At 41.6% G+C, this 1153433-nt stretch overlaps 9 protein-coding genes, 1 non-coding gene and 1 pseudogene across 16 annotated transcripts; 6 read left to right on the top strand and 5 right to left on the bottom strand.

Moving 5' to 3' along the window:
• Positions 1-136373: 136373 nt before the first annotated feature.
• On the bottom strand, positions 136374-136480 carry LOC123952367. Its single transcript, XR_006820620.1, has one exon. It is a non-coding gene; the product is annotated as a U6 spliceosomal RNA (small nuclear RNA).
• A 958-nt stretch (positions 136481-137438) lies between these two features.
• C10H7orf25 (chromosome 10 C7orf25 homolog) lies at positions 137439-140868 on the bottom strand. Of its 2 annotated transcripts, none has more exons than XM_046020067.1 (2): positions 140399-140703; positions 137439-139767 (listed from the first exon to the last, which is right to left on the bottom strand). In XM_046020067.1, the coding sequence occupies exons 1-2, from the start codon at positions 140501-140503 to the stop codon at positions 138469-138471; spliced, it is 1404 nt and encodes a 467-aa protein (XP_045876023.1). In that variant the 5' UTR covers positions 140504-140703; the 3' UTR covers positions 137439-138468. The 2 variants fall into 2 exon arrangements, with proteins under 2 accessions (XP_045876023.1, XP_045876024.1); XM_046020068.1 differs by lacking the exon at positions 140399-140703 and adding an exon at positions 140726-140868 and having other exon boundaries at positions 137440-139767.
• A 5329-nt stretch (positions 140869-146197) lies between these two features.
• PSMA2 (proteasome 20S subunit alpha 2) lies at positions 146198-156315 on the bottom strand. The gene is made up of 8 exons (XM_046020934.1): positions 156235-156315; positions 152521-152597; positions 151702-151834; positions 150169-150291; positions 149292-149373; positions 147691-147764; positions 146567-146624; positions 146198-146479 (listed from the first exon to the last, which is right to left on the bottom strand). Exons 1-8 carry the CDS (start codon positions 156273-156275, stop codon positions 146363-146365), a joined length of 705 nt encoding a protein of 234 aa, XP_045876890.1. The 5' UTR covers positions 156276-156315; the 3' UTR covers positions 146198-146362.
• A 172-nt stretch (positions 156316-156487) lies between these two features.
• Positions 156488-161181, top strand: MRPL32 (mitochondrial ribosomal protein L32). The gene is made up of 3 exons (XM_046020935.1): positions 156488-156647; positions 158049-158230; positions 160626-161181. The coding sequence occupies exons 1-3, from the start codon at positions 156518-156520 to the stop codon at positions 160878-160880; spliced, it is 567 nt and encodes a 188-aa protein (XP_045876891.1). The 5' UTR covers positions 156488-156517; the 3' UTR covers positions 160881-161181.
• Positions 161182-288659: 127478 nt separating this feature from the next.
• Positions 288660-754782, top strand: HECW1 (HECT, C2 and WW domain containing E3 ubiquitin protein ligase 1). Of its 4 annotated transcripts, XM_046021546.1 has the most exons (29): positions 290278-290321; positions 425607-425664; positions 487371-487695; positions 495810-495917; positions 544800-544894; positions 590395-590470; positions 596621-596790; positions 642624-642766; positions 645652-645752; positions 647532-648857; positions 653916-654017; positions 658988-659138; positions 666613-666755; positions 668409-668530; positions 670562-670747; positions 680805-680939; positions 689463-689568; positions 690710-690806; positions 696240-696323; positions 696757-696866; positions 702395-702515; positions 703308-703421; positions 704231-704383; positions 734239-734337; positions 734919-735048; positions 740717-740863; positions 742042-742156; positions 743623-743821; positions 750901-754782. In XM_046021546.1, the coding sequence occupies exons 2-29, from the start codon at positions 425638-425640 to the stop codon at positions 751010-751012; spliced, it is 4797 nt and encodes a 1598-aa protein (XP_045877502.1). In that variant the 5' UTR covers positions 290278-290321; positions 425607-425637; the 3' UTR covers positions 751013-754782. The 4 variants fall into 4 exon arrangements, with proteins under 4 accessions (XP_045877501.1, XP_045877500.1, XP_045877503.1 ...); XM_046021545.1 differs by lacking the exons at positions 290278-290321; positions 425607-425664 and adding an exon at positions 288660-288891; XM_046021544.1 differs by lacking the exon at positions 425607-425664 and having other exon boundaries at positions 290002-290321.
• A 13616-nt stretch (positions 754783-768398) lies between these two features.
• STK17A (serine/threonine kinase 17a) lies at positions 768399-815079 on the top strand. Its single transcript, XM_046020398.1, has 7 exons — positions 768399-768743; positions 779285-779497; positions 792173-792317; positions 804642-804768; positions 807875-807923; positions 808011-808190; positions 808942-815079. Exons 1-7 carry the CDS (start codon positions 768538-768540, stop codon positions 809264-809266), a joined length of 1245 nt encoding a protein of 414 aa, XP_045876354.1. The 5' UTR covers positions 768399-768537; the 3' UTR covers positions 809267-815079.
• Positions 815080-818860: 3781 nt separating this feature from the next.
• On the bottom strand, positions 818861-916307 carry LOC123951570. Its single transcript, XM_046020273.1, has 9 exons — positions 916266-916307; positions 916106-916176; positions 915835-915945; positions 846522-846565; positions 827724-827775; positions 825544-825636; positions 823348-823496; positions 821145-821221; positions 818861-820275 (listed from the first exon to the last, which is right to left on the bottom strand). The coding sequence occupies exons 1-9, from the start codon at positions 916305-916307 to the stop codon at positions 820207-820209; spliced, it is 708 nt and encodes a 235-aa protein (XP_045876229.1). The 3' UTR covers positions 818861-820206.
• Positions 916308-945086: 28779 nt separating this feature from the next.
• BLVRA (biliverdin reductase A) lies at positions 945087-987324 on the top strand. The gene is made up of 8 exons (XM_046021583.1): positions 945087-945175; positions 951752-951784; positions 966061-966182; positions 967955-968074; positions 969781-969878; positions 979725-979832; positions 981411-981582; positions 986973-987324. The coding sequence occupies exons 2-8, from the start codon at positions 951773-951775 to the stop codon at positions 987229-987231; spliced, it is 891 nt and encodes a 296-aa protein (XP_045877539.1). The 5' UTR covers positions 945087-945175; positions 951752-951772; the 3' UTR covers positions 987232-987324.
• Positions 987325-987418: 94 nt separating this feature from the next.
• On the top strand, positions 987419-1026845 carry LOC123951569 (coagulation factor IX-like). Its single transcript, XM_046020272.1, has 5 exons — positions 987419-987648; positions 999692-999841; positions 1005129-1005330; positions 1008542-1008577; positions 1026796-1026845. The coding sequence occupies exons 2-5, from the start codon at positions 999716-999718 to the stop codon at positions 1026843-1026845; spliced, it is 414 nt and encodes a 137-aa protein (XP_045876228.1). The 5' UTR covers positions 987419-987648; positions 999692-999715.
• A 2825-nt stretch (positions 1026846-1029670) lies between these two features.
• On the bottom strand, positions 1029671-1030771 carry LOC123951567 (annotated as a pseudogene).
• A 387-nt stretch (positions 1030772-1031158) lies between these two features.
• Positions 1031159-1141736, top strand: VOPP1 (VOPP1 WW domain binding protein). 3 transcript variants are annotated; one of them, XM_046021174.1, is made up of 5 exons: positions 1031159-1031426; positions 1086098-1086156; positions 1108915-1108992; positions 1115153-1115289; positions 1139129-1141736. In XM_046021174.1, exons 1-5 carry the CDS (start codon positions 1031373-1031375, stop codon positions 1139317-1139319), a joined length of 519 nt encoding a protein of 172 aa, XP_045877130.1. In that variant the 5' UTR covers positions 1031159-1031372; the 3' UTR covers positions 1139320-1141736. The 3 variants fall into 3 exon arrangements, with proteins under 3 accessions (XP_045877130.1, XP_045877132.1, XP_045877131.1); XM_046021176.1 differs by lacking the exon at positions 1031159-1031426 and adding an exon at positions 1052762-1052782; XM_046021175.1 differs by lacking the exons at positions 1031159-1031426; positions 1086098-1086156 and adding an exon at positions 1101957-1102094.
• The last annotated feature ends 11697 nt before the right edge of the window (positions 1141737-1153433 follow it).

Here is a 1153433-nt window from a genome sequence, read left to right as displayed (position 1 = left end):
GATCAGGTGCCCTTGACCTTGATACCCCCCTCACCATATCAGGATTAGGAAGAAATATGTACAGTGTCATTTTCCTTAATGCATGAGATTTCTTAAGCTGTCTTGCCTGTGGAATTTCGAGCCACTCTTCTGGTGTCCTGGGGTCAGTTCCGAGCCACGACGAGGGAAAGGATGGGTGCCACATCACCGACTATGAGGAACATAACCCATGACATGTGTCTCAAAGGCTGAAAAGAGATGCAGAAATGCCCCAGGGCCAGGCAGGCCCACACTCAGCCTGCTGGTGGTTTGACCATTTGGATTCTATTTGCATTCCCTCTGTCCTCCCAGACAAGAACAGGCCTTTTCAAATGGGCTTAGCTCTCCAAATCCACTCAAAATGTCACAAAATTAAATGAATGGTTTCTTAGACACCATGGGGAGTAGAAACCCAATAGCAAAACACTAATGGTTTCCTTTGCAGGAAGCCCCTTTGAGGATAAAAGAATTCATCTAAGAGTCAGACCCCTTCCTGGCTGGGGTGTCCGTCTGTCAGATGACAAGCCGTGGGGAGTCAACAGCACCCTCGCCCCACTCCATCTGTGATCCCAGAGAACAAGAGAGGAGCTGGCCAGAAGGGAAGCAAATCCTGATCCTGTGATTTCAATTACAGGGAGGTGAAAAAATTATTTGATATCTGAGCTTGCTAAAGGCGCCCATTCCTTCTGCTCCAAAGATCTTTCCTGCTAAACTGAACAAAAGAGGAGAAAGAAGTTTCGATGCATATTGAGGGGAAGGGGTAGCGGAAAGAAAGCAAGCACAGCGGGCAGAGAGTTGATGACAATGCAGACAAAAGAAAGAACTTCTTAAGATTCTTTCTAAGAAATGGAATTTGCACCGTGCTGCTTCTTTTATTAGGACATCTCTCCTCCTTTCCCTTGCTCTGTACCTCTCACCCCAAGAATTAGAGTTGGGTGTTTGAGTCGACGTTGATAGCACAGATCTGGTTGTTAGTCTCAAAGATAACGTCACTGCAGCCTCCTCTGTGTCTGGACAATGGGAGAGCAAACATGTGGCCGCTGCCACGAGGGTGCCTGCTCGGCCCCAGGCAGGCATCCACTGCAGCTATCCTGGAAACAAAACCCTGCCAGGGCTTCTGGCCACACTCTCCTCTCCACTGAAATGAAGAGACAAGCCCTCCATTCATCCCAGCCGCTGCTGAGAAAGACCTCTCCCCAGGTCGTACGTTACGCTAACTATGAGGTCCCACAGACCATTCACATCCGCCTTGACCTCTAGAAGTCTGTTGGTATGTGACTTTTCCAAGCTCCCCGAGCCAGTTTCCTCATCTGGCAAGTGGAGGAAAACACGATTTACCTAATGGGAGCATGTGAGGCTAAAATATGTATAAATCACTGGGCTCGTGGTAGGAGCTCGGTACTTTGTGTTTCTAGAAAATCAGCCCTCCTCCCTGGACAGAAAGGATCACCATAAACTAGGCTTTTAGAAGTCAAATCCCCTGTTCTATACAAGCTCCAATTGCGGCATCCAGCCATGGTGAGACAGACTCGCCTCCCTGCCCTGGTGCTGGTCCAGCCCCATCAGCGTTTTCACTAACCGCATCTCCAAGCCCTGGGCATAGTCAATAAAAATATTACATCACGGTTGCGGGATGAAGAAGAGTAACTTCAGGTTATGGGTGGCTGAGAAAAATCATCTCATTTTCACAGTTCCGCTGTCCAACAGAGTTACCACAAGCATGTTGCAGTACAGATAATGAGCATGACAGAATTAGAAACAATATTTTAATAGAGGAATGCATGAGGGGGCATTAGCCATGTAAAAATTCTGGCACGTCTGTTCTAAAAAATTAAGTCATGCTACCCTGGAGCCCCCCCATTATAAGTTTGGTCTCCTCATCTAGGTTATAAACTTGCCAAAGGTGAGATCCCTTTCTGACATCAGGGAGTTTCCTTCAGCCTTGGCCACTTTGGCTGGCCAACAGCGGTTGCCTATTAACAATTGTTACTTGGCTGATTGATCGATTAAGTACAAAATTCTTTGTCTTGAGGCTTCAGAGGCTGAAATGGGAAGGGGGCATGGTTTTCCTGATTTCCTGGAGGCCGTCACCTCAGGGGCTAAGACTGTAACAGCCCTTCCAAAGGGCCCCCTTGTTCAAGACCAAAGGACATCTACTGGGCACTGGGGACTGGTTACCATGCACCTCACTCTGACCCTCTTGCACGTCCAGACTCATCTCCCTGCCTTCCTTCTCCACCAATGTGCGTAAGCTCCATGTGTCAAGACTCTGCTGAACAAAGCTCAGAGCCCCATGCCAGAAATGTAACCTGATGAGCAGACAAGCCCTGGGTCATCTGTGAGGACTGGTCACAGAGGCTCCCAGGAATAGCAAGAACATGCCAAAAATCCCAGGAGCTGTGATGAGGAAAGAGCAGAGGCAGATTTGGGGTGTTGGGAATATGGGTTTAGTCGCAGGACACCCCCTATGTGGCCTGGTAAAATCGTCACTTGGCCTATAATCACAACCTCTGCGAGCTGAATCAGCCTGGGTCTCGTAAGAGGCCAACATGGCAAACACATCCCAGGGCTGTGTCCCAGTGAGGCCGGCGGCAGTCCTGTTCTTTGGGGCATCACTTTCCCAGGCCACCAGGTCTAGGGTGCCTGGGCCAAGTCCAGAGCTGCTGGTTATGGAAGCAGGGCTCCCTGGAGACTGCGGTGGGTAGAGCCAGAGAGGGAAGGAGAGAAAGGAAGACTCCAGAGGCTGCTCCTCTCTGTCTCAGGCACGCAGGCCAGCCTGAAGTCTAACTGCCAGCCTCTGCCTGCGGGTGCCCAAGCTTCCTCTGGCTTCCAGAGCCCACTTGGCCCACACTGGAGGTGGGCTGGAAGCACCTGTTCGCCCAAGCCAGCAGCCCTCCGCCAGTGCCTGAGAGGAGGGAGTGCAGAAACACCTTAACTCTCACCCTCAGATGGGGTCACTCTGAACTGAAGGACCTACACAGGCTTCCCAGAGTTCCCCAGTGGGGTTAAGCACCCATGTTTGCTGGGGACCTCTGAAATAAACTACCTGCACCCAAATGCTTGAGGTACTTTACTGTTTCTGCAGCTTAACACCAAAGGCACCATCACCATCGACAAATGCCACAGGGCCACGTGCAAATGGTGAGGAACAGGTGAAGGTCCTGGTCGTCTGTCCCCCATCCTACAGGATGGGCCTGTGAGAACCAGACCGCTGGGATCCAGCAGAGCTGGGGAATGCGACGGGAGGCTCCCCACCTTCCTGCCCTCTCCAGGGAGTGGCAGGCATGGAAATGCACCCCAGTGCCTTGTGAAACATGCCAGGCCGTGGAAGCCCTCCAGAAGCCATCACTGTCCTCCACATCCACCTTTTGCTGCTTTTAGTTCCTCAGTAAGTGAAGGAGAAATCCATGAAACCATCTCCCTGCCAGGGATGTAGCAACAAAAAGCATGATCAGTGGGGTACCTGGGTGGCTCAGTGGGTTAAGCCTCTGCCTTCGGCTCAGGTCATGATCCCAGGGTCCTGGGATCAAGCCCCACATTGGGCTCTCTGCTCAGCAGGGAACCTGCTCCCCACCCCTGCCTACCTCTCTGCCTACTTGTGAGCTCTGTCTGTCAAATAAATAAAATCTTTAAAAAAAAAAAAAAAGCATGATCAGCATAACAGCCACGAGAAAGACCCCGGTCTTGTGTTGACTCCAAAATGGCACAGAGGTTCGTGATGTGCCCACAGACCAAGGAGATGATGGGATGGAGAGAGACCGTGGGGTCCCAGCCAGGCTGCACGGATTGTAAGTTCTCAGAGCACAGGGTCAGCGTGGAGCGTGGGGCCCGTGGGCTGTGGGCACGCAGCTCAAGTGAAGAGCGTCTGCTGGTTTACAAGAACTATCAGGACGTTGCCCTAAGAGAGCCGCTTGGTGGTGCCCAGAGAGCAAAGGCCTCCAGACTGGTGGGATGGCCGAGGGCCACTCACTGTTCCAAAGGAACTCCAAGCTTCAGAGGTGACCTACTGTGGGAAGAATCTCCCAGGAGATATTTTTTTAATGTTTCATTGTCACCTTCCAATGGACCTCGTCCTTCACATGTGTCTTTGTAAAAATTAACTACTGTTTGAACTCTTTTTTGCTTTGCCTGTCTGGGAAAACCTTCTCCCTCAACCTTTGTTTGTGGGGAGTGGAGGAGTGAAAGCTCCCCTACCTTTTTAGATCTAGTAGGACTTTTCTTCGTGAGGAGAATCTGTTTTTATCATCCTTGATGTTCACGTATTTTGGGGGTCTCTTCATTATAAAACATACCTAATTCTCATTCTGCTGTGCTTTCCCATTGACTAATTTATGTATTTTCTTTTTCATAAAGTCATGGATTACATCATTTCTCCAGATATTGTGAGACATCACTCCCCCAGCCACAGCTCCTCTCTGCTGCTGGGTTCCCGATTCTGTTACCTGGCCTGACCCGACCAGGTGGTCAGGAAAACTTAGAGGAAGCGTTGCTTGAGGCGCGTTGTATTTCTAGTACAAGCCGTTCCCTCCTCAGGGTTTGACATCGTCATGGTGCCGATGCAGAAGTAGAGCCCCCTGCCCACTGGGGAAACCCAGAACAACATACAATTTTAATTAGAACAGACATCCAAACAGTAGCAAGCGCGCGGGAGTCTTTTCTGGACCACGGGGCAAGCACGTAGCTCTGGAGGAGGGAGAGACAGGAAAGGCAAGGTTGGCACCAGGTGCCCCCGTTTTGACTAAGTCTCCAGATCACACAGAGGGAGAGAGTTTCAAAGAGCAAGCTGATCGGTAGATGTCCCCTAGAGTTCTTTTATCATTTTTTTTTTCTATCTCATCGGCTTTTATAACCAATGAATACTTCTTCCTGAACTTATGATTTGGGATATCCATCTATCTTCCAGGGAGAAGGTTTCAATCGGAACTATGTCTGTTTAAAATCACCCTGACAAGCCTTAATTCATTTCTTTAAGTCCACCTGAAAGAGAAATTCTCTATTACCTCAAAGCTATGAAGTGCCTGGGTTGATTGTGACTTCCACAGATGTGTGACAGGTCAGTGCCTGTGACTGAGAGATGTGTCGGGAGCCCCTTTATCCTCATCCATTTTGGCATTTTAGAACCCAAAACAGGCGTGTGGGAGACTGGGCCTGATTTCTCTTTCTATTTCTCAAAATGAACCCAGAGCACATTTTTGGGGGGAGAATGTTGGAGGAATGTGATTCAGACTTGTCTCCTGAAAGAGCAGTTTTGCTCTTTGACTGCTTCCGAGATGACGGCAGATGTGGGCCATTGCCACAGATTGCCACAAGCAGACAAGTCAGGTGAGCCTGAGGACCACCAGGGCTGGGCGTCCTACTTTAATTTTGCCCGGTTTCTGGAAGAAATTACACTAGCACATTAATTTAAAAATCATTTGATTCCTAAATTTATAATAAACGACACAATTCTGGAAAAGGGAGGGGGACACTCGTACTGTCAAGTTGGCTAAAGGAGGCAAATTCTCCTCTCAAATTACTATTTTAGTGTAAAGGGTCCTACCGGATCTATAACTTTTTTGCAAAGCTTAGGGTAACATTCTGCATTCTTCACCCATAAATGTTTTGAAAGCACTCACCCCATTCCCAACAGCTTATGGTGTACCCATTAAAGCTGCAAATTCTGAGCACAGGTGCAATTTAAAGCCAGCTTTTACCTGGATTGAGGTAGCATATAATTTTACCTCTTACGTAAAGTTCACAAATTAAAATAGACATATGTTTCCTGGTGTCTACATCTGTATATAGTCTTGTAAAAACTTTGGTGACAATACAATCATTACTTGTGTGCCTCAAATCCTCCACTGTAAGATTCCTGAAAAAAATCTGGTAAGCTTCACTCCTCTTTGAAAGATATAGAGGTTATTATTTAATTTGGAATTAATATTCATTTATAACCACATCCAAAGAATGACTCTCATTGCCTCCCTAGACTCCCCAGAGTTTCAGTGTGGATAACTGAAAAAACAAATCTCCAAAGAAATTGGAGCAACTCTAAAAGAAGTTTTACTGAAAAACCAAAAGTGAAAAGCAACCTCTTGACAATGGAAACTACTTAAGGAACAAATGCTAGAAACCTAGCTCTGACCTGTATCTAGAAATACGCTGATGAAGAGGTAGGCAGAAAGTGGCCTGATCGCCTTTCGAAAATCAGGGAAAGGTCATTGGGATCAGCAACATTAGGAAAATGGGACTGAAAACATTCAAGTCAGGATTCCATGATAGAAGACTCTAGAATTTAAGTAGTACTTAATACCTGAGTGGTATTAAAAACCACTCTAAAAACAATTGTACTCTAAAAAACAATTGTAAATAATCCAAGTAAGAAGCAAGAAGATTCCAAAAAAATAAAATTGCAATACTACACCAGGAAATCTTCAGTGATTTCAGACTTTTAGGTGATATGTTGTAGAGGTGAGTTGGCATCCTAAATAATATTCAAGCATCCACTGAATATTCTTTAAAGTTGGGACTGATGCTATGATTTCGCAGTTTTATATTTCTGTAATTGTAGTGTCAAGTTGAAACGAAGCCCATGGTTTCAATGGCTCTCTTGTCTTAGAGGATAATCCTGATCAGATTTCCTTGTCTTAGAGCACTCCTCCAGAATATTCACCAGCTCCACGGTCAACCCATATGGAATAAAAGTTCAGCTCCTGTAAAATAGAAAACTTGGGAAACTAGCTGACCTGTCAACAAATCAAGCTAATGCCAGAAGTTTGAATTTTACATGGTAGTGAAGTGGACGACGCTGCCATGATGCTTCTATTTTCACAATGCAGAGTAGCACATGGCTCCGTGGCAGGAAACCGTACTCATAAAGAGATCTGTGTCTCTTATTTGCCGTGGTGGCTTTCGCCAAGATCCTTTGGCTCATTCCATCACCCTAGATGTCTAAGTAGCATCTTTAGCTAACATACCCACACACACATACACACACCTTTTTATAATATAAAACTAATTCTTGGCCCAAATCCCACCCTACTCTCATACCTTTGTGATGAGAGTTGGCTCCCAGATAAGGTTTGAAGACTCTTTTTGCCCGAACTTGAAGTAGTTGGACACAAAAGCCAAGATATGGAAATAAACTCAGTGTCCATCAGCAGATGAATATATATTCATATACATATATATATATTCATATGTACACACCCAGATATGTATATGTGTGTGTATATATATATATATATATATATAATGGAATATAATTCAGCCTTCAAAAAGAAAGAAATCCTGCTATTTACAACATGAGTGGACCTAGAGGACATTGTGCTAAGGGAAATAGCCGGACACAGAAAGACAAATACTCTATGGTCTCACTTGTATGTAAAATCTACAATATTCAAATTCACAGAAGCAGAGAGATGATTACTAAGAGGTGGGGGGAGGGAAAAGAGGGAGGTAATGGTCAAAGAGTACAAAGTTTTATATAAGATAAATAAGCTCTGAAGAGCTACATCATAGCGTCTGTACCTAACAATACTATATTGATACTTACATCTTTCCAAAAGGGCAGATCTTATGTTTTTTGTTTTTATAACACACACACACACACACACACACACACACACACGCAACATACACACAACACACATACCAATACCTTAACAACAACAATAATAATAGTGGGGGTAGAAAGAGACTTTGGGAAATTTGGGGTATGTCTATGTGATGATTTATGGCTTTTATTTTTATGCTTATCCTTAAATTCATAGGTTGTTACATTAAATATATACAACCTTTCACATGTCAATTACACCTCAATAAAGTGGTTTAAAAAAACAAAAGTATTGCATTCTGCTTAGACATTGCCCCTTTGCTTGTAGTCTCATTGTAACCTTCAACCAGCCTTAATTAGTAAAAGGCTTGAAAAGATAAACTTGTTTCTCCCTAACACTAAGAACAGAGCTGCCCTATCTGTTTCCTCTGAGTGCATTCTCAAATGGCTTTCTAAAGTGGGGAAGATTGAGTCAAGCAGACATATGCCTCCTTTAGAAGAGAGAAAGACCAGTCTTCTCATTGTAACAACCCTATGGTGGGGAAATGGAGAATCAGTCCAAAGAGGGAACATAATCCAAAAGATCCACCAAAGTATGACTCTCAAATGGGATTACGTAGGTCTATAGATTTGTCATCAGATGTCCGGAAGTTTTCCAGAAGGGTGTTCCTTTAACCTTATGTCATCTTTAATGTAAAATAAATTAATAGACAGTAAACATATTCTAAATTTGCTTGCTAATCATTTTGCAACTATTGCCACTCCGTCACATCCCTGCACTGCTTATATGTACAAATCTACTAGCACAAAATCATTACCTGAGTGATATAATTTTAAAGGCAACGTGATTGTTTTCAAGCTGCATTTTGTGGAACCCCAGAAGCACAAGGGATCCACAATCCATCCAGTGTAAGCGGCACCGCAGTCTTTCCTTTTCCCTGGTTTGGTTCTATTTGCAGTCTTACTATTCCTGTTCTAGAAAATCTGTTTTCCTTTTAAATCTATTTTCTTGTTGTGACCCTGGAGCTTAGGTGTTCCTTGACTCCTACAGGAAGTCTTCTATCCTGAAAGTGTTGATCAGCAATGGGAATGAAATGGGCAATGAAATTAAGAAATCAGAGGCTCTTACTCGAGTTTAGAATAATCTAACCAGTTAATAGTTTAGCCTAAGATCTAACCAAGTAAAGAATATATGTGGACTGCTCCAGATAGATCTAATGGCACTCTAAAACTGATTTAAAAATACTAGGTTTTCTATTTCTTGTGAATAAGAGAAGCCTATGTTATTGAAAGCAAAGAAACAAAAACGGATGCACTGTTGTTTGACCAAGAGTGATCAGTAAGTTAGTCGTAATATGATTCTTGCTCCCAAGATCCCTCAGTGCTCTATTAAATACGCATGGGCTGACATCTCTGTAATAAGCAGAAAGATGCAATGAAGTCACATCCTTGCCTTATTAAAAGAGTCACCTCAAAATAGTGACCCTAGGATAAAGAAGGAAAAACAAAACTAATATATCAATTTGCCAACTTCAGAAACATGACTCTGATGCGCCCACTGTCTTTCCACTGAAGACCAATCCGAAAGTCTGCAAGCACTAGCAAGAGCTTCTACATCAAGGATATACTCTAAATGTGGTCCAAAGACAAGAGTGTCTGCAACGCCTGGGAACTTGTCAGCAATGCAAATTCTCAGACCCTTCTAAGATACCCCGAATCAAAATCTCTTGAGTGTGAGATCTGGAAAAACTGGTGTTTCGCAAGCTCTCCATGAGCTTTGAGTATGAGAAGCAGTGTCCCAGATGGGTGACAGCTGATACACATGAACAGATTGGTAGGACTTGTGCTTACTGGAGACATCACTCATGTAGTCATAATTCAGAGTTTTAACTGAAGGCATCAAGTAGCTGTGAATGTCCTTCTCCCTCTTTGCTATTCCCCCTCCACTCCCATTTGGCCCACAGTAGAGCGTATTACAATGACTTTGTTTCCGTAGACTTGATTATTTTAGAAGTCAAACTGAATGCTGAAATGGGACAGTACTTACATTTCTCAGAGTCCCCAGCAAAATACATGACACATAGTTAGATTTTTCGTGAATATTCCTGGTGTAAATTAAAATCTACCTCAATAAACAGAAATGGCAGGCCCACTAAGTGATAAAACATTTTGGAAAAAGGAAATCCTGGCCACACTGGTTCCAAGAATTCTTACATATTGTCATTTTCTCAGATGCTATTGAATTCTGAACTTCAAAATGTTAATAGATAAAATTTTCACAAGGAATCTGCATTCATCTCCAAGCTGTTTTTTTTTTCTGCTCTGTATGTATTACCAGAAACATCTCTGGTTTTATTCCCCAATACCATTGATTGGCCTATATTGACTTGGCATTCAAGTTCTAATTTAAAGAATTTTGCTCCATGTAGACACTATCCCTGGTCCAGATTCCCTGGTTCCTGGTACCAGTTCTGTGCACCCTCCCCTAGGTGCTGTGTGCTTTGATGTCAACTGCTCACACCCATGACATTCTGGAGGGAACTGGCTTTAAACCATCAGATTTGCTGTCTCTGTAGCTGGAAGTATCTGGGCATTCACAGATCCAGGGACTGACTGAAAAGGAAATATGAAAACTCTTTACTCTCAAGACAGGACTCTTTCTGGAGTGCAGTTTAGGGAGTTCCACTGTGGAAGCACACTAAGAACCAGGCTTAAAGTGTTCTCTGGCTCGGCACTCTCCCACTCCCTGTCCTGCTTCACCCACTTCCTTACTAGTTTCCCCTGGACCATGTTCTTTTTTTTTTTTTTTTCAAGATTTTATTTATTTACTTGACAGAGATCACAAGCAGGCAGAGAGGCAGGCAGAGAGAGAGAGGGAAGCAGGCTCCCTGCTGAGCAGAGAGCCAGATGCGGGACTCAATCCCAGGACCCCAGGACCATGACCTGAGCTGAAGGCAGAGGCTTTAACCCACTGAGCTACCCAGGCACGCCAAGGGACCATGTTATTAATAAATTGACTATACTGGCATCCTTGACTTAGGATTGACTTCTGGGAAACCAGAATAATAAGATACTAAGATACTACTAAGACACTTGGTATGCCAACTCTCATTCAAATTTAGCCAGCTAGAGAAATGAAAGACAGAAAATAATACAAATAGTACCAATATTAGATATGCCTTTGTCTTCAAGATTCTTCCTTCCACACTATGACCACTTTTCTAAACACACAGGCTTGTTAATGCTCTATGGTATTGCTGCTGATATTTCCCTTTAGCCGTAATTCTTCCATGAAATGGGCAATGCACCCAGGATCAACCAACCTATTTACTTTGGAAAACCAACTAGAAATTTAGAATGTCCCCTTGCACTACATCATAAATGTTAGAAGTTGCCACAGATAATCTTTTATTACAAAAATATAATTGGAAATTTTTTTAAGTTTAGTATTAATTCCAATTAATATGTGAGGACGATTGGTAACTAAGCAAACATTATACTAAATCTTCATTATTCTTCATATTTAGAATGTTTTTTCAAATTAATCAAAATCATAAATATATGTGACCTGAAGAAAGTCAACTACAATTGATTTTAGTACTGGAAACAGCAAATCACCGAGAAAATAACAATGTCCATGAAAATTAAATAAAATGACATTTCTCCTTCTAATAATCAATAAAAATGTGCAGAGCCTTGACATATTACAAATAAACAGACTTTAGTTTGAAACAGACAAAATTTGTGTTCTCCTACATTTCTCTGTCAGTGTTAGAATCGGAAATGTTTTCTCTTCTTTATCAAATACTTAAGTTTTTAGGCTCATGAAAGAATTGTAGACCCCACAGACATTCCTTAAGCAACTGAGAAGCTTATGATCTGCCAGTGATCCCATGGGAAACTACATAAGATTCTCAGATCTAGGGCAATCATCCATTCCTAACAGGACTGAAAGAGAGAAACTAGCATTTATGGAGTGCCTATGGTATCTTTTTTATACTTTTTTAAAATTTATACATATTTGTTATTTTTTTAAAAGATTTTATTTATTTATTTGACAGACGGAGATCACAAGGAGGCAGAGAGGCAGGCAGAGAGAGAGGAGGAAGCAGGCTCCCCGCTGAGCAGAGAGCCCGATGCGGGGCTTGATCCCAGGACCCTGAGATCATGACCTGAGCTGAAGTAGAGGCTTAACTCACTGAGCCACCCAGGCGCCCAAGTTTTTTATTTTTTTATATATTTATATATTTTTACTTTTTTTTTATACTTTTACATTACTATTTCATTAATTGAGTCCTCATGTAACTTCGGGAGGGAACTCTGACCAGTCCCATTTTTACTAATGAGACTGTAACCTGAGAAGGATGACATGGTCATCGTGTTGTCAGTATGTACCACAAGTGCAACCCAAATCCTGACATACACAGTACAGGCTTTCTTGTAGGAAACCCTACAAGCTAGGTACTATTGTATTCTAATTTTAAAGATAAGGAAAACGAGGCACATAAGGCCCAAGGCTACAGAGCCAGGAAGTGAGGGAGCAGGGTTAGAACTAAGACTGCCTTTTGAGTAACAACCAACATTTCTCCCATGTTATCAGACTTGGGTTCAAGATGCTGAACCGAGTACATGTCCATGCCTTCAGTCTGTCCTATGAGCCCATTTAAATGATGTTACTCTTTGTAAGTCTTTATTTCTGTTTCCTTTTTTAGCTATGATAACTATATTTTGATAGAAACTTAAAAAAAGAAATAGAACACTCAAAGTTACCATGGAAACGATCAAGACAAAACAAATCAGTGCCAGGAGTGTGATCTCTTGGAAATGGGGTTCACATGCAGAAGGATAACATTCATTTCTCATTGTACATAGTTGGAATTTTGGTTACTGTGAGCAATGTCTATGTTTTTTTCAGTTAGAGAGAAAAAGGAAGAATGAAAAACAAGGAAATAGGACAGAAAGAAAAAGAAACATTCAAGAATTTCTACAGTAGAATACTATGCAGCTGTCTAAAAGATGGAGGCAGGTTTATTGTCCTCACATGGAAAAATCCCTAAGATATACTACTAAAAAAAAAAAAAAATTTCCGGGTGCAAAACAATGCATGCATTTATGGAGTTACTTGTGTAATACGAAGTTGTCAGTATGTGTATATGCCTAGAAAAATGTGGACAAATATGTACACCAAATCTACCACTCCTATGAGGAGTAGAATTGAATTGGATAGAATAGGAGAGGAGGAGTTACCCACCGCTCATTAGATGTGAATACCTCTATACAGTGTCTACCTCTATACTATATACTCCTAGACCACTTTTTTTTAAAGATTTTATTTATCTATTTGACAGACAGATCACAGGTAGGCAGAGAGACAGACAGAGAGAGAGGAAGGGAAGCAGGCTCCCGCCGAGCAGAGAGCCTGATGCGGGGCTCGATTCCAGGACCCTGGGATCATGACCTGAGCCAAAGGCAGAGGCTTTAACCCAATGAGCCATCCAGGTGCCCCTCCTAGACTACTTTTTACAATAAACTTGATTTATATGGACAGGGTTTTTTGTTTTTGCTTTTTTGTTTGTTTGTTTTTCAGAATTTCATTTAGAAATGAATAAGGCCCTGGGCCAGCGAGGTCCTCTGAGAAGCAGACACAGAGACATCAGGAGGGCAAGCAGTCTGCTGCAGGTGCAGCTGCTATAACATAAGAGGGGAACAGACTGGACCTGGGCAGCGAGACTTCAGACAACCAGACAGGTCTCTCCCCAGTGCCAGGGAGGGAGGAGGAATCAGGATTAGGCAAGGGGGCTTTAGACCACAATGCAGATCTGATAACACCATGACCAATCCAATGGGAGCTCTGGGACACAGCTTTTTGAGGGGCTACCTAGGAAGAATGGTCCTGGCCAAGAAGGAGGTCAGCCCCAAAGGTGCCAGCAGCTGGAAGATGCTACCTAGCTTGCAGATGAACCGCAAGTTCTTTCTTCAGGGGTCCCCAGCCTACAGCTTCCAGAGCTGCCATAAACACAGGTACTCCCTTAGAACCTATGGAGGCCACCCTGGGCCAACCTCTGGGGAGTTCACACTCTAGGGCATGTGCTAGTTCATGCCCTGGACTGCTTTTAGCTTCAGCTTTGTCTCTTTATAACAAAAAATCGTAACTGTTCATGGAAGGATATTTCCTTTCCAATGTCTTATCCCAGTACCTCCTAGGACTCCCAGTGCATCTGTTCATTGATGAGGTGGGGAGGTACTGAAAAGCCGAAGACTCTTTCATACTTAGAGCAGAGGACTCTTTTCCTTAAAAAAAAGTCCTAAAAATCCAGTTAAAACTGTAGCACCAGAGCAGCGCAATGCACTCAAAGTTTTCAGAATCCTCTGTTGGAGAACAATGATGAAAGTTTATCAGGCTGCTTCTAGTGACCTGTTTCTCTAAAAGATTACACTGCACTTCCCTCCTTCACATCTTGGTCAAGAATAACAAATTCAGGAATATTTTTTCATTCCTATCACTCTCCACCTATGTCACAGACACTTCCCCCATCTACATATTTTTAGGGTCATTTTTTCCCATTTATCTCCAGAATATATAATCAAAGTTTATTAACTTCTTTTCTCCAGAGAAAAAAGAGAAGGAAGGAAGGAAGGAAGGAGAAAGAGAAAGGGGAAGGACGGAGGGAGGGAGGAAGGAGGGAAAGAGAAAAAGGAGGAAGGAAGGGAGGGAGGGATGAAGAAAGACAAGCTATTCTCTTGTTTTGGTATTCTTTTTTTTTAAGATTTTTTATTTATTTATTTGACAGGCAGAGATCACAAGTTGGCAGAGAGGCAGGTGTGGAGGGGAGGGGGGGAAGCAGGTTCCCTGCTGAGCAGAGAACTGGATGCAGGGCTCAATCCCAGGACCCAGGGATCATGACCTGAGCTGACGGCAGAGGATTTAACCCACTGAGTCACCCAGTCGCCCCTCTTGTTTTGGTATTCTTGATGGGATACCCTCTCTTGAGTCTACCAGCAATTCAATACATCTTTAAGGAAATCAAAAGCATGCTCATTCTTTTGGCCCACAGGAAAGACCAGCTTTTTCTTTCATAAGGACAAATCCATGTTTTAGTTTTATGTACTTAGTATATTATGTGTCATCATAAACTCTAGACTTATTATTTCATTTTTATTCTAACCTGAGAGAGTGAAAACCCACATTAACCAAAGGTGCTCAGAAAATAAAGAGATGCAACATCCTATCATCCTATGGAAAAAGTACACCCTAAACCACAGCTGTTCACAATATTCAGGTAGATAATATTCACATGAGCATCGTGGAGCCCTTGGTTGACTAGATGGGCTTTGGGCCAGAGTTGCTTCTCTTGAGAAGCAAGGGTGATACAGTAAATGAATACTCCCTTAGGAAAAAAGAAGGAAATAAGGAAGGAAGGAAGAAGGAAGGAAGGGAGAGAGGGGGTAAGGAAGGAAGGAAAAGAAAGAGTTTCATTCCCCAAGGTAATAACACTTGGTCTTTCAACAAATATTTATTGGGTCCTTACTATGCACCAAGAAATGTTTTATGAACTAAGGATAAAGCAATGAAAAAAACAGGTGAAAAAACCCTATTCTCATACCAAAAGCACGATTCATGAAAGAAAAAATCTGAATGAGAGAGTGAACTTCACTATAACTGAAAACTTCTCTTCTGTGAAAGACATTATTAAGAGAATGAAAAAACAAGCCACAGATGGGCAGAAAATTTTGCAAAAACACATACCCTTAAAAGATAGTGATCCAAAATATACAAAGAACTCTTAAAACTTGACAATAAGGAAACAACCTAAGTAAACAAAATAGACGAAAGATCTGAACCAGCACCTCACCAAAGAAGATACATAGATGGCAAATAAGCACAAGAAGATACTGAACATCATAGATCAAATGCAAAGTAAAACCCCAATAAGATACCCCTACACATCGACAAGAATGTACAAAATCCAAAACACTGACGACAAACGCTGGTGAGGATGTGGAGCAATGGGAACTCCCATTCACTGCCGATGGGAATGCAAAATGGTATTTTTGTGTTTCTTCTAAAACTATACATATTCTTACCGTAAGATCCAACAATTGTACCACTTTGGTATTTATCCAAATGAGTCCAAACATAGGTCTGTAGATAAATGTATACATGAATACTTACAACAGCATTATTCATAATGGTCAAAACTTGGAAGCAACCAGATGTCCTTCAATAGGTGAATGACAAACCATAATATATCCCTGCAATGGAATATTATTTTGCAATAAAAATAAATGAACTAACAAGCCATGAAAAGACATAAAGGAAACATAGATGCGTATTGTTAAGTGAAGGAAGTCAATCTGAAAAAAAAAGCTACCTATTATAATGATTCCAACAGTATGAGATTCTAAAAGGCAATACTACAGACAGTAAAAAGGTCAGTGGCTGCCAGGGGTTGGATTGGAGAGGAGGCGGGGAGGGAAGGATAGAGAGAAAGAGGAAGAGGGTGATGGAGAACATGAGAACTCTGCACTTGCTAATATTTTTATAACCCTAAAACTACTCTAAAATATAAATTCTATTAATTTTTTTAACATCCTACTCTCATAAAACTTGTAGTCCAGTGGGGAAGAGAAGGGAGGAGGGTGTGGAGAGCCAGTGAGATAACAAAACAAGGTAAATGAAGATGGTAGTAGGTGATAAGTGCTATGGGGAGAAGTAAGGCTTGGAGAAGGCTATAGGAGCCAGCGGAGAGAAGTAGGTGTAGTCCAGTTATACTGGAATGAATGTTCCAGATTTGGAGAACAAATCAGCTCCAAAGGAGCAGTCCCAGCTGGGGTACAGAAGCCTCCAAGTAGACCCAAACTCCCTCCCAAGAGTCACTTATCCCATACAGCTGAGAGATCACAAGGAACCATGAAAAGAGTACAGGCTGTGGAGTCAGACAGATCTGGACTGACATACTGACATCAGCTTTGTGGTTGTGAGTAACTGGCCTCTCAAATTTTTTGTTTCCTTGTCTAAGAACTGTAAAAAACATTGGCCATGTAGAAATGATAGGAGAGTTAAATAAACAGTATCTGTAGGTATTCAAACAGTGGTAGTTTTCTCTAGCCGAAAGATTCTCACTGCTGGTGTCAGGAGTGAACAGCAGTAGCCTTGAAGCCGCTGTCCATACATAGAGGTTATGAAGGGGTCGTTAACAAGGGCTTTCCCAGTCAAGGTTGATGTGGCCACCACCACTGCAGAGTGGCTACGAGATAATAGCAGGCCCAGTCCTAGTCCTGGGGCATACTATTTATGTGTTCCCAGAGAGCCTTCTGTTCAGTGAGCGCTCTCTGTTGAGTCGTTCCCATGGCACAGATGTCCTCATGAACTGTGGTTATTCTGAGATGTCCATCCATGTCCCTTCAAAGCAATTCCTTGTCACCTTGTCCACTTTTTTTTTCCCCTCCAGGACCTTGACTATTCAAACAAGCCAGCATGCAGTATTCAGTCAACCATAAGCCGTATGGATATGTGTACCCCCTGGCCATCTAGTCACCTAGACAAAGCGAACGACAGGATGTGCTGTTCAGAGTTCTGCGAGTACTTCCTCTGTGAGTACTTCCCTTCCCCGACGTCTGTAGACACGCCTACTTGCACAGGATGCAGCCGGCACCAACATACTGTCCGGAATCGTGTATAAGCCAGGGCTATGCTCTTTCTTCTCAGTCAACTGATCAATAGAGTTGGGGAAGAGGGAGCAAGGCAGGGCATCCATTTCTCACCATTCTCTCAGCTCTTTTTTACTTCCATCTGTGCGGGTCATCCACAGGTCCTTGCATGTTGGCAGAGAGAACTACAGAAATTCTGCCACCTCATACCACATTCTCTGGAAGATAGACCTCGTCTTCTCCCAACCAACAGTCAAAGTTTCTGGCCTTCATCGTATTTGGTTCTCCATTCACTAGCCTACTTCTGAATAAATCACTTTGACCCGGAGAAAGCCGATCGCAGACTGGCTTATTATGGGTTATACACCAATCCCTGAACCGGTTCCTGGAGCTATTGCAAGGAAATTCGTCTGGCTAGGAGTGGTCCAAGCTCACCCAGGGAGCTGACCACTGGAATAAATCCTACCCAAATTTATGGCTGCTAAACAACCAAAGGAAAATCTGGGAGCCATTGGGAAGGGGAAGAGGAAAGTGAATGATGGATAACTAACCAACAAACACCCACTATTGTCACCACTTCCCTTCCCCTCATGTCCTAATGAATGCCAGGAGAAAGTAGGAGGCACAAGAGGAAGGCAAGGGGTCAGGAGAGAAGAGGGAGTGAAAGGTTAAGATGAACATGAGAATTAGGGAAAGTGAAATATATAACCAAAAGGGAAATAAGGAACCACCATACTTTATTCCCCATTTGCCTCCAGAGATGATGATGATATCAATGTATGTTTATGCAAACATAAGAGTTGATTCCAAAAAATATTTTAGCAATAAGGGCACTACAAACACTAATTGAAGCTCTCAAGGTTCTGTTTACTGTAGAGCAGAGGTCCTTCCCTTTCTCCTCCATGAAGCACTCCAGTTACCTTTCCTGTCACTTTATTACAATTATTGGTACCGTTTGATTTGAATATAACTTCAGTGTATATCTTGTTTAGGATATAGTATGTACTGCAGCAAGTAATTCCTTGTCCCTATGTGTCTTCTCACTAAGCCAGTGATCCTCACCCGGGGTGATTTTGCCTCCTTAGGAGACATGTGGCAGTATCTGGAGATGTTTTTGACCATCACAACTAAGGGAGCTGCTGGCATCTAGTGGGTAGAGACCAGAGATGCTGCTAGGCATCCCACAATTCACAGGACAGTCCTCTACAACAAAGAATTATCTGGCCCATAATTCTAACAAGGCCAAGTGGAAAAACCCTGATCTAGGTGCTTAAGTGCATTGCAAATTCATTGCTTCAGGGCCTCTCAGAGCGCTGGGATCATTTGGAACCCAGAACAAATCCTCAGCAAGGACTCACTTGGCTTCGGTATGGTTTCACGTAGAAGAGAATCGTCCTGAAAATGGGCAAAATTGATAAGTAGAATAGCTGATAAAAATCAATATATAAAAATTCCACTTTCCAGTCAACAGAAGGTTTTCACTTGGACTGACACACACTGAGTTATTTTTCCTTACCTGGACACATGGGCATCATGTGCATTTTGTGAAAAAGTGGAGAACTTCGTCAACAACTTCACTATGGTGAGGTTCTGGTCTCTGTCTTTGCAGCTCAGCAAAGTATATGTGGGCTCTCCAGTAATCTGATTTTGATGCTATAAACTTTAGGTAGGCTTATACCATCTTTGTTAATGTGAGATACACGGTATCTGACAAAATGTATATATACCCCCTCACCCAGATTTTACTTCTTCAACTCCAGTGATATTTACTGATTTATATACATCGAAGGCCACAGGCATGGGGACACCATTCACAAGACTGCACTGCCTTCCCCAATCTTTCCAAGACCCATGGCCTATATTTATCGTAACTCAAGGAGGGGCCTCTCTAAGATATGTTATGTCGAGGAACAACATCAAAATCTCAGCAGTTTAGCACATCAGTGGCTTATTTCTTTTGGAGCAAAGCCGCTGCAAACCCAGCCTGATCTTCAGAGCAATTATCCTCTCTACCCAGTCCAGACGAAAAGGCAGTTCCATATCCTAAAGCTACAACATCTGGAACACACAGCCACCTTGATGATCATTTAAAAAAAAAAGAAAAAGAAAAAAAGAAAGAAAGTGGGGAGAGGGTATCCTACTGGCAATTACGCACTTCAAACCAGAGGGTGACATTGACCCAGAACTAATCCTCTAACGTGGTCCAACCACAGGGATTGCGAAGTGCAGCCTTCTGTGAGCTCAGAAGGGGAGAACGAGGTACTGGCCAGCGCTTAGATTGCCTAACTCGGGGTCTCTGCCACAGCTGGAATCCGCTCTGCCAGTGTTACTCTGAAAGCTGCAGGAGTTGTGGTTTCAAATGAGATCAAGACTATTTACTGCATATTTCCACTAAAAGAAAAATTACTGAGTACTTATTATGTCAAATGAAGTTATGAATTCAAACTCAATGTACAAGATACATGTTTAAGCTAATTACAGTTGTCCTTGCTGTCTGAGTCGGAACAAGTTGCCTCTTTGGTTGGTCCTTAGTACTAGACTTAGTACTAGAAATGTCTGACTTAGTACTAGAAACTCTAAGTGTTGCCATGACCAGACCAGAAATGCAAATGCCATTGCTAGGGCATTTGAGATGGAATTGCCCTAGGAACCCGCTTCTAGTCCAGCACGTGACTGCATAGATATCTGGTGAACTTAATTAATGGATGTTTTTGTTCCTTCAGTTGAACCAACACATATTGATGGAACATTTGTTCACTGCTAGACATTACACGAAATCGCAAGAGGCACATTAAGAAACACAGAAGCCTAATTCCTGACTGGGGAACTAAGATATATATAAAGAATAGGTAGCAATAGAGGACTCCATATGGCACCTTGCAGAGGGGATCACCCCACGAAAGAGACCCTGAGACAGGGGTTTAAATGCAAGAGATTTATTTCAGAGGTAATTCTGGAATGAGTACAGGAATGAATTAGCTTTCCATTACTGCCATAATAAATTATCACATATGCGGTGGCTTAGAACAACTCAAATTTATTATTTCATCATTCTGTAGGTCGGAAGTCTGACACAGATCTCACTAGGCTAAAATCAAGGTGTCAGCAGCCCTCACCTTTTGCAGGTTCTAGAGGCCACTTGCGTTCCCTGGTTCATGGCCCCCTTCTTCCACTTGGAGATGGTGACCCCCATCTTCAAAGCCAGAATATCACATGTCTCTGACCCTCCCTCCGTCATCATTCTCTCTCACTACAGCTGGAAAATGTTCTCAGCTTTCGAAGGCTCATGCCATCAGATCAAGCCTACCTAGATAATCCGGCTTCATCTTCCTGTTTTAAGTCCCAAAAGCTGGATCTCATCTACACAGTCCCCTCTGCCCTGTAAAGTAATGCACTCACATTACTCACAGGTTCTGGGGAGTAGGGTGTGGATTTCTTTGGGGCCATTATTCTTACCTACCACAGGTAAGAGCGCCGAATCCTAACCACTAGACCACCAGGGAGCGTCTTACCTACCACAGATAGCATGGAGCGAGACAGCAGAAGGAAGCTAACAGAGTGCATTTATGACCAGGTCCCTGGGGATCCAAACCAATGGAATCATCTGGGAGATGGTTTAGAACTCCCCTCAGAGTTGTCCTAATCTGAAGACTTCAGTCCACCACTGGCTAAGGGACTGCTGCTGAGGGCATTTCCTGGGAGCCCTCAGGCCAAGAATCCTAGAAGCTCCCAGGAGGGGAGCCCTTGGGTGGCTCAGTCAGTGAAGTGTCTGACTCTTTATTTTGACTCAGGTCACGATCTCAGGGTCATGAGACTGAGCTCCGAGTCGGGCTCCACATGAGCATGGGCCTGCTTAAGATTCTGTCTCTCCAGGGCGCCTGGGTGGCTCAGTGGGTTAAAGCCTCTGCCTTCAGCTCAGGTCATGATCCCAGGGTCCTGGGATCGAGCCCCACGTCGGGCGCTCTGCTCTGCAGGGAGCCTGCTTCCTCCTCTCTCTCTCTGCCTGCCTCTCTGCCTACTTGTTATCTCTGTCTGTCAAATAAATAAATAAAATCTTTAAAAAAAAAAAAAAGATTCTGTCTCTCCCTGGCCCTCTAACCCCTCCCCCACTGCTCATATTTTCTCTCTCTCTTTCTCTCTCTCTCTCTTAAAAAAAAGGGGGGGGGGGAGAAGAAGCTTCTAGGACAAAGTGACAGCCCAGCAAGCCTGTGAAACATAATTACTGAAGAAATCTTGGTGAGGTACCAACAGCACCCCTCACACAAAGAAACAATTTAGTATTTCAGAGTCAAAATGAAGCAATAGATGAATTCTTCATCCTCTTCTGTTAGGAGTGGGATAGTGGAATTATAGGACCAAGAACTGGCAATCTGGGTTCACGACCTTTATTTACCACACAGCATCGAATTCTTGAGCCAAAAACACTTATCTGAGCTCCATTTCCAATGTGAGAAGTTGGACCAAGTAAACTCTAAAATTGCTCCACTTCAGACGCACTGCTTGTCATGGGTTTTTAGGACACGCACCCTGGCGATGGCTGTGCCTTTCCTTAAACATTTCATAAAAGAAATCCACACCAAAGCAGGGGGCAGCTGCAAATATCCACTTCTCCCCAACTCAAATTTTAAATGTCAACACACAGTTCACTTACAGAAAGTCTCAGGAAACAAAAACGAATTATTTAATGGAAGGCTGTAATTATCATGAACGCTGCCTGCAATTGACCTGGGACACTAACCAGAGAAAACCGAGAACTGACTAAAGCAGACCTTAATCAACCACAGGGAATTCGGAAAAATTGATCAAGTGTGCCAGACTGCAAATGTTCTTGACCTTGGGGATGAGTTCTTGACCTTAGGAAAACTTGTGACTCACAGAATTTCCTGGGAATCCTTGAGGTGGATTTGAACATGCTCGGACAGACTCTCAGTTTGCAAATGACTCTGGTTCAAGACAGAAGTTCACCCCTAGGAAATCAGAACTGGTGGGGGAAGGGGAAAGAAGCACAGATATGAGACAGAATCAGGTGCTGCTGTTCATAGTCCTTTGGCTTTGCTCTGGGGATATGTGTTATGAAACAACCAGATCCCTTCTTTGTCATTCATGTACACGCATGTCCCCCAAATCCTGTCTATCAGTTGTCTTCTGCCTACACAAGTGTGGGTCTGGGCAAAAGACCATGATGAAATTTGCCTTTCGACCCTGCTAATCACACCTACGCTATTTAGAGGAGCATATACTGAAGAATTTGGGGAGGTTACCAATCCACACAGGGAACGCTTAGTGTATGTCCTCTGAGCTGAGCATGTACTCTGCATATCTTCTATTGTATATTTGCATTTACAGGGGAAAAAGTTCGTGCAAGCTTGAACAAATGCTATGAAATGGATCTGTTGTATGCCTGAGTGATTTGTTTTCAAATTTGATGGTAATCAAGTTAATGTGAACCCACACACACAGAGCACTGTAACTACACTTCGTTGTAACACTCTTGTTTCATTGTCACATTTCGGGATGAACCTTCAGATTTTCCTCTACATCGTTTTTATATATTAAAATTGGAGAGACACTGAGTTTCAATCCCTTCTAGTGATTCACTGTCTATTTAAAATAACACAAGAGAAAAGCATTTAACTGCTGCAAAGGAGTACATTCAAACCACTTACAGCTCATTCTGTTCTTTTTTAATCTTTCAAAATATAAATTCTATTTACAAAGTGCAAAGAACAAAATGGTGTTTAAGCTCATCCTTGAGACTGAATAGCACTTAATAATTTATTAAGAGCATGTGTCCATTTGTTACACATTTGTGACTCCTAGTAATGCTTTTTTTAGCTTGAAGGCAGGTATAACTTCACTTTACATAGAAAGAAACTGAGGCTCAGAGAAGCCACGTACTTGGCCCAGGGCTGCTCTGTGGTTGCTCAGAGACCCAGTTCCCACTCTGTCCCCCACCCGGTCCTTGCAGTAGGAAGGATGGAGGTGGGGTGACCCCAGCAACCTCACAGGCCCTGCTCAAATGGGCAAAATGTTCCCAGGCCTCCAAGCTCTCGGTTCTGCAACTTTTCCCTTTGACTCTTGTGAGTGTCCTCACCTCCCACACTAATTTCTTAGCAACAACTCTGCTTAAAACTCAGTAAGTATTAGCATCCATCCCAGTGTTTCTTCTTCCACCAGGATTTCAGCTTTTAATGAAATTCTGGAGCCTCATCTCTAAGAATGAAATTTCAGGGAGCTTTGGGCTGAAAGTGATGGCTGGCTGTTGGGGTTTTGTGCGGTAGGAGAGAGGGACTTTATAACACCAGTTCTGTCGGGTGGGCAATCGAGCCTTTCTTGATTAACCAAGGCTTGTATTTTCTTTTTTTTTTTTTAAGGCTTCTTTAGGCATGCTCTCCTCTGTGTCCCTTATAATTTAAAAACATTTCTTTGTAGAGTTTTGTTGTGAAATGGAAAATTGAGGCTCTATTCCAAAACATGGTTTCCCAAAACTTGTTCTCTTAGAAACCGAGTGGTTATGTGGTTTACGTTTTCATCACTGTCTGAAACATATTTTCCAAAGGAAAGAGCCACACATGCCCGCTGGTGCCCTTGCTGACTTTGGCAGCTGGTGAAAGCATTTTTTTTTTTTTTGGTGACTTTGGTCATCTAACACTTAGTTAACCTCGAGACACGATGTAATTATTCACAAGACTCTGCATATGGATTTTTTAAAAATAATGTCAATGGCTGAAAAACTTGATTTTTAAAAATTTTTTATTTGGTTGTTTTTTAAATATTCTTGACTTGGCTCCTTAAAGTGACCATTCCGCTGATTTCCACCCTTGCACAAACAGAAAAATAACAACAAAAATTTCAGATAAACTATACATTTAGCTTACTGGAGAATATCTTTGCTATGCACCAGTGAAATAAATTCTTCTGTTATAAATACTCTATTCTTGCTGAGGGGTGGGTGGGAGGGGGAGAAAGTATTCAAAGGAAAGTAAGTTTTGATCTGTTTGTGTGTGCTGGTTGGGGGTTGGGGGGCACGATGAGTACAGCCAGAGAAGAGGAACAGAAAAGAAGCTAAGAAGGTAGAGATTCAGTCAGAACAAGGCACTGAGACTGTTTTCTCAACTGTAAGAAGGGAGTTGGAGGGACGCCTGTGTGGCTCAGTGGGTTAAAGCCTCTGCCTTTGGCTCAGGTCATGATCCCAGGGTTCCGGGATTGAGCCCCACATCGGGTTCTCTGCTCAGCGGGGAGCCTGCTTCTTCCTCTCTCTCTGCCTGCCTCTCTGCCTAATTGTGATCTCTGTCAAATAAATAAATAAAATCCAAAAAGAAGAAGAAGAAGAAGAAGAAGAGAGTTGGACAACAATGTTGAAAGAATCCACTCACAACACTGAGCTTCCAAGAGACCCAGTCTACTAGGTGCAGAGAGCAGGGCAAACAGTAAGAAATTCCTGGAACTTCCACCCCAAAGTCTCAAGCTAAAGCCAGCTCTGAGTTGAGGCCTCTGCGGAAGATGACTTTGATGGCTGGGCCATTGCCTTTTTAATCTGTGGGGACCCTGAGAGAGAATAGTCTTTTCCTATACTATACGCATTTCTAAGGGAACTTTAAACCCACATAGAAGGAGACTTCTTCCCCAAACTAACAAAGGTCATTATTTCGGGCTAAAAGATTCTTCTTGAATTGTTATCCGGGATACAGACATTAAATTAATTTTTAGACTTTGATCCCAGAAATGACTCAGAAAGGAGGACTATCCCACTGCACTTGTCTTCAGTCCACTCTGGTTGAGTACACTTTACTGCTTGGGCCAGAATTCACAAACCTAGCCCCGTGGGGTTCACGGTGGGAGATTCAGTACATGCTAGGATTTGACTGCTTTGAATATACATGTTCACTGATTCTGCAACAAGAACACGAGTCGGCTCCAGGTCCTGAAAGAGAAAAGACACCCGAGCATCCCGGCAAGGAAGGAGAACTGGCAAATTCATAAATTATAATTCCACATTCACCCTAATGTTTGTACTGAGTCTAAGATCTTGCTAAATTATCGGCATGTGAAAATGCTATTTGAACCTTGTTTCCACTTTGACCATGTGTTTGAAATATACACTTCCAGAAATACAGCCCCACTTCTATTTATTCATTATCACTGAAAGTGTTACCCAAGGCAAGCTCTGTTACGCAACCTAAGTTATTATCTGCTACAACAGCGTCATTAAGAGAATCCAATGTATCAACTTGATAATTTTCCTTTCTCTTTGCAGATATTTGCTCCAGTGGTATTTACTTTACCTAATGCATGTAAAGGAGGGTCTAACCCAGCACTCCCCACTGTTCTTGGGGAAGCAGTGATTTTGATCAGAAACCTAATTTAAACTCCAAATCCAGTTCTGGGGATGATTAATGTGTATCCCAAGAAGGGGCTTCAGGGGTTTGTCAAATCCAATGCCGTATTATAAGAATATGAAAATATGTGTTTTTCTGAAGAAATAATTCATAATTCTCAAAGGATTCTATGACTTTAAGCAAATCTATGAAATCAATATAAAAAATTCTTTGTCTAGGAAGAACTTGAGAAAAGGGCAAAGCCTTCCAAAGATAACACCCATTTGAAGGTAGCCAGTGGAGGTTAAGAGGTCAACTGTGACATGTCAGATGAATTCCCCCCACCCCATCACAATGACTTTAAAACAGATAATGGGGGGTGGGAACTGGAGTATATGCCTCCCACAGGGGAGGGACACATTAGTCTCATGTTCGAAGCCTAGCATACATGCTTAACATGAAGGTTGAGGTAGGTGGTTTTTAAAAATGAAGAGGTAAGGGCGCCTGGGTGGCTCAGTGGGTTAAGGCTCTGCCTTCGGCTCAGGTCATGAGGATCCTCAGGGTCCTGAGATCGAGCCCCACATCGGGCGCTCTGCTCGGCGGGGAGCCTGCTTCTTCCTCTCTCTCTCTCTGCCTGCCTCTCTGCCTACTTGTGATCTCTCTCTGTCAAATAAATAAATAAAATCTTTTAAAAAAATGAAAAGGTAAGCTGGGTAATCCTTAGGAAGCTGGGAGCTCAGAGGTAAAATGAGGAAATCTGTGAGAGCATCGGGTTTAGGGTAGAGGATTTTTTTTTTTTTAAGGAAATCAGTTTGCCTTTATTAAGCTTTATGCTCTCTTCAATGAATCAATTAAGAAAAAGACATCCACAAACAAAATGAGCTCACCAAAGAATGGGAGACTCCATAAACTTTGGGCATAGGGTCTACTGTCTGGAGAAAACTGACAAATCTGTTTCAAACTAATGAGTAGAATTCTGATGGTTACTAAAATTTTTCTAAGTACACTTTAAATGGCCATTGGTTCAACCTGATTGTGATTATTGGCTGAGGAAAGAAATTCTCTGGTTATTCTGCCTTCCAAATTAGGAGAAAGTGATTTCCCAAGCTATCCTGAAGCACCATGTGAGGACAGCAGGGGACCCACTGTCCACATGGCTGCCTTACTTACTCTAGGACCAAGGAAGAAAAGTGTGGTGCTTTCCAGAGATGAACAACAGTGACTTTGGATGGAGACTGGGGATAGAATTCAAGAGAATTAATGGCAAATTTCAAGTGAGGATTTGAACTAGAGAAAGAATCAGCTGCTTTGATGATGAAGCTTGAAATATGGAAGCGGTCATGGAGAGAGCTACGTTTAAACGGAAATTGAGTTTATGGGTTCAAGGGCCAGCCCCCCACTGCCCTGTGCCCGCACCCACCCCCATGTCCCTACACACAGTTGATATGTACGATGGGTTTTTTTTTGCCTCGGTGACACGGGAAGAGGTCTGTATGTGGTACTAGAGCGACAGGTAGAAGAGAGTAGTGTGACCTACTGTCTGTCCCGACTTCGTACTGTATTGAACACCTTGGTAAGATGGAGATCATTTTCTTGAGAGACTTTGTGAGATCCAGAGCAGAGGGGAGGCCATTTTCCTCCCCACCCCATAGCTCTGCCATGCACAGTGGGAAACACGAGTGGCAAGTCCGCAGGCCCTGTGGCGAGTGCAAGTGCTGGTGGGAGCCCCGATCACGGCCAGACTTGCTGTCGGCGTCCTTCCCTCCAATAATTTGCAGACAGCAAATGCTGCAAGCCATTGGGGGCTTCAAGAAGAATGGGAACACAGTTATTTCTGAGCCCAGGTGACACTCCTCTCTGCAGCTCAGAGAAACACCTGGTGAAGATTTTGAGGAGAGGCAGGAAGGACTTGCACTGAGGAAGAAGAGTAACAATCTAGACAATTCAAATATCAATGTTCAAAATGAACTCTTAGCAGAGGTCTATACCCACATCCTTTCCACCCTCTTGTTCTGTGGCTCTTTTTCCTCTACTGCTATCCTCCCGCAGCGTACCCTCTCTCTAGCCAGGTTCTTCTGTCTTTCTCCACTGACGGCTCTGAGCAGGATGGAGCCACCATAGCCATCCCCAGACACCTACGGTGCTCCTGGCCTTGCCGGCTGAGAGCCACAGCCGCCGATCTCTCTCACAGCTACCTTCCAGGTTCCTGCCCAAATTTCCCCAACTCCTTCTCTGGACAGTCCCTAAACATAGGTGTCCCCCCAGGTCATATATTTGCAGGTTTTTAATTGGACTTCTTGGCAAAAAAGTCTGTTTATGCAAGATGGCACTTTTTCTTCGGAAAGGAATTCCATATCAGGTAAAGATTTGCGAAGTCCTTCATTTCACCTGCAGCCATCGACCATCACTGTATTTTCTTCTGTATCATTTTATTGATTTAATTTTAGGAGGAGCTATTTCAGCTGTTGTGGTCAGAAATAGGTATGTATGAGATTCCTTCCTTCATTGTCCAGCTGCTGCCTACAATTCTGTCCAACATGTGAGCTTATGATGTCATGGTTTGTTGCCTGGGTAACAAATACACGGTCACAAATACTTCATGATCATTTCATTAGAGTGCTGACATATTTATAGGACTTGGGAACAGCACACAGCCCCTTTAAATAATGTGCTCTTATGTGGCACAGAATACCATTTTTCCTCCTGTGCAGTTTTTTCCTTATGGTTTGCATCATTTCCTATATTTGCTGCGTGCCGTTTGCATGTTTCTCACAGAGAAAAGAAACGAGAGCATGTTTAAAAGAAATAAGGCAATATAAACATCTTAAAACAAGAGGATCCAAGGAAGAAGGAATATTTACAATAGGAATTTCAAAATGTTTTAAGTTACTACAAACATTCAGCTATTGAAACCTTCATACATAGCAGGATTTAGTAACGTGTCATTAAAAATATTAACTCAAAAGTTAGGAGAAGAATAAATGAAACAAGATGGGATTGGGAGGGAGACAAACCATAAATGACTCTTAATCTCACAAAACAAACTGGGGGTTGCTGGGGGGAGGTGGGATTGGGAGAGGGGGAGGGGGCTATGGACATTGGGGAGGGGAGGCGAACCATAAGAGACTATGGACTCTGAAAAACAACCTGAGGGTTTTGAAGGGTCAGGGGTGGGAGGTTGGGGGAACAGGTGGTGGGTAATAGGGAGGGCACGTTTTGCATGGAGCACTGGGTATTGTGCAAAAAGAATGAATACTGTTACGCTGAAAAAAAAAAAAAAAGTTGTGAGACAGTCAACTAATATTTTTAAACAATCTGGAAGGACCTTTCCCTATATTCGAGCATTATTAGCTTTGTTGCTGCAAAAAGTCACTTGAAATGCGGCACTCTAATGACTTGAGACAAAGTATAGATTTCGACTCCATTGCGGGGGGGGGGGGCTGATAAACAAGATTGGGTTCCACATTGCAAATCGCTCGGTGAACACGGGTCTTTATTCTCGCCGCCACCATCCCCCCTGCCTTTTCATGAATCCTATTCAGAAGTGAACCGTTTATTCGGTTCGGGGAGATTCTCTCTGGAGGGGAAATAATTTTATCAGTAAGACTCCCTGGTGATCAGGCCGACTGGGAAGGGCTGTTAATCAGCCTTTGTGACATGGTGGCTTGAATAGCTCTTCCCATGATGCTCTGTGATTCCACCTTAACGCTTTCCTTTTGAACTCACCATGACTCGTAAGTGCCTTTCTCTCCCTTTGTGTGTCTGAAGTTATCCCACTATTAACTTTAATTGGAAAGGAGCCTTTTGTTCCCCCAGAGTAGTCTACACTAACCACTGAACTCCCTAGGCTGCGATCTCAGGGGTAGTAAAAACTTAATTTTTTTAACAACAGAGGGGGATAAATAATGACAATGCTGATAACTTGATCGTGGTTAATAGGAAGTGACTGAAAAGGAGCAGACATTGGTACAAATTGGACTTTTTAAAAATGTTTCGATTCAAAGGCTCAAAGAGAAGAGACCTAGAGCCAGGCTGAGGAAGTGGGGCTCGAGGAGGATATTTGCATGAGGACCTGAGAAGCTTCCTGGCAGAGAACAGAGAGAATATGGGTGAGAGCAGTGTCTCTCCAGGGGTGAGGAGGAGCGATTAAGGCACACATGGGCATGTGTCTGGCCCACTCCCCGAGGACTCATTTCTTGCCCCCCCCCCCCAGGAGTGATAACAGAGACAACTATGTCACTTGAGTGTCTACAAGACTTTGGAAGTATCATGAAGTTCTGCGTTGGAATCTTGTAGCACAAACGTCAGAGAGAGAGACTCAGCCACTGTGGGCTTGTTGTGCCCTTCGAAGTTCTTGGTAACCTCATTGGGCAGACACCAGTGCCCTGGACAGCAAGTATCAGTCACCAAACTCAGATACCCATTGAGTATGACAGAGAGCGGGGACACCTTTGTCTAGTACCCAAAGTCTAGCGCCCCTGGTGGACATTGGCTGCTTCACAGGGCTCAGAGCCTTAAGTATAGATCTCAGAAAAGCAGGAAGAAAATGATGTCTTCTAGGTGATAGCTAAAAGGATGCATTTGTGGGTACATCCAAGGTAGTCTCAAAATTATAAGGAATATGGAGTGTGGACTGACTGACAAAGGCATAGTAAAGTCCTACAATAGCAGATGAGGCAAAAGCCACAGAAATAGACCACCTGGTGCTGCTATTATGACCCCTATTTAGCCTATAGTGTCTTGTGTTCTAGAACAATGATTGGTCTCTATATTGGAGGCAAACAGCCGGATACCACCCAGATCACATGAATCAACTTTTCACGTATTTAGATTTGCTCTCTCCATTATCCTGGAGATCACGGTGTTCACAATAAAATGAACAAATCAAATCATGTTGACATTAATCAGCTTCAAGAGTGACAAAGTTCATCTACTTACTGTCATTCTTGTAGAAAGTACTTTTTGCCTAATCAGGAACTGATTAATCTTACAAAATACAAAGAGGGATCAAGTCTCTCAAGCAAGAGGGGTGAATGTTCAGCCAAAGGAGAGGGTCAAATAGACCCACCAAATTTTTGAAAAATCAAGTTTATTACTAAAGAGATGATAGATTCTTCATTGTCCATCTTGCTCTGTATTTGAATATATCTCTAAGGAAAAAGTCCTGCTGAAGGGATCAGAATATCTAAATTCTAGCCCCAGCATTGCTTTCTACTTTGCGACTTCTAGGTCACACTTCACTTCTCTAAGCTTTAGTCTTCCTGTATTTAAAATTATGCTAATAGCATTGGTCCTACCTCCTTGAGAAACTGATTGATAGCAGTGACTTATGGTAAGGTGTTTTGTACACTGTAAAGCATGTAGCAAAGATAAGACACTGCAATTGCCACTTCAGGTTCAAGTTTGATCACTCTGTGCATCTACAGTCCTCATTCCCCTCCCTCTTGTCCTTGCTCTCCCTTCAGTATGGTCTCCAGAAGAATGATTGTTCCTTCAATACTATATGATCACGCAATCTAGGAGTTTACAGACTTTGATGAGATTAACTTAAGATTTGACCACATCAACGCATAATGTAGTGACTCCACTCTTTCTGCAGAGTCCCCTTTCCTGGCATAACTAAGAAGAAGATGAAGAAAAGGGAAATTACCTCCTGATTAGTTTTATCTGTGTTGCTCTTTTGATGACTCTTTCTCCTTCCTTTTCTTCTGTTCCTTTCTCTGCACTCCCAGGCCTCTCTTCCTCATTTTCTTTCTTTCAGCACTTCTTTCCTAGGGAGTCCAGGGCAGCCTAGTAAGAATGAAAAAATGTGTATGGTGGGGCAGACAGACCCAGGCTCTGACTCACTTGGGTACTTACTGTGTAACCAAGAAGAGATCATTCACCTTTCCTTAGCCTTGCTTCCTCCTCTATCCACCGGTGATACTAGTACCCACCATTCTATCAGATAGAATACATACATAAACTGTCTGTTGCACTTTAACTCATTGGTATTTAATAAGCATCCAGCATGGACCAGATTGCACTCAAGACATTTGGAAATGTGGGATTAGATGACAGACATTGTAGGTGCTAAATAATGGTACCCATTACTCTCTGCCTTTTCCCAATTTAATAAAAACCTTTAGAGCCAAGGCCATCCTTGGGCAGCCAAGTTCCCATGGGATAATGGAGGCTCTCTAGAGCCAATTCTTCTGTCACTACAAAATCACTAAGGTCAAAAAAGCGTTACCTATCCAAGTCAAGTTACCTAGCCTTACTTCTCTGCCATGCCCAAAGACCAAGGCTGCTACAGATTTTACTTTCACGACAGTGGAGTCATAGATACTCCAGATTAAATGAGCTTGCTTCTAAATCCCACACTGGAATGGAGAGGCAGGCAAGGACTGACTGGGATTCCTGCAGAAAGGAGGACAGGGAGTGTCTGAGTCCATGTGGAACTTTGTAACAAAAAAGCACAGATCAGTTGGTTTATAAACAACAGGAATTTATTTTCCACAGTTCCGGAGGCTGAGATGTCCAAGATCAAGGCATCAACAGATTCACCATCTGATGGGGACTGCTTCCTGGTTTGCAGATGGCTGGCTGCTCCTGGTTCACAGATGACTCTGTCCTCACAATGAGGAAGGGGCAAGGGAGCTCGCAGATATCTCTTCCAAAAGGACATGAATTCCATTCATGAAGTCTCCACCTTCAGGACCTAATCATCCTCCAGAAGCCCCACCTCAAATACATCGGAGGTGAGGACTTCAAGACATGAATTTGGGGAGGACGCAGACATTCAGGCCATAACAGAAGAAAAGAGCATATAGACACAATCACCCCCAAAAGAGTCCACCCTGAAAAATAGTGAAAACAGATGGATCACTGGTGGTAAAGCCGAGATGTGGCTATTAACAGTCTGAAAGGAGGCCACTTACAGGAGTGCTTGACCAGAGAGTGTGCTCGTGGAAAGGAAAAGATTCTGGGAGGGAGGGAGACCTGATGGGAGAGGCAGCCCTTGGGGGCACGGTGGGGAAGGATAAGAAGGAGTAATTGCTCTAAGAGAAAAATTAAAATCAAAACAAAGACACACACCAAATATTCTACCCCCTCACCCCAAAAGGCATCATTTCTTCAAGAAATATCCCCTTCCTCCATGAACAGGCTTTTAGACTAAGAAACTGAGTAAACTACCCAGTTCCTACTCCCCTGCCTACTACAAACATGTGTAATTGCTAAACAGGAAAAATATAAAAAATTTAACATTCCATCCCAACATGAATTAAATACGATTTTTAATAGTATGTTTAACAATGGGATATCTCAAGTCAGAAATTCAAAACTCAGTGAAGAAATGAACAACAACAAAAAGATGTGAAACCGGTTGATTGAACTTGATAAAGCAATTGAAATTTTTTTAAAAGAATTCATCTCAGAAATGAACACTAAATTACAAATTTCCCAAAGGAAAAGACATTTGGATAAAAATGTAGTTAGAGACATCGAAGAGAGGAAAGGCTAAGAAAGTATATAAAGAGATTTTAAAAATTGAGAGAGAAAATTACAAAGAAAATTCAACATATATTTAATTTGAACATACTTGAAATCACATCCAAAACTACTTTCTAAAAATAAAAGACTTGACTCTACATATTGAAAATGCCTGCAATGTATATTATTGCCAACTACAAAGCATATTTTTGTAAAATATTTAAGACTTTGAACTCTATTTTTTATTGAACAATTTATTATTTATTTAAAAAAAAAAACTTCAGGCAGAAAAGGTCCCCTCACTTACAAAGGAAAGAAGATCAGGAGGTCTCAGAATTCTTGACAGCATGTGTAAGACAGACAACATCGCAGCAACATTTTTGAAAATTCAAGGTGAGAAAGTGTAAGTAGCATGATCTTATACCTATGCGAGCTTTCCTTCAAGCACCAATGGTACAGAAAAATGGTTTTAACCTGCAAGAACTCAGAGAATACAGTGCTCATAGTCCCTTCCTGACAAACCTAACAGATGAGTTTCTTCCAGCTGAGAGATGACTGGAGAAAATGGCAAAGAGTCTAGCGCTAAGAGCACAAGATATTTAGTGGAGCTTAGAACAAAATAGAGATGGAGAAGAAGAGTGGAAAAATTTTATGTAAACATTACATGTTTTGACATAGTAGAAATAATTAACTGAAAGCTGAGAGAAGTAGAGAGGCAGAGGACAGAATAAAAGTTTATTGACTGTGATGTAAATAGTAAGTGGGAGTCAAGGAACTGAACGACATCTTTCCTAAACACCTAAGGATGACCCTGCATACCAAGATAAGACCCTCATAGAAGAAATTAATATTTTATTTTATTTTATTTTATTATTTTATTGTGCCATACAATATTTTATATGAGCTTGCTTCCAAATCCCACACTGGAATATGTTATTTTATTCTGTTCCTTTTCATTTTTATATTTCTAGTTCATTTGCTCTTATTTTATCATTTTTAAAAAATGTCTCTGCTGAATAAAAGCCATGAATAAAAGCTATGCAGATTTTATTCCATTCACTTTACCCTAGGAGTAACAGATCTGACCCTGGACTGCTGGCAGCCAGCAGACTTTACTTTCGTTCTAATCATTCTCAAAAATTGACCACCATTTTCTAAATTTGGAGAGTCATCTACTCTGAGTCAGAGGGGGAAAATCAAAGTAGAGGACTCCTTTGAGTGACTTTTGTCAATTATCAACCCTCAGAGCCCTTCTGGAGAGATCTCCCTGGTGCACAGGAGGAGAGACATGGAGAGGAAATAATGCAAATCAGGAGCTGTGGAAATTACACAATCCAAAAGATCTAGGGCAGAGAACATAGATCAAGCAGGCATCAGATGATACCATCAGGAAAGGAAAGAGACTGAGCAGGTGTTTCTCATCGATTGATGATTTAATGCAACGTTCGCATCATCCATCTCCATGGTCAAGAGGAGGGACTTCACAGAACACAGAGCATAACCCAGAAGGAGTTTCTCCTTATGGAACAACAAATATGAATGTTTTGAACAATCTAACTCTCTCCAGTGTCCTTCCTTTCCTATAACTCCAATACCATTCTTTGCTGAGTATTTGTAAAGAATCTCTTAAAGGCTAGAAAGCCTTCAAAAGGAAAGAATGGTTTTCTTTTTTTAAAGATTTTTAATTTATTTGAGAGAGAGATTATGAGCAGGAGGGAGAAACACAGGGAAAGGGAGAAGCGGACTCCCCACTGAACAGGGAGCTCGAGAACATGACCTGAGCTGAAGACAGATTCTTAACCAACTGAGCCACCAAGGTGCCCCAAAAGGGATGGTCTTCCCATGGTGAAATTGTGATCTCTATGACAGATCACAGGTTAAAATGTTCAGAAGACATCCTGTTCCCCATGCTTCTACCAACATGACAAGTTAGATTTCTTTGCCAGGCAAGAATACGTTCTAGAAATCATTTCTCCACGTTGGCCATTCTGAGGATCACAGAAAGACTAAACTCCATTCCAGTCATAAGTTGGACTCTCTCTGACTGTGGCCAATAAATATCAGGTTTCTTCTCAGCTACATCAGCGATGATTGTGAAGAGCATATGTGCCAATGCAGTGGCATGGAACCCAGATAGCCCTGAGTTTATAAGATTTTGTCGTATCAGCCATTGCCAGAGCAATGTGAGGAAACAACTCCAGAGCAGTAAAGGGACTTCTTCATAGCCAAAGAACTCTGGCAGAACAGGTCAGTTCAGAGACCTCTTGGAGTTAAATCATGGCAGGAAGAGATACTGTAGAGCGATATCCGGAAGTGAGAAAGATGGACCCCTCAGTTAGCCCTGAAGGACTACACCACAGCTGTGCAGCTGGACCTTAGAAAGACTGTAGTGGAGTTCCCAGCTCAAAGTCCACCCAAGATCCACTTACGCTGCACCCTCAATCGCAGGGTACTTAGCAGAGCTGATTGATCAGTACTCCTGTGTGAGTTCCCTAGCACATGACAATGTGCTCGCCAACACTCCATGGGGCAGACCTGTTATATCAATACTTCCAGCTCTCACTATATGAAAAATGACAAGAATGGCAAGAAGATGATGATAACAGTAGCTATAATTATTGACCGTGTACTATGGGCCAGCCCATGTGCTAAGCATTAACCTCCTGTTACAGAAACTGAAACTGAGACTTAGAGCTGGAAAAATAATTAACCTGGTGACCTAATTCCAAAGCTTGTGCTCACTGTGCTATATAACACTGTTAGATGATGTGATCCTTCCATAAACCAGTTGCCTGTGTCCCTTTGAGCTGTGGAGACCTATGGAACCTATATGACGACGGATGGTTCTGGACTCATCTGTGGCCACCATCTCGTACAGATGGTTCTGGACTCATCTGTGGCCACCATCTCATACAGGTGGCTCTGTGCATGGCAGAACTGAGATTCCAAAACATTCTGATCGCTCCATCTCTTGGAGTGGCTGACATGCTGGCTCAGAAGTTATTATCACCTCTCTCCCTGTCCATACTCAAGCCCAATGCTCTATTCTCTCTCATTACTGATCCTATACCTATATTCTGAAATTTCCAGACTAAGAAAATCTCCTACTTCCAATAATTTGAGCATTTTAGGTCAACCTTAATTACATCAACTTTAGATCTTTTTAAAATATCTTTGTTCTTTTGGCTTCAATATTTACTTTCTCATGACCTCCAGGGACCCAATCAGAAAATATTTGTGGGATGCCAGGTTGCTAGTATCAAAAATATCCCTCCGTGTTGGTCACGAACTACTCAGGTCATGGAGATACACATATTAGGCATATGTATTTCCTCCTTATTAGACTGTGCTACATCTTTTCAGATTTAGACCATATCAGTAAGGATAGCATTATACTGTTCTGCAATAATGAATAAATCCCTAAATCTCAAGGGCTTAATGACAAACGTTTGCTTCTTGTTCACACCACAGTCTGTTGTTGCCCTGGTGACTTTCTACCCTGCTTACCCCCAGGTGGCAATCCAGCCACTCAGGTTCCTTCCATTTTATTATTCAGTGATCTTAGAGTCCTTCACTCACAGCCGCACAGGTGAGAAAAAGGGCAGAGAATACACACGTGCTCTTAATGACTGGAGACCTGAAATAGCTCCCCACTTCGACTCATATCCCATTGGCCTAACTCAGCCACATTGTCCAACAGAACTGCAAGAAAAGGTGGGAAATTGAGTCTTTCTGTGTACTCAAGAAGAAAAGAGCGATGATTAAACATCTCAATAGTCTCTGCCCTTAAATTATATAAACTCTGGCCCTTTAAATCCTAGACCCAACCCTGCTGATACCGCATATCCACCTGCCTAGGAAAGTCTCTTCTCTCTGCCTTTAAAATATTGCAAATGTAGCTACTCACCACCATCTCTATGACTTCCACAGTGGTCCCAGCCTCCACCATGGCTGGACTTGAGGATGACAACAGATTCCTTACTGGTTTTGTTGCTTCCTCCTTGCCTCATCATAATCTAGTCTCCAAACCGGTCAGAGTAATCATGTTAGATATGGGTCAACTGGTGACTTGTCCCACTGCACTCAGAGTGAGTGTTCTTCAGAGTCAGCATTCTCACCTTGGCCTCCAAAGCCCTTCACATCTGCTCACCCATATAATGTCGCCAACCTTACCCCTCTTCTTACCTCTCCACTCCCCCACTTTAGGGCCTTTGCGCTGGCTGTTCCTTCCCCCTAAAATGTCTGGGTATCTGCAAGGCTAATTCCCCCTCTTCCTTCAAGTCCTTGCTCTGCTGTCACCCTCTTGGTGAGGGGTGCTCTGGCACATTCTACCCCCCCAACACTCTTGCACCCCACATTCCCATTTCCCCACTCGGAGTTCTTCATGGTGCTCCTCCTCTTCCAAAATACTACAGAACGTATTTATTTTATTATCTGGCCCACCATATTCACTGGAATATAAGCCCCACAAGAACAGGGAATTAAGTGTGTGGTTCACAAGTACTTAGTACAGTGCCTGGCACATAACAAGTTCTCGATCAATATTGTCAAATCAAATAAGTGAATGAATCCCGGGACCCAAAGGGCCTAGGAGTGAGTCCCGGAATCCTTTTCAACATTTCTGCTAGAAAATGTGGAAGAGGTAAACGCATCTACTTCCCTTAAATCCAAAAATCTCTAAGATATATTTAGGTTGGCCTTTACTGAGACTTTCGCCAAAATTCATCCATGGTCATCCCGTTACTAAACTCATTTTGTAGGTCTCCTGTATATTTTCTTTTTTTATTTAGCTCTGTTTTTGACTTTGCCAATATTGTATATTTAGATGTTAAGATATTTGTTTAAGGCAAGGATTATGGCTTTCAACTTGATCAGTAGAGAGAGGGTCTTAATACAATCCTTTGGACAGTAGTGATGGTAATTTTTTAAAAATAAGCATTTTAGCAATTTTTCTTGGCTTTTATATATATGCAGATTCTCTTTTACATATAGACCCAGGCCAGCCAAAGAAAAGGGGTGAGCTCAGAAGACATTCTCTCACCCACCCAAAATCCCCTCTGAGACAGGCCTGGAGAATTAGCCCTAAACTCACTGGGCTGTCAGAACCATGCAAATGAGTCTCCCTTTATCTGTTAAAAAAAAAAAAAAGAAAAAAATAGGGGGAAAAAGGCTGCAAAGCAGACCAGAGGGTTTAAAGACCATTTCTTTCTCCTTTCCCAAGAGGCTGGATCACTGGTGTCTGGATGCAAGCTGAGCATTACAGTCATTGTTTTAAATAAAGGGCCCCTTTGATCTGGTTTAAAAACACAAACAGCAAGGCCTTTGCCCAATCTGAATTGGACATGTGTCCTTTGATTCTGTAAATAATCAAATTTGAACATAGTGTGTCTTTTAACCACAACTGTGAAGTGTGGAGTGAGGCAAGTTTCTGTTATAAGGAGACAATTTCCATTTATTAAGTAATGTTTTCCAACAGTGCATTCTTGTTTCTGAGATTCTGAGCACGGTCCTTCATCAACATAAGGATGAATTATTTCTTTCTCTTCCCCGTCCCCATAATTCTCAACAATAAAGGAAAATCTATTTAGAAGAGCTCAATTTTCCTCAAAGGAACAACAACAAAAAAAGCCTCAAAGAAACCCAAACCAAAGTCACTCACATCAGTTCAATCTGCATCTTCTGGACAGCTTCGACTATGAAGGGTGGAACGATTAGCTAAAAGGCTTCTCATGGAGTCCAGAGGTTAGCACTGTCTGGATATCATCAGGTATGCAAAACCCTAGGCCCAGGGAAGGAAAAGACTCTGCAGGATGCAAGAAATTGTTCGCTTTCAACCCTTTTAGTAAAGGAAATGCAAGCCAGGGAGCCTACTTTCTTGGGTCTTTGGGCCTCTGGATTTCTAAACCTCAGGGCCAAAGGGAGGTTATGACCTTGAGCCCAAGCTCCCCAGAGCCCCAAGGTCATTTCTGAACTTGTATTTAAAGCTCTTCCCCAAAGGGAGTTGCAAAAGTTGGAGGTTGTTTCACTGTCAGGGTCAATTTATATTCGAAAGAGTGCAGGAGATGGGGTCTTTGCCCAGGGGACTTCCTAGGAAAAACAGAATTGACCTATTTCTAAGGAGAATGAATTCCAGAACTCAGTCCCTATGACCCACTCCCCACACACATCCGCTCTCTGTTCTTGCAGCAGAAGAGAGAACTTTCTGCAGATGACTTTTGCTAATAACAATTGTCACCCTCAGTATGAGGAACTGCCAGGATGCCTGGCATCCTTGACCCTTGTCATTAACTCTGACCAGGCAAAGACCCTCACTGCATTCCAATGCCAAGAGTTTAAATCTCAAGTACAGCCTTGCATGGGGCATTGACTGACACAACAGTGTGAGCTCCCATTGTTCCAATTTTAATATTTACTTTTAAAATATTTATGCCTTCCTAAACTGATTATTAGTGTACTTTACGCATGTTAGATGGAGACGTTGCAGCTTTTTTTTTAGTACCCGAAGTTCTGAAATTCACAAAAATAGCCTTCCTCATAAAGATTACAAAGTGTGTACCTCAAAAGTCCAGGAAATAGGAAAACAAGGCTTACACGTATCACCACTTACAACTCACGTGCAATCACAGAAAGTAGTACCCTATGTAACGTAGGAAATGACCACAGATCAGACAAACAAGCCCGAGTTCTCTCAGCCTGCTGTAAGATGATTCCTGCAGGAGATTTTATGAAAAGGTAGATGTCTCAAGTCTCCACGCCACTTTGGAATAAAGAGCTCATCTCACTAGTTTTAGTGTGCACAACTTTCTTTTATACTCCAGACAAGATGGTGCCTGATAATACTTCGCAAACAGTAAAGGCCTATTTAAAGAGAAGTTATGTGAAAGATGTTTACCCTTCTCTCTTCTTTCAATAGCCACCAAAATGTGAAGCCAGGAAAAGGAAAAATATCCCTTGCAGAGAGGGAAAATTGCTGTTTTTCTAGAAATCTTTCTTGTGTTTCTCGTAAATCATAGGGATCCGAGATCAGCTTTGTGTGGCCGACGAGTTACTTCTATTTGCACTAGAAAAAAAAAAACAGTGGTCGCCTATGATGCATGCCCCTTTGGACAGAATAAACAGCAACGCGGCTCCTTTCAACTTTGGCTGGAGCCCAGGGTCACGGTAAGTTTTAAATATGTGTGTCACTTAGTTTTTTAGTATTAGATGCTCAGTATCAGGGTCAGACTTCTACAATGGATACGAAATAATCTTTTGAATCGTTGAAGACATCCAGCTCCCCTCTGGACTGGGGATCCTCTCCTTTGGCTCATTACTAAAGAGCTCAGACGGGGTACACATGAAGATTCCCCCTCTGTGCATAAGGGGAGGCTGGGCGTCCATCTCCTCCTTTTAGCTGTTGACTGGCTGAGCTGAGTTCTAGTCCCTGTTGGACTACTAGCCAGCTGTGTTCTGAGGCTTGTCATGTTTGCTTTTCTGGACATCAGTTTCTTCCTCTCTTAAGATACAGAGGAAGAGCCATGAAAAACACCTCTGGAGCTAATGGTCTGTGGTTGTTTAGACAACTATGTGCACATGTGATTAATTAGCTCTTAATAAGGACAGAGAAAATTAACTGAGTCTGTGGTCAATTAAGCCATCTTAGAGTTGGTGTAAAAATATTTGTCTAAGTGTTTCCTGTGTGAGAAAGTGACTGGGATGTTCTTATTGTCCTTCATCTAGAAATGGATAATATGGAAACACATGAAATTCACTAAAGATTACCTAGAAATTAATTTCATCTTATAAATTTGGCTCAAATCTAAAATCATTATTAGAAAAAGATCCATTTGGCTCAAGAATTCATGCCATTACAAAGTAAAGATATCCCCATGAGAATGAATAAGATAATCAGTCATTTGCTAAGAGGAACTCTAGAGAGAAAAAAATCAAGAGAGAACTTTCCGGATCAGAGAAAAGCCCACAGGGGAGGGCATGGAGAGCATACTGGAGTGAACTGGGAAAAACTTGGCCTTGGCAGAGTTTTGCCTGAGCGTTCTTTAAATCATAGAGAAAATCATACTCTCCATTTGTCTCTTCTTTCTAAAGTAAATTACCATTTCGTCGCTTTGTCCATAGAGCAGGGACGTGAATACGTAGCCTCTCATTCAAATACAGTTGGGCTGACCCCAGTTAAGGCTTGCAGGAGATTCTTAGCAAAATAATTTCTTACCTAATTAGCTGGCATACGTGAACTAATTAGCGCTTTACTCCCTGCCAGTAAGAAACTTGAGAAATTAGGTCCAAACATGGAAAATCTGATTTCACTTGTGAGAGTTGAGACACCTGTGAGGGATGGAGGGCAGAGAGGGGTTTATTCAAGTCAAATGAGAAGGCTGGTGCGCCCTGCTTCCATGACGTCATTCATTAAGAGGACTGAGCTGCGGGTTTCACAAAGCCCCGTCACTGCATGATGGAATGGAAGAAATGATCAGACGGAGAAGTAATTGGTGCACGTGTGCTCAGCCGTAGCATTAAATGTTTATGGAGTGTTCCGTAAATGTCAAAGTAGGAAGCAAATGACTGTAGTCACATAGCAGAGCAGCTGCCTTACATCAGGGACTTTGGGGGATGGAAAGGTTCTAAGCTTTTTGTGAGTAAGGCTCATGGGCAGGACATCAGGACATAATGTCAGCACTACGTAGAGCTCAAGTATCTAACCAAAGAAATTCCAGATCTGCCCTCTAATTCTGCTAGTTTCTAAATGCATGACCTTGGGCAAGTTAGCTTATCTAGTGCCATTTTCATATGGTTATCCTGAGGTTGTACTAAAGCGATGAAGGAAACCACTTTTTTTCTTTGTTTTTACTAAGTACGTTATTATTTGCATAAAGTTATGCAGGCTTGTTCCATACATCTCAAGCAATGTAGAAAACTTGAAAAGTAAAGCAACACATCACCCAAATTGCTATTGTATGAAAATAATCTGTGTTAAAATTTGGTGAATATTCTATGCCTATATTAACAGTTTAAAGTTTTCACTCACCAATTTACATTATTAATTACTAAATTAATTGCCCAGAGAAAAACACAATGCATTTGCTTTCATCTAAATTGGCTGTTCCATATTGATAAAGTTCACAAATGGATTGCTTAATCGCTATCTTACATGAAGCAGAGAGAGGAAAATCTGACACGATATCCAGTAAAAGTAGTACCCCCTGCCAAGCCTGGATTTCCACTGAAGTACTTTCACAAATATTTGATTCAAATTTCACTTTTTAAACATTTTTCAATTTTTCTAGAACTGCTGTTTAAAAAAATGCAACTAATTTACATACCTGTTCCCATGTATGTAAATTAACCTGATTTTCCAAAGACTAAGGAGTGAAGTTACTTCTGGTATCACTGTTGGTGAGTAAAGGACACCTTGAGACTGGGGGGTGAGTGGTTGAAAAGTAGTATAATTTCTTTTGCCGTTGTGTGTGAGGTCAAATTTTCTCAACATTTTCTGACCCCCTCAACTGTGAATATTAAAATATTCTAATTCACAGACCTGTACCCCTGGGGCTAATAATACATTATATCTTTATAAAAAAATAAAAAATTATTTAAAATACTCTATGACTGCAACTTATAATCATAACATCTAAATATTAACATTTTATTGTTACCCTTGATCAATATAGTAATATCAAAATGTTTTAATTATACTAAAATAATTTTATGCTGATTTAAAAAAATGTTGGTGAGCATCCTTCTAGATACCTGCCAAAGGTAAATGGATGGATGGATGAAAGGAGAAAATAATGGCCAGATCACAGGCTATTTTCATGTGTATGTGATATTTTATTTAATTTCCTCAAACATAACAGAAAACAGGGGAACTAAAATGATACTAAAGGAATTACTGAGCCTCAGAGAAATTTTTGAAAATGAAATGTATAAAATGAATCTTATGTTTAAAAGAATTAATGTGGATGTCCATGTGATATCACCTAGGTTAGGAAATTAAAAACTCTCCATGCCTCTTCCCAGATCACATTCACTTCCCCTCAATTATCTGTACAATAATCATTTCCTTGCTGTACTTAGTACTTTTACTCTATAGGGAAGCATCCCGAAACATTAGTTGTTTAGGTTTGCCTGATCTGGATATTATGTATGAAGAATTATACTTATGCATTCACTTGTGGCTTGCTTCTTTTTCTCAGTCTTATATTTCTGAGATTTTTGTATATTTATATGGATAGCTGTACTCATTCACGTTTATTGTCATATTTATTCCATTATCTGGAAAGACTACAATTTATTCATCCCTCTGATTTCGGTCTGTGGGTTTTAATTTTCACTTGTCTGATTTCTAATGACATGGGGTTTCTTGCCATTTATTTATGGTCAAAGGTTTCCTCTCTGTTAAGAGTTTGTTCAGTCTTTTGTTTATTTTTCTCTTGAGTTGTTGGTACTTACTACTAATTAATTCATAGGCAAGACAATATGATTGATTGATAGATGGATAGATAGGTACAAATATCTTGATAGACATACATATACATTCTAGATGCTAGATTTGCCCATTATTAAGCTATTATCTCTTATTTTTAAATCCATCTTCCTATATCTTGGTCTGTGACTTTAAAACTATGTATTAGTTAGCTATTGACATGTAACAAATTACTTGTAAGATTTAGCCATTTTAAACAACACACATCCATTATCTCCCAATTTTTATGGACTAAAAATCCAGACATAGCTTAGCTATATCCCTTGCTTCAGAGCTTCTCACAAAACTATAATCACTGTGTCCAACTCAGGGTCTATGGTCTCATCTTAAGGCTGAACTGGGGAAGGATCCACATCCAAGTTCAGTCAGTGGCATTTGGCAGGATTCTCTTCGTCATAGGCTATTGATCTACAGATCTCAGGTCCTCACCTGCTCTTGGCTGGAAACCACCCACAGGTACTTGGCATCTGGATTTCTCCAAATGATAGCTCGCTTTCATTGATGCACAAACACCAAGACAATAGATGGAGTATGTCACACAGAAATGAGATCTTTTAACTTTTGCCATATTCCAGCAAGTCACCAGGTCTGGCCCGTAGTCACGGGGAGGAAAACCAGGATGGTGGGAATCTACACTTACTCATTCTCAGTTGGTTCCTGTCAAAGTCCATCAATATAAGGCCCTAAAGGAAGTCAGAAGGCAGGAAGAGGGAGAGAACCTGGCACTCTGTATGTCCCACTATTCCTAGTAGTGTCACTCCTGCAGCAGCTCTTCATCTGGAAGTAGAAGTTGGAAAGATTTGCAGTGAGTTACAGTCTCCAGAACTTTCCACATTCCCAGAGCCAGTCTCATCATACCACCTCAGAGGCAGCAACGCCAGCAGGCAGCATGTTCTCATTAGAACCTGGCATGCAACTCCATGAGGCCCCTCCCACACTCGTCAGCCTGAGAGCAGCCTCTTCAGAGAATTCCATCTCCTCCAGAACCTTCTCCCAGCCCCTCGTGTCTGATCTTTGCACCGCTTCTCCAGGATCCTGCTGCCCTAAGGGTGGGAGCTGCTGCTTGTAGCTAACTCTGTTACCTTGGTATTCCTTTTTTTTCCCTTTTTCACTTCTCCAGCCTGCCATCCCCATTTAACCAGTTCCCTACATTAAACAGTTTCTGCTAAAACAACTAGGGTGGTTTCTGACTCATACACCAATAGCTTTGCCCAGTTTGAGGGATTTGAAACAGAACTAAAAATTCTTCTTTCTATCAAAGACTTACAACTCAGTGAGGAAATACTACATATTTACAAACAGCTATAATACAGATATCAAATGGGGCTATAAAAAAGGTATACATAATTGGTTTTAGGAGTTTAGAAGAGGAAAAAGTGCTCTGGCTTGGAGAACCAGATTGTCTTCCTAGAGAAGGGAGGATTTTAGCTAGATCCTAAAGAGTGGTAATTCTTTACAAGCTTGGAACCGCATTCTAAGAGGAGAGAGCAGCAAGAGAAAAGCAATAAAGAAAATATAATAAGAAATAAGGTTTGGAAGTTAAGTATACAGACAAAAAACTCAGAATCTGGTCTTTATACCAGCACTGCCAACTGGAAATTGACAGTGAGCCACAAATTCAAGCAATGAAAGTAGTTTTAAATCACCTAATAGGCATATTTAAAACAAAAAGTAAAGTGACACAGATAAATGATGTTATTTCAGGATATGTAAAATATTTTAATTGATGATATAACAGATACTAAACTATTTTACATTCTTTTTCTTAGACCAAGTCTTCAAATTCCGGTGTATGTTTGACATTTACAACACCCCTCAGTTGGGATCAGCCACATTTCAGGTACTCATAAGCACATGTGGCTTTTGCCTACCATATTGGACAGCACAGCTCCAAACAAGAGGGAGTCATGAAGGATTTCTGAGCAAGGAACCAACATAATTAGGAAAGTGCTTTGAAAATTTTAGTGTGGAAAAACTGTGTATTCAGTGAGCAGACCTTTACTGACCACCTCATATCTGATAGGAAGAATGTTAAGGCAACTGCAAAACTGTGCCTAATGATCAATGAAAACCTTTGGAATTTTTTTCTAGGGAGAGAAATTAGATGCCCTGCTCTAACAATGTTTTCAGATTTATTCATTTGTTTTAACATTAGTTAAATTTTATATATGTGGTGAGAGGCTTGTCCAATTTCTCAAAACAACTGAACATGAAACTGAGTTTTCCAAAAAGCATTCTCCTTAACAAATCCAAGGATATAAAGCTGCATTTTGGATTTATGCTTCCTGAATATTTTAGGATCTGTCAATCCTCCTACTAATCCTCTTCCCTAGAGACCTTTAATATGGTGATTACTGACATTCCTACTAAAACGATAAAAATACAGGAAATGTCATTTTAATGATTGTGGGCTTCAGCCTTTCCAAGTTACAAGATTTAAATGAGAATTATTTACAAGTGGAGTGCACTCCCTCCTCGGAATTCATTTGCTCACCTGGATTTATGGACTTAGTCTGTTTTCCATTTCATTTTATAAATGTTAAGCTAGTTATTAAGATAGGAAACACATATTTTTTATTTTATTTATTTTTTCAGCGTAACAGTATTCATTCTTTTTGCACAACACCCAGTGCTCCATGCAAAACGTGCCCTCCCCATTACCCACCACCTGTTCCCCCAACCTCCCACCCCTGACCCTTCAAAACCCTCAGGTTACCCCAACCTCCCACCCCTGACCCTTCAAAACCCTCAGGTTGTTTTTCAGAGTCCATAGTCTCTTATGGTTCGCCTCCCCTCCCCAATGTCCATAGCCCGCTCCCCCTCTCCCAATCCCACCTCCCCCCAGCAACCCCCAGTTTGTTTTGTGAGATTAAGAGTCATTTATGGTTTGTCTCCCTCCCAATCCCATCTTGTTTCATTTATTCTTCTCCTATCCCCCTACCCCCCCATGTTGCTTCTCCATGTCCTCATATCAGGGAGATCATATGATAGTTGTCTTTCTCCGATTGACTTATTTCACTAAGCATGATACGCTCTAGTTCCATCCACGTCATCGCAAATGGAAAGATTTCATTTCTTTTGATGGCTGCATAGTATTCCATTGTGTATATATACCACATCTTCTTTATCCATTCATCTGTTGATGGACATCTAGGTTCTTTCCATAGTCTGGCTATTGTAGACATTGCTGCTATAAACATTCGGGTACACGTGCCCCTTCGGATCACTATGTTTGTATCTTTAGGGTAAATACCCAGAAGTGCAATTGCTGGGTCATAGGGTAGTTCTATTTTCAACATTTTGAGGAACCTCCATGCTGTTTTCCAGAGTGGTTGGACCAGCTTGCATTCCCACCAACAGTGGAGGAGGGTTCCCCTTTCTCCACATCCTCTCCAGCATCTGTCATTTCCTGACTTGTTAATTTTAGCCATTCTGACTGGTGTGAGGTGATATCTCATTGTGGTTTTGATTTGTATTTCCCTGATGCCGAGTGACGTGGAGCACTTTTTCATGTGTCTGTTGGCCATCTGGATGTCTTCTTTGCAGAAATGTCTGTTCATGTCCTCTGCCCATTTCTTGATTGGATTGTTTGTTCTTTGGGTGTTGAGTTTGCTAAGTTCCTTATAGATTTTGGATACTAGCCCTTTATCTGATATGTCGTTTGCAAATATCTTCTCCCATTCTGTCAGCTGTCTTTTGGTTTGTTAACTGTTTCCTTTGCTGTGCAAAAGCTTTTGATCTTGATGAAATCCCAACAGTTCATTTTTGCCCTTGCTTCCCTTGCCTTTGCCGTTGTTCCTAGGAAGATGTTGCTACGGCTGAGGTCGAAGAGGTTGCTGCCTGCATTCTCCTCAAGGATTTTGATGGATTCCTTTCTCACATTGAGGTCCTTCATCCATTTGGAGTCTATTTTCGTGTGTGGTGTAAGGAAGTGGTCCAATTTCATTTTTCTGCATGTGGCTGTCCAATGTTCCCAGCACCATTTATTGAAGAGGCTGTCTTTTTTCCATTGGACATTCTTTCCTGCTTTGTCGAAGATTAGTTGACCATAGAGTTGAGGGTCGATTTCTGGGCTCTCTATTCTGTTCCACTGATCTATGTGTCTGTTTTTGTGCCAGTACCATGCTGTTGTGATGATGACAGCTTTGTAATAGAGCTTGAAGTCCGGAATTGTGATGCCACCAACTTTGGCTTTGTTCTTCAATATTCCTTTGGCTATTCGAGGTCTTTTCTGGTTCCATATAAATTTTAGGATTATTTGTTCCATTTCTTTGAAAAAAATGGATGGTATTTTGATAGGGATTGCATTAAATGTGTAGATTGCTTTAGGTAGCATAGACATTTTCACAATATTTATTCTTCCAATCCAGGAGCATGGAACATTTTTCCATTTTTTTGTGTCTTCCTCAATTTCTTTCATGAGTACTTTATAATTTTCTGTGTATAGATTCTTAGTCTCTTTGGTTAGGTTTATTCCTAGGTATCTTATAGTTTTGGGTACAATTGTAAATGGGATTGACTCCTTAATTTCTCTTTCTTCAGTCTTGTTGTTGGTGTACAGAAATGCAACTGATTTCTGTGCATTGATTTTATATCCTGACACTTTACTGAATTCCTGTACAAGTTCTAGCAGTTTTGGAGTGGAGTCTTTTGGGTTTTCCACATATAGTATCATATCATCTGCGAAGAGTGATAGTTTGACTTCTTCTTTACCAATTTGGATGCCTTTAATTTCTTTTTGTTGTCTGATTGCTGAGGCTAGGACTTCTAGTACTATGTTGAATAGCAGTGGTGATAATGGACATCCCTGCCGTGTTCCTGACCTTAACGGAAAAGCTTTCAGTTTTTCTCCATTGAGAATGATATTTGCGGTGGGTTTTTCATAGATGGCTTTGATAATATTGAGGTATGTGCCCTCTATCCCTACACTTTGAAGAGTTTTGATCAGGAGGGGATGCTGTACTTTGTCAAATGCTTTTTCAGCATCTATTGAGAGTATCATATGGTTCTTGTTCTTTCTTTTATTAATGTGTTCTATCACATTGATTGATTTGCGGATGTTGAACCAACCCTGCAGCCCTGGAATAAATCCCACTTGATCGTGGTGAATAATCCTTTTAATGTACTGTTGAATCCTATTGGCTAGTATTTTGGCGAGAATTTTTGCGTCTGTGTTCATCAAGGATATTGGTCTGTAGTTCTCTTTTTTGGTGGGATCCTTGTCTGGTTTTGGGATCAAGGTGATGCTGGCCTCATAAAATGAGTTTGGAAGTTTTCCTTCCATTTCTATTTTTTGGAACAGTTTCAGGAGAATAGGAATGAGTTCTTCTTTAAATGTTTGGTAGAATTCCCCTGGGAAGCCGTCTGGCCCTGGGCTTTTGTTTGTTTGGAGATTTTTGATGACTGTTTCAATCTCCTTACTGGTTATGGGCCTGTTCAGGTTTTCTATTTCTTCCTGGTTCAGTTGTGGTAGTTTATATGTCTCTAGGAATGCATCCATTTCTTCCAGATTGGCCAATTTGTTGGCGTAGAGTTGCTCATAGTATGTTCTTATAATTGTCTGTATTTCTTTGGTGTTAGTTGTGATCTCTCCTCTTTCATTCATGATTTTATTGATTTGGGTCCTTTCTCTTTTCTTTTTGATGAGTCTGGCCAGGGGTTTATCAATCTTATTGATTCTTTCAAAGAACCAGCTCCTAGTTTCATTGATTTTTTCTACTGTTTTTTTGGTTTCTATTTCATTGATTTCTGCTCTGATGTTTATGATTTCTCTTCTCCTGCTGGGTTTAGGGTTTCTTTCTTGTTCTTTCTCCAGCTCCTTTACGTGTAGGGTTAGGTTGTGTACTTGAGACCTTTCTTGTTTCTTGAGAAAGGCTTGTACCACTATATATTTTCCTCTCAGGACTGCCTTTGCTGTGTCCCACAGATTTTGAACTGTTGTGTTTTCATTATCATTTGTTTCCATGAATTTTTTCAATTCTTCTTTAATTTCCTGGTTAACCCATTCATTCTTTAGAAGGATGCTGTTTAGTCTCCATGTATTTGGGTTCTTTCCAGCTTTCCTCTTGTGATTGAGTTCTAGCTTCAGAGCAATGTGGTCTGAAAATATGCAGGGAATAATCCTAATCTTTTGATACCAGTTGAGACCTGATTTGTGACCCAGGATGTGATCTATTCTGGAGAAGGTTCCATGTGCACTAGAGAAGAATGTGTATTCTGTTGCTTTGGGATGAAATGTTCTGAATAGATCTGTGATGTCCATCTGGTCCAGTGTGTCATTTAAGGCCTTTATTTCCTTGTTGATCTTTGGCTTGGATGATCTGTCCATTTCAGTGAGGGGAGTGTTAATGTCCCCTACTATTATTGTATTATTATTGATGTGTTTCTTTGATTTTGTTATTAATTGGTTGATATAGTTGGCTGCTCCCACGTTAGGGGCATAGATATTTAAAATTGTTAGATCTTCTTGTTGGACAGACCCTTTGAGTAGGATATAGTGTCCTTCCTCATCTCTTATTATAGTCTTTGGCTTAAAATCTAATTGATCTGATATAAGGATTGCCACCCCAGCTTTCTTCTGATGCCCATTAGCATGGTAAATTGTTTTCCACCCCCTCACTTTAAATCTGGAGGTTTCTTCGCGTCTAAAATGAGTTTCTTGGGGCGCCTGGGTGGCTCAGTGGATTAAGCCACTGCCTTCGGCTCAGGTCATGATCTCAGGGTCCTGGGATCGAGCCCCACATCGGGCTCTCTGCTCCGCAGGGAGCCTGCTTCCTCCTCTCTCTCTGCCTGCCTCTCTGCCTACTTGTGATATCTCTCTGTCAAATAAATAAATAAAATCTTTAAAAAAAATAAAATAAAATAAAATAAAATGAGTTTCTTGTAGGCAACATACTGATGGGTTTTGTTTTTTTATCCATTCTGATACCCTGTGTCTTTTGATTGGGGCATTTAGCCCATTAACATTCAGGGTAACTATTGAGAGATATGAATTTAGTGCCATTATTAGCCTGTAAGGTGACTGTTACTGTATATTGTCTCTGTACCTTTCTGATCTACTACTTTTAGGCTCTCTCTTTGCTTAGAGGACCCCTTTCAATATTTCCTGTAGAGCTGGTTTGGTGTTTGCAAATTCTTTCAGTTTTTGTTTGTCCTGGAAGCTTTTATCTCTCCTTCTATTTTCAATGATAGCCTAGCTGGATAGAGTATTCTTGGCTGCATGTTTTTCTCGTTGAGTGCTCTGAATATATCATGCCAGCTCTTTCTGGCCTGCCAGGTCTCTGTGGATAAGTCTGCCGCCAATCTAATATTTTTACCATTGTATGTTACAGACTTCTTTTCTCGGGCTGCTTTCAGGATTTTCTCTTTGTCACTAAGACTTGTAAATTTTACTATTAGGTGACGGGGTGTGGACCTATTCTTGTTGACTTTGAGGGGGGTTCTCTGCATCTCCTGGATTTTGATGCTTGTTCCCTTTGCCATATTAGGGAAATTCTCTCCAATGATTCTCTCCAATAGACCTTCTGCTCCCCTCTCTGTTTCTTCTTCTTCTGGAATCCCAATTATTCTAATGTTGTTTCGTCTTATGGTGTCACTTATCTCTCGAATTCTCCCCTCATGGTCCGGTAGCTGTTTGTCCCTCTTTTGCTCGGCTTCCTTATTCTCTGTCATTTGGTCTTCTATATCACTAATTCTTTCTTCTGCCTCATTTATCCTAGCAGTGAGAGCCTCCATTTTTGATTGCACCTCATTAATAGCTTTTTTGATTTCAACTTGGTTAGATTTTAGTTCTTTAATTTCTCCAGAAAGGGCTTTAATATCTCCAGAGAGGGTTTCTCTAATATCTTCCATGCCTTTTTCGAGCCCGGCTAGAATGTTCAGAATCGTCATTCTGAACTCTTGATCTGACATATTACCCATGTCTGTGTTGATTAGGTCCCTAGCCTTCGGTACTGTGTCTTGTTCTTTTGTTTGTGGTGATTTTTTCCGCCTTGTCATTTTGTCCAGATAAGAGGGTATGAAGGAGCAAATAAACTACTAAAAGGGTGGCAAAGACCCCGGAAAAATGCGCTGTAACCAAATCAGAAGAGACCCCAAATTGTGGGGGGGGGAGAAAGGGGATAAAAACAGCTTCTGAAAAAAAAGAAAAAAAAAAAAGAAAGAAAAAAATTGAAAAAATAAAACAAATAAAAAAATATAAAAAAGAAAGAAAAAATATATATATTTAGATGAACTAGTCAAAAAATGTTAAAAAAGAAAGGGTAAAAGTTTTAAAAAATTTAGCAGAAGAAAAAAGAAAAAAAAATTGAAAAAAGAAAAAAAAAATTGAAAAAAGAAAAAAAAATTGAAGTAGCCGCAAGACTAAAGGATCATGGGGAGAAAGCCATGAGTTCCGTGCTTTGCTTTCTCCTCCTCTGGAATTGCTCTGCTGTCTTAGGAATTGAATCTGCTTTCTCCTTGATAGATGAACTTTGTCCTGGCTGGATATTTTGTTGATCTTCTGGGGGAGGGGCCTGTTGTAGTGACTCTCAAGTGTCTTTGCCCAAGGCGGGATTGCACCGCCCTTACCGGGGGCCGGACTAAGTAATCGGCTCGGGTTCGCTTTTGGGAGCTTCTGTTCCCTGAACGCTTTCCGTAGAGTTCCGGAGGACGGGAATGAAAATGGCGGCCTCCCAGTCTCCGGCCTGGAGGAGCCGAGAGCCTGGGGCCCCACTCCTCAGTGCGCCCCCAGAGGACAGCACCCAATCACTCCCGTATCCCTAGCCTCTAGCCGCGCTCCGAGCTCACCCAGCCCGCGACCAGTTCAAGGTAACCCCGAGCTGAGAGTTCAGTCCTCGGCTCTGTCTCTGCAGCCGGCTTCTCCGTTCTAATACCTGCGAGCTCTCCGACACTCCGACACCCCCGATCCTTCTGTGACCCTGCGGGGCCTGGGGCCACGCTGGCCCCGCGTGGGCTTCACCCCAGTTTAGCCCCTGGAGCAATGTCCCTCAGTGGAACAGACTTTTAGAAGTCCTGATTTTGTGCTCCGTTCCTCCGCCGCTTGCCGGGAGCCGGCCCCTTCCCCCACGGTCTATCTTCCCGTCGTTTTAGATTCACTTCTCCGCCAGTCCTACCTTTCAGAAAGTGGTTGATTTTCTGTTTCTAGAGTTCCTGTTCTTCTTCTCTTCGCTCTCCCGTTGGATTTGTAGGTGTTTGCAATGTTTAGATAAGCTATCGAGCTGATCTCCTGCTACCTGATGTAGTCTCAGGCTGCTACTTCTCCGCCATCTTGACTCCTCCCGGAAACACATATTGATAATGCATGGAGTGCCGTGCTCTGTCCATAACCAGCAATTCTCATGTTACTTATTCATTTAATCTTGGGAGATCAGTCACAAGACTCTGTATCTTATCTTTTAACACTTGCTATTTATTGCTCTTCTACAAAAAAAAAAAAAAAGAAAAAATCCGTAATTGGCCTCAAATCCTTTTTGGAATCAAGGCAAGAGTAAACAATCTTCAAACTATTCGAGGATTTAGTAAATGTGCTCTTTCCATATTTGGGGTCAGATCATCTGACATTGTAATAGGACAATAGAATCTAGGTTCTGAAGTTCAACTTCACGAATGCAGTCTTTGCTAAATAACTCTGGACCTGATAATTGTCAGCATGGAGAAGGGGAAGAGGAAAAGGGAATTGAAAATATTTTAACCTTGCAAAATGTCCTATATGGGTGAGTGTCAGTTAATACCTGGTCTCTACTATGAAGCACATTATACCTTGCCTGGGAAATAAGTCATACTTATGTAAGGAGTGAGTAAGACTGCAGGAGGGAGCCCTTTGGGGAAGGGGCATTATTGATGAGAGTCTGAACTATTGGAAGAGATGAGGAGCAGTCAGGCTAAAGAGAGCCAACCTTGATGCAAATTCAGCAATTGATATGATGCTAACGGAGAGCATGGCTTATTGGATAACACCTCTCTGGGTTTTCCCACTGTGGTCACTGGGTACCTGGTTGCACCACTCTCCAAGAGAGAACCATGGAGCAGGAGCGAATCAGGAGTCTAGGGATAGGGAGGGAGCTGCTCATGGACAGGTGGATTCAACTTAGTGTAGGTTGAGATGCCCGTGGGACACAAAGGAGGAGAGTACCACACCCAACTGGGTGTATATGCCTAGAACTTGGAAGGCAGATTTGGATAGAAAATATGTACTTCATAATCAAGTACTAATTGAAGACATGAATGTAGGTAAGCACTCCTGGGAAGTACATGTAGACACAGAGAAAAATGGAGTGAGGACAAAACACTGAGAAACCAGCATTTGAAGGGAGGGAAGAGAGAATATCTCATACAGGATTCTGAGACTGTAGATGCCAGCTCTTCCCCTGACCTGGCCGACACTCGGTTCATTGGCAACCGTGCTGGAGACTTTTCTGGAAACTTGACAATTTCCCTCCTCTCTGCTTCGTTGTCTGAGGACTTTCTCTGGTGCCAGGGCAACCTATTCAGCAAGCTAAAGGGCATCCCACAGGTACTGAGAATTTAGTGAGTTCAGGCAGAGAAATAATACAGCTCCCCATCCTTAGTGGGTCAATTCTGAGGTGTCTGGTACAGGGTTCATCAGAATTCCCAGAGCACCTACCACATTCACCTCACCTTTAATGTGCCCTTTATCACATTGTCTTCCTATCCCTATTTCACTCTTCCCATTTCTTTGTTCTTCCTGGATCACTTCCCAAATAAATTACCTGTATTCCCTGTCCCCACCCCCTCCCACCACCATGACCACCACCAAAATTTACCTGTCAGAGTCTTGAAGGAAAAAAACTAAACTAAGATAGAAGGAAAGACCAGCTAGGTAGGAGAAAATCAATACAGTCTGACGTCTTGGGGGGAAATCAAGAGGAAGGAGAGAGTTTCTTGAAGAAATTGACCAACAGTGCAAAACAGTGCAGAGATAGTGAGCCAGATAAGGACTGGAAATATTTCTCTGAATTTAGCAGCTGGAAGATGACTTTGACAAGAACATTTTCAGTGAAATGGTGGGAGTAGTAGTCAAATTTTAGGAGCTGTTATGTGATTGTGAGTAGAAAAGAGGAGGCGGTGATAAATGGAGGAGAAATGGTAGTAGCTGAAAAGAGCATGGAACCAGGAGGGAAGTTTTATAATTTGTTGAAGATGGCATGGACTGAGTGTGCTGAAGAAATGGGCAGTAGAAATGGCGCCAGTAGAGAAGTATGGGCAATTCATAGAGTAGAAAAGACCTTGGAGGAAGAGCGAAAGGATAGAATCCCAAGTGGAAGCTATCCATCTTGGCTTACCTTGTCCACAAAAAACAGGCCAATGATAAATGTACAGTGAAAAACTTTATGGTAGGTAAGAAATAGAGAAAGTTCCTAACTTGACTTCTATTTTCTCTGTAAAGTATGAGACCAGTCATTAGTCAATATCGATAGCTGAGATGAGAAGGAATGGAGCTTTGAGGACAGTGGTGAGGTTTGAAAAAGCAGCTGTGGAACTCAGTACTGTGGAATGTACAGACACATAGAAGGATGGTCAGGGAATACGGAGGCCCCTGCAAAACTGAAGAAGACGATGCTGTGGTGTTCTTAGTCCCTGAGGTGTGGTTCAGCAGCTCAGAGACAGAAGCCTAGAAGCCTAAACGATGTGTTTATTCAAATAGACCTAGAACTATATGGTTATGCTAGTTAGGGTTCTCCAGAGAAACAGAGTCAATTGTGTGTATGTGTGTGTACATGTGTGTACATGTGTGTACGTGTTTATGTAGAGTCCAAATTCTGTAGGATGAGCCAGCAGACGAGAGACCCAGGGAAGAGTTAATGTTGTAACTTGAGTCTGAAGGCAAGCTGGAGGCAGAATTCCCTCTTCCTTTGGGGACCTCGGTCTTTTTCTCTTAAGACCTTCAACTGATTGAGTGAGGCCCACCCACGTTATGGAGAGTAATGTGCTTTACTCAAAGTCCATGACTGATTTAAATGTTCATATCATCTAAAAAATACATTCACAGCAACATCTTGCCTATTGTTGGACCAAATATCTGATACCTGACCTACCCAAGTTGATGAATTAACCATTACAAGGTGATAGAAAGAGAGTGATTCATATTATAGATAAAAGCCTACACTGATTACAAGTAAAAGTACAGCAGGAGAAGCTTGACACCCTGAGGGAAACAATGAAAGGCTCAAGAAACTCAAGAAGAGTTTCTCGGGGTTGTCTGCAGAACATGCCCTTGAGTCACCGAGGATGTTTGTGAAAGGCAGATTTCCAGGCACTGCTTTCCTATGTAGATGATTGGAATCTCTGAGTAAGGCTTTAGGAGCCTGCATTTTTCACACCCCTCAAAGTGATTATCAGGTTCATTAAAATTTGAGAAAAGCAGGATTAAATGGGAATTGCTCATGAAGTTGTCCAAGGGAGATGATGGGAATTAGGCAGACTTATATGCTGCCCAAGTCCCAGAACAAGGCCATGGTTATGGGTTGCCAAAATGGAGAGGCAAAGTTCAACACAGCCACCTTAGTCAAGGTACTCGGAGGCTAGGTGATTGCTGGAGTCACCCACTGGCCATTGGAGTTGCCCTGACTGAGGACAGGGTTCGGGATGGAGGGTGGATGACCAAGGCATTAGTTGAGAGAGAAGAGGGAGGAACATACAGGGATGCATTACAGCCTCAAGAGCAGAAGGTGATCTATAACATCTCTCTCCTGGCCTTTTACTGTACTAGGTGTGGGAAAGTGAGTCCTCCTGCAAATGTCCTCTGGGAGAGCAAGATTGCAATGAGGACAAGTGTTGGTGTCCTATGAAGAGTCAGCAGACATCAAGGGAATTTAATTCTATTAGAACAGGGGTGGGAGGGGGGTGGATAGAGGGCACCAGGAGAGTTTGGAGGCAAGGAGAGAATGAGAGACAGGATTTGAAAGGGGGTCTAGAGCATCAGGAGAAGCTAAGTGATCAGAGGGTCTTCAGGGCAGAGGCCAAGTCTGACAGGATTTGGGTCTGCAGGATTTACTGGATTGCACTTCCAAATGGAATTTGGGGTTGAGAAAAGTTGGTGCCCCTATAGGCCTCTGTTTGTCTCATTAAACGATGGTTACAGCAGATTGGCCTTTGCCCTGGTTCCAACCGGAATAAGCTATTGTGGTCCCTGGGATAACCATTTCCCAGATGCGCAGATGGAGAAAATGGTTAGTCATCAGGACCTGTGAAGGGAACATCACAAGCTTCCTCTCAGAGGAAGGTTGAGAAGAATGGAATTTCAGACAGATGAGCAAAAAAACATGAAGGAGAGCAAGAGCCAAGCCCATTTAGACCATGGTGACCATACCTGCAATCGTGGGTACATGATCCTGTTCTGCTTTGCCCTCCTGAAACCCTCATTTTTCTCTAGGATCACTGTGCTATTTGACACTTGTGGGGTGATCTTAGAACTGTCTGAGTGCACAGAGTTGCTGAGAGCTCTCTGTCCTCATGTCCTGGGAAAGGAAAGATAAAAGGGAACCCCCTTTCTGCACTGGTTTCACCTCCGAAGAATGATGGGCCCAGAGAGGCTGACCGGGACTCCCAAGACACAGCCACAAACCCAGAAGCGATGCCTAATGGCTTTACCAAAAATCTCTGCTATTTCTCAAAGCTCGAGAACACCCATGTGAGTTCATTCAAACCTGGCTTGAAGGGAACAATGTAGAGAAGAATTCAGCCAAGTGCTTTCTTTCCATCTGCCTCAGAGACAGTGATGCCAGTGTCTTCAAATATGAGAAAAGAGAAATCCACTTGGGAATTGTTATTATATTCATTTCTGCCAAAATTGTGGTAGAAAGTACTCACACTATTTCAGTAAAAAAGGTGAAAATGAAAATAGTTTCTAAGTAATTATAATAAATCCTTCCTGATTTCTTAAATAATTACTTGATTTCCCTGTTAGAGAAAATAGAAGGCATGAGTTTAATTACTTACATATCACCCTTCAGGTTCACTTGGGACCCAGGAAATCATTTTGTAAAGTTTTCCTGTATTGTGAAACCTGTTATAGGTACCAACTGATTACACCTTAAGTAACTCAGGAATGTGTGTGTGTGTGTGTGTGTGTGTGTGTGTGTGTCTGTGCACACACACGCACATGCACATATGTGTGTGTGAGAGAGAAAGAGAGCTTTAACAATTAGAGACAATACATTTGAACAACGTTTATCCTACAATCTCATCATAAATTTCTTTCTGGGAAAAATAAATCAGGTTGCTTAAGTGATAAGAATGTCGCAATCCATCTGTGGCCCCTGGATGGCTTGCAGAAACTTATGTATCACTCAAACTTTGTTAAAGCAATTCATATGCAGGAAAGGAATGTAATAAAAATATGTGAGTAAATGGAAGCAAAATCAAGTGAAGTTTTGAGACAACTACCCACGTAATTCTCTCTTTAAATATTCCTTTTGATGAAAGGGAATTGGGGAAATCAATCTACACTGAGCAAGTTAAATTCCAAATAAAATTGGTCGGGCACTGTTTTAAGGGCCCCTTATTAAAAATCCAACCCCATGAGGCACCTGGGTGGCTCAGTGGGTTAAGCCTCTGCCTTCGGCTCAGGTCATAGTCTCAGGGTCCTAGGATCGAGCCCCACATCGGGCTCTCTGCTCAGCAGGGAGCCTGTTTCCTCCTCTCTCTCTGCCTGCCTCTCTGCTTACTCGTGATCTCTCTCTGTCAAATAAATGAATCTTTAAAAAAAAAAAAATCCAACCCCATGAATATGAAAGTAGCACTTTATTTTCATCTAAAGATGGAATATGTGGACAGGAAACCAGAGATGTGGACTGCACTAGCCATGCCTTGTAGGTCCTCGCCTATAAAGATGGAACAATGATGCCCATCCCACCTCCCCTACAGGATCGTTCTAAGAAATAAATGAGATCTCTTTTAATTTTGGAAACACTCTGCAAATGCAAGGGGTTATTATTCATTTTTTTTCTGGAATTACACCGTGTCTTACCACTTGCAGAAAAAGGGCCTGCACATGAACCAAAACATAAAGCCCAGTTCCCTTAAGTCTCTTGCTTTTCTCTACCACTCTGACCACCTTGTACCCCTCCTGCAGCTGAATATAGAAGAATAGACTCCAGGGTAGGAGGTGGAAGCCGATGGTTAGGCTTCTCTTCCAACTTCGTCAAGATTCTTGGCTTTCTTCTTCATACCAGTAGTTTGAATTATTAGGTAGCAGACATGCTGTCAAAAGAATGGATAATTATCTGTCATTTTCCATGTCTGAAGGCAGCCTTCCACCTCTGCAGTTAGATGGATAATCTGTGCTTGCATTCCAAAATTTATTATATTTGGATTTTATGTGGGTGTGCGTGATCCCTCAAGGGAGAAACCTCAAGGAACCTGTACTCTGCTCACCTCCTCCTCCCCCCCACACCCCCTACACACAAGAACCACACACCACACACAGCCTTACACACAGCTCCACACCCCCCACTCACAGCCCCCCATACCATCCACATACACGCATCATACCCCCCACACAGACACACACACACAACACACACTCACTCCAAAGCAGGTCTCTGTGGACCAACAAAGGGTCAGAAACTTTGGATATTTGTTCATTAATCTTTCACCTACACATGTATGTTTATATTCTTATTTTCACATCATTTTTCCAACCCATTCAGGGTTTGATCATATGCAGTCAAGTGGAAAAACAAAATAGCAAATTCTGATGGACCTTTTTCTTAAGCTACCATTGCTGTTTGCAAAAGGCTCTCTCATTCCATAGAAAAATGATGGTACTAGCTTTAGAGCGGACAATGTCCCTGAAAGAGTGGTTCACTAAAGGCAAAAATCAAAATGCTGACTCAGGAGAGAATGTTTTGAGTTGTTTTTCCAGCTGCAGGAACTGATCTACAATGATTTATCTCTGTCTCTAGCCTGGTTCTCTGTGGGACCAACAGCATGCATTTTTAAGACATCTTGTAGGGGTTGGAAGAAAACCTCCTTCACTCATTCTGAAACTCTATCCAGATAGTAGTAATCATGATGAACAATCATGTGTTTATTCAGAATGAATAATGAATGTATTCTCTCAACAGACTGTTGGATGTTCACAGTGTGCTAGGCCCTGAGAAGACACAGATGAAAGACAGTCATCTGCTCTCCAAGATGCAGCCAAGTGGCCCGTCAGCAGAATGATTGCTGATGTACAGCAGAGCCTCTCTGCTTGAGAAAAGGGGGAGAGGGACTGGAAAAAGGAATCTTGAAGGGAGAATCAGAAATTTCCCTGCAGACACAAGCACTAGAGCTCTTGCATGGAGGCCTACAAAAGCCTGAAAAACTGAGCAGTGGTGAGGACCTCCACATGGTTGTGTTATGGCCAAGGTCAGATGGTAAAGACAACTCAGGCCATGCAAGGCCTTAATCTGTTGGGTCAGTGGTTCTCTGGGTGTAGTTCTTAGAGTATCAGCAGCAGCATCACTTGGAATCTTGTTAGAAATGCAGAATTTAGGGCTCAGCCCCAGACCTGCTGAATCAGAAACTCTGAAGGCGGAGCTCAGCAGTCTATGTGTTAGCAGCCTCTCCAATTTATTCTGATGCCACCAGTTGAAGAAGCACTGAGTTTGCAACACTGTGTACACATTAGGGGTCTGCTCTATGGTCTCCAACCTGCGTAGTCACACAGGCTCCCAAACTCAGAATAGCCCATGATTGGTTTAACACTCTGCTCTCACCATTTTGAAATTCTTAGTAATGTTTAAAAATTATTCACTTAAATTCAATCTAGTTAACATATAGTGTATTATTAGTTTCCAGGGGTAGAATTTAGTGACTCTTCAGTTGCATGTAACACCCAATGCTCATCACATCACGTGTCCTCCTCAATACCCGCCACCCAGTTACCCCATCCACCCACCCACCTCCCCTCCAGCAACCCTCAGTTTGTTTCCTATAGTTAAAATTCTCTTACAGTTTGTCTCCCTCTCTGATTTAATCTTGTTTTATTTTCCTCCTCTATGATCCTCTGTTTTGTTTCTTAAATTCCACATATGAGTGAAATCATATGATAATTGTCTTTCTCTAACTGACTTATTTCACTCAGCATAATACCCTCTAGTTTCATCCACATCATTGCAATTGGCAAGATTTCATTTTTGATGGCTGAGTAATATTCCATCGTTCATATATATATATATATATATATATATATATATACACACACACACACACATATATGTATGTATATCTCACATATATATATCTCACAGGGGAAGGGAGGGAAATATAAAATATGATGAAATTCCATCAGAACTTTGGTGCCCTCTTGCCCTAAAGAAGACACACAAACTTCTGCAACCCTAACCATCCACCCTATGGCTGTAACAAAAAATTGCCACATTCATTAGGGAATTGAAAATTAAAAATCACAGTGTGATACTATTACATATCTATTAGAATGATTAAAATTAAAAAGACACCACAGCAAGTGTCGGCAGGTAGACAGATTAACAGCAAATTCTCCTCCACGTCTGGTGGGAATGTAAAATTGAATGGCCCAGGGTTCCCTTGCTAAGTATTTTCCAGTGAGAGCTGAGTGCATGCAATGCAAAGACTTGAACAGGGAGTCATGTCTCATCTGAGCTGCTGGAGGCCCAAAGTTCAACTGTGGCATCCTGAAAAGGACTGTGGACCTGGGGTCATTTTTAACAGGATCCTGCCCAGGAGGACACCTGTCACAGGATGAGAGGATGGAGAGAGTCCAGATGGGAGGGAGCATGGCAGGGCACAGATTCAAACTGCAGGGCAGACTCAGAAAGACTCTGCAGAGCAGGGACCTTCTGATGACAACAGGAAGTGCTCCTGAGGAAAATCACCAGCTTTCAACAATAGCCAGGCCCACAATTTATGACAAGGAGATGCCACCCTCACTTTCCACACTATGGTTTTTGCCCGCAATCAGCTGGTAAAGGAGATTTAACTCTTAAGTCCAATGCAAGGGTATTGAAATATCTACCTGGCTGAGCATAGTAATTATCAGATGGAAAGTCTGAGGACCTATCACCTAGGAGATAACAGAGAAGTCATGGATCCTGCCATATGACGGGGAAAGACTTGGGACACAAAAATAAGTATGTTCTAGGATTACATCCCCAGAATAGTACCTACTTAACGAATGTACTACACTTTAAAATGCCTTAAAATACAGAAAATTCTTGACTAAGTCATAGTGCATCCACATGATGGGGCAGTATGAAGATAATTTCACTTATTTTATTTCACTTCCCCATTTTGAAGGCTATGGAACAGCCTAGAAAATCATTAAGATGGTATGGGGGAAAATACGACTCAAAACTCTACTCTGTAGGGTATGATCCCAGCTCTCTAACAATTTATATAACTATATCAATAGGCCACCAGTGGTTTTCTTTGGGGAGTGAGCTTGAGGACTACTTTTAAGTCCTTAATCATGCTTTTTTGCATTTTGAACATCTTCTACATTTGACCAACAATGTTCTTCAAGTTTTTGTTTGAAAGGGGTGATGGAAGAGCTTGGTGAGGTTGGGGTTGGCCATAGTCTACTGGCTGACAGCCTAAAGAGAACATTTACAGGGACCTCTGAATCTGCTGACTGTTTGCCCTCCACAAAGCGTTGATAAAGCCATGTTAGATAGCCAGCTGGCCTTCTGGAGTGTGAGATCAATAGGAAATAGTGGGGCTTGGAAAATTCATGCAGTTTTGCACTTGGGTCAGAGGAGTAAGAAATGTTTTGGAAGCGTTTTCTGTGTTTATCTGAAGCCCAAATGTCTGTGATTTTCCGGGGGATGGGAGATAGGACTTCCTGGAGGCAAGTAAATTTGGAACACGTGGTAAGTGGTGCCCAGTGGGACATCTTTTCTTGTGAAAGAATACGACATTTTTCTGAAAAATCTGGAGGGTTATAGTGGATTAAAAATACAGCATGTTTTATCGTTCTGGGAGAAGAAGAGATAAAAAAGAAAAATTGGTGAAGAAATAATAATAATTTGTATCTGTAGAACATTTCGCAATTTTATGAAGTACTTTCCCTTATAAATCACAATTCAGGCCTCAAAGCAGTTAGAGCTGAGAAAACTGGCGTGTTCAAGGGCAGCCAGCTAGAAAGAGATGGTGTCGCCCCAGCCTCATTTGATCAGAAATGTGAGATTTTGAAGCAACAAATATCTTTCCAGGCAGGTCTAAGGAAACATTACCAAAAGTTAGCTCTTCTTTCTCTGAAAGCATTACACTAATCTCCAATGCAAAAGAGAGTTTTGTCTAAAAAAAAAATGCTCCCCTCCCCCCCAGAGATTACTATCCCTGTTGGGGTTCCTATTTCTAGAGATAAGGTCACCTGATTCAACTTTATCTCCAGAAATAAGAGGATTCCCAGTTGCATTTGAATTTGAGATAAACAATGAATATTTTTTTAACATATGTGCTTTGTAACATGCAATAGTTGAAATCCTGTATTTTTGTACATTAAATCGGGCAATTTTACCCAGAGATGCAGACTGAAATTCAGTCAGATAGTCTTAGGGAGTATTAAGCTTCGTTAACACTTAAATTATTTCTGGCTTTGTTCTTTCCACTCATCACCCCTTTGGAAGCAAGATTTTAATTTTCATGGTATAACCTGGTGTCATATTCCCTACTGGTTTCTTCCAGCAGAGTCCTGAGTTCTAATCTTCCCGCATGAAGCACTTTTGGATACTGCCAGATGACTTCAGTACCTCTTGACCACAGACAGAAAAACATGTAAAAATAAACTCAAAATCTGACATTAACAAAGTGCTGAGCCAAAGCAGGAGGGCTACAGTGAGGGAATTAAACAAATAATGACCTTCTGCTTGCTGTCAATGGTAACTGGTCAGGCTACTTCCACAGCACAGACAGTCATTAAAGAAAACCCCCTCTAAAAAAAAAAAAAAAGAAAGAAAGAAAGAAAACCCCCTCTAATGGCTTCCCAACCATCTGGGTCAAATCCATACTCCTCACTCCAGCACCCAACAATGACCAGTCACTGACGAGTTGCTGGTCTTTCCCTCAAGTACGAACAGGCGTGCACACCCCATAGCCTTTGCACTTCCTGTGTCCTCTGTGTGGGCCCATTTCCTCCTGGTTCACTTTATTCCTTCCCAGGTCACTGTTCAAATGTCACCAATCAGAGAAGCCCACACCCCACCCCCAAATTCCTCTATCCCTCCCACCTCCTTTTACTGTATTTTGTTAATAGCTCTTATCACTACCTGCCATAGTTTATACTGGTATTACCAAGAGCCAACTCTCTCTAGAATATGAGAAGGAACATTGTCTCCTGTATTCTGGAGGTAACCCCAGGGCCTAGAGTCATGCCTGAAAGATGGGCACTTCAGAAATTCTTGACAAACTGTGGACTCCCAGCCAGAGAGCCATAGGGCTCCTGCACACAAGCAAGGAGGGCACTGGGGAGGGAGGGGACAGGGCAGGTGGGAACTGATATGGAACTAGGAGATGACAAAGTCTCAGAAGCAGGGGAGCCCTGCAGACCACTCATTTGTTATGGGGGGCCTGCTTCTCACATGTGGTTAGCAGTGTTCTCCTGGGTCAGCTGCTTGTCAGGGCTGACATGTAAGGTCATCTGCCCCCCCTTGTGCCCACACCACAACAAGCTACACACACACACACACTCTCTCTCTCTCTCTCTCTCTCTCTACATATACCATCGAAATAAGCCAGCTTTCCCCAACTTCCCAGGGCTAGAGACAAAAGACCTTATTTGGGATTATGGTGATCACGTATTTCCATTAGTTTTTTTTGTTTGTACCTCAATTCTCCTCCATCCTTCTCACTTTTCCTGCCAAAGTACCTTTCTTCCTTTCTCACCAAGCAGTGCCCTGACTTTGGCTCCTCTTGTGCTACATACTGAATTAAAACCAAGACAGAAAAAAGCCTCCCTTGGTGCTGGGTTCTCACCCCTCTCTTCTTCAGACTCGACACCATTGACTGATTGCATCCCGGTCGCCACGGTCTCACCGTCAACCACATGGCCACCCGTGGACTCAGAACTTTCATCCCCACCAGTGCGTGAAAACTTCTCTCCCTCAGTCACCAAAGAGCTCCTATCAAGAAAACCCTTAAGACAAAACTACTAGATTTCTTCAGAGCTCTCAGACATAGTCTCTTGCTCCCTCCTCCTAGAGAAATGTTCTGCTCCTGCAGTTTCTGTGTCACATTCTTCCTCGTTCTACTCCTGTCTTCAATACTTGCTTAGCCTTACACAGTATTCTCCTCAACCAGTAGCCACATACAGCCACACTGGCTGTGCACTGCACAACTCTGGCATTTGCCCTTCACCTAGACATTGATACGATCGGTGCCTAGAAATGTGCCACGTACAGACTGCGGGACTGTGCACAGAAGCTCTGTATCGACTCTGCACGTTACTACTCACAGTTCCATTTCTATGCACTGAGCCTCTCACTCCTCATGCTCACACTGGTCCAATTCATCTGATTCAGTAATTTTAAGTACTACATATATGATGATGACTTTTAAAAAAGATATCCCTAGTTATGCTTTTGTTCTTGCGTGAGGGACCGGTATTTTTATTGGCATTCTGGATATTTTTCTCTGGATGCCCCATGGACAACTCAAATTCAACAGTTCCAAAACTTAACTCAGCGTCTTTGTCATCCATCTAACCAGATGTTCTCCTGTATACCCAATTTTGGTTAATGGGTCCATTATCCATCTGGTGACCCAAGTCAAAAGTCTCGGAGCCAACATTTAATGCTTTTTCTCCCTACTTGCTAAATTTCATGTTTCCAGAGGTCCTGTCAAATGAATGCATCCCCGCCTCTCCTTCCCCACTCTTCCAACTATGCTCCTCTTCAACACCCTGGGGCTCCTGCAGAAGGTTCCAATATCTCTCCCTCTGCAATCCATCTTCAACACCATATCCCAAAGTGTCTTAATAAAACACAAATATGACCTTGTTATTTTTACTATTCTAAAATCTTCATTACCTTGAAAAGTTTATTTAATCTTTTTGAGTAGTACTCTCTTGCTGATGCTCTGGTTTCATATCATGCCAATGACTACCTCTACCTTACTTCAGCCATACTAGGTATCATCAGAATAGAAGAAACCAGGCTTCTGGTATAACTCTATGCTTTGAGACATGCCAACCCCCATGCTGGACATGTCTTCCTCTGCCAGACCACCTGGAACATGGTTCAAAATCAAGCCATCTGTAAACCCAACACTCTTCTCACACCAAGCTAGCCACTCCTCCCTTGTGCCACTACTGAAACATGTATACAACTTTAGGTGCGTCTTTATCCCACTGCATAGTGATTTTGTGTTTATATAAGGGTCTGTGTGTGATTGAGGGCCAAGTTCACATCTTATTCACGCTTGCATCCTCTATGCCTGATCTAGCACCCGACCAGAGTATGTTCTCCATGAATACATGCTGGTGAGTGATGAAAAGCTAAATGAATCACCACTGAATATATTTTACATGATCGGAATCGGTGATAAACAGAAGTGTTGAAAGAGAATTGTTTGCCTATGTTTGATCTTAGGTAGAAAACATTGAACCTTTCATCATTGCATATGATGATTGCAGTAGTTTTGTTTTTTTTTTAAGATAGTCTTAATCAGGTTGAGAAATTGTCCTTCTAGTCATCATTTGTTGAGATTTCTTTAAATCATGAATGAGTGTTACACTTTATCAAGTACTTTTCTTCAGTTTTGAAGCAAATGCATGTTTTCTTCTCCTTTTTTTCTGGTAAGATGGTGAATTATATTGATTTTCAAATACTAAAGCAGTCTTGCATTCCTGGGATGAAAGTACTGTTATAATCAATTTACTAATTTTGTGAAGGACTCTTGGTCTATGTTCACGAGGAATACTTCTCTGTAGTTTTCTCTTTTATGACATTTTTATCTGCTTTCTGTAACAGGGTGATACTGGCTTCATAAAATAAATTGAAAATAACTTTTTACTCCTCTATTTTCTGAAGAAGTTTTATTAAGAGTAGCTTTATTTTCTTCTTTTAAATATTTGACAGGAGGCATTTAGGACTAGAGTTTCCTATGTGGGGAATTTTAAATTATAAATTCTGTTTCTTTAATTGAGTTACTCAAGTTTTGAATATACATATATTCAAATATATATATTCTGTAATATGTAGAGATAGCTACTCCTATTTGGTAATTCGTTTTTCTTATTTCTAATTCTTTTATAATAATTTAGTTTTTTTTAAAGAATGTATCCTTTCTTCTATATTGTTAGATTTACTGGCATGACGTTGTTGATATTTCCTTTTTATTCTTTCATTATCTATAAATTCTGTAATGATGTCCACTCTTCTACTGATGATATGAATAATTTCTGTCTTCTCTCTTTCTTATTTGATCAGTCTAATGACAAAAAGCTGTGCTTTCTGTTAGTGTAGTATCCTATAAATACCAACAAAGTCAAGACAGTTGATAGTTGTTCAGATCTTCTGTCTTTGCTGAATCCTTGCATAATTTTTTCAATTGTTAAGAAAGGGATGTTTTGATTTCCAGCTATGATTGTGGAATTGTCTACTTCTCCTATTAACTCTGTCAATTTCTGTCTTGTGTATTCTGGAACTACTAGGTTTATACACATCTACAATTGTTGGCAGCAGCAGCGGCAGCTTCCAGAAAGGTGTTCTCTAAGAATCATCAACTTCGAGAATGGCAGGCAGCTAATTGGAAGCAGAATTTCTGCAGTACATGCATTTCCAATGATTTTTTAAATTTCTTTATCTTTCTAGATTAAACTTTTTCTATTAAAAAAAACAAAACCTAGAACAGTTTCTTCTCTCCTGACTAATACTTTACAACTATAGCTACAAACAATACTTACAAGGTCATATTAAGTAAACACTGAATATTTACTTAGTAGAAAGTACTATATATGTGCTATATAGGTAGGATGGGAGGAAGTCTTAAATTAGAGGTGAGGTGTGGGGTTAGTATGAAAGCTAAATCCCCATCTTCCATAGTAGGAAGTCAAATTATAGTCTAACATTGAAAAAATCCAAAAATAACCTTATATATATATTACATACAAATATGAAAATAACCACAAGAGAAAACATTTAAAAAAGCAGAAATTGTTGGGGTACCTGGGTGGCTCAGTTGTGTCTGCCTTCGGCGCAGGTCATGATCCCAGGGTCCTGGGATCGAGTCCCACAGGGAGTCCCACATCAGGCTCCCTGCTCAGTGGGGAGTCTGCTTCTCCCTCTCCCTCTACTGTGTGCTCCCTCTCTCTTTCTCTGTCAAATACATAAATGAAATATTTTTTTAAAAGAATTGAAATTGTTTACATCTGGGGAGAGGTATTCGGATACAAAATGTTGGGAAAGATGGAGTAAAAGAATGTTTTTATTATTAACACTGTAGTGTGGTTTGACTCTTGAAACTATATACATGTATACTTTGATAAGAATAAGGTTTAACTTAAAATTCTAACTTGAAGAGTGACTCCATCTATGTTAAGGGTCATATAAGTACTACATCAAGGAGGGATTATTCAATAGAAGAAAAAATCAGAGCATGCCTGATGTGTCTGGGCTTCAGAAGCCAAGATATAATTTAAATTGAACCCTAAAATATGGGAACAAGTGAGAGTAGATTGTAAGTTATTGATATTACCAGGTTATATGCATTTTCCAGGAAAGATAAACCCATGACAGCTTACAATCCTGAATGTTTAGTGACATTTCCAGACCCAACTTTTTTGAGGCTTTTTCCAACATCCTTTTTCATTTCTGTAACATTGAGGAAATTTCTGGCCTAGAATTGTCCTGCTTCCAAGATGAACTAACACTCAATATTATGGCACATTCAGAAAATGAGAGAATAAAATGAAACTTGGCTTCTCTAAAAAAATATGAAATTCTATTCCAATTAATTGTATCAAATAGCATATAATTTTTCTTTGAGGATTCAGAAAGCCCTTGAATTGAATTTACCTAAAAAAACACAATGGAATACTATGCAGCCATCAAAAGAAATGAAATATTTCCATTTGCAATGACATGGATGGAACAAGAAGGTATTATGCTTAGCGAAATAAGTCAATTGGAGAAAGACAACTATCCTATGATCTCCCTGATATGAGGACATGGAGATGCAATGTGGGGTGTTTGGGGGATCGGAGAAGAATAAATGAAACAAGATGGGATTGGGAGGGAGACAAACCATAAGAGACTCTTAATCTCACAAAACAAACTGAGGGGGTTGGGGGGAGGGGGGAGGGAGAGGGTGGTGGGATTATGGACATTGGGGAGGGTATGTGCTATGGTGAGTGCTGTGAAGTGTGCAAACCTGGTGATTCACAGACCTGTACCCCTGTGGCTAATAATACATTATATGTTTATTAAAAAAAATTTTAAATTAAATAATAAAAAAATTAAAACAACAACTTAGTTGTTAGAAACAACTCTAAAGAGTCTAAAAATTTAGCTAGGCAGGTATACCATGGGATATATAGATAAGGCAGTTTTATTATTTTCCATTATAACTTTAATTTTTTTTTCTGGGTCCAGGTCTTCACTTGGATGAATCTTCAGGTAACTTTCAATTTTACATTTTATTTATTTTTTTAAAATATTTTATTTATTCATTTATGAGAAAGAGAGTAAGCATGAGCAGGGGAGGAGCAGAGGGAGAAGGACAAATAGACTCCATGCTGAATGCAAAGCCTGACATAGGGCTTGCTGTGAAGCTTGACATGGGGCTCCATCTCACGACCCTGAGATCACAACTTAAACAGAAATCAAGAGTCTAGCACCCAACCAACAGAGTCACGAGTACCTTTCAATTTAAAAAAGTCTTATCTTAGTAATTTAAATTTTCCATCTCCATGAAATGGAAGTGATCTTATTTTGGAGTTAAATTAAATCTTCCCTCCTTCCTCAAGCTCAAGACAATTGCAGATGAAGTCCTGAAGTCAAGAAAGCTGGTGCTGTTGAGATATTCACTGTTTCCTAGTGTACATTTTCTACACCACATTATGTATTTTCCCCCCACTATTAAGCTCAATTATGGCCTCTCCAGCTTTGGAGCAGAGGAAGAAAGGAAAAGAGAGGAAAAGGAAGTTTTTACTTGACTAGCACAGTGGCTATTTATTTCCTGTTGTCTTGTCTTTGCAGGTGCCTAAACCAGGCTTTACATGGGTTTACATGGGGCTTTCCATGGAAATCCTTAATCAACTATTTCTGAGATGTGGGTACATTTTCCCCAGTTAGTCACATATATCTCCTTCTTTAGCCAAAATGGAACTTCTTTCTGCTAAGTTCTCTTTTTGTCCTCGCAGACAAGTCAATTTTCATGAGTTGTTCCTCATGAAAATCTTTAGAAAGCCCACACTGACTCTCCATTATAGTCACCCCACAACTGGGAAATACTTGCCCAGTTACTCTGAGTTCAGATTACCCACAGAAGCCATTCTTCTTTCACTCCTCCATTAAACTGACTTGTTGGTTCATATCTCAACATATAGATTGTCCATGAGGGTGTGAGCAAAAGTTCACTGTATCTGTAATGGAACATGGAACTCATAATCTTTCATTTTCAACTGTTTTTTTTTTAAGTTTTTTTTATTTATTTATTCGACAGAGAGAGATTACAAGTAGGCAGAGGCAGGCAGAGAGAGAGGAGGAAGCAGGCTTCCCGTTGCGCAGAGAGCCCGATGTGGGACTCGATCCCAGGACCCTGAGATCATGACCTGAGCTGAAGGCAGAGGCTTTAACCCACTGAGCCACCCAGGCGCCCCTCATTTTCAACTGTTTTATACCCTTGATGTGGTGAGATACGTGAGAGACACAAGATCGTATGAGGATTGCCTCCTTGGTAAGTCCTTTGTGGTGCTGTGTGTTCACACAGAGTTGTGCCACCCACATTCCCCTTCAAGACGGGACATACTTCTCCAGTTTCTGGGAGTTCTGTAGGCCCACAGCCCCTTCAGGAATAATTCAGCAACAGAAAGCTGTCTCTGCCCTGGTCACACTTTTCTGTGGACAGCCAACATCCAATGACTAATTGAGACAGAGATATCAAGGAGACCATTTTGATGTAACATAGAACAACTTTGGCTGGCCATTTCAATTCCCCATGAGGCTGGCTGAGGTGGTTAGGCCTGCATCAGAGCTCAGCTTCTTCCTGTGCCCAATCCTGCTTTTTCCTTCTATCTTTTGTAGACATTGATGTTAAGGGCACTTCTTGACAATATCCTGAACACGACTCACCTCTAGGTCAGAGTCAACTTCCTGGAGAACAAAAACAGTAACAATAGCATTACATATCAATGAGCTGTGGCATTTATCGAATCTTGGTGCTCAAGCCAAATTTTGTATATTTATATTTTGAAACACCATTTAAAGCAAAAAACAGTAAATATACTAATGGTTTTATGCTGAAATGGATTATTGAGAGATAATAAGGACAATTTAACCTTGTTATAATTTGTTATACAGAGTATAAAACACTATATTTTAGTGATTTAAACATAGGACTCAAAAACTTAAATTTCTTTGAATTACTCATCCCTTTTTTTGTACTATTTGTATACTCTGCCTGTGTATTGCATGTATTACACTCTGATAAGGGTGGACTCAGTAAAGGCAAGGACTATCTCTTTTCATATTTGTATTCGTGGCATCTAGATGAGAAGTAAAGCGACACAAATCAGAATTAGAAGTACTTAAAATTCAGAAACAGAATTCAGGATAGAAAAGGATCATGCCATAATTGAAAACATACAGATCATTCCTCAAGAGAAGTAAAGAGTAGGGAGAAAAATTTAAAAAAAAAAAAAAGGAAAAGAACAACAGGATTTTTTAAGTGACGAATATTAAAGGCACAGAAGAATCAGCACACAGACATGTGTCCCTGAAGAAGAAAATCAAATCAATAGGAAAGAACAAACAACAAAATGTCGAAATCAAGAAAACTCTTCTGAGCTTAAGTTATTTGAAACTACATTCAAAAGAGCAGATCACTGAGACTACTGAGAATACTGACCCAGAATGCCCCAAACCAAGAGAGTCTAGTAAAATAACTGTACTTTAAAAAAGAATAAAAAATCTTTTGGACAGGTAGGCCAAAAAGCAAGGGCCTAATAAATGAAGAGTTAGATTATTATCAGATTTTTTCAAAACTAATATTTTATGACAGAGAAAATTGAGTAACAAACTTAGAATAGTCAAGAAGAAAAAAACACGTCAAGGATCTTTATATCCCAAAACCTCACTTTCAAGTTTAAAGGGCACATGTAAACTTTTATCAAAATGTAAGTACTCAAGGAAAATGTTCCCAAGGTCCCTTTGAGAAATCTACTGAGTATAAGTTTCAGGAGACCAAATACTAGAAAGACATTGACATGAGGATTGGTGGGAACATTAAATATATAGTTCCTTATAGAACTAAATCTAAATTCACCTTTGACACAAGTTCACACACAGAATAAAAGCTTTTTAGTCCTTTCTACCAAAGAGGCCTCAATACACCGGCCAACCGAAAAGCAATGATTCTTCATAGAATTCACATTTTGTCTTAAAATAACACTTCCCACTAAAAGAAAGCAGAACTTTTTGGCTGATTCCATATTAGGGAAGGAAATGTACAAGACAGCCCTCAAACATCTTGTCATACCAGACAACAGCAAGTTATTAAAGACCATTAGGGTCATTAAACATACTTAAAAGTCAGCTTGAAGAGGTTCTCCCTAGCAAAACATGGAAATATTTCAAAAAGGACAATTACAGTTGGTTGAAATGGAGAATATGATTAAATCTGTAAGTTTATGACAATAATATTAAGATAATCTAATTAGTTTCCTTAGAAGAAGATAAAGAATAAATTCAATATTTTAAAAATCTGTAAATAAATAAATAAATAAATAAAAAGGGGAAAAATCTAGCATTTATCCTTTCTTCTCCCTAAGAATTATATCAGAGTAACAAAATAGCAGATGCAGTCATATACTCTCTATAGAGCTATTCTTTTTCTTTTTAATTCTTTAAATTCAATTTAGTTAAATATGGGGTATCATTAGTTTCAGAGGTAGAGTTCAGTTACATATAAAGCCCAGTGTTCATTACCTCAAGCGCCCCCTTTAACGCCCCTCATCCCCCACCCACCTCCCCTCCAACAACCCTCAGTTTGTTTCCTAAAGTTCAATATCTCTTATTGCCTACCTCTCTATTTTCATCTTATTTATAAAGCTATTCAAATAATAACAAATAGTGATAAAATTAGAATATCACCATTTTGTACTATCCAGTGAATTAATGAAGTTAGGCACTTAACACCAACAGTTACTAACGTCAAAAAGAGAAACAACAACATATTCTGTGCCTCGTGGTGAAAATACATAATAATACCTATTGCATTGCCAAAGGGATCAAGCATGAAGATGATCAAACCTCTGGATCCAATTTCCAACTTAGGAGAAATAGAACAGAGAAACCTTTTAACCTGCATCAAAAGAATACAATCAGCGAATACCATCAGTGACAAACTCTTCTATCAAATGCTCTCATGGTTCAACAGAGAAATTGTAAGGAAAATAAAGGGATAGAGGAGTGACTTAGGATTAAAAGAAGACCTAAAGACATATCCATTTATTTAATGCAAGGCTGTGTGGTAATTCCTAGGGTTGCATATGAGCGTGACGTAACTATGAGGAAAAGTAAGGAAGTGATTAATGTAAAGGCAGGATAATAGTTACTGTGGGTAGAAGGATGTAATTTCCAATCACACATCAAGGGACTTCCATGTGATTAGTAAAGTTTTATTTCCTTACTGAGTGGTAGTTGCAAGAGCGTTTGCTTTTTTACTAATTAAGATATACATTTACTTTATATGGTTTTTTAGGTCTGTGTTTTTTTCTACAAAAAAAAATTTTTAACAAAATTTCTCAGAAAAATTAAGGAAGTTACTGTGGGTGATGAAACCTCAAAAACATGCTATAAAGAAATAATAACCAACAGTATGCTACTGACACCCAGATAGACATAGAGAGCAATGGGATAGAGTTGACAGTGCCAAATCGTTAAATGGAGAAAGAGTAGTCTTTTCAACAAAATATGCTCAAACAACTAGAAAGTATGAATTTGAATGGTTACCTTACACCATGTACAAAAATTAACTCAAAATAGATCAAAGACCAAAACATAAAAACTCAAACTATAAAACTCTTAAAAGAAAACAGAGGGGTAAATAAATCTCCATCACCTCGGACGTGGCAAAAGATTCTTAGATATATCAAAACCATGAACAACAAAAGGAAAACTATACAATTTGGACTACATCAAAACTAAAAATCTTTGTACTTCAAAGGACACCACCAAGAAAGTGAAAAGATAATGCAAAGAATGGGGAAAAAATATTCATGAATCGTATATCTGATAAGGAAATTGCATATGGAATATATAAAGAAGTCTTACACTCAATAATAAAAAGATAAATAACCCATTCAAAAAAATAAAAAGATTCTGAATAGATGTTTCTTCAGGGAAATAGTACAAATGGGCAACAGATACATAAAAAGGTGTTCTATGTTATTAGTTATCAGACAAATGTAAGTCAAAACCACAGTGAGATACCAGTCCAATTGCAGTAGAGATGACTAGAATCAAGAACCAGATTATAACAAATGTTAGGGAGGGTATGGAGAAATTGAGAGATACTTGTGCTCTGCTGATGGGAATGTAAATTGGTGTACCTGCTTTGGAAAACAGTCTAGAAATTCCTCAAATAATTAAACATAGAGTTGTCATATAATTCACACACTCTATTCCCAGGTACATGCCCAAGAGAAATAAAAATACACAAAAAAATTTTACATCAATGTGTATAGCAGGATTATTCATAATAATCAAATGTGGAAAAAAATCCAAATGTCCATCAACTGATGTATAGATGAGCAATATGTCATATACCCATACAATGGAACATTATTCAGCCTTAAAAATAAATGAAATATGAATACATTCTACAACATGAGTTAACCTTGAAAACATGCAAAGAGGAATAAGCCAAAAGACTACATATTATATGACTCTTTTTATATGAAATGTTCATAATAGGGAAATATAGAGAGAGGCAAAGCAGATTAGTGTTTGCTCAGGGCTGGAGGAGGTGGAAAGCAGTGCACTGATAGCTAACTGGTATGGAGTTTCTTTTTCAGGTGATGAAAATGTCCTAAAATTGATTATGGTGATGATTGCACACATTTGTCAATAAATTTAAACCATGTAATTGTGCACTTTAAATGGATGAATTGTATGGTATGAGAATCATATCTTGAGAAAGCTGTTAAAAAGACAGAATGATTTTTTTTCAATGAATGCTCATTCTGAGATACAAAAAGTGGCCAAAAAAAAAAAAAAGAGAGAAATATCCAAGGAATGGTATGTACATAGTTTAAACTAGTCTAATTAGTATTCTCAAAAATTCTCAAAAAATGAAAATTTATTTATCCATGAAATAAGTATAGGACATTAAGAGGCTGAAACAATTTAAGAGATAAGGTGCGGTGTGAAATAAAGTAAACCCACTAAAAATAATCACTAAAGCAGGAGAAGAGGGGGAGAAAACAAAGGACACAGAGAAGAAATCCAGCAAGCCCAACATCCTCCTGATAAATGTTTCTGAAAGAGACAATTAAAGAATGGAGAGAAGTGAAACTATCAAATAATAAGAGAAGAGAATTCTTCAGAGGTAAAGATCTTTAGATTGAAAGACCTAAGTGCTCAAGACAGTAAATGAATAGAGGTGCTGACTAGACACATGGTGCGAAATCTCAAAACAACTGAAGATAAAGAACAGGATATATAAGCTTCCCTCGAGTTTAAAAAATAAAACCTCATCCACCAAGGAACAAATGTTAGGCTTCTCAGCAGCACACTGAGTGTCAGCAGATGATGGATCAATGCCTTCCAAGTCATTGTCAGCCTTCAAGTCAGTCAACCAAGTATGAGTAAAGAATAGACCATGTAGTGGTTACTGGGTTTGTCAGATTTGGACTGCCCAGCACTCGCCTTTCTTCCGAATAGGATCTCAGTATCCCTACAGAACTTTACCTCTCTCCTGTTACATGTAAACTTAATAGGAGGAAATTCCTGACTCCTATCCCTCACTACTTACTCAGTGTTACTAATGTCGAGGGACTTCTCTAAAGAAGACATATAAATGGCCACGAGACACATGAAAAGATGCTCAACATCATTCATCATCAGGGAAATGCAAATCAAAACCACAATGACATAATACCTGTTATTGTTAAGATGACGATTGTCAAAAAACAAAAGATAACAAATGTTTACAAAGATGTGGAGAAATGAGAGCCCTTGCACTCCTTGGTGAGAATACAAGATGGGACAGCACCATGGAAAACAATAAGAAGGCTTCTCAAAAATTAAAAATAGAACTACCCTGTGATCCAACAATCCCACTTCTGGGTGTCTATGCAGAATTGAAATCAGGATCTCAAAGAGATATTTGCATTCCTATGTTCATTGCAATTTATTCACAATAACCAATATGTGGAAACACCTAAGTGTCTATCAATGAACAAATAGAAAAAGAAACTGTGGTTTATATATACATTGAATACCATGCAGCATTAAAAAGAGAAATTCTGCCATATCTAGTAACATGGATTATCCTTGAGGACATTAAAGTCAATGAATGTGCCAGTGACAGAGGACAAATACTGCTTGGTACCATTTATATGAAATGTTCAGGAAATCATTTACAAAAATCCATCTATCAAAAACACTTCACAAATATTATTACTTCTGAACAGCCATCCAAGGGCCAGTCTATCTCCTGATGTTGGATTCAGATTACAGACTAAATGCTGACAAAGTATTATAGCAACAAATGAATGGAATTTTTATTTTTAGAATACCCTGTAAATATATCATCTATTTCTGCATCTGTTGATGATCTGCAACAGTATAACCATAAAATAAAGATAAATGATAATGTAGGTAATGGAGATAAATTGGCTAATTTGTATTTATGCTACAAATTATACTTTATTGTGTATTCTATTGATAAACAAATTTTTAACTAATGAAAATACTTTATTGTTTTTATGCATATACTATTGGATATAACATCATTATATTTAAAAATAAAACGAAGATATTTTGGGATTAAGAAAAAAGTCTGAAAGATAATCCTTCCTCTAATTGCTACATGGTCTATGCTATAGAATAGGTCCATGATCTAGTCAACCAAAATGACTCCACACTGAATCATGGACACAAAGACTAAGCAAACTCTTGGAGCTTATTTTCTTCCCAGTCATATCAGGAACAGTAAATACCAATGGGATCCTACCCAAGATGTTCCTCCTAGGGAGATAGTTGCTATGTTCCCTGATTCCCACTTTCTTGTTTTCCTCTTAGACAGTCATAAATTCTCTGAGATCCCAATAGATTTATTCCTTTTTTCTTAAGATACAAAGAGTAAGTTTCTGTTGTCTACAGGAACAAACCGTAAGTGATATTAAGGTCTCACAAAGTTCCCCTCAAGAATTTAACAGAAGAGGGGCAGTGCCTGGGTGGCTCATTTGGCTCAGGGCATGATCATAGGGTCCTGGGATCGAGTCCCACATCAGGGTCCCTGCTCAGTGGCAGTTCGCTTCTCCCTCTACCTCTCCCCCTGCCTTGTGCGCCCTCTCTCTCTCTCTCTTTCTTTCTCTCTTAAATAAATAAATAAATTCTTTTAAAATAAGAATTTAACAGAAGATGCATAAGAATAAAAAAAGAGAAAAACAAGACAAAAAGGGGGAAATATACATCACTCTTTAGAAAAGAGTGGATCTGTTCCAGAATATAAAATATATAAAAGAAACTAGAAGTTCTGGTTGAAGATGGTGATATAAGAAGATCCTGAACTCACCTCTTCCCATAGAAACACCTAGTCTATATCTATGCCCAGAGTCATTTCTTCTGAAAAAAAAAAAAAAATCCAAAAACTAGCTAAGTGACTCCTACACAACAAGTGAACAAAAAAAATCCTCATACGAAATAGGTAAGAGAAGCCAAGGCACAATTTTGCCATAAATCCCACCCCCAGTGCAACAACCCACAATTTGGAGGGAACTCACAATTCCAGTTTCTTCCTAATCAGGGAAGTTTGAAACCCACATCTGACATCTCATATTCTAAGACCTGCTCCTGAGAGACAAAACTGTAAGCATCTAGCTTTGAACGCCAACAAGGTTTATATCCAAGAGACCCACAAGTTTACAGCAAAGTAAGAAACTGTTCATAGAGGGCTCATATGGACTCACTCACCCCGTGGCCCAGTACAGAGGCAGCCAATTGAAAACAATCCCAGTCTTTCTGTGAAAGAGACCTGTTAGCTTATCTTAAAGCTTTGGCCTAACGGCCAGACATCTAATTTAACACACAGCTAAGGGACTCCTGAAATACTCTCTGAAAACAGAGGCCAGCAAGTATTACCTTGGTGTTCTCTCTTTACTTCACTCCAGGTCCTGTATCACCTAGGTTGTGTACAAGTCTGGCACCCAGTTTTTGCAGCCACCACCCCTTGACCTCATGGCTTTGGTGGCCAGCAGGCTTACATTTGTGGGTCCCATAAGACTCTAACAAATGGAAAAAGCATTCTTAACTGCCTACGCCCTAGAGAACAGTGAAAAGACAGCAGACTGAAACTCCCTGACGTTCTGTAAAAGAGGCCTATTAGCTTACCTTCATAGTTGCAACTTGAGAGGCAGCTTCTGATTGAATATACATCTAAAGGCACATGGTAAGCTTCTCCAGAGACCTCAGAGAGTAGATGCTATCATTGCCATCCCCCTCTACATCACTCCTTAAAAAGGAGTTTATGCATACATCTGGTACTCTGGTTTTTTGTATTTGTTGCCCAGGGATGCCCCTTGACTTCCTGTCTGGCCCTAGTGGCCAATGGGGTTATATTCCTGGGTCCTATAGGACTGTAACAAATAGAGAAATAGATCTTAACTGGCTACCCTGCACTTTGGCACAGCCCAGAGACAGTGGACTGAAATATACCCCTAGTCTTTCTGTGGAGGATGTTTATTAGCTTTTCTGCCCAGCTGTGGGCCAAGGACAGAATTCTAATTAAACACACATCTAGGGGCTGACTACAATTCTCTGCAGAGACCAGGGAGGCCAGCAGGTGTTGCCTCCACATTCTCCTTCTGTCCCATCTCTGGTCCCCCAGTGTTTCTGAGAAAGGAGCTTGAATACATGCCTGATACCCCAGCTTTTGTGGCTGTGGCCGAGAGGACACATCCCTTGGTAGCCTGGCTCTGGCTGTCTTGTGGAGTTTCTGTTCATGGGCTGTTTGAGACAGTAGTAAACAAAGAATCAGTTCTTAACTGGCTGTCACCCCAGGGCTCAGGACAAAGGGAACCTCCCTGAAAGAGATACATTTGCAAACCTTAAAAGCTTCTGCCTGAAGGTATGGCTTCGAATCAGCCTGAATCTAGGAGCTAACTGAGACCCTCTCCTTTGAGACAAGACAGGTCTTAGACACCCTCAACTACTAGGAGCCACTAAGAATAAAGTAGACTGTTTGGATAGTCACAGAAGTTTGAGAGATAAACAAGAGCTGAAGCAGGGTTAAAAAGTAAGTTTCATCTTCTACAAAGGCCAATCCTGCAAGGCTGTGAGAAGTGGCTATTTTGTGTAATGCACAGAAACCAATACCAAGAATCAAGGTAAATAAAGAAAGAAAAATACATTCTTAAAGAAAGAACACGTTAAAACTTCAGGAAAAAAGGCTTTAATGAAACAGAGATAAGAGACTTACATGATAAAGAGTGCAAAATAACAGCCATAGAGATGTTCACCAAGCACAGGAGAACAATACTTGAACAAAGTGAGAATTTTGACAAGTAAAAAATACAAGAAAGTACCAAACAGTCACAAAGCTGAACAGTACAATAACTGAACTAGAAAAAAAAATACAACAGAATGGTTCAAAAGCATACTAAATGAAACAGAATAAACAATAAGTGAACTCAAAGAGAGGACAGTAGAACTTATCCAATAAGAATAGAAAAAAGAAAAAAAATAATAAAAAGGAGTGAAGAAATCTAAAGGGACTTATGGAACAACATCAATCAGACCAACACTCACATTATAGGGGTCCCAGAAAGAGAAGAGAGAGAGAAAGGGACATAAAACTTATTTGAAAAACTAATGGCTAAAAACCTCCCTAACCTGGAGAAGGAAAAAACATACAGATCCAGGAAGCCCAGAGACTTCCAAATAAGAGAAACCCAGAGAGCTCCACATCAAGATACATTATAATTAAAATGTTAAAATTTAAAGACAAGAAGAGAATCTTAAAGGCAGTGAGAGAAGTTTTTAAAAAATGTGTTATGTACAAAGAAACCCCCATAAAATTGTCAGCATATTTTTCAGTAAAAACTTCTCAGTAAAAAAGAGAGAAACATGGTATATTCAAAGTGTTCAAAGAAAAAAACCTGCTAACCAAGAATACTCTAACCAACAAAACTGCCATCCAGAATTGAAACAGAGCTAAAAAAGAAAAAAAAATTTCCAGACAAGCAAAAGCTAAAGGGGTTCTTCATCACTAGACAGCTCTTACAAGAAATGTTAAAGGCGCTCTTTAACTTGAAACAAAAGGACATTAATTAGTCCTAGGAAAACATGAAAGTATAAATCTCACTGGTAATATATATATATGAATTATGTAGAACTATGAATACTATAATGTAAAGGTGATGATTTAATCAGTTATAAAGTTAGCAGAAAGGTTAAAAGACAAAATTAGTAAAAACATAATACTGTAACTACCTAATATATATGATAAAAACATATAAATTGTGACATCAAAAACATAAAATATAGTGGGGGGGATTAAAATGTAGTTTTAGAATGCATTCAAACCTAAATTGCTATCAACTTAAAATAAGCTGCCATAAATATAAGTTGCTTTGTATAAGCCTCATGGTAATCACAAAGCAAAAACCTATAAAAGATTAAGAGAAAGTAATATAAGCATGCCACTACAGAAAATCATCAAATCACAAAGGAAGGGAGCAAGAAAAGAAGAATCCTTTCTTCAAAAGAATTACAGAATGGCCAGAAAAAAATTAACAAAATTTCAGTAAGTACATACTTTTCAATAATTACTTTAAATATAAATGGATTAAATTCTCCAGTCAAAATACATAAAATGGCTGAATAAATGAAAAAACAGGAGCCAATTGAAGCTACCTGCAAGAGACTCATTTCAGAGGTAAGGATACACACAGACTGAAAGTGAAGGGATTGAAAAAAATATTTTATGCAAATGACAAGAAAGCTGGAGTATCTACACTTAACATCAGACAAAACAGATTCTAAGACAAAGACTATAGTAAGAGACAAAGTAGGTCATTATATAAAAATGAAGGGGTCAATCCATAAGAATATAACAATTATAAATATTTATGCATCTCACCTAAGAGCACCTAAGAAGCAAACATTAACAGATCTAAAGGGAGAAATAAATAAGAATACAATAATTGTAGGGAACTTAATACCCCACTTTCATCAATAGATATATCATCCAGACAGAAAATCACTAAGAAATATTGGCCTTAAATGACACATTAGACCAAATGGACTTAGACATTTATAGGACATTCCATTCAAAAGACACAAAATACACATTCTTCTCAAGCAGACACAAAACATTCTTGAAGATAGATTATATGTTAGGCCAGAAAACAAGTTTTAATAAATTTAAGAAAACTGACATCATATCAAACAGTCTTTTCTGACCACATAGGTATGAAACTAGAGATCAATTACAAGAAGACAAATGGAAAATTCACAAGTATCTGCAAATTAAACAACATGCTACTGAACAACCCATTAGTCAAATAAAAACAGAAATTTTTAAAAAAAACACCTTTAGACAAATAAAAATGAAAATGCAGCATGTCAAAATTTATGGGATGTAGCAAAAGCAGTTCTGAGAGGGAATTTCATTATGATAAATGTCTATGTTAAGAAACAAAAAACATCTCAAATAAACAATATAACTTTACACCTTAGGGGACTAGAAAAAGAAGACCAAACTAAGCACAAAGTTAATAGAAAGAAGAAAATTTTAAAAAAATACAGAATGTAAATAAATGAAATAGAGACAGAAAAGATCAATGAAACTAAGAGGTGGGGTTTTTTTTATGATTAAAAAAAAATGCATACCTTTAGCTAGAGTCTCCTAGAAAAAAATAGAGGACTCAAGTAAAATCAGAAAGGAAAGAGGAAACATTACAAATGATACCACAGAAATACATGGGATTGTAAGAGATTCCTATGAACAATTATACACCAAAAATTGGACAACCTAGAAAAAATGAATAATTCCTAAAAACGTACAACCTACCAACACTAAATCATGAAGAAACACAACATTTGAACAGATTACTAATAAGGAGACTGAAACAGTAAGAAAGAATCTCCCAACAAACAAAAGTCCAGGACCAGATAGATTCCCTGGAAAATCTACCAAACATTTAATGAAAAAAAATAATTCTTCTCAAACTCTTCCAAAAAATAGGAGGGACTCCAAAACATGTGAAAACTACAAGCCAATATCCCTGATGAACATACACGCAAAAATTCTCAAAATATTAGCAAACCAAATTCCACAATACATTTAAAGGATTATTTGTCATCAAGTTGGATTTATTCAAGGGATACAACAATGGCTCTATATCTACAAATCAATCAATGTAGCAACACATTAACAAAATGCAGATATGATTATCTCAATAGATGCAGAAAAAACATTTGACAAAATTTAGCATCCATTTTTTATAAAAACACTTAAAAATTGGTATAGAGGTAACAATACAATACAAGTCATATATGACAAACCCACAGCCAACATCACAATCAAAAGTGAAATGTTATAACTTTTCCCTATGATGAGGAAGAAGAGGAAGATGCCTACTCTCACCACTTTTACTCAACATTGTATTGTAAGTCCTAGCCACAGCAATCAGACAAGAAAAAGAAATAAAAGGTATCTAAATCAGAAAGGAAAAAGTAAAACTATCAAATACCTCTATTTGCTGATGGCATGATATGATATAAAGAAAACCCTAAACACTCTACCAAAAAATTGTTAGAACTAATGAACTCAATAAAGCTGTGGGATACAAAATCAATATACAAAAATCATTTGTATTTTGATACAATAATGACAAACTATCCAAAAGGGAAAAAAAAATTCCACTTATAATAGTATTGAAAAGAATAAAATTCCTAGGAATAAATTTAATCAAGGAGGAAAAACCTGTACTCTAAAAATGATAGGACACTGATAAAATAAATTATATAAGATACAAATAAATGGAAAAATAATTATTACTCATAGATTGGAAGAACTGATATTGTTAAAATGTCCTACCCCCCAAACAATCTACAGATCCAATGCAATCCCTATCAAAATTCCAATGGCATTTTTCACACAAAGATAAGAAATCATCCTTAATCGGCATGAAATCACAAATGACCTCCAAATAGCCAAAGCAAACTTCAGAAAGAAGCGCAAAGCTGAAGGCATAACACTTAACTGATTTCAAACTATGATCAAAGCTATAGTAATCAAAACACTATGATTTTAATATATAAGCAGATACGTAGATCAGTGGAACAGAATAGAGAACCCACATACTAATAAATTATTAATTAATTTATAACAAAGTCAATTAATTTGTAACAAAAGAGCTAAGAATATACAAGGGGGGAAGGACAGTCTCTTTAATAAGTGGTATTGGGAAAACCGGATAGACACATGCAAAACCATTAATAAGCCACATACACATAAATGAACCCAAAATGGATTAAAGACTTGAACATAGACTTGAAATCATCAAACTCCTAAAAGAAAAATAGGCAGTAATATCCTTGACATCACTATTGACAATATTTTTTGTATTTCACACAAAAGCAAAGACAAAAACAAAAGCAAAAATAAACAAGTGGGACTACATGAAATTAAAAAGCTTCCACAAAGCAAAGGAAACCATCAGCAAAATGAAAAGGCAAATTAAGAATAGGATAAAATATTTTCAAACTCTATATCTGATAAAGGGTTAATATCCAAAATATATGAAGAACTCCTACAACTCAATAGCAAAAACAAATATCTGATTAAATAATAGGCATGGGAGCAAATCAAAACCACAATGAGTTAACACCTCACACTTGTTAGACTAGCTATTATCAAAAAGACAAGAAATAACATCATTAGCCAGGAGGTGGAGAAGAGTAAACCCTTATGCACTACTTTTGAGAACATAAAAGTGGTTCAGTCACTATGGAAAACAGTATGCAGGTTCCTCAAAAGCTTAAAAATAGAACTACCCTATGATCCAACAATTCCATTTCTGGGTATTTATCTGAAGGAAACAAAAAAAATAACATACAAATATATCTGCACCCCCATGTTCTTTACAGTATTATTTATAATAGCCTAGATGAGGAAACAACCTAAGCATCCATCTATGGATGAATGAATAGAGAAAATGAAGAATATGTATACAATTGAATATTATTCAGCTCCCCAAAAAAGAAAGAAATCCTGTCATCTATGACAACATGGATGAATCTTGAGGGCATTGTGCTTAAGTGAAGTAAGTCAGACAGAGAAAGAAAAATACCCATCATCTCACTTCTATGTGGAGTCTAAAACAAAACTGAACAAGCTCATACATACAGAGAACAGACTGGTTGTTGTCAGAGGTGCAGAGTGGAAGGCGGGAGGGTGAAATGGGTGAAGGGGGTCAAAAAGTACAAATTGCCACTTACAAAATAAATAAGTCCTAGGGATATAGTGTACAGCATGGCAACTATAGTTAATAATACTGTGTTCCATATTTGAAAGTTGTAAGAGAGTAGATCTCCAAAGTTCCAGTCACAAGAAAAAAATTGTAATTGTGTGGTGATGGATATTAACTAGACTTATTGTGGTGAATATTTTGCAGTATATACAAGTATCATATTATCATGTTGTATACCTGAAATGCATATGATATATGCCCATTATATCTCAATTAAAATAAAATACTTAGGTAAATCTAACAAAACAAGTACAGAGCACATAGGCCAAAACCTAGACAGTGTTGGCAACAGGAAACAGAGACCTAAAGAAATGGAAAGAAATGACATGGTCATGGATTAGAATACAACAGAGTGAAGGTGTCAAATCTCCTCAAATTGACAGTTTTAATGGGATTTCTGCCAAAATGTTTGTACACATGGATAATAATATTCTAAATTTTATATTAAGAGACAAAGGAAGTAAAAAAATGAAACCATAATAAAGCAGGAGGAATTACCCCATTTTTCAAGGCTTACTATATAGTTACAGTAATCAAGCCTGCTTGACATTGGCAGAGGGATGGAATCATTAATCAGTGGCCTAGAGCAGAAAACTCAGAAATAGATTTGCACAGATATGTGCAGATGATTTTTTATAAAGTGCAAAAACAATTCAATAGAGGAAAAATAGCATTTTCAAGAAATGTCGCTGGAGCAAATTGGACAACCATAAGCAAAACAAATAAACAAACAAGAAAAAAGCCTCAAACTAACTCTCACATCTTATACAAAAATTAATTCAAAATAGATCATAGAATAAAAGTATGAAACTCTAACACTTAAAAAAAAATAAGAGAAAATCTTCAGGATCTAGGACTAAATGAAAAGTTTATAGACTTGACACCAGAAACATGATCCATGAAAGGAAAAGTTGATAAATTGTACTTCAAGATTTAATCTTTTGTTCTATAAAAGACCCTTTTAGGACAAAAAGAAAAATTGCACAGTGGAAGAAAATATTTGCCAACAACGTACCTGACAAAGGATGAGAACATATCAAGAACTCTCAAACTCAGCAGTAAAAATTCAAGTCATATTATTTGAACATTTGTAAAAAGAGATGAAGAGATATTTCACTAAAAAGAATATACAGATTGAAAAAAGGCACACGAAAAGGTGTTTGTTCTACACCTTTAGCAATTAAACAAATATAAATGAAAACCACAATGAGATGTTACAACACACTTTACAAAATGCTAAAATTTAAAAAAAAATAGAGATTCTCTGATGTTGGTGAAGATATAGAGAAACAAGATCATTCAGATACCAATGGTGGGAATGTCCAATGGAGGGTCACTCTGGGAAACAGTTTGGCAGTTGATAGAATACCTGTAAGCCCCAGTACATCCCAGCCTGAGCATTCCTGGGCCTTCCTGGGCATTGATCCAAGAAGAATGAAAGCCTGTATTCACACATTATTCATAATTGTCAAAAACTGAAAATTACCCAGATGTGCTTCAGTGGGCAGATGTTAAAGACAGTGTAGTAAATCCACACCTTGGAATACTATTCAACCATAAAAAGAACAGACTATGGATACATGCCCAAACCTAGACGAATCCCCACAGAATTACACCAAATGAAAAGAAGCCCATTCCAAAAGATGATATACTTAAAATTTCATTTCCATATCATTCTTGAAATGACAAAATTATAGATATGAAGGAGAGGGGATAAGAAGGAACTGGCCTGGCTCTAGAGGGTGCTGTGAGGGATTTGGGGACGATGGCAATACTCTGTCTCTTAGACCGTGTCAAGCACAATATCCTGGCTATGATCATGTACTACACCTTCCCAAGACATTACCATGAAGGAAAACCGAGTAGAGTGTAAGTGGATCTCTGAATTCTTTCTTATGACCATATGTGATTCTACAAGTATCTCAAAGATAAAAGTTTAATTAAAGAAAATAAACAAAACTATATACAAGCATACCTCAGTGATATTACCAGTTCGGTTCCAGACTACCACAATAAGAGGAATATCATAATAAAGTGAGTCAAATAATCTTTTCAGTTTCCCAGTGCACAAAAAAGTTACGTTTATGCTGCACTGTAGTCTATTAAGTGTGTGATAGCATTATGAGAAGACAAACAATGAACACACCTTAATTTAAAAATGCTTTGTTGTGGGGTACCTAGGTGGCTCAGTTGGTTAAGTGTCCAACTCTTGATTTTGGTTCAGGTCAATGACAATCTCAGGGTCATGATCTCAGGGTCATGAGATAGAGTCCCAGGTAGGGCTCTGTGGTAGGCATGGAGCCTGCCTAAGATTCTCACTCACCCCCTCCTTCTGCTCCCCCTCCCCCACTCAGAGTTTCTCTCTCTCTCTCTCTCTCTCTCTCTCTCTCTAACACACACACAGGAAGAAAAAGAAAAAACTCTATTGCTAAAAAATGCTAACCATCCCCTGAGCTTTCAGTGAGTCATAATCTTTTGGCTCGTGGAGGGTCTTACCTGATGTTGACAGCTGCTGCCTACTTGGGATGGTGGTTCCTGAAGGTTGGGGTATAATTTTCTTAAAATAAGTTTGCTTCAGCGATTGACTTCCTTTCACAAAAAATTAATAGCAGGCTATGCTGTTTGGTAGCATTTTGCTCACAGTAGAACTTGTTTAAAAATTGGAGTCAATCCTCTCAAAACTTCCTGCTGCTTTGTGAATTAAGTATATAAGATATTCCAAATTCTTCGTTGTCATTTCAACAATCTTCACAGCATCTTCACCAGGAGTAGATCTTACTCAAGAAACACATTGAAGTTTTGTCATCAGCTTGCAGCAATCTAAATATAATAATAATGAAAAAGATTGAAACATTTTTAGAATTACCAAAATGTGACACAGAGACATGAACTGAGCAAATATTGTTGGAAAATGGCATGCAAGGTTGCCATAAACCTTCAATTAAAAAAAAAAAAAAGGCCGTATCTGGGAACACCTGGGTGGCTCAGTCAGATAAGCATGACACTCTTGATTTTGGCTCAGGTCATGATCTCAGGATGTTGGGATCAAGTCCCACATCAGGCTCTATGCTCAAAGAGGAGTCTGCTTGAGGATTCTCTCCCTCTCCTTCTGCCTCTCTCCCCCAATTGTGCCCTCTCTCTCACTGAACTAAACAAATCTTTTTTAAAAATGCAATATCTATAAGGCATAATAAATAGCAAAACACAGTGAAATGAGGACTGTCCATACTAAAAAACAAACAAACAAACAAACAAACATACCTTAGGGGATAAAAGGTGTGAAAAGGCTAAAAGCTCCTCTATCCCACAGGTAACTGGAAAGAAATGTCAGGAGTCTATAAATTAAGATATATCAGTATAAACATATTATCAGCATAATTAACAGTATAAAATCATATTCTTTCGAAATAGGAGCAGCTTCAAAATAAGAATCAAAGTGGTTGTCCAGGAAGGACGGCCCTGGGAGGGAGAAAGGTGAGGAAGAAGGCCCATACCATTATAAGCTCCTCTTCCATACAGTTTTATTTAAAAATGTATATGCACTGCCGGAACTGATTTTTGGAATCAAACCAGTTCAGGGCTCTCTTTGAAGCATACAATTATTTGTATGTGATGTCATTATGTTACCACTCATCTTTATCAGTTAATGACTGGATTCAAGGAAACAACGAGATACATTTTCCTTGCTCCTTTTTACCATGGATCAGATCCTTTCCCAGATCAGAAATGGGAACAAGGGAAAAGTTTAGCTTGCTTCCTTTCCCCACATTCTGCTGACTTCTGTTCAACTCCCTTGTGATTCTTATTCCCTGTGTGTTCACAAGCATGCTCTCCTTTCCCCCTGCTTTACCTCTCCCCACTTTCTGAGGAGTAGGAATGAAATCCCATATTAGGTCCCTCAAGCTTTAATCTCTTCTTCATTCTTCTCCAGGAAACATTTCTCCTTAAAGAGTCTAAAATCCTCCTCATAATGAACATCTTAGACTATAATTTAAAATTAACAGAGCAGATTCAAAATAGGGTTACATTATGACTTCTTCATTATAACCTGCCTTTTTACTATCCTAATATTTGTTCACTTCGCTCAGACTGCAAATCCAAAGACCAAAAGAATTCTACTTGAAGAGATGTTAGATCTGAGGAGCAACTCTGAGGCAGAAGCTGCTCTAAATTCTTACTCAACAGGCAGAATTCAATACTTCTAGAACCTCCAATCAAAGGGATTTCTAACACGTCATGAAAGTAAGCTGAGCTTAAAAACAGGATTGGGGGCTTTATTCATGGGCACTACCATGAGTCAGGTAAAGATGAGTCAATGGTTGTACAGTTCAAGTCAAGTGAGACAGTCCATTGGGCCTGACAGTTGGATCTCCAGAAAGCTTCACAAGGATGAAGAAGGGAACCATTCACAAGGTTCTGTATGACGAATTCCTCAAAACATTTGTTCCAAATTAAAGCTTAATGATAAATCCCTTATAAACAAAGTTGGTTCTGCAGGTACATTCACACCAAGAAGGGAGCATGAACTCCACTGGGAAGACATTGTTTTTATGGTTTACAAATTTGGGCTTAGAATGTTTCACTTCCCTTGAATTGTACTATCTCTGGGTGAAGTGATAAGTGGAGGGAATGAGCTGTGCATGAGTGTCCCCCAGACCCCAAATGAGCAAGGTGCCATATCTCTAAGACTATGAAAGTTTGTCATCTTCTGGGCATTCCCTTACAGCACTTGTGCTGAGATGATTTCCTCATCTTGGGGAAAGGGAGCTACAAAATCAAGATGATGCATTGTGTGGGTGGAGTAAGTCTAAATTAATAACCTTTGGATTACTTCACCTCAGCAGACCAGCTTGACAACTTGTTTGGTTAAGCTTGGAAGCTGTACATCTGGTTTGATCCAACTTTATCTTGCTTTCTGTTTTTCAAAGATCACATCTGTGAACGTGAAATCTCCCATCAAATGCTACTTCCAGCTCTGGCTCGTGCTGAATACAGTGCTCTTCCTATTAAGAGCTGATGCTTTAATGGTGAAAAAAAGCAAGCATCAACTATTCAATGAATCTATTCTTTGGTACCTATTTATTTTATTTTATTATTTTATTTTATTTTATCTTATTTTATTTTTTAATTTGATGGAGAGAGAAAGAGAGCACACACAAGAAGGGGGAGCAGCAGGCAGAGGGAGAAGCAGGCCCCCCACTGAGTAAGAAACTGGATGCAGAACTTGATCCCAGAACCCCGGGATCATGATCTGAGCTGAAGGCAGATGCTTAACAGACTGAGCCACCCAGATGTCCCTCTTTGGTACCTATGTTAGCCTTTACTTAGCCTAATGTGAAGAAGGGTAATATGAAGTCTAATAAATACAGAGGACAGGGAAGACTCTTGTTGGATGCCATGCTTTCTTCATAAAAGGGCACTTGTATGTTTATTGATTACACCATTATGTGAATCCAGTCTTGTAAAGACATCGAGGAAGGCTTAAGGAATAATATACAAGGAAACTCAAGATACTTTCCTCAGAACGTTTGCCCCTGAATACTACTTTCTCCATTTTGGAAACAAAAATTTTAAACTGTCCAGTGTTTGCCATAAATTGAACTTAGCCTTATAAGTTGCATGTCTGTTCATGTGAATGTGGGGTTTGGTATGTGTGGGTCTGTAGGATCTAATTCTTTTCCTTGATTACTTGCTGTTCTAGTCATATTCTCATCCATTTCTTTCCTCACATCCATATCTTACTTATCACAGACCTTTGTGATACGAAAATCACTCCCATTGATTTATAGGGGACATTTTAATTTTAGAGCATTAAGTATCATTCACATTGGTGATTAAAAAATTCATAGGCCCTTGTTCATCAGACTTCAAAAAATTAGAGATATTCAAATTTCTGAATTATTTAAAATAAGATTAATTTCTATTTGTAAAGAAATTATCTCTTCTATAGTCAGTATTTAGAACTTAATGATCATGTATTTGTTATATTGGTAGCTTTTAACCAAACATTGGAATGGTTCTTTCAAAATGTTTGGAGCTATTTATAATATATCACTTAGTTAGTACAATGACACAAACATGTTCTCAGTAACTATGTATTGTATTCGCTTTTAATGGCACAAAGGAAGGAGGGAGATTTGGCTGCTCTTTGTTCTAGAGCCCAAAGTTGTGGACCACTGAGGTATATGTTTGCAAATACACATGGCCTTTTTTGTATACATTTGGTTTTCATATGCATGAAATAATTTTGTAGCCTAATAAAAGAAAAAACCTACATTTATATATAAGGAAGTGGACCTTCACTGGGTCAGTGTGGTCTCAGGTCCCTTGGCGTCACAGAAAGACCAGGGATGTCTGAGTGTGGCAGAGCTCCCAGGTATCAGCTCTCAGGTATAACAGACAGAACAAACAGTAGGCTTTCAGCTTGGGGTTACCTTAAACTATGACCTGAGGCTCAGTCGGGCCACTACTCTTTGAGCCATGTCCTCACAAGTGGCAGATCTGGAGAGACTCACCTTCCTCCTCCAGGAGGAGTGGCACAGGAGTGCGTGGCAGGAATTGGCTGGGTGTGGAGACTCCAAACAGGGCTGTGCGAAAGAGATAGAAATGCTCAGTCACAGGCCGAGTGAGCACAGAGTATGGCCAGAGACCAGGAAGACAGGAGGGATTGACTGCTTTTCTCTGAGGGTGCACTGAGGAGTGGGGCCCCAAACTCTCAGCTCCTCCAGGGCCAGACATTGGGAAGCTGCTGTCTTCATTCCCATCCTCCAGAGCTCTACAGAAAGAGCTCAGGGAACAAAAGCTCCTGAGAGCAAACCCGAGCAGATTGGTAAGCCTGGCCCCTGGCAAGGGTGGTGTAGTTCTGCCACAGGCAAAAACATTTGAGAATCACTGCAACAGGCTCCTCTCCCAGAAGATCATCAAGAAATTCCAGCCAAGATCAAATTCACCAATCAATAAGAACTGCATAACTTCAGAGCTAGGGGAATATAGCACATAGAATTCATGGCTTTTTTCTCATGATTTAGTCTTTCAAAGTTAGATTTTTTTTTAAGATTTTATTTATTTATTTGACAGAGAGAGATCACAAGTAAGCAGAGAGGCAGGCAGAGAGAGAGAGAGAGAGAGAGAGAAAGGAGGAAGCAGGCTCCCTGCTAAGCGGAGAGCCCGATGCGGGGCTAGATCTCAGGACTCTGGGATCATGACCTGAGCTGAAGGCAGAGGCTTTAACCCACTGAGCCACCCAGGTGCCCCTCAAAGTTAGATTTTTTAAATTTTATTTCTTCTTGTTCTTTTTTAAAATTTTTCCTCTTTCCTATTTTAACCTTTTTTAACTATTTTATCTTATCAATATCCTTTTAAAAATCTTTTTAAATTTTCATTGTTATAGTCATATTCATTGTATTTAAATTTATTTTTTGTATACCTATATGTTTTTCTTTCTTTAAAATTTTGGGATACACTTTCTTCTAACAGATCAAAATACACCCTAAATCTAGCAAATGGCTTTGTTCTAGTCACCAGCCTGATCACATTCTCTCCTTTTTTTTCTTTCTTCAACCAACTTCTTAGGTTATCAATTTCTTTTTTAAAATCTTTTTAAATTTTCATCTTTACAGTCATATTTCATCCTGCCATAGTATTTACCCCTATTTTTGTATATATACAATTTTTCTTTCCTTAAAATTTTGGGAGGCAGTTTCTTCTAACAGACAAAATACACACAAAATCAAGCATGTGACTCTGTTCTATTCACCAATCTAGTCTTGATAGATAGATAGATAGATAGATAGATAGATAAAGAGAGAGAGAGAGAGAGAGATGGATATTTTTTTTCCTTTTTTCTCCCCCAGGTTTTGGGTCTCTTCTGATTTGGTTAGTGTATTTTTTCTGGGGTCATTGCTATACTTTTAGTATTTTGTTCTCTCATTCATCTATTTTTCTCTGGATATAATGACAAGGCAGAAAAACTGACCTCAAAAAAAAAAAAAAAAGAACAAGATGCAGTATCAATGGCTACGGACCTAATCAATACAGACATTAGTAAGATGTCAGAACTAAAGTTCAGAATGATAATTGTAAAGATGTTAACTGGGCTTGAAAAAAAAAACCATAGAAAATACTAGGGAATCCCTTTCTGGAGAAATAAAATCCCTTTCTGGAGAAATAAAGTCACTAAAATCTAACCAATTTGAAATCAAAAAAGCTATTAATGAGGTACAATAAAAAATGGAGGCTCTTACTGCTAGAATAAGTGAGGCAGAAGAGAGAATAAGTGATACAGAAGACCAAATGATGGAGAATAAAGAACCTGAGAAAAAGAGAGAGAAACAATTACTGGACCACAAAGGGAGAATTTGAGAGATAAGTGATACCATAAGATGAAACAATATTAGAAAAATTGGGATCCCAGAAGAAGAGGGGGGCAGAAAGTATATTGGAGCAAATTATAGCAGAGAACTTGCCCAATTTGGGGAAGGGAACAAGCATCAAAACCCAGGAGGCACAGAGAAGCCCCCTCAAAATCAATAAAAATAGGTTCACACCTTGTCATCTAATAGTAAAACTTAAAAGTCTCAGTGACAAAGAGAAAATCCTGAAAGTAGCTTGGGACAAGATGTCTGGAACATACAATGGTAGAAATATTAGATTTCCAGCAGACCTATCCACAGAGAACTGGCAGGCCACAAAGGACTGGCAAGATATATTCATAGCACTAAAAAATATGCAGCCAAGAATACTATATCCAGCTAGGCTGTCATTGAAAATAGAAGGAGAAATAAAAAGCTTCCAGGACAAACAAAAACTAAAAGAATTTGCAAACACCAGCCCTACAGGAAATATTGAAAGGGATCCTCTAAGCAAAGAGAGAGCCTAAAAGTAGCATAGACCAGAAAAGTCTATATATTGTCTCTGAAAGGAACAGAGACAATATACAGTAACAGTCACCTTACAGGCAATACAATGGCACTAAATTAATATCTTTCAATAGTTAACCTAAATGCAAATGAGCTAAATGCCTCAATAAAAAGACACAGGGTATCAGAATGGATTTTTTTTTTTAAAAAAAGACCGATTGATATGCTGTCTACAAAAAAACTCATTTTAGACCCACAGACTCCTCCAGATTTAGAGTGAAGAGGTAGAAAACAATTTACTATGCTAATGGACATCAAAAGAAAGCTGGGGTGGCAATCCTTATATCAGATCAATTAGATTTTAAGCCAAAGACTATAATAAGAGATGAGGAAGGACACTATATCATACTCAAAGGGTCTGTCCAACAAGAAGATCTAACAATTTTAAATATCTAAGCCCCTAACGTGGGAGCAACCAACAAATAACAAAATCAAAGAAACATATTGACAATAATACAATGATAGTAGGTGACTTTAACACCCCCCTCACTGAAAGAGGGTGAAAACACCTCCCTCACCATTTCAGAACAGATCATCTAAGCAAAAGATCAACAAGGAAATAAAGGCTTTAAATGGCACACTAGACCAGATGGATACCACAGATATATTCCAAACAGTCTATCTCAAAGAAAAAGAACATGCATTCTTCTCTAGTGCACATGGAACATTCTCCAGAATAGATTACACGCTGGGTCACATATCAGGTCTCAGCTGGTACCAAAATATTGGGTTCAGTCCCTGCATATTTTCAGACCACAATGCTTTGAAACTAGAACTCAACCACAAGAGGAAAGTTGGAAAGAACTCAAATACATGGAGACTACAGAGCATCTTACTAAAGAATAAATGGGTCAATAAAGGAATTAAAGGGGACTTTAAAAATTCATGGAAACAAATGAAAATGAAAACACAACTGTTCAAAACCTCTGGGATACAGCAAGGTGGTCCTGAGAGGAAAGTATATAACAATACAAGCCTTTCTCAAGAAATGAGAAAGTTCTTGAATATACAACCTAAGCCTACACCTAAAGGAGAACAAAAAGAGCAAATAAATCCTAAACCCAGCAGGAGAAGAGAAATAATAAAGATCAGAGCAGAAATCAATGAAATCAAACCAAAGAACAGTAGAACATATAAATAAAACTAGGAACTGGTTCTTTGAAAGAATTAATAAGATTGATAAACCCCTGGCCAGACTTAACAAAAAGAAAAGAGAAAGGACCCAAATTAATAAAATCAGGAATGAAAGAGGAGAGATCACAACCAACACCAAAGAAATACAAACAATTTTAAGAACATATTATGAACAACTATACACCAGAAAATTTGACAATCTGGAAGAAATGGATGAATTCCTAGGGATGTATAAACTACCAAAACTGAACCAGGAAGAAATAGAAAACCCTAAGAGACCCATAACCAGTAAGAAGATTGAAGCAGTCATCAAAAATCTCCCAACAAACAAAAGCCCAGGGCCAGACGGCTTCCTGGGGGATTTCTACTAAATATTTAAAGAAGAAGAAATGCCTATTCTCCTGAAACTGTCCCAAAAAACAGAAATGGAGGGAAAACTTCCAAACTCATTTTATAAGGCCAGCATCACTTTGATCCCAAAACCAGACAAAGACCCCATCAAAAAGGAGACTTACAGACCAACACCTAATATGAATACAGATGCAAAAATTCTCACCAAAATACTAGCCAATAGGATCCAACAGTACATTAAGAGGATTATGCCCAACGATCAAGTGGGATTTATTCCTGGGCTGCAAGTTTGGCTCAACATATGCAAATCAATCAACATGATACTGTACACTAATAAAAGAAAGAACAAGAACCACATGATACTCTCAATAGATGCTGAAAAAGCATTTGACAAAGTACAGCATCCTTTCTTGATCAAAACTATTCACAGTGTAGGGATAGAGGATACATACCTCAATATCATCAAAGTCATCTATGAAAAACCCACAGTGAATATCATTCTCAATGGAGAAAAACTGAGAGCTTTTCCGCTAAGGTCAGGAACATGGGAGGGATATCCATTATTACCACTGCTACTCAACATAGTACTAGAAGTCATAGCATCAGCAATCAGAAAACAAAAAGAAATTAAAGACAATCAAATTGGCAAAGAAGTCAAACTCTCACTCTCTGCAGATGATATGATACTTTATATGGAAAACCCAAAAGACTCCACTCTAAATCTGCTAGATCTCATACAGGAATTCAGTAAAGTGTCAGGATATAAATAAAATCAGTGGACAGAAATCAGTTGCATTTCTATACACCAAAAACAAGGCAGAAGAAAGAGAAATTAAGGAGTTGATCCCATTTACAATTGCACCAAAACCATAAGATACCTAGGAATAAATCTAACCAAGGAGGCAAAGAATCTGTACTTGGAAAACTATAGAGTATTCATGAAAGAAATTGTGGAAGACAAAAAGAAATGAAAAAATGTTCCATGCTCATGGATTGGAAGAACAAATATTGTGAAAATGTCTATGCTACCTAGAGCAATCTATACATTTAATGCAATCCATATCAAAATACCATCAACATTTTTCAAAAAAATGGAAGAAATAATCCTAAAATTTATATGGAACCAGAAAAGACTGCAAATAGCCAGAGGAATGTTGAAAAAGAAAACCAAAGTTGGTGGCATCACAATTCTAGACTTCAAGCTCTATTACAAAGCCCTAATCATCAAAACAGTAGGGTACTGGCACAAAAACAGACACATAGGTCAATGGAACAGAATAGAGTCCAGAAATAGACCCTCAATTCTATGGTCAACTAATCTTTGACAAAGCAGGAAAGTATGTCCAGTGGGAAAAAAGACAGCCTCTTCAATGCATGGTGTTGGGAAAATTGGACGGCCACATGCAGAAGAATGAAACTGGACCATTTCCCTACACCACACACGAAAATAGACTCAAAATGAATGAAAGACCTCAATGTGAGACAGGAATCCATAAAAATCCTTGAAGAGAACATAGACAGCAACCTCTTCAATCTCAGCTACAGCAACTTCTTCCTAGAAACATTGCCAATGGCAAGGGAAGCAGGGGCAAAAATGAATTATTGGGACTTCATCAAGATCAAAAGCTTTTTCACAGCAAAGGAAACAGTCAACAAAACCAAAAGACAACCAACAGAATGGGAGGCGATATTTGCAAATGACATATCAGATAAAGGACTAATGTCCAAAATCTATAAAGAAGTTATCAAACTCAACACCCAATGAACAAATAATCCAATCAAGAAACAGGCAGAAGACATGAACAGACATTTCTGCAAAGAAGACATCCAAATGTCCAACAGACACATGAAAAAGTGCTCCACATCACCTGGCATCAGGGAAATACAAATCAAACCCACACTGAGATAAGCACCTATACCAGTCAGAATGGCTAAAATTAACAAGTCAGGAAATGACAGATGCTGGCGAGGATGCAGAGAAAGGGGAACCCTCCTACACTGTTGGTGGGAATGCAAGCTGATGCAGCCACTCCGGAAAACAGCATGGAGTTCCTCAAAAAGTTGAAAATAGAGCTACCCTATGATGCAACAATTGCATCACTGGGTATTTACCCAAAAGATACGAATGTAGTGATCCGAAGGGGCATGCACACCTGAATGTTTATAGCAGCAATGTCCACAATAGCCAAACTATGGAAAGAACTTGGATGTCCATCAACAGATGAATGGCTAAAGAAGAGGTGGTATATATACACAATGGAATACTATGCAGCCATCAAAAAACCCCACAAAATCTTGCCATTTGCAACGACATGGATGGAACTAGAGGGTATTATGCTAAGCAAAATAAGTCATCCAGAGAAAGAGAAATGTCATACAATCTCTCTGATACAAGGAATTTAAAAGGCAGGAAGTGGGGTTGTGGGGGAGAATGGAGGGAACTATGAAACAAGATGGGACCAGGGAGGAAGAAGTCCCCCTCTTATGGGATCATAAGAGACTCATAATCTCAGGAAACAAACTGAGGGCTGCTGGAGGGGAGTGGGAGGTATAGGGTGGCTGGGTGATGGACGGTGGGGAGGGTATGTGCTTGGTGAGTGCTGTGAACTTTGTTAAGACTGATGATTCACAGACCTGTACCCCTGAGACAATTAATACATTATATGTTAATTAAAATACATGAATAAAACAACTAAAAAAGAAAGAAGGAAGAAATATTTCTTGGGGTGTCTGGGTGGCTCAGTCCTTTAAGCATCCAACTCTTGATTTCAGCGCAGGTCATGAGATCAAGTTTCATGTTCGGTCTGTGCTCAGCATGGAATCTGCTTGCCATTCTCTCTCGCCCTCTGCCCCTCCCCCCATTCATGCTCACGGGCTCTCTCGATCTCAAAACAAATATATAAAATCTTTATAAAAAAGGAAGTACTGGGGTGCCTGGGGGCTCAGTCAGTTACATATCAGCCTTCATCTCAGATCATGATCCCAGGGTTCTGGGATGAACCCAGCATCTGGCTCCATGCTCACTGGGGAGTCGGCTTCTCCCTCTCCCTCAGCCGCTCCCCGTGCTTGTGCGCTCACTCTCTCTGTCTCTCTCTCTCTCTGTGTCAAATAAATAAATAAATAAGATCTTTAAAAAATAAAGAGAGTGCCTGGGTGGCTCAGTGGGTTAAAACAGCCTCTGTCTTCTGCTCAGAATCCTGGGATCGAGCCCCGCATCGGGCTATCTGCTTGGCAGGGAGCCTGCTTCTCCCTCTCTCTCTGCCTGTCTCTCTGCCTACTTGTGATTTCTGTCTGTCAAATAAATAAATAAAATATTTTTTAAAAAGAAAAGGAAGGAAGGAAAGAAATACCTCTTAATTCATGAGTTCCAAGTACAAACCAGATCCCACGTATCCCAGAGTTCAAGGGCTAATCTCATACATGCTCTATCAGACATTATCCTTGCAGGAGTTTCTTTATTTGAAATATGAAAGCTGATGTTCAGTAGAAAGCAGACATCTCAAGAAATAACCAGAGTGACCTCATAACAAAGAGGTAATATTCTCTAGACCATGTGCACCTTTCTTATTTGGGGGATCACAACCACATGAGCTCCTCTTCACCATCCATTTCAGGACTGTTGTGAATAAGAAAGGAGACAATAGATCCTAACACCTTAGGGAAAAAAATCCTACCTCCGTGAAATAATGGCTATCAGTGCACTCTTCATATAGCCTCTCACCCACCCAGCAATACTGCAAATCAGCTACTAGTCCCATTTTAGAGAAATGCATTGAGACTCGAAGGGGGTAAGTGACTTGCCAAACCACAGAAACTGGAAACCAGAGGCATGGGATTTTGCCTGAGAATAATGTTCTCATTCTCGGTGAGCTTGATTCTCCCCTTTGCACCTGAAGAAAGGGGGAAAGGGACCACTCCACCTTTCAGGGATGGTCCCCCTGCTCCATCTGAGACCACTTTCCTTTTTGCTCCCTACTAACTCCCTCGTGGCAAAAGAATGAGCTAGAAGGAGCTAAGTGAGAGTAGGGGAAGGGGAAGAAGGAGAGTGGAGAGAGTGTCCTGCCTTGGGATTTATAGGCTGATTTGGAGACCTCGTGGTATTTCTCTCATCTGACTGGCTGCCTTGAAGCACTCACCAGCAAGCCCCACAAGGTCAGACACTCTGCTCTTCCTGTATTCTGTGAGATTTCCTTTGAGCACAATCCACTTGGATGACAGTTTCGGGTTTCTGGTGTCGTCATGTACATATTTCCTGCGCAATACTCTGACATGCCAGCATTTATCCGGGAAAGCCTCATTAACTGCAAAGCCCACCAGGCTTTGTGCTTCTGTGTTTATTTGGAGGTTATTGTGATCATACCTTTTCTTCTCCCGGGGATGGTCCACTCAGTGAGAGGCCAAATTATGGATTCTGCGTTCAGGCTCCCTCCCCAGAGCACTGCCTCCCACATAGGCACTCAATACCTATTTTTTAATTAGTGACTAGATAAATGATTTCATCCTGGTGATTAGCCCAGAGAAAGCAGGAACCATAATGTTCCATAAAAGGATAATCATTTGGGATAGGCTCCTACTGGTGCATTTCTCATTCAGAAGATAGCGCTGGTGAATCAGTTGATGGTTTTGCTCATGACAGTCCCTCGGGTGCCAGGCTGGGGAGCAGTGCCTTCCCTTCTCCAGAGCTCTTGTTTGAGGGCCTGGAACCCATAATGAATGCTGCGGCCTAGAAGCAAAGCACATCATATTCACAGGTCACCAACCAGAACGCATCACATGACCCCACTCAACCCCAAAGGGCCAGGATGTGCTGCCTTCCCTTGGGCCTGCGGGGCATAGAGTTGGGAATATCGGGGTGGGAAGGGGGTGTGAAATGGCCCCACCCAAAATAAATGCAACAATAACTCCAGGGGCATCAAAGCGCAGTATGGCGAAGCAGGACGCTCTCTGCAGGGCAGTGGCAGGAGGCAAAATCGTAAGAGGGTCCGGCTGCCGGTCTCATCCCAGGGTTCTTCGCAAGCTGTGCAGAGGCAATGCTTATCTCACAGCTCTGGCCCCACTGCGCAGCACAGAAGCAGAGACTCGGGAAGAACTTGAAAAGTATTTGAATGAATAAGCCCATAAACGTGTGAATTCTGCAGACGGAGTGAAAACGGAGCAAGGTTGCCATTGCTGCTCCTGCTCCGAGCGCGGTGGCCCCATGGAAGCCTGGGGTTCCTGCATCACCGCATCCGAGGGCTCCTTTCTCCCTTCCCTCGAGTCAAAAGCGGCGGCTCCTCTGACTCACACACGTACCCCACCTGCTGAAACTCAATACACCGGACAGTGGCTCCAAGCTCCGCTCCCGGGACGCCTGCCGAGCGGACACCACTGTCTCTCTCATCCCCGCAGCCGTTAGGCTTGCTCGGGTGGGCGCTTGGACAGGGGCCCCTCCCGCGGGCTCTCTCCAGCGCGGAGCCGCCGCGAGTCCCTGATCCTGGCTTGGGCGCAAGGCTGAGCGGGCTTCTGCGACTGAGGTCACTGCTGGCAGCAGCCTCGTGCCCTAAATGAAGGAACAAAGAACAGGAAAGGTCATCAGGGGCCCAACTTCACACCGTGGTTTTCGGACGAGGGCAGGGCAGTGAGGCCAGGTTCCGAAGTCAGCACCCAGGAGCGTCGCACGCGTCCTCGCTCGGTGGCCCGCGACCGCGTGGAAGGCGCCCCCGAGAAGCGTCGCGTCTGTGCCCGGAGATGGCATTACACCTGCCCCTGACGCACAAGGCCCGGCAGGGATATCAAGTTCAGCTGCCGGAAAATTGCTGCTGAAGGTTTAAAAGAAGAGAGAACGGCACTCCACGCCGCCCATGCGGAGGGCGGAAAGCTCCCTGTGCTGCTGGCCCGGAGCGCCTGACTCGCCCCCTTGCAAGCCTTCAGGGTGTCGCCTGGGGCCCCCAGCGAAGTGCGCGTGGTCACGGGATGGCGAGTACGTGCTGGGTTAGCTATATGGGTGGTGGTGCAGAAGAGAAGCCAAAGAAGAAAGGAACCAAGTGGCCTTTGGCCAGAGAAATGGCCAAATGTATTTGGTATGTACCGGATGTTGTATGTACCTGCGGATGTAGCCTGAGCTGCTTCTAGAACATCTTTTAAAAAGAAGACGTGATACGGTATTTTCACAGATTTAACGCGCAACTCATCCAGCTCATCGCTCCCGTCCTGCAATCCACTCCAGCTGAAGTGTTTTGTGCACATATTATGGTCTCAAGTCACTTTCTTAGCTCTCAAATCATTTTCTTGCCATCCTCTTATAGTAAATAAGAACCAAACTAAAGTTCATTTCAGGAATCTGTCAGCCTTCCGGACAGTGTTTATTTGGAAAGAACTCCCTCTCCGTGGTAAAGATAGGGATCCTGGCTCCCAGCCCCAGCGACGTCCAAAGCAGTGGGAGGAAAACAATCTGTTTTGTGCTTGAACAGAGGCTTGCATCACCTGAACTGCCATTTCAGCAGACGGCGACACATGGCACACACACACGCACACGCATACACACACACATCCCACATACATGCACACGGGCACACGCACCACACATACTCACACTTAACACACACACAATCAAGCACTTTTTTTTCTTTTCCAAAGTTTTAAAGTTAGCATACTCGAATCAAAAATTAGGATTCAGGGGTGCCTGGGGGCTCAGTGGGTTAAAGCCTCTGCCTTCAGCTCAGGTCATGGTCCCAGAGTCCTGGGATTGAGCCCCACATCGGGCTCTCTGCTCAGCGGGGAGCCTGCTTCCTCCTCTCTCTCTCTCTCTCTCTCTCTCTCTCTCTCTCTCTCTTTCTGCCTCCCTGTCTACTTGTGATCTCTGTCTGTCAAATAAATAAATTAAATATTTTTTAAAAAAATTAGGATTCAGTTTGGTAATGACTCCACACCCCGCCCTTGCCCAAAGATTTTAAATTATGCTTCCTGAGAAAGATTGTCATTCCTGAATAACTCTCACCTCAGGAGCTCACTCTAACCTCAGAAACGGGTCGTGGAGGCAGAAAGGTGCCAGAAATCGCTTGGTCTGGTGAGGTCGGTTTTGCAAGTTGGCAGCAAAGGTGAATAATGATTTGGGTGCAATTTTCCAGAGTCCGGACGTGTGTTTCAAACACTACAGTCTGCCCTACTCCCTTCCTAATGCCTGAAATGCAGAATTTAAGCTCCACTCTTTTTGGCCTAAAGCCATGTATCCCTCTTAAATAGTTTTTTATATTTTACGTAGTGATGTCATTCATACCTACAGCATGAAATCTCAAAGTTTGGGGCACAAAAAAAAAGCTCAAGTGTTTGTCAAAATTAAGAACCTGACCCAAGTGTTAACTGAGGCAGAGGTGTCTCAATTTCATAAGTGCCCTAGATGAAACTGTTATGGGACTGTAGTTAAAAACAAAGACTTAGAGCAAGAGACTAAAACTATGAGACTCTTAAGAGAGAGAGGAGGGAGGGGGAACAAGGGAGGGAATGAGCCTTAAGATATTGGGCATCTACAAAATTAGCAAGACAGGAAATAACGTGTGTTGGAGAGGATGTGGAGAAAGGGGAACCCTCTTACACTGTTGGTGGGAATGCAAGTTGGTGCAGCCACTCTGGAGAACAGTCTGGAGATTCCTCAAGAAATTAAAAATAGAGCTTCCCTATGACCCTGCAATTGCACTGCTGGGTATTTACCCCAAAGATACAGATGTAGTGACAAGAAGAGCCATCTGTACCCCAGTGTTTATAGCAGCAATGACCACGGTCGCCAAACTGTGGAAAGAACCCAGATGCCTTTCAACAGATGAATGGATAAGGAAGATGTGGTACATATACACGATGGAGTATTATGCCTCCATCAGAAAGGATGAATACCCAACTTTTGTAGCAACATGGACGGGACTGGAAGTGATCATGCTGAGCGAAATAAGTCAAGCAGAGAGAGTCAAGTATCATATGGTCTCACTTATTTGTGGAGCATAACAAAGAACACGGAGGAAATGGGGAGATCGAGAGGACAAGGAAGTTGAGGGAAATTGGAAGGGGAGTTGAACCATGAGAGACTATGGACTCTGAAAAACAACCTGAGGGTTTTGAAGGGGCGGCGGGTGGGCGGTTGGGGAACCAGGTGGTGGGTAATAGGGAGGGCACGTATTGCATGGAGCACTGGGTGTGGTGGTGTGGTGCAAAAACAATGAGTACTATTATGCTGAAAAGAAAGAAAGAAGAAAGAAAGAAAGAAAGAAAGAAAGAAAGAAAGAAAGAAAGAAAGAAAATACTTGGAGGAAAAAAAAAGATATTGGGCATCTAATGTAAAGACGAGTTGGGGGAGGGGTGACAACAGCAAGTGGGAGATTTCTGGAAAGAAGGGTCTTACAATGGCCAACCAGAGCCTGGGGTCATCTTACAGTCTCGCTGAGCAGGAACATGGTGTTCCGTTAAAGACGACTAGTGGTGGCAGTGCGTTACCATGCGTCAGCCAGTGAGCCAAGTTCCCCGTCACCGAACCCTGTGAGGAGCAATGAACCCTGCCATCTCACAAATAGAAAACAAGGTGGGCATCTTACCCAGGACTAAGTAGCTTTGCTCTGAGAAAAAGCCTGTGCCTTCTAAATGCCCTTCATACAAGCTACTCAAATGACCAGGAATGGAGTGGTTATAATTTTTTCCACTGCTTTTGCCACCAAGCTATTTCTGAACAGCAAACCAGATTTTAAAGGCCAGAACAATACCGTATGGGTGGAGGACACCCTCCCGGATCATCTTGAATCCTCTCCCTTCAAAGATGATGAATCTGAAGCCCTCGTCTGGAGGCGCCTGGATGGCTCAGTGGCTTAAGCCTCTGCCTTGGGCCTGGGTCCTGATCTCAGGGTCCTGGGATGGAGCCGCACATTGGTCTCTCTGCTCTGCAGGGAGACTGCTTCCCCCTCTCTCTCTGCCTGCCTCTCTGCCTACTTGTGATATCTCTCTCTCTGTCAAATAAATAAATAAACAAATCTTTTTTAAAAAGAAGAAGAAAAAGAAAATGAAGCCCTCGTCTGATGCACCAGCCCACCCCACCTCTTATGAAGGCTGGACCAAGAGCCAGTCCTGATTCTAGAAAAGAAACCAAAATGCACATGCATTAAAGACATGAGCTCTCACAATTTCAGTGAGGAACTAGGTACAAGTGTGCATATATAATTCTATAATTACAGTAATTCATATAACTGAACAATATTCATATATTGACATTTTCATTACATTGTTCAGTTTTTCCACTGAGCACATTTGCTAATTTGGGTAATGAAAACCAGTTCTATAGTTAGAAGTTTACAGAATCTATAAAATAGATATGGGTCAATTAGAATAAAACAATTCTATTGTAAGCCAAAGGATCAAATGGATCAAATCGGACTCTGAATTTTTCATGAGCAATGTATTGATTTATCCCCATCCTCCAGACTGAAGTTTTCAAAGTGGAAGGCCTTCCTTTGCATGAGTAGATTAGGAAATAATCTGAAAAGCATTTACAGCCAGCACTGAAGAGTCTGTTGTGAAATATACTCGCTTCCTAATTGCTATTAAGAGTGGCGTCACTGTTTTGATCTTTGAATGGTGAAACACGTTCAGATATTTCTAAAAGAAGAGCACAGAATATGAAATGCAAAACTGTTGAAATACTTTATGGGTCAAAATATTCCGTATGATTTTTCTCTTTCGTATCGAAACCTTGGACTCCTAATTTAGAGAAAGTTTGTCTTGTACTTTGCTAAATTCATCTGCCTTCCTGTTGATTACCCCGAGAAACTTTTTGCTGGTTCTTCAGTGACTTTGCATTTGAGGTTTCGTGGGGGACTGGTAGGGGGCAGAGGTATAAAGTCTTCAAGAAGAGAGCCTGAGGGCGGCTGGGTGGCTCAGTGGGTTAAAGCCTCTGCCTTTCGCTCAGGTCATGATCCCAGGGTCTTGGGATCGAGCCCCGCATGGGGCTCTCTGCTTGGCAGGGAGCCTCCTTCCTCCTCTCTCTCTGCCTGCCTCTCTCCCTACTTGTGATCTCTATCTCTCAAATAAATAAATAAAATCTTTAAAAAAAAAAAAAGAAGAGAGCCTGAGAGAGAGAGGATTAATCAGAGGTTGATTTTTGGTATTTAAAAATCAATATTCAAGTTGTTAAAGTCACCAATTCAAAACATTTAGATCTTCCTTCAAATTTCAAGTTCAACCTGTACATCTTATTCACTATGTAGGTCTCAGAAGTTTTAACAATCACCCTTTTTTAAATTATAGAAGTGTAATTGACATAGAATGTTGTTAGTTTCAGGTGTACAAAAATTATTGAATGGATTCAACCATTCTATACATTACTCACTGCTCACCACATTAACAGTCACTGTCTGTCACCACGAAACACTATTTCAATATTATTAACTGCTATGCTGTGCGCTTCATCTCCGTGACTTATTTATTTTATAGGAAGTTTGTAATCTTCATACCCTTTATCTGTTTCACCCATCCCCACCCACACAACTGCCTCTGGCAACTGCCAGTTTGTTCTCTGTATTGAAGAATCTGATTTTTTTATTTGAAGAGTCTGATTTTTTGTTTGTTTGTTCATTTGTTTTGTTTTTTAGATTCCACATAAAATAAGTACAGCCATTTGGCATTTGTCTTTCTCAGTCTCACTTATTTCACTTACCATAATACCCTCTAGGTCCATCCATGTTTTATAAGATGCCAAGATCTCATTATTTTTTATGGCTGAGTAATATTCCTCTGTGTTTGTGTGTGTGTGTGTGTGTGTGTGTGAGATCACATCTTTGCCCATTTGTCTCTTGATGGACAGTTAGGTTGCCTCCTTCTCTTGATGATTATAAACAATGCTGCAATAAACATAAAGGTGTATATACCTTTTTGAATTAGTGTTCTCATTTTCCTTGGGTAAGCACCCAGTAGTGGAGTTACTGGGTCATATGTTATTTATATTTTTAATTTTTTGAGGAGCCTCCACACTGTTTTCCATAGTATTTGTACCACTTCACATTCCCACAAACAGCATGTGAGAGTTCCCTTTTCTCCACATCCTCACCAACACTTCAACAAACACTTTTAAGGGGTCTTTGGTTCATATTTGCTTTTACTTACAAACTTAATTTTTAAACTTCAAATATGTGTATTGGCATTTATGAATTTCAGACAAGTGAGTCCCTTTTAAATCAATTGTCTCATTGAACAAACAGCACTTCCCTTTTTTTATATTTTTATTATGTTTTATTAGCTAACATCCTTAGTTTTTGATGTAGTGTTCAATGATTCATTGGTTGTGTACTACACCCTGTGCTCATTACATCTTGTGCCCTCCTTAACACCCACCACCCAGTTACTCCATCCTCCCACTCTCCTCCCTTCTGTAACCCTCAGATTGGTTCCTGGAGAGCAACAAAGACCGGAAATTAAGAGACAATCTATAGAAACAGGGACTTTACAGGCAATATGATGGCACTAAATTCGTATCTTTCAATAGTTACTCTCAATGTGAAAGGGCTGAATGCTCCCATCAAGAGACACAGGGTTTCAGACTGGATAAAAAAGCAGGACCCATCCATATGCTGTCCACAAAAGACTCATTTTGAACCTAAAGACACCTCTGAATTGAAAGTGAGGGGATGGAGGGGCACCTGGGGGGCTCAGTGGGTTAAGCCTCTACCTTCAGCTCAGGTCATGGTCTCAGGGTCCTGGGATCGAGCCCTGCATCGGGCTCTCTGCTCAGCAGGGAGCTTGCTTTCCCCCTCTCTCTGCCTGCCTCTCTGCCTACTTGTGATCTCTCTCTGTGTCAAATAAATAAACAAAATATTTTTTAAAAGGAAAGAAAGAAAGAAAGAAAGAAAGAAAGAAAGAAAGAAAGAAAGAAAGAAAGAAATTGAGGGGATGGAGAAACATTCACCCTGTCATCAGACATCAAAAGAAATCTGGGGTAGCAATTCTCATATCAGACAAATCAGATTCTAAATGAAAGACTGTAGGAAGAAATGTAGAGGGACACTATATCATACTTAAGTGGACCATCCAATAAGAAGATCTAACAATTGTAAATATCTATGCCCCCAACCTTTTCCTTACTGTATAAATATTGGAGTATGTATTTAATAAATTAAACTTATAAATGGGAATATAAATCTTAAACCTTAAATCTTAAATGATTTTAAATCTTTAATCTTAATCTTAAACTTAAATCTTAACTGATTTAATATCATTTACAACCTTAGAACAATTTCGACCTAGAAATTAAGCACCAAAATTAGTTAGTCAATCACACATTTTTAATTTATTAACAAGGCTGGCTACTATTCTAAGAGACCAACTCTTATAAACGTATTCTCTTAATATAAAAATATTAACTCAATCATCTTGATTCTGTTAATATTTTTAAGTTTAATCTCAGTCTTTTTGAGGTTAAAACATGCTAACCAACTAAAATGTAATTATATCACTCTCCAAAATTTAGGGGATAACTAGCAGTTCTTGAAGCTAGAGTTATCAGGCAAGAAGCTGATTAAAGTCTAGTTAAGGACACCAACAGTCTCCCTTCCACCATCATACAGATTGCCACGGGGGCTCCAAAACATGGTGAATGGGTTAGCATCACAGAGAGCCCACGTCTCTCAAGTTCAAGTTACATCCAACAGAATTCTGTATGAAAATCTGCTACCTTCATTCGTGCTGCTGTATCACTTACCTGGATTTCCCGTTGATATCCTTCATACAACTATTTAAATGTCTCTTCACAAATGTAAAGACCTTGAACTTGACACATTTACATTTTTTTTTTCATATTCTCCTGTTAGGACCACATAACCTTTATAAAAAATGAGATGTCTGGGCACCTGGGTGGGTCAGTGGGTTGGCCCTTTGCCTTCACCTCAGGTCATGATCTCGGGGTCCTGGGATCAAGCCCCGCATCGGGCTCTGCTCAGCAGGGAGCCTGCTTCCCCCTTTTTCTCTGCCTACTTGTGATCTCTCTCTCTCTGTGTCAAATAAATAAATAAAATCTTTAAAAAAAAATGAGATGATGTCCAACTGAATCCTAGTTACTAAAAACAGACTTTGCAACCAGATTTCCATGATTTGGACTTCCAGTCCTACCACTGCATGGTTGGGGGACCTTGGGTAGGACACTTCAGTTCTCAGGAGAGCCTCACTTTCTTATCTGTAAAAGTTATAATTTGGGGATTGCTATGGGGTTTATCTAAGTTAATCTGGAAAAAGCTCTTTTTTTAAAAACAAGTCTTTTTTTTAAGATTTTATTCATTCATTTGACAGACAAAGATCACAGGTAGGCAGAGAGAGAGGAAGGGAAGCAGGCTCCCTGCTGAGCAGAGAGCCCGATATGGGGCTCCATCCCAGGACCCTGAGATCATGACCTGAGCTGAAGGCAGAGGTTTAACCCACTGAGCCACCCAGGCACCCCTGGAAAAAGCTCTTAAAAACTCCTGCACCTAAGAATTCTATAAACATTAACAATGACCATTAATCTTTCATGAGGAAGATTATTTTATTGATGGGGCATCTACCCTGTCTTGTAATCATAGAGAATCAGCCATCATCCCTGGTGAGGGATGCCTTCTAGAGTTCTCTACTAATTGATTTTTTTTTTTAATTTGACAGACAGAAATTACAAGTAGGCAGAGAGGCAGGCAGAGAGAGAGAGGAGGAAGCAGGCTCCCTGCTGAGCAGAGAGCCCGATGCGGGGCTCGATCCCAGGACCCTCGGATCATGACCTGAGCCGAAGGCAGAGGCTTTAACCCACTGAGCCACCCAGGCGTTCTCTATTAAGGCTAATCTTACTGAGCTGTAATTATTTTTGTAGAGAAGAAAATAATCATATTAAAGCTTTTCAGGAGACTTGCCCCGCTGTTTATTTTATTTATTTTTGTGAAAAGATTTTATTTATTTATTTGAGAGAGAGAGAGTTAGCGACAGAGAGCACGAGTGGGGAGGAGAAGGAGAAGCAGCCTCCCTTCCCAGCAAGGAGCACAATGTGGGGCTCTATCCCAGGACCCTGGGATCATGACCTGAGCCGAGGGCAGACACTTACCCAAATGAGCCAACCAGGAGCCCCAGACTGCCTGTCTATTAAAAAGGCTTTTAATGAGGCTTTCTCTTAGCCAAAGCTCAGTTTCTCTGGGCTTGGTCACTATGGAGAAGTCTGAGGCTCAGGAGGGGGGTGGACCGGTGGACCGGCACACCCTACGTCTAAGCCAGATCTGCCTAGAGAGACTTCCTTCACTACAGAGGGGAAATCTAACCCCACATTACCTGACCGCCCTTTTAACTAGGGCTCAGCAGTGATTTGGGTTCCACCAACCGGATGCATGCATGCGAAGTTTGGAACCTTCCAGTGGAGTGTGGTAGCCCTTTCCCCGCCGAGGCTGAAGCAGGGCTCCCGGTGCCCAGTCCCTGACTTAGTTGTTGAGAATCAGCAATCAAAAAACGTTGCTTTCTTCCTTTGTTCTAGTCCAAAGTGTCTTCTGTTTGTTTCCCAAGCCATGCACAGCCTAGAATAGTGGTTCTCAATCAGGGGTGATTCCCCAGCCCCCAGGGGACAGCTGTTAGTACCTGGAGACATTTTTGAGGGTCGGTCGGGAGCTAGCATGTCGCTGGGGAAGCAGAGGTACCGGTGGACTGTGACTGCCATCTGGTGAGTAGAGACCAGAGAGGCTCTTCAACATCCTCCACGATGTCCTTCCACAGCTGAGATTTACGTATCCGGTCCCAAACGCCAGGGGTGCCAAGGTCCAGACACCCCAGAAGCACGTAACGTGCTCATATCTGCTGACTGTGAGTTGCTTTTATTCAACCTCGAGGTGAAGAGATAACAAGTAGGAAGGGGATTGGGAGAAGAGCACGAGAACATTCCAAGGCGCACAAAGGCTTCCCAGATGTCGATTTTTGGCTGGTGTCTTGGTTAGTTGGTCTGCGGTATCTCTCCCTTTAACTTGAGCGAGTGATTCTAATTTCTGAATGCTATTCTCTGTACGGGGGAAAAAAAAGTAGTCCTCATTTGTTCTAAAAGAGGAAAGATGGAGGAAATTTTGACTCTCTCACTAATTTGTTGAAATGTTCCCTAGACCCTCGCTGCTTGAAGTGTGGTCTGAAAACCAACGCCAACAGCAGCACTGGGAGTTCGTTAGAAGTGAAAATACCCTACTCCCAGCCCAGAGCCTTTGAATCAGAATATGCGTTCTAACAAGATCCCCAGGAGACTGGTGTGCACTGAAGAGGCAAAACCAGCACACACGTGTGGATTGGAGAGACAACTTTTAATTGGTAACTCCTACATATTGAGTTGCCTGGTTTCGTCCCTTAGCTCCCTAGCCAGTAAAAAGCAAAATTCCCAAACCAGACGCATACATCAGTGTAACTTCAGATCTGCTCTGTTTTCATATCTGATCGCTATTTAAACACCAGCAGCCCAGAACACATCAATTATTTCTTTCTCCCTCTATTAAGAATTTAACGATCTGCAAATAAGCTCCTGAGAAGATCGCACATAAAGAGACCCTATGGTCCTTTTATAATGTGAGTCATTCACCCTTTGTTTGTGTCACTTGTGAGAGAGATGTTTCGCTACTGCCATTAGGTATACTGCTCGGACATGTAGAAGGCTCTCCTATTAGAGAAAGTCATACCTTCTCAGCAGAAATATTCCCAGCACACACCCCTGCACACACATCCACAAGGATTTTGTGGATGGCACTGGGGTGTCCACATAGCACTTTGGTCCCTCCCAGATCACGTACAGACATGGCTCTACACATCACTATGATTACCTCTGCAGGGATTCAGCAGGGATGTCTGCCAAGGGGGTGAGACCACACCAGAGGCAAAAGGGTGGTTTGCAGACCATTTCACAGAGGGCTAGGGTTCTGTTGAGCGGTCTCATGGACGGAGGGAAAGTTGAGTTGTAGGGCTCAAGGGACGCTCCATTCCCACTTGAAGCAGATAACTTGTATTTGTATCTGTTCTAGAAATTAGAGTGTGTAAAATTTCATTTGAAAAATGGAGAAAAAATTTGAAGAACACTGGATCAGATTGCTAAGATCTAGTCAAGATCCATCATGCTACACATAACCTACAGAAACGCAAATAGTAACGAAATTTGGAAAAATGCTTGCCCTCAACAACAATCAAACACAATTTCATTTTTCTCATGATATTATTTTAAAAAGCATTTTTTAAAGACTTTATTTCTTTGAGAGAGAGAGATACAGTGAGAGAGAACATGAGTAGGGTATGGGGCAGAGGGAGAAGCAGACTCCCTGTTGAAAAAAAGAGTCCAGTGCGGGGCTCAAGCCCAGGACTCTGGGATCATGACCTGAGCTGAAGGCAGATGCTTAACCGACTGAGCCATCCAGGTGCCCCAATAAAAAGTTGTGTTGTTTTTTTTTTAAATATCCATGTCTCCTTAAGGTGTGGTGAAAAAGATAGCCATGCATATGTGTGAGAGGGTTATAAGATGATACCATGTTTTTTTGGAGTAAGTGGATAATAGGTGTCACAATCCATAAGAATATTAATATCCTTTAATGTAGATATGCCATATCTTTAACTTTCTCATAGAGAATAATTTGAAATTCATTTAATGATTCTATGTACCAACATATTTATTACAGTGCTATTTATTATATCAGAAAAACGAAAACAATCTGAACATTCAAAATAGTTCAATTAAATGATTATAATATTATATAATTACATAATGCTTATGCCATCATGTTAGGTTAAAAAAATATGATTTATAAAATGCAAATTAGGGCTGCCTGCGTGGCTCAGTTGGCTGGGCATCCGACTCTTGATTTCGGTTCAGGTGATGATCTCAGGCTCTGCCCTGGGCATGGACCCTGCTTGGGATTCTCTCTCTCCCTCTCTCATGGCCCCTCCCCCTTCTAAAAAATGGGCAAACTATATTTTCGAAAATGTCATTATGTAGAGAAAGACGGCAAAAAGCACACAATAGTTACATAGGTGACGAGATGATCATTTATCTTTTCCTGTCCTATTTCTAAATTTTGAGTAGTTTGAATGGTATTTTAAAATGAAACCAAGTCTTTTTGAAGGAATCTTAAGACTTCAGTGGTCACCACTAAATAAGTATCTCTACACTTGCATGTAATAGCCACTACCCTTGGCACTTAACGTTAAAAGAAAAATTGTCTTTACCCTCAGTCAACTGAACAAAGGATATGGTGAGGGGAGTGATGTGTGCGGGGTGTAGGGACACATGGGGGGACTTGCCACTGAGGGAAGTGCTTCTGACAATTGTAAGTATATTGTAATATAAAATAATGAGTCTCGGAAGAGATTTTCTGCACGTTGAATCATCAACACACAAGAATACTTCTACCTGCATTCATGTCTAATGATTTTTTTTTTTACCCAAAAGACATAGGAGAGCTGGTCACTGGCTTGATTTCACATAGAGATATTGACTTGGGCAATGGCCTCAGCCCAACTTCTTGGGATTTTTCTGAATATGAGAAATAGGGTCGAAGAATAAGACTTTGGAAAGTAAGGAATCGCTGTCCCTGGGCAGAGGTAAAACAGGGGAGGAAGAAGGTGGCTTCCCAGATCACCGAACCGGAATAGAGATGGTGCCAGGTCAGAGAGTCTAGGAGACCCGGGGGGTCTCTGGTGCCCTTCCCTTCAGACACGGCCTTTTTAGCTTAATATTTATGCAATGGGCTCCTGCCTGATTTCATAAATTGAAGGTGTAGGATACATTCACCACTAATCTTTGGGAAATGAGAAAGGGGAAGGTACTTACTCTCAACAAATTTCTCTAAAGACAGAAAATGTTTTAGACCTTACTCTAATGGTTAACACCAGACCAGCCCACGGCTCACCTGCTTCCTTGTCCAGACTTCTTCATTATTTGTTTGCTTTCACAACCACATTAGGCTTGATTTCGTTTGGAGTAGGGTACCTGATTCCTCTTTAGGGTTAAAATAATCATTCCCAAGTGACTATTTGGGGTGTGAGGTAAAAGCCTTTATCAGTGTGTGTCCAGTTTCCTGCCAGGTTAAATTCATTAAGCTAGAAAAGATCATCTATTTTAATCCCCATAAAAAAATGTATTAGACGGATGCTATTAGTTCCATTTTATAGACTAAGAGACTGAGGCCCAGAGAGATGACACAACGTAGCCACAATGCAGAGCTAGTAAGTGGCTGGCCACGCACGATCTGGGTTTACGTGTTGGTGAGCCCAGAGGCTCTCGCTCTTCCCACCATGTCCAGCCACCGTCTACAGCTGACTGGGCTTAGCTTCCAGGAAGAGACAAGTGTACCCAATGTCTTGGGCAGAGCTGAGCAGCAGCCCTCCTCCGTCCCTCGTTGACTGCACCATGTCCGTGGCATTGGCTAGCTACACAAAGAAAGAAACGGAAGGACAGCAAAGGGCACACGGTGACTCGACCTTACCAGGAAGTCTACACGTGGTTGATGATGCCGGTCCCCTTCTCTTTATGACTGCGAGGAGACGAAAAATAGCTTCCCTTCCAAAAACTGTGTGGCACACCCAGCTTGTGGTCTGTAAACACCATCTCACCAAAGGAACCAGGGACCAGGATCGTCACAAAGGGGCTCCGAAGTCAACACGAATAAGCCCCCACTGGGAAGACTACAGAATAATTGCAAGGGGTTGAAACACATCAAATGTGTTGAAATCCGTGAATGCATAATGACACAATGACAAAATCCTTATTGATCACCGTTAGCAGATGCTGGGGAATCAACCACTGTTGAGAAAACCGGCAAATAAAAAGAAAGCCTCGACCATGTGTCCTGTCTTCTTTATGTCATTGGAACCTAAGCTATGTAAATGTAAATAATATATATAAGTTTATATAATTAATAATTATATTATTTACAAATTATTTACAAATTTAAATGTCTTTGGCTACAAAGATGTGTTACACACAAGCCATTCCCACAAGGGAACACAATGCCTGCACATAACTTTACTTCCTACATAACTTTAAATTGACACTAATTTTAGTGACAAGGCCACCTCGGATGACTAGATTTGGTGGTCCTGCCAGAAGAGGAATGACCCATTTGGTCTAAACGTGGCTGTGTCTCTGGTACCCACCCGGTTAACATCAGGACGGCAGAAAAGGCCGAGAGCTCCCCCGTGTGGCCGATTCGGGTTAAAACCCGAGATGTCGGAAGAGCGCTAGCTTTCCAGGCCCGATACACCCCTGAACGTGAATCCAGCCCTCCCACCCTAACGGTAATAAAACAAATTTTTCAAAGAAATAAATGTCCTTTTTCAGAGCACAACAATCAAAAACTCTTCAATAATAACCGTCCTAAGAGGGTTAGACATGTGATATGTGTTTATGGTCCTATGTGCTTATTTTCACAAATGTTTTAGGTGATTTCCCCGACCTCTGGCACGTAAAAGGCTGGAGACACTTTGTTCTGCTTCGTAACAAATTATTAATGCGTCCAAGTGGAGACAGAACAACCCGAAAAAGTGAGAATGTCAAAAATCTGACTTTCTCTGAGAGCGCTGACTTCCTATCATTCCCCGGGAATTAGAACAGGAAAGGAGTGATGGCTCTGTTCTCTGGCCTCAGGGCAGCTCCAAAGGGACCGTGTTTCTGACTTCGTGAGGCAGAGGGCCTGACCCGCCCAGGAACACACAGCAGAGTGGACCCCCAAGACCAGGCCTTCCTCACCCCAGGCTGGCTCTTCCCACAGCACGATCCCCCCAGGAGTTCCCTTTCTCCATGAGGCCTCAGGGAGGTCATGGCTGCCTTTCCTTTCCTGCAAAATGAGGGCACTGTGCTAGACGATCATTCTGTTCCAGAGTAAAGCCCTTATCACTGCTCTAATGTTTGTAGAGTCCAAGGTTCTTTGCTAGACCAAACTTTAGTCAGGGTTCTGAGCTTTCTCGTAGGCCCATCTATGCACTTTAGCAAGAACCCCTGCTCTTAACACGGGATCAGGTCCTCGCCCTTCACCATTCCCCAGAGAGGTGGAGGGAAGCAAGGGCAGTGGGGTTAGGCACCAACACGCTTGACTCTCACCTCTGTGAGATGGTATTTCACTCAAGCTCTCTGTCTTGTCTGGTCAGCGAGAGTGGAGACGTGGCCCTGGACGTCACTGTTGGGGGTGTTCAGGGACTCAGCTGCTGAAAAGCATCTGGCCCATGGTAGGGGTCTAGGGTTGGTTCCTTGTCTCCTCTTCTGAGACCAGGTCCCCACCTGGTCTACGTCTGGGAGTGGGTGGGCTTCGATACGTAGGGATAACGTCCACTGTCGCTGAAATGGCGTGACCTTGCAGCATGGCCCTTTGCTCCACGCTTCCAGACTGCCCCTCAGAGCAATGAATAGCAGAGATGCCTCTTTCCAGGCCCAGTGCAAACTCGCAGCAGCGCCATCTGAATGTATTTTTAACGGCCGATTCCTGGGTATATGGAGCCAAGGAATAAACATGGTCAGCCAACTCCCAAGATGACTTTCATGGGCTGTGCACTTTGGGAACCAATGTTATAGGATGAGAAAAAGAGAAACACCCTGGAATTAAGCACTTTGGGATTTTTTCAGGCAAATGTTTGAAAATATTAATTTTGTAGCTCATTATTGATGAGAAATATGTCCAAATGGTACTTAAACCGTAAATGGTCCACAGGCCCTCATCTGAAATCCTGAGACCCACAAAGCCCTTAAAGCACATAAAGATTTACATTCTTTACGTATCCCATTTAATGTGACTATTTATATATGTATATTTCACTGCTGAAATATTAATGTGGTTTTTTAACTGAGTGCTGTCCCCGATGCTACTAGGGGTTACACAATACATGCTATAACGCCTTTTCCTAAAACCCAAAATATTCTGAAATCCAAAATACATCTGACTGCAAAGATTTGAAGTTTGGGATTATGTGGAATATTTTAGCAAGATGATAGAGTATACTACTGTATGATTTCTCATCAACCAGCAACTCTTCTTCTTTACGGCTCTCCTCATCTCTGGGGCCCCCAGCTATGGAAACATCCACGTGCGGCTGTGCCTTGAGGAGCCCCTGCCTCCCAGCTACCTCGCGGCAGGTGAATTCCCCGAGCGTGGTTTGCACGTGTGTCAGTGATTCCTGCTTGTTCACTTCTTCCCACTGAGTCTCCAGCAAGAAACCAGCATACTAGAGCTTGCCCTCCGTTTTCCCAGAGCTTCCCTCGACTTTCCTCAGCAGAAAGCTCTTTCTCCACACCCAGTGAAAAGCAGCCCACTGGCCTCCACTCTGGCCTTCTCAGACCAATCAAGCAACTGCATCGTGGGGGGCAATGGGGGGTCAGGCTCTGAGGCAGCACCCCTGAGTCTGCTCAGTCCACCTCCCTGTCCTTGCAGAGGACACATTCTCATAGCTGTGCTCCCTGTCGTCAGTACCTAGTGTTCGTGACTCGGCATGCCCAGCCCCGATCTGAGAGTTTGCTAGTAAAATAACGCTGAGCTGTTCAAGAGTGTCATCTGAACTTTTGAAAAGTCCAACAGCTCCCGAGCAGGATCTGGAAGAAGCCAGGCTAAAACATGAAACAGATGACGGAACAGAAGAGCGAACAGACTCTTGTTAACGTGAAGAAAGGCAGTATGGTATGGACTAAAGGGATGACAGGCAGAAAAGCACGTCAAGGCACCAGCTTTGCCTCCTGCATCCCTTGGGTTAACCAGGGTGTCCGGCTCCTGGATCACTTGTAGGGGAACATGGTGGGCCTCGTGGGCCCTGCCACCTCCCTGACGCCATGTGATGAACCAGGTGCAAGGGCATTGTGGCCGGCTGGACAGTCAGTCTTCCATAAAGACTAACACATGAGCACGTCTGGCTGTCATCATTTCCCTGTGGGTTTTGTTTTGGCCGTTCTGCCTTCGCTCTGGCCCCTGACACGGATGAGACCAAATTCACAGACGTAAGAAGTTGAAGTCCAGACCCAGTGGTTTGCTGTGGCAACGGCTCCCTAAGGCCAGGCTGCCCGCTCCGCTCGCATCAAAGACAGCCCATCTTTTGGGGCACTTGCCAGGGCTTTCTCAAGTTCTGTTTTAGACCTGACTTACTCACTCCCGTTTTCTGGCCAAGGACAAAATCGGCTTGCCTCGGAATGGAGAATCAGCACAGACGCCAGGCCTTTTTTCTTCCCAACACTGTGAAACCAACCAAATCATTTAGAAAGACTCAGGACAGTTTCTTCACCCTTTCTATCATATCTTTGGAACAATATTAAACATCCTGTAGGCACTTAATAAAGAGTTATTGGCTGTTGATGCCTGATGTTGATTATTTTCACATTTTCTGGGTCTGTCCCAATTCAACTTTGCAAGTGAACCTCTTCCCCAAAATCTCTGGAATGTTCACTGCTCAGCCACATCATCGCTTGTTCCCTGCCTTCCTTCCACCCTCAGGATAATCAGGAAATAACATCATGCTTTGTATAACTTTTCTTCCCCCAATTATACCACTATAATTTGTTTTCTGATGCTTGGTAACACAGCTGAAGGGCTGACCACCTAAGCCCTCAGTGGTGTTGGAGAATGAGTCTGGATACATTTAGTTACTTGGTGTCACCTAGCCAAGACATGACAAGAAGCATCTGTGAATAGGGAAGTGACACACACCAGAATCTCTTAAAAGAAAATGGCATTCAGGTTGAGAGCCTATGAACCAATGAGGGAGAAGCAATGCTAAAATCTCCCAAGTCAGGGGCACCTGGGTGGCTCAGTGGGTTAAAGCCTCTGCCTTCAGCTCAGATCATGATCTCAGGGTCCTGGGATCGAGCCCCGCATCGGGCTCTCTGCTTGTCAGGGAGCTTGCTTCCTCCTCTCTCTCTGCCTGCCTCTCTGCCTACTTGTGATCTCTCTCTGTCAAATAAATAAATAAAATCTTTGAAAAAAAAATTTCCCAAGTCAATGTGTATGGTCTGAGACACTTTCTTCTAAACTGGTGAACATTCCAATTTGTTCTCGACTGTTTGAATTTCTCAATTCCCCCAACAGCATTCTTCACAGAAATAGAATAACACTAAAGTTTGTATGGAACCCCAACAGACCCCAAATAGCCAATGCAATCTTGAAAAAAAAAAAAAAAAAGAACAGAGCTTGAAGTATCACAATCCCAGATTTCAACATATTACTACAAAACTATAATAATGAAAACAGTATGGTACTGGCACCAAAAAAAGACACATAGACCAACAGAAGAGAACAGAGAGACCAGAAATCAACCCATATCTCTATGGTCAACTAATCCATGACAAAGGATGCAAGATTATACAATCGGGGGAAATAGTCTCCTTAGCAAATCGGGCTGGTGAAACTGGACAGCTACATGCCAAAGAATGGAACTAGGGGCGCCCGGGTGGCTCAGTCAGTTAAGCATCCAACTATTGGCTCCAGCTCAGGTCATGATCCCACGGTCATGAAATTGAGCCCCGTGTTGGGCTCCCCAGTCACTGCGGAGGCTGCTTGAGATTCTCTCTTTCCCTCTCCCTCTGCCCCTCCCCCCCACTCACACTCTCTCTGTCAAATAAATAATAAATCTTAAAACAAACAAAAAACACACAAGAATGAAACTAGACCGCTTTCTTACACCACACACAAAAATAAACTAAGAAGTGGATTAAAGACCTAAATATGAGACCTCAAACCATTAAACTCCTAGAAGAAAACAAAGAAAAATCTCCTTGACATCAGCTATTACATTTTTCTAGATATGTCTCATTAGGTAAGGGAAAACAAAATAAAAATGAACTATTGCAACTACACCAAAATAAAATGCTTTTGCACCATGGAGGAAATCATCAACGAAACCAAAATGCAACCTACTGGATGGGAGAAGATAATTGCAAATGACATATGAATAAGGAGTTAGTATCTAAAATATATTTTAAAAAACTTTAAAACTCAACATCAAAAAAACAAATAATCCTATGAAAATGGGCAGAGGACCTAAATAGCCATTTCTCCAAAGAAGACATAGAGATGACCAACAGACCCACAAAAAGATTCTCAACATGACTCATTATCAGGGAAATACAAATCAAAACCACAAGGAGGTATCACCTTATACCTCTCAGAATAGCTAGACTCAAAAAGACCAAAAAATAACAGGTGTTGGCGAAGATGTGGAGAAAAAGGAGCCCTCTTGCTCCGTTGATATAATGCAAACAGGGGCAGCCACTCTGGAAAACAGTATGGAGTTTCCTCAAGAAGTTAAAAATAGAGCTACCCTATTATCCAGTAATTCTGATACTGGGTATTTACCCAAAGAAAATGAAAACACTAATTTGGAAAGATATATGCCCCCCTTATGTTTACTGAAGCATTATTTACAACAGACAAGATAAGGAAGCAACTCAGTGTTCAACAATAGATGAACAGATGAAGAGGCTATGGTACATATACACAATGGAATATTACTCGGCCATAAAAAAGAATGAGGTTCGCCCTTTTGTAACAACATGGATGGATCTAGAGGGTATAATGCCCAGTGAAATAAGTCAGTCCTAATAGGACAAATACCACATGATTTCACTCACATGTGGAAGTTAAGAAACTAAACAAATGAGCAAAGAAAAAAGAAACAAACACAAAAACAGTCTTAAATACAGAGAACAAGCCGGTGGTTACCAGAAGGGAGGTGACTGGGGGATGGGTGAAAAAGGTGAAGGAGACTAAGAGTACACCGACTGTGAGGCGCCTGGGTAGCTGGGTGGGTTAAGCCTCTGCCTTCGGCTCAGGTCATGTTCTCAGGGTCCTGGGATGGAGCCCAGCATCGGGTTTTCTGCTCAGCAGGGAGCCTGCTTCCCCTTCTCTCTCTGCCTGCCTCTCTGCCAACTTGTGAACTCTCTCTGCCAAATAAATAAATCTTAAAAAAAAAGAGTACACTGACCGTGATGAGCCCTGAGTCAGGTGTAGAATTGTTGAATCATTATACTGTACACCTGAAACTAATCTAATACATATGCTAACTTTTCAACTTAACAAAACAAAGAATATCTCAATCCCTGTACTTCGTAGAATTTAGCTTTTTTCTTTTCCCCACCTAGAGCTGGGTATATAGCTACTGACTGATGTGACCTGAATTTTAATCAAACTGATTCAGCTGGATTTCATCAAAGCGATTCAGTTTTTTGTCGAAGTGATTTTAATCAAAGTGATTTGTTGGATATACAAATCACATGAGCCCCTTCCACAACAGTGGCTGTTTGCCGACCTGCATATAGCTTGTCTATCTCAGAAGCTGAGAGCGTCTCCCCTGTGTGCCTCACCCTACTATCCTGGTACAGACTCAAGTCTCCCTTGCCTTACTCCTCTGTGTCCACTGTCCCGGGTCTTGAGGTCCTGGCCTTCTAGTCTCCTGGTGGCAGATTGGGTAGAAAAGGGGGAGAAGAAGAAAGCCAGAAGACAGTGAAAGAAAGGGAAGGGAAACCCCCACGATCTCCCCTTCCTGACCCCCTTTCACTCCAGGGCTGCCCTGGGTAGTGGCCTAGAGGAGATGGGGGAGGGGCGGGAAGGCAAAAGGAAAGAGAGAAGCAGCCACAGAGAAAACGGGCCCTGGAACCCCATTCTATTCTTCCCCTCCCTCTACCTGCCCTCGCCTCCACCTGAGAGCCTGCCCAGCCCATCCCGGGACCCTCAGCCAGAGAGTGGACATGGAGGGACTTACAGGGGAGGGATTCTCTGCTTCCCAATTCCCAGCTCCCAGCACAATCTACAAATGACCTTTCGCAACACAGTGCTTTGTAAACAGATACTATTTAAACTCCACCTTACGTTCAAGGATGCATGTATTTATATTTCATACTAAGCAAAACCGTTTTCTGACAATCTATTAAATATAGCTATTTCAGACTTTTCGTGTAATTATTTATATCTGAAGGCAAGTTCCATCATTTTAACCCTATTCATTATTTTTAAAACCAACTGTCTTTACTATCTATATTTTTTCCTTCTTTTTTTTCAAATATTTTATTTATTTATCAGACAGAGATTACAAGTAGGCAGAGAGGCAGGCAGAGAGAGCGGGAAGCAGGCTCCCTGCTGAGCAGAGAGCCCGATGTGGGGCTCGATCCGAGGACCCTGGGATCATGACCTGAGCCGAAGGCAGAGGCTTAACCCACTGAGCCACCCAGGCGCTCCTACTATCTATATTTTTATTTTTATTTTTATAAAATTTTATATTTATATTATATTTATATTTTATATTTTTATAATAACATTTGAATAATCTTTATTAGTGTTGCTATTACAAATGTACAAATTACCATATATATTTATATACACAGTGATCCTCATATGTATGAAATTTACACATAAGAAATTACATATAATTTATTACATACAATATAGATTTTACACGTGTATAATATTAAACATCACCGAAAAAGACAAAAAAACTGGAAGAAAGTATTTAAATGTTAACTATGGGACTGGAATTATGGGATACTTTAAAATTCCTACTTTCCTACTTTCTTTGGCTCCCAGATTTCTTCTTATAACACATACTACTTTTATAACTGGAAAAATAAAAGTAAGTGTAATTCTATATTTTAATATGTTAATGCCTATTATCTACAAAAGCTGGCTAAAAGAAGTAAAACAAGGGCAGCTTTAGAGCCAATGCTCCAAATTTGGATTTTCCAAAAAATAGGACTATCTATTACAATGCTTTAAAATATGACAGGAATTTAGAAATTGTTAGAGCGGTAGAAGTCTATAATTAAGAGACTCTAGAAAAGTTATCTTCCCAGGGATTATCTGTGGTAGAAACAAACTCCAGCTCATTCTTAGGAAAACAAACCCTTGTGCAGATACGTATCTCAAGTCATAGAAAGTCACCTCCGTTGGTGAACTGTTACTTTCTTGGAGGATTCCTTGATCTAATATTTTCATCATTTCTGAAGCATAAGCGTGTTTTTAACTCAAAATTCTCTGTAACACTCATATTCCCATCCTGCCTGGTGGTGTCTGTTTCCAGCAGAACTGTCTTCGCAGACGGCGGGAGCAGAAGTGGGCAGGGATTAGCAGCTGCCACCCTGCTCCGTCCCAGCACAGTCATAAGGACCCCGTCACTTTGGGTTTGTCACTCAAGGGCCCAGAGCTGCCGCTTCCTCACCAGAACTGGGCTCCACAACACTGAGCACCTCAGCGTGCGGCCATGTGGGGCCACGCCCGCTAACACCACTGTCCCCAACACCTGGTGTGGCTGTCCTTCTCTGTCCCTCTCGCTCAGAAGTGAACCAAGTCCGGGGAAATGGGTGCACAGCCCCTGGGGAGCAGACCGTACTCTCCAGGAGCTTTGGAAAGACACCTCAGAGCCCGGAAAAAGAGGAGCACCAGGGGGTAACAATGTCCTGTGGCACAAGAGACCTGATGGAGGCAGACGACAGAACAGAGAAAGGAAGAGAGGTACTGGAGGAACATTTGTTCGTCTCCTTCCCCAGAGCAAGAGGCAGCTGAAGGAACAAAGTGACAGCATTTCCCAAAGCAGTCCCCATGAAGACCTGTGACCCGCTGTCTGTCCTTGGGGACAACAAGGACAGACAGTGGCCAGGAGGCTCCCTGGTGAAGTGCTCACAGAGGCCACTCCGCCATCTGGCCCAACTCTGGCTCATGACTCAGACAGGAGGGGGCCTGAGGGGCCAGGGGACACGGTGAGCGTCTCCGGTTCACCGGTAGGTGTGCACGTCGGGCTGCCGCGTCTGGGTCCTCAGACACCTCACTGAAACACTGTGACAAGAAAGCGGCTGGGAGGCCGCTCCAGGATGCAGGTTGTGTGTATTTTTCCCGGTGCTGGTTGGGCCCAGGAGAAAGAGAAATATGAAACCCACCGGGCTGGGCAGAGCAGGGACATCTCCAATCAGAGGGTTAAGAGGTTACTATTATGTCTACGAAGCGGGACAAACCCTCTGGCGGTTGAGACCCTGTAGAGGGATCAGGGGCACATTAGGGCCAGCAAAAGTCAACAATAATCTTTCAAAGGAAAAATAAAGTGCCCATAAACCAAATGTCCGCACTTATATTTCCTGAACACCTAACCGAGATAGCTAATTGGCGAGCCATCTCCCATCTCCATCTCCCGTCTTCAAGCCCTTCTGACTTTCCTTTTGTTTATATAAAAACATCTTGAATAATCTGCATAAGGAAGAGGTTTCTCTGACAGAAACTACCCGGTCAGGAACCATCTCACGGGCTGTGACAGAAACACTGAGCACAACAGATAACAGAGGCTTCAGCAAAGAGACCAAAAATTATTTTGGTAGGACAATGATTTCTCAATTTAGAAGTCTCACGGATTTCTTGGCATGTATGAGACAAACCAGACAGTCTGGGATTTTAGCTTCTTATCTGATGTCTATTTATTAATATTGTAGATTTCATGGAAATGTATTGCTACATTAAGACTGGCCCACAATGTTTCTAAATCCTTAACGGCATCCTGAAATTTCAAGGAACAAAAACGAATAAAACTTACAGAAATGTGCAGGCCTGGTCTAGAGGAGGTGGCAGTCTTTGTCTTTAGAAAGGCTCTTGCTTTCTCCGATTGACTTATTTCACTAAGCATGATACGCTCTAGTTCCATCCACGTCGTCGCAAATGGCAAGATTTCATTTCTTTTGATGGCTGCATAGTATTCCATTGTGTATATATACCACATCTTCTTGATCCATTCATCTGTTGATGGACATCTAGGTTCTTTCCATAGTCTGGCTATTGTAGACATTGCTGCTATAAACATTCGGGTACACGTGCCCCTTCGGATCACTATGTTTGTATCTTTAGGGTAAATATGATCTCCCTGATATGAGGACATGGAGAAGCAACATGGGGGGGTAGGGGGATAGGAGAAGAATACATGAAACAAGATGGGATTGGGAGGGAGACAAACCATAAATGACTCTTAATCTCACAAAACAAACTGGGGGTTGCTGGGGGGAGGTGGGATTGGGAGAGGGGGAGCGGGCTATGGACATTGGGGAGGGGAGGCGAACCATAAGAGACTATGGACTCTGAAAAACAACCTGAGGGTTTTGAAGGGTCAGGGGTGGGAGGTTGGGGGAACAGGTGGTGGGTGATGGGGAGGGCACGTTTTGCATGGAGCACTGGGTGTTGTGCAAAAAGAATGAATACTGTTACGCTGAAAAAAAATAAATAAATAAATAAAAATAAAAAAAATAAAAAAAAAAAGAAAGGCTCTTGCTTTATCCTAGTTCCGGCCTCTTTATCTTAGAGATCAAAGAGAGAGACACAGGGTCTTTAGTTAGCAATGCACAATGGTGAATTCCTCCAAAAACTATTCTATTTAGATAATGCAAAAACCTAATCTAGAAAGAGAAAAGGTACATTTCTACGGAAACAAAACAAAGCAGAACATTTTTGCACTTGTAAAAAAATTGGCCCTTTGCCCTGGGGTGGCTAAAGACAGGTTTTTGGAACTGACATATTTTTGCCCAAGATATATGCATATTCATTGGGGGTTGGGAGGAGAGCAAATTCCTCAGCGATATCTGTAGTATTCCCCTTATTCATAACGATGACGTAGCATTTCGGGGTAGGTATGTAACCAAATGGTTGACAAAGAACTTTCAAGGTTTTACGTTACCTATTTCTGTGAGACTGCTATTTTTAAGCTTTTGTGATCAGAATAAAAAGTTGGATTTACTTTGAGGTGCTCTGCGCTATGGGTACTGAAAGTAGGTTATTTTGATAATCTCATTTCAAAGTACAGATTTGCCCACACAAGCAAACTAGCAGAGAAAAGCTGCCCAATAACCATTTATGCTACAAAAGGCTTGGCCCTGTGTAGAGGTACAGAGGGGGCAAGATGGCGGGCTCCATACCTCTGCTTCCCAGCCCTGCCCTGACTACGGTTCACTCAGGAGGATGGCAGGACAGCCACGGGGTGAGGGCAGTGTCAAGCTAGGAAAGGAGCAAAACTGCTTTGCCAACAAGCCTTTGTTAATGAATTCATTAGCCCAGTGGGGGTGGGAGGGACCGTTCACAGTCTGCTCGCCTCTTGCCTGCCTCAGAGAGTCATGTGCTTGTCAGCCTCTGTTCCCCGTTCTATGTCCTTCTCCGCGCTCTGACCAGATGCCCCTCAGCTAAGCAGGAAAGCTCTGCCCCACAAGACCAGTTCCTGGCGAAGGCAGCTGGAAGAGGACAATCACACAGAGAAAGAGGGGGGAACCAGGAAAGAATGGGGGGTGGGTACAGAGAAATGGTGGAAGAGGAAGATGAAGGTGGTGCCTGGAAAATGAAAGTCTGTCCTTGGGGGGTTGAGGTAAAACAGGAAGGGCCCTAAGGAGATAGTCCAAGTGCTTCTGGGGTTGAAACCCTGAACCCCCTCAATGTCTTCGCTCATGACTTCTGCCCCTGTTCCTAAAGCGTGGCGTGCCCCTGAGCCTGGCCCACTGGGCCACTCGGGTCACAGAAGCGACAAATCCCACAAGCACCCAGGAAGGGCACAGGGGCGTGGCACACAGGAGGGGAGAGCAAGGTCCTGGAAGGCCGCCTCGTGGCTGCAGATCTGAAAACACTCTAAACCCTGGGCAGGGCCCAGACCCGGGTGGCCTCAGGAATGGTACTAAGGCAGGAGAAACTATTAACTAGATCAGAGAAGAAATAAGCAATGTGGAGAAGCAGTGGGAACGGAGGGTGAGCTCAGACGGTAACACCCCATCCATCTCCCTCACACCCCGGCCTTCCGGACACATCCTCCCAGGATGCATCTGGAGGGGCTCCCCCATGCCCCACCAAGGAGCCATGTAGAGAAAGTGCACGGCTGATCAATGCCCGGGGCTGACAGAAGTCACAGACGTTGTCATCCAAACTCAGTGCTAATTATCCGCGGCTGGGCAAGGTCATCCCTGTCACCTACGTTTGGGGGCTTGAATGCCTCTAGCCTGGCACCTGAGTTTGATTCCTCCCAAATTTAAACTTGAATTTTCAATCTCCTTTAGTGAGCCCTTTAGCAAGGCTCCGATTTTCAGAACGAATGAATTTATGCTGGAGTCCTTTACAAAATGTACTGCTCCTACCCTCTAGTTGACTTTGGGCGGCCAGACATCTTCGCCTTCTTTGGACCATTTTTTAAAACATTGTGACGAGCACCTCGTGCGTGATCAGGTAGAGACCGCTGTTAGAGTGACTCAAAACAGGTGACTGACCTTAAATCTTCAAATGTTAGATTTGGGGCTTGTACTTAGAGAGCCTGGGCTCCACTGGGCAAGTAAGTTGCCTCTCTGAGCCCCAGCTTAGTCATCTGTGAAAAATGGGTAAGGGTGGGGCGCCTGGGTGGCTCAGTGGATTAAGCCGCTGCCTTCGGCTCAGGTCATGATCTCAGGGTCCTGGGATCGAGCCCCGCATCGGGCTCTCTGCTCCGCAGGGAGCCTGCTTCCTCCTCTCTCTCTGCCTGCCTCTCTGCCTACTTGTGATCTCTCTCTCTGTCGAATAAATAAATAAAATCTTTTAAAAAAAAAAAAAAAAAAATGGGTAAGGGTAACAATTCACAGAGCTTTTGTCTGGAGCAAATGAAACAGAAGAGTGTCTGGCACGATGCCCACCACGTCCTGGTCGCTTTCCCTCCTTTGGGGTTCCGAGTTTGCTCTGCAAACCAACCCCCACCCCCAAGGGCAGTGCAATAAAAAGCGCTGTGCATTTTAGAATTACAGGCAGTTTTAAATTGTTCGGGTCTGTATTAATGCTCAACAACCAGGAATAGGCCACCGCTCGCTGAAATGCCCAGACTGGCCCGTTTCTCAGCAGGCAGCTCAGACTTTCCAGAAGCTCCGCCTCCCTCATCCAGGGTGGGAAGGGTGCGCAGCCTCCAGACAGCAGGCCCCGGGGGGATGCCCTGCCCGCCGGCCAGCCCCACCTGCTGGCCTCTTCTGTAACTGCAGGTCGTGCCCGCGCTCCTTTCTTGGACACCTTCCCACTGCAAGCTTGGGCCCTTCTGTAATGCAAACGCACTGAAACTTCTAGATTTTCAGTGGTGATGGGACTGGAGGAATGTGCACTTTTACTTACAAAGTGTAGTCACGTGATTTCAAAATATCGAAGGACAGGAGTCTCACTCAAGGTGACCAGTTTGATTGAACCAGCGGCCATGGGCCTCGGGTTTCTCCTACTACTCGCACTTTCAAAAACTGGCCCAAATGTTGAAGCATCTTTGAGCTTTTTGTGTTCAACAGTTCTGATTTGAATGGGATCAGTAAGAGACGCGAGGTGGATGCAACCTTTATTTCTCTTCTCTGGCTTGTATTTTGCTAGGTCAGTTCTGAAGTTGAAAACTTCCTATTCTATAGTTTTCTGTTTAGGAGTTTGTTAATAAGAAAATATGCTCGAGGGGCGCCTGGGTGGCTCACTGGGTTAAGCCTCTGCCTTCGGCTCAGGTCATGATCTCAGGGTCCTGGGATCCAGTCCCTCATCCAGCTCTCTGCTCAGCAGGGAGCCTTCTTCCCCCTCTCTCTCTGCCTGCCTCTCTGCCTACTTGTGATCTCTCTCTGTCAAATAAATAAATAAAATATTTTTAAAAAATTAAAAGAAAATATGCTCAATAGGACTTTGTTTCTTCCTGAATGAAAAGTCTCTTCTCCACGTTCCTGGCTTGCCACAGCCCCACTGATGGCTAAGCATAGAACAGTCCAGTCACCTAAACCACAGTCTGAAAAGATTTGAACCAGGAAAAGCAAGAGTGGTGGGGAAAATTATTTTGGGCATCAACTATGTCGGGTTGGTTGTTGTGTGTTTCTATTGATTTCTAGATATAGAAAAGAGTATTTCCCTTCCTAGGACACATTCCAATACAAGTGCTGATTTTATGGACAGACAATGCCTTCCTTGATTTATCATAGAAAATGCCTTACGAGGTACAAATCTGGTAAACTCATTATTTTCCAGACCTCGTGATCTGATCACTTGTACCAACAGTTAGAGGCCAAGAACGATCTTTATGAAAGCAAGTGGAGAAGAGCTTACGGTAACTGGACCAATTGTGATGCAGGCATGATTTTGAGGTGAAAGCAAATTTTTCCTAAAATACTTTCTCATTGTCCCCTTTCTATTATCTAATTGCCTTTATCTAAAAATAGGACAAACTCAGCAGAATGGAGAAAACATTCAAATATAGAGCCACATTTCATTCGTTGGCCTTATGGTTGTTGTCATTGTTGTTATTTTTTGGTATGTTAACCTTGGGCACCTGAGACCACAAGTCCAGTGCTTACCGAAGAAATGACCACTCCGCCAGTCAAGGCTCGATGGATGACTAGGCTGTGGGTACAGCGCCACTGGAAAACAAAGCGGCCACAGAGGGACTCTTTGTCACCTCTCCTGAGGAGACCAAACACCAATCCAGGCACCAGGTGCCAGCTGCGTCACTGAGGAGGGTGGTGACAGCTGTCAGAGTCCACTGAGGGAACACCAACCACAGACCTGCATGGGAATTCCATTGCCTGTAAGAACATTCTGCTCCCTCACTTGACTCAGAGACACCTGGTTGACTTTCCACTTCGAATCTTCTTTCCTTGCGATTAGCCTATTTTTGTTATTTTCCCTCTTCACTGGAGCACCTTTTACCCTCCACCACTCTGCCTGGCTCCCATCCCATCACCCTTGATAAACATGGCAACAAGAGCGACCCCTTTGTGGGAGTCAAGCTATAGCCTGCCTCAGTTCTTAGAAATTAAAAAATGAATAGGATCTATTAGCATCTCCCATTTGCTTTTCTTCCAGCAGGATTTTCTTCAGGATCGTAACCTTGTCCTACTGTCACATTTTTTTTTTCTTTTGAACCAATGTTCGTCATGCAGGAAGAGTAAGTTCCCTTAGTTCAATACGCATTGCACAAAACTGAGAAAGAGGCACAGCAGAAAATGCACTCTCTCAAGGAGGCAGAACTAAACTTACTTTCTGGTCCCTGCTCACATGTTACCCATTTGTTTTGCTTTTACAGACGAAGATCACAAGCATCTTCAACAGAAGAAAGGCCAGGAGGGCTCGAATCTCACCAGATGTTGGTATTAATAATGGAGCAAAGAGAATGATGACAAAGTCAGAAAATGACACCAAGAATATAAATACGGTGAGGCGGCTCCATCCAAAATTAGCCTCCTTGCCAAATATTTTCATTTCGTTCGTACTGTTCGTGGTAAAATACGGAACATGGAATCGCGTCACGTCTAAAAACGCTCTGCGGACCATACTGTGATTCACTCTTTTCGTCCTACGTGTCTTTGAATAATAAATTGATGCGTCTTAAAATCACAGAGTATTTAGTAGGAGCTTATTTTCCTCGTGTCACCACTTTGATTCAAAAAAGGGATTTTAGGCGGTTCACAGGTTGAGAAGGACGAACGATAAAGACAAGAACTTCAACTAGAAACAGAACGGGAGCTCCCGGTAACTGGATGCCGCGGTAGCGCTCCGTGCTTCCGCTAGGCGGCGTCAGTGCGCACGGCTGAGAAGGAGCTGCGTCTTCTTCCCACCAGGCCTACCCGAGGGCTCCTGTAAGCTGGTGGGTGGAGGTAAACCCAGAGCTGGTCGAACAGCTAGCCAGCAGCACACGTGGAAATGAGTGGTCTTGAATCTGGGGAACACTTTCGATTCCTTGAACTTGGAGTCCTTGAATTGTTTGCCAACCCCACTGAAACTGCCCCCCACATACCGTTTGCCTGCCCACAAGGGCCCCATCCTCCCCTCCACTCCATACCCCTCTACCCCCAAAGACACAGAGATGTACAGAAAAGATCCCAGCCAATGTGCTCCTCCTCACAGAAAAGGATAATAGCCCTTGTTTGGGGGCGCCTGGGTGGCTCAGTCGTTAAGCATCTGCCTTCGGCTCCGGTCATGATCCCAGAGTCCTGGGATCGAGCCCCACATTGGGCTCCCTGCTCAACGGGGAACCTGCTTCCCCCTCTCCCACTCCCCCTGCTTGTGCTCTCTCTCTCTCTCTCGCTGTCTCTCTCTGTCGAATAAATAAATAAAACTTAAAAGAAAATTATTAGGACCCTGTTTGGGGAACTGTGGGGTCATGGAGTGCCCGTCCAACCCTCACAAGCTCTTCCCCTGGCCATGTCTGAATTATCGCTAGAATCACTACCAGGAGCTAAAGAAAAGGGAGTACAGTTGACCCTTGAACATCGCCGGGGCCTAGGGGCACCTGTAAATAGCACAAAAATTAACAGCAATTATATATAAAAGGTATAGGAAGCATGATCCTAAGAACTGATGGTTACTAGGCCCCAGATTCTGTTTAAAATGTCGACCTACAGTATCTTATTTCATTTAAATCCTCATCATAATCCTATAAAATAATACTCTTCTTATTTTGCAGATAAGGAAACTAAAGCTTGGTGAGGTGAAGTCCTTCGCGCAGGTAAAGGTAAGCCGCAAACTGAGGAACGAGCTCTAGGCCTGTGCGACTCCTAAGGTCTGACCGTTGCGTGGTGCTGCCCCCCAGTGGGAGGAGCTGGTAATTAGCAAACGAGAATTCTGGCTCTCTTCTTCCTCTTCCTTTCCCCAGAACTCCGTTTTCACCTCAGAGATGAGCTGGGCGAACATGATCCCCAAAGCCCTTTTTACTTCCAACATTCTTACTTGCACCAGAGATAGGAAAACATGTTCACGTAGCAAATGGATTCTTTTTTTTTTTTTAAGGTTTTATTTATTTATTTGACAGAGATTACAAGTAGGCAGAGAGAGGAAGGGAAGCAGGCTCCCCGCTGAGCAGAGAGCCCGATGTGGGGCTCGATCCCAGGACTCTGGGATCATGACCTGAGCTGAAGGCAGAGGCTTAACCCACTGAGCCACCCAGATGCCCCGCAAACGGATTCTTAAGCATCCTGACTTTCTGACCAAGTTAATGACAATTCATTCCACTTGGATTTATAAATTCCATATTAAGGCTAATCAGTGTGTTTTGCACATTAGTCCTGAGAATATAATTATTGGGATATACATAAAGCTCCCTGAGGGCCGGAACCAAGACGATCTCATTCACCTTTGCATTCCTGGCATGAAATAGTGTCTTTCACACCAGAGGGGCTCCTGAATGACTCGTATATCCTCAGAGATTAATGTGAAATCATTAAGCCTTAAACCACCTCTGTGCTCACTCTTCTTTTCTTTCTTTCTTTCTTTTTTTTTTTTTTTTTTTTTTTCGAAAAAGAAAAACTGAAAACAATGGAGTTAGAATTGAAATTAAAAATAATTTATTCAGTTCACTCTGTGACTGGGTTAGGCCCAGAGAGGACATTTTTGTTGTCACTGATATTGCTGTTGTAAGTAATATTGTAGCTATTAGCCCTATCTTCATCTTCTAAGGGAATCCTGCTGGCTGAGAATTCTTTCTTCACCACTGCAAAACATCCCAGGATAAAGCCTCAAAAGCTCTGTGCTTTGTCTTCTAAGCCAAAGATTTAGGACCACAACCCTCCGTCCCCCTTGACTGCTCCCTCTGTGTGCGTGTGTGCGCACACACACACACACACACACACCACTCCCAAACAATTCCACCCTTAATTCATAAATTATGGACAACTATTTTCTTTAGCAGAGATTTTTTTGAAGACACTTTCGTAGGAAAAAAATTTCATTTTTTTTATGTAAAGAGAGAAAACTATGCAAAATAGATACACACACGTGTGTGTATGGACATAACTGCCTGTGTCTGCATTGTGGGTGTGTGTTGTGTTTGCTCTACGGTTCATTGGCCTGTGTAGTTGTCCATCAAAGAAAAAAAAAAGGACAGAAATGTTCAATTTGAAATTAATTTTAGTTTGGACCTATATTTAATTTGGATCTATCATTTTGTATGGCTCTTCTGTTTACATACCTTTATAGTTGGAGGTGCAAAAAAATTTCTTTCCTAAAATGAAATGTTTTGTGGTAAAAGGGTTCATCTCCTGGGCTAATCCTAACATCCAAGTTGAGAAATCTTTCAGAGTGATATCTGCAATTGCTTTCTTCTTAGGGTGACCCAAACAATCAGCCAAAACTCTGGAAAGAGAGAAAAGAACAGATCACCTCCAAAGAACCTTTCAACGTACAATCAAGTGTGAAGATAATATCCCTAAAAACTGCCTGGGGTTCAGTAATGGAGAAAAAATGGAAGCACAGTGCAGCTAGACCTGTGGAAATGCTCTTAAAATAGTTTTCAATCATTTAGGGGCACCTGGGTGGCTCAGTCGGTGAAATAACTGCCTTTGGATCCCATTCTGGAATCAAGCCCCATGTCGGGCTCCCCAATCCTTGGAGAGCCGGCTTCGCCTCTCCTTTTGCCCCTCCCCGCCCCCCCACTTGTGCTTTCTCTTTTTTTTCACTTTCGTTCTATCTCAAATAAATAAAATCTTTTTTTTCTTTTTTTTTTTCTTAAGATTTTATTTATTTGACAGACAGAGATCACAAGCAGGCAAAGAGGCAGGCAGAGAGAGAAGAGGAAGCAGGCTCCCTGCTGAGCAGAGAGCCCCGATGCAGGGCTGGATCCAGGATACTGGGATCATGACCTGAGCTGAAGGCAGAGGCTTTAACCCACTGAGCCACCCAGGGACCCCTAAATAAAATCTTTTTAAAAAATAGTTTTCAACAGTTAAGCAGAATATAAATTTTAAACATCTATGAGTAGAGCTCATTTATATTGGGCTGGTCCTCAAAATTATGTTAAGGGGCATCTAAAATGCTATTTTATTAGCATAATATGGAAGCACAAAATCGAATTTTGTTTACAGAGCAATAATATAATTGAATAAAAAGAGCTAAAAGATTGATACTCACTTTCTTATTTTGGAAAGTATTTTATAGGTTCTGACTTCATATGTAAGTTACATATATATGGAACATATGCACACTGAAATAAAACCGAATAACAGAAAGATGTACAGGGGAATTTTTAAAAAATCATTTTGATGGAGAAGGCCTTTCTCAACATGGCACAAAATCCAGAAGCCATAATGAAAAATAAAAACCAACATATTTTATCACATAAAAATTTAACATCTGTGTAACAAAACCCCACAACATTGAAAGACCAAAAAAAAAAAAAAAAAAAAAAAAAAAATCAGGAAAAGATATCTGCAATGTATTTAATGGGAAAAGGTTTGAATCCTCATGATAGATTTTAAATGCCCACAAATTTTACAACAGGCTTTCTATCAAGTGCTGGGCCCTATTGCCTCTCCCACTGAAGTGAGCCGCTGGTGCTGTTTTAACCCATAGAGTAGGGTTTCTGGCCTTCACTGGGCCTTAAAGGACCATAGGCTTTCACTTCCTGTCTCGTGGAACACTCCCGCTTCCATCCCTAAGTTGCAACATAAAAAGTCCAACTACCCTCATGGAAAGCCACCGTGAGGAGGAGCGGGACCTGCTGAGCAGGGCCTTCCTGTCATCCCCGCTAAGGTGACAGCCTTGTGAGCAGAGCCCTTGTGTCCTCTAGCTAAACACTTCTGAGTGACCCCAGGCAATGCCACTTGGAATAGAAGAATCACAGAGAAAAGCCCTGCTTGAATTCCTAACTCATAAAATCATGAGATACAATACTATGTTGATTATGTTAAGCCACTAAATTGTGGACTACTTTGTTATAGAACAATAGATAACTGGTCTAATCCTTAAATTTATGTAAAGATTTTATAAATCAATGAAAAGATTGGTAAAATCAATCAATTGAGGAAGAGAAGATATTAACAAGCAATTTTTGGTAGAAATACAATGACCATTAAACATATTTAAGAATCCCAGATTCACTGGTAATCATAAATAAGCTGGGGTTTTTTTTTTTTTGTTTTGTTTTTGTTTTTGTTTTTTTGGTTTTTTTTGCTTTTTTTGTTTTGGACAACTGAAAAAATTAGAGAAGCCTAATTCTGGTAAGGCTATAGGGAGTTAAGCACTGCCATCTTTTATTTATGGAAATGGAAACGGCAATCTGACAATAGGACTTCCAGAAAGCCTTTTCGAGTCTGATGCAGAAACCAGGAGGGAAGAGAGACTAGTAATTTGTATGAAATGCAAAACATTTCCAAGACAAAAGAAGTACCATTAATTCAGGCAAAGTGTATATTCATCAGTGGATTATCAGTATTTATTTCTTGCTCAAATCACCAAACAATGGAGGTAAGCAGGTAGATGCTGCTCACCATTGTTAAAAAACAAAAATCCACCTGAGTGAATTTAAAGATCGATTTGGCTTTTTTCAATGATTCATGATTGTGAAGCATCCCATCTAGCAACAGCGGGGAGCTCTGCTGAACTGTAGGAAAGGAAAGGTTTTTAAAAGTGGAAAGGGGGGCACCTGGGTGGCTCAGTGGATTAAGCCGCTGCCTTCGGCTCAGGTCATGATCTCAGGGTCCTGGGATCGAGCCCCACATCGGGCTCTCTGCTCAGCGGGGAGCCAGCTTCCGCCTCTCTCTCTCTGCCTGCCTCTCTGCCTACTTGTGATCTCTCTCTGTCAAATAAGTGGATAAAATCTTTAAAAAAAAAAAAAAAAGGTGGAAAGGGGCCCAGCACATTTTAAAAAAGAAGAAAGGGGCCCGCCAACTCAGCACCCGCTCATGGGAAAGAAAATCCCAAAGATAAACCAGACCCCGAGAATGCAGCCTGGGGTGAACAGGAAGTCTGTGGGGCCTTCCATATGGGCATCCGGCCCTGCAATCGATCAATGTATCAATATCAATATCTCTCTCTCTATATATATATATAGATAGATAGATAGATAGATATTTTATTAGAATGAGAGAGAGAGAGAAAGACAGCAAGAGAAGGGGAGGGTCAGAGGGAGAAGCAGACTCCCTGCTGAGCAGGAAGCCGGAGGCAGGACTCGGATCCAGGACTCCAGGATCATGACCTGAGCCAAAGGCAATCATTTAACCAACTGAGCCATGCAGACGTCCCGTGTTTGTGCATATATTCTTTTTTTTTTAATATTTTATTTATTTATTTGACCGAAACCAAAATTTTGCTGCAGCTTTTTTAGGACACTATGTCATGTTTTAGTATCAGAATTATGCTTATATTCCACAAAATGCATTTGAAAACATTTCCGATATGGCAATGATCTGAGATGACAGGCCGAGATGGCACAGATGGGCTCCGGTCCTCCACCAAGGCTCCATGGTCAAGCAGGAGCAAGCCAGAGCTCTCCTCTTGGGAAAGGGGCTGGGTGGTAAGGACACTGCGGCTACTGTGTTGAATACTGTCCACCCTGCTTACGGTGTTGTGCTCCATATTACTTTTTAGAACAAGAGCATTATCTGATATTTAAAAGTAAGCAAACACTTGGGGCACCTGGGTGGCTCAGTGGGTTAAAGCCTCTGCCTTCAGCTCAGGTCATGATCCCAGGGTTCTGGGATCAAGCTCCGCATTGGGCTCTCTGCTCAGCGGGGATCCTGCTTCCTCCTCTCTCTGCTTGCTTGTGATCTCTGTTAAATAAATAAAAATAAAATCTTTAAAAAAAAAAAAAGTAAGCAAACACTTATCTAATGAAGCTAACCAAACCTGGACATTTTTTGGAAGTCATTACTTAGTAACTTTAACAATTCTTTTCAATGGCTATTGGTTATTTAGGTTTTCTACTTCTTCAATTCTAATTCCTATTTCATTGAGTTTTCCAAATTTATCCAAACAGTATACAGATACAGTATATTTCCCTGCAATAATTTATCTTCTCCCCCAGTTTATCCTTTTTGGCCTTGTATGTCTCTTATTTTATGCTTTCTGGTTTTTAATGCTTCCTTGGGAACGCCTTTGACTTGTCTTTCCGAATATGGCCTGCATTTATTCTCCAGACTCACCCTTCACTGGAAAGCGAGTCAGCTTGGTTTAACTTGTACCATCAGTCACATTTCCTGTTTGACACCTCAAATTATATTGTGCTATTTACTTATCTATTTGACAAAGAGAGAGTGAAAGAGGGAACACAAGCAGGGGGAGTGGGGGAGGGAGAAGGAGGCCTCCCGCCAAGCAGGGAGCCCGACACAGGGCTTGATCCCAGGACCCTGGAATCACAACCTAAGCCAAAGGCAGATGCTTAACCAACTGAGCCACCCGGGCGCCCCCTGTGCTATTAATGGCAACAATCAGAGTTGCTGTTGAGTCCCTTCTAAATGAGATGAGGATTTTTTTTTTTTAAAGATTTTTTTTTTATTTTTATTTATTTATTTGACAGCGAGAGACAGGAGATCACTAGGCAGAGATGAGGATTTTTTAACATGCTTTTTCTTTCACCCACCACTTCACCACAGATTTTACATTACACATCTTCATGTTCATAATCCTTTGGACAGGGGCGCCTGAGTGGCTCAGTGGGTTAAAGCCTCTGCCTTCAGCTCAGGTCATGATCTCAGGGTCCTGGGATCGGCGAGCCCCACTTCAGGCTCTCTGCTCAGCGGGAGCCTGCTTCTCCCTCTCTCTCCGCCTGCCTCTCTGCCTACTTGTGATCTCTGTCAAATAAAATCATCAAAAAAAAATAATAATCTTGAACATTCGCTTTGCTTTATAACCATATGATTCTTTGGACTTGACAGTTTTTAACTGGTATTTAACAACATTTTTTTAATTTTGCTCATTCTTCTTTTTTTAATAGGGAATACTTCACAAATTTGCATGTCATCCTTGCCCAGGGGCCATGCTAACCTTCTCTGTGTCATTCCAATTTTAGTATACGTGCTGCCAAAGCGAGCACAACATTGCTCATTCTTTTATTATTTATTTTTCACCTTTGCAGATATAATTTTGGACAGCTGTGGCAGGTCTAGGATACACGAAGTTCGTGTGTGTGTGTGCGTGCGTGCGCGCGCGCATGCACATTCTTAGAGAAGGCACTACTCCTAACTTTACATTCCAGGATCCAGGGCCCCCCCACGTGTCCGTATCTGCTGCTTACATTATTGATTATGTCATTAGGAACTGTAATCACTGAATGTCCAGAAAAGGAAAACGATCATGGGAGAACCATAGCTATGGCCACTTCAGAAATCAGCATCTTGCAAGAGTGCTGTGGCTGTATACATTCTGGTTGGCAAAGATTCAAGTTCTTCGGTATTAATGCATCGTGGAAAGAAAGGGATAGAAATCTACCTTCTTCCTGCTCCTCCTGAAAGCTTAGCCCTTCGTGCTGTGGCTGGCACATGACAACACTCAATAAAGTAACTACACTTCAGTTACTCAACTCCATTTCAGACTAAGAATTCCTTGGAGCAAAGACCAATTCCTCATTTTTTTTTAGACCAAATTTTTAAGTGCTCAGTATCAACCACCTTAGTACCTTAATAGGTACTCAAAAAGGCCTAAGCCCAATTTTTAACACTACACAATTTCAGTTGCAATGCAAGTTAAATCCACCTCTCTATTCTAAATCGGAATCCCAATCACAAACTTTTCCCCTCGGAAATGTGTTCCAGGAGAGTAATGGAATCGCTCCCAAGAGAAACAGTCCCAAGTTTACTTTCGCATTTCACTGCAGTGTTCATGGACATCCTATAAACAAATTCAATCCCGCCCTCCCAAAAAACACTGGGCCTGGAAACTGAGTTCCCTTCTCACAAAACAGCAAAGTTGGCACAACAGAAATGAGGTCAGGCTGTGGCAATGTGTTCTAATACGGGCTCCCACACTTAGCTTGCCTTAATACTTAAGCTCTAAGACTTAATGTCCCAATTTTCAAAATACAGCCACTACTTATCTCCTTTGCTAACCTACTTCGCTTTGTTGCAAATAAAGCACCTAGGGCCATGTGGACGTAAAAATTTATTTTTAATTACAACGTGTGTCATGCAACAGGCGTGGGATCGCCTACCACCATTTCACAAAGGGAAGTAATGCAGTTGTCACTTGCCACTTGCTAAAGAGAGAGTAAAGGCAGTATTTCTAAGTCAAATACTTGCAACATGGGCAGTCTTTGTACTTGCTAAAGAGAGAGTAAAGGCAGTATTTCTAAGTCAAATACTTGCAACATGGGCAGTCTTTGTACTTAAAAGTAAAATTTGAATTCTTTTAAAATGTTTTCGGTAACTCTTTTACAATTTCCTCAAATTAATATTTTGCATTAAATGTCCCAGGTGTATAGCAGTGGGACTATCTTTCTTTTCACAAAGGTGTATACACCGGTTCATGGGTTTCACGTGCCCAGTATTCACTTTATTTTCTTCTATATTAATGTACTCTTTGTAAAGGCATGCACCAGAGTATGCCTGACATTAGCAATCGAGGAAGTTTCTTTTCATTCATAATGGCCATAACTTTACAATCAAAAACTAATTATAAACTTCCCAGCCTCAACCCACATGAATGAGGAACCAACATAACGAAAAACAAGCTTCAGTTTCCTCCAAGTATTTTATGCAAGACGCAGGGTAGCCACATCCCTTGAAATGCCGATTGCCGCTAGGGGGCTGTTGCCCTACTGGATCAAATAAAAGTACTGTCGCACAGCTCAAAGCTTTATATAGATGTATTTCTGTTCTTGGTCGCTAAAACGCAGGCAGTTTGGTAAATACGCTTGTCTCTTGTGCTTTTTCTACTTTGGGTTATGTATTTTATAGATGACACACACAATCACCTCTACAGGTTAAGAGTGCTAAGTATTATTTTTACTATAGACCTTTTCTTCCTTCCCATTTAAGATGGGAAGACCCAGCCTTTGGTATCAATAACTTATTTCCATGACAATACTTAAAGGGCATCATCAGTGTTCATTGCAGTTGTGTAGTCTTTCGGTAAAGGGGTGGCGAGAGCCTCTTTGCTCTCAGTAAGTGCTCTAGGCTGATGGATAAACACACTGAATTTTACACCCTGGTTGTTGGCAGCTCTGACAAAACCACTATTGGCAGTCATCGTGATGGCTTTTAGAGTGTCTCCTGTCCCAAAAATTGTTAGCGAGCGGCTATTGATTTTCGAACTGGCCACCAGTCTCAAGGCACGCTCAGAAGGCTGGTCAGGCACCACATTAATTTGCTTAATCAGCATAGTGGCCCTCTCTCTCTCCCCAGGTCCTCCTAAGGTATCTAGAATAGACTGAAAGTCTTTCACAGCAGAATGACAGGCAAACAACTCCTTGTCCTTCATAAACGCCTCCAGCTGTGGCAAAACCTGCTCTTTCCTCTCTTGCTCTGCTTGTTCCGTGAGCACTTTCTCTTTGAAGACAAAGTGGCAGCCTCCATAGCTGAGGGCAGATACATATGTGATTAAAGTCGTAATGTCCAGATTCACTCTTTTGCACACATCGACCTTAATTTCCGTTGGAAAGGCAACACGGGCTAGAATATTTTCTCGGTCCACCTGGGTCACCTGCAAAAGCTCAGGGCCCTCATCGTCTGACTCAGTCTCACTGGGCTGGAGCTCTTCTGGGTGATCTAACAGAGAGTTAACGGCTACTATGTCTCCTCTCACAGAAATGCCCATTTCTTTGAGCTTCTCTGCCATGGGGCTGGAGACGCTGTTGTAGAATGCAAAGATGATGTGAGGGTTGCTGTACTGCACTGGCTGCTGGCGACTGGCCTGGAGGAAGTCTTCAGCCTGCTCAATGATACTTTTGTCACCATACTGGCCCCTGCCCAGCCAAATGTTATGGAGAGCTTCAGCCTTTCGGCCAATGGCTTTCACCCACGTGTGACCACCATTGGCGACGACATCCACCACAAGGGTCTGCTTTTCTCCTACCGTATCTGTGTAACCAAAGACATGAAGAACACTAACAACTTCTTCCAAGTTTTCTGCTGATTCCACGATGGCTCTTAGGTGTGTTAGGTTAGTGCTCTGGAGATGGGATTCCTTAATGGCTACTTTCCCGGCTTCTACTCTCTGTAAGAATTTTAACTCTGCCTTCAACTTGCTGCACAGCTTTGTGCCACCTTCTATGCCACCTTTTCTTGATCTAGAAAGTGATTCTGCTCTCTTGATCAGTTCCTTGGCTATGGCGATGCGTTCACAGAGCATGGGATGTGCAGACATGCTGACGGCATTATTCCTTTCCTGTGGAAAGAAAAGAAACAAGGCGAATCGAAACAGTCCTAAGAAATGATGGCAACCAATTCTTCACTGAGGATTGCACAACTTCAATCTAGCAACAGAGCTTATGGAGGCTGAATCCTCTGCACGGCTGATTTTGGAGTGACTTCCTCCTGTGACAGCTAAGGAAAGGATGATACCTATATTTCCAAACTCTTCTTTTGGTATGTTGGATTCTGACACACTTTTTTAGACCTTTATTTCTTCAGTCTGAAGGTCATGTTCAACACGTCCCGGGTCAGGGTAAAATGCAGGAGTTCGGCAAGCTGCTACAGAAGGAGCTCCCTGATCAGCAGCTTTACTGTTTGGCTGGAGAACAATTTTTATAAAAGGCTCGGAAAGTGAAGAGAGCGTGATTAAATTAAAAAATATCCACACAGACGAGCTGGTTAGCAAATGGTCCAAACCAAAAGTCTCTCCCAAAATGACCACTCTAAGCCTTTCTGACCTTTTCCTCCCTCGCGAGTGGGTCCCCTTTACCCGACTGCCTCGTGCTATCCCACGGGCACACGGTACACCCGCCACAGAATCAAGACTGCCTCGTTCCTGCATTTGACCTCAACCCAGTACATTTTAAAAGACGGAAGGGACCCACCAACTGGGCTCCGGCTCCCAGGAAGGAAAAGCCCGAAGATAAACTAGCCCCCGAGAGTGCAGCCCGCGGCGACACGGAGGTCGGCGGGGCCTTCCGGGCGGGCATCGCGCCCTGCAGCCGTACCGCGTCTGCCCGCACGGCTCGGCCGGGCCACGCTGACTCGGGCTCAAACAGCCCCCGAAGCCAGCGCTGGATGTGGAGGGCAGGGCGGGGGAGGGGGGCGCGGCGGCCCGGAGTCCGCCTCTCCCGGCCTCGCGGGCCGGCCCAACCCCTCCCGGCCGCGGAAGTGGCGCCCCGCTCCCTCCCTCCGCCTCCCCGGCTCCTCACCGGCAGCGCCAGGACCGCGTGCGCGAGCAGGCAGACACGTGCGCGCGCAAGGCCGGGACCCGCCTGGAAAGCTCGCCCGGCAGACCCCACCCCACTCCTAGCCTCGGCGGCTGCTCAGCCCGCTCGAGCGCCGCCGCCTCCGGAGCCTCCTGAGTCACGTGGTCCCGCGCCGGTGACGCCGAGTCCGCGAGTCCCAGGCGAGAGCGTGGCCTCTCCAGCGCAGCTGACGCTAACGCGGCCGCCATGTTTACTGAGGGCACCCGGCTTCTCCCACTCTCGCATCAGGAAGAGACCGCGAATTCGCGGCAACCTCGCCCGCCCCAGGGAAGCAGAGATGGAGCTCTCGGGGCCAGGCAATATTCCCAGTAGGGCGCCGGCCACTCGGTCTCGCAGGCTGACCCGGCGCTTAATCTCTTAAGCTCGGTTTGGACTTTTCCGGGGGCAGAAGTCGTGCATTTTGGTGAACTATCTCCCGGTTGCGCCCAAGAACTGTGTTTCTGCTGTCAAGCTCAAACCCCTCACCGAGTCGCAGGCAGTAGAAGAATTTTCGGCTCATTTTAATAGAAGTGAAAACAGAGGTTTCACGCAAGTGTTAAGTGCTGGAGCGGGGACTCTTGATTCCAAGCCAAAGCACTTTCTACTGCGTGATTCTGAGCTCTCCATAGAAAGTGTGATCGCAGAGATGTGCTGCCTTTCTGGAGGACATATGATCCAATGACTTCTGAGAGGAAGAAACTTGTATTAGCCCAGTTAGAGTGTCCAAAGTCAACCACAGGCTTAGGAGTTTTGATTCAGTAAAGCTAATTTTAAAAAATTTTTTAAAGGCCTTCAAATTAACATTAATCCTATGTATGTCTCCTCCCAAACCTTATTTGACAACCTTAGGAAAGGAAAAGGAATAAACACAAAAGTAACAAGAACAAGAAAATGACTGCACATGAAATGTCAGTATTTTTGGAAGACAAAGAGCAATAATAACACTTATTCACTGCTTATTTTATGGCAGGCGTTATTCTAAGTTCTTTTCACATATTAACATATTTAATCCTCTTCACAAAGTTAAAGGTAGATATATTTTAAAGCTAAGACCACCACAAAGAGGTTATCTAACCCAGGCAGCCTCTCTGTAAGTGGAGAAGTTTGCACAGTGGAGCAAAGTGTCTGGAGCAAATGACTCACAAAGCAGAAGCCCAGAAAGGCTGTGGAACTGCAGGTGCGGAGAAGGTAGAAGGGAGGGGAGCAGTGCAGCTGGACTGAAAATGGGCACTGCTTATAACCCTATAAAAACAAACATTCAGGTTCTCTCTCAAGTCCAGTGCAGCTGAGCATTTAGCCATCCTTCTCCTGGCAAAAAACTACCATGGTGATGGCAGGGAGTCAGAGGGCTTCCAGACACGAAGGAGGACAATTTGGAATGTGAAATACTGTTAGTTCCTTCTCTGCCTCTCCCAGAATGCTGACACTATTTTTTTTTTTTAAAGATTTTATTTATTTATTTGACAGAGGGAGATCACAAGTAGATAGAGAGGCAGGCAGAGAGAGAGAGAGAGGGAAGCAGGCTCCCTGCTGAGCAGAGAGCCCGATGTGGGACTCGATCCCAGGACCCTGAGATCATGACCTGAGCCGAAGGCAGCGGCTTAACCCACTGAGCCACCCAGGCGCCCGACACTCCTCTTCCTAAGCCCTATTTTTCTCTGGAGAAATTGAGCAAATGGAAGACCACTGAGAAATGGTTTACAGCAACAACCCCCAGGTAAGTAGGTTTGGAACTCACAAACACAGCACTTCCAAACATTTTTCTGTTTGGAATTTTAAGTAAACCAGAAAGTAGAACAAAATGGTTTTTAAAAGTATTCTGTAACTAGCCTCCTCAGGTAAAAGGTAATTCATTCATGAAACATGAGGACTTTAAGCCTTTTTTAAAGGGAGGTGAGAGTGTAAGAAAGAATTTTTCAAAATTAAAAATGACCTCCCCAGGGCACCTGGGTGGCTCAGTGGGTTAAAGCCTCTGCCTTCGGGGCACCTGGGTGGCTCGGTGGGTTAAGCCACTGCCTTCGGCTCAGGTCATGATCTCAGTGTCCTGGGATCGAGTCCCGCATCGGGCTCTCTGCTCATCAGCGAGCCTGCTTCCCTCTCTCTCTCTCTGCCTGCCTCTCTGTCTCCTTGTGATCTCTCTCTGTCAAGTAAATAAATAAAAATTTAAAAAAAAAAAGCCTCTGCCTTCAGCTCAGGTCATGATCCCAGGGTCCTGGGATCGAGCCCCGCATCAGGCTCTCTGCTCAGAAGGAGCCTGCTTCCTCCTCTCTCTCTGCCTGCCTCTCTGCCTATTTGTCATCTTTGTCAAATAAATAAATAAATCTTTTAAAAAAAAATGATATCCCCGATTTTAAAATATCAATTAAGAGTAGGAAAGGGTGGGTAAAACTGTACTAGAATGTACAATAAAGTAAAAAATACAGAAAAAAAAAGGAAATTTCTCAAACACTAGGAAATTGACCAAAACTGAAAGATTTTACTTTCTACAGTGAAAGGGCCTACCAAATGCTCAACACAATGTTAAGAAACCCACAGAAAGGGACACATCAGTGTGAAATTTCAGAATGTTGCAAATAAAAGGTCGTTAACTGCGGAGGGAAAAAAAAGTTATAAAGAAAGGATATGGAACACATACACAACAGCATTAGGTTTCTGATCAGCAACACTGGAATCTAGGAGGAATCCCTGTAAAATGTGGAGATCATTTCTAACCTAGCATTTTTAAACCCAGCCAACCGAGATAGAATATAGTTTCAAACCTGCAACTAGCCTGGAGCAGAGCAGAAAGAGGGTTCCAAGCGAGCAACTTCTGGAGGTGTTTGGAGGGGAAGAGGGGTACCGGAGGATCTGGGAGAACAGTGAAGATCACTTGACACCACATACTGAGGGAAACAGCATGTAAAAGGTTTTACAGTCCTGTGGGGGATCTCAGAATTGGTGACAGCTACACAGAACACAAGAAGGGAAGCGATTATCACCCCCAGGAAGTTTATTTAGGAAATATAGTAACAGTTTACTTGCAAAGCCATTAATAAAAGCGTTTACACTAAACATTGTGATCTAATTACTCTGAGGCAGAGAGAAAGTGAGGATAGTGTAAGAGTTCTAAATTCTCACCTTGCAGAATATAAAGTCTACATAGCGGCTAACCTCTGGGAATCCAGAGAACTGCATAAGCCTACTATTTAAAATATGGAGGACAGTACTTGCTGAAATACCTAAAAAAGTTAAAAGTAATGAAACTCAGGGGCATCACCTCAAATGAAGTGTTAAAATTATCTAACTTTTTAAAATACGCTCATGCTTAGGAAGCTGATTATCACTCACCTGGTATCTGATAACGATGGGGAGTTTAAGAACTAGGCTGGCAGTTTTCATCCATGAACATCAATGATCAGATGAAAACTCCTTTGACCCTCCTTATCACCAAGTCAGAGCCCAGTGAACCAGCACTCGGTAATCACAAAGATCAATATATGAATTTAAACATTTTCCATGTTTCGTAACTAATAATTATTCTGCAAACTTAAGTTTGTGGTTCATTGAGGAACTAGAAAACAGAAAGGACAGAACAAGCGAGGCAAAGCCTTTAGGAGGGGGAAGATAAAAAATGAACCAAGATCAGAGAGGGGCTGTGAACATCAGGGGCACTGTGATGCTTAACGAGGTTTAAAGCAGCTCAATTCCACAAGCTGGAATGACTAAAGAGTTGTGAGACACTTAGGGATGGGGTCGCAAGACCAAAGAACTGAATTCCCCAAGAACTGGGAGCAAAAGGAATAGCTTTTCGGGTCAATGAAAAGAAGGAACTGAAAACAAAGGTAAAAGTGTTCTAGGCAGCATCAACTGAACGACGCTTTGCATTTAATGGGGGAAGAGCCAGAGAACAGAATAGGGACACAGATTTGCTTCTGTGAATTTTTCCTCCTTTTATTGTGGACTTACTCTGTGAGCCTTCAGTAGGAATTTACAAACTTTTCTCCTTAATATGCCTGCCTTTACTTTCCATTCTTTGACTTGCAGAATTTTGGTATTCCTCTGGTTTTTGAATATTGGACATTAGAGAGGGCCTGAACAAATCCAAAGGCAGCTAAACCTTACAGAATACTTGAGCATGAACCCTGCAGACCTTTCATTTGCATCATCAAATTCTGTCCTCAGAAAACCCTCTGAGCCAGTAAGTAGAAGAGTTAAGACCTGACCCAAAAACCATTCCTTTCTACTACTATGTTCTCTTTCTAGGGTGCTGCTGGAGTCTCAATAGACCAAGAGATTAGATAGGGCCTTCAAGACAAACGTGCTGACGTCAGAGATCAAGCTGCCACCTCCCATCATAAAGGTGCTGCCACCTACACTAAGATACAGAGCTATCGTGATGGTGGGGAGCAGAACTGGGAATCCTGACCAAAACGCTTCAAGTTAAGACTCTGTTCTCCTACACTCAGCTAAATCTTAAAACCTTTTGAGCCACATTTGAATCATGGGAACAGCCTATTATGTCTGTTAGTAAGAAATGATAATATTCAGCGGTGCCTGGGTGACTCAGTCAGTTGGGTGTCTGCCTTCGGCTCAGGTCATGGTCCAGGGGTCCCAGGATCGAGCCCAGCGTCGGGCTTCCTGCTCAACTTCTCCCTCTGCTCTTCACCCTACTCATGTTTTCTCTCAATAAAAAAAATCTTAAAAAAAAAAAGAAATGATATTCATAAACTCTGTTCTGTGGGCCACACTAATGATTTCTCTTATCCTAAAAATGTCTTATAAACAAATGAAATTAAGCAGTATGTCCTCCTGTATAATGAAAACAGAGGTCACATTATTTGCCTACTTATATGAGTCTTAAATGACAGCCAAGGTTGAGATTACAAGAATGAGGGAAAGCCTTAAGCCATAGCACTGATGTTTCAGTATTAAGGATTTTATTTCCAGCACTTATGTTCACCCTTGAGTTTAAAAAGTCTAGGAGAATCTAAGGGACTCCTTTAAATACATTTACCTACGTGTGATGGAGAAACCAACAGGAACCAGTCCACCACTTTTTATTTACTTGCATCACAGATTTCCTTTAGGACATTCTTTGGCCTAGCGCCCTTCACAGCTCCAGTGTAACCTCAGTGTCCTAGGGTTTCACTGATGCACACCTAACAGTGCCTACAAGACATCTATACTTCCTATCGTCTCACGAATCCATGAAAGCCTGCAGATTCTCCCAGCTCTGAATGCAGTGATGCTTACCAAAATCAGCATTTTGCTTTACTGACACATACAGACAACATCTGACAGCAGGGAGTGTAACAAGATTTGACTGAACCAAAACTGCATGAAGACTAATGAGTGATTTCACCATTCTGCTTTGCAGTGTAATTTCCAGAAGTCAACTGTGATAAAAAGCAGGAAAAAACTATTTTAAAATTTCACTAACTCCTAAAAAGCTAGAAGTTGGATTTAACAGTTTATTATGATTTATAAGTGTCATTTTAAAAACATCAGTCCATTAAACCATGTAGAAATAAGTATGCAAAAAGTCTGCAAAACAAAACATACTTTAAACATGTTTGAGTAGAGGGATTATCTGAGATTCCAGATTTTTCAGTCACTTAGTTATTATGCTATGGCTGCCAAGTAATCCTTAACTTCAGTCGGAGTGAGCCTCCTGAATCCGGCTTCATTGCAGATTCCAACCTCTATGTTGTCTTCTGTCATTTGTCCTTCAAAGCTTTCCTATTGAAGAGGGAGGGCAAAAGGTCAATTTTCCAAGCACTTAATTATAAACTCATTATAAATCCCATTGTTAGAAATTATGCTAACCTTTAGGGTTAATATGGCTGTATGAATGGCATCTTCAAGTTCCAGGTCTTCATTGTATCTAAAGAATTTTGGAAAAAACAATGATTTATGGCACAATTTACATTATGATATAAACCTGACAGCAGCAGCATAAGAATTTTTAAAAATCTAAAACACTCCTAAAAATACTAAGCTACAGATTCTTTTAGTCCACTCACTGCAATAGCTGTCCCAGTAAGAATTATTTGGCATGTAATCCTAAAATCATGGAGCTTGAAAATCCAACAGAAGTATAAATATTTTAATATAACCAGAATATGGTGGTAATATAATTTTTTTTTAAATAAAGAAGTCAGACCTTTGCTAAAATTTCCTGTTTGTTCTCCTAAGCTTTAACTTCATGTGAAATGTTTGAAGACTATTAATATATAAAAGGAAAGTGCTTTAAGATCTTAAAATTATTTAAGTTTACCAATTAATCCCAGGTTTAAGATTTTTAGTAATCTTAACATTATGTGAAAAATGTACTGAGAAGGTCCATCTGTTGGTTCTAGTCAGTTACAAACTTCTACCATTCAAAATGCAGGACACACTTTGGTGGACTAATGCTCAGTCCAGAACGCGGCCGGAAGTAAGAGCAGGTTGTTGTACGAGGGCAGTTGACAGATTTTTACAGAGTACTCCACTTTCCATCAAGCACATGTATCAGACTTAATCTACCATTACTACCAGGTATTTGGCTTCACAATTTTTGTAATTGTTATAATGTATACTGTTACCACTTAACTCATTTAAACTTTCCTCCTGAATTTCTTACTCCAATTCCAACAGTTTTTAATTTTTTTTAGATTGTGGGAGGAGAAACAAGATAAAAAATAGAAACAACATTTAGGAAACAACTCTAAGAATGTAGGAAAAAAGTTCGTAAGAAATACATAATATTACCATTTAATATACTGAAGACTAGGAAGCCAGGGTGAAGAGAAGTTTTTGTTTATTTGTAACTAGGCTACACAAATGAGTATCTGTATACAAAGTAATAAAACAAACATGTTTAAAATCATGATGTTAGTGATTTAAACAGAGTGGAGAAGGAAGAGTGAAGAGTGAAGTAAGCTTGCTAAATCTAGCTACAGATAGTCTACCTTTTCTCGAGGAAAGTCTTCCCGTTCACATAGTTCTTTCCCATTGCTGTGGCTTTCCAGGCAAAGTAAGCTCCCTAATGAGGAAGAGAAGAGGATAAACCATATTTTAAATCATTAATCTTATTATATCACCCTGCCATTTCTTTTTTAGTTCTATAAATCTGTCTCCGACTTCTAAGTTCACAGAATATTGGAATGCAATGGAATATGTCACAAAACAGGCTATTTTTACAAAAGGTGAGTAACAAAGAGGCATGAAGGCACTTCTGGAGGTTATGGAGAGGGTCAGTATTTTGATTGTGGTGACAGCTTTCTCAGGTATTTACACCCGTCAAAGCTCATCAAATCGTACATTTTGAATATGTGTAATTTACTGTATACAATTTATGTGAAGAAGTTGGTTAAAGGAAACAGATTAACTTAAGGCAAATAAGCAAAAGTATTATTCAGCTTACTGGGATTGAGGGGCTCTAAAAATCTATCGTATATGTATGAAAAATGGTGAGCAAGTCTTTATTATTATTGCCGAATAAATTAAAAAGAGACAGTATCTCATTAAAAATATTTCATAGTTTAAAAAAAATTTTCATAGTTTTGATATTTCATAATCTATTGTTCAATGAAAGCAGCAATATATTGTGTATAATATGGCCTCATCTGTTGGAAAAAAAATATGCACACACACAAGAAAAATACTGAAAGAAACGTACCAAACATACTTTAAAAGAAACAACTGCTTTTTCGATAAAACAGGGAAGAAAAGAGCAAACAAATGAAACCTGGATCCAAGTGATGGTGGCTTCTGCTGCCCCAATGGAAGGGAGGGAAGAGGGCTTGTCATTTAGCCTCAGCAGCCCAGAGATGGGGCAACAGACACTGTGACCTCTCACAATACTTAAGTTTCCTCACTGAAGTACCAACCAACCAAATATTTTTCTTCTGCTGCTTTAGATTACAAGGTTAGAGTTAAGACTGACACGGAGTGAACCTGCAATTATTTAATGAGCCACAAACTTGGAAAGATCCGTTCCTCATCATGAATTTCTTTTCTTCCGGTTTTTCTCACAGCCAGTGAGATGGCTGTAGAGTAGCAGCAGCGTCTACGAACACCTCCTAACTCAGACACCGGTCTTCTGCTTTCCAGGAGACAAACTCACCCACTTGACACAACAACAGCTTCAAGAGTTACATCTGTGCTTGTGCAGGAAAAGTCACATTCAAGTCAGCCCCAGGATTAATAAGCAGATGGCAGGAGTACAGCACTGGCCTCTAGACACAAACCTTTCATCGCATTTGTCAAAGCAACAGCATTCCACTGACTTGAAGAGATCTGGTAACAGCTATCTCAATAAATCGTTTTCAAGTACGTGGAGTTCATGAATAAGAGAAGGCAGAGAAAGAGGGCAGACCCTCTTCATCAGAAGATCGCACTGACAACATTTTAAATGTGCAAATGAATATACACTACTCCACGTGTTCTAAAGCCCCAGTGCAAAAGAAAAAAGGACATCCTGCTAAATTTTAAACTTTTTGTGGTTATTGTTTTTATTAGATGTTCAAGGAGTACTTTAACAAATCTCTCTAATATGTATGATACTTACAGACGGATCTGACTGAAATAAGTATGGTCGCCCCTCATTCCAACCACAAATTAGTAGGGAAACTCCAAATGGACGAACGCCACTGAAGAAAAGAAAAAGAAAACGAAATTACTCGGCATCTTCATGGTGTTAAAGTCGACCTAAAGTAAGGATTTATTAATACTCTTCAGTGTTAATAAAGCATATCATGGGGTAAAATGAATTAGACTTGTAAGTTCCTTAAAAAGTATTTCATACCCTTCTGAACTAATCAATTCAAAACAAATTCTCTTTATGGTACTAAGGAACACTAACCAAATCATTTGGGTAAATAGAGAGACAAAAATGTTGGGGTAACTGTGGAGTAACATTCTGTGTCTTAACAAAATGAGAACTTCCAAAAAATGCAGCTTTTCCACTAGCTTTACATTATTAGCAACTACTTTCTATTAGGTCGTTCCCATGCACACCCAGATTCCAGAGAATTAAAAGAATATGGATATGTTAAAGAGTTATTGCTTTCATCATGTGCTTACAATTATTTGTGGCTGCAAAGATAAATTTGGAAGCAGCAATAACCGCCTGCCCATAAAGAAGCATTTTAATCACTGGTAAAAGACATTACCTAGAATTTGCTTTCTGAATTATTCAATAGCAAGAAACCACTCTATTTTTTTCCTTAATATTCTAGATCACCCAGTTAAAAATTCAAAATATACATCATAGTGATTTATTAAATACAAGAATTAAATAAATTAAATAAATTAAATAAATTTATTTAATTTATTATTAAATAAATACAAGAATAGTAAATCCTCTTCTTAAATACATGCACTCTTCTAAAATGGTTTCTTTTTTTCTAATTCGTGACACATTTCAAACTATAAAATCAACTCACCCTGACTGAGTGTATTCTTGCATCACTGAAGCAACTCTCTGCACCAGCTGAGCTGTGGGGATGGGTTCTTGGTAAACGAGATAGTATTGCTGAGCTAGTTTTCGGGCTCTGTGCACCAGCACTCTAACAAACAAGGAGGAAGGAAGATTTAGTTAACACTCGGCTATTTAACGACCCTTCTACAGACACATACCTACAGCGCAAGTCTTACATGTATCTGTGTAACAGTAACAAGCAGCTCCAAGTTAGTCTTGCTCTGACATCTGATTCCAGTTAACTTATGAGAAGACACCAGAGCAACACAGAGGAGCTGAGCCATAGGAAATGGAACAAGGATAAGACAAAGGGAAGAAAATTAGGGAACAAGGGGTACCAGTCAGCTCAGCAATAACAGATTTAGTAACACAATGGGAGCTTTACCTCCCTTCATGGCTTCTTCAAGATTGTGCCCCCTTTCCCGAGGGCAGTCATCCTATCTTTTTATCTCAGTCAAGCCAAAACTCACAAATGCCCACACGGTAGTACACGTATGTACATACGTACATATACGCACATATACTACTCAGGGCATACTTTTCTCTCTCTGCTTCAATCCTTTCCACAGACTGCACTTCAAAGAGTACCCTTCAGAGTTTAAGAACAACAAGAAACTATTCATAACTTTAAAAAATTTTGAAGTTATTAAAAATTATTAATATTCTGTATGATGATCAAATACATTAGCAGGACAAATAGGATGGACCTTTAACTGCTCCTGCACTGCGGGTCTGAACCATGCACGTTACCCTTCTGTGTAAGACCCAGTTTACCCCCAGCAGTCCTGCCTCGGTGTACTCCATCAGTACGCTGCAGCATCCCTTCCGTACAATGGTAACAGGATCTACTGTAGTGAAGCCTAGCCACATTCCAGCAACACTGTTGCTTTTTCTGATTTATTAAGGTGAAACTTTGGCTCTACCTGTGTTGTTTCCCCAAATCAGGGATGAAGTAATAATAGCCCCTTTACTTGTTATATGACACAGAAATGTGCCGATCTCTTCCAGCTTGCTGGTACCCTCATATAACAAAGGCCCTGAAGTTTCACTTCAGTGGCCTTTGAGAATTCTGTTCCTTTGCTAAGAACACAAATGTAATGGGGTTAACTCGGAATGGTAATGTTTTCTTTTGCTGCCTGATAACTTTTCCTAGATACAGCTTATTATAACTTGTATTGCTTATTTTAAAAAGGCATTAGAGAACAGCTTAGCCCTTGGATAGTAGAAGAGAGATTATGATCCGAAGGGAAAGCTCACTAAACAGAGGTAGAGAGAAGTACTGGATCTCCTCTTTTACAACAGAGTGGCAAAGAGTTATCCTTAAAGCGACCCTTACTGTAGCCCCTGCAGGCAAGCTATAGTCAGCTGCCAACAATGCTAAACAAAGTACAAAAATAAAGGGTTGCGCGGTTAAAGGAAAAACATCCCTTGATTTTTCTCAAGGTATAAATTACAAACAGTTCATAAAATGGTGAAAAAAACAACAGTGTACAAGTACCTGTAATCTGGGCCCATGCCACTATACACCAGGCCTATATGCTTGGTAATTGGTTCCACTTTGTGTACACTTCTCTCGTCATACAGAATGGATTTCTGTTTCTTCTCAGTTGCTAATACCACACCATTTGCAGCTTAAAAAAAAAAAAAAGTGCTGAAGGTTTAATCATTTAAAGACTCTGCTTCAATAGTTTTCTAATTATGGATGCAATTCACCCAAACTCCTTTATTTCCTTTTATTTGTAAAACCTCTTCTATATTAAAATCACCTAAGAAATGATAAATCCATTTTCCCCTCACTGGTCATCTATACTGCGTAATGCATTACCCATCATCTCTTTAAAGTATATTAAAGTATTCCAGGACACCTAAGGGTCCACACATTTTAAAATAACGGACTTCTGCCTACTTGGCTACTGTTCTTATAATTTGAAATTTAATCAATGATACAGGTTTTAAAAGAAAAAAAGGATATCTTTAGACTAAGTTTTATCATTAACTTTTCTAAATAACAGAAAGGATAAAAACCATATATAATTAGTGGAAAAGCAAAAGAATATTCAGTTTTCTCAATGGGAAAGACCATTTGTGGGTTATTACAACTGAGAGATAAAGGAGCTACATTTATTTTGGAATAAAAAATTTAATCATCTTCTTAGACTTACTGGCTTATTAGTTTTTTTAAACTTCAAAATACTGTAAATCAACAGAACTGTTAAAAATTATGCTGCCCTAGCTGTTTATTTGGAATTAATTAATTCCAAAAAATCTTTAGAATAACTATTAACAGGCATCTGAAATGAATGAAACATTTAATTACCTTTAATTCCTACTGAAGGGGCTCCTCCAGCGACAGCAGCCAAGGCATATTCAATCTGGACAAGTTTACCAGATGGGCTTAAAAAGAAACAAAGATATTTGCTAAATTCACATAGCCTCAAATATGTATAATATAAACATCTCTGAGAGAGGGCAGATATATAGGACAAATCCATTAACCAAATACCAAAGAACAGCTGAGCTTTCACATTATAAAGCTGCACAGAAACTGAGTTTACTAGGCAACTTGAACATACTCATTGTGAAGCACTTATTTTTCTTCCCCGCCCCCCGCAACCCCGCTTTCTTGTCTGCCTCTCAAAGCAGCAGCCATCATTACTGTTGCCTTTTACCACTTCCCAACCTTGTGACTTCAAATTACTTAACCCCACTGTGTCTCAGTTTTCACATCCATAAAGTGGGGATAATAGGACAATACCTATTTCAAAAGATTGTTGTGAAGATTAAATGAAGTGATGCCTTTTGTTCCTGGCACAAAACTAGCAATAAGTAAATACCAAATAGTAATGTAATTAGAACATCTGTGTGTTTGTTAAATACCATACAACAGCATATATTTTCTATGGGTAGAGTTACACATTTTATAAGGTAGGCATGGCCCAAGATGTAAGACTTAGTTATCACCCATGACAAAATATTTTCTATATAAGGCTATTTCGCGAAGCTATGAGCTGATGATATGTAACATATCTGATTCCATGGGTTTCATAGCCAAATACTAGCCCTGAACTGGCTTTTAATATCAGACTTTATTTCAATCAAGTTGATGAGTTAAAACATCACTAATTCCCAGACTAACCTAATTTTGCAGATAAAGAAAAAGGTTTTGAGTGAAAGTCATTTGTCTAGAATGACACAGCTTGGTCCATCTCTCCAGTCTATTCTACTAATGAAAATAACACCTTGAGTTTCAGAAGGTCTTTTATTTCATCTTCATAAAATTATGGATACTCTGTCACTCAATTCTCAACTTTGTTCCAGACACACAGACTACTCTTAGAACTCAAAAACCCCTTTGACAAGCTAACATCTCTGCCTGGAATGCATTTCACCTTCCTCTGGTGAACTCTCTTCTGGTCATCCTTCAATCTTCAGTAGAAATGCCATGTTCTTAGAGAAGCCATCCTGACCATTCAGACTAGGTTGAGTCGCATCCACATAGGCCTATGATATCCCATACTTCTCCTCTGGCTAGGAATCATCATGCATAAATTATTCATACAATGTTTGTCTTCCTCAACAAAGTGAAGAAACTCTGTTCAGTCAGTATGCTAACATATTACCTAGTACCAGGAGTCACAATCATTTGGCTGGCAGAGACACAACTAGACCTATGTACAGCAATAAGCATAGGTGTGGCAGCTTAAAGACTCTAAAATGACAAAATTAGCTAACTTGAGTGAGAAAACATCAATAGGTATTTAAATTTTTAAAAATCGGCTGTACATGTTTTACTTTAGTAGTCACTATTTCAATAAACATATCATGACTCACTGGTCCACCCGGTTTTCAAGTGTTCAGTATCTAACTCAAATACTCCTGGGGAACATTTTAAAGGCTCAGGTAAACTTAAATACACCTTCTCTGTGTTCCCACAATCACCTGCACATACATCTAGCATTGCATCTTCCCACATGAAGCTTACCAGTCTAGGAGCTCACTGAGCCATTAACCATCTTTCTAGTCAGTCATGCCACTGGCCCACTCCAAGGTACCAGCATCTCTACCCGGGATAACTGACTTCTACCTAGTTTTCCTCTTTTCTACCCTTATTTTAATATCCCTAGCCAGCGATACCACTGTACATCACTTCTAACTTAAGTCCTGTAACTTCCTGGTTCACTTAAAATACAAACCTCTTATTTTGGCCTACAGGACTCTGCAAGAGTGGCCCTACACACACTGACTCATTGCTCACCATACTCTAGCACACTGGCCTTCGTTTCAATTCCTGTAGTTCAAGTTTTTTCCCAACTTCAGGACTTTCACATATCCTCTTTGCTCTGTCCATCGGTCTCTCTGCCCCTGTATCTTCAAATAGTTGGCTTTTCTCACCTCTGGTCTAACAATTCACCCCCACACGCAGCGGCTTTTCCTGACTATCCAACCTACAGTTGTGTTTCTTTTTTTACTCTCTTTTAATAAAAATTTCTGAGTAAGAGAAAAACTTTATTCCCAATGCATTAGCAGACACTCATTAGTAGACACACTGTTTACTCATTGTCAATATTCTCAACTGAATGTAATCCACAAGAACACCTTTTCATCCTATATTATAGCCTCATAAATTCCACCGTTAATAGTTTAATTCTGAATAAAACAGCCTAGAAGCAAAAATTTCCAATCTAAGACAGAGTTGAACTATTCTGTTAAAAAAACAAATTATTACAGATGGATCCAGCCCCTGATGATACTGTTTCAGTTCCACTCATTCTAAAGAAAAGATTACCCTTTCTTAAAGAACCCAGTTTGCTCTGTTCACAAATATGGAACAGTGATTATTTAGCAAATATTGTTCTCTATCACTGTATATGGTTACAAAGGCTAAAAAAAGTCATTTATTATTGAAAACTGCCAAGGGTAAGGAAAGTATTTTAGTATTTTAAAAAGACACCATGCAGTAATAGAAACTGTATTGATTTTGTCATTGGAAAGAACCCAGTTTTAACATGACCTCAGCTACTCATCTACGACCTCCGACAAGTTTTAATTTGCTCGACCTGTGGTTAGTTCATCAGTAAGATGTTGAAATAACATTCATCACACAGGGTAGTAGAAAGAAGTGGAGTAGGATAAATTGCACCCACACAGAAAGTACTCAACAAGTTGGATCCCGCTTGCCTTCGGCTAGCTGTCAGAGAGAACATTTCAACTAAATGGCAGATTACCGATCCCTAAGAAAATGGTCAAACTAAATCATTTAGTCGATTTATTAAACCCTTGGCCGATGGTTTTCTTACATCTGGAACAATAGTTTATCTCAACTATATTTTGGAAAATATACTATTATTAATCCCTTGTCCTAAAATAGAAAAGCCTACAATTTTTTGTGAAGTAAACATATCCTCCTCCCACCCCCAAAATCGCCAAAACGGAACTGCAGCCTACTAGCCTGGGGCCCACGAACATTAGGGGACAGAAAGATTCGCGCTTTCATTTTTAGTCCTTAAACTTCTAACCGGGGCAGGGAAGAAACCGAAAGCGGGAAGAGATTTCGAAGTACCAAATGGAGACTAAGACTCAGATCAAACTGTAACGATGAGGTTTTCCGAAGAGAAAAAAGGGACCCCAAAGATTGGACCAAGATTCCAAGGTCCAGAAGCTCCCCAATCAGGCCTACTTAGGTCAGGAAGGAAATCCCGAGTTCCGAACGGGACACCCGGAGGCAGCTAATCCAAAACTGCCTTATTCGCCAGTCTTGAAAGTTAAAGTAAATCCCTGGTTGAGGACCTCAGCCGCCCGCAGCACCAAGGTCGCCCTCGATCCCCAAACCCGCGTTCCCGCGGCTTCCCGGCACCGCTGTTCCCAGGCCGCGGGCGGGCCAAGAAAATGACTTTGCAAAGTCGCATTTCCATCCCTATTTCCCACTGGGCCCCCCGGAAGCATCAAGCCAGAGACTAGGATGGAAAAATCCGGGCAGAAGGAACTCCTACAACCTCGGCTCCACGGAGGACTTTGGGAGCCCCTTCCATACCTGAATGTAGTCAGCGAAAAGCTGTAACCGCGTTCCGCCATCTTTACCTGGAGGGCCAAAGCACATCCGCACACATGCGCACTGCAGCCAGTTTCTTTTCATTTCCCCTCCCCGCTCCTTTCTTTCTCTCTCTCTGATTGGAGGAGAGTCAGAACCGCTCCAGGGACACGCTGGGCGATGTAGTTCCAGCAGCCAGGTTTGCCGGACTCTGCGTCTGTACGCATGCTCGAGGCGGCGCGGAACGCAGCAGCCAGGTGGGAGTGGTCTTCGGGCGGCGAGGAAGATGGCGTCGGCCATGCTGATGCTCGTCTTTCCGCCGTGGCCGGCCGCCCGGGGACTCCTTCGGAGCTGTTGGGAACTGCTACAGCGGAAACTTCAGCAGACCGGGCCAGGTTTACCCAGTCCTCCGTGGGGTACGTAAGGAAGGCCGTCGTGGAGGAGAGATCGAATGAGGGGACCCCAGGCAGCTTTGGGGGCACAGCTTGTATTTCGCTCTCCTCCCGCGTTTTGATCCGTCGCGGCCGGTAGGAGACGTTGTCCGGGATAATTCCTTACTTGGAAAGTAGAAGTTGGTTTTGCTTCCCCCAACCCCGAAAAACAGAAAAAATCGTCTGATTGTCCCATTCATACACAGAATGTAATCGAAGTTTGTTCGCTTAGATCAGGGTCGCCACTATCTAGATCCTGTTTCCATCTCAGTCCTCCAACCCCCTAAAGCAGTTTGTCTTCCTTTGTGGTGTTTGAGCTCTGCAGCTGAATCCTGCTGGTCCCTGTGTTTTCCCCGGCAACGAATTTTAGTTACAAGTATCTTGGATGTTAAAATTGTCATTACTTTTTCATTTACATTCTACGCTTATTTTCTAAGGTATCCCGAACATATTACCCAGGGAGTCTGAACGGAGAGCCCACCCCACCGTAAGCCAAAGCCTACAGGTGCTTCCTGGGAAATCTCCACACTCTCCCATTAGGTATCACCACTTTTCAGCGGAAGAAGCAGGCTCGCGAAAGTCCCAAGGTCACACGGGCCGGCAGAGCCTGTGCTGCTAACCACTGAGCTCTGGTTTGCAATACTTTCAGATCTGTTAGAAAGGAATACCAGTTGCTAAGTGCTAGACAGCTTTGTATATTTTTAAGAGTTCCTGAAACCAAAAGACATCTTCCAGGTCTGAGGAATAGCAGGGAAAGGATAAAGGAATCTCTTTGATTTTATAAGCAACGTAGAAAAACAACTGAAATGTTGGTAGTCATATAAGTAAATATCACGCAGATTGGTGAGCTAATTCTTTTCTTTAGAGAACGAACAGTGATCAAGTACTATGAAGAACTAAGTGACTTAAAGGGCCTACCAAACTATATGACAAAGGAAGTAACTCAGTTGGAATATAATAAAAAGGGGCCATGATGCAGTTATTTGGGTGCAAGTTAGAAATATATTTGGGGAACCTCAAGCTTAGATTTACTTGTAAAATAGGAACTGCTTACCAAGTAGAATGTGGACAGTTTGAGTGATTCATTGATGTTTACTACTAAACCCCTGAGTCTGTATTTCAAAAAGTGAGAAATTCTTGGTAAAATTTTACTGATTCATTTCAGCAGGTGCCTCTAAGAAAAAATTCTATTGTTGTTTAAAATTGCATTATGTTTGAATTCTAGTGTATTTCAATAGCTAAGGCTTCTGTTTAATGTCTGTTGAGTGTAGTGTTCTAAATTTTATATATGTCTATTGCCATATCACTGTTGTTAAGAGAATGATATGTGGAGAGTCATTTAGAAACTAGAAATCTATTCTTTATTTCCACGTTTTGTTTTTGTAGGGCCAGCATTAGCAATCCAAGGTCCAGCTGTATTTACAGAACCAGCAAATGATACCAACGGAAGTAAGGAGATTCCCAGCCTTTTAGATAGTATCTTTTGGATGGCAGCTCCGAAGAACAGACGCAGCATTGAAGTTAACCGCTGTAGGAGAAGAAACCCCCAGAAACTTATTAAAGTTAAGGTAATATGTTGATTTTTGTGGATGTGCTTTCTCTCACATCCACCACTGCATCTCCTCTTAGTACTTACATGGCCTATGAGTAAATCATTCTTAGAGCTTATACATGTACTTTCCTCTGGCCTAAATAAAATACAGCTTTCTCATTATGTATGTTTATATGTCTACTGTCCTGTAGCCTAAATGTTAGGACCATAGTCAAGAAGAGAGTTTGGAGTCTGGACGGGGGACTGGGTTATGACTTTTGTTAGGAGCTGGTGATTTGGTGTCATATTTTGGTAAACATCTTAATCACAGTAGAGTCTAAAATTAAAGTCAGAAGCAGTAGGTATATTGTATCTCAAGTTTTACTACCCTTACCTATTTATTCTGTCCTTGACTGTGACAAATAAAATACTGTGAAAGATAATCCTTAGGTTGGTCATAAAAATAGCTGATATCTATTTAGTGCCCCTGATGTGTCTTAAGTGCTTTATGTGAATTATCTTACCAAATCCTCACAGTAGCCCTACAAAGTACATATAACTTTGCTTATTTTTAGGATTGAAACTGAGGCCAAAAGAATTTACCTGTAGTCACAAACAACTATTAAGTGGTAGAGCCAGGATGTGAGCCTAGGCAGTCTGATTCTTTTCTTTTTTTTCTTTTAAGATTTTATTTATTTGACAGAGAGAGAGAGAGATCACAAGTACGCAGAGAGGCAGGAAGAGAGAGGGGAAACCGGGACTCTGAGAACATGATCTGAGCCAAAGGCAGAGTCTTACCCACTAAGCCACTCAGGCGCCCCAAAGTCTGATTTTTTTGAACTCACATTCTTCTCTTGAATCTTTCTGGTGTGTTCCTGTCCTCAGACAATTCCAGGTGGCCATACCCATTCCCCCTTCTCCCTGCCCCTGTGGAGTGGATATACTCTTCATTGATCTAGTAAACAAGAATTACATTGTTTGTTACCTTTGATTTGTTAACTTGTGCTTTTAACAGTCATGGTCTGAGTTACTGTTTGCTCCATGGCATTCCACAGCCACAGCACAGTGCAGATGAAACTCGAGAACAGAGTTGACTTTCATAAACTTCCAACATTCACTATTAAACCACGCCCTTAGAACTTAAGCCAAAAAGTATTACTGAGTCACGTTTGGAACTGGACTTAAAGTCTGGGACTGAAAAGTATGTCATTAAAGCAATAATACATACAGTTTGATTGAGAGAATTTACAGTTTTGGAATGAGAGTAAGCTGTTCCATGAATTCCCTCACTGCGTTTATTCTGAGGGAAAAGACTAGCCCCCTGTGGATTCATTTTTTTCATTGAATTGCTTCTGGCTACACATAGTATATTATACTGGTACTTTGATCAGAAAGAGAGCTCCGATGGGTATCGCTCCCATACCTCCAGTTAGACCTGCAATCCAGCATGCAGTGTAGCAAGGAAAATGAGAAGTTGGTGAGGCAAGTCATTTGCAAGTTTCTTTAGTCCTTTCAGAAAGTGAAACTCTTCTTTGTCATTGCCTCAGAAACGTTTGTATGTTAATTTTATGAAGTGCTTGGAATTCCTTTGATGCTCCTATTTACAATTTTTCTTTTCTACTGCAAATCTACCTTTAGAGCACATTGAAAACATTTCTTCGGAGGTTATAATTGTCTTATTGAAGTTGAGTGTAAAAACTCATTATCAAATTGTAGCATAAGAAGGGAGTTTTATATTAAGGAATAATCAGTGTTATTCATAAAAGGAAAAATTACACCATATACCAACTGTTACACCATATACTGTAGTACACCAGAGGCTTCATACAGAAATTTAAGTTACACTGATACTTTAGGGGAAGCCATCTATAATGTTTGTCTCCTTGTTTTCCCCAGGGGTAAAAAAATGAGTTCCCTTTTTGGTCTCTTATTACAATGGTGCCTGTCTGGGTCCCCCATTGTGTTGAAGGACTCCTTATTAGATGTTCAGTATTTGAAGGTGGGGGGAGTAGAGTATCATTTTACATAATATGGCTGCTGTGTTTAAGTCAAAATGTACCAGCTTCATAGTTGGTAGACCTGAGTTCTAGTTCCACTTTCTCTATTAATTCAAACTTGTCTGTCCTCAGTTCCCCTATTAAAGTGGCATTGAGGGGCACCTGGGTGGCTCAGTTGCATGTCCAGTTCTTGATGTCATCTCAGGTCTTGGTCACGGGGCCGTGAGTTTCAAGCCCCATGTTGGGCTCTGCAACGTGCATGGAGCCTTCTTTAAAAAAAAAAAAAAATTTAAAGTGAGGTTGAACTGGTACATGACCTTATGCGACATGAACAGTCCAATAAAGTTCAAGTGTAAGCATCATTCCTGTCTGATTACATGTGCAGTATTAGGCCTCTTCTTAAAATACGTTTCTGCTGTTTTTTTTTTTTTAAAGAACAATATTGATGTTTGTCCTGAATGTGGTCACCTAAAACTGAAGCACGTCCTTTGTGGCTATTGCTATGAGAAGGTACGCAAGGAGACTGCGGAAATCAGAAGACAGATGGGGAAACAAGAAGGGGGCCCTTTTAAGGCTCCTTCTGTGGAGACTGTGGTGCTGTACACAGGAGAGGTACCGTCTGAACAAGATCGTGGTAAGAGAATCATTGAACGAGACAGGAAGCGACCGTCCTGGTTCACCCAGAATTAAGACCAAAGGTGTTGGAAGAGGATAACTTCATATAAAACATTTGTCCTGAAAGAAAGGAAAATTCTTTGTTTTCCTGTTAGTTTGCACTTGTTTTTAAATTACCAGTCTAGTTTAAAATGTTCTCTCAAAGCAGTTAGTTTTGTGTGGGCAATTTGAAGAAAATACCAGGAGTAAACTCTGAAAATATTGTTTATACAGAGGCACAATGGACTAACATGTCTGTTTCTGTTATACTGTAAGATTTTACGTAAACGTAAAATTTCCAATGCAGGAAAATAAAACAAATGATTGGCAATTCCTAGCAAGAACTACGTGTTTTATTTCTGATTTTGTTTGTTTGCCAGTGGTTTTTCTTACACAAAAATACACAGATACTTTCATTTAAGTAACACCTGGAAATGGGTTATTTGAATTTGGGGTATTGTTTTTCTAAGATGGAAGTAAGAGGTTTGTTCTGTTCAGTTTTGTTTTGTTCTAGCAAATTAAAATTGCCTTTGGTGAAATTCATTTTATATGGGATGTGTGATGTTAATTTACTTAGAGATAGCTCTTCACATTTTATACTAAATCAAAATGACTTTGAGAATTCCTTAGATGGCTCATGAGATTTGTATTTTATAGTTTGGGGAGAGATTTTTAGAAGGAGATGTGAGTGAATTCATTGGTATACAGAACATGTACGTATCCTTTTAGTTTATTTTTCATTCTGTCATCTTATCTCTTTGTAGCAATGGCCTTTTTAACTTAATATAATTCATTTCAAATTTCCCTTTCCCTGCCCCCTTCATGTATCTATCCTGAACCCAAAGTTTGCTATTTTATGTGTTTCCTGCCACATTCAAAAAAAAAAAAGTGAGATAAGTTATTAAAACACACTGTGAGGGGCACCTGGGTGGCGCGGTCGGTCAAGCGTCCGAGTCTTGGTTTAGGCACAGGTCAGGATCTCAGGGTCCTGAGGTGGAGCCCCGCGTCAGGCTCCCTGCTCAGTGGGGCATTTGCTTAAGATTCTCTCCCTGTGCCTGTCCTCCCACTTGTGCATGCCCACTGTCTCTCTAAAATAAATAAATCTTTTTTTTAAAAAAAAAAAGCCACACTTACACTGAGATGAGTAGGGGAACTACAGTTAAATGGAAAATCAGTAGTAGGTAAAATAATATAAAACCTAGAGATAGATTTAAGTAAAATGCATGCCACATTAGCCTGGAATACTTTTTGGAAACAGGCAGTGACTTCAACTCAAGTTTTCTTTCCTTTGAAAGAACCTATACTGATAAATCTTCGCAAGGTAAGACCGATGTTCCAGAAATACACAGCTGTCCTGGTACTAAAACCTGAGGGCCATTTCTCCCGTGGGACTTCATAGTGATGATTCTGTGGATTCCTAGAAGTAAAATGAATCAGTTCCATCAGGTATAGTATAGACCAGTACTGTGTTGAAGAACAGTGTCATAAAACAAACCCTTAAAACTTCCAAAGTATTGGAGTCCCAGTAAATAATTCTTCAAGGTTTGGCTCTAAGGCTGAAATTGAGATTCTGGAGGAACCGGTTATCTGGGTATTTGCACGAAGGCAAATTATCCACAGATAATGATTTCTTAAACTCTGAACGAGCTTTAGAAGTGCTGTGCGTCCAACTTCTTATCCTTCAGGTAGGATCTGTGAGTCATGAAATCTGAGGCCAAGTCCGCACACCCGGGTCTTGCACTGCCTACTGAGCATAGGTGTATCGTGCGCCCCAGCTGACACAGTGTCCTTTGACTCAGCAGCGCGCTCTTCATGCAGGGAGACCCCGGGAGCATATGTGGCCAGGGTCACTTCTTGTTTGGACAGCTAAATGTCATATAAAATAGATCCCCAAAGTAGGTGGCAGAACCAGATATCTAGTTTCTGTTAGGAAGCAGCATCACAAAACAGTGTTACTCTTTTTTTTTTTTTTTAAGAGATTGTCCCCTTAAAGTCCTCTTTGAAATACATTTTATTAGTTCATTCCACCAGTTTTTACTATCAGGGGGAAAAAAGCATCATGAGTTGGAATTAAATCACTCATGTAACTGATCAGTTAATTTTTCTGAATATTGGAAATGATCTTCCTCCCTGCTTGCTCCCTGCCCTCAAGACGTGGAGGCATTTTACCAGGCATTTTCGGAGAGTACGTCTCCAGGAGGGTTCATGCTCTGTTGTGGTTGGGAGAGGCTGGTGATGAGGTATGTGTCCCCTCTGAGCATACTAGCACTCCCCTCCAGCTTGCTGTCTCCTCTTTCACCACGTCTCATCAGATTCTGAAAATCTGGTGTCTGACTTCATTCCATCTCCCTACCAGTGTCCTCATTCTAACCCCGTCATGTCTCTCCTGAGCTGTTGTTACTCTGCACTTTCCAATTACTAGTTTCCAGTCTTCTCATATGTCTAATTAATTTTAATAGCTTTTAAATTGCGAAAGGGACACACGATTGTACTTAATGTAACAATGCAAAGTATATAAGCAAAAGTTAGGAATCCTTTCTCTGCCACTACACCTGATATCACACTATGTGGTATACATGGCTTCTAGATGTGACGGCCCCAAGGTAGTGTAAAGCACATTGTGATTGTATCACTCCCCTGGTCAAAACCAGGCTCCTCGTTAAACCCTCACACTTTGCCTTCATAGTGTGTCCAAGTCTTTGTGCCTGCCCCCGCTGCAGGGCAGTGCGCTCCCCGTCCCTAGCTCAGATTGTTGGAATCAACCACCCAGAGCTGATTGTTGACACCCCACCTCGGCAGGCTTCGCTCCTCTCTCAGTGCCTTCACTGGCTTCACTGTCTCCTGCCTCAGTGTCCTTCGGACTCCCTTACTGTTCTTCCTCTTCTCTAGCCTTCAGAGTGCCCTCAGCTCCATCCTTGTCATGGCCTTAAATAACACTCTATGTTGACTCCTTCCAGTTTGGTGTTTCCGGCATGGGCCTCTCCCCTGGACTCCACACTCATGTTTGTTCCATTGCCCACATGGTATCTCCCGTCGCATGCCCAGCAGATATCTTAAACTCAGCATCTCCGACTTGGAATCCCTTCTCTCCCAGTCCTACTTCCCCTACTCCCTTTCCATCCCAGCTTATGGCAACGCCATTCTCCTAGTTGCTCCGTTTCAAAACCTACCCCAGTGACCCCCGACTCTGTAGATAAGTCTGTCTCTTCCTCTCTCACATTCAGTTTGAGCAAATCTGCAAATCCCACTAGTTCTCTATTTAAGAATATACTCAGAATCGGACCGCTCACCACCATCCGCACTGCTGCCACCCCCGTCAGAGCCCCCAGTATCCTGTCTAGAATAGCAAAGTCTCCCGCTGGCTGCTGGGTTTGCCGCCACCTTGGTCTCCTGTAGTCTGGCCCCGACACAGCACTCAGAATCGTTTTAAAACAGGGCAAGTCTTGCTCTCCTCTCCTCAGATTCCCTTACTCGAAAGCTCAACTCCAATGAAACACGCAGATACACATGTGAAGACTTTTGCATTATGTAATATATGTATTTTTCATGGGTAAACTGAGCTTTGATAAATATTTAGGTGGACTGTGGATGACCCCCCACTTAAAGAAATTATGATAAATCTATTAAAAATATGAATCTTTTTTTCACAATTTGTAAATTCAAGATTTGTATGACTTATAAATTCAAGATTTCTTCTATGAAGTACAAAAATGGGGGACTTTAAGACATTCCTGGCGTGGGGATCATGGACCCTCCTTTTACAGAACGTTACCATCCCAGCCCCCGCCCTCCCGTATGCCCTCCCCTATGCAGCTGTTACGTTTCAGGGACAGGGTTAGTCCCTCAGAATTTCTGAATCTGCGCTTAGGACCTCTGCTACCCATGGTGAGTGTTTCGTTCCCTGGCAAACCACAAAAATAACCTCTGCCTTTCCTGCAGCCCGCAAGGAGTGGGGTCATCCTGTGGCCTATATCGCACTCCTTTTCAGTCTGTGCCACTGATCCGAGTGGTGTCTCCCCCGGCTGCTGTCTTCACTCGTCTCTACAGCAGAGGGCAACAGAGAGCGCGTTCTGGTACCCGGGGCTATTTATCCGGTATTGGAAACACTTCCTGCAGTGGCCATGCCCCTGCGTCACCGTGCTTCTCTCCTGTCCCGTCGACCTCCTTTGCCTTCCCTTTCTCCATGATCGTGGAGTTGCTGGTGAGTGTTAGGGATGCAGTTTGGAGCCAGGTCAGGAGGAAAGCTAGGAGGCCATCATGATCTGGTCTCCCGGACCCTGTTACTGAAGCTCAGAACCAGCTTGACAGTTTCAGCCTGGATACGGAAGGAATGTTCCCCGGCAAGTGCCACAGTTCACCAGGCATCCCGAGCCGCCTCACTAGGGGGCAGCAGGTGAACTGCATTGCCTCCTCTCCGAGAAACAACATCCCGCCAGGTCCTGCAAGGCAGTCTGTTTCTACCAAACCCATATATTTAAGGCATGGAAGTGAATGAGACTATCCAGGGTGTGCGCTCAAGAGAGAGGGGAGAACCCTAAACCGGGGAGGAAATCAGGAGCTTGTCCAGCCACAGATCCCAAGAGAGGAGAGCATGTTAAGAAGAGGGAGCTCCCATTTTGTCCAATGAGGCCCGAATGAGGATAGGAGAGGCCCCGAGATCATGACAGATCTCATCTGTGACCTGGCAAAATCCCTTTCATCGAGTGTTGGCAGCAGAAGCGAGATTGAAGTGGACTGAAGAAGAGGTGTTCCTATAGCGGTGTTCCTGGATGGTTCTTTCCAAACGCTTTCCTCTGCAAGGGAGCAGAGAAATGGGGTGAAAGCTAGAGGAGGATAGGGCATGACGGGCTGAGTGTGTGTGCTGCAAACCTAGAGCTCAAACATGTTTATGCTCAAGGGAACTATCCAGTAAAAGAGGAGACTTGATGAAATGACAGACAGAGCTCTAGTTCTGTATTCTTTGAGACTTTGCACGAGACGTGAACCCTAAAACTTAATGAATTTGACATAGTCTTTCCACACAGCAGTGTGATATTTTCCTTTATTTATTCCAACCTTATTTCCTAGCCTTAGTGGAGGTTCTTCGGTTTTCCTCACCTAGTCCCACACATTCACTGCAAGGGCCACCCCAGTGCCCTTGACTCAAACCATTGGCCTTGGAGAGATTGTGTCCTCTTTGTTAGTCAGATGGCTTTTACCTCCCTCAGACACATTTTGTTTACTGAAGTAGCCCCAGGAGCTGGAAGAAATCTGAGAAGTCTGACGCATTTTCATACTTTTCTCGAATATGCTTAGAAGCCTAGGTCTCCGAATCTGTTCTCGCCACAGCCTAATCTATACTTTTGCTTTTCCCATTTTCCTGCCATTAGATTTAGGGAAAGCAAATAATTCCATTCAGTTCAGTGTATTGATGATTTAATGGCCGGTGTTATAAGTCAGGTGTCATTTGGGAGGCTTAATGGGTCTTTTTGCTGATACTGTTTTCCAGAACACGAAGGCCAGGGACATCTAATTGTACACTTGGAGTTAGCATAAGGATGTGGCTTATAGGAGATAAAGTGAGCAATAGGAAAGACAAATTCTCAAAGCTTTTAAAGAATTACTATTTCCAGTTAACTTCCCCCTCCAAAAACAATTTTAGTCTTTATATTAAGCTCAAAATCGTTTTTCTTCCATATGAGAGATATTTATTGAACATGTCAGGCATTTTGCATATGTTATAAATATGCTTTAACATTGCAGACCAGATACTGCTAATTACAGCTGAGTGTGTACAGCGCGCGAGGCACGGTGCTGAATGTTTTATATATATAGACTACTAATTAAAATTTTAGAGCATATATTGCTGTAAAAATTTAATGCTTTTTCTGTGATGCTTCCTGTATCTTTTGGCCTTTATCTGATTCGGGAACCAGAATATTGTATTGACTTTCTCAAGGAAGGATAAGCAGAAAGAGAGGGGGGAAAAAAGACTTTTTCAAACTCTTGGTCTTTAGGGGAGAAAGCAAAGGATTAAATCCGGGAAAATGATTGGGGAAGGTACATATTTATTTGGTAGGTTGGCTGCCCTGCCCCAGGGACCAGATGAAATAGCTCTGGGCCAGAGAAGGGGAGGTCAGGACTCTAAGAACGTTTTCTGGGCCCTGCCCATCCCACCCAGTCCCCCATCAAACTCTACTCCTGGAAGGAGGACCAGAGTCTGGTCCTGACAGGGTCTGGCAGACAAGAACCAAGGATGACTCTCCGGGTTGCATGTATGTACATGGTGGGATCTGTTCACCTTGAGTAGGCGGGTGCGTCCATCACCTGGTAGAACGGAGCGTCACCACAGAAATTAAGCCACGCTGTGAGATAGACAGGCACACAAGCAACGCCTTGCCGTTGTCAGACCAGCAAAAAGGCTAAGGTTTGAGATTAAACCGATTCTAAATCCTCAATCCTCGGGGCTCTCTCACTATGGTAGACTGCCTTGGGATTTATGGATGGCGAACAGGACGCAAACTCACCCCCAACCCGGAGCTTCTGGAGGGGAGCCTGTCGCTCAAGCCAGCCCGGGCTCTCCCATGTGCCTCATTGCCTGCTTGGTGTCAGCACGTGCTAATCTAAAATCTGTACTTTTTAATTCTATAGAACAAATGTTGGCCAGCCTCCCAGACGGCATATGGATATTTATAGTAGAATAGGTTGTTAGAGCTTAAAAGAAAATGATGTAGTCCAGTGGCTTCATTTTGGAGCTCAGGAAATTTAAGCCTAGACCAAGATCACAAAACTGGTGGTGAATGTTAGAGGTGGGTTTCGGACTATCTGCTCGGACCACAATCTAGCTATACTTGATTTTTTTTTTAAATGTTTATTTTGTTTTAAGATTTTATTTATTTATTTGTCAGAGAGAGAGAGAGAAAGAGAGTGAGTGAGTGCACAAGCAGGGGTGGGGGCGGCGGCAGAGGCAGAGGGAGAAGCAGGCTTTCCACTGAGCAAGGAGCCCGATGAGGGACTCGATCCCAGGACTCTGGGATCATGACCTGAGCTGAGGGCAGACACTTAACTGACTGAGCCACCCAGGTGTCCCTTACGTGTTAATTCTTTAACATTATAAATACCAAGATTCACTGAAAATTGAGATAATCACACATTCTCACTGTAACTTCTGGAAGTAACAATACTTTTCTCAAAGTTGGTACCAATTTATACAAAGACTAGTAAGTGTAATAGACCTTGTGGATTTCTCCTGATAGCGGGATTACCATGTCATGGGTCCTCTAAACCAAGTTGCTTCTGAAAGTGAAATGGAGGGATATGTAAGTCATTATATTGGGACAACGGGCCTACACGGGGACTGTCCCAGGCCAACCCTAGCTATCACCCTACCTTTCAAACATCCGTGGCACCCAGACCCCATGAAGGAGCAGCCATTCTGTTCACATCCATGCCAGGGCTGGGCTCTGTAATTTTGGGAACTTGAAGTTTTCCTCTTCATCCTGCAAGGTGAAATTGGCTCAGGAATGCCCGTCAGATCATGGCAATCTCCTGGTTACCGAGATTCTGCATGTCACCCAGGGAGGGGTAAGGAAGTCTTCTGGAAAGAAGCACTAGCTCTTCAGGATATCTTGCAAGGGAGATCTCTTTCCTCTCCTTCCTTGTTTGCAGATGTGAGGCCTAGAGTGCTACGGCTCATGCTTTCCTCTGTGTATCCGTCACTCTGTGTCACCATGTCTTTCTTCACCCCTCACCCTATGCCCATCTGTTTCTCAGATTCTGTGTCTTTTTATTTATCTCAATTATATATCTATCACAAAAATTTTCACCATTTTCTTAGTGTCTAAGAAATAACTATAAGTTGGTAATCTGGTATTCAATTCATAGTGACTATCCAGAGATTATCACTAAAACAGACAAAACTACAAAAGTAAACTGTGTTTTTGAATAAAAATTAGTTGAAGAATTAACTCTTCTTGATAAAATATAGATCTTAACATTTTTACTGGAGAAAAGTGGGCTTGGGAGAAAGAATGCAAAAATAAAAACAACAGACACCGTGGTAGAAGCTATAATGTGTACAATTTGTTAGAAACAAACATATAAAGCCTAATGAAGCAAAGACTTTTTCTAAAATACTAATGGAAGATAGTTCATCTCTGTGAAAATTATTTTAGTAAAATAAAAATAAATATTCAAGTAACTGGCAATGGTCTGATTGTGGTTGGTAGCTGTTATCCAATTGGTAGCAATGAACCACATGTGTCTATTTACATATAAATAAATAATAACTAAAAATAGAATTAGATTAACAGTTCACGTTCTCAGTTGCCATAGCCAGCTTCCAGGTCTTCAGTAGCTGTGTGTGGCTAGAGGCTACCATTTAATTAGTGCAGATATAGAATACTGAATATAGAAAGTTCTATTGGTGAGCGTTGGGGTATACAAATTGATCAAGGAATTAAGTGGACCAAAAGGAGTTTACGCTGAACACTATCAAGTATCTTTAAAATGTTCTCAGTGTCAAAATGTTGAGGTCAAACATCTTGTACTCATTTCTCTATTTTATACATAAGATGGTATCAATTAAATGAATGGTTAGCTTACAATTCCCCAGGCTTATATGTAAAACCATCTCATTGTTAACATCACCAACCCTCAGTATATTTTATAGACGTGTTTCTGTTTTATTATGTTTTCTTTAAAAGGAGCAACTTATTTACTCATTTATAAAATTAACCCTCTTTTGTTTTTCCAATTTATTAGAGCTTTGCCTTCATTATTTTGTAAATATCCACCCATCCAAGGATAATGAAATGAGTCAAATCTAAATATGTTTTTAATCTGTTGTCACAGACTAGGAGTAATGTGTTAAATCTTTCTGTGGCAATTGAGTTTCAGAAGTTTTCTCCTTGTATTTTGAATATTTAAAAATTTCTTGTGATGATATGCTGTTTTTTACCTGAATATCCAGGAAACTACTATTCTCATTTTGAAAAAGTTTTTCAAACATAAATATTTTTTTCAAAAGGAATAGAACAACTCCCCCATATGCCAACAAGTATCAATATTTTGCTATATTACTTCATTTTTTCCTTTTTTCAATTAACTTTTTTCTTCAAGTCTTTCAAGCAAATCCCATTTTATTATTTTACCCTTACAAATATGGATATTTTTATTAATGGTTACAATGTTATCCCACTTAACAAAACATACCAATTCCTTGTTATCCTCAAATACCCAACCCAAATGAAAATTTCTCTGCTTAAATACATTGTTTTAGGGGCACCTGGGTGGCTTAGTTAAGTGTCCAACTCTTAATTTCAGCTCTGGTCTTGATCTCAGGGTCATGAGTTGAAGCCCCACATCCAGCTCCACACCCAGCTTAAAAAGAATAAATTAATTAATTTAAAAATGTATCATTTTGTAGGTGGGTTGTTTGAGTTAGGAAGCGAAGAAACCCACTCACTACATTTGATCATTAGCTCTCTTACGTGTTGCTAATCTCATGTGGTTCCTGACCCCACCTTTGTCACGCCTCGGTTCAATGTTCTGTGGAATGTTTCACATTTTGAATTTTTATGTTTACTTCCTTATGTTATTTAGTTTTTTCTTCTGTCCCCTTCCATGTAAACAGGAAGTTAGCCTTAATGATTGATTGGATGCAAACTCAATTGTGCTTTTTTTTTTTAATTTGACAAAGAGAGAGATCACAAGGCAGAGAGAGAGGAGGAAGCAGGCTCCCTGCTGAGCAGAGAGCCCAATGCGGGGCTCGATTCCAGGACCCTGAGATCATGACCTGAGCCGAAGGCAGAGGCCTAACCCACTGAGCCACCCAGGCGCCCCTCAATTGTGCTTTTTAAAAAGATCTTATTTATTTATTTAGAGAGAGAGACACAGTGAGAGCGAGAACACAAGCAGGGAGAGTGGGAGAGGGACTAGCAGGCTCCCCGCTGAGCAGGGAGCCCAATGCAGGGCTCCACTCCAGGACCCTGGGACCATGCCCTGAGCTGAAGGCAGATGCTTAACGACTGAGCCACCCAGGCGCCCCTCAATTGTATTTGAGACAATTAATACATAGCTGGTTCTGTGTCCTAGATGTATTACATCAGAAGGCACATACTGTGTGTTTGACCCACTCTCAGTGATGTGATCAGTGGGCTCAGCTGGCAACCGTCTGATTCTTCCACTGTCAAGTTCCCCATTAACTTTTCATCTAAGGGTTTCATCTATTGGTGGAGCTTTGCCAGAATCAATTAGTTTATTAGGACTTGGAAAATGATGGGTTTCTTTTTTTTTTTTTTTAATATTTTATTTATTTAACAGAGAGAAATCACAGCTAGGCAGAGAGGCAGGCAGAGAGAGAGGAGGAAGCAGGCTCCCCGTTGAGCGGAGAGCCCGATGCGGGGCTCGATCCCAGGACCCTGAGATCACGACCTGAGCAAAAGGCAGAGGCTTTAACCCACTGAGCCACCCAGGCGCCCCGATGGGTTTCTTTTTTAATTAACATATAATGTATTATTTGTTTCAGGGATACAGGCCTGTGTTTCATCAGTCTTACACAATTCACAGTGCTCGTCTACTAGATTCAGCCATTAACATTTCAATATACTTGTTTTCTCACATGTAATCCGTCTATCCAAGCTGTGCTGATCCACTAATCCTGGCTATTTTTCTAGTGAATTTCAAAGTAAGTTGCAGAAATCAGTACACTTCCCCTTAAATACTTCATTGTGGATATTAACTGGATTTCAATATTTATTTATAATTTTTTCTGATGTTCTTTAGACAGTAGTCCATAAAATTTTAGACATTGGTGCTTCAGGTCAGGTAGCTTCTCCTGCAACTGTTCCAAAACCTAGTGGCTGAAACTAACGAGTTGGTTAGCTCATGATTCTGCGGGTTGCTGGGCTTTGTCTCTGTGAGCTCACTCACACATCTGCCATAAACAATGCAGGTCCCCGACAATCCAAGATAGCCTTATTTGCATGCAGGGCAGGTTGTCACCATTTCAGGCACACAGAGCTCCATGCTCTGAAGGGCCTTATACTTGGCCGTAGGGCTCTGCTGTTGCTGGTTTTGCTGTTGTTGTTGTTTCTTTCTTTCTTTTTTTTTTTTTAATTTAAATTTTAGGTAGTTAACATACGGTGCAATATTGGTTTCTGGAGTAGGATTCGGTGATTCATCACTTACATACGACACCCAGCGCTCATTATAACAAATGCTCTCCATACTATGTTTTAAACAAAGGGCCCCACATTTTCACTTTGTACTAACCCTGAAATTTACGAAGATGGTCTTTAAATTTTTTTTTGTTTTCTTTTTTTTATTAATTTTTTAATAACATATAATGGATTATTTGTTCCAGGGGTACAGGTCTGTGAATCATCAGTCTTACACAATTCACAGTGCTCACCATAACACATACCCTCCCCAATGTCCATCACCCAGCCACCCTATCCCCCCAACCCCCTCCACTCCATCAACCCTCAGTTTGTTTCCTGAGATTAAGAGTCTCCTATGGTCTGACTCCCTCTCCGGTTTTGTCTTGTTTCAATTTTTTCTACTCTTCCCCTATGGTCCTCTGCCTTGTTACTTAAATTCCACGTATCACTAAGATCATGTGATAATTGTCTTTCTCTGACTTATGTAGATGGTCTTGCTCACATGGCAAAACTTTGGTGGGTGGTAGGCTAGAACACCAGGGGCAAATAGGCTATATTTCTTTTATCCAGTCAGTTTACGGGAGTTCTTCATATATTGACGGTCAAAAGTCGCCAGGAGCAGCCATGAGAATAAATCTCAAGGAGAAAGTGCTTTCAAGTCTCTGCCTGCATCACATTTGCTAATGTCCTATTGGCCAAAGCAAGTCACATGGCCAAGTCTAGCCTCCAACAGAAACACCTGAGCATAGGAGCACCAGGGGAATGGTTGTGACCGTTGTTGCAAGCTATCTGTCCCCAGAGTAATACTTAGAGCTTCTGATCTTTTTGCTGGGAGTGCTGGTTGCTCTCAGGTTGTCACTGCCTTCAGGATTTTTAAATGGAAAAAAACTAAGAAATATGTTGTTTTTAAAAGGAAAATAATGACAACTTTATACTGTTATTTTCATTTTAAATGCCATGTTGTGGGACTTTGATTTCTTTGATTTTACATGTGCAGCTTTGTTGCAGAATGCTGAGAATTTTAGACATAAGCATTTATTTGAATTAACTTACAGTTTAGAAAAATGTATTATATAACATACCGCTATTCCTAAGGATGGTAAGAAATGCAGTTTAAGATTTCTTCACAGCTAGAGCATCTGGCTGGCTCAGTCAGTAGAGCATGTGACTCTTGATCTCAGGGTTATAAGTTTGAGTCCCACATTAAGTGTGGAGATTACTGAAAAGCAAAATCTTACCAAAAAAAAAAAAAAAAAAGATTTCTTCATTGCTTAATATGCCTCTATAATATATTTCACTAAGGATGTGCAATCAAAATATTTGTTCTAAAGTTATTTGAAATAATTCTGTTCTTCATATGATTGTCACTAACTTGAAATACAATTGAATCATTTTATACAATTTGCTTTCATACTTAGGGAATGATTTTTATTCTTGACTTACTTTGATATTTAATGAAATATTCAAAGATTTGCATCCAGTTATAAGAAATAGTACAGAGAGGTTATGCACATCCCTCACTCAGTTTCCCCCAACAGTAACATCTGTAGAACTGTAGTATAATATCGCAGCCAGGATATCAACATTGTTCAATCCTCTGATCTTGTTCAGATTCTGCCAGTTCTACTTAGACTCGTGTGTGTGTGTGTGTGTGTGTGTGTGTGTGTGTGTGTGTAGCTCTAAATAATTTTGTCACTGTCAAGATACTGAACGGCTCTATCCCCACGAGGACCCCTCTTTTGATTTACTTCCATATTTTGAATATGGGAGATCATTACGTGATTCAAAAGTGAGAACAATATGTTAAGGTGTAGTCAGAGGAGTCTGGCTTCTCTGTGTCCTCTTAACTCTTTCTTCTTGTCCCTCATCAGTAATTTTTTTAAAAATCAGACTTTGTGGGGGTGCCTGGGTGGCTCAGTGGGTTAAGCTTCTGCCTTCGGCTCAGGTGATGATCTCAGGGTCCTGGGATCGAGCCCCACATCAGGCTCCCTGCTCAGCGAGGAGCCTGCTTCCCCCTCTCTCTCTGCCTGCCTCTCTGCCTACTTCTGATCTCTCTCTGTCAAATAAATAAATACAATCTTTAAAAAAAAAATTAGTCTTTGTGGTGTTCTTCTGCTATTTCTTTCTTCTACTGTTTCTTCCAACAAATATACATATCTATTCATACTCCTCCCCCTTTAATAAAAGGATACATTAAAAAAATACAGTTTTCTTACCAGTCGCCTTTTCTACTTAAGGATTGCTAACTATCAGGATAGGCTGGCATCTGCCTGTGAGTGTACCGTTTACCTCCACCACTGAGACCTCAGTGGTTTGAAACACGAGTCCACTTGTCATCTCAGAGTCCATGTCCCTCTCAGGTGGCTGGGGCTCTGCTGCCACCGTTGGGCTCCCTCTGGCCCGGAGCAGAGGGAACAGCTCTACGTGGTGCGTTGCAGAGGGAAGGGAATGTGGCATGGCCTGCTCTGCTTTCCAAGGACTCACCACGTTTCACTCCCATTTCACTGGCTGTGGAAAGTATGACCATAGCTGTTTTCGAGAAGTGCAACTTTATTATATGCTTGGGAAGAGGGAAAGCCAGCCCACCTGTGAACAGCCACAGTAACTATCACAGCCCACTTTTCTTGGCAGTAAATACTTGCTTCAGATTCTTTCCTGCATACAAATACACTTGTCTAACCTCAGGATGCTAACCCATTCCTGGCATTAGTCTCCAAGTCCAGACTCTTCGGATGATTGGTGGTACCCCCTACAGGTGTATGTCTCTACCCTGAATCCAGACGTAGCTTTTCTTATTTTGTTTATATTTTATTCTATTTGAAATTTTGTTGCTGAGGTATAACAGAACACCTCTAGCACCCTGGAAGCTTTCTTTGTGCCCTTTTCCTGACACAGAGATAGCTACTATGCTGATTTATTTTTTTTTTAAGATTTTTTTTATTTATTTGACAGAGAGAGATCAGAAGTAGGCAGAGAGGCAGGCAGAGAGAGTGGGGGAAGAAGGCTCTCTGCTCAGCAGGTGGGGCTCAATCCCAGAACCCCGAGATCATGACCTGAGCCGAAGGCAGAGGCTTAACCCACTGAGCCACCCAGGAGTCCTGCTGATTTCTACCAATATAGTTCGCCTGTTCGTGAATTTCATATAAATAGAATCATATAGTATATACTCTTTTATGTTTGACTCCTGTCATGCAACATCATATCTGTGAGATTTGTTATGTAGGAAGTGTTCATTGCTGTGTATTGTTCAATACTATTCTATTGTAGAAATACCACAATTTATTTATTCATTCTACTATTGATGGACATTTCAATAGTTTCTTATTTTGGATTATCTTGGTTAAAGATGCTATATCATCTTTTGGTGGTTATATACATTTCTTGGGTTTTTATCTAGGAGTGAAATTGCTGGGCTATGAGATAGAAATATATTTTATTAGTACTAATCCATACCATATTTATATTTACCTATTAAATAGTTCTCTAAGATGGTTGTATCTATTCACATTTGATATGATTCCTGAATCCAGAGACTTACAAGCCAACAGGACAAGGTATCTGAACATCCACCCACCACAACACTCATACTCCCACCAACATACCCCGGAGGGCTGGGGGAAGACTGTCATGGTGGACATCCCCATTTGGAACGTGGACCAGTGGGGGGCACATAGCAAACGCCGTAAGTTCTGACTAAGATCTGACTGTGCGGCAGTCATGAAGACCCTCTACAGAGGGGCTGTTTCTTGAGCAGGACGGCTCTCTCTCAGCAGGGGCTCCCAGGCCATTCTTTTTATGACTCTCGGACCTCAAGAAGGTCCTTCTCTACCCGTTATCCTCTTTGATCAAATGTGACCAGATGTTTTACCATTGCAGAGCAGGGATCACCATCCTTCCAGCCTCCACTAAGTTTCCAAACCCCTACTGCTGGGCCTTAGACAATATCTCATCCCACTTTTTAAAAAAATTTTAACCACTGCTCCCTAATTCTGGTAACAAATTTATGTATCTCCTAACATACTGTGTTAAGATACAGCAACAAACTGACACAAAATCTCAGTGGCTTTTATGCAGCGAAAGCTGTGTCTCACTCATGTTATGTGCCCCTTGCCAATCAACTAGGAGCGCGGTTTTGTGTCACAGTCATCCTGACTGTGGGCTTTGGGACCCAAGCCGAAGGAGCACCTGCCGTCTGGAACACTGTGTGGGCTCAGCAGAAGGAAAAGAAAAAAGTCCAGTCACACAACGCCTTGCAACAACTCCACACAGAGGTGAGGCATAACTCTTCCACTCACACTGGATTGGCCAAGGCAAAATCCCAGTGGGCATGGAAGTGCGCGCCTGTCACTGTCTGGGGAGAGAGTGTATAAATGAGCTAAATGACTCCCACAGCCAGTGTCCTGGAGGCATCTCCGCAGCACGATAGAGAGATCATCCTTAGAGCAGTAAAGGCCTGAGGGGGCACACAGTTCCGCACTGTGTGGTGTGACAAGTTCATCCAACAAATGTCATAGTGGTAGACATTGGGTGTTTGTATTGCTTTGGTATTACTAATGTCCTGATGAACAACATTGTGTACAAGTCAGTTTACCTTTTACATTTTTGCTGGTGTATCTATTTTTTAACTTTTCTGTTATAATATTTTTTTTTCTTTAGAACAAGCATTTTTAGCCCAATCTGGTATTTTTGCATTTTAATAGTGCTGATTAACTGACTTGTACTTAGAATCAAATTAGTAAATTGTCTATAGTTCCAGTACCTCTTAAAGCATATTAAAACATTGTTTCCTCCTTTTTATTCTTCTTTTGCTGTATGATTTGTGTTCTATCTGATATATATTTTCATTTATTTTCTCTTTTGAAGTAACAGATATTAGAAATCATGCTTTAAACCATTAGTTGAATACCATTTGCTCTTAAGAGTATCAAGTAAATAATAAACTATATCAGGATAATATAATAGCTTTTGCTTATTCTTTGAATATGAAGATACTTTTAATTCTATGATTCACTCTTTATCTCTAACTTACAGGTCTAGATTACTACTGTAATGTCCCCATCTTTATACCAACAACTGCCCATTCCATTTTTTTTTTTTGTCTTTGCATTCAATTTGTTAACCACACCTTCAATGGTCATTTTTACTTAACAGCAAAAGACTTCCCAGTAAGTTATAACTTCTCCTTTCCTCGTTTTTTTAGATAGATCAATAGCAGCGTATTTTACAGGGCTATTGGTTTTCTTTTGCAGCGAAGGGAGGGAGGAGGTTATACCAAGGAGGGAGGAGGTTATACCAAGCTTCAGTCATATCACTGTTTCTCCTCTGACTTCCTCAAGTCCTCTGGTTTCTATGTTATTTCCCCTAATGCACTCATGTCCTCCAACATTGTGTCCTCCACCTTCTTCCTTCCTTCTCTTTTGGGCAGTATCTTCTACGTCCAGGACTCCAGTCATTTCACACCTCTGACAAAGACTCCAACACCTCGATCTCTAACGAGATGCACCGTCCCAAATACCACATGTGTATTTTCCAAGGCTTTCCAAATGTCCTGTCTGGAATAGTTGGAGGATAATGCAAATGTAAAATCTCATTCTTCTCTAAATCTGCTCTTGGTCTTGTCTCACCTCCATTTTGGTCACCACCATTCTTCAGGTCTCTTAAGCTAAAATCCCTGAAAAATCCTTTAAAATCCTTTGGGTCTTTCATTATATCCAGTCTGCTCCTAAATCCCATCAACTCACTCCTTGGTGTCTCTCCAATCCACTGGTTTCTTTCTATTTCCACAGTTGGCACTATATTGGGTCCCTCTTTACTTTCCCCTGAACCCAGCAATAACCTGTTTGGCTTCCCTTTCCCCACTTCTTCTCTGATCTAATTTTTAATATCTAGAGCTCCAACCAAGACATTTACATAAAAACTTTCCAGCCTGACATTGAAGGGCTTCCACATTCTGGGGCTCACCTGCATTTGAAATAGATATTCTAAAAACCACCTTGTCCAGAAAGTCTTTCTTGACACTATTCCTAGACAGATGTGGCGTTTCCTACACACATACTACTCTATCACATTTTTTAAATGTGTTTTTTATTTTAGAATACTTTTAGATTTCCAGGAAGATTGCAAAATTAGTACAGAGAGTTCCCATATACCCCTCACACAGTTTCCTCTATTAGTAGCAATTTACATTAGTGTAGCACATTCGTCCCTATCAATAAGCCAATACTGACACATTGCTATTAAACAAAGTCTATACTCAGATTTCCTTATTTTGTCTGATGTTCTTTTCTGTTCCAAGACCCTATTTAGGAAACCACATTACATTTATTCGTCATGTTCCCCTGGGTTCTGTTATGGTTAATTTGATCGTCAAACATTATTCTGGGTATTTTTGTTTGTTTGGATGGTTTTATTTTTGCTTTCCTCTTTGTTTGTTTACTTGTTTGTTTTCTGCGCTGAAACCCAGAGCAAGCCAACTGGGTGTTTCTGTGAGGGTGTTTTTAGATGAGAATAATATTTAAATCAGAAAGCAAATTGCCCTCCCACTGTGGTGGGTCTCATCCAATCAGTTGAAAGCTTGAATATACCAAAGGGATGACCCTCCCCCAAGTGACACAGAATTTCCTTTGCCTGATGACCTTTGAACTGAGGCATCAGCTCTTCCTGGCTCTACAGCAATCTGCCATGCCAGGCTTTGGACTTGAACTGGGACATACAGAGGCTCTGCAGATCTTGGACTTACCAGCCTTCATAATTTCAAGAGCCAGTTCTTTAGAATTAATTCATATATGTGTGTGAGTGTGTGCGCATGTGCGTGGACACGTATATACACATCTCTAGGCTTAGTATCATACTCAGTCTGCGATAACAAAATACCTAGCTGAGGTAATTTTTGCCGACTTCCTCCACTGTCAGGCTACTCTCCCCCCTCTTTCCGTACTCTGCTTTTTGGAAGCAACCACTAAACATACCCACACTCAAGCTGTGAGGATTAGTTGCCGTCTCCTTGAGGAGAAGGACCTCTATGAGCTATTTGGAATTCTTCCATATGTGAGGTTTGTCTCTTCCCATTTGTTTACTTATTCAAGCATTTATTTATGTCGGTATGGACTTATGGATATTTATTTTATACTTTGGATTATAACCCAATAGTATATGATTTATGTCATTGCTCAAATTGTTCCAGTGTTGGCCACTGAGAGCTCCTTTGGGTTGGCTTCTTATTCTAAAACTTTTGAAAAATACCACGCTGTATTTTATCTTGTCCTTATCTATATACTTGACTAAGCCTCACTATTAATCATTAATTCATTGCATTCATCTTTGTTCTCTGCAGTGCTAATGACCAAAGCATGTACGTATTCATTATCTAATCATTCATACAGCTGTCTCCCACCATGTGCTCATTCCATGAGTAAGGGCTGCAGTGATGAGCTTCAGTCTCACAGAGCTTACTCTGTAAGGGAGAATAAACACACACAGAAATACGTATTTTTAGAAATTGTAGTGGTACCTGGGTGGCTCAGTCATTTAATCAGTCAACTCTTGATTTTGGCTCAGGTCATGATCACAGGGTCATGAGATCAAGCCCCATGTTGGGATTCACACTCAGTGGGGAGTCTGCTTGAGATTCTCTCCCTCTCCCTCTGCTGTGTGCTCTAAAATAAATAAATCTTTAAAAAATTAAATTGTAGTTAGTAAGGAAAGTTTATATAAGGAAACCAACAGGCTGTTATGAGAGAAAATGGTGAGGGAGCCTGCTTTTGGAAAAAGCTTCTCCGTTGGCATGGGGGTATAAGCTGAGTTGAAGGGTGAGTGCGAGGTGGGCCATGAGCAGAAGAAAATTCCATGAAGAGGGCAGATAGGAGTTTCCCAAGGTAAAAAGGAACCTACCGTATAAGCAATTAATATTTTCCAAACTGAATTGCCCTTATGTAAACTTTATTTTAAAGGGCACTGGTTTTTTTTTTAAGCAGTAGATGAGAATCTTAGTCATGGTCTAGTTAGTCAGGATGATTAATGCCAGTCACTGAATCAATCGATAATGTGTCTGTCAGATCTCGATGAAACAGTTATATCTCATGCACATCACAGCCTAATGAAGAGTTTAGTTAGTCAGGTCTCCATGGTGGTTCCTCAGCCAGCCTCTTCTCTACGTGGTTTTCTGTGGACTTCATGTGGACTTCAGATTCCAAAATCTTCACTTCCAGCCATGGGCAGAGGGCAATTGGAGGATCTCATAGGTTTTTGGAGGCAAGGAAGGTGGTTACATTACTTTCATCTACATTCCATTGGCTAGAAGTCACATGACCCCATTTCTTTTATAGGTGTATAAACTATATATTAATAGAAAACTCCTACAGTTTTATTTCTTCTTCTTGGGTATATCTATGGTGCAGCCACAGCAGCCTGTGATCTTTGTGTGCTGGCCTTTGACACAAAGTCCAAGGTTGTAAAGGTAAATTATGGACAATTAAGAGAATTACTGCAGGGGCGCCTGAGTGGCTCAGTTGGTTAAGTGTCTGCCTTCGGCTCAGGTCCCAGGGTCCTGGGATAGATTCCCGCATTGCGCTCCCTGCTCAGCTGGGAGTCTGCTTCTCCCTCTCCCTCTGCCTGCCACCGTGCCCCCACCCCCCGCCTGTGCTCTCTCTCTCTTTCTCTAAAAATATTTTTTTTCTTTAAAAAAAAAAGAAAGAAACTTACTACAATATGGGGATACAGTATGGGAAGTAGTGCAGCCCTCATGGCCCAAATCTTCTGTCAATCCATTTCTTCACAGAGCTTGTTGTCTAGACCATTGATCTGAGCTGGCTGTACTTTCCATCTGTCACTTCCTATCTGTTCAAGGACCAGTCTTGGATCTTGTACTGGTATGGATTCTGCATAATGCTGATCATACATTCCACTGCATCCTCAGTGAGCAGTCTTGAAGTGTTGATGAGGTTGACCTCTGCTTTCCTCAACACCACAGGAACATATCTGGCCCCATACTCTCAACTGCCATGATGGCAAAGGCTATTTTCCACCACCCATCGATGTTGGTGTGGAATGCTCACCAATGCACTGGAGCTTCTCAGAGATCACCAGAGACAGGGCAGCAGTATGTGGACCTCCTGTGGAAGATAAAGCACTCTCTGGGGTGTGTGGTTTTTTGGTACTAGAAGAGAAAGGAAGTGGAAGGGCCAACACACAGCACTGTCTCTGCCAAATGTTTCACAGAGCAGCATATGCAGAATCTTGAAGAACACTATTGTAAAAATACTTTTGAGAGGCACCCTGGTGGCTCAGTTAGTTAAGCATCTGCCTTCACCTCAGGTCATGATCCTGGAGTCCCAGGATCAAGCCCCACATAGGGCTCCCTGCTCAGCGGGGAGTTTGCTTCTCCTTCTCCCACTCCTCCTGCTCATGCTCTCTCTCTCCCTCAATAAATAAATAAAATCTTAAAAAAATACTTTTGAAACAACTGAAGAGTCTTGTGTGCATTTCAAACTTACAGTTCTTTCATTTAGAGGTGGAAGAGAACTGTTTTCCTTTAACCCTCAATGTTTGCCCTGCATCTCTCGCTGGCACTGGGAAGGCCTCCAAGCCACTGGTCATTTCTCACCAGTCAGACTTCCCACAGTGCTGTTCACCCTTTTCCTCAAGGTTGTGTCTCACAGGACACAAGTTTAGCTATTTCTTTTAGAATGTACAGTGAATCATCTTAGCAAATATAGAATGCACTATGCCCTCTGCAACTCTCCTCCCATGTCTGCTGCCAAGCCAGAAGCACAGGAAGGCCAGAGGATGTGAGTACTTCAATGTAAGCAACATCTTTATTTATCCCAGGCCTAATGGCGGGAGTCAGATACAGAAAATAGCTCTTCCGGCTTTGTCTGGGAAAGATTAGTGGCTTTAGAATTGAAAGAATGAATTTGGCATTGGCTTCTCTAACTTGAGTGATTTGGGCAAGTCATCAGTACTAAAAGTGTATTAAGCACCTACTGTGAGCCAAGTACATACCAGTGGAGGTTACAAAGGTAAATTATGGACAATCAAGGAACTTACTGCATTGCAATATGGGGGAAATGTCTTCCCATTGCCCTGATGTGTCTATCTTGGCCCACAGTGGAAGGACCTTCTGTCCCCTCAATCTTGTAGCCACTGCCAACTTCAACATTTGGATGTTTTTTGCTGCTGCCCTCACCAGTCAAACTGATAACTCACAGGAGCCCATTTCTTTTCCTCATTGACTTTCAAATTAAGGTCTCACATGGATGAGCTGAACTGGGGGCACCTAGATCATAGGTCTGTGGTTTAATTGTAAACGAGGGCCAGGAAAAGGAGGATGTAAATTTTTAAATTCTCCAACCATTAGAAAGGCACTTAAAATGTGCCAGGCAGGAAAGTATCACATAAGAAGTTTTGAAATGGCACTGAAGAACCACTTGATCCTTTATGAGGCCATGCTTTTATTTTAGCATGATTATGAAATCACTTCCAGCTGTGATTAGCTGAGCAAAGACAAGTGGGAACATAGACCACGGATGGTTTGTTTGGTCCTGGGTTTGGCATACTGGGATAGTTGCCAAAAGAATAAGGCTACAAAGATGTCAAGTGGCCTAGAAAGAGGTAGATGAAGTAATGATGTTCTCAGTGAATTGGAAGAGTAGGTAGAAGAAAAGCAAGAACAGTTTCCTGGAATTTAAGATCTCAGGCATTGTGAAGTTCTGGGTAATTATTTAGTCCAAGAATGTGGCTAAGATTCCCCTCAGAAGCACTATGTTGGGAAGAGTCCTAATACCTTATCCAGGTCAGAGGAAAGAATGGTAGGACATCGCCAAGATCTCAGGCGATGGGAATTTTGGCAATAGTGCCACAACGTTGCCATCCCCAGTGCAGGGTATGATCACAGAAATGGTGGCTCATGAGAAATGGTAATGAAGACAACACAGAGTTCAGAGAACAAATGAATGCTGAAGTTTTTCAATGATAACAGGCTTTGAGATGGAAGATTCGGGTGCCTCAGTCCTCAGTGAATGAGGGAGAGTGACCAAGTATCTGCAGCAGGAAGATGGGGTTAAGTGACAAGAACTCAAAGGTAGAGGAGGTCAGACACTGGAGGAAGAGGAAGTCACAATGCAGAGATGGGACGATGTGCCCAGGCATGGATCTGGAGAGAATATTCTTTGAAGCTGAAGATGAAGGAAAGTTTATTGGGATGGAATGAAGGATTCAGATGATGATGGATCAAATGAAGGTCCTAATTAGGAAGAATTATGAAGAAGGTACAGCATAGTGAACGAAAGTTTAGATGATAAGAGAGGTTTGCATTGTGGGCAACTGATGGCCAAAGGCAGGTGGGATTCTGAACAAGCGGAGGTGGAACAAACATCTTTTCTCAGGAAAGGTGATAAGGCTTTATTCCCCATGGGCCTGGCATTTGAGGTTGTGTATGGTAGTAGGGAGCCTCACCTTCCCTCCTTAGAAAGCAGGGACAGGAATGATCCTGTGTGGGATGGTGTCCAAGAGTGTCCATCATATCACACACATCTACGAAAATGCTGGTCATGAGACCACATTTCCTGGTTCTGTGGTAGAGGATACAATTAAGAAGTGATTTTCATCATCATGGAATCCTTTACCTGAATACCTCTCAGCTCTCTACCTCATCTTTCCTTACAGCAAGATCCTAGAGCAGCTTACATTCTGCCATGACATCAACAGAGCAACCCTTTTGTGCTCTTGTGACCTCTTTGTGCTCCCCAGACACCCCAGTGGTCCTACTTGTCATGGTTGCTGTCGCCAGAAGTTTCCCTGGTGGCCTCACTTAAGTCACCATCCACATCATCTGGATTGTTCACTTGTCAGAACTCCTCCTCCTGTGGGACTAGTCTCTCTTACACTCCAAAGTTCCCAGGGTAAACATACTTGTTGTGGTGGTTGTTAGACTATAAAGCAGGGCAGGTCTTTAGTTTTCTGACATTACCCTCTGGGGTAGCTCCTTCACTTAACTTGTTCAACTTATTTCAATCACCTTTTCCTTAAGAACTAGACCCAAATCCTCAGCAGCTTGTCCAAAGACACCTAAGTGACAACCTAAAGTTCTGCATACGAAGCTCTCCTAGTCCCGGGACAAAGGTTATGCAAAGGGAAGTAAGCATTCAGATGAGAGGGGGCTATCAGAGGAAATCTTGTATGGACAGATTTTATGGGGGCAGGAGACCTCAGCAAAGGGAATATAGTAAAGGACAAAAACTAGAACCATCTGAGACTAGGTGTAAAATCATGACACACCACACTGAGGACACTGCAAAGTCTCCATATGCCTCAAAATGTCCCCTTTGCAGTCAACCCCACCCCCAACCCTTAAACCCTAACAGCCACTGATGGCTTCTTTATACCTCTAGTTTGCCTTTTCCGAAAAGCCATATACATGGAGTCATACAATATGTAGTCTTTGGAATCTAGGCTTCGTTCACTTAACAATATGCAGTGGAGATTCCTACGAGTTGCTGAGTGTATCTGTAGGTCTTCCTTTCCATTGCTGAATACTATGCCAGCGTATGGATGTACAGCTGTTGTTCATCTGGTCCCCAGCGGGGGGACAAGGAGGAAACTAATGGCAGCCCTTTTGGCAAACAATCTATCACACATGTTAATTGATTCAAATTAAACACAGTTCTGTATCCTTTGTACAAAAAAAATTCAAACAAACGTAGAGAGGATAATAAAATGATTCCCTGTATCATCTTCACTTAGCTTTAACAAGCATTAAGATTTGTTTCATCAAAACTGTTTTTTTTTTTCCTTTGCTAAAGTATTTTAAGGCAAGTTGTAGACACGTATAATAAAGGACATAGGGATTACTCAGTTTACACTTCCAAAAGTTATGGATGTTTTTCAAATAGCATCAATGGATGAACAATTTTTTTTTCCTGTAAAGGGTCAGATAGTAACTTTTTTGACGTGAGCACTATGTTCTTTATTGTAATTACTCAACCTCTACTATGCTATGGAGAGAAAGCAGCCTTAGACAATACACAAATGAAGGAATGTGGCTGTGTTCTACTAAACTTTATTTACGAAAACAAGAATCAGGCCATAGTTTGCAAAACCCAATCTAATATCCAATCCATAATCAAATTTCTCAGATTGCCTCCAAAATGTTTTTTTACTATTTAACCAATTCTCATGGGGGTTTTCCCACACCACCAACCAATTCTGGAACACCAGCTGCATGTCTTACAATTCAACTCAATTCTGACACTATAGGCCCAGAGGTAGTCTCAGATTCCAAGACTAAAGGCTCAGTCCCACAAGGCTGACCTCCACTTCAGATGACAATTACAAGTCTAGGTTGTTACCTGTGCTCCTGACCAACTGGTTTTAGATTGTAGGTTCCAATGATTCCTGTCAAGTAATTTGCTAGAGCAGCTCACAGAACTCGGGAAACCAGTTTTCTCCCTAGGTTGTTGGTTTATTATAAAAGCAGAAACTCAAGAACAGCCAGACGGAAGAGATGCATAAGTGCAAGGCACAAAAGCTTCTGTGTCCTCTCCAAGTGCTCCATTCTCCCCAAATTTCCAGGCGTCACCAACCTGGAAGCTCTCTGAACCCTGTCCTCCTTTTTATGGAGGCTTTACTACATAGACATGATTGATTAATTCATTGCCCATGGGTTATTGAACTCAATCTGACTCCCCTTTTCCTTCCCCAGAGATTGGAGTTGGGACCAAAAGTTCCAGTCCTCTAATCACATGGTTGGCTTCCCTGGCAACCATCCCATCCTTGGGTTTTTTAAATAGGGTCTTCCTCAAAATCGCCCCATTAACATAACAAACGACATCTGTATTGCTTTCAACACTTAAGAAATTCCAATGGTTTTAGAAGCCTTATGCCAGAAATGGGGAGAAAAATCAAATATATAATTCTGTTTATAAATTGCAATACCATGCTGGTTTTTCAGCTCACATCAGGATCCAAACAAGGTTTTGAACCCAGTCTTTAGGTGATTTTAAAGTTTCTAGTGATAAAATTGATTTTGTATCTGTGCCCACAAAATAGAGGCCATCCCAGCGTACTGACGCAAGTTACAAATCTAAACCTAAGTAAGCTGCAGCACTTACAGGAAATGCCTCATCGTCAAGGAAACCTAACCTACCCTAGTGAAATCCTCCAACTTCGTTTTGGCTAGCTTGCGCTATCCTAAAAAATAGGACCTCCTAGGCAACTATTTCCGCCTTACCTCTTCTAACTGTGTACAACTTGCTCTCACCCTAAATCCTTTGGGGAGAGGGTTCCACTGTCTGTGAGACACGACTTTCCCCCATCCATGGGTTCTTTCCTTAAATAAAGAACATCAAACTGATTATGAATTGTTTCAGTTTTGTCATTTGACACTAACACAATAGCTTAATTAACTATACTTTCCAGTGTATATTATTTCTGCTGTCCCCAGACTTTCTTCCTTAAGAAATAACTATGCTATAAAATGAACAATATGTATTTATCACTGAGAAATTAGGGAAAAAATCAATAAGCAAAAGGTAAAACATAAATCCCTCTAATCCAATCATTCAGAAACCTTTTTTTCCATTTTATTTTATTTCATTTCTTTTCAGTGTTCCAGAATTCATTGTTTATGCACCACACCCAGTGCCCCATGCAATCCATTCCCTCCTCAATACCCACCACCAGGCACACCAAACCCCCACCCACCCTCCCCTTCAAAACCCTCAGTTTGTTTCTCAGAGTCCACAGTATCTCATGGTTTGTCTTCCCCTCCGATTTCCCCCAACTCACGTCTCCTCTCCATCTCCCTATGTCCTCCGTGTTATTCCTTATGCTCCACAAATAAGTGAAACCATATGATAATTGACTCTCTCTGCTTGACTTATTTCACTCAGCATAATCTCTTCCAGTCCCATCCATGTTGATACAAAAGTTGGGTACTCATCCTTTCTGATGGAGGTATAATACTCCACTATATATACGGACAACATCTTCTTTATCCATTTGGCCAGTGAAGGGTATCTTGGTTCTTTCCACAGTTTAGTGACTGTGGCCATTGCTGCTATGAACATTGGGGTACAGATGGCCCTTCTTTTCACTACATCTGTGTCTTTGGGGTAAATACCCAGTAGTGCAATTGCAGGATCATAGAGAAGTTCTATTTTTAACGGAAATAAGCATTGTTAACCAATATTTTGGTGTATATGCTTCAAAATATAAATCTGTGGATAGAGATCTACACCCACCGAAATAAAGCCACAGTAAATTGTTTTAAGATTTTATTTATTTTACAGAAAGAGAGAGTACAAGCAGGGGGAACAGCAGGCAGAGGGAGAGGGAGAAGCAGTCTTCCCCCAAGAACAGGGAGCCTGATGCAGGGCTCGATCCCAGGACCCTGAGATCATGACCTGAGCCGAAGGCAGTCACTTAACCAACTGAGTCCCCCAGGTGCCCCTCCACAATAAATTTTTAAATTAACAAGGGATCTGGTTTGTATATTATTTTATAACTTGCTTGTTTCACTTCTAATGTTATAAACATATTTTCCTGTTAGTGAAGATCCTTCATAATTTCTGTGGATGATACTGTGACAAGTGTGTTCCATCATTTTCTTATAATTTACTTCCTATATCATGCTTTTGAGATCATGTGGATATGAAGGAACTAAAAATCCTGAAGGCAGCTCTCCACTGATGCCAAAACTTAACAGTGTTAAGATTAAAAAAAAAAGATAAAAAACAGCGTTTTTTCTGAAAAGAAAAAAAAAAACTTTTCAATATCAAGAGTTCCAAGAGGTGGGCTTCAGCGTAACCCAGCAACAGGTATCAGGTAGTCAACCACTCATAGGGACACAGCTGCTCTCCTTACCATCCCTGATAGGTCCCTTTGTCATGTGTGCTTTCGGGGACTTGTACGTGGTCAGATTTCTCAACAGGACCTGATTTGGGCCAACCACAAAACCCTGCTTTGGAGTTCTCAGAGTTTTTAGTGACTATCCTGGTAAATAGGCCAAGGTTCCATAGATCAGTGAGGTTTCAAGATGACAGAGGCAGAGCTGATACTGTCCTAAATATTAGAACTTACTGGTTCGAGTCTCAGTCACCACTCGAAGCCATTTGACAATGTCTACAATTCTTTGTCAGCCTCCCCCTCAGAAAGTGGAGTCCAATTTCTCTCTCCTTGCATGTGAGGGGGACATAGAGACTTACATCTAAAAAATGGGATGTGACAGACGTGACAGCAGGTGACTTCTGAAACTACCTGCAAAGGATATAATGGCTTCATCCTTGCTCTCCTGAATCACCCACTCTAGGGCAAGCCAACTGCCATGTCATGAGGCAACCCTATGGAGAGCTCTGTGAGTGTAAAACTTAGGCCTCCCGCCAACAGCTACCTGAGGGAGCCATTTTGGAGGTGAGCCTGTGGCCAACCCTGCAGATGACTGGTCACCATTTTGACTACACCCTCAGGAGGGACCCTGAGCCAGAACCTCCCACATAAGTGCTCCCAGATTCTGAGCCCTGTGAGATAGTAAATGCCTACTGTTGTATGCCACAGAGTTTTGGAGAAATTTGTATAATTAGGAATTTGATAACTAATACACCAATGAACTAGTACTTTCAGGGAGACATAAAGAAAGAATATGGGTCCACCTGATGGAGTCATCCCAGGGTCCCAGAGGAGAGGGGTATGGAGAGGTGACTTTTCACCAGCAGAGCCTCCCAGAATACCACATGGCTGAGTCCATTTCTAAGTCAAGGTTTCCCCTGCAGCCTCTCAGCGCCTTCGATTGCATTTTCTCCCTAACCCAGAGATGTTATGATGATCTCAGGACTGGCAGATGGGCGACGGGGATGACAGCTCTCCCTCGTAAGCATTTGCTCCATACTTAACATCGTTCTAAGCACTTTGTTCACATGAAGACATTTAGTCTTCACCACAACCTTCTGGAGGAGGTTTTACAGATGCAGAAATTGAGTTACAAAAAGTTAAGTAGGGGACAGCTGAGTGGCTCAGTTGGTTAAGCGTCTGCCTTCGGCTCAGGTCATGATCTCAGGGTCCTGGGATTGAGTCCTGCATCTGGTTCCCTGCTCAGCAGGGAGGCTGCTTCTCCCTCTCCCACTCCCTCTGCTTGTGCGCTCTCTCTCTCTCTCTCTCTCTCTCTCTCTGTCAAATAAATAAATTACGTCTTTTAGAAAAAAAAGTTAAAAAGTTTCTTCCACATCACAGACCAAGTATGGGTGGGTTCCAAGGTCAGGCAGACAGGCTCCAGAGACTACACTCAACCGCAGCTTTATGCAGCAAACAGGATTAATCTGTAGGAAGAATGCCAGTGATTATTGTGAGGTGTGAGTAATACAAATACTTCTGCAATTTAAGGCTCTCCTTTTCTCAGAAACAAGATCCTGCAGATTCACTGAGGAACGTGGAAGCTGGGTCCCAAGTCTGAGCAGTGGTCAAGTTGCTCTTCCCTGCACCAAGATCACCTCTTCAGGGACTAGACTACCTGTGTTCTCCAAGTCAAGGGCCTTTCCGCCAGGACTGAACTTCCGTCCATGTGTTTCCTCCTCTGATGTTGCCTCCGCCCACTCCCCTGGGTGCCCAGGAGTAACGGCCTCCTCCCCCTGAGTGATGATCAGACCAGCTCCGGGATTTGTAGAGGTGCCTTCTGAAGTTGAACATATGGAGCCTTGAAGAGGTGGGATGGAGTCAGATTACTCGGAATCTTAAATGCCAGCCTGACAAATTCAGCCTTCATTCCATAGGCAATTATTTTTCTCAATAGGAATCTCTCTCATTGCTCAGTCATACTGCATATGAAGCATATGAAGGGTAATCCAGACACACTAGAGAGGAAGAATTTGCTTTTTTCCAAAACAGTTTTCTAGTTCCCAGTGTTCTAGGAATACCTAGTTTGCGGGTTTGGGGCAGGAGAGTTCATAAGGTGTATTCCTGTGGGTGGGAATAAGGGGAGAGAATAAAGTGAGACAATATTTCAGACATAAACAGATTCAAACTTAAGGTTAGCAAGATCTATAGATGCCGAGAGAGGTTTGGCTCACATTTTTTTTTTTAAGATTTTATTTATTTATTTGACAGAGAGAGATCACAAGTAGGCAGAGAGGCAGGCAGAGAGAGTGAGAGGGAAGCAGACTCCCTGCCGAGCAGAGAGCCCAATGTGGGACTCGATCCCAGGACCCTGAGATCATGACCTGAGCCGAAGGCAGCGGCTTAAACCACTGAGCCACCCAGGCGCCCCTTGGCTCACATTTTAACCTAACCTCAGCTCTGAACTTCATCTCCACCCACATGTCCAACAACCCTCTAGGTTAATAAGTCCAAAAGAGAGCCCTCGATTTCTTCCTCCATCTCTCTTCCTTCAGGTTTCCCTCTGTCAGTAAACACCAACCTTATCCATGTAGCTCTGCCTCCCCAGTCCCGGGAGTTCTTCTGGCTCCCAACCTTCCAGCAAAGCCTGTTGGCTTCACCTTCGGACCCTGGCTTGAACCTCATCCTGTCTGCCTTCCCTCCCCTACCCCTTCCTGGTCCAGCCCCTGTTACTGTTCATGGGGTCATTGTGCAACTCCTTCCTGGCTTCTACTTTTTTTTTTTTTAAGATTTTATTTATTTATTTGACAGAGAGATCACAAGTAGGCAGAGAGGCAGGCAGAGAGAGAGAGAGAGGGAAGCAGGCTCCCTGCTGAGCAGAGAGCCCCATGCGGGACTCGATCCCAGGACCCCGAGATCATGACCTGAGCCGAAGGCAGCGGCCCAACCCACTGAGCCACCCAGGTGCCCCCCTGGCTTCTACTCTTACTCCTGCAGCCCATTCTCCTCTTCACCGCTGCAGTGACTCTATTAAAACAAAGGTCAGATTATGTCTCCTTGCTCAAGACCCTCCAGTGGCATCCCAACTTTATCAGAATGGAATTTAAGTTGCCTTTTTGGCCCACAAGGCCTTCCATGAATCTGTCCATGAGCTTCCTATTCTCAGCCACTTCCCCAATGCTCCTTGAGCTCCAGATCTTGTGTCCTCTCTGTTCCTCAGACATGCCACCCCTGGCCCATCCTTGGGTCCTTGACATGGGCTGTTCCCTGGGTTTGGAAGGCCGCCCAGCAACTGCAGCGCTCGGTGTCATTCAGGTCAGCTTCCGAGGGAGGCCTTCTCTCTCCTCTGTGACCTCAGTTCCCTTCCTCCTCTCATGAACCCTTTGTCCCTCCTAGTTTGTCCCCCTGGATATCTCATCAGTAGATTGTTGGTCTGTCGTCCTTTTTGCTCCTTGCTTGTTAGCCCCCTGAGAATAAGGATTTTGTTGCCTGTTATCTCACTAATATCCCCTGTGCCTCAACTGCTATCTAGTCTTTGTTTGAGTGAATGAGTGTCCTCATTCTGGACCATGAGCCATAACAAGTGTGAAGTGAAGCAAAAGACTCACGTTAGGTCAGCTTAATAGCTACTCTTAATTCCCCAACTGATGTTGGAGAATGAAAATTTCTGGATGTTAAATTAAAGCTACCGAATGTCATTTATCGTAATTCTTATCATAATCAACTCAATAAACTATGAGATGCACATTGTGCCTCTAACTGAATGTGTGCAAACCAGGCATGTAATGACATAAACGTAGAGCTGGGAGGCTGGAGTTAATGCAGAAAAGGGTACATTAACTAAATACAAGAGACTCAACAGCACGTTCTCTCCACTGGCAAATCTATACACCATTTTTCGGAATGAGGAAAAGAAATCAAAGGGATTTCATTTCTGGTGAAACAGAGAAAAGAGTGAAACGGAGAGGGCAGGATTGGCACCATTTAAATCCAGGCCTTTATGTTTTACCTCCTAATAGTGACATAAGGTTTTAAATCGAGATGATAAAAGCTGATAAATGCATAAAAGGAAGAAAGCAGCAACACAAATCTCTCTGGCAGAGACTTCTCATTACTTTTCATTTTGCTTCCTGCCACTCAAAGACAACAGTGCCGTTTTCACTTGTCTGAGGGGTTGCAAAGGAGAGAGGGCCTGTGGTCAAACTGTAATAACAGAAGCGGAGAAGAGGCCACAAAGAGAATGTATCTTTTAGAATGAGAGATTCAGAAGGGTTCTACATGAGCTAGAAATCTTGCAAACAGGCCCGTTATGCTTAACAACACAGCTGTGTGGAGTGCACGCCCCAGCTCTCACAGGGAGGAAGGAATGTTCCCAAGGACAGTGTATTTGGGAGGTTTTGGCAGAGGGGTCAGAAATTTAACCAAAGCTGGAGGGAATTAGTCTCCATTTTGGGAGAGTTCCTGCTAAATATCTACCTCCCAAGGTTCTACTGCCCAAAGGGAAGGGACACTAGATAATTAGCCTTTTCTCCTTCTTTATTGAAATGAGACAGATGTTTAAAAAATAATCACAGGACATTCTTTACAATGCATAACAACAGGCCTCCAACCCAACGTGTGTCTCCCAAGTCACTTTTATCTGTAATGAGAAATAGGAGAGGAATGGATAGTGTGGGTGGTTTCTTAAAATCTCCTATTTTGAAGGAATCTAAGTTTCTATGAAGTCAGAAGTTACTCCATAAAACTAACTCAAGCGAATAATTTCTATCTACAACATTTCTCCAGAGCTTCCAATGAAATCCCACACCAGATTTCTCCTTGGTCCTGCCTCAGCTTCTCTGGCTAAGAGTCCTACGAAAGAGCAAGTAAAATGATCAAAACCCTGAGGACAGGCAAAGGAAGAAATCGAGCCCAAATAAAGCACAAGCTGGAACATCTACTTCACAGAAATCAGGAGTTAGCTTTGGTCCCTGGGTTCCCTCCTGTTTCCAGAGCAAAAACAGAGAGGATCTGCCTGCGGGACTCACTCTTCCATACCTGGACAGTAGGCTAGTGATGCTCTGAGAAGTGAACCATTGGGGCAGGGAGACGGGGTGAACTGGGTCCTGCCTCCCTCCCTTGTTTGTGAGATCAGCAGTATGAGCTTCAGTTTCCTCATCTGTCGAGTGTGCACAATTAAATAATGTATAAATATGCTTTAAACTGATGCACACTACCTAGCAGGTGCTCAGGAAATGCCAGCTTTCTTATCTCCCTGTTACCTTCACTTAGGTACAGAAGGAAAGACCTTAAGGATTTAGTAAGGTGACTATGCCCCCAAGAGATCATAAAGCACATCACTAGTTATGCCGTTAAGAAGTCACTAATAGGGAGATTTAAAGCTGAAGACTACAGCTAGAGGAGCCAAAGAAGCCTTCCAGAAAATAATATCCCGGAGTGTAGCTCAGTTCCCATTCACCTTCTTTTGCTTCCTAAACTCAACTTCAGCCTTCGTCACTGATCCCACTCTATCTTCACTTCTCCAAGTATTTGGTCCTCAAATTTCCTTTATGGGCCCTGGATTATCCAGTTGCTCCATTCTCTGATTTCTCCCTTCCTCTTTGGTGGCATTTTCCTGTCCCCAGCCCCCAGTCTGAGAGACCCAACCTCACTCGGGGAAGTTGGCCCCACTACCATACTCCCTTCGGGGTAATCTCTTCCAGTGGTTAGGTAGAAGTGAGTAGAAATTCTAGGTAAAATAGAGGGAAAGACAGGGTCCCATCCCCAAATCACGAACTTATCTTTGCACACACTGCTGTAACCATATGAGTGTCAATACCATATTAGAGACTTGAATGAGTTTCATTTCTATAACTAAGGCTTACCTGATTTGAAATCATCACGGTTCTTTGAGTGCTTCGGATTTTAAAAAGGCATTCTATTAGAATCTGGTAATGTTAGCCGAGGCGTGAGTTAATCTTCAGTTGAATGCTGAAAATGTCTTTTGGAGGAACCAATATTATTACAACTCAAACATGTGAAGCCATATCAAATCAACAACCTTTCAACTGTTTCAAGTTCAAAAATTAATTCTATTCTCAAGACTTGTGAGAAGGATAAAGAAACAGTAAGAAATTGCTGCTCATCCCTGGATGTGGTCATGAATAGAGGGGAAAAAACACTGCGTGGCTGAACAGTGTTAAATTATTTACTACTGTGCACATGCTGCGGGAGTATGTGTGAAACGCTGGTTGTGTTTTTTAAGCCTAGAAAAACTCCATGATTAACATAACCCCTTGCAGATTCTCCATACCGAATATTAAGAAAACACAATTCAACTTTGTAAATAAATCTCTATACTGACAGTCAAATGCATGTTGAATTAAAAGCAATGGACAAGCCTGTCTCTGACACTCAAACTGACTATACCCCAATTCTAAGTTTGTATCTCAGCTCCTCTCACCAAACCATCCCAACCTAGGGGTTAATCTACTACTACGGTTCTATCATCAGATCAATCTGATGTGCCTCCTGAACTTGGATGGCACACCAAGCTCAATGTCTGGCATTAGGGTCTCTTGCTAAAACCACTGTTTCTCCCCTAGATGTTGATATCTGCCCTCTTTCAGAACATCAAAATCTGAATTTCTTTACCATTTTTGGTAGAAAGGGAGGCACTGATAATTTCAGTCCACTTGGGAGATCTTCTTTACCATAAATCCATAGATCTATTGCTATGCTAGGTGACACCACTCAGACCTCCCAGGGAAAAGCCACTGCCTAAAGTCCCCATGACTCTTTCATACCTACTTTTGAATTTCTAGCATATAAATAAATCTTATAGATCACTCAACATTCCAGTGGCTATGTTACATTTATTGATTTTCATGTCTGTTTCAAAAACAGAATACTAAAACATACAGTCTTGGGGGGAAAAAAGCAAAGGGCATTTGTTCATGTTCCAGTGAAATAGTCCCAAATATACATTTTTTGAAGACAGGGTACTTGTCTCTAAGCACCTTCTTTTCAAAGTTCCTTTTGATTTCCTAAGATTATTCCTACATGGAGAAAAAGAACTTGTCCCTTTATGTCATAATTGGTGCCAGATCTAATATTTATGGTTTTTCTAATCTCAGACATTAAGTATACTTTTCATTGTTTTCCACTTAAAATTTTTACTTTTTTTTTTTTTTTTTTTTTGCCCCATATAGTTGTGAGCGGGACTAATGTTATGTGAGAATATGTACTCAAATGCTACAGGCACTGGGCTGAATTCCAGCAAATAAATACTCACTTAAAACACAGTAACTCTTTAATAGATGGGAATTTTTTTTCATAGGGATAAGAGATCATAATCTAAACCACAACTCCTTTTCCTTTTTAACATCTTTAAATACACAAGAACTCATTTTAAGTGAAGCCACTCATTTTCGTTTGTAGTGTTAGCTGGACATTTTTCTTTGTAGCAAGTCAAGAACATTAAACATTGAATAAAAAATATGTTACTTTATTATAAAATGTTATATTTTATAATGTTACTTTATTATAATGTTATTTGCATCAAAGTTAGAAGCATTTTAGGATGAGGGAGTAGCTGGAGCATTGATACTTCAATGATTGCTTTTTTTCTTCATTTTTTTCCAGTCTTCAAGCTATTTTGAACATCAAAGAAGTTCCTAATAAACTTTATTTTGTATCAGCTCATATTGAACCAGACTGGAGCTATTGAAAAACAACACTGTAAAAAGATGCTGAAATCTGATTTTGATCAACTACATGCACACTTTCATGACTTCTCTAAGAGTAGCGTTAGAATTAAATCGTCAAGCACATAATTGGTATTCCTAACAATTCACTCACAAGGAGAAATTTCTAGTGATAGGAAACCTTCTCCCCCAAAGAAAGTGAGATTGCCCCATGAATTATGAAGAGTCTGTCTCCAAGTACAATTCTTTAATAGCATCTGACAGGCTGCTGCTCTGAAGCCCTCCTAATGCATTTGCTCCTGAATTAGTAATAGGTTTCCAGCCTCAGTGTGCTTTCCTTCAATGTTCTACCTTTTATTGTACAGCGGGCTGAGTCAAGATACGTGGCTAATGTGGCTTCCTTCTTCTTTATTTCTTTATTACTTTGTTATTTTTAAAAGAATCATCAAAAGATGCAACCTGAATTTACAATGATCTGGGTGGAAATGTCTACTTACAGTGCTTTAGCATAACAGGGAATGTTTTTCCTCCCCCCCCCCCCCCCCGAAGTCTTACTTAGAATTTACTTTGACATTAACAAGGTTCACAAAACCCATTCACTAACCTTTCTCGTGTCTCAGGTCCTCCTGTGCTTCTGAGTTCTTTTGCTTTTGAAAACATCCAGATGAAATATGAGAACGAAAATCTGATTCCTTTTATAACTTAGAGTGGGGGGATGAATTGTCTAAAAACAAAACAGATTTTTAGAATTTGAATGCCACATACAGTCATTAGGTTGTCCTCAGCCAAGCTTGGAATAATGCTACCAGAAGGATTCTGTAAATCATCTCTGGAATTAAAAGAATCTAAAGAGGCTTCTACTCCACCACTGAGATTCTTATGCAGTAAGCCCAGATGGCAACTCAGGTATTCAACTGAGGAATTCTATTTAAAAAGGCACACAGGCTATTTCCAGAAGAAAACTCTGTCCTCCTTCTTTCAAAAGAAAAGCTACAAGGTGACATTCTGGAATAAGAGAATATTAAGAATGGTCTGGATCAGGATCTTCTGCTTATACAACTATTAATGTGTCTGTCCAAATTAAAATTCACCTGCAAAGTAGGATAGTCTCTTGGTAAACCTTCTTATTTCTTTATCTTTAACCTCCTTCTATCTTTAATAAACACAATACTATTTAGTTTTTTAATACTTTCATTGTGTATATATACCACATCTTCTTTATCCATTCATCTGTTGATGGACATCTAGGTTCTTTCCATAGTCTGGCTATTGTAGACATTGCTGCTATAAACATTCGGGTACACGTGCCCCTTCGGATCACTATGTTTGTATCTTTAGGGTAAATACCCAGTAGTGCAATTGCTGGGTCATAGGGTAGTTCTATTTTCAACATTTTGAGGAACCTCCATGCTGTTTTCCAGAGTGGTTGGACCAGCTTGCATTCCCACCAACAGTGGAGGAGGGTTCCCCTTTCTCCACATCCTCTCCAGCATCTGTCATTTCCTGACTTGTTAATTTTAGCCATTCTGACTGGTGTGAGGTGATATCTCATTGTGGTTTTGATTTGTATTTCCCTGATGCCGAGTGACGTGGAGCACTTTTTCATGTGTCTGTTGGCCATCTGGATGTCTTCTTTGCAGAAATGTCTGTTCATGTCCTCTGCCCATTTCTTGATTGGATTGTTTGTTCTTTGGGTGTTGAGTTTGCTAAGTTCCTTCAGGTTTTTAAAAATTTAATTCAATTTTAATTAAACTCAATTAATTAACATATAGTATATGATTAGTTTCAGAGGTGAAGTTCAGTGATTCATCAGTCTTATATAGCACTCCCTGCTCATTACATCATGTGCCTTCCTTCATGCCCATCACCCAGGTACCCCTTCCCCCCACCCACCTCCCCTCCAGGAACCCTCAGTTTTTTCCCTACGGTTAAGAATCTCTTATGGTTGGGCGCCTGGGTGGCTCAGTGGTTTAGGCCGCTGCCTTCGGCTCAGGTCATGATCTCAGGGTCCTGGGATCGAGTCCCGCATCAGGCTCTCTGCTCGGCAGGGAGCCTGCTTCCCTCTCACTCTCTCTGCCTGCCTCTCTGCCTACTTGTGATCTCTCTCTGTCAAATAAATAAATAAAATCTTAAAAAAAAAAAGAAGCTCTTATGGTTTGTCTGACTTATTATTTTTTAATTTATTTTGTTTCTTGTTTTATTTTCCTGCCCTTCCTCTATGGTCCTCTGTCTTATTTCTTAAATTCCACATATGAGTGAAATCATGATAATTGGCTTTCTCTGATTTAGTTATTTCACTTAGCATAATACCCTCTAGTTCCATCCAGGTCATTGCAAATGCCAAGATTTCATTTCTGATGGCTGAGTAATATTCTGTTGTTTTGTTTTATATTTAGATTTCCCCAATTCTGTAGTTTTGACAATACAGATATTATAACTGGATCCATGTCAGTTTTCCTTTTGTTCTATTTTATATTTCCTACATCTTATTTATTTATATATTTTAAAAGATTTTATTCATCTATTTAAGAGAGAGGGAGTACACAAGCAAGCAAGGGGAGGAGCAGAGGGAGAGGGATAAGCAGACCCCCCACTGAGCCCTAGCCCTACATCAGGCTAGATCCCAGGACCCCAAGGTCATGACCAGAGCAGAAACCCAGAGGCCAGTGCTTAACCAACTAAGCCACCCAGGTGCCCCGTTTCCCACATTTTATTTTATTTTAAAGATTTTGTTTATTTATTTGACAGAGAGAGAGATCACAAGTAGGCAGGGAGGCAGGCAGAGAGAGAGGAGGAAGCAGGCTCTCCGCAGAGCAGAGAGCCCGATGTAGGGCTCGATCCCAGGACCCTGGGATCATGACCCAAGCGGAAGGCAGAGGCTTTAACCCACTGAGCCACCCAGGTGCCCCATTTCCCACATTTTAAATATCATCAGTTTCATATTAGTGACTTGGAATGTCTTTTTTTTTTTTTCTAGTTCATCTAATCAACCGCTGAATGTTCTACTATTCTATAACTTAATGGAAAATTTTTCTAGAAAAGAAGTTTTTCTTTTCTTTTTTTTTTAAGAAGAAAAAAAAAGAGAGAGAGGAAGACTCACTGCTCTGTGCTAAGGTCCAGCCACCATCACCTCCTTGTTTACCACTAGGCAATTAAAGAAAGAGCAGATCACTCTCAGGGTAGTAAACGTCCATTTTGTCCAGGAGTTTTCTGTTCCACTCCTGGGTGTGATATTACAGTAGAGTTGTGAACTTCACCAGCTGCCCAGGAATAGAGTGGGAGAGGAACTCTCCCACTGGAGGCTGGATTTCCGCCCAGGAATAGAGTGGGAGAAGGAGAGAACCCTGGACCACCAGAGCCTGCAGGGGACCTGTCTCGCAGGTGACTTCAACCTTGATGGCAAAGGAGGATGAAAAGGAAAAATAATTTCCCGGGAATACTGGCTTCCCCTACTTCTATTAAATTTATTGGTACCATGGGGAACCATTTCAGAAATGTCCAGTCTATAGTTCTGAGGTTTTAAAATATTTCTAACCCTTTCATTCTCAGCATAAGTTACCCAAAGGATATATTTATCTTAGACATAGATTTCTGAAAATGAGTGCGCACCGGGCTGCCACGATGGTGGATTCTACTCAGAGAACTTCACTTCCTCATCTTTGCTTTATTTTGTATCTGTTCCCCTTTACTAATACAGTTTGCTTGGATGTCGTCAGGACTCTTATTTAAACATCTGATTTTGAAATTAACAAAGGCCAAACTCATTAATTTTTTGAAGTATCACTTGAATAATGCAAGAGCTTTTTCTAAAGCTGCCACTTTTCTCACTGTCAGGGCACATGGAATTCGGAGCTCGCTCCCTGCTGTTTGTAAAGCAACCCAGCGGGGCCTCCCCACTTCCCACTGCTCCTGGATGGTTGCTGTCCATGGTCCAAGGTCTGCGTTTCTCTGCAGGCCTCCTGGCAGGGTGGGCTCCTACTTCTGCTTGTCTTGGGTCCGCTTTCTCTTATATCTACAGTGTCTAAATTAGCAGCATGAAATTCCTGGCAAACAGCATTCCCCTGAGAGAGAAAGACGTCCTTAAGGGGAACTTTTGGAAAATATGGAAAATCCTGAATCGGTTAGTACAAATTATTCCTTGGCTTTTGTTCTGACTTTTAATTTAAGCTGTGCCAAATTCATACTCTCTTGATGACTAACTTTATAGTAATTCATGATATCAGCTAGTGTATCCTCTACTTTTGTTCTTTTTCAAGATGGCTGTGGATGTCCTACGTCTAGGTTTCCAAAATCATTTAGAATCATCGTGTTAATCTCTGCCCCCCCCCCAAAAAAAAGGTTGAGATTTTTGACCATTCATTCATTTCACTAAAATATTTATCAAAGCTCTTGATAATTAGTGAGAAAGTCTGGGTTCCTTGTCTGAGTTCTACTGGTAACTAGCTGAGTAATATATTTACGAACTGGGGTGTGTCTTAGGGCTTAGGGTGGCCCAGGGTGCACTCCGGGCTCTGTCATTTACTAGCTGTGTGATATGTACAAGCTATTTAAAATCCAGGCTTAGGGGCGCCTGGGTGGCTTAGTGGATTAAGCTGCTGCCTTCGGCTCAGGTCATGATCTCAGGGTCCTGGGATCCAGGCCCGCATTGGGCTCTCTGCTCAATGGGAAGCCTGCTTCCCTCTCACTCTCTCTGCCTGCCTCTCTGCCTACTTGTGAACTCTCTCTCTCTGTCAAATAAATGAATAAAATCTTAAAAAAAAATAAAATAAAATTCAGGCTTATCTGTAAAAACAAGGCTAATAATCGCACCTAGTTCAGAAGGCGGTAGTAAAGTAGACGAGTTCATGTATAGAAAAAATTTTCCCTGGGTTTCGATATGAAATATTGACATTTAGTTTGAAAGATTTTCTGATTTTCATTACATTTTCTCTTCAATTTCAATTTAATTTTAAATTATTACTACATTTCTTAGCTTTAGATTGTTCATAAATGTTTTCTTATTTTCCAAATATTTGGCTAACTGTATTTTAGAATTTATATTTAGCCTAATTGCCTTATGATCAGAGAAGATACTGTATGCTTTTAATCATTTGGAATTTGTAGGGTCTTGCTTTATGATCTGTATTTGTAAGAGGTCCACTTGCCAATGAAAATCGCGCTTATTCCTCCATTGTTGGATGCAGTATTCTATGTATGTCCTTTAGGTCTGATTTGCTGATTGTGTAATTCAAATCGACATCATTACCGATATTTTGCCAATTTGTTTTATCATTTGCTGTTAATTGTCTATTTGTCTCTATATTCCTCCCCCTTTTTCTTAGATACATTATGAGATTTTTTTAGATACCCACATATTTAAAATTGTTATATGTTCCAGGCGAATCAAATATTTTATCATTTTGAGGTGACTTTCCTCCTATTTAGTAATTTTTCCCCTTGACATCTACTTTGATATTAATACTGCCATTTCAATTTTATTTTGGTTTGGGCTTAAGAAATACTTTCTGTATTCATGTATTTTTAATCTGTCTTCTTGTGTTTTAGATATATCTCTCCTAAATTGCATATGTTTTCTATCAGTGTTAGAAGCTTTGTCTTTTGAGTTATCTTTCCTTTATATTGAATATATCTGTACATTTGAATACAGATCTAAAACCCTAGTATACAATCTCTATTTTTCTTGCTTTTCTGTATTCTCTTGTCGCTCCCCTCTTAACTATGATTCCACTTGTTGGCAGTTTGGAAAATAAGCATGGTGCATGCTATGATTCTTCCAACAATTGTTCCTGAGGTCACAGCATGCGTCCTGACTCATCAGAGTTGAACATTACACCTCCACCTTCTTCCTGGGCAATGCAGGGACATTAGAACACTTTAATTCAGTTTATTCTCCTCATGTCTTCAGTTTTAACTCTGCCTACAATATAAACCTTATGAAAATAATAATTGACGGTCAATATTTACTTTAGTTAATTTCCATAGTCATCATTTTCATTCCTCCTGCATCTCAAATTTTCTACTTAGGATAAGTTTTCTTCTGCCTGAAGAATAGCTTTAGGTTTTCCCTGTAGGTCAGATCTGCTGAACTATTTCAGGTTTTGTTTGCTGAAAACACATTTTTAATTCACCTGCCTTTTTGAAGGGCATTTTTGCTGCAATGTAGGATTCAAAATATTAAAGATAGTAACCCACTAACTTTAGGCTTTATTATTCTTTTGAAAGTAATCTTTGACTGCTTTTGTGATTTTTTTTCCTTTATTCTCTCTTTTCTTCCATATTCCTCTCACTTCCATTTTACTTGGATATTTTTTGGTTTCAATTTATCTTTATATTCTGGCCTGGGTGTTTTTTGGAATTCTTGACTCTGTGAATCTATGCTTGTCATTAGTCTTATAAAGTTAAAAGCCATTACATATGTTAGGAATTATAACTGTATCCCCTAGGCTTCTTACCCTCTCCTCTGTGTTTTTCATCCTTTTATTTTATGCTTTCTTCTAGATATTTTTCTCCTGATATTTTATCTATTTCACTAATTTTCTCTTCAAATGTCTCTAATCTTCTGTAAACCTTAACAGTGAGTTTTTAACTTTAGTTATTATATTTTTTATTTCTATAATTACATTTTATTTTTTTAAAGTAATCTCTAAGCCCAATGCTGGCTCAAACTCATCACCCCTAGGTCAAGAATTGCATGCTCTGCTGGCTGAACTAAACAGACACCCCCGTATTTTATTTTTAACATGTATTTTTTTTCTAGTTTTATGCAGAAATATTCAATCTTGTGTTTTAGTTCCTTGATCATATTAAGAAGAGTTACCTTAAAGTCTGTCTAATAATTTCAGTGTCTTGAGCTCTGTAGATCTGTTCTAAACGCTGCGTGTTGTTTCTGCTGGTCCTCCTTCATGTAATATTGACTTCTACTCTGATTTAAGTCTTTCTTTCTGTGGGGTGGGAGGGTTCCAAGAATTGTATTTGAAATTTGTAGAAATCATTTAAAGCATAGAGACATGTAATTTTCCTCCAAAGACAATTCATGTGCTCTTGCCACATTCCTGGGGAGTCCTAGAAATACAGGCTTATGTTATTCCATTTTTAGAGTTTGACATGTCCTGGGTCACTCAGATGAATTGAAGCTGGGATTCGATCTGAATGATTGCTAGTTTACTTCTAATTTTCCCTTACTCCTAAGATACCAACCCTTTAGGACCAAACCTAGAGCACACTGAGTCTACCAGAGGCCTCATCTTCTTCAATGGCCTTAAATTCTCATTTTCTTATACCTCACAAGGCTGTAGCTGTCAGTTGCATCTTCTGGGTTGACAACTGTCCTGGGCAAAAATGTGTCCAAAGTGTTAGGATTATCTTCTGGGTTTTTTGTTTTGTTTATTTTTGTTGTTGTTTTGTTTTGTTTCCTGTTTTGTTTGTTTTAGTTTTGCCTTTGCTTGCCTTCTCTCAGACTTAAACAAGTAATCTTCATGTTCTGGTCAGGTCTCTGATAACCTCCAGCAGATTTATTTGTATATAACACAAAACTTACTATTTTAACCACTTTTAAGTTCAGTGGCATAAAGAACATTCACATTGATGTGCAATCATCACCATTATTCATTTCCAGAAAATTTTCATCACCCCAAACAGAAACTCTGTAACCATTAGACAATAATTTCCTGTTCCCTCCTCCTACCTCAGCATCCGGTAATCACCATTTTACTTTTTATCTCTATGAATTTAACTATGCTTGATTCTTCATGAAAGTGGAATCATACGATATTTGTCCTTTTATGTCAGATCTATTTCACTTAGCATAATGTCTTCAAGGTTTATCCATGTTGTAGCATGTGTCAGAATTTCATTCCTTTTAAAACTGAATAATTCTCCACTGTGTGTGTATACCACATTTTGTTTATTCACTCATTAATGGATATTTGGGTTCCTTCTACCTTTGACTATTATGAATAATGCTGCTATGAACATAAGTGTGCAAATATCTCTTTGAGATCATGCTTTTAATTCTTATGGTTATATACCCAGATGTGGAATTACTGGATCATATAGTAGTTTTCTGTTAATTTTTTGAAGAACCTCCATATTGTGTTCCACAAGAGCTGCACCATTTTACATTCCCACCAGCATTGCACAAGAATTTCAATTTCTCCACATGCTTCCAATGCTTTTCTTTCTTTCTTTCTTCTTCTTTCTTTCTTTCTAATAATAGCCATCCTAATAGGTATCAATTTACATCTCATTGTGGTTCTCATCTGCATTTCTCTAATGATTAGTGATGTTGGGTATTTTTTCATAAGCTTATTGGCCATTTGTATATCTTCTTTGGATAAGATAAAAATCCTTCTTTTGGATTTTTTAAAATATATTTTGGATATTAGTTCCTTATTATATATGTGACTTATAAATATTACTTTCATTCTGTGCATTGCCTTTTTATTCTGTTGATAGTGCCCCTTGATGCATAAAAGGTTTTAGTTTTGATCAAGTCTGATTTTTCTATTCTTCCTTTTGTTGCCTGTGCTTTCGGTGTCATATCCAAGAAATTATTGCCAAATTCAATGTCGTAAAGTTTTTCTCCTATATGTTCTTCTAAGAGTTTTACAATTTTAGCTCCTTCTATAGATCTTTGATCCATTTTGAATATGGTACAATGTAAAGGTCCAACTTCATTCTTCTGCATCTAGATACCAAGTTTTGCCAACACCACTTGGTGAAAAGATAGCCTTTTCCCATGGAATGGTCACAGCACCCTTGTAGAAAACCATATATGTGAGGGCTTATTGGGGGGAGGGTTATCTCTGTTATTCCACTGGTCTTTACCCCAGTACCACACTGTTTTGATTACTGAAGCTTTGTAGTAAATTTTGAAATCAGCAAGTGTGAGCTCTCCAGCTTGTTCTTCATTTTCAAGATTGTTTTTGCTATTCAGGGTCCTTTGAGATTCCATATAAATTTTAGGATAGACTTTCCCATTTCTGCAAAAAAAAAAAAAAAAGTCATTGCGATTTTCATAAGGATTGCTCTGAATCTGTAGATTGCTTTGGTAGTATTGGCATTTTAGTAATGTTAAGTTTTCCAATCCATGAACTTGGTATGCCTTTCCATTTATTGATCTTTAATTTCTTTCAGCAATGTTTTGTGGTTTTCAGTGTATAAGTCTTTCATCTCCTTGGTTCAGTAAGCAGATTTTTTCCCCAGCATTTTAATTCTATTTAGTAGAAGTATTTGTCTGAATTACCTGGAATTTTTCCTTTTTCATATAACACTTTACTGGCGTTTTATAATATTTTATTAAATCTCTGCATAGAACACACACACATATTTGCACACACACACACATATATGTAATTTTCTCATGATCTTTTTCCTGTCACAATTTCTTTTTCTGTTTGAGTTTGTCTCTATTTTTATTGAAATAATTATTTTTTCATATGACTACTCCTCTTGGACTATACATTGTTAAGAGTGATACACATGAAAATTGATCACAATCCTTTTATGTGCTCAAATATTGTCCTTTGTGAGTTTCTAAGTGGAGTAATCTGGAGGGAAACTTGCAGCTTTTTGGAAGGTGGCTTCAGAAAGAACCTTGGATTCTGAGGTTCATTATGACTGGAAAATTGACCTTCAGTACATCCAGATTTGTAGTAAAATTTAAGAATATATTGGGGTTGCTTTGCAGTATTGACTTCTACCTGGTGACTGTGTGGACTTGTAAGCAGTTTGCAGACACTGAAGGAGAAAGCAAATGGTGTCATCCTCAGTTTGGCTGAATCCTCACCTCATGCATGGCAAATGATAATGTCAGCTGTATCTTTTATAGAACACTTAGGAGACCCAAGAATCTTTCATGTCCATCTGGGTTCACGCTATATTTTCTTCTGCTCGTGTAACTTTCTCTCTAATTTTTCACTTTCCATTAATGAAATTTAAATATGTCTCTCTATCTTTATATAAATTATATTAATGTCACCATTCAGTGAGTAGACTTCCACTTAATCCTCTTGCTTTAGTGTGCCCCTCACACTTACCTTCTGCTGCACCTGTGACCTCTGAGTTCTGTGCTACCAGTCCATAATTCCTTCAGAAAATACATTTCCTTACTCATGCTGAAGTAGGAGAGAGGTAGTCACCTGACTGTGTCAGAATAGGAGTAGACTTATGGGTCTAGGTATTCCTCATTAAAGTTGATCATAAATCCCTCCCGTGTCTGATCCACTCCCCACCATGCCTCCTGTTTCTGGATGTTTCTGAAGTCTGCAACACATTCTGCTACTTCTTTTTAGTCATCTCTTCTTTAAACACATAGGATTTAACTTTCTGTGTTAGGTAAGTTGCCATTTTTTCTTCCAATTTTCCTTTCTTTTCTTTTTTTTAAAGATTTTATTTATTTATTTGATATATATAGAGAGAGAGATCACAAGTAAGCAGAGAGGCAGACAGAGAGAGAGGGAAGCAGGCTCCCCACTGAGCAGAGAGCCTGATGCGGGCCTCAATCCCAGGACCCTGAGCTCATGACCTGAGCCGAAGGCAGAGGCTTAACCCACTGAGCCACCCAGGCACCCCTTTCTTCCACTTCTCATCTTCCAGAAACTGTGTGGCTATCCTTCATCTGCTATCCTTTTCTTTCCTATTCTGTTTTTCCCTTTAGGATGTATATGCATTTTACTCTATTGCTTTCATTTTTATGAGAGAGTAGTGGTAATAATATGTGTTTGAGTCCTCATGTTTAACCTGAAGCTCATTTAGTTCCTCAAGAACACAAAGAATAATTGTACTAATTTTATATATGGAATTTCATGATCACTCAATTAGTAGGGAGTAAAGCTATATTTGGAACACAGATCTGTCTTACGCTGAAGTACATGTCATCATGTTATACCATGACAATACTGTACTTATGAAACTCCTCCTCTAATTAAAGTTTGCATATAAATAAAATATATCCATTAATTTGGGATAGAGCCATCTTAGACAAAAATCGAAATTTTTAAATTTTGTTTTCCTGATAAAAAGAAGGAATCTTACTCCAAAGTCTTCAAGTAATGATGCACATCTCAGAAAAAAACTTGCAGATTACATGTATTGTATATCTTTATTGCTGCATTAGTATTCAACACAATAGCAATAATGGAAAGTATGTATCTGTTTAGTAAACTTAATATGAATCCAATCTTCAAAGATTTATTATCTTGCATAATAATTTATTATATTGGAATCTCTCTCCCTGATGGATATTTCTTCGAGTCAATGTGACTTCAGGAGACAAAATAGCAATAATTAACCCTTGGGATGTATGCATTTTGCTGGTGACAGCAACCCCTGGCAAGAACCAGAAGATTATCTGGACATCTGTTATCTATGAAAACCCATTGCCTAAACTCTACCTTCTTGGTTTTGATATTTTTACACTAGGAAAAAGAATGTTGTCCTTTTATTCTATGCCTTCTGTGATAGTAAATTAGAAGTTATAGAGTAGGGGCACCTGGGTGGCTCAGTGGGTTAAAGCCTCTGCCTTGGGCTCAGGTCATGGTCCTGGGGTCCTGGGATTGAGTCCTGCATCCGGCTCTCTGCTCAGCAGGGAGCCTGCTTCCCTTCCTCTCTCTCTGCCCGCCTCTCTGCCTGTCGAATAAATTTTTTTTAAAAGCTTTAAAAAAAAAAAAGAAATTATAGAGTGGTGGCTGATTGCATGGACTTTTGTACTTAACTAAGCTTTGTTCAAATCTGGGGGCCCACTAGTTACGTGATCTTGGAGAATTATACATCTCTAAACACAGAAGTTCCTTATTTAGAAAATGTGGGCAGTAAGAATAGTGTCTACCTCATGAAGTTTTTGTAAATATTAAATAAGGAAATGCCAGTAGAGATATAGCATAGTGTCGGGCACATAATCAGAATGTAAATACGGGCAAAGTTTATTACGATACAACCGTGGTTCAAAGGCTTGACTGAATAGGCCCCTAGAAAGGCTAATGAAATGAAGATAGAAAGAACAGAGGGTGGCTGTGAGAGAAACAAAGACTCACTGAGGTCTTCTGTACACCAAACACCACACTAGTCACACGGCTTAATCATTTCAGTCCTGCAACCACTCTGAGCTGTGCACAGTCTTCCACTTCTTCAACAAGGAAGAAAGAAACTTGGGGTCATGTGGAAATGGAGCTGGAATTCAGATTCCTGTTTGCTTGGCTCCAAAGTCTATTCTCACTCTTCATAGCACGGACTTTACACAAGTCAAGCCATCTGTGGATTTGTACTCTATTTCTGGTTATTTCATTAATGTTACATTATTATGTGTAAAGTACAAAATTAATTCCTCTTTCTTTCTTTAATCATCCTTAAGGAGGGTTAAGAATAATTGTCTCTTATTTCTCATGGGGTGTTAAAAATAATCGTCTCATGAGCTATTTGAGAGGGCAAGTCTGGATAAAAAGAATAATCAAATTTTAGAACTAGAAGGGGCTTTAGAGATCAACTAGGAGAATTCGCTCATTTGATAGAGGAGGAAACCTAGGCTTACAAAAAAATATCCCTTGCCTGTGTTTCAACAATGTCATTTAGGGGGTGGTTGGCTTCCCTGCTAATGAGGCCTAGGCTAAGGCAAGTAATGTTTAGACTGAGAGCGATACGTCTTGCTTTCTTGTGACTCTTGGACTCAACCACCCACCTTCAGGCATCCATCCCTCTCTCTCTGGAAAGGGAGGAGAGAAGCAGCATGGCTCCCTTGTGGGGTCAAGACATCTGGTCAACTTCAACATTTTATAATCCATTCTGGCAAACCTTCCCTAATACTACCCATAGCCAATCAAAGTATTTTCTAATATTTACAGTGGACTTATTATAAATATTTATAACACATAAAATATATCTAGTACATGGTAAGACCTAACTTAACTTTTCATTGATTTTCTCTTATCCTTTCACATTTCCCTTAGCCAGAGGCTAGGCAATTGGGTTTTCAGTGCATCCTAAAAGTTATAGAAGAAACACGTACACAATCAAAAGGTTGGATGTGCAATAGATACCTGTTGGGAGGGCACAAGACAAAAAGGCCATCCTAATGATATCCCAAACCAAATATTCATCTTGCTTTTCAACATTGACACTTCTATTTTTGCTGAAAAAGAAAATCTTGTTCATTCTTTCAACAGATGCCCATTCACCTTTTATCTTTGAAAAACAGCGAATCTTATTGATGACCACAGTGAAAAGTGGTATGATGATTTCTTTGGTCACTTGTGGATGGGGAAAGAAACAGTGGCCCCACTCTGTCTCTCCATGCATGATACACTGTGCACAGTGTACAGGAGAAGAACTAATCTTCTCATTCTGTCCTTATTAGAAAGTGAGCAGGTGCCAAGCTATGCACACATCGGCAATTACAATAAATACAAGTTGCTGGCTCAATCTATTGTGCTGAGAGCAGCAGAGTAAGGACAGGACCAGGACAATGGCTCCTATAACGATCAGAACCATAAAGCAGTATGTACAGATACGTTCGTTTTGTGATTTGGACCCAATTTACTTACACATACATAACCCTATCATTAAACATCAAGAAAACACCTTTTAAAACTTCATCTTTCTTTAGAAGAATGCTTTTAATTCTGAATTGGCATTTCTGGAATAATTCACCAAATCATTACTGTCAAAAATCAAGGCATGTAATTGCCCTACATGAGGGCCCCTTCTTAGAGAGACATGGGAAAAACAGAGAAAAGAGTCTCATTGCTTCTGCCATTAGCCCCTTACTTTGATTGTGTTCATTGTTTTTGAAAAGCATGGGAAAGAAAGGAACAATTTAGGAAACAAAGGAGTTTGGAAGTGAGGTCCAAGACCCTGCACAGAGAAGGGTACCTTTGAGTGACTGTTCACACAACATGGTGACTGTCGAGGTCCTTACTACCACACAGGGGTGGCCTGATTCTTATTTCTTTAGCACTTTCTGTTAAGATTCTCTGGCAGTCAGAGAAGAAAGAAAAATTACTTTTTTTCATCAGACAAAAATTATTAGGGGATGCAACACTGAGCATTGAAATTGGGAATTTTTCTGAACTCATAGGAATTAATGAGCACTTACAAAGTTTTTTAAACCCCATTTATGAGTCTCCTTAGGGAAAAAGAGTCTTTAGTATAAGCAAGGGAGGAAGAAATTATTGGTGCTTGTTGATGGAAAAGTGGCTGTGGTATTTCATTTAAATGGGCTGACTCTTAGCTTTTTTCGTATAGTGACCCCCCTCGTTTTTGTTTTTGTTTTTTTTTCCATTTTATTTATTTTTTCAGCGTAACAGTATTCATTGTTCTTGCACAACACCCAGTGCTCCATGCAAAACGTGCCCTCCCCATTACCCACCACCTGTTCCCCCAACCTCCCACCCCTGACCCTTCAAAACCCTCAGGTTGTTTTTCAGAGTCCATAGTCTCTTATGGTTCCCCTCCCCTTCCAAATTTTTTTTTTTTAATAAACATATAATGTATTTTTATCCCCAGGGGTACAGGTCTGTGAATCGCCAGGTTTACACACTTCACAGCACTCACGATAGCACATACCCTCCCCAATGTCCATAGCCCCCTCCCCCTCTCCCAATCCCACCTCCCAGACCCCCCTCGTTTTAAAAGGAAAAGTTTGACTTTCTTCTTGATCACAGACTCTCTTCCCTTCCCTGTCCACCACTTTGCACTCTCTGTCCTGTTTTCCATTATCCTAAGCCTTCTTCCTGGTTCCCTGAAGAACAATGCTGCCTATAGCTTTCAGGAATGGAAAGAGAAACTGAAGCTTGTAGGGATATTCCAATGACCAGTGGAGAACTCCAAGAAATGGGGGCGCCTGGGTGGCTCAGTGGGTTAAAGCCTCTGCCTTCGGCTCAGGTCGTGATCCCAGGATCCTGGGATCGAGCCCTGCATCGGGCTCTCTGCTCAGCGGGGAGTCTGCTTCTCCCTCTCTCTCTGCCTGCCTCTCTGCCTACTTGTGATCTCCGTCTGTCAAATAAATAAATAAAATCTTTAAAAAAAAAAAGAACTCCAAGAAATGTCACTCATGCTCCACCACTGCCTCCCAACCAATACCAGAGAGCCAATAACCACAGCTCCAAATTCTTTTTTTTTTTTTTTTAATTTATTAATTTTGACAGAGAGAGATCACAAGTAGGCAGAGAGGCAGGCAGAGAGAGTGAGAGGGAAGCAGGCTCCCTTCAGTGCAGAGAGCCCGACGTGGGACTCGATCCCAGGACCCTGAGATCATGACCTGAGCTGAAGGCAGCGGCTTAAACCACTGAGCCACCCAGGCGCCCCCATAGCTCCAAATTCTTAATGCTCACCTAGCTCTTGATCTAACCCTGTACTCAGGCAAGAAGGATAAAAAGGGCCTTGGAGGAGTCATTCAAGTGACTCCACAGCAAGTAAGCCCAATGTCTATCCTTGGGCTAGTAGTATGATCCATCTTGGGAGCCTCTTCTCTTTTTATCAGTCAGACACCTATCCCCTCACTATGAAACAGATACTTAGCAAGAATGCAACCTACAGTCAGTCAAGAGCCAAGCTAGTGGTTACAATTGCTCTGGAAAAGCAAGTCTCAGGGGAAGACAGAGATGTTACATTAAACAGTTATGGGAAAATCCCCACTTTATGTCTTCCCACCTATTGGTAGTGTCATCCACCTGTCCTACTCTTTCCTCACTTCCAAAACCCTGCCCAACTTCACCAGAATTCCACCTGACATTTTTAGCCCTACTGTTCTCAAAATCCTGCCAGAACTTTCCCTGTTGGTGAGAATTTGTTTTCCTTCGCCCAGCATGAATAAATTTAATTTAACCAACAATTCTCCTTAGTGGTGTTGTGGGGCTCTTAGCATTCCCATTTGGTAAGAAGACCTCAAAGTTCTTTGGAGAACTACTCCATAGTTTTCACCCCAGTGTTTCAGGTGTGGCTGACTTCACTTCCATTTCTAACTGTGACCATGTGACCCAGGTCTAGGTCACTATCACATTCCTCTGACATCGGAACTAGTTTTAGGAATGTGAAACAAGTGAGACATTCAGAAGCAATGAATGTCGTTGTCATTAGAGCTATTGGTCAATAGGCATTTTTCTTTCCACTGGGGTTAAGCTGATAAACTGTAAGCCTAGAGCTTTCAGAAGCCATCTTGAAACTGTGTAGAAGAGGACGAAACAGGAAGTGATTCCTGGGGAAATTATTTGTGAGCATAGAGTTTGCATCCCTCAACTCCATCTGGAGATGACAACCCATTAGGTCATTTTTCAATTAAGCTAATTTGAGTTATATGTCTATTGTTTATCATAAAAAAATTATACTATGGAAATTAGTAACTGACTTACTGCCCATCTCTTGTGGACAAAACCCTGCTTTGTACCCCATTCTAGTCCTGAAGGACTAGTCTCCTTCTAGAAGTCCTGTCTCCTTCTCCCCTCTCTTAACCTATAGTCCCCATGATACTGTTTTCAAATATTTGCTTTCTCTTTGAAATAGGATTATGTGTCTCCACCCTGTGTTAAGTGATCCATCCCACATGGTGGGGAAAGAGGATAAAGTCATCAGGACTTGGCCCACTGTGCTTTAGCCAATGGGTTGCAAACGCCCATGCAATTAGCTTTATTTAACTAAAAGTTTTACATTGTGTGGACTGGCCTAGGCTCTACTGAATTCATGTCCTCTGCTGTGAGAATAACAGGTCTCATGTAGAAACTTCTCTTTCTCTGGGGGCCAGAACTGAGCAGAGGTCAGAAAAACTTACCAATACTGGCAGAACTGAAGCAGATCTGCAGTCCTCCTTTTGTAACTTAAATAAGAAATATTTTTGTTGCTTTGCAAGCCACTGGATTTCTTGGGGTTGTTTGTCACTGTTGCAAAAGCTAATACATCTTAGTTGAACTTGTCTAGTTGAACTGCCTTGACTCAACAATTCTGTTCTAAAACTTTCAACTGGCAAACTCCTCATTACCTGCTCTTTGTCTGAATTTCATAACCCTAAAAGGGCAGATGGCTTTGGGGAAGCAGGAATCAGAACTGTGGATCTTCCTCTGAGTCAGCATGAGTTCAAAGACTCTAGGGCAAGGACCTCCAGAAATAATTGAAAATCTATTTGCAGAAGTTGGAAATGATGCAGAAAGAGCTATGAAACTGTAAGTACCCAGGTCCTCTGTGGAGTTTAGAATCAAGCTGTTGAAACTACCAAGGACAGGAGAATCAGAACTGTCAGGTCTGGGAAAGATGTAGGGTGGGCAAAGTAAGAAATGAACAATTTGTTAAATCCTCAATAAGCATCCTTGATAGAGCAGATGACATCACTACCTCATCCCCTCACAAATTTCCCCAGGGCTGGGGATTATCCAGTGGACTGCTTTGGTGTCTTTCAGGCCATTCTTGAGATGGTGGGAAGATACAGTAACAGTTTTTCCAGCCCACATCTTTTCTATCATCACTGGCAGTAGAACTGAGTGTGATGCTGGCCAGAGTCTCCTCTTCTTCCTCCTTGTGCTCAATTATTTTTCTTTTTTGTGTCATTGAGGTTCTACATTGGGCCCTTTTGTGGATGGTTCTAGAGAGACCTGAGGGAAAAGGGGTTGAATCCTATGATGCTGCTAGAGAGCCAGACTGTCTCCCCTGAACCCGTCACCTGTTTGCATTTGTTTTGTGTTGTACCTTGGCCTGTCAGAGAGTGTCATGTTGGTGATCAAGAATGCTACAAGAAGTGGGAGAGGGCATGGTCGCTGTGGAATGGTGTGTTCTGGGTAGAAAGTGCAATGAATCACTACAGCTCAATGCTGAGATGGAGAAGAAAGTCAACCCCTTATACAGCCTGACCGAGGAAGCACGATGGCTGCTTCATTAGAAATGACCCACCTCTACAATGCATGTATGAGTGAAGAGGATAAAACACAGAGGACTAAGGGCATGTGTACTTGGACACAAAGACTTTGAGCACCACTCTTCCGAACAGGAAAAGAGGTCTAGATTCAGGTGCTGGGGAGCCTGGTGAGGAGGGAAACTCTCATGTGCAAAGTGGTGGTGGCTAGAATGGACAGTGTTGAATGCTGGGAATAGAATATGGGAGCCCCAGCACTGCAAAGTGAGCAGGCAGGTGGGTGATATTTCTAATTCTCTGTTTTTATTGTGGCTATTCAGGCTCTATGTTCTACTCTGTTATTAGAATCTAAACTCTCCAGTGCTCACTTTGGCAGCACATATAGAATCTAAACTCCTTGTATACTTAAGAAAGTATACATCTTCCATCCCTCTCAACACAAGCATTGCTTCTTGTACAACGAGTGCTCAATAATAACTTAATAATAATAATAATAATAGTGGCAGCAAGTGTTTCATTAAATGAATGCAAGACCTAGATCTACACAGAACTGTCAGGGCAAAGATAACTGTGCTGTTTTCATAAAGTAGACTTATTCACAGAGTTTTCGTTACTGTTAGAGATGGAACATGTTTTAGTGAAAAAAAAAATGTTAGATGATATCCAACAAAACACATTTAATTGTTAATTCCAGGATTAGAAAAAGAAAATACAGTAAGCAGGAAGACATTAAATAAAGGATATCGTAAATAGCTTTCACAACCATCATTTGAAAAGGGAGTCATTTTCCAAAGCAGTTCTCATTTTATCAGTTCCATTAAAGACGGCACACCGGGGAGTTGTGGCATCTTTCTAACAAAGTCATCCTAGGTATTCAAGCCATTGTTGTCTGATAGCAAAGCCCTTAATCCTGCAGCCTATCTTCCAACCCTGTGTGGCAACAGTTAGTTCAGAAAGCTGGAAAGAATTTTTTGTAGAGTTGATTAATTATCGAGGACTCCAGGGTAATTCTTAGAGGGGGGAGAAGGGTGTTAATCTTATGCACTTCTTGATAAGCCTCTGCTGAGGTTTTTCTTGCATCAAAGTAAAGAGTTCATGTACCACTATAGGTTAGATTCTCTGAAGACCTATTCCTTAGAATAAAATGCCTTTGAAGAATTTAGGCTATACCCAGTCACAGTAATTGTATATTGCACAACATAATTATGCACACAGAAACATTACATTTAGAAGATAGTTTGAAGATTTTCAAAGTGAGGGTTGTTGGGTTTTATTTTGTTTGTTGTTGTTGTTGTTGTTGTTAGTCGTGGTCTCATTGGTACTCCTCCCTTTGGAAGGATACAAAGCGGGAGGCAGGAAGAGATAAGCAGCTTAGTTCTGAGTGCTTTGGGATCACATGAATGGCAATATCCTAGAAACAGCTGAAAACAGAAAACTGGAGGACGCAAGGGTATGTGTACTATCCAGGTGCTAGTCAGGATATAGGGAACCACAGTTCAGGGAAAAGAAGACTCTACCTTTCTAGCTTATATAGCTGGCTCAGTGAAATAAACTGACAAAGAGCAGATTAGCAAAAGAAAAACTATACAAATTTATTAATTTTTAACATTACATGCATGGGGCACCACAGAGAAGAAGTGAATACCCCAAAAAGTAGTGAGATTTGAGAGCTTGAATATACCCATCTTAATAGGAGAATGGGAGCAGAGGGTATGTAGACACTTTGGAAAGTAAGTGATTTTTAGGAGAGATGAAAGGGCCCTTAAAAGAAGAGATGGGGGGCACCTGGGTGGCTCAGTGGGTTAAAGCCTCTGCCTTTGGCTCAGGTCATGATCCCAGGATCCTGGGATCCTGCATTGGGCTCTCTGCTCAGCGGGGAGCCTGCTTCTCCCTCTCTTTCTGCCTGCCTCTCTGCCTACTTGTGATCTCTGTCTGTCAAATAAATAAATAAAATCTTTAAAAAAAAAAAAAAAGAAGAGATAGGAGTTGTGATAATGTGTGACCAAGTGTTTCTGTGTGTGCTGTTGACTTCTAATCTCCTCTCCTGTGATGAGTTCATTTTCCTGGTTGATGAAACTTCTGGGAAAGGGATTTATGACAATTGAGTTCCTTTTAGAGGACGTGTCTTTAGGTAGATAAGGAAGCTCAAAGAAAGAAAGCCCCCTTGTGCATTTGCTGTTTTTCAAGTGTCTTCAGTTTGAAGTAATCAATATACCAAAGTAGCCCATTTTGGGGTGGCATGTCCTGAACCCCTTCCAAAGAAGACAAGAAAATGAACAAGGTCTTTGTAGAGCCAAGTACAGTGAGAGACAAGCAGATGTCCTTGAATAGAGCTGCAGGACATGACAATGACTTGGGGAGAGAACATAGAAGTTAGAAAAAGAATAGTTGTCTCCAAATTGTACTCTTAAGTTCTAATTAGTCATAGACTCCTATTATTGTCCCCATAGTTATACAAACAGTGTTTGAGAGTTTTGGAAGATCAAGGGCCAAAAACGCATTCAACTAACTTTCGTGATGATAGTGAAACATATCACGGCTGGTGAAACTCAAAGACTGGGGGATTATCTGTGACTAAATGAAAAAAGCTTTGCATCCTTCCAAGATGTTGGTGTCTCCAGGGGGCAGGAATACTAGTGAGACCACGATTAAGGATGGAGTATTTGAAAAGGCTGTTTATTTGCAGAATAATCTCTACATTTTTGGTAATAAGTAAATAAACAAGTTAAATAAATTAAAAGCTCTGTGCCACTGGCCATGTGGGAGCAAGAGGCAGATGAAGGAGTTTAGTGCAAATCCCTTCAATCAGGGAATAAAAGATAGCTCAAATACATATCCCCGCATGAATGTTTCAAGTGTTCACTTAAACTATAGAGAGAATGCAGGATAGCATTTTATTTTGGTGTCTATAAACTACCCATAATGATTTCATGGAATTTACAACTACTCCTTTAAATTTCTCAGCAGCTCATTTTTGAAGAAAGGTGTCAATTTCTCAGCCTTCTTGTCTATTTCTCTAGACCCAGGAAAACTAGGCCACTATCAGAATAAATATTGTCTAGGGCATTGTAGTGTTAATTTGGGTAAGTCCAACAAATTAAGCCACAGTGAGCTACAGGAAGCCATGTCATCAGCACAGTATGGAAATGGGGAGAATCTGCCACCACACTGAAACACCTGGTATGACCCAGCAGGCCCTGCAGTGGGAGTGGTTCTGACTTTGACGCAGGACAGTTATTCCCCTGCCCTTGTATGGGATGAACCCTTTGTGTCATGTCTGCATGCTTCGTGTGGCTTGCTCTCTGTGCCTACCACTTTGCTTATCTGAGCATGAAACACCACAAGGATTTCACTAGTTGGAAACAGCTTAGTATAATTAATCTGTGAGAAATTACAATTTCACAGGTTATATTTTTATCACGGTCAAAAAATAAGCAAAAATATTATTTAAAAACTTCGGCCCACCAATGAACATTTCTCTGAAAGAGACGAAGATTCTTACACTTTGTGCAAGTGCCCCTGTCTGGCTTTTCATAATGTTCAGAGCTGTTTTGAGGGTAAGTGAGGCTTTTTAAACAATAGGGAAAGATAGGAAACACATTTTTGACCACACACTCTGACCTAGATGCTGTAGGAGATGCTTCACAGATATTATTTCCATTTTATTTCACTTGTGGGGCGCTTTAAGTGCACTTCCAATTGGCAGAAATTTCAACTTTCATCAGGGAAATAATGAATAGAATTGGGGATGACTGAAAGGACAGGGCAGCATTGGGAAAGCTATTTTGAGCCAGGTACACTTGGAAGGGACCTCAGAATTGCACATGAGAGGCACTTTAGGTCAACATTAACAGTCATTTCTCAGAGCAAGCTTGTTTTATCAGGAAATGCAATAGAAGATGTTGGTTGGCTGGCTGAATCATAATTAGGTAAGAGCAAACACAAATCAACTTGTATTAAAGAGGACAAGGAGAGTCAGAAATGAACGATGGAAAAGGAAGACTGAGACAATAAGAACATGGGCGTTATCTAACTGCTCTGTAAACATATGCATAAATTTACATTCTCCCTAATTGTGAAGATAACTTGGCTTCCCCCAATGACCCCAGGACTGAGCACCTTTTTAGTTTTTCCTAAGAAAGGAAGCAGTATGGTAGAGGAGTAGGGGATCCCCTTTCAACTGGTTCCCTGAATATAACTGGATATGTATCAAACCATTTTGAATACCCATGAAATCAGCATGAGATGCAACAATATATTTCTGGATCTCTACAAGCAGAAAAGTGACCACTTGCAAGGTAGGACATGTAGAGTTATGAATCTGTGGGGAGATATCAGAAGATAAACAAAAGGGGGAGGGAGCCTCAGTAAGCTGACTCCTGGAAAGTGATATAACACCAGAGTGCAAAATTAGAACTCAGAATTCTACTCTAGGGAGAGACATCCCTCTCTGAAAGAGGCTCTGGAAATGCAAAGATACAATTCTAGGCTTTGGAAATGAAAAGACCAATTGTGGTCTCAAGATCTGAGGGACTACAAAGCAAAAAGGGGACCCTGAACTTGTAGAGTGCCTGAGCAGTGGAAACAGGAAGCAGGTTATGGTCACTGAGCCCTGGAAGGGACTCTCAGCTCGGATCACCATAAACCCCAAACCAGGCCAGTGGATAATTGCTTTTTTTCCTGACCATCCTGAAAAAAAATGGGAACCTGCACCCACGAATGGGCAAAAACTTGCAAGGGGGGTAGCAGCCTGCGAAGGGCATTACAGCAGCGCCCAGACATGATCCCGGAGCTATGGCTGCATAAATGAGTCCCTGGCAGCTAGAGGTTTTAGAATTACAAAGAGCAGTGGCACTCCCAAGGCCCCTGAGTTGCCCTGGAAGCATCCCATGGGAGGCTACATCTTTCCTTGCATACAGAGGAGGAGACTGTTTGTCCTAGAGGGTTTATTAAAGGGGGCAGACTGGGGCACCTGGGTGGCTCAGTGGGTTAAAGCCGCTGCCTTCAGCTCAGGTCATGATCCCAGGGACCTGGGATCGAGTCCCACATCGGGCTCTCTGCTTGGCGGGGAGCCTGCTTTCTCCTCTCTCTCTCTGCCTGCCTCTCTGTCTACTTGTGATCTCTCTCTCTCTCTGTCAAATAAATAAATAATAAAATCTTTAAAAAAAAAAAAAAAGAGGGCAGACTGCAATCTTTCTGCTCTGGGCCAGAGGTTTGGGTGCAGCCATGTTTGCTTTGATCATCAGAAGAGAAGCAGAAAGCCTCCAGGGAAGTAAAACCACATAGAGGACCAGTTTCCACTGAGCCCCTCCCCCTTACAGGGAGCAGGGCAACTCCGTCTAGGCAGGGCTACCTGAGAAACAGCCAGCAGGCTCCTCCTGCAGAAGACAGACGGGAAGAACAGGTCCATGGCAGCCCTATGGATCACGTCAGACTGTAAAATCCCAACGCCAGGAGAAAACAGTATCTTGTGCTCCAGGTGTGACCACATGACTTGTTTATTTTTCAGATAAAATTCTCCTTTTCTTTTTCTTATGCTTTTCTTTTTTTTTCTCTTTATCTTTTCTGCATTTCAACTAGATGTTTATTACATCAATTTATATTTCACATCTTTTTTCTTTTTTCACATCTATATTTTTATAACTATATATTTCATTCTATTCAATTTTACCTTGCATATATATACACACATATATATATGTATATATATGTTTTACTTTCTTGTAATTTTGGGACATAGTGTCCTCTAACACCCTGCTTTGTCCACACTGAGAGATTAGAGTCCCCATTCCCCTCCCTTTTTTTTCCATTTTTTTATTTTAAATTGTATTCTTGTGTTTCATTTTGGCTTTGTTTTTCGGTGGTGGCTTCTGACTACTCTGGATTTTGTTTGGATCGTGGTTGGTATTTTAGGATTAGTCATCATGACCAGGTGGGATTTATTCTGGGGATGCAAGGATGGGTCAACCTTTGGAATAAAAGAAAAGACAAGGACTGTATGATCCTCTCAACTGATGTAGAGAAAGCATTTGACAAAGTACAGGATCCTTTTCTGATTAAACTCTTCGAGGTACAGGGACTGTGGGAACATACCTCAATATCATAAAAGTCATCTATGAGAAGCCCACAGAGAATATCATTCCATTGGGGGAAAACTGAGAGCTTTTCCCATAAGGTCAGGCACATGACGGGGATGCCCACTCTCACCATTATTGTTTAACACAATACTAGAAGTCTTAGCCTCAGCAATCAGACAACAAAAAGAAATAAAAGGCATTCACATTGGCAAAGAAGAAGTCAAACCCTCTCTCTTCACAGATATGATAATTTACATAGAAAACCCAGAAGACTAGAACTCATACAGGATTTCAGCAACATGGCAGGGTATAAAATCAATGCACAGAAATCAGTTTCATTTCTATACACTAAAAATGAGACAGAAGAAAGAGAAATTAAGGAGTTAATCCCATTTACAATTAATTGCACCAGAAGCTTAAGATACCTAGCAATAAACCTAACCAAAGAGGTAAATGATTTGTACTCTAGAAACTACAGCACACTTTGAAAGAAACTGAGGAAAACACAAAGAGATAGAAAAACATTCCGTACCAATGGATTGGAAGAATAAACATTGTTAAATGTCTATGCTGCCCAGAGCAATCTACACTTTCAGTGCAATCCCTATCAAAATACCACTGACATTTTTACAAAGCTGGAACAAAAAACCCTAAAATTTGTATGGAACCAGAAAAAAACCCAAATTGGGAATGGGGAATGTTGAAAAAGAAAACCAAAGATGGAAGTATCACAATGCATGACTTGAAGTTATATTACAAAGCTGTAATCATCAAGACAGTATGATATTGGCACAAAAATAGACATATACCAATGGAACAAAATAAAGACCCCAGAAATGGACTCTCAACTCTATGGCCAACTAATATTCAACAAATCAGGAAAGAATATGCCATGGAAAAAGATAGTCTCTTCAATAAATGCTGTTGGAAAAACTGGACAGCCACATGCAGAAGAATGAAATTTGACCATTCCCTTACACCATACACAAAGATAAACTCAAAATGGATGAAACACCTCAACGTGAGACAGAACTCCATCAAAATACCAGAGGAGAACATAGGCAGTAATCTCTTTGACCTTGGCCACAGCAACTTTTTCAAGACACATCTCTAAAAACAAGGGAAACAAAAGCAAAAGTGAACTTTTGGGAATTCATCAAGATAAAAAGCTTCTGCACAGCAAAGGAAACAGTCAAAAAAACTAAGAGGCAACCAACAGAATGGGAGAAGATATTTGCAAATGACATATCAAAAAAAGGGCTAATAGCCAAGATCTATAAAGAACTTCTCAAACTCAACATGCCCAAAACAAATAATGTAATTAAGAAATGGGCTGAAGACATGAACAGACACTTCTCCAAAAAAGACATGCAAATGGTTAACAGACACATGAAAAAATGTTCAACATCACTAGCCATCAGGGAAATACAAATCAAAAGCAAAATGAGGTATCACCTTATACCAGTTAGAATGCCAAAATTAATAAGACAGGAAACAACAAATATAGGCAAGGATGTGGAGAAGGGGAAACAATCCTTTTACACTATTGGTACGAATGCAAGTGGGGGAAACCACTCTGGAAAACAGTATGGAGGTTCCTTAAGACATTAAAAAATAGAGATACCCTACAGCCCAGCAATTGTAGTACTAGGTATTTACCCCAACGATTCAGATCTAAGGGACTTGCACACCAATGTTCATAGCAGCAATGTCTACAATAGCCAACCTGTGGAAGAAGATGAGATGTCCTTCAAGAGATGAATGGTTAAAGAAGATGTGGTTCATATATACAATGGAATATTACTCAGCCATCAGAAAAGATGAATACCTACCATTTGCATCAACATGGATGGAACTGAAAGGGATTATGCTAAGTGAAATAAGTCAAGCAGACAATTATCATATGGTTTCACCCATATGTGGAACTTAAAGAATAGTATGGCGAACCATAGGGGAAGGGAGGGAAAACTGAATGGGAAGAAATTAGAGCAGGAGACAAACCATGAGAGACTCTGGACTCCAGGAACCAAATTGCGGGTTACAGAAGAGGGGGTGGGGTTGAGGGGTTGGGATAAACAGCTGATGGGTATTAAGGAGGGCATATGTTGTGATGAGCACTGGGTGTTATATGCAACTAATGAATTGTTGAACCTTGCATCATAGGCTAATGATGTACTATATGTTGGCCAACTGAACACAATAATAATAAAGTTTTTCTTAAAAGTGTCATTTCTATTTGGGTGCCTGGGTGGCTCATTCAGTTAAGCATTTGCCTTCAGCTCAGGTCATGATCCCAGGGCCATGGGTTTGAGGCCCACAATGGGCTCCTTGCTCAGTGAGGAGCCTGCTTCTCCCTCTCCTTCTGCCTGCCACGTCCCCTGCTTGTCCTCTCTCCCGCCCCCTCTCTCATTGTCTCTGTCAAATAAATAAATGCAATCTTTAAAAAAAAAAAAAAGTTCATCTGTATTTCCACTCCATGCATTGATCAAAAGATACCTCAACAAATTGTAGTGAAATGTTGAATTTTCAAAATTAAAGAAAGAATTTAGCGGATCATTCAGACACTCACACATACACATATACAAAAGAACCCCACATATAAAAATATTCTACTTTAGCATAGGAAAAAATTTCCACCTCACTCATCCATAGAGGGAAAATCAAGCTTGCTTTAGATTTCATCTTTACAGTATTACAGAATATAAAACAATAGAGCCAAAATATGGCAACAGAAAAATGGTCACATATGAACCAATTCTGAAATAAACCTCATATGTAACCTTCCTATAAATTTTTATCAAAAAATTCCAGTTAATTGAGAAACTAATAAAATAATAGGAAAATTGTAGTATAAACAAATTCCAAAATAAGTTCATACTTATATGAACCAATGTTCATAGCAGCAATGACTACAATACATTATATATCTACAATACAATATATATACTTATATGTTATGCATATAAGTATAATATTAACAATTAAATGTAGAATTTAAAACTAGCGCCTATACCAAAATCATTCTTTTTTTTTTAAAGATTTTATTTTATTTATTTGACAGAGAGATCACAAGTAGGCAGAGAGGCAGGCAGAGAGAGGAGGAAGCAGGTTCCCCGCGGAGCAGAGAGCCCGACGGGGGGCTCGATCCCAGGACCCTGAGATCATGACCTGAGTCGAAGGCAGCGGCTTAATCCACTGAGCCACCCAGGCGCCCCATATACCAAAATCATTCTTATAAGCAAAAAATGCCTAAGGAAAATAAAGTATGGAGAATACATAACACAAAATGGAGAAAAAAATAATATGGAGAAGGAAGATATAAAAGGAGAAAACAAAACCAAGGCCAATAACATGAAGTTATTCATACGATTATGACCAAGAAGTATAAGTGTATTGGATATTCTTGTTAAAAGATAAGATGAAGGCTAAAATTAAACAGAATAGGCACCATCAAAGATGGTCATAAGGGCATTCATTTCAATAGCAAGAAGCATAAACTTTTACCTCCTTCCTTCGTTTTGGCTTGATATATGTTCAAATATTTTTGACACCATTTTGGCAGGTCCCATGTCAATTCCCAGTATGAAACAAACACAAATGCCTTCCATGTAACAATGAACAAACAGGAAATTTAAAGACCTGGAAAAATGTAGTAGTTCAAAAGAAGGAATAAGGTCCTGAGTTAAATAATGGATTAAATACATTCTCTTAATTTTATTCCTTCCCCAAACCGTGCTAAAAATCACATTAAAAAGGACATTTACCATGAACACCTAAATCCACAAGGACAGGGAGAACAGGGGAAAGACAATAGCAACACAATTCCAGAAAATGGATGCAAGGAAATCAATTAGGTGGCCACAAAATGGTCATAAAGAAAGCTGAGAAATAGGGCAATTTTGTGTGGCTTGTTCATTGCATAAATACACCCAATCAGCTGAGTTGGAGCTGAAACCCTGGCCACATCTCTGCTGTCAAGCAATGCACCCCAGCATGCAAATATGTCTGCCCAGATGTATGTAACTGCCTTTGTCTAGAATGCCACTCTTCCATACACTCATATGTATTGTTGGGAATCCTGCTGACAGTCACCTTGACTTACAGTGCAGAATCCTCAAAAGTTTTGAGAACTACTGGAACTAAATCTCTGGCTCATGAGACAAAGGGGACTACTAAAACAAGGAGGGCTGCATAAGTCGCTTGGGTGATCTATAGATCCCCTACTCCATTCACTAGCGGCCCACTCTTCTGAAGCTGTTTCAAAAAATGGAAATCGAAGGAAACTTCCAAACTCGCTCTAGAGGCCAGGATTACTTTGATCCCAAAACTGGACAGAGATCCTACCAAAAAGGAGAATTACTGACCAATATCTGCGATGAACATGGATGCAAAAATTCTCACCAAGATACTATTGAATAGGATCCAACAGTACATTAAAAGGATTATTCACATGACCAAGTGGGATTTATTCCTGGACTGTGAGGGTGGTTCAACTACCACAAATCAATCAGTGTGATACACTACATTAATAAAAGAAAGGAGAAGAACCATATGAGCCTCTCAAGTTGAGGAAGACACAAAGAAATGGAAAAAACATTCCATGCTCATGGATTGGAGGAACAAATATTATTAAAACGTTTATGCTATCTAGAGTAATCTGTACATTCAAAGCCATCACTATCAAAATACCGTCACCTTTTTTCATAGAACTGGAACAAATAATCCTAAAAATTTGTATGGAATCAGAAAGGACCCCCAAAGGAATGTTGAGAAAGAAAAAAACAAAGCTGGTGGCATCACAATTGCAGACTTCCCAGCTCTATTACAAAGCTGTAATAATCAAGACAGTAGGGTACTGGCACAAAACAGACCCATAGATGAAAGGAACAGAATAGAGAACCAAGAAATGGACACTCAACTCTATAGTCAACTAATCTTCAACAAAGCAGGGAAGAATATTCCATGGAAAAAAGAGTTTCTTCAATAAATGCTGTTGGGAAAATTGGACAGCCACATGCAGAAGAATGAAATGGGATCATTCTCTTACACCATGCACAAAGATAAACTCAAAATGGATGAAAGACCTCAACGTGAGAGAGGAATCTATCAAAATCCTAGAAGAGAACACAGGCAGCAACCTCTTTGGTCTCAGTCACAGAAACCTCTTCCTAGATACGTCTCCAAAGGCAAGGGAAACAGGTAAAAATGAACTACTTTGACTGCATCAAGATAAAAAGCTTTGCACAGCAAAGGAAACAGTTGATAAAAACAAACGGCAACCAACAGAAAGGGAGCAGATATTTGCAAATGTCTTATCAGATAAAGATATCCAGTCTATAAAGAACTTCTTAAACCCAACACCCAAAGAACAAATAATCCAATCAAGAAACCCGCAGAAGACTTGAACAGACATTTCTGCAAAGAAGACATCCAAATGGCCAACAGACACGTGAAAAGATGCTCCACATCAGCTGGCATCAGGCAAATACAAATCAAAACCACAGTGAGATACCACCTCACACCAGTCAGAATGGCTAAAATTAACCACTCAGGAAAGGATAGACATTGGCAAGGATGTGGAGAAAGAGGAACCTTCTCACCCTTGTAGGTAGGAAGGCAAGCTGGTACAGATACTTTGGGAAACAGTGTGGAGGTTCCTCAAAAAGTTAAAATAGAGCTATCCTATGACTCAGAAATTACACGACTGGGTATTTACCCCAAAGATTCAAATGGAGTGATCTGAAGGGGCTCATGCACCCCAATGTTCATAACAACAATGTCCACAATAGCCAAACTTATGGAAAGAGACTAGATGTCCATTGACAGATGAATGGTTAAAGATGATGTTGTATACACACACACACACACACACACACACACTGGAATATTACTCAGCCATCAAAAAAAATCTTGCCGCTTTCAGTGATGTCAATGGAACTAGGCGGGTATTGTGCTAAACAAAATAAGTCAATCAGACAAAGACAATTATCATATGATTTCACTCATATGTGGAATTTAAGAAACAAAACAGAGGAGAAAGGGAGGGAAAAATAAAACAAGATGAAATCAGAGAGGAAGACAAACCATAAGAAACTCTTTAACAGGGGCGCCTGGGTGGCTCAGCGGGTTAAAGCCTCTGCCTTCAGCTCAGGTCATGATCCCAGGGTCCTGGGATCGAGCCCCGCATCGGGCTCTCTGCTTGGCTGGGAGCCTGCTTCCTCCTCTCTCTCTCTGCCTGCCTCTCTGCCTACTTGTAATCTCTATCTGTCAAATAAATAAATCTTTAAAAAAAAAAAAAAAAAGAAACTCTTTAACATAGGAAAAAACAGTGTTGTTGGAGGAGAGTGGGGTGGGGGAATAGAGTAACTGGGCGATGGGCATTAAGGAGGGTATATGATGTAATGCACTGAGTGTTATAGAAGGCTGATGAGTCACTGAAGTCTACCTCTGAAACTAATAAGACATTATATGTTAATTAGTTGCATTAAAATTTTAAAAATATTTTAAGTGTTTTAACATTTTCTCTTTCTCATGTAAGGAGTTACTCAATTGGAAATTAGTTTTTGTTGTAAAACGTGTTAGCAATCTAATTTCATTTTGCCCATGTGCACAGACAATCGACCTCACAGCAGGAACGAAGAGACCCTTTTTTCTCACTAATTTGTAGCACTACCTCTGCCAAGGCTTCTGTTTGTATCTTTTCTTTGAAGAATTGCCTGTTCGTTTTCTTTAGATTTTTGTAAGGAATTATTTTTCTGTTTCTTATCAATGCTGTCCAGAAACCATCATCATATTCGCAAGTTATTTTTATTTGTAATACATTTTGTAATTAGTTTCTACTACACAGTCATTTGTCTTTGGTTTTGGTATCTCACAGCACAGAGAAATTTTAAAGCTGCACGTAGCCAACTCTGTCCATTTTTGTGACTTCTAGATATGAAGAAGACTTTATCTAAGCCAAGATTCTGAAAATATTATCAGTATTTTCTACTGGTTCTTTTACACTTTTATTTTTTGTTTGTAGATTTTATTTCCTCTAAGAATTAATTTTATATAGGTATGATGAAGCAGTCTAACACTTTACTTTTTTCCCCAAGGGGATAATGAATTTTTCTAACACTTCGGTGTGTGAGAAAATGTGTCTGCCTGTCTCTTCCCCTACTCACGAGGCTCCTCCAGTGTTGAAGCACGGCCAGGGAAGAGAGCTCAGGTACAGAAGAACTTTGAGCTGGCTGTCTCCAGTATAACCCATATAATCTGTTGTTGGTTTCCTCAGACCAGGGCAGTAGTTTCAAACTGCCTCATTCGCTAGGATACTTGCAGATTTCCGACTCCCCTGCTGGAGTGTTGCAGCTATAACTCCCTCTGGCTGGGAGTCTCACTTTCACAACCACTCACAAGTCCCCTCACCTGGGCCCCAAAGGTACATGCTTAGGTCCTGCAGACGCACACAGAACTATCCTTTCTAAGAAGTAATAGTTCCTTCCCCCTGCAGTGTGACTTTTGGATGTCTTACCAAGCATTCCTATAACTGAAAAAGTTATTATTTGTAATTATATAAACTTGGGATGAATTCCAAATTACAAAGACACACAAAATATTTTTGCATGGTTTTCATATACTCTGATTACCCAGAAGTGAAAACATTTAGGAAATCAAGGGAATATTGTCCTTCACGTTCAGCACTTCCTCAAGGGAGTTTTTTTTGGTTTGGTTTTTTGTTGTTGTTGTTGTTGTTTTCTTACATTCCTGCACTGATGACGATGAGGTCCTTGAGTCTCACCCGTATTGTGTATATCTGTAGCTGTCACATCCTTAGTGATTCTGTGTACAGGTACAAACATCCAGCCACTTCATTTTGTCTTCTATTTTATGAGGTCCAGGCATTTGCATATTAAAAACATATTTTCCATTCTGTTCTCCTTCATGTCACAGCTCAGGCAGGAAGGGTCTTTCATTTTTTTATGTAATTTTTCATTATGTATGTAAATAGTTTATGGTAATATGAATTTCATTCCAGACGGCACTGTATAGGAGACATTACACAGAATTTGTTATAAAAAGGGTCACTGGCTCTGACAAGGTTGAGAATCACTACAGCCTACGATGAATTCTGGACTTGGCTCATCATCCAGAGCTCTTCATTTCAAGTTCAGCTGTCTTCTCAGACTCATCTCTCTGGTCCCTCCCCAACAAGCACTTTACAGCCAGGCACAGGGAGTAGCCTGTCCTCCCCTAAACATCCCATGTTCAGCTGTGTTTCCATGCCTTCCTACTTGCCTGGTAAGTCTGACAGAACCCCACTGGCCCTCAGTCCTCAGCTCATGGGCTCCCCGCCGAGCTTCCCCACCTTGACCTCGGTACAATCAACACTGTGCTCCTGCTGATCTGGTGTATTTCTCTTTCCACACCTGATTAAGACTTTGAGGACAAAGTCTAAGGACTCATCTTTGTAGCCTCAGATTTTTACCCCATGACCACATGGCAAATTCTAGGACCGTAGACAGTATTTATGCCATTTATTTGACCGTCACAAGACAAAGTCAGGAAACATCCAAATTCTGTGGTGATATGAGCTCCCTGGAAGGTAGGTCACTAAGTGGTGTTGTAGGGGTGCTGGGAAAGGGTCGAGGGAGGAGATGAATCTTCTGTCCTCTCCCCCATTCCTCTCTCTTACCCCTTGCCAGTCAAAGTCATGTCAGAGCACTTAAGTTACCCAATGGGTGTGATCAGAACTCAAAGCATACAGGAGATGCTGAAGACAACACGTGTGTGTGTATGTGTGTGTAGGGGTGTGTGTGTGAGAGAGAGAAAGAGAAAGAGAGAGACGGGGCCCCAGGCAAGGCCTGAGAACTCTGGAGGATGCTTGTCTTGAAAAATAGGCTTTGGATCTTTGTGGAATACTGGTCATTTAGAAGTATCTGTGAGTGCCACAGCAACAGAATCACAGACTTAAAGACAGAAGAGCATTAGAACATATCTGATGTGTTCCTGCTCCTCATTCTTCCAAAGGAACAACAGAGCTCTGCGAGCCCAGAGAGTCTCCCAGGATTTCCACCCAGAGACAGCCAGCAATGAAAGAGGTCTGTGCAGGCTGCCTGGATTTGGTCTGCACTCACAATGTGCTAATTGTGGCTCTGGAATATGATTTCGTCTCATTCTGTCATCCTGATTGATGTTTTCTCCCTCATGTCCCAGCAGAGAGATGTTCAGAATCACAGTGCTTGCTGGAAGTCCCAAAATGTTAACCATAACAAGTCAAATAGCTATTTTTTTTCTTTTTAAAAAATTTTATTTTATATTTTCAGTGTTCCAAGATTCATTGCAAATTATTTTAATGATATAGATATGCAGCTACTTTTTGCAGTGCTTTTACTGTAAAAATTAAGTCTTTTAAGCAATCTATCTCACTGAAAACGAGTTCAATGAAAAAGATTACCTAAAAGCATGTCTTGTGTTAATAATTGGGTTACGTAATTAGAATCTTTTTCCAAGACTTGCGTTTTTTCCCCTTTGTAATACGCATCTCAGAATTCAGATTCCTTTCTGTAGCACTCTAGGTTGTCTCCATTCTTCAATGTTCAAAACTATAATGCACTATTTCTCTCACTGAAATATATCTAATCTTTTCCATCAATAAGCAAAGAACTCTAGTGCTACTTTCAACCAGACTCATGACTTTAAGATAGCTGCAAGGAATTTTATGCCAATGAATTTCATATCCCTTGTCCCTTAACAAAAATAGTACATGCTTATTGTACAAAATTAAGAAAATTGACATGAACAAGAATGGTGCTTGTTACTAGAGATTTTTAAAAATTTACATAAAATGTTTATTTCCTAAATCATGGTTTGGCTCACCAAATGTTTGTTCTTTCTTTGAAGAGGAAAAGAAATAAATGTCTAATGAATGTCTCAATATAATTGTGCAGTATTCATGTATAATTAGGATGCAGTGCATAAAAACCATTTTGAAATGCCTGTACCCTGTTCGCTATAAGCTTTCTGAAAAGCCGTGTGAATGATCCATTGCTTTAATTAGACTACCTTAGCCTATGGAGAGAGGTAAGAGGAAAAAGCACTATGCCTGGTGCTGGGAAATCCTGCATGAATATAAGACAGAGACAGCTAAATGAAATCTCCTGGGAAGAGAAATCTTTACTATCATTCTCTTTTCCCAAGGGGATTCAGCAACTATCATTAAAGAACTAGGCTTACTCCATGGCAACTGGCCGTCACATTGGATTCATTTAGCTGCATTTGCTGATACCTGCCTGGGTTTTTCTCGAAACACTTCCAAAGAAGAAATGCGAATCCACAGTTTAGCGTTGTGGACAATCAGCACAAAAGTGGAAGTCTCTGGAGACTATAAGAGGTTGGTTAAAAAAAAAAAAATCATTCAATTATGGCAAAACCTTAATTATCTGGCTTCAGGGTTTCCAGTCCTAACTGGCTTCCTGGTAGGGAGAGGAAGATAGAAGGTCATTTTTGTGACAAGAGGAAGAACAGAGTCACAATCCTCTTAAATAATTGAGGTCAGAGGAAAAAAGAATGTAAGTGTTCCAGGCCCTGGTGGCTGTCCAGCAGGACTCCCATGCTAACAATTGCTGTTCTGGCAAGTAATTAGTTAATACAAACCAGACATCAGTTTTGCACAACTAAGAGATAGGATTCAGCTGCATACTGTGATGCCAAGGAAAGGACAGAAGCTGTGAGAAGGTTTCTAGATTCTGTTGTAGAATTTGGCCATCCCAGGTAGAGCTACTGGAGACTCATGGAGAAAATGTGGGCAACTAAAGGAAGGGACTCCATTAAGATGTCTCGGAAAAATTACCTATAAACATAAAAGGACCTTTAATCCCCCCTAAGCTAAGTTAGTGGGCAGAAGAAGGGTACTCCTTAAACTGAATTCAGGGTCAGATGTGTGAAATCCTTCCTAAGAGAGGATGGCTGAGGTAGAGAGGGTAGTGAGGCAGAGGAATCAGAAGCAGGATTCGAGAGATTAAAAGATGGTGCTTGGGGGCACCTGGGTGGCTCAGTGGGTTAAGCCGCTGCCTTCCGCTCAGGTCATGATCTCAGGGTCCTGGGATCGAGTCCTGCATCGGGCTCTCTGCTCAGCAGGGGGCCTGCTTCCCTCTCTCTCTCTCTGCCTGCCTCTCTGCCTACTTGTGATCTCTTTCTGTCAAGTAAATAAATAAAATCTTAAAAAAAAAAAAAAAGATGGTGCTTGGACACCAACACGTTCATCTCCACAGGAATTAATAAATATGTGACTATCTTTTGGCAGTTTGCGTCTCACGACATTCTGGAAAGAACAGAGCCACAGGACTCAAGGACTCCTACATCTGGGAAAAGCAGGATCTGATTCACAGAAACCCATTTTCTTCACTTTGGATTATTTCTGAACACGGGTCATGAATGGCAGTATCATTCTTTAAGCTATTTAGGGCATTTTGGAGGCCATATGCAAAGACCATTTATGGACTTCCTGGCTTAAAAGTTAAAACAAACAACCCTAAAATCAACAACATGACCCCTTCCAATTTTCATATCGCCTAAAGTAGGAATCCCTGGTCAAAACCTGCAAACATTTCATTGGGATATTTGGTGGGAAGAGGGAAGGAAACAACCATAACAAAAGCTTCAAAGTGAAAAAGTTCTGACCAGAGGCATCCAGAATTAAAGTGAGAGATGGAACGGCAGAGGGAGCCCCACTGTGGGTCAGAACTCTGCAAAGGCAGCCAGAATATACTCCTTCATAAAATGCATTTCTGGGAAAGAAAGAAAAGAAATTGCCCAAGATGGTGATTGAAAGTTCTGAGAGTTGTGTGTACAGCAGGCTAATGCCAGCAGCTTAATCTCACTTACTAAGGGGGAGATTTATGACACAGAGCTTCAGGTGCCATAGAAAGATGGATCTGGAGAGTCCAGAGGCAGCCCAAGAGCGCTGGAGATGCAGGTGCTGGGAATCCAGACTCCTCAAGCACCATCTCCGAAGTCTGGGGAGGCCACACCAACCCCCCTACCTCCCCCCTATCCCCCCCAACCCTGCCCTGTGAGTGATGCTACTTTGCAAGACAGCTGAAGCCATATGTACTTCTCCCTGCCTCCTTCTCAACCTTACAACCTTCCAAAGGTGCTAGAAGAAGAGATTTAGGTAGAAACTAAAATACCAATGAAGGGACAGTGGAATTGAGGTTATGGAATAAGAAAATTCACAGTGAAGAAATAGAGCAATGGAGGGGGGGAAATCCACACAATTAAACAAATAATAAAAGAAATTTTTGAAACTTCAGACTGAAGAAGCTTTCAGAATATCAGGGTTTCTTTAGGTTTTTACCTTGAAAACAAAAGAGTATCACACCTGAATTTATCCTGACAAAACTTCCGATTTTCAAACATAAAGGACAAAAGCAGTAAAGTCAAGTTCACTACAGACTTAGGCTCATCTTCTCTGCAATGGAATTATGCCAAGACAGTGGAACAATATCCACAGAATTTTTCAGGGAAAAGAATGTGGCCAGGGATTCCCAACTGTAACAATTTATCACCAAAACATAAGAGCTGATAACCATACTCGGAGGTATGTAAGTATTCAGGGAGCAAACACCCATGTCATGTTAAAAATACTCAAGAAGGTAAATGAGGGGAACAATAGTGATAACAAGAAAACAAAATAAGGTCCTCAGTGAATAATTATTGTTTAGATGATTATATGTAATTAAAATGTCAAAAATGGTTTTAAAATCTGAGATTATTCTCACACAATCTGAGAAGCAGAGAAAAAAATTAAAGCAATCAAGATTCTTCACCTTATGCAAGTGAGGCATTGAGGCTTTATTGATAATATTATTATGACAGGCCAATAAATATTTCCCTATTTATAGTGAAAGACGCTCTCAAACAGACTATGTTTTCCAAATCAGTAGCAGGACAAAATACAACACATCAGAAAAATAAAGAAATAAAACCCATGAAAGCACAGAAAAAGTCAACGATAAACCAGGCAAGCATGAAATACAATTGCATTAACTACGATAAGAACAAGTGGGGCAAATTCCATCTTCAGAAGAGAACAGTTTTCAAACCCGGTTGGGAAAACCAAAGTAGCTAAATGTTGCTTCAGAAAAACACGTAAACCAAATTGAAGCGAAGCATACTTTTCACAGAGATGGACCAAGACACACCAGAGGAGCGCAAATAAGGAGCGAAAGTGACAACTAATATGGGACCAACTCGAATGACAAGAAGGAATCACTTGAACAAGGAGGAGCCATTTCCTAAATCAAAAGCAGAATCTAAAACAAAGATGTAATTGCTGTGAATAATGAAGAGACCAATGAAAACAGCACTATAAATTACAGACCCAGTTCTCTTAGGAATGCTCCTCTAGTGAGCAAAGCTAAAAACAGTGGGGGATTAGCTGCTCTTAAATGAAACAATTCTATTCTTTGTGGTTTTGTTTAAGAAGTTACTAATGCTTAATCCTATTTTTTCTTTATGGTGTCTTTTATTTATTTGTGTTGCCTAGATTATTTTATTGAATGCTTAACCACATATTGTTTCTTGTTGAATAATCACATTAAAGCCAAGGCTTTTCGCTCTCCACTGAGGCCACCAACCTCTTCCTGCCGGGTGTGGACCTATCACCCCTTTCGTGAAGCGGCCCCACAGATGACTCCAGAGCTTGCCATGGCCAACGAAAAACCCAAGGATGGAGTCAAGACCCAGATCGAGAATCAGGTTACTGTGAAGGTGGAGGGGCGGGATGGTTCTGTGGTGCGGTGTAGGATTAAGAGGCAAACACCACTTAGTAAACTGAGGAAAGCCCAATGACAGCAACAGGGTTTGTCGATAAGGCAGATTCTGATTTGATGGGCAGCCAGTCAATGAAACAGACACCCGCACAGCTGGAAGTGGAGGGTGAAGATACAGGTGATGTGTTCCAGCAGCAGACGGAGGTGTCTGCTAAAAAGGGAACCTGCTACTTTAATCCAGAACTCTGTTCCTCCAGACCAAGAAGACAGTCTCAATCACAAAACCACAATTTGGTTCCACCACATCCCGACTACTACAGTATAGTTTTCTCTGTCCTTTCTTTTTCCCCTTCCCCACTCCTTTGTTGTACATAATTGTGTATGTGCACATACAAAAAAATAAAGATAAATAAAGCTAATGATTTTCCTTTAAGTATAACCTTAACCCAATCCCATTATTTTGTCTAATATAATGTCTTATCTAGTAGTCTGTGGTTTGATTTTCATTTTCTTTTTTACTCAAGACTAATTTAGGAGTATCTAGTTTTGTGTGTGTGTGTGTGTGTGTGTGTGTGTGTTTGTTTGTTTTTTAAGATTTATTTATTTGACAGAGAGAGATCACAAGTAAGCAAAGAGGCAGGCAGAGAGAGAGGAGGAAGCAGGCTCCCCGCTGAGCAGAGAGCCCAATGTGGGGCTCGATCCCAGGACCCTGAGATCATGACCCGAGCTGAAGGCAGAGGCTTAACCCACTGAGCCACCCAGGCGCCCCTAGGAGTATCTAGTTTTAATTCTCCACTAAATTTATTTTTAAAATGAATTCGAGTTCTATCTACTGCACTCAAAGATTGTGACCTGAGTAATTGATATAAATAGTTCATTAACTGAAAAAAAAAAAAGCATTCTCTCTATATAATAAGCAGCATTATCCTTTACCTGAATTTTCTTAATTTTCTACAATAGCAAGTATAATTTTTTTTAGGAGAAAAGGTATATATATAAACTAATTGATATAAATATACTTCTAACCAATTTAAATCGTGAGCCCGTCTGTTGAAAACATCATTGTGGTTCTTGTTGATGTAAAAGTTTAGAAATAATTCAAAGAAAGAAATAGTGCATTTTAGCTTTATTTGCAGGCTTTAAATTCCAGGTATCAGATTACACTCTTGGAATATAAGATAGGAAAATTCTTCTCCATGCAATCACAGAAGAAATATTTTGGCTATTTATAATGTTCAAATTCTGTTGTTTTGTGTAATATAGTTATGAATTGGCATTTTTGGTGCGGTAATTGGTCTCTTTTAGAAACCAAAACTGAAATCAATGTTATCTTCAGCTTCTCTATTCTTTTTCCAAGAAATGCACCTTGAATTGTTGGGCCTAGTACAACACTCTTTGAAAAATATTCAGCATTTCAAGACAATACTTTTTCTACATAAAGGAACTGATAAACTGGAAAAATATATATGCAAAGAATATCATCATTATATACTATATAATCGTACATGCAATGAATACTACTAAAAAAGTGTTTTAGGTGCAAACTACTAACATATAAAAATAGTACAGGAAAAATATTGATATACAATTCCAGATTATAAATTATAACAAATTAGAAGAAATGAATAAATCTTTTTTTTACAATTTATTGTATTCTAAGTTCATCGTAATGCACAATGTGGACTTTCTCTTTGAATTAAAAATACATCCAGGAAAGCTCCAGAAGCTCAGTGAACTGAACCCTGTCAGTGCATGAATGAGAACTTGTTTCAGGACATTTCTGCAGAAGAATGTGCTGGAAGATCTACTCGAGATGACCGGTCCACACATGTTCCACGTATGCCAGCTGGGGGAGAGGGCACTCTGACTGCACCTCTCATGGGTGTCAGTGGGCAAGGCCTGCGAAGGTGGGAATGGTTTCCCAGGCAAGGCTGATTTTCTGTCACACCCCTCCTTCACCCAATATATGGGTTCCCTGCTTCTTTTTCTTTTTCTTTTTTTTTAATATTTTATTTATTTATTTGACAGAGAGAGGTCACAGTAGGCAGAGAGGCAGGCAGAGAGAGAGGGAGAAACAGGCTCCCCACTGAGCAGAGAGCCCGATGCGGGGCTCGATCCCAGGACCCTGAGATCATGACCTGAGCCGAAGGCAGAGGCCTAAACCACTGAGCCACCCAGGCGCCCCTCCCTGCTTCTTTTTCATATATCCCTACATTATTAGCAGTGTTTCCATGGCAAGAGGGAGAAGCCGCTTGGGATCAGGTTCTCCTTTGATCTTTGTGTTTTTAAAAGAAGCCCTAGAGATTTCCACACCTTGAGCCACTGTACCAGAGTCAGATTCCAGATGGGTACATCTTTTGTACGGTGCATGAAAGGATATGCTGACAGGGATGAGAGAAAGTGTTGCTGCTGCGGGTGAGTTCCAGACCTTTCCGTGCTGATGAAGAGTTTTAAGATCCTCAAGACCTGAAGACTGAAGCTCAGGAGACATGAACCCCTTTCAACAAAACTGCTCTAGGCTAAGTGTCCCCAAGGCAAGTGGAATATATCCTACTGGACTGTGGCAGTATCAAAACTCTTTATTTTTCATTTTTTTAAAAAGATTTTATTTATTCATTCGACAAAGATCACAAGTAGGCAGAGGGGCAGGCAGAGAGAGAGAGGAAGGGAAGCAGGCTCCCTGCTGAGCAGAGAGCCGGACTCAGGGCTCGATCCCAGGACCCTGGGATCATGACCTGAGCAAAAGGCAGAGGCTTTAACCCACTGAGCCACCCAGGCACCCCAACTCTTTATTTTTTAAACACCCATTTCTAGTTTTGTTACATTTTCTATGGTGTAGAATATTTTTAGTATTTTTTTTTCTGATACAGTCATAAAGTAGAACAAGGGCATAAATGTGAAAATCATTCTCTGGAGCAAGTCAGTCATAAGCATGATTATAGAATCACATTAATCCATCTCAGTTTGAAGAAATGTCTTGCTCGTGGTTGAGTTCCGTGGGACAAGATTTCTCAAATGAGGATCCACAGATGATGGATCAGGGACTCTGAGTCCTCTGGCATGACATATAAATTATGTTTCACTCTAATGATAATTTGAAACAATGCAGTTCTTGTGTCGTCTGGCCCATCTGATGGCTACTCTGAGACCTCCTGCAGGTTTCAGGAGATACATCCTCCATGTTATGGGGGAGCCCTGGTTGTGACCTTTGTCCTCTTTCTTTCCCTCTACCTTCATCTACTCCCTGTGTCTCATTCATTCAGTCCCTTGGCTTTAATGCCATCTGTACACTCACTGACGCCTAAATCTTTATCTCTGGCACAGACCTCTCTCTCAAGTCCCAGACACTTGTGTCCAACTGCTCCTCCACGTGGATGCCTACCAGATGTCCCCAAGTTAATCAGCTCGGGACTGAACTCCTTATCGCACTTCACCCCCATACCTGCCCTACCTGCAGCTTCCCCACCTTGGTTGAAGACACTTCCATCCTTTCAGGGTGACCCTTCCAAAATGCAAGTCAGATCACATGGTGCCTCCACACAAAAAGCCGCAGTGGCTTTCCTTTCCACTCAGAGTAACAGCCAACGTGGCTGCTGTGGTTTCTCGGCATGTACACAGCTGTGCCCTCATTTCACCGCCCTCCTCTTCTACCCTAACTCTCTCATGTGCAGCCACACCGACTGCTTCCTGAACCCACAAGGCACATTCGTCTGGAGGATTTGCCCCGGCCCCGTTCTACTTTTCTTTGTAAAGTGCATTGATCATTTTCCAACACACTATAAAACTAACTCCATCATATATCTCTTGCTTTTTGTCTATCCCTGCTAAAGTATGAGCTCCATGAAGACCAGTGTCTTGCCTGTTTCGTTCAGTGAGGTGCACAATTGCTTAGAACAGTGCCTGTCACATGATATGTGCTCAGTGTTTTGGGTGAATGAATGAGTAAGTGAATGAATGAATGAATGAAACATAGGCCAGATGAAACATAAGTTTTATGTCTTTTCACGTGTTAGAAAACAATGGTGGAAGATGCGGGTTTTCACACAGCTCATGGTACAGAGTTCATAAAACTCAAAGAGCCCACACCAAGTGGACAATGGGCCTTCTGTTCTCATTTCAGGCATACACATGACATACAGTTTAGCCTATCTTGCTCTGTACTAATGAACAATTCATTAGCAGCAACTACTGAAATTACAATGAACATTTTTTTCTTTTTGCAATGCTGGGAATAAATGGATTAAGCACCTGTTTATTATAGATTCAATAACATCGCAATGCTGACCTTATTTCAAGATGAACTAGTCATCTCTGCAAAGACTAATTACCATGTGGCATCTCTTCAAAATATGCACTCGACAATTCCTTCCTGGCAGAATTTTGGTTAAATAGGAGGTCTATGTCCTAAAAAGGCCTTAAAGTTATGAATAACACTTTGCCTATTGAACTTCTCCAGACAGGCATTCTCTAAAATTAGTATCTTTCCAGTTACAATACAGAAGTAGACTAACATACTAGTGAAACTAAGGCTACTCTTTTCTTGTATTAAACTCAATTTGGATGCTTTGGTTTCACCCAAACCACAATTGATTATTGTATGACAGTCATGTTGTTGGTATGACTTTTTATACTTGTACTCAATTTTAAAAATCTAGTTTCCTGGTTATAGAAGAGCCAAACTCATAGGGCATTTTCACCTAGTTTCATGTTTGTCATAGAAACTAGCTCCCAACTCTCTCCATCATTGTTTGGGACAAATTCCATAAGGAAAACGATAAGGGATAGGGCATATTGAGCAAAGAAAAAAAAACTAAAGAGGCCAGATTAATATAAGGGAAAGCACAGGATCGCCCTTTTTCCATCACCCCATGGAGAGGAAAGCCAAGGCCAGTGTAATTTGGTGGACATGTGGGGAGCTTCCCCATGTGGGTATCCCCTTTACTGGGCAGGTATGTGAATAAAGTCATCCATGAGGGTAACTGGAGCAGCACTGGGGATGTGGGCAGCAGCAATCTTGGGAGTAGTCCGCAAAAGGCAGTCCAGGCCTGTGTCAAGGAAGGGAGCTGCTGACGGCAGGGGGAGATGAAGAATCTCCTGGTCCCTTCTTGCTTATTGCCCAGGCAACCCAGTGTGAGCACACGATGATTGTGCTCAGTGCATCACAGTGTTTGTTGTATTTTAAGTAACAGTATAATAAAAATAATCTAAATCAATAGCAAGTGTCTGCTACTTTTCTAAAATGGGTTTTATATAATGCTCAAGTTTCTAAAATGCTGCCCGATAAGCCCTGACACTTAAAAATAGCCTCATCTACTAAGATATTTTCGTTTACAAATGGAAAATACTTTAGGAGACCTGACCACTATGTAAGACCAAATAAATCCTTCACTGCAAGAAATTACATTCTTGGGATCTGAGATAACTACGCAATATAAGAAGCACCTGTCTGCTTTCTCCTTCATGGCAGTGACATTTTCCTTGAAGGGTTCTTCTGGAGCATGTGGTTTTCCAGAGATTAAACTAATGCCAACCAAGGACCTTGTCAGATAGGAGCTGATCCATCTCTAATGTGGTATTCAAACAGCACATCCTACAGTGTAGTCAGTAAAAAATGAATGTTCTTCCTTTGTCACAAGCCATTGCCATCAGCTTCACCAAAGACCAGACTTTTGTATATCACCTGCTCACTGACCAGAGAAGGGCAGTGAAATCAATAAAACTGGCATTCTCTAAATTGAGGGCTTTTTAAATTAATTACTCTTTAAAAAATGACATCTGTTTATCTGACAGATGAAAACCCTAAAGGATGCTTTTATCTCTTTGGTTTTCCCATCAGATATATTAAGGGACTATTTCAGTTTGCAATAGCTAGGACACTTTTAAAACAGAGATGACCAATTTCTAGTCCAGTTAGTTCAGATGCATTGGCTCTTTAGTTCCAGGAATTGGTGCAACTCTTTCATATCCTAAAGAAATCATTATTTTCTCTATGGAGCATTTTCCACGTCTTCGTTATTTTGACACTGCGACATCAATGAAACTCTTGTGCAATTAGCTAGCTGCATTTGAGGTCCATGTACCCTCTCAAGAAGCTTTGTTGCAAGCTACTCTTTACGATTATTTTGCATTTTATAAGGAAGAACTTCTCAGTGAAGACCTCTAAGGATTTCCTTCCACCATCTTTTTATATAGTTAGTGTGTTTTAGAATAACAGCCTACCACTAAAAACGCAACCTCGATATTCTCTGGGCTTCTAGAGAAGTTGGCCTCAGCTTCCTGCAGAGCCTCATCAGCCCCATGGCTGCACATTGATCAAGGGAAGAACTTGTTTTATTTGTCGAGCCCTTTGGCAGTTTTCAAAGCATTTCCCTCTGTGATTCAATTTGTTCTTTCCGACAACCCTGGGAAGAATCTATGGTTATTTCTATTGAAAGAATGTAGTTAATCAAGACTTACAAGCATTGAAGCTTACCCTGGTAATAAGTGACAAATGAGAAATCAATGCCTTTTGATCAATCCTTCGGTGTCATGCTACCTTATGATATGAGTGTGAGGCACAGCGGAAAGCACATGCGCCCCACCACCATCTACAAACATAGGCTGCCTCCTGGTGATGACTCCCAATTGCTGAAAGGTTGAAATATGCCTTAGATACACCACCGTGCAATAATCTCATAAACAAGAGGACTATCGCTCTACTTAGAAAACGTGTTGGGGTGAGAAATAAAGCTCTTATTTTAAAACAGCCTGAAGGTTTATAGTGTTTGAAAATCTATTTTTAAAATTTTTTTTCCATTATTAATTTACTCTAGTACTGCTCAATCTTCCCCTGGTGGATTTCTGGTGGAGAAGCAGATTGAGTTACAAAGCCAAAAATAAATCACATGCAGATTAGTATTAAATACTGTCAATACAGCTTCTGATATATGGTACTTTTGTGGCCCTTGAGCCATAACTGCCTTTGACCAGTAGGCAGAAGATGAAAGGAAGCAAAATGAAAGATGAAAGGGAGCAAGGGAACGCTCTTTAAATCCAGTGGCTACCAGCAAGTTTGGAACTAGGGTGTGATGGGTGAGGACTTGCCTTCGGCTCAAAGTTTAATGGTGCTAAAAGACTTAATAGTAAAGAAAAGTAATATTTTAATGCAGTCTTTTGAAGAATCAAGTGAATGCAAAAAATCTATGATCAAGAAATTAAGACTTTTATTTATTTATTAAAAACTTGTAATAAAGACAGAATTGGCATTATTGGTTTTTCCTTTTGCTACCAGCTCCCATCTGGCTTGACATGACACCGTTACCGATCCTCTCTTCATTTAAAAAATTTTTTCATTGGGGCGCCTGAGTGGCTCAGTGGGTTAAGCCTCTGCCTTCGGCTCAGGTCATGATCCCACAGTTCTGGGATCGAGCCCCGCACCGGGCTCTCTGCTCAGCAAGGAGCCTGCTTTCCCCTCTCTCTGCCTGCCTCTCTGCCGACTTGTGATCTCTCTGTCAAATAAATAAATAAAATCTTAAAAAAAAATTTTTTTTTCATTTAAAATCTTGGTATCTTTTTCTGCACAGTTTGCCTTTCAAAAATACTGCATTTGAATATGACTTATACATTTCACAGCCAAGATGAATGCCTGCTTACTTCATCCTAGTCCTGGCACCCAATATTCAACAATGTCTATCCCTGGATCCCCACATCATGATAAATTGTGGGCTGTGCAAGTCATCCTGACCATGGGGATGGCCCACCTCCCCCAGAACTTTCAGAACCCCTGAACTCACAAGCCTTCTCATTGCAACTGAGTCTCTGTGAACACAGAGACTGTGTTCTGGTTGACACAAGAAATTAAAGGAACCAAGTAAGCTGCAGATGTAAAACAAATGTCCTACCCTGCAGAGTCCCTTCCACCGCAGATCAGGAAATCTGTGTGACTGGAAGCTTCTCCTTGCTCAACATTTATTTCCTTGTATGACTTCATGAGCAAAAAAGCAAATGTACGGAGAAGTAAGCACAGACAAGTCTGCCCCTCTGCAAGTGTAACAAAAAGGCCTTTTAAAAAACTTCAGCCGAAGTTCTGCCTTTTAGCCTCTGTCAGGAATGTCCAACCCAACCACTTCTCAAAGACCAGTTTGTAGGAGAATCTCCCAGGCTGTGTGATAAGCAGGAGCTCCAAGGTCAGGCCACCTAGCTTGTATGGCTGCTTCTGAGAGGCAGGAAACCAGGTAAAAGGGCATTAAGGAGTTCCATCAGGCACATTCCTAACACTGTTAGGACCCTCTTCCCTGGTAGGATATGTAATTCAGGTGTGGCAAAGCAGGAAATTAGTGAATGTGGTAAAGAGAACAGGTAAATGGTATTTTTTAAAAGATTGTATGCATTTATTTGACAGAGAGGTCACAAATAGGCAGAAAGGCAGGCAGAGCCTGACGCGGGACAGGTAAACAGTATTCAGCCATTAAAAAAAAGAATCAAATCCTTTCAGAGGACTAGAACAAACAATCCTAAAATTTATATGGAACCACAAAAGACTCTGACTAGCCAAAGCAGTCTTGAAAAAGAAAAGCAACAGTGGAGGCCTCATGATTCCAGACTTTAAGCTGTATTACAAAGCTATGGTCTAAAGAGTATAGTACTGGTAAAAAAAAAAAAAAAAAAAAAACAGACACATAGACCAATGAGACAGAATAGAAAACCCAAAAATGGACCTACAACTGTATGGTCAACAAAGCAGGAAAGAATCTCCAATGAAGAAAAGACAGACTCTTTGACAAATGGTGTTGGGAAAACTGGACAGCAACATTCAAAAAAAATGAAACTGGACCACTTTCTTATACAAAAATAAATTCAAAATGGAGGCAAAACATAAATGTGAGACAGGAGACCATCAAAACCCTAGAGGAGAACACAGGCAGCAACCTCTGTGACCTTGGCCACAGCAACTTCTTACTAGAAATGTTGTTGGAGACAAGGGAAAAAAAGCAAAGGGGAACTTTTGGGACTTTATCAAGATAAGAAGCTTCTCTACAGTGAAAGAAACAATCAGCTAAACTATAAGGCAACCTATGGAAAGGGAGAAGATATTTTCAAATTACATATCTGATAATAACTTAAAAAACTCAACACCCAAGAAAACAAATCGTCCAGTTAAGAAATGCACAGAAGACACAAATGGACATTTTTCCAAAGAAGACATACACATGGCTAACAGACACAAGCAGAGATGCTCAACATTACTCATCAGGGAAATACAAATCAAAACCACCATGAGATACCACCTCCAACCCATCAGAATGGCTAAAATTAACAAACAGGAAACAACAGGTATTGGCGAGAATGTGAAGAAAAGGGAACCCTCTTACACTGGGAATTCAAACTGGTAGAGCTACTCTGGAAAACAGTATGGAGGTTTCTCAAAAAGTTAAAAATAGAACTACACTACCATCCATCAACTGCACTACTAGATCTTTATCTAAAATGTACAAAAATTACAGATTTGAAGGGGTACATGCACCTTGATGTTTATTGCAGCATTACCAACAATAGCCAAATTATGGAAAAAACCCAAATGTCTATTGACTGATGAATGGATAAAGAATATGTGAGATATATATATATATATGAGATATATATATATGTATTGTGAAATATGTATTGTTATATTTATAATGGAAAATTACTCAGCCATGAAAAAGAATGAAATCTTGCCATTTGTAAGGTTGTGGATGGAACTAAAGTGTATTATGCTAAGTGAAATAAGTCAGTCAGAGAAAGACAAATACCATATGATTTTACCGATATGTGGAATTTAGGGAACTAAACAGATGAGCATGGGAAGGGGTTAAAAAGAGAGAGTGAAGCAAACCATAAGAGACTCTTAGCAATAGAGAACATACTGAGGGTTGTTGGAGGAGGGTGGATGGGAGATGGTCTAGATCAGTGATAGGTATTAAAGAGGGCACTTGTTATGATGAACACTGGGTATTGTATGTAAGGGATGAATCACTAAATTCTACTTCAGTAACCAATATTACACTAGAATTTAAATAAAAATTTGGAAAAAAAAAGAATGAAATCTTGTCACTTGCCATGGCATGGATGGAGCTAGAGAATATTATGCTAAGTGAAATAAATCAGAGAGAGACAGATAACATATGATTTCACTCATATGGAACTTAAGAAACAAAACGAATGAGCAAAGGGAAAAAAGAGAGAGAAAGTGAGGAAGGGAGACAAACAAAGAAATAGATTCTTAACTACAGAGGAAAAACTGATGGTTACCAGAAAGGAGAGTGGTAGGAGGATGGGAGAAATAGGAGATGGGGATTAAGAGCACACTTGTAGTGATGAGCTCTGAGTAATGTGTAAGACTGTTGAATCACTATACTGTACTATACTGTACACCTATGCTAATACAGCACTGTATGTTAACTACTCTGGAATTATCATTAAAAACTTAATTTTTTTAAAGATTTTTTAATTTATTTCACACACAGAGAGAATCACAAGTAGGCACAGATGCAGGCAGAGAGAGGGGGGAGCAGGTTCCCTGCCAAGCAGAGAGCCCGATGCGGGGCTCGATCCCAGGACCCTGAGACCATGACCCGAGCCAAAGGCAGAGGCTTTAACCCATTGAGCCACTCAGGCACCCCTCATTAAAAACTTAATTTAAAAAAAGAGCAGGAGGGATGCCTGGGTGGCTCAGTGGGTTAAGCCACTGCCTTCGGCACAGGTCATGATCCCAGGGTCCTGGGATCGAGTCCCACATCGGGCTCCTTGCTCAGCAGGGAGCCTGCTTCTCTCTCGGCCTCTGCCTGCCTCTCTGCCTGCTTGTGTGCTCTCTCTCTCTTCCTCTCTGACAAATAAATAAATAAATAAAATCTCTTATTAAAAATTAATTAATTAATTAAAAACAGATAAAAAAGAGCAGGAGAAGATGGTGATGAGAGCCTTGGTAGAGGAAGAGTGTATAGGAGATGAGTGAGAAACCAGGCAGGAGGGGCCATGCCATATACGCAAGCCTGATTGCTGGCCTTCAGGCCCGCAGACTGGTCCGTGGTCCAGACGAAAAAGACCTTGAGGTGTGCCGCTTAAGGGTGCCCCTTCCTGCACTCCTGGACTTTTTCAGACAACACTCCCCCACTGTTACAATCAGGGGACAGTGTTGGGCGTGAGGGGACGGAAGAGCAGTCCGCACAGGAGCTGAAGGACGGATTGCAGGAACACAAACCATGGGAGGCCATCGGTTGTCAGCGCAGGCATTGCACAACCAGCTGCGGAGGGACTGTGCTCAGCACCTGAGCGATTTGGCCGGCCAGCTTGGGACCTGTGCATCTCTAGTGACCCTATGTGAAGAGACAAAATGCCAGTTAGCGTAACAGTACAGATGGAGATCCTCGGGATTCAGATGGTGTAGCTGCCTCCTTTCTTTCCCACAACTTCCACCTACAAGGTGGGAGTTGTTGTGCCTAAATGATAGAGAAGGAACCATGTTCAGAAAGGTTCACTGGCCTGTCTAAAGTCATGCAATGAGTAAGTGGCAGATGTGACGTACTGAGGTCTGTTTGACCTCAAAAACCATGGTTTCTCCATCGCATGACACAAAACTTCAAAACTTTGCAAAAGTGCTAAAAATATAGACAAATACTTAAGCCAGTAAGGCCATCTGAAAATAGAGTATTATGGCAAGCAAAGAGCAAAAACAAACACTCAAGTTCCAAACTGGCAAAAAGTCAATAAGCCCCAATGGCCTCAAATTAAACTGATATCCTGACGTGAAAGATCTCAGTAAGGCTGGACAATGCCTTGAATTCACAGTGACCTTGATTTCAATGGTGGAAAGACAACAAGTTTGATATCAGTTCAAAGATACCAATTCAGGATTCTCAGAAGAAATAAGTCACATTAGGATATCGCTCATGCTTTCCTCTATACTCTATATTTTGCGTGCTATTTTGTTATGAAAGATTTTAAAGCTTTGCTCTTTTTTTGTAAATGCATTTCATTGCCTTCAGGTTGGAATCAAGCACTGAATATATAAACCACAAATACGTTTAGATTTTGGACTGAAGAATTAGATATTTTAGGGATTTCACAGTAACGTTTCCAAAATCTAGTTCTACCAAAAAAAACTCAACATTTCCTGATTTGGGCATAAATAAGATTCCAATTTTTACTGTTAGTAAAAAAAATGTCAGGAAGATGAATTCAAAGAGGTAATGTTTTAATAAAGATGTGAAGAGAGCCTATGGCAGCCATGAGAACGCATCTCACGGCCTCTAAGTTCAAGATGTATTATGACCAAGAGCCCAGCTACTTGTTCTGAAATTCATTGTCATGGTTTAACCAAAGCCATGCTTCTCAGAGCTGTTCCCAGTCATCAGCTGAGCAGCAGGGATAGTAACACAGGCCTGTTTAGGGAGGCATGGGTCTCCTGAGAGGTAACTGTTTCTCAAGGACCCCCTGACAGTCTTGCTTCATCTTCCTTACTGGCTGCCTGGGGATCTGGAATGTGTCCCACTCAGCCTCCCTTCCCTCTCCCCGCCATTCAGGGGCAGGTTTGCAGTGCAGTCTGAGGGCTCCCCAGCTTTTCTCAGCTCCCAGCTCCTCATTTTCTATTTTATTACCCAATAAAATCCTTGCGTTGAATCTTGTCTCAGTGTCTGCTTCTCAAAGGTCATGGGCAAACACAAAGTATAAACACGAGGAAAAATTACTTGTTTTAAATTTTGCATTTATTTCTAAAGTTTTAGAGCTCAACATAGTTTCTTCACTCGAATTTTCTGAAAGAACAAGTGAATCAATGACTATTACGGTTAAAAAAATGTGTGGACTAAATACCTTCTAATGCTACTAACCTTACATATTTCCTACAGTGTTTTATTCATAGAGGAAAGGAAATATGTCTACTGAGATCTTTGGCTTAAAAAATGTTCTTAATCCTAACTGGAAACCAAAGACATTTTAGGCATTAAATTAAAAAGGGTTTCAACTCACTGTATCAATATAGATTAGATAACATATAAATCTATAATACTGAAAAAGAAGTAACAAGTACTTCTGTTACCTTACTTTTCTGTCATTTGTAATGTTATATGTCCTAAACATGGGGCTTGGAAACCACCCTTCATTTTCTAAAATAGCATGAAAACGTCAAGTCTACGTTACGACCAGCTGAGTGGGTGCCTTGGAAACCGTGCGGGAGACTTTACTTTCCAGTAACAATCCTTTTATTCTTGCTGGCAATTCTAGGATGCTGCATGAAGAGCCAAATGCTATCACAGTTTAGCCTAAGCAGAAAATAAAAGTCCCTTGTGTGCTTATCTTATCGCTTTTAATAAAGTACTTTCTCACTTTCATACAAGCTAGACAAAGTTAATTAGCTTGGATATGAGAAGCTGTTCCTTGTCCTCTTTCCCCTCCAAGCACTAATTAATATTAATGAGTGAAGGGATAAAATTACTAAGTACTCCTATAATTGTACTAGTGGATCATTTCCATAGGATGATCCTGAAATCCAGATAAATAGGACTAAATGTGGACTGTCAACCATGAGAGAGTCGACAGACCTTGGTATAGATTTCACCAAAGACCCCGATAAGAGGGCTTTCCCCACCTTGAGGGATGGATTTAAGAGGATTATTGTACAAAAACTGATTGATTTACTAACAAGGATGTTCCCCTTTTCCTTCTTCCTGCTTGTTGCTTTGATTTTTTTTTTCTCTGTTTGGCAGGAAGAAGCTGTGTGATTTGATATTCTGCCATGCAGACTGTTTTAACTCTTTCAGTCGCAAAGCTTTGAGGCTTTTTTTCCAACACTTCTTGGGACTAAGAAGACCAAAAAAAAAAAAAAAAACCCACATTTTTTTCAATCTCCTTAAAGGAGGATGTCAAAGAATGTAATAAAATTGAAAGCTTTTTCTGCAACTTAGCAATCATGTCAAGATGTTTTTCAAACAAGGCCCACGCTCCTTGCCTTCCTAGTGGACAGCTGAAAGTCATCTGCAAATGTCTTAAGCACAGTTTGAGTTGAGAAGGTATTTTCAGCATGTTAATCAGGCTGCTGCACCTTGCAAGGACGGAAACCCACAGTCTCTGAGGAACTACACCAAGCAATTGTCTAACCTCTTTGGCTCTCTACTTTAGGGACTCTGTGCACTGAAATCTGACCCAGAGGTGGTCCAGAAGGATTAAACATCGCTACTTTCTCACTGAATATTTAAATCAGGCATTTTGTGGAAGCGTTAGGTCTAAAAAATGAGAAAAGTGTATGAGAAAACGAAGAGGCATCTTCTAAAAGAAAAGCTATTTTTTTTAGAATAAAACAATGCTAGTTTATAGGGAAGTATATAAATACTCATAAAGGCTATAGTTGTATTTGTTAAGAAACTATAAGGGAGAGAATGTCTTCTGTAGATATACATACTAGGAGTGCTTAAGTATCTTGCTTGGGTGGCATGAGGAATAGAAAGATTATATGGTTGACAGAAAGGAGAAAAAGTTCTTGGTTACACTTACAACTAATTAAGGATATGGCCAGGATTCATATAAATGGTGGAAAGTTCTTTACAAATATTTAAACTCCACATGTCTCCCTCATTACTGTCTTCGTTACTGATTCTGGCTTCGTCAGGGAAGCTATTCATAAACAAAGAGACCTTGAATAGGGTGGAAACCAAATTTAGAAGGGTTTGTGCAATGATCTCAGCAAAGACGTCCACAAATGCCACCTCCCCAGGAGAAGAGTGTCTGCATCTTCCTGTAGGTTTCCTCCTGTGTATCAGCAGCCCCCAGGAGAAATCTGTGTGGTTGTTTGCCCCGGTTGTCTAAGTCAGTGGGACACACAGCAGACGCCTCACTCCATGGTTTTTATTCATAACCCTGAGATCATTGCACAAACCCTTCTAAATTTGGTTTCCACCCTATTCAAGGTCTCTTTGTTTATGAATAGCTTCCCTGACGAAGCCAGATACACAGGAGGAAACCTACAGGAAGATGCGGACACTCTTCTCCTGGGGAGGTGGCATTTGTGGACGTCTTTGCTGGCAATTTAGGAAGTCTGCTATTTTGACAGTTCTTCCTGTCCATTGCTTTTTCCAAAAGGGTGTGAAATGAGAACAGGTGGCCAAAGGAGTTAACACTTCATCCCATTTTCCTTCTCTACCCTCTGAAATGCTATTTGGACAAGGCTGGACTATAGATGACAAGTGAAGTCCAACTCCAAACAGTCCAGGAAGAAAAAAAGAGAGACTAAATAGAATACGTGTTTCCTTATATTAAATGCTAACAGTAAAACCATTCCTTTACTGAAGAATATATTTTTCTATATGCCATGATACAATAACTTATAATATACCCATACCTCATGTTATTGCCCTTTGCTTTATTGTACTTTGCAGGTATTGTGTTTTTTACAAATTGAAGGTCTGTAGCAACCCCATGATAAGTCATTTTTTCCCAACAACATTCTCTCACTCCATGTCTCTGGATCACATTTTGGCAATTCTCATGATATTTCAAATTTTTTCATTATTACTGTATTTATTATGGTGACTTGTAGGCAGTGGTCTTTGAGCTGTTGTAATTGTTCTGGGGTGCCATGAACCACACCCATATAAGACAGCAAACTTCACTGATAGATGTTGTGTGTACTGACTGCTCCACCAAGTGGCGTTCCCCCGTCTCTTTCCCTCTCCTTATGCCTTCTTGTTCCCTGACACACAACAATATTGACATTGGGTTAATGAATAACCCTACAATGTCCTCTACATGTTAAATGAAGGAAGAGTCACAGTCCTTTCACTTTAAATCAAAAGCTAGAAATGATTAAACGGAGTGAGGAAGACATGTCAAAGATGAGACAGATCAAAATCTAGGCCTCTTGAGCCAAAAAACCAAGTTGTGAATGCAAAGGAAGAGCTCTTGAAGGAAACTGAAAGTGTTAATCCCGTGAACACATGAATCATAAGAGCATAAAATAGACTTATTGCTCTTGTGGAAAAAGTTTTAGTGGTCTGAATCAAACCCGCCTTAATATTCCCTTAAGTCAAAGCCTGATCCAGAACAAGGCCCTAACTCTCTTCCATCCTGTGAATGCTGAAATAGGTGAGGAAGCTGCAGAAGAAACGAGCGGATGTGGTCTCGTGAGGTCTAAGGAAAGAAGCCATCATCATGACACAGAAGAGCAAGGTGAGGGGCCCCTGGTGGCTCAGTCATTAAGGGTCTGCCTTTGGCTCAGGTCATGATCCTGGGGTCCTGGGATCGAGACCGATATCAAGTTTCCAGCTCAGCGGGGAGCCTGTTTCTACCTCTCCAGCCCACTGCTTGTGTTCCCTTTTTTGCTATCTCTCTCTGTCATAAATAAATAAAACCTTAAAAAAAGAAAGTGCAAGGTGAAGCAGCAAGTGCTGAGGTAGAAGCTACAGCAAGTTTCCCAGGATGTCTAACTAAAATCATTAATGAAGGTAGCTGCACTAATTAACAGATTTTCACTGTCGATGAAACAGGCTTCCATTGGGAGATGGTGCCATTTAGGATTTCCATAGCTAGAGAGGAGAAGTCAATGTCTGGCTTCGAAGTTTCAAAGGACAGGCTGATTCTCTTGTTAGAGGCTAATGCAGTTGGTGACTTTAGGTTGAAGCCAGTGCTCATTCATTCACCTTTCTGAAAATCCTAAGGCCCGTAAGAATAATACTAAATCTACCCTGTGCTCTATAAATGGAACAATAAAGCCTGGATGACAGCACCTCTGTTTGCAAAATAGCTTACTGAATATTTTGAGCCATGGTTGAGACCTACTGCTCAAGAAAAGAAAGTTTTCTTTCAAAATATTATTGTTCATGAGTAATACACCCAAGAACTCTGAGGGAGATGTACAATGAGATATTGTTTTCATGCCTGCCAATATAAAATTAGTTCTGCAGTGTATGGATTGAGGAGTAATTTCATCTTTCAATTCTTATTATTTAAGAAATACATTTTTTAAGGCCATACCTGCCATAGTGATTCTTCTGATGGATTTGGGCAAAATAAATGAAAACCTTCTGAAAGGATTCACCATACTAGATGCCATTAAGAACATTTGTAATTTGTGGGAAATGGTCAAAATGTCAACATTAACGGGCATTTAGAAGAACTCCAGCCCTCGTGGACAGCTGTGAGTGTTTCAAGGCTTCAGCGGAGGCACTAACTGCAGATGTGCTAGAAACAGCAGAATTAGAATAAGAAGTGGAGCCTGAACATGTGACTGAACGGCTGCGATCTCATGACAAAGTTTCAGTGATGAAGAGTTACTTTTTTATGGATGAGCAAAGAAAGTGGTTTCTTGAGATGGAATCTACTCCTACAGAAGATGCCCAAAAAGATGGCTGAAATGACAACAAACGATGTAGAACACTACATAAACATAATCGATAAAGAGGGTAGATTTGAGAGAATCAATTCCAATTTTGAAAGCAGTCCTATTGTGGGTAAATGCTATCCGACAGCACGGCATGCTATAGAGAAATTGTTTGACAAAGGAATATTCAATGAGTGCAGCAAATATCACTGTTGTCTTATTTTAAGAAAATTGCCACAGGTGCCCCACCTTCAGCAGCCATCGCCTTGATCAGTTAACAGCCATCAACCTTGTCAAGACAACACCCTCCACCCGCCAAAGATTATAACTCACTGCAAGCTCAGGTGACAGTTAGCATTCTTCAGCAATCAAGAGTTTTTAAATTAAAGTATGTACACAGTTTCTTCAGACAGAATGCTGTTGCACCCTGAATAGACTGCAGTACAGTATAAGAAACTTTTACATGCACTAGGAAGCCAAAAAATTCACTTGACTTGTTCTATGATGACATTCACTTTTTTGCTGTGGTCTCGAACTGAGCTTATACTACCTCTCCAAGATATGCCTCTGACCATACGGTCAGAGTTAGCAGAATAAGGGCCAGCAACACAGAGTAATTTCAGGGGCTCTAGAACTTTTTTTTCCTATTACCCTTTGTTTCACAATTAAAAACCGATGTTTACAAAGTGAGTCTTCCCGAGCGAGAATATTAAATTCATATTAAGCCGATGACAAAAGATCTTCACTTTAAAATATAAAAATGAAAAAGTTCTCCATATGCCTTCATGACTTTGTTCATGTGTTGAAATTCTCTTCCTTCTTATTGTCTTCCTTATAAAATTTGCCCTCAATTTTGACTGAACTAAATGAAACCTACACTCAGTAGATGCATTTCTTTCTTTCTCCAATTCAAATCATTCTGGCTTTGCCCTTAGTACTCCCCTAAGGGACCTGTGTGAGAAGTTACCATCTTCTCATTGCCAAATCTAGCGCCCTGTATTCAGGACACACGCAGCAGAAATGTGGTTACCTTGGATTTTTGGACGACCTCTTACAAATTATAAAATTCTGTCTTTTCTTGGTTTCTACAACACCACTTGCCCGTTTGCCATCCTCTCTTTGTGACAATATTTTTATATAAGAATCCCAACTGCAAGACAGGTGTTTCAGAGAAGGGAGGAAGTCCCTGGTTGAAACTAAGGAAAGCAGGGGTATTCGTGTGCGTGTGTGTGTGTGTACACGCCCATGCATGCACACAGACAGATGTCAAAACCAGATGCCCTATTCCAGTTATTCCTCTCCATTCCCAAAGTGAGTGGACCGTGGGACTGGAAACGAGCTCTTATTTTACAGGAAGGTCTGCAAACTGATAGACCCCTAATTCCTAAAAGACTAGAACTTTAATGGCTAGGTGGTAGGGTTCTACCTTCCCAAAAGTCTTATCTTCTCCACACTCTGCCCCTCCCAAAACATTTTCGATAAGAATTTCAAGATATCCAGTCCCTCCAGAGCAGTGGATTTCTAATACCTCATTAAGTCATTGACTTTGTCTCCTACTTAATCTGCTTACCTTATAAAATTTTGTGGGAAAGGAAGGGGCAGCATAGACATGTTAGGCTCTCCTTCCAACAGAATCCTGGAAGATCACTATTGGCTCCTTTAGAGTATCTAGCATTTCAGTGACACATGGCTTCATCTTGGGACTCGTTGTATACCATCCCTTACCATTATTCGGTCTATTTATTTTACAAGGAGATTTTATAGAATTATGAACCCTAAGTAGACTTTCCCTTCTCTCTTGCATCCTTTGATGGAATTGGTCATCTGAAGCCCCCATTCACCTTGAGTTCACCTGCAGACATCCCATTTATAAACAGGTTAAACATGCATCAGAATAATGTCAACCACTTTCCCTTTTTTCAAGACTCTTACAGTCCCTTTTTACAGACTCTTAGAAAGAATGAAAATTCATTTCTGACCAAGAGCACCTATATGTTTGCATAAGAATATAGTTTATAAACATATAATCAGTGCAAGAAATTCTTGGCCCTTCTTAGACATATTGACACCAAGTACCAGAGGTGCCTGTGTGACTGGTGCCAAGTGGCAATTAATCCACTATCCCATCAAGGGCAAGAACTCCAGAAGACTGGGTTCAAATCCTGACTCCATTACTTATTCACTAGGGGACACTTGAGTAGGTTATTTTTATCTTTCTGTGCCTCCATTTATTCATCTGGAAATGGTATAATAATAGCATCTACTTCAGAGTTCTATTGTAAGAATTAAATGATTTAATAAATTCAAAGTGCTTAGAATAATGTCTAGTACATCGAAAGTGCTATATGAGAGAACCCATTTATTATTATTACTACTGGTACTACTATCATTTTAAAGATAGAAAGACTTCTGAAAATAAGTATCAGTGTGCCAGTTAAGGCAAAGAGAAAATCTGGCCAGTATGTCTACAAAAAAAACCACTTATGATGGAAGTAAAAGCAAAAAGTTTTAGAAACTAGAATTTACTAAACAATCTGAGGTCTGGGGAGTTCTCTGAAATTTCGGTTCTTTGTAAATTCCCAAGTTCTTTGTAAATGTAATGGTAGAAATGGTATTGTTGGCTGAAAATTGGGAGGCTTCTTCTATTCATCTAAAACAACTTAGGTGCATTATCTACCTTTTAAAAAGTGAAAAAAATAATGAAGACTTAATATATGTTTGTTGTATTATTATTATCATTACTCTTCTGGTAACTAGCCCATCCAATTAAATAATCACTGATCACGCACAAATTCAGGGATTTGCAAAGGATAATGATTTGCTATTCAGGTTTCTAAAGACCTGAGAGAAGCAGAAATTTAAGCATGTTTTGACCGAATGCTGAGATCAAAGCTGAATGTCACTGCATCCCGATAAAAATGACAAATTCCTGACAAGATGGATCAAGAAAAGAGGGGGAAGAAAAGAGTGAGAAATACAAATAAATGAAATTATAAATGAAAAATGAGGGGTGCCTGGGTGGCTCAGTGGATTAAGCCGCTGCCTTCGGCTCAGGTCATGATCTCAGGGTCCTGGGATCGAGCCCCGCATCGGGCTCTCTGCTCCGCAGGGAGCCTGCTTCCTCCTCTCTCTCTGCCTGCCTCTCTGCCTACTTGTGATCTCTCTCTGTCAAATAAATAAATAAAATCTTTAAAAAAAATAAATAAATAAATGAAAAATGAAAGGGGAATGATACCATGAAAAAATTAATGCTAACACATTTTAAAATGTAAACAAAATCAACAAAATTCTTGAGTGATACAACTTACCCAGAACTAACTCAAAGGGTGAAATAGAAAGCTGGAATATTTCTACAACCACTAAAGAGACTACACATCTTCCCACAAAAACATCACACTCAGATGGTTTTGTCAAATCCTACAAAATCTTCAAAGAACAGATCTTCTCAATCTTATGTAAAGTTGATAGTGAATCAGAAAAGGAAATTTTGATACCAAGTCCAAAAAATGGCACTAATGAGAAAGAAAAATTCATAATCTTATATCATTTATAAACATAGGTGCCAAAATCATAAACAACTAATAGTAAGTAGACTCTAAAAATATTAGCAAATTATGAATATAAATGAATTTCCTTAACATAATAGATGGTATCTATTAAAAAACCTACAAGAATATAATTAGTAATGGTGAAACATTAGAATTTTCTTCTTAAAACCCAGAATAAAACCAGGGTATCTACTATGACCACTTTTATCCTTCATCATCCTGGAGACCTTCTCAAGCCAACTAAGGGCAGAGGGAAGAGAACGGTCATAAAGAATAGAAAAGAACAAAACTGTCATCATTTGTATCATATGGTTGCTACATAGAAAATTCAAAAGACTGTACGTACAAATTATAAGAAATAAGAGAGTATTTAGCAAGGTTTCTGGATATAAGATCCACAGACCTAAGTTAATTTCTATATAAAAATCAAGGGGAGCTGCTTGACTGGTGTTAGTGTCTCAAAATCTTTGACGAGGGGACACACAGAATGGGGCTCAGGCTTCTGAGAAGGAGCCCTACCCAGGTGGTGGTCATACCTCGAAGGGGAGACAATTAACTGAGAGGGAGGAAGAAATCTGGAAACTGAACCCACAGCTCCTGCCATGATAAAAAAACTATTGCCAGAGTGATACTGGCAAAGTCCACAGAGCTGAGATGAAGGTTCTTCTTCCCCTCTTGTCTCCCACCTTCCCTCCAGTATCCTTTATTGCAGAACTTAAAAAGAAGCCATTTGGCAAAGGAGAACTACAGTTTGCAGAGACCTAGCCCAGCATCCCATAGCAGCATATGGAGGGATGGGCTTGGAACAAGAGACAACAGTTTAATAATCTAGATTATTTTTGTGTAAGATACTTAATATATAATATTCAGGTATTCAGAAAGCTAGAATATTTAATTATAAAATGACATTAAAGTAGACAACTAAATGGAGAAATATACTGTTTTCATGGATAATACAAAACATCCCAAAATTTATCTACTGGCTCAATGTAGCTCCAATAAAAATCCTGACAGGTTTAGTTTTGATGAAATTTTCCAAGTACGATGCTAAAATTTATACAGGAAAGCAGAAGCCCAGTAAGAATGGAAGTCATTCCTTGGATAAAAAAGATGTGGTATATATACACAATGGAATACTATGCAGCCATCAAAAGAAATGAAATCCTGCCTTTTGCGACGACATGGATGGAACTAGAGGGTATCATGCTTAGTGAAATAAGTCAGTCAGAGAAAGACAACTATCATATGATCTCCCTGATATGAGGACATGGAGATACAACATGGGGGGTTAGGGGGATAGGAGAAAAATAAATGAAACAAGATGGGATCGGAAGGGAGACAACCATAAGTGACTCTTAATCTCACAAAACAAACTGGGGTTGCTGGGGGAGGGGAGTCGGGAGAGGGGGGTGGGGTTATGGACATTGGGGAGGGTACGTGCTATGGTGAGTGCTGTGAAGTGTGTAAACCTGGTGATTCACAGACCTGTACCCCTGGGGATAAAAATACATTATATGTTTATAAAAAATAAATAAATAAATAAAAATTAAAAAAAAAAAAAGAATGGAAGTCATTCCTAAAGAAATATAACAACATATCAAATTAATGTTTTGGAAATTTTGGAAATTTTTCTAAGTTAGTTTCTGAAGTAAAATTTATATCCAATAAAATTCAGTCTTTTTAATTGTTCAGTTTTGAGTTTTGACAAATATATAGTCTATAATCACCATAATCAAGATGTAGGAAATCCCTATTACCATCTCTCCCAAATTCCCTGCCCCCTTCTCATCAATCCCTTCCCCGATTCCCGGACCCTGGCAACTTCTGATCTGACTTTTCTCTGTATAGTTTTAATTTTTCCAGAATGGTCATTTTTAAAATAAGTTTTTTGATGCAGAATTAAACATATTGACCAAGGAAACAAAATTAAAAGCCTAGAAATAGACCAGTGCATATAAAAAAATTATATACTACAGAGATGGAATTGTCTGACCATGGGAGAAGTAAGATTTTTCAGTAAACAATCCAGAAATAATTGGCTAATCCACACACAAAAAAAATGAAGTTTAATTTCTCTCTCATACCACACACAAAAATTAACAGATTAATGACTTAAATATAAAAGATATATATAAAAGTCTTTTAAATTTTTCAGAAGAAATACTAGACACTCTTTCAGATAGAGAAGTATTTGTTAAACAAGAGCCAAAACTTATTAACATAAAAGACTGACAAATTTGGGCGCCTGGGTGGCTCAGTGGGTTAAGCCGCTGCCTTCAGCTCAGGTCATGATCTCGGGGTCCTGGGATCGAGTCCCGCGTCGGGCTCTCTGCTCAGCGGAGAGCCTGCTTCCCTTCCTCTCTCTCTGCCTGCCTCTCTTGTGATTTCTCTCTGTCAAATAAATAAATAAATAAAATCTTAAAAAAAAAAAAGACTGACAAATTTAAAGAAGTTAAAATTAAGACTTACAGTTTTTCAAGACACTATAATAAAAAATTTAAAATAATTCACAATCTGAGAGAAGATACTTACAACACATATAACTGATGAAAGAATAAAATCTATCAGTATAAAGAATCCTTGTCTTTTAATAATAAAGAGATCAGCAATTCAATGGGAATTGTGCAAAGCACCAAATAGGGATTTTATAGGAAAGGAATAAAAATTTAAATAGGTGGATAGGCAAGTAAATACGTAGCTAAAAAGATGCACAGATAAATACCAAAAAACAAAACACAGGGTGTTCAATGGATAAATATGCAAGAGCTCTAACAATACCAAGTGTTAGGAAAGATGTAGAAGAATGAGAACAGCAAAAGATGCTGTTGATGAGAATGTGAACCGGCATCACTTGAAAAGGTTGAGCATTTGAGTTTCCTGCAATCCAGAAATTCCATTCCCAGGTATACACTAGCGTATATGTGTTCTAGAAGTCTGCAGCTAAATAAAACAAAATGGATGAATCTTAGCGATAATTATTCAGTTTGAAATGCTGAGTAAAAACAAAACAAATTACAGATTGCATTACAAACTACAAATGTATTACAAATTATAAATGTATTTATTCCATTTATAAGAATATAAATTACACTGTAATAATACAAATTACACTTGCAATAATATATTAATATAATTAATGTGTCATTAAATGTAATAATTATATATTAAATGTAATTAATGTATTTTAAAATTAAGAATTACAAACATATTAATGTATAGTACACTCAGGATAATAACTTTTTTTAAGGCTCCAAACCAAGTAAAGGTGAACAGCATTATGTTTAACGATCTGCAACTATGTGGTAAACTATAAGGATTTCAGAGCAGCAGTTACCTCTGGGGAGGGAAGCAGGAGGTGGGAGCTTGAAAACACAGAGGTAAAGTTCAGTGACATTGGCAGGGTCTTAACTCAGAATTTGAATAGAGGGCTCACAGGGGTTTATTTCATTATTATGTTTATAGCTTCAGTAAATGTTACAAAAATTCAACTATTATATGACAAAAGCAAGTCAGTAAGAAACAATTTTTTTACGTTGCCCGACTTTAATAAGAATTTACTAGTTTGTGTTCTAAAATACCTTGCTTTTCAAGATATTTGTTATCAATGTTAAACACTTGAGATGAATTTAATTTGCCTTGCATAAAAACTAATTTCTTGTCTAAATAGTCAATAATTTTACCTCTGAAGCTATCAGTACACATCAGAGTGGGGGTGGTTTTCTTTAGAAATTGTGTTAGAGTGTGCTCTGAGCACTTTCAGAGAGCTACAGGGAGATGCCTTCTTTCTGAGAGAGAAGTAAATGTGTTCTGTTAAAATCATGGAAAACAACCTTCTTCTATAGTCTCTTTTGCAAATATTGATGCTTTAGGGACATAATTACTATTTCCCTTATGCTTCCCTTTTCTTAAAATAGCCTTTTTTTTCCAATGAAGACTTACTTGTTGGCCCAAATCTGTCAAAATCTGGTTTAATATTCTTTTTAAATTCCTGTGATAAGTACAAGTATAAAGATTTATTTCAGTGTTACTATTACTCTATGGATCAATGAGTATAACAGATTGAGTGGGAAGTTAGCATAAACTGCTTTGTCTTTGAGGACTTTTAAAAATCTTCTGGGTAGCAAAAACAAAACAAAACAAAACAAAAAAACAGTTCCCTGATCAGACACAAAACATAACAATATAATTAATATAGTTTGTATATATTTGACACATTAATATACTTTTTATATGTTTGATACATTTTTTCCCAGCATGTTCAGTATTTTTAATGAAACCATCTGGTATCCCAATTTTCTATTTTATTTTTCTTTTGCCCATATTTTTTTACCTACTTAGTTTTAATGTAATTTTTAAATTGATATTATACTTTTGAGTGTCCTTAAACCCCTTGTAAGAAGACTTCAGAGGCAAGTGAATAAAATAACTGATAAAATACCCTCTATGCCCATACTTACATACTATTTAAATAAGAAACTAGAAATAATTAAAGTTGAAAGATCATTTTACCTAAGGAAAGAGGGGTGGTGCCTGCTCAGGCAGATCTGGAGTGACTTGCAGGTATGATTGAGAAGAACAGAATAGCAGAGCAGTCAACTCAGGGGACCCGAGACTCATCAGTGGATGAAATAAGGATATGACCCTATCAAAATATCAGTGTATCTGTATAAATGCATAGTTGCAAACTTCTATAAAAAGGAACATGGGCGAATATAAATGCTTGACAGCAAGGATGTCCTTAAAATGATAAAGAACTCAGAGGACAGCTGGAAGGAGAGAACTCTGTGCAATATTGACTGAGCATCAGATGTTAAGACCTACTAGTTGACCTACACATAAAATAACCAATCTCCAAAACAACCTTACAAGGTAAACACAACTGCCCTTATTTTACAAGTAAGGAAGTTGAAAATTAAAAAGGCAAAATAAGTTGCTTAAGGTTTCATAGTAAGTTAGTCTTATGAATTTGTACCACCATACAGGATGTATGAAATACAAATGTATGAAATATATTTTTTTCTTATTTGCTAAATCAAATTTAATTGCAGTGCTGGATCTGGATCCCTGGCTTCTAGGCTCATACAAAAGTCCCAAGGAAATTGTGCTGTCTAATACAATTCCTGTGGCCTTTGATTCACACTAGTAACTGGAGATGAGCTACTATTCAAATCCCCATATCTTTTTTTAAATTAACATATAATGTACTATTTGTTTCAGGGGTACAGGTCTGTGATTCATCAGTCTTACACAATTCAAGTGCTCGCCGAGCACGTACCCTCCTCAATGTCCATAGCCCAGCCACCCTCTCCCTCCCACCCCCCACTCCAGCAACCCTGTTTGTTTCCTGAGATTAAGAGTCTCTTATGGTTTGTTGCCCTCCCCGGTCCCTTCTTGTTTCATTTTTCTTCCCTTCCCTCCACATCCCCCTGCTCTGTCTCTCAAATTCCTCATATCAGAGAGACCATATGATAATTGCCTTTCTCTGATTGGCTTATTTTGCTTAGCGTAATAGCCTCTAGTTCCATCCACGTCATTGCAAATGGCGAGATTGTGGATGTTTGGGGGTTTTTTTGTTTGTTTTTGGGGGTTTTTTTGGTCAAATACCCATGATATCTTAAAAGTAGTGAGGCACTAAAAGGTCTTTCAGAAGTCTGGGCACCTTGGTGTTTAATGATTTGTCTTCTCAAGGTCCTACATGCCATTCCCTTCTAAAATCTGAGCAATGCTTCCCTCTCTGACTTCCAGGTGTTACCAGAAAGGGAGCTGGCTTCCATTCCACTCTCTCTCAGAGATGTTCTTTCAATACTAGCCCTTCCAACCTGAATACTGCTTCCCAGACTGTACATGCATTCAGAAATCACAAACATCAGAAAACCAGAATGCAGGTAACAGGTAACCCATAGTGGGAGAGTGCAGTCGAGTAGGTGTAGATACCACAAATTTAAAATGCACTTTGGTAAATATTGTTAGATATTTTATAGTGTTATAAAAATATTTTATTAGACCCTGCTTATAGTTTTAAAGCTTAAGAACAAGAAAGACTGGAGAAAATGATACCTTAATCCAATCTCAGGAAAATGCCCATTGGACAGGGCAACTGGCCTCATTCGTGCTTCCTCTCACCCAGCCTCTGACTGTCTATCAGTGGGGTAGGGTTCCATCAACATACTTCAATATATACAAAAGTACACTTTCAGATATCTGGTGCTATTCCACCGTGGCACGACCTGCTTGGCACTTGGGCAGCACTGAATACATAATTTGCCGTGTGCATTCTATGAGAAATAGATATCAGTAGATGGTGAAAAGGGAGGTAAATTATATGATCGTATCTATGCTACATTAAGATAGTTTGTTGGGATGGATGGATTTGACATGGTAGGTAATGAAAACAGAAAGACCCAAATATCTTTTAACATCTACAGCGTTCTTTATTATTTGCTAATTCAAAGTTGGAATTTACCTACTTGTTACAATGTATTTGTAACCTCCAGATCAACACTGACAGCCCTTTCAGTCATTCCTGGACATGTGCAGAGCAGTGAAAAATTTGGGCTGCCCCCCACACGTTCCCAGCTGAATAAGCTAACACTCCACCTTCTGCATACTTGCATACATACGCCTCAGCCTATTTAGTGACACATTTTTCATGTGTTTGTTCTTCTTGATGGTGATTTCTCTGTTTAAGAGTAGTGCTGAAGTACTACCTAGTTGTCCCAAGTACAAGAAGACCTTATGGAGAAAAAACTGCAGATAGGTAAGTCTCAGTCTCATTCAGGCATGCTTACAGTGCAGTTAGTCGTAAGTTCAATGTTAATGAATCAACAATATAGGTTAAATAATTTGCTTTTGAACAGAGACACATAAAACAAGGTTATATTTTAATCAATTGACAAAATGTTGTTTCTAGAGGTGTATAGGCAGTTAACCTCAAATTTCCCCAGGAGCAGTGGTTCTGTATTCACTAACTCAGTGTCCAAGGCAACTTTATAGAACATAACTATCATGAATAACAAGAATAGACTGTATAACATACAAATATTTATCTGCTGAAAATTTGGCAATAAAAACGGTGGGTAGTAAAGGGTCCTACAGCAAGTTAACAAACATGAGGTCTGCAAATAACCCCTTACAGCAGCATGAGTTATAAGTGTCATGGCAATGAGTATGCTAAGAAAAAAGTATGCAAAATCAGGTAAGTGGAATAAGTTCATAAGGTATCAAAGGAAAGACATATAATTGAAGCTCTTTTACTCACGTATCTTTTAGACCAGGAGGATTTTTTTTCTGTACCCCCAAATCAAGTTGAAAACATGACCTCTGAAATAAATACAAAAGGAGAGAAGAAGCTGAGAAAAGTTTAAAGATGCAGAATGAACTTGTCAAAGTAGGAAAATCATGCAAGGAAACCCAGGATACAACAGAAGAGTTAAAGCGCTCATTGGGGCAAGAAATGAAGAATAAGTTTGTCAGCACAGCGTAAGTAATATAAGGAACAAATCTGGTTAGGTTTCCCAGAGATCAAGACAAAAGGGCCAAAATATGTTACAAGGGATGGTAGAGTCTAAGAGATGCAGAAAAGAGAGGTTACCTGCTACCAAGGAATTCCAGAGTTCCTGAAGATACAAAGATAAATGAAAGCAGCAAAAATTAAAGACATCATTTAAAATTTTTCCTTACCTCTTAAAACATAAAAGTATAAATTCAAAAGCTTTATAGTATTCCAAGCAAAAATCAACCAAAAGAAACTTGTATCTAGACCCTTCCTAACAAAAAATATGAATCACACACACACACACACACACACACACAAATTTTATAGGCAAAAGAAGAAAAAATGTTCAAGGATTCTGAAAAATTTATGTTCAAATGTCCTGTAGCTAAGTAGAATTAAGAACCCAGGAAGAGAAAGTCATGTTCCAGAAGACTTGTGGTAAATAGCCCTGAACAAATAAAATTCCAACACAAGCCTACATAACTGTGGCCATTCTGAACATAAAACTGAAGGTTGAGGTGAAGAATTATTCTCTTTATTTAAACAATATTTCTTTTTTTTTTAAAGATTTTATTTATTTGACAGAGCGTGCACAAGTAGGGGGAGCAGCAGGCAGAGGGAGAAGCAGACTCCCTGCTGAGCAGGGAGCCCAATGCAGGACTCGATCCCAGGACCCTGGGATCATGCCCTGAGTCGAAGGTCACTTAACTGACCGAGTCACTTAACCAACTGAGCCACCCAGGTGCCCAATGAGGAATTATTTTTTTTAAAGTATACATATGGTATAAAAATATTGATGTTTTAGCAATAATCTAAGCCTAGATCTAAAATCATATTATATTAAGTTGTATTATATTATATTATATATCACTAATAAGTTATATAACAATTATATCAGAGATTATACTAACAAATATAATAAACGGAACTGCATGGAAAGGGAAGAAAGACAACTTGAAAGCTATGGTGTCCTCGTCTTAAGTGGTGTGGATAAAACCATACTATTTTGCTCTTCACTATGACATCAGAGAAACTTAAAGAATACTTTTGAAACTTGATGGTAACTGTATTAGTCTGAGTATACAACCAGTCACTGTAGCAAGTGGTTTTACTAGAGCACAGGTTTATTTCTCATTCATCCAAGTACAGTGCTAATTTTCTGTTTGAATGGCTCTTATTAAGAACTGGGGCTTCGGGGCACCTGGGTGGCTCAGTGGGTTAAAGCCTCTGCCTTCAGCTCAGGTCATGATCCCAGGGTCCTGGGATCGAGCTCCGCACTGGGCTCCCTGAGCCACGAGGAGCCTGCTTCCTCCTCTCTCTCTCTCTCTGCCTGCTTGTGATCTCTGTCTGTCAAATAAATAAATAAATAAATAAAATCTTTAAAAAAAAAAAGAAAGAAAGAAATTATCGTACTAATTCTTAAAAAAAACAAAAAAAAAAAAAAAAAAAAAAACTGGGGCTTCTTCCAGCATATGGTTCCACCATCCTATAGACCTTCACTCCAGCCATACAGAGGAAAAGAGGGGAAGCATGAGGAAGCTCAGACCATCCCATGGCCGGGGCTGACATTCCACTGGGCAATCACAAGGTCACAGCCAGATGTGGGGTGGGGAAGGGATAGTTGCTAGGACATGTCGATACCTTTGGGCCCAGGAAGGAGGGTGGAACTGGATATTGGTAAACATTGGCCATTTCTGTCACAATAATCAATCTGGATGTGTTTGTTTTCAAAACGCTAGAGAATGGGGTGTTTGGGTGGCTCAGCCAGTTAAGCATCTGCCTTTGGCAAAGGTCATGATCCCAGCGTCCTGGGATCAAGTCCAATGGCAGGCTTCCTGCTCAGGCTCTCTGCTTTCTCCTTCTCCCTCTGCCCCACCCCTGCTCCTTCTCTCTCTTTTGCTCACACTCTCTCTCCAATAAATATAAAATCTTAACAACAAATGCTAGGGAAGACAAAGATGAAGAAAGTGTGGTCCACACAGCCACCGATGGAAGACAATGAGAATAGTATTGCTCAACAACCATGTGAAAGAGCCTAGTTTAGCCTACTGAGTGGAGGGGTGAGAGGCTTTGAAGAGGCAACAGCCCAGACAAAATGTGCAGCAACACCCAGACACAGGAGCGATGTCTTCCTAGACCAGGCAGCAGCCAAATTGCTAAAGAACTTCAAACACATGAGTTAGCACAGCTGATACCATAAAGAGCAGAGTTTCCCAGCTGAACCTAATGTTTAAGCATTTTGAAAAATTTGGGCTTGAAAGTGTCTTAAGGGAACCTGGGTGGTTCAGTTGGTTAAGCTACAGCCTTCAGCTCAAGCCATGCTCCTGGAGGTCCAGGACCGAGTCCCTCATTCAAGCTCCCTGCTCAGCAGGGAGTCTGCCTCTCTCTCTGATCCTCCCTTTTCTCATGTGCTCTCTCCCCCTCAAAAAAATAAAGTCTTTAAGAAAAGAGAGAGAGAGAATCTTTAAAAAAGAAAGAAAGCAAGCAAGCATCTTAAATCACCAACACATAGAATCGTGGACAAATAAATGGTGCCATATTAAAACCACGTTTTGGGAAGGTTTTTTTTCTTCTTCAATTTTGTATTTAAATTCTAATTAGGGGCACCTGGGTGGCTCAGTCTTTAGGCATCTGCCTTCTGCTTGGGTCATTGTCCCAGGGTCCAGGGATCGAGCCCCGCATGGGGCTCCCTGCTTGGCGGGAAGCCTGCTTCCCCCTCTCCCACTTCCCCTGCTTGTGTTCCTGCTCTCACTCTCTCTCTTTGTCAAACAAATAAATAAAATCTTTTAATAAATAAATAAATAAATTCATTCTAGTTCATCAACTCACAGTGCAATATTGGCTTCAGGAGTAGGATTCAAGGACTCATCAGTTACAAACAATACTCAGTGCTCAGCATAACGAGGGCCTTCCCTGTTACTCATCACCCACCTAAACCACCCCTCACCCACCTCCTTCCATCAACCCTGTTTGTTCTCTATCGTTAAGAGTCTCTTATGGTGTGTTTCCCTCTCTTTCTCTTTTCTCTTCCCCTTGGGGAGATCATTGTACAAAAGTTGGTAAATGGGTAAGTGAAACAGTTATATAGAAAGTTATAGTTATATAGAAAGCTGATTTCAGGGGCGCCTGGGTGGCTCAGTGGGTTAAAGCCTCTGCCTTTCACTCAGGTCATGATCCCAGGGTCCTGGGATCGAGCCCCGCATCGGGCTCTCTGCTTGGCAGGGAGCCTGCTTCCTCCTCCTCTCTCTGCCTGCCTCTCTCCCTACTTGTGATCTCTATCTGTCAAATAAATAAATAAAATCTTAAAAAAAAAAAAAAAAAAGAAAGCTGATTTCAATGCTATTTTCTGGAGAGCCTTCTATTGCCAAACACAATGAAACAATGGAGGTTAGTTATGGAGGAAAGTCAGACAAAACAAACAAAACCACACATACACACAGAGAGAGATTTTCAAACCTTAGATACAGGAAGCACAAGCCCTAAGAGAAGAGGAACAAATGAGATAAGCCCAAAGATTGTCTCAGCTTATTGCCTGAAGAGTTTCTAGACTATAATGCAGGGAAAGGAACCCAGAAAGGAGCCTGAAAATCTCACTAAGTTATGTAGACAGAGAACTCAGTAGGCCACAGAGGCTAGAACAAAGTACCAGAGTAGAGAACTTCTTAGAGAGGAGAGAACTGCCCAAAGAGAGAGCTCTGGGGTTCTCCAGAGGGATCCTCTTCTATCTCGCACTAAGTCCTAATCATCACAAGTGTGTGAGAAACATCTGAGGCTAATGAGAAACCTTCCCAAGAGGATTAGAAGGAACAATCCTGGGAATTCACACAGGGCCAAGAATGGTTTGTATTTTTACCATTCAGAGTGGAACAACTATATCGCAGATAGTCAAGTAGGTAGAGAAAAGAATCAGTATGTTAAGAAACATGGAGGGCATTTTAAAAAGACCCAAATTTAGCTTCCAAAGATGAAAAAATCAATATCAGAGTCAAAAAATATATATGATGGGATTAATAGTAAATTAGACACTGCAGAAGATTTAGAAAAATAAGATATCAGTGGCCTTAAGTAGAACGTCAAGCTGTCTAATACACATGTGCCTAAAGTCCACTCCCCTCCCTTAACTGAGAACTTAGCTACTTGCTTCCGATGAATAGAATGTGGCAGAAGTGATGATATGTGACTTCTGAAACAAGGTTTCAAAAGGCGTTGTGGCTTCCTCCTTGCTCTCTCTTTTGTATCAGTCACTGTGGTGAAAGCCAGTTGCCGTGGCATGAAGATACACTGAAACATCATTAGAGGGAGGTCCATGTGGCAAAAACTGTGGCCTCCTGTCAGCAACCAGCAGGCATGTGAGAGAGGCATCTTGAAAACAGGACTTTCAACCCCCATCTATCCTTCATGTCATTGTCTCCTTGGGTGACATATCTGTCACCTCAAGAGAGACCCCGAGCCAGAGCCCCCCAAGTAAGCCACTCTTGAATTCTCAACACACAGAAACTGTGACATAATAAACTGTTACTGCTTAAGCCACTACATTTGGGTGATTTATTATGCAATAATAGCTTAGAAATACAAAGTTAAAACAAATCTCAAATAAAATGATATTTTAACCCGTGACATTGTTATGTCATATGACATATGTCATATGACATAAAAATGATATTAAACCCGTGACAGTGTTAAACCTATTAAGAAGGGAAATGCAAACAACAGTTTATTGGGTTCACGATGTTTCTATTAGTTGATGTAGACTTCAAGTCTTAAATTATGAATACGAAAATCCCTTTCATAACTACACCTGGAAAGGAGATCTAACCACCACCTAAATGGCATTAGGTTCGTGGTATAATTCATCATTGTCCAAGATGGGGAAATGTATATGGAGACAAAGGGCTGGTATCTGAGTTTTCTCAGACTCAGAAGACTTATCTCCTGCTGCTACAAGAGAGATATCTACACAGAAAGTTAGGCAAACATATACCATTTGTTACTATCAAGTTGGATCATTTTTCTTTTATAAAAACTGAAAATCAAAATGAGGCAATGAATGCCATGGACTTTGATATCCCTAATAATACCTGGAAAAAATATATAAAACACAAACTGTTAGAAATATGAGAATTGACAAAAACACAGTATTAGTGGTAAACTTTGCCCAATTCAAAAGGCAATTGGAGTGATCTATAAATAGTTAGACTTGGAATTACTTGCCGTCCCAGCAGTTCAATAAAGGAAACGCTGGCTAGCAGAGTGATCATTGGAGAGGTCTGCTGAGCCCAGGGCCAGGACTCGGTGCTCCCACATGCCTGAGGAGTGACGGCTTCACATCGATGGCTGCCTGGGCCTCAAGTTAAGTGTCAGTGAGCACTTTGGCAGAAGAGGTTTTTGGAGTTCCCTGGCTAAGCATGAAAAATTGCCTGCCTACACTGTTGCATAGAGTTTTTGTGTTTTGTTTTTTTTTTAACTCTTGGCAACTGTTTTGGTTAAATCCTTCTGTGTGGGTGAACTTGGCCACCTTGTTTTAAGCATCTCAGCCATCTCTTGCTTCTGCATATCAACAGTGTTCTAGAAAAAATTAGTAATTATAAAAAGCAATATATATGTGCATTTTTGTATCAAGGAATTGGGGGAAGAGGGTAAAGTTATATCTCAATATGAAGATAAGATGTTCATAAAATGTTCTCCATGATGACAAACACGTGGTAAATCTAGGTGATGGGTAGATAATTGTTCCTTTCTTTGGACTAGCCTGCCAACATTTTTTTATAACTTTGAATACTTAAAAACTAAAATGCTGGGGAGAGATGCTATACATTAAAAATAATAATAATAATCTATGATATGGAGGGTGTGTGGACAGGTAAGGGTAGAGTTTGAAGCAAGATGAAGCATGAGGTGTAAGTGTTGAAATTCGGTGGTCAGTGTGTAAGAATCATGCCACTTCCGCATGTTTGAGATTTCCTACAATTAAGCCTTCAGAAAAAATAATTTGTAGACTGAGTAGACTATGGTTCCATTTTAGTAAAAGGCAACAAAGACACAAAGAAAGCATGCACATTTCAAGGTATGTGTAGGAATGAGGGAGCAGAGGGAGGGTATGCTGTTTATCTGTTTATCTCAAGGGGATGCGTGAGGGGGCAGGGAGAGGATTAGCTTCGGCATTATTTGTAATGTAATGTATTGTTTGTCTGATTACATACATGCATGCATTATCATTATAATATTCAAAGCATAAAGTAACCAAAACATCGTGCCATAAAAGGAAACAGACTAAATTCTTTCAGGGATTCTGGGGTGCCTGGATAGCTCAGAAAGTTCTGCCTTCAGCTCAGGTCATGCTTTCAGGGTCCTGGGATTGAGTCCCACATCCTGGCTCTTTGCTCAGCAGGGCGCCTGCTTCCCCCCCTCTCTCTGCCTGCCTCTCTGCCTACTTGTGATCTCTCTCTGTCAAATAAATAAATAAAATCTTTAAAAAAAATTTTTTTTAAAAATAAATTCTTTCAGGGATTCTGGATGTAAGGGCCTATTCAGCCAGAGTAGCCCCACCCCGGTTGAACTGCCATTTTGTTGTAAAACTTAAATTGACTTTGGCCATCCCCCCGGGGAACTTACTTAAAAACAAGTCCCAGAAACCAGTCCCAGGTAACAAAGTCCAAGTACAAGGGTGGGTCAGGCCAGGTGGAAGTATTCAATCAGTGGGGGCGCATACTGTCTCCTAGCTACCAAGGAGTATGCCCCCCCCCCCCCCCCCCCCCCCCCCCGCGCGCTTTGGGAGCCTTTTGGCGCCAATCCTAACCAAGGTGTGATGGGCTAAATCAAATGTCTACTAGGGTAAATTTTAATTCAATTGGTCACCTAGCATGACTGTGCAGCTTTCTCTGTATGTTACAATTTCTTTGGCCACCTGTGTGTGGCCAGGCCCAACCACATGGCCTTTGCTCTATAAAAGTTAGTCTGGAAAGCAGGGAGGGGTCGTCCTCTCTGGAGGGGTGACCCTGACTGGTCTGTTTGACGGTTGGTCTGATTCTTGATGCTTGGTGCAAAATAAAGCTTTGCTTGACCTTCGCTTTGTATCAGTCTCACTCCTTTAATCATGGACCCATTATTGGGGTACCCATTTTGGGGGGGACTTAACACTGGAGATGATGTGAATATGTACAAAGGCCTAGAACTCTGAGGAACTGTAGCAAACAGAGATGAGCCAATTTAATGAAGAAGAAATCTACTCAACACCTCAAACCAAACACCTCCAGGATTCATCTCTGGACAGACAGCTTCTCAATATAAACAGCGTACGTAACTTAACAGTGTGACGGCCTTACTGACAACCTTACCTTGCCGAACTGAAAGGGATTCTGTTACACACTTTCTAAAACCAATGCATTTGCAATCTCTATCACTCATGTTCAGGACTACAAACCAGTTCTTTCTGGCATCTGACAGCTTTTAACATCCTAACTTCAATCCTTGACATTTTCTAAGACATTGACTCCAGAAGAGACATAAACCTGAATAGGTGAATAATCATGAAAAATTTTGGAATGTTGTCAAAGAACTGTCCCAAAATAGACTGGGTTGTTTTATTGATCATTTAGACCAATCCCTTCAAGAACAGGTGATGCTCTTCTTATATGAATTTCTCAAGGGCAGAAATAAAATGGGAAATCTTTCCAACACAATTTATATAACTCTGAAAACCCGGACAGAGTTAGCACAGAAAAGAAAACTCTTGACCATTCTCAACGATAAATATAGGTAAGCATGAATAAGTTGAAAACAGGACTATATATAAAGAATAATGTAGCCAAGTAGAATTTTCCAGATATTCAACATTAGGGACCCTAATATACTTTTTCACATTAATAGGTTAAAGGAGACAACACATTCATTGGTCTTAATTAAAGTGGACAAGCCATGTTTTTGACTGAATGTGGGCTACTGCCTTGCATCTTCACATGTTTGGAGAATCCTGAACTTTGTGTGTATTGGTGTGAGGTAGAAGATGAAATCCATTTTCCCAGCTTCTCCTGCATCGAGGGCTTGAGTACAAGCCCTAGGATTGTTCAACCACATGGACACTGGCTTTGAATGGAAATTTAACTAAGTAAACAAAGAAGTGGGTGAGTAGCAGCAGTCATGCCCAGCCTCTGGGGCAGCAGGGCAGTTGTACCAGGATGAACACAGTAGCTACAGTTGATCCTGGAGCTAGGCCCGCTCACCAGCATCCCTGTCGTGGCTACAACTGCCCCCACCCCCTCAGCTGTACCAGGGGCAAACCCTGCCCACCAGTGTACCCACTGTAGTTGCAGCCAGTCATTGGTGACAGCCAGGCTGGGGGCTGGTCCCACCCACTACTACACTCACAGCTGTCATGCCCAGGCACAAGAGGAGCTCCATGCAGCTCACACAGGGGACCCCCCTGAAATGCATGACTAGGGTGACCGGGTGATTTCACTACTGGCCACCACAGGACACTTTCTATGTAAGGCCACTACTTTCAAGACAAGGAGACATAGCTGACCTACCTAATGCATACTAGCAAACAGAGAGACAAAACGAGAAGACAGAAAAATATGATCCAAACTGAAGAACAAAACATAACCCCAGGAAAAAAAGAGCTGAATGAGAGATAAGTGATCTATTTAATGAAAAGTTCAAGTTTAGCATAAGATATTCACCAGACTTGAGAGAAAAGTAGATGAACTCAGTGAGTTCAATAAAGAAAACATATAAAAAAGAATCAGTCAGTGCTGAAGAATACAAAACTGAAATGAAAAATCAACTAGAATGAATCAACAGTAGATTAGAGGATGCCAAAAAATGAACAGCAACTTGGAAGATGGGGTAGCAGAAAGCAACCAAGCTGAAGAGCAAAAAGAAAAAAGAAAAAAACAAAACCAAAGATAGATTAAGGTATCCCTATAAGAATATCAAGCCTAACGTTCTCATTATATGGGTCTCAGAGGGAGAAGAGAGAGAGAAAGGAGCAGAAAACTTATCAGAATAAATAACTGAAAATTTCCCTAACATGGGGAAGGAAGCAGATATCTAGGTCTGGGAAGCACAGAGAGGCCCAAATAAGATGAATGCAAAAAAGGTCCATATCAAGACACATAATAGTTAAAATGGCAAAAACTAAAGGTAAAGAGAGAATCTTTAAAGCAGTAAAAGAAAATCAAACAGTTACACACTAGGGAAACCATTAGCTAATTTTGTAGCAGAAACTTTGCAGGTCAGAAGAGAGAAGGATAATGTATTCAGAGGGCTGAAAGGAAAAAACTACAACTGAGAATACTTTACCTGGCAGGTTTATTATTCAGAATTGAAGGAGAGACAAAGTTTCCCAGACAAACAAAAGTTAGAGTACCACTAAAATGTCCTTACAAGAAATGTTGAAAGGAATTCTTTAAATGGAAAAGAAAAGGCCATAACTAGAAGTAAGAAAATTATGAAAGGAAAAAATTCACTCTACATTTATACAGTAAAGGCAGTGGATTAATAACTTATAAAACTAGCATGAATCCTAAAGATGAAAGTGGTAGAATCAATTATATCTACAAAAATTAGTCAAGGGAATCACAAAGTAAAAAGATCTAAAGCATGACTTTACACATACATAAAAAGTGGAGACGGGAGTATAAATGTAGTGCTTTTAGAATGTGTCCAAAGTTAAGCAACTATCAGTTTAATATAGAATGCTATATATATAGGATATTATATATGAATCTTATGATAACCACAGATGAAAAACCTATCATAGATACACAATACAATGAGACATTACCTCATATCAGTCAGAATGGCTAGTATCAAAAGGACAAGAAATAGCAAGTGTTGAGAAAAAGGAACCCTTGTATGCTGTTGGTGAGTGTGTAAATTGGTGCAGCCACTGTGGAAAATAATGGGGAGGTTCTTCAAAAAATTAAAAATAGATATACTGTACAACCCAGTAACTGCACATATGGGTATCTATCCAGAAACACCAAAACACTAATTTGAAAAGACATATGCACCCCTATCTCTATTGCAGCATTATTTATAATAGCCAAGATACAGAAGCAACCCAAGTGTCCATCAGATGAATGAATGAAGATGTAGTATATATACACAACTGAATATTACTCAGCCATAAAATAATGAAGTTTTGCCATTTATGACAACACGAACAGATCTAGACAGTATTATGCCAAGTGAGCAACAAAGTGACGGTTAAAGACAAATACTATATGATTTCACTTATATGTAGAATCTAAAACAAACAAACAAACAAAAACGTGAACAGGGGCGCCTGGTGACTCAGTGGGTTAAGTCTCTGCCTTCGGCTCAGGTCATGATCCCAGGATCCTGGGATCGAGCCCCACATCGGGCTCTCTGCTCAGCAGGGAGCCTGCTTCCCTCTCTCTCTGCTGCCTGTCTACTTGTGTTCTCTCTCTCTTTCAAATAAATCAATAAAATTTTTCAAAAACAGGAAGAAATTCATACAGAGAACAAACTGGTAGCCCCCAGAGGGGAATGGGCTTGGGTGGGACAGGCAAAAGGAGATTAAAAACTATAACTTTCTAGTTATAAAATAGTCACACGGATGAAAAGTACAACATAGGGAATATAGTCAGTAATATTGTAATAAATTTGTGACAGAAAGTAACTAAATTTATCATGGTGGGCATTTTGTAACATAGATAATTGTCAAATCACTATGTTGTACACCTGAAATTAATATATACGTTGACTATAATTAAAGATAAGTAAATAAAAGAATTTCATTGAATAAATGTACAGACGTATCCTGTTCCTAGATGTAAAAGTTAATATTATAAACACATCACTTCTTCCTAAACTAATTTATATTTTCAATTCTACCGAGAACATAAGTCTAATGAGGCTTTTTTAGAAAATCTGACAAAATTATTTTAAAGTTCATACCTGTGAATTTATAAGAGTCAAGAGAATTGTCTATAATTACTACATTGAACCCACCTTACTTTGTGAGTTATAAAACCGTCTTATAAAGTGAGGAAAAGGAAAGCAAGGTGGGATTGTTGTAGGAATAAACAGAAAAATAATGGGATAGAAAAGGAAGTCCAGAAACAGAGTCAAGTGTGTATAAGACTGTGACAATTACAAAGCAGTACAGGGGAGGAGGAGGAGACCTAAACTTCATCTGGTCCCAGGAATTCAGCTAGATAGTTATCAAACACTCTGAACGCCTACAAACTCAACAGGAAATTGAAGAAAAGAACAGCAATTCTAGGAACAGAAAAGCGACCACTTTCTGGAAGGTAGGACATGCGGAGAAGTGAATCCGAGGCAATATATGGGAAGAGAGACCTTGGTGTGGAGGGAAGCTCCATCAGCCACTTACCGGCAAGTGAGAGAGCAGTGGAGCATGAAATCAGAACTTTTAGAAGTCTGCTCTGGTGACAGACCTCATTCCAGAGCCTAAGTCAGGGGTGGAACCTTCGCGGGTCAGTGTGGTCTCAGGTCCCTCGAGGTCACAGAAAGACCGGGGGTGTCTGAGTGTCGCAGAGCTCCCAGGTATCAGAGCGGGGGAGCCAGCTGCAGAGAGGGAGCCGAGGAGTGAGCTCTCAGCTCGGGGTTGCTATAAACTGTGATGCAAGGTACAGTCGGGCCACTGCTCTTCAAGCAGGGACCCCACAAACAGCAGGTCTGGGAGACTCACTTTCCTCCACCAGGAAGAGTGGCACAGGAGAGCAGTGCCGGAATCTGCTGGGTTTGGACACTCCAAAAGAGCCCCGTGTGCCAGAAACAGAACCGCTCAGTCACAGGCTGGGCGAGCTTGGAGTGCGGCCAGAGACAAGGGAGATGGGAGGGATTGACTGCTTTTCTCCGAGGGCACACTGAGGAGTGGGACCCTGAGCTCTCGGCCCCTCCAGCCAGAGACCTGGAGGCCACCATCTTCATTCCCGTCCTCAGAGCTCTACGGAAAGTGTTCAGGGAACAAAAGCTCAGAGTGTGAACCTGAGCAGATTACAAAGCCCGGCCCCTGGCAAGGGTGGGGCAATTCCGCCTCCAGGCAAAGACACTTGAGAATCATCACAACAGGCCCCTCCCCCAGAAGATCAGCAAGAACATCCAGCTGAGACCAAGTTTACTGATCAATGAGATCGGCAGGCTCCAGTGCTCAGGGAACACAACACATCGAATTCATGGCTTTTCCCCCATGATTCTTTAGTCTTTCAAAGTTCAATTTTTAAAATTTTCTTTCTTTTTTCTTTTTCTACTTTTTAAATTTTTCCTCTTTCCTTATTTTTCTTCTTTTAGCAATATGTTTTTTAAAATATTTTTTAATTTCATTTTTATATCATATTCTATCCTTGTTATATTTAACCTTATTTTTGTGTACATACACAAAAATAAGGTTTTATATATATGTTTTTTATATATAATATGTATATTATATATATACCTACACACACACTTGGCTATTATAAATAATGCTGTAATAGAGATGGGGTGCGCATATATATATATATATATATATATATATATATATATATCTATATATATCTTTTCTTCCTTTAAAATTTTGGGATACAGTTTCTTCTAACAGACCAAATATACCCTAAATCTAGTATATATCTTTGTTCTAGTCTCCTGTCTGATAACATTCTCTCTTTTTTTAAAATACTTTTTTTCTTTTTTCAACCAACTTCTCATCAATTCCTTTTTTAAAATCTTTTTTAATTTTCATCTTTACAGTCATATTCCATCTCTTCATTGTATTTACCCTCATTTCTGTATATATATGTTTTTCTTTCTTTAAAATTTTGGGAGGCAGTTTCTTCTAACAGACCAAAATACACCCAAAATTAAGTGTGTGGCTCTGTTCTATTCACCAGTCTGATTTTTTTTTTCCCTCTCTTTTCTCCTCAGTTTCAGGTCTCTTCTGATTTGTTTAGTGTATATTCTTCTGGAATTGTTGTTACCCTTTTAGCATTTTGTTCTCTCATTCATCTATTCTTCTCTGGACAAAATGATAAAACAGAAAAACTTACCTAAAAAAAAAAAAACAAACAAGAGGTTGTACCAACTGCCAGGGACCTAATCAATATGGGCATTAGTAAGATGTCGGAAATAGAGTTCAGAACGATTATAAAGATGCTAGCTGGGCTTGAAGAAAGCATAGAAGAGACTAGAGAATCCCTTGCTGGAGAAATAAAAGAACTAAAATCTAACCAAGTCACAATTAAAAAAAGCTATTAATGAGGTGTAATAAAAAATGGAGGCTCTTACTGCTAGGATAAATGAGGCAGTAGAGAGAATTAGTGATACAGAAGACCAAATGATGGAGAATAAAGAAGCTGAGCAGAAGAGAGACAAACAACTACTGGACCACAAGAGGAGAATTCGAGAGATAAGTAATACCATAAGACGAAACAATATTAGAATAATTGGAATCCCAGGAGGAGAAAGAGAGAGAGGGGCAGAAGGTATGTAGGAGCAAATTATATGGCAAACTTCCCTAATTTGGGGAAGGTAACGGGTATCAAAATCCAGGCCCCTTTAGAATGTGGGATGAAGCTTGAAGTGGGAGGAACAGGACAGCAGGCTGAGAGTGGTGCCAGGCCCGGCCCTCCCAGCACCTACCCTGTTCTGTCTCAGAGCTTCCCAAGAATTTGAATTCCAATCTGGTTTTCCAGATATTAGGGAGGCATATTTGTTCATCGGGATAATGAAACATATTTTACATAAGAGTTGGTTCCACTTCTGAACTTTAAAATGTTTAGACACAGATATGCAGGTCCACATTTAAAGTCTGCCCTGCCCCTCACATAATACAGGGGACAGATGGCTCCCAAAAGCCCAGGTGGCAGAATGAGCTGGAGGCTAGAAGAGGGAATGCCTCAATCATTTTCACAAGGGAGAGTGAAGTGGCCCTGGGAGTGGTCGGGAGACTTGTAGATGTCATGATAGAGGTTTAGAGAGGTCCTATCTGGCAGATTTTTTCCCCTTTAATTAAAGTAAGAGTTGAGGAGGTTTACCTTTGAATGAAGAAAGTGTATTGAATAAGAAATTTGAGGAGTGATGATGTTTTGAATTGTTTTAAGAAAGCATAACTAAGGGAGCACCTGGGTGGCTCAGTGGTTTAAGCTGCTGCCTTCGGCTCAGGTCATGATCTCAGGGTCCTGGATCGAGTCCCACGTCCGGCTCTCTGCTCTGCAGGGAGCCTGCTTCCCTCTCTCTCTCTCTGCCTGCCTCTTTGCCTACTTGTGATCTCTCTCTGTCAAATAAATAAATAAAATCTTTAAAAAAAAAAAAGAAAAAGAAAGAAAGCATAACTAAGGAGATAGTTTTCTCACCTTCATCTTCCCCTAAAATGCCATAAATATTTTTTCCATATCATACCTAAACATCCTACATTAGCATTTTCAAACTTTTGCATAATAGCCCATTTTAAGAGTATATCATATTATAGGGGCCTGGGTGGCTCAGCCAGTTAACCTTGGTTTCAGCTCAGGTCATGATCTCAGGGTCCTGGGATCCAACCCCACGTCAGCCTGGGCACTCAGGGGGAGTCTGCTTGAGGATTCTCCCTCAATCTGTCTCCCATTGTCCCTCCCCCATTCTCTCTCTCTCTTTCTCTCAAAAATAAATAATATATATATATATATATATATATAATATTTAACAAATATATTATTTTGGATTTTTAAGTTGTTTATAATTTTTTTAATTGCAAAAAAAAATACTCCGTTAAGCCTCTCCAGGAATACATTTTTTTTTAAGATTTTATTTATTTATTTGACAGACAGAGATCAGAAGTAGACAGAGAGGCAGGCAGAGAGAGAGGAGGAAGCAGGCTCCCTGCTGAGCAGAGAGCCCGATTTGGGGCTCGATCCCAGGACCCTGGGATCGCGACCCAAGCCGAAAGCAGAGGCTTTAACCCACTGAGCCACCCAGGTGCCCCCAGGAATACGTTTTTAAGCATATCTTAGATATATTTCTAAGATAAAGGGAAATTTGGGGGCCAAAGAATAAGCATTGAAAGCATTGCCAATTTTCCTTCTACAAAGTTTGAACCAACTTATCCTCCTATTCTATACAATAAGAGAGTGCCCTTTTACCCTCATTGTCACCATCACCCAAATCAGATTTTTCCTTTTATTACTAGTATTGGCACATTACTTAGGTAAAAATGACCCATCATTATTGTTCTTAAATTCGTCCATCTTAGAATACTGTTAAGGTGGAACATTATCTTGTGTTCCTTGGTGACTTAAAGTTCTTTCTTAATTAGATCGTTCTCTTTTTTTTCCCTTACTGGATTGTTTCCTTTTTCTCATTAATTTGTAATTATTCTTTAAATATAATGGATTTCTCCATCATGTGGGTGACAAAAAACAATATGCTTAGTTTTTCTTACCATTTATATTTTATATTTATTCTCAACTTATACAATTCAGGTCACAAGATGAAACTGGAGGGAACAGAAGGCTCTTTGAGATTTTTTTCAAAAACCCAAGAACATAAAACTACTTTTTCCCAAATTTTAGAAAATTATGCTTTTCAGGCAAAAAGTAAGGCACAAATTCCAAAATTAATTTTTGCATTCGTATTTCTAATTATAAGAATGCTATTTAAGGGACGCCTGGGTGGCTCAGTTGGTTAAGCGGCTGCCTTCCGCTCAGGTCATGATCCCAGCGTCCTGGGATCGAGTCCCATATCGGGCTCCTTGCTCGGCAGGGAGCCTGCTTCTCCCTCTGCCTCTGCCTACCTCTCTGCCTACTTGTGTTCTTTCTCTCTCTGTCTCTCTCTCTCTGACAAATAAATAAATAAAATCTTAAAAAAAAAAAGAAAAAAAAAAGAATGCTATTTAAGGCACATTGCTGGTCTTATCCATCTGACAAAGGCAAATGTTGAATGTAAGTTGCTACTGGGGGCCAAAGAAAAAGAGGAGCACAGTCCCCAGCGAGACTCTGCGGGTCTTTGGCAGTACGTTGTCCCAACATTCCTTAAGAGAGAAAGTATTTGCGCACCTGGGTGGTTCAGCTCAGATCATGATCCTGGAGTCCAGGGACTGAGTCCCACATCAGGCTCCCTGCTCGGTGGGAAGTCTGCCTCTCCCTCTGACCCTCCCCCTTCTCATGCTCTCTCTCACTTATTCTCTCTCTCTCTCAAATAAATAAATAAAAATCTAAAAAAGAGAGCGAGAGAGAGAAAGTGTTTAGCAAGCGCAGAAACAAAATTGTGTCAGATGGGCTTTATCCAAGAGAAAGCTCTGAAATCTAGCTGGCACTGAGGCATGGCCAGAAAAGGTGTCACAAGCATATTCTTCCAACTCTCTCTGACCGTATATAGCCCTCTCTTTTCCTCCATTGTGTGTGTATGTGTGCATGCTTGCGTGTATATGTGTAGAGAACATGGCATTCAGTGTGATTTGTAGTCTCTAGTTGGAGAGGTATGGAGTAGAGTTTGATAATGAGAGAAAAAAAAGGAGACTGAGAGAGGGTGCTTTGTAGGGAGTACTATTTTAATTCTATAGTGACATTTTCAAAATAACCCCTATCCAACACCTAGTTGGCATTCAATGACATTATGCGGTTTTACTTTCTTCTTTCTGGCAACGAGGAGACTTTTGAATCCAGAAATGATAATCATAATCAAAATAAAAATGAATAACCAATACTGAACCCTTTTTGTGCTAGGTACACTGTTCCAAGTGTATTTGTTCATTCAATCCTCATAATATACTTATGAAAAAGACTTTTTGTAAGATTTTATTTATTTGTGAGAAAGAGAATGGAGGAGAGAGCATGAGAGTGGGGCGGGTCGGAGGGAGAAGCAGACTCCCCTCCAAACAGGGAGCCTGACGCAGGACTGGATCCTGTGACTCCAGGATCATGATGTGAGCCGAAGGTGGTTGCTTAACCAACTGAGCCACCCAGGTGCCCTGAAAAAAAATTATTATTATTATTATTTGCTTTTTCAAATGCGAGAAACTGAGACAAAGAGGCTGAAAAAAACGTATCTAAATACATGCGATCCTCTTTTGCTGGGAATGATCTGGAAAAGACAGAGTTGAGCTTCTGAGCTCCATGAGGGGACAAGACGGAACAGGCATCTTCACCTTGGGATAAGGAAACCTTGACTTTAGAAGAGTGTTCTTGCTTCTTTGTGAAAAGGTTTTCAGTATGTGCTTAAGGGCTATGTCTCTGGGACTACTGGGTGATAACAGTGACAAGAGAAGGAAAGTGTCAGAGAAAAGCAAATTTTATATTTATAATTTGTATAACTGATACCAAAAGTGATTTCCGTGGAACAACAGCCTTTTCCTGCTAGACTGAGGGTTTGTGTGGGAAAGTTCGAGAGTAAGAATTAAAGGAAAGCTGAACTTTAGTTCTCCCTAACAGTAAGGACAAAAGCTCTTTTGGATTTCAAGGCAACCTGGGTGGGAGGAAGTGAGCAACACTGGAAAGAAGAGTCCGTAGGATGGGGTGGCAGGGTGACCCGAAAGAACTCTAGTAAGATTGTTAAATGCAGAGTCGGGAATCATTTGTAATGCCACTCCCCTCCCCACAGCCTACCTCCAAACATCCAGAAATGCTTATGTAAGTAATTTTTTTCTTTTTATCTCCCCCCAACCCTTTTGACAGGGATATCTGAAGGAAAGCATCACATCTGTGTCAACACAGTGCATTACAAAAAACACTGAGGAAGTTGTCCGGGGGCAGAGATGGCTGTGAAACTATAAGCACACTGGGAATTTGAAGATCTTAGTAGGTTTCAAACTTCCACAGAGTATAGAATTGAAGTTTGAGCCAATTGTGAAGATACTATTAACCCCAGAGTAGAGTGGTCCCAGCTGACATCTAGGTTACAAAAGTATTGAACATTTGGGTAAAGATCTTGTCAGAGAAAAAGTTTGTCCTTTTTTTGGTGCATGCTGTTCAAAATAAAGCAAAACAAATTTTAACTATTTTTTAGGCCTTTGGGATTGACATCCTGGCTGGGTTTTCTTGATTGCTTTGAAATCCTTTAACAAACCATCCACCTGCCGAGTCCACCATGAAAGCCAGAGGTCTCTAAGACGGGATTTGGGGAAACCCTTAGATCTTTCAGCCACAGGAAAGACACTGCCAAAAACCAGGCTGGGGTTCATATTGGAAAATGAAGAATTCATTTTCAACAGCATGTCTGCTGATGAATATGATGTCCTCTAAACACCTTACATTTTCACAGGCTTGGTGCTTTTGTCCAACTTAACATCTTCTGATCCATACACATTCCTGCCACCACTGGTTGTAATACATCTTAGCAGATTCCAAGGGACTGAATGCACACCCTTGATAGGCTATCTAGGTCAAAGTGAGGTCTCTGATAAGAATAGGACCCTGAGATCTGGGAATGGGACATTTGGTTGACTTCCTGGAACATCCCGAGCCCGCAGCTCTCGCTGCCTTGATAGAGGAGAGAAAGCTTCCCTTGCTTTAGACCTTACAGAGGTTCACCTACGGCAGAAACCTTACATGATGATGCTTTTCCTTCACCTCCTGTCATGATTTCCATCTGCTAAGTTAGAGTCAGGTACCGGTGATTACTGTCTGTCTTCCACCGGAAATAGGTTTTACACTGAAAGAACTTTAGGACCTGGCTAATGTCCACCAGCAAGATATGAGATTTTGCAGTTAAGACCTAGGAAGGAAAAAAAAAACAAAACAAAACAGGGAATATTTATCCTATAGAGGCAAATGTGAGGTAATGCAAAGATGTTTTAATCTGTTAATCTATTACAACATATGGGGTATAAAATGTCTCACTTTAGATGTTCTGAATATTTACTTTGTAACCTTGTTCATTTTTATAGATGTTTCATGACTGATTCAATTAAATGTATGTTTGATTTTTTAGAACTATTGATAATATGTCGACTAATTGAATTTTTCACCATTATTTCATCATTATTCTCACCATAAGTACTTCAAATTTCTCTGGTGTCATATGGTGTCAGTCATCTAGATCCCACAGGGTAGAACACGTGAGATACATAATCCAGGAATGTACTTCTGAGTCTTCATATCAAGGATGCAATTGTGAGAATCCTGCTCAGGTTTTGGTCAATGCGATCCTGTCTCTTGCTTCTCATATGCCTGCCACTTTTGGGCTCCAATTCTCTATCTTTCTCTGTATTCAGACCCTTTAACACTGTGAACTCACAGTTACTCCCATCAAGAGGTGGAGTCTATTCCCCCATCTCGTGAAGCTGGGCTGGCGTCATGACAAGCTATGGCCAATGGAATATGGTGGAAATGACAGTGTGCCAATTCTGAGCCTAGACCTTGGAGGCCTGACATACTTCCCACCCCCCCACACTCCCACACCACCACACCCTTGCAGACCCTAACGGCTGCCATGAGAACAAGTCTGGACTGTTTGCTGAAGGATGAGTGATCATATGGAAGACAGCCAAGCAGTCCTGGAGGAGGTTGTCCTAGATCAGCCAGCTCCCAGGAAACCTGCCAGCAGCCCACACAGATGAGCCCAGCTGAGATCAGCTTAGTCTGGCACAGATCACCGATTTATAGCCAATCTACAGACGGATGAGAAATAATACATGGCTGTTGTTCTAATCTAGATTTGGGGATGGTTTGTTATGCAGCAAAAACTAATTGATGCAGATACATTTAATACATGAGCTATTTAAAGGTTCAAAAATAAGTGACAAATTGCACTTTGGATATGTTGGAATAATTTACTTTTTCTTTTCTTTTTTTTCTAAAGATTTTATTTATTTATTTGACAGATGGAGATCACAAGTGGGCAGAGAGGCAGGCAGGCAGAGAGAGAAGGAAGCAGACTCCCTGTGGAGCAGAGAGCCCAATGTGGGGCTCGATCCCAGGACCCTGGGATCATGACCTGAGCCGAAGGCAGAGGCTAAACCACTGAACCACCCAGATGCCCCTAATTTACTTTTTCACTAGCAGAAGTGGACTGCATCCCAACTAGTATTTTTTTAAATGTGTGTTTGGGGGGCACCTTAATTAGTGCAAATGTTCTGTCAATTTGATTTGCACTTATTTGATTCACAGGACTATTAAAAATTTTTAATGCTTTCATTGTTAATTTTAAATCATCCACTATCATTTTTGAGTGTACTTTGTCCCACTTTTCTTTTGTATAAATTGGTTTTTAAAAATCTCTTTGAAAAACCTTTTGCTTATTTTAAGGAGCACCTGGGTGGATCATTTGACTAGATATCTGCCTTCCTTTTGGGTTGTGATCCATGCCGGGGTCCTGGGATCAAGCCCAGCATCAGGCTCCTTACTCGGCGGGGAGCCTGCTTCTCCTTCTTCCAATCACCCTGCTTGTGTGCTCTCTCTCTTATAAATAAAAAAAATTTTTTTTAAAGTTAAAAAAAAGAAAAACCTTTTGCATATTTTAAATATCTAACTTTTGTCCAGATGCTTTTATTTATTTTTTTTTAAAGATTTATTTATTTGACAGATAGAGATTACAAGTAGGCAGAGAGGCAGGCAGAGAGAGAGAGAGGAGGAAGCAGGCTCCCCGCTAAGCAGAGAGCCCGATGCGGGGCTCGATCCCAGGACCCTGGGAGCATGACCTGAGCTGAAGGCAGAGGCTTTAACCCGCTGAGCCACCCAGGTGCCCCCAGATGCTTTTAAACTCAGTATATGCATTGCAGCATGCTGAAATTCCCAAATGGATTTATATAAAAAATATTACTGATGGAACAAGCTAAGAGATATTGAATGCCATCATGCTCAACACTACAAACGTCACATTCATCATCTCACTTCAACCTTAACAATTTTTAAGGTAAAAAATATTAATAAGTCAATTTCATAAATTAAAAAGTTGAATTTAAGTAACTTATTTAACAACATAAAGCAATAGTAGAACCATGTTTTCAAACCCAGGCATTGATATGAGTCAATGTTGTTTACCACTATCCTTTACTTCTTTTTCTAAATGATAGCTTTACATTTCCAAGAAAGGGGAACACAGCAATATCTGTTTCTGTATTTTTGTTTTTTCTGTCTGGCTGTGTTTCAATGCCTAAGCCAAACTTTGATCAGGGAAAAGTCCTTCTAGAGTGTGATAAATTGTTGATAAACATTCATATTTCTTAACAGTCTGTCACTTTTCTTTGTCTTATGCTCCTTAATAAGTATCATGATGGAAAGGTGGGTGAAGGCAAATTAGCCAACTGCCATCCTGTCCTGACAATTCTGTTACCAATACATCTTAATAACCTAAAATTATTACAAACTTAAAAGCACACTCTAAATTTTTCTTTACTATACATTTCAACAACAAATCTTGTTTTACTTCCTGGCTTTTAAAAGCATTATGGTTCTCCATTACTTACAGAATTAAATCTAAAAATCTAGAGTAGGGCATACTCAGCTCACCACAATCTATTCCAAACCTTCCTATCCTGTTATCTTTGATCACCTCTTTTTTTGCTCCATCTAAATTGAACGCCTCACCATTTCCAAGCACATTCTATTCTTTTAGTATTTCTGCACTTTCATATGCACTGTTATTTTTTCTTAGGCTGTATTTCACCTTTTGGCCATTCAACAAATTCTTATTGTTCCCTTAAAGCCCTATTAGTGGAGGCTTCTCTAAGTTCCCAGCCATAAGTAGCAAGCTCAGTCCCATCACACTGACAGCGCATCTCTGTCCCAGCACTTACATCGTAACATCATACTGTATTTATATATTAACTTGACCCCTAGTGTATATTCTCTTCAAGTATTATTCATCCTTACACTGAAGCTCAACGAGTAATAAATTATTGAGTTAATAACTTTATAATATATGTAAGAAATAGAAAAGATAGTCACCGAGAAAAATATAAAATATATATAAAAATATATCAAATATATATAAAAGTATATAAAAATATAAAAAAATAAATGAATTGAAAAAGAAGAAATAAAATTCTCCCTATTTACAGACAACATAATTGTCTACATTGAAAATTCCAAGTAACTTACACAAAACTCCTAGAATTAATAAACAAGTTTAGCAAATCACAGGATAAAATATAAATATACTAAGAAAAAAAAAAAGCTTTATTTTTTTCTCTCCATTCTAGCAATGACCAAGTCTGTATTAATCATGTTTTTAAATTTTCTATATTTCACTCTATTTTGACATTTTGGGGGCCTTGCTGCCTGAGGAGTGAATGACCTTCCTGTGAATACACCTTTCACATACAAGCCAGCTAATTCTGACTCCTAACTATCTCCTTTATCTAATTTCCATATACCAAGAGAATATTTCCCCAGGGCCAAGTACAGTACAACCTGAGACCACCTCTCTAGCCAGAGCCCACTAAAATTATTTAAACTCTCCAGTTCTAAGATTGTGCCAACTTGCCTGTCCTACTCCCCTGATTCCTTCCTGCAGAGAACAATGTAAAGGCTCTGGGCTATGGTTTCCCCTTGTCCTTTCTGCCTCCTGACTGATCTAGCTACTTTCCACACGACCCTCATGGCATGTCCTACTTCTTGTTTCTAGGAATCTGTAAACTTCCTCCTTCTTGGCAATAATTTCTGTGCCTGCATGTCTGAATCCCAGGTACATTTTAATATATAGTGGAATTCAAAATTAAAATTAATACCTTTTACAGTAGGACCCCAAACTGTAATTTTTAGGTATATACCTAAGAAAACATGTGTATGATCTGTATGCTAAAAACCTCAAACACTGATGAAATAAATTAAAGAAATACAAAGATACAGTAAGCATATGGACTGGAACACTGAAAGAAATGGGAAGATTGTTAAAAGGTCAGTTCTCCTATGATAGTTGTCTTTCTCCGATTGACTTATTTCACTAAGCATGATACGCTCTAGTTCCATCCACGTCGTCGCAAATGGCAAGATTTCATTTCTTTTGATGGCTGCATAGTATTCCATTGTGTATATATACCACATCTTCTTGATCCATTCATCTGTTGATGGACATCTCACAAAACAAACTGGGGGTTGCTGGGGGGAGGTGGGATTGGGAGAGGGGGAGCGGGCTATGGACATTGGGGAGGGGAGGCGAACCATAAGAGACTATGGACTCTGAAAAACAACCTGAGGGTTTTGAAGGGTCAGGGGTGGGAGGTTGGGGGAACAGGTGGTGGGTGATGGGGAGGGCACGTTTTGCATGGAGCACTGGGTGTTGTGCAAAAAGAATGAATACTGTTACGCTGAAAAAATTAATAAAAGGGGGAAAAAAAAAAAAAAAAAAAAAAAAGTCAGTTCTCCTGAAACTGATACATAAATTTAACACAATTAAAATTAAAACCCTAGCAGGAATTTCTTGTAGGTGTAGATAAGTTGATTCTAAAATTTTTACATAAAAGCAAGTAAGTGAGAATACACAAAACGACTTGGGGAAAAAAACAAGTTTGGAGGCCTCTACCTGATTCCAAGACTTAGGATTAATCTATGTAATTAGATTACATAAGATAGTGTAATATTAGCAAAAGGACTGACAAACAGATCAGTGGTACAGAACAGAGAATCCAGAAAGAGACCCTTACCAATATTTATTTCTGAATAGTTACAAAAGCAATTCAATTAAGAAAAGACAGTCTTTTCAATATATAATGTTGGAATAATTTAACACCTATGTGCAAAAGAAGACAAAGAGACCCCATGACTTATACCTCACATCTAAAATATAATGATATAATGATAATTCCAAGTGGGCCAAAGACCTAAGTGTATGATGTAAAAGTTGTTAAAAAAAAAAAAAAATCAACCAGACTCTTTGTAACCTCAGGTCAGTCATATGATTCATAAAGAAAGTTAGTAAACTCCTTCAGCCGTAGAAACTTTGCTCTGTGAAAGAAACTAAGAGAATGCAAAGATAAGTCACAGACTGGGAGGATATATTTAGAAATCACATTTCTGACAAAGAACTTGTATCTGGAACACATAAAGAACTGTAAAACTCAACAGGAAAGAAACAAACCATTTAAAAGTGAGCAAAAATTTTGAACAGACTCTCCACTAAAAATGGAAAATAAGAGAGAAATGAAAAATAACATGAGAAAAAGCTCACCTTCATTAATTAATAGGAAAATACAATTTAAAACCATAATAAGACAATGCTACACACCTTTACATGTGTCTTCGTTTTAATCAGACTGACATTTTCTTGAATATACCATGCATCACTGTGCCTGTCTTCTAACCTTGCCATGTTAATCTGGCTCCTTCTCCTTTCCCCCTTCACCTGCCAATTCCTACTGATCCTTTAAGACTAAATCTTAATTTAGGCACCATTAATTCTAAGAAGTTTGTCCTTTGAGCCCACCCTCACTCCCCACATCTGGGTCTGAATTTGTGGCCCTTGTATGACGGGCCTTCCGTTTTACCTATCACCTCATCTATCAAATACAGAGTGTTCACTTCTTTAATCAGAGGTTTTAGTCCTCTTAACTCTGATCTCCATGAAGTCAGACTCGTCTTCTTCAAGGTTATATCCCCAGAAATTAGAACATTAAAAATATAGTTGAATGGGTAGATAAATTCATATAAGAAAAGTTCTATGCTCCTTCATGTAACCTCTGTCTCTGTTTGACCCACCCTTGATCCCAAATCCCCTAAGTTTCTCATAGCTGCCAAGATAGTCTGTCAATCCCTAGTCATTTGCTAATTAAAATCCTTTTTCCTTCATAAGAGGAAGGCCTGGTTTCTCTAGGTAGCTTGTTCAGCTGACCAAAATTGGAGACCCTGGCCTCTGAATTACTATCCTTAGCCTTAGGTGTCCTCAAATGATAATTTTGTATCATGGGTACATTGGTCTTATGGAGACAATGTCAGACATGACACCATGCACACAGTTTCAGCTGCTTGGTACTTCACTATAAGACGTTGACTTCTGGGTCTCCTGGGTGGCTCAGGCAGTTAACTGGCTGCCTTTAGCTCAGGTCATGATCACAGGGTCCTGGGATTGAGTCCTGCATCAGGCTCCTTCTCATCGGGGAGCCTGGTCCTTTCTCTGCCTACAGCTTCCCCTGCTTGTTCTCTCTCCCTTTTTTGGCAAATAAATAAATAAAGTCTAAAAAACAAAAACAAAAACAAAAACAGACTTCCTCTTCTGCCATCATGATGGAGGTCTGTTCCTAAGTGTGATCCGTTGGTTAGTTCAAGTTACTAGCTTTCTCAGCACTGTAGGTGCTGCTAACAAAGGATGCTGTTTGTCTGTCTTTATCTGCATGTGGCCTGAGAGGAGCATGCCTGCCAGTCCCTCCCTGAGTTACAAAAGTTGGAAATACAAGGTGACATCATTATCGTGATAACACCCAGTGTTTGCATATGCTTCATCTTCTTAGCCCTCTTATGTAAGGTTAGTGCTCTTGGGGGCACTAGGACTGGGACTTGATTTTATGGTACTTACAACACTGTTTGGAGTATATTAGAAGCTTCATAAATGTGATTCACAAGTGGATGGCTTTAAAATTGATGACAAAATCTTTTTATTTCTCCACCCAATATGCCTCGCTTTAAGGCTCAGGAAGCCAAAGCCAGTTAATTCTAGACTTGAGTCTTCTGCTGGCCATGAGTCCTTAAAGCCACTGGAGAACCCATGTCGCCTTGGTTTTCTTCTCTGTGAAACAAGATGCTGTTGCCCAGACTGCATGACTCACATGACGATGTGAGTGTGGAGAATACAGGGGACAAGTGTGTGAGTGTGTGTGCTGCCATTGCCTCCAACGTGGAGAAGCAGCTTCATAAAGAATTATCTACGCCATGTGTCAAAAGGTGAAAGTTGGTGTACTTCTGCTTTCTTATCTTTTGCCTTCAGTATAAAAAAGGAAACTCCCCAGAGGAAAATAAAGCACACTTTTAGGATTGTTGCTTCAAAAACCTTACGAAAGATGTTGACTTGTCCAGTTATCTCCGTGACAGACAGAACAGAAAAGTGTCTCTGAGCCAGGTTGATGCTACATCCCTGAAAATAAAGAGGTGAACCTCTTGACCATTAATTGAAGTAAAGAATTTTCTTCATTGTGGTTTTCCAAGTCTTCCACTTCTGAAAACTTCTGGTTGTGAGAGAGAAGTCAAGACGGGTCAGTGAAGGGAGAGTCACTGAGAAACATCCTATCTTACAGGGTTGGGGGAGAAGACTTGGTCTAGAGAAGTCTGTGCACTGACTTCAATGAGGAGTGAGGAGTTCTGGAGTCAGGGCCTCCCTTTATTTATTCTAGAGGAAGACTGAGCTTGGGGTGTGGGAAAGATTTCTCCAGGTGTGTAAAATGTCTCACTTAGGAGATGCTGGGCAGGAGAATCGGAATAAATAAATAAGCATTCTGAAGAATGCCGTTCCTGGGATTACAGACGATGGAGAGCACGTGCTCAAAACCACTGCATCTTATGTGAATACATCAGGCCAGATCCCAACCAAACGCACATAGATTCACGTACACGGAGCAGCCAGCAGCCAACAGAGACTAACATTTCGGTTCTCTATGCATCTTGGTTGGCTGTGCAAGAAGGGATTTATTCTTTGCTTCCTTCCAGTTCTAGCATCCTGATACTGCATGCTGTTTAATATGAAACCCTGTTTGAAAGCTAGTCTTGTCCAACAATAGATTGGGGGGGCGGTGTGGAGGGGTGGGGGGGTAGTATTTTCACCCTTTGCATTTGTAATTACAGTGCTTGTTTTGTGTTTTTGCGGCGCAGACACAGGACGGTGCCCAGACATGTGTGAGTGTTCATAACTGTGTATAGGGTAGGTGGGGAAAGTGTGTAAGACAGAGGCCAAGAACACTTGTCATCGGGTACCTGCTAGGGTGTCTCTACCAGATCCTTTCTGAACATACTGTTTGTTCGGACACAAAAGGGCCAGTGGGCCGGGGCTGGTGCTGGATATGCCCAGTATGCCTGCTGGGTGTAGGAAGGATGGGGCCGGCGGTAACAAGAATCAATATATATTTACGGCGGGGGCGGGGGGGGGGGGGTGCGCGGAGGCTGCAGGGCGGGGCAGCGCTAATGAGAGCAAGCCCGGCTTGTGGTTGGTTCGGGAAGTCTGGTACCCACAGAGGAGCAGGCAGGGAGGGAGGGGATGCGGGCGGGAGGATAAAGCGATGAAGTGTGCTGCGTTACCGCGCATCAGGCGCCGTTGTGGCTGCCCGAATACGGTGCGTCTCTGACCGAGCCGGCCCAGTCCTCGCGCGTACACTCCGGAGCAGCGCGCGCCTCTCGCCGTGGCCCTGGCGGCGGCTGCCGCTCGCCGCGAGCCCCCAGAGCGCTGCGAGAGCGGGTGGGCGCCCCGGTCCCCCGGCAGGTGCCCGGCGCGCCATGCAGGGCACGTGCGCCCCCCGGCTCTAACCTGCGCGCTGACTGGAGCATGATCTGTGCCCAGGCCGGGGCTGCCAAGGTAAGCGAGCTCCTTGCGGGGACTCTGCCTGCCGCCCCTTCCCCCGCCCTTCTCTGGGCGGCTTCCCCGCCGCTCCCGAGGCCCCGGCAGCGCCCTCCCTCCCCAGGGCCCGGGATCCACCCTCCTCCCCACCCTCTCGCTTCTCCCGCGAGGTTCAATTGTCAGCGTGGGACGTGCCGCCGCCCGGGCAGGGCGGGCATCCCGGGGGGCGACCCCGGCTCGGGTACAGCAGGCACACCGGGCCCTCCTGCGGGGCACGGAGAGAAACAAAGAAGCCCCCAAGCGGGTTGGTGGCGCCTCCCCCGCCCCCCGGCGCCCTCCCAGCGGCGAGGAGGTGTCAGGGGAGGGGGCGGGGAGACCTACGTAATCCCCCTTCCCAGCCCACACCCACCCCTTGCGAACCAAGGCTCCGAATTTGGGCTTTGCCTCGGGTTCCCTGGTAGACAATTGTGTCCCATGCAATGCCGCGGCTAGCCGAGCGAGTCCCCAGCCCCGCGCGAGCTTGCCAGTGCTCTCGCAGGGGGCGCGGGGCAGGTCGGGGCCGTGCTCCCCTGGGTGGTGGCAGGCTGCGAAGATGCGCGGTGTGGGTGCTGCTCCAGCGCCTCCCTGTCCCCGGCCGGCTGCACTGCTCAGCCGGGCCTGCCACCTGAGTTTTAGCGGGAGCGGCCCGTCTCGTCGCCTACCGTATTGCGACCCGCACGCAGGCAGGGAGGGAGCCACTGGGGAAAATGCGCCCGGTCCATTTTTAGCTGGAGGTGCGCTTCCTTCTACCGCTACGTTCCCGGGCCGTGACAATGCAGCAAAATCCGAGGGCTCGAGCAATGTGGCCCCTCCATCCCCCGCTCCGCCAGTGCCTTGTGATCGCTCTGCCGTTTTGACGTCTCGGCCACTTGGCAGATTTGCGGAGTGTGCGTGCGTGGTCTGTCTCTCTGTCTTGCACACAGAGACCATAACTTCCCTGCCCAATTTGAGCGCGTGGGGGGAGCTGGCAGGGACACAGGCTGCGGAGATGCCCGGCTGCCTGTGGTTCCGGGCACAGAGCGCCCCTGTCTGCATTGAGCTGACACCAGATAGCATGTGGGGATTTTCCTAGTTGCTGAAGATATTTGACGTTGCTATAGTTTTGTGCTTACTTCTCTTGGGATCTGCAGTGGTGCAATTCTCCCCTTGTTTTTCTTTTTTTCTCTTTGAAAAGATAACAAGGCTGTATTCAGCAGAAATGGAAACAGGACGAGCAGCCTAGTTCAAAGACTAAGGGAGGCATCTTCTCTCTTTTCCTGGGATTTAAACGCGATTTAGGAGGGCAGATGCCCTACCTGAAAAGGCCAGACTTTAAAGACCCAGGCAGTGTCTCGGTCCAAGGCGTCTCAAAGCAGGTGGCCAGATCTGCATTTCTCATCAGCGGACTCGCGCCGGCTGTGGCTATTACGGTAATTCGTTCTAGATCGGGGATTCATTTTGAAAATGTGTGTTTTCCACTAAGAAGGGATTAGAGTCCAAATGCCTACCCTGTGTGTATGAATGTGTGTGCGTATTTGGAGCAAAAGAGCGTGGCAGAATTCCCTGCTGCCCCTTCCCTGTTTGCGCCTCCTCTGGAATGTGGCATTGGAAAAAAAAAAAAAAAAAGGTAGCACTATTTTAGTTCCTCGACCCACAGGAAAATCGAACTTTAGAGTGTTTCATTTAATAAACCATGTTCTGACTAATTCTGGAGTCCCAGTCTAGGGCAGGTTAGCAGCTTGTGGAATGACAGTTCATTTTGTCTCAGGTAGTTATTTCATGAAGGCGAATTGCCCAAGTTTGTTTCGATTGTGACATTATTGACTCGGTTGGGAGACCGCATTCTGAGCTGGCACATTCTGGATCAGTACAGAGAGACTGCAGCGCCTGTGACTTGTGTCTGTACCGTCATTGGCTTCCCTTTGCACTTCTGGCTTTTAAAGAAGGGTGTTTTTAAAAGATCATTTAAGCTTTAGTCTCTGTGATGCCTGCATCAGATATGATTATCAATGCAGGGAGGACTAAAAGGACAGATGTGATTATGGGAGGACAAGCCTCTGCCATCTCCCCTCCTTCTCAGTGAAGTGAGGAAGTTGGACTGGCTGATTTCTGGGGCTCCTTGCAGTTCTAGTATTGTGTAATAATGGTAGAGGAGTAAGAAAAGTTACCTAGTTTATCAAGGCCAATAATTACAGCCCAAATTATGCAAACAACAAAGGGACAGATTATAGACTTTATGGTTTGTTTTAACACCTTGCAATTTGTTTTAACTCTGGTATCTGCATTTTCCTCTAGATGAAATTAGCCAATGACTCAAACAGGTCAAATTTATTTGCTTTTATTCCCTAGAGCAAAAGATTTGGTAGGGCCTGGGGTACCTAGAAGAATACAGGGTAGATTTTCTCCTTGTTTGTGGATTAGTTCTTTATTACAGTCTCATCTTTTGTAAATAATGGACAATATAGCGTATTTCCAATGACTGATTTTTTTGTTTTTAATGAAAGACTCTAAGTGGCTGTTTCATTGGCAATTGGTAATAGCGTCTGACTTACTTTCCCTGACAGAATTTGGTATTGTTCACAAAACTTGCTAGCACTGATGCTCATTATAGAAATGAGGCAACAATTATGCTAAGGCAAGCAAAGCATTTTCATGTGCTTGTAGTAATTTCTACAGTTTGGGAGTGGTTGAGGTATTTGGTCATCGATTTATGCTTAACTACTCGATTTTCCGCTGTACTGTGCTCATTTGTTTTAAAGTTACAATTATAATAACATCTGGGACTAAGGATACCTGCCAGGCACAATGAAGCACCCCCTCTCCTGTTTCCATAGCCTTCTCCTTCATACCTCTGAGACAGCTCTTATCATACTGCAGTTACAGGAGGTGTGAAAGGACCACAGCCCCTTGAATGTGCTGCGAGCACTTTGAGGACAAGGACATTGTTCCATTCATCTCTCATCTCTCTGGCACATTGCACTTTGCCCGGGACAGGGGTATGTTCTCAGGAATGTTGGCTGAGTGCATTTCAGGTCATAACAATGCCCTCTACTCTTTCAGGCAGGAGGTAGGTGGGAATTCTTCCCTTCGTGAGTCAGATGGGCAGATCGGAGGGGTTATGTAAGTCTCTGAGGGAACAGGTGAGCCAGGACTCAAATCCGTGCCTTTTCTCACGCTGCCCCAGAGAAAGGCTCCCCCCACTCTCAGGGAGAAATCACAGAGATTGCAAGACTGCCTGCTTAGGTTCTTTCTTACTTGAAAAACCTGGGTTATCTTTTGATAAAACTGATCTGATAGCTGCTCGGTTCTGTCTTGCTGTGGCCTTAAAAGGGAACTTATTCAGCCCCTGAACTCCAGCCTACAATTAGATGGTGAGCGTGAACCCCCCTCTGCCACTTCCTCTCTAAGACTGGTTCCACACCCACAGCTTGCTCGGATGATGGACTTATCTAGGGAATGCCCCTGGCAGAGAGTTGTTCTGTTGGAATCACATTTAACCTCTGAAATGAGCCAGGAGCTAGACCAGAGACAACCATCATTGCTGGGCCACCCTCCCACTCTGACTGTCTCCTCGCAGTCGGATTTCTACACCAACAGGTGTGACTTACAGACGGACCCCTTGCTTCCATCCGGTGACCTCCTTACCTTTTCATCCTGAAAAGCAGGACGGGTTACTATTAGGAAACTTTGCAATATATCTACTAGAAATACTTAAGGCTATGTGTGCTAGCCTCTGGGTTATCTGTGTTAACAATATTGTCGGTAAGTAGCTATCGCAGTTCTTTCTTATTTGTAAAATTAGGTTTACTATATGAAAGGAAAAGATCTGTGGCATTTCTGTTCCCAGTGAGGAGAAAAGTGGATGATCCCCAACTTTTGTATAAAATGTCTGTTAGCTTTTGGTTTGATAGTCAAGTTTCCAGGACCTAGAGTAAAATGTTTTTATTCTCACCATGGAGCGTGTTTCACAGCTGAGTAACCGTGGCAGTCAGAAGCGTTCCCTGGGATTCATCTAACAATGTTCCCATTGCCTTCTGGTCCCTCACTTCGTTCTTTTTATTTACTTATTTTTACTTACTGTTTTGTGTTTCTGCCCCTGCGTGAGTTCGGCTGACCTCCCGCCTCAGCCATAACACATTCAGGGCTGGTAGCTCCGCCCTTAGCCCGTCCCACTGGATGCAGGCGGGCACCTCCATCTTCCATCTGTCTTAACCTTTTCTATCTTCTTGAACTTCTTTTTTTTAAAAGATTTTATTTATTTATTTGACAGGCAGAGATCACAAGTAGGCACAGAGGCAGGCAGAGAGAGTGAGGGAAGCAGGCCACCCTGCTGAGTAGGGAGCCCCATGTGGGGGCTCAATCCCAGGACTCTGGGATCATGACCCCAGCCAAAGGCAGAGGCTTAACCCACTGAGCCTCCCAGGCGCCCCTCTATTTTCTTCATAACCGTTGCTTCTCAAGTTAAGATACAATGAGGTTTAGAGGCAGACCAGCTCATCTGATGATTTTGTTGGACATCAACATGGACTTTCTGACTACTGGGCATTTGTCCTAAAGCCTCCTTAAACCACTTCAGGAAACAAAGCAGTACGTTGGTGATTTATATGTCCCATACCATAATATTTGGATGTGTGGGTATTTATTGGTAAGTGGTTGTCATGTTCTGTGACATGGGCATTGTAGGGAAAATGATAAGCAGTCTGTGCACGATGACAATAATGTCACTGCTTATGGGTAAGGTATCACCAAGACCACTAAGCCCCCCGGTCACTAGAGAACGACATCTGAATTCCCCATAGCAACCAGGAGAGGTGCCCTGTTCACATTATTAGTTGAGAACCCACGCTCTTCCTGATTTGTTGGCCCGAAGCTTGATGTACACGAGGATGGATAAATAAGGATGTAGTGTACAGACAGGCTCTTCTGGTGTTACCCAGTATCTGTTGCCTTGCAATATTTGGGGGAGAATTCAGTGTATGGAATTTAAGCTGGTGTTGTTGGGGTAGCGGGTGCTGGAAAAGGACGCCATCTGTGCCCATAATGACGAATACCATCATGGAGACTTCACTCGGGGTCCCTTTTATATATTTAGTGGAGCAGATTTTCCCTTTCACACTTTCTAGATCTATTTGGATTGAACAGATGTCAGGGAAATATCATGTGTGTGGAAAGGAAAAAAAGAAGACCAGAATTCACATCCATGGCCAGCGATTGTGATTCAATCACTTTGTCCTTAAACTGACACTCATTTAACTTGCACACATGTTCCCTGCTTTTGCTTTCGGGGTTTAAGTCATGGCAGTTTGAGAAACAGAAGTCTCTGTCCTGCAATTCAGAGGTTCAGGTTAAGGGGAGACTAGGGTTGGACACATTAGACCTTGCTTGCTTGCTGTCCGCAGCCACAGCAGCCGTCCATCACGGTCCCTCCTGCAACACACTGACCAGCTGGAAAACCACAAGACGTGATCGATAGGTTTTTACTCTTAAAAGGACTTGTTTTTCTGTGCTGTTATTCTTAATTCCTTTTACCATCAAAATGTAAGACTACTCAATTAACAAAATTGTCCCCTCTGTTTTGTGCCCAAGTAATTTTTGTGGAAATGAGCTTTCTGAAGTTGAGAAAGAAGTAGTTTTGGGGTGCCTGGGTGGCTCGGTGAGTTAAAGCCTCTGCCTTCGGCTCAGGTCATGATCCCAGGGTCCTGGGATCGAGCCCCACATGGGGCTTTCTGCTCTGCAGGGAGCCTGCTTCCTCCTCTCTCTCTGCCTGCCTCTCTGCCTAGTTGTGGTTTCTCTCTGTCAAATAAATAAAATATTTTTTTAAAAAAAAGTAGTTTTGAGTGTCACCCCTGTCCCTGACAAGGCAAAGGACCAGTGTGTATAGGGGCTGATGGGAACAAACAGTTGGCACAGAAACGTGCTGTGATAGGGGACATTTCAGATGCCTCTCCATACTCAAGGCCCCTCCCGGATGGTCAGTTCCCTCTTACAGAACGCACCTGGACAAAGTTGTCCACGCTGGCTTCCTTTAGTCCCCCTGTGTGAGCCTGTGAAAGCATATTTTATTGTGTAATGTTTAATTGACGCTAACAAGATGTTTAACACATCCGCAAATTCTGAAGAAAATAAAACAAATGCTAGCCGGCCTTGTGGCCAGAGACCAGAATACTGTGGGTTCATTGGACGCACCCTGTGTGCTCCTGCTTCACCTCTCCGTCCTCCTCCCAGAGCACCCATTCAAGTTCTGGCCCCACCCTTCCCTCCCGCTGTCCCCATGATGATCACAGGCAGTGTCTGCTTATCCAGTACCAGGCCAGCTCCCACCTGAGTGCCGCTGAGCATGCCCTGGGGTCTGCTTTCTCTGTCCTGAGCCCTTTGCTTCTAGGACACCAGAGTCTCCTGGCTTCCTACTGTGTCCCTGGATCTCTTTTGTTAGGCTCTCTTGATGGTCCCCGACTTTTTTATCCCTACGTGATGGATTTCTCTAGGGCTTGGCTCTCACATCTCTTCTTACCTATATTTCTGCCTTTGGTCTCAATACAGCTTTCATGCCGACGATCATCAAGTCTATCTCAGTGGTCCCGGCTCACCTTAGAATGCCACCACTGACATCTCCCTGAATGCCATGCAATCTAAAATTTGTCTGTGCAAAACACAAACCCCAATTTTCACTCCTCAAAGCTGCCTTCCCTTCGGAGCTCTCCATCTGTGTAAAGGGACACCTCCGTTCTTCTGTTGCTCAGGCCGAATGCCTTTGATCCCCTGGCTTCTGTCTCTCTTCTAATCTGGCTTTTTGCAAATGGCTGTCCCTTCTTCTCACCACCTCTGGCCAGCATAACCAGACTTATCTCAGCCACCATGATCTCTCAGCTTCTGCACGGATGCCCACCCAATCTCCTGCATGCCCTGCCCATCTGCAATCTGCTATCTGTACGGCAGCCCAAATGATCATTCATTCGTTCACCAAATATTGACTCAATGTCTGCTATGTGTCAGGCATTATTTTAGGTGTTGGCATGCAGCATAAATACAACACGGAACAGTCAGAAATCTCTGTTATTTCTTTGCCCACAGTCTTCCGATGGTTCCATCCCTCTGAAAATGAAATCCAAACTTCCCGTTTGGCCAGCAGGCCCTTTATAACTGGGGTTCCCACTCCTGCTGTACCGGGCCCATGTCCCCAACCTCCTATTCTTCCTTAACTAAACCACTAACACTCTCGTCTCCCATGCCGTTCCCTGGACCTGGAAGGGATGTGTGTGCGGGGGGAGGGGAGGGTTCTCCCAGGTACATGCAAGCTTGCCCCTCGGTTAATGACATATCACTTCCTCAGAAAGGCTTTCCCTGACCACCCAGGAATACACTGCCTTCTCTTCCATCTCCCTGCTTTCTTTTTCTTCACATTTCTTGGCACCACTCGATTTGTGATGTATTTACTTCCTGATGTGTCCATTGTCTGTCTCACATACTAACTTGTAAATGCCTTAGACCAGGGGCTTGTTTATTTGCCCAGTGTCTGGAACAGTGCCTGGAATATAGTAGTCACACTCTTTTATTTTTTAAATTTAATTGAATTTCATGTAAATTCAGTTAATTAACATATGCTGTATATTAGTTTCAGAGGCAGAGTTCAGTGATTTTTCAGTTGTTTATAACACTCAGTGCTCATTACCTCATGTGCCCTCCTTAATGACCATTACCCAGTTACCCTGTGCCCCCACCCATTTCCCCTTCAGCAACCCTTAGTTTGTTTCCTAGCGTTAAGAGTCTCTTATGCTTTGTCTCCCTCTCTGATTTCGTCTGATTTTATTTTTTCCATCCCTTCCCCTATGTTTTGTTTCTTAAATTCCACGTGTGAGCAAAATCATACGATAATTGTCTTTCTCTGATTGACTTATTTCGCTTAGCATAACACCCTCTAGTTCCATCGACATTGTTGCAAATGGTAAGATTTCATCCTTTTTTAATGGCTGAGTAACATTCCACTGTATATATGAACAACATCTTCTTTATCAATTCATCTGTCGATAGACATCTGGGCTATTTCCATAGTTTGGCTATTGTGGACATTGCTGCTATAAACACTGGGGTGCATGTGCCCCTTTGGTTCACTACATTTGAATCTTTGGGGTAAATACCCAGTAGTGCAATTGCTGGGTCATAGGGTAGCTCTATTTTCAAATTTTTGAGGAACCTCCATGCTATTTTCCAGAGTGGCTGCACCAGCTTGCATTCCCACCAACAGTGTAGGAGGGTTCCCCTTTCTCCGCATCCTCGCCAACACCTGTTGTCTCCTGATTTCTTGATTTTAGCCATTCTGACTGGTGTGAGGTGGTGTGTCCTTATGGTTTTGATTTGTATTTCTGAGTGACGTTGGGCATTTTCTCATTGTCCGTTGAGTAGCCACACTCTTCACAGAATAAAATCTTTTCATAATCTGTGGGGTTAGAGTTTGGACGGTATTTTCAGGTCTCTGGATCCTCCAATAAGTGATTTCCATAAATGATTTCCCCCACACTACAAGGTAGGGGTTGGGCTCTTCATTACTGCCTGGGTATTGTGTTGGTACTGAATCTCTGTGTTACTTATCCAGGCTGGCATTCTCTCAGGGTTAAAGCTTGTCTTTGCTTCCTCCTCACCCTGGGGGACCAAGTAGCCCTTGGTCACTCCATTGTCCTCAAATTTGAATAAGTTGTTTGTTGTTGTTAGGACTAGATAAAACTCTCTGCCCTCCAGTCTCTGCCTTCTCTGGTCCACACTGATTTTTTTCATCTCGTATGTCGTTCCTGTGTTCAAAACCATCAGGAGCCCCCAAAGTCTACACAAGAAAGAGCCCATTCCCCAGACTGGCCTTGCAGGTCTGTGGGTGGTAGCCAGCCATGTCCCAGGATGTCCCGTTGACTTCTTCTGCAGCCCAATGGGCCTTCTTTTCATTTCTCCAAACATGCTTTGCATTTTCCTGTAATTATGTAGCTTCTTCCTTACACTGTGTTCTAATCTCAGTTTCCCTAGCCCTCTATAAATTTACCCATTTTTAAGATCTAGCTTAACTCTTACATCCTGAGTTTTGCAGTCAATAGGATTCTCCCTGCACCAACGTCCTATGTGATGGGGATCACTGTATGCGCACTATTAACTCTCCCGCCTTTCAGCCTCCTTACTAAATGATGGGCTCCCCAAGGTTAAGGACCATGTCATGTTTATCTTAGTATCCTGAAAATACCTGTCCTGGTATATGCCATTGCAGATATGTCTCTGAATGTTAAATGAATGAGTGCCCCAAGGAACAATCTGAGTTGAGAAAGTCTGTATTGTATTGCTTCTAGAATGGCTTTCTGCACAATGTATGCGTCCATGAAATGCATATCATAACACTAAGTGGAAATTTGGAAGAGGTGAACTCCACAAGGACAAGAATTTCTATCCTGCCTTTTTCATCGATTTTCCTAAGTGCCGAGAATAGCGCCCAGGAACAGAACTCACTATTTAAAGGCTGAATGCAGTTTATAGCTGGACCATATCTTCAATTTTTAATATCCTTGTATATAAAAGAGCAAGCCCGAGGACAGGCGAGACTTTCCCAAGATCACGCAGTATAAGACATGGAACCTGTCTTCTCCCTGCTGTCCTGCCCAGCCATGAACAGAAGAGTGCCTGTTAACTTTTCCCAAAGGTACTTTTTTTAAAAAAAGATTGTATTTATTTATTTGACAGAGAAAGACACAGCAAGAGAGGGAACACAAGCAGGGGGAGAGGGAGAGGGAAAAGCAGGCTTCCCGCTGAGCAGGGAGCCTGATGTGGAGCTCCATCCGAGGACCCCTGGATCATGACCTGAGCTGAAGGCAGACGCTTAACCACAGAGCCACCCAGGCGCTGCCCCCCCACCCCCCAAGGGGAGGTTCACAGTGTCACTTTCTTACCAATATCTGAGTGACTTCCTTCTTCAGAAGAAACCTGACCTTTTAGATCTTCTGAAAGAAGCAATAGAGAAGAAATTGCAGAATGTCAAAGAACTCAGACCCCAGGCAATAGGAAGCAACATTTATATGTTACCATTCTGCCTGTGTGGTGCATTCATTTTTGTAAATGCCTGAGCAGATCTGGCCCCTTGTCTCTGGTGGGCCGTGTCTGTGGACTTTGCTTAAACCTGGTGTCTACTTGAAAGAATGAGATAGTCAGTGTTTCTTAAATCCACTCTGATGGCATAAGCAATTCACAATAAAGTCATCCGGTTAAATTTCACCAGGGAATTTTATTGCAATGCTGTTCTCTGTCTTCATGATAACTTTGAGTAGCAAGCTAGCACAATTTTTTTTTTAAGATTTTATTTATTTATTTGACAGACAGAAATCACAAGTAGGCAGGGAGACAGGCAGAGAGAGAGGAGGAAACAGGCTCTCCGCGGAGCAGAGAGCCCGATGCGGGGCTCGATCCCAGAACCCTGGGATCATGACCTGAGCCGAAAGCAGAGGCTTTAACCCACTGAGCCACCCAGGTGCCCCACTAGCACAATTTTTGATGAAATATCTCTCACAAGAACTTTGCAAACATTCTCCATCCTTTTCTTGCAAGCAAGTAAAAGGCATCTGTCTTGGTAATACATTCATGTCCTGGTATGACATCCTTGGGAAAAGAGTTGAAAGTCACTAATTGCTATTTTCAGCTTTTTTCCCAGGAGAGAGGAAAAGATATCACTATATATACACTGAAGAGGCTTTAAGATTCTAATGAAAAATTTGACCTAGGGACTATTGGATCACAAACCAAAATAAAAATGCATTGTGTGTATGTATGCACACATATCTTTGTGCAGATAATATGGAAATATATATAAAATGTATAAGTACTGTATATAAACTTTTAAAGTTCTGATTAATTATTTTCAAGTAATTTTCAATTGTTTTATTCACCTAGAAGACATTTCTTGAGTTTCCATTATATGGCAAGTATTTGTTTGTGTTTGGGTTTTTACCTCTAGACAAAAATCTACTTGAGTTTAAGGCAAAAAATATAGCAGAATAAAATCCCTGCAGTGGAGAAACATTTCCTTTGAGAAAGCAAATTGAAAGAGTTGTGTCTTTTAAGAGTGATTTTTTAAAAGATTTTTAATTTTTTTGAAGATTTTTAATTTTTGATTAATCTTTATACCCACCATGGAGCTTGAACTCACAACCCTGAGATTTACAGTCATACATTCCACTGACTGAACCAGGCCCCCAAGGGTGACTGTTTTATTTCCACACAGCTAATGGAGCGTCTGTTATATACCAGACCATGGGCTGGGGCCTAGGTTATCCTGGTGAATGGATATGCCAGAGTCCTTGTCTTCACAGAGCTGAAGGTGAGGCCTTCAAGTTCACCATCTTGCTTCTGAGAATATCCTCACTGTTTGGTCATTACACAGAACATCACCCTTGTCAGGGACTTAGAAACCATTGTGCTGTTCTTCAGTTAAACTTAATTTTACCAAATCGAATGCTTCTGTCCTTGATCTGGACCTTCAGGTCCATTGCTTGAGAGCCCAGGGCTGTAGAATCCTGTTCCCTCATGACTCAAAACTTTGCGACAAATGGTATTTTTCCCCAATGATCTAGAGGATCTTCGGGAGCAGGAGGTACTTTTTTATCTAAATATTTTATAGAGATGTCAGTGAACATCCGTGTCGAGGGATATTCTGTAGCTCAGACAGGCTACCTGCTCAGGACCCATAGGCTTCCAGGACCAGGCGAGGTGAATGGCTGGGTTTGGTGCACATTGTTAGCAAGTGGACGAGGCTTGGGATGGAGACCGCACTCAATGCGGGGCCTCCCACTGCTGGGAGTGGGGAAGGGAGGCAGGAGGACGGATGGCCAGGTTCTCCTCTCCAGAGGTCTGCATCCTGCTCTGGGTTAAATGGCATTTATCGTGCTAACCCAGGGTATTTTTTAGCTTCTAGAGAAAGTATTGAATGAACCATTTCAGCTATTTAGAGAAAGTTGAGGGGTTATAGCAAGAGAAATAAAACACATCTGGGGCGCCTGGGTGGCTTAGTGGGTTAAAGCCTCTGCCTTTGGCTCAGGTCATGATCTCAGGGTCCTGGGATCCAGCCCCACATCGGGCTCTCTGCTCAGCAGGGAGCCTGCTTCCTCCTCTCTCCCTCTCTGCCTGCCTCTCTGCCTACTTGTGCTCTCTGTCTGTCAAATAAATAAATAAAATCTTAAAAAAATAAATAAATAAATAAAACACATCTAAACCAAGCTGTGAGAGTAATGGGGGAGGGTAGGAATTAGGTGTCAGAAGAGTCACACTTCCAGAGAAGGAAAGGAAGGTCATTCTGGGGTCCTGACCCCTCCCTGTTTCAAGCACTCACTGGTCTCAATTGAATCATCTAAACGATGCACTATTTTTATCAAAACATTAAACTTCGCGGCAGGAATTTTTTCTTGATTGTAAGAACGCTTGCCTTTGAAATTTCATTTCAGAGACAGAGTGAATGGCTTTGTTTTTCCATTTAGCACGTCTTGGTATGAATTTGCAGATGGCTTTTGAGGGATCCAGATATTTTATTTTTCAAATCTATTTTTTCCAAGTGCCATTAGCAGGTGGAACTCATGACTTCCGGTATTTTTCAGGCAATGAGCTCAGTGAGGTTTGAAAATTAGCTAAGCCATTTATAGATTCATAGAATGCTGGCTAGGGAAGGCACCTAAGCCATGTCCCACTTAACCCTCTCACGGTCCCCACAATGAGACAGCCATCTCCAGGGTCATGGCCTCTGCATTTTTGAGACCTGGGATGAGAAGCTGTTTCTGGTCTCCTGGCTTGACCCTTGGTGGCACCATTTGCTAGCTCCTTTGGGTCTGGGCAGGAAGCTTGTATATCCTTGGAGTCCAGGCAAATAATGGGTTTTAGGGTTGGGAGAGAAGGAAAGCTGCTGGCAGGGGATGGTTGCTACTTAGTTTCAAGCCAATTGCGGACATGTAGGAACGTGTTGCTAGTTCTGATTTTTCTAAGAAAACAACAAGAGTGAATATTTAAGAGAATTTTAGTTTTTTAAGATTTTTTTTTCCACTCACTCAATTTAATGATATGGCAGTACTCAGTGGGCCAGACTGCATAACTGTAAGCCTCTAATTTGCAACTTTTGCTCTAGAAAAACTGTGCTTTGAGGATTTCTAGGATGGAAAGAAAGGACCATGAGCATGGCTTCTTCAAGTAGCTGAAATCGGAAATATGACAGAGAGACATGCTCTTAGTCCAGAATGAGAACTAGTGGGCAGAAGTTTTTGATTCAGTAGTAATAAGGATTTTCTGTTACTCAGAATTACTTGAAAACAGTGAGGCATCCGTGTGCCAGTGTCCCACTGAGCAGGGGCCCTGGGCACTTTGTTGGGAGGCTGGGTAGAGGCCTACGGTGCTGTACCTTCCATGACACCCTCCATGATGAGCTGTAAGGCTGCCCTGTAACCTGGTTTGACTTCCTACCTGGGAGCTTCCTACCGCCTCAGTGCACCATGGGAGAAGGACCAAAGCTGTCAGGGCGAATCCGTATATATTTGGCCCTTGCACAGTGTGGGGGGTGAGGGGAGCCAATCCGACATGCAATTGAAAATCCAAGTATAACTTTGACTCTTCAAAAAACGTAAGCACTAACAGCCTACTGTTGACCAGAGGTCTTACCATGAACATGGTTGATTAACACATATTCTGTATATTATATGTGTTATATGCTGTATTCTTACAATAAAGTAAGCTAGAGAAAAGACAATGTTATTAAGAAAATCGTAAGAGAAAATACACTGGCAGTACTGTACTGTATCTACTAGGAAAAAAATCTACGTATAGTTACGTGCGTCGTTCAGGGGTCAATGGTGTAATTTGTTCTCACTTTCTTTTTTCTGAGAAAGCCCCACCAGCTTGATTCCTTCTCCCACTGAGGGGTTACTTCTTGTCTTCTCTCTAATTGCTGTTTTCTCTTGTCTATAAAGCATGTGCAAGGCTTCTTTACCACTAGGAAAATTCCTCTTTTCTTGATTTTTGCTCTACCACCTTGCAGATTTTATTTTGGGAAAATACAGCATGTATATATCATTATGCAAGGGCCTGCGAACTAGGGCTAGCCTGCCTCCAGTTTTTGTAGTTTTGTTGGAACATGGTCACACCCGTAATTTGCATGTGATCTAGGACTGCTTTCCAGCTGTGGTGGTAGCTGAGTAGCAAAGGCAGAGACCCTGAGGCCTGCAAACCTAAAATATTTACTAACTGTCCCTTTAAGAAAAGGTTTCCTGACTCTCGATTCAATCAGATAGATAGCTTGAGAATAAAACCAGGTATAAAGAATAAAATAACAAACACCAGTAATGCAATGGCCACGTATTGTTATCTTAATGGGTTTCCTCTGGGCCTCTGTAATACCAAAATCACACCATAAATACACATTCATGTGCATTTAATAGTGTCTCGAATGTGTTCTCTTGTCATACAGTTTTTGATGTTTATATGTGTTATTTTAATTGACTGCGTGATAATCTATATACACCCTTCCATCCCTATGTATCTATCTATTATGCATTCATTTTTATTGTGGCACTTTGCGGTATGCTTTCCATATAAAATTTTATTTAATCCTTCTAAACTTATGTAGGAAATATGACTAACTCCATTTTACAGATGGGAACCCTGAAGTGGAAAATGTTCCTGAGACTTGACCAGCTGACACCACTAGCCTATCTGACCCCAACTGTGCCATTTCAGCCATTCACCTGTTACTGGGCATTGCATTTAAATTTACCTTATTTTTTTTTCCCATTTTATTTAAAATTTACCTTATTTTGTTTATTTGTTTAGTGAGGGAGAGTATATCTTAGAAATACTGCTTTGATGAATATCAATGCATACGAATCATTGGCTGAATTTCTCATCACTTCCTTAGAAACGACTCCCCAAAGCAGAACAGATCAATCCTGAAATTACATTGTGGGTGCTCGCTTCGGCAGCACATATACTGAAATTACATTGTGGTTTCCTAATAGGCTGACAAGTTGCTTTTGGAAAAGTTGTAACAATGTATACCACACACTAATGCTCCATAAGGGTGCTCCCTGCTGAGTGCTATGATTTAGCCATTCTGTTTTTGCCCTTTCATCAGCCAAAGAGGGATACTGGAGGCTGACACTTTGCAGGGAACTGTGGCCAAGTGACTCCTCTGACGGTGACTTCTGGGAAAGATGTTTTCTGGATAAAAAAGGACAGGTTCAGCTACCACCAATCTTTCCCTTTCCACTTCTTCCAGCTTCTTGTGACCAAGGATGGGAAGCTTCAGGCGAAGAATGGCAGGAGGACAGAAAGATGGCCTGGGGGCCCGAGTCCCTGGGGGCACTATTTGGGAAAAATACTGCTATATAGTAAAGCACCCAATTTGCTAGTTTTCTGATAGGCAGGTAGAGACAAACCCCATCCAGGGCTGTTTCTGCCACTTGCCAGTGAAAAGACAAAGAGATGTGAAGCTCTGATTCGGCAAATTTTCTGTACCTGTGTTTTGCCAACGCCCTCCATTGGCGAGGTCTTGGTCTCTTTCCAACTTGTATGCAGACTTTATATATCATAGATATTAACTCTATCATATATGATGTGGTTATAATGTGTCTTCTAATTTTATTTATGATGCTCTATTGGTTAAGGTGGTGGTCTTTATAGGTCCCCATCAAAAGGTACAGTTTGTCTTCACAGTTAGTAATAGGGACAAATTCCTATTTCCCAATAACCTTGCAGTTAATTCTTTGATCATCCAATAAATCTTTCCCTGGATCCATTGTTACATTGGGGAGTGCAAATTGGTGACTTTACCATGAAATAATTCCTTCCACATGTATTAGTTGTCATTCTTCCATGAGAAAGAGCTTTCTCTTTTTTCTGTTCTCTTCTTCCTTTTTTTTTTTTTAAGATTTTATTTATTTATTCAACAGACAGAGATCACAAGTAGGCAGAGAGGCAGGCAGAGAGAGAGAAGGAAGCAGGTTCCCCGCTGAGCAGAGACGCCGATGCGGGGCTTGATCCCAGGACCCTGGGATCATGACCCAAGCCGAAGGCAGAGGCTTCAACCCACTGAGCCACCCAGGCGCCCCTGTTCTCTTCTTTTTTGGGGAAGAGAGGAATCACTGGGTTCTCATAAATTTTTATTTACTCTCTGTGATACAATCAATTGTAGTCTTTTTTTATGCTTGAATTAACCCAGTTTTGGCCAGTGGGAGCCTTTTATGCTATTTCTAGCACAAGAAATTGAATGCTTATATTTCTTTGTAATTTCCTGCCCTGCTTTTCTCCCTGCTTGTTTCTTCCCTCTCCCTCCTTCCATCCATTTCTCCTTCTTCCCTCCTTTCCTTCTCTTTCACTGGAGTGGGAGGTGTTCATAACATTGGCCAGAACCAGAGCTGTATTAAGTAAAAATGGTAAGAGGAAGTCTTCTTATCTTATTCTTGTCCTTAATTAAATTGGACTTCGTTTTTCACTATTAAATGGTATTTCAGTTAAAAAAAGAAGTTAGTGGGGCGCCTGGGTGGCTCAGTGGATTAAGCCGCTGTCTTCGGCTCAGGTCATGATCTCAGGGTCCTGGGATCGAGCCCCACATCGGGCTCTCTGCTCCGCGGGGAGCCTGCTTCCTCCTTTCTCTCTGCCTACTTGTGATCTCTCTCTGTCAAATAAATAAATAAAATCTTTAAAAAAAAAAAAAGAAGTTAGTGTTCCTCTATTCCTAATTTAGAATGTGTTTTAATCATGGTGTAAACACAGAATTTGGGGGAATTTACAAAGGCCAACCAGTGCGTTTTCTCCTTTGACCTAATGAAATGATCTATTGCGTTACTGTATTTCCTAATAGTTAACTATTTGTATTGTTTTCAAATTCACCCAAACTGTACATATTTTATTATTTTTTAAATTCTGTGTTGATTCAGTATGCTTAGTTTTATATATATACACACATAATAATATCTTTATTTAAAGCTAAATATAACTGTATATAAATGTATTTATATATAACTATGTATAAATGAAGCAATGAGATTAGTCTACATTTTTATTATGTTATATATTTGAAATTTACAAAAATGTATTAAGAAACTGTTGTTTTAATCCTCCAAAAAATGAATGTGATGTTAGGAATATTATTTCTTGGACTTCAGATAGGATTTACTTGGAAAATCTTCTTGAGCTTTATGCCTTTTTCAGGCACATGATAAATTAACTAATTAATCTCATGGTTATTGGTCTATTTAGAGTTTCTACTTCTACTTGAGACAAATAATTTTTTTTCCCTAGAAAGTTATCTATTTGCCTAAATTGAAATTACTGACTTTTTTTTTTTTTTTGGTAAATTTTTAATTGCACCCTAACCGGTGGTCTTACTTTTTTTTTTTATTTCATATTTTCCCTCCTTTGAGTCCCTCTTTTCCTGTCCCCCTCTGTTCCTCCCTTCCTTTTCAAAATAAGATCTGTTCGAAATTTGTTACTTTTTAGCCAAAGAACTAGAGCTGATGTTTGTTTATTACTATCTTATATCTAATGTTGTTATTACTGTGTCTCTTTTTTCTGTTGCATGCATTTTACTTTATTAATCACTAGCTTTCTTTAATCACAAGAGTAATATAGAAACATAGCAAAACCAAAAAAATTTTCAAAAAATATGAAATGGAAGCTAGAAGTTGTCCCTTTCTGCTCACCTGTGTTATACTCGCCAAAGACAGATGCGCCTATTTTTTTTTTAAGATTTTATTTATTTATTTGACAGATATCACAAGTAGTCAGAGAGGCAGGCAGAGACAGGGCGGGTGGGGGGTGGGGAAGAAGGCTCCCCGCCAAGCAGAGAGCCCAATGCGGGGCTCGATCCCAGAACCCTGAGGACATGACCTCCCAGAACCCTGAGGACATGACCGGAGCCGAAGGCAGAGGCTTTAACCCACTGAGCCACTCAGGCGCCCCAGATGTGCCTATTTTTAATAATACCTTCTTTGTGAGTTTCTTTTGCTTTTCTCTTTACGCTGTCTTGGAGAAAAAGCTAATTTATTTATTTCCATCTTGTGACGGAAATTCTACACCAGTCATCCTTTCCTGCAGAGCCCAGATTTGGATTCAGGATTTTCTCAACACCAAGCCATACGTTGTCACATGTAGGAGAGAACATGCTGCTGTGTTGGCCTTTGGAAAACGCAGTTGGCTACTAGACCTCTGGAACAGATTCACATTTACCCAGATTGTGGTCTTTTATAGCACAGGTTTCCCATTTGTAAATTTTAAGACTAAATTTATTCTTAAACATGAATGTGATGAGTTTCTCATTCATAGATTTGGGTGAAAATTTTATATTTTATTTAGCTTTTATGGGATTATTTTCTGATGCTTTCACTGTATGGAGGATTTTTTCCTCTTACTTTTATAAGTAGTGTTTTGGCTGTGATTATCATGTTTGTTTATTATCTGTTTCCCCAAGACTCTTGATATATTATTTTATGATCCCCTGTCTTTGGGAATCATGGAGAAGTCTGAGGAGAACCTAAATTTAAATTCTTTGTAGAAAATTTGTGTGGAATTAGAGCATTTTACCAAGATATCGAGGTACATAGCCTTTTGTTGCTGTTGTTGTTTGTGTTGGACCTTACTAGAAACATGCCAACTCTTTTTTATTTGTATATACAGCACAAGAAAATCATCACTTGTTATATTTGTGTGTATTGGCTCTGCTTCTTTGTCACTGTATTTATCTCATGGTTTTGTTAGGCTACTTACCTCCCAGTATCTCCCTTCTCTTTTTAGCTGACTCATAAACTCTGATTTAATTTTGGAATGGTCCCAGTTTAAGAGCTCTATTTCCCAATCTTCCTTGCGTATGACATATGTGAGCCCAGTGAGATGTAGGTCTAAGTCACTGGGTGGGACTTCTGGGAAAGCTCTTTAAAGGGGGCTGACTCATCTGGCATGCCACATTTGCCCTTACTCTTCCTCCATGTTTAATCTGGAATGTGGTCATGGTGGCTGGAGTGCCAGCAGCCATCTTGTGAGCTGGAGAAGAAAGCCACACACTAAAGCTGGTGGAAGAAGGCCTAAAAATAAATCCAGGTCCCTGGTAGGGTTGCTGCCCTACCAGGCCAGAAATATCATCTCTGGACTTCTTGTCACAGGAGAGAAAGCAAACTTGTCTCTTGGCTAAGCCACCATTAGTGACTGTTTTGTTTCCATCGGTGTCTTTGAACCAAATGCCTCTCTGACAAACAAATGCCTGTTTCATAAAGGTGAATTATCTGTCTACAGCTGTTATCTTCTCACATGTTGCTTTGTCCTTTGACCCTTTCTTTTGTATTTTTAGAGAACTTCTTATTGCTTTTCTACACCTCTAATTTGAATTCTACTCCAAAGCAGACTTTATTTCTGTTATTGTCTTTTAATTCTTCTTGATCTAGTCCTCAATTTTTGCCACATCTTTTATTTCAACTTACATTTCATGCAGTCTCTCTTTTGAGCTCTGAATTTAAGTGTCTTTTGAAACGGTCTCAAGTTATGGGTTCATGAGGTCTTTTGTGCATTTATGACATTTATTTGGAGTGCAAAATAGATTCAGTTTAGATTCTTCTACTATTTGCTGTGCCACCTCTCAAAGTATGCTTTTCCATGAATCCCCACTTGTCTGTGTATTACACATTTTTTTCCTTTTCACTTTGTTCACCTTTGGATGGTTCAACCATCTAGGCTGATGTTCTCCAGGGGCACATATTCTCCTGTCCATTCTTCTGGGTTCTGTGTGTGTTCTGTCCGAAGCAGAGGGTCCCAGGATTAACTGGAAGCAAGGTGAAACACCTAGATGCAGTCAGATTTTAATGCCTCCTTGACATTTATCTACCGGGATTTATCTAGCTTCCCAATTGTTGGATGTGGTTCTGTGATCACTGAATGGAAATTGGCTCCTAGATCAAAGCAAAGGGGGATGAACTTGTGAGACACTTCCTCTCCACTCCCAAGGGAGGCTGATTCCAGTCCACCCCTGCTTGACGCCCCATCCTCAGCTGGGTTGAAACACAGGGAGGCACTCTCTTCTCTGTACAGACGGATAACCAGAGGAAGCTCTTCCTCCAGAGTGCTGGAAGGGCCAGGCGCATACTCTGGAAGGGTGTGGCTCTTGCTTCATTTCTGAAATTGAACGGTGTGCCATGCCTCCTGCTTTCTGCAAAGTTACCCTCTGAACAGATCACGGGTTTGCAATCCAGCCCATCCACACTGCAGCTAAGAGAGACTTCTTCCAGGGAGCTGAAAATACCGATCGGCATTATCGATCTCCCAGGGCTGTGCTTTGGGAGCATAACCATCATTGGAAGTCAACTCACACCTGTTTGGGTGGTGGCCAAATCAAGCTCAGGATTTTCCAGACCTGAGTATGAGCCCGCTGACATTTCAACTGAGAAATCCTTTTATTACGTCATGTTTAATATATATATAAAGCCAAATTTATGACTTCTCATGGTAATGACATTGTAGTTCTCCTAGCCCTTAAGACTTGTAGTAATGCAAAGTTAACATGTAGGAGGTAAGCAGCTGGACATAAGAAGTATCACCTTCCAATTACCTTTCAGGTTGTTCCAGAAGTCTACTTCCATCTTTTCCGTTCTCACGGCTGCCACTCTCGCACAAGATTTAATTACTTCATGTCTGATCAGCAGAAGAGCATTCCTGCTCATCTCCTTCATGCAGTGTCTTTTCCCCTTCCTCTCAACAAGCATATCAATTCCAGTTTCATCGTCTTTCAACAGAAGCACAGTCATGCAACTATTTTGCGGAGGAACCCTTGTCTCCTTCCTTTGATGTGCGGTATTGGGTTCAGAGACCTCCCATAGCTGGATTCCACATTCATCTGCCCAGTATTGATTCTCACTGCTGCTGAAGATGGATACTCATCTCATTAGCAGATCTCACACACCCATTCAGTGCTCATCCTCACTCTTAAAATCTTATCTATATTGTTTATTTCTCTGCTTGGAATGCCTTCTGCATTCTTTATCGCCAATGTAGAGTCTACCCTTTCCCCCAAATCAGCTCAATCCAGTTGTCAGATTGTTCTGACCAATACTTTTTTTTTTAATTTTATTTTATTTATTTGACACAGAGAGAGATCACAAGATCCCTGCGGAGCAGAGAGCCGGACGCGGGGCTCGATCCCAGGACCCTGAGATCATGACCTGAGCCGAAGGCAGCGGCTTAATCCACTGAGCCACCCAGGCGCCCCTGACCAATACTTTTTTACTTCTCCGCCATCTTGACTCCTCCCCCTTGACCAATACTTTTTTAAAAAATGATTTTGCCTGTTATAAATGGAATATGATTTTTTAATCCTATTAAATTGGGAATAATTTCACTGGATTTGTATGTAACTTCTTTTACATCACTCAGTTAAGGGTCTTATTTTTGCCATTTCCCTAAAGAACAGCAATAAATAGGCCTTTTTCCCTAGCTTTAAGTTAGGATGATAGCCATCTGACTTTGAGAGGTAACATAAGAAGATGTCATTCTTTTCTGTAGTTGAAATTGTGCTGCCAGGTTGGCATAACTCAGTTACCCTCTGAACAGATCACAGTTTTGCAAGCCAGCCCAACCACACTGCCTCTAAGAGACCTCCTCCGGGGAGCTGAAAATGTTGAAATGGACTGTTGGAATGCCAGGTAAAGGTCTCATTTTAGGCTTTTTACTTTCTTGGCACATGCAGTCAATGGCTTAATCTCTGCCGATGATTAAATATCTCTTAGCTGAAAACATGAGTTTTGTTTCTGGTTTTTATTTTGTTTTGGTTCCTAAAGCACAGACTCCTCTAGCACAGCCAGTAAATTAGTCATGAAGCACCAGGTGGATTTTATTCCGGGAAGCAGAAGTCTAGGGTCTTCTTGGTGGAATTCATTGTCATGTCCTTTCCCCCACATTTCTTGTTCCTGAATTGGTTATAAAAGGCCTAACTTTTCTGTCTGCACATGTACTTGTCTACACATGTACTTGTCTACATTATGCATTAACCCCTCCCCATGGAAGCTTCCTTTTCCTAACCATGTCTATAGCATTTGCTTTGAAATTGGTGTGATTATGCCTTATTCAAGCCCGCCCTCCATCCGAGACCAAGGGACCCATTGTTAGGACTACATTTTCTAGAGTCCTTCCCATAAAACTGCTTTGGGAGGAAAATAGAGCTTACTTATGGGAAAAAAGTTTGGGATTTTCAAGGTCAAATAAGGTAGCTTGGATGAAGAGAAACAGGTTTCTTTGTTGCAGGACTTCTCAGGGCTTTTGGCATGGTAATTTACAACACAGCTCTAGCAGGACAGGTTGTGGGGCTGTACACTGCACAGCTCTGATGCAAACTATGCCTCTTGGAGAGGTCCAGTGACACAACTCCAGAGAGGATTCCAGTGGCATCCCAGAAGCATCTGGTATGAGGCTCTTTAATTGCTTTAGGAATATATTTTAGAAGTAGTGTTTTTTGAGAAATACCATGTCAAACAGCCCAGACTGTTGTCCACCCTATAATCAGGGTAAAATCTGAGGTTTGCTGGAGTTTCTCTGCCAGTCTGGCTTAAAAGTGCTCAAAGACCCCTTCTGTAGCATTTTGTGTGATGAAAATGCCGATGTTGGTCTTCGTGCTACGGGGGAGAGCATGCTGTGGGGACTCCGTTTTCTACTTTATTAGTGACCTGTTCACTTTTTGAGAACACTTGGCATATTGGCATTGCTTTAATAAGTTATTTAATTGCTTTATCTCAATACTAATTTTAAGGGTTTTGTTGGGGAATAGAAAATTTTCTCCCATCCCTTTAGGTTCTTTTGGATAGTCTAATAATTAAATTAACAGAGGATAGATTAAGAGGAGAAAAACAAATTTAATTACATACCTATGAGAGCCCCATAAGAATATGAGACTCAAAGAAGTGAACAAAGGCAGTTTTTATACCTATAGACAGAGAAACAATAAATTTCTGAAGAACCGTCCAGACAAAGAAACTTACTTGGCTACTAATTAGTGAAAAAAGCAAGCAGAGTCTGTTTACACAACCTTCTTGGCCCTGAATTCCCTATCTCTGGTGGTTAAGAACATCTCTCTAACTCCTGGGGCAGCGAGGGTACCCTTCCATGGGAAATGGTATTATTGCCTTTCAGGGGGATGGAGGATGGTTAGTGTCCTTCTTCTATCAGCTGTTTCTCAAGTAATGTTAATTCAAAGTAATCAAGATGCTAGAGCGGCATATTCTGGGATGGCCTGCCCTGGACCCCATCAGTTTCATCTTCGGAAGAAGAAATACAGTGTGGTGCTCCAGGGGGCAGACCTGGAGGTCAGAGGATGGGATTTTGCTGGCTCTTTCCACCAGCTCCTCTCTAGGTGTCTTTAGGCAAGATGTTTAACCCCTGTCTATGCCTGTTTTCTTTTTCTTTTTTTTTTTTTTTTTTTTTTTTAAAGATTTTATTTATTTATTTGACAGAGAGAGATCACAAGTAGACAGAGAGGCGGGCAGAGAGAGAGAGAGAGAGGGAAGCAGGCTCCCCGCCAAGCGGAGAGCCCGATGCGGGACTCGATCCCAGGACCCCGAGATCATGACCTGAGCCGAAGGCAGCGGCTTAACCCACTGAGCCACCCAGGCGCCCTCTTTTTCTTTTTTTTTTTTTAGGATTTTATTTATTTATTTGGCAGACAGATTGCAAGGAGGCAGAGAGGCAGGCAGAGAGAGACGGGGAAGCAGGCTCCCTGCTGAGCAGAGAGCCTGATGCGGGCCTCGATGCCAGGTGCCAGGACCCTGGGATCGTGACCTGAGCCAAAGGCAGAGGCTTAACCCACTGAGCCAACCAGGCACCCCAATATGCCTGTTTTCTGATCTGTAAAATGCAGTTAGTGATGAGTCAGTTTGAATACTAAATGCATCTGAAGTTCTTATTTCTCTCTTTGTTGTTAAATTTGTACTTATTTGATATTTTCTTTTTTTTTTAAAGATTTTATTTATTTATTTGACCGAGAGAGAAGCAGCGAGAGAGGGAACACAAGCAGGGGGAGTGGGAAGGGGAGAAGCATGCTTCCCGCTGAGTAGGGAGCCTGCCCGCCCAATGTGGGGCTTACATTTCCCGGGGATCATGACCTGAGCTGAAGGCAAGGCAGACACTTAATGACTGAGCCACCCAGGCACCCCTTATTTGATATTTTCAATGATTTTATCTATTTGTTTTCTTCCTATTCATCTCTAATCCTTGAAATTTAGGATTTTGAAATTCCTTTTTTATTTAATTTATATATAATCTCTTCATTAATTTTTTTAAAATCTCTGTCAAAAGTTGTTATTTTTATTATGGCTTCCCTTTATCTGGCTACATGCAGAGGGATGAGGCCAAGCTGAAATTGGGAGGGTCCTTGTACCAATGAGGAGAGCACAGGTTACAAGAGCTTTTCCTTTCACACCAGTGACTGCCCCTCTGAAGGCTCCTGTGTCCTTTCATGTTAGTTCTCCAGAAGAATCCTCCTGTGCTCTCGTCCTGGATTCCTCCTGAGCAGACGTCAGTGCTGGTGGAATGCTGCTGTTTCCTTGCAGGGTGCATCTACTGCGAAGAATTCTCAAGTCCATCACCCTGGCCTTCGTAATCCGTCAAGTCTTTTATGATTTTCTGGAAGGTATGTTCTTAGAGGTGTTATGATCCATCTAAGCTTAGATGATAACGACAATTCAATATATTTCTTTCAGTTTTCTCCCATAGATCAGGAGAGCCCAACATAGTTTTGCCATTTCCCTCTTAGGTAAGGAGAAGGCTGGCTGGGGACCTGTCTGTCTGCCAGCACTGGGGGGGACGTTTTCCACCTCTACCCCCTACTCAAGCCTCACACACCCTTGGCTCTGCTGCTCTTTGCCTGAGTCCACTGAGAGGAGTCCTGAGAAAACTCCTGATTCCACTGGCTCACTAGGGAGCACCACCCACAGCATTCTGGAATCCAGCTGAAGTCACCTGACCAGGAATCGCCCAAAGGCAGGACACCTTGGCCCACTGAACATCAAAGTGCTTCATTTACAATTGGGAGTTGCTACACTAGGCGATTGGCTGGGCCCTTTCAGGCCCCTGGTTTCCTTGGAGTGTGTTTTTCTTAGAATGCAGCCAAGAGCATTGACAATTCTCTTGGGTTTTAGTATCATATCGTGTGAAAAATTTAGATTTTAGAAAACTTATTTTGCAGTTTGCAAGGAACTGAGGAAATAAAAGTCTTTGGTGACAGTAAGGAGAACTAAGCACTTGAATTATGTCAGTCCCCAAGGGACCACTGCCAGGCTCTAAATCATACCACAAGATTTTTGCTTCTGGTCCTAGTTTAGTCTCTGGCCTTCTGGATGCAATTAACAACAATGTTTTATTCCTCCTGAGAAAATGCTCACAATATGTGTGGACTGGGGTCTGCCTTCTGTATTTATCTATTGTCCTGTGTTGCATACACTCTATGATGCAGATTTCTCTGAGAACCTGAACACCAGGATCGATTGACTAGCACTGGGGTCTGATTGAAGAGTGGGATGTCTGCTTTTGTTTCTTAACCTGTGACTTGGCTATCCTACATAAGAAGCCCTTGAGAGAGGCTAATTAAAAATGCAGATTCCAAGCTCCCAGGAATGTGGCCCTGGAAACTGTCCCCTGCTGTGCCTAAAATCAGCATTTCAAAACATGTTCCTGGGTAATTCTTTTTTTTTTTTTTTTTTTTTTAAGATTTTATTCATTTATTTGACAGAGAGAAGCAGCTAACAGTCAGAGAGGGAAATAAGCAGGGGGAGCAGGAGAGGGAGAAGCAGGTTTCCCCGCTGAGCAAGGAGCACGATGTGGGATTCATCCCAGGACCCTGGGATCTTGACCTGAGCCGAAGGCAGCTGCTTAACAGTTGAGCCACCCAGGCGCCCGCCCCTCACCCCCATCCCCACCCCCATTCCCACCCGCAACCCCGGGGTAAATCTTACACACACTCCCGTGTTCCTCAAGCGCTGCTTTCTCTCCCAAATAGAGACTTCTTAGAAATAGATTCCCACACAGGATCTACTACAGGGAATGACAGTACCCGAAAGGAGCCTGGAGGAAGTGAGCTGTCATATTGATTGGCTGTCATATTGAGGAGACCACCCTGCCTTGCTCCTTTTCCCAAACAGAGCCAGTGTGTCCTCTTAATTTCAGCTCAGGAGTGACACCACTGGCTGCCTGCCTCCATGTTCCTTCCCTACAGGCCCGGCCCACCAGATACGCCTTCCACAATTTTGTTTTACATTTGAAATTTGACAACACAACTTCTGGATGATCTGCCGCGCTTAAAGATTGGTTCTTTTAGGACCCAAATTTCAGCATCCAGTTGTTAGCTTCAGGTGTGTCTCGTGCTCAGAAATGAGGGGTCCTGGTTTGTCTGGACCCCACCTCCATTTGTCAGGGAGTATCGTAGCCCCGAGGCTGTTCTTCCTTCCCTTGTGGGGCACCCCCAGCAGGACGGTGCACGTGGCCCAGAAGGACGTGTCGGTGGGTTTCTGGGCCCATAGTAAGAGTGGCAGGGAAAAACTGCACCCTGAGCTGGCCGACCAAGCCAGCAAGGGAATTCTAGACCCTGTCTCAAAGCCCTTGCGGAGTCTTCCTTCCTACCCCGTGTCCCGCCGGCGCCAGAAGCACGATGCGGAAGTAGAAGGGTATAAATTCCCCTCCCCGCTTGGAGGCCACTCTTCTCTGAGCCTGCCATGTTAAATAAACCGCAGATCCACCAAGGTCTCCGAGTGCCGCTTGGTTCTTCTGCCAGGACCCAGGCCAGGTTCCGTGACATTTGGTTTCCTGACCTGGAAACCCAACCACGCTGGCCCCTTGTAGGCACCGGTTTGCGGCACCAGCGGGGCCTTGACGGAAGAGGGTCGTAAAGGAGAAGGCGCGCCCCGGCTGATTTCCGGCAGTCTCCCGCCCGGTCACCGCCGACCCGTCCGCCCCGCTGTGCCCGTGGGACTCAAAGGAGACTCAGCCTGTGAGGCCCTGGTCCCAAGCTCAGATTCCGGTGAGGCCTGGGGCCCCAGGACCCAGTCAGGCCCACCCATGAGGGTGGAAGTGGAGACTGACCCCTTCCCAGAGACCTCTTAGAGGTCTCACAGGAAGGGACTCCCTGAGGTGGGGGAGGTCCTTCAGGTCAGGAACTCCCCAAAACGGGGGACAGGAAGGGATTTCCAAAAGGCCACCCGCCCCCAGGGGTGGGGCAGGAACGGGAAATCTTCGGGAGTGAATGCGGAGTTCGACCCGGCTTGTCAGGCGGACTCCCCAAGGGTCCCCAGAAGCCTGCGGAGTCCGAGTGGCCCTAATCTGTTTCCGGGTGTCCTCCTAGGGTCTAAGGCGAGCCCCTTTTGGGCTCCAGTCCGGGGTGTATATGGACTCGTTATGGCACCCAGGTGAGCAGGCAGGCAGCTGACTGTTCTCTCCTCTGGAGGGAGGAACACCCACCCTTCGTTTGTCTTTATGCCAACGACACAGGGAGGGAACACACTGGGTGGACCAGGTAGCCCATGCTCGTCATGGGTGGGAGCTCTTCAAAACCTAGTCTTAGTCTGTATGCTCAAAAAATTTTAAGAAGGGAATATCATTTGACCCCATTTGCTATGGGGTCAGACGTCTCCTGGGAAATTAGGCACATTATGTGAACTGGAAGGGGCCACCTTTGGGGTCAGCTGGCCCTCCCAGGATCCATAAGGCCTACCCACTGTCCAAGTCGTTTACAAAATTATGGTTGGGACTCGGGACACCCTGACCAATTCCCATATGTTGATTCTTGGCTTCAGATAGCCCAAACTCTACCCCCATGGGTCCAATTCTGTGCTGACAGGAAGGACCAAAGTAGGATATTTGCAGCCCAAAGGTTGTAAGGAAGCAAAGCCTATCAGGGAAGTCACGCCCCGGGGCATCAGGGGCAGCAATGGGGATGAGCTCTGGACAAAGATGTCAGGAAGTGCGGGGACCTAAAGCTGAGCTGCAGGAAGACAGTGCTCCTGCTGCTTCTAAGTGGCATGTGTGGGGAGATCTCTAATTTAGCAGCTCTGACAGCCCCACAGGAAACTTGATCCAGACAGAAACAGGATGTAAGATAACAGGAGCTCTCATACTTAACGTTTAAGGGTGGGGTGGGGTGGGGCGCCTGGGTGGCTCAGTGGGTTAAGCGTCTGCCTTCTGCTCAGATCATGATCCTGGGTGCTCAAGTCATGATCCCAGACATCCTTCTTGACAGGGAATTTAAGGAACATCCCCAAGCAGCTGCCGAAACTCCCTTTGTTTCCGATAAGGACTGTCTATCCCCCCTTGTCGGCAGGAAAACATGGTGTCTGCTCCTCTGTTGGAGCGGATGAGCTCATGAACGAGGAACCCTTTCTCTGTGCTGTGGCAACACTTTGTCTCTTCTCTTTCCCCCTCCCCCCTTTCCCTTTCTGCACCACCTTGGGTGCGGCCTGCATCGCTGGCTTCGCTCTCTCAGGCACCGTGGCTCCTTCTCCCTTCACTGTCAAGGAGCAAGAAGAGTTCCCCCTGGATCTAACACCTCCCACTCCAGATCTCCCCACACATCTCAGGTAAAAATTGACCATGGGGAGAATCCAGGTGGAACATAATTCAGTATTTAAACTAAGTTAAGTTTATTTTTTTGATTAAGATAGACAGGTCTTTTAAGTTATCAGAGTAAACATGAATCTTTTATTCTGTCAAGGTTTACTGAAAGTCAAATAACCTCATGTTATCTCTGTTGCAATTTGTCAGCAAAAAGATGCCAAAAATGATGGTTAATTGTTTGTTCATCAAAGTTTTCATGGGTAATTATTAAGATAGCTTTCAAAGTCTTTGGTAACCTGAAACCTTAAAGTTTTGCTTGGATGATAAATGGAATTATATTCGTCGGACATCTCGGTCTTTTCCAAATAAGATAAAGTGCTAAATCATTGATAACTGGCCATAGATTTGTGCTTTTGACTTCTTATTACAGAGAAGTTAAGGATATTTAAATCTGTTGGTAAACATGTTTTGTGCTTAACTGATTCATAAATTTGCCCTCAAAAGAATTCTGGTGTAACAGTTCACAGTTGGTTACTCCTTAGTCTTTACTAGAGACTAAGGTTTCTAAAGATGAAAAATTCTGCTAACTGTAACTAAGACTGATGGAAATACGGAAAATAACTGTGTATGTGGAAAAGTAGGAAATATGTAAGAAAGATAAGGAATGGGAATGCATTTTTGTTGAAGGTAAAAGAAGGTTATTTTGTCCTAAATGAGATGGTTGTTTGGAAAGAAATGACTTGGGACAAAATCTGAACGTAAAGGAAAGTTGTAGAGGGTTTATGGAGGGAAAACTTTGGAACAGAATTTTAGATGTGGTTGGGATGGGCTAAGATTGAGATGAATGGATTTTAAAGTACACTGACAGGTATAAGATTGAAAGTCTGCTTTTTCTCGGTTCAAAAAGACAAAGTATTCTCCAGTTGTTGCTCTGCTCTTGATAAGAAAATGCAAATAGTTGTTTTCTCTCTGCCTGCCCAGAAAAACCAGTTTCTGTGTGTTGACTTTATCAGGTCTTTAACATCCCTAATCCTCTTTAGGCCTGTGCGTTAAAACTTTCTAAGGTTTTAACAAACTTCCTAAGATTTAAGTTGTAAATGAAGTCTTCTTAACTTATTAGGCCTTTTATTTGATATGCTAAGTCACTCCGGAAGTACTGTTAAACAAATGATAACCCTTGGTAACATTCGGATGGGTCTTATTAACTATTCTGGAGGTCCTGTGTAGTTCCTAAAGTTGTTTGTTTTTGTTTTTTTCAGTTCCTAAAGTTTTAATGTACTAAACAAGATAATTGTTCAGTGTTCTGGCTATTGGAGTATTGCGGGTCACAGAATAACTAAGCTTCCTTGTCAGTCGTATCATGGTGAACTCTCCCATTGGACCATTGGCAGTGTCTGTTTCTGAGTTTTTGTCATTTACAATTGTTCTTACTGTCTTACAAAATGAGTTTCATCTTCAAGAAAGTTAATGTAAAGGACTTGTAGGAGAAAAACAGGTATTCAATATCTTCAAGATCAAAACTGAAATGAGTAAGAATTTCTGGGACTAACTAAGAAAAACTTTAAGTATTCATTTGTGAACAAATTGAAGCATTCAGCTTTTCTATCTGAACCCTCTAATATTCAAAGGTCTCAGTACCTATTCTTTCTTCCATGGCAGTCATAGTCATTTGCATAAGTTCAGTAAAAATCTGTTCTCCTTGTAACACTGTTGGACACTATTGGAAATAATTGGTTCTTTTACAAAGGCTTTGACTGGAATGTATATTTGAGAAAGACACGTGTAAACTCAGATATGACCAGACAGCTTAAAGGAACTAAGGTTGACTTTATAAAACCTGGAGCCCTTGGAACTGTTGACCTGATACCTTGCTTACAGAGTTCCCAGCAGCCTCACCAGGTGAGTAAAGAATGTCACTTCCTGGCACATGCAGGAACCTCAGAATATTCTGGGGACCTCAGGAAGAGGAATTTGCCCAACTCTACAGGTATTGCAGGCATGTCTGATGGCAAGTAATTGCCTTGGCTTCTGGTCTGGAGAGGCTACTAAAAGTTCAACCTAGAGACTCCTTATAAAAGTTCTAGCAAAGCAGATTCTAAAAGATCTATATGATCCATCATTCTTGCTGAGCTTATGTAAATAATTATGCTGTTTGTTAAACCTGGACTTGTTTTTCACACAAATTAGTCTTATTTGGCTATCTCTGGATATGAAGGTTATTATAGAGAAAAATTATGTTTCAATAACATAACTTTGTGGATGTTAAATTCTAGTTCTGGTTATCTTTGAATAATGTTTACCTAAGCTAGACAAGAGACCAGAGGCCCCCAGTAGACAATGGGAGGCAGATTTATTAAAACCAGGCAATGCTTTAAAAAATAATACCTAAATCCTGTCAGACTTTAAACCCAGCTACCCTCATCCCTGGACCTGAACATCGTACTTCTGTAGAGCATAAATGTTGAAGGTCATTGATCTTGTTTATTTTAGTCCAATTGAATTTAAAAGATTCCTGTAGCTATAATTCACCTCAAAGGCTCTATGGAAGGCCACCTCCCATAGTAAGCAAGCTTAGAGGAGACCTTGAACATACTGGAGACTTAGAAGTGTCCCAACACCTCCAAGCACCGGGAAAAACTCTAAGGTGCATCTCCTGAGAAACTTTAGAAAGGGTCCCAATCCCCATGGGTAATTGGGCTCATCCCTAACAATCAGGGGACATGATATGGGTAAAAGATTAAAAAAAAAGAGCTTTTCCAACCCACCTGGACAGGCCCCCATCTAGTGATACTGGCAAGTCCCACTGCTTTTAGAGTTGTAGCTATCACTCCCTGGATCCAACATTCCAGAGTAAAGAAGGCTCACCAGTTGGACAAGGAATCATACCAGTGGAAAGCCCACCTTCAGTGAGACCCCACTGACTGATGGACATCTGTTCTCCATGGTCCCTGGCTATCATTGATGTGATACCCTTCACCTCATGAGTCAGACTTTAAGCTGCTGTCCCTTCTGATTGGAATTTCTCCCAGAAACTTATTGCATATTGGGCAACCTTGGGACCCTTAGGATAGATTACTAGCCTTGCAGGCCCATAATAGATGATAATGATGCCGTCTAAACTAGGTGTTTGAAGGGGCATCAAAGGGGGGAATGATAAGGGAAAAATTGTACTGGAAGATCGCCGACCAAACCAGCAAGGGAATTCCAGTCCCTGTCTCAAAGCCACTCTGGGTTCTTCTTCTCTACCCTGTTTCCTGTGCGTGGGAAACCTCCAATCCTCCAAGGTCTCCGAGTGCCACTTGGTTTTTTCCATCAGGATCCAGTCCAGGTTCTGTAACAAGAGGGGACTTCTGAGCCTGAAGTACCCCACCAAACATAGCATTGTCATCAGCTGGGATGATGGAAGAGATCTAGCACCACATTCTATAGCAAGTTGCATGTGGCCTCTGAGGAGTGAGCACCCTATGAACTGACTGAGACCCGCCCCCTGAACCCTAAGGTCAGGAGAATACAACCCAGATCACATTCACGACCTCCAGCACCTAGCCCTCCATGCTGTCTTTACCCTTCTGGCCATACCAGAGGCATGTGATAGACTCCAGCAATGAGCTCACTCACACTGAGCCCATCCATGTAGGTAGGCATGCTGCCCTGTGTCTGGACCTGCCTGGCCGACACCTGACAGATTGCCTTGGAAGATCCTCATGCAGCTTTACCACCATGCCAGGCAGGGAATTGTATGAAGCCTCCAGGAGAAGCCCTGCAGTTTTGCCCTGGGCTTGGAGCAGGGGATGGCTAGCAAGCTCCAGCTCCCCTTGGAGAAGAGCTGTGAGCCTGAGAAGGTCAAGTTCTCACCACTGGTGACAAGGGGTTCTGCTGCCCTAGTGTTCTTCCAGCCTTCCTTCCTGGGCATGGCATTCTGAGACATTCATGAAACTAACTTCAGCCCCAGTATGAAGTGTGACTGTCCACAACATGTGGCACTTATACCAATGCAGTGCTATCTGGTGGGACCACCTTTACCAAGGCTTTGCCAATAGGATGAAGAGGGAGCTCCTCACTGACTCCCAGCATGATCAAGGCTGAGATCATCATGCTGAGTACAAGCATCTATGTGGATCCGTGGTTTCATTCTGGCCTCCCTGCCCACCTTCTGGTAGATGTGGATCAAGCAAGCAGGAGAACCACAAGTCCAGCCCCTCTACCTTACCCCCCACCAAGTGCTTCCAGGCAGACAGAGCGTGTTACCTTCTTTCTTGACAAACCCTCACTTGCACAGAAAATGAGATGACATTGTCATGGCTGAATTTACTTTTTGCTGCTTGACTCATGATTCAAAAACTGGAATGGTGACGGTGACAGTAGTGAGTTGGAATTCTATTCCCCAAAGTTCTGCAATGTGACTTGAGTGTTTGGATTGTGTACTTTTTTTTTGAGTCATTCCAAACATCATGAGATGCATTGTTCCAGGAAGATCCACGCCTTCCCAAACACCTCCCCACATCTCCCTGAGGAGAATGGCTCAGACCTCGCCTAGTCCACTCAGGGGAGGGTAATAGCATTGCTTTTATATAATTTATGTAGTCCATTTTTTTTTTTAAATTTTCTGCCTGAATGCTTGTTCTTTTTTTTTTTTTCAATTGAATACCTATTATTTAAAATTTTTTCAGCTACCATCTTTTTTTATTTAAATTCCAGTTAGTTAACATACAGTGTAATGTTAGTTTCTGGTGCCCAGTTTAGTGATTGGCCTATTCCACACATCTCATGGTGCTCATCACAAGTGCACTCCTTAACCCCCTTCACCTTTAAACCACCCCCCCACCTCTCCTCTGGTAACCATTAGTTTGTTTTCTATACTTAAGAGTCTGTTTCTTGGTTTGACCCCACCTTTTTCCCTTTGCTCACTTGTTTCTTAAATTCCACACATGAGTGAGCGCATGTGGTATTTGTCTTTCTCTGAGAGATTATTTCGTTTAGCATAGTACTTTTAGCTCTATCAATATCATTGCAAACAGCAAGATTTCATCCTTTTTAATGGCTGAGTAATATTCCATTGCATATTTATACCACATCTTCTTTATCCATTTGTCACTTGCTGGATATTTGGCTGTTTCCATAATTTGGCTATTGTAGATGATGCTGCTATAAACACAAGGTGCATGTATCCCTTCAGATCAGTATTTTTATATTCTTTGAGTAAATGCCAAGTAGTACAATTGCTGGATTATAGAGTAGTTCTATTTTTCACTGTTTGAGGAAACTCCATACTGTTTTCCAGAGTGGCTGCACCAGTTTGCATTTCCACCAACAGCATAAGAGGGTTCCCCTTTCTCCACATCCTCACCAGCATGTGGTTTCTTCTGTTGTTAATTTTAGCCATTCTGAGAGGTGTGAGGTGATATCTCATTGTAGTTTTGATCTGTATTTGCCTGACGATGAGTGACATTGAACATCTTTTCACATCTCTATTGGCCATCATCTGTATGTCTTCTAGGGGAAAAGACTCTATTCGTGTCTTCTCCCCATTTTTAAATTAGATTATATTTTTGGGGTGAGTTTTTAAAGTTCTTTATCTATTTTAGAAAATAATCCTTTATCAGATATGTCATTTGCAAATGTTTTCTCCTCATCCATGGGCTGACTTTTAGTTCTGTTGGTTGTTCCTTTCACTGTTCAGCTTTTTTTTTTTTAATGAAGTCCCAATAGTTTATTTTTGTTTTTGTTTCCCTTGCCTCAGGAAATGTATCTAGAAAGAAGGTGCTGTGTTAAAGAGGTTACTGCTTGTGTTCTCCTCTAGGATTTTAATGATTTCTTTTTTTTTTTTTTTTTGGATTTTTTTTAATTTATTTTATTTATTTATTTATTTATTTATTTTTTGGATTTTAATGATTTCTTGTCTCACATTTAGCTCTTTGATCCATTTTTAATTTATTTTTTTGTTTGGTATAAGAAACTGGTCCAGTTTCATTCTTTGCACAGTGTTGTCCAATTTTCCCAACACCATTTGTTGAAGAGACTGCTTTTTCCCCCATTGGATATTCTTTCCTGCTTTGTCAAAGATTAATTGACCATACAGTTATGGGTTCATTTCTGACTTTTCTGTCCCATTGATCTCTGGACCTTTTTGTGCCAGTATCATTTCTGTCTTGATCACTACAGCTTTTTAATATAACTTGAAGTAAAACCGTGATACCTCTATCTTTGCTTTTCGTTTTCAAGTCACTTTGACCATTTGGGTTTTTTTGTGGCCCCATACAAAAATTTTAGGATGATTTGTTCATGTTCTGTGAAAAATGCTGTTGGTATTTTGATAGGACTTTGCATTAACAATGTTTGTTCTTCTAACCCATGAGCATGGAGTGTCTTTACATTTCTTTGTATCCTCTTCAGTTTCTTCTATCAGTGTTTTATAGTCTTCAGAGTACAGGTCTTCTACCTCTTCGGCTAGGTTTATTCCTAGGTATCTTATCATTTTGGAGCAACTGTAAATGGGATAGATTCCTTGATTTCTACTTCTGCTGCTTCATTATCAGTGTAAAGAAATACAACAGATTTCTGTACATTTATTTTGTATCCTACACCTTTACTGAATTCATATATCAGTTCTAGCAATTTTTTGGTGGGGTTTTGGATTCTCTATGTAGACCAGCATGTCATCTTCAGATAATGAAAGTTTGACTTCTTCCTTGCTGATCTGGATGCCTTTTATTTCTTTTTGTCCGTTTGCTGTGGCTAGGATTGTTTTGAGTGGTCAGTCATAATGACCCCCTTTTTTGCCACCAAACTTTCAATGTGTGAAGACTTTTGTTCTCTCTGGGCGTTGGCTGAGATGGTGAGGCAGTTTATTGAAAGTGCATACCTTAAGGGGAGGGGAAAAAAAAAGACTTGACCAGAGTCCTTTGGTTGGCTGTAGACTGGGATAAGCTGTTCCATGTTCTACCTCCTAGTCACATCTGGAACAGAATGAGTTGTCTCTGTCATTGCCCCAATTTTTAAAAGGCTTGCGGGGGGTCTTATTAAATTAATGGATCAGGGCACCGGGAGCTCCTGTTTTACATAGCCCACCACCATTTGTTCTATCCATCCACTTGGATGTGTACTTTCTCCCTTATAATGCCTCAGCCTGGGCACACTCCTGGCTAAGACAGCATGCATGCTCTTGGGGGAGAGGGAGGTTTTGGTTCTGTGGGCAAAAGCCTGGCACGTGGAGTGACCTCACCCTCCCCACCAAAGACTGTGGAGGACTTGCTCACACCCCTTGTCGCACATCGTTCCTAGGCTAAGAGACAAACTATTACATCCTTCACGCTTAGATCAATGGCATGAGTCTCTAGGTCAAGGCAGGATTTCAGGATGTCATGCAGTGTTTAGCCAAGATCTTGTCATACCTGCCCCACGCCCCACTTGGCCCCAGCCTGCTTTCTTGGGTGCAGTGGCAACTGAGCAGTCTGTGGGACCATGCCTCCACAGTGTGCACTCAGATGTAGGGCTCTAATTCATAAGCGAGTTTTCCCTGGGTCTCAGTCTTTCCTTTTTGTAAACCCTCAACCCCACCCTGATCTGGAAGACCCAAACCCTCTGCCATATCTCAGTGTTGTCACCAACATTGACTTTGACAGCCCCAGAAAACTCTCTGGTATGTGTCACACTTCCTCAGTTCTGGCCTGATCTGCTGCCCCAAGGAGGTGCTTTCTGACAGGATGAAGATGAGAGGCACCACATTGAGAGGGTAGCTCCAAGACAGACCCTCTGGCTGCCCTTGTCATCAGGCTGGACACGAGCACTGTCCACAAACACTGAGATCCCCCCTCATGTAGACTCTCCAAGCCCACTACCTGTTCCCAGTGCTGATCACACAGGAAAAGTAAGGCATCTTTGCTAGGTCCAGCTGATGTTTCTGCTGACCCGGGGTGTTGGTCTTCAGGGAGCCCGCAGCCCTGCATGCCCCCTCTGTCTGCAACCACCCTGCCCTTAACAGCTCCACTGCTTGCCCTGCAGGGAGGAAAAGTGGCAGCAGAAGGGCACAGAGTCTCTCCTACAGGCGCTGGGGAGCTTCTTCCTCCTGCTGCCATGGCTGTGTGAGGAATGAGCTGGCTCCTCTCCTTCACTGGCCTCCCGGCTGCTGCAGCTTCCCCTCCCTCGCTGGGGCATGGATGCTGTGTTAGCACTCGGGACATCGCTACCCCGCCAATCTCTCCCCTACTCAGTGTGCACTTCTTCACTCATCCAAAGACGAGTGACCTGATTTGGGACCATCCACCCCGTCGCAGCTCCCTCCCTCCACCCTGGTTTCCTCAAACTCTATCCAGGGGTCCTGGCCCTGTGCAGTGACCTCATGCAGGGGGAGTGGAGCATCTCGTGGCATGGACGGACATGGAGGTCAAGAGAATGGACTCCACAGCCGTTTTTAGCCGTGGGCGACGGGCAAATTGAAAGGTTTGGTCTCTCCATCTGTGAAACTGGAAAAATCGTGTGCTCATTTCCTAGGAGTGTTACTGGCATAAATAAGGACACGTGTAATACGATTAAACTGGGACTGGCCCAGAGTGCCGGTAGCAAGTCTTAGTAATTGTGCACTATTATTACTCAGTGGTCACCCCTCTCTCTACCTCTTTACATAGATGTGGTGAAGCTGCTCCCGTGCAGCACAGGGTGGGGGAGGAGGCAGGAGGAAGCACGTGAGTTAGCGGGAGACCCGCTGCTCTCTGAGGACCTCTATAGCCTGAGTCAGGGATTGTACCGTATCTCTGAATAAATTGAGATTTAGGCTTTCACCTGGAGGTTTATCTTCCAGTTCTTAGTTTGAAAAGAACTATTACTAATGAACTTACCATACATATACTCTCACCCACCCACCCACACACACCCCCAAAAACATGGACTGGGTTCCTAATGGGACACGCAAATCAGAATTTGAAAAGGGCACCATTGTTCTGTAGCAAATTGAAATCTTTCTAAAAATGTCCTATCACTTAAAGAAATAAAACAGAAGGCATGCACACGTTTGGGAGATGCAGTGTTTGGCTAAGAGCAGGGGCTCCGCGAGGGCCAACCAGAATCCTGGTGCCCGTTTAACTTTTTGTTTCTTGCTGCTTTGAGACTCAAAGGAGGTGCTTCTGAATTTACGAATTTTTACCAACTTTCCATTTGAAGGGCGAGTTATTCAGTTAAGTTTTGTAGGCCTCACAGCGCTTTCTGATTCGGTATTAGTAACGTTGCCTTACCTACCCGGTTAATCTACAAAGTAGGTGGGGGTCATGTGATGACCTTCTGCCAATAGACGTGTGCTCTGAGGGTTGGTTCATCTATCCTCAACCCAGCAGGCAGGGTCCCAGGGCTACATACCCACAGTGTCGCCTCTACCGTTTTGTAAAAGGAAGTCCTCTATTCCTTTGTTTTATCAAGCTGATGGCTGGCTACCTGTTACTCCCACACTGTTTTCCCCTTCAGTTCTGAATTTCAAGCCAGCTCCCTGATCAGAGCTCAGATGTGGAAGCAGGAGGCCTTAAGTAAATTTTTCATCAGTAGGTGAAAAAAATCTGTCCAGATAATATAACATTGTGTAAACCTTTTGCTATTTTTAAAACTTTTTCTCTCTGTATAGAGATACATATTCATTATAGAAAATGTAAGTTTTTTCCTATCACTGTATGAATATACACTTATAATACATATATTTTAATCTTCTGCAAGTCATTTTCCCCCAGTTTATTGTGATAACACCATCAAATAATGCGAGATGACTTTGACACTGTTCTGCTGGTTTTAGATATAGATGCTCTCCATTTTGTTTAATGAAAGTCCTGTGGCTGGGCCTTTAGGTTCTTGCCAGTTTTCACTGTTTTATTAATAAGATAATCTTCCTTCTAAATAAATCTGTGTGATCTGTTTTAAGTATATGACCTTTTGTGTCTGGCTTCTTTCACTTAGCGTAAGTTTCTGAGGCTCATCTGAGTCGTGTCTGTACTTCATTTTCTTAAGGCTGAATGATGCTCCATTGTGTGTATTCAAATTTGCTTAACCATTCTTCAGCTGATGGACATTTGGGCTGTTTCTACCACCTTTTGGCTATTGTGAATAATACTGCCGTTAACATGTCTTTGTTTCTTTTCACTTCTTTCGGGTATAAATTTAGGAGTGGAATTGCTGGGTTCTTTGGTAATTCTACATGTAACTTTTTGAAGGCTTATGGCATTTAAAAAATAGACTTAATTTTAAAACAGTTTCAGATGTACAAAAAAAATTGAAGAAGGTATTACAGAAAATTTCCATATACCTCACACCCAGTGTCCTCATTATTTATTATTATTTTATTTTTTATTTATTTATAATTAATAATATAAATATAAAAATAAAAATAATAATATTTTATTATTAATAATATTTAATATTAATGTTACATTTGTTACAATTAATAAGTCAGTATTTATTTTATTTTTTTAAGATTTTATTTGTTTATTTGACAGAGAGATCACAAGTAGATAGAGAGGCAGGCAGAGAGAGAGAGAGAGAGAGAGAGAGAGGGAAGCAGGCTCCCTGCTGAGCAGAGAGCCCGAGGCGGGACTCAATACCAGGACCCTGAGATCATGACCTGAGCCGAAGGCAGCGGCTTAACCCACTGAGCCACCCAGGTGCCCCAATAAGTCAGTATTTATATATTATTAACTAAAGGCCATACTTCTAGATTTCCTAATATCCCCTTTATGTTACAGGACTCCCCCCAGGATAGCTATTTACATTTGGTCATCTTGGCTCCTCTTGGCTATAACAGCTTTTTAGACGCTCCTTGTTTTTGATGACCTTGACCGTTTTGAGGAGTGCCGGTCAGGTGTTTGTAGCACATCCCTCTGTTGGAATTTCTTCTCATGATTAGTCTGGGGTCGTGTTTTTTGACTAGGAAGACCATAGAGGTAGAGCACCATTTTCATCACCTTGTATCAAAGGTACGTTCTGTCTGAGGGACTTGTCACTGTTGATGCTGACCTTGATCACCTGTCTGAGGTGTGTTTGTCAGGTTCCTCCACTCCACTCTCTCCACTTTGTACACAGTGCTCTTTGGAAGGAAGTCACAACATGCAGTTCACATTTAAGGGATCAGGACTATGCTCTACTTCCTTGAGGGCAGAGTACCTACCTACATAAATTATTTGGAATTTTTCTCCCTAGGAGATTTGTCTCTTTTCCTCCACTAAATAGTTCATTCAGTCATTTGTTTATGTTGGTATGGACTCATGAATATTTATTTTATACTTCAAGTTATTGTCCAATGATACGTTATTTATCTCATTGCTCAAATTGTTCCAGCTTTGGGCATTGGGAGCTATCTCAGTTGACTTTTGTGTTCTTTTGACATACACCATCACCGTGTGGGTTTTTTGGTTTGGTTGGTTTGAGCATATCCTTAGTTCCTGGTACTGCAAAAGGCACATGGGTCCAGCTTGTATCTTTCCTATTTCAGTCCTAGAATCAGCCATTTCTCCAAGGAGCTCTGGTTTCTTTATCGGAGAATGGAATCAGGCACTGCAATCTGGATCCTAGGTTTTATGACATTTTTGATGTTCAAAAACCCATGGCATTAAACATTAAACTTGATTTAGTGAAATTATCAATATTTTACTCACTATTTTCTTGCATTGCAAGAATGGTAACCTTAAAATACTTTCTCCTTTCTAAGAATAGATGGCTAGATGATGTAAATAGACCAAATAACATATATCCTCTTAATTATTTCTTGGCTATATTTTTTAACATTTGAATTTTTACCTTTATAAGCTATACTTTTGGTACATGGTATCAAGTAGCTATTTTACATTTTTCCAAAATAAATTACTAGTTCTCTCCAATAGGATTCATTTTATACTTCTTAAGTAACTTTTCCTTGGTCTTTGAATCTTGTGATACGGATTAATTGGCTTATGGGTTAAGCTGTGTGAGCTCAGTCTAGTCCATATTGTTCCTAAATACAGCTGAGAGATATGTCACTGGTAAGATCAGAATTGTTTTGCCCTCTTGTTTTCTTATATCTTAATGAACAGTTTCTAGAGGTAGTAGATGCATGTCTTTTTGCTTGGGAAGTCTAGCTTCTTGCTTTGGCCATGGAGCTTTCTTTTAGTGTACCTCTTTGGAAGTCCCTTACTGAAAAGCCTATCCGTTCCAATTCAGCAGGAAAGAACTTCAAACTCTCTGTTGCCCAAGTGTTACTAGAGTGTGATTGTGAGAAACAGAGTACCTGAAACATTTTCTGAAAAATCTATGGTCTGTCCAGTACTCTTTACATGTTACCACCAGGGCAAAACAGAGCAGAAGTGGACTGGGTCTACCAGTTTGGGTCCTTTGTAGACTTGTTCTTGTGTTGGTTTTTGTCCCAACCTTGCACTGTGGGCTGCTATGAGAACTAGCTGCCCTGAAACCACACTTGGATTTATCCTTTGGGTCCTTTATGGTAGAAGACGTGGTCCTCTCCATCACCCTGTGTCTCTTTTATGCTGGCCTTAGGAAGAATTCTCACCAGATTTGTGGGCCAGTAGAAACTTCCCCGGGTGGTTGGTGGTTAGTTTTTATCTCGTGGGCACTGTTTCCTCTACCGTATGGTATTTCTGTCTTTGGTTTGGGTGATAGGAAGCTCAGAGGCAAATCCATAGGCCACTTACAGCAAAATCTTTGCCTCTTACTGAATTATACCATCCTGCTTCCAGTTTTTGCTTTGTCCTGGTTTCCTTTTCCATTCAATTTTCCAGTTTTGTGTTTAGGGTTTCTCTACTTCTGCGCTTTTGATGTTCTGGGCCACATAATCCTTTCTTGTGGGGATCTGCCCTATGCTTTGTAGGATATTTACCAGCATCCCTGGCTTCTGCCACCGGTAGCAGCACCACTTAAACCCAGTTGTAACAGACAAATATCTCTCCAAACATTTCCAGATGTAGCCTGGAAAGCAAAATCACTCCTTGAATGAGAGTCATCACAAAAACATTTTTGGGTATACGGCAATATATAACATTTTAAATTAATGATAAATAACAAAACGAAGAAGGCTTAATGGGTAAAGAAATGGGGAGTGGGACATTTACATATAGCCTAATATAGAGAGCCTAGAGCCTTTCTGAGTTGCCCAACCATCACTGCAACTGGTCTGAACCCCTGTAAGTATATTCACCTGGTGATTCTAAAGCAGCATTTAATCCATGGATGTTGTCATGTTTTTAAAGAGAGAAGTTTCTGAAGCAGAGAAATAGAGGGCGTGTGACAGCCCAGCTTCTTTGGGTCCACCCACTCCACTACGACAAACAAGGCAAGGGAGGTGTATCAGCCGCCATCATTCTCAGGGCACTGGTCAAGCCCCATGTCCGCACACAGGCAGGCTTTCCACTGCTTCCACTGTCCGGCATGGTACCGTTCATAATTCAGAACATGTGGAGATGGAAAGTGAAGACAAAGAACATGAGTAGATCATAGAAATCATAAATGAGGACCTAAGAATTGGGTTATTTGGCACCTCGGGGGGCCTTATTGTTTCTAAAGATGATTTTAAGGCTCCTTTATGTGCTAATACAATTGTGCACCCCTAGAGCAACTTGCCACTGGCCCACAGTGGGCAGTGGACATTTTGTACTTTTAAAATATTCTGTGAAAGACCATTAAAGTTGTCTGTCTTCCAAGGAAATCTTTACTAAGCTTTCAAAGCCAGAGCTAAAGAATAATAGGCAGTGCCCAGGCAAGCATTTTCATGTGCCTGTTCTAATTTTTCTAATGGCAATAGGGATTTAATCATGCAAGAATGTGTTGTGTGTGTTTGTGTGCTTTAACAACACCTCAGGCTAAAACATCTTTCTTCAGAGTAAATGAGTTTTACACTGTTTTCTGCCTGTCGAGATAGTGACATAGAGCACATTTGAGCCTTTGCTTGAAGAAATGTGATTTTCATTTCGCTTTCAGGGCACATTCCTCTGCAATAGAAGCACGATGTAGTTTTTCTTTTGTTATTGCAGAATAGCTGAAATAAAGGTATGGAGAAATATTTAGAAGCATTTTTTAAAAGCAGGGTTATAAAACTCAGTTCTACATTCTTCATGACTTGGGTGTCCACAGCTTGCTGACATCTGCCTGTGGACTTGTATCAAGAGTAAGCAAAGAGTGGTTCAGAAAACAATGAGTTACTTTAGTTTAAAATCAGGTGTGTCTTGTTTTTTGTTTTGTCAGAAAGCAAGTGTGACCCTTCTGCTGCTGACCCAGAGTTCCCCAGTGGTAGTCCTTGTTGGAGCTATCTCAGGATGTGCTTATTAGGAGGGTTTGGGCTGGGAAGTGACCGCCCGCTGGCCATAGTACTCTTTCCAAAACTGCGTTTTGGTTCATCGCACAATCTTGTTTAGTTTTCGGCCCTTCTTACTTGATGGCACACATTGTTTTGTCCATTATTCCACCAGGGCTTTCCACATACTATCTCTGGTCTTCACCGTTATCCTTAAAGTTGGTTAACATATCCTTCAATTTGCACATGTTGAAACTGAAGTTCAGAGAGGCTAACAAATAAATAATACAAACTAATAATCCAATTAAAAAAGGGCAAAAGACCTCAATAGCCATTTTTCCAAAGAAGACATATGAATGACCAGTGCACATGAAATGATGTTCAACATCAGTCATTATCAGAGAAAGTCAAATTAAAACCACAATGAGATATCCCTTGACATATCTGTCAGAGTGGCAAAAATTAAAAAAAAAAATACAAGAAATAACAAGTGTTGGTAAAGATGGGGAGAAAAAGGAACCTTTGTACATTGTTGGTGGAAATGCAAATTGGTGCAGCCACTCTGGAAACCTTATGGGCAGTCCTCAAAGAAAAAAAAAAAGAAGAATTATCATCATATGATCCATCAATTCCATTACTGAGTATTTACCCATAGATTCTGAAAACACTGATTCAAAATGTTACATGTGCCCTTATGTTTATTCCAGCATTATTTATGATAGCTGAGTTATGGAATCAGCTGAAGCATCACCAATACATGAATGGATAAAGAAGATATGGTGTATATGTACAATGGAATATTACTCAGTCATAAAAACGCTGAAGTCTTGCCATTCAGGACAACATGGATGGACCTAGAAGGGATAATGCTTAGTTAAATATGGCCGTCGGAGAAAGACAAATAACCAAATGATTTCATTCACATGTGGATCTTAAGAAATAAATGAACAAAGAAAAAAAGCAGACTCTTAAGTACAGAAGACAAACTAGCCGCTGCCAGAGGGGAGGCAAGTGGGGGGTGGATGAAGTAGGTGAAGGGGATTAGGAGTACATCCATTGTGATGAGCACTGAGTAATGTATGGAATTCTTAGATCACTGTATTGTACACCTGAATCTAATATAACACTGTATGTTAATTACACTTGAATTTTTTAAAAAGGATGAAAAAAATACATATATACACACACACACATATATATCTCATATAAACAGTGTTAAATATTTAAATTAAATTCAGCTCTGACTTTAGCCTGTGTGCCTTGGGTTTCTTTTGGGAGTGAATCAAGAAAGAAGAGGAGCATGAATTGGGAGTCAGGAGACAGATTGTAGACTGGCCCTGCTGCTAACTCCAAGTGTGTCTTCAGTTGTTACATCAATAAATACGGAGCTAAAATGAGCTTTGAAGCACATAAATCAGGAATCTTGTTCTAAATGCAGAGTTGATCCAACAGGTCCTGGGTGGAAACTGAGATTCCGCATTTCTAACGAGCTCTCCGGTAATGCCAATGCTGCTGGCATCTGAGGTCTCAGAAGACCCTGAAGTCTCCTCCAGCTCTGGGATTCAGTGGGTCTTGAACACAGAGGGACAGCTTGTCCTTAGAGAATAATTCCAGTTGGTAATTAGAGAAGAAATAAGGAAATAGAAACTCACCATTAGAACACCCCTTTGTGGTAATTGTTTCAGGTAATCTCTATGGATGGACACTACATTTAGAAGGTAAAAGTTTGAGGAGAAACGTCGTATTTTCATCATATCAAAGCTCCTTCCTCCCAAGAATTTATTGATTACAGAGGAAAAATAATAAGTTTATAACAGGCATGACCTTCACCAAGTGGTTGCAGTTGGTATTACCAGTGATGATACATTTTGATATGTACTTCCCTATAAGATGCACTAAGAGGGGCGTATGGTTTCTGTGTACACTTGTGTAAAACATGCAGCTTCCATCTAATGAAAATGTACTAGATGAACCCACACTGAGGGATATTCTACAAAATATGTGACCAGAACTCTTTAAAAAGTGTCATGATCATGAAAGACAAGGAAAGACTGAGAAATTGTCACTGACTGGAGAAGACCAAGAAGACATGACAAATACAATGGGGCAATCTTAGATTAGATCTTGGAACAGAAAAAGGACAGTAAAACATGCAATTGGAGTCTCTAGTTTATACTGTTACACAAACATTTAGTTTTCGCAAATGCATCATGGTGGTATAAGATTTTAACATTAGACAATGTTTGGTGGAAGGTAAAACTAGAATTCTGTTCTATTTTTACAACTTTCTGTAAGTCTAAATCATTTAAAACTAAAACATTTTTTAAAAAGTAAACACATCTATAGGTATATTCCTTCAAAATTTTTCAGCCATTTTTATATGTAGAAACACATACACAATGGAGTACTTTAGACTTCATACATCATGTTATGTCAATAATGACGGTTTTTTACGTTTCTACTCTTTGTACCTCTTTTTCCTCCACAGAAGCTAGAACTCAAGCAATTCGAAATTATTGTAGTGGTCTTAGATATTCTGGTAGGATTGCTGAGTTAGAATAAAAAATAATGATAACAAAAATTTAGTGTGTTTACTGCAAACCAAGCACTGCACTAAATGCTTTATTCTGCTCAATAACCTGTTATTATTGCTAATTTACAGAAAAGCAAATATTTAGAGAAGTAAAATAGCTCGCTCAAATTCGGAGTAATTTGTAAAGCCAGAATTTGAACCAAGGTTCTGTAACTTTGGAACCTTAGCCTTTAGTTACAGTGCCCATAACTCTGCTCAGTAATAGTAACAATTGATGTCAGATTTTTCAACATCGAAGGAAGGGTATCATCACTGAACCAACATTTTAAAGAGATCAGAATGACCAAGAAATCAAACCGGTGGGCTTGGGCTATAGCTGGCTTCTATCTGGGCAAAGGGACGGAGGTCTCCACTGACTGTACTCACACAACAAATACAGAAAAGAGAAAGAAAAATCAGTTCAGGTGTTCCTCCTAGACGACTACTGGGCACTCATAGCTCTGACTACACAGATGTCCCATTGGTCTCAAACAGAGGCTGGAGGACCAAGTGGGGTTGAAGGGCCAAAGACCTCAATAATTTGGACATAATTCATATCTCAGCAGGGCCATCTATATCCTTTCACCCCCGGGTGACACTCAGGGTAATAACATTTATCTCATAGAATTATTTTAGGGTTTATATGAGATAACATTACATTACTTAGCACTGTGCCTCGCACACAGAAAGTGTTTAGTCAAACCTGTTCTTGTAAAAACAATGATTTATATTTTCATTTGGTAAATATGGGCAAACAATGAAGACACCTACCTGAAGACACTTAGCTCTATCAGATGAGATCATATAATGGGGGTAAGATGTGACATGTTGAGGGAAAATGCGTAAAATAGAATGAATCCTATAGAAAATAGAAGAGGCATTTAAATACACTCCAGTTAGCTATCTCAAGGACAGTTGAGGGGGAGATTGTGCCAAAAAAGTAGGCTGCTATGAAGAAGGAAATTGAAAATTTGCTTGCCGGCAGCACCACCAATACTGGCAACAAATACCAATTAAGCACTGTAGGAATTGGGTTGGGGATTTAGAATCTAATTTGAGGAATTTTCACAGAACATAGGGTGAAAATGTAAATAAATAGGCATTATAAAAAATAAATGACTAAGGCTAGATTCAGCATATCTAACATACATTTATTCTTTTTACTCTAACTTGAAGCAAGTGGAGAAGTAGCAACATTTAAAGATATATAGAAGGAAAAAATTTTAAGGTATCTAGAAGAAAACTTACCTGTGCTAAAGAAAGAGTTGAGGTTTCTGGTATAAAAGTACCCCGTGAGGGGTGCCTGGGTGGCTCAGTCGTTAAACATCTGCCTTCAGCTTAGATAGTGATCCCAGGGTCCTGGGATTGAGCTTCATTTCATATTGGGCTCCCTGCTCAGCAAGGGAGTCTGCTTCTCCCTCTCCCTTTGTCTTTCCCCTGATCATGCTCACTCTCTCTCTCTTACTCTCTCAAACAAATGAATAAAACCTTAAGAAAAAAAGTCCTACTGAACCCATATAGAGTATTGAAAAAGATACATATACGTATCCTAACAATATGTTATAATTTCATAGGAAAAGAAAAATTCATAAACATTTAAATTTTTTAAAGAGATGGAAGAGACCAGTAGTGTTATCAAATAGCTCATTTGCTTCACTAATTGCCTGGTGACAAAGGAACAAGAATTAGGCCTGTGAGGTTAGAGTAGACATGTAGACAAAGCAGTATTCACATGGCCACACAGAAGAATATACTTTGTGACATGTCAGTATCATGGAATGTTCTGTCAATCCAGTATTTCTGGAAAAATGTTTAAAGAAGTACACTATTCATTAAAATCCATCACAATGCAGAACCAACAAAAGGAAAGTCAGTGCATACAGGGAACAGTATTAAACACCAAAGCCACTAATCTCCTAGATTAGCCAAAATGTGTTTTAAAACATATATTTGGAGAAATTTTAATAGAACTCTGATAACAGACAGCCTAAAATAAGAGATGTAAATGAGCAGTATCATAATACTCTGAAACTAAAGTTCCACTGGCTTAAAAAGAATTGTATGGTAGTGAAGTAAAAATTTCATTTTTAATTTTAAGAGTTTTATGTTACTCTTTTCCGCTTTTCTTTACAGACTCCTGTTCTTGTTTCATGGATGAACTCTCTCATATGACATTACTTTTTCCCCTTGCTGTTAGTTTTCTTTTGTTCCTTGATGTCTTTTTCTTTCAAATCCTTTTAATATGCCTGTTTATTTTAATCTCTCTATTTCCTACTACAAGCTTTTCTGCAAATATATGGTCATCCTTGGTGGTCTGGTCATATTTAAGAATGAGGTTTAGGGGCGCCTGGGTGGCTCAGTGGGTTAAGCCTCTGCCTTCGGCTCGGGTCATGATCTCGGGGTCCTGGGATCGAGCCCCACACCCGGCTGTCTGCTCAGTGGGCAACCTGCTTCCCCCCCACTCTCTGCCTGCCTCTCTGCTTACTTGTGATCTCTCTCTCTGTCAAATAAATAAATTAAAAAAAAAAAGAATGAGGTTTAGTCTATCATTTGGTGGGCCTCAATTCATTGAAAGAGCCCTCCAATCCTCATATCTATAGGTGTTTTTCCTTGGGCTGGTCATTTTCTCCTGGGAAAGAAAGCTCCAGACTTCTGCCTGTGGGTTTGAGCTTGACTGCTGGAGTTCTGGTAGCTCTATCAGGCAGTAGTCAGCATGGCTCGATTCAGTGACATACCTCTCCCCTCTTCCGTACTTGGTGCCTTGTAAGCTGGAGCTTCTTTTAAGAACTTCCTTCTGAGGATAAACTTTCTACATATTGCTGTGGGGTGGGAGAAGAGGATGTGAAAGCCAACTTTCCCTATTAATACTATCTCCTGTCTTTGGCCCCCTCTTTTTTACTCTAGTTCTGGAAGCTTCTGAGATTCTGTGATGTGAATTGGCTTGTTCCCACTGACTGCCGTCTCTTTGGGTTAGTTCTTTGACATCTGTTTTTTTTTTTTTTTTTTTTTTAAATCATGTTCCCCTTTACCCTCCATTGTCAAAAATGGGTGGGTATATTATCTCTCATTCACTGTCATTATCTCTTGTATTTTCTTGTTCTTGTGACTTCATTGCTTCTAAAGTCTTCTGCGATCTCATCTGCTTAAAAGGAGAGAGCAGAGGTAAGCACATGCATTCATTCCTTTTTTAAGCTTTTCACTGAACTTTGGGGAAACATTGCCACAAAAGCTCTCTTTTCCCAAAAAGAAAGTTCCATTTGGTTTTGGCAGAAGTTACATTAAATCTGTACATTTCTTTGGGAAGAAAAAATTTCTTTTTAATATTGAGTTTTCCTACCTGGGAATGAAGATGACTTGACATTCGGATCAAATGTCCTTGGCAGCATCTCAGTTTTCTCTCTCCGGGTTGAGCAACTGACTAAGGGACAGTGGGGCATGGGAGGGCTTTGGAGAAAAATAAAGGTAGCTGGCCTGACCCTGCTAGGGGCAGTGTGGCATCTTAGAGCTGACTCCATTACCTGAACTCGTTTTCCTCAGGTCCAGATGGGACATTAACAGCTACCTCCTGGAATTGTAGTGAGAATTAGAGTCTGTTTAAAGCACAGAAAATTGAGATTAAAAAAAATAATGGTCCTAGGGGTGCCTGGGTGGCTCAGTCTTTAAGCATCTGACTTTGGCTCGGGTCATGACCCCAGGTTCCTGGGATCGAGCCCCACATCAGGCTCTCTGCTGGGCAGGAAGCCTGCTTCTCCCTCTCCCGCTCCCCCTGCTTGTGTTCCCTCTCTTGCTGTGTCTCTCTCTGTCAAATAAATAAATAAAATCTTTTTAAAAAAATGGTCCTTATTTACTGTTTCATTAGCATAGGATATTTCCAGGTACATGTCTATATATTTTGCTTTTTGCTGTTAAGATAAATGAGATGTTTACTTTCAATATTTTCATGGTCTTTTAATAGTTTTTAAGAAAAGCAATTTCTCTTTGGAGAAGTATCTTTAATCCCGATATGTAAGTTTAATTACATCTCAATTCCGATAGTATTTTTAGAAGCAGTTCTTGCGTTTGCCATCAGTGAGGAAATTTTAAGAACTCCCTGTATTTGAGGACAGGAAGCACGAGTGTTTAACCCAAGCCGTGGTGTTTCCTACTTGAGGCTCATTCAGAGGCCAGACCAGTCCTAGTGCGGTCTCTGCTCTTACAGCTTCTGTTGTTATTGGTAGGTTCTAGATGCATTTTTGGAGTAATGTTTCTTACATAGTAAAATAACAGTAATTCTCTGTGGAAATGTTAGGGATTATCTTTTTGTTTTCTTTTAAAAATCATTAACATGTACATTCAAAGAAGATATGTGACCTCAGAGCTAGAACATTACTGACCGTGCTGAATCCACCTAGGGTACTTCTCTCTAGTCCTCAAGTTTATATTTTGCATGACCTGCAAAGGGTACAGAGTGTACCCCCAGCCTGTACCTTGCAGTACTTAGTGAGTCTGCATTTTCCTTTCAAAGCATGCTGTAAATCCATGTACTTCTCCCCCCCGCCCCCTTTTTAAAGATTTTATTTATTTCCTTAACAGAGAGATAGAGAGCACAGGTAAGCAGAGAGGCAGGCAGAGGAAGAGAGAGAAGCAGGCTCTCTGCTGAGCAGGGGCCCCGATTCAGGGCTTGGTCCCAGGACCCTGGAATCATGACCTAAGCCAAAGGCAGCCACTTAATCAACTGAGCCCCCCAGGCACCTCCGAATCCATGAACTTCTTGAAGAACAGCCTGTAGGTGACTGGTTACCTTGCAGCATAACCTTCAAGATGACAAACCTGTCCTTTGCTCTACCAGATGAGATCACAGATAGGAAAGTCCTTAGAAATTATGAAACTGCATATGAGTGTAAATGTCTCTATGGAAATGCTAGATATTGCTATCAAATTTAGCATCTCTTTCTGATATCCTCGAGGAAATGAAATTGTTTTAAACAAACAATAAACAGAGCCCACACCAAGAGGGTTAGGATCCATGGCAACTGGAAGTGGGAAGAACAAAGGAGACTTTGGGGACAATAACGGTTTAGAGCTTGTCAAACACATTTTCTAGATGAATAAAACATGAAAAGAAGAGCACACATAGAAAAGCAGAGAATGAAATTAGCGAACATGGAAAAGCAATGTATATGACAAGAAATTTGAGCTTGGAGATGCCTGGGTGGCTCAGTCGGTTAGGTGTCTGCCTTAGGCGCAGGTTTTGATCCCAGGATCCTGGGATTGAGTCCCTCACTGGGCTTGTTGCTCAGTGGAGAGCCTGCTTCTCCCTCTCCTGCCACTCCCCCTACTTGTGCCCTCTCTGTCTCTCTCTGACAAATAAATAAACTCTAAAAAATGTTTTAAAAAAAGAAATGAGCTTGTTAAAAATGACTATGCAGTGTTTATGGAAATTATATTTTACTTTGGTAAAAGAATTATAAATATATATTTTTAAATACTTTGTATAGTAAACATGTGAAGATCAATTGAAACATGCTATTTGATAGACTTAACCACATATACATTCCTGTATTCACCAAGCATTAAATTGTTGTTTTGGTCTTTCACTACTATAACACCTCTAAATAAAAACTGGCAAGGGGGCGCCTGAGTGGCTCAATGGGTTAAAGCCTCTGCCTTCTGCTCAGGTCCTGGCCCCAGGGTCCTGGGATCCAGCCCCACATCGGGCTCTCCACTCTGCGGGGAGCCTGTTCCCCCCACCCCGCCTGCCTCTCTGCCTACTTGTGATCTCTGTCTGTCAAATAAATAAATAAAATCTTAAAAAAAAAAAAAGCAAAAACAAAATAGACTCAAAATGGATGAAGGACCTCAATGTGAGAAAGGAATCCATCAAAATCCTTGAGGAGAACATAGGCAGCAACCTCTTCGATTTCAGCCGCAGCAACTTCTTCATAGGAATATCACCAAAGGCAAGGGAAGCAAGGGCAAAAATGAACTATTGGGACTTCATCAAGATGAAAAGCTTTTGCACAGCAAAGGAAACAGTTAACAAAACCAAAAGACAACTGACAGAATGGGAGAAGATATTTGCAAATGACATATCAGATAAAGGGCTAGTATCCAAAATCTATAAAGAGCTTAGCAAACTCAACACCCAAAGAACAAAGAATCCCATCAAGAAACGGGCAGAGGACATGAACAGACATTTCTGCAAAGAAGACATCCAGATGGCCAACAGACACATGAAAAAGTGCTCCACATCACTCGGCATCAGGGAAACACAAATCAAAACCACAATGAGATACCACCTATACCAGTCAGAATGGCTAAAATTAACAAGTCAGGAAATGACAGATGCTGGCGAGGATGCGGAGAAAGGGGAACCCTCCTACACTGTTGGTGGGAATGCAAGCTGGTGCAACCACTCTGGAAAACAGCATGGAGGTTGCTCAAAAAGTTGAGAATAGAGCTACCCTACGACCCAGCAATTGCAGTACTGGGTATTTACCCTAAAGATACGAACGTGGTGATCCGAAGGGGCACGTGCACCCGAATGTTTATAGCAACAATGTCCACAGTAGCCAAACTATGGAAAGAACCTAGAGTCCATCAACAGATGAATGGATAAAGAAGAGGTGGTATATATATATATACAGTGGAGTACTATGCAGCCATCAAAAGAAATGAAATCTTGCCATTTGCGATAATGTGGATGGAGCTAGAAGGTATTGTGCTTAGCGAAATGAGTCAGTCGGAGGAAGACAACTATCATATGATCTCCCTGATATGAGGAAGTGGAGATGCAACATGGGGGGTTTGGGGAAAGAATAAATGAAACAAGATGGGATTGGGAGGGAGACAAACCATAAGAGACTCTTAATCTCACAAAACTAATGAATAAAATGAATAATAAGGATGAATTTGCCACACATAAAGAGATAAAATGAATAGATATTTCAACAGTGATACAACTGTAATGTCAAGGAGATATATAAAGCCATCTTTTTCTGTGTTTCTTTCATTTATTATCAAGAAAAAGAAACTGACATAGCAGACCACCATCAGTGAGGATAACCGTATGATTCCTTCTTTAAACCTTTTATGGCAGTCCTTAAGATGGCCATCGTATTTTATCTTCTAGGTGGTGTGGTAGGACTGTACTTTCCTGCATGTCGAAGTTAGGCATGGTCATGTCACTTGGAGTGGCCAGTGGAATAAGGGTGCAAGTAAAAATCTCTTACCTCTAGGTTAAGATTTATGAGGCTATTTATTTAGCACATTATCTTTCTACACAGAAGTGATCCAGACAGCATGTGTTAAGCTGAAACTACCATTAGTGTCTATTCCTGATAAACAGACCTCTACTACTGACCAAGATTTGGGAGGTAGTGCAATTCAGAAAAGAAATTTTTGTTGGATTAAGCCCATGAGATCTAGGCTGATTATTTGCTATCACAGTTTAATTTAGCCTGTCCTGACTGATGCATTCCCATTCACGAAGCTGGGCATTTTTCTAGTCATTGTGGAAACCAATACTAATAAAATACGCATCTTTATTTCAGAGGAGTTTCCCTCTAAATGAGAGGGTTAGGTGCACAAAAAGTACCACTCAGCCTCTAAGTTTAATAAACACAATAAAGTATAATAACTCAAACATTTATAGGATAGATTAAAAGTTGTGGGAGGTATTGCTTCAGGTACAGTGGTTTGAATTAAAAAGCTATAAACTCCAATGATTTCATGGTTGAAAATGAATTATTTCCAGTGGCTTTTCTCAAACACTCAGAAAATACTTTATCAGCAGATTTCATTCTTCTGGCTGTATTATTTAAGACTAGAGTATTTAAAATGTTTCCATATTTGCTATACAAATCTTCTCCGAGTAGACTATTAAATTATAATTTATAATAATACATTTTAAATATTACTAAACATTATTCTAAAGAAATTATAATAATTAGATCAATATTAATAATTGATGTGAAACCATTGCTCCCCTCTTAGGTAATAACCTGCTGTGTGGTATTATGCAGTGAATCCCTCTGTCACAGGGTTTATTTTTCTGGGGATTGAATTGATATGTTCTTTTCAAAATCAAATTGATTCACATCTGCAGAAATATAGAGTTCAGATTTTGGTCTTAGTCTGAACTGAGTCTTTGCTCCCCCACTGATATGAAGTCCAAGACTAGTACCTTTCATGTACCAGGGCTTTAGTTTTCTTAGCTATACAGTGGAAGTAATGAGCTCTCATATTTGAAGCTTCTTGTGAGCACTAAGTCAGGAGCTATATTCATAGTGCCAGAGCTGTATTCATAGTGTTCCCTTAAGAAATGTTTATTAGGCAGTATTAATTATGTTGTTAGCCACTACATTTATCCCTTCTTTAGCTATATTGTTTCCAAAATGTTTTAAAGTTAAAAGGCAATACATGTTGACCAAATATGGGTGATTATTATTTTTTTTTAAGATTTTATTTACTTATTTGAGAGAGAGAATGAAAGAGAGCAGGCATGAGAGGGGAAGGTCAGAGGGAGAAGCAGACCCCCTGCCAAGCAGGGAGCTCAATATAGGACTTGATCCTGGGACTCCAGGATCATGACCCGAGCCGAAGGCAGTTGCTCAACCAACTGAGCCACCCAGGTACCCAATATGGGTGATTATTATGAAAAATAAACAATTAAGGTATGAGGAAAATATAGCAGTTTTCTAATTTTGAGATTCTTTTATTCATGATTTGGTGAGTGGTTCCTTAACTTTTCATCTTACATGGTTATTGAATAACTTAGAAAATATAGATAAGTAAAACGAATCAAGTAACAAAGAGAAGCAAAAAGAACCTTGCAAGTTATAAGAACTTACCCATTATCTCAAAATCTAGAAGTAACTACTATTAACACTTTGGTAGGTGTCCTGCAAGCAGTTTTTACGTGTATATGTGCATGTAAACAAACCATGTATGATATATACTTTTTAATGAAAAAGGGATTATATTCTGCCTTTTAAAAATATGATCCTTCTCGGGGCACCTGGCTGACTCAGTTGGAAGAACATGAGACCCAATCTCAGGTTCATGAGCTCAAGCCCCACTTTGGGTGTAGAGATTACCAAAAATGAATAAGTAAACTTAAAAATTTTTTAAAATCAATGGTCTCAGGGTCCTGGGATCGAGGCCCGCATCGGGCTCTCTGCTCAGCAGGGAGCCTGCTTCCCCCTCTCTCTCTGCCTACCTCTCTGCCTACTTGTGATCTCTCTCTCTGTCAAATAAATAAATAAAATCTTTAAAAAAAAATGTGATACTTCATAAACACCTTGCATATGAACATCATTCCCCACAATCTTTTTTTATGGCTACAAGTGTTGCCTAATTCCTCTGCCCCTCCAAACCTTCCTGCCCTTTCATCCTGCCTGTGCCCAGGGCTTGGCTGGAGTGGGTTGCAGTGCACAAAAGAGACTCCCCTGCCCTCTGGGTTCTTTCAGTGAGGAGCACCAGAAGAGACCGGAGAGGGGAAGCAGAGCTAGGCAAGGATATTTATTCTATTCCTGCTGCCCTGTGGGACTACTGGGGGTTTGGGTCAGGCAGTCCCTTCCTGGGATAATAATGCACCCCCACTGTCACAGTCTGAGAATCCTGTACCACCCTTGTAGTTTACTTACCTTTGTAAAATTCTTCATAAAATTACCTTACCATTTTAAAAATTCTTTAAACCATTCAGTTTGAGTGTCCTGTCTCGTTCCTCCTAGGACCCTGATTCATATAGTAAATGAGAGTTTCTCAAACTATAGTGTGCATCAGAATCACCTGGAATGTTTCCTTTTTTTCCCTTCAAATTTTGATTTAAATTCCAGTTAGTTAATATGTAGTATATATATTGCTTTCAGGAGTAGAATTCAGTGATTCATCACTTACATATAACACCCAGTGCTGATCATAACAAGTGCCCTCCTTAATGCCCATCACCATCTAGCCCATCCCCCAGCCACCTCCCTCCATAAACCCTCAGTTTGTTCTCTGTTGTTGAGAGTCTCTTATGGTTAGCTACCTGGAATGTTTCTTAAAACAGATTGCTGGGCATGACCTTGGGGAATTTGTGACTCAGTAAGTCTGGGAAAGGTGAGAGTCTGTGTTCTTAACAAGTTCCCAGTTGGAACTGCTTGTTTAAGGGCCATACATTGAGAATCAGTGCTTTAAACATTCATTCCATTGTATGAGTGTGAAAGTTTATTTAACCTTCCATCTCTCCCTAACACAAGTAACTTTGACATTGATGTCTTTTTAGCTAAATCTTTACACACAGATTTGTTAGTTTCATTCAAAAAATTTCCTAAAAGTAGGGGCGCCTGGGTGGCTCAGTGGGTTAAAGCCTCTGCCTTCAGCTTAGGTCATGATCCCAGGGTCCTGGGATCGAGCATCGGGTTCTCTGCTCAGCAGGGAGCCTGCTTCCTCCTCTCTCTCTGCCTGCCTCTCTGCCTACTTGAAATCTCTGTCTGTCAAATAAATAAATAAAATCTTCAAAAAAAAAATTTCTTAAAGTAGAACTTGGGTATATGTATATGCAAAGCTTTAAGGTTTTTGATCTTTATCGCCTGATTAAATTAGAAAGCCCATTAGAAAGTTTTTATAAATTTATAATTCCAACAAATATGAAAATCAGCATTTCTGTGTTGTCTGTACAAATATAGTGTCACATTTTATCATTTATTAAAATCTTTGCCAATTGATAAATGAGAAATGTGTTCCTTTGAGCTATTTTGATAACTGGTAAGATGAAGCAGCTTCATATATGCTTTTGTCTGTCTGCACTTCTTGATTTTTGGAGACCTTTGCCCATTTTCTACGTGTTTACTTGTTTGTTTTATAATCTGAGATACTTTTTATTTGTAAGCAACACCAACTTTTGTCTTTTACGCATTTTCAATATTTCCCCCAGTTTGTTGTTTGTCCTTGGATTTTATGATTATTTTTCAGCCAAACATTTCTTGTTCTTTCTGTAGTAGCCTTCAGTCCCTCACTTTATGGGTCAGGTTTTATTTTTATTTTATTTATTTATTTATTTATTTTTTAAGATTTTATTTATTTATTCGACAGACAGAGATCACAAGTAGGCAGAGAGGCAGGCAGAGAGGAAGAGGCAGGCTCCCTGCTGAGCACAGAGCCTGATGCGGGGCTCGATCCCAGGACCCTGAGATCATGACCTTTGCCGAAGGCAGAGGCTTAACCCACTGAGCCACCCAGGCGCCCCTGGTGTCAGGTTTTAGCCCATATGGTTAGAAAAAGAAAAGACACTTTTACTCCCAACAGGATGTAACTCTCTACCCGTTACTATTAAATAGATTTCTTTTCATGTTTCAGTGTTTAAACTTTAATTTTGTAAGATAAAGGTATAGTTTTCCTCCATAAATCTCCTAGAACCACTCTTGAGGGATTCATCCATTTCCTATTATTCAGAAATACCACTTCTATCAATCACAGAGTCTTACATGTATTATTAGGGTTTATTTTTAGAACTTCTTTTTGTTCCATTGATCTGTCAACCTCTGCCCAGGACAACACTGTTAATTACTGACCATTTAAAATGCTTTTAATGCATCTCATTGATTTTCTTTAATTCCCCCAAAATTTCTTCAGCAATTATAATGGCTACTTCCACATAAGATGCCATTTTGTCTAGTTCCCTCAGAAAGACCAATAAAATTTTGTCAAATTTTACCTCAGGGACCTTTAAATATATCTTTTAACCATTTTTCCCATGAATTTCAGTGCTTCAGAATGTTCTGGCCCACCTTTCTGTCCCCTTTCCCATTTAATTTGTTTTGTTTTTACCTTACTCAATTTAATTACCTTATTTAATTTTTAGAACTTATCTTTCATTTCTATACCTTCTTTCTCCCTCTGAATCACCAGGTTTCTTGAGGGGATGTGGGATCCAGGTGCGTGTGTCCCTAGGCTGAAGGGACTGGCAGGACTGTGACTGTGTGCGGCCCAGTGCAGGGGTCTCTCTTGCTAGGCCCAGGTGGATCTGTGGGTCCTGACTGGGAATAAGTGATGGAATAATTTCAGTATCACTTCTGAAAGGAATCCCTTTGTCATGTTTCCATGGTACTGTACTTTGAGATGACCTTTTTTATTGCTATTGATAGAATTATTTTCTCTTTATTCTGTTTAATGACATTCATGTCCCTAAGTTTTGAGCTTGTGGAGAGATGGTAGGCTCAACACCATCAGAAGTGTTGAGGTCAAGTTGGGGGGGTGGAGAAAAGAACAGATAGCACTTGCCTTTCCTTGGGCTTTTGCCTGGTTCAGTGTGCTCAGCTGGGCACGCCCTGTTGAAATTCAGCCCATCCACCCCAGGCACTCTCTGTACCCCTTTCCTGTTTACAGCATTCTATTCCATTGCACCTGTCATCACCTGATGTACTATATATTTTCTTACTTATTTTGTTTATTGGCCATGTTGTCAGTCATACAGTTTATTGTTTGTGTCCTCTACAAGAATGAAAGCTGCTGAGCTTTCCTTCTCTGTGCCTCCTCTGTGAAAATAAAATAATGTTTGGCACCTATTAGATGGACTTAAAAATATTTGACTTCGTGACTGAAAGCCTGGATCCCCTTCCTCCTGGATGTTCCCTGCTTCCCCCCCTTCCCCCCCAGCTTTCAGGACCCAACTCATGGGTCATCCTACCAGAAAGCCCTCCTTGTGAATTCCCTCCTCAGATGTCCCATTGTAACCCTGTGAGCAGCACAGCAGAGGACCTGTCTGCTTGCTGCCTGCCTCCACCATGTGACCATGTGCCTGGCCTAGCTGTCAGAGCAGACTCGCTCCTGGGTTTCTAGATCCTTGTCACTACAGGGCCTGGCTCATAGCACAGACCTGGAGACTCTCTGTCAAGAGAAGAAATGCAAGAATTGTGTCAAGCTCTTAAATAAGAACAGACACCAGTGGAGAGATATATTTTGTCTTGCTCTGGCTAAGAAAGGTATTTCAATAAAGCTTTCAGTAATGCAGGCTTGTGAAGTAGTAAACTCCCTGTTCCTGGAAGTATTCAAGCACAGGCTGAATAAGAACTGTCAGTGGGTACTGGGAAGGTGATTACCGCTTTCATTATCTTGGAGGGTGAGCTAGATGATGGCTGGGGTCTCTGTGTCACTTAGATTCATTGATTCTATTATTCTTGGCTAATTAAGTTTATGTGTTAAATTTTTTCCTTTCATTTTTTTCCTTGCCCTATTTCCCTTTGTTTGTTCCTATGCTAAGTTTGTCTGTCATGTTACTTGTGTGCATTTGTGTTCTCGAAATTACGAGTGCAGCTATGATCCATCTCCTGTTAATTCCTTGGGAAATGCTGGTGCTTTTCATCGGCTTTCTCCTTTGGCAGCCCATTTGTCTTTCTTGAATATGCAAATGTGATGGAAACATCTGTCACTTGCTCTGTGATCTCTCTTTCTTCATAAATGATGGAGGGAAAAAAAATGATTGCATGTTATTAATACCGTAAACAGTTGGATCTCCACTTCAGCGAACATCAGGATTTATAGATTAGGACATTTACCTCACTATGGAATCACTTGTTGCTACACTTTGTCTCATTTTGCTTTACCAAACAATCTGAAATTTAAAAAGGAATTAAAAAATAAGTAGGAGATCATTTAAAACTTAGTTGTAAGCATATTAGTTTCCTAAGGCTGCCATAACAAATTAACATGGGCTTGGCAGCTTAATATGACAGGAATTTATTCTGGAGGCCAGAAGTCTGAAATCAAGAGGTTACAGAGCTGTGCTCCCTCCAGAGGCTCTGGGAGAATTGGTTCCTTCCCTCTTCTAGCTTCTGGTGGCTCCAGATGTTTGTGGGCTGGTGGCTTCACAGATCTGACCTGTGTCTCCATGGTCGTGTGCCTTTTCTGCTCTCTGGGTCTTTCCTCCATTTGTTTTTACAGGGACACTTGTCACTGGATTTAGGGCCTGCCTGGACAGTCCAGGATGATCGCTTCATCTCAAGATCTTTGACTTACTTACATGTGCACCCATTTTCCAAACAGAGTCACATTCACAGATCCCATGGATAAGAATGTGGACATCTCTTTTAGAGAGGCAGCCATTCATGCCACTACAAGTAGTAAGCCGGGAGATGTCACTGGGAGAAAAGAAAACTGAACAAGTTCTCCCATGGAGAGCCCAGGGATGCCACTTGTGCTGAGTTAGTGCTGTCTACAAAGGTCCCATATCACTATAATAATTACAAATAGTCATAGCAGTCCTAATTTATAGAGCACTTGTTATGTTCTGGGCACTATTCTAACTGACTTTACAAGATCATCTTGGCTAATTTTCTCAACAAGCCTGTAAGGAGGCAACTATTCCAGTTATTTTATAGATGAAGAAAATGAGTGCTAGAGAAGTTAAGAAACTTGCTTAAGGTGACACGAGCTGTCGGGGGAAGGGTCACTTATGTGTGTTACCACGTGTGTGACCATGACTTTATGCTCACTGAACAGAAGAAACCCAGCGTCAGCCCTTGTACCCTGACCAGCAAAGGCAGGAGAGGGGACTGGAAGCGCAGTGGTACAGACGAGTTGGAGCGAGTCTCAGAAGTCTTTTGCTGCGCCTGTCTGTGCCAAGGGCTCCCAGTGAAAACAGCCAGCCCGGTTTCCAGAACAGTTTCCCTCTACTGCCAAGCTACTGGAGAAGAGAATGCAAACTCCACCACATTTCGTCTTGGGGAGGATCGTACACCATGCAGGGAAAGGAGATTGATCAGCTTGCACGTGGGTGTGCCTGCCCACTACACCACGCGCGCGTGCACGCATATACACACACACACACATCCTCCATTCCTGTCTGTATGCCAGCCACCTCCTTTGTTCTGCCTAGAAGGAGGTGCTGTGAAGAGTAGGGTCGGAGGCAGGTTCTGCTTCTGTCTGTGTTCCTACCCCACCAGGACCAAGCTTCAAAACTTGCACTGGAAAGTCCAGGCCACAGTCCAGTCACCCAGGGAAATAGTCAGGGTCACCCAAACCCCACGTGCTCCTGGCTTTCTCCTTCTCCCTGAAGGGGAGGCTGCATCAGGCTGGGCGATGACGATCAGTCTGGGGGAGCTGACATCTCTTCCCTGTGGGTAGGAGACGCGGAAGCAGGGGGAAGAATGGGAAGAAGGCTGCTCCATTGCTATTCATTATTTATTGGTTATTTTTTTTTATTTGTTTATGCCTCAATTGCTTAAGAAAAAGAACCAAGCCAGCTAACAAAAGGTATATAAACAACAAAACAGGGAAGTACATTTCTGAACTGGAGGTGAAGTTCTGTGAGGACACATTGAGCTGAGGGGGCCGGAGACCCTCCCCTCCAACCCCATCCCTGCCATGCACCATGGCTACAACCTTGACTTACCTCAGGTCTCCAGGAATGACTAAGGAGGGGCAGCGCAGGGCAGGTGGGCACAGACTCTTCTTTCCAGAATTAGAGGAGATGCCAAGTGTGGCACAGCACTTACCTGGCACGTTATTTAGAATATCGTCATGCAGGCCACACGTCATCACAAGAGCGCATTGATCAGGGAGTCTCGTTGGAGTGAGGATCCCTGGTGTGGGCAGAAGGAAGAATAGGCCCCTCCCCTCTGTGAGTCTGGGAATGTACCTGCCTTTATTCTTAACTGTTCCCCTCCCTTAGAACCTTTCCGCTTTTTGAGAAATACCTTAACTTCATTTAGCTGGAAGTTCAGTTTTAATGGTAAGGGCTTTTCAGTCCCTCAGTAGTGAATAATGAAAATGAAAGCTTTTAGTTTTTCACTGGCAGGTATTTCATGTGTGACTACAGTGCATTATGGAACTATCTGTTTATTGTGTACATATGTGTGTGCGTGTTTTCTTTCCTGTTTTCAAAGGTTTGTCTGTCCACAGCTGGAGTTTTCTAAAACACATTAGTAGCCACTTACATGAAATTTCTTTCCTTTTCTCTTTCTTTCTTTCTTCTATTTTTATTTATTTATTTATGAGAGAAGAGAGGGTGAGCAGGAGTGGGGCAGAAAGGAGAGGGAGAAAAAGAATCTTTTTTTTTTTTAAAGATTTTATTTATTTAACAGAGATTGAGAAAGCACAAGCAGGGGGAGTGGCAGGCAGAGGGAGAGGGAGAAGCAGACTCCCCACTGAACAGGGAGCCTACTGTGGGGCTCTATCCCAGGATCCTGGTTCATGACCTGAGCCAGAGGCAGTCGCTTAAGCTTAAGCGACTGAGCCACCCAGGTGCCCCATCTTTACTGAAATTTCTAATTATAGTGTATTCTGTATGAATTACGTTTGAGTATATATCATAAAATTAGAAAATTAGAAAATAATGTCAAGGAAACAGGTTTCACGGATGTGCGTGTGAATGGATACAGTCTCCTCTGACATTCACTCTTCTTTCACTCATCACAAGTCATTAATACCAACTCAATAGATTATCCTTAAAGGTGTAAGATGTTTGGGGCGCGCCTGGATGGCCCAGTCAGTTAAGTGGCTGACTCTTGACTTTGGCCCAGATCTTGGTCACAGGGTCCTGAGGCTGAGCCCCACCTTCGCTCCTGGCTGAGTGAGCCTGCCTAAGATTCTCTCTTTCTCTCTCTTTCACTCCTTTTGCACCTCCCCACCCCAAGCACGCCCCCCGCTAAAAGATGTGTAAGACATTATGTGAAGTTTGGATTCCTTTGGGGACATTAGAGTGTTTATTTTTACTCTTTGTGCATTTGAAAAGGACAGGGGTATCCTTCTTTGCATTTCTTTGGGGCTTTTTATCCATAGACAGGCATTGTGAACACAGTGTAATTATTTAACTTTTTTGGCAATGGTCTCCCTATTAACAGCCATGCCAGCAGTTATGAAAACATGCCATGAGCTTTATAGTAGGACAAATAAACTTAGACGCTATGTCCATCAATCAGTCACACCAGAGGTAAGAAAACATGCTATAAGGCATTGGCATGTGCTGAGATTCTGGGTTCCAGTGGGAGACCTCCCTTCTAACTCCTTTCTCACTCACTCATTCATTCAATTATTCAACCGGTGCTTATAAGCATCCCCACGTGGTTCAAGCAGTTATAGCCATTGCATCAAAAAAGTTATAGCCATTGCAAAAAAAAGTGGGACATGGTCAAAACCCTTACAGTCTGGTGAAGGAGACTGACAAATCAGAAGGATTTAATACGGTAAACGTTAAGTTAGAAGCTGCCTAGGATAAAGTGTTACCTAGTTCTAGAAGAAACATCTAATCAACAGCAAGGCAGAGATGAGTGAGGGAAGGCTGCCTGGAAAAACTGACCTCTGAGCCAAATTTTTATTACTATTGATCCTTTTATAAAGAATCATGATTAGTCACATTTAAAAGCCTCCTTATGTCAAAAAAATGGCTAGTAACTGCTTAATTCATACTATAATATATGATCATCTGTTATACTTCAGATTACCCTTTATGGATTATTATAGATGATTAGTGACTTGAGAGAAAGTGTGATAGGAATCTGTGGCATTCGAGAGGAATGAGGAATTAAAGTGAATGACCTTAACCGTTCTGCAAGCATTCTGGTCATTGAGTGGAAGGGTCCATTTAAATTCTTGATCTTAGAGGGAAGTAGGACCTGCCAGATGCCAGGCTAGGTGGTGGGGCCAGGAATGGTGGCACAAGCAAAGGGTGTGTGGCCAGGGAGCGTCTGGCCAAGTGTGATGGCAGAAGCACCTAAAGAGCTCAGAGATGGCCCAGTGGGAAGGACCCTGTGTGCCGTGCCTGAACTGTTTGCATTTCCTCCCAAAGGTTATGGCAGCTGCTGAAGGATGCTAGGTAGGTAAGAGACATGATCAGAGTAGGATGTTTCAGAAAGACCCTGTGTTACTACATTTTTTTTTTTTTTATTTGTTTATTTGACAGACAGAGATCACAGATAGGCAGAGAGGCAGCCAGAGAGAGAGGAAGGGAAGCAGGCTCCCTGCTGAGCAGAAAGCCTGATGCGGGGCTCGATCCCAGGACCTTGGGATCATGACCTGAGCCGAAGGCAGAGGCTTTAACCCACTGAGCCACCCAGGCGCCCCTGTGTTACTACATTTTGATGGGATGGTGGATTCATTCCTAGTAACAAATTTGGTGGCTTATCACAACAGAAACTGATTCTCTCCTAATTCTGAGGCTAGTAATCTCATGTCAAGGTGAAGGTAGGGCCATGCTCCCTCTAAAGGCTCTATGGGAGAGTCTGCCCCTGTTGTTTCCCAGCTCCTGGTGGCCCTAGGTGTTCCTTGGTTTATGGCAGCATTTCTCCAATCTCTGCCTCTGTCTTCACATGACCCTTTTCCCTGTGTTGCTGTGGCCTCTCCTCTTTTATAAGGACACTAGTCACTGGATTTAGAGCCCACCCTAAATCCAGGTTGATTTCTTCTTGAGATCTTTAGTTATATCATCTGCAAAGATCCTAGTTCCAAATACGGTCACACCCTGAGGTTCCAGGTAGATAGGAATTTTAAGAGCACACGATCGACCAACTACAAATGGGGACAGGCTTGGAGAGGTCCAGATACTCAGATTCTAGAAGGACCTGGGAAGACATTATAACAGGCACCCACAAGGAGATGGAATGAGTACATGGGGAGAGTGAGGCTGATAGACAATTTTTAGGAAATGCGTGCTTAGGGAAAATAAGGGAGGAAATGGTAAAAAGAAGGTGAAGGGGTTATGGAGTTAAAAAACTAATCTCCACAAAATTTGCATGATGTAAGTCTTAACTCATATGCCACTCTTCCTTCCATAATAAAGGCTCATAACATTTATTTTTATCTTACTTTATGGTTAGCACTAAGAGTGTTACTGTTAGTATGCTAAGAGTGTTACTACCATTATCTCATCTAATTCTTAGGCAGTCTTCAGAAACAGGTACTATGACGATCAACTCCGATCCCACTGTCGAGATGAAACGGCTGAGTCTTGGAGAGGCCAAGTGATCTGCCAGTAAAGAAATGCCGGAGTTAGGATTCGAACCAGGCAACCACACTCCTTACTCACACATCACGTGCCCCTGCTCCACCCCTACCAGCAGTCAGTTACTCCTCCTTCTTTGCCCTCCCCGCCATACCCACATGGGATACATTTCTCTTTTGTCCTTTGTCAGTTTCTAACTAGTTAATCTTTGTAAGCAGATTTGTGTGCAAGTCTTGAGAGCAGGATCTGGACCCGTTTCGCTTTTGCATGGTGCCCCCTGTATTTTGCACCTTGCATTGCACGAAGATCACATTTCAGTGTTCCTCAGATAAGGGAATATTATTAATTCAAACCACACTGATATGCCCAGCCTGTGTGAGAGACAGATAAGAAATACAATTATTGAACATTTTGTTGTATGCCTAGATTGAGGTGAGCATAAGACTTTGGGATGAGCTTAAGAGGGACACTTAGCAGAGACTGGGAGGGGAGTGGAGGGTAGGGTCAGGTAAGGGTGGCTTTCAGGGCCTGAGGCCTGAACTTCATGCACCTGAGAGCGTGTGTAGAGGTCGCCCAGGAAAGTTCCAGGGAGAGACGAAAGCTCCACATGTGGCTCAATATGGCTGGAGAAAGGGAAAGAGGGAAGGGTGGTGGCCAGAAATAAGCGTGGGCAGGTGGGCAGTGGCAAAGCCGTCAGGACATTTTCTGTTGTGCTGTGGAGTTTGACCTTCATTCAGAGGAAACAACTGAAAGGCTTTAAAAGAGTTGAAGAATTGAAGAATCAAACTCAGGTTCCGAGAATGGCTCTCCAGTGGTGTGGTGGGAGATGAGCTATGGGGGGCTGGGACTGGAGGCAGGAGTGTCAGTTGAGAGGCAGCCGTGACTCTGTGAGGAGAGGGTGGGCAATGGGAAGTAGGCTGACAGCTTTCTATATATTGATAAGTGTCAATATACCGTCTAGAGGGGTGAGAAGTGGAGGTCACTGGAAAGTGGGATCCAAAGAACTTGGTGGCAGATGTAGAAGTTAGGGAAGGGAGGAGGCAGGGATGCCTTAGGGGCAGGGGTGGTCACTGGGGAGCAGTTTGTGGCCAGAGGGAAGTCAGTGATTTGTTTGGGACTTGGTGGGTTTTAGACTCTAGGTGCAGATGTCTGAGAGTGGCTGGGTTTTTAGGTCCTACATCCTGAGCACCTGGCCTGATAGGAGCTGTTTGAATGGCAGGCAGCAGCCTTTATTCTAAAAGAAGGAATTGCAATTCGGGCGCCTGGGTGGCTCAGTGGATTAAGCCGCTGCCTTCGGTTCAGGTCATGATCCCAGGGTCCTGGGATCGAGTCCCGCATCGGGCTCTCTGCTCAGCGGGGAGCCTGCTTCTACCCTGCTCCCTCTCTCTCTCTGCCTGCCTCTCTGCCTGCTTGTGATCTCTGTCTGTCAAATAAATAAATAAAATCTTAAAAAAAAAAAAAAAGAAGGAATTGCAATTTGGAATTTAGAAATCACTGAGTTGGGAAGATGTTACACAAAACAATAAAAGCAATACCTTTCCGGGAAACACTTGACAAATTTGACACTTAGCAAAACATTGAAAGCTTCCGTTTAAAGGAGGTTAACATAAAAACAAACACAAGTGGCGAGGAGGAGCTGGGAGAATGCAACGCAACACCTGGATTTACTTGTCAAAGCACTTGGGCTCCTAATCAATGGGGTCCTAATCAATTCTTATACCAACACAAACAGGCAAGGAAAACGAACCGGCAATTTTTAGAGAAACTAGAAACTGTCAGTGAACATATGAAGAGATCCTCAGTTTCCCCTGTAATTAACAATATGCAAGGTAAGCAACAATGGATGTTATTTTACTCCCACCAGATTGGTGAAATTAGGGGCTCAAGAGGGCAGGAAATGGCCCTTTGTTCACTACAGAAAGATACAAACCAAGCTGAGAATAAACTGAAAGTCTAGTAGTCTAGTCTACTTCGGAGAGCAAAGGAGGGTGGTTGCTAGGGAAACTTGACTTTTACCTGTGATGTTTCCATTGTTTTAACAGGAGAATGTGTTCATGGCTTGCTTGTATATTTAAAATTAAAAAAAAAAAATCATTGCCTCCCCCTCATTTTACGTTACTGGGTAATTACAAGGAGTCATGACATGTGTTACTCATTGTTGCTTTCACAGCAGGAAGAAAGACTCAGGATGTGCGTTACTAATTCTGTTACCTTTCCATCACATTTTAATGATTGGTGATGTAGAATTTGGAAATAAAGGTAATACTAGCCAAGAGGGAAAATAGAGCCTAGAGCAGGGTTTTTCAAGAAGAGCACTATTATTTGGGGCTGAGTCAATACTTCTGTGATGTTAGGGGTCGTCCTGTGCCATGGAGAATGGTCAGCAGCACCCCTGTCCTCTGCCCACCTCCTGAGTTAGGACGAACTGCCGGTCTAGGCAAAGCCCGGAAAAAGAAGTTTGGCTTCCTTACCTCCAAAGCCCAATTCCACTTCTGCAAGAAAAAAATTAGGGACCTAATTATTAGGAGCTAGTACTTTGCTATTCCCTACACCTCTCTTACATACTCCTTGACAAAATTACATTTTACTGTTTTTTTCTTATCTTCCCATCTTAGATATACTTCTCATGCCAAGGTAGAGGCAACTCCCTGCCTGACAAGATTGTGGCTTTTGATCCTCCAGGAGAGCTCAGAGCCATGAGATTATGGAGACAAAGTAGTTTTGTTTGTTGAACACCATCAGAACTTCTGGACAGAAGTTCCTTCCAGGGGACACACTTGGTTTCCACACTTCCTAGATGGACTAGGGCCCTTGGTTGTAACAGAAATCCACACAGACTAGCTTAGACCAAAACAAGGAGTCAGCCACCAAAAGATTACAGCTTGTGAAAAAGCCCCAAATGGGGAGCACACATGCAGAGATTAGATGGCAGAAGACAACCTCGGAGGGGTAGCAGGGCCTGAATTTTAAATGAGCTGTGTCTGTTGTGTTAGGAGAAGGAGCATTATTTTGTCCAAAGAAGAGCCGTTGGGTCACAGAGCACCCAGGCCAGGAGGCTGGTTTGGGGAGCAAGAGCAGGGTTAGAAGGACTCCGTTAAGTGGGTTCCAGCAGCCCTGAGGGAGAAAGTGGCCCAGCTGATGGGCGACAGTGAGGATAGAGCAAGGGCACGGGTCCCAAGGGAACCGGACAATGGGTTCACCTGGAAGTAGGACCAGGAAAGGATGTATGCAGGGCAAGTGTCCTTTTGTACACAGGGAAGAAAGACTGTAGGTTAGGCAGCTACAGGACATGAATGGAACCAGTGTCCTCTAACTTAGAGATGGCAATGCTGGCGTGGCTTGGTGTGTGGTCTTGCCTTCTTACGAAGGTCAGTGGGGGCACACTGGTGGGTGAGATGGGAGGGTGCCAACATGGAGAACCCACGTGATTTGAACGGTATTCTTCTGTCCCTCACATTTTAATTTTTAAAACAAAAACAAGATAAGGGTCTAGATTTATAAAAGAATAAAGTGCCTGACTTTGTTGTATGGAATGAAGATTCCAATTTGACACTCAAGGAGTTCCAAAACTATTGTGAGTGATGGGAAATGTAATTCCACCAAAGTGTTGCGTTGTTCAGAATCACTAGTTACACACACAAACACACACACATTTAAGTTCTGTTCTGTTGTTTTATAAGATCTCATTCTCAGGTTGTATTTCCTGGTGTCTCTTTCTGGAATTTCTTTAGGTCTTGTTCAAAACTTGAGTGAACATTTGGATTTCAGACATCACATTTTCAGCAAATCCACTAGGCTCCAGGGATAGGACACTTAGGAGCTCTGTGTGGAAAATCTAGTGGGAAAAGACAGTCTCAGAAAATCTAATTCAATGATATGAGAAGATGTATGAGAAGCAATGAAGGAAAATCCTTTTTCCCCCTCCTGGGAGTTTTAGCTCATATCCTAGAAAAGTCTACAGTCCTGAAATTTGAAGAATTGCCTGTGAATGATAAATGACCAGACTTGAAAGTGTTTAATATAGAATCTCCCTCAAAGGGTTGGCCATCTTATCCCTTCTCCCTGTTGTCAGCTGCATTATAGGAAATCTTTTCAGTAAGATGACACTTATAGATAATAAAAATAAAATGCTTTTTGGTATTTCATCTGACAGCTTTTGAGATTAGTTTAATGTTATGTGCTGGTGAGCTTTAAGTTTCACTGAGTTGAATATTTAAGCAGATACAAGACTCTCAGTCACTGAGAGTTACTTATGCTTATTATAAGTTAAAAAAAAAAGATCTACTCTGCAACCCTACCATTGGGCTTTAGAATCTTCTGAGATTTTTTTTTTTTTTTTTTTTTTTTTTCATAAAAACCCTTTCATGTATGTCTGTTTGACATCAAACACATACACACACACTTACAGACAGGGTCAGATTTTACTTGTGTACTAATTAAAGCAGTATTTATATGCACTCAAACTAACAGGTCAAATTATACTTACGTACTAATTAAACTATTATTAAGTGCACTGGAATGTAATGTGTTCCTTCATGTTCAAAATCACTTTTAATAGCATCCTTTCGGTTGGAGGAAAATAAACAATCAAAAGAGACATGAGACTCTTGGTGCCTGCCCCTCCCCCCCTTCCTTCCCCCGGCACTCAGAATGCTCTTAATTGGCACAGATCCCTACAGGGAACCAATGTGACAATTAGAAGCCTGCCCTCATTATAAGAGGCTCAAAGGAATACAGGGTGTTGGGAAATACTCTTATTTTCTCGGTCGCATTATAAGGAATCCTTGGACACAGCAGTCAGAGGCTCCATAGAAAGCCATGTGCTCACTGAAAGGGATGCTTTTCCTCCCAGGCTGGAATGGATAAGCAGCCTGTAGGACACAAACAGCTAGACCAGTCCACCCCCCTCCCTCGGGGTTGTTTTGTTTGCCCTTGTCAAATCCCTCACTGTGTCTTTAAGTGCCCACTGCTTTGGGTTCCTAACCCTCATTCCCTGTAAGGCAATTGTTCTCATGCTGTGTGCACGGAAGTCTCAGGTTCAAAGGGGAGCTCAGACTTCCCAACCCTTTGTCACTAGGGCTGCTTTGGTTGTCCGTATATTTTGATTTTGTGTAAAATATAATCTGAAACTAAGGTTCTCTGGGGAACAACATTAACAAAGACAGCAAACCCCAGTTTTCAGATGTAAATGACCACACTGAAAATGTTCCAGTCATATCTGGGCCACCTGGGAAGCGTTCTCAGGTCTGTGGCAACTGAGGCATGGAGTGGAGGTACCCGAGAAAGAAAGAAGACACCAGTCTTCTCATTCCCAGAGGATGGGATAGTGTGGGCAGAGGTAGAGGGTGGTTAGGTTCAAGGATTATATAAAAACAAACTCTTCCCACCCCCGCATGAAGGAAAGACAAAAGAGCCAGAGGAAAATTAAAGGGCTGCTTGGAATGTTGAGCAGGACACAGAGGTTTTGCTGTCTGGTTCTTAGAATGGAGGGATTGGTCTGCTTCTGGACAATCAAATGTATAGTGTCAAAATGGGTTGTTGCTCCCTTGGCGTCCGGTGACCATAGGCTGCCCTCCAGAAGATGTCCGCTCCTAACTATGTGTTTAGGAAAACAGTCTGATTAAATAAAGTTACTGAGAGTGTGATGACGCACAGTATACCCACTGCTACCTGGGTGCCTGTTATCCTTGATGAATCTTGGTAATTGGAATTTCATGTAAGATTGGGAAGTTGGCATAAAAATTCTCCTGCATAAGGAAGGGGTTCATAGCCCAGCGCCTGGCAAAGCCCCAGTTTCTGAGCCATCATTCTTGCACTGGAGGGTCTATGGAAATCCCTCCTGTGAGGAAGCTGGAACCTTATCAATCTGGATTTCCTGGGTCATAGGTAGGTGGCCTCAGATTGGTACCCTTGTTGCCAGCTAACCCCCAAGTGCGCTTTCTTCCTTAGCTTCAGCAGCTGTTCCATTCTTTGCTCTAAACTGTGACTCAGGGGCGCCTGGGTGGCTCATTGGGTTAAGCCTCTGCCTTCGGCTCAGGTCACGATCTCAGGGTCCTGGGATCGAGCCCTGCATTGGGCTCTCTGCTTAGCAGGGAACCTGCTTCCCCCTCTCTCTGCCTGCCTCTCTGCCTTCTTGTGATCTCTATCTCTCTGTCAAATAAATAAATAAAAATCTTAAAAAAAAAAATAAACTGAGACTCAGAGCTGACCCTAGTTCCTACTTTGCTTCCCAGGTGTTGTCCCAGTGTCAGCCTGGACACTGGACCAGGAAATAACCCTCCAGCCCAGCCTCGGACAAAGGTCCCTGATGCTCAGGCTCTGGTGTGAGCTGAGAAGAACCCCCAGCCACTACTTCACACCCTCCCAAGTCACTGTTTCTTTTGTCAGATTCTAAGAACATTTAGAGAATTTTGTTTCTTTATTGCAGGATGCACAAAGTTTTTATTCCAACCAACTCACTGACACACGAGGGACTCTGCCAAAATGTCTCTTTTGTGCTGTCAGTGGATAGCAAGCAAAGAATGATTTAGAATAGTTGACATTTGCTCTGCCCCCAAAGCAACTTGAAGGGAATACACTTAATTTCATGTCTCATTTTGTTCGATTTAATTGAAATTTTTATCATATAGTATCTGATTTAAAAAGATGTTCTATGTATATATAAATGATGAGGCATATTAATAAACCCATCTCACAATTTAAGAATCAGAGCAGCAGAAGGGACACGTGCCTATGTGCCCAGCCTCCCAAACCCATCTTCCTGTTTTCTTGATATCATTTCCCATAGAATTTATTGTGAAAATTTGCAAATGGACAGGAAAGCTGAAAGAATTTCACTGTGAACATTTCCATTAGGTTTCAAGTAAAAATTCCTTCTGAACGTTGAAGACAGAGTTTCAGCCACCTAGTACTCTGTCAATGCCAGCTGATTCTTACTCAAGTGGGTGGTGAGGAGGTCCCTTCACCAGGCAGGCTGGGAATCCTCGGATGAAAGGCTCATTACAAGCACAACAAATCGTTGCCAAAACGCAACTGATTTGAAGGATAGACAGAGTAAATCCACTAATATTTGCTCTATCTCCTCTGTGCAAGTAAGATGAAATATTGTGGGAAGAACATGGAGCTTTTTGTGGAACAAAGAAGTCACGGAGGCTCTGGGGTGGCATTTTACTCATTTCCTTTCAATGGACTGCTCGCTTTGATAAATGCAGACCTTTCATGGGTGAATGTTTTTAATATTTCAGTCACTTTTTCCTTCTCACAGGCATACCTTATTTGAACAGTCTCTTGGTTCTTCTACCTTTTCAATAGCTAATTATGTCTCAAGGTTTTTTTCCCCCCCTTGCCCACCAGACCACATTTCCTCTTAATGTTCATAGCAGTTAATGGCCTGCTCACATCTGAGTAACCTTTTAGATCATTCTTCTTGGAGAGCCACATGGTATTTTCTTAGCATAATGTTTACCTATTTCGTAGGTACTCCTTGAGGAGGAAAAATAGATTACCAGATGGAGTTGGTATTTGCAGGTAAAGAGTGTAAATATGGCCAATTACCGATAAAGCATGGTGGACCTTTTGTACCCCTGGATTCAATTCTGGAGTCCATTACTGCGTGCAGAGTGCTTCATGGGAGAGGGACTGTAAAAGATGTCCCCAGCGTCTCTTTTTCTATGCCGTATTTTTTTCAGAAAGAAAGAGATAGGCCACAACCAGAACTGTACAATGGAACTGTAGGGAGAGGCTATGAAGCAATCCTAATTTTGTATTCTGGGAGCCATTTTTCAGTATGTGTCTGTGATGCTCTAGAACAGGGGTTCTTCCCCTGGGGTCAGGGGACCCCTAGGTTAGAGTTTCTGGACTTTGTATAGAGACCACCTGCGTTAGGATCCCTTGACGGTGTCTGTTAACAGGCAGGTTCCTGGGCCTCATCCCTAGATCTTCTAGATGACTCTTCTAGGGACTAGAGTTTGGGAATTTGGATTGTAAAGAAGCTCTCTGGCTGTTCTCTATAGTACATTAAAGTTTGAGAGCCACTTCTCTAGAATTTCATGTTTGAAATTTCCTGAAATTGTATCCAAGTATTTTTATGACTTGCATATGAACATTTTTCCAGGACAGTCAAAATATTTGGAACTACTGCTCTAGAAAATAGAATCCGTGGTCCCTGAAGGAATTAATCCTACCGTCTTACAATTTGGGATTGAGTGACTCAGCTTCTGTGGGAAATGGCACCCAAAGAGGCTTGATGGCCGGGAAAACAGATCAGAAGCAAGCCCCAGCTTTCCCCTCATTAGACCATCAGTGACGAGGACCTCAACGATTATTCTTCTGGTACTTAGTTCTTATCATGTTACCTCTCAACCCAAAATTTCATGTGCTCCCCACTACTTAATGACTTTATAGCCTGATATAAGAAGCAGTCTGGGCTGGGTTGGTCCCTCCCCGAGTTTTCATTAATTTCCCTCCCGTCGGCCTCTCTGTGTTATCTTCTAGCCAGGATGAGCCCCTCATCATTCCATCCCTCCTATAATGTGGTTAGGAAAGGCTGCAGGGTGTGCCCACAATAGCCAAACTATGGAAAGAGCCCAGATGTCCATCAAGAGATGAATGATAAATGAGATGTGGTGTATATATATGCAACGGAATATTACTCAGTCATCAGTAAGAATGAAATCTTGCCATTTGCAACATGGATGGAACGAGAGGGTGTTAGGTTAAGCAAAGTAAGTCAGTCAGGGAAGAACAAATGCCACATGATTTCACTCATATGTGGCATTTAAGGAACAAAACAGAGGAGCCTAGGGGAAGGGAAGGAAAAATAGGTAAAAACAGAGGATGGCAAACCATAAGAGACTCAATTCTAGGAAACAAACTGAGAGTCGCTGGAGGGGAGGGGGATGAGAGGGTAAGGTAACTGGGTGACAGGCATTAAGGAGGGCACATGATGTAATGCGCACTGGGTGTTTTATATACAGCAGATGAATTACTGAACTCTACCTCTGAACCGAATAATACGCTATAAGTTAACTAAATTGAATTTAAAGAAAAAAAATTTTTTAAGTCTGCAGAGTCAAATCTGAAGTCCAGTCCTGGCACTGTCCCTTGTTTGTCAGCTCTGTGACTCTAGACAAGTGACTTAAACCCCTTGAGCCTCAATTTCATCCCTAATGACATAAGAATAATCGCACCTACTCAGCAAAACTTTGGGAGAATTGAACAAGTCATGGAGTTCTGTGCAGTGTCTGGAACACAGAGAAGAGCTCAACTACTGGCACCATTCCTCCTGTCTCTTTGCCTTCCTGCTTTGCTTTGGGTCCCATCCCTATCATTTCCTGAGGTTTCCTTGGGTCTCCCATAACTCCCCCTGCAGGAGGCACTCCTCCCTCTTCCGATATGGGTAACATTTTATTTTTATCTTTCTTTGGCATTTACCACTCCCTGCTTTGTGGGACTTGTGGGACCTGTCTTACCTACCCTGTCCCTGCAGACAAGATTCCTGTCTGCTTATCCTCATGGACCCAGATAAAAGCCTCCTTACACATAAAAGGTGCTCAACTAAAAGCTTGTTTTTAATGCTATTCCTAATAGAGAGGTATTTTGTATGTCTTTCTTATTACCCGGGAATTTGCTGGGTTAAAAAAGCACTTCGTAACATGGAGGAAATGCTCAAATATCAAACGATTCTGCAACTTGACCTCCAGACGGCTGTCTACCAAGTGTCTGCTCTCTATAATAGCTTGCAGTTAATTGCAATTAAGCTTGCAGTTAAAAAGCAATGGCTTTTTGACTTGGGTTCTCTAACACCCCAATTTACAGGTGAGATCTGGAGTCTTAGATAAATAAAGTGGGGAGAGAAGGGTGGTCACACAATATTGTGAATGTGTTACATGCTACTGAATTTTTCCATTTAAAATGGTCAATTTTAGGGGTACCTGAATGGCTCAGTTGGTGAAGCGTCTGCTTTTGGCTCAGGTCATGATGCTGGGGTCCTGGGATCAAGCCCCACGTCGGTCTCCCTACTCTGGGGGGCAGCCTGCTTTTCCCTCTGCCTGCCACTCCCCCTGCCTGCCACTCCCCCTGCTTAGGCTTTCTCCCTGTCAAATAAATAAATAAAATCTTTAGAAAAAACAAATAAAGAGGTAAAGAAAACACACCCAAGGTCCCAGTTAGAGGATGTACAGCCAATGGGACCTCATGCCTTAAGAACTGTGCTACATGGTGCCCCTTGCCCCACCCTGGCCCTCTCTGACTTTGAAATCTTACAAAGGTCCTTTCACTGCCCATTCTTTAAATTAGAAAAGGCTTGGTGACATGGGCAAGCTTAGTTGAAAAATGGCATTTTCAGAGCTCTTCCTGAAAATATCTTCCTTGTGGAGGCCAATACTTCCATAAGGTGTTTAAATCACTTAAAGGATATTTAAATAAAACCCTGAACATAATATTATCTAGAGGACAAGGCCTTGGAGAATATCAGTGGCTTTCTTGGAAGTGCCAGGGCCTTTACAAATATCACTAAGAAAGGAGAAAGCATTTTCTCCAGAATAACTCATCCTCTTTTCTTCTGTGGTGAGAAACCATCAAAGTTGTTGACACTCAAAAGAGAATCTTGCTTTCCACGGGAAATAATAAATGGAAAACAGCTATCCTAGGATGCTGGAGAGAGCAGCTGACAGCTCTGCCCAAGGCCTCCAGTCTGAATCAAGCTGTGTCCTTTGTGCCACATCAAAGGTGAAGTTGAAATCTGCGGCACCGAGCAAAGGAGATTGTAGTATAGTGTTCTTACCCCCAAGTCTGAGAATTCCGAGGGCAATATTAATGCCAAACTTAGCTTGAGTTGTGCTATACTTCAGTAGAAGTTCCTTGTGTTTAAGAGCCTAGATGTGGTATTAAAATTGAGTAGTCTTTATATTTTATTGGCACCTAAATCCCTTAATGTGATTATGGTCACCCATTAAAATGAAGTCTAGACCTTCCAGTCCTTCCTTCCTTCCTTCCTTCGAATTTTGCTTGAGAGATCAAATATATCCAAAAGCAAAGATTAAAACTCCACCTTTTTTTTTTTTAAGAGAGCACATGCGTGTGTGTATGTGTGCGAGTACACCGTGGGTGGGCAGGAGCACAGGGAGAGAGAGAGAGAGAGAGAGAGAATCCCAAGCAGGCTTCATACCCAGCGCAGAGCTGGATGTAGGGCTCAATCCCATGACCCTGAGATCATGACCTGAGCCAAAATCAAGAGTCAGACACAGCTGACTGAACCACCCAGGTGCCCCAACACTTCCAGCTTTAAGAATAGTTGAATACAAAGAAATGTGTTTTTAATCTATGTAGTATTGTATATAGTCTGTGTTATATCCTGCAGTGTAAACTATGACTGCCTTATTCATATCTAGGGCAAGCTAGAGAACCAAATATTCCTAATCAGGAGCCCATATCTCAGGAGTTGGGTCTCTAGAACTACCAAAACTTCACTATCCAGAGCATGGTTGAGCTTTATTTATCAACATTCCAATTAGTCCTAAAGTGTTCATGAATTAGCTCAAGGCATACTAGGAGTAATTTTTCACTGGTGAAATTTGTCCAGGAAGGTTATGCAGGCAACTTTGCATTTGTCTGCAGAAGGTAAAATAATCAGAAAAAGGTTGAGGACCTTAGCCTTATCTAGGACTGTGTTTGAGCCTGCTGATGAAGATTGTTTGCTCAGGACAAACATGGAGTTTACTGTCCCTGCACTGTGGCTCCTCAGACAAGGTCCTCCAGTCCCCATGCCGCCCAATGGTTAGAGGCTATCCAAAGAACCCAACAACTTTGTGTGTCCAAACTGACTTAGGCTCCTTTGTGTGCAGTATATTCTTCTTCCAGTATATTTTCAGTGATTTAAGTGCAAATTGGGCTGTGACTTCCAAGGGCACCTTCCCAAGCATCCCTGAAGAACACACGGGAAAGCCTTACCAATTGCATACAATTATGAAGTGAGAGCAGCTCTCACATCATCTTTATTTTAATACAGACATTCACCAAATACTTACTGAGCATCTGCTAGGCTCAGTGCCCTGAAATGGTGAGTGCCAGGCTGTGGGAGCAAAGACCTTATAAAATAAGGTCTTTGTGTGCAGGGGCTCACTTGTCATTTGCCTTTGCCTTCATGACTTAGATTATAAAAGATGTCAGAGTAACATTAATCAAAACCTTTCCCCTGTGAAAACTCTTGCAGCTTTTGCTACCTGATCCTCCATTCTGTAGATCTGGTGGGCGGCATCAGGCTGGGAAACACGCCTGGTTCTCCGGCCCTGTTCTGAATGCTCCTGCTCCCACCCCTCAGCACAGTCCCTGCCATCCACGATGTTGGCTTATTTTAAGAAAAATAATTCAGCTGTTACAGTCAGCATGAGTTAGGATCAGGGGTATACCGACAAGTGTTTCAAAACTGGTGATTTTAAGAAAATGAAGTCTTATACACACATACAGGTTTATTAAAAATTCTGCTGGTATAAAGGATAGGTAGCATACAGTTTGCAAATAATAATAAAATATACAGTCTTTTTTCTTATAAGCTCCATAAAGTCGGTTGATTTTCCTAGAATGTTTATGTGAATTTCTGCCAGATTTTTGTATTTTGCATCGTATAGTTGCCATGGACAGAGGAGTGCGATTCAAATTGCATGTTGTTGCATAATTTCATTTACCTTAACTAGTAAGGTAAAAGTGAACTGGCAGAGGGGTGCCTGGGTGGCTCCGTGGGTTATGTGTCAGGCTCTTGATTTTGGCTCAGATCATGATCTCAGGGTTGTGAGATGGAGCCCCGCGTCAGGCTCTGCTCTGGATGTGGAACCTGCTTAAGATCCTCTTTCTGCCTCTCCCTCTTCCCCTCCCCCCCCACCTCTTCCTCTCCCCCCCCCCCACCCCGCTCCCTGCGTCTTTCTCTTTTTCTGGGAAAAAAAATAAAGTAAACCATTGAAGACACATTAGAACATCACTCGTTCTTCCGTGATGACCTGGAAGAAATGTTTCCTCAAAACTTTGTGCTATTCCACAAGTAACAGCTACAGAAATGACAGAATACTGCAAAATTCATCTGCATTACTAACATTTTCCCTATCACTTCCTAAAGAATGGACAGTTTCTGAAAAAAGCAAATCCAGTCCTGATTTCTAGCCCTTTCCAGTTCCCAGAATATAATTACTCCCACCCTGGATGATTTCCAGCTCCCAGTGTGATTCCCACTGAACAAGCAGTTGGGAAGAGATACACAGGACAGTATTTCCATCGTCTAGATTCAGTACCAAGGAGTTACTTCGAAAGCACAAAAAATAGTATGATGTAGTAAAATAATTAGGGTGTGATAAGCCTTCAGTGTGTATTACCTTATTCTTCAATGTAATTTACTGATTTAATTTTAAGTTGATATCATTTAATTTTTCATAATGATTTCATGGTTTTAGTCAACAACTGGCATGCATAATTTGAGAGAATAGCTGTCTTCTCTCTCAAGCCAATATGAGCATATGTGTGAGGGCATGGATTGAAGAGTTCTGTTTGCAGAAAAAGATGGGCCTCCTCTAATTGGTAGGTCCTAGATATGGGACAGCTGCTGGGGATTCCCTGCTCAAACGTCTAGTGCGAGAAGGTCCTGAGAGTTCCTCTGGGAGTTTTATACTTCGAGATCCCCTCTATCTTGAATGAAAGGGCTCCAGTAGACCACACCTTATTTGACTCCTTTTTAACCTCTACAAATGATACATTGGTTTATTTTAAAAGTAACTCTAGCAATTTGTGTTTGCTATCTATTTCTGCTTTACAAGTGATCTAAAACTTGGTAGTTTAACATAACACATACTTATTTTTTCACACAGCGTCTGAGAGTCTGGTGTCTGAGGGCGGCTTAGATGGGAGGTTCTGGCTCCGTCTCTCAGAAGGCCACGTGTCAGCCAAGATTAGAGTGTCTGAAGGCCTGACTGGTCTTGGACAATCTGCCTCTAAGATGACTCCTCTCGTGGCTATACCTTTTGCCATGCAGACCTCTCCATAGGGTTCCTTGAGTATCCTCACAACATGGTGGTGGCTTCCGTCAGAACCAGGGATCCGAGCTGGAGCAGGTGGGAGACCACAAAGGCTTTCATGACCTCCTCTCAGAAATCACACACCGTCACTTCAGCTTTATTCTGTGCTTTAGACGTGAGTCACTACTTTCAGTGAAAGTATCCTCAAGGAGAGGATAATTAGGCTCCACCTTTTAAAGGTAGTGTCAAGAATTTGGGGACATATTTTGAATGACCACATACCGTACTTTAGTTCATTGAATTCCCTCTCCCTCTCCCTCTGCTTGTGTTCCTTCTGTTGCTGTGCCTCTCTTTCTGTCAAATAAATAAATAAAATCTTGAAAAAAAATTGCTACTGAAATAGGTATACATTAGATCAGTGCTACTCAAATTTTGTGTGTGCAGAAAGCATCTTTCTTTTCTTTCTTTTTCTAAATTAACATATAGTGTATTATTAGTTTCGGGGTAGAATTTAGTATTCATCAGTTGCATATACACCCAGTGGTCATTACCTCACGTGCCCTCCTTAATGTCCATCACCCAGTTACCCCGTCCCTCCACCCACCTCCTCTCCAACAACCCTTGTTTGTTCGCTGTAAAGAGTCTCTTACAGTTTGCCACCCTCTCTTTTTTTAATCTTATTTTATTTTTCCTTCCTTTCCCCTGTGTTCATCTTTTTTTTCCCCTGAAATTCCACATTACGAGTGAAATCATATGGTATTTGTCTTTCTGTAACCAACTTATTTCATGTAGTGAAATACTCACATTTTAATGTGCATATAAACCACCCAGAGATGGCTTATGGCAGATTCTGGCTTCCTGTGGATCTGGGTGGGAATTGAGATCTTGCCTCTCTACCAGCTCCACAGATCGCGCTGGGAACAGCACAATACGAGACAGTTACAAAAGGTTTCTGGGACATCATTAATGTCCAGAAGGCCATCGCCTAAGTTGCTTTGCCTGTGCTACTAGTTCTCTTAAGTCTTGCTGCACTTTGTAGATGCTTCCCTTGGAGTGTATGGAAGTTGTGTTAGAGAGCGGGCTATGTGATTGGGAGCTTGTGACTTCCACTTCGGAGAAGCCTAGTCAGAGAAAAGACCTTTATCCTATTATAAAAAATAGATGTTTGGGGTTAGAAGTAAAATTTTCTGGTGTTCATTTATTGTCTTTAAGTAATTCTCTACTCCGAATACTTTTGGCGTTAGTAGACCTGGATACTGGAGAAGAGCTTATACCGTATTACCTAGAATATATTAGGTGGAGTTATTAAGACTCTTGCAGCCATTAACCAGGCTTTAAATAATGCATCTCACAAGGTCTCAGTCAAGGCAATCTCACTGCTCAGTTCCAGGGTGCCTTTTACATAGAATATGATAGCAGACCTGTACTATTTCTTGAACCTTGGAGTTTTTCCTGTATTTTATTTTCAAATACAGGGAAGACTGTTAGCTGTGGTAGATATTCAACACTTTGGAGTTAATCTGGGGAGAGAGGAAGACATGCTGAGTGGATTCAAAGCAAAATAAGTGCTCTTTGCTCTGACATCGCCTTCACACACCCATGGTCACAGCTGAGGAAGTATATTTTATAGTCACAATTGGAAAGGGAAGGGAGAAGGCATTTCTTCATTGTACTACTAAGACCTGATAAGCCTGAAGGATTTTCAAAAGGATAATGATAGTGGAATACATTGTTATGGGAGGCATGGATCAAGAATGATTTCTCATAACATATTCAGATGATTAATGATGTATTTACAACAAGAATAATTCCAGTCCTCGTCTAGACTCTGTCCAAGAATCACAGACCTTCCTGCCATAGGGTAAATCAAGAGATGGCCCCTTTGCCAGCCACCCAGGGGCAGTCTCATGGTTTACAAACAAACCCACGGGTAGGCACGCTTCCTCCCATGAGGCTCTACCCGCCATATTCCAAGCTCCTCCCTCATTCAATTCCACTATATTTGTAAAGGATCATTACTAACCTAGGTCCAGTCTTAGTTTCGGGCTGCTAATAGGTTCATTGTATGAGTTCATATCAAATCCCAAACCTGAGTCTGTCTGAAGCCTCATTCCTGAGACTGAAGTAGAGGAAAGCTTGTCTCTTCATTGGTGTTTAGGGAAGAGCGTCAGGCAGGAACCTACCAGGCAAGGTATTCCTGATGTCCCCACACAAGAAGGCTCTGGACGAAATCAAGATGCTCAAATCCCACAGTTTATTAAATCAACTTAAAATAAAAACAAGGGGAGGCACGGGGTAGATGAATATAGTTGTGGTAAGGTATCAGAAGGGAGGACTAGTCTGAATTCTGGGTGAGTAAAGTTGACGTGTCCTGTCTTTCGCAGCAGCAGACTTCCCCAGGGATGGCCAGGGTTGGGCTTGAAAAAGGGGACCCATAGGCTGAAGGTGCCTACGGCCATTGATGCATCCTCGCTCTGAGAAACGTGATTAACCCGTAGCTGTAGCTTGCCAATTAGCAGGTAAAGATCCATGATTTCTTTCTTTTTTTTTTAAAGAATTTATTTATTTATTTATTTTACAGACAGAGATCACAAGTAGGCAGAGAGAGAGAGAGAGGAAGAGGAAACAGGTTCCCTGCCAAGCAGAGAACCCCATGTGGGACTCGATCTAGGACCCTGAGATCATGACCTGAGCCGAAGGCAGAGGCTTAACCCACTGAGCCACCCAGGCTCCCCATCCATGGTTTCTAATTGCACTTTTGGGGCATAGTTTGTGTGGACGCAGAATGGGGATATGGGATATGTTACCAATGGATGGCCGGTGTCAGCGGTCACCCAGCTGTCAGCTGATGACTTGATCTGTCCATCCTTCTAGCTTTTGTGCCATCATATATTCTGCTTTCTATTTTTAGCATTATAGGTTTTTGACTTACTGTCAGCATCTCTCACATCACTATGAATTGTGAGGCCCATGCCTCACAAGCCACTTGTTTAATCGTTATTTGCACTTAATGCACACCGAGTTCCTCCTGCGGCTCACAAGCCACTTGCTAACTCACTGATTATGCTTTATGTTGCTTATGCATTTCATCATTTTATTTGCTCTTCTTGTCTTCCTTAGCAGAACTGAGTAATGTCAAATGATACAGCAAGTTCATGTCATCAAACAGAATAGGACTGATGGAAAGACACGATGTGAAAAGACATTTTTTTGTTGTTGTTGTTGAAAGACATTTTTGATGCCTAGCCAGTAATTGCTACTGCTTCAACAAATGGTACATTATTGAAGATTCTTTTTAAAGAAATTCTTTAATTATTGTAATTGTAGTTGTACAAGCTCATTTGAGGAAATTGGAAAATACAGAAAAGTATAAAGAAGAACAAAATCATCCTTGAGGTCACCAATTTGTGACAATTAATGTCAACATTCTGGTGTACTTTATTTTTATAATCTTATTATAGTAGAAATCTTCAGCTGTTAAGACTGTACATATATTTCTATATCCTGATCTTTTCCCTAGATATGGTAACATATGCCTCTTCCTAACTTACTATAAATTCTTGATAGCTATCCATTTAGTGGTGCAAATATATCTTTTTTACAGTTTGCACTTTAAGAACCCATGTTGTTTTTGGATATTATTGGCCAATCCAGATTGTCTGTAATATGTGTAGCATCGAACGAATGGATTTGTGCATAAGGTTTTCTCTTTTTCAGATTATTATTGTATTTTATACTATACATATACCATTTACTTATCATGTATCATTTTTCTCTCTTTCATATTACTGTTTGCAAAGACAGTGGTGAGCTAACTGGTTGAAAGGACCTAAATGTTGTTTCTAGAGATAGACATTGAACAATTATATTCCTGTAGGGCTGTTGCAGTTTACATACTCATGTCATTGTTTCTTTCTTTTTTTTTTTTTAGACTTTTTATTTATTTATTTGACAGAAAGAGAGATCACAAGTAGGCAGAGAGGCACGCAGAGAGAGAGGGGGAAGCAGGCTCCCCGCTGAGCAGAGAGCCCAATTTGGGGCTCGATCCCAGGACCCTGAGACCATGACCTGAGCTGAAGGCAGAGGCTTAACCCACTGAGCCACCCAGATACCCCTATGTCATATTTTCTAAGGCTAGAAAGCTTTTTTGGGTATATAGCTTAATTTCTGTACTTAGTAGGAATTTAATCTTGTTTGATAAACGCTGACCTAACATGAGCTTTTCCTCTGTCCGTATGAATCTGGGATACTGTTGGCATCTTCTCTGAGTAGATGCAGTATATGAAAAACCATAAACCCTAGTGTGTGTCTTTCCTCTTTTCCATAAAACCTTGTCAGATTCAGAGATGATGGTCTTGGCTTAGTTAACATCCCTCTTTTCAAAATTCTCTATGGAGACCAAGCTCTGTAGGTAGCAAATGCTTCCTACAGAGGAGGGGAGAGGGTGTTGTAACCTGTTATGACTGTGCATGAGCCAAAACGGTGGGTTATGACAGCCAGGTGAGGCAGCAGAATGAGGAGCTAGTCTCTGGAGGAGACATTTAAAAAGCAAACAAGGGGCGCTTGGGTGGCTCAGTGGGTTAAAGCCTCTGCCTTCTGCTCAGGTCATGATCCCAGGGTCCTGGGATCAAGCCCCACATCAGGCTTTCTGCTCAGTGGGGGGCGTGCTTCTCCCTGCCTCTCTGCCTACTTGTGATCTCTCTCTCTCTCTCTGTCAAATAAATAAATAATATCTTAAATTAAGAAAAAAGCAAACAAGTCTATTTTATAATGAGAGAGAGATTTTTTCCCCTTACAGGAGTTTGGCCATTACTGTGTTCCCCTTCCTTGTTGCAATAGGCATAGTTTGTTTTTCTTGATAGAGGGATGCCCAGATTATAAAAATGACAAGATCAGTAGGTAACTGTCACATTTTGCTAATTCCACTTATTTGGGAAGGAAAAAAAAAAAATCACTAATGGCGTAGTGATTACTCCTGGAGCTTATGACTTACAGTGGGAGTTTCCCTTCAGTCTTGCAAAATGGCGTGCACCAATGAATGCTACGGCATGTGAACAGGCATCTCCAGGGAGAGATTTCTAATAAAATTTAATATTTTTCCTCATAAAGATTTATAACACATTTGGTTGAGATCTATTGTACACTAATCACAATTGTAACAGTTCATCAATTCAGATATTTTCACATACAGAAAAACCTTATGTCACGAGAAATTTAAAAAAACAATTCCGGGGCACCTGGGTGGCTCAGTGGGTTAAAACCTCTGCCTTCGGCACAGGTCATGATCCCAGGGTCCTGGGATCGAGCCCCGCATCGGGCTCTCTGCTCGGCGGGGAGCCTGCTTCCTCCTCTCTCTCTGCCTGCCTCTCTGCCTACTTGTGATCTCTGTCTGTCAAATAAATAAATAAAATCTTAAAAAAATAAAAATAAAAATAAAAAACTTAATTCCTACTTACATGCATATTTTGTTGCAGCAAAATAGGACACAATGATCAATGAGACCTCCTGCATAAAAATATATTTATATCAGGATAAAATTCAGTGGGGCCAGTAAGACAGATATATGAATTCCGGGAGGTAAAGAGAAATGCAAATGTTCCATGTTAAAGGAAAGCTTTACATGAATTTTATAAATTGATGACAGTGACTATCAAAGTACTATAGTATTTAGAGTCCGTTGGGTGTGTGTATTTTATTTTAATTATTTTTAAAAGATTTATTTATTTGAGAGAGAGAGTACACTGGGTGTGGTGGGGGGAGGGGAGGATAGAGACTCTTAAGTTGACTCCTGAGCCCAACCCAGGGCTCATTCTCCCCACCCTGAGATCAGGACCTGAGCTGTAATGAGTTGGATCTTTAACCGACTGGACCACTCAGACATCCTGTGAGTATATGTATTTCTTCCTGAGTGGGAAGGGGTGTTTATTTCTCTCACGTTCATGTACCCATGGATGGATATCATTTACTGTTAGAATGAGACAGTTGTCAGCACCAATTCTGTACATTAAAAAAAAAAATTCACAGTTGAAAGTTAAGGACAACTTTTAGCTTTACTTCTGGTTGGTTTGGGTGACCATGATAGTAATAATCTGTGGATAACATCGAAAGGAAGTCGTGCAGTTTTTTAAACTCCTTCTAGGCCCATTCCAAAAATCACAACTATTATTTTTAAGGTCCTGTCATCTGACAAATTGATTAGGTTCTCTTTCAGTTTATCTCTGGGTATTAGAAAGCAGGAAGGCTTTCTTAAGTGACTAGTAGTTATGTTTGCTACTCTTAAACTTAGCGGCACCTTCTCTAAGTTGGTCTATATAGTTAGAAAAGGTAAGATTGAAATGTTGTTAACTTAGTACACCTTTCAGTGTAATGCAATATGTTTTAACCCTACCTATTTTAAAATATTTTTGTCAAATATTGAATTGCCAATTTTAGCTCATGTAGGTCATGTAATTAGTAAAATGATCACTTTTAGCCAAATTTTCAAAGCCAGCCCTCTTTGGCAAATCAATTTGCCAAATCGGATTTGCTTTCTGCCAGAAAATATAATCTCCCTATTTTTTTAGATTCAGTGTGTGTTGATATATGTTGCTGAGACAAGCAGCTCACTTCTGAATTCTCCTTCTAAGATAATTACATAGAGAAATCCGGGAGCTTTCCCACACATCTTGCCATAAATTAAGGCTCTTCTGCCTCCAGCATTTTGTAGCAGGCCCTTTGCTTTGCTTTTGTGGGAGACTTCCTCAGGAGCCATGCATGCTTGCTTTGGCTTGAACTGGGAAATAGAAGAAGCAGGGTCTTTAAACATCCTTACCACTTTCACGTCCCCATTTGATCATATATCGTAATGAATACAACAACGTGGGCCAAAATGTTCGTTTCTGATTCTGTGTTTCCATGCTTAACCCTTAACAAAAACAGTATAAAACTGGGAATACAGGAAACTTTACAAAAGCACCTTGATTGAAAGAAGCTTTGTGAAGGAGGTTTTTACATCAACTCTTTGTAGGTTTCTGGAAGGTTTTAACGTCCAGAATCGGGGTGGGATTCATGGCAGGGAAGAGGTATGCCTATGTTTTGGAATGTGGGAGGAGTGTAGTGGTAGGAGGGGAGTTGCATGCAAACCCAGTTTGAGCACCCTGGACACGAAGTGATGGTCTTCCTCTCTAAGCTGCATTAAGTACATCACTACCGGCCCTCACATTCCTTTTCATCAAAGTCCCCTTTGGCTGGCTGGGTCCTCCTGCGTGCTGGGCAGAGCAATAGTGTGGTTAATTAAGGACAGTCCGGATGAGAGAGACTGGACCAACCAGGGGACTCCCATACAGAGGATTTTAGAAGTTTAGAAATGCAGATTTCTGTCCTTGTCATAAAGTGGTAGGTGAGCCTCAGACACCCACAGATCTACAAGGTGAGAGGTGAGGAAATGGGGTTTTGTGAGTGTCTCGCAAAGCTGTGCTGTTTACAGCATAGAGGAAGGACATGTGGAAGCTGAAGTCTATGCGATAGGGACTTTCTGTAAATTATTAAGGTGATTCCTATAAGAAAAATAGTAACAGCCAGCGTGAATTCATCTTTACACTTCTTGGGGTAGATTTGTGACCCATAATTGGTTCAAGTTACATTTTCTTCACACTCACACTTGCCACGTTTTTTCCTGCACAAAGTTGCGAGAGAAATTCAGCAGTTCCCCTGGGCCTCAGAGTTGAGAATCTTAGGGAATTTGGGATGAACTACGTGTAGAGAATGGTCTGCTGTGGAGCGAAATATCTGTTATATTCTTGCAACTAAAGGAAAGGATTATTTGTACAAAGATATCATTAACATTAAAATATAAAACAAAAAGAAAACACCTGAATGTCTGAATATGTTTAAGGGAGAAGTTAATTGTGATACTGTGAAGTGTTGTCACCTATGTAACCTATGACTGGGGAGTAGTAGCTTTGTGAAAACTTCAGAGAAATTTGCTACAAGGAGCCTTCAATGAAAAGAGGTGTTTTTTTTCTTTAATTTAAAATTAATTAACATATAGTGTATTATTAGTTTCAGAGGTAGGATTTCGTGATTCATCAGTTGCATATAACACCCAGGACTCATTATATCACGTACCCTCCTTAATGCCCATCGACCAGTTACCCCATGCCCCTACCCACCTCCCCTCCAGTAACCCTTAGTATATTTCCTACAGTTAAGAGTCTCTTATAGTTTGTCTCCCTCTCTGATTTCATCTTATTTTTTTTTCCTTTCCCCATGTTCATGGTGTTTTGTTTCTTAAATTCCACAAATTAATGAAATCATATGGTGTTTGTCTTTCTCTGACTTATTTCACTTGGCATAATAACCTCTACTTCCATCCACATTGTTGCAAATGGTAAGATTTCATTTTTTTTTTCCTGAGGGCTGAGTAATATTATATTGCATATATACATGCCTCTTCTTTATCCATTCATCTGTTGATGGACATCTGGGCTCTTTCCGTAGTTTGGCTATTGTGGACATTGCTGCTATGAACATTAGGGTGCACGCGCCCTTTTGATTCACTATGTTTGTGTCATTTGGACAAATACCTAGTAGTGCAATTGCAGGGTCGTTGGGTGACTCTATTTTTAACTTTCTGAAGAATCTTCATACTGTTTTCCAGGGCGGGTGTACCAGTTTGTGTTCCCACCAACAGTGTAAGAGTTTCCATTTTCTCCATGCAAGAGGGGTTTTGATAATTAAAAAAATATATTTAGCAAATATTGTTTTAAGCATTTCTTTAATACAGTAACTCTGAGAACTACACATAGCTTCTGTTAAGATTCCCATTTTACGGATGAGGAAATCAAGGCACATGAAGATTAAATAATTTGCAAGGATACTAAGCTAGCTGGAGGCCAAGTTAGACTCTGAATATTTGATTCTGGTTCTTGAGCCTGTACAATGTACACTGCTGTAGAAGCTTTCTCCCTCTGTTTTGGTCAGGATCTGTACCCTGCAGGACTGCTCTCTCATTTTTAAAAAGTAGTATGTATATTTTAGGGTTTTGTGCACAGTAAAACACCATAGCAATAATGACAATCATTATAGAATAAAAAGAAGAGTACTTTCCTTTTCCATGTTTTCCATGTTTCTTTCCAGGTCCATATTTATTCATCATTATATTATAATCATCAAATAGACGAAATTTGTTTCCTGCTTTTTCTACTTATTTTATTTATAAAATATTTTTATTTTGCCACCTTGCCTTCATAATAATTGTTCTAATAGTTGTAAGAAACCTCTTTTGGTTTCTTTTTTGTGTGTTACTTCGCATGATATTGCAGTGATCATCTCATAAATTATTTAATTCCTCTGGGCCATTTCTTAAAGATAAATCCCCAGAAGTGAGATTACTAGACAAAGGATAAAGACATTTTTGTTGCAAAAATAAAGTGACTTTTTTTTTTTTTTAAAGATGTACTTATTTATTTGAGAGAGAAAGGGAGAGAGAAGAGGGGAGAGGGGCAGAAGGAGAGGGAGAGAAGCAGACTCACTCCTGAGTGCAGAGGCAGACCTAAGACTTCACCTCAGGACCTTGAGATCATGACCTGAGCCAAAATCAAGAGTCAGAGGCCTTCAGTTGGTTAAGCATCTGCTTTCGACTCAGGTCATGATCGCAGGGTCTGGAATTGAGCCCCGCATCCGTGCTCTGCTCAGTGGGGAACCTGCTTCTCCTGCTCCCTCTGCTGTTTTCCCCCCGACGCTTGTGCTCTCTGGCTCTCTTTCTTGCTCTCTGTCAAATAAAAAATTAATTAAATATTTTAAAAAATAGAGTCGGAGGCTTAACCAATGGAGCCAGTTAGGTACTCCTAAAGTCACATTACTTTCCTAACGGGTAGTTGTATGTGGTTATCAGTTACGAGATACACAGTTCTTTCCTCTCTAATCTCACAAGGATGGGATATTTTAGTGTTATAATCCTTTGCAAGTATACCCTCACTTTCTTAAGTTACCTATGTTTGCTAGCAGATGAGTCTGGCTATTACATGGTAATATCTTTTATTCATTGTGTTTAGATGTATGTTGCTGGGGAAAAGCACTAATTGAATTATAAATGAACTCTCTTTGTCTTTTCCGGAGGATGTATTTTGAAGTTGTAATTAATAACAAATGGAATTTTATTTTACAAGAAGGCTGAATTGGCTATTTAGCTCAGGAGATGAGTAATTCCTGCAGTTCTTGGCAGATTATGGTTTTACCTACCCCTCTACCACGATAAATATTTTTGCTTTCTTCAACAGTAGCTGTTGGAGCAGCTGATTTTGCTGCCCTGTCATTATGTAAGCTCATTCTTTTATTATTATTATTTATTTATTTGACAGAGAGAGAGACACAGTGAGAAAGAAACACGAGCAGGGGTGTGTGGGAGGGAGAAGCAGGCCTCCTGCCAAGCAGGACCATCCCAGGACCCTGGGATCATGACCTGAGCCAAAGGCAGACGCTTAATGACTGAGCCACCCAGGCGCCCTACAAGGTCATTCTTATCCTGAGGAAATCTCTGAAGAAAGCTTACAAGGGAAGACCACTTTGCATGATTTGTGTATAGTTTACTGAATAAACAAAAGTAATCTAAGACAGTGAGATCACTCCATTTCTTCATTTGCAGTAGATGTATTCAAGGATCCTAAGTCATTTTCTTTGTGGGTTAGTTTGTCCCAGACTCTATTCTTCATGCCCACCGACAGCGCAAGAGGGTTCCCCTTTCTCTACATCCTTGCCAACACCTCTCATTTCTTGTGTTGTTGATTTTAGCCATTCTGACACAAGCGATATGATATCTCATCATAGTTTTGATTTGTATTTCCCTGACGATGAGTCATGTTGAACATCTTTTTTTTTTTTTAAGATTGTGTTTATTTGTCAAGAGACAGAGAGAGATACAGACCATAAGCAAGGGAGGTTGCAGACAGAGGGAGAAGCAGACTCCCTGCTGAGCAGGGAGCCGAATGTGGGACTTGATCCCAGGACCCCAGGATCATGATCTGAGGGTAGATGCTTAACCAACCGAGGCATCCAGGCGTCCCAGTGTTGAACATCTTTCCATGTGTCTGTTGGCCATCTGTATAGCTTCTTTAGAAAGATAGCTGTTCATGTCTTTTCTCCATTTTCCAAGTGGATTATCTGTTATTTGGGTGTTGAATTTTACAAGTTCTTTATATATTTTGTATACTAACCTTTCATTGTATATGTCATTTGCAAATATCTTCTCACCTTCTGTACCTTGCCTTTTAGTTTTGTTGACCGATTTCTTTTGCTGTGCAGAAGCTTTTTATTTTGATGTAGTCCCAGTAGTTTATTTTTGCTTTTATTTTCCTTTGCCTTAGGGAACTATCTAGAAAAAAATTTGCTATGGCCAATGTCAAAGAACTTATTGCCTGTGTTCTCTACTAGAAATTTTATGGTTTCCTGTCTCACATTTAAGTCTTTGATCCATTTCGAATTTATTTCTGTGTATGGTGCAAGAAAGTGGTCCAGTTTCCTATTTTGGCATGTTGCTGTCCAGTTTTCTCAACACATTTGTTGAAGAGACCAGACTCTTTCCCATTGGGTATTCTTTCCTGCTTTGTCAAAGATGAATTGACCATATAGTTGTAGGCTTATTTCTGGGTTTTTTATTCTGCTCCATTGATAACTGTATCTATTTTTGTACCAGGAGCATACTGCTTTGATCACTACAGTTTTGTAATATAACTCGAAGTCCAGACCTGTGATGCCTCCAGCTTCGCTTTTCATTTTAAGTCGCTTTGGGTATTCAGGATCTTTTGTGGTTCTGTACAGATTTTAGGATTGTTTGTTCTCGCTCTGTGAAAAGTGCTGGTGGTACTTTGATAAGAATTGCATTAAATGTGTTGATTGCTTTGGGTAGTATAGACATTTTAACAATGTACTTCCAATCCCTGAGCATGAAATATCTTTCCATCTTCTTCAGTTTCTCTCATCAGTGCTTTAGTTTTTAGAGTACTGGTCTTTCACCTCGTTGGTTAGGTTTATTCCAAGGTATCTTATGGTTTTTGGTGCAGTTGTAAATGGGACTGATTCCTTAATTTCTTTTTCTGGTGCTTCATTATTGATGTGTAGAAATGCAACAGATTTCTGTACACTGATTTTATATCCTGGGACTTTGTTGAATTCCTTTATCAGTGCTAGCAGTTTTTTGGTAGAATCTTTCAGGTCTTCTATACAGAGTATCATGTTATCTGCAAATAGGGGAAGTTTAACTTCTTCCTTGCTGATTTATTTGTTTTCGTTGTCTGATTGCTGAGGCTAGGACTTCCAGTGCTGTGTTAAATAATGGTGGTGAAAGCAGACATCCCTGTCTTGTTCCTGCACATGGAAGAAAAGCTCTCAGTACCCCCCGCCAAAGATGGTGTTAGCTGTGGGTTTTTCATAGATGGCCTTAATTATGTTGAGTTAGTTCCCTTGAATCTTACTTTGTTGAGGTTTCTTATTGTGAAAGGATATAGTACTTTGTCAAATGCTTTTTCTGCGTCTATTAAAATGATCATATGCTTCTCATCCTGAAAGTTGTACTTCTTTTTTTTTTTTTAAAGATTTTATTTATTTATTTGACAGACAGATTTCAAGTAGGCAGAGAGGCAGGCAGAGAGAGAGAGAGGAGGAAGCAGGCTCCCTGCTGAGCAGAGAACCCGATGCGGGGCTCGATCCCAGGACCCTGGGATCATGACCTGAGCCGAAGGCAGAGGCTTTAACCCACTGAGCCACCCAGGCACCCCTGAAAGTTGTACTTCTTAAAGGCCAAGGTTGAGGCCTAGTTGAGAAGCGGGCTCAGGTTACCGACTAAGGTTCCGTTAAGGAGAGATTCTTTGTCAGGAACAACCAATTAAAATGAGGCTTATTATTGCACACCAGCCAAGGTATGCAGGTTGCACACTATTCAACTCCAGGAGTGCCATTTACTTCATAGGCTCTGTATATGACTACCCACACCTGAGTTGTGTGGTGGATAGCCTGTATGGCCATGTGCAGCAGTCTTATGGCCACAGCTGCCTCGGCTGGTAGAAGAATTTCCAGTTGCTTCCTTTAAGTTCCATCTTGGTCAGTGGGCAAGATCCCTTCTGTCCTATCTCCACCCAAGATGTCTGTGTCCCTCACTGTCATCTGAGACTTTGGGACTCTTGGACTATTCGTGGTCCACAGTGAGTGGGTGGGTCCTGGCACTGAGTACAATATAACCCCTACTGCCTCCATCCTGTCCTTTGGTCTTACACAGAGAAGGTCTTTACTTAACCTTCCATATCCAGAACATTCTTTGCCGTCATTGCTCTTCTCTTTGGAGAACTAAAATCTCTATAAGCAGACACTGTCTGACACCTAAGGCTGTGTGTGGCTCTTTCCAGTTTCTGCTTCTCCTTTGCAGTGAGGGGAGTAAATCAAGGAACATAGGAAACACATGGATTGATGTATCTAGATAAGCCTCTGCCAGAGGCACTTAACAAGGTAGCCATTTAAGGGTTCTGGGGGGAAGTAAGGGAGCTCTGGGAGCAGATACTAGTGCACATCAGCCAGTCTGCAGCAGGGGCCAGGAGCTTTGAGGAGGAACTTCCAGAAAACAAAGGTAGACAGGCAGAAGAGAGCAAAATTCAGTGCAAAGAAGTGAGTTGGCTAAAAAGATATACCGTGCTCCCCCCTCCCCCCTTCTGCTTTTTATTGGATCACTTATGTTTTCTTTATAGTTTTCTCCCTGACTTCCACAAGATGGTGTGTTCTATTTGAGTTCTTTTAGTGGTTAACTTTATCTTTCTAAGAGGCGTAGTTAACTTTACAAATAATAAAGCTCATTAATCTCTGTGTTGTCCTTAGCAACACAAAGGCCTCAAAATGCAAGCTTCCAGGGTGCCTGGGTGGCTCCCTTGATTAAGCAACTGCCTTTGGCTCAGGTCAGGGTCCCTGAGTCCTGGGATTGAGTCCCATATTGGGCTCCAAGCGGCAATGGGGAGTCTGCTTCTCCCTCTGACCGCCCCTCTCAATGCACTCTCTCACTCTGTCTCTCTCTATCTCAAATAAATAAAATCTTAAAAAAAAAAAAATGCGGGTTTCCCTCCCCTGCCTCCCATATTTGGTGCTGCTTTTACTTTCCTCTTTTTATGAACTTCCCTCTGGTCATTTATCATTATTTTTACAATCAGTTCACATTTAGACGAACCAACATGTCCATTTCTTTGCTTTATACGGAGTCTTAAGTCCATCTTACTTCTAGATTTAATCTCCGGTGTGCTGAAATAATCTTTAAGCTATTTAGAGTGAGAAAATCTCTGGGTCTTTGTTCTGTCTGAAAGCTAACCCTTACTCTTGAATTACAGATTCACTAAGTATATAATTCTAGCCTCGTGCTTCTATTTTCCCTTGGCACTTTGAATGTATCATTATGTTGTCTTCTGGAATCTTTTGTTGCTTTGAGAAAGTGTGCTTTTGTCTAATTGCTATTACTTTTTAGATAATCTTTCCTTTCCTTTGGCAATTTTTAAGGCATTTTTATGTTCTGCAGATTCACTGTGCTGTATGTGTAAAGATTTGCTTACTCTTTTTGAGATATGCTGGGTGGCCTGTTTTAGGGATCGTGTCATTCTTCCCATCCGGAAACGTCTCCACCATCAGGCCTTCCCCATTTTCTCTATTCAGTGCTTCCTGTTTCTATATAGTTGATGTTTTCAGTTTCCCTCCATGTTACGTAAAGTCTTGTACTTTCTAGATCTTTGCTCTCAGGTGGTATACTCTAGATGATTTTCTCATGTCTTTCCTCCAATAGGCTAATTTCTGGGGTCTGGTCTTCAGCCAGTCTGTGGATTTCACTATTTTAAAGTGGCTTGATATTTCATATGAAAACTTTCTTTGCATCTTTTGTAAATCCACTTGTTCTTTTCCATTAGGTTCCTGTCTTATGACTCGTATTTCTTCCTTTATCTCTTTGAGCAATTGAAGGTGCCAGTCTTAATTTAAATGTTATCTCAGATGGTATTACTGTTTTTGGCTTTCAGAGTTCAAAGTCTCCCGTTTCTTACCTGCTGACTGTGTCTCATGGTGGTTTCTTCTCACTGAGTCCCATGGGCCTGGGCCATGACTGCCTCCCAGTGGAACAGTTCATTCACATTTATCTCTCTGGACCTCATGCAGTTAATGAGTTCAGGGCAATCTCGTATGTCAATATTTGGCTGGAGGTGTTGTATGTCTCTTTACTACCCATGTATGTGAATTCTGACTCTATTTCTGTTGGTGGGTTAGGTCTCGGCATTGTTCTCTTACATAATTCTTATCACCCTTGGCCTCCTTGGAGCCATCATGTCCCTGAGCTGGTGGGCCCTGTTTGTGTCTTCTCCACTAAGGGCCAAGTCAGCCCTCCAGGGCTTCTGGCTTCCAGCAGGGAGCCTGGCGTCTGCATTCATCAAAAGCCACACTCCCAGAGGTTAAGGCCTATGTGCAGCTCTGACCTGCCTGTGCCTGCCTGTGGCTTCAGCTTTAGCCAAGCTCCTCCAGCTACTAGTTATCCTTTCATTCCTGGCACCTCTTCTGGTATTGAACTTGGGTATATACACAGAGTAGTATCTCCTGTTTAGCATTTTTATGTATTTGAAGCAGGTGGGGCAGCACTAAGAGTAGGAGGCAAAGGCCTTTCATGTCAGCTTGGCTTGCCTTACTGCATGAGGCCCCAAAATGTTCCATGAAGCCAGTATAACATGGACGGCAAAGCTGCTGAGGCCCCTGCATAGCTTTGTCCACAGTGCTGCAGTGATGTGTGGTTTCGAGATGTCGTTGGTCAAACTGGCCTCCCTGTCACTCTTGCTGACTCAGAAGCAGGTGACCCCCCCCCCCCCCCCCCCCACACACACACAGGTTTCCTCAGTCAGTGACTGGGAACCTGTGACACCCTCCAGACATAAGAAGCGTCACTCTGCTTCCTGAGCAGCTCATTCTGGATTCTGGTTCTCTGTCTCTTTCAGCCTGGTGATTATTTTCTTTCTTAGGGCTCATGACTCCTCTGTAAATCCCAATAATACTTGCAAGGGAACTTCTTCCCCTGTCTCTTGACCCTTGCAGATTGGAATTTGCAAGAAGGTGCCCCCACCCCCACCAAACCCTGTTTTTTGTTTTTATTTATTTATATATATATTTTTTCTCTATGAAAGAAGTTTAAGTGGAAGAGTGAGTTTGTAGCCAGGATACAACTGGATAGGATCTGCGGGATACACAGAGAAGGGAAGCCAGGACCATAAATGTCTTTCCACAAGGCTGCTGAGAAGGCTTATTTGAGTGAGAAGAACCTGGGAGAGGAATGAGCCTATCTGAGCCCTGACAGGAAGGAACCAGGACAGTGGACAGTAACTAAGAGAACAAAGTCATGGAAGGACCAGGATAGCATTCTACTGTGGGGTGACCGAGATGCGCAGCCCCACAGTGTCTGCATATAAGGTTGATGCACTGGGCTATGTCAGAGGGAGAACTAGAAACTAAAGGAATAGTGCCACAGCTCTGTCTTCGGGTTCTTCTCCAAAAGGGTGGGCAGAGTTGAGAGGGATTTGTAATCAATGTCCTTGACTTTTGACGTAGGGCCTTCCTCAAGCCTAGAAACCCTGCAGCCTGTCAGCCTGCCAGGATTGGGAGATCTTGGTAGTCAGTGAGTCCTTTAGTGGAGGAATTTTGTAGAAGGAGAGGGGTCTGTTGTCACTGCCCAAAAGTAACTTGTGGGGATGGGTCTTTGAATATCTACTGTGATGGGGTGTGTTCTAGTCAGCTGTTGTAACAAAGTGCCTTGGCCTAGGTGACTAAAACAACAAATACTTATTTATCACAGCTCTGGAGGCAGGAAAGCCCAAGGTCAAGGTTCTCACTGGGGAGAGCCCTCTCCCTGGTTCACACCACTTTCTTGCTGTGTCCTCACGTGACAGAAAGCATGGGGACTCTGATTTCTTCCTCTTCTTGTGAGGACACTCACCTCATCATGCAGGCTCCACCATCATGACCCCATCTCAACCCAGTCATCTCCCAAAGGCTGCACCTTCAAATACCGTCACATTAGGGATTAGGGCTTCAGCATGGGAATTTGGGGGAGATACAAACTTTCTCCATATCAGAGTGAGTATGAGGAAACTTTCGAAGGTCGATGCCTGGGATGGAGGGCTTTGGCAGAAAATTGTAGAGAGACACGCAAGGTTTCTAGAAGACAGAATATGTGGATGCTTGGAGGAACATGATAGAGAACTCAGGAAGGGTTAAGTAGGAGAGAGAGAGAGAGAGAGAGAGAGAGAGTGTGTGTGTGTGTGTGTGTGTGTGTGTGTGGGAGAGAGATAGGGAAGCAGACAGGCTAAAAACGAGGATGAAAAAAAATCTAACCTTTACAACTTGCTTTGGGCTTATTCATCCAGTTCTCACTTTTAAATTCCTTCTGAAATGGCACCTTTCTCTTCTGTAAATGAATGAACTAATGCGTTCAGTATTTTTTTGCAATGCTATATGTTGGGCACCGTGGGAGAGGCAGAGATGCAGGGATAGGTAAACTGTCTCCATCCTTGGGAACTCATAGTTTCATGGGACAGTGGTCCTCAGAGTGGTGGATGTGATTCCCTGGGGCAAAGGACTTGCCAAGGGGTACTCAAGCATGGCTATTTTACAGAATTCTGTCCTGAAACCCTCGGCTTCTATCTATTCTTCTCTGAAATTAATTTGTTTGGATGAATTGTGCTCACCATAACTTTTTACAAAAGGGAGGCATTCCCCTCACCTATCTCAAATCTTACCCTGATGCATTGCCCACAGACAGAACTTCAAGGGCATCAAAGAGAGAGAAAACCTTTTTGTAAATAATAAATCAAGACATCAGAAACCTTTGGAGCTTTCTCCTCTGTTCCTGTCTTCTGTAGCTCTGTTAAGAGTGAAGCGTGATGTTGGAAAGAGGATGATTGGCCTCTGATTTTGTGATGTTCTGATGTATGGTATGTAGAGAAATGACAGGTTTCATTTTAATGACCTGGCCTCTTCCATTCTCTGCCTACAGTGAGAGAAGTTCTTAAGGGAGATAAACAGGAGAGCAACGCAAGGAGAGCTTCTGTATGAAGTATTGAATACTGAGAACAGGCCATCATGTTTAAATGCAAGCAACTCAGGGCACCTGGGTGGCTCCGTCCTTAAATGTCTGCCTTGGACTCAGGTCATGATCTCAGGGTCAGGGGATCGAGCCCACATATGGCTGCCTGCTCAGTGGGAAGCCTGCTTCTTCCTCTCCCACTCCCCTGCTTGTGTTCCCTCTCTCACTGTGTCTCTCTCTGTCAAATAAATAAATAAATATATATATATATATATATATATATTTTTTTTTTTTTTTTTTTTTTTGACAGAGAGAGAGAGAGCACAAGTAGGCAGAAAGGCAGACAGAGAGAGAGAGGGGGGAAGCAGTCTCCCCATTGAGCAGAGAGCCCCATGCAGGGCTCGATCTCAGGACCCTGGGATCATGACCTGAGCCAAAGACAGAAGCTTAACCTACTGAGCCACCCAGGTGCCCCAATGTGAGCAACTCTTTACACCCATTTTCAGTGCTCATCCTCCTGGCCATTGATTCCTGCAGAAGCAATCAGGATGTTTCCTGGAACTACCAGCATTAGCAAGGCTATTAAATAAAATGTGCGAATGAAACTTTTACCCGAATTCTCTCAGATTAGCAGTATATTCTTAAGGGAGATACTCAAAACCTAGTTTTTCAAATCATATCATGAACTCCTTCTTATAATCATTTGTCATGTTTAAAATGATTAATATTTCCTTCCTACTACTATTTATACAAAATAAACTATAATTATATGCTAGCTACTAGACTGATTCTCTTTAGTGATATATTCTTTTCACTTTTCAAAATAGATTTTCAAGTTTTGATAGTTATGTCTAACAAAATTTTTGGAGTTATTTCAGATTTTTATACATGAGACTCACTTAATCGACCTTCAAACCAAATCATATACAAACAGTTATGGAAGGAATGCCAAGGGTATTGTCATGCTCCACTCTTCTCAAACAACTGGTAATTTTAGCTGCAAATTACATTGCAATGGAACAAATGAAATAATGAGAAGAATTTATTATCTAATTCATATAATTTACTTTAAAAAGGTAAATATAGGAGCGCCTGGGTGGCTCAGTGGGTTAAAGCCTCTGCCTTCAGTTCAGGTCATGATCCTGGGGTCCTGGGATTGAGCCCCACATCAGGCTCTCTGATCAGCAGGGAGCCTGCTTCCCTTCCTCTCTCTCTCTGCCTGCCTCTCCACCTACTTGTGATCCCTGTCTGTCAAATAAATAAAAAAATAAAAATAATAAAAATAAATAAAAAGGGTAAATATATTAGATCATGTCATTTTAATCTTACTGGAATATTTTTAATAATCTAACTTACAAATCACCTTTTACTTTATATCTACTCACATCTATGTTTTGAAATACACATTAACATGTTGATTTGAATTTAAAAATAAACCAGACTTTCTCTGACAGAAAAATCTGCTTGGCTATTTGGTTTGACAGAGAAGATAGCTTTACCATTTATGTCAAATGGTAAATATTTCCATAAATAGAATGATTAAATATAAAGCTCCAAGATTACGCCAAAAATACATTTACAAATATTGTATTGGTAGAAGTGTAATGAAATTAATAAGTGACTCTCCCAACTTTTCATGAATTAATCAATGTATTTCTAAGTGAAAGAGGAATATTGATCATCTGACAAATCTTAATAACCTTTTTTTGCATACTTCCCAGAAAATGAATGACTCTGATGACAAGTAGCACACTTTTCTAAGTCAGTTCTTTACTTTCACAAAAGTAAAACAGGACCTAAGAGAGTTGCTGGCTCATGATCATTAAAAATAATTTCATTGATGAATAAGTATAGAATTTAGATTATAAAACTTGGAAATAGTTCAAAGATTTGTATTATAGTATTGCTATAATAAAATCTTTTCCACTAACATATATTTATTTATGTTACTAAGGTATGTTACTGCTTAATTCTATCATCATCATCATCATAACAATAATAATAATAACAGGAATTACACTAATGTAGATGCCTGAATCATTCTAGCAATGTTGTATTAATCATGGCTACATAAGCTACTTGAGAAGATACAGCCCTTACATATGTTGATAGATGCACCTCTGATCATGTTTTATATTAGCATTTTTTAAAACCAAATTTGTAACAAATTTATTTGATCTGGACCTATTGTATACTGCTGATAATAATAACAGGATTAACAATTGATTACCCAACCGGAAGAAGTTATTTAACACTTAGAGCTGGGGTCATTGATTTTTTTAAAAGATTTTTTTTTATTTATTTGACAGAGAGAGCGACCACAAGTAGACAGAGCAGCAGGCAGAGAGAGAGGAGAAAGCAGGCACCCTGCTGAGCAGAGAGCCCAATGCGGGGCTCGATCCCAAGACCCTGAGATCATGACCTGAGCCAAAGGCAGAGGCTTTACCCCACTGTGTCACACAGTTGCCCTGACGTTTTTTTAATTACACTTAAATCTCTATATATTTTGTCACAGAAAGGCTTAACTAAAAAAAGAGTTTACATCGTAAGTATATAACATGAGGATTAAATTATGTCAGGGAATTGAAATGGCAATATGAGGGGCGCCTGGGTGGCTCAGTGGTTTAGGCCGCTGCCTTCGGCTCAGGTCATGATCTCAGGGTCCTGGGATCGAGTCCCACGTCGGGCTGTCTGCTCCGCAGGGAGCCTGCTTCTCTCTCACTCTCTCTCTGCCTGCTTGTGATCTCTCTCTGTCAAATAAATAAATAATCTTAAAAAAAAAAAAGAAATGGCAATATGAGTGCAATGAGAATTACAAAAGGTGAAAGATCTTTGTATGTTGTAAACATCACAGGAGTATGTTAGAGTCTGTTAGATACATTTAAAAGAGCCATGTAACCATTTAATTTTTAAAAAGTCAATATATACAATATACCAGAAATAACATCCTTTGCTGTGATTGAAATTTTTGATGAAAATTTCCTACTTCAGTTTTAAAATACACATGCAATTACGTGGTTTTTCAAAAAGCACATTTAGTAGTTATGGTAACAGAAATGTTTGAAGAGAAGAAAAGAACTATAGTAGAGCTCACATAGAAATAAAACAATTAACACAAGGTTCCATTAATATAATAATAAGCATGGTAAGTATATGGCACATATCTCAGGTAGGTAAATGAAAACTTCCTGGAGTCACCAGTAATGGAGCTAGGACTGGAAGAGTTGGGGAGGAGCCAACCTAAGTGGTAGATGGGGCCCAGAGAGGAGGGCTTAGGGGACCTGTAGATGTGCAGTAATGGAGGAAGCAAAGTGTATTCAATCAGTATCCTCTGCTGGGTCATTAGGTAGTATTTTTTAAATGCAGTGCTGCTGCAATGGATATCCTTGTGCATCTGTATTTTCATATTCTGGTGATGTGTCTTCACTTCTTAGGAGTGTGATTGCTGAGTAGAATAGCACTGGGGTACTGGAGTCTGCCCTCTCAGGCATAGGCGTGCAAGGAGTGATTGCTACAATTTCAGGAATTTTGTGAGCCTGCTGTTAAACCAGTGGTAACTTGAAATTGACCAGGGTGAGGGAGCTCATACCACAGAAATCAGCAAATGCCTCCTGCTACTCCTGGAAAGCCAGCTTACTAATATCACTGGGGGGAAAGTGCCAAATTCCTATCTACTCATGTAGTGTTCTTTAAACATATTTCTAGATTCATTTTCTATATCTTGATTTAGAATTTTTGCATCATTTACTTTAAGAACTGGTAGGTTATAATTTTTGAAGGGAAGGAGCATAGCATAGGTGTTACTTTGTTAAATTAGGTTGAAAATTATATAATAATTATCAGTTCCTTGAATTTGTGAAATAATTTTCTGTTAAGCAACAAATGCTTTTATTTTTACTTATTATTTTTATTTATTTAGTTAAGCTTTTTAATTTTAATTCCACTGCTAACATACAGTGTTATATTAGTTTCAGGTATATAATGTAGTGATTCAACAATTCTATATGTTGCTTAGGACGCCTGGGTGGCTCAGTCGGTGAAGCATCTGCCTTCGGCTCAGGTCATGATCCCAGTGTCCTGCGATTGAGGCGCGCATCTCCTTGCTCAGCAGGAAGCCTTCTTCTCCCTCTGCGTGCCATTCCCCCTACTTGTGCTTGCTCTCTTTCTCTCTAACAAATAAAATCTAAAAAAAAAAACCCAAAAACAAAAAACACCCACAATTTATATATTGCTCATAATAAGTGTACTCTTAATCCCTTTCATCTAATTCATATACCCCTACCCACCTCCCCTCTGGCAACTATTAGTTTGTTTTCTGTAGTTCAGAGTCTGTTTCTTGGTTTGTATCTCTCTTTTTTCTTTTGTTGTTTTTTTTTATTTCTTAAATTCCACATGAGTGAAATCATATGGTGTGTCTCTTTTTCTGACTGACTTATTTCACTTAGCATTATGCTCTCTAGCTCTATCCATGTTCTTGCAAATGGTAAGATGTCATTCTTTTTTATGGCTGGATAATATTCCATTACATATACCACTTCTTTATTCATTCATCTATCGATGGACACTTGGGCTGCATCCATAATATGGCTAATATAGATAATGCTGCATTAAACATAAAGACACATATATCCTTTCAAATTAGTGTTTTTGTATTCTTTGGTTAAACACCCAGTAGTGTAATTACTGGATCAGAGGGTAATTCTCTTTTTAATTTTTTTTTTTTTTTTTTTAAAGATTTTATTTATTTATTTGACAGAGAGAGGGATCACAAGTAGGCAGAGAGGCAGGCAGAGAGAGAGGAGGAAGCAGGCTCCCTGCGGAGCAGAGAGCCCGATGCGGGGCTCGATCCCAGGACCCTGAGATCATGACCCGAGCCGAAGGCAGCGGCTTAATCCACTGAGCCACCCAGGCGCCCCTCTTTTTAATTTTTTGAGCAACCTCCATACTGTTTTCCACAATGACTGTACCAATTTGCATTCCCACCAACAGTGCATAAAGGTTCCTTTTTCTCTATATCCTCCCCAACACTTGTTTCCTGAGTGTTTGATGTTAGTCCTTCTAACAGGTATGATACGATATTTCAGTGTGGTTTTGATTTGCATTTCCCTGATGATGAGTGATGTTGGCATCTTTTCACGTATGTTGGCCATCTGTATATCTTCTTTGAAGAAATGTCTGTTAATGTCTTCTGTCCCTTCTTAATTGGGTGTTTGGGTTTTTTGGCATTGCGTTCTATAAGTTCTTGATATGTTTTGGATACTGACCCTTTGTCAGATATGTCATTTGCAAACATCTTCTCCCATTCCATGGGCGGCCTTTTAGTTTTGTTGTTTCCTTTGCTGTATGGGATCTTTTTGTTTTGTGTAGTTCTAGTAGTTTATTTTTGCATTTATTTCCTTTGTCTCAGGAGACATAACTGGAAAAATGTTGTGATGGCCTATGTCAAAGAAGTACTGCCTGTGCTCTCATCTAGAATGTTTATGGTTTCAGGTCTCACATTTAGGTATTATGTCCATTTTGAATTTACTTTTGTGTATGGTATAACAAAATGGTCTGGTTCATTCTTTTGCATGTTTTGCTATCCAGTTTCTAACCACCATTTGTTGAATTCTTTTTCCCATTAGATATTCTTCCCTGCTTTGTCAAAGATTAATTGACCATATGTGTCTGTTTTGGTGCCAGTACCATACTGTCTTGATAACTATAGCTTTGTAGTATAACTTGACATCTGGAATTGTGATACCTCTGCTTTTGCTTTTGCTTTTTCAAGGTTTCTTTGGCTATGCAGTGTCTTTTGTGGATTCATACTAATTTTAGGATTGTTCTAGCTCTGTGAAAAATGCTGTTGGTATTCTGATAAGAATTGCTTTAAATCTGTATATTACTTTGGCTAGTATTGAGTTTTCTTTTTACAATTTTATTATGTTAGCCACCATACAATACGTCATTAGTTCTTGATGCAGTGTTCCATGGTTCATTGTTTGCGTATAACAGCCAGTGCTCCATGCAATATGTGCCCTCCTTAATACCCACCACCAGGCTAACCCATACCCCCACCCCCTCCTCTCTAAAACCCTCAGTTTGATTCCTGGAGTCCATAGTCTCTCATGGTTCATCTCCCCCTCTGATACCCCCTCCTTCATTTCCCCTTTCTTCTCCTAATGTACTTGAGATTTTAACAGTATTTGTTCTTCTAATCCATGAACATGGACTATCTTCTCATTTGTTTGTGTCATTTTCTATTCCTTTCATCAGTGTTTTAAGTTTTCAGAGTATAGGTGAACTTGGTTAAGTTTATTCCCAGGCATTTTATTACTTTTGGCGAAATTCTAAATGAGATTGTTGTCTGAATTATCCTTCTTCTGCTTCATTATTAATGTATAGAAATGCAATAGATTTCTGTACATTTATTTTGTATCCTGCAACTTTCCTGAATTCATTTACCACTTCTATTAGTTTTTTGGTGGAGCCTTTAGGGTTCTCTCTATATAGTCTCATGTCATCCTCAAATAGTGACAGTTACACTTCTTCCTTATCAATTCGGATGACTTTTACTCCTTTTTCTTGTCTGATTGCTGTGGCTAGGACTTCCAGTTACTGTATTGAATTAAAGTGGTGATAGTGGACATCCTTGTCTTTTCTTGTTCCTAATCTTGGGGGATAGCTTTCAGTTTTTCACCATTGAGTCTGATGTTACCTGTGGGATTTTCATATTATGAAAATTATTTTACCTTTATACCTTTATTATGTTGAGGTATATTCTCCATACACATACTTTGCTGAGGTTTTTACGATGACTTTGACAAATGCCTTTTTTGCATCTATTAGAAGGATCCTGTGTGTGTGTGTGTGTGTGTGTGTGTGTTGGAAATGATCCTGTGGTTTTCATCTCTTCTTTTGTTGATGTGATGTATCACATTAATTGATTTGCAAATATTGAATCACCCTTGCAGGCCAGGAGTAAATCCCACTTCATCATGGTGAATAGTATTTTTAATGTATCCTTGGATTTGATTTGCTCATATTTTATTGAGGCTTTTTGTTTCACAGGTCTCTTTTTTGTGGTGTCTTTTTTAAAATTTAAATTTCAGTTAACATACAGTGCAATATTGGTTTCTGGAAAAGAATTCAGTGATTTATCACTTATATACAACACCCAGTGCTAGGGATACCAGGGTAGCTCAGTTGGTTAAGCCTCTGCTTTTGGTTCAGGTCATGATCCCAGACTCCTGGGATCGAGTCCCGAATCGGGCTCCTTGCTCAGTGGGGAGCTTGCTTCTCTCTCTGCCTCTGCCTGCCACTCTACCTGCTTGTGCTCTCTCTCTCTCTCTGAGACAAATAAATAAATAAAATCTTAAAAAAAAAAAAACAACAACCCAGTGCTCATCACAACAAGTACCCTCCTTAATGTGAATCACCCATCTAGCCCATCCCCCAGCCACCTCCCTCCATCATCCCTTAGTTTGTTCTCTATCATTAAGAGTCTCTTGTGTTTTGTTTCCCTCTCTTTTCTTGCTTTTCCTCCTTCCCATATGTTCACTTACTTTCTTTCTTAAATTCTACATATGAGTGAGAGCATATGGTATTTGTCATTCTCTGACTGACATTTCTTTTAGCATAATATACTATAGGTCTATCCAAGTTGTTGCAAGTGGCAAGATTTCATTCTTTTTGATGCTGAGTAATATTCCAGTTATATATACCACATCTTCTTTATCCTTTCATCAGTTGATTGATATTTGGGCTCTCTCCATAGTTTGGCTATAGTTGATAGTGCTACTATAAACATCAGGGTGCATGTACCCCTTCAAAAGTGTATTTTTGAAACTATACTTTGGATAAATACCTAGTAGCACAATTACCGGATTGTAGGAAGGTAGTTCTATTTCTAACTTTTTGAGGAACCTCCATACTGTTCTCCAAAATGGCTGCACTAGCTTTCATTCCCACCAACAGTGCAATCCTTGCCAACACCTGTTGTTTCTAGTGTTGTTAATTTTAGCCATTCTGACAGATGGGAGGTGGTATGTCATTGTGGGTTAGATTTATAGTTCCCTGATGATGAATGATGTTGTGCATCCTTTCATGTATCTGTTGGCCATCTGGATGTCTTACTTGGAAAAGTGTCTATTCATGTCTTCTGCCCATTTCTTAACAGGATTATTTGATTTTTGGGTGTTGATTTTGATAAGTTCTTTACAGATTTTTGATATTAACCCTTTGTCAGATATGTCCTTTGCAAATATCTGCTCCCATTCCATATGCTGTTTTTCAGTTTTGTTGATTGTTTCCTTCACTTTGCAGAAGCATTTTATATTGCTGAATTCCCAGTAGTTCGTTTTTGCTTCTCTCCCTTCCTCTGGTGATGAGTCTAGTAAGAAACTGCTATGGCTGTGGTCAAAGAGGTTTGTGTCCATGTTCTCCTTTAGGATTTTGATGGTTTCCTGTCTTACATTTAGGTCTTTCATCCATTTTGAATTTATTTTCATGTATGGTGTAAGAAAGTGGTCCAGTTCATTCTTCATGTTGATGTCCAATTTGCCCAACACTATTTGTTGAAAAGACTGTCTTTTCCATCAGATACTCTTTCCTGTTTTGTTGAAGATTAGGTGACCATATAGTTGTGGGTCCATTTCTGGGTTTTCTATTCTTTCCATTGACCCATGTGTCTGTTTTGTGCCAGTACCATACTGTCTTGATGACTAGATCTTCACAATATAGCTTGAAGTCTGGAATTGTTGCCTCTAGCTTTGATTTTCTTTTTCAGGATTGCTTTGGCTATTCGGGGTCTTTTGTGGCTCTGTACACATTTTAGGATTGTGTGTTCTAGCTCTGAAAAATGCTGTTGTATTTTGATAGGGATTGCATTAAACGTGTTGATTGTTTTGGGTAGGGTAGTCATTTTAACAATGTTTGTTCTTCCAATCCAGTCCAATCCAATTCATGAGCTTTGTATGTTTTTCTATTTCTTTGTGTCCTCTTCAGTTTCTTTTAAAAGTGTTCTGTAGTTTTTAGAGTATAGATCTTTTACTTCTTTAATTAAGTTTATTCCTAGATAGTTTATGGGTTTTAGTGCAGTTTTAAATGGAATATATTCCTTGATTTCCCTTTCTGGTGCTTGGTTATTGGTGTATAGAAATGTAACAGATTTCTCACATTGATTTTATATCCTGCAACTTTGCTGAATTCATGTATTATTTCTAGCAATTTTTTGGTAGAATCTTTTGGGTTTTCTATGTAGAATATCCTGTCATCTACAGATAGTGAAAATCTGACTTCTTCTTTGCTGATTTGGATTCTTTTTATTTCCTTTTGTTTTCTGATCACTGAGCTAAGACTTCTAGTACTGTGTTGAATAGTAATGGTGAGAGTGGAAATCCTTGACTTGTTCCTGACTGTAGGGGAAAGGCTGTCAGTTTTTCCCTATTGATAATGATATTAGCTGCAAGTCTTTCATATATGGCCTTTATGATATTGAAATATGTTCCACCTACCCCCTATGTTATTGAGGATTTTTATCAAGAATGGATGCTATATTTTATAAAATCATTTTTTGGTATCTGTTGAAGGATTATATGATTCATATCCTTTCTCCTATTATGTGGTATATCATGCTGATTGATATGCAAATATTGAACACCCCCACAGTCAAGGAATAAATCCCACTTGATCATGGCAAATAATTCTTTTAATATACTGCTGAATTTGATTTGCTAGTATTTTATTGAGAAATTTTGCATCCATGTTCATTAGGGATATTGTCCTATAATTCTTCTTTGTGGTGGGGTCTTTGTCTGATTTTTGGATCAAGGTAGTTGTGGCTTCATAGAATGAGCTTGGAAGTTTTCCTTCCATTTCTATCTTTTGGAACAGTTTGAGAAGAATAAGTATTAACTCTTCTTTTAATGTCTTCTAGAATTCCCCTGGGAAGTCATCAGGTCCAGGACTTTTGTTTGTGGGAGGCTTTTAATGACTGATTCAATTTCTTTGCTGTTGATGGGTCTGTTCAAATTTTCTATTTCTTCTTGTTTCCATTTTGGTAGTTTGTAAATTTCTAGGATTTGTCCATTTCTTCCAAACTGCCCAGTTTGTTGGCACATAATTTTTCATAGTATTCTCTTATCATTGTATTTCTGTGGTGTTGTTTATGATCTATCTCTTACATTCATGATTTCATCTATTTGGGTCCTTTCTCTTTTCTTTTTGATAAGTCTGTCTAGGGGTTTATCAATTTTATTAATTCTTTCAAAGAATCATCTTTTAGTTCATTACTCTGTTCTACTGATTTCTTTTTTGTTTCTATATCATTTATTTCTTCTCTAATTTTTATTATTTCCCTTCTTCTGCTGGCTTTAGGCTTTATTTGCTGTTCCTTTTCTAGTTCCTTTAGGTTTAAGGTTAGGTTGTGTGTTTGAGATGCTTCTTGCTTCTTGAGGTGGGCTTGTATTGCAATATATTTGCCTTCTCAGACTGCTTTTGCTGCATCCCAAAGGTTTTGGACTGTTGTGTTTGCATTTTCATTTGCTCCCATGTATTTTTTTTTCAATTGTTCTTTAATTTCTTGGTTAACCCATTCATTCATTCTTTAGTACAATCTTCTTTAATCTCTATGTATTCAAGTTCTTTCCAATTTTTTTTCTTGTGTTGTGGTCTGAAATCATGGATGGTATGAGCTCAACCTTTTTTACTTATTGAGACCTCATTTCTGACTCAGGATATGATCTATTCTGGAGACTGTTCCATGTGCCCTTGAAAAGAATGTATAATCTGATGCTTTAGGATGAAATGTTTTGACTATATCTGTTAAGTCCATCTGATCTAATGTGTCATTCAAAACCATTGTTTCTTTGTTGATTTTCTGCTTAGATGATCTGTCCATTGCTGTAAGTGAGGTTGGGTGTTAAAGTCCCCTCCTACTATTGCATTATTATCAATGAGTTTCTTTATGTTTATTATTAATTGGTTTGTATATTTGGGTGCTCCTAATTTGGGGGCATAAATATTTACAATAGTTAGATCTTCTTGATGGATAGATCCCTTAATTATGACATAATGTGCTTCTTCATCTCTTACTACAGTCTTTGTTTTAAAATCTGGTTTGTCGGGGCACCTGGGTGGCTCAGTGGGTTAAAGCCTCTGCCTTCAGCTCAGGTCATGATCTCGGGGTCCTGGGATCGAGCACCGCATCGGGCTCTCTGCTTGCTGGGAAGCCTGCTTTCCTTCCTCTCTCTCTGCCTGTCTCTCTGCCAACTTGTGATCTCTTTCTCTCTCTCTGTGTGTGTCAAATAAATAAATAAATAAAATCTTTAAAAAAAAATCTGGTTTATCTGATGTAAGTATGGCTACTCCAGCTTTCTTTTGTCATCCATTAGCATGATAGATGGTTCTCCATCCCCTTACTATCAATCTGCATGTGTCTTTAGGTCTAACATGAGTCTCATTTAGGCAGCATATGGATAGATCTTGCTTTTTTTTTTTAATTCATTCTGATACTCTGTCTTTTGATTGGAGCACTTAGTTCATTTACATTCAAAGTGATTATTGAAAGATATGAATTTAGTGCCATTGTGTTACCTGTTGAGTTGATGTTTCTGGTGATGTTCTCCAGTCCTTTCCAGTCTTTGTTGCTTTCAGTCTTTTTTTTTCTTTTTTTCCCCTCCACTCAAAGAGTTCTCCTTAAAATTTCTTGCAGGGCTGGTTTAGTGGTCATGAACTCCTTTAGTTTTTGTTTGTCTGGGAAAATCTTCATCTCACCTTCCCTTCTGAATGACAGCTTTGCTGGATAAGAATATTCTTGGCTGCAGATTTTTTCCTTTCAGTATGTTGAATATATCCTGCCACTCTCTTCTGACCCACCAAGTTTCTGTCGACATTTCTGCTGGCAACCTCATCTGTCTTCCTTTGCAGGTTCAAAGCTCTTTTTCCCTTGCTGCTTTCAGGATTCTTTCCTTGTCTGTGTGTTTTCTGAATTTGACCATGGTATGTCTTGGCAATGGCTGGCTTTTATTGAATTTAATAGGAGCTTTCTGTGCTTCCTGGATTTTGATAACTGTATCCTTCCCCAGATAAGGCAAGTGTTTAGCTATAATTTGTTCACATGAACCTTCTGCCTCTTTTTCTCTCTCTTCCTCTGGGACTCCTATCATACAAATGTTACTACATTTTAATAAGTTACTGAGTTCCCTAAGTCTACCTTGGTAGTCCATTATTCCTCTTTCCCTCTTCTTTTCAGTTTCCTTAATTATCCATAATTTTATCTTCTATATCACTGATATGCTCCTCTGCTTCATCCATCCTAGTTTTTATTAAATCCATTTGGGTTTGCATCTCAATTATAGCATTTTAAATTTTGGCCTAACTAGATTTTAGTTCTTTTATCTCTGCAGTAAGGGGTTCTCTAGTGTCTTTTATGCTTTTTTTCAAACCCAGCTAATATCCTTATAATTGTTTTTTTTTATATTCTAGTTCAGACATCTTACTTATATTTGTATTGATTAAATCCCTGGCCATTGTTTCTATTAACTGCTCTTTCTTTTGGGGTGGATTTCTCCATGTCATCATTTTGTCCAGAAAAGAAAAGAAAAAAAGAAAAAAAGAAGAACACAAACAAACAAACAAAAACCTGGGTGTGTTTTGGTCTGTTTTTAAAAGAATCTAGTTCCAAAAATTAAGAAAATAAGAAAACACATTGAAAATTTAAAAATTTAAGAAGTATATAAAAATACATGTAAATAAAAATTTTTAAAAATGTTAATAATAAAAAGTTAAAAAGTGAATTGAAAAAATAAGAAAATAAATGAAAAAATAATAATAAATAAATAATAAAAGTAAAAGGACACTTGGTCCTCTTTCCCCTAGAGCTGAAGCTTTGCAGCACTCCATGATCAGTAGACTTGCTACGAACAAATTGTTTGTGTTGGTCTTCCTGGGGAGGGGTCTGCTTCCCTTATTCTCAGGTTGACTTATTTCAGTGGAATTGGGTCTTCAGGGTGCAGGGGGGGTGGGCTTGGCATGAGCAGCTCTGTCCTCCACTAGGTGGTGCTGATTTGCTCCCTGAAGACTTTCAGTGCCGATGGGATGAATATATAGCAGTGCCCTGTTCTCTTGCCCTGAGTTGAAAGCTTGTACCCCTCACTCTTCAGGAGACCATATAGAAGAGCAAACGGTCACCATTCTTGTGTTCCTGGAATCAACCCTCTTGTGTTCCATCAGAATCCTTCATTCACCGTGCTTGTGTCTGAGCCTTTTTTTTTTTTTTTTTTTTTTAATCTCAGGTCCTCAACTGAGTTTTAAAACTACAAATTTTAGGGACTCCTGCAGTGCAAACTTGAGCTCTTCCTCTGGGGGAGGATCTTGCTATGTTTTTGGCGTTTGCCCCTCATGCCAGGAAAGCAGTTCTATTACACACAGCAGTTTGTGGCAAAACAGAGGACAAAGCCAGCACCAAGCCTTACTGCTCTCAGCAGGCTTCCCCACTCGTTTGCCTGGGAACAGTGCAGTCCTTCCATGCCAAATGTTCTTGAGATCCAGCAGATTCTCTGACCACACTGTCATGCCTGGGACTCCGCCTTGTTTCTTCACCTAAGTACCTTTAAGCCAGGCATGTCACCCACAGGTAGCAGACTTCTACAAGTTCAGATTTTGTGCTCTACTGCTTATAATACTTTGTTGTAGCCCGCTTATGCAGATTCCCTCTCTGCCTCTGCTCTCTCCACAGCTTCATCTCCCCCAAGTCAACTCTCTGCACCCCTTTCCTTCCAAGAGTTTTCTCTTTTCTGCTTGTAGACTTGCAGTGTTTCTTCTCTCAGAGCTCCACTTGGGTTTCTTAGATATTCAGAATGATTTGACAACTATCAAGCTGTGTTCCAGGGAAGAGACAAGCCTAGGGTCCACCCTACTTCTCCGCCATCTAAACTCCTCCCCTCCTGTGGTGTCTTTATCCAGTTTTGGTGTCAGGATAATTCAGGCCTTATGGAATAAATTGAGAAATATGCTTTCCTCTTCTCTTTTTTGGGGGAGTTTAAGAAGGACTGATATTAAATCTTCTTTAAATGTATGGTAGAATTTCCTGTGAAGCCATCTGGTCCTGGTTTTTGTTTCTTAGGAGTTTTTTGATTACTGATTCAATTTCATTGCTGGTAATCTGTCTGTTCAAATTTTCTATTTCTTCCTGATTCAATTTTGGGATATTATTTTGTTCTAGAAATTTATCCATTTCTTCTAGGTTGTCCAGTTTGCTGGCATATACTTTTCACAATACGCTCTTAAAATCCTTTGTATATCTGTGATGTCAGTTGTTATTTCTCCTCTTACATTTCTAATTTTGTTTTGGCTCTTCTCTTTCTCTTTTTGTTTTTGAGAAATCTGTCTAAAGGATTTTTAATTTTGTTGATCTTTTCAAAGAACCAGCTTTTAGTTTCATTGATCCATGCTATTGTTTTTTAGTTTCTAGTTCATTTATTTCTGCTCTAATCTTTATTATTTTCTTACTTCTACTTGTTTTAAGTTCTGTTCATTCTTCTTTCTTTAGGTATGAAGTTAGATTGTTTATTTGAGATTTTTCTTGCTTCTTGAGGTAGGTCTGTTTGACTATAAATTTCCCTATCGGAACCACTTTTGCTGCATACCTAAATTTTGGATTGTTGTGTTTTCATTTTCATTTATCTCCGTGTATTTTTTTTATTTCATCTTTGATTTCTTATTTGGTCCATTCACTAGTAATTAGCATGTTATTCAACCTCTATATTTTGTGCTCTGTCCAGATTTTTTCTTGTGGTTGATTCCTAATTTCTTTTCTTTTTTTTTTTTTTTTTAAGATTTTATTTATTTATTTGACAGAGAGAAATCACAAGTAGGCAGGGAGGCAGGCACAGAGAGAGAGGAGGAAGCAGGCTGTCCGCAGAGCGGAGAGCCCGATGCGGGGGCTCGATCCCAGAACTCTGGGATCATGACCTGAGCCGAAGGCAGATGCTTTAGCCCACTGAGCCACCCAGGCGCCCCCGATTCCTAATTTCATAGCATTGTGGTAAAAAAAAAAAAAAATGCTTAGAATGACTTCAGTCTTTTTAAATTTGTTGAGGTGTGTTTTTTGTGTTAATACATGATCTATTCTGGAAAATATTCCATGTGTACTTGAAAAAATGTGTTTTCTGCTGTTTTAGGATGGAATATTCTGAGTATATTTTTTAAGTCCTTCTGGTCCATTGTGTTATTCAAAGCCCCTGTTCCTTATTGATTTCTGTCCATTGATTTAAGTGAGGTGTTAAAATACCCCACTATTATTGTATTACTACTGATTACTTCCTTTATGCTTGTTATTAACTACTTTAAGTATTTGGGTGCTCTTATGCTGGGTGTGTAAATATTTACAATTCTTATATCTTCTTCTTGGATTGTCCCCTTAATGATTATATAGTGTCCTTTATTTCTTGTTGCAGTCTTTGTTTGAATGTCTATTTTGTCCAGGATATGCACTACTACCCCAGCTTTCTTTTCACCTCCATTCACATGATAAATAATTTTCCATCCCTTCGTTTCAATCTGTAAGTGTCCTTAGGTCTGAAATGAGACACTTGTAGGCAGTATAGATGGGTTTGTTTTTGTTTGTTTGTTTTTTGGTTTGGGGTGTTTTGTTTTGTTTTTGTTTTTTTGTTTTGTCTATTCTATGACTCTATGTTAGTCCCTTTACATTCAAAGTACTTATTGATAGATATGTCTTTATTGCCATTTTATTGCTTGTGTTTTTTGGGTTGTTTTTGTAGATTTTCTCTCATCCTTTCTTCTTTTGCTCTCTTTCATGGTTTGCTGGCTTTTTATAATGATATGCTTGGATTCGTTTCTCTTTATTTATGGTTTTGTGATTCATGGTTACCATTTGGTTTGTATATAACATGTTCTGCATATTGCAGTTTCTATTAAGTTGATGATTGCTTAAGTTTGAGCCCATTCTTTACTCCCCTTCTCCCCACATTTTAGATATATGGTGTCATGTTTTACATCCTTTTATTCTGACAGTCCCTTGTATGATTCTTAGAGATATATTTATTTTGATTGCTTTTGGGCTTCCTACTTCCCTTGCTTTTGCTTATAGTCCTTCCTTTCCACTCAGAGTCTCCTTTAATATTTCTTGTAAGTGTGTTCTAGTGATCATGAAATCCTTTAACTTTAATTTGTCTGGGAAGCTTGTTAGTTCTTCTTTTATTCTGATTGATAGCCCTGCTGGATAAGAGTATTCTTGGCTGCAGATTTTTCCCTTTCAGCACTTTGAATATAGCATGCCAGGCCCTTCTGGTTTTTCTGTTGAAAAATCAGCTCATAGCCTTCTGGAGTTTCTCTTCTATGTAACTCCTTTCTTTTCTCTTGTTGCTTTTAAAAATTCTCTGTCACTACTTTTGCCATCTTCATTGCTATGTGTCTTGGTATGGACCTCTTGGGGTTGATTTTGTTGGGGAATTTCTGTGCCTCCTGGGTCTGGATTTCTATTCTCTTCCCCAGATTCAGGAAGTTTTCAGATATTATTTCTGCAGATAGATGTTCTGCCTTCTCTTTTTTCTCTTCTCTTTCTGGGTTCCCTATAATGTATTTTTCTGCTTGATGATGTTGCTGAGTTCCCTAAGTCTATGCTTGTATAATTTTTCTTTCTTTTTTTCTTTTCTCTCACCTCCTCAGCTTGATTATTTTCCATTGCTCTGTTCTCCAGGTCACCAATTTGTTCTTCTGTTTCATCTAGTCTACTGTTTATTCCATGTAGTGTATTTTAAATTTCATTTGTTGTGTTTTTCGTCCCTGATTGGCTCTTTTGTTTTAATCTCATTGTTAAGTGTCTCACTGATGTCCTCCATGTTTTCTCAAGTCCAGTGAATATCTTTATGATCACTGTATCTTTATAATCATTACTTTAAATTCTCTGTCAAGCATATTACTTATCTCCATTTCACTCAGGTCTCTGGCTGTGATTTTGTCCTGTTCTTTCATTTGGGACATATTTCCCATCTCTTCATTTTGTCTAACTCTGTTTCTCTGTGTTAGGAAAAATAGCTGTGCCTCCTGCACTGGAAAGTAGTGGCCTTATGAAGATGTCCTAGAGAGTGCAGCGTCCCCTGTTCACCAGAACCTGGCACTTTGGGGGTATCTCCTATATATGATGAGTGTGCCCTGCTCTTGTGGCTGAGCCACTTTTCCTTTAGTCATCTGCAGTGTTTCTTTTTGCCTGTTATGGGCAGTGTTTGGTCCCTGTGGTGTTAGTGGGCAGACTGGGGATGCCTGGGGTTCAAACTGAGTCAGACTAGGTGTTTGCCAGAGATGCAGTGGCACCAACTGCAGAGTGTTTTCCCTGTGTTGTCCCCTGATAAGGTTTTGTTGGGAGGCAGGGCTTGCAGTCAGGGGAGATGTCTGCCCCTAGCCCGGTGCTGAGGTTACAGTCTGGCTGGTATAGAATCACTTTGGAGTGGTGCTGGCCACTGCAGTGTCTGCTTGCACACTGCCAGACTGGGGCACTGCCTTGTATGCGTTCTGACCATGAGAATATTGGAGAGGGCAAGTCCACCAGAAGCACAGGGTAGGGTGAGGCTAGCAAGTTTTGTGTGTGGCTGGTCCTCTTTGGAAAGGGCCCTGAAGCCCTGAGACTGAGACAGGCCGCCCTGGGTGGATTGGTGGAAGCACAACAGGGGGCAGGGTTGGGGAGAGCAGTGGGGAGTGGTAGGGCAGCAGTGCTGGCAAGTTTGGAAGAGTCCTACAGGCACTGGGGGGCAGGGAGGGAAATGGCACCTTCCAGTTCCTTTGTTCCTGTAGGAGTTCCCTGGTGATCTCAGTCCCTCCAAGACAAGCTCTGAGATTAGTGAATAACTCTCCTTCCCATATGCTCCAGGCACCTTCCAAACTGCTGCTTATACTTTATTTCCTTGAGCTATTTGTTGTGCTTTCTCTTTAAGGGTGGGAACTCTTTCTGTTGCCCACATCCTCTCCAGAGCTCAGCTTGCTTTTTTTTTTTTTTTTTTTTTTAAATTCCAGGTTTTTAGTCTGCCAGCTGTAGGTACACAAGAAATTTGACCCCTCTGGTTTTCAAAGCTAAAAGCTTTCAAAGGGATTTGTCTCCACTGTGTACTGCCCAGTGTGGGGGTCTCTTTCTCTCCCCTCTCCATGATGGGGACATCCCTATCCCAGGGACAGTCCCACAGTCTGGTTAATTGCCAAATGCTTCTCCATCCTTCCCACCCTCTTTGATGGGGCCTTTTTTCTACCTTTAGTTGTGGAGTTAGGTCTGCCAGTCTTTGTACCATTGTCTGGATTATTTACATTCATGTGAGTGTTGTCTAGTTGTAGCTGTGGTATGAGGTGAGCCTAGGGTGCCATCTTTCCTGGAAGTCTGTGCAAAACACACGTTTAAAATTGTTTTGAAGTAGGCGTGGGTGGCTCAAAATTGTTGTGAATTTCTTCCATATTTACAGTTATCAAATTTTAGAAGAAAAGTCAGTTTTTTAGAAAAATTAAACATTTCATCAGGAGTTTAGAATTTATTATGTTAGACTTTTAAATACTTTTCTTTTATACTTAAAATTGTTTTCCCTTCCACTAGTAGTTATGTACTTTCGTATTACTAATGCTGCTTATCTGTTTTTCTTTCTAGTTTTTCTTTTCTTTTTTTTTTTATTATTTTATTTATTTATTTGACAGAGAGAGATCACAAGTAGATAGAGAGGCAGGCAGAGAGAGAGAGAGGGAAGCAGGCTCCCTGCTGAGCAGAGAGCCCAATGTGGGACTCGATCCCAGGACCCTGAGATCATGACCTGAGCCGAAGGCAGCGGCTTAACCCACTGAGCCACCCAGGCGCCCCTCTAGTTTTTCTTTTCTAAATTTGTGTATGAGTATATATTTCTTTGGTTTTTCATATATATTTCTAAATTTTATGGGTTTTTTTTTAGTTTTTCAAATATTTTTTCTGTTTTTTCATGTATATGTGCATATATGTGTAAAATTAAGAGAGTAAAATAGATAAACAAGATCAGTAATACTCTGCTTTTTTTCTAATTTTGAAAAATATAAGAATTTAATTCTCATTTCCCTTTTCTCTTATTACATAACAAGAGCAGTTAAGTATATAATATTTAATTACTGGTCTTGTATAGGACCTGACCCATCACAATTGAGAGGGTTGGCATTCCTAGGAGAGAGGGGTGCTATTTGCCATCCTATATGGAAGTGTTTGGATGTTTTAACCTTCAGATGGCTGACCCAGTGAGTACTGGCTGGACAGAAGTTCTGTTTAATACCATAGATTCTCCTTTTGAGTATAGTTTTACTTCTGTTCCTTTTGTAGCCTTCTCATCATAATTAATTTCTTAAGACCATAATTGCAATTTAAAATTCCTTTTAACCAAGAAGCTATTTAGGTTCTTAGTTTTAAATTGGCTAAGGTATTTTTAAACTTCAAACTTGCATTATGAATATCTAGCCTAGTTCCTTCGTGGTCAGAATATGTTATCCATATTCTTTTCATGTCTTGTAATTTGTCTAGTTTTTTTCTATGTGGTCCATGTATAACTAGTTTCAGTAAATGGTTCATGAATATTAGAAAACAAATCTATTCTTCGATGGTCAGGATCTTGAAAGCTTTCCTCAATAGCTTTATTCTGGTCATAGCTGTCCCTGAGGACATGTAATGACAGTGTGTGGAGATCCAGACATAAGAGGGGGCAGACAAATCACTGTCGCTCCCCCCAAAGGAGAAATAATTTGTCCAGTGTTTCATAGGAGTAGACTCAGGCCCTCTGAGGCACAGAGGTGAACTTGGAAGTCATGTGGGTCTGAATGCCATCTAGTGTGATCTGGGTTTTATGGGAGGAAATGTGAGGCTGGTGACATGAAACAGGTTTTTAAATCCTTTAAGATCTCAGCCATGGCCGTAGGGAGTCCATGCTGCTTAGTTGTCTGCACTGTTGACTTTTTCCTATTTCTCCTGGGCCACAGCAAGCTGGAGATGTTGCCTGGTCCTGCTCTCCAGATGCTTTGTCTACCCAGCGATAGCAGTCTCCTACGTCAGGTCCTGCTCACCTGTAGTAGAGTGACAAAGGCTGTGTGGTCTTAAAGCATCCTTGGACTAGCCTTCAAGGGAATATCTGGTCATAAGTGGAATTAGAGTCCTTTGTGGCACCATTTAAAAAACTTTTCTGATTATGCTTTCACATTTTTGTCCCAGCCCTATACCATGCACACTTCTTCTTTTTTTTAAGATTTTATTTATTCATTTGAGAGAGAGAAGCAGAGAGAGCACAAGCGAGGGTTGGGGGTGGGGGAGACAGAGGGAGAGTGAGAAGGAGGAGCAGACTCCCTGCTGAGCTGGGAGCCTGACATGGGACTCGATCCCAGGACCTGGAGATCATGACATGAGCCAGAGGCACACTTTTTTTTTTTTTAAGATTTTATTTATTTCTTTGACAGATACAGATCAGAAGTAGGCAGAGAGGAAGGCAAAGAGAGGAGAAAGCAGGCTCCCAGCTGAGCAGAGAGCCTGACACAGAACTCGATCCCAGGACCCCGAGATCATGACCTGAGCTGAAGGCAGAGGCTTTAACCCACTGAGCCACCCAGGCACTCCCAGAGGCACACTTTTTAATGACAGCAACTTATTACCAATTACACCATATTAGAAAAAATTTAGAGACTCATTTACTTTTATCTTCTCTCCATATTTTGCTTCGCAGATAATTTATGCTTAAATTCTAATCCTGAACCCGGTACTATAAATTAAAATTGAGTCTCAGATATGCTAACTATATTCTTGGCTCCAGCTAAATGAAGTCTCTCCCTGGGAATGCTGATAAGAAATAAGAAACATATTTCTTTCTACTTAAAATGCATGAATTCTGTCAAATAGGGTCGATGTTGGATTATAGTTGAATGTCTATATCAAACTAATGAGATCTGTTTCAGTTTCTTTCCATTTATAGATGAATCGTGGTGTCCTAGACAGGAAGGTATGTCTGATTCCCTTCAGAATCCTTGCTTGCAAGGAAAAGAAACCTATTTGAGCTAATTCAAAAAAGGGGGAGTTGTAGAGAGGAGGGTTGTAAAATCCTACAACACATAGATTCACTTGCAAAATCACGAGGGGCTTAGGTTTCTCTCCATTTCTCTTTTTGGACTGTATTCTTTTGCTTGTCCATGTCCTTCCATGGCCTGAGGTTTGGATGACCTCACAGAACTAACACCCACCACTCATGTCTCTTAGAACCATCAGGAACGGGGGACGCCTGGGTGGCTCAGTTGGTTAAGCGGCTGCCTTCGGCTCAGGTCATGATCCTGGCGTCCTGGGATGGAGTCTCACATCGAGTCCCACATCGGGCTCCGTGCTCGGCGGGGAGCCTGCTTCTCTCTCTGTCTCTGCCTGCCACTCTGTCTGCCTGTGCTCGCTCTCGCTCTCTCTCTCTGACAAGACCAAAAAAAAAAAAAAAAAAAGAACCATCAGGAACAGAACTCTTTTTGGTCACTGATCAGCCAATTAATTGGCTCCACTTGGTGCCATGTCCATCCCTGGCAGTCAGCTTTGGCCTGGGAGGGTGTCATCTAGGGCAAACCTGGCCGCCAGCACCTGCTCTTTGTGAGGCTGGGAGAGGGAAGAATTTCCAAGAAGAGGAAATCCTGAGCCAGAAGGATAGGCAGTGAGATTTGTGTGGTGCAGAACAGGGAGAGGGGCAGGGTATCACTGAGGAGTTAGCCGGCATTTTACATCCCCCTCCGGAGGAGACCTGTATGAATGGCCCAACAGTCTGTGTCGAAAAGGATTTTGAAGCTTTTGGGACAGAATTTAAAACTGGTGAAAACTGAGAGCTCATCCTGTATTTTTAACTTTAAAAATCAGTATCACAACGCTGGTGCATTCAACTTCAGGTGTATTTAGATCACAGGTTGAATTTTGTTCCTAAGGGGCAACATGATCTGAGAGAACAGGAGGGGAGTCAGGTCCCAGTTCTTCTTCCTCATGCAGTGGCGGGGGTCACCTTGAGAGCTGTGCTCTTGAGTCGTTGAGAGCTCAGGCTGCTTTTTCCAAACAAGAAGAAAAGAGAGATGTTTGCTCTAGAAATGGGCAGCCCTGGGCCAGAAATTCACAGGCTTCCCTGTGCATTGTCAGGTGTGGCTGGTGTGGCAGAAGGAAGCACTGATTCATACATATTCATAGTCAGGTCCTACTACTCTAGAGGGACACGCAGAGTATAGCATTTGTTGTCCACCCAAGCAAGACTTTGTGGGCTTGCTGAAGTCTCCAATGAATCCTTCCTCTAAGGCCTGGAAGCACTTTAAACACTGTTTGGCAGGTCCCTTATCAAAGAGTGAAGTTAGCGTTAATCACCTGGGCTTTAAGGCTAAAAGGAGTTTAGCTAGATGGTTGCCAGGGTCCCATTTCATTGTTTACTAGATGAAAGCCATGGTACCTGGTACCACCTTAGAGCTTCAGGGAGACTCTGTGGCTTCCGATGCTGACTTTCCAGGGTTATTCTATATTTTGATCTCTTTAGCCAAGGATGACATACACACCATTCAGTCAGACAAGATGCTTGAATCGAAGCCCATTTCACCTTCCCTAATGCTGGTCAGAACCATAACTTTTTTTCCTCTTAATATCTGGATCTCTTGAAGGTTCTAATGCCAAGCCTCATGCATAGAACAGCTCAGTAAATATTTCCTAAACAAAAGAAAGTCTGGAGAACTAGCTTTTAATAGTTGAGTTGACTACATTTTATTATCACAGATAGTAATGCTAGTTGACTTTTGTAGAGGTCATTATGTAGTGTAGATTCTTGCTACTCAAACTGTGGTCTTTAGACTAAATCATGCCCTCACTTGGGAAACTGATAGCAGTGTTGAGTTCAGGCTCCTGCTGAATCAGAATGCTTATTTTAACAATGTGGGAAATTCAGATGCATTTAGATTTAAGAAGCCCATTCTGGACCGTGTTTCTCAAGCTTAGTGGCAATTAACATCCCAGAACAATTAGATCAGACTTCCTGTGGGTGGAAACCAGGCTTTGGTATTTTTCAAAACTCCCAAGAAAAACCATGTAACTCCTAGAGGAAGCAGCTTCAGTCATTTTGGACAATCTGGGTGGGTTTTTTTTTTTTCCTCTTTAATTCTTAAATTTTATTTTACTTTTAGTAAAATTTGCATAGTGTTATATTAGTTTTAGGGGTACAATACAATGATTCAACAATTCTATACATTACTCAGTGCTCATCATAAATATACTCTGAATCCCCTTCACCTGTTAATTTTTTTTAAAGATTTTATTTATTTGACAGAGAAAAAGAGATCACAAGTAGGCAGAGAGGCAGGCAGAGAGACAGGGGGAAGCAGGCTCCCCCCTGAACAGAGAGCCCGATACGGGGCTCAATCCCAGGACCCTGAGATCATGACCTGAGCCTAAGGCAGAGGCTTTAACCCACTGAGCCACCCAGGTGCCCCTCCTTCACCTATTTTATACATATCCCATCTACCTCCCCACTGGTAACCATCAGTTTTTTTCTCTATTGTTAAGAGTCTGTGGTGGTTTTTTGTCTCTGTTTTCTTTGCTCATGTGTTTTGTTTCTTAAACTCCACAAATGAATGAAATCATATGGTATTTGTCTTTCTCTCACTGACTTATTTTGCTACGCATTATAACCTCTAGGTCCAGCCATGTCATAGCAAATGGCAAGATTTCATTCCTTTTTGGGGCTAATAATCCATTTGGGGCTAATAATCCATTGGGTGGTGTGTGTGTGTGTGTGTGTGTGTGTGTGTGTGTGTGTGCCATATCTGTTTTATCCATTCGTCTATTGATGGATACTTGATTTGCTTCCATATTTTGGCTATTATAAATAATGTTGCAATCAACATAGGGGCACATATATCTTTTCTAATTAGTGTTTTTATATTCTTTTTTTTTTTTAAGATTTTATTTATTTATTTGACAGACAGAGATCACAAGTAGGCAGAGAGGCAGGCAGAGAGAGAGAGGAGGAAGCAGGCTCCCTGTTGAGCAGAGACCCCGATGCGGGTCTCGATCCCAGGACCCTGGGACCATGACCTGAGCCGAAGGCAGAGGCTTTAACCCACTGAGCCACCCAGGTGCCCCCTCACTGTGGTTTTTGATCTACATTTCCCTGACGATGAGTCATGTTGAGCAACTTTTCATGTGTGTATTGACCATGTGTATGTCTTCTTTGGAGAAATGTCTGTTCATGTCTTCTGCCCATTCTTAACTGGATTATTCGGTTTTCAGTGTCGAGTTGTATAAATTCTTTATATATCTTGGATACTAACCTTTTATGGGATATGTCATTTGCAGATCTTTTCTCCTATCCTGTACATTACCTTTTAGTTTTGTTGATTGTTTCCTTTGCTGTGCAGAAGCTTTCTATTTCGATGTAGTCCCAGTATATTTTTGCTTTTGTTTCCCTTGCTTCAGGAGACATATGTAGAAAAACGTTCCTATAACGAGTATCACAGACATTACTGCCTGTGCTCTCTTCCAGGTTTTTATGGTTTCAGTTCTCACTTTTAGGTCTTTAAACGATTTTGAGCTTATTTTTGTGTGTGGTGCAAGAAAGTGGTCCAGTTTTGTTCTTTTGCATGTAGCTGGACAATCTGGCTTTTCACTGTGAAAATGAGATGGCATAGTCACAAACTGACTCACCTTTCCTTACAATAAAATCTGGTTCCATCTCTGTATCTTGCACATCTTGCAAAATTATAGAATATTCATGTCTGGAAGATACTTTGTGTCAGAAGAGATTACATTTGAGCCATGCTCAATCTAGGATCAGCTGTTCTCAAATTTTGGACTTAGAAGAGAATGCTTGAAGTACTTTGAGGAACCTTACAAGAAACTTGCAAGGTCGGATCTTTTATTATTATTTTCTTCTGCTGCTACCACTAAATTATTCTAGAGAAATTGTTTGCTTTTTATAAAGAGCCAAGTTCAGTAGGGGGCAACTTGCACAGATGCTTCAGTTTATGAAATTAATCTGGAAACCTGTTATGTATGAGGTTTGTGTCCTTCGGTTTATCTTCCCTTGGCCACGCAATGACCTTCATGGCCATCTTGACTCATGTGCTCCTTTTGCAGATTCTTCTTCCTTTTTCTGCACTCTGGGGCTCAGGCCTTTGGCCTTCAGTCTTCTCTACACTCACTTCCCTGGTGTGGTTCCATCTATTCTGAAGACTTTCAGTTTCACCTATGTGCTGATGACTTCTGTATTTGTATTTCCACCCCACATCTCTCCTTTGAATACCAGACCTTTATTGCCTTCTCCACCTGGATGTCTCAGAAGCATTTTCAAACATAAATTGTCCAGAACTGAACTCCTGTTTTTCCCCCCAAGCTCTGCTCCGCCACTTCCCTATCGCAGTTCAGGGCAAGTCTATCCTTCCATGTGGCTCAGGTCAAACAGTGGCTTCTCCTTCTCTTTCACTCACATTCTGCAGCCAATACAGCAGCAGGCACTTTGCTTCTATCTTTGATGTTTTTCTAAAATCCAGCAACAGGACACCTGGGTGGCTCAGTGGGTTAAACCTCTGCCTTCGGCTCAGGTCATGATCTCAGAGTCCTGGGATCGAGCCCCGCATCAGGCTCTTTGCTCAGCAGGCAGCCTGCTTCCCCCACTCTCTCTGCCTGCTGCTCTGCCTACTTGTGATCTCTCTCCCTCTCAGTCAAATAAATAAATAAAATCTTAAAAATAAATAAATGAATAAAATCCAGCAACAACTTCTCACCCCCATCCTAGTCCAAACCACCAACATTTCTCACTGGAATTATTGCAAAGACTCCTAATTTGTCTCCCTGCTTTTTCTCTTGGTCACCCTCAACCCAAGAGAGCCCATTAAAACCTCTGCTCAAATCCCTTCAGTGGCTTTTTTTCTCTTAGGAGCAAAATCAGAGTCCTTATTGGGACTTAGGAGGTGGTACCTAGGTGGCCGCCTTCCTTCCTTCCCTGTCCACATCTCCAATTTCCTCCCCATCCTCTGTTCCTGCTTTCCTCCATCGTGCCAGACATGCCCCTTCCTTTAGGTTTTGGCTTTTGCCATTCCTCTGCCTGGTAAGCTCTTCCCCCAGATATCCACATATCTCCTTCCCTCCCTCCATCACATCCTTTTTGTCCTGTCGCCCCTCCTACAACTCAGCCTCCCGCCTGCCAGTGCTCATCCTCTGTCTGAGCCATGTTTTCCCCAAAGCTCACATCACTTTCCACTACACTACATAACTAACTCATTCACTTCTGTTTGTCATCCATCTTCTCAGTCTAAATGTAAGCGCCAAGATGGTAGAAAAAGACATTTCAACTGTTTCACTCACTGTTGTATTACTCATGCCTAGAAAAGGCACATACAGTGAATGAATGGGTATATTGGCTCTTCCAAAGATTACTGGACCCCGTTTATTATAAAACATCATGTGTTTGTCACCCAGTGCTCACTGGGCCCCTGCCAGCAGCATGGATCACTAAGACATTATCCTCAAGGCCTTAGAAGGGTCTGATGTGCAAACAAGCACAGTATAATGTGATTCATGGGCTTGCAGCTAAAAAACAAAAGCCCTGGGCGTTCAGAGGGACGCCAACAATCTGGCTGAGGTAGGAGATGTGGCATTGAATGTGGTGAAGAGTGGGAGTCTCCAGGGAAAGAAAGGAAAGCATCTTAGGCAGAGACAGCACCATATGAAAAGGGACACTGGCAAGAAGTATTTTTAGAACCACTGAACAGCAGGTCGCAGTGTGATATGTGGGTGGGAGTGGTTGGAATAATCCTGGAAAGAGGAGGAATGAGACCAACCTATGGAGGCTGAGTTTTCTGCACCGGCGAGTTTGGATTTGGTCTTGTAAGCAGTGGGGGACCATTCAGTGTTTTTTTGTTTTTTTTTTTTAAAGATTTTATTTATTTATTTGACAGACAGAGATCACAAGTAGGCAGAGAGGCAGGCAGAGAGAGAGGAGGAAGCAGGCTGTCCGCAGAGCAGAGAGCCCGATGTGGGGCTCGATCCCAGAACCCTGGGATCACGACCTGAGCCGAAGGCAGAGGCCTTAACCCACTGAGCCACCCAGGCGCCCCCGACCATTCAGTGTTTTAAGCAAAGAAATAACAAGATTAAACTGATGGCAGGTAAATACCTCTAGTGAAAGTTCAGGGAAAGTTGAAGGTGGATGAAAGCCAGCACTGTGACAACAGACGTTGGGTCAAGGGCTTGGCAACACAGTGAGGAGGGTCAAGGAACTCACAGAGATATGAAAGGGTGATTGGCCTAGAACAGTCAAAATCCTGACTGGGGAGTAAAGTCTTAAGCACTAATAATAAGAGAAATAGAAATTAAATCCATAGGATATACAGTTTTATGCCCCTCAGCACAAAAAAAGGAGGCGGTCCGTAACAAACATTGGAAAGAATGTAGAAACCTGGGAACCACACTGATGTGGGGAAATGAATGGGTTCTGCCCATTTGGCAAGCACAGTGCCCCCCCGGGAGAGTGAAGGATCAGTTGTCTTACTGTTCCCACAAACCCACACCTGTGCACACTCTCAGGAACCTCTCCTATATGTGTGTGTAATGGGTTGTAATGGGTTGTGGGTAAAACAAAGTGACATGCTTATATGGCAAAAGAAAAAAAATGGAAAAAAATCTAAACTCTCACTTATAAGAGAGTAGATAAATACATTTTGGAATACACAGTGATGAAATACTATAGTGAATAAACCAGAAGTCTAGAAATATGTGCTAATGTAGGCAAATATCCCAAACATAACATTGTTATTTCTGGAATGTGAGGAACATTTTTATAAACTAATGTGAACTTGTTCATGCCACTAAAAAAGGTTAAAAAAAGAAAATAATGGAAAAATTTCTGTGAGATTTCTATAATGCAGAATACGCACAGGATACATAATTACTATTTGAAGAGATCTTTGATTTGCATTATTAGATTATTATCTAGATATATCCCTGAAAAGTCAAAATGCCACTAGACACCATACTTTTTTGTAAATCAAATAATGTTAGTATGGGGCGCCTGGGTGGCTCAGTGGGTTAAGCCGCTGCCTTCGGCTCAGGTCATGATCTCAGGGTCCTGGGATCGAGTCCCACATCGGGCTCTCTGCTCAACAGGGGGCCTGCTTCCCTCTCTCTCTCTCTGCCTGCCTCTCTGTCTACTTGTGATCTCTCTCTGTCAAATAAATAAAATCTTTAAAAAAAAAATAATGTTAGTATGTTCTATATGAATTTAGAGAATTAGGGGTTAAAATGGAAAGCGTTTTGAATACAAATTAAAAAGACGTAAGCTCTGGCCCCGGTTCTTTCCTTATATCTAGAGCTGCTCATGTCACTAGAACTTTCGGAGACTTCTGTTGTTTGGTGTTCCCCTTAAAATGAGGACAGGCTTCCCTGCTCTGATGCTGATGGTGTGATGGGGGAACCAAGTGAAACTGTGTGGAGGAAAGCTGGTCCCTATGAACTCACTGACCACGGGCTTTAGCTTCTTATCTTACTGAAGTAATATATTTTGAAATAACATTGTTACTCAATTGGCAGATCTGAAAGGACAGTGAAGCAGCTTGAATTTTCTATCACAGACCCAAAGTCTGTGTTACTTCATGTCCTCTGAGCAGGAGGTACAAGATGAGATTAGCCATGCGGGGGTGGGGTTTGGGGGGAGAAACCCCTGGAAGGGGAGGTGGCCTGGGAGCTAGAAGGGCTGTGAGGCAGAGCACATCAGTGCTGGTTGTTGTCAGGAGAGAGAAGAAGCTTGAGTGGATCTTCCCAGGCCCTTCAGGACAGCCTCTCATCTCCGGGAATGGGACCACCTGGGCTTCCTTGCCATACCCAGCCCTGGGCAAGAGCCACCTGGGGTGGGTCATGGGCTCCTGAGCACAGCGCCGGGCCTCTCCATCAGTCAGAAATCTGATTTACCTTTTCAGGGCTGCCACAATATCATGAAAATGCCTTATCATATTTTATGTTTGATGACCATGATTGCTATTATTCACAGTAAAATGACTTAATAAAGCATCTATTCATCTAGATAATACAAGATGGAAATTAATGTCTATTTCAAACTAATGGCCAGTGTCCTGCTTTATGTTAAATATGTTTGTCACTGTCAGAAATGATGTGAAATTGACCACCATGTTGAGTAATTATTTAACACTGATCTGGAGTTCTGGTTAATGAAAGGAAATATAGAACAAAAGCAGTGTGAGTGGTCATTGTAAAGTTAAGAAAAAAACACAGCAATCATTTCTAGGGATATGATGGTAGACTTGTAAAATGGAAGAGAAATAGCTAGTTAATTGAGTAATTAAGGCAGTTCACAAAATTAATGCTATTCAGAATATAAAATTGTAAAGTGATTTAAAAATCATCCTATTCACAGCGGTAATAAAAATATAAAATGTCTATATGTAATCATTAAGTGCAAGCAATATGCAGATTAAACTACAAAGCTTTACCAAGAAACATAAAAGATTTACATTAATCCACAGATGTTCCATGTTCTTTCAGGAGAAAACTGAATATTGCCAAGTTGAGGATCTGTTTCATGGTAATTCATATATAGGGTACAGTGTTATAATAAAAATATACTCAATTTTCCTATTAAAATTTTTGATTAACTTAAATTGATAATATTTTTCTAAAGTATTCTGAAAGAGTAAGGAGGCCAGAGAGATACATTTTTTTTCTCAATATAAGATTTTACTTTTTTACTTGAGAGATACTGTGAGAGTGAGAAAGAGAGCACAGAGGGAGAGGGAGAAGACTATGCTGAGCAGAGAGTCTAAGGCAGGGGTCGATCCCAGGACCCCAAAATCATGACCTGAGTCCCAGCAGATGCTTAACTGACTAACACCCAGGTGCCCGTAGAAGAGATACATTTAAAGAGGACAAAAGACAAAGAATGAAATAAGGTTAACATCACCATAGTCAAAGCTACAGCAATGACTAGAATGTGGTCTTGACTCTGAAAACAATGATAGATGTCTGGAACTGCAATATGAGAATAAATTCTAACACATGGAAATTCTGCTGCATGACCAGAGGCAGCAGGTATCAGCAAGGAAGAGGGATGTTACTCACATGCTCCCAAATAAGCCACAGATGGAAATGAGAGCCAACATTTTCAGTTGTGCCACAGCAGCTAGTTGGGTACAAAAGAAAGGGAGCACAGGGCTTCCTAAGATAATGTGTGAGAAGGAGTCAGAAAAAGCGTAACTACATAAAATTGGAAATCTTCCACTCGTATCCAAATTCACAAAATTAGGGTGTCTGGGTGGCTCAGTCATTTGAGTGCCCTCTGATCAGGTCATGATCCCAGAGTCCTGCGATTGAGTCCCACGTCAGGCTTCCTGCTCACTGGAGAGTCTGCTTCTCCCTTCATCCCACCCTAATCTTATGCTCACTCGCTCTCTCAAATAAATAAATAAATGAAATCTCAAATATGCAAAATTAAAAGGCAAATAACACAAGAGGAAGTTATTTGCAACAAGCATGTTGGACAAAAGCTTAATATTTTAGGGTGCATAGAACTCCTGTACTTCAGTAAAAAACAATGCTAAGCTTCTATAGATAAACACTCAAAGAATAAGATCAGACAGTTAATGAAAGTAATAGGAATTTCCTAATTTTTATACTTGTACTGCATTTATATAAAATAATGCTTTACAGCTTGAGATTCTGGGTTATGGGTGTCCTTTTTTCTTGTTTTCCGCTTTTGCTTGCTTTCAGATTTTCCACAATAAGAGCAAGTTTCTTTCATAAAGGAAGGAAGAAGGGGAGGGAGGGAAGGGAAAGGGATAGAAGGGAAGAGAGAGGGAGAGGGAGAAGAAGGAAGAAAGGGGGAGGGAGAGAGAAAGAAGAAAGGAAGGAAGAAAAAAAGGAAGGGAGGGAGGGAGGAAGGAAAGAAGGAAGAAGGGAAGGAAGGAAGAAAGGAAGAAAGGAAGGAAGAAAGGAAGGAAGGAAGGAGAGGGAGAAATACTATGTTGAAACCAAATGTGAAATGACTACTATAATAATTAAAGTCAAGAGAAATTTAATTTTTATCCACTTTCTGGCAAATAAAATATATTCCCAGTGTTGGTTATGCCCACCTTTCATAAATTAGTCTTTGCAACTAGCTGACATCAAGCAGGAGTTCACGTTTTGGAAAGATGCTTTATAGTAGAGTAACGCTAGTGAGTCTCATTATAAAATTCACTGCCATAGAAAATATTCCTCTAAAGGCAGAATTCAAAACCTCTGTTAAGAAAGGGGCTAAGACCCTCAAGATAATAACTGATTGAGGCAAAAGTAATTAATTGATGCTAAAAGAAGTAGGTGAGTGTCTAATAAGTAATAATGTATTTACATAATCTCAAAGTATCCATAAGATACTTACGAATATTTGCAAATTGCAAAGGATTGAATAGGTTTACAGCGGAGAAACCTGGCAGACATCACCTTAACTGAGTAATCAAAGATAACAGCATCAGAAGTGGGGAGTGATAGCATGTGTACCCAACATGGTGCCCACAGAATTCAGTACTGCTTCTTTGGTGTTCTGGCCCAAAAAACAAAGCCTGTGCTGCTGATGAGAAAACATCAGCCAAATATAAGGTGAGAGATACTCCACAAAATGACTGGTCTGCAGCCTAGAAGACTACCCGTGTCACGGAATACAAAGAATGACAACTGAACGCAACACGTGCCCTGGGATCTTCGGGCTTTTCCTTTCCCATAAATGACATTATTGAAAAAATAGGCATAATCTGAATGAAGTCTATAGATTACATAACAGAAGAGTGTCAATGCTCATGTCCTAATTTTTATAATCACACTGTAGTTAATATAAAATAATTTCTTGCTTTTAGGAAATATACACCAAAGTATTTAGCAGTAAAGAGTATCTACAGACCGCTTTTCAATGGTTCAGAAAAAAATCAGACATGCACACGTATCAATATGCATAATTATATAAATTATATATGTAGGGGTGTATATATTTACATATATAAATTATATATGTAGGTGGCTCAGTGGGTTAAAGCCTCTGCCTTTGGCTTGGGTCGTGATCTCAGGGTCCTGGGGTCAAGCCCCGCATTGGGCTCTCTGCTCAACAGGGAGCCTGCTTCCCTTCCTCTCTCTCTGCCTGCCTCTCTGTCTACTTACTACTCTCTGTCAAATAAATAAATAAATCTTTAAAAAAAAAATAAATTATATATGTTTATATGCATGAGTGTGCGTGTATGCATGCACACAAGCAGAGAGAGAGAAAGAAAAAACAAATGTAGCAAAATATTAACATTTAGAGAAACTTTGTGAAATGTATTAGGGAATTCATTGTAGTAGTCTCACAGCTTTTTGAAGTTTGCCGAAATTTAAAAAAATAAATAAGTAAAGCAGAAAAGGGGCTGGGTGGTTGAAGGCTCAGCCAAGCATTAGTCCTTCTTTAAGGCCCTGGCTGGAGTGGGAAGGCCCCTCAGTTCCTGAACTTGACACGCCTTCCTTGATACTGAGCTCTGTGTCTCTCTTAGTCCTGCAGGTGCCGCGCGTCTGGTACTTTCCATGTATTTTCCTACTTCAGTCCACTAACAGCACCGTGGAGTGGAAACACTCAGAGTCCTCATTTACAAGTGATGTTTGGATAGCTTGAGTAACTTGCTTATGGTGCCAGAGCTGGAATTTGCAGAAGCAGACTTGAACTCAGACTTCTCCACCTCCTCCTGCCCTCCTGCTTGTTCTACATCTGGGAACCATCTGTCTCTCCCATCACAAGCCTTTCAAAGTACCTCTTTTTGTCGGGGTATTTAAAACTCTCAGTGCGTCCCCACAGCTCTTGCACACGATGTGGGTTCCCTGAATTGATATGTACGGGCTTATGTTATCCCGTTTGCTCGGTGTGCCTCCATTAAAATCACATGGAACTCTGCCCTGTTGTTCCTTAAACGATTAGATTCTGGATTTAAAAAAAAAAAAAAATGAGGCAGTGACCCAGTTCATTAAGTCTGTAAATTCGAGGTCTTATAAGCTCTTTGACTTCATGTGAGCAACCTCTAACAGACTCTGGTTGTGGTTTGTCCGAAGCCCCTTCTGGCCATGGTAGACAGTGAAGAGAGACCAGACATTAACCTCTCCTGGCAGGTCTTCTCCGTCCTACTCTCTCCCTGTGCCAGCCGCTATGACCTGAGGCTGCTCTTATTCTAAAGTGCAAATGCCTCCAGGAGAACCCAGTTTAAGTCTGTTAAACTCCAATTTTGTAATTGCGTTCGTGCCCTAAAGGGGATTTTCTCTTTGCCAGCTAAGAGATTGAAAAGGACTCGAGACAGCAGATTGAAGCAGGAAATGTAGCCTTCTGATGGGGCAGGAAACGGTTTCCTGTGGTTTTCTATGTTTTGAGATAAAAACTTAGTAAATGCAAGCATTTAACTATGATCCCTTACCAGCAACCCAGCACTGCAGCCACCGAGTAGAATCCAATCTTCTCCCTTGTTGGCAAAGAATGTTTTCTTCGTGGGAAATATTGAGGAGGGAAGGATACAAGGTATGTCCTGACCTGATGACTACTGAGACAAATTTGACCTGAGAGTTGACAGATCCAAAACAGCTTGGAGTTTCAATGGAGGAAAGAAACCAGCAAGTATAAAAAATAAAAAGTAGAGGACTTGGTTGATTGGGATGGTTTGAATGGGACAGGAGAGAAGAAAGATGTCTCTTAGATCATGGCCATCTCACAATTTATATTGGTTCTGAAACCTCTTCCCCACTCATGAACTAGAAGACCTTTTTTTTTTTAAAAAAAAGAAAGTCAGTTTAGGGAAATAGCAAAGAATCAGGATGTGGGCAGTGGGGCCCAGTGCAGAGAGGGGTAGGATGGAGGCTGGTTTGCAGCTGTGTCAGTCTGCTTTGGCTGGTGATGTTGTGAAACAAATATTCCCACAGTTTGCTTTTCCTGGGTAGGCTGTGAAATAAACATCCCGTAACCTCACGGCTCCCGCTATAAACATTTATTTCTCCCTCCCATCACACATAGGCTGGGGGTCGGCTGCCACTTTCCTTCACTTCGTGGGTTGGGCTGCATATGTGTTCTTCCTTCTGAGGTGTAGGCTGAAGGCATAGCCCAATCTAGAATTGGAACATGCTGTTGCTGGGGGAGAGGGAACAGGAGCAAGAGCGATGGTGTAAACTCGTATCTCTTAAAACTTCTTGCTCCGAAGTGAACATCCCATTTAACAGGCCAGAGCATAGCACATAGTACATGGTCAAGTCCAAAGTGTGTGAGGTGGGTGTCTGTGGTCTTCCCACACGTAGCACAAGCAAGTTGCATGGCAGGCAGGATGTGTGATCCCTGCGGAGGAGAATGTGAATGGTGTCACCATCACAGCCAACTGTCCTTTCGATGTGAAATGATACAGTCACTTGTCTTCATTTATTCAGACAGAAAACATGAGGTCTTTGGGTGAGAAAACAGACTGATTTCTGTGCAGTCTTACCATCATTTCCCCTTGGAGGTGAAGCGATGGGAGCCAGGGCTTCCCTATACAGGCAGGGCTTTGTGCCACAGGAGAGAAACCCTGAAATTATGACTCTCAGCCCTTATATAGGAGCTCCTGGCCCATCTGGCCATGTTCCTCTCTGGAGAAAGGAAGAAAGACCTTTGTTCTAGAAAATGATGAAATCCTTTCTGAGCAGAGGAGGCAAAAGACTTACACTCCAGCAAGTAAACAGATGTTCCCAGAGCAGGTGAGATGACATCTTTCCAGAGGTGTCTATCTTTAGGGTGGCCATAAATCCCTCCCTAACCCAGGTGCCAGGGCTCTTTGTTCAGAAACCCCTTACCACCAGAAACATAATATTCATAGGCTGTTTTTCCTGATACTTGTGATTTTAATGTTCTGATTTGTAAGATTGTTAAAGTTGTTGTTAAGTTTTAGCAGACCCACATTTTCAGAGGTGGAAACGAGGACCTGTCCGGTTCACGATCCTTGGTAGGTGAATATTCTCCAGTGGAAATGCTGAGACCAGAGTGAAAAATCTCACACTTGTCTCCCTGTGCCAGCTGGTTGACATTATTGGGTTAAATGTTACATCTGGAACTTCTTCACGTTCCTATATACCATCAGTGTGGAAAGATAAAGTTTCTGATGAAACCACTTGGATATTCTAATTTTTCTTGCCTTGTAAACCCTCAATATTTTAGCATTGAGTGACACAATTTTTTACATTTAGTCCTTAGGACCTTTGAGACGCCACTGTAGAAAAGATGAGTTTTGAGCACATGCAGTCACATGGATCTGGGTCAGCTTATGCCTATGTTTTTGATATCTTTTTGGATTATGCATTCAAAGAAAACCTTTTGTTTTTCAGTGTCTGAAGTACTCTTATATGTGTCTGTAGAGTCTTAACATTTTATCCAGTGGAAAAATGTGTGACCGAAAGAGAGAACGGTAATATCCAGTCACCAAAGGTACTGGTAGTGACAGAGGTCACTAGATACCTCTCCCTCCCCCACGTACAACATCTATGGAAATAATTTTATGAAAAGTTTCCAAAATGATGCACAATGATAGCACTCTGGGGCCTAGGAACAGTGATGGATAAACATATCTCCAGAACTGATTTCCGTGCTACAGAGTATGACTAGCACCCGGAAGACCAGGGCCAGACCAGCACCAACCAACCTCCTGGCCAGCCTCCATTTCTCCTCTCTTCCTGTCTTCATCTGGGGTCTTCCACTCCCCAAATGCGGTGCAGCTGGAAATGGACATAGAGATACAGTGGGCGCAGGAGCTGTGATGCCTCCAATAAGCAAAGGCAGAACTGGGAGGGGCAGGAAAACAGAGGACAGTTCCTGGCAAGGGAAAGAGGAACTGCTTCATCCTACCCAGCAAGAAGTTTCCCTGTGGGTAGATGAGCAGGTAAGGAGCAGCAAGGATACCCTTCGGTCTGCAAGAGCTCTGCGGGCTAAAAGGCTGCTAGACCAACAGCACGCCTAGCTAGAGGCATTACAAGTTCAATGCAATACAGCCTTGCCCATGGCAGCGCTCTTCTCTCTGTAATTCTGAGCAGAGGCTCATAAAGACACCTCTTCCCAGGAGAAGGAATTCAGCGACAGTAGTGCCATTAAGGTTAGGTGATAGTAAGTCTTGTGTGTCCTGAAAATGTAAATGGCATCAAGTCAAGGGACTGAAAGAAATGAGCTCAGGATGAAACAAGACGAGTTAGACCCCGAGTTGTGCTGACGAGCTCATGGTCATGAAATCGAAGATAGGACCATACTCATTTGTGTGAGTGCATTGTCCCACTGGCCGTTAGTAGAGGAGTCCTTGCTGTGACAGCAACATGAGGGAAGTTCTAGTGACCCAGCTTGTGACAGGGATCTCTCAACAAGAATCGTTTTATTCAATTGGTGAGTCCAATATTCTGGTCTCCAAGAAGAAATAAGCTTTTAAAAATCTCATTCCAAACACGAACAGTTGAGCTTAATTTGTCCTTCTAGGCGGGTCCCTTGTGTTGCGTTTGGAATTGCCCACGTACGACTTGGCATCTCCTGTTGGAATTCAGTCGATCCTCACTGTCAATCATCCATTCTGAGGACCACTTAAAATAATTGATAGTCATGATGGCAAGTCTCTTATGGGGGGTGATTGTGCGAGTTGACCAGCTTTCTGAGGCTATGAGACACATCTGCTTAGAGTAAGTGTAAATTCTTTTTATATATCACAGGCCTCCTGGGAAGGCCAGGATCTCTGGGGCTTTTCTAGGATGCCCAGAAGGTGGCACTTTGACTAGGCTTCCCTGAAACCACTTCTTGGAAATGAGAAACCCACTCCCAACCAGAATCTCTAGATTTCTTCAGGGGTGGGTTTATGAGTGACTTCTTGTCATACTGTCTGTATGGCTTGGTGTTTCAAATAGCAAATGTACATTTTTTTCTATGATTACCAAAAAAGGATTTTAAAAAAATCTGTCATCTTTTTCATCTTTTATATTGCTTCCTTTTATCCATTCCACCCATAATGATACTGCTGTCTTCCTCCAGATCCGTTCTGTGGCTGAAGGCATAGCCCAATGCTATGATGCAGACCAAATGGAACAGGAGGCTAGCAAACAGCAAAAAAAAAAAACTTTTTAGCACACGATAAATTGTTATGTTATACGTTTTGTATTAGTGTTTAATCTTAGCTCATTTGGGTATGGACCAGATCCATATTGGCCCTGTATGGATATCTTATCTGCTTTTTTTGATTTTTAATAATGGTAACTTCTCCCCTGGTGACCTGGTAGGAGGGGACAGAGTGTTGACACCTTTCAGCCTTGATCCCTAGAATGATGCCGTTGGATGGCTAGTTTGCAGGGCACAAGTATGGATGTCAGGGCCTCAGGGAGCTGACTTGGGGACCAGGAAGGATTGGCCTCATTGAGGACTGTGCTTGCCGTGCCCTTCCCTTTGCTGTTAGGGCTTCTACCACAGGCCCTGCTGTAGTGATCTCCAGAAGCATCCTTCCTGCTTGGTTTCCCCACTGCTCTGTGCAGGATGCTCTGAGAGTCCCCCCAAGGGTCATAGCCCCTTGAGTGTAGTAGAAGAAATTGATAAAACTTCATATAAATGCTTGTGCATTTGAAGGAAGAATTGTGTAATCTTAGGTTACTTTCAGGGTACAACTGTGTTGATCCCCAGTACTGCCAGTTGCGCTTTCCTGTTGGGGTTTCCTCTAGTTAAATACTTGAAGAGGCTGGTGGATTTGTAAGCTTAGATGGGCCAAAAGCAAAGGGTAGGGCGCTTTTCTAGTTGTGTTCATGTAGACAGTCACCTGGTCCTCTTTTCATTCCTTAACTTCCTTGGGTTTCAACATATTCCTATGGAAGAGGTGCAATCCAGGTCCTGGTTGGTAGGGTGGTATGAGATTTTGGAATCTAAAGCTGGATCCTTTCTTTTTTTCTTTTTTTGGATTTTTTTTTCCATTTTATTTATTTTTTTCAGCGTAACAGTATTCATTGTTTTTGCACAACACCCAGTGCTCCATGCAAAACGTGCCCTCCGTATTACCCACCACCTGTTCCCCCAACCTCCCACTCCACTCTGCCCTCATTCTTCTTGGCCAGTGTCAATTTTTCAGCTAAACTATGAGGAAACTGTAAAAAAAAAAAAAAAAAAGAAAAAAAAACAATGTACAGTAAACTGTAAAGTAAAATACACCAGTATTCTCCCAGGTTAAGCGCTAAATCAGGAATGTGTGATTTGAATGGTCTTTTTTCCCCTTCTGCTTACTCTTCTATCGTGCATATGCACGTTTGATTAATTACATCAACATTTGGCTTGGGACAGGTGTACCAAGAGGCTTCTTTCCTATCTTCTAAAGTCTAGACTGTGAGTTGCTCAAGGACATAAACAGTCAGTCCCCATCATTCAGCAATTCTTTCATCCGTCCAATTCTCACTGTACATGGTAAGTAAGCCCTTAGACCAGACCTGCGCTCAGTACTGAGGACGGCAGCTGAGCTCCCAGAGAACTTTGGGTTGGCTTCAAAGACAAATGTTAAATGAATAGTTCTTTAGAATTATTTTGGAAAATCCAAAAATAAGTAGAGAGTGTTGTCCTGGAGCACCTGCGCTGGCTGGGGAGCCCAGGGGACCAGGGACTAAAGGCTGTGGAGGGGGGCTGAGGGAAGCATGTTTCAGACAGAGGGGACGGCGTCCAAAGAGAAGCAAGTGTCTCTGAAGACTGCATAGCTCCCTGGGTGGTTGGGGAGTCACGTGTGGGGTGTAAAGAGGCAGGCAGGAGGCCCAGATCCATTTTTGCACGCGCATATGAAATATCTCGACCTGTCTCCAGCTTTAGCCTAAAGGAAGCGTGCAGCTACGGAAACAGAAAAGAGCCACAGTGTGATGTCCTTTTATAAAAAGCATTCTAACCTGTCGTAGAGAATATGTGTAGGGCATGCACAGGGTGGGGAGACAGATTTGGGTTAACTGAGATTAGGAAGGAGAGACGCTTGGGTGATGATGAAGGAGTAGAAATGATGAGAAGCAATGGATTCTAGAATGGTTAAGAAGTAGTGGCAAAAGGTACTAACAGGGAAAACAAAGTTACTGACAGGGAGACCCAGCGGGTAAGGAGCTGTCACTGACTCTGGGCTTTGGGTTCAGGGATAAAGATCCCAACTTCTTTTTGTACTGTGTTTGGGCTGTAAGAAGCCCCAGTGGGTGTTGGTTTGGAGTTCAGATGAGAGCTCTGAGTTGTCATGGGAATTTGGGAATTGTCAGTGCTCTGATAGTAATTGAGGCCATGGATGGGAATACAGGCCCCTAGTGTGAATATAGGAGGGTCTGAAGACCTCCAACATGGAAAAGGTGAGTAAGGAAGAGCCTGCCTATGGGGCAGGGCTGGGGCAACCTGAGGAGCAGCTGGGAAGCCAGTGGCCACCATAGGGAAAGACATGAATGCCGCAGATTGTGTCCAGAATGGGGAGGAAGGGCACAAATCAGGACCCAAGTACATGGACCTTAAATTCTCCCTTCCCTATGCAAATCTGCTCAGGAGAATATCATCTGTGCATTCAGAATGCAAGCTTGCGACTTGTTTCTTGCACAAACCCATCTGTCAGCAAAGCTTCAGGTTTCACTGGGGTTTTTGGAAAGCCGATATCATATACCCCTTTTTTCTGGAGTGAAATCATATTGATTCTTTCCATAGCAACTTCAACTTCAGAGGAAGAGGAGTTTTACCAGAGTAAAGACTCATGACCCCAGTGTGGTACAGGGATTAATAGGATCCTGGTGGAAACACCACCAGCAATTTTCCCATGTCTGGCGTCTCTCCTCTAAGCTCCTAATTTTAGACCTGGTTTTGCTGTACTGAAATGCAGATGGTGTGACCAGGGATTGTTATTTGGGGTAATACTCTCCTGGCGACGCAAGGGACAGTATTCACATCTGAGTGAGTGCGCTGAGATGAGTCAGTGATATTTCCAGCAGTTTAACTGTAGCTCGGGTTCCTTTGTGCTTGAGGGAATCTGGTGAGTGGGGCATGTCTGAAGATGCTTTTAGGAAGTTTTCCCATCTCCTCCCCACAAACCCCACACTAAATCCTTGTTTCCTGAAAAGACAAAAAAAAAAAAAAATTTCCCCTTAGTCCCATGATTCTTACTCCTTGACTTTAAATTTTAAAATCTAAATCAAATTACCCATGCCGCAAAATAATGTGGCTTGCTACCTTGGATCCACATCATGAAAATGATTTTGATCCTCGTGTGATTTTTCCATTCACCTAGGGATCGCCCAAGCCAAATATCTCGATGGGGGTGGGGGGTATGACGTCCTTCTTTTGGGTAATGTCACTGGTTTTGTTTGCTCGGGATACACGCTGAGTTAACCTCGTTGGCCTTTTCCCCAGGAATTGATACGCGTACACGTGGTGGGCCATTATGCTGCTGCACCTGTGTAGTGTGAAGGTCAGTGTGTTTTTCTGATTCTAAGAACCCTTCCATGTCATTCCATTATAAACCCACTCCACTCATAATGGAATGTGCCTCAGCCCACCGCCCACCATGGTTGCCCGGCCCAGGAGTGCTCCACGGGCAGCTCTGACATCTGAGATCCATCACCCGTCCCACCCCTGCCCCCTGCATCCACCCCTATCGACTGTGCTCCATTTCGAGATGATGTTTTTTTGCATGTCAAGTTTCCCTTGTGTGATGTGAACCTACAGTTGTCGCAAGTGAATTGGTACCTAGAAACAAGCACCCTGGGATGGCCCTTCCGAAATGATAGCTGAGAACTCTGCGGGGCTGTCGGGAACTACCTGCGGCTGATGTGAATGCACTGAAATTCACATGGAGACCAGAGACGTGGTTTCTCTGGCTCACCTGGTCAGGCCAGCCACCAGGAGGTTGCTAGTTCATTGGAGGGGGTCTCTTGCAGCTGGGGGTGGGGGAGCTCTCCCTGGAAGAGCTTTTCCCAGGTCCCTGCAGACTTCCTGCCATGTCCCCTGCTTCCTGTATATCACAGCTTTACAGCTGTTGGGGACAGCCCTGGTTTATAATAATCATAGTTCACATTAGTAGACGCTATGTGTCATGATCTGTATTAGATGCTTTTACTGCATGAATCCTCTCTCCCCACAACAATCTGAAGAGGTAGGTATGACCGTCGTCCCCATCTTATTTTTGAGGGAACTGGGCATGAAGGGCCATATCACTAGTGAGTCTCCTGGTGGGTAAGAGAGGAGCAGGGAGGGACCTGCTTATCTGAGCTGACATCTCCACCCACAGGCTCTAGTGTGGCAACCCATAAATGAGGCTTTTGTCTGGAAAGTAATGAAAAGCTTCCATCTGCATAGTACTTTGCAAATGTACTAAGCATACCCACATACACATTCAGCTAATCCACGAACTAGCCCTGTGGGAAGGAGAGCAGAGCCCCGAGATGTTCAGTGAGCATCTCGGCATTCATCAGCTCTCAGAAGGCAGGCGGTCCTCACACTGGGGTCCCTCTTCCACCCCCAGCACTGCCTCCAACTCACCCACGGGAGCTGTCTGAATTAGAGTAACGGGCTTAGGGAATAAGCACTTTATGTTTTGTGTTCAGGAAGCATTAAATTAGTAGGTAATCCCATGCTCCCAAATGTGCAGGGACAATCCAAGGGCAGTGACTTTAAATGTTTTACTTTAAATGTTAAACTTTTCTTTTCTTACTGTGTTTCCCAGTTTGTTGTGCTGTCAGCAGCCGATTTATTTCTCTGAGTTCGCTCAGCTACCCACCCACTAGACTTCCCTCTCTGGGAAGGTTCAACTTTCTTTAAGAGAATGCTTTTCCCAACACACAGCACTCCTGTCTGTTTACATTCCCCTGGGACTTTTTGAATTTTTCTCTTTAGCTAGAAAGATACAATAGGAAGACTTAAAAATACCTTGTGGATACATTTAACCTTCTGGGAGAATGTTCTCACTTGCCCCTTTTCAGGACTGGTATCTTGGAAAGTTACAGGCTTTGCCTCCATTGCAACTACAAAGCTAAATGGGTACACAGATAATCTCAGGGGATTTTATTCAGCAATCCAAGAAACACGCTGTCCAACTATTCTCCCTCGACGTTTATGGAAGTGAGCTCTCCCTGATTAACAGGAGGGAGAAGATAGAGATCAGACTTATGTTCCCAAAGCACTTAGTTTGTGAAATACAAGCATAACCCCAACTTCCTACACAACAATGACACTAGGGACATTGTTTTTGAAACCCAAAGGGACAGAGGACAGCAACCTTATCCCCAGTTTCTGTGGAAAGTCAGTGCAAAACTCCTTGTCCCAGATTGCATGATAAAGGCAATGTTACAGCCCCATTACTTCTGTGTTTTTTGTTGAGATATTCAAAACTGAAAATAATCCCAAGGTTTCCTATGCCTTTCTGTAATACTTTCCCAGAAGATTCACCATGGTTCAGAAGAAGTCTGCATTACTAGCTGGATTTATAAAAACATCTGGAGATGAACACGAGATCACTAATGCAGATATCTGACCATTTCATGAAGATATACTTTTCAGGTTCTGGAATGATCCTGAGCAGGATGAATGCTAATCTCTAGAAGAAGACCAATAAAGAGAAGTTTCATACTGAGACCAGTGGTTCTCAACCAGGGGTAGGTCTCAGATCACCAAGTATAGCTTTGTGTGTGGAGCCCAGTCATCTGCATTTTGTAAAAGTCTTGGGGGTGATTCTTATATGCACCCCTGGTTGAGAACCAGCGGCTAAAACAGATGGGAGTTAAACCTCTCTGTGTCTGTGAATGAGAATAGAACCGAAATCTACACTGCAGATCTTCATGCTAGAGAGAGGATCTTGTTGCCCAAAGACAGGCTTCCTAAAGCCTGTAAAAGGTTCCTTTTGGAAAAGCAAACAGACTTTAGGGTTTATGTGTTGCAACGATTAGCTTCTGTGTGTCTGTTGGGTCCCCCAGGGCGTAGATACTGGTTGTGCAAGAGGGAAGTAACACCTGTGAAAGGAGAGAGGAAGGAAAATTGGTTGGGGCCTTCAGCCTGACGGTCTCCTCCACCCCAGGGCGGACCCTCGGGAGCAAGGCCTGCGGGCTCAGAAACACCCATGTTGGGTGGGGAATGGCCAAGCACTTGGAGCCCCACTGAGCTCGGAGCGTTGTAAGAAGACTGTGACCACACCCCGTAAGCTGAGGGGTCCCTGAAGGAGTTGGCAGCTGGAAGCAATGAGTCCTTAGCGCCATCGCTTGCCACACACTCCGGAGACTTTATAAAAAATCCGTTCTGGGCTTTTCAGAATTTGGTCAGAAGCAGCTGGAATAGGGAGGCAGAACGAAGATGGGGTCCTTTGCTGGAAATCACTGTCTTCTGTGGAGGGGGTGGGGGACGGAAAAAAGAGGGAGACAAACTTGGCTCATTCGACTTCTCTGTGTGAGGGCATGTGCTAGAAGCCAGGGCTTGGAAGAACAGGGCATGAAGATTTGAGGGATCTTAAAAACTCCTCATGTAGGAGGTAAAGCCCAGAGAGGTAGTGCGCTATCCCAGATCATTCAGAGGGGTAGGGCTCAAGGGATTCATGGGGTCAACCTCTGCCCCACCCAGCTTCATGTCTGCCTGAGACTGCACATCCCTCCTGAAACAGAGTATTCTTTGTCTCTTCATCCTCCTTGACCTCAATCTCTGTATGACAAAAAGAAATTGTATGTCTTCCTAACTTTAGTGTTCTTGCCAAAAAGTCTTCCAAACTGAAAATGATCCCAAAGCTTCCTACACCCTCTCCCCACACCATCACTTCCTGGAGGTGAGGTCTGTATCTAGAATGTATTAGTAGACAGAGGTGAGGATCCTTGGGCATCTGAAGCCCACAGCCAGCTTCCCTAAATAGCCACCATATCTCTGTCTTGCTTTTCAGTTATAGTCATTCAGGCATAAATGGAAAGTCATCAGAGGCCTTGAAGTCCATCCCACAATGTGTCATCTTGACACCAGTAGAAAACCAGCCAAAGAGAATCATTGATTCTCTGCATTTGTTGACTTGGGAACTCAATTGAAAGATCCACCGCTCGCCTCCTTCCCCTCCTCCTCCACCTCTCCCATCCCTCATCTCTTCATAGACTGCAGGTTCCGAAGCCCCAAGCCACTGGATAGAAATAACTAGTGGAGAAGCTCTGAAACTCCCTGCACGTGAAGCCACAAACTCTAGACCTCACTGAGTTGGGGACCACCATGCTCTCCCTCCAGCTGTTCTCCACTCAGTGTCTTGAATTCAGCTTTACTGGACCATGAGAGAGAAATTGTGTATCTCGCACTGCTAGTGGGTGAGCTGAGTCATGCCCTTGGCAGAGTCAAGGAACTACATCAAGGAGACCAATATCCTTAGGTGAACCTAGAAGGGGTCTGACCTGACAGAGGAGGTCTTCTTCAAGGGCCACTCACCTTCTGCCCCCCAACACGTGATGGGCACCCCCTCCTCACCTCCCTCAGAACCCAGATCACCTGGGGAGCGTTGGCTCGGTCTGATACCTGGGAGGAGCTCTGCCACCAGTATTTTCCCATTAGGAAGCAGCAATCTCGGGCCAGAAATAAAACTCTCCTGCTGACTTGCTCACAGCCTGTCCCAATAATTGTTCTGAGCGTCATCTGACGCAGCAGCCCCAGCGGAACGGGCCACACAGGCTCAAATCTGTCCACCATGCCCAGCAGGACCAGAGCCTCCAGCACAGAGCAAGGCTGTGGCATTGAACATCCTCTTGGTCTGCCCTTTAGAAGGTGTCTTGTTTTGAATACATGATCTGTCCTGTTCTTTCAAAGTAAGTGCTTTTATCCAAGGTCTGGGCTGTCCTTTAAACATATTTTTCTCTCACTTAAAGGGAAGTGTATTTCTAGTTATTTCTAGGCTCTTTTGTGGACTCAGCTTGAGAAAGGGAGACAGGTAGGGGAAGGGTGCTTTTGTGTGCAACTCAAAGATCGGTTGAAACTAGGGCATGCACATTGCAGAGCTGTTTTCCTCAGACAGCAGGTGGCTGGAAACGTGCGTGTGTAGCTAATTGTCTGGAGCTTTGCTTGTTTGAAGTAGTGTGTAGTGAGTGGTTTTGTTCAAGCAAGGGAGTGCTGGCTTTATATGTAGCCCCAAATGAGACGCCTCTCTTCTTAGCAGTGCTGGATTTAGAACCTGAATCTTCTTTTTCAGCAAGAACTAGAAGTCCCTTCATACTGCTTTTTTATCCCCTTATGCCCATTTGCATCGTGCCGAGTTCTTAGAGAACACAGCATCACTGGGATCCTGCTGCTGTCTGGGTCCAGCACTGTGTGTCAGCAGATGTGGTTCTGGGTCTGTTTGCTTAGTTATGCTTTCTTAGCAAAGAGTCATGTTTTACATGATTTCAAACAATAAGTCAGTATGTGAATGATCACAGCCAAATATATGCTGTACCAAGAATGGATACCTATTTTCTTTTCTCTTTTGCAGATTTTTTGGGTTTTCCCCCCCATAAAGTAGAAATTAGATTTTGGAGTATTTTATTCTGTGTAAAAGTTTTGGATATAGATTATCCATGTCACTCTGGTCTCGTGAACTGCTAGGTGTTAGATATCAGACCCCAGGATAAGGGTCCTAAGACACAGGCTTGTTCTGATTTGGATGATGTAGATGGAGATATGGACCTGTTATGCATTATTAATTTGGCAACTGTTTATTGAGCACCTACTGTGTACCAGACACAGTTGTGTTGGAGACATGGTCGTGAACAAACAGGCCCCTGCCCTCATGGGGATTTCTACCTAGTTGGGGAGGGGTTTTTTCAGAAATTAAAGTAACTATACAGCATGTCAGGAATTGGGACGTTCTATGAAGAAAGAGCAGGGTAAGGCTAGGTGGAGAAGAGAGGACCTGGGGACACCTGGGGTTGCCTGCTTTGCCATTGCACCCCAGCTTTGGGTATCATCTCCAAAAACTCATGTTATCTTTGAACTTGCATAAAAATTTAACCCAGAAGTCATTGAGTCATCACTTCTATCCTCCCTGGCAAGATTTATTTTATTGGGCTGCAATTTTTTTTTTTTTTTTTTTTAGTTGTCGGTTTTGTATTGAGGAAGGGTTTGATTCTGTTGATGAAATTTATTTAAAAAAACAGACAATTTGATAAAAAATTCAAAGTCTGAGCTTCTTTTGAAAAAAAAAAAAAAATCAATAGTTCTTACAGTATCTGGTCCACGTTGTGCTTGGCAGCAATTGTCAGGAGCTGAGTGAGGCAGTCCCTGTTAGATCAGGGAGCGTATGACCTTCTGGTTGTCATTGTTCCCACCTAGCTCACCTCCCGCTGGCCTCTGAAGGCAGCCCCGGCACCAGCCCATTTTGATGCCAGCCCTGCAATGCTCAGAGCGGTGGTGTATGAGAGACTATGAGGGAGCCTTGCTTCCTGGATGGACACTGGGGATCTTTCCCTTCGCACAGGATCTTACATATCCCGGCAGAGCAGGGGACTCAATGATTTACACTTCTTTCACGCATGACAGTTGCAGGTCTAAGTAACTAAGAAGCTCTTGGAGTTATGGATCCCATTACACTCCTGCCTAATTAAAACTCAAGCCCATTTCATCTTTTGTCCTTTATCTGTCCACCAAAACCTTCCCGGACTTTCTCTTCTCCAAAATGCAATTAGCCCAAGTATGTTATTTTGTTCCAATTTGCCATTTATTTCATTTCAGTGTGGTTTTCCAGAATATGATGCCATTCATTACCTGGCATCGGAGTGTGACCACAGGAATTCCGAGAGCTAGACCTGAGGCTCTCTGGTTCACATGCCCCAGGATCCTCAGGTCACCTCCCAAGAAGGTTAGCGTTCAGGAGTGTCCTCCTCCTTGTCTCAACTGGTTCAACCAGTGTTTGGATATTTCCAAAGGTACATAATTATTATCGTTGTTATCGTAACCATAGGTTTACATTCCCCCAATCAGTACGTAAGTGTGATTTTCACTTAAATCCATGATGGATACTAGATTCTTTGCTAGGCAATGCCCTCTCCCCTGTTGCACGTGTCTCTTCTCGTGTCAGAATCACACGTCTGAGTGTCCTTTACAACATTTTGCCCTGGTCAGTATCCCTGTCAGTAAGGGGCAGTCTGACCCTCACTCACAGGCTTATGCTTATTTTCCGGGAGTGGGTCTCTTTGTAACCACCCCAGGGTTGCAGCTGTCTCAATACAGAAACCAACAACTCTGGCATCAGCTGGGAGCTCAGAAATGCAGACTGCCAGGCCCATTCGGGAAATGCTAAGTCAGTATCTGCATTTTAATAAGAGTCTCAGGAAATTCATGTAGACCTTTAAGCATTGACCACAGTATAAAATGTCCTTGGGAACTAAGTAATTTATCAAAACATCTAAATGGTCATTAGGGAAAAAGCAATCTGTCAGTGTAGTTGAATAGTGGATGTAGAACGTGGAAAAAGCAATTAAAGTCCCTAAAAAACAGTTGTTAAATTAAATTGGATGTTATTACCAGTCAGGTGAGACAGAAAAGTGGTTAAGAGCTGACGTGGGGGTCCAGTGGCCAACAGCTAGGGTCCTTGAGGAAGTTACCAGCCCGGTCTTCTGCAAGTTCCCCTGCTCAGTAGATAGAACCTTCTGTAGGGCTTGGAAATACATCTTCAGCTGCCTGGGATCCACCAGTGAAGACTGCTTCAGTAGCTTTCTGCTGAGAGGCAGGCATCTAATTTTTGAAAAATCTTCAGGTCATTTTGAAGCCCAGCTGAGTTTGGGAACTACAGGCTCCTCATGGAGCCTCTAACTCCCCTTTTCTCAAATGAGGACAGTAACGTGGGTTTTTTAGAGAACTTAATGGTAGCACAAAGAGAAAGAGTGTGTCAAATGCCTTACACAGAGTAGCTGTTCAACACAAGTAGTGATCATGGCGAGGATGATGATAGGGATGGGGATGACGGTGATGATGGATCATAGATTCTTTACGAGGTGCTGGGGAAGACGGTGGTGGAAGCACTGATGATGGTGATGGTGAAGATGATGATGATGGTGGTGGTGGTGTAGGTTCCACTTACACGCCTGCTGGATAGCCACCAATCTGCATTCTTTTTCCTGAAATAGAAGCTTTACTTTGTGTATGGATCAGTGTGGAAGCCCAGTAACAGAAATTATCAGAATAAATAGGATTACTTTATTCTGGTGGCTGCTAGGCCTGCACCAGATATGAATCCTCCTTTTTAATAATTCTGGGTATTCTATTTTAAGTTTTTTACATTTATTTTTAATGGAAGTATAGCTGACCTATTATACTAAGAGGAGCAAGCTTCCAGTTATAAAATAAACAAGTCATGGGGGCAAAAAGTACAACATAGGGAACAATAATGATGGTGTTTTATGTTTACCTTGTACTTTCAGTTTTCTAGGTGCTTTGCTCTACATCACTTCCCTTGACATTCTGTCTGATCTTAAGGGATGCACAGAGCTCTCATGTGATCTTAACATCACTGGATAAGGACACAGAGAAGCAAGGGGCTTGCTTAACTCTGCTCACTGCACAACCTGAAAGGGGCTCAGGTCTTTGGACCCTGGGTCTCTATAGAAAGACTGTTTGCTGTATTTATACTAAAAGCTCTTTTTTTTTTTTTTTTTTTTAAGATTTATTTATTTATTTGACAGAGAGAGAGAGAGAGAGTGAGGGAGGGAACACAAGCAAGGAGAGTGGGAGAGGGAGAAGCAGGCTTCCCGCTGATCAGGGAGCCCGATGCGGAGCTCGATCCCAGGACTCTGGGATCATGACCTGAGCCGAAGGCAGACGCTTAACCAACTGAGGCACCCAGGGGTCCCTAAAAGTTCATATTAAGGAACGTTTCCCTGGCAAATCTTTTTGGTTGAGGGCTGATGAATCCCCACCAATTGTTAGGTTAACAGTTGTCTGGGAAATATCTTTGTTTCCTGAGTCAAGTGCTAAGTTAGTCTTACTTTTAGGTCTTTTCAAATCTGAGGCCAGAGAGGATTTTTTTTTTTTTTAAATGGAGAATCAATGACCACTGAGAGCAAAATAATAAAGGCCCACTAAACTGAAAAAATAACATGATTTAGATCATTGTTAGAAGAAAATATGACATGCTCCACTAACCCTATATTATAGTACTTGTATCTGCAATTTTTCATGAATTCCCTAAGGTAATTAGTTTTATGAAATATTGCCAGGTGGCACTTTTCTACTTTCCAAGCCCACTTGGAAATCTCCAATAAACGCTCTGACCAGAAAGCTCTGTCAAGAAGTTTTGCAGAATGTACTAGAGAGCATATCTATCAAACATTAAGTCAATACACAGTCCACTGACACCACTCTCCTAGAAACCTTGACAAAAAGCTCCTTGCCTCCTCCACCATTGTTTTTCCTTGGCAGAGCGTTCACCCCTCCAGCTCGCCAGAACACGATATAGGAAAGTGTGTGGGGACCCAGGGCCCTCTCAGCCCCAACTGCTTTGAATTGTCATCCCTCCTCTCCTCTTCGCCAACACTGGTCCTACCTCCCAGAGAAATGGCCAATCTCTACTCTCTCGAAAACCACAGGACCAACTGTAACTGTTATCTGTCTAAAATTGTGTCCACCCCAAGGCCCTGTGGTGTCACTAGAAGGAAGGATTTTGAATTACTTTCTCTCAAGTCACTTTCTCATTACTCACTGGGCGGCCCAGTGCTATTCCTGTATACTCATTCCAGTAATCCACTTTCTGTTTTTTTTAGCATTCGTGTGTGAAAAAAGTAATTACAAGTCAAGAAGGGGAGCACAATGTCTTGGATAATTGTTATGACAGATTAAAAATTAGTGCCCCAATTCTGCATTACTTAAGAATTAGGCATCTAGAAGCCCAATAGGTGTGCCCAATGCAATCCACATTACTAACCCATTTATAATGATTCCTCATCTGGAATCCTACTTTCAAGCCCGAGAGTTTGATGAAAACAACTGAGGTGTTACAGATACTTTCCTACTACAGATTCATTACTTCATAAATATTTATAGAGTGGTCACTCTGGGCCAGATGCTGTTCTGTATGCAGTCTGCTGAAAGAGAAAACTCACTCAAACCATAACCCGTATGGGTGTTCAGAAGGAAAAGAACATTGCTCAATGAGTATGTGTAAGGCGGATATTTACCCAGACTGGGATTTAGGAAGTGTACCTGAGGAAGGGACGGTTACTGGGGAATTGACATATGAATTATAGTTAACGAGGTAAGAAGGGAGGATTTTCTTATTATAAAAATTAATGTCATCTGCTTCCAAGGAAATCTGACCTCATTATTTAACATGGAGACATATGAAAAATAAAGCAAGTTAATACTTTCTAGTTCATCTTTCCAGAACAATCTTCGTAATATTTAAAGTGTACTGCTCATTACCTTGCAAACCATCTCCTGTATTTCTAGGCAATTGTTCTTCATGTTATTGCACACTCTAGATTAGTAGCAGGCTCTCATATTTTGAGAGTCTTCAAGGAAAGAATAATGACTGGCTATCTACTTTATCCAACTACCCAAAATAATAAATTTGCAGAGTTAGTATGTTGGTCACAGAGCCGTGTGTGACAGAAGAGGTCTACCGAGCACCATAAAAGGGAAGAATTACATTTCAAGCCAAGTAAAAATATAGCAGAGTAAAAGATGAGCACCAAAGTAATTTCTCCCAATTACTAATACCATAGTGAAATGCTGGAATAATTAATAAGTAATGCATTAGCCTAATGTGTGCCAAGGGAGTAATTGGTTAAGTAAAATCTACTGCCCTAAAAGCAATATTTCTTAGACGAGAGCATTCTCCTCTTTATCTCCCTTCTCTGTATATGGCTTCCCCCTCCTCTCCCCTCAAAGGGAAAAAAAATGAATACAGATAAGTATTGTCAATCATTCATTTGATTCTATTTATGCTCTGTTAGGCTCAGTTTCAACCTGAGATCTAAATATTTTAGTATAATTGATATAGAAATCAGGAAACAAAAAGGAAAAATGTTGACTCTTTTCCTGTTTGTGTTACAGTATTACTACTAGGCATTTGCTCATTCTTTCCATTGTTCATTCATTCTGTGACCCTTAACTGATTACCATAGTAAGAGCTGTGGGGTCCTCTAAATGGATAAGACACAAACAGATGTTTAGGTAAATATGGCATGTGTGTTGATATTCATTCCAAGAAGAGATGTTAGTAGTCGTTCATAAAAGACTTTTGTGGTCAAGTAAGCTAGAGAGACACTGGATTGAGCAAACATCCGATCTCTTCGCTGCAGGACCTCTCAGAGAGTTTCAGTTGTGTGAGAGGGAAATTCAGAAATGTAGCATTTTTTTTAAACATCAGCCACTGACTCATGATTCCTTGCTTATGCCCTGGGATTTGTACATTTAAGCAGGATTCTGCCTTCCGGGTAAGGACCCTGACATTAGCAGAGGCAGCTGGGACCCCTAGCAAGAGGCATGGGGATCTGCTCAGACTTCTCACTGGGATGGAGGGACAGTGGCAAACCTCTAGTGGTGAAGAGGCAGAAAACCAGGACAAACCATAGTCATACAGACCAAGCAAACTTGATGGCAATTTATTTTATTTGCATTACTAATTTTAATAATATTAAATATTAATAGTAAAAGCAAGACTTTGAGGGTCAGTAAGGTCAGGAATTTCGGCAGACTGGATAAAGTCTATAGGCTCTTGCTTCAGATTTTTTAGGTTTGAATCTCTGTTTTGCCACTGCTGATTTCTATGACCCAAGACTAGTTACCTTACCTCTCTAGAGTTCAATTTTTTTATATGTAAATGGAATTACAATAACAATACTGTAAAGAAAGAGAACCCTTACATAAGTATATGTTACAATGTATATAATTGCTAATATTCTATTTTGATCTACAAAAATTGCAATTTCATAAGGCTCACAGTGATAAGGTTAAAATGCCATGTCTTTTTTCTGACACAAAAATGTGCTTCTCCTGTTCTCCGACACTAACCGGGTGTCCAAAAATTCAGTTCATTTCTGACACTAACTCCCAGAGTCAGCATAGACCTTTAGTTTAAGGACTCAGCCCCACTACACTGCTCTTCCCTTTAGGCCCTACCTACAAATGGGGTGCCCAGGCCAATTATAAATTCTTCCCAGCCAAGTATAAATTCCAGGGTTCCTGTAACTCCTCCTGGTGATCAATAGTTTAGTGGAAAGACTTACAGAACTCAGAAAAACACTATACTTAACATTATAGTGTGTCATAAATAATTCCAGTTAGCAACCAGAGAGACATAGGGCAAGATCCTAAAAGGTATAGGCACAGGAGCCTCTGTTTCTATAGAGCTGGGGTGCCTCTTGGCATATGGATTTATTCACCAACCTGGAAGCTCCCCTGAACCCTGTCATTAGGAGTTTTTAATGGAGGCTTCATTAGGTAGGCATGATTGATGAAATCATTGGCCATTGGCACCTGATCTGAAGTGACCAGACCCATCCTAAAGCTCAGAGCCCACGAAGAGTCACCTCATCAGCATAAATTCAGGCATGGTTGAAAGGGGCTTATGCAAATAAGAAAAGATGATCTTATCACTCAGGAAAATTCCAAGGGTTTACATAGCTCTGTGCCAGAACTGAGGACAAAAACCAAATATAAGACCGAAAACCACATACCTCTTACAAGAACAAATATAAATACATATCTCCTAAGAACAGAAAATTTCTCAAACTGAATCAAACTACAAAATTTATTTATATCATATTTAAAGATTTATCTATCATCTATTTATTTACTTATTTATTTGAAAGACAGAGAGAGAGAGCACAAGCTGGGGGGAGCAGCAGGCAGAGAGAGAATGGGGGAAGCGGGCTCCCCGCTGAGCAGGGAGCCCTATTCGGGGCTCAATCCCAGGACCCTGAGATTATGACCTGAGCTCAAGGTAGACGCTTAACTAACTGAGCCACCCACATGCCCCATGTATATCATATTTAAAGGAGATGTGTATAAAGTAAATGATTAAGAGAGAAAAATTAGAAATAAAAAACAATAAAAGCTTACTATCAAGTCAAGTACTGTTTTCTGGGAAATTTTTCTTAATGTGACAAGGATGATAATACTGTATTGACGGAAATTACAGTCTCCAGTGAAAGAGCCATGAACCTCTCTGCTCCTCTTAACAATGTAGCACTGAAATAGGTGAAGCTGCAGAAAGTGAGCAGAAATGTACATCTGTTGAGAGTTTTAACTCATTCTTTGGCATACAAATATGACATAAATGTTATTACACAGAAGCCAAATAATATATAAAGTTAAAAATTGTACCAGTTTTTGGTGCTACATGATGGTTCCGGATTCCACATGCAAGAAGCTGGGAAGTTTCCACTCCATCCTAATGAACAGGAAGCTGAACACGCTGAAGAATCACCAACTCCTCCTGAGTATTTAAGAGAGGGGAAGACGTAGGGCAAACTGCAGCCCCCCAGGACTGGTGAGCCAGACTGGCCAATACAGGGAGTTATGACTTACCCGAGTGAAGACTCATGAGAAGAAACAGCCACAGGAATCACACAGAGGGAGAAAACCTGTGCTGTAGTTGATGAACCGCTGGAGGCTCAGTGCAGACAATTCTGAGAATTAGAAACCCCAGGGATCTAGTCTTAGGGGGCCGCCATGATTTTGAATGATTTAACCTCCCGGAGCTCAACCGGGTTCTGACAATAAATATCAGGGGAAAATACCCTCATATTTCTGGCAGAGGGAGGGAAAAAGGAACACCCTGACATACCTCAGAGCACTCTGTTCTTCTTAACAAAGCCTGTCCTCAGTGGAAATTAGTTGACCAGAGTCTAACCTGTTAGATTATTATCAGAGCCTAAGTGACCAGGGTGCAGGGGGAGGAGGGAAACCCACTCTAGCTACCCTGTCTCACCTAATGGGGGAGAAAAAAATGAAGAAACATTTGTGAAGTTGTTGGGAAGCAAGAATTTGTGTCCTTTCAAAGTCCATCTAGGTGGACTAAGGACCAGACTGACATGAGGCAGATTAACAGGAAATCACATTTAATAGTGTATGTAATCCACACAGATATGGAAAGTCCTAAGACAGGGAAAAAAAGAGATATATATGCCATTCTGGACTAAGGAGAAAGGGGTAGGAGTCTAGGATTTCAGAGGACAGGATCATTACTATCTTCTTATCACAGATGTTTGGTAATTGGGCGTTTGTCCTACCATATAGTTGAGTAACTCAGATAAAAATTTATCTCTGCTAATAACCCTTATTCTTGGAAAGACCCCCAATTAAGATTCTTCTGTGAGGTTAAAGGAAGGGAAAATTTTTCTCTTGAGCCCACATGTTCTCAAGTGCCTTAAGCTCAAAGTAACCCACATGCCACAGGGTCCTGAACCCCTTCGAACTTCACACTCTCACTTAAAAGGCAGTTCTAATCATTGGACTAAAGAATGTTCTCCTCCCCCAACATCTCACTACCACATTACTAGAGGCTTATTAGAGCAGTTCTTTTTACCCTGTGCATCATGTCAGGCTATCTAGGAAAAAGTGACAAGGCATACTGAAAGGCAAAAAACATAATTTGAGGCGACAGACCAAGCATAAGAACCAGACATGACAAGGATCTTAGAATCATCAGACTGGGAATTTAAAACAATTGTGATTTATATACTTTCTCAAGATTTATATGCCAAGGACTCTAGTGAATAAAGTAGACAGTATGCAAGAAAAGATAGGCAATGTAAGCAAAGAGATTAAATCCTAAGAAGGAATGCTTGAGATTAAAATTACTATAACAGAAATGAAGCATGCCTTTGAGATGGGCTTATTAGAAGAGTGGTCCCTGCCAAGGAAAGAACCTCTGAGCTTGGGGATATCAGTGGAACCCTCAAAAACCTGAAAAGGAAAGAGAACAAAGACTTAAAAACAAAATAAAACAGAGTATAACATCTAAGGATTGTGGGACAACACACATGTCATGGGAATGCCAGAGAAGAAAGAGAATAAAGAACAAAAGAAATATTTGAAACAATGACTGAGAATTTCCCCCAAATTAATGTCAGACACTGAAACTATAGATCCTGAAAGCTCAGAGAACACCAAGCAGAATAAATACCAAAAAAAAAAAAAAAAAAAATACACCTAGGCATATCAAATTCAGACTATAGAAAATTAAAGATAACTCTGCAGTCAAATGCTCTACCACTAGAAAATTAAAGATAACTCTGAAAGAAACCAGAGTAAAATAACACCTTACCTATAGAGGAACAAAGAAAAGAATTACATCTGACTTTCCTCAGAAACCATGAAAGCAAGAGGAAAGTGGAATGAAATATTTAGTGTTTAGAGAAGAAAGCCACCAACTTAGAACTGTACTTTCCTCATTCAAAAGTTTTCTCTTTCAAAAGTGAAGAAGAAATAAAACTTTCTCAAACAAAAATTGAGGGAATTTGTTGCCTGTGGACATGTCTTGAAAGACATGTTAAAAGATCTTTTTAGAGACAAGAAAAATAATATAGGTCAAAAACTCAGATCTACATAGAGAAGGGAAGAACACTGAAGAAGGACTAAGTGAAGATAAAATAAAAACTTATTTTTCTTATACTTCTTATTTTTCTCATATTTCTCATTCTTTAAGATTTTATTTATTTATTTATTTGTCAGAGAGAGAGTGAGAGAGAGAGGGAAAGTGCACAAGTAGGCAGAGTGTAAGAGAGAAGCAGGCTCTCTGCCAGGCAAGGAGCCTGACACGGGACTCGATTCTAGGACTCTGGGATCATGACCTGAGTCAAAGGCAGCAGCTTAACCGACTGAGCCACCCAGGCATCCCTTATGTTTCTTATTCTTAACTGATCTAACAGGAAACAGTTTGTTCAAAGTAATAATAGCAACAATGTATTTGATTGTATATGCTTATGTGGATATATTATGTAAATGCACATATATATGTATATACTTATGTATGCTTTTATATGAGTGAAGTGAATGACAGTAATGATACAACAGAGGGAAGGAAGGAATCAGGACTTTTTGTTATTATAAAGTACTCACACTATCCATGAAGTGGTATAGTATTATTTGAGTAGAGTTAGATTAGTTGTAAATTTATATTGGTAACACTAGGACAACCAAGAAAATAAGAAAGGAGAAAAAATGGAGTCACATAAAATTCCTTTTTAAAACCACAGAGAACAGAAAAAGAGTGGAAGATAGAAATAGGAACAAAGAATAAGGGCAATAAATAGGAAACAATAGCAAATATGGTAAATACTAATACAAGTATAGCAGTAATCTTTTGAAGATCAGTGGTCTAAATGTACCAATTTAATGTCAGATATTATCAGAATGGATCAAAAAACTGGGCCCAAATATATGCTGTCTACAAGCAACCAATATAAATATAAATATAAATATAAATATAAAGGGATATATAGATTGAAAGTAAATGGATGGAGAAAAATGTGCCCTACTAATACTAATCAGAAGAGTAGCTATATTAATTTCAGATAGCGGAATTCAAAGCAAAGACATTTATCAGAACTAGAGAAGGGTATTACATAATGACAAAGGAGTCAGTTCTCCAAGAAAACATGACAGTCCTCTAATGTGTATGCACCGAAAACACTGTGTTAAACTACATGAGACAAAAACTGCATAGAGAAATAAATGAGCGCATTCTCATAGCTGGATCTCTCAACACACCTGTATCAGAAATGGACAGATCCAAACAATCTGAGGGTTTTGGAGGGGTGAGGGGTGGGAGGTTGGGTGAGCCTGGTGGTGGGTATTATGGAGGACACATATTGCATGGAGCACTGGATATGATGCATAAACAATGAATTCTGGAACACTGAAAAGAAATTAAAAAAAGAAGAAAAGAAAAAAATGTTAAAAAAAAAGAAAGAAAGAAAGAAAGAAAGAAATGGACAGATCCAACAGGCAGAAAATCAGTAAGGACATTTGAGCTCAACATGCTATCAGTCTACTGGATACAGTCTACTGAGATCTATAAGACGACTTCATCCAACAGCAGAACATGCATGCTTCTTAACATGGAACGTTCACCAAGATAGACCGCATTCTGGGACATAAAACACACCTTAACAACTAAGAAATAATTGAAATAATACAGTAGCTGCTATCAGACCACAATGGAATGAAGCTAGAAATCAGTTAACAGAAACTTAAACCCACCAAATGTGTGGCGATTAAACAAGCACTTCTAAATAACACATGGAAAAAGTCTTTGTTTTTAGGTAGGGAGGGACAGAGGAAGAGGGAGAGAGAGAGAATCTCAAGCAGGCTCCACTCCAAGGGCAGAGCCTCACAAGGGGCTTGATCTTACCACCCTGAGATCATGACCTGAGCCAAAATCAAGAGAAAGATGCTTAGCCAACTGAGATACCCCAGGCACCCTAAGTTATGGAAGAAATCTTAAGATGAGGTTTTAAAATATTTTCAACTAATTGAAATTGAAAACCAACTTACCAAAATTCATGGAATGCAACAAAAGCAGTACTTAGAAGGAAATTTTTAGCATCGAATGGATCTATTAGGAAAGAAGGAAAATCTAATATCAATAATTTAAGTTCCCACCTTGTGAAACTAGAAAAAGAACAGCAAGTCAAAGCCAAAGTAAGCAGAAGGAAATAAATAATAGGAATCGGGCAGAAATCAATGAAACTTTAAACAGATCATTCATTGAGAAAATCAATGAAACCATAATGATTAAAATTATAATTCTCACAATACAATTAGACAATAAAGTTTTTAAAAATCCCAACAATTTTTAAAATTGAAAAATAGTTTTTGGCCAAAGAAGAAATTAAAGCTATAATTTTCACTATTTAGAAAATAATGTCAATGTGATTATTGTACATTGAAACTTGTCAAATATTGCTGAAATTATTTATAGGGAAAATTTCACAATTATGTTTTTATTACTTAAAATCAAAGAAAAGAAAATTAAACACTCTGACGAAGAAAGTAGAGAAACCCCAACCAAACCTAAATTTAGAAAGAAAAGTTAAATAATTAAAATATAAGAAGAAATTGGTGTACTCAACATAAAATACAGGAAAACAATGGTATTGGTAAATAAATCTAAAAACAATTTATTTGAGAGAAGGCAACATTCTAGCAGACAGATCTTATAAAAAGAAAACAAATATCCATGATTAGAATCAGAAAAGCCATATAAAATTACATAAAGTTCAAAGAAATATAATAACATAATTTATGTTCAAAATTATAATACTATATTGTAAAGACTTGGATTAATCTCTTAGAAGAGGAAAATTACTGTATTTGCAAAGTAGAAAATTTCAAAATACCAAAATTATGATAGAAATTATAAAACTTGACAGAGGATACCTATTAAAGTTTCCAGAACCACACCATTTTAGAAATGGATATTTAAAAACTTTCAGGACAGGGGCACCTGGGTGGCTCAGTGGGTTGAGCCTCTGCGTTTGGCTTGGGTCATGATCTCAGGGTTCTGGGATCGAGCCCCGCATCGGGCTCTCTGCTCGGCAGGGAGTCTGCTTTCCGCTCTTTCTCCGCTTACTTGTGATCTCTCTCTCTCTCTCTCTCTCTGTCAAATAGATGGTATCTTTTAAAAAAACTTTCAGGACAGACGTAATTCACATGATAACTATCAGAGATGAATAGTAATTATCAGTAGTAGTAATTTGAGAAGAGAAAACACTTGTCACTCTGTTTTTTGAGGCTCTGATAATCAGTGTCCAAACCTACAAGTACATCCCAATGTAAGAAAACTAGAAACTGATGACTTTCAAAAATATAAGTGCTAACATCCCTTTAGGTCCTTAGTAATCAAAATCAACAATCTATAATTCCTTCCTTTATTTATAAAGTATTTACTGAGTTTCTCTAATGTCCAAGATATTCTGCTAAGTGTGACAAGTACAGGGTCACTGCCCTCAGGGAGCTTCCTTTCTCGTGGGGAAAACAGAGACAAACAAGTAACTACGGGATTATTTGCTTGACTGAGATAAATGTGAGAAGACCCACGACAGGCTGGGACAGTACGTGATGAGGTGACTTGGTCATGGGCTCAGTAGTTGAGAGCTGCAGTTCAGAGCTAGAGCACCAGGGCTGGAATCAATCTATTGATTGACCGATCATACACCTTAACATCTAATAAAGCTGCTGCTTTATTTAACCCAGTGGCTCTTAACAGGGAATTTATTTGCTCCCCAGAAGATATTTGTAATGTCTGGAGACACACTTGGTTGTTAGAACTTGGGAGATTGCTACTGGCATCTAGTGGGTAGAGGTCAGGGATACTGCAGTGAACAGGATGACCCCCTCCAAGAGAGAAGTGTGTGGCCCCAAATATCAATACTGCTGAGACTGAAAAAAATGAGTCCATGATGATGATCCCAAACAAGTTTCTCTAGTGGGGGACAAAGAACCAGAGCCCTATATCTAAGCGTTCACTAGGTCTTTCCACTTGGAACTTCAAACTCAAAATATGTCCTCTTCCTCTGAAAATCTTGCCTCCTTTGGAGTTCATTTTTTTCAGTAACTGACATCACCACCTACCCATTTGCTCACACCAGAACTCTGTGTGCCATCCTTGCCCTCACCATTGAAAATACTATCTTTAATAAACTTCTGACCACCTACCTCATAAACATCTCTTGAATCCATCTACCAGACTCTTTTTGGGACTTCTAGTTACTTCTCCACTCTTCTTACCATTCCTGTTTCTGCCCCTCTGTAACAAACATGCTGGAAACCTTCTATATTTTAGTTGTGCAGGCCACAGGGCCCTCACACAGTTTCCTCTTTTCGGCTATGAGAGTTTGGCATCGCCTACAATCACACACACTTCACCCAATGAACTTATTCAGGTTTCAGTGTGCATGTCATTTCCTCCAGGAGGCTTTCAATGAAACTTCAGGCCTATAGCCGTCTACTACTTGACCTTGGCACTTCTCTGACACAGTACAGACTTTAGTGTTGAGTCATACGAAATTAAAACCTGGGACAGATTTGGGTTAGGAAGACAATTTCAGTATCAGAATGAAGGAACTGAAGAGAATACTTGGAAAGCTAAAGAAAATAAATTAACAGAAAGGGCTAGTTCACCCATCCATGGATATACCAAGTCTAAAGAATAACTAGCATATAGAACACTGGGGCATTTTTTAAAAGATTTTATTTATTTATTTGACAGAGATCACAAGGAGGCAGAGAGTCAGGCAGAGAGAGAGGAGGAAGCAGGCTCCCCACTGTGCAGAGAGCCCGATGCGGGGCTCAGTCCCAGGACCCTGAGACCATGACCTGAGCCGGAGGCAGAGGCTTTAACCCACTGAGCCACCCAGGCACCCTGACTGGGGCATTTTTAGAGCACTGGTAACAACTGCCCAAAGTCTGAAATGTCTGGTAACACAGACTTGATCTAATGAAGCCAAGAATATAAAGCAGTGGTTTTCACCTGGGGGAGGAGGGTGCTGGCCTAAGAGGACAACTGGCAATGTCTGGAGGCATTTTGATTTTCACAGTTGAGTGGCTGCTGTTGGCATCTGACTTGTACAAGCCAGGAACCCTACAGTGCACAAGACAGTCCCCATAGTAAAGAACCATCTTGCTGGGGCACCTGGGTGGCTCAGTGGGTGAAAGCCTCTGCCTTTGGCTCAGGTCATGATCCCAGAGTCCTGGGATCGAGCCCCGCATCGGGCTCTCTGCTCCGCAGGGAGCCTGCTTCCTCCTCTCTCTCTCTGCCTAGTTGTAATTTCTCTGTGTCAAATAAATAAAATATTAAAAAAAAAAAAGAACCATCTTGCTTAAAATATAAAGCCAGGTTGAGAAACACAGTAAACATACTGTGTGTGTGTGTGTGTGTGCGTGCATGTGTGCACGAGTGTGTGCTGGCACAGCATGGCAGCTGTCTTCCTCCAGAGCAGGTGAACTAAGAGACCTACCAGTAGAAGCTACAGGGCCTTTATGACTTAGCCTGAGAAGTGTCACTCCTGCCCGCTTGTGCTGGTCACCGAGACCAGATCTGACTTAGCGCAAAGGACACTTTGTAATGCTGTGAGCACCAGGAGGTCAGGATCACTGGGAGTCCTCTATGAGGCTGGCTAAAGGTGTCCAATTGTCTAAATAAAAGAATGGTCAACTGAAATATTAGAATTAAAAAGTTAAGTCACATGACAGGAAGCAAAATAGATACATATAATAGATGTCAGTAGATTTCATCTAAACTAATGTTAGAAAATGTGAGGGAAGGAAAATCCAGTTATAAAGTATGTAGAGCTAGCTGCAAAAAGAAGTCCATGGGAACTCTTTGAAGTAAAATATAAAATTTCACAAAGGGACAAAAGATTGGATTATAAATATAATTTCCTATATGGTTTCTATGTATGTATTTTATTGAACAATTCCAGAAATGATCTAGATAAATAATGAACATAATCAAGAAACTTTAGGGAAAGAAGTGTGAATTTTCAGTTTAACATTAATATATTCTAAAGTAATTTGAGGTGGTGTGGTATTCGTACAGTAATATAATGGAAGATCATTGGAACTATATAAATGGGCCACATTGGCCTGAGCATAAATTTTGTAAGTAATAGTGATGAAATACAAGACTCTTTGAGTACAAAATATCTTACACAATAAATATTAGATACAGTTAACTACTTGAAAAGAAGTAATAATTTTCTCCATTAGAGTTCCTAATAGATTTGCATTAAATATAAAATGTGAAACCATAAGGAGACAAAAGAAAATATGGATGAATATTACCTTGAATTGAAGACAGCGCATCTTTTTAGCATAAACTAACAGAATGATAACAATGGAAAAGAAACCCAGATACTTGCCAATGTAAAATGTTAAGTTGTCTGTAATTAAAAAAAAAAAAAACTGGGGGCACCTAGGTGGCTCAGTGGGTTAAAGCCTCTGCCTTTGGCTCAGGTCATGATCCCAGGGTCCTGGGATCAAGCCTCGCATTGGGCTCTCTGCTCACCAGGGAGCCTGCTTCCCTTCCTCTCTCTCCCTGCCTCTCTGCCTATTTGTGATCTCTATCTGTCAAATAAATAAAATCTTTAAAAAAAAAACTGTAAGCAAAATTAGACAAGATTAGCAAATTCTGTCATATCAATGGAAAACTGTGGATGTCCTCAATAGATAAGAAGTAGTAAAATATGTTTTTATGATAAATAAAGCAGTAAAATCCTATGACAAAATAGAAAAGACATGAGCTACCTCTCCATTGATTATTCATTCAATATATATTTATTGGGCATTTATGATGTGCCAGACACTGTGGTAGGTATGAGTCATACATGTAAAAGACTGTTGAACCACCGAGACTATATTTAGCCATACTAAAACACAAAACAAAGATTAATGAAAAACCCTCTTCCATTTTGCCTATCAAGCTAAAAATTTTTTAAATGATACTAAAATTTTAAAAATGTGTTAAATGTTGGGTGCCTGGGTGGCTCAGTCGTTAAGCGTCTCGCGTCTGCTCAGGTCATGATCCCAGGGTCCTGGGATGAGCCCCACATTAGGCTTCCTGCCGAGCGTCTCCCTCTCCCATTCCCTCTCCTGCTCTCGCTGTGTCTCTGTCAAATAAATAAATAAAACCTTCAAAAAAAATGTGTTAAATGTGCACTGGGACAGGCACTCAAAATACGCAGAATGAGTTGATGTGAGTCACAGGTTTTGGCTAGCAATCGGCAGGTATCAATGTATGACTGAGTTACCAGGGTCCTCAGGAAATAACAAAATACTCAGATATTGGTACAAAGAATAAGCTATAAATAGTTTACTTGCAGCATATATTCACAATAGTGAAAAATGAGAACTATCTTATAGAATTCAACAAGATGACTTAAAATGTTTAAAGTAGTACCATAATATGGAATAGTGTGCCTCTTCCATAAACCAAATCTCCTAAGAATATTTATAAAATTAAAACTTCCCATGACACCATGTTATAGAAGTACAGTGTACACAGCACATTTCTGGCTGAAAAATGCATATGCATGCCTTGAAGATGGTTGCAGAGGAAATCACTGGTATTTCAGCAGTGCAGATCTTGAGGTGATAGGGCTCGAGGTGGTCTTGGTTTTTCTTGGTATGATTTTATTTGTTTTATAAGCTATTTTTAATTAGGTAGCATTGTTTTGATCATAGAAACTATGAATTAGAAAGAAATGGTATATTAAGGGGTTTTGTTTTGTTTTTTAATTTTTTTTAAAGATTGTATTTACTTATTTGACAGATCACAAGTAGGCAGAGGAACAGGCAGAGAGAGGGGGGAAGCAGGCTCCCCGCTGAGCAGATGCAGGGCTCGATCCCAGGACTCTGGGATCATGACCTGATCCGAGGGCAGAGGCCTTAACCCACTGAGCCACCCACGCGCCCCCCCCTTTTTTTTTTTAAAGATTTTATTTGTTTATATGACAGAGAGAGAGAGACAGCCAGAGAGGGAACATAAGCCAGGGGAGTGGGAGAGGGAGAGAAGCAGGCTTCCCGCTGAGCAGGGAGCCCAATGCGGGGCTTGATGTCAGGACCCTGGGATCATGACCTGAACTGAAGGCAGTTGCTTAATGACTGAGCCAATCAGGTGCCCCAGTATATATAAGTGTTGAAAAGGCAAAAGGAAGAACTTCTGTAGATGTTGGGAGCATCTTCCCAAATTACAGAACTGCCTTGCAACTTCATCATTAATTTAATCTGTGTAGTTCCCTTCACTACTTACTTATACTTTATTTTATAATCTCTCTCTCTCCCCCACCCCAAGCCCGCTGCCACACACACACCTGCAACAAATCTAATCACTGTTGGAAAGAACAATGTAAAACCAGGACAGGTGGCTTTAGTTTTATTCAGTCAAATGCTTTGAAGAGCTTTTGCCAATATCCTGCTAATTGATCCATGGGACCATTTCCTCCAGTGATTTGCGGTGTTTTATGGTGTCAGCTTTTATTGAATTTCCTTCCTGGATTTTTGTTGTTAGAATTGTTTCATAAGTTGAGATCTATTATAGGGAACGGCATTCGATACCGGTGCCAGAAGGAGGTGGAGGGAGGGGGAGATCACGCTTTCAAGAACTGATTGTGCGGGAAGGCCCCAGTCTGGTTCCAGTTGATGGAGGCCCCGTGGCAAGTGACACTTTTATTTGTTTTGCTGCCTGTGTTAAGGATACCAGAAATGGTAGGAAATTACATAATTACATAAAAACCATGCAACGGACAGTTTGTTTTGGAATCTAACAGGCTGACTTACAGCCTACCTGTTCGTTAGTCATCTGAAGACCAGCAACATTGATTTCCACATTGAGACTCATAAATTCCAAGGGTGTGTGGCTCCTCTGAGAAGCCCCCTCTGTCCCAGCACTTGACCAGAGACCTCCTGTGACTCTGCTCCCACTTAGTCATTAATTAAAACACACACACACACACAGGTCTCCCACAGTGGTTTTTAGAATATAGGTGTTAAATTTAATCTTTCTAAATACCTGGTACTATTCAAAATAAAATGTAGGCAGAAATTCACATCATTATTACCTTTTAAGAGCTGTCATAAACACTCCTGTCTTTTCCTATGTTAAGGGGAATTCCACCATCTTCGTGTAATTATGAATTGTTACTAATCCCAATAAAAAGTGTTTCATTTCTTAGATGATACTATTTATTTTTGCACAGCTATAGGCCAAATGCTGTCTTCTGGGAATATGCTGAGAATGCTGGGAACGTGTTAGTTGCTCTTCTTGGAACACGCCTGTCCACTGGCATAGACTACATTTGAAAACAGACCTCGAACTGAAACTGATTAATGTTTTATAGTATTTGCAAACCTAGTTCAGCTCTGCTGTCTCCTGAGGAGCAGTTCCTTTTATGGCACACGGCCTAACCTGTCTTCTTTCTATTTTGTTTTTCTAAAGTGAAGTCAGCTACCTGAATCAGAAGGAACGTACTGCAGCCCTCCTTTGCCTGTGGAATAGAAAGTACATCCAACAGAAATGCAAATATCTCTTATCCCACTTTGTCTCTCAGAAGATATCAGGGGGACACTCTCAGTGTTGGCTGGGAGCTTCATTTGGGGTTTCTCTTGGGTTCTCAGGATGCTCAGGGCTTTTTCCCTCTTCCCCCTTCTAGTCCTGTTCTCCCTCTTTCTGTGGAAGAACAGATTTTTGTATTTGTGAAAGAAAAATGAATCCATCGATGAATTAAAATGTGATGATGAACGAATCTCCGCCATGTCCTTCCCATCCTCCTAGTTAGATGCTTCAGACTTTGTTGAAACAACTGCAAAGATCAGAAAAGAGGGTCAGAAATGATCAGAGGAAATTTCTTGTCTTTCAGTGCCGGTGAACCACCCACCCCTTCTCTAGACCCACTTGTACACTAGCCCCTGCTCTGTTTCCTAGGAGGACATCACCCCAGCACACACACACACCCCTGCCCCTCAGTCTCTCCTAGATCATTCCCCTAAGTGTGAACCAGCTCCTTCCCAGATCTCCTCTCCCGCCTCCCTCCCCTCCCGCCCATCCCCACCCCCTTCTCCCCTGCAAGACTTCAGAGCTATCTGGACTGCCTCCCATTCCTTTCTCTCTGCCTTCTGATCAAGCTGCCCTACCTCCTCCAGCTCTTGTTACGTTCACCATTGGCTTCCACTTTGGAAAATCCACTGGTCAATGTTCAATTCTCACCTCCCAGCACCCGACGCGGCTGACAGCACCTTCCATGAAACAGTGTTTTCTTCACTTCCAGGAAAACATCCTTTGCTGGTTTTTTCCTCCCTAATTCACTGACTGCTTCTTGGGCTCTTTCCCAGCTCCCCCAGACCTTTAACTGTGGCCTGCCCCGGAGCTCAGACCCTGGCCGGCTCCTCCCCATTGGTGGTCTCATCCACTGCCAAGACTTTACAAAACATCTGTAAGCGGGTGACTCCCACGTTTATACGCCCATTTCAGACCTTTCCCCTGAACTGCACACTTGAGGGGTCGGCTCCGGATTGCGAGCTCCGTTTGGACCCCCGATAAACATCTCACATAGCAACTCTCTGCCTGACGTCCTCGTCGGCTCACCAACAGCCTCCACTCACAGTCTCCCCAGTGTGTCAGTTGCCGGCAGTTTCATCTTTCCTGTTTCTCTGGCCAAAAACTGCGGAGTCATCCCTGACTCATCCTTTCTCTGCACCCCACACCCAAACTGCTATCCTCAGAAATAGATCCTTTCTCAGCATGTCCACAGCTAGCACCCTGGTGGGGGTCCGCACGGCTCCTCTGATCTGGCGCCAGCTTCCTATCTGCTCTTCCTGTTTCCACCCTTGGCGTCTTGGTGACACTCCAAGCAGGGTGCCCCTTTTCAAACCCCGTCTGGAATGTGTCACTTCTCTGAGCCTCTGATGGAGGCTCCCAAAGCCAGTTCAGCAGCCTCCCAGGCCCTCCGTTATCTGGTCCCTGCTTTCCTGTCCTTGCTCACTTGCCGCAGCCACACGGGCCTCCTTGCTGGTCTTGGGGCACTGCCCACACAGCTACTCGGGGGGGTTTGTGCCTGGTCTCTGCTCTGTTCCCTGATATCCAGACACCCTGCTTCCTCTCCTCCTCAGACAATAATCTCCCTGACCACCCTGTTAAAATTGCAACCACCCCACTCCTGAATTCGCTTTCCTGCCTTGTTTTTCTCCCTGCCCTTATCCCTTTCTGATATGGTTTGTGATTGGTTCAGTTGACTTGTTTATGGTCCTTACGTCATTAGAATGTAAGTTCTCAGAGGGTAGAGAATTTTGTCTTATTGTTTGCTGCCCAGGCAAGAGTGCCTCGCACAGAGGCATGAACACAGTCAGCTGCCTGAACAAACAAGCCCAAAGATTTTCAGGGATAAGAATGAGGACACAGGTGTAGATGCATATTTTTTAATTCCTTTGATCTGGCCTGGGTTACATTTCGTCCTCATTTATCTTAGATGCGACATTTAGGTGAGTTTCAGGAAGGGGTATTCAATTTGAGTTACAAGTGGGGGCCCTTTCTTTCCAGCCGAGGACACCGTGTGATCGTGAACTGAGTTTCTTTGCATTTTCCTGAACTCATTTAGAACAAGCAGCAGACAAAGGAGAGCCTTGTGCTTTTGCACTGCCGCCTTTTTCTTTAATTTTTTTTTATTTTCTGGTGACTACTTATTATACAAGGAGAAAGTTCCAGAATGAACATTTTTATGAGTACTAGAAGAAAAATGCTCTTTTGTGTCCCTTTTAGGATGTAGGTGTTTCAGTTAGGTGAAAAGAAGCATTTTAAACAAAATGTGATTTGCTCATACCTGGAATCCCTGAACTTCTGTTGGATCACGTCTGACACACTTGAAGCCTTTCCCATTGTACTGAGAACAAACTGCAGATCTTCCCATAGTCCCTACCCGCCTCTGCCCCATGCCTCTTCTCCTTGCTCACTAAGTGCAGTCTAATGCAGCCTTTCTGTGGTTCCTTGAACGGTCAGGAATTCCCATAAAGCAGAGGGTCTGTAAGGTCAATGCTAACTTTATAGCTTTATTTGCCTTTTTCACCTCATTCTCTCATGATGTGCCCTGGAGTTTTTCAGAAGCTCCATGATGTATTATATCCACAAACTAAAGTCAGAAGCAGGTGTGAAAATTCAGCTGTCTTCGATTACACCAGACCTTTACTGGCAAAAACATAAAACAGTGCTGCAATTCCCTTTTTTTGTTTTGAAAAACATAGGGGGTTTTTTTGCATATAGTGTTTCCCAAGTTAATATTTATGATTTTTTTATTGTTGCTTTTAAATGACATAATACATAAACTTAAAATTTTCAGCTTTGTTCATGTGATAAATATTGGTAGATATAACCCACATAAGTGGAAGTTCGTTAGGATTCTCAACAATATGCAAGAGTATAAAGTGATCTTGAAACCAAATGTTTAGAATCACTGATTTAGAGCTATAGCTATACCAGTTTAAGGGTAATTGTGTGTTCAATAATGCCAACGTCCCACAGCCTCCATTCTGCTAGGTCGTGAGTACCTCTCAGCCTTCTGGGGCTGTGGGGGAGAAGGTCTCTGGAGCCTGGGTGATGGTAACCATGGGGCATCCAGCAGCAGGGGCTCATTTGTGTTTGAGACGTGATTTCTCTAAAACAAGCAGAGTCTCAAGACCCTTCTCTTTTGGGTCTGTGGGCTCTACTCGTCATACGCCATTTCACTGTAAGAAATGCAAAGACTGTCTTTTCTATGATCTAATATAATTTTCATTCTATTCTTAATAAAATAATAATTTTCTGAGACACATTCACAAGCTCTATTCCATTTCTCCCTATGTGTGAAATCATAGTATTTACATTTTTATTTTATTTTTTTTAAAGATTTTATTTATTTATTTGACAGAGGGGGATCACAAGTAGGCAGAGAGGCAGGCAGAGAGAGGGGGAAGAAGGCTCCCCGCTGAGCAGAGTCCGATGTGGGGCTCCATCCCAGAACCCTGGGATCACTACCTGAGCCGAAGGCAGAGGCTTTAACCCACTGAGCCACCCAGGCGTCCCCAGTATTTACGTTTTTGATGTGGGAGAATGAGGTTCTTGTCTCACGGAGTCAAAGAATGAATCTGGCAGACAAAGGAGATTTAGTAAAGCAACAGAAGTTTATTAAGCAAGGACACAGAAAAAGCTCTCAAGAAGGAGAACCCTCCTATACTGTTGGTGGGAACACAAGCTGGTGCAGCCACTCTGGAGAACAGTATGGCGGACGGTTCCTCAAAAGGTTGAAAATAGAACCTACCCTAGACCCAGCAATTGCACTACTGGGTATTTACCCTAAAGATACAAACGTCGTGATCCAAAGGGGCACGTGCCCCTGAATGTTTATAGCAGCAATGTCTACAATAGCCAAACTATGGAAAGAATCTAGATGTCCACCAACAGATGAATGGATAAAGAAGATGTGGTTTATATATATAGTGGAATACTATGCACCCATCAAAAAACCCCCAAATCTTGCCATTTGCAACGATGTGGATGAACTAGAGGGTATTATGCTAAGCAAAGTAAGTCAATCAGAGAGAGGCAATTACCATATGAAGACTGTCTATCTTAATTAAACCAAGAAACCTAAATTAGTTTAAATACTGATTATGTCTCACCTGGGCCCACTTTTAAACATCAATCAACTTGTTTTCCATTGTCAGTTTCTCCCTGAGACACTGGTGGGGAAATCTGGTGTGTGGTGTAGGCAATCCGCACCCAGCATGCACAGAAACAGGAGCGGGGAGACAGAAGAGACAAAGAGCTGCCAGAAGGCAGAGAAAAGGGGTTCCTGCCTCTAAAGCTCATCCATGGGGACAAATGAGTAGATGCCATGGTTTTCCACCAACAAGTGGAAGTCATGCCGGAGAAGACAGGGAATTTCCCCTGAAATAAAGGGAGTTTCATCAGCTACTTGGGAATATTCCTTAAAGTCCCAGTCCTGAAGGTAGACTAACCACAGTTGGCTCCAATTATAGCCATTAACCTGGGCAAGGAATGAGGAAGAAGACTTCACATCCATTAGAAGGAACAGAGAGAGTCAGTATCCCCTTTGCTAGGAAGGGCCTGGGTTTCCTCCAGCAACCTGGGTTTACTTGGAGTTTACTGTTAACTATTTACTATATAGTGAAGTTTACTTGGAGTTTACTATTTAGACAATTATCCAGTGTGTCAGGAGGGAGTTTACTGGTTTGGTTACCTCCAAGCATGTTCTGCAAAGGACCCCCATGTCTGGGTCCTGATTTAGAGCCCTGAAAGCCTGTACGGACTTAGGGTACCTCGGTCTCTTCGCAGTGTTTTCTGCAGAAGAGACCTGAGAGACCCCAGTATGGCCATGCAATTAGCATTACAGGAGCTCAGTCCTTTCCTCAATTTGCAATCCAAATGGTCTCCAGGGGGTTGAAAAGCACCCCAAGGGAGAGTCCTTGGAAACTGAAGGAGACAGGGGAGGTCTTACTGCAAAGGTCATGCCTTATTTTACCTTGGCTTGAAGAACCCGCCATGTTTAACCCATGAAAAATGCTAGAAAAGTTTTACAAGGGGAAATTACCCAATTTTGGAGCACCCAATCCAGAGGTGTCCCCTGGGAGAATGGTTTGTTTCCCATCTTGCAATCCCAGTAGGAGTTACCCTGTACCTGTTACAGAGAGGGGATTCTGAAGGCGTCCCTACACAGGAGCTCTCCTCCCTGAACCAGGCCTCCCATGGTTTCCTACTGAAGGTAAGAAACGGCCCAACATCCGGGGCTGAGGATGGCTCAGGCTCGCTGGGGTAGCCATGCCTACCCGTCATCACCTATCCTCCTTTTCTCCTCCGGATTGCACCCCACCCCCTATCTGGCCTAATCATAAGGGCTTGGAGAGGTTAACAGTTTACGCTTTGATATACTTTTCAGAAGGCTAAGAATGCGAATGAAATGGGTAGGTTCTCTTAGTGGGAGGCGTGTGCTGCTTATAGATGAGGCTTCTCTGGGGTGTGACCCCCCAGGGCCAGATCTCTATCCTTTTGTGTGTCTCGGAGACCCCAAGGTCACCCATGGTAACCAAAGGGCAGTCTGAGAGCGCTGGATTGCCAGTCCTTTTGTGCGCTCCCCAGATGAACCTTAAAGCGGGGAATCCTTTTAATGACCTCGTTCTGGGAGTTCTCTTGATTGAGCTCTCATTGTTTGCTCATGTAAATTCACTTGCATTCCTAGCCCCATGGTGCCTGATCAGTCAGGCCAATTATAAGCCAATTTCAATTATGCTTCCTCGCCTTAACCCTGGGCACTTATCCTGTCCATCCTGAACTAAACGCTGTGAAAGACATTTTTAAATGAAAAAACCTTATATCTACATAGGCAATGCTCTTCCCCCGAATGACAAGTCAGAGGGATCACTGAACTCCTAAAATTCCCAGGTGCTTAGAGAAAGAATTGAGGAGGATAAAGGTGCCCCTGAAATGGATCCCTCGTGAGCCGGGCGTACTGATTGGAGATTGGAAAGACCTGAGGCCAAGTCCCTGCAGGGAGAAAGCCATTTAAGAAAAGCCAAAGAACAGAAAGCAGAACGGGCGTAGGGTTAGGCGTATATTCCTGTCTTCTGAGGCAGGGGGATTGACCAAGCCTTTCTCCGGAAGCCTATCACCTGAGACAGAAGACCAAGAGCCCTGGAATTCTCCCTTAATTTAAGGTGCCCGGTTTTGTTGTTTGTTAAAAGAGGTCATCGAAGGGAGACATTTCTTCCAAGGAAGAAAAGAGTCAGCTCTTACTCACCCTTCCATGGGACTGTTCCGTGGTTTCAGCACCAAAGTGATGCGGGAGAGCGAGGTTTTTGTCTCACGGAGTCGAAGAATGAGTCTCGTGGACGAGAGTGAGTAAAGCCACAGAAGTTTATTAAGCAAGGATACAGGAAAAAAAGCTCTCAGGAGTGAGAGGGGTCCCGACCGGGTTGCCATTGAGGGCTCTTAGGGATCATCTTTTATAGAAAGCAAACCAGGAAATTTAAATCTTTTTACTATCTCTATTGATAGCACAATTGAGTCAGGACTAGTGGTAACACCTTCAGTGACTGACTTCCTTTTTAGGGTCTGGTCTTTCTCGGCTGGTCACAAGTAGCTGTTAGAGCCAGACCTGGTTTGTTCCCTTATCTCTGGTTTCCTTTCATCTCCCCCATTTTGAATGTTGTGGTCCCATGGCCCCCTACCTGTCTCTTCCTACTTAGCCCCACCTGTCCCTTACTTATTTTGATGTTAAAAATGAAGAAATCAGGAAGCAAGAGGGTAAGAGAGGTGCCCAAGATTGCAGATCAAGCAAGAGGCAGAGAGCCAGGGGGAGGGGCAGGCTTTATAATTCAAAATCCTAAGGGGGTGTGATTTTATTCACTGTGTTTTATTCACATTCATGTGCTTCCAATATGGATTTTTTTTTCTTCTTGATTTAAAGCTTTAGTTTTTTTTTTAAATTTGTTAAACTCATGGTTATATGAATTTAGTTTAACTTTTTGCTATAAAATAAGTTGGCTGACTTTTTAAAAGAGCAGATTTTACAAATAACTGGGAATTGCTGGAGAATATTTATAGACATAGTGTGATTCTTGGAGCCCTCACTATAAAAAGCAGTTTAGACAAAGTGGGGGGAGTGGGGTGGGAGGTGGGGTGGGTTGTTGTCAGAGCTTCCTGGGATTAGAAATCGAGACAAAATGAATCAGACTCTGACCGGAGGAGCCCAGGCCAGACCACCAGCCAATTAAGTCTGAACCCCTGGGGCTGGGGTCCAACCAAGCATTTACATGCATTTGTTGAAGCTACTCGGATTATTCCAAGCACTTTCCCAGGTTGACAACTAGTGGACTAGAAAATCAAAATACAGCTCTGCAAAGATCCGTGAGGCTCTCTGAATTTCGTGAAGCATATGGCACTTGGATTCCAACTCCTTATGAGGAGTACGGTAAGGAATGCACTTGCTCTGAGTCATAAAAAATAAAGGACCCAGAGCAGGTTGCGGGGGAAGAAAAGCAAATAACAAATAGCAGCAAGCTTTAATCTCTTTGATCCCAGGAAAATGCCTAGACAGGGAAGGATAAGTCCTACTGAAAGCACCAGGAATCCAAGTTAGACAGAGGTCTAATTGCGGAAACTGGTCAGCAGTTTCTTGGTCCGTGGTGTGTATGTCTATCCTTTAAACACGTTGCCTATAAATGAAAGACCACAAAGATAGATCACAGAGGCTTTGAATCTGTGAGAGCAAGTGCGTCATTGCCCTGGGTTCCAAAGGAAGGGCTCAGGAGCCTAGAGGGCGGGGGCTTAGGGAGGGCAGGTAGAGAATTGATCAGAGATGGAACGAAAAACCAAAACATTCCAAACAAACTTTCAGTGAGGAAGAGACATAGCAGCAGGCTGCAGAGACCCAGTGGTTGGGACTAACCAAAGCGCTCGGCTTGAAGCCCACAATCACACCACGAAGACTGACCTCTGCCGGGGTGGCAGGGAGCCCTACGATTCTCTTCTCTTCCTTTAGTTGGTGGCTAGGCTGGTCCTCAAGGCTTCAGAGCTGCGGTGTTTCCTGTTCTTACTTCTTTTCTGATTGTGCAGTTGATCTCTGCTCATTTATTCCCTGAAAGAATAAATACAGTGTCAGTCTCTTTATAGTAAATACTTAAAATAATACTTAGCAAAAGTGCTGACCATTGGCTGACTCTCAAAAATGGTACCTGTTTAAAAAATTTTTTAAAAAATGGTGCCATGTTAAGTGCTGTAAAGACCGTGCAGGGGGAAGGGGGAAGCGTTTGGACACAGGGAAAGGAGGCTACGTGGTGCAGGGTGATTAGGGATGAGTAGATGTGCTGAATGGGAGCAAGAATCAAGGGTGCCTCCAAATGTTCAGCCTGAGCACCAGGAAGAATGGAGTTACTGCCTACTGAAGTGGGGAAGGGAGGCCTTGGGGATGGGTTGACCTAGAACTTATCTTTGGACATGTTGTGCTTGAGATAGGGAGTCCATATCCAAGTAGATGTCGCTAGCTGGGGGGAACCCACCAGCATTAACCCTATAATTCTGTGCATGTTACAGATGCGGACATAGTCTCCATGTTTTTTCTCTCTGATAGTGTTTTAGGAACATCATCTCTTTCTCTGGGACTTGCACAGTTGAACACACAGCTGAAACCCCTGGGACTGAGCGAGTTCAGTGAGTGGGGGAGGGGACTGGCAGGACTGCTGCACAGAAGGCTGAAAGCGGAATCAAGGGACCTCTTGCACAAATATCCTATGATTTCACTCGTATGTGGGATTTAAGAAATAAAACAGATGACCACAGGGGAAGGGAGGGAAAAGTAAAAAAAGATAAAAACAGAGAGGGAGGCAAACCATAAGAGAGTCTTTAAATATAGAGAACAGACAGGTTTGTTGGAGGGCAGGTGGGTGGCGTGTTGGGCATTAAGGAAGGCACTTGTTGGATGAGCACTGGATGTCGGATGTAAGTGATGAATCACTAAATTCTACTCCTGAGACTAATACTACACTATATGTCATTTGACTTGACTTTAAATTAAAAAAAAATAAATAAAAATGAGAAAAAAAATTGTTTTAAAAGGAAGCTCTTGCAAATCACATGCATCACAATGACACTGTTAGAATTTGGAAGCAGAGGACAGGAAGGAACAAGGTACCCATATGTATTTGGAAGAAAATCCCAGGATAATTCTGGTAGTATTCCTCCCTCTTGTCATTTTTGTGGGAATGCTATGGTAAAGCTTTAAAGATTTTTAAATTGAGAGTGGGGTTTTTTTTTTTAATGCTTTATTTATTTATTTGAGGGACAGAGAGAGAAAGATCATGAGCAGGGGGAAGGGTAGAGGGAGAAGCAGACTCTGCTGAGCAGGGTGCCTGATGTGGGTGGGACTCGATCCCGGGACTGTGGGATCAAGACCGAACGAAGCTGGGGACAGACACCTCACCTGCTGCGCCACCCAGGTGCCCGGTTTTTTTGTTTTTGTTTGTGTTTTAAGAGAAAACATGCAATGTGTTTGGAGTACATAACAGTTTTGCTAGGAAAGGAAATAGAAACTGGAAGACCAGGAGCCACAAGCCAGATGTTTGAGGCCCCACTTTGCTGCTCAGTGGGACCCCAGGCAGAAACCCCACACCCCTCAGAATGGACTGTAATCTGTCTTCCTCGGCCACTGTCAGCAGAACGATTGTGTGACATGATAGCTGAAACTGGAAAAATGCCGGGCCAAAGCTCGCTGTTACCATTTATCCATTCTCTTTTGTCAGTCTTGCTTTACTGGCTGTCAGCTTTCATTCTGTTACTCTCCACCCTTCCTGAAGAACATGCAATGGCATTTTCTTTCCCATCGGAGGTAGTGAATCCCAAAGATAATTTCCCAACATTCTGACCTCCCCAACCCTGTTCCCAGCCTGCCTCTCTCACCTTACCCTTGAGTTCTCCAATTCGGTCAACATCCAAGTATGCCATGCACAGCTAAATGCAAGCTTCCCAAGGGCAGGGCCATTTGCCTCTTTAATTGGCTGGTGCATTTCACTGCCTACAGCAGCATCTGGCTGGTAGCAAGCACTCAACAATATTTGTTCAATGAAGGAATGGAGTATAGTCTTTTTTTTTTTTTTAAGATTTTATTTATTTGACAGAGCACAAGCAGAGGGAGCAGCAGGTGGAGGGAGAAGGAGAAACAGGGTCCTGCTGAGCAGGGAGCCCGATACGGAACTCAATCCCAGGACCCTAGGATGATGACCTGAGCCAAAGGTAGATGCTTAACCAGCTGAGCCACCCAGGTGCCCTAGAGTATAGTCTTTTAATACTGATGCTATCCCTATATGTAGTGGTAGCCCTGCCTCTTCTGAGATTGGGTTCTACCCACTTTCCAAGACCTCCCTGGTGTTCTCACTTGCTAGAATGATAACTCAAGGGTTCAGGAGGTCATGAGCTAGAGTAGAGGAGAGTGAGGATCTGGAGACAGTTATGCAAGGACTGTCAATGGACCAAGTATTTGCAGGATCGACCTGACCCACAGCTGGTATAAGGGAGGTGGGAGGAAGGTCATAATGTCCAGAGCCAATAGTGACAAGTGGCAGTCCATGCAGGAGGAGTAGAGTAACTGGTCTGCAAGCCAGCAGAGAGAGCCTGGGAGGCCAGGATTGGGGATCCCACCTGGTCAGTGACATGGTAAAGATCTGAGAGCTGATTGCGGGACTGAATATCAGGGTCTGTTCTTTCTTTAGGGAGAATGACAGGACAAGGTGGGGACCCAGTTTCAGGAGAGCAAGGAGAGCAATGAGGTTTCCATCAAGACCGGATGTAAGAATACTCAGTAATAATGTGCCATGCCAACAGCCTGGCTGGGCCAGGCACGTGTCTTCAATTTTCCTTAACTTTACAGCCATCCAGTGTAGTTATTCATCAGATGAAACTGAGGCTCAGAGGAAGCATAAGGCCCTATCTGACTAAGCATAGCGGGTTTGGGATCACATTGGTAGTAAGATACACCGCTAGCCATTGGCACAGATACGTTTGATCTAAAGCAAATACTCTCTCCTTCCTATCCTGTGGCCCCAGGGAACCAGCCGCAGTGATGAACACCAAAGTGGAGAGAAGTTACCTAAAAACAACTGGAGTCCAGTTCATAACCCGGGTCACATGTCATAGCAGAATCAAAACAAATTGAATTTCATGCTGTGTCCCCTCTAAGGACTCATCACAGGGGTGGCTGGGTACAACCAGCAGCAAGTGGCATGATGGGGGGTGAGGAGGGTGACAGAGTGGGCAAGTGGCTACTGGATGACCTTCTCCTCCGTCCAGCGCTCTTAAGGCCACCCTGGGCCTCTCGGACTTTATCATGTGTGTGAGGTAGCGTTTCCGGGGAGTTGTGGCTGCTCCGTAGTCAGCTCAGCTTTTCTGATAGTCCAAAGCAAAATCTAGGCTTTTGTGGCACATAATGTTCTGTTGCTGTCATTGGCAATCACCCAAGGCGCCATCTTCTCTCTTCATCGTTGTGTGCTCTAGGGTACTCTCCAGGTCTAAAGAGAGTCCTCTGGAGCAGAGGTGGGATTTTGGTTGGTTGGTTTGTTTTTAATTAGAAATAGCTTACTTCTAGTGCATCATATAACTAGGAGGAAAGCCTGGGCATCCCCTGGGACGTCAGATATTCTGGTCCCCTCAACATGGCATCCCCTTTTCTCAAGAGCATCACGTGTAGCCATAGAGGCAAGCACCCCAGGGGCAATCAGACAATGGCAGCAGCCCTACAACCAGCCTTTCTGGGGAAGGTGGTGGGAGAGAGGGTATTTCTGAAAAGGTGTTTCTTAGAAGTAAAGCGATTCAGAGATGGTCCTGGGCGATTGCCTGCCGCTGTCCTAACAGTCCCGCAGAAGCCGTGTAGATAAGGCCAAACAAGGTTAGGTTATTCCTCTCACTAGTCCTCATCCACTGGCTCCTCAGCCTCATTCCTGACTCTACCCCGGCTGTAGCAATGGTTTGCTGAGATCAGGTCTTATTTTATTGAATCAACTCAAGTTTGGGAGAGGTCGGGATCACACAGCAGTTAGAAGTGTATTTAAGCCCAAATCAGTCTGAGTTCAAAGACTTTTACCCCCCACCCCAGCCTTTAAGTTAGTGGCAGGGACGTTCTCTTACTATGCCATTCTGGCCCTGCAGCAGGATTGAGGACCAAGAACCATTCTGGACGATGGACCTGGGTCAGCCCACTCTTGGAGGGAGATTTTACACAGACTGAGGGAAAGACCAGAGGCTAAGAAGAGGGGGCGGGGGCAGCTGGTGGAGGAAGGGGCAGAAGGCAGGGAAAGAAGAGGACACCGGATTTGGATTTGTGTGTGTATTTTCCAGCCAACCTAAAGGCTTTCAAATTGACCTTTGTTTAGATCTGATGATCTCTCCTAGCTCGAAGCGGTAGTTCCCAGGACCCTTTGGTAAGAAAGAAACAAGTGGTTGTAAGCCCATTCATTGCAGACAAACAAAGCTCCACTAAATTGTTTTTAAATATCAGTGGCTTCTGTGACAAAAGCTTATTGTTTTAAATTATTTTTAACATCTCAAATTACAGATTATCATTTTTAAGATCTCAAAATGCTGCTTTTGACTTGGACATCTTCACTAGTATGTGGTCATGCCAGCTTAATTAGCATTATTTACAATGGAGAAAAATTGAGCAATCGAAATTTCCAAAAATAAAATTAGTGTGGTAATTACTATAAATACCCATGTGCTAATAATTAGGGCTATTGAAATGACTTTTGTAGCATATTTTTAATCACATGGAGAAATTCTTATACTCTGTTATGCATGAAAAGCAAGATACCAGAATGTGTACTCTCAATTACCTTACAAAATGGGTGAGGAAAAAAGGAGATATTGTAAATGACCCTACCGGGAGCCTCTGAATGATGCATTTACGGGGACATGATATTTTTTAAAAATTTTGCATATTTTCGAATTTTTAGCATTTATTATTTTTACATTCCAAAATCCCAACTCTGGACTTCCTTGGGTCCTGGAAATGTGTAGAATGTGCCTCAGCTTTTCTTCTTGCCCAGGAAAGACTGTGGCAGGGTCTGCCCAGTGGTGAGAGTGAAGCGTATAGTTGAGACCTAACCGGAATGTTCAGCTCTGAGGTCGGCCACCCAGCCATGCACAGCCGTCAGATGACAGAGCTGAAAGAAGGTGACCGTGTACCTGCTCATCCTCCACTGGTACTCTCAGATCGGGAGCCAACTCAGCCATACCATTTTGCTTGTCTTCAGTCCGCTTTATGGTCCCTTTCCACCATCCTAGGCTGAGGAATGAAGTCAAATGTGCGGGAAGGCTGGTGAATCCATTTAGAATCTGTCCCAAGATTCTTCCTAGCAGCTCTCAAGACATTTGAACCTTTGGGGTACACTTGGCTGCCCTGTTACCTCTGGTCCTAGCTGGTGTTTACAAACATTCAGCTGAGTAAATTTGAAGATTAAATTGATTTTATGCAATGACTCTGGAAGGAGCTCTACCAAACCGTAGAAAATAAAAGGTTTTGAAAGGTGGGAAGAGGAAATTACTAGCAAAGAATGCAACCTTCCTAAAGGGAACAGGAAGGGGTCCGTTGGGTGGATTATCTCACTAGCGCTGACCAGGTAATTCCATGTTGTCTAGTTAAAGGGTTGCATTCCTGGAGGGGTGGAAGCTGCAGTTAGGTTAGGTAGTAAGCCTTGGTTTGCTGGTGTGGGATTTAGTACAGGTGACTCAATTTTGGCAATGCTGTCTCCTTTTTAACAATGCTCCCCTTTTGATCAGACTCTCAGTTTGACAGAGAGATGTGATTAAAATCTAAGGCATTAGCCCCATCAGCTACCACTCTACAGTTTTTGCAGCTTTTGTCAGTCTTCTGTGTGGTATTCACAAGAAACGACATTTTTTGCTTGATCTCTGTGATAGTCACAGGTCCTGAATTTGGGTTCATGGTTTCTAAGTTGGCCATTTTCTTTACTCCTTTTCTGACATTCCAGATCATTTAGGGAGATAATTTTCTTGGTGTCAACATGCAGCTTTAAACATGCACTTAAAGCTTTGGAGAGAATATAATGCACCAAGGAGATTGTTGTGACTGTTACAAACAGGATAATTCCCAGTATCTGTAGTGTACTTTGGAGTCATGGTCCCCAAGGCTCAAACCAATCAAAATCAAAGAAGCCAAAGACTCTGCTGAAGAAGTCACCGTTTTAAGCCAAGTGGATTGCTCAGTGATCATATGTAATCGAGTCTCAACCTTCCTCAGAAGTGTTAATCCAGGTGCAGAAGGTGGTCTGGGCCACAGCACAGACCCCTCTTTGCTCAGCTTAGAGATAATCAAGGGTTATCCCCTTACCAAGAACAACTTTGGCTGTGGGTAGCTATTGTTTAGCAATGAATTCTGCAGTATCTCCTACAGGTTTCTGATCGTATTCTTACTGACATTTACTCTGAACCAGGGAATCCCGGCCCTGCCAAAGGAAGGGAATCCTAAGCCTGAGTCATGAAGGCCTCCTGGTCACTCCTTCCTAACTTGCTGGTGTAGATCTAGGATAGTCCACAAATGAGGTGTCTTCGTTTGTGGAAAGTTAGGGGCACAATTCAGTAATTGGAGACATTGTCTGGTTATGTCTTGCCTTCTAGGCATTCAGAGGCTCAAGGAGCATGGTGACTACCACAGACAAAGATCCCGTGGGGGGCCGCATCACCCCCACTAAGCTGGCACCGTTAAGGGACAGATAGGAGTTTTTGATGACAAATAGTCTGAAAGGCAAAGTTTACCACACCCTTAGCTGTGGCCTGGGAGAAACAAATGCAGGGTGGGGGGCATTATCTTTCCAGGCTGATGCCAGAGTGAAGGAAAGAGCAAGAAGCAAAAAAGGTTTTATGGTCAGTTAAAGTATGAAGTCTTGCTCTGGTGTCTTGTGTGTAAGCAGTCTCCCTGAATGTCAGCCTCTTCGCCTGTTTGATTTGGGTGTTTCCAGTGCCGGTGTAGTGGGGCCTTCTTCCGCTGTGGGATGGATATCTAAGCATTGCGTCCCTGAAGGTTGGCTGCCATCTGAGTAGTGAAAAGAATTTCGTATCTCCTTCGAGGGACAGTCAACAGCAGTCTTTGTTTTTAGCGATTCCAGGTCAGGAGCGTTGAAGAAAATCGGGAACATTGGTTTGGTGAGTTGATGTCTGGTATTTGAGGAAACTAGGATTTAGGATCTAGTCCAGCTTACAGGTGTATAACAAAACTTCAAACATAACAAACAGGATTCGAATCTAATATAGACATAGGTGCAAATACAACTTTTTTCTCTACACTTATCCCCATTTTTTCCAAGGACATTCACAGTAAAACTGATTTGTTTACATTAGACTTGAGCTGGTCTTTTACGTAAGTGCAGCAAGAATAGTGGTTGACCATGTAAGTAAGCTCTTTTTAGTATTGCTTGTAAGGAAAATGCCAGGCCAGTTTTCCAAGGAACTTTATTGGCTACATAAAGTCAACCTGAGTTCTTTAACTGTCTGTCAGACTCCAAACAGATTCTTACTGAATTCATATAAAGAGCTCTTTCACCCTGAAGTGAATTTTGGAGGGATCTTTTAGGGGGGAAAATAAATGTTTCATCTCTGTTTACCAAGTTACGCTTTGCCAAATTGTTGTAAGTCATAAGATAACTTCATAGAAAAGATTTCCTTAAATCTGGAAAAACAAAACATTAAAAAAACCAGCACTGTTTCAAACGGGAAGTCATACAAATGATGATCATCCTCCTCGGTTCATTCAGTCCCAAGTAATTAATTCTTACTCTGCTTGAATCCAGGTGTGTGTGTGTGTTTTTTTTTTATTTGTCGTTGTTTGTTCTTTGTTTTTTTGTTTTTTTTTTGGTTTTGTTGTTGTTGTTGTTTTTAGCTTTGGGAATTCTTACCCAGTTCATTTTTATGATCTTACAGGCTTCTTACGATCAGAAACCTGTACTTGTCAAAATCCTTTCTTTAAACCTCCTTAAGATGAAGTACTTTTGCAGGAATATTTCTACAAGTCATCAGAGTAAAACAATAACTGTCTACAGATGACAATAAAAAATGTAAAAAAAAAGTCCGTTGCTAAAGATCTAATGAGAGTTCATTATAATGATTCTTATATAATGGAAATTTGGTGCTTTCTATAGCATACAACGTTTTAAGATAATAACCGGAGTTAGGCCTGATAACATTATGGTAGGTCCTCTCAGACTTTAGGATTCCATACGATTTCTAGGAAACTAATTACATGTACAAATACAACCTAGGGAAGGCCTAGTATTACTTATTTTACAGTGCTCCCATGTAATTTAACATATCAAATATGCCTAATTTACTTTATCTCCTATTAGGGACAAAGAATAAATCTTTTGAGGTATTCCAGGAATCCTCTGAAAAAAAATCCCAAACTTAGATCTCAAAAACACTTTATTTAGAATTTGATTTGGGGGAGTTTGTCAAAAATATCAAAAGGTTTTAAAACACTTGGTCAGATAGGATTACAAGTCATTGTAAAACAATACTTCATTATATATTTATATATTGTGAGGGTTACAGATTTCACAGGCAAATACAAAAAGTTAAATCGTTCTGTGGCTTGTCAAATTGTGAAAACAACAACAAAATAAACAAAACTTAGCTTTCTTAATGGAGTTAGTTTTTTTAAGTAATGAAAGAACTGATAAATACACAGGAACATAGGAAATTATTTTCACAAGACATAAAATCTATTTTCTAGGCATGTTACTTAAAAGGTCAAGAAAAACTCTTTATAGTCTCTTATTAAGAGCAAACCAATAGTCCAAGAAGATGTTGTCCTTTTTAACAGAGAAACCAAATTTAATTTTGCACCAGCCTACTTTTGGTATTAAAGTTCATTTAACTTAATTGAGTTCATTCTAATCTTAGCTTGGCCACACATTTAAATTCTTTTTCAAAGATTCCTTTTCCATAAGCCTTTCACAAATTTCTTTCTTACATTAAGATTTTGTTGTATGTTTTTCTCCTTTCTCATTTCGAAATAATTAGCCTCTCTTGAAGACAAAATTACTTTCACTTCTCTCCACAGAAATGCATTTCCATTCCTCACACCTTCTTTTACTGAAAACACACATCCTGCTTCACTTGCATTCACAGATGTTTCCTCGGTAGCTTTAATTTCTAATAGCTTTAATTATATATTAGAATTTAAGATTTTATTTATTTATTTGAGTGGGAGAGAATGAGAGAGAGAGAAGGAGCATGAAAGGCAGAAGGTCAGAGACAGAAGCAGACTCCCCACCAAGCAGGGAGCCGATGCCATGCCGATTCTGGACTTAATCCCGGGACTCTGGGATCATGACCTGAGCCAAAGGCACTTGCTTAACCAACTGAGCCATGCAGGCACCCAATTATATATTAGAATTTAAAAATTATTTAAAAACTTAATTTTTAGTGAAAATAAACAACTATGAATTGTCTTTTATATTAACATTCTGTGGCATAGCAAATTTAAAAATGCTGTTTATATTTTCTAAAAACATGTTTTCTCATAGTACATTTTTTCAGCATGATGCAAAACATGTTTATTAATAAACCCACCTATCTTTCCTCTGTAAAAGAAAGTCTACGTCTAGTGAGTAATGTTTTAGTATTTTATCTTATTTGGAAATGATCGAGGTATTTAATTTTATATATTTAATATTTAATGACAATTCATCATTTAAGTGAACTTACCAAACTTTAAGGTTTCAGGTTACCAAAATGATTTGGGGCAACTATTTAAAGGTTCAACTAAAACATTTTGTTCTACTTACATCTATTTAATTTGCTTGTTCTTAATAATTGCGTTTAGATTAGCCACTAAACTTCATGAGACATCAGAGTGAGCCATCATCTCCAGCTATTTTTCTTGCTGAAAAATTTTGTGAGATAACATGAACTTAATTGACTAATAAATCAGGTAAAATAGAACTTGTATGTCTGCATTATATTCAATACTGGTAACTTTGAAGATATGCTTATTTTAATTAAACCATTTTTTAAACCATTTAATTAAACCATTTTTAATTAAACCAATTTAAACCATTAAACCAACCAATTTTCATTTGCAAAGATTATCCCAGATCACATGAATCTGAAAAGTAGTTGGGTTAATTTCTATTATATTTCTGAGATTTTTAATGAATACTTAATTCATGCAAGAGTTTATCTAAGTTAATTAAATAGAGCTCTTTTACAAGTTGATTTTAGCAGTATCATCCAAAGGTAGAAAATACCACACATGTAGAGCACACATATATAGACACACATAAACATACAGAAACATATAAACAGAAACTTTGTAGTTTCTATTTTACGAGTTACAAAAGAAATAGGATCTACATTTTTTTCTCTGGTAGATAGAATAAAGTAAAAGTTACTTGCTCAGATGTCTAAAGCTAAGTTTTTTGTTGGTTTGTTTTTTAAAGATTTTATTTATTTATTTGACAGGGAGAGAGAGAGAGAGAGAGAGAGCGCGAGCACGAACACAAGCAGGGGAAGTGGGAAAGGGAAACCAGGCTTCCTTCCAGGCAGGGAGCCTGATGTGGGGCTGGATGCAGGGCTTAATCCCAGGACCCTGGGATCATGACCTGAGCCAAAGGCAGATGCTTAACCATCTGAGCCACCTAGGCGCTCCTGAAGCTAAGTTTCATTTTAAAAAAAATTTTAAAAGATTTTATTTATTTATTTGACAGAGCAAGAGAGATCACAAGTTGGCAGAGAGGCAGGCACAGAGAGTGGGGAAGGAGGGTCCCCACTGAGCAGAAGAGCCTGATGTGGGGCTGGATCCCAGGACCCTGAGACCATGACTTGAGCTAAAGGCAGAGGCTTAACCCACTGAGCCACCCAGGCGCCCCTTCTGAAGCTAAGTTTTAAATGAGATTTCTTTCCCCCTTTGGTTTTTCTTCTGATAAGGATTACCTCTCTGAAGTTTGTACTTCAACATTTATGTCTCAAGGGCACAGGGAGAGACGGCAAGTTACAAGCTTTTTGATATAAATAGGGGAGACTTTGGGAAAGGTAAAAAGGAATAGGTGATGTTTGAATTTCCATTAGAGTAGCATTTCTAGTTTTGCAAAGATTTATAAGTTGAGAACAGTTGCTCACAATCTCTCCAAGAATTGGGTTGCAATTAGAATGACCTCCTAGATTGATCCATCCATCCATCTTTTTATGAAGGCTTTAAAAGATTTGTTTCCCCCCACCTCCCAAATATAGTTTTATTTTATCCTGCGGGAGAAGCCTAAAATAAAGTTTCTTTTAGGCTGTGCAGTTCAGCCAATTTAGAACCACAGATCTACTTTGTGATTTTGGCTGGGACCAACAGTCATGCAGGTCCATGGGGCGATGAGGAAGGGGTAGAGGCCCTCCAGCACTGCACCACGGGAAACTCAGCAGAATGGAAGGCCCTGAACACAGGACTCAAAGCTCCTCTCCATCCTGCTTTGCTGTTCCCAGGAGTCTTTTCCACCTCCCACCAGCCAGGCACTTGTCCAGAGGAGGCCCTGGAACATGGGAAGTGGCTGGGGAGGCAGGGGTCAGTCAACCTGATTTTCTTCCTTCAGCAAAACCCTATTCTTAGCTCCTGGCTTGCCATGTGAAAACTATTCCAGGAATGAAGAAAGTCTCCAGGGGGTCTTACAGGCCAGGATCCCTCCCAGGCCTGGAGAAGCACTATTCTTGTGGCCTGTCTGAAGCCCCCTGAAGCTCTGCTTGGAGGAGGAGGGAAGTAGGAGCCTGTGCCCTGGCCCCATGGAGCCAAGAGCCTCAGAAGTTCTAGAGGAAGGCAGAAATAAAATTGGGTACTTGCTCCAGGGGCAGGGTACTGGGCTATGGTTGAGTGTAATTAACCCAGCTGCCTGACCTGGGAGGGGCCCTCAGGTGCTTAGGCCCACTTTTCTGGGGGAGGAGAGGGACTCTGAGCAGCAGAGGGGCGTGGCTGAGGGAGCCGGGCTCAGAAGCAGTAGTGCAACACTGACGCTTGCCCTGTTTCAGTGCCTGGGGAGCTTGGCCTTAGCCCACCTCCAGGGCCCAATCGGGGACATGAGCACATGCTCCTGGGAGGCTTAAAAAAAAAAGGTGACCTCAAAGAGGGTACAAGGGTTATTATCTCTCCAAGATCCAGAGTCACTCCCAAAGGTAGCAAAAGAAGAAACTGACAACCTGCAGGTCCCAGACAGTCAGAAACCCAAGCCACCCTCTGAGACAAGCAAGAAGGTGATAACTATCCCCTGGAAAAAAGGGACCTGTAACCATGGGTATGGGTTTGGAAGGACAGGGACAATGTGAAGTTTTATTTTTCTCTATTGACTGGGCATGATAGAGATTCATAAAGGCTTCCTTTTACCCAGCTTTTGTCAATTTCCCTAGGCTCCCATCTGTAGCTCCAGTATTTCCCAGAATTGGGCAAGGTTTTTTATTATTTTTTATTTTAATTTTCCTTTGGCCATTTGAGACAATAATATAGTAGTTTACCAAAAATCTCTCAGGGTCTGAACACTGAGAAGGGCACATTTGGGGACCTTCCTTCAAAGGTAGATAATGGGGATGTCTGTAAGACCATTAACTTGGAGGACTTTTGTGGGTTTTTTTTGTTTTTTGTTTGTTTTTTTTTTCCCATTTTATTTATTTTTTCAGTGTAACAGTATTCATTGTTTTTGCACAACACCCAGTGCTCCATGCAAAACGTGCCCTCCATTACCCACCACCTGTTCCCCCAACCTCCCACCCCTGACCCTTCAAAACCCTCAGGTTGTTTTTCAGAGTCCATAGTCTCTTATGGTTCGCCTGGAGGAATTTTGTTAATAGTCATATAAAGACAATTCTGACAAAGCATAACTAGAATGAGGACTTGAATAAAGGAAGGTAGAGAGTGGTAGGAGCTACATCAGTTTTATATTTCTTTGTTCTAGGTACCTCTTGTGTCTTTAATGTTTCATTAGCCTTTTATGGAAAATCTTTCAATGCAGCCATTTTGGAATTTTGAAACCTTTGAATCCTTATGCATGCCAATTAAAATAAGTATCCCATTATGTTTAATTTTAGAATTCTTACTTTTAAATGCACATAAGTGATTTTATTTAACTGGAAAGTTCCCAATTCTAGGTTGTTTTTTGGAAGATTTTGCCATTTCTGTAGATATTTATTGCTTCTAGGACTATAGATTTTAGACATAAGATAAGCAGTTGTGCCAGATGTCATGCTTGGCTCTTCAGAGGTTAAGGATACCATTAGCTACGGCTTAGGGATTCTGAAAGCCAATCTAATACCTAAAAGAGATGTGTCCCCAGGTTGTGCAGTGTTTTACGGTATCTCTTGGTGCATGGAAATTTTCTTGAGGTTGGTGAGGGACCCAGTATCAATCTGAAACCATTCTGTGATCAACTTATTGTATCATTGGATGTTCTTGAGTTGTTCTGCAACTCAACATGTGGGAATTCAAGATGGCAGCATAGAAGGATCGTTAACTCACCTTTTCCCATGAACACAACAAAGCTACAAAGTCTTGGCACACTCTCAACAACTGGGACCTATCAAGAATAAATCAGGCTACTTAAACAATCACAAAGGTCTGAGGAACAGCCAAAGCTATGGCAAGGTTGAACAACTTGTTCATCATCTGCACAGTTCTTCAAGACTGGGAAACACAGCTGTTTTGCTTAATACATAAAAACAAACACAGAGTCAAGCAGAGAAATAGGTTCCAAACGAAAGAACAAGACAAAACCTCAGAATAAGACCTTAATGAAAGAGAGATAAGTAATCTACCTGATAAAGAGTTCAGGGTAATGGTCATAAGGATGCAGACTGAACTCAAAAGAAGAAAGGATGATCACAGAACTTTAACAAAGAGATGGGAAACAGAAGAAAGTACCAAACAGAAGTCAGAGATCTAAAGAATACAATAACTGATCTGAAAAATACATAGAGAGGTTCAATAGTAGAAGAACTTCAATATAGAAGAACAGAACAATGACCTGGAAGACAGGGCAGTGTAAAATCACTTAAACAGAACAGCAAAAAGAAAAAAGAATTAAATATGAAGATAGCTTAAGGGACTTGTGGCATAACATCAAGTGGAAAAATACTTGGATTATAAAGATCCCAGAAAGAGAAGAAAGGGGCAGAAAAATTATTTGAAGAAATAATGGCGGAAAACATCCCTGATCTGTGGGAGGAGACACACATCCAGCTTCAGAAAGCCCAGAGACTTCCAAATGTAGTGAACCCAACAGTTACTCACCAAGACACATTATAATTAAATTGGTAAAAGTTAAAGATAAAGAGAGAATTTTAAAAGCAGCAAGAGAAACCAATTGTTACATAAAAAGGAACCCCCATATGACTCTAAGCTGATTTTTCAGCAGAAACTGCAAGCCAGAGAGAGTGGCACAATACATTCAAAGTGCTAAAAGGAAAAACTTCGAACCAAGAAGAGTCTTCCAGCAAGAACAGAAGGAAAGATCGCTTTCCAGACAAGCAAAAACTAAAAAAGTTTATCACCACTAAACTGGTCTTACCAAAAATGTTAAAGAGATGTACTTAAGCTGATAAAAAGCTTGTTACTAACTGGTAGCAAGAAATCCCATGAAAGTAAAAATCTTAATGGTAAATGCAGGTGTAGTAAAGGTATTGGGCCAACCACTTATAAAGCTAATATGAAGGTTAAAAGACAAACATAGTAAAATTAGCCATAACATAATAATTAGTTAAGAGATACACAAAATAAGAAGGTGTGAAATATGACCTCGAAGACAGAACACATGGAGGGGAGTGAAAAGGTAGTTACTAGAACACGTTCAAACATAAGATGCTATCAATTTGAAATAGACACACACACACACACACCCCACATCAATGGATTGATCATCCAGACAAAATCAATAAGGAAAAATGACCCTTTAATTATGTCTTAGATTAAATGGGCTTCATAGACTTGATAGAACGCTCCATTAAAAAACAGCGGAATACACCTTCTTCTGAAGTACACATGAAACTTTCTCCAGGATGGATCATATGTTTGGGCACAAAACAAGTCTCAAAACATGCAACAACATGGAAATTTTATCAAGCATCTTTTCCAACTACAGTGGTAAGAAACCAGAAGTGATTACAGGAAGAAAACTGGAAAAATTCACAAATATGTGAAATTAATCAAAATGCTACTGAACAATGAAAAAATCAAAGAAAAAATAACAAGGGGCGCCTGGGTGGCTCAGTGGGTTAAAGCCTCTGCCTTTGGCTCAGGTCATGATCTCAGGGTCCTGGGATCGAGCCCCGCATCAGGCTCTCTGCTCCGCAGGGAGCCTGCTTCCTTCTCTCTCTCTGCCTGCCTCTCTGCCTTGTTGTGATTTCTCTCTGTCAAATAAATAAAATATTAAAAAAATAACAAATACCTGGAGATGAATGAAAATGGAAATACAATAGTCTAAAATCTAGGATGCTACAAAAACAGTTATAAGGGGGAAGTTTGTTACCTCAAAAAAACAAGAAAAGTATCAAATAATCTACTTAAAGGAACTAGGGAAAAGAATGAAGCCCAAGTGAGTAGAGGAAGGAAATAAGGAAAATTAGAGATGTTACCTGAATAATTAATTCAAGCCTCAAATGAAAAAAAAAATTTTTTTTTTCCTGAAAATAATCCAGATCATTGAGACTTCCAAGTTCTATTTGTCTGGGTAGGCAGATTATCTTTTATTTATTTATTTTTAATTTAGTTACTTGACAGAGAGAAAGCACAAGCTGGCAGAGTAGCAGGCAGAGGGAGAGGGAGAAGCAGGCTCCCTCCTGAGCAAGGAGCCTGACATGGGGCTTGATCCCAGGACCCCGGGATCATGACCTGAGCCGAAGGCAGTTGCTCAACCAACTGAGCCACCCAGGTGCCCCAGCAGCTTATCTTTTAACTCAGAAATGGCAGTCCGTGCTCTTGGATAAACATAAATGGACTAGAGACTAAAAGGACAATAGGAAAGATTAATGAATAGATTCAAAGAACATCATTAAAATGTCCATACTGCCCAAAGCAATCTAAAGATATTATATATAGAAAACCCTTAAAGACTCCACTAAAAAGCTACTAGAACTAATACACAAATTCAGTAAAGTTGCAGGATACAAAATCAATATACAGGAATTTGTTGGAATTTCTGAACACTAATAATGAACCATCAGAGAGAAAAATTAAGAAAACTACCTTTTGGGGCACCTGGGTGGCTCAGTGGGTTAGGCCTCTGCCTTCGGCTCGGGTCATGATCTTAGGGTCCCGGGATCAAGCCTTGCGTTGGGCTCTGTGCTCGGCAGGAGCCTGCTTCCCCCTCTTCTCTGCCAGACTCTCTGCCTACTTGTGATCTCTGTCTCTGTGTTAAATAAATTTTAAAAAATCTTTTTTAAAAAAAAACTACCATTTACAATTGCATCAAAAGAATAAAATACCTAAGGAATAATTTAACCAATGAGGTGAAAGACCTGTATGCTAAAAACTGTAAGACAGTGATTAAAGAAATGGAAGAAGACACAAGTACATGAAACATACTCTGTGCTCATGGATTCAAAGCAATCTCTATCAAAATCCCAATGACATTTTTCATAGAATAGAATAAATCTAAAATTTCTATGGAATCCCATAAGATACCCCCAAAACGCAAAGCAAGTAATCTTGAGAAAGAGGAACAAAGCTGGATTTCAAACTATACTACAAAGCTATTGTAATCGAAACAGTATGGTGTTGGCACAGCAACACGCAGCCGGATGGAGCAGAATGGAGAGCTCGCGTAGTAAACCCACATACTTAATTTATGACAGAGGAGCCAAGAGTATACAATGGGGAAAAGAAAGTCTCTTCAACAAATGGTTGGGGAAACTGGAGAGCCACATGCGAAAGAATGAAGACTGCTCTCTTTTACTGTACACAGAAATAATTCATCATGGATGAAAGATTGGAATGTAAGACCTAAAACCGTAAAATTCCTAGAAGAAAATTTCTAATTTCCCTAGAAGGGAAAATTAGAGATGTTATCTGAATAATTAATTCAAGCCTCAAATGGAAAAAAAAAAAAAAGATTTTTTTTTTTCCCTAAAATAATCCAGATCATTGAGACTTCTGAGTTCTCTTTGTCTGGGTAGGCAGCTTATCTTTCAATTCCTAGAAATGGCAGTCCGTGCTCTTGGATATATTACCGTATTATGGAGACCCACGACTTGTAGGCATCAGCTTACGAATAAAAAATGACTTAGCCAGATGATAATCTAGTTTGCTTTCTGGTGATTGCTACAGAGACTCAAATTCAATTGTATTTTCATTGAGAGTAATGTAAACCTATAACATTGAGCAAAGATTCCCTGTGCCTGGGAATTGTTGGGAGAAGCACTGGGGATTAGAATTCCACAGTGTCCGCCTATCTTGTGTGTCATAGACAAGCTATGCTGATGGTCCCAGGCATCCAAACGGAGAGAGAGACTAGGAGAAAGCCATTCTATTTCTTTAGTCTGGAAAACTGAAATCGTGTCTGCTGGTAGCTTTTGTCTGTGATTCATAGGTTACAAGAAGCCTCAACTGATTACCCCTTCTCCTTAGTTCTGAAAAATCCAAAAGATTCATTGGTATAACAGGTGTCGGAATGGGACCATCTGTGAAAGATATTCAAGGATCTCGCTGTGTGTCATGTTTGAAAAGTAATGGCTAAGTGTTTCTTTTCTCTTAAAGTTCTCTTAAAACCAAGCAAGGCTTTGGACTGGACACTGGGCATGTGCAAAGTCAAGTAGGGAACCCAGATGTCTGAATGACTACAGCCTGACTGTGAGCTCCCAGTCCACTTCAGCCATAATCTTCATGGTGACTTCCTCAATGCCAACAGAACTAAATAACACATCCTGGTTTGGTTTTGTTTGTTTGTTTTGCTTTGTTTTCAAAATAGAATTCTTCCTTTTGTCATTTCCATAAGTGATTGATAATACAGTAGTATGTCACTTAGTAGGTCACTTGATTTGCTATTTTGACCATGGGGATATCTTGAGGCTGTGGGAACTTCCAAGAGATTTTCACAGATTTAGACACTCGGTTCATTTAGTTGTGGTTCACTTAAAAAGCAGTGCTTTGTCCTGCTCTTGTATTAATTATTTTTTCTCCTATAAAAGAGAAGAAGCTTGATGAGAGATGCTGGTGGGTTGATTTTTCTCCCTGTCATTCCAATCTCCCAATCATTTTATCGTATATCACTGGAGATAGGCCTAATTCTTTTTTAATAGCACCAGTTCTTAATCATTTCCTTCTTTTCGCAACAGATATCTCCCAATTTAAGTCGGCCCTATTGGCCCTCATACAATAGCCTGGGTGCTGTGATGGCAGAAAACTGCTGTGGCTGAGAGAATGAGTGACAGCTAGCATGGACTTGAGTATCTGGACTGGAAATATCACAGGCGCGGGCCCAGAAGAAGGCCCTTGGGAAGGAACGTATTACCCGAATCTGAGATAGGAACTGGCCATGTCACTGCTCAAGGGAGTTGGAGAAACTGGAATGACACAGGAGGCAGAGACCAGATGCTGTTTGTTTTCCTCTTGGTCATGGCCCTAAGTTGTCTTCCAAAAAATGGTCTCAGGTATTAACACGGAACTTAACTCCGTTTGATAACAAACCAGAGCACTGTGTAGCTAGTTCAGTTCACCTGTGTGCTGATAATGGGCCATCTGGCTCGTGTCCCTCAAGACTGGCCTATTAGAACTGCAGTCCTGGGTGGTGCCTTTCTCTGTCCTGCTGAGTGATCTGAAAGAACAATGCTGACCATTCCCCAACTTCCTGAGGGGAGAGCTGGGCCTGTCTAGCTACCTGACCTACCACTGCTTCTTCTAGTGCCTTGGCAGAAACTCTGCCATGTTGTTCCTGGAGGAAAGTGTTCAATATCACAGTATTCATGAGAGCACAGTGTGGGCGAGCCCACCACTGCGTCTTTCCCTGTCTTCAGAAAAGCTCAGTGTCCCCAAAAGAAACACCTCTCTCCTTGAAACATGGCCTTGGTCTTGATTAAGCTCCAACCTCGCCACTCCCCATGCTTTGGACACACTGGTCTTCCAGTCCCCTGGATATGTGTGGGCAGTGTTTATAACGCTCATCATGCCTTTGCCTATTGTCCTCTGCCTAAATATACTTTCTCCATTTCTCCCTAAGTCTTATTTCCTTCCCTGTCTGACAGAATGAGTAATTATCTTCCTGTCTTGTGAATAACTCTACCCTCCTTTGATTTCACCGTACATTGAAATGATTACTTTATGTATCTTCTCGTCACTAGATAGTATCCAGCTCGTAGCATATACCTCACCTCTGGTGTGGTGTCAGTCATGTTCTCCTTGCTCACGTGTGTTTAACTGATATGTTAGTTAGCTGTGCTATGCTACTGGTGACATTAGCCTTTGTACTGTATTCCATGGCAAAATAAGATCATAAATACGGTATGTTCCAGAAGGTCAGTCTAGCTCAGTTTGTATCGATGGAAGTGTTGTCTAAGCTTTGACAATGGATGCTAAAGTCCTGAAATTTACTTCTCTTTGATTAGTTCTGAGGAGGAAGGTATCCTGGGGCAGTATCCCCAACCATAAAATTAGACACAAGTACCACTCGCCTTAGAATGCATGGCATGGTCCATGGCACTGCCCTCCTCCTGGGTGAATGCCATGGCCACGAGATCCCAGTAGAAACAGACCACATGGTGCTGTCGGTGACCTCTATTACTGTGTCTTTCGATTGTTCCTTCTTTTACATACCCTGCTCCAGGATGCGGGCCATTCCTTGTTCCTTTACCTTTCATCCTCCCACAGCGAGACTTAGTGCCTGGCTCCCAGGTGGCACTAAGGCATCATCTGATGAGGGTTCTCCCTACAGGCACACTTGACTATCAGGGTTGCTGTAGTTTGGACTTACCCAGACACAGTGGGCTCCTTGCACCTTGCCCTCCTGTCACTGCTACAGGGTGTTGTTTCTAAGGCGAATGGATTATATCTTTTCCCAGATCAGAAATCTCCTGTGGTCCTCCCATCCTTTAAGGCAGGGAGGTCCTTTGTCTTGGTGTGTCAAGGGAGACCCTCTCTAGCACTTCTCGCTGCCCCTCCTGACACTCTGGCAGGCAGCCGGGAGGACCTCTTCTGGATACACAGCCCCACCATGCTTGTCACACCATGCTTGTTTGTAAAGCTCTGCCTTTATACCGAGACTTCCTTCTGCGGAGATTGGCTTTCCCTCTGCCCCTGACCAGTTGGGTGACCTCCCTACTCCTCCTTCCAAATACGGTGTCACTGTTCTCCCATCTGGGAGGGCATTTCTAGCATCCCTCTTTCTCCCATGAGGACTTGGCCTGCCGCTCCTGTCTGTCGTGGGTCTTGGCGTTGTGTCAAAGTTGACTGCTTAAATGTTTGCCTCCTGTGCAATCTCAGAGGGTAGGAGCACTGTTTAATTCATCTCTCTATGCATACTCGATGCTTGGTACAGTCTAGTACAGACTAATGACTCAATAAACATTTTTTCATGAGTGGGCTGAAGGAAGGAAGAAAACAAAAACAAACAAGAACAGTTTACTTAAAAATCTAGTCAACTCTGCTGAGCCCACCCTCCTGGGGGTGGGAGAATTTAAGAGGGCATCTGTACAGGAACCCTGAACTTCACAAGGAGTAATCAGGTATTTGAGTGCTAACTTCAGTGTGTATGCAAACGTAGTACCTCATTTGCAGTCCTGCTGAATTGTCCTTCTTAGAAGCCTCTTCATTGCCTGGCCCCATTGCCTCTTAGCAAATCTGAGCAGGACTGGGAAGAGAGGAGGAAAACACACAGTGACTTACATTCTCTGCAAGCCTGATGCTCCCTCCTGAGTGAGGCAGATCGGTCCAAGTCAGGGGGCTGAGATTCTAGTCGTGACTCTGCTGCTCACTTCAGGCCGCTGCCCCAGCAGGAGAGGCTGGACGTGACCTCCCACCACTCTGGGAGTCCCTGTGACTCGGCTTTATAGGGTGGGGTTGAGGACTTGACCGTCATGAGGCAGGTGGTGGTGTGCTGGCTACGAGAGAGACGCAGTCACCCCGCCTGGCACAGCAGCCCTGGGGAGCTCCCAGAGTGGGGCTGCGGTGGTCAGGGGCATTGCTTACAGCTGCCCCATTCTGCAGCCGTGTTGCTCGCCTGCAATCCCACGGGGGGCTCCTCAGTGGTCAGCAGGGTCCCTGGGGCTTGGGTGCCGTGACCAGCCGGGTATCACTGTGGTTCTGGGAAGTAAGAGCATATCCTTTACTTTGGCTTGCATCAACACAGAAAGAAGGGATCTTCCCCGCTTGCATCAAGGTGGGACCATCCTGAGGAAGAAAAGGGCATGTCTGAGACTGAAAAGGGAAAGACATCTGTGCATTCCTATTCATTCTCTATCCTGGTCTCTGTCTGCCTGTCTCTCTCTCTCTCTCTCTCTCTCTCTCTTTCTTTCTCTCTCTCAGACACACAGAGGACTACCACTTTCAGTGAACTTTCTTTTTAAGTAATCAGAAGGAGATGCTGCTGGGGATCAGGAATTTCTCTTAAATAACATAGGAAGGCTCCTGCTGTCTCCAGTCTTCCTCTCTCCCCTCATCCATGTCCCTCCTCCGCCCCGCCCCATTATTCTGGCCGCAGTAACTACCCAGGCTTCAACAGCTTCATTCTTGAACATGTCTAAGCATAATGCCCCCAAGAGCCTCAGAGTTGCACCCAGAAATTCCATATTTGACCAAAGCGGTAAGAGTTGCATATCCCACAAAGCATGGCCAGGCCTCCTGCTCACCTCTCTTGGACACAAGGAGCAAGAAGGGCATCAGAGAAGCAAGGAGCCAAGACTTCTCTCTGATGCCATCACCAGGGGCCCTAACGAGAAGTGGAGATGGGGGTTGTTCCTCTCAAACCTATTGTTGAATTTTTCTTGTTAGTGGTGAGGCTTTCTATGTTCCTAAAAAATTCATTTGACTGTCATTTTAACAGGTCTCTTGTCTGTTAAATCATGACTTCCCAAGTGGATAGTCCCTGACTTGGTTTGATTTGCTTATTAAAATTTCCTCCATCTAATGTTCCCTTCCTGTCGGCAACATGTGGGATTCTATTTCTTCTTCAAAGAAAAGGAACCCACACAATTTAGTTTATATAATTTTGTGATATTCTTCTGCACAATGGCCAGCACAAAACAGCTTTTTCAACACATGGCTTCAAGGCTAAAAACACAGTTTTGAGACAGTTTCAGAGATAGGTGCGAGGAGCTGAGGAGTTGGCTAGAGATGGTAACACTGCAGCCGCCTCCCACTTCCCTCCACAGAAGGGCTTGGCCATCTGGCGGGTCTCGGCCACCTCTGTCCCATGACCTCACTCCGCCACTGCTGTTACAAGCAGATGTACAAATCTACAGGCAGGAGTCAGATCTTAGGAGGTGAGACACAGAAGGAGACCCGAGAGTGGGATCTCCACTTATCCCCTCCTCTCGCTTCTGACCAGTGTCATTCAGGAACTGGTAATAGGGGATTCTGGACAACAAGCCTTGGGCTTTGGGCAAAATAGGCACTGGGAAGGGTTCCTGAACTCAAGCAGCAGAGCTCATGACATGGCTCTGGGACCAGAGGCAGGTGTGTCCCAATCCAACAAAACATCTACTGAGTACCCAGTACGTTCTCACCATGGAAACGCAGGCCCCCGGGCAAGCCCCGTGCTGGCTTAGCACCTGCTGCTTAGTAGAGCAGCACTGCTAAGAAATAAGAAAGTTGCAGATAGAAGAGGTGTCCAAACTCCCGTTTATCCGCATCAAAGGCAGAGGGAGAGATGAGAGGTTGAGAATAGGTACTGAATCGGGAGCAGGAGGTTGGGGGCATTACGGGTAGAATAAGCCAAGGGGGCTTTTGAATGTGGTCAGAAGGAAACACAGCCATGCGCAGCTCCAGTTAGACTATATTATAATATAACCTCAACTTTGGTCAAAAACTTGTGCAAGAATCTGCCACCGTTGGTGATTTTTACAAAATGTATTTTAAAGAACATTCACCGCATCATGGTGTGTTCTCTGGAGAAAGTCTAAAATGAAGCATTTTATTAAGGATGTGGAGGGAGAAAAAATTCAAATATTCTGATCATGGGAATTATGCGTTCCTTTTTTTAAAAAAAAAATTGTATTTATTTGTCTGAGAGATTAAGTGAGAGTGCAAGAGTGGAGTGAGGGGCAGAGGGAGAAACAGAGTTCCCGCGGAGCAGGGAGCCCGATGCCAGGCTCTGGCTCGGGGATCATGACCTGAGGGAAAGGCAGACACTTAACCTGTCTGTGCCATCCACACACTCCAGAACTATGCTTTTCTTGTGTCTTCTTGGCTGTCAAGAAGATCAGATACTCCATCTGAATCAATTTCTGCAAGTCTGGCTGCCCATGTTACAATTTGGGGAGAGTGCTTAAGAGTGATGAAAGTGCCCCCTCACAGTCACACAGAACAGGCTCAAATCCCCATTTCCTGCTGCAAGAGGACCTTGGGAATGTTTGTTAACCACCGTTCTGAGCTGGGTTTTCACCAACAAGGGGGTAGTGATGTTTGATCGGTTTTTAATGTGATGACGCCCTAAGTGCCCTGCATAGAGTGAAGGTTCATAATTATTAGCTGTTTTCATACTGCTACTTCTGCTTTCTATCTAGTCTTTATTTCCCTACTTCCTTGTACATTTCTTTTATTGTAAATTTTCTCAAATCCCTCGTAGAAAGAGAAAAGTTACATGTAATTTTTTTTTTTTTAAGTTCCATTACCACCCTGATGGCATAACCAGAGCTGAGTGTAAGATAAAAAAGCTTCAGGCATCTACTTGCTCAAAATAAGATCTGTTCCTGAACTCAAAAACTATTATGCTCTTCGCCCAGCTACCTAAATGCCCATTTCTATAACCTCATCTCTTACATGTTAGTGAGGTTTCCTTCAGGGCTTATGTTTTTCACTCACTGTTTTGATTTCACAGTGTAGAGGCAATTTTTTTAAGGATCATTTTCTCTGTTATAGGTGTGGCTTTTGTCCACTTTCTTTTCATTTCTGAGATGGTATTCACAGCTTTATATATTTCAAAACAGAAAAGCTATTAATGACTTTGTCAGTTAGAAATTGATGCAGCAGGATCTTTGTTTTCCTGTGTTCTGAAAAAAAAAATCTACAACATACCCCTTTTCTAGGAGTGACAGTCTTTTCTTTTAGGATTCCATCTCCGTACATGTTTTGGTCTTGCTATGTACTATAATGCAGAAGAATAACTTAAAATATTAAACATGCAAGACCTGTTCCAAGATTTTTTTAAAATCCAGGAACATGTCACTTAATTAAAAATATTTTTAACAATTTGAGTTACTTAAGTTGGAAGGCAAAATTAGTAAACAAAATATTGTTGTTGAATCCTCAGCAGCGAACAGGAGATAAGTCAGCAAATGGAATCTTACTCCCTATGAAGTAGGTCACAATGTGATCAGATTGTCTTCAGTGACTCACTCATTGGAGTCATTCCTGAAAACTAGCCCATAAAATAGCCCATAACTAGATTACAACCAATAATTGGAAAATTATGGTGTCGCTGAAACTGTTACTAGTATTTTTTTGGTTTCTTATCCATGTCAATTAGCCATCCCCAAGGAGAGGGAAAATAAAAGACACTCGAATTGCTTAGTGGCATGGAGTGGCATGGAGAAAAAGCTGGAAACAATCTAGTGATACTTGTGGACGTCCTTCTCATAGATAACAGGAAAGCCACTCCTGCTCTTTGTAGGGAGGAGGGAGAAGGCAGGTTTCTGTGCCACGAGATTGGCCTTAGAGATTAGGAAGAATTGCGAGGTTGTAAACAGTGAAATCCGCTTCTGGGAAGAGAGTGGTCTTTTATTCAGGGCTATTTGAAAACATGACAGATCCTCTGTCTCCCACAGTTCAGATGTGAACAGAGAATGATTAAATTGTTTCTTCCAGCTGGATGAGTCTGTAGTGTGAGCTTGGAACACGTGAGTGGCCCGGGGAAACGGAGCCACAAAGGAACACATGTTGGGAATCAACTATCCACCAGCCACGATGAGAGGCAGCTGTCGTGGGTCTTTAGCAAGAACACCTGTTTAGGAACGTGATGGCATATAGTTTTATGTGAGCCTTTGTATGTAACTTTTTGTCTCTTCTCTCTCTGCACTGTCTACTAACTTACATCTTTCTATATTTTATCTATTTGTAATAGCACACTTAAACCCTTTCTGCAAAAAGAAGGGACATCATTGAATAAAATAAGTCATATTAACTGAAGTTTCGAGGGCCTTTGTTTGTGTGCCAGGAGTCATGCCAGTTCCAGAGGCTATAAAGAGCAGGGAACGCTGACTTGAAGTCTTCACTGCTTAGGGATGTGAGCGAACTGGGCAGCTAGCAATAACTCAGTAGGAGTCTCTGCAGGGGAAGGGGATTCCTGGGGGATCGCAGAGCCAAGGCCCATATTTTGGGGAATCGGAAGAGGATACAAGGGGAGTTTATGGCAGAGTTGGTGCTGGGGCAGAATCTTAAAGCAGAAATACAGTGTCTGCAAGTATAGATGGAAAGGGTGTGGACAAAGACTGGGGTGGGGAGGGTGGGGAAGGGCGGTGTTCAAGGAGCGGCTTTGAAGCTCCCCTTCTTATTCTGGGCAAATGCCATTCCTCCAATCCACTCAATTACGACAAATGTCTTCCTTGGCTAATGTTTCCTTCTATGCCTTTGTTCCCACCACCTGGACAGTGAGCACTAGTGTAATTTGAGTTTCAGGGGAGTTGCCTGGTTTCCAGGGAAGTCTAATAAAAATACCACAGCAGATATGTGTTCAACCAAAGAAAAGCAATCCATAATCTTTTTTGAGGCCCCGGCTGATACTACATCGATAAAATTCCCTCAGCCTCAACATTAATACAAAAATATTCCATTCAAGCACTGACCTTATAAAGGGAGCCTTCCCCTTCAAAAAAATTGGTATATAGGGTACATTTATAAATACACTAGACCGTTTAAGCTTGGCATTTCAATTTTGTAACTGCGGAGCCGTGACTTGGGAAAAAATCTGGGGTTTCGTTGCAGGAGGAATTAAGTGTGAGGTCTCTGGGGATGATGTGAGGGGACCCTTGGCTAGTGAGTGAGCCTGGCTGACTGCCCAGGACGTATGTTTCGGTGAGGCTTTCTTAGTAAAGCAATACCAGAGGTGTTTTAGTAGATTTTTATTTATTAAGTGCTTATTATGCCAAGAGCTTGGTTTGCGTTCTCTCAGTAAGTTCTGACAACAACCCATTTAAAATGAGGAAACTGAGGACCAGGAAGATCAAGTAAAACGTCTAGGGATACGCAGGTTGGAGTTTGGTAGGTGCTGCACCAGCTTTGGTTTAACCTGTAATCATAAAATTGACTACTTACTTGCAAGTTGTTTTTATTCTCCATAATAATACTATAAGATGTTATTTGTCCACATAAAGAATTTATGAGCTGCAGAAATGACATGCTCTAGCAGTAGCCTTTTTGGAGGTCTCTGGGCAAAGCCCCCTGGAGCATGGGCAGGCTAGTGATGTCCCCTCCGAACTGCCCAGAAGAGCCAGGGAGCCTGCTGAGTGCATGGATGGCCCATGCTCCTGGGCTTTGCCTGTCCTCCCGAGAGGAGGACTGGTTTCCAGGTAACACTGGTCTGTCCATTTTCATACTGTTGCAATGACAAGCCTTTAAAAAAAACAACAACAACAAAAAAACCCCAAAACCAAAAAAAAAAAAAAAGACCATATGGTGTCAATAGTGTGATGAGATGCTTTCTGAAGTCTGGGTTTTTCTGCCTATAGTAATGCCATGGTTACCGCCAGGGGGGCCTGAGGAATTCCTAATGAGAAACTCAAAGAAGGAACAGATAGGCCTGCCACATGGCATTAAGGCCTGAGATGGAAATGCCAGCAGTGTGCTTCATCAGGTTAATGGACTTTTTACAAGGACCCTGGTCTTGGAGGATGGGAAAAGTACAGGCCTAAGTGACTGCTGAACAGACTATGTAATCTCGAGAGCAGAGGGGATGGCCGCTGAGGCCTGGGCCTCGTGACCCATAAACAGAAACTTGGTTTGATGGATGTGTGCAATAAGTAATTCTCCCTGGGCTCGAAACCGACTCAACCCGTTTTCAGGCCTTAATATTCTCTTCTGTTGTCTTTTGGGGGGGTTTGTTTTTGTTTGTTTTTTTGTTTTTTTTTTTTTAAGAGCCAGCGACCAAGAGCAGAGAGTGGTAGAGGGAGAGAAGGAACCTGAAGCAGGCTCCATACTGGGTGTGGAGCCTGACGCAGGGCTTGATCTCACCACCCTGAGGTCATGACCTGAGCTGAAATCAAGAGTCCGATGCTTGACTGACCCAGCCACCCAGGTGCCCCCTTAATCTTCTCTTCTTGAAAATGAAAGTGTTCCTGGGGCACCTGAGTGGCTTAGTGGGTTAAAGCCTCTGCCTTCAGCTCAGGTCATGATCCCAGGGTCCTGGGATCAAGCCCCGCATCGGGCTCTCTGCTCAGCAGGGAGTATGCTTCCTCCTCTCACTCTGCCTGCCTCTCTGCCTACTTGTGATCTGTCTGTCAAATAAAGAAATTAAATCTTAAAAAAAAAAAAAAGAAAGTGTTCCTATTTGTAGACCAGCGTGTACTTTTATAGCCAGGTTTTATGGCCAAAATGATACATTTAAATCCCTGTTTTAATATACTTTGATGAAGTCAGAATCACCCTTCCTTGTTTCGAAAAAGGGTCCCTTGTGTAAGTTAGCTATGATGTTTCTCCCCCATGTTTTAAGACTTTTGAAAAAAAATTTTATTTATTTGAGGGGGCACCTGGGTGGCTCAGTGGGTTAAAGCCTCTGCCTTTCGCTCAGGTCATGATCCCAGGGTCCTGGGATCGAGCCCCGCATCGGGCTCTCTGCTTGGCAGGGAACCTGCTTCCTCCTCTCTCTCTGCCTGCCTCTCTCCCTACTTGTGATCTCTGTCAAATAAAATAAAATCTTTTAAAAAATTTTTTATTTATTTGAGAGAGAGAGAACAGAAATAGGGAGATAAAGCATAAGCAGGGAGGAGAGGGAGAAGCAGGTTCCCACTGAGCGGGGAACCCCGACATGGGGCTCCATCCCAGGACCCTGGGATCATGACCTGAGCTGAAGGCAGTCGCTTAACTAACCGAGCCACCCAGGCGCCCCTCCCCCATGTTCTAAAAGCCATCTGTATCCAGAACAATCCAGCTATTATGGCTGTGTATCCACTCAGCTCATATGAAGTGCTCAGTGTTGTGAATAGTACAAAGCTTGCCTTTTTCCTCATCTGATCCAATGGTTTCTTTTTTTTTTTTTTTTTTTCAGATTTTATTTATTTATTTGACAGATAGAGATCACAAGTAGGGAGAGAGGCAGGCAGAGAGAGAGAGAGAGAGAGGAGGAAGCAGGCTCCCCGCCAAGCAGAGAGCCTGATGTGGGGCTCGATCCCAGGACCCTGGGATCATGACCTGAGCGAAAGGCAGAGGCTTTAACCCACTGAGCCACCCAGGCGCCCCCGATCCAATGGTTTCTACATTAATATTGGCTCCGAGGGAGTCATAGTCCTTTGAGATGGGATTTTGTCGAAAATTACGGTGTTGGGAGATCCCTAGGTATTGGAGGTCCTTAATAGAAATCCCAGATGGCTGGGGACATTCTGTAGGACAGAGAGTTGTAATGAGGAGAGTTGTAATGCAGGGACCACTTCTGATTCTGGGCTGTGTGTAGGGTCTCGAATGCTGGTGGGATCACTAAAATGTTCGGTGATAATAACGGATCTACCCTAAAGAAGGATAAAACTTGTTCTCAGTGAATTGGTGCTGGATTTCTCAAGAGATGGCTCTTTGTCTGGGGCGGTCACCCCGCCTGAGCCATTTGGGCCTCCTGAGACCCCCAGGCTAGATGGAGTGAGGTGAGACAGACCCCAGCCCCTTGGTGAGCTTGCATTCTTGTTCCTGCCTCCGCTGTGTGAAGCCCGAGCCGGAGTTCAGACCTTCCTCGGAGGGCTGCTCACTCACAGCTCATTTCCCTGTGAAGATCAAGTCTCTTCCCTGTGAAGATCTGTGAGGATCAAGTCTCACACCCCCGTTCATTGTCTCTTTTCCCCCACAGAATCTGTACCAGAACAGGTTCTTAGGCCTGGCCGCCATGGCATCTCCATCCAGAACCTCCCAGAATCGACGCCGGTGCAAGGAGCCGCTCCGTCACAGCTACAACCCTGGCCAGTTCCACAGCATGGCCATCAGGAACGGCCCCCATGGCACCGTCACCATCCCCCGCTCCACCAGCGACACCGACCTGGTCACCTCGGACAGCCGCTCCACGCTCATGGTCAGCAGCTCGTACTACTCCATAGGGCACTCGCAGGACCTGGTGATCCACTGGGACATCAAGGAGGAAGTGGACGCCGGAGACTGGATTGGCATGTACCTCATCGGTGAGTCAGACGCACTTAGCCGGACCAGCCCGTGGTGTGCTGCAGACACCGTGGTTTGGCTGTTCGGCAAGTGTGTGGTTCACGGTGCCCTTTTACGTATGCTTTCCTGTGTCACAGACTCGGGCAGTTTGCAGCCACATGTGTCACATACACACCAGATTCTGACACACTGCAGACCAGGTAATGAGGCTTCTCTTGCTACCTCCATTCAGTGGAAGAAAATCCTAAGATAGAAGGGCCGGGTGTGCTTGGACACAAACGTCATCACCATGGCAAGTGTAGAAGCTCTTCTACCTACGAATAAGTTAATATCACAAGCCTCTCGTCAAGTCTGTATGTTCCTAAGACCAAAGCAACACCATACACACGAGTGATGTGCGTCCATCTCCGTGGAGGGAATTTCACTGTTTTCAGCATAGTGGGGCACCTCTTCTCACCGGCTTTTTCCATGTTCTTACTGCTTTGTATTCAAAAGATGTCGCTGGATTCGATGTACAGTGAGAGCAAGCACATGGCAGGCTGAGGAACAGAGTGGTAGCTGAGAGGAAAATGCACAAGTCAGCAAATCTCACAGATTTGAACTCACCTGAAACATGGATTTAATCTGTTGTTCCTGATAGAATCGGATGTGCTGGAAATTGGTGCATTTACGAAGCAAAGGTGTGGTTGCTGGGGCAGGGGTGTCTCTAGAGTCAGGCATCAAACTCAGGGGAGGCCAGGCCTTCTTCTCTCAGTTTGCATGGAGCAATTTACACATTCAGGGGTGCCCGGGTGACTCAGTCATTAAGCGTCAGCCTTCGGCTCAGGTTATGATCCCTGAGTCCTGGGATCCAGCCCCGCAACAGGCTTCCTGCTCGGCGAGGAGTCTGCGTCTCCTCTTCTACTCCCCCTGACTGTGTTCCTTCTCTCGCTATGTCTCTGTCAAGTAGATAAATAAAAATCTTAAAAAAAGAAAAAAAAAACTACACATTCAGACACAAAATGCCCAGCTTAATATCATGAAGTATCACAGAAACCAGTGGATTTTATGAGTATTTTACGACCTGTTTTTCTGATAAAATAAAGGGGATCTTATCTAACTGACTAGCTATCAGGGAAATATTTTTAGCTCTCTTAAATGTTTTGAAATCTGCTTGGCTGGCGTATTTACAATAGAGACTTTATTATAAAGAAGGAAAAATGTAATTTTTGAAATTTGTATGCAAACAGTGGTTACTAGATCAATTGGACTTAGGTAAAATTTAATTTGCTTCAGAATAGTTCTTGAGTAAAATTGGATACCATCAGACTACAACAGAGCTTGTAAAATAAGAGCCCCCTCCCAAGCATATTTTTAGTCCATATTATTTTAAATTTGATTAGTTACCACCATTGTAAAGTGTAGAGATTTCACAGTGAAATCCAGATTTCTAGATTCTTTCACAAAAGTCCTCAATTTGGCAGCCCGAGCCCATAATTCTACTTGGCTTTAGTGCACCAAAGTTAAGCATTCGCTGCTTTGGGTAGCCTATCTGTACCCTTCAGTCTTTCCACAGTCTCCCTCCCATCCGTCCCTACCTTCATTCATTCATTATGGATGTTACTTGTTTAGCACCTTAGGCAATTAGATTTTGACCACAGATCTGGTTCTGAAGCAACTCTTTAAAGCTGTACCTTCTTGCAGTGCCATTCATTCCCAGGCCAGGGAACCGTTGGAGGAGGAGCACGTGATGGGGGGAAGGTGTGACACCCAAGGACATTCATCCAAAGTAAAGGAGTGGCTGGATCTGGAGCTCAGCCCTAGATCCGGGCTGGGGGTGGAGGTCTCAGGTAATGGGCCCCCCAAGAGTTGATGAGGTCACCGTGGATTGTGTAGAAAAGAGCATCAGAAAGCCTCTGTCAGAGACAGGGGCAGCGGACGCATCCACAAAGGAGGTAGAAGAGGGATGGAGACTTAGGATCAAATTAGGAGACCACGTCACAGAAGTCAAGAGAAGGTGGCGGAGGAAGGAAGGGGTGGTCAGCGGCTTCGAATGTCGTGAAACTCTGCGAATGAATCAGATCCGGTGTTAACATGACATTTTGACTAAGACAAAAGTAAACACAGCTCATCATCTTAGAATCTTAACTTGACAGTTGTTCTCATAGTAGCTGCATATATATAACTGTGAAGTTATTTAATGCAGAACGCCAACACTTTCAGCAACATAGCATTTCAGAAATAATTTCCAAATCCAAAATTATCTGGGAGTCTTAAGAGTTCATAATTTGTAGGTCCTTAGTAACGTATCTGTCACATTCGCAGTGCCTTGCCAAAGATCAGATCACTGACGTAGACCTAACATTTTAGAGGTGATGATTTAATTTAATCTGTTATTTCGCCACGGAAGTGAGGCCAATGCAGTGGCTCCCAAGGCCACAGAGCTGCCTGGCCTGGTCTCAGATCCCATGCTGCCCATTGGAACATCTCAGCACATCCTGGTGCAGTATCTAGTAGGGGCCGTTCCACATCCAAGGAAAACCAAAATGCCCATGGGAGGCCAGGTTTGGGATGCTTTCAGCTCTGACCTTCGAACTCCCAGGCAAACATGACTGGGGAGAGAGTGAGACCCCTGGATGTGGAGGGGGATGTGTGGCCTTCCCACTGATCCCAGTGCTGTCCTTAGCCAGGAATCCAGTGGAGTGGGGGGCAGTAACAGGAGCATCCCTGTTGTTGTTATTGTCATAGGTGAAATCCCATTTGGCTGCCCTCCTTTAGGGAGTGGTTCGTGAGCTCTGTACAGTGTAATGAAGGATTCTCTCTCCTAGTGACATAGAATGGGGAAAGATCACGTGGTTTCAGTGACAGCATGACCTTGTTTAGAATACTGTCCTGTGGCTGGCCAGATGTATGGCCCCAGCCAGGTATCGTCATCAGAGCTCCAGGTTTCCTATCTAAAATAGAGGAGAAAATAGGACTTTCTTCTAGAATTACTGAACTGAACTGATGAGACATTTAATGCACATTTAATGCCTGTTGATCGATACTTCATGTCTTGATCTACCTTGTCGGGGAGCTCTAGTCTCTGGATGTGGGATAGCAAATTACCTTAATTCCCAAACTTTGTCCTGAGGCTGTATCCTCATTTTCCCAGTTCCATAGCCGCTGAGGTAACAATGGTAGCAGTTTCAAGGACACAATTCTGATACATACAAGTTTCAGTTCACAGGGCGCCTTGCAAACCAAGGACTTTTCTCTCTCTCGTGTATTTAATATGTAGAAAGTTTAATCAGGTATATTCTGATTTTTTTTTTGTCTCTTCTGATTTTTTTAATGCAGTGTGTCAAAAACTGCTAGTAAAAATGTGTAAATTTTAATCTTAATTTATCTATCTTTACCTTCACTTCTGCAGATTCTATGCTTTGTATATGTTGATGTGAATTGCCAGCTACATAAATGTTTCATATCTTTTTTCTACTACCATTTCTTAGTTTATTATTACAGATCTGTCTCTGTTCCTTGTGCTACTCTTTGCCTTGAATTCTTTTTTTAAACTATTTAAGATTAGTCTCTGTATGCTTTTATATTCTGATCTAGGAGTCTCTGGATTTTAACTGGCCAGAATAGCACATTTCCATTATTGTATTTACTGTTTTTTTTTTAATTTTTTTTAAAGATTTTATTTATTTATTTGACAGAGAGATCACAAGTAGACAGAGAGAGAGAGAGAGAGAGGGGGAAGCAGGCTCCCCGCTGAGCAGAAAGCCCGATGCGGGGCTCGATCCCAGGACCCTGGGATCATGACCTGAGCCGAAGGCAGAGGCTTTAACCCACTGAGCCACCCAGGCGCCCCTATTGTATTTACTGTTACATGAAGATTTATTTATATCATTTTTTCATATTCTTTATTTACTGCATTTGCTTTTTGTTTCTTTTTCTTTTTTCTTTCCATTAGATCTGTCAATCTAAAAATTACATTTTTCTTATTGTCCTTATGATGAGTGCTTTCAATCAGAAACCATACGTTCTCAATCAAGTGTGTTTCTGCCCCCATTCGATTATCAGAGGCATGAGTTCCTCTGAGAAGTGGAAGCCAGGTTGCATTTTCTTTGTTTTTTTTTTTGTTGTTGTTTTTTGTTTTTTTAATATTTTTTATTTATTTGACAGAGAGAAATCACAACTAGGCAGAGAGGCAGGCAGAGAGAGAGGAGGAAGCAGGCTCCCTGCGGAGCAGAGAGCCTGATGCGGGGCTCGATCCCAGGACCCTGGGATCATGACCCGAGCCGAAGGCAGAGGCTTTAACCCACTGAGCCACCCAGGCGCCCCTGCATTTTCTTTGTTAATGCAAAGTTGTTAAAATAGTCTTTTTCTTGTACACTTTTCTATTACAGATTAGGGTATAGAAAGCATAGCTTCTATGCTTTCATTTTGAAGACAAAGCAAGAGAAGTACATTTCATTTTCTCTAGGTGTGCTGTTTCAGTAAACTTCACTAGAACTTTCTAATACAAATTTTTAACAATTTGTTAAGATCTTTTCTCTGTTATAGACTGGAACAGGGACTGGGAGTCTACACGCTAGAAGAAATAAATATCATTCAGTAAATATAATCTCTTTTTGAGGAACTTAATACATCTCTAAGTGTTCTGTACAAAATGAGTAATGACAAAACTTTAAACAGCACTGGCCTAAGCTAATGTTTCAGGTTATTATTAATGGTTTTGCATGTGCATCATAGAGCTTTGCCATAGAGAGCCCTATTGTTAGCCCAGACTGTAAACAGAAGTATCTCCTTACTGGTGATGTCTGACACTGATCTGAGACTACTCCCTGTATTACTCATTCAGTCTTCACAACAGACTTTTGGGGCAGCTATTTTTAATATACCCAGGTTGTAATGAGGAAGGAAAGACACAGAGGGATTAAATAAGATGCCTAAAATCACATACCTACTAAGGTAGCCTAGCCTTCCTTCCTCAAGGGGCTGTAAATTTCCCTGTAACTACACAAACATTGCTCCCAAAAGAGACTTCCACCATGACAAAGAATATGGAAAAAAAAAAAACAACTTTGGGACATAGGGTCTAGGGGCTGCCAGTCCTCAGGGTGGCAAAGGGCCTGGCTGGGCCCCCACCATCCATTTCAGGCCTCTTCTCTTCTCCACTGCCACCTTCTAGTGCAGAATCTGGTCCCAGCACCTTCCATGTTTCCGACTCCTGTGCAGCCGTCTTCCGATGCACGCTGGTCCCCTCATCAGGTGTACTTATGCAAGATGGGGAAGGAGGACCTGAGCTCTGGGGATCCCCCTACTGGTTAGCCGGTGGCTGAGAAATTCAGCTTTCCACCGCGATGCATGCTGCCTGCTCCCTCTCTTCAAGGTGGCAGGTACTCATTGGGCCCTGGGCTGGTCAAGGTCTAGTAAGGCAGCAGCCCCCTGCTGTGTTCCTTGTGCTACTCTTTGCCTTGAATTCTCAGCTCATGGGCTGCAGCTACTCTGTGAGGTCCTTGAACTTAGCAGTTCCCACGAGGCCTCCGGGAGCGAGGCAGAAGCTGGGCCTTAGAGTTTTTCTGTTATTCTGGGGCTGTTCCCAGAGGCCCGGCGTAGCGTCCATGTCTCCAAAACCTAATTCTCTGCATTAAATCCCCTTCTGCATAAACTATCTGGACCAATTCTGTTTTTCTGCATCTGAACCCCACAAAACTTTGGATTTCCAAGCAAAGACCAGTAACTTTTCTAAAAATTGGCCCTAAATGCCCTTGGGGAAGGAGCTGACCTCTCAGCACAGATGGGCCAGACAAGAAAATAGACTATTCTGTTTTCTGGTGTGGTATTTGTTACGAAGTATTGTCAGTACAAGAGAATGGGCTATTTATTAGGAGCAATTGACGGTCTCTTAAAATGTGTTGTGTTTAAACCTGTACAACCACATGGATCTTGTTCTCTTTATTTTGCCATCCTAGTTCAGTCTTTTCTGACTCTTCCCCCTACTCAGCCCATACTTTTCTCATCTGTGGCCCTGTGCTTTCTTGATATTTAACCCATTCTTAAACTTACTGTAATCTAGTGACATTGTCTGTTTTCTTGAATAAATCCCCAAATCTGTTAGACACTTTCTGGGAACATAGACCATATCTTATTTGCCAGTATGTCCCCACAGTTTAGCACATTGCCTGAAGAGGACGAAATCTTACATGCATGAATGAACATCCCCCTTCTAGGTATTAGTTATGTGGATATCTGATTGTAACTGTTAAAATGAATATTCTGGTGATCAGAGTGGATAGATTCAAGTAAATATCTCTCCTTAGAGAATTGCCATAATGAGGCAAATCTCTATCTGGATGTGAGACTTGTTATATCTGTATTGAAGACCCAGGGCGCTAGGAAAATATTACACCTTTTTTGCAGAAAGGAGGCAATTACTCTAAAAGACATATTATGCAATCATCTTAGTAACCTAACCAGGGCTGTGAGCACACACTGTGAATATTAAGACTGGCAAATTTTGAAACCAAGTGATTTTCCCGAGGGATACAAAGAGTTCTTGTTATTAATGAAGCAGAGGTAGTGTTGCTTTGCCCAATCATCTTTGCCAAAGAAGAGAAAGCCAAAAATATGCAGTCAGCATGGCAGGTCACAAGCACGTTGACCAGCTATCTCATTTAATCCTCCACTAGGAGGTCCCGGTTATTAGGACTCCACCACCCCCCACCCCCCACTTTGCTGGTGATGCCATTGGTACATGGCACAAAGGCCTTGAGAGCTGGGTCCTTCAGCTACAAGCCCTGCCATCTTTGCGTCTCATTCTAACCTGTCCTCCCAGTCCATTCACATGCAGGATGTGAACCTCAGGATATCCTAGTTCCAAAAAGGGTAACCATGACCTAGCTGCTTTCTGTAGAGGAGCGCCTGAGTTCTCTTTATTCCTCCCATCACTGTGGTCAATTTGGATTCTCAAATACGGTTTCCCCACAGCCTCAGATCCATCCAGCTCAAGCGGTTACATTCTGGTGAAGTGGAAATTGCCAGGGCGCCACAGATGATCAAAGTAAAATTCATATTCCTGTCTTAGTCTGCACCAAGAACATGAGGTCTAGAGCCAGAGAGAAAGAAGTCAGCTGGGTCTTCAGATATCTCTCCTCTCCAGGAATGCTGTGTTCCTCTCTGGACACCGGCTGTAGGAAGGATATTGACTGTTGCGCTGTATTGGGCAGAGAAATAGCAGGGCGGGGGGGAGGAGCGTACATTATCTCCCAATAAGCTCCTCTCAGTGCTACCAGGCAGGAGGCTCTCCCTGAGCTTGAGCCCAGGACACTGCATCAGGACCTCTCTCTCTGCCATCCACACACCCACCGTCATCTCTGCCCTTGTGGTTTCTTTATCCGTCAGTGCTTTCCTGAACCCCCGTTGGCCTCCCTCCTTGAAATTCCCCATCGGAGCACCCTGATCTTTTCCTTCCTATCCCTTATCACAAATTGTAATAATACCTTTATTTCTCTCGGTGTTTCAAGTCTGTATCCTCAATTGCTTGTAAGCTTTAGTTCAAAAGGGACCATCTTGGTTTTGCCCAACCATGGCTCCTGCGTATTCCCCAGCATGACAGATGGTGGGAGCTCAATAAGTATCTGTTGAATGAACAGATGAATGTATGAGTGCATGTAGGACGGATGGACACAATCATGGACGAGTCCCAGGTATTACAGGATGATGGTATTCAGGCTGGAGAGGAAATGCTGTTGGTTGGAGCCTGTGATGACTGGGACCCAGTAGAGAGTGTAATTGGATGTTTTCCTTATGGCTCATTCACAGACCCCCATGGAGACCAGCTACTGAAATTTTAGGAGGGATTTTCACACTCAGATTTCACACATGGAAGGGCTGTTCAAAAGTGAAATGGATGGCCACAGGAGCAATCATTTTGTGTTCTGGGAAGTGTTTGCAAACCAACTAGATGAGCTTAGGAGTACTGCAGAGTGGGGAGGAGTCTTGCATTATGAAGGGGTTGGTTCAGAGAGTGAGGATATTTCCAGCTTTCTGATTCTGATTCCAGGTGCTTTTTCTTCGGCTGAGTTGGGGATAGCCTTAATATCCTTTGTTTTTGTTGTTCTAAATATGCTGTTAGCTGATATATTTCTCTGTTCTGCTTTTCATTTAGATGAGGTCTTGTCAGAAAACTTTCTGGACTATAAAAACCGTGGAGTCAATGGTTCTCATCGGGGCCAGATCGTCTGGAAGATTGATGCCAGCTCTTACTTTGTGGAACGTGAGTACTTTCCCCATTCTCGTTGCTCAGGATAAAGCAGTTCAGCTGCATTGTTTTTTGTTCATTGCATTGCCTCCCCTTAGACCTGTGCCACATAAGAGAGCCATAGGTTTATGAAGTGCTTAAAAATAATAAGAAGTAAGCTCTGGGTTAGTTGGGCAACAGCCATTCAAACCAGCCCAGGGGGCCATTCCTTTTCCTTTCAAAGAGAAGTTTGGCTCATAGTGATTCATAGGCCTCTGCATTCAGGACCTTTTGGCTTAAATCCCTTAACTTTTACTCTGTGGCTCCTCACAGTGCTAACCTTGCAGTAGCTGCCCTGCGTATCTTATCATCCAGTTTTGGCTTGACTTGAGCTGGTTCTTCAAGGCTCCCTGGTCATAGCCCCCCATGCTGGGGATGTTCCATGCGCTGCCCTGACCTTTGACTCTGGCCACAGTTCCCCAGGATGCGGATGGTCCATTACTACCAACAGCCTGTCTCCTTGACTCCTGATTTACTGACATTTCTGGGTTTATAAACTTGTCATCATGTATTTTACTGAGATATTTTTGAAAATTTCTGTCTTTGAAAAAAATCATTCTTACAGTTAAAGAAGGATTCTTTTCATAGGTCCCCATATTGATGCATTTCCCATAGCATGAAGAAGTAGCCTTGTGGGCCTCATGTTTACCAGCTGATGGAATGCACAGTTTACCCTTATCTTCAAGTCCTTCCCTTCCCACTTGGGTACTGGAGAGTGCTGAATGCGCAAATCCTTTCCCGCATCTTCTTGTTCATAGCAGGGATTCAGGTAGTGTAACTCTTCTGAAAGGCAATGATGAAATACTCCCTTGTTCCAACCATCCAGTTCTCAGAGGAAAGCATATGTGGCCAGGAACCTGGAGTTGTCTGTTATCATTTGACTCGTTGTTCAAGAAAAACTGTATGTTCTCTATGCTTATGTTTTGCTGCCATTTTTATTCACTCTCATTTCCATTCATTCACTCAGTAAGCATTTTATAAGACCTACTATATTTCAAAGATCAGGGATTTAAAAATGAAAGGTCCAGTGTCTGCCCATTAGAAGCTTATGGCATCTCTCCTTCTAGAAATGACACAAATGCCCCCTTATTTTGCTTTAGCCCATGCAGAATGTGTAGACAGGAGGTTTGATACTATCGGATGTAGAGGTGAAATGATTTTATGAAATGTGGTTGGGCCCTTGACTTTGGTTTAGTCATAATGAAGTTCCCAACAAGAGGTTTCCTTTTCCTTAATATTTAGCTCCCTGACTCTAGCTTTTCTCCTCCTAATCCATTTTGCATGTTAATACCAGGCAAAATGCCTTGAACTCAACTCTGATACCATCTGGCCAAAAGCCTCATGGCTCTGTTTTCTGATTACATGAACTGAAACTTCTCCGCCCTGCTGCCAAGACCAAATAAGACCCACCCTCCTCCCTCAATCCCCTTCTCCATCTTCCCCAGCATGCCCTCCTTTGCCCAAGTCATGCCAGTATCTTCCCCATCTCACAAATAGTATCATTGATCATAAAGGACATAGATGGGCTTGATCTGGGGATAATGATGAGTTCCAGCTAGTGGTCCGTAATATGACTTCCCAAATGGCGGTAAAAACTTGCATTAGTAATGAATATTAGACACAAAATCTGACTGTATGCTCCAGTCTACGTTGGAATTTGGATGGAGAGGCCGTCTTTACTGTACACCTGTTATCTTCTTTGGAGTTCTAATTGAGAAAGAAGCCATTTAGGGTCATAATGTAGTATCAGCTCAAAACGGTGCAGGAATGAGCACATCCTACAAGTATATGTTTTTTTAGAGGCAAGGAAATAACTCTTAAGGATAATGTGAAATTTTATGAGCTAATGTGAAAAAGAGGGTTGTGTATAAATTAATCTAGCAATAGTGCTGTTCTTTTCAAGATTTCTGTGACATATAGAACATTTTTGGTACATTCATTTCAAATAGCAAACCATTTAATATAATTGTCTTCATCAGGAGGATGAAGAGACACTTTAAGTGCCACTAGAGAGATACTATAACATGAAACCAGCTCTGTAAATTATATAAAATATTGTCATAATTAAGTAAAAGTGTATTCAAACTCAGTTAAGTAGCAACATCCTAGAATAAACAAATGGCTTGCCAGGTCATATTAAAAAAATAACTAAGAATGGAACACGTCAGAAAAATGACATTTTGCAAACATCCTGGTGCAGACTTGAGAAGGTTCGCTGGGCAGTGCACCTGCTGGACTAGAACTATCTCAAATGGATGAAAGTGAAATTGAGAAGGTGATTGCAAATACATCAAAGCCGTGTTCAATGTACAGAGAATATATTATTCTGTACAAATGTAATCTAATGTGTCAAAAATGAAAAATTTATCAAGAAAAAACTTAATTGAGTTTGCAAATGATGAGAATCTTAACTCCAGGCACAACTATAAATCAAATAAATTAGAATGCGGTAATGGATAATAGCTTTAGGAGTCTGAGTACATTAAAACTGTATATAATATGCTATGTGAATTCATATTTTTAATGTGAAATAATTGATATTTTCAAAATGTATGATTGGAAAAGTGCCAGATTAACAAACAGAAAGGTTTGAATGTACAAAATGTTCTAATATGGCTATCTTTCATTAATGCAATAAAAGCATCAGAGGTCCTCTTGCTATAATAAAAATGCAGAAGCCAGGCCATTACCCAGAAGGTTACACAAGTTTTTGATGTTAATAAAAACAGACTCCTATAGTTTCTAAATGGTACTAAATGCATTAATCTAATTGGTAAATTATACCTTCTTAAAAATTAAAATCTATTTTACAAACTGCACATGGGCCAGATTTTAAATGTTGAAATAGGACAGAAGGCCATTCTTTCTATCTGAGGATTAAATTAAAATAGTAGATGAGGTTTTTATTTTATTTTTATTTTCTGTTTTTATTTTTGTCCTTTTCTAGGAGTAGAGATATATCGCAGATTACCTGGAATCTGTAATGTTCTAATAGTGCATTTCTTTGGGGTCATGATTCAGTTTGGAATTAGGTAATTGCTATTGATTTATATAATTTTTATGACTAAATCAGATTTTGAAAGTACTACTAAATGAGGACCATTCAAAACAAGCATTTCCTGCACTCTGCAAGGAGTTACATGCATGATAAAACACAAAAGAAAGGTTTCCTTTTCTCTGGTATAATTTTTCCCTAGTAGGCTGCTTTTGACTATGGTAATAATTGCTATAATCTGAGAACCACAACAAGATACAGGTTTGTTTTTTCTTTAAGACTTCATTTATTTATTTGACAGAGATCACAAGTAGGCAGAGAGGCAGGCAGAGAGAGAGAAGGGGAAGCAGGCTCCCTGCCAAGCAGAGACCCCGACACAGGGCTCAATCCCAGGACCCTGAGACCATGACCCAAGCCAAAGGTGGAGGCCCAACTCACTGATCCCCCAGGTGCTCAAGATACAAGTTTTAACACTGACAAAAGAAAGAACTAGTGAAGTTTCAGCTTTCCTCATCCGGATCAAGTCTTATAATGTATCATTTTTGTATCTCCATGACTATCTTTTAATATATGCGGTCAGGCTTAGAGCAGGCCAGACTCAAGCTTCAGGAGTCACCCCAGCCAGCCCTTGTTGACTGTGTGCTGCTATCAGAACTCCTTCAGAATTGGGGCTTATGTTGCCCAGAAGCAATGATTCTACAGAGAAGGCATCTTTTTCTTGATCTCTGGCCCAGATCTGTTCCAGAGAGCTCCCTGTTCATTGTAGCTCCCCATCAGTAGCACGAAGAGTAGAGAAGTGTGCTTTCAGCCACCACTGATGACAGCCAGAAGAGTCTCTCCCAGAGGGACCTCCTTGGGTTGTGTCATGTTATCAGTCGTGAGCGTGGCCTTCTCACAGCTATCTGGGTGTAAGCCAGAAACCCACAGTCCCGTCTGACTGCTCTGCCCCGTGCTGGTTTCCTGCCCCTGCTCAGGTCACTGGTGCTGCCCCACGTTCACGCTGGCACATTCAGCCTTTTCCCATCCCTGCTCTGGCTTCCAGAGTCACACCCTGATTACTGCTTGTGCTGATTCTCTCACCCAGCATTAGTTGGAAGAACAGCCCTCAAACATCAGCACATTTCCAGTCCTTTTCCATCCATCATCCCAAAGTTAAAAAACACACAGCGACCCCTGATTATACTTAACAGCAAATCCAGGCACTCGTCCTGCTGTAAGTTTTGAAACGACACCCACTGAGTGTGGTGAGGCGAACTTCACACAGGTGGGAGAGGGTCAGGTTTTGCCTTTCGGTCCACACTTGGGCAAGGGGCTTCCAAGCGAGAGGTATGTGGGCTCAACATCCCCCCCGGTGTGGCCTGTTCTAGTCTCTTCATCTATGAAATGAAGTTATTGCCTCACACTGAGACGGCAGCCCCGTGAAGATGAACTGAGTCACCCCGTGAGTGCCCAATGTGTCTGGTCTAACCCCGTCTGCTCTGTGAGTAGAAGGCTCTGAATTCTGAGAGGGGTCCGATCAGCAGCCAACACTCCACGTGGCGTGTCTCCTCTGAGAATGGACAAGTGGGTGTCCTGGTGATGACTGTGAACTGAATGGCTTTGTTTGGAGAGTTTTCTGTGGGAGATGCTTTGCAGCTAGAGTTGAGGACCGAAGGGCACTGGAGGAAACGCGAGGCTCCAGGAGAACTAGCTGGCTTCCCCACATTGGCATTTCTGGCACATGCTTCCTCCTCTCCTGCAATGCAGCAAGAGCAAGGACAAGTCCTGCTGGAGCTGGGAGGCCACCCAGATCCGTGATTGCACACAGGGATCCTGTCAGGTCGGCAACCCAGATGGTTCAGGTGACACATTGTTGCAGCCTTTTATTTGAACCTGGGCATACTTTCACCAGGACTGCTCTGTGGTTAGCACCAGTGTGGCGAAGAACGACACTGTTGGCCGCCATTTGCAGTGACCGATTTATTTCCAAGGAGATGTCTCCATTTGTAGTGTGGTAAACATTTGAGTCATAGGCTCTGAGCCCTCAGGAAATCTCAAGTCTACTTGGGAAGACTAAACACTCACATGGCCTCACAGGGTTTTTTTTTTTTTGGTGGTTGTTTGTTTTGTAAGGAACAAGGATGGCTCCATATACATATTTGCAAGACACTGGGCACTCATTATGATGTCATTTTATATTTACTATATAATTCCTGGGACACCATGACAACCCCATCGTTCGTCCAGTTTAATGCTATTCCCAAGGGACGTCCATGGTCAAAGTTGCTCTCTACAACAATCATAAAGTAATTTCAGTATCGCCGATGTTCTTATATTTGATAAAGTTTGAGAAAAGAGTGTACAGTTCACAGCAACACTCCTGAAATTAATTTTCCTCTTTTGCCACATAATTCCTCCAGTTTTCCTCCCACCTGAACTTCTCCATTTACCTCCTCCTGATTGTAGCTCGCACTCATGTGCTCTTCTTGCCTTATTTCCTTCACATTTTGCTTTAAAAGCCTAAAAGAAGTAATCTTGCTGGAGATAAGTCTCGTGGAATAGTAGAGGAAGGAACCCATGTCACCAAATACACAATCAATCACCCTTCACCAGACCAGAGCCAAATATTCAGAGCCAGGCAATATTCACACAGTAGTCCGTTTGGGCTACCAGAGGCCAGCCTAAGTGTGCAGTGGTTCTGGCTGAACACTGCCAGTGAGGAATGTGGCAGTGGGAGGGCAGAGATCCCTGTCTGTACAGGGACATGCAAGTGAGGAGACACACACAGCAGGCTTGCCCTCAGTCTACCCAGTGTGAGAAGCCATGCTGTGGACTGCAATCACTTCTCACCATGTCAAATACTCCATGACATCTGAGAGCAGAAACAGTGATCTTTAGTCCACAAAGGTGTCAGTCTGTCAGATTAAGTAAAGACAATACAAAGAGTAACTAAGCATTATTACAGAAAACAGAAAGGTATGACCAAATCAGATTTGCAGCAATGCAGGGGCTGCTGGCTTCTAGCTGGGTATATGTCAGGTTCTCTCAATGAGATGAAAGCTCGTAACACGAATAAATGGTCAGGCCCTATTATCACTGAGACTATTCTGGAGGAAACTTGAGTCACCGTGTTGATAAAAGAGCATACAGGTTCACCTGCCTCTCTGAACCCTTTAGTGCTAGAAGCCTCCTGGGCGCTGTACTCATCTTCAGGACCTCGGATCTGGAGGGAAAGGCTTGGTCCCTGCCAGCCAAGGCTGTTGCATTCCAGTAGGAATGTGCTTATCTCCCGGCACATACCTCTCACTGTGTCCTCGTGTCAGTGATGATAAGGAGCACCCATCCCAGCTTTGCGGTACGGAGTTGGTCATCACCCATGAGGAAGGGGAGCTTGTAGGCAGATGGGGCCAGTGGGAGGGAAGGGCTGGTATTGGGGGCCAAGTGGTAGGGAGATCATTGCAGGCAAGGGACAGCACCTACAAAGGCGGGAAGGCACAGGGGGCGAGGGAGAGTGTCGGGCAGGCATAAGGGAGAGTTGAGGACAGAGTCCTGATAAAGAAGGGGAGCAGAGGGAGGAGGACGAAGAGAGATCATTCACTGTGCAGATTAAGTATGGCCACAAACTCCTTGACCTGTCCTCTCGAGAGAAGGATTCAAGTCTCCTCTTCCATGCGAGTTTCCATGCTAAAGTGTGCCAACTTCGAGGCCCAGATTTTAAGAGACTGGTAGCTTCCACTTCCTACCCTTGAGAACACTCACTTTTGGAGCTGTGAGGCAGCTGTGCTGTGAGAAGCCCAAGGTGGCCATGCATAAGGTTGCACCCAGGGGAAAGCAGGTGCAGCCCAGCTGTTATCCATGGTAACAGCATGGGAGACCCCAAAAGAGAGCTGTCCAGCTGAGCCCAGTCACCTCACAGAACTTTGAGAGATCCTAATACAGTGCTGTTTTAAGCTGTTAAAGTCTTGGTTCCTTTGTTGTGGAGCAACAGTTACTGTAACATCAGAGAAACCAAAAGAGTGGGGCCAGGGCCATCGGGAAGAAGAAACTATGAGAGGAGGCATTGTCAACACGACCTGGTGAGTGCCAGTGGAGGAGGCGTGGGAGACACAGTCTGGAATGTATCTGTGGAGAGTTGGACTGGGATTCAGAAGGAGTCGGGAGGACAGGAGGCAGAGAAAGTGAAGAGCCCAGCCTGTCCCAGAAGCCCTTGACCTGCTAGGGACCGGGTGACTAGAAGTGTGTTGGGGCACAATAGGGACAGGACTCATGGACAAAAATGCACATGCGAGCAACCTTACAGCACCCCTTTCCTAGCAAGACGGGAGAGAAGGAGAAACTGGAAGAACCCAGGAGTAGTTTTCACCTGTACAGATGTGGTAGAGTGAAATTAGCACTCCCCCAGAAAAGACTCTCTGTCCCTCTCAGAGCCTCTCTGCACACAGAATTAATCTCTTTTAGTCAAGACCACAGACACAGGGAGCTAGAAATAAGCAGGCCGATGAGGTTTTCTATAGTTCTGCCTCTAGACAGTGCTTTGACAAGGTAAGGAGGGAGTATTCTGCCCATTTTAATCTCCATGAGATGGGGACACAAGAGCTCGTTCATAAAGGCCTGTGCCGGTGAGGGCAGAGAGAGTCCACATTTGGAAGGAGAGTATGTGGGGCAGACAAGGGAGCCTGACCTAACTAAGACACTGTGTCTGGACCTGCAGCCAGGTAGGTGAGGCTGTGTCCGAAGGGCATGGCCAGCTGATGTCCATTTAGACAGATAGAGCAGATGGGCACGAAGGGGGCTGCAGCCATCCCACAGGGGGTGGCCTCTGTTTGTCCCTGGGGATCTGTGCATGGCTTATAAGATCTGACCCCTGGGCTGCCATTTGGCATAAGGCTGATGTCCTGAATAGAGGAGTACACAACAGTAATAGGGCAGCGAAACATCTCGAGCTCTCCCGGTGTGCCAGGCACCACGCTGAGCACCTAAGACGTATTGTCCCACTTAACTTCATGAAAACCCTGGGAGGCCAATGGTATTTTCCCCTTTTCTTCCTGAGATGCAGGAAGATAATGCAACTGGTCAACTATTCACAGAGTAGGACCAGGACTTGGACCTTGGCCATCTGACCTCAGAGCCAACCATGATGTCCTGATAAGGTCAAAGTAAACCAGAAGGACCCCCACCAGTAGGTGGAGTTTCAGTGCAAGGTTCTGGTCCCATGGAGGGTGGGTTATCAGGTGATACACTACATAGAAATTTGAAGTCAGAGTCAGTGCTGGGGCCATACCTCCCAGAATGACTGGGCAGGGAAATTATATGGCCATAAGAATGGGAATCCGGATGTCACTGCTCTAGCAAATCCTTGACCAGAGGAAGTAGAAATGGCTAACATATGGCCTTCCTCCCATCCAGATGATTCTGAGTGAGGAGCTCAGTAGGCTCCACCATAAAAAGCTATGGAGAAAGTTCAGCTTAGAAGACAGATGCAATTCAAGATGTGAGTTACTCCTTCACACATAAATCCAGAATCTTCTCTGTTTCAATGTATTTGTTAGATGTGTATGAATCCCGTTTGTATAGACATTTTTTAAAGTTTACCTATTCCCAACAAAATCTGAAGAAAGGATCAAAGTTAAAAATCACCGATAATTTCAACATAAGATAACTTTTTAAAACATCTTTTTATTGCTGGTAGCATCTCCTCTTAGGGAGGCTTAATAAATATTTATTCTGTTAATTAGTAAATTAATTAAGCTAGTGCTCAGAACTCCTGTGTAGAAAGCAAGAGACTTATGCACAAGGATAACATCCATTTTGTCTTCTCTTTCCACACCTGACCTCTGAGCCATCTAGAGGAAGAGACAGAGAAATATGGGTAAGGGAGGGAACCAAGTGGTCCCTAGGCAGATGCGTATGGCAACCGGGTACTACAAAGACAGCATGCAGTTCTGATCTGTCCAGTTCTTGGAATAAGGAGGTGGCAGAGAGGTACCACCTTTTTAAGCAGACTTACTCTGCTCTTCTCTTAACATGGGCTAGTCCACACTGGGAACTGGACCAACCAGTTTAGTGATGAGCAACTCTTCCTTCTTTGGTTCAGGTCTTGGTTAGTGATTAGCAACTCTTCCTTCTTTGATTCAGATCCTGGAAGCTGATGCTAGAAAAGCAGTGGAAAGGGAGCATTTTCCCTTTTCTACTACATTCCCAGCGTACATTTCTTCCTTTCGACCCACTGAGCCTTTTAGTCAAGTCTGTGTCGTGCACAGCTGTAGTGTTCTTGAGGACAGAGACCCACAGAGGTCAGGGAAACCTGCCCAAACGCCATGTGTGACTTCCTAGACACTTGTCACTGGTCCTTTGCACATAACTGGGGCCAGTTCAGAGGTTACCCCCAGGAGCTGCTATCATCCACCAAAACAGGCTTTCCCTAAGTCAACTCCAAGGCCATTTTCAAATGAAGCCAGTGATGCTGTCTGTCCATACGGGCTTTGTAGAGCCAAGAAAGAGTTCAGAGTTCATATACTGTTAAAAAAAAAAAAAAGGGCACTAACTCCTTACAAATTCTCATTAATCCAGACCTCAGTCACTCATGAGTCTTACTTTCTCAACATCCTAGAATTCATATGATACCCAAGAATACTGAAAAAGCCAACAGCATCCACAGGGTCTAGAAAATGCAAACAATGCCCTCTCTGTTGCAGCAGCTGCTAATCTTAGCACTGTTTCCTGCTTCCTCAGCAAAACCAGAGTCGGCAGGTCCTGGTCCATATTTAGACCCACGTTTCTACTGCCGGCTGTTACCTGAGAGAAGAGGACAGACAAAAAGCTGAAAGGAGAAAGGAGCTAATTGTGTTTCTTTCAGTTTCACCAGAATGAGCACCAATCTGTCTTTAAAATCCAAACCAGAGAACGTGACTTCTAAGGGAGGAACTGTGTCATTATGCCCTCCATATCCTTGGAGAAAATATAGTTATAAATACCACACCATCTACCAGAGAATGACATATATGAAGCACTGCTATTTTTATACAAAATCTAGAAATTTGAACCTCTATATTCAAAGCCTTTCGTGGGACTTTTATTCCTTCTATTTAAAACCCCTTGATGTCTCCCCCCATTAATAGTCACCCCCGAAAAAAAGGAGGCTTATTTTACAGTGTGGGTTTTCTGTAACAGAGAACATGAATTTCTTGTGAGTCCTAAAATTTTAAGGCCTGTCTGACCCTTTAACAAAGGAACAGACGAAAAGATAAAGAATATATGTAATATGAAATACTTTTCAGAAGGGGAGAGAAAACACACAAACAAGCAGTAACAAAAGGGAAAAGGCAAGAAGGGTGTGGAAACATGAAAAAGAATGACCAAAATGTTCTACTGCAAGCCCTCACTCTTTATACTAGCATAATCACAGGTGGTTCCCAAATTGGAGAAAATAAAATTCAGGCAAAACTCAATACAAAACAATGAATACTTACAAGATCAGAACCCGTTAAATAGAAGCTCTGGATACAGGACACAGACGAAGTAACCACAGGAGGCAACTGCACAAAACAAATTCTTGTAAGAGATCCGACCCCACCCCCCCGCCCCGCCGCCCGCGAGTGCTCAGGAGGGTCCTAACAGGGGTTCCGACGCGCAGCCCCTCTGGCGCCCTCTGGCGGCGGCGGAGCGAAGAGGAACGGGAGAAGGTCTTTTCCTGCACAGGGGCCACCTGCCAGGGCTGGAAAGGAGCCAGGGAATCCAGAACTCGCCTAAAGGATCAGGGTGTCCTGAGACTCTGTATGAAACGCGGAAGGATGATGCAAAGCTCAGAGGAAGCTCCATGCTGGCTGCGGGCAAGAAGCTAAGCCAGATGCAAGGTAGTAAGAAGTTCATAAAGCCTGTGATTCTGGCCACCTCGAGGAAGTGTAGAAGTAAGGCAGTAGTTACCATTGGGATATTTACGTCACATTAAGACTTTCTGATGACGCATGCTCCTCTTGCTTGACCACCTCTGACACAAGCAAGGAGAGGCTGAACTTGGTGTGTTCGATGATCTGTTGTCACCTCGTCCACCTGCACACACCTTCCTTTAGGACAATTCCTGATTATCTGGGATAGACTCCTCTCTGAGCTTACCCAGAAGGAGATGCTGACATTTCCAGTTCCACGGATTGGCCTGTGGATGCCAGACATGTGGAAAGGAAGGCCCTGCGAGCCCATCAGAAGCTTGCACCATTAGCCAGGTTGATAGTTCTGGGTTTTATGGGATGGCACTTTTTTCTCTAACAGCCCTGACACTAACCTGCCCATCACCCCTCTGAGCGTCTGTGGACTCTTCCTGAATGGTCTCCCCAACTCAGCCAAATAGTGAAGATCAATGCTTCCAATTCAGAAATGAGTTTTTTCCCAAGAGGCAGTAAATTCTAAACCCGCAAATGTTATTTTTTTCATGAAATCTCACATCACTGGAGTGCATTGTCCCCTTCTCAGACAAGGAATTTGCCTGCAATAAGGCTGCTTTTTTTGATGCAGAGGTCTCTTAGAGAGACCCAGGATTCAGTTGCTGTGTCCTAGGCTTTGGAATCAGCTGCACCTGGGAAAAGCAGCAGCCAATTCAATATGCAGCATGCCAGATGGCCTGGCATTTCTATATGAGCTTCAAACTACCACATCCTGTGTGGCTGGGAGCCAGACTGGTGGGTGGGCTCTCCTGGGCCGGACCTGCAGGTCTGAATACTCCTAGCCTGCAAGATTCTCTCCGCAGCAAACCATGGTCCCATCTGCAGCTGACCCCATTAGTCCTGCCTGAGTATCAGATGTTGAAAAAGTTTAGTGTCTCTTAGAGTCTAAGGGAAGATTGGGTAGGGGCAGAAGAGAGGCACCCTGTGAGGCAAAGGGGAATCTGGGGACAAAGCAGCTTTTTCTACTAGGCTGGATGCTTTCCTTCTTGCTAGGCTAGCCCACCTCTGAGGATTTTACCTTGTCATGCAGCCCATTCGCAAGATTAAAGCGTGACTGTCTGTGTTACGTGACTCCCGGAGAGCTATTTTGGTAGAGTTCTGTGAGCCGCATCCCTGGAGCTGGTAGCATAGCAGCCCTGTTAAATATGGTCACAGGGCTATCTGGTATCTGGTGACCAGGTATCAGAAATTACACCGCCTTAGATCCCTAAGATCTGTGCATGGTCAAGGATGTGCCCAGTTAGCCTATAGGATTATTGTTACCCTCCCAACCTCCTGAAGAGCCATGGGTGTGGAGCTCTGACCTGCTTTATTGCCGTAGTGCAGTATATCTCATGCCCCACTTGTCATGAAAACTCATCAACAGTCAGGTCTTCTGAAACAGGCTGCTGACATTCATTTGTGGTTCTCATCTTGATCCAGTTTTATAAGTCGATATTCAAAATGCTCCTACTGATCCTAAACGGTTTATTTTAAAAATCTCGCTGAGATTGCATCCCTCCTCCACCCATACACTCTCAATGCTGTCCTTCATACACTCTGCCCCAATGTGTCCTTGAACTTCATGGCACCTCCAGCCTCGAAGAATTTGGCGAGTACCTAAGAAAAGTACATGCTTCCCTGAAAGAGTTCAAGAACACACACCAGCTGGTCAAGAGCTGGGTTAAGTTATTAGTGATCAGGATAGGATGTGGGGTAGGGTCTCCATCTGACCCTGTCCTTTATGCCAGGAACTGTACTTTCTACCACCTGGACCTCTTTGGTAGGATAGTCTGTTCTTAGTTTACGTGTCCTGTCTCAACACTAGGGAACTCAGCTCTCCACCATCTGACCAGTTAAAAGCCTTCCCACTACTTGGACTGAAATGCAGAGACCCACACCCATAATCCAGGATGAGGGATAAAAATACGTGGCACAGAAGGTCCTAGACTTTGAGGTGTATGGCCAATCCTGTATTTGACCTCCGAGGATCTGTTGGGATCCCTGCTTCCAGCTTGAATACCCCAGGGAGGTTGAAGGACAACTCCACCCAGGAAAGAGGACAAAGTGTTAGTGACTAGATGGTACTTCTTTTTCATTTCAGATTCTTTGATCCTTCTATCTACCCCTTACCAGGAATTTTTTAAATCTTATTTTATTAATCTTTTCAAAGAACCAAATTCTGGTTTTCTTGATCCTCTCTATATGTTTTCTGTTTATTTCCTTTCTGCTCTTATTTTTCTTTTTATGATCTCCTTCCGTCTTCTTTCCTTGGGTTTAATTTGTTGTTCTTTTTCTAATTTCTTGAGATGGCTGCATGGCTCATTGGTTTTTAGCTATTCTTCTCTATGTATGCATTTAAAGCTGTACATTTTCCACTAAGCAGTTTTTGTTTTGCTTTGTTTTGGTGAAATTCTAAGTGAAGCGTAACACAACAGAAAAATGCGCAAATTTAAACGCAGAGCTTATGAATTTTCAGAAAGTGAACACATCCATGTACACAGCACCCAAATCAAGAAGCAAAGCTTTACTCACATTTTAACCCATTCTGTATCTCCTCCCTCCTTTCTGTACATCTGTGTTGTTTTTTTTTTTTTTAAATCTTGCAGACTTTTGCTTTTTTTAGTTTTTATTTAAATTCCGGGTACTTAACACACAGTGTAATATTAGATTCAGATGTAAAATTTCCTGATTGAACAGTTCTACACAAGAGCGGGTGCTCATCACATGTGCCCTCCTTAGTCCCCAGCACCTATTTAACTCATCCCCCCACCCGCCTCCCCTCCCCTCCCCCACCCATCACCCCTCTGGTGATCATCAGTGTGTTCTCTACAGTGAAGACTCTGATTCTTGGTTTGCCTCTTTTTTCCCCTATGATTGTTTTGTTTCTTAAATATCACATATACGCGAAATCTTGCAGTATCTGTCTTTCTGACTTATTTCCCCTAGAGAGTACTCCCTAGCTCTATCCACATTCTTGCAAATGGTAAGCCTTCATTCTTTTTGATGGCTGAATAATATTCCATTATGTATATGTGCTACATCTTCTTTATTCATTCATCAGCCAGTGGACATTTGGGCTCGTTCCATAATTTGATTATTATTGGTAATGCTGCTATAAACATCAGTGTACATGTATCCCTTCAAATTGGTATTTTTGTGTCCTTTGGATAAATACCTAGCAGTGCAATGGCTGGATTGTAGATTAGGTCTATTTTTAATTTTTGAGGGACTTCCATACTGTTTTTCAGAATGGCTGCACCAGTTTGCACTCCCACCAACAGTGTAAGAGGGTTCCCATTTTGCATATCCCTGCCAACACCTGTTGTTTAATGTGTTGTTGATTTTAGCCATTCTGACAGGTGTGAGGTGATACCTCATTGTAGTTTTCATTTGCATTTGCCTGAAATTAAGTGATATTGAGCATCTTTTCATGTGTCTGTTGGCCATCTAGATGTCTCCTTTAGAAAAATATCTATTCATGTCTTCTGAAAAATTTTTGTTGGGTTATTTGTTTCTTGGGTGTTGAGTTTTATAAGTTCTTTGTATATTTTAGATACAAACCCTTTTTCACATGTGTCATTGGCAAACATCTCCCATTTCCTAAGTTACCTTTTAGTTTTGTTGACTGTATCCTTTGCTGTGCAGAAGCTTTTTATTTTGTTGAAATCCCAATAGTTTATTTTTGCTTTTATTTCTCTTGCCTCATGAGACACATCTAGTAAGAAGTTGCTATGGCTGATGTCAAAGAGGTTAGTACCTTTGTTCTACTCTAGGATTTTAATGGTTTCTTGTCTCACATTTAGGTCTTTAATCCATTTCGAAATTTTTTGGGTGTGTGGTGTAAGAAAGCGGTCCAGTTTCATTCTTTGCGCAGTGTCGTCCAGTTTTCCCAACACCATTTGTTGAAGAGACTGCTTTTTCCCTATTAGAAATCTTGCTTTGTTGAAGAGTAATTGACTGAATAGTTGTGGATTATTTTCTGAGTTTCCTGTTTTGTTCCACTGGTCTATGTGTCTGTTTTTGTGCTAGTACCATACTGTCTTGATCACTGTAGCTTTATAACATAATTGAAGTCTAGAATTGGAATGCCTCCAGCTTTGCTTTTCTTTTTCAAGATTGCTTTGGCTATGCGGAATAATTTTGTGGTTCCATACAGATTTTAGGATTGTTTATTGTAGCTCTGTGACAAATGCTGGTGGTATTTTGATAGGGATTGCATTAAATGGGTAATATAGACATTTTAACAATGTTTATTCTTCCGATCCACGAGCATGGAATGTCTTTCCAATTCCTTGTGTCATCTTCTATTTCTTTCATCAGTGTTTTCAGAGTACAGTTCTTCTTCCTCTTTAGTTAGGTTTATTCATAGGTATCTCATTATTTTTGGTACAGTTGTTAATGGGATTAATTCCTTGATTTTTGTCTGCTGCTTTGTTACTGGTGTACAGAAATACAACATTGATTTTGTATCCTGTGACTTCACTGAATTCCTGCATCAGTCCTAGCAATTTTTTTTTTTATTTATTTATTTGACAGAGAGAGACCACAAGTAGAGAGGCAGGCAGAGAGAGAGAGAGAGGGAAGCAGGCTCCCTGCCGAGCAGAGAGCCCGACGCGGGACTCGATCCCAGGATTTGTTGTTTGACTGGCATAGCTAGGAAGTCAGTACTATGTTAAATAACAGTGAGAGTGGACATCCATGTTTTTCCTGACTGTGGAGGAAAAGCTCTCAGTTTCTCCCCATTGAATGATATTAGCTGTGGATTTTTCATATATGGCCTTTATTATGTTGAGTTATGTTCCCTCTAACCCTACTGTGTTGAGGCTTTTTATCAAGAATGGCTGTTGTACTTTGTCAAATGCTTTTTCTGTGTCTATTAAATGGATCATATAGTTCTTATCCTTTCTTTTATTGATGTAGGGCATCACATCATGATTGATTTGCAGATATTGAACAACCCTTGTAGCCCAAGAATAAATCCCACCTCATCTTAGTGAATGGTTCTTCTAATGTACTGTTGGATTCCGTTTGCTAATATTTTATTGAGAATTTTTGCATCCATGTTCATCAGGAATATTGGCCTGTAGTTCTCTTTTCAGTGGTGACTTTATCTAGTTTTGGTATCACGGTAATGCTGGCCTCATAGAATGAGTTTGGAAGTGTCCTCCCATTTCTGTTTTTTTGGAACAGTTGGACAAGGATAGGTATTAACTCATTTAATATTTGGTAGAATTCCACCCTGTGAAGTCATCTGGCTCTGCACTTTTGTTTGTTGGGTGGTTTTTGATTACTGATAAAATTTCTTTACTGGCTATCAGTTTGTTCTAATTTTCTGTTTCTTCTAATTTTCTATTCCTTCCTTCTATTTTGTTTTGTTTTGTTTTTTAGTTTATATGTTTCTAGGAATTCATCCATTTCTTCCAGACTGTCTAATTTGTTGGCATATAGTTTTTCATAATATTCTCTTAAAATTTTTTGTATTTCGGGGCGCCTGGGTGGCTCAGCGGGTTAAAGCCTCTGCATTCGGCTCAGGTCATGATCCCAGGGTCCTGGGATCGAGCCCCGCATCGGGCTCTCTGCTTGGCTGGGAGCCTGCTTCCTCCTCTCTCTCTCTCTCTCTGCCTGCCTCTCTGCCTACTTGTAATCTCTATCTGTCAAAAAAATAAATCTTTAAAAAAAAAAATTGTTTGTATTTCTGTTGTGTTGGTTGTGTCTCCTCTTTCATTTGTGATTTTATTTATTTGGGTCCTTTCTCTTTTCTTTTTGATAAGTCTGGCTAGGTATTTATCATTTTTATTACTTTTTTTAAAGAACCAGCTCCTGGTTTCATTGATCTGTTCTATTGTTTTTTGAGTTTCTATATCATTTATTTCTGCCTTAATCTTTATTATTATTTCCCTTCTTCTGCCGGCTTTAGGCTTTGTTTGTTCTTCTTTTTCTAGGTCCGTTAGGTTTATTGGGTTGTGTGTTTGAGATTTTTCTTGCTTCTTAAGATAGGCTTGTAATGCTATATACTTCCTTCTTAGGATCACTTTTGCTGCCTTGCAGTGGTTTTGGGCCATTGTATTTTCATTTTCGTTTGTTTCCCTGCATTTATTTCATTTAATTTTTAAATTTTTAATTCTTATTCTTTTCAATTTAGTACATGCTTAACCTGCATGTATTTGAGGTCTTTCCAAATTTTTTGTTGTGGTTGACTTCAAGTTTCATAGTGTTATGGTCAGAAGAATATGCATGGTATGATCTCAGTCTTTTTTGTCCTTGTTGAGGCCTGATTTGTGACCTCTTATGTTATCTTCTCTGGAGAATGTCCCATGTGCACTTGAAAAGAATATGAATTCTGCTTCTTTAGGATGCAGTGTTCTAAATGTATCTGTTAAGTCCATCTGGTCCAGTGTGTCATTCAAAGCCCTTGTTTCCTTGTTGATTTTCTGCTCAGATAACCTGTCCATTGCTGTGAGTGGAGTGTTAACGTCCCCTACTAGTATTGTGTTATTATCAGTGAGTTCCTTTATGTTGTTATTAACTGTTTTATATATTTGGGTGCTCTCATTTTGGGGTCATAAATATTTACAAGTTAGATCTTCTTGTTGGATTTTCCCCTCTATTATGACACAGTGCCCATCTTCATATCTTGTTACAGTCTTTGGTTTAAAGTCGAGTGTGTCCAATATAAGTATTCCTACTCTGGCTTTCTTTTGACGTGCATTTGATGATAAATGTTTCTCTACATCTCACTTCCAATATACACTTGTCTTTAGGTCTAAAATGAGTCTCTTGTGGGCAGCGTATAGATGGGTCTTTTTTTAAAATCCATTCTGATACCCTTGTCTTTGATTGGAACATTTAGTAATTCAGAGTAATTACTCATAGATGTGTATTTAGTGCCATTTTATCCCTTGTTTTCTTGTTCTTTCTGGAGACTTTCTCTGTTCCTTTCTTGTCTTTGTCACTTTCAGTTTTTCCTTTCTACTTGGAGTCCCCTTTAATATTTCTTCCAGGACTGGTTTAGTGGTCACAAACTCTAGTTTTTGCTTGTTTGAGAAACTCTTTATCTCTCCTTCTATTCTGAATGATAGCTTTGGAGGATAGAGTATTCCTGGCTGCTGATTTTTCCCATTCAGCACACTGACTGTATCCCTTCTGACCTGCCGAGTTTCTGGGGAGAGATCTGCAGTAAGCCTTATAGGTCTTCCTTGTAAGTTAAGGATTTCTTTTGTCTTGCTGCTTTTAAGATTCTTTCTTTAGCACTGTATTTTGCAAATTTAATTACAATATATCTGGTGTTGGACTGTTTTTGCTGATTTTGATGAGAATTCTCTGTGCCTCCAGAACCTGTCTGTTTCCTTCCCCAGATTAGGGAAGTGTTCAACTTTCATTTCCTCAAATCAATTTTCTGCCCCCCCTTTTCTCTCTTCTTCTTCTGGTACTTCTATAATATGAACGCTATTACATTTGATGGAGATCCCGAGTTCCCTAAGTCTGTTCTCATGATCCATAATTCTGCTTTCTTTCTTTTGTTCAGCTTCATTATTTTCCATTCTTTTGTCTTCTAGGTCAGTAATTCATTCCTCAGCTTCTTCAGCCTGGTGGTTATTATATCCAGTCAAATCTCAGTAATTGCATTTTTCATTCCTGACTGATTGTTTTTCAACTCTTTGTCCCTATGCCAAGAGCCTCCCTGAAGGCTTCCATTCTTTTCTCAAGCCCGGCGAGTATCTGTATGATCATTCCTTTAAATTCTCTAGCAGGCATGTTACTTATATCTGTTTCATTTAGATCTCTGGCATGACCTTTTCTTGTTCTTTCATGTGGGGTGAATTCTTCCATCTTGGCATTCAAAGTCTCTGCCTTCTTTTGTGTATTAGAAAACCCAGTTATAGAGGCACCTGGGTGGCTCTGTTGTTAAGCGTCTGCCTTCAGCTAGGGTTATGATACCAGGGTCTTGGGGTGGAGCCCTACATCAGGCTCCCTGCTCAGTGGGAAGCCTGCTTTCCCCTCTCCCTCTCCCCCTGTTTGTGTTCCCTCTCTCACTATGTCTCTCTCTGTCAAATAAATAAAATATTTTAAAAAGAAGGAAGGAAGGAAAAGAAAAACCAGTTATGGCTTCTGCCCCTAGAAGTAATGGCCTTATGAGGAAGCGATCATACATGTGTCCAGGGCCTGGTGCTCCAGGGAGTGTCTCAGGTCTGTGCCACATGCACTCTGCTGCTGTCTTTCGTCTGCTTTATCCTTCAGGCCAGTTGTCTGCAGAGACTCTCCTTGTCTGCCGTGGGCAGTGTTTGGTACCTGGCCAGAAGTGGGAGGTTTTAACGAGGTGTGTGCTTCTGTCTGCTTGTGAAATGAGACCCGATGCTACTTCTGCTAGAACTGAGGCCCTGCTGATCTCTCTGGCTGGGAGATACGGTGTGGGCAGGGGTTGGTCTTCTGGGGAAGGGGCTCCCCAGTGCCGGGACGGAGGCACCCTTGCGTGAGAACACAGCCCTGCCAGAGCTCAAGAGTGTGGGTGTGGTGTAAGCAGCAGGGCAGCCCGAGTAGGCCCCGCGCTGCCTCCTGCAGGAGGCGCTGTGCTTATGTTGAGAGGCAGGGGAGGAAATGGCACCAGTCAACTCTTTTGTCCCCAGAGAGGAGCCTCAGTACATGTTGGCTCTCAGGGAAGCACTCTGAGACCAGCAAATAATCTCCCTCCATGTGTCCCATTCATTTTTCACTCTGCTTTTTCCACGCTGTCTGCCCCCAGCTTGTTTGCCTGCCTTTTCTCCCCCGAGCAGCCCAATGCCCTCTGGGCTCTATCCCAGCCAAGCCTGCTAACTTTAAAAACAGGGTCTGGGCAGGGGCCTGCACTGGTCTTCTAGGGGTGGGTCCCACCACACTGGGATTGAGAGAGGTTTGACTGAGAAGGCAGTTGCACCAGAATGCAGGGGGATGGAACTTGGAGTGAGCAGGGCAGGTGGCCACTGCTGGGCCGCTGCCCTCTGCCGTGGCTCTGCACCTAGGCTGAGGGTCAAGGGAGGGAAATGGTGCCAACTGGCTCCTGTGTTCCAGGAGAGGAGCCTCTGTGAATACTACCTCTCGGGGATGAGCTCCAAGAAGAGTGAACAGTCTGCCCCCTGTTGTGCCCCAGGCGCTCCTGAGATTGCTGTTTACAGGCCATCTGCCCCCAGGGTTGCTTGCCTGTCTTCTCTCCAGGCGAGGTGCACCCTTGGGGCTTCATCCCAGCCAAGCCCACGGACCTTTAAAACTCTGGTCTTAAGTCAATCGGAGAAAGACAACTATCATATGATCTCCCTGATATGAGGACATGGAGAAGCAACATGGGGGATTAGGGGGATAGGAGAAGAATAAATGAAACAAGATGGGATTGGGAGGGAGACAAACCATAAATGACTCTTAATCTCACAAAACAAACTGGGGGTTGCTGGGGGGAGGTGGGATTGGGAGAGGGGGAGGGGCTATGGACATTGGGGAGGGTATGTGCTATCGTGAGTGCTGTGAAGTGTGTAAACCTGGCGATTCACAGACCTGTACCCCTGGGGATAAAAATACATTATATGTTTATTAAAAAAAAAAAAATTTGGAAGGGGAGGCGAACCATAAGAGACTATGGACTCTGAAAAACAACCTGAGGGTTTTGAAGGGTCAGGGGTGGGAGGTTGGGGGAACAGGTGGTGGGTAATAGGGAGGGCACGTATTGCATGGAGCACTGGGTGTTGTGCAAAAACAATGAATACTGTTATGCTGAAAAAATAAATAAAATGGAAAAAAAAAAAAAAAAAAAAAAAACTCTGGTCTTAGCCCGGTGATGGGTATTAAGGAGCGCACGTATTGCATGGAGCACTGGGCGTTTATACCCAAACAATGAATCTTGGAACACTGCATCAAAAACTAATGATGTACTGTATGGTGGCTAACATGACATAATAAAAAAATTAAAATAAGGATAGATACATAGATAGATGATAGATAAAACTCTTGTCTTCAAGCCTTGCTGGTTGCAAGAATGCAAGGAAATTAGCCCCTCTCATTTTCTGAGCCAATGGGTTTGGGGAAATGTTCTCCTTGTGCATTCCCCTGTGTGCTCCTCTGTCTCTCTCTCTCTCACCCACCTTTGCCTGCAACCGCAGCTCCCCCCACCCTGTCCACCCCAGCTCCACAGCACCAGTGATCCATTTCAGCCCCAAATCAAGTCTCTGTACTACCTCCCTCCCTTGATGTGGTTTTTTTCTCTCCCTCTCGTTGTGGAGTTTCTTCTGCCACTCCTCAGGTTGATTTGATAGTTTTACAGCTCTTTTTAGGGGATAAGACAAGCCTACGGTCCTACTTCTATGCTGCCATTTAGCTCAAGCCCCTGCACTTCTGTTTCTTTCTGGGGTCATTTTCCTTCTAAGGAAAGAGCTTCTTTTTTTGTATTTGGTGCAGGCCTACTAGTGGTAAACCCCTCCGTTTTTGTCTGAGAATATCACTATTTCACTTTGACTTCTGAAGAATAATTTCACAGTTATATGAAATTCTAGGTTAGTTGCTATTTTCTATAGCACTTAGGTCTCTCACTTCTGTCTTCTGAAAAGTCATCTGTTAGTCTTTCATTCCTTTGAAAATAATGGTTTTTTTTTCCTCTGATGCTTTTAAGACTTTTCCCTTTGTCTTTTGTTTTCAGCAGCTGAACTATGATTTTTTTTTTTAAGATTTTATTTGTTTATTTGACACAGAGAGATCATGGGGCGGGGAGGCTCCCCACTGAGCAGAGAGCCCAATGCGGGGCTCGATCCTAGGACCCCGAGATCATGACCTGAGCCAAAGGCAGAGGCTTAACTGACTGAGCTACCCAGGCACCCCTGAATTACGATGTTTTAATGAGTGATTTTTGTTTTTATCCTGAGGCTGGATGACAAGTTATTATTATTTCCCTGGTTACCTTTGTCCAGTTCTCTGGGACTCCAGTCATTCTACTGTCCCATATATGCCTTATTCCCTCCTCTGTATTTACCATTCTTTTTTCTCTCTCTTCCTTCAGTCTGGATGTGCTCTACGAATGCATCTAACTGACCCTTTCCTGCGATATGTGCTATGCTACTAAGCCCACATATTGGGTTCTTAATTTCAGCTTTTCTGTTTTTCAATAATAAAGTCGCTATTTGATTCATTTCTGTTGGTTCTAATTTTCTGACAGAGGTTGCACTTTATCTGTTTTCTTTAAAGTCTTTGCTTAGATGACAGGCATTAAGGAGGGCACTTAATGTAATGACCACTGGGTGTTATATGCAACTGAGGAATCACTTTACCTTTGAAACTAATAATATACTATATGTTAATTCATTGAATTGAAATTACAAAAAAAAAAAAACTAAAGTCTTTGCCTAACGACTTCAGTACCAGGGCCCTATTTCTGTTTTGGTTAGTGCTTTAGGTCGGTGACTTCTGTCTCTTATCGTACAGCAGTTTTCTATCCATCATCATATGTTGGCTATGAAAGGTAGACGCTTTGGTGGTGGTATCTTCTCCTGGAGGGCATTTGCCCTTTCCTAAGCTCAGTGGTCAGGTGCTGATGGTGGGGACCTAAGGAGAGGATGAGCTCAATGAAGAGCAGTGCAGTCTTGGTAACCTGGAATCTCGTTCTGGCTCATTGTGTTCCCAGGGACCCCTCTCCAGGACTTGCATAGGGAGCCACGGATTTTCACCAGGGACTTTTCCCTGACCCTCTCCCTGCCAGATATCCCGACCAAGGGACAGAAGATTTGGGCTCTACTTTTCAGATGTTTCCATGATTAGATTTCTAGTCTTTTGCCCTAAAAGCTTAAGATTGGGCAAAATGTGAGGGGAAATCAGCTGGTTATTGAGGTCTCCAGTCCTGTCACTCTGGTCCCACTTGGGCAGCAGCCACTGTGCCTGTCCTCTGCCACCAAGGAAAGTGTATGTAGGTTATCATTCACCTGACTGGTGTCTCCCTTCTCTTGTTTCCATTGCTCTGCAGTGCCTTAAACATTTTGTTTCAAAATCAGCTTACTGAGTTAGCAGCAGAAGCATTTATCTGCTACAGTTACTCTGTTTTAGAAGGAAGAGGAAGTCGCTAATTGCCTTTTAGCAAATACTCCACATGCAAGATCCCAGAGACCAGAAATACTTGTTTAATAACCTGCACTGAAACAGGAAACGAAATACATTTACTGGATCGTTGTTGAGTTTAGAATCAGCCCTCTAGCACCTGAAATAAATACTCTCTGTAAATTAAAGTTGTAATGTTATTTTATGTAATGGTTCAGTTTGATCAATATCCCCCTTTTGCTTTGGTACCATATTTGAAAGCACTAACATAGGATTTATGCTGCTGTTCTAAATAGGAAATTACTTAAATCATGTATAGTTCTTCATGCAAAAAGAGATACATCAGTTATTATAATTACTTCAGAAAGAAGTTACATTTAAATATTTTTCATTAAAGTAATCATAATTTAGCCAGTAGAGAAAAGTGACCTTACCTCATGGCAATTTTTATAAGTTAGGCAAATCTGAAATACTTATAAGTTAGGCAAATCTGAAATACTTAAAGATCTGAACATCTTCTCTGTTTATTCAAAATTTATGACTTTATTTTTTCAATTATTTTCAAATTGCAAAGTTAATATAATTAGTCTGTAATATAGCATTCTAAACCACTTCTGGAAATGCAGATTTAATTACAAACTCTTGAAAAATCAGTTTGATATTCTGTAATACAATAACTTTTTTTCTATTAGAGTCATATATTACTTTAATGAGAATTTTACTACAAAAATATCATTTGAATGCCAAGTGAAAATACCATGTTTCTCAGAGCTATGTATAGAGAACAGAGTTTTTTGGTACAACTTCTTATGGCATTCACATTTACATATTTTCCTTTTTTTGAATGCGTTCTTGAATGTAGACTGCTTAAATGAAATGTTACTGGACAAGCTTATATAAAAAGGTAGACTGTTTCATTCTGGTGATAGTCCAAAACCAGGGCCTGATACATGAAAGGCTTTAAACCTCTACTTTCAAGATATCCAACAGACAGTATCAGCTTTAAATTAAAGTGACTTTTCCAATTGTTAACTGTTCACATAAATCATGGAATCTTCCATGTTAGGCGATTTGTCACTGAACACTAATTCCATTTGTTCCCATTTATTAGGAAGCCTTCCTTTTGTTTTTGTCAAAAATCACAGCCTTTCTCTAAGCTACTTATTTCTTAAAATCCATTTAATTCCATTTTATTTTTTTCCATTTAATTCCATTTTAAAACGAAAAAATAAATAGAAATGAACATATTGCTATGTAGGATAGACTGGGAGACCCCAAGAAGGTTCATATCATTAATGTTGATTATTTCTTTAAAAATATGCTGAGTGAAATAAGTCAAGCAGAGCGAGTCAAGTATCATATGGTTTCACTTACTTGTGGAGCATAAGGAATAACATGGAGGACATTGGGAGATGGAGAGAAATGAGTTGGGGAAAATCGGAGGGGGAGACAAGCCATGAGAGACTGTGGATTCTGAGAGACAAACAGGGTTTTGGAGGGGGGAGGTGGGAGGTTGGGTGAGCCTGGTGGTAGATATTAAGGAAGACACGTATTGCATGGAGCACTGGGTGTGGTGCATGAACAATGAATGCTGGAACACTGAAAAGAAATAAAATAAAATAAAGTGGGGAAAAAAGTAAATTAAAAAAAAATACTGCTCTTGGGAGACAAAAGGGCAAGATGGCAGAGGAGTAGGGGATCCTATTTCAACCAGTCCTCTGGATTGAGCTGGATATCTGCCAGAACACTTGGAACACCCATGAAATCAGCCTGAGATGTAAGATTACACATTTCTGGATCTCTGGGGGGCAGAGGATCATCAGTGGAGAGGTAGAGAGGAGTTGGGAGCGCGTGGGCAGATATCAGAGGATAAACAGAAGGGGGAGAGAGCCACCAGAAGTGAGCCATTGGAAAATAATACACCAATATGAAAGTTCCTGATCTTGGGAACCAGCAATAGCTTGGAGACCAGTGGCTGTGAGATGGAAAGGGACTAATAACAGCACTCAAAAGAACAAGGGACCATAAGAGGTAGTCGTTAGGACCAGGTGGCTGCAGGCATGGACCTAAGCCCACGGTTCCCAACTGGCCATAGCCGTCCCCCACCCTTGCCTGAGAGGACCCACCAGGGGCTTGAGTCAGCAGTCCTGGGAATGGCGTCTGCCGGGACTGGGCTCACCTGGACCAGTATCGCTCCTGGTTTTGGTGGCACAGGGGTGCAGAAAGCGGGGGCCTCAGGCAACCACTGAGACGGTGGCTGGGGGTGAGCACTGCCTGCGGGAGGCTGCGGTATTCAGCAGGGTTGACGGGGGAGTCTGTGTGTTCTAGACCATTCAGAGGAGAGTAGACTGTGGCTTCTTTCTGAGGCTGAGGTCTGGGTACAGTTTACTTTGCTCTGACCCTCCAAAAAGGTGTGAAAAGCCGCCAGAAAACAAAAACCTCCAGAGAACTAAAGCCAGAAAAACCAGTATCCACAGAGCCCAGCCCCTTGATAGGGGGCAGGGCAACGCTGCTGAAGCAGGACTGACTGAAAAACAACGCAACATCCCCCCACCTCCACCAGCAGACAAGATGAAGGAACGAGAGGACAATAACCACAGGGTCCCCATGAAACTGTAAAAGCCCAACATCCCTGGAAAACTGTATACTAAGATCCTGGTAGTGCCTCATGGCCTGTATATTTCTTAGATACAACTTTCTCTCTCTTTTTTTAATTTTCATGATTCTTTTTCTTTTCTTTCTTTTTTTTTTTTTACCTACTTACCATTTCAACTAGATGTTTAATGCAGCATAGTCCATAGAAACTTTTAAACTTGAACTTTTTCATACATACGCTTTTCTTTTTCTTTTTTTAAATATATATATATATATAGATATATATATATATAGATATAAGCCTCAGTATAGTCCTTTTTTCCCTATTCAATACTGCCTTTATGTATATACCAGTTTTAATTTCCCTGTATCGCTGGAAACTTGAGTTCTCTAACAAAGATAACAAGATACACCCAGGAAGAATGGAAATACCCTTCCTTTTCCACATCTAGGGATTATAACCTCCTTTCTGTCACCTGCCCCCTCCCCCTTTTTCTTTTTCGTTTATTGGTCTTTCTGTTTGTTCGTTCTTGTTTTGTACTTTATAAATCTTATTTTGAGGGCTCATTTTGTCTGGGTTTTTCTTTTTCTTTTGCCAGTCTTTTTGTTTATTTTTGGTTTTGTACTTTCTAAACTTATTCTTGGGGCTCATTTTGGGTGGGTTTTTTCCCCCTTTTCTCTTTGGTGGTGACTTCCAATTGCTCCAAAACTTCCCAGGGTGTACCTTGCCTAGATAGTGGTTGATACTTTCAGCTATACATCCCCTCAACCACAACCCAACAGAATGACAAGGAGGAGGAATTCTGAACAAAGAAAAGACCCAGAGACAGTGGCCTCTCCAGCAGATCTAATGAATATGGATCTAAGCAAGATGTCAGAAATACACTTCAGGGTAGCAATTATGAAGACAATAGGCTAGAGAAAACTATTAATGGCAACATAGATTCGTTAAGGGCAGAAGTGAGAGCAGATCTGGCAGAACTTAAAAATTCTATTCATGAGATGCAATCTAATCTAGGTACTCTAGCAGGGTAAATGAAGCAGAAGAATGAATTAGTGATCTTGAAAACAAACTTATAGAAAAGAAGGAGCAGGAGGAGGCCTGGAAAAAAGTAAAATCCATGAAAACAAAATTAGAGAAATAAATGACACCGTGAAACATTTCAACGTCAGAATTATTGGGATCCCTGAGGGGGTGGAGAGAGAGAGAGGACTAGAAGATATATTTGACCAAATCATAGCCAAGAACTTTCCTAATCTGGGGAATGAAACAAGTAATCATGTCCTAGAGGCAGAAAAGACAACCCCCAAGATCAATGAAGGAAGATCGACCCCCAGGTATGTAATAGTATAACTCAAATCTTAGAACCAAGGAAACCATTTTAAGGGCAGTTAGGAGGAAGAGATTCCTTACATACAGAGGGAGGAACATCAGAATAATGTCAGACCTGTCCACAGAGATCTGGCAAGCCAGAAAGGGCTGGCAACACATATTCAGGGTACTAAGTGAGAAGAATATGCATCCCAGAATTCTTTATCTGGCAAGGCTGTCATTCAGAATAGAAGGAGAGATAAGAAGCTTCTAGGACTGGCAGAGACTGAAAGAGTATGTGACCACTAAACCAACCTTGTAAGAAATATTAAGGTGGAGGTGGGTTCTATGAAAGAAAGACCCCAAGAGTGGTACAGAACAGAGATATACAGAGACAATCTATAGAAACAAGGACTTCACAGGCAACTTCTCTGTCAATAATTACTCTCAACTTGAATGGCCTAACTAATCCCATAAAATGACACAGGGTTGCAGATTGGATAAAAAGACAGGACCCATCCATATGCTATCTACAAGAGACTCATTTTGAACCTAAAGATATATCCAGAGTGAAAGTGAAGGGATGGAGAACTATCTTTCATGCCAACAGACCTCAAAAGAAAGCTGGGGTAGCAATTCTTGTATCAGACAGCTTATATTTGACTGTAGCTAGAGATACAGGAGGACACTACATCATTCTTAAAGAATCTATCCAGCAAGAAGAGCTAACAATTATAAATATCTATGCCCCCAACATGGGAGCAACCATACTTCTTACTATAATAAGCCAATTGTTAACAAAATAAAGAGACATATTGGTAATCAATATGGTAATCAATTGGTGATCAGAAATAGATCACTCTCAGAAATAGATCATCTAAGCAGAAAAATCAACAAAGAAACAAGAGCTTTGAATGACACACTGGACCAGATGGACCTCAGAGATATATACTGAACATTCCACCCTAAAACAACAGAATACTCATTCTTCTCAAGCATGCATGGAACTTTCTCCAGAATAGACTACATACTTTGTCACAAATCACATCTCAACCTATACCAAATGATTGAGATTTTTCCCTGCATATTCTCAGACCACAATACTGTGACAGTGGAATTCAATCACCAGAAAAAGTTTGGAAGAATTTCAAACACTTGGAAGCTAAAGACCATTCTGCTACTGTTCGGGTCAATCAGGAAATCATTGAACTTAATCAACTCATGGAAACCAATGAGAACAAAGACACACCAATCCAAAAGCTATGGGATATGGCAAAGGTGGTCCTAAGGGGGAAATACATAGCCATCCAAGCCTCACTCAAAACAAAACAAAACAAAAACAAAAACAAAAACACCACCAACAAAAAACAATAACCAGAAAAATCCTGAATATACAAACTATCTTTACACCTTAAAGAACTGGAGAATCAACAACAAAACCTAACCCACGCATGAGTAGGAAAATAATTAAGATTAGAGCAGAGATCGGGGGGGAGGAGTCAAGATGGCGGAGAAGTAGCAGCCTGAGACTACATCAGGTAGCAGGAGATCAGCTCGATAGCTTATCTAAACATTGCAAACACCTACAAATCCAACGGGAGAGTGAAGAGAAGAAGAACAGCAACTCTAGAAACAGAAAATCAACCACTTTCTGAAAGGTAGGACTGGCGGAGAAGTGAATCTAAAACGACGGGAAGATAGACCGCGGGGGGAGGGGCCGGCTCCCGGCAAGCGGCGGAGGAACGGAGCACAAAATCAGGACTTTTAAAAGTCTGTTCCACTGAGGGACATTGCTCCAGAGGCTAAACCAGAGTGAAGCCCACGCGGGGTCAGCATGGCCCCAGGCCCCGCAGGGTCACAGAAGGATCGGGGGTGTCAGAGTGTCGGAGAGCTCGCAGGTATTAGAACGGAGAAGCCGGCTGCAGAGACAGAGCCGAGGACTGAACTCTCAGCTCGGGGTTACCTTGAACTGGTCGCGGGCTGGGAGAGCTCGGAGCGCGGCTAGAGGCTGGGGATACGGGAGTGATTGGGTGCTGTCCTCTGGGGGCGCACTGAGGAGTGGGGCCCCAGGCTCTCGGCTGCTCCGGGCCGGAGACTGGGAGGCCGCCATTTTCATTCCCGTCCTCCGGAACTCTACGGAAAGCGTTCAGGGAACAGAAGCTCCCAAAAGCGAACCCGAGCCGATTACTTAGTCCGGCCACCGGTAAGGGCGGTGCAATCCCGCCTCGGGCAAAGACACTTTAGAGTCACTACAACAGGCCCCTCCCCCAGAAGATCAACAAAATATCCAGCCAGGACGAAGTTCATCTATCAAGGAGAAAGCAGGTTCAATTCCTAAGACAGCAGAGCAATTCCAGAGGAGGAGAAAGCAAAGCACGGAACTCATGGCTTTCTTCCCATGATTCTTTAGTCTTGCGGCTACTTCAATTTTTTTTTTCTTTTTTCAATTTTTTTTTCTTTTTTCTTTTTTCTTCTTCTGCTAAATTTTTTAAAACTTTTACCCTTTTCTTTTTTTAACGTTTTTTGACTAGTTCATCTAAATATATATATTTTTTCTTTCTTTTTTATATTTTTTTATTTTTTAAATTTTTTTCTTTTTTATTCCTTTTTTTTTTTTTTTCAGAACCTGTTTTTATCCCCTTTCTCCCCCCCACAATTAGGGGTCTCTTCTGATTTGGTTACAGCGCATTTTTCTGGGGTCTTTGCCACCCTTTTAGTAGTTTATTTGCTCCTTCATATCCTCTTATCTGGACAAAATGACAAGGCGGAAAAAATCACCACAAACAAAAGAACAAGAGACAGTACCGAAGGCTAGGGACCTAATCAACACAGACATTGGTAATATGTCAGATCAAGAGTTCAGAATGACGATTCTGAACATTCTAGCCGGGCTCGAAAAAGGCATGGAAGATATTAGAGAAACCCTCTCTGGAGATATTAAAGCCCTTTCTGGAGAATTATTAAAGAACTAAAATCTAACCAAGTTGAAATCAAAAAAGCTATTAATGAGGTGCAATCAAAAATGGAGGCTCTCACTGCTAGGATCAATGAGGCAGAAGAAAGAATTAGTGATATAGAAGACCAAATGACAGAGAATAAGGAAGCCGAGCAAAAGAGGGACAAACAGCTACTGGACCATGAGGGGAGAATTCGAGAGATAAGTGACACCATAAGACGAAACAACATTAGAATAATTGGGATTCCAGAAGAAGAAGAAACAGAGAGGTTAGCAGAAGGTCTATTGGAGAGAATCATTGGAGAGAATTTCCCTAATATGGCAAAGGGAACAAGCATCAAAATCCAGGAGATGCAGAGAACCCCCCTCAAAGTCAACAAGAATAGGTCCACACCCCGTCACCTAATAGTAAAATTTACAAGTCTTAGTGACAAAGATAAAATCCTGAAAGCAGCACGAGAAAAGAAGTCTGTAACATACAATGGTAAAAATATTAGATTGGCGGCAGACTTCTCCACAGAGACCTGGCAGGCCAGAAAGAGCTGGCATGATATATTCAGAGCACTAAACGAGAAAAACATGCAGCCAAGAATACTCTATCCAGCTAGGCTATCATTGAAAATAGAAGGAGAGATCAAAAGCTTCCAGGACAAACAAAAACTGAAAGAATTTGCAAACACCAAACCAGCTCTATAGGAAATATTGAAAGGGGTCCTCTAAGCCAAGAGAGAGCCTAAAAGTAGTAGATCAGAAAGGTACAGAGACAATATACAGTAACAGTCACCTTACAGGCTAATAATGGCACTAAATTCATATCTCTCAATAGTTACCCTGAATGTTAATGGGCTAAATGCCCCAATCAAAAGACACAGGGTATCAGAATGGATAAAAAAACAAAACCCATCAGTATGTTGCCTACAAGAAACTCATTTTAGACACGAAGACACCTCCAGATTTAAAGTGAGGGGGTGGAAAACAATTTACCATGCTAATGGGCATCAGAAGAAAGCTGGGGTGGCAATCCTTATATCAGATCAGTTAGATTTTAAGCCAAAGACTATAATAAGAGATGAGGAAGGACACTATATCCTACTCAAAGGGTCTGTCCAACAAGAAGATCTAACCATTTTAAATATCTATGCCCCTAACGTGGGAGCAGCCAACTATATCAACCAATTAATAACAAAATCAAAGAAACACATCAATAATAATACAATAATAGTAGGGGACTTTAACACTCCCCTCACTGAAATGGACAGATCATCCAAGCCAAAGATCAACAAGGAAATAAAGGCCTTAAATGACACACTGGACCAGATGGACATCACAGATATATTCAGAACATTTCATCCCAAAGCAACAGAATACACATTCTTCTCTAGTGCACATGGAACCTTCTCCAGAATAGATCACATCCTGGGTCACAAATCAGGTCTCAACCGGTATCAAAAGATTGGGATTATTCCCTGCATATTTTCAGACCACAATGCTCTGAAGCTAGAACTCAATCACAAGAGGAAAGCTGGAAAGAACCCAAATACATGGAGACTAAACAGCATCCTTCTAAAGAATGAATGGGTTAACCAGGAAATTAAAGAAGAATTGAAAAAATTCATGGAAACAAATGATAATGAAAACACAACAGTTCAAAATCTGTGGGACACAGCAAAGGCAGTCCTGAGAGGAAAATATATAGCGGTACAAGCCTTTCTCAAGAAACAAGAAAGGTCTCAAGTACACAACCTAACCCTACACGTAAAGGAGCTGGAGAAAGAACAAGAAAGAAACCCTAAACCCAGCAGGAGAAGAGAAATCATAAAGATCAGAGCAGAAATCAATGAAATAAAAACCAAAAAAAAAAAACAATAGAAAAAATCAATGAAACTAGGAGCTGGTTCTTTGAAAGAATCAATAAGATTGATAAACCCCTGGCCAGACTCATCAAAAAGAAAAGAGAAAGGACCTAAATAAATAAAATCATAAATGAAAGAGGAGAGATCACAACTAACACCAAAGAAATACAGACAATTATAAGAACATACTATGAGCAACTCTACGCCAACAAATTGGCCAATCTGGAAGAAATGGATGCATTCCTAGAGACATATAAACTACCACAACTGAACCAGGAAGAAATAGAAAACCTGAACAGGCCCATAACCAGTAAGGAGATTGAAACAGTCATCAAAAATCTCCAAACAAACAAAAGCCCAGGGCCAGACGGCTTCCCAGGGGAATTCTACCAAACATTTAAAGAAGAACTAATTCCTATTCTCCTGAAACTGTTCCAAAAAATAGAAATGGAAGGAAAACTTCCAAACTCATTTTATGAGGCCAGCATCACCTTGATCCCAAAACCAGACAAGGATCCCACCAAAAAAGAGAACTACAGACCAATATCCTTGATGAACACAGACGCAAAAATTCTCTCCAAAATACTAGCCAATAGGATTCAACAGTACATTAAAAGGATTATTCACTTCGATCAAGTGGGATTTATTCCAGGGCTGCAGGGTTGGTTCAACATCCGCAAATCAATCAATGTGATAGAACACATTAATAAAAGAACAAGAACCATATGATACTCTCAATAGATGCTGAAAAAGCATCTGACAAAGTACAGCATCCCTTTCTGATCAAAACTCTTCAAAGTGTGGGGATAGAGGGCACATACCTCAATATTATCAAAGCCATCTATGAAAAACCCACCGCAAATATCATTCTCAATGGAGAAAAACTGAAAGCTTTTCCGTTAAGGTCAGGAACACGGCAGGGATGTCCATTATCACCACTGCTATTCAACATAGTACTAGAAGTCCTAGCCTCAGCAATCAGACAACAAAAAGAAATTAAAGGCATCCAAATCGGCAAAGAAGAAGTCAAACTATCACTCTTCGCAGATGATATGATACTATATGTGGAAAACCCAAAAGACTCCACTCCAAAACTGCTAGAACTTGTACAGGAATTCAGTAAAGTGTCAGGATATAAAATCAATGCACAGAAATCAGTTGCATTTCTGTACACCAACAACAAGACTGAAGAAAGAGAAATTAAGGAGTCAATCCCATTTACAATTGTACCCAAAACTATAAGATACCTAGGAATAAACCTAACCAAAGAGACTAAGAATCTATACACAGAAAATTATAAAGTACTCATGAAAGAAATTGAGGAAGACACAAAAAAATGGAAAAATGTTCCATGCTCCTGGATTGGAAGAATAAATATTGTGAAAATGTCTATGCTACCTAAAGCAATCTACACATTTAATGCAATCCCTATCAAAATACCATCCATTTTTTTCAAAGAAATGGAACAAATAATCCTAAAATTTATATGGAACCAGAAAAGACCTCGAATAGCCAAAGGAATATTGAAAAAGAAAGCCAAAGTTGGTGGCATCACAATTCCGGACTTCAAGCTCTATTACAAAGCTGTCATCATCAAGACAGTATGGTACTGGCACAAAAACAGACACATAGATCAGTGGAACAGAATAGAGAGCCCAGAAATCGACCCTCAACTCTATGGTCAACTCATCTTCGACAAAGCAGGAAAGAATGTCCAATGGAAAAAAGACAGCCTCTTCAATAAATGGTGCTGGGAAAATTGGACAGCCACATGCAGAAAAATGAAATTGGACCACTTCCTTACACCACACACGAAAATAGACTCCAAATGGATGAAGGACCTCAATGTGAGAAAGGAATCCATCCAAATCCTTGAGGAGAATGCAGGCAGCAACCTCTTCGACCTCAGCCGTAGCAACATCTTCCTAGGAACAACGGTAAAGGCAAGGGAAGCAAGGGCAAAAATGAACTATTGGGACTTCATCAAGATGAAAAGCTTTTGCACAGCAAAGGAAACAGTTAACAAAACCAAAAGACAACTGACAGAATGGGAGAAGATATTTGCAAACGACATATCAGATAAAGGGCTAGTATCCAAAATCTATAAGGAACTTAGCAAACTCAACACCCAAAGAACAAACAATCCAATCAAGAAATGGGCAGAGGACATGAACAGACATTTCTGCAAAGAAGACATCCAGATGGCCAACAGACACATGAAAAAGTGCTCCACGTCACTCGGCATCAGGGAAATACAAATCAAAACCACAATGAGATATCACCTCACACCAGTCAGAATGGCTAAAATTAACAAGTCAGGAAATGACAGATGCTGGAGAGGATGTGGAGAAAGGGGAACCCTCCTCCACTGTTGGTGGGAATGCAAGCTGGTCCAACCACTCTGGAAAACAGCATGGAGGTTCCTCAAAATGTTGAAAATAGAACTACCCTATGACCCAGCAATTGCACTACTGGGTATTTACCCTAAAGATACAAACATAGTGATCCGAAGGGGCACGTGTACCCGAATGTTTATAGCAGCAATGTCTACAATAGCCAAACTATGGAAAGAACCTAGATGTCCATCAACAGATGAATGGATAAAGAAGAGGTGGTATATATACACAATGGAATACTATGCAGCCATCAAAAGAAATGAAATCATGCCATTTGCGACGACGTGGATGGAACTAGAGCGTATCATGCTTAGTGAAATAAGTCAATCGGAGAAAGACAACTATCATATGATCTCCCTGATATGAGGACATGGAGAAGCAACATGGGGGGGTAGGGGGATAGGAGAAGAATAAATGAAACAAGATGGGATTGGGAGGGAGACAAACCATAAATGACTCTTAATCTCACAAAACAAACTGGGGGTTGCTGGGGGGAGGTGGGATTGGGATAGGAGGAGGGGGCTATGGACATTGGGGAGGGTAAGTGCTATCGTGAGTGCTGTGAAGTGTGTAAACCTGGCGATTCACAGACCTGTACCCCTGGGGATAAAAATACATTATATGTTTATTAAAAAAAAAAAAATTTGGAAGGGGAGGCGAACCATAAGAGACTATGGACTCTGAAAAACAACCTGAGGGTTTTGAAGGGTCAGGGGTGGGAGGTTGGGGGAACAGGTGGTGGGTAATGGGGAGGGCACGTTTTTGCATGGAGCACTGGGTGTTGTGCAAAAAGAATGAATACTGTTACGTAGATTAGAGCAGAGATCAATGAATTAGAAACCAGAAATACAGTAGAACACATTATTGAAACTCGAATCTGGTTCTTTGAGAAAATTAATAAGATCAATAAACCACTGGCCAGACTCATCCAAAAGAACAGAGAAAGGATGATCAATAAAATTATGAATGAAAGGGGGGAGATCATGACTAACACCAAGGAAATAGAAGCAATCATCAGAAATTATTATCAACAGCTGTATGCCAATAAGTTAAGCAACCTAGAAGAAATGGATGCATTCCTGGAAACTATAAACTTCCAAGAGTTAAACAGGAAGAAATTGACAACCCGAATAGACCAGTAAGTAGTAACAAGATTGAAGCAGTGACCAAAAACCTCCCCAAAAAACAAGAGTCCAAGGCCTGATGGATTCCCTGAGTAATTCTATCAAACATTCAAAGAATAAATAATACCAATTCCCCTGAAGCTGTTTCAAAAAATAGAAACAGAAGGAAAACTTTCAGATGCTTCCTATGAGGCCAGCATTACCTTGATCCTCAAACCAGGCAAAGACCCTGTCAAAAAGAGAATTTCAGACCAATATCCCTGATGAAAACAGATGCCAGAATTCTCAACAAGATCCTAGCTAATAGGATCCAACAGTACATTAAAAGGATTATCCATCACGATAAGGTGGGATTTATCCCTGGGATGCGGTGGTGGTTCAACATCTGTAAATCAATCAGTGTGAAAGAACACATAAATAAGAGGAGAGCCAAGAACCACATTGTCCTCTCAATTGATGCAGAAAAAGCATTTGACAAAATACAGCATCCTTTCCTGATTAAAACTCTTCAGAGTGTAGGGATAAAAGGAACATTCCTCAACTTCATAAAATCCATCTGTGAAAAACCCACAGCAAATATCATTCTAAATGGGAAAAGCTGAGAACCTTTCTATTCATATCAGGAGCATGACAAGGATGTCCACTCTTGCCACTGTTGCTCAACATAGGACTAGAAGTCCTAGCAACAGCAATCAGACAACAAAGATAAATAAAAGGTATTCAGACTGGCAAAGAAGTCAAACTCCCTTCACAGATGACATGATACTGTATGTGTAAAACCCAAAAGTCTCCACCCCCAAACTACTAGAACTCATACAGCAATTCAGTAATGTAGCAGGATACAAAAATCAATGCACAGAGATCAGTTGCTTTCTTATACACTAACAGTGAAACTGTAGAAAGAGAAATTAGAGAATCAATTCCATCTACAATAGCACCAAAAATCATAAGATACCTTGGAATAAACCTAACCAACAAGGTAAAGGATCTGTACTGTAGGAACTACAGAACAGTCATGAAAGAAGTTGAAGAAGACACAAAAAGATGGAAAAACATTCCATGCTCAGGGATTGGAAGAATAACATCGTTAAAATGACTATGCTGCCCAGAGCAATCTATATTTTCAACACCATCCCAATCAAAATACCAATGGCATTTTTCAAAATGCTGGAATAAACAATCCTAAAATTTGTATGGAACCAGAAAAGACCCCGAATTGACAAAGAAATGTTGAAAAAGAAAAACGAAGCTGGGGCCATCATGTTTCCTGATTTCAAGCTGTATTACAAAGCTGTGATCACCAAGACTGCATGGTACTGGCATAAAAACAGACACATAGACCAATGGAGCAGAGTAGAGAGCCCAGATACGGACTCTCAACTCCATGGTCAAATAATTTTCGACAAAGCAGGAAAAAATATCCAAGGGAAAAAGTCTCTTCAGTAAATGGTGCTGGGAAAATTGGACAGCTATATACAGAAGAATGAAACTGGAGCTTTCTCTTACACCATACACAAAGATAAACTTTAAATGGATGAATGACCTCAATGTGAGATAGGAATCCATCAAAATCCTAGAGGAGAACATAGGCAGTAACCTCTTCAACACTGGCCACCGCAACTTCTTTCAAGACAGGTCTCCAAAGGCAAAGGAAACAAACACAAATATGAACTTTTGGGACTTCATCAAGATCAAAAGCTTCTGCACAGCAAAGGAAACAGTCAACAAAACAAAGAGGCAACCCATGGAATGGGAGAAGATATTCGCAAATGACACTGCAGAAAAGGGCTGATATTCAAGATCTATAAAGAACTCCTCTAACTCAACACCTGTAAAACAGATAATCATGTCAAAAAATGGGCAGAAGACATGAACAGATACTTCTCCAATGAAGACAAACAAATGGCTAACAGATATGTGAAAAAAATGTTCATCATCATCAGCCATAAGGGAAATTAAAATCAAAACCACATTGAGATACCACCTTACACCAGTCAAAACGGCCAAAATTAACAGCACAGGAAGCTACAAGTGTTGGAGAGGATGTGGAAAAGAGGAACCCTCTTACACTGCTGGTGGGAATGCAAGTTGGTACAGCCACTTTGGAAAACAGTGTGGAAATTCCTCCAAAAGTTAAAAATAGAGCTACCCTATGACCCTGCAATTGCACTACTGGGTATTTATCCAAACACACAGATGTAGGGAAAGAAGGGCCATATGCACCCCAATGTTCATAGCAACAGTGTCCACAACAGCCAAACTGTGGAAGGAGCTGAGATGCCATTCAACAGGCAAATGGATAAAGAAGATGTGGTTCATATATACAATGGAATATTACTTAGCTATCAGAATGGATGAATATCCAACTTTTGCATCAACATGGATGGAGACTGGAGGAGATTATGCTGAGTGAAGTAAGTCAGGAAGAGAAAGTTATCGTATGGTGTCACTTACTTGTAGAACATAAGGAATAGCATGGAGGAGGACATTAGGAGAAGGGGAAAATGGAGGAGAAATTGAGGTGAAAGACACACCATGAAAGACTATGGACTCCAGGAAATAAACTGAGGGTTTTAGAAGGGAGGACAGTAAGGGGATGCATGAGCCTAGTGATGGGTATTAAGGAGGGCATGTATTGCATGGAGCACCGGGTGTTACATGCAAACGATGAATCATGGAACACTACATCAAAAACCAATGATAGGGGCGCCTGGGTGCTCAAGTAGATTGGGCCTCTGCCTTCGGCTCAGGTCATAATCCCAGGGTCCTGGGATCGAGCCCCACATCGGGTTCTCTGCCCAGCGAGGAGCCTGCTTCCGCCCACTCTCTCTCTCTGCCTGCCTCTCTGTATACTTGTGATCTCTGTCAAATAAATAAATAAAATCTTTAAAAATTAAAAAATAAACAAATAATGATGTACTGTATGGTGACTAACATAACACAATTAAAACATATACATAAAATAAAAATAAAAATACTGCTCTTGGTATTTTTTTCCTCTTGCTAAAGCTAAGTATTCTTCAGATTCAAAATTTAATTTGTATCTTATTGTTCCACTGCTTTTTTTTGATTGAGGTATAATTAACATACACTATTATATTAGTTTTAGGTGTACAGTATAATGATTCAACAAGTCGATACTTTTCTCGGTGCTCATCAAGATAAGTGTATTCTTAATCCTCTTCATGTATTTCTCCATTCCCCCCAGACCTCCCCTCTGGCAATGACCAGTTTGTCCTGTGTATTTAAGAGTCTGTGTGTTTGTCTCTTTGTTTACTTGTTTGTTTCTTGCATTCCAAATAGGACTGTAATCATATGGTATTTGTCTTTCTCTGACTTATGCCACCCTAACTTCATCCATGTTGTTGCTGATGGCAAGATTTCATTTTTTATGGCTAAGTAATATTTCATTATACATTTATACCACATCTTCCTTATCCATTCCTCTATCAATAGATACTTGAGCTCCTTCCATAACTTGGTCATTCTATTTTTCTAATTTTTTGAGAAACTTCCATACTGTTTTCCTCAGTGGCTGAAGCAGTTTGCATTCCCACCAACAGTACATGAAGATTCCTTTATCTCCACATCCTCTCCATTGCTTCTTGATCTTTTTGAGCATTTGAAAATATTGTACTCTCCATTATTCCTTTTAGGTAACTGTTGGGACTGACTCTCTCACAGTTATTATAACCTCTTGAGTTAAAATTGCTTTTCTTGGATGTTGAAGATAGGGTTTACATTTGTCCCACATCTCTTATAAATGAAATATTAGATGTAGGCTCATTTTTCTTGCTATAGAATGTTACTGAACAGAGAATTTCATTCTTTCTGCACAAATAGGTGGTAAAGGATCACATTTTACTTCTGTGCTGGTCCAAATGTCTTTCTCAGTCGTCTACTCTGATCATATTTTGACTCATAAGACTTGGGCATTTCTACATTGCAGACATTGTAACATATGAATAGCTAAAAACTTACCATGAAGTTCAGATGTTCATGGTAATGGCAATCTGCAATGTCCAGACAGCAATAGGAATAATCACGTTATTCTTAAAGGATATTTTTCTGGGTTGCAGAATTCTATATAACAGTTGTTGGGTTTTGTTATTATTTTTTTGTTTGTTTGTTTAGAATATGGAAGCTGTCATTCCTTTGTCATCTGTGATTTCTGCTAAAACTGAATAGTCATATGTCAAATTGTTGCTATGAAGATAATCTAGCTTTTAACTTCACTGGTTGATGATGTGATTTTTCTCTTCTTTTTTTAAAGTTTTACAGTGATATCTGCGTGCTGTATTTTTTTTTTTTTGGTTCATAGGATTTTTTAAGTCTATAACTTAATGTTTTTTATAACTTTTGGAAGTTTTTGGAGAATTTTTCACTTTTGGAGAATTTCTGGCTTTAACACCTCTGTCTCTCTCCTCTCTTTTTGGATCCCAATTTATACATACATTAGACCACCCCCTAGTATCCCATATGTTCCTTACTTCTCTTTTATATTTTATACCTTTTTTTCTGCATGCTTCATTCTGAATTTTTTCCTGACCTATATTCCAATTCCCTAAATATGCTTGTGTGTTTTGTTTAATCTGCTTTAAAACCCATCTATTAAGTACACTATTTCAAAATTATAGTTTTTTAGATCTGGAATTTCTGTTTGGTTCATTTTTATAGGCTTCATACTTTGTTGATATTTTCAACCTTGTATTTTACTTCTTTGAATGCTTTCAGTATACATTCAGTAAAGCTTGTGTCTGATAACCCAGTATCTAGAAGCCATATGAATCGGCTTATAATGTCTACTTGTTCTGTTGGTATTTTGTACATTGTCTAGTATCTGTGTGTGCCTGGACACACAGAATTGGACATTGTAAATGAAAACTTGCAGAAATAATTTGAGGCTAAGAATCATGTTATTATTATTTCCCTCCTGAGAGGATTTACTTTCCTTCTAGGTGATATTTAGTAATCCAGACTGAGCTCAGTTGAATTTTAAGACTTGAATGATTTGAAGGGCAAGTAGGTTCTCAGCAGCATATCTATTCTGCTGTTCAGGGCTCCAACTTGAATCATGAAGGATTTACCAAAGTCTTCCTCTTTGGCAAGCCCTGAACCCTTACATTTGATACCCTTAGCCCTGCAAGTCTAGAAAAAGTTCTTTTAGCTTTTCCAGTTTCTCAGCTGCATTTTTTGGAATCAACATAGTCCTCAGCCCCAACTAGGGAAACAACAACCCCAAATCCTAGGCTCATTTATGGGTTTTCTTTTTCTGGATTTTGTCCTCAATATTCCCATTGTCTCATCAGGTCTCTGATGACTTTGGACTAGAATTTCCAATTTTAGAGGGAAAATATTCCAAGACTACTAACTAAATTTGAATTTGAGATAAACAATGAATACCTTTTCTAGTATAAATCTGTTCCATGTAATAATAGGAACATACTTATAATAAAAGTGTATTCTCTGTTTATCTGAAAACCAAATTTATCTGAGTATCCTATATTTTACCTAGCAATCCTACTTCAGGCAGATTGATATCCATGTTTTTCCAGCTTTTCTAGATGTTTTCTGAATTACCTAGTACAGTGTTACTGGAATAAGAAGTTTGCTGTTGCTTACCTAGTCAACAATCTTGAGTTATTAAAAATTTTTAAAAGACAAATCACCAAATGGAAATTTAAAATGTTTACTGAAATCTTAGTTGCCATGAACTACATATGTGACCTTGTATAATTAGCTTCACATTTTGGTCTCATTCATTTTAGATGTGTAAAAAAAAAAAAAAAAGAATACTAGATGACATTTGTTGAGGTCTTACTATATGCGTAGCTTTGTGCTAAGCACTTTAAAAAAATATTAATAATAATTACCTATACGTCATAGGGATTTTGTGAGGGTCCGATTTAGTAGTATGACTGATTGGGTACATGTTAACTGCTAATTAACTATTAAGACAAATTTTTTGTAACTTTTGTTTTTTTATTTTTGCTTTTTTTACTTTTTTTACTTTTACTTTACATATTTAACATGAGATGTACCCTCTTAGCAGATCTCTAAGTGTATAATACAGTATTGTTAATTATAGGAATAATTTAATACAACGAATGTTTAGAACTTATCTTATGTAACTGAGAATTTATGCCACTGATTATCAACTCCTTATTTCCCTTCCCCTCCCAGCCCCTGGAAACCATAATTCTACTCTCTGCTTTTATGATTTGACTATTTTATATACAACATATAAGTGGAATCACACAGTATTTGTTCTGTGGCTGACTTACTTCATTTAGCATAACGTCCTCAAGTTTCATCCATGTGGTTGCATATTTCAAATTTCCTTCTTTTTGAAGACTCAGTAATATTCCATTGTATACCATATGTTCTCTATCCATTCATCCATTGATGAACCTTTAGGTTGTTTTCACATCCTGGCTGTTGTGAAGAGTGGTACGGTGAACATGGGAGTGCAAATATCTCTTCAGGATCCTGATTTCAGTTCTTTTGGCTAAGTAGCCAGTAGGATTGTCAGATCACATAGTAGTTCTATTTTTTTTGTTTTGATTTCAATTCCAGTTAATTAACATATAGTGTTATATTAGTTTCAGGTGTACAGTGTAGTGACTCAACAATTCCATACATCACCGGGATCACCAGACGAGTGCACATCTTAATTCCCATCACCTATTTCACCCGTTCCTCCACGCATCACCCCCTCAGTACCCATCAGTTTATTCTCTATAGCTAAAAGTCTGTTTCTTCATTTGTCTCACTCTCTATCACCTTTGCTTGTTTGTTTTATTTCTTAAATTCCACATATGAGTGAAATCATATGGTATTTGTCTTTTTCTGGTTGACTTATTTCACGTAACATAATACCCTCTAGTTCCATCCACATTGTTGCAAATGGCAAGATTTCATTCTTTTTATGGCTGGATAAATTTCCATTATATATGTATATCATAACTTCTTTATTCATTCAACTGATGGATATTTGGGTTGCTTCCATAATTTGGCTATTGTAAACAACACCGCTATGAACATATGGGTGCATGTGTCTCTTTGAATCAGTGCTTTTTTAATTCTTTAAATAAATACTCAGTAGTGAAATTTCTGCATTGCAGGGTGCTTCTATTTTTAACTTTTCGAGGAATCTCCATACTCTTTTTCTACAGTGACTGTACCCCTTTCCATCACTGCAAATAGTGCATGAGGGTTCCTTTTTCTCCACATCCTTGCCAACACTTGTTGTTTCTTGTGTTGTTGATCTTACTCATTCTGACCAGTGTGAGATGATATCTCATTGTAGTTTTTTTTTAAAAAACTTAAAAAAAGTTTGTTGTTTTTTTTTAAAGATTTTATTTATTTGGCAGATGGAGATCACAGGTAGGCAGAGCAGCAGGCAGAAAGAGGAGGAAGCAGGCTCCCTGCTGAGCAGAGAGCCCGATTCGGGGCTCAATCCCAGGACCCTGGGATCATGACTTGAGCCGAAGGCAGAGGCTTTAACCCACGAGCCACCCAGGTGCCCCCCAAAAAAAAGTTTTTAAAAAAAGCTTGTTTTTTTTTTTAATTTATTTGAGAGAGAGAGAGAGCATGAGAAGGGGAGGGTCAGAGGGAGAAGCAGACTCCCTGCTGAGCATGGAGCCTGATGTGGGACTCGATCCCAGGGCTCTAGGATCATGACCTGAGCAAAAGGCAGTCGCTTAACCAACTGAGCCACCCAGGCACCCCTCATTGTAGTTTTGATTTGCATTTCCCTGGTGGTAAGTGATGATGAACATCTTTTCATATATCTGTTGGCCATTTGGATGTCTTCTTTGGAGAAATATCTGTTCATGTCTTCTGCCTGGTTTTTAATGGATTCTTTGTTTTTGGGTGTTGAGTTTTATTAGTTCTGCGTATATTTTGGATACTAACCTTTTATCTGATATGTCAGTTGGAAATATATTCTCCCATTCTGTAGGTTGCCTTTTGCTTTTGTTGACTGTTTCCTTTGCTGTGTAGAAGCTTTTTATTTTGATGAAGTCCCAATAGTTTATATTTAGTTTTATTTACCTCACCTCAGGAGACATATATACAAAAATGTTGCTGTGGCTGATGTCATAGAAGGTGTTCTCTTTAGGTTTTGTGGTTATTTCAGGTATCACATTTACATCTTTAATCCATTTTGAATTTGTGTATGGTGTAAGAAAGTGACCCATTTTCTTTCTTTGCATGTTACTGTCCAGTTTTCCCAATACAATTTGTTGAAGAAACAGTCTTTTTTCCATTGGATATTCTTTCCTACTTTGTTGAAGATTAATTGACCATATGATTGTGGGTTCGTTTCTGGGTTTCCTATTTTGTTCCATTGAACCGTGTGCCTGTTTTTGCACCAGAGCCATGCCATTTCGATTACCACTTCAGACTTAAAGACTTGAAGTCTGAAACTGGGCTTCCTCCAACTTTGCTTTTTTCTTTTCTTCCTCTTTTTTTTTTTTTTAAGAATGTTTTGGTTATTAAGGGATTTTTGTGGTTTCATACATATTTTAGAATTTTTTGCTCTAGTTCTATGACAAATGCTGTTTGTGTTTTGATATGGATTGTATTAGATGTGTGGATTGCTTTTGGTAATATATGCATTTTAATAATATTCTTCCAATCCATGAGCATTCATGTCTTTCCATTTCTTTGTGTACCCTCAATTTCTCCCATCAGTTTTTTTTAATTTAAATTTTGTTAGTTAGCATACAGAGCAATATTGGTTTCTGGAGTAGAATCATATATATACAACATCCAGTGCTTATCACAAGTGCCCTCTTTAATACCTACCACCCATCTACCCATTGCCACCCACCTCCCTCCATCAACCCTCAATTCATTCTCTATCATTAATAGTCACTTATGGCTTGTTTCCCTTTCTCTTTTTTCTTCCTTTTCCTGTTCCCACATAGTCATCTGTTTTCTTTCTCAAATTCCATGTGAGTGAGATCATATGGTATTTGTCTTTCTGACTTATTTCACTTAGCATAATGTAGGCACCATCTGTGTCGTTGCGAATGGCAAGATTTCATTCTTTTTGATGACTGAATAATGTTCCTCTCTGTGTGTGTGTGTGTGTGTGTGTGTGTGTGTGTGTGTGTGTGTACACACCACATCTTCTTTATCCATTTGTCAGCCAATGGACATTTGGGCTCTTTCCATAATTTGACTGTTGTTGATAATGCTGCTGTAAATGTCAGAGTGCATGTATCCCTTTGAATCTGTATGTTTGCATCCTTTGGGTAAATACCTAGTAGTGGAATTGCTGGATTGTATGGTAGCTCTATTTTTAACTTCTAGAGGAGCATCCATACTATTTTCCAGAGTGGCTGCACCAGTTTGCATTCCCACCAACAGTGTAAGAGGATTCCCCTTTCTCCACATCCTCACCAACACCTCTTGTTTCTTCTGTTGTTAATTTTAGCCATTTGACAGGTATGAGGTGGCATCACACCATTGCTTTGAACTGCATCTCCCTGATGATGAGTGAGGTTGAGCATCTTTTCATGTGTCTGTTGGCCATCTGGATGTCTTCTTAAAAAAATGCCTATTTGTGTCTTCTGCTCATTTCTTAACTGGATGGTTTTGGGGGGGTGATGTTTCATTTGGTAAGTTCTTTATAGATTTTGGAAACTAACCCTTAATAAGATACATCATTTGCAAATATCTTTTCCCATTTCATGTGCTGCCTTTTAGTTTTGTTGATAAGCTTTTTATCTTGATGAAGTCCCAATAATTCATTTTTGTTTTCGTTTCCCTTGCCTCTGATGATGGGTGTAGTAAGGAGTTGCTATGGCCTAAGTCAAAAAAGTTGCTGCCTGTGTTCTTCTCTAGGATTTTGATGGTTTCTATCTCATATTTAGGTCTTTATCCATTTTGAATTTATTTTTGTGTGTGGTGTAAGAAAATGGTCCAGTTTCATCCTTCTACATGTTGCTCTCCAGTTTTCCCAAAACCATTTTATTGAAGAGACTGTCTTTTTACCCCCCCACTGGTTATTTTTTCCTGCTTTGTCAAAGATTAGTTGACCATGTAGTTGTGGGTCCATTCCTGGTTTTTCTATTCTGTTCCACTGATCTGTGTGTCTGGTTTTGTGCCAGTATCATACTGTCTTGATGAGTATAGCTTTGTAATATAGCTTGAAGTCCAGAATCATGGTGTCTCCAGTTTTGCTTTTCTTTTTCAGGATTGCTTTGACTATTCAGGGTCTTTTGTGGTTCCAGACAAATTTTAGGATTGTTTGTTCTAGCTCTAGGAAAAATGCTGGTGGTATTTTGATAGGGATTGCGTTAAATGTGTTGATTGCTTTGGGTAGTATAGACATTTTAACAATGTTTGTTCTTCCAATCCATGAGCATCAAATGCTTTTCCACTTCTTTGTGTTGTCTTCTATTTCTTTCATAAGTATTCTATAGTTTTCAGAGTACAGATCTTTTACTTTTTTAGTTAGATTTATTCGTAGGTATCTTATGGGTTTTGGTGCAATTATAAGTGGGATCAGTTCCTTGATTTCTCTTTCTGCTGTTTCATTATTGGTGTATAGAAATGTGACAAATTTCTTAATTGATCATATATCCTGCAACTTTGCTGAATTCATGTATTAGTTCTAGCATTTGGGGGTGGATTCTTTCAGGTTTTCTACATAGAGTACTATTGTCTGCAAATAATGAAAGTTTGACTTCTCCCTTTCCACTTTGTTGCCTTTATATCTTTTTGTTGTCTGATTGCTGAGGCTAAGACTTCCAGTACTGTGTTAAATAGTAATGGTGAGAGTGGACATCTCTATTTTATTTCTGACTGTGGAGGAAAAGCTCTGTTTTTCCCCTTTGAAGGTCATATTTGCCGTGGGTCTTTCACATATCACTATGATGTTGAATCTATCCCTACATTGTTGATTTCTTTGTTTTTATCTAGAATGGATACTGTATTTTGTCAAGTGCTTTTTCTGAGAGGATCATATGGCTCTTATCTACCCTGACCTTTCTTACTTAAAGGCATTGGAATAATCTTATTCATAAGGAAAGCTAGTAGTGCCTGTTTAGAATGCCTGTTACCCAATATTTCCTTCCACCCAGCTGTGCTTGAGCTGAAGCCATTGGCCCCTCCAAGCTGATGTCATGGCACCTACAAGCAGAGGAACTTAAATTGCGCCAGCCCAGTGAGGTTGCCTAGCTATATAGGCTCACTACTTTATTCAGTGTTCCCTCCTAATCCCTAACCTACAGGCTGGAGCAGGACTGGGTCTGGATGTGTATACCTAACAATGTGCAGATAACTGTGAGGTGCCTTGAAGAATACAGAACTAGGTTGTAAGATTGTCCACCAAGAGTTTAAAAGGCAATCAACAGTAATGCAAAATCACTGCAAGGAAAGAATGACTTAGGAGGGAAATGGAAAGTATTGGTGTATCTAAAGGAAGAACACATCCACTAAAAAGTGAGCACCCAAGTGTCATCCAGGTGGTGTTCAATGGATAAAAAAGTACAGTTCAATGGATAAAAAATAGTAAATACAAATGGCTAATTAAGATTTGATGAGGGGCGCCTGGGTGGCTCAGTGGGTTAAGACCTCTGCCTTCGGCTCGGGTTGTGATCCCAGGGTCCTGGGATTGAGCCCCGCATTGAGCCCTACATCGGGCTCTCTGCTCAGCAGGGAGCCTGCTTCCTCCTCTCCCTGCCTCTCTGCCTGCTTGTGATCTCTGTCTGTCAAATAAATAAATAAGTAAATAAAATCTTTAAAAAAAAAAGGTTTGATGAAAAAATGCTTAATCTCACTACTAATCACATACATGAAATAAAGATGAAATACTACTTAAACTTATACTTAATTGATAATACTCAGTATTAACAAGGGCTACATTTCCTGATGAAAGTGTAAAGTGCTTTTTGAGAAGCATTTTGGCCACAAGAAAGGGGAATCCTTAAAGTGTTCACATCTTCTAAGGAATGATATTGCAGTACTCATATCTTCTGTGTCAAGAACTAATTGTGCTTTTTAACTTGTGCTTCAACTCTGTAAGTAAAAAAATGAAAGTATAAAAAAATAAAAAGAAAGCAAGCTTTCTCTATATTGTAAAATTTACAGATAACAGAAATCCCAAAATAACAGTGGAAAACAACAGAAATGTTTTCTGCAAGGGAGGCTCCAAAATATAGTGCTTTAGTGGGCATTACCATTCAAAATAAAATAGAGATTTTTGTATTAAGGAGGAAAGGGAGAAAGGATGTTGGATAGATAACCAGCAAGTTTTGCTCCATTATCCTAAAAAACAAACTCGAACTTCAACATAATTTTCAAAAAGTCATTCCATTTTTAGGAAAGAGCCCAAATTCTAAAAATTACATGAATACCTCCAATTACAAATGAAGTCAATGATTCCATAAAACAACGAATGTTACCAACAAATGTTTGATAGTTGAACCTGTTTAATGTTAATTTTTAAAAATGCAGTTTTATTACATTATTATTTTACTACATTACATATAGTATTAAGCTTATACTCCCAGATATGCATAAAAACACTCATAGAAGATTTTTTATACTTTTCATTGTCCATATTTTCCATAATGAGCATATTAAAATGCAAGCTAAGAAAATTATAGACATTATTTTTTGAAACATTGAGGCTGATGACAGATTCCCAGACTTGAGAAACAGGATCTCAAATTTGAGATTTCTCGTGTTGTTCCAAACAAAAGTAAGGGGCTAAAACATAGCCTGGCAAATTTTTCAAATTTAAAAGAAAAATCCTACAAACAGTAAATTGGGAAAAGCAAGTCACCTTCAAATGAACTAGACCCAGGTCGGCCAAAGATTTTGTCTTTAGTTGTCATGCATTATTTGCACTCTAAGAACTTTATTTACTTATCCAATACTTTATGAAGTAGGTACTATTGTTAGTTATATTTATTTTACAGGAAACATGGGGTAAAGGAGGTTAAGGGACTTGCTTGTTGTCTCACAGATTGTCAGGAATGGAGCCAAAAGACAAACCCAGGCAGTGTGGGCCCCTATGGCCATGCTTTTCCTACTTACATAGAAAGGACTTTGAAGAAAAAACCATGATGCAAATAGATTATCATTGATGGGTATCACAGTTTAGAAAATATGCCTCCCATACATGTATTTCAGTAACTTCTCAAAGTCGTCCTCCAAGTTGCTAAGATAGTACTCACGATGAATTCAATAACCAAAAATTACAGAACAGCCTGGTGGTAGGCATCACACCAGCTAGAATCTCAGAAGTAAGGGTTTATTACAAATAACTTTTTTTTTAAATGAATGGTTGCTTTTTTAATCCACTAAGTTTTTTCTTTTAAGATTTTATTTATTTATTTGACACAGAGAGAGAGATCACAAGCAGGCAGAGAGAAAGGGGGAAGCAGGTTCCCCGCTGAGCAGCGAGCCCGATGCGGGGATTGGATGAATGCAGAGAAGTTGAAATAATGCATTTCACTTGGGTACAAAGAGCAATTTTTGAGGACACCTTCTTAGACAGATGTCAGACCTGTCCACAGAGCCACATGTTGAATAAGCATCAGCAGATAAGACCTGTTTGGCTCATGGGAGGAATTACGGGGCATTTTCTGGGGGTGTCCCTCTGGAGATGGTTCTCTCTTCTGGGTCATACCCTCGTTCTCAGTACCATTTGATTTTTGTTTTTCAGCTGAAACTAAGATCTGCTTCAAATACTACCATGGTGTGAGCGGAGCCCTGCGAGCCACCACCCCCAGTGTCACCGTCAAAAACTCCGCAGCTCCTGTAAGTCCCATTTCTTCCTCTTCGGCCGGAGCTAATCTTGATGTTTCTTTGCTTTCTCCCACTTCGTGTGTGTGTGTGTGTGTGTGTTTATATACACATATGGGCATATAGTGATAGATTATAAGTAGACAGAATAGTGAGGAGGAAGGAGATCCAAAGGCAAACTTATTAAAATCATACCACTTTTTGTTTGTGAAATGTTAAGCTTTAATAGTGAGATGTTTATAATAGATTCATGCTTCACAGCTGTGAAGAACAAGAGTTTCTCTGGTACACATTTTTTAAAATTCCTTGGTTTTTAAGGATTTATATTTCCATATGTTTTAATTTCTTTTTAAGCTTATAAAGAAATTTATGGGGGTGCCTGGGTGGCTCAGTGGTTTAAGCCGCTGCCTTCGGCTCAGGTCATGATCTCAGGGTCCTGGGATCGAGTCCCGCATCGGGCTCTCTGCTCAGCAGGGAGCCTGCTTCCCTCTCACTCTCTCTGCCTGCCTCTCTGCCTACTTGTGATCTCTCTCTGTCAGATGAATAAATAAAATCTTTAAAAAAAAAAAAAAGAAATTTATGGAATAGAAATTTATAATCTCAGACTGATTTGGTTCATAAAATTATAAAATGGTAGGCCTAGGAAAGACTACAATCGCTGGTCCTTTTTCCCTTTATATGAATGAAGAAACTGCCCGACGTGCCTAAGTAATGGACCTAAGCTCACAGCTGCAGAACAGAGATTTAAGTCACGTCTTTTGTTTGTTGTTCTCTGGTTTTGCTCAGTAGTCCAGTAACAAATGCTGCCTTTTCCTAAATTACAGTCTAGTTTGCGTCTTCCTGGTGTTGCTTACCTTTGTTTTCAATGCATCTGATTAGCTGAAATCTACTTTCAGGTGGCATTCCATGTCCTTTTCACATAAGATAAAGATTAGTCAGTGGGGGAGGCTGACCAAAAACCAGTGAGGACTTTGTCACGGTGGCGGATAAGTAAAAAAAATTTGGTTTCCCCTATGTAAAAAGAGAACCTGGGTAGCTCAGTCAGTTAGGCATCAGACTCTTGATTTTAGCTCAGGTCTTGATCTCAGGGTTGTGAGTTCAAGTCCCACACTGGGCTCCAGTGAGAAAACTTGAAGTATGAATGATTTGGAAAGACCTTTGCCTCTAAAAGACACGGTTTTGCTATTTCATAAGTCAGTCCTTCAAGGTGTAGAAGATGAGTGACTTGAGTCCTTGGTGGTATAACCAAGGCAGGCAGGGCTTGGGACCACAGGCTGGGCTGCCTTGATCCAGAGAATTGGTGCAGAACTGGATGCTGGCTGGAAAGGGGGTCCCAGGGCTACCTGTCGGATGACATACAGTGGGCGGCAGGGGAGGGGAGAGAGAAGGACCATCTGTACTTCTCATTGGTTGTACCATTTTCTCCTACATTAGCCAGCCAGATTGGAAGGTGATGTCTGTCATTTTACTGGATAGGACAGGAACAAAAGTGTGGTGTTTTGGGGAAATATTCCCAGAATGCCAGATACCCCCCTTAATGGGCCCAGCACGTGTGGGAAAGTATCAAAAGAGGGTGCCTGGAAAGGCCAGAGAGGTTTTGATAGAAGTGGCCAATTGTTCAGGCAGGAGGGTCAGCTAAATGGAGGCGGCCAAGCTGGAGCTGGGGCTGAATTGAACCAGAGGCGAGGCGGACAAAGCATGGAGGCCCTGAGCCCACAGCAGACAAGGAAGAAAGGATCCCAGAAGTGGAGGCAACTGACGCAGGAAAAGCCTTCCAGGTGTAGGCACAGCATGTCACGCAATGAGGCAACTTATCTCCAGACACACTGACTTCTCAGCCAGGAGGGGCTTTGCTCAATGATGGACGAGCCTCTTTGGCTCAAGGCTGGAAAGAGTGGTGTCGGGAGTGAGCTTGGGCGCCCTGGAATCTTTAGGATTCCTTTTTTGGAGAAGCCTCTCTGGAACATTTGGCTTCTCTGAACTCAGCCTCCTGGGGACTCCAGATGTCATCTGTTTCTCAGACCAATGCAAGACACATGATCACAGCTATACAGGTGTGCAGTGTAAGCCTAAAAGAAAATAAGGTGCCAACTCCCTGGAAACTGCCTGAATTGCACAGTGGACAGGCTTTACCAAGTGGGATAAACTCTCAACAAACAGGCTTTCCAGGGGCTGCTGACGAGAAAGAGGCTGTACGAGGAGAGAAACAGCACACGAGGTGCTTCAGCCTATTATTTGACAGGAAGTAGAGGAGACAGCATTGAATCTGAGTCAGCCCTGACCTCATCTTTGTTATTCCTCTTGTGTTACCATTGCCCGTACTCAGACATCTTGAAATGTGTTGACATGTTACGGTTATCCTGATGATTATCTCCATAATGATTTTCTCACATAAATCAGTAGACACTTGGGTCGACAACTTTTGTTTCTCTTCTTATTCCCCACACACGTGAGCCCCAGATCATAAGGCCAAATGATGCCAGGAACAGAGTTGTCTACCCACTGCCATGTTGGAGTCATTTGCAGAGGGAGCATGCATTTTCCTGGAGACAGTATTTTAATATGGTTTTGGGTTTTATAATAGTTAAACTACTGGTTCTTACAGCATGGTGCACTCAAAGAGTTTCACTTGCCTAATTTTAGTTGGTTCACAGCACATCTGTGAGATAGGCAGGAAGTACCATTTTGGTTACAGGACCATTTGGCTATCTGGTGATGGAGCTGAAACAAATCTCAGTTTTGTTTCTGAAATAATCTAGCAGCATCTGGTCTAAGGACTTATGCAAACTTTTTCTAAGGGGAAATGCTATTCAAGTTTTCCAAAATCAATTTGCCAATAAACTCCAAGTATCCATTTTCCAATGGGGGATTTCTGGTGCTGGGCTAATCTCTTCTGAAAAGATGGCTGCCAACGGCCATTATGTCATGCCCAAGGAACAATGAGTTAGTTTGTGGCAACAATCTAAAAGTATAATTTTCTGAAAAGGGGGAAAAGATGTCAAATGCCCCCTTAGTATATAATCAGCACTTCAATATTTTGAGCACAGCAGATTCTCAGTATTTTTTAGTTCCTTATTCCATCTTATCCTTTGCCTTTGTCCTACCGACAGTCATTGAGGGTCCGGTGGCGGGGCGGGGGGGATGTTGTTGTCACCTATCCTTATCTTTACAAGGCTCTCATCTGTTTATTATTCTTAATTGTATGTCAGAAACTATGATGAGTAAGGGGCATGGGAGTAAATGAAATACAAATCCCGGCATCGTGGTTATTCTGTTGTGAATTATAAATACTGTTTGAAGTGTCTGGTGCTGGGCTGTGAAAACCCATTGGGCTGGTGTAAGCGGTGAGGCGGTGCCTGCAGCAGCTGGGAAGGCCTTCGGAGGAGGTGGTGTGTGGGCAGCGTGGAGGGGAGTTGTGAGGCCCTGGAGGAAGGTAAGGCACTGGCAGAAGGACGGCGTGGGGCTGTGAAGTACCACCGGCGTGACAGAGAAGGAGACCTACATTGTGTTAGAGCTAAACAATATACGACTTACTTAATTTTTTGCCATATATCACCCCGTAATTTGTTTTTCATACTCTTTGTATCTTATTGGGAGCACTTAGCATATATTTTATATTTTACTTATATTTTCTGTAGAAAATCATGTTCAGAATAAGCTCTTTCTCTCAGTATTTTTGCTACCTTTCCCTGTGCATTACAGTCCCTCTTATAAGCCTCATGGTATTTTTTTTTTCCTCTCCCTATTCATACATCGAAGGACAAAAATCTCCCCAATTTGCCAAAAGACGGGGACGGTAAATTGTCCTCTGCTCGGCACACTGTGAATTTTCCGGCTTTCCCTTCAGGTCCATGCTTCCACGCAGGTTTTCCATCTGCCCTTCCCTTTTTGTGGACCAAGTGGCATGCTCCAGCGGGATCTACTAGTGGGCTGGGGAGAGAGCTCACCGTCCGTCTGCCTCATTCTCTATGGGGCAAGAGATTGAGACGCAGTCTGTCCCTGTTCTCAGTGTACGCCCTGCACACCTGCTTTCCAGGGCCGTCCCTGAGGAGCCTTCACTGCACAGTGCAGTGATCACCATGTGCTCCCTCATCCCCAAACGAGACAAGGCCTGGGGACTGTAGTCTCTGGATACAGAAAATATGTTGCTGTTGGAGACATAACTGTGGCAGGATGGGGAAGCAGGGTCCAGAGAGTGGGGAAGGGCCACCGCAGAAAGGGGTAGGCCGGGGATGTTTGTTCCTGCCGTATCTGGGGCCTGCTGTAGCTGGTTCCCCAGATTTCCATTTAGACAGGAGTGTATTTCTTACTCAGTCTTCATCAAGATTTTAATTTATGGAAATCTCATCAGAATTTTGCTATTCTGGATTGTTTTTATCCCTAACTCACATTACTATTGTCTGGCTACCTATTAATGTCTTCTGGCCTTCTCAGTTAGAAATTGGAAGTGAACATATCTGTTTCTGCTCCTTCTTCTACCACTTTGATCCAGTGTCTCTGCATCCAAGCCTTCGGTAATAATTGAACAGCAGAAAGTTCAAAGCAAAGTTCTCTGCCAGAACTCGAGATGTTTTTCTGTCAGTTCATGTTCACACATTCATTTGCTTTGTCAGACCACCCAGCAGAGATAGAGTTCACATTCTCCCATTTGAAAACAAAACAAAAGAAATCTAAATAGGCCAATTGTCTGGAAATGTAGGCTAAGTTATTACTCTAAAATAAGATCAGGTTCATGGGGTACCTGGGTGACTCAGTCAGTTAAGGGGCCGACTCTTGGTTTTGGCTGAGGTCATGATCTCAGGGGCGCTGAGATTGAACCCCTATCAGGCTCCAGACTCTGGAACCTGGATATGTGGAGTCTGCTTGTCCCTCTCCCGACCCTTCCCCGCTGCCCCTTTCCCCACTGATGCTCTCTTTCTCTGTGTCTCTCTAAAATAAAAATCTTTTATAAAATAAGATCAGGTTAAGGTTTTCTTTGCAGTCTGGGTCTCCTGCAATGGACAGTGAACAAATACTTGAAAAATAGCCCCCAAACTCTAAGTCATTAAACTTCTTTCTAGTAATATTTGTCTTAGGAGTTTTACAAGCAGATTTTTCAGAAAAAAATATTTTAAATCATTAAAAATAACTATAGAATAGCTACCTTAAAGTTACAAACCTCCTGGAAAACACTCTGGCCAAATTAGTTGCAAAATTAACTCACAGGCAAGTGACTGATGGAAGCAACTATCAAATAGAATTGTTAGACATGAACTGATCATTTGATCAGCTTCATAAAAGATGGTAAAATGATCTTGTGGTTTAAGATTGGGAGAGATTAAGTGGCAAGACTAGTTGCTGAATGAAGTCCTTCTTGATAAGCATCCATGGCAATGTTTAGGGGTGAAGGTCTCCCAGTTTACCAAAGGGTCCCCTTCATCCTGTGTGTCCACAGGGAGTCTCAGCTTCAGACCTGAGTCTGTCATGAAGTAGTCCCAAAATTAAAGGAAAAGTAAGAGTTCATCCCTCTTGTAAGTGGAATGGACGGCAATGCGATGCTGGAGTGACTCTAGCACTGGGTCCACGAGAGACCCAGCACAGGCAGCCTTGAGCAGACCTTGGGATGGCAGCCCTTCCCAAAGGGCTTCTTTTTAATAATTTTAGTTCTTCACGTGAGTCGTGCTGTGTAAAGAATTGCCTCTGCACAGTGGAAGAAGGACTTGAGGAAAGTTCAGAGACCTTTTCCTTAAATCGTGAGAAAACTGGGTCTTGCAAGGTTTGTTTTTGTTTTGTTTTGTTTTTTATTTCTTATTTTTTCTATAAACATATAATGTATTTTTATCCCTAGGGGAACAGGTCTGTGAATTGCCAGGTTTACACACTTCACAGCACTCACGATAGCACATACCCTCCCCAGTGTCCATAACCCCCCTCCCCCCAGCAACCCCCAGTTTGTTGTGAGATTAAGAGTCACTTATGGTTTGTCTCCCTCCCAATCACATCTTGTTTCATTTATTCTTCTCTTATCCCCCTAACCCCCCATGTTGCATCTCCACGTTCTCATATCAGGGAGATCATATGATAGTTGTCTTTCTCCGATTGACTTACTTTACTAAGCATGATACCCTCTAGTTCCATCCACGTTGTTGCAAATGGCAAGATTTCATTTCTTTTGATGGCTGCATAGTATTCCATTGTGTATATATACCACTTCTTCTTTATCCATTCATCTGTTGATGGACATCTAGGTTCTTTCCATAGTTTGGCTATCGTAGACATTGCTGCTATGAACATTCGGGTGCACGTGCCCCTTTGGATCACTACGTTTGTATCTTTAGGGTAAATACCCAGTAGTGCAATTGCTGGGTCATAGGGTAGTTCTATTTTCAACATTTTGAGGAACCTCCATGCTGTTTTCCAGAGTGGTTGCACCAGCTTGCATTCCCACCAATGGTGTAGGAGGGTTCCCCTTTCTCCGCATCCTCGCCAGCATCTCTCATTTCCTGACTTGTTAATTTTAGCCATTCTGACTGGTGTGAGGTGGTATCTCACTGTGGTTTTGATTTGTATTTCCCTGATGCCGAGTGATGTGGAGCACTTTTTCATGTGTCTGTTGGCCATCTGGATGTCTTTGCAGAAATGTCTGTTCATGTCCTCTGCCTGTTTCTTGATTGGATTGTTTGTTCTTTGGGTGTTGAGTTTGCTAAGTTCCTTATAGATTTTGGATACTAGCCATTTATCTGATATGTCGTTTGCAAATATCTTCTCCCATTCTGTCAGTTGTCTTTTGGTTTTGTTAACTGTTTCCTTTGCTGTGCAAAAGCTTTTGATCTTGATGAAATCCCAATAGTTCATTTTTGCCCTTGCTTCCCTTGCCTTTGCCGATGTTCCTAGAAAGAAGTTGCTGCGGCTAAGGTCGAAGAGGTTGCTGCCTGTGTTCTCCTCAAGGATTTTGATGGATTCCTTTCTCAGATTGAGGTCCTTCATCCATTTGGAGTCTATTTTCGTGTATGGTGTAAGGAAGTGGTCTAATTTCATTTTTCTGCGTGTGGCTGTCCAATTTTCCCAGTACCATTTACTGGAGAGGCTTTTTTCCATTGGACATTCTTTCCTGCTTTGTCGAAGATTAGTTGACCATAGAGTTGAGGGTCTATTTCTGGGCTCTCTATTCTGTTCCATTGATCTATGTGTCTGTTTTTGTGCCAGTACCCTGCTGTCTTGATGACGACAGCTTTGTAATAGAGCTTGAAGTCCAGAATTGTGATGCCACCAACTTTGGCTTTCTTTTTCAGTATTCCTTTGGCTATTCGAGGTCTTTTCTGGTTCCATATAAGTTTTAGGATTATTTGTCCCATTTCATTGAAAAAACTTGATGGCATTTTGATAGGGATTGCATTAAATGTGTAGATTGCTTTAGGTAGCATAGACATTTTCACAATATTTATTCTTCCAATCCAGGAGCATGGAACATTTTTCCATTTCTTTGTGTCTTCCTCAATTTCTTTCATGAGTACTTTATAGTTTTCTGCATATAGATTCTTAGTCTCTTTGGTTAGGTTTATTCCTAGGTATCTTATAGTTTTGGGTGCAATTGTAAATGGGATTGACTCCTTAATTTCTCTTTCTTCTGTCTTGTTGTTGGTGTACAGAAATGCAACTGATTTCTGTGCATTGATTTTATATCCTGACACTTTACTGAATTCCTGTACAAGTTCTAGCAGTTTTGGAGTGGAGTCTTTTGGGTTTTCCACATATAGTATCATATCATCTGCGAAGAGTGATAGTTTGACTTCTTCTTTGCCAATTTGGATGCCTTTAATTTCCTTTTGTTGTCTGATTGCTGAGATTAGAACTTCTAGTACTATGTTGAATAGCTGTGGTGATAATGGACATCCCTGCCGTGTTCCTGACCTTAACGGAAAAGCTTTCAGTTTTTCTCCATTGAGAATGATATTTGCGGTGGGTTTTTCATAGATGGCTTTGATAATATTGAGGTTTGTGCCCTCTATCTCTACACTTTGAAGCGTTTTGATCAGGAAGGGATGCTGTACTTTGTCAGATGCTTTTTCAGCATCTATTGAGAGTATCATATGGTTCTTGTTCTTTCTTTTATTAATGTGTTGTAGCACATTGATTGATTTGCAGATGTTGAACCAACCTTGCAGCCCTGGAATAAATCCCACTTGGTCATGGTGAATAATCCTTTTAATGTACTGTTGAATCCTATTGGCTAGTATTTTGGTGAGAATTATTGCATCTGTGTTCTTCAGGGATATTGGTCTGTAGTTCTCTTTTTTGGTGGGATCCTTGTCTGGTTTTGGGATCAAGGTGATGCTGGCCTCATAAAATGAGTTTGGAAGTTTTCCTTCCATTTCTATTTTTTGGAACAGTTTCAGGAGAATAGGAATGAGTTCTTCTTTAAATGTTTGGTAGAATTCCCCTGGGAAGCCATCTGGCCCTGGGCTTTTGTTTGTTTGGAGATTTTTGATGACTGTTTCAATCTCCTTACTGGTTATGGGCCTGTTCAGGTTTTCTATTTCTTCCTGGTTCAGTTGTGGTAGTTTATATGTCTCTAGGAATGCATCCATTTCTTCCAGATTGTCCAATTTGTTGGCGTAGAGTTGCTCATAGTATGTTCTTATAATTGTCTGTATTTCTTTGGTATTAGTTTTGATCTCTCCTCTTTCATTTATGATTTTATTTATTTGGGTCCTTTCTCTTTTCTTTTTGATGAGTCTGGCCAGGGGTTTATCAATCTTATTGATTCTTTCAAAGAACCAGCTCCTAGTTTCATTGATTTTTCCTATTGTTATTTTGGTTTCTATTTCATTGATTTCTGCTCTGATCTTTATGATTTCTCTTCTCCTGCTGGGTTTAGGGTTTCTTTCTTGTTCTTTCTCCAGCTCCTTTACGTGTAGGGTTAGGTTGTGTACTTGAGACCTTTCTTGTTTCTTGAGAAAGGCTTGTACCGCTATATATTTTCCTCTCAGTCCCACAGATTTTGAACCGTTGTGTTTTCATTATCATTTGTTTCCATGAACTTTTTCAATTCTTCTTTAATTTCCTGGTTGACCCATTCATTCTTTAGAAGGATGCTGTTTAGTCTCCATGTATTTGGGTTCTTTCCAGCTTTCCTTTTGTGATTGAGTTCTAGCTTCAGAGCATTGTGGTCTGAAAATATGCAGGGTAAGATCCCAGTCTTTTGGTTCAGGTTGAGACCTGATTTGTGACCCAGGATGTGATCTATTCTGGAGAATGTTCCATGTGCACTAGAGAAGAATGTGTATTCTGTTGCTTTGGGATGAAATGTTCTGAATATATCTGTGATGTCCATCTGGTCCAGTGTGTCATTTAAGGCCTTTATTTCCTTGTTGATCTTTTGCTTGGATGATCTGTCCATTTCAGTGAGGGGAGTGTTAAAGTCCCCTACTAGTATTGTATTATTATTGATGTGTTTCTTTGATTTTGTTATTAATTGGTTGATATAGTTGGCTGCTCCCACGTTAGGGGCATAGATATTTAAAATTGTTAGATCTTCTTGTTGGACAGACCCTTTGAGTATGATATCATGTCCTTCCTCATCTCTTATTATAGTCTTTGGCTTAAAATCTAACTGATCTGATATAAGGATTGCCACCCCAGCTTTCTTCTGATGCCCATTAGCATGGTAAATTATTTTCCACCCCCTCACTTTAAATCTGGAGGTGAGTTTCTTTAGGCAACATATTGATGGGTTTTGTCTAAAATGAGTTTCTTTAGGCAACATATTGATGGGTTTTGTTTTTTTATCCATTCTGATACCCTGTGTCTTTTGATTGGGCCATTTAACCCATTAACACTCAGGGTAACTATTGAGAGATATGAATTTAGTGCCATTATATTGCCTGTAAGGTGACTGTTACTGTATCTTGTCTCTGTACCTTTCTGATCTACTTTTAGGCTCTCTCTTTGCTTAGAGGACCCCTTTCAATATTTCCTGTAGAGCTGGTTTGGTGTTTGCAAATTCTTTCAGTTTTTGTTTGTCCTGGAAGCTTTTTATCTCTCCTTCTATTCTCAGTGATAGCCTAGCTGGATATAGTATTCTTGGCTGCATGTTTTTCCTCGTTTAGTGCTCTGAATATATCATGCCAGCTCTTTCTGGCCTGCCAGGTCTCTGTGGAGAAGTCTGCTGCCAATCTAATATTTTTACCATTGTATGTTACAGACTTCTTTTCCCAGGCTGCTTTCAGGATTTTCTCTTTGTCACTAAGACTTGTAAATTTTACTATTAGGTGACGGGGTGTGGACCTATTCTTGTTGACTTTGAGGGGGGTTCTCTGCACCTCCTGGATTTTGATGTTTGTTCCCTTTGCCATATTAGGGAAATTCTCTCCAATAATTCTCTCCAATAGACCTTCTGCTCCCCTCTCTCTTCTTCTTCTGGAATCCCAATTATTCTAATGTTGTTTCGTCTGATGGTGTCACTTATCTCTTGAATTCTCCCCTCGTGGTCCAGTAGCTCTTTGTCCCTCTTTTGCTCAGCTTCTTTATTCTCTGTCATTTGGCCTCCTATATCACTAATTCTTTCTTCTGCCTCATTTATCCTAGCAGTGAGAGCCTCCATTTTTGATTGCACCTCATTAATAGCTTTTTTGATTTCAACTTGGTTAGATTTTAGTTCTTTTATTTCTCCAGACAGGGCTTTTATATCTCCAGAGAGGGTTTCTCTAATATCTTCCATGCCTTTTTCGAGCCCGGCTACAATCTTCAGAATCATTCTGAACTGTTGATCTGACATATTACCAATGTCTGTGTTGATTAGGTCCCTAGCCTTCGGTACTGCCTCTTGTTCTTTTGTTTGTGGTGATTTTTTCCGCCTTGTCATTTTGTCCAGATAAGACGATATGAAGGATCAAATAAACTACTAAAAGGGTGGCAAAGACCCCAGAAAAATGTGCTGTAACCAAATCAGAAGAGACCCCAAATTGTGGGGGGGGGGGGAGAAAGGGGATAAAAAGAGGTTCTGAAAAAAAAAGAAAAAAATTTAAAAAATAAAACAAATAAAGAAAAAATATAAATATATATATATATAAAAGAAAGGAAAAATATATATTTTAGATAAACTAGTGAAAAAAGGTTAAAAAAGAAAAGGGTAAAAGTTTTAAAAAATTTAGCAGAAGAAGAAAAAAGAAAGAAAAAAAAATTTTGAAAAAAAAAATTGAATTAGCCGCAAGACTAAAGAATCATGGGGAGAAAGCCATGAGTTCCGTGCTTTGCTTTCTCCTCCTCTGGAATTCCGCTGCTGGCCTAGGTATTGAATCTGCTTTCCTTGATAGATGAACTTCGTCCTGGCTGGATATTTTGTTGATCTTCTGGGGGAGGGGCCTGTTGCAGTGACTCTCAAGTGTCTTTGCCGGGGGCAGAATTGTACCACCCTTACGGGGGCCCGGACTAAGTAATCCGCTCGGGTTCGCTTTTGGGAGCTTCTGTTCCCTGAACGCTTTCCGTAGAGTTCCGGAGGACGGGAATGAAAATGGTGGCCTCCCAGTCTCCTGCCCGGAGGAGCCGAGAGCCCGGGGCCCCACTCCGCAGTGCGCCCCCAGAGGACAGCACCCAATCACTCCCGTATCCCCAGCCTCCAACTGTGCTCCAAGCTCACCCAGCCTTGGACCGGTTCAAGGTAACCCCGAGCTGAGAGTTCAGTCCTCGGGTCTGTCTCTGTTGCCAGCTTCTCCATTCTAACACCTGCGAGCTCTGCGACACTCCAACACCCCCATCCTTCTGTGACCCTGCGGGACCTGGGGCCATGCTGACCCCGCGTGGGCTTCACCCCGGTTCAGCCTCTGGAGCAATGTCCCTCAGTGGAACAGACTTTTAAAAGTCCTGATTTTGTGCTCCGCCGCTTGCCGGGAGCCGGCCCCTCCCCCCGCGGTCTATCTTCCCGTCGTTTTGGATTCACTTCTCTGCCAGTCCTACCTTTCAGAAAGTGGTTGATTTTCTGTTTCTAGAATTGCTGTTCTTCTTCTCCTTGATCTCCCGTTGGATTTGTAGGTGTTTGCAATGTTTAGATAAGCTATCGAGCTGATCTCCTGCTACCTGATGTAGTCTCAGCCTGCTACTTCTCCGCCATCTTCACTCCCCACCGCGGTCTTGCAAGGTTTTAGTCAGAATTTAGCCTTTTGCGATCTCCCCAGACTTGTGCCCTACAATAATATTCCTCAGTCTTCCCTCTTTTCCCATTTTGATTCTAGAAACCTGTCCCCATGACATTTTGGGAAGGTGACATGATGTTTATTTTATAATTGGGTGTGTATTTTATAGTAGCCATTGGAGTCATTTGTGAATTAATTCTGTTTTGTCTTTTTCTTACTAACACATCCATAATTTGTTTTTGTAGCTTGTCACCAGTACCTGTCCAACCAGGCATTAGAATAGAACTTCATCAAAAATCCTATGTTGACATGAAATTCTGAGGCTTAGTTCCTAATATTCTGAAAATCAGATTCTTAATGAAATAATCTCAGGTACGTTAGAAGGGCAAGAATTCTGATGTGATTAGACTGTACATTATTCTAATTTTTCATTTCTTTCCTTCATATCTATGTCTCTTAGCCTTTCTTTAGGAGAGAACTTAAGAAAACATTTTGATTTGTAGAAGCCATAAACCAAATGCTACAACATTACATTACATTACCTTACAACAAATGTAAACTTGAATGCTCCTCCTAAAACTTCTTGCATGATTTATTTGCATGCAAAGGATCTGTGTTTTCCATTTACTAGCAAGCTATAGGATGATTTTATAAGGGTGTATTTTACAGGATCTCCTGACTATTGTGGCTTTAAAGCTCCAGCTTTAAAGTCCAGCTCCATTCCACAAAGTCTAGGGTGCACTGGGAAAGGGGTTTCTCAGAGGAACAGGGAAAAGTTGGTGGTTGGTGTTATTTTTGTTAACCTTTTCATCCCCTGAACCAATTTTATGGTTATTGACATAACATATCATTTCTTGTATTAGAGAATCTGTAGCCACGTTTTGTCTCACTTCTAATCTGGCAAATTGTTTTATGGTGCTCAGAGCTTCTTGCCTCTAATCCTCTTTCCCCAGAAACTACTCCCACCTCCTCAGCAGCAACCCTCCCCCATATATGCAATACTCTGGTTCCCCCACCTTGGAGTTCTGCTGAGAACATAGTTATTTGTACACCTTTGTGTAGCCTATGGCTTCCATAATTCATTTATTCAGTTATTTCTTTATTAGTGAGCTCTTCTGTGTTGACCACTAGTCATCCAAAACTGAACAGAATAAATGCCCATCCTCTTGAAGCCAACTGCCTGGGATGGGGTTGAGTAGTGCAGAGACAGACAAGAAAACAGGCAATAACAAAGGACTATTCTAAGTGTTGTGGGAATGGACACATAGGGCACTTTGGGAGGACCAAAGATGAGCATGCCCAGAACATGATGGAAGGCTTTCTAAATGGAACAGACCAAATCATGGCCGGGATTTGATCAAGCCCTTTATTTTTATTTTTTTTCTACACTGTTTGGCCCATGTGTAGGGGCATGTTATTCATATGCATATCTTCAGCAAAAGTCCCTTGAGGTTTTGATTGGACTAAAGCAGGGGAACATTTAGACATTTGTATTTTGGCTAACATATCAGATGGATTCATTTTTGTAGAAGAGAAATAAGAGTAAAGGAAATCACAACCACACCAAACATCCTCTTCTAGAGAATTTATGCAGGTCCTGCCCACAGTCATACCTCTTAAAAAGGTACCCTGAAAGTTTGGATTCCATTGTGGCCCAACATTAAGAAGTTTGTTCTATTTTAGTGGAAGAGGTTCAGAGCTTATTCTAAAGTGGAATTTTGGGGTCTTGAGTCTGGAGGTGGTGTTTCCTGATAAGGTTCTTCTACCAGCTTTGTTTTGGCATACGGGGTGGTTTACATCCTTCCTTTTTGGGGTGTTGCAAGCAAGTGCCAAATAACATTCTCTGCGTTTTTCCATAGAAACCACATTTGAACATACCTAGACATGAATCGTTCATAGAAAGTGGAGATCCTCTCTGTGTTTGTAAGAGCTGTGTTCTTACACCGGAGTTGGGATGTCTGTGAAGCTCTGATATTATATGGATGTGTTCATGCATGTCCTTGGGGTGAATCCCATGCATTCATCAGATTCTGAACAGGTTTCATTGTCCCAAAAAGCTCATCACTGTTAGAGAAAACACCACTATCACCCTTTGCTGGTATAGAGACCTAATTTGTCAGGCTTTGTACTGTTAAAAGTCTACCTTTGCCTTTATTGGAGTAAACACCCTAGTCTTTGGCAACCCTATGTAAAGCCAAGAATGTTCTTAATGAAAGGAAACAGGTAGTAAATACCTAGATAAGAGACACAAATCTAGAAAAGAGATGAATCTAGACATGAATGTATCCCGTGAGCCTGATATAGGAGGACATGAAAATTAAATGAAGGCCTCTTAAACAGAAATCTTTTTGTTTTTCTTTTGCAGCAGGATACAAATGTTGATGTCCAGGGATTAGAGGCAGGGAGCTTGGCACAGAGTAGACAAACTAAAAAGTATTTATTCCTAAAACAAAGCAAAATGAATTCATAGGTGAGGTCTTTCAAATGATTGAGGTGTAAGTAAGTCAGATACAATTTAAACATTCTAGAGCAAAAAGAAAGAAAAAAGCTTCTAAATAATTTTCCTTACCCACCATAACACTGAAACCAGAACTGTCAAAAAGAGCACTAAATAGAAAACTATGGGTCAATCTTATTGATGAATATAAATATAAAGTCCTTAAGTTAAATATTGGCAAATAGATTTCAAAAGTATTATTAAAATAAAGAATTACACCCAGGTTGTAAAGTTGCCTCAGTATTATTATACTATGTGAACAGAAAACCACGTGATCCTCTCTATAGATATAAAAAATAAAATCTGACATTTTTTTCTCTTAGTAATGCTTGTACTTTCAGAACAATGCTAAGTAATAGTGGTATCACTAGAGGTATTAATAGTGATCTCTTTGTCTTGTTCTCAACTTTAATGAAACCATTTCTAATGGTTCCCCAGAAAACATAGGCAAGAAATAAAGATTCAGTATTGGAAAGAGAAACAAAATTATCATCACTTATAAATGACTTGACTGTATTATGTAAAATAATTGATTGAGGCTCTTAGAAACAATAAATTATCTCTAATATATAAGAATTAATAGCTCTACTATAAGCAAAGAAAAGCCAATCAGAAAACATAGTGGAAAAAAAGGTTTTCATTTTAGATTAACCAAAAAAAAAAAAAATTTTCAATAAGAAATGTGCAAGACCATGAAAAAAAAAAAAAAAAAAAAAAGAAACGTGCAAGACCATGATCTCAAAGAGTTATCTGCACTCATATGTTCACCGCATCATTATTCACAATAGCCAAGATACGAAAGCAGCCTAATTGTCTATCAATAGATGAATGGATGAAGATTATATGAGACAGATAGACAGATAGATAGATGAATATTATTCAGACATGAGGAAAAGAAAATCCTGCCATTTGTGAGAACATAGATGGACCTCAAAGACATCATGCTAGAAAAATGAGCCAGAAAGAAAAATACTGTATGATTTCATATGTGGGATCTAAAAAGGCTGAACTCACATGATGTTATATGTCAATTATATCTAAGTAAAAGTGGAAAAAATGTGCATGACCAATTTATTTTTTATTTTTTTAAAGATTGTATTTATTTATTTGAGATAGAGCAAGAGAGACTGAGAGAGAGAGCATGAGTGTGGGTGGGAAGAGGCAGAGGGAGAGGGAGAAGCAGGGTCTCTACTGAGCAGGGTGCCTAATGCGGGACTTGACCCCAGGGTGACCTGACCTGAAGGCAGACACTTAACCAACTGAGCCACCCAGGCGCTCCTGTACAAGACCAAATTAATGAAAAATTTAGAACTATTGAAGGATAATGGAAGATTTGAATAGATGAACTGTGTCCTTGTTTCAGAAGTAGCATTTAACCTAGATAAATTCCCTGTAAATTAATTTAAAATTCAACACAACTGCAATTAAAATATAAATAAGATGCTTTTGATAGCAAAGTAACCCTAGCTTCATCAGACCCAATATGTGAGAAAAATTATAATGGTTTTGGGAAATGAAAATAATAAGGAAAGACTAGCCTGCCAGAAATTAAAATGGGCTATGAAGCTATAATAATTAAAATTGTTAATGAAGAAAGAGACTAATAGAACAATGGAAGAGAAGAGAGTAAGAAAATAGACTCCAGGATATTGGGAACCTTAATTAACAGTTAAGGTTATATTTAAAATCAGTGTGGGAAAGAGAGATTTTACCATATTGGTATTATAGCAGCTGAACAAACTATTGGAAAAAAATATATGCATCAAACCCTCTATTATTCCTAATTCCTTATGTACAAATGGATAGATATTTTCAATACTTAAAAAACTTTAAAATTCTAGTAAAAAAGCATGCATAATTTGAAGTTTTGGAGAGGAATAGTTCTTTCCAATCAGAACACAAAGCCTAAGGCCATAAAGGAAAAGTGGCAATAAATTGTATTCAATACATTTAAAAAATCTGAATGGAAAAAAATTTAAATACTAAAAAAGTAGAAAACAGAAAGAAGAAGCTGATTTTAAAAAATCAGGCAAAAAGCTAGCTTCTTTAATTAACATAGAACTCACTTATATTGTTTAAAGAAAAAAAAACATTTTAGAAACAGGCAAAGAGCCTGAAGTCCATTTTTAGGGGAAAAGAGTACAATCACCAGTAAGCACATAAAAAGATGCTCTGTCAAAACAATGTAAAGACAACCACACTGGGAGAAAATATTTGAAAAAGATTTATCTGAGAAGGGACTCTTATGCAAAATATACAAAGAACTCTTAAAATCAGCAATAAGAAAATGAGCAACCCAATTTAAAAATGAGCAAAAGATCTGAAGAGACACCAGACCAAAGAAGATACACAGATGGCAAATATGTACAAGAAAAAATGCTCCACATCGTATGTCAAGAGGGAAATGCAAATTAAAACAAGGAGATCACTACACTCCTCTTAGAGTGCCTAAAATCCAGACAACACTGCCAACATGCAAGGATGTGGAGCATCAGGAATGCTCATTTATTGCTGGGGGGAGTGCCAAATGATACGGCCAGTTTGGAAGACAGTTTGGTAGTTCCATACAAACCCAAACTACTCTTACTATATGATCCAGTGATTGCACTCTGTAGTGTTTATCCAAAAAGTTGAAAATTTAAGTCCATACAAAAACCTACACCCAGATGTTTATGGCAGCTTTCTTCATAATTGCCAAAACTTGGAAGCAACGATGATGTATTTCATTAGGTGCGTGGATAAATAAACTATGGTACATCCAGATCATAGAATATTATTATGAGCTGTCAAGCTATGGAAAGACATGGAGGAATCTTAAATGTATATTGCTAAGTCAAAGGAGCCATCTGTAAATGTTACGTCTGTAGGATTCTAAATATATGACATTCTGGAAAAAGCAAAACCAGAGAGACAGTAAAAAAATGAGTCATTACCAGGGGTCGTGGGAAGGGTAGGTTGAACAGGAAGGGCCCAGCAAATTTTGAGGCAGTGAAACTATTCCATATGATACTATAATGGTGGATGCATGCATGTTATTATATATTTGTTCAAACCCACAAAATGTACAACACCAAGAGTGAGCCCCAATGTGAACCAGGGACTTTCAGTGAAAATGATGGAGAAGCATGTAGATTCATACATTGCAACAAAGATGGAAGATGTTGGTGATGGTGGAGGCTATGTATGTGTAGAGGCAGGGGGTGATGAGACCTCTCTGTACTTTCTGCTTAGGTTTCCTGTTAACCGAAAACTGCTCTTAAAGAAAAATAAAGTCAATTTAAAAAAGAGAGATGCTCCAATCAGAAAGCAGATATAAAACAACATTGTATCTTTTTAATTTGGTAAGAGGATGACTTTGTAAGAAACGACAGCTGTAAGATAATGGGGCATCTTTAAACAGCAGGCACAGATGCCTGACCTAAAGGTTACAGGAAATCACTGAATTAGAAGACTACCTAAGAAAATTTACCTAAAACTGAGTGGAAGCAAAAAACAAAAATAGAGAAAGAATAAAGAGGATCTAAAGATCAAATCTAGGGACAGCAGGATTAAAAAAAAAAAAGCATTGCCAATGAAATAAAAGATAAAAGCCTTTTCTGATCTCAATAAGATATATACTTTAGAATAAACATTGAAAATCCTAATCATATTTAAGATATCTGAATTTCATAGTAAAATACGTATACATGTTCATGGTAGAAAATTTAGTAAGTGCATGAATAAGAAGGAAAAATGATAACCTGACATGCAGCAAGCCTGTGGAACAATATCTGGAAGAATTTTCAAAGTGAAGAATCCTCTAAACTAGCAGGAGAAACTTCCAGGATACTTGGAAAAAAACAAAACCCAAGAAACTTTGAATGTTCCTCCGCAGCACTAAAGATACACAGATGGCATAGAACTCATGGTGGCGCTAAAGACGGCAAGATGAGTGTTTAAAGGAAACATTTTCCTTTTTGTTTTCTACTGTCTCAGCTGTCAAAGGTACGTGAGGACAAGGAAAGATGGATATTCTCAAGCATATAAGAATATAGAAATTGCCTACACGTCAAAGATACAATCCCAAGTCTGAGGAAATTGTGGTCGAAAGTGAGTAAGGAAACTAATTAACTATAAAATGATAGGCAAAATAATTGTGAGGATACATTATTACTTTATTATTCAAATATATATTGTGTGATTTATTGCATAAATGGGTTGAACAAAAAATACTTTAAACTTAACGATCAAAAAGTCACTCTTAAAAACTCTCTTTTTAAAGATTTTATTTATTTATTTGAAAGAGAGAGAGAGTGAGCGTGAAAAGGAGCAGAAGCAGAGGGAGAGGCTGAAGCAGACTACCTGCTGAGCAGAGGCCCTGATGTGGAACTCGATCCCAGGACCCTGGGATCATGACCTGAGCTGAAAGCAGACTCTTAATCAACTGAGCCATCCAGGCGCCCCTTGAAAACTCTTTAAAACAAACAAACAAACAAACAAACAACCCCTCAGTATTAAGACTTGCTACGATAAGGAATACTTGTTTAAACCAAATAGTGAGTGTCATACCTGTTGAGGCCCAGAGGAACTTTAGTGGGGCCTTTAGCCACCACAAACCTCTCAAGGGCAGGTGTCCACAGTAGGCAGCTTGTACCCATAGGTCTGATCTGTTAATGTTGAAAATAGAGGTTTGTATGTTGAATCCATTGAATATGCCTCTGTATGTCAATAAGCTTCACTTCTATTCCTGACCAGCAAAGAGAACTAACATGGTGACTGTATTAGCAGGCAGGGCTGCCATAACAAAATGCCACAGATGGCATGGTTTAAACAACAGACATTTGCTTTCTCTCTTCTAGCCTTCTGAAGGCTAGACATCCTAGAGCAAGGTGTTGGCAGGATTGGTTTCTCCTAAAGCCTCTCTTTATGGCTTGCAGATGGCCTCCTCCTCCCTGTGTCCTCCTCACCTGGCATTTTCTCCGTGCACATACATTTCTGGTGTCTCTTCCTCTTCTTATAAAGATGCCAGTCTGATTGAATTAAGGATCTGCCCTAAAGACTTCATTTAACCTTAATTACTTCTTTGAAGGCTCTATCACCAAATATAGTTACATTAGGACTTATGAACATATGAATTTTGTGAGACATAAGTCAGTTTATAACAGAGACCTACTGTTTCCTTGGGCTGACTTGACAAAGTGTACTCTAGCTGTCTGTTTAACAGTGCCTTTGCTCCAGAATTCATACAGCTAGCTCACTATCCACCATTGTTGTACATCATATATATTTTATATATTTATATAAATACATATTATCATATAAGTATATAATTATATATTTAATATAATTAAAATGTAAGGATTTTAGTCTGATTTTCTGGGACTCTATAATGAAACAACACAGGAGAAGAATGCTGATCTTAGAGCACCAGTCCTATCTCCTTGGCCATAGAAATACAGATTCAGATGTAGATGTAGATATAAATAGAGATATACATATATATGCATATATATAATTATATATATGGATTTCTCTTTTCCTATTTATATGAGCTTGATCATCTTTCCACAATCCATCAAACCAAATATATACTCATACATTACAACACTTAGCCATGAAACAATAGGTTTGGGGGGTTTTTTTTAGAAGTTTTAATGTCAAAATTAGGAGACCTTAGTTTTGTATAGTCCCAGGAATTCAGCTAAACAGCTATTAAATCATTCTGAACACCTGTGAACTCAACCACAGATCTAAGAAAAAGAAGACCTATAACTATACAAATAGAAAAGCAACCACTTTCTCCACGAATGACAAGACAGAAAAACTTACTTCAAAAAAAGAGAATAAGAGGCAGTACTGACTGCCAGGGGCCTAATCAATATGAATATAAGTAAGATGTTGGGACTAGAGTTCAGAATAACAATTATAAAGATACTAGCTAGACTTGAAAAACTGTAGAAGACATTGGAGAATCCCTTTCTGGAGAAAGAAAAGAACTAAAATCTAATCAAGTCTAAATCAAAAAAAGCTATTAATGAGCTGTAATAAAAATGGAAGCTCTAATTGCTAGGATAAATGAGGCAGAAGAGAGAATTAGTGATACAGAAGACAGAAAGCTGAGAAAAGAACCTGAGAAAAAGAGAGATAAATAACTACTGGATCATGAGGGGAGAATTCAAGAGATAAATGATACCATTAAGTGAAACAATATTAGAATAATTGGGATCCCAGAAGAAGAGGAAAGAGAGAGGGGGGCAGGAGCAAATTATAGCAGAGAACTTTCCTAATCTGAGGAAGGAAACAGGCATTCAAGTCAAGGAGGCACAGAGAACCCCCTCAAAATCAATAAAAATAGGTAAATACCTCAACATATAATAGTGAAGTTTGCAAACTTCAGAGACAAAGAGAAAATCCTGAAAGCAAATGGGACAAGAGGTCCAAAACCTTCAAGGGTAGAAAATTAGACTGTCAGAATACCTATCCACAGAGATCTGGCAGGCCAGAAAGGACTGTCATGGTATATTCAGGGGCTAAATGAGAAAAACATGCAGCTAAGAAAATGTTATCCAGCAAGGATGTCATTCAAAATAGGAGGAGAGATTTAAAAAAAAGAAAAATTCCAGGACAAATAGACACTAAAAGAAATTGTGATCATTAAACCAGCCCTGCAGGAAATATTAAAAGGGATCCTTTAAGCGAAGAGAGAGCCCCAAAGTAACATAGACCAGAAAGGAATAGAGACAATCTATAGAAACCGGTACTTTACAGGCAATACAATGGCAATAAATTCCTGTCTTTCAATTCCTGTTACTCTAAATGTAAATGGGCTAAATGCCCAAACAGTGGGTATCAGATTGGATGAAAAAGCAAGACCCATCAATGTGCTGTCTGCAAGAGACTCATTTTAGATGCAAAGACACCTCCAGATTGAAAGTGAGGGCGTGGAAAACCATTTATCATGCTAATGGACATCAAAAGAATGCTGGGGTAGCAATCCTTCTATCACTCAAATTAGGTTTTAAACCAAAGACTGTAATAAAAGAAGAGGAAGGACACTATATCATACTTAAAAATTATGTCCAACAAGAAGATCTAACAATTGGAAATATTTATGCCACTAACATAGGAGTAGCCAATTATATAAACCAATTAATAACAAAATTAAAGAAACATACTGATAATAAAACAATAGTTGTAGGGGACTTTAACACCCCACCCACTGCAAAGGACGGATCATCTAAGTAGAACATCAAGGAAACAAGAGCTTTGAATGACATCCTGGACAAGATGGACGACAAGATGGACTTTAAGATGTAGTCAGAGCATTCCATCCTAAAGCAACAGAATACATTCTTCTTGATTGCACATGGAACATTCTCCAGAATAGATCACAAATGAGGTCAAAAGTCAGGTCTCAACTGATACCAAAAGATTGGGATCATTCCCTGCATATATTCAGACCACAATGGCTTGAAATGAACTCAAACACTAGAGGAAATTTGGAAGGAACTCAAATACTTGGAAATTAAAGAGCATCCTACTAACGGATGAATGGGTGAACCAGGAAATTAAAGGAAAATTTTAAAAATTCATGGAGACAAATGAAAATGAAAACAGGGACAGTTCAGAACCTTTGGGATACAGGAAAAGTGGTCCTAAGAGGGAAGTATGTAGCAATACAATCCTTTCTCAAGAAACAAGAAAGGTCTCAAATATGCAACCTAACTTTATACCTAACAGAGCTGGAGAAAGAAGAGCAAATAAAGCCTAAACCAAGCAGGAGAAGAGAATTAATAAAGAATAGAGCAGAAACCAATGAAATAGAAATCAAAAGAACATTAGAAGAGATCAAGAAAACTAGGAGGTGGCTCTTTGAAAGAATTAATAAGATTGGTAAACCCCTGACCAGACTTTTCAAAAAGAAAAGAGAGAGCGCCCAAATGAAATAAAATTATGAAAGAAAGAGGAGAGATCACAACCAACACTGAAGAAATACAAACAATTATAAGAATGTATTATGGGCACCAATATGCCAACAAATTCAGCAATCTGGAAGAAATGGGTGCATTCTCAGAAACATAAAAGTACTAAAACTGAAACAGGAGAAATAGAAAACCTGAACAGACCCATAATCAGCAAGGAAACTGAAAGCAGTCATTAAATATCTCCGAACAAACAAGAGTTCAGGGCCGGATGGCTTCTCGGGCGGAATTCTACCAAACATTTAAAGAAGAACTTAATACCTATTCTTCTGAAACTGTTTCCAAAAAACAGAAATGGAAGGAAAACTTCCCAACTCATTCCATGAGGCCAGCATTACCTTGATCCCAAAACCAGACAAAAAGGAGAATTACAGACCAATATCCCTGATGAACATGGATGCCAAAATCCTCACCAAGATACCAGTCAACAGGACCCAATAGTACATTAAAAGGATTATTGACTGTGACCAAGTGGGATTTACTCCTGGGCTGCAAAGGTGGCTTAACATCTGCCCATCAAAAAAGAAAGGACAAGAACCTTATGATCCTCTCAATAGATAAGGAAGAAGCACTTGACAAAATACAGCATCCTTTCTTGATTAAAACTCTCCACACTGTAGGGATAGAGGGAACATGCCTCACTGTCATAAAAGCCATTTATTAAAAATCCCACAGAGATTATCATTCTCAATGGGGGGAAACTGAGAGCTTTTACTGTAAAGGTCAGGAATACAACAAGGATGACCACTCTCACCACTGCTGTTCAACATAGTACTAGAAGTCCTAGCCTCAGCAATCAGACAACAAAAAGAAATAAAATGTATTCAAATTGGCAAAGAAGAAGCCAAACTCTCACTCTTTGCAGATGACGTGATACTTTAAGTGGAAAATCCAAAAGCCTTCACCCCCAAGTTGCTGGAACTCATACAGGAATTTAGCAAAATGGAAGGATATAAAATCAATGCACATAACTCAGTTGCATTTCTACAAACTAACAATGAGACAAAAGAAAGAGAAATTAAGGAATTGATCCCGTTTATAATTGCACCAAAAATCATAAAATAACCTAGGAATAAACCTAACCAAAGAGGCGAAGGATCTGTGCTCAGAAAACTATAGAACACTCATAAAAGAAATTGAGGGAGACACAAAGAAGTGGAAAAACATTCCATGGATTGGAAGAACAAATATTGTTAAAATATCTATGCTACTCAGAGCAGCCTACAAATTTAATGCAGTCTCTATCAAAATACCATTGACACTTTTCACAGAACTGGAACAAATAATCCTAAAATTTATATGGAACCAGAAGAGACCCCCAAATAGCCAAAGGCATGTTGAAAAAGAAAACTAAATCTGGTGGCATCACAATTGCAGACTTCAAGCTCTATGACAAAGCTGTAATCATCAAGAGAATATGGTACTGGCACAAAAACAGACCCATGGATCGATGGAACAGAGTAGAGAACCCAGAAATGGACCCTCAACTCTCTGGTCAACTAATCTTTGACAAGCAGGAAAGAACATCCAATGGAAAAAGGAGAGTTTCTTCAATAAATGTTGCTGGGAAATTGAACAGCCACATACATTTAAGGCACTGTGACTGACTGGGGAGCCAGGGCCAATACTTGTAGATCTGGCATCTTCCCAGATGCTGTCTCATTAGAGTTTTAAGAAGTCAGAATGCATTCCTTGCATTTTAATGCACAGAGATAATTACTTTTTGTCCTTTGCAGTTTTTTTGTGTTGCTTTGACAAAGGCGGCAGAAGCCCTAAAATTAATAAAGTCTTCAGGCATGTTGCCGTGGTATAAAGGCCCTTATCTGTGTTTCCACCAGAGGGAAGTCATAATTATCAGGCAGCTCTAGGATCTAAAGTGGAAGTCTGATCCTCTGGATTTTCTTACACCTCTCCCAGGGCTGTGGATAATTTCTCCTCCCACATTCTTTACTGCAACCATCTTTTATGAAAAATGGTACTCTGTTTGCATTTCAGAGGAGGTCAGTAGAATCTTAGCATTGATGCTTTGGTGTATGCATTTGTGTGTGTGTGTGTATGTGTGTGCCTGTGTCTGTACATGTGTACATGCGCAGGCACACCCTTTTTAAGCTAATAAGAGTAGGAATTTTTATTATTTATACATCCAAATAGATACATTTCTATATAGTCACTAACGGGTTGTTGAGATTTCCTTGTAACTGGAGCCAATTTAATTTTATTGGCCAAGTATACAATATATGTGTATTACACTTTCAGATTTTAAAAAAAAGTCATCCTTGCTTAAAAATTGCTAACGTTAACCTAAGATATGTTTTTTTTAATTTTTTTTTAATTTTTTTTTTTAAGATTTTATTTATTTATTTGACAGAGAGATCACAAGTAGACAGAGAGGCAGGCAGAGAGAGAGGAGGAAGCAGGCTCCCTGCTGAGCAGAGAGCCCGATGCGGGACTCGATCCCAGGACCCTGGGATCATGACCTGAGCCGAAGGCAGCGGCTTAACCCACTGAGCCACCCAGGTGCCCCAAGATATGTTTTTTTTTTAATCTAGCTATTTGAAATCATTATTCTTTCTCTTTTGAGACCCTTTCCAGCAATGTCTAGCTCTTTAGTTTGCCTTTTCTTAAGGACTTAAAGAGCTGATATAAGGTGATTTTGTTCTCCTAGGTGCATAGTAACTATTGGATGAGGGAAAAGGAGACTTCTCAGGAGGAAGTTTATTCAAGAGCAGGAGAATCTGACTTTTCAAAGAACTACTCTATAACCTGGAACAATCCTATGGTTTATGGGTGGTGTGCTCCCAGACAGCCTGTCTTAGGAAGAGTCTGTGTTGTTCTCTCAGACATTCCGCTGGTGCATGATGAAGCACTTTGAACTAAAAAGGACATATGGGCAACATACACCCCAGGTATAGAACATGGGGGGCCAATTATTGCTTCTGGGTGTGCGTGTGTGTCTGTGTGTGTGCCTGGGTCTGTACACGTGTACATGGGCAGGCACACACCTTTTTAAGCTAATAGGAGTAGGAAGTAAGAACATACTGAAGGCAAACAGAATTGGATTCAAATCCCTGCTCTCTGACCTACTAACTGTATGTCTTTGAAGCTGGGAATAAGATACCCAAACCCAACAGTTGTATGGGCATTTTTTCCTTTACTCCTTCATATATTTAGTTCCCACTCTTAAAATCTTAAAAACAATAATACAGGGGGAAATATGGAATAAAGAAACAGATAATACCATTTTTGTCATAATTTTTCTTCTTACTTGGATTGTACAAATTAAAATTGGCCTGATGCTTTCCTCATTCATCGCCAAATATTAAAATAGCCAATTACCCTGTACTTTCCAAACGATACACAGGGATATTAAAAAAAACTGAGATGGGTTCATACTCCTGGTCATCAGGGTTATTCATGTAGAGTTAGGGTCCAGAACTCTGGGCATGATGGGTCCTGGGTTTGTCGTCTCTGGGTTTCTAAGTCTGTGTATCCGCATGGACAAAAGTCGGCGGCCACTGTTCTTATCATCCAGAGTTGTACTATAATATGGGGCTGAAAGGTAATTCCATTGTTATTCTTGATGATATGATGGTTTCCATATCACACAGAAGAAACCTCTGCCCCACCGTCTGGCTTCTCAGTTCCTAACACCAGTCTACTCCAGCCATGGACTCCCGTGGTTCTGCTCCACACCTTCATACCACCAGTGACAGCATCACTTCCCAAATCTCAGTTCCAAGGGTACATGACTCCTGGGCCTCCTCTCCCTACTTTGCAGCCCACTTCCCCACCCTGCCTATTGCACTCATGTTTTCTCCTCCCTCCTTGGCTAAGATTCTACCATATATCACTCCAATCTGGTGCGTGCCCTTTTTATTGCTGTGTCACTGTCACATGGCAAAACCCAGCCCTGGGTAAGCCCAATTCCATCTACTCTTTACTTGCTTCTAGGAAGCAGAAGAATCTTCCCTTAGTCTCTGACCACAAACCTCAGGGGCCCTTTAGTACTCCCCAGAAGCACTCTGCCATTCGCACACTTAGAGAAGGCTATTTCACATTTTCTTCTTTTTCCTCAAACCTCAACAGTCCTCCACTGTCCGCTGATGACCTGTCTTCCTTCACTGAGAAAATGGAGGCAATCAGAACACAACCAGCTTGTGCCCACACTGCCTGGTCTACTAGCCTGCCTGCATGTGGGCGATGCCCCCTCCTGTTATTGCTGCCGGGTCAGCCTCTCCATGTGTGCAGCAGCCTCTCCCATCTTGCCTTCTTAGACACTCATGCTGAAAGTAGTATCTGGCTCTTGCATGGTCAGTTCTTTCCCCTCCTGGAGCTTTCCCAAGCCATCCCATGACATTCCTGCTCAAAACTGACTTTTCCCCCAAACAACATTCTTACCATAGCCTGCAAGTTTTAGCTGGTCTACCTTAGATGGTCAGCCTACTGCCACCTCCTTTTCCATTTAGTTCTAGCCTCACTGCTTGTCCTTCTGACTCTTGAATGTGGCAAGTTGGTCTGTCCGCAGGGTCTTTTGCACTTCCTATTTCTCTGCTTAGAATATTTCCCCAAATACTGAAATGGCATACTCTCTCTCTTCATTTAGGATTTTTCTCAACATAACCTCCTCAGAGCAAGCTTCTGTAACCACCCAAAGTAAAATATTTGTTCCCCACACACCCCCATGCTTTGTTTGGGGTTGTGTTATAATTTGTCTGTGTTTGCTCTCCTGTTAGAGAGTAACCTCCAGGGTCACGGAGGCCCCTGCTTGTGCTATTCAGAGCTGTTTCCCAGCGCCAGCCAGAACAATATCTAGCATGTAAGAGGGCCTTCATAAAACATTTGTACCCAGTAGTCTTGGGTCCAAGCCCTGGCTCAGACACTTAACTTGGTGGCTTTAGACAAGTTACTAAACTTCTTTGAGACTCAATTCCTGAGTCTACAATGATATAGGTAGGTGATAAAAATAGGACCCGTTTCACAGGATTGTTGGAAGGATGTCTGAAGATGAAATGGTGCCTGTGACACTTTCAGTACTAGTTTATCAGGTAATGTGGCTAGAGTGAGAATTAATTCATATTATGATGAGCATGAGCTAATCCTGAAACCATTTCTCTCTGGGACTGCTCCAGCTCTCTGGTTGCAAAATACATAGACTTCAGTATCAGTAGAATATAGAGAAGCTAAATGCATGTTTGGATAATATACAGAAAGTTTGAAAATGCCAAAAGTAATGAGTTAGTACCTGTAAGCAAGAGTTTAATTCTTTCATTAAAGATGTTTTCTTCAAAAATATTTACTGGCCCAGAAGAGTACCTGTGAGATGGATGGATGGATGGATGGATGGATGGATGGATGGATGGATGGATGGATGGATTGATGGTTGGTTGGACGGATGGTTGGATGGTTGGATGGATGGTTGGATGGATAGTTGGGTGGATGGGGAATAGTTCCAAATGATGGCTGAGTTATGGGTCTTATCTTAACAAATATTTGCAAGGAAAGAACTAGATCTGAAGTAGTATGGATTACTTCTAGTGCACAGGTGAGTCTTGTTTAGAGACCTTGTCTTTAAAGATCACAGTTTAGGCAATTAGAAGGAGGGCCTTGGCTTTCTACAAAGCCCTTGGGAATGCAGAGTTGTGAGGTGGGTATGAGGGTAGTGGATGCTGAGCAGTCTTTAATGAAAGAGCAAGAACTCTCCTGCCATATGTGAGAGAAGGGTTAGTACCCACTCATCACATGATCCTGTGAAGTATAGGCAGCAGGAGGCCCCAATGCATCTGGAGAGTAGGAAGCTATTCTTCAAGGGCCCTGTGGCGGCAGAGTGCCTGGGGACCGACAGCAAGCCCATCCTTGGACGTTAGCAGGCTCTTCCTACTTTCTTTTGGAAAATGAGTATCCCTTTGGCATGTCATGGGACAAAAGACATTATACTAGAGAGAGGCAGACACGCTTGTTTGCCCAAACATAAATATATTTTTACGTGAGAATGCATCCTAGAAATGTTAGAGCAAGTTAGCAAGGGGGAAATGGTTTGTGTGGAAGCAAAGTCATTTTATAGATATCTTTTCAGGAGCATCTTCCATTTGGTGAGGGGTACATACTGTCACAGTTTCACCAAACACTGAAATGGATGAACCCTGCCCATCCCTCCCTGGGTGATCCCTCACATTGCTGGTCTGCTCAGTCCGAGGGAGTAGATGGTGACAAAGAGCTCCGTGCCCAATGCAGTCCTTTTCTTTCATCAGCAGAAATAGCTGCTGACATATTCCCCATGATTGCATTTACCCAGAGGTTTTCAGGTGATTAATTTAACAGCTGTTTTCAAAAAGCAGAATTAAAGCAGTTCTCTCTTTCCCCTCCAACCTCACAGGTTTAGATGCAAAGACCTAACTGTTGGTGCACCTGCCTTCTTAGCTACTGGTGGTGGTAAAATACAAAACCCAGGTCCGAAAGGACAGTGGATTTGAGGAGTTTTATAACCTGTTAGAACGAGATTCTAAATTCCAAGACAGAGAGGTTCAGTACGGGGCTCCTCTCTTTCCCTGAGCACTCTCGTTTACCACTTAATGGAGCAAGGTTCCCTCCTCCCCATTGTCCTACCACACTGTTGGGACCTCATCCTGCTTCACCTGGGCCCTTGCAGCTGCCTCAGTGTTGTGGCTTCTGACCTCGTGGTTCGCAGCCTGAGGTGTAACCTAGACTCACCCAGGGAGCTTTAAGGATGAATGTCCTTGCCACACCCAGAGGGTCCACCTCCTCCGGTCTGGAGAGCCTGGATGTAGGTACAGAAATGCCCTGCATGTCAGCCTCCGGGCTATGACCATGGGAGCCTTCGGAGCGCAATCCAAGCTTTGAACTCCTGTCCAGAGCATCACCACATTTCTGCAATGAGTATGTCTTCCTTTCTGAAGTAAAATAGATCCTTTAAATACAAATTATTCACCAAAAAAATAAAACCAAACATTCACTGGCTCTCTCTTTCCTGTAGGTAAAGGTCCAGTTCCTAAACATATACCATGATAAAAAAGAAATAAAAATAAAGCATACATTTAAATGTCCCGAACATGGCAACACCAGCCTCCACTCCCTGATGCTGCAGAGTCTCAGGGTCACCATGCTTTCCAGCTCAGGGATGGGGCCTTGCTGGCAGCTCCCAGAACACCAGGCTCATTTGCATCACTCTGCCTTTGCTGCAGCGGTTCTGTCTACCAACAGCCTCCTTCCTTCCCTTCCTCCCCTGGCTCATTCCACCTCATCCAGCGATACCCATTCGGGAGTATTCAGCTCCAGAGCAAACCTGGGCCATACCTCCAGCTGCACAGTCTTGAGGCAATCCATTGCCAGTCAAAAGATCAGCTCGGAAAATGGCAAGTACCCCATGACACTTGAGGGCTGCAGGAGAGAGATTGGGAGACCCCCCCTGGCCTTGCCTCTCCTACTGCCACTCTCCCCTTCATGTACTTTTGTGGCACCTTTCCCTGACTTCTTTCCCCTGGCTTTCAGAGTGTGCTCTGGCATGGTTTGGCTTTAGTGAAAGTGTGGTCTATCAGTGCATAAAGCACACAAAATGGTTGATTTGAAAGACTGATTAACAATGAAAAGATTGTTACTTAAGGGGAAGGTATCATTCAATTCTATACCTTTGTAGATATGGACATATACACATGTACATACACGTGTATAATATACAACAAGTTGTTGTATATGCTATATGAGGTTTTATACACATATAGGTATTTCTGAAAAGTTGAGAAACATAGAATAAATTCTTTTTTAGATAGTGGGTTAGTTATATTTCCAAATGATACAGTTAATATATTTACCCTCCAAACACCTTTCCAGGTGTTTTAAATTTAAAGCAGTGGCTCCAGTTGTTAATCGTGAACTGTCAGTTTCTTGCCCCTACAAAAAGTGTCTTAAGAGCCTGGAAACACAGGGAAAATTATGTGTGTGTGTGTGTGTGTGTGTACATGCACATGCCCTGTCTTGCTCCAAGGAGGATCTCAGGCTACTAACAATACACAAGCAGTGAAGAGGATCTCAGGCTACTAACAGAATACACAAGCAGTGAAGGGTGGGGCTCCTGGGTCAGGTGCGTGGGCTCAGGACCATGGTGGGCACACATTTTACAAGGGCTGTGGTGGGGGCTGATGGCTCTGTGTTCAAGTGGTCCTTGCTAACAGGGAAACAAGTCCAGTTACACAGTTCATGGTTTACCAGGGATGAAAAGTGGCCATAGTTGCTCAGGAGAAGTACATCTGTTGGTTCTAAGAAAGGGCAGATGTTTTTCACAAGGCAAGAAGAATGTGTGGAAAATGAACTCTGGCTCATAAAGGAAATAGAGTGAAGAAGGTTTTGTTAGTCTTCTATTGTGTAATGAATGACCACAAAGCTAGCAGCTTAAAACAGCACAGATTAGCTCACAGTTCTGAAGGTCAGAAGTCCCACACGTGATGGCTGCATTCTCTGCTCCATGGATCACAGGTAAATACAAAATCAAGGCATCAGCCAGGCTTTCTCATCTGGGAGTTGCAGGGGAATTCTGCTTTCAAGCTCAGTCTTGTTGGAGAGCTCAGTCCCTCGTGGTTGTAGTTCCTGTTTCCTTGGAGGCTCTTGAAGCTAGCAATAGTGCATCAAATCCTTCTCACTCTGAAACTCTGACTCCCTCTTTCTCTCTGCCCTTTGACCCAAATTTAAAAGGCTCAAGTGATTAGATTAGATGCACAATATTATCTTCACCTCTCAAAGTCAACTGTGACATATCCCATCACCTAATCACAGGATCAGTCCCTGGGATTATGGAGGGCAGGTATACCAGGGATAGGAAACCTTGGGGCCCCTGGAAACTCTTTCCTGGTCCAAGAAAACCCTTAGGCCCCTTCTTTCCTGCCACAAGGCTTAAAAGGGCCCCTTCAGACCTCCTAGTTTTGGGGGGTTAAAGATGGGGGAGGAAAGACACAAGCCAAGGCAACTCAACCAGAGTTCCTAACTACCCACATTATGTAGATATTCACTCCCAGGAATGCCCATGGTCTCTGAAGAAACAGCTGCCATCTTTCCTTCCCCATGCTGCCAAGTACTTGCCCTTAGTCCAGCTTTACCACAAAGTAACCAGGGAAATGCTCAGAACTCCCTACAGGCTTCCCCTGTCTTCTGATGGAAACTTTCCAGAAGTTCTGCCCACCACCACCTCCCTGCCTGCTGAAGCTCTATGACCCCTAATCTCAACCTGTGACCCTTCATCCTAGACCCATGGTCCCTCAGATCAGCTCCACAATAAGCAAGATGTGCTCATCTGCTGTCTGGGCCAACTGAAGAGCGTAGAAGCAACATAAGCTTACTGCACAGTTGCTTCTATTTCTCTATTTCATGAAGGCCAAGATGATCAAAATAGCAGCTTAACATGAATTTGTTGGAAAACTGAGGGTAGAAAAATATGGACAAGGGATTCCAAGTACATTAAATTAATTCAGATGAGTGTGGCATAGCAGACAATGCATTTGTTGACCTGAGGTGGAGATTTATAAGAGAGTCTGGCAGAGCAGAAAACTGACCCAGACATGCAGAAGGCCTGGAGGCAGCTTTCAGACTACCTTGTGGTCACATCTCTTTTTCAGAGCCAGCCAAGCAGATGCCTCGATTGACCTCTTTATGCTTCATGTTCTTCATTGAAGAGTAAAGAATCAAATATTAGATAACCTGCTAACATAATACTTAAAAATAAGTCAGAGGCTCAAAAATAAGTCACAGTATAAATAACAACACTGGCCTCATTGAGAGCTTCTACTGTGTGCCTGCCTTTGTGCTGAGTGTTTCATGTGCACCTCATTCAGGTCTCAGGAGAACTCTGAGAGGAGGTTCCGTTCTGGCCTCCATTTGGGAGAAAGGGAAAGTGAGACTCAGAAGAGTTGATTATCTTGCCTTGGGCCACACACTGAAGAGAAGCCAGCAGAGAAAGTGGTGCACAGACTCTGGCTTGAGCTGTCAACACCCAAGAGAACATCTGCTTATCACAACCTCCATACATTTTTTGGTGAAATACGAGAGCAAGAAACAAACTGTGGGAATGATGTCATCAAGGTGGTGGTATAGGAGATTGTAGCTTCTGTCACCCCACAAACATCCACAATTAGCTGTCCATGAGCAGAAACAGCTCTGGGGGAGCTGTGGAGTCCACATAAGAAACTTCAGCAATGCAGTGAACAAAAATCCTAAGGATAATCACACAAGAATAGAAGGAAGACAGCTTTAGCAGCATTGTCATCTCCTTCCCCAGGCTGACACTGCTCAGCAATCCCAGGGATGCTGAGGGAAGCCCCCAGATAGAAGGAGTTCCCCTCTCTGGGAAAGGAAGAACAGAGTGAGTGTCCCCAGTATTTTAGGGCACAACACAAAGGTCCCACTTGGATTTCACCACACCCAGACCAGCAAAGCTGAGCTGTATAGAGCTAGGAACAAGGAAGAAAAATAAGATCTACCAATAGCAGCACGCAGCAGGAATGATCATGATTCACGGTGACCTGCTCTATAGACAAACCCGGCAGCTTCCACCACTGTAAAAGGAATTAATGACCAGCTCAGCTGTGGCAGAACTCCTCCAGATTTTACCAGCTTTTGCCCCATAAGTACTTGTGTCTGCCAGTGCAAACTATCACAGTCTGTCTTAGCTCACTCTACCCCCTTCCACCAGAGCCTGCAAACCACACCAGGAGCCAGCCTAGGCCTCTGAAGCTGTTGCAAATGCAAGATACCACCCTTGAGCCCCATGGCTGACCTTCATCACTGTGTATGACAAAAACTGTAATAAGAAACAAAGGTCATCATATAATTACAAAGGGGTCTATTTATAGCATCCATGTATTTATCATCTGTATCTATATATCTATATATATTAAACAACACATTTTTAAACAACCAATGGGCCAAAGAAGAAATCAAAAGAGAAATTTAAAAATACTTTGAAACAAATGAAAATGAAAATACAACATATCAAAACCTGTAGAATGCTGCAAAACCAGTTTTAAGAAGGACTTTTATAGTGATAAATGTCTACATTAAGGAAAAAAAAAGATGAAATAAACAACCTAAATTTATACTTTAAAGGAACTAGGGGAAAAAAAGAACTAAGCCCAAAGTTAGCAGAAAAAAGAAATAACAAAAATCCCAGCAGAAATAAATGAAAAAAGACTGACAAAACTATAGAAAAGACTAAAAACTAAGAACTAATTTTTTGAAAAGAGAAACAAAATCCACAGACCTTTAACTATACTAAGAAAAAAAAGAAAGAAAGAAAACTGAAATAATAAAATCAGAAGTGAGAGAGGAGACATTCTAATACCTCAGAAATTCAGAGGCTAATAAGTGATGACTGTGAATATTTATACACTAACAAATTTGATAACCTCGAAGAAATGGAGAAATTCCTAGAAACATACAACCTACCAAAACTGAATCATGAAGAAATAGAAATCTAAACAGATCAATAATAGGTAAGGGGATTGAATCAGTAATCAAAAACTTTCCCTCAGGAGATCCCAGGATCAGGTGGTTTCATTGGTTTTTCCTATCAAACATTTAAAGAAAAATTAATGCCCGTGCTCTTCAAACTTAAAAAAAAAAATGAAGGGGCGCCTGGGTGGCTCAGTGGGTTAAGCCACTGCCTTCGGCTTAGGTCATGGTCCTGGGGTCCTGGGATCGAGCCCCGCATCGGGCTCTGCTCAGCAGGGAGCCTGCTTCCTCCTCTCTCTCTGCCTGCCTCTCTGCCTACTTGTGATCTCTGTCTGTCAAATAAATAAATAAAATCTTTAAAAAAAAAAAAATGAAGAGGAGGGAACACCCCCAAACTCATTTTACAAGGCCAGTAATACACTAAAACCAAAACCAGATAAGGACACTATAAGAAAGAAAACTGCAGACCAATATCTTTGATGAATATAGATGCAAAAATCCTCAACAGCATATTTGCAAACAGAGTTTAACAGTACACTAAAGGGATCACACAGTATGATCAAAGTGGGATTTATCCTTTGGATACAAGAATGGTTCAACATATGCAAATCAATCAATAAGTAAAATAAACATTAATAGAATGAAAGATAAAAAATCATGTGATCAAGTCAGTAGATGCAGAAAAAGCATTTGATAAAATACAACATCCTTTCATGATAAAAAAAAAAAAAAAGATTGGGCAGAACATACCTCAGTGTAATAAAGGCTGTATATAACAAGCCCAGAGTGAAAGGATAACATGAAAGGTTGAAAGCTTTTCCTTTAAGATCAAGAATAAGTAAGGGTCCCCATTCAGCATAGTATTGGAAGTCCTAGCCAAAATAGTCAGACAAGAAAAAGAAATAAATGCATCTTAATTGGAAAAGAAAAAGTAAAGTTGTCTTTTGTTTTCAATGATACAGTCTTTTTAAAAATATGATCTTATATATAGAAAATCTTAAACCACACCAGAAAACTCTTAGAACTAATCACTCAGTGAATTCAGTAAAGTTGGAGGATACAGAATTAACATATGTAAATTAGTTGTTTCTATATACTATCAGAAAATGCCAAAGAAATAAGGAAAAAAAACCACTTAAAATAGCATCAAAAACAAATACTTAGAAATACATTTAACCAAAGATGTAAAAAGTGTGCACTGAAAAGTATGAGGCTTTGATGAAAGGAATTAAAGAAGACACACAAAAAAATGGATATTCCATGTTCATGGAACAGAAGAATTAATGCTATTAAACACCCATAACTACCCAAAGGAATGGATAGATTCAGTGCAGTCTTTATCCAAATTCCAATAGCACTTTTCATAGAAATAGAAAAATCAATCCTAAAATTTGTATGGAACCACAAAGGATCCAAAATAATCAAAGAAATCCTAAGAAAGAACAAAGCTGGAGATACTGCACTTCCTGATTTTGAACTATACTACGAAGCTATAGTAATCAAAACAGGATGGCACTGGCATACACAAAGAAACATAGACCGATGGAAAAGAAACAGGAGCTCAGACATAAACCCTTATATATATAGTCTATTAATATTGACAAGGAAGCCAAGAATCCTCAATGTAGAAAGGATCACTTCTTCAATAAATGGTATTGAGGAAACCACATGCAGAAAAATGAATTAGACCTATATCTCCTACCATTCACAAAAATTAACTCAAGTGGATTAAAAACTTAAGTGAAATACCAGAATCGATACAATTCCTCAGAGAAAACATACAGAAAAAGCTCCTTGACCTTGTCTTGGCAATGATATGTTGGATAGTACACCAAAAGTACAGGCAGCAGAGCAAAATTAACAATAAAGCAAAAATTAATAAGTGGAACGACATCAAACTAAAAAACTTGTGCACAGCAAAAGAAAAAAATCAACAAAATGAAAAGGCAACCTACAAAGTGGGAGAAAGTGCTTGAAAATCATGTTACCTGATAAGGTGCCAGTATCCAAAATATATAAAGAACTAATGGACCTCAGTAGCCAAAAACAAACCAATTTAAAGATGGGCAGAAGACCTGAATAGACATTTTTCCAAAGAAGACATACAGATGGGCAGCAGACACATGAAAAGATGCTCAACATCACTCATCATTAGGGAAATGCAAATCAGTACTACAATGAACTATCACCTCACACCTATTAAAATGGCCATCATCAAAAAGATAAGACATGAATGCTGGTGAGGATGTAGAGAAACAGGAATCCTTGTGCACTGTTGGTGGGAATATAAATTGGTGCAGCCACTCTGGAAAACAGTATGGGGTTCCTCAAAAAATTAAATATAGGGACACCTGGGTGGCTCAGTCAGTTAAGTGTCTGCCTTTGGCTCAGGTCGTGCTTGATGCCAGGGTTCTGGGATCAAGTCGCACATCAGGCTCCTTGCTCAGCAGGGAGCCTGCTTCTCCTTCTGCCTGCCACTCCCCCTGTTCATGATCTCCCACCCTCCCTCTTTCTCTCTCTGACAAATAACTAATAAATAAATCTTTAAAAAATTAAAAATAGAATTTCCATAAGAATTTAATTTCCATTAAATTTAATTTAATAAAAAATTAAAAATTAAAAATAGAATAAAAATGGAATAATCCAGCAATCCCACTTCTGGTGTCTATCCAAAAATATGAAAACAGAATCTTGAAGAGATATCTGCATTGCCATGTTCATTACAGCATTATTCACAGTACCAAGCTCTGGAAACAACCTAGGTGTCCATCAGTGAATGCATAGGTAAAGAAAATGTGAGATAAATATAGATATAGGTATATAGATATATGAGTGATGTTATTCAGCTATGAGAAAAAAAGAAATCCTGCCATTTGCAACAACATGGAGGGATCTTGAGAGCATTGTGCTAAGTGAGATAATGCAGACAGAGAAAGACAGATACTGTATGGTATCACCTACATGTGCAATCCAAAAAAGCCAAATTCATGGAAACAGAGTAGTAGACGGGTAGATTCTATGGGTGGAGAGGTGGGGCATGGTGGGGAGATTTTGGTCAAAGCTTCCAAATTTTTAATTGTAACATGAATAATGTTCTGGGCATCTGATGTCAATCATGGTGATTGTAGTTAATAATACTATATTATGAACTTGAAAGTTACTAGGAGAGTAACTTTCCTTAATCTTAAATGTTCTCACCACAAAAATGAAATGGTAATTATATGACATGATGGAGGTGTTACCTAAAACGATGGTGATAATCATTCTGTGGTATGTAAGTGTATCAAACCAACACATTGTATGACTTAAACTTACAACATCATTATATGTCAATTATATCTCAAAGCTAGGGGAAAAATAATTTGACAGGATTTCAACAACAAGAAAAACTGGCATATATATCCAAAGGATTATTCAGCCATAAAGAGGATTAGTCAAGGGGAAACCTTTTGATGGTTAATTTTATGTGTCAACTTGACAGGGACACAGGGTGCACTGATACTTGGTCAAACATGATTCTGGGGTTTTCCTGTGAGGGTACGTTCAGATGAGCTTAACATTTACGTTAACAGACTGAGTAAAGCAGATTGCCCTTCCTAATGTAAGTGGGGCTCATCCTAGGAACTGAAGATCTAAATAGAAAATAATCCTAACCTTCTGTTAAATGAAAGGGAATTCCTCCTGCCTGACTGCCTTCTAGCTGAGACATCGGTTTTTCCTGCCTTAGGACTCAGACTGAACCTTCATGGGTCTTGACTGCTGGCTTTCACACTGGAACTTATACCATCAGCTCTCCTGAGTCTCCAGCTTGCTAACTGCAGATGTTACGACTTATAAGCCTCTAAAAATGTGTGACCCAGTTCCTTATTATATGTGTGTGTATACACACACATGCGTACACACACATACACAAACACACTGTTGGTTCTGTTTTTCTGGAGAGCCCTGATTCGTACAAACCTCAAAAACATTACACTAAGTGAAAGAATCCAGTCACAAAAGGCCATATATTGTATGAACCCATATATATGAAATATCTAAAATATGTAAATCCACAGAGACAGAAAGTAAATTAGAGGTTTCCTGGGGCTGGGGAGGAGAGAAGAATGGGAGGAAACTGCTCAATGGGCATAAGGTTTAAGATTCTACTCTGAGTTGTTAAAATGTCTAAGAAATAGAGAGAACAGTGGTCACACAATATTGTGAATGTGTTAAATGTTACTGAATTGTTCCATTTAAAATGGTCAATTTTATGGGCACTTGGGTGGCTCAGTGGGTTAAAGCCTCTGCCTTCGGCTCAGGTCATGATCTCAGGGTCCTAGGATCGAGCCCCACATTGGGCTCTCTGCTCAGCGGAGAGCCTGCTCTGCCCCCCCCTTCTCTCTCTGCCTGCCTCTCTGCCTACTTATGATCTCTGTCTGTCAAATAAAAAATAAAATAAAATGGTCAATTTTAGGGATGCCTGGGTGGCTAAGTTGGTTAAGCCTCTGACTTGGGCTCGGGTCATGATCCTAGGGTCCTGGGACCGAGCCCCACATCGGGCTGTCTGCTCAGCGGGGAGCCTGCTTCCCCCTCCCCCTCCCTCTCTCTCTGCCTCTCTGCCTGCTTGTGATCTCTCTGTCAAATAAATAAAATACTTTTTTTAAAAAGGTCAGTTTTATGTTATGTGAGTTTCACCTCCTAAATTATTTTAAATGAAACAAAAAAGTAAAAAATACATACATACATACCCACACACACCCATGTACATACACACATGCACACACGTGTGTACATGATTACATGTGTACACTGTACGTGCACACCCCCACACATGTATGTGTATCCATGCATGTGCGTGTACATGCATACCCACATGCATACATACATACCACACACATAGGTACATACATACATACACACCAAAAGCTTTCAGGGAACCAAGTTGGCATCACATTTCATGAAATCTAAAATGCCATGGATATTAAGATGCATCACTGATTTTCATACCACCATGCTGGAAAAAGCTTCCTGATTACAATTATAAGACACATTGCTGATTAGCGATACCCTGATTTCCCAGCGTTAACATGGAAGGCAGCGGATGTCTTAGGATTGATGAAGGCAGCTCTAGAGAGATGACCTGGGAAGGTGTGCTACTGCCACTTCTCAGCTTCAGGTGCTTATCTGGATATTCTGGAAAAGTCTGAAACCCACATTTTAAATAGTTTAATTTAAAAAAATATGTTGGAAACTAATTTTTTAAAACTCTATGACTGTATTAGCCAAAGAAAACATGTCACTGGACCATACAGCCTGCAGCCTCACTTGTGCTCAGTGAGTGCAGAAGAGTGCCTTTTGCAGGTGGAACCAGGCAACAGTGATCAGCTCTCAGAGAGTAGAGTGGAGGACCCTTCGCAGACTGAGGGCCTCACTGTCTAGGTGACAGTCATCCAGACAAGAAGTGAGATATGCAGAGAATTGGATTTTTCATCCCTAATTGGTACAGGCTTGAACACAGCGCATGGGGCCTCCATGGGCCAAGGCATTACAGAACCTGTTTCTGGTGCTTGGAAATAGGATCAGGACAGTGTGAGATAAGAGTTACAGACAGATCTGAGGCATCTTTCTATCAATGTTTGAAAGAATTGACCCTTAAGACTGATGCTTCTCCAAGTGTGGTCCCCTCAGCAGCATTAGCCTCATCTGAGCCTTAGTAGAAATACAGACTCTTGGGCGCTCCCCAAACCTACAAAATCAGACTCTTGGGGATGGGGCCTGTTAGTCTATATTTTATGAAGCCCCATGGGTGATTCTGATGCATGCTAAAGTCAGGGACCCCAGCCCCGGAACAAAGAGAATGACTCAACTATGTCTTAGAATTTGGTAGAGTTTGTTATACGCCTACTTTCAGAATAGTCTACACTACACAAGAAACTATTCTTTAAACAAATAGCTAGGAAAACTAAAAATCATCAGGGAACATCCACAATTTGCTCACTTCCAGCTAGCATGCTCTGTACACAGTCTCCTCACTTTCTTAAAGAAAGCCAATCACGCACAGCAGCCCCTTGCCCCCAAGGAGATTTGCTCCTGATGCTAATGTCTGCAGTCCTGTGTTGCCCAAAGCAGTCAGAGCTAGAAAATCATTCCCCAGTAGTTACATGTTTTATTCAATTCACATAATGAAAACTAGGAGGAATACCTCATTTCCCAACCCCTCTCTTTTTGCCCAAAGTGATTCGCAGAAGACCCCTGAGATTGGGAAGCCCATGCCTTGCCTTCAAGGCAATAAAGTAGGAGCAGTGGGGACTCTGGAAGCTGGCTTGGTGACAGCATCATCAGAAGGCAGAGAAGACGGGACTGGAATAGATTATGCTGAGCGAAATAAGTCAAGCAGAGAGAGTCAAGTATCATATGGTCTCACTTATTTGTGGAGCATAACAAATAACATGGAGGACATGGGGAGATGGAGAGGAGAGGGAGTTGAGGGAAACTGGAAGGGGAGATGAACCATGAGAGACTATGGACTATGAGAGACTATGGACTATGGAGAGAGAAACAACCGAGGGTTTTGAAGGGGCGGGGGGTGGGGGGGGAGGTTGAGGAACCAGGTGGTGGGTAATAGGGAGGGCACGTACTGCATGGAGCACTGGGTGTGATGCCAAAACAATGAACACTGTTATGCTGTAAATAAGCAAAAAAAAAAAATTTAAAAAAAAAAAGGAAGGCAGAGAAGAGCAAGCAAAATAAGAACAGAATAGGAGCTGAAGAGCTGAGCAGCCAGACTGGGTCTGAGGAAATGGCCTCACAGGCCTGAAGGGCTCTGTCACAGGTTCTGCAACTCATTCTATTTAAGCCAGAGGGACCAGAGATGGATTCATCCAAGGTGCATTTGGGGAAACCAACAAATTGTTCTGAGCTCAGCTTTCCCATTTGTGAACTAGTGATGAGTGAATGATGCTTAATTTGCAAACCATTCTAAGAGTATGTCTAGGAGTACTGGCTCCGGGCTTGGCATGTCACCGGCCTTCATCCCTGTTACTTATCTCTTGCCCCTTTGATGGGTCTTGTAAGTCTTACATCACAGGTGTCCCTGGGGTTGGGAAATGGCCTGGGATGTGGTTGACTGTTAGAATTTTATGTTTTATTCTTTTATGCCCCTAAAGATGACTTTGCACTTTAGGTTTAAAGACCTTTCTGCTGGAGAACTTGGAATGAGTTGCCTAACCACCTCATAATCATATTATGAGGATTCAGTAAGACAAATGTACTTAAAAGTGCTCTATAAACATTTATAATGTGTTTCTTTGTTTATTATTTGCACATTTGAACATTTCAGAGAGCTAGAAATGAAACTTGGGACTTGGATTTGTTTGATTTCTTTTTATGTTTTTTTTTGAAGGCAGCTTGGAGGCATATCAGATTAATTATTAGATGGAGGCAAGATATATCGAACTGTTTGGGAACCACTGATCTCTGATCTAAAATGGAACCTGTAATTCCCTGCTCTTGGCTGCTAATATGCCACAGCTTGGATAGCTTATTATTGGTAATGCAGTGTTAGCTGGCACCTGATTTTTAAATTCATATTAACAGCCATGAAGCCCTGCAATTTGCATTTATAGGAAAATCGGAGTTACCTGGTTCAGGTATATAAATAAAGATTCAGGGCTGCCTGGGTGGCTCAGTGGGTTAAGCCTCTGACTTGGGCTCAGGTCATGATCCCAGGGTCCTGGGACGGAGCCCCACATCGGGCTCTCTGCTCAGCGGCCTGCTTCCCTTCCTCTCTCTCTGCCTCTCTGCCTACTTGTGATCTCTGTCTCTGTCAAATAAATAAATAAAATCTTTAAAAATAAATAAATAAAGGTTCAGTGAAGTCATGAATTTCAACTTCTGGCATCATTGTTGCTTGAATTGTTCTGGAACTGAACACAAACCTTGTCAGCATCTTAGGAGAAAGAGTCATCTACAATTATTTAAGAATAATTGTGGCTATGTAAGTGGAGTTAATGCACTGGAATTGAGCATACTGCGGCCCCACCCCTGTTGGAAATGCTGGGGCTGGGCAGTGTGCTACATGAAGCTTTCCCAGCTTTTACCTGAGGAAGAGCCAGGTCCAGGACATTCACAGAAACAACTCAGAGTCACCTTTCCCATACAAGAGAGTTCTTTGAAAACTCCTTTTTTACCTCAAAATGCACACATATTTTGCGTTCGACTTTAAAGCTCTTCATGTTTGTTTTTAAATTAGTTTTACCCCAAATTTTGAGTACAGTGGGTGCCCCACAGCAGATGTCCCCCCCGACCCCGCCCCGGGGCACGCTTGCCTACCTCTGGGAAGGAGCAGGCACCCGTTGAGAAACCTCTGTGTTCTCAGAGACTGGGAAATGGAGGATATAGGTCAACACACTCATATGACCACGTGTTCGAGGCACGCATGTTTCCAGCGAACAGCTACACGCCTTCATATTGCTGAAGCACAGTTCCCCTGCCAGGGTAGAAAGGCCTGCTCTCCACTCTTATTGTTTGCCTAATTGTCTTTTGGGAGCATGTAACAGTGCGGACTCATACTTAGAGCCTTTCAGACAGCAGACCTAAAGAGAAAATGAGAATGTAAGTAGGAGAGATACATCAGAATTAACTCCAAAGCCCTTCACTCAACCCCAGGGGCCTTCTCGGTAGCCTTCTGGAATCTTCTGCACACCACCAACAGATGCGGCTGTGAAATCTGTTAAGCCATTTGCCAAGGAGGCTTGTTGTGGAGACGTCTTTGTGGGAAACAACCAGTGAAACGGCGAGGGCTGCATCCGAGGGGGGCCTCCGGACTAGCACCGGGCGGTTAGGGTAACAGCGAGGCATCACACATGGGAAAGAGCAAAGGGAACTAAGAGAACCTACCGACCCGAGAAGATGTGCAGTCTTCACCTGCCTCCATCACCTCACTCACGTGGTTCCAGGGCGAACTCTCTGGCTCAGTCTTCACACTGTTTTCACAGTCCATACATGGTAGAGCGTCTATATGTGCAGCAGATCTTTTAACCTCAAACACACCCCTGGAACTCACCTCCACCAAGACGTCAGGATGCAGAACCTTCCTGAAACATGCAAACATTTTTACTTCCTGGAAAATGTTAGTCACGGTTACTGATGGCCGCCACATTCATATCGTTAATCTGGCACCGAGATGACTGTAAATAATGTTAACAAAAAGCCATGAGCTAAGTAGACTTCTGTGGGGTTTTAAATGTGTCTCCTCTGTGAGCTTAGTAGCCTCTGAAAAATACACACTTCTCTCTTTGTCTGCAGACCTGTTTTTTGATACCATAAAGATGAAGAAATAGTTTGTAAATATCCTGCATATTTACAAATTTGTAAATATCCTGAATAACAAGCAGAGGAATATTTAAATAGGAAGAAGCACGATATATATGCTTCAAACTATCCTTTGCTATGATTGCAGATTTAAGCTTGTGTTAGTCTGTTATGAAATGTGTAGTTTAATCCTCCACTTTTTTAAAAATTGGAATGCACACACTTTAGACTTCTAACTTTACAAGTCTATATTAAAGTATGGTTTTTGTTGTGTCTTCAGTGAACTTATATTCTGAGGAGATCAGCTAGATGTTGGCATCTTTAAACTAGAATTAGGAAGACAGTTGTCATTGTCCTACTCTGGCGGGTACAGCAGCGTAAGGGGTTGTGACCAGCCTATCGAGAGCTCCGATGGCCTTCATCTGGACATAGGTTTGACAAAAAAAGAAAAATTTACATTAAGGAATTTTGATTTATGCCTAGGTGTATTGGCCACTTCAAGAGTTAGGAGAATGGTCGAGGCTGAGGACACAGTGTCTGGTCTGTTTGTTGACTTCTTTGGCTCTGTGTCAGCCAGGCAATGTGAAGACCACACATAGAGTAGAATCAGGTTTTCCAAATGGAGGGGAGATAATGCCTTGGGACTAGCCCATATTCCCAACCCACAAATCCCAGGCCATGTCTTCCTCTAATTGTTTATTATCAAATGAGATTCAGAGAACAGACCTGTCTCTTATCTCACTTGATGCCAAGATCCATTCCATATGCCACTGACATTGATTTCCTCTGCCAGCAGCCCAGGAGCCCTGAGATGCACCTGGCACTTGGGTCTGAAAACAGGTATACTGAGGAGATTTGCACACTAGCTAAAGCCAAGCACATAGGCACACCAGGGGCACCAGCTTCAGTGGAAGGAAGGATTCTAGAAATCCCTTGTACTCTCCTGGGCCAAAGCTGTGAGTCCTAGTGATGCCCAGTCGTCACACTCAAGTCTTGAAAAGGCAGCTTGATGGTAACATATAGTCACACTCTTACAGCATCAAGGATACTGAAAGACAATAGAAATAGCCCCACAACCTACAACAGAGACTTTGAGCTAGAAGTCAAGTTCAAGTTTTCTATCTTCTTTCTCAGGACAGATTATCTTCTAAAAAGTGGATACTTGGGCACCTGGGCTCAGGTGGCTCAGTTGGTTAAGTCACTGCCTTTGGCTCAGGTCATGATCCTGGAGTCCTGGGATTGAGTCCCACATCAGGCTTCCCCTGCTCTGCAGGGAGCCTGCCTCTCCCTCTCCCTCTGCCTCTCCCCCTGCTTGTGCTCTCTCTCTCTCTCTCTCTCTCTGTGGAATAAATAAATAAAATCCTTACAAAAAAAAGAAGTGGACACTGTATGAATTTGCTTAATAATTGACTTTAAAAATTATTTTCTGCAAATGCAGTGCTTTAAATAGTAAATCTGCCTTGGAATAAATAGTCATGATCATTTCTGAGTAGAACTTTCCTGGGAGAAAATGGAAGCAAGGACTTTAGGTGTTCTGATTAATATATTAGCAGATATATATTGAGCAATGCTGGAAAATAAAATATTTTAGCAACTTGACTCGCACATACTCACCAGACTACAGATAATCCATGTAACAATTATGTTTCTGAAATTTCCCAGATTAAATAAGAGAGACCTCAGAGTAGTTCTTAATGCTATGCACAGGCTCTTCCCTAATACACAGAATTTCCTGGAAATCCCTAGATAATAATACAGATCAGAAGAAATGGAGGTACCGCAGTTTTACAGCATACTTTGCTAAATGGAAACACATTATAATTACAGCAGTAAACATCTATTGACCTATCATTCTGTTGCCTTAGGGTCTGCTTTAATAAATGGTTTTTGCAAATTTGAATGTGAAAAGATGTTGTTTACATAAGTAGTTACAAAGAGCCTCTAATATTACAGTAATTGTGTTTGTTGATTTCCATTACTCTGAAAAATACCCCTCCTCCCCACTAGCAGATCCTCTATTACTGGGAAAGACATAAGATTGCTAGAAGCTTGTTTTAATCAATAGTAGCCTAATAAAATCACAACACTGCTGTCTTTGTAAACTATAGTTGGAGAAATAACTGTGATTAAGCATGTTTGCTTTGCAGTGTGAGTATCTATTTCAAAGCTTGTTTTGCTTGTCTCCCATTTTCCTTCTTACAGATTTTTAAAAGCATTGGCTCTGATGAGACTGTCCAAGGCCAAGGAAGTCGGAGGCTCATCAGCTTTTCTCTCTCAGGTATGTTTTGCTCACCTGAAGGCCATGGAGACAATAAGAAGGTCAACCAACAATTAGGTGACCTACTTCAATTTGACTCTTACCTACAAGTTACTCCATCTCTATGTGCCTCAGTTTCCCCATCTGCTAGTTTAATTCCACATCCAATTTAAAACAAAAATTAAAAATATCTGCTCCGTTTTCCTTGACCTCATAAGTATACCGGAAGAGTCAGTAAGTAATAGATGCTAAAGCACTTTGAGATGATAAGAATAAAAGCTGCCATTTCACTTTGCCTCCATCGTCACTAGCATTATCTGAAAGTTTATAAAGTGAAGGTAGGGGAAAGCCCAGGGAGAGAAACAACCAGCAGACTGTCTAAATGAAATCTCACATGAAGCTCACTTGGTAAAACAGATAAAAATCAAGCTGCTCAAAAAAATCCAAATAAAGTATGTAACTTAATTAATAGTATTTAGTTGAGTAATCTAATTTTTTAGTTTTCATAATGCATTATAGTTCTGTAATATATCAACAGTGGGGCAAACTGGGTAAAGATATCTTGAAAATATCTGTACCATCTCTGCAACTCTTCTGTAAATCCAGAATAATTTCAAAATTAAAAGAAAAACTGAATTACTCTGCCTAAAATGACATAAAAAGCTCAGAGCCCTACACATTAAATTCCATCCTAAGTGGTCTTTGGGGAGACACAATGGCATGAAGCTCTAGGACTCTATGGAACACAGAAAACTGTTACCTTAGCTTGTTGTCAACCAACAAATGTCATAGGCCATGAATGTTAGAGAGCTAAGATCAAAGACACTAAGTACATCAAGTGTCCTTGGGAGATAGACAGTCAACTGGCCTTTTTTTTGATGTCTAAGTGAGCCTCAGTAAAGCAAATGTGTGCCTAAAGAGCCACTGGTAAATAATTATAGCAAGATTGCAGGATAAAGGTTAATAAATAAAAAGTCAGTTGCTTTCCTGTATACCAGCAGTGAACAAATGGAATTTGAAATTAAACAGAAAATGCCTTTTTTGTGTTAGCACCCACAAAAGCTAAATGTTTAGATATAACTCTAACAAAATTTGTACAAGGTCTGTATGAGGAAGACTACAAAACTCTGATGAATGAAATTAAAGAACTAAATGAATGGAGAGATATGCCGTATTGATAAATTAAAAGAGACAGTATTGTCAAGATTTTAATTTTTCTATAGAATCAATGCAATCCCAATTAAAACCCCAGTAAGTCACTTTGTAGATACTGATATATGACTCTAAAATTTATAGAGAGACGCAAAGACCCAGAAAACCAACACAGTATTGAAAGAGCAGGTCAAAGTTGGAGAACTGACTTAACTCAACTTCAGACTTACTACAGCTATGGTAATCAAGTTAGTGTCATATTGTGAAAGGACAGATAGATCGGTGGAACAGAATAGAGTATCCAGAAAGAGACCCATATAAATTTAGTCAACTGATCATTGCCAGAGGAACAATGGCAATACAGTGGAATAAAAGTCTTTTCAACAGATGGTGCTAGAACTACTGGGCATCTCCATGCAAAAAAAAAAAAAAAAAAAAAGAAGAAGACTCTATATCCAGAACTTATACCCTTCACAAAAATTAACCCACTGAATAACTGTTAGAACTAATGAGTTCAATAAAGTTGGAAGACACAAAATCAAAATACAAAAATCTGCTGTTTCTGTACTAATGATGAACTCCCAGAAAAAGAAATTAAGAAAATAATCCCATTTATAATTTCATCAGAAAGGCTGAAATACCTAGGAATAAATGTAACTAAGGAAAGACAGACCTATACACCAAAACCAAGAAACACTGATGAAAGAAATTGAAGAAAATGCAAATAAATGGGGAGATAGTCCATAGTCATGGATGAGAAGAATTAATATAGTCAAAATGTCCATACTCCCCATAGCAATCTACATATTCAGTGCAATCTCTATCAATATTCCAGTGGCATTTTTTCACAGAATTAGAACAAAGAATTCTGAAATTTGTATGGAACCACAAAAGACCCCAAATAGCCAAAGCAATCTGAGGAAAGAAGAGCAAAGTTGGAGGAATCATTCCCAATTTCAAACTATATTACAAAACTATAACAATAAAAACAGTATGATATTAACATAAAAACAAGACACATAGATAGATCAAAGGAACAGATAGAGAGTCCAGAAATAAACATACTCTTTTATGGCCATTTAATTTACAGCAAGGAGCCAAGAATATACAATGAGAAAAAGACAATCTCATCAATAAACAATTCTGGGAAAACAGGACAGCCACATGCAAAAGAATAAAACAAGACCCTATATTTCACCATACACAAAAATAACTCAAAACATATTAAAGACTTGAACATAAGACCTGAAATCACAAAAATTTTATAAGAAAGCATAGACATGAGTCTTGGTAGTGCTTTTTTGGGATTTGACAAAAGCAAAAATAAATAAATGGGACTACATCAAACTAAAAGGCTTTTGCACGACAAAGGAAACTGTCAAAAAAATGGAAGGGAGTAAGAGAAAATAATTGCAAATTGTATTTCTGAAAAGGGGTTAATATCCAAAATATATAAAAGGGTTATATATCCAAAATATATAAAGAACTCATGCAACTCAGCAGGAAAAAAAAAATCTGACTTAAGAATTTGCAGACAATCCGAATAGACATCTCATCAAAGAAGACACATATATTGCCAACAAGTACACAAAAAGATACTCAGTATCACTTACCATAAGTGAAATGCAAATCAAAACCACAATGAGATATCCTCTCACACGTGTTAGAATGACCAATATCAAAAAATAAGGGAGGGGCGCCTGGGTGGCTCAGTCATTAAGTGTCTGCCTTCAGCTCAGGTCATGATCCCAGGGTCCTGGGATTGAGCCCCACATTGGGCTCCCTGCTCAGTGGGAAGCCTGCTTCTCCCTCTCCCACTCCCCCTACTTGTGTTCCCCCTCTCACTGTGTCTCTCTCTGTCAAATAAATAAATAAAATTAAAAAAAAAAAAGACAAAGGGAAACAAGTGTTAGTGAAGTAGTAGAGAAAGGGAACCTTCATGCACTATTGGTGGGGATGTAAGTTAGTACAGCCACTATGAAATCCAGTATGGAGGTTCCTCAAAAAATTAAAGATAGACCTACCATAGGATTTAGCAGTTTCACTTCTGGGTGTTTATCCAAAGAAATGGAAACACTAACTCAAAAAGATATGTGCACCCCATGTTCATTGAGACATTATTTATAATAACCACGACACAGAAGCAACCTAAGTGTCTACTGATGGATGAATGGATAAAGAAATTATGGCATATATATACACAATACAATGATATTCAGCTAAAAAAGAATGAAATCTTGCTATTTGGACAACATGGATGGACTTGAGGGCATTATGCTAAATGAAATAAGTCACCCAGAGAAACACAAAGACCATATAACCTCACTTATACATGGACTCAAAAAAAAAATCAAGCTCGTGGATTGGTTGGGGTTGGGCAAGATGGGTGAAGATGGTCAAAAGATACAAACTTCCAGTTATAAAACAAATAAGTGATGTGAATGTAATGTATAGCATAGGGACTAAAGTTAATAATACTGTATTTTGTATTTGAAAGTTGCTAAGAGAATAGATCTTAAACGTTTTTATCAGAAGAAAAAGTTATAATGATGTGTGGTGACAGCTGTTAAATAGACTTATTTGGTAATCATTTTGCATTCATACAAATATAATACAAATACATGAACCATTATGTTGTACACCTGAAACTAGTATAATTTTATATGTCAAGTATACCTCAGGTTTTACAAATAACTTAAAAATGAATCAGACTTAAGTATAAAATGCAAAACTATAAAACTTCTTGAAGGTAACAGGAGAAAATCTCCATGACGTTGGGTATGACAATGACTTTTTAGCTACAACACTGAAGATGTGGTGCATGAAAGAAAGAATTGATAAAGGATGAAGTTTATTGGAATTAAAAACTTCTACACCACAAAAGACAATGTCAAGAGAATAAGAAGACAAGCCACACTGGGCAAAAATATTTACAAAATACTCATCTGTTAAAGGAACATTATCCATACAAAGAACTCTTGAAACTCAATATGAAAACAAACGACTCAGTTTAAAAAATGGGCCAAAGATCGTGGCAGACATCTCATACAGATGACAAAAAATCATATGAAAACATGCTCCATATCGTATGTCACTGGGGAAACGCAAATAAAGACAACAATGAGATACCACCACATACCTATTAGAATGGCCAAAATCCAGAACACTGACAATACCAAATGCTGACAAGAATGCAGAACAATGAGAACTCTCAGTGGTTGCTGGTGGGAATGCAAAGTGGTACAGCCACTTCCAAAGACAGTTTGGTGATTTGTTACAAAACTAAACATACTCTTACCATAGGATCCAGTGATTGCATTCCTTGGTATTTACCCAAATGAGTTAAAAACTTAACTCTGTACAAAACCTGCACACAGATGTTTATAGAAACTTTTTTTTGTAATTTCCAAAACGTGGAAGCAACTCAGATGTCCCTCAGTAGGTGAATGGATGAATAAACTGTAGTACATCCAGACAGTGGATTGATGCCGTTGCTAAAAGGAAATGAGCTCTCAGACCAGAAAAAGACATGAGGGAACCGTAAATGCATATTACTAAGTGAAAAACAGTCATTCTGAAAAGGCTACATACTATATGATTCCAACTATATGACATTATGGGAAGGGCAAAACTGTGGAGTCAGTAGGGAAATCAGTGGTTGCCTGGGGGTGGGGGTGGGGCATATGGGAGAGGTGGAGAACAGAGGACTTTTTAGGGCAGTATACATATTCTGTATGATACTCTAATAATGGATACATTTGTCCAAACCCATATAAGGTACACCACCAAGAGTGAATGCTAATGTAAACTATGGACTTGGAGTAATAACGATGTGTCAGTATAGGTTCATCAGTTGTAACAAATGCGCCCTGCTAGTGGGGAATGTTGATAATGGGGAAGGCTCTACTGTGTGAGGCAAGAGGTATATGGGAAAATCTGTACTTCCTCTTCATTTTGCTGTGAACCTACAACTTCCCCCTCAAAGTCTTTTATTTTTAAAAAAAAGTTGATGACATTAGCATATATCTAAGTTAAGGAAAAAAGGAAGAAGAAACTCAGTACTTCTGTGTTATTAGGGCGAAAGCCGACAACTCCTGATTTACCATTCTTATGTTCCTGTTGAAATGCTTGAGAAATAACAGTTATTTGTGCAAACCTGCAGAAAGAGCAGAAGCATAGAAAACTTAACTGCCTTCCAGAAACCAAGAGGAAATTTGATTAACCAAAACTCAGTGAAATCTTGAAGCCTGAGAGGGATGCCATGTAGGATGGGCAACACGGGGTTCGGGAAGGAGACAGTATCTCTGTTAATTGGTTCCCATTTTGGTTCTGCCACATAGACGTGGGTTGATAGACCTACTATATTCATTGTGAGACTACAGCCCTTGGCCTTTGTACCTCTCCACTTTGCAGAGGAATTTTCACTTAGACCCATAGAATTTTCAGTTGGATTTCTTCTCTCAGTGTCCACCAGGTTTCCTGAGGTGACCTCAGGCCCTCACCCCAACTCTCCTGAGGAATGCTGGAAGTCCAGTCCAGGAAGGGCCCACCATCCTCTCTTAAAACACATAGTAACCACAATATCTGTTATATTGATTTTTTTAAATATTTTATTTACTTATTAAACACAGAGAGAGATCACAGTTAGGCAGAGAGGCAGATAGAGAAAGAGGGGGTGGGAAGCAGGCTTCCCTCTGAGCAGAAAGCCCGATGCGGGGCTCAATCCCAGGAGCCCGAGATCATGACCTGAGCTGAAGGCAGAGGCTCAACCCACTGAGCCACCCAGGCACCCCTGTTATATTGATTTTTGACAAGGAATGGTTTTCTACATGCCAATAGTTGTTCTATATAATGGGTTCTGTAGTTATGCCAGTCTGTCTTTATAATGAGGTAGAAAACAGTCTAAAGATTGGAAAGAATTTTCCACATTTTAGATGGACTTTTCTCCTTGTGTAAAGCCTTATATGATCTTTAACCTCATGAAAATACATTTAAATTAAAATGTTCCTAATTTTATAGATTTCCAGGCCATGGGGTTGAAGAAAGGGATGTTTTTCAACCCAGACCCTTACCTGAAGATTTCCATTCAGCCTGGAAAGCACAGCATCTTCCCTGCCCTCCCACACCATGGACAGGAGAGGAGATCCAAGATCATAGGCAACACCGTGAACCCCATCTGGCAGGCCGAGGTGAGTGCTGTGGGCCCTGAAAAGAGGTCTGAGTGGCCAGCTGGAACAACTGACCATAAACCAGCCCACGTGCTGTGCCCTCCTTTCTTGGAGCCCCAGACTGCTGCTAAGTTCATGGCTCTCTGGTCTGAGAAGAGAGCTGTGTTCTCTGTGGGTTGTAACTCAGGGATCTTGCTGGAGACCCTCAAGGCAATACCAGGAAACTTGCAGCTACACTCAGTAGGCCTGCTGTAGCTTCTTCATCTGATTCAGAACCTGCATCTGAAAGCAAGACAGCCTCCCTGTACCTCTGTGTGGGGGAAGAAGAGAAGCATTCTTACACTCTTCCCACGTGTGCAGTCCTTAGGCCAGAATGCCAGATTTTAAATGTGTCCGTGTAGACCAGCTCCAGAGTTTCTAAAACTGTCCATTTCCTGGGACAGGTAAATCATGAAGCCCTACAATACCCTTGGGAGTTACCTAATTTTTGATTTAAATAAACATGAACCCCAATTTTGCATCCCACCTTCCTGGTCTGAATGGTGTTCGGTAACTTGCTGGAGTATCGAATGGTTGGTTCTGTCTCATGAAGGCCTGTCTCCACTACCGAATGTGTGCTCTCTACTGGCCAGGAGTGAGGACGTTCCTCAGTAAAGCCACATGCATGTCAAGCTTGGGCTCATGGTGACTAAGTTCTCTCCTAGGGAACTAACAGAAAGTTGTCACAACCTGCTGGGCAGCTTAACTCACATGCTTTGGCTTGATGTTGTGACCTGCTGACTGTGTGGGCTGGGCAGCAGGGAGGCTTAGGGCATGGGAGGGGCTACCATATAATGTTGGTGTCAAAAGCAAAGATTCGGGGCGCGTGGGTGGCTCAGTGGGTTAAACCTCTGCCTTCGGCTCAGGTCATGATCTCAGGGTCCTGGGATGGAGCCCTGCATCAGGCTCTCTGCTCAGTGGGGAGCCTGCTTCCTCCTCTCTCTCTGCCTGCCTCTCTGCCTACGTGTGATCTCTGTCTGTCAAATAAATAAATAAAATCTTAAAAAAAAAAAAGGCAAAGATTTGCAGCCACACAAATCTTGGTTCAAATCTCAGCATGTCCTGTTACTCATGTGGATTGAAGAAATCAGTGATTCTCAATCTGAGCCTGAAGTTACCTTCATCAGGCTGTTACTGATGGGAATGTGCTCCTCCTTCCCAAGGACTTGCTTTGGACAGGTTTCCTTCCTTTATTCTTCAGAATAGGCCATCTCTGTTGTAAACTTTACAGGCGTCCTTGAATAAGAAAGTGTAATTAGATATTTGGGGACAATCTCGTTCATTGTCTCTTAAATTACACCACCTGCTTCCTAGGCTTAATAAACCCTGACCCAGGCCTTACAGAGGAGCAATGTTTAAAGTTAGAGCAATGTAAAGGAAATGGGATTGCACTTGAACTTCCTACTGCTTTGGTTATCAACAGATTCTAAAGCACTGAGAGTACCAGTAGCATGGAATACTGAGTCTTAAATTATTTGTTCCTTCAGTCCTGGCTATTGTCACCAATTATTTCTGGTCTCCTCACTGCATTCCTGGGGATAATACAAGATGCCCCAGGAATTTATAGTACATGGGGGGAATAAAAGGCTTCTCTCTTCCGAAGAACTTCAAAGCGACTTGTTCTAAAACAGTTAGTCACAAAGTTATTATAAGTCTCAAATAACATTTCAGAAACCCACCACTATCAGAATGTTTTTGGTCTAAAAATGTCAGCTAGAGTCCACTTTAAGTTCCGAAATTATTTCTGCGTCTTTAGTTAAGATTTACTTCACTCTGGAAAGATCCTAGCACACTCTCACTAGTCCTCTGCTTTTGACCTCCTACATTCTATCCAGCCTCCCCTGGTTAAAGTTGGTGTTCTTTTCTTTTTGTTTGTTTTTGTTGTTTTTTTTTTTCCTTAACTGGGTTGCGTGATGGGCCTTAAGGAGAGCACGTGATATAATGAGCACTGGGTGTTCTATACAACTGATGAGTTACTGAACTCTACATCTGAAACTAATGAAACACTGTATGTTAACTAATTTAAGTAAGTAAAAAAATAAAGTTGGTGTTCTACAGTAAGTTTTACCACAGGTCTCCCCGATGAGGCTCAGACGGAGGGTAACTGATTTCTCAAGTTAAATATCAAATAACTTGACTGAAGACCTGCACTTTCTACCCCCTAAATGCTGTCCTGTGCAGAGCACTCAAGGACTTGGCTGTCCCAGAGTTACTTACTGCTTGTGTCTGTTACAGATGCACTTGGCTCTGAGCTAGAGGAAATGGGGCCAGCTGTGGTATTGTTCACAAACAAGAAGTCCAGAGGGAGGTGGTTCTGGCAGTGTGACTGCTGAGAGCACCAACGAGGGACTTGAGCTATCTGGGTCTTCCCACCACGTGTTAGCAGATGACTCTCATTGTCTTGTCTTAAAGCCTCGACCTCAAGTTCAAGGGAGGAAGAAAGCAAAAGGCAAAAAGCCTTCTTGTAAGGGTATGCATTTTTATTCTGTAAGAGAAGCCCTTCCCAGTAAAAGCCCTGTTACCTGTCACAGACATTCACCTGTTTGGGAAAATCTAGTACTTCGATTCCCCAGCTCTATAATAAGGAGGGGAAGGGAGAAGGTGGTTGAACATGGGTGTCGAATAGAACAAATGAAATATTTGATCTAATGATCTAATCAAGGTATGGACAGAATGCAGCAGAATGCTGATGGGAGGACAAGACAATGAGAGTTATTTGATATTTAACTTGAGAAATCAGGGTAACTGTAGTGTGTGCAATGTGCTTTAGCTCCACTCACCAGTACCTTACACTCTCAGTAGCTGCCATCTCCCACTGCCCCACATGCTTTCACGAGGCTGCATAGATAATCTTTGCTCACATCTGCCTGAAATGTACATTCCCAATGAATCCAACTAGCAGGTCCTGCTCACCCATCCAGACTCAACTAAAATGCCACTTCCCTACTGGGCCCTCCTTGACTCCCACCCTGGACCTCAGGAGGAAAGTGCTCCTTCCTCTCTGTCCCTTTTTTTATTTGCACATCCGTCTTTCCCATGAGCCTTTGAGCTCCTCAAGCAGATGCTAATATCCAGTTTTTCTTAGCATCTCCAATTCCGAGAACCTACTTCTATAAGACTTATATATAGGGCTTACTATGCCAAGCAGTGGAAACATTTTATGTAATTAGCTCAGTCCTCACAACAACCCTAATGTACTATTCTTATCTCCATTTAAAGATGGGAAAACCAAGACACAGAGAAGTTAAGTAATTTTCCCCAGGTCTCATAGCTGGTAAATGGCAGAACCAGAATTTGAAACAGGTCTTCTGCCGTTAGAGCCTGATGCTGATCAGTTTTGTGTATAGGTGGTTGTGGGTAAATTCTGGAGAGAGTATCCATAGATTTTATCAGATACTCAAAGTGATGAGTATAACCCCTCCCCTTCAAAGGAAAAATAAAGTTTAAATCCATAGCATTGGATGATGAAGCTGAACACAGTTATCAAAAAGTTGAACGTGGTCTTTTCAGCTAATCATATGAACTGCTACTTCTGAAGGGTAAATTTGAAGGATCCGTGAGAACGTTTTAATGGGGAAAGCCAGGTGAAGTTCCTATGGCTGATGATTAATTTAAGAAATGTTACTGGGTATCTATTCTGTGGTAGAAATAGAAATCTCTGGAAGGACAAAAAAGATTGATAGGTAAGACCTCTCAGGCTGGTGGAAGGAGAAATCTAATGATCTAATCAAGGTATGGACAGAATGCAGCAGAATGCTGATGGGAGGACTTCCCAGATGGTGTGCTGTGGGACTTAGGTCGTGATGGGTGATGAGACATTTTTGGGGAGTGCCATGGGGGCATTCCAGGTAGAAGGAACAGCATGTGCCAAACTACCAAGGCATCTCACAAACACTTGGGGAACTCTACAGAAATGGCATGTGGTTGAAAAATAAAAAGAAAGAAATACCATGTGGTTGGAGCTCACGGTACACACAGATAAGTGATGGCTGTTGGGCTGGGCTTACACCAGTTGCTGCATACATCCAGCATGGTTCTCTTCTTTCTTTCTTTTTTTTTTCATATTCAGTCAGCCAACATACAGTATATCATTAGTCCTTGACGCAGTGATCAACAATTCATTAGTTGCCTGTAACACCCAGTGCTCGTCACAATACATGCCCCCCTTAATGCTCATCACCCAGTTACCCTATCCCCCCACCCCCTCCCTTCTGTAACCCTCAGTTTGTTTCCAGAGTCCAGAGTCTCTCAGAGTTTGGTTCTCTTATTTCTTACAAACAAAACCTAACATTGGGTTCTGAGTCTCATACTGCACCTTGGTGAATGAATTGAAGATTCCCTGCTCCTACAGAATTCATGCACATCTTTAAATACCTTGCAAACAGGTGAGTGAGAACCAAACTGTCCTACTCTCTGTATATACCTACTAACATATAAAGCACATTCATGAGAAAGAATTGAATTTATCTGCACGTAAGAGCAAGAATATCCTTTAGTGTATAGTTTAAATGCTAAATTTATTTCTGTGATTAATGTTGCATTAAAATCTTATGTGATTTTTTTCAGATTTATGCAAGTTCAAACTTAAAACATATTTTTGCTCATTAAAACATGCTAAATCTTAGGAAAAAATACTTACTCTTAGAATTTTATTTACTTATTTATTTTTACTATCAGAATTTTTAAATGAAGAGGGAAAATTGAGAGAAATACATACTAAGTATAATGTCAACTAAAAATTTTTTTAAAGAAGACTACATGTTGATTGATCTCTTTTTTATGATTACTACAGTAATTAGAAACTATTTTCACACAGGGAAAACGCTCCTGATTTTCAGGTCTGTTTACTTTCCTGAATGGATATAATGAGCACTTAATGAGATTATAGCCGAACAGAGAAGTTAAATAGGAAATGGCAGCAACTGAAGGGTTTTGGGTTCTTTATTGAGAATGCCTATCTGGAGAGTATATTTAAACCTCTAAATCAAACAAGGAATTTCTAAAAGCAAATGCTTAGAAATATCATGTGGATTGAGCAAATATTAAAATTGAGCCTGGGGCCATGGTGTTTGTCAGCCTCTACTCCATTCTCTCTGTCTCAGCCCTCAAAGCTGGCTGGATTAATCCCACACACGTACAGTGTCAGCCTGCTTCAATCTGGTCACGAGATTAGAAGACAAGATACTGCCTCCTAGAGCTTCTGTTCTAATGTAAGCAAACAAAACGTGATGGAGAGGCGCTAACTTGGATGGCCATGGTCCAGGAAGGCCTTTCTGAGTTGTTGTCACATGAACTGAGAGACCAAATACATGCAGACCTGGTTAGATATATGCTGCGGATAGAGGAAGCAGCTAGTAGGAAGGGCCTGAGTGTACCAAGCCTGGCAGGCTTGCACAATAGCAGGAAGGTCATTGTGGCTGGAGGATAACCATGTGTGAGGGATGGGAGTGGGGGATAAGATGAGCCTGGGCAGAGAGGTAAGAACCGGCATCCTGTAAGTCAGGGAAAGTGGTTGGTTTTTTATCCCAAATGTGTTAAGATGCTATTGGGGTAAGAAGGCATCATGTTCTGATCAAAATTTATCCAAATGTTCCTGCTGCTCTGTGTAGAATGGAAGCAGTTGCTGTCTGCTTCCAGCTGTCATGAAACAGCGTGTGGCACACTAACACAAAATACCTAGAAAAGCCAGATAAAATTTAAAAGAAAAAAAAAAAGATTTGTGATCGTGAGAGGATGTTCAGGACAACAGGACTTGGGTGGCCAAGATCCTAGAGAGGGGGACGCTTGGGGGGCTCAGTCGATTAAGCATCTGCCTTCAGCTCAGGTCATGATCCTGGAGTCCTGGGATCCCACATCGGGCTCCCTGCTCAGCGGGGAGCCTGCTTCTCCCTCTCCCTCTGCCTGCTGCTTCCCCTGCTTGTGCTCTTTTCTCTCTCTGACAAATAAATAAATAAAATCTTAAAAAAAAAAAAAAGATCCTGGAGAGAAAGGAATTTCAAGTGCACCAACTTTCTGCAACTTTTTTTGGTAACAGGGATAAGAAAGTAGGCCCAAAGCTGCTGAAGATCAAAGATGAGTTTTCTGTAGTTTGACAACTGACAAGACAAAACTTGAAGTTCCAGATACTCTGAGAGGAGATATCCTAGCAAAACCCTAGAGTCTCAGTTAGACCCCTGGCTGGCGACAGTGAAAGAATCAGGGCCAACCAATGGTGGAAAATTTCAAGATAGCTCAAGCAGCCCAGTCAGTCCCTGATTAGTTAAAATATAAAGATACAGACGTAGTGAAAAGAAGGGCTATCTGTATCCCAATGTTCATAGCAGCAATGGCCACAGTCGCCAAACTGTGGAAAGAACCTAGATGCCCTTCAGCGGATGAATGGATAAGGAAGATGTGGTCCATATACACTATGGAGTATTATGCTCCCATCAGAAAGGATGAATACCCAACTTTTGTATCAACATGGACGGGACTGGAAGAGATTGTGCTGAGTGAAATAAGTCAAGCAGAGAGAGTCAAGTATCATATGGTTTCACTTATTTGTGGAGCATAACAAATAACATGGAGGACATGGGGAGATGGAGAGAAGGGAGTTGGGGGAAATTGGAGGGGGAGATAAACCATGAGAGACTATGGATTCTGAAAAACAATCTGAGGGTTTTGGAGGGGCAGGGGGGTGGCAGGTTGTGTGAACCTGGTGGTGGGTATTAAAGAGGGCACGTATTGCATGGAGCACTGGGTGTGGTGCATAAACAACGAATCCTGGAACACTGAAAAGAAATTTAAAAAATAAATAAAGGTTTTAAAAAATATATATTATCTGACCTCAGTAACAAAAGGAATGGACCATGGGTGACTTTTTTGTTGTTGTTATGTTCAGATAGCCAGCATATAGTACATCGTAACATCGTAAGTTTTCTTGTAGTGTTCAACAGTTCATCAGGTGTGTAAAACCTCCAGTGCTCATCACAACATGTGCCCTCCTTAACACACAGGTGCCTATTCTTGGACTTATCAGAGGTAGATTTTAAATACTATTTTATGTTTTAAAACTTAAGCTAGACATAAATAATAAAAATAAAACTAGAAAATGCCCATCCACTTTGAAAATTAAGCATAAAGCTCCTAAAAAATCTAGGGGTCAAGGAAGAGATCATAATAAAAACTAGAAAATATTTTGAACTGAATAATAATGCATATATGACATTTAAACTTATGGGATGCAGCTAAATTAAAAAATAAGCTGATCCCAGTGATGTGAGTTTCCATATGATTAATCTACTATACCAGTATCATGAAGATGAATGCAGAAATCACTGAACTAGAAAACAAATACCTGACAGAGAAAGGTAACAAAAATTACAATGTAGTAATTTTACTTGTGTTAAAAAGATGAGTATTATGAAAATATTTTGCTAATAAATTTGAAAGTTTAGAGGCAATGGGAAATACTTTTTTAATAGCCAAAATTACAGACTTTATTTAGATTTCCTCAGTTTTCCCCAGGATCATTTTTTTGTTTGTTTGTTTTTAATTTTGTTTATTATGTTATGTCAGTCATCACACAGTACATCAATAGTTTTTGATGTAGTGTTCATGAAATGGGAAATACTCTACATTATTATTTTTATCATTATGTTTATTAAGGGACAGTCTACAAACAAAAATACAATTCATTACATACAAGAAAAAACTACATTAATTTAAAGCAGACATTTTGTGGGGAAGGTGCCTGGGTGACTCAGTTGGTTGAGCATCTTACACTTGGTTTTGGCTCAGGTTATGTTCTCAGGGTCATGAGATTGAGCCTGCATTGGGGTCTGTGCTCAGCAGGGAGTCTGCTTGAGCTTTCTCTGCCCTGCCCATCCCCCCCAATAAATAAATAACTTTTAAAAAATAAAACAAATGATTGATTACAACAAGGTTGCAGGATACAAGGTTAATATACAAGAAGTCCATTGCTATCTTGTATACCAACAATGAACAACTGGAATCTGAAATTAAAAACAACGCATTTATATTACCATCCCAGAATGAAACACTTAGCTATATCTCTAACAAAATTTGTATTGAATGAAAACTATATTGAATAAATTAAAAAACTAAAAAATGGATATATGTTCAGGGATATATGTTCAGGAAGGTAACATTGTCAAGATGTTAAGTTCTTTCTAATTTCATCTATAAACGCAATGCATTCTTGAAATTCCAACAAGTTATTTTATGGATATTGACAAACTGATTCTAATGTTTACATGGAGAGGCAAAAGACCTAGAACATCTAACCAATATTGGAAGAGAACAAAAATGGAGGACCAATGCTACCCAACTTCAAGGCCTACTATAATGCTGCAAGTGTCAAGAAAATGTGGTATTGAGAAAAAAAAAAAAAGATAATTAGATCAATGGAACAGAATAGAGAGCCCAGAATTAGAACCCCACATAGTCAACTGATCTTCGACAAAGAAATAGGGACAATATAATGGAGCAAAGATAGTCTTTTCAACAAATGGTGCTGGAAATCTATATGCAAAGAAAAAAAATCTAGAGACAGACCTTGTACCCTTCAAAAAATTAATTCAAAATGGATCATAGACCTAAATGTAAAATGCAAAATTATAAAACCTCAGTTATTAACATAGGAGAAAACCCAAATGACCTTGCATTTGGTGATGCCTTTTGAGATATAACCAGAGCATGACCCATGAATGAAAGAATTGACAAGCCGGACTTTATTCAAATTAAAACTGCTCTGTTAAAAACTGTATCAAGAGAATCAGAAGATAAGCCACAAACTGGGGGAAAATATTTGTAAAGGCATAGCTGATAAATAGCTGTTATCCAAAATATAGAAGGAATTCTTAAAACTCAATGAGAAGAAAACAAACAGTCGATTTAAAAATGGGCCAAAGATTTTGACAGGCACCTCACCAAAGATACACGGATGGCAAATAAGCACGTGAAAAGATGCTGCACACCTTATGTCATCAGGGAAATACAAGTTAAAATAGCAAGGAGACACCACTGCATACCTATTGGAATGGCTTAAATCCTGAACACTGGCAACACAAAATCTGGAGAGGATATGGATCAACAGTAAATCTCATACAGGGCTGGTGGCTTGCAACATGGTACATTTACTTTGGAAAAGAGTTTGGCAGGTTCTTAACTAACTATACTCTCTTAAATGATCCAGCAATCAAGGTCCTCGGTATCCAAAGGATTTGAACACTTATGTCCACACAAAAGCCTGCACAAGAATAATTGCGAAAAATTGGTGCAACCAAGATGTCTTTCAGGCAGTGAATGGATATATAAACTGTGATGGGTCCAGACAATGCAGTGTTATTTAGCAGTAAAAAGAATCAAGCTACCAAGTCATGAAAAGACATAGTGGAAACTTAAAGTCATATTACTAAGTGAGAAAAGCAGATCTGAAAAGACTACATACTGCATGATTCGAACTATATGACATTCTGGAAAAGGCAAAACTATAGAGGCAGACAGTAAAAGTCAGGGGTTGCCAGGAATGTGTAGGAGAGAAGGACAAATAGGCAGAGAGCAGAAGACTTCCAGGGCCATGGAAATACTTGATATATTATGATGGTGGATGAATCTTATTTTACTTTTATCTAAACCAATAGCATATACAACAGGAAGAATTAGCCCTCGGGTAAACTGTTGACTTGGGTGATTATGATGTGTCAGTGAAGCTTCATCCTTGGTTTAAAAAAAAAAAACTGCCATTCTGGTGAGTAATGTGGATGATGGAGGAGACTGTGCATGTGTGGGACAAGGGGTATAAGGGAAATCTTTGTTCCTCCCTCTTGGTTTTTCTGTAAATCTAAAAGAGCTCTAAAAAATAAAGTCCTTTAAAAATAGCTTTGGCTCCTCCAGAGTTTTTGTATTTTCTGATAAATTTTAGAAAGACATTTGAACCTGCAAAAAAAGAAGTTCTGGGATCTTATTTGGAAATTTGTTCAATATTAATTATTCCATTCTATGAAATGATACATCTCCACTTATTTAGGTCTTTAATTCCTCTCAACGATATATGTGGTTTTCAGTTTAGAAATCTTGCCTCCTTTTTTTTTTTTTTTTGTCTATTGTAAGTGGAGTCTTTTTTCATTTCATTTCCAGTTATTTGCTTCCTATATATGTAAGTTTTTCTATATTAATCTTGACTCCTGCAGCCATACTAATTTCACTTGCTAACTCACTAGTTGTTTTATGTGAAGATATTTAAGTAAACAAACATACTACAGCAAATAAAAATAATTTTACTCAATCCTTCCTAAACTTACGCCTTTTGACTTGTTTTTGGTGGTTCGCCTTATTGCAATGTCCAGAGCCTCTAGTACAATGTTGAACTGAAGGGGTGATGGAAGGCATGTTTGCTTTATTATTACTGATATTAGGGAGAAAGCATTCAATATCTCACCACTAAGCATAGAGCCACTAGATTTTTGTAGATGCTCTTCATCAGCTTAAGAATGTTTCCTTCTATTCCTAGTTTGCCGAGAGTTCTTTTTTTAATCATAGGTGATGTTGAATTTTGTTAAACACCTTTTTTTCTACAGCTATTGAAATGATTCCACAATTTTCACCTTTATTCTATTAATTTGGTAAATTACCATGATTGATTTTCTTTTTTTATTATTACATTAGGTTAGTCACCATTAGTCATCGTTAGTTTTTGATGCAATGTTCCATGATTTATTGTTTGCGTATAACACCCAGTGCTCCAAACAATACGTGCCCTCCTTAATACCCATCACCAGGCTTACCCAATCTCCTACCCCCCTCCCCTCTAAAACCCTCAGTTTATCTCCTGGAGTTCATAATCCCGGGCATCATGGTTTGTCTCCCCCTATGATTCCCCCCCCTCTTCATTTTCCCCTTCCTTCTCCAAATGTCCTCCATGCTGTTCTTTTATATTCCACAATAAGTGAAACCATATGATAATTGGCCTTCTCTGGTTGACTTATTTCACTTAGCATGATCTGCTCCAGTTCCATCCGTGTTGATGCAAAAATTGGGTATTCATTCCTTCTGGGTATTCTATTCATTCTATTGAATATTCTATGGATATTCATAGAACATTCTATGAATATTCTATTCATTCTATTCTTTCATTCTTTCTAATATTAGATCAACCATGCATCCCTAAGATAAATTCTACTTGGTCAAATGTGTCGTTATTTTTATATATTGTTGAGGTTCTTTTACTAATAGTTTATTAAGGATTTTTACATGTACATTCATGAAGAATGTTGATCTATAATTTTGTTAGTCTGGTTTTGGTATAATTGTAATCTGGTTTTATGAAATTAGTTTTGAAATTTTCCTTCTTTTATATATTCTGGAAAGATGGTGTATAATTGTTATTTTCCTCCTTAAATGTTTAATAGATTATATAGATGAAGACATTTTAGACTGCAGTTTTAAATATGTGAGAAGGTATTAAAACGTGAGTTCAATTCTTAAGTAGAATAGGGCTATTCAAGTTAACTCTTTCTACATGGGTAAGCTTTTGTAATTTGTGTTTCTCAAGGCATATTGACATTTTTCTTCATGCAGTGTTTATACGGTTGTTCCAAATAGTATTTTATCATCCTTTAATGTTTATAAATTCATTAAGAATAATATTTTTCTCATTTTTTAATGGTGAACTATATTTTCTCTTTTTTTTTATTAACCAATCTATATATGGGTTTATAAAACTTGTTAATTTTTTTTCAAAGAACCAGCTCTTGATGATAATTTTCTGTATTTTTTTTTGTTTTCTATTTCTTTCTGTTTCTACTCTTAATTTTATTTTTCTCCTTTGTTGCCTTCTACTTACTTTAGGGTTATTTTGCTCTTCTGTTTTTAGCCTCTTAAGGTGACATTTTACATTTTGATTTTAAACTTACTTTTTTCTATAATGTGTTCATCTAAAACCATTAATTTCCTTTTAACTGGTGGTTTAGCTGTATTTCATAAAATTGATATTTTTAAATTTTCATCATTCAGTTCAACGTATTTTTTAATATCCCTTCTTTGACCCATGGATTATTTTGAAATGGATGGTGTAAAGTCTAAATTTTAAGGTTTTCTTAAATATCTGCTTGTTACTGATTTCTAATTCAACTTCATTGTGGTCAGAAAACATACCTAGTATGATTCCAGTTCCATTTAAATACATTCAGTCATGTCTTACAGTCGGTATATGGTATATTTTGGTGGATTTACTCTGTACGGTGGAAAAGAATGTATTCTATGTTTTATGTAGTGGTCTGTAAAAATTAAATTCTTATTATCTAGCTTTTTATCAGTTGCTGAGAAAATTGGGAGATGTTTAAATCCCCTGCTATGATCATGGAATTATCTGTTTCTCCAATTCTGCCAACTTTTGCTTTCTGTATTTTGAGGCTCTCTTTTGTTAGGTACATGCATAGTAATGTTGTCCTGATGAATTGGCCCTTTTAACATTATGAAATATCTCTCTTTGAAATACCCTGTCTTTGGCAATCCCCTTTCTCTTGAAGGCTATTTTATCTCACATTAATATAATAACTCCAGCCTTCTTGTGTTTGATATTTGAATGATATGCCTATTCTTTTCCACTTACTTTCTAGATATTTGTGTTCCTATATAAAAGGTGCATATCTGTAGACAGTTTTTCACCTACTGTAATAATCTCTACCTTTAAATAAGAGTCTTTAGTTCATTGTCATTTAATGTCATTATTCATATGGTTGTATTTAGGTCTGTTCTTTTATTATTTTCTATCTGTCCTCTTTTTTTTCAGTTTTTTCTTGTTTTGGATTATTTGAATACTTTCTAGAATTCTGTTTTAATTCATTTGTTGGATTTTTAGCTACACATTTTTTTATAACTTTCTTTGTAGTTGCTTTAGGGACCACAGTATACCTTCTTATATATTCATTATCCACATTGACTTAATAGTATACCACTTCACAAAAATGTGGTAACATTTCAACAATATTTACCTGCATTTACCTGTGCCCATGATCCTTTATGTTATGGTTGCCATATATAGTACATTTTTCATACATTATAAACCCCACATAACTATGTTATAATTTTTGCTTTAAATAGACATATATGTATTTTAGGGGTGCCTGAGTGGCTCATTTGGTTAAACAACTGACTTGATTTTGGCTCAGGTCATGATCTCAAGGTTGTGAGATCAAGCCCCACATCAAGCTATACACTGGGTGTGGAACCTCCTTGAGATTTTCTCTCTTCCTCTGCCCTTCCCTCCTCTCCCCCTCTCTAATAAAAAAAAGACTAGACATATGTATTTTAAAGAAGTTAAGAAAAAGTACAGCCCCATATACTTTCCCCATTTGTTTCCTATTTCTAATGTTTTCACTCATTTCTAAAGATCTGAGTTTTCCTTCAGGTATCATTTCCCTTCAGCATGAAATCTTTCCCTTGGCATTTCTTGTAGAGTGAGCCTGGTGGCACTTCTCTTAGTTTTTTGTTTATATGAGTGTTTTAATTTCATCTTCATCTTGGAAGATAGTTTCACTGAATATAAAATTCTGGGTGACTGGTATTCCCCCCCAACCCCAACATTTTAAAAATGTAGTTCCTGTGTTATGGTCCCCATAGTCTCTACTAAGAAATCTGTAATGATTTGAATCATTGCTCTCCAGTGTGGAATGTGTCATTTTTCTTTGGTTGGTTCAAGTTTGTCCCTTTATCTTTGGTTTTCAAGTTTGATTATGACACTCCTAGGTATGGTTTTTGTGTAAGTTTTCTAGGCCTGCTACATAAATTGTCCTGCCACTTATGAATGTATTATTTCATAGTTCTGGAAACTAGAAGTCCAAAATCAAGGAGTAAGCAGGGCTGATTCCTTGTGATTGTCCTGAAGTAGAATTTGTTCCATGCCTCTGCCCTAGAGTCTGGTGATGTTGGCAGTCTTGGTCATTCCTTGGCTTGTAGATGTGTTGTTCCAATCTCTGCCTCCTTCTTCACATGGTATTCTCACCATATGTCTCTGTGTCCCTATTCCTCTCTTCTTATAAATACAACAGACACATTGGACTAGGGCCCAGTCTACTGATCTCATCCTAACTTGATTACATCACAAAGATTCTATTTCCAAATATGATTACATTCACATGTTTAGAGCTTCAACACATTTTTGGAGAACAACATAATTCAACCTATAACAGTTTTCTTCTAATTTATCCTGTTGGTTCATTGAACTTCTGGGATCTATAAACTTAAGTTTTCACCAAATTGGTGAAGTTTGGTCATAATTTCTTCCAATATTTATCTGTTGAATGCTCTCTCTCCTTTTTCTCTTGGACTCCCAATATTATATGCTAGATCTTTAGATATTGTCCCACAGGTCTTTAAGGCAATTCTCTCTCTTCTTGTAATTGGATCATCTCTGTTGATCTGTCTTCAATTCCACCGACTCTTTATCACCTCCATTCTACTATTACCTCTATTCAGTGAATTTTTTTCATATATTAGACTTTTTAACTCTAAAATTGCAGTTTGGTCTTGTTTGTGTTATGTTTTGCTGATGGTGTTTCTTATCTATTTATTCATGACAAATATATTTTCCTTTACCTCACTGAGTGTAGTTAAAATAGCTGCTTCAGAGTCCTTTCCTGATAATTCTAACATATGTGCCCCTTTTTTGTTGTTAGTCATTATTTTGTTGTTTTGTGGTAGCAGGCAGTTAACTTGGTTGGGCTCACACTGCCGTGAATGTGGTGGCCAGCAGTTCAGACTTCAGTTCAGTTCTTTAAGACCTAACTGCAAGCTGATTTCATTTTCCCTGTACCTATACGATTCTGTGATCAGCCAGAAACTTGGGCTGAGTTTAAAAAAAGAATTTGGCACTTTCCTTCTTTGCCTTTCTTCTTTCTGGCACTTTTCTTTCACTTTTTGTGATGCTGGTTACTGCAGGCTCCTTTGCCTGGTTCTGCCAACCAAAATGATGATGGGGTTTTTACTGAAGTTTTAGCTACTCTTTACCACTATTGGAGTGACTACAACCGCATTCAAGTCAAAGACTCCCAGTCTCTTATTTCAGTGAACAAGTTCTCGCAGTTCAACTGTATCACAATTACAAGCAATCCTTTTACATTTTTCTGGACATTGCCAGAATTTGAATTTCTTTTAAAGAAGCAACAATGGCTAACTGTTTTCTGTGGTGCTCATTTTAAGTGTGCTATTAAAATTTATTTAAATTTAATGAAGGAGAAAAAACATGTTTATCTTAGTAGATCCAGAAAGTGTAGTTGATGAAATTTAATATCTATTCCTGATTTTTAACAACTTTCAGAAAACTGAGAATAGAAGAGAACTTCTTCACTCTGAAAGAGGACTTAAAGTATTACGAATAATAAGAATAAAATCTATAGTAAACATCATATTGAAATACTTTACCTTGAGAACAAGATAAGGATACATGCTTTAGCCACTTCTGTTTACTATTTTACTGAAGATCCATCCAATGGAATAAGGCAAAAATAAAGAAAATATATCACATTTGGAAAGGAAGACTTACTTATTCTCAAATAACATTGTCATATAAGTGAACAGTGTAAAATAATAAACCATTAGAATTAATAAGTGAATTTAATGTCACTAAATAAATAAAAGGTTAATACATAAACACAAACTATTTCTACATGCAAATAGAAAATGAAAACTTTAAAAGATTCCATTTACAATAACATCACAAAACATCAAATACCTAGGAGTAAATCTAGCAAAAAGGTAAAAGACCGCTATACTAAGTACTGCAACATTTCTGAGAGAAATTAAAAACACCCTAAATGAAAGGAGAGATATTACATGTTTAAGGATTTGAAAATTCAATATTGTATGGGGGCAATTCATTCTCAAATTGATCTGTGGATTCAGTGAAATCCCAATCAAAATTCTAAGAGGTATTTTTAATGTCACTTGACAAGCTAATTCTAAATCTATACAGAAATTTAAAAAGGCCAAGAATAGGCAGGAAGATCTTGAGGGAAAAAAAAAAAAGGACTTACGCTTATAGATGCCATGATAAATATAAAGCTACAGGAATTACAATGATATGCGTTGGCATAGAATAGACGAGTGGCTAGTTGAAAAGATTAGAATGACAAATTAGATACACACGTAGTATCACTGTTGTATGACAACAGTGGTACTGCCATATATAGTAAGGGAAGGATAGCCTGTTCAGAATTTGATGTTGGGTCAATGCGCTATCCATATTCAAAGCACATGAGTCTCGAATGTAGTCCCATAACATAGACAAAAATCAGTTCCCAATAGATTGTAAATGTAGCTACAGAAGTTTAACAATAAGGTTTCTAATTCATAACATGAGAATTCCTTCATGACCCTATGGAAGCCCCCCCCCCCCAAAAAGGGGGGGGGCGGGGGAGCTGTTAAATAGAGTATGAAAGCATTAACCACAAAGCAAAACTTGGTTAATTGGATGACATTGAAATTACAGATGTCTGTTCCTCAAAATTCTATATTAAGAACAAGCCACCGAGTGGAAAAATATATTGAACTGTATGTAGATAGCACACACTACCTCTACAAGTCAAGAAGAAAAGGACAGACACTCACAGAAAAATGGAGCAAAGACTTGAACAGGCACCTCCCAGAGGAGGTTGTCTAAATGCCAATAAATATATAAAAAGCTTCTCAGCTTCATTAGTCATCCAGGACTAAAAATTAAAAGTGCAGTGTGATTCCACTGCACACCCACCAGCATGGCTAAAATGAAGGAAATGGACAATGACTACTGCTGGTGAGGTATGGAACAAGTAAGACTCACACTCTGCTGATAGTGGGGGCGGAGTGAGAGGGAGGAGGGGGAGAAAGGACATCAGTTAGGCAGTTGCCGAAGCTAGGTGGGAGACGATGAAGCTTGGACCGGAAAGGTGGCAATGAACATGGGGAAGTGTAGATGTATATATAATTAAACATTATGCCTCACTTTTGTCTACTGGGTCCCTTCCATATCTCCCAGATACCAGGCACTTAAAATAGGGCTCTAGCAGGTAGCTCAGAGCAGCGTCTAGTGCTGGGGCTGGCTATAAGTCCAGTATTAGGCACAAACCCCCCCCCAAAATGAGCTTACAGTTAAGCAAACCACAACCACCAGATGTGTCAGATGTGGGCATAAACTCACAAGAGTCAGGCTTGGGCTCGACATTTAGAACATTCTTGTAGCTGCCAAGTGCTTATAGGCTGTTACCAGAGTTTTCACATTTAATCACCACAGCAACATCACGAGTGGTTAAGAATGAGATTTACTGTCAGAGAGATTGCCAAAAACCTCACTGACCAAGCAGAGCAAGTGGACCACGTTAGGCTACAAGCTTCATGCTCTAGAGATGAGATAAAGGACCCTGGTTGAGGCCCGTGATCTGTAAGGGCAATGCTAGATGATCGCTGTAATCAGCCAGCCCTAACAGGCTTTAATCAAGCTCTGATTGGTTTACAAAAGATGGTTAACCTCAGTGCTGGTTGATTAGAAATTGAAAGGTAATTTAATCAGAAATTAAACTGTACTTTTAACCTGGACTAGAAGAACAGTTTTCATAAACACAAAAATCACATTTATGGAAGAAAAGCATTCTTCAAAATGCAGAGCTGGCACTGGTGGGGAGGAAGAGAGAAGCCCCAGACAACAGCCCTGTTCCAGGACAATAGTTTTTGTTTTGTTTTGTTTTGTTTTGTTTTGTTAAAGATGTTGTTTATTTATTGGCCAGAGAGAGAGAGAGAGAGCTCAAGCAGGGGGAACAGCAGGCAGAACAGGCAGAAGGAGAAGCAGACTCCCTGCTGAGCAGAGAGCCCAATGGGGGACTCGATCCCTGGACCCTGGGATCATGACCTCAGCCAAAGGCAGCCACTCAACCAACTGAGCTACCCAGGTATCCCAGGACAGAAGTTTTTAAAAAGATTTTTTGAATGGGATGCCTGGGCGGCTCAGTTGGTTAAGCTGCTGACTTCGGCTCAGGTCGTGATCCTGGGGTCCTGGGATCGAGTCCTACATTGGGATCCTTGCTGAGCGGGGAGTCTGCTTTCTCATCTATCTCTGCCTGCTGCTCTGCCTACTTGTGATCTCTTTCTCTCTCTCTCTCTCTGACAAATAAGTAAATAAATAAAATCTTAAAAAAAAAAAAAAAAGAGCCACCTGGGTGGCTCAGTGGGTTAAACCTCTGCTTTCAGTTCAGATCATGATCTCGGGGTCCTAGGATCCCGTCCCGCATCAGGCTTTCTGCTCAGCGGGGAGTCTGCTTCCTCATCTATCTCTGCCTACTTGTGATCTCTCTCTCTCGTTCTCTCACTCTCTCTCTCAAATAAATAAATAATAAAAAAGATTTTTTTGAAGTTCCCTTATACAAAGAGTGATAATCTCAGCACCAAATAAGTTATTTTCATTGACAAACTCAGGAGCTGAACACTTTTCTGAAAGGAACTTGTGAATGGAACACCAACCTAAAAACACAAGGGGCTCAGCTCCATGGCTACTGCCTCTGGTTCCCAGGTGATGCCTGAGGCTCCTGCACTGAACTCAGAGGCACACGGTTTGATGTCAACTGACTGTTAAGCTAATGACATCCTATAGAGCTGATACCAAAGTCAAAGGTGAGGCTAGAGTCAGTAAGAAACAGATCTAAGTGGATTTCCAAGCATAAAGACTTGAGAGTTAAAGAAATCAAATGCAGATGAGCCAAAGAGGAGGAAGCAAGGAAGACAAGGATAAGGAATGGGGGAGCAGACTGTGGGAAGATGCGGTGGGAAATTTCAGAGGGGGCATCCTGTGCCCCAGGGACAAATTCCAAGTCATGCCAGGCTTTAATCTATTTAGCTTTCTCAGCTTTTCCAGTGCTGTAGGTAATTAACCTGGAAAACAATAAAAGTATATGAACAAAAATATAAATAACAGTATTTTTTTTTATTTTTAATGTTAAAAATATCAGGGAAAATCAATAGAGTTCATGTCATATTATCAATGACTTTAATTTGCAATTTTGTTACAATGGTATTACTATTAGGCTATTGATTTCCTGTATTATAACATATTACGGTGCTACCATGATTAATTAGCTAATCTCACAGTTCCTGGGGTTTTGTTTGTTTTAAAGAGAATATATTTATCTTCAAAAATCTGGTAAACTAGGCTGCTAACTGTGTCCGTCTTTGTATTTAAGGGAGGCGTTACTGGGTATGGGTGTAACTTAGAACATTTGTGAAAGAGATGTTCAGACAGAAATAATACAGCACTAGTCCAGTGACTTACAGAGGGATGGAAAGGGGGTACCAGGGAGTCCACACAGAACATGAAAAAGCAGAAAGCAAATCTACCTGACGGTGCAGGGAAGAGGAGGGAGTCTGGCTCCATTTGTTGGACTAGCTCTTTAGAAATGGAACCCTTAGTGACCTGACTTTTCCAATGAGCCCACAAGTGCCAAATCTAGGCCACACATCATACATACTGTTTAAAAAGTTCACATTTTAATAGAGTATTTTAAATATTCACCTCTCTTCTTGTGCCCAGAAACATACAAGATGCATACAATATAGCAAGATAAAATATATTTAAGATAAGCAAGAAGAAGGAAATCAGGAAATAAATTTTAGGGGTGCCTGGGTGACTCAGTGGGTTAAGTCTGCCTTCAGCTCAGGTCATGATCTCAGGGTGCTGGGATCGAGCACCGCATCAGGCTTTCTGCTCAGCGGGGAGACTGCTTCCCCCCCATTCTCTCTCCTTGCCTGTCTTTCTGCCTACTTGTGATCTCTGCCTGTCAAATGAATAAATAAATAATCTTTTTTTAAAAGAAATAAATCTTTAGTACAAAGATAAAGGTAGTACACAAAATGAATGTTCGAAGTCTTGCGCACCCTCTAGAAGAATGTTAGAATTGACTGAGGAGAAAAGGCCTTCTGAGCTCAGAGGAATGGTCACACAGGTAGTGCTTAGCCTAGAAAACATACTTTGGTACTTTTCATACAAGTGCTGATTTTGATTTTCAACTAATTTTACTTAGAATTTGTGCAATTATCTATGTTAACAAGATATTTTTAATTTTCTTTTCTTAAATTATTGTACAGTGTGTAGAAAAGGTGTCTCGTCCTCAGCAAATCATTTGGGTAGCTGTCTCCTTTTTTATTTTTACTTTCTTTGAACAGTTTATATAAGAAGCCGTCTGGCCCTGGGCTTTTGTTTGTTTGGAGATTTTTGATGACTGTTTCAATCTCCTTACTGGTTATGGGCCTGTTCAGGTTTTCTATTTCTTCCTGGTTCAGTTGTGGTAGTTTATATGTCTCTAAGAATGCATCCATTTCTTCCAGATTGTCCAATTTGTTGGCGTAGAGTTGCTCATAGTATGTTCTTATAATTGTCTGTATTTCTTTGGTGTTAGTTGTGATCTCTCCTCTTTCATTCATGATTTTATTGATTTGGGTCCTTTCTCTTTTCTTTTTGATGAGTCTGGCCAGGGGTTTATCAATCTTATTGATTCTTTCAAAGAACCAGCTCCTAGTTTCATTGATTTTTTCTATTGTTTTTTTGTTGTTGTTGTTTCTATTTCATTGATTTCTGCTCTGATCTTTATGATTTCTCTTCTCCTGCTGGGTTTAGGGTTTCTTTCTTGTTCTTTCTCCAGCTCCTTTAGGTGTAGGGTTAGGTTGTGTACTTGAGACCTTTCTTGTTTCTTGAGAAAGGCTTGTACCGCTATATATTTTCCTCTCAGGACTGCCTTTGCTGCGTCCCACAGATTTTGAACCGTTGTGTTTTCATTATCATTTGTTTCCATGAATTTTTTCAATTCTTCTTTAATTTCCTGGTTGACCCATTCATTCTTTAGAAGGATGCTCCATGTATTTATTTAGTCTCCATGTATTTGGGTTCTTTCCAAATTTCCTCTTGTGATTGAGTTCTAGCTTCAGAGCATTGTGGTCTGAAAATATGCAGGGAATCATCCTAATCTTTTGATACCAGTTGAGACTTGATTTGTGACCCAGGATGTGATCTATTCTGGAGAATGTTCCATGCGCACTAGAGAAGAATGTGTATTCTGTTGCTTTGGGATGAAATGTTCTGAATATATCTGTGATGTCCATCTGGTCCAGTGTGTCATTTAAGGCCTTTATTTCCTTGTTGATCTTTGGCTTGGATGATCTGTCCATTTCAGTGAGGGGAGTGTTAAAGTCCCCTACTATTATTGTATTATTATTGATGTGTTTCTTTGATTTTGTTATTAATTGGTTGATATAGTTGGCTGATCCTACGTTAGGGGCGTAGATATTTAAAATTGTTAGATCTTCTTGTTGGACAGACCCTTTGAGTACAATATAGTGTCCTTCCTCATCTCTTATTATAGTCTTTGGCTTAAAATCTAATTGATCTGATATAAGGATTGCCACCCCAGCTTTCTTCTGATGCCCATTAGCGTGGTAAATTGTTTTCCACCCCCTCACTTTAAATCTGGAGGTGTCTTCGCGTCTAAAATGAGTTTCTTTTAGGCAACATATAGATGGGTTTTGTTTTTTTATCCATTCTGATACCCTTTGTCTTTTGATTGGGGCATTTAGCCCATTAACATTCAGGGTAACAGTTGAGAGATATAAATTTAGTGCCATTATATTGCCTGTGACTGTTACTGTATATTGTCTCTGTACCTTTCTTTTTTTTTTAAAGATTTTATTTATTTATTTGACAGAGAGACAGATCACAAGTAGGCAGAGAGACAGGCAGAGAGAGGGGGGGAAGCAGGCTCCCCACAGAGGAGGGAGCCTGATGCGGGTCTCGATCCCAGGACCTTGAGATCATGACCTGAGCTGAAGGGAGAAGCTTAACCCACTGAGCCACCCAGGCGCCCCGTCTCTGTACTTTTCTGATCTACTACTTTTAGGCTCTCTCTTTGCTTAGAGGACCCCTTTCAATATTTCCTGTAGAGCTGGTTTGGTGTTTGCAAATTCTTTCAGTTTTTGTTTGTCCTGGAAGCTTTTTATCTCTCCTTCTATTCTCAGTGATTGCCTAGCTGGATATAGTATTCTTGGCTGCATGTTTTTCCTCGTTTAGTGCTCTGAATATATCATGCCAGCTCTTTCTGGCCTGCCAGGTCTCTGTGGATCAGTCTGCTGCCAATCTAATATTTTTACCATTGTATGTTACAGACTTCTTTTCCCGGGCTGCTTTCAGGATTTTCTCTTTGTCACTAAGACTTGTAAATTTTACTATTAGGTGATGAGGTGTGGACCTATTCTTGTTGACTTTGAGGGGGGTTCTCTGCACCTCCTGGATTTTGATGCTTGTTCCCTTTGCCATATTAGGGAAATTCTCTCCAATAATTCTCTCCAATAGACCTTCTGCTCCCCTTTCTCTTCTTCTTCTGGAATCCCAATTATTCTAATGTTGTTTCGTCTTATGGTGTCACTTATCTCTTGAATTCTCCCCTCGTGGTCCAGTAGCTCTTTGTCCCTCTTTTGCTCAGCTTCTTTATTCTCTGTCATTTGGTCTTCTAGATCACTAATTCTTTCTTCTGCCTCATTTATCCTAGCAGTGAGAGCCTCCATTTTTGATTGCACCTCATTAATAGCTTTTTTTAATTTCAACTTGGTTAGATTTTAGTTCTTTTATTTCTCCAGAAAGGCTTTTATATCTCCAGAGAGGGTTTCTCTAATATCTTCCATGCCTTTCTCGAGCCCGACTAGAACCTTCAGAATTGTCATTCTGAACTCTAGATCTGACATATTACCAAAGTCTGTATTGATTAGGTCCCTAGCCTTCGGTACTGCCTCTTGTTCTTTTTTTTTGTGGTGAATTTTTCCGCCTTGTCATTTTGTCCAGATAAGAGTATAGGAAGGAGCAAGTAAAATACTAAAAGGGTGACAAAGACCCCAGAAAAATGCACTTTAACCAAATCAGAAGAGACCCCAAATCGTGGAGGGGAGAAAGGGGATAAAAAGAGGTTCAGTGAAAAAAAGAAAAAAATTTAAAAAAAAAATAAAGAAAAAATATAAAAAAGAAAGAAAAATATACATATATTAGATAAACTAGTTAAAAAACGTTAAAAAGGAAAAGGGTAAAAGTTTAAAAAAATTTAGCAGAAGAAGAAAAAAGAAAGAAAAAAATTGAAAAAAAAAGTAAATTAACCGCAAGACTAAAGAATCATGGGGAGGAAGCCATGAGTTCCATGCTTTGCTTTCTCCTCCTCTGGAGTTCCTCTGCTGTCCTAGGTATGGAACCTGCTTTCCTTGGTAGATGAACTTCGTCCTGGCTGGATATTTTGTTGATCTTCTGGGGGAGGGGCCTGTTGTAGTGACTCTCAAGTGTCTTTGCCCAAGGCAGAATTGCACCGCCCTTACTGGGGGCCGGACTAAGTAATCCGCCCGGGTTCGCTTTTGGGAGCTTCTGTTCCCTGAACGCTCCCTGAACGCTTTCCGTAGAGTTCCAGAGAACGGGAATGAAAATGGTGGCCTCCCAATCTCCGGCCCCGAGGAGCCGAGAGCCGGGGCTCCACTCCTCAGTGCACCCCCAGAGAACAGTGCCCAATCACTCCCGTATCCCTGGCCTTCAGCCACGCTCCAAGCTCACCCAGCCTACAACCGGTTCAAGGTAACCCCGAGCTGAGAGCTCAGTCCTCGGCTCTGTCTCTGTAGCCGGCTTCCCCGTTCTAATACCTGCAAGCTCTGCGAAACTCCCAACACCCCCGATCCTTCTGTGACCCTGCGGGATCTGGGGCTACGCTGACCCCACGTGGGCTTCACCCCGGTTTAGTCTCTGGAGCAATGTCCCTCAGTGGAACGACTTTTAAAAGTCCTGATTTTGTTCTCCGTTGCTCCGCTTCTTGCCGGGAGCCGCCCCTCCCACTGCGGTCTATCTTCCTGTCGTTTTGGATTCACTTCTCCATCAGTCCTACCTTTCAGAAAGTGGTTGATTTTCTGTTTCTAGAATTGCTATTCTTCTTCTCTTCTATCTCCTGTTGGATTTGTAGGTGTTTGCAATGTTTAGATAAGCTATTTAGCTGATCTCCTGCTACCTGATGTAGTCTCAGCCTGCTACTTCTCCGCCATCTTGACTCCTCCTCTGCAATGTTTCTTATATTCCACGTATGAGTGAAGCCATATGATAATTGTCTTCTCTGATGGACTTATTTTGCTCAGTATAGTACCCTCCAGTTCCATCCACATTGACTTAAATTATAAGTAATCATCCTTTCTGAAGGCTGAGTAATGTTCCATTGTATATATAAACCACATCTACTTTATCCATTCATCTGTTGATGGACATCTAGGCTCTTTCCATAGTTTGACTATTGTGGACATTGCTGCAGTGAATGTTGGGGTGCAGGTGCCCCTTTGGATCACACTTGCACATTCTTTGGGGTAAGTACCTAGTAGTGCAATTGCTGTGCTATAGGGTAGTTCTATTTTTAACTTCTTGATGAACCTCCATGCTATTCTCCAAAGTGGCTGCACCAACTTGCATTCCAACCAACAGTGTAAGAGGGTTCCCCTTTCTCCACATCCTCTCCAGCATTTGTTGTTTACTGTCTTGTTAATTTCAGTCATTCTGACTGGTGTAAGGTAGTATTCTCATTGTGGTTTTGATTTGTATTTCCCTGCTGCCAAGAGATGTGGAGCATTTTTTTCATGTGTTGGCCATTTGTATGTCTTTGGAGAGATGTCTGTTTATGTCTTCTGCCCATTTCTTGACTGGATTCTTTGTTTTATGGGTGATGATTTTGATAAGTTCTTTCTAGATCCTGGATACTAGCCCTTTATCTGATACGTCATTTGGAAATATCTTCTCCTATTCCATAGGTTGCCTTTTAGTTTTGTTGATTGTTTCCTTGCTGTGCAGAAGCTTTTTGTCTTGATGAAGTCCCATTAGTTCGCTTTTGCTTTTGTTTCTCTTGTCTTTGGAGATGTGTCTGCAAGAAGTTGCTGTGGTGGAGATCAAAGAAGTTCCTACTGTCTGCATTCTTCTCTGGGATTTTATGGGTTCCTGTCTTCCATTTAGCTCTTTAATCCATTTTGGGTTTATCTTTGTGTATGGTGTAAAAGAATGATCCAGTTTCATTCTTCTGTATGTGACTGTCCATTTTTCCCAGTACCATTTATTGAAGAGACTGCCCTTTTCCATTTGATATTCATTCCTGTTTGTCAAGGATTAGTTGACCATAGAGTTGAGGGTCATTTTCTGGGTTTTCTATTCTATTCCACTGATCTGTGCGTCTATTTTTATGCCATCATACTCTCTTGATGATTACAGCTTTGAAATATAGTTTGAAGTCTGGTATTTTGATGCCATCAGCTTTGGTTTTCTTTTTCAACATTCCCCTGGCAATTCAGGGTCTTTTCTGGTTCCATACAAATTTTAGGATTATTTGTTCCAGCTCTCTGAAAAATGTCAATGGCATTTTGATAGGGATTACATTGAATTTGTAGATTGCTCTGGGCAGCATAGAAATTTTAACAATATTGGTTCTTCAAATCCATGAGTATGGAATTTTTTTTCATTTCTTTGTATCTTCCTCAATTTCTTTCATAAGTGTTCTGTAGTTTGTAGAGTACAGATCCTTTTCCTCTTTGGTTAGGTTTATTTATAGGTATCTTGTGTTTTTTGATACAGTTGTAAATGAGACTGATTTCTTTTATTTCTCTTTCCTCTACCTCATTGTTAAGTGTATAGAAATACAACTGATTTCTGTGCCTTGATTTGATATCCTGCCACATTGCTGAATTCCTGTATGAGTTCTAGAAGTTTGGGGGGTAGAGTCTTTTGGGTTTTCCACATAAAATATCATGTCATCTGTGAAGAGGGAGTTTGGCTTCTTCTTTGCTAATTTGAATACCTTTTATTTCTTTTTGTTGTCTGATTGCTAAGGCTAGGACTTCTAGTACTATGTTGAACAAAAGTGGTGAGAGTGGGCATCCTTGTCGTGTTCCTGACCTTAGGGTAAATGCTCTCAGTTTTCCCCCATTGAAAATGATATTCTCTGTGGGCTTTTCATAAATGACTTTTATAATAGGAGGTATGTTCCCTCTATCCCTACACTGTGGAGAGTTTTAATCAAGTATGAATGCTGTATTTTGTCAAATGCTTCTTCTGCATCTATTGAGAGGATCCTATGGTTCTTGTTCTTTCTATTAATGTTGTGTATCACATTGATTGATTTGCAGATGTTAAGCCACCCTTGCAGCCCAGGAATAAATCCTACTTGATCACGGTGCATAATCCTTTGAATGTACTTTTGGATCCTATTGGCTAATATCTTGGTGAGAATTTTGGCATCCATGTTCATCAGGGATATTGGTCTGTAATTCTCCTTTTGGGGAGTGTCTTTGTCTAGTTTTGGGACCAAGGTAATGCTGACCTCATAAAATGAGTTGGGAAGCTTTCCTTCCATTTCTATTTTTTTGAAACAGTTTCAGAAGACTTAGGTATTAAGTTCTTTAAATGTTTGGTAGAATCCGTCTGGGAAGCCATTTGGCCCTGGAATCTTGTTTTTTGGGAAATTTTTGATGACTACTTCAATTTCCTTGCTGGTTATGGGTCTGCTCAGGTTTTCTATTTCTTCCTGTTTCAGTTTTGGTACCTTTATGTTTCTGAGAATGCATCCCAATTTCTGAGAATTCTTCTGATTCTTCAGATTCTGAGAATTTCTTCCAAATTGCCAAATTTGTTGGCATATAGTTGTAATATGTTCCTATAATTGTTGTATTTCTTCAGTGTTGGTTGTGATCTCTCCTCTTTCCTTCATGATTTTATTTATTTGGGTCCTCTCTCTCTCTTTTCTTTCTGATAAGTCTGGCCAGGTGTATATCAATCTTATTAATTCTTTCAGAGAACCAGCTTCTAGTTTCATTGATTGCTTCCAATGTTCTTTTGATTTCTATTTCATTAATTTCTGCTCTGATCTTTATTAATTTTCTTCTGCTTGGTTTAAGTTTTATTTGCTCTTCTTTCTCCAGCTCTATTAGGTATAAGGTTAGGTTGTGTATTTGAGACCTTTCTTGTTCCTTGAGAAAGGCTTGTATTGCTATGTACTTCCCTCTTAGGACCACCTTTGCTGCATCCCCAAGATTTTGAACAGTTCTGTTTTCATTTTCATTTGTTGCCATGAATTTTTTTAAATTTTCTTCAATTTCCTGGTTAACCCATTTATTCTTTAGTAGGATGCTCACTAGCCTCCACGTATTTGAGTTCTTTCCAAATTTCCTCTTGTGATTGAGTCCAAGTTTCAAAACACTGTGGTCTAAAAATATGCAGGGAATAATCCTAATCTTTTGGTATCAGTTGAGACCTGACTTGTGACCCAGTATGTAATCTGTTCCAGAGACTATTCCATGTGCAGTATGTATTCCATGTGCAGAATGTGTATTTTGTTGCTTTAGAATGGAATGCTCTATATATATCTGTGAAGTCCAACTTGTCCATGTGTCATTCAAAGCCCTTGTTTCCTTTTTGATCTGCTTAGATGATCTATCCTTTGTAGTGAGTGGGGTGTTATTGTTCCCTACTATTATTGTATTATTATCAATATGTTTCTTTAATTTTGGTTATTAATTGGTTTATATAATTGCCTGCTCCCAAGTTAGGAGCATAAATATTTATAATTGTTAGATCTCCTCATTGGATAGACCCTTTAAGTATGATATAGTGACCCTCTGCATACCTTACTACAGTCTTTGGTTTAAAATTTAATTTGTCTGATACAAGGATTGCTACCCCAGCTTTCTTTTTTTTTTTTTAATATTTTATTTATTTGACAGAGAGAAATCACAACTAGGCAGAGAGGCAGGCAGAGAGAGGGGGGAAACAGGCTTCCCGTGGAGCAGAGAGCCCAATGTGGGGCTCGATCCCAGAACCCTGGGATCATGACCCGAGCTGAAGGCAGAGGCTTTAACCCACTGAGCCACCCAGGTGCCCCACCTCAGCTTTCTTTTGATATCCTTTGTCATGATAAATGATTCTCCACCCCGTCACTCTCAATCTGGAGGTGCCTTTAGGTCTAAAATGAATCTCTTGAGACAGCATATGGATGGTATCAGTTGAGACCTGACTTGTGGTCAGATTTTATACAATCTGATACCCTGTGCCTTTTGATGGGAGTATTTAACCCATTTAAATACAGAGTAACTATTGACAGATATGACTTTAGTGCCATTGTATTGCCTGTAAATTCCCTGTTCCTGTGGATTGTCTCTGTTTCTGTCTGGTCTGTTACTTCTGGGTTCTCTCTTTGCTTACAGAATCCCCTTTAATATTTCTCGCAGGTCTGCTTTAGTGATCACAAATTCTTTTAGTTTCTGTTTGTCCTGGAAGCTCTTTATCTCTCCTTCCATTCTGAATGACAGCCCTGCTGGATAAAGTATTCTTGGCTTTTTTTTTTTTTTTTCTCATTTAGCACCCTGAATATATCATGATAGCCCTTTTTTGTTTGCCAGGTCTCTGTGGATAGGTCTTCTGCAAGTCTGATGTTTCTACCATTGTAGGTTACGGAGCTCTTGCCTTTAACTGCTTTTAGAAATTTCCTTTTGTCTTTGAGGTTCTCAAACTTCACTATTGGGGTGTTCATCTATTTTTATTGATTTTGGGGGTGTTCTCTCTACCTCTTAGACTTGAATGCCTATTTCTTTCCCCAGATTAGAAAATTTCTCAGGTATGATTTGATAAAATATACCTTCTGGTCCTCTCTTTCTCCTTCCTCTGGGACTTCAGTTATTCTAATATTGTTTCACTTTATGGTATCACTGATTTCCTGAAGCCTCCCCTCATGGTCCATAGTTCTTTTTCTCTCATTTCCTCAGCTTCCTTCCTTTCTATCATCTTATCTTCTATGTCACTGATTCTTCTGCCTTACTTATCCTAGCTGTTAGAGCATCCAGTTTAGTTAAATCCAGTTAAACAATTTTTAAATTTTTGCCTGATTAGATTTTATTTCTACATTGAGATCCTCTAGTGTCTTTTATGCTTTTTCAAGCCCAGCTAGTAACTTTATAATCATTATCCTAAATTCCACCCCTAACATTTTACTTATATCCATATCGATTAGATCTGTGGCAGAGAGTATTACCTCTGATTCTTTCTTTTGTTATGAATTCCTCCTTCTAGTCATTTTGACCAGAGAAGAATGACCAAGAGAACAAAATAAAAAATATCAACCATCACCCAAATAAAGCTCACACTAGACAAATTTGAAGAGATCTGAAACCAGAAAAAGAAAAGAAAAGTTAGAGACAAAAAGGGGGAGGAGATAATATAATCTCCCAGGTGGACAAAACAGGGTGGTCCAATTGGTCCTAGGTGCATTTTGGTATGTTTGTTAGAGGACACTAAATCCCAAAATTCTAAAGAAAGCAAAACTTATTTATATACAAAAAAATTGAATACAGTGAAAAGAAGCCAAAAATGAAGACTATATCTATAAAATGTAAATGTAAAAAAAAAAAACAAAAACCTAGAAACAAATAGGTAATAAAATAGGAAACTAGTTGAAAAGGAAAAAGAAAATGAAAATTTTAAATGGAAAGGAAAGGAATCATGAGAAAAAAACCTTCAAATTCTATATACTGTTTTCCCCTAGCACTAGAGTTTTGCAGTCCTGTATGCTCTGTAAACTTGTTCACCTGTTGTTCTACGGGGTCTTCTGTGGGAGGGGCCTGCTGTGCTGATTCTCAGGTGTCTTTGCCTGGGCAGAGTTGCACTGTCCTTGCTGGGGTCCAGGTTCACTGTGAGCTGCTTCAGCTTCTTCAATATGGCTTTTGTTCCCTGAAGGCTTTCCATGCCACTTCAGAGGATGAAAATAAAGATGACCCTCCTCCTTCCCCCCACCCTCCTCCGCCAATCTCCAGCCCTGGGTCTGAAAGATCTTGGCCGCGTTTCTTCAGTAAATCCTCAGGGAAAACAGTCTTCCCTTTTGTGTTCACTCTTGTGTGCACCAAACTCTGTGGACTCCTTTGGTGCACACCAGTGTAGATCCTCCTGGGGAAAGGTGGAGGGTCACCAGGTTTCTGCCCTTTGCAGGGCCCCCACACAGAGAGCAGTCACCTGACCCTGCCACTATTTGCAGTTTATGGCAAACACAGCTGAGACCCCACTCCCAGGTTCACTGACCATAGCCAGTTTCCCCACTCCAGTGCTTGGGAACTCTGCTGTCTCAGGCACCCCCATTCTTTCTGTGACCCTGGGGATCCTGAGACCACACTGTCCCCCCTAAGATTCTACCCCACTTTGCCACCTCAGCACCTTTCAGACAAACCTTTCTCTCACTGGAGCAAATTTCTAAAAGTTCCAATTTCTGCTCAGGGGCTGTATCACTTTCTGGAAGCCGGCTTAACATAGGCTCCTTCCCCACTCACTCCCACCAGTTATCTTTCAATATATCCCTTCTGAATCATCTGTCTACACCTCCTACCTTGTAAAAAGTGGTCGCTTTCCTGTTTGTAGAATTCCAGCAGTTCTTCTCTTACATCTCAGGTTGATTTTATAGGTGTACAGATGATTTGATAGTTATCTAGCTAAATTCAAAGGACCAGGTGAAATGAGGTCCACTACTCTTCTGCCATCTTGCCTCCTTCTCCAAGTCTTTATTATTTGAAAATATTTTTAATTTTTACTTCACTCTTGAATGAGAGTTTAGTGAGTTTGAAACTTCAGGTTGACAGTTATTTTTTCCCTCAGTACTTTGAATTATAACTGGACACAAAACAATTTCCCAGACTATGATCTACCTTACAGCCGTCTACCATGTAACAACACACACACTCACACATACACACACGCATGCATGCACATGTGCCCAGAGAGGTGCCGTAGTCAAATATGTAAACACTGAATTCTATCTTGCAGGCTCATGATGCATATTTGTATAATTAAAGTGCCTGCATCATCTGCCATTAAAGAACTGTTTCCTATGTTAAGCTCAGTGTTCCTTATTAGAAATTCCTCTCTTTCTTCTTTTTTTTGGGGGGGGGGACCTCTCACCATAATGGGGAAACCAGTTCAAGAGATACTACGGTACACTGATTTAAATACTATCTACAAATAACCACATACATATTCATAAGGTCTCATCCTGCTCTTACTTACCCTAGCTTATTGTGTTAGGTTTCTATTACTCTGTAACAAGTTACCACAAATTTAGCAACTTAAAACCACAGCTGTTTATTACCTCACAGTCTAGGCTCAGCTTATCTGGGTTCTCTGCTCCAGGTCTAAGAGGCTGAGATCAAGGTATTAGCTGACCTGTGTCTTCATCTAGGCTTGTCTAGAAGAAAGACTGTTTATAAGATCATGAGGGTTGTTGGTAGAATCAGTTCTCTGCTGGTTGTTGGCTGAAAACCACTCTCAGCCACTGTTCTCTGGTCTTGTCATGTGGCCCTCTCCATCAGCAAAGCCTATAATGGGGACTCTCCCATACATCAAATCTGTCTCAATACTTTTCATCTCTCTGACTTCAAAAAGTGCCCAGTCTTTTTAAAAGGGCCCTCCCGATAGGGTCTGGCCCACCCAGATTATTATTTTTTTTTTTAGTTAGGTCAAAGTCCATTGATTGGTAATTCCCAAATATGGGTGTCCCATCCGTCATGTTCACAAGCCCCACCCACACTGTGGAGGGGGTTATATAGCATGGGTGGGGAAGGAAGAAACTGGAGGGGTCATCTCAGAATTCTCCCTACCACATTTATTATTCATCTTTGCCAGCCTGTGAGTATCCACATCACATACCCAAATGAGGAGTTTCATTTTCCTTTTATTTCAGAAAAGTCCACTTTAGTATAATTCCCAGGTTTTCTTCCAGAACAATAACTAGTGTGGCCTGGGCACTGATATTTCAATCTAGTGTTCATAGAATATTTTGGCTCACTCACAAGCTTGGATTGTATCCCAGTTTTACAGCATTGGTGTTTTACATGGAGTGGAATTACTTCAAGAACTAGCCAGTCATTCATTACCTCATTTATTGGTGTGCTGAATACAAAGGTAATGTGTGGCTTCTGTGTGCAAAAAGCTTTATTAAAAACAGATACTACATGTGCATCCTTATTAACCACAAGAAAATAGATGGACTGTAGAGGAGTTATTGAAGCAGAAGAAAGAGTCGCTGCCTCTGTTGGTAGTTCCCAAAATCAGAAGAGGCTTCACGGAATAAATTTTATGTGAATGAGTTTTTAAAGCCTGAGTAACATGGCAAGGAAATAAGGAAAGAACAACTACCAGGCAAAGAGTGAATCTGAGAATGTGTGAACGAAAATGAGTATTCCATTTCATTTCTGAGTATTTCAGGGAATAAGTATGTTAAATGGACTTGGAAAGGCTGGTAGGAGCTGGACACGTCATTGGGAAATTTAGATTTCATCCTGTAAATGAGAAGAAAAAGGAAGTAGCTATGCAGGAGAATGAAATGATCAGATCTGTTTTTCAGAGACATACCTTTACTGGCAACTGTAAGAGAGAAGCTGAATATAGGGAGACAAGGGCCATATGTAGGCAGTGCAGCCAGAGTGAAAAGGGGAGAATGGAGAGTCAGTAAGAGAGTTTAGGCTCTGACTGACTGGATTTGGGCTTCTGCAGGTGCAAGAACAAGCAGGGTGGCCCAAGGTGCACAGGTGAGGAACCACATCAGTGATGATGGCAGTTTACCAACAAAGCATGTGCAGATGCTGAAGATGAAAGGAGAGCTCTTTTCTTTCTACTCTGTTAGGGGTACCATAAAGTCGGGACAGAAAGGTTAGGTAAGTTGCTTGTGATCACACAGCAAATTTTGGTATTTGTTTCCAGTCTAGTAACCTAATCCCATTCCTTCTTTGTAAGTGTTTAAGGGAATCATCCCCAGGAATAAAAGATTAGAAATATAGATAGGGATAAGGATATGGATATAGATATGGATATAAATAGAGTACATGTATATATAATATACACTTTTGCTTTCGATATAATTTATGTGTAATATGTAATCATATACACATTCCATATTTATATGCACACACATACAGATCTTACTTCCCACTCAACCAAGCCATGAATAAATCTTGGCCTAACTTTGCCATAACAGTACCTAAAAATGAAATTAATAATACTGTGTTCTGAAGCTGGGGATTCTTAGAGCCACATATGGAGATGCTGAGGCCGTCAACATCCAGTTTGTTTACTCTTGGGCATTAGAAGAAATGGAAACTTCGTATATATCACAGATTTGCAAGAGCAGACTTTACTATTCAAAACAGTTAGATTCCCTGCAGTTACAAGGCTCATGTCCCAGCAGAATTGTTTCTGGAACTTCCTTCCTACAACAGAGTGAAGCCACACACTGCTTAGAGGGGCTTACGCCTGGACTCCAGGGCCATCCCTTCTTAGTATAAAACCCTGTGATGTTGCTAGGGAGAGTTAAAAAGTTCCTCTTGATTCAACTATTGCTCTACTGATGGAATTGTTTTTCTATCCTTGACTTTAGGCAGCCCTGCTTTTAAGGGCCATTTTTAAACTCAATGAATAATGCCACCTGGATAGAAAGCCATATACCATGCGAGGTTCCAAGGGAGATTAGCTGCAGTTTGTACGCTCCATTTACTTCTTTCCTGCTTTCCTCCTCTTTGAAGAACTTTTGCAGAGGAAGTAGCAGACCTAGTCCATTTAACTTTCATTAGCAATGAATAATAGTGTTGGCTGGGTGGTACTGGCAGCCTTTGGTGAACAGAACTGGTGACTTATTTCCCTCTTAAGCTCCACTGCAAGAGAGGCAAGGCAAAACTAGATGTCCCTTCTAACTGACCTGTTTCACCAAACTGGACCACTCTTACTCCAATCACTAGTTATATCACCATCTCTTGGCTTCTAGTTGGTGTGCCTGCCTTACCCCTGAATATCTTCCTACCTTTTCGAAAGCAAAGTTAACTGTCTCTGCCATTTTTCAATTCTCAACCTTTTCCAACTTGCATGCGTTTATAAATAAAACACTATACTACTTCTGTTAAAGACTGGGGTCACCTTTTTCTCATACCCCTCCTTAAACACTCAGTGGAAAAATACTTTCCAGATCATGATGAACATGTCTCTTAAATTTCCCACAACTATTTCCTCATTTTTATTATCATATCACCCTCACATTGATACCTGTATCATCTTAGCTACATTGATATAATGAGTCCCATTGTTTACTCTGCCATGACCAGTAAAGACCTTTCTACCTGTGGTGATATCTTCCCTTTCCCCAAGACCTCCTGTTATTATGGATGATCATGGTCTACATGAATGACTTATCAAACTTCCCAGTTTCCTTAACCTCCTCAGTTCCCTTGACCTTCACTTCCATTCATCACCAGCCATCCACTCCAACACTTATACCCTAGATCTTGTTAAAATATCACAAGCTCTCCAGCTTTCTTTACAGTCAACTGTTTGATACCCAACTCTTTATTTCCATCACTCTGTTCTCTGATTACTTCGGGACGTTTGGTCACTCAACCCCTCTCTTCATTTCTAAATATCACTCCTCCCACATGCCCTCAATCCTGGGAATCCAATCTTGGAAATTTGTAGCCTCATTCTCTCCCACATGCCATGGCTCTCACTGACATTTAGACAGTCCACAAATCTGCCACCCTCTCCTCCTTCCCTGCCAGGCTTCCTCCTCATATCTCACTTGTCTTACCTGATCTGCCCACTTTCAGATCTGACATATGTATGGACCACCTCCTCAACACTACTACATTCCTCAGATGCAAGACCTCTGTGTGTCTGTCATTTGCATGATTCAGATCCTTCAGTTCCTCCCAGGTACCTCTGGAGTAAGTCCAAGCTCTGGCCAGGAGGCTGTTTTCTCTATCCAGTTTTATCTCACAACATGACTGCCACCAGGACCCAAACATACCAAGCAGCCCACAGTCCCCAAAGGGACCTGTGCATTCTGTGAATTTCAACGCCTTGTCCATGGTACTCTCTCTCCCTGGAATGTTCTTCCCACATCTTTACATGGCAGATATTTGCTTATGTGTTGAGATTTATTTAAAGCATTGCATCCTCTGGGATGTCATTTCTACCTGTCCATCAGGCTCCTCCCCACCATCATAGCTCTTCTCTTTATTCATTCCTTAGGATGAACTTTTGGGGGCTCTCACTATAGCACTTCCTGTCTTATGGTTGTCTACTTGCAGCGTAAACATTGTGACTCTTAACGTTAGAGACTTATGGCCCCAGCACTTAAGGGTAGTGGCTGTGCCATAAGCACCCAGTGCAGAGTCAGCGCTCAGTGAGTGTTTTTTTTTTCCCTTTTTATTTATTTTTTCAGCGTAACAGTATTCATTCTTTTTGCACAACACCCAGTGCTCCATGCAAAACGTGCCCTCCCCATCACCCACCACCTGTTCCCCCAACCTCCCACCCCTGACCCTTCAAAACCCTCAGGTTGTTTTTCAGAGTCCATAGTCTCTTATGGTTCGCCTCCCCTCCCCAATGTCCATAGCCCGCTCCCCCTCTCCCAATCCCACCTCCCCCCAGCAACCCCCAGTTTGTTTTGTGACATTAAGAGTCATTTATGGTTTGTCTCCCTCCCAATCCCATCTTGTTTCATTTATTCTTCTCCTATCCCCCTACCCCCCCATGTTGCTTCTCCATGTCCTCATATCAGGGAGATCATATGATAGTTGTCTTTCTCCGATTGACTTATTTCACTAAGCATGATACGCTCTAGTTCCATCCACGTCGTCGCAAATGGCAAGATTTCATTTCTTTTGATGGCTGCATAGTATTCCATTGTGTATATATACCACATCTTCTTGATCCATTCATCTGTTGATGGACATCTAGGTTCTTGCTCAGTGAGTGTTTTTGAGTGAGTGTACGATATTCCCGTTCTCCTGAGTCATTGGCTCCTTCATTATTGACACTCCTGATTTCTTTCCCATTGTGGAACTGCTGCCAGTTTACATAATTGCCAACTAAATATTCCCTTTAATTAGCTACTCTTTTTATTTCAATAAGTTCAATTCATGGAAGTTCTTTCTATAAAAGATCTGCCTCGTATTTTTCCTGAAGCAAGATGGAACGTAATAAATAAAGTATCTTCTTTCTATAAAAGGCATGTTGAGTAACAGTGCAAACCAAAATAAACAAATTCCCCCACAGATTGTAACACCAATCCTGATATCTCTCTGGAAAACTGAAGTTGTCAGGCCTACATCAGTGGTTCTCAACAAGGGTGATTTTGTCCCCCAGGGGACATTGGTCAACGTCTGGAGCTATTTTTGGTTGTCACAACTAGGTATTAGTGGCATCTGTTGGGTAGACACCCACTAACATCAACTGCTATTATTAAGAATGCCAAGACCAAAATAAAAAATTGTTAAATTGGGGATGAATAATAGGTTATGAATCATTGGACTAAATATTTAAGCCACAGAAAAAGATTTAGATTTGAACTAAGGAATATTTTCCTAACAATGAGAGTATTTGAAGTTAAAATGGATTGTTAGTGAGAGAACTGTGGCTCTTCATTCTGGGTGCACAGCAAAGTAAACTGGGAAGCTTGAAACATGACCAGTGCCCAGCTCCACCCCCAAGGAAATCTGATTTAAGTAGTCAAGAATGGGATCCACTGGGGCGCCTGGATGACTCAGTCATTGGGTGTCGGCCTTAGGCTCGGTTCATGATCCCGGGGCCCTGGGATGGAGCCCCACATTGGGCTCCATGCTCTGCGGGGGGGCTGCTTCTCCTTCTTCCACTCCCCCTGCTTGTGTTTCCTCTCTTGCTGAGTCTTTCTCTGTCAAGTAAATAAATAAAATCTTAAAAAAAAAAAAAAAAAGAATGGGATCAACTTAGGGGTATTTTTGTGAAAGCTCCCCAGATTATTCTAATGAGAGCCAGAGCTGCATACCAATGGCCCAAAGCAAAAAATAAGAGTCCCAACAATGTGCGCTTAAGCAGAATTTTACTTTGTGTTGGAAAGTTTACTTTTGTGTGAAGTTTACTTTTAACCAAAAGGAGGCTTGATGCTGTAGGAGTACTGCATATAACACTCCCCCTCATACCCAGATGTTGGGCCTTGGATAGCTTTCTTCCTGCCCTTGCTGCCCAAGTGTAAGAGATCTGACAATTCTTTGCCTAAAGTACAGCCAGGAAAGGGAATCCAATGCTCTAATGGAAAGGTGACCTGCAGAACTTAACTTCTCTGACCCTTGGGACACCAGGAGTTCCTTTGTTTAGGACAGTCTTGTGTTTAGGTGGAGATAAGGAGCCATTTATGTATCGGTTGGTCCAAGCATGTGTTTGTAGATTCACGGTTCTCTAGGGAGATTTCCCAGGTGTAGTCTGAAACCACACCCCATATGTGGAGGGCAGGGAGAGACGAAGAAAGAGGCATGCCATTCCAGGTTGGTAGGTGGCAGTTTTAACAGTAACAAAGGGAACTTACATATGAGTCTTGTCTTGGACAGCAGCAAGATGAATGGATCCCCATACCTACCCTCTAAATCTTAAAAGGTGACAAAGAGGCCCTAAATGGGTTTAGTCCCATGTACCATACAGCTGTTTTCAATAGCACATCACCATCTCGAGGCTGTGTCCTTGGAGCAGCCTCTGGCAGTGAGAAAGGCGAGCAAACCCACATCCCAAGGATGGGGATGTGTTGCAGCAAAGAGCCTGTGAGTGTCTGGGTCCAGCTCACAGGTCAATCAGTGTTGTTTGTTTGTTTGTTAAGAGTTTTAATTTTATTTATATGAGAGAGAGAGACTGGGGACAGGCAGAGGGTGAGGGAGAGAGAATCTCAAGCGGACTTCTCGCTGAGTGTGGTGCGGGAAACGGAGCTCCATCCCAGCACCCTGAGATCATGACCTGAACCAAAATCAAGAGTCAGATGTTAACCAACTGAGCCATCTCGGTGCCCCTCAAGCAGCGGTCTCTCTTTATAGTGTTCACCAACAATGTTGCAGTTGCTTTTACATGCCCATGAGCAAAAAGAGGATGGAGTAGGAAATGGCTAGACTTTAGACCCTAAGAATGTTCAGGGTTGGCTCCTTCACTTGCCAAACTGATTTTCTTTCACAGGTGAATTAGGATAAAAAAAGATAAAATTCCTCAAACAGAGAGGACTTAGAGCTGTAATGCATTTTTTCAAAAAATCTTTTGCAGATACAGTTTAGAGATTTCTCTTTTGACCGATAGCCAAGCCATTTCTCGGGATAGAAAGACAGAGGGAACATTAGCAGTAGGAAACTATAGCTTTTGTCTGAGCTGTAGGTATTTGAACCAGGCCTTATGGATTACTACAAACAGCTGTGGAATTATTGGTCATTATGGGCCAGATGAAATGAGGTAGGGAATTTGAAAAAAGTACAATAATTAGAAAGTCAAAAGGAGAAGGAGATAGGATAGATGATCCCCAACTTATGATGACCGGACTTAGCAATTTTCAACTTCATGACAGCGTGAAAGGTGATATGCATTCAGTAGAGACTGTACTTCAGATTTTTTTATTTTGACCTTTTCTTGGGCTAGGGATATGGGTGTGATATTCTCTCATGATGCTTAGCTTATCTGGTGATGCCACAACTCCCACCAGGTAATCATGATGGTCAATGGCCAATGCACTTACAACCATTCTTTACCTGTACAATCATTCTGTTTCCACTTTCAGTATAGTATTCAATCAATTACATGAGATACGCAAAAAAAGGTTTGCACTAGATGATTTTGCCCAACTGCAAACTAATGTGTTTTGAGTGTGCATAAGGCAGGCGAGGCTAAGCTATCATGTTTAGTAGATTAGATGCATTGCATTATTTTCAACTTATGGAATTTTTAATTTAAAATGGATTTATGAGGATGTAACTCCACTGTAAGTTGAAGATCTGTAGTGGATGTGGCAGATAGAGTCTGGATAGAGCAGAATTGGAAGGAAAGAATACAGTTTAATTTAACATGGAATGAGCCTTCTTTTCCCATTTGACAATTGAAGATGCAGAGCCTCGGGGAGGTTGTGAATGAGACTCAAGAATTTGGATGTGCAGAACTAGAAATAAAAACCAAGTCCAATGTCACACCAAAGGTTCTTTAGGAGCTCCAAGTAAAAGCCAGGTGAACAGAAGCAGCCAGGAGAAATACCCCTGGCTCACCAGTACAAGAAGCTTGCTCATGAATAGATAGACTTTAACATTTTCAGAGATGTTCACTGGTTCTTAGAAGAACCTCACATAGCTGGGGGTTTATGTGGACCCCAGGATCTATGGAATGTAAGTACGGGCCTAGCGGGGAGAGCTTGATGGGGAGAGAAGGAAGAACTCAAGCGTTGCTACTGAGTTTCACAGTGAGTTTTGCTAAGCTGACTTTGGTGTCCAGTGTAGGCTGCTGTAACCAGAAATACTCTTGTTTTAATAAAGGTGATTAAGTTTTTCATTTTGAAAATAATACATGCTCATTACAGGAAGTATGGAAAACACAGAAAAAGAAATAGGGGGAAACAATCCTACTTGGAAAGACAACTGCTATTAGAACTGATTGTAGGGGCACATGGGTGTCTCAGTGGGTTAAGCCTCTGCCTTCAGCTCAGGTCATGACCTCAGGATCCTGGGATCGAGTCCCACATCAGGCTTTCTGCTCAGCAGGGAGCCTGCTCCTCCTCTCTCTCTCTGCCGGCCTCTCTGCCTACTTATGATCTCTCTCTTAAATAAATAAAATCTTTTAAAAAAACTGATTGTAATTCTTTCCAGTTTTTTATTCATGTAACTCATATTCTTGTGATCATGAATTAAATGTTAAGAATAGGATGTTCTTATCACTTAACATTGTAAAACAAGCATTTTCTATCTTTTATTCAACATTATAATATTATAGCTATATATATAAACCAAACAAATTATTATAATTTAGAAAATTATAAGCTATTCTATCATATGCATTTGCTACAATGTACCTAGCCTATTGTTGTCATTTAGGTTAGGATATTGATTACAGTACACTTCAGAATGGAGTTACTGGATCAAAGATCTAGAAGTTTTAAGGATCTGAGACAGTTACTGGGGCTGGATTCTGGCTTAGGTAGGCCTTCTTAGAGAAGTACCTATTCCTGGTTTGATCCTCAAGTTTGCCTGTCCATAAGTTTTGTTAGTACATGAAATGATTGATTCTTAGAAATTGAACTGTACTAATGTATAATGGAAATTAGAAGCACTACATGGATGTACAGAGGTCATTAGTGCTGTTTGTCAAATATTTCTGCTCTCTGCCTCCCAGACACATTATAGGATCGTAAGTCCTCCCTGTAGTTGGCTGAGTCATGTGTCTAGTCTTGATGAGGAGTTGGGTTTGGAAGTGATCACTTATTTGCAGGGAGAAGACCCCCCAGAGTCCTCTTTCCTCTGTCACTGTGGCTGGCAACTTTTGATAAGGTGTCTGCTCATCAGACTGGCTCCCTGAGTGGTCACTAGCAGAGCCCTTTGCCAGCCCTCAATGGCAGTGTGAACAAGGAACAAAACCTTACCATCAAAAGTCACTGAAACTTGAAATTTGGTTGTTACTGCAGCATGACTTAGCCTGTTGTCATGGTACAAAGGAGATTTTAACATTAGTGTATTTAACATACTTAATCTCTGTAATTAGAAATCAACGAAAGTTAAAAGATTGCTATTAGAAATTAATCACAGTAAAAGGAAAAAATTACATATTTCAGCTGTTATACAACTCTTGATTAAGGGCACTGTGATGTTCAATATTTTTTTTTTAGGATTTTATTTATTTATTTAACATACAGAGGTTACAAGTAGGCAGAGAGGCAGGCAGAGAGAGAGGAGGAAGCAGGCTCCCTGCTGAGCAGAGAGTCCGATGTGGGGCTCCATCCCAGGACCCTGGGATCATGACCTGAGCCAAAGGCAGAGGCTTTAACCCACTGAGCCACCCAGGCGCCCCAATGTTCAATATTATTAATACTCCCTTCTCCCAGGAAGTCTGAGCTAGACAATGCCAAGATGTACCTTCTCCTTTTCTGCACTTTTTTGTTTGTTTGTTTCTTTGTTTATTGAGTTTTTATTTTAATTCCAGTATGGTAAACATAGTGTTATATTATTTTTGGGTGTACAGTATGTGAGTCAACAACTCCATAGATCACGTGGTACTTGTCATGGTTAAGTGCTCTCCTTAATCCCTAACACCTATTTCCCCCATCCTCCACCCACCTCCCCTCTGGTAACCATCAGTTTGTTCTCTATAGTTAAGAATCTGTTTCTGGTTTGTCTCTTTTTTTCACTTTGCTCATTCATTTTGTTTCTTAAATGCCACGTATGAGTGAAACCATATGTCTTTCTATGACTTACTTCACCTAGTGTTACACTCTTTAGCTCCATCCATGTTATTGTAAATGGCACAATTTCATTCTTTTTTTATCTTCTTTATCCATTCATCTACCAGTGGACAGGTGGGCTGTTTCCATAAACTGGATATTGTAAATAATGCTGCAATAAACATAGGGGTGGATATATCCTCTTGAATTAGTGTTTTTGGGGTTGGTTGGTTGGTTTTTGCATAAATACACAGTAGGGCCATTACTGGATTATAAGGTAGTTCTATTTTTTTTTTAAGATTTTATTTATTTATTTGACACAGAGAAAGAGATTACAAGTAGGCAGAGAGGTAGGTGGAGAGAGAGAGGGAAGCAGGCTGTCTGCCGGGCTCGATCCCAGGACCCTGAGATCATGACCTGAGCCAAAGTCAGAGGCTTAACCCACTGAGCCACCCAGGCACCCAAGGTAGTTCTATTTTTAACTTCCGAGGCATGTCCATACTGTTTTCCACAGTGGCTCCACCAAGTTTGCATTCCCACCAACAGTAGTACCCAAGTGTTCCTTTTTTCTCCTTGTTCCTTTTTTCTCCATGTCCTTGTGAATACTTGTTTCTTGTGCTATTGATTTTAACCATTCTAATATGTGTGAGATGATATATTGTAGTTTTGATTTGTATTTCCCTAATGATGAGTGGTGTTGAACGTCTTTTTGTGTGCCTATTGGCCATCTGAATGTCTCCTTTGGAGAAATCTCCTTTGGAGAAATTTTTAATTGGATTATCTGGTTTTGGGGCATTATGTTTCATGAGTTCTTTATATATCTTGGATACTAACCCTTTATCAGAAATGTCATTTGCAAATATCTTCTCCCATTCTATAGGTTGCCTTTTAGTTTTGTGGACTGTTTCCTTTGCTGTGCAGAAGCCTTTTATTTTGGTGTAGTCCCAATAGTTTATTTTTGCTTTTATTTCTCTTGCCTCAGGAGACATGTCTAGAAAAATGTTGCTATAGCTGATGTCAGAGAAATTACTATCAGCGCTCTATTCCAGGATTTTTATGGTTTTGGGTCTCACACGTAGGTCTCTCATCCATTTTTAATTTATTTCTGTAATGGTATAAAATGAAAGTGGTCCAGTTTCATTCTTTTACATGTGGCTGTCCAGTTTTCACACCACATTTGTCGAAGAGACTGTCTTTTTCCCACTGCATATTTTTCCTCCTTCATCAAAGATTAACTGACCATATAATTGTGGGTTTATTTCTGGATTTTCTATTCTGTTCCATTGATCTGTGTGTCTATTTTTGTGCCATACTGTTTTGATCACTAAAGCTTTGTAGTATGACATGAAGTCTGGAGGTAGTTCATCTTTAGTTTTGTTTTTCTTTTTTAAGATTGCTGTGGCTATTCATTGTCTTTTGTGGTTCCATACAAATTTTAGGATTGTCTGTTCCAGTTCTGTGAAAAATGCTGTTAGTATTTTGATTGAGATTGTATTAAATCTGTAACTTGCTTTGGGTAATAAAGACAGTTTAATAATATTTGTTCTTCCAATCCATAAGCATGGAATGTCTTTCCATTTTTTTGTGCCTTCTTCAGTTTCTTTCATCAATATGTTTTATACTTTTTAGACTACAGATCTTTCACCTCTGTGGTTAAGTCTGTTTCTAGGTACTTGATTTTTTTTTTTTTTTTGGTGCAATTGTAAATGAGTTGTTTTATTGATTTCTTTTTCTGCTGCTTCATTATTAGTATCTAGAGATGTAACAGATTTCTGTACTTTGGCTTTGTATCCTGAGACTTTACTGAATTCATTTATCAGTTCTGGCAGTATTTCGGTGGTCTTTTGAATTTCTACATAGAGCATCATGTCATCTGCAAATAATTTGCAAATATGTTGACTTCTTCCTTACCAAATTAGATGGCTTTTGTTCCTTTTTCTTGTCCGATGGCTATAGTTAGGACTCCTGTACTATGTTGAATAAAAATGATGAGAGTGGACATTTTGTCTTGTTCTTGACCTTCAAGGAAAAGCTCTCCATTTTCTCCACTGAGTATTATATTCACTGAGAGCTTTTCATATACATTGAGGTATATACTCTTCTAACCCTACTTGTTGAGGGATTTTTATCATGAATGGATATTGTTCTTTGTCAAATGCTTTTTCTGCATCTATGGAAATGATCATATGGCTTTTGTCCTTTCTCTTAATGATATGTAATATCATTCTGATTGACTTGTTAATATTGAATCACCTTTGTATCCTGGGAATAAATCCCACTTTATAGTGCTGAATGATTTTTTTTAATGTATTGTTGGAATCAGTTTGCTAGAATTTTGTTGAGGATGTTTGCATCTGTATTCATCAGAGATATTGGCCTATAGTTCCCCTTTTTTGTTGTTATCTGGTTTTGGTATCAGGGTAATGCTGGCCTCATAGAATGAATTTGGAAGTTTTCTTTCCTCTTACTTTTTTGGGAATAGTTTAAGAAGAATAAGTATCAGCTCTTCTTTAAATGTTTGGTAGTATTCCCCATAAAGCCATCTGGTCCTGGACTTTTGTTTGTTGGGAGTTTTTTGATTACTGATTCAGTTGCCTTGCTAGTAATTGGTGTGTTCAAAATTTTCTGTTTCTTCCTGCTTCAATTTTTATAGGTTATATGTTTCTGGGAATTTATCAGTTTCTTCCAGGTTGCCCAATTTGTTGGCATAAAATTATTCATAATATTTTCTTATAGTTGTTTATATTTCTGTGGTGCTTGTTGTTATTTCTCTTCTCTTATGTGTGATTTTATTTGAGTCCTCTCTTTCTCTCTGATGAGTTTAGCTAAGGCTTATCAGTTGTATTTTTTTTCCCCAAATAACCAGCTCCTGGTTTCATTGATCTGTTCTATTGGGGTTTTTTAGTTTCTATACCATTTATTTCTGCTCTAATCTTTATTTCCTTCCTTCCGATGTCTTTAAGTTTTGTTCGTTCTTTTTCTAGCTCCTTTAGGTATAAAGTTAGGTTGTTTATTCTTTCTACACTTTTCGTTGTTCACTATGCCACCTTCTGATGGTTACAATCTTTCTTTAATTGTTGCTGCCTTTGTTTTAAAAGTCATACAGTTATTTAAAAAATGAACAGTTTAGAATCAAATGAAAAAGATCTGCTTTCTCTCCTCTAGCCTACTAGCCTACTTAATTTAACTTACCTGTTTCTTTTTAATGACAACAGTTTTCTATTTCAAAGATTTACTATACTTAATTTAACTGGTCATACAGCTATTTTAAAATATCCTTAATTTAACTGGTCATGCAGCTATTTAAAAATGAACAGTTTAAGAATCAAATGAAAAAGGTCTGTTTTCTCTCCTCCCTACTAACCTACTTCCTAAGGCTAAGTTTGGAGCCCACCCCTCCAGACATTTTCTTTGCAGTTCCGAGTACAATGAAATCCCACTCTTCATATTGTTATACATCTTGCTTTTTCACTTCATTTTTCAAGTATCTATTCATATTGGTACATATTTACCTCTTTCTTTTTTTTTTTTTTTTTTTACCTCTTTCTTTTTATTGACAACAGTTTTCTATTTCAGAGATTTACTCTCCTTAGTTTGACTGGTTGCTATTGATAGACATTTTTGGTCTTTCCAGTCTTTTGCTATTGCTAATTTACAGAAGTGTGCAAATTAATCCAGAGGGAAAATTCCTAAAATTGGGATTCTGAGTTGCAGGGAATTTGCAGCTTAAATAAATGCCAGTAAATATTGCCAATTCCTTTCCCAAAGGTTGAATCAATTGAATGGGATTGTACCTCAATAGTTTGAGAATTCTTTCTCCACTGTCAAGAACACAGGGTACTACAAAACGTTTTTAAATCTCTCCCATTATAATCAAGAAAAAGAGGTATTTTGTTATGGTTTAAAGTGCATTTCCTTAATTATAGATGACTTTATGCTAGTTCTTTCTTTAAATATGTTAATGCCTTTAGTATAATGGGACCTAAGTGGATTCTTTCTCTTTAAGGTGAGCTGTTTTTATTCTTCAAATCTTGGAGAATAGCCTTATTTTTAAGCATCAAAAAAGTGCCTCAATGTGGTTATTATTCATTTACTGAATAAACAGGGCTCATAGCATTTCTAAGACCTTGATATAGATATAGATATATAGATATAGATATATCAAGATATATATATCAAGATATATATCTATATATATCTATATATCTATATCTATATATATCTATATATAACCACTGGGATATCTTATAATGACTTCATCCAAGGCAGATGGGCTGGGAATTGACCAGCCCTTTCACCTTTCAGTTAAAAACTGAAAATAAAATAAAATAAATGAAAAATATTTATTTTTATAATGATTTTTATAAAAATAAGGTTTATTTTTAAATATAATATAAAAATAAGGTTTATTTTTATAAAAATAGAAATATTTATTAAAAATTATAAAAATAGAAATCAATAAAATATTGTGTTATTTATCAAAATAATATATTATTTGATCAATATCAAATAATATTGATGTGACATATTATTTCGTTGCAGCAATTCAGCTTTGTGTCCTTGCCCACTGATGTACTGGAAATTGAAGTGAAGGACAAGTTTGCCAAGAGCCGCCCCATCATCAAGCGCTTCTTGGGAAAGCTGTCGATGCCCGTCCAAAGACTCCTGGAAAGACACGCCATAGGGTAAACCTGTGCCCGAGACCTCAGTATCACTAAGTCTTCAGTGAGCAGGCGAGGGGACACCTCCAAGCTGCAACAATGTAGTCTCGTGGGGACTCAGACTAAAATGGTGGTATTGAACTTCCTTGACTTCTCCCATTAATTATGTTGCTCGAGACACAGCATTGAATCACACCAACCTTTCCCTTTCCTCTTGTTTATGTACCATTGGTTATTTATGCAGAAGAGTAGAAAAATCCCAAGATGATACTGAAAGGAGCCCTTAATGGGGTTTTTTTCTATACAGGTAGAAATTAAATTTATTTTGCTATTGAGAATATTATTTCTGCTTGTGTGTAGAATTTAATCATTTGGGACATTTCTATAACAAGATGAAATGCTGGGTTACTAGTGTAGAGAGATTTAAAAGATGCTAGTATTTGTAGAAAATGCTAGATAATATGTATGAAATTTTAAAAGCATGAATTCTCATGGACAACAGCAATTAGGTCACTTGCAGAATTCAGTTATATTTAAGAATGTTTCTGTTTGTATCTTTCATTTTCATGTCCTCTCATGATTTTCATTAAAACAGACTCTTAGCAGATGAGATATTTGTATATAGTATATATTTCCCTAGTTAACAGCAACGATATTTGAAAATGCTAGGTAGAGTTCTTGGGACATAAATGTATGCTATGCTGTGTTGTGCCACTGCAGCCCTTAGAATGATATTGAAGGAATGAGGAGAATTTGCAAAATTTCCAAGTGTCTTCATTTAAAACTTTTTGGATTTTCAGGACTTTGAAATGACAATGATTATAAGGACATTTAATTAGTGCCTTACCGCACGTGTGCATCTGCGTGCGTACTGGCTTGCCATTAACTCTCAAGCCAAAGGGAGAGACATTTATGGAGCTACAGCCATGTCCATGTGTCAGACACAGTGTTTGCACTTGCATTAATGGTTGTGAGGATTAAACAAACAAACAAATGTACATAAAGAATGCAAAGCAGTCCCTGGCACATCGGGACTAAAAGACTCTACACCGTTCATTTTTTTTAAAAAATAGCATAATCATGGCTTGTAAAATAAAGGCAACTCAGAAGGCTCCCTCAATTCCTTGCCTGTAACACCCCAGCCCTAGTTTGGTTCTCCACCTCCCCTGAATCCTATAGCTGGACCACCTCAGCTTCACGTGGGATAGCCGTGGCTTCCTTGAACTTTTTAGAGTAGTCCTGCCTTATGCCTCTAGCTGGATGTAAGCTACTTAAGGGCAGGCCTATGCATTACAAGCTCTGTATCAACTGTGACACTTTTCATGTGACCAGGCTCCGAAAAATATTGTTAATGAAGTGAGTGAGGAACAGAGGAAAGAAAAGCCCGGAACAAATGTGAAGCATAGCAAATTTAATTTTTGTCTCACTGCCTGGTTGTCTTTAGGCATCCCCTGATTTCAACTAGGCTTTTGGGCTCAAGATCCCTTTCCTGTGGTCGTAGTAGATTTGCTTCATAATATTGACCAAGGTCCTTTCTAAATAAAGATTGTGGTTCATTGGGTTTTGCTACCTATAATGCTTTATTTAATGGACCTCCTAGGAACCTCAAACGCTAAACTATGGATGACCAAAGAAATATATTAACTCAGTGTATCATTGGGATATAGGCTGTTTCATAATGCTGGTACTTCCTAGAAACATTAAAACGCTACCAGCCAGCAATTTGTCTTTTTATTTTAGCATGCCCAGTGAATAAATGGAGTGAATACAGAATCATTTGAGTAACAAACAGTTTTGGAATATGTTTTGTTATTATTAAACTGGATTTGTTGATTCTTGAATATCCAAAATAGTTACCTTTCCTATTGAAGCCAAGGTAGGCTAGGGGGAGGGGAAAGCACTCTGCTAAAGCTCCACTGTTGATGAAACTATGAAAGCAAAGTTTCACATTGATTCTCCCTGGATAATTCTCTTCTTGGTAATCAAGAAATAGCCTTGAGTGGGCAGAGGGGGAAATGCCAGACTCCAGGGCGGAGTTTCAGAGTCTGTATGTGGGACCGTGGAGTTAGCATAACTGGAAAGCAACCTACCAGTCTTGCTTCAGTCTGTCCTGCAGCAAGTCCCCTTTGGAAGCACTCCACAGCTCTCCAGACCGCTCCAGTTACCATGACAGCATCCTTTCTTAGACAGTATGTATATAGACTCCAAGACATGCCTCTCTTGCTGGCAATGTCCACTGAGGGCAGTGGAAAACGTCAGCCTGCACAGGAAAAGCAAGCAAAGATACCCATGTCTTTTTTGTTGTTATGGTTGTCTTTTGGGGGTTTCTTGGCTTAGAACACAGGTTGGCAGCAAACTTTCTGTAAAGGGCCAAGTAGTAAATATTTTAGGCTTTGTGGACCATGTAGTCTCTGTTTCAACTATTCAACTCTGCCGTTGTGACATGAAAGCAGCCCCAGACAATAAGTAAACTAATAAGCATGGCTGCATTCCAATAAAACTTCTATTCGAGGAACTGAAATTTGAATTTCAGACAATTTTCATGTGTCACAAAAATATTACTCTGCTTTTTTTCTAACCATTTTAAAATGTAAAAAGCTCAGAGGTCAGATGTTAAAAAAAAAAAAAAAATAGGTAGGGGGCCAGATTTGAGCCCTGGGCTACAGTTTCCTGACTCCAGCTGTAGAATATTCAATAAGGATTTTCTTAAATTTTTTCACTGCTGTTGAGCGGGTGTACTTCCCCACCTTTAGCTTCTGTCTGTCTTCTCTGCACCTGAGTGGATCATCACCTCCTATTAGCAGGGTCTCCCTGGACTTGCCTGTCTCACCTACTGGCATAGACAGCATGCTGTCTAATCTTTAAGGAGAGGTGCTGACCAGATTGTAATGGTGCTTATTTCCTTCTAGGGATAGGGTGGTCAGCTATACACTGGGCCGCAGGCTTCCAACAGATCATGTGAGTGGACAGCTGCAATTCCGGTTTGAGATCACTTCCTCCATCCACCCAGGTATTTTTGGCATGAACTTCATGTCTTGTCCTAGCCTAGGGTTGGTGTGGTTCCTTTCTCTTAAAATACAATAACCGTGGTTCTCTCCAGACATGTCCTAGGTTTTGTGGTTCTCTCCCTTCTCCATCTGAAACCCAGAAGGCAGTGATCTGTGCTGGAAGCCAGGTTGCTATTCCCTTGATTGAGAGGCTCTTTTTCATTCTGGTGACCCAAAGATAGAGGGTTAGACAGTGGTGGGGGAATTGACAATGAGGCCAGCAGGGGTATGGAGCCATGTCTAATTTATCATTTTACTCCCAGCACCCACATAGGAGATGCTCAATAGATGCTTAATCATTGCATACATGAATGAATGAATGAATGAGAAACATAAATGAATGTGATACATATCACATTATTGAAGAATTATTATTGTACAATGGCTTTATCACAGGGAAAAATGAAAAACATAAATTAGACAGAAAACTTCAGAATCATCCATTTTTCTGTTTGTCAAGCCAAAACATATTTCCAAACAAGAATGATGAGATACCTCATAATTCTACTTTGGTGTTCTCCCACAACCCCCTTACTGAGTGTAGATCACGCTGAGAATTAGCCAGAATTAGTCCTTCTGGACCACATTTATAAGTTGCTGTTAAAGCTAATGAGACTTTGAAAACTCAAGGTCTGTAGTTTTTCACAGCCCAGTCGTCAAAATCCAGTTGTACTGGTCTGTGCCCAATAGATAATGCAGATTGTGAGAAAACATCCTGATTGCTTTGTCCTTTCACACTCATCCTGAGAATGAAATTGACTCTTCCTTCACTGTAGCAGTAAAGATGGCCTCACGGCTCACCAGAGAGATCATTCATCTTCAGTGAGTGCATTGCGCTAGTGCTCTTGAAATGGGAAGTTCACACCAGGCAGGGACCCAACAGAGCAAGCAGCTGGGGGAAGGTAGAAGGAAACAGTGGTTGCCATTCCTTGAATGGTTGCTTGATGTGGAGACCTCGTTTATTTTCCATTGCAATAACCTGCAAATGTTCAAGGCTACTGAAGGACCTTGGTTGCTCCCATCAAATAGTCATTTTCTGGGTGTCTAGGTGGCTCAGTGGTTTAAGCCGCTGCCTTCGGCTCAGGTCATGATCTCAGGGTCCTGGGATCGAGTCCCGCATCGGGCTCTCTGCTCAGCAGGGGGCCTGCTTCCCTCTCACTCTCTCTGCCTGCCTCTCTGCCTACTTGTGATCTCTCTCTGTCAAATAAATAAATAAGAAATCTTAAAAAAAGAAAAAAGTCATTTTCTGCTCTCTAGTTGCTAAGAGCCTGGCATACCCAATCTGCCACCTGCTGGACCCCACCAGAAGACACTCAGCAAGCATCAGCCTTGCCTGTAGGGCAAGGCCCTATAACCGCGCCCCTCCCCCAAGGGTTTCTGTACAGTCTTCCCTGAAGCAAACATTGTTGAGCACCCACTGTGTGCTAGAAACTGGGGTAGTTGTATAGGCTTTGGGTATTTTTTTTTTTATGGCTTTGGGTATTTTAACCAAAACTATGAATTCCCTTGAAACAGAATTCTGAAAGATCACGACCGCAAATTGTCATTAACCTACGGAGAACTCATTCTTACAGAATTTTTTAGCAGAGTTTTGGCCTATGAGAAATCCTCATCAGCGCCTCCATCCGATATCCTCATGCAGAAATCCTTTAGGATGGCTTACAGGGCCCGCAGAGTACACTAATGCACGAACCCCACAATGCCCTCTTCTGGGAGAAATAACATTTTCTTCTCGCCCGCAGATGACGAGGAGATTTCCCTGAGCGCCGATCCCGGGTCCGCGGAAACTCAGGACAGCCCCATGAACAGCCTGGTGGCCAGCAGCCGCGGGGAGCCTGCGGGCGAGGCCCTGGAGCCTTCCAGGAGATCGAAGCCCGAGCCGCCGAGCCAGGACAGTGCCGGGGACGCTGCCGGGAGCGAGAGCCTGGAGCTTGCCCAGCCGGTTGAGGAAGCGGCAGGTACCACCGAGGCAGGAGACGACGGCGCGGGCTCTGTGGGACCTGACGGGGCTGGGGAGCTTCTGGGCCCGGGGCGCGAGGACGCCGAGCCAGCCCTGAGTGCGGAAGAACTGGCCGAGCGGCTGGAGCTGGGTGGGGAGGCGCCCCCGCCAGGGCTGCTGGAGGATGGCGAAGCCCGGGGCGGCCCCGGGGAGCCGGAGGCGGAGGAAGCGGCCGCAGAGAGCCGCGCGGGGGGAGAGGAGAAGGAGCAGGCCCAGGAGGAGGAGGAGGGAGACGTGTCTGCCCTGGGGCAGGGGGACGACAGGCTGCCGCTGCGGGCCTCCGTGAAGAGGAAAAGCAGGCCGTGCTCCCTGCCGGTGTCCGAGCTGGAGACGGTGATCGCGTCGGCGTGCGGGGACCCCGAGACTCCGCGGACACACTACATCCGCATCCACACCCTGCTGCACAGCATGCCCTCCGCCCAGGGGGGCGACGACGGCCCGGAGGAGGAGGCCACCCTCCAGGATGCCTCGGAGAAGGACGGGCTAAGCGAAGTGGACACGCTCGCCGCCGCACCACCTCCCCTCGAGGAGGACGGAGAGGGACCCGAGGGGGCCACTCCAGGCACGGCTACCCCGGGACACTCCGGCTTGACCAATGGCCTGGTGCCCGATGGCGACTTGCTGCCCAGCACGGGGAGTGAGAGCGATTCGAGCCCCCGGCAGGGCGGGGACCACAGCTGCGAGGGCTGTGACACGTCCTGCTGCAGCCCGTCCTGTTACAGCTCCTCGTGCTACAGCACGTCCTGCTACAGCAGCTCCTGCTACAGCGCCTCCTGCTACAGCCCCTCGTGCTACAACGGCAGCAGGTTCGCCAGCCACACGCGCTTCTCCTCCGTGGACAGCGCCAAGATCTCCGAGAGCACTGTCTTCTCGTCGCAAGACGACGACGAGGAGGAGAACAGCGCGTTCGAGTCTGTGCCAGACTCGGTGCAGAGCCCGGAGCTGGACCCGGAGTCGGCCAACGGGGCCGGACCGTGGCACGACGAGCTGGCCACCCCTGCCGGGAGCGTGGCAAGAACCGTGGAAGGTCTGGAGTCCCCCGTGGCAGGGCCAAGCAATCGGAGAGAAGGTTAGACCTCAAACCTGATCAGAGTGAGAATAGGACCACCAGGGGGACCCAGGTCTCACCAGCAAGGTTTCAAAACAAGTGAGAGGATCAGTCTCAAATGGGGTTGCCGGGGCAATGTATGCCTGTCCTGTACATGTATGTGCGTGTGTATCTGTGTATGTAAGTATTCGTGACTGTGACTAGCAGACATCCACCACCTCTCAGATACACACCAGGAATTACAACTAGTGCACTCGTGAGTGTGCTCTAGTATGCGTGCCTGTCTGTTTTACCTAATCACTAGAACTGGTTAGTGTACCTGTGACCCTTCTGGTCTGATAATGACCAGAGCACCCTAGGTAGTCTTGAACCATAGAAGCAGAAAATATTTGGCAACATTTGGTGGGTAATGTATAAATATCTGCTGCCTTCCCCAAACATACTGAAGATTAGCAATAAATGTTAATATAAATTGAAGAACATTGATTTTTACCTTTGCTTTAGAATTTAACGTAGCCTATGTACAAATGGAAATGTATAGCCTACATATATTTGTCATTATTTCTGTCTGTTCAGTTTTCGTTACTGTTGTTTTTTACTATTATTCTATTTATTCAATCTAAAAATATAAACATTTCTCCCATTCCCACTCCCGCCTCTGGCAACCATCCATCTGTTGCCTGTTCTCTTGAAAACTACAAGACGTTAAAGAAATTGAAGACACAAATAAATGGAAAGATCTTCCATGCTGATGGATTGGAAGAATCAATACTGTTAAATGTCCACACTGCCCAAAGCAATATTACAAGATTGCGAGAATCCCTATGAAAATTCCAATGGCATTTTTTACAAAAATAGAACAATCCTATAATTTATATGGAACCGTTAAAGACCCCAAATAGCCAAAGCAGTCTCGATAAAGGACAAAGCTGGAGGACTCACACTCAGATTTCAAACTACAAAGCTATAGTAACTAATTCTGATTTTGTTTTTTTGTGTTGTTGTTGTTGTTTCTTGTTTGTTTTGTTTTAATTTGGCTATTTTGGCTAATGGAAGGGGGAAAAAATCACGTGAATTCGTAAATCACCTCGTTTCAAGTGGGATTCTGATCCAAAAGCTGCCACCTTTAGTTTTAAAATATATTCTATATTTTAACCAAAGATGTTTCTTCTTAGTCATGCCTGTGGAATCTTCTACAAAATTAAGTCACATTTCTTTATCCAGACTTGGGAACCATCTTCCAGTCAAGTGACAGTGACATGGGGGAAATAATTCAAGGTCACATGATACTATGAAATAATTCCATTGCTTTAAAGGAGAAAAATATAGATTCTGCTATTTTCCTGCTCTCCTGTTTACATTAGCCTCCAAACAGAGGTGGTGGTATTGTCTATAGATTGTAAGCTCATCAAGGGCCAGAACCGTATTTTCTCTCTGATTGATTCTTAGCACGTAAACAAATGCTTGGCACCTATAAAATTTTATAGCAACCAAAGTGAGCACGAAAATTAACCTTGAGTATTCGACAATGCCGAGTTCTGTGTTTCAGAGAAAGATGGAGTGAGGGAAAGTAGCACGCGGGATAAGGAGGAGTGCAAAGAGATTGGTAAAGAAAGAGAAACACAAAGAGGAAAATCACAGTGACATACAATATGGAAAGGCAGGACTGATAATGGGATGGACAATTCCTTTCTTTAATGCGGATGCTTTGAGTTGCTCTGGGCCAGATGCTATGTGCTGAGCCCAGGAAGAGGGACAACTGTCAGAAGGTGTGAGAGGGGCTCAGTAATTACAACAGAATTAAAAATAATTACAGTGTAAAGAGATCTGGGGATACACACGTAAAAGGCACAACTGGGAGCTGGCAGGGGTGTTTCAGTCCAGAGGTTGGCAAACCTTTTCTGTAAAGGACCTGATAACGAGTATTTTAGACTTTGTAGATCAAGAGGGCAAAATTAAGCTACTCTTCTTACCAAAGGCTACTTTTTTTAAAACAGTTTTACACTTAAAAGTGTAATAACCATTCTTAGCTCAGAGCCATATAACAAGGCCAGAGTCATGGTTTGTCACCTGCTGTAGCCTGTGGTGTGTATTTTGACCACCATGTCAAGGTGGTCAGGAGGTAATCATTACTTGAAAATTGGTTCAGTTTACAACGGCATGTTTTACAAAAAAAAAAAAAAAAAACAGAACAGAACAAACAAACACTCTCCGTGCCCTTGACGGATAAACAGCCCAACTGGGAAACGTCCACCTTAACAGAAAGAACAGGAAAGTGTTTTGGGGACATAGTGGACCTCTTGGCAAGGCAGTTTCGAAAGAAAATTGTGAATTTCTGAATTTTGCCAACTGTAAACTCAGAAATGGCTGAGAAGCACCTACAGGCTTTACTCTGGTGCCTGCTGGGGGCAACGCAAAGATTCCTGAGATGGCCAGTCCCGTGACAACTGGGCACAGGCTTCATGAGCCTGCCCTGTCCCCTCTCGGTGGTGAGTCACTGTCCCCCACCAGCACACGCTTGAAGAAAGCAGGGCTTCACCACCACCCGCCTGACCTTGGCGTGTGTGCCCTGTTCTTCCACAAGACTCACTCTCGCCCCTTCCTGTGGCTTCCAAGACAGGGAATTCTTTCACTAAGTCAGCTAAGCTAGACTGGCTGTACACATGCCCACATAACTGAATCTGCAGCCATTTAGGGAAGATGGGTTCCATATCTCCCTTTTGTTTCTTCCCACCTCTGTGAAAACCTCCTTTTTAAACCTCAGCATAAAATAGTTTTTGAAAAATTGTCTGCAGATCGAGTGAAAAGAGCAGTACCATGTGATTTGAGCTCCAGACCTTGGAGTCAGGCCTCCTGGGTTTAATTCAGTCCCCCGCCCCTTCCTAGCTGTGCCACCTAAGCCAGCTTCCTGGAATGCTCTGTGCCTCGTGTGTGGAGTGGATGTGAAGGGAGCCTCGATTTCCAAGGGTTCTGGGAGGGATGAAATGAGATGATGCACGTGGAGGGCTCGGCTCTGACCGAGGAAGGGCTCTTCCAGGCAGAGAAGCAGGGAGGCTAACTTTTAAAGTGGAATATGTTTCCTTCTCAGGGATTCTAGCAGGTCTGACCACTTGCTTTGTGTCTGAGGCAAGGGTGAGTGTGTGGCGCCCTGCCCTCCCGCAGAACAGACCCGCTTGCTTCTTCCTTGTGCTCCATCCATTCAGTGGGCTGAGCTGCGCCTGTCACATCATTGCATTTGCTTGGGGTTCACGAGCAGGTGGGGTCAGCTCCATTAACCCCAGCAAACGGCAGTATTGTGTTTCCACTAGCTTGGAGGAGTAATTAACCCGATTGGTCGAATTAATTACAAGAGGTAAGTTTGTTGTTCTTTTTAAGAAACCAAATTAAAAAATGCAGCAGCTGGTGACATAACAACGGTACCATCGCTTTTTCGTTTTCTGACATTGAGCACATGCAAAAGCAAACATGAGTGTGGGATCCTCTGAAAACAGAGCCCCTGTCTGAACCAGGAGTCCAGTCACAAGGAGCGGTGCACAGCACAAGGGACCCCTTGCTCGGTCTCCTCAGGGTCTCAGAAGACCTCTAGGATTTGAGTAACATACCAAAGCTTGCACAAGAAATCATGCTGTATATTTAGCATTTAAAAGGACCCGTGGTTCCTGAGTACATCTCTGTTTTTGTTTTACAGTTAGCTCTAGGAATTAAATAGCTAAATTAAACCCACCTAACTTCCATCCCAATTAATTTTTTGTCAGTTTTTTTTTTGGATCTAGAGTGAGAAGAAATTATCCTTTCCATGTATGGACATTCTAGGACATGTTTGAAATTTGGGATCCCATAAAGATCTTCACCACTCTTCTTTAGTTTCTCTTCTTTTTGACCTAAGGGATGATGGAATGCTTTCTATTTGCGTCAGCCATGGAGGGCAGAGGAAAGAGAAGGCCTGACCTTTGTCTTCAGGCCAATAGAGGCTATTGCCAGCAAGCCAGGAGTGTGTGAGCTAGAGGAATACCACTCTAAATGGAGGCTGTCTCATGGCGTAGGCCTTCCTAGCTCTCCAAAGGTCAAGAGCGATTGCCTCTGATGATGTGACCTGACCCTATGGCCCTCCCCTCCACATAGCCACTCTCATGCAGGATTACCAGGGCTTGAGGACGTCATGAAATAGGAACATCATTTTAGCACATTGTTCAGTTCACTCCAAGTCTGACTGACAGTAATGTTAACTATGTCTATAATAATCGAGGTATGCATTCTGTGGGTATGTTTGTTTCTAAAATTTCTCCATGCCTGTCTTTCTTCCTTCTATCCCACTTCTGTGTTTTCAGTTTTCCTGTCTCAGTCTTCCTGCCTCTTATCTACTTCCTTCGTCTCTTGTCCTTTTCTCTCTCTCTCCAGAGTATCCTGTCTTGTCTGATTTTTCCTCAGAATAATCTAGAACAATCACAAGATCCCATAGCTACTTTCTCCCCACCCCAGTCCCTACGCTTCCGTACTATAGGAATTTACCTGCTTGGCCCACCAGTTCCTCAGCGCCATCTGGTAAAGGCACCATCTAAGAGTTTCATTCCAGAATCAAAATCTGAAAAACAGCCTCTTGGCAGCCCTCTGATGAAACCTATCCAAATGAGGACCTTTGGTTTTGTATGGGCTCACCAAGCTTTTACAGGACATCACAAATGCCACACTTCCCTCACACAGGCCTGTTTCTTTAGCTGGGATCAAGTCAGGCTCTGCTCGTTTTCTTTTGTGTCCCCATCTGATGCCACCCTCCCATTAACAAAAGTCAAGTGGGTACAGAATCAGACCCTGATCCTACATACTGGTCTGTGTGGTACAGACCATAGTCATGAAGTATTTATTTTCTTGGGCTTTAAAAAAAAAAAAAAAAGAATCCCCCTATTCCCTCTCTCATGAATGACTATGAATGTAGCAAACTGACACACAAAAAAATAGATTGCCCACTCTCTGGGTTGTTTGTTTTTTTTTCTTGTAGTCATTTGTTTTACAGTCATGCTTTTTTGATGAAGTTGCTGCAGCAATGAGTGAATCTGAATGTCTTGACTATCTTGTCCGTAGGTGAATGTCCTATACTCCATAATTCCCAGCCAGTAAGCCAGCTTCCTTCCTTGAGACCTGAACATCATCACTACCCAACAATCGATGAACCTCTTCCACCAAGTAAGCTTTAGTGTTCAAAGTCTATGTCTTAATTCTTCCTATCGAGTCTAAACAGGTCAGTATGAACTGTGTGTATAGATCCAAAGTCTTCCCCAACTCCACACCTTACACGACTATAAAATAAATATATTTGTATATAAGGCACCTACTGTAAAAATGGGGTGTTTTGATGAATGATTTCAGTATGGGATCTTGAAGAGAGAATCCATTACCTTCAGTGCCCCTCAACTTCTGAAACAGAGTATTTCTTACGAGACTTGACTAGTCCTTGCAAACTATACATGACCTTTAAGTCCTAAATTTTACTATTTTCTGTTCAGAAGTTCACAGGTCAAGATAGACTAATCCTGTTGTTCTCCATTGGACCCGTTATATCGCAGGCGCCTCCATATAATAAAACATTCAACCCATCAGGATGCAAGGACTTGTGTTGCCTTGCTATAACTTCCGTCAATAGGTGACAGCCTACTTCTTTGGTAGTTCTTAGAGCTTCCAGAAAAAAATATCATCTTTAGGGATGGTGTTCCATCCATAGTAATGGTGTAACTCATTACTATTTAACTAGTTATTTGAACTTGGGAAAATCATGTAATATCTCAGAGACCGAGTTTTCTTATTTGTAAAGTAAAACCTTAGTTTTCTCATTAGCTAAATGCTAGATCTAGACTGGGTAGTTCCTAGATACCATTTCGGCCTTAACCTTATAATACTACATTATCATACATTTCTAAGAAGGACTGATACCCTGGACATTATACAGTCACTTAGCATCATATATGTTCATGAATAATTCTAGAACATCTCTGTTTTGGCTTTGGCTTATTTTTCAAGTAGAGATAACCTTTAAGATTTGATAAATTTTACAACTGCAGAATTGTAGTTCTTGCCAGGATGCAAGGAATCGATATTTCTTTACATTCCTTTGCCTGTGCTTACATTAGGAGGTTACAGTTTAAAAAAAAAAATTTCCTGATTCATCTGTTCTTGGTAACATGATATATTTTGCATTTACACCATTCTTGTCCTATTCAGTTGTAATTTATCAATGAGAAAAGGGTAAATACCTTTAAATATGTAAACATTTAAAAGAACACTGTATTTGTTTTGGGGATCAGGGCAAACATTATGTTTTTTAATTTTTGATACCTGATTCCTTTCTTTGTTTATATATTGATTTATGGATAGTCCACAAATGACTAGTAAAATTTCAGCCTCACTATACTTAGCACTTATGTAAAAAATATCTGTAACAAATACGTATATATAACATGTTCTCACCAGGAAAGGAACACTTCCCCACAACTGAAACCTATCAATTCCTATGTGCATGAATTGACTTCCAGTCCATACAGGAGTAATTACTAGTTATATTCCAGACCTTGTAAATAATTGAATATAAGTCTGTTTTAAAGATTTACTTTATATAAGCTGTTTTCAATAATGAAGGCAAATTTCTCCTGTTGGGTCCCAGTTCTCTGTGCATTCAACACTGAAAAATATGACAAACATTGTTAGGGATGCCTAACAACAGGATTTTCTTGAGAGTAATTCTTTCAACAAATATTCATTAAATGCAACAAATATTCATTAAATGCAACAAATATTCATTAAAAGGTAAACAAAAACAGACAAAGATCCCTGCCCTCACGGAGCATACAGTGTAGCCAGGCGGAGACCCACACATAATGAAAAGAGTGAACAAGGCAATAGTGTAACAGGTGAGATGGTGGGCAGTGCTGTGGGGAATCACAAGCAGAGTGTGGCAAGGTGGGATTTGGAGGATGTGTTGGCGGCTGGTTGGCCATTTTAAATCTGGTGGTCAGGCAGGCTTCCTTGAGAGGCAACATTGGAAGCTAGGGTTAGAGGAGGTGAGAGGGTTATCCATGGGGAGGAAGAGCTTTCTGAGAAAAGAACAGCTTTCCTGGTGGGGTTGAGGAACCGCTGGGAGACAACAGTGGCGGATAAGGTCAGGGAGACACAAGGGACCCAGATCACAGAGGGCCCTGTAGACCACTTAAGAGCTTCGGCTTTAACTCTGGATGAAAGGAGAACATTTAGGTTTAGGGCAGAGAAGTGACATTCTCTGACTTAGGTCTTGTAAGTTTTTCTGTGGTTGCTCTATTGGCATTTAAATTTTGAGGAGGAAGGATAGAAGCATGAAACCCAACATGTGGTTATTGCTGTGGCCCAGGTGAGAGGCAGAGGAGGCAGGGCCAGGGTTGGAGCAGTGGAGGTAGAGAGGAGAGCGGTTGCGTTCTAGACCTATGTTCCGTAGGTAGGTTTGCCTACAGATTAGATGTGATGTCTGAGACAGAGACGGGAATCAAGAATGATCTCAAGCATTTTAACCTAGAAAGATGGAATTACCCTCAACGGGGGTGGGAAGGGAAGGCGGCAGATAGAGCAGGTTTTGGTGGGAAAGATCTAAAGCTTGATTCTGACGATGTTCTATTGGAGATGTCATCTAGGTAGTGATGTCAAGAAGGCAATTGGATGTGTGGCTGAAGTTCAAGAGAAAGGTGTAGACTACAGACATGCTATTGCATTTGTTAAAGTAAAAAGAAAAAAGGGAGAATAATTTTACAGGCTTTTTTAAAGTATAAGAACTAAAGATGGTACATTGTTAGGCTCTACATTGTTCCTAGACTTCATGGAAAGGATAGAATTTTATATTTGCTAGGGCTTTCGGTCACAAATAAATCACCCTAACTTATCCCAGCATGATAAAGGTAATCGCTGGCAGGAATCTGTCTAGCCAACACAGTGCCGTGTCCATCAGGATACACTGAGGCCTGAAGTTCTATTTGGAAATCTTTCTTTACACAATATGTAAAAGTAAATTCTTTACAAACTAACCCAGAAAAAAATGCTTATAATCTCTGGAGATTATAAATATATAAATATAAATATATATAAGAAATATATAAAAACATAGAAGAATATGTAAATATATAACTAGAAATATATAAATATTTCTGAATACTTATATGAATTTAGTTATGCATTTATAGTTAGCACTGTTACATATTTTATATATTGATAGAAGGACATGTCTGGCTGACTTGCCATCCTTTTTCATGAGAGATTGGGAAATAGGGGAACTTGTAGAGAGAAACTGTTATTACCACTGTACCGCCCCATTTGCTAGTGTTTTCCTTGGAGAATTTATGAGACTGGAGTCCTTCCTTCACGGCTGGAACCTGGAGGGTGGGGACATTCGTTTCTCAGCAGTGTGCCCATGGGACCTGGCATAGTTTTTCGTTCATAGGGAGTGCTGAGAGGAGTTTGTTCAACTGAACCAGATACCACAATACTCTTCAAAGACTCATGTTCGTTCTCTGTTGAATGACAGTCATGTTGAGTTCAAGGAAAAAAAAATTGTCCAGTTTCTCCTAGTTGGGGAATCACTGAAACTTTAACAAGTTCTGGATCAAGTTTAATTACCTAGTAGTTACACATATACCCAGTTTCATCAGTGGGCCATTTTTCATTTCCAGCTAACAGTTGAGCTGGATTATCTAGTAGACAATTTTTGTCCACACCTTCTAAAATATATTTCTACAATCTGACTACGTTTTTCCTTCAGTGTGTCTTAAACAAGATTTGGTGTGTTCTGGTATTTTGGTTTCCATTGTGCCTTATTTGGCAATTCCTCAGGTAAATATCAGACATAAGCTATCATCATCACAGATGTACCATGCATACATAAATCCATAAATATATCAAATATTTTGTTTTTTTCTCATTTAAAAAAATTGAGAGTTGCTATGTCATTACCTGAATGATCATTTCTCAATAGAACTATTAATATCTGACCTACTCCCAAAAGCTATGGATTTTCTTACTTAAAAGGCTGAATAGTTTTCCTCCATTTGCAGTCATTTTTTGCTTTTTCTTCCTTAGCCTAACGCATTTTGCGGCATAACTTTATCATGAATCTGTTATTTCCATCACGTTTTCACATTCGGACTCTAAAAGCTTTGTCCATTGCTATACAGCAGACGTTGCTGTTCCATATGAAGCTTATTTATGTGTGTATTACTTCCAGCTCTCCCGGTTTTGAGGACTTTGGCACCTACCCCGCCCTACCCCTGTATTTGTGTCCTGTACCCCCCATGTGTGCGCGTTTAGTTGGTTGGTTTTGAAATCCGAGAAGGAAAGGAATTTATCTTTGTCTTGGGCTCCCCCTGCTGTTTGTGATGGTTCCTTATCAACAAAGAGTCCAAAGCTTGATGTGTGTTCATTATCAGTGAAGAGATATTTAAAATCTTGATGTGTGTTAATAGTTGTTATTGGTTTTGTTTTGTTTTGTCAAGAGATATTTGGCAGCCACAGGTGGGTTGAAAATACACTGAACTTACAACTTACCAAAAGGATGGTTTGAAGGGCTCAGATCCTTCCATTCTTCCTCAAGAGGAATGGCAATGAATTAAAGTTACAAAGTATTGGATAGAGGTCATCTGAAGTTTCAGGTACAGTATCTTAGAACTGTAGCTAAAAGTGGTTTTAATACGAGGGCCATCATCCCCTCACCGACGAGTCGCTGTCTCTCAGATTTAGCGAAGAAAGCACTCTCCGGCATCAGACTGTCAGCTCTCACTGGAGGGTGTTTCCAGTCTTGCAGCTGTCATTGGAGTAGCCAACAAGATTGACAGGATGGAGATTGTTAAGGGAAGAGATAAAGTAAACATCAGACTTTCTCTTTAGAAAACAGTAGAATCGTAGCATAGGTCATATTTGAGGAACCCCAGCTACTGTCTAAGAGACGCTGAGTGCAGGAGGCTCTTTTTCAGAAAGCCAGTCCAGCACTAGCACCTCCGAAGTCATGGCGGGTGCTGGGGGCAGGGTCTGGCCTTTAGCAAGTCACCAACAGTGAGTTCTACCTACAGAAGACCTGGCAGTGGTATCTGTTTCCCGTGAATCAGGAGTTTGTCCTTGATTTCTCTTTTTGCCTTTTTATCACACACCAGACTGGGAAGCTCGCATTGACAGCCACGGGCGGGTCTTTTATGTGGACCACGTGAACCGCACGACCACCTGGCAGCGTCCGACAACAGCAGCCACCCCTGATGGGATGCGGAGATCGGGGTCCATCCAGCAGATGGAGCAACTCAACAGGCGGTTGGTGATCAGCATGCAGGGAACCCCTGGGAACCCCTGGGAAAGGAGAAGGGCAGCCAGCGAAAATCCCCCCCCACTACACGTTTCTGCTCAGACTGTATGAGGAGCCTGGAAAGTAATTACGTACCTTAAGAAACCCATTTGTAGCAGGTACTTAGAAAGCTAGATTTAGAATTTGGTGGCAGGAGACTAATTAAGCCTTAGTGTCATTTAAAGATGGAGAATTCTCTGATCTTCTTGACAGCATGTGCTCAAAAACAGGTGTTCCTTAACCAGGGGCTCTCAGACAACCCTCCTCTCTAGGTACTCACCAAGAATGCCTTTGTTCCATGAACCCTCCAGAAACTGTATGCAGAATTACACGTGGATGCACATTTTCCCATCAGACTGGTCCATATCTCTCAAGAGATTCTCAAAAGGGCCCAGAACTCAAACAGCTGAGAACCCTCCAAAGATGGGTTCTGTAGAATACTAAAAGCCTCTGGAGAAAAAACAATATCATCCTGTATTCATGTCTGCCTCAGTCCCCTAATTGCTATATACTCAGTAATTCCTAAAAAGCTTTCATCTTAGGAAAATAAAATGTTTAAAAACAGTTTTTGAGGATTGTTTGGTCTAAAAACTAGACCCTTACCTGTGAAATTGTCAAGATGCCATTTTGTTTTTAACCTGCAAATGCGACCCTAAATAACATTTCTGTCACACTATTAGCTAGCATGAGCATCATATCCAACCTCCTGCTTCTTTAAGGCCAAGATGGCAGCTTTGGGATACTTTTCATAGCTAAGGCCACAAACTGCATGCTTGAATTCAGCCTTATCCACAAGCCATCTCATTAGGATGAAATAAAGGAAAAGTTGAGAGGAACTATACAGTATAAGGAACTAGAAGCTGACTGTATCAGCCAGAAAAATAAAGTGGACAGTTTAGTTCCTATGACAAACACACAGAGACAAAAAATTGAACTTCTGGTTACTGTTGCACACAGAACGACACACCAGGATTCTTTGATCGCTCAAGCATTTGGAAGACATTCACTTTCCATTTTTTGTCCATCAGTAGCCGAGCACTTAGAGTCATTAATGAGAACCATGATGGATGTTCATCGGCAGTGCAATTCTCTAGTCATTCCCACAGAAAGAAAACACGTTACAGAACTTGTGATAACCCAGCTTTATTAGATAAGAACACACCAGAAATCCACAGGAGAGCCCTTTCCTGGTGATTACAACGAAACTCCTGTCAATAAAAATGGGGAGGACACAGCAAGCTCATTTAACCAGAGACTGCACTGAGATTCCATAGGCAGAAATAGTCTGTAGATCTTTCCTGCCCGAACAGAGAAGCTGAACTTGGTTAGGAGCTGAACTTGGCAGGTTGAGACATAGGGAGAGTATCACCAGGCTGTTATCTACGGGAGGTGCAATTCCAAGCACTGAAAGAAAACAATACGTTGAAGCAGAAGTAAGCACCTTGATCTAGGACATAAAAATCCATAAGGGTGCCTGGGTGGCTCAGTGGGTTAAAGCCTCTGCCTTCAGCTCAGGTCATGATCCCAGGATCCTGGGATCGAGTCCCGCGTTGGGCTCTCTGCTCTGTGGAGAGCCTGCTTCCTCCTCTCTCTCTGCTTGCCTTTCTGCCTACTTGTGGTCTCCGTCTGTCAAATAAATAAATAAAATCTTTAAAAAAAAATCCATGAAAGTTCATCATATTCAGGTTGTATAATATAAAAATTAGGCCAAATCTCTCTGAATCAGGCCTCTAGAGAAATTCTACAGGCTTTCATGTGTAAATTCCTGTGCCCTCCAGTGGAACTGAACCGCTGGGGGAGGCAGCCAGACTTTGTGAAACAGGAAGTGGTATTTGGCGCATCCTTCTGGACAGATAAAAAGAAAAGGAATTTGGGACTTGAGAAAGTACTTATTTCTTGTGAGAAAACCTACTTAGGGAAGACCAGATAACCTCGAGATAAGTATCCAGGCTCTTCGGCGCTTATCTTAACCTAATAACGTTCAAGCTTGTAGAGTTTTTCAGTGATCTGGCATGATAAGGCAGTCACAGAAAGTATACTGCTGGTCTTTGGGATGTGACCACTCCTGGGGGATCTTTTTTTGAAAACCTTCGTTGGTTATCAGAAGGAATTTACAGCAATCCTGTCTCACGGCAAAACAAATATTTCTCGGTGTTGCAAGGTGTAAGGGAAGGAAAACCTTCTTTCTTCCCTTCTAAGTTCTTTGGCTGACTTAATACTTAAATTGACATAAGAAAAAGATTAAAAGGAGAAAAGTAAGTTTAATTTTGTGTGTAGGGAAGCTCACAGAACTATGAGGCTCAAAGAAATGACGAGAAACATTTTTTGTGTGTGAAGAATTAATGAACCAGTTTGGGCTTGGGGTAGTAAATTGGTAAAGAGGAACAAGGTTGGTTTACCCAGCCTTCTTGAGCCTGATTCCTATCCCTGGTGATAAGGAGGACTACTGCCCTCCAGGTGCACACTCACAAGGGAAATTCAGTGCCTGCCCTTGGAGAACAGAGGACGGTCAGAGGGTCCTTCTGCACTGGTGGTTTCTTAAGTAACTTTAATTCAAAGCAATCAATATGCCAAAATGGCATATTTTGGGGTGGCCTGCCCTGGACCCCATCCGTGGGGTTTCCCTGGACTCCCGACAGCGTGAATATGAAAGTCAAGTGTGTTTGTGCAAGGAGACGCACACTGAGAAAGGCAGAGTGCACAATGCAGCCTACGGCGACCACATGCAAACTCGCCGGTCTCCAAACGCAGCACGCCTTTCCTGGCCTTTATGGCTTGACCATGTGCTCCTACGGCAGAGACGTCCCTCACCACCTGCCTGCCATGCTCCACTCTGCTAAGGCCCATGAGAATGTCCTGTGGTCCCTGAAATCTCCCAGAGCCCTCTACGCACAGCTAGTGGTTGCCTCTTCTGTGATTGAAACTTTCTGCCCTGTCCTCCTGGGTACCCCTCCCCATGCCTGGTGGGTACCAGAATCTAACAGGACTCAGTGTAAGACAGTTTCTCTAGTTAATTCTTTCACTTTCAGAATATTCTGAATTAACTCAATGCACCTTCACAGATATTTATTGAACAAGCAGAAAATATAAATATGTATTCTCACTTCAAATAATCAACTAAAGTTTGGGGTTTTTTAGTTATTTGGATAAAATATTTCTATTATTGAGGGGCGCCTGGGTGGCTCAGTGGATTAAGCCGCTGCCTTCGGCTCAGGTCGTGATCTCAGGGTCCTGGGATCGAGCCCCGCGTCGGGCTCTCTGCTCTGCAGGGAGCCTGCTTCCTCCTCTCTCTCTGCCTGCCTCTCTGCCTACTTGTGATCTCTCTCTCTGTCAAATAAATAAAATAAAATCTTAAAAAAATACATTTCTATTATTGAGACATGGAAGTTTTAAACATGAAAAAAAAAATTATGTATATATAATTCTACGACCCCAGGCTTTACCTTTTGAAAAAAATCTTGTCTTAATTTCCACGTGCATGCGTAGGCCTTGCGTAGCTGTGATGATAATATGTAGTTAGTTTTATATTCTCTTCTCACTTGCCGCACTATAAGCATTTTCATATTGCTACAGAGACTTAGAATATCATTTAAATGGTTGTATAGTATTCCAGTGAATGGACCGTACTTTAGTTAACTTCATTTGCCATAGTGCTGCATGTTTTCCTTATTGCTTTCATCACTATTTTGGATAAGGGTGAAGGCCCTGTAAAATATTAGTATTGTCTCACAGGAGTGTTTCCTTGGGGTTATATTCTCCAAAGTGCAGGCTACAGGGGATCACTGTGGTTTTGGTATTTGATATCAATGCCTAATGTTTTCTAAAGTGTTTCTGTGGGCTCAATCTGCCAGCAACAACAACTTCATTCCATCCCACCTTTGGGTGTGGTTTTGTGGACCTAAGGTGCTCCTGGGATTTTAGTTCTTTCATTTGACTTCTGACAGGGAGGGTCAAATTTTGTTTCCATAAGTTTTCCTTTTACCAGTTGTAGCTCCTCCCCTGAGAACTGTGTGGTCTTGGGCTTTTGTGTTTGGTTTGGCTCAATTCTGGAAGGTTTTTCTCTTGCTTGGTTTTGTGTGTCCCTGTGTGTGTATTCATTTATAAATGAGATATTCTGGCTGACTTTCTTACCAATTTCCATGAACTCTTTTTTTTTAAGAGAGTATTTTTAAAAAATTTTTATTAACATATAATGTATTATTTGCCCCAGGGGAACAGGTCTGTGAATCATCAGGTTTACACATTTCACAGCACTCACCATAGCACATACCCTCCCCAATGTCCATCACCCAACCACCCCATCCCTAACCCCCCACCACCCCCAGCAACCCTCAGTTTGTTTTGTGAGATTAAGAGTCTCCCTCCCGATCCCATCTTGCCAAAAACTCTTTACATAATATTTTAAAAAGCATGAAGGAGGACATGGAAGGATAATTCTTGATGAAATGCGAGAGAACCTGTTCTGACTACCTCTCTCATCTTTAAAACAGAGCGAGTGTCTGAGGCTGCCCTCGCTGAGTGATCTCCACAAACTGCTGTGTGTCCTGCTTCCCCAGAACTGTTCCTGTACTTCAGGACAGATCAGGGCTGGGGTGTAGTACCTGAGATTTGAGGTCACTGACTCAGTAAGGCCCAAGACAGTCAAAGTCCAACTGAGGACACAGCAGGTTGTGAAATTACTGACATTTTCATCATCAAATAAGATTGCATTGATTCACAGACATTCTCTTCTGTGATCACTGCACTTTGGGAAGGAAAAGTGAGGCTACAACTTTATATTTGTCTGTGCCCAGAACAGAGTAACACAGAGTAACAAACCACCCAAACTTGGTGGCATGAAACAATGATAATTTATTGCTACCGTCATTGTTATTATATATCATTTTTATTTGTTACGGTTTCCATGGCTGACTGGGTTCAGTGAAGCCATTCTCTCTTGGGGTATTGTATTGTCTTGTGGTTGCAGAGGTTGGCCGGGGCTGGTGACCCACATATCTGGAGGTTGATGCTGGCTGTGACTGTCAGTCAGAACACCTATCCGTGGACTTCCCGTGGGACCTCACAGCATGGCCAATGCAAACTGTCACTTACGTTATCCTCAATTTGTCAAGGTAGCCACAAGCTCTTCCCAGGTTCAAGGGAAGGAGACTTTGATTCTGCGTCTTAACAGATGAGTAATTAGGTTCCAGAAGAGCATGTGGGACTAAAAATATTGTTCATCCATTTTTGGAAAATGCCGCCTGCCATGAGTCATTTAGGGAATCTCCCTGACGACAGCTCCCTTGGTCTTTGGCAGTCCCATTCCTCCCCTGGTCAAGGTTACACACGTAGGCAGCTTCTCAGTGACGCACTCTGTCCCTCCCACCATGGTGGCACTCTCTGAGTTCCAACAAGCAGAACAGCAGACAGCCATCCTTCATCTTCCCCACAACCTCCAAACCACAGACATGTTGACATGGCAAATAAACATGGGTATTCCTCTATATAATCCTTTGCTCATTCCTGCCCTCTCCCTGTTTTCTTATAAGAGGCCTTCTCAGGAATGCCTCACAGTAACTGCTGCAGGCAAAGGTGTTTCGTGACACAGGTCATGGGTGAGTGGCTGAGCCTCTGTAGATAAAATACAACTTAGAGAAAGCAACCGGTGACTCTTAAACCTAGACGTAAGTAATGCCACCTGAAGGACTTCTTAGAAATGCAGATTTCAATTTTGCTTCAATTTCTGTGATTATAACAATCACCCAGCTGATTCTCTTGCAAGGGGTGTAGAGACCACACTTAAGAAAAAGAAATTCTGGGGGTGCCTGGGTGGCTCAGTGGGTTGAGCCTCTGCCTTCGGCTCAGGTCATGGTCTCAGGGTCCTGGGATCGAGCCCCGCGTTGGTCTCTCTGCCAGGCGGGGAGGAGAAGGGGGCTACATGGAATGAGGGAAGTAGAGCAAAGAGGAAGGACACGGCTGGACATCGGCCTATAAATTACAGCGTAAATGAGGCAGAGCAGGCTATCGGAGGCAGGGAGGTTTAGGAAATGTCTGCATTTGGGGGCAGAGACAGATCTTATTCTCCCTGCCGTGTGGGGGTGTTCCCCTCCCCCAGCAGCATGCTTGCAGAACCACCATCGTCCCCCGTGCCCACCTGTGTCCAGGCCTTTAGCGCCTCCAGACTGGGCTGTTGCAGCGGCTGGTTTCCAGCTGTTCTCGCCAACTCATGCTGTCCTCTTCCAGTGCATCCCCCACCTAGACGGAAGTCCTCATTCTCAGTGGCTAGCTCAATGTCTTTTTCAACAATTAGCCAGATCCAGCCACAGTGATTCTCAAAGTTGGTCCCTGGGCCAGCAGCAGCAGCATCACCTGAGAACTAGTTAGAAATGCAGGGTCTTGCCTCCTCCCTCCCCAGACCTACCGAATCTGAGAAATTCTGGGAGCGGGGCCCAGCTGTCTGTGTTTCAACAAGCCTGCAGGTGATTCTGCTACAGCTCAAGAACCCATACCTAGAGGGGCACCCTGTCAGGGCTCCCTGCCTCCCCCTCTGCTTGTCCCCTCGATGCCTAAGGCCCACACATCCCGGGCACCCACCCAGCTGCTCAGAGTTCCGCAAGACTGAACTCTTCTGTCTTAGTCTACATTCTTTCCCTGCAAGGTCCCCAACAGGCTCATACTGATTCAAAATGTAGGCATTGAGGTGTTTCCCTGTCTGTGTCATGCTTTTTGACATTGTTAGAGTGATGGCTTGCGTGCCATTCCCCTCTTTGTTCTGTCTCTGCTGTGTGTGTTCAGAGGCCAATATCCTATTCTCATCCTGACTTGGATCTAAAAGTCCAGCATGGAGCCTGGGCATATTGAGAGAGTCAGTACATATTTAGTAAGTACCCGGGAAGGTGGTTGACTGGCCAAATCCTCATCTTGGGAAGAAAAATAAAATGAGCCTTCAGATCAGCAGAAAACATCTGCTTGTCAGCCAGCATGCTCTTCGTATGTAATATTTCCACAGTTCCTGCCAGTGGTATCAGTTACCTGTCAGATGACAATAAGGGGTAGAATTATTACTCTGGTTTGTAGACCACAATATGTGCAATAATGTAGAAGTAATTTGATATCTTACTTGTAACATTTAAAGTTATTTCCCAAACCTTTATTTTAGACTTAGTCTGGTCTTGTTTAATGCAGGGCAGAGGCTGTTTTTTTTGTGACTAGTTATCTGTGTTAATGTGTAAAAGTCACCATAGTTGAAACTTACCACAGTTTACAAAACAAAAAGAAGTCCACTCATCTGGACACACTTGTCTTGCCAATTGTTTTGGTATCTTGTGGGAATTTTAAGCATTTATTTGCCAATATTCAAGACAATTCTTTACAGATTTCTCCAGTTCCCTGGTTCAGAGCATCAGCCCCCAGCAAGGCAATAACCAAAAGTTAACTCCTGTCTTTCCATTTTCTGATGCAAAGGTATCAAAACATTCAGCGAACCATTGCAACAGAGAGGTCTGAAGAAGATTCTGGCAGCCAGAGTTGTGAGCAGGTCCCTGCAGGAGGCAATGGAGGAGGTGGTGGGAGCGACTCAGAGGCTGAATCTTCTCAGTCAAGCTTAGGTATGGAAGGAGGGGATCTGAGTCTCCTGGGTTGGCATCCGGTGGCAGTGTGACAGTGTGTGGACCCCTGCCGTGCCTTGGGGGATGCACTGGGTCCTGGGGGGAAGAGAGGTGGAATGGGGGAGGTCGGGGAGGGGGGAGGGGAAAGAGGCTTGGTGTCAGCAGTGTGAAACAGACAGCAGTTTCCCACCATGAACATAAAGGAGAAGTGAATTCATAGTAAGAGAACTCATACTTGTGCACTGAAGCAATTTTTCCAGTGGCCTAATGATTTCTCATCGAGTGAATTTATTTGTGGGTGTCCTAAGAATTTTCCACTTATAAATAAAACATGCATTCAAAATTCACAGTCTACATCAAAGAAGCTACATAACAACACTAGGAATAATTGTTTGTTTGCATTTAAAATAAAATCCAATTCCCCCTTGAGGGAGCAACCTGGGAGTAAAGAGAAAGGTACTCTTCTGCCGCCGTGCCTGGTTACCTAATACTGTAGGCCAGGCCTCCGCCAGTTGTCTGCTTTTTGTTTCTTTGAATCTGCCTGAGTGGACTCAGACGAGAATATTCAAGGGGCATAGAAGACTGGCTTCAGTTTTTTATACCCGTAATGACATAAGATTATCACAGTGACATCCCAATCCACTTTCTCTTAAGTTGGGTTGAGTGATGGCACGTTGGAAGCTCGGGGGAGAAGCTCCCTGCTGCAGGGCAGAACAGTGGATTTCCATGCACACACAGTCCCACCGACTGTAAGAGCATCCGCTCTATTCATTTTACCAGATACACTAGTTAAACTGACTGGTTTTAGTTTTTCTGTGTATTCATTTTTGTGACCTCTGAGAGAGGTGTGGTCAAGTTGTCAAGTAATTAAAATCAAGAGGAAAAAAGGAATAGAAGATCTCTTTCTGAGTTTGGTTTCGAAACCTTTGCATTTGCTATGCAGCAAACGATCCCAAAAGGTAGCAGCTCAAACTCCCAGCCTTGCATTTATCCCACAGGGGAGCAATTGTAGTTGCGTGGGGCTCACGCATGCGTCCTCTGTCAGCTGCCCGGTCCGCTGCGGGCTGGCTAGCCTGACATGGCCTCCGCAGGGCTGGCTTGTCCCTGCTCCGCGTAGCCTCTCATCCTGTCCCAGACTAGCCCAAGCTTGTTCTCAGAGTGGTGGCAGGGTCCTAAGACAGAGTGGGGACACGAAGACTTCCTGGAACCCTGGCTTACAAGTTCTTGCAAACTCTTTTACTCTAGGGAAGACACGGGCTAGCTCAGTTCGGCAGGAAGAGTGCAGAGTCTCGTGCAGGTGATGCAGGGAAGGGAAGAATTGTGCCTCTTTCTGCAAACCACCTTAACTATGCTTAGCCACTCATAAAATAAGAAGAACGACACTGTTATAAAAGGGACAAGATGTTCGAGGACTTGAGCCTACTGGAGTTATGCAGGAGCACTCCTAGGAGATAATGACTCTTCCTGGCACACACAACGTGATAGGACACCTGGTCCTATCACCGGGATACCTGATCATATCACTATTCAGAACCACAGTCCGTTCCCAGCTATCCAGTCAAAGCTTAACACGCTGCTGGTGTAGAGAGAGAAGTACTGCATTTGAAATGACTTTTTCCCAATGTGTCCGTTGCTTTGCTTTCCTTTTTCCAGATCTGCGGAGAGAAGGGTCTCTTTCTCCGGTGAATTCACAAAAAATCACCTTGTTGCTGCAGTCCCCAGCGGTGAAGTTCATCACCAACCCCGAGTTCTTCACTGTACTACACGCCAATTATGTGCGTACTCCTGAATACAGAGGGGGCCCACCTGGCTTCCATCAAAACTCAAAACACTCCTTTGCTAAGTTGTTTAATAGATGAAAAAGGAAGGCATTTTAACCCAGGCAAGATTGGAACCAAAACAAAACAAAACAACTCAGTCCACTCTTTCTACTGTCTGGGAGTCTCCCAAAAAGGAGAAGAGCTGGATTTGGCAACGCTGTTGCTTCTTTGTTTTCATTAGACACAAATGTATCAATATCAGTGAAAGTCCTTTCAAAACAGATATGTGTTTCTGTTACTGCTAAAATGTTATTTAAAGGAACAAGATTATGAAGTTGACAAATTCCCCTCAGCCTGCATCATTTTATAAAATCACTTTCATTAAAGAAATGTTAAATTAGATTTCTCCTAGATAAGTTTTCCCTTTAATGAAATGAGATGTTCAAATACCATACTTGTTATTTTTGCATATATAGTTTTTTTTTGTATTTTCAAGAAAGCAATTACATGCTTTTCCTATATTCATTAATTTTTTCATTAGACAAATATTTTCTGTGGACAGATGCAGATCTAGGTGCTGGCCACACAGAGACAGCATGACAGCTGAACAGCACAAGCTCCCAATTTGTGGAGCAACAGACACATACAAAGAATAGTCTGACCTGAGAGGACAGCGCCCAACCTCAGGGAGAAATGAAGTGCTCTGGAAACACCAGAGATACAGTCTAGGGGATCATCCCCGAGGACAGGGCTGCTGAGCTGAGTCAGGAAGGTTGCAAGGGAGTGGGAAGAAGCTCCAGAGAGAGGGAGAAAGGACGCAGCTGTGAAGAGGCTCAGAGTTGGGTATGTGAGGTTGGGATGTGGTGACGGGCAAAGGTGGGAGGAAGGGCTGGAGAAAAAGTAGCAAAACTCAGGGAAAGTCATGAAAAGGAGCATAGCTGTGCCTCAGAAGGCAGTAGGAAGAACCAACAGTCCTAGGCATTTGCATTACAGGATCAAATGTTCAATTAAACATCTTCTCCATCAGAAGGGCCGCGACTGGGTGGCCTCTAAGGCTAGAGGCTGATCCAGCCTCACAAGTGAGAGATGATTGAGGCCACCCTGAGGAAGGGGCTGGGAGGACAGAAAGGGGGACCATGGTGATGGAGGTGGGCAAGGGTGAGGACTCATGAAAGTCGGAATCTTTTCCGCTTTGGGCTCCTGAGTTAGGGGTAAAATTACTTGCACCTGAGCAGGTGCCATTATTTGATTAGGTGACAGTGGGAGGAGACCAGTTTTTAGCAGGTTTTACTTGAGAAGCCTCTGGGACATCTGTTGTTAGACTCAGAGCGGCTGCCCACTGGGGCAGGGGTGAGTCACAAAGGGGGACAAGGATGCCAGATATTGATGCCCTCAAGCACTGGGCACCAGGTGGCCCTGGCCAGGAGGAGCCACGGCCCCACTCTGGCAGCAAGCGGGGTTGGCTTCCAGCCCTGTGGACCAGAAAATCATCAGTTGGTACAACTAAAAACTCCTGAAACATTTTCCTTTCTTCTCATCCCCATCCCCTCCACACAGAGAAGTTTATGACAGACCTCTGAAGGCCAGCTTTAAGTCCCCAGGGACCCTAAATTAATCCTCCTTGTTACAGACGCAGAAGTGGAGCAAGGGAGGACTGGTGCAGACAGAGAAGGGTGGAGAAGAGAGAGGGGCAATGCTCCCAGTGATGGAGGGAGACTCAGGAGAGCCCAGCCTAGCACTGACTGGGGAGAAGGGGGAGGGGAACCTTTGAGTGCCCCCCTCCCTGTCCCTCCCGGAATGTGACCGTATCTGAGGCTGAAGAAACAGCCATACAGATCAAGCAGATCCATGTGTGTTTATCGTGCGCATTTAATTTTTGAGCAAGATCTCCCCTTCTGAGGCTTCCCCCTCCATGCGCACAATAAGTCACTGTGTTAGCAATCAGGTTACATTGTGATAAGGTGCTCAAGGTGTACTTGGTCTGTATTTTTCCTACCCCCCCCTCCCCTAACCCCCTATCCCAACTGGCCCTGACCCCCCCCTCAGGGTGCCTACCGAGTCTTCACCAGTAGCACCTGCTTAAAGCACATGATTCTGAAAGTCCGGCGGGATGCACGCAATTTCGAACGCTACCAGCACAACCGCGACTTGGTGAATTTCATCAACATGTTTGCAGACACGCGGCTGGAACTGCCCCGGGGCTGGGAGATCAAAACGGACCAGCAGGGAAAGGTGAGTGTGACTGACTGTGGGCCTTTCAACAGAGGGCTCTTTATCTGAGGAAGACCCATAAGAAAGTGAGGGGTGGGGGAAATGAATGAGGACAGGAAAGTCTGTGTCTCATAGATGTGCCATCAGCCACAAGGAAGAAGAGAGGTTTCCATCCTACAGCATCCCCGGCCTCTTGCCCCCTGATGCCAATAGCACCAACACCAACTTGGGATATTGTTAGATGTTCCCTGGAGAGCCAATCATGCCCAGTTTGAGAATTGCTGCCTATGTGTTTGGACATTGAAACCAGAGTCTGTTCAATGACCTTTCTATTGTTATGTCTCCTTAGACAGCTAACTCTCGGGGAATGCGATTATTAGTTAAGTGGGAATGACATTATTAGATTACTTGTGGTGATTTTCCTAATAAGCCTTCAGTTCTCATTAAAACAGCCTGGCAAACAGGCAGGGTATATTGGGCCCATTTGATGTTACTGGCTTGCATTTTGCCTTTGTGTGACCTTAGCCAAAACTGATCTTTCCCTGGGATACTTTGGAGCCTCGCTGAGTTTGCTGCAGCAAAAGTGTTCTTTCTTAATCATCACCGGTCACATCAGTGTATTTATAGGACAGACCCAACAGTTTATGAAAGACTTGTCTCTGTGTAATTTTTTTTTTTTTTGTGAGGGGTGGTCTGTGGTGGAGAGAATCCCTCCCTCTTTTAGGGTCAAAGGAATCAGAAATTTTGTCAGTAGACATGTCTTAGTCTCTGTGATGTTCAGTGTGCCACAGTTCCCCAAAGTGGGCTGATAGGGCGCCATTGTCCCCTGGGAACCACAGATTCCTCCCCACAAACCCGCAGCATGTCTCAGTGCCTGGACTCTCTGAAGTGTGTGGAGAAAGAGGGTCCACTAATGCAAGTCTGTTAGTTCAGTAAGTCTGCGTGACCAGCTCCTGTGTAGTTGGGTGAATTAGAAAAGGGTCTGGGGTGGGAGGGTGCTTTGTGTAGTAGAAAAGCCTCGAGAGCCAGAATCTGCTTCTAAGGACCTTCTCTTTTATCTGGTGTGTCCTCCACTTGGAGAATGAGTGATTTACGCTGGGAGGACCCGGGGATGTGTATTAGGCTGGGAAATAAATCCTGAGCCAGAACAGAGAGGAAAGGAGCCGGGGTGCACGTGCCTCATCTTGGTGGTCTGTGGTCACCATATTTACATTATTACTTAACTAAGTTGCCAGTAGTACACCACTAGGAGCCAGTGAACAGAAAGTGTCGTTATCATTTATTATGAAAATAGCACACTAATGCAAACAACTTGCTTAGCCCAGATTTCCATAACACCCTAAGTGCATACAGCTCTCACACTAGGATGCAAACAGCTGGAGACCCAGCAGAATGCCAGGAAACCCCCCAATGCCATCAGCCCTGTTTCTCCGGGGTGCGTCACACTAGCAAAGAAACACAGTAGCTGAGACTTGCACCAAGAAGTTTAGTCATTTTGGAATGTTTATTAGGGAATTTCTGGCAAAACATTTTCCCCCTAATTCTGTTCACTGATATGGTACCATATATAAGAAGAAAATCTGAATCTAAAATGAGAGGGCTTGAATTCTGCTTTCAGTTATGACACAAACCAGCTGTGTGACTAGGTACACACACATAAAATGGTCTAATTCTTTACTAATTGAGCACACACAGACTCAGAGCTGGCAAACAAAACTTCTAAGAAGCATACTGTGCACTGAATTTTTGGGGGAGAGTGGGAAGTAGCCTTCAATTAAAAATGTATTATCACAGGGGCGCCTGGGTGGCTCAGTGGGTTAAGCTGCTGCCTTCGGCTCAGGTCATGATCTCAGGGTCCTGGGATCGAGCCCCGCATCGGGCTCTCTGCTCTGCAGGGAGCCTGCTTCCTCCTCTCTCTCTGCCTGCCTCTCTGCCTACTTGTGACCTCTCTCTCTGTCAAATAAATAAATAAAATCTTTAAAAAAAATGTATTATCACAATCCGTAGTGTAGAGAGGAACAATGGTGGATAGTGGGGAAAATAGTGGGGAAGGTGTGCAAGGACTACCCCATTCCATTCTAAACACATGACCATGAGCAAGTTCCTTTACTGCTCTGAGCCTCACTTTGTCCTTCATAAAGTAGCAATTATCATTTCTGCCTTCATGCCAGTTATAAAGAGTAAATAAGTGAATGTGGGAATCCATGATAATAGAGTAGATTAGTAATACCTGCTGTTCTTCCTCTTGATACTGTGGGAATTGTCCAATCAAAAAAAATGCAACATCAGACTGGCAACCGGAGAAAATACAAGAATACCTCATTGCCAAAGCCCATCGATGATGGGGATAGGTTGAGAAGAACATTTGTGGACTCTCCTACAGGCTCACCTCTCTGACTTGGAAAGAATGTACTGCACAGGAGCCTGGGATCTAGGAACAGCACTCACTGAAAAATCAGGGGGTGATAGCTCTCTATGCAAAAGACATTTTCACAGATGGCCAGAGAAGGTTCCAGAATGCCGCATCACCTTCTGGTTCCTCATTCTAGCTAATCTGCTTCTTGCTTTATTGACATGTGCAAAGACAGCAGCCTTTGTTTTTACTGTACACCATGGTGGGCATAGAAGACCAGGGCTGGCTGTTTGATGTCTTTGAAAGCATGATCATCCCCACAAAGGGGTTCAGGGACAGTGCTCTGAGAGTGGCACCACTTCGGGAGGACCAGAGTGAAGGCCCAAATGGCATCTGGCTCATCTGTTGTCTTGAAAGCCTGGGAAAGGAGGTCACAGCTTTCTGCAAGCTTCAGTAGAGATTAGATGTGGACCTTAAGTGGGTTCTAGGCCTGAGTGAGGGGGAGGCTTATCATCCAGAGAGGGCATGGGGCTGCAGGTGGTGGTGCAGGGGAGGGTCCACCTGTTGCCAGCATGCGGCTGAGGCAGCCTCTACTAAGGAATGAACACACAACAGCAAAATAAACAGGAGCCTATGAAGTCCCACTACTATATAAAGGAAACAGAACCTTCGAGAAAAAAAACATATCTTACGTATAATTTCCTTCAGAAACTAGAAGAATTTAAAAGGTACCTGCCAATCGTACACAAGATGGTTTAGGAGCACGTGGTTTCTATTGAGCAAGAAGAAGCAGCCACGAACTGAGAAAAGCTGAGAGGAGGCAGATGTAAGAAAAGAGAACTACCATATGATCTGGAAATCCCACTTCTGAGTATATCTCCGAAAGAATTGAAATCAAAATCCCAAAGAGATACCTGCAGTGCTATGTTCCTTGAAGCATCAGTCGCAATAACCAGACAACCTAAATGCCCACTGACAGATGCATGGGTAAAGAAAATGTGGTGTATAAGGAGGGAGGTAGGGGGTGTTAAGCAGTGGTGGGGGTTAAGGAGTACACATGTTAGGAGGAGCACTGGGTGACGTATGTGAGTGTCGAATCACGGTGCTGTACACTGGAAACCAATACACTGTACGTTAACGAGCTGCATTTAAGCTAAAAACTTTTAAAAAGGTACATTTGTAAAGGTACGTACAGAAGCATATGGGAATAGAACTGCTCCTAACTCAGTGAAACTGCACAGTGCATAATGTGTCTGTCTTTTTTTTTAAAGCAATTTTATTTATTTATGTATTTGACAGAGAGAGAAATCACAAGTAGGCAGAGAGGCAGGCAGAGAGAGAAGGAGAAGCAGGCTCCCTGCTGAGCAGAGAGCCCAATGAGAGAGCCCGATGCGGGGCTCGACCCCAGGACCCTGAGATCATGACCTGAGCCAAAGACAGAGGCTTAACCCACTGAGCCACCCAGGCGCCCCCATAATTTGTCTTTCAAGTAACATCTTCTTTCATTAAGACATTAGTGTTAAACAGGTGTTGGCGAGGATGCAGACAAGGGGACAAGGGGAGCCCTCTTGCACTGGTGGCGGGAATGTAAAGTGGGGCAGCCATTCTGGAAAACAGCATGGAGGTTCCTCAGAAAGTTAAAAATAGAGCTACCCTCTGACCCAGCAGTTGCACTAGTAGGTATTTACCCAAAGAATACAGAAATACTAATTCAAAGGGACACGGGCACCCCAGTGTTTACAGCAGCATTATCAGCAATAGCCCAAGTATGGAAACAGCCCCAGTGCCCATCGACTGATGTACAACGCATTGTTACCAACCATAAAAAGGAATGCAGTCTTGTCAGTTGCAAGGAAGTGGATGGAGCTAGAGTGCATTACACTAAGCAAAGTAAGTCTGTCGAAGACAAATACCATGTGATTTCACTCACGTGTGGAATTTAAGAAACAAAGTGAAAAGGCAAAGGGTGGGGGAAAAAAGAGAGAGGCAAGCTGAGAAATAGACTCTTAACTATAGAGAACACACCGATTTTGTTTTTTTATTAGTATATTAGCCACCATATAGTCATCAGTAGTTTTTTGATGCAGTGTTCCAAGATTCATTGTTTGCATATAACACACCGCGCTCCATGCAATACGTGCCTGCCTTTTCAAACTCAACACCCAAAACACTGGTGGTTACTAGGAGGGAGGTGAGTGGGAAGGGATGGGGGAAATAGGTGATGGGGATTCTCCGGGGAACTTGTAATGAGCCCCAGCTGTTGTATGAAAGTGTTGAATCACTATATTGTACACCTGAAATTGGTATGATACTATGTCTTAACTGGAATTCGAAAACTTATTTAAAAAAGAAAATGTCGGGGTGCCTGGGTGGCTCAGTGGGTTAAGCCTCTGCCTTCAAGCTCAGGTCATGGTCTCAGCGTCCTGGGATGGAGCCCCGCATCAGGCTCTCTGCTCAGCAGGGAGCCTGCTTCCCCATCTCTCTCTGCCTACTTGTGATCTCTGTCTGTCAAATAAATAAAATCTTTAAAAACAAAAAAAGGAAAGAAAGAAAATCTGTATATACGTATAGTGGAACATTATTCAGTGTTCTTTAAAAATGAAGGATGAACCTGGAGGCCATTATGCTCTGTGAAATTAGCCAGTCACAGAGGGACAAATACTGCCTAATTCCCCTTATGGGAAGTATCCAAAATAGCCTCAGAGTGACAGAGCAGAATGGTGGCTGCCAGGGCTGGGGCAGGAGGAAATGGGGAGTTTGGAATCAGTGGGTGCAGTTTCAGGTATAGAAGAGGAGTAAGTTCTAGAGACCCACTGTACAGCCTTGTGTTAACAATACTGTTGCTCTGTGCACTTAATACCATACAGCTAAAATTTTGTTAGAGAATAAGTGAATAAGCCTCACATATTCTTCTACAATTAAAAAAAAAAGGCTGAAAGTAAACATTTTAAGATTGCAAGGAAAAACAACATGTAATAGCGTAGGTATAAAACCGAGCAGAACTGATGTTATATAAAATCAGGTCACTGAGAGAGAACATGGAAACGACCTCCAAAGTGAGGGAAGAAACCAGATCGCAAACAGGGAGGGGTAAGTTTAAAAAAAAAAAAAAGTAAAAGCAAAAAGAGTGTATCTCACTTTCTCAGCCAGGCCTGTCCTAACCATTCAATTTAATACCAAAAGCACCCAAGATCCCCAACCCATGTGCTCCCCCATATAAGTTAAATATTTGTTAGATTTACTGTTTTGTCTGTTTCTCCTGACAGAATTCTGAGCTCCTTGAGAGCAGGGATCTTTGCTCGTTGATGAAATCCCAAGGGCTTAGAATATTCCTAGCGTATAATTACCACTCAGTTAAAATCTCTGTTGGGTGAATGGCTTATGGATATTCCTGAAGAAGAAACCAGAATAATAAATAGGTAGAACAACAAAAATTAAATTCAAAATATAAAAATTCACTTATTAAATATTGAAAATAAAATTTTGTGCTCTAAAATAAATTGTTCAGGTAGGCAGATTAAAGGGGCTCACTGAGCTATATTAAAATTAATTAAGATTCTATATCTACACATACTTTGGAATTGTCTTTAAATGGAGATTTTTTAAATCTTATCAATATATAGCCATGATAATATGAAAGTTATCTTAAAAAGAATAAAAATCAGATAAGTTTAAAATTTTCCATCCATGAAACTTCACTACAGAAATTCACAGAGCAAGGAGTACAGTTATTGATGAGAAAAATTTGCAGCCCCCAAATTCTATATCCAAACAAATTGGTGTCTTCAAGTGTGAAAATACTAGAAAAACCACCTTACATGCAGGATTTCAGAACTCACTGTACTCTCTTGCCTGTCCAAAGGAAACACCAAAAGCCATTCCCCCGATGAATCACAAATGAAACAGAACAGGAAATCGATAATGGAGAAAACATAGTATAAAAGGGCTATGGTGGTTAATATTTAAATCAATCAAATATATGAATGTAAGCGTAAGTAATTGTTAAAATGCTTTAAAGTATTTTGAAAAAGATCAATAAAATATGGGAGAATATGTATAAGAAAAATGGAAAAATTGAATAACAACTATCTGAATCATATTCCTAATCTAAAATAAAATAGACGAGGGAAGGGGGCCAGTGAACAGGGCAAGGAAAGTTGTGCTATGTTCATAGTTGGGTAATCTGAAAAACAATGGCTAAATATAGTTATCTGATCAACTTAAAAGGCAACTATTTGTACCACTGAAAGCAAGATTTTTCTGTTTCAAATTTCTACCAAAATAAGATCAAGCAAAATACGATTTACATAGCAAAATACCCCAAAAATCCACCAGGAAGCAAAAAAATTGGAAATAATAAAAATAAAATAACAAAAGTACAGCCAAGCATAATAGTCCTAGTGATAGGTGGAAATAGGATAAACTTATGTACCAAAAAGGAAAACTTTCAGATTTGGTAACAAACAGATCCAGCTTACTAAAAGACATACCCAAGAAATGATTCAGAGTTTAAAAAATAAAGGAATAAATATTAATAGAATGTAAAAACCATAACAAGAAAGTCAGTGGTGGTATTTTAATATCATAGAAAGGAGAGTTCAAATTCACACCATTAAATGGAGTCAAAGTAAGATTTTTTTATAAATCAAAGGCACAACTAAAATAAAGATACAATATTCGTATATATTATGAACCAAATAGCATCATATCATATATAAAGAAAACTAAAAGAGAAATACAGAAGGAAATGAAATGAATGCATTGTAGGAAAATTAGTTTTTTATCTATCAGTTGGACAGAGGGACAAAATTAAGTCAGGATTTGAATAATATAGTTTTGTAATAATGCATATGTATTGTTAAAAATAGACCTTATATAGACCTTAATTACATACAATTTTTATTTGTCAATTACACCTCAATAAGGTAGAAAAAATAGAAGTCACATGAATGGATAAACAAAATGTGGTATTATCCACACAATGGAAGATTATGCATCCTTGAGAAGCAGTGAAATTCTGACACATGGTACAGCATGAATGGACCTTGAAAATATGCCAAGTTAAACAAGTCAGAAACAAAAGGACAAATATTTTATCTCACATGAGATATCGAAAAATAGTCAAATTCATAGAGACAGAAAGTAGAATAGAGGTTCCCAGGGTTTGGGGGAAGGAAGTAATGAGGAGTTTGCCTTTAATGAGTACAGAATTTCAGCTTAAGAAGACGAAAAATTTCAGGAGATGAATAATGGTGATGGTTACATGACAATGAGAATGTATTTAATGCCACTAAACTGTACACTTAAAACTGATTAAAATGGCAAAATTTGTGTTTTGTACATTTTACCACAATTTTCTTAGAAAAGAAAAAAAGTTTACAACTCCTTTATGAGATCATTTTTTTTAATAAGTGATAATATTTTATAACACAAAGAAAACAGAAAAGTATAAAATACTCATGTTGCATTCCAGGGCCATAAGCAATAGAGCTAAATTTTAAACAACAAATTTAGAGTCAGTCAGGAAAAGACATACTGTATGATTTCACTCCTGTGTGGAATTTAAGAAATGAAACAGATGAACATGGGAGGGAAAAGAGAGGCAAACCATAAAACAGACTTGTAATGATAGAGAAGAAACTGAGGGTTGATGGAAGGACGATGGGTGGGATGAGCTAACTGGATGATAGGTCTTAGGAGGGCACTTGTGATGAGCACTGGGTGTTTTATCCAAGTGATGGATCACTGAATTCTACTCCTGAAATTAATTAATATTGTACCATATATTAACTAACTAACCCATAAAACTGTGAGAAAATGTTTGGCTTCCCCTGTAAACAATAATTCAGCATCATTTACCATTCAGCATTTCTAAGGGGTCTTTCAAATACTCCACATTTATAAAGTCCATGAAAAGCACTCATGAACTTACGACGAGGATAAGAAGGTAATTTGTTAATATAGACCAATAAACAAATTTTTTCTAATTTTAGCCCAGTGATTAACCTAACTTTTAGGAATTGATACTAAAGTATTGCCACATATGCACAAACACAAGAAACCTATTTAACTTTAATTTATAAATTTGCAGGCATCTAGTTCAATAATAAAAAGACACCTTCAAATATTGTGTGTTTAAATAGACTTGTGTGTTTAAAATCCATGTTATAGAAACACGTTGATAAATGGTTTGTTTTTCCCCCACTCACATTTTTTCCTCTTCAGATTCCTTATTCACCTTTCCGATGTCACCAGTGCCGCTTTGGAAACACCTAACCCGGCTTGTCAGGGCACATCATCTTCAGTCCCATCCAAATTGGGCATACAGACTGTTTTTATTTTTATTTTATGTTTTTAAGATTTTGTTTATCTATTTGAGAGACAGCACAAGCAGAGGAAGAAGGAGACTCCCCACTGAGGGGAAGCCCAGCTAGAGGCTGATCTTAGGACCCTGAGATCACGACCTGAATCGAAGGCAGATACTTAGCGGACTGAGCCACCCAGATGCCCCCACATAGGCCTTTTTGAATCTGTGTGGAATGCTGTCCTGGGGGTTTTACAGCAAGTCACAGATAACTGAGTCACATGATATTAAGGGAGTTAATCTCCTATGTCCTGTGGAGGTAACTTCTGGTCCCCATAATGAAACCACTTCCTGTATCACTTTTTATAGAGCTCTTTAACAGAAGAGACTTGTTTACAAGGACATCTAATACTTGAAATTATAAGCTCATACTTCCCAAGAATACTTTTACATCTGTATTTGACTTTGACTTCCTCTGTGAGGTGGCATCTGAGTGTGTCTCCAGTGAGCATTGATCGAGGTCTTTAAGAGGAAGTCACCTTCACCAACCTTACATTTTGTTCAAGATAGTATTTGGAAGATTGTTTAGTAGTACAAAAAGGGTTTTTTTTCCTGAAAAGGTACTAATTTTATGAGAAGTAATTTCAGATTTAAAGAACAACTTTTGTCACATATTGGAACATGTGCATGCTGCAAAGATTTATGAACAAGAATGTCTATTGAAGCATTATTTTTAAAACAGTAAAAAAGTAAAATGTCCAATGATACTATACGTCCATCTAGCTAAACACCATATATCTGCTAAAATTGTGTTAAAAGAATGTCTGATAACTTAAGGAAATGCTCATAAAATAAGAGATGGAAAAAAACTCTAACAAAATTGTAGGTGCCGATGTGGGGGAAATATGTAGATATTTGTATATTTGCACAAGAAAAGAAAAAACTAGGGGAAAGATCACCATAATAATTTTGATGATTACCCTTGGATTGTGATATTTGGGATAATTTTTATTTTCTTCTTACCTTTTTATCCTTTAAAAATTTCTTCTCAGTGAGACTATGCTAATTCTATAATCAAAAAAAGAGACTTTATTTTTAAAATAAAATGTTTCATGAATTATTACTAGTGTTATTTTAATACATCAAAGGCTCTATTTCTCTTATGTTCTGTGGTGAGTAAAAATGGTATGACCACGATAATGAAAAACAATGGCTAAATATAGTTATTTATTGTCTGTAACACCGCAGTACGAAGTGTTTATCAGTGACAGGCATGTCCCCGTCTTCCATCTAGTTTTGAGCAGATAAAAAGGAGGGACAGAAATAAATGCGAAGACTGAGCCCTGTAACACTCCCTTACTTTACTGACCTCACTCTGGCTCATTCTCATGCAGTGTGCTTTTTTGCTGGTCTATCTGCAGTCTTTCTTCGTGGACCACAACAGCCGAGCTACCACTTTCATTGACCCCCGAATCCCTCTTCAGAACGGCCGTCTTCCCAACCACCTGACCCACCGACAGCACCTGCAGAGGCTTCGGAGCTACAGTGCTGGAGAGGTAAACCCCCGGTCCCCACCCCTCCCCACCCCACCACGTTCACAGTTCCACAGGCCCTGCTCCGTTTTCATGACTGGGACCTAGGGTTGCCTGCTCCCCAAGGGGCTCTGCCATATCCCCACTGGTCGTTAGAAGAATGAGGAGTCAGGGACACCCATTGAACTCCTAGACCCATCTTCAGACTGCCTTCCTTCTGCCTTCCCTTGTGTCCTAACAGTTGCCACGACGAAGACTGTTGTCTAGCTTAAGGGACATGGAAAATGCAGGCTCAGGAGACCTGCACACCAGGCCTGGCCTGTGCTTCCTTAGGCCTGCCAGTCACATGTGAATTCCTAAACGATCCTACAGGATATGACTGATGTTAAACTTTGGGCTCTTCACAGATCCCGGAGAAGACATCAGTACCATAGACATACATGGACTAAAAACTGGGGGAAATCCACTAGGGACACGAATACTCTTTCTCCATCCTACCACATGCTCTTTCCTTTAGTCACTGCCTATGGTCACCTTCCGCTGAATCGTGAAACCGTCCTTCTTAAACATCATGGGCATTGCCTTTCTCAACTGCTATCTCTTTATCCCATACCATTTCCTGGCCTCCCTTCTCAAACCAAAACTCCAAACGTAGCTCTTTTCTACTTCAGGTCCGTTCCTGGAAATACTTTGAGTAAATTCCCTTACTGACGTTTCCCTGGTATCGGTACCATCCTAGAGACCAGCAGAGGATCTCAGGAGGTGTGGCCACTGAGAACACTTTCTCGTAAAACAGCCTGTCGTGTTGGATTACAATGAGGCAAAAAATGAAGTAGTACAGGGTAAAAGAAGTGTGTGTGTGTGTGTGTGTGTGTGTGTGTGCGCGTGCCCACGTGTGCGGCTCCCCACTGCCCCCGGGTCATTCCAGGGAGAACTAGAGTGAATGTCTCAGGAGAAATGGGGAAAGTAACAATCCACCTGGCAGCCTCAGACAGCGAGTGTCAAGGGAAGAGCCTGTTCCTGATGTATTGGTATCAGTTTACTACTCTTTTAGGGGAAGCATCTGTATCCTGACAGGCCTGACTCTTCCCAACTGAGGGCGCTCATGGTATAATGCCAGTGTGAAAAAACGGATTTTTCTTTCCTGGGTCATCTTGGGTTTTGTTTTAGGATACTGCTGAAAACATGTTAATTCTTTTGTTCTGCATATATGTAAAATGTGCACCTGACCACGCAGAGAAAAATATTTTATGCATCCCCCCAGGTTACGTGGGTGTCAGGAGCACAGATAGCAGACAGTCTGCAGCTGCCATGCTCGCAGACAACAAAAAGCAGCGCCCAACTTCCCGGCTCAACAGGCATTGATTGTATCCCTCTCTGGGGGCACTTACAACACTTCAGAGAGTACGGCATTTGTGAGATAATAGTGGATAAATTCAAGATTCTGAATCAACTTGAAATATGCCATTTAGTTTATTTAAAATATCCAAGCTCTTTAGTATTATCAAGGCAATTTCATCGTTACGAGAGATGAACCACATTTGATCAAAGAAGCTGAGTCCTGCAGTCAGGTTCACTGTCAATAAAACAAAAAGGTAGTTTCCTCCTACCTCCTACCTACCTAAGGTAAACCCTCTAAAGGTCTAGATCTCTTTCATTTATAAGAAAGTAACCTGAAAATACAAGTATTAAGACATTTCCGTTGAAATGAGATTCAGGTCATGAGTGCCACTTGCATTACCTGTTCTGAAACACTTATTTAATCTGACTGAAGAGCCCAAGCGCAGTTACACTGAATAGCAACGTTAATGACAGAGTCCCGCCTGCATCAGCCAAGAAAGACTGTAACACTTCACGATGAACGGTGAAAGGGCATACGTGTGCCTCAGCCGTCTGGGTTCTTCCTAATTCATTCACTCTCCCACTGACTCAGTTGATCAGGTTTTTAAACCCCTCCCTTCCCTCCGCACTTCCGCTGGTAGCTTTGCGCTGACATGAGGAGAAACCGAGGAAAGCTGGGAGGCAGAGAATCATTCATCGGGGTAGCATTCCAGAGAAAACAAAGACCCAGCCTCTATGAAAATCAGTACCTGGTTCGTCCTGCTGTGAAAGCCCAGAGCCCAGGGAACGAGACGACGGGAGGATCTTGGTATAAAAACAGGAGGAGGGGGTGGCAGGAAATGTAAATTGTGTTTGCTGTGATACGATTTTGCTCAGCAAACATTGATTAAGTGCGTGGCTTGCTATGAGCACTGTGGAATGCAAAGAAGTATGAGATATGATCCCTGCCTGGGGGATTTTATAGCCTGTGTTTGAAGCCAGGCCAGAAAACACAGAGTTAATTAACAAGAACAATTAGAATATGATTGAGTGCCAAGAGAGATGTTAGGACAAGTGCTACAGAAGTTCAAAAGAGGCCAAGGAAAGGCATCTTTAAAGTTAACGTACTTGACCTAACCCTAGTATCTAGCCAGGTACAAAGGAAGAGGAAGGGCAACCCCACAGAGAGCCCGCGTGAGCAGAGGTGCAGCGGTAGGGTCGGGAAAGGGCAGTAAAGAGACAACGAATATTTCACTGTGACCAGAATACGGTTTCCACTTGGGTTTTGTCTTGGTTTATTAAAAGCTTTGAATGCCATATGGTTGACACTTCCCCATGAGCCCACTGAATGAATTTGAGAGGAGTAACGTGATGGTTTTTGTGGAAAAGTGGCTTTAGAGGAGAAGACTATGGCATTTTGAGGACACTTCTGTAATGTGTGGAATTGTCCCCTGCCATTGCAGGACGTTTTTTCCTGCTCACATCCATTAACTGTCAGGAGAGCCCTCACCTCAGCCGTCACTATGACAACCGAAACCAAAAAAACCCAAAATACCTCTAAGCGTTTCCACATATTCCCATGCGGTCGTACCACTTTAGTTAAGAATTGTATTTTATAGTCAGGCAAACTTAAAAATCAGAAATTCAGGTCACACAGGGAGTTCAAGACCACAGTTCAGATCTAACTCCCAGTCCAGTGTAAACTAGTATTTTAGAAAGCAGACAATGGGGGCCAGGAAGAAGAAAGAGAGGAGTGATCTGCAAGAGAAAGGCCCATTAGAGGCCACTGAAGGTGGCAAAGAGACCCAAGAAGAAGACTGCAGAGGTCAGGAGGTGGGAGGAAGGGGGACCTGGGACCTCAGTCAGCAGATGGAGTCTCAGCCCCGGCTTCGCCACAGAGGAGGTGTGTGTCACTCGTCCTTCCTTTCTTTTCTGGGGCCTCAGTTCCCTCATCTGCAGGGGGCACCGGGGGACTAGATGGCCGGCTCTGTGATTCTCAGTCTGTGAGCCTGGAGACACATTAACTATTATACCAGGTGAGATGAACAGGAGAGCCAGCTGGGGAGGATGGCGGGTTTGCTCTCAGATAAGTTAGATAGTGAGTAGGAAAGCAGTAGCTATCCAATTTGAAATGATAGTTAAGCAGATGGAAATATGAGACTCGGGAATAATCAGTGAACTATTTCCACAATCCGTGGTTTTTCTGTGTCCCATGTCAGGGGCACTGGGGGATTTGCTATAGATGTTTCTTGGGCCACAACCTTAGGAATCAGTATTTTCTGTTTCATCTTCATGAGCCACTCCCTTGAGTGCTGCTCAGCACTGAATGTTTTATCAATTGCTTTTAAAGACAGAATTGAAATCAGCTCCTATATTCAGGATCCTAAATGGTAAAAATTTCCCTCAAACCCCTGTGATAGGTTATTAACAAAGGCACAGTCACATTTCTTTTAGATTTTTTTTACTTCAAATGAAAATTTTTCAGGCATTTTGCTGAAAGCAGTTATCAGGAATATAGTACTTTATGCATAAAAAGATCATGATTTGATGCTTTAGCCTGCACTTTAATACAGCGTCACATTGTCTGCAATATAAAAAAAAAAAAAAAGGCATTAACAAAACAGGCCTAACTCTTCCCATAACGTCCAAATGGCAATGGACACAGATAAATGGAAAGAGCATATTGGGCTATAAATATTGGGTCCGATCTCTCAGTAAGGAAATCACTAAAGATCACATTTGTCTTGTTTATGCAGCAAGTAACAATATAAATTAACAATAAGGAAGGATAACAGGGTACATAATTTTTATTTCTTTTACCACCTTATTTTGGTCACGTTAGAAAGTCATTAGGAACTGGAAGGGTACACACAAAAAAGGATAATAGTAATTGCCTCAGGGAAGGGCAGGGATCTGGTAGAGAAGAGAAACTGACTTTTCACTTTGAAACGAGAGGTCACTCTGGGTCATTCTTTGCAGTGAACTTTTTTTGATGGTAGAAGTTATTCCAGTGGCTCTGATGACAGAGAGAAGTCATCATTCAGGAAGCTTGCCTTTGGGGAAGGTAACTTCTGTACCACTTCTAAAAATTGGGAATTTTCCTCTTGATTCCATGTAACCTGTACGTGGTTATAGTTTATATATATATATATATTATATATATATATATTTTTATATATATATTTTTTTATATTTATATATAATATATATATTATTTTTATATATATTATATATATTATATATATTTATATATATATAAATATATATTATATATTTATTATATATATATAATATATATATATTACATATTTATATATATTATATATATATATATAGTTTACTGGAAGTTTATAAAATTTAGACACTTACAAAAATAAAGTTTTGAATCAACAGTAAGTAAAGAGTGTAGAAAACACAGACACAGATGGGAAAGAAGTTGAAAGGAGAGTATAATATCCCATCTGGAGACGCTTCTGGTCTACACAGAAATTAAAAAATTGAATCATGTTGTCTGTGGTTCTGAATCCTGCTTTACCAGTACAATACCCTGGAGACGGTTCCCATGCCATTAAAATTCTTCTGTATTTTAATCGTATGAATCTACTGTAATTTAGCTCAAGCCTTCCTTTGTAATTATGTTTATTATTCACTTTCACTATTATAAATATGTTGAATGACTCAAGCATAGATCTCTCTCTTGTTTCCTTAAGATAATTCTGAAAACTCTGTTAATGATCTACTTTTAGAATACAAAAGGAATCCAGAGATGAGTGCAAATGCATCACTTGGGCTTTTCCTCTGAACTCACGGTTTTATCATGAGGTCTCCAGCATTTTCAAAGAGAACATTAGCTGATTATTACCCAAACTCAGTCTAAAACGTGCAATTTCAATCAGGGCTTTAAAAAACCACCAGTTTACATTTTTAAATTGTAACACAGAAGAGAAGCTTGTTTACCAGTTACTGAAAACTCTTTTCTGAGCATATCTTTTTTTTTCTAGAGAGCTAAATGTTTGAAGTTTTCACATTTGCAATTATGATTAAAGCTATCTCAACATCACAAGGAAAAGAAATCTTTAAATTAGTTCCTACTGCAAACTTGGTTTTAGCCAGTCATAGAATAGTCATAGCATGTCTGGGGAGAGGTGGGCCCTTGTGCAAGGGCAGGGGTGTCCCTTCTTTGTCTCTCTGTCTCACACACACACACACCTGTGAGAAACTCAGTAACACAAAAAGTGTCAAATGCACTTCAGTGAGTCATATAATTTTGGTTTTAAATGGAAAATCCATTTTTCTAGTCATTTTCAGTAGTTAGGAAAACAAATGTTAGCATCATGTTTGCAGTGAGATCCAAATCAGGTCACTCAGCTGATACCAAACATTCCTCAGGATGGACCATTTAGTACTACTTTAGGGGTACAAGGATCCTAGCACATAGTAAACTCTAGACCGATGTCAAAGTCTTTCCCAGCCCTGCTTGAAATTATCTCCATCTCTGTAAATTCCTGGCTCCCGGTTGGACACACCTGTTTCTAGTTAACCCTCCCATCCATCCTCATCTGTAGGCCCTCTGCTACCTCCTTTACCCTCAGCAGGTGTCTCTCATGGTTCAGGTACCCCATGAGCCCTACCTTCCCCCTGTGTTGTTTCCTCCATCTCACTCCTAGTTTGCCTGAAGCTTATTCATCAGTCAGTCATCCACCTGCAGGGTAGCTGGCCCTCATCTGGTTTCTGAAGTTTTTCCATCGGGCTTAATTTTGCCAGTGAGCAGGCGACTTCAGAAGTAGACACTGAGTTTCCCTAAAACGTATCTGTAACATATGAATTCCCTATGGCAGCCAGGAATAGAAGTGAGCTGCTCCTGTTTCAGACTGCCCTTTATTTCAGGGCAAGTCACCAACAAGGAGACACTTAGGCTCAGGGTGGGACAGCAGGCGTCACCTGAGTTCAGAATACAGCCTTCCTGAGATCTGTTATCAGACCTGCTTCCTCGGTTCTGTAATACATCGTTTAGATAATCTTCAACTGAGTGGTCTTTGAGAGTCCTGTCTGCAGCATCCAAAAGATTTCAAACACACATTCAAGCAGACTGATGTAACTTCTTCCAAGGAAAAGAGACCTATCATTTCAGTCCCAGAAAGGCTTTACATATGTATTAATTCAAGGAGAAAGAAATGTAGAGACTCCACGCTGCCTATTTTAATAATCAGCAAACCTTTCTTTCATCACCTTGCACTGTAACCATGTAAATGGGACTGCAAAGTGCTGCTGCAGAAGTACTAGCTTCTAAGTCTTGGTGGCTGGCTACAGGAGCAGTACAGAGCTGAGAGCTAATGGCATCGAAGTGAGGAGTCCACCTCAGTGGCCCAAGGAATCTATTTCCTTGTCCACTGAGTAAGCAGTGGGCAAGGAGAAGGGCCAGGAGAGAAAGGATGGATGGATCTCCATGGCTACTACTTCAAGAAGAGCAATTCAGGGGCACCTGGGTGGCTCAGTGGGTTAAGCCTCTGCCTTCAGCTCAGGTCATGGGATCGATCCCTGCATCAGTCTCTCTGCTCAGCGGGGAGCCTGCTTCCCCCTCTCTCTCTCTGCCTCCTGCTCTGCCTACTCATAATCTCTCTCTCTGTCAAATAAATAAATAAAATCTTTAAAAAAAAAAAAAGGCAATTCAAAGACTGCCATATACAGACAGAGCTGCTAGCACATCTTGCAAAGAAAGGATGTTACCCATCTCAGTGTGGAAGGAGGACCCAAACAAAAACCAGCAATTACCATGTCTTTAATGAGTAAGCCCTAAGTAATCTGTCTTATTTGTCATCTGCAATATGATATGCGGATTAGCCTGAAAGTCCCCTTTTTGAACTTCGTAGCACAGGATCTCAATAACGCTCCTGAATTCTGTGGAAGTGAATTGTGCACCACCCTCAGAGGGAGAATTTTCTTTCCTTATTTGTCCAGATGGTTGTGCACTTTTTAAGTAATATCACAAAGTATAATTGTCAATGTAATTCCGAATGTTTGCAAAGCCTATTTTGGCATACTTTGCGAAACACCAGCGAACGAGTCATACTCTACAGCAAACCCCATATATCTGGTGAATGTTCTCCAATGGGGAAAATCTATAGGGCCTCTGTTTAAATAGCTTACTCTGCAGGGTCCTTTAAGGAACAGAAGTACATGGAATCATGGTAGGAAGCTCACTGCCATGCTCTAGAACTTAGGGGGTTTGTTAAAACTTAAAATTGAGCTAAATTAATCATCACAAATATCAGTTTTAAGCTAAGCAAATTTTATATTTCAGGAAATTATATAAAAATGCACATCCAAAACCATGGTATTGGACGCAGGATAACAGCAGGAGAGGCGTCAAACAGATGCTTTGCGGTCAAGCATTAGTTGCTACCGTGGTTCTGCCTCTTACAGTTTAAAATGTTGTAAAAACTAAATTTATCCAGTTCTCAGTTTCTCTGTTTGGGATCTGGGGTTAATAGTGCTTGTCTTTCAGAATCTTGAGAGAATGAGAGCATACTATGTGAAGAGTAGCCAGCACGGTGAATGGATTGATAAGCACCCAGCAAAGAATGACCATCTGAGAGTGATCCGTGCTGTGAAAAAGAGCAGGTCCATTTCACACTGAGTTCTGAAGTGCGGTGCTAACTCTGAGAAATGGAAGTCATAAACTTAATCTTTACTGAGAGTATTCATGTAGAATTTGTCTCTTCGATCTATTTTTTTAATTTAATTTTCTTTTTTCAGTGTTCCAAGATTCATTGTTTATGCACCACACCCAGTGCTCCATGCAATACATGCCCTCCTCAATACCCACCACCAGGCTTACCCCTCTCCTCACCCCCCTCCCCACCAAAACCCTTTAAGAAACATTTTTCTTCATCAGTACATTGAAGAGACTTATTTCCAGGACTGGAAGAAATGAGTTTCTTCAATGCATTGATGAAGAGAAATGTTTCTTAGTTGATACAGTATATTAATTTGGATAACATTGATAACATTTGGCACATTCACTTTCTTAAAAACCATCAACCATCCTACTTAGTCTTTTTTTTTTTTAACTTGCTCATTTCTATTCACTTTCAGGACTGTAACTTCATTTCTTTCTTAACTTAGGCGATATCAGGATCTTTTACCCCTCATATTGAAAAATTAGTATCAAAAAACCATCTGAAAGTGATAAGATTTCCAATGCTAACAATTTTATTTTGAAATTAGGCTTCAGAAGTCTCTAGAAACAGAGGAGCCTCTTTACTGGCCAGGCCAGGACACAGCCTAGTAGCTGCTATTCGAAGCCAACACCAACATGAGTCATTGCCACTAGGTACGTATCATGCTTTGGGGACCCCGGATACCCAACTCTTAGCCTTTTTTTTTCTTGTCATGAATCTTTTAATATTTAGGATTCTGTGTTCTATTATTTCCTCCCCTATGGTGTAACCTACCCCTGCCCTTTACTTCCATCCCCCTTGTGCCCCTTTTTCCTTTCCCTTCGCTCCTCAATTTGACCTGCCATCTTCCCTGTTTCTCTTCTGCTCTCTTCCAGACCCTCATCCCCCTCTTCTGTATTCCAGTCAGTGATTTGTTAGCCGAGTCCAGGAGAGCATAGTTTAAATGAGGTGATAGGACCTGTTGCTCTTAGGTGCACTTTTTGATTGAGAACTCCCTTGTCTTGTGTATGGGGATAAGTCAGCACAGTCTTCATTCCTCACCTCAGTTACCTCCTGAGGTACATCCTACTGGTTTCTTTTTTTTTTATTTTTTTAAAGATTTTATTTATTTATTTGACAGATAGAGATCACAAGTAGGCAGAGAGGCAGGCGGGGGGGGGGGAGGAACCAGGCTCTCTGCTGAGCAGAGAGCCCGATGTGGGGCTCGATCCCAGGACCCTGGGATCATGACCTGAGCTGAAGGCAGAGGCTTTAACCCACTGAGCCACCCAGGCGCCCCCATCCTACTGGTTTCAAGAGAAGTGAGGTGAGAGAGCCCCAGTGGACTTGGGTATTTTCATTATCACTACTGGGAAATCAACCTTGGCCACAGGTTGTCAAAAAAGGTGCTCAAAAAAGGGTTTCTTTGAATTCATGTAGAATTTTTTGCCATAATAACTATAATAACTGACCAAGAGAAGTCAGAAGGAAGAGAGTACAACTCTCCTCATGGAAGAGCTACTTTATTTTCCTTCACCTGTTCACACAGGGATGAGTTAACATGCACTTAAGTTCCTGGAATATTAAGGATGATTAACTTAGATCTGGTTCCCTTTTGGTTTGCTCTTTTAAAAATGATAGTGCTATTATGTCACAGAAAACAACCCGCAAGAGCTTACATTTTTTGATGAGTATGCCACCTGCCCTTCAAACTCCCGGGTTAATCCTGGTATCAAGCAGCCATTTTTCCAACCATTAGAGAAATTACCTCTGGGCTGAAGACTCAACCACAACTCGCCCTTCTGTCTGTTTCAGCATATAATGACAAGATTGTGGCCTTTCTTCGCCAACCAAACATTTTTGAAATGCTGCAAGAGCGTCAGCCAAGCCTGGCGAGAAACCACGCACTCAGGTAGGGGCTTGTCCCTCATCCTCTAGCTCTAGGTCTCTCCAGCTGGTCTTCCAGGTGGGACAGCACCTCTGTGGGGAGAGAACAGAAGCCTACCATGTGTTTTGTTCGTGTATTTAATTATGTCTTGAATACTGAAAATGAAGGATCCGGGGGTTCTAATATTCTCTGCAGTGTCACGATCGGAGCTAGCCATGTTTCCGGGTCACATACTATTCATACAATGCGAATATGATTTCCATTGATTTGGAGGGAGGCACAGGAAAAGTAAAATAGCTTTCAAGAAAGAATTACTTATGTAAAGCACCATATAAAATTTTTATTCAACTGTAATTAACATAGTAACTAATGTTATGTTAGTTTCAGGTGTACAATATAGTGATTCAGCAGTTCTGTGCATTACTCAGTGTTCATCGTGGTCACTGTACCCTTACCCCCCCTTCACTTATTTCACCCATTTCCCCACCCGCCTCCCCTCGTGTAACTATCAGTTTGTTCTCTGTTGTTAAGGGTCTGTTTTTTCTTTGTCTCTGTTTTGCCTCGTTTATTTGTTTTGTTTCTTAAATTCTACATATGAGTGAGACCCTATGGTATTTTTCTCTGACTAACCTATTTTACTTAGCATTATACCGTTTAAATCCATCCATGTTGTTGCACATGGCAAAATCTCATTCTTTTTATGACTGAGTAATATTCCATTGCATATATGTACCACATCTTTATCCATTCACCTGTGGATGGACACTTGGATAGCCATCCACAAGCCATGAACACAGGGGTGCATATATCTTTTTGAACTAGTGTTTTCAATTTGGGGGGTGAATACCCTCTATTGGAATTATTAGAATATGCAGTAATTCTATTTTTAATTTTTTTAGGAAACTCCATACTCTTTTCCACAGTAGCGCACCAGCTTGCATTCCCAGTAACACTGCTTGTGGGTTCCTTTTTCTCTGTATCTTTGCCAGCATTTGTTGTTTCTTGTGTTTTTGATTTTAGCCATTTTGACAGGTGTGAGGGGATACCTCATTGTGGTTTGGTTTGCATTTTCCTGACGATGAGTGATGTTGAGCATCTTTTCATGTGTCTGTTGGCCATCTGTTTGTCTTCTTTAGAAAAATATCTATTCATGTCCCCTTTCCACTTTTAATTGGATTATTTAGGGGGGTTTTGGTGTTGAGTTGCATAAGTTCTTTAAATATTTTGGATGTTAACCCCTTTATTGGTTATATCACTTGCAAATATCTTCTCTCATTCACTACATTATCTTTTGTTGTTGGTTTCCTTCACTTGCAAAGGCTTTTTATTTTGGCATAGTCCCAAAAGTTTATTTTTGCTTTTGTTTCCTTTGCCAAAGGAGACATATCTATAAAGATGCTTCTACAGCCAATGTCAGAGCAATTACTGCCTATGTTCTCTTCTAGGAATTTTATGGTTTTAGGTCTCACATTTAGGTCTTTAATCTGTTTTAAATGTTTATCTTTAAAATATCACAGTTAGTAGTAAACCAACTATTAGATGAACATATTCAAAAATACACCAACAAGCAAACCAGAAGTATCAGAAGTATCCTGTATTCTAACTACTTATATCTTAATATCCATTAGTGTCATTGTTGCATGAGTGTCTCTGAGACTGAATCCGCTTCATTTGGAAAGGACAGCCACTCAAGGTGATAACAAAGAGAACATATCCTCTGAACTTAGATCCCACTTTCTTTGCAAGATACTCAGGTATCTCTGCTTCAGCTGACTACATAACATTTGGAAGCTGGCTGTACATGATGGTGAAGTGTTTTCTCTTGGAGTTTGAATTCTTGCTCCATCTCTTAGAGACCATCGATCTGGGCCTGTGATTCAGCCCATAGATACCCTTGGTCTCTTCAGATACAGAGTTATCATGTGGGTATTGTGGAGATGCTTTTATGAGCATGTGTATCAGAGAAGGTGGGCATGAGGGCAGTCACTCTCTACCTCTGACTTGTCATCTCCCATTTGGTGGTCTTTTGCATCTAGCTGACAACTGGAGTACTCTGATTTGACTTCCTCAGTGAATCACCAACACTGGAAAATAGCCTCTGATATTCAAATTCCTATTACTCCTTTGATATTCAAATTCCTATTACTCCTGCCTGGGTGGATCATTCACTGTTCTCCCCACACACACCCACACACCCTCACAGACACCTCTTTTCCCTGCTTTTTACTCCGTGTGAATTAGAATCACTATCTTTCCCGTTGCGGGATCTCCACTCTTCCCTCTTTCCCTGTCTGCACACCCAAACATCTGCCTCTCACTTTCTCTCTTCCAGCCTTTCTTTTTTCTTTTTTTTTCTTCCCTATCATGGCTTGTGTTTGGGTGCTTAACATTTCTCTCCTGGATTTTGTAGGGGTCTCCTAGAAGATGTCCCCTAGATCTAGGACAAAATTACCTTCTTATCGCACAGAATAAATCATCTTACACTAGCCTTTTAAAAAGCTTTCCATTGTGCATAAAATAAAGTCTGGATTTCTAAGCACAGTTTCCAAAGTCTGGCCCTAACCTAACTCTCCATCCCGTGCTAATTTTTTCCTTCTGGTGTCTTCCACCTCCACTAAACAAGCTGTGTCCTCTCCTCATTCTGCCCTCTTGGGAATGGCTTTTCTCTTAAGGACCTCTCACTTCTTTTGAAGGCTCAAACCAAATGGCAAATATTCACTGACCTAGACAAACTTCAGTACTTCTTTCGCCTTGCTTTGTTAGTACTCCTTTTTTGTCCTTCTACTATATTATTTCCATGATCTCTTGAATGACGTCTGTACTGATGTGTCCCTGTGATATGGAAGCTCCTTACAGCAGGACCTTCTGGTCCTTGCCTTTGTACTCCTCTCCCCCTCAGAACCTAGTCCTCTACCTTGAAGATAAGAAACATTAATTACATTTAGAGTGAATGGAAGATCTTTAGTGTGAACAGGTGACCTTCAGTCACATCCACTTCTGTTCGACTCTGCCCGCTTTATTACTGTGCCACAAAACGCAGTGCTCTGCTCAGTCACAGGGGTCATTTATTGGTGGGCTGCTCTCTGACTCACAGTATATCATAATTTAAGGGAATTTCCAAAGGATTTTCAGAGGGATTGTACACTCTGGAAAGTTTCTGAGAGATTGCTGCTCTTAAACATTTTATATGTTACTGATTCTGTTACTAATGAGTAATGAGTTCACAGTTAATTCTTTTGAGGAATTTGAACTCACCAAAGGCACTAGAGTCTCATTTAAGTCATCTTTAAAAGTGAAAAATGTAATCCTGTGGGTAAAAGAGTGAACGTAAACTATTTTCAGCACTATTGCATAGTATCGCATTATAACAAAATTCAAGAAACCTTAAAGGCTTTGTTGCAGTGCAGAATTGTACAATTACAATTTTCCAGATATGGGGGAACTTGGAATTAAGACATCTTGGAATTGGAAAAAATCTTGGCAATTATTTAGTACGGAAACTAAGAACTTCTTTAAGATTATGGACTCCTTTAAGGACCTGTAAGCCCAGGATGAGAGCCCGAATATCTCATCAAAAGCAGAAGGCCCACAGTAACTAAGAAGCTATGGAATAAAAAAGGGAGAACAGTAAGAGGAAGAAACTGCTCTTCAGGGAGTCAGGCTTCCAGGAACCAGGAACCTGGGCATTACTTGCTATAACTGGGCCTGTGCTTGCCCCTGAATGTGACGGGAGGATGAGTCAGCTCTATTTTAAAAGTCCAAAGGTTGAAAAGAAAACCTTCTTTCCCCGTGACACTGTTCAGAGGAAGAAATTACTGCTTCCTCTGTGGTCTCCAGGTGGGGGCTGTGACCCCTGTTCAGCCTTGCTCTTCTCAGGGAGCCATGGATCCACTATTGTGGGTCCACAAAGCCAGTTGCTGGGTTAAAGGGTGGGTGGAGGGTGAGTCCTCAGAAAACTGTTCAGCAGACAGCAGTGAATCATGAGGAAGCCACATGTGGAAAGGGAAGATGGAGCCAGAAAACCCAGCGGTTAATGACATTTCTTCACTTTAAGGATCATGGTAGCAGTTTTCATTCATTCATTCTTCCTTCACCTGGTGTTTTTATTATGCCGGTGTTCTGAATCAGAACTGTGGGAGGCTGTGTACACAGTAGCAGAACAAAGCAGACATTGGCCCTACTTTGCATGGTATTTGCCATCTACTGAGGAAGGCAGATGATAGGCAAGTTTGCCTTTTTTTTTTTTTTTCCTTAAGCCAAATATATAGCTATAGAATGTGAAAAAGGCCACAAAGGACACGATCAGAGTCCAGCGATAATGACGAAAGAACATCAAGGATTTCATTTGGATGTTAAGTTTTGAGGCCACAAAGGGAGATATCAAGATGTCAAGGAGGCAGGTGGCTCTAGTGAACAGAGCCTTGAGGAGAGTTTTGCACTGGGGTTTTCCTGGTGGGCAGGGGATATGTGTAGGAGAAGTATTCTAACCTCTAGAGATCTTTCCCAGTGCCAGTACCTTTGGGATTGAGTCCCAGGGGCATTTGGAACACCCCCCCCCCCAACCCCAGACGACTGGGTCTGCATGAAATTTTCATAGACATGACAGAAGGTGCTATGTCCTGTGGAGAGCTGCTGAAAGTCTCAGAAAACTGTGTTCGGCTTTCTCATATATGGATGTGGTTCATGTGGGCAGTGGGATAATAGAACCACTACAGGGCAGTGCCGCCCTAGTAGAGTTGACCCCCTTTGGACTTCATGTCCTCAGGGACACTGGGAACAAAGGGAAATCCCTAGAATGTCCTTCCCATTTTTCCTCCAGACAAGGAGACCAGGGGCTTTCCCACATAGATGTCCCTTGGGGCAATGGGATGATCTGCCCCGGGGGGCACTGTCTTTGGAAGGACATAAATTTGAGAGTCCTTTGTGAGGCTAAGTCAGTAGACCAGGGGAGCAGATCCACCAAAGTCTTCCAAACAAGAGTTCTGTGAGGTGGTATCAGGGTTTAGAGGCCAACGCTCAGGAACATGGAGTCGAGAACAGGAACATGAACGCAGGGACAGGTGGTGGAGGAGGCATGGCGCTTCCACGCCCGGCCGGGCTTCCACATCTTCCCTGCGAAGTGGTGCAGACAGTTCCGCTCTGTTTTTCAAAACCCCAGTCAGTGAAGACACTGTAAACACCCCCAGGTTTTGATGGGCTATCTATACTGAGAGGTTGAGTCACAGTGCATTTTTCTGTTTAATCTTATTTCGCGTATCTTTGTAGAGGCCCAAAAGTTTCCCTTTTCAAAAATACACCCACCAAAAGGTCAAATTTATTATACGGTTGCCTGAAAATATGCAAGTAATGATGAAGATTTGGGTTCACATGAATATCATCAGAGAGAGGAAAAATTGGGGGACTTATTCCCTAACTTACCTGTTGGTAATTCATACTTTGTTTCCCACATTATTCTAGGGAGAAAATCCATTACATTCGGACTGAGGGTAATCATGGGCTTGAAAAGTTGTCCTGTGATGCAGATCTAGTCATTTTGCTGAGGTAAGGGGCTAAGCCTGAAACGCTTCTAGAAAGGCTGCTCTGGGCAGTCTTCCTCCACTACAGCTATGACTGAAACACTCACCGTTTGTTCTAGAGGATTCTATTGGCTATAACTAAAGTAGGGCCCCCACCCTTGTACTTGCTGTCCATTGCCTTCTTTACATTTACAACTGGGGTATCAAGAACTGTGTATAGTACTTGATAGAGACTATTACTTCAGGATTAATTAGGGTTTAAAATAATGCTGAGAATATTTGCATGCTGGCATCTGCCTACCTAAGTGAACCTAAGTGCTTTTGTTGTTGCCTTGTGAGAACCGTAACCACTGTTAGCCCAGTTCATGAATATTCTCTCATGGATAGAAAACTTTTTTCCTTTCTTCTTCCTTCTCCTCCATTTCTTCTTATTTCTCTTCTTCTTTTTTACTTTGCAGTCTCTTTGAAGAAGAGATTATGTCCTACGTCCCACTGCAGGCTGCCTTCCACCCCGGGTACAGCTTCTCTCCCCGCTGTTCACCCTGTTCCTCACCTCAGAACTCCCCAGGTAATTTGAGTGTCTGGCATTCTGTCTCCTGTAAGTGGCCACCCGTGTTTCCCCCAGACAGAGGTGGGAGAAGGGCAGTTACATACGTAGCCTCTCTCTCTTCCTCCCTCTCAATTTTCTGATTGAAAGCAGTTGCCAAAATTGGGTGTTGAAAATTGCTGCCTGTTTTTGTAATACTGCATTCTACATTTTTTTTTAAAGATTTCATTTATTTATTTGACAGAGAGATCACAAGTAGGCAGAGAGGCAGGCAGAGAGGGTAGGGAGGGAAGCAGGTTCCTCCCTGGGCCGAGAGCCTGATGTGGGGCTCGATCCCAGGACCCTGAGATTATAATCTGAGCCGAAGGCAGAGGCTTAACCCACTGAGCCACCCAGGAGCCCCTGTGGTCTACATTTTTAAATAATTGGAAAATATTTTTTTACAAAAAACAGTATTTCATGACATGTGAAAATTATGTGAAATTCAAATCTCAGTGTCCATAAATAGAATGTTATTGGACCCCAGCCACACCTGTTTATTTATGTGTTTTCTGTAGCAACCTTCACACTATAACAGCATAGAGGAGTAATAATGATGAGACCAGATGGCTGCAAAAGCTTAAAATATTTACTGTCTGGCCCCTCGCAGGAAAAGGTCTGCTGACCCTGGTCTAAATTGCTTTTGTATCCCAAGGTACCCCGCAGGCATTTAGAAGGGAAGAACCATTTCCAAAACATTCTGCCTTATGACTCAGAATGTTACTGGATACCAATTTTGGTAACTTTTTGCTAAGGTGTAAAGGAATTGCTCAGTGATATGGTTACTAGGGGCCACCATAATGTCCCCCATGAAGACGTTGAAGAATTTTCTTACATGCACAATTGTTCCCCCACTGTTTTCTTTTATGTATTAGGATTAATTTACTCATGATACAGAAATTCTTTATAGGTATCTTCCATTCCAAATAAGGAAATGAATACTGAACTCTTTAGTGACAAAGGGTTCATCAAATCTAATCAAAATGATTAGTTTAACTAAAATGCATACTCCCATATGGGATCCAGATATTGTAGAGTTTTTCCACAGTTACTTGGTTTACAATACCACCTTAGTCAGAGTCTTGGTGGTAAACCCAAATTTCTTTTTCTAGCTTAAAAAGGGTTTTAGTTATAAAAACGTAGTAGGTAGGTGACTGGGTGATGGGCATTAAGGGGGGCATGTGATCTGATGAGCACTAGGTGTTATACACAACTAATGAATCATTGAACACTACATCAAAAACTAATGATGTATAAAACTGAATGGGAAAGAAATCGGAGAGGGAGACAAGCCATGCGAAACTATGGACTCCAGGAAACACACTGAGGGTTTGAGAAGGGAGAAGGGTGGGGGGATTGGGTAGCTGGGTGATGGGTATCAAGGAAGGCACATGTTGCAAAGAGCACTGGGTATTCTACGCAACTCGTTGAACTCAACTCATTGAACACTGTCAAAAACTAATGATCTACTATATGAACACAATGGAAAAAACACAATAACAAAAACTGATGATGTACTGTATATTGGCTAATTGAACTTAATTTAAAAAGGAAGGAAAGAAGGAAGGAAGGAGAAAAATAATAAAATAAAAATCTAGAAGGTCTGTATCTCACAGCCTCTAGAGTCTGTCCAAGCTTAGTTTTTGAAGCCACTGGAGAAAGTCACAAGAGAGAGATTTTAGCAGTGTGTTCCGTCCCTCCAAAGGGATGTCTCACTCAGCCTTACTTGGAACTGCTGCGGGTCTCTAAAACGAATATATTAGTTTGGCTCCTCCAAGTCATGTCACTCAGAATTATCTCTTAGAGGTAGTTTTGTTAATTGCTAGAATCTGTTTCTAAGTCAGTATCTCCTCATTGTCACTTCCTCCAAACCAGTGCACCAAAGGCTTTGTTAAGGACATACAGTGTAATTGAGATGCCGTGGCCTGGGAAAGGAGGATGAGGAGCTTTGCCTGAGCCAACCTCAGGACAGCCAAATGTTTCTGGTACACACAGGATGACTTACTTTTGGGGAGCAGAGCCTTCCATTTGGGGACAACTGTGGGTCTCCACGATGATCTGTCATTTTGTCATAGATACTGACCTAGCCTGATAAAGTATCTGCACTTTGGTTCAAACAGTTGACCGTAGAGTATGATTTTAACATCTTGACATGGGGGAGATATCATAGTACAAATAGAAAAATAAGAGAGAATAAAGAGTTATTTGCTAAATGATAATTATCTGCATAACTTTTATAAAGGGCATCGACTTTCCTAATGAGGCATTACTAATACCACGAACCCAAACAATCTTCCAATTCATTTTAATTTTTAATTCTCCTAGTTCTGACCATGGGGGTCCTAGATTATGTGATCCAAATATTTTGATGTTACATTTTATAATTCTGATATTTTTAGACCTTCATGAAATTTACCTCAGTTCTACAGAGATTGCAAATCATAGATATTTATGCCAAAGCACTTTGTAAAGCATAAATTATTAGAAAAATACATAGTAGTGATCATGGGCATAGTGGTAGTACCAGCAGTAATAGAAGTCATATTATAAAATACACTGCATTCTGCTGGGCAGAAAATGCTACTTGCACCTCAAGACTTGTATTCTAGTTGAACCTGTAGCCTGAAACCTGTCATTTCACTTAGGATAGCTCTTTATAAGTGGTGGCTGTTGGTTCCCTTACACCTCAGGTGCTGGCGGGGCGGGGGGGGGCCACAAAGGTGAGGCTAGGGCCCTTCACACTTCCTTGATTATACTACTCAGCTGTCTCTCCCCACCACCCCCAGTTGCTATCATCTCCCAGCCTTTCTGTCATTCTCAAAGACTGCGGTACCTGTCTCATAATCTCCCTCTCCTTCTCAAGTGCTATGGAAGCACTTGATGATGCCATCCTGAATGACTTCAGCATACACAAGGACACCCATTCATTTCCCTGGGCTCCTGGTTTCTAGAATTTCTGGTCTGCAATGACCTTCCCCCCAGTGCAACCACTTGTTCCCACAGTCATCTTCCCACCCCTGTTGTTATCTCTAAAATCACTGATTCAAGCATCTTACTCCCATCCAACATGCTTGTTCAACTACTCTCCCCATTACTGTCCTTTATCCTCATCAGGACCTTCGTTCATGCATGTCTCTCCTTTCCTTTCTGTTCTTCCCTTACCCAGCATAGATTCCGCAGTTCATTTTCTTCGTAACATCTGTGCCAATGACCTAACCTCCCCAGTCCTCTCCAATTTTGTCTGCAGAACTCTGCCCCTTGATAAATATACTATCTGCTTCCTCTGCATCTGTGCTCAGGACTTCTTGGGCAAATTCATCTGACAGGGCAGATTACAAACTCTGTGTAAGTCATCTCTCACCTCACCTGGACCTTGAACACCCAAAAGAAAACTCTACCACGTTTCCTAGGTAAACTTCCCTACTACTGTTTATTTTTTCTTTCTTTTCTTTCTTTTTTTTTTTTTTTTTAGAGAGAGAGAGAGAGCACGTGGCAGGAGGGGCCCAACACAGGGCTTGATCTCAAAACCCTGGGATCATGACCTGAGCCAAAATCAAGAGTCAGACACTTAACAAACTGAGCCACCCAGGTGCCCCTCTACTGCTACTTTGAATGTTTATGTGCCCCTCAGAACTCCAGCTCTCTGTGTCTCTCCTAGAAAATGGCATCCCTTCTCCCTTCACTGAGAAAACTGAAGCCATTAGGTAGACATTTTCTCAAATGCCTGCTGCCAATCCTACAAGCCTTCCAAGCCTACCCCTCCTTCCACTGCACACTGGTGCATCAGAGGACCTGTCTTCACTAAGGTCACCATGACCTCCAGACACACAGTCTAGTGGGTAATTCTCACATTTAACATTAAGCCACATTTGACATTATTGATTGCTCCCCCTCTTAAGTCACCTCTTCAGTAAGCTTCTATGACACTACTGTATGCATTTCAGCTACTTCTTTGGCCACCTGTGCAGACTCATCCCTCACTTCCTGCCATGCCCAAAACTCAGTCCCAGGTTTCTTCTCTTCTCTCTCTCAAACCATGTCTCTTTCCAATCAAAGATTCAAAGGTAGCACCATCAGTGACCAAGCCTATGATCTCCCCCACAGATTTGTTCTTCCTTCCTTGTCCCCATCTCAGTGACTATCGATGCATTTCCTTCAATTACAAAATCTAAAGCCCTCTCCCTCACTCTCCCTCACTACCTATGTCCAGTTCATTGCCTCCTAAACACACCACAGTCTATCCCCTCCTCACCTCCACTGACACTACCCTAGTCCAATTTAGGCTCTCTAAATCCACCCCAGTCCTCTCATTTTTCTCTCCTGTGGAAAGACTAATGTTTTCATAACTCTGTTATCATCCTGTCAGTCCTCGTGCAGTGGCTTCCTACTGTGCTTAGTATTAAACAGAATTGTTTAGCAGAATCCACCCATCTCGCAGGCCTTGTTTGCATCACTCTGATCCGTGTACCCTGAGCCCCACTTTCCATTCTGCCTCAGTACCTTTGTACATGCTGGTCTTCTACCTAGACTGCTCTTCTCCCAGCTCATCTCGTGTCTTAGTTAACGGGAAGCCTTTCCCAGCTAATTCATTCTAATTCATGTTTATTTATTCTTCCCCAGGGAATATTCCCCATGGAAGCCTTCTCAAACTTGGCCAGAGTATTCTCTGATGTCAAAGAACTGAGTTCCTTTCCTTCATAGCTAGCAGTCATCTCAACTTGTAATTATATTGTCCTTCCTGTGAGTTTATCAGTCTTCTTTAGAATATTAATTCAATACCTGGAATATAGTAGTTATTGAAGGGGCAGGCAATTCTGGCCATCTGGAAAACTTGGAGAAGAATGTTATTTTTCCATTCCTTTTCTCATTAAAAAGTGTATAAGGATAACAAAGCATTCACAAAGCAGTGATATAAAAACTCTCTTCTAAAAAATAAAATTTAAAAAATTTAAAAAAAAATAAAAACTCTCTTCTAAATAGGATCAGCAAGTCATTGTTATTATTATTACAAATGTTTCCTCTATGATGGAAGATAATCTAATGTAAAGGCCTCAAAGCTCTGGGCCCTACAGGTCACCTTTGTTTATTTTAGGGTCAGTATATTTAGATAAGTATGACATACACATGTGTTAGTCTGAGTTGCCTCTTTGTAGTTACAATCACTTATTTTAATATGGAAACTTACAAGAAAAATGTATACTAGTTTGTTACGTTGATTTAGATTACTTAAGTACAGTTAAGGCAACAGATGTGCTCACCAAGGTATTGTTAAGAGAAATACAACTTGAGGTGGAGTGGAAGACATGAGTATTTATTGTCATCAGAATTCATTTTTCTCTTTATTATATTACTTCCCTTTATTATAAAAGAAACTGAAAGAGTAATGGAAATCAAAGAAAACTTTTTTGAGAAGAAAAATAAGACATAGGAATGTGCCTCTGGTTGGCCCTTCTTCTGACATTGCTCCACGTATCAGTGATGACCTTCAGACTGGGTGCTTCTCTCTGCAGGCTTACAGAGAGCCAGTGCAAGAGCCCCTTCACCCTACCGGAGAGACTTTGAAGCCAAGCTCCGAAATTTCTACCGAAAATTGGAAGCCAAAGGATTTGGTCAGGGTCCAGGGAAAATTAAGTGAGTGTTCCAGTGCTTGTTCACTGAATTCGGATGCTAAATGTTCCTATCCTTTTCTCCCCTATACCTTTGTGATACTTTTTGGAGATTGGATTCCATGGTGTGGTTAAAAAAAGAAAAAAAAACAAAGGAGAAAGGTAAAAAAAAAAAACAAAAAAAAAACAAAAAAAACGTTGGGAAGGAAGAAGGAAGGAAGTTAAATTGGAAGAGAAGCAGGAAGGAAGGAAAAAGAGAAGGAGAGAGAGAGAAAACATTTCAGACAAAGGCATATACAAAATTAATGGTAAACCTTTCCAGAAAACCAAGAATCTTGAACTAAATTTTAAAAATTATGTATTTCCTCTTACTTATTCTTGGAGCAAATTTAATTCATTGGTCAAATTCATACATTCTATAACTTTGTAATAGAGGTATAAGTGAATAGTTATATTTTTCCCCTCTGGGTTTATTGTGTTCATCTTTAAAAACTAAATCTTAACTCAGGAATCCAACTTAAGAGATTCTCTTTGGAATTGATCGAAAGAATCCTAAAAGTAGGGCAAAATGATGGAGGGCATCCAATTATAAAAACGTACAGTTGTCCTTGTGCTCCCAGTGTTTTGAAAAGAGCATTAAAATAAATCCATTGTTGAACTCGTGGGATCTGCACCTCGTTGGAGAGGCCAACAAGGAGAGGCCTCGTTGTGAGCGCCCAAGCCAGACCATAAGCTTGGGCGCTCACAACTCATCTAGAGCACTCTCCAACATCAGACCTCAGAGCCACTACTCACTGCCCACATGGCTTCTTCCCAGGCTCATCATTCGTCGGGACCATTTGTTGGAGGGAACCTTCAATCAGGTGATGGCCTATTCCCGGAAGGAGCTTCAGCGAAACAAACTCTACGTCACCTTTGTTGGAGAGGAGGGGTGAGGCACCAGCAGTTTTATGCAGACACCTCATTCAGTGTGGGCAGGCCAGAGTCACCAGATCTTCGTGATTTTTCTCAAAAAGAACAGGGCAGCTCTTAGCCTTTGCCCCAAGTGATTCTGATCATGTCCTTCCAGGAGGTCTTTCTCTCTCCAGGCATTGCCAAACTTTAGAATTATGTTCTTTAAAAGCCCAAGATTATTGGCTTGTGCTAGAGTCTGACTTTACACATTTATACTGTGCATAAGCAAAAATACAGACTTAAGCTATTGGATCTTTACTTTTTCAGGTTGTGTACACTTTTGAGTATCTGATCAAAAAGCTCTTCCTCCTAGAGTGCACATAAAGAACTACACAGCCAAATTTTTCCTAGCATTTCAGTGATTTTGTGAAAAACTATCTCCAACACTGGAAAATAAGCCTACCTAGGAGGGCGTATCACAACAAACTTGGAAGTTTTCTTGGTTCTCACACATGTACTATCATGGGAAGCTCCTTTATGCCTCTCACAACAAGCTCCTTCTTTCAAATGGGCCAGCTGTGTGTTTTATCCAATAGGATCATATGATTGAATAAAGGCTAAGAAACATTGCCATAAGAATTTATTCATAGACATCTAGTAAGAAACATCCCGAACTGCTTCCTCACTTTCTACAGCAGATTATGCTCCCACAGGCATCCACTGTAAGGATCAGAGGCCGCTCTCCGCTTTCCCTACACTGACTGAAAGAACAGACTAGCACCTGGGTAGAAACAGGCCCCTCCCCCTGCAAGTAACGAGCTTCTTGGGCTTCTGCTTCCTTTGCAGCCTGGACTACAGTGGTCCTTCGCGAGAGTTCTTCTTCCTTTTGTCTCAGGAGCTATTCAACCCTTACTACGGGCTCTTTGAGTACTCTGCAAATGATACCTACACAGTGCAGATCAGCCCCATGTCCGCGTTTGTGGAAAACCATCTTGAATGGTAAGATCTAGAAGGCTCACTTTCTCTGCTCGAAAGTTCTGGTCTTTCTCAGTCAGACGTCAGTAGTACTGACTTGAGCAGCGCTATTTCTTGTTTAGAGCAGTGGGCCAGATACTAAGAGGGGTAATGTGAGTGAACAAGAAAGCCCTAGAAAGAAGATTCTGTTAGTTTTCACCCAGAACATGAAAGAAATTACTAAAGACACTGCAGATTTACTATCCACGGCAAATTGCTGAAAGAGCCAGTAATTGCCTTCTGAGGAAACACTGAGGTAAGTAGACATAGTTGAATGTTGAAATGTTTACCAAATGTTGAAAAGTCTACTAAAATCCTAAGAGTCCCCAGTGGAGGCTTCTTGGAGGTCTTCACTGGGTTGGAAATGTTCTTGATGGTGGACCAGTGGCTCTCAAGCTGTCAATATCAGCTTCTGCCTCTTACTGTGAAGCAAGTAAGGCTGCTGGGCCAGGTGCTCTCTGAACATCCTCCCGGCTTGAAAATCCATTATTTCTTTGGTTCTCTTTTATGGAGGCATCCATTACCACTTACCGAGATGTATAAGAAGATAACTATCAGTCAACTATCTGCCATTCTGTGTGTGAGATACCTCAGATGTGGGTATTAGAAGTCTCCAGAAAGTTGCGTCGTACATCTAGGATGCAAGCTTCTTCCTACTGTGGCACCACCACACCTGATTTGAAAAGTTTTCCTACTCTCACTGTAGGAGCTACTTCTGTTAGGAGGGAAACGAATCCTAGAAACTGATAAGATCTTACTTGCTCATTGTTGATGTGTTGTGACAGCTGCTGGGGGAGGGAGCTCCTGGGGTGATCCCTGGCCTCCTGGCTTAGAGCCCTGATGCCCATATTTTGGTGTATAGCATCAGAACAACCCACCCCTGCTAAGACTTAGAGCTATTGCACGTGTCCTCTCTCTCCAAAAACCCATAGCTCGGAAGTTCCAGAGTGGAGCAGCAGTGTGTCTGTGCTCAGTGTTTGGCCCAAGTGAGGAACCCAAGGTTGCCCATTGTTGTTCCATTTCCTGTTTATCCATAAGTGGATGCTGAAGCCTGTGAGGCAGAAGCACAGAGGCAGGGCAGGTGGAGCATGCAAGTGGCCACTAAGGGGATTTGTGACCCTGAGAATTGAAGGCCAGCTCTGACTTAGGCCACATCAGGCGGGGTTCATTCCAACAGTAGAGAGCGCAGTAGCACCCACGACACGAGAGTACACGCATACACGCATTATCCTCAGTACAGTCCCTCAATTATCCCTTAGTGTGCGAGTGTGACATTTAAGATGGTGGCTTAGAAGTCATGACTTACGGTCAGTGACCGAGAAAGAAATATTTCCTTCAAATACTATGCCACATACGACTGTGCTAAGGTGTTGTGGGGATGCCTTCATTACTTTAGCAGTGACGAACCAAACACACACTGTGTGCCAGGGAGATACAAAGATGAAATGAGGAAGCTCTTTCCCCCACGGAGTGGTGGAGTGGTGGGGAGCAGCACACGCGTAGACCAACAGCTCTGCTACAGTGTCTTAAATGCTGGGCTACACATACTGAACACACACGCACATGTGTGTATAAGCTTGGGAATCGTATTAAATCGTATTTTATAAGATTGTACTACATTGTATTAAATACACGTATTAGAACACATTGTATTAAATTACAACTCTCAAAACCACTCCACGCAAGGTGGGGGTGTGGGCTGTGGGGAGCAAAGCCAGCGGATCTTACAAAAAGAGGGGATGACTACACCCAGTCTTAAGAGACTCAGCAGAGAAGGGGAGAGAAGATATGCCCAGGAACCAAATAGGGATTAAGAACTGAAAAGCATGAGAGGGAATGGAACTTTCCGCAAACAGCGTAGATATATCAGAGCAGAGAATGACCTCAGGGTTGTGTGGGAAGTGAGGCCGGGGCAGGAGAGGCAGTTGGTCATAACTTACATGGAGTATACTGTCATTAGATTTGTGGTTTTGAAAAGTAAATCTTGCCATTGCGGGGAGACACATTTGAGGAGGTAAGACTGGAAAGAGTGAAACCAGCGCTAAAGCTGTTGATGAGTCGAGGGGTTCACACTCAGGCAGAGGTGGTGTCCCAGGAAGGAAGAGACTGACTTGAAGGGCATCTTGGAGGGAAAAAAGATTGAACCAGTTGGTTCACCGAAGTAATGGAGACTCGAGGGAAGGAGAGAAGCATGGCGTGTGTCCAGAGTTGCCTGGTTGGGTGGGCTGATACGACTGGCTATGATGGGAGTTACGTGAGGTAAACGGTACTCAAAGATTTTATTTATTTAATTGAGAGAGAGAGAGAGAGAGCACATGAGCAGGAGGGACAGGGAGAGGGAGATGGTCTGAAGCAGCCTCCCACCAAGTGCAAAGCCCAGCACGGGGCTCGATCTCACCACCACAGGGAGATCATGACCTGAGCTGAAACCAAGAGTCAGACCCTCAACTGACTGAGCTACCCAGGTGCCCCTCAATGATATTTAGAGGAAAGATGAGGAATTCAGTCTTTGGCCAGTAGTTTGCACTTTCTTCTCTAAGGACAGGTTGATGTGTTGTGTAACTAGAATTATGGCCCTGGTGAGCTGGAGAGCAGCCGGGCTAGAAACTGAGATGCGGGAGATTGCAGAGTGGCTGAACTTTGAGAGGAGAGGAGAGAGCCCTTAGAACTTCTGCAGGAGACAAGCAGAGCCAAGACCCACAAGAGAGGGGCAACGCGGGTGTGCTGGGCACGGGCAGACTCACAGGTCCCTGAGAACGCTAAGACGGAAAAACCAGAGAGCCGAGCTCCTGGAAGGAGCATGACTTGGGAAGGAGCATGTTGGTGGGAGCAGAAGGTGCTCAGGAGATGCCTGCTGGGGAAGGGGGAGGCAGTCTGGAGAGGGGGAGGCAGAGGGGACGTGTAGGCAGCAGAATGGGGTCCGCAGGGCTCCAGAGCCTGGGATTTGGTGAACAGAACTGAGAGGATCCAGGAAGTAAGGGCATTCAGATGACCAAGGGGACTGCATTCGGATGGTGGCACGGGGTAAGCGGGGTCAGCGCCATGGTGGCATTGTTGGGACCCAAAGTTTAAGGCCACAGACAAAGACTTGTGGCTTGCTACCTGGGAGTGGTCTCCGTCACTTTCCACTGGGGAAGGTGGCTAGCCCGCCGCCCAGCGCCTGCTCTCACACAAGACTCTGGTGCCTTCTGCTCACCTCTGGCATAAGCAGCGGAGGACAGCCGTGTCGATGTGTAAGTTATACTTCATTGCGGTGAGGAAGGGGACTGTGTTACACAGGGATGTTGCAAGCATCCGCAGAGTTCTCTGGATAAATGCTTTATAACATTGGAGGCCCAGAAGTAGGTACCCTGGGGGTGCTAACGCGGCTTTCCAGAGGAAAGGACCTGGGGACTTGGCCGAGGTCCCCACTTGTGTTGAGTATATGGGCTGTGCAGCCTAGAACAAAACTGCAGGTAGCTTTCTGAGCAGCTCGCCATCTCCACGGAGCCCTGGCAGACGAGGCCGCTGTAGTGCAGTACATTGGAGGGAGAAACGTTATAAGGTGAGCAGGGACTTCCCCTCTGATGCAAGGCAGAAACTCGAAACTTCCAGTCCTCCGCACCCCGGGCCACTGGAGACGTGGGGATGCAGAACAAGCACGGGAGCTGGACAGCACAGGGAGCCTCACAGAGACTCGGACCCTTCTCTCATCTGCACTGTAGGGGTCTGGGATCAGGGAACAAGCTTCCTTTGGGCGGTCAGAGCCATGGCTGAAAAAACTCAAGCCACTAGGGCACAGCCTGCTTTAGCTTTAGATGGGAAGCCCTGCTGGGCTGTGGGCATCACAGCGAATATTCCTTCTGGGTGTCTGCTTGGAGCTGTCCTTGTGCCTAGTAGCAAATAGTTTTACAAAGAAAACTGAGCACCCTGAAGTGCTCAGTCGGCTCATTGGCAGACATTTTAAAGAGGGGCGCCAAGGAGGGCTCACATCTTGGAGTCACTCTGGGCCTTACACAGTGGGTGAGCACCGAGTGGGTGCCGAGACCCCTGCCTGAGGCTTTGTCAGTGGCACTCCTGCAGCTGGGAGATGATGACACGGTGGAGTTTGTCAGTGAATCCTGAGTTCTCAACCCTCAAAGTAGGTGCCACAGCCCTGCTGGCAGGATGGGCAGGGCTGTGGCTGATCTCTGGTGTAGGTGCCGGCTCTCCTTCCTTCCTCACTCCCAGGACTCTCTCTCCCACGATCCACATGGGCTGTCAGGAGGATGATTCTTGCTGTGACCAATACATCACACATAAGAAAACAGACCAAAAGAGTAGAGGACCCATCATGGTTGCAGCCTTGATTTTGTAAAGCTGGAAATTGTCCCTGATGCAGAACAGGCCTGGGCAGGGGTCTGCCTGGAAGGAGGAGTGATTCCTGCCCCCTGCCCACCTCTTCACTCTACACACCAGAAATAAAGAGAGAGGAAACTCATCAGGTTTACAGGATCCTGACATCACCCAGGATTGAAACCTTGCTCAGGTGTGGCAGGAGGGAGGCATCCTTGCACTGGTCTTCTTTCTTTCTTTCTTTTTTATGGTCTTTATCTGTCACTGGCCTTCTTCTGTGTCCCATACTCTGATTTGTGTGATTCTCCCTGGAAAAGTTACCTTCATCGGAGTAAAGATGGGTCTGTCTTATTTTTACTCTAGCACATGCCTGCCAATTTGAGGTGTTAAAATAACATGTCTTTGAGGATTGGCTGGATAACTGAGTGTTGCTCCACAAGCCACACCAGTCACTTCCTTGTGCCAGGGCCATCAAAATAGAGGGCTCCTACCTTCCATGTACACTTAGTTGCTCAAAGGTGACCCTTTGTTACCATCTATGATTTTAAAGCCCTTACAGTGTCGGCAATAAATGCACATGTCCCCTGGGAGCTTTGCCCTCTGCTGTTACTGATGGAAAGCCTCAACCTCTTCTCACACTGCGCTGGGCCTCTCCATCAGCTGCTTCCAGGCCAGCCTCTCCCCCCGACCCCGAGATGGGCAGAGGAGCCTTCCCTGCCCACTCCCACTTGACTGCAGCCGCCCGAAATTCTCTGGCCCCTGCTTGCTAGTGTGTGGGCTTCACATACACTGAGAAACAGCCAGTGAAATCAGAAGCCTGTACCATGGGGCATATGGATTCTACCCACTTCCCTTTGTTTCTACTCAAATGTTGAGAGATCCCAGTGTGAATGAATATAGTGTACACACGTTAAGGAAACTAAAAAAAATCTGATTTGGGGGGCGGGGGTCATAGGCCTAAAAGGACTTCTTGTAATTGCTGTTTCTTTACTTATTTGTCCACTGACTTTACAAACTGAGAAGGACCCTGTCAGAGTCAGCAGTGATAACACCCCTGACAAGTAAGAGAGAGATCCTTCCATAGAAGCTGCGGTCACAGAAGCATGTGGCCCTGCCGGACGTGAGTCAGGCGCCAGTGGGCTGGGAAAGAGCATCTCGACACTCTTCCTCCATCCTCCAGCCCCAGTGGCCAAACCACCCATAAACCAGAGGGCAAGGGATCTCCAGACATCGCAGCCCAGAGCAGCCTGCCCGCAGGGTTACTGTGCAAGGCAAAGAATGGTGGGAAACCCATGGAGGTGAAAGGCCAGGATTAAAAATAACTAGAAGAGGGGCACCTGGTTGGCTCAGTGGGTTAAAGCCTCTGCCTTTGGCTCAGGTCATGATCCCAGGGTCCTGAGATCAAGCCCCACATCGGGCTCTCTGCTTGGCGGGGATCCTGCTCCCTTCCTCTCTCTCTGCCTGCCTCTCTGCCTCCTTGTGATCTCTGTCTATAAAATAAATAAATAAAATCTTTAAAAATAACTAGAAGAGCCTTTAGAGCTCGGACTTTCAATCCATCCACTACAAATATTACCGTTTGCTAAACTCCGTGTGTCTATCATATGTGTCTTTGACTACAGAAGCCTCCAAGTCCTATTCCAAAGTCTGTATCTTCATTCTTTGCCATTTGCATATTAACGAGGTATTCATATGCTGACCTTTTAATTCTCTTATTTGCTATTTTATACTGATTTTATAGCCCTGGAAATACAGGAGCTAATACAAAGCTAAATAATAAAACATCCATTGAAAGCTTACTAACCATGCCAGGCACTGTTCTAGACACTTTTGTGTAACAATATTATAACCCAGACACTGGGTAGATGAAGGTGCTGATACCGATGAAGACAATAAGGTACAGATGTGACCAGTGTCACAGAGACAGTTACCAACCAAGTAGAGATGGGAACCCAGGCAGCCTGGCTTCAGCATCAGGCTCTAGACCACACACTAGGGCAAAGGCAGGTATTTAAATGGACAAATTACAATACAATATGATAATTGCTATATATACCACGTTATGCCCTTACCACATTGTATGGTAATGAGTATTAGGTACAAGAGCCTTAAGAATGAGTGCGAGAGTTTTGTATTGTTGGATGTTTAGATTTATTCTATTTTTAAAAAGATTTTTATTTATTTACTTATTTGGGGGGGGAGCAGGTGGAGGAGCAGAGGGAGAGGGAGAACAGACCTGCCCCCCTGAGCAGGGAATGATCCCAGGACCCTGGGATCATGACCTGAGCAGAGGGTAGATGCTTAACCAACCAAGCCACCCAGGTGCCCGGTTATTCCATTTTTTTAAAAACTGGTGTGAACATTTTAATAAGTATCCTTTATATTAAAAAAAAAAAAAAAAAAAGAATGCCTGGGAAATTGGGGCACCCGGGTGGCTCAGCCATTTAGCCTCTGCCCTGAGCTCAGATCATGATCCCAGGATCTTGGGATCGAGCCCCACCTTGGGCTCCCTGCTCAGCCAGGAGCCTGCTTCTCCCTCTCCCTCTCCCTCTGCCCCCGCCCCCCGGCTTGTGCTCTTACTCTCTCTCTCTCTCTGTGTCAAATAAATAAATAAATAAATGTGTGGAGAAAAGGGACTTCCAGATAGAGGTCACAACATTCCCAGCAGGGTGGAGGAGTGAACACACATGCATCTGTTTGGTGTGACTACAAAACAGAGATAAAGAGGCTCTAAAGGCATCCTCATATTAGTAGGAAAGGGCATCTGATGGCATGCCAAGGATTTGGATTTTATCATGAAGATGACAATGTGATATCTTTAGAGGAATGTCTTGATCAGATCTGTATTTTAGAAAGTCAACTGTGATTATAAGTAGTTGAATTGGAGTGGGCAATGGGGGTGTCATTTAAGAGGCTGTTAAAACAGTTTTCTTTCAAAAGGAAATAGGGCAAAAGGAGTGGGATTGGACTTATTTCAGAAGGAGAATGGGCAAATGAGCAAAGCTTGGTGATGAATTACAGATGATAGAAAATTAAGTATATGAAATTTTCCTCTTGCTATAAAGTGGTATATAAGAAAATATCAAGTAAAAACTTTTCATGTATTCTGAATGAAGGTAACAAAACTGTACATGTGCAAAGCTCTAAACGTATTTTTATGTCTAATACAAGTATGAATGGGGCAAAATGCATATATTTTCAAATCATTATGTTTGAGTAGGAAAGATTCACATTCAGTTTAAACATCTCCTCTAAAGGCCTTCCCTGATCAGTTGATTTAAAATAGCCTATCCGGGGCGCCTGGGTGGCTCAGTGGGTTAAGCCGCTGCCTTCAGCTCAGGTCATGATCTCAGGGTCCTGGGATCGAGTCCCGTGTCAGGCTCTCTGCTCAGCGGGGAGCCTGCTTCCCTCTCTCTCTCTATGCCTGCCTCTCTGCCTGCTTGTGATCTCTCTCTGTCAAATAAATAAATAAAATCTTTAAAAAAAAAAACAAAACAAAAATAAAATAGCCTCTCCATTTATAACTCCAAATTAACAGCTTTTCATAGTGACAGAACTCATTGATATATGAAATAAAGTATATTTATATATTTATCTTATATATTTATAACTCATTATTGGTTTTTGTCTCCCCCTAGAATGTAAGCCCTGTAAAACCATGGCCTCGTTTTCCTAATCACAGACTTGGCACTCAATAAATATGTGTAGAAGCAAAGAGAGATCACAAGTAGGCAGAGCATCAGGCAGAGAAGGGGGGAGGAAGCAGGCTCCCCACTGAGCAGAGAGCCCGATGTGGGGCTCGATCCTAGGACCCTGAGATCATGACCTGAGCCGAAGGCAGAGGCTTAAACCACTGAGCCACCCAGGTGCCCCTCATTTCAGTTTTTAGTTCAAAATATTTGGGATTCAGAAAAACAGTGCTCATTGTTGAATGTCATTTAAGATTCTACCAATTGTCCTCTCTAAGATCACCACTGGAAGTTCTTTTTCTGTCTCAGTGATTCTAAATGGCGCTTCTCCCAGAGCAAACCTAAGATCTTAGCGCTGAAGGCTAAACAATCGAAGCAGGTGAACGGCTTCTCTGTTCTGAGGCAGAGTGCTAGCGTGTCACACGTGCTCTGTTTTAAGTACTAGCATGCATCACTTTAAAACAATTACTGTGATGTGAGTCACTCTTTACATTATCATCAGCAGCAGATTTTCAGAAACCAGGTTTCAAATCTGACACTGTTTAATCAGTTTCTGTTCAACAGCTAGAAGGTCCATGTGGTCATTTCATGTCAGTGATGGTGACCCATTTAACCCTACAGTGTCATAACCAGAACTCTAAGACCTCTCAGGTCAAAATCTCCAAGAACCTTTGTAACTGTAGCATAGACTCTTCCCCTCCTTCTGCCTCTGCCTTGACCTCTCTTCCTTTCCAAGCAGACACTACTTGGGTGGTAAAAATCTTCTGCTTTCAGGTCTTTAGCAAAGGGATCTGCGGGGAGGAGGGAGACTCCTTTGAACATGTTTAGAGGTTGGCCAAGTGGGTATTAAGTGTAATTGTAGAGTTTTATGGAACTTAAGAAGTCCTAGATAACGTACTTTAAATGTCCCTTGCTACATGTGAGTCTTGAATTAGTAAATAGAAACCACAATATCACAAGATCCCATTGGATGTCTCCTGGCCTTTCAACCTCCCCAGGATCCCTCCTGACAGATGAGCTCAGTGTATAGTTTTTATTTGAGTCAGGATCAGATAAACTCCCTTACCCCACGTCATCGAGCAGCAGTCGCTAAGACTTTCTGTGGACCAAGAGCTTCGTGGGTCCCGTCTGGCCAAATCTGAGTAGACTTCCCAGCCATGCTGTCAAGTAACTATGGCACAGAAACTAGGTTAGAAATCACCATTAAAATGTGTGTGACCTGTTGTGACTGTGTCCATTCTGTTCGTTTCTAACCCAGCTTTCTTCAGAACTTGCGAGGAAGTTTAGGCAAGATTTCAAAACTTAGAAAGAACGCTCACTTTGAACACTTGCATTATCTAGAAATAGACCTGAGGATTTAGTATATTTAAAATACTCAATTCAGTTGGGAAAGAATGGACTCCTCCGTTAATGATGCCAATACAATGAGCATCATTATCAACGTTAGGTTAAATTCCTCTCTAATCTGAAAGCATATGTAAATATTATAGCAAAATTTCTTCAAGCAAATCTAGGTGACATAGATATTCTAGAACATAAACATTATTGAGAATGAAAAAGAAACAAGAAACCTTGTGTGGTAGAGACTTATTAAATTATGATTGGAACCCTAGAATCTATCATAGAAAAGACATTTGAATATATATAAAAATCAGAAGACTTTTTTATGGCAGAAATACCACAGACAAATTCAAAAGGCAAGCTTAAAAAATGGATCTATGGTCATTTTAATGAATTAATCTAAAGATAACATGTGCGATTTTTAAAAAATAAATTTGTGGGGGCACCTGCCTGGCTCAGTCGTTAAGCATCTGCCTTCGGCTCAGGTCATGATCTCAGGGTCCTGGGATCAAGCCCTACATCGGGCTCCCTGCTCAGGGGGAAGTCTGCCTTTTCCTCTCCCACTCCCACTGCTTGTGTTCCCTCTCTCTGTGTGTCTGTCTTTGTCAAATAAATAAAATCTTTTTTAAAAATTAAAATTCCTAGGAACATCTGGGTGGCGCAGTCAGTTAAGCATCTAACTCATGGTTTCGGCTCAGGCTGTGATCTCGGGTCCCGAGATAGAGCTCCACTTCAGGCTCTGCACTTGACACTGAGTCTGCTTAAGACTCTCTCTGCCCCTCCCCCCATCACTTGCATTCTCTCTGCTTCTCTCTCAAATAAATAAATCTTTAAAAACAAATAATTAAATACAGTCCTAAAGACTAAAGTGCCGTTTGGTACAAAGGGCTTAGCTGAATTACTAGTTGGAAGCATGTCTCAGACATGAACCCCTCCATGCACTTCCGCTCCTGGGGACTTGGTGCCCGTCACACAACCTGCCTGGCAGAGAGCTTCCTTGGGCGTGTTATAAATGCTTCACGTTCGTGCTACTGCCTTGCTCTCCCGACCTGGTCTCTCCTTTCTCTATCCCATTCTGCCACCACCCCCCCACCCCCCCACCCCCATTACTCAGCACAAAAATCTGTACTAATTCCCACTGTCTACAGAATGCAGTCCAGATTCCTCAGATCCTCGGGACAGCTCAGGAGGTCTGAGACGGCTGGCCTTGAGACACCATCTGCCTCTCTGACCAGTTCCTCCTTTGTCCTCCTCCCAGGTCTCCCACTCCACTCTCCTCTGCCCCCATGGTTCCTGTTGTCCCTCTGTCCCTCAATCATAGGGGTCCACATTTCATCCGCCCTTAAAGCCCACTGAAAATATTTAGTAGTTCCTTCCTGATTTCTTTCCTGAACTTTCTTCCAGGAAACAACTTCTTCTTCTCTTGAGTTCTTTGAGAACCCAAGGTGTTCAAACCCTTTTAACTGAAACTGCTTGCCAGTGGAATGCGCGTTCAATCCCAGCATCTAGAAGAAGGCAAGTAGAGGCAGTCTCCGTCAGGTGCTGGTGGCTGCTCACTTGCCCACTCAGATCCTCCTTCTCCCTCCCTGCGTCTTCACGTTGTGAAGATTTGTGTTAGTTTGGAAACTGGATCGGGCAACACCTTATTGTCTTTGCTCTTTGCACCCAGCGTGGTTTCTGGCATAGAGGCAGCACCCCAGTTCCTGAGCCGGGGCGTCACCCAGCACGAGGTGATGATTTCAGAGCCTGGCAAACCTGCATGCCCATTTCTACTCCCCTCTTCAGTGCTGTGTGAACCTGAGCAGCTTTCTTAAGCTATCTGAATCTTGGCCTCCTTGAGAGAATGGTGCCTGTTCTGCATGGTGGAGCAGAAAGCAGAGCAGAAGGTTGTAAACGTAGATGCCATCATTCTGTCCTCGATATTCTGCAGGCACATCGGAAGGTGCCAGAGAAAGCTAGAGTGGTTCCTTCCATCCGCAGTTTCCCAGCCTCACCACTGGTGACGTTTGGGGCCAGATAATTATTGGAGGGACTGTCCCGTGTGTTGTAGAATGTTTAGCAGCGTCCCTAGCCCCTGCTCGCTGGGAATGGTGGCGCCACCCCCACCGGTCCCAATTGTGACAACCCAAAATGTCTCCAGAGGTTGCCAGATGTCTCCTGGGAGGCAGATGTCTCCCTGTTGAGGACCCCTGCTTTTATGTTCCCATGCGGAAAGGGGTTGGGCAAAGAAAAGTACCTCCTGGCTGAACAAGGGCAGCTACATTTTTGCAGGATAAAGAATATTTCTGCAGGCTTATCGTATCGTGAAAACATGTTTCATATTGGAAAACGTCATTTTTTTCAATATCTTTGATTACTGTATCCGCATAACCCAGCCTCTGAGCAGAGACCAGCCAAGTTCCTTGGTGCGGTCAGGTCCCTGACTCCAGGCTCTGATTCTTTCTAGTCCATCCACAAGGGAGCCTCCCACTTGCTTTAATCATTTGCTTCCAGGACACTTGCCTGCTGGACTCAGCAACAAAGCTTAGAGAGAGGCCGTGCATCTCAGGAATAAGGAGACGTGTGGAGTTTCTTGGGAGGGTTGCAGGCAGGGAGTTCTCTCTGGCCAGGTGCTGTCACCTGCCCCGAAGACCACCTGCTCCCTTCAAGTGGGTTGCAGCTGTGCAGGAGGGCAGGTACCCCACGGCAGTCTTCCTGTAGACCCGGAGGGAGCAGCACCAGAGCAAACTGCTGGTAGGGCTGCTGGGTCCAAGTCCAACCCACTAGTAGCTGTGGCACTGGGAGACGAGCTTGGGGCCAAACCCAGCACTCAGCAGGCAGGAATGTGCACTGAGCAGAGGGAATGAAAACAATGCTGGGTGCGGCTTGGGAGCAAGGAGCCGGGAAATGTCACCCTGTTGAAAGACCAGGCACGGCAAAGAGTCCCATCTCCACTTTCCTAACACCTAGGCCAGAACAGCTCCATAGCAAGGAGGTCATTATTGCTGGCCCTTGACCCCACCGTTTGCAGCCTGTGTTCACTTTCCAAAGGGAGTTCTGCTCACATAAGTTATAGGGGTGTAACGTACAGCAGAGAGAATGTAGTCAATAATATTGTGATCACTTTGTATGGTGACGGATAACTAGTCTCACTGTTATGCGCATTCTGTAATGTATAAAAATACCAAATTCCTATGACATGTACCTGTCCTACTAGTAGGACATTAGTATGTGAGTTATAATTGAATAAAAAAAAATTAGCAATCAATAGCCCTAAAAATGGCTCTTTCTGGGAGCCTAGTTGTGCCTAGCAGCAGAAGCATATAAGATTTCTGAGCAGATAATAAGAAGAGAGGCAAATTATAGGAGAGAATTACATAGAATTATAAGAGAGAGCAGGAAATTGATAGGAAAGAGCCCTGAGGAGGCAGGAGGGAAGAAGACCCATCACACTAGTGAAGAGAGAAGCTTTGGACTGGGGATGGCTTCCTCTTTGGGTTGGAGGGAGAGAACTGACAAGTGTGGGTTGCAGGTGCACACGTGAGGCTGGGGACACACGAAGGGGGTTAGTTTGGGCAAAAAAAAAAAAGAACCCCTCCCCTGTTTATTGTGGTGGACGGTGGCGAAGACAGATGCACGTGGGTGCGGGTGAGTGGGCTGAGTGTAAGTGTACCATCTGCTTTGAGAAGAGATGTGTCTTTACACTCCATGCCCTCTCTGGGGTCTGTTCATAAAATGCAATGGCCGATGCCTAAGGCAAAACTTCACTTCTGACTTTGAGACCATTTCTCCCTACCCCCAGCCCCACCCAGTTTAAAAAAAAACAATGAGGGATTTAGAGTTAGTGATTCTCTTTAGTTGGCAAATGCCAAGCTTGATTTACAAGCATACTTCCAGAACGCACCCCACAGAGTCTAATGTCCAGGCACCTATATATTAACAAGCACCCCAGGGATTCTGATGGCTGTAGAAGGTCACCAGGCTGGGAAAAACATTGCTGTAAATTCTGGAAGCTTCCAGAGCCCTCAGAGAGCGGGAGAAGAAGAAAACTAGGTGTTCAGCAGAGAAACGAAATCACCACAGGCAGAAACAATAGCTTTTCACTCGATTTACCAATATGTGAGAAGTCAGAAAACAAAAAGATCCAAAAATGAAGGCAATAATATTGGGTAAAGCACAGAAGCATACAGTTGTGTGGGAACATCATAAATATTGTATGCATGTCAGTAATGAGATCAAGAAAGGATAATTATTTTTAATTAATAATTGCCATGAGCATAAGGAAAGAGGAGTATCTTTGAGATAGGTTTATAAAGTGAAATAGAACTTAGCAATTATGAAGTGCTTTTCATCTTCAAAGAACCTATTAACATTAAATTACTCTTCTTTTTAATTCTCCCATGAGGTAGGTAAGCAAATTTTAACGTTATTATACCTTATCTGTAGATGGGAAGAGAGGACTGGAGAGGCTGTGACATGCCCAGGTAGACCTAGAATTGAAAAGACTTAAAAAGAAGTTCCCATCATATAGGAGATGGGGGTTTTCAGGCTGTAATTTCACCTTTGGTTTCCTGTATGCTTATATTATTGAAAAAGAAGTTACAGCAGATGTGTATGATCACCTGTTGGTGGAGGGATGGAAGAAGGTCATTGCGGCACAAGGATGGGGGAGGCTGCTTACCATTCCCTTGATTTCCCTCGTGCATTAGGACTTAAACTGAGGAAGGCTTTTGAAAGAGTCACAGGTAATTAATTTGACCAGATTATTTACATTACCTTACTTCGGCATACATATGAAGTAGGGATTAAAAATTGTGCTTTGATTACATGATTCAAACTCTTTTTGATGAATACATTTAGGCCAAGAATTCCCTAAGCTTGACTCTTTCTAAGTATAAAGATTCACAAAGTTGGAAATATTGTTTAAGTCACTGGAAGATATACTTCCCACAAAATTTGTTCATTTTCTGATTTGTTTAAATACCAAATAGAATTAACAGAGTCAATAGCATCTTGTCTATTGGAAGAGGTTTAAAAAAAATTCTGTGAAACTATGGAGGCTTCTTTTCCACTGAGCCTCCATCTCGTGAGAGGAAATGTGCTTTCAGAGCATTGGGCAGGATGGAGTTGGATGGCAGCAGAAACTGGAATGAATGGAGGGTCAGGGCCAATGTAGCCCACACAGAATGGGTTTCCTAAATTGAGAATAGTTAAGCTGTCTGAAAAAAAAGTGTTGGAAATGGCATTTGCAGAGGTAAGCCAGGGACAGATGTTTAACCTTAACCAAGTTGAGAACAGGATCAGGGGCTCCAAGTGATCTGAGAAAGGGGATAATTGGTGCGGACATACAAATCTGATTATCAAGAATATCATTGTGATGGGGTGCCTGGGTGGCTTAGTCAGTTAAGCGTCTGCCTTCTGTTCAGGTCGTGATCCCAGTGTCCTGGGATCGAGCCTGGCATCTGGCTCCCTGCTCAGCAGAGAGTCTGCTTCTCCTTCTCCCTCTGCTTCTCCCTGCCCCGCTCGCCAGTACACTCTCTCTCCCAAATAAATAAATAAAAGCTTTAATTTTTTTTAATTTAAAAAAAGAGTATCATTTTGAGAGATACACATGAATCACTCTAGACTTCTAAGGAGGTGCATGACATGATCCAGGACGCAGATCCCCAGGCACAGGCTGGGCACAGACTTTGGGACCTTGGAGTCTGTAAGGGCACTAAAGGGGCAAGAAGGGCTTCCGGTTTTCAGATGATGAATAACAAAGATAGACTCTAAGATTAACTTTCCCTGCTGGTCAGACTTCTAGGGAATTTATCTTTTTATATTCTAGCCCCAAAGAATATCAAGTAATTCTGTTATCTAAAGAAGTCAGCATATAAATCTTCAAATCTTCCAAACAATAAATCTTCAGAACAGTAAAGCCAGAAAAACATAGTTGCACACCTCAGTGTCATATTTATTTATTATTTTGTTTGGTTTATGATGTTCCCATACTCCCCCTCTATCAATACAGGTAATTCAGAACCAATTACTTAAATTCCTGTAAGGAGTCCTGTTGTTCTGGATGTATCCGTACCTGTGGGGCATAAGAACTTGATGTTGTCAGAGCCGTTATTATTTTGCCAACCACATGAAATCTATAGAATGTCATTGAAGTGGAGGCCTCAGGAAATCACTTCCTGAACCCTAATAATGTCACTAGACAGTATGCTCCATGGGAGCTTGGGAGCCTTGTCTGCTGGGTTCCCTGAGTAGCCCAACAACTAGCCTGGTTCCTACCACCCGGTAGGGTGCTCATGATTTGTCAGAAGGAAGGCAGACAGACCCAAAAGTTGCTAGGCTCTATCAAATCAATCGTTTTCTTTCTAACCCGAGTTTTAGTAAAATATCATGCATTTCTCAATGAGTCACAGGCAAGAGAGGGATACAGCATTTCAAGGGTCGGTAAGGCATTGTAGATTCTGCTTGGAGCACAGAGACATTGCTCTCCCAGACTCTCTGCTTTCTGTAGCTCAGATAATTAAGACCTTTTCAACCTTCACCTTCCTGGATTACTCAGATAATGATATAGTAGATTTCAGAGCATTTTAGCTATGCAGGCAAGCGGCCGTTTCCGGTCAACTTCTCTGCATAATTCTGGGTGTGGGCCCAGACTCCATGTCTCATTCAAAATTAGGTAAATTCTCCTCTGGCATGAAATGAAATGATTTTAGTGGATCAACTTACAAATGACACAATAATATGCTTATTGAGAAGCATTCCAGAAAACTAAAGACAATTTTTGGATTCCATATTTGTGTTCTCTCTACCCTTCCTAGGGTTGCCACACCAAATTACCACAGACTGGGCATTCTCAGTCTGGAAGCCAGAAGCCCAAAATCAAGGTGTTGGCAAAGACATGCTCCTTTGGAAGCCTCTAGAGGGAGAATCCTTCCTTACCTCCTTCAGCTTCTGGGGGTTCTGAGGATGTCTTGCCTGGGGCTGCATCACTCCAATTTCTGCTTCTGTCTTTTTGTGGCCTTTTCCCTCTGTTTCTATGTCTTCCCTTCTCTCTCTAATAAGGACATTTGTCAGTGGATTTAGGGCTCATGTGAATAATCCAAGATGATCTCTTCTTGAGATCCTGAATCCTATCCGCAAAGACCCTTTTTCCCATTCACAGGTTCCAGGGTTTGGAAAGCAGATTCCAGGATATGGGAAGCAGACATATCTTCTTGGGGGCCAACATTCAACCCACTAAAAGGCACAGATACTTTGCATCATACTCTTCTAGAAGAGCTTTCTCTAAAAAGGAGTCCCTCATTTGGCCACCATATTGAGGACCAAGGGGCCCTGTTCTTACTCGTTTGCCCCCTGTGGGGCTGATATTAATAGTGGGCGCTTGGCAGGCATCAGGGCTAGACATTCGTTTCAGTTGCTAATTAGCAATCAGAAGATAATATCCTGTCATTATCTTGTGTTGGCAGAGGCTCTTTCATGGCAGATGAAGAAAAATTCAAGTTTTCTCAGCTAATTGCAACACTGTTTCCTCACACAAGGAGCTATGAAAACCAAATAAAAATCTTGCCTTCCGTCTGCAATATTTAAACAACTTTGGGGGTGTGACGGAGGGGATTCTTTGCACATTCCTCGAAACATTCTCTGAATAAAGGTGGGTGTAGAGAATAGACCTAATCTACCTAACCCCAGAGGCCTTGACCTACATTCCACTCTGGCCACCTGCTCCCACAATGGCCCTTCCAGTCTCATTATCACCCAGAAGCGTGCCATATCTGAAATTGAAAAATTTAAAATCCCACCATCAGTCATTATACATGCAGTGTTCCCACCTCCTCCCCCTACCACAGCTGCTCCCCAAGTTCATTTGCACCTCCAACTCACCATCCCCTACCCATCTGGCATGGCTGCCTTCACCCCGGGCCTCCGTGCTTGCACTCCATCTGATGGGCAAAACGCCACCTTGGATCAGTGTCATACGGCACTCTCCCACATTCAGTGCCAGAGCTATTTCCTATACCTCTAGCACCAAAGAAAATGAACTAATTCTGAGAGATGGTACAGTGTCTGACCTCAGCAGGTTCTACAGCAGAGCTCCCCGGTCCTTTGATGCTTCTTCCCTTCCACTGTTCTGAAAGCTCTTCCACGTTGAGGAGATGACCTCAGATCCCCCTCAAGTAGAAACACTGAGGCTCTCCCCTCAATTTCACACCCCAACTACAAATGCCCAGCGCTGACTCCTTCCCAGGCCTTCCCTCCTCCTGTTCAAGACAGACCCTTCCACTTAGGCTCAGGATCCATCTGCTCCCCTTACCTCTGTGCCCTCGCTCCAACAGTTTCCTCTTTCTCTCCATCTTTACGTTTTCTCCCCCTGGTTACAGCTCCTTTCCTTCGTTCACTTCTCCTACGGAATCTGATGTCTGTATTCGTCACCAAAGCTGCCCTTTCCATGAGCAGCACAGACCACCTAGTCAACAAACCGGGTGAGCTATCATCACGCCTTACCTTAGTGGAAACCTTTACTCACGGATTTTATATGTCAATAAACATATATGATTTTATAACATCAGTAATGTGCATTCGTTGTAAGAAATTTAATTCGCATTAGGAAATATCTCCATGCAGAAACAAATACTGTTAATATTTTGACTCGAGGGGCACAGGGTGGCGCAGTCAGTGAAATGGCCAACTCCTGGTTTTAGCTGAGAGTGTGATCTCAGGGAAGTGAGAGGGAGGTTCACCTTGTGGGGCTCTGTGCTCATCAGGGCATCTGCTTGGGGCCGTCTCTTTCTCTCTCCCTCTGCCCTTCTCCCCATGCTCTCTCATTCGCTCTCTCTCTTTCTCAGATAAGTAAATTAATCTTTTAAAAAAATACTTTTTGACTCCAGTCCTTCTAGGATATTTTATGGATGGTTGGATAGGTAGATGGGTGGAAAGATAGATGTAATCCTGTATAAAATATAACAACAGAATCAAAGTTTCCTGTTTTTTAAAGTTCTCTCCATGTTACCTATAAATTCTAAAACTATATGTTTTATCTGACCTCTGTGTTGAGCGGCAAACTCTTTCATCCAAATGCCTACTAGACATCTTTATTTTGCTCCTCCCCCACATTAGCATCTTTCTAATCTCCCAGAAGCCACTTCCTGCCATCCTTCACTTCCCGTTCTGCTCATATGATGCTCCATGCCCTGACATTGTTACTTTCAAAATTTTTCTCACAATGACTTGGACATAACTGTCAGTCACCCTCCAGTCTGCCCTCTCAACAAATCCATCCCCTCACGTGATTGCAGACTGATTTCTTAAATGCCATCCAAGTATATCACTGCCTTGCTTAAACCCTTCAAGAGGTTCCCATTCTCTAGGATTTAAAAGCTGGGCTTGCTGGCATGGAAAGTTAAGACCTCCCAGGACCTCCCACTTCCTCTTTCTTTAGCCTAATCTTGCTGCTCCTCTCTTGTGTGCTGTAGTCATCATGAACACATTCCATTCTATTTCCTGCCTCTTTCCTCATGTGATTTTATTTTCTTGGAAAGCCCTTCCCTGCCTTACGTGACCTAATTTTACTCCTTTTTCCAAGTTCACCTCAGTCATCACTTCCTCCAGGAACCCAGCTAGATTTAATCCCTTCCGAATCAGCAGGTGTCCTTCTTCTGTGTTTTCACACACCTGAGTACTTCTCTAAGCACGTCTTACATAGCAATGAATTGTTGCACTGTTTTATCTATTGTTGCATCGCTATATCTATCCCCCTGTCCTGTAAACTCTTCAAAGTGAACGTTTACCTTTGGCATCTTTGTACACACCTGGCACATGGTAGAAAGTCAGTAAATTTGTTGAAATTGAAAATGCATGAACACAGTGTAATTTCTCTTACATTTGAAATACAAACCCAAGCCTTCTTTGGTGTGACGCCCTCCTCCGCCTACTACCCTGATTGACCACTCCCCCTTAGAGACACATTTGTACAAAGAGTTATCTGTGCCACGTTCTCCACTTGCTTTTCTCCCATTCTCCCCAGCCAGCCTTTCTTCCTCTTTACCCCCATGGAAACAGCTCTCATCAAGGTGCCAAATCCTCTGGGCAACTCTCAGACCTCCTACTACCTGATCTCAGAGGCACTTGACGCTGTTGGTCTCCGCCTCCATCCTGAAGCATGTTCTCTTGGTTCCTCTCCAACCTCTTTGCCATTCCTTCTCAGTTTATTTTATTGTCCCTCCTCATCGTCCAGACCCGTGCATGTTACAAGTGCTCAGGCCTTCGTCCACCTCTCTATCTGCACATACTTCTTTGGGGAAGTCTTGTCCAGCTGCATAACTTCAAATGCAGTCTACATCCTGCCAGCCCTCCCATTAACGTCTGCAGAAGGCCCTGTTCCCCGATGTACGGATGCAGTGCTATAGCTGTCTGCTCGACAGCTCTACCCAGATACTGAATAAGCATGACAAACCTCATGTGTCTGAAAGAGAGCTCTCCAGTTTGTCCTGCAACTTCTCTTCTGGTGTTTCCCATCTGGCAGATGGCACCACCATCCACACAATTGCTCTGGGCCGAGACCATGGACTGTCTTTGGTGCCTCTCTTTTTCTCACATCTCCTATCCAATCCATCAGCAAGTTCTTTGGGCTCTGTCATGAAAATACATCCCGAATCTGACTTCATTGCCTTGACTGTCACCACCCTTGTATAAGCTGCCATCACCTCCCATCTGGGTTACTGCAGGAACCTCTAAACTGGTCCCTCTGCTTCCACTCTTGCCACACTCACCTCTGCATGCAGCATCCAGAGAGATCATTTCAGTACCTCAGTCAGTTCATTTATAGACCCTACGTGAAACCTGCAGGGGATTCCCATCATACTTTGGATAAAATCCAAAGTCCTTACTATGGACTGCCGAGCCCTAATGTTCTGTCCTCTGGGTGTCTGTCCAAACTCATGTTCTATCCTCCTCACTCTCTCTGTCTGAGGTCCAGTCCCATTGCTCCCTTCTCTGTCATTGAAGCAAACTGTATGTGTTCCCACCTTGGATATCGCTGTTCCCCAACGTATAATGCTCGTTCTCCTGGAGGCTCACTCCCTTCCATAATTCAGATCAGAAGTCGTCCCCTCAGAAAGGATGACACAATCTAGTGTGTTTGGAAGGAATCAATATTGCCTCCCATCTTTTCCCCAAGAGAAACCTAGAGGCCAGGTTTCTGGTGGGAATGTAAAATTATATTTGGTGGAGTAGGATTCCTGGAGATTCTTAGAGATTCTAGGAGTGGTGAAAAACTGCTTGGTTATTGCAAAGAGGAACACAAGGCCTTGAGATTGGTGACCTTAGTTGCCACCGAGGGCCCAGGAGAGGCATGTGATACCTATGTCAGTTAGAAAGGAGACTGTAATCACCTATTTCGATATTCTTCCCCCAAGAGGGTGGCTTTGCCCTCACCCCCACCAAGGGACATTGAGCAGTGTTTGGAGACAGTTCGGGCCATCCACGACTGGTACTGACATCTAGTGGGAAAGGCCACCAGTAGGGTCAGACGGCTTAAAGTGCCCAGAACAGCAGTAGTCCACGCTACTCCTTATGTTCACAAGTAAGTGAAATCATAGATAATTGACTTTCTCTGCTTGACTTACTTCACTTAGCACAATCTTCTCCAGTTCCATCCATGTTGATACAAAAGTTGGGTGTTCATCCCTTCTGGTGGCTGCATAATATTCCATTGTGTATAAGGACCACATCCTTATCATGGAACACTACGTCAAAAACTGGTAATGTATTGTATGGTGAATAACATAATAAAAAATAGTAATAAATAAATAAAGTCCCCTACTATCATAGTAAAAAAGAGAGAGGGGGGAGAGAGAACAGCTAGTCGGTAGTGCTACAACTGAGGGACCAGCTCTATTCTTTTGAGAGTCACAAAGGACCTTATAGCCCCCGCAAAGTCCTGTCATTTGCAGGGAAGACGTGACCTAGGATGATCTACAAAGTAGCAGGAATGGAAAACATGGCTGCTTCAGAGAGAACCTTCTAGAATTCAGCCAATACAAATCACCTGCTGTCAGTCTGCAGGTGCTAGGCAGTGAGCAGGTGGGTGCAGTCACAGAGTCCTAGCTTATGAGGTAGGCCATCGTGATGGTGTCCTGGGAGCTTCAGGAATGCGTACAGTTTTGGCAGCACTCTGGCCTCCTTTGTTGACTCAGCGCAGTGTTCTCAAACTCTTGGGATTTGCCAGTAGAGTGCTGGTTCTGACAGGAGTTTGTGCTCTAGGAGACCCTGTGACATTTGGAAAAGGCCTCCAAAGTCTACAGACTGTATACAGGATTTTGAGCAAACCTCCATTTCCTGCCAAACGCTTGAACATCTGCATCTCATCAGCCCCCAGCCTCTCAGTCAAAGGCAGGAGGGGCCGCACATATTATCACCAATTTTCCAGCCTCTTGCCCCACCTCAATATACTGTCTGATCACCTTTCCAGGCAGGAAGGCCAGGAGATAGGGTCAACTTTAGGTCGTTCAAGGCTAAAGCTGATCCAAGGGGTCTCTCTGATGCTGAGCATCAAAATATCCAGAAATCATGGGGTGCCTGGGTGGCTCAGTGGATTAAGCCTCTGCCTTTGGCTCAGGTCATGATCTCAGGGTTCTAGGATCGGGCCCACATCGGGTTCTCTGCTCAGCAAAGGGCATGCTTCCCCCTCTCTCTCCGCCTGCCTCTCTGCCTACTTGTGATCTCTGTCTGTCAAATAAATAAATAAAATATTTTTTTAAAAAAAGATGCAGAAATCAGAGTCACACAGGAGGAGAGACTGAAGGCTTTCAGATTGAAAAGAAACTGAGATCAGTAAACTCAGAGACACCTCGACACAATTATTAGGGGCCCAAGTTTCATGCCAGGGGATCAAATTTCCAGATACACCACAGCAGAATCTTTTTGACTTGGCATATTACCTGGGTACTGCACTGAGGGTTTTATTACATTTATTACATTTTTATATCACTTTCACATAAAGGCATTAATTGGAAGCCTTTTAAGAGTATTTTGTTTCACTATCCGATGTGTCCTCCAGGGTGTCATTAGGTCTTATTGTCTTCTTTGTCAAGCCGTCTGCTTTCCCTTCCATAAATCTAGCCTGTGAACAAGAAAGTCCTCTCCCAAACTTCCTGACTGAATTTTTTCGCCATTGCACAAACTGCTTTTGTTTCAAGAATCGGTTGAAAAATACACTGTGAAATCATTACATGCTATCTCCTGCTAAAACATGTTCCCATCCAGAGTTCCACCTGAGAGACCAAAGAGGGAGAGGAAGGGAGGGAGAAGCCTGCTATGTTGGCTTCTTAGTGTGAAACATTAGCCACATCTTTCCATCCGTTGACTCAGTCACCCAGTCTCCTCTGCAATCCGGTCTTTCCATCTGTCTTCCTGAGTGGGGACCTACTGTGGATATTGGAAATGGGCACCCAGTGGTAAATGATGTCTCAGAAATGTTCAGTAGGCTTGTCTAGTCATGCTCCACTGGGATAAAATCTGAGGATGATTTTTAATTTAATTCAATTCAGCAAAGCTTAATGGGGTCCTTACCTGTGCCAGGCGTTGTGATGTGTGAATGTTCCATGTGAGCAGAGCAAAAGCTTTAGTTCTGTAGCAGCCACGGACTCAGTGCACATTCATTCGCACCCCTCAGTCCAGCATGGGTGTGCATGGCTCTGGGGTTCTGAGGAATCAGACGTGCCGGTCTGCAGTGGTGTTTATTAAACACCCCGGTGGACTGACCTCCACTAGTCCCTGGGCAAAGTCTTGTAGTGTCGTCACAGTTGCCCTCTACAACATTTTGACCCGCATTTTGCAGATGAGTAAACTGAGGACCGTGGTTGTTTAGCAGCTTGCCCAAAGTCACACGAGTCAGAAGAGTTAAACTGAGGCAGCCTGACATCAGGACTTAGTTTTGTCCTTCCCACCACACTGCCTTCTTTGGATTATTGGCTAACAGCCCGAAGAATGATGAGTCAGCAAATGGTTATATACTCAAGGGGAGAGTCGAGTCTTTGTTGGGCCTTCAACCCACTTGGGAAGCTGTGCTAGAAATGTGTGAAACTCCATTACCTTCTGAACTCACTAAAGTGTACAAAGCCCAGATGGTACTGAGATAAATCCTTGCCAGTAACATCGGTTCCTTTCGTATCTCCTGCCATCATCTCCCTCCATGTCTTTACGAAAGCTCAGAGTGACTGCAGTTGCTTTCATCGGAGGCAAACTCAGTTCATCTGCAGATATCTGGTGAGGTGTTCAGAAGGATGCTTGAAGAGTGCCGTCGGCCTGTTTCAGAAGTCTTCCGAGAGTACCAGACTTAACTGGCTGCATGCTGCCTCCCCCAATACCAATGAGCAGATGGATAAAGATCAAAACCACTTGGGTTTCCATCAGCGTGGGAAGGGCCAAACCAAGTGAAGAACATTTATGAAATGAAATGCTTTGTGAGTTTAATTAAATCGCATGATGAAAACCTGTATTTGCAGCTATGTGAGGGGGTCTGTGCTGTCCTGTGGTATGAAAAGAGGAAGCTGCAGAGAAGCAGGAGTGGCAAGGTGGTCCCATTCACACAAGTGTGTCTGTGCTCAGCAGCTGACATGCAGGGAGAAGACCCGTCAAGGTCAAAGACGTTACCTCATGTGACAGAGTTGATGTACTTTTATTTGATACCTTCTACGCTGTGTGTATTTTTCTTTACACTAAAAAATACCCAATTCTGTTTTCTTTTGTTTGGCAGGAGGGTAAGGGTTGATGATAACAAAAACCAAAAACTGACAACACATGGAAAACCAAGGGTATGAAAAAAACGTAGAGTCCAAGGATTGTTTCTATGAATCACAGGGTTGGTGGGGTTAGGTTGAGAAATGTCGTTGTGAGCTGTCCACTTTCTTCCCTTGAAGGAAGACAGACCATGTCTTTGTAATGATGAAATCCATAGTTGACTGACTCAATAGAAAGGATTTTTTTTTTCTATTAAATGTGGGGTTCTTGGTATTTTGGTGTATTGATCATATTTTTGTGGCATCTTAGGTCCAAATGGATTTCTGTGGATTAATCTCTGATCAGGAAATAAATAGGAAAAAATGGCTTATGTGTTTTTAAAGAGTCAGGAATACATCTTAAGGGGACGGCATGGCACAATATCCTAGAAGTTTTCATATTATACCGAAGGTGGAGCTAGAGGGAAACTCTGTCTTCTCCAGACTTGAGGATTACTGGTGAAGGAGGCCCCATTCCTGACCCATCAGAGTACTGTATCCTTCAGGTGGCTGGAATGGAGGGAAGACTGAGACCCACCATCTGTTGCCAGGGGCAGGGTTCCAGAAGGACCTGCATGGTGTAGCTGTCATGTCTGGTACATGCAGTTGGGGGACATGCCTTGTCTTCCATGTCCTCAGACACCTCCATGCTGTCTGCACTTGCACCTGCCGGTGTCCCTGGGGCCTGAGGCCCCTCCTGTTAAAAGAAGTTGAATGATGCCCCCCACTGGAATCGGACCCATGTGGGCCTGTCTGATATGCTCACAAAGGGGAGCCCAACAGAAGCATGTGTGAGCAGGGGATCTGGGGTCCCGGAAGTAACACAGTTCAAGAGAAGCAGAAGAATGGCACAGCAAACCAGAGTGGTCCGCAGCCTAAGGTTGAGATGTGGGAGCTGCTCCCTAGGTCCACCATGACTTTGCCAGCCTAGGGATTGAAGGACAGTGAGTAAACTTCGAAAGGAGTTCCAGTAAACTCTCAGGTCCCTAGCAACTCTGCTGTGAAGTCTGTCCACCAGAGCAAGTCGACACAGAGGAGCTGTGCCCTACCAGCAAAACAGAAATGAGTACAGGCCACTCCGAAGAGCAGGTCTTGGGCAGCAGCAGCCTGGGGGTCGATGGCAGTGGCACCACGCTAGATTGCGCAGCACTATTAGCCATCGCTGGGATGGGCTGAGATCAGTAGGCTTTCAAAAATGGCAGCCCGGGAAAGGAGGAACAGTGCCACACCCTGGGAGTCAGGCTGACCCTACAGTATCAGCTGAGACTCCTCGTGGGGTCCCTGCTGAGGCAGGAGGGTTGGAGGTCCTGCAAGTTCACACATGGGCGCTCTGCAGCTGGGGACCCTGGAGCCTGGATGTTGAAGTGACACAGGAATATCCACAGGCAGGGAAGGCACAGTCTGCTACTTCCATGGGGACTTTTATTTGTCCTCAAAACTTTTTATTTGGGGGCGTCCAAGTGGCTCATTCAGTTGAGTGTCCAATTCTTGGTTTCATCTCAGGTCACGATTGCAGGGTCCCGAGATTGAGCCCCACAGTGGGCTCTGCGCTCAGCATAGAGTCTGTTTGTCCCTCTCCCTCCTCCTCTACTCTTCCGCACACTCCCGCTTGTGCACTCTCTCTCTTTTTCTCTCTCTCATAAATAAATAAAATCTTCAAAAAGTACTATTTGTTTGTGCCAAGTAATTTAGACCAAAACAAACTTTTTTTTTTGCTTAAATTACGTGTATAGTTTCTTAAATTATCAATACAGAGACTAAAGAGACGTAATTTCTTTCCGTTTCATAATTCCTACACATGTGTAACAAAAAGGATAATCAATTTCCCAGCAAGTAGTTGTTCAAGCTAAGTGAGATAGACCAAGGAAGTGCACAATTACTAGAAGATGTTTTCTTATAAATGAAATTATACACCGTGGCAATTCACCAGCTATTAAGGTTTTCCATTTCAATCCATGCTTTTTAAGCTATTCTTTTGGATTCGAGTTGTACAATTGTATTGTGCTTCATACAGACACATCCCAGATCATAATTCATTGCTCTGGAATATATTTTACTATATATATTGGTCTGGCTATGAGCCATCCTGTCTTTGTTTATGTAAAGCAAACCACATTATCATGGATTGCTTGCACACCTACAAAAAAAATATCTAGAGCTTACCAGTGGCCCACATCAGCCTGTGAAACCAGTATAATTTTGTCTTTAGAAATTCCATCTTACAGTCTACCCATTCAAAGTCAATAAACAGCTATCTGTTGGTAGTCTGCATTGCAACTGTCCTGTGCCGGAAACCAGGTCATCTGCTACACTCCCATCTGGTCGCAGCCCCTTGGTGAGAGGTAGGCAGTGGTGATCCTCGCTACACGGTGCTGGACAAGACACCAAACCCTGAGCCTGCTCCCCAGACCGTGCTTTCCTGATCACTTACGACTGGTCCAGGATGGGCAGCCAACCTGAGTTGCAACAAGCAGGGAGTCGTATTGGAAATTTGGACGAAGTCAGAAAGAGTCAAGTTGGCCTCTCTAGGATGAAAACCACAGGAAGTTTTGATAGCAAGAGAGAAGAAAGGAGCAGAGGTGCACGAAGAGAAGTCAAGGGGAGAAGGTAGATGAGGGACAGTGAAGTCACTCCAGTGCCTCATCTGGCTGGCTCCCAGCTGCCTTCCTGACCCTGGATTCCATGAAATACCACCAAGAACTCGCAAAGAATTCCCCCCTTGACTTAAGCTAGTTGAAGTGTACTTGACACAAGTTGGTGTTGAAAGTCAACATAAAATAAGATAATAATGTGTAAAAAGTGCTGTTTTCCAGAAGAGGAAACAGAGAGCAGGTAGTTAAGTCTTGCAAGAGATCACACACCAGGCAGCCTGGCCCCTGGACCAGAGGATTAACTTCTCCACCGTTTGGCTTCTCCGGATGGACACAGAGGGAAAGGCCTGACAGATACGCATTGGTGTCTTCACCATACCACTTGCTTGGGGCTAAATATTGGCCTTCAGTTTCTTAATCTGTGAAATGAAGATAGAATAATTGTGAAAACAGAGTTGTTGCAAGGGTCAGGGAGATAACATCAGTAACATGTTGGCCCAGTAGGCATTCAGTGAAAGTTATTTCCAATCTGTTTCCAATTTTTCACTCATAAGTAATTGCAGTCACTGGAGCTCCTGGCACATTGTTAAGGGCAGTGGTAACCAGCATCCTTCTGCGTTTTTACTGTTAAATAGGGTGCTGAGATCGACCTTCCTCATTATGGTAAGGGACCATTCTCCTATTCCTGGTTTGCTACAAAGATTTTTTCCTCAGAAATGGATGGCAGATACTATCAAGTAACTTCTGCTTCCAACAACAGCAAAAGCCGTACGATTTTTGTCTTTTGATTTTATAATTCATTTTTTAAAAGATTTTATTTATTTGAGAGAGACAGTGAGAGAGAGCATGAGAGGGGAGAAGTTCAGAGGGAGAAACAGATTCCCTGGAGAGCTGGGAACCCAATGTGGGACTCCATCCCAGGACTCCGGGATCACAACCTGAACCGAAGGCAGTGGCTTAACCAACTGAGCCACCCAGGTGCCCCCATAATTCATTTTAATAATAGAATTCCAGTGTTAATAATAGAATACCTAATATTAAACTGTCCTCAGTTTTCTAAAATCAAATATCTTTAATCATTTTGCATTGTTCTGGGAATGGATTGGTAGGTTCTCATGTTTTAACTATAATTTTTTAAATATATAAGTGAAATGTCTTTAGTATTCTTTCTTTTGCTTTTTCCCAGATTCCATTTTGTGGTGATGGTAGCTCATAATGATGAATTAAGAAGTTTTCTGTCCTTTTCTGATTTCTGGAACTATATAAATAGCAGAAGGGTTTTCTATCTATCCATGGAGGATTTGAAAGAATATGTCTTTAAATACCTGTGTGTGTGTGTGTGTGTGTGTGTGTGTATCCAGTCCCAGCATCAATTTTGTATATAGTCCTTTTTTTAAAATAATTTTTTAGTTCATACTGTGGTTCTTTATTTAAGTTTTCTGCTCCTTCCTGAATAGATTTGAATAATTAATAGTCTGTTAGAACTTTTACAATTCACTGGAATAATCCATTTTTTTAACATTGAGTTGAAAATTGTGTTCTTGTGTAATATTTTCATCTACTCCCTACCTGTGGATACCTACTGCCTGCTGAGATTACAGTTCTTCCTTACCAGGCCTTTGGGGGTCACCTGTCAGTGAAGAGGGTCCTCGGCCAGACGCCCGTGTTGATGTTTGCGCTCTTCTGCTTCGGGTGGTCTTGGTCATCTCCATCCGGATGGTCACAATGCCACCATAACGCTAGAAGCCTCAGCTGTAATGCTTAGAGTCCAGTTAGAGTGGGCAAGCCTATATTGGGGTAGAAGTAAGCTGTGTTTGTATATACAGGGTTGTGGTCACCATGTTGGGGACTGGTCAGTTATTAAGCTGGTCAGGAGACAGCCCTGGGACAAAGCCCTAGTGGGGCACACTGGCCTCAGGGACTCCAAGACGTCTGATTACTCTGCGAGCTTCTGAGATTCCCTTCACCTCCACTCTCTTCAGAGTCGATAGTACTTATACGTTGATGTTTGCATGTTATCTCCTGCGAATAGAATTGACCACTTGAAATATGCCAGTTTGAAGTGTTATTTAGAATTATGCTCATTCTATGGGATCAGAGGATGTATTCATTGTAACAATGTTGATAGTAGTTGTAGGGTAGAAAATCTTCTGAGTCTGAAAAGAGTCTCATGAAAGGTAGTGGAGGTGGGTTAGTTGAAAATTCCAACTGGGAGGATCTGAAAAAAAGTCACAGCGGAGTCTATGGTTAGGTGAAAGTCTGCTTAGATGGAGAGAGACCAGGGATACCCCTGTTACAGAGGCAGGAGCCAGAGATGGGCAAAGCCCACATGGTGAGGAAACCGTGTGCTAGACCAAGCAGACAAGCATCAGGTTTAGGAGCAGGGCAGCAGTGGGATCAAGCTCCAGCAATCAGCCAAGCAGGTTATTAGCGAAAATTCCAGAATATTGGAAAAAAATCCCAGGATTTGCCCCGATAAGGATTTAAATCATTAAAGGCCTGTATGTCTGGAGGTAGACAGACTTACAGGACCCGTTCTTCCCAGCAGAGACTTGGTCTTCGCTTGTGTGTGGCAATAGTAAATAGCCGTGTAGGCTCAGCTTATGCTTACCACAGTGGGATTCCACGGAACTCTTCCTCCTGACTCTGAGCACAGCTGCGTGAAGGACTCATACTCAAGTCTTCTGCCTCCTGGAGTATACTGGGCACACATTAGACCTTCCGGTGGTATCTCTGGAATGCTTGAGTAGATAAGGAGACGTGGTCCAGAAAGCTTTCTATGGCCTTGGGTTCAGGTCCTCCTCAGGTTCGATGCAGAACTGTTTATCTGGGCTTCCAGACTTCCCCTTTACCAGTGCGTTTCTTCTCTTGGGTCCTTATACTGTCAGCTCTGACAAGAGGCCTCCAGCAGAATGACTCTCTTCTGGTGCTTGGGGGAGAGGAGAGTTCCTTTAGTACATACCAAGCACACAGGCGTGGTTTAGGGTAAAGCGTAAAAAGGAGGAGAATGGGCACCTCCCTTGTATCACAATCGGCAAATTCCGTAAACAGCTTACTATCAAGAAACACATTAAATACAAGTACAAATCAAATTTTTTAACAATGTGAATTTCCACCTGCCCTTCAATTTTTCTGCCTTGTCTGTGTTTCAGGTTCAGGTTTAGTGGTCGTATCCTAGGCCTGGCTTTGATCCATCAGTACCTTCTTGACGCCTTCTTCACAAGGCCCTTCTACAAGGCACTCCTGAGACTGTAAGTGTATTACTGTAGGCCGTGGTCCACGCACGAAGGCCTGGTCTCCCTGGTACCTCGGACTCTGTCCCCAGTTTACCCTAACCATTCCTGTTTGTTGACTTTTCTGAGTGCTTAGACGTCACATAAACCTTTTAATACAATATAAAGGCATTTGGAGTTTTTATGTAAGCATCAGAGAAGACTATTAAAACTTCATATAATGGAATGAATCAGTTTATGTAAATAATTACAGTCATGTTGCAAACTTTGCATTACACTAAGTAGAATTAATCTGTCTAAAACTTTGTTGTTTTAAAATATTTAAAAAAAAAAAACGTTTCTCCGTTGCCATCAAGAATCCATGAGTTAATAATCATCCCATGTTTATTACTGGGATAATTTCATTCAATTTCAAAATTGAATTTCAAATTTCAATTTGAAAAACAAATTTTCAAAAATAAGCACTGAATGCACTAAAAAGACTCATCAATATATTCCAGAATATCAAATTGTTAGAATCAGTCTATGTTGTTTTAGCCAGGCTGGGCATCTGTTCGGTTAACAAACTTGTTTACGTTTTGCCCTTGGAATGCATCCAGGCCCTGTGATCTGAGCGACCTGGAATATCTGGATGAGGAGTTCCACCAGAGTTTGCAGTGGATGAAGGACAACAATATCACAGATATCCTAGACCTCACGTTCACTGTTAACGAAGAAGTTTTTGGACAGGTTTGTGAGATGCGGGGCTTGGAAAGAGCATTTGTTTTTTACTATTGAACATTCACATGACTCAAAGTTTACCACCTTAATTTTTTAAGTCTACAGTCCAGCATTGTTAAATATAGTCACACTGTTGTACAATCTCTAGGACTTGTTCATTTTGCAAAACTGGAACTGTAGCCATTAAATAATAATTCCTCGTTTTTCCTTCTCCTGGCAACAGCCATTCTACTTTCTCTGTCTGTGAGTTCGGCTGCTCTAGATACCTCACACAGTATTTGTCTTTTTGTGACTGTCTTATTTCACTTAACACATTGTCCTCAAGGTTTGCCTACATTATAGCACATAATAGGATTTCCTTATTTTTTAGGGCTGAATAGTATTCTACCATATATATGTGTGGTGGAAAGTGTGTGTGTGTGTGTATGTGTGTGTGTATGATTTATTTATTTATATAAAAAATTAATTTACCCATTCACCATTGATGAACCCTTTGATTTCTTCTACATTTTGGCTATTGTAAATAATGCTGCTGTGTACATAGGTGTACGTTTATCTGTTCAAGCCCTTGCTTTCCATTCTTTTGGATACATATCCATAAGTGGAATTGCTGGATCATAAAGTAATGGGATTTTGTTTTTAATCTAGAAAACAAAGAATCTCATTCATTTAAAATATAATTCATTGAGGACTACTTCCTTAGTAAAGCTGCCCATGTCTTCTTCCTTCTTTTCCTTTTCACAACATGGATCTATAGAGGTTTTGAAAATCAAAGTGATAATAGATTAGAAAACATTTTTGTGAAGTGTGAAATACATTTGTAAGGTATTTCTGTGATCTGTGCCACTACAAAATGCTTCTTTTTATTACTAGCATCTAGATATTTGCTCCTCCAAAATGCATGTATGTAAATATTATTGAATAAGATAAAGCTTCTCATTTTTTTCCACCAGTATTTATATATTTTTGAATCTTACAGTTTTGTCAGGTTAACCATAACCTTTTACAAGCGATTTCAAAAGCCTCTGACACATGATAACTTCTAATGGGTCGTTGTGAGAGTGGAGTTGGTAGGCTTTGTAAATGCCTATGAGCATAAGTATAGCACAATTGTGGGCAACTGGCTGAGTCTGAGTATGAGAGGCACCCACTGAACTTGGCGGCACCCACACCATAGTCAAGAATTTTGGACAGGTCCTGGAAGATGTCAACATTCTGTTGAATTTCCTCTGTGTAAACATACCTCTGAAGAATACCCTCTTCCATATTTGAGAATTTTTTTTTTCTTTTTACAACTGTAGAGGGCACATCTAAATAAGTTCAAAAATACATGATTTTTTGGGCCCCCGACTAGCTCAGTTGGTGAAGGGTGTGACTCTTGATCTTAGAGTTGTAAGTGCGAGCACCATGTTGGTGTAGAGAATACTTAGAAATAAAATCTTCACCAAAAAAACAAAAAGAATATACAGTTCACTGAACTGTCCTGCCATGTACTAGGCAAAAATGAAATACAGTGCCCTGTGCATGACTTATTTTAGCCCATTCTTTACATTTGCCTTGTAGTAGAGGGTAAATTTGTAAAATAAGCACAATCATTTAGCAAGTTTTATTAAGACAATGGAGTAGCCATCTTTTTTTTTTTTTTTTTTAAAGATTTCTTATTTATTGTCAGAGAGAGAGAGCACAAGCAGGCAGAGGCACAGGCAGAGGCGAGAGAGAAGTGGGCTCCTGCTGGACAAGGAGCCCGATGCGGGGCTTGATCCCAGGACCCCAGGATCATGACCTGAGCCGAAGGCAGCGGCTTAACTGACTGAGCCACCCAGGCGTCCCTGGAGTAGCCATCATAAAAAATTTTAAGTTAGATTCCTTTTTTTAAATTTTATTATGTTCTGTTAGTCACCATACAGTATATTATTAGTTTTTGATGCAATGTTCCATGATTCATTGTTTGCATATAACACCCAGTGCCCCATGCAATATGTGGCCTCCTTAATACCCATCGCCAGGCTCACCCATCACCCCATTGCCTCCCCTCTGAAACCCTCAGTTTGTTTCCCAGAATCCATAGTCTCTCATGGTTCATCTCCCCCTGATCCCCACCCCCCTTTCATTTTTCCCTTCTCTCTCCTAATGTCCTCCCTGCTATTCCTATGTTCCACATATAAGTGAAACCGTATGATAATTGTCTTTCCGTGCTTGACTTATTTCACTCCTCTTAATACCCTCCAGTTCCATCTATGTCGATGCAAATGACAGACATTCATCCTTTCTGATGGCTGAGGAATATTCCGTTGTATATATGAACCACATCTTTATCCATTCGTCCGTTCAGGGACGTCTCAGCTCCTTCCTCAGTTTGGCTGTTGTGGACATTGCCGCCGTGAGCATATGAGCATATAGCCCTTCTTGTCTCTTTAAGTTAGATTTCTTTTTTTTTTTTTTTTTTTTTTTTAAAGATTTTATTTATTTATTTGACAGAGAGAGATCACAAGTAGGCAGAGAGGCAAGCAGAGAGAGAGAGAGGAGGAAGCAGGCTCCCCGCCAAGCAGCGAGCCCGATGCGGGACTCGATCCCAGGACCCTGGGATCACGACCTGAGCCGAAGGCAGCGGCTTAACCCACTGAGCCACCCAGGCGCCCTAAGTTAGATTTCTAACCTAACTCACTGTCACAAAAAATACCACCTAGATTCGAAAGCTGTTAAAAATAAAGAAAGAAGGAAAAAATGATAGAATTTTTATTTTTAGTCTTCCAGTAAGGAATGCTACTATAGCTGTGACACAACTTTCAAAGTCATAAAAGAAGAGACTGACATAATGAGCTAAAATTACTATTGAATTCTGTGTGGCAAAAATACAGCATAAACGAAGTAAGAGCGTCATAATATTGAATAGACTAAGGCTAGTCTTTCAACGTAGAAAGAGATTCCACAGACCAATAGGCAATGATCAACAAGTAGATAATTAGCAAAGCATAAGTGATTCTCAGAAAAGGAAATAGGAGGAAATAATCTCATTCACAAGTTGTAAAAATGTAAATTAAAGTATAGAGAAATGCCGTTTTCCCTTACACGATCGTCATGAATCGGAATGGTTAGCAGTCGTCCGTTTGGGAGGTGGTGTAGGGAGCAGACATGGCTGCGCAGGAGTGTAGGTGGGAGTCAGTGGAAGTTCGGTTCACTCCCTGTGAAAGGCGCCTTTGTAATAGCCCTCATTCTAAATGCAGCCGCCCTTCCGGGTATTGTATGCAAGTGATGAATCACTGAATTCTGCACCTGAAACTATATTGCCTTGTAAGTCAACTAACTGGAATTTAAATAAAAAACTAAAAAATTAAAAAACAAATGCACCTGCCCTTGAGTCAGCACCCATGTCTAGGAATTTGTGCTACGGATTCACACCTGGTTCAAATGAGTAATGTACTAAGATCTTCACCGCACCCTTGATGATAGTTGCCAAAGATCTGAGTACTCTGAAAGTCCAGAAATAGAGCACTGGGTAAATAAATTCTGATACATTCACACAATGGAATAGTGAGCCAGTGGGATGTGGGGCTGAAAAGTGCAAGACATCCCAGCCCATCAGCTTCCTTGTAAATCATAGACGGTGAACGGGATATTGCAACAACAACAACTAGAACAGAGTCAGTCAGTTCTGAATTGGTTCACGACAACTGTCAGGGTTCATTTTTAAGTGAAAAAAATATGGTGATGTATACTGTATAAAATATGCTATTTATGGGGGGAAAGAGATGATTTCCACATGTTCCCTGCTATATTTGTCAGTTCTCCCTGGAGGAGAAGTAAGGGCAGTTTTCTCCGGATAGGAAGACTATATATGGCTGGGAGATGAGACGGGAGAGAAGCTTGCTCTTCACGCATGGCTTTTTACAGCGCTTGAATGTTACTCCATGGACATATACTACCTACTCAAAAAAAATGAAGTAAACTACACATAAGTGAATACACAAAATTAGAAGGAAAAAATAACATTGAAAATACAAAAGAATACTCCTCGTGTGTGTGTGGCATAGGAACAGCTCAGAAGTTCACGATGTTCGCAATGATAAAAATAAGGATGTGTTGTAGATCCAGAAAAATGTCTCTCTGTGTACAGTGTAAACAGACCTCATTCTTCTTCAAAGGAGGTCACTAAGAACAATGACGTTGGTTCTGGAGAACTGAGTCCTAGCTCTTCTTTTAGCAAGTTATGAGATCCTGAAGAGCAGACCGACAGCTGCCCGTGAAGGACATCATAGGCTTTTCCTGGGTGTGTTAGTTAGGATTAGGGTCAGCTGCCTGTGAAGAAACCCAAAATGACCCTGCTGAAATTAACAGTTTATTTTTCTCTCGCATCGAAGTGTAGAGGCAGACAAGCCATGGCTGCGGTGCCTCCCGTGGGCACCTGCACTCATGACCCAACCATCATGGTCGGGCCTGAAGCCGCAGGACAAAGGAACGACAGCCCCTCCCTTCAAGGAGGTCCCTGAAAGTGCCATACAGTACTCCTGCTTACCCCGTATGGGCCACAGTTTAGTTACCTGGCACCCCTAGCTGCAAGTGGGGTTAGAAATTAGTCTTTAACTAGGCAGCTGAAATCAGAGGTTCCACGGAATGTGGATATTGAGTGGCACTTAGGACGTTAGAATTAGCCAGTATTTTGTAACTAGCAGTAGTCACCTAAGTGAGAGAAGAAAAAATAACCATCAGACTTCTGTGGCCTGTTTGTTTAGGTACCTAAGTCAATGAATACCAAATATACATATCTACATTTCTTAAACCCATGGCTAAATACAGTTATGCCTCATTTCTTACAACTTCAAGTGGTGAGCTGAGCCCCTTAAGTGACTGACAACTCCTTCAAACACCAACACTTTTTTAAAAGATTTTATTTATTGATTTGAGAGAGAGAGGGAATGAGCAGGGAGGGAGTCAGAGGGAGAAGCAGGCTGCCTGCTGAGCAGAGAGCCCCATGTGGGGCTTAATCCCAGGACTCCAAGATCATGACCTGAGCAGAAGGCAGCCATTTAACTGACTGAGCCACCCAGGCGCCCCAACACTTAGTGATAAAAATGGCTAACATGTTATCTACCCTCTTGCCTTTCGAAAGATAGAGCACAGATCATAGCTTTTCTTAATGATTCATTTGTCCTAACAAGCACCACCATACAAAGTGGCAAGGTCATTCTCTGTTTCCTTTTCAAGGTCAGTCTGTCGTTCTTCAGCCAGTATTACACCGGCTATAAAAACCATCTTCCCACCCTCTGCTATTTTCCTGTCAATGACCCACTCTGGGTGGGGAGGCTGGTGGCTTTTGAGGATGTGATCTAATTGGGATTTGGGGGAGTTGAATATAAGGACCTGCCGGTCCATCTCTTTCCCTGGGACAATGAGGGGCATTTTTCTTTTATTTCTGTTATGCCTCTTGAGTTAAGGAAATATGTTCCCCTTAATAAAACAAACAAAAATGCAGCTTTTCCGAGGTGTATAACCATCATCGGAGGAGAACCAGAGCTTTTTTTAGTAAGTTCCAGAAAAGGAAAAAGAATGAAGGAGGTCATAATGCTGAAGCCATGTGAGGAAGACTTTTTATAAATCGTCCGTCCTCCTAGAATTGACGTGTGTCACGGCCAGATGAGCTGAGTTGACAAGCATCCCAATCGTTCTTTTTCCCCACAAGGTAACGGAGAGGGAGTTAAAATCCGGAGGGGCCAACACCCAGGTGACGGAGAAGAACAAGAAGGAGTACATCGAGAGGATGGTGAAGTGGCGGGTGGAACGCGGTGTGGTACAGCAGACCGAGGCCCTGGTACGGGGCTTCTGTGAGGTGAGGCCCAGGCCCGGCTGAGGAAGACAGGCTGCGGTCAGGGCGCTCGTCACCGGCACAGCTTGTAGGGGGAAAGGAGAAGAAGAACCAAGTCAGGCAAAGGCCTCGGCTCCAGTCACCAGAGTGCAAAGAGGACACACTTGGGACAGATGAAAGAGGGGTTCTCTTCTCTGGGAGACCTAGTTCTTGTGGTAGGTGAAAAATGCCCTCACAAAAATGATGTTGCTGTGGCCCCGGTAGGGCAGTTAGGAAAACACTCTGTATCTCCCGTCAAGGTATGTGCATGCTGTGTGTTTGCTTTCATTCAGCGACATAAAAATAAGTGACCTGAGGCATTGGAGGACACTGTCCGCTCCTGCTAGATTTTTCTTGTGTTATAGTGTTGCTTTGTGCCATGACTAAGGTGGTAAGTCAAGAGGACAGGGACAGCTGCCAGCTTCCCGTGCACCAAATGTTGACATCCTTAACCTTTTGCAATTTAGAAACAAGATACTGTAAAGGTTTTCTCAGGGCTCGGGTCTTGGAAGGTTTTCTTTCCCTGCCCGTAATGGAGGGCAACATGGCTCACTGGCTTGTCCACCACTAGTCTGATCAGAGAAGCTGTTACTTGTGTCTGATCTATTTGAAAATGAAGCATAAAGTCAGAGCTCAGAGCCCTAGCTAAGGAGGTCCTTCCAGATCTTTGAAGGCGGGAGAAAGGAACTGAAGGGAGAAAGGAAGGGAAAGAAAGGAAATAGTTGTTTTAATATAGAATGCCTGTTTCTAGGAAATAAGTCATAGTTCTAGTTGGAAGAGAGGATACCTTATAAGTGAAAGGATCATAGTAAAAGCCCTCACATCACTTCAACGTGTTGGGACCTTTTGCCTTTAAAATGCAGTGATACTTGGCAACTTCAGTGTGACCAGAGAAAGTCGAGTCAGATTTGCTCATCACAGCATTCTGAGAGGGACTTTCAGAGGTAGTGAAAACCCTGGGGCCTTTTTGGCATTCCCAGCTCATTGATGGTTGTGTTTCAGAACGTTTAAGTCACGATTTTGAACTTGAACACGATAGTACATCAGTTTAAAAAAGAAAAAAGTTGGAAATGATGGTCCGTTTCCCAGTGTAAAACCGCAGAGGTGATAATAATGACTAGAACTTCAGTGCGGTTGGACCTGAAGCCTAATGTGTATTTTAGGTTGTAGACTCGAGGCTTGTCTCCGTGTTCGACGCCAGGGAGCTGGAGCTGGTGATAGCTGGCACGGCGGAGATCGACCTGAATGACTGGCGGAATAACACGGAGTACCGGGGAGGTGAGCCGAAGGGCTGGCCCAGATGCACTTGTCTGTTTTTAAGAAAACGTGTACTGCGGTGAAATTGACATAGCAGAACAGTAACCGTTTTTAAAAGTGGACAGTGCAGTGGTGTTCGGTGCCTTCACGATGCTGTGTCTCCCCCACCTCTAGCTCGTTCCAGGACATTGTCCTCACCCGAAAAGAAGCACCATACTCATTGGGCAGCTGCCTCCCTCTCCTCCCTCCCCAGCCCCGACAACCATCCATCTGCATTCCGTCTCTCTGGATTTACCTATTCTGGGTATTTCATGCGAAGAGAATCTGGCTTCCTCCATTTAGCACACCATTTTAAGGCTTGTCCCAGCTGTGGTGTTTCAGGACTTCATGGTTTTTTATGATGAATAAATCCCATTATCCATATACATAGTCCATCTATGTATACTATCAATATAAAATAATATTCCATTTTATATCTACATATATTCCACCACTTTTTAAAGACTACAGAAGACTTGGCCTTACTTCAGCACTTGTGCAGAGTGGGTTCTCATAACACGCCTTCCTGGGACTTTCTTGCCGAATGTTCCTTCAGGTGATTCCCCATTGGGATAGTCTCTGGCTTAACTCCATGTAGATGTGTGACCGAGAACCGCCACCCTGAGCCAGCTCCCGAGCTCGGTTACGTGCTAACAGGAAAGTGTGTCCCGCCTGCTGTAGATCTGGAGCCCTGTTCCCCTCAATCTGTTTGCCATAACATTGTTCCGTTATTTTTGCAAACTCTTGTTTCTAACCCTTCCCACCTATTCACCTCTACCCTGCCAGACTGGTCTTCTTGAACATTCTTTCCACGAGGCCACTTCCTTATGCACAAAACAGACTCTTGCATTTGGAGCACTGGGGAGTCATTTACGTGGACTGGTTGCCCCAAGCTTGCTCTGTGACTGTGGCCCGACTGGCCCGAGAGCAGCTGCTTCAGGAGCACTGCAGGCTGCTGGACCTTCAGACATCTTGTGTTCACTAAACTCGCCGTTTACCTCCAGTCCTTAAGTCCTAGACCCACCCCAGTATGTGGTTACCAAGAGCTGAAACGTCAGAACAGAGAAAGTGCAGTGAAATACTAGGTCGATGGAAGGCTCTGTCTTTCACCGCCCCCGGATCTCTAGTCCCTCCTTGTCTCACATACACAGGCAGGAAAACAGTTGGGGGGTCCCAGTTGTTCACGTCAGAAGCAGACATCTCCGAGGACATCCCTCAGAGCATAAAATCTTCTTATAAAATGGCCATTTTCTAAATCAGCTTTTGCTATAAAACCTGACCTAGGTGCACAGTTTGCCTTTGGCCTGTGTGAAGGCCCACGTTAGAGAACCTGGCAGACCGACAGGAGCCGTTCGGTCCTCCTCACCCCCACGATACATGTCGCCTCTCTCCCTTCCGCCTCTCCTCTCTGCCCATCCTCCCTGTCCCCCTCCCTCTGCTCCCCTCAGGTTACCACGACGGGCATCTTGTGATCCGCTGGTTCTGGGCCGCCGTGGAGCGCTTCAATAACGAGCAGAGGCTGCGGTTACTTCAGTTCGTCACGGGAACGTCGAGTGTGCCCTATGAAGGCTTTGCGGCCCTCCGAGGAAGCAATGGGCTCCGGCGTTTCTGCATAGAGAAGTGGGGGAAGATTACATCTCTCCCCAGGTAGGCGCTCCTGCCGGCCCTCACGAACCCACTGAAGAGGGCCACACACTTTGATGTTGGAGCTTGGGGGATGGTCCTTTGGGATGGAATTCTTTCCTGCCACGAAGTTACTCTTATGTGACTTCCTGGTGAAAGGCACCCGTGATGAGTCTCTGGGAGGCAAATTTAGACCATATTCTTAGTGGGTTTTTGGATGACTGATAGCATTTAGGCTGTAGTGTCCTGGCCCATGTGTCTGTTGTGGGAAGCCTTCCCAGCTGTATGTGGCCCAGTTTAACTTGAGGAGGAATGTCTCAGCAAGTAAGGGTGGGAGGAGAGGCTAGAAGCCCAACATAAGCCTTCCGCTCTGTATCTGTCCTTCTCCGGCACATGACTTGTACTCGGTAGGATGGTTGGTTATGCTCGTACATGTCACATTTTTCCTACTGTGTTCTGAAACATGCGAGGACAAGACCATGTGTATCTCAAGTCTCTGTAGTGACTTCAGTAGAGCAAGCTGTCAAGGAGATGATGGTGAGATAAAGGCAGTAAAGGAGACACTAGGGATCCAGGCAATGTAACAGAAGGAATTCCCTCCACCACAACTTCTAACACTTCTTGGGTCCTTCCTCGACCACCGTGAGCAGCCTTTTCCTGCTCAGTGAAATAAAAGGCCACCTCTGCATAGGTACCACAGTAATAAATACTGCTCAACAACAGAAGAAAAGACTGATCCATATTATTTTCTTCTACTATGATATTTTCTGATTATAAAAGACGATCCACATTTAATTCATCTCTTTCCACATGGCCTTCCGGACACTATTGCTAAATCCCAGTGGAAGGATCGACTGAACTATGGTTGGCATCCAGACCTCCCAGACCTTCCCATGTCCTGAAGACTAGTCAGCTGATGTCAGTGAGCATCAGGAGGCCCAGGAAACAGAGTACATGCCCACCTGGTCAATGACAGCCTACCGTCTTGGCACAGTTTCCAGCCCTGGCTTTACGCACTTGTTCAGCAGACCCTCACTGCTCATTCGCATTGGTCTGCTGAGAGCTGAGCCTACTAAATTAAATCTGGCGAGAAAACAAGGCATAAAAAGGCAAGATTTCCATTTATCTAGTTTAATGACAGATTCGGTAGATGAGGTTATTTGGAAACAGTCTGTTTTTAGAGAAATGAGTTTGCATCACTATTTGATGATAGCACACCCCCCCCCCCCACCACCAGCAGCATCGTGTGTACCCTGAAGAGAGGCTAAGACACAACCGTCTACCTTCCCAGAGGAGCTTATGATCTAGGAAGGAGCACAGCCCAGTAATAGTAAGTTACAACACGAGGTGGAATCGGAGAAGCACTGAGAAGGAGTGTAAACGGAAGGTACCAGGAAGATCTGTACTGTAGAATACAGACCAAATCCTGATTGAGTTGGGAAGAAGACATGCCACAAGAAAATGGCACTTAGGTGAGCACTGAGGGGGCAGTAAATGAGTAGAGCGGAGTTCCAAGCTGAAGTAGGAAGGATCGCTGAACCAGCGTGGAGGTCAGGATATCCAAAGTGATACTCACAAGGGATGAGATTGAGAAAGATAGTTTGGTGGGTCACAGGGAGAGGGCTGTGATGAGGAGGGTCTGTTTTATTCTTTAGGAAAGGGCATAGGAACTGCTTTTGTCATTTGGAGGTCACAGATTGAGCCTAGTTAAAATTTTCCTTGAGAAGCTTTGAAATATACATTAATACTATTAACCGACACAAGGAGCTTGTAAGATGGACATTGGGCTTATCATCGAGCTATTCATATCTGGGCCAAGGCATCCCTGAAAAAGCTGCTGTTCTGCAAACCGCAGAGAGGATTCCTTGGGGAGACAGAGACTTTACCTTGGGCCAAGAGGGTCGCAAGAAGCAAGTGCTGAGATGCCTCTGGGAGGACAGTAAAAATGACCCCCTGGGTAGTAACCCCTAACTAGTCTCCCTTGTACATTTTCTGAAGATCCAAGAAACGAAAAAGGTCACCAATGTGTTCAGAGAAAAAAGTAACTTCTGACTTCCAAGAACAGTAGTTTGGGTAGACTAGCCAGATCACATGGCAGATGGCAGGAAGCCCAGAGCTAGCAGAGCACCAGACACAGGACAACCCGGGACTTCCCAGAGAACAGAAGCCCAACGCACACTGCCCAGATGGGAGGAAAGGTGGTCTGGAACTACTTTGTTCTCAGATCTTGCCCCCATAGAGAGGCAGCTGGCTTCCCAGACAAGAGTGCCAAATAGCGTCACAACCAAACCCAAATCATAGCCCAGGCTAAATAAAACCTTTACATCAATTCAAGTCCTTGCCTCCTAAAAACTGTAGGAGGGTTAGGAAGGAGGACCATGAGAGCCGTGGTTTCCAGGGTGTCATTTTACGGTGTCTGGTGAAGAAACTTCTGTACCAGATGGGCAGGATAGTCACTGGGTTGAGGTCAAGGAGCTGGCAGGTTAGGGCATTGAACAGGCAGGTCACCATGTGGACTCAGGTACCACACAGTCTGGTGGGAACACCTGAAATGGGAAGGATTTAAGCAAAGAAGCAGAGGTTTTAATAAATGTAATTAGCTGGCAGGTCAGAAGGTATGAAAGATAGATCGAGATCCCTGATTTTCAAACTTTTTAACCATAGGCCACAGAAAGAAATACCTTTTTTTACATAACGTTACAACCCGGTCCGTGCATATTTGCTTTGTGTGTGTCTGTGAGTCTGACATACATGTTCCTCAAGATGACACTTTACCTTCTTGCCTGCAGATAACATGCCGTATCTTCTAATCTATCCTGTTGGATTGAAATAAAATGCCAGATAAAACCTGTAGTTATGGGGACACAGAATCTAACAGAATTTTTTTAAACGTTTGATTCCCTCTTTTTTAAATTTATTTATTCATATTTATTGAAGTGTACTTGACACTGTGTGTTGCATTAGTTTCAGGTGTAAGCACGGTGTACACGTCTGTAAGTGATGCCGTGCTCTCCGTGAGCGTGGCTACCCTCTGTCACCTTACAACACTATGACGATGCCATTGACTGTATTCCTTGGATCGTGCCTTTTATTATTGTGACGTTTTCATTCCATAACTGGATGTCTGTACCTCCCGCTCCCCTTTGCCCATTTTCCCCATCCCACCCCCGCCCCTCTGGCCACCACCTGCTTATTTTCTGTATTTATGAGTCTGTTTCTGCTTTTTCTTTGTTTGCTTTGTTTTATTTTTTAGATTACACATATACGTGAAATCATTTAGTATTTGTCTTTCTTTGTCTGGCTTATTTCACTGAACAGAATACCCTCCAAGTCCATCCTGGTGTCACAGATGGCAAGATCTCATCCTTTTTCTATGGCTGAGTAAAAGGAACAAATTTTTGATCAAGGATTTGAAAGTAACAATCTAGAATTGGCGGTGGGGAGTGAGCAGGGCTCACCCACATCCCAGAATGTGGCAGAGTGATCGTGGGCCGTCTCCACTCAGGAGCAATGGGAAGGGCTGCTAGGACTTGTAAGTCATGTCCAGAAAGGAAGAGTAGGAGAGTTTCCTTACTATGGAACAAGGACTGGGGAGGCTCCAAAGAAAAGCAAAGCAGGGACGTTGGAGTAGACACAGCGCAAGACAGCATGGAGATGGAATAAAGGAGAGGAGAGAAACTTCAGGGTCTACATTTGGAGTAGGGACCAGGGATTACAGAACTGTGGGTCATGGGCAGATTAGCATAAAAGTTGCAAATGGAATTCTAACAAGCTTCACTGCAGAGGTAAACTGAGGGCAAGCGCTGGGGAGGGGTAAGCCGTTGGCTTACTCTACAGGGATGGCTCTCAAGCGGGCTGGGAGAGGTGATTTTGGCCCCCTGCTGGACATTCAGCAATGTCTGGAGACATTTCTGGTTGTGGGGGAGAGCTGCTGTTGGCATCCGGCCAAAGATTCATCTAAGCATTTTATGATACACTGGACAGCCCCTCCCAACAGAGAATTCGTTTAAAATGTTAGTAGTGCTAAGCTGAGAAACCCTGCTCTGCGGACCGTAAGGCTTCAGGGAGCCATTGGGAGTTCAGAAAAGAAATTGCCAACTGCTGAGAAGCTACAGAGAAGCCAAGGGGAGAGAATGTTCAAGAAGGCTCTTAAGGAGCCTGAGGAAGTGAGGGTAGAGAATGGGTTCCTAGATTTGGGGATCAAGAGGTTCTCGAAGAGGTTGAAAAAGAGTAGGTTCAGTAGTGACAAGAGTGAGAAGCATCACAGAGTGAGGCTGTGGTTGGGTGGGGACGAAGACGGCACGAAGGGAAGACCGGACTTGGAACACTGTCCTCACAGCTCGCCGAAGAAGCAGCCGCAGGGGGCAGGGATTTGCCTGATGTTAGTAGTGTTGTTGCTTTTGGGCAGCCTCAAAGTGGTCTCTTCTGGGAAGAAGCGTACTTTCCTTGGCCTTGGTTACTATCTTCATCGGGAACTTGAAGAAAAACGGAGGAGACAGGGAGATCAGTTGTGCAGATAATACAAATTAGAAGGGCACATAATACAGTGATTGACGCAATATAAATCCTGAATTAACCTCAAATGCTGGAATCCTAGATTAACACCAACAGAGTGAAACTTGACCTGGCAGGCTTGGAAAGACCCGTGCGGAGTTCCAAAACAGCAACCGCACGAATGGGAGATCCTGGTGGCTCGTCTGCCAGGAGTTCATGTGCGGAAGGCTGAGGGGCTTGAGTCCCCACAGGTGCGACACGCTTCCTGCCATCATCCGCAGTCATGGCCACATCGAGAGAACCTTGTGTCTAAATGATGAATCACGGATTATAAGAGGCATTTACGTGTAGTCTAACATTGGTCCTCACAACAAACCCCCAAGGTACACAGAACACATGTTATGGCCCCCATTTCAGAAGGGAGAAAGCTGAGCTTAAGAACACTAATTGACTTTCCCAAGGGGATAAAGCTAATAAGCAGCTAGACCACAGTCGAAAAAGACATCTTCCGGCCCCTGGTTTCGGGCTTTCCCCAGCACCCCAGTGCACCCCAGAGCACAGGGCCTGGTGCCCAGGGGGAAAGTGAGCAGGAGCTCTGAGCGAGCAGAACCGCTCCTGGAGGAGGGCGAGCATCTAAGAATGCGAAACTGAACCGTGATTGGATGGTGTGTGTTCATCCTAGTTCACAAACTAGAATCTCTTGAAGAGCGTTAACCAAAGCTGGGCATAAAAACAGTAAAAGCCATTCAGAGAAACTCTGGGTGTTCACACAAGGTCGTAAAGAGTGTCATTTGCTAATGCTTTCAGATTATTCCCAGAAATTACCTTTTATAGAATTCATTTGATTTGCAAATAGGGGGTGTTTTTTGCTGTAACATTTCCACTGATGAGTGCCACTAAAAAAACAAACAAACAAACAAACAAAAAACAAGACGATGATGTCTGCTCACATCTCACAACTAACTAGTTCAGCTAGGTTCAAAAGCATACCTGGGATGTTCCTGCCCCACTTAACATCGCTAGCCAGAGCCCAACGTGGTTCTAATCTTTCTAAACATACAGAAGCCGCTGACATTGTCATCCTGCTCATTTTCCTGAGTGCTTTTTTCACTTTTACTCAAATGAGTTTTAGGGAAAATATTTTAATTATTCTCTTGTGAAGTCAACCTAGGCCTACTGGAATATTAGATCATAATCTGAGACCTCTACTAATCTTGGTCTGTCTTTATGCTTCTTCCCAGTTAAGTCCTTGAGGCCTAAGGCCAGGTACACTACTATCCTCTACTCACCATTGGCGCTTGTGAGGGGAGGAGTTTGGGGGGTAGTTTCCCAAGGACAGTGAGGGAGCTGTGACCAGAAGGAGGAATGGATGTTGAGAGGCAAACACAACAGTCTCCTCCCCCTGAGCACTGGGTCAGCCTCATCAGGAACTCTGAAAACAAAGGTATAAATAATACATGGTCTCCCTGGGGATCTTGCGATGAGAAGAACTCCATATCCCAAATGAAATTCAGATGAAGAGAGAATGGTCTCTTCGGTTAGAGTTTTGTTTATTGGTCGGTATATATACTTGTGATATGTTATCTTCTTCTCTTTTATTTTTTATTATTTTATTTCATTTCCACTAAATGTGCCCTTTTTTATGCTGGTTGGCTTCTCAAAACACCGTTGCAACACACCGCCCCTTCGAGGGAGCAAAAGGCATTCAGTCAACCTGAGCGGCACCCACCCACCTTCCTCCCTTGTTAATGCAGGCCATAGCCTCAACCAGAGAGTCCCTGAAAACAGAGACCATCTGACAGGAAGAAACCAGTCAGGTGATATGAAGTTCCGCAGGAGGAACCTGTTCTGGGCCTCTTGGGCTCGCCACTGAGCCCCATACGGGGGACACAGGGTGTGGTCCTGGTCTGTGCGTTCAAGCAAGGTGGGGTAAACCATTCCTTGTCCAAACCAGGTGCTGGCGTGCGTGAGCCCCGAGGACGAATATAGGATAGGACAAGTAAGGCAGAACCCGGGGTGCAGGCATGCTCCGGGCAACCGGGAAGACTATTCCCTAAGCTCAGCTGTCCTTGGAAATCCACGTGCTGGTGTCAGGTTAGCTGTGTCGCACTGCAAGTGGGAGAGTCCAACGGTCTCCAGGGCTCACCTGACTTGATGGAGCTTTGGATTCAAGACTCCAGGGCATCTCGTGGCACCTGTGCATTGATGCACGTGGCTTACTGGGGCCCAGAAATCAGAGCTAGACAAGGAGACTTGGGACTATGATCCTCTAATAATGATTATGCTTTGACTTCCTTCACTGGTCACATCCAAATTCACAGCTCAACCACAGAATAGAGCGGACCCCACAGAGATGCCGACAGATTTGCTAGGACAGCCCGGCATTAGTATGGTTTGCTTATAAAGGCAAACCGTCTGTTTCCATTACTCTCCTCCCTCAACTGGTTTATGTGTGTCTGGAAGGCTGTTGTTCTTAGTTGCAAGATTAAAACTAGTTGATCATGGTGGTCCAAAATCGTGGTTGCTCTCACTTTGTACTCCCTTTTGCTTCATAGCTTCTGATCGCAGATACATGCAAACGCCTTCACCGGTCTTTTTTCCCCATTCAGGGCACACACATGCTTCAACCGACTGGATCTTCCTCCTTATCCCTCGTACTCCATGTTGTATGAAAAGCTGCTCACGGCAGTAGAAGAAACCAGCACCTTTGGACTTGAATGAGGAACTGGAAACTCACCTGACATTTTCCTGGCAGTCACGTCGCCCTTTCCAGGATGATCCCCATGCCCTTTCCCTAAATCAACTCTCCTTTGATTTTTGGTATCCCATGATTTTTATTTTCAGACCAAATCAGGATTGACAAAAGCTGTGCATGAAGAACTGCCTTCTTCTGAGATCCAACCTTCAGGCTTATCTCCTCTATTCTCGATGAACTGCTAGCCTGTATGCAATATTAAACAGCAGCCGTCTCAAGGTCTGTGTGTATCTCCACATACCTCCGTTACTAACAGTGAAATAGGAATGCAGACTATGCTACACTTGACCAAATGGTAATCAAAGTTTACTTCCATTTATATAATTTTAGGGAAATTGGAGCATTAAGCATTCCGAGCTTTTATACGCCCATGTCTTCTTCTGAGCAGAGCCACCATTTTTTATAATTTCTAACAACCAACTCCAGGTCTAGGAGCCAATCAACAATTTCTTTTCCTCCCGCTCTCCTTTTGCCCCGCGCATACCATCCATCCAGAAACAGCAGTGGCAAAGCTGAAATTTGTATACGTTCAACTCATGAGCCCTACGTGGCATCCGTCCCTTCAGCTGGAACTGGCCTAGGCATATGGTGCAAATACCACACTTTCCAACAAGTAACAACAACGGGAAGAACGCCCCCTGCTGGTGCAACACAGTGTATCTCGTTGGTTGTGGGGATTGTGGCTTAGCCTGAGTTTAGAGAAGTCCAGGAGGGGCACAGCCCTCGTGAACACTGAGCACCAAGAAGCAGAAGCTTGTGCACACGAAGGAGATCTCATTACGTAGCCTGAAGCCTGAGGCTTCCACCCCCTTGGTGTTGCACGGTAGAACGTGACGGAGCGAACAGGAGAGAGGGAAGAAGGCCACGTTCGGTTGGTTTGAATACCGGAGTTCTGTTCTGTTTTCCTTTGCTTTGCTTTGTTTGGTCAAGCTACGGTTCTCCTTCGCAAAGGGAAGAGAAAATGTATAGATCATCTCATGGCTTTTGCTAAAGGGAAATGGCAAACGGACTTTTGTTTTAACTTGGATGTTGTTTTTTTCATGCTGCTTTTTTTTTTTTTTTTTCCTTTTCTTTGCTGTGGTGTTCGAATTCCTTCACATCTGATTGTCCATGGGGACAGGTTACACGAGAAGCTGCAGAGAGTGATGGTGCTTGTTCGGGGTCAAGGGCAATATAATACTCCTCCTTCATCCGCAGCAATCCTCCTGGAGCAGACACCTAACACCCCAAAGGCACGTAGATTTGTCAAAATAGATACCCAGTTTCTTTCAGCACTCAGTGAGGAGATAGCTCAGAAAATTTAGTGTTTCCAGAAAAACAGTTGCCGGCTCCAGAGACAGACTAACCTCTTGATTACATTTGGAATAAGCCCAAACTTAATGGTCATTTCTATTTTTCTAACCTTGTTATCCATGTTGTCCGAAATATGTCATAAGTGAAAGTGTTTTTCTTCACTGGGAAAAGAAGAGCTAAAGGCCCCTCCCCCACTGTTGGGATGTCACACTGTTACTTCTAATATATTAAACAAGGGAGAAGTGTGAGAAATGTGAGACAGAGCTAATCCGGCAGGAAGCCATGCCTTGTGCTCGTGGTATCAGTGTGTGTCCAGGGACTACATTGTGTTTCCTGGGCTCCAAAATGAAACTTCTTTTAGTAGGAATTCTTTATAATGCCCAGCACCCCTGACTGCTGTGGATCCCTAGTCAATCAGGAAATAATATGTTACAGAAGTTTAGCTTTCTGTTGTTGTCTGAGAAGAGTATTTACCAAGATAAGATGGAATGTGTAAGTCACATAACATAAATTTGGGGGATCTGTAAAATTCAGTATACATTTCCATACCTGAAAAGTTATAGGTTCCAGTGGAGCTATTATTTATAGAATAATGCACATCATCTCACCATTTTACCTCTTTGAACAGCATCTCTAGTATAGGGAGCATCTTTCATTTTTAGAACTTGGTGTTATCCATGTATAAATACTCTTAATTCAATCACTTGATTCTTTTTTTAGTACTTACCTTATTTGTTAGGCATTGGCAAGGGAGGAAGGTGTTCAAAAGACGGAACAGGCTCCTGGGGAGCTTTGCAATTTACACAAATATCTAATTAACATATTAATTAGATTACTTGATACCCATTCTACCCATACACAGAAGGAACAAGGTATCCTAGGAAATATATCGAGGTAGATATCTTGGGTATGAATGGTTTTTCAACTAAGTTTTCCTTCTTCCTGTTCCCCCACCTCCCACCCCGATGCCCTGACTCTAAATGTATCCCACAAAGCTTTGCAGGATCAGTATTTCGTAACAGTATAAAATTCCAAAAAGAAGTACTGATGTCAAAGTCAGCTGAAAGGATGCAAAGTTTGCTTAACAGGGTCCCAGATTCTGTGACAGCTTCCCGTAGAATCCTGAAGGAAGGTTAAAAAAAAGAGAAGAGCAGTACATACCGTTGTAATGGAAAGATCCCATGATTTCTCTATGTTCCGAGTGACGTTTCTTTAGCTATTATTCACTAATATATGAGGCTAGAATACATGAAAATCGTGTGTGTATAATTATGCTATTAATTCCACCAGCTGGAGGTGTGAACCTCCCCCAATCACATGACACAACCAGCGAGGCAGATCTGTTTATTACCACTGTGTTTTCTTTTTTAATTTAAAATATGAGTTTTCTCCATGGAGGCATATAATAATATAAGTCACTTATAAACCACATTCCCCTAAAACAAGACCTTTTAGAGCTAGTTCTGGTAAGAGTATATTACGCTTAATTGGGGAACAAACAACAATAAATAAGAGAAAAGTTACATTTCAAGTAGAAAAATACTTGTAAAATGCTATGAAGTATTAGAATTTCATGGATATGACATTTTATTGTATCATATGAAGACAGAAACTGCCTCTGCTGGGTCAGGAGCTCTTTATAGCTTCCTGCGTATGTAAGTTGGCAGCAGTTGTGAGAACTTTATTTTACTACCATCGTAGCACAATTGTTTAAAGGGCAATGAGGAAATTGAGAAAGAGAGAAAAAGGATCCTTTGGCAGACTTCTAAATCTTTTTTCTCTTTTCATAAGGACCATATGTCTATTAATGGTAAGTATCTTTGTGTGGCGAGTTGAGAAGCCAGAATTTCCAGAACATGTTACATCTATGGAATTTGTCAGTCCGTGTGTCGAACCATGTGTCCAAAATTTGGGTTCAAAAAATTTCTCAATTGCCACAAATGTTTTCCCAGTCAAGACGAAACACTTTCAAATGAAAGTAGTTAGAACTTTACATAAAAAATGTGGTGCTTTATTATTATTATTATTATTATTATTATTATTATTATGTACTTCAGTGTCCAGTATTAAACTACTGCAATACTGTATCATAAAAATCTGGGATGGATATTCTACCCATCATACGGTTGAAAAGAGAAAATGTTATTTTCCTGTTAGTGACATGTAGTCCCTTTGTTCTCGTAGAAAAAAAGGTGCCTAGAGGTAGTATATACAGTAAATCTTGTTCCATTAGCCTACTTCCTGCAGCTTCCAGTTGATCTAAGGAAATGTCTATAACGGTTTTGTTAAAAGTCTTTGTTCTAGTCAGTAGCAGGAGAAGTCCACATAGCTGGGCTGCTTTTGCTTCCATCAACAAGAAAAATGTCACGTGATACTCAGGCCGAGCTTTCTCTTCCATCATACCACCTTCAAGGAATGTCAATAAACTCACTTTGGTATGGCAGCGTGTGTCCTCCTTATTGCAAGCAGAAGCCCAGGGTAATGCGTAACAGTTTGTGTCATGCCCGCGCTCTCACTGGATGTAAGCAGTAAAACAGCACGGAAGGCTGTCAGCTGCTGTGATGAACCATCCCTGGAAAATTACTTACCAAAAGGAGCAGAGTACGTGTTCACAAATCTATGAATAATGGAACAGGTTTTGTAACGAGTTCCTTCTGTATGCCTGTTAGGACAGCACACAAGCCACGTGGGCCGTGCTCGTGAGCGTCCTTCATGTTGAACCAGGCACACACGGGTTTATTACATCCCTGCATGTCGAGATGCTTCCACAAAGACTCCAGGCTACAGCCCAACACCCAGGGTGACCCTCAGAAAAGAGCAGTAGGCAAAAATGTTGTGTCCAGTGGCACGTACCGGAGTTCCCAATATCGCCATGGTCTTGGGAGTCCCTAAAAGACAAACCGTGTGGCTGTCACTGGGCAGTCAGAAGCTGAGTTATTCCTTGGGGGGGGGGGGGAGAAACACATCAGATAGTGAGGGTAGGACTGAGAGACCAAAAAACCCGAGAAGGCTCAATATTGCACTTTTATGCACATTCTGGGTTACTTTAGATTCATTCTAACTGAAAATAATTTTTCTTTTAAGACATAAGAAAAAAGTTAACCTAAACCATAATTTACAGACAGTAGCTGATATTATTGGATATTTTAATCTGATCCTTATTCTGAAATCAAGGTTAGATTTCAGATCTCCCCAGTTCTGTGGCCATGCTTTTCCAACACGCAGTGCTGACAGCTGCGGGGGAGAAAAGAGACACATGTATCTTAAAGTCCAGACACAGTTTAGGTATGTTTGTAGAGGACGGTTCTCTAACAACTACTGAAGAGAGAGTTATGGAGGGTCAGGCTAACCTTTATCACTGCTGCAGAAATCATCACAATTTTGGCTGGGGAGAGACACTCGGACACTCCTGTCTGACGAATTTTCTCTTGGAGGTAAAGAATCTGGGGCCAGGAGAGATGATGTGCTCAAGGCCACCAGGCTTTATCTTGAAGGCTAAAGGTATGCGCTGTCGCAAAATATCCCTTGGGGTCCTGAGCTCCTGGACCTGGTATAACCATGAAGAAATTGGCCAGGAGGGTGGGAGAGGGAGGTGGATATCCATCTGGCACACCAAGGGGTATGCCAGGAATCCAGTCAGTGTGAACTCACCGAAGAAGGATGCGGGCTGCCTAGGGCTACCGACCCTCCACATGACTGTGCTGGGGCCCCTGTAACAAAGGACCACAAATGGGCTTAACCCGGGCAGACAGTCTAAGATCAAGGTGATGGTGAAGTTGACTCCCTCTGAGAGAGGACATGTTCCATCCCACTCTCCTGGCTTGCAGGGATTTGCTGGCCGTCCTTGGCCTTCCTAGGCTTAGAGACCCCAGCCTTCATTTTCGTGTGACATTGTGTGTGTGTGTGTGTGTGTGTGTGTGTGTCCAAATTTCCCCTTTTTATAAGGACAGCAAGTCATAGTGGATTAGGGCGCGTTCTATGGCCTCATTTTAACTTGGTTACCTCTGTAAAGACCCTAACGACGAATAAGTCCACGTTCTGAGGGACTGGGAGTTAGGACTTCAAAGTATTATTTATGGGGGACACAATCCAATCCCATGCTATCCTCCTTCCTGCCACAAGTCATCAGCCCCAACGGTAATAGTAATAAGAATAAAAGCTAACTTATATTTAGAACCACATTGTTCACCAGGCTCTTTTATTGTCTTACAAAAATCACAGAAGGAATAAAAAACATTGCCTGTAAGTTTACTGCTTTTTTAAATAGTTTAGCATATAAATCAATAATTAATATTGTGGCATCTATTTTTTTTTAAGATTTTATTTATTTAGTTGACAGAGATCACAAGTAGGCAGAGCGGGAAACAGAGAGAGAGAGAGGGAAGCAGGCTCCCTGCTGAGCAGAGAGCCTGATGTGGGGTTCGATCCCAGGACCCCGGGATCATGACCTGAGCTGAAGGCAGAAGCTTTAACCCACTGAGCCACCCAGGTGCCCCTGTGGCATCTATTTAATCAGTGGATTAATGAAAATGACTGTGATCACAATAAATCTTTTCACTACTTAAGAACTAATTTGTGCTTTTCATGTATAACCCTATGAGATAACTTATATCCTTAAGCTGAAAAAACCCTGAAACATAGAGAAGTCAATTAATTTTCCCAAAGCAAATGATATAGCCAAGACCTGAATGAGAGGCTGGGCTCCTTCCAGAGGCCAAACCCTCAATCACCACCACACGCTACCTTCCTTGAATTAACCATTTATTGAATACTGTGTGCTGGGTACAGGGGGAAAATGGTAATATTTGCCTCATGGAGTTCATGGTCCAGCAATACACAATTCATTCTTCCGCTTCATGTGAGATTTGACCCCTGTTTTTGATATGAAAAGTCCCTCCCGCTGCAATCCCATCCCAGCTTCTGAGTAAGGTATGATGTCATTTAAAAAACAATAATAAATAAGCAAAATGCTATGGGGAAAAGAAAACAAGAGCCATTGGGTCCATTGGAGAGGAAAGACAGGCAGGAATGAAATAGTAACAGAGAAGGGACGAGAAATGACCAAATCAGCCTGAGAACCTTCATACCTAGGGCACCTGGGTAGCTTAGTCATTAAGCCTCTACCTTCGGCTCAGGTCGTGGTCCCAGGATCCTGGGATCGAGCCTGACATCGGGCTCCCTGCTTGGCAGGTGGCCTGTTTCTCCCTCCCCACTTGCCCTGCTTGTGTTTCCTCTCCCGTTGTGTCTCTCTGTCAAATAAATAAATAAAATCTTAAAGAAAGAAAGAAAGAAAGAAACTTTGTACCTTGAGGACCTGGGAGATGAGAGCTGGAAAGAGATTTATTTCAATGCCTGGAATTGCTGAGTGAATTAGTGTCAAAATGTGTTGAAATTAATCATCTTATAAATACTCAAGAATTTGTATTTCTTTCCATCTTTTCCAAAGGGTGTATCTTAGTTTTCTTTTTTCCTTTATAGTTACATAGTCCCTATTTTTAATGTAATAAAAATGGGATCATGACTTTTATCATATCCAAACTTTAATATTTGTCATTTATAAAAAGAACCACTCTTCTTTTAAGTTGATTACTTTAGTAGGGAAAATTAAATGATAATAGAGAGTGTCTCTTTTCTAAGGTTGTGATAGATCGCGTTAAATGGCCTCAATTCTTCATCCCTTCCTATTAGCCATACCCAGTCACCTCTTACATGGAGCCAAGCCCAGAGGCATGTAAATTACTTGCACAGTTGAGCTTAACCTCTCTCTCTCTTTATACTCAACTGTCATGGAAGCAGAGGCCTGGTGTAAGAAGAGGATGAGCACATGCGGAGCAGTGATGAGACCAGGCTCCGTCAATCAACAGCCAGATGACCCCCCAGGTATTTGAGTAAACGCAGCCAAGATTATGAAAGCCACGTAAGCCAAATTCCAGCTGATCCCAGAAACGTGAAATATAAGTTCATAGTTATATGCCAGTGATATTTTGTGATTGTTATACGCTATTATTGTGGCAAGTGCATAACCAGTTCAAAGACCATTAGGCATCGTTTCCTTTCTGGGATAACTTTTGAAACCAAGCACAGAAAGTTAGTTTAACGGTATGCATGCATCCACTTTGCATGGTAGCCACTGTTTAAATCAATAATGAGACTGAAGACAGAAGAGAAATTGGCATATTTACAAGAGCTCATCAACAAAAAATTATAAAATGCATGAAGAATTCCAGTGCCAGGAAAGAGAATCCAGATAGAATGAACGAGAGAAACTCGAAATATACCACAGTCTAAGAGAAGTATAAGGTAAGTACTTTGAAATGTCCAAACAGACAAGGAAATGATAAAATACATAAATCAGAAACAGAGATTATAGGCCTAGTAAAGGCAGGCTTGAAAAGGACAATACTGAGATTTTTTCCTTTTTTTTTTTCCCCCTGCAACAAGCCTCTTGAATTCTTTAGGTATTTAACTTGTCTGGAAATGTATAGCAGCTCACAGCACTTGAAAGATGTGCCTTCTAAAATAAGTGAATCTATGTTTCTCATATATATGTGTTTACAAAATGTACCTTTATCATAATTGCATAGTAAAAATAAATGCTCTGTTAGTTTTCATTTTATAAATTCAAGTTCAGGTTGAGACAAGAATGCACAAATGCTGAACTTCTACCCTAAGAATGCTGAACTTCAACTTCCAAAAAAATAGACTTATAGGTGTTTAATAAATTTTTAAAATTTGTTTGTCATAGTAAATATAATTTGTTTCAGTGGCATAGCAACACATACATATACATAAATATGATTTGGGTTTAAATTACTTCTTGTTACTAATCTGCATAAATTATAAGCCAAAATTCTTTGAATTTATAGTTCATTTATTTTGAGACTATGTATGACGTGTATATAAGTTTATGACTGTTAGGTCTCCTTGGTGGCTTGTTTCTTTTACAAATATGTAGTGAACTTCTTGGTGCCCATCAATATTCACCTAAAATTCTACTCTCTTGGTTATTAAGAGTTATTAAGTGTTCTATGAATATCTACATTCACCTACTGTGTAGACACCTGTAAGATCCTTTACCCAACACACAGAGAATATGCATTCTTCCCACGCACGTGAAACATTAAAAAAAAAAGACTACACTGTCTGAATAAATGCCAAAGAAATGATAGCCCCACATTCTCTGACCACAATGCAACACAATTAAAAGCTAATGCTTAAAAAAATTATTTACCATGGGATAATAACAGAACACGAGTTATCCCTAACTCATGGAAATAGCAAAAACATCTCTTATACTTACATATTCAACTGGCCAATGAACATCTCTATTCAGTGGGCTAATAAATCGTATGTGTATCAGTCAGGGTTTTGATCAGGAAAGTACAGTCGCTCTGATCCAGAATAAGGAATTCATTACAGAGACGGACCTTACACAGTTGTGGGAGCTGGGGAATAAATCCGTGGAAGCCGTGTAGTTACTGGTTGACCTGAATCGGAGGAAAAGCCAGATATTAAGCAGGAGGGAACTAGAATAAGGAGCTGAGATAAACTGAAATGCATGAGAACAAACTAGAAGCCTCCTCAGCTCGGTGACCTTCCGAAAGCAATGGTTCCTTCCGCCATGGAGCTGCACCTGTTTCCCACCCAAGACTCAAAGAAACTGCAGAAAGAGATCCTTCTCCTAAACTCTTGATCCAATCCGCCAGCATTTTTTTTTTTTTTTTTTTTTTTTGTCAATCCCGTTGCCATGTCCCTTGTCTGAGCCACAGTAATTGCGCACTGATATGACTGTCACGGTCTCCCAGCCAGCTGTCCTGTATCCAGGTCACAATGCTACAGTCTGTCCTCTACACTGCAGCCAAATCATCATTATAAGACATGTGTTAAATCATGTCACTCTTCAGTTTCAATCCTTCAGTGGTTTCCCATCAGTTTTTAAACCCTAGAGATGATTCGCCATGAGTTACCTCTCTTATCTCTTTCCTCTCTCTCCTAGCCGCACACCCCAGACTCCTTTTCCCCTGAGAGCATTTGCAGTCATGATTTCCTCTGCTTGAAATGCTCTTCTTCTGCACGTCTGCAAGATTCCCTTCCTGGCTTTATTTAGGTCTCTCTCTCTATGTCCTTCTCACAAAGATATCTCCTGGCCAATCCTTCTGAAATACGGCCCCCAGCCCCTCCCTACATCCTATTTTTGCTTCTTGTTTTTTCATACTACTTATCTCTACTGACATTGTCTTGTACAGTTGACCCTTGAACAATACCAGGCTTGGGGTGCTGACTCCCCACGCAGTTGAACATCTATATAACTTTTGATGCCCCCCAAAACTTCACTACTAATAGCCTGCTACAGACCAAAAACCTTACCAATAATATAAACAGTCAATTAACACATATTTTGTATATGTATTACATACTCTATTCTCACAATAAAGTAAGCTAGAGGCAGGAACATGTTTTTAAGAAAATCCTAAGAAAAAATATGTGTATAGTACCATATGGCATTAGGATCGAGACCTGCATTGGGCTCCTTGCTCAGCAGGGAGTCTGCTTCTCCCTCTGCCTGCCACTCCCCTTGCTTGTGCTCTCTCTCTCTCTGACAAATAAAAAAAATAAAATCTTAAAAAAAAAAAAAGACTGACCTTTATTCTCCTTTCGTTTCCTGGATATATCATCAGAAATGATTTTGTAAGCAAGTGTATTAATCTTTTTTAACATTGTGTCTTCAGATCTCAGAACTATAAATAGTAGAAAACTACTTGTAGAGTCGTGGGGGAATAACAATGTCTTATTTTCTTCAGCTTCTGATTGCAGTCGGTTAACATACAGTGTTACATTAGCTTGGGGTATGCAATGTAACAATTCAACATTTAGAATTATTCCACAAATAGAATGGAAACATTCTATTTCCATGCCCGGTGTTCATCACAGGTGCACTCCTTCAACCCCATCATCTATTTAACCCACCCTCCATCCCCCTCCCCTCTGGTAACCATCAGTTTGTTTTCCATAATTAAGAGTCTGCTTCTTGAGTTAAGATGGTGGAGGAACAGGGCACCCTGATTTCCTCTGATCCCTAGCATTCAGCAAGATAATGATCAAACCATTCTGAACACCTGTGAAATCAATCAGAGCTCTGAGAAAAGAAATGCTGCATTTCTACAAATAGAAAAGCCACCACTTTTTGGAAGGTAGGTGGTGCAGAGACATGAGTCGGGGTGATCTACCAGAGGATATGGCAGAGGGAGGGAACCTGCTTAAGGAGGTCACTGCAAAGTATTGTAAGCAGCCCCAAATCAGAACTTTTAGAAGGCTGTCACGGTAGAGGATGTCCCTGGCTTAAAGGTGCTCAGGTGGTGAAGCAGGCCAGAATCCCAGGTGGGACAGTGTAGTCTCAGGATCCCTGGGGCCACTAAAAGAATGGGGGTGCCTGAGTGTGGTAGGGTTCCCGGGCATCGGAGCAGGGAAGCTGTCTGCAGCCAGGCTACACACCCACTTTTTGCTCGATGTTGCCATAAACTGATAACCGCTATATGGTCACGCAACTACTTTCCTGACAGGAGCCCAACAAAAGGCAGGGTGGCGAGATCTTCCCTCCCTCACTGGGGAGGAGCAGTGTGGGCGCACACCCCAGGAGTCTGTAGTCTGGAGACTCAAAACTGAAAAAATTCGGTCACAGGCCGAATGAACACAGAGTTCCAACAGAAACTAGGGGGACAAGAGGGGTTGACTGCTTTTCTGTCAGAGATCACTGAAGAATGGGGGATGCGAGCTTTCCGCTCCAGGGCTAGAGATCTGGGCGCCGCCATTTTTATCCCCTGTATTGGTGCTGAAAGCATTGAGGGAGCAAAACAGCGCCACATAGTGCAATCCAGAGCAACTTAAATGAGCCTGGCAGGGAGGCACCAGGGCATCTAGTGGACAAGACCTGCCCCTCTAGCCTCCTCACCCTCACCACAGGGGCAGGAACCACGTGGGGCTCTGTGTGCAGCTCCGTGTCCTACTTTAGGGGGACAGGCAGGGCAGGGCTATTACTGAGATGTAGTAAAAAATGGAAGCTCTAGCAGTAAGGATAAATGAGGCAGAAGAGAGAGTCGGTGATGTAAAATACAAAAGGTGGAAAATAAGGTAGCCAGGAAAAAGAGAGGAAGACAGCTGCTGGATCACCAAGGGAGACTTGAGAAATCAGCAGTGCCAGAAAGTGAAATAATACCCTGACAACAGAGGGGCAGAAGGGTTACTTGAACAAATTATAGCTTAGAACTTCCCTAATCTGGGGAAAGAAACAGGCATTCAAGTTGAAGAGGCACAAAGAACACCCCTCGAAAACAATAAATAGTGAAGCTTGTAAATTTCAGAGATAAGGAGAAAAACTCCTGGAAAGACTTATCAAAAAGTAAAGAGAAAGGACCCAAATAAATAAAATCATGAATGAAAGAGGAGAGATCACAATCAACACCAAAGAAGTACAATTATAAGAGAATATTATGAGCAATTATTTGCCAACAATTTAGGCAATCTGGAAGAAAATGGAAAAATTCCTAGAAACTTTGTAAACACCAAATATGAAATAGGAAGAAATAGAAAACCTGAACAGGCCCATAACCAGAAAGGGAATTGAAGCAGTCATCAAAAATCTCCCAACAAACAAGAGCCCAGGGCTGACGGCTTCCCAGCAGAATTCCACCAAACACTTAAAGAAGAACTAATACCTATTCTCCTGAAGCTGTTTCAAAAAAAAAAACATGGAAGGAAAACTTCCCAACTCATTCTATGAGGTCAGCATTACCCTGATCCCAAAACCAGACAAAGGCCCCACTAGAAAGGAGAACTACAGACCAATATCCCAGATAAATCAGGATACAAAAAGTCTCACCAAGATGCTAGCTTACTAAGATCCAACGGTACATTAAAAGGATTATTCACCTTGACCAAGTGGGATTTATTCCTGGGCTGCAAGGTTGGTTTGACATCCACAAAATCAATGTGATACAATACATTAATAAAAGAAAGGACAAGAACTATATGATCCTCTCAATTGATGCAGTAAAAGCATTTGACAAAACACAGCATCCTTTCTTGATAAAAACTCTCTGCAGTGTAGGGGTAGATGGTACATCCCTCAATATCGTAAAAGCTATATACGGAAAACCCACAGGGAATATAATCTTCAGTGGGGAAAAGGAGCTTTTCCCCTTAAGGTCAGACATGACAGGAATGTCCACTCTCCCCACTGTTGTTCAACATAGTACTAGAAGTCCTAGCCTCAGCATAAAACAAAAAGAAATAAATGCATCCAAATGTTAAGGAAGAAGTCCAACTTTCACTCTTCGTAAATGACTTGAAACTCTGTGTAGAAAACCCAAAAGACTCCAGCAAAAAAATCGCTAGAACTGATACAGGAATTCAGTGAACGCGCAGGATATAAAATCAACGCACAGAAGTCAGGTGCATTTCTGTACAATAACAATGAGGCAGAAAAAAGAGAAATCAAGGAATTGATCCTATTTACAATTGCACCAAAACCCATAAGATACCTAGAAATAAACCTAACCAAAGCAAAGGTTCTGTACTCTGAAAACTATAGAATACTTATGAAAGAAATGGAAGAAGACACAAGAAATGGAGAAACACTGAATGCTCATGGATTGGAAGAACAAATATTGGTAAAATGTCTATGCTAGCCAAAGCAATTTACACATTCAATGCATTCCCTATCAGAGTATTATCAGCATTCTTCACAGAGCTGGAACAAATCATCCTAATATTTGTATGGAACCAGAGAACACTCAGAATAGCACACCAAATTCAACAATGTATTAAAAGGATCATACACCATCATCAGATGGGATTCATCCAGGGAGTCAAGGATAGTTTAATATCTGCAAACAAATGTGATATACCACATCAACAAAATGAAGGAGAAAAAAAATCACATGATCATCATAATAGAGTCAGGAAAAGGTATTTGACAACAAAAATTCTGAACAAAGTCTGCATAGAGGAAATGTACTCCAACGTAACAAAGGCCATATATGACAAACCCACAGCTCACATCATAATTGACACAAAAAGCTGAAAGGTTCCTCTTAGATCAGGAAGAAGACAAGGATGGCCACTCTCCCCACTTTTATTCAACACAGTATTCCTCACCACAGCATTAGGCAAGAAAAACAAATAAAAACATCCAAATTGGAAAGGAAGAAGTAAAACCGTCACTATTTGCAGATGATATGATATTATATAGAGAAAACCCTAAAGCTTCCACCAAAAAGCTGCTAGAACAAATGAATTCAGTAATGTTGCAGGATGCAAAATTAATATGCAAAAATCTGTTGCATTTCTGTACACAGATAAATTATCAGAAAAAGAAATTAAGAAAAAATTTCATCAAACATAATGAAATACTTAGGAATTTTTTAAAGATTTTATTTATTTATTTACTTATTTACTTATTTGACAGAGAGAGCATGAGTGGAGAGAGGAGCAAAGGGAGAGGGACAAGAAGACTCTGTGCTGACCATGGAGTCAGACATGGGGTTTGATCTTGGGGGTTTGATCTCACGACCTTGAGAATATGCCCTGAGCTGAAACCAAGAGTCAGATGCTCAACCAACTGAGCCTACCCAGGTGCCCCAACCTAGGAGTAAGTTTAACAAATGAAGTGAAAGATCTATATGCTGAAAATTATGAGACGTCGCTGAAAGAAACTGAAGATGTCACAAATAAATGAAAAGACATGCCATACTCACAGGATGGAAGAATTAGTATTATTTCAGTGCCCATACTACTCAAAGCAATCTACAGATTCAGTGCAATCCCTACCAAAATACCAATAGTATTTTTCACAGAACTGGACAAATAATCCTAACATTTGTATGGAATTGCCAGAGACCCAGAACAGCAAAGCAATCTTGAGAAAGAACAAAGTTGCAGGTATCGCGCTTTCAGATAAAACTATACTACAAAGCTATAGTAATCAACACAGTATGTTACTTGCACAAAAACAGACACACAGATCAATAGAATAGAATAGGGTGTCCAGAAATAAACCCAAGCTTATAAAGTCAATCTGTAACAAAGAAGGCAAGAACATACAATGTGGAAAAGATAGTATCTTTTAAAAGCAGTTTGGGAGCTGCACCTGGGGGGCTCCGCTGGTTAAGCAACTACATTTGCCTCAAGTCATGATCTTAGGGTCCTGGAATTGAGCCCTACTTCAGGCTCTCTGCTCAGAGGAGCCTGCTTCTCCCTCTCCATCTGCCTGCAGCTCTGCCTGCTTGTCCTCTCTCTCTGTGTGTGTACAATAAATAAAATCTAAAAAAATGAAATAAAAAGCAGTTTGGGAAAACTGGGCAGCTACATGCAAAAGAATAAAGTGGACCACATTCTTATACCATATTCAAAAATAAACTCAAAGAGGATTAAAAACTTAAATGTAGACCTGAAACCATAAAACTCCTAGAAGAAAACACAGGCAGTAAGCTCTTTATCACTGAATATTTTTTTGATGTCTCTTCAGGCAAGGGCAAAAAACCCCAAAAATAAACAAATGGGTCCGCCTCAGACTAAAGTTTTGGCACAGTGAAGGAAACCACCAATAAAACAAAATATAACCTACCAAATGGGAGAAGATACTTGCAAATCATATACCTGATAAAGGGTTGACATCCAAAATATATAAAGAACTCATGCAACTCAATAACAAAAAGCAAACAACCCCATTTAGAAAAATGGGCAGAGGACCTGAATAGACATTTTTTCAAAGAAGACACACAGATGGTCAACATACATATGAAAGATGTTCAGCATCACTAGTCATCAGTGAGATGGGAGTCCAAACAATCTGGAGATAGCCACCCACAGCTGTTAGGATGGCTATTATCAAAAAGACAAGAAATAACAAGTGTTGGTGAGGGTGTGCACTATTGGTTGGAATGTAAATTCATGCAGAAGATTCAGTGAATATATATAGAATATTATTCAGCCCTTAAAAAGAATGAAATCTAGCCATTTTCAAGAACATGGATGGACCTAGAGGGTATTATGTTAAGTGAAATAGGTCAGAGAAAGACAAATACCATATAATTTCACTTATATATGAAATCTAAAAACAAGACAAAACAAAACATAAACAGCCTTATAGATATATAGATACAGAGAACAAACAGGTGGTTGCCAGAGGGGAGGCAGATAGAGGAAGGCCAAATTACCTGTAAAGGATTAAGAGGCACTAAATTCTAGTTAAAAATAAATAAGGGGCGCCTGGGTGGCTCAGTGGGTTAAGCCTCTGCCTTCCGCTCAGATCATGATCCCAGGGTGCTGGAATCCAGCCCTGCATCAGGCTCTCTGCTTGGCAGGGAGCCTGCTTCCCCCTCTCTCTCTGCCTGCCTCTCTGCCTACTTGTGATCTCTGTCTGTTAAATAAATAAATAATTTTTTTAAAAATAATAATAATAAATAAGTCATGAGTATGTAATGCACAACATAGGGAATATAGTGAATAATATTGTAATAACTTTGTATAGTGATAGATGGCAACTAGACCTATGATGCTGATCATTTCATAATGTATAAAAATATACTTACTATCTTACTACTATTGAAACTAATACAATATTGTATGTCTTTTTTTTTTCATTTGCTCACCTTTTTTTTTTCCATTTTATTTGTTTTTTCAGCGTAACAGTATTCATTCTTTTTGCACAACACCCAGTGCTCCATGCAAAACGTGCCCTCCCCATTACCCACCACCTGTTCCCCCAACCTCCCACCCCTGACCCTTCAAAACCCTCAGGTTGTTTTTCAGAGTCCATAGTCTCTTATGGTTCGCCTCCCCTTCCAAATTGTGTATGTCTTTTTAATTCAATTAAAAACAGACCAGATGGGGCGCCTGGGTGGCTCAGTGGATTAAGCCGCTGCCTTCGGCTCAGGTCATGATCTCAGGGTCCTGGGATCGAGCCCCGCATCTCGGCTCAGGTCATGATCTCAGGGTCCTGGAATCGAGCCCCGCATCGGGCTCTCTGCTCCGCAGGGAGCCTGCTTCCTCCTCTCTCTCTGCCTGCTTGTGATCTCTCTCTCCGTCAAATAAATAAATAAAATCTTTAAAAACAAAAAAACAAACAAACAAACAAACAAAAAAAACAGACCAGATGAGGGAGGGAGAAGGTATGTGGGAAATCTCTGTACCTTTCAGGTAGTTTTGCTGTGAACCTAAAATTTCTCTAAAATAAAAAATAAAGTCCATTTAAATTTTTTTTATTTTTTAAATTATTATTACTATTTTTATTTACTTATTTGACAGAGATCACAAGTAGGCAGAGAGGCAGGCAGAGAGAGAGGAGGAAGCAGGCTTCCGGCTGAGCAGAGAGCCTCATGCGGGGTTTGATCCCAGAACCCTGGGATCATGACCTGAGCCGAAGGCAGAGGCTTTAACCCACTGAGCCACCCAGACGCCCCTAAAGTCCATTTAAAAAAAAAAAAAACAACAAACCCTAATATTTAGAAAAAATACCAGATGAGAGCACCATGTTAAATACAGAGAAGACTACAGACATATAATACTGCGTATTGGATAGGGCTAGAGTAAGGGGTTAATGATATTTACTCAACTTCTGCTTCCAGATTTCCTCCCAGTGTATGAAGGAACCAGGTGCCCTGGTCAAGTCCCCGTGCTGTACAGCAGCCCGGATCAGAGTCTCCTAACACTCCCCCCCGCGCCGCCGCCGCCCCACGCCCAAGGTAAAGCGCCAGCTGGCAACACTTATGCCTTTCACCGACGGAGGAATCAAGTTTTGGAGCACTCAGATGTTCAACAGGTGTGTAACTGGCCGGGGCCAGGAGCCCGCCCTTCGGAAGGGTAGTGCTGCTTTTCTTCTCCCTCCAGGCCGGAGCGGCCCCCCAGGCTGCACTCTCTCCCTCTCGGCTGCAGAGGGAGCGCGTGAGATACCCTGCCTCCCTACTCCGCGCGAGCCGGCGAGGGGCGGGGCGATAGGCGGGGCGATAGGCGGGCCAGGGGGCGGGGCGGGACGTGGGCAGGACGCCGGGAGTCCGCGGGTCGCAGTTAAAGCGCGCTGACGGGGGCGAGAGCGGCTTCCTGGAGGCTCTTGGGTCCGCGCGAGGCGGCTGCAGGTGGGACCGTTACCCGCAGGCAGCCGGGAGCGAGCGGGGCGGCCGGAAAGGAAGCGTGCCGGTCCACCATGATCCCCCTGGAGAAGTCCGGCAGCCGCGGCTCCCCCTCCGCCGCCGCCTCCGGGTCGGGGCGGGCGGGCAGGAGTCTGGGCGCGCCGCGCCGGCCGCAGCCCCCACCTCAGGCCCGCGGGCTGCTGACGGAGATCCGCACCGCTGTGCGCACCGAGCCCTTCCAGGACGGCTACAGCCTGAGCCCGGGCCGAGAACTGGGCAGGTGAGGCGGGCGCGGCCCGGCGGCCGATAAGTGCCAGAAGCCGGCGGGCGGGCGCGGTGGGGGTGGCGGGCCCGGGGCCGATAGCGCGCGCCGTGACTTGGCACAAACTTGGGTGCGGGTGGCGGCGGGGCGGTCGAGTCGCAGCAGCCAGCCCTCCGCGCGCCACGGCTTGTCCCCGCAGCCGGCGAGGCGCTCCCCGGCGTGCGGCTTCACCCGGGAGCGGGTGTGACCGAGTCTCCCGACGGCGGGGACCGGGACCGTCAGCCCCGTCTCTGCGCAGGCCCTTCCGGCATCTGAGACGTTTTCCACGCGGGGCAGCGGTGCCCTTCCCCGGGGAAGCCGCAGCTGCGGACCCGGCGCTGGCTTCGCCCTTCCGCTCGCGTGTGTGTGCTCGGCTCCCTCCGTGGCCGTGGGAAGGCGAACGCGGGGCGTGACGGCTTCCGCTGCCCCCGCGCGGCGCGGACGTCTCAGCCTCGCGCCGACTGCGTTCTCGGTTTCCTGGTTTGGTGCGACTTCAGTTGTAAAGTATTTAGGTCTCTGTGGCTCGGTTCACGTCGGTTTTACTCCCAGGCCCTTGTCCTCTCCTCCCGCCGCCACTCTTCCTTCGGCTCTTTGTAAAAACGGAAAGGCGAAGGCTTGCTAGGAGCCCTCACATGGTGTGTGTTGAAGAGGGGTGATGGAGGGCCGGGGGTCTGGGGACCGACTCCCCTTGTTCCTTACCAACAGTTTGGAGAAGTTGTCCGGAGCGTCGCTGTTGGAGTCAGACCCGAGCGCGTTCAGCCTGGCCGGCTCGCTCCGTGTGCCTTCGAGTGGGTCAGTTCGACCCCCGGCCCCCTGTTTTCTCACCCATAAAATCAGTGTCATGACCGTGCCCGCCTCCCTTGCGGGGGTGCTGTGCAGGTGACAGGCCTGTAAAGCACATGCCGCGTCCTGGCACAGAGCACTCAGTAAACGTTAGCCGGGGCTGCAGACGTCTGTCCCGCTTGCCAGACAGCACCACGGTGGGATGGGGCAAGGCCTGACGGTGGTGACTGCCTTCACCTGGGGTCTTGGGAAAGGAGGGTCTTGTAACATTGCTTACAAGCAGTATTTTAAAAGCTCAATTTCGGGGCACCTGGGTGTCTCGGTCGGTTAAGCCGCTGCCTTGGGCTCAGGTCATGATCTCAGGGTCCTGGGATCGAGCCCCGCATCAGGCTCTCTGCTCGGCGGGAAACCTGCTTCCCCCTCTCTCTGCCTGCCTCTCTGCCTACTTGTGATCTCTCTGTCAAATAAATAAGTAAAATCTTTTTTTTTTTTTTTTAAAAAAAGCTCAATTTTACATATATTAAGCTGGCTTTTAGAAATAGGGGTGGAAAAAAAAAGAAATAGGGGTTGGGGTTTTTTTGTTGTTGTTTATTTTTTGGAGGGGAATCTACCTTAAACATGTTCTACTTATTCCAAATGTTAATAAAAGGAAGAATACCTTTCAGAACAGGATACACTTCGCTATGGTGCACACTAATGAACCTGGATCTGTACACACTTTAAATGTGACAATTAGTTATACCAGAGAAGGCCTAGAGAGCTACTGATTCAGCTAGGTATTCTAACTCATCAAAATTCCAGACATTGTGAAGTAGCCCTGGTCTCTTGAAAAGGGAAAACTAAGACTTTCTATTATTTGGTTGTCTGGCTTCCTTCCACAGAAGGAAAACTGGCATTACAAGGCTGAAATATCTTTAGGTGGCAAGCACTGTCTTGTAGAGTTTATAATAAATGACTTAATCTGAAAAAATTGATTTGCACCCTACCAGGTGTTGATACTAATTCCTCCAGAAATGTTCTTTTCAGTTCTTATTTTTGTCTGTATTGTAAAATTCACTTGCCTACAGGTATTTGTTTTATCTTTTGCGAATATATTACATATATTTATATGCTTACATAAGTTTGTTTACAGAAGTTATAACTCCTGAAGCAGCAGAACAGTGCAATTAGATAGCTACTTGATATAAGAACTTAAAACAGAAAAACCAAATTAATGTATTTGTTTTTTTGGTTCCTTTTTTTTTTTTTCTTTTTGTCACGGAGAGGTTTAATGCAGTGATAAAGACCTTGGTCTTTGGAGTCAGACAGGCAGTGGTTGAATCTTAGCTCTTTACTTACCAGTTATATGCACTCTTGAGTAACTTACCTAACCATTTATTGCCTCACAGTTGTAGAGAGAATTAAATAGAACACATCTATAGCATTAAGGCTGTGCTTTTCTTAAGGGGAACACTTAATAAATGTAATTCATTGTGTAACAATGAATGTTCTTTTACATGTAACCAGAAAGCAAAAATGAGAAAACCTGCACAATTTTATGCTTCTATCTGTGGTGAATGTGGTGAAATCTCATTGCAAAACAGACAGGAACTGTTTAGAACTCTCAGGAAGCAAAAGTTCTGTTTTCTGTTATTAGCAGTCTCTGTTTAAGGTTTATAAATTTTGCCTGTATATTATGGTTCCGACATAATTGTTTATTCGTAACCTTTTCTGTAATAAGAAAGGTGTCTTTTTTTCCAGCTATGAACTGTGGTTGCATTTCTGGTATAACTAATTGATTGCATTCTGATGCAGAATTTACAAAATTATCTGTTACATTTTAATGATGTAGTAGGAAAAAGAGAATTTTTTTTCTTATTTGCTACATTCTACGGCCTTTCATTCAGTCAAAAATGTTGAAGAGGTGTGAAGAGGTAACTGTTCTAAGAAACTGATTTCTTTAAGAAGTTACCATTATTTTTTATCTTACACAAAATTAAAGCTTTCAGTAAAATGGTTGAAGAGAATTTTTGAAATGGCCAATATTGGTTCTATAGTAATGAGAGGATGTGATTTTGATTATTTTTTTTAAAGATTTTATTTATTGATTTGACAGATGGAGATTACAAGTAGGCAGAGAGGCGGAGGGAGGGGGTGGGGGGGGAGCAGATTCCCTCCTGAGCAGAGAGCCCCATGCCGGGCTCGATCCCAGGACCCTGAGATCATGACCTGAGCTGAAGGCAGAGGCTTAAACCCACTGAGCTACCCAGGCGCCCCAATTTTTATTATTTTTAAGGAAGGTCAGGTCAGGGGCGCCTGGGTGGCTCAGCGGGTTAAAGCCTCTGCCTTGGGCTCAGGTCATGATCTCAGGGTTCTGGGATCAAGCCCTGCATCGGGCTCTCTGCTCAGCAGGGAGCCTGCTTCATCCTCTCTCTCTGCCTGCCTCTCTGCCTACTTGTGATCTCTGTCTGTCAAATAAATAAATAAAATCTTAAAAAAAAAAATGTCAGGTCATGTTCTTTGTTTCCAACAGAGTCCATGGCAACCTAAATGTGGATAAATATAGGATGTAAAATTTTCTTTTGTTTCTTGAAGCTTGACTTTTTATTCGTAAAGCTTGTTACCTTTCTTTCAGTCAGGATATGTGCCAGTGTAAACCACATAAATGATTATAGGTACAGGAGACATGACCTTGAGTTCTGAGAATTTTTTCATAATATTGATTCCCCTTGAGTTTGAAAGTATAGGAACGAAAATATGTTTCTAGAAATTTGAAATAGTACAAATTTCACATTGAATGATTTGCCTTACATGTGTTTTCATTATTTAGTCCTCAACTTTAACATTTTTTGATGCATTGATAAATTTTATCTTAAGAAAAAAAGGATTTTTAAAGCCAAAAGAATATCTTTTGTTTATTAAATTATTACATGCTGATAGTTGAATTTCCCTTTGAGAAAAAATATGAATTCTCTGTTGAACGAGTATTTCATAAATATTTTACGGTTATACGGGTGCTTTCAGATATATTATCTTAATTCTCACATGCATGTTTAGGAAGTCATTTTCTTTCCTTTTTTTTTTTTTTTTTAAGATTTTACTTATGTATTGAGAGAGAGAGAGCTCAAGCAGGGGGAGCTGCAGAGGGAGAGGGAGAAGCAGGCTCGCTGCTGATCAGGGAGCCGGATATGAGGCTCAATCCCAGGAACCTGGAATCCTGACCTGAGCCTAAGGCAGATGCTTAACTGACTGAGCCAACCAGGCCCCTCCGAGAAGTCCCATTTTCAATGAGAAAACCAAGGCAGAGATGGATGGAGTCTTATGAAAGACTGCTGAGCTGGCACTCTTTGAAATCCCTTCTGTTATGTAAGTCAGATGTTTCTCAAAGAATAATCTGCAGTCTGCCTTGTAGCTGAAGCAGTTTCTCATCGTTTTTATGAGAGGACGTGAGTTCCATGTTGGGACGAATTCTGAAGCTTCTGTGTCATATAGTTCCCTCTTCAGTTGGGCTTTATGGTAGATAGGGATGTTGTGTATCTTTCTCTTCAGAGAAGTTGAGAGTAACTAGAACAAGAAAGGATTATTAGAAAATAAGAGAATGTTCAAGCTGAAGGAGGTGGGCATATTTCAGGAACTGTGTGTTCTTTACCTGGATTCATGGCTGTAGATAATGGCTTCCGGCTTTTGTACCTTACAACTACTTGAGCATGTGTCATAAATTATAATTCATAATTTCTTTAGAAATTAAGACCTTTCTGGGGCATGCAACTGGCTCAGTCAGTTGAGCTGTTGACTCTTGATTTCTGCCCAGGTCATGATCTCAGGGTCCTGAGATCTAGCCCTACATAGGGCCGCACGCTCGCTGGACAGTCTGCTCGAGGATTCTCTCTTCCTCTGCCCACCTTCCCTGCCCCCCACCCCCATCTCTCTCTCTCTCTGTCTCTCAAAGAAATAAAAAAATCTTTAAAAAGAAAAAAAGAAATTAAGACCCTTGGTAAGTAATATTGTCTGTGTAGAAGTTGCCTTGTTTTAGGATGGATATTATTTAAGATTTATTGGGCACTAGTGATTAGTTTGAAGAGTATTTACCAATAGTTGTGTGTAATCTGATATTTTTGGAAGGATTAAAAAAAATTGGCTATGTTTGTGATTCAGCAGCAGGGTTACTTAGCAAGTTCTAAGGCAGATACTTCATTGAGTCAGCTGTTCTAATTTTGAAAAGTTGAGACTTACGGTGTTAAAAATCTTAATTTAAAATGTACATAAACTTGGTGTGCCTGGGTGGCTCAGTCGGTTAAGTGTCTGCCTTCAGCCCAGGTCATGATCCCAGGGTTCTGGGATGGAGATTACATCAGGCTTTCCACTCAGCAGGGAGTCTGCATCACCTCTCCCTCGGCCCCTCCCCCCAAACAGGCTCTCAAAATAAATAAAATCTTAATTAAAAAATATATAGTCACTTTTTAGAGTTTTGGCTAAGATCAAGTGTAAAAAAATACATTAACTTAAGGATTAAAGAATTTCAGCCTCTTCATGAAGCTATATGTAGCAAAATTTCAAAAAATCAGGTTATTGAACCAAGTGCATTAGAAAGCTAAGTAGCTATTGTCATTGATTCACCTATTCAGGTAACGAAGAAGGAACTGCATTTATTGGAAATTTTACATCAAGTAGAGAGTTCAAGTTAGCCACCTTCAAAATTTCTCTGTTCTAGGATTCTTTTTTACAAATTACTATCATTATAGATCTGAAGTTTGTGCCCCAAACAATAAAAATAGTTGCTGATTACTGATCATTTGTTGAATGCTATACATTTTAGAGATGTAATTTTGTTTAGTCTTTACTATCTTGCAAGGTTAAGTGACATCAACATAATCTTACAGATGAGGAATGCAGGCTTAGAAATAGTTGAGTAAATTGCTTAAGATTATGCAGTTACAAGCCAGAATTGAAAATAGTCTGTCTTTTAAAGCCCTGCCTGTTCTTGTCACTCATGCTGATAGCTGATCTGAAGGACTCACTGACTTTTACACTTAGGATCGATAGATATTTTGGGTTCTGCTGGTTTCCTTTCAGAGGTAAGGAAGACAGGTAGAATCTGTTCTAGATCTTTCTGGAGTGGAACTTCTTACATTTAATAGCACTCCAGTGCTATTAAGTAAATGTTCTATATTAAGCACATAAGGCGCTTCGCTAGGATCTGGCAATTATTCTCAAATGTAACAAATCAGTCACTATTCCCTTTATCAGCAAGATGACATGTCACATGGGAAAATTTTATGGGAAAAATAACATTTGAGCTCAACCTTAATGACTGAATGGAATTTCAGCAGTAGTGATGAAAGATACTCCTCCGACCATTGGCAATAAAATAAATAAGCACAGTGGCAGAAAAATTCAGTGAAAGAGAATAGCAAGTAGTCTGATGTGGTTAAAATATTAAACCTCATAAGATTAAGTTGCCATTGAACTTTTATTTAATAAAATAACAAGAAGAGTTGTGTATATTTAGGGTGCTTATCTGATACCCTATTTGAGCACCTGCCATGTGCAGGGCACTATGGAGATACAAGGATGAATGATAAGCAACGTCTAACTAGGGACCTCCTAGCCTAGCTAGGGAAACAGGCATAGTGCAACAAATGGTACTACATCAGACCAATTTAAAAAACATAATACATGTACAAACCCATCCAAACCTGTTACCATTCTTATAATCGGTCTGTCAGTTGATGGTACCACATTTATCCAGTGCTCAGGTAAAAATCTACAAGTCATCTGCTGCTTCCACTTTTCCCTTTTCCCCTCAGCTCTGCCTGCAGTTCCATCTGCCAAGGAATGCTTATGAACTTTGACCCTCTTTTAAATGCATCATCTTTTCCTAGCTTCTACACTACTATTTTACTGCTGTTTTATTGGAGTATTGGCTTCCCAATACTCCAGTTGTGTATTTTGGTTTCCCTAGTTTCTAGTTAATATTTTGCAATATACTGTTAATAACACTATCAGAATTATCTTTTAAAAACAGTTATTTAAAAAATTCTAAGAAGCACCCATTTTTACCCTGAGAAAGTCCAAACTCCTTAGCATGTCATACTTCTTAAAGATGTGCACCACACCTTCCTAAGACTTACCAGTTAGGCCTCAGCAAGCAATGCCAAGATGACTAAAACCAAGGAGGCTTAGACTGGTAGATCTAACTCTCTATCCTTCCTCTAATTATTTGTTGATGTATCTTTACTTTCCCACCGCTCTACAATGTGTTATCATTCAGTGGTTCTGAAATATATTGATTTTTTTATATTCCCCCCACCAAAAACTATTTCTTTTTTTTTTTTTTTTTCCAAAAACTATTTCATGCAAACCTGAGTTGTCAGTTTAGTGTGTAATAGTGAACCACAGATTTTTGTGAAATGCATAGAGGAGAACTCAGTAAAATGTGATAACTATGTAGTCCAGGAAGAATTTTGGCTAAATCAGTAAAGAAAGCAGATGTGAAACAAACATCTTGTGCCCTTTGAACCTCATCAGCTTCAAGTCTGTATATTAACTGTGGCCACTAGTGTCTGGAGAAAACTTTATTTTATCTTTTTGCCTAAGTAACCTGAAATTCAGGGTTTAGATACAATCTATGGTTTTTACCATGAAGCTGTGGTAAAACTTTCATATTTCAGTCCTTGAGGGGTGTAACATTTAGACACTGATGATATAATTCTTAATGTGTTCACTAGGACTCTGCGCCTTGAATGCTGAATCTACCATTTCTAGGTACTGGGTTGCTCTACAGAAAGAACAGTTTCAGAAATCTTTTTATCACCTTCGTACTCTTCCTTGAGTAGTTTCAAGTTTCCCATTGCACCAGTCTAGAGGTGAAGGCAGTACAGGTTTCCTCAAAACCCTCATGATCTGCTGTTCTTGCTGTCAGTTTTAGTATCAGAATGATGGACGAGTTTCTTCAGTGTGGGATAATGCAGGGCTTGGCTGACAATTGCTGGCCGCCTATTTTTGTAAGGCTCCTGAGCTATATAGAATGACTTTTACATTTTTAAATAGTTGAAAAAATCAGTAATATTTGATAACATGGAAATTATATGAAATTCACATTTCAAAGTCCATAAAGTGTTTTGTTTTGTTCTGTTTTGTTTTAACCCAGAGCCAGCCATTCATTTACCTTTTGTCTGTGCTTTCATTTTACAATAGCGGACTTGCATAGTGGCAACAGACCAGCAAGACCAAAAATATTTGCTATCTGCCCCTTTACAGAAAAATGTGCTGACTTCCAATCTAGTGCATGACACGGTGGAAAGAAAAGAATAAACCTAAAACTGTGAAGAGTGCTTCCACAAAAACAAAGGCTGTATCCAGACTAGTCACTGGTGGGGGTGGAGAGCCACGGGAAGTGTGCTGGCGTCCCTAAGAAATGGTTGTATGGCTCCAGATATCGAATTGAGTATGGGTCTCTTTCCTGTATTTGCCTCTGGTTCTGGAATTTAGTAATAGCTTTTCAGTAACAAGGGCTCCCAGAGTTTGTAGGTTTGCAATGTGTCTGAATCCCTATCTCTTTTGAGTCATTTGTCTTCCCATCTATTCAAAAATACACATTCAGGCCAGATATGAATTCGTATTTTACTGACTGCAGAGTACTGTATTGCCTGGAATGTTAAGTGTGCGAACAGTGAACATTTGTGTGTTTGATGGAAGAGTATTTTCAAAGCAGTTCAACAGAGTCATTTCTAAATTACCAGGAACATGCTTGCTGTCAATTATATATGTTGGTTGGTTTTTTAATAAATGAAACTTTCTTTTTCTCTTTTGAAACTTCTGACATAGTAATAATTTGATTCTTTTTTATTTTTTTAAAGATTTTATTTATTAGAGCACAAATGAGGGGGAGAGGGAGAAGCAGACCCCCCCACTGAGCAGGGAGCCCAGTGTGGGGCTTGATCCCAGGACCCTGAGACCATGACCTGAGCTGAAGGCAGATGCTTAACCAACTGAGCCACCCAGGTGCCCCTGATTCTTTTAATATCTATGATTTTTTTTTTCTCAAAAGAACTCAAAAGTCATCAGGAATCTTTTAAAACTTGATGGAGATGTTAGTCTAATGATTTTGTGGAGTAAAATAAAAGGCATTAGTCTGTGATGAATAGGTTTATGATTTAATCCCTCCAAGCATCTATAGACATCTTTCACATTTTTGTGAACAAAAAGAACTTTGATCTGAACGAGGGTGCTGTTAGGTAGATTGTTACTTATGTGAGCAACTACGTTCAGTTATACCTAAGGATATATCCTTTAACATTTTTATTGGTGGTTACAAAAGTATAAGGTGCATGAAAAATATATTTGTGGTTAACAGCAGCTGGGAAGGAAAAATTAGTACTCAAAATTTCATCAGTAGTCTAGAATGCTGGGTCCAAACCTAGAATAATGAGAAAGTTTTCAGAACCTTTATGAGGATAAGGAATGATCGAAAATTGGAAAAAGGAGGGGCACGTGAGGGCTCAGGTGGTGATCCCAGGGTCCTGGGATGGAGCTCTCTGCTCAGTGGGGAGCCAGATTCTCCTGCTCCCTCTGCTCCTGCCCCACCCCACTTGTATTCTTTCTCTCTCCCTCTCTCTCAAATAAATAAAATCTTAAAAAAAAAAAAAAAGGGAAAAGGGAGTGACAGTTAACAGATCTCAGCTTCCATCAATACCCAGTAGATTTGCATTTGGAAGAGAAAGGTCTTTCTGTACTGCTCAGCAAAAAGCCCAGACTCAACAGCCCTTCACTTTAGGCTTGTGATGAAAATCTTATTAAAATAATATGCATCCAAGAGTGGAAGAAACAACCTCACAGTTTGAAAGAAGACACTGATACTGGCATTTGGCATTAGGTTAAAAAAAAGAAAAAAAATAGAAACAAAAACTGATTTCTAAGCTGCCTTCCAACTTAAAGATTGGGTATTTTGGGTGACAACTATCACAAATTAATGATTTGTTTGATTAACAACTTTTTATTTAGCACTTGCTATGTGACAAATCGCATGTTGAGCAATTGCTATGTATTATATGCTTGAATTCTTACACAACCCTGTCAAGTGGATTCTGATGTGTTCTCTTTTACAGGTAAGGAAGATGAGATTTTAAAAGGTTTAATGAATTGCCCAAGTGGGCTGCAGAGCTGTTTCTGGGATTCAAACCCACATCTAATTCCAGAGCTCATAGCCTTAATTTGCTTAGTTTGTTACACTCACTCCCCTGTGACTTCCTTATTAGTTTAATAACAAATGATAGTGTAGTGTATCAAAATGATGCTTGTTGTATCTGTCTTTATAGGAAAACTAGACAGTTCCAGCTGATGCTGTAGTTGAAATATATAAATGAGATCCCTAACTTCTGTAGTTTTGAAAGGCAATATAGTATTAGTCAATTCAATTCTTTTAGGAATTCTGATAACCAGTTTCTTTTAACAAGTCTAATACCTTTTTTCAAGATTCAAATCATTGTTATGTATAAATGTAAAAAAAAATAGAACTGCAAAAAATATTGACTCAAATATATGGTTATTCTCTATTCAGAAGTAATTTTGCAGGTTTACCAGTTATATTTTATTTGATTAGAGATGTACCTATTAAATCCTAAGTGGTAGTGCTGCATTTGTGATTGAATATGGTCTGAATTTGATTAGCCACTGATGAATATTTGGAAATTTTATGAAAGTTTACCATCTCTAGAAAGTTGTCAAGTTTAACAGGGAATGTTTTTGTTTAATTCTAGGGGGAAATTTGCAGTGGTGAGGAAATGCATAAAGAAAGATTCTGGAAAAGAATTTGCAGCAAAGTTCATGAGAAAAAGAAGAAAAGGTCAAGATTGTCGGATGGAAATAATTCATGAGATTGCTGTTCTTGAACTAGCACAGGACAATCCTTGGGTCATTAATTTACATGAAGTCTATGAAACACCATCAGAAATGATCTTAGTTCTCGAATAGTAAGTATTGTTTTCCTTAGAGTTTGTTAGGTAGTCCACACTTCATAGGATGTTAGTCATCTGTGATATGTGTTGTAGCCTGGCTCTGGAAACCTGAAGATTTTCCAGAACTTTTTCATGCGTTTCTCTTGTTAATTCAGAAAATACCGAATTAATAAGAATGCGTGTATATTAGATTTTTTATTTTCATTCTTTAATGAAATTCTTCTGATAGCTAAGTTCTCTTGTGTTCTTATTAGAGGCTCTCTTCAGAAAGTAAGTGATACCAAGGTAATATTAAAATAAGAGACATTTTACAGTCTCTTACATGTTCATATAATCATATAATAAGGAGTTAATAATCTCCTTTCTTTCAGAAAGAACTGACTCATACCATGTTTTCATTTGAGTAAGTAGGGACTGTATAGGAAACAACTTTGGAAAATGGACAGTTTTTTCTTAAGAAACCCCGTTTTCTCTCTCTGCTTCTCCTAACTAAAGGGAATGATTGATAGATTTGAATACATAGAAAAGTCTTAACTACATCAAGAAACACAAAATGAAAAGACAAGCTCAGGGAGAATAGTTTTATCTGTTAACCCAAAATGCTTAAAATTTATTTACTATGTAACTAGATACTACAAATTACACAAAAACGTGAACCTCCCAGTTTATTAAAAACAATGGACAAAGGATTTGTTAACCCATTTCAACCAAGTAAAATTGAAAATCTGATGAGCTTTATTAAGGATTCTAGCAAGTGGAGGGCAGCTCCAAGGAGTTGTACAAAATGGACAGTTTTTCTAAGAAGGAGGTTGTGGCAAGAAGTTATTAGCAAAAGAGAAAAAGGATTCAGGCAACATCACCTTCCCTTAAGGGGAGGGCAGGGGGTCTTATTAGGTGGATTGCCTCATCTTCTTTTGGGGGGATAGGGCTCTCTTAGAGGCTCTCTTCTAAGAGAGCCTCTCACATGGGCCCTTCCATGTGAGATTCCTTGCTGATGCTGGTCAGAAATTTTCTGACTGGTTAAGACTTATACTTCTAGGGGCGCCTGGGTGGCTCAGTGGGTTAAGCCTCTGCCTTCAGCTCAGGTCATGATCTCAGGGTTCTGGGATGGAGCCTTGCATCATCTGCTCGGTGGGGAGCCTGCTTTCCCCTCTCTCTCTGCCTTACTGTCTGCCTCCTTCTGATCTCTGTCAAATAAATAAATAAAAAGTCTTTAAAAAAAAAAAAAAGACTTACACTTCTAGGGGAGGTTGAAACTGCAATTAGGTTAGATATGAAGCCCCAGTTTGGTGATTTGTTGATTTGGTGACACCAGGTTGGGCCTATGCTTTTCTTTTTTAACAGATATGAAGGGAAATTCCACATAGATGTACATATATATAAATGGCCTATATGCATATGAAAAATATTCTTAGGATTTTTATAATGTAAATTTAAAAATATTTCCCTTTAAAAGAGTGGCAGAGATCATAAAGAAAAAGTGATGTTCATGGGGTGAACCATCTGATTTATGCTAAAGGTGGGAGTATTAATTGGTGCAACTTTTCTGGAGGACAGACTGGAGTTGTGTATCAAAAACTGAAAACAACAACAACGACAAACACTCTTTAATTCAGCAATTTCAGTTACATATTTTTTTCACAAGGAAATAATCGGGCATTTGAGCAAAGATGTGTTAGAAAATATTCACTGAAGTTTTTTTAATGTAACAAAAAAGAAATAACCTAATTGTTTAATAGAAAGGGCTCAGTTGGTTAAATAAGTGGTAATGTCACAAAGTGAATTACTGTGCAATCACTTAAAAAGCTAAGGTGGATATAAATGTTTCAACATAGATTTTTTAAAAATATTGTTAAAAAGAAAAAAGTTACAAATGTGTAGTATTGTTTAAAAATTTGAAAGTTTGTAGAAATTCTAGATGGCTAAAATAGTGGCTTCCTCTTGATAATGTAATTCAAGAGCATTGTGTTCATGAATTTTAATTCAGTAATTTCACTTATAGGAATCCCTTCTAGAGAAATTATAAAATGTGTTTCACATAGGGTATTTTTAATTATAATAGTAAAAATATTATGGGATGGTTAAATGTAGTATATGTGGATCATATCTGAATAAAGTTTTCTAACTTAAAAAAAAGTTGGTCTCGGCAAACCGTAAGTGACTCTTAATCTCACAAAACAAACTGAGGGTTGCTGGAGGGAGGGGGGGTAGGGAGAGGGTGGTTGGGTTATGGACATTGGGGAGGGTATGTGCTATGGAGAGTGCTGTGAAGTGTGTAAACCTGGCGATTCACAGACCTGTACCCCTGTGGGTAAAAATACATTATATGTTTATAAAAAAAGAAAGAAAAAATTTAAAAAAGTTGTTCTCGGAATCTCATATAAATCCCCTGCCTACCTAGATTTTGGTTTCCAGTTTGTTTGGAGAGGATCAAGGCAGCACTGGAATTTGATCTAGAAAAGACTGTGTGAAATGCTACTTTCCGACCAGATCTCATTTCTCTCCTGTACTCACCAAACCTGCTCTTTCGCCTTTAATCCTGGGCTCTTCCCAAGTCTTCCGGTCTTTCAGCGGGCTGCGGACTCGCTTCCTTCCTGCGATTCCCTTTTCGTCAGTGGCTAGTTCAGCCAGTCTCTGGCTAGCACCTCACGTTGTTTCCTTCTTCCTCCTAGTCTCAGATGAGCTTTCGCTGTCCTTGGGTAGTTCTTTACCTAATCTCTCATTCTTTTTATGTGCCCCTCTCCGCCCCCGCCAGGATCTACTCAAAACCTTTAACACACTTACTACATCATCTGCTTCCCATCTTTCGGAGACCCCTGGCCCTTTGTCCCCTCCCTGGAGAGAATAGAGGCCGGCAGGCACCCTCCCGCAGCATCCGTCACCCCTTCGCTTCTCTCCCGAGTTTCCGCTGCTTAACTCTGAGGCTAAGACCTTAACTTGTGCTCTTTAATTCTCTTCTTTTCTAGGGCGTTGTTTTGTTTTAAGGCGAGTTCACTGACCTCTCTCAGCTTTTCATTCCCCTCTTTCAAGGCGGTGCTCTGCCCTTGTCTTCCAGTGTGGCTGTCTCTCTTATCCTAAAATTCCTTTTCCTCAGCTTTGACTGTCTTTAAACCATGGTCCTGGCTTGCTTTGTCCTTTGCTGCTGTGCTCTCTAAAGGAGCAGGCCGCACGTACAGCTTTCCTCGCCTCCGTTTCTCCTCCGTTTCGTTCTCCGCCGGTCCTCGAATCTGCACGGGCCAGTGCGCCATGACTCTCTGCGGCCGCACCTGCTCTTCCCAAACCCCCGTTTGCCAAAATCCGTCTCCTCTTTTCAGCGTTTATTCCACTTCTTACTCTCTGTAAACCCTTTATTATACCTTCTTTCTTGAAATGATCTTTCTTGGCTTTCAGGTCTCTCTCTCTCTCTCTTTTTTTTTTTCCTTTTAAATCCGTCACAGCCTTTCACCCTGCTTCTGCGGTGTGAATATAAGTGCTCCCCAGGGTTCGTTAGTGGTGTTCTTGTCATGCAGTTATATTCTGTGCATATACTCACTGATAACAACCTGTGTTTGTGGCTTCAGCTGTTATTTATAGTGATTATTTCCAAATCTTTGTCTCCAGCCCTGGACCTTCTAAGTTCCAACTGCATCTCTCTTTATCCAGCCACACATCATTATCAATTCAGGGTCAATATGTGTGCTCCCCTGCATTGCCCTGATAATGCCTGTTTTTCTTCTTCCCCATTTCCATTGTTATTCCCCCATTTATTTCATAGCTCAGGCCTGAAACCTTGACTCTCCTCCTTTCCCTTATCTCCTTTAAAAGCTTGTAAATAATAAATTACTAAGTTTTCCACTTAAACCTCATCCCTGCGTCCCTTTTTCTTGGTACTTGCTGTTTCTCCTCTCTGTTGGGTCTCTGATGGACTCAGTAGCTTCTTGGCTGATCACCCTGGCTTCAATTCTAGGATGTTCCACAGACTTCTGGTAGGTTACTAAGACATAGATGTGGTACTATCATTCCCTTGCTTAGAAATCTTCGGTGGCTCCTGTTGATTTAGTGATCATGGTTTCAGGACCACACATCAATATGATTTGTCTAAAAATATTTGTATTCTACTTTTTGTGTGAAGAGAAAGTCTTAGAAATATGCCTTTGGATATTGAGGTATCAAGATTCTCGGCCACATCAGGAGATTGTTGTGAGGGAAACAGGTTTTTGATCCCCACGTCACTAATGCATTTTGCATACACTTAAGTACCTGCCATATGCACTAGGTGCTAATACTATAAAAGTGGTATGAAAGTAAAGTATAAAAGAAGTATAAAAGTAAAGTAAAAAAGTATAAAGTATAAAAGTAAAAAATAGCCTCTGCCCTCCCCGTGCTACAGGCTTAGTGAAGGAAATATAAATGATTACAGCGATGTTAGTGTTTTACCAGAAATGCTTGCTAGTTGCTGTGGGAACAAAGTATCATAGTCGTGTAAGAAGTGACTGTGTGTGCCAGGCAGTATGCTCAGTCTTTCAGCCAGCTTTATAGAAAGTATTCACATGCTTTATATACATTGTTTTATTTTAAAAAAAATGTTTCAGGTTTATTGAGATATAGTTGACATAAAACATTTTTTAAGTCTGAGGTGTAGAATGTGTTGCTTTGATACCCTTATGTATTGTGTGAGGATTACCACCGTAGCATTAGTTAACACCTGCATCAAGGCATATAATTACCTTTTGTGTGTGGTGGGGGCAGGGGGTGGGTAAGAACATTTAAGATTTACTCTCTCAGCAACTTTCGAGTATATAATATTAGTAACTATCACCACCATGCTATACATTAAATTTCCAGAACTTACTTGTCTTGTAACTGGAAGTTTGTACTCTTTGACCAATATCTCTCCTTTTCTTCCACCTCCCCTCCCACTGGTAACTACCAGTCTAGTCTGTTTCTAAGAGCTTTGCTTTTTTAGATTCCACATATAAGTGGAATGCATTAAAATGGCTGAATAATATTCCATTTTATGTATAACACTTCTTCTCTGTCCATTCTTCCATTCATCGATACTTCAGTGAACAGGGGAGTGTTAATCTTTTTGAGATTCTGTTTTCATTTCTTTTGTATATATACCCAAAAGTGGGATTGCTAGGTCATATGGAAGTTCTGTTGATGAACTCAATACTGTCTTGTCTTTCCTTTTCTTTTCTTTTTTTAAGATTTTATTTATTTGACAGTGAGAGAGCACAAGCAGGGGGAGCAATAGGAGAGGGAGAAGCAGGGTCCCTGCTGAGCAGGGAGCCAGATGCAGGGCTTGATCCCAGGACTCTGAGATCATGACCTGAGCCGAAGGCAGGCTCTTAAGCATTTGAGCCACCCCGGCGCCCCCATATTGTTTTCATAGTGGCTGCCCAATTTACATTCCCACTAGCAGTGCCCAAGGATTCCCTTTTCTCTGCATCTTTGCCAACGCTTGTCTCTGTGATGATAGCCATCCTAACAGGTATGAGATTATACCCAGTTGTGGTTTTGATTTGCCTTTCCCTGGATGATTAGTGATATTGAGAACATTTTCACGTACCTGTTGAACATTTATGTCTTCTTTGGAAAAATGGTCTGTTTAGTTTCTCAACCCATTGTTAAAATCACATTGGTTGTATAAGTTCTTTATATACTTTAGATATTAAGCCCTTATCAGACATATGATTTGCAAATATTTTCTTCCATTCTGTACATTTGCTGAGCAGAAGCTTTTTAATTTGATGTAGTCCCACTTGTTTATTTTTGCTTTTGTTGTCAAACCAAGAAAATTGCCAAGACTGATGTCAAGGAGCTTACAGCTTATGTTTTTTCATAGGAGTTTTATATTCATGTCTTATATTCAAATCTTTCATCTATTTTGAGTTGACTTTTGTGCATGATGTGAGATAAGCATCCTGTTTCGTTCTTTTACATGTAGCTACCCAGTTTAAAAAAAAAATTTTTACTGAAGAGACTGCCCTTTCTCTATTGTATATTCTTGGCTATATTCTGTATATTCTTGGCTTCTTTTTCATTAGTTAATTGACCATCTATGCATAATTTTATTGGCATAAAAACAGATCAACGGAACAGAAATATTTCTATAATAGAAATATTTCTGTTCCGTTGATCTGTTTTTATGCCAATACCATACTGTTTCTATTGCTGTAGCTTTAATACACACATACACACACACACCCACAGTTTTCTCACAAGAAATTTTTTGTATTTGAGGTAAAATTGGTATATAACATTATGTAAACTTCAGGCATACAAAATTTGACTTGACGTGTATGTACTACAAAGTGATCAATACTAAAAGTCTAGTTACCATCCATCTTCCTATAATTGGCCCCCTTCACCCATTTTGCCCACCTCTCTCCCCACTTACCCTTTGGTTACTACCAGTATGTTCTCTATATCTATGAATTTTGTTTTGTTCATTTTTTTTAAGATTCCACATATGAGTTAAATTATATGGTGTTTATCGTTTCACTTAGCATATCAGGGTCTATCTGTGTTGTCACAAATGGCAAGATTTCATTCTTTTTAATGGTTGAGTAGTAACTTATTTTGAAATTGGAAATATATTTTGAAATCCAGATTTGTTCTCAAGATTGCCTTTGTTATTCAGGGCCTTTTGTGTTCCATGCAAATTTTAGGATTTTTTTTTCCTGTGTCTCTGAAAAATGCTATTGGAATTTTGATACGAATTGTGTTGAATTTGTAGATTACTTTGGATAGTATGGACTATTCAACAGTATTAATTCTTCCAACCCATGAGCATGGTATATCTTTCCACTTACTTGTGTCATCTTTGATTTCTTTCATCAGTGTCTTATAGTTTTCATTGTGTAGATCTTTCACTTTCTTGGTTAAATTTATTCCTAAGTATTTTATTCTTTCTGATGCCATTGAAAATGGGGTTGTTTTCTTAATTTCTCTTTCTGAAAGTTCATTGTTAGTGTATAAAAACACAATGATTTTGGTATATTGATTTTGTATCCTGCAACTTTACTGGATTTATTTGTGAATTTTAGAACAAGATTTTATATGAGAAAAAATTTCAGAGGACTAATCAACCTAAAGTCACACTAAATAACAGAGCCAAGATTCAGTCTGGGAGTGTGTGATTCCAGAGTTTTAGCCATGAGTTGTGCTGCTTTATGCATCTAGGAGGGAGATATTAGGGTTATATACTAACCCATTGTAGTATATAGTATATACAACCCAGTATACAGGGTTATATACCAACCCATTGCCTTACCTAGAAAGTTTCAGATTGTTCTGACTTCCTCTCCTATTTTTCTGTCTGACTTCCACCTCCTCTCCTGCTAGTCCTTTTCCAGCCACAGTGTGCACTTTAGACACACTGTCTTTTCTCAGCACTTAAAGATATCATTGAGTTGTCATTTGCCTTTCGTTGTTTATGACAAGAAGTCTGCATTGATTCTCCATTCCTTTTTAAATGTGTCTTTTAAAAACAGTAATTCAGAAATTTGAGCATGATGAGCCTTGGTTTTCTTTGTGTTTATTCTGCTTGGGGTTTACTTTGAGCTACCTTGGCTGGATCTTTGGGATTATGGTTTTTATCAGTTTGGGAATTTCTCAGCCATTATTTAAAAAAATATTTGTGTCCCCCCAACTCTCTTCTCTTGTTCCTTCAATTACCATCTGTTAAACTGCTTGATATTGTTACTCAGGTCCCTGGGATCCTATTGTTTTGTTTTGTTTTGTTTTTTTCCCCTCTCTAAATATTGAATTGCTAGGTCTTAAAATTCTGTTGCTATATCTTAAAATTCACTGATTCTTGTGCAGTGCTATAAAGCCCATCCAGAGTAGTTTTCATTTTAGATACTTTATCTCTTGAAGTTCCATTTGGTCCTTTTTCATACCCATCATCTCTCTCGTTATGGTCATATTTTACTCTAATTCCTTGAGTATATTTATAATGCCTTATCTGCCAATTCCATAATCTGTTATTTCTGGGTCTGTTTTTATTGCTTTCCTATAAGTTGTAGGTTGTAATTTTTAAGATTTTATTTATTTATTTGGCAGAGATCACAAGTAGGCAGTTAGGCAGAGAGAGAGAGGGAAGCACGTTCCCCGCTGAGCAGAGAGCCTATTGCAGGGCTCGATCCCAGGACCCCAGGATCATGACCTGAACCAAAGGCAGAGGGTTTAACCCACTGAGCCACCCAGGTGCCTCTAATGGATTATAATTTGTGGCACTTTCAGATGTCTAGTAATTTTTGGAATGATGCCATTCATTAAGATTGTCACAGTGTTGAGTGCATTTTATGATCTTTCATTAAAAATGATGACATTTGTTTTGACAGGCACTTAAATCACTTGTGAATAAGCTTTGTTGGGGCAGTTCAGAGGCTACTTAATCTTACTACTAAGGTATGGCCCTTCTGGGATAGGGGGCCTGCTGACTGCCCAGGTGGTTCACATGATTTGTCTACTTCAACTGGACAGGATTCAAATATCTTATTCTGTTCTCTGTGAATGCTAGGAATTGTTCAGCTTCTAACTCCTGAGCAGTTCTTTGCTTGACTTACAGAGTTTCACCTTATGCTTGCCCTTATTAGTATTTTGTCTAAGACTTCAAGATCCAGCTAAGCGGATGTCTGGAGATCTTTCTCTGTTGGTCACTCCTCTTGAAATCCAACTTCATTAACTTCGTCAAACTCCTGGTCTGTGTCTTCATTTTAGCAAGACTGCCATATTCTGCTTAAGCTTCTCTACCATCCTGTATCACAGTCCATAAATTATTTCCAAATAGGAAGACAGACAGTAGGGCTACTTATTGGTGTCCCTTTTCTTTGGGATCATGGTCTGAACTGCTTGTGTTCTCATGTCTGAAAACAGTTGGCTCATATACTTTGCTCATTTTCTAGTTATTTATGGCTAAAGGGTAAGTTCCCTGCCATTTGGCTCAAAGGGGAAGGAGGTACTTAACCTTTGGTGAGTCATGTCCTGTATTTTTTGACACCATCATGCCCTTATACTTTGTACACTCTGCCTGGGATGTGCTCTTAACCATTTCAGTTAGTGGATTCCTCTTCCTTCTACAAGTCTCAAAATAAATGTCTTTTTTTTCTAAGCTTTATTTTCTCCTTTCCAATGAATTGCTCAGTTGCTGAATTATCAAATCACTTGATACATAATTTCATATGCACATATATTTATACATATGTATTCTTTAAAATGTGTTTCATTTTTCTCTCTCCCACTAGTACCTGAAGTTATAAGCCATACTTATTTATTTTAAAGATTTTATTTATTTATGTATCAGCGCAAGCATGCACAAGCAGGGGGAGTAGCAGGCAGAAGGAGAAGCAGGCTCCCTGCTCAGCAGGGAGCCCCATGTGGGGCTCGATCCCAGGACCCTGCGATCATGACCTGAGACTTAACCAACTGAGCCACCTAGGCATCCCCATACTTATTTATAATTTCTTTCTATCCATAGCACATTGCACAGGACCTAACATAGTTGATTGGTATTTGTTAATTTTGAAGAGTGAGGGAGGAAATATCTGAACTGAGCCTGAAGCAGGTACAATGGATATACTAGTTTCGATAGAAAAAGGAATGTTTGGTGTCAGAGTCTAGCCAAGGTGCAGGCAGCCAGACAAACGGTTGCTTTTAGCCTGCAAACATCATGTGCATACATGGATCTGCAAAATGTTGATCAGAAGATACTTTAACTTTCTAAGGGCCACTAGAACGTTGAAATGAGAAGTTCTTTATATGTTTTATAAAAATAGTTTCTGTGTAAAATTTTTGGGCAAAGTTCCTGAATTAATGTTTTTGTAAAAACTTTTTTGATAAAAAATTATATGTAATTCATCATAAAGTTAACTTCTCAGGTTCTGGGTAATTTTAAAGTAGTGGAAAATAAACACTACTAAAGTAAATATACCATAACATGATTGTGCAAGTGTTGCTGTGGTTAAAAGATAGGGCACAACAAAACTTGTAGTGTTTCTCTGGCTTCTATGTGAAGGCAGATACTTCCTGTGAAGTGGTTGGTAATGGTCTTCTATGTCCTGGTAACCCTACGTAACAGATGCTTTTAAGTGTTGCAGATTGTTCTTTAGTATAATTTTGTTTAGTTCCATTCACTAATACGACAGCTAATGCGGTCGAGTTTACATTTCAAATGTAAACCAGGATGACTGCACATTGTATCAGAAGGGTGTGTGAAGGCTAGCCTTTACGGCTTTGATAGTCTGCATTTGAAATACATCTCTGAAAATTTTCAGAAAACTGTAGTTCATATGTACTTCATATGCTGTGCTTACGTAAACTACTTAAATTGTTGGGACAACAAAGGAAACCCTTGGGTTAAAGCAAGGATGGGTATACCTTATAGTGGGAAGAAGTAATAAGAAATTGCTCTTAAATCTTTTCACTTATGTAAATTGACCTTTATTGAATTTTATTGTGAATAGTAGTCATGAGCTGAGAGACTCCGGGAGACTCCATTGCGATTGGGAAACTTTATCAACCAAAATACAGTTCTCTGTTTTAGTTGAGAAACATGGACAGTTCTGAGTTGTGACTGGCAAATGGTGGTGTACACGTGCAGAGGGCCATATGTTCTGTCATGGTGTATCTCTAACTGCTTGGGACCGAGTAGACCCAGCTCATACTGACTCTTGCTTAAGGTCATCAAGTCCATCTTCACAGAGCACGGTGGAGCGAGGCTGCAGTTAACATACTCTCTAATGACGTTGTGACTGCTCATTTCTTTTCTTATGACTTGTATGTTACTTTAACCATGCCTATGTATGGGCATTTTACAATTAAATACATAAAAATGATTTCAATGCTTTCATATTCATATTTTTATTTTTATTTTTTTAAAAAGATTTTATTTGACAGAGATCACAAGTAGCAGAGAGGCAGGCAGAGAGAGGAGGAAGCAGGCTCCCTGCTGAGCAGAGAGCCTGATTTGGGGCTCAATCCCAGGACCCTGGGATCATGACCCGAGCTGAAGGCAGAGGCTTTAACCCACTGAGCCACCCAGGTGCCCCTGCTTTCAAATTTTTAATACTATAATCAAAATAAAATAAAAAATCAGTTGTATAGGTTTAGCCAAAATGAAAACCTTATCATCCAATGAAGTATTTGCTTTCACTTTCATCACCTGCAACTGTTCCGTTAAACTTAAGTATGTTTTTATCTAGTTCTGGTGACAAATTGTCTTTCCTTATATGGGCAGAATTTGGAAGTAGGTTAGTGTAACAGAAAAGGAAAGAAAAAAAGGAACTAAGTTATCATACTGAAAGGCAATTAATAAGTAGCTCTGGTCTGACAGCAGCATGGCTGTTTGGAGTTTTATATTTCATGACAATTTATAGCAACTTTATGAAAACAACCTAGTCTTTTTCTTTTTTCCACACATAAAGGACATCTTGAGATATGGCATGAACTGCCATTTTTGGTATGAACAAAATGTTTAAGTATGGACTTTCAGCCAAAGAGAAATAAAAATTTTTAAATGTTGATTATTTTTTTCCTCTTATTGGCAAAATTATTTGGAGGAAAACAAACTGAGATGCTTTGCCCAGAGGTTGGAAGAAAGTTTAAATTCAGTATTAAACTTCTGGTGAGGAGAGGCTCTTCCAATTAAAATTTAAAATGCACGTTCCCTTCACTCCAGCTGTTTTGTTCTAGGTATCTACACTTGAGAGCTCTTGGCACATGAGGAAACAGGGGAGAAACTCTGTTGTGCCTTCTCATCACAACATTGTTTGTAATTGTGAATAATTAGGAAGAAAGTAAATGTCCTTCAAAGGGGTGTGGTTTATTCACAGGGATATAAGAGTTCAAAATTATGAGGTAGGTAGATAAATATAAAACCATCAAGGAAAGATTCTTAAGACATCTTTAAGTAAGAAAAAATTGTAGAACAGCATCAATAGAATGTGTCCTATTTACCATTTATGTTTTTTAAAAAAAATCCACGCAACGAATATTTTTGTGTACATTTAGTAAGTATATTTTCGTGTGTGTGTGTGTATATATATATATATGTTTTGTTTTTTTTTTAATCTGGAAAGAAATAGTACACCAAAAGGATATGTAGTCCTAGCTAGGATTGGAGAAGGGGCCTTTAATTAATTGTAGGGTGTTTGCTTTATTTTCATTATTTGTATTTTTTATAAAAACATTTCTATGTATTCTGTAATCAAAAATTTTGAGAAATTTTCACTTGAGGGGTGCGTGGGTGGCTCAGTGGGTTAAGAGTCTGCCTTCAGCTCAGGTCATGATCCCAGGGTCCTGGGGTGGAGCCCTGTGTCTGACTCCCTGCTCAGTGGAGATTCTGCTTCTCTCTCTCCTTCCTGCTCATGCTCTCTCTCTCTCTAAAATAAGTACAATCTTAAAAAGAAAAATTTTCACTTGAAAGTGTGTTAGTATATTTCACTATTAATGTTTAATTCTTGAAGTTCTTAAACTGATGTTTTTCTTTAGCTTTGGAAATGTTAATCTTAGATCATATTAGAAGCCTCATATTTTTACTTGAAAAAGAAAAATGGATTTAGGCAAGTAGACAGAAGTTCACAGACACTCAACTTATACTTTAAATAAAGATATTTAATGTGTAAAATGTTAAGAACAAAAAAAGGCTCATTTTTAATGAGCCCTTTTTCTTTATAATTGAAGTGTGTTTCTGTCTTTCTCTAGTGCTGCTGGGGGTGAAATCTTTGACCAGTGTGTTGCAGACAGAGAAGAAGCCTTTAAAGAAAAAGATGTTCAAAGACTCATGAGGCAGATATTAGAAGGTGTCTGCTTTTTACACGCTCATGATGTAGTTCATCTCGATTTGAAGGTAAGATCTAAATTACTTTACAAGTTTGAGATGGTTAAAGAATGATGACACTCCAGGTATAAAGTGTTTAACATGATTTATTCAAACATTTATCAAGTTTGTATGTTTTATTAGGTAATAAGGAAATAAAGGTTGAGTCTATTCTTATCCTCTAGCCAGTTTTATCAAGGAAGTAATGTACAGATGTGTATATAGAAAGGTAAATAAATTGCTCCAAAAAATGGAGCTTAGAGGATATTGGTAGGATAGGTAAACTCTTCCTGATAAAAGATAGGGTTTGAGCTAGACCTAAAAAAAAAGGGGGGGGGGATTTAAATAGAGAAAATATAGGAAAAAAATATGGGAAAATGCAGAAAATAGAAGATAAAATTCTGTCACAAGTTAAGAAAACTTGTGGGGCAAACATAAATGGAATAGCATCATTGGAATTGAGAGATGAAATAGGAGATATTGACAATTGAGAAAAGGCCAGATTCCATGGGTTTCATCATGGAGAGGAAGATGGCTTTTTAGCAGGAATATCTGAAAGATAGTGTAGAAAATTAGGCAGGCAGCAGTCAATAAAATAGAGAACTAAAGAGATTCGAGGCAGGTAGATTTAGAATTGAAAATTATCAAAGGAAGAAGGGGAGGAGGGAAGAAAGAATGCGCGAAGGGCAGCCCATCAAGTAATCAGAATGCCCGCTGAAAGTAGGGGACGCACAAAGGAAATTTTATTGGCTAGAAAGACCAGGCATAATTTTAACTTTAGGTATGACACTATTCATTAATTCAAATACTACGAGTTGTTGGTTTTTCTTCAGTCCCCAGCTCTGCCTTCTCAAAATGGCAAAAAGATGGTAAGTTAGCTGCTGCCATTTAGCCTTAGAATTGTCCAGAGGCATAGCAGGAAAGAGCCAGGTTCTACTAATTAGCTCTTTCCGAAGTCCTGAGATGCACTCTCACCAACTTAGATCAGTCTGGAGCTAATAAGTGTGCGGGGGGCCGGGGTTTTGACTGGCCAGGCCAGCATTACCAGTATCATTTGCTCCAACCCTGGAGGGGTAAATTCCTCCTCCCATCCAAAGTTTTATTTGGACCAAGAGTGGGGGAGAGTTGGATTCTCAGATCAGTTCTGTTTCTAAAAGAGCAGAGGGTGGGCGGGTGGGTGCTCAGGAGACCTGAGTGTCCACTACAAGTATCCTTAGCTCATCCCTTCAGGCACCTGGGGTAGAAGAGTCTAAGATCCCCATCGATGGTTGCTTCCATATCCAGTTCTAGTGTGGCTATCGGGAAAGGAAACATTCCTCAAGGAACACACCAGTGACTCCAGTTCTTTATCAGCCAGAGGAGACAGGGTTAAGAAGGAAGGTAACCTGAGGAGACTGAACCCCTGGACCCGAAAAAGACTTTGCTCTTCTGGACTTCTGCAGCCTCGTGTCACTCCTCATCTGCCGATCTCGCTTGACTTCTGCTGTAGCTTGCCTTCTAGCAGAAAGGAGCTGCTTATGGCAGTGGTTCTCCAGTTGGAGACTGACAGGGACCAGGACCACCGGGAAGGGCTCGTCAAAACAAATTGCTAGGCCCCAATTGCAGAGTTCCAGGCGCCGTTTTGAGAACCGCTGCTGTGGGGCGTGGTAGATGTTCTCCAGTTTAAATAGCAGGGTTTTATCTTCACTGCGTGAAGGAACACTCAGGGAGGACATACAGGAGTGTACGGTGTGTGCTCTGGGGGTTGACTTCTTAAGTAAACTTGATAAAGCTCTGTCTGAAGTAAGGTGGAAGGGCAATAGATATTCCTTCAAATGCTTGTTTCCTACAGAAAGAAAACAATTTGGAAACTTTCTTGTTCTTTTCTGAAAAATGCCAATTTACATCATTCTGTAAACATATTTTTCTCAGGGATGTTAATTTTTTACTACAGTGGCTAAAATGCATGGTTATAACACTGTAGATTATGGTAGGTAAAGTGGCATTTTTGGAAGGCAGGTGACCCACATGGAGTCCCAGGATGGTAAAGCTGAAATGGCCTGGGTAAAACCCTCCTAGCACGGCTGAGGGAACTAGGGCTTCGTTTTTTCCCTTTAGTCTGTCATATGCTTGGAAATTTGCTGGAATAAATACACATCACTGCCTCCCTCGGGAACACTTAGCCGGAAGAGATGGTCTCTGCAGCCCAGACTTCAGTAGACTCGGACTTCAGGAAGCCTCAGTTAGCGTCAGACGTGCAGAAGAATTCCCACACATAATGTTTGCACTAAGCTTTTTTTTCATGTTTGGTTTTACACACTTAACTTTGGAAAGCCCTGTATTTATTTTTTATGATGTTTTGCTGGTTTAATGATGTGAAAAGAACTTCCAGGAATGAACCCTAATTTAAATAACATTGCACCTATAGGAAATACGCTTTCGATTTATGACAGCTCAACCTTTATATTATTCAGGAACTAATTAAGTAGCAGGTCAGACAGGTTGCCAACACTATGTGTCATGTGTCTTTGATGTTACTTGAAAGCAAAGCAGCCGAAGGTGAAAATTAAGTTCTTGAATACCAGGTTTAACTGTGTATTTACTCAAGGAAATTATATCCCTTTCTCCCTAGTACACTCAGTATAAATCATATTCCTTTCTCCTAGTACACTTGGTGTAGAATTCTTTCTGGATTTAATAGAGGCCTTTGATGTTGGGAACTGGACTCTTCATGTTTCGTAGGCCCAGAGGAACTAGAAGACTGGGTGGCCTGGGGGATTCTCAGCCGTCCCTCTGTGTCACAGTGTCACAGGTGCAGTCAGATGTGTCCCTGCGTGAACCGCTGACGGGGGAGGGTCGGAGACAGAGTGGGTGCTGCAGCCGTGCCGCTGGGAATGATTTCTACCAAAAGGTCCTCTCCAGTTGACTTTCTGTGACCTCTGTGAGTCTGGACGGAGAGTCTGCTGTCCCATACCTTTTAAGAGCAATCTGTGCCATGACAATTTATGCTTATAATGTTGACTCTGAGTCTCTCTAAGAGCTGGAAAGCTACAAAGCTAACTATGTTTTCTGAACTTTTAATTCATGGGGATTGTTTAATTCCTGGGGACTAGACATGGGGATTGTTCAAATTGACAATCCCCATGTCTAGGGCAACTCCGAGTTAGTAGACTGTTCTCCATTATGGTTAAAATGGGACGTTCTTGTCCCAGGGACAAGTAGTTAGAAGCTAGAATAACTATTGTAGTTCCCTATAAAAGAGATAATTGTCACAATGGGAAATATGCTACTTGGCTTCAGGTCAGATCCCAGATGGGCAGTTTGCCAAAAGACTGATTCACTGATGACTCTCAGGCAGATTTCTTCAAATTGAACATGGCAAATGCTTTGAGGGGCGGCAGCAGATGCAGATCTTGGACTGTTTATACGACCGCAAAAACAGAAAAGACACTAAACTGCAATGAAGGGAAAGCCCACTCATTTCACGTAAATCGTGGCAGGATTGACAAAATCTGAGAAACAGCAACTCTGCCAAAGTCAGGACAAAGCTAAAAGCCTCAAAATGACCTTGATTTGGTGAATTAGTCATTGGCATAGTGGCCTGCTTCAGTCACGGGATGGACTTGACCAGAAAGAACACAGAGAAATCCAGTCTTAAAACCTGGTGCTCTTTGTGTTTGAATGGTCTTTGTTGGTTAGATCTCTCAACAGTTCTATACCCGGTCTTCGGTCATGAGCTCGTCCACACTGTTACATGTATGTGACAAGCAGAAGAGCAGACCAGGAACTAGAAGCTAGAACTTTCTGTTTTGAGATTTAAGTTGGTCACTGACAGTTTGAACATCAGTGTATTACTTGAAAGAGGGGAAACATTTCTTTTTTTAAATTAATTAATTAATTTATTTATTTATTCGAGAGAGCAAGAATGAGAGAGAAGGAAGAGGGTCAGAGGGAGAAGCAGATCCCCTGCTGAGCAGGGAACCCTGATGCGGGACTCGATCCTCGGACTCAAGGATGACCTGAGCCGAAGGCAGTTGCTTAACCAACTTAGCCACCCGGGCACGCAGGGGTAACATTTCTAAACAGTCTCCCAAACTGATTTAGACAGTAGTATTAACCTCTTTCTGTACTATGACTGGGTGTTAATAAATAAAAAGTCAGCTGGAATTTTCATTGCCTGATAAAAATGTTCCTCAAATTTTGTTTATGGTACCTTAAGGCAAGTTAACCTCACTTTATAGTGCTCTTATTCCGGGGTGATGATTCAGTAACTGTTAAATGAGCTACATGAGAATATGAAGATAGATAAATGAAAGTATTCCCCCCGTGAAGCAGAGAAATAAGATAATCCAAAGATCTCCTGACTGCCTTTGTCTGTTTGAGGACAATTTGTGTGTTTCCTGTTTCTTCCATTGTCATTGCTTCTCCAGGGACCTTCTTGTTTTCTTTTACCACCTGGGATTCATCCATTTTTTTTTTTTTTTAAGATTTTATTTATTTGACAGACAGAGATCACAAGTAGGCAGAGAGGCAGGCAGAAAGAGAAGGGAAGCAGGCTCCCTGCTGAGCAGAGAGCCCGATTCTGGGCTCGATCCCAGGAGCCTGGGACCATGACCTGAGCTGAAGGCAGAGGCTTTAACCCACTGAGCCACCCAGGTGCCTGGATTCATGCATCTTAAATAGAGTTAGGTGTCATGAGCCACAACTTCTTCTTTTTTTTTTAATTTATTTTTTATTAATTTTTAAAATTTTTTTATAAACATATAATATATTTTTATCCCCAGGGGTACAGGTCTGTGAATCGCCAGGTTTACACACTTCACAGCGCTCACCATAACCCCATCCCCCTCTCCTGGCCACCCTCCCCCCAGCAACCCTCAGTTTGTTTTGTGAGATTAAGAGTCTCTTATGGTTTGTCTCCCTCCCGATCCCATCTTGTTTCATTTATTCTTTTCCTACCCCCCCCCCCCAAATACCCCACATTGTATCTCTACTTCCTCATATCAGGGAGATCATGTGATAGTTGTCTTTCTCCGATTGATTTATTTCGCTAAGTATAATACTCTCTAGTTCCATCCACATCGTCGCAAATGAGGCACAACTTCTTAACACGAACTGGATTCTCTAGAAAGAAGGTCTAGCTAAGCTGTAAATGCTAATGTACTTCTCCTTGTTTTCAGCACAGGTGTCTCACTTCCTGGAAGTGGGTATATTTTGGCATCACAGACGAGCAGATTATAGGCCTGTAATCGTACTTACGTTTTATTTAGAAGAGTAAGGTCTGTTCCTAAAATGTATCTGTGGTCAAACCAGGGCAGTTGGCAGAAACTACATAATAAGCATTAACTGTGAAATTCCCTGAAAGAGCTCTGATTGTAAAAGGCGTTTTTTCCTAGCAATCCCTCTGTCAACCGTTTAATGTCTCTCACTTTGGTAGATGGTGGATGCATGTGACTGGGCCTAAATTTCAAATACAGTGACGTTTTAATAATCTGATCACATTAATTTAGAATTTACTACGTTACCACCACTCCAACTAATTTTTACATGATTAGCAAAGAAAGCATTTCCCAGGGAATGTAAAGTATAAATAAAATATAAGGGACAAACATTTAAGCTATTTTAAAGGAACAAATGGTATTTAAGAACATTTACAGACTGTGCATGTTTTAGTAATCACAGATGGCCCTTACGATATGGTAAAGATTTCCACTTCACAATATTTCTCGTGGAATTCTTTATGTACTGGAAAGGGCAAAACATGTTCAATGATGAATATACGTAACAGAGGCAACTTCTTTTATCTAATTTGCTTGAATAATGACATTTTGTTTTACTGGAGTATTTCATTAGTGTAATAACTCAAAAATTGCCTTGAGAAGTCTTGGGACTCATAATCCTAATTTTTTTCCTGAAGAAATAGCTAGAAGCTAATTAACAAAGAGAAAATAGCTTTATAATGAAGTTTGTTTATACACATTGCCAAAACCTCTTGTTATTTTATGATTAAAAAGAGAAACTTAGGGGCACCTGGGTGGCTCAGTGGGTTAAAAGCCTCTGCCTTCAGCTCGGGTCGTGGTCTCGGGGTCCTGGGATCGAGCCCCGCGTTGGGCTCTCTGCTCAGCAGGGAGCCTGCTTCCTCTTCTCTCCCTGCCTGCCTCTCTGACTACTTGTGATCTCTGTCTGTCAAATAAATCTTTAAAAAAAAAGAGAGAAACTGATTCTAACAGTGATCACTTACACATTTTCTGTCCTTTTGTGTATGTGACAGGAGGGATGCTTTATCTGGTTTGTATTAATTTATAATAGTTAGCTCGCCTCTGCAGTCCATACTTCTGTAGTGACAGCAATTCGTGGTTTTTGTCTTTCTCTTTTAAGTTTTTACTGTAGTCAAAACTTTCTTTGATTCAGAAAACAATTTTTTGTACAAAATTACAGATTACACTGAGCCAGTTGTTTTCACTATAGACAGAAAGTCTTAGTTTTTATAAATAAGTTTTCAAGATGAACTACTATTCTGTAATTGTGTAGTGGTAATAAATTAGGACATTATGGAAGAGATGTTAAGAATTCTCTGAACATGGTGCACCTGGGTGGCTCAGTAGGTTAAGCCGCTGCCTTCGGCTCAGGTCATGATCTCAGGGTCCTGGGATCGAGTCCCACATCTGGCTCTCTGCTCAGCGGAGAGCCTGCTTCCCTTCCTCGCTCTCTGCCTGCCTCTCTTGTGATTTCTCTGTCGAATAAATAAATAAAATCTTTTTAAAAAAAAAGAATTCTCTGAACATTTATTGGGGTATCATTTGGATTTTTAATTTTTAATTAAAGGCGTTCATAGCTGCACTGTTCAATCCAGTAACACTGGCCATTTGCGGCTGTGGAGCACTTGAGAGCAGAGATATGCTCTAAGTGTGAACTTTGTGCCAGATTTCAAGGACTTAGCATGGGGAAAAAAAAATAGTAAAATAGCTCAAAAATTTTATATATTACCTGTTGAAGGGAGAACATTTTAGATATATTAAAGAAATATTAAATTATGTTCACTTGTTTCATTTTACCTTTTATAATATGTCCATAGAAGATTTTAAGTTACATTCTGTGCCTTGCATTACCTTCCCATAGGGCAGCACTGGTTTAGAGGACAGCCACAGATAACTAAGCCAGAATGACCTGTACTAGAAAGATCACTTAGCCTTTCAGCTTATTTTTCAACCTACTATAATCTGGATTTTTCTTCCAGGGTTTTACTAAAAATTACTTCTTCAAAAGTCTTTCAGAGGTTGTTTATTTGCTATATTCAGTGGCCTTTTCTTGGTCCTCACTCTTTCCCGTGTCAAAGAGGACCTTTGACTCTCACCTTCTTGATTTTCTTACTACCTCATGGTGCCTGGGTTCCTAGCCTCACTTCTCAGACTGCTATTTCATTTCTTTTTTCTCTTTCTTTTCTTCTTCTTCTTCTTTTTTGTTTTTTTAAAGATTGTATTTATTTGACAGAGAGAGAGAGGGGAACATAAGCAGGGGAAGGGGCAGAGGGAGAAGCCGACTCCCAGCGGAGCAGGGAGCCCGATGCTGGACTCGATCCCAGGACCTCGGGATCATGACCTGAGCTGAAGGCAGATGCTTAACCAACTGAACCCCTGCCCCCCCTGGCACCCTCAGACTGCTATTTCTGAGCATGCTCGTCACTCTTGTTGCTTTCCATTTGATGTAGTTATTGGCCCAAACTCATCTTGGCCACTTTTCTTCTTGCCGTTTTCTCTTCCTCTCCTTTACTTCCATGGTGTTAGTCTTGCCTCTGTGTTCTTGTCCTCCGGAGCCGAATCCTCAGCCCTGGACTCTGTCCAGACTGAACTGCCAGCTGTCCGGGGTGGTTCTGCAGGCACCTCTCCTGGGTTTGAGAAGCAGAATGGAACCAGGTGTCCTCTTTCGTTGACCTTGGCTGTATTAATCAGTGAATGATCTAAGCACCTTGTTCCTCTTTCTCCACAGCATCCGTCCCAGTGGGCTGTGGATTTCGTCACTGGAATGTGTCGACTTTCTTCTGGTTTGGTTTTGTTTTATTCCGTGCTTCATCATATCTTCCTCACTCTGTCTCTCCCTTTCAGGACTGCAAAAACAGGGGAGAGGCACATTCTTTGAAGACATATTCTCGTATTTGCGAATCCCTTGCACGCATCATGCTACATATTAGCTCGCCTGTATATGCTTCGGCGTGTGGCCTTTTCTTTCCCTGGAATGTCCTCTTGTCCTCCCCTCTAGTCTGTCTTCTGCCACTTCTTGCAGAATGTCTCACAAAGACTATGATTCCTGTTCCTCCGCCCCCATCTGCTCGCCAGGCCTTGCCCGCCTCCACACTCGTCTCTTCTGCCTTTGTGCTGTTCTCCGGTTTGCCGTTCCTCCACTCGTAGCTTGTCCTTGCCTCTGGCAGGGCTTTTCCTCTCCCCGGCCCTGAGTATTGTGCCCTGACTGGCTCCTTCATAGCTCAATACTGCCTTCTCAGAGAAACCTTCCCTGACTGCCCTGAGCCAGCACACACATGCACAGCAGACACACCCAGCAGACACTCCCATCCATTTCCCAACTGAGTTCTCCGTAGTGTTTAAAACCACTGGAGGTGTTACTACTTCCTCGTGCTTCTTTGTCTCCATTGGAATGTAAGCCTCCAAAAGAACGTGGGATTTAGGTCTTGTTTTCTGTTCTTTTCCTGGTAGGCAGTCAATAAAATTTTTTTGAATAAGCAACAGTATCCTTTTTCTCCTCCAAGGTCTGCTCACTTCTCTCCTGTACAATTCTCCAAGGCTGAATTATTCTCGCTGATGGATGGCCTGAGTGCTTTGTCCACGAGCGCACTCGAAACGCACAGCAGAGCCAGTCGAGCCCGCTGGGTGCTTGCCTGTGATTTCTCTGATGGGGCACTGTCACGGGAGACAGGATCACTCGTATTTGCAGTGCCTCCGTTCCTGACACTAAGTGGACGCCTGTTAGATTCTTTTTCACAGTTCTGCCTCTTCCTTTCGTTCAAGCAGCAGCTAATGTGTGTCCCCCGGGTGCCGGCCCACTGCGTGACTCCTGGAGCCGGGGATTCTTCCTTCTCTGTCCCTGAATACAGACTTGGGTCAGTCTACAAGCATTTTCCTAATAGAGAAGGGCAGGAGGGACGGTTGGGTGGACAGTAACCCCTTTAAAAGAAAGGAACCACCTAGACCTCAACTTCCTGTTTCATATGTTCTTGCCTGTTGAACGTTGTTAGAATCTCTTCGCTGCCATCCTAGAGGTCTTCTCAGCAAGCTGACATGATGTACAGAAGAATGGGGAAAAAAGTACACAAAGATACTGTTGTGAGCGCGAGCATGGCGAGTAGGAGACACTGGACGGTGTCTGCCGAGACAGTCTCCACTGTCGCCGAGCCAAGGGGAACAGCTTACTGATGAGTCTGGAGAGCCAGGGAGGAGCTTGGACCAGCAGGGGCTTGTATGCACGTTAAGGAGTTTGGAGGTTAAGGCTAACGGGAAGCAGGGGTGACAGATCAGGTTTGTATGGAGCGAAAGATCCTTCTGTCTACAGCAGGCTGGGAAAAATAGACCCTAGCAAGCTGTTGAGAGGCTGTTGCAATTGAGCAAAAACTTGATAGTACCTTGAATGAGTGTTCTGTAGTTGGAGAGAAATAAAGTCTAGGAATGCTTGAATTTATGACTTCTACTCCGTAGGGTATAGTGAAATGTCAGCTAAATGAGGAGAAAGTGGAGAGAGAGAGAGGAATGGCCGAGGTGCTTCTTAGTGTTTTCTTCTACCTTGCTAGGTGAGAGTGGCATTCCCTGAGGTGACAGTCACTGGCATACGGGGAATCTGATTTGGGAGGGAAAAGAGTCTGATTTGGGCATATGCTGAATTTGAGGTAGCTGTGAGACATCAGAGGGGAGAGATTAGGTAAGCAGTTGGTTGAAGAGGTCTGAGCCGGAGATAAAAATCTGTGACTCCTAATGTCTTGGCCATACTTGGGCCCCGGGTGCAGATGCACCGTGTCAGGTGAGAGCGGGGAGTGTGCGAGCAGGGAGCCTCAAGACCGGGCTGTGAGAAACCCATTGAGCGGGCCGGTTAAAGGACGATGAACCAACAAAGGAGACAGAAGCAGCAGCCGGAGAGTTAGGAGGAAAAGCAGGATAGTGCTTTGCCGTGGAAGCCAAGAGTAAGAGTCTGTAAACAAGGCGGTCGTTCGGAAAGCGTGGGATTAGGTCATTGGATTGTAGTGATCTGCGGGAGAGGAAGGAGGAGACACGTCCGATGGAGTGGCTGGACATGCGTGGAAGGAAGGGAGACGTTACGTTCACTCCAAACCTCTGGAGGACCACAGCGTGACAGAGGAGAGAGGAAAATACAACAGACCGAGCAGGGGGATCCGTCTGTCACATACAAGGTGTTGAGGAGTAGGGGGGGCAGGCATTGAGCCCTCCCTGGAGGGCCGGAGGGGGCGTCAGAGTTGGCTTTCTTGAGGCACTGGTGTCTTGCATGGAGTGGTGGAGACCCACCACGCATGGAGTGAATGATGGAACTAAATTTGCAAGCAGAGAAGGGGAGCGGGCTTCCTGAGCAAAGGGAGCACAGAAGGCAAGGGCATGAGATGTGGGCGTGCACGTCTTGTTTGGGGATTACAGCTTGTTGGATTTGGAACACAGATTGCCTGTGGGAGGGTGGCAGGAGGTGAATCGTGAAGAGGAGGCAGAAGCCAGATCATGAAACACTTGGGGTGCTGTAGTGAGGTATTGATACTTTATTTGTACGAATGGCTCTCAATTTATCTTTGGAAATAGTCTTAATGGCAGAAGACAGGACGTGCAGCCCCCTTTCTGAAGCAACATAAACTTTTCTTTCAAGTCATTTTATTTAAAAAATTGAAGTGAATTTTATTTTCTAGTATATATGTTTGACTTGTTATGTAAAAGTGTCTGAGGTTATTTGGGTTAAAAAATACTCCAGGAATATGAACCTTATTGATTCTGTGGCCTTGGCCTTGGGTAGCTCTCTTGCCCATTGTCAAATACATTCCCTCTGAGAATGTGTCTGTGGGTGAGGACTACCAGCCAGTATCATGATCAGACTTACTTTATGGCAAGATCATTGTTCAGTGAAGGATGGGTTGAAGCTGGGGAAAACTAGAGGCAGGAGGGTAGTGGTCCAGGTAAGAAATAATGAAAGCCCAAACTTGAAGCAGGTGAGGGTTTTGAGATTTGGGACATAGTATTGGCATGCTGGTGACTTTACTAGGTGTGAGACATGGTTGAAAATGAAGGAGACAGAGCACTTTAGGTTGATTCCCCCCAGTGCCTGACCCGGGCAATGACATTGGGCGTATAGGAGAGGCATGGGGCGCCTGGGTGGCTCAGTGGGTTAAAGCCTCTGCCTTCAGCTCAGGTCATGATCTCAGGGTCCTGGGATCCAGTCCCGCATCGGGCTCCCTGCTCGGTGGGGAGCCTGCTTCCCCTTCTCTCTGCCTATTTGTGATCTCTCTTCCTCTGTCAAATAAATAAATAAAATCTTAAAAAAAAAAAAAAAGAGTCATGGGGTTGATGGGGCTGAAGGAAGAGCTCTTGCCCGAGCTGTTTACTGGATCGATGGCCTTGCTCAGTAGTGGGAGTTGAAGGTGTGGCCCATTTCAGCCAAATGAAAAGATCTGGTTTTAATTGGATCTATGCGTCAGCAAAGGGCTTAGGATAGAGGTCACCAGCCTGTAAGTGGCGGTTGAAGCTTCAGTAGTAGATGAGATAGTGGAGCGCCAGCCAACGAGGGATCTGGGACAACACCAGTATTTAAAAGGAGGGAACAAGGAAGAAATCTTGAGAAAATGGTGAGAGATCTATTAAGGAGGAAAACATCCAAGAGTGTGTAAAAGGGTGGTTGGCAGGCCAAATCATACAGCCATAATGGTGCCTTGAAAGACATTCATTCGATTTGGGGAGGTCTTTGATTATTAGAGATTTTGCGATCTTAGTAAGAACAGCTAGAGCTAAGAGAGGGGGCAAAATCCAGACTCAGCTGCACTGAGAAGTGACAGCAAGTGTACGCAGCCGTGCTTTCTAGAAGCTGAGCTTTGAGGGAGTAGCCCGGAGCAAGTGCGTTGACTAGACAGAAATGGAGAGTTTTATAGGATATTTATGAGTGGCTTGGTTTTGATTTTAAGATGGGGTAGATGCACATTTATGTGCTGAGCAGGAGCCAGTATAAGGGGAAGAGATTGTATGAGGCCCGTTGCCTTACGTATCATAAATATATCGTAGAAGTAGTTAGTGAATGACTGCTTCTGTTACATTTGTCGATCTCGTTTTCACCCGCGAGCTGTGTAGGCTTTCTAGGCTACTTGCTCTTTCTGTATTATTTTTTTAGCCTCAGAATATTCTGCTGACAAGTGCATCTCCGCTGGGTGACATTAAGATAGTTGATTTTGGTCTTTCAAGAATAATGAAGGACAGCGAAGAGCTCCGAGAAATCATGGGTACGCCTGAATATGTGGGTAAGTACTCCTACAGGGGGTTGTGTTCTGCGTTTGGGGTCAGGCATCGTCTTCATTAGGGAGCTCACATGCGGCGTGGTTAACAGTGGGGCCAGCCATCTGCTGTGTTAAAATTCTACCATCAGAGAGCCCTTTTTTGTGTAAAAGTTTAAAAATGGTAAACATTAAACGGTAAGTTACCAAACTGATGATTGCTCTCCTGAAGGGAATCAAGAGAATCTGAAGGGCTCGCTTCTAAAAGGAATCAAAAAGGATTTTCTTAACAAAGTATAGGCTATCAGGTTACCTGAAGGTGGGAGGATATTTAACAAGGACCTTTAAAGAAGTTTAAGTTCATAACAAACATTGTTGGGTAATTGCAAGCCCTGTGAAACAGTCGGCATGTGGCATTTCGTTGTTGTTGGATTAATGCAGGGTCGAGAGCTTCTGGCAGAAAGAAAGGAGCGTTAAGCCTTGAAGGTACAAGAGCAGGCGAAGGGATGAACCGTGGCTTTTCAGTTTAGTTCAAAAATAAGTGAACTCTGACTTTTTGGACAGACTAGCAGAACTACAGGATGCAAAAGGAGCTGTGGCCTGAACGAGGCTAAACAAAAGATACCCGGAAGCAGAGCAAGGCAGTGGAGGAATGTAAAGGTGGTGACCGAGAGTCTACAGTACTTACCATCACAGCTTTGGAGCTGGGACGGTTCTCCATCATCGCTAGGGCTGAGGGGCGGCTGTGGACCGCGGCGCTCCAGACCTGTAGGTGCAGAAGCTGGACGCCAGGCTGCCCGGGCAGACACGAGCGCAGGCGCTGTCCAGGGTGGTGGCAGGCAGGTCAAGGGGTGGTTTTGTGTCCGATGACAGCAGCCAGGGGCAGGGGAGAAGGCGGAGGTTGGAGGTGTGAAGGGGACAGGCTGGCTGCATTTCTAGAGGGCCTGGGCAGCCAAGGCCTCCTTTTGGAGAGGAGCCGAGGGTAGTGGAACTTTGTTTACAAGGAGCGTCAATTCCAGAGGAACGGATGGGGTTGAGGAAAACAGAGCTTTTGGGCAATGATAGTGCAAAATACATAACTCAGCGCTTTAAAATAAGTCCTACGATCTGAAACATCCTTAATTAGGTAATGAAAGATATCACTGGCAGACAACCAACCTTCAGAACGTTGATGTGTTCTTTGTGGGCTAGAACACTTAAATTCCAGTGTGCGTCGCGACCAGTCAGTCAGGGTTAAGGATGGGGCTTCGCAGGCCTCCTCTCGGGAAGCAGCAGCCCAGATCCCTCAGCCGGCCGAGAGCCTTGCAAACCGGAGCAGACGCGGCACGCGGGGCTGTGAGATGAGAACGCTGTGGTGGTTATTGCCCTGAAGGGAGTTCGCTTATGTTTTGTTTCATGCTTTCTGTTCTTTGGGTACGTTCTCAGTTTTCTACCATGAACTTTTTTTTTATCCCCCTCCAAAAAAACAGAGCTACCTTTATTATAAAAGTAATTCCCGGGGGCGCCTGGGTGGCTCAGTGGGTTAAAGCCTCTGCCTTCCGCTCAGGTTGTGATCCCAGGGTCCTGGGATCAAGCCCCGCATCGGGCTCTCTGCTCCGCGGGGAGGCTGCTTCCTCCTCTCTCTCTCTGACTGCCTCTCTGCCTATTTGTGATCTCTGTCAAATAAATAAATAAAATCTTTAAAAAAAAGTAATTCCCAATCCAAGAAAACTAAAAATAATTCAGAACTATGTAATAGAGAAAAACAAGGGGGCCTCTCCTCTCTTTCCTTCCTGCACTTTCAAGGTGAGGGTAAGCCTCCCAGCTTGTTCTCTTTACAGAATCCTGTCTGGGCAGGGGGCTGTACGTGTGACCTCGGCCCTGACATCTCTTCAGACGCCCCCTGCCCCATGCCTCTGTCCCTAAAATGGGGCTACCCTAATACTACCTGTCGGACCGGCTCTGTCAACTCTCACATCCGTGTTCAGCTTGTAATAAACAGGAGAAAGGAAGCTACTGTTACTTCCTGCGCCCTCCTCCCAGCAGCTGCTGCTTTGGTCTCCTTCTCCCCTCCGGTAGTTTGGATGCTGTGCATTTCATTTTAAATTTCCGAATAGTTTCTTTTAAAACTTTAAAATAATATTCATAATCTCCGTTTCATGACTCAGTATCAGAAGGTGAAGTTGAGGAAATTAGCCTACCTAATATTTTCTCCCAACCTTTTCTTCCTCATATTGGGGTGTGTGTGTGTGTGTGTCCCCGTTCCCTACCAATGATGAGTCTTTGAGTATGAGTATGAGTGTTTCGTTTTTTCCTAGGATTAGCTATCTTCACCCTCCCTTTTTAAAATTGTAATTACCAAGGTGGTTTAGTTTTTGATGTTTGTAAATGGATTCAATACTTGATTGCCTGTCTTGAGTTCTTCCCACTTTTGAAAAAAAAACTCATCTTGTGGTTGACGGGATTGTATCAGTGAGTGAGTTTGCCTTTCAAGGAGGATTTTCATAAATTTCCCCAAAGTCCTTGCACATTTGAGAATGCCTTTTGTGTCACCCGCTGGAGCAGTTTGGTTAAATGTTCCCACAGCACGCTGTTCTCCAGCACTCCGCAGAGGCAACTTTGTTGTCTTTGAGTGTGCTGCATGTCATCTGAGAAGGCCCGGTGTTTTCTTCAACCTTGTTGACTTTTTGTCAGCGGGCGGACATCTTACAGCCCCCTCCGGCCGCAGCATGGAGAAGAGACCAGGGAGGTCAGGGGAAAGAGCCGGGGACTAGGGTGCGGGCCATAGGGAAGCAGCGCCGCGGATGCATTGAGGGGTTTAAAAGCAGTAATGTGTCAGAGGGGATGCTCGATTGTAGTGTGTGTGGGAAGAGGAAGGTGTCAGTTGTCAGTTCCTGTTACAGTACTCACGCGTTCGGGTATTTTAAAAATATTAAGACCCAACAGTGGAGGGTGCTGGTGGGAAAATAAGTTAATTACATCTAGTTAGACTTTACAGTAATTCATGTTGTCATATAATGCTGTTTCATGTTAGCCCAAATCTTGGTGGTGTCTTAGAGTTTCTGATGAGTATTTTTTAAAATTTTTTTATTTCGAGGTGCAAATTAAGAATTTTTTTTCACACAGCTGAATGTTTTCTTGTTTCTGATACTAGCTCCTGAAATTCTGAGTTACGATCCCATCAGCATGGCGACGGATATGTGGTAAGAGTTATTTCCGAAAACGTGATCAAATTCGTTTCAAGAAATGAGTCGGATACTAATTTTTCTTACATTTTCATTCTGCTTTAGGAGCATTGGAGTGTTGACTTATGTCATGCTCACAGGAGTCTCACCTTTCTTAGGTGATAATAAACAAGAAACATTCCTAAACATCTCTCAGATGAGTTTAAGTTATTCTGAGGAAGAATTGGATGTCGTGTCTGAGTCTGCTGTTGACTTCATCAAGACACTTTTAGTTAAGAAACCTGAGTAAGTATTAGCGAATATTGATCTTTGTCCATTTTGGGGTGATCTGCTCTGAACAAAAGCAGGCTAACCTGAAACACCAAACAGAAGGCAGGACAATGTAGACATTAAACTAGATGAAACCTTGAGCCTATTTGAATCTGTTGAAAGCAAATGTGAATAATGAAGTTTCTTAGAAAACGTGAGCCGCATCTCAGTGTAACGGCTATTGTCTGTCTGTCCTTGGTCTTCCAAAAGGGCTTTTCAGAGATCTCTTCCTTCGAGTGTTTTTCAACATTGTGGGAATGGCATTTGCACACAGATGCCAAAACTCCCAGTCTCACTCAGGAATCACAATAAGATTCTCGTCAACTCTTCATACCTCCCCATATAGAATACAATAAATACACCTCATGTTCTGATTTATGTATTTTTAAGATTTTACTTTTTGAGTAATCTCTACACCCAGTATGGGGCTCATACTCAACCCTGAGATCAGGAGTCACGTGCTGTACCGACTGAGCCAGCCAGGGGCCCTCCCGGTATGCTCTAATTTATAATTGAAGTTTTCATTTATTTGAGAAAGAACGAGTTGAGGGCAGAGGAAGAGGGAGAGGCAGACTCCCTGCTGAGCAGGGAGCCCGATGCGGAGCTCGATTCCAGGACCCTGAGATCACGGACCTGAGCCGAAGGCAGACGCTTAACTGAACCACCAGGTGCCCCTCTAATTAAGGCTTTAAACTGTCTTAAGTGTGAAATGTGTTTCATTTTACAGAGATCGAGCCACAGCCGAAGAATGTCTAAAGCATCCGTGGTTGACGGAGAGCAGTGTTCACGATCCTTCTTTCAAACTGAAAGGGGCATTAGAAGCAGCAAATGCACTCCAAGAAGGTGATGCTGTGCCTGAAATTAATTCAGATACTCAGAAACCGGAACCCGAGGAATCAGGTGCAACAGAGGAGTTAATTGTATTTACTTCATATACTTTAGGACAATGCAGACAATCTGAAAAAGAGAAAATGGAGCAAAAGGCCATTTCCAAACGATTTAAGTTTGAGGAACCTTTGCTACAAGAAATTCCAGGAGACTTTATCTACTGAGCAGTACTTCCCTTTAGAACTTTAAGATTTCTGCATTGAAAACATTATTATTTATGGACTTCTGGCCACATGGTACATGTACTGAAAGTGGATAAACCAGGTATCGCTGATAGAAACTAAAATAACTTTGTCAAACTTGTGGAGTTAGTTACATCAAGACAGATTTATAAAGCCGCCAACCCGGAGTTTTAGCGGGTACAGTCATCTGTGTCCGTGTTATTTTTTAAGGGAGATGTTTGAACCTTTTCTTTCTAAATCTTGTTTCTCCAGAATGAGAATTTGTCATGCAAAGATATCTGTATTTACTTTCTTTAAAAATCCAAGTAAAAGTGCCAAATTAACATCTTTGTAAATCTATTTAGCATTTTTCGTGTGCATCTATATCTTCAAATATGTATGTATATATAGAGATATAAAGATATCTTTGCCAAAATGGATACTTTTTCACTTTGGATTTTTTGGAGGGGGGAGTAAGCTTTTTAATTAGGTATCTTCCAAATTTTGAGTCTTAGAATAACATCCACTAGAGTTTGGTAATATCTTATTTTTATATTTTATTACTGCTTTATATTGACTTGATTTGACTTCTGTTGTCTTTGCTTTTATAATGCTTGTAACCTATCAGTGAAAAGCCCTGGCTTTTTTTTCTTCAGTGTCGTAGTAAGAGTGGTGATGATTTTTCACCTCAGACTATTCTGGTTTTAAGGTCAAGGTTAAGTAATCCTGTCACGTAAACCAGTGCTGACTTCTCAGCCGTTTCCCCCACCACAGGTTACTTGTCTACTGTCTTCAAGGAGATGAAGGGTGCCACCTTCTCACGTGCTTGTCACTTGCAAGTGTCCGTGTGATCTGATCAACATGGGGGTTGCTTTGGTCAGTGAAAAGATGCTATTACATTGCTTTTGTTACTACAACCCCCGAGAGGGTAAGAGATGGAGCCTAGTCGTCCTAGCCATTGAGCCTCTACTTCTGTGCCCTCTGACTGTACTAAGAAATGCTATAAAAATATTTATAAACTTTATTTTGTTCATGAAAAACCTGACATTGGATACTTTGGCATCAGGGAAGAAGCCGTTCCCAGAAGACTTACATGAATATACTCAGTAGAATTTAATTTGACTAGGATCGAACACTTCAGTTGGAAGTAGGCCCCATAGTGAGCAATAAATTCCTATCAAAAAATGGAAATGTAAAAGTGTACGCCGTGTAACTTAAAGCAACTAAATATCTTTCTCACACAAAAAAGTCTGAGTCGTGTCCTTATTTATCTTTTATTAGGCTCAGGGCATTAAGAGACTTGTGAATAGAACCGGTTGTCGCCTGACCGGTCCCTTCACACTTGTGCTTTGGGGCTCACTCGATGCTCTCTTGCGCACGAGTTCTTGAATGTCAGGGTCACGAGCCGGTGGCAGCACCTAACCAGGCGTTATAAAGTGTGTGCAGTGTATCGGGTAGGACCCTGCCCCACGGTCTGGAATCACCCCTGCCCTGCAGGTGTCAGAGCCCCGCTGACCTTCACACAGCATCAGCTGAAGCTGTCAGGTTGCAGTTTCTCACTAAATCGGCCACATTTACAGTTTCTTGGAAACCAGCGTTTCTAAACCAGCTGGAGGAGGAGGAAGAGGAAATGCTGCCACGATGGCAGGGTTTTCGGTGAAAACCCGTGACCACTATGTGAAGCCTCAGGTAAGTTCCTTTCCTCTTGGAAGAGGAAAAACACAAGTTCAGGCACATTTTTGTAAACCTCTCTCTGACAAAAATAGAAGGGAGGTGAGAAAAAAACGCCCACTATTGAGTGACACATTTTTATACTTGATAGATTTGTCCAGTTTTAAAATCAGAACGTTTAGATAACATTTAGATTTTTTTGCAAGCCACTTTACATTACATTCAAAATAAATACATTTAATATAGTTGCTGTATTTGTTAAAAAAAAAAAAACACCTGTTTTCTTTTAGCGGGCCACTTTGCTGTTTGCTGTGTATCTTTAGTGGCTTTTATAAACACGTGTAAAGATATACTGGCATTTTTGACTTCTACAGAGCATGAAGATCCTCCCCGAAATTGGGCCAAATAAAATCTTCCCATTAGTGACTTACCAGTTAGCATCACACTCACCTAATGCTGTTAATTGTGTCTTTTAACAAGCTTACGAAGAACCAAACCAGTATTACTGAATTTGTTCATAGAGTCTGTAAGTCCAGTTTTAATAATAATTAAATTCAGTATTGTCATATTTTAGCTTGAGATGTTTAGGAAATAGGCAAAATGTATAAGTGCTTTTAGTCAGTTGGGAAATTGTTTTAATGTTTTGTTTTCACATGAAAAGTGGGAGACAATGCCACACTCTTATAGAGGAAGGTCAGGTGCTAAGAGAGAACCACACACTCCTAAACTTTTACAACTGACCTCAGTTTGGAAGAAAATTTGATAGAGATAAAGTCATAAAGGCTGCTCAGACAATGTTGGACAAGAGGTGAATTACAGTCCTAGTAATGTCATGCGTGGTCTATAGCTCAGGCCACGGAAGCCAAAGCAGGATTGATCTTGGCACCAATGTAGATGGTTCTATGTAGGGGGAAAGGTCATTCGCCAGGTATTAACAAGCTAATCCTAAATACATCTTAAACTCACACACACTTGTAAGAATTAAATTGCATTGATGAAACTAAAATAATCAAAATTGTTCAAGGTTATTTACCACCTAGTACCTTCATTTAGTTGCAGAACTTAAAAAAATACTAGGGAGAAGGGAGGTGTTTTGCCTGAGATGTTATGATACCTGTCTAATTTATCCCTTACTCTGAAAACTCCTGGTTTATGGTAAGAATTCATGAAAGAGCATAAAAAAGTTTCAGTGGCCTTGATATTCAGGAAAGGAAACTACCCCTGAAAAACAGTGAAATGCTACTTAGCATAAAAATTGCCAATTTCAGAATTCACAAAATAGAAGAAAATGGTAAAATAAATCCCTATGTACTCATCAACCAACAACATTCAATAATCACAATTTTATAATATAGATTCATTGATTTGAAAGTATCCAAGGTTTCAAAGTTTGTTGATGGATATTTTGGTTGTATTTGTCTCCAGTTTTCACTATTACAAAGAGTTCATTAATAGTGTAAATGGCATTTTGTATCTTTGTCAGCTGCTTTTTAGCACACAGTCTCAGAAATGGGATTGGTGGGTCAAATGGTAAAGGTACGTAACATTTTTCTAGATATTGTCAAGTTCCCCTCTACAGAAGTTGTATCACTGTGTTCCCATCCCATCCGCAATTTAAGAGAGCCTGTTTCCTCACAGACTTTCAAGAAAGTAGGTTCTCAAACTTAGAGATTATTGCCAACTTGCTTGAAGAAAAATGGTATCACTACTTTTAATCTGCGTTTTTTTTTAAGAATGAGGTTGAACTTTTTTTTTTTTTTTAAATATAATTCACTTGCATTTTTTTTCTGTGACTTCATTTTTTCTACCAGGTTACGGTTTTTCTCTACTTTTACTCTTTACAAATTATGGATGTTAACTTTTGCAATTTAAATTATAAATGTTGGGGCACCTGAGTGGTTCGGTTGGTTGGGTGGCTCTTGGTTTCCCCTCAGGCTGTGTGGGGTCGTGGGATGGAGACCCGCTTCAGGTTCTGGACTTGCTGGGGAGTCAGTTTGAGATGATCTCCTCCTCTCCTTTTGCCCCTCCCAACTCTCTCAAATAAATCCGTCTTGTAAAAAAAGGTAAATATTTCCCCCACTTTAGCATTTGCTTTTTGCTTTGTTTTTGTTATTTCTAGACATGCAGAAATTTGTTTTTATACAGCCAAGTTTATTAATTTCCCTTATCACTTGTAGATGGTGACTCGTTGGAAAAATCTCTCTACTTCCAGGATCTAAGAGTTACCTATAATTTTGCTAGTATCGAGCCGGTTTCATTTTTACATTTAGATCTTTGATCTGATTGTTACGTGTACGGTTGACAGTGGATCCGATGCTGACTTTCTGCATCTAGCTGTCCGGTTTCTATCTTTTGCATCTAGCTATCAGCTGTTCAGTTCAGATGTCCCCCACTCCCTCCCGACTCGGATGCTAGCGGTTATCATAACCAGGTTTCCAAGTGCACTTGGACACGCGTCTGTGTTCTCTGTGCGGTGTTGCTGTGGCGTCTCTTCATGGGTCAGCGCTGCATTATTTATGTTTTAATGTCTGACAAGAAAAGCCTTCCCTCCTGATTGCTCTTGCTTGGCTGGGATTTCCTGGCTGCCTTTGCTTATTCTTCCAAATGAGTTTATAACTAATTAGCTTATCTAACTTTTAAAAATCCCTAATCTTGGTACACATTAAATTTAACTCCAGGAGGACTGGCATCTCTCTGACGAAGAATCTTGCTATCCATGAATGTGGTAAGCCTTTGTATTTGTCCAGTTGTACTCTGTCTGTATCTGTTGGTAGTGTTTTAGCACTTCTCATATAAGTTTGGCAGATTTTTTGCTAAGTTTTTTCCTAAATAATTTTGTTTTCTGCTGCTGTAGATAGGGTCTGATCTCCATTATTTCTTCAAACTGGTTACTACTTGTATATGTGAAGATTTTTCTATATTAATCTTATACCCTCCACTAAATACTTTGTAGTTTTCCACAGATTCTTTTAGGTTTTGCTGATATGTAGTCATATCATCTACCTAAACAGTAACTGCTTTCCTCTTCCTAGTTTTTAGGCCTCTTACTTTTTTCATTTTTTGCCTAACTACACTGGATATAACACAGTGTTAACCGTGGATATAGTGTATCCTCATCTTGTTTCTGATTTGAGTGGAAAAAACCTCTTGTAGTTTTCTCATTGAGGAAGCTGCTGGCTTTGGGGAGCACAGGCATGTGCGCGCACTCCTCTCCTGCAAGGGGGACTGTCCATCTGTATCAAAGTATCCTAATTTTGCCTCCTTAGCTCTATTAATGATTGAGCCACAGAGCACTCCTGAAATAAATCTCTCCGTCAATGAGAACAATTACAAGAGGCTAGACTAGGCTGATGTAAAACTGGCTGCGGATCTTCGGGGCTCATCGCGGTTATTTCTCATGTGTGCTACACGGCCCATCGCGCTCAGCGGTAAGCTCTGTCACGTATCAGCTTCATTCCAGAACCTGAGTCCCCAGGGTAGCTACTATCTAGAACATTACTGGTTTTAGCGAAGAGAGAAAAGAGAACATGGGGAACCAAGGTCTGGCCCTTAAAACGTCTACTCAGAAGTCCTCCCTATCACTTCCACTCACGAATTCACTGGCCCAAACAAGCCACGGGGTGAACCCAAGTTCAAAGCAGGGCTATATAGTCTTCCCTTGGAGGGGGGCACTGCACAGGGTTAGGCACCACAATATTTTGCGAAAAATAATACAATATACCACTTACTATATGTTTCTGGATTCAGTTGTTAAAATTTAGAATTTTGTAACATTCATGGGAGAGAGTGGTTTATAGTTTCTCACTTTATAAAACTAACTTGGAAGTAAATTCTTAAGACTGCATGGTAACTGACACTAACATGGTAGCTAACTTTAAAAGCTATTTTTTAAAAGTATTATGTGGTGGAGGAAAAGTAATTTCTGCCTCTAAGAAATTCAGTGATAAAAGACACTACACTGTATGTAATCTGTGATATAGACTGTATCTGAGAGGCCTGTTTTTTTCATCTCCCACTTTTCTACCCTGGATTATAAAATGCTAGTTCTTCTTTTCTTTGCCTGATTTTTTTAAATATAGTACATCATTAGTTTTTGATGTAGTGTCCCAAGATTCATTGTTTACATATAACCCCCAGTGCTCCATGCAGCACATGCCCTCAATACCCACCACCAGGCTCACCCAAACCCTCCCTCCCCTCCAAAACCCTCAGTTTGTTTCTCAGAGTCCAGTCTCTCATGGTTCGTCTCCCCCTCCGACTTCCCTCCCTTCATTTATCCTTTCCTTCTCCTGTTCTCCATGCTATTCCTTATGTTCCACAAGTAAGTGAAACCACATAACTTTCTCTGATTTCACTCAGCATAATCCCCTCCAGTCCCATCCAGGTTGATGCAAAAGTGGAACATCCATCCATTCTGATGGCTGAGTAATATTCCCATTGTATATGTGGACCACATCTTCTTTATCCATTCATCCGCTGAAGGGCATCTCAGTTCTTCCCATAGTTTGGTGACTGTAACCATTGCTCCTATGAACATTAGGATATAGATGGCCCTTCTTTTCACTACTTCTGTATGTCTGGGGTAAATACCCAGCAGTGCAATTGCAGGATCATAGGGTAGCTCTTTTCCAAAGTGGCTGCACAAACTTGCATTCCCATCAACAGTGTAAGAGGGTTCCCCTTTCTCCACATCCTCTCCAACACTTGTTTCCTGTCTTGTTGATTTTGGCCATTCTAACTGGTGTCAGGTGGTATCTCAATGTGGTTTTGATTTGAATCTCCCTGATGGCTAGTGATGATGAACATTTTTTCATGTGTCTGATAGCCATTTGTATGTCTTCTTTGGAGAAGTGTCTGTTCATATCTTCTGCCCGGTTTTTTGACATGAGTATCTGGGGTTTTTGTTTTTAAAGATTTTATTTATTTATTTGAGAGACAGAGATCACAAGTAGGCAGAGAGGCAGGCAGAGAGAGAGAGAGGGAAGCAGGCTTCCCATTGAGCAGAGAGCCCAATGCAGGCCTCGATCCCAGGACCCTGAGATCATGACCTGAGCCGAAGGCAGCGGCTTAAACCATGAGCCACCCAGGCGCCCCAAGTATCTGTTTTTTGAGTGTGGAGTTTGAAGAGTTCTTTATAGATCCTGGATATCAGCCCTTTGTCTGTACTGTCATTTGCGAATATCTTCTCCCATTCCGTGGGTTGCCTCTTTTTTGTGTTGACTGTTTCCTTGACTGTGCAGAAGCTTTTGATCTTGATGAAGTCCCAAAAGTTCATTTTTGTGTTTGTTTCCTTTACCTTTGGAGACCTGTCTTGAAATAAGCTGCTTTGGCCAGTGTTGAAGAGGTTACTGCCCGTGTTCCTCTCTGCGATTTTGATGGATTCCCATCTCACATTGAGGTCTTTCATCCATTTTGAGTTTATGGCCCAGTTTCATTCTTCTGTATATAGCTATCCAATTCTCCCAGCACTATTCACTGAAAAAGACTGTCTTTTTCCATTGGATATTTTTTCCTGCTTTGTTGAAGATGAGTTGACCATACAGTTGCGGGTCCATATCTGGGCTCTCTACTCTGTTCCACTGGCCTGTGTGTCTGCTTTCGTCAGTACCGTGCTGTCTTGGTGATCACAGCTTTGTAATAAAGCTTGAAGTCAGGCAACATGATGCTCCCAGCTTTTTTCTTTTTCAACATTTCCTTGGTGATTCAGGGTCTTTTCTGGTTCCATACAAATTTTAGGACTGTTCCAGCACCTTGAAAAATGCCAACAGTATTTTGATCAGGATAGCATTGAAAGTATAGAGTGCTCTGGGCAGTACAGACATTTTACCAATGTTTATTCTTCCGATCCACGAGCATGGAATGTTTTTCCCTCTTTTTGTGTCGTCTTCAGTTTCCTTCATGATTGTCCTGTAGTTCTCGAGTACAAATCCTTTACCTCTTCAGTTAGGTTTATTCCCAGGTATCTTACAGTTCTTGGTGCTATTGTAAATGGAATCAATTCTCTAATTTCTCTTTCTGCAGTTTCACTGTTAGTATAAAAGAAAGCACCTGATTTCTGTGCATTGATTCTGCAGCCCGCCACATTACTGAATTGCTGTGTGGTTCTAGTACTTTGGGGTGGAATCTTGGGTTTTCCACATGAAGTATCATCCTACACGTTCCTCACAGTACTTTCAACTGAATGACTCTGCTGCAGTCGGCCAAAGACAAGTCAGGATCGTGAACAAGTTATTAAGGAGGCGAGAATCCTGTGGGTGGGCACGGGAGGTTTTCCCCACATCCTTCCGCCGTCTCCTTGACCCCTGCCGTCATCAGGCGTCCTGCATGGACCAGCAGCTTTTGCCCAAGCAGCCCGACAAGCAGCGTAAACACTGCCTCATTTGTAAGGCAGGTGCTTGGGAAGGATTGAGTCCTATTTTTCATGCAGACAAACTGAAAACAGCAGTCAAGTGGCCTAAGGCCGGTTGCCTTCAGAAAATGCTGGGCCTGCTGCCTATTGAGCATTACCTTGCCCTTTCCGCTACGCCGGAAGCCACAGATCACTATTTGCCAAGTTCTGGCTGTTTCATGTACAGGAAATTTATTTCAGCTTCACCTTTGCTGTAAGCAACTTTACCAAAACCAAGAGTAGGAACACCTTGTCTGTTTAGGTGGTGCGGAATCTCCAGACTGGGGGATGGTTGAAGGGAAGAGAGGCAGAAGGAAGCTGCTTCTCAAACACTGGAATGAGGGACCGGACTGTCAATTAAACACATTTACTGTCCGCCCCGTCAGGACACATTCATCAGGGTCGCTTCAAACTTCATTAACTGTAGAATCCAGTGCTTACGCCGGCACATGCTCGAGCCAACTTACCTTTCCAGGGCTTGCTTTTACTAGGTCTTCAGCTAAGCCTCACCCTGGCCAACTGGGTGTCTTATTTCTGGCGCACAGTTCATACTCGTCCTGCTGAGGCCTTGCCTTGGGCTGCTCTCTCCACTTGTGTGAAATCTCAGATCTGCAGGCCCACCAGAGCACCGCTCCCGGATTTCCTCCTGAACAGTAACTCACTCTTTTACATCATTTTGACCCCACTGCTGGAAACTCTCTTGGCACGGTATCCTAACACGCCGTAGCTCTCCAGTCCTTCCCCACGCACGCGGCACGCCAGCTGGTCAGCAACTTACAGGGGCGCGAACGAGACGCATCTTGTAGAGGAGAGGCACAGGGGAGTCGCACCGCCATGTGCTGGCCGTGACTTTGTTGGCTGTGTGCGCTCTCTTGCACGGTCTTTAGGAGTCTTGTGAAGCCCCTTCTCCAGTCCCCAGGCTGTCCTGTCTATTACAGGGTATGCAAGGGGCTTCCTCAAACCGCTTATGGGGAGAGTAGCTTTTTCCTCTGATGACAATATGGATTACAAGATGTCCTCACGGTAGCTCATGGGAGGCAACCGCTGAGGCGCGGTGATGACTGGATACACAGGGCGTCGTGGGCTGCGGATACACGTCACTGCTCTGCTCAAAGCAAGGAAAGACTTTGCTCAAAGCAAAGAAAGGTCTGTCTACTGCGAAGACCAAGTTCTGGCCTGTTCACCGTCATACAAGAAGGTAAGAAGTGCATACGGGGAAGCAAACTTAACTGGAAAAAGCACCCAAGGTGGTGACTTGCGAATGGAAATCAAGGATCTTCTCCTGCTAGAATAGTATTTCCCGTCAGTTAGCTTAGAAAGTCTCTTAAGTCAAGCTCTAACAAACAAGTGGCACTTGCTTTGACTTCAGAACAGATGGTCCACCCAGGCCCTGGGGTCCTGCGATTTGGCAACAGCACGAAAAACAAAACACTGAACGGAACCAAAGTCAGAGCCGTCAGATACGAAGCAACACAGACTGACACACACCCAACCAACGGTGTTAACTTTTAAAGAATAAAGCAGCATAAAACCGTGTATCCAATGTTACCATTTACTCTGAAAGATCGTACAGACTGTGATGTTTATCAATAAACACAGGGCCAAAGTGCTCTCAGGGAAAGACTCACTTTTCACTCAATCTATTCAAAAAATATGTATTTTTAAAGAAACAAGCTCCAGAATAGACCTAACTTCCAACGATTAAAGGCCTCATGGTCTACCAGCGTGTTTAAGCTCAGTATTTTCTGAAAGGCTTCCCTCAAGGAATAGTAAGAATGCAGGAAAAGAGCTCATGAATGTCCTTTCTTGTAGGCAATTAAAACCGCATTAAGCCTAATAACACCAAGGGGGTAAAACTGGCCTTTTCAAAGCAAAGGTATCAGATTTCTGGTTTTCATCAGCTTGGGTGCTCAGAGGGAAGGAAGATCTTTGACTTCCTAATACTGTTCCTTATGAAACAGGGAAAACCTAAAGGTGCACTTCTCGGATAGGGGCTTGTGTATGAAACAGAAGGATAAGGACCTGAGAGCTTTAAACTACCCATCCCTAACTTAGTTTTGCACGTGCTATGTACACATAGTTTACGCTTCCAAAATGTCTGGATTAAAGCAGTAATTTTGCAAATCTTCAATCAGGCAGACGGTTGGTGACTAAAAGAGAAATAAGATAAAAACAGCAGTGAAGCCAAAAAAAAAAAAAATGCCTAAGGGGTTGAGAATGTTCACAAGCTACTTAGCAACATGAACTCAGGGGAGGGCATTCTAGTGTTAACAATTAAAGACCTCCTCGGTGCCAGCAAGTCCTGGTCTCACTGACGGAACTGAAAACCATGGGAAGGCAGGGGAGAGGAGGAGGAAAGATGAGAACTAGCCGAAATTAACATCTTATTAGTACCGATTCCTGGCATTCTGTACTTTTTTTTTTAATTTTTTTTTTATTTATGTATTTGACAGAGAGAGATCACAAGTAGGCAGAGAGGCAAGCAGAGAGAGTGAGAGGGAAGCAGGCTCCCTGCCGAGCAGAGAGCCCGATGCGGGACTCGATCCCAGGACCCTGAGATCATGACCTGAGCCAAAGGCAGTGGCTTAAACTACTGAGCCACCCAGGCGCCCCTGTACTTTGTTTTTAAACCGTGGACTTTCAAACAGACTCTTACAAATTTAGAGTACAATTTTCGTTTCTAACTAAATGAAAAAATCCACAACACGTGTGGTCGAATTAGAATCCTACCAGAATTGCCACATGCCAGCACACACAAGCGCCCCCGCGGCAGGACGCCTGGCTCACAGCCACGAGGGCACGCGGTGATGAGGTAAGAGCATTTCTGGAGGGAGCCGAGTCTTTTCATCATCTCTACTCGTCTTCTACTTCAGGACCCGTGTTCTCACTGAGCTTGAACACGGGAATCTGCCGACCATCCTGAAGCTTTAAGAAGACCTCCTGAAGGCGCCACCTGAGGAGAACCAAAAGAACAGTCTCTACTCACGCACACCACGGCAAAACACATGGCCAGGAAAGAAAAAAAGAAAAGTTGTTTTTTGAAGAATATCTCATAAGTTTTAAACACTGTTGTATATTGGAGCTACGTCACCGTAACGCTCGAACACTGCATGACGGACTCTCACTGTTTGACCAGCATCGCTGTCAAGCAAGTTCAACGAAGAATGCATGACAGGTGAATGGAAGGGGCACGGGATGGGGCGGCTTATCCCCCATTTCCCGGTTCAGGTCCACCTTCACTGTGCACTGGAGTTCCGCCAGCTCTTTCATCGCTCCCAGGCTCGGGGGTCCGTGAGCCCAGGGGGCACCGGGTGGGGGCTGCCTGAGGGCCGCCTGCTTTCGTCCTCGGGAATTCAAACCCATCACGGCTAAACGGCAAGCATCGCGGACCGAGGCTTCCCGAGGGGGAAATGAGCGAATGTAGCTACTGGCAACCAGACAAGAAAAGCCAATTAATGGGGTGGAGAGCTGAAATAAAGGATGGGATGAAGAGTTCTGGAACAGGAACCCATGACTTTATTCATCTGCAGTGACCGAGGCCGGCGTGTGAGAAGCTATTGTACAGCAGCAATTACCGGAGATCTAGACACTGGAACGGTGAAGTTCTTCGAGGAGAGGCTCTTCGGGAGACTGTACTGGGTAAAATGTCCGGACTGAGCTAAGAGCCAGCACCCTGGCTTGGTGTCCAGGCTGTAAAACTTTCCAAGCTTTGAAAAACAAACTATTACAGCAATCACTCCGCTACAAATGAAAACAGGAATCAGGATTGTTTCCGCCAGAAAGTTCTCCTGCTCCCCCGTTCCCACCCACCTTCCCACTCACCTCTGAAAGGGGCCGTCTCGGGATGAGTGCACATGGAGAAGGCCCTGGGACCTGGAGCCAGAGACCGGAATCTTCAGCTGGGGTGAAAAATGAGACACGATTGGATTGTTGTCCTCTAAGGAAATGAAAAATGTTTTTAGAGTGAACCCTAAGATGTCCAAGGATCGTTCACAGAATCAGCTGTTTTCCGACTGAGCCTAGCTGCAGAATTCCCTGGTTTTCCGTCTGGCTCCATCCAAACGTCCTGCCCCTCTCAGGACGGTTTGGTGAGGTCAGTGGCAGCCGTTTCGGGCACACTCAAGGCTCTGGGCACTTACATGATACTCAAAGAGCCACTGCTACCAGAGAACAAACCACAGCCACATGCCGCCACACGGATGTCAAAGGCCTGGAAGTATGGAACGCATGATTTCACGTTCCGGAACAGGCTTTAACCCACTGAGCCACCCAGGCGCCCCGGGAACAGGATAAACTATGTTGGAAAAAGTATCAGAAAAGTGACTGTCACCAGCGGGGCTGAGGGATGAGAGGACCCGCTGGGAAGAGGGAGCGCACGCTGAGGTGATAGGAACAGGCTACATCTAGGTGGGGGCCTGAGTTGCACAGGTGTCTGCATTTATTAAAATTCATCAAATAAGACAGATTTATATCCTTTCCTGAATGTAAATTTTTCCTCAAAAAAACAAAACAGGACGCCTGGGTGGCTCAGTGGGTTAAAGCCTCTGCCTTTTGCTCGGGTTGTGGTCTCGGGGTCCTGGGATGGAGCCCCACGTTGGGCTCTCTGCTCCGCGGGGAGCCTGCTTCCTCCTCTCTCTCTCTGCCTGCCTCTCTGCCTCCTTGTGATCTCCCTCTCTCTGTCAAATAAATAAATAAAACCTTTAAAAAACCAACTCTGGTTAATGATATGTTTCTATGAATTTAGATGAGTTTGGATGTCTGAAAATAACGTGTTCATGGATGGAGATGGGACTAGATGCACAGCTATGGGATAAAGCAAATCAAGTAAAATATTAACAGTTGACCCTTGAACAGGATTTCAAAATCTGCATCTAACTTCTGACTTCCCCAAAACTTAACGACTATAGCCTACTGTTGCGTAGAAGCCTTGCTGATGACATGGCAGCCGGCCGACACATACTTTGTGTCTTCCGCATATTCTACACTCTAGTCTTACAATACAGCAAGAGGGAAAAGGCCGAGGAAATCACACGGAAGAGCAGATACATCCGCGGCGCCGCGCTACACGGACACTCTGTGTTAAGTGGGCCCGAGCCGGTCAGTCCGGCAGGGATCAGCTCCACTCGTGGAACCCAGATAGCAGTTCCGTGGGTGCCACGGTGTAAATTCTTGTATCTTTTCTGTATGTTTGAAACTTTTCATAATAAAAGAGGGGGGAAAATCCCTGGTTTAAAAGGAGGAGCTGTTACCAGCACATCTTTTGGTTCACACTCTGACCTCTCACGAGCTAAGCGACGGCACATCTCGCCCGCTCCAAACTGCCGCCGAGAAAGAACTGCGGGCGCTGGGCACTGGCCTGGCAGCCCCCTCCTCTGCGAGCAGCCCGCAGCCCACCAGCTGCTCCCTCCCGCGCCACCGCCACGTCCTGGCAAGTTTTACACCTTTGACCTTGAGCGCCTCCTGAGTCTCCCTATTCCCCAGGCAGCTAGAATCGGTCGGTCACTCGCCGCCGCCTCTAACGCGTTTGTTGGACAGACGAGCGCACTTCGCACTCAGGTGGGTTTATCAGGGGAACCAGAAAGGACGAGTCACGAAGAAAGCGGCCGGCATCCCACGGAGGCAACGCGAGGAAGGGGGAAAACGACAGCTGAAAGAGCCACTCGGGCTCGCGGGAGCGCCCACGGGCTGCGGACGCACTTCGCGTCCCCAGCCGAAGCCGTGGTCCGCCACCACGGTCCCTTCCCTACAACGCTCAGTCCAGGGTGGCGATCCGAGCCAGAACAACGCCCTCCCCGCGGCCTGGTCCCTCCGGAAGGAAGACGACATAGGACAATGAATTAATCCGAATCGCTCTTACGGAAGGTTCACAATGCCCAGTCGCGGCTTGACTTAGTGATTTCTCACCCCGATCCCTTACTCCAGCCTCCTCCAAGACTCCCCCCCGCCCGCGGCAGCCTCTCCCCACCTCTCTGGCCTCTCCCGACCTCCCGGGCGCCCAGGCCGCAGCCCGCGGGGAAGCCGTTACCCGGGCACTGGCGATGTCCACGAAGTTCTCCCTGTCGGTGAGGTGGAGGTGGTGGACGCTGAGAGGAGCGCCCAAGGCTTCCAGGGCCTCGGGGCGGCTGTGCAGCTGCTCCAGGGCCAGCTGGTAATAAGAAGCCTTGGAGAAGGCCTCTAGAAGGGAAAGACAGTTGTCGCATTTACTTTTCTTTTTTAGATCTGGTCACATAGACTCTCTGTAGAAAGTTAAGAGGATACAATTCACGTACAGCACAGAAGCAGAACAAATGTGAAATTTCTGGATGGAAAAAGAATGAGGGACCACTGACTCTAAGCAGTCCATTTCAGAGAAGGCACCTGGGGGAACACGGCAGCCGAACCTGGGCGGGCACTGGATCCTTCTGTGCCTCAGTTTCTCCATCTCTCATTTCCTGCCTCATGCATCGCCTCGTTTCCTCATCTAAAGGGTTGGCTTGGATCATCTCTAGCTTCCCTCTTGGTTCTAAAGTCCTATGACTCCATGACCTGCTCCAAGTGACACGGCTAGTCTGCGGTGGAGCTCGGCCAGATCTGGGACTCTGGACTCCTACGCGCTGTCCCTTCCACTGAGAGGAAGGTCCTGATCAACCAAGAAACAGGACCACAACTTCAATAGCAAAACCCTTAGGCCAAGGAACAGACACCAAAAGTGTTCCTTTGTCAAAGTCTATAGGTTTAAGGGGCAGTTCCCACAGGTGAAGCTTTTAAGCTTCTCTCAGAGTCAGGGGCGTTCCTGGCCCAAAGGCTGCGGGTAACTCCCGGAAGCGTCGCCCTGATGGCGCACGGCAGACAAGCTCCCTCGGGAAGGGGTAAAGGTCGGCCTCCCAAGCACAGTGTTTAGTCTGGCACCGAGAAAGAGCTTCGCTCCTGTAGGCCCAATGCCGGGAACGGACGGGAAAGCCAGCCTGAGCCGGGAGAAGCCAGGGACAGCGCTCCTCCTGGGCGGCTTCCCAGGCCCGGGCCTGCAGGGGGCTGCAGGCAGGAACAGGTGCCAGCCAAGGCAGGAAAAGGGGGAGCAGAAGCTGGCTCCGATTTCCGTGGTCAGACACTGTCCTCAATATTTCAGAGAGCTTCCAATCCTCGGTATCTCACGGGTTGTGAGATTTCTTGTACAACGACCTCAGGCACCGGCACTGATATTATCAATATCATCCCTCATCACACAGATAACTGTGGGGAGAGACCCGGCCCCCTGGGGCCACACAGCCAGTGCGGAGTCTCCGCTGTCTCTACTGGCCGACCCCGGCCTCCGAAGGGGGAAAGGCCGGCAGGCTCCTGGCCCATAAAACGCATCCATTCCTGTTGCGTCCTGGCCCCATCCCTTGGGCAGGGGCAGAGGAGACAGAGGAATTCCAGTCTCACTTATCGATCCCAGGCGGTGCTCATCTGAGGCCACCTCGAGATTCAGAGGCCTGAGGGCCAGCTCTGAAGGGAGGTGGGGCAGAGCGTCCTCGAGGACACTGAGCTCCCTTTGCCGTCTGCTGGTGACACTCGCGTCCCGGCAGGAAGCGAAAATGGCACAGAGTCAGGGTGAGAAGCCAAGCTGGGCAGGCATAAAGGATCTTCAAAGAAAGTCAGTCTAGAGAAAAACCCCGGCTGCTTTGCAACCAGCAGCACTGGAATGACTGTAACTGCCTTGGCCCCAGAGTCACGGTGGCCTGTCTTTACAAATTCAAATTTGGGGGCAGCGGGGGGCAGCGGGGCAGAAGCGGCTTCTGTCCGGATTTTGCATCCTGGACTCTGCTATTTTCTGCTCACCAGAGCCCCCTGGTCAAGTCCCCTCCTCCACTAAGTCAGCCCCAGAGGAGGGCAGGGCAGAGGCCGACAGCACTTGGAAACAGCCAGTTTCCCCACCTGTGAACCATCTGGTGTTCCCTCTCCCTCCCTTCTTTACAGAATCTCGGAATCCGAAGGGCTCTGTCATGCGCCCACTGGCGAGCCGGCCCAGCTGGCTTTCTGGAGGGCCTCGGACGCCCCCGGAGCTGGGCCTTTTTACCCGCACTTGCAGGTCCAGAGAAACCAATCACGGGATGAGCAGGAAGCTACAGCCAATGGGAATGGCCTCCCGGCTTCTAAAAATAGTTCCCTCCTCCTTTCTCTGATCTGCTGGGAGCTCTGAAGCTTTTCCCTAGGGCAGGAGAGGGGCGGGGAGCGGGGAGGAAGCTCGGGCGGAGGTACTCACTCTGCGTCAGGTAGTAGAAGAGGGCGCAGCTGCCCCCGGCCAGCACACCGGTGGACAGGACCATTCTGCCCAACGTCCACGTCATGCTGCTTCCTGGAGGAGCGAAAACAAAAGACACGGATTTATTGTTTCATTCAGGTTTATAGGAGGGGCCTTCGCCTGGATGGGGGCCCGCGGGGAAAGGAAAGCTGAAAAGGAAGCGAGGCGGCGAGGCCACCGTGCCCTCTTGCGTCCTTTCAGAAAGCCCGGCCGGTCTGGGAGCAAAGCGGGGGCGCCCTCCCGAGTGTGGCCCGCATCCAGGCCCCAGGCCGCCGGGGCGCCGCGGAGCACAGAGCAAGCATTCAGCCTCGCCGGCTCTCCGGACAGGGCCCTGCCTGCCTGCCAAGCCCGCGGGCCGGGAAGCACAGTCGCTTTGTCGCAGGCCGCCTGGTAAACAGGAAGCGGGTCCTTTGTCCCGAGAGCCGGTCTGATGAGCCTGCGAACGGGCTGGCGGGCTGGCGTGCTCACCGGCCGCTTTCTTTCATATTTTGAAAAATGTCCCACCCCCTGGATGAGGAAGCTGTGGTCATGACTTTCCAGATGAATGAGCTGATGGAGAGGGGCCCGCGCGGCCCCTTCAGCACACACCCCCCACCCTGGCCCTAGCTCCGGCTCCCGAAGCGCAGGCGGAACCTCCTGGCGCTGCTGGCCTGCGTCCCCGTCCCCGCGACCATTTAACCACTGCCCACACCTGGCCTGGGCCTTTCTGCGAGACTGCGAGATACCCGCCGGAAAACGGAGGACACTGGCTTCGATCCGGGCCACCACTCAAATGCCCACAGGACCACACAAGTCACACAAACGAGGGCAGACAGTGATGTGATGTCACTTGGCCGTGAGGAGGCGCGGCCAAGTGACAGCTTACCTGGCTCCAGCCGACAGGGTTATGTGGGCCAAACCCGAAAGGCTCTCCCAGGATTTCGAGAGGTCTTTTATGGGAAACTGTTCTAATTCTAAATGTTGACAACCAACTAAAAACACAAAACAAAACAAATAAAAACCAACAAGAACCTGTGAGTCAGATTCTCTCTGTCGGCTTCCAGTGTGCTGCGACCACGCACGCTGCATGGGCGGCATCCTCACCCTCTGTGAGACTTAGGTAAATTCCTCTGTCTTGATATTTCTCCAAAAAGAAACGAGATTTTGGACAGAGATGGAAATTCCAGTTTATATAAAGGGAAATAGGAAAAGTGTTTATGTCCCCATTTGAAGATTTAACCTTAGAATTTATGTGCTTCTTTGGGACAAAGCCTTTGATGTGACGTAAAGGGGTCCAAGGCATTGTCGTGCAAGAGAACTGACCAGAACGCCAGTTCCTCCGCCAGCTGGACCTGTGAGTCAGGGTATCTATATCCTCACCACCCCTCCTTGACCTTCTAGAATACAGAGCGTGATAACAACAGTCTGTTTATCATTTCTGAAACCTGCAGGTACATGAATCCACGAAAAGGCCTGTTGGAGAAAGTTCCCCATGTGGATATTCTTTCTGGGAACCGAGAACTAAGCACACCCCCAGGTAGGGCTAAAGTTGACCAGTTCAACACTAAAATAACATTAAATTGAGGTTTATATAGAGAAAGGATTTTCATCAATGTATCAAATTAGGGAGGATGAAGCTGTAGATCATCCTTGTGTTAATTTACTGGCATCCAGTTTTATTCAGCTAAGACAAAGCCAGTAAAACCCCAGACACACGTAGCAGGACTGCTGTGCCGGTGTTGGCCGGTGCCGGGTAGCATGTAAGAACGTTACCCAGAGCTGAGTGTAGGTCAGTTCCAGCAATGCGTCTGGGAAAAGCCATTTAGTCTCATAATGCAAATGGTCAGAGCATCTCCGAAAAATGCATGAATCAGATCTTGCCTAATGCCAAGGGCAGTCAGCAGGGTGGGGCAGTGGGCATGAATCACAGGGAACTCCCCACAAGGCCGTAGTTTCTAAAGCTGGCAAGAGGCCTGCGGGGCAAACTGTCCTGAAACAATGCGGAGAAGAGCCCCCCTGCCTCACGGGAAGGTACAGTCCCAAGTGGACACTAGAGACCAGGAAAAACCCGCAACTGTTGAGGGAGTAATTTACACGTACTGTCTAACTTGACAGTACTCCCGCGGTTCTGATGGGGAACGTGGCCCCAGAGCGTTCATTACCTTCGCCACTTCACAGCACAGCTTTCTTGAAGATCATCAAAGGAAAGGTGCGCTGCAAGTAGATAAAGATTTTACATTAGGGCACCTGGGTGGCTCAGTGGATTAAGCTGCTGCCTTCGGCTCAGGTCATGATCTCAGGGTCCTGGGATCGAGCCCCGCATCGGGCTCTCTGCTCTGCAGGGAGCCTGCTTCCTCCTCTCTCTCTGCCTGCCTCTCTGCCTACTTGTGATCTCTCTCTCTCTGTCAAATAAATAAAATAAAATCTTTAAAAAAAAAAAAAAGATTTTACATTAAAATCACTTTTCAAGCCCAATTCTCTCTGATTTCCAGTTTTAGACAGCCAAAATTTATTACCAATCCAAGCCTTGCAACAGGAATAAGAAGTTAGGTTTAAATTTCAAAACAAGCCTGGTCTCTAAAGGGCCCCAGTTGCCCCCTTTCTCTTCTGCCCTACTAAGGTGAGACAACAAAGCCTGCCGGTTTCCTGTGTGTGGGCTCTGTATCTCTCACGGCGATCAGAAACCCAGCGTGGAGGTGCAGGACCCGCAGCAGGTGTCTGACCACAGTTCGCGTAAGCCCGGGGCCAGGCAGCCGCCCATCAAAATGAGACGCTAGCAAGAGAAGATGTACACTGTAACGAAAGACAGTTTCTCAGGGTTAAAAAGAAACAACAGTGTAGTAAGCGTATGCACAGACATTAATATTATGATAATAAGTAACATATCTCTCGCTGCTAGGTGCTTGGCACCTATATTCTGAGCACTGCACACAGAACAACTCATTTAACTCTCCCAATCACCGCATGAAGCAGGAACTACTGTTATCATCCCCATTTTACAGATCAGTAACTGAGGCACAAAGAGGTGAAGCAGAGTGCCCAAAGTCACAGACGTGTCCCTGTGGTAGCACTGGGATTCAGACCCAGGCAGTCTGGCCCAGGATCCGTGCTCTTAACCACCCTCATAGCTGACTGTAAGATACCTGCTGGTTTCAGAAATACTGAAACGTTAAAAAAAATAAATATGTCTGAATACAGTCATAATGTTCAGTGCAAGAAGGTCTCATCACATGTGCCTTTCCTGCTTTCTTTCGGGGTAAGAAAGTGGCAGGTACTCGGACTTCCACTCGCTCTTTTGTTTGGCAAACAGTTGCTGAGGGCCTGTTGTGGTCGGATAGGCAGCGCTGGGGATCCACAAAAGGGCCATCAAGTAAACTGCGGCGCGCCACGATCCTCACAGGCTGCCGTTTCCAGGTTGCACACCCTAGACGGTCTTCCAGTAGTTGGAAGTGCTAGAAAGTGAGGAAGGGGTGGGTGCCTTTTCCTAATTTCCACAAAGACGCCTACAGGCGAGCCACAGCCTGGTGAGTCAACCAGACATGCGCACCAGGAGAGGAAGTGACGCCCAGGAGCCACAGACTCTGCCTGGAGGGCATCCGCGGAGGTTTCACAGAGGAAATGGACTCCGCAGAGAAAGCAGCGAGACAGGCTTCAATCAGTGGAAACAGCAACCCCACCGCCACCCACCAGCCCCAGCTACAGAAGTGCAGAGGAGTGGGAGGAGCTCGAGCCACAGTACAGTGGTAGGGAAACCAAGGCAGTTCCTGCTAACGATGGCCGTCTACCCTGAGCTGCCAGGCTCTGCGCTGCAGATGAGGGGCTGCAGACGGGAGGCAGCCACGCGGCAGGACCAGTCAGATGACCTACGACAGAGAGCGACACCAAGAACTAACACCAAGGTAGGAAGAGTATATAAAAAAGGCAGTTTCTTAAAATATTTATTTACTAATTGGTACATGAGCTTATTCTCAAAAGGATGACAGGGCTAACAAGGATGCAAATTTTAGAAGAAAATAAAAAAAACTGAAAGAAGACATGGAGCCAAACAGAAAATAATTTTAAGAAAAGAAATACAGCTGAGGTAAAAATCAGTGCATGAAATTACATGCTCTGGGGCACTAGACGTTTCTCTAAGGAAGCCAAAGATCTGACACCAAGCTTCCTATCTGCTGGGCAGAAAGGGAAGTCTGGGCAGTTGCAAGCGCCAGAGTGTCTACGTGATAATGCAGACCGCAGCAGGGGAGGAACACACGTCCCAACACACGAAGACCGAGAAAGCTCTTCCATACGCGCCCAGCAGTGGAGTCTCTGAAGTGGCTAGCACTGCAAACAACGTTCTAGAATTCTTTCCTAAAAGTACACAGCTTCCAGGCATCTGGGCGGCTCAGGTCATGATCCCAGAGTTCCAGGATTGAGCCTCCCATCAGGCTCCCAGCTCCATGGGGAGTCTGCTTCTCCTCTGACCGTCTCCCCTCTCACACTTGCTCTCATTCTCACTCTCAAATAAACAAAATCTTTTTAAAAAAATTTCACAACTTCCAAAAAACTTTTTTTTTTTTTTTTTTTGCAACATCCCATAATAAAAGCCACAATCACAGTCCACGGAAAAGCATGACCAAGTGGCCAAAAGAGTAAGGCCTGAGCAGGAAGCTCTCATGGGCCACCTTGACTCGAAGGAAAATGAGGCGGTCATGACTGACCTGGTTACTGTGGAGGGTCTGGGAGTGGGGTTAGGGGCGGAGAACTGGGACTCAGTCCCCGCTCCTTTTCAGTCCACTTCGGTTCACCTGCCTCATCAGCTGTTTTTTGTTTTTTTGTTTTTTTTATTTGACAGAGAGAGATCACAAGTAGGCAGAGAGGCAGGCAGAGAGAGAGAGAGGAGGAAGCAGGCTCCCTTCTGAGCAGAGAGCCCGATGTGGGACTCGATCCCAAGAACCTGAGATCATGACCTGAGCTGAAGGCAGAGGCTTAACCCACTGAGCCACCCAGGTGCCCCTCATCAGCTGTTCTGAAGAAAGAGCTCAGCAGCCCCCAACCTCACACACACAACATACAAAGAGGCATGGTAGAGAACCAGAGATAGATGTTAGGCTAACCCTAGGATTGTTCATTTTAGAACTAAGCTTTTGAGAACTGAAATTTTAAAAATTTGATGTGAAAATCTGCAAAAAAACTCAAATTCCGTTACTAATACACAAGGGAAGATTTTTTGCCTTACAGCTAAGTAAGAGGCAAGGCTTGTGACACGTTTTGAAAATTAAGTTGGTTAGCCGCCACAAGAAGGTAGAACAAAGTACAGGCAAGCTCTCTTCAGAAAGCAGTCTTAGTAGCTCTGCTCTGACACACAAAGGGTGACTTGAGTCCCTGAAGGCCGACGGCTTGCAAACTTTCTAGAAGCAAATGGCAGTCGGTGAAACAGATGCCAGCAGAGCTGCTCAAGCCAGCACAGGGCTGGAGGGCTCTCCAGTCGGACTCCCCCGAGCCCCCAGCCAGATGAAGGTCTACAGGAAGTACCATTAGGGGGGTAAACAGAAGCAGCCAGAGGGTTCAAGCCACAGGCAGGATCTGACCAGGGAAGCATGAAAGCAGTCTGCTGGTACGACCTCAACCTGGGCTGCACATCAGAATCATCTGAAAAGCTTCCCCCAAATCCCCCAAAATCAAAAACAGATGTCCAGGCCACCCCCCAGATCAACTAAAACAGAATCCATGGGAGAGGGATCTAGCACAGGTGTTTTTTACCTCCTCGGGGGATGCTAATATGCAGCCACGCTTAGGAACCAGGGGTCTGCAGGACCGAAGCACAGAAAGTCAGCAAAGGCCTGAAGTTCAATGGCTGGTCACATGCTCCTGGGAAGTTAGAGACTGGAAACAGCTCTTCTCTCCAGGCCACACACCCCGCCTACCCCCATCACATCTTGAGAGACTTAGAGCCTATGGCGGTAAATGGAATGGACTCCTCTCCCCAAGGATTCTGGCAAGACCGGACAAGAGGCAAACTACCCTAGGGGGCCAGGTCAGATGGTGGGAACCTCAAGCAGAGATTTGCCAGTCCATGAGATAAAATCCCGAGCTTAATAAAAGTTGAGCTCAAGAGGCCCTCACATTGAGACAATCATCCCAAAACCCAGCTGAGGAAGACCGACCGATCTACAGATAAAAATCCTTGACTTTTAACAGGCATTTTTCTCACATTATATATTTCTGAAAGTCCAGTTATATCTTACAAACTGAATCTCTGTAGTAAAGTGATTCTTTCCTCTATACCACCATCCCCAAATCGTTAAAACCATGACTACCTTAATCTGTGGGCATGATGTAAGGGAGCGGAAGTGGAGAAAGGCCAGAAGCAGGAACCCAGAGCCACGTGACATTCCCAGCAAGACTATTCACGTTCCATGGTTCTCTCTAACTCTGGGCTTTGCTAGGGGAGCCCCACTTCAGGAATCATCTGCCTGCTCACTTACTTTCCTCCAGATGACATATGGTCAGCCTGGCTTGTCCCACATATGAGTTAGTATTATGGGCCAGGCACAATGAACATTTTATAGGCACTAATATAGTATCTATGAAGGACAGATATTTTTGCCTTTTTGGAGCCAGACAAAAAGCCTCAGGAGAGGTTCTGAAACAGCTCATCTGTTCCACAGCAGAGCTATTATAGGCCTCTGTCTGATCCCAGAGGCCACGGTTTTTTTTCCACTAAGTAACAAAACCCATGTTACAGACCATAGGTTTCAGAATAGTCAGCTTCCCATATGGGTGATACGTGCTGTCCAAAAGCCACTCCACAAGTTCCAAGGTGCCCCTGCAGGAAGCAAGGAAATCACCCCTATCCTGGGAAATAGTTTAATCATTATATCCCCAAGTGATAATTTTAGGCCTCAAGACAAAACAAAGACATATAAAACTATTTAGGGACAACAGGTGGAGGAGGAGAAACAAATCTTCCCTGTTCGCTGAATGACACTGTCCATTGCTACTACCCCGTGAGGATTACATATCTTTCCAGCCTTTATAAAACCAAAACCATGAGGCATACGGGAATCAATGCCTAAGGAGAGAGAGATGAAAGAACTTAAGAGGAACTTAAATTGGAATGAAAGGATAACAAATAAAAAGACAAAAATACAGGAAAAAAATAAGATTTTAAGAAAAAAGTATGAATAGCAAAATTAAGAAATAAAAGAAGGTAAACCTTAAAAAAAAAGTATTATATTTGAGATAAAGGAGACAAAAAGGCTATTACCAAAGAACAAAAAGACAAAAGGGAGTAAATACATGAGATTAAGAAAAAATGAAAGGAACCTAAATGTTCTCACACACAAAAAAGTGAGGTGATACATTTATTAATTAACTTGATGGAGGATGAATCGTTTCACGACATATACGCATATAAAATCATCATAACGTACGCTGTAAGTATCTCGTAATTTTGTCAATCATACCTCACCAAAAAGAGGTCATGATGCTGACATGAGGCCACTAGTGTAGAACACCCAATGCCCACCTCATCACATGCCCTCCTCACTGTCCGCCACCCAGTTACCCCGTCCCCCACCCACCTCCCCTCCAGCAACCTCAGTTTATTTCCCAGAGTTAAGAGTCTTTCATGGTTTGCCTCCCTCTCCGAGTTCTTCCCATTCACTTTTCCCTCCTGTCCCCTATGGTCCTCTGTGCTGTTTCTTATATTCTACCTTGAGTGAAACCATATAATAATTGTCTTTCTCTGACTGATTTATTTCGTTCAGCTCCAGTTCCATCCACGTCGATATAAATGGTAAGAGTTCATCATTTCTGATGGCTGAGTAATATTTCACTGTGTATATATGAACCACATCTTCTTTATCCATTCCTCTATCAATGGACATCTGGGCTCCTTCCACAGTTTGGCTATGGTGGACATTGCTGCTATAAACCTTGGGGTGCACGTGTCCCTTCGGATCACTACCTTTGTATCTTTGGGGTAAATACCAACTAGTGCAAGTGCTGGGTCACAGGGTAGCTCTATTTTTAACTTCTTGAGAAACCTCCATACTGTTTCCATAACCTCTTATTTGTAACAGGCCGATCAACAGGCAAGGACCCCGGCATGAGTGACTCCCCCACCCCTTTTTTAAGCTGAGTTAAGAATGTTAATAAAAGGCTGTCCATATTATTTCTATCAGAAGTATCTGTTAGTGGGGCGCCTGGGTGGCTTAGTGGGTTAAAGCCTCTGCCTTCGGCTCAGGTCATGATCCCAGAGTCCTGTGATCGAGCCCCGCATTAGGCTCTCTGCTCAGCAGGGAGCTTGCCTCCTCCTCTCTCTCTGCCTGCCTCTCTGTCTACTTGTGATCTCTGTCTGTCAAATAAATAAATAAAATCTTTTTAAAAAATTATTAAAAAAATAAATAAATGAATAAAATCTTAAAAAAAAAAAAAAAAGAAGTATCTGTTAGTGATCAGAGGGAGACCATGACTACCTGGAGAGAGGGCCCAGTACCAATAAAAATAATTAACATTTTTAAAATATTAGTAAAATGTAAGATAAAAAAAGACAACTAGTTTAAGAGAGCACCAGGTTACCACTTCCTGACCTGAATTTACAAATCCCATTTCAAACACCTGTATAGGGGAACCTGGGTGGCTCAGTCACCAAGCGTCTGACTTTAGCTCAGTTCCCAGGGTCCAGGGATTGAGTCCCACATTGGGCTCCCTGCTCAGCGGGAAGACTGCTGCTCCCTCTCCCACTCCCCCTGCTGTGTTCCCTCTCCCCGTGTGTGTGTGTGTGTGTGTGTGTGTGTGTGTGTGTGTGTGTGTGTCTGTCTGTCTGTCTGTCAAATAAATAAATAAATGAAAGAATAAAGAACTTTACAATAAATATTATTATAAAAAAATACAAATAAAAAACCGAAACATCTGTAAAGAAATACAAAAGAAATGACAGAAGGTAGAGCCTGCTTTGAGCAGTAACAATTTGCTAGAGTCTGGGAGAAATTCCTAATAAGCACAGTGTAAATGCAGACCGGGAAACACACCATGGCCTCTGAAGGGGGAGAACCAGGAAATAGGTGGGAAGGTTTCAGCTCCTCGCCTCTCTCCCGGTCTACTCCAGAGCTGCTAGGCTGGCAGCAATCAGGAAATAGGCTGGCCCATCCCACACTGGGTAAGTCCTGAACAGCCACTCCCCCTTCCCCATCCAGAAGCTCTTTTTCTGCATCCATTTGGAGACTCCTGTCCTAGTAGGTACGACCCTGCAATAATTAGAGGCAAGACTGGCAGTGGCAACAGCTGACTCCAAGAAGTAAAATAACGTGGAGAAAAACGATTTGGACATTTCAGTTTATAGGAGTAACTTACTACCTCTAAAAACCAAGAGCAACGGGAATAAGGAGACATTGTTCTGAGAAAGAAATGGAAGAAATTTAGATAAGGAGAGATTTCAAGGAAACCTGAAAATGCAATAGCAGAAGTGACATTTAGCCCAGGAGAAAAAGAGCAGAATTAACACGGTGGAAAAGCTGAATTCATAATGAGGAAGTTACAGTCAAGACTTGACAAGAGGTGAAAAAAGACAAAAATGCAGATCATGTTCCAGTTCCATTCACCAGACTTACTGGCAAAAATTTTATATTATAAAAAAGAAAAGCAAATAAAAATCAGTTCCCCAAAAAGTATACCTATAAAGAACAATGAATTCCCAAAGACAACAATGAATTCCCAAAGACAACAATGAATTCCCAAAGACAACTTTGTTTCCTGAGAAACAAAGACTGTGCTCCAAGAAATCCATGAACAGCCAAACTGTGTAAATGCAGGAGGAAGCACTGTAAGTTTGGAGATTAAGTATTATTATATTATATAACCTACATAGTATTCCTGAAACAGTATTTGAAGACACATTACACCTTATCAAAAAATAAACCTAAGTTCCCTAGAAATAATGATATATTTGGACTGACATCATGCAAGGAGGTCAATTAAATTAGTTACATCGAAGTAATTATTATTTATACAGTTACCAAATGAATGGAAACATATAGTATTTTTAAAAGAATATATAAGATATTTAAATTTATAAAATGGCCTAAAATTCCAGAAAACTAAACCTAAAATGTGTGTAAAACCAAGCAGAGAGACTCACTCATCATAACTGAAGTAAAAATACTGTTTTTTGTCTTGATGTTGAGAGAGAAATTAGTAGAATTAAAAGCATGAATCAAATTCACTAAGGAAAGTACATGCAAAGAAGCCTTTGCCATGGAACAACATCCTATCAACTAACACAATAAATGTGAAGGGTTTAGACTCTCATTGTGGTAGGCAGGCTCCAAAGATGGCCCTCAGTAAACCACCCCTCCTCATTTTCACAGACATGTCCCTTGAATCTGAGCTGGCCCTGTGACTCTCTTCAACCCGCCCAATGAGGCAGAACTCATGCGGGGGCAGTTACACGCCCCGGCTTTCAGTTCAGCACTCTTGGGAGCCCTAAGCTGCCGAATCAGAAGTACGGTTACCTGCTGGGGAGACCTCATAAAAAGACCATGTGAAGTGACCACTCGGTGAAGGAGAGGTCTGAGACTAGATGGAGACAGACAGGTAGACAGACAGACAGACATAGATGCCCCATTGTCCCGACATGCCACTTGAGCCCAGCTGTCCCTACCAACACACTAGGCACGCAACCACAGACCTTCTAGTCTAGGCGAGCCACAGACGGCTGCAGTACCAGCAGAACACCCGTGGAGCAGAAGGACCATCCCTGAATCAGGACAGACAATAAACGGTTCCAGTTTGAAGCCACTAGTTTGAGATGCTTTGTTATGCACCAACAGAAAACCAAGACACCTTTTAAAAACTTTTCTAAAAGGATTTTTAAAACTCTGCAAAATATACATTATTTTTAAGGACAACAATTTAAAAAGCAATAAAAGGCTTAAAAGTAGAAGACTTGGCATATTCAAACAAAGACAAAGCAAAGTGGTAATATTTAAAGCGTAGAATTTAAGGCAAAAGGACTTTAACTGACTCAAAGATAGACAAAAAATATAACAGCTATGATTAGTAGTAGCAAATAACTAACATTAAAATATATAAAGCCAAAAACTACTAAAAATAAAATAAAAAAAATTAAAAGTACAGTATGAAAGCAAAACGTCACTTTCCATCTTTAACAAATCCAATGAAAAAAACAAGCAATCAAGAACTGGGGTGCCTGGGTGGCTCAGTGGGTTACGCCACTGCTTTCGGCTCAGGTCATGATCTCAGGGTCCTGGATCGAGGCCTGCATTGGGCTCTCTGCTCAATGGGAAGCCTGCTTCCCCCTCTCTCTCTGCCTGCCTCTCTGTCTACTTGGGATCTCTTGGTCAAATAAATAAATAAATAAAATCTTCTAAAAAAATAAAAAATCAAGAACCAAGAATTTTAATAACTTCTTACTTGCAAGGTTCAGGGTATGTGCACACATATCTGTGAATACCTATTTGAACATACTGATATTTTTCAGTGTCTAGCAGGTGGCACTCATTTCATAAGTCTTCATGAGACTGACATAAATGTCTTTCTGTTTCCACTGGCCAGTCCAGTGACTACCTCCTGGAGAATGTACAACTCGTGAGAGGATAAAGCAAGTATAGATCAGCAATCATGTATCCAAACCAATTCATATGAACCACAGTGGAAATTCACCTTACGCTACTGCAAGTGGTTATTATCCTTAATTCTGAAGACTGAGATGGTGGATGAACTTAAAATTAGCTGAATGCCATTTTGAATAAGAATAAAAGTAACTGGGGGCACCTGGGTGGCTCAGTCAGTTAAGTGTCTGCCTTTGGCTCAGGTCATGATCCCATGGTCCTGGGATCAAGTCCTGCATCGGTGGCCCCTGGTCGACAGGGCGTCTGCTTCTCCCTCTGCTTCACCCCTCTGCTCCTTCTCTCCCTCTCAAATAAATAAATAAAATCTTTTTTTTAATTTTATTTATTTATTTGACAGAGAGATCACAAGTAGGCAGAGAGGCAGGCAGAGAGGGAAGCAAGCTCCCTGCTGAGCAGAGAGCCCATGCGGGGCTCGATCCCAGGACCCTGAGATCATGACCTGTGCTAAAGGCAGAGGCTTACCCCACTGAGCCACCCAGGTGCCCCTAAAATCTTTTTTAAAAAGAATAAAATAAATTAAAAATGTTAGGTTGGGGGCGCCTGGGTGGCTCAGTGGGTTAAAGCCTCTGCCTTCGGCTCAGGTCATGATCCCAGGGTCTTGGGATCAGCCCCCCATTGGGCTCTCTGCTCCACAGGGAGCCTTCTTCCCCCTCTCTCTCTGCCTGCTTCTCTGCCTACTTGTGATCTCTGTCTGTCAAATAAATAAATAAAATCTATTAAAAAAAAAAAAAGGCAGCAGCAAGCAGGCTGGTGCGCTAAATGAGGGCGGGCGGTTGGCAGGGTCTTCACCAGAGAGATCTTTTTAGGGCATCCTAGAGAGCGGATTTTGTTCCAAGTGTACTAAGATGCTGCTGAAGACTTCAATTAGGGGATGCTATAATCTGGCTGGCCTTTTCTTTTCTTTTCAAAGATTTCTCCAAAAGGGGCAGGAACGGAAGCATGAAACCCAGTTAAAAAGCTCCTGTGGTAGTCCACGCTGACGATGACAGCCACTTGGACTAGCTGTGGCAATGACGATGCAAAGAAGTGAAAAAGCACAAAGTATGAAGCAGAACTAACAGGATTTGCTGATGAACTGGATATTGGGAGGACAGGGAAGCACAAGGCAGAGTGATTTCACAGAATTTATCACTATGATCCTTAAACCTCCTTATAAATACTTTGAGCATTCAAAATTTCCATGCAGTTAGACTTTAGAAATGATAAAGAGTTGTGGTAGAAAGCTTTAAATAGTAAACCATGATTTCTAAATTTGATTACTCACAGAGGTCTCATCTGTTTGGAAAAAAAAAAAAAAATACGTCTCAAGGCCATTCTCTTACATATTTGAAAACAAAACACCAAACAGTATTTTCTGGCAATGAACTCTGATTCATAACCATTGTGCAAGTGAATATGTAAGGCAAACCCTATTAAATGTTTACTTCAGCATTTCTATTAAAAGCCTCCATTTTAGAAAAAGAAAGTATATAGAAAAATAAAACAATTTGGTACCAGTGATTAGAAATGGAATCTGGGGCAACAGTGGTTGAATGTCCTTCCCTGAAACTCTCCCATCATTTTCACAGACTCAACTCTCTACCTGTTTTCCTTTTACCTACCTGGCCTGCCCTCTTAAGTTTTTTATTGAAATCTATACCCGCTATCAGTTCTATACTGTCTCTCAGTCTGTGTTATGGGATGAATGTGTGCTCTGCCCCCAAGTCATATGTTGAAGCCCTAACGTCCAGTATCTCAGAATACAACCATATTTGAAGAAAAGGTCTTTAAAGAGGCAATTATGGGGGTGCCTGGAGGCTCAGTGGGTTAAGCCTCTGCCTTCAGCTCGGGTTATGGTCTCAGGATCCTGGGATCAAGCCCTGCATTGGGCTCTTCGCTCAGCGGGGAGGATCCCCCCACACCCTCTCCCTGTCTCTGCCTGCTTGTGATCTCTATCAAATAAATAAGTAAATCTTTAAAAAAAATAAAGAGGTAATTATGTTACAATAAGGTCTTTATGGTAGGCTCTAATCTGATAAGGACTCCCTTATAAGAGGAAATTTGGGCAGACATACAAACAGAGGAAAGACCATGCAAAGACAAACAGAGAAGGTGTTCCATCTGCAAGCAGAGAAGAGGACTCAAAGGAAACCAAACCTGATAACACCCTGATCTTGGATATCTACCCTCCAGGCACTGTGAGGGAATATATATATACATATATACTGTTCAAGCCATCCAGTCTCTTGCATTTTGTTATGACAGCCCTAGACTATGACTAGTCCTAATGCACTCCATATACCCTCTTCTGCCCCCACTTCTGTCCCCACTCTAATCTTCACCTAAGATCATACTCAAAGGTTTGAATTTGGATCAACCAAGATGATTCTCAAATCTCTCTATCATGGTTAGGCATCCCTTCTGTGCTTTAAACTAAATCTCTATTAAATACTTACACATGTGCCCAAGTACTCGCCTTCCCCCATCTTTCTCTGCTTTATGCCAGCTCTCCCCTTCCTGCACTCCCTACAGCGGTGGGTGGAACCAACCCAGGTGCCCAAGTAAGCTACCTGGGAATCATCTTTACAAAAACAAGAGAGGGGAAAAAAAAGGCTACCATGTATTTATTAAACACGTAAGAGCTTTACATACACCTTCTTAAAACAGCTAGAACTTTTATATACTGCTGGTGAAGTGCAAGTTAGTAAAAGCACCATGGACTGTTTGGCAGTCACCAGAGACCCCCAGACCCAGAGCTGCCACACACCCCTGCACCACTAGACCCAGGTTCACAGCACACTCCAATGCGTCACCAACTGCAGGTGAAGGTCTTCCCTTCTGCGGTTAGTCCATAAAATGTGGAAGAAGTGACTGGTGCTTCAACTACACAGATAGCTACAGCGATCACAAAGAAACAAGAAAATTAGTTAAAAATGGGCAAAGGACATGACGGGCATTTTTCAAAGAACACATAGAGATGACCAACAGATACGTGAAAAGATGCTCAGTATCAGCCATCATCAGGGAATTACAAGTCAGAACTACCATGAGGTATCACTTCATACCTATCAGAATGGCTAAAACTAACAACACAGGAAACAACAGGTGTTGGCAGGGATGTGCAGAAAGGGGACCCCTCTTACACTGTTGGGAATGCAGACTGCTGTGGCCACTCTGGAAAACAGTATGGAGGTTCCTTCAAAGGTTAAAAATAGAACTACCCTATGACCCAGAAATTACACTACTAGGTATTTACCCAAAGGATATAAAAATTCTCATTTGAAGGGATACATACACCCCAATATTTACAGCAGCATTACCAACAATAGCCAAATTATGGGAAAGGCCCAAATGCCCAGTGACTCATGAATGGATAAAGAAATGTAGTATATGTATATGTATGTGTGTATACACACACACACACACACACACACACACACACACCATGGAATGTTATTCAGCCACAAAAGAATGAAATCTTGCCATTTGCAATGACATGGATGGATGGAGAGTATTATGCTAAATCAGAAAAAGACAAATACCATGATTTCACTCATACATGGAATTTAAGAAACAAACAATCATTTGGGAAAAAGGTAAACCAAGAAACAGGCTTTTTTCTTTTTTTGCGAGAGAGAGAGTGCACACACAAAAGCAAGAGCAATCACAGAGGGAGAAGCAGACTTGCTGCTGAGCAGAGAGCCCAATACCAAGCTCGATCCCATGACCCTAAGATCATGACCTGAGCTAAAGGCAGACACTTAACCAACTGAGCCACCCAGGTGCCCCAAGAAACAGATTCGTAACTACCGAGAACAAACTGATGGTTACCAGAGAGGAGGTGAGGAGGGGATGGTTTAAATAGCTGATGGGAATTAAGGAGTATATTTGTTATGAACACCTGGTGTTGTATGGAAATGTTGAATCACTAAATTAGACACCTAAAACTAATATTACACTGTATGTTAACTAACTGGAATTTAAATTAAAACTATAAAAATTAAAAAAAAAAAAAAGTAAGGAGACATGACACCACAAAAAGATCACAATAAACTTCCAGTAACTGACCTCCTCAAAATGAAGATAAAGAAATTGTCTTACAAAACCTTTTTAAAAACTGTTAGAGTCAGAGAGCTGTAAGGAGACATAGATAAATAGTTTAATAAAATCAGGAAAACAATACAAGAACAAAATGAGAATAGAGAGATGAAAAATATAAAAGAGAACCAAACAGGGCACCTGGGTGGCTCAGTGGTTTAAGCCTCTGCCTTCGGCTCTGGTCATGATCTTAGGGTCCTGGGATCGAGCCCCACATAGCAGGGAGCCTGCTTCCCACTCTCCGCCCTGCCCTGCCCCTGCTTCTCTGCCTACTTGTGATCTTTGTCTGTCAAATAAATAAATAAAACCTTTAAAAAATAAAAAGAGAGAGAGAACCAAACAGAAATTTTGGAGGTTAAGAAGTGCTGAACTGAAATTTAATACCTTCAGCAACAGACTCAGACAGAAGAATCAGTAAAATCAATGACAAATCATTTGAAATTGCCCAGAGGACTAAAAAGAAAAGGAAGTGAGAAAGAATAAAGAAAGCATGCAAAATTTATGGGACACCATTAAGATAAATGAATGATGCACAAGGGGGCTCCTGGGTGGCTCAGTGTGTTAAGCATGACCTTTTTTTCTTTTTTCTTTTCAGCGTAACAGAGTTCATTGTTTTTGCACCACACCCAGTACTCCATGCGACACGTACCCTCCCTAATACCCACCACCTTGTTCCCCCAACCTCCCACCCCCCGCCCCTTCAAGACCCTCAGGTTGTTTTTCAGAGTCCATAGTCTCTCATGGTTCATCTCCCCTTCCAATTTCCCTCAGCTCCCTTCTCCTCTCCAGCTCCCGTTGTCTTCCATGTTTTTTGTTATGCTCCACAAATAAGTGAAACCATATGATACTTGACTCTCTCTGCTTGACTTATTTCACTCAACATAATCTCTTCCAGTCCCGTCCATGTTGCTACAAAAGTTGGGTATTCATCCTTTCTGATGGAGGCATAATACTCCATAGTGTATATGGACCACATCTTCCTTATCCATTCGTCCGCTGAAGGGCATCTTGGTTCTTTCTACAGTTTGGCGACTGTGGCCATTGCTGCTATAAACATTGGGGTACAAATGGCCCTTCTTTTCACTACATCTGTATCTTTGGGGTAAATACCCAGTATAAGCAAGTCCTTTTGGCTCAGGTCATGACCCCAAGGGTCCCCACATCAGGCTCCCTGCTCAGCAGGGAGTCTACTTCTCCCTCTCCCTCTACCCCCTGACCCCCATTCATACTCACTTGCTGCCACTCTCAAAGAAATAAATAAATGATGCATACGAAAGTCCAAAAAAGAAGAGAGGAAGAAAGGGCAGAAAGTTTTTTTAAAGATATAGTAGCTGAAAATTTTCCAAAATGGAGAGAGATTTGAACATCTAAGTTCTTAAAGCTCATAGACCTTTACACAATTCAACGCAAAGATTATCTTCTGGAAGACACATTATAATACATTGTTCAAAATTTGGAGACAGATAGAATCTTGAGACCAGCAAGAGAAAAGATGCTTATCATCAACCCCATGGGATATCAGTGGCTTTCTAAGCTGAAATTTTAGTTTCAGCTTAGAAACTGTGAGAGAGAGAATAGGATGATATATTCAAATTGTTGAAAGAAAAAAAAATAATAACCTGCCAACCAAGAATACTTTATTCAGCAAAGCCCTCCTTCAGAAATGAAGAAAAGGTAAAGATATTCTCAGACAAAAGAAAAGCTGGGGAGTTATGCATCCAGAGATCTACATTACCAATAATGTTGAATACGATTCTCAAGCTAAAAAAATCAGGATACTGAGTAGTAGTAACATGAAACACAAGGTAAAATTAAGTTTACAGTCAAATGCAGAAAACTCCCATAGTGTAATATAGTGGTTTGTAAATCACTTAACTCCAGTATAAAGGTCAGAAGTATTAAAAATAACTATAGGTATAATAATTCATTAGTAGACATACACTATGAAAAGATGTAAATCATCAAAACAAAAAAATAAAATGCAGGGGAATTAAAAGAGTAGAGCTTTTGTATGCAATTGAAATTATGTTGCAATGTTTAAAATAGACTTTTAAATATCTGTAAAATATTTTACGGAAGCCCAGATGTCCATCAACAGATGAATAAAGAATAGGTAGTATATATATATGTGTGTATATATATATATACGTACCCTCCCTAATACCCACCACCTTGTTCCCCCAACCTCCCACCCCCCACCCCTTCAAGACCCTCAGGTTGTTTTTCAGAGTCCATAGTCTCTCATGGTTCATCTCCCCTTCCAATTTCCCTCAACTCCCTTTATATATACACACATATATATAAATACACAATGGAATATGACTCAGCCTTCCAAAAGAATGAAACCTTGACATTTGCAATGATGTGGATGGAGCTAGAGGTATTACACTAAGCAAAATAAGTCAGTCAGAGAAAGACAACTACCGTATGATTTCACTCATATGTGGAATTTAAGAAACAAAACAGATGAACATAGGGGAAGGGAAAGAAAAATAAGATAAAAACAGGGAGGCAAACCACAAAACCCTTAACTACAGGGAACAAACAGGGTTCCTGGAGGGGAGGGGAGTGGGGGATAGGGTGATTGGGTGATGGGCATTAAGGAGGGCACGTGATGCAATGAGCACTAGGTGTTATACACAACCAATGAATCACTAAACTCTCACCCTGAAACTAATAATACACTATAAGTTAACTAAGTTCAATTAAAAAAAAATTACAGAAGGCTCATGGAAATAACAACCAAAAATCTACATAGGTTCATAAAAGATTTAATAAAGGAAGCCAAGGTGTACCACTACAGAAAGTTATTACCAAAAAACAAACAAACAAACAAACACCAGCAAGAGAGAAAGAAAGGAACAAAGGTACTACAAACAAACAGGAAAAAATTACAAGATGGTATTATTAAGTAGACATCTACAAATATTACTTTAAATATAAATGGGTTAAATTCTCCAATCAAAGGAAAAGAGTGGCTATATGCATAAAAATAAGACACAACTATATGCTGCCTATAATACACTCTTTAATACTTAAAGACACAAATGGAAACCAAAAAAGAACAGATAGCTAACCTTATTATCACACAAAATTAACTTTAAGTCAAAACTAACAAGAAACAAAGGTCATTATATAATGATAAAGGGATCTTTTAATCAAGAGGATGTAACAATTGTAAATATATATGCACTAAACAGTGGAGTACCTAATATAGAATACATATATAACAGATATGAAGGATGAAGTAGACAACAGTGCAGTAATAGTAGAGGACTTTAAAATCCCACTTTATAATACATAGATGATCCAGACAGTAAATTAATTGGGAAACTTGGGACTCAAACTGTACTTTAGACCAAATGGACCTACCAGACATACAGAATATACATTCAATAGCAGCAGCATATCTTTTCTTTTCATAGGCACATGGGGCATCCTCAAAAATGGATCATATATTAGATCACAAATCTTATATTTTAAGAAGATTTAAATCATACCAATCTAACCATAATGCTATGAAACTGGAAGTCAATAAAAGGAGGAAACCTAGAAAATTCACAAATGTGTGGAAATTAAACACACGCCGCAGAACAAATGTGTCAAAGAATAAATAAAAGATTAACTTGAAACAAATGAGAAAGTAAACATAACATACTACATTTATGTAATGTAGAAAAACATTTGTAACTGGGAGGTTTATAGCAATAAACATTATATTAAGAAAAAGCTCCCAAATAAAGAACCTAACTGCATACCTCAAGGAATGACAAGAACAAAGCCCATGTTAGCAGGTGGAAAGAAATAACAAAGATCAGAGAAGAAATAAATGAAACTGAAACAAATACAACAACAGAAAAGCACAAGAGGGGCCCCTGGGTGGCTCAGTGGGTTAAAGCCTCTGCCTTCGGCTCAGGTCATGATCCCAGGGTCCTGGGATTGAGCCCCACATTGGGCTCTTTGCTCCGTAGGGAGCCTGCTTCCTCCTCTCTCTCTGCCTGCCTCTCTGCCTAGTTGTGATTTCTGTCAAAATAAATAAAATATTAAAAAAAAAAAGAAAAGAAACCCTCATCCCATTAATAGCTTAAAAAAGAAAAACCCACATACCAAAAAAAAAAAAACAAAAAAAAAAAAAATTTAGCAAAGAAAGAAAAAGAGCTAAAAATGAAAAGTGTAAGACTTTCTTAAAAGAAATCAAAGAAGAAACAAATGGAAAGACATTCCATGTTCATGAACTAAAATAATTAATATCATTAGCTGTCCATACTACTTAATCACTATCAAAATCCCAATGGTGTTCTGCACAGAAGCAGAAAAAACAACCTTAAAATTTGTGTGGAAATGCAGAAGACCCTGTATAGCCAAAGCAATCTTGAGAAAGTACAAAAAAAATGGAGAAATTGTATTTCCTGATTTTAAACTGTATACAGATCTATAGCAACTACAACAATATGGTTTGGCATAAAAATAGACACACAGACCAAGACAACAGAATAGAGTGCCCAGAATTAATACCCAACATATAGAATCAACTAATATACTGTAAGGGAGCCAAGAACACTCTATGGGGAAAGTACAGTCTCTTCAACAAATGCTGCTGAGAAAACTGGATAAACACAAACAGAACAATAAAACTGGACTCCTAATTTATAAAACTCAAAAAAATCAACTCAAAATATATCAAAGACTGAAACGTAAGACTTGACACCACAAAACGCCCAGAAGAAGACATAGGGAAATAGCTCCTTGATGTGAGTCTTGGAAATGAATTTTTGCATATGAAACCAAAAGTAAAGCAACAAAACCAAAATCAACAAGTTTAACTATAGCAAACTTGAAAGCTTCTGGACAGCAAAAGAAACAATCAATAAAATGAAAAGGCAACCTACAGAACAGCAGGAAATTTTTGCAAATAGCAGAATACACATTATTCTCAAGTGAACAATGAACATTCTCAAGGACTGTATGTGAGGGCACAAAATGATTCTCAATAAATTAAAGAAGATTGAATGAAATCATGTATCTTTTGTAACAACGATATGAAACTAGAAATCAATAACAAAGAAAAAACAAAAACATGTGGAGACTAAACAACATGCTACTAAATTACTAATAGGTCAATGAAATCAAACAGGAAATTTTAAAAAATCTTGAGACAAATGAAAATGAAAACACATTTCAAAATCTATGGAACAGAAAAAAAGTAGTTCTAATGATGAAATTTATAATGATAAAGGCCTTACTCACCTAAAGAAACAAGAAAATCTCTTAATAAACAATCAAATTTATACCTAGAGAATGAAAAAAAAAAGGGAAAAAAGCATAAAGTTAGTAGAGGGAAAGAAATAATAAAGTGTAAATAAATTAAATAGAGACTAAAAACAACAAGGCTGATTCTTTGAAAAGAAACAAAACTGATAACCCTTTAGCCAACTCATCAAGAAAATGAGTGTTTCCAAATAAATAACATTAGAAAATTATAATATAATAAATTATGTAATATAATAAATTATAATTGATACCACAGAAATACAAAGGATCAAAAGAGACTACTATGAAGAGTTATATGCCAACACTTTGGAAAACCTAGACAAAATGACTGAATCATTAAGAATTAGAAAATATGAATACACTGGTAATTAAATTGAATCAGTAATTAAAAAACAAAACAAAACAAAAAAAAACCAAAAACCTCCTACCAAACAAAAGTCTAGAACCAGACAGCTTCACAGGTAAATTCTACCCAACTTTTGAAGAAAAGTTATGACTCTCCTTTTCAAACTATATCAAAAAATTTAAGAAGGAATGCTTCTAAATACATTTAATGAGGCCAGCATTACCCTGCTACTAATGCAGACAAAGACACTACAAAAAAAGAAAATTACAGACCAATATCCCTGATGAACACAGATGCAAAAATCCTCAACAAAATATAAGCAAAATGAATTTTTAAAAATACATCAAATGGATTATACACCATAATCAAGTGGGATTTATTCCAGGGATGCAAGGATAGTTCAATATCCACAAATCAATGTGATTCACCATATTAACAAAATGAAAAACAAAAACCATACAAACATCTCAACAGATGGAGACAAAATAGAATTTGACAAAATTCAACATAAATTTGTGATAAAAACTCTCCACAACGTGCGTATAGAGGAAACATGCCTCAACATAATACAGACAATGTATGACAAACACACAGCTAACATCATACTCCTCAGTGAAAAATCTAAACGCTCTTCCTATAAAATGAGGTGTAAGACAAGGACCCATTTTCACAACTTTTAATAGCAATTAAGCAAAAAAAATTGTAAAAAGAAGAAAGAGCATCCTCATTTGAAAGAAGCAAAATTTCACTATATCCAGATGACATGATACTAAGACCCTAAAGTCCCCACCAAAAAAGTGTTAAAACTAACAAATTCAGTAAAGTTGCAGGAAACAAAAATTAATCTGTTACATTTTTATACACTAATAACAATCAGAAACAGAAATTAAGAAAACAAAAATCATCCTAAAATTTCTATGGAGCCACAAAAGATCCCAAATAGCCAAAGCAATCTTGAGAAAGAAAACAGCTTGAGGTATCACACTCTGTAGAGGAATCAAATTCTACTACAAAGCTACAGTAATCAAAATGGTATGTTACAGGCACAAAACAGACAAATGGATCAAGTGAAGTAAACGAGTAACTAAGGAATAAACCTACATATATATCATCAATTTATGCAAAAGGAGGCAAGAATATACAATGGGGAAGTCTCCTCAATAAATGGCACTAGGAAAACTGGACTGCTAAATACGGAAGAATGAAACTGGGCCAGTTTCTTACACCATGTACATAAATAAACGCCAAATGGATTAAAGACCTGATGTCATAAAACTCTTAGAAGAAAATATAGGCAGTTAACTTTCTGACACTGATCTTAGCAACATTTTGTCAGATATGTCTCCTCAGGGAAGAACAATAAAAGGGACTACATTAAACCAAAGGGGGAGGGGCTGTGGTGGTGGTGACAGACCAAATAGACGAAGAAGATTAAGTGGTATGATATTCCAGTTATAAAGTGAGTTAAACACAGGATGTAATGTACAGCATAGGAGATACAGTTAATAGTATTGTAAGAATTCTGTATAGTGACAGATGGTAACTAGACATTATAGTGACCATTTTGTAATATATATAAATACTGAATCATTGTTATACACCTGAACTACTACAATATTGTATGTCAACTATTCAATAAAAAAAATCCTAAAAAATTACATTTTAAAAATAAGATAAAATAATAAAAATTTAGAAGGCAAAAAAAAAAAGATAAAATCGAGGACAGCAGTATTTCTGATGGGGAGGTAAAATTTATCAAGGACAGCAGTATTTCTGATGGGGAGGTAAAATTTTACCTCTGCCATCTTAGAGTATCCAGCTGGACATGAGAACTAAACTGACTTAGGACATACTAACAGGAGAAAACCGTATAAATCTTGTTACATGTACATGGAAGTCTTCAAAAGGAAATGAAGACCTAAAGAACTGGCAAAACCCAAGAGTTTCTATATTAGGTTGAACAAGGACAGACAACTGTGGAAAAAGTAAGATCCATGGCAAACATAAAGGAAAACGGGAATTATTTTAACAAGGTCTCTTTGTACAGAATACTCAGTCTCAACTCCTGACTTTGGTGGTAAGAATGTTCCCTCCCTGCATAGGGAGGGCATCTTTCACTTGGGAGGTCAGAGCACCCTTCTTTGTACTTGATGTTTTTCAAGTGCCTTTAGCTAAAAATAATCCTTATGTCAAAGTAGCATACATTTTTTTTTCTTCAATTTATTTAACAGACAGAGATCACAAGCAGGCAGAGAGAGAGGAGGAAGCAGGCTCCCTGCTGAGCAGAGAGCCCAAATGTGGGGCTCCATCCCAGGACCCTGGGATCATGACCTGAGCCAAAGGCAGAGACCTTAACCCACTGAGCCAACCAAGCGCCCCTCAAGGTGGCATATTCTTGGGTGACATATTCTGCTACTCTAGGTTCTCATATTGTTCTTACATTAGGTGATCCATTCATAGAAACCCACAACTTACATATGTGATACATAGGTTCTTTTGCATGTATTTTAATGTATATGTGAAACATATCTCATATATTTCTCATATATTTTCATTTTCATTTTTCTCATACGTGAGAAAAATATTAAGTATTTTCAACGTGAAGGGAAAGTTCCTACTTAATAGTAGAATTCAATCATGGTCTCTATAAAATAGGACCTATTTTTTAAGGATAAAAAAGAACTTGACAAAATAGATTAAAATGTTCACAACTTCTAGGTGATGAGATGCAGTTAACTTTTTCTGGATCTCCATATTTGTCTGTACTTTCAAATCTTCTGCATTAAGCATGCTTAAATCACTAAGAGTGACAACAGAAATAAATGGAATAATGAATATAATTTCTCATGCACATTATGCACTTAAATATCTGTCATAATATAAAGAAAAATAATTATCTCGTTTTTTAAAATATTATCAATAAACAATCTTGGAACACTGAAAAAACTTTTAAAAAACTAAAAGAATAAATACATATATACATTCATACATACATACATACATATTATCAAACTGCTAAATGGCTTTGCTGCGCCATTTTATCCTAGCAAAGTCACCTGAAGATCAAGACAGGATATATTCTAAAGGAACCTCGTGCACCTCTGCATGGCTTATTAATAGCTTAGCTAACTCCTTGGTTAGTCAGCATATCCCAAAGATACTGCAGAAACATAGCAGTGGGACAAAATACCTACTCCATTCCTCATTTAATCTCTCTGGGCCTATGAACTGTAAAGCCCCAGCAGTTCTGCTGTAAAGAACAATGGAGATATCATAAAAACCATCTGTCATCTGTAAAGGGCAAGGCAGTTGAGAGTTGCCCGTATCATCCTATATTCCTGAGTATCTTGGAGGTATAATCAGGTTTGTAACCCCAGTGACTATCAAAGAGTTGCTGAGTCAAAAAAGAGGTTCAATAATGGCCTCTTTTTTTTTTTTTTTTTAAGATTTTATTTATTTACTTGACAGAGATCACAAGCAGACAGAGAGGCAGGCAGAGAGAGAGAGAGGGAAGCAGGCTCGCTGCTGAGCAGAGAGCCCGATGCGGGACTCGATCCCAGGACCCTGAGATCATGACCTGAGCCGAAGGCAGCGGCCCAACCCACTGAGCCACCCAGGCGCCCCAATAATGGCTTCTTAAATAGAATTTCTTAATGTGTCTTCCTCCTTCACTACCCAATAGTAGCTCTAACACTTCTGTTTTATAGATTATAAACCTCCAGCGACTAAGATGGTCCTTGATAAAAATCAAAACTATTCTTAAAATTCATCTCTGGGTAAGCTTTTCTTCTGTCCTATGTGTGTTCTATCTTCCTAACAATACTCTGTGTTTACCCACAAGTAGAAACTGTATGAACTTGTCTTGGGTTCAGCATAATACGACGCTTGACAAATTAAGCGTTTTAATACACAAAAGGGAATCTTTCTTTCTTGTTCCAAAAGTAAAAGCTCAACAGCTTTCAGGAGGAGTTGGGAGAAATTACCCTAAACACATAAAACTGCTGGTGATACTACCGTAGGCAAATCTGATGATAAGCCACTCTTTGTGTTATAAAAGAATGAACATAGCAACATGCTTTGTTCATAATTTCAGCCTGACGTAATCCGAAAGTTGAAGTGCATGATTTGTGACAAATGGACCTGAGTCAAGGTCAAGATTTCCTTGATGAATAGGCTTTACTGAGTTAGTCATAGAGGGAGTAAATATACACAATTCAGTAATAGGGCTTATCTTCAGGATTTTTAAGGGCAGACTTCCCATGACCACTCTCATTCCAACCCAGTCTATGCTTTCCACAGCTGAACTATGGCATAAGTATTAGGCATTTTCAAAACTGCTGATAAACTGATAGAGTTGCTTGGTTGAAGGTAATTTTAAAGGTTAAAGGTTATTAGCCAAGTTTATTTTTCAATAGATACTACACTTTATTTTTCTTAGATACCGTTAATACAAGAGTAGCCCTTCATGTTTTTTTTCTTCTCAACACACATGCCACATGATATTTAAATTCACAAATATATGCCAGGCTATAGAATAAGTAAGTGCATTCACAGTAACACCATCTCCTTCTCCCACACTCAAGGAAATGAGTCAAAAACTATCATAAAATTAAGATGTAAGTCCACCTTAATTTGTACTGTAAAAGTAAATTAATGACAAACTTAATCCAATTTCTAGATTTAACAAATCACCTGCTGAATATCTCATGATCATTCACTACTCTGAATTATCAGGGGATGATGTCAACTAGGGAAAGTTAATTACACATTGCAGTGGGGGGTAGGAGGGGGTGGGGAGTGCTACTCGTACACAGTTCAAGAGAATTTACATGAAAAATCTTATCAAGGAATCTTACGATGAATTTGAATAAAGCCAGATGCTAGTCAGTGGCTCACTTGTACAACTGGAATAAAATAATATACTGCTCTGTTGATTCCTTTAATATTAAAAACCCTTTAACAGATTTCTAAAAACTGCTACCCATTAATATTTCATATTCATATTGGAACCTACAATTCTAAGAACAAGTTTCCAGAACCTTTTTTGTGTGGGAGTTGGGAGGAGCCATTCAAAACAGATAGTAATTCTTTCTATCACATGTACTTTATCAAAACTTACTGCTAATTCCTCTGCCGATTTCAAAGGGTTTGGAATTGAGGGGACTAGAGAATCAGGCTAATCTAGAGAACCACCAATATTAAATCTTTGAGAATCAGCTCCTTGGCACAAAGCCAGACAAACACAAGGTGCAGAAAGACTCAGTGGACTAAACACCTCAGCCTTCATTAGACACCAAGGAAGACTGGTATTTCAAAGTGGTAGAGTTATTACTTGGGTTACACACAAATACCTCCCCATTGACAGTTCCTTAGGACACTTCTAGAAACTTCTGGTTTTACCAAAGAATTTCCATTAAAACTGGTTATTTCTTGCTTAAAAAATAAAAAAATAAAATCAGTATCTTCAAAGAAGTGTTGGTTGATACAAAGGGAAATTAAGATTACTTTCTATTTTGTTTTATACACTAGGTGGAGGCATGAAAACAGAGCTATATTTGTGGTTTATTTAGAGAAATATTCTGGTAAATTAGCATGACTAAGTGTTACTTATTTGGAAATACTGATGTAATAGAGATTTTAAAAAACAAAAACTACTTTAAGAATTCAAGTCAAATTTTCATTCTGAATAAAATTTCAGTAACACAAACAACTTAGGCTAGACTATTGAAACAACCAAACAGTATGGAGACATTTAATGAATAAACTTCCCTGTTAACATTTGCCTAAGTAGACTTTTTCAGAGATATTGTGTTCTGGCTACATGAGACTCGCTTTGTTCCTTTCAATAAATTAGAGAAGAGAAAAAGGGGAAGGGAATGTGACAATCACACCTAATCCACACCAGGCTGCCATATGTCACTTTTTGTCCTTTGCTGGTTCATTGATTATTCATGAATTCACCACCTGAAAAGTGCTATATTTATCTTTACAGCCACAAAGCTGTCAATTCAGTTTCAAGCAAGCGTGTCTTTGTTTTCAATGAAATGCACAGTTTGCACCAAAAAAAAGGGTCTTGTGTATATGACACCACCCTACCTATAATACAAATATTAAATTAAAAAAAAACAACAAAACACTGATATAAGTGAGTTTCTATGTTGGTCCCAGCCTGAGCCTTATTATTATTTTTTTAAGACTGTTAAATCAAAAGAAAAATGAAGCAGTCTCAGCTTTTAGAGCCTCCTGCCTTTATTGATTTCCACAAAGTCCCTGAATCCTGCTCCCTGTATTTTGTTATCAATGGTCTTACTGTTTCCTTTTCTTTTATTCTTTTATACATGCTTGTTTCTGGCAGGTTTGCTCTGCTATTAACTTACCTGCTTAAAGCTACCTGAGTTCCAAGCCCTGCTTCCCGGGGATTCATTACATCAGCTCTAGCTCAAAATCTATCCTAGAGTTTCCTTTTCCCACAGACAGTCATCTCCATGAAAGATTTCACAGGTCATTCAAATTCCAACTTGTTTGCCAGCATCTAAAGAAGACATATTTTTAAAAAGTTATATAAAGAGACACACAGCTTTTATCACAACCAGACAAGAAGACAGGGAAAACAAGCTTGCCTAAAGATATTTTAAATGCTTCCTTGATGGCTATAAACTTAAAACTATCACCACAAATCCATCATATTTTTTTTTTGCTTTTTTTTTTCATTTTATTTATTTTTTCAGTGTAACAGTATTCATTCTTTTTGCACAACACCCAGTGCTCCATGCAAAACGTGCCCTCCCCATTACCCACCACCTGTTCCCCCAACCTCCCACCCCTATCATATTTTTTTTTAAGATTTTATTTATTTATTTGACAGACAGAGATCACAAGCAGGCAGAGAGGCAGGCAGAGAGAGAGAGGAGGAAGCAGGCTCCCTGCCGAGCAGAGAGCCCAATGCGGGGCTCGATCCCAGGGCCCTGGGATCATGACCTGAGCCGAAGGCAGAGGCTTTAACCCACTGAGCCACCTAGGCACCCCCACAAATCCATCATATTTTTACAGAGGGAGAAAGATCAGAGAGAGAAAATAGATTAAAAATAGATTAAAAACATGCTTGCATCCTAAAAATTCCTTGACTAGCCCGAAAAATTAAAAAGCAAAGTGAAATCTACATTCCAAAATTACTATCATTTAAAAGTTTTGATAACAATGCCAAAAATGTAAATTGAATTTAATTTTCCCTAGGTGTGCTCAACAATAATTTTGACATGAAAGTTCAAAACATGTGATAAAGGTTAACAATTAGCAAAGGAGGGAAAAGACCTAATCAGAAGTAAAAATAGCACTTCATAAATAGTTCCAACATACAATGCATTCTAACATGTTTTATTTCAATTTATCTTGTAAGGATGCCCAAGCTTAAAAATTTGTTTGTAATTCAAAAATGTGATTAAGACCTATACCTCCATTAACAAGAAAACGAAGCAGAAGAGCCTTGATACTTCAGAACTCCACTATGATGTAGGTAGGATTAGTCATCAAACCCCTATAGTCATTAAAGCAGGAGATCAATGTTTATGCCTAAGAAAACAAAAGAAAAAAGACTTAAATACAGGATGAATGCTTTCATGATTTAAAAAAAAATTCAGGGAGAGGGTGGTTGGGTTGTGGACATTGGGGAGGGTATGTGCTATGGTGAGTGCTGTGAAGTGTGTAAACCTGGCGATTCACAGACCTATAACCCTGGGGCTACTAATACATTATATGTTAATAAAAACATAAAAAAAAATTTAAAAATTAAAAAAATAAAAAACTTAATTGCAGAGACTTATCCATGTCAGTATATAATTGTTTTATAGGATTATCTATTTCCAAAAGTTCTTAGCTCATTTGCTCTTGACCCAATGCATCTCCCCTTGTTCGGTCATCCAGGATAAAGACGTGGGCTTCTTCTAGCACCCTGCTTTCATTAGTCAGGACTACTTACAGCTGCATATAGCCATCTACAACAAGAACAAAAACAGATATACAGGGGCGCCTGGGTGGCTCAGGGGTAAGCCTCTGCCTTCAGCTCAGGTCATGATCTCAGGGTCCTAGGATCGAGCCCTGCATCGGGCTCTCTGCTCAGCAGGGAGCCTGCTTCCCCCTCTCTCTGCCTGCCTCTCTGCCTACTTGGAATCTCTCTGTCAAATAAATAAATAAAATCTTAAAAAAAAAACAAAACAGATATACAGACAAAACTAATGGCTTACATAAGATAACAAATTGACTTTATTCCTACACACATAAAAGAGAAGCCCTGATGTAGTCAGTTCAGCATATAGTAGAGTTCAGAGTGCTGGACTCTTTCCCATGTGATGATGTGCCATTCTCAACATGTGCCTTCCACTTCAGGGTCCAGGACATCAAGGTGGTTGGCTGCTTGAGCTCCTGCTATCACATGTACATAATAGCCAATAGGAAAGACGGGAAGCAGGAGTCAATCCTAAGATTTTTCTAGAAGTTGCATACAGTGCTTCTACTTTCATCTCATTAGTCTGAATTTAGTGATATGGTCCTATCTACTTACTAACTGGAAAATGCAGTCTTTACACTGAGGGAAAATATGTCCAGCTAAAATTTAGGGTTCTCTTACACAAGAAACTGAAAGTTGGGAATGGCACAGTCGTGTCTCTGATACTTTTCTCTTATTTTATATGTCCCCTCAGTTCTTTACCATTATTTAGTTAAGTCAGCCTAATCAGCATGGTTTTAATTCATCTCATCATTGCCTTTGCTTGAACTACAACACCCTAATGGATCTCCTTCAACCGAGTGGAAATCAGCTATTCCATTTGGACACAGAAACTAAGGAACAGTATCAACTAGCATAAGCATGAAAAAAGCTGTCTGAGTGGGAGGCAGTTCTAAGTTCCAGGAGGGAAGTTTACAGCAAAAAAGGCCTACCCCAAGAAATAACAATCTCAAATAAACAATCTAACCTCACACCTGAAGAACTAAAAAAGAAAAAACAAAGCCCAAAGTTAGTAGAGGGAAGAAAATAATAAAGATCAGAGTGGAAACTAATGAAACAAAGACTTAAAAAAACAACAGAAAAGATCAATAAGACTAAAAACAAAACTGATAAAACATTTACCCAGGCTCAGCAAGAAACAAAGAGAGGACTCAATAAATAAAATCAGGAATGAAAGAGGAGAAATTACAACTGACACCAGGGACATAAAAAGATTATAAGAGATAACAATGAAAAATTACATGACAATAAATTGGACAACCTAGAAGAAATGAATAAATTCCTAAAAACATAAAACCTTCCAAGATGGAATCAGGAAGAAATAGAAAATCTGAACAGACCAATTACTACTAATGAAATTGAATCATTAATCAAAAAGCTCCCAGGGTGTCTGGATGGCTCAGTTGAGCGTCAGACTCTTGGTTTTAGCTCAGGTTGTGAGATCAGGCCCCATATTGGGCTCCTTGTAATCTCTCTCTCCCTCTGCCCCTCTCCACTCTCCCCCATCTCTTGCACATGCACTCTCTCTCAAAAACAAAAACATTCTCAAGAAACTAAAGTCCATGAAATGGATTCACAGGTAAATTCTACCAAACATTTAAAGAAGAATTAATGCCTCTCTTTCAAAAATTATTCCAAAAAATTCAAGAGGCAGGAATGCTTCCCAATTCTTTCTATGATACTGGTATTATGGGATACCAAAAACAAAGATGCTAGCAAAAAAAGAAGAAAGAAAAGAAAAGAAAAAGAAGAAAGAAAGAAAAAAAAATTAAATTACAGGCCAACATCCCTGATGAACATAGATGCAAAAATCCTCAACAAAATATTAGCAAATTGAATTTAAAAACACATTAAAAGGATCATTTGCCTCAAATAAGTGGGATTTCTTCCAGGGACACAAAGATGGTTCAATAAACACAAATCAATAAATGTGAATAAATTAACAAAATGAAGGACAAAAAACATATGATCATCTCAACAGATGTAGAAGCATATGACGAAGTTCAACATCCATTCACAATAAAAACTCACAACAAAGTGACTATAGAAGGAACACAACATGGTGATGGCCCTATATCAAAAGTACAGTTAACATCGTGTGCAACAGTGAAAATTTGAAAGCTTTTCCTCCAAAATCAGGAACAAGACAAGGCAGTCCACCCTTACTTTTATTCCACATAGTACTGGAAGTCGTAGCTCCAGCTATTAGACAAAAAAAGTGAATAAATAAATAAAAGGCATCCAAATTGGTAAGGAAGAAGTAAATTTGCAGACATTACCATGCATAGATGATGTGTTACTATAATCAGAAAACCTTAAAGACTCTTTTCTAAAGAAAAAGAAAAAAAAAGAACAAACGAATTCAGCGAAGTTGCAGAATACAAAACCAATATGCAGAAATACTGCACTTCTGTACACTAATAACCAGAAAGGAAAATTGAAAACAATCCAATTTACAACGGCATCAAAAAGAATAAAACACCTAGGAATAAAAATAGCCAAAGAGGTAAAAGAAGATATCTCCTAGAGGAGATTATGCTGAGTGAAATAAGGCAAACAGAGAAAGTCAATTATCATATGGTTTCACTTATTTGTGGAACATAAGGAATAGCATGGAGGAAATTAGGAGAAGGGAAAAACGAAGGGGGAGAAATCGGAGGAGGAGATGAACCATGAGATTCCAGGAAACAAACTGAGGGTTTTAGAAGGGAGGGGGTGAAGGGAGGGGTGAGCCTGGTGATGGGTATTAAGGAGGGAACAGACTGCATGGAGCACTGGGTGTTATATGCCAACAATCATGCAACACTACATCAAAAACTAGTGATGTACTATATGGTAACTAACATAACACAATAAAAAAAAGTAAAGAGAATAAAAAAAGAGAGCTAAAAATGTATCAAAGACATGGATCCTACTAACCATTTCATGTACTGAATCAGGAAACCCATACCTGAGGTGCTGGGGATGCCTCGCCTGCAATTCCTCCAACTGGCCTGTGGTTACCCCCAACACCCCGCATGCCTCACTCATAAATACCCCTACCTCTGGCAGACGCCCAGCCCATCACCCGACCCACACTTAGAGTGAAAGGATGGAACTGTGTTTAAAGAGACGTATACGTAAGTATATACAATGGAAATCTATTGAGCTATTTAAACGAAATGGAAATCCTCTATTTGCAAGAACATGAACAAACCTGAAGGACATTATGTTAAGTTAAATAAGCCAGAGAAATGTGAATTCTGTATGATCTCCCTTATATCTGGAATCTTTAAAAAAAGAAGAAGGGTGCCTGGGTGGCTCAGTGGGTTAAGTCGCTGCCTTCAGCTCGGGTCATGATCTCAGGGTCCTGGGATCGAGTCCTGCATCAGGCTTTCTGCTCATCAGGGAGCCTGCTTCTCTCTCTCTCTCTCTCTCTCTCTCTCTGCCTGCCTCTCTGCCTACTTGTGATCTCTCTCTGTCAAATAAATAAAATCCTTAAAAAATAAATAAATAAATAAAATAAAAATAAAAGAAGAAGAAGAGGAGGAGTAAGTCTAACTCATAGAAAAGTGTAGAATGGTGGATGCCAGGGGTTGGGGGTAAGGAAATGGGGAGAGACTAGCCAGTGGGTACAAGTTTTCAGTTATAAGTTTTGAGATCTACATACTTCATAGTGACTATAGCATATATAGCAAAATGTATAGTATGGTGACTATATTGTATATTCCATAGCTGAAATTTGCTAAGGAATATATTTTAAGGGTTGTCTCACACACGTTAAAAGGTACCTATATGTGGTGATGAATGTGTTGACTATGGGAATCCTTTTACAATGTACACGTATATTTAAAGTATACATCATGGTGATGTAATATATTAATTTGACACACACTTGGGAGGCTCAATCAGTTAAGTGTCTGCCTTTGGATCAGGTCATGGTCCCAACGTCCCAGAATCAAACATCATGTCAGGCTCCTGGCTCAGTGGGGAGCCTGCTTCTCCCTTTCCCCCCTTGTTCTCACTATTTCTCTCACTCAAATAAGTAAATAAAATCTTTAAAACTCTATGAATTTTATGTCAATTATAATTCAATAAAGCTGGGAAAGTTAATTAGCTACTTAATTTTTTTATTTAATTTAAAAATTTTAATTCCAGTAAACGGACAATATTATTTTAGTTTCAGGTATACAATATACTGATTGAACAATTCCATACATCACCCAGTGCTCATCATGACAACTGCACTCCTTAATCCCCATCACCTATTTTACCCATTCTCCTCACCCACCTCCCCTGTGGTAACAGTTTATTCGCTATATTTGAGTCTGTTTATTGGTCTATTCTTCCCCTTTCCTTGTTTGTTTCTTAAATTCACATATAAATGAATCATATGGTGTCTTTCTTTGACATATTTTGCTTAGCATTATACTCTCTATCTCCATCCATGTCACTGCGGATGTGCAAGTTAGGGCAAGATCTCATTCTTTCCATGGCTGAATAACATTCCACTGTCTATATATATCACAAGTCTTTATCCATTCATCTATCAATGGAACTCAGAGTGCTTCCATGATTTGCCATTGTAAATAATGCTAATATAAACACAGGGGTTCATGTATCCCTTAAAATTAGTGTTCTTGAATTTGGGGAGTAAATACCAAGAAGCGTGATATGATTACTAGATCATAGAGCAGTTATAATTTTTTAATTTTATTTTTACTTATTTATGTATTTTGATTTAAATTCAATATACCCTACATATACTGTATTACTGGTTTCTGGGAGAGACTATAGAGATTTATTAGTTGCATATAATAACCACTGTTCATTACATCAAGTGCTGTCTTTAATGCCCATCACCCAATTACCACATTCCCCCTAAGCACCTCCATTCCAGCAACCCTCAGTTTGACTCCTACAGTCAGGAGTCTCTTGGGTTTGCCTCCCTCTCTGTTTTTATCTTATTTTTCTTTCCCTTCCCCTATGTTCATCTGTTTTGTTTCTTAAATTCCACATATGAGAGAAGTCGTAAGGTATTTGTCTTTCTCTGGCTGACTGATTTCACTCACCATTCATGTCATTACAAACGGCAAGATTTCATTCTTTTCGATGGCTAAGTAGTATTCCATTGTATATATACATACAACATACCCATTATCCATTCCACCATCGAAGGACATCTGGGCTCTTTCATATTTTCACTGTTGTACACATTGCTGCTATAAACACTGGGGTGCAGTGGCCCCTTAAAATCACTATGCTTGTATCCTTCAGATAAATACTTACTATTGCAGTTGCTGGGTCATAGGACAGCTCTACTTTTAACATTTTGAGGAATCTCCATACTGTTTTCCAAAGGGGCTGCAGAAGTTTGCATTCCCACTAACAGCATAAGAAGATCCCTCTTTTCCACATCCTCACCAACATTTGCTCTAGGTGACCATGCGATCCATGCCTCAACCAAACATCTACTGTTCCCAGACTTGTTAATTTTAGCCATTCTGATTGGTATGAGATGGTATCTCATTGCAGTTTTGATTTGTACTTCCCTAATGCTGAGTGATGTTGAGCATTTTTTCACGTCTTTGTTAGCCATTTGTATGTCTTCTTTGGAGAAATGTCTGCTCATTTCTTCTGCTCACTTCCTTACTGGATTTTTTGGGCGCTGAGTTTGATGAGTTCTTTATAGATTTAGGATACTAGTCCTTTAACTTATCAGTCATTAGCAAGTATCTTCTTCCACTCTGAAGGTTGCCTTTTAGTTTTCTTGACTGTTTCCTTTGCTGTGCAAAAGCTTTTTATCCTGATGAAGTCCCAACAGTTCATTGTTGCTTTTGTTTCCTGTACCTTTGGAGACGTGTCTAGTAAGAAATTGCTATGGCCGAGGTTAAAAAGGCTGCTGCCTGTGTTATCCTCTAGGATTTTTACAGTTTCCTGTCTCACATTTAGGTCTTTCATCCATTTGGAGTTTAATTTTGTGCGTGGTATAAGGAAGTGCTCCAGTTTCATTCTTCTGCATGTGGTTGTCAAATAGTCTCAATAGCATTTACTGAAGAGACTCTTTTTTCCCATTGTATAGTCTTTCCTACTTTTTGAGGATTAGTTAACCATAACATTGAGGGTCCATTTTTGGGTCCTATATTCTGTGCCATTCATCTACGTGTCTGTATTTGTGCCAGTACCATACGGTCTTGATGATTACAGCTTAATAAAGCTTGACATCCAGAATTGTGATGCCAATAGCTCTGTTTTTCTCTTTCAACATTCCTTTGGCTATTTGGGGTCTTCTTTGGTTCCACACAAATTTTAGAATTGTTTGTTCCAGTTCTGTGAAAAATGTTGATGGTTGATAGGGATTGCTTTGAATGTGCAGATTGCTTTGGGTAGCATAGACAGTTTAACAATATTTGTTCTTCAATCCATGAGCATGAAATGTTTTTCCACTTTTTTGTGTCTTCCTCAATTTCTTTCTTAAGTGTTCTATAGTCTTTAGAGTATGGATCCTTCACCTCTTTGGTTAGGTTTATTCCTAGGTATCTTATGGTTTTTTTGTTCAATTGTAAATGGGATCAAGGCTTTAATTTCTCTTTCTTCAGTCACATTATTAATATATAGAAATGCAACTGATTTTTGTGCATTAATGTTATATCCTGCCACTTTGCTGAATTCCTTATCAATTCCAGCAATTTTTTGCTGGAGTCTTTTGGACTTTCTACATTGAGTATCATGTCATCTATCAAGAGTGAAAGTTTGACTTTTTCCTTGCCAATATGGATGCATTTATTTCTTTTTGTTGGCTGATTGTCAAGGGTAGGACTTCTAATACTTTGTTGAACAACAGTGGTTAAAGTGGACATCGCTGTCACGTTCCTGACCCTAGGAAAAGAGCTCTCAGTTTTTCCCCATTGAGGATGATATTCCCTGTGGGCTTTTCATACATGGCTTTTATGATATTGAAGTATGTTCCTTCTAGCCCTACATGGCAGAGTTTTAATCAAGAAAGAATGCTGTATTTTGTCAAATGCTTTTTCTGCATCTATTGAGAAAATCATATGGTTCTTGTTCTTCCTTTTAATAATGTTGTGTAACACACTGATTTGTGAATGCCGAATCACCCTTGCAGCCCCGGAATAAATCCCACTTGGTCAAGGTGAATAATCCTTTTAATGTTAGATCCTATTAGCTAGTATCTTAGTGAGAACTTTGGCATCCATGTTCATCAGGGATAGTGGTCTGTAATTCTTTTTAGTGGGGTCTTTGTCTGGTTTTGGGATCAGGGTAATGCTGGCCTCATATAATGAGTTGGGAAGTTTTCCTTACTTTTCTACTTTTTGGAACATTTCAGAAGAATAAGTACTAATTTTTCTTCAAATGTTTGGTAGAATTCTGCTGGGAAGTCATCTGGCCCTGGACTCTTGCTTGCTGGGAGATTTTTGATTACTGATTCAGTTTCTTTCCTGATTATGTGTCTATTCAGGTTTTCTATTGCTTCCTGTTTCAGTTTTGGTAGTTTGTTTCTAGGAATGTATCCATTTCTTCCAGATTGCCTACTTTATTGGCATATAATTACTCAAAATATTCTCTTATACTCTTTTCTATATTAGTGTTGGTTGTGATCTATCCTCTATCATTTTTTATTTTATTTATTTGGGTCCTTTCTCTTTTCATTCTACTTTTTTTTTCTTATTTCTCTATCACTGATTTCTGCTCTGATCTTTACTACTGCTCTTCTCTTGCTGGATTGAGGCTTTATTTGCTGTTATTTCTCCAGCTCCTTTAGGTGTAGGTTAGGTGTGTATTTGGCACTTTTCTGGGTCTTGAGGAAGGCCTGTATTGCTATATAGTCCCTCTTACGACCACCTTTGGTGCATCCCAAAGGTCTTGAACTGTTTTATTTTTACTTTCATTTGTTTCCATGTATTTTTAAAATTCTTCTTTAATTTCCTGGTTGACCCATTCATTCTTCAGTAGGATGTCCTTTAACCTCCATGTATCTGTGGTCCTTCCAAATATTTTCTTGTGGTTCACTTCATTTTAAACCACTGTAATCTGACAATATGCATGGTATGATCTCAGTCTTTCTGTACCAGTTGAGACCCGATTTGTAACCTAGTACATGATCTATTCTGGAGAATGTTCCATGTGCACCCAAGGAGAATGTGTATTCTGCTGCTTTAGGAAGAAATGCTCTAAATATATCTGTGAAGTCCATTCACTGCAGTCCATATGGTCCAGTCAAAGCCCTTGTGTTTCCTTAATGATGTTCTGCTTAGATGATCTGTCCATTGCCATGAGTGTTAAAATCCCCTACTATTATTGTATTATTACCAGTCAGTTTAATTTTTTAATTAATTGGTTTATATATTTGGCTGCTCCCAAGTCAGAGGCATAAATATTTACAGTTGTTTGATCTTGTAGCACAGACCCTTTTATTATGATATAGTGTCCTTCTTCATCTCTTATTACTGCCTTCTGTAGCTTGTCTCTGTTCCTTTCTGGTCTTTGTTACTTTTGGCCTCTTTCTCTGCTCAAAGGATCCCCTTTAATATTTCTTGCAGGGCTAAAATGGGTCTCTTATAAACTGCATATTGATTTTCCCCCCCATTCTGATACCCTATTATCTTTTGATTGGAGCATTTAGTCCCTTTACATTCAGAATAATTACTGCAAGATATAAAGTTAGTGTCATTGTATTACCAGTAAAGTCACTGTTTCTGTAGCTTGTCTCTGTTCCTTTCTGGTCTTTGTTACTTTTGGCCTCTTTCTCTGCCCAAAGGATCCCCTTTAATATTTCTTGCAGGGCTAAAATGGGTCTCTTATAAACAGCATATTGATTTTCCCCCCATTCTGATACCCTATTATCTTTTGATAATCTTTTGGAGCATTTAGTCCCTTTACATTCAGAATAATTACTTCAAGATATAAAGTTAGTGTCATTGTATTACCAGTAAAGTCACTGTTTCTGTAGCTTGTCTCTGTTCCTTTCTGGTCTTTGTTACTTTTGGCTTCTTTCTCTGCTCAAAGGATCCCCTTTAATATTTCTTGCAGGACTGGTTTAGTGTTCATAAGTTCCTTTAGTTTTTGTTTGTCCTGGAAACGATTTCTTCTCCCATTCTGAATGACAGCCTTCCTGGATAAATTATTCTTGGCTGCATTATTTTCCCATTCAGCACATTGAATATAACATGCCAGTCCTTTCTGGCCTGCCAGTCTCTGTGTATAGGTCTGTTGCCAGTCTTACATGTCTACCCTTATAGATTAAGGCCCTCTTGTCCCAAGCTGCTTTCAGGATTTCTCTTTATCTTTGAAATGTGTAAGCTTCACTATTATATTTCGAGTTGTTGACCTGAGTAGCTCAGCTGGTTAAGCGTATGCCTTCAGCTCAGATCATGATCCCAGAGTCCTGGGATCGAATATCCCGTCAGTCTCCTTGCTCAGTGGGGAGACTGCTTCTCCCGCTCCCTCTGCCTGTAGCTCCCCCTGTTTGTGCATTCCCTCTCTCTTTCTCTCTCTCTGTCAAATACATAAAATCTTTAAAAGTAAATAAAAATAAATAAAATTCTAGTTCAAACATCTTACTTATATCCGTATTGATTAAATCCCTGGCAGTGAGTAATATATTTTGTTCTTTGGGGGGGGGGGGGGGGGCGTGAATTTCTCCAGCTTGTTATTTTTTTCCAGAAAAGAAAAGAGAAAAAGAGAAAGCAACAATGACAACAGAAAAAGAAACAAAAATCAAAACAGAACAAAACAAAAAACTATATCCTGGGTATGTTTTGGTCTGCTTATTAAAAAAAAAACTGGATCCCCAAATAAGGGAAAAAAAAAGAACAAAACTTAAATATATATAAAAATAAAACACATTGAAAGAAATAAAAATATAAGGGTATGTGCTGTCGTGAGTGCTGTGAAGTGTGTGGACCTGGCGATTCACAGACCTGTACTCCTGGGGATAAAAATACATTATCTGTTTATTAAAAAAAAAAAAAAATTTGGAAGGGGAGGCGAACCATAAGAGACTATGGACTCTGAAAAACAACCTGAGGGTTTTGAAGGGTCAGGGGTGGGAGGTTGGGGGAACAGGTGGTGGGTAATAGGGAGGGCACGTTTTGCATGGAGCACTGGGTGTTGTGCAAAAACAATGAATACTGTTATGCTGAAAAAATAAATAAAATGGAAAAAAAAAACAAACAAAAAAAGAAATAAAAATATAGACAGAAGTATATTGTTTTAAGGCTCTTATACAAAATATTACTTAATGATGAACTGCTAGAATTAAATACATATTGTAAACCTTAGAGTTACTGCTAAAAATGAAAATGACTGCTAATGTGCCAATAATACAGATAAATGGAATCACGAAAAAATACTCTATTAATCCAAAAGAAAACAGGAAATGGGGAATAAGGTGAAATGCAGAAAACAAAGAGCACAGCGGCAGATTTAAACTTGATCACACTGATAAAACTGTTTAAGGACTATGATTAAAAGACAAACATTACAATAACAGATTAAAAAAGAAAACAAGAGGGGCGCCTGGGTGGCTCAGTGGATTAAGCCGCTGCCTTCGGCTCAGGTCGTGGTCTCGGGGTCCTGGGATCGAGCCCCGCGTCGGGCACTCTGCTCCGCGGGGAGCCTGCTTCCTCCTCTCTCTCTGCCTGCCTCTCTGCCTACTTATGATCTCTCTCTCTGTCAAATAAATAAATAAAATCTTAAAAAAAAAAAAAAGAAAGAAAACAAGATTCAATGATATACCATCTGAAAAAATTAGTTGGTCCATGACAATGGCTACTGTCCCTCAGGTTTACAAAAATATAGACTATCCTCCTCTTTCTGACTGAGAAATGACTTAGTGCAAAAAGGAGGGCTCAGTAAGGATCTCATTTTGCAATAGGTCAAGTTCACTACAGAGTGAACAAATGCGGAAAGTCAGAATTATGAATTCTGCCCTTCTGGTAGTGCTAACATAGAATCGGATTTCCTGAAAATACAGAACATTTGGGGAATTCAAGCCTCCCAGCCACATAAAGAATTACATTAATTTGAAAAGGCTGGGGGATTCAGTTGTCCAAACTAATTCATATCACACTGACCCACTGAGGATTTTATAAAATTGAGCCCCCAACACCAGTTAATTTTACAACAACCACTGGGCAATGAGAAAACCTGGTGCTGCATCAAGTCAAGGACTTTGCAGGAGTTAACACATGCGTTGGCCGCCTCTTGGCAAGTCAGGCTGTCAAATGTGCACTTGAATCTACTGAGCATGTCAGCCTAATAAAACAGGTAACCAGGCTATGGCCCAGCATTTTCCTCCTCTGTCAAGAAAATATGCATCTCACTGAGTCTCTTTCATAAACAGCAAAGCCATAAGCAGCTTCATTTATAGCCATAAAGGTGGTTTCACTGATAAACACCACAAGGTGACAAAAATAATCTCTTAAGAGTTAGATCACAGCAGTTAGAAGTACTGGATCAGTATCTGACCTTGAATTCCTGAAAAGCAGCAGTCAATAGCAAAACAGTTTCACAATTTTAAATAGCCTCTTACACTGGTTGTGTTTTGCAAGCTAACGTTCAAATACTGAGAAGGTGTGTCCTAAGAACATTTATAGTTGATTCAGAGTGAACAGTCTTAAAGCAGATTGTTTTATCCAAGGATCTAGATGGGAAACATGGAGCCAGGATGTGTAAGGGAAATCAAGGTAGCTAATGAAATAATCAGATGATGCAGAAAGAGGGAGAGCCAAAGTGAGTGACTTTTTCTAAAGAGCAGTATTAGTTATCTATGGCTGATATAACAAATTATCACAAACTTAGTGATGGAAAAAACAGATTTATTATCTTATAGTTCTGTTAATCAGAAGTCTAACATAAATATTGCTGGGTTAAGATCAAGGTGTTTGTAGGACGCATTCTCTTCTGAGGGCTCTATAGGAGAGTTTGTTTTGCCTTTTGTAGCTCATAGAGGTTGTCCACTTTCCTTGACTCATGGTCCCTTCCTCTATCTTCAAAGCTAGTGACACCAGGCCTAGTTCTTGCGCTGCTGTCGCTGTAGTTCTTCTCTCTTCTGCTTACCTTTTCCAGAGACCCCTGTGATTATATTGGATTCACCAAGTTAATCCAAGATAATCTCCATATTTTACAGTCAGCAGACTAGCAACCTTAATTCCTCTTTACCATGTAACCAAACATTCAGAGGTTCCAAGGATTAGGACATGGACATCTTTGGGGAAGGAGGCATTATTCTGCATACCACAGTGCCCCTGGCAGCTTCCTTTTCTTCACTGGTTTATAAGGATAAAGCAATATTGGTTAACAGGGGGAAAGAGCACAGATTGAGGAAAATATGGGTAACCACTGTGGTTCCAAGTTCACACTTTTAACAAGGCTGCCAGGGAAACATCAACATTACTGCACATTGGATTGGCCCAAAATAGAGCGGCTGGGAAACATCAGCACCAACTATCAGAAACACAAAGAGTGGGGGAAGGGGGCAAAGTAGAGTAAGGGTCAAGGTTCAATACTAGAGTCCAAAGTCTGGAATTAGCTACAAGATCTTACTTAGACAAGCCACTTAACTTCCATGTTTTATTTTCCTCATTTATAAAATGAAAACGTTGATCTAAATTATCCCCTAAGGTCTCTTTCAAGTCAACATACTATGATGTAATGAAGTAGGGGAGAAAGGAAAAGAAGACCAGAAGTTTACTTTCCTTAAATCTGAAACCAGGGCTTAACACTTCATCTTCCACTGGGAATGAAGAATAGAAAAGTAGACTTTCAGATTTTGAGGCCAAACAAATGATACCTTGAAAACAGTAAGAATGTGAAAAAATCTGACTCTCCATAGCACCTTCATAACTTTTCAATTTAATCCACTTAAGTAAAACAGCCAACAGATGACATATTTGGATGAGTCCAATAATCAAAATACATAAAATGATATTATGCCATTACGAAAGGAAAGAAAGGGGCGCCTGGGTGGCTCAGTGGGTTAAGCCGCTGCCTTCTGCTCGGGTCATGATCTCAGGGTCCTGGGATCGAGTCCCGCATGGGGCTCTCTGCTCAGCGGGGAGCCTGCTTCCCTCTCTCTCTCTCTCTCTGCCTGCCTCTCTGCCTTGTTGTGATTTCTCTCTGTCAAATAAATAAATAAAATCTTTAAAAAAAAAAAAGAAAGGAAAGAAAAATTTCAGAAGGTTAGCCATTCTTTAATGTTGGGCAGGGAGAAATGAGAAAAGTGGATGAACCAGTTTCTAGGAAGTAGAAAGTGTCATTCGAGAAGAATAACTTATGAGTAATGAAATGGTAACCAACTGATCAATAAATACCTCAGAACACAACTCTAAAAACAAACAAAATTAATCAAATGAACAGCAATTCCAAATGATCTTAGAATAATAATTTTAAAATGATAAAGTACTGAAATATATTATAAAGTTAATCCTTATTACACAAGCATCTTGCCCATAATATGTGAATAGTTATTGATTATAGCAATTTATTTAATATTACTAAATCCCTAGAGATAGTACCTAGACTTTTTTTCCAGAAAGAATTCAGTATAATTATTAACCATCCTACATAAACTTACTAGAGGAACACTGAAAAGTATAAAACATTACAGTCAACCTAAAACAAAAGGAAATCCCCTCTAAAGTAATAATCTAGATGCCTACTTTTTGGCCTCAATTAACATTTAAACATTAACAAAGTAGCTCTGAGAATTCAGAAATAGGTTTATCTGAGTAATTTATACATTAAGAAGAGAGCTATAGTTTTTTTCTTATAAATGATTTTATGTTCTAAATAGTGAATATGTAAAAGAAAACTATGTGGAGCCAACACTTTAAGGACATTAGAGCAAGAATTTAGGAATTGACTATTTATAGAGCAATCATGGAATAAAAGTTGTGGTTCGGTGAGAGTGAATTAGACATTTAGAAACTGGAGCCCTAAATCCCCACAATCTTTGAAAGCCTAGATTTGCTCACCAGTAAAATAAAAGATGATAACATTTGAGAGGATGACAGTTAGTTATTTTTCATATTCATTAATGGCAAATACTAAAAAACAGGCATTACTATCAAATAAAAGCCTTATGATGGATAAGGAAATAGATTTATGTTTAAAGTATTGTTAAATATTGCAAGATCACAAAAATTCTGCAAATTACTTTTTTGTTTAGTAGTAAACTTTGTTTTTAGAGAAGTTTTAGTTTCACAGAAAAATTGAGCAAAAAGTACAGAAAGATCCCATATGTCTCTGGATAACCCCCTCCACACATACCCTTCCCTACTATCAACATCCTGCACCACAGTGGGTCATTTATTACAATCAATAAAGCTACAGTGACAAATCATTATCATCTAAAGTCCATAGTTAAACTGTTTCATCTTGATGTTATACATTCTATGGGTTTTAACAAATGTATGACAATGTGTATCCACCATTACAGTACCATACAGAATACTTTCACTACTGTAGAAGTCCTCTGAGCTTTGTCTCTTGATCCTTACCTCTCACTAACACCTGGCAAGCACTGATCTTTTTATTAAAATGACTTTTTTTAAAGGCCAAATGCTTACCTAGGACAGTGTAGCCTAGAGTTGGGAAGACGGATTATAGGACCACTCAATGTCCTAGGCCATCTCCACTCACTGTCATACAACATCACAGGACATTTGAGCTGTCACTATTACAGAAGTAGTACAGGATAAGGAAACTGAAAAGGGTAAGAAAATATTCCACCTACGAAACTTAATAAAATACTGATATATTTCTTTGTAACAATAATCTGATATTGTACTCTTCTAAACTTCAAAGAATTTTAGAGAATGTGGTGCAATGTAAAAATCAAGAAAGCAGTATTTTAAAAAATATTTTAAAGTAATCTCTAAACCCAGTGTGGGACTCGAACTCATAACTCCAAGATCAAGAGTTACATGCTCTACTGACTGCGCCAGCCAAGCATCTTAAGCAAGAAGTATTTTTGTCATCACCATTTTTTCCAGTAGTCTTTAATATTTGCAACATTGCTTCCAATTAACTTTATTCTTCAACAGATGCTAAAGGAATAACTAAAATAAAAGAAACTGGTGGGGCGACTGGGTGGCTCAGTGGGTTAAAGCCTCTGTCTTCAGCTCAGGTCATGATCCCAGGATCCTGGGTTCGAGCCCCGCATCGGGCTCTCTGCTTGGCAGGGAGCCTGCTTCCTCCTCTCTGTCTGCCTCTCTGCCTGCTTGTGATCTCTGTCAAATAAATAAATAAAATCTTTAAAAAAAAAAAAAAAAAAAGAAAGAAACTGGTATTTCCTGCTCCTGGGAGTAATAAAAAGTCTTCATCATAATATCTAGGTTTTTGTTTCCTAGCTGTCTGTTAAGAAATGAAAAATTAAGTTCATTGTGTTGCACATTCTACAGATCAAATATCCAGTTTTCCTTCCTTTCTTTCTTCCTTCTTTCTTTCTTCTTTCAGCAAGGGTCAAAATACTGGAAATGAATAGTTGCCAATGTTAAAGCAGCCTCTGGCCATTTACATTTATTCAGTATGTTTTACAGCTAAGAAAAACCACAGTGACCACTCCTCAGAGGTCTTCCCTGACTCAACCCAACATACAGCTGTTTTGCAAACCCTGAACTCTACACTCAGAACAATCAGGTAGGTATGGAAGACCCGAACTGTCTGGGCCAGCTGGGAGAGGCCCTATCACTTAGAGCATGTTTCCACTTGCCAAAACTACTCATTTCCAGTCAGAGGAAAAGAAGCAGCACAAAGACGACAGTATCTCCAACTACCATGCACAGTCGGGAGGTTTTCAGATGAAAAAAAAGAAAGAAAATGTTTTCTTGGATTTTTGCAAGCCCTCTTCTACATATTCTCTGCACTTTAAGAAGCAAAGAGAAAAAGATCGTGGCTGGGACTATTTTGGTTTACCCTATAAACTAAGGGCAGTACACTTTTTTTTTCTAGTTTTGTTTTTTTTTTTTAATTTTACTTACTTATTTGAGAGAGAGAGAGACAGCAAGAGAGGGAACACAGGCAAGGGGAGTGAGACAGGCAGGCTTCCCACAGAGCAGGGGATTGATCCTAGCCTGAGCCAAACAACTTAACAACTGGCTCAGCTTAACAACTGAGCCAAACAGGTGCCCCAGGCTGGTATACTTTGATATGAAATCTACTTTGCTACTTAAGACAGGCAGCATAAGATCCTTTTTAATAAATAAATCTCCCCCAGTGAAGAGATGATTAATATAACGGGTAGAAGTATGGCTTCTAGATGCCAGTAACGTTCTGTTTCTTATTTGGGTACTCATTGCACAATACGTGCAGGGGCCTACTTTTCAGTATTCACGTGATACTTCAAAATAAAGCTCAAACCAAAACAAAAATCAAAACATTTACCAACAGAAAAAAAGATTCCTGGGTAGGAACAGGTAATACACAGACATTCAAAGGGCCAATAAACTTTTTTAAAATGCCCCCCCACACCCCTCTTGAACTCCAAACCCTTTCCCTATGCCCTCAGAAACACACTTGTCATCCTCAATTACTCATCCTTTTCTCAGAACATTCCTGCTTAGGACACAACCCTGGCTGTACATAAATCACCTGGAAGTTAAAAAAATTTACTTAAGCCTGAGCTCCACCTCAGACTGTCTGAGTCAGGATCTCTGGGTGCTGGGACCAAGGAAATGGGATGATTATAAGCTCTCCCTGGTAATTTTAATGCACAGTCAGGGTTGAAAGCCTCTGCCAAGTGAAACCTGGCTCTCCCTACAACCCCCTCTAGTCCTGACTGTCTACATTCTCATACTCCTCTTCCCATTATGTCTGGAGACAGTGTAGGTGTTCTTACTTCTTTCTGCTACTTCCAAATTACTGTCTCACCTGCCTCTCTGAAATTCTAGCTTTCAGTCTCAAATTATCAGACCTAATTATCATCACCGTCCCTAATGCTGGCTGCAGTCATCGACATGACACCTCCAACATCATTCCTTTTTTTTTTTTTTAAGATTTTATTTATTTATTTGACAGACAGAGACACAGCGAGAAAGGGAACACAAGAAGGGAGAACCAGAGGAGAAGCTGGCTTCCTGCCCAGCAGGGAGCCTGATGTGGACTTGATCCCAGGACCCCAGGATCATGACCTGAGCCGAAGGCAGATGACTAACAACTGAGCCACCCAGGCACCCCAACATCATTCCTTAAATATTTTAGTTCCTGGCCATGACTCCAACCCTGTTCTTATCAAAATGCATGATGATCTAAGAAGTAAAAAAAAAAAAAATACCTTGAGACAAATGAAAATAGAAAAACGACATGCTAAAATTTGTGGGATGCAGGGTGCCTGTGTGGCTCAGTTGGTTAAGTGTCTGACTTGGTTTCAGCTCAGGTCATGATCTCAGGGTCCTAGAATCAAGCTTCATGCCTGGCTCCCTACTCAGCAGGGAGTCTGCTTGTCTCCCTCTCTCTTTGCCTCCCCACCTGCTCATGCCCACTCTCTCTCTAAAATATATAAATCTTAAAAAAAAAAAAATTTTATGGGAAGCAGCGAAAGCAGTTCTAAGAGGGATGTTCATAGCAATAAACGCTGAGCTCAAAAAAAAAAAAAAAAAAGAAAGATCCCAAATAAACAAGCAAACGACACATCTCAAAAAACTAGAAAAAGGAAACAAATGAATCCCAAATTTAGTAGATGGAAGGCAATGACAAAGATCCGGGCACAAATAAATGAGAGACTAAAAAGAAAATGGAAAACACCAAGGAACTAGTAAGAGCTGGTTCTTCGAAAAGAACAAAACTGACAAACCTTTAGCTAAACTCATCAAGAATAAAAACAAGAGGACTCACATAAAAATCAGAAATGAAAGAAACATTACAACTGATGCCACAGAAATAACAAAGAATCGTTAAGTGACTACTCTGCACAAATCTGACAACCTAGAAAAAATAGATAAATTCCTAGAAACAAAATGCATGATGATTTAAATGTCCACACATAAATGATCCTTGACATCCTCCTCTCCTCTCAGGGTCCACTCCTTCCCTTGACCTCAGCTACTTATACTTAGTAATACTCTAGAACTTTTCACCAATAACTTGACCCCATGCACAATCTCAATTTCTAGCATCCCACTACCCAGCCAACCTCTATCTTTTCAACTCAATTCTTCAAATACCTCTACTCTAATATTTTTAAACCTCAGCTCTATAATACATTGGTGCTATCACTTTTGCACTGTCCTTCACCCAACTTAGAGTCCATGGTCCATTATTATAATCCCCCTCTTTTGAATACACTCTCAACTGTCTTGCCCCTCTTCCCATATCATGATCACCAAGCAAATCCCAATCCTAGATACAACCTATTCTCTACCTTATCAGCACAGTTGGTGTGGCCCTGTAATCACTGACCAGTTCTCTAGTCTCCTGAATGATCACGTCATATATATTCTTATATTTTACTTCTATATCTCCTTCGGCTCAACAGATGATCTTGCTTCCCAATTCATTGAAAAAATAAAAGCAATCAGAATCTATCCATTTATCTACATTTGAGCCGAAGTACTCTTGCCTTCCCTTTGCCATTATGGATGAATGGTCTGTGTTCCTACTAAAACCAATTCCTTCACTGTATCCCTCCATCTCCTTTAATCTACTCAATCTCATTCCAGCAATTCAACCCTCTCTCTTATGCATCAATATTCCTTTATTATACTATTATACTATTCATATCAGCATCCAACACACTGTAATAGCTCCTTATGTTTGAAAAAACTCTTAACCCCGTATCTTCTTTCAGCAATGGTCTCATTTTTCTACTCCCTTTAGGAAGAAATTACTCAGAAGAGATATCTATTTTTGTTATCTTCCATTCCTGTCTTCCCATTCCTTCTTGAAAACACTCCATCCTAGCCTTTATCTCCTTACTACTCCACAGAGACAGCTCCTATAAAAGTCATTAAAGCCTTTCATATTGTTAAAACCAAAGGTCAAGTCTCAGCACTTATCTTACTTGATCTGAGTATATTCAATATCACCAAGCAATTCTTCTTTGATACAGTTTCTACACTAAGCTTCCAGGACACTGCTCATTCCTGCTTCTCCTCCTCCTTACTGAGCACTCTCTCTTATCAGTAAACCTCATCCTTCCAACCTGTAAATGCTGGACTGGCCCAGGGATCTTCTTGGACTTCTTTTCTATCTCTGCACTCATTCCTTTATCCAGTCTCATGGCTTTAAACCACTCCTCTTTGCTGACATCCATATCTCTCACTTAGATTTCTTTGTATTCCAGACTCTTGAATCTACCTCCCTAGTCAACGTCTTAACCTGAATGCTAAGGAAGCATCGACAACTTGCTTCTTCAAAATCAAATTCCTGATTTCTCTCTCCTCCCTAAACTTGCTTCTCCCACAGAACACTTTCAACGAATGGCAACTGTAGCCTTCCAGTTGCCCAGGCCCAAAACTCTGTATTTTTTTTCTCTCACACTCCACATCTAATATATCAGCATATCTTGTTCACTCCACTTTCAAAAATATATCTACACTGTGAACTCTCTTCACCACCTACATCTACACCCTGGACTAAGTCACCATCACCTCTTGCCTGAATTTTAACAGCCTAATTAGTCTCCTTGCTCCCTCCTTTAGCCTCTCTTAACTACAGTGATCCTTTTAAAATCTAAATAAGACTACATCACTCCTCTGTTAAAAACCTTCACATTTCATATAGTAGTCACACTCAAGGTAAAAGACAAAGTCCTTACAATAGTCTATGAGCCTCCCTATTAATCCTCTCACCTCATCTCCTTTTACCCCCTTAAATTTGCAGCTGTCCTGGTTTCCTTGCAGTTTGTGACTGGGTATTTTATGCAACTAATGAATCACTGAACATTACATCAAAAAACTAATGATGTATTATATGTTGGCTATTGAATTTAAATTTTAAAAAACAGATTGTTTTTAAAAATTTCAAATGAAAACAGAGATAAAATTCACAAATGCAGAGGCATAAACCAGCTGACTGGTAAAAATGACAAACCTTTCAATGCTGTGGTTTCCTTACTTTTAATACAATGGAAAAATACTTAATACTTGCCACCCACTAATATTTATATAAAAACTTTGAGAATCCCATGACAAAAGACAATGGAAAACCTGCTTTACAACCACAATAAAGGTTAAAAGAGTTAATGCAGGAGGTAGCCATGAGCCAAAAATGATGACATCCAAATAGCAGCAGAACAATTCTATTACGCTAATTATTTGTATAAATTGTGTTAGTGGCTGTGAGGTGTGAATCATCAGTAGTGTGTCACACTCACACATGACCTCGGGTACCTTGTTTCCAAGGACATTAATCAAAGTTTCAATGTGCTTTAAAGGCCCATTACCAGTTGTTACTGATTAAATAAACTTTACAATTAGATATGACTAGGAGGGCACACCAAGCATCTACTTCTATCACACATACGGTCCATCTGCAACAGGATGGACATATCCATTCTTAAAAAGCATCTGCATATTTGAAAGCCACAGTCCTTACCACTACCACTTTATACTAGCATGAACAGTTTTGCGATTGTCAACCAGAAAGTTTCAAATTCCCCAGGGCTTTGTTTTAGCACTGCAGAGACATCTAGGGCTTGGGAAAACTCAGAACGGGGTGGGTTAGGGAAGCTACAATTATACCTTGACTGCCTTCATCAAATTACAGGAGTGGGAGGTGAAGACATTAATGGAGACACTACTAAAAGAACACACCCTTAAAGGTGAATCTTGCATTCTGATAAACAAGGATCAATGCAGAAAAAAGGGATATACCCATCACTTGGCGAATTTTACAGGAAGCACAACAATGAAGAGTGCTTAGTTCATATGTCTCTAAGAAGAGAAATTCATGCTTTTGGCTATAACCAAAGTGGTTATTATGATTTAATTACAAGTTCTTAATCGCTTTATTAATTATGGAGTTAACTATACCTGTTTAAAGTGAGCCATGGGATTTGCAGAGTCAACCTGTTATTTGTTAAACACACACACACACACACACACACACACACACACACACACACAATGAACACTGTTTTCTAAGTACTAATCAGCATGGATGTGTTTTATATTCACTCTAATACAGTCCAATCTTGAAAGACTGCCTGGACTTTCTCTTGACTCTCGTACCACAGGCACTGTCAGATAGACACAAAAAAGGAAATGTTAAACAATTCTGTTAGGAAATGATTTAATTGATTCAATATGCTCTACAGAAGCTTATTTGGTATCTTATAAATAATACCAGGTATATTTAGAATGTTATTAATGTCCCAAAGGGTAATTAGCATATCATAGACATTATCATTTCAGAATGAGAGCTACCTTAGAGGTTATAGCCACAGGCATCTGAGATATATGTTGAAAGAAAAATTGGGCAGGAGGAAAATTTGGGGGGCAAGACTAGAGTCAGCTTAACTTTTCAAATATACTGCTTCCCGGGCTTGGGACTATTTTGGGTACATTTTCAGTCTCCATTTCCTTCTTCACATGGTATATCTATGTTAAGTATATAAATAGAGTTAAATATATACATAATGTATATATATATTTAACACGGCTTTATAAGCATGTAAAGGACAAGGGAAGCCTTAATTTCTACCTCTTTAGTGGTCCTCATGAAACAAAAATCCAGACTATGTCAGCAAATCCAGGATGCTCTGTGATTTTGATGGATCTTATCCAAATTAGGCTCTAAATATTTAGTATCATTTGGTGGCAAATTTATCCTTTAAACTGGAGGATAAAGTACAGATCACAAAAAAGTAATGTAAAACTTCAAATCAGTAATAATATTCCAATGTCACTACAAATAAAAGCTTTTGGTAACTGTTGAATTTGGGTCATAAATACATGGGTTTCTGTTACCCTATGCTCTCCAATTTTCTGTATATATGAAATTTCCCATAATAAAGAATGAAAAAAGCAAGGCTCTGGAAGTAACCAGATTTGTCTCACAGAAAATTCTTTAGACCCACATTTTATCTAATTTTGGCCTCAATTTCTGGTAATATCACACGCACACAAGAAAACTGGCAAAGAAGCACTGAACAGCTTCCTAAAAATGTAGGAACACCCCTCCCTATACATACATATATATTTATGCATATACACATATATGTGTGTGTGTATATATCAGATATATATACATGTATATATGTATCTTCAACCTTAAATTTATCCTCTAATACTCAAGCTTACATGGACTTGCTGCATTTTGTAACAATAGTTCAATTTTTTAAAAAGGGATGGAAATATTCTTTACATATACAAATGAAATGAGTTAGGAAAAATGAAGCCATAGCAAGGCTGGCCTCTGCACCCAGAACACAGAGCTTCCTACTAGATGCTCCGTAAAGAAGTTAGGTATTCTCAGGCCATCAGAGGCTTAAAGGGTTCCTTTGCCTCACAGAAATCGTAATATGCACTATTATGTCATTTTATCAATAGCAATAATGAGTTTATGCTGACAACAGCCTATCTTACCTGTTTTCATTCCTACAAAAGAAAGCTACAAAACGAAAAGTTTATGGAGACTTAGATCAATTACTTTGAAAAATCCTTTTTATTCAAAAAAAAACACTTCTTCAAATTATTTTTAAAGAATAAAATATAAAAAGCTCTTTTAGTAACTAATCAAAGTCGAGAAGAAATTCATCTTTTATATCTTTTACTGGGAAAAAAATCTTTTTTATAAATGCCTAGAGTATTTCAATTCAAAAGCTAAAAAGCTATGCACTAATATTAGAATCTTTAGTGATTTTCCTTTCTGGTTTATGCCTTGAATCTGTTTAAATTCTGGTTTGGGCCTTTTATTTATTCTATGAGCTTTATTAATTATTCAAAGGTTTATGCATAGCCTAGAAAAGAAAGTCACTTAAATTTAGTGGAGAAAATACAGAGAAATTTTACTTATTTTAAAAAGTGTGTGTGGAAGAAGGACTCAATAAGGATGACTTCAATCACCTTTTAATCATAACTAGGAATACTGGTTGAATCAAGTGTTATGTAAATGATAATCATAAAAATCAACAATGTTCTTGCAAATACTCAACAACTGAAATGTAAATTTCAAGACAATATTCCATTTGCAGTTAGAAGAATATATATACTAATTTTTTTTTTAATTTAACAGAGAATATATGTAACTTTTATAAAACCACAAACCTCCTGGGTTAAAATGAGGTTTAAAACAACAGGAAAAGGGGCGCCTGGGTGGCTCAGTGGGTTAACCCTCTGCCTTCGGCTGAGGTCATGATCTCAGCGTCCTGGGATTGAGCCCTGCATCGGGCTCTCTGCTCAGGGGGGAGCCTGCTTCCTCCCCTCTCTTTCTCTACCTGCCTCTCTGCCTACTTGTGATCTCTGTCAAAATAAATAAATCTTTAAAAAAAAAAAAAACCAACAGGAAAAAAGTACCCCAAAAATGATAGCTTTAACTATTTACAATTAAGACTTTTCGTCAATGAAAATTTACAAAAACAACAAACGTGGGACAAAAGTGTTTCATTACACTTCTATCATCCTCAAAAAAAATTACACTATTTGTAAAAAAAAAAAAAAAATTATACTGTTTGTGTCTTTACACGAAAAGTTGGAGCAGCTGAATTTTCAAGGGCAAAGTCACCTTTTGTATGTGTGCTGGCTAACACTGCTCCTATCTAATCTTTAAAAAGAGTTTGAATTTTTAAGTATAATATCAAGCCCAAAAGTAATCATTAATTAAAGGACATAAGCTAGTGTTCACAAATTAGATTGAGAGGTCAGAAGGAAAATCTCACAGTGAATATTTGCTGGGTATTACAAAGCTGGGTGGTTCTTTTTTCTTTTTTAAAAAAAGATTTTATTTATTTATTTGACAGAGAGAGATCACAAATTGGCAGAGAGGCAGGTGGGGGTCGGAGGGGGAAGCAGGCTCCCTGCAGAGCAGAAAGCCCAATGTGGGACTTGATCCCAGGACACAGAGATCATGACCGGAACTGAAAGCAGAGGCTTAACCCACTGAAAGCTGGGTGGTTCTTTCCTTATTTTTCTATTGAAGTTTAAGACTCAAAAAAAAGAACACAAAACATAAATATTCAGTTATGACAAAGCAAGTATCTGTAACCAACATGAAGGGCTAGAAATAGAGCACTGCCAGTACCCAAGCAGACACTTCTTGTTTCTGCCTCATCATTAACCATTTCCACCTCTTCAAGGGCAACTACTATGACTTCTAAATACTGGAATCATACAGTATGCATTCATTTGCACATGGGTTCTTTTGCACAACATTATGTTTTTTAAATACACACATTTTGTCATATGAATGGAGTTTGTCCATTTTCATGACAGTACAATATCCCAAGGTAGTAACATATAATGACTTACTACCGATTATAATATTGATGCTCACCCCGCCCCCGCAAATTGAGCTAGGCCAAATTATGCTGCCATAAACATTTATATACATACCACTTGGTTATACATATATATAGCATTTCTGTGGGGAGTAGAACTGCAGAGTCACAGAATATTTATACATTTAGCTTCTACAATGCCAGTTTACCAAAGTGGTACACTAATATGTATTCTACATGCTCCATATTCCCACAAATTATTATTAGTCTGGTAGATGTGTGGTAGTTGTATGCCATGATGGTTTTAATCTGTATTCCTTTAATGACTTGTGGTCTCAAGTAACTTTTCTTATTTTTACTGGACATTTGGACATCCTTTTGGTGAAGTACCTATTCAAGCCTCTTTCTCATTTTTCTATTAGGTTGTCATTTTCTCACCAATCTGTAGTTTTACTTATATCCTGTTCATAAGCTCCTTGTCAGAGAGTTACAAATATCTTCTCTTACTCTGTAGAAGTAGCTTGCCTTTTGCTTTCTTAAGGTGATTTTGGGTAAATAGAAATCCTTCATTTTAATAAAATCCAATGTATTATTTTTTCCTTTTAGGGTTAAAATCCTTTTTGCATCCCATTTAAGAAAACCTTTCATATTCTAGTGTCACATAAATATTTAACTATATTGTCTCCTAAAATATTTATTGTTTTGCCTTGTAGATCCACAATAGACTAGGAATTTATCTTAGGTATAGTGTGATGTAAAACTTGATTCAGTTTATCCCATATAAATATGCATGATACTCTAACACCATTTACTGAAATACCATGTTTCCACAGTTCCAACTTTCTCATGAATCAAGTGTCTATATACATGTGTGCTTGTTTCTATAGTCCTTATTTTGTTTGATCTACTGAACTAAGAACACCATCTTTATTAATCTACCTTCATTAAAATCTTAGTATCTAATCAAATAAGCTATTCTACTTTGTCCTTGAAGAACATTTTACATTTTTCATATAAATTCTTACCTTTTTACATTTTTCATATAAATTCACCTATTTCAATGATGTGACAACCCTGTCTGTAACTAAGTCTTACTAACTTACTTTAAAACTATGGTACAGCAACCCTACAAGAATTATACAACTTGTCTGAGGCTATAAAACTACAAAGTCTAGATATGAACCCTGGAGTGTCTTTGTGAAAAGTGTACACTTTACAAGATCCTTCATGCCTATAAACTCACACATACAGAAAATGTCTAGAAATAAAATACATACAAACAAAAAGAACAAGTTACTATTTTAATACCTACTTAACTTACTAAGGGTAATGTTAAGATAATTAGTTCTGTATGATAACAAATTTATAATGAAATTGGTAATAACAGTACCAATTTTGCCAGTAGAAGTGAAAATTACTACAATCCTTTTAGAATTCTGGAAAATCAATAATGTTTACTACTAACTAAGTGCAAGAGAACTTGGTGTCCTGAAAGATTTAGTTACTACTTGCTAATGTCCAATCATGGGTTATGACTAACACCCACTTGAAGGCCTATTAAGATGAAACAGATCTTTGGTAGGTGAAGGACAGAAAAGATTCGTGGACGATTCTTAAATACCTGGCTTGAGCAAAGCCTGCTCACAGAACTAGTATACTATAAACAAATCTTTCTTTAGCAACTAGGCAATGTGGTAAGTGCTTGACATAAATGATCTCATTTCATATTCTAACTCTAACAGATTATTAGTACTGCCTCAAATTACAAATGGGAAAGAAAGCACCAGATATCAGATATTAAGACCTTCACTTGCTTATAAGCCTTTTCTATCATTGCAAACTGCTAATATTCATGTGATGTTTGCTTCACAACTGAGCTGAAAGACCAGATTTTCTACTTGGGAATGTGTAAGTGACACTAAAACAACAGCCAGCCAACTGTCAGGGTTTCCCTGTAAATGAATGCAGTAAGTCACACCGGAGACTTTTGACATTACTGCCCCCAGGAAAGTCACCTTTGAAAACAATACTAGATTTGTTTAGTTGGTTTCCTTTGTTTCTTTCTGTGTTTTGGTTTTTTGGTGGTTCCCCCCTCCCAACCCGCTATGGCTTTGGTTTTTGTTTTTGGGATTTTTCGCTTTGTTTTGCTTTTTGCCTTTTTTTCTCCCTTGAACTTTGGCACCTTTAAGCTTGAAGGGGGGAAAAAAGATGTTTAGATCTTTAACACATGAAGAAGACCATGTAACATCTCACAATACGCTTTTTACAATTCAATTTCAGTGACAGAAGAAACTCTGGGATTAGGTTTTTAACACAAATAGACACAAAGTAAAACTAACTATTATAGGATCGTGGAAAGATAAGGGGTTATTATGATGGTGGTGTAACTGGACGAAGAAAAGCAATTTTCTTATATACGAGAGTATGGGAACTACATTCATGGAAGACACAGATCAACTTCATTCCATTCTCTTCAGGCCGTATCAGTAATACCAGGCAATAACAACAGATCAACCAGACTAATGATTTTTACCCATGAGTACAATTTTATTGTGAATTCCTGGAAATTACAAATTAAGTGGGTTGCAGACAGGACCTAAGACTACTTTTTCACAAGTTTTGAGAGAGAGTCCAAGATGGCAGAGGAGTAGAAGACCTTAATTTCATCTGGTCCCAGGAATTCAGCTAGATACCTATCAAACCATTCTGAACACCTGCAAACTCAATGGGAGATCAAAGAAAAGAATAGCTGCAAGTCTATGAACAGAAGAGTGACCACTTTCTGCAAGGTAGGAGGTGTGAAGAAGTGAATCTCAGGTGACATATGGGAAGACAGAACGGGGGGGAGAAGCCGGCTAACAGGAAGTGATAGAGCAGAGGAACACAAAATCAGAACTTTAAGAAGTCTGCTCCAGTGAGGGACGTCGCTCTGGCAGCTAAGCTGGGGGAAACCCTCGCTGGGACAGTATGGTCTCAAAATCCTTGGGGTCACAGGAAGACTGGGGGTGACTTAGTGTGGCAAAGCTTCCAGGTGTCAGAGCAAGGAAGCCGACTACAAAGAGTAAGCCCAAGAGAGGGCTCTCGACTCGGGATTGCCATAAACTGTCATTCACAGCACAGTCGGGTCATTGCTTCTTGTGCGGGGGCCCAACATGCAGCAAAAACGAGGAGACTTCCCTTCCTCCCCCAGTAAGAACAGCAAGGGAGCACACCACAAAAATGTGCTGGGTTTGGAGACTCCAAACAGAGTCATGTGCCAGAGATAGAAACCCTTGGTCACGGGCCAGGTAAGCATGGACTGTTGTGGGATAAGTGGGAGACAGGAGTGACTGACTGCTTTTCTCTAAGGGCTCACTGAGTAGTGGGGGCCCTCAAGCTTTTGGATCCAGGGCCAGAGACCAGGAGGCCACCATTTTCATTCTTATCCTCTAGAGCTATGCAGAAAGCCTTCAGGGAACAAAAGCTAGGGAGGGCAAACTGGCACAGAATACATAGCCTGGCCCCCAGGCAAGAGTGATGCAATTCTGCTTGGGGCAAAGACATTTGAGAATCACTGCAACAGGCCCCTTCCCCAAGAAGATCAGCAAGAACATCTAGCCTAGATCAAGTTTACCAATTGATGAGAACTGCAGAACTCCAGCACTAAGGGAATACAGCACATAGAATTCATGGCTTTTCCCCCATGACTCTTTAGTCTTTCAACTTTAATTTTTTTCCTTTTTAAAAAAATGTTTCTTCTTTCCTTTTTCAAGCAACTTCTAATCTTATCAATTCTTTTTTAAAACTTTTTCATTTTCATTTTTATAGTCATATTTTATCCCTTCACTGTATTTAACCTCATTTTTTGTATATACATGTTTTTCTTTTTTAAAAATTTTGGGATGCAGTTTCTTCTAATAGACCAAAATACAACCAAAACCTAGTATATGGCTCTGTTCAATTTACCCACCTGATCATATTCTCTCTTCCCACCCCCTAATCCCCAGGTTTCAGGTCTCTTCTGATTTGTTTAGTGTATATTTCTGTGGGGGTCATTGTTGCCCTTTTAGTATTTTGTTCTCTTATTCACCTATTCTTCTCTGGACAGAATGACAAGATGGAAAGACTCACCTGAAGAAAAAAAAAAAAAAGAACAAGAGACAGTATTGATTGCCAGGGACCTAATCAATATGGACGTAAGTAGGATGTGAGAACTAGAGATCAGAATAATGATTATAAAGATATTAGCTGGGCTTTAAAAAATCACAGAGCAGGGCGCCTGGGTGGCTCAGTGGTTTAAGCCGCTGCCTTCGGCTCAGGTCATGATCACAGGGTCCTGGGATCGAGTCCCACATCGGGCTCTCTGCTCGGCAGGGAGCCTGCTTCCCTCTCACTCTCTCTGCCTGCCTCTCTGCCTACTTGTATCTCTCTCTGTCAAATAAATAAATAAAATCTTTAAAAAAATAAAATAAAAAAAATAAAATAAAAAATCACAGAGCATACTAGAGAATCCCTTTCTGAAGAAATAAAAGAACAAAAGTCTAAACACGTCAAAATCAAAAAGGTTATTAATGAGATGCAATCAAAAGTGGAGGCTCTAACTATTAGGATAAATGAGGCAGAAGTGTCAATTAGTGATATAGAAGACCAAATAATAGAAAATAAAGAAGCCGAGAAAAAAAGATAAACAACTACTGGATCACAAGGAGAGAATATGAGAAACAAGTGGTAACATAAAGTGAAACAATACCAGGATTGGGATCCCAGATGAAGAAGAGAGAGGGGCAGAATGTATACTGGAGCAAATTATAGCGAGAATTTCCCTAATTTGGCAAAGGAAATGGTCATCAAAATCCAGGAGGCACAGAGACCCCCCCCCCCCCAATCAATAAAAATAGGTCAACACATGAACATCTAACAGTAAAACTTACAAATCTCAGAGACAAAGAGAAAATACTGAAAGCAGCTCGGAACAAGAGGTACCTACATACAATGGTAGAAACATTAGATTGGAAGCAGACCTATACACAGAGATGTGGCAGGCCAGAAAGGGCTGGCATGACATATTCAGAGCACTAAACAAGAAAAATCTGCAGACAAGAATACTATATCCAGTTAGGCTGTCATTGAAAAGAGAAGGAGGAGAGATAAAAAGCTTCCAGGACAAAAACTAAAAGAATTTACAAACACCAAACCAGCCCTACAGGAAATATTGAAAGGGGTCCACTAAGCAAAGAGAGAGCCTAAAATTAACACAGACCATAAAGGAACAGACAAGACACAGTAATAGTCAACCTATAGATAATACAATGGCACTAAATTCATATCTTTCAATAGTTACCCTGAATGTAAATGGGCTAAATCCCCCAATCAAGAGACACAGGGTAGGGGTGCCTGGGTGACTCAGTCATTAAGTGTCTGCCTTTGGCTTGGGTCATGATCCCAAGGTCCTAGGATCGAGCCCCACATTGGGCTCCCAGCTCAGCAGGAAGCCTGCTTCTCCCTCTCCCACTCTTCCTGCTTGTGTTCCCTCTCTTGCTGTCCGTCAAATAAGTAAATAAAATTCTTTAAAAAAAGACACAGGGTATCAGACTGGATTAAAAAACAAGACCCATCGATATGCTATCTGCAAGAGACTCATTTTAGGAGGGAGTGGAAAACCATTTACCATGCTAATGGACATCAAAAGAAACTGAAGCAGGAAGAAATAGAAAACATGAATAGACCCATAACCAGAAAGGAAATTGAAACAGTCATCAAAAATCTCCCAACAAACAAGAGCCCAGGACCAGATGGCTTCCCAGGGGAATTCTACCAAACCTTTAAAGAGGAACTAATACCTATTCTTCTGAAACTGTTCCAAAAAAAAAAACAGAAATAGAAGGAAAACTTCCAAACTCACACTATGAGGCCAGCATTACCTTGATCCCCAAACTACAAAAAGACCCCATCGAAAAGGAGACTTACAGACAAATATCCCCAATAAACACAAATGCAAAAATTCTCACCAAAATACTAGCCAATAGGATCCAACAGTACATTAAAAGGATTATTTACCAGGACCAAGTGGGATTTATTCCTGGGCTGCAAGGTTGGTTCAACATCTGCAAATCAATCAATGTGATATACTGCATTAGTACAAGGACAAGAACCAAATGATCTTCTCAACAGATGCACAAAAATCATTTGACAAAGTACAGCATCCTTCTTTGATTAAAACTCCTCAAAATGTAGGGATAGAGGGAACATACCTCATCATCATAAAAGCCGCCTAGGAAAAACCCATAGCAACCATCATTCTCAATGGGGAAAAACTGAGAGCTTTTCCTTTAAGGTCAGGAACACAGCAGGCATGTTCGCTCTCACTACTGCTGTTCAACATAGTAATAGAAGTCCTAGTTTCAGCAATCAGACAACAAAAAGAAATAAAAGACATCCAAATCGGCAAAGAAGAAATCAAACTCTCATTCTCTGTGGATGATATGATACTTTATGTGGAAAATCCAAACTGCTAGAACTCATATAGGAATTCAGTAAAGTGGCAGGATATAAAATCAATGCACAGAAATCAGTTGCATTTCTATAACCAACAATGAGACAGAAGACAGAGAAATTAAGGAGTCAATCCCATTTATAATTGTGCTAAAACAGAAGACACCTAGGAATAAATCTAACCAGAAAACTATACTATACTCAGAAAACTATGGAATACTCATGAAAGAAACTGAGGAAGACACAAAGATGGAAAAATGTTCCATGCTCATGGATTGGAAAAACAAATGTTAAAATGCCCACGCTATCTAGAGCAATCTACACATTCAATGCAATCCTTATCAAAATACCACAAACTTTTTTTCACAGAGCTGGAACAAACAATTCTAAAATTTGTATGGAACCAGAGAAGACCTGGAACAGCCAAAAGAATATTGGAAAAGAAATCCTTCTCCAGGATAAATCATATTTTAGGACACAACCAGGTCTTTGGAAATTTAAGAAGACTGAAATCCTACCAAGCATCTTTTCCAGCCACAATGGTAAGAAGCTAAGTAGAAGTCAGTAACAAGAAAATTAAAAAATTCGTAGGTATGCAGAGATAAAACAAGATGTTACTTAATAATCCACGTGTCAGGGCATCTGGGTGGTTCAGTTGGTTTGAGTGTCTGCCTTCAGCTTGGGTCATGATCCCAGGGTCCGGGACTGAACCCCACGTGGGATTCCCTGCTTGGCGAGGGCCCTGCTTCTCCCTCTCCCTCTGCTGCTCTCCCTGCTTGCGTGCGTTCTCTCTCTCTCTCTCTCTCTGTCAAATAAATAAATAAATAAATAAATAAAATCTTTAAAAAAAAAATCAAAGTATCAAAAGAGAATTAAAAAATATATATGGAGACAAAAATGAAAACAGAAATATAGCTTAAATTAATGGGATGCAGTAAAAACAGTTCTAAATGGGAAATTCATAGCAATAAATGTCTGCATCAAGAAATAAGAAAAATCTCGGGGCGCCTGGGTGGCTCGGTGGGTTAAAGCCTCTGCCTTCGGCTCAGGTCATGGTCCCGGAGTCCTGGGATCGAGCCCCGCATCGGGCGCTCTGCTCGGCAGGGAGTCTGCTTCCCTTCCTCTCTCTGCCTGCCTCTGCCTACTTGTGATCTCTGTCTGTCAAATAAATTAGTTAAAAAAAAAAAAACTTAAAAACAAAAAAAGAAGTAAGAAAAATCTCAAAAACCTAAAAATTCACCTCAAACCACTAGAAAAAGAAAAAAAGGAAGCCCAAAGTTAGCAGGAAAGAAATTTCAAAAATCGTAACAAAAGTAAGTGAATTAGAGATTAAAAAATAGCAGAAATGATAAATAAAATGAAAAGCTTATCTAATAGATATACAAATTTGATGAACATTAAACTAGACTCAAGGAAAAAGAGAGAGGAATCAAATAAAATTTAAAAGTGAAAGAGAAGGCGCGCCTGGGTGGCTCAGTGGGTTAAAGCCTCTGCCTTCGGCTCAGGTCATGATCTCAGGGTCCTGGGATCGAGCCCCGCATCGGGCTCTCTGCTCAGTGGGGAGCCTGCTTCCTTCTCTCTCTCTACCTGCTTCTCTGCCTACTTGTGATCTCTCTCTCTGTCAAATAAATAAATAAAATCTTTTTAAAAAAATAAATAAAAATAAATAAAAATAAAAATGAGAGAAGATGACAATACCACAGAAATACAAAAGGTCATAAGAGAATACTATGAACAGTTACACACCAACAAACTGAACAACCAAGAAGAAATAGATAAATTCCAAGAAACATATAATCCACTAAGACGGAAACATGAAGAAACAGAAAACTAATATAAATTACTACTCAGGAGATTAATCAGTCAACTAAATCTTCAACAAACAGAAGCCTAGGACCTGATGGCTTTATTGGTGAATTTTACAAAATATTTAAGAAAAAAATAATACCCAAACCTTCTTAAAGTTTTCTAAAAAATAGAAGAGGACAGCATACTTCCAAACTCATTTTATGAGGCCAAAATTGCCCTGCTATAAAAAGCACACAAGGATACCACAAGAAAAGAAAGTTAGAGGCCCAAATCCTTCATGAACATGGATGCATATATACTCAACAATATATTAAAAACTGACTTCAACAATACATTAAAAATATCAGACACGGTGATCAAGTGGGATTTAGTTCATGGATGCAAAGGGGATTTAACATCCACAAATGAAACAATGTGATACATCACATCAACAAAATGAAAGATAAAAATGATATAACAATACATGCAGAAAAGGCATTTAACAAAATTCAGCATCCATTCATGATAAAAACTCTCAACAAAGTAGGAATCGAGAAAATGTACCTCAATATTAAAAACGCCATACATGGCAAGCCCACGGCTAACGTTATACTCAGTGAAACACTGAAAGTTTTCCTCCTAACATCAGGAACAAGATGAGGCTATCTACCGCAGTCACTTTAATTCAACATAGTATTGGAAGCACTAGCCAGAGCAATTAGGCAGTAGAAAAAAGTAAAAGGCATCCAAATGAGAAAGGAAGAACTAAAACTGTCACTATTAGGCATGATATTTGGCATGATACCATAGAAGAAAACCCTAAAAACTCTACTAAAAAAACTGTTAAATCAAATAAACAAATTCAATAAAGCTGCAGGATACAAAATCAATACACAAAAATGTACTGCATATCTATATGCAAATATCAAACTATGAGGAAAAGACAATAAGAAAACAATCCCATTTACAATTCCATAAAGAATAAAATAATTAGAAGCACATTTAACCATGGAGGAGATAAACCTGTACACAAAAAACTGTAAAATATTGATGAAAGGAATGAAGATGACACAAATAAATGGAAAGTTATTCCATGCTGTGAGCTGGAAGAATATTGTTAAAATGTCCAAACTCCCAAAGCAATCTACTGATTCAATGCAATCCCTATCAAAATACCAATGGATTTTAACATAAAGAAAACAATCTTAAACTCTGTATGGAAACATAAAAGACTGAAGAGCCAAAGCAATCTTGGGAGAAAAAAATGAACAAAATGGAGGTATCACAATTCAGACCTCAAGTTATATTACGCAATTAAAGTAATCAAAAGAGTATAGTACTGGCACAAAAACAGACATACAGATAATAGAACAGAAAAGAAAACCAGAAATAAACCCACAGTCACATGTTCACTTAATTTTTGACAAAGGAGGCAAGAATACACAATGGGAAAAAGGCAAATTATGTTGGGAAAACTTGACAGCTACATGCAAAAGAATGAAATTAGACCACTTCCTTACACCATACACAAAAATAAACTCAAATGTGAGACCTGAAAACATAAAACTCCTAGAAAAGAGCACAGGCATTAATTTCTCTGATATCAGCTGTAACAAAATTTTTCTATGTGTGTCTTCTGAGGGACACAAGGAAAACAAAAGTAAAAATAAACTTATGGGACTACCTCAAAATAAAAAGCTTCTGCATAGCAAAGGAAAAAATCAACACAAGTAAAGGATAATCTATCAAATGGGAGGAAATATTTGCAAATGATATGTCTGATAAAGGGTTAGTACCCAAAATATATAAAGATCTTATACAACTAAACACCAAAAAAACAAATAATCCAATTTAAAAATGGACAGGGGACTTGAATAGACATTTTTCCAAAGAAGATACACAAATAGCCAATAGGCACATGAATAGATGATCTACCTAGCAATCAAATGCAAATCAAAACCATAACGAAGGGGTGCCTGGGTGGCAGTGGGATAAAGCCTCTGCCTTCGGCTCAGGTCATGATCTCCGGGTCCTGGGATCAAGCCCCGCATCAGGCTCTCTGCTCCGATTTAATGATTTTTTAAATCATTAAAAAAGAACCAAATTCTGGAGCTGAAGACTACAGTAAATGCAATGAAAAATACAACACAGAACATTAACAGGAGGATGGCTCAAACAGAAGAACGAATCTGTGAAACAGTAAGCAAGACTTTTTAAATTATGAGTAGAAGTAGAACAAATAAACAAAAGGAATGAGAGTGAGACCGCCCATGTGAACTACAGGATACCAATAAAAGAAATTATCTAGGTAGTACTGTAGACCCAAAAGGAGATGAGAAGGGGGGAAGGTCACAAAGCTTAAAGAAATAATAGCTGAGAACTTCTCAAATCTGAGAAAAAAAATTAGACATCCAAATTCAATCCTAAATGACCTTCTGCAGGACACCTTAAAATAAATGTCTCAAATCAAAGAGAAAGAACTGTAAAAGCAAAAGGAGGGGGAAAAATCCTCACTTACAAGGGAAACTTTATAAGGCTATCAGCAAATTTTTCAGCAGAAATCTTACAGGCCATGAAAGAGAAGTATGATGTATTCAAAGTGCTAAAAGAAAAAAAAACTTACAATCAAAAATATGTTACTCAGCACAACTGTCCTTCAGAAATGAAGGAAATAAAGACATTCCTGGACAAACAAAAGCTGAGAGAGTTCAACACCACCACACGTGGCTTACAGAAAATGTTGAAAGGAATTCTACAAATTGAAATGAAAGGATACTAATTAGTAAAATGAAAACATGCTGATAAAGTAAGCATAACTCTAACTCAGAATACTGTAATGCTGTAATATGTGGGTGTAATAACCACTTTGAAATAAAGGTTAAAGGACAAAAATATAAAAAATAACTACAATTATATTAATTTTTAAGTTGGTTATAAATGGTGACATCAGAAACAAAAGACAAAGGGATAAAATGCTAGTTTTTTTTTAATGTGTTCAAAATTAAGTTATCAGCACAAAATAGAATGTTATAGCTATATTTTATTGTACGTCTCATGATAACCAAGAAGCAAAAACTTTTGGTAGGCAGACAAAATATAAAGGGAAATCAAAGCTACAGAAAATCATCAATTCCCAAAGGAAGATAGCAAGAGAAGAATGAGAACTCTGTAAAACAGCCAAAAAACAAGATCACATTGATATTCCTTACCTATTAATAATTACTTGGAATGTACTTAGATTAAATTCTCCATCCAAAAAAACATAGCAGAGCAGATAAAAACAAGACCCAACTATGTGATATATACAAAAGACAAACTTCAGATTTTGCTACTCACATAGGAAAAAATTAAGGAATAAAAAAAAGATATTCCTTGGGGGCGCCTGGGTGGCTCAGTGTTAAACCAGGTCATGGTCTCAGGGTCCTGGGATCGAGCCCCGCATCGGGCTCTCTGCTCAGTGGGGAGCCTGTTTCTCCCTCTCTCTCTGCCTGCCTCTCTGCCTGCTTGTGACCTCTCTGTCAAATAAATGAATAAAATATTAAAAAAAAAAAAGATATTCCTTGCAAATAGAAAGCAAGAGAGCAAGAGTAGCTATATTTATTTCAGAGAAGTAGATTTTCACTCAAAAGTTCAAACAAGAGGGGCGCCTGGGTGGCTCAGTGGGTTAAGCCTCTACCTTCGGCTCAGGTCATGATCCCAGGGTCCTGGGTTCAAGCCCCACTTCGGGCTCTCTGCTCAGCAGGGAGCCTGCTTCCCCTGCTCTCTCTGCCTGCCTCTCTGCCTACTTGTGATCTGTGTCAAATAAATAAAATCTTAGGGAAAAAAAAGTTCAAACAAGAGACAAAAGTTTATAATAATAAAGGGATCAATTCACCAGATGATAGATCAATCATAAATGTGTCTATATCTGTATCTATATCTATAGATATCTATATATATTTATATATCTGTGTATATCTATATATATCTATAAATCTATAGATATCTATATATATATGCCCAACACTGAAGCATCTATATATACCAAGAAAATACTAACACATATGAAGGGAGAATAAAAATACAGTAATAGGGGCACCTGGGTGGCTCAGTGGGTTAAAGCCTCTGTGTTCGGCTCCGGTCATGATCCCAGAGTCCTGGGATGGAGTGCCGCATCGGGCTCTCTGCTCAGCAGGGAGCCTGCTTCCACCTCTCTCTCTCTCTGCCTGCCTCTCTGCCTACTTGTGATCTCTGCCTGTCAAATAAATAAATAAAATCTTAAAAAAAAATACAGTAATAGCTGGGGACTTCAATACCTCACTTTCAAAAATGGATAGATTACTCAGAAAAATCAGTAAGAAAACCTTGGATTTGAACTATACATTAGACAAAATGGACCTAACAGATATTGCCAGAACATTCCATTAAAAGGCATCAGAATACATATTATTTTCAAATACACACAAAATATACTCCAAGCCAGATCATACAATTGGTCAAAAAGCAAGTCTTAGAAAATTTAACAAGACTGAAATCACAGTAAATATCTTTTCTGACCAAAATGGCATGAAACCAGAAATCAATTACAGGAGAAAAATTGGAAAACTCACAAATGTGTGGGAATTAAACAACACATTCTTTTTTTTTTTTTAAGATTTTATTTATTTATTTGAGAAGGAGAGAGAGCACAAAAGGCAGAGAGGCAGGCGGGAGGTGGGGGTGGAAGCAGGCTCCCTGCTGAGCAGAGAGCCCCATGTTGGGCTTGATCCCAGGACCTTGAAATCATGACCTGAGCTGAAGGCAGAGGCTTAACCCACTGAGCCACCCAGGCACCCCCTAAACAACACATTCTTAAACAACCAATGAGTCCCAAAAGAAGTCAAAAGGGAAACCAAAAAGTATCTTGAAACAAATGAAAAAGGAAACACAACATACCAAATTCATGAGACGTGATAAATGCATTTATAAAATGGAGGTTATAACAATAAAGGCCTACCTTAACAAAAAATAAAGATCAAAAATAAACAACCTAACCTTATACCTCAAGAAACCAGAAAGAGGTCAAACTAAGCCTAAAGTTGGCAGAAGAAAAGAAATAACAAAGATGAGACAGAAATAAATAAAATTGATACCAGAAAAACAAAGAAAAGGCCAACAAAACCGAGTTAGTTTTCTTTTAAATATAAACAAAATCCACAGTCCTTGAGCAGACTCAAAAAAAAAAGCCTCAAATAAAATCAGAAATTAAACAGGAGATATTAAATCTGATACCACATAAATATAAATGATCAAAAGAAACTATAAAAGCAACAAAGTATACAACGAACAAATTATATGCCATCAAAATGAATAACCTGGATGAAATGGACAAATTCCTAGAACCATAAAACCTAATAAGCCTGAATCATGAACAGAAAGAGAATCTCAACAGACTGAAAATGAGTAATACAGAGATTGAATCACTAACCAAAAAACTCCTAACAACAAGAAGCCAGGATCAGGTGATTTCACTAATGAATTCTGCCAAACATCTGAAAAAGAATGACCACTCCTTCTTAAAATCTTGCAAACAACAGAAAAGAAGGCCACTTTATTTTAGGAGACCAGCATTATCCTGCTCATTTGGGGAAGCTAGCATAATCCTGACACCAAAGCCAGGTAAGGACACTTGAAGAAAAGAAGACTACAGACCAGTATACCTGATGAATATGGATGCAAAAACTCTCAAAACAATACCAGTAAATCAAATTCAATAGCTCAGTAAAAGATCATATACCATGACCAAGTGCGAGTTAGGAGATGCACGGATGGCTTAATCAATAACTGTGATTTTTTTTTTTTAAGATTTTATTTATTTAACAGAGAGAGAGATCACAAGTAGGCAGAGAGGCAGGCAGAGAGGCAGGCAGAGAGAGAGGAGGAAGCAGGCTCCATGCGGGGCAGAGAGCCGAATGCGGGGCTCGATCCCAGGACCCTGAGATCATGACCTGAGCCGAAGGCAGCGACTTAATCCACTGAGCCACCCAGGCGCCCCTCAATAACTGTGATTTAACAGAATGAGAGTTTAAAATCATATGATCATCACAATAGATGTAGAAAAAGCATATGACAAAAATTCCACATCCTTTCAAGATAAAAACATTCAATAAATAGGGTACAGAAGGAATGTACACAACATAATAAAGGCTATATAAGACTATGTAAGAGCTAATAACATACTAACAGTGAAATACTGAAAGTTTTTCCTCTAAGATCAGGAACAAGACAAGCAGCTCACTTTCATCATTTATATTCAGTGTGATACTGGAAATCCTACCCAGAGCAATTAGGCAAGAAAAAGAAACAAAAGGCATTTAAGTCAGAAAGGAGGAAGCTAACTGTCTCTCTCTAAAGATGACGTGATCATATATATATATACATATATATATCTATATATATATGTATATATATATATCCTAAAACTATACCAAAAATCTGTTAAAACTAGTCAACAAATTCAGTAAAGTTACAAATACAAAATCAACATTTAGATGTCAATTGCATTTCTATACACTCACAATGAAATATATAAAAAAGAATTAATGAAAATAATCTCCTTTACAGGATCAGAAATAATAAAATACTCAGAAATACATTTAAATAAGCTAAAAAATATGTATTCTAAAAACTATAAGGCTCTAATGGAGAATACAGAAGACACAAATAAATGGAAATATATCAAGTTCATGAACTGAGTGATCTATTATTGTTAAAACAACCACACTACCTAATGCCATCTACAGTTTTAATGCAATCCCTATAAAAATTCCAATGGCATTTTGTACAGAAATGGAAAAACTTCGAAAAATTGTATTAAACCACAAAGAACCAAAAATTTTTTAGAACCAAAAAATTCTAAAAATCATATAAAATCACAAGCCATCCTTACAAGATCAAATCTGGAAGCATCAAATTTCCTGATATCTAATTATCTACAAAGTTATAGTAATCAAAACAATATAGTACTGGCATAGAAACAGAAACACAGACCAGTGGAACAAAATAGAGAGCCCAGAAATAAGCCCATGCATTTTTGGCCAACTAACATCTGACAAGGGAGCCAAGAATAAACAATGGGAAAAAGACAGTCTCTTTAATAAATGTTGTTGGAAAATCATATTCATGAGCAAAAGAATGAAATCTGAACATTATCTTACATCACTCACAAAAATTAACCCAGAAATGGAGTAAAGACTTAAATGTAAGACTGTAAGCCATTTAACTCCTAGAAGAAACCGTAAGGCAAAAAGCTCCTTAACATTCATCTTGGGAATGATACTGAAAATAGGACATCAAAAGCAACAAAAGAAAAAAAGATCACTAAATGGGGCTATATCAAACTAAAAAGCTTCTGCACAGCAAACAAAACATGAAACAGAATCAAAAGGAAATCTACAGAATGGCAGAAAATGTTTGCAAATGATACATCAGATAAGAATTAATATCCAAAATATATACGGAACTGATAAAACTCAGTAGCAAAAAGCAAGTAATCTGATTAAAAGCTGGGCAAAGGACCTGAATAGACATCGTTCCAAAGAAAACATAAATGGCTAGCAAGTACATGAAAAGATACTCACCATCTCTAATTAGAAAGAAATGGAAATCAAAACCACAATGAAATAGAAACTCACATCTGTTAGGATAGCAATTATCAGAAAATAAAAAGAGATAAGTGCTGTGGAGGATGTGGAGAAAGTGAAACTTTGTGTACTTTCAGTAGAAATACAAACTAGTACAGAACTATGGGAAACAGTACGGAGGTTCCTCAGAAAATTAAAAATAGGACTACCACACAATGTAGCAATCTTACTTCTGGGTGTATACCCAATGGAAATAAAATCACCATGTGGAAGAGATACCCACACCGCCATGTTCATTAAAGTATTATTCACAATAGCCAAGACATAGGAATAACTTATGTGTCTATCAAATGAATGAACGGATAAGGTGGATAAGGAAAATGTGATATATATTATACATACATGTGACATATGTGGTGTATACATGTGATGTTATATATAATTACACATATGTTTCTGATGTGTGACATATATATCATATGTATGTACCAAACTCTCAATGGACCTTGAAAGTACTATGAAGTGAAACGAACTAGAGGAAAAACGCTTACTGTATTGTATCACTAAATGTGGAATCTCAAAGAGTCAAACTCATAGAAACAGAGTAGAATGGTGTTTGCCAGGGGCTGGGGAGTGGGTGAAATGGGGAGATGTTAGTCAAGGGGTAAAAACTTCCAGTTATAAATAAATTCTGGAGATCTTAACGTACAGAATGGTGACTACAGTTAACAATACCGTATTACATACTTGGAAGTTGCTAGAGAGTGGATCTCAAGTGTTCTCACCACACACCCATACATAACTGGTAATTATATTAGGTGATGGAGGTATTAATCTTATTATAGTAATCATTTCAAAATATATGTATTCCATATCTTGAACTTAATGTATACCTTAAAGACATATGTTGTATACATCACATCACACTATCTTAAACTTACAAAATGTTACCTGTCAACTATATTTCAATAAACCTTGAGGAAAAAAGTCAAAGACCTTAAAAAAGAAATATAAAATAAATGCCAAATAAAAAAACCCTTGTAAAAATTGAAATACTATGAATTTTTAGAAGTTAACATTCTTCAAGTGCAATTTTAAAATATACCATGCATTATTGTCCTGTTCTGTATCATGTCTTTCATGATAAATATTTCAGTTGTCCAAAAAAAATTTTTTCCCAGATTCCATAAATTTTCATTCATTTTGACATTGGTGAAATTCAGAGTGTATCAAAAAGCATCAAATTGAGTGTTAGGGTACATGTTCCTGAATATAAACTCCTTCACTTTTTTAAATGATAAACTATTTTGTCTGCTTACTCTGATTTGGTTTTGCCTTTGAAATCAATATTGCTTTTATTAATTCAGATTTTAGATTAAGTTCTCATTTTGTATTAGAGTATTCCACAAAAAATTCATATCTCCTTTGCTTTGCAACTCCTTTGTATTTACAAAAAAAATCTATAGGCTATAGTGAATGGTCTAAAATTGAAAACACAAGCAAACATTACTAGATAATATTTATATACACAACATTGAGATCTCACAGCAAGGTTAACAGTACTACCCAGAGTAACATATTATAACTGCCAATTTACAGTCTTCAATTTAAAGTTACAGATTTCTTTTGCTAACTTGTTATTCTTGGAACACTGCTCATAGGCTTTACATGAAGTATACTATACATATAAACTTCTTAATATTTATTTTCTTGGTAAGAGCAACTCACTGTAAGCAAGAGAGCATGAAAACATATTTATAAGATGTATACTATGAAAAAAAGAAGATTTATACTATGAGTAAAGCTGACAGATTAGATCATGACGCTTTCCTGCTAGAAGTTCCAGTCTCAGTTCCCAGAAACACGTACCTTTACTTTCTACTCATTTTGTCAGCATATCCTGCTCTTCCTTTCCACTTGATATTAGCAGAGCTTCTAGAATCAATAGTATCCAATAATACTGCTTGCTGAGCTTTGATTCTCAGGCAAATCTAAAGTCTTTTCTGTTTTCCTGACTTTTTAAAAACTTTCTCAGGATCTGAGATTGAATAAATATACAAATTTCCTAAGAAACATTAGAAATGCCTTCTCATATGGAAATGCTATTTTATCCAGAGGTCATCTGCTTTGAACTTCCAGAATTTGTCCCAAGGTAAACATCATCCCTTGGGAGAATTACCTCTCAGAAACAGTCACCCAATCTTCCTTATTTTGCCTCCCTTCTATCCCCATTTCCAGACTACCTGGCATTACCAGTTCTTGAGGTGTCTGTGGATTTATAGGATATTTATGATAGGTTTCAGTTTTTCCTTCTGCTAACTTAGAATTCATGAGTCCTTGGTGTTTATGTTAATTTCCACTTATTCTTGGGCTTTTCACTTTTCCAAATTGTATTATTACTGCCTCCTCCTTCCCTAATGTTCTTATGCTTTGGGGATTTACTACAGTTTTAGTGGGATTTTAATGAGGAACAAGATGAAAAGGTCAATCTACCATCAAAATCCCATAGAAATCTCCATTATTAACAAGTATCTTAAGTGATTCTGAAGCACATGATCCCCAAGTCAAACTTGCAAACACCGACCTAGAGAATAATCAGTAGAAAGTGCCCAGAACAGTGAACACACTATAAATAACTGAAGAAGCTGAGGATGTTTACTACATATGTGTGTGTGTGTGTGTGTGTGTGTGTGTATACATAGATATGTATAAATTCTGAAAGCTATCATAGCTACTTCAACAACTAAAGAGCTAATGGGAAAGAAAAGTTAGACTTGTTCCATATGCCTCCAAGGAAAATTGTAATCAGTATGAGAAAACCACAGGCCAAAGATTTGTACAAGATAGAAAATAACTTCTTAACAAATAGAAATATCCTAAGAAGAAATCAACTGTCTTAGGAAACAAGAAACTCAAGAAACTCAGGCCACCCAACTCTGATTTATTCAGGATGCCACTAATAGCATCTGGGACCTAGATGGCTGTATGGTACTACTGGTTGCAGTGGCAAGGCTAACACGTGAAAGACAAAATTAATGCACAATTAAATGCTAGAATGGATGAGATTACAAAACTAACATCATTTTAAGCAAACTGAGAGAAAGCTACTAAATATCCAAACCTGAAATATAACAGGTAATGACTGCTAGTGCTAAATTTCCTTTTCTCAGTTGGAATATAATTGTCCTCCCCCACATCAGTTGTGCATTTACCCCTAAATTTAATTGGAAAAGTTGAAAAGTGGCATAGCTATGGGTTCCTGATTGCTATAAAAATGTCCTACAAGCCACAAATTTTAATGTTATTAAGCCTCCTTTTCTTTACCTAAAATGTGGGTTGGCTTAAAAACAAGTCTCCCCGGGGGCACCTGGGTGGCTCAGTGGGTTAAAGCCTCTGCCTTCAGCTCAGGTCATGATCCCAGGGTCCTGGGATCAAGCCCCACATCCGGCTCTCTGCTCAGCAGGTAGCCTGCTTCCTCCTCTCTCTCCCTGCCTGTCTCTCTGACTAGTTACAATCTCTGTCTATCAAATAAATAAATAAAATGTTTAAAAAAAAAAACAAGTCTTCCCGGAGAAAGGGGAACCCTCCTACACTGTTGGTGGGAATGCAAGCTGCTGCAACCACTCTGGAAAACAGCATGGAGGTTCTTCATAAAGTTCAAAATAGAGCTACCCTACGACCCAGTAATTGCATTACTGGCTATTTACCCTAAAGATACAAACGTAGTGATCCGAAGGAGCACGTGCACCCGAATGTTTATAGCAGAAATGTCCACAATAGCCAAACTATGGAAAGAACCTAGATGTCCATCAACAGATGAATGGATAAAGAAGATGTGGTATATATACACAATGGAATACTATGTAGCCATCAAAAGAAATGAAATCTTGCCATTTGCGATGATGTGGATGGAACTAGAGGGTAGTATGCTTAACGAAATAAGTCAATCAGAGAAAGACAACTATCATAGGATCTCCCTGATATGAGGAAGTGGAGAAGCAACATGGGGGGTTTGGGGGGGTAGGAAGAGAATAAATGAAACAAGATGGGATCAGGAGGGAGACAAACCATAAGAGACCTTAATCTCACAAAACAAACTGAGGGTTGCCAGGGGGAGGGAGGTAGGGAGAGGGTGGTTGGGTTATGGACATTGGGGAGGGTATGTGCTATGGTAAGTGCTGAGAAGTGTGTAAACCTGGCGATTCATAGACCTGTACCCCTGGGGTTAATAATACATTATATGTTAATGAAAAAAAAATAAATTTTTAAAAAAAGATTAAAAAAGGAGTTTCTACTAAAAAAAAAAAAAACAAAAAACCAAGTCTCCCTGAGGCACCTGGGTGGCTCAGTGGGTTAAGCCTCTGCCTTCACCTCAGGTCATGATTCCAGGGTCCTGGGATTGAGCCCCGTGTCGGGCTCTCTGTTCAGCAAGGAGCCTGCTTCCCCCCACCGCCCGCTTGCTCTGCCTACTTGTGATCTCTCTCTCTGTCAAATAAATAAATAAAATCTTAAAAAAAAAAAAAAAAACTCTCCCTGCATCTATTTGCCTCATCTCCAATCAAGGAACAAACAGAACACCAGAGAGGATGGAGCACAGTGAACAAGGGAAAAGTGGCATGATTTGAGGCTGTAGCAATAAGCAGAGAGATCAGAGTAGGCTTGTGAAGGAGGAATATTGTGATTCAAGTTAAATATTTCTGGTTTATCCTAAGCATAATAATAAATAATAATAGGTTCTCAAGCAGGAAACACAATCAGATTTTATATTTCTTAAATGGCTTTTGTGTGAAAAATAAAGTGTAGTTACTAATACATTTTGGCAGACCAATTAAGAAGTAGCATCCAGGTAAGAGACAATAGTAGTCTGAATTAGGAAGATAGAAATAGGTATGACTACATTTGAGAAAAAAAATTTTTTTTAAGATTTTATTTTTTTGACAGACAGAGATCAGAAGTAGGCAGAGGCAGACAGAGAGAGAGAGGGAGGCAGGCTCTCCGCTGAGCAGAGAGCCCAACTCAGGGCTTGATCCCAAGACCCTGAGACCAGAGCCGAAAGCAGAGGCTTTAACCCACTGAGCCACCCAGGTGCTGCCATTTGAGAAATCCTACCTAAGAGGAATCAAAAGAATGTTGAGAGATCTTAAAGTTGATCTCAGATATTTTGTGTGAGCACCTGAATAAATGATGGTCCCAGCGCAGGAAAGTATATACTGCCAGACATCAGTTCCAGAAAAGTCAGGAAAAGAGGAATCCCCTTTTGGGTGGGTTAGGTTTGAAAACCTATGAATCATCCAAGTGTGAATGTCTCACAAGCTCCACTTCATCATTTCTCACTGAGATCTCCATTTAAGCTTCAAACTTAGGATGCTGGCAATCAAAATCTCTAACTTTCTTCTGAATATGCTCCATTTGTTGATTAATTACCACCACCAATTGTGAGGGATGTTATGAATAGGGTTCCTACATGTGATAGAGAAGGCTAGAATATAAAACATTTGAAATTCCATGGATAAGAATCTATGACACAGGGGTGCCTGGGTGGCTCAGTGGATTAAGCCGCTGCCTTCGGCTCAGGTCATGATCTCAGGGTCCTGGGATCGAGCCCCGCATCGGGCCCTCTGCTCCGCAGGGAGCCTGCTTCCTCCTCTCTCTCTGCCTGCCTCTCTGCCTACTTAGGATCTCTCTCTCTCTGTCAAATAAATAAATCTTTAAAAAAAAAAAAAAAGAAAAAAAAAAAAAAGAATCTATGACACAGATTCACTCGTAACACTGGAGTTATTCCTGCAACAAAAGGCTAATGTTTAAAAAAAAAAAAAGGTAACTCATGGGTCTCCAACTCATGACACCAAGATTAAAAGTTGTATGCTCTTCTGACTGAGCTAGCTGGCACCCTGGCAGCCTGCTATTTTAAAGTTTAAATGAAAGTCACACAATTCGGGGCACCTGAGTAGCTCAGTGGGTTAAGCTCTGCCTTCGGTTCAGGTCACGATATCAGGGTCCTGGGACTGAGTCCCACATCAGGCTCTCTGCTCGGCAGGGAGACTGCTTCCCCTCTCTCTCTGCCTATTTGTGATCTCTCTCTGTCAAATAAATAAATAACACCTTTTTTTTTTTTTTTTCTAAGTCACATTTCTACTTTGAGAACATCATGATCACTCTTCAATTTACGGTTTGCTTTGCCTCTCTTTAGGTTATACCTTTGGGTTTTTTCCACCTCCTTTAAGTTACTGATAAAAATGAACTTGCTTGGGGCGCCTGGGTGGCTCAGTGGATTAAGCCGCTGGCTTCGGCTCAGGTCATGATCTCAGGGTCCTGGGATCGAGCCCCGCATCGGGCTCTCTGCTCCGCAGGGAGCCTGCTTCCTCCTCTCTCTCTGCCTGCCTCTCTGCCTACCTCTCTGCCTACTTGTGATCTCTCTCTCTGTCAAATAAATAAATAAAATCTTTAAAAAAAAAATGATCTTGCTTTATATGTTCTGGATCTTAAAAGCATTATAACTTGTTAAATATACATTAGGAACTATATATAATAATGAAAAAGGCAAGGAGGTAGAACAGTTGTAATTTTTACGTCTGTAGATAAAGGTTTTTTTTCAAGTTTGTTTCATTAAGGTGTGCATGTTTTTTCTACGTACGTATCTTTCTACTTGGCATTTTGGAAAAATTCTGGGTTTTTTTGAAGGAAGGTGAAGAATCACTTTGACTTTGAAACTCATTCACCTTTTAAAAATGCCATTTTTTGTTTTGGTTTTTGATAATCAAGGATGATAATTGTAGGTTAAACATTCCAGATGCACTGATGTTTGGAAGGAAGACTGTCTCAAGTCCTACACTCACCATGAATATTGAAACTATCTGATGATATTATATGGGGCTTTTTGGTTTGTGTTTGATACAAATGAATTTGTTTACTATATATTAACTTGATAAATAAGTATAAATCTCATAAACTGTGACAGAGCTTTGCTCACTGAAATGACTATATTTTTAAATTAAAATTTATTCTACTTTTGAAGAAAAAATTGTGAACATAAAAAGTGACCATAATTTAAACACTGACTCAGTTTTAAGTGAAGACATAATCAAGAAATTTTTAGTAACTTCTAGAAATGTTTAATTTAATGCCTTTTAAATCTGTAGAACTGAATAAAAGCTTAAATATTTTTTTAAGTTAACTCACAACTCTGCAAACATTTTAAACATTTAGAAATAAATATAAAAGTATAGAGAAATACTTTTATTCAGAATGTTTTTCTAGGGATATTTTAAGAGTAAGATAAGTTCTGAAACAGATCAAAAAAAAATTTAGAGTTAAATGTTCTTGTTTTCCTACTTCCAAATTCATTCTATAAAGCCAGCATTACCCTGATACCAAAGCCAGACAAAGAATCCACTAAAAAGGAAAACTACAAGCCAATATCCCACAGATGCAAATCTCAAAATACTAGCAAACTGAATTCAAAAATACATTAAAAGATGTCATTATGGGGGCACCTGGGAGGTTCAGTCGGTTAAGTGTCTGCCTTGGGCTCAGGACATGATCCCAGAGTCCTGGGATCAAGCCCCTCATTGGGTTCCTTGCTCAGCAGGGAGTCTGCTTCTCCCTCTCCCTCTCTCCTCCCCCAACCTGGGCTCCCTCTCCCTCACACACTCTCTCTCTCAAATAAATAAAGGAAAAATAAAGATACCATTATGCACCACGATCAAGTGGGATTTATTCTTGCCCTACAAGAATGATTCAATATACACAAATCAATAAATGTGACACATCACATCAATAAGACAAAGCATAAGAACAATATGATCATTTCAAGAGACGCAGAAAAAAAATTTTGATAAAAAACAACATCCATTCATGACAAAAACTTTCAACAAAGCAGGTTTAGAGGGAACATACCTCAACATAATAAAGTCCACATATGAAAAACCTACAGCAAACACCATCCTTAATGGGGAGTAACTAAGAGGTTTTCCTCTAAGATTAGGAAGAAGACGAGGATGTCCATTCTCACCACTTTTATTCAACATAGTAGTGGAAGTCCTTGCCACAGCAATCAGAACACAAATCAATAAATAAGTAAAAAGAATTCAAATCATTAAGGAAGAAATCAAATTTCCAATCTTTGCAGATGACATGATACTATATAGAGAAAACTCTAAAGACTCTACCAAAAAAGTGCGAGAACTGATAAACGAATTCAGTAAAGCTGGAGGATACAAAATCAATGCACAGAAACCTATTGCATTACTATACACCAATAATGAAACAGCAGGAGAAAAACTAAGAAAACAATCTCATTTACAACTGCACTAAAATAATAAGATAACCTAGGAATAAACCTAGCCAAAGAGATCTGAAGTCTGAAAACTATAAAACACTGATGAAAAAATTTGAAGACATTAAAAAAAAAAAAATGGAAAGACATTCTATGGTCATGGATTGAAAGAACAAATATTGTTAAAATGTCTATACTACCCAAAGCAATTTACATATGTAGATGTAATCCCTATCAAAATACCAAAAGCATTTTTCACAGAATTAGAACAAACAATCCTAAAATTTGTATGGAACCACAAAAGACCTCAAACAGCCAAGCAAAGCAATCTTAAGAAAAGAAAAACTGGAAGCATTACAATTCTGGACTTCAAGATATACTTCAAAGCTGTAAGCAATCAAAACAGTATGGTCCTGGCACAAAAAAAATATGCAGAGATCAACAGAACAGAATAGAAAATCCAGAAATAACCCACAAGTATATGGTCAATTAATCTTCAACAATGCAGAAAAGAACGTCCGGTGGGAAAGAGTCTCTTGTTGTGAGAACTGGACAGCAACATGCAAAAGAATGAAACTGGACCACTTTTTTAAAACCTACACAAAAGTAAATTCAAAATGTGTAAATTCAAAATAACGACCTAAATGTGAGAGCTGAAACCATAAAAAATCCTATAAGAGAACACAGGTAGTAAATTCTTTGCATGGGCTGTAGCAATTTCTTTCAGGTATGTCTCCTGAGGCAAGGGAAACAAAAGTAAAAATAAACTCAGCAGAGGGTCTGCTTCTCCCTCTACTCACCACTCATGCTCGCTCTCTCTCACTGTATGTCTCTCAAATAAATAAAACCTTAAAAAAAAAAAAAGGCATCACAACCTTTATTATTATGCCCTACTATAGTACCACACTGCCACCTGTTGGAAAATATCACCAAGTAAATTTTTTTATTCCTAATAAAGTTTGTGAGGAAATTTGTGAATTTCTGAAGGAACATGAAAAGTAACCATGTTGATTTTACACTTTCTTGCCCACCACACTTGATAAAAACTATTACTAAAGAGTGTGGTCCCTGATTTTGTATCTGACTCTCAGGAGATACCTGTTGATTGCCTGGTCCAGTGGCAATGGGAGCTTGCATTTCCTGGGTTCCATAGGACCATAATAATTGGAAACATATCTTGGCAGGCCACCACCCCCAGGACACTACCTACAGAGCAAACTGAAACATGTCCCTTGCCTTTTCACAAAAGGCCTACTAGGTAGTCCTGGAGCTTCAGATTTGGCACACATCTGAGGGCAACACAAGTACTCTTAAGAAACACCATTTTTACACTCTCCCTATGCCCTGCTACAGCTCACTAATATTTCCCAGAAAGTTTACATTCATCTGAGTCCTGCTTTTTGTGACTCTTGGCAAGGGGACACCTCCAGACTGGCTGGCTCTGGTAGCCAGCAGGGCTTAGCTTAGTGGTCCCACAAGACTCTCTTTATGACATATATCTGCATACTTTAAATTTTTTTTTTTTTTTTTTTTTTTTGACAGAGAGAGATCACAAGTAGGCAGAGAGGCAGGTGGGGGGGGGTGGGGGAGGAGCAGGCTCCCTGCTGAGCAGAGAGCCCAATGTGGGACTTGATCCCAAGACCCTGAGACCATGACCTGGGCCAAAGGCAGCGACTTAACCCACTGAGCCACCCAGGCGCCCCTCCGCATACTTTAAAAGCTGTTTCCTGAGAGTCTGGCTTCAAAATAATCACCTGAATCTAGTGGCTAACTGAGGTCCTCCCCTTTGGCACACTGGTCTTAGACACTCTCAACTACGGGAGCTACTAAGAATAAAATGGGCTACTTGGGCAATCACAAAGATTTGAGAGACAGCTATGACCTAGGGTAAAGACTGAACAACAAGGTTCATCTCATACACAAGGCTGACACTTCAAAACTGAGAAAAGTAGGTGTTTCACCTAATGTATAAAAACTAACCAGAAAGTTAAGCAAACAGAAGGAAGAAACAGGAATATGCTCCAAATGAAAGAATAACACTGCAGAAAACAAAACTTAATAAAACAGAGATAAGTAATTCACCTGATAAAGGGTTCAAAGTGAGGCTCATAAATGCCATAAAGATGCTAAACAAACTCAGAAGAATGGACAAACACAGTGAGAATTTCAACAGAGGTAGACAATATAGGAGAATTCCAAAAAGAAATCAAAGAATTAAAAAATACAATAATTAAACTGAAACATATACTACAGGAGTTTAACAGCAAACTAAATGAAGCAGGAGAAAGGACCAGTCAACTTGCACACAGGGTAGAGAAACTCACCCACTAAGAGCAACAGAAAGAAAAAAATAAATGAAAAAAGGGGATTAAGGGTTTCTCGGACATCAGGTAGACTAGTTTGCATTGTAAGAGTCCCAGAAAGAAAAAAAAGTGAAAGGGGCAGAAAATTTACTTGAAGAAATAAGGGAAAACTCATGTGAACTGAAAAAAGAAACATCCAGATCCATGAAGCATAGAGTTTCAAATAAAATAACCCAAAGAGATCCACATCAGAATATGATTAAATGTCAAAAGTTAATAACAAGAAGAGAATCTAAAAGGAGCAAAAGAAAAATAATTCATTATACAACAAGGGACCCCCCCCCCCCAAGGGTATCAGCAGATTTTGCAGCGGGAACTTTGTAGGCCAGCAAAAAGTGTCACAATATGTTCAAAGTGCTAAAAGAAAAACATTTCCAATCAAGAATATTCTACCCAACAAAGTCATCATTTAGAATTGAAGGGATGATAAAAAGTCTCCCAGACAAGCAAAAGCTAAAATCCAATGCCACTAAGCTGTTGTAAAGCTGGCTTTACAACAAAAATTAAAAAGATTTCTTTAAGCTAAAAACGAAGGGCATTAATTTAAAAAGAAGACACATGAAAGGATTAATCTCACTGAGAAAAGTAAATATGTAGTAAAGGTAGAAGATTATTTATAAAGCTACCGCGAAAGTTAAAAGACAAAAATAGTAAAAATAACCATAATTAAGTATTTAAGGAGTACACAAGATTAACAGATGTAAAATGTATAATCAAAAACATAAATCATGACAGAAAGAGTAAAAATATGGAGCTTTAGAATGCATTCAAACTTGTTAATCAACTTAAATAGACTGTCATAAATATAAATTTTTACATGTAAGCTTCATGGTAACCACGAAGCAAAAATAGTAGACACACAGAAGATGAGAAAAGAATCAAAGCATACCACTAAAGAAACTTAACAAGTCACAAAAGAGAGCAAGAGAAGAAAGAAACAGAAACACTACAAAATAGACAGAAAACAATTAAAATAGCAGAAGTACATACCTATCAATCATCACTTTAAATGTAAATGGTCAGGGAACCTGGGTGGCTCAGTGGGTTAAGCCTCTGCCTTCAGCTCCGGTCATGATCTCAGGGTCCTGGGATCCAGCCCCGAATTGGGCTCTCTGCTCACTGGGGAGCCTGCTTCCCCCTCTCTCTCTGCCTGCCTCTCTGCCTACTTCTGATCTGTCTGTCAAATAAATAAAATCTTTTAAAAAAAAGTGTAAATGGTCTAAATTTTCCTTAAAACACAAAGGGTGACTGAATGGATAAAAAACAAGACCCAGGGCTGCCTGGGTGGCTCAGTTGGTTAAATAACTGCCTTCGGCTCAGGTCATGATCCCGGAGTCCCAGGATCGAGTCCCACATCGGGCTCCCAGCTCCATGGGGAGTCTGCTTCTCCCTCTGACCTTCTCTCCTCTCATTCTCTCTCTCACTCTCTCTGAAAAAACAAAAAACAGACCCAACATTATTTGAAAATGCGCACGGAACATTTTCCAGGATAGATCACATGTTATCCCACAAAACAAACCTCAATATTTAAGAAGGCTGAGATAATTCAAGTATCTTTTTTGACCACAACAGTAGGAAAATAGAACCAATTATAAGAAAACTGGAGAAAACACAAACATATGAAGGCTAAACATGGTACAAAACAACCAATAGGTCCTGAGGCAAATGAAAATGGAAACAATGGTTCAAAATCTTAGGAATCCAGCAAAAGCAGTACCAAGAGAGAAGTTTATAGCAACATAGGCCTGGTCCATCTCAAGAAACAAGAAAAATTTCAAATAAACAATCTAACTGTACACATAAAGAACACACACACACACACACACAAGCCCAAAGTTAATAAAAGAAAGGAAATAATTGAGATCAGGCTAAAAATAAATGAAGTAAAGAGTTTAAAAAACATTAACAATGAAACCAAAAGTTGGTTCTTTGAAAAGACAAATTGATAAACCTTTAGCCAGACTTATCAAGAAAAAAAGAGAACTAAAATAAAATCAGAAATGAAACAGAAGTTATAACCCACACCACAGAAACACAAAGGATTATGAGATTACTATAAATAATTATGTGCCAAAAAACTGGACAACCTAGAAAAACATGCGTTTTTCCAAAATGGAATCAGGAAGAAACAGAACATCTAAACAGACTGATTATTAGTAATGAAATTGAATCAGGACTCAAAAACTCCCAACAAGTAAGTCCTGGACCAGATGGCTTCCCTGTGAATTCCACTAAACATTTAAAGATCAAATTATTCCAAAAATTCCAAGAAGAAATGGTTCCAAATTCATTTTTTAAGGCCAGCATTACCCTTATACCAAAACCAAAGGCAGCACAAAAAGAAAAATAGAAAGAAATCACAAATAATATCCTTGATGAACATGACAAAAATATCCTCAATAAAATATTAGTAAACTGAATTCAACAACACTTTAAAAGGATTATTCACCATGATCAAATGGGATTTATGCCGGGGATATAAGGATGGTCCAATATCCACAAATAAATCAACAATGATAAATCATATTAAGAAAATAAAAGGCAGGGGCGCCTGGGTGGCTCAGTGGGTTAAAGCCTCTGCCTTCAGCTCGGGTCATGATCCCAGGGTCCTGGGATCGAGCCCCACATCGGTCTCTCTGCTTAGCTGGGAGCCTGCTTCCTTCTCTCTCTCTGCCTGCCTCTCTGCCTACTTGTAATCTCTATCTGTCCAATAAATAAATCTTTAAAAAAAAAAAAAAAGAAAAGAAAAGGCAAAAATCATAGTCACCTCAATAGAAGCAAAAAAAAAGAAAAAAGAAAAAGCATGTGACAAAATTCAACATCCATTCATGATAAAAACCTAACAAAGTGGGTATAAAGGGAACATGCCTCAACATAATAAAGTCCATTTCTGCAAAACACACACCGCTAACACCATACTCCATGGTGAAAGCTGAAAGTTCTTTCTCTAAGATTGAGAGCAAGACAGGGATACCTACTCCATGGATGCCTACTCCAATGGATGCCATTTTTATATAACATAGTATTAGAAGTCCTAGCCACAGCAATTAGACAAGAAAAATCCATAAAAGGTATCCAAATTGGTAAAGAAGAAGTAAAACTGTCACTATTTGCAACTGACATATTACATATAGAAAACCCTAACGACTACACCAAAAAAAAAAATTATTAGAATAAAGTAATTCAGTAAAATTTCAGAACACAAAACTAATATACAAAAATCTGTTGCATTTCTGTGCACTAATAATAAACTAGCACAAAGAGAAATTAAGGAAAAAAAATCCCATTTACAATTCATCATAAAGATAAAATACCAAGGTCAAGAAATAAATTTATCCAAAGGAGTGTAAGACCCGTATTCTGAAAACTGTAAGAAACAGGTGATGGGTCGCCTGGGTGGCTCAGTGGGTTAAAGCCTCTGCCTTCAGCTCAGGTCATGATCCCAGGGTCCTGGGATCGAGCCCCACATCGGGCTCTCTGCTCAGCAAGGAGTCTGCTTCTCTTCCTCTCTCTCTGCCTGCCTCTCTGCCTATTTCTGATCTCTGTCAAATAAATAAATAAAATCTTAAAAAAAAAAAGAAACAGGTGAGTGAAATTGAATACGACACAAATAAATGATATTCCATGCTCATGGACTGGAAAAATTAATATTGTTAAAATGTCCATACTACCTAAAGCAACCTACAGATTCAATGCAATGTCATCAAAATACCGATCATATTTTTCAAAGAACCAGAACAAATAATCCCAAAAGTTGTATGGAACCACAAAAGACCCTGAATATCCACAGGAATCTAGATAAAGAATAAAGCTGGAGCAGCGCCTGGGTGGCTCCAATAGTTAACCCTCTGCCATTGGCTCAGGTCAAGGTCTCAGGGTCCTGGGATTGAGCCCCACATTAGGCTCTCTGCTCAGTGGGTGGTCTGCTCCCCCCACCCCCTGCCTGCCTCTCTGCCTATTTGTGATCTCTATCAAATAAATAAATAAAATCTTTTTAAAAATCATTTTTTTGAGATTTTTTTTAATTTTATTTTTTTTATTTGTTTATTTACAGCATAACAGTGTTTATTGTTTTGGCATCACACCCAGTGCTCCATGCAGTACGTGCACGGCTACAGTAATCAAAACAGTACGGTACTTACACAAAAACAGAGACACAGGTCACTGGAACAGAAATGAGCGCAGAAATAAAGTCATACTTACATGGTAAATTAGTGTATGACAGAGGAGGCAAGAACACAGTGGGGAAAAAAGTCTCTTCAACAGAGGAAACTGGTGCTGGGAAAATTGGACAGTCACATGGAAAAGAATGAAATAAATTATACGTATCACTGTACCATTATTTTTTCAATAATGTTGAAACTGTTGAAATGTTGAAAACTGTACATTTTGTGGGTATTGAGATCCCTCTGAAGAACTGTGGCCTCCCTGGGACCAATGGGGAAATGTAGAAAAAAAGACAACAGTATAATTCAACCAAACCGGAGAGAACTGAAATTACCTGCTGCTTGCTAGACCCTCCCTAATGCCTCCTCAATTGCAATGTCTTTCACAAACTCCTTAATATTCTCTCATCATTGTTACAGCCCATACCCCACAGTAAACAGCAACTTCCCATTCTTCGCTAATAAATATCACAACTCCTGGACATATCAAAAGCAGCAGTATTCACAGCATACCAGAGTAATTACTGAAGTATGCACCTAGAACAACAGAGTAATAACAGAGTAATCCAGATCTTTGGAACTATACAAGTACACAAAATCACCTCCATTTTAGAGTCTGACATGATGGATAACATTATGCTCCCAAACATTAAAAATATCAAGAAAAAAAACAAGAGCATGAACTATAAAGAAGTTTTGAATTTGAGAAATTGAGGTAAACCTTTCATTTAGTCTGAATTCATAATTTTAATAAGCTCAAAGAGTCCCATGTCATAAGATAAAAACTTCTATATCCCTTCGATTAGGAGATGGCTCTTTGAATTTATATTTATAGAAAAGTAAACATGATCATATATGCCTAAGTTATGCCATTATTTTAAATTTCATATTTTCTGTGAATGACAAAAACCACTGAAATGTATGTGCAGTTGCTCAAAAAAATTAAACAGAGAATCATTCTATGATCCAGTAATTCCACTTCTGGGTACACACCCAAAAGAACACACACAGATATCTGTGTACCAGCACTCATAACACCACTATTCACAAAAGGCAAAAGACAGAAACAACCCAAATGTCTATCAACTAATAGGTAGATAAAATGTGATATACACATACAGTGGAATATTATTCAGCCTTTAAAAGGAAGGAAATTCTGCAAAATACGACAACATGGATGAACCTTAAAGACATTATGCTACATGAAATAAAACAGATATAAAAGGACAAATACTCTATGATTCCATTTATATGAAGTACTTGGAATAGTCAAACTCAGAGACAAAAAAGTGGTTGTCAACAACTAGAGAGGGGGCAATATAGAGTTATTATTTAATGAGAACAGGATTTCAGTTTGGAAGATGAAAGTTCTGGAGAGGATGGTGGCGATGGTCGCACAATAACAAATGTACCTAAGGTCATCGAATTTTACATGTAAAAATGTTTAGAATGTTAGATTTCATGATATGTATATTTTACCACCATTTTTTTAAAAAACCTGAGGCAGGGAAATACAAATCAAAACCACAATGAGATACCACCTCACACCAGTCAGAATGGCTAAAATTAACAAGTCAGGAAATGACAGATGCTGGTGAGGATGTGGAGAAAGGGGAACCCTCCTACACAGTTGGTGGGAATGCAAGCTGGTGCAGCCACTCTGGAAAACAGCATGGAGGTCCCTCAGCTCGGGTCGTGGTCTCGGGATCCTGGGATTGAGCCCCACGTCGGGCTCTCTGCTCTGCAGGGAGCCTGCTTCCTCCTCTCTCTCTGCCTGCCTCTCTGCCTACTTGTGATCTCTCTCTCTGTCAAGTAAATAAATAAAATCTTTAAAAAAAAAAAAAAAAGTTCAAAATAGAACTACTCTATGACCCAGCAATTGCACTACTGGCTATTTACCCTAAAGATACAAACGTAGTGATCCGAAGAGGCACGTGCCTCTGAATGTTTATAGCACGAATGTCCACAATAGCCAAACTATGGAAAGAACCTAGATGTCCATCAACAGATGAATGGATAAAGATGTGGTATATATACACAATGGAATACTATGCAGCCATCAAAAGAAATGAAATCTTGCCATGTGCGATGACGTGGATGGAACTAGAGGGTATCATGCTTAGTGAAATAAGTCAATTGGAGAAAGACAACTATCATATGATCTCTCTGATATGAGGAAGTGGAGATGCAACATGGGGGGATTGGGGGGTAGGAAAAGAATAAATGAAACAAGATGGGATCGGGAGGGAGACAAACCATAAGAGACCCTTAATCTCACAAAACAAACTGAGGGTTGCCAGGGGGAGAGGGATAGGAAGAGGACGGTAGGGTTATGGACATTGGGGAGGGTATATGCTATGGTGAGTGCTGTGAAGTGTGTAAACCTGGCGATTCATAGACCTGTACCCCTGGGGCTAATAATACATTATGTTAATTAAAAAATAAAAAATAAATTAAAAAAAAAACCTGAGGCAAACACTGAGTCAAAAAATAAGAGTCCTCCTAACAAATCAGGCCAAAGATTAATAATTAAGCCTTGGACACTGTATGTAAAATTGAGATACAACTTTTTCCAGGGAGCTTTGTTATATAGCTTTACTCAGTTTCTCAAAATGTTCAGAGATCCTAAAAATACTTTTTTACCACTACCTTTAATCCAATGAAATGAGAAAAATATGAAAACAATGTAATAGGATTTTATAAAACTACTATCACCAGCATGCCCCAATCAATATAGAACCAGCATAGTTACATTCAAGCTCTGCATACATAAAATCTTTAAATATATTTTCTGCTAGTATGAGGTAAGTTCCTACTATTTGATGACCAACTGTCCAATATGGCTCTCACACATCTAATGCAGTATTTTAACATGAATAAGAGAATATGGGAATAGCTTCTAGGAGTATGTTTGAAATACAAAATTAAATGAACAAATAAAACTAAAGCAGATTATAGCGTATTTTTCAAGGCAGAGAGATAGGGAGGCACCAGTGTCCAAAAAAAATGAAAGTTATAACATTAAATACAGTACCAGGGCTCAGACATCAAATTAACCAGTATCAGTTTATAAAATCCCCATAATTTAAGAATAGTATGCCAAACTGCCACCTAGAGGCCTTTTATAGGAAAAGACTGACAGTCCTGACAACACAAAAATGCAAAACATTAGTACAGTATTTGTTAGTATTAGTATTGTGATCTGTCAAATAAAATTTTTTAAAAAATCACTAAGAATAATAAGAGAGTACAAAACAGAGTTAACAGGCAAACAGACCAAAAATACCTGCCACATATCTAACAGTAAGAACAGTCAATTCTCTACACAAAGAATTCCTATCATTCAATAAGGAAAAGACAAAACTCAGTAAGGAATGGGCAAATTATGTAAACCGTTTCCCCCTGCTTCAGTTTTCAACTCATAAGATGCTGCTCACAGGTTCTTCACATCATGTTTTCCTGGGTCTGGTGTTCTATACATTAAAGCTGTTGTTCAAATGACTCTCTGAATTACCCCCCACAGACCTGTAACCTGGTCTTCAGGAAGAGTGAAAATTAACTTTATGAACTTTTCATTTAAAGGAATTATATTGGGGCACCTGGTGGCTCAGTGGGTTAAAGCCTCTGCCTTTGGCTCAGGTCATGATCTCAGGGTCCTGGGATCAAACACCCCCCACCCATCGGGCTCCCCGCATCAGGCTCTCTGCTCAGCAGGGAGCCTGCTTTCCTTCCTCTCTGCCCACCTCTCTGCCTACTTGTGATCTCTGTCAAATAAATAAATAAAATCTTAAAAAAAAAAAAAAAGAATCACATCATGACCTACAAGGCTGTTATATGACTTGTACCTGGAATATATAAAGAACTCTTACAGGAGTACCTGGCTGGCTCAGTCGTTGAAGCATGCAACTCTTCATCTTAGGGTTATGAGTTCCAGTCTCAACATTAGTTGTAGAGATTACTTAAAAATAAAATCTTAGGGCGCCTGGGTGGCTCCGTTGGTTAAGCCACTGCCTTCCGCTCAGGTCATGATCCCGGAGTCCCAGGATTGAGCCCCACATTGGGCTCCCAGCTCCCGGGGAGTCTGCTTCTCTCTCTGACCTTCCCTCTCATGCTCTCTCACTGGCTCTCTCTCAAATAAATAAATAAAATGGCTTTAAAAAAAAAAAAATTTTCTCTCCTCTCCCTCTGTCCCTTCTGCTTGTACTCTCCCACTCAAATAAATAAATAAATAAATCCTTAAAAAAAAAATCTTCTCTAAGAAAATTTTTTTAAATCTTAAGAAAATAAAAAATAATAAAAAATAAAAATAAATAAATAAATAAAAATCTTAAGGAAAAAAAAACCTCTAACAATTCCATGATGAAAAGACAAATAATCTAATTTTAAAAATGGGCAAGGGATATGAATAGACATTTCTCCAAATATATACAAATAGTTGATAGCACATAAGACCTTGCTCAGCATCATTACCCATTAAGGAAATGCAGATCAAAACGAGACACAGTTCACACCCACTAGGATGGCTAGAATTTTTTTTTTTAACCACTGGAATTTTTTTTTTAATTTAAACTGAATTAGCCAACATATAGTACATCCTTGGGTTTCAGATGTAGCATTCAGTAATTTATCAGTTGTGTACAACACCCAGGGTCACGTCACATAGGATGGCTAGAATTAAAAACAAACAACAACAACAACAAAAAAAACAGGCCATGAGGGGCGCCTAGGTGACTCAGTGGGCTAAGCCTCTGCTTTCGGCTCAGGTCATGATCTCAGGGTCCTGAAATGGAGCCCAGCATCCGGCTCTCTGCTCGGCAGGGAGCCTCCTTCCTCCTCTCTCTCTGCCTGCTTGTGATCTCTGTCAAATAAAATCTTAAAAAAGACAAAAACAAAAACAGGCAATGAAAAGTATTGGCAATGATATGAAGAAATCAGAGCCTTCATATACTGCTGATGGGACTATAGCATGGTACAGCTGCTTTGGAAAACAATCTGGCAGTTACTCAAAATGGGAAACATAGAATTACCCTATGACCCAGCAATTCTAATCTTAGGTATTTACCCAAGGAGAGCTGACTGAAAAACTCAGCATTAGCAAGACCCTGAAAGGTCTGGAAGCCAGGCTAAAGAATCTGTATTATCCTGCATGAACGGGAAGGTCAGGAAGATTCTGAGCATGGGAATAACAGAATCAGATCTGTGTTTTGTACGTGCAAAATTTAAGCAGAGTCGTTACTGCTTAAACAGAGCAATAAAACAGCAATAAAATGCCTTAAACGTACAGCAATACCCCACAGGTAAGAATGAGATTCAAGAAGAAGCAAGTACTAAAAATGTAAGAATCTTTGTGGATTTTTAATATACACAACCCACCGACTGACACTCACACATGCACAGATGTCCTGTGTCTGACACTAAAAATGATTTCTATTGCCAGAACCCTGCAGGGAGTGCAAGGGCGACGGGGCCAAAAATCAGGACGACCGCTCTCAGGAAACTCTTCCGCAGTCACCCCGGCAGGGTCTCCCTCCCACTGTGGTAACTCCGCACCGCCCGCAAGGCGCCCAGTTCCACCTCTCAGAGGGGACCCCCAGCTCCTCACAAACGCGCTCTTACGAACTCTCAAGGCCGACGGCAAGGGCAAGGTCACGGCTAGCTGCTACCCCGGCCCACAACCCGGGAGGGAGGGAGGAAGCACCTCGCAGCAACCCAAGGCGCGGAGCCCACCAAGGGTCCCCGGACACCAAGCATAGAGCGGGAAGGTCGCGACCGAGGGAAGGCGCGAGCCGCCAGGAGGTGACCCCTGAGGGCATTCCCCGGGCCGCAGCCCCCCACGCTGCGGGAACAAACATTTCCAAAAGTAAAAGAGACCGGGACGCTTGGAGCGACGCGGAATCTAACCTGTCAGGTTTCTGAGCAGCACGCAGCTGAACGCAAACGCCCTCCCTCCGGAGGCGGTAGAGTGAGTGGGAAAAGCCAGCCCGCCGGCACGCCGGCAAAGAGCAGTCGAGACTTCCGGTGCGTCATCCTCGGAGGTGTAGAGCGTCAGGTCGCGCCGGCCGAGCGGACTCCGGACCCTGGTCGGCCGAACCAGACCCCCAGGCCGGGATTCCCGGGTGGAGGTGGGGGGAAGGGGGTGTGGCTTCAGCTTCCCAGAAGTTCGGACTCGCACCCGCTCCTCAGAGCACCACATTCCGCTTTCAGCGTCTCGTTAGCCCCCAGCATACGTTCAGTCCCGCTGCGCTAATGGAGGAAATTTAAACCACCGGTGTATGTGGCCGCTGCAGGGGTCTGGCGCTTTGGCTGACCTCCAAGGACGTGAAACCACCGACCATCGGAGTCTCGCAGTGGCTCTGAAGTCCATCTTGCCCCATTCGGCTGAGAAATTTGGCAACATTAAATTCCGTTTATTCACCAAATATTTATTCAATGCCTGCTGTGCTCCAGGGAATGCAAGGGTGTAAGAAAAAACAATGTAACCTATCTAAGTTAAGTAATAAAATGAGGGGCGCCTGGGTGGCTCAGTGGGTTAAGCCTCTGCTTTTGGCTCAGGTCATGATCCCAGGATCCTGGGATGGAGCCCCACATCAGGCTCTCTGCTCAGTGGGGAGCCGGCTTCCCCCTCTCTCTCTGCCTGCCGCTCTGCCTCCTTGTGATCTCTCTCTCTCTGTCAAACGAATACAATTTCAAAAAGTTTTTTAAAAAAGTAATAAAATGAATAACAACAGAATTTATCTGGTACATTTGTTATAAGGATGTAAAGCACTTAGGTTGGGTCTGGCACCTTGTAAGTCATCAATAAACGTTAGCTATCCTTATTTTCATTTTTATCATAACCCTGCAGTCATTGATTTAGGAAAGATGTTAGAGTTCGAAGTCAATGGCCAAGAAAGAATTCTTGAGCGGTCTTTAGTGCAAAAAGCTGGTTTTATTAAAGTTCAGGGAGAGAACCTGTGCCCAGAAAGCTGCAATGGGGTTGTTAAGGGGTGGTGATTATATATACCTTCAAGTTGGGAAGGGGTTAGGGTTAGCATAAGTCTCTAAGGAATTTTGGAAACAAGGTTTCCAGAAGCTTGAGAGGATTACTTATTGTTGGGAAAAGGTCATTTGAAAGGTCTTATAAAACCTTAGTCATGAGACCCTCCAGATGTATATCCGTGGGTCATATGCTTGGGGGATGATTGCTAACATGTATCTTGGGGAGTAAAGATAAAGGAAGTTTCCAAAGGAATTTCTATATGTTATAGAAGACCTATGGGGTCCTGGGGATTAGGCTAAGATTGCATTTTGCCCTTAGCAAAGTGTCAACATGGAAGCAGTTGAGTCCCTAGAGGAATGTCACTCTGCCTGTTTTGAAGGATTTGTCAATGGGCAGCAAGCAGTAAGGAAATTTTTCTTCTGCCTTTATTTCCCACATCATCATCACCACTATTACTATCATCATTTACTTTTTTATTTTTTTTTATTTTATTTATTTATTTGACAGAGAGAAATCACAAGAGAGGCAGGCAGAGAGAGAGGAAGGGAAGCAAGGCTCTCCGCTGAGCAGAGAACCCGATGCGGGACTCAATCCCAGGACCCTGAGATCATGACCTGAGCCGAAGGCAGCGGCTTAACCCACTGAGCCACCCAGGCGCCCCATCATTTACTTTTTTAATGTCAAATTTGAAGTCCAAGTACCTTTCCTCCAAAAAGTAGAGTCTCAGTATTGGTGGGTAATCTAAATTTGATATGTTCCATAACCCGACTAGTCAAGTTTAATGTTATTTCAAACCTGGAGTTCCCTGGGTTCCTGAAGGTCTTGTGGGGATGCCTAATAAGTTTCCTTATTTTCTGATAGAGATGATATGAAGATTAAATGAGATTAGATAGCACTGGTGATATTGTAAGTGCTCAAAAATATTGGTTATTACTTTTAAGTCCGCTTGAGACAGGGATTCTACTCACCGCCACAAGTATCCTATCTGATACTTTCTCTTTTCCCTATATATTTAAGGACAGGATCTGTTTTGCTGCCTCTTAACTTCCAAGGAGCCAGGGCAGGGGTAGGAGGTAGAGAGATGAGGAGGGGTTGACTATAGTCCTGTCAATGAGGGGAAATAGTAAGTGGGGAAATGACTACTTTGAGAAGTGCACTCAACAGCAATAGGGTCAAATCCACCAAATCTAGGGGTGCCTGGGTGGCTCAGTAGGCTAAGCCTCTGCCTTCAGCTCAGGTCATGGTCTCAGGGTCCTGGGATCCTGCATTGGGCTTTCTGCTCAGCGGGGAGTCTGCTTACCCACCTCTCTCTGCCTGCCTCTTTGCCTACTTGTGATCTCTCTCTCTCTCTGTCAAATAAATAAATAAAATCTTAAAAAGAAAATCCAGCATATCTAGTCTATCTCAGCACCTGCCTAGAACTGCCAAATCACAATAGAGTTACTACATATGGTAATTGTTCATATACATGGAAGAATCATTTTATGCATATTAATATTCTACTACCTTACTAAATTGTTTTATTGTTTGGAGTTGATTCTTTTAGATTTTTATGATAACAATCATGTCATTGAAATAAAGTTTTACCTTAATCCTTTCCAAATTTTATATCTCTAATTTCTCATATCTAATTGTATTGACTAGTTATTTCCAATAAAAATATTTAATAATAGTGAAGACAGTAGGCTTCTTTGTCTTATTTTACTTTTAATGGGCTTTCTCCAGAATGTTCCCATTAAGTATGCTGCTGGAGGGCACCTGGGTGGCTTAGTTGGTTGAGTGTCTGCCTTTGGCTCAGGTCATGATCCCAGAGTCCTAGGATCAAGCCCTGAGTCAGGCTCCCTGCTCGTGTTCCGTCTCTGTCTCTCTGTCAAATAAATAAAATCTTTAAAATATAAAATAAAATTTTAAAAATGTGTGCTGCTGTTTTGGGACACTGGGGTAAATCTTTATCATGTTAAGGAAGTATCTAGCTATTAAGAGAATAGGCAAAATTTTGACACAAAGCATTGAGCATCCCACTACATCTTTTCATAAAAGTGTGTAAACTAGACAATATTTTTCTCAAAGACACTAATAAAATTAACATTGGCTAAGTTGGAATCAATGTACTTTCTTACCTAATCTTACATAATACCATCATGAAATTGAATCCTGACTAGGTTATTTATAAGTAATTCCCCTGTGACATTCTGATCTTTAACCCTGGAAAAGTTCTTTGTTATCTTTTACAGAGTGTCATCTTTACTCCAAAGTCTATGCTAGCTCTACACTTTTGTTACAGGAAATTGCATGGATCTACTATAGTCTGGTTATAAAAGTTGTGTCTGTTCAAATATGCTGGTTGTAGAAAATAGGACCATTTTTACAATGATAAAGAGATTAAGTCATCAAGAGATATAACAATCCTAAATTTGCATGCACTTAAGGCAAGAGGTTTGATACCTGTGAAACAAAAAGTAAACAGTGAATTAGAAAAATCAACAATTATAGTGGGTTAATTTAACCTTCATCTTTCAGGAATGAATAGAACAACTAGGCAAATAAAACAGTAAGTGTATAGAAGACTGGAGAACATTATCAACCAACGTGACCTATTGATATTTATAGAACACTTTGTGAAAAGCAAAATGTATCTTTTTTTTAAAGATTTTATTTATTTATTTGACAGAGAGAGATATCACAAGTAGGCAGAGAGGCAGGCAGAGAGAGAGAGGGGGAAGCAGGCTCCCTGGTGAGCAGAGAACCCGATGCAGGGCTCGATCCCAGGACCCTGAGATCATGACCTGAGCCGAAGGCAGAGGTTTAACCCACTGAGCCACCCAGGTGCCCCCAAAATGTATCTTTAAATGCATAGAATATTCACTTTCATGCTGGTTCATAAAGCAAATCCCAATAAATTTAAATAGATTAAAATCATGCAATATGTTATGTGGCTATTGTACAATTATATAACAAATTAGAATAACAAGTTACATTTATAATATATATAACATAATTGAATTAGAAATTACTAACAGAAATGTATCAGGGAAAACTCCAAATATTTTGAAATTAAACAAAATATTTTTAAATAGCCTATGGGTCAAAGAAGAAATCATAATGAAGCTGATAAATATCTAAAACTGAATACAAATAAAAAATAGATATGAAAGTGTAGAACACAGAGCAAGTAGTATTAGAAGGGAAAATTATTGCTTTGTATGTTTATATTAGGAAAAAGGGAAATCTAAATTATTTAAGCTTCTACTTTAAGAAATTAAGGGAAAAGAGTAGTAACAAATGAAATAAAGATACTTCTGGAAATTAATTGAATAGAAAACGTGCTTCTTTTAAGAGATAAATTAGTTAACATTTAGCTAAAGATCTGATCAATCAAAAAAAGAAGTGGGGACACAAATTAACCAATATCAGGAATGAGAGAAAAGAAATCAGTGCAGATCCTGTAGATATTAGTAAAAAAGAAGGAATTCTGCTGCTAGTAATAGCTGAATACTTCCTTGGAGCAACCCTCCTACAGGTAAAAACTGCAAACTCTGGGCCAAGTAGAAAAAATAACTACTTGAAGATAATGGGAGAACAGCACAAGAAAGTATATATTGCAGAAGAGTTAATGCTTTTAAAAGAAGAAGAAGAAGAAGAAGAAGAAGAAGAAGAAGAAGAAGAAGAAGAAGAAGAAGAAGAAGAAAAAGGAAGGAAGGAAGGAAGAAATGGGACACATGAGTTTCCCATTTGTATGGCTTTTTCCTTGAGGGAAAACCCCAGTTCTTCCTTTATTTTATTTTGTTTTGTTTTTTATTAAGTTCAATTAGCCAACATATAGGACATCATTAGTTTTTGATGTAGTGTTTAATAATTCATTAGTTGTGTGTAACACACGGTGCTCATCAGATCATGTGCCTTCCTTGATGCCCATCACCCCATCCCCATCTCCCTTCTGCAACCCACAATTTGCTTCCTTGAGTCCAGAGTCGCCCATTCTTTCTCTCCCTCCCTGATTTCTTCCCATTCAGTTTTCCCTCCCTTCCTCTATGACCCTCAGTGCTATTCCTTATATTCTGCATATTAGTGAAACCATGTGATAATAGCTTTCTCTGATTGACTTATTTCACTTAGCATAATTCCCTCCAGTTCCATCCATGTCGATGTAAATGGTTGGTATTCATCTCTTTTGATGGCTGAGTAATATTCCATTATAGATATGAAACATATTTTCTTTTTAAGATTTTATTCATTTATTCGTCAAGGAAAGAGAAAGTGAGAACAAGCAGGGGGAGCAGCAAGCAGAGGAAGAAGCAGGCTCCTCGCTGAGCCAGGAGCCAGGTGCAGGACCCTGGGATCAAGACCTGAGCTAAAGGCAGCTACTTAACAAACTGAGCCACCCAGGCATCCCTGAACCACATCTTCTTTATCCATTCATCTGTTGAAGGACATCTGGACTCCTTCCACAGTTTGGCTATTATTGACATCGTTGCTATGAACATTGGGGTGTGGGTGTCCCTTCTTTTCACTAAATCTGTATTGTTGGGGTAAATACCCAGTAGTGCAATTGCTGGATCATAGGGTAGCTCTGTTTATAACATCTTGAGGAACATCCATAATGTTTTCCAGAGTGGCTGCACCTGCTTGCATTCCCACCAATAGTGTAAGAGTGTTCCCCTTTCCCCACATCTTCACCAACACTGTTGTTTCCTGTCTTGTTAATTTTGGCCATTCTAACTGGTGTAAGGTGGTATCTCATTGTGGTTTTGATTTGTATTTCCCCGATGGCTAGTCATGTTGAACATTTTTTCATGTGTCTGTTAGCCATTTGTATGTCTTCTGTGGAGAAATGTCTGTTCATGTCTTCTGCCCATTTCTTGACTGGATTCTCTGTTGGGTGTTGAGTTTGATAAGTTCTTTATAGATCTTAGATACCAAATCTTTATCTGTAATGTTATTTGCAAATATCTTTTCCCAGAGAATGGTCCAGTTTCATACTGTATGTGACTGTCCAATTTTCACAGCACCATTTGGTGAAGAAACTGTCTTTTTTCCATTGTATATTCTTTCCTGCTTTGTCAACAATTAGTTGACCATAGAGTTGAGGGTCCATTTCTGTGCTCCCTATTCTCTTCCATTGATCTCTGTGTTTGTTTTTGTGCCAGTACCAGGCTATCTTGATGATCACAACATTGTAATATAGCTTGAAGTCAGGCATTGTGATCTTCCCAGCTTTCGTTTTCTTTTTCAACATTCCCCTGGCGATTCAGGGGTCTTTCCTGGCTCCCTACGGATTTTAGGATTGTTTCAGCTCTGTGAAATATGTTGGTAGTATTTTGGTAAGGTTTTCATTGAATGTGTTGAAATTGAAATTAAACAAAATATTTTTAAATAGCCTATGGGTCAAAGAAGAAATCATAATGAAGCCGATAAATATCTAAAACTGAATACAAATAAAAACACATATAAAAGTGTAGAACACAGAGCAAGTGGTACTTAGAAGGAAAAATTTCTCTGGCAGCATAGACATTTTAACAATGTTTATTCTTCCAATCCATGAGCATGGAATGTTTTTCCATCTCTTTTTGTCTTCCTCAATTTCTTACATATGTATTCTTTAATTTCTAGAATACAGATCCTTTACCTCTTTGGGTTGGGCTTATTCCAAGGTGTCTTATGGGTTTTGGTGCAATTGTAAATGGGATCAATTCCTTAATTTCTCTTTCTTCAGACACACTGTTATTGTATAGAAAGGCGACTGATTTCTGTGCATCTATTTTATATCCTGCTATATTGCCGAATTCCTGTATGAGTTTCAGCAATTTTGGGGTGGAGATTTTTGGGTTTTCCACATAAAGTATCATGCCATCTGTGAAGAGGGAGAGTTTGATCTCTTCTTTGCCAATTTGAATGCCTTTTATTTTTGTTATCTGATTGCTGAGGCTAGGATTTCTAGTACTATTTGAACAATAGTGGTGAGAGTGGGCATCCCTGTCATGTTCCTGACCTTAGGGGAAAAGCTCTCAGTTTTCCCCATTGAGAATGATATTCACTGTTGGCTTTTCATAGATGGCTTTTATGATATTGAGGTATGTTCCCTCCATCCCAATGCTTTGAAAACTTTTAATCAAGAACAATGTTGTATTTTGTCAAAGCTTTTTCTACATCAATTGAGAGGATCATATGTTGTCTAACTTTGTTTTATTAATGTTAGCTATTATGTTGATTGATTTGTGAAGGTTGAACCATCCTTGCATCCCAGGAATAAATTCCACCTTGTTGCGGTGAATAATCTTTTTAATGTATTCTTGGATCCTATTGGCTACTATCTTGGTGAGTATTTTGGCACCCATGTTCATAAGGGATATAGGTCTGTAATTTTTTGATGGGCTCTTTGGTTTTGGGATCAAGGTAATGCTGACCTCATAGGACGAGGTTGAAAGTTTTCCTTCAATTTCTATTTTTTGAAACAGCTTCAGCAGAATAGGTGTTATTTCTTCTTTAATGTTAGGTAGAATTCCCCCTGGGAAGCCATGTGGCCCTGGACTCTTGTTTTTTGGGGGGTTTTTGATTACTGCTTGAATTTCCTTGCAGGTTATGGGTCTATTCAGATGTTCTACCTCTTCCTGTTTCAGTCTTGGTTTATAACTTTTATAAGTTTATAAATTTCCATGAATGCACCCATTTCTTCCAGATTGCCTAATTTGTTGGCATACAGTTGCTCATATGTTCTTAAAATTGTCTGTATTTCTTTGGTGTTAGTTGTGATCTCTCCCCTTCCATTCACGATTTTATTTAATTTGGGTCCTTTCCCTTTTCTTTTGAATAAGTCTGGCCAGAGGTTTATTGATCTTATTAGTTCTTTCAAAGAACCGGCTTCTAGGTTTGTTGATCTGTTCAGCTGTTCCAGTTTCCATTTCACTGATTTCTGCTCTAATCTTTATTATTTCTCTTCTTTGCTGGGTTTAAGTTTTATTTGCAGTTCTTTCTCCAGGTTCTTTATATGTATGTTTAGCTTGTGTAATTGGGATTTTTCTAATTTTTTGAGGGAGGCTTGGATTGCTATGTCCTTCCCTCTTAGGACCATCTTTGCTGTATCCCAGAGGTTTGAACTGATTTGTTTTCATTCTCATTAGTTTCAATGAATTATTTCAATTCTTCTTTAGTTTCCTAGTTGACCCATTTGTTCATTAGTAAGATGCTCTTTAACCTCCAAGTGTTTGAGTTCCTTCCAAATTTCCTCTTGTGATTGAGTTCCAGTTTCAAAGTATCATGGTTTGAAAATACGTAGGGAATAATCTGTCTTTTGGTATTGGTTGAGACCTGATTTGTGATGCAGTATGTGAGGAGAGAGAGAATATTAAGCAGGTTCCATGCTCAGGACGGAGACTAATGACAGGCTTGATCTCACGATCAAGATCATGACCTGAGCTGAAATCATGAGTCAGATCCTTAACCAACTGAGCCATCCAGGTGCCCCCATCTGTTTTGTTTCTTAAATTGTGCAGAAGAGTGAAATCATATGATATTTATCTTTCTCAGATTTATTTCACTTAGCCTAATACAGTCTAATCCCAACAGCATCATTGCAAATGGCAAGATTTCATTCTTTTTGATGGCTCAGTAATATTTCATCACACACACACACATACACACATATTCATACCACATCTTCTTTATCCATTCATCAATCGATGGATATTAGGGCTCTTTCCATAATTTGGCTAATGTGGATAGTGCTGCTATAAACATTGGGGGTGTATATGCCCCTTTGAATTAGTATTTTTGTGTCCTTTGGATAAATACCTAGTAGCACATTTGCTGGGTCATAAGGGAGCTCTATTTTTAACTTTTTGAGGAAACTCCATACTGTTTTCCAGAGTGGCTGCACTAGTTTGCATTTCTACCAACAGCATAAGACAGTTCCCCTTTCTCTGCATCCACACCAACATCTCTCATTTCCTCAGTTGTTAAATACAGCCGTTCTGACTGATGTGAGGTGGTACCTCACTGTGCTTTAGATTTGTATTTTCCTGATGTGGAGTGATGGCGAGCATTTTTTCATTTGTCTCTTAGCCATTTGTATGTCTCTTTGTAACTGGATTATTTATTTAATTTTTTAATATTGAGTTTGATAAGTTCTTTATAGTCAACTTTTAGTTTTGTTGATTGTTTCCTCCGCTGTGCAGAAGATTTTATCTTGATGAAGTCCCAATAGTTCATTTTTTTCTTTTCTTTCCCTTGCCTTTGGAGATGTGTCTAGTAAGAAATTGCTACTACTGAGGTTAAAGACATTGCTGACTACGTTCTCCTCTCAGATTTTGATGGTTTCCTGTCACACATTTATGTCTTTCAATCATTTTGAATTTATTTTTTGTGTGGTGTAGGAAAGTGGTTCATTTTTCTGCAAGTGGCTGTCCAATAGTCCCAACGCCATTTGTTGAAGAGGCTGTCTTTTTTCCACTGGATTTTCTTTTCCAAAAGATTTTATTATTTATTTCAGAGAAAGAGAAAATCTGAAGCAGAGTCCACACTGAGCACAGAGCCCAACATAGGGCTCAATCTCACGACCCTGAGATTGTGACATGAGCTAAAACTAAGAGTTGGAGGCTTAACTGCCTGAGCCACACATGCACCCCTCCACCAGATATTTTTTCCCACTTTGATGAAGATTAGTTGACCATAGAATCGAGGGTTCATTCCCAGCTTCTCTATTCTGTTCCATTGATCTGTGTGTCTTTTTATGCCAGTACTATACTATATTGATGACACAGCTTTGTAATACAGCTTGAGGTCCAGAATTGTGATGCCACCAGCTTTGATTTTTCTTTTTCAACATTCCTTTGGCTATTCGGGGTCTTTCCTTTATCCATACAAATTTTAGGATTATTTGTTCCAGCTCTGTGGAAAATAGTGATGGGGTATTTTTATAGGGATTGCACTGAATGTGTAGCTTGCTTTGGGTAGCATAGATGTTTTAATAACATTTGTTCTTCAAATTCCTGAGCATGGAATATTTTTCCACTTTTTGTGTTTTCCTCAATTTCTTGCATAAGTGTTCTATAATTTTTAGAGCACAGATCCTTTACCTCTTTGATTAGGTTTATTCCTAGGTATTTTCTGGTTTTTGGTGCAACTGTTAATGGATTGATGGCTTGATTTCTTTCTTCTGCCTCATTGTTAGTGTACAGAAATGCAACTGAACTTCTGTGCATTGATTTTATATCCTGAAAATTTGGTGACTTCCTGTGTGAGTTCTGCAATTTTGAGTGGAGTCTCTTCGGGTTTTCCAAGTAAAGTATCTTGTTTGTGAAGAGTGAGTGTGTGACTTCTTGGCCAATTTGGATACCTTTTATTTCTTTTTGTTTTCTAATTGCTGAGTCTAGGACTTCCAGTTTTATGTTGAGCAACATTGGTGAGAGTTGACATCCCTGTCGTGTCCCTGCCCTTGGGGGAAAAGCTCTGTTTTTCCCTGTTGAGGATGATATTTGCCATGGGTCTTTTATATATGGCTTTTATGATATTGAGATATATTCCCCCCTCTCCCTACATGGTGGATATTGTATTTTGTCAAGTGCTGTTTCTTCAACTATTGAGAGGATCATATGGTTCCAGTCCTTTCTTGTATTAATGTGGTGTATCACATTGACTAATTTGCAGATGTTGAAACACCCCTGTAGCCCAGGAATAAACCCCACTTGGTCATGGTGAATAATTCCTTTAATGTACTGTTGTATCTAGCACTAGTATCTTGGCAAGAACTTTTGCATCCATGTTCATCAGCGACATTGGTCTGTAATTCTCCTTTTTTGCTGTGGTCTTTGTCTGGGTGCTCAAGATAATATTGGCCTCATAGAATGAGTTTAGAATTCTACTGGAAGACCACCTAACCCTGGACTCCTGTTTTTTGGGAGATTTCTGATTACTGATTCCATTTCTTTGCTGGGTATGCATCTATTCAGGTTTTCTATTGCTTCCTGTTTCCATTTTCGTAGTTTATATGTTTCTAGGAATGCATCTATTTCTTCCAGAATGCCTACTTTGTTGGCATATAATTGCTCATAATATTCTCTTATAATTATTTATATCTCTGCAGTGTTGGTTGTGATCCCTCCTCTTTCTTCATGATTTTATTTGTTTGGATCTTTTCTTCTTTTTGATAACTCTGGTTGGGGTTTATCAATCTTACCAATTCTTTCAGAGAACTAGCTCCTAGTTTCGTTGATCTGTTCCACTGATTTTTTTTTTTAATTTCTATGTCATTGTTTTCTGCTCTGATCTTTACTCTTGCTCTTCTTCTGCTTGATTTAGGCTTTGTTTGCTATTCATTTTCCTGCTCCTTTAAGTATAAGGTAAGTTTGTTTATTTGAGACTTTTCTTGTTTATTGAGAAAGGCCTGTATTGCTATATATTTCCCTCTTAGGACTATCATCGCTACATCCTAGACGTTTTGAACCATTGTGTTTTCATTTTCATTTGCTTCCATATATTTTTTTAATTCTTCTTTAATTTCCTGGTTGACCCAGTCATTCTTTAGTAGGATGTTCTCCAACCTTTATGTATTTGTGATCATTCCCAATTTTTTTCTTGTGGTTAACTTCAAATTTAAACCATTGTGATCTGAAGATAGGCATGGTGTGACCTCAGTCTTTTTGTACTGGTTGAGACCTGATTTGTGACCCAGTATGTGATCTCTTCTGGAGAAAGTTCCATGTGTACTTGAAAAGAATGTGTATTCTGCTGCTTTAGGATGGAGTGTTCTGATCTGTGAGGCCCATCTGGCCCAGGTGGCATCAAAGTTCTTGTTTCTTTATTGATCTTCTGCTTAGATGATCTGTCCATTGTTTCGAGTGAGTGTTAAAATCCTCTACTATTATTCTATTATTGTCAATGTGTTTCTTGATTTTGTTATTAATTGCTTTATATATTTACTCCCAAGTTAAGGACATAAATACAACTGTTAGATCTTCTTGTTGGTTAGGCCCCTTTATTATGATATAATGTCTTTCTTCATTTCTTATTACTGTCTTTGTTTTAAAAATCTAATTTGTCTGAAATAAGGATGGCTACTGCAGCATTCTTTTGATGTCCATTGTCATGACAAATCCTTTCCCACCCCTTCACTTTCAATCTCGGGGGGTCTTTGGATCTAAAATGGGTCTCTAGTAAACAGCATATCAATGAGTCTTGTTTTTTAATCCACTCTGATATCCTATGTCTTTTGATTAGACCTTTGAGTCCCTTTACATTTATAGTAATTATTGGAAGATCTGACATTAGTATCATTGTATTACCTGTAAAGCCATTGTTCCTGTAGATTGTATCTGTTCCTTTCTGGTCTTTGTTACTTCTGGGCTCTCTCTTTGCTTAAAGGATCCTCTTTAATATTTATTGCAGGGTTGGTTTAGTGTTCACAAAATCCTTTAGTTTTTATTTGTCCTGGAAACTCTTTCTCTCTCTTTCTATTCTGAATGACAGTCTGTCTGGATAAAGTATTCTTGGCTGCATACTGTTCCCATTTAGCATGATGAGTATATTGTGCCATTCTGGCATGCCAGGTCTCTATGGGCAGGTTGCTGCTAGTCTTATGTTTCTTCCCTTGTAGCTTAAGGACCTCTTGTCCTGAGCTACTTTCAGGAATTTCTCTTTATCTTTGATATTTGCAATCTTCATTATTTTATGTTGAGTTGTTGCCCCCTCCTTTTTAATTGATTTTGAGGGAGTTTCTCTGTGCCTCCTGGATTAAATGTCTGTTTCTTTCCCCAGATTAGGGAAATTCTCAGCTTTGGTTTGTTCAAATAAACCTTCTGGCCCTTTCTCTTATTCTTCATCTCTGTGACCCCTATTATTTACATATTATGTCTCTTTATGGAATCACCAAGTTCTGTGTGTTTTGCTTTGTGATCCAGTAGTTTTCTTTCTCTCTTCTTTTCAGCTTCATTATTCCCTATCATTTTGTCTTCTCTATCTAAGATTTGCTCTTCTTCCTATGATTTGCTTCATTCATCCTTGTTTTTATAGCCTCCACTTGGGACTGCATCTTGGTAATAGCATTTTAAATTTCGACCTGACTAGAATTTAGTTCATTTCTTCAGTAAGGGATTTTCTAGTGTCTTCTATGCTTTTTCAAGTCCAGCTAGTATCTTTATAATCACTGTTTCATATTCTAGTTCAGACACTTACTTATATCTGTATTGATGAAATCCTTGGTAGTGAGTACTACCTCCTATTCTTTCTTTTGGTGTGAATTTCTCCATCTCATCATTTTTGTCCATAAAAGAAAAGAAGAAAGAAAGTGAAATAACTACAATAACAATGACAACAACAACAAAAAACCAAAACACATAAAACAAAAACAAAAACAAAAAAAACCCACAAAAACAAAAATAGAACAAAAAACTAGATCCTGGGTGTGTTTTGGTCTGCTTGTTAAAAAGAAACTAGATCCCAAAGTAAAAAGAAAAGAAATATATATATTTCTTTATATATATATATCTATATATACATATATTACAATGAAAGGAAATAAAAAATTTAAAAATATATGACGTATATATAAAAATTTTAAAAAAGAATGTTAAAAAATTAAAAAATAAGAAAATAACTAAAAAAAATACAAAAAAATACAAAAGCATGGAAGATTAAAAATACAAAGATTGCCATATACTGTTCCCCCCAAGAGCTGAAACTTTGCAGCCGTTTATGATCAGTAATCTTTGTCAAAGTGGGTTGCTTGTGCTGGTCTTCTGGGGGAGGGGCCTGTTGCTGCTGATTCTTGGGTGAGCTTGCTGTAGTGTACAGGGAGGCAAAGTTCAATGTAAGTGGCTCCAGACTCCCATAAGTGGTGCTGTTTTGCTCCCTAAAGTCTTCAGCTCTGATGGGCAGGATGAATATGGCTGCCATCCCCCCCACCTCCCCGATCCTAGAGCTGAAAACACACTCCCCACTCCTCAGTGAACCCTCAGAAAAAAGCAATCACTCTTATTTCCCTGGTTTCCACCAGAACTCTATTCACCCAGCCTGTGACCAAGCTTTTTTTTTGTTTTTTTTTTTTTTTGGATTGTTTGTTGTTGTTTTTTTCAGGTGCTCCAGTGAGTTTCAAAATTCTAAATTTTAGGTACTCCCATGTCTGGGACCCATGCTTTTCCCCCCGGGGAAGGATGGGGATCTTGTCATACTTCTGCCTTTTGCTGTACCCCTCCTAGGAAAGTGGTCACATGACTGTACAGTGGTTCAGTTTATGGTGTCACAGAGAAGAAAGGTGGCATCCAGCCTTGCTTTTCTCTCTCCTTGTGCCTATGCCTGGGAATTCTGCCACACTCAGGCACCACCTGTTCTTGGAACCCCAAAGATCCTCCAACCATGCTGTCCCACCCCAGATTCCACCCTGCTTCACCATCTGAGCACCTTTAAGCCTGGCACATCCCCCACTGAAGCAGGCTTCCTAAAGTTCCAGTTTTTCACTCTGCTGCTTCTAATACTTTGTGGCACCTTCCTTAAGCAGGCTCCCTCCTCTCCACCATAACTTCAGCTCTATCACACTGGATTCAAGTCTCTGTACCTCTTACCTTCCAAATGGTGGTTGTTTTTCTACTGGTCGACTATACAGCATTTGTTTTTTTCAGATCTCCAATTGATTTCTCCAGTTTTCAAGATGATTTGATAACTAACTAGCTGTACTCGAGGGATGAGACACATTTAAGCGTTGCCCTGCTCCTCCACCATCTTACCTCTTCCTCCTAAATACTATTTTTTGTTTAAACCATAGTAGATAGGGTTTTCCCTCAATTTCAAAAGAAAAATATCTAATAATTTTAGACACTTTAAATAGGTTGTATCATTTAATTTCACAATATCACAACTATCATTTATTTCCACTACAATGTGTCCCATTAGTACTACTATTTTCATTTTAAATGCGGTAACTAAAACTTAGAAAAATTTTGTAGCTTACACAAGATGCAAGACTCATTGAACCAAATTCAAGTTCATATCTAGTTCCAAACCACCCACCATACTGTAGAAGCCCTCTTACTCATGTATTCTGCATACAAATGATTAATTAACCCAAAGAGTCAAGATGGAGAATTACTTAAAAATGATACATGCATATTTCAGATACTTTAACTTAAAACACATAAATGTGTATTTGTTTGCCAATCTTTTCTGTAGATTCAAGGCATTTGTTAGAGTGTATAGCATTTCATATCATCTTTATTGCATAAATGACACCAAAAATCATGAAAGATTTCTAGTTTTTATTTCTTTAAAGGAGGGCTTTAAGATACTTTCAAAGCAATTAGAGTGCCAAACCTCACATAGACCTTCTTCTTCTTCTTCTCCTCCTCCCCCGCCCCTTCTTCTTCTCCTTCTCCTCCTCCTCCCTCCCTTTCTTCTTCTTCTTCTTTAAATTAAGTAGGCTCCACACCCAACATGGGGCTTGAACTCATGACCCTGAGATCAAGAGTTATGTGTTCTACCAACTGAGCAATCCAGGTGCCCCTCACATATGTTCACTTCTATCAAGTTTTTCTAAGGCATTCAACTTAAATCTTAGAAACATTAGCTTCTTTTTATATTAATTCTTTGTTATATTTATATATTTACTTAAAGGACATAATTATAATAAGTACTACTGGCATTGGCATACATGGACTGTATTAGCTTTGTATGGCTGACATAACAAACTTCCACAAACTAGGTGATGTAGAACCACACAAAGTTATTATCTCACTGGTCTGGTGGCTAGAAGTCTGAAATCAGGTACAACTGGGCCATGTTTTCTATGAAACCTGTAAAGGGTATATTTTTCCTTGTCTCTTCCTAGTTTCAGATAGTTTGCTGGAAATCGTTGATGTTCCTTGGCTTATAGATACATTACTCCAATTCTTTGTCTCTACATGGCTGTTTTCTCTCTGTGTATGTCTATTTCTGTGTCCAAATTTTTCCTTTTCATAAGAATACCAGGAATATTGGATTACAGCCTACCCTAATGATCTTGTTTTAGTATATGTGCTGCCGAAGCGAGCACCTAATGATCTTGTTTTAACTCTATCTCCAAATTAGGACACATTCTGAGCTGCCAGGAGTTAGGGCTTCAACAGACCTTTTTTAGGGGACATAACATACATCCCCTTTTTAGGGGTTGAGACCCATAACAGTTCTCTTGCTACTTGGCAAGCATTGCCCAGGTGGTGGGTACAAAAGTGGGTGTGTCATACTGGGGCTATGAGTATTTAGCATTCGTCAATCCATTTTGCAGAGAGTAAAGAAAATATAGGCTAATACAAGGAGTCAATACAGAAAGCCCAATGTCAGTTGTGGAAGAACCTGAAGGGGTAGAGGGGTGAACGGTGAGGCAGGTAGTTGAGCCATTTCTCTGGAAAGGCAATTAAAACAGCATAAAATGGGGCCGTCTTCCTAAAGTATTCCCAGGAAAGGAGGACTCCCTCCAAATCTTAAAGGGGATCCCTATGTAACTCTTTGAAAGACACAAGGGTTTTACTGTTACAGTGGACAATGTGGTAATCCCTTCCCAGCTGTGTGTTCCTCACATTCAACATTTTTAGAACATATAGATATGTTTCTTATAACCCCAAATTTTCCCTGCTTCTTTCTATAAATAAAGCCACATTTTCATTTATTCCCCATGTTTTTGAAGATGATCACACCTGCCCACATATGCAGGACCTTATGCAGTGCACCCCTCCTCAGGTGGTATCTTAGAAGGCTCAGAATCAGGCCAATATACACTGGATACTGCACTCTCCTGACTTTCCCTGACATGCTTCCAAAACTACAACACCCTCCATGCTGTGTCATCCAGAACTATTTCTTTAACATATTTTCCCAGTGCCTTATACCAGTGCTCATAGTATATGCCCAATCAATATTTGTAGAGTGCGGGACTACATTATAGCCTTAGATGGCAGGGTGAGTATGACCTACTAGCCATTGCATTTGGTCCCCTTTATTCTCCAGTCTATCCTGCAGTTAGATGGAACCATGGCACTAGTTTTAACCAATGGGCTACAGAGCCTTAAAATTGCGTTCAGATGACTTTGAAGGGAGGGAGCTGGAGCTTGGAGTTAAAGTGTTTTGATCTGCTCTAAAATGAAGTTATCAAAGGTGGGGTTAAGTCTAGAGGAACTTTTGTATTGGGAAAGTCAAATCTGACATTCCCCTCCAGCTTCTTGCTGAGGGGACCCATTTGTTCTTTCAGGCATCTTTATTGGACTGGATCCAAGAGAACTGTCTCTCCTGCATGGCCCACACAAGACCCATGGGAAACACAAATGTGTTCTATGAACTACTGACCCTCCGTGCATGCTGACCAACTCCAGCACAGCAGCACACGGCTGGCTGGTCTACCCCAGCTGTCTGAGGCCTGTCTCTCCCTGGTGGGAGATAGATAGCTGTCCAGAGAGTCCCCTAATCGTGCTGACTCTGGTACTCTCGTTCTGCAGCCAGACTCTGGTAGCCCATAGGTGTGATATGAGGGAAATAGGCCGGCTGCAGCTCTTCTCAAACGGGGAGAAGGGGAAGTCACAGCACAAGGACTCATCAGAGTTTCTTAACCAAATCTTCTTTCTACTTTGATTCTTTCTTTTATCTGTGGAGCTCTTATCCTAGAATTTTACATTTAGTGTGTCCTGTGGTTTTAATAAAAGTCTATACAAAATCTATTACTCATAGATGGGGAAATGTGCAAAGAGAATGATGGAGGAATGGTACTGGAGCTCTACCGTAGCTCCTTATTTGTTTAATGATTTTTGAGTGGGGGTTTTTCTGCTCCTTGCGGCTGAAGACAGCCTATTACTGTCCCCACAACCTACCACAGAGTCCTTCAGGCCGAAGAGGGTTACTACTTTGTACAATGGGAAGTTCTTCAAAAAAGGAGTAGAAACTGAGCATAAAATCAGACTTCACAAGGATTAAGATAAGTAAACTAACACATTTGTAACACATCATTTCCAGAAAGTTAGGGTGTGAGTGGTTCCATCCTTACACTCTATATTCAAGGACACATGTGACCCCTCTCGCAGGCTTTTTTGAAGTTCCCCTGGGTATGCTACTCTGACTCAGCAAGTGAGTATCTGTGGGTTTTGCTTGGCCAGCTTCTCTCTTTCCAGTAGTGGAGTTCAGCATTCCACTTTGGGGAACCACCTCTTCCCCATATAGTTTACTTGAAGTGATCTTGCATTCAGATCCCTGAGGTTAGCTTATAACCTAGGCCTTGCTGGTGAACATATGCATCCTTTTTGTGCAGTTATTTTTTTAAGAAAGGGCGTGTCATGACACAAGAGGAAGTATTAAGGTAGATAGAAGAGATAGAGACAGGCATAATAAATAAATAGTAGAATACATTAGAAGATGTAAGTGCTATGGGAAGAAATACAGCAAACCAAGAAAGTCAGGAGCAGGGCAGGTGCTAATTTTGAATAGAGTGGTCAGACTAGTTCTCACTGAAGTGGAATTTAAGCAAAGATCAGAAAGAGTGGGAATCAGCCATGCACACAAGAGAGGGATCAGCCAGTGCAAGGCCTTATGGCAGAAGCCTTCATTTCCTGTTCAAGGAAGAGCATGAAGTCCAGAGTGACTGAAGTAAGTCCAGAGTAATCCAAGGGCAGGGTCATAGTCAGTAGATGAGGCTGCAGACACAATAGAGAAGTAGATCATGTAGGGCCCTGTAGGGCCTCTTAAGTGTTTTGGCTTCTATTCTGAATTAAATGGGAAACCACTGGAGGGGTTGAGCAAAGAAGAGACATGATCTTTCATTTTTTTCAAGGTCATTCTTTTAAAAAAAGATTTTATTATTTATTTGAAAGAAAGGGGAATCACAAGTAGGCAGAGCAGCAGGCGGGGGTGGGGGGGGGGAAGCAGGTTCCTTGCTGAGCAGAGAGCCCGATGTAATGTAGGGCTTGATCCCAGGACCCTGAAATCATGACCTGAGCTGAAAGCAGAGGCTTAACCCATTGAGCCACCAAGGCACCCTTTTCAAGGTCATTCTTGTCTTGCATGGGGATAAACTGCAGGAAGGCCAGAGAAGAGACCTCAGTGACTCAAGCGAGAGAAAGGTACTCAGATTCTAAATATGCTAGGAAGATCTAGGCAACAGAATTTCTTGACCCACGGATGTGGAATAAAAAGAAAGGTGAGCGAAGGATAACATCAAGGTTTTTGAACTGAACGACTGGAAGGCTGAAGTTGCCATTGATGTGGTGATAATTAGGGAAGGATAAATTTGGGAGGAAAATTCAGGGCACAGATTAGGACATGGTATATGATTGACACATATTTATGTTATATGTTATATGTCATGTTATATGTTATATGTCACACATGTTATATAATTAACACCAAGAAGTGATATTAAGTGCAGAGCTGGAGAGAAGAGTATGGAGTTCAGGACAAGTATGGGCTGGGGATAAAAATTTAAAGCCAAGATAAAAAGGCTTGCCTTCTCTTTCCACGCTGAATGAAAGCCTCATTTAGTTAAGCAGGCTTATTAGGTCATAGGATAAAGGATAAGAATTCTTTGCTGAGAGAAAAAACAGTCAACCTTAGACCAGAGTCCTGATTCTTGGAAGACTGTAGAGTAGGAAAAATCAGAAATCAGTTTCCCCACTCGGACAATAAGTACACTGGCAAAATCTGTCTGAGGCAACTATTTTTGGAATTCCTGAGTCTGATGAAAGCTTGCAACATACAGGGGAAGACTAGGATTTGGTAAATTGCACTAATTTCAGTCAATTTCAGCTCTTAGCATAGTAGTAGCTCCCCATCCCCTATCTCCAGCCAACGTGGCAGGCAGCTAGGCATGTGTTTCTGTAGCTTACATGCAGCTTGCAGAAGCCTGGAGTCTTTCTACAAAATATCCATACCCTGATCACTGATTGCCAATTAAAATCACGTAAGTCCAGTCTAAGAAGTGGGTAGCCATTACTGTTGCGGTTCCCTTTGTTGTTGCAAGCCCTGTCCACCTCAACTGAACTGAATTTCAGGGGAATTATAGGGCCAATGCCTTTCCCCTCTGTTAGGGCCCGTAATCAAAGGAGCGAGACTGATAAAAAACGGAGGTCAAGCAAAGCTTTATTTCGCGCCAAGCATCAAGAATCAAACTGACCGGTCAGGGCCGTCTCTTTTCTTTCTTTCTTTTTTTTTTTTTTTAATATTTTATTTATTTGACAGAGAGAAATCACAACTAGGCAGAGAGGCAGGCAGAGAGAGAGGAGGAAGCAGGCTCCCTGCGGAGCAGAGAGCCCAATGCGGGGCTCAATCCCAGCACCCTGGGATCACGACGTGAGCCGAAGCCAGAGGCTTTAACCCACTGAGCCACCCAGGTGCCCCAAGGGCCATCTCTTACAAAGACGCGGCGGCGACGACTATGACGACGACCCCGACCCCGACAACGGCGACCCTACCCTAGCCTCATAGACTACCTTTTATAGAGGTGGTTGAGCCTGGCTTATACACAGGTGGCCATTGAGATTGCAATACACAGGGAAAATTGCACAGTCATGCTAGGTCGGCAATACGGGTGGTCAGTTGAATTTCAATTTACCGTAGTAAATATATGCGTTGCCCTACTGATTCGATGTCTCCACCTGGCCTGGCCCGCCCTTGTATTGGGTCCCCGCAAGTAAGTTCCTCTGGGAGGGGCAGGGTCAATCCAAGTTTACAACGAAATGGCTCCCTCTGGCTAACCAGGCCCCTACACCCCCCATTCCTTTTTTGCCTTTTCCCTTTGAGGAGGAGACATTAAATACTAGGACATAAAAAAAAAACTGTATCTATGGGAAAAATTAGAACACGGTTGCACATTTCTATGAAAAGGCTCAAAAAAGATCTGAGAAGACCTTAAATTTACACCTCAGGCTGATCTTCACCACAAAGCAACCTATGAAAATTTAAAAAATAATAATAAAAACAACTCAAATCAGGAAACCCTAGGGAAGGGAGATGATCCGATTTCCAGCATTACCACACTATTAGATTCAAATGATCAGTGTTGCACAAAAACAAAACAAAAACCAACATAAGGCATACAAAGAAATTGGAAAGTATGGCTCATTCAAAGGAAAAAAATAACAGAAACTGTCCTTGAAAAAGGTAGATATACTAGAAAAATCTTTAAAACAACTGTCTTAAATATGTTCAGAGAACTAAAGGAAGATGTAGATATGGTAAATAAAATGATATGTGAACAAAATGGAAACACCAATAAAGAGATAGAAACCCTAAAAAGAAACCAAGAAGAAACTCTAGTTTTCAGTTTGAAAACTTTCCAAATTTGATGAAAGACATAAATATAAATTTCCAAGAAAGTCAAAGAACTCTAAGTATGAGAACCACACCAAGAAACACTGTAATCAAACTTTCAAAAGGCAAAGACAATAAGAGAATCTTGAAAGAAGCAAGATAGAAGTGAACCTTCATACACAAGTAATCCTCAATAAAATTATCAGCATATTTCTCATTAAGAACCTTGGAAGCCAGAAGGTAGTGGGTGGCTATATACAAAATGCTAAAAGAAAAGACTCAACCAAGAATACTGACAAAATTGTCCTTCAAAATTGAAAGAGAAAAAAAAATGAGAGAGGAATTAATACTTTTCCATATAAACAAAAGCTGAGGGACGGTGTAAGCACCAAACAAACTCAGCAAGAAATGGTTAAGGGAGTCCTGCAAAGTGAAATGAAAGGACACTAGATAGTAACTTGAAGCCATAGAGAGAAATAATGATCTCAATAACGGTATATACATGCAAAACTATAGAAGTTACTATTATTATAACAATGGATTATAATTGCACTTTGTTTTCTATATGATTTAAGAGACTAATATATTTAAAGAAAATATTACTGTGAAAGTTAGTATTATTCTAACATTGTTTTTTTTTTAATTAACTTATAATGTATTCTTTGCCCCAGGGAAACAGGTCTGTGAATCATCAGGCTTACACACTTCATAGCACTCACCATAGCACATACCCTTCCCCAATGTCCATAATCCAGCCACCCTCTCCCTCCCCCACTCCCCCCAGCAATCATTAATTTGTTTTGTGAGATTAAGAGTCTCTTATGGTTTGTCTCCCTCCCAATCCCATCTTGTTTCATTTTTTCCTTCCCTATCCCCCAAACCCCCACTTTGGCACTCAAATTCCTCCTATCAGGGAGATCATATGATAATTGTCTTTCTCTGATTGACTTATTTCGCTCAGGATAATACTCTCCAGTTCCATCCACGTCATTGAAAATGGCAAGATTTCATTTCTTTTGATGGCTGTGTAGTATTCCATTGTATATATATACCACATCTTATCCATCAACAGACATCTAGGTTCCTTCCATAGTTTGGCTATTGAGGACATTACTACTATAAACATTCAGGTGCATGTGCCCCTTCGGATCACTACATTTGTATCTTTAGGGTAAATACCCAGTAGTGCAATTGCAGGGTCATAAGGTAGCTCTATTTTCAACTTTTTGAGGAACCTCCATGCTGTTTTCCAGAGTGGTTGCACCAGCTTGCATTCCCACCAACAGTGTAGGAGGGTTCCCCTTTCTCTGCATCCTCACCAGCATCTGTCCTTTCCTAACTTGCTAATTTTAGCCATTCTGACTGGTGTGAGGTGGTATCTCACTGTGGTTTTGATTTGTATTTCCCTGATGCCGAGTGATGTGGAGCACCTTGTCATGTGTCTGTTGGCCATCTGAATGTCTTCTTTGCAGAAATGTCTGTTCATGTCCTCTGCCCATTTTTTGATTGGATTATTTGTTCTTTGGGTGTTGAGTTTGATAAGTTCTTTATAGATTTTGGATACTAGCCCTTTATCTGACATGTCGTTTGCAAATATCTTCTCCCATTCTGTCAGTTGTCTTTTGGTTTTATTGACTGTTTCTTTGCTGTGCAAAAGCTTTTGATCTTGATGAAGTTTCAATAGTTCATTTTTGCCCTTGCTTCCCTTGCCTTTGCCGATGTTCCTAGGAAGATGTTGCTGTGGCTGAGGTCGAAGAGGTTGCTGCCTGTGTTCTCCTCAAGGATTTTGATGGATTCCTTCCTCACATTGTGGTCGTTCATCCATTTTGAGTCTATTTTCATGTGTGGTGTAAGGAAATGGTCCAGTTACATTTTTCTGCATGTGACTGTCCAATTTTCCCAACACCATTTGTTGAAGAGACTGTCTTTTTTTCACTGGACATTCTTTCCTGCTTTGTCAAAGATTAGTTGGCCATAGAGTTGAGGGTCGATTTCCGGGCTCTGTATCCTGTTCCATTGATCTGTGTGTCTGTTTTTGTGCCAGTACCATATTGTCTTGATGATGACAGCTTTGTAATAGAGCTTGAAGTCTGGAATTGTGATGCCATCAACTTTGGCTTTCTTTTTCAACATTCCTCTGGCTATTCAGGATCTTTTCTGGTTCCATAGACATTTTAGGATTATTTGTTCCATTTCTTTGAAAAAAATGGATGGTATTTTGATTGGGATTGCATTAAATGTGTAAATTGCTTTAGGTAACATAGACATTTTCACAATATTTGTTCTTCCAATCCATGAGCATGGAACTTTTTTCCATTTCTTTTTGTCTTCCTCAATTTCTTTCATGAGTACTTTATAGTTTTCTGAGTACAGATCTTTGCCTCTTTGGTTAGGTTTATTCCTAGGTATCTTACGGTTTTGGTTGCAATTATATATGGGATCGACTCCTTAATTTCTCTTTCTTCTGTCTTGTTGTTGGTGTATAGAAATGCAACTGACTTCTGTGCATTGATTTTATATCCTGACAGTTTACTGAATTCCTGTACAAGTTCTAGCAGATTTGGAGTGGCGTCTTTTGTGTTTTCCACATAAAGTATCATAACATCTGCAAAGAGTGATAATTTGACTTCTTTGCCAGTTTGGATGCCTTTTATTTCTTTTTGTTGTCTGATTGCTGAGGCTAGGGTTTCTAGTACTATGTTGAATTGCAGTGGTGATAATAAACATCCCCGCCATAATAACATTGGTTTTTAAGTCCAAATTATATTTTCTAGATAATTTAAGGTACTGGTGGATTTAAAAAATCATTAGTTTATGTTTTAGGGCACACAAAGTATAAAGAAATAATTTTGTGACATCAACCAAAAGGAAAGGGGACAGAACGGTAAAGGAGAATAGTTTTTGCATGTTATCAAAGTTAAGCTGACAGCTTAACTCAAATTACAGTGTTATAATTTTAGGATATTAAATGTAATTCCCATGGTAACTACAAAGAAAATAGCTATGGAATATATACAAAAGAAATGAGAATGGAACTTGAGAAAGTGGAGATGAGGGACCAAAAAAACTTAGTGGCCATGTAGAAAACAAATAGCAAGTGACAGAAGTAAGTCTCTCCATATCAGTAATTACTTGAAATGTAAATGGATTAAACTCTCCAATCAAAAGACAGAGATTAGAAGAATGGATAAAAACACATGCTTTCTATAAAGACTCACATGAGATCCAAAGACACAAACAGGTCAAAAATAAATGATTGGGAAAATATATTCCATGCAAATAGTAATCAAAAGAAAGCAGAGATAGCTGTAATAATATCAGACAAAAGAGACTTTAAGTCAAGAGAGTTTACAAGAGGCAAAGATGACATTATATATTAATGAAAGTTTCAATACAGCAAGAATATATAATAATTATAAACATTTCCTAGTGACAAACCATCAAAATATATGAACCAAAACTCACAGAATTGAAGGGGAAAACAGACAATTCTACAATAATAATTGAAGACTTTAATACCCCACTGACAATAATGGATAGGACATCCAGACAAAATATAAATAATGAAATAGAGAATTTCAAGAACACAATAAACCAACTAGATAGGGGCTGCCTGGGTGGCTCAGTGGGTTAAGCCTCTGCCTTTGGCTCAGGTCACGATCTCAGGGTCCTGGGATCGAGTCCCGCATTGGGCTCTCTGCTCAGCAGGGAGCCTGCTTCCTCCTCTCTCTCTACTTGCCTCTCTATCTACTTGAGATCTCTCTCTATATATCAAATAAATAAAATCTTAAAAAAAAAAGCCAACTAGATATAATAAGCATACACAGAATACTCAACAATAACATAACACATTCTTCTCGGGTGCACATTGGACAATTTCTCAGACCATGTTAGGTCACAAATTAAGTCTCAATATATTTAAAAGGATAGATATCATACAGAGTATTTTCTCTGACTACAATGGGATGAAATTAAAAGTCAGTAACAAAAACAAAACTGGAATATTCACAAAATTGTGGATATTAAACAATGCATTTTTTTTTTTAAAGATTTTATTTATTTATTTGACAGAGAGATCACAAGTAGATAAAGAGGCAGGCAGAGAGAGAGAGGGAAGCAGGTTCCCCGCGGAGCAGAGAGCCCGATGCGGGACTCGATCCCAAGACCCCGAGATCATGACCCGAGCCGAAGGCAGCGGCCCAACCCACTGAGCCACCCAGGCGCCCCAACAATGCATGTTTTAAATACCCGATGGATTGAAGAAGAAAATAGAAGGGGAATTAGAAAAACTTAAAGATTAATGAAAACAAAACCAAAACATTTATGGTACATAATAAAAAATTGTACTAAGGTGGAAATTTATAGCTAAAAACACTTATATTTAAAAAAAGAAAGAGGGGCGCCTGGGTGGCTCAGTTGGTTAAGTGTGTGGCTTTGGCTTAGGTCATGATCCCAGGATCCAGGGACTGAGCCCCACATCGGGTTTCCTGCTCAGCGGGGAGCCTGCTTCTCCCCTTCCTTCTGCCTCCTACTTCCCCTGCTTGTTCTGCTTGTGTATTTTGTCTCTCTCTCAAATAAATAAATAAATAATATAATATATAAAAATTTAAAAAAGAAAGATTTTAAGTCAACAACCTAACTTTACAACCTAAGGAACTAGAAAAGAACAGCAAACTAAACTCAAAGCTAGAAGAAAGAAGAAGATAATAAAAGATTAGAGCAGAAATAAATGAAAGAGAGAAGAGAAAAATATTAGAGAAAATGAATACCAAAAGTTTATTCTTTGAAAACATCAGCAAGGTTGACAAACCTTTAGGTAGATGAACTAAGGAAGAAAATAAAAAAGATGCAAATAATGAAAACCAGAAATGAAAGTAGGGACATTACTATCTATTCTGCAGAAATAAAAAGGACTATAAGAGAATACTAAGAGAACAACTGTACAGTAACAAATTGGATAACCTGGATGAAATGGACAGATTCTTAGAAACACAAAAGCTAAAAAGACTAAATCATGGAGAAATAGAAAATCTGAAGCTAACTATAACTAGTAAGATTGAACCAGTAATCAAAAATGCCCACAGAAAGAAAAACCTTGGACTTGCTGGCTTCACTTTGTGAATTCTACCAAACATTAAAAGAGGACTAGTACCAATCCTCAAATTTTTCAAAAAATTGAAGAGGAGGGAATGTTTCCTGAGTCATTTTGAGGCCTATATTACCCTGATGCCAAAACCACACATAGACACTATAAGAAAGGAAAATACAGATGAAAATCCCCATTAGCCTTGACGAAAAAATACTCACCCAAACACTAGAAAACAATTCAGCAGCATACTGAAAGGATATACACCATGATTAAGTAGGATGGTTCAACATGAAAATTGGTAAATTTAAGGTACCACATTAAGAGATTCAAGGAAAAAAACTGTATGATCACTTCAGCTGATGTAGGAAAAGCATTTGACAAAATTCAAAAGTTTCATGATAAAAACTAGGAACAGAAGGAAACTACCTCATCTTCATAAAGGCCAGACATGAAAAATTCACAGCAAACATCATACTCAATGGTGAAAGACTGAAAGCTTTTCCTGTAAGATCAGGAACAAGGCAAAGATGCCTACTTTCACCACTTCTCTTTGACATAGTACTGGAAGATCTAGCCAGTGCATTTATTTATATTTTATTTGTTATTATTATTTTAAATTTATTGTAGAGAGAGAGAGAGGGAAACAGAGGGAGAGAGAATCTCAAGCAGGTTCCACACCCAGCACAGAGCCCAAAGTGGCAGCCAATGCATTTAGACAAGGAAAAGAAATAAAAATCCAAATTGGAAAAGAAGAAGTAAAATTATCTCTGTTCATGGATGATATGAAAATTTAAAAATCCTACAGAAAACTATGAGAACTAATAAGTGAATTCAGGAAGGTAGCAGGATAAAATCAACACACACAAAAAAATCACTTGCATTTCGATACACTAACAATGAATAATCTGTAAAGAATGACAAAAATAATGTAATTTTAGAATAGCACTAAAGAGAATAAAATACTTAGACTTTAACTTAACTACGGATGTGAAAAACTTGCACAATGAATACTATAAAACCTTACCAAAAGAAATTAATGAAGACAAAAATAAATAGAAATGCATCCCATGTTCAGGTATTAGAAGACTTAATACCATTATAGTGTCAATACCACCCAAACTAATATACAGATTCAATTCGGTCCCCACAAAAATTCCAATGCCTTTTTTTTTTTTAGGGAAATAACAAAACTCATTCTAAAATTCACAGAATATCAAGCGGCCATGAATTGCCAAACAATCTTGAAAAAGAATAAGAGAGGAGGTATAGGCAATTGAAACTGTGGTACTGGCACAAAGACAGATATATCGACTGGTGGAATAAAATAGGAACCCCAGAAAAAAACCTTCACATATATGGTCAAATGATTTTTGACAAAAATGCCAAGTCCGTTCAATGGGGAAAGGGTAGTCTGTTCAACAAATGGCGATGAGAAAATGGGATATCCACATTAACTCAAAATGGGTCAAGGATTTCTAGAAGAAAATTGGACAGAAGTTTTGTGATATCAGATTTGGCAATGATTTCTGATATAACATTAAAGGTAAAGGTAACATAAGGAAAATTAGAGAAATCGACTCCATGAAAATGTAAAAATATTTTGTATCAGAAGACACTATCATCAGGGTAAAAACGTAACTCACAGAATGGGACAAAATATTGCAAATCATATATCTAATAAAGGATTAATATCCAGAATACATAGAGAACTCCTAGAACTCAACACCAACAAACTTGATTCAAAATGACTTGAATTCAAAATGACTTGAATTCAAAATTCTCCAAAAGAGATATAAATGGCCAACATGCTCACAAAAAGGTGTCCAACATTATCAGGGAATTGCAAATTAAAAGAATAGTGAGATACAACCTCATACCCATCGGGATGGTTACCATCAAGAAAAGGGAAAATGAGTATTAAGAGTGTTTTCTCGGAGAAATGGGAACCCTTGTGCGTTACTGGTGGAAATGTCGAGTGGTATAGTCATGGGTAACAGTAGGGTCTCAGGTGTTTGTACACCCCTTTCCATAGCAATATTATTCACAACAGCTAAACCGTGGAAGCAATTCAAGTGTCCATCAATGGATGAACGGATAAACCTTAAATGTTTAGCTTTAAAAAGGGAGGAAATTCTGCAATATGGTGATATGGATGAACATTGAGGACATTATTCTAAATGAAATTAGTCAGTCATTAAAAGACATATACTGTGTGATTCCACTTATAGGAGGTCCTTAAGAGCAATGGAATCATAAAGGCAAAAACTATACTTTGCCAGGGGATAAGGGGCACTTATTGTTTAACGAGTGGAGAGTTTCGGTTTCACAAAATGAACACGGTGGAGGGATCCTGGTGATCAGTGCACAACAATGTGAGTGTACTTGATATCACTGAACTGTGCACTTAAAATTACGAAGACGGTAAATTTCATGTTATGTGTATGTTACCACACCGACAGAAAAAGAAAATAAAAACAAAAACAAAACCAAAATGCTTTGCCTGCTCTTTGATCTGGACCCAAAAAGGACGGCGCGGATTCACCTGTTGGGGGTGCGGTTCAGAATAGGGGCAGAGCACAGGATACCCAAGCACCTCCCCTCCCCCGACCCCAGCGCGGAGGCCTCACAGATCTGGAACAGGGGCTACCGTCTTCTCCTGCTTCCCCTATCCGGGAGCAAGAAGAGTCCCTCGGCGGCCAAGTCGGTTCACAGCCAGCCCTGCGGCGCTGGGCTCTGGGGCGGAGCTCTCCCCTCTCCACCCCGACCTGCGCTCTGCTCGCCCCCCGCCCCCCACCTGCGCTCTCCCCGCCCGCCTGCGAGTCTTCCGGCCTCGCGCGCCTCGGCCAATCGGAGCGCGCGCCTGCCTCAGGGGCCGGGCCGGCGGCAGCTCGGAGCCTGCGCGGGGAGCCAAGCGTCGTGCCCAGCGGCAGGTAAGGCGCACGGCGGATGGGGGAATGGGGGTCGCGGGCAGCTTTTAAGAAAACCCTTGAGCTGGAGCTTGGAAAACTTGGCCAGCGGGAGATCGGGCCCCGCCCTGCGGTCTCGGGCCCAAGGCCCAAGGCCCAAACCCCCAGGCGCCTCCTGGGCGCCTCCTCTCCAGCTCCACTGGGCCCGGAGGGGAGCAGGCCGCCCCGAGGCTTGGCTGGCTGGGCATCGCGGCGAGCCCTCCCGGGAAGGGGCTTCCTCAAATAACCAAAAAGCAGACTGTTCAAAAAATTAAATCTATTTTATTTTAAAAGTATTTATGGTTTCAGTTGTAATGTAGACATAAGTCGGCCGGAGCTGTGTACGTGCACGGCGTAGACTAAAGGGCCGGGGCTGAGCCTGTGGTTCTGTCGCGGTAGCGCGAACGTGGGCTGACAGCTCGGTCCACGCGACACGTGCGTGGCCGGGGTTCTGCTCCTCGAGTACGAATCCTGCCCAAGACCCTGAACCTCTCCTGGCCGCGCTTTCCTCTTGGGAAGCTGGAAAATACGGGTATTTCATAGACCCTTGTGAGGGTTACATGAATTAAGGACGCTCTAAAAAACTAAGGCTGAGCTCCCAGCAACAGCAGGGTTAAATATATACAAAGGTCTTTCCAGGTACTGATAACCGTGAATTGTTCGACGAAAAAATTAAGGAAGTTCACAACAAAATCGTGTAGAATAGTTAGAAAGACATATATATATACATATGCATATACGTCTAGATATTGGGAACGGAGACAATGTAAGAACAGAAGAAAAGTCTGGGCGCAAAAAAGAGTAAGTGTGTCAGTGCTGTCCGAAAGAACTTTCTGTGATAGTGGAAATGTTCTATATTTAATTAACTAGCATCCATAACCATATCTGTCTCGTGTCTATCTTATAGGACAGTGCAAGGTTTCTGGCTGGGTCTCATATTTGTTTCTAGGAAGGTAAACTTGGTTAGTTACATAGTTTGGTCATCTGGAAGTTAAGGCATGCTAGAAACTTCTCCCCATCACCGCTCTGGCAACCATCGCTTTTTTCTGTTTGTAAGAGCTTTTAACATGTTAGAAACAAAAGTTATTCCTACACGTTCTGCCTGTGTGGAAGGTTTGTGTTCAGTTCCCCTCCCCCACTTGTCAGTCATGCTGTGGAGTTCACGGGTTCCTGTAGCTCTCCAGCAGGAAGAACTGGTCTTTCAGTAACAGGGAACCAAGGTTTCCATCTTTCTGGGAGATCAATGTGTAACAACACCTACGGGCCCCCAGAATGTTCTGATCTCAACCCAGTTTTGAAACTGAGTTGCACAGTGTTTGCAATTATTTGATTAAGTTGCTTTAAAAAAAACCCAGAAACATACCCTTATAAATTTGAGTACACTAGAGGTTTGTTCCTTAATAAGAATATTTTTTACTCCTGTTATCTCATTTTTTCCTATCATATCTATCAACATCAAGATCACTTTTTTCCCCCCAATAATTAGTGCTTTATCATCAATTCCAATAGAAAACAGAATTGCGGATCATAGAAAACCACAAATAAGGGCTCCTCGCTGGCCCGGTCAGTGGAGCATGTGACTCTTGATCTTGGGATTGTGAGCCCAAGCTCCATGTTGGGTGTAAAGATGACTTAAAAATAAAATCTTAAAACACCACAAATAATCTATATCAGTCATCATGACTACAGTGTTGAAAAGTGGTACTTTAAAGAAAAGGGAGGTTTCAAAATGCTGATAAGGAGGAACAGGAGGAACAGAGCAAGTAGGAGTGGCAAGAAGGTCGGGAGGGGAAGAGAATGGCTTAGGTTTGGACAGAGTGTCCTGGAAAGCTTTCCCTCTTCAGCCCTTTTGTGTGTTTTAGCTTCAGTGGCAGCTGCTTCCCTGCCTCTGACAAATCGAGCCTTGTCCCACTTTCCCTATGTCGGTGCCCCTGAGAGAACCAGAAAAGAAGTTAATAACCTCCAGTGAACCAAGACAAACACTGAGAAAGCTAAACCAAAGGAGAACAAAAAAGGAGAAGTAAAGTGGGTTAGAATTAGAGCGTGTCAGCACCAAAAAGGAGCCTAGGGGTCATCTAAGTATGTCTAAATTCATCTGCGCCCCCCCCTTTTTTCTTTTGTGGTGCAAAAACCAACGCATGTACCTTGGACTTGGTCAGTTTGGTGGTGGGTGCCTATGCCAGGTATAGGATTCTGGGTTCTTGAGTCACGGACAGGCCGTTATCTCCCAGAATGATAGCTTGTCTGAAGGGACCTTAGTGCATCACATTTGGGGGTCAAAGCTCAAACTCCAGCAATGGTTAGTAGACCTGCTGCAGTAGATGTGGGGAAAGGAGAAACCTACTTAAATCGCTTTAAGCAGGGTTTTTATGCAAAAGTGTTGGTTCTTTTTCTTTAGCTGTCTAGTGAACCACTGCAGCCTGAACTATCATTTGTCATTATGTGGTAATTGAGGAACTCACTCAAGATTCTTCTGTTTGTTTTTTTCAAGTACTTGATCCTAGACAGACATACCATATATTTCTGGATGGGAAGACCGATGAATTCACATTAATTTAATTTACAATTTGATGCAGTTATAGGCACAGTCCCAGTGGAACTGTTTTGTTTTGTTTTTTAACTTGACAAAGATGTTCTAAAATTAATCTGGAAGCCCGAGCAAGCAAGAATAGATAAGAATACTGCACAAGTTAACGAGAGAACTTGAGCTACTGGAAAACAAAAACATATTGTTAAGCCATAGTCATATAAACAATGTATTATAAGCATGGGACTAAAGGTCAATGACACAGCAGAAAAAGTGAAAAAAAAAAAAAAAGAAAAACCGTATTCATAAGCTCTTATGTACGAGTCATGGGGGAAATGATGAAATAGTCCATTAATGATTTAGGAAAAACTCAATTATTTGAGGAAAAGGGAAAAATACAGATGGAGTCTTATCTCATTCCATACACCAAAATACAACTTAGATGGATTAAAGTACAAAAATAAAAAGGTTAAAAATCTAAAAAATAAAAGTGTGTCTATAAATGTTTCTAAACATAATATCAACAGAAACGTAAAGGCTTTTAGTGTTTGACCATTTAAATAGTAAACCCTTGAAACAAACAAACCTAAATTTCTTGCTATAGGATTAGGTCTTAGATATTTAAGAATATATTAAAATATAGAATAAAATTCTCCCTGGGTTCTTTTCAAACTTTAATTAGTCTTGGCAGGACAGTGGGGGAGGAGAACTGTGTGATGAGCAGGAGAGTGTAGAAAGGCAGAGCCAGATTTCTCCTGGCTGGGGGTTGTACCTCTTGGCGGTGCCATCTTATTATAGGGGAAATTGAAAGCTGGAGGGGAGGGAGCATGGGAAGGATACCTCAGTTGAAGGATCTGGCCAGGATACCTCAGTTGAACATGCTTTATACATGAGAGTAATTCATCCTAGGTAGTAGACTACTGATACCTAATGAGATAGGATTTCTTTTTTTTTAATCTACTTTTTAAAAATTATTTTTATTAACATATAATGTATTATTTACCCCAGGGAAACAGGTCTGTGAATCATCAGTCTTACAAATTTCACAGCTCTCACCATAGCACATACCCTCCCCAATGTCCATCACCCAGCCACCCCATCCCTACCCCCCACCCCCCAGCAACCCTCAGTTTGTTTTGTGAGATTAAGTTTGTTTTGTGTGTCTCTTATGGTTGGTTTCCCTCCTGATCCCATCTTGTTTCATTTTTCCCTTCCCTACCCCCACAACCCCCCCCCCCCCGCCCTACCTCTCAAATTCCTCATATCAGAGAGCTCATATGATGATTATGAGATAGGATTTCTCAGTGAGCTTCTGTCTCACACATGCGCATTTCTCCAAATCATTCTATGTCTTCTTTGGTTTCGCTTTCCCAGAGTCTGTGGGGAAGGAATTTATAAACAGTGTTTTGTAGACATTTTTGATAGGAAAACTTTCCTGGAAGTTCTCATTTGAAAGGAAAGGCAAGTAGCAATGTTTCTACAAGGACAAAGGACTCAGGGCAATTTAATGATTTCTCTTGAATGTGATGTGGGCTGGAGATACATTGGAAGCAGCAGAATTGCTAGCTCGGGGGTTGTGTGCATTTGGAATTGTCGTAGATGTTGCAGACTGCCCTCTTACAGAGCCGATCCCCATCTGTAGGCCCCCAATCATGTCAGAGAACGTGTTCTTCCCCACCCTTTCACCACCACCGCACCGTGGCAAACATTTTGATCTCTGGCCATCTGATGGGAGCGTCTTTGCGAAATAATAATTTGCATTCTGCGATCATAAATGAGGTTGAGCGTTATTCTTGTTCTAAGAGTCTCCTGAATTCCCTTTTGTGGAAATTGGAGAACATTTTAGAGCTGAAACAGACCTTAGGGATGAAGTCCAGTCGTTCAGCCTACAGATGAGGAAGCTGTTTGGACATGCTCCCTTAGCAGGACCAACACCAGTTCTCCTGTTTGTCATGGTCGCTGTCTGAGGGAGTGTAAGACAGGATCTGTAGAGGTCTCTGGTGTACTCTGGGGTTTGGCTCTAGAACCAGAAAGTCTGAAAATTACAGTGCAGTGCTGCAGTGCTGAGCCTGGGAGACGAAATGCTTTTACCCACGGTGAACCTCAGGGACCTCATCTGTAAAGTGGTGTTAGCTTTTTTGCGGAGGGTCTGTGGGTTAGTGTTAATATCAAGTAGTTGATACAAGTAGGCTCACAGCTGTTATTATCCTCCTTGTATTTGTGCATTTTGTTACCTGACTTTACTACCCACATGTAAGCTCTAAGGGAAGCTTAAAGTTCTTAAAAATATGAGTAAAACACTACAGAGTTTTGGGTAGGGCATCTGTAGGAGAGAGCAACCAGGGGGGTGTTCTTTGGGGGACACCCTGTGGTCCAGGCTGCTGCTTAACACACATCCTTGTCTAGTTCTGCCTTTTCCCCCTGACTTTGCTATTAATGTCTTCATTGTCCTTCCGAGATATGTTATGCGTAGGAAGAGATCACACGCATCCTGACTTCCTGAGATCTGAGACGAAAGCTTACGTGCTTTGTTACTCCCTCCTTTTTAGGTTTGTCTTCTACAGGTTCCCTTTTTCATGTTTTTCAGGAATCATGAAAAGGCTCTGGGTTATTAAAAGAAAGACAGCATGTGTGCTGGTTAGGTTAGGTCATGAGACCCAATCTCAAAGCACAAAGGAGGAATGAGAAGAGGGAAGGGAAGGGAATTACTGAAAATGGGTTATTTTCAACACACAGCCCAAGTGACCATCCCAAATATTCCTAGGGTTGTCAGGAGTCAATTTCTTTTTTTGTTTGTGTTTGTCATTTTTAATAATGGGTGTTCTTTATTTTGTTGTTCTCATTCGTGGTTATCATCAGGATGTCCAGCCCTTTCTATATTTTGAAGCAGAATAAGATCAAATGCAAGGATGGGTCCAAGAACTGAGGCCACCACTGCCTTCCCTTCCCAGAGGACTTAGAGGGCCCTCCTCCCTCCCCTCCAGTTCTGGGCATCCTTTGCGTGGGCTTCCTAGACATCCCTCTCCAGTGGAGGGGCTGGAGAAGCTTTAGTTCTCTCTCTGTCACCTCTAGTCAGGCAGTCACCCTGCCATTGCTGCCGGAGTCTTAGTTGAAATAAAGGGGCAGTTCTAACAGCTCTGACAAATGAATGAGAAGGCTAATTTTTATAGGCCTCCCGGTTCTACTCTCAGTTCTTGTGTTTCTCCTATGCGCCTAGGAGAAGGATCTTTCCTCCTCCTTCATGCTGTGGGTTCAGAGTAGCCTGTTAAACTGTTCTTTTAACATAATACATTTAAGTCCTCTGGAAAGTCAAGCTAGGAGGAAGAAAAAGATGTTTTTCCTACTGCCTTGCTTGTCTCCATACAAGAAAGGCAGATCTGGGGCTCCTGGGTGGCTCAGTCGGTTAAGCATTCGACTCTTGATCTCAGCTCTTGAACTCAAGAGGTCATGAGTTTGAGCCTCATGTTAAAAAAAAAAAAAAGGCAGCTCCAAAGCTATCCCTTCCAAGCACCAACTTTGGGACAAGCACCGTTCTTTTAAGTGCACGTGGGCATTGTAGTTACAGTCACTCTTCCAGTATAGGGGATGGACCTTCGGGTTGGAAATGTCCTTCTTTAGAAACATCATTGGCATATGACATCCCAGCCTCCACCAGCCTCAGAATCAGGCACTGGCCCGGGTACCATTACTGGGGGTAAACGTGGTGGAGGCATTTGGGGATAATAGGTGGGATTATAGGTAGTGTGGGAGATGGGCGCCCGAGTGGCTCCGTTGGTTAAGCGTCCAGCTCTTCATTTTGGCAGGGATCAAGCTCTGTGGTAGGCTTTGCACTCAGTAGTGAGTCTGCAAGATTCTCTCTCTCTCCCTCTTTTCCCCCGTCCCCCTCTCACTCGTGCACCCTTTTTCTCTCTAAAATAAATGAAATCTTAAAAAAAATAAGAGTGTGGGAGAAAGTGGGATGGCAAAGGGGAGTGTCTGCATGGAGTCTGCGGCAGGTGTCATCAGAGTCCTAACCTCTGCTTTTGTCTTCACAGCCACGGAAGTAGGAGAACAAGATGAATGCAGAGGTGAGTGCTTTCAAAGGACCACTTTAAGGAATGCTTTTCTTGCAGTGTTCCTCATTCTTCCTTCACTGAGTTTTTTCTCTCCCTACAGAACTTTCAAAAACATTGGCACAAACTTGAAAATGTTTCCCTTCCCGCCTGCCGATGTACACATGGCTCTGGGCGATACGGAAAAATTGGGCCCTTCTGCGTTCTTATCTGTGTCTGACCGGCTTCAGTTAGATTGGAATTTACTGATTGCACTTCAAGCTGAAATAACGCGGAAGGGCTGGGGCTGGAGTGGGCTGCAGGGTGTGGGGGTGCTGGGCCTAGAGCCTTACTTTGTGTTATTCTGGGGACATTTAACCTCTGCTTACTACGACATTTCTCTGCATTGTCTCCTAGGGGCTCTCAGTTGTACCATCCCTGTTCTTTGATCTGTTGAGATTTCTAGTTACTTTGCCCTTTTGTTTTTTCCTGACTGATCAGCTCCTTCCTGCCTTTACTTCTGTCCAAGAGGAGAGGGTCACCCTTGGTCCGATGTCTCCAACTGCTTTTCCTCCTCTCCCGTTGATCCATGTGCCAAACCCAGGACAGTGGTCTTGGGTGAGTGGCACAGCTTTGTGCTGTTGGCAGCTGGCAAATGTGTCCATACCCTCATGGGATGCTCAGAACAGCCCCCTGGCCTCCGCGGAGCTGCAGGCGGTCCCCTTTCCCATTGCCTGAATGACCAGCTCCCGTCTTCTCATTCCTCCCCGCTCCCTCCTCACTCTTAGTACCTGGACCACTTCCTACTTTACAGAGAAAAATGAGAACCATCAGACATCATCTCTCTCAATTCCTGCCTTCCCATTCGTCTTACTCCCCTTAATCACAGTGAAAGGGATGTTTATCAGTGAGAGAGCTCCAGGCTGTGAGTGTTGGAAAACCCAACTTCATGTGTTTTTCATCTGGAAAGTCCAAATGGAGGACAACCAGCTGTTGTCCATGCAGTTCATAGGCTTCAGGGCTGGCTGATCCACTGGCTCGGCGATCCTCATGATCCAGGATCATGTCATCTCTCTGCTCTTCATCCAAAGGTTAGCTTTCCCCTGGAGACAGTGCCCCTGATGGCTATAGATGGCTGCCAGCCGCAGTTGAGGCTACATGCTTCCTCATTCACTTTGAGCAGGAGAAGGAGACAGCTTCCTGCTGCTCTCCCAGATAAGCAGGGACCTCTGTTTTGTAAAGTAACACCTAAAGCCTCCTTAGGTCTTAGTGGCAAGAATTATGTCACATGCCCACTCCTGGACTAGTTACTGGGTTAGAGGAGCTAAAATTTTGCCAGTTGGCTTAGACTAACCAGGCCCCCCCTGAAGCAGCTTACCCCCATGCCTGGGCTAGTTAGAGGAAGAAGAAAGGGGAGTGGACCTGTCGTATCCAGTGTCCCCAGAAACCCCTGTCCATACTCTGAATGGCAAATTCTGTTGCCTCTCCAGACCTCACACTGCCTCCCTAATTATCTCTTTTACCACCTGCATTGTTAGCCTCATTTCTGCTGACTCATTCTGACTCATATTTCCAAATGCTTTATTTTCTTTTTTAAAGATTTATTTATTTATTTATAGAGAGAGAGCACAGGTGGGGGAAGAAGGAGAGGGAGAATTCTCGAGCAGACTCCCCACTGAGCGCAGAGCCCGACGTGGGGCTTGATCCCAGGACCCTGAGATCCTGACCTGAGCTAAAACCAAGAGTCTGTTGCTTAACCAACTGAGCCATGCAGACTCCCCTCAAAATACTTTAGTTCTTACTTTCTTCAGAAAAAACCACAAGTGACATTTTGTCAAGCTACTATAATCCTGTTTTTCTCTTCTTGAAAGAGATGTCCGTAGGTAATTTCTCCATTTCTTCCTCTCTCCAAGTCATTCTCAACCTACTGCAGTCAGGTGTCTTTCTTACTGAAGTGCATCTTAAATGATAATTTTTTAAAAATTATTTTTGTAATAATGTCAATATACATACATAGTACAAAGCTTGAAAGCCACAAAATGGTAAAAGTCCAAAGTAAGCCTCCTGCTGACTGATCCTACTAGCCTACTGGCCTTCCCCACTTTAGGGCTGACTTCTTTTAAGCACTTTCTGGTGCCTCTGACCCCTTATGTGAAGGGCCTTGTGACTCACTCAAATTCTCCTGGTCTTGGGAGTTCTGAAGAAAAATTAGAAACTTCGCATTGATAGTAAGCTTATACAGCCTGGCCTGGTAACAGTCCCCCCAGTCATCAGTTACCCTTCTTTCCTGTCACTTTGACCCTTCCTTCTTGGATGGCTTTTTCCTCTCGACCTTTGAAAACATTCCTAGGCTTTGGGTTCCCCTTTAACCGTCCCCACTCCTCTTCTGCCTTAAAGCCTATCGTTCAGTGTCTGTGTCCACTTTCTCACTTGCCTTTATGTCAGCTTCACTGCAGTCTGACTTGGTTCTCACTGTTCCACCAAAGCTTTGCAATGAAGGGTCACCAGCAGCATCCCTATTGCCAGATTTGGTGGAAAGTTCCTTTTTGAAGCATTTGACCCTGTTGGCCATGTTCTTCAAGTAGTTCCCGTGTTGTCCCAGGGTTTCTGCCTAGCTCTCTGCTCACTTCTCAGACACTTAGGCTTGTGGTCTGCCTGCTTTTGAAAACTTTGTGTTTCCCAGGATACTCCTCCTCCTGCCCATCGTCCCGGGCTGCTTATCTGATTCCACAGTCTTTGTTAGACGTATGCTTAGGAAAGTCCCCAGTGGATTTGTTCGACCTTATCCTACTTCCCAGCTCCAGATCTGCACACGAGGAGCGTGGATTACTCGTCTCCACTGAGAGGTTCTCCAGGTTGCTCCAACTCTTCCCAAAACAAGCAGACCTGCTGTTTTTCGGCTGCCCCAAATAGGCTTCTCAGGAATGGCAGTCCCCTGTGTGTGGTCTGGCAGCTTGACATCCTCCTCCCTCCTTTCCCACGCTCCATGCTGTAAATCCTGTTTTCTTGATTTAGTCACTAAAGTGGAAGTGTAACAGTACACTGTACCAGACTTTAGACTTGGCTTGATGGCTTTAATGGTAAAAAAAAATTATAGATACGGTACTTGTACTCATGGGATTTGCTGGTAAGTGAGACCATAATACCTTCCAAATCTGTCTTTTTCTTGCTTGACTTTCTGCCTCCTTGTCCCTTCCTCACTTCCAGTACTTACTCTTTCCTTTCCTTGCCCTCCTCTAGGTCATTCTCTCTCCCTCTTGGGGGGCAGAGGAGGACACCTCAAGCATAGAAGGTACTCCTCAGCACCGGTTTGTGACGTGTGGTCCTTGCTGGTGTGTGCAGGGCTCCTCTCTTGTATTTATTTTCTCATTCCTTGTGGTCTTTATCCTTGTGCTCCCCTTTCCAAAGACAGCTATTCTCTTGTGCTGTTGGATTAGATGATTACCTTTTTGTTTCTGTGTATTCATGAAAATACATGTTACTGTTTTTGTTCAAATACCCTTTACATTTACATTTCGTAAAATGGTTTTTCGTTTTGTTTTGGTTTTTTTGGTGCACAAGTTGTGTGAATTAAAGCACATGCATCAGTTTGCAAAGCCATTACCACAATCAGGATTTAGACCCTCACTCCGAAATACTCCTTTTGTTGCTCCTCACCGCGAGCCCCTGGCAACCACTGTGTAGTATACTTTTAATTTCACTAATTGTATTACTGTGTCACGGTTTATAGCCTGTTCTCTTTCTTATTTTTTCCATTCAGGACTACATTTTCAAGATAAAACAGTTAATCTGCTGCACAGTACCCCATGCTGTGCATAATTTAAACCTCACGAGACACCTATGAGCAAGATGCTATTATAACCTCTGTTTTGTAGATGAAGGGAATGAGGGTTAAGTAGCTTGCTCAAGTCACGGGGTATTGGGGGCAGAATGGTCGTACAAGCTCTGATGTCTGACTCTGTGAATGCCTGTCTTCTTTTGCATGTTCAGCTAATCTTTTTTTTTTTTTAAGATTTTATTTATTTGAGAGAGAGAGAGGGTGAGAGAGAGCATGAAAGGGGAGAAGGTCAGAGGGAGAAGCAGACTCCTTGCAGAACTGGGAGCCTGAAGCGGGACTTGATCCTGAGACTCCAGGGTCATGACCTGAGCCAAAGGCAGTGGCTTAACCAACTGAGCCACCCAGTTCAGCTAATGTTGTCCGTGCAGTTCATAGGCCATTTCTGCGACATGAAAAGTTTCTCAGGGCTTTCTTTCTGGAAGTGATACCTCCTTCTCATTAATTCCCATTGCTCTTTATCTCTTTTTTTGTTACCTGCCATTCTCTGACATCTAATATCGCTCTCTGTGTGTCTTATTTATCTTAGCATACCTGCAGCGCCTGGTGTGATGCCTCATACGTTGTTTGTTCTCACCAAATGGCGGTCATCATTTAGTCAAGTGATCAAATGGTTCAGAAACTGTTCAGTAGTCTTGTAATGCAATCCAGAGCTTAGACAGACTAGTAAAAATGCAGAGGAAGGAAATCACATGCCAGACAATTTCCGGGGAGACTTGCTGTGGCTCAGAGGCTAGCTGGAGTAGAAGGGTGCAGAGGGATTTTCAGCCTCAGCTAGCCCTTTGATCTCAGAGGAAGTTTGTTGAATACATGAACGACTCCAAGGACTTTGAGCCTTTCAAGCTGGGTCCCTTAGGGAATTTGTGGAGCCACTGGCCTTTGCCCAGAAGAGCAAAGCAGAGCCAGCCAGGTGGAGTGGATGGTTGGCACCTGGCACAGAAGATTGTGATCCAAGTCACAATGAGATGGCCAGGTGGAAATTGGAAATGACTGGCTGGCATTTCTTCATAGGCTGGAGCTTGGAGGAAAGGATGCTCACAGCTGGGGATTTGAGTCCTCAGCATAAAGGTGGTCATGGAAACCTTAGGAATGAAGGCATCACCTGTCCCTGCCTGAAATCCAGGGATATGGGGAAGAGGAAAAAACAGAGGGACGAGGATTGAGCCCTGGGAAGTATGCACATCCAGAGGGCAGGGTGAAGAAGGAAAGTGGTGAAATGTGAAAAGAAAACCTTGGGCGCCTGGGGTGGCTCAGTGGGTTAAACCTCTGTCGGCTCAGGTCATGATCTCAGGGTCCTGGAATCGAGCCCCGCACAGGGCTTTCTTCTCAGCGGGGAGCCTGCTTCCCCCTCTCTCTCTGTCAAATAAATAAATAAAATCTTTTAATTAAAAAAAAAAAAAAAGAAAACCTCAGTACAAGGTGAGAGAAGCCAAGAAAGGAGGGAAAGTTCAATTAAGTTTTAAATATGTCTGAGGTCCAGGGGAGTGCAACTGAGAAAAAGACCTTGAATTTATCAATGAAAAGATGGTCTGTGATGAAGCAGAGAGTTGTGGCAGTGGAAACCGGATTACGGCTGGACCAGAAAGTGTCAGTGGAAGCAGCAGTTGTAGCCTGGAGGTGTGATGAGTCAAATGATTGGGTCAGTGGCAGGGGCAGGAGGTCCCCAGGGTGGGGCAGCAGAAGATTCTGGGCACCATAGAGAGACCTTCAGGTAGGGAGATGGAAGTAAGCAAGGGGTCCATAAGCTGTAGAGTTCTAATCTGCTTGGAGCATCCCTTACATATATGTATCTATTTTAAGTGTTTTTATTTTGGATAACTAATATATCCACATGATTCAAAATTTTAAAGAATTTAGGGGAAAAAAATAAAGATTTACCCTGAAAGGTCCTCTTCCCTCCCAGCTACTCTGATTCTCGTGCTCCCAGGCAAACAGAGCTAACTATTTTATTGGGTATCCTGTCAGAGAGAATCTAAACATATACCACAAATATTTCTTATTCTTCCTGACTATTTGGAAACTCCTTCTCCCCTCCCAGAGTGGTGGTACATCACTCGTACTCATGTCCTTACCCCCGAAGTTACTCCAAAATTATTTTATTAGTTTATTTAATTTATTTTATTTTTAGTTTATTTGTTCTATATTTAATTTGTTTTTATTTTTAATTTAATTTTATTTTTTCAGTGTTCTAAGATTCATTGTTTATGCACCACACCCAGTGCTCCATGCAATATATGCCCGCCTTAATACCCACCACCAGGCTCACCTAACTCCCCACGCCTCTCCCCTCCAAAACCCTCAGTTTGTTTCTCAGAGTCCACAGTCTCTCATGGTTCGTCTCCCTCTCCCATTTCCCCCACTTCACTTTTCCTTTCCTTCTCCTAATGTCCTCCATGTTATTCCTTATGCTCCACAAGTACGTGAAACCATATGATAACTGACTTTTTCTGCTTTACTTATTTCACTCAGCATGATCTCTTCCAGTCCCATCCATGTTGATACAAAAGTTGGGTATTCATCCTTTCTGATGGAGGCATAATACTCCATTGTATATACATACGGACCATATCTTCTTTATCCATTCGTCTGTTGAAGGGCATCGTGGTTTTTTGCACAGTTTGGCGACTGTGGCTGTTGGTGCTATGAACATTGGGGTACAGATGGCCCTTCTTTTCACTACATCTGTATCTTTGGGGTAAATACCCAGTAGTGCAATTGCAGGGTGATAGGGCAGCTCTATTTTTAATTTTTTAAGGAATCTCTACAGTGTTTTCCAAAGTGGCTGCACCAACTTGCATTCCCACCAACAGTGTAAGAGTGTTCCCCTTTCTCCACATCCTCTCCAACACACGTTGTTTACTGCCTTGTTGATTTTGGCGATTCTAACTGGTGTAAGGTGGTATCTCAATGTGGTTTTGATTTGAATCCCCTGATTGCTAATGACAATGAACATTTTTTCATGTGTCTGTTAGCCATTTGTATGTCTTCTTTGGAGAAGTGTCTGTTCATGTCTTCTGCCCGTTTTTTGACATGATTATCTGTTTTGTGTGTGTAGAGTTTGAGGAGTTCTTTATAGATCTTGGATATCAGCCCTTTGTCTGTAGTGTCATTTGCGAATATCTTTTCCTATTCCATGGGTTGCCTCTTTGTTTTGTTGACTGTTTCCTTTGCTGTGCAAAAGCTTTTGATCTTGATGAAGTCCCAAAAGTTCATTCTTGCTTTTGTTTCCTTTGCCTTTGGAGACACATCTTGAAAGAAGTTGCGGTGGCCGATGTCGAAGACGTTACTGCCTATGTTCTCCTCTAGGATTTTGATAGATTCCTCCCTCATGTTGAGGGCTTTCATCCATTTTGAGTTTATCTTTGTGTATGGTGTAAGAGAATGGTTGTTTCATTCTTCTATACATAGCTATCCAATTTTCCCAGCACCATTTATTGAAGAGACTGTCTTTTTTCTGTTGGATATTTTTTCCTGCTTTGTTGAAGATTATTTGACCATAGAGTTGCAGGTCCATATCTGGGCTCTCTACTCTGTTCCACTGGTCTATGTGTCTGTTTTTGTGCCAGTACCATGCTGTCTTGGTGATCACAGCTTTGTAGTAAAGCTTGAAATTAGGCAACGCGATGCCCCAGTTTTGTTTTTCTTTTTCACCTTTTCCTTAGCAATTTGGGGTCTTTTCTGGTTCCACACAAATTTTAGGATTGTTTGTTCCAGCAGTTTGAAAAATGCCGGTGGAATTTTGATCGGGATGGCATTGTAAGTATAGATTGCTCTGGGTTGTATACACATTTTAACAATATTTATTCTTCTAATCCATGAGCATGGAATGCTCAATGTAGTGCCAGGGTGGCTCAGTCAGTTAAGGGTCTGCTTTCAGCTCAGTTCATGATTTCAGTGTCCTGGGATCAAGTCCTGCTTCGGGCTCCCTGCTTAGTGGGGAGTCTCCTCCCTCTGCCTCTCCCCGCTGCTTGAGCCTGCATGCACGCTCTCTCTCTTTCTCTAGCAATAAATAAAATTTTTTTAAAAAGACAATACTTTTATAAAATTAGTTATCCTAGGAATCATTTCACATTATAAGAAAATTACAGACCAGTAACTTTCATGAGCACAAATGCAAACATTTTAAATAAGATTTTAGCAAATAGAATCATCAGTATATAAAAAAGATACTGCAAGGCCAAGTGAGGTTTATCCTAGGAATGAAAGGTACTAATGTATTAATCGATTTTAAGAAAAGTTTAAATGATCACATCAGTAGACTCAGAAAAGGCATTTGATAAAACTAGACCATTTATAATTTTAAAAAAATCTCAGCAAAATATGAATAGAAGAAAATATTCACATCCTGATAAAGGGTATCTACAAAAAAATGTACATTTAGCATCCTTTTTCATGTTAAAGACCCAGTGTTTTCTCCCTAAGATTAAAAATGAGGCAAGAATGTCTGTTCCCACTAATCTAAGTCAGAATCATAGTGGAAGACCTACCAGTGCAATAAGGCAAGAAAGTTGAATAAAGCACTTCAGATTGAGAAGGAGGAAGTGAAACCATTTCTATTTATGTTTGACTTATGGTCTTTGTAGAAAATCTGACTCAATATACAAAAATCAATTATATATTTACAATAAACAGTTTAGAAGTGGAAACTAAAAAATACTATTTACAGCAGCACTAAAAATCACAAAATACTTAGGTATAAATTTAACAAAACAAGATTCATACACTGAAAATGACAGAATAAAAGAAAGAACATATGAGGATATATACCATGTTCATGAATTTGAAGCTTCACTCTTCCAAGATGTTTGTTTTTTTTCCCAAACTAATCTATATAATCAGTGTAATCCCATTCAAAATCCTGGTCGATTTTTTTCTTTTAGTTAGAAATTGACAAGTTGATCGTAAAACTTTTATGTAAAGGCAGAACTACAGTTTTGGAAAAGAAGGGATAAAAGTTGGAAGGTTGACAGTAACTGATTTTAAAACTTACTATTAAAACTGCGACAATTGAGACAATATCACAAAGGTGCAAAGGGATTTCAGTGGAAAAAAAAGTTATTCTAAATCAGTTTTTGTTGGAACAATTGGATATCATACGAAAAGAGGGGGGGAAAGCTCGTTATGGCTTCCAGAGCAGATGGTACATGAGTTGGGCGTGAAGTCTGCGTGTATTTACATGCAAGCCTGGCATTCCTCTGCCTCACTGTGGGCAGTTGATTCAGCCTCTGGAATACACATTCGAGAAGCTGCCTCTCTACCTAAAAATGTTTTTAAAAGAACCTTGATTCATACCTTACACCATATAGAGAAACTAATTCAAATGAGAACATAAAGTAACTAAAACTTTAAGCCTTCAACTGTAAAACTGCTGAGAGAACGCATAGGAGAAAGTCTTTGTGTCTTTATGTTAGCCAGAAGAGTGATACATTAAATTTTTTTGATAAGTTGGACTTCATCAAAATTAAGAATTTTAAGCTCCTCGAAAGACATTCTTAAGAAAATGAAAAGACATGCTACAGACTGGAAGCTGTATTACAAATTTGACAAATGAATTCAATATCAAAAATATATAAAGAACTCTAAAAACTCACTAGTAAGAAAACAACCGAATAGAAGTTCACAAATGATTTGGATAGACACATCGCCAGTGTAGATATACAGATGGCAGATAAGCACATGAACAGCCCTTAACATCACTAGTCATTATGGAAATGTAAGTAGAAGCCACGGATACCACAACATACCAATTATAATGGCTAGAATGAAAAGGAGGAGAAAAATCTGATAGTATTAGATGTTGGTGAGAAGAAAACCCGATAGAACTAGATGTTGGTGGAACCCCGACATTGGGCATGAGAATGCAAAATAGTACATAGAGTCATTCCAGGATTCACTTTGGTAAACAGTTTGGCAATTTCTCATAAAGTTAAATCTACGCGTGACATAAAACCCAGCAAACATAACACATGACTTACTGTACGTCTCAAACACATCCCTTAACATATGACCCAGACTCTTATACCCAGGTATTTACCCAAGTGAAATAAGAACCATGTTTAATTTACACAAAAAGTAGTCAATAACGACTATAGCAGCTTTATTCATAATAGAATAAATTAGGAATTCATTCATACTGGGAACGTGAGAAATGCTCTTCATTTGTCAAATGGATAAACATACCTGTACTACTGCTACTTAGTAAAAAAAAAAAAAAAAGAAAAGAAGGAGGAGAAGGAGAAGGAGAAGAAAAAAGAAAGAAAGAAATTACGGATACATGCAACAACGTAGATAAGAAATGCATTGTGCTAAGTTCAAGCCAGACTCAAAACACTGCATTTTGTATGACTTCATTTATATGACTTTCTGGAAAAGCCAAAACTATTGAGAGAGAAAGCAAACAGCGGTTGCCTGAAGTGGGAGTTGGGTTTGACTACAAAGGAGCATAAGTAATTTTGGTGGAGGATGATAGAACTGTTTTATATCTTGATTTGTGGTGGTAATATGGCTGTATGTTGCTCAAAACTCATAGCCATTTACTAAAATGGGTGAATTTTATTAGATGCAAAAAAATACATAATCTAACCAATAGCATCAGAAAGGGCTTCATAAGATGTCCAGGTCTTCAAAGCTTTGAAGGTTTACAGGTGAGCAGTAGGGAGGAGCTCAAGGGACACAGGATTTGCAAAGGCTTAAAGGTAGCAAACATACAAAGTTTTACATACTTTCCAGTTGTTTGGAAAGTCAGGAGTCTAAAGGTACACAGGGGGAGAGGTGGCCAGAAGTAGTAGACAGAGCCAAGTTTGGAAGTCCTCAATGTTTGGTAAGGAAGTCTTTGGTAAAGATTTTCCTACCCTTATTTATTTATTAAATATTTGTTTTTAAATTTTATAGACAAAAGTGGTTTTAAAATATTTAAGTGATAAGTATTATGCAAAGAAGAAAAGTTTTAAGACAAGAGAGGGATGGGAGATACCAGACAGCTTTATATGTTCTTTTTTTTAAATGCAGTCAACCTTTCTGCTTGCTTGTTTTTAAGTTGCTTTTTTTTTTTAATTTGCCTCTCTGTTTATTTATTTATTTATTTATTTATTTTTTAAGATTTTTTCATTTATTTATTTGATAGACAGAGATCACAAGTAGGCAGAGAGGCAGGCAGAGAGAGGGGGAAGCAGGCTCCCTGCTAAGCAGAGAGCCCGATGTGCGGCTCGATCCCAGGACCTCGAGATCATGACCTGAGCGGAACGCAGAGGCTTTAACCCACTGAGCCACCCAGGCGCCCCTGTTTATTTTTTTTAATCCCACCTATGTTCCTTTGTTGTTTCTTAAATTCTGCATATGAGTGAAATCATACGGTATTTGTCTTTGACTTATTTCACTTAGCATACTACTCTCTAGCTCCATCCACATTGTTGCAAATGGCAAGATTTCATTCTTTTTTTATGGCCGAGTAATATACCTGGTAATACCCAGTAGTACAATTGCTGATCTTAGGGTAGTTCTATTTTTAACTTTTTGAAGAAACTGCATACTGTTTTACAGTGTCTACACTAGTTGCATTCCCTCCCATCATGTAAGAGGGTTCCCCTTTCTCTGCATCCACACCAGACAGCACCTGTTTTGTTTCCTGTGTTGTTAATTTTAGCCTTTAAATTGCTTTTTAAAAAAAATTTAAATTCAATTAATTAACATATAGTGTATTATTAGTTTCAGAGGTGGAGTTCAGTGATTCATCAGTCTTATAACACCCAGTGCTCATTACATCCCGTCCTCCTTAATGTCCATCACCGTTACCCTAAGACTTTCATCTTTAAGTACAAGACGTGTGTTGTTGCATGTTTTATGATTATATCCACTATTTCCAAGCCCTGCAGGTATCTGCCCCCCTTGAAGCCTTTGAAAGGATGCCTCCTTCTGCCCCATTTGCCCCCAGATAACTGTGTGGCTCATCTTCTGAGTTTATTCAGGTCTTTGTTCAAAGCTGCCTCCTCAGAGAGGCTTTTCCTACCACCCCTTCAAAGCCAAAGTACCCCCTCCTATAAGCTCCCTCTATGCCCTTTACCCCACTTCATTATCTTGCTAATGCACACTGTCACTTGACATTTATTCATGTGTTGACTTGTTTGCTCTCTTCCTTCTTTAAGATCTCTGTTAAGAACAGGGTCTGTCCACAATACATCCCTGGAACCTGGCATTTTTCAAAGTAAACCATACATGCAAAGGCCCTGAGGTGCAAAATGACTGTGACATGCTAAAAGAGGGCCTTTGCATGTATGATTTACTTAAAAAGGCCAATGTGACAAGAGGGAGAGGGCTAGGAGATGAGCTTAGAGAAATAGGTAGGGGCCGGATCACAAAGGCCTTTGTAGACCACAGCAAGTGGTTTGGGCTTAATTCTGAGTATAACAGGTGGCCTCCAGAGAGTTGAAACCTGGGAGGCAGATGGGGAGGGGCAGATAATTAACTGATTATATTTAGTCTAAAGATCATTCTTGCTGCTGTATGTAGACAGAATAGGGCAAAGAGTAAAGCAAGGGAACCAGTTAGAAAGTTTGCTGGAACTGTCGAATGGATGAGATTGTGACTTGGATTAGGGGGTAGCAATGAAGATGGACAGAAGTAGATAGAAGACTTATAGATGGATCTTGACAACTTGTTGATGAATTGGGTATGGAAAGGGGGACAGAGGAAAAAGGCAGGGATAATTCCCAAGTTTAGGGGCCTTAGCAACTGAGTGAATGGTGTGGCATTTACCGAGATGGGAGAATCTGAGGGAACTACACCTTGGATGAAGGGCTGCGGTAGAGAATGAAATATTTTGTTTTTGTTCCTTGAACACCAAGGGGCAGAGAGGTTTTTTTTTTTTTTCATCTTAAAGTATGTTTTTAATTGTGATTTAGTTGACATATAATAATATATTAGTTTCAGGTGTACAGCATAATATTCAGTTTTTTTGTTTGTTTGTTTTTAAGAACTTGGACTTCAGTATTTTTCTGTCTTTAGCTGGTGTCTTAGTTTGGGCTGCTATGAAAGCAGATAAAGTACCATAGACCGGATGGCTTATAAAAAATAGAAATTTATTTCTTCCAGTTCCAGAGGCTAGAAGTCTGAGATCAGGTTCTATGGTCAAGTTCTGGTTGAGGGCTCTCTTCCTGGTTGCAGACTGCTGACACCTGGGCAGAGCACAGAGAGAAGCAGCAAGGTCTCTTGTGACTCATCTAAGGGCACTGATCCCTTCGTGAGGGCTTCTGCCTCATGACCTCATCTAAATCCAGTTACCTCCCAAAGGCCCCATCTCCTAATACCATCATACTAGGGGTTAGGGTTTCAATATACGAATTTTGGGGGGACACCGTCCGCCAATAACAGTTGGGAAACGAAGGGCTTTAATCAGGGGAGGGACTGTAGTTTTATCTTAAGCAGCTGCTCTGGGAAGCCTGTGGGGGATGCATGGGAAGGATGAGATTGGAAGGAGTGAGACCAGGTGATTTAGGCAAAGAAATCCTGGGCCAGCCCTAGAGCTGCAGACACAGGGAGGGGCAGAATCAGTGGGAAATGGTGACAGACACATATCACGGGTGGCAGGAAGGGGTGAATCCGAGATGACATTCCCATTTCTGCGCTCGGAGACATCTAAGGAGGACTGGGTTTGAGGGATGTATAGAGGTCATTTCTATTTCTATCAGTTTGGATGAATTGAGAGGCTCTGTAACTTTAAGAATCAACTTGATTTTTCACTCTGGTACTATTTGCATACAGCCCCTCACAGTCCACCCAAATACTGAGTGGGAGTGAAGTTGGCTGGAAGTCAGAAGCTGTAGTGGGGCATCTGAGTAAGGTGATCGCTTATGGCTTGCCCCGTGTCCTGGGTGGCAGCATCTCTCTAAGAATGAGCCCTCCTGTATCAGATCGCATACCCCCGGAGGAAGGATTCAGGGAGTACAGAGGTACGACTTAAAGAGGGAAATCTCTCATCGTTGGAGTGGTGGTCGTGGAAATGGAACGCCAAGTGTGAGGAGCCTTCTCTGTGGATGACACCGTCAGAGCTTTTATAGAAATATGTTCTGGGGGGGCGCCTGGGTGGCTCAGTGGGTTAAAGCCTCTGCCTTCAGCTCAGGTCATGATCTCAGGGTCTGGGGATGGAGCCCGAGTTGGGCTCTCTGCTCAGCAGGGAACCTGCTCTCTCTCTGCCTGCCTTTCTGCCTACTTGTGATCTTTGTCTGTCAAATGAATAAATAAAATCTTTAAAAAAAAAAAGAAAGAAATATATGCTGGGTGGAGCTCACTGCTCCCCGGGCTCTCAGCTCAGGGAGTGTCTTAGTCCGCCCTCGTATGCTACGGCTTCATGTGTGTTCTGGGTCGGCTCCTTTCCTCCCTTGTCTGGACTCTACTGGTCCTGCTGACGTGTCTTTGTTTTGCTGTTCTCTGCTAGAGGCTTTAACTGTTTTTAAAAATCCTTCCTTGGTCCCTTGTGTTTCAGCCTGAGAAGAAGTTCGGAGTGGTGGTGGTTGGCGTCGGCAGAGCCGGTTCTGTGCGAATCAGGGACTTGCGGAATCCTCATCCTTCCTCAGCGTTCCTGAACCTGATTGGCTTCGTGTCCAGGTGGCTGGCATTTGTCCTGTGCCTTGTAATTCGTGGCAAGACCATTGAGGTGAATTAGGTGAATTAGGGCTTGGGACGTAGAGATTCTCCAGACCCAGGAAGAGAGAGAGCCAGCTCTGGGGTCCTTCCAGGGAACCGTGCTCAGGGTCAGCCCCACAAGATCGCAAATCTGAGAGCTGGAGTGCTAGACCTGCAGCGGGGATGTACAGCGAGTCAGCCTCGAGAGGACTGCGAAGACAAAGGCAGGGAAGTTGAGAGTAGGGCCTGATGGTGACACAAGGGGCACAGCGAACACATGGTGGGTTGGCCTGGAAAAAGGCCATCGGTGTGTGCCATTTAATTATTGTATCAGTTATCGTCATAGCCATCCGTGCAGTGGCCCTGGGCTTTACAAGCCTTATCAGCTATTTGACATAGATAGCATTATGAAACCCACTTTACAGATAAAGAAACTGAGCCACAGAGAGGTTATGTAATTTGCCTGTGGACGCACAGCTAGAAAGCCTAAGGCCTAACTTTGAATACACGTCTGTTTGATTCCAAGGCCCATCATCTAAGCAACATGCATTCTTTTCCCTTTGGTAATTTTGAGCCTCGCTTTTATCTCCTGTAACTCAATCAAAACCAAATTTCTCAAGGTGTTTCTTCTTCTCTGACCCACACTCACCTAGTCCCTTCCACCACCACTCACCACTTCTTTACATATGCCAGTCACCAAACTCACACTGTATAAGGTAATTTATGCGTGTTAATTGTGAACAAGATTACAAAGAGAACAATTGTGTTGGCTGAGGAGAGAGGGTGGGGAGCAACCTAGGTACCTCTCTCTGCTTTTTAATGCTTTAGAGAAATCGAACAAAGCATGGTTAACTACTGTGATGGTCCACACAGACCATCCCAGGCCCTAGAGAGACCCGGAAGTGGTAGGAATCTGCCCTTGGTCAGTCTTTTCCCCTCAGTAAGATTCGAAGGGACTTGCACATAAATGGGAGATCAAAATTACTATTCACCAGTGCTGTAACTCCCATTGTAGCCCTTGAACACATGTTCAGTGTAGCCATTGAACACAGCAGTTGGGTTCAAGGCTGAAGTGAGGCCTCTCTTTGTCCCTTAAACCCCAGTCCTCTGCTAGCTGGCTGCCGTACCTGATATAGTGACGACTTCTAAACTACTCAGGTCATATGGGAAGATGGCCAGCTCACACCCCCTGCTTTACTGTACCCCTGCACTGTTCCCCTTCTCACATGCCCTGTTTCTCATGTCCTACCTGCTAAGTCCTACCATCCCCCCAGGAAGCCTCCTCCAAAACCCTAGAATAGATGTTCCTTGCCTTTATTGAACTACCCACCTGAACCGCCAAGTACGACAGCTCTCATGTTCATGTAGTGTGGAGCTTACATATTTACATTGGTCTTCCTTCTCTTAGACTGTGAGTGAAGTCTGGTAGTCCTAGTGCTTAGTGGTCCTCGAGACCACTTCTCCTGCGATAAAAGGAGTTGTTTTCATTTTAGAGATGGACCAATTCAAAGACTGCCAGGTCCTGCCGGCTCTTGGCAGTAGTGTCAGCACTCAATGCCAGGTCTCTTGACTTCAACCCGAGGCTGTATTTCTCACTCTGTGGTGGGAAATGTCCTGGAAGTGGGAGGGAGGGAGTTAATTTCATTTCTAAAAGCGGGTTACCAGGACATTTTTGGGAGGCGAGAAGAAGGATGGTGCTCACTTATCGGATATATTGTGGACTTTTGTGTTGCATTTTTATTATTCTCAAATAGACGAGAGCTTGGGAACATTGATGAAGTCCGGCAGGTTTCCTTGGAAGATGCTCTTTCCAGTGAAGAGGTTGAGGTCGCTTATATCTGCAGTGAGAGCTCTAGCCACGAAGACTATATCAGGTGGGTTTTGCCACGAAGACTATATCAGGTGGGTTTTCAGTGTCGGTGGTCCTTACCTTGCATAGCAGTGCGGGAGCATAAAAATGACGGGGCAAACTGAAATCTCTTAAAGGAATTTTCTTAACTGAAGGGGAAACTCACAGTGGAGCCATCACCTTTAAAAATTGTCAAAATGCTAGGGGCACCTGGGTGGTTCAGTGGGTTAAAGCCTCTGCCTTTGGCTCAGGTCATGATCTCAGGGTCCTGGGATCGAGCCCCGCATCAGGCTCTCTGCTCAGCAGGGAGCCTGCTTCCCTTCCTCTCTCTCTGCCTGCCTCTCTGCCTACTTGTGATCTCTTTGTGTCAAATAAATAAAAAAATTGTCAAATGCTTAAAACTCTTACTATGAGTTACAAGTGTGGAAGAAAATGAAAACTACGTCAAACTAATATTTATTTGGTATACTATAATTTAAAACAACACAAAGAATTGAAGGGTGTTCTTTGTAAAAGAATTCGTTGACAGCAGATTGAATAGTGCTTGCCTCTTGTCATACTGGGAGGCGGAGCCGGTATCTTCATGGCGCTTTGGCAAATTGTCGTAATCCTTTCTAAGTTTGGATCAGCTGCCACCCTTGTATCCTTTGTGCTTTTAACATTTTAAGTATGTCCAAGAGTTCCTTTGATATGAATGGCTTTTGCCATGAGAGAGGTGCAGAAAGAAAGTAGTAGTGGCATCGGAGAGGGCAGATGACATTATAAAGCAAGAGAAGTGTCATGTCCCCCTGCCGCACCTTCAGATGTGAAGCCTAGAGCCCTTCAAGCCTTTGGGGGGACTGAGCCTGGAAGGGGGAGCCCCACGCACGACCTGACAGCTAACAAGGCAGTTCCAGCCACGTCCCTGAGTCTCACTTCCCTTCTCGGTCCCTACATTAAACCGCAGCTGCCAGCGTGCTGTTCCCAGGATAGGCTGCTCCCTCCTTGCTGCTTCAGCTCCAGTGTGGAAAGAAACACCTTTCCTTGGTTCCTTTTACCCCACTTTGCAGAGTGTATTTCCTTAACAAGGTGATTTTGTAGTTCTCATTTCATAAATGTACCTTAGGAGTATGTGGAGAATAAAATCCAAACTTCGGAGCAGAGCATTATAGGTTCTGCAGAGTCAGGCTCTCAGCTACTTTTATGACCTTGTTTCCCTCTCCTGCTGGCAGTCTACTCCCCGGCTGTGCTGCAACTCATACCATGACCCCAGTGGACAAATCTCCATACCCTCATCTTGTAGGTCGCACCTGGGAAATGCCTCCTTGCGTTTCAGATGATACTGAAACCTTTTCAGACTGGCCAGGTGGCGCTGGCTGTTCATGGGTGTGGCAGGCTGTATGTATGGCTCCCACGGGATAATGGGCAATGTACAGGTTAATGTCTTTTGTTTCTCCTCCAGAGTAGCTGGCAAATAGTACCTAGTGGACTATATGAGTGTAGTCATGAATGATGAGTATAGTCAGTAAATGGATGAATGTTCAAATGAGCACATAACCAGAACGCCTCTTCTAGCCTGGTAGAAAGTGATGGGAAGTACAGGTTAGCCTCTGGCCCCCACTCTCATCTGCATTCCTTCGTGACCCAGAGACTTAGATGTATTTATAACAGTCTGTTCTCTGTCATGCAGGGCGTTTTATTGACGCTTACTTGAAGTGTATTTTCTCTCTTGTCTCTCTCTTTTTTCCAAAGGCAGTTCCTCAATGCTGGCAAGCATGTCCTTGTGGAATATCCCATGACACTGTCTTGGGCAGCAGCTCGGGACCTGTGGAAGCTGGCAGAGCAGAAAGGTAACGTATAGTCTTTCTGTGGAACACGGACCCTCTTGTAGAGTTTCTGCCTGTAAAATGTCTTCAGTACCCTCTTTGTGCCTTTAAGACTTAACCCTATGCCAGATATGTACCGTGGGCTCTCAGTCCCCTAGCCATCCCCTGTCCTGTAGGCACACATAATGGGTGTGTGTGGAGGGCCAACAGAGTGGAGGGATGAGTGTGGATTTGCAAACTTTTGTCAGAGACTTACCAGCTTTTACTCTAATGAGAAGCATGAATTAGCTTCGACTTATGCTAGTGTCATGATATTATTCTGCTGTTATTCATGCGATATTTACATTGCTAATGGAAAAATGTCCAAATCAGAGTAATTGATTGTCTTATCTGCATGCTTTATAGTTTGTGCTGTTCCTCAAGAGGAGTATCATTTATCAGATACTTACTATATCCCAGCAACTTGGGAACACTACTAGGCACTGTATAAGTTGTTTTATTTAATTCTCCTAGAAACCCTTGGAGGTAGGTATTTTCTCAAACTTATGTAAAGGAATGTTACATAATTCCTTACGTAAATTTGCGTCTTTAGAGTAAATACCCAGTAGTGCAATTGCAGGGTCATAGGGTAGCTCTATTTTCAACTTTTTGAGGAACCTCCATACCATTTTCCAAAGTGGTTGCACCAACTTGCATTCCCACCAACAGTGTAAGAGGGTCCCCCTTTCTCCACACCCTCTCCAACATTTATTATTTCCTGCCTTATTAAATTTTGCCATTCTAACCAGTGTAAAGTGGTATCTCAATGTGGTATTGATTTGAATCTCCCTGATGGCTGATGATGTTGAACATTTTTTCTTGTGTCTGTTAGCCATTTGTATGTCTTCTTTGGAGAAGTGTCTGTTCATGTTTTCTGCCCATTTTTGATGTGATTATCTGTTTTTTTAATGTTGCGTTTGAGAAGTTCTTTATAAAACTTAGATACCAGCACTTTATCTGTAATGTCCTTTGCAAAGATCTTCTCCCATTCCGTGGTTTGCCTCTTTGTGTTGTTGACTGTCTTCTTTGCTGTGCAGAAGCTTTTGATCTTCGCGAAGTCCCAAAAGCTCATTTTTGCCTTTGTTTCTTTTGCCTTTGGAGACGTGCCTTGAAAGAAGTTGCTGTGGCCAGTGTTGAAAAGGTTACTGCCTATGTTCTCTAGGATTTTGATGGATTCCCGTCTCACATTTGGATCTTTCACCCGTTTAGAGTTTATCTTTTTGTATGGAATAAGAGAATGGTCGAGTGTCATTCTTCTGTACGTAACTGTCCAGTTTGCCCAGCACTACTTATTGAAGAGACTGTCTTTTTTCCATTGGATATTTTTTCCTGCTTTGTCGAAGAGTAATTGATCATAGAATTGAGGTTCCACATCTGGGCTCTCTATTCTGTTTCATTGATCTTTGAGTTTGTTTTTGTGCCAATACCAAGCTGTCTTGATGATCACAACTTTGTAATACAGCTTGAAGTCAGGCATTGTGATGCCCCCAGCTTTGGTTTTCTTTTTCAACATTTCCCTGGCAATACGGGGTCTTTTTGGGTTCCATACAAATTTTAGGATTGTTTGTTCCAGCTCTTTGAAAAATGCCATTGGTATTTTGATCAGGATGGCATTGAAAGTATACCTTGCTCTGGGTAGCATAGACATTTTAACAATGTTTATTCTTCCACTCCGTGAGCATGGAATATTTTTCCAATTTTTTGTGTCTTCTTCAATTTCTTTTATAAATGTTCTGTAGTTTCTAGAGTATAGATCCTTTACCTCTTTGGTTAGGTTTATTCCTAGGTGTCTTATGGTTTACTGTGTTGGACAATAATGGCCAGAGTGGGCGTTCTTGTCAGGTTCCTGATTTTAAGGAAGATGCTTTCAGCTTTTCCCTGTTGAGAGTGACATTCGCTGTGAGCTTTTCATAGACGGTTTTTATGAAATTGAGTAATGTTCTCTCTATCCCTACACTCGGAAGAGTTTTAATCAGGAAAGGATGTTGTATTTTGTCAAATGCCTTTTCTGCATCAATTGAGAGGATCATATGGTTCTTGTCTCTTCTTTTAATAATGTTTTCTGTCACATTGATTTGTGAATGTTGAACCACCCTTGCATCCCAGGAATAAATCCCACCTGGTCGTGATGGGTAATCTGTGTGTTGGATCCTGTTAGCTAGGGTTTTGTTGAGAATTTTGGCATCCATATTCATCAGGGATATTGGTCCGAAATTCTCCTTTTTGATGGGGTCTTTGGCTGGTTTGGGATCAGGGTACTGTTGGCCTCATAGCACGAATTTGTAAGTTTTCTTTCTCTTTCTGTTTTTTGAAACAGCTTCAGGAGGATAGGTATTATTTATTTTTTAAATGTTTGGTAGAATTCCCCTGGGGAATCCATCAGGCCCTGGACTCTTGTTTTTTAGGAGGTTTTGATCATTGCTTCAGTTTCCTTGCTGGTTATTGGTCTATTCAGATTGTCAATTTCTTCCTGTTTCAGTCTTTGTAGTTTATAGGTTTCCGGGAAGGCATTCCATTTCTTCCAGGTTGCTTAATTTATTGGCATATAGTTGTTGATAATAATTTCTAATAATTGTTTCTATTTCCTTCGGGTTAGTCGTGGTTAGTCGTAGTCCCCTTTCATTCATAATTATATTAATTTGGGTCCTTTCTCTTTTCTTTTGGATAAGTCTGGCCAGTGGTTTATCGATCTTATTAATTCTTTCAGAGAACCAGCTTCTAGTTTCATTGATCTGCTCTACTGTATTTCTGGTTTCTAGTTCATTGATCTCTGCTCTAATCTTTATTATTTCTCTTATCCTGCATGGTTTAGGTTTTATTTGTTGTTCTTTCTCCAGTTCCTTTAAGTGTAAGGTTAGTTTGTGTATTCAGAATTTTTCTGCTTTTTTTGAGTAAGGCTTGGATGGCTATGTATTTCCCCCTTAGGAGTGCTTTTGCTGTATCCCATAGTTTTGGACCGATGTGTTTTAATTCTCATTGGTTTTCATGAATGTTTCAGTTCTTTAATTTCCTGGTTGACCCAAACGTTCTTTAGCAGATGGTCTTTAGCTTCCAAGTGTTTGAATTCCTTCCATATTTTTTCTTGTGATTGAGTTCCAGTTTCAGAGCACTGTGGTCTGAAAATAGGGAATAATCTCAGTCTTTTGGTATCAATTGAGACCTGATTTGTGACCCAGTGTGTGGTCTATTCTGAAGAAATTTCCATGTGCGTTTGAGAAGAATGATTATTCTGTTGTTTTAGGGAGGAATATTCTCTCTATATATATCTATGAAGTCAATCTGGTCCAGTGTGTCATTCAGAGCTCTTGTTTCTTTGTTGATCTTCTGCTTAGATGATCTGCCCATTGCTGAGAGTAGAGTGTTGTGGTCTCCTACTATGAAAGTAGTATTCTCAATATGGTTTTTTATTTTGTTTAACAGTTGGCTTATGTAGTTGTCTGCTCCCATGTTGGGGGCATAGATATTTACAATTGTTAGATCTTCTTGTTGAATAGACCCCTTAAGAATGATATAGTGTCCTTCTGTATCTCTTACTACAGTGTTCAGCTTAAAATCTAACCTGTCTCATATGAGAAATGCTACCCCAGCTTTCTTTTGAGGACTATTGTCATGAAAAATGGCTCTCCATCCCCTCACTTTCATTCTAGATATATCATTAGGTTCAAAATGAGTCTGTTGTAGACAGCATATAGATGGGTCATGTCCTTTTATTCAATCTGCTAACCCTTGCCCTTTCATGGGAGCATTTAGGTCATTCACTTTGAAAAATATGATTTTATTGCCATCATGTTGCCAGTGAAGTCCTTGTTTCTATAGATTGTCTCTGTAAATTTCTGTGTCTGTATCACTCTTGGGGTCTTTCTTCTTTTATAAAAACCCCCTTAATAATTCTTGCAGGCCAGCTTGTTGGTCACATATTCTTTCAGTTTCTGCCGGTCTTGGAAGCCCCTTGTCTCTCCATCCATTCTAAATGACAGCCTTGCTGGATAAAGTATCCTTGGCTGCATGTTCTTCTCATTTAGTACCCTGAATATGTCTTGTCAGCCCTTTCTGGCTTGCCAGGTCTCTGTGACAAGTCTGATGTTATTCTGATATTCCTCCCTCTGTATGTAAGATATCTCTTCCCCCTAGCGGCTTTCAGGATTGTTTCCTTGGATTTAACATTTGTTAGTTTTACTATTTCATGTCGAGGCATTGGTCTGTTTTCTTTGATTTTGGGAGGGGTCCTCTCTGCCTCTTGGACATGAACACTTGTTTCCTTCCCCAGGTTAGGGAAGTTCTCGGCTACAATTTGCTCAAATGATATCTTCTAGACCTCTCTGTCTCTCCACCCCTCCGGATCCCAGTAATTGTGACATTGGAATGTTTCATGGCGTCATTAATCTCCCTATGTGATCTCTTGGTCTTTAATCTGTTTTTCACAGACCTCCTCAGTTTCCTTCTTTTCTATCATCTTATCTTCTAGCTCACTAATTCGTTCTTCTGCCTCATTTACCCTGGCAGTGAGAGTATCCAGTTTAGACTGCATTTCATTCATAGCATTTTTAAGGTTGGCCTGATTAGATCTCATTTCTGCCATTAGAGATTCTATATTGTGGCTAATATTTTTCTCAAGCCTAGTACCAACTTCAAAATTGTTACTCTGAATCCTATTTCTGACATTTGCTTATATCCATATCCATTAGGTCTGTGGCAGAGGACATAGTCTCTGAATCTTTTCTTTTTGGAGGGTTCCTCCTCTTGTCATTCTCTTGGGGGGTTGTTGAGGGAATGTACAGAGTCCGGAGTATTAACCACGACCCAAGCAAGATGTACGTGTTTTATAGGGAACTTAGGGTTGTTGGCCTCTTGTTCTTTCAGCCTGTCTTCTGGGGGAGGGGCCTGCCGCACTATTGCTCAGGCAGCCCTGCCTGGGCAAAGTTGCCCTGCCCCCCTTGGAGGAGAATGGGCTTAGTGAAAACCGGTTTTTTGGGCTTTTGTTCTCTTGCAGCTTTCCCTGGCAGCTTTCTACATCTCTTCCAGGAGTCAGAACAGGGGACCATATCCAAACCTCTGCCTCAGAACAGAGAAATCGCAGTCTGCTCTTCACTGAGCTCTTCAGGACACACAGTCTCTGTTTCTGTCTGCCATGCTAAGAACCGCAGCCTCCCCCGTTGTGTGCCCCACAGCAACACTCCCATAGGTTGATCCCAGGGTCAGGCATGTCTCTGCCCTTTGTGCTTCTAAAATACAAGCCACCTCTGGTTCGTGCAGGTGCACCCACACCTCCTGGATCCTGCCTGGGGGCTGGACTAAAGTCCTTTACCTGCCACTACCGGTGTGCGAGTCTGTGCCCTGTCCCCAGCATGGGACACTTCTTGCTCCAGTGTTATCTCTCTGTCCCAGCACCAGCTTACGAGGGCTCCCTTCCCCTTCTGTTTATCTTCCCTTCCCCTTCTGTTTATCTTCCCATCTCTGTTTATCTTCCCATTCTGCCTGCAGAATCACAGCTGCATACTTCATACCTCGGGACAGCTGGTGTTTTTCTGCTTGTAGAGATCCAGAAACATATTCTTACATCTCAGGCTGATTTCCTGGGTGTTCGGAATGGTTTGGTAGCTATCCATCTAAATTCAGGAGACCAGTTGAAATAGGGTCCCCTACTCCTCTGCCATCTTTCTAATGCTGTGTTCTTCTAAGAGACACAAGTGGCATCCCTTTCAATTTGTCCATTAATAATTATATCATTGGATTAAGCCGTGTCTGCCAAGTTTCTACACTTTTTACCCCTTTGTATTAATGATTATTTTGTGGGACGGTAGCTTGAAACCTGATAAACATCTATTATTTATCACACTTTCTGATTATTCATTTATGAATTTATATCAATATGGATTGATTTGTGCCTTCCTTTTTTAATTAAATGTGTTATGATCTGCTTTATCTTGATACTAAAATTGTTTCATATTTGATCACTGGAGACCTTTTCACTGCTAGCTCTTGTGTTATTTAATCATATTTCCATTATTCTTTGAGCAGTTCCTTACTCTCCAGCATAAACTGGTTTGTGTTCATTGTGTGCTTACTCTGCCTCAGCTGTGCACTTAGTCATTTCTCCAAGGAGCTAAGGTTCATTTAGTGGTGAATAGTTTATTTTTAATTTTTAAATTGAGATATAATTGACATATTAGTTTCAGGTATACAGTGTATAGATCCCATATTAATATATATATTGTAAAATGGCCATCACAAGAAGTTAACACCTATCACCACGCAGTTTTTTTTCTTGTGATGAGACTTACGACCTGTTCTTTTAGCAACTTGCAAGTGTATAGTACAATACTAACTGTTGTTTCTGTGCTGTGCATTATATCTCCATGACATTATCATTCCAGTTATCATTGGAAGTTTGGACCTTTTGTCCCTTTTCGCCTATTTTGCCTCCCCCAACCCCTGCCCCTTACAGCCACCAACCTGTTCTCTGTCTTCTTAGTTTGTATCTGTCAGTTTGCTGGATTTTTTGTTTTTGTTTGCTTGTTTTTTAGAGTCCACATAGAAATCAGATCATGTGCTGTCTTTCTCTCACTCACTTCACTTAGCAGAATGCCCTCAAGGCCCACTTAATTTCGTCACAAATGGCAAGATTACCTTCTTTTTTATGGCTGAATAATATTCCATTGCAGATTTCTGTCACATTTTCTCTATCCGTTCATCCACCAGTTGACATCTAGGTTGTTTCCATGTCTTAGCAAATAATACTACAGTGAACATTGCAGATATCTTTTTGAATTAGTGTTTTCTTTTTTTTTTTTCTTGGACAAATGCCCCGAAGTAGAATTACTGAATCATGTGGTAGCTCTAATTTTTAATTTTGGGGGGAACCTCCATACTGTTTTCTGTGGTGGCTGTACCAGTTGATGTTCCCAGCATCAGTGCAATAAATTCTGTTTTGATGTTAAAATTTGTACTCTAGGTGTGATCAGTAAAGAGATCTAGGAATATGTGTGTATGAATGTGTGTGTGTGTGTGTGTGTGTATGTATGTATGTATGCTGTGGTTACCAATGTGTTTATCATAATAGATCATTGAGTGAATGATAGAAAAATAAAAATTCAGTTGAAAGATAAAGTCTTTTATTTATTTATTTATTTATTTATTTAAATTCCGTGAGCCAACATCATTCGTTTCAGATGCAGAGTTTAATGATTCATCAGTTGCATATAACACCCAGTGTTCATTACATCACGTGCCCTCCTTAATGCCAGCCACCTCCCCTCCAGCAACCTCGAGTTTGTTTCCCCTAGCTAAGGGTCTCTCATGGTTTGTCTCCCTCTCTGATTTCTTCCCATTCAGTTTCCCCACCCTTCCTCTGTGATCTTCTGTGCTGTTTCTTATATTCCTTATTTGCGTGAAACAGTATGATAATTGTCTTTCTCTGATGGACTTACTTCACTCAGCATAATACCCTCCAGTTCTATCCATGTCGATGTAAATGGTAGTAGTTCATCCTTTTTGATGGCTGAGTAATATTCTTGTGTGTGTGTGTGTCTATGTGTGTATATATATATACCACATCTTTGATAGTCTTTTTTTAAAAGATTTTAATTTATTTATTTATTTATTTAGAGAGAGAAGACGGGAGTGGGGGAGAGAATCTCAAGCAGACTCTGTGCTGAGCATGGATTCCAACATGGGGCTCAATCCCACGACACTGAGAGCATGACCTGAGCTGAAACCAAGAGTGAGACACCCAACCAACTGAGCTATCCAGGCAATCCAGAAGATAAAAAAAAATTCCTTAATGACCAGGGATATGGAATACAGAAATGGAAATCTAAAAATAGTTCTGGAGGGGCATCTGGGTGGCTCAGTGGGTTAAGGTCTCTGTCTTCGGCTCAGGTTGTGATCCCAGGCTCGTGGGATCGAGGATCGAGCCCCACATCGGGCTCTCTGCTCACCGGGGAGCCTGCTTCTCCCTTTTTCTCTGCCTGTCTCTCTGCCTACTTGTGATCTCTGTCTGTCAAATAAATAAATAAAAATATTTAGGAAAAAAAAAATAGTTCTGAAGAGAATATAACATGCTCCAAGCATGGTCCTACTTCCCAGATGCCCAAGTCCCCTCCTGGGCATGTAAATATGGATAAAATCACCACAGGAGAGAAGCTTCTGCTTATTGTAAGAAGCTTTCTTTGCCATATTCATGGGCTAGGTAGTGGGCAGAAAGAATCTCACTCTCCTACACACTTAACTCTAGAGATTCAGGCGATATGCCTGCTTTCTCATAAGGTGCAAGAACAAGCCCACCACATTCTGCAGTTTCTGTGAAGCTGATAAGCAATGGCCAGTGTCCGGGAGCATCTCCCAGTGTCCCAGATGTCCCTCCATGTTTATGTGGAAGTATAGACCTTAAACACGCTTTTATACTTAGTCACTGAAACAGTTCTTAAATAGATACTTTTTCCAGAGAGGATATCAGCATAGCCAACAGGCATGTGAAAAGATACTCAGTGTCACTAATCATCAGGAAAATGCAAATCAAAACCACAATGAATTATCATCACCTCACACCTGTTAGAATGGCTCTCATCAGGAAGAGACGAGACAACAGGTGCTGGTAAAAGGTGAAAAGAATAGTCATATACATTGTTAGTGGGAAATAATACAGGGGTTCCTAAAAAAGTTAAAAATAGGTCTACCATACAGTCCAGCAATTTCACTTCTGAGTGTTGATCCGAAGGAGATGAAAATGGGATTTTGACAAGATACATACTATGCCCTCCCATATTTATCATATTATTCACAATAGCAACAGCCGAAATACCCAGCAACAGATGAATATTTTACAAAGGTGTGGTCCATACACTAAATGGAATATTCCGTTACAGGAAAGAAGGATGTCCTGCCATTTACAATATGGGTAGATCTTGAGCAAAATAATGCTACGTAAGATAAATCAGAGAAAGATAAGTACTATATAATATCACTAATATGTGGAGCCCAGAAAGTCAAACCTATAAAAAGACCCAGTGAAATGGTGATTAACAAGGGCTAAGGTGTGTGTGTCGAGTTCATATTTATAGTGTTTCAGGGTATGAAGTTGTAACAAATAGTAAATAAGCCATAAAGATATAAAAATAAATCAATAAAAATAAAAGGGAAATACTAAGTAAAACATAGTTGAACAAAAGAGCTTTAATTGTGCTTTGAATTTTTCTTTGTCTTTTGTTTGTTTGTTTGTTTGTTTGTTCTGTGGACCAAACAAAAGAGGTCGGTAATGTGGGAGGAATACATATGCAAAATGTAAGCGTGTGACGCTAGTTGAAAATAAAGAGCTATCAAAGAGGGGGAAGTAGTTCTGGTAGTTTATGAAACTAATAGCCTAGATAAGAAAAAGCCACCAGAGCAAAAATTTTTAACAGATTTATTTTATAATCCAAAATTTTAATTATGAACATCTTATGTACCCTCCCTCCAACCTGGGTAATTTGCAAAACACTTGGTTCTTCCAAGTCTTTGAAATACAGAGTCTAATTTTAGCTGTTCTCCAATCCCCACAGTTCTGTTTGGCTCTGTGTTTCTTAGGTTTTTATGCTGCGCTGCCCCCTTCTGGCTAGAAGCGAAGTTAGTGCTTCCCTGATCTTAATCCTGCCTTTGGGACAGGTGTGTACCATCTTGGTTTCTTAGGTTGCCATTTGCACCACCTTCAGCTGGGGCATGTAAGGGGACAGGGGTCCCCCGGCTGGTTCTGCGGTCTCTGTGTCCTGCGCTGGGGAAAGACAGACCTCGAATCTGGGATGCACATACGACAGCTGATGATGACTGCCTTTTTTATGCCCGTTCTTGTCATGACAGGGAAGGTCTTGCATGAGGAGCACGTTGAACTCTTGATGGAGGAGTTTGCATTCCTGAAAAAAGAAGTGGTGGGGAAGGACCTGCTGAAAGGGTCTCTTCTCTTCACAGGTCAGTTCGACGTGGGGCCACAGATCATGCGGAATGGGTGAGACCGGCAGGCTAACTGGGCTCTTTCCTAGTTCTCTCGCGTGTTTGGATTTATTTGCACTAAAAACTCTCTGACTGAAGGCCAATTTAATGTTCTCTGCCCATGCCATCCCAAACAATAGAAATACCTGTTTTTCTTCTTTATTCAAATGAGATTGAAGTGCTTGGTGAAAAAGTATGGTAGAAGTCTTAAACTGACCAATGCTTCTGTCCCAACCTATCAGGTGTAGAATTTTCCTCGTTAAATCTTAACAAATCAGAGGTGATTTTTCCATAGGAGGTTCAAAACGGTCTGAGATAGGTTCTTGGGGAGGAGAACATTTTTATTCTCTCTGCAGAGTAAATAAAATATGCATGGCCCCTTTCTGCTTCTAATAAGTCATAGGGACATTGGCTGCAGCCAGACTGTGTGATCTACTGTATATTTGATTACATAAAGTTGGTCATTATTTGAGTAGCTCCATTAGCAACAGGCAATGAGCATCCTTGAGGCTCCTGCTCCTGGGGTTACCCTTGTATGGATTCCTTATCTGGCTCTACCCTAAGGTAACTGGGCCACCTCTCCTGAGGGCTCTCCTTATGGAAGCAAAACCCTGATATGGCCAGGCGTGGTTAAGTGGTAAAACCATTCATCTTCTCATGAACGTCCAGAAAATAACAGTGGGACGTCATTTCGAAATCCACCTTCATTATTTACCCAAGGATAGAGGATAGAGTCGTTGTAACAGATAATAACCGTTCATCTATACAAGGCACTGTGCTAAGTATGTGACATGCATTAGTTCATGTTAATTCATATGATAGTCCTAGAAAGTGGGTATTCATACCCACATTGTACAGGGAAAAAGGAAGATCAGACGTGAGTGGCTTCACAGAGTTGACAAGAGCAGCCGAGTGACCTAGCCAGACGGGAGCTTAGGCCTCTGACTTCACGGCTCAGATATCCGATGGCTGCTCTCGTCCTCTCTAAAGCATGAGACCAGAGAGTAACCCACTGAGAAGGAGAAGTCTTTTCTTTTGTGAGTTTGATGCCTACATCCTAGTGCTTTCAAACCGTGTTGTCTATGAAACTGATAATTTTGTTGGCTTTTACTTATAACTAATCTTTTTTAAAGCATAGTCATAATTAGGTATTTCAGGTCCGTTTCAAATTTATAAGAAATCAGTGGTTTATAAACTGCATAGCAGGTCTGTAGACTTTTAACTTCGGCTGCAAACTATACATCCATATCCATATCCATATCTGGAGATATCGAATATATATATATTAGAAGTCTGAAATGTTTTCATTATCCCATGGGCTAGATGGACGGCTGTTTTCCAATAAAATGTCTTATCCTCCTAACACAATGGAGTTGAGTAAAGAAGTCAGAAGAGAGACGCTTCTAGGAAAGAGTTTTCATTCGGGCACTGAATATCAGTGGTCGCATTGTACAGCACGCCGGGAGGCGAGGTTGCTTTGCCCCGCTGCGGCCCCTGCCCACAAGCCGGCTCTGCTGTCCACCTTCCCAGTCCCACGGTATCTGTCATTCCCCACAGCTAGTCCGTTGGAAGAAGAGCGGTTTGGCTTCCCTGCATTCAGTGGCATTTCTCGCCTGACCTGGCTGGTCTCCCTCTTCGGGGAGCTTTCTCTCGTCTCCGCCACTTTGGAAGAGCGAAAGGAAGATCAGTATATGAAAATGACTGTGTGCTTGGAGACAGAGAACAAACGGTAGGTTGTGGGAAACTGAGGGGCAGGAAACTTGTTGTGTGTCCACAAAGGTGAATGTAGACAAAGCCCGGGGGGCCTAAACCCCCCACCCCCGACTCTAGAAGGGCCGTCTGCATTTGTAGGTAGAACGGGTGCTGAAGTTTCACTTCGGTTGCCTCATTTTGTCCGCACAGCAGCCTTGGAAGATAAGTAAGACAGACATGAGCCCCTTTGCCAGGAAGGAGCTAGAGGCTTACAGAGTTCGGGCAGGTTGTGTAAGCCACACAGGTAAGCAGTACCAGAATCAGTGGCAGAAATCCAGCGCCCTCTGTGACCTGACTTTTTTCCAACATCTTATTTGAAAGTTTCAGATGTACAGTGAAATTGGACAGATTTTGCCGTGAGTTCCCAAAACCACTACCTAGACCTTCCCTTGACATTTTACCCTGCTTGCTTCTTAACGGCATTGCCAGACACTCATCCCTCAGTGTGACCAAAATTTAAAGTTTTGTTTCTCAGCTTTATATCATACCACCATACTGTTCCCAAAATGTTCTCTCTATTTTTTTTTTATACCAAGTGTTTTAAAAACAAAAGCACATTCATAGTTTTCCTTGAAAAGCACCGAGGCCCTGTAAAATATTTAAAACAGCACATGTTTTGTACTGTTTCTGTATGTGTTTCCAGGTAGCTGGGTCTCTTGGTAATGAAAGAAACGGGTGGGTTTTGACAAAAGGAGAAAAGTATTTGAGTTCCTGAATGAAGCCCGATCTGTGTCCATTTGAGGAGTTTCCTCTGGGCAAGGAAAGCCAGAGGTCACAGATGTGGATAAAGTAGGCAGAGCTTCGAAGTGCCGTATTTGGGGTAATCACACTGGTGGGCCTGGCCCTGACGCCGACATTGTGAGTGTTAGAGTGGCGGCTGTGGTCTGAGCGTCCCCGCAGCATGTGTAGCAGGAGCTAGAGGTCACATGGGTGCTGTAGGAACTCAGGAAAGGGGAGCCTGGAGAAGTCAGGGGACGCTTCTCAGAGAAAAAGGTGCTTTGCTTAGCCTCGAAATCTGAGTAGGAGTCAGACAGGGAGCAAGATGTCATTATTGTGAATGGAGGCAAGCATCATGCAAGGGGCTGGGGCAGAGGGCAAACGCCGTATTATAATAAATTCTTAGTTTCGTAGAATACTTTGTACTTCACGGATTGTACTTTTAATCTCACACCACCACAACTGCAGAGGTAAAGCAATACGCTCCGTATTCATGTTCACTGATTAGGAAATTACGGTGGAGGAAACATCTGATGTTTTGCATTTCCTCAAACTTCACGTTATATGGAAGGACATGAGAAGTTTTTGTAGGTGGATCAGAATGGTTTGAATATCTCTAGTTTGTTTGTATCCAATGTTAAAGCAGTGAATAAACAGCATTAATGTTAATTTTTTCATCACACTATGAAATGTTTTAAAGCCTGTGTGCTTTTAAAACTAGCGGTGGGCTGGGCGTCAGTGGGTTAAGTGACTGCCTTTGGCTCAGGTCATGATCCCAGGGTTCTGGGATGAAGACCCGTATTGGGCTCCCTGCTCAGTGGGGAGCCCGCTTCTCCCTTTCCCTCTGTCCCTCCCCCTGCTAACACACTCTCTCTCTCAAATCAATAAATAAAACTCCTAAAAAAAAAAAACAAACCAAAAACTAGCTGTGAATTGAAACTCATATCATGTTAAATGTCAACTATACCTCAGTTAAAACAAAACTGGCCATGGAAATTAATGTTTTAGAAGTGAGACGGTTTAGAAGTGAGACCAACTTTTTGTAAGAGTTTGTAAAAATCATTTATTTTTAAAAATCTGATGCATAACCAAAATTTTTAGATGAGCGATTGAACACCTTAGTTTTAGTGGTTTACTAATTTAACTACTGTCTCTTAGATTCTCTGTCTGACCTGAATATGAATTTTTGATTTATAGGCTATCTGATTCATACATAACTTTGAGAATAGAAAGCTCGGCTGACCTGCAGCTTTTCAAAGCAAATGGGTCCCTGCTCAGCTTACATGGCCCTTGGTAGAGCATGCCCTGTGATGAAGAAAAGCTGGCTTATCCTGTGAATGCAATCTTGGCTGCTGACGGTACCTGGGAGGAATGCTTGGGATCTTTGGGCTGCTCTTCTCTCTCCCCCAAAGTCTGTCTCAGTCTGCAGGCCAGAGCTTCCTAAAGCTGCAAAAAATGTCCTTCTAGGGTTGTTACTACACATTAGGAGATGAGGCATGATCTTAAAAGATTAAAAGGACTAGCAGAACAGATCATTACTTGAATCCCCGTTGTGCCAATGCTAGTGGATGTTTATTGAGCGCTTACTCTATGTGTGAGGCACATAGCCCTTTAGCAAAGACTATCTCATATAATCTTTATACCAACTCTCTGAAGTGGTGTTTTTACTCACGCCCGGGACACTGAGGCTCAGAGCGGTTAAGAAACTTGCTAAGGGTACGGAACTAAGTGATTGTGTGAGAGTCACACTTAGGCAGCTGTCTCCTGTCCTCAAGTTGTCACACCTCCCCAAAAATGCATGGGAAGGTCACAAGAAAGTTATACCCTAGAAAACGTCATCAGGCCTTGTCTTTCCCTTACGGCAGTCCTCACCTGCCATCGGGGCAGATGTCACCGTCTTAGATCCCAAGGTCATCCAGGAAACCCCAGTGCAGCTGATTGTCAAGCCCGTGTTCTTTCCATCTTGCCGGCGGTTTTCACACTTTGTAAAAGACACCAAATACTTCTTTAATCCAAACCCTATGTGGGTAGTCAGCATACAGCAGTTACAGGTTTCCGCTGTCGTGTTGAGATCAGCCGGCAGGAGTGCTGTGGAAGCCAGGCATTCCCCTGCCTGCTCGTCCTTCCGGGCCTGGGGGGAGAGCACTGTTGAAAACCACCGCCTCCGCTGGACCTGCAGGCCTGTGCTGATCCTGGGGATGTGGATGTGGTTGAACACCTTCCTGGAGAGGGTGAGAAGTAGGAAGCATTTTTGTAGGCGGTCCATACCCAAGTTGACAAATTAAGATATTTGCAAATGAAGGTTTCACAGAGAGGAAGAGTGGAGAAGCTGTCTGTGAGTTTAAAGCTTGCATTTTTGTTTGGGAGGTCTGGAGCTAACTGTTGTCCAGGCTCAGAACTTGAGCGGGCCAGGTCCTATCCAGCTGGCAATAAAGTGCCAACATTCAGTATCCTCACTTCAACGTGAGTAGGAGATTAGGAAACCAGGACTTTTCAAGTTCTTTGCAGACAGGACCATAAAATAAGGACGTTTTTCTATCAACATCTCTCCTGATGTCTCCTTACATATACGGGTATTGGCATGGCTCCCCCTTTATGTACTTCCTCTTAAACACACACCTCCACACTCTAGGCCTGGGGCAGCTAGGTTAGCCAAAGGGAAGGACCCCTTTACCCAGCTCACAGGCAGCCCTGAGTTCCGTCCAACACCCAGAACATTCTTGAGTGACCTGCTTTGGTTCTTTTCCTGTAACCTCAAATCTTAAACTGTACCAGGGACTGTCAGTCTGGAGGCAGAAAACCCCAAAAGTAGCTTCCCTTCTTCCTTAGTGACACTGGTCTAATCTGCCCACCCCAGGCCTGACCTATTGCAGCACAAAGGAAGAGGAGAGAGGACATTTGAGGAAAGGTGACAGGAGAGGAAAAGGCCAGAGAACTTGAAGTGTACTCGAGATTTAACACCTTCCCTGTTCACACTGAAAACTATCAGCACAGTCGTCCAACAAAATTGCTTTGTCCTTCACCCTGACTTATTGCTTTAGGAAAAGAAAAGGGAGGGGAAAGCAAAAAGAAGTAGCCAGAGACCAACCACAAAGCCACCTCATTCCCAGAACTTTGTTCTAAGAAGAAGAGGGGAAAACTATATATGCATGTATATATGTGCGACGATGTTGAATGCAGAGCATTTGTGTTAATTTAAAATTGAAAAGAGGCTTAAATATTTGGCAATAATAAAACATTATCAATTGTGCATGATATGCCGAAAAAATAAAATACCATCATAGGGTCATACAAATATTATAAAATAAGTAGAAGCAGCATAATAAAAAAGTATTTTTACTTGATGATTTGTATGCCATCTGCATATAGCAAAAATTTGAAAGGATTGTCTCAAGTTGAAGATTCTTTTATTTAGGTGAAAGAACTGTGGATTTTTTTTTTCCATTCAAAACATCCCTAAATCAGTACCATATTGTTTTTAGAATATATATATATATATATTTTTTAACTTTATTTATTTATTTGACAGACAGAGATCACAAGTAGGCAGAGAGGCAGGCAGAGAAAGAGAGCGGGAAGCAGGCTCCCCGCTGAGCAGAGACCCCGATTCAGGGCTCGATCCCAGGACCCTGAGATCATGACCTGAGCCGAAGGCAGAGGCTTAACCCACTGAGCCACCCAGGCACCCCTAGAATATATTTTTAAAAAGCAGATTTTGTGTTTTTTACTGTCATTTTATTCAGTGGAACTTCTTTAGGTCAAAGCCTACCTAGGAGATTTCTCTGTGTTTCACTAAGCAGATAACACAGCTTTGACTTACTGCAAAGATGGAAAGGATAATCCTAGAGAAAGGAGGGACTTTGGAGAAGTGGAGTCTGTCCTATTTGGATTTTAGGGTTTTGTGACTGCTGACCATAGCAGGAAGCTGAAGGGGGGCAGATTTGAAACAGAAGCAGGTGCTTTGTTAATCAGCAGGCAGGTGCTTTCTGGCGTGTGCACTGGGCTCTAGACTTCTTTGAGAATGTGACGAAAGCACTTCTTTCCATTAAAATGCACATACACAGGGAAAAAACAGTTCTTCACACCATCTCAGGTGGTATATACATTCCCTGTAGCCCTTGTCTGGATCCCTTTATCTGTGAGACTCAGGATAAAGACAAATGAGAAAGAGAGAAAGGCAGGGAGGGACAGCGAAGGGGAGGTGGGCGGGGGGATGGGTGAAACCGGTGATGGGATGAAGGCGCGCACCTGTGACGGGCACGGGACGATGTGCAGAATTGTTGAATCACTATATTGTACACGGAAGCTAGTCTAATACTGTCTGTTAACTAACTGGAATTAAAAACCTTTTAAAAGAGTTACAGATAAGCCAGTCACAAAAGGAAAAACCAAAGTGATGTTCACACAGAAATCACTGAATGAATTCCCTTGCCTGGTGGCAAAATTCAGTGGAAGACGTTGGGGAGCAAAGTTGGGAACAATCCCCCCGAGGCCTTGGGGAGGCTGGTTCAGGTCCAGATGCCCCCCGGGGCCACTCTGTCAAGCAGCAGCTTCCGGGTAGATGGGAGCAAAATGAAATGCTCAGGTGCCCGTGAGCATCCATCGGCTCTCCCTTGTGACCTGACGTCTGTGGTTCTTTTGTCTTCGCAGTCCGCTCACCTGGATCGAAGAGAAAGGGCCTGGTCTAAAACGAAACCGACACTTAAGCTTCCATTTTAAATCCGGGTCTCTGGAGAATATGCCGAATGTCGGAGTCAACAAGAATATTTTTCTGAAAGATCAAAATATATTTGTCCAGAAACTCTTGGGCCAGTTCTCTGAAAAGGAGCTGGCCGCCGAGCAGAAGCGCATCCTGCACTGCCTCTGGCTCGCGGAAGAAGTCCAGAAGCACTGCTCCTCCAAGAAGTGAGACGAGGACGCACGTGGGACCACGGTTTCCTCTTTACGAAGAGCTGGCCTTCATCTCCAGTCTTACAATTAAACGTGTCTTGGGTAAACAGGCTTTTTGTTTACTGTCCCGAGCTGTGTTGGGAGTGAGATTTGGGAGTTGGGGGCACGTGTTGTAGGGGCGAAGAAGGGACCACGCTTGGTCGAACTGGGCTAAATGCTTCACCTAATTTCATTCACTCTTCCAGATGGCAATGCCAGATGGGTGTGGCCAGGTTTGTTTTCAGTAATGCGTTGGAAGACCTTGTCTGAAGTCGCGCAGACAGGAAAAAGCAGAACCAGCCTTTCAACCCCACTCATGCCTGGAACCACTGCAGAGTAGTGTGTTGGAGCCTCCCTGCTTGAAGGGATTTTATCTCCCCCAGCAAACTTTGACTGGGTCACTATGGTAGGTGCTGGGGATCCTAAAGATGAGTAAGACCTAGCCACTGCCCTTGATAACTCACAGTATCGAAAGGAAACAAGTCATGCCAACCAGTCATTGTAATGTCATGGGTCCAGGAAAGGAGATACGCCCCGGTCATCTGCAGGAAGGTTCAGGGAAAGCCTCCAAACCGATCTTGACAACTAGGTTACGCATAGGAGGGCTTTTTCGGCAGAGGACTGATCCGAGCAAAGCAAAGGATATGAGAGGCAGCCTGGTGCGTCCCTGGAGCAGTGGTGCGGGAGCATCGTGTCTGGAGGAGGGAGTCCAGAGGGGTCAGTCTGATCGTGGGATCCCGGGAAGCCAGTGGAAGGAGCTGGGGTCTTGTTCCGCAGTGCAGAGGCACTGAAGAGTGCTATTTAAAAGGGGAGTGGTATGGTCTGGTTTCCAGTGTAGGTAAAGCACTCGGAAGGCTGCCAGGAGGAAATGAAATTGGAGACCAAGGAGGAGGCAGCCAGTAGAGACCCAACAAACGTGTTCATATTTGCAGTCCTTGGCTTGTCTACACTCATTGCTCCTGTTGCGAGACTACTGACCTTGAGGCAGAGCTGATTCCCAAGAAGCTGCTTTTTCCTTTCATTGGTGGTCCTGTTGCATTTCCTTCAAAGCTTGTGTTAGAGTTCTTGCCTTTCTAAGTATCTCCTTCTTGCTTTTTGCCTACTACCATCCCGTTGTGAGGTTTGACTGGTTCCGGAGCTAGGCAGCCATTGATGTCAGCACTCTATTTTCTTCCTCGATCTCCATTATTCTATCACCATGTACCATAAGATAAAGCAGACAGATATATTAATTTAAATATAAAAAAATAAAAATCCTTCAGGGTATTCCTTTCTTTGCCATGTAAAACAATTTGATAAATATAGGCCAATTGGTTCTCTTGTTTTATTCACATCAAATATTCCTCGAGGCCAGGAAATATTTTATCTATTTTTTTTCTTTTTTTTTTTTTAAGATTTTATTTATTTATTTGGCAGGCTGAGATCACAAGTAGAGAGAGAGAGAAGGAGGAAGAAGCAGGCTCCCTACTGAGCATAGAGCCGGATGTGGGGCTTGATCCCAGTACCCTGGGGTCATGACCTGAGCCAAAGGCAGAAGCTTTAACCCACTGAGCCACCCAGGCGCCCCATTTTATCTATTTTTGTATGCTGTATAGCATCTAGCACGAGGCAAGCATCAAATATGATTAAAATGTAGTGCAATAGCAACTCCCATTTGGGCCTGATAATTCTGCTGCTTCAGAAATGTTGGCCATATTTGATAGTAGAGGTGGGGATGGGTGTCAGAACCAGAGCTGTAGTAAAGCGGTACAAGCGGTTTTATTCAAGACTCCTGCAATAGCAGAAAACAGACCCCAGTACAAAACCAGGCTCAATTCTGAATACAATAGGGCGAGTGGGAGATTTATAGCCAAGGGGCAGGGTGGGGGTCGGGATGGAAAATTACTAAGAGGAAACATCAGGGGTGGGGGGATTCTGTCTAAACCAGCTTGATCAGGCTCTTGCTATAGGCAGGCCAGCATGATCAGATTCCAGGGTTGAAGGATGAAGGATTTGATCAGATGCTGAGGGTAGGGATTCTTACAGAACTGATTTAGTAGGATTTATGCTAAATTAGGCACTGCAAAGACAGACATGGAAGTCCAGAGGTCAAGGCCTAGATGAGAAGAGGGTTCAGAGAAGCCTGACTGAAGTTTGCTCATAGTCTTTGTCACGGGATATGTATTAGCTAGTTGATGACTACTTATCTCAAGCTTGTTTCATGCATGGTCAAGAGAGTAAAAATGGGGGTGCCTGGGCTCAGTGGGTTAAAGCCTCTGCCTTCAGCTCAGGTCATGATCCCAGGGTCCTGGGATCGAGCCCCACATCAGGCTCTCTGCCTAGCGGGGAGCCTGCTTCCTCCTCTCTCTCTGCCTGCCTCTCTGCCTACTTGTGATCTCTGTCTGTCAAATAAATAAATAAAATCTTAAAAAAAAAAAAAGTAAAAAAGAAAACAACCATCAGTGTTACGAATTGGCAAGAATGGCAGAAGGAGAAGGGAGGGGAGATAGGAGAAAACCAGAGAGATGGAGCAACAGTCCTTAAAAATTTTTTTTTCATTTAAATTCAACTTAGTTAAAATACACTGTATTATAGGAGAAGTATTTAGTGATTCATTGGTTGCATATAACACCCAGTGCTCATTACATCAAGCGCCCTCCTTAATGCCCATTTAGTCCATCTGCCCACCACCTCCCCTCCAGCAACCCTCAATTTGTTCCCTATATGTAAAGGTCTCTTAAGGTTTGCCTCCCTCTCTATTTTAATCTTATTTTATTTTTCCCTTCCTTCCCCTATGTTCATCTGTTTTGTTTCTTACATTCCACATGTAAGTGAAATATGATACTTGTCTTTCTCAAACATATTTTGGTTGGCATAATACCCTCTAGTTCCATCCATGTCATGGAGCAGCAGCCCTTCGTACTCTGCTGTTTACAACTGCCTTCGTCTTCCTTTGGGGCTACTGGGCCATCCTGACTCTACTCCGAATACTCCCTCCTCCGAAGGTCACCCCCCCCCACACCCCACACACACAAGCCACAGCATCTGTTCCATTTGTATAAAGTACCAAAAAGTTGGTGACCTTTGCTTTCTCCTTTGCTTTAAGGCTATCTTGACTTCCTTGGAAGGTTTATTGGGAAAAGGGGGATTGGAGGTATGAGATTTTAGAACAAATTTGGCTTTCTGTCCAACTAGAAAAAAAGCCCTTTATGCCACTGTACTAGTATGTGCTAGGAGGTCTTGTACTGTACCTGTACTTGATCCCACTGTGTTTGTAAGTGTTAGGGGGTCTTCCAGAAGGAAAATAACAGTAGTGCCCTCAATCCCTCTCTGCTCCTCACCCAGTTTTGTGGTCGGAGCAATCTGCCTTAGTGGTAAAGCTGAGAAAGAGACTAGGCAGCAAAACCCAGTCACCCTCTAGGTGCCCCTGAGTCTTGTTTGTCCATGTCGTAGATGACAGGGGTAGGCTCTACCTCTGCAGTGGGGTGGCCTGATGCTTTAAAAGAAACTGAAATTACTCTAAGAGAAGGCAGAGTAGCAAACCTTTCTGGCTATGGATCCCGGCCACATTGCCCAACCAGCTTTATTATAATAAAACTGGAAAAAAAAAACAACTTTGTCCAGCATTTGTAGCTGAATTGGTCCCCAGAACTGGAGGGGAGAAAAAGGAATGTTCCTTGCTGGTCCATTAAATCCCATGGTCCTTTGCCTGAAAGAATCAAGTGGAAAAAAAAAAAATTTTTTAGTCAACGATACTAGAGTTCCTCAAGAGGAGGCTTCTTTTGGGAAAGTCTGTGCTAAGCCAGTCTATTAATAATTTGATGTTGGAGATGGAGGGGGAAGAGATGGAAGAGAAAGCCTTGGGGACCTAGGTTGATGGGTAGAAAGGAAAAGAAAAAATAGACACATCTCTCTCCCACAGTAATTAACAGGAATTTAATGGGAAGAGGGGAATAAGAGGCCCGAGGCAACCAACTCCTTGATACTCAAAATGTGGGACGCTGACCAGCACCCTTGACTTTGGCTTGGCCTAGAAACTTGTTAGAAATGCAAATCTCAGGCCCACCCACCTCAGACCTACTGAACCAGAATCTTCATTTTAATAGGATTGAACAGTGATTCTTGTGCATATCAGTCTCTTGGAGCTTGTGGACCAGAAAGGAAGAAAAATGTCAGTCAGATAATAAATGTTAAAGCACAGCAATGAAGAATGAGAATGCTCAAAAGTGGATTTTAAAATCTTGTGCTAGGGAGGGTTTTTCTAGGCAAGAAGTTAGGAAAGCCTTCCCTAAAGAATGCACTGAAGGCCTAATCTACAGGTTTGTGAAGGGGTTTCTGAACTTTAAAAGACTAGTAAAATGCAAGGCATTAATGTGAACTTAACTTCCTAAATTCCTTTGCAGTCTTGTAACATTTCTCTTCTTTCTTCAGCCGCATATGACCTGATAATGTTGCAAATTATACTTGCAAACGTATGGAAATGTTTTGGCATAAACTGCCTTACACAGAAAAATTACTATTATTTTCAAATAACAAATAACACACAGCCTTGCTGTTTCATGTGACAAAGATAAGTTTAATAATTAAAAAATACAGACCTGAGGAAGACATGATGGCAGATAAGGGAACCTCACTCGTCTGGTCCCTCGAATTTAGCTGGATATCTAGCAAACCATTCTGAATACCCATTGATTCACCCTGAGTTGTAAGAAAATATATCTGAAACTCTACAAGCAGAAAAACGACTGCTTTTTGCAAGGTAAGAGGTGCAGAATCATAAGTCAGATGGGAGATATTGGACGATAAATAGAGGTGGGAGGGGCCGTCCATAAGCTGGCTACCATAAAATGATACAACACCAGAGTGCAATTTTGGAGCCCTTAGAAATCTGCTCCAGTGAGAGTCGTCCCTTTCTGAAAGAGGTTCAGGGGATGAAAGGGGCAGAATTCCAGGTGGGTTATTGTGGTCTCAGGATTCCGGGAGACAGAACAAATGGGGATGCCTGAACCAGTATAGTGCCGGCAGTGGAGCGGGGAAACGGGTTATGATCAGCAAGCCCAAGAGGGGACACTCCACTTGGGTTGCCATAAACCATGAACCAGGCCAGCAGGGAGACTGCTCTTTGCCTCAGCACCCCGAAAAGGACTTGAACATGCAGGCCATTTACCATCCACTGAGAGGGAGGAAATGGCTGTACCCACTACTGGGCAGCAACTCTCAGGGTGGCAGTAGCCCTGGAAATGACAGTAGGGTGGCACCTACCCGGGACCTGGGAGCAGTGGAGAAGGGTGCAAGTGCAAACCCACAACCGCACACAATCTCAAAGACACAAAGCACAGTGACATTTGCAGGTCTCTGGGACTCCCCCAGGAGGATCGCTGTGGGCATGAACCGCGGGAGTCTGCAGGGTTTGGTGCACACGGAAATAGAAACTGTTTGACCTGGAGGGTTTATTGAAGAGGGGGAACTGTGATCTTGAGGCTCTGCTCTAGAGATACAGACACAGCCGTGTTTGCTCTGACCCTCTGAAGAGGCATGGAAAACCTCCAGAGAACAAAAGCCACACAAAGGAACTGCGCACCTTGAGCCCATCCGCCTGACAAGGGGTGGAGAAACTCTGCCCAGGCAGAGACACTGAGAAGCAGCAGAGCAGGCCCCTCCCCCAGAAGACAGACTGGAAGAACAGGTGAATGACAAGCTTAGACATCCTACAAGACTGCAAAACTCCAGCACCAGGGGAAAATAGTACATTGAGCTCCAAATGTTTCCTCATGACTCATTTTCCTTCAGTCTCAAATTTTCCATTTTTTTAAAGCTTTTCCCCATTTCAACTAAATTCTTATTTTACCAACTTGTGATTTTGTTGCTTTTTAACTTTCATTTTTTCACATCTACATTTTATGGATTTATGCTTCACCCTAGTCTTTTTCTTTTTCACTCTATTTAATTTTATAGATAGATAGATAAGTTTTGCTTTCTTTGCAATTTTCAGATACAGTGTCTTTTAACACAGAGACCAAACTTCAATCAGGAACAAGTGGATCGCTCTGCTTTGTCCACCCTGTGAGATTATAGTCTCTCTTTCCCCACCCCTTTTATTTTGTTTTTTGGTTTGGTTTGGTGTGCTTTTCTGTTGTGGTTTCCAACTGCTTCAGATTGTACAGGGTGTATTTTGCTTGGGTTGTGATTGATATTTTGGACTCTGCTCACCCACTCACCCATCATTCTCTGGGCAGAATGACTAGAAGAAGGAATTCACAACAAAGGAAAGAACCAGAGGCAATGTTCTCTGCCACAGAGCTAATCTATATGGATATAAATAAGATGTCAGAGATGGAATTCAGGATACCAATTATAAAGTTAATAGCTGGGCTTGAAGAAAATATAAGTGATAGTAGAGAATCTCTAAGGGTGGAAATAAGATCTACTCAGGCTGAACTTAAAAAGGCTATGAATGAGATGCAGTCTAAATTGGGTGCTCTAACAGCTAGGGTCAATAGGCAGAAGAAAGAATTAATGATCTAGAGTACAGGCTGATGGAAAGGAAGGAAGCTGAGGAAAAGAGAGAAAGACAACTTAGAGCCCATGAAGAAAGGCTTTGAGAATTTAATGATGCTTTGAAATGAAACAATATCAGAATTATTGGGATCCTAGAGGGAGTGGAGAGAGAGGGAGCCAGAAGGTATATTTGAGCAAATCATGGCTGAGAACTTCCCTAATATGGGGAAAGAAACAAGCATTCCTGTCCCACACCCCTCCCAAAATCAATAAAAATAGATCAACATGCAGGCAAATATATAATAGTGAAGCTTGTAAATTTTAAAGAAAATGAGAGAATACCGAGGGCAGCTCAAGACAGGAGGCTCCTTACCTACAGAGGGAGGAATATCAGACTAACATCAGACCTATCTAAAGAAACCTGGCAGGCCAGAAAGTGCTGACATATTTTCAAGGTATTCTATGAGAAGAACATGCAGCCAATAATACTTTATCCAGCAAGGCTGACATTCAGAGATAAAGAGCTTCCAGGACAAACAGAATCTGAAAGAATATAGGACAACCAAGCCCTGCAAGAAATACTAAGGAGGATCCTGTAAGTGAAGAGAGAGCCCAAGAGTCACATAGACCAGAAAGAAACAGAGACAATCTACAGGAACAGGGACTTTACAGGCAATACAATGGCACTAAAGTCATTACTTTCAATGTTACTCTGAATTTACATTCAACTCATTTACATGGGCTTAATCTTCCTATCAAAAGACACAGGGTTTCAAACTGGATAAAAAGCAAGACCCATCCATATGCTGGCTAGAAGAGACTCAATTTAGACCTAAAGACACCTCCAGATTGAAAGTGAGGGGATAAAAAACCAGTTTACCACACTGATGGACCTTAAAAGAAAGCTAGGGTAGCAATCCTCATATCAGACAAATTAGATTTTAAACCGAAGATTGTAGTAAGGGATGAAGAGAGACAGTATATCATACTTAACAGGTCTATCCAATAAGAAGATCTAAGAACTGTAAATACTTATGCTGAACTTAGGAGCAGCCAATTACATTCACTAGTTTATAATAAAATTAAAGAAACACATTGATAATAATATAGTAATAGTAGAAGACTAATATACAGGCACAGCAATGGACAGATGATCTAAACAGAAGATTAACAAGGACACAAGGGCTTTGAATAACACACTAGACCAGATGGACTCCCAGATACATTCAGAGCATTTCATCCTAAAGCAACAGAATATACATTCTTCTTGAGTGCACATGGAACATTCTCCAGGATAGGAGATCACATATTGGGTCACAAATCAGGTCTCAATTGGTACTGAAAGACTGGATTATCCCCTGCATATTTGCAGATCACAATGCTTTAAAACTTGAACTCAGTCACATGAGGAAATTCAGAAGGAACTCAAACACTTGGAGGTTAAAGAGCACCCTGCTAAAGATGAATGGATCAACCAGGAAATCAAGGAAGAATTAAACAAATTCATGGAAACAAATGAAAGTGGAAACACGACAATTCAAAACCACTGGGATGCAACAAAGTATATAGAGTCCTAAGGGAGCTGCAGAAAGAACAGCAAATAAAGCCTCAGTCTTGGAGGAGAAGAGAAATAAAGATTAAAGCAGAAATTAATGAAATAGAAACAAAAGAACAGTAGAACAGATTAACGAAACTAGGAGCTGATTCTTTGAAAGAATTAATAAGATCCCTAAGTCCCTAGCTGGACTTATCAAAAAGAAAAGAGAAAGGACCCAAATAAATAAAATCATGAACAAAAGAGGAGAGATCACAACCAACACCAAAGAAATTAGGCAATCGGGAAGAAATAGATAAACTCCTAAATAAGACCCAACAGTACATTAAAAGGATTATTCATCATGACCAAGTGGGATTTATTCTTGGGAAGCAAGAGTGGTTCAACATCCACAAATCAACCAATGTGATACATCAAGTTGATAAAAGTGGTGTAACTGGTGATGAGCATTAAGGAGGCACATGATGGGGGCACCTGGGTGACTCAGTGGGTTAAAGCCTCTGCCTTCAGCTCTGATCATGATCCTGGGTCCTGGGATCGAGCCCTGCATCGGGCTCTCTGCTCAGCAGGGACCCTCTTTGCTCCCCCCTCTCTCTGCCTGCCTCTCTGTCTATTTGTGATCTCTCTTTCTGTCAAATAAATAAATAAATAAAATCTTAAAAAAAAAAAAGGAGGCACATGATGTGATGAGCATTGGGTATTATATCCAACTAATGAATCATTGAACACTTCATAAAAAATTCTGATATACTATATGTTGGCTAATTGAATTTAAATCCAAAAAAGTGTAAAATAACCTAAAAAGGACTAGAATCTTAAGATCCTCTCAACTGATGCAGAAAAAGCATTTGACAAAATACAGCATCCTTTCTTGACTAATTCTCCACAGTGTAGGTATACAGGGAAAATACTTCAATATCATAAAAGCCATCTTTGAAAAGCCCACAGCCAATATTATTCTCAAAGGGAAAAACCTGAGAACTTTTTCCCTAAGGTCAGGAACATGACAGGAATGTCCACTGTGACCACTGTTGTTCAACATCGTGCTAGAAATCCTAGCCTCAGCAATCAGACCAAAAAAGGAAATCGAAGGCATCCAAATCAGTAAAGAAATCAAACTCTCACTTATTTGCTGAAAACCCTAAATACTACATCCCAAAATTGCTAGAACCCATACAGGAATTCAGCAAAGTGGCAGGATATAAAATCAATGCACAGAAATCAGTTACATTTCTATACACTAACAGTGTGACTGAAGAAAGAGAAATTAAGGAATCGATCCCATTTACAATTGCAACAAAAACCACAAGATACCTAGGAATAAACCTAACCAAAGAGGTAAAGGATCCATACTCTAAAGACTATAGAACACGTAGGAAAGAAATTGAAGAAGACACCAAGAAGTGGAAAAACATTCCATGCTCATGGATTAGAAGAACAAATACTGATAAATATCTATGCTCCCTAGACAATCTACACATTCAATGCAATACTTATCAAAATACCATCAACTTTTTTCACAGAGCTGGAACAAATAATCCTAAAATTTGTAGGCAAACAGAAAAGACCCCGAATAGCCAAAGGAATGTTGAAAAAGAAAACCAAAGCTGGTGGCATCAGAATTTCAGACTTCAATGTATATTACAAGCTATAATCATCAAGAGAATATGGTAATGGCACAAAAATAGACACATCAAGGAAAAGAACAGAACAGAGAACCCAGAAATGGACCCTCAATGCTATGGTTAACTAATCTTCAAAAAAGCAGGAAAAATAGCCAGTGGAAAAAAGACAGTCTTTTTAATAAATGGTGCTGGGAAAATTGGAGAGCTTCATACAGAAGAATTAATCTGTCCTTTGACAGATGAAGATGATACACACACACACACACACACACACACACACAGTGGAATGTTACTCAGCCAATAGAAAAGACAAATATTTATACCAACACGGATGGAACTGGAGAGTATTGTGATTGTGGAGACTTATTGTGACACAATAAGTCAATCAGAGAAAGACAATTACCATGTGGTTTCACGCATATGTGGAATATAAGAAACAGCTCAGAGGACAATAGGGGAAGGGAGGGAGGACTGAATGGAAAGTTACCAGAGAGGGAAAAAAACCACGAGAGACTCAAATATAGGGAACAAAACGATGGTTGCTGGAGGTGAGGTGGGAGGAGGGGTGGGGTAACTGAGTAATGGGCATTAGAGAGGGTGTGTTGTGTGATGAACACTGGATGTTAGACAGAACTGATAAATTATTAACACTACATCTGAAACTATGTATGTACTATGTGTTGGCTAATTGGATTTTAAAATAATAAAAAAATAAAGAATGAAACTGCTCCACTCTCTTACACCATACACAAAACAAACTCAAAATGGATGACATTGCTAAATATGTCACAGGAATCTATCAAATTCCTTGAGACAAATACAAGCAGCAACCTCTCTGACGCACAGAGACCTGCAGCAACGTCTTGCAAGATACTTCTCCAAAGGAAGAGAAACAAAAGCAAAAATGAACTCTTTGGACTTCAGCAAGATAAACAACTTTTGCACAGCAAAGGAAAAAGACAACAAAACTAAAAGGCAGCAATGGGAGAAGATAATTGCAAATGTCTTATCAGATAAAGGGGTAGTACTCAGCATCTATAAAGAACTTATCAAACTCAACACCAAAAACAAAGCTCCAGTGAAGAAATGGGTAGAGGACATGAACAGACATTTCTGCAAAGAAGACATCCAAATGGCCAATAAGACACATGAAAAAGTGCTCAGCATCACTCAGCATCAGGGAAATGCAAACCAAAACCAGTGAGATACCACCTCACACCAGTCAGAATGGCTAAAATTAACCAGTCAGGAAATGACAGGTGTTGGCGAGGATATGGAGAAAGGGAAACACTCTTACACTGCTGGTGGGAATGCAAACTGGGGCAGCCACTCTGGAAAACAGTATGAAGGTTCCTTAAAGAGTTGAAAATAGAGCTACCCTACAACCCAGCAATTGCACTACTTGGTATTTACCCTAAAGATACAAATGTAGTGATCCGAAGGGGCACATGCACCTAAATGTTTATAGCAGGTATGTCCACAATAGCCCAAATATGGAAAGAGCCTAGATGTTCATCAACAAATGAATGGATAAAGAAGATGTGGTATACATATATACACAATGGAATACTATACAGCCATCAAAAACCTGAAACGTTGGCATTTGCAATGAAGTGGATGGAACTGGAGTGAAATAAGTCAATCAGAGAAAGACAATTATCATATGATCTCATTGATATGAGGTATTTGAGCAACAAGACAGAGGATCATAGTGGAAGGAAGGGGAAAATGAAAAAAGATGAACCCAGAGAGGGAGACAAACCATAAGAGACTCTTAATCTCAGGAAACTGAGGGTTGCTGGAGAGGAGGGAGTGGGAGGGATGGAATGGCTGCATGATGGACTTTGGGGAGGGTATATGCTATGGTGAGTGCTGTGAATTGTGTAAGACTGATGAATCACAAATAATACCCCTGACCAAATAATACATTTTATGTTAATAAAAATACATATATTAAAAAATTTTTTTAAGGGGTGCCTGGGTGGCTCAGTGGATTAAGCCGCTGCCTTCGGCTCAGGTCATGATCTCAGGGTCCTGAGATCGAGCCCCGCGTCGGGCTCTCTGCTCCACAGGGAGCCTGCTTCCTCCTCTCTCTCTGCCTGCCTCTCTGCCTGCTTGTGATCTCTCTCTGTCAAATAAATAAAATAAAATCTTTAAAAAAAAATTTTTTTTAAAAAGATAGAAGTGATTTCTAATATACATACGGAAACATTAAAATGCCATATAATTAACTCAATGAAACAAAACTTTGCAAAAAAAAAAAAAACCTTTCTTCTCTTTTTTTCCCAAGATTTTATTTATTTATCTTTAAAGATTTTATTTATTTATTTATTTGACAGACAGAAGTCACAAGTAGGCAGGGAGGCAGGTAGAGAGAGAGGAGGAAGCAAGCTCTGTGCTGAGCAGAGAGCCCGATGCAGGGCTCAATCCCAGGACCCTGGGATCACGATGTGAGCTGATAATCCAGTGGCTTTAATCCACTGAGCCACCCAGGTGCCCCTCATTTATTTATCTGAGAGAGAGAGAACACAAGCCAGGGGAAGGACAGAGGGAGAAGCAGACTCCTGGCTGAACCCCCAGATGCGGGGTTCAAAACTGGGACTCCCTATAATTAACTCAATGAAAGAACATTGTTTACAAAGCATCTCTCAATTAACATCTCTAATGATGATAGATGTGTTTTTCCAAAGTTTATGTGTATGCAGAAGGAAAATGCTCTATACTCAGTGAAACAGCACTGTGTAGGAAGGATCTTTCAACTAACCTGTTCTCTCATGATATAGGTATGTTTTCACACACGTTCTTATATGAAGATAGAAGTGTTTTCTAATGTATGCATGGAAACTAAAGGAAAATGCCCTATACTTAATGAAACAATACTGTGTGAAAGCATCTTTCAACTAACATCTTTCGTGATGACCAAGTGTTCAAAGGTATGTGTGGATTCATAAGGAAAATGCCATATACTCAATGAAACAACACTGTGTTGAAAGCATCTTTCAACTATCCCCAATGTTTATAGCATCCGTATGCAACTAAATACTACCTCTGGAAATAATAACACAGTGTAGGTAAAGTAAATTGAATTTAAATTTTTAAAACTGGAAAAAATAAATGGGTTATGGGTATTAAGGCAGGTACTGGTAGTGAACACTGGTTTTTATATATAAGTAATGAATCACAGAATTTTACTCCTGAAACCAATATTATAGTGTATGTTAAGTAACTATGATTTAAATTAAAACTTAAAAAAGTGATAATTAATTTGAAATCTTTCATTTTTAAAAATTTTATTATGTTATTTAGCCACCATACAGTACATTGTTAGTTTTTGATGTAGTGTTCCACGATTCATTGCTTGCATATAATACCCAGTGCTCCATGCAGTATGTGCCCTCCTTAATACACATCACTGGGTTAACCCATCACCCCACCACCCTCCCCTCTGAAGCCCTGAGTTTGTTTCCCAGAGTCCATCATCTCTCATGGTTGGTCTCCCCTTCTGATCCCCTCCCTTCATTTTTCCCTTCCTTCTCCTAATATCTTATATCCTAATATCTTCCATGCTATTCCTTTTGTTCTGCATATGAGTGAAATGATATGATAATTGTCTTTCTCTGCTTGACTTACTTCACTCAGCATAATCTCCTCCAGTTCCATCCATGTTGAGCAGATGGTCAGTATTCATCCTTTCTGATGGCTGAATAATATTCCATTGTGCGTATGGACCACATCTTCTTTATCCATTCGTCTGTTGAAGGTCATCTTGGCTCCTTCCACCATTTGACTATTGTGGAGACTGCTGCTATGAACATTGGGGTGCATATGGTCCTTCTTGTCTCTATATCTGTATCTTAGGGGTAAATATCTGGGAGTGCAATTGCTGGGTTGTAGGGCAGCTCTATTTTCAACTTTTTGAGGGACTTCCTCACTATTTTCCAAAGAAGCTGCACCAACTTGCATTCCCACCAACAGTGTAAGAGGGTTCCCCTTTCTCCACAACCTCGCCAACATTTGTTGTTTCTTGAAATCTTCCTTATTTACTTATTTTATATAGATTTTATTTTTTTTTCAAATTTTTTATTTATTTCTTTTTTTTTTTTATAAACATATAATGTATTTTTATCCCCAGGACTACAGGTTTGTGAATCGCCAGGTTTACACACTTCACAGCACTCTCCATAGCACATACCCTCCCCAATGTCCATAACCCCCCTCCCCCCTCCCAACTCCCCCTCCCCCCAGCAACTTTCAGTTTGTTTTGTGAGATTAAGAGTCACTTATGGTTTGTCTCCCTCCCAATCCCATCTTGTTTCATTTATTCTTCTCCTATCCCCCTAACCCCCCATGTTGTATCTCCACGTCCTCATATCAGGGAGATCATATGATAGTTGTCTTTCTCCGATTGACTTATTTCACTAAGCATGATACCCTCTAGTTCCATCCACGTCGTCGCAAATGGCAAGATTTCATTTCTTTTGATGGCTGCATAGTATTCCATTGTGTATATATACCACCTCTTCTTTATCCATTCATCTGTTGATGGACATCTAGGTTCTTTCCATAGTTTGGCTATTGTAGACATTGCTGCTATAAACATTCGGGTGCACGTGCCCCTTCAGATCACTACGTTTGTATCTTTAGGGTAAATACCCAGTAGTGCAATTGCTGGGTTATAGGGTAGTTCTATTTTCAACATTTTGAGGAACCTCCATGCTGTTTTCCAGAGTGGTTGCACCAGCTTGCATTCCCACCAACAGTGAAGGAGGGTTCCCCTTTCTTCACATCCTCGCCAGCATCTGTCCTTTCCTAACTTGTTAATTTTAGCCATTCTGACTGGTTTGAGATGATATCTCATTGTGGTTTTGATTTGTATTTCCCTGATGCCAAGTGATGTGGAGCACTTTTTCATGTGTCTGTTGGCCATCTGGATGTCTTCTTTGCAGAAATGTCTGTTCATGTCCTCAGCCCATTTCTTGATTAGATTGTTTGTTCTTTGGGTGTTGAGTTTGCTAAGTTCCTTATAGATTTTGGACACTAGCCCTTTATCTGATATGTCGTTGGCAAATATCTTCTCCCATTCTGTCAGTTGTCTTTTGGTTTTGTTAACTGTTTCCTTTGCTGTGCAAAAGCTTTTGATCTTGATGAAATTCCAATAGTTCATTTTTGCCCTTGCTTCCCTTGCCTTTGCCGTTGTTCCTAGGAAGATGTTGCTACGGCTGAGGTCGAAGAGGTTGCTGCCTGTGTTCTCCTCGAGGATTTTGATGGATTCCTTTCTCACATTGAGGTCCTTCATCCATTTGAGTCTATTTTCGTGTGTGGTGTAAGGAAGTGGTCCAATTTCATTAGGCTCTCTCTTTGCTTAGAGGACCCCTTTCCATATTTCCTGTAGAGCTGGTTTGGTGTTTGCAAATTCTTTCAGTTTTTGTTTGTCCTGGAAGCTTCTTATCTCTCCTTCTAGTTTCAATGATAGCCTAGCTGGATATAGTATTCTTGGCTGCATGTTTTTCTCGTTTAGTGCTCTGAATATATCATGCCAGCTCTTTCCGGCCTGCCAGGTCTCTGTGGATAAGTGTGCTGCCAATCTAATATTTTTACCATTGTATGTTACAGACTTCTTTTCCTGAGCTGCTTTCAGGATTTTCTCTTTGTTACTAAGACTTGTAAATTTTACTATTAGTTGACAGGGTGTGGACCTATTCTTGTTGATTTTGAGGGGGTTCTCTGCACCTCCTGGATTTTGATGCTTGTTCCCTTTGCTATATAAGGAAATTCTCTCCAATGATTCTCTCCAATATACCTTCTGCTCCCCCCTCTCTTTCTTCTTCTTCTGGAATCCCAATTATTCTAATGTTGTTTCGTCTTATGGTGTCACTTATCTCTCGAATTCTCCCCTCGTGCTCCAGTAGCTGTTTGTCCCTCTTTTGCTCAGCTTCTTTATTCTCTGTCCTTTGGTCTTCTATATCACTAATTCTTTCTTCTGCCTCATTTATCCTAGCAGTGAGAGCCTCCATTTTTGATTGCACCTCATTAATAGCTTTTTTAAATTTCAACTTGGTTAGATTTTAGTTCTTTTATTTCTCCAGAAAGGGCTTTTATATCTCCAGAGAGGGTTTCTCTAATATCTTCCATGCCTTTCTTGAGCCCGGCTAGAACCTTCAGAATTGTCATTCGAACTCTAGATCTGACATATTACCAATGTCTGTATTGATTAGGTCCCTAGCTTTGGTACTGCCTCTTTTTCTTTTTTTTGTGGTGAATTTTTCTGCCTTGTCATTTTGTCCAGATAAGAGTATATGAAGGAGCAAGTAAAATACTAAAAGGGTGGCAAAGACCCCAGAAAAATGCGCTTTAACCAAATCAGAAGAGACCCCAAATCATGGGGGGGAGAAAGGGGATAAAAAGAGGTTCAGAAAAAAAAATTTTAAAAAGAAAACAAATAAAGAAAAAATATACAAAAGAAAGAAATATATATATATATATATATATATATATATATATATATTAGATAAACTAGTTTAAAAACGTTTAAAAAGAAAAGGGTAAAAGTTTTAAAAAATTGAGCAGAAGGAGAAAAAGAAAAAAATTTTGAAAAAAAAATTAAATTAACAGCAAAACTAAAGAATCATGGGGAGAAAGCCATGAGTTCCGTGCTTTGCTTTCTCCTCCTCTGGAATTCCATGCTGTCGTAGGTATTGAACCTGCTTTCCTTGGTAGATGAACTTCATCCTGGCTGGATATTTTGTTGATGTTCTGGAGGAGGGGCCTGTTGTAGTGACTATCAAGTGTCTTTGCCCGAGGCGGAATTGCACCGCCCTTACCGGGGGCCAGACTAAGTAATCCGCCCGGGTTCGCTTTTGGGAGCTTCTGTTCCCTAAACGCTTTCCGTAGAGTTCCGGAGGACGGGAATGAAAATGGCGGCCTCCTAGTCTCCGGCCTGGAGGAGCCGAGAGCCTGGGGCCCACTCCTCAGTGCACCCCCAGAGAACAGCACCGAATCACTCCCGTATCCCCAGCCTCTAGCCGCGCTCCGAGCTCACCCAGCCCGCGACCGGTTCAAGGTCACCCAGAGCTGAGAGCTCAGTCCTCGGCTCTGTCTCTGCAGCCGGCTTCTCCGTTCTAATAGCTGCGAGCTCTCCGACACTCTGACACCCCCGATCCTTCTGTGACCCTGCGGGACCTGGGGCCATGCTGACCCCCTGTGGGCTTCACCCCGGTTTAGCCCCTGGAGCAATGTCCCTCAGTGGAACAGACTTTTAAAAGTCCTGATTTTGTGCTCCATTCCTCCGCCGCTTGCCGGGAGCCGGCCCCTCCCCCCGCGGTCTATCTTCCCGTCGTTTTGGATTCACTTCTCCGCCAGTCCTACCTTTCAGAAAGTGGTTGATTTTCTGTTTCTAGAATTGCTGTTCTTCTTCTCTTTGCTCTCCCGTTGGATTTGTAGGTGTTTGCAATGTTTAGATAAGCTATCGAGCTGATCTCCTGCTACCTGATGTAGTTTCAGCCTGCTACTTCTCCGCCATCTTGACTCCTCCCTAGATTTTATTTTTTTAATTTAAATTCAATTAGCCAACATATAATTCATCATCAATTCTTATTTATTAATGTAAGCCTTATGGCTATAAAGTTCCCCTTGTCAGCAACACTGTTGCAACCCATAAGTTCTGGTAATGTTCTCTTTTCCTTTTCATTTATCTCTAAGTCTATTCTAATTTCCCTTGTGATTTCTTCTTTGATCCTTCAGTTATTTAAAAGTTTCTTGTCTAATTTCCAAAATTTTGTGAATATTCCAGGGTTGGTTTTTTGTTGTTGTTGTTATTCATTTCTAACTCACCCCATCAATGTCAAAGATATGATAACATCATTCTAAATCTATTAAGATTTAATTTGTGACGTGACATATGGCCTGTCCTTGAGAACCTTTCCAAGAGAGTCCCATTTGCAACATGAGAATGGCCACCATTAGCAGAGGCCAGGAAGAGGTCAGAGAAAGAGACAGGCCACTCCAGGTTGGTAGGTGGCTGTTTCAATAAGCAAAGTGAACATATATATAAGGCTTGTCTCGAGTGGCAACAAGAAGAACGAATCCCCATGTTCTGTGCTGGCTTCCATGAGGGTGGTAAAGATTCATGCCAGGGAGATAGCGGGGGGGCCCATGTCACCGAAGTGGAAGGCGTCAATTTCTTTTTTTTTTAATGTTTTTAAATTTATTTATTTTTTTCAGCGTAACAGTATTCATTGTTTTTGCACAACACCCAGTGCTCCATGCAATACGTGTCCTCCGGAAGGCGTCAATTTCTTAACTGGAATCATCAGCTGGGGTGAAGAGTGTGCAATGAAAGGAAAATATGGCATATATACTCCTGTCTACCAACTTTTAGAAGTTAAAAACGGCCCTACTAGACCTCAGGCCATATCCCATGCAGGTATTTCCAACACTGCATCACCGTTTCATGGCTGTGTCTTTGGAGTGGCCTCTAGGAGTGGTAAAGGTAGATGGAAGCCACCCTTAGGGACAGGAGATGGAATGAGAAGCCTGGATCTGGCTTACAGGTCAGCCTTGTTGATGTTCCCCAGAACGCCAGCCCTCGCGACTGGCTCTTACCATCTCATCTGCTCTCTCTCTTGCAATGGGCCCTGAGCGGTCAGGAGGGCGTGTCACCAACGCTGGGGAGGCTCTGTGGTTGCTGTCTGGCTGCACTGAAAGCCCATGCAAAGAAACAGTGCAGGTGTATGAAAGGGAAAACACAGATTAAGAAGACAAGTCACAAAATTACTGACAGCTTTTCCCATCAAGAGCCCCAGGATGCAAACCATACACTTTTTAAATGCCCTCAGATGGAGATTGGGTAACTCAGGAATAACTCAGGATAACTCACTTTTGTCCTCATGTGGTTTAATAAAGATGACATATTAGAAGACTCATCAGGTATTAACCCCACACACAAGGTGCCTCCTTGCAGTAATAGTGTCTAAGAACATTTTATTTTTGAGGACAGCTTTTCTCATCAGAGACTATGCAGTGTTCAGTAAGAACAGGAATTCTCGGCTCTAGTTCAATGCCTGCTGAATGAATTTAGCAAGTTACTGTGCATGCAGTAACATCCCCCTGGCTTGTGGAAGGAACAAAGATAGTGACCAAATGGTCCTGTGAAAAAGCGTGTCTGTCTGGCCTGGAGGAGAGGGAGGTTGGCAGTTTTAGAAACTCGACTTAGTTATATAAACCGTACGTGCTGGCCAGGCTAGTGAAGATTGGCAAGCTTGAGAAGATAAGTGGGATGGGCTGAGTCTGAGATGCCCACATTCTCCCCTCTTTCTTTCAAGGTGTTTCTTCCATTTCAAGCATAAGTTATTTCAACAAGTCCAGCTTGCTAATGGGTGATGAGATCCAAGTGGAAGTAGAGTAGTTCCCCTCTACTCAAGGGTGCAAAGTAGCTTATCCATCCCAGAGGGATGTCCCATTGTAAATTTCAACAGATAATTCCCTTTCCAGGTGTGATAGGGCTGGGTATTCTCAACAGCATAGCATGTTGATCTTGAGTGAGAGTCAGAGTAAAGGCTGTTTCCCGCAATTTTTACTCCTTTATTTGCTGGATATTTCACAGGAAGGGGATAGTTTGGTCTTTGCAGCAGTATGCCTTCCTGATTCATTCTCCAAATGTATTAAAGCCTAAGACAGTGCTTTAGCACACCAGCCAAGATCAGTGTTCTCATTAGTAATTTAATTTCTTACCTTAATATTCTTTTTTCTTTTTTAACTTTCTACCAACCCTGCCATTTGTGGGTTATAGGGGAGGTAAAACGTCCATTCAATTCCATGTTCTTTTGCCCATTCTTGCATGTTATACCTTTGAAATGTGACCCTCCCCCATCACTGTCTGTTTTATGAAGGTATCGATACATAGCATTCAGTTTCTCTAATTCCCTAATGGTGGCTGCCTGGATTGCATAGCAGCAAGGGAAAGCTTGGGTTCGGCCAGATGCAGTGACCCCAGAAACCAGAGTCCATCTAGAACATTCACTCAGAGGACGATCAGTCTGCACTGCAATCTCTTACCTGTTAGGAATTCCAGGGAATGGCTCCAGATGTTTTCAGCAGTTTCTTTTTTTTTTTTTTTGAAGATTTTATTTATTTATTTGACAGACAGAGATCACAAGTGGGCAGAGAGGCAGGCAGAGAGAGAGGAGGAAGCAGGCTCCCCAGTGAGCAGAGAGCCCGACGTGGGGCTCAATCCCAGGACTCCGGGATCATGACCCGAGCCGAAGGCAGAGGCTTTAACCCACTGAGCCACCCAGGTGCCCCTTTTCAGCAGTTTCTTTGGGCATTGTTTAGAACTCACAGGATATGCCAGACAGGCTGTTACTGCATTAAGCAAGTCCATGTACTTCAAGGGTAATTTAACATGTCTGGCAAAATGCCATTTCATCTGGGTATCGCAGTGGCCATTCTTTCGATGCACCGAATCTGATGTACTACTGAAGGGCCAGTAGTTAAAGCTTGTACCCAAGCTAGGGCATCACCTTTCTGATTGCCAGGAGATGTCAGTGTCTTGTAATGAAATGAAAACAGCAAAGACTGCCTTCGGCTCCTGCAGACAGACCCAGATATCTTTCCACATATCTTGATTCCATAAGTGTTTATTCATAATCATCGAAACAGCTTTCCATTGTCTGAGCCATATCGTTCATCTCTTTAGGAAAGCCAGGGCAAAGGGTTGACAGCCAGAGGGCTGCTTTCCACCCACTGAGCATTATGTTTTTTTCCTGTTTCCATCCAGATGGTGTCAGTATTGGGCTGAATAGTGGTTGCAGGTCTTGTAAGTGGCTTCCCTTGACTAGATCCATCAGTCTACCAAGTATCAGTGGGACTTTCCCCTACCCACTCTTTACAGGCTAGCAAAGGTCTAGGTGCGGGGACATCTGGAGGTTCTATATACTCCATAGGGCCTGGTAGTGCCTGTATGTCTAGAGAGAGTGGGCTGCTGGACAGGGTGCTCCTCTACTGAGAATGGACATGCCACTTAGTCAGAGTATGGATTTGAGCCATAGCAGAGATGGGTTGGTGGAACATATTTTTAGTCCGCTCCTTGAAAGGGATGGAAATGCTCATCACAATGCATTTTTTAGTGAGAGGCTCCATCTGGAGGAGTGCTGTGAACTCTGCTAGAAACTGTTGCTCTATGGTGGTATGTAGGATTTTGACCAAAGTCCTAAAGGGACTCCCTCCTTCTTCATCCCTGCTACAATGCCCAACCCATGCCTTCTGGAGTCAAAGAAATATCTAACTCAAATAGGAGCATCGCTTGACAGAACCCAGAGCTTTCAACTGCTTTACTATTATTTTTACTTTCTGAAATGTGGCTTGCTGGTCTGATCCACCATCCCATATATGGTTTTTGTTTTTTTTTTTAAGTTGGATGATAGAAAATATAGAGGCACTGTGCCAGGTGATGAATAAAATTCTCGTCCAAAACCCCCAAATCCCTACAAAAGCTCATGCCTCTTAGAGTTTGGGTAGGCTTGCATTTTAGTAATTACATCTTCTGGAATAATATGAGTCTCGCCTAGCGAAAACCCTAATGTAGGGGCTGTGTCTTGAATTTTCCATAGATTTATTTTACATCCTTTCTCTTGCAGATGTTCCAGTTCACTGCAAGGTATCCTGGAGGAGAGGTAAATCTTTGCATGTTAGAATTATATCATAAACATAATGGTCCCATCTCCCTGATGTGGGAAAGGAGAACAGAGATAGGACCCCAGATACCATCCATGACATATGCGGTTGGCTATTCAGGTTCCTTGGTGTGGGGGAGAGAGGGGATTAGAAAGCTCATCATGGTCCCTTCCACATGAAGGCAGACTGATCTTAGCTATCAGACCTGTACTCGCCAGAGTCTTTTCTGTGGATTTCCTAAAAGATGAAGAAGCAGTTTTACAGAGAACTTTTTTTTTTTTTTTTTTTTGCCAAAGCATCAGAACAGCAACAGCAAAGATTTCAGGGAAGACTTAAAGATGGCCAGAGTTGGGGCACCTGGGTGGCTCAGTGGGTTAAAGCCTCTGCCTTTGGCTCAGGTCATGATCCCAGGGTCCTGAGATTGAGCCCCGCATCGGGCTCTCTGCCCAGTGGGGAGCCTACTTCCCTTCCTCTCTTTCTGCCTGCTTCTCTGCCCATGTGTGATCTCTGTCAAAAAAAAAAAAAAAAAAAAAAAGAAGAGATGGCCAGAGTTAAAGATCTTATGAGACATCATTATAAAGCAGTTGACAAGGCACAGTGTTAACGAGACTCCCTCTAACCCACTTTTATTTTCTTCAGTTTCTGTGTGCAATGTTGTGATTATCTGCTGGGGCATTTACATTTCAAAGACATCATAAGATTTACAACTTCAAAGTACATGTTCATGTACCTTCTTATGAATTTTATTTAACTTTCTTTCTGGGTTTACTTGTAGCTTGTTGAGCTTCTTCAATCTAGCTCTTTTGAATTTTTTTATCAGCTGGATTGCAGAGTTGTTGTTTTTCCAGTTGCCGGAGAAATACTGATAGCTTTCGACTATGGCACATTTTCTTGAGTTTGAAATTCCTTGCATTACTATATTGCACTTTTCACATTTGAAGTATCTTTATTGGTTATCTTCAAGTAAGGAGCTATTTATTAACATTGTTTCTATGGGGATCATAAGTTTATTATAGATAGATGTGCTCTATTGAGTTGAATAAAATATTTATAAATTATATATCTGAGGGGCACCTGGGTGGCTCAGTCAGTTAAGTGTGTCCAAGTCTTGATTTTGGCTCAGGTTGTGACCTCAGGGTCATGAGAGCAAGCCCTGCATCAGGCTCTGTGCTCAGTGGGGAAGCTGCTTTGCTCCCTCTCCCTCTCTCTCCCTCTCTTTCCCTCTAATCTTCCCCCAACTCATGTGCTCTCTCCTTTTCCTTAATATAAATGAGTAGGGGTAACTGGGTGAGGGGCATTAAGGAGGGCATGTGATATAATGAGCACTGGGTGTTATATACAACTGAGGAATCACAATAATACATTTTATGTTAATTGAATTTAAATAAAAGAAAATATTTTTTAAAATTACACATAAAAATAAATTAAAAAAATCATATATCTGATAAAGGATTGATATCCAGAATATATAGAGAATTCCTAAAACTCCAAACAAACTAATTAAAAAGTGGACAAAGCACTTGAATAAATACTTCTAGATAGATATACAAATGCCTAAGCACGTTAGAAGATGCTCAACATTACTAATTGTTAAGGAAGTGCAAATCAAAACACCATGAAAATATAGTGATTCTCCTCCTTGGATAAGAGTTAACCACCAAGTAGCCAATAAATATTCCTTGAATCAAATCGGTAGAAGGAAAGGAAGACACACCCATAACACTATGGTTATCCATGGTTTAGAGAAGGCTATGACAGTGGGGGAGAGAATTATCTCTGAGTTTTAGGATACAGAAATTGGCAGTTCATGTTGGCAAATACTCTTAAAGGACTCCTCTCTGTAGTTACCCAAGATTTCATTCAGGGATAAATACCACAAGGAACATGTTGAGCAGAGCTTTCCAGAGGGAAAGACTGGAGTGTCCAGAGGAAAAAACCTGATGGAACTTTGGAGGTCAAAAGTAGAATAAAACATCTTAGGGGTCTTCATATATCTAAATGTTGTCTGGAGAGAGTTCACAATGCATTAAAACTTGAACTCAATCACAAAAGGAAATTTGGAAGGAACTAAACTCTTGGAGGTTAAAGAGCATCCTACTAAAGAATGAATGTGTCAACCAAGAATTAAAGAAGAATTTTTAAAAATTAATGGAAAAAATGAAAATGAAAACACCACTGTTAAAAACCTTTGGGACAGAGCAAAGGCAGTTCTAAGAGGGAAGTACATAGCAATACAAGCCTCTCTCAAAAAATTAGAAAAGTCTCAAATATGCAAGCTAACCTGACATCTAAAGGACCTGGAGAAAAAAACAACAAATAAAACCTAAACCAAACAGGAGAAGATAAATAATAATGATTAGAACAAAAATCAATGAAATAGAAACCAGTAGAACAGATCAATAAAACTAGAAGCTGGTTCTTTGAAAGAATTAATAAGATTGATAGTCTTCTGGCCTGAATTATCCAAAAGAAAAGAGGAAGAACCCAAATTAATAAAATCAAGAATGAAAAGGAGATATCACAGCAACACCAAGGAAATACAGATAATTTTAAGAACATATTATGAGCCAACAATTTGGTAATCTGAAAGAATTGGATGCATTCCTGGGAACTTATAAACTAACAAGACTGAAACAGGAAGAAATAGGCGATCTGAACAGACCAAAACCCAATGAGGATATTGAACCAGTAATCAAAAGCCAGCCAAAAAACAAGAGTCCAGGGCCAGATGGCTTCCCAAGGGAATTCTACCAAACATTTAAAAAAGAAATAATACCTATTCTTCTGAAGTTGTTCCAAAAATAGAAGTGGAGGGAAAACTTCCAAACTTGTTCTCTGAAGCCAGCATTACCTTGATCCCCAAACTAGACAAAGTCCCCATCAAAAAAGAGAATTACAGACCAAATTCCCTGATGAGTATGGATGCCAAAATACTCACCAAGATACTAAAAGACCCTGATTCACTAGGGGAATGTTGAAAAAGAAAACCAAAGCTGGGGGCATCACAATGTCTGATTCAAACTGTATTACAAAGCTGTGATCAACAAGACAGCATGGTACTGGCACAAAAACAGACACATAGACCAGTGGAACAGAATAGAGAGCCCAGAAATGGACCCTCAACTCTATGGTCAACTAATTTTCAACAAAGCAGGGAAGAATATCCAATGGAAAAAAGACAGTCTCTTCAACAAATGGTGTTGGGAAAATTGGACAGCCACATGCAGAAGAATGAAACTGGACTGTTTGCTTACACCACACACAAATACAAACACAAAAATGGATGAAAGACCTCAGTGGAGACAGGAATCCATCAAAATCCTAGTAGAGAACACAGGCAGAACCTTTTCGAACTCAGCCACAGCAATTTCTTGCTAAACACATCTCCAAAGACAAAGGAAAGAAAAGCAGAAATTTACTATTGGGAACTTCATCAAGATAAAAAGCTTCTGCACAAGAAAGGAAAGACTTAACAAATCTAAAAGGTAACCTATGGAATGGGGGAAGATAACTGCAAAAGTTATATCAGGTAAAGAGCTGGTATCCAAGATCCATAAAGATCTTATCAACTCAACACCCCAAAAACAAAGAATCTAGTCAAGAAATGGGCAGAAGACATGCACAGACATTTCTCCAAAGAAAACATACAAATGGCCAAAAGACACATGGAAAAAATGCTCCACACCACTTGTCATCAGAGAAATACAAATCAAAACCACAATGAGATACCACCTTATACCAGTTAGAATAGCTAAAATTAATAAGACAGAAAACAATAAATGTTGGAGAGGATGAGGAGAAAGGGTAGCCCTCTTACACAGTTGGTGGGAATGGAAGCTGGTACAGCCACTTTGGAGATCAGTATGGAGGTTCCTCAAGTTGTTAAAAATAGAGCTACCCTATGATCCAGCAATAGCACTACTGGATATTTACCCCAAAGATAGAGATGTGGTGAAAAGAAGGGGCACTTACACCCCAATATTCATAGCAGCAATGTCCACAACAGCCAAACCGTGAAAGGAACTGAGATGTCCTTCAACAGATGAATGGATAAAGAAGATGTGGTCCATATATACTAATGAAATATTACTCAGCCATCAGAAAGGATGAATACCTACAATTTGCATCAACATGGATGGAACTGGAGGGTATTATGCTAATTGAAATAAATCACAGAAAGACAATTATTAAATGGTTTCACTCAGGTGGAACATAAGAAACAGTACAGAGTATTATAGGGCAAGCAAGGGAAAACTGAATGGGAAGAAATCAGAGAGGGAGACAAACCATGAGAGACTCTGGACTCTGGGAAATGAACTGATGGTTATGGAAAGGAGGTGGGTGGGATGGGGGATGACACAACTGGGTGATGGGTATTAAGGAGGGCACATGATGTGGTGAGCACTAGTTGTGATAGGCCAACGATGAAATATTGAGCACTGCTTCACAAACAAGTATGTAGTATGTGTTGGCTCACTGAATTTAAATAAAAAAAAAAAAAAGAAAAGGGAGGCAGACTGAAGTTATATGTCTGCCTGCACTTTTGCCATAGCACTGCTGTGAATTCACTGATAATCACCGTGCTTTCCCCTCTGTGTATATAATTCTGTGTAGGACATGAAATCATTTTCCATACATGTCCATTGTCTCATTGCATACTACATCAAAGGATCCTTTTTCTTAATGTATAAAAAGAGACCCAATTGATTAACGTTTAAGCATAACTTTGGAACATAATAAAAGCTTTTCTCCAGGAAAAAAAAAAAAACTTTTTTAAAGAAAAAACAAAAAACCAAAGCGACTGTTTACTTTGTTGACTATCTGTTTGGATATTCTGTCCTTGATGTAAGTGGGGTGGTATGATCCCCTAATACTATTGTATTACTATCAATTACTCCCTTTATGCTATTTAGCTGCTTGATGTATTTGGGTACTCCCATGTTGGGTGCATAAATATTTACAATTATATCTTCTTGTTGGATTGTTCCCTATACTGTCCTTTGTTTCTTGTTATAGTCTTTGTTTTAAAGTCTAACTTGAACAATGTAAGTATTGCTACTTTGGCTTACTTATGACTTCCATTTGCATGATAAATGCTTTTCTTTCCTTTCACTTTCCATCTACATGTATCTCTAGGTCTGAAATGAGTCTTTTGTAGGCAGCATATAGATGGGTCTTTTTTTTTTTTTTCCTTTGGTCCATTCTATCACCACGTTTCCTTTGATTGGAGTGTTTAATCCATTTACATTCAAAGTAGTTACTAATAGATATATATTTATTGCCATTTTGTTACTTCTTCTGTTTTTGTTTTTGTAGTTCTCTGTTCCTTTCTTTTCTTGCTCTCTCCTCTCATGGTTTGTTGGCATTCTTTAACGATATACTTGGATTTCTTTCATTTTAATTTTTGTACATCTATTATCAGTTTTTGATTTGCAGTTACCATTAAGTTTGTATGTAGCATCTTCTGCATGTAGTCCTTTAGCTTCTGTTTATCTGAGAAACTTTAAAAAAAAAAGATTTTTATTTATTTATTTGACAGAGATAGACACAATGAGAGAGGGAACAGAAGCAGGGGGAGTGGGAGAGGGAGAATCAGGCTTCCCCCTGAGCAGGGAGCCTGATGTGGGGCTTAATCCCAGGACCCTGGGATCATGACACGAGCTGAAGGCAGATGCTTAATGACTGAGCCACCCAGGGACCCCATCAGAAACCCTTTTTTTTTTTTTTTTTTTGTTAGGCCAAGTATTTTTTATTTTTTATTTGTTTATTTACAGCATAACAGTGTTCATTGTTTTGGCATCACACCCAGTGCTCCATGCAGTACGTGCCCTCCCTATTACCCACCACCTGGTTCCTCAACCTCCCACCCCTCCACCCCTTCACAACCCTCTGGTTGTTTTTCAGAGTCCATAGTCTCTCATGGTTCATCTCCCCTTCCAGTTTCCCTCAACTCCCTCTCCTCTCCATCTCCCCATGTCCTCCATGTTATTTGTTATGCTCCACAAATAAGTGAGACCATATGATACTTGACTCTCTCTGCTTGACTTATTTCGCTCAGCATAATCTCTTCCAGTCCCATCCATGTTGCTACAAAAGTTGGGTATTCATCCTTTCTGATGGAGGCATAATACTCCATTGTGTATATGGACCACATCTTCCTTATCCATTCATCCATTGAAGGGCATCTTGGTTCTTTCCACAGTTTGGCGACCGTAGCCATTGCTGCAATAAACATTGGGGTACAGATGGCCCTTCTTTTCACTACATCTGTATCTTTGGGGTAAATACCCAGCAGTGCAATTGCAGGGTCATAGGGAAGTTCTATTCTTAATTTCTTCAGGAATCTCCACACTGTTCTCCAAAGTGGCTGCACTAACTTGCATTCCCACCAACAGTTGTAAGAGAGGGTTCCCCTTTCTCCACATCCTCTCCAACACACGTTGTTTCCTGTCTTGCTCATTTTGGCCATTCTAACTGGTGTCCAGTGGTATCTCAATGTGGTTTTAATTTGAATCTCCCTGATGGCTAGTGATGATGAACATTTTTTCATGTGTCTGATAGCCATTTGTATGTCTTCGTTGGAGAAGTGTCTGTTCATATCTTCTGCCCATTTTTTGATATGATTATCTGTTTTGTGTGTGTTGAGTTTGAGAAGTTCTTTATAGATCCTGGATATCAACCTTTTGTCTGTACTGTCATTTGCAAATATCTTCTCCCATTCCGTGGGTTGCCTTTTTGTTTTGTTGACTGTTTCCTTTGCTGTGCAGAAGCTTTTGACCATGCTCTTGGATTGGAAGAATAAATATTGTTAAAATCTCTATACTGCCTAGAGCAATCTATACTTTTAATGCCATTCCGATCAAAATTCCACCGGTATTTTTCAAAGAGCTGGAGCAAATAATCCTAAAATTTGTATGGAATCAGAAGAGACCCCAAATTGCTAAGGAAATGTTGAAAAACAAAAACAAAACTGGCGGCATCACGTTACCCGATTTCAAGCTTTACTACAAAGCTGTGATCACCAAGACAGCGTGGTACTGGCATAAAAACAGACACATAGACCAGTGGAACAGAGTGGAGAGCCCAGATATGGACCCTCAACTCTATGGTCAAATAATCTTTGACAAAACAGGAAAAAATATACAATGGAAAAAAGACAGTCTCTTCAATAAATGGTGCTGGGAAAACTGGACAGCGATATGTAGAAGAATGAAACTCGACCATTCTCTTACACCGTACACAAAGATAAACTCAAAATGGATAAAAGACCTCAACATGAGACAGGAATCCATCAGAATCCTAGAGGAGAACATAGGCAGTAACCTCTTCGATATCAGCCACAGCAACTTCTTTCAAGATATGTCTCCAAAGGCCAAGGAAACAAAAGCAAAAATGAACCCTTTTTTTTTTTTTAAATTTAATTTTTTCAGTGTTCCAAGATTCATTGTTTATGCACCCCACCCAGTGCTCCACTCAATACATGCCCCCCTTAATACCCACCACCAGGCTCAACTAACCCCCCACCCTCCTCCCCTCCACAACCCTCAGTTTATTTCTCAGAGTCCACAGTGTCTCATGGTTCATCTCCCCTTCCGATTTCCCCCAACTCACTTCTCCTCTCCTTCTTTCAATGTCCTCCATATTATTCCTTATGCTCCTCATGTAAGTGAAACCATATGGTAATTGACTCTCTCTGCTTGACTTATTTCACTCAGCATAATCCCCTCCAGTCTTGTCCATGTTGATACAAAAGTTGGTTATTCATCCTTTCTGATGGAGGTGTAATATTCCATTGTATATGTGGACCATATCTTCTTTATCCATTCTTCTGTTGAATGGCATCTTGTTTCTTTCCACAGTCTGGCAATTGTGGCCATTGGTGCTATGAACATTGGGGTACAGATGGCCCTTCTTTTCACTACATCTGTATCTTTGGGGTAAATATTCAGCAGTAGTGCAATTGCAGGATCATAGGGTATCTCTATTTTTAATTTCTTAAGAAATCTCCACAATGTTTTCCAAAGTGGCTGCACCAACTTGCATTCTCACCAACAGTGTAAGAGGGTTCCCCTTTCTCCACATCCTCTCCAACACTTGTTGTTTATTGTCTTATTAATTTTGGCCATTCTAGCTGGTGTAAGGTGGTATCTCAATGTGGCTTTGATTTGAATCTCCCTGATGGCTAATGATGATGAACACTTTTTCATGTGTTTGTTAGCCATTTGCATGTCTTCTTTGGAGAAGTGTCTGTCCATGTCTTCTGCTTGGAGAAGTGTCTGTTCATGTCTTCTGCCCATTTTTTGACATGATTATCTGTTTTTTGGGTGTTGAGTTTGAGGACTTCTTTATAGATCTTGGATATCAGCCCTTTGTCTGTAGTGTCATTTGCGAATATCTTCTCCCATTCCGTGGGTTGACTCTTTGTTTTGTTGACTGTTTCCTTTGCTGTGCAGAAGCTTTTGCTCTTGATGAAGTCCCAAAAGTTCATTTTTCTTTTGTTTCCTTTGCCTTTGGAGATGGGAACTCTTTTTTAAATTTAAATTCAATATAGTACATCATTCATTTCAGATGTAGTGCTCAACAATTGATCAGTTGTGTATAACACTTAGTGTTATTTGAGACATATCCCCCTATCTCCTCATTTTGTCTACCTTTCGGTGTCTGTTTCTGTGTGTTGGGAAAGTCAGCTACAACTCCTGCTCTCAAGCAGTGGCCTTGTGAAGAAGTCCTGTGGTGCCCTGTACGATGTCCCTCATCACCAGAACATGGTGCTTCAGGAGTATCCCATGTGTGTGTTGCGTGCACTCTACTGTTGAGGCTGAGCTGTGTTTGCCTCCAGTCCAGTCATCTGCAATGGCTCTCTTTGCCTATTGTGGGCCTCCTTTGGGTCCTGTGCTGTTGTGAGCTTGTGTTGAGTCAGGCATTCACTGGAACCAGTGTCACATTGAATTCCAAAGTGCTCTCCCTGTGTTGTCCCTTGAAACTCTTTCACTGGTGGGCCAGGCCAGCAATCAGACCAGATGCCTGCCCCTGGCCCACAGCTGGCCCACAGCTGGGGCCACAGTGGAATTGTGTGTACAAGTATCTTCCCCTCTCCCCCAGGCAGGAGTCACTTTGGAGTTGTGTTGGACTTTGTCCAGGCTGCCATCCTTGTGCACCTCTTTGGATAGACTCCTGCTGACGGTGTGTTGGATAGGACAAGTCTGCAGGAGAACGCGCAGCTGTGGTGTACACTGTTAACGAGGTTTGCACACGTCTGCTATGGGATGGGATCCCTAGCTGCTTTGAAGAACTACCAGGGGTGTGTCCATAAGGGAATGCTGGTATGGGTCACCCTGTTTCAAGTGAGGTGGAGAATATTTTGAGTTTCATTGGTTCCCACAGGTGCCCATGTATCTAGTGGGTGGGAGGGGGGCGCTGTGGGCAGGAAGAAGGAAATGGCATCTACTAGCTCCTATGTTCTCGGATAAGTCTCCTAACACTTTCTGCCCCTCCAACACATGTTCTGAGATTAAGAAATAAATCTCTATCCCATACACCCCAGGCATTTTTCAAATTGCTACTTCTATGCCGTATCTTAGTGGTGCTGTTTGCTATACTATTTATTTAAAGGTGAAGACTCCGTTTGGTCTCACCCTTCAGTTCTCACAGAGCTGAGTTCACTGATTTTTAAAGTTTCAGGTATTAAGCCCCACCAACTGCCAAATGTTATGGGGATTCGTCTTCTTTTTTTTTTTTTTTTTTTTTTTAAGATTTTATTTATTTATTTGACAGATAGATCACAAGTAGGAGAGAGGCAGGCACAGAGAGAGAGAGGAGGAAGCAGGCTCCCTGCCAAGCAGAGAGCCCAATGTGGGGCTCGATCCCAGGACCCCGGGACCATGACCTGAGCCGAAGGCAGAGGCTTTAACCCACTGAGCCACCCAGGCGCCCCGGGATTCGTCTTCTTAGTGTGGGTACTCAATGCCTAGGGTGCCTGGTGTGGGATCTGCTCCTCTCCCTTCTTTGAAGATTTTATTTATTTATTTATTTGACAGACAGAGATCACAAGTAGGCAGAGAGGCCAGCAGAGAGAGGAGGAAGCAGGCTCCCCGCTAAGCAGAGAGCCCCATGTAGGGATCAATCCCAGGACCCTGGGATCATGACCTGAGCCGAAGGCAGAGGCTTTAATCCACTGAGCCACCCAGGCGCCCCCTCCCTTCTTTGTATATATGGCGTCCCTACCTCCCACAGGCAATCTCATGTGTCATTTTGGTTCCTGACCATTTGTCCACCTTTCCTACCCTCTTCAATGAGGCTTCTTCTCTACACTTTGCTGTGAAGAGTCTGTTCTGTCAGTCTTCAGGTTATTTTCTAGGGTGTTTACACTGATGTGGGTATTTTCTAGGATACACCTGGGAGGAGAGGAGCCTAAGATCCTTGTACTCTATTAGAAGTCAAATGTAAAATGTTTAATTCTATCACTCCTTATACACTTATTAGCTGCTGCCAGTTATCACATAAGGAAGATTCCTGGTTGCTTACATTCTACTGGGTGTTTTATGGCTTTGTGTTCCTCCATGTGGAAATTTGTATGTTGAAGCCCTAATTTTGAGTAACTCAGATTAACACCATATTTGGAAATAAAGCCCTTTAAGGGAGATGAGTAGCTTAAAACAAAGTCATTAGAATCCAGTTAGGTTGGTGTCTCATAAGAAGAGAGAGTTTGTAGATCTTGGATACCAGCCCTTTGATATGTCATTTACAACCACCTTCTCCCATCGAAGGTTGCCCTTTAGTTTGTTGATCCTGATGAGGTTCCAGTAGTTCAGTTTTGCTTGTTTTCCTGGCCTTTAGAGACGTGTCTTGCAAGCTGGTGCAGCCACTCTGGAAAACAGTATGGAGGTTCCTCAAGAAGTTAAAAAATAGAGCTACTCTACTGTCCAGCAATTGCACTTCTGGGTATTTACCCCAAAGATATGGGTGTAGTGAAACAGAGGGGCACCTGCACCCCAATGTTCATAGCAGCACTGTCCACAATGGAATATTACTCAGCTATCAGAAAGGGTAAATACCTACCATCTACATCAACATGGTTAGAAATGTCAGAGATCATGCTAAGTGAAGTAAGTCAGAGAAAGACAATTATCATATGGTTTCACTCATATGTAGGAGGGCATGGGATGTGATGAGGCCTGGGTGTTATATGCAACTGATGAATCACTGAACACTACATCTGAAACTAATGGTGTTAGTTATGTTGGCTCAATGAATTTAAATTTTTTAAAAAAGAGAGAACTTAGACACACAAGGAAACATCAGGGTACAGAGAGACAACCATGTGAAAAGGTAGCAAAGAGTGAGGCCTCAGTAAAACCAACCCTGCCAGCACTTGTCCATCAGCACCTGGACTGACTTCCAGCCTCCAGAATTGTTAGGAAATAAATTTCTGTTGTTTAAACCACATAGTCTGTGATACTTTGTTATAGCAGCCCTAGTGCACTAAGGCAAATACTGTTGCTGTTGTAACACAAACCTAAAAAGCCTGGAAGTGGCTTTGGAGTGAATAACGGGTAAAGGCTAGAAGAGTTTTGAGGTACATGTTAGGTAAGCCCTGGATTGCCTTGAAAAGATTGTTGGTAGAAATACGGACATTGAAGTTACTTCCAGTGAAGCTTCATATGGAAAGGAAGAACCTGTTATTAGACTCTGCAAGAAAGATGGTCCTTATGACAAAGTGGCAAAGAACTCGGCTTAATGTGTTCTAGTGTTTTGTGGAAAGGAGAATCATGAATGACAAACTTAGATATATAGTTACCTGCTCATAGCCAGATAGTTCTATTGTCCCATCCTGAAGAATCCCAGAAGTCCAGTAGCCTTCCATTATTTTATCTCATTTCTGTCCCTTTGGTTCAATACAGCAATGTTTCTGCAAGTATAACCCCATTTCTATCCCAGGCTAATGGTGAGATGGCTGATTAAATCCATGAGTCACACCTGTAATTCCTTCATGGAGTGATTGTCTGAACACTCTTGGGGCTCTCTCTAGAACACACGTTCTCATTGTTTGCAATATGGATAAGTGTCTGGCAGTGAACATGCATTATCCTTCATGAAAATGGAGGGATGACTGTGATGTTGGAAATATTTCTCCTCTTCAGTTCCAGAGGATGGGGCCACCACCTAGGTTTCAGTGGGCCGGATGGCCACCACCCAAGGCCTTAGTTGAGGGGTTGCAACCCGGGGCTGAGGAAGCAATTCTGCCCCCCAAGAAATGGGCCCAAATTAGGACAGGGCTACCCAGAAGACAGAACATTGAGCTAAAGAGAATTATTCTCATGGTTTTAGATGTAAGGAATTTGCCTAGTTAAGATTTGAACTTGCTTAGAACCTATCACCCATTTCTCCTATTTCTGCCTTTTGGAATGGGAGTATCTATCCTATGCCTGTCCCACCATTGTATTTTGGAAACATATATGGTGTCTGGTTTCCCAGGCCCACAGCTAGAAAGAAATTTTGCCTGACCATGAATCACATTTTCTCTCTTACCCACACCTGATTTAGAAGATGTTTAGATGAGATGTGGGACTTAACATTTATCCTGGAATGGGTTAAGATTTGGGGGGCTGTTGGGATGGAAGTGAATGTATTTTGCATGTGACAAGGACATAAATTTTGGGGGCCCAATGGGTGGAATATAATGAGCTCAATTTTGCCCACCCCCAATTCATATGTTGAAGTTCTAAACACCTATACCTCAGAGTGTGCCTGTATTTGGAGATAAGGCCCTTAATGAGGTGATTAAATTAAAATGAAGCTACTGGTGCAGGCCACTAGAATTCAAATTGACTGGTGATCTCATAAAACAAAATTTTTAAACAGCAGGGACACCAGGGCCACAGGCACAAAGGTCAATCACATGAAGAGGCCATAAGAAGGCAGCTATCTGCAAACTAAGGAGAGAAGCTTCAAAGAAAACCAAACCCACTGACACCTTGACCTTGAATTTCTAGTCCTCAAAACTATGTGGAAATATATTTCTATTGTTGAAGCCACCCAGCCTGTGGCATTTTGTTACAGCAACCTGAAAACATTCATACTGTAGGTTACCTGCAATTACCTAGCACAAGGGAGAATAAAAAGTATAATCTTCATTATTCTAAAAAGTGGAGATTTCTTTTTACGGAAGCAGAGGAGAACTGATGGTGGGGTTATCTCTTGGCCTCTCTCATAACCCCTGCAGAGGTTCTGGATGCTGAGAAGAACTTCTTTTTAAAAAGGTTCATGTAACGCTGACAGTTGAGAAACACTGAAGTAGAGTAACATCTGCAGTCAGGGGCTAAGTTATTTTGTACCTACTTGAGGAGTGCTTTGGCAACTTAAGAATGTGAGCTTGCAAGTCTTTCAATTGTTTAATTCAGAACGATTGAGAGCCAACTCTGCCAGGTAGGCTAGGCTTGAAGCAAATTGGATAAAGACAGACTTGAACTATGCCATGAAAGAGTCAAGAGTTGGGATGTATGGTGTGAATTTGGTAGGAGGACATTCCAAATTTTCCCTTATAGTTAGGATTTATTTAGGCTGAGCTTTATATTACAGACCAAGTAATAGCCCACAGTAATAGTAAATATGATTTATATAGCCAGCTCGCTGTTCTAAAAATAATTGGATGAACCTTTTGCTAGACACCTACTTTTTAATTTGGCCATAGTCCTCAACTCTCTCTATTGCTTTATACTAAACCTCTTCCTGCTTGAACACTGACTCATGCCTCATCCATGCAGTCATTTACATTGGCTCTTCCTAGTGTGTGCTCTATTACATGAGAACAAAATGTACAAGGCTAAGGGTTGTCTGAATTATCCCAGAGCTATTCTCTACCACTTGTCTCTTCTCTATGCCACCAAGACATAGATACTATCTTGAAACTGTATGATTTTAATCAGGAGAGTTTGCTTACACAGAAAAAGAAATAATCAGTGGCCCTCAACATAGTGACTTCTCGGTTATTTTGAGGAGACAGAAAGGAGGCAAATAGCTTTAAGGAACTGACAGGACAGAGCAGATATAAATCAGGAACTACCAAATCAAGGCAAGCAGCCAAAGATCACTTGGCTGAACGTGGACAGCTCACCCAGCAACCCTTTGTGCAGACCTGGGCTTTGAAAAGCGGTCAAGGGTATTTCTAGGGCACAATGGAATAAGCAAGACTATGCTTAGGTTTAAGCTCAGGTTATGCTTAGCACAACTTTTAGTGGATTATGGAAGTGGATTTTATTTGCTAAATTGTTTCAAAGATTCTGGCGACTAAAACTTTCCCAACACTTTAAACTTTGACTCAGTATAATAATGTAGACATTTCACTAAGATTGCAAAATTTAGCAAAGAGATATCTCCGGGGTGGGGGGTGGTGGTGGTGGTGGGGAGGACTTAGCAGAACTTTAAAACTCATATTTATAACACATACTTGCTACTCCTAACCACCTTTCTTCCTTTAACTTCTCTGACATACTCTCCCTTACTTAAATATTTATTTAATGCCTATCGTTTTTGACATTGTACCAGTTTTTAAGGACACAAAAATGACTCTGATATATGCATGGACACAAAGTAATCACAGGTTAGTTTTGAGGCAGGCAATGAGGGGAGTAAAGTTTACAAAAAGATGTGTCAATTTTAGGTCAAATCTATGAAAGAGTGAGAGGCATCCACTAAAACCTTAGCTCTTTGTCTTCTGAAAGATCTTAGAAGACCTCATCTGACGAAACAGTCTAGAATTTGCTGCAGCTTGCTGGGAGCTAGAGGTTACTCTCATAACTCATCAGTAAAATTTACGCTGGAAGCCCTACTATGGAAAGGGAATCTGACCTGTTCTTTTCTTTCTTTCTTTCTTTCTTTTTTTTAAGGGAGCAAAGCTATAGAAGTTTATTAAGTGAAGATACAGAAAAAGCTCTCAGAGTGAGAGGGGTCCTGAGGGGTTGCTCTTTAAATTTTAAAAATTTATGCTTATTTTATCTTTATGTTTAGGAATATGACCCGTTCTTGCCTGGTACTCAGAGGTCCCAGCTTGTCTGGTCACTGTAAAACATGCATCAGGCCTTTGGTGCCAAACTGAATCCAAGGACATTTACTCATGAAGCAAAACCTGAGTCCTACTGTAGCTTCCTTTCAGTTTTTACTCAAGAGTAGCTTTTGAGAATAGCTGTAAGTAGCAAACAAAGCAAGGGGAAAATATGGCTTTAATTCTCCTCTTTGGTTAATTGGATCAAGATAACTTAAGACCATCTTCAAATAATAAAACAAAGCATTAACAACTTGTGATCTCTGTCTGTCAAATAAATAAATAAATAAATAAATCTTTAAAAAGAGTTTATTTATTTGACAGGCAGTTCACAACTAGGCAAAGAGCCAGGTAGAGAGAGAGAGAAGGAAGCAGGCTCCCTGTTGAGCAGAAAGCCCAATGCGGGGCTCGATCCCAGGACACGGGGCTCGATCCCAGGACTCTGGGATCATGACCTGAGCTGAAGGCAGAAGCTTAACCCACTGAGCCACCCAGGCACCCCTGGAAATGTTACTCCTTTAGTGTAAAAAGGATGTATAGGCTTTGGAGCCAGATAAAGTTCAGGGCTAGTAACCCCTTAAATACTAGTTGACAGGTTTGGGAAGGTTACTTTTTGTCTCTGAATGGTAGTACCTAATCTGTGAAAAAGCCATAATGTTATCCGCTTTCCACACCTGTGAAAACATTAAATTCTATATTGTATTCAGTGGGTAAGTATAGCATAATATATGCCCAATTACTGCAAATTTCTTCCCTTGTCCTTAGTATTTAACAAATGATGTTGCTTTAATTTAAAGGAGATGCAAATGAAAACTACAATGAGATATCACCTCACACCTATCAGAAGGCTAAAATAAAACAAACAAAAAAAACACACAGGAAATAGCAAGTGATGGTGAGGATGTAAAAAAATAGGTCTGGATGCAAATTGGTGCAGCCACTGTGGAAAGAAAACAGTATGGAGGTTCCTCGAAAAATTAAAATTAAACCCACCCTATTTTTTATTAGTCAATCAGAGAAAGACAATTATCATATGATCTCCCTGATATGAGAAAGTTGAGAGGCCATGTGGGGGGTTTGGGGGGTAGGAAGGGAAAAAAATGGAACAAGATGTGATTAGGAGGGAGACAAACCATAAGAGACTCTTAATGTCACAAAACAAACTGAGGGTTGCCAGGGGTAGGGGGGTAGGGAGGGGGGGTGGGGTTATGGACATTGGGGAGGGTATGTGCTATGGTGAGTGCTGTGAAGTGTGTAAACCTGGCGATTCACAGACCTGTACCCCTGGGGCTAATAATACATTATACGTTAATAAAAAAGTTAAAAAATTGAAAAAAAAATCAGAACCACCCTATAATCCACGAATTGCACTGCTGAGGAAAGGGGTACATTCATCCCTATGTTTATTGTAGCATTATATTTTGGTTTTTAAAAAGATTTTATTTATTTATCTGACAGAGGTGGGGAGAGAGAGAGCACAAGCAGAGGGAGCAGCAGGTAGAGGGAGTGGCAGAGGTAGGCTCCCCGCTGATCAGGGAGCCCAACACGGGGTTCGATCCCAGGACTCTGGTATAACCTGAGCTGAAGGCAGCTGAGTCACCAGGTGCCCCTGCAGCATTATTTACAATAACCAAATTATGGAAGCAGCACAAGTGTCCATTGATAAATGGATCAAGAAAAAATGGTATGTGTATACACACACACGCACACACACACACACACACAGTGGAATATTATTCAGCCCTAAAAAGAATGAAATCATACCATTTGTAACAACATGGATAGAACAGAGAGTATAATGCTGAGCAAAATATGTCAGAGAAATAGAAATACCATATGATCTTACTCATAAACGGAATTTAAGAAACAAAGCAAATTAGCATGGGAAAAAAAGAGAAGACAAAACCAAGAAACAGGCTCTTAACTATAGAGAGCAAACTGATGGTTACCAGAAGGGAGATGGGTGGATGGGGATCTGTGAAATGGATGATGGGGATTAAAGAGTAGACTTATCATGATGAGCACTGAGTAATGTAGAGGATTCTTAAGTTACTATGTTGTTAAGTCACTGTATTGTGCCCCTGAAAATAATAGAGCATTCCATGTTAATTATACTGGAATTAAAATAAACTTTAAAAAATAAAAATAAACAGTAAAAATATAAAGAAAAGGCATAGTATGTGGAATTATGATCTGTTCACATCTAGTGGGAAGTTCTTTCTTTTTAAAGGAACTCTAGGGTCAGTTTCGCAAAGCTAATCTATGGGGTATCAAAGCCACCATTGTTCTGTTTTTTTTTTTTTAAGATTTTTAAAAAATTTATTTGACAGAGAGAGATCACAAGTAGGCAGAGAGGAAGGCAGAGAAAGAGGGGGAAGCAGGCTCCCTGCTGAGCAGAGAGCCGGATGCTGGGCTCGATCCCGGGACCCTGAGACCATGACCTGAGCTGAAGGCAGAGGCTTAACCCACTGAGCCACCCAGGCACCCCCATTGTTCTGTTTTTAAAAGTGATTATTAAATCTATGATTATTGACTAAATCTTTATCTCCAAACCATTCTATTTCTCCTACAAAAATACAGATACGCTACTGGAAAATTGTTGTAGTAGAGTTTTCTTCATCTTGATACTTTATCAGAGCCTTTGTGTGCCTTTATGATTTGTATTCAGGAAAGCAGCCTGGTAGGCCAGCCCTCATCCTGTTACCTTCTAATGCCAAGCAGCCACCCATCACCTAGGACCAGGCAGAGGGCACACAGAAGAGATAGCAGACTGGGAAGAAAGCATCACAAAGTTTTAATTTTCTATTTTAAAAGAAGTTTATTTAAATTACAGCAAGTTAAACTCAGCAGAACAGTCTTCTCAGTGGAGATACAGAACCAGGAGGGAGGCATCAGCATAATGTTCAAAATGGAATAGGAAATGTAATTCACATACATAACAATACATGCCAGTACATGGTATATACGTGGCAGGGTTCCGTTAATGAAGGAACTGGTCGGATATGAAGCTGCTTTGAAGGGAAATGCAGGCAGCTGGTGTGTATACAGCCAATGAAGCGGGGGGGGGGGGGGGGAGGGAAACTAGTGGGCTGAGATTGTTAAATTGGCTTGGGTTGCTAAATTGTAAATTGTTGGCTGAGGTTCTCACACTAACAGAGGTCATTTGTATTTTTATAGGATTTACATTGCCATTGGAGAAAATTTTTTTTTGCATCTCTGCTATATAACAAAGCTTGCAGCTTAGTTTTCTATAAGTTAACTTCTGCCCTTAAAAAAGTAGTAAAATGCCCTAACGGTAAACAGTAAGTTAAAGTTAGGAGAGTCCAAAGACCCTTGGTGGGCTTGTCTGATGGTGCCCTTACCATGATAATGAAGCCCACAGTCATCTTGCCTGTTTTTCTTGCCAGTTCTGGTTCTAACAGGTACAGTCCAGTGGTGCTTATTTTACTTTATTTCATTCATTTATTTATTTCAAGTGAAAATGTTTTAGTATTTAATGTCTTAGTATTAATAGCTATTGATTCAAAAGTTAAAATGTTCCATCAAATGTACACACTTGAATTAATTTTTTTTAAGATTTTATTTGTTTATTTGAGAGAGACAGTGAGAGACATCATGAGTGAGGAGAAGGTCAGAGGGAGAAGCAGACTCTCCATGGAGCTGGGAGCCGGATGCGGGACTCCATCCAGAAACTCCGGGATCATGACCTGAGCCGAAGGCAGTCGTCTAACCAACTGAGCCACCCAGACGTCCCCACACTTGAATTATTAAAACTTAGTTATAGGAGCACCTGGGTGGCTCAGTGGGTTAAGCCTCTGCCTTCGGCTCAGGTCAGGATCTCAGGGGCCCTGGGATCGAGCCCTGTATCAGGCTCTCTGCTCAGCGGGAAGCCTGCCTCCCCCCCTCTCTCTGCCTGCCTCCCCGTCTCTCTCTGCTTGCCTCTCTGCCTACTTGTGATCTCTGTCAAATAAATAAATAAAATCTTAAAAAAGAAACTCAGTTACAATAAAATCCTAAATATGTTGCCATTCTGTAATTAGATAAATTATAGCAACATCAAGAGTCTCTAGCAGTGTGCCAAAATCATCTCATAAGTTTATAAATATATCAAAATTTCTTTTCGTTTTATTGTCCTCAGAAACCAGGACCATTCAATGATCATTTACTTGTCATTTTCATCAGAGCTGATTCTTACTGATTTCTATGCTACTGAATACATCTTTCCCTAATTATTTCTGTTTTACTAAAATGGAAATAAAATTTTTTTTCTTGGAAACAAAATGAAGTCAAATTAATTCAACAGCTGCTGAAATTTCACCTGAAATTTTAAATCGCTCCAAAGCCACAAAAGGAGAAAATAGGGGCGCCTGGGTGGCTCAGTGGGTTAATAAAGCCTCTGCCTTCGGCTCAGGTCATGATCCCAGAGTCCTGGGATCATGACCCTGAATCAGGCTCTCTGCTCAGTGGAGAGCCTGCTTCCTCCTCTGTCTGCCTGCCTGCCTGTCTGCCTACTTGTGATCTCTGTCTGTCAAATAATTTAAAAAAAATCCTAAAAGGAGGAAATAAACACATCAGCTTTAATGTAGATAGTATGCAATAAAAATGAAAAGATCTACTTTGGGAAAGTTAACACAAATAAAAAAATTGATTAAAATTGTGTTCACTAAAAGTCCTGCCATTAGCATTTTTATTTAGTACAATATATGCTAAATATAAATACATAACAATATACCTTTTCCTATCAGGGGGAGTCCTTTATACAACTAAAATCCATGGCCAATATTTTATATGACAAAAGAAAAATAAACTAAACCTGTAAATTCTCAGAAAAGAAGCAAGGATATAGGAAAATAAGGTATTTTATATAAATTACAGAGGACAGTTACAGTGAAAATCCATTACCTTCCTCTGACTCAATTTTACAAAATAAAGTCAACATGTGTTATTCTGTGAACTGTTAAGTTTAAAGTAATATTTTTTAAAAATTATGGAACTATGTAATATATTGCCCATCATAAAACACTGAAAAATACTGATGGGATAAATACTACCCATAATCCAAACATGCAGATGTATATTGGGGAGTAATCAATATATTTTAACATTTCCAGCTAACATCTCTTTTAGGCAGAAACATCATTACTGAATAGAAATGTTTTTAAGCGAAGGCGTTAAAAGAATAGGGTCTACTGAATTTAAGCAATAGCCACCAAACATAAAACTGGGATCCCGAAATGCCATTTTGTAGCATTCGGAATAGAATCACATTTTAGAAATACCCACTTCAGTTTTGTTAGGAGAGAGTGTCCAGCTGCCTGGATCAAAAGAGGAGAAAAGTGCTTCCAAAGATGGAGAGTATATAATATAGTGAGATACAGAATTCAAAGCAAGTATGTGAGTATATGTATATACCATATTATTGCTATAGCTATGTTTATATATGAATCTGTATATATTTGTGTATTTGTATACACACAACTGATATGCCCTTCATACATAGTTGTGGTTATTTTTCACCAGTTTGAGGAGTTTGTGACATGTTATTATTCCTGTTCCCTCTCAGATATCATGGGATAAAACCCACAGTCTCAAAGGTTTCAATTTTCCATGAAAACAACCATGTGTACATTTGTGGTTTCATATACACACATAGATGGCAAATACATATACACACACACAATCTTGTCTTTAGTGTTAATGCAAGCTGGATCTTGAAAAAAAAGTAGGTAAAGTATTGTGTATTTCTGTCTGTGCTTGGAACATACTGTAAAATGTTATGTATTTGGAATATATTTTGTGGTTTGTCTAATATTTATAAAGACAACTCTGGGAAGAATTCAAAAGGTGATTTCATTGAAATACTAGAGAAATGGGGGCCATGTTACCTGTGATTGGAGCCTTATCTTTGTATAGTAAAATCTGTATTTCTATGTCAACATCCAGATTGTTTCATATGTTAATATGGTGTCAGGAATCCCTAATAAAAATACTCTGGGGGAAAAAAAAAGGAACACTGTGGCCCTTTCAAAAGGTAGTGGTCAAAGACAAACTGTTATCTCGATCCCATATATTGTTCTTGGTTCCTAACTGGAGTTGACCTTTTCATAGTCTTCTTTAGGTGGTTGTAGTTCAGTAAGGTTTTCATCAGGAAATTCAGCTGTGGTTTCTGGGGCTGTGGTCACTCAGTCTGTACCCCATGAAGGCGGTGAGCCCCACAGATCACTCTGTATTCTCAGGGATGACTTCAAACACATTCAGGTTGCACCAAGGCCTGATGATGCAATCACCTGTCAATATTACGTTTCTGCCCGCATATGCTTTTGATTCGATAACATTATCTCCTATTTTCATGGCTTGGGAATAACAGCCAACTTCAAACACATTATTGGTGCCAGTGATCACAGGTTTCGGTTCTGAATTTTCATCCCCAGGAGGTGATATTATCCGCGTGAGCCTTGAGGACTAGCACCTGTTTTTCTAGGAGGTTACCTTCAGCAATCACTATCCACCCAGCTTCTGCAATAATTCGTGCTTTAGAGTGGAACACTCTCCTGTGGTTACATCACCCCCCGATTTCAGTTTCTGCAACAGAACTGTCCAGGAGCAATCTTCACACTCTTTGGAGTTTTTCTGCCACGGTTTGGACCCTGAGTGGTGCATATTTTAAAGTCATCAGATGAGTACGTGTGATGAAGGCTAGAAAGTGTCTGGGACTCGTGTTAGGTGATATGTATTTCCATGACTCCTTCCTCTACCTCCCAATCATGATTTATGTCCTTTATTACCCTTGACCCCTTGATGTCTCCACTCAGCACCCTGTATGTGTCATAGTCATGCAAGTGACTATACCTTTAAACTTCAGGCATAAGTTTTCAAGAAGCCCACCTCTACATACCAGCCCTCCGGCTCAGGGTCTGGTACATCTTACAAGTTCAATAATGCTTGTTGAATTACTGATGAGCTGGGATCTGAGCCACGCTGTGAAAAAGAAAAAATGGTGGGTGCTTGGTAGTGGAGGTGGCAAGGTGGTTCAGCAGAGTTGAAGGACATCCCAAACTCAGCAGTGGGAGGGCAGACGTGAACGTGGGACCGATTGCGGTGGAGTCTAGGCAGGACCAGAGGAGAAGAATGCAGACCTAGAAAGCACCGACATCTTAATGAGAAGTGAGGTGTAAGGAGCCTTCTATCCACAGTCGGTCTCCCTCTCCCTTGGGCTGTCCTTTCTGTCACAAGTGGGCAGGATGCACTCTCGGTAGGAAGAGGAGGGAGAGCGAAGAACAGAGAAGCCCTGGATGCAAGACGGAGCGACAGGTTCCTCTACAGCCACCTCCCTCCGAAACAAGCTTCACTACGCGACGATTTGGCTTCTGTTAAAAACCTCCCTGGGTCTGTTCAGGGATGACAGGACGGTCTCCATCGAGGGAGGAGACACCTGACAGCTGTGCACCCGGGCGCCCAGCAGCAGCGTTACCCGCCCGGGCTGGGATCTCGGTGCCCGCGGGCGCGTGCCCAAGCGGGCGTGCCGGGAGCGCGCGCGAGCCGGGGGGCGGAGCGTCGGGCGGGGAGCAGCCAGGGCGGTGCGGCGCGTCCAGGCTTCGCAACCGCCTGCCGCCCCGCGCCCCCAACTCCGGCTGGCCCCGGGTCCGAACCCCCGCCCCTCCCCGCGCCCTCTCGCCCGGCCCACGGGGGACGGGCCGCTGCCGACTCGCGCCTGCCACTTGATAGCAGGGCACACCCGGAGAGGACGCGGAGCCATGAGCCGGCTGCCCCGGAGGGTGGCGGCGCTGCTGCTCGGGCTGCTCGTGGAGGTAGGGGCCGAGGCCGGGCCGCGCTTCCCTGGGCGCTTCTCAGACGCGCTGGCGGAGCGCGAACAATGCCGGGGGCTGAGCGGGGTGCAGTGCCGAGACGCCCCCGAAAGACCATCCGGGAGAACCCGAGAGGTCGAGCGGCAGAGAGCCACGGGCTCGCGGACCTGCATAAGTCCGGCTGCTGAATGTGTGGGGATCCTGGTGACAAGGTCCCATCCGGCCTCCCCCGGGCTCCCCTCTGGCCTCCCCCCCCGTTCCCCACCCAAGACCGCCTACCCTTCCCCACACCCCTTCTCCCGCGCTCCGGGCTGCCTTATTTCTCTCGCTCGTCGCGGCGGTCTGGAGGACTCAGGAGTGACCTTTATGCGTTGTACCCCAAGTTCCCTCGAGGAGGGCGGCAGGGAGGGGGTTCCGCGCGGCGGGGGGAGGGGGCGGTGGTCCCGGCAGCGGCGCAGGCGCAGAGTCCAGGCCGCGTGCGGTTCGAGGTTGGAGTGGGCTGGAGGGCGGAGGTGCGAACGCACGGACTCGTAGTTGTGGGAAAATGTCACGGAATACCAGGGAAGTAGCCGCGACGAGCAGGAGGAAGCATTCCTGTGTGTGAAAATGAAGCGCACGGTCTTCAGTTTGGAGAGAAAAATTCCGCGGAGGGTTTGGGTGTTGGGCGTGATTTTCTGGAAGCCTAGGGCGGGAACTTGTTGAAGCCACTGGCAGTGGCAGCGCCGGGTGAAATCAACGCTCTTGCCGTCGCTCCAACCCACCCCGCCCTGCCCCGGGGCTGGGAGGTTGCGCCCCCTGATGGGGGGCTCCCCTGTTTTCTAAAGCGGGTTCTTTAAAATGTGAGCTTGTAGGATCCTGGAGTGTGGAGTCAGAATTAGGGTTTGTCCAGTTCCCTGCTCATCTTCGTTACTTTGAAGGAAATTTGCATTAAATTAATGAAATCAGAGTGAATGGGTGATGAATATTTACACTCCTTTCTGTGTTTTCTATTTCAGAGGCCTGTAAAACTTTAATAGTTGGGTATCTGTGCTGGAAATGACTTGGTTTTCTTAGTTGATTAAAAGATGATTATTAGGAAATATTGGATGGGAACGTCTTCTTAGCACTCGAAAGTAAGGTTGATGGAAAAGCTTCTTGCTCCAGGCAGACTTTTTGTTTTTCTTTCTTAAGATTATTTATTTATTTATTTATTTATTTGAGAGAGCGCGCGCGTGCGCAAGTACCTGAGCAGGGGTAGGGGCAAAGGGAGAGGGAGAAGCCTACTTCCCTTTGAGCAGGAAGCCTTACCGGGGAGCTGAATCCCAGGAACCTGGGATCATGAACTGAGCTGAATGAAGGCTGGTGGTTAACGGACGGAGCCACCCAGGTGCCCTGTTTTTGTTCTTAATATCTCTGTGGTTTCTTATTTAGTACTTTTGTGTGGTGCCTCCTCACTTGAATTCTTTGCATTTGTTGAGAATTTTAAAACCTTAGGTATCACATCTCTGTGACTCACCAGACAGAACAAGGGGGAAGTGAATCTGAAAGGGCTGTTTCCCTAAACGCCAATGAATCTGTACTTAATGCATGCGGTGCCCGCCTCCCAGCCACCTTTTCAAATCAGCTTTTGATAAAATTATCTAGCGTTCCATTGTCCTGCCTCTCCCCGGTCTTTAGTGTGTGTGGTGCTGTGTCTTGTTACGTAGCTGAGACTGCTTCAGGGACCCAGTGCTTTCCAAAGAAGCCGTGTCGTAGGAATTTCTCATCTTAATAGAGTGTTCAAATCATGTCTGAAAGGTTGAAATGATGTGAAAGGCAGAACTGTGACAACAGTGAAAACGAAGTGACTAAGCTGATGTTCTCAAAGTCAAATATCTAGATGATCGGTAATTTCTGCTTTCAGTACGATGGTGTGGTATAGCCCACTCTCATAAGATGATTATCTTAGGCACCTGATTTGTCTCTGGGGGAGAGGTGCCTCTGTGAGGAAGTAAGATTTTTTTTTAATAGTTCGTCACATGGAATTGTATACATGAGATGGGTACTGAGATGTTTTCATCTTAAATTGGTTGCTCTGAATTTCATCTAAAATTGGCTGTTGTCAGAGCACCTTTGAGGCTCGAAGTCCTGAATCACATACGAAAGGGTGCAATCACGTTTGCCAGATATGTGAGGAGGCAAAGAGTTCCCTGCAAGTTAAGCACATAAAACTACCTGCCGATGGAGATATTTGGGGATTTCTGACAGCCAAAGGCAACCCAGGAAAGTTACCTCTGTTTCTTTGTTCTGCTAGAATGGGTTTAACTGTAGGTGATTATATGCTGCCAGGGGAAAAGGGGCATCCTTCTAGCAGGATTCATTCCATTCCAGCCCTGCCGCACTCTGTTCCTAGCCAGCACCACCCAGGACCAGGCAGGGAGGTTTTATTTATGTCAGCAAAAAGTCCTTGAGTAGTGACAAGAACTAGAAACTGTTTTGAAAAGGGCTCCCCCTCCTCCATCCCTTTATAGAAATTCACCTACCTGTTAGACATAAAGGCTGCATATTTGTTTTTTTACTTATCACACATTTATAGAGTGCTTGCCCTGTTTGAGGCGCTGGTCTAAGTAAGCACTTTACAAGTATTAACTGATTACAAATATTAACTTAGCAATGACTTCTTTCGCCATTTTATTTCGAAGGGAAGATGTTGTAAAGAACTTGTCCACAGTCTCAGCTGCTGTGAAATGTGAGGGACTTGAGACAGAAACCCAGGCAGCTGGCGTCCGCCTCCCCGTGCTGCGCTACTGCTTCTCCCACTGCTGGACACCACAGAGACGTGGAAAGAATTTGCACATAGTGTGTCCTGAAGCCAGGGGTGGGCTTGGAGAGATCTGTGTTCCGTGAAGCAGGTGAACCAGCAAAATATGCTCTAGAGCTCAGTCACACTTCCTTAGGGGACCCTTGTAATCTAGCCTCCAAGCTGTGACACTTGGGAGAATGAAATCAGGAGCTCTTAGTAACTGGGCCGGCTCAGCAGGCATCCATCCACAGGACTGTCTCAGGAAATTTGGTTGAATGCTCACCCTAAGCCTAGAGAGGGCTTTAAAGTAGGAGCAGGCTGTTGAGAGCACCACCCCTCCCCCAGGGAGGCTTCCTGGGAGCTCATTTGTGAAGTGACCTTCCCTTTCTGGTATCTCAGAGTTTCCTATGAATTGCAGGAAAAGAAGATCATTTCATCTCCCTGACCCTCTCCTGCCCCCACTGTCACTCTGCGAGCTGCTTAGGTCCCAGGCACCCAGGTCATGAATGTGGTCACAGAATCGGGGAACCCCAAAACCTTTTTTGGGTAATAAAATTCCAAAGTTCTCTGCTTCTCTTCTGCTCACTGGCTCCTTGGAGGCCCCGAGGACAGTGCCTCCAGAAAGACTAAGAGTGCTAGACTGTCTCCTAGTAGCCCCGGGGAAGTGATTCCCAGCGGCCTTCACGGAGTTGCAGCGGCACCTTAGAAACCAGAGGAAAAAAAAGTTTCAGGTCTGATTGTGCTTTACTTGAACCTGGGGAGTAATTAGGCTCTAGGGGTATGGGCCTCCCAAGGGCTTTTTATCAGAGTGCCTCATTTTCTAGATACTGTCATTGCAGTCACTTTCTGGAGGTCAGGTTGTTGACACTTTGATAATAAACTTAGTCGTGTTTGTTCCAAGGGCTCCGAAATGAGCCTGGAAACATGCAGTGTACTGTTTAATATACCGCTGCCCAGTGCAAGTGCTGCGTGTTCTGTTGGATCTGTTCACTGGGGAAATGAACTCTGCTGGGTTACTCTACTGGAGGGACTGGCATCAGTATCTTTCTGTTTCTCCCCTGGCACCCCAAACTGGAAGCCTTTAAGGGAGGGTGCTCCGTGTGTTCCCGCAGAAGAACAACCCCTTCTTAGGCTAGAAAAAGGAGAGGTCTTCTCCTAGAAAGAGAGGGTTGAGAAGTGAACGTTGTCTTTTGACACTAAGGAAAGTAAAGAGGATTACTGAGTGTTTCTCTAACGTCCTATGTATTTTGATGCCTGGGAGGCTTGAGATTAGAACCAAGTCGTGTTTAAGGCGTTTTTTTTTTTTTGTTTGTTTGTTCGTTTGTTTCTTGCCACATGTTTCTTGTGCCCTGGAATGCCAACAATTGTGGCAGCCCTTGGGTCCCAATTCTCTGACACAAAACTTTTCAGCCCTCCCACTTTGTAGAGCTTTTGGAATCTGAGCAACGTGCAATTTGAATGAAAAAGAGGACTATAGGGAGTTTGTTTCCTCTAGAGGCCCACGGAAGGTGGGGTGCTGATGGATGAGAGCTGGCACTGAAAACTGAACCCAGTGGCAAGTACTTGCTCTGAAGTAGGGAAAGCCTGGCCCGGGTATGTGCGGAGGGCCAGACTTGGGGCTCTCACTGGCCCTTGCTCTCTTTTGTGCACAGCTCTGAAGGCCAGCTGGGGGAAGTGACTCCAGAAGTACATGAATTAGGATAGTGGTCACGTGATTATCTAGCCGTAGGATGACAGCTCATTTTCCTAGAACTCGTGTTTGTCATCTCTTCTTGATGAGGCCTCGCCTCTCCCATGTCACCCTTAGTGACACCCTGTATAAATCTCAGCCCAATTCCCCTCCCAGCCTCCTTGCTCAGACCAATTCCTTCCCTTCTCTGTATCCATTATCTCTAAAATATGATGGGATTTACATTATAGGGGCAAAAGTTTGCTCCATTTTGTTAACAGAAATATCCCCAGCTCCTAGAACAGGACCTGCCACAGAACAGGACTCCGTAAATTTTTTGAATGAGTAAACTGATGAGTGGGTAATGATCGTGGGTGAAGGAGCTGAGTGGATCTACAGTAGGAGAGGGGAAGGTCATTGTTTAGCTGTGAGCACCTGTGCTAGGACTCAGCTCTAATCTGTTTGAACACCTGCAGTGACTTAAAATCTTAAAAACTTAAAATCTCTCAAAACAATGCATCAGTTTTTTGGACAATCTCAGTAGTTTAAGTTTTCTGTTATATTGAGGAGAAATGACTGTGTTGTTTTTACCTGGTTCTAGTTCTACAGTCTTGGGCCTTGTAGAAGAAGTAGAGTCACAGTGTCAAGCCCTCAGTGTTTGAACACAGCTGTTGTAGTCCCCAATGTGTTCTTCTCAAGGTTCATTCCCTTCTGACATTTCTCCAAGGACGTGGTTTTGAATCATCTCACCAGGGGCACCTGGGTGGCTCAGTGGGTTAAAGCCTCTGCCTTCGGCTCAGGTCATGATCCCGGGTTCTGGGATCGAGCAGGCTATCTGCTCAGCAGGGGGCCTGCTTCCTTCTCTCTCTCCACCTGTCTCTCTACTTGTGATCTCTCTGTCAAATAAATAAATAAAAAATCTTGAATCATCTCACCATCCTCACAGCTGCCCTTTGAAAACTCTGTCACTCTGTCAGACGCAAGAAGTTCTCACTGATTGGTCCTAGAAAAAGTCAAAGCTAATCCGCTTAAAACAAGGGCCAAAATTTTGTGGTTAATAGTGGGAGAAAAGGCAAAACCCAAGTTATAAAAACGAGTTAATTTTATCTAAGTATTTTTGTAACTATGAATCCATTTTGGGGGTGGGAGAGAGATTAATTTTTCTGACAAAAATCTATGATGAATGATAGGATAGTCTTCACTTGACATTGGAAATTAGAGATGTGATCATAAAGTTTTTTTGTCTTTTTTTCCCTCAGAATTATGTATTCTGGTAATCAACCCTTCCCCCCAATTCCCACCTCTAGCTTCTCCTGATCTTTTTTATTCATATCCTTCTCCTTTGGTCATTATTAGTGATTTAGCTGCCAGATTCTTTTGTCCCTTCCGTAGGCTTCATGAGCTGCTGCATGTTTGTGAGATCTACAGGGTCATTTTGCTGTCGATTTCGTGTGGTATCTGTTGTACTCTCCGGTAATCCTGTCATCAAAGACGTCGCATACTTAAGTGGGCTGGGTTGTTGGTGCACTTCTTTAGAAGGAAAGAGTTCAGTGGTGAGTATGTTTTGTCATGAAGCCTTTAGCTTGCCTCTTATCTCTTCCCCGCTGTGACTTATTTGAACAATAAGTACACTCTGTTCAGTAGGTGTGACTGACTGGCTCTATCACAGCCCTAGTGTGGACCTTGAGTATGCAGATAAGATAAGCCAAGAGATTCACACTGAATTTTCAGTGACACTTCAGTCTTTTTAGTAGGGACTCCTCGTAACCCACAGATCCTCACAACAGTTGTGGAGATGTTTATTACAATTTATTATAATTTTAATAACTGAAATTGAGGGCTGTATATTTATTCTAATTATATTTCACATTATGTTCTTCATGTCATCTTGTTAAACTTGTCAGCATCTGCTTGGATGTCTCAGTCCATTTGGGCTGCTATAACAAAATACCACCTACTGGTATAAACAACAGAAATTTATTTCTTATGGCTCCAGAGGCTGAGGAGTCCAAGATTGAGGCTCCAGCATGGCTGAATCTTATGAGGGCCCTCTTCCTCACTCGTAGTGAAGCACCTTCTAGCTGTGTCTTCACTTGGTGGAAGGGGCAAGGGGTCTCTATGGGATCCCTTTTAGAGGAGCACTAATCCCATTCATGAGGGCCTTGTGAGGCAAACACCTCCCAGGGGCCCCAAACCATCTCATCAGGCAATAGGGGTTCAACATATGAATTTCGAGGGGATGTGAACATTCAGACCATAACAGATGATGACATGACCATGTGTTGAAGAATCTCAACTCTTTGTATATGGGCTGGTAGTCTTTCAGTAAATTACTTAAGCTCTCATTGAGTCAGTTGATTCATCTATAGAAAGAAAAGTGCCTTAGTCTTGAGGGAGGCCATGGGAAAATCCCCCACTTGAGACAACTCTGTGTAGGCTGGATCAACAGATTGTGAACATTGTCTCTAGGCAGGCCCCAGGCATCTTTATTTTTTAACAGGTACACAGTGCTTCTGATGATGAAATGACAGTCTGTAGTCAGCCCAGTCTGACTAAACTGCTACAGGTCCCCGAACGCAACACATGATCTCTGGTTGTTGCCCTTCCCTCTTACTTTTCCATTTGAACTCCCACCATAGTTGAAGATGATCAGGTGATGTCTAGGAAGACCATGCTAATTGTCCCCTCGGGTATGAGTTAAGTGCCAGAGCTGGGCAAGCCACTCTCAGGACCTCCTAGCTGAGGTATTTTAATTGCCCGTTTGTGGTCTGTGAACCTGTTAGACCTTGAGCTCCTAGGGGACCTTTGTTCCGAAAAGTCTAGCAGATGTGGGAAGAGGGGTTGTGGAATGAGATCAGGACCCTGGATGTAGAGATTTACCTCAGGAAAGAGAATGTGGTTTGAGTCGGGAAATGAGGAGGTGAGCAAGGGGAAAGGTATAGAAATATTTTAGGTTTAGTGGGGCAACTGGGTGAGGTATCTTGTTGTTGTTGTTGTTGTTGTTAAAGTAATCCAAGAAGGCGAGTTGGAAAGGATCTGAACTTTAAGTAATGGCAAAGGTCTGAGAGAGGTGTCGTGGGAAGGGCCACTTAGATGGTGTATACCTGTTCATTGCTGAACATTGCTGGCTGAGATTTAAACGAACATTTCTAATAGTCCTATGGATACAGCCAAGCGTCCTGACTTGCCTCTGAATGACAAGGGAGCAGAGGAATGAGTAGGTAGCTACTAGAGTTGGGACTGGTGCTGGGACCATGGTAGTATGTCAGGAGCATGAGAATTCTTGGAGGTTATTGTTAAGATGGCTGATTTAGAGTCAGTCTGGAAGGTATACAATTAGAAGGGGGTTCATGGATTGGAAAATGAAGAAAATTGGAGGGTATGGGGCAGATCCCCATAAATTGAGCCATTGGGAAGAGAGAGTGAGGATATTGTGCTAAGGAAAAAGAACTTGCTATGAGGTCTGTATTAGTTTTCTGTCACTGCTTCAACATATTAGCTCAAACTCAATGGCTTAAAACAATACAAACTTATTATCTTGAGGTTCTGGAGATCAGAAGTCTTACATTGGAGTCGCTAAAATTAGGGCGTCAGCAGGACTGCTGGGCTGCATTCCTACTGGAGGCTCTACTGCCGACTCTGTTTCCTTGCCTTTTCAGTTTGTAAAGGCTGCCCCCATTCCATGACTGCTGGTCCCTTCTTTCATCTTCAAAGAATAGTATGTTCAAATTTCTCTCACTTTTGCCTCCTTGTGTCCCTTATAAAGGCTCTTGTGAATGGAATAGATGGTGCCTACTCAAATTAGCCAAGGATAATCTCTCCATCTCAAGATCCTTAACTTAATCACATCCGCAAAGACTTTTGGCCATGTAAGGTGACATACAGATTCCAGACATTGGTTGGTGGACATCTTTGAAGGGAAGAAGAGGCATTATTTTGTCTAATACAAGGTTGAAAAAACTATTGCTTAACATAAATATTGTGGCTAAATCACTGTTAGTGAAGTTTTTTTTACAGTCCATTAACACATTGCGTACAAGGTTATTCTGTGGGAAACTAACCTGTGCAGTCCAAAGCCCTGCTGAGATATATGGTCAGTGGAGTGAGTGAGTGAGTGTGTGCCACAACTCGCTGCACTGGGTTGAAGTGAAGATTTATTAGTAAGTCTGTTTCATGCTTTGAGTTCTTGGTAGGAGGAGTGAAAATATGTGATGCTCAGCCCTGTGGAAGTTGATGTTTATTTACAATTTTCCTGAGTTGCACAGGAGGACAAATCACAGATAGTGAAAAGGTTTCTGTCATCATGGAATTGAGACCACAGGTTACCTGATGCACTTGATGCTTTTTCCACTTCCATGCAGGAAAGGAACTGGTCTTCAAAATTAAGACACCTGGGCACGCTGGTCCCCTGAGTTGGGTGTTTGGGGCCATCACTGTGGTGGCTTCTCAGGCTGCCTCATGATCATCTCTGTGGGGATGGCTGCCCTTGGAGACTTCCTTCTGGACAGGAGTCATACTACTCCTGCGAGACTAAAGGGTTTGGCAAGGAGTCTGGGAAGATGGCAGAGTAGGAGGATCCTAAGTTCACCTCCTACAACAGATACTCCTAGTAATAGCCACACTGGTGTAACTAACCCAGAAAATGAACCGAAGACTGGAAGAGCGGACACTCCACAATGAATCTTAGAGAAGCCACACTGAAAAATGGTAGGAAGGGCAGGGGCCCGGTCAGTCAGGATCCAAACTATCCAGTGAGATGAACCGTAAATTGGAGGAATACCATGGAGCATGGAGAAGGAATAGGAACACACCTCACACCAGGTACCCCAGATACAGACCTGCACTGGCAAGATGACTCCCCATAACATTTGACTTTGAAAGCAGAAGGGCTTAACTTTGTTAGTTTTTATAGTCAGTGAGACTTTTCTCCCAGAATAAAAGAGTTGGCAGAAGCCATTTCTCATACCCACCCCCTGCCTGGGCTAAATACCCAGACACCTGCAAGAACCAGCTTGAACACTCTCCATATAGCTTGTTAACACCATGTGTCCTACCTTGTGCTCTCCTTTGAATTTGCCCCGTCCAATCCACCCTACCTGACGGAAGTCCCATCAAAGCAGCCTTGTCAGATCTCCTCCTTCAAGCAGTACCAGTAAGCAGCTGCATAGGCCTTGCTAATACTACGTGCCCTGCCCCTATGTTCTCCTATGGACTTGTCCCATCCAACTAGCCCCACTTGGCAGAAGTCCCTCCAAAGCAGCTCCATGTCTCATCCTGCAAGAACACCAGCATGTATCTTGCTAACTAACACCATGGGCCCTGCACCCCCACATTCTCCTGCAGACTTCCCTGTCCAACCAGCCCCACTAGGCAGGAATCTATCCAAAGCAGCTCCAGAGGCTTCTCATTCTTTAGTCAGCCCCAACAGTGGCCAACACGTCTCCAAAATGGCTCCTCTCAGGGGGAGAAGAGAAGATAACCATACACAACAGTTCCACTGCAGCTCCAGCAGTGGGCTGGGGTCAGACATTCCGTCTGACTGTCAGTCCCATCCACCAACAAAAACTTCGCAGGGAACAGCACAAAGAGAGAGTGCTGTAGTCACTGCAACCCCAAGAGATGGACTAGGGCAGACACCTGGTCTGACTGCAGGCCCTGCCCACCAGTGAAAGCCTTTCAGGGGAACAACTCAGGGAGAGCACACTGCAGTTAAGTGTGATTGCAGCCCTGGCAAATGGGCTGAGGACAGGCATCTGGTCTGATAGAACTACAAGCCCAGTGTGACCCCAGACTGACCCCTTAATGATGCAGTGACCAGACACCGTCCATAATAAGTAAAGAGAGCCATTGTAACCAAGTGAACTGAAGGCAAACATGGCTTAACCACAGGAGTAAGGTGCATGCAGCACATGGAGGAGATAATCCTTGAAGTGCCAGGTTCTGGTGAAGCAGGAATATTGCACTATCGAGCACTATAGGACCTATTCTCCATAAGGCCAGTGCTTTTAAGATCAAGAGACATAAATGACTTTCCTAATACATTGAAACAAACACAGAAGGTTAGACAAAAGAAGGAGAGGAAATGACCCAAATGAAAGAACAGGACAAAATCACAGCAAGAGAACTAAATGAAATGGAGATAAAGCAATATTCCTGATAGAAATTTCATCTCTGATTGGTTCTTTTTATGTTTTCTACCTCTATTTTTAAAGAACCAATTAGAGATGAAGAACTGAGTAACTGAAATTAAAAACACACTAGAGAGAGTAAATCATAGACCAGAGGAAGCAGAAGAACAGACAGCAAGCTGGAAGACAGAGTAGTGGAAAGCAATCTAGCTGAACAACAAAAAGAAGAAAAAGGATAATAAAGAATGAGACTAGGTTAAGGGAACTCAGCAACATCATCAAGCTTAATAATATTGGCATTATAGCAATCCCAGAAAGAGAAGAGAGAAATTGGGGGAGAAAATTTATTTGAGGAAATAATAGCTGAAAACTTCCCTAATCTAGAAAAGGAAACAGATATCCAGATTCAGGAGGTACAGAGAGCCCTCAACAAAATCAACCCAAGGAGGTCCACACCAAGACATTGTAATTAAAATGGCAAAAAGTAGTGATAAAGAATTTTAAAAGCACCAAGAAAAAGGAAGACAGTTGCATACAAGGGAAACCTTGTAAAGCTATTAGCTGGTTTTTCAGCAGGAACTTTGCAAGCCTGAAGCAAGTGGCATGCTATATTCAAAGTGCTGAAAGGGAAAAAGAAACCCTATAACCTAGAATATTTCATCTAGCAAAACTGTCATTCAGATAGAAGAGATAGAGTTTACCAGACAAACAAAAACTAAAAGAGTTCATTACCACTAAACCAGCCTTATAAGAAATGTTAAAAGGAATGCTTTAAGTGGACAGGAAAGGCCATTATCAGGAGTAAGAAAATTGCAAAAGGAAAAAAATTTCACAGGTACGTAAAAACATAATAAAAGGAGCAGATTGATCACTTGTAAAACCAGTGTGGAGGTTAGGACACAAAAGCAATAGAATCAATTATAACTACAAAAATCAGTCAAGGCTTCACAAAATAAAAGTATGTGAAGTATAACATACATAAAATGTGGGTGGGGGCAAAGATTTAATGCTTTTTAGAATGGATTCAAACTTAATTGACCACCATCAATCTAATATAAGTTGCTATATGTACAGGATGTTAAATATCACCCTAACAGTGACCACAAATCAAAAACCTATAATAGATATACAAAAAAAAAAAAAAAAAAAAAGAGAAAGGAATCCAGGCATATCACTAAGGAAAGCCATCAAACCAAAGAGGAAGAGAGCAAGAGAAGAAAGGAATTATAGAGGAACTACAAAAACAACCATAAAACAAGTAATAAACTGGCCGTAAGTATATACCTATCAATAATTATTTCAAATGTAAATAGATTAAATTCTCCAGTCCAAAGGCATAGGATTCTGAATTCTTAATTTAAGAATTAATAAGATTGATAAACCACTGGCCAGACTTATCCCAAAGAAAAGAGAACGGGCCCAAATTAATAAAATCATGAATGGAATGGGAGATATTATGACTAACACCAAAGAAATGGAAACAATTATTAGAAATTATTATCAGCAACTGTATGCCAACAAATTAAGCAAGAAAAAAATGGGTGCCTTCCTGGAAACTTACAAACTACCAAGACTGAAACAGGAAGAAGTAGACAATCTGAATAGACCAAATACTGTAACTAAATTGAAGCAGTCATCAAAAACCAAAAAATGAAAGTCCAGGGCCAGATGGTTTCCCATGGGAATCCTACTAAACATTTAAAGAAGAAATAATACCTATTCTTCTGAAGGTGTTTCAAAAAATAGAAACAGAAGGAAAACTTCCAAACCAGCTCTATGAGGCCAGCATTACCCTGATCCCCAAACCAGGCAAAGACCCCATCAAAAAGGAGAATTACAAACCAATATCCCTGATGAATATAGATGCCAAGATTCTCAACAAGATCCCAGCTAATAGGATCCAACAGTACATTAAAAGGATTATCCATCACGATCAGGTGGGATTCATTCCTTTGTTGAAATTTCCAAGGTACTTTTTGGAAACATCTTGCATTTGAGTATTTTTTAGACTCTCTATTATTTCATTTTTCCAACCTCTCTATTTATAAAAGATGCTGATGATACCCAAAAATCAAATAGTCTAGTTAAGAAATGGGGGGCAGAAGATATAATAGAAATTTTTTCCAAAGAAGACATGCAGATAGCTAACAGACACATGAAAAGATGCTACTCTCACTCATCCTCAGGGAAGTACAGATCAAAACTACAATGAGTTATATATATATAAGTTATATGAGTTATGTATCACCTCATACATGTCAGAATGGCTAAAGTAACAACACAGGAAAGAACAGACGTTGGTGTGGATGTGGAGAAGGGGGAACCCTCTTACACTGTTGGTGGGAATCCAAACTGGTAGAGCCATTCTGGAAAACAGTATGGAGGTTCCTCAAAAAGTTAAAAATAGAGCTACTCTATGACCCAGCAGTTGCACTACTTGGTTTTATCTAGAGGTACAAAAATCTGATTTGAAGGGCACATGCACTCCAGTGTTTATAGCAGCATACCCTAAGTTACGGAAAGACCCCAAATGTCCATCGACTGATAAGGGAGATATATGTGCGTGTGTGTGTACACACAATGGAATATTACTTAGTTACAAAAAAATAAAATCTTGCCATTTGCAAAGACATGGATGGAGCTAGAGTGTATTATGCTAAGTGAAATAGGTCAGTCAGAGAAAGAAAAATACCATATGATTTCACTCATGTGGAATTTAAGAAATGAAACGGATGAATGTAGGGGGAAAAGAGAGAGGCAAATCATGAAACAGACTATACTCTTGAGAACAAATGATGGGTTGCTAGAGGGGAGGTGGATGGGGGGATGGGTGAAATGGGTTATAGACATTAAGGAGGGCACTTTTGATGAGCACTGAGTGTTATATGTAAGTGATAAATCGTTAAATCCTACCATTGAAACTGATATTACACTATATATTAACTAACTGGAAGTTAAATAAAAACTTGGAACTACTGAAAAAAAAAAAAAAAGATGGTGATGATATGATAACTAGCAGTAACTTAATAGTTGGCTTACTACATGCCAAACACTGATTTTTAAAATTTTGATAATTTCAAATTTTCCTTTACTCTCTTCCCCCCCCCCCCCAACTTTCCTGAGGTATACTTGCCAACTGTTTTACACATTTAAGGTGTAAAATGTGATGTTTTGATGTATGTATACATTATAAAAAGATTACCACAATCAAGCTAATTAACACATCCATCACCTCATATAATTATCTTTTGTGTATGTATTGTGGGAACACTTAAGATAAACTCTCTCAGCAAATTTCAAGTCTACAACACAATTTTATTAACTAGACCACACTGCACATTAGCTGTCCAGACCTTATGAATCGTGCATAACTGAATTTTTGTACCCTTTGAACAATATTTCCCCATTTTCCTCTTCTCCCAATCCTTGGCAACTATTATTCTATTCTCTGCTTTTGTGAGTTTGACTTTTTTTGATTCCACATATAATTGAAATAATGTAGTATTTGCTTTTATGTGTCTGGCTTGTTTCACTTAATATAATGTCCTCCAGGTTCATTCATATTGTGAAAATGGCTGAATTTTTTTTCTTTTTAAAGGATGAATAATATTGTATTTTTTATAAATAAAAGCTTTTTAAAAAATCCACTCACCCATTGACACTTAGGTGTGCAATGAACATGAGAGTTAGATATCTCTTCAAGATAGTGATTTTATTTCTTTTGGGTGTATACCCAGAAGTGTGGTTGTTCTATTTTTAATTTTTAACTTTTAATTTTTAATTTTTAAATTTTTGAGGCACCTCCATGTGTTATCTATAACAGGTGCGCCAATTTATATTCTCACGAACGGTGTACAGCAGTTCCCTTTTCTTCACACCATTACCAACAGTTGTTATCTCATGTTTTTGATAGTAGCCATCCTAATAGGTGTGAGGTGATATCTCATTGTGATTTTGATATCCTGTCCTGATTGGTGACATTGAGGATTTTTTTTTTTTTGAGGATTTTTTTGAGGATGTTTTTCATGTACCTGTTGGTCCTTAGTATGTCTTCTTTGGAAAAATGTCAATTCAGATACTTTGCCCATTTTTTAATTGAGTAATTTGTTTCTTTGCTGTTGAATTACATGAGTTCCTTTATGTTTTACATATGAACTCCTTATTAGATAATATGATTTGCAAATATTTTTTCTGTTCCATAGATTGCCTTTTCATTTTATTGATTGTTTCCTTTGCTGTGTAGAAGTTTTTAAAGTAAGATAATGTCCCACTTGTTTCTTTTTGCTTTTGTCATCTGTGCTCTTGGTGTCTGTCATATTAAAAAGAAATTGCCAAGATGAATATTTTCTTCTAGGAATTTTCTAGTTTCAGATCTTACATTTAAATCTAACCTTGGGGCACCTGACTGGCTCAGTCGGTTAAGTGTCTGCCTTCAGCAGGGTCCTGGGATTGAGCCCCACATCGCACTCCCTGCTCTGTGGGGAGCCAGCTTCTCCCTTTCCCTCTACCTGCTGCCATGCCTACTTGTACTCTCAATCTTTCTCTGTGTGTGTGTCAAATAAATAAATAAATAAAACCTTTTAAAAAATAAATCTAACCTTGAAATGATTTTTATCTGCTTGAATTTGTTGAGACCTCTTTTGTGAAATAACATGAATCTATCTTGCAGGATATTCCATTTGCACTTGAGAAGAATGTCTGTTCTGCTGTTGGTGGGCAGTACTGTATATGTCTGTTACAAAGAGTGGAGTCTGAGTATTATATTGCTATCTGTTTTCTTCTTCAGATCTGTCAGTGTTAGCTTTATATATTTATATACTTTGATATTGGGTGCATGTATATTTATGGCTGTTATATGTTGAATTTTATCTTTATATAATGGCCTTCTTTGTCTCTTTTGACAGTTTATGATTTAAAGTTTCTTTTGTCTGATATAAGTCTTTTGTCTGATATAGCCACCCCTGCTCTCTTTTGGTTACCATTTGCATGGATATCTTTTTCCATCCCTTTCCTTGAGCATGTGTGTGTCTTCAAAGCTTAAGTGAGTCTCTTGTATGTAGCATATAGTTGGGTCTTTTTTTTTTTTTTTTCAAAATCTATTCAGCCACACTGTTTTTTGATAAGAGAGTTTAATCCATTTACATCTAAAGTTGTTATTGACAGGTAAGGACTTTCTCTTGTCATTTGGTTCATCATTTCCTGACTTTGTTGTAGTTTTTGTTCCTTTCCTCCTTTCTGTGGTCTTCCTTTGTGATTTGATGATTTTGGGGGGTGTGTTCTGAATCATTCAGAATCATTTCTCTTAATTTTTTGTGTATCTAGTATAGGATTTTGCATTGTGGTTGTCAGGAGGCTCACATGAAACACCTTAAAGTCTAAGCCATAAATGTATCTGAAGTTGCTACAAAAACTACACTTCTGCTCCACCCCCAAACACATTTTGTGTTATTGATGTCACACTTCTTTTTATGTTGCTTACCCATTACTGCACTATTGTAACCATAGTTATTTTTAATATTTTTGTGTTTAACTTTTTACACTCATTAAAAATTACTAGCGTTATGGTATTGGAGTATTCTAAGTTTGATTATATATTCACCTTTACTAGTAAGTTTTTATGTTTTGTGTGTTTTTTGGTTACATATTAGTATTCTTTCATTTCAACTTGAAGAGCTTCATTTAGCATTTCTTGCAAGATAGGTCTAGTGGTGGTAATCTCCCTTAGCTTTTGTTTGTCTGAGAAAGTCTTTATTTCACCGGACAGCTTTGCTGGGTATGTTATTTTTAATTGGCAGTTTTTTTCTTCAGCACTTCGAATTATCATCCCACTCTCTCCTGGCTTGCACAATTTCTGCTGAGAAACTTGCATATAGCCTTATAGGGGTTCCTTTATATGTGACAATTTTTTTTTCCTCTTGTTGCCTTAAAAATTGTCTCCTTATCTTTGGCTTTTGGTCATTTAATTATAATATGTCTTGGTGTAATCTTTGGGTTGATCCTATCTGGGAACTTTTACGCTTGAAGAACCTGAGAAAATCTGGGAAATTTTCAGCCATTTGTTTCCTTTAAACAAACTCTCTTCTTTTTTTGTTTGTCCTATTTTCCTTCTCCAGATCCTTATAATGCAAATATTGATTCACTTGTCCTCGTCCTACAAATCCTATAGGTTTTCTTCAGTCTTTTTCACTTTTTTCTTCTCTGACTGAATCATTTCAAATGACCTGTCTTTGAGTTCACAGATTCTTTATTCTGCTTGGGGTAGTGTTGGGGTCTCTATTGTATTTCTTTTTTCATTCATTGTATTCTTCAGTTGGAGAATTTCTATTTGATTTGTTTTCCTTTTTGTTGAAATTTTCATTTTGTTCATGCATTTTTCCCCCTGATTTTGTTGAGCTATTTTTATTTTCTTGAACCTCACTGAGCTTCCTTAAGATGATTATTTTGAATTCTTTGTCATGAAATTTATATATATCCATTTCTGATGTGTTGGTTCCTAGGGCTTTATTAGTTTCCTGTTGTGTTGGTGGTTTGACTGATTCTTCATGCTCCATGTAACCTTGAGCTGATGTCTGTGTATTTGAAGCAATAAACACTTCTTCCTGTCTTTACAGCTGGTTTTAACAGGTAAAGGCCTTCTCCTGCTGTGTCCCCGGATTGATGGGACTGCCCTCAGGATTGCAGTTGAGCAGGGCAACGTGTCTGCTACTGCGTCTGCAGTCAGGTCCAACACTGGCAAGCCTGTTACCAGGGGCGTGGGTGGGTATGGATCCTGCCTTTATTCCGGGTAGACAGCACCGACTCTGAGACTAATGTTGAGTAGGTCTAGAGGCTGGTCGTAGGGCCATCTTCAGGTCTGCAGTTGGTGAGCCTCTCACCAGGGAGGTTGTGGATGGCTGTGGCTCCGCTTATATCCTGAGTATATGTGTACCAGGTTTCTGGGTGGCAGCACTGCCTTCTGGTCCAGGGTAGAGCAGGGTTGGAGTAGGGTCTCAGGGTTCTTCAGGATCTGCAGTTGGAACTGAGGTTGGCAGACCTGCTCTTGGGGGCCCGTACAGGCATGTCTCCTCCAGTTGCCAGAGTGTATGGTATTGCCCACAGACCGCATAGTCCTGGAACTGAGTCACAGGGCTGCCATGGATTCCACAGCTAAGAGTGAGGTCAACGGACCTGCTGCCAGGGGAAAAGATGGCTGTTTCTGGGTCCCTGAGCCAGCAGAAGTGACTCTAGACCTCCTTCTAGTGGGGTTTAGGATCAGGTCACAGGACCACTTCAGGACAGTCAGGTCTGCCGTTGGTAGGTGTGATAAAACTCCTCTGGGGTCCTTTGGTAGCTATAGCTGGTTTCAGGATTATGGTCAGGCTGGGTGAGAACCAAGTCCATAGGGACAAGGCTGCTTTCAGTCTGTAGCTGGGATCACTGCCAGTGAGGATACCACTGGGGCATGGGCCTGCCTGCTTCAAGTGACGCTTCTTGGTCTTAGGCTTCATTGGGTTTTGCAGCTTCCTACTTGGATCCCAAAATTCCCACAAAGAGACTTGCTGCCAAGTGGTTGTTTGTGCTGGGCAATGTGAGCTGGGCCCTGCTGGTCTACCATCTTGCTGACGTCCTCCAAGCACTGTTTTAAGTACTTGACATTTCATCTTGACAACCTATAAGTTCAGTGCTTTGTTATGTCCATTTTTCAAAGGAGCCAAATGAAACACACGAGATTAAGAAGCTTGGCCAAGATTTTCTAGCTAAAGCCAGTCTTCTTCCCCCATCAGTTTGACATCAGAGTCTTTGTTCTGAAATAATGTGCTTCACCTCTGCCTTATGTTTTTTTTTTTTTTTTTAAGATTTTATTTATTTATTTGACAGAGAGAGATCACAAGTAGGCAGAGAGAGAGAGAGAGAGAGAGAGAAGGAAGCAGGCTCCCTGCCGAGCAGAGAGCCCAATGCGGGACTCGATCCCAGGACCCTGAGATCATGACCTGAGCCGAAGGCAGAGGCTTAAACCACTGAGCCACCCAGGCGCCCTGCCTTATGTTTTTAAGTTTATGTCATGATAGAATTTTCTTCCATGCAGGTTCATTGTGGCCTGGCCTGGAAAAGGTTCCTGGTGGATGGCTCCTGTTTTGGGCCTTTAGGTTGTTAGAGACTGAAATTGAGTCTTGTTTTCCTAAGTGATGTGTCTTTCTTGTAAATAGGAACTGGAAATCTACAAGGTGGTAATTTTGTAGATTTCACAGTATCCAAAAGCAGATAATAAGCTTAAGAATTGAAAGGTGGCTGAAAAAGCAGCAGGCCCCCTTGGGTTGTCTTCGTGGCCTTTGAGACCTGTGCAAATGATCATCTTTCCCTGGGTTGCAGTCGGGGGTGCCGCCTGTTCACCTGACGCTCTGTGCCGTGATGGGGGCTCAGGAGGGGCTTGGCAGACTGTCTGGCAGTTCACGACTCCAGACACAGCTTGCGGAGGTGCTTGGCGAATGCGTTCTGCTTCAGAAGTGTGCATGCTTGGTCCCTGCAGGCAAACGAGAGGCTCCTGGAACACAAATCCATTGTCTCTTTGCCATGTACAAATTACGAGGAAGGAAAAATCCACCAGGAAATTAGAACACATATAATAGAAAACAAAGAGTCAGTTTTGGTTTTGGTTCATGAACTATTTTCAGTATGTTAAAATGTATATTTACTTACTCAATTTTATTTTCATTAGTAAGACCTCATTGGAAGAATTCTTGTGTGGTATTCTTTATTTCCTTAGAATTATACTTCTTGAAATGTCTTTGTAACAAATTATGTGAATGGAGTTTGGCTTTCTTTTTAAAACTTTTCATAAGGAATTATATTCTTAGCCAAGGGCTAAGAACAGCTGCTCACATGAAAATAATTCACCACTGCTACTATAATTAATAATGAGGTGAAGGGCGTGGAGACTAGGAGAAGCCTGTGCATAAAGAGCTTTTGGTCCTTTGAAGCGTAGAAAAAGGGCCATCTGCAACCACCTGGTAGAGCTGAACCTTACGTGGCAGGAGTGCTGTGCCAGGCATTGTTCTGGCTGTACACCTTACCCGTGTTCCGGCAGTGACCCTGTGAGTCTCGGCACTCCACTTTGCAGATGCATAAGCCAAAGACAGGAAGCTAAGTGATTTATCAGAGATCATGCGTGCAGTAAAAGGAGGTTGTAGAAGTTGCTTTTTCCGGATTTTATGTGCGAGGACACTGAGGCACGAAAGGTCAGTAGCTGTCACAATGTCTGTGCAGTATTAGCCTTCAAGTGCTGGGGTCGGGGCTGGGGAGAAGGGAGGGAGCCGCGGACTGATGGGTGGGACATGGAGCCATCATGGCAGCTGGGCGTGTCAGCACAGCCCCCTACTTTCCCTGTCCCCTCCTGCCTTCCCTTCCCCGCTCCCATGTTTTGCAGCTTTCCTTCTTCTTCTTTTCTAGTCACTTCTCTGAAATCTGCAGACAGATGGGTAGTTTTTTAAGAGACTTTTAAAACGCATATTTCTCCATGGAACTTCAGTTTCAAATGGATTTGTCTTTTGGCTTTGAAGTGTGGTTTAATGTCATGGTTTCACTTGGAAGCAGCATCTCTTTAGGAAGATAACCTTGCACCTGCTTTTCTCTTTTCTGGCACAGAGCAGGGCGGCTCCTCCTCGGTGGGTCTCCCTTCTCCATTACCTTCCCAGACCACTCCTTTGTACCTTGGATGTTGGTGTCTCCTGGGTTGGGTTGAGGCCTTTCTACTCTCCTCATTCTCTGGAAAGTCCCGGGGAATCTCATCCATGACTAGATGTTCAGTGGTTGTGTTTATGCTGATGTCTCCAAAGTCTGTCTCTCTCACCCAGGAATTCCCTGCTGGCCTCCAGCCTCTGTTGGTCCAGTAGAAGTCTCTACCAGGGTAGCCAAGGTCTCTCTGATCCTGTGTCTGAAACAGCTCATCCTTTCCCCAGATGCCCCGTTTCTATCTCAGTGGCCATACCTTTCCCCCAGGCTGCTGCTCCCGAAACCTAGGGCCATTCCAGCCCCATCTCACCGCATCCTCTACAGTCTCCCTGCCCTACTGATTCTTTGTCCTTTCAGTTTTTAGAATACTCCTCTCCCAGGCCTCCGTTTTCTCTCTACCTGCCTCATTCCAGGCTATTCTGCCTTATAATCTCCTCCTACCTGTTTGATCTTCTGAAACTTTAATGCAACCTGTCGCTTCCCCCCACTGAAAACGTTAATGGACCTAAAATTCCCATCGGTCTTAATTCACGGTGCCTGCAGTGCCCTGGTAGTTCCTTAGATGATATGTGGTTGAGCTGGCCTGGCCCCCGCCTTTGGGACTCCCTGCTCTTGCCCTAACCAGGTGCTGTGTCCAGTAGTGAGGCAGCAGGCGTTGCATGTTGGTAGATGTTGTATCTTCTGAGAATTAGCTGGTCACTTTACAGGTTTTGGAGCCTGTCTTACCAGTAGTAAATAGGTAAGGAGGAGTACCTTTGTATGGGTAGTTTTCTCTGCCTCTCCTCTTTACCATCGATCACTTTTCTGGGTAAGATTGTGCATTTTGGAAGTAGCAGAAGATGGGAGGGAAAGAGACCCAAGATTATAAATGATTTATAAATTACTCAAAGGGTGAGTAGCAGCCAGGGTAACCAAGATACATCTGTACGGTGCCTGTCACAGTATAGTCTTTCTGAATGGCATTCCCCGACAGGTACAGTGTCCAGCCTCTGACGCTAAACAGGACAGACCCGGGAATAGCCCTGCTGTGAGGCTCCAGGGTCTGGACAGAAATGATGCCTGGCTGCTGGGCCCAGGAAGAATGTGAATGAAGGTATGGCGCACAGGTACACGTGTACGCAGGACTGTGAGTGTGTGGGGTCCGGGGTGGGAGAGTGGAAAATGGGACTAGAGACTCGTGCAGGATTGAGGGAAGTAATCTACTTCTGTCCCTACTTTGTTTCATTGGTTTCTTTAAGGGAAATATTTAAACCAAAATCAAAGTTGTTAGGCCTAGATCTATAATCTAAATATTATTTGTTTTGTAGTAGTTGAAATGGAGCTTAACAGCCAAACCTAGGAACCCTGTCTTAGGGTCTGTATGATAGGTAAATGTCCCGTGTGTCCTGGCTAGTGTTTTATGTTCCTCACTCTGGAAGCAGGCCTCTTACAGAGATCTGTATTGGTGAAAATTCCATCAGCACACCCTGACTGCTCCTCCCAGGTGGTGCAAAAGGAGAAATGAAAATATCCCCATGTAGTTCTACAAAGTGGTAGAACTAATTGTTAGGAATTACACTTAAAACAGTCCCCCAAACCCCTCCTTTTTGAAAAATAGGTTCTTGAATCCAACATTTAAAAATAGGCAGCCTAGCAGATGAACTGCCAGCCCTTTCTAACAGTGCCTCTTGGTAGGGGACACAAATATTAGGAATGAGGTTCTGAGATACAATTGACTGCCGTGTCTCTACTGTTGCTCCCTGAATGCTTCCAAATTCACTTTATTTTAGGAAGATTGGCATTTGTAATTATGCTGTCAAGCATTTGTCATTTTGCTGTGGCAACAGCATTAAGACCCGGTTAAAATGCTGCACCCTGACTTGGGTTAGAATAGTTCAAGGCACAGATCTTGGTCGCATGTCTTTTCTAAAGTGTGTGAGCCGCTGAAGTCTGCAGCAAGCAGTGTGAATAATTTCTCTTTTGGGTTCAAGGGGAGAGTCTAGGAAATCCTGTGTCTTGTCTCCACGTTGTTCTGTCACCTTTCTGGATTTGGCAGAGTTGAGCGGCTCAGGCACTGGGAGGTCTCCTGGGAGAATAGGGCTCCTTTGGCTGCATTCTTGCTTTCTTCAGTGAGTGAATATCCTGTGTTTTTGATCTGGTAGATTAGATTCCTGCTTTAGGAGGGCTATTGGTCTACATGACCTGAGAGCTCCCTCTTTTGAGTGTAATGTGGTAGGAAGAGGGCAACTTTGGAGGCAGACAGATCTGTTTTAAACTGATTCCAGCATTTTCTTTTTGGGCATGTCATAGCTTTCCTGGGCTTCATTTGTAACACTGCGGAGGGAAATCATGCTTGTATCACAGGTTATATGAGCTTAGAGATCCTGTGTAAGTGGAGAGGTCTGCCAAGTAATAGATCTCCAATAAATAGTGGTTGCTGTCTTTAATATGTGTCTTTTTTTTTTGGATAGGGACAGCCATTTAATTTCAGATGGTGATGAGAAAATCTTTGCTAACCCCATCCCCAGAGTCAGTGTAGAGAGAACATCTTCTTAAGTCACTTTAAGCTGCTTGGGAGGGGGTATCAGCTAACTTGTATTCCTTCTCTTACTGGTGTTTCTAAGTCCAAAAGGGGCTTATATTGGTCCATCTTATCTAGGCCTTTAAAAGACTGCCTTCCCCATATAGTGCGTACTAAGAACCAGCAGAGGGCACAGACCTTGACAATAATGGGTCTCACTAGTTCCTTTCTTCCCATTTCACTGGTCCCTAACCTATCTCCTCACACTGTCCCTCTGCCTCTCCACCTCCTGCTCTGTGCGAAGAGAAACACCCTCTTTCTCTGCCTAGCCGACTCCCTCACCGCTCAGTGTTTCCCTTAAGAGAATGGAATAAAACCTCCTTTGTCTCTCTCTGGTGCACTCAGACATCCACTTGACTGGGAAAATGGACCTTTGGGATAGGCCTCGAGGAGTGCTCAGAATCTGAGCTGGCACTAAACAGTAGGAACTTTTCACCCACACAGGTCGTCAGAAGGGTGTGCTTACTGTAAACATTGATTTCTAAAGTTTCATATCCTAATGGTCTAGGGCATTACTTGATATAACGAAAACTTACATCAACTCTGGAAGTGGTCAGACTACCTCAAGCGTGGCGGCTGGTTGTTCTGTCCTGCAGACTCCTGCTGATGTGGATGGTAGCCACAGCTAGCATTCACCAAGGAGTGCCTTGCTGAGAAGAAGGAACGTGGCTCTGATTGAGGAGTGAAGTCGGCTCTGGTGGAGGAGAAGGGCACGTGCTGTTTCCGTTAGTAATTTGCCAGCCAAGCCAGAGTGCTGTGTTTTCCTCCTAGAACCTACCCACTTGCTTTTGCTTGTGCTGTTCCCTCCTGTGGGAATGCCCTCTCCCTCTGTGCGTCAGTTCTCATTTCAAATACAGCCTTCTCCAAGAAGCTCATCCTGATCCCACAAGCCAACGCAAGCTCTGAGTTTCAAAATTCACGGTTGAAACATTCATTATGAAAGTTAAAATGATGCATTTTAATTGTGAGATAATTGAAAGAGAAATAGACAAAGAAACAACAAGGTACTCATCATTCACCATTCTTAGAGATCAACTGTTAGCATTGCATAATGTTTTCTGTCCGGCCGTTTTCTTTGCATTTTTCACGCAGGAGTCCTAGCGTGTACGCCGTTTGCATTCTTCTCTCATGAGCACTGCCGTTCCATTAACAAATACTCGTAAAATTTTCGTGGTCGTGTCATCTTTTATAATAAGGCTGTGGACTGACTCATCGGTTCTGATGTTGGATAGTTAGCTTGTTGCCTATTTGCCTATACTTTAAGAATCCTTAGATAAACATCTCTGTGCATTTGGGATTTCTTTTAAAGGATAGATTTCTAGAAATGGAATAACCAGACCACAGTCTGTTGACAGATTTAAAGATTTGCCTGATCTGTCTCGCTAGACTGACTTTCGGAAATCTTTTTTTAAACCAAATTTATACTTCCAGCAGTGTACATGACTACAGGGTCCAATATTATGTCTTTGCTTATTTGGACAAAAAATACGAGATATTCCTATGAGATACAGAGTTTAAAATCTTAGCACTTCTGGAGTGCCTGGGTGGCTCAGTTGGTTAAGCATCTACCTTTGGCTCAGGTCATGATCCTGGGGTTGTGGGATCAAGTCCTGCATCGGACTCCCTGCTGGGCGGGAAGCCTGCTTCTCCCTCTCCCTCTGTCTGCCGCTCTGCCTACTTGTGCTCTCTGTCAAATACATAAATAAAATAAAAAATCTTAGCACTTCCGTGCACTTACTGGGTGTCGGCCGATTTTCTGTCTCAGAGAGAGGCTGGCAGGTCTACCCCCTTGCCCAGGTTCCTGTGTCTGGTAGGGTGGCTGTCTCTCAGCTGATGTTGGGCCTTTGGTTCTGAAGACTGACAGACACAATGCTAGGAAACGGAGTTCTGCCAGGAATCCTTGGGTTACTGTAGCAAATGGAATGCTGTGTCCTCTCCCAAGCAAGGGCATTTTCTGGGAAGTAATACCTGCTGCTCACTTGTTCAGGCTCCTTGACCATGTGGCTCTCAGGCCATGTGGCTCTCAGGCCCCTGTGTTCTTGAGAGTTGCCTGGTCCTGATTGGCGGTCCAGGACGATATTCCTGGTCAGGGCAGTCAGTCTCTGCAGTGACCATGATGGGAATAGGGTAACAATGAGCCTCTTTCTCATTTGAGAGCACTATAGCTTTTTTTGATCTCCTTCAGAAAGGAGAGGAGTACAGGCTTTTTAATACATAGTATTTTTTTTTTTTTAAGAGGGATTTTTTTTTTTTTTTTAATAGAAAACTTCCACACTCTCTTTTCTGGAAAGCAGGTAACATGTTCTTCATATTGCTGGACATGGATGTGCTCTGTTCGGATTGTAGCGTTTGGGGGTAAAGGAAAGAGAGAAAGCAGTTCGCATCAGCAGATGCTTCCTTCTTGTGCTTTTGCTCCCAGGGTAAGCTGACAGTCAGCGTGCAAGGTGTCAGCCAGTGCGGCCCTGCTGATAGTCACTCTAGGCAAAAGGGAGAATATGGAGCAGACCCTGTTTCTGAGGAGGGGAGAAAGGGAAAATGCCTCTAAGAACACGGCGTCTGCTTCAGTCCCAGTTGCAAAAGTGATGTTTGAGGGTCATTTCCTTCCTCTGCTTTTGTCCAGATGAGCTACAGATTTGGGTATTTTAGTAGAAATTAAGGCATGGGCCATATGCATCTGTCATCAGTCGACTGTTCTGAAAGGAGTGTGTGTGCCTGACCATGAGGGTCACCTGCCCTAAGTGAAGAACAAATGATTATAGGACTTGGGCCACTTGCTAACCTTCTTGTCCTATGACTGTCTGTAAAAATGGGCCTTTGCTTTGCAGCTTGGGTGTTTCTAGTCCTTGGGAATCATTTACCATGAACTGATCCCATCTTCCTCATTAGACCTTTAGGTCTGTTGGGAACACCTGGTCTCCACGTGGCTGGACATTAGGTACTGGCAGATCTCTTGGATACGTATTCTCCCTGCCAGGCAGGACCTCATGTGACCTTCTCCATGTCCCTTCACTTCTAGCTGTCATGCCTCACATGTGGGTCTGTCCCAACCGCTGTTGCTCCAGGTGGCCTCTCCCACTATAAGGCTGTTCCTAGAGGCAAATGGTGATAAAGCAAGATACCTCCTTCCCCAAAGATGCAGACTTTGTTAGGTACTAGGAAATGGTGGGATTTCATTATCGTGAGGTACCTATTAGAGAACCCATAATGTGTGCCATCTTTTCCTCGTCTTTCATGTATTATCATAGATTATCAAAGCTTCATAGTTTAGAAGTCTGTCCTGGTAAGGGTGCTGGTAATTACGGACTATGTTTCCCAGATTTCTGTATGCAGTCTTGGGCCGAGAGAATATGGTAGATTCCAGCACAAGGCTGATAAAAGTAAAGTGATTAAAGTCCATTAGCGAGAGCACACATAAAAGAGAATTTTATAATTACCAATAGCAGACTTGATCGCCCACACGATGGATATTGGCCAACCAGCACAGAAAAGCAGTCTGTTTGGGAGCATGTGTGATGTCTGAATGCAAAATATTAGGTTTGCTCTAACGGAACTAATGTAGGTCACTGTGAGGGATGACAAATACCCATTTTAGCCTGTACTGTGGGAAAGTGAGCCGGAGGCTTGCTAGGCACCCTCCTAGGTATTGCAAAGTCCTGAGAGACAGAGGCCTTGAGCCTTTGAGGTCCAGTCAGTTGGCACCTGACCTTCTCAAACTGGGGGCAGTGCGGTGTGCTAGGAGAAAGGAAGAACACAGCATCAACCCCGCACATCTGCCTGGAGTCTCCTTAGAACATCGCGTTTTTAGCAGGGGAGGAAAGGTAGTCCTTTAATTTATAAATAACTGAAAACAGGATTCAGGGAACCTAATGCAGCTGTATCATGGAAGGGAGTGCTGCAGGTGTGAGTGTTTGAGGTAAAGCTCAAGTTGTCAAAAGACCTTGAACTGCCCGAGGAGTGTGATTGAAGACCACATCTCCACTCTCTTGTTTCCATTCCCAGCATCTTGTGTCCATGCTCTTGGGTACTGTGAGGGGCACTGTGGCGAAGAGGTAGCAGAAGTATTGACAAGGACATGAAGCAGTGACTGTGAAACTTCTGGTGTGCTTGTGTGGAAGGGGGAGATGGTGTGTGCAGAAGCCACAGGGCCCCGGAGGTAACTGGCCTTGCGTGGCCGACTAGCTCCATCTAGTAGGTAGCGAGAGGGAGGAAGTGTATATAGCTAGGAAGGTCTCATCATGGGAAAGTTGTGACGGAGAGGCAGGCACCACTCAAGGCCAGCTGATGGTGGACAGGTTTTTGGATTTTTCACGGGTTGGAAATCTAGATTTTTCTGCCAAGTTTCCTTATCTTAAAACTGTTGTGGTCCAAACAAAACACAACCGTGGGTGGCTGGAGATGGCCATCCTCAACTCAGCTTCCAGTAAGGCTTGAATGATTGGCACATTCAGTTCTCTGTATACAGAGATCTCTGTAGAGCTAGTTAGTTCCCTGCTGTCTCTCCCGTTTGCATGATTCTGTAACTCCCAAGAAGCGGGCAAGATTTATTGGTCTAGAGACTTAAGTTTAAATTATAGATTCCTGTATTAAGGAATTCCTAAATGTCAGAGAAGATCAGAATTTCCCTATAAAATTAGCCAAATGCCCTGCCTGGTGTCAGTGTCTTGTGTGGCATCGGTGTTAGAAAGACCTCAGAGGTCTCGTCACTCCTGCTGCACAGCCTCAGAGATGTGACAGGGTCTGGCCTGGATGCTCGGGGGCATTAGGTGTGCCTTATGGACTGCCGTGGAGTAATACCCAACCCGCTACGCATTCCTAGAGCTGGGCCGGCGCCTCCCACAGCCTTGCAGCTGACCTGGGGCTGCTAAAATCCAGGTCAGAGGGATGACTGATTGCCTGGCCTCCCGCCAGAGTGGGCGGTCCGCACAGGGTGGGTCCAGAGAGCCGACTCTTCCCTCGCTTCCCTGCTCACACGCTGAGTCATCTCTGCTTCTGCTGGTTCATTCATCTCTGCCGAAGGCTGCCCGTCTCCCGGTGTGCTGGAGGCGTGCTGAGGAGAGTGCCCAACAGCAGCTTCCAGACTTTCCGTCAGCCGGTGGAAGAACGCTGTGATCCTTATGACGGTGGCCTGCAAGTCCGACCTGGCCCTTCGCTCCCGCTGCAGCCTCTTCTCCCCGCTCCTGCCTTTACCCTGTGTATTTCAAAGCCAGGGACTCTAATTCAGGTTTTTATTGTTGTATGTTTGTTTTGGGTACAATATGTACCCCCAAATCAACATATTTTTAATTTGGGAATAATTTTGGATTCATGGAAAACGTGAAAAGCTAATATAGAGTTCCCGCGTGTTCTCTTACCCAGTTTCCACTAATTTAACATCCTGCAGTGCCATGGTGTGTTTGCAAAAATAAGAGACCTATGTTGACATACTACCATTAACTGAACTTCAGGCTTTGTTTGAATTTCACCATTTTCCCCAGTTTTTCTGTTCCAGGATCCAATCCAGGACCCCATACTGAATTTAAGCATAATTCGGTTTTGAATTGCCAAAACTTCCTGCTTCCCTTTTCATTAGGTGTTCACTTTGTAAGACAATTCCAGCTTAGTAAACGCCCTGGGGATAATTACATATTCATTTGCGGGTTAATTTTTTGGACACAGGGAGCCTTAATCCCCTGCCCGATGATAGGCCTTGTGGCTTAGAAGGCACAGCACCCAAACCGGATGTGAATGGTGGCTTCTCAGGAGCCTTTGCAGCAGAACAGGAGCAGGTGGTTCCTGGACACACTCTGTCCATTCCTGCGCTCTGTGGGACGTGTAACCAGGCAGCCTCACAAGCTGGGACTCCAAGCTGCAGTCATCCCAGAGTGTAATCATACCTGTGTTTATCTCTGGAGGGATTCAGTTATGCACACCAGCTGGAAGAGGTGGGGATGGGACAGGAAAGAACACACTTCTCCCTCCCCAGCTGGTGCAGCTTTGACTGTGCCCAGGCCCGACCCGTGCTGTTTGTGTGCTCCTTTATGTGCTCCTTTGTGTTGGGGGTGGTGGGACACTGTCCGGGAACTGTGGGTTCTTCCACTTTGCAGCACTGGCGGCTGGAATGGTCCAGAAGGATGCCCCTCCTGATGCGGTGTTTCTCTCCCAACCTGGTCTCACCTGGTACCTTATTTGATAGAAGTAGTGATCATGGGTAATGTTGACTGTAAGTGGTTTTTGCTGTAAGCAACAAGTTGTTTCTTTTCTTTTTTTTTTTAATTTATTTTTTCAGTGTTCCAAGATTCATTGTTTATGCACTACACCTAGTGCTCCATGCAACACATGCCTTCCCTAATACCCACCACCAGGCTCACCCAAACCCCCTCCCCTCCAAGACCCTCAGTTTGTTTCTCAGAGTCCATAGTCTCTCATGGTTCATCTCCCTCTCCCATTTTCCCCAATTTACTTTTCCTCTCCTTCTCCTAATGTCTTCCATGTTATTCCTTATGCTCCACAAGTAAGTCAAACCATACGATAATTGACTCTCTCTGCTTGACTTATTTCACTCAGCATAATCTCCTCCAGTCCCATCCACGTTGATACAAAAGTTGGGTATTCATCCTTTCTGATGGAGGCATAATACTCCATTGTATATATGGACCATATCTTCTTTATCCATTTGTCTGTTGAAGGGCATCTCGGCTCTTTCCACAGTTTGGCAATTGTGGCCATTGCTGCTATGAATATTGAGGTACAGATGGCCCTTCATTTCACTACATCTGCATCTTTGGGGTAAAATACCCAGTAGTGTAATTGCAGGGTCATAGGGTAGCTCTATTTTTAATTTCTTAAGGAATCTCCACACTGTTTTCCAAAGTGGCTGCACGAACTTGCATTCCCACCAACAGTGTAAGAGGGTTCCCCTTTCTCCACATCCTCTCCAACACTTGTTTACTGTCTTGTTAATTTTGGCCATTCTAGCTGGTGTAAGGTGGTATCTCAATGTGGTTTTGATTTGAATCTCCCTGATGGCTAATGATGATGAACATTTTTTCATGTGTCTGTTAGCCATTTGTATGTCTTCTTTGGAGAAGTGTCTGTTCATATCTTCTGCCCATTTTTTGATGTGATTATCTGTTTTTTAGTACACCAAATTGTTTCTGTTTTTCTAAATTATTTTTTTATTTTTAAGAAAAGTCATATAATATAAATTGGAAAGGTAATAGGGCCAGAGTTTAAAAAATAACGCCTTCATATTTCTACTATTATGGTCTGCTTCTCAGAGGCAACTGTTTTCGACCTTTTTTATCTGGTCCTTTTAATATTTGCTTTCAAATTTTATTTTATTTATTTATTTTTTTAAGATTTTTTAAAAAAAATTTGTTTATTTACAGCATAACAGTGTTCATTGTTTTGGCATCACACCCAGTGCTCCATGCAGTATGTGCCCTCCCTATTACCCACCACCTGGTTCCTCAACCTCCCACCCCTCTGCCCCTTCAAAACCCTCTGGTTGTTTTTCAGAGTCCATAGTCTCTCATGGTTCATCTCCCCTTCCAGTTTCCCTCAGCTCCCTCTCCTCTCCATCTCCCCATGTCCTCCATGTTCTTTGTTATGCTCCACAAATAAGTGAGACCATACGATACTTGACTCTCTCTCTCTGCTTGACTTATTTCGCTCAGCATAATTTCTTCCAGTCCCATCCATGTTGCTACAAAAGTTGGGTATTCATCCTTTCTGATGGAGGCATAATACTCCATTGTGTATATGGACCACATCTTCCTTATCCATTCATCCGTTGAAGGGCATCTTGGTTCTTTCCACAGTTTGGCGACTGTAGCCATTGCTGCAATAAACATTGGGGTACAGATGGCCCTTCTTTTCACTACATCTGTATCTTTGGGGTAAATACCCAGCAGTGCAATTGCAGGGTCATGGGGAAGCTCTATTCTTAATTTCTTCAGGAATCTCCACACTGTTCTCCAAAGTGGCTGCACTAACTTGCATTCCCACCAACAGTTGTAAGAGAGGGTTCCCCTTTCTCCACATCCTCTCCAACACACGTTGTTTCCTGTCTTGCTCATTTTGGCCATTCTAACTGGTGTCCAGTGGTATCTCAATGTGGTTTTAATTTGAATCTCCCTGATGGCTAGTGATGATGAACATTTTTTCATGTGTCTGATAGCCATTTGTATGTCTTCGTTGGAGAAGTGTCTGTTCATATCTTCTGCCCATTTTTTGATATGATTATCTGTTTTGTGTGTGTTGAGTTTGAGAAGTTCTTTATAGATCCTGGATATCAACCTTTTGTCTGTACTGTCATTTGCAAATATCTTCTCCCATTCCGTGGGTTGCCTTTTTGTTTTGTTGACTGTTTCCTTTGCTGTGCAGAAGCTTTTGATCTTGATGAAGTCCCAAAAGTTCATTTTCGCTTTTGTTTCCTTTGCCTTTGGAGACATATCTTGAAAGAAGTTGCTGTGGCTGATATTGAAGAGGTTACTGCCCATGTTCTCCTCTAGAATTCTGATGGATTCCTGCCTCACGTTGAGGTCTTTTATCCATTTCGAGTTTATCTTTGTGTACGGTGTAAAAGAATGGTCGAGTTTCATTCTTCTACATATCGCTGTCCAGTTTTCCCAGCACCATTTATTGAAGAGACTGTCTTTTTTCCATTGTATATTTTTTCCTGTTTTGTCGAAGATTATTTGACCATAGAGTTGAGGGTCCATATCGGGCTCTCCACTCTGTTCCACTGGTCTATGTGTCTGTTTTTATGCCAGTACCACGCTGTCTTGGTGATCACAGCTTTGTAGTAAAGCTTGAAATCGGGTAACGTGTTGCTGCCAGTTTTGTTTTTGTTTTTCAACATTTCCTTAGCAATTCGGGTCTCTTCTGATTCCATACAAATTTTATTTATTTATTTGTCAGAGAGAGAGAGAGAGAGAGCGAGCACAGGCAGACAGAGTGGCAGGCAGAGACAGAAAGAGAAGCAGGCTCCCCACCGAGCACGGAGCCCGATGCGGGACTCGATCCCAGGACGCTGGGATCATGACCTGAGCCGAAGGCAGCCGCTCAACCAACTGAGCCACCCAGGCGTCCCATCTTTCAAATTTTAAAACAATACATGTACATCTAGCTTTTGATTCTATGGTGTTAGACATTGTTCCATCCCTCTTCCTCTCTCCTCTCAGTGTGTTTGGTTGGATCAATACACACATAATACCGTATTTATATATATGATATTCAGTTAAATCCATACTCAGTATCTTCATTATTATGACTGTGTAAATGTTGCTGACTGTTGCCACGTAGTATACTATTATTTCACTTCTTTTATTGCACAAGCTTTTTGTTTTCCCTTGAGTTCAAGCTGGCCTCATGTTTTCATTAGCTTAGTTTATTTTGTGTGCTTGGTGGAGTTCCCAAGGTGTCCACGAGCTCTACGGAACTCACCCAAAATTTCCGGTTTAAATATCAGATTGTATTTGTCAGTCCCAGGTACCTTCTGGGAAGATTCTCCTGCAAGCCTCCAGTCTCCTGGGCCAGTCCCGACTGTTCTCCCTGGGAAGACCCAAAGGAAGATTTTCTTCACATTGCAATATCAGAAAGACTTTTCTCTTGAGAAAGACTGTCTCTTCTCTGAATTTTTTTTCCCACCTGATGGCCCCTGCAAAATTGTGGTTGATTGTGTTTCTGTCTGTGTGTGTTGGTCTCTGAGAGCCGAGGGCGGCCATCTCCTCCTCCTTTACTGCCCCAAACTGACAATACCATGCCATTTGGTATATTTATTTTATTCCAGTGTGATCATAATTTCCTCCCCATGTTCCCTTTCACTCTGCTGTCATCTTTCTAAAAATGTATTTTACGAATCACTCAAATTCATACATGCAAATTTTTCTTGTATTTTTAAAAACAACTTTATTGAGATGTAACTCACGTACCATACACTTTGCACATTTAAAATGTACAGTTCAGGGCGCCTGGGTGGCTCAGTTGCTCAGTCGGTTAAGCGTCTGCCTCCCACTTGGGTCATGATCCTGGGGTCTTGGGATCGAGTCCCGCATCGGGCTGCCTGCTCATCGGGGGGCCTCCTTCTCCCTCTGTCCCTCCCTCCACTTGTGGGCTTTCTCTCGCCCATAAATAAATAAATAAATATTTAAAAAATAAATAAAATGTACAGTTCAATATATTTTAGTATTCATAGCGTTATGCAGTCATCACCATGATCTAAATTTAGAATATTGTTCATGTCCTAAAGGAAACCTGTACTCATCAGCAGTCACTCCCCATTCTGCCCTACCCCTCACCCAGCCCCAAGCAACCACTGATCTGCTTTCTGTTTCTGTAAATTTACTTCTTCTGGTCACATTGTAGACATTGAGTCCTGCAACATGTGGTCTCGTGATTGGCTTCTTCCCTGTTACAGCGGGTATCTGACTTCATTCCAGTGCATTTGAGTTGATTCACTTTTGGCTGTTAAGAATAATGCTGCTCCAAACATTTGGGTATGTTCTAATTTCTCCTAAGTATATTATACCTAGCAGTGAAATTGCTGAGTCATATGATAAGTCTGTTTAACCATAGAGGATCACCCAGACTGTTGTTTTAAAGAGCAGATCTACTCTTTTATATTCTCACCAGCAGTGTATGAGGGTTCTAATTTCTCACCTCCTTGTCAGCACTTGTTATTGTCTGTCCTTTTTAGCAAAGCCATCCTGGTGAGTGTGGAGTGCTATCTCACTGGTTTTCGCTTGCTTCTCCCTAATGACTAATGATGGTGAGCATCTTTTCATGTGCTTATTGGCCATTTGTATGTCTTCTTTGAGAAACGTCTATTCAAATCCTTGGCCCACTAAAATATAATATCTTTATTGAGGTATAATTCACATATATGCAATTCACTGATTTAAAATACAATTCATTGGTTTTTAATATTATCACAGAGTTGGGCAAGAATCACTACAATCAATTTAAGAACATTTTAATCACTCTATCATCCCCAACCCCCAAGTACCCTGTAGCCATTAGGAGTCATTCCTTTGGGTTGTCTTTTTATTATTGAGTTTTAAGATTTCTTTATACAAATTCCTTATCAGCTCTATGATTGGCATATATTTTCTCCCATTTTGTCTTGCCTTTTTACTCTCTTGGTTGTATCTTCCCAGACTAACAGTTTTAAGTCGTGATGCCGTCCAATTTATTATTTATTTATTTAGCTATTTGGTACCTTTTTTTTGGTGTTGTGTTTTTTTCTCTTGTATCTTTAACTGGTATTTATTTCTGGAAGCCTCCTTAGACCCTTTTTGAGATCTAAGTCACAGAGAAAAATCATAACACACAGTAGTGTAACAATGGCTTCTGTCTCTCCGAGCATATCTTGGTGGGGAATTCAAGGGTAAATTTGTTGATTTTGTTGCCTTAGTGGAGGCATAGATCAGGTGCAAAACAGTCTTTTCTGTGTCTGAAGGGATCAGTAGCCTTCAGTCAGTCTTCCTTAAATATATCTATATAAATTTTTTTTTTTTAAAGATTTTATTTATTTATTTGACAGAGAGAGAGATCACAAGTAAGCAGAGAGAGAGGAGGAAGCAGGCTCCCTGCAGAGCAGAGAGCCCGATGCGGGGCTCGATCCCAGGACCCTGAGATCATGACCTGAGCCGAAGGCAGCGGCTTAATCCACTGAGCCACCCAGGCGCCCCTACATATTAAAATTTTTTTTTTAATATTTTATTTATTTGACAGAAATAACAACTAGGCAGAGAGGCAGGCAGAGAGAAAGGAGGAAGCAGGCTCCCTGCGGAGCAGAGAGACCAATGTGAGCCTCGATCCCAGGACCCTGGGATCATGACCTGAGCCGAAGGCAGAGGCTTTAACCCACTGAGCCACCCAGGCGCCCCTATATTTAAATTTCTTAACGTCTGCTTCAGATAGGCATCAGGCTGCGCAACTGGTAGAACAAGGAATAAAGCTAATCCTTGAGGCTGATGAGCGACAGAAGCAGAGTGAGGTCGATGTCTGCTCCTCAGCACTATCTGGCCAGGCCTCATCCTGACACAGGGTCATTTCACTTCTGCTCCCAGGCGGGCTGAGGGAGACAGGATCTGCTCAGCAGACAATTAGAGAGTTTGTTTATTTGTTTATTATTGTGTGTGCGTATGTGTGTGCGTGTGTTCAGCGATTTATTAGTTGCATGTAACACCCAGTGCTCATCACATTTATTTTATGAACTTAATAGAAGTTTGTCAGCTGGCCAGGAATCTAGCCAACATTTGTACCATTATTTCTGTGAGAGAATGGATCCTAAATTTTAAATCACCAGTTTGGAAATAGAGTTTTGAAGTATGGTCTGTTTGTAGATTGGGATGTACCTGTGTTAATTCATTAGTGTTCTTTTCAGTAGCTTTTCCATCACATGGGGGACTGTGTGTGTGTGTGTGCGCATCCATGCGCACGCACGCACCCACACCCACATGTGTGACACATGTATGTATGTGTATATTAATGCTTTTCCATTTATCCTTATCTATTTACCCATGTAGATGGTTCAGCAGCCATTTATCGAGCCTGCCTGTGGCTGTTGCTGTCCCAGGACTGTGGCCGGAAGGCAGGATGCTGAGACCTCTGTCCCTCAAGACCTCACAGTCTGTTGTGGGAGAAAAGACTTTGCCATAAGCAGTGGTTCTCACCTACGAAGGAGCCAATTATCCAGTTGTGAATCACTCAGAGCCTTTGTTCGTCTTCCTTTTGGCCATTTCACAGCTCATTAGTTTTGTTTTAAGGATAGATGGAGAGAGAGGAATAGGGAGAAACTGAATTCAGTTTGTCTGAAGCTTTGTTGTAAACGGGTGAATTCCATATGAAATGGCATTCTTAAATTATCTGGGGATTTCATCTATGGTAATCTTGCTCTTTATTTTTATAGATAATTGATCTGATGGTTTTAATTTTTTGAACAAAATGTGTGTATATGGTTGAAAAAGGTATTAGGCAGAAGGTGAGGGCTTCTCTTCTCCCTATTACCTCCCCAACCCCAGACCTTCTCTGCATAGGGAGCTACTTTCCGTCTCTTATCAGCTACTATCAGTCTGCTGTTGGACCTCTGAATTTTTATTTTCTAATTTATATACTCAGATACTTTGTTAAAAGTGCACAGATCATATTAGACACAGTGTTCTGCATTTTGTTTCTTCTTTTTTTCTTAAGAGATATTACTTAGAGCTATTTCTCTATCAATGTGTCTGAACCCACTGCAATCCCCTGAGAATTACAGAGTGCTCCTTTATGTGAATGATGGTGACTCATTTAATCAGCTCTCTCTTGACGGGCGTGTAGGTAGTTTCTAGCTTTTTGCTGTTACACACAGTGCTCTGTGAAACTTATGGACAAGTGTCTATCTCATGCTCTTCTGCAGGTTTGCATGAATGGATCATTATGTATGCCATTAAACCATGAAAGGTCATAGTTGACAATGGTTTTCAGCTGGCTGTGGAGTTGTGGGGATTGGGATGGTAGTCTGATTAATTGTATGTGGTTTGAGTGCACCCTGGTAGGAAAAGCTCATACTCAGATTTTGAGAAAATACTTGAGCTTTAATTAGAAAAGGACCACAATAGGGGTGCCTGGGTGGCTCAGTCGGGCTCCCTGCTCAGCGGGAAGCCTGCTTTCCCTCTCCTAGCCCCCCTGCTGTGTTCCCTCTCTCTCTGTGTCTCTCTCTGTCAAATAAATAAATAAATTCTTAAAAAGAAAAAGACCAAAATAGGGGCACCTGGGTGGCTAAGTCATTTGAGCATCCAACTCTTGATATTGGCACAGGTCGTGATCTCAGGGTTGTGAGATTGGGCCCTGTGTCCAACTTCATGCTTGGTGTGGAGCCTGCTTAAGATTCTCTCTCCCGGGGCACCTGGGTGGCTCAGTGGGTTGAGCCTCTGCCTTCAGCTCAGGTCATGATCTCAGGGTCCTGGGATCGAGCCCTGCATCGGGCTCTCTGCTCAGTGGGGAGCCTGCTTTCCCCCCTCTCTCTGCCTGCCTCTTTGCCTACCTGTGATCTCTTTCTCTGTCAAATAAATGAATAAATAAAATCTTAAAAAAAAAAGATTCTCTCTCCCTTTCCCTTAGCCCCCTCCCCCAAGTATGTGTTCTCCGTCTCTTTAAAAAGAAAAGGAAAGAAAGAAAAAGACCCATATATATTGTCCATTTCAGGGTTTGAACTTATTCCTTGCATCTTTGTATTACTTTGGAGGCTGGATGGATCATGACTAAGTTTTGCTTGGGCTTGGGGACAGGTGGAAGGACCGGTATAGCTTGGTTAGAGAAGATAATTCCAAGCAGGAAACAGGTAGCTGTCCAAAGTGCAGACTGCATAAGAGATAGCCTTGGTGAATAGCACTTACCTGTTCTGGTTTGTGGTCCCAGACTTTTCAGTGGTTCATGTTCTAGAAACACTTTTCCAGTGAGCAGATCCTGGAGACAGAATCTCTAGATGAGCAGTAAAAGTCTCCGACTGTTAGCAGCTGAAGAAGAGAGGTGTCCTGAAGCCGGGCAGGGCTGAGGCAGCTGAGGGCCTAGGAGGCAGAAGGCCGTGGGGCGTGGCCGAGGCTGGAGCTGATGCTTGGCTCCGGCTGTGGAGCCTCCTTGCTCACTGTGAGCTGAGGTTTCCCCAGGGGTACCCTCTCAGCCTTCTCACCAGCTTGTGGGGAGCAGCTGCGAAGAGTAGTGTCGGGTGTGGGCAGATCACTGCTTGGGATGTATGCAGGCCTCCACCCCGGCTGGTACCGCCTTCGACACGTACTAGTACTTACCGAGTGGATTTTAGCGGAGTGAACGTGTGCAGATGGTTTGGGGATTGGATTTTCCTTTAAAGGCTTTGGAATAGTTAGAAGTGGGAAGACGTGGCGGCTGCTGGGAGATGATTGTTTCTTAATGGCTTGGGCAAGCGGGGGCAGGCCTATTTTTTGTGCTTTTACAAACATTGTATCCTCATTGAATCCTTATATAATACCATCAATGAGGTCGATATTATTGTCTATATTTCAGTGGATAAGGATATTACTGGTGTTTTATTTGTGATTGTTCTCTAATTGGCTTCATTTGTGTGATCTGATCGATGGCAAGTAGCTGTGGGCCAGCTACTAACTGCTCCTTTGTTCTGTGCCCGTCCCAGTAGCTGGTGCAGGGCTGAACCAGACACAGGATACTTTCGCGTGTGCAGGTGTTTGGTTGGCTGATGGTTGGATGGAAGCCTGGCCCAAAGTTTGAGCTTCAGAAAGGAGAGCATCGTAGGGGGTGTTGTATGTTATCTTCCCAGAAACTCAAGTGTGGTGTTACTTTGTCTGACTTACGTGCCTCTACTTGCTCAAAAGTCTGCAAGCTATGGACACCTTCGTGCCCCAGTTGGTGAAGCACCTCCTGATTTTGGCTCGGGTCATGATCTCAGGGTCCTGGGATTGAGTCCCGAGTTGGGGGGGCGGCTCACACTCAGTGGGGAGTCTGCCTGAGGGTTTCTCTCCCTCTGCTCCTTCCTTTGCTTGCGCGTGCGCGCGCGCGCTCTCAAATAATAAATCCTTAAAAAAAAAAAAAAGGCTTAGTAGCTGTTCTGACTGGGTTTGGTTCATGTAGATTTTCTCTTGGTAAAAACAGCCCTGGGTATTATATGTGAGCTAACGTGCCCATCTGACTGAGAGGAGAGAATTCAGTGAGACGTTTGGCTCTGTCTTTCATGCCATAGCTGAGCTCTGTGGGTTTGGCCTGAGGAAACCAGCAGAAGCAGTCAGAGCTGAGCAGACTGTCAGAGCCAACCACGAGCAGCCTTTCCCTCCATGGAGGTCCCACTCGGTCTGGAGGAGAGGATCTTCTAGGCCTGCCCACTTCGGCAATTAGACAGGGTCAGTTGAAGAAGCCTTTATTAACCACCTGCATTCAGTCCACTGCCAACCCCTTCCCTCCAGAAGCTTCTGACTGGAGTTTCTGCCGAACCTTCCAGATTTCTTAGACATAACTTTAAATCTGGTTCTGCTGCCCGACAGGCCCCTCCTTCCCCCTTCCCCCAGTTCTGCTGCAAGAGCTGTGGATTCACACTGTCTGAGTTTCATTCTGTTCACTTTCTGTTAACATTCTGGGTAGTTAGGTGAGTTTCCTGTCCCGCTGAGAGGGAGGCTGGGTGCCTGTGTTAATCCAGGGGGGCATGGGCACGCTTTCCCTGTGGCCCATGCCCTATCTCTGTTACCACTCAGCCTAGTGTCCGTGACCACCTGTGCCTTGTTTTTCCATCCATTTTACTCTGATATCATCATTCTTTCTCTTTTTACCTTCATGAAAACGTTGAGAGACAGTAATGTATTTTTTCCATCTTTGTTTCCCTCAGCCCTCCGCCAGCGTGAGGTGCTTCCTAAGTTCTCTGTCCTTGTTACATGAAATCTTGCCTGGCTGGGTCTTCATTGGAAAGCAGGCAGGGCCAGTTTCCAAACTATCGTCTGTTTGGTCAAAGCAAATTAAAACTTGTGAGCAGGAAGAGGAAGAGGCAAGTATTTCCTGAACCCCTACCCTGGGCCAGAATCTGGAGCTGACGGGTGAACAAGGCAGGGCCCCCGAACTTCCGAGGTTCCTGGTCTGCGGGAGAAGAGGCCACACACTGTGCAAGTGGGTGGGCAAGTGGGTGGCGCAGTGCACCCTCACCAGGGAGGGAGCGCAGGCTCTTGGAGATGGCCTCATGCTGGCTGTGGGACGGCGGCCACAAAGGGACAGTCCCTTTTTGATCGGATCATGGGACAGCATGTACAGGGCATGTTTCCTGGCTCAGCAGCATGCCCATTCATACAATATTTTAGGACCAAATGAGAAGATAATGCACATGAAAATCCTTGAACGCCTAAGTGCTTATTGTTTTACTAAATTTCATTCATAGTCCCAAGGAGAGTAAGTAACATCTCCTTTCCTGGAAGTTCAGGAAGTTTTCATCTGAGCCCCCGTGATGGAAACGCCAGGGAGGGCTCCACAGGTGGAGAAGAAGTCTAGATGTGCCGTCGGGAGCTTGCGCTCCAGAGGCAGGGGATGGAAGGCGGCTGTGGTCAGAGCAGAGACAACTGCTGGGAATCAGGGGGCTTGGCTAGGCAGAGGCAGGACCTTCCCTGTGAGTCTAGAGCTCAGTCTGCCAGTGAGGCATTTTCGGGGTTCTGACAGAAGCTGAGCTGTAGGAGCCCCACCACTTCTGTGTGTGTGTGTGTGTGTGACGGAGCCCTATGCAGGGTAAAACTGTATCCAGAAGACAGCGGTTTGTGACGTCAAGGAGGAAAAATGACGGGAACCGTAATGAGTGGGGACTGGAGACCGCAGAATGAGGACTTGATGTGCTGTGCTCGGTTCTCTTGGGTTGTCTTTGGCGGAGCGCGGCGGAGCCCCCTGAGCGTTATCAAGTCTCATGAGAAGGGAGGGACGCGAGGACAGTGTCCGCAGCCACTCAGCGTGGAAGGTCATGCGGGCTGTTGAGGCTGTCTGCCCTGCCTGGAGTCGGCGCTCCTGTCTCTGCTAGTCTCTGCCTGCCCCTCCTTATCCTCTGCCTCCCCCACAGGCAAGCATCCATGCTCTTCCCCCTCACCTCCTGACCTCCAGGGCCGCCCAGGAGAGAGGTGCTGGGGAGGGAGCGGTGGAGAGCAGCCACTGTTCTTAGAATCAGGGAAGCCAGGGGTGGGGGGTTAGGCAGATGCTCTCGGCTCTGCATGTCTGATTCTCACGGTCCTGTGGGCATGTGGTCCAGATGCCAGGTGGCAGCTGGAAAAAGGTCCCTGGCTTGTGATGGAGCCTCGCACAGCAGACCTGCACAAGATCTACCGTGGAGAAACGGGGTCATTGGGTCAGAAACGGGGTAACTGCAGAGTGAGTTCAAGAGGAGAAACCCAGTCCGTGGAAATATTGAACTTCGGGCTCCGAAGGCTGGAGACAGAGATGCCTCCCACCAGGGTAAACCCAGGGCAGCCCCGGGTCTCGGACACAGCTGCTCACCCTGGGGAGTGAGAACGGGCACACGCTGCTGGTGACCGTCACAGGACGTGCACGTGCCAAGACCAGGGGTTAGAGATGTACATCGGAGAAATGAAGCCAAGCCTGACCAGTGGAATTTAGATATTCGACCTAGAAAACCCAAAGAACGTCTGTCTGCTACACATTTGTAGAACGAGTTCTGCCATCTGCTTGCATTTGCTTTTCTCGCTGTGCTACTGCGTCATGTTCCTGTTCTTTCTCCATCCCCCGCCGACTCTCCGAAAAACCCCACTCAAAATGATTTTCATCATAGATTGAAAAAAAAAAAAAAAGCAGGACACAGTGACAGCTATTAGAAATGATAGCTGGCAGAGTTAGGAGACAGAGCTATGAAAAGTCTGCTGGGATTCTTCCAGAAACGTGGTGTTTGGACGGAATGCCATTGCTGTCTGCAACACTTAGAGTTGTTTTCCTTTTAGACCCGAGTTCTGCCATTCTCCTTCCTCTTTTCATTCGTTCCCCCACCCCCACCCCACGTACTCAACAGGAGAAAGGTAAGGAAGAAAATTCTGGGAGGATTACCGGCACCCAAAAACAGAGCATCAAGAGGGTGAGGTCAAAGCACTCGACACACGAATCAATGTAGTGGCAAGTTAGAGGTACGCGAGGCAGGTCCCCCAGACCACCTCCCCAGGGGCTGTGTCAGGGGCGAATTGCCTTTCATTCTTTAAGCACCGGTATTAAGTACCCTGTGCGGGCAAAGCAGTGTGGTCGCCTTAGGGAACCAAACATGGATTTCGCCGATACATGCCTGCCTTTGTGTTTTTGAGAATAAGGGGGCCGTGAGCCCCAGTGAACAGCCGGTTACGGAACTCGGTGTGCCTGCAGAGGACAAGTCCAGAGTGTATAAATGGTAGATCGGGCTGTATTGGGGGTGGCCCCAGGGTTCTCCTTCTACATTCAGGCTTAGGAAGAAATTCACATGGCAGTTGAGAGCTGAAGGGCGAGTCGCTGTTGGGTGAAATTGCGGTGGGTGCTGGGAGTTAACGTGGGGCCGTGCTGGTAACGCGAAGACCCAGGGAACAACGGTGTGGGGCTTTCTGGGGGCAAAGAACGGGCTGGAGATACTTGGCAGGAGATGAGGCGTATGTGGTACTGCCTTTTGAATGTGGGCGACCCCACGGTTCAGCTTCTCACTGTGTTTAGCCAAATCGCCCCTCTTTTTCGGCTCTTGGGCTCCTTACAGTTAGAATTGAGACTTGGAGCAGTTTGTATGCTATCAGAGAATCCAACATGCTTTCTTCTAAAGTAGAAGTCCCGTAGGGAGGCTGGTACACAGCCCAAGTTAGGAGCCTGTATTTAGCTTTTGGCATTTTGCTCTTGAAGCTGCTGTGCTTATTAATCTTTCCAGGGGTTTCTGGCAACAGAAGAGAAGAAGCTGATATTTTTTCATTAGTCTGGTGGTTACGTGTTGGGTCTGCTGGCAAGGATTGAGACCCAAGTGGAGAAGAGTGGTGTTTTCAGTTTATGTCTGTTACCCCTTTAGGGGACACTGTGTGGTGTGGTTGGGGACGCCTGGCTAGGCTTTCTCAGTCACTTCCTGTGCCGTGTAGCACCCAAGCACGGGGCCCACGCTGGAGATCGGGTGGTTGCCGAGCTGATCTGTTGACCTTCTCCTAACATAGCTCTCGTCCTCCACAGTCACACTGAAAGGGGTGGCCCTCCTGGACTAGGCCCTGAAGGGAGAGTATCCAAAGGTTTCATCTCTGCACTGTTCTTTTTTTTTTTTTTAAATTGGGCCCATAACTAAGGTTGATTATATTCATTCATTGCCAGCAAATAACAGTAGCTCTACTATTTCCATCTGTTATCACTGCTTTCAGACTATTCTAAATAAATCTCCCAGTCATCAGGTTTTGAATGAATGATGTTTCATGGCATTTGGAAAATTTGTCACATAGACTTTTTTGGCTGCAGCTTATGTGTTCACTTTGTGCTGTTCTGGGCTATAAAGTAGCACCTCTGAGTATTTCTAGCAGTTGAGAACACTTTGTGAGCAGGAAAGTGGTTGGTTTGCCCCCTGGATAGGCTTTGGGCTCCTTGGATTTGTGATTGTTTGCGGCTGGTTAGCCCAGTCTCGACAGCGTTGCTTAGTGCTTGTGTCCTTTGTTCTGCTCTTGGGGATGCAGTAAATGATAGTGCTGAGACTTGAGGGGCGTTCTAAGGTGTAATTTCTATTAAGTCCGGAAGTTTATTTTGGGAGGATGGAAGTGGGGTCATTTATGCAGTTTCAGTTGTCATTTTAGTCTTCCTCTAGGCAATGAAACCATGCCTGAAATAAATCTCACTCTGGCTCCCTGTGAGAGATGTGACAGACATAAGAAAGCCTGGGATTATAAATTATTGTGACACAGAAAATTGCGACATCTGTATACTGCCAGAAAAAAATGCACAGACATTGAAAACCTGCAGACTTTGTTCAGACCCCAACTTTCTGCTCATCTCCTGTGTGACCTTAAGTCACCTGTCTGAGACCTTCATTTACTCGCTGTAAGTACCTACGCTGCCTAACTCTCAGGGTTGTTGTGCCGTTCAGTGAGATTTTATACGACGAGTACCTGGAGGAGAATAGGCGTTGCACAAATGGCAGCTAGAGTGAAAAGTTGCTCTACCTCGTTAGTCATTAGGGAAATGCCAGCCAGAACCACAGCAGGATACGGGTACCATATCAGATGGTTGAGATCACAAAGACAGATAACAGCAACTGTTGGTGAGGATGTGGAGGAACTAGAGTTCTCACACTGCAGGTGGGAATGGAAGCCTGCTCAGCTTCCCAGGAAGAGAAGACAGTGTGGGGGTTCCTCAAGAAGCTGAACACTGAGTCACCCTATAGCCGGGCACTTCCACTCCTGGGGGATGGACCCAAGAAATAAAGGCATGTGTCCACAGAAAGATCTGCATGCAGAAATTCATAGCACCTTGTTCACAATAGCCCGAACAAGGAAACAAGCCAGATGAATGGATAAACAAAATGGGGCGTACCCATTCAATGGAATAGTATTCAGCACTCACAGTGAGTGAGCTGCTGATATAGTTCACAACTAGCTGGACAGAATCTAGCCATAAAGGGCTCCAGGCTTATGATTTCATGTAATTGAGTCTTGTAGAAAAGGCACGACAAAGCTAAAGGACTGATCCGTGTGGCCTGGTGCTAGGATAGGAGCTAGAATTGACTGCAGAAGGAAAAGAGAGAACATCCTGGGGTGATGGAAATGGTCTAGAACTGGATTATGGTGTGGAATGCACAAGGTAGAAAGATTTCTAAAAACTCGCCAAACTGTGCATTGAAAATAGGTGACTTTTGTGGTTGTGATACTGTGATTTATACTAAGAAATACATATTGGTTTTCATCCTAGTGAAGTCATCTGCTGTTATATTAATGACTTGACTTTTGGAAAGCACCTGAGGTTGGGGGAGGCTGGTTGATTGGGGAACCAGCCATATGGTGAGAGGGTTGGAATTTTCAGGTCTTCCCCTGATTCCCCAGGAGGGGAAAGGGGCTGGGGGTTGAATGATTCACCAGTGGTTGATGATTTAATCACTAAGGCCTGTGTGATGAAGACTCCATAAAAACCCAAAGGACTGGGTTCAGAGAACTTCTGGGTTGGTGAACACGTGGAGATTTGGAGACAGTGATGTGTTCAGAGAGGGCATGGGAAACCTTGCACACCTCTTCTTTTTATCTTGCCCTGTGCATCTCTTCCATCTGGCTGTTCCTGAATTCTGTCTTTTTATAATAAACCAGCAATATAGTGAGTGAAATGTTCTATGGGGCATTATAGCAAATGGAACCTAAGAAGGGGGTTGTGGGAACCTCTGGTCCATAACCAGTAGATCAGAAGCCCAGGTGACAAGGGTGGGGGGGAGGGAGGGAACAGGCACTCCTGTAGGACTGAGCCCTTAGCCTGTGTGATCTAATCTCCTGGTACATAGTGTCAGAACTGACTTAAACTGGAGGACGCCCAGCTGGTGTCGCAGAGTTACTTGGAGGAGTGGGGAAAACCCCCACACATGGGGTATCAGAAGTGTTGTGAGTATGGTAGTCATGGGAGAGTAATGGAGTAATGGAGAAACATAGGAGTGTAAGTTTTCCAACATAATGGTATATAAATTAAACCTCATATTGAGGTAGAACTTGGATCTCATGACTGTCTCATGATTATACTTTGTTGGTAACTGTTTTTAAAAAAGCATGGTTTTTAGAACTCTTCTGTTCAAATGGTGTGACTAGGAATGCCTGTGTGCCTAAGTGTTTTGCGTCTTTCAGTGGATCCCATCTTTTAAACCAGTTTAGGACTCACATGCCCTTTGCATCATGCTGCAACAGCTTCTGATTATTGCTAGAAGAGTTTAAGTCTCAAGTAAAGAGATTTTTGCAGAGTAACCCAAAAGAAATCACACTGTCCCAAAATAACACTATAAATTTAGGCTTGTATTGTTCCATTTTTCCTACAAATACATATTTGTTTTTACATTGTTCAAATTACATTGTTCAAATTACATTGTGTATTTTAAAATGACTGCATAAAATGTGCATTTTTCATAATGTTAAACTTTTTATAAATACGGTTTTAATTGCTGACTGTAAAAGTGTTTATTTCACACACCTTTCTCTGGAGATAGGTCTGTGCATCTCGGTTCCTTCCACAGTTTGTCTGTTGTGAACATTGGGGTGCAGGTGCCCCTTCTTTCCACCTTGTATATTATTTTCCACAAACTTTGTTCATCTATTACTTTTTATTTAATTAGTAATGGGATAATGTTTGCTTTTGTTAACCAATTATATTTCCTCATTTTCAATGTCTCTTTATGTCCATTCTCCACTTGTTTTTGGTCTGTAAGTGATCTACTATTTATTATTTAAGATTTTGTTTATTTGGAAGAGAGTGAGAGAGCGAGAGAGAGAGAGAGAGAGAGAGTATGAGCAGGGGAGAGAGGGAGAAGCAGGCTCCCCACTGAGCAAGGAGCCCAATGTAGGGCTCCATCCCAGGACTCTGGGATCCTGACCTGAGCTGGAGGGAGACACTTAATTGACTGAGCCAGCCAGGTGCCCAAGTGATCTGCTTTTTAAAGTAAATTTAACAAATTTAGAAACAAAATGTTCCATACAAAAGTTACATAGCAGAAGCTTGGAAATTTGATGACCAAATTGAATAATGAAAAAAATCCTCTCTAATGCCACAAACAACATAATTTATTGTCATTACTTTTGCATGTATCTTTACATATTATTTCCTCTCTGCTGTGGTGTAAAACAACTATATGCTACCCCAGTTATGCTATTTTATTGCCTTTATTTTTCTGAGCAAAGTGCTCTCATACAATTGTATATTTTTCTAGAATCTGATGGTATATGCCTACTAATCAATCTTTTGGATGTATTATAATTTTATTAACCAAACCTTAAGTTTGGTGCATTTCAAGTTTTTTTTTAAATTATTTAAATTCACTTAGCCCAATATAGTGTATCATTAGTTTCAGATGTAGTGTTCAGTGATTCATCAGTTGCATAGAACACTCAGTGCTCATCACGTCACGTGCCCTCCTCAATGCCCGTTACCCAGCTACCCCATCCTCCCATTTACCTCCCCTCCAGCAACCTTCAGTTTGTTTCCCATAGCTAAGAGTCTCTCATGGTTTGTCTCCCTCTCTGAGTTCTTCCCATTTAGTTTTCTCTCCCTTCCCCTATGATCCTCTGCTCTATTTCTCATATTCCATATATGAATGAAACCACATGATAATTCTTTCTCTGATTGACTTACTTCACGTCAACCCTCTTATTCATCCCAGTTGATGTAAATGGTAAGTATTCATCCTTTCTGAACACTCAGTAATTTTCTTTATGTCTTTATCCATTCATTTCTTGAAGAGCATCTTGGCTCCTTCCACAGTTTGGCTGTTGTAGATACTGCTGCTATGAACATTGGGATGGTGCATGTGCCCCTTCTTTCCACTACATCTGTATGTAGTATTTGGGGTAAATACTCAGTAGTGCAATTGGGTAGACCATAGGGTAGCTCTATTTTTAACTTTTTGAGGAATCTCCACACTGTTTTTCCACAATGGCTGCACCAGCTTCCATTCCCACCAACAGTGTAAGAGGGTTCCCCGTTCTCCACATCCTCACCAACATCTGTTGTTTCCTGTCTTGTTAGTTTTAACTATTCTAACTGCTATAAGGTGGTATCACATTTTGGTTTCGATTTGTATTTTCCTGATGACAAGTGATGTGGAGCATTTTTTCATGTGTCTGTTCACCATCTGTAAGTCTTCTTTGGAGATAGGTCTGTGCATGTCTTCTGCCCACTTCTTGACCGGATTCTTTGTTTTTTGGGTGTTGAGTTTGAGAAGTTCTTTATAGATCTTGGATACCAGCCCTTTATCTGATATGTCATTTGCAGATATCTTCTCCCATTCCATAGGTTGCCTTTCAGTTTTGTGGACTATTTCCTTTGCTGTGCAGAAGCTTTTTATCTTGACGAAGTCCCAGTAGTTCATTTTTGCTTTTGTTTCCCTTGCATTTAGGGATGTTTCTTGCAAGAAATTGCTATGGCCGAGGTCAAAGAGGTTACTACTGCCTGTGTTCTTCTCTAGGATTTTGATGGATTCCTGTCTCACGTTGAGGTCTTTCATCCATTTTGAGTTTATCTTTGTGTATGGTATAAGAGAATGGTCAAGTTCTGTTCTTCTGCATGTGACTGTCCAATTTTCCCAGCACCATTTATTGAAGTGACTGTCTTTTTTTCTGCTGGATATTCTTTCTTCCTTTGTAAAAGATTAGTTGACCTGGGCGCCTGGGTGGCTCAGTGGGTTAAGCCGCTGCCTTCGGCTCAGGTCATGATCTCAGGGTCCTGGGATCGAGTCCCACATCGGGCTCTCTGCTCAGCAGGGAGCCTGCTTCCCTCTCTCTCTCTCTGCCTGCCTCTCTGCCTACTTGTGATCTCTCTCTCTCTCAAATAAATAAATAAAAAATCTTTAAAAAAAAAAAAAAAGATTAGTTGACCTAAAGTTAAGGGTCCATTTCTGGGCTCTCTATCTGTTCCATTGATCTATGTGTCTGTTTTTGTGCCAGTACCATGCTGTCGTGGTGATCACAGCTTGTTAATGTAGCTTGAGGTTAGGCATTGTGATGCTGCCAACTTTGGTTTTCTTTCTCAACATTCCCCTGGCGATTTAGGGCCTTTTCTGGTTCCATACATATTTTAGGATTTTTTGTTCCAGCTCTGTGAAAAATGTCGATGGTGTTTTGATGGGGATTGCCTTGAATGTGTAGATTGCTCTGGGGAGAACATTCCAAGGTTTTTGGATATATATTGAAAAATTGTCTTCCTGTGACATAATATTCCCAATGCTATTATGTGGTATGTTTTTTTCCCTCATGCCCTCATAAACAGTTGATATCAGTTTTTTTTAAACAATTTAAAAAAGCTAAAACCATACCATTATAATTTACATTTATAAATTACATTTAGTTTGTTACTAGTGAATTTTATCTCTTAAAATAGCTTTATTGACTGTTTGGGTTTCTTCTTTGAAGAATTGTATCCGTTACTTTTATTTTTTTTGCTATTGGGATTTTTTATCTTTTTCTTATTGAATTATATAAGCTCTTCTTCTTATATTTTCTGCTATTGTCTGCCTTTTAATTTTGGTTATTGATTAATTTTCATTTCCTGGAGATGAGGATTTTTACTTACTTGCATTAAGGTTACAGGCTTAATTAAGCTCCCCTACCATTCTTCTGTTAAGCAGATAAAGCTAATAAGGAGTCTTTATTCAGAATAAGTTATGAGAGTCCACAAAATTTTCCCAGAGATATGCAGCTGGGCCTGATTTGTGTCTTGTAGTCTACATGCCCTTAGAATCTTTAAGATATTAATAGAGAGTGCTGCATCTCTAATGATTATTTGCTGGCAATATAGGAATGTCTGTTTGGTTTCTTCTGTAAGACACTAGAGGATCTTTCATTTCTGTTGTTTAAAAAGTTTCTCAGCTTTCTTTCCTTTAATAAATTATGCCCATGAGAAATTATACTCTTATTTCTAAAAATAAAAAAAAAAAAAAAAATCAAGGTTCCTTGGAGATGAGACGTTCTGAAAAAGAGAATGTCCGTATGCCAGAGGATTCAGTGATTAGCACTTGGGAAGTTGAGAAAAATTCCAGTAGAGGAATTTTTACTCCTGTTTTCCTCCAGCATGTTTACTCCTGTTTATTATTTGAAATGTAGAGACCTTGCTGTAATTACCTGTTCCTGCCTCCACAAGTCCTTGCAGGACTCTCCCTGCCCTCTGCCTCTGTCCCTGGTCCTGAGCAGCAACCCCACCAGCACCCAGGAGCCTCGCTTTGTTCCGAGTCTGTGCCGAGTGTCAGTGTCCGCTCTAATTGGGCTGGAGCTGAATGCGGCTGCGATCCTGGGGTGTGTGTCTCGAGTTCAGCCTTGATGGATGGGAAGGCAGCACCGAAGCGCGGCAGGACATCCTTCCCCTTTGACAAAGAGAGTCATCAAGTTGATCCTCCCAGGGCCTTCCTACCATTTTGAAGCAAGTCGTGGACTTATTTGCCCCGGACACACTTAGTGAAATAAGCTAAAAAAAAAAAAAGAAAAAGAAAAGAAAAAGTCCTTGCTTTCTAGGTGCCAGTGGCATTCGTTCTGTTAGTGAAGCACCAGGTCCCTAGTTCGATATTCATGTAGAGATCCTGCTCCACCCCCCTTTGAACGGAAGAGAAAGGGTGGAATTTTGGTAAAATCCAGTGTTTTGAATCCTTTGATCCCTTAACTCTTCACTCGTGTGTGCCCCAAAGTCACAGGCAGCTTCATTTCTCTCAGAGTCGCCCACTCATTATTGTGGTGAACCTGTCTTTTACCTTGGTTAGGAACGGATGTGCTGTTTTATTAAACAGTAGCTTCTGGGGCCTCCCGTATTCAGCACAGATGGATGTAGGATAATTTATGTCAGTGTGAGGATTACTGTTGGGGATTAGCAAGGATTTGTTCCTTGGGCTTATTTAGATCCTGGCTGAGTGTGGATGACTATATTTAGGAGAGCTCAGCTACATTTATAAATATCCGAGTCCTTGAATAATAGATCACTGGGATTCTTCCCTGACTACAGATGTCTCACGAGCCTTTCCAGGCTAAATCTTAGATTACCCTCGTTTGAGTTGCTCCTTACAATATGTGTTTTCTCACAATCCTGCATATTCTGCTGCTTTGTTAATAGTTTGTAAATTGTTGCTATTCTTTATGATCTCTTTGAGAAATACAGGATTATGCTTATTACTACTTTCATTGTCCCCGTGGAAGGAATATTACACTGTGAGTGCATCGAGGGCCTACTGTTTGCCCAGACTCCTAGAGCACCCTGGCTGTGGGGCTGCCCGGTCTATAACAGAGCAGCTGACCTGGCCTTTCCTAACAGATATATTTTCTGTTTCAGTAGATGGTCAGTCCTCAAAAACCCATGATAGCATCGTGTCAGTAACTATGGTAGAATGGGTAGGCCTATTTTTAAGGTGGACATAACACTGAAATTTTTTTTTCTTAGTTTATATACTTAGAATTTTTTTAAGAGAAGGGCTTGTTTATTTTAGAAAACTTTCCATGCAAATGTAAAGTACTAAATACATAGAAGTCGCCTCTCAAGAGGCCTGGAAGCACTGCTTCTCTTCGATGGTAGGTGATCACAGGAAAACGAGTCTTGGAAGTCATCTGTTGCAGGGAATTAAGAAAGCTTGATTCAGGACACACATTTAGAGAGAGGATTGTTGGCTGGGCCTGAGATTCGGTGAACTATACCCTGGTCTGGCCAGGCACTCGAGGCATTCAATCGTCACAGTTACTTCATAAAGCCATCTTACAAATTCAGCACAGAAGGGAGTCTGTCCTATTTTCAAAATAAGAAGTCTGAGGTCCAGACTGACTGGCACCAGGGCTGATACGTTCTCAGCATGAGAACCCGGCTCTCTAGGTTTTGGTTCATCTCTCTTCTGTGGGACGGATCCGTCCATTCCCCTTGACTTGGGTGTTTTTTTCCAGTGGACCCTAGCACAGTGCCTTTCTTTTGCCTGTCCCCCTACTACCCCTCTGCTTGCCCATGAGGTCCCTTCTGAGAGTTTGGGAATGCTCTGGAAACCCGCCTTACTCATCCCTCACAAACTCCCATTTTGACCACATGGCCAAAGCTCCAGCTCTTTGGCTCTGCCCTGAATCCTGATGCTTTTGCTAGATTTGGGGATTGGGATTAATAGGGCTTGGCGGTAGACTTCCACTTGGCAGAACCTGGCTCTCAGCCCTGGGTGGTTTGTAGCAGGGATCTTCCTGTCCACCGCCTGTCCTAGGGAACCTATCCTCAGTCTTACCGTCGCGCTCTTGGTTGGCATGCAAACTGACTTTGACACCTGGGGTTCAGTTCACAAGCATTTAGGGAAGGAAAGGCTTAATAGTGAAAATTCCCAGGACTTCATGGCTCTTGTTCAGTGTTCTCAGTTGACTAATGAAATATGGGACTCTGTGTTCTTCCTGTTATTCAGCTATAAAATGGAATAATACCCCATTATACCTTTAGTGAAGTATATGTGTGTGTTATTACAGTGTTAACATTCCTTACAAGGAAGATGTTGTAAAAGTCCAGGTACCAAAAATAATGGGAGGTTGCCTGGACATTTGCAAATTCAAACTAATTTCAAGTAGGATAAAACAAAACTATGTTTTAGCCATCCTGACTGGTGTGAGGTGATATCTCATTGACAGATGCTGGCGAGGATGTGGAGAAAAGGGAACCCTCCTCCACTGTTGGTGGGAATGCAAGCTGGTACAACCACTCTGGAAAACAGCATGGAGGTTCCTCAAAATGTTGAAAATAGAACTACCCTATGACCCAGCAATTGCACTACTGGGTATTTACCCTAAAGATACAAACATAGTGATCCGAAGGGGCACGTGTACCCGAATGTTTATAGCAGCAATGTCTATAATAGCCAAACTATGGAAAGAACCTAGATGTCCATCAACAGTTGAATGGATAAAGAAGATGTGGTATATATACACAATGGAATACTATGCAGCCATCAAAAGAAATGAAATCATGCCATTTGCGACGACGTGGATGGAACTAGAGCGTATCATGCTTAGTGAAATAAGTCAATCGGAGAAAGACAACTATCATATGATCTCCCTGATATGAGGACATGGAGAAGCAACATGGGGGGGTAGGGGGATAGGAGAAGAATAAATGAAACAAGATGGGATTGGGAGGGAGACAAACCATAAATGACTCTTAATCTCACAAAACAAACTGGGGGTTGCTGGGGGGAGGTGGGATTGGGAGAGGGGGAGGGGGCTATGGACATTGGGGAGGGTAAGTGCTATCGTGAGTGCTGTGAAGTGTGTAAACCTGTCGATTCACAGACCTGTACCCCTGGGGATAAAAATACATTATATGTTTATTAAAAAAAAAAATTTGGAAGGGGAGGCGAACCATAAGAGACTATGGACTCTGAAAAACAACCTGAGGGTTTTGAAGGGTCAGGGGTGGGAGGTTGGGGGAACAGGTGGTGGGTAATGGGGAGGGCACGTTTTGCATGAAGCACTGGGTGTTGTGCAAAAAGAATGAATACTGTTACGCTGAAAAAATAAATAAAATGGGAAAAAAAAAGAAAAAACAAAACTATGTTTTAATGGTAGGTAGCTCCATTCTAAAGGTGTTTTCTCTTCTGTTCAGGAAGTGTGGCAATAAAATTCCTTTTTTTAAAAAAAGATTTTGTTTATGTATTTGAGAGAGAGAGTGGGTGTGAGAGAGCACAAGCAGGCATGGGGGCACGGCAGAGGGAGAGAGACAAGCAGGCTCCCCATGAGAGTGTCTGGGAGTTATGCTGTCTGTAATAATTCAGTGCTTTTGTAGATCCTGTTGTAGTTCTGAAGCTCATACCTACTCCCATGGATTCCCACAGATCCCATACACGCCTCAGTGTATGTCACAGACCACCGCCATGTAGGCAGCTGGGTGCTGTGCTCAGGGAGCGCTGCCTTTCCCAGAGTCAGTCAGCCTATTCATGGCAGATGTGGGAGCAGACCCCTGTGTCTTGGTCGGCTTCTCTTTTCTGTAGTCATAGGACAGTTTGGGGAGAGCTGAGTGTCTAGTGCTGAGAATGTGTGCCTGTCTCCAGTAGTAACGGAGAATGAAGAAGAAACATTTTATATACTACCTGGAAGAATGACCTGGTTTCTCAGCTTATAATAGAGGACTCTAGTGGAATGGATTGTAATTTAGGGCAGAGACCTGAAATTGCTCTTCCTTGCCAAAATAAATTGATTGCTTCGGCTGTCTGAACTTCATTTCTTGAACTGGGCAGGAACTAACGTAGTCTAAATTAAACTCATTTTCCATTAATAAAACTGGGTCACTTCAGGCTGCCCGAGTGTGCTTCTGAGGGTCCTGAAGCACATTTTAACAAACCCAGTGTTTCCTGCTCTTTGCCTAACCCATCTGATTTAGCCAGTGTAACACATAGTATTTGCTTTCACCTTTCCCTTGGCACTCTGCTCGAGAGTTGGGATCTGCTTCTGAAACTTCCTTAGAGCTGTCGGGAAGACCGTTGCAGGAGGGCATTGCCGTATATCTGCCAGGGCCAGGAAAGGCAGAGGAAGGCTACCCCTGGGGGAGAGAGGGCAGGGTGAGACAGTTAGTCCCTGCCTTGCCCAAAGAAGGCGTGTTTTCATGATGCCTCTCCTTGTTTTCATGCTGGAAGCTTTGCACTATGAATATTTTGAAGCTACTGTTTATACCTAGGGTCCAGTGAACTGGATCATGAATGTGGGACATCATGAATTAAAGAAAAAATGATAGCACAAGCTGAAGAATTGTAGACAAATTGTGTCCAGGTCCGTGAGAGTGTTTCTGCTTGGCGCTCTCACTCAGCGCTTGGCCCACGTTCTCTCGGTTGCTGGAGGTGTGTAAGGTAGTCAGTCCAGCAAGGTCACATTACACCTGCTCTGCCCTCCATCATGTCAAGTGTCAGACTTCCTTGGAAAGCACTGGGGAGGCTCCTATTACCTGTTATCCTCCCGTGTCCTCCTCCTCGGTTGCTCCTCCCCGGGGACGAGAGCAGGGGCGGCCACTATTGCTGGCAAGTGAATCCTGATTTACAAAGTCTGGCAGCTGTAGAGCCCCACCGGGAGATCAATGATTCGAATGGGGCCTTTGGAATACATTGGAATATGAAGATCCAGAAATGTTAAAACTGGGAAGTACCTTTCAAAAATGACGGTTGGAGGGAAATGGGGATATCTGTAATACTTTATTTTTAGCATATTTTAGATATTTGAAGTATGGTACCATATGAATTTTAAAAAATGGATTGTCTTTGGTTTACCTTTTTAATGAATTGATTATGCCCATATATTTAGGGGTATAAAGGGTAGAAAAATTATAGGGAAATAGCTGTTTTCCTTCCTTTTAAAAAATTAGAGAAATTAAAAAGTCATTGTGAGGACTCCTGGGTGGCTTAGTTGGTTAAGCGTCTGCCTTTGGCTCGGGTCATTGGATCTCAGGGTACTGGGATGGAGCCCCGCATCAGTCTCCCTACTCAGTGGGGAGCCTGCTTCTCCCTCTCCCTCTGCCCCTCCCACTGCTTGTGCTCTCTTTCTCTCTCAAATAAATAAATATTTTTTTAAAAGAAAGTCATCATGGGGGTGGATCTCCCTCTGATCCTTTGTCTCCCCTAACCCTCTGCTTTCCACACTTCAAGGTATATTAGTTCATCCATCCTTTTGTCTTTTTGTCAGATCTTCTTAACAATATGCAGACGACTTTCCACTGATAAAGTTTTTCTTCTATTTTCAGTGCACAGAGGCCAAAAAACATTGCTGGTATTTTGAAGGACTCTATCCAACATATTATATGTAAGTATTTGCATTTCTCTGTGGGTTTGATTCTGTGGTCACGTCTTTCTCTGGGCATTATTTCTATCATAGGACATAGGACTGGTTATAGGGTGAGGAAAACTTAGTTTGTGGAGGCCTCTGCCCTTGGTTTCACCTGCCTCCGCTCACGAATGTGCAGGCGACCTTTATAAGGACACTCAGCTGGCTCAGACCGCTTTCTCTGAGGATAGCACGAAACGCCAGGTGCTTTGTTCTGGGAGACAGGTCCACTCAGACATAATTAATTGGTCAAAGAGGGCAAGATGTCTGAGCAGGACCAGAGTTACACTGATTTATACAAATTTTCCTAGGCAAAGGGAACAAGTATAGGGGGAGTATAATTGTGAACTTGAGCTGCATAGGGCAAAGTCCTTAGGTCAGTTGCTGTGAGTGTGTGTGTGTGTGTGTGTGTGTGTTGGCCCTGATCAGAAAGACCACCTGGCCCTGGGCCCCTCCCTAGTCAGGGGCAGTCAGCCTTTCGTGGCTCTTGGCTAGAGCAGCTTATGATTCTTCCTGTGCCTGGGCCTCTGCCAGTGCTGCTCTAATTAAAGGATTATTGTGTTTTAAAAACCCTGTTGTTTTATGTGTTTTTTTTGTTTTTTTTTTAAAATGTCGGCTGAGTTAGCCACTGGCTGTGCTGCACCACGTGCCTAGGTGGTCAGAGGAATGACCGAAACCAGATTTTTCTGAAACTGTTAGTTTTGATAGTTAATTTTGTAAAACATGAGATCTTTCAGTAATGTATATAATCGTATTAGAACAGAAACACTGTATATTTTAGCATATAGGGAGTTTGGACAGGAAATACATAATAGTAGCAAAGAATGTTATTTCTTAATTGGCCAAGATGTACATTTTTATTACCTGCCATTCTTGTGGAATTTCTGATCTGAAAGAGACCAGCATAGGAGGAGAAAGGTTGCCTGCCTGGGAATGGGACATACCAACAAGCAGGGGTCCTTAATGCCGCACATTGCAGGAGTCCTGGCAGAAGGCCTCTGCAGCGGCAAAAAGACTTAACCCACTTGGAAAATAAAGCAGCAGCATATAGGGGCTTTAACTACGGAGTTGTCAGCTTGAGTAAACATGGCTATGAGAGAGCATGGAGATAAAATATTTTGGTTCTTAGGATAATGGATATTCCTTGGTAAACTTCAGTTCTTTTTTTTAGAGAGAGTGTGTGCCACCAGGAGGCAGTGAAGAGGGGGAGAGAGGGAGAGGGAGAACCCTAAGTAGCATAGAGCCCAACGTGAGGCTCGATCGCAGGACCTGAACCCAAATCCAGAGTTGGACGCTTAAAGGGCCGGACCACCCAGGTGCCCCTGAAAACAGACCTTTCCAAATTGTCTTGTAGATCAGCTGATGAATCATTTCCTGGTGGTTTTTTAAAATATTTATTTGGGAGAAAGAGAGAGAATGTGTTCTGGTGAGCATGTGAGCAGGGGGCGGGGACCAGGAGAACAGAGGGGGAGAGAGAGAGAGACTCCCAAGCAACTCCCTGCTGAGCGTGAAGCCTGAGGCAGGCTCGGGCTCTGGACCCTGAGATCATGACGTGAGCCGACATCGAGAGGTGGTCACGAACCCACCGAGCCACCCGGTGCTTCCATCTCCTGGTCTTCTAGAGTTTGGGAGGTGGAGGTCATTGCTGTTCTTGTGTTTACTTGCTTGTTTGTTCCTTTATTTATTTACTTACTCCATATTTGGAAAAGGTTTTTGCATCAACGGAGAGCACAGAGACAAACCTTGTTCTTGTCGTTAGTGTGGTTTGTCTTCTGATTTTGTTTCCTCTCTCCTCTCTTTACCAGTGGTGAAGGGGGTTCTAAAAATAAGAAAGGAAAGTCACTCTATTACTCGAGTCCTGAAGCTCATATAAAAAGTAATAATAGTAACATTGAGAATTTACTATAGCCCCTGACATGAGTTAATGTCATTTAACCCATGGCCATTTGGAAGCCCCACTCACACACACTATGACTTTCTTTTTAATTGCGGGGAAACCCACATAACAGAAGTCCCTGTTTTGAAGGGAACAGTTCAGCTGCATATTGTACATCCACACATGGTGAATCACTGCCTCTGTCTAGTTCCACATGCTACAGCCAGGCCACTCCACTCTTCACCGGCCTTTGGACCTGATTCCCGGTTAGCTCCCCATGAAATGTGAGCGTGAGTGTTAACCTGGGCATGTGGCATGGGGCCTGTGCGTGCTCAGCACTGAAATCGTGTGTAAACACACACACCCCCACGGCCGCGTGCCTCTCCTCGGTGTGCACACGGGGTTGGTTCCTCCACAAGCTGAGCTCGTCACTTTCCTGCGCCTGCGACGTGTTTCCCCACGGAGGCTCTCCCCGCTGCTTTCCATCCAGTGGGGCTGCTGAAGCACGAGAGGAGTGAGGGGAAGTGGCATAGACGTGTTCTCCTCCGTCCAAGCTTCTGCTTCTCAAGGACCGGTATGCTGAGGGCCAGATGACAGGCCCAGGAAGATCACAGCCCAACCAGAAGCATTTGGGACTGCAGAGGACCCCGGCAGCAGCGCTGTTGCTCCCCAGAGCCAGCTCTGTCGGGGTCTCCAGGGAGATGGTGGTGCAGGTCAAGGTGACTCATATCTGGCTTGAGCCCACGCTCACTGAGAGCCTGGATGTCGAGATCCAGCATCCAGGCCAGTGCCGTGGAGACCAGGCTGGAGAACCATGCTGGAGAACCAGGCCTGCCTCATGACACAGGTTAAGCGTGTGGAAGCTAGAGGAGCTGAGACGGTCGCGCTTCGTTCCTTCTGTCCCTAGAAGCTCCGGGAGTGTCTGCCGACACTGCTGTTGCCTGGAGACGGTGGCGTGGGTCGGGGAAGGTGCCTGTGCTCCCGGGAGCACGTTATTATGTGCGACTGAGCAGTTGTTTTCGAAGCACCTTTAACATTAAATTTAAATCCCAGGAGTTAACAGATCTCACCTTCAAAATACACTTCTGGTGTATTCTGCCTTTCATTGCTGCATATGAGCCCTCAAAATAGGGAATTTCTTAAAGAGGTGTTGACTCCAGATGACGTCTTCTTATTCTGTGACAGGATTTTTTTCCCCTGCAGAAAATATATTCCAAATGATTCCTCTGTTTTGTGCCTATAATTTTTTGTGGAATGCATTAGGGAGAGAACATCTAGTTTGCAAACTTGTTTTAGAGATTTTCTCTTACATTTGAAATCTGATTTCATGTCTCTCACCAGAAATCCCATATGGTACTCCTACTTTTTCTGCTTCTCTGCACGTTCCTGAATTTTATTCCAGCATTAAAGTTACCAAACTAATAGAGGCTAATTTTTTAAGATAATTAGGCTTCCTCTATAGCTACCTAGATGTACAAAATTTCCATCACCTGTTTGGATTTTATGCTAAATTATCTTTCTCTCACTGCCCTTGCCCTTCAGTCAATTTTTTTATTTCTTTCATTGGTTTCTTTTCTTTTTTTTTTTTTAACCTCTGTTGAGCTGGAAGCCTGCATACATATGTGTACAAACAAAACATTCTCCTTGTTTTTGAAGAAACCGTCCCTTTGAAATCCAAACAGAGGAAAAACACATTTCAAATTTTTTTCCTTTTCCCCTACCCTTTACTCTGCTACCTTTCTTTCTTATCTAAAGGCTGCCCTTTCAAAAGCCTTTCATTAAAACGTGCTTTTTTGACTTTGGTTCGGAGCTTCCTAGTATCTCCTCCTAGCAACAGTAGGATTTAAAAATAGCTGGTGGTCACATGGCCTCACCAAATCCAGTTCCTTCACTTTCATTCTCCCCTTGAATCCTTCTACCGAGGACTTGCTCATTCAACAGCCCCCTTTGTCCGCAGAGCCTAGAACAGCATGTGAGCTGCGGGAGGCCCGAGAGGAGAAGATAAGAGAAGGGCCCTGCCAAGGAGCATGTCCTGGGGCCACGGCAGACACAGGGCCACGGGGATCTGAAGGAGCTCTCTCACCTCCCTGTTCCCGTGGAGGCCACAAAGCACTGCAGGCAAAGCCGGCTCACTGCGTCCGGCCTGTTGGCTGCAGAAAGTGCTGAGCTCCTTGTGCCTTGACAGGGGGCTGCTGTCCCGGCTCAGGTAGTGCGCCCAGTGCTCCTGAGTGGGGGCGGGGGGGGGGGGGGCAGCCAGGCAGCGCAGGGGAGGTGGGCTGGGCTCGCTGGCCCTCATCCATGCAGCAGCTCCGCCAATCAGTCCCGCTAGAAAGTGGCTTGCGGATGGTGACTGCTGCACTCAGCTGTGGTCAGGGTAGACACTGCTGTGCGTGTCCCTAACGTGTCACTAACGCGTGGTTGCATTATGGCTCAGAGGGGCTCGGGGTCTGTGTCCATACATGACCAAGTGGGACCCCTAACTTCATATCCCAGGATTGCCACCCCCAGAGGGACAGGGGGACTGCGTGAGTTTGGCTCACTGTGGGGCATGCTTTTGGTGACCTTCCCCACCTGGCTCCAGTACCCAGAGGTTGGCACAGGGGGCCCTTGTGAGTGGGTAGTGCCAGGGCCGTACCTGACCCCTTCCTGGGCAGGGGATGGTGGGGGGCTGCTGCAGACAAGGAGCAGCGTCTCCCCTCTCTACGAGAAATGACGTCCTTTCTGCTAAGATTTGCAGTCTGAGGCTTGTTCCACAGGCTCTCCCGCCGGCGGCCGCCATCCGTGAATGGACGTGTATCTTCGAGGGCGGAGGTGGGAGACAGCTTGGGAGGCAGAAGCAAGTGGGACATGTTCTGGTGCCGAGTCTGTGGTGGGGACACAGATGGGTAGGTTTCCAAGGGTGGGGCCGGGGACTTCGAGGCCTTCTCCCAAGTTGACAGCAGTGGGACAGCCTCACATGGAGGGTTGGCAGGACCTGCTAGCCCTGGCTCGCCCTTCAGGGGTCACCAGGATGCACCCATTTCCATGTCTCCTTCAGACCAAGACAGAGCAGAGTGTGTCCCTGAGTTTTTCCAGACGCAGCCGACACAGGGCCCTCCACGACGTCAGGGGAACTGTGAGGGAATTACTGATAATTCAAAGACTAAAAAGGACAACGGCTGACATGAGTGCTTACCCTGTGCGGTGCCCTTTCTAAGCTCCTTATATGTGTGATCGCCTCCAGAAAGCTTCTGATAGTGGCCTCTCTTCCTTTATCTCTGTTTCAGCAGAGGGGCGTGTGTCCCTCTCTGGTCCTTTGGTACCACGTGCCATCATCAGACTTACTGTTGCCAGAGTAAACCATCTGTCGTCTCCTCCTGAGACCAGGAGTCTGTTGAGGACAGAGGTCTGTCTAGCTGACTTTCATGTCTCTGTGCTGACACAGGGCCTGACACAGAAGGCATTCCGTGCTTTTAGTTACCACAATGAACGGTGGCCTCACTCTCGGAGAAGGCAGGAGTGAGTCACCGCCACTCTTCAGTGATGGAAGACGTTTTAGGGACCGGAAGTAAGACTTTCTCTAGTCCTGCTCCGCCATTAGGTTGCTGTGTGATCAGGGGCAAATCTGCTAACCTTTCTGGGTCCCAGTTTCCTACGCTAGATAGGCTGCAAGGTCTCATCCTGCTCATTCTGGGACACCCTCCCGCTGTCTGTGCACGATAATGTCGAGCATGGGGAATAAAAGATGAATGACCAAGTGCACTTATGAATTGCGGCAGAAGCAAGCCTGCAGACGTGGGCTGGATTTCAGCTCATTAAGGGTCCGCCCTTCTTGCCAAATACAAAACAACCACCTAATATTTTCTTTCAAAGGAATGAGTCATCTTTCTTCCTCGGGTCTCAGTATTGACACGGCAGTAGGAAGAAGATGTTAATCACGCAGGCAGCCAGTGGGATGGATCTAGGAGCCGTGGCTGCTCACTGTTTCAGATTTTGAGGTTCTTAAGGCATCTTCCTTGGTGCTGAGCTGAAGCTTTTTGACAGTCAGGTACATGGGTGTTAATTCGGACAATGACTTTTTTTTCACAGGATTTTAAACAAGCCAGAGAAAACTTGTGATTTAGATGTGCACATTTCCTGTTCTATTTGAATAGAAATGAATCTAGTTATTCTTTCCAGAGAATCGAGGTTAGGTTAGAAGTGGGTTGTGTCTTCTTAACTAGACATGTGGTTTTGAAGTGAGATAGCCTAGTGGCCCTCTGGAGAGCCGGCAGGTGGGAAAGGTTTGACCCCAAAGGTGGTCCTTGATTTATCTAATTTTCTTAGACTACTAAGGAAACCTTAAAACCATTCCTACATAGTTTTACAAATGAAATAACTGGCATGAGGAGAGGTTAGGCCATTCACCTGGGCCTGTAGCTTTCTCGAGGGCCTTTTGCATCTGGTCGCATCTGTGACTGCCAAATGGCTAGAACAGAGATGCGGAGCATTTGAATTCTAGATGTTCCATTGATTACTTATTTTGGCTTTGGGTTCAGATCTAAGTACTACTGAAGGGAGAATGTGGGGAAGAGCCTCGCAAGTCAGCCCCACTGTGACTCGAGGGAGTCCGCACCATGCCTAGCTCGAAGAAGAGAAAGGAAGGGAGCATACGGAGGAAAGCGTTTTGACCAAATACAAAAGGAAGACTGGCTACGTGACCGATAACGGGAGAGTGCGTCATCAGGGTCATACGCTAAATCTTCTAACATCTGTTGAGTACCTGCTTTTTCCACACCACCACTAAAGGAGGAGGGAGTGAGGGGAAGGACGGTAGGACAGGAAGATGAGGGAGCCAGGACCTGCCATCCAGGAGTTCACGGTCCACGGCTTACCGGGTGGCGGCGTGTGCCCAGCTCCGTTCAGCTCGGGAAGAAGCTGTTCCTTCCAATACTGCTCTTTCCTTGCTCTTGATTTTGGCCAGGCCATTTGCAGCCCTATTCCCAAGTCTCCCACTGGAGTGTGGAAGCTTCTTTTATTTTATTTTTAAAGATTATTTATTTATTTATTTGACAGAGACCACTAGTAGGCAGAGAGGCAGGAGGAAAGAGAGGAGGAAGCAGGCTCGTTGCAGAGCAGAGAGCCTGATGTGGGGCTTGATCCCAGGACCCTGGGATCATGACCTGAGCTGAAGGCAGAGGCTTTAACCCACTGAGCCACCCAGGCGCCCCGGAAGCTTCTTTTTAAAGCACTCACATTACCCTTGTTTATTGTGTCTCTCTGGGTGCATTTCTCTGTTGTGAATAATTAATGGTGTGAGTGGATGGAGTGTTCCTTGCCGATGTCAGACCAACAGCCCAGAAAATAGGCTTTGTAGAACGAGAGCCAGGCCAGGCTGGGCCACCTTACCCACCTGCTAGAGTTGGAGGCACCACGATCAGTTCCAGCGGCTCTGAAACACACGGCCACCTCTGCCGATTAGGAGGCTCTGGTGTGTACCGCCCCTCCCTGTTCTGTTGTCAGACCCCAAGCGTTTTGGAGAGCTCCCTCTCTGCCAGGTCAGCTGGGCTCCACGTGCCCGCTCTCTCCCCAGCAGCACTGGGGACTTGAGGGATGTGCAGAGTGGGAAGGGGTGGTGAGGGTAGGGAACAGCGCTCTTCCCTCCCTGTGCATTGCCCTGTGCGCCCGCTTACCAGACCCTTGCTGTTCTGCCACGACGGAGCAGCTGAGCATAGCTTTTGCTTAGCTGCTTGGGAGAGAAGGTGTCTGGTCTAGTCTAGGAAAAGATATGCTAAGGGAGAATTTTTCTTCTTTCTCTCTTCCTGTTGTTGGCCCTATCGAGGAAGATTCTTAGTGTAAGGTAGAGGCATTTCCTTGTCCTCAGAGCAGGGAGAAATAGTTCCCTGGTTTTCCACCCTTAAGATCCTAATGTTTGTGCTCTCCCCTTCCCCCCAAGTTCATATGTTGAATCCTAACCCCCAAAGGTGTTGGCCTTTGGGAAGTGGTTAGGTCAAGAAGCCCTTGTGAATGTTTTTATAAAAGAGGCTCTAAAGAGATCCCTTGTTCTTCCCGCCATGTAAGGGAGGACAAGAAGTTACCAGCTATGAACCAGAAAGAGGCCCCCCATGAGAGAACTTGGTCATGATAATTGATCTTGGACTTCCCAGCCTCCAAAACTGTGAGAAATAAATTTATGCTGTTTATTAGCCACCCGGTCAGTAGTAGTATTTTGTTATAGCAACCCAAACGAACGAAGACAACCCGAAAACGTCATGTTTCTGTATATATTGTGTAACTTGATTTTTGAGTGTCCATATTGTACTTGCTCTTCTAAATCGGTGTACAAAGCAACCTCAGTATTTTCCATAATACAGAGTATTCCCAGGGGAGGTACCATAATTCCCACATTTCCCTGTGATCATTGTACTTTCAGGTAGTGTCGGTTCTGTTTTGTTTTTACCATTAAGAGTCAAATTTCATTCCTAATTTTCTAAAATTTAAAGCAGTACTCATAAATAAGTTCTTTATTGAAGTAGAGATGACACTGTTAGATTAGTTTTATGTCTACAAAATAGTGGTTTGACGACTCTGTGTTAACTGCTGTGCTCACCGCAATTGTAATGTGGGATATTCTGGGGCTCCCATCTGTCACCATACAGTGCCATTCCAGGCCACTGACTGTAGCCCCATGCTGTGCCTATCGTCCCTGTGACTTACTGTTTACCTGCAATCCCATTCCCCTACCCAATTTTCCATCCCAAATCCCTCTCCCCTCTTGAAACCATCAGTTTGTTCTCGGTATTTATGGGTCTGATTCTGCTTCTTGTTTTTGTGTTTGTTTGTTTTGTTTTTTAGATTCTGCATACAGTGAAATATATAGTATCTGTCTTTCTCTGACTTATTTCACTTAGCGTACCTTCTAGGTCCGTCCATGCTGATGGTTCTAAATAATGCTGCAGTAAACAGAGAGGTGCACATATCTTTTCAAATTAGTTTTTGTTTTCTTTGGGTAATAACCCGTGTGGCTTTACTGGATCATATGCATATGGTAATTCCAGTTTTAATTTTTTGCAGAACTTCCATACTGTTTTCCACAGTGACTGCACCACTTTACATTTCCATCAGCAGTGCATGAGGGATCTTTTTTCTCCTGTCCTTGTCAACACTTGTTATTTCCTGTGTTTATGATTCTATCCATTCCAACAGGTGCAAGGTGATATCTCCTTGTGGTTTTGATTTGCGTTTCCCTGGCGATGAGTGATGTTGAGCATCTTTTTGTGTGTCTGTTAGCCATTTGTTTGTCTTCTTGGTAAAAATGTCTATTCAAGTCCTCAGTCCATTTTATAGTCAGTTTTTTTGTCTTTTTGTCTTTTTTTTTTTTTTTTTTTTTTTTTTTTGGTGGTGTGCTATAGAAGTTCTGTATATAGTTTGGATTTTAACCCCTTATTGGATATATCATTTACACATTTTTTCCATTCAGTAAGTTGTCTTTGCATTTTGTTGATGGTTTCCCTGGCTGTACAAAGGCTTTTATGTTGGTGTAATACCAATAGTTTACTTTTGCTTTTCTTTCCCTTGACTGGAGAAACATATCTGGAAAACTGTTGCTAAGGCCAACATCAAAGAGATTATATTTTCTTACGGGAGTTTTGTGGTTTCAGATCTCACACTTAGGTCTTCAATCCATTCTGAGTTTATCAGTACGATGTAAGAAAGTGGTCCAGTTTTCTGCTTTTGCATTTTCCTGTCCAGTTTTCTCAGCACCACTCACTGAAGAGTGAGTGGTCTTTTCGCCCATGTATATTCTTGCCTCCTTGTAGATTAATTGACCATATAAGCATGGGTTTATTCCTGTGCTCTCTAGTTTGTTTCTGTGCCAATACCATACTCTTTTGATTATTATAGCTTTGTAGCGTATCTGGAAATCTGGGATTGTGATGCCCCCAACTTTATTCTTTTTTTCTCAAGATTATTTTGGCAATTTTTTTGTGTCTTTCATGTCTTTGTTGGTTCCGCACAAATTTTAGGATTATATATTCTAGTTCTGTGAAAAATTATTGGTATTTTGATAGGGATTGCATTGAATCTATAGATTGCTTTGTGTAGTATGGACATTCACTGTTAACTCTTCGAATTCATGAACATTATATGTACTTTTCATTTTTTTTGTGTTGTCTTTATTTCATCAGTGTTCAAGTTTTCAGAGTACAGGTCTTGGATTTTCTTGGTGAAGTTTATCCCTAGATATTTTATTCTTTTTGGTGCAATTGTGAAAAACTTTTTTCTTCATTTCTCTTTCTGCTACTTCATTATCAGCATACAGAAATGCAACATATCTATGTATTAATTTTGTATCCTTCAACTTTACTGAATTTATTACTTCTAATAGTTTTTTTTGGTGGAGCCATTAGGCTTTTCTGTATATCTACATATAACTTCTTTACTTATTCCTCATCAGTTTGGATGCTTTTTATTTCTTTTTCCTGTATGATTGCTGTGGGTAGGACTTCCAGTACCTGTGAAATAAAAGTGGTGAGAGTGGACATTGTTGTCTTCTTCCTGATCTTAGAGGAAAAGTTCTCAGTTTTTCACCATGGGGTATGATGGTCCTCCTCCTCCTCCTCCCCATCCCCCTCCCCCTCCCCCTCTTCTTCTTCTTCTTCTTATTGGTAATATTGGTGTCAGTTCTTCTTCTTCTTCTTATTGGTAATATTGGTGTCAGGGTAATGCTGACCTCATAGAATATATTTGGAAGCTTTCCTTCTTCTTATTTTTTTGGACTAGCCTTAGGAGAATACAGTGTTTCATAGAATTTACCTTTGACTCCATCTGCTGCTGGACTTTGATTTGTTGGAGTTTTTTGATTATTGATTCAAATTCATTGCCAGTATTGGTCTGTTCAGATTTTCTGTTTCTTCAAAATGTCAGTTTTGGAAGATTGTATGTTTCTAGGAATTTATCCTTTCTTCTAGATTGTCTATTTTGTTGGCATATAATTTTTCAATAGTAGTCTTTTATAAACTTTGCATTTCTGCTGTGTCAGTTGTCACTTCTCTTCCATTTCTGATTTTATTTATTTGCGGAAGGAAGTCTAAGCCACTCAGACCCTTCTCAATGAGCCTCACCTTTTTCCATCTTACCTCCCGACACTTGCCAGGCACCCTAAACCCTAGCCTTGCAGTTCCCCAAATATTTGATGCATCTTCCTACTTCCATGTCTTACACCTTCACTATAGCCTCTGAAACTGCTCCTCACCCTTCAAAGGTCAGTCCTATGAAGTCTTCGCTAATGCCTTCCCTTCATTCTCCCCCACACACCTCCTTTTTTCTTGCCCCCAGGAGTCTTGCTAAAGATTTGTCAATTTTGTTTATCTTTTCAAAGAACCAGTTTTTTTGTTGTTGTTGTTTGTTTGTTTCATTGATCTTTTCTGTTCTTTTTAGTTTCTAGTTCATTTATTTATTCTCTGGTCTTTATTATTTCCTTCCTTCTACTGATTTTGGGCTTTTTTTTTTCCTTCCTCGTGTCTTTAGATGTAAAATTAGATTATTTATTTGAGATTTTCCTTATTTCTTGAGGGAGGCCTGTATCACTATAAATTCAGAATTGCTTTCCCTGCATCCCAGAGATTATGGACGATTGTATTTTCATTTTTATTTGTCTCCATGTATTTTTTATTTCCTCTTTGTTTTCTTCATCAACCCACTGGATATTTAGTAGTATGCTGTTTATTCTCCATGTGTTTGTGTTTTTTTCCCATTATTTTTCCTTGTAATTGATATCTAGTTCATACCATCGTGGTCAGAAGAAATACACTGTATGATTTCAGTGTTCTTCCATTTGTGGAGATTTGTTTTGTGGCCTAACATGTGAGTATCCTAGAGAATGTTCCTTGTAAACAAATTTTTAAATAATTCACTTGGTAGTAAAAATGGATTTGAATAGACATAAGGCTGTTTTTTTTTTAAATTCCATTTAATTTGATGTGTTAAAAGATTAGCTGAGGCATATTAGAATTCATGAGAGTTTATTTGAGTAAACATCGATTCAAGTTGGGCAGTCTCATAATGGAAGGAGTTAGGAGCACTGCACCAACATGTGCTGGCGGCAAGGATTTTATAGAGAAGCAAAGCAAGGAAATTATTTAATTGGCTGTGGTTTAAGTGGTTGCATTATTTGGGAAACCCGAGCTGACTGTTTTGAGTGGTTGTTCTTAACCTTGAGGCATTTACAGGAATTAACTCTGGCTTAGATTTTGGTTTGCTTACATAGGCTCTAATGCCACCTCAGTCTAACGACCTCCTTGTTTGATTATTTTAACAGATGTTTTGTGTATTTCAATGCAGATTCTGCTCGGATGCATTATAGAATTCATGGTATTGCCTATCTTATCATTCACGAATGCAGACGGTTCTGAGTTCTCCACATATCTGGTCCCAGGAGTTTGGAGAAGGGATTTTTGTGTGCCCCACTACTCAATGAACATCTTTTAAAATACTGTATCTTTATGTGCTAGAACTTACTTTTGTCATGGGATAATTTTGCAAAAATAGAATCGTGTTAGCAAAGTTTATGCTTATTTTATATTTTAATAAATACTGTGGGGCTAACCTCCTGTATGTTGCCATGATAGAGCCAGCCAAGAGTATAGGAGACACTTGTTTCCAAACATCCTCACCAGCACTGGGTGCAATGTTGTAATCAGAGTATCCTTTGTACTCTGAGTTCATGTTAGTTACTGTGCCATTCCATTTGAGGGAGTCTCCTTTCTACTGCATTGTCACTTCTGTGTAAGGCAAAACACTTACAGTGTGCCAGCAACCATGGTAGTCACCTGGGCAGTACCTAAAGGAATGAGGTAGGATTGCTCTCAAGCTCAAGGTCCAGCACGAAGGACAGATGCTATTAGCAGCGAACAGTAATGCTGCACGATAGAGCTGTACAAGTGGAGATCCAGCAAAGGGAGGATCATGGTGTGTGGGGGAGAATGAAGGGAAGGCATTAGCGGAGACTTCACAGGACTGACCTTTGAAGGGTGAGGAGCAGTTTCAGAGGCTATAGTGAAGGTGTAAGACATGGAAGTAGGAAGATGCATCAAATATTTGGGGAACTGCAAGGCTAGGGTTTAGGGTGCCTGGCAAGTGTCGGAGGTGAGATGGAAAAAGAAGGTGAGGCTCATTGAGAAGGGTCTGAGTGGCTTAGACTTCCTTCCGCATGGTGCATCCGTTGGCCTTCCAGAAAGCTGGCAGGACAGTTCAGGGGTGAGAGGTAGAGAGCTTGAAGTGAGGAGTTTGTTGCTGCAGTTGGGGCACAATATGGAAGGTCTGACTCCATGAAGAAGGAGTGAAAGAACACAGTGGTGGACTTAAGTAATATTTCCCAGAAGACGTGGGGAAAAGAGACCCCTTACTCAAGAGAGAGACCATGAAAAGAGCAGGTTTCGGGAGGAATTTAGCAGAAGAGGATGCCAGCTCTGTGCATGTTGAGTTTGAAGTTCTTGCAGAACATCCCGGAAGCGTGGGCAGTGGAGGCTTTGTTTTTGCAGCTCAGGAGGAAGTCCGGAGATGGAGTAGAGAGTTAAGAGCTCTGAGCATGTGAATAACAGTTAGCCAGCTCAAGTGAAAGTAAAGCGGAGAAAGGAAGCCAGGTGTCAGCCTGACTCTCACTTTCCTGCTTTCTGAGCTAATGCGTACTAGAATCTGTCTGTTTTCAAGATTTTATTGGCAAATTCATATCATTTCATTTTTATTTTCCATGCCTGTGTGTTTCAATAAGATGAAAGTTATTAGATTTAAATGCCGTAAGATCATAGGAGAACTTCCATTTTTCATTTTCCATATTAACTCATTATTCTGGCCAGAATTTTAGTTTCTCGATCTGAGAGCTAACCCAGTGGTACAGGGAATAAACCCTCTGTTTCTCAGGATAGACTTGAATAGAACTGATTTTAAGTGATGAGCAGTTTGCTGAGAGGAGAAACTTCTATCCCAGAAACACAAGGTTAGGGTCTCCAAACTTGGAGTCAGCAAAGGTCAGCTGTAGCTAAAGCCTCTTGGTCCATTATACCTCATCAACTCAGCTCAACTCTGGGTGCACCTGCTGTGAGGCGGCAGTGATTCAAGGGCCAGACGACCAGGGAAGGAGCCCTTTGTAGCCCATTTAATCTGCTAATTTTAGAACTTATGGTAAGCATGGATAGTATTTCTCCCATAGTAAAAGTAAAGGTAAAAATTCCCTAGGTAAATCCCATATGCCACCCTAAGTATAACCAGTTCTAATTTATCTAAGTTTGTGATGTTTTCTGTCTGCTTAGGAAGCAAGCTGAGATTTTAAAAGGGCAGATGGAAAAAGTGGAGGCTTCAGGAGAATCATCTAGAAGAGAGTTTTAAAGGAATATTTTGTGATTGTTCAAAACTAATTAGGGTTTGCCCCTCTAATGCCCTGTGAGGTTGGGCTAATTTGTTCAAAGGGACCGTAAGACTGGGAGACGTGTGACTTGACAGTGGGCCTGAGGTTCATGGGGACGTTTAATAGCCTCTCACACAATAGCTCAACAATAAGACAGGGAATTCTCATCTAAATAAACAGGCCAGTTAGGTGGATTCGTAACTGACGCAGGAGCTCTACTTATAAAATTATGATGAATACAATACCAACATGGAAGGAAGGTCTCCAATGGAATTCACCACTCACTCCATCCTCCACACCTTGTCACAGCTTCCAGTGACAGCGTGGAAGGCCCGCTGTAGCAGCCATACTCACACTGTGCAGGGAGAGGAGGTCTCGGATCCTTTCTTCCTTCTTTCCTTTCTAAATAAGTACATAATTCCAATCAGCTTTTTTTTTTTTTTTTAAACATTTATTCGACAGAGAGAGGCACAGCGAGAGGGCACAAGCAGGGGGAGTGGAGAGGAAGAAGCAGGCTCTCCGCTAAGCAGGGAGCCCGATGCGGGGCTCCATGCGGGGCTGGATTCCAGGACCCTGGGATCACGAACTGAGCCTAAGGCAGACGCTTAACGACTGAGCTACCCAGGCGCCTGGTAAAACTGCTTCCTTTCTGTCCACGCAGTGAGCTGATCTGATTGGCCAGCGTCTGGGGTTGGTACTGCGCCTGCGCGGGGCTCGTGCTTCCACTTCTCCTGCGTGGTGCTCCGCTTTAGCGCACACCCCTGCCCCCCCCCCCCACCATTCCATGCGGCTAGGCCAGGAATCGCTTACTGAGCAGCGTGGGTTTCTTTTTTTTATCCTCGATTTTCATCTTCCGGGCAGCCCGTTGGACTTTGGGAAGACCTCTGGTTCTAGATTTCAACGTTAAGCTGTGGAAAGAGTCCACTTAATGCTCGGGCCCAAGCCGCCTCCTACACCCGACCTTGCTGTGGCGTTACCGGACGCAGCGTGTCACGCCGTCCGCTGCCCGGTCATTGCCGACGGGAGGAGCCCAGTGGGCTGGGTAGTGTTGGTCATTCCTGGGTCCTAAGAAGGCCTGACTCGGAGGCTTCATTTAAATGACAGAAAACTGGAAGGAATCGTGAATGCTTGGAGCGACAGAATGCGGTTCCAGAAGCTCCGACTGGCTGAAATAATGGGCCGGGTTTCAGGCACTTAATTACAGATCACTGCTGGATCCTGCATTAGGCCCGTAGCCCCGCAGTGCAGGGTGGGAAGACACAGCTTACTGACTGAGAAAAGCCTGGACGTTTTCGTTGATGGATCGTCATGTTCAGCTGTGTTACGTGGTTGCCAGAAACATTAGCACTGTCTGAGGCTGCAGGGAGTGAAAAAATGAGAGGGAACGGACGTTCTTCCTGAGGGTGGGAAATGGAGACGTACGAACACTGTACTTGATTCTTCCCGGGCGGACAGAAGACTCTGGAAACCGCGGGGATTCTTTCAGACACTGGCAGGGCTACTCATTCTGTGACGGCGCGGCAGGGCGGGAACAGGCCCAGTGAGGGCGGGTCGTGGATTCCGAATGAGGAGGAATGCCCTGTTCCCGTGGAAGGCTGGAGGGAGCGGACAGCCTCTGTGTGAGGATGTGGGAAGTCCGACATGGGCTGTGGTCAGAGGCCAGCGTCCTCCGTGCGAGTAAGGCACGGAACTCTTCAGGCTCTTATAAGGAGGTGGGCCAAGGAGATACCCCAGGGGCATCGCGTATACTGAGGATCGAGCTGACCTCTGCTCTGTGCCCCCAGAGTTTTACTTACCTCTTGGAGTTCTTTCCAAACCTTGTGGGGCTGTGTTTAGTTTTTCCAAGGCGTCCAGTTTCTCACAGGTTATTGGGGGTCTCTGATGATGCTGAGTGTATTCCTGATTCTGACTTGGTAAGTCTTCACGCATCTGCCATGTGCTTTGCTCTGTGGGAGCACACGGGATGATAAAAGCAGTAAGAAACAAGTCTAGATATCAAGGTACATAAAGCATGTAATTCGGAAGACAAGACCACCTGTCAAACTGAGAAACTTGGGATGGAACAAGGAAAATAAGTTGTACTGGCAGAACTTAGAGGGAAGGGAATGGTTTGCTGAGACTTAATCCAGCAGGTAATGGAGTAGATTGACATTTTAAATGACACAATGTTGATGGGAAGTTACATAAAATTCTATACTTTTTTTTAAATTTATTTGACAGACAGAGATCATAAGTAGGCAGAGAGGCAGGCAGAGAGAGGAGGAAGCAGGCTCCCTGCTGAGAGAGCCCGATGCGGGGCTCGATCCCAGGACCCGGGATCATGACCTGAGCCAAAGGCAGAGACTTTAACCCACTAAGCCACCCAGGCGCCCCAAGTTACTTAAAACCCTAAAGTTGTCATTTGTTAACCTTGCCCTGTTCTCTGTTGAACACTAAAAAAATTGACAGACCCCACACACTCCAGCTCTAGACCTCCACTCGGAATACTTAACTCAAATTTTAGTTGTTCTGCCAGGTGCTGAGATGATCTTCCGTGAATCAGTTTAAATATCAATGACCATTTTACACTACATGAAAGAGTTAACATATCGACATCTGGTCATTTTTCTTTACTACAAAGATTTTGTGACTTCATTAACATGGGGCGTTCCCTGCTCCGTGAGATTCTGCTCTTGAGACTCAGACTCAACAACTAAGGAAATGCGTGTCCAGCGGCCAGACTGCCTTCCCTTCTGGACGGTGCCGGGCGTGACGTGGGCTTACTTCTCAGACTCCTGAAACTCCCGAGGGCTCCATCCTGTTACAGTCGCATTTAATCGCTGCTGTGACACATTTCTAAGTCCAGTCTTAGGCTTCCTTTACATTCTGTATCCTCAGGACCTCAGCTCCTATCACTGGACAGGAAAGGCTGAGCAGTCTCATTCTCTCTCTCTGTAATGCGCTTACTTACAAACTCACACCCCCTCTCCGACCTCCTCAGAGATTATGTGTGGATCCTGGGATACGGTGAAGGGGACCTGGCTAACAGGAGGAACTTCCAGGGACCCGGTGCTGCCAAAGTACATGCTGTTTTCACATCTCTGAAGCAGTTGTGTGTGTGTTTTGGAGTCCTGGACTTACAATTAGTTATGTTCAGGGGTGGATGGATTTACTTAAGCTTTGTTTGTTCCTTTCTACTGCAAGTCTGAGAGGTGGCACACAGGGTAGAACAAGAAGGAAAATTCCATCTGCTGTCTCCACCCTGATTTATTCTGCTCCCGCGCAGCAAAGGTAGTGGGCCTCATTAGTCTTCAGTGGTCTTTGGGAACATCAGTGCCATTTCAGGCTTGGGCACTAGGAACACTGGCCCTGATGTGTCAGATGATGGCTTACTTAGTATGCTGGACCGCCTGCTAATGTTTCCTACTTTTAATTCAGCTCAGTGTGACACTTAACTTTCCTCTTATAATCACAGCTATTTGGAACACCAACAGGTGTGTTCTGAGGCCTCCAATTTGCCAGCAGGTTCCCTGGGAAAAAAGTATCAGGAAGAAAGAGGGTAAGAGTGTCACCCCACGGGTAATTACATGCTCCTTCAAGAGGCTGGCACCCATCAGCATCGACACTGGGAGCCAGTCCAGGACCGCAGATGAGCCACAAGTAGGCCTGGAGTGAATGGGTCTGCCGCGAAACAAGGGAGCATAAAGCTTGCTCTGTTTTGAGAAAAGAAAGCAGATAATCAGTTGACAACAAATGTTTACTGCTAGCGTTCCAAATTGGGGTCCTGAAAAGTAAGAGCTAGAGTACTTAGATGTTGACTCTTGCCAACAGAGAGTAATTTGAATTAGGAACTCGAAGTCCTTACACTTCCGTCTTGATTCTCAGGCTGGGGGAGTGTGTGTGTGTATGTGTTGTGTGTGTAGAGTTTGAGACAAGAGGCTTATAGAGGTTCATGTCTTGGGTGTTTTTTTCCAACCTGGGAAATAGGATGCTGCAGGGGCTTAGGGTTCAAAGTACCAAATGCTTGCTTGTAAGTATAGCTGGGAAGGGGAAGCATTTTAATCAAATTCAGCTCTTGGAAGATGATCCATTCACCAGATGTTTATCCCTTTACCTGCTTTCCTTTTTTATACCAAGTTTACGCTTACCAGCATTGGATGGACTCCCTGAGTACGGCTTCAGCTCTGAACTGTGCCCAAGGCAGCTCTAGTTAGAGTTAGGGGCAGAGCCCAGAGGGAGGGACACGGGAAACATCGTGGTGGCAAAGGCGGTAGAGCAGTGGAGAGATTAACAGTCTCATTCCTCCTGTGCTGCAAATATGTGCCATCTCTGTGCTCCACCCCCCACAGCCGCCTCCTGCCCTCCTTCAGGAAGTGCTTGTAAGTAGGCACGTGGGCGGGTGTGTCCCCACTTGAGAGGGCTTTCATGAGAGTTGCATATTCTAGAATTTGATCACCACAAGGCATCTTTCAGTAGAATTGTTATAAAAACGCAACAGCCGTTTGACCAGTGTGGCACCCAGGCAGAAGTCAAAGGGGACCTGAAACAGACCTTAGCCCAGCACCATTGACAGCAGGAAGTAAACTTCTGGTTGTATCCAAACGCTGCCCTCAGCCTCCCAGGTGGGTGAAAGAAGCTCATTTAGACACAACAGAAACCTGAGCTTGTCCACTCTCAGGGCTTACACAACAGAAGCTTTGAAGAAATACCCTTTGTGTTGCGACCAAGTACACGCTTATCTGTATGGTGTACATGTGAGCGAAAGAGAAGTTTCACAGAACAGTTCTTACATGTGATGCCCTCCGATTTTTTAAAATCAATCTTTACCTTTATAAAACGGATATCACAATTTACGTGATTTCACAACCCACTAGTGGGTCACAGTAGTTGAAAAACACGGTTCTGATGCATAATATTGTGGGAGCATTGGTAGTCCTTTCCAAGTGAACATCTTTTACCTGATATCATATCTTACTGTATTATTTCTATCTTTTATGATTAAGTGATTAATTGTAGAGAGTTATTGACATAGGGTGGTATAGGCATTTTGGGGAATCTTTGGGATGAAAATACAGTTCCAAGTTAAAGCTAGAACCCCCACAGGCATTATTGAAGAGTGGTTGCTGAGTTTCTGTCTGGAGGCTCTGTCCCCGGGACCCGCTGCCATTTGCCCGAGGATTCAGTGCTTGGCTCACATTGTCTCAGTTACTGTGGTCTTGCCGAATATCCTTCCTCTCCCTCCCACTTCCTTAGGGCTGAATTTGCCCTCTGGGAATGGCTCTCACCACAGTAATCTTCATCTTCACCTTCTACATTTTCTCAACCCCTTTGGCTAGTTCTCAGGCATCCCTTCACTGCCTTGCTTCTCTTTGTCCCTTCCAGTTGGTTCAGTCACAGGAGCTAAGTGGTTATGAAATCAGTGTCACTGAGTATAGTCACCACACACCATCGCTGGGATGGCTTGGTCCATAGCAGCTTGTAGAGGAGGCAAACCAAGTGGGGACAAAGAAGTCACCCTTTGGTAGTGGAACACTCAGTATTACCCGAGAGGCAGTGTCTGTGCCAGCACTTTCTCGAAATGCCGGCCAGGTCCATTCTTGGCTTTAGCAGATTGTGCCCTGGACTGAAAGGAGGCATAATATCCCGGATGCTTTGTTTTCTGAGCTTCTTTCAAAGCTGAAGCTAATAACACTTCCCTTGTGTGTGGGTGCTCTGCGTGTTAAATGAGAGAATGGTAAAGCTGGTTAAGCCAGACAGAAGCCCCTGCCACGGAGGAGCTTGCTTTCTAGGAGAGAAAGACAGTGGTAAAGACACCTGCCCTGGTGTCTAGGATGTGAGAAGTGCTCATTACCTGGAACCTTTGTTCGAATTTGGATTCGTGTTCTATTGCTTCGTAATAAATTACTGCAAAGTTAGCAGACTGAAACTATGTACATTTATTCTTTTATAATTCCTGTAGATCACAATTCTGGGCACAGCAGCCACTAGTGGGTTCTTTGCTCTGGTTCTCACAAAGCTGAAATCAGGAGTTGGCCGGCTTGTGTCCTCATCTGTGGCTCAGGGTTCTCCTGCAAGTTCGTGCAGGTTGTTGGCAGAATTCTGCTCCCGTGGTTGTCAGGCTGAAGTCTCAGTTCCCTTGCTGGCCCATTGGTGGTTGCACCCGGTTCCTGGAGACCACCCCCCCGTCTCCAGCACATGGCCTCTTACCACACAGCAGCTACTTCTTAAAGCCAGCAGGAGAGTCTTAGATTACATACCACCTTGTGGTATGTGTGCACACACGCAGCACACACACTCACACACACGGACACACGTATTGGTTACCGAAGACCATTGAGATTCTTGAGGAGGAGGGCACCAAGGAGTTGCTGGGGATAGTGCTGTGCATCACGTGGGCAGAGTGTGTTGCTTGGGTGGTACTGGGTCCTTGCTGGTCCAGCCCTGGCCCAGATCCCCTGCCCACCCCCTGCAGCCCCCTGAACCGGGCATTTCATTTCCTCTCATGTTCTATGCTTAACTGTTCTTTTCCACGTGCAGCCGCAGTGTCTGTGCGGCTAGGACTGGAGCCAGCACTCTTCCACCAGCAACGGGAGGCTCATGCCAGCCCAGGTCATTGCCAGGCTGGATTTCTGCGTGGTCTCTGCTCAGGTGTCCCCTTCTCAGTGAGTCATCCCGGAAACACCCGGTTGGAACGTGTCTTACCTGCTGCCCCCTCTCCCTTGCTTCCAGCCTGCCAACTGCTGCTTTATTTTTCACCAAAGTAGAACTTGCTGCCATCCAACATGGTTCATATTTTTCTTCTTGCTTGTTTGTCTTTCTCTCCTAGAAAGAAAGCTCCTCCGTGGCAGGGACTTCTGTCTGGCTTCTCATTGCTCCACCCCCTGGGATCCAGCACAGAAACAAGTTCCTAGTAGCACCTTGGTGGCTTTTTGATGGATGCATAGGTTGTAAGAACCAGCAGTGTTTTTAAAACTGTTTAATTCAAGTATAATTCATATACAATGTTATATTAGTTCCAGGTGTGCGATATGATGATTCAGCAGTTCTGCACATTATCAGTGCTCATCGTGATAGGTGGACTTGAAATCTCCATCACCTGTCCCCCTTCCCTCTGCCTGCCTCCCCTCTGATGACCACCGGTGTGTTCTTCATAGTTCAGAGTCCGTTTTCCGTTTGTCTCTTTTTGTCTTTGTTTAACCAGCAGCAGTTTTAAGCACACACTTTGGTGCTTTGCTATTTGTTGGTTGATTAAAGCAGGTTAAACAGATCACCTTCTGTCACCAACTTATGGGAGCATCTCGTGGCAACCGTAACAAGTTCTACCTGGAACGTACAAGTCCATGTCTGTGGGCTGTGGGAGGACTGGGTGGAAAGACACCTGTGTCCTGTGGAGAATGTGTGTGTGCGTGGTTCTGGTGCTGCTGGTGGTGGTGGTGCAGCAGGAGTCACTCAGCTCAGTTGGTCCTTGAAATGATGGAGGATTTAGCAGCAGTCGGGGGCTGGGGAGCTAAAAAGACAGACGCAAGCTCTGGGAGCCCACCAAGGACAAACAACACTGGCGCTCAGGCTTACTGAGTTTCACTTAACTCCTCACTCACCATCTTAACTAGTCTTCACTTATGTTTCCTAGGGAGCTATTTTCTACACATTTTCCTTCATTTAACAAGTCAGTTTGTACTGGACTTTTCTACAAATTCAATGTCCAGGATACTGGATCAAACTGTGCATTTCTCCTAGCGATTTTCTTTTAGGAGAAGACAACTGGCAGGAATGTCGATCACTGTTCTATGACCATGTAAGGTTACTAAGAAACAGCCCACCTTGCTCCTTTTCCCCACCCACGACCACTTGGACTCATGTCACTGGAGAGAAAGTTGCTCTGTAAATTCCAAAATGCGAACCAAGGGGCTTCAGCTTTCATGGTAGTCTCTCTCCCCCGCCCCCAAAAAAAAGATTGGGGGGTGGAAGAGTAAAGGAAGCTAACTTGACTCTTTAGAGTCCACACTGAGCCCTGAGGGCCCCCCCGCCTCAGGCACCAGGGAGGGGGCAGCGGCAGCAAGAGCAAGGACAGCCCCGTGAGCAGATTGGAGAAGGCCACAGAACTTACAGCGGTCATTTAAAGGGGTCCTGCCCTCCCACCCGTTTTACTGGGAAACTGCAAAAACCCCGTTACGGGAAACTGAGGCTCACAGACGTTGAGTAACTTCTCAGAAGTCCCGCAGCCATTAAGTGGAGAGACCAGGACTAACCCTCTGTGCCATCCGACTTCCTAAGCTCACCGGACTTGCCAGTGCGGGACACCCCTCTCCTGCCCCTCATCATGGCGGGGATCGGGCACTGGGCGGGCCCTATAGCGCATGGACACGGGGCTGTGGTTGAGCTTCCTTCCAGCTGCAGAGTGTCCAGACTGACAGCAGTCAGTTCCATCCTTGGCCCTGAAATCGGCCTAGACCTCATTCCTGGTTCAATTTGCCTTCCCAGCCGGACGCTGAGCAGCCTCTGCCCTTCTTTCCCGCAGATGCCGCCCATACGAGGACTGCTGTGGCTCCAGGTGCTGCGTACGGGCCCTCTCCATCCAGAGGCTCTGGTATTTTTGGTAGGTCACAACTCTTCCTGATCTCAAATGCTTTGCTCTCCCACCCGCCCCCGGTGGCTGCGGCCACACTCAGTATTACCACATCACCTTCCCCTGGGGTCTCGGTCGTGGGGACAGCCTCGGTCAAGGAAACAGGTATGTTCAGACCGGCTTCATGATGAGCACTTCTGCTGCCAGTTTGCAGGAAGCTCGTTCCCATTTTCACAGGCTGTGGCTGGGAAAGAGGAGCCCATCTGGTGGAGGGGCGGGGGGCCAGGCGGGATGGCAGTGTTGTCCCTTCAGCAGCTCCAGGTTTCTGAGATGGAGCTGAGGGTGATTGAGAGACTGAGAATTAGCAAATCTCGCTCGGAAGTCCCCACTGCCTGAAAGCCGTTCCCATTCACGCTGTGTCAACTGAAGCTAACTCTGGGGATGGACAGTCTGCTGCCGGCCTTCCGGCTCTGCTGAGGGTAATCGGGAGCTGTGTGAAGTCTGAAAAATTCTACCCCGAGAGGGGATGAGGGGTACTGCTGGCAGAGCATCCTGAAAGGCCAGAGATACGGTTTCCCGGCACAACGGGAGAGCCCGTGCATTGCCCTCCTCTGGGGATGCCTGTTTCGGGGTATATCTGAAAATGTACTTGACACTCGAGATGAGAGATACTGCTTCAGATCCCAGGGACCACAGGGCCTGGGTGGGAGAGGACTTGCCTGAAGCCGGCAGGGCATTTCCTGCGCTCACCCACCTCTGTTCCCCTGCAGTGGGGGTGCCCTCCAGGCAAAGTCCCCAAAGCTTCTGGATGACTTTTGGATCTGACATCACTGGCTTCCATAGACTTTAAGACTTCTACTGAGCATACTACAGCAGCCATTTGACATTTTTTGAGGTTTTCTCTTTCCCTTCCGACAACTTTTACCAATTTTTGACTAGGGAAAACACCTGTGAGTGGGGATTCCACATGTCACGTTGTCTTTGACAGGAGAGGCTGGTCTCCTGTCACTGTCACCACCTCCGTGATGGGGCATCAGTCATTTGGGGGCTCAGCTCACCTGTCACATCTGGCCCTAGCCTGGCCTCCCTCAGGGCTGGCTTGGACATCCCCTGTCTTGATGTCACCACTTTGGGCAAGCTGTCCTGAACCAGGTGCTATGTTGGTGCCTAAAACTCTATAAATGAAGGTAAATGTTTTTTGGCCTAAGATTTTCTGACTGCAGACATTTAAGGTGGAGTGGATTAGTACCACCGCAGGGACAGGAGGAGCGGTGAGTTAGGGGTCTTCCAGAGCTTGGCCTGTCTTCATGCATACTTGCCCTCAGAATTTTTCCTCCATGGGGCCTTGTGTAGTACAATGAGACCAGACTGTCTGGGACAAGAATCCTAAATAGCCAGCTTGCCTGAAGCACCAGGTGTTCCTAAAAATGAAAAAACTTGTCAAAGTTTAGGTATTATGTGATTTTTTTTTTTTTTTTAAATTGAGAGTCCAGGGGTGCCTGGGTGACTCAGTGTGTTAAGCCTCTGCCTTCCACTCAGGTCATGATCTCAGGGTCCTGGGATCTAGCCCTGCAATGGGCTCCCTGCTCAGCGGAGAGCCTCCTCTCTCTCCCTCTGCCTGCTGCTCTGCTTACTTGGGCGTGCTCTCTCTCTCTCTCTGTCAAATAAATAAATAAAAGTCTTTAAAAAAACAACAACAAAACAAAACTGAGAGTCCAAGGGGCACCTGGGTGGCTTATTCAATTAAGCATCTGACTCTTGATTTCAGCTCAGGTCATGATCTCAGGGTCACAAGATGGAGCCCTGTGTCGGGCTCTGTGCTGGATGTGGAGCCTGCTTAGGATTCTCTCTTTCCCCACCTTGCATCCCCCTGCCCCTGCGCTCACTCTCTTGAAAAAAAAGGAATTAAAAATTCGAGAGTCCAGGAAGAATATGAAGGCCTGGAAACTAGAGCATCTTCTGTTGGCTTTCCCAGGAAGCTTTACCTGAACCAGCAGTCAGGTGCCATTAAGCCCCTGGCCAGGGCCCCTTGTCAGAGTTGGGGCACATTAGTAAGATGGCATGCGGTGAGCTAGTAGGATCCCTACAAAGAGACATCTTGTGAGTGCCATCAAACAAGGAGTGACAGATGACAGATGTGGCGAAGTTATTAGTTGGAGATTCTGACCATGTGTTCTGAAGTGGGGATATAGCCAGAAAACACCTTGCGGTGTAATTTTGAGGTGCCCCAGCTGAAGTCAGAGGATGCCTGGGTTCTTTCTGCTCAATGCATTTCTTCTCTGGGTAAGTATTAAGGGTCTGGTATGCACCAGGGCCCCCTGGAGAGGCACTTACAGTAGTCAGGCTCCGGCTCAGTCGTTGGGCTTCTGCCTTTGGCTTGGGTCATGGTCCCGGCATCCTGGGATCGAGCCCCACATTGGGCTCCCCGCTCAGATGGAATCCTGCTTCTCCCTCTCCCGTTTCCCTTGCTTGTATTCTCTCTCTCTCTCTGCCAAATAAATAAATAAAATCTTCAATAAAAAAAAAAAAGAGAGACAGTTGTCTAAATAGGTAATTATATGTGGAGAGTTTTATTATTTTTTTAACATTTTTTTAAAGATTTTATTTATTTGACAGACAAAGATCATAAATAGGCAGAGAGGCAGGCAGAGAGAGAGGAGGAAGCAGGCTCCCTGCTGAGCAGAGAGAGCCCGATGCGGGGCTCGATCCCAGGAACCTGGGATCATGACCTGAGCCGAAGGCAGAGGCTTTAACCCACTGAGCCACCCAGGCGCCCCAAGATTTATTTTTATTTTTATTTAAGGTTTTATTTATTTATTTGACAGAGAGAGATCACAAGTAGGCAGAGAGGCAGGCAGAGAGAAAGGGGGAAGCAGGCTCCCTGCCGAGCAGAGAGCCCCATGCAGGACTTGATCTCAGGACCCTGAGATCATGACCTGAGCCGAAGGCAGAGGCCTAACCCACTGAGCCACCCAGGTGCCCCAGATTTTTTATTTATTAGAGAGAGAGAGCATGGCAGCAGGGAGCAGAGGCAGAGGGAGAAGCTGACTTCCTGCTGAACAGGGAGCCCGATACAGGACTCCATCCCAGGACCCCAAGATCACGACCTGAGCTAAAGGCAGATATGCTTAACCAACTGAGCCCTCCAGGCGCCCATGGACGTGGAGAGTCTTAAACCAGTGTTTAAATCAGAGTGTCTAATGCCAGAAAAATGGGGAAAAGCTGGCAGATCTTCTGACCGGGTCTCAGCGAGGGTGAGGGGTGCTCAGGGACCAGCACACTGTGCAAAGGGACCAGCACACTGATGGGACAGAGAGATAAGAAGAGCCGATGTGGTGAGAGAGTGGCAGGAAACTCATGTGGGGCACAGGTGTTTGGGGGAGAGGGACGGGGTGGCCGTATGGAGCTGGACATGGAGGGAAGCAAGGGCTGCTCTCCAACCCGGGTCCCACCTTGTTTTTGAAGAATTCTATCTACTTACCATAGGACAAAGGTTTTGGAGGAAAATGCTTTCAAATCTCCATGCCAGTTCTAAAGTCTCAAATAATCTTTAACCAGCACCATCTGAATGAAATCATTCAGATTAGAACAACTAGACCCAGAGCACCCTTGCTCGAGCTGGGAAGCTCGCTGGAAAGGAGGACAAGCAGACAGGGTTCTGCATGTGAGCCCTGCTGCTGGGGGCTCCCACTCCTCAGAGTCGTCCTGGGAGAGAACCAGGTGCTGGGGCGAGGGCAGAAAGGGATTGGGAAAAACAAATGGGACTGAACAAACCAGCTTACTTTTGATAATACAAAAGGCAGGAACTTCCTCTCTTAATCCGAGGAAGGTTCCCCCAACCTGCTCAGCAGTCAGTCCTGAGTACTTCAGAGAACGGCCTTTCTTACTGTACCACTCCTTTTCCCTGACCGAGGTCCTGCTTTCTCTCTTTCCTTGTTCCTGTACGCTCATTTCCTTGCCCCTTATCAGTTTCTCTCTTAAAATGAGTTCTTTGAGACTAACATTTCAGTGAGGAATGATGACGATGATTGATACCGAAGCCGGCCATTGTTTCCTGTCATGTGACTTTGTTCTGTCCCTGCCTTGTACTTGCCAGCAGTCTGAAGTAGGAGGAGCAATATTGTTCTTACTTGGCTGGGAGAAGAATAATTCCGTCTGACAGTGTAAACCACGTTTCAGCTTATCTCAGGGAAGACCCATAGCTCAGACGTCTTGTGTATTTTCCAGTCCAGGGAGCCCGGTCTGTCAGGGGTGAGTGGTAGTGTAACTTGAAAAGGCAAACCCTTACATACAATCGGCCTCTCTCTCTGCTTTCTATTTCTGCTCAGATACTTACGGTTGGACCTACTGCTGAATGTAAGATTATAACTGAGTCCACCCGAGGGAAATTAGCTTTAAGAGCTGAAACAGTTCCCTCTGTGATCCCAGTGCCCCAGCACTGAGATGCCAGGCCCCAGCACGGTGGAGGTTCTTGAGCTCCCCAGGAGCTCCCCAGGATGGCGGCCCACAGCCATCCTCTGGGGCCTCTTGCTTAACCAGCTTCCTGCTGGAGCACAGGAGCCATTCTCTCCACCCAGAACATGCCTTCCCTCCTCTCCAGCTTGCCACTTGCTTTCCGTCCTTTAGAACTCAGCCCAGATATTGAAGGGAAACACGTTTTTCTGATTGCCTTACTCTAACACATACGCTTGTTTAAAACCTCTTGTATTACTGACTTGTACACTTAATAATGGGGACAATGGTCAGTTTTACATTATGTGTATTTTACCGTGTACACACGCCCACCCCCTGCCCCACGACTGCACCATCACTTTTCTTTCTTAGCACTGACCAGAGCTATAAATCACTGATTTTCTAAGTTTGTTGTTTGCTCTTCCCTCCTCTACCAGAATTCAGGTTTAATGGGTGGGGAGGGACCTCACCTTACTCTCTATGACGCACAAGAGCAGAGCAGCTTCTTAAAAATTGTTGAAGGTGTAATGAATTAGGAGACAGGTCAGAAAGCCACAATTTCAGCCCTTTCCTGAATCATTTCCTGTCTGGTGCCTCTGATCTTTCTTCCTACTCCACGTTCCAAGGTTGTCCAGTAACTCCTGACTGACTGACTGATGGATTTGCGCTTAGCATCGTATTAAGAATCTTAAATTCTTTATCGTCTGCTTTTTTCTTCAGTTTCTTTTCTGTGTGGTCAGGTGCCTTTAACCATGATGCAACTGGCTCTGCTGTATGTTCATCTTTCACATGGTGATAAGCTGCCCACATAGAGTGGGTATATTGGGTGAGGTTCTGGAAGGTTCCATGAGTCCCATAATACTGTCAGGTCAGAGAGAGGCAAGAGTTTCCCAGCTATGTCTGTGCAGGAAAGACAGCTTGGCTCTTCTCAGAATGACTTCCCCTGTTTCTAGAAAGACAAGGTACAGTGCAAATGTGAGGTGGGAAGAAGCTATTTATCCATTTGTCAGTTATAAAATGCCAGCAGTGTGACAGTCCCTGAGAATTCTTAGATGAGTCGGACAAAGGTCCTGCCATTAAAGCAGTCAGACTTTAAGGTCACGGTAGGAGAATGTCAGCCAGACTTAAGAGATTCCTCATCTGCAGCTTTTTAATTGACTGCATTTTCTCTGGTCCTGTAGGTTTTCTGTAATTAAGGTGTGCTCTAGGAAGGCCACCATTTAAAATTTGACTATTCATGTAATAATGGAGAGAAAACTGCTAGGAAGGACAAATGTGCTTATCCTTGCTTTCCTGGTGAAGAAGGGAAAGTGGGGGACATGGACAGTGAGGAGAGCTGGGTCATCCGAGGCTTGCGTTCAGACAAGATTGAGAAGCCATCTCCAGTTTTGACTAAAAGGACTGAGCTGGGGTCAGAGCCATGGACAGAAAGTGATCGATCAAGCCTTTGAAGGCAGCTAACCAACCGGAGCATTTTGAGATGGAAAGCTCACTTAGCCTTTCAGTGTGAGCGAGTTCCACTCAGGGGCATCCCAGAGTCCCTCCCAGGTGCCACCCACCCAAGAATGTCCTGTTGGAAATGTCAGGGGAAGGCCAGCCTGAGGAGACAGGTGCTGGGGCCCTGGGATCCCTTCACTCGTGAGTCCCTGTTCGCAGATCCCTGAGTCCTAGGGCCCTCGAGCCTGGGCCAAGCCACGGTCTGCCGTGAGTAGACCCTCACCGCTGTGCTCTCGCTCAGGTTCCTGCTGATGATGGGAGTGCTCTTCTGCTGCGGAGCCGGCTTCTTTATCCGGAGACGCATGTACCCCCCGCCGCTGATCGAGGAGCCTGCATTCAACGTGTCCTACACCCGGCAGCCCCCGAACCCCGCGCCAGGTCAGCCCAGCCCTCTGTCCTTGTCTCTCCTTTCTGTTGTGTTTGTGTCCCCTGCAAGCATCTGGAACGGTCCCTGCTACCACGTGTGCTAGAAGCAAAAATTCAGGCCGTGTGTGTTCATTTCAGTTCTGCTGATCAGCCTCACTGCGCGTCTGTGCTGATGAAAAGTGCGGCGTCTCTTGGATTGCGTCTCTGTCACCTCACGTTCTCACCCAAATCGTGGCGCACCTTTTATGCGTACATGTGCGGTTCATATATGCACACTGTTGGCTCTTTTCCCTTAAAAACTATTTCATGTCTCAGTTTCTGTGTACAAACAAGAGTGTCCTTGCCATTCCTAATGCACTGGGACTAGATACTAATTTTGCCACTGAGTGGTGATTTGCTTAGATATTCTGTCATTGCTGATCATTTGTTTCTCTTGCTTCGTTGTTTATTCATTCATTCAACAATTATTTATGCAATCTACTAATATTTGGAATGCCTCACAATAGTGCTGCTACAGACATTTCTGTACCGGTTCCATTTGGCCTCGTTAGACAGCATTACCCAAGTGATGCCGCAGAGTCAAAAAAAATTAGTGGTCTCTCCATTTTTACAAAATTGCTTTAACTATCTAAAACCCTCAGGTACTATGGTGGGTGAATTCAAGCTTCCCTGGGGACATACACTGGCTCCCTATTTTTACTTCTGCCCAGTGGCCTGTGTGAGCCACCTGCACTCTCTGTCTGCCCGGAAAATGCCCCCTTGCTGAACTTGTCCCAGACCATCTCCCTTCATTGCCCTTCTCTCCAGGGTGCTTTGCCAGGTGCTTTAACAGCACTGATTGGGGTGAGTTTTAATCCCCTTTGTCTACTTTGGACCCCCCACGAGCCCCACGTCAGTAGGATTTACATCTCAGGCACCAGGCCAACTCCTGTCTGCCAGCTGAGGGAACCGGCCAGCCTGGGATCGGGGTTTACCGTGGCCACACTCAGAGCCAGGACCCCTGCTCGGCTTGAATTGCTCACTCAGCCTGAGTATGTTGCAGCAGGTTCGCGGGACACGGTGGCACAGCCTGGGTTCCAGCCTCACTCACCCACTGGTGCATTGCATAGATTGCACAGCTGGGAGTGAAAGCCTGTGCGATTGCACAGATAGCTGGAGAGTCACCCACCGTGGTGAGGGCTGTGGAGGAGAACTTCAGGATGTGGGGAGAAGCCATGTATGTGGGAGGCTGCTGCCGTACGAGGAGGTGGGAATGCCTGTTTAAGTGGGGGTGAGTGGGGAAGGAGTGAGGGACCAGGACGTGGGCAGAGAGGCCCCTGGGGTCTTCCTTTCCTTCCAGACTTTAACACGCCCAGAGCTCCAAACACCTGTTGTCCGTCCCGGACCATGACATCCACCGAGGACACTACTGAAGGCAGTGTAAACGTAGGAATCTGGGGCAGGAGAGTCCCCAGTAAAAAAACTGTCCCTTTGTAGATGGTGAAGAAAGCCCAGAGACGCCAGGGAGCGGCTGTTGGGGGGGATGAAGCAGAGCCTCTCCAGCATCTCAGGGAGTGTGGTTTGAGCCCATTCCCCCCGTGGTCGGAGGCATTCAGAGTAGTGGGAGTCACCCCGTGCCCTCCAGGCCCTCTCCTGATGCATTTCCATGGGAGCTGCGTGCCAGAGCCCCTCACACCTGCCCCCCCCTGCCCGGCAGTGAGTCCTCGCCGTCTTTCTTCTGTTTGTGCACCTCATACGGGCCTGTAGCCCTGTGCAGCCGTCGGTCCCAAAATACACCGTAGTATCACATGAGGGCAGGCTGGCTTTGTGCTGCGGGCGTGCGCAGTTTCCATAATTTCACGACCAGATCAAGGTCTGTGCCATTTGCTCACAGCGCTGAGCTTGGAAGCAGTGTAAGTGCTTTGATTTGATTCTTTAGAACTAGTCATAAAAAAAATAGGGCCTGTTGGCTTTTTAGTGATTCCAGGTGCATACCCGTCTCACGCTGTTGGTGGGTTTCATCCCCTCCGCAGCAGTTTCTTGAGATCCTGTAATGCGCGGGGCACCGTGTCCCTGGGGGTGTGCGGTGGGAGAGGAAGGCTGTGCAGAGCTTGGCCATCTAGCAAGAGAAACTCAGTGCGCTAACATTACACGGTAGGCTCCCAGGATAAATGTTACGCCCAGGAATAGACCACTCCATGCTCAGGAACACAGCATGTTTGTGAAACACGAGACAGGATTCATGGATCTGCTGGGGGGGCTCCTCTTCTCTTCTGCTGGCCTGGGGGAGGGGAAGTGGATTCTGGTGAGCTTATTTGTGAGGAAGAAAAAGCAGAAGGTTTTAGAGAACCCATACTTGTGCACAGGACAGGGGGAGGGTCGCGGCTTATGCCCTGGTATGTAGAGCACACAGCGGTGTTCCAGCCGGGACCAGCATCCCAGCTCAGTGTGGCTGAGTAAGGAAAAGCAGATCTACATATTGCAGAGATCACTCCTAACTGGGGCAAGGGGAGGGCTGTGACAGTGTCGTCGTTTTAGGGGGCTTGTGGAGCAAGACCTGGAGGGAGAGGCTGACAAACCAGGTATGCAGCTCAAGTTTGGAGGTGGGCTCCGAAAGAAGCAGAGGCTGAAGCCCAAGGCTTTAGCTCATTTGGGCCTCGAGCTAGGTGGGGGTATTGGAGAAGCTGATGTTTGGGGAACAAAGAGGCACCTGGACAGGGGGTTAGGAAGCCTAAGGTCTATGAGATCACAGTGGGCCACTGTCCTTTCTGAGCTGAGGCACTTCATCTGCAAAATGGACTCATGAAGAAAAGCAGTCCTTGTTTCAGTTTAGTCTTTAAATACGGAGGTAGCCAAAATGTCACTGGAGAAAGAGCTCCCTAAATGCTGTAGGCCCTACCCCCTTCCAGATCTTTCCACATCATGCTGCTGGCAGGGTTTGTGGATATGCCCTCCTGGGTAGAGAGGCAGGATAGACTTCCTTCTTTCATTCAGAAAGCACGAGCTAACTGGCAGCAGCCGCTGTGTTCACACAGGAGCAGAGGTAGGACCAAGGTGTCCTCACTGCTGCCCTTGAAGAACTTGTAGAAGGAGGGGGTTGGGAGGAAGGTCAAAAGATAGAAACTTCCAGTAATAAGGTAAATAAGGTCTGGGAACATAATGCCTAGAGTTAATACTTTGTTGCATATTTGGAAGCTGCTAAGAGGGTAAATCTTAAAAGTTCTCATAACAAAAAATAACACTTAACCATGCAAGGTGGTAGGTGTCGAATAACTTATTGTAGTGATCATCTTACAACGTAAACCTATGTCACATCATTATGTCATAAATCTTAAATCTTACACTTGCAGAGACTCCAGTGGTCTGACTGCCAACTGCAGGGGAGTGGGAGTAGTGGGGAGCAAGTCGGACAGTTTAATCACCCTTCACATCGGAGCTGAGACACAGAGCTGCTTGAGTTGTGGGGACAGCCTGGGAGCAGGTGGGGTAAGCATAATTCTACTTCAGGCTGATGGTGCTTCAGGTATGTGGAGACAGGGACCCGACAGCCTGTTGCCATCTCTACCCTCTGTAGCTCTGAGGGGTACATCATGTGTTTTCTGAAGAAACCTGGTGAAGAGACGCTGGTGAGCAGCTGCCCTGGGCTGGGGAAGCCGGTGCTTCCCTGGGAGTCTTCTCCCCGCCGCTCCGCTGTGCTGCTCTAGGGCACCCCCTTCAGGAGGAAATTATATCAGAATTTATGGTTTGGGTGAAAGAAAGTAATTGGAAATATGTAAGTAATTTATTTAAAAGTCACAAATGCAGTGTCCTAATATACTTTCATAGCTACCAGAATACTCCTTACTACTTCCTCCCTGATGGCAGAAGGTGCCTGGTTGACCAGACAATTCGGGCAAGTGAGGAGGTGTGGTTTCGACTGCTGTTTCATCTACTGAAGCCCAAGAATTACAGCCTCACAGCAGGGAGTTCCTCCTTGCTAACCAGAAATATTTTTCCAGAAAGTTCCATGTGTCTGTCTGTCTGATTTTCTGCTTGTGTGTCTTCTCTTTCTGTCATTCTTATTCAGGTAATTCTTTCTAACTTTGATGCCACCCTTTCCTTTTCTAGGACAACTCAATTGCTGTTTTGTATGATTTGCGCTACTTAGGTCAAATAAAATAGATGTATCTAGATGTCCTACCAAATAAAAGTGGGAGTTATAATTTTTTTCCTTCCATTTGAAAATGTGAGGGTTTTTTCCCCGCATAAAAACATTTAATATCCTTAGCTACTACAAATAGATAACACTTCACACAGAGTGCAATTCCAAAGGAAAGACGTTTTTTATAGCCTCCCTGTTGGTAGGCAGTTTATTGTTACTTTAATTACAACAGTGTTCCCGTCTATAATCTTTGATCATCGGGGACAGAAACTTCTAGCACATTTAAGTCTTCTGCTTATTATTCTCTGCTCTGCCAATGACAGAGAAAAGAGTTGTGAGTTTGATCCCCTTTCCTGCCTAGTGCACATTCCTAAAAACCACTCATACTTGAGGGAAGATGACACAAGTCTGAAGTGTGTTCCTTACATGGTTCCTAAGGGCAAAGGTGGTCAGACAGACTGTTCCCACCTACTTCCTTTGCATTGAAGGACCTTAGGTTACCTTTCCAGTCTGTTGCTTCATCTGTCCAGACTGCCTCCCAAGCCTGTTCATCATGAACTTTTCTCCCTAAATGTATTTGAAAGGGCTATTATTAGTCCTTTCAGAGATGAAGTAAGGACAGACTTGGGCTCCTTGTTACAGAAAGGTCCCCAAATGATGTCTCGTATACACACAGTCTCCTTCTGTCACTTGTCAGCGTGTTTTTTTTTTTTTTAAAGATTTTATTTATTTATTTGACAGAGATCACAAGTAAACAGAGAGGCAGGCAGAGAGAGAGAGAGGGAAGCAGGCTCGCTGCTGAGCAGAGAGCCCGATGCGGGACTCGATCCCAGGACCCTGAGATCATGACCTGAGCCGAAGGCAGCGGCTTAACCCACTGAGCCACCCAGGCGCCCCATTGTCAGCGTGTTTTAAGCGCACGCACTGTGCGTTAAGTGCTTGCTTAGCCTCAGTGCATACAGTGGAGATTAAACAGATGGCCCCTGCCTCTGGGCTCTTCAGGAAGGACAGCGAAGCAGAGCGACAGCAGTAGTAACCCCTGACCGCAGTTCTAATAGAAAAATGTGGAAGCTGTAGACCCTGAAGTTAAAAATTATGAAATTTGAAATTTTTATTCTTTTATCTTATATATTCAGGTTGCATGTGGAACTTCAGCAAAAATACAGCATGCATTTTCCACTTGATCTGCCTTTTACCTTTTCAGTGTCCTCTAATACATTTCATCTTTTTTTGAAGACTTTTAATGTCTTGGGGAGACAGTTTAAAATGTTTTCTGTCTGCTGTTTGTTGTGTATTAATATTTAACACTTACGAAATACAAATCAAAACCACGATGCACCTCACACCTGTCACAATGGCTAAAATTAACTCAGGAAACAACAGATGTTGGCAAGGATGTGGAGGAAGGGGTATTCTCCTACACTGTTGGTGGGAGAGCAAACTCATGTAGCCATTCTGGAAAACAGTATGGAGGTTCCTAAAAAGTTATAAATAGAGCTACCCTGTGTCCCAACAATTCCACTTCTGGGTATTTACCCAAAGGATACAGAAATACTGATTTGAAAGGGCACATGCACCCCAGTGTTTATAGCAGCATTATCAACAATAGCCAAACTGTGGAGAAAGGCCAGATGTCCATGAGCTGATGAATGGACGAAAAAGATGTGGTATAAATAGACAATGGAATATTACTCAACCATCAAAGGAATACCGTCTTGCCATTTGCAACATGAATGAAGCTAGAGTGTATTACGCTAAGCAAAATAAGTCAAGAGAAAGACAAATACCGTATGATTTCACTCAGATGTAGAATTTAAGAAACAAAATAGATGAATATATGCAAAGGGGAAAAAAAAAGAGGGAGAGAGAGGGAAGCAAACCATAAAAGACTCTTAAGGACTTTGCGCTGACTGAAGGGAGGGGGTGGGGGATGGGCTACATGGTGATGGGTACTGAGGAAGGTGCTTGTTGTGATGGGCATTGAGAGTTATATGTAAGTGATGAATCACTGAATTCTACTCCTGAAACCAATGTTACACTATATGTTAACTAACTAGAATTTAAATCAAAATTTGAAGGAAAAGATACTTTAACCTTTACATCTCTGTAGGAAGATATACATCTAGTAGGAAGCTAGGTTGGCTGCTCCTTTGAGACCCATGAAGGTAATTATTATTACTGAAAACAAAGCGAGCTTAGCAGTGGGTGGTATGTACCAACCAGGAATATTTTATTAGTTCCTTTTGGTTTATCAAGGCACACAAGAGAAAAATCATAGAAAGTCACAATATCCTACTGGTCACTGGGTTCAAGCCCACCTTCCCGCCCATGAGTCAGTACTCTGTGTTCTGCTCCATACCCCTAAATTGGCCTCCGGTCTGTCACCAGAGTTTAAGTGAAAGAAAGCCAGCTCTGACATTACCTTTGCCATCTTTGGGCACCTCTGCCCAAAGCCTTTTTGTTCATGAGGCTTCTATAAACTGGAGAAGCACGTGGTGGGCTGGAAAGGGGAAAGAGCATGTTTGTCCACAGCTTCAGTTAAAAACTGGCAGAGGGCTGGAAGTCCGTAATGCTAATTTTCCACAAAAGGAACTCCAGTATTCAGTTTGACTGTTTATTATGCATCTTTATGGTATCTACTCTTGGAATTAAAAGTAACATGTTGGGGCACCTGGGTGGCTCAGTCAGTCAAGCATCCGACTCTTGATTTTGGCTCAGGTCACGATCTCGGGGTTGTGAGGTCACACCCCATGTTGGGCTCTGCGCTGGGTGTGGAGCCTGCTTAAGATTCTCTCTCTCCCTCTCCCCTTGCCTGTCCCCACTAAAAAAAGTAACATGTCTGCATTCTAAATCAGCATCAAAACTAGTAATAAACATTTTTTAAGGCAAGAAAGCAGACTAGGTGAGAAACATTGAGGAGACATAAAAGCAAAAGATGACAGTCGAAGACTACCTGCAATATATATTACAGTGAGTCTAAATGTGTTAAAGTCTCATCAGGTTGTGTTAAAAATCCAATGATATGCTGCTTTAGAGAGAGACCGCTGAAGGATGTAACAGAAAAGTGATAGGAGTACATGAGTTTAGCAGAGAATGATCCGAGGTGATCTGATAGCTCCTGGGAGAACATGCAGTGAGAATCACAGGTGGAGCTGCTGTCGCCATCTCAGTGGGAGGCAGTGGTAGTCTGGGCCAGGATGACGGCAGGGAGGTCGGTGGCAAGGGGGCAGGTGTACGGTCCATCTGGGCTCTGAGCTGGCAGGACTTGTAGAAGAGTTGCAGTGAACAGAGGGACCTAACCTCTTTAGGACTCAGGTTTCTCTTCTAAGAGGGGAGGGAGGTAATGTTATGAAGATGAGTTGATGCTTGTTAAGTGTCTGGTTCTTGAACCTTGAAGTTTGAGCTGGAAACCAGTAAGTGCATCCCTGGGAGCTTGTTAGAAGTGCAGACCCTCTTGCGGCACCCCAGAGATGCTCTGTGGACAGCTGCATTTTAACAAGACCACAGGTGATTTGGAACAGCACCGGCACAGAGGAGTCTAGATGTTTGATAAGAAGCAAAACAATGGGGGGTGGGCATTAGTGGCAATAACTAATCTCCTACCAGCTAAGCAGTAAAGCTTGTGTAAGAACCTTTGAGGGCCTCAGGACTGGATTAGAATTCAGTCCTTAATCTCTGTTGGGATGTGATCACTCCCGCTCTTTCTGCCTTGTGCTCTAGGATTTGCTCCTTGGAATACCAGTGTATTCTTAGAACAATTCGTTTGGCTTCTGTTGTAAAAAAAAATCATCAGTAGTGAGTAAAACTTGTCCTCACTCAACTTCTGATTTATTCAGCCAGGAAAGAAAAAGTGAAAACATCTGGTGGAAGGGTTTTGTTTCCTACTTACCCGGCTCTACCTGGCTCACAAAGCTTGTGGCTGCCTTTTCTTGGGGGACATTGGGGCCCCAGTGTTCATGTGTGTCTCAGCTGTATTTCAGCTCTCTGTATCATCCCTATAAACCCTGGCAGGTCAGCATGAAAGTATTAGGTTCCCACTACAGATGTTCCTTTTAACTCCCTCCCTCCACAGTCCTCCCAAAGAAGCAGTAGAAAAAGGCCCTTCTTTTTGTGATGGGTAATTAAGGCAGGCAGAAATATACAAAGTCATTTCTGCCCTGGTTCTCTTTTTTTCAGCTTACCAGTATTACCAGCCTTTTATTTACCCTTCAAGAAATAACCCATGATTTCTTGAATATATACACATATTAAAAAAAAGAAGTCTTTTTAATGCTGATAAAAATAATTATCTATTGTGAAGATATGACTTGAATTATGCATTAAGTAAATTCAAGTGTATAAAATGAAAACTTAGAAATGAGAGGAAAGAACGCTGTGAACCATAGGAGTGCCCGTGCACTACTCTGAATCTGACCGAAGTATAAAAATTACTGGCACATTTAAAAGAATTTATCGAGTTGTGCACTCCCAAGAAAATCTAAATCAGTCTAAAAAAGCAGAAGTAAGATACCTCAGGGTCTGGGCTAGGGTGATCTCAGTTTCATTTCTAACTTCATGCCTCTCTAGCAGATCTTGGGAATGTGACTCCGTTTCCCTATGCTCCAAGCTCCTGAGCTGTGAGACTGAGATCGGAAGAGATTTCCTTAGGGTCATTGCATACGAAATGATGGTCCATACACAGAGTGGAGCCCCAGGCCCAAGGCAGCACTCCGTAAGTGGCAGTAATTGCTACTACTAGTGGTTCTGAACTTGTAGTTTCAAGGAATCTGTAAATGAGCAAATACATAATCTGTTTTCACTTGGAAATAAAAGAATCCTCCCTAAACTATCTGTTGAGCCAATGAAGGACAGGAGTGAGGGAGGATCCTAAGGGTCTGGGACTTACCCACGTCTCCCCGAGCCTGCCCGCCTAGTCTTCCCATCTGAGCAAATGGCAGCTCTGGTCTTCTAGCTGCTCGGGCCTAAAGCCGTCTTGACATTTTCTCCCACCTGCACCCCTCCTGCTGCCCACCTCTGATTCACCTTCTCACCGGGGCCTCCTAACTAGTCACGTTGCCTCCCACTTCCCCGGCTTTGGTCTGTTTCCAACAAAGCAGACCCTAGAGCGAGGCCGGTGCTCCCTAAGTGGAAGACTTAAAATTTCTTGAGACCACACACCCTGCTCACAGTCAGAAGTCCTTACAGTGGCCAGCAAGGCCCCTGCCTGCCTCGTACATCTCCCCTTCCTGCTGCTCTTCTGCTCCCACTCACCTCTCCTGCTGCTGTCCTCCCGGCTCATTCCACTCCCACTGCACACGGGCCTCTTATTTTCCTCAGACCTTCCAGGCTGCTATGTTGGTGTCCTTTGCACTGTCATTCCTTTTTCCTGAAAGGCTCATTCTCATCTAAACCCTCCCTGCCATATATACATGGTGTGCTTCTCCATTACCTTGTCCCATACACTCATGGTGGATTTCTTCGTTTGTTTTTTTTTTTTTTAAGACTTTATTTATTTGAGAGACAGAGAGCAACAGAGAGCACTAGCGAGGAGGAGGGGGAGAAGCAGGCCTCCCCACTGAGCAGGGAGCCGGTTGCAGGGCTCAATCCAGGATCACAACCCCAGCCAAAGGCAGACACTTAACTGATTAAACCACCCAGGCAGCCCGATTTCTTCATTTCTTTTAGGTCTTCACCTTCTCGTGAGACCCTCCCTGTGTACACAGTGGAAAATTGCATTCCCTTTCCTCCTCCCTTGTTTGCTTTTTTCTAACACCCCTGCTTTATTTTCATTTTTAACACTTAATTAATGTGCTATATTTGTTGTTCTTCACCTTGCTCATTGTCTCTCTTAGCTGTAAGCATCATAGAGACTGAGATTTCATTTTTGCCATTGCTGTGTTTTAAGTGCCAGGAATGGTGTGGCAAGTGGCAGGGATTCAGTGTTTGTTGAAGACACAAGTGAATGTGGGAATCAGCATGAATGTTAATATAAAAACATATGCAGTGAATGTAAGTTGACTTCTAGAGGTGTTCTCATAGCTTTATTCTTTGTTAAAAGTTTAAAATATGAAAGCAAATGAACTGACCTCTCCTTAAAAGAGGTTCCAAAACTAATAAACTCACAGACAGCGGTAAGAAACAAATAATAAAAATATAAATTAATTGCACAAAGCAGAAGAATAGATTTGCAAATTTAAAATTTAGTACAAAAGCAATAAAAATAAATGTCATTGCAAGTCCTACCCTTGATGTATCTAATCAGTAAAACCGGGAAAAAATAAAAGGTGCAGAGAAGATTAAACATTATAAGGAAGTATTCATGAAATGGAAAGCTGGGCAAGATAGAAAAGTGTATATTATCAAAGATGGATCAGAACATTGAAAATTTCAGTAGACCAAGCAAGAGTTTGAAGAACTTTTCAAAGAATTAACTTCTAGAATGGCTCTAAATTCATATGGTATCTTTGAAACTTTTAAGAACCAGTGCCTTTTAACAGTGTATGGATTGCTAGTAGGTATAGAAAATTATGGAAAAAAAAATAGAAATCTACATAATTTGTTTTATGAAGCTGGTATAACTTGGAAACAACAGAATTAACTTATACTGAATTGTGTTTAATGGGCATAAATACAAAAGTCCTAGAACGCCGAATTACACAGTCTGTCAAAGAAGTAAACCACTGTAACAAGCATTGATCTGTCTTCCTTAAGAGAGCAAGGATAGTCCAATGTTAGGCAAGCTATTAACATTCTAAGTTAGGTCAAAAAGCAATGATTGGGAGAGAATTCTGGGAAGAAGTAGGATAGAAAGCACCAGGAATTTCTCTCCTCACCTAGACAAAAATTGCACTGCAGAAACTGTCCTGATGTAACTCACAAGAAGACCCTTGAACAATACATGTTTGAACCGTGCAGGTCTGTTTATGTGTGCGTTGTTTTTTGTTGGTTTTTTTTTTTTCCAATTAATATAGTACAGTTCTATAAATATATTTTCTCTTCCTTACAATATTCTTTTTTTTAAAAGACTTTTATTAATTTATTTGACAGACAGAGCTCACAAGTAGGCAGAGACGCAGGCAGAGAGAGAGAGGAGGAAGCAGGCTCCCCACTTGAGCAGAGAGCCCGATGCGGGGCTCGATCCCAGGACCCTGAGACCATGACCTGAGCCGAAGGCAGAGGCTTTAACCCACTGAGCCACCCAGGCGCCCCTTCCTTACAATATTCTTAATAACATTTTCTGTAGCTTATTTTATTGTAAGAATACCATATGTAGTACATATAACATAAAAAACATGTGTTAATTAGCTATGTTATCAGTAAGGTTTCCAGATGGCAGTTGGCTATTACTAGTTAAGTTGCAAGAGAATCAAAAGTTATATGTGGATTTTAACTGTACAAGTGGCCAGTGCTCCTCACCGTGGTGTGGTTCAAGGGTCAACTGTTCTCTTGGAATTTTTAAGTCTGTTGAAAGCTTATAACTTTCGGGGAATTCTTGGAGGGCAAATTGCTGTTGATTTGGTCAATTTCACCTCTTCGCATACTAGCAGCTACCCATCCTCAACTCAGGCTGCTTGATAGGCAGCTGAGCACATATTCCTCGAGGAGCTTGTGCATAGCATGCTGGAACAGGGTCGGCAAAAAGGACCCTGCCCTCCCAATATGGGGGCTCTGCATTCTGATAGCTATTTGCTACTACTGGTTAAAGAGGCAGGCAGCCACTGCTGCTTCTGTTGCAGACCCTTCCTCCTCCGGCAGAAGTGACCTCTGGGGAATTTAAATGGCCACTGCCCTTCTCCCTGTCCCTTCATTTTCCACTTTTTCTCCTTTAGAGCCAGACATTAAAGAGTAGGACGTTCAAAAACAAGTGCATGTACAAAAAATTAGAACATGACTGCACATCCCAGGGAAAAGACTGTAAGTTTATATCTCAGGCTGATTCTCAGCACAGAGACAGCCTACAACAACTAATTAAAAAAAAAAATAGTAGCAAAAAACAGCAAACTCTATGGAAAGAGGAGGGTGTGACTTCTAGAGTTACCACGTTATTAGATTCAAATGTCCAGAGTTCAGCAAAAAAAAAAAAAAAAAAATCACAAGTCATATAAAGAAATAAGAAAATATGGTCCATTCAGAGAAAATACTAAATCAACAGACTGTTCATGAAAAAGATGTAATGCCACATCTGCTAGACAGATACTCAGAGAACTACAGGAATATGTAGAGAAGATTTTTAAAAAGGGTGTATTAACAAATGGAAATATCATTAAAGAGATAACCTAAAAAGATGCCAACAAGAAATCCTGGAACTAAAAAGTACAATAAGTGAAATGAAAAATTCACCACGTGGATTCAAAGGCAGATCTGAAGAAGCAGAAGAAAGAATCAGCAAACTAAAGACAAGAGAACTGATCAAGTCTGAGGAACACAAAGAAAAAAGACTGAAGGAAAGTGAACAGAGTCTAAGGGACAGCATCAAGCAGACCAACATTTGCATCGTGGAAGTGTCAGAGGAGAAGAGGGAGGAAAGGGGCACAGAGAGTATTTGAGGAAATAATGGTTGAAAATGTATAAAATCTGATGAAATACATGAATATAAACATCCAAAAAGCTCAAGTCCAACTAAGAGGAACTCAAAGAGCCACATTTTATTCGATCTTTAAAAGCCAGAGACCAAGAGAGAATCTTGAAAACTTTCAAAACTAAATCACAAAGAAATAGAAAATCTGAAGACCAATTACTAGTAATGAATTTGAGTTGGTAATCAAAAAACTCCCAACAAACAAAAGTTCAGGACCAGATGGACTCACAGGTGAATTCTACCAAACATTTAAAGAAGAGTTAATACCTATTGTTCAACTATTCCAAAAAACAGGAAAGGTAGGAAAACATCCAAATACATTCTACAGCTCCAGCATTACCCTGATGCCAAAACCAGACAAAGATGAAAGAAAGAGAGAGAGGTAGGGGAGGGAGAGGAGAGGAGAGAAAAAAGAAGAAGGAAGGAAACTACAGATGATAAGATCTTATATGTAGAAAATTCTAAATATTTGACCAAAAAAACCAAAAAACAAAAACAAACCCCCCCAAATTTTAGATATAATAAATGAATTCAGTAATGTATCAGGAAACAAGTCAACACAAAAATCAGTTAAATTTCTATGCATGAGTGGTGAACAGTCTGACAAATTAAAAAAACAATTCCATTTACTGTAGAAGTACAATATGAAATAGTGATTTAATCAAGGAGGTGAAAGAAAGACTTGTATGGTGGAAACTATAAACATTGCAGCAAGAGATTTTAAAAGATGTAAATAGGGGTGCCTGGGTGGCTCAGTGGGTTAAGACATTGCCTTCAGTTTTATTCATGATCCCAGGGTCCTGGGATCGAACCCTGCATCGGGCTCTCTGCTCAGCAGGGAGCCTGCATCCCCCCCCCCCTCTCTCTGCCTACCTCTCTGCCTACTTGTGATCTCTCTCTCTGTGTCAAATAAATAAATAAAATCTGGGGTGCCTGGGTGGCTCAGTGGGTTAAAGCCTCTGCATTCAGCTCAGGTCATGATCCCAGGGTCCTGGATCGAGCCCTGCATCGGACTCTCTGCTCAGCAGGGAGACTGCTTCCTCCATCTCTCTCTGCCTGCCTCTCTGCCTACTTGTGATCTCTCTGTCAAATAAATCAATAAAATCTTAAAAAATAAAATCTTTAAAAAAAGAAAATTTTAAAGATGTAAATAAATGGAAATTGATCTCATATTCCTGGATTGGAAGACTTAATATTGTTAAAATGTCAATGTCAATACTACCCAAAGCACTCTACAGAATCTAGACAAGCCCTATCAAGATCCCAATGATGTTTTTTACAGAAATAGAAAAACTCATCCTAAAATTCATGTAGAATCTCAGAGGACACTGATTAGCCAACCCTCTTGAGAAAGTAGATAAAAATTGGAGGATTCACACTTCCTGATTTCAGAACTTACTAAATAGCTACCTTAATCAAAACATTGTGGTATTGGCATAAAGACAGATAAACAAACCGATGGCATAGAATAGAGAGCCCCATAATAAACCCATGCATATCTGATCAGATTACTTTTAGCCAGAGTGCCAAGGCCATTCAGTGGGCAAGGACAGTCTGGTCAACAAATTATGCTGGGGAAACTGGAAATCCCTATGCAAAAGAATGATACTGGGCCCTTACCTAACACTGTATATGAAAACTAACTTAAAATGGATCAAGGACTTGGGGTGCCTGGCTGGCTCAGTTGGTAGAACGTGTGACTCTTGATCTCAAGGTTGTAAGTTCAAGCACCACATTGGATGTGGTTGATTACTTGAAATAAAGATTACTTGAAAATAAAATTGTTAAGGGACTTCTGGGTGGCTCAGTCAGGTGTCCAACTCTTTTTTTTTTTAAGATTTTTTTTATTTATTTGACAGACAGAGATCACAGGTAGGCAGAGAGGCAGGCAGAGAGAGGAAGGAAAGCAGGCTCCCTGCTGAGCAGAGAGCCCAATGTGGGGCCCGATCCCAGGACCCTGGGATCATGACCTGAGCTGAAGGCAGCGGCCCAGCCCACTGAGCCACCCAGGTGCCCCAGGCGTCCAACTCTTGATCTCAGCTCAGGTCTTGATCTCAGGGTCATCAGTTCAAGCCCCATGTTGGGTTCCATGCTAGCTGTGGAGCCTACTTTAAAAAAAAGAAAATCTTAAAAAAATTAATGGATCAAGGACCTAAATGTAAGACGTAAAACAAGAAAACTCTTAGAAGAAAACAAGGATGGGGCACCTGGGTGGCTCAGATGCTTGGGTGTATGCCTTCAGCTCAGCTCATGATCTCTGGGTCCTGGGACGGAGCCCCACATCAGACTCCCAACCGGCTCAGCGGTGAGCCTGCTTCTCCTTCTCCCTCTGCCTTTCCTCCTCCTTGTGTGCTTTCTCTGTCTCTGTTTCAAATGAATAAATCTTCTAAAAAAAAAAAAAAAAAGAAAACAAGGACGGAAGTATCACAGCAGTGGATTTGGTAATAATTTCTTGTATATGACACCAAAGGCCTGAATAATAGAAGAAAAAAAATAGGCAAGTTTGACTTCTTGAAGATTTAAATATTTTATGTATCAAAAGGCACTGTCTATTGAGTAAAAAGGCTATACCTACAAAAGGAGAAAATATTTGCAAATCATATTTGATAAGCAATATTTAAATATATGGAGAACTCCTAAAACTAAAAACAAAACAAAACAAAACCCATTCAGAAATGGGCAATGGATTTGAATAGACATTTCTCCAAAGAAGATACAGGAGTGGCCAACAAGCACATGAATACCTGCTCAACATCACTAACCATTAGGGAAATACAAATCAAGGCTACAAGATAACCACCTCATATCCACTAAGATAGGTACTGTCAAAAAGCAGAAAACAAGTGTTGGCAAGAATGTGGAGAAATTGGAACCTTTCTGCACTGTTGGTGGGAAGGTGAAATAGTGCAACTGCTAATGGAAACAGGGTGTCAATTCCTAAAAACTAAAAATATGATTACCATCATACATGATCCGGCAATATACCCGGAAGAATTGAAAGCAGTTTCAGAGATATACTTGTACACCCAAGTTCACACCAGCATTATTCACAATTACTGAAACATAGAAGTAACACAAGTGTCCATTGACAGAGAATGGATAAGCAAAGTGTGGCATGTACACACACGTACACAATCATACACAATGGGATATTCAGAAAGGAAAGAATTACGATGTGCTACAATATAAGTGACCTTTGAAGATACTATCCTAAGTGAAATAAGTCAGTCACAAAAAGACAAATATTGTATGATTCCACTTATATGAGTCACTTAGAGTAGTCAGAATCATAAAGAGGGAAAGTCTACTGGTGGTTGCCCAGGGCTAGGGAAAGGTGATAATGGGGAGTTACTAATTAATGGATAAAGAGTTTCACTTTCACAAGATGAAAAGAATTATGGGGACCTGTCACGGCGATGATTGCAGAACCATGGGAGTGAAATTAATACCACTCTATTATTAACTTAAAAATGGTCAAGGTGGTGAATTTTAGGTTATGTGTATTTTGCCACAATAAAAAATGCAAAACAAAACAAAAAATGATCTCAGTAGATGCTGAAAAGTCTCTTGATAAAACTTGATAAAATTCAGTATAAATCCCTTCCCCAAACTGCTTCAAAAGCATTAATGTACTGTTGGGGCGCCTGGGTGGCTCAGTGGGTTAAAGCCTCTGCCTTTCGCTCAGGTCATGATCCCAGGGTCCTGGGATCGAGCCCCACATCGGGCTCTCTGCTTGGCAGGGAGCCTGGTTCCTCCTCTCTCTCTCTCTCTCTGCCTGCCTCTCTCCCTACTTGTGATCTCTATCTGTTAAATACATAAAATCTTTAAAAAAAAAACAACAAACCATTAATGTACTGTAAACTAGTAATGTAACCAGTAATGTAAGGCCTTTTCTTAATATAATAAAGACTAAGCATGTATGTTCTTTGAGGGTTCCGGAAGGCAAGGATCAAGTCCTTGACGATATTCCCCAGTATTACCAGCTGTGCCATTTGAATGGAAATGTTCAGTAAGGATGAAGTAAATTTGTCCTCTGGACCTGCTGCCAACATCATCTTTAGTGCAACAGTCAAAGTATCCCCATTAAAAAATGAGAATATCAGTATCATCAACATTTAACATTGTTCTAGAACTTCTGGCTAAAGTACCAACATGAAAGATAATATTTAACCATTAGGAAGGAGAAATAAAACTGTTTCTAATTGTAAACAATATATCATTATATATCTAAAAAAAAATCCTGGGGAATGAACTGGAAAATATTTTTAGTAGCTGAGACAATGAGCAATTTAGCAAAATGAATAGATACAATAGAAGAAGAAAGAAAGGGGCAAGTATGAAGGCGGGGAGACTTGTCTACTGATCACAAAAATGTTCTCTGCAAGAATTAGTTCTGGTATTTTTGGCAGCAACGAATACACACCCCAATTTTTAAGAGTTATCTCTCATGATAAAAAGTCACAAAGAGGGAGGCTCCTGGCTTCACTCCATGGCTTGGCCGCCTAGGAGCCTTCCATCAGTTCACGCTGCCCAGCCCAGCTTGCTCCTGGTTTGGACTAGGATGAACTCCTAGTTTCTTAGAGATCCAGTAATGTCTCCTGGAAGAAGAGCCTCCTGGGCAAATTGTGGAAAATTCTTGGCCTTCAGCTTTTGCATCTACCACACAAGAATAAATGATGAGCATCTCATAGGATTGAGGCGGGGCTTGACCCCCGGCTTTCTTCATTGCTTCCTCGCTTTGTCAGAGTCAGGCCATCTGATTGCTCTCCCCAAACCTAGCCTGTGCTTACTTATCTTAGAATTTTATTTTCCCTCATTTTAATCTCCATTTCTGTTTCAAGCCATTCTCTTTGACAAGAGAGTGCGTTTGAATGTTTTTCTCTTGGCCATTTGTTTTCTTTCTGAATCTTCTTTATCCTCCATGCATACATTTTTAACAGGTTCTTTTTGTTCCGTTTTGTGTCAGCCCTTGGCTCCACTGGGCTTTATTTTACCTGGTTCCATTCTGGTGATAAGTTCACTTTTCAGTTTTCTTCTTTAGGATCATGCACACTGGGTTGGTTTGTAACTTTTGAAATTGTTACCATCATGCCTATTTGTGATTATGGAGTTGAAATCTCGATTTTAATGTGCTTTGGATTCCAGAGTTTTGTGCCTTGGAATCATATATACATTCTGGGTAACAGTTTTTTTGTTTTGTTTTGTTTTGTTTTTAAGATTTTATTTATTTATTTATTTGACACAGAGAGATCACAAGTAGGCAGAGAGGCAGGCAGAGAGAGAGAGGAGGAAGCAGGCTCCCCGCGGAGCAGAGAGCCTGATGCGGGGCTCGATCCCAGGACCCTGAGATCATGACCTGAGCCGAAGGCAGCGGCTTAATCCACTGAGCCACCCAGGCGCCCCTCTGGGGAACAGTTTTGAAAGGATCTCTCTCAGCCCTGTGGACACAGACCTGTTCTTGCCTCTGGTTTTCCCATGGGTGATGAAGTGTTCCGTCTGCCACTTCCCTACACGAGTGAGAAATGAGTCTGTCTCCTTGGTTTCTCTTCTCTGTGGGAGGCCAGCTGGTCAGCCAGGCCAGGGTCTTGTCAAGGCTTACTCTTTAGCCAAATGAGCAGAGATCTAGCAAATGTCTCTGTGAGCAGGTGCCTCCACCTGGCCAGGTGCTCTGCGAGGGCCCATCCTCTGTTTCCGCTGCCCTTCCACCCACACCAGTCTTTCCAGCATGTTCTATCCCTGTGTTTGCCAAGTGTTTTCACTTAAGGGTTCGTGTTCCTGGCAAATACATAATTTATCCACCTCCTATCTGTTCTGTTTCTTTAATATTCCAAGTGCGTGGGGCGCCTGGGTGGCTCAGTGGGTTAAGCCTCTGCCTTTGGCTTGGGTCATGGTCTCAGGGTCCTGGGATCAAGCCCTGCATCGGGCTCTCTGCTCAGTGGAGAGCCTGCTTCCTCCTTTCTCTCTCTTTGCCTGCCTCTCTGCCTACTTGTGATCCCTGTCGAATAAATAAATAAATCTTTTAATAAAAACTATTCCAAGTGCCTCTCTATCCTCAGTATTTCAATCCTATCCTCCTAATTCCTGGCAATACCCATGAGTTGCGACTGTTAACATAAAAATGCCAATTGAATTGGACACGCTTGCCAGTGCATCTCATTATTATCTGGTGTGAGTGGCCATGATGCAGGAATATTAGTCACAGCCCAAGGCTCATCTCTGCTACAAAGACCACAGCCCACCCTGCTGTCATCTGTGATAGGGAGTTGAGGTCATCTTTGAATGCCTCTGCCCTCAGGAGTGACGGGCAGGGTTGGTGCAGGCTTGCTGGGCTGGGGCAGCCTGTTCTTCCTGTTGTATCAGAAATAGATGTGCCTCAGGATGCCAAGTATGCCCAGCACAGTATAGCAGAGGCGAAATCCAAAGCAACATCACCATTCGTCCCTCTTCAGTCATTCATCTCCTGTATTTATGGAATATCACATTCTACGTGCTGTTCTGGACTCGGAGGGTTCCAGGCTGAATGATCCTATCTTCATGTGCAGAAAGCTCAGAAAATTACACTGTTCTGGATGCCAGGATGGCAGGGTACCTAATCCAGCCAGGAAGGGAGTGGTGGGCAGTGAAATGTAGCTTCCTGGATTTGGTGATTCTGATCTGAAACTTGAGAGATAAATGAGAATTAGCCAGACAAGGAGCCAGGAGGACGTGGTGTGGAGATGGAGGAGTGTGGAGCGGCCCAGAAATGCTCTCTGGTGAGGGATAGGGGAGAGGTGAGCTGGGTACAAGCAACTAGGTTCTTGTTGGGAGGCAGAGCATAAGGCAGGGCAGTAAGAACCAAGACTGAAGCCGCTAAGAACCTGGTTATGGACAGTCTGTTATCCCTCATAAGGGAATTAGCTTACAGTCCCGTGAGTGAGCTGGTGAAGAGGGGGACCCCAACCATAAGTGGAAATAAATACAGGAAGTCGGAGTCACGGGTGGAAAGGATGAGCGTGTGTCTCCCGCAGTGTGTTTAGGAGACCTGCCCACACCTTGAGCAGCCTGGCTAGAGGACATGGATGTGGGAAGGCAGGATATGGGGTCTGATTAAACTGAAAACACAGGGAGCAGGTAGAGTGAAAAGAGCACCGAAATTCATAGAGCTAACTCCAAGTGGGGGCTAATTATAAAGCCACATGAAAGCTCTTGGGAATGGGGACACCCTGGGGCTGGTAACCTTTTTCCATCTCTTCTGGGCCACACAGTCTTCTTCAGGCTGTCTCTGCCTCTCCCTGCATTTCCACTCCATGCTCTGCCATCAGCCAGACTCTTCTGCATCTCGAGAAAAGACTGGCTCATCCATTGCCAAGTTACAGGCCAGTCAGGTTAGTTGAGTGGTGGTAGCAGGGTCATTGTTAAGAAAGCTTGGCTGCCAGACATCCTTCAGCTTAGATGGGAAAGATCTACGTTGAAGGAGCTGTTGTCAACTGACTTCTTTAAGAAGCAAAGTTCACCTTTGCTGAATCTAGAGTTCCTTCTCAGATCATGCTTAGACTCTCAAAGAGAAAAGAGATGATGGCCTTAAAGAATGAAATGACTTCTGGAGACAAGATGGTATGGCCCTTGGATAAGAGTGCAGCCAAGGCGGGAAGTCTGTGTTAGGACAGTTCTTCGGCAAGCCCTTCATTTTTGGTTGGAGCTCAGAATGTGGGCCCATTATGTCACCAGTCTTCTCCTCTGGTTTTCCCGTCCCTTTCTAGCCTGAACAAATTCTCCCAGCTCATCACACAATTGTGAGAAACACCTGTCCTAGTGGAAAGAGCCCGGGCTTTCCACTACACTCCTGTGTTCAAATCCTGGTGCTTCCAAACATCAGCCATGTGCCCTTGGCAAGTTGCTTCATCTTCTGAGCCTCAGTGTCTTCAAGGATATGCGTACAATTCTAGGGGCGCCTGGGTGGCACAGTTGGTTAGGTGTCCGACTCTTGATCTTGGCTCAGGTTGTGATCTCAGGGTCGTGAGATTGAGCCCCGTGTTGGGCTCCATGTTCAATGGGGAGTCTGCTTGAGAGTCTTTCTTCCTCTCCCTCTGCCCCTCCCACTTGTGCTTGTTCTCTCTCAAATAAGTAAATCTTAACAAAAATAGGTATACAGTTCTGATCTCATTCCCATCCCCTTACTGTCCCCACACCATACCCATATATATGTGTGTATACCTGTGGAACACAAATGACATACAGATTGCCATTATAGACACTTACTTAATACAAGGGAACAGAAGAGGCGATTGTGTGGCCACCATTGTTTTACTCAATTCTCCAGATCCTTTCCGATGTGTCTACTGCAGAAACAGTCTTCCTGTAACTCCAGCTTCTTCATAGAATCCTCTATATGTTTTCTTTCTCTAACTGGACCTGTGCCATGAACCTTCAGTCCTGAAGGGCTAGCTCTCTTCCCCCATGTCCTACCCCCACAGGGTAAGGAGATGGTGCTGGCATCCCTTTGGTGTCTGGTTTCTACTCTTGTTCATAAACCCTGTCACACTGAATCCCATACCAGTGGGCTCTGTCACTCCTTGTCACTATTTTGCTACCGTCTATGGCCATCTCTTCTTGGAATGTTTCAGAATCTGCTCAGATAATCTCCCACCCCGATTTGCTCCATAAAGAGGTTATCTGCTATGGGCACCTTGGTCCTCCTTCCCACACAAGTGTGGGTTCCCTGTGCTCCTCCGCGCATTCAGCAGAAGCAATTGGTGTCCTCTTGTACACCAGGCTCCTGGCTAGGCAGTGGGGTGCAGATGTTGAAGCCAGCATATGAGGTCCCTGCCCTCATTGAGCTTATCTTCTTCCCTAGAAATCCTTTTTCTTTCCTATATATGTGCTCCTATTCCTTGTACACAATCAGGAGCTTTTCCCATCCTTAAAAACACATCTTTCTCCTTCCTGCGGACCTTTCAGTTGCCACCTCTCCCCTCCTCTGGGCTTCTCCCTCCTTGCCCTGAGAGTGTTGCCACTGCCATTGGTACCTGCCGCTGTACTGCAGCTCCTGATGAGAAATCCCGGATGCCATATCCGTTGGAAATTTGCTGTTCTTATTTTGTCCCCTATTTGACATTGTAGAGAACCAGTCACTTCTTCCTTAAAAATTCTCCTTTCCCTTTGCTGGCATGGCCCAACCCCTGTTTCACTGTTTCATTATTTCTTCCCAGGCTCCTTTGCTTTCTTCTCCACCACCTCACGTGCTTGCTGTTATTTTCCGGTCTTGAGTGTTGGTCTGCCCTGCAGGACTCTCCTCAGCCATCCTTTCTGCCTCCCTGCACACCTCCTGCGTGGTTTGAAACCGCCGTGTTTCTGTCCCCACTTCGACAGCACAGTCCTGAAGCTTCCTCAGCTCCAGCAGACCCAGCGTGGAGCTTTCTCTGGCCCTGCCCTTACCCTGCAGCCCCTCTTTTCCCTGCAGCCTCTCTTTCCTTGTGTCCCCTCTCTTTTTGTTGGGCCCTTTCCTCAAGACCCTAAACCAGGGTCTTTTCTAGTCACACCTCTTCTCTGTCCTCAAGCACATCACAGGGCCTCTCGGTCATTCCCCTGAATATCTTAATCTCTGCTTCTCTCATAGTCAAGGACTTTGGTGATGTCTTTTCCAAACTATTACAATTGCCTGTTTAAAAAATCTTTAATTTTTTGTTTACATAAAATATACAGGGATCCAGAGATAAATAAATCATAATCTCTGCCCTTGGGAAACTCATGGTCATGGCCCGTCATGGGCTTGTAAGCAAATGCATCCAAGGCTGTGGAAGGATGCACAGATGGGAGCAGGTGTTGTTGATGAGGCGGCGGTTGGTAAAGGTGCAATTTGTGGCCGATTTCTCTCATGCTGACACTCTGGAATGCATTTCTGGCCTTTGGTTTCTATCTTACATTCTCTTCTTTTGCACGTTTGTAGATTTCCAAGATCTGCCGTATGCCAGGTTTGTGACACCTTATACAGGTTGGTGGGCGTCTTCCTAGTAATCTGACTTTTATTTAGTTAAACTGCGGCAAGAGACATTTGGGAATTTAAAAAAACAAAAAGGCCCTAACCAATATACGTACAGGAATGACTTCTCTGACACTCGGAGAATCTTTCTGAGTTAAATGAGGCCTATCTCAAAAAACAGACCCGAGTCTACCCACAAAATTAGCTTAGCCTGGGACACTCCCAAAGCTCAGTTTTGATTTTTGTTTTGTTTTTCTTAATTCTTTGTTTATACATCCCATATTCTGTAGTGTTATCAACATGATCAGAGTTAGCAGATCTAAAAACTAGTCTCTAAAAGGAGCAGCTCACAGATTCCTACCCATTAAAATGAGTTACACTAGTCTTGTCCCGTTCTTTGTTTTCTGGTTGCCCACCTCCCATGTCCTACACCCCGGCCTGAAGCAGGGGAGTCAGCCTGCATCCTAGAGTCTCACTGTCGGAGAAAAGCAGAAGACCATCTCCTCCAGCAGAGCCGAAGGAAAACAGAGATTCCGTAGATGCCTAAACCTGCCCTTCTGGGGTTTGCTCCCATTCTCTCCTTGCCTGTGAACTTGGCCACCCTGACAAAATGTTAACCTAGCACATGGGAATGGAGGCCGTACTTCAGAAATGTGCTTCAGCAAACTGTGTTCTCAGAGGGCCTGTGGAGCTGCCAGTGATCATTCTGGAAGAGTCGGGAAACCTGGTTCCTGTTCCAGCTCTTCCAGGAAGGAACTGCGAGTCGGCTTACCTTACCGTGGCCCTGGTTTTCCTCCCATGAGAGTGGACATGGCCCTCTCCGTTAGTAATTTTTTCAGCACACACTTTCCCAGCTCTTTGCAGAGCCTCCTGGGTTTATCATTCAGGCTTTGGGTTAGTGACCAGCCGCCTACCATGCCTGATCCTGTCAGTGTCTGTCCTGTCACTTGGCCATGCTGGTGAGTTTGTGTGTGCCGTCTCAGCCGTCTACACCCCAGTGGAGCACAGGCCCCACGTGGCTAGGGACTCAACGTGTGGCTCTGGCTTGTTACCACATCCCAGGTGCCCCACTGTTCGGTGTTTGGCCTGCATGCGTGCTGGGTGAGTGAAGGACCGGGGTGCTGGTCTCCGCAGACCCCCGGCCGGACGCTGCCCTGGGTGTGGTGGGCTCTGCGTTTTATCTGCCGTGTTCACATCTGCTAATCTGTCTTTTCAGGAGCCCAGCAGCCAGGGCTGCCGTATTACACCGACCCTGGAGGACCGGGGATGAATCCTGCCGGAAATACCGTGCCAATGGCTTTCCAGGTGCAGCCCAACTCACCCCAGGGAAGCATGGCCTACCCTCCGCCCCCTTCTTACTGCAACACGCCCCCGCCCCCGTATGAACAGGTGGTGAAGGCCAAGTAGCGGGGCGCTGCCCGGCGCCTGCCTGTGCGACCTCACGGGGGAACAGGGAGGGGCACTCTCACTGCACCTCTCAGACCCCATCAATGTTCGCTTCCAGGAATTGTCTTCTGAGCCACTAAGGGCAAATTCCTCTTTGATATCTTCAAAGCAAGCACAGCTCCCTTTCAAGTTTTCTGTGGAGGACCAATATTTGAATTTATCCTGTGTCTCCTCTGTTGCTTCTGTTTCTGATGTAATCTGAGCTCTGGCAGAGTGTGGACAGTCCCCAAGGGTTGACACCCTAGATCCTTGGGAGAGAGACTAAGGAGAAGGAGGCAAGGCAGGGCCCGTGTGTACAGGTGAGCGCAGGTGAGTACGAGGAGGGGACGCTCCTGGTCCGGGCACACAGCAGGCAGCTCACGGAAGTGAGGCCCCCCCAGGCTCCGCTCTTGGAGCCCCCCCCCCCGTCCTGTCATTCTTCCTCTTCAGGAAGCTGTGAGGCTCTGCTATGGGAGAAGCCTCCAGCACTTCCTGTCTCCACTCACTTCCTCGAGATGACAGTGGCTTCCCTCCTGCGTAGCCAGGGCCGGGAGGGGACTGTGTACCTCAAGGAGATGCGGATCCAGATGAGGTCAAGTTGGATGCCTACAGTTACCCGAAAATCACGAAGGAAAGTTATTGCAATTTATGGGAAATGGATTCCTGCGTCAAACTGGGACATTGCATTTTATGAACACTTGGTCTGACTGGGCAAAAAAAAAATGGTTCACCTCCCTGCCACCCCCACCCCCGGCTTTCTAGTGAGTCTGTGGAATTTTGTGTAGAGTCCTGTCCTTTAAGGTCAGACTCAGAGTGTCTTCTCTGAACGCCAGCAGCTGTCTGACCGGACGTCTCCGCACCCTTCCTTTGGCAGCCCTGGTGGTGGTTGTGATGGATACACTTTCCAAGCGGAGAGGCACCTCCGGCTGGGAAGTCACACCATCCCCTTGGAGAGCGGTGACCCAGCAGGCTCCCCGCCAGCCAGTGGTTTCGAGCCTGGGGCAGCAGGCCAGGCCTGCAGTTTGATGTCAGCAGATGTGTGTGTGGCGGGGAGCGGTTCTCTAAAGAAGAAAAGCTTGCTGAAAAAAGAGGAATGCAAAATCCCAGGACTGCAGGAAGATCTCTTTAAAAAGTACTGAGTAGATTCCACTGACAGCTTAATCAAAACGAGAATAGAAGATGTGGTTGGAAATGCAAACCCTGGCAGAGAAGCGTGTCTCACCTCGGGCTCTAGGGAGGGGTCACCGGGCTGTAAGGAAAGTCGGGTCTCTGCAGTAAGCAGTGCTGGCTGTGCGGGTAAACCCACGTAGATGCTCCGACTGGTCGTGTGGAGGAACGCAAAAGAGCGTAGCCCAGATGGGAGGGTCCCTGTGTGTGTAGTAGTGGGATAGGGCCGGCAGGTGGCGGGGGTTATTTTTGTAATAACAATTGGACCAGCCTCTTGAGAAATTGTTACTCATTGGACTTGAGCTTCAGAACATGTCACTGGAGTGGACGCTGAGTGTTTTCATTCCTCCAGACCAGAAGTCTGGGCGTCCCTTTCCTCCCGGGTGAGAGATCAGGATAGGACTGCAGCAACTGCTCAGAATTACCTCCCTGCGAAGATGGAGAACCTGCTAGCCTCCCAGGGAATTCCACAGGAGATGCTGGGAGCCACACACAGGCCCTTGGAAACACAGGTTTGAAACACAGATGCTGCTGCTGGTGTCTTCAGCCAGCCTCCTGTGACTTCCGACCTCCTGTCCCTGACTGCAGTACCTCCCCTCATCTGGTCCTCGATCCAGAGGAGACAACAAAGCACAACGTTTGCTGTTTACAACCAAGGACAGCTACATGGGTCCAGAAGGTTCCTCTTTTTCCGGGTCATTCGTCTTGCATTTTTGACTTAAATTTCTCCCTTCCTTTTTTTTTTTTTTTTTTTTTTCTTAATGAGGAAGCGCAGTAAGGGCTGCCCCTGCAGTTGGAGCGGGGTGCAGTTGAAGCCCCCAAATAGCCATGACTGAATTTCATTTCTCTTTTTGATAACAGATGATCTCAGAGACTGAACGATTTAGGTAGTGCTCAACAATTTTGTATTCCATGTTTGTGAAGATAAATTTTGTTTTCCCTCGAACCTGGGTGAGAACCCTGCTACAGCGAACGCTGCTACTGTGCGTAGAAAGTCCACTTGCGGTGGCATCTCCCGGCCCTTCTCATTCCGTCTGTGCTGACAGTGGACTGTGTCCCCCTCCCGGAGTAGGTCCAGCTCCTGGTGTGTTGAAGTCTTATAGAGTCAGTGATTAGGAGTAAACTGGGAGCAGGTCTGTGCATGTTTTTCCTCTGCAACATTTGGCTCATTTCTCTTTTTTGTTCTCTTTTGATAGGGTCCCATTTCCTATGTATGCAAAATAAAAAATAAATTTGGGCACATGCTTTGACTGTTTTGCTGGGAAGGGGGGAAAGAGGGTGGAAATGAAGTTTCTAATGAGAGAGGGCATACAGTGTGTCATGGGTCAGGGAGGGAGGGCGTACAGTGGGTCATGGGTCGTACATGGGTCATCCCCACCCCCAGGTAGGGGTGGGGTGGAGGAGGCCACGTGGTGCCCTCAACCTCAGGAGCACCAGCAATTAGAGGCCATCAAAGAATGCAAGGAACGTTTGGTTCACCAACGTTTTAAAAATCTGGCTAAGGAAAAAATAATCTGAAGCAAGTAGAAAGAAGCATAAATTAGATAAACCTACAGGTAATACTGAAATTAGTTATCCCGGGGGCCTGGATCTGCTTTCCATAGGTAGGTGAGCCTTGATTTTAAAAATGCAGCTTTTGTGCGCTTGGGTGGCTCAGTCGGCTGAGCGTCCATCTGACTCTTGGTCCCGGCTCAGGTCTTGATCTTAGGGTTTTGAGTCCAAGCCCTGCGTTGGGGTCCATCCTGGGCATAGAGCCTGCTTAATAGGAAGGAAGGAAGCCAAGGAGGGAGGGGAGTAGAGGGGGGAAAAGAAAAGAAAAAAGAGGAAAGGAAAGGAAGGAAGGAAAAGAGAAAGAAAAAAAAAAAGGAAGGGAGAAGAAAAAGAGAAGGAAGGAGAAAGAAGAGAAAAAATAAATACAGCTCTGCTGGGTCAGAAACTGTTTTTCTCTCACAGATCTGTTGGAGGATAAAGCTGCTACAGTCTGCATTTTAGATGAATCCCTAAGTGAGATAATGTTTATAAAGAAACATTGGATCTTAAAACAGTACAGGACAGAAGCCAGAAGAGGTCAAGGAGCTTCCTCTGGTGAAGTCAGGGCTAATTTTCAGGGCACCCCACTGGGTTATCAATTCCCCCCAGCAAACTGGAAGCAGCCTTATTTACAAGTCAGAGGTCCTAACTTGAGATGGCGGATGGTGACTGAGTGCTCACTTTTCTCTGTTCCTTCCGAATGTCATTGAACTTCAAGAAATCTGTAATGGCTCTCAAGGCAAAAAACGTACAAGAACAGAAATTCAGAGCAATTCTTAACTAGAAGATGCCAGCTAGGATTGATTCAGAGAGAAGACTGAAGCTGAAATGTTCAGAGACGGTGGCTGGGGAGGCGAGAGCTTTCCAAAAAGTCCACAGTGAGGCCTGCAGGTGCAGAGAGCAGGCCTGGGCAAGGGCCCGTTGCCAAGGTGTTGACCTGTGGGCGTTCTGGAGAACCGCTCTGCGGGGGGACCATGTTCTATGCCCCAGGCTCCCAGGTAAGGGGAGCAGCTAGTCCCGCAGTCTGTTTCTCACAACAGGGACGCTCTGCATCATAAGGCGTTGGGAGGTGGGCTAGTGGAATCAAATTTTAATTTTTAAAAGTGAGATAAACATTTTCTAATGTATTAGTCAATTAGAGCAAGTATTTTCTAATGTATCAATCAATGAAAACATTCATAAGCCGGGCTGCCATCCCTTTCCCTGGTTGCCCTGGTTTGCCCTGGTTGCAAAGTTATAGAGAGATACGTGCAAAGCAGAAACCCAAGGACCTGTGAGAAATCATGACCACAAGCGGGGAGGTTTCCCCTGGCCCCAGAGGAAAGAAGGTCAGCTGAGCCTTCTCCTGACTTGCACTGCACCGGCCTTTCCACCCAACTGGCCAAGCATCTCCAGCTGAAATGATCTTTAACAGTTTCGAGTTCTCAACTGCTAATACTCTTTCAATGCCAACAATGACATCACAAAGTAGAGATGAGGGCAGACCACGTGGGCGTAACTACCCACTGTGTATCATGGCCGGACTGTGGGCTCCGAAGATGGACAGCCTTGCTCCCGCTCTGCGTCTACTATTAGCTTGTGTCTTCAGACAAACCGCTTAATTAAGTTTCCATCACTCAAATGACCTCAGGTCTGTTTCCTCAACTATAAGAAGAGACTTACACTACCTGTTGCTTATACCAGGCTTGTACCAGGCACACTACAGAGAGTCATCAAATGCTGAAAATCCTCTGTTCTCCCTCATTCCACAGTTCCCTTAGCAAGAGAAATTGAAGCACAGTGGTAGAGAAAATGAGCGCCCACCTAACCCTTTGTCCTTCTGTCAGCAGATGAGACCCAGGGCATACGGAAGAAAATCTGAATACATCCCCCTTGTATTTCCCACCTTTTGGGCCCTGATTACATAAAGGTAGAAAACACATGGTGCGTGCTGCCCAGCAGTGGGCGTTTTTCCCTCACCATTTATTTAAGATGCGATTGGTGAGCACCCCCAGAATAAGCCATGAATTACAAGCAATATTCTTGTATGTTTCTATTACTTTGGGTATTTCTTTTGCTGTCTCCCATCCCCCCAGAACTTATTATAATGTTCCTGTTTGGGATTGGCTGTCTCACACTATCCAGGAGGGGTCCTGCTTCATTCCTGGGCACAGAGCCCTCCTAAAATGCTATGGGGGTACAAGGATAATTATCAACACGCTTCTCTCCCTGCTGCCACCCTTGAAGAAGGCAGAGGGAGGGAGTGGTTGTGCTGGTCCCAAGAGTATGAAGAGGGAGGCGGAGCATCACTCTATCTCTTTTCAGCAGTAACAGGAATGCTGGTGGGAGCTGCTTTTGTCTCTCTGGACTCTGGAAAATGCAAACAGTCCCGAGGTCCTGGAAGCATTTGCCACAGACCTGGTACTCATTGTGCAGGAGCAGGAGAATGATACCAGGCATGTACCTTTGGAAAGTGCCCGGACACAAGCCCTTACAAACAATTCTTCATGTTTGTGGAAGAAAGGAATTTTGCACTTTGCTTTAAAGTTTGCAAGGAGGAATGCTTTCAGATAGATATTCTAGACCAGCACCATTCATCAAAAACATACTGTGAGCCAAATATGTTATATGGTAAGTTTTCAATAGCTTTTCACTAAAGAAGAAAAAAAGTGAAATTTATTTTCATCATTTCAATGTGTAATAGAAAATTTATTAAAAAGAAATGCTAACATTTTTTTCCATGCTGTCCTCCAAATCCTGTATGAATTTGATGCTCACTAGCACCATCTCCCGTGTGCAGTAATTGCTTTATCGGACGGTGTGGGGTGAGACTGCATAAGAAAATGTTCAGCTCTTATGTCCTTGCTGGTTGTTTACCACATAATCCAGTAAGGGTAAAAATTGGGTTAATTATAAAAAAGTTGAAGGTGAAATTCAACCTCCTGTGAAACAGTTTGCAACTGTTAGTGAACCGACACAATTCTCTAGATATCCGGTATGGCAGATCCCTGTGACAACAGTGACAAGCCAGTCTTGGGGGGTGGGGGTTAAAGGTTGAATTGCTTCTTGGCACTCGGCAGGCTGCGCGTGAGAGTGGTGGCCTTCCATTGTAGCTCAGTGTTTCATTCCAGTGTCCAAAGGTGCTGGAGGGCCGGTCCTAAAACAGCCTCAGGGTGCTGCTAAGGAATACCCAGGAGACAGGTTTAGTGGGAACCCCATGTGTTCCTGGTCTGGTAGATGATGTGAGGACTGGCCCAGAGGTCTCCTGCCCCGAATGTGTGCCCGACACGAGTCCATCACTCCTTTGGTTCTCACCAAGTTCTCCAAGGAAACCCGATGTCTCTGGAAGGAGCAGAGCAGGTTGTTATCAGCACCTGAAGAGAGGACAAGGCAACCATTCCATCACTTCGTGCTTGTCATTGTCTGGCAGAACTTCCCAGTGTGACAGTGTGGATGCACAAAGAGATCAAGATGAAATTGCAGAAATCGTGTCCTCTCGTCAGAGTGCTCATCCCTAAAAATCTGCTGGTCACTTGAACGCCCTTGGAGAAGTTTCTCTCAAATATGACAGGGTTGGCCTGAAAGTTGCCCAGGACCTCTTGCACCTGACATCTATGACTAAGCTCTAGAATACAGGGACAGAAGGCGGGGGGGACAGGATCAACAGAGTCCAATGGGTGGTGAGGGCTCTGGTCTCCTGGGGCCAGACTGGCTGTCCTCCATGCTGTCCTTTGTTCCACCATCCAGGACAGGCCCAGTGCAGAAAAGCCCTCTGTGGGAGCAATTGCCTAAATACTGTGGTCTCTCCACCCTCTTTGTGCTCCCCTGGAAGAGGCAAAGCCAAGAACCCTTCTAGGTGACCCCTATCCCTTCCAGAGACGTGGAGGCCTAGCATGGATAGTCTGTTGGTCTAGTGCCCTGAAGGGGTTTTTCAGTTCCAGCAAGTCCTGCAGAAGGACTTACTTACAGCTCAGGCTCACTTTATCCCCTTCTAGCCCAGACCACTGCCCGCTGTTTTAGCCCCAGAACCTGCCAAGGACACATTGGCCGGACTGAGCTTGGAGAACATCTCTATTTTCGTGCCTTCTGCTATTGCTCGAGTCATCTTTCCTCAGAAAGCTTGGCCTCATCACCTTATGGCAGAGGTAAAGGCACTGGCTTTCCACTCTAGGAGACAGAACACAATGGGACAGCTGTTCTTGGTGTGCACCCTGTCCTAGAGATCGGGGCCCAGGCAGAACTGCAGTGTGACAGTGGGGTGGGAGGCAGGGCCAGTCCCTGGATCCAGCTTGGCACCCCACCGCTGGGGTCCTGGAAGCTCCAGATGTCTCTGTTTTGCCCTCTGCAAAATAAAGCCACAGAGGCACACAGGTGGGGTGAGGACCAAGCAGAGCACTTGGGGTCCCCCCCCAGCACCACTCCAAAAGGGGGAGGCATAAGGGGAGCTGACGGCAGGCCGGCCCCCACCAGCTGAGCTCAGGGCCCATGCCTCCCAGGGGCCCTGCAAGGATGCAGGGGCGGGGGTGAAACAGGGTGGAGGCAAGGAAGGGCCTCCCACAGGGGATCATGCTTCACACATCTCGACAAGATCCCTGCTAATACTTTTCATCCCAAAGAAACCAAACCCATGGATTTAGTTTTTTAAACTAATTGTGAAAGTAATATGTGCTCACTACAGAAAATGTAATGTAGACTGAACACGAAGCATTAAGGAAAAGGAACATCCCTGGAAACTGTCCCAAGATAACAGTTGGGTATCTCTCCAGGCTTTCTAGCTCTCTTGCTTTAAGGACACACATGGGAATAAAATAGGAATCTTTTGTGCCCTGTTTTACTCCAGCATTTTTTTTCATGGCATTAAAATATTTCCCTACCCCTTCCCTGTCAAGATTAAATAGTAACCTACCATATGGCTGCCACACAGTTTACTTGTGCTTCATCCACACTGGGCTAACTTTAAGGTTTTTGTTCCATTCTGTTTATTTTTTAAAGCTTAAATTTTAGCGAACATACAGTGCAATATTGGTATCTGGAGTAGAATTCAGTGATTCATCACTTAGCTACAACACCCAGTGCTCATCACAAGTGCCCCTTTTATACCCACCACCCATCTAGTCCATCCCCCAGCCACCTCCCTCCACCAGCCCTCAGTTCATTCTCTATCATTAAGAGTCTCTCATGGTTTGTTTCCCTCTCTCTTTTTTTTCCTTTTCCCCCTTCCCATATATTCACCTACTTTGTTTCTTAAATTCCACATATGGGAAAAATCGTATAGTATTTGTTTTCCTCTAACTAGACTTATTTCCCTTAACATAATACACGCTAGTTCCATCCACAGTGCTGCAAATGACAAGATGTCATTTTTGATGGCTGAGTACTATTCCATTGTATGTATAGGCATGGCACATCTTTATCCATTCATCAGCTGATAGACATCTGGGCTCTCTCCGTAGTTTGGCTGTTGTTGACAAAGCTGCTATAAACATTAAGGTGCATATACCGCTTCAAATCTATATTTTTGTATTCTTTGGGTAAATACCTTGTAGTGCAATTGCGGGGTTGTAGGGTAGTTTTTTTTGTTTTGTTTTGTTTTTGTTTTTTACTTTTTGAGGAACCTCCAAACTGTTCTCCAGAGTGGTGCACCAGTTTGCATTCCCACCAACAGTGCAAGAGGGTTCCCCGTTTTTCCACATGCTTGCCAACACCTGTTATTTTTGTATTGTTCATTTTAGCCATTCTGACAGGTGTGAGGTGATAATCTCATCACGGTTTTGATTTGCATTTCACTGATGATGAGTGATGTTGAGATTCTTTTTATATGTCTGTTAACTATCTGGATGTCTTCTTTGGAAGAGTGCCTATTCATGTCTTTTGCCCCCCCCCTTTTTTTTAAATCTCTTCTACCATCATGTTCTTTTTTTTTTTTTTAAGATTTTATTTATTTGACAGAGAGATCATAAGTAGGCAGAGAAGCAGGCGGGGGTGGGGGGGAAGCAGGCAGGGGTGGGGGGGAAGCAGGCTCCCTGCTGAGCAGAGAGCCTGATGTAGGGCTCGATCCCAGGACCCTGAGATAATGACCCGAGCTGAAGGCAGAGGCTTAGCCCACGGAGCCACCCAGGCACCCCTCTTTTGCCCATTTTTTATTGGATTATTTGTTTTGGGGTGTTGAGTTTGATAATTTCTTTATATATTTTGAATACTAACTCTTTATCAGATAAGTCATTTGGAAATTTCTCCCATTCTGTTGGCTGCCTTTTAGTTTTGTTCATTGTTTCCTTCACTGTGCAGAGGTTTTTTCTTCTTGAGGTCCCAATAGTTCATTTTTTCTTTTGTTTCTCTTGCCTCAGGAGACATGTGTAGTAAGAATTTGCTGTAGCTAAGGTCAAAGAGATCTCTGCCTGTGTTCTCCTCTAGGATTTTTTTGGATTCCTGTCTCACGTTTAGGTCTTTCATCTATTTTGAGTTTATTTTTGTGTAAGGGAGTGATCCAATTTCATTCTTCTGCATTTTGCTGTCCAGTTTTCCCAACACCATTTGCTGAAGACACAGTCTTTTTTCCATTGGATATTCTTTCCTGCTTTGTCAAAGATTAGTTGACCATATAGTTATGGGTCCATTTCTAGGTTTTCTGTTCTGTTCCATTGATCAGTGTGTCTGTTTTTGTGCCATTACCATTACTGTCTTGATGACTATAGATTTGTAATATAGCCTGAAATCTGGAATTGAAATGCCTCCAGTTTTTTCTTTTTCAGAATTGCTTTGCCTATTTGGGGTCTTTTGTGGTTCCATACAAATTTTAGGATTATGTTTTCTAGCTCTGTGATGAGTGCTTATGGTATTTTAATAGGGGTTGCATTAAGTATTGAGTGCTCTGGGTAGCACAAACTATTTACAATGTTTATTCTTCCAATCCATGAACATGGAATGCTTTTCCATTTCTTTGTGTCCTTTTCAATTTCTTTCATAAGTGATCTATAGTCGTCAGAGTACATAGCTTTTACCTCTTTAGTTAGGCTTATTCCTAGGTATCTTATTGTTTTTTGTGCAGTTGCACATAGGATTGATTCCTTGATTTCTTTTTTTGTTGCTTTGTTATTGGTGTATAGAAATGCAACAGATTTTGAACATTGATTTTATATCCAACAACTTCGATGAATTCATGTATTCTAGCAATTTTTTGGTGGAGTCTTCTGGGTTTTCCACATCATAGACTATCATGTTGTCCACAAATAGTGAAAGTTTGATTTCTTCCTTGCCAGTCTGGATGCCTTTTATTTCTTTTTGTTTTCTGATTGCTAAGACTAAGACTACTGGTAGTATCTTAAATACTAATGATGAGAGTGGACATCCCTGTCTTGTTCCTGACCTTAGAGGAAAGGCTCTTAGTTTTTCCCCATTGAGGATGATATTTGCTGTGGGTCTTTCATATATGGGTTTTATGATATTGAGGTATGTTCCATCTACCTTACATTGTTGAGGGTTTTTATCAAGAAAGGATGCTGTATTTTGTCAAATGCTTTTTCTGCATCTCCTGAGAGGATCATAGGGTTCTTATCCTTTCTTGTATTAATGCTGTATATCACATTGTTTTGTGAATATTAAACTACCCCTGCAGCCAGGAATGATTCCCACTTGATTGTGGTGAATAATCCTTTTAATATACTGTTGGATTTGATTTGCTAGTATTTTATTGAGAATTTTGCATCCATATTCATCAGAGATAAAGTCTGTAATTCTTTTCAGTGGAGTCTTTGTCTGGTTTTGGGATCAAGGTAGTGCTGGCTTCATAGAATGAGTTTGGGACTTTTCCTTTTCATCTCTCTTTTGGGAACAGTTTCAGAAAAATAGGTATTAGCTCTTGTTTAAATATCCGGTAGAATTCCCCTGGGAATCCATCTGGCCAAACACTCTTGTGTGTTGGGAGATTTTTGTTGACTGAATCAATTTCCTTGCTGGTTATTGGTTTGTTAAAATTTTCTTTATTTCTTCCTGTTTCAGATTTGGTAGTTTGTAGGTTTCTAGGACTTTGTCTGTTTCTTCCAGGTTGCCCAGTTTGTTGGCATATAATTTTTCATAGTATTCTCTTATAGTTGTTTGTATTTCTGTGTTGTTGATTATGATTTCTCTTTCATTCATGATTTTATGTATTTGGGTCTTTTTTCTTTCTGATAAGTCTAGTTAGGAGTTTTTCAATTTTATTAATTCTTTTGAAGAACCAGCTCTTAGCTTTGTTAAATTGTTCTATTGATTTCTTTTTGCTTCTATATCATTTATTTCTGCACCAATCTTTATTATTTACCTTCTTCCGCTGGCTTTAGGCTTGATTTGCAGCTCCTTTTCTACTTCCTTTAGGTATAAGGTTAGTTTGTGTATTTGAGACTTTTCTTGCTTCTTGAGGTAGGCCTGTATTGCTATATACTTCCCTCTTAAAACTGCCTTTACTATATACCAAAGGCTTCTGTCATTTATTCATTTTCACTTTCTTCCATGTATTTTAAAAAATTTCTTCTTTAATTTTCTAGTTCAGCCATTCATTCCTGAGTAGGATGTTCTTTAACCTTCATGTATTTGAGGTGTTCTCAATCTTTTTCTTGTGGCTGACTTCCAGTTTCATAACACTGTGGTCTGAAAATATGCATGATTTGATCTCGGGTTTTTTTGTACTTGTTGAGGGTTGATTTGTGACCCAGTATGTGATCTATTCTGGAGAATTTTCCATGTGCACTCGGTAAGAATGTGTATTCTGCTGCTTTAGGAATATCTCCAAGGTATGCCTGCAAATTGTAAGAGCTGAGAAGGAAACTAAATAGAGGACTATTAAACATAAAGAGGTCAGGACTTGGTGATTTTGGAAATTCTCAGACCTTTAGATGGCCAATAATGTTAAAATTAAGAAGTAGCTTCCAATCAAAGATAAAACTCAGGGTACTGTCAGAAAACTGTGGTATAAAGATGGAAGGCAAGAGTGTAGCTATAAAACCTTTTGTTTAGAGTTTTGTTAAAAGAAACTTCTGGGGTCAAACCTCAGACAATTGTTTAGATAAACAAAAGAAGATCATTGTGTTTAACCTAACAGAAGCTAATGTTGTAATGGGATGAGCGTTTAGGAGGCCTGAGGAGGGGATAGGTGTATTTTTCAAGTGGAGAAATGTGTATCATGTAGCCAGCTGTAGGGTGGCCCTCAGTGATCCTGGTCTCCTGATATTTGTGCCTTGGTCTAATCCCTCCACCCTGAATACGACACAGTGGAAGGGATGGTATGCAATATCTGACGTCTGGCCATAAGTGAATGGCCTTTGCTCTCTTAGATCCTTGCTCTGGGAGATCCATTTGCCACATCATTTGGTCTATGAAGAGGCCCACGTGGAGACTGCATTATTTTGGATAGTGTTCCCCCCAAGTTTATGTTCTTTCTAGACCCAGATATGACCTTATTTGGAAATAGGGTCACTGCAGATGTAATTAACTAAGATGATGTCTTACTGGAGCAGGGTAGGCCCATGATCCAATTTGACCAGTGTCCTTATAAGAGTTTAAAAAAGGAGCACAGACTGGGGCTCCGGGGGATGCAGTTAAGCATCCAATTCTTGATTTAGGCTCAGTTCATGATCTCAGGGTCATGAGATCAAGCCCCGTCTCAGGCTCTGTGCTGGGTGTGGAGCCTGCTTAAGATTCTCTGTCTCTGAAAATAAGATGAAAACAGGGAGACAAACCATAAGAGACTCTTAACTATAGGAATAAACTAAGGGTTGCTGGATGGGCGTGGGTAGGATGATGGGGTAATTGGGTGATGGGCATTAAGAAGGGGACTTAAAGTAATGAGCACCAGATGTTGTCTGCAACTGATGAATCACTGGGTTCTAACTCTGAAACTAATAAAATGGAATATGTTAAGCTGAATTTACATTAAAATTTTTAAAGATTTTATTTATTTGACAGAGAGAGAGATCACAAGTAGGCAGAGAGGCAGGCAGAGAGGAGGAAGCAGGCTCCCTGCTGAGCAGAGAGCCTGATGTGGGGCTCAGTCCCAGACCCCAAGATCATGACCTGAACTGAAAGCTGATGCTTAACCCACTGAGTCACCCAGGCACCCCGACATTAAAGTTTTTTTAAAAAGATTCTCTTTTCCTCCCTCTCCCTCTGCCCCTCCCTCCCACTCACATGCATACACGTTATCTCTCTGTTAAAAAAAAAAAAAAAGGCACAGAAACCATACACAAGGCAGAACATATGTGAAGACAGAAGCAGAAATTGGAGTGATGTGTCTCTAAGGCCAAGAGTGCCAAGGATGGATGGTAACAGCAGAAGCCAGGAAAAAGGCATGGACCAGATCCTTGAGATCTTTCAGAGGAAGCACAGCCCTGAAGACACCGTGACTTCTGATTTCTAGCCTCTAGAACTGTGAGAAGACAAATATATGTTTGAAGTCACCCAGATTGTGGAACTTCTTGTGGCAGCTTCAGGAAATGAATACAGACAATAACTGAGGCCTCCTGCCAGCAGCAGCACCAAAGTGACAGCCAAGTGGGCGAGCCATCTTGGAAGTGTTCCTCCCACTCCAGGTGACATCTGATTGCAACTTCATGAGAGACCCTGAGCCAGAATTGCACAGCTAAGTTGATTTTTAATTTCTGTCCCATGGACACAAATATGTTTATTGTTATTTTAACCCACTAAGCTTTGGAGTAACTTGTTACACAGCAATAGACTGGTAATACTGTAAGGATCTTGGGGGAAGACCATACCACTGAATGAATAAATGAGCAAGTTCACTTATGTTTTTGATAAATTAGGTACTCTGGTCTGGAGCTTTGATGATAGACCCTTGTTCTAAGCAATCAACTGAAACCAGAGATGATCAGAAACAGCAGTTTGGAAAACTGGCATGGCCTTAAGCATGGTTGGAAGACTGTAATTCCGTTCCACAGGGCACTGAATTCTGACCGCTTCGTGCTCAGCTTTCCTCTGAACACTGCTTTTCCTCAAGATCTTTCCAAGAGACATGTCTCTTCCTCTCTGCCTTATCTTATCCCTTCTTGTCCAACCACTAATCTTCTGTGTCAGAGACTTGGTTTCCCACCATCCTTCTCCAAATCATTGTATCTCCATGGTCCCAATCTCAGATCCCAATTAGAGGAAATTTAAAAAAAAAATACATCAAAACAAAGATTAGAATAATGAACTCTTAGGTACACATCACAAACCATCAACAATTATAAATTCATGACTAATCTTGTGTCACCCATCTGTATTACTTGTGGCCCTTCCCTAGATTATTTTGAAGCAAATGTCAGACATTTTGTCTATAATTATTTAAGCATGTAGCATTATTAGTCTTAAACTCAGCAATCATTCTTTAATATCTTTAAAGATCCAATCAATATTTACATTGTTCCTGATTGTCTTGCAGTTTCTTTTTT

Source organism: Meles meles, chromosome 10 (assembly GCF_922984935.1).
Source record: "Meles meles chromosome 10, mMelMel3.1 paternal haplotype, whole genome shotgun sequence".
Classification (NCBI taxonomy): Eukaryota; Metazoa; Chordata; class Mammalia; order Carnivora; family Mustelidae; genus Meles; species Meles meles.
This window is presented reverse-complemented; position numbering and strand designations above follow the sequence as displayed.

Coding starts and splice junctions, on each gene's coding strand:
- C10H7orf25 (XM_046020067.1), bottom strand. CDS start 140,503: ATGCCCGCCCGGAAGGCCCCGCCGACCTCCGTGTCGCCGCGGGCTGCA. Junction 139,768..140,398: donor TGGGAGCCGGAGCCCAGTTG/GTGGGTCCCTTC, acceptor TTCTTTCCACAG/GAAAGGAATAATGCCGTCAG.
- PSMA2 (XM_046020934.1), bottom strand. CDS start 156,275: ATGGCGGAACGCGGTTACAGCTTTTCGCTGACTACATTCAG. Junction 151,835..152,520: donor CCCTTCAGTAGGAATTAAAG/GTAATTAAATGT, acceptor TTTTTTTTTAAG/CTGCAAATGGTGTGGTATTA. Junction 146,480..146,566: donor CAGCCATATTAACCCTAAAG/GTTAGCATAATT, acceptor CCTCTTCAATAG/GAAAGCTTTGAAGGACAAAT.
- MRPL32 (XM_046020935.1), top strand. CDS start 156,518: ATGGCGTCGGCCATGCTGATGCTCGTCTTTCCGCCGTGGCCGGCCGCC. Junction 156,648..158,048: donor TTTACCCAGTCCTCCGTGGG/GTACGTAAGGAA, acceptor TTGTTTTTGTAG/GGCCAGCATTAGCAATCCAA. Junction 158,231..160,625: donor AGAAACTTATTAAAGTTAAG/GTAATATGTTGA, acceptor TTTTTTTTAAAG/AACAATATTGATGTTTGTCC.
- HECW1 (XM_046021544.1), top strand. CDS start 290,199: ATGCCCTACCTGAAAAGGCCAGACTTTAAAGACCCAGGCAGTGTCTCG. Junction 645,753..647,531: donor CACTTCCTCCATCCACCCAG/GTATTTTTGGCA, acceptor TCTCGCCCGCAG/ATGACGAGGAGATTTCCCTG. Junction 696,867..702,394: donor CTCACCTCAGAACTCCCCAG/GTAATTTGAGTG, acceptor TTCTCTCTGCAG/GCTTACAGAGAGCCAGTGCA.
- STK17A (XM_046020398.1), top strand. CDS start 768,538: ATGATCCCCCTGGAGAAGTCCGGCAGCCGCGGCTCCCCCTCCGCCGCC. Junction 779,498..792,172: donor ATGATCTTAGTTCTCGAATA/GTAAGTATTGTT, acceptor GTCTTTCTCTAG/TGCTGCTGGGGGTGAAATCT. Junction 807,924..808,010: donor AGCATGGCGACGGATATGTG/GTAAGAGTTATT, acceptor ATTCTGCTTTAG/GAGCATTGGAGTGTTGACTT.
- LOC123951570 (XM_046020273.1), bottom strand. CDS start 916,307: ATGGGGCAAGATGGACTTCAGAGCCACTGCGAGACTCCGATG. Junction 915,946..916,105: donor TGTGGTGCTCTGAGGAGCGG/GTGCGAGTCCGA, acceptor ACGCACCGGAAG/TCTCGACTGCTCTTTGCCGG. Junction 821,222..823,347: donor TGGACATCGCCAGTGCCCGG/GTAACGGCTTCC, acceptor TTTTCACCCCAG/CTGAAGATTCCGGTCTCTGG.
- BLVRA (XM_046021583.1), top strand. Junction 979,833..981,410: donor AGGGTCTCTTCTCTTCACAG/GTCAGTTCGACG, acceptor CATTCCCCACAG/CTAGTCCGTTGGAAGAAGAG. Junction 981,583..986,972: donor TTGGAGACAGAGAACAAACG/GTAGGTTGTGGG, acceptor TTGTCTTCGCAG/TCCGCTCACCTGGATCGAAG.
- LOC123951569 (XM_046020272.1), top strand. CDS start 999,716: ATGAAGATAGAAGTGTTTTCTAATGTATGCATGGAAACTAAAGGAAAA. Junction 1,005,331..1,008,541: donor TCAGGCCATATCCCATGCAG/GTATTTCCAACA, acceptor TTTCTCTTGCAG/ATGTTCCAGTTCACTGCAAG. Junction 1,008,578..1,026,795: donor CAAGGTATCCTGGAGGAGAG/GTAAATCTTTGC, acceptor GTATTTTTATAG/GATTTACATTGCCATTGGAG.
- VOPP1 (XM_046021174.1), top strand. CDS start 1,031,373: ATGAGCCGGCTGCCCCGGAGGGTGGCGGCGCTGCTGCTCGGGCTGCTC. Junction 1,031,427..1,086,097: donor TGCTCGGGCTGCTCGTGGAG/GTAGGGGCCGAG, acceptor TTCTATTTTCAG/TGCACAGAGGCCAAAAAACA. Junction 1,108,993..1,115,152: donor CAGAGGCTCTGGTATTTTTG/GTAGGTCACAAC, acceptor GCTCTCGCTCAG/GTTCCTGCTGATGATGGGAG.